Source organism: Aquila chrysaetos, chromosome 14, assembly GCF_900496995.4.
Source record: "Aquila chrysaetos chrysaetos chromosome 14, bAquChr1.4, whole genome shotgun sequence".
NCBI classification, from domain to species: Eukaryota; Metazoa; Chordata; class Aves; order Accipitriformes; family Accipitridae; genus Aquila; species Aquila chrysaetos.
Window position 1 is genome coordinate 6,787,501 of NC_044017.1, and position 966,663 is coordinate 7,754,163.

The window sequence follows — 966,663 nt, forward strand, 5'->3', positions numbered from 1 at the left end:
TTTTTTTTGGAGGGGTGGAGGGGAAGGAGGCGGGAGCGGAGGCTGGAGCCAGGGAAATGACAAGTTATCTAACCCAGCTCTCGTTCAGGTTCCTTGCAATATGAATTCATCCTCCTGGCCTTAACAGCGAGGCGGCTTTCTAGCACATCCCAGACTTTGACTCGAGGAATTCGACTCGCCCTCTTTTGCTCAGGGGCTGAAGCCGGGCTCGGTGCACTTGTTGGGAGCTATTTTCTCACCGGCGGAGTCAGAGGCCAAATTAGTCACCGCTCCTTTGTTTAGATGCTACAGTCCGTCTTTCTCCGGTGCGACGCTGGAGAAGGACTTCCCGGGGCTCTGTGGGACAAGCCACCTCCACTTCCCTAGTTGTAGGGTATTTTTGACACGCGTGGGCAGTAACTGCTGATCCCGAGTGCGAGAGAGCTTCGGTGGAGGCTGCTCGTTTATTTCGGACTGAAGAAGAGCTTACCTCTCCGGAGAGAAAGGGTGTCTATTAACTGTTTATTAATGCGTCTTAATAACCCAAATTATCTCTATAGCATAGAGCTCGGGAGTAAGAACCATTAAATCTGTTCATGTTTTAAGAGGGATCAGCCTGAACAGAAATCAATTAGCACCGCAGACAAAACCAAGCCCTTCTTAAGACAAGTGACACTGCATTTTCAACATACTTCGGGAGTTAATCGTTAGCGCCGATCCTGGTTCTTCCGATGTTCAAACCTTTCGGCGTGACGAGGCGCAGACGCCCGTCAGCTGGCTCACGGTAGGCACCGTCCCCGTCGCCGGGACGGAGGTACCGCTCCTCGTCCTCCCGTTTCACACCCGCTGAGGAAATCCCACGCCATCCCATGCCACGGCACGGGACGAGCAGCAGGGTCGGGCTTGGGGGGGGGTACATAACCCTCCCCATCCCACCCGTGTCCCGGGTGGGCGTCCCGCCGGGGGCCGTGCCAGCTCCCCGGCGCGTCCCCCTGTCCCGTCCCCCGGTGCCTTCCCGGTGCCCCCAGCCCCCCCCCCCGGTGCCTCCGTGGCAGCCCCGGCCCCGCCAAGGCAACCCCGGGGACACACCGTGCCGGACCCGGGAATTTAGGGGGGCGTCGGGGGAAAGTGAGGACAGAGTTCCGTGGGTTCCGCCACGCTGCGGGGACCGCCGGGGGTCTCGGGGGGGTTGAATTCAGCATCGCGGGGTCCCGCATTCCCGGCACCGTGCCGGGGTGCCGTGCTGCCCCGAGCTGCAAGCGACGAACCCCCCTCTCCTTTCGGGGGCCGCAAACAGGATGGGTTTGATTTATTTTCTCAGGGAAAAAAAAAAAAAAACAACAAACCAAAACCAAACCCACGCCAAAAAAACAGCCCTGGAAGGGAGGACACACACCTGTGGGCTCGCTTCCCCTCGGGACCTGTTGCCGATTTTAATAGCTAAAGTCAACGTGGCAGCCTAAAATGAGGAGGGGGTGTGGGGGTGTCAGGAAAACCCCGCGAGGGCAGCCTGGTCGCGGCTCCTCGGATCTGCCGGGGCTCCCCGCAGACCTGACCTCCACCCTCGCCTGCCTACAGGCACCTGGGACCCCAAATCGGGCAACCCCGAGGCTCACCCGTGTGCTCCCCGCCTTTGCTCCTGCCTGGCAGAGTACCTCTTCGCCCAGGAGAAGGATCTCCGGCTCCTGGCCCTGCCTCGCCTCGGAAAAATTTCCACCTCCTGCTCCCGGTCTGACCTACGTGGCCATGGGGCACTTCGTGGGCTGGAAGGTGAGATTCATAGAGACAGAAGATGGAAAAGTTTAGAGATTAAGGGAGTTTAAGGCGTTCCTGCTGCAGGGGTTGGAGGGGTGTCCTGGGGTTCTGCTCCATGGGTGCTTTACTTACATATCTCGTATTAGATGCTTATGGGGTAAAATGCAGACATTGTTCAGCACGCAGAACTCCAGGGGAAACCTCAGATCAGGGTGAAAGAAGTTGATTTCAGGCTCTGATGCTCCGCTTCAAAAAGATGCCTAGCTACAACCTAGGGACAACTCCAGGAGATGGACATAAGACACATCTTCTTCTTGGGAGCCTCCTTTGCAAATCCCAGCGTGGGCATCCAGCGTGGTTTGAGCAAGTGCGTGGTCAGCCCCGTGGGACTCCATCGCCAGCTTTGGCCCCTGACTTTCGTGTACTGTTGAGCCAATTTCTTGAATGCGTGTGCTCAGGTGTCACCGGGCAATGACATTTCATTAAAACCTGCTGTAATTGCCCAAGGCCGGCCGGCGGTTGGGCTAAGGTCATTTCTTGACCAGCCTTTCTTGACCTTGTTGCTGTAATTACTGAAGAATAAAGGTATGTTTGAAATTTGTTTTTACGGCCTGAATATTCTGCACACAGGATAAATAACACTTGCTCTTGCATCTCATCAGCTAAATTTAACAATTAGCAAGCCAGCATTCAAATAGTCCAGGAACCAGTATTGCTGGCCAATATTTACCAAAACATTTTGTGTAAACGATGTCCATTCATACATATCTGCACCAATCAAATTATATTGTCATACCCAGACTCTTCTATTAAAAATCAACAACATTAACATTGATATTTTACTGTATTTTGAACACAATCTCAGCAATTTACATAGAAAACAGTCCCAAATTTAAAAGCAGTCAGAAAGTGACTGCACCAGGTTTGTATTGGTCACAGATAAAAGATACTGGGGAAAATCCAGACCACACTGAGGAGAATGACATCTCTACCACGGATTTCACTAGGACCAGGCTTTTACCCAACTTTTTTTTTTTTTTTGGTTGATGCTTTGCAATAAATTAATTAGTTTCTGGGCTCCAAACTCTTCAGAGGGTCATAAATCCTGATGAAAACATGCTCCCTCTTGAAAGTTGCACCTGGATGACTTATAGGAACATTTTTCTAAATTCATGTAAAAGTTCCTTTCAGCTTAATAAAGTGAAAAGTTGAAGAGGATAGCGGATTACATGAAAATTTAGTCTTTCATTTACATCTCATAAGTATTCTGGAGAATGCTCTTTTTCTGACATGAGCTAATGACAAGCTCCTGGATGACCGCCTAGGACACATTATTTAAAGATTACTAATCAAAACAATTGCTGAAGACATATTTACAGGGTTTTTTTTCTGATTTATTTGCTCTGAAATCCTCAATAGCAATTTTTATTACATTAAGTAAGAGGTACGCAAAGCAAGTTCCCTCTAAACGAGCAGAATATCTTACCTCTAGCTTGTAACGAAGAAAAAGATCCGTCACTTTTGAAGGATTCAGGTACAAAATTGCGAGGTCTTAGGGAAAGGGTACTCTTTATGAGGCACCGGTTTTGTAGGCATTGCTTCCGTATGACTGATGAAGTTTTTCCCAGCCTCCAAAACCCACTCGTAAAAGAAAACATTAATTCTCTCTTGTGCTACCTTTGTATAAATTGAAAGGAGGGGAGTTAAGTCACCTACTAAAACATGTATTTATGATCAGCTGCAGAGGAGTAATGATAACCTCAGAGCAAGTCCGCCTTAGCCAGGTATTATAATACTTCTGACAAATACGGCTGCTGTCAGCTGGGAGCTCCGATAGAGCTGAACATCTAGTAGGAAACTAATACTAGTTGCAGCTGTGAGATGAGCCAATATCCCACCTCGCTAAACACCTCCTGCTGATGGCAGAAGATATTCCAACCAACCTCCTCCCTTGGACATGCCACCTGTGCTTGCTCCCTCAAGGTTTTCCATCCAGCTCTTTCAAGTTCTGGCCCATGTTTTTTTTCTCATCCTCTTCAAACTCTCAGCTGCCTCTGACACCTGCAGCCATGCTCTTCAGCATTCATTTCTTTCAGGCTTTTTTTTTTTGAGGCCATCTTTTACAGATCTATTTCTTCTAGCTCAGGGGCGTGACAACTCCCTCATGCTGCTCACACTGTCTTTTAGGTAAGTCCCAAAGACTTGCCTCTTTCACCCTCCCTTTCCCTTACCTCTCCCTTCCCCGGTGACTCCGGAGAAGATGGCTTCATCTATCACCTTCACTGTGACAGCACAGAATATCCCTCTTCGCTCAGGTTCCATCTTTGTAGTTGTTTTCAAAATGTCTTATCTTTGTGGCTTTTCAAATACCAGCATTAATTCAGCATAGCTCAGAGTGAGCCCCTTGTTTCTCAGGCTTCGAGTAATTTCTTCCACTCTCCTCCCTTGCTTAATATTCCTGCCAACATCTCTGAGCCTTGACCTTCCCTCACTCTCCTTCAAACCAAACCCCGGTCAAGTCTTACATAATTTAGGTTAATGGCAATTCCTTTGACAAATACCGCTTGTCCATTTTCCCTCCACCCTTTGATAAGAGTGCATGGGTCTCCTTCACCCACATGACCACCGCCTTCTGCGCTTTCCTCCTTTGCGCCCCGTTTCTCCGCACAGCTTTCAACAGTTTCAACCCAACTGTTGTGCTAGCTTTGACAACTGCGTGTCTTACCCCATCTTATTCCTTAACTACAGTGTTGCTGTATGTGCTTCTGCCTTTCTTGTGCTTATGGCACCATCTTCACGGTCCATTGATTCAGCTTCCCTCTCAAGCATCTCCAGCTTCGCCCAGTTCTGTGTGTAAGGAGCTTCCTGTGAGGTTAGCTGTATCCTAATCTCACCTTAAAGCTGGCTTCTGCAATTGCACCAGCAAAACACTCAACAAAATCAAGGCAGTTAGTGGGCTGGACGGCTGCTTATTCCGATATGAGTGATGATTCTACCCTTTCCTCATCCTGTTTGCATGTTGGATGATCTGTTTTCTCGTATCACACACTAGGCTCGTTCCCTCTCCAGTCCCAGGAATGTATCTCAGGCTGCATGTACAGCAGAGCTGGCTGAAGAGCACAGTTTTCATTTGTCAAGACTTAAAATAAACATACACTCACACATGCACACAATTTATTTTATATATATTTATACATACCTTTCATTTCAGTAGAAAATGTTTTTCCACAGCCTGGGTGTTTTTAGAGAAATAAATTCCTTTCAGAACACCAAAATGTAACATTTCCAAATAAAACACATACTTTGCATCTTGCAGTTGATGAGGTAACCGCTGTTCTTTCATGGGTCTTCTTCCAGGCACTGTCACCGGGCATCTGTGGAAGCTCCCAGAACATGAGGCTGTAAGACATTTCCAGCACGCAACTGGCCCAGGACTATGGACCCCAAGACGTCACCCTAGAGCTTGGGCTCTGAATCCCAGCCCTGCAGCAGGCACTGGGGAATCTCTTAAAGACCATTTATAGGGAGCCTGGGTTCAGGTCCCTGTTTTCAGGGCTGAATTCCAGAGAAGGTCCACCAGAGAGATCTTCCAGGATTTCACACTGGGGACAAGTCTTCTCCGGGACACCACATAAACTCTGTGGGGCAAACATTCATCTTCTGTATGAAGATACAGTATGAAACAAGCTTGTAGCATGTTTGGCCAAGTGGACCACAAATGAGGTTCTGAGATGCACTGTTGGCCACAGACCGCAAAAGCTCTATTCCTATTTCCAAGGGTAACAGCTAACAGCTCCTTCCCGACTTAAGTCAAGATTATTTTGAGTGGTTTCAAGGAATTCTGACCACGGGCCTAAGTGCCAACTCAAGTCCAAGGTTATTTTGCATCCAACTGTTTGGGTGTAAGCTCTGGGATCAGGCATGGGCTTTAGGCAACCTCAGGAAAGCAGTGGGACAGAAGCTGAGGATGCCTGAGAATCTTCTGATGGACCAGTCCCCAAGAGAAGTAGATCCAGCTCTGATCTGAATGGGCAGCCATGCAATCACACAGCTGTGATCCTGTCACGCAGTTTGGGAATATGTACAGTGTCGACAGACGCTGGAGGGGAAGGGGAGGTAAAGCTCCCTTCAGCCCTTTAAGAAATCCACACACATAAGCAAATACTCCATCCCTTCAACATTGTCATTTTACTTGCTCCCCCTGGTTTATCACAACTTACAACTTGGTAGTTCTGCAGGATATATCCATTTTCTACCCGTAGATTTCTAACAAATCTAAAGACTCTCTCAACAGTAAAGGTCACAGTAGTGAGCTCCCATCGTCATGCTTTTACTCAAAGGAGCAACATTCCCATGGAAGGCGGGGACCTCTGAGGAAACGCACACGCACTGTATATGAAAGTTGGATTTACATATGTAAATGGTTACATATGTAAATGACTTTCATGAATGTGTTGGTGTAAATAGCCATATCCAACTAGGGTGTTAATCCCATGGATATTTGTAGGGTACATTTGAATATAACAGCAATACAAAACAAAATACAAAAGCATTGGCATTACCTAAATATCCTATCTGAAGATTGAGCAAATAGTGTTGCTTTTACTTTGTGTTCTTTACTCCTATCCATTTATTTGTCACTACTTCTATTCCCCTTATGTGCACTGCTATTATTTTTAGCAATCACAATCATCATTGACATCAACAGGAGCGGGAAAGGTACAAGGAGTTGAAATGCACAGTGCTCTTCTTGGGACCCGATGTAGGTGACAATGTCCATGTGCTGTAGCTCCCTGAGCAGTTCCAGGCTAAGCAAGCCTGCATTTGCACGGAGTTGTGGATTATGGCTGGAAATAGGCCTAATTTTTGGAGTTATGTTCAAGATCGATCTGAAACTTTTCCTTGGGTTGAGACGCTCATCATCTCTACGGCTGGTTCATCGGATTGAGCTTGTGTTGGAGTCTTTCCCTCCTGAATCACCAGACTGGGTTTTCCTCCTATACCCAGCCGCCCATTTCCATAATAAAAGGCTGCGAGACCATCTTTCCCTCAGCCTGAATTTGCCTGAATTTGGCCAAACTGATAAGCAGTTTTCAGGAGGGGACCACCAGAGACCCCTACATAAGCACACTGCCTGGTAGCGCAACCATTTCTCCGTCAGGAAACCAGCCTGAAGATCACCCTGCGTGTCCATGGGACGGAAAACCTGCCAGGGATGGCAGAAGAAACACTCTGGCTATCAGCGGCGATCTGGTTGAGCGTGAACATTTTATTGTACTGGATTATTTTAAAGCTGGATCATTTTGACAGAGCTAGGCTGGGGATGAGGTTGTCACGAGTTCCGCGAGGAAACTCGTGGGGCTGTTGCCCCCCGTGGGACGGCTGGCAGCATGAGGGCCAGGCCTTACAGCCAGCGCCATCAGACTGCATCTGCTCGTCCCCCAAACCCAGCTGTCCGCATGGTTTCACCGAACTGCTACCGGGGGGCACGTCGCCTTCCCGGGAAGCGGGCTGTGCGTGGCAGAGGGTGGGCAGAGACCCCCCCCCGTGGCTCAGGGACTCAGCCCCACAGGCGAAGGACTCAGTCCCACGGCTCAGAGCGAGCTCAGTCCCACGGCTCAGGGATTCACCCGCACCCCAGCAACACTGGGAAGATGCCGGGATGGAGGGGGCTGAGTCCCAGCTGCTGCCCCGGGGGTCCCGGCCGGCTCTGCCCCCGGCCCTGCCTGTCCCTGACAGGCGTGGGGGGGGGGTCCGGCAGGGGCTCTCAGCCGCCGGGTGAGGGGCAGCCTGCTCCCGGCTTTCTGCTCACACGTCGCACTGGCTGCGCGCCGGGGCGAAATACGGAAAGGTGCGATGTCGGTGCGGCCGTGAAAAAGACCGCACGTGTGTCTGGGACGAGATTGTAACCCCCCCCCCCCCCCCCCCCCCCCGGCAAGAAGTAAAGCAGATAAGCCAAAGGGTTGGTTGATACAGCCCCCCCCCCCCCCCCCCCCGCCGTGGGAAGCGCTGCCTCCCTGCGCGGCCGCTGCGCGGGGGCGTCCGCGGAGGGGCCGGGGCCGGGGTCGGGGCCGGGGCCGGGGCCGGGGCCGCTGCCACCAGCCCTGCCAGGGAGGGACTTCTACGGGCGGGCAGAGAGGTTTGCAGTGTAATGAAGAGCCTTATCGTCGCTGGTATCTTTACAACTGCTCAGATGACTTTTTAATTGTGGCTTAATGCGTTTAATTATGACAACTCTTCCCCATTTTCAAGTATGATGTATTAATATTACAGATCATTAACATTGCTAAATTACTGTAATGACACAGAGTCCTCAGTGTCCCAGTTAGACGGAAAAAAGACCCGCTCTTCTCATTTGGCTCTTTTGTTATTTGCCTTATAGGAAATTCATGCACGATTCTTGAGTCTTTAAAGCGTGTAGGAGAGGCTGCTGCTGCCGCCGCCGCCGCTGCTGCACCCTCCTTATTAAATTATTGATAGAGAAAATCCCCCATGTAAAACTTCCCGAGCCCGAGACGGCACAGGAGCTAATGCTGTCTTTCTAATATCCACTTCATCAATGTAAAAGTTAGAAAGCCTCGGCTCTTGAGCGGGTCCCCCCCTCCCCTCGTTCATAATTAGAGCAGACCGTATTTAACATCTGCAAAATAGTCATGCTTATAAGGAATGAGAAATGCGAGATGTTCCATTCTGTTTGCAATGGTTAGACCGTTTTAATCTCTTAACTTGAATATATGTCCTCTAGCAGGCTATACTTCTTGGATTTCATTTTTAGATCCTTAAGGCTGCATATATCTGTCAAACAGACATAATGAATTTAAAGTGCTAATGCCTAGAAGACCAGAAAAAACATTGAAATATATCCTCGGTTGATTAAATTACCACCTCTAGCTACTTTACCTCCTTATGTCCAAACAGAGTTCCCTTTTTACTTACCAAGTACCGGATCTGGGAGATGTGGAAGATGTAATTTCATGGTTAAAAAAACCCCAACAACCAAACAACAACCAAAACCAAAACAACAAACCCAAACCAAAAAACAACCCGTGCACGGGGCTTTAGACAAGTACTTTTTTTTTTTTTTTTCTTTTCTTTAAACACCTTTTCAGATATGTGCCTATAGGATGGGATTTGCCACCGACTGGAGGTATTTTTCAATTACACCCAACCCCCAGGGTAACCCTCGGGTGGGAGCCAGTGACTTTGCCGCGCTCTCCTCGACACCTAATGACTGGGGAAATCCGGGAAGGGGGGGGGGACACGACGACGGCATGAAGGCGCATCCGACGGCGGCGGTGGGACCGGAGGGTCACCCTGCCCGGTACCCCCCTGCGCCCCTCCCGGGGGGGCCCCCCGCTCCCCCGCCGCCGCTGCGGAACGGGGCGGCCCCGGGGGCGGAGGGGGCCCGGAGAGGATGATGATGATGATGATGATGGTGGTGATGATGATGATGATGATGATGATGATGCCGGCCCCGAGGTGTGCCGTGCCTCTGCGAGGGACCGGCGAGGCTGGGGAGAGAGGGGACGGAGGGAAGGCGAGCAGATTTGTCGCGCTTTGAAATGAAACGTTATAATCCCTCCAACAATCCTGTTGACTGTGAGCTCTAGCGCCGGGAGTACAACACGGCAAAAAGGAGGAGGGAAAAAAAAAAAAAAAAAAAAAAAAAAAAAGATACATTGTTGGATAAACAGCTCCTTATAGGTAAAAACTGAATGGGCCAAATAGATGAATTAGGCGACACAATGGGGGGGTGGTGGTGGTGGTGAAAGGAAACGAGTCGGTGGCAGTGGAAGAAAAAGGTAAAAGTGAACAGAGGAGAGAAAAGGAGAGAAAAGAAAAAAATGTAAATGAGTGAGACAAAAAAGCAAAGAGAAAAAGAAAAGAGAACAAGAGGGGGAAAGAAGTAATATTTTCCTTGATAAAAATGCACAAAAGGGAAGATGAACTTTGTTCTTTTTCTCTTTCTACTCTCCTCTCTCTTTCTGCTTTTCGCCTCGCAGCACGCCAGCCTAAGCTGAGAGCTGTAATGTCATTAAATTGCAAATGCTTTTTCATTTCCGACACACACTGTTTACTTATCTGGCAAAAACATATGTTGGAAGGAATCCGTTAAATTCTGCCCATTGCCTTGGGTAAAAGTGCAATGGAAACGGACCCACTGAGCTTCTTCTTTCTTCTTCTTTTAGCACTTCCCTTATCTACAAGACTGCTTCGCAGAAAACTGGCTAGTTCAATGAAAAATGAAGATACAGCAGGAGATTAGAGAAGAACACTGAGCAAAAAATTCCTGGAGAGAGGGTCACTCCATTGCAAATGATTTCACTCCTCTAGATCTGCATAAATTACTATTTTTAAGGCATCTCCAAAGTCTGTATATTTTTCTCACTCTGTCAAACATTTAATTTCACGCCCCGTGTTCTGAATATGCTAAAATGCATATCTCTGATGCACCTTTAAGCCAGAAAAACGAATGCAAAATTGAAGATAAAATGATGTGATTTGCACTACAAGCCTATTACTTGAGGTATTTACATATAGTTTACCTCTGCAGTTCTGAGAATGATTTATTAAAAAAAAAATCTGGATTAAGCTCATATAAATATGTATAAATCTTTGTTTAGAAAATAGATTTTGCAGCTGTTGTGTCAAAAAGTTCTTTAAGATTCTGTGAAGAATTTTCCTTTTAGCCTGCTTTGAAAAAAGAGGAGAAAAGGACAGTATTTGACATCCTGCTTTGGCAGGAAGGAAAACACACACACACGCACACACGCACACACGTTCAGACATTCAGGATTTTTCTAAAGGCTTTTTTTTTTTTTTAATTTTTCCTTTTTTTTTTTTTTTTTTTTTTTATTTCACACTTTTTTCTTCCCAAACTTCTCCGGCTCCCTTCCTCTCCCTCGTCTCACTCGCCGGGACTCGATACCAGCCGCCGCGCTCTGGCTTTCCCCCCCAGCGTCTGAAATAGCGGCTCGGGCGTCTTAAAACGCCGGCAGGCTGGGGAACAGAAAGAAAGAAAACCAACCCCCAAACCCCGACCCCGACCCCCCCAAAAGCAAAGGGGAAGGAACCCCAAGAGCCTGCCCTTCCCCCGGCCCGGCGCTGCCCCCGTCCCGCCCTCCGCCGCCGCCGCCTCAGCCCGCTCCGGCCCGGGCGCTGCCCTGTCATGGCGGGGGGGGGGGGTGACGGTGACGGTGGCGATGGTGGTGGTGGGGCTCGTCCCCCACCGACCGCCGCTGCCGGAGGAGCCGCGCCGCGGCTTTGGCCTCTCGGGAGCCTCTCCTTTCGGCAACGCGAAGGAAAATGTCCGCCCCCGCGCCGCCCCCAGCCACTCGCAGGTGGGTAGGGAAGGCCGGGAGGTAGCGCGGCGGCGGGACGCGGGCTGGGCCGAGGGGGCTGCTCTCGCTCCCCGCCTGCCCTGCCCGGCCGCTGGGCGGGCGGGTACCGGGCAGAGACGCTATTTCTGAGGCGACTCCGGTCCGCCGCGAGCGGGGGGGGGGAAGCGCGGCCCGGGCCGGGGCCACCTGGCGGGCCGGGCTGCGGGCCCGCCCGGCTTCGCGGCCGTTTCGGCGGGGCGGCGCGGAGCGGAGCGGCCCAAGGGCCCCCCCTGGCGGCGCCGGCCCCTCCGCGGGGCCGGGCGGGGAGCGGAGCGGCCCCGGCGGCCCTCCGAGGAGGGGGGTGTCTCGGCGAGGCTTCCCCTTCTTCCTCCCCGAGCCGCCCTTTGCCCCGCGGAGAAACTGCCAGCCCCTGGAAGGGAAGGGCTGCCGGGGGACGGGGCAGGGCCCCCGTCTCCCCTCACGGAGAAACCCGCGGTCGGCGCCCCGAAGGCTGAGGAGAGGTGTGGATCCTCGGGAGCCCCGCGCTGCCACAGCCGCGCCTCGTGAATTAACCCGAATAAACTTAGAAGCCTCTTCTTCAGACGCTGCCTGCATTTCCTTTCTCTAGCACGTGTAACAGCCATGACTGGGGGCTGAGACGTGTCAGCAGTAAGGGCACTTGCTTCGGATAACCACGTACTCGACAGGGAGGAAGAGACTTTTCAGATAACTTCAAGGTTAATTTAAGACTTAGCTGCAAAATCTAGACTTTGAATAATACATGAATTGCGACGATTCCACCGGGATACGGTGCCCGGGAAGTGATCCCCCCCACCCCGTGCCACCCTGCTCCGGTCCTATCGTCCTGTTTTCATCTCCAGAACAGAAGCCCCAGATTTGCTGCTACCCCCAACAAAGAAACGTGTTGTCGCATGACGTGACAAAGTCACTTGCAACGGTGCGATCCATACATACACACCGCTGCACGTTTTGGTCTCTGGCAGCAGACCTCAGAGATAAGAAATTGAAACTCACAGCCTACACATCACAAACTCCGTGGTAGAAAACTCTTTTTTTTTTTTTTTCTTGGAAGGTGGTCAGCTCTTCTGGTAAGTGCATGGCAATTCCCCCCTTGCAGAAGTAACATCAGGTGATGGCAGCTGTCAGCTCCTCTCCTGTCGCTGGATAAAGGTTTCGTGCTTTGCCCGTTTGTCAGTCCTTGGGTGACTCGGGCCATCGACAGAGTGCCAGTACAGGTTGCTGCGTTGGAGGGATGGAGAGCAGGGTCTGTGCTTGTCCCTTGTCCCCACAAAGGTAGGAAGGAAGGAAAAACCAAAGGTATTCAACTCTTCTTGAGGAAAAGCAGCAACAACCCTCATGTGCCGATGACGTCAGTGACAACAGGATGGCAGTGGAGATTCCTGAAGGCCACCACCTCGCATTTAAACAGCAGAAAAGTGAAGACATGAGGGAAATTAAGACGGTCTTGAGAAGAGCTTTATTTTGGACAGCAAAGGTTCATCTCACAGACTTCTCAGAAACAGGTCTGCCAACCATCAGGTATGTAATAGCCAAAACCAGTTACTGGTAAGAGGCAGCGGGATGAAACCAAGATGTACAGAGGGCAACCAAGCCTCATGTGCCATGTTAACTCTTAAAACAGTGGGATAGAAGTAGGGTCTCCCCGCTGTGACAGCAGAACGCTTGCCCCTCCGCGCAACAAGCACGGTGGGAGGGACACCTAGGCTGTAACCCCTCTTCAGACAGGGCCGGTTTGCTGAAGCTCCGCAGGCTCGATAGTCACGTGAAATCCTGTAAGCCATCACCTCCACGCCACGCCACTGTTTCAAAAGGCATTTATTCATTTCTAACAACTCCCCAGCACATTCTGCTCTTCACGTGTCAGGACTTTGGGTCTGCACCATCATTCCTACACCAAGATTAGTGTTCTGAGAGTCTTAATCCCCACTAAAACCAACTGGAAGAGTGACAGTTTGCCAGGGCAGGGATGGCACTAACCAAGGTTTCTGTCATTTGAAGTTGCCGTTACCTTGACCGAATTCACCACCACACAAGCTGGCTTTGCACCGGAGGAACAGACGCAGATCGTGGCCCTTTGCACTGAAGGGACATCTGCACACGTGCATGTGGAGAAACTTTCGAGAACCAAAGTGGCTCTATAGAGAAGGACAGGCGAGTGACCAGATCATGGTGATGGACGTGTGTTTGCAAAACTGCTGCACTTACCAGAGACCTGAAAGCCACAAATACAGCCCCAGGCACTCCAAGGGGATGCATCGGTGACAGCGGGACCGGTGCTTTCTCTCCCCCTACCGCTTCGCCAAGGAAAACAGCGTGGTGGAAATAACAGATGACCCCGATGACTCTCACTGTAAGAAGTAAGTTTAAGTACCCCATCCCGCACCATGTGGAGGATCAATGCTAAGTTACTCTAGGCAGTCTGTCACCACTTGCTTGGTCTTCCAGGAGTCAAGTCCTCCCCTTGGCATGAAAGGCAGAGAGGAGCAGCTACCAGGGAAGTGCTGGAGACACGACTGCATGGGAGTCAAGGGTAATGAGGAAGGCACAGAGAAGATCAAATATCCCTAGCTCTAGATGATGAAGTATTTTAAAAGTACCCATTGATACTGCTCACCTTTATATCTTGCACAAATATAGATGCTCTATAAATTGTATCCTGTCCCCAAATTCCTCCTAACTTCCTGGCCCGGCATTACCTCCAAGCAATTTTAGTTCCTTCTATGAAAAAGCAGCAATGCAGCCCCGTCACTGTGAACTTCCCCTGTTTTACACACTAAACTCATTACCCTGCATCGCTTCGATACAGTATTATCTGAATGTATACATTAAAATCCCTGAACCGACTGGATCCTGTGTAGTCTATCGCAGGAATACATATCTGAGCTCTGGGTAACATTGCCATATGCAGTGGAGGGAACCTTCCATATGGTTTCTGGAAAGTGGTTACAGCACACGTGCACCAGGCACTTTTCAAAGTAAAACAGATCTGTTCATTTTTATTTTCAAAATACCAAAGCAGTAAAATCATGTAATTGAGTAATCACTTGCCAAATTTCCTTTTTTAATCTAATCTATTTTGAGTTACATCAGAGCCAAAATGCAAATTAAACTGGTAAGGTTCCAAGATTTTTTTTCCCTTTTAGAAAACACAATTTAAGGTCCTCATAAGTAAGGAAATTTAAAAACCATTTGTTTTGTATGCTGTAAACTCCAGAAAACAAGTTTCAGCCTGAAGTACATTTTCATAGGCAATAGGTTAAATAGAAGTCTTATGTAAATTTTGATCTCTTCTTAACAACTCCAATGTTCATTTTATAAAATTTGATTTGAAAATAATGCCATTGTTTTAAAAGAGCCTCAAAGGGTCAGAAACTAGGCAAAAAAAGTATCCACTCTAACGAGGCACACGTACAGTCTTTCAGCTCTAACTACAGTATCAAAAAAGGAGAGATTCCTGAGATTGCTCATTTGCAGTCTCCATCAATCAATTTTTGAGGGGCGTGCTCTTGCAGCAGCATTAAAAGCCAAACTCACTTGCCAGCCTGGGCAAACTCATCAGCACTTGACCACAAGGTGAGACAAGTCATGGCCATCCTACCATAGCCTCACGAAGTCACCCATCTCAGCAGATTACCAAACCGATAGATCAAAGTAGTCTTCCAGAGTACCCGCCACTGGAAACCTTTGCTCTCGGGGCTGCAGTTGTTCAAATCGAGTCTCTCCCTACCCACAGGCAGACCCTGTGCAAAGCCCTGTGACCTCCTCGGCTGCCTTCTACTGCAGTCCTGCCATCTGTTGAAAAAACTGGCACCCACTGAAGTCATGGCTCTTTTCATGGTGCTTCTCTTTTCTCCCCTCAAAACTCCTTCCTCAAACTGGGGGCTGCTTGCGACACCTCCCAGCCCCTTTTGTAAGGCTGTTTATTTTAAAATACTTCAAAGCAGCAAAAGTTGGTTTTTTCCCCTGACCCTACTGTTGCAAAAGAGCTGTTAGGGGAAGGGACAGGCCAATCCTTAGCACACAAAATGCCGCAGAAGACATACAGGGGAGAGATGGAGGAGTTACAAGGCTGATAGTTTGCAGAAGACTGACTGACCTTGCAGCTGCCCTCCTAAAGGGGATCTTGCCCCCCTTCAATGTACCTTTTCAACCCCATCCCCAGCAGTGCTACTGGTACTCATCAAATCCTGATGACGTGGTTTGGTGAGCTAAAACCACTGAGAACAAACTTGTTTTTTCTTCTGCTGCTGCTAAAGGCTAAGTTTTCTACCACTTCAACTCCTCAGCTCCATCTCACTTGAACTGCTAGGTGACAGCCAGAGTCGGTTCACGGGAAACAAGAGCAGCACGCAGCCAGGGGAACAGGGACACTCTTTTTTTGGCAGCCAACAACCAAATCAGTTGCGATGTCAAACCACACCCTCAGGTCGCTGATGGCTAGGGAGACTAAAGATGTTTTAGAGAGGGCAAGAGATACAGAAGTGCAAAATCAAAACAGACCAAGGATAAAGAGAATACGCATACTAGATGCAAAGTAGGGGCTGGACTGTGTGTTGATCGTGGGAACAGATGGGAGAGATAGAGAGAGAAATGACACCCATTACACTCAAAATCAAATGTATGAGAAAGGGGAGGGCACAGACAGAGCGCGGTGGGAGAGACAATTTGCAAGACAGGAAAAAGATTTGCAGAAAACAATGGTTTAAGAAAAACTGGAATCAGAACTTACTGTTCACTGGAAAAATCACAGTCTAGTTGTATCAGTGCAGTTAGAAAAGAATGATCCTTTGAAAAGCAGCTTAAAACTTTTTTAATGTCTGATATTTGCAAGGATCACCTGCTCTTTGTACATTGCATAGTCACACAAAAAGAGTTAAAAGGTACAGCGTAACACCAGCTTTGGCCAGCCCAATAAACATTCTATCAACTAGAGACGTACCATTGCACAGAATAAACTAGAGCCAAATCAAATAAAATATTTTTCCAGTTCTGCAGAGGACTGAGATGCAAGCAAAAAGATTTTGGTAATTCCATGGCTCTCCATTGGCACAGGAACCAGAAAGGAATATTCATTACATCTGACTATAAACGTTTGTCTTGTGTGGGAGGTCTTAGTATAGTAATATGTATTAGAAACTTGATATTTTTCCAATCAAGCCTTTCCACTTCCATTTACATATATTTAATTGTAAATATTCGTTTTCCTACCTGAAGCACTTTAAAGAAATGTACAATAAACACATTCTACACAGAAGGTGGAGGGAATAGCTTAGGGGACTTGTGATGGTCCCTAGAACTGCTCCAGCCTCCACCTCGCTAGTCGGGAGCAATAGAAGATGATCCCTCCTCACCACTTGTGGGGGGGTCTCGTAGACCGAGTTGGTGATCTCACCCTCATTTCTCCTGAACCGGGATCCTCTCCCCCAACCAATAAATCATAATTGATGCAAACTGGTATCTGTGCCAGCAGAAAAGGTGATGGCTGGCAAGGAGGTGTTCTCTCACTCATACAAGTGGATTTCTTCTTCAGAGCACAACCGACTTCAGTTTGCAGTCATGTCAACATCCACTTATCTTTTCTGAGCACCGAAACGTGTGGGCAATAGAATTAGTATACTCTGTAACCACCACTTTACTTAAAACAGAACCGTGCAACGTGCAGAACTCTCAAAAGGGATGTCGTCAGTTGACCTCAACTAAGCAGCGCTGTTCGCCACGGTCAGCAGCGGCAGCGCGGCCTTCGGGGAACGCGCTTCAGCCCCTTGCAGTGCCGCGGCGAGGCGGCAGGGAGCCCGGAGCCGCGGCGGCTCTCCCCGAGAATTCCCCGGGTACGCGGCAGCTTTCGGTGGGCACAAACCCACATCGCTTACACGGCGGGGCTACGGGCGTACCGCAGGAGTACTTCTGTCCGCTGCCGACACCTAATGCATAGCTGACGTAGGGTGCATCGCTGAGTTCCTCAGATGTATGCAAGATGTATGCAAAAATTCCTCTTTTTTTTTTTTTTTTGTGACGGAAAGCACGTTTTAGAAAAAGAGAAAGAAAAAGTCTTACAGTCAGGATGCACTGATCGCAGACAACTGAAAGAAGGCTGGAAGCTATTCTTTCAAGATGAGGTTATAAAACCAAATTGATAAAATGGGTAACTGTGTGAATAAGCGTGAAAAAAGCAAGGTCTTATCAGCTGGTCTCACAGAAGATATAAGTTAGGAAGAAGAGATAGGCTTTCACATACCCACTTCGGGCATGATCCAGAGGCAGTAAGCTTCAAGCTAGAGTACAGGTAAGTACGAAGCTTTGTAAATCAGTCACACTTGAAGACTCCCCCCAAAGACACCCTGTACCGAATTAACTGACATCTTGAATATTACTGCAGTCATAGTGACCTACTGCTACAGTACACATTAATGATTTAGTAACATAAAACTGGTGAGTGTTGGTTATGAAAGAATGCTAACAGACCTGGGCAGAAATGCGTGTCCTTTGTACCGCTTACCATGAGAAAGTGATACTTAGGTGCTACAGTTACATTAATAGCAAAATTAAAATTTTATTTTCAAATTGTTGGGTTCAATGCCAAAGAAAGAGGATAATGTTACCTGTTGACTTACAGGGCAATCTGGAAAAGATTAAGAGACAACATCTTATGCTTCCTATTTACACCTAGATTAACTATGAATTCGTTTTATGAATTGTTGTACGGTATATTTATAAGGTGAAATTAAGATACCATTTACCTTAATACTGACCGATTGAAGTCAGAGGGACTACAGGAAGTAAGAAAATACTTCTGGAGAATAAAACAAATGGAGTGCCTCTTCTAAAAGTCACATACAGGTTTTTCTGCATAGATTAAAACTTTTATCATGACGGATCATAAACTGTAAAGCAGTTCTTGTGTCTATCAGAAAATTCTATTTTATGTGTGAATTTCATGTCTTATACATGAGGACAGATAGAACTCTTCTACGGCATTATTGGAGACTTATCAAAAACAGGGTGCTTTTTTCTTGAGAAGATGAAAAGTACAGAGATAAGCAGGGAAATAAAGACTGAAGTTTTAACCAATAATATTTTTGTGTGGTTATCAGAGGAATGTAATAATTAATCTTTTAATCATTCTGAAGATTGTGTGAAATCATAATATCTCATCTTTTCCAGCCTCAACCTGCCATTCTTGATCTGAATTACAAACAATAAGAAAGGAGATGATTTAATGAGCAACTTTGTCATGTTGCCATTTTGCCTTAGTCAAAGGCAAATGTCTAGTTTTGCCTCTAAACTAAAATGGAATAGACTTATGTTTCAACTATGCTCGCAACCGAGGCAAACATGAATAGAAAAGTTAGGGCTATTTTAAAGGTAGAACCCCAGTGTCTTCACATTTTCATAAAGACATAATTAAATACACACTGTTAAGAATAAACAAACATTCATTTACTAGAAAATAAAATCCACGCTGTGAAGAAACACGCATCTATGAAAATAAGTCTAAAATTTGACAAATACTAAACTAAATCCAAAAAGAAAGATTTCAGCCACAATGGCAATAGGTATGTTCTTATTATGAAGGAAAAAAAAAAGTCAGCATGATTTAATCATACTAAATAAATAGGCACTTCAATAAAGTATATATTTACACTGGCTTTCTGAATGCTAGGGCATCACAAAGTAGTATGGCTTTATTACAATGGATGGAAGATGGCAACTACTTAGAACCCAGTGCCAACATGGATTATAACAAATCCAGTGAGTATTTTGTTTTTCAATTATTCATAGAAAATTTAATCCTGATTAAGTATCCTTGGGCAGGAATTCATGGGTAGTTGATGACTGAAACCAACATTTATTTGAAATGCTTCTGTTAATTTAATCTGTGTATATGGCTTAATTATGATTGAATCCTCAATGTAACAGAAATGAATTATATCAGGATTAAAATTCTAGTACCACATCACCCATTCCATTTTCTTTGCCTTTTTTCCCCCCCCTTTAAAAGATGCAAGCCTGCTGTTTTAATTACCTTTATGTTGCTATGTCTTATAAGTCTTAAATACTGTTTAGACCCTCATTACTGGATGAAATTTTTAGTTACATTTATTTAAAAAAAAAAAAGGCAGATATAAACCCTATTTTCATTCCCATTAAAATTTTAACCAGTATGAACATTAGTTGCAAAAAAGGCTTTTCTTTTACACCAATAATAAAGGAAAGTTTCTTGCAGTCAGTTGTGAACATTTTACATGTATTTTCTAGAGGACTCTCCCTCTTTTGTTTCCCCTTCTTTTATGCTTATACATAAAATGCATTTTCTCTAAAGCATGAAAATAAAAGAACTTGTACTCATCGTTACGCATCACACCAATTTCACAACTGGCCTATTTCAGGCTTGTTTGAGCTTGTAGATGTTTTAAGAACTGCATTTTATAACACCTTCAAACCTAGTATTTATTGATATAAAGTAAGGACTTTTTTTTGTGTCTGTGAATGGGAGAGAAAAGATTCGTTGTACTTTTCCGTGATACAGCTCAGCACCACATACTAGACATAAACAGTATTTATAAAATTATTCAAAAGATGGATTTTTCCACTCCACAATACTTCTAACAGACTAATCTAGGGACCTTGTCAGACCAAAGTTCTGTGAAGTGCTCTTATATTATCACTCAGTCTTCCAGTGAAACCAATGTATCACATACCTATGACAAAAATACCTGTATATTTAAGTCATTATTGCACATTTATTACATAACGTATTCTTCCTAAATATCTCAGAAGTGATGTCGACTTTTATGTCCAGAGGATACTGTTAGTGGCAATGTCACTGATGACAGTGAAGATACTTCCCAATATAGACTATGAGATAGAAAAAGTCTGTAGAGGATAACCATGGAGATGCACTGACAGAGGATAACACCTATGGTAATAATCTAGAGACAAAAAAAAGAGAGAAAAGGAAAAAGCAAGTGAAAAAACCTTTTAATACTGCTGCAGTTACAAAAGATTTGAACATGAATCTCAAGTCCAGGATTCAGACTCTCACACCTGGGTGTTTTTAAATCAGTAGATAGCCCTGGGCAAGTCACATAACCCTTCTGGCAGTCTCTGTTCTGGGGAATTTCAGACTTGCAATTCACCACCCATGCAGTTTCACAAGCAGAGGTGATGTTTAGATATTCTGTTCATACAACAAACAGAGTGGAAAAAAAACCAGCCTGGAAACACTTTGCACTAGCACACTCATGGAGCTGTGAGGATAGCGATTAATCAGCCTCACTTAGCCAGACCTCTTTTCAGTGCAAGTCTCTTCATCTGTAAAAGATTTGTAAGGCAGTATTTATCAAATGTATAAAGGTAACTACTGTTTCTGAGAAAGCAAAAGCCTAAGTTCATGTACAGACACTCTTTTAAAATACATGTTTTTCTTAAATAAATACGGTATTTATTGATCACGCATTTCTTTATTCTATTGAAGTGCATTTAAAGAAGGAAACAGCTAAATTTTCATGATGTAGGAACTGCAGCGGCACACAATGGTTAAACTTGCTCAAATGCAAGAACAGAGTAACCGTACTCTCCCTTCAGTAAGCTCAAAATCTCAAAATATTGCAAAAATTTCCTTTACTGATCCCATCTCTACAGGTTGTCCTCCTGTCGTGATGATGTTTTCATCAAGCAACAACAAAAAGTCTCTTCGTTAGTAGCTATAGAGAAGTCTTTTTTCTCCCTAGATTTCTTTTTTTTTTTTTTTTTTTTTTTTAAAAACCAAATGTAATATTTCATTTACTACATATTTTTAGTGGAACCTTTTTCTTCCCCGTACATATCCTCTACACAAATAAAAACTCAATTTCCAAAAATATTTGCATACAAATGCACAGACAGTTATAACCATAGAGAAAAGAAGCAAACTCTACCCTGGAATGAGGTAGTCAATCACCTGAGAATAGTAGTGCACTTTATCTGAATATGGCAGGCTCCACACACTAGTTCTCTAGTTCCTAATATGTTTAAGCAATCGAGAAACCAAGTGAGTCCACCTTTGTTTTTAACTGTTTAGAGCTTACAAACCAAACTACATATTTGGACCGATTTCTTAATCTAAAGAATACAGTTCAGCTACAGGTTCCTGACCTATTTAGCCACATAAAGCTTTTAAAGGATGAAGAGTAAAAAGCAAACAACAACAAAAAAAATCCACTGATTTATCTTTCTACTAGCTTTGTTAAAAGAATCCCCAAGGTGTTGTTAATTAAAAAACAAACAAGCAAACAATAAAACAAAACACCCCCCCCATTTTCCTTTGACTTAACAATCTCCCCCTCTCCCTCCCTTAACCTAGAAATGATTACCCGTAGATGATTCAAACCCTGTATGCCTTTGTAAAATATGACTCACATTAGCATCAATGAGAGCTGTGTGACTAAGACTTTTCAAGTTGCTTTGGGGTCATAAGATTAACAGCCTAAGAGCATGAGTTTGCTAACAAACACTGAACATGAAGAACAACTACTATTCAAATTCCATCTCTTTTATCTTGCCTGTACATACCTTTTCTCTTTGATATTCTCTGAATATTACAGCAATGGTTGCAAGACATGGGTGGCACAAAAACCAGAGAATGCAGGCCTGAAAGAGAATATGAGTATAAGTTATAAAATGACTACATGCCAGCTTAGAAGAAAGAGATGACAGTTAGAGGAACTGCATTTACATTTCTGTCTATTTTATGAACCCATTGTTTAATTTTCAATCAACAGAACGAAAACCACACAATGAAAGGTGGGATTTCTGTTTAAAAAAAGCTCTATACTCCTTGTCAAATTAAAATGACTACTCAGAGTATGATGACAGGGTGCAATTTAATCAAATCAGACACTCAAACATTAACTTTCTTATGGAAGAAAAGAGTTTAGTGCTTAAAGTCAACTGCATGCCACAATTATATTTATAGCAGAAGGGATCAGTTTCCCTGATGCAACCCATACTTTGGCAAAGGTGATATAGAACTCCCTTTTCAGCGTGCTTCTCTCCACTGTGATGATCTGGTAAAGACCAGCAGCCAGTGACAAAGCTAGGCAAACTCTGAGGCCAATAAGCAGTCCACTTGCTAAGCCATGGTGTGAGTGGTAGCTGTGGTGATTTGTATCTTCAAACTGCTCCCAAATTAATAAAAAGCTCTGGAAAAGAACAACAACAGCAAAGTACATTTAGAGTAAACAAGGTTACACTAAACCTCAACTAATCTTCCCATCACAGATTAAGTTATCTGCACAACTGGTCATGCTCCGCTCTGCTTACTGGAGACCACCATGTCACACAAAAAACCCTAGCCCGAACTCCCTTTTGGCACTACCTATTACTCCAAGTGCAGCTGGCAGGAACAGAGTCTCAATTCTTGCATTCCATAACTTTTAGAAAGTTAGACAAGTTAAAGTTTCCCCTAATTTGGATAGAAGGAATGTGCCACCTTAGCATAAGATCCAAAATAATCATCTAGTTAAACAGTCGGCCTGCTCAGCAGGAAGCCCACTGAAATGATTCCACAGAGCTACAGGGAGGTGTCTCCTTCCACTTGGGATCCACAACCTGTAAAGCTTGTTTCAAAGGCAGGCGACTACGCCTTTTCTTTCAAAATCCTAACAGGATTCACTTTTCTTTTCAAAGATGGGGAAGTAAGAGGGTGGTGCTGCTGCCCCTTTTATACAATAGCCTAAAGGCTCAAGCATTCACCCAGGTTGAACTTGGATCTCCCACAATTCCCTCCTTTGCCTAAAGGATATCCAACTCACATCTCCCACCTCCTTGGAGAGTGCCGCAACTGCCAGGCTATAGGCTGTTCTTGGGTGGGCCACTCTCCACCTCTTCTATTGAAGCTGTGCCATTGTGGAGAAAAGAATTCAACATCAGCTAGGTCAGAAACTGCGAGCGAGCCTGACTCTGCAAGCAACTGGCTCGGAAACCTCCTAGGGTCTAGGAAAGGGAGCATGACAGGTTCCAAATGCCGTTCCAACATCTGGACAAATGCTCTAGCCAACAGATAAAGACAGTAATCCTCCGTAGCTCTCAGCACTGTATCCATTTACTGCAGAATCCAATTTTGTAGGAGCACTGTGAGAAAGAATATTGATGGATTCTCCAAGGAAAAACAGAATAAGTGCCTAGTTTGTGAATCTTAGTTGTGTAGAAGGCAGGCACCTACTTGTTGCATAAAAAATGGATCTTGCTGAAGAGTACCTTTTTAAGACTTTGGGAATGTTAACGTTATAAATTAGAATACCCATGAAGTTTAGACTCCCCCAGCATCGTGTAGCAGCTAAATGGCATTTTAAGACTTGAATATACACTGGAATCCAGTCCACCTACTGCACACATCTAACTTGCACTTAGGCTTCAGATGTCTAATGAAGCAGGCTTTCTGAAGAAAGGTAGGCAAATTTGATTTATATGAGTGAGGTAGCTCTGAAGGCCTTCAGAAGCAGACATTGTATGCCTCAATTTAGAAATCTAAATTAGTCAGATTCCTTTCTGAACACATTCAAAGGCTCTCTCACTACATTAACTACATAAAGACAAAAAGGTTATGGATATTAACTTTAAAAAAAAAAGTGTAATCCACCTGTGTCTTCCAAAGATGGGTGTCCTTGAGTCTCATCAGTCAAGACAGTATCATCTTCGCTTAGAATATCCTCAGAGAGTACTCTTGCTCTTTTGCCCTCCCTTACCTAGGCCATGACACAGCAAGCACGACTGGTGTCATTTCAGTCACTCCTCAACTACCTGGATGGAAAATGGAAGGATGGGAGAGGGACAGACGTGAAGCATGCACGTCTTGAACATCACTGATTACTAGTAAACAATCTGAACAAATGGCTTCCAAATGTTCCCACCATAACACTCTATTTCTGAGTAACTCCAAGCAAACATCTTCAAATGATCAAATTACTTGACTGAGAATTCTGTCAAGGAGTAAGACTGAAATAAGGCTAAAAGGCTCCTGAAACCCTGAGCTACAGCACAGTGTTTGGTAAAGTTGTGTCTACAGCACTAGTTTTGGAATGAAATCGATGAATTCCTATCACAGAAGTTACTTCAGTCCAGGTGAAACATGCTCACACAACAAACAAGGGTTCTACCAGTTACAGAATCACTGCAGTCTTGTACAGAGCATTTTCCCTTTTGATATTTACACTTGGGAATAGCAAAAGTATTTAACTTCCCTGGACTGGACATACACTGTCTGAGAAAATAAAAACCCCAACCACCTCCTATTCCACCTCAGGAATCTTCCTGACTAAATCATGCATCTGGGGGGAAGAAATATAGGCTGATGAAGATGAAACTGTAATATTGCTTTAAGAAGAAACTTTAGGTAGATCCCAGGGATAGTGTAACCTTAAAGAACAGAACTCATGAGGGTTTGAATTTTCCTTAACCTACACCAACAGTAACAGCAATGAAGGAAGCCACTTTCATGAGAAGATGACAAAGAGCTGGAGTAAAGGAATTATGAGAACAAAGTCCAAATCCTCATGGGAAAATAGAGTCTGACAGCACAGTATGTTCTGGACTAGCCCTTTAGAGTGTAAACTGTGTAAACAACACAGGAAAAAGTTGATCAAAGACTGTGTGTAGTGACAGCAATGTAAGATCACAGAATTCCAGCTTCCTTCAGTTTCATTAGATTATTCCAAAATAAGCAGAAGGCAGAGGCATTAGAGGCAGAGATGGAACTATCAGTGCAACACACTGGAAACTCGGACAAGATGAACAAGTGTCATTGCTCCTCCTGTGAGCTGGGACTGTTCTCACTCATCAGAGAAAAGCAGGATTCTATAAAAGAGAAATCTGTGCTGTGGAGTGTTTCTAGGTTACAATGGATTAGGCAATCTGTTCTCAATGAAGGAAGAGTTTCCATAGACAAGCATGATCTTGAAGTCAAAATTTCTTTGGCTGGCTATGCCTGAGAAATTAAGGTCAATAAGCCCTGAAGTCCTTTACCTTGACCACAGAAAGCCATATGTCAGCTCACTTAGCTGCAATATCAGGAACACCAACCTGCTGAAGTGGATATTGGAGACATTTTTTTGTTGGCAGTGAGCAGAACTATGTTTGAACTCTGAGAAGAAGTCAGCAGGGGAATTCTAGTTGTTATCCAGAAGAACAACTCTGCTTAGGCTGTAGACAAAAGAACTAGATGAGCTAGGTAGCTGAAGAGCTGACTCGCACTAGCTATGTCCAACACTAAGTCACAACTGCTTCTTCATAAAGGAGAATGACCATCTCCTTTTTTACACAATACACTGTTCAAAATGCCTGACTTCACCTGCACATACTTCTGTCCTACCTTGGTTCACAGTGGACACCAACCACTGTCCAGTACTGGTCTTCCTCTCCAAATGCTAGAAGAATGTTTGCCACGGACATCATCCTGATGTTCCAGATATACAAGTTGAACCTCCACATCCATACAATGAAGAACCAGACACTCTTCTTTTTTGTCATGAGGAAACAATTATGGTAGAACCCCTCCTCCCCTTCGCTATGCCAACACTGACTTTATGGCAAGCCAAGATAACATATCAATCTCCAGTGAAGGCAGGTTCTCATGGGACAGATCATCTCTGAGAGGCAAGGGGAAGAGGGAAGCAAAAGGGAAATCAGAAGTAGCAGCAAGGCAAAGTGGATTAACTAGCTGCTTCTAAACATATCTAGTACTTGGGTATCTGATGTCATGCAATGCCAGTACAGTAAAAAATGGTTTAGATCTAAGGTCAGAGGTAGAGCTCATTCTGAGCACACCTTTGGGGTGTACCTAAGAACCCCTGTGAAGTGTGACATCTAATGCAGTAAGATTCTATGTCATTTTCGTCAGGTTCAAAGTGATCAGCTGTCTTTCCAGAATCATTGCCTCTACTCCAATCAGCGCTGAAAGCTGAAACTGCTCAGGTCTGGGTGACGGGAAAGGCCTGCCATGAATAAAGTTCTGAACAAGGTTTGTGTCTCAGCAGCAGAGAGCAGAATCTTTAATGAATACAGAGCAGCCTGGGAATCTTTTGTTCTGAGGCTGAAATAAAGAACAAGTTAAGGCAAAGGGAGACGCTGAATCGCAGACTTGTCCACCCTTTGAGATGCTACCTCTTTGCAGCCGCAAAGACAACAAGAGATTTGCTGACTAGAAGGCTGTGTCCACCCTACACTGACGGTAACCTGTAAACACAGCCCAGGAAATTGCTGGTGTTTCTGAAAGAACAAAAAGAAAGAATCCATAGCATCAGTACAAAGAGGAGAAAAACCCCTGAAAAATTGCTGAGTAATTTGAAATAGTAGCAGGCAAGCAGGGTCAGATAGTTTGCCAGTCAAAATTGCAGTTAAGTTGAAGAATAACGTATTTTTCCAGGCTGTTCACTTGCTTGACTTCCCTGAAGATGAGATGAGGACAGGTAGTATAGGATGTCGATAAAACTAACATGGTTCAATATCTATCTGCTGCGTTAGGGTAATGCATGTGGTTTCCAGCACCCTCCACAGCAAGTCCTCAGAACATCTCTGTTATCCACATAAGTCTGTCCAACCTCTGGCATGGGAGGAAGCTGGCTCTCCCATAAGAATCTCTGGGAAAGAGCAGGACAGAAAGGAGGTTATTGTAGGTTTTTAATCATTAAAAGTGATCATTGATTGCCCTGTTACAGCAGGTCCAACAGCCATGTCAATCTAGACAGACCAGTGAACAACAGAACAATCTAGAGAATGAAGTCTTGAGCTCACCACCTTTAACAGAGGCAATAAGCTCAGGGGATCAGTATCGAGAGCGCAACAGCCGCATTCTGTACTAAGGAGAAGAAATCTGGCAGTAGGTATAGTTTGTATGTACTGAACCATGAAAACATCCTCTCCAGAAGCAGCAAGGATACTCTTGGTGTCAGGTAACTTTTGCTGGAGACAACAGACACTGAGATGGGGGTGCAAAACCACCAGGCAATGACATACTCTGATATCCATATTCTGTTCCTACAAGACTCCTGCCAAACCTGACATTCCCAACGTTACCAGGAGGAGAGGTGTGGTAGAGCTGTGCCTTCGTGGTGAAAAGTGAGATAGCCAGTCTTGTGCCAATGCTCCAGTGGTGCTCAAAGAGCTAACACAAATGCGTAATGGACCAGTAGCAGGGGAAGTAGCATATATGTATGATACCTGCCCTGATTTTTACAAGTAACAACCAAAAAAAGATCAAGCTGATGACACTGAGTGTCCTTTCTATGTTTCTATGTATAGTAAAAAGGAAACAACAACAAAAAACTTTCCAGTCTCAAGTGACAGAGTACTAACACACCCATATGTATGTACAAGTGGAGAGGCATGAATAAAATTAATAGTTCAGAAGTCTTCTTTACTACCAGCATGTAAAATTTCTGGTGCTAGACGGGTGTCGAAGTAAGGTGGAATGAACCTATCTTTGAATTTCAACAGTCCCATTGACCTTAATAGCCTTTGGTTTATATTCTTAATTAGCAAGAAATGTCAGCTCCCAGCTACTCTTAATGTTTGAGCAGTCCACTTATTTAGTTTGGAAGCAGCACTAATTACAGATACTACTCAAATGCCACAAAATCTTCAGTATAATCTCTTCCTCATTACTGTCTCCAGTTTCTCCCTGCTCTTCTCTTTCTCAATGGCTTTCAGATTCTCTTGTCTTTATGGTGTGATTTAAAAAAATTTGTTTACAAAAGGCACCACCAGGGTTGGATGATCTCCATTACAATTTACTTTTAAGTTACTGGTTTACTTGACTTTCTAATTTATACTAATGGAAAATATTTGAATGAAATTATGTGTCAGACCATTTGTATATTTGCAAGACCAATCCTGCACATGAACCTTTCAAGAATTCCCTCATATTGATTAAAAAGACCATTAGACATCCTATTTGAGTGGTTCTAAGAGAAGGATACCAAGGATTTCAATTTTTTTTGGTGACAGAAAGAATTTCTCACAACAGCTTTTCTTGTCTCTCCTCTCATGCTGCTTGTTGTCACCCCCCATAATGTAGTTCACAACCCCTCAGTTGTACTGATTACAACTATTTATGGGACCATCTTATAAAATCAGATCAGTAAAATGACTGTGCTGGCTGAAAGATCTTAAATACCTCCCCCCCCCCCATCTAGATCATTCCACGGATCTGGTTTACAGTATAATGCTACAAACAATTGGCACAACCAGGAGTTTGGAAAACTGTGGGAACTTCTTAAGTGGTTTTACTGCTGAACAAAAACATACTGTGGAGCTACACCTTAAATTGTTAAAGTAAAGAGAAGGTGTTGTTACCTATTAGACATACTGGGTGCACATTATGCTGTGGGTTTTTTTTTTTTTTTCCAGTCTTGATACTCCCTCCCTCATAAAATATTGAAATTAGTTGGTTCACGGTTCTGTCATACCTAATAGCAGCTGTGTATTTCAGTATAAGAATGAATACAAAATACAAACCTGTGTAACAACAACTACTACAGCAATGCCAGTAGATGTTGGAGTGGAATCCCACTGAAGAGGTCTGCCATGAGATTTCTTCATTCTGCCTATTGTCCAACCCATACACAGACTCAACAATAAATATAGCATTTGTATCTGTGAGACTATGTCACACACTATTAAAAACAAAAGAAAAAATAAATAGTCACAACAAAAATACAGTTTTTTCTAAAGCAAAGAGAAATGTTCGATATACCTACAAATGAAGGGTGGGCATTTACGCCTCTGTATGACCTTTAGCCATAATTTTGGTGATAGTTTGACTAGCTGAGGTTGCTTTGCCACAAAACGTGGGTATTTTGAGTAGTTTCCAGTGACCAAACAGATCACTACCAGCTTTCCTCTAGTAATGCTGCAGTGCTGCAATAACATGGGCACAGCACCACATCCTCCCAAATCCCACTCTTGTGTCAAAGAAGTCTGGGCTCAGGAATCCATCTGCATAAATAGGCTTATAAATGCTAAAGAACCAAAATCATATGTATGTTAATCACACTGCAAATACAAAAAATGATGAAATACACTCCTTCCTTTTCTATGAAAAACTTTTGTTCAAAAATCAGATAGTTGCATTGTACTTTAAATTAATTGCACTTTGTCTTAAGGATGCAGTAGCTTTCCACAGAAAGCACAAATATTTAGGACAAATTCCACTCTCAGATTCTTAAAGGGAAAAATGTAACGAATAACCCTAACACAGACTTCATTTGGAGCAACAACTTGCCTGTATTTCATTTTATCAAATGCAAACTACCTTTGCCTCATTTTTGCTACGTCCCTTTTTTTTTTTCCCTCTGTTTGGGAACAATTAACACATACGCCATAAAGTTACATTCTTAATCAGCGTCTCAAACCTGTGTTTGAAGCTGTACCTGAATAAAGAAGACTTCAAGCTAGAATATATTAAAGCCTGTAGAAAGAACTGAAGATTTCTTTCTGGGCAACTGTTAGCTTTAGACCTGATAAGTTTTTGACTGAAACTTACCGAACAATTTTTAAGTTGGTGCTTGGACTTGAGAGTAAACTGTCTCATTGTAGTGGTGTAGCAGAGATGTACAAGAAAAAATTATTCTTATATTATGTAAATTGTGAATTTGGTTCAGAAACTAGAGATTGGGCACTACACACAACAATGCTTTCTTTTCCACTTGACTAATATTTAAGTTCAATTAAATTTGTTCCTTATTTGTAATTTTCACTTACACTATCAGGTACAAGAAAAATATTTCTATGTCACAAAAGCAAACATCTGTTTTTATACAAATTTTACAAGGCTAGCTATGGAGACACAGTACTCCCTAGAAAAAATTGTTACGTGAACCCAAGGCATGCCAAACCAGTGTCACAAATCCAAGCTAGAGAAATGACTGAACAGATCTGGATGTTCTAGAGAGCATTTTATTTTCTGTCACTCCTTAAGACAGCTTGCTCTATAAGTTATAGCCAGACATCACCTCTCAGTCACATCTTCGATATAGATATTGCTCTGCTTCAGTGTGGCAACAATTCAAATGGATTCCCAGACAAAATGGTGTAAGATAAAAATTCAGTACTGGTGTTAATCTTTGACATCTCACACACCTTGCCAGAAAGCAAGAAGGTCAAGAGAAATTTCTAAAATTACAATAATCACGTGATATCCAGGGTCAGTGTAAACTCACACGCTACCAAGCTGATACCGTATCTGTCTGATTTCATCACAATTCATCTTTTTTGGTTGTTGCAACAGGCATAATAATACTCTCTGACTTTTCACATTTTGATCTTACCAAAAGTTAAAAGATCACTATTTGTGATGCTTTTGAGAGCCAGGTTTATTGGTGTGATTTATACAATTAACTTAGGTAATAAATTAGACTGAGGGTCAGGTCTTTATACACGGTGAAGACTTAATGGTGGTAGGAAAAGAATAATTGCTTGGGATACCATCTGAACAGGCTTCTAGAAAGAAATTCTGGCCTCACTGCCAGTCAATAGAAACTTTACCATTTACTTTTAACTCGGATTTCTGTTCTGATATAGGAAAAAATGGTAGCACCTTCCATCTTCAAACTATACTACTTGCTATCAGCCATTCTTCAGAATTGTAATTGACACTGAAGCTTTCCACATTTCTGTTACTTCCGGTCTTTTACTGTTTTGGGAACCATGAACCTTAAAAACAGTAGGAAAGGAAAACTCTCTTAGCTGAATTTAAGAAATTCAGCTATTGATTCAAAAAACATTTTATTCTCAACAACCTTTGCTTTAAGCAAATAAAAGTGGTCTCTTCACTACAGTTCATACACAGAAAAATCTAACATGCAGCTACTCTCTCTGAAGTTCTGGCTGGGTAGTTAACACTGGGTTTCTCACTGGGGAAGAGTTATGACTACCTTCATGTTCTCTATTTAATTTCATTTCAGGAGATGAGAGGGAAAGTTTAATAATACAGTTGCTGGAGAGGCTGTAAGGATCTCCTAACTCACATGGTTAAAACAAGAAAGAAGCAATTACTGTGGTGCCAAGTGCCATCAAGAGGCTGTTAATTCCAACTGCAAGCTTCTAAATGAACTCTAGGAAGAGAAGTATTTTTCTATATAGGCTGTTACTCTCCAACACTATCCCACTACCACAGTACCACTTTCTTAGGGTGCTTCAAGCCAATCAAAAGGCAATGTATTTGCTTAGAAAAAAACCCCCAATGCTTCAAACATGAACTAGAGAAAAGAAACCCCCAATGACAATGTTTAACCCTGAAGAATCCAGGAGGAGTAAATTAGCGCATTTTGGGAAGGGATGTTACAGGAATTCAGCTCCAGTGAGAACTCAGAATATCTATACAGAGTGGAGAAAAATGCTTTGTTAACATCAACTCTTTACATAAGCATTTTTTGCATCACTCTAATCATATCACTTGTGCTGTAAAATGCTTACTATTTCATTATAATAAATGTTAAATCTGCTAGTGAAATGACACACTCCATAAAATGTCATTAAGTTTCCTAAAAAGCTTTGCTACTCTAGATAATGCAAACTCCACAAAACCCTTCAATGTATTAAAACATATACTCATGTGATAGGCATGTATTTAAGTGTTTGTAGGAAGGAAGCTTCAGACAAGAAAATCCTTTAAAAAAATCCTAAACAATATCACAATTGTGTAACTTTAAATACAGTTATTGTAAACATCCAGAATAAAACCTGTTTTTCAGAAGAGCAACTTCTAGTATTTTATATTAAAAATCCAGCGATATGGTCCAAGATCATAATACAGCCCAGCAACAGCATTCGCTGACGTATTATGCAGATTAATGTGTAAGAATACGTAAGAAACAGTAGACAAGCATACTCACATTCTGCCAGACTTCCCATAAAAGGTGCTCCTATTCCATCTTTAGAATAACTGATGAAACAATAAAGAGATGTTATTTTTAAGTGAGTGAGCCTTAGTTGTATGTTCTCTCTTAAAAGTACATTTAGGCAATGATCTAGTTCTAAAAAGTCAGTCCTATGTTTTGTCACAATCACCACAGGAAAGATGATGTACTGATCTTTACAACACAATGTTCTTCAACTCTTAAGACTGAAAGCAAAAATAAGCAAAGATACCTTGAGAAATGCAGGTAGTTGGCAAAAGCTGAACCAGCCTGCAACAGTAATGCAACTGTCAACACCTTTAATACAGTATGCATAGGTCCACGCTTCTTAATTGTTTGCCATAGGGACTGTGCATATATGCAAGCAGTTACGAAGTATGCTAGGACAAGCAGGAAAAAGAATTCATGTAATCCTGTGAAAAAAAGAAACAGAGCTTAGTTTTTATTAAAAAAAAAAAAAAGTTGCCACTAGCGGTAAATAACTAAAACAAAACACAGGGTTTTTATATATAATCACTGGGAAATACTTAGTAACTGTCACCCAAAAGTGGTAGTACAGATAAAATGAGTAAATCCTAGCCTATCTTATCCAAGAAAGTCAGTGAATTTTTTCAGAGCTGATTATTATTCGATCTGACAAAGCATTTCTTATTCAATACCTTTTCTGAGTGTAGGAGAGATTCTGTTCAAGTACAAATAGCTATGTAGCAACTAGTGAAATAGTATAAAGTGGCATACAGTTTCTTCATAAACAGAAAATAATTGTAGCCCATTTGATCAGTCAGAAACATACTAAAGGACTTATTTTTAGCTCTTCTTTTTGGCTTCAATTTTTAAAGGCACAACCTGAGATGAGAGAAACCCCAAACAGACTTCTGTTGAATCTATTTAACCACTGGGTGTCACTCTTCCTCCACATAAAGTAGTTAGACTAAGCAGCACAATTGACCAAGACAGAAAACTTTTAGATAAAGAAAAATGGAAAGAAAAATAGCACAGAGAACAGTAAGTTCATAGAGTGGATTTTTTTGCACCAATCTGAAAAAATGCCCAAAGTATTTGATATTATTCACAAAACAGAAGTACTCTAATTTTCAGTCTGGTAGGAGCCTGGTAAAATGCTTCCCTGAAGACCTGCATCCTGGAAATCTCTTCTGTTGTCCAGAAGCTTTGGAACCCATCATATGAGCTCCCAAAGGGTCAAAGCCAGTGAGCTATATGCAAAAATGGGTAAGCAGACATTTCTCACAGAAAGCTTATGTTTTCCTTCTCCAACCCTCCTTGAAACCAAGTGCTGCCCACAGAATCAGATTCTGAACAATGTTTTTCCTCCAGCAGCAAGACAACTCTGCTAAAAACTTCCAACCAGCTCCACCCAGAGATTAGAAACATAGCAATTACACACACTTCAATACCTAAGTTGAAAAACATTAGAACTGTATGAGTTCTGGACTGTTGCTAGTACGGTAACTTCTGTGGCTAAAATTAATAATTTTGGACATATATACAGTCAAATGGGAGAAAAAGACCATAAGGTAATAAAGACTCATAAACCACAAATTTAGGGTCACACTGCTTCTCTTGTGTCCCTATACAAATGCATGATTTACGAACAACAAAAATAGCATTTTAGATAAAATCTCTTACTCTTTCTTTCACTCTTTATCTTTCTGCTTCAAAAGATACCCACTGAAGTTGGCAAGGATTCTGTAAATAAGTTATTTCTCACCATGATGAGTGGGTACACATGGAAAACTCTTTAGGAAAATCAACTAGCTTTTAATAAAAACTAAACATTTAGGATGGAAAGCTCCTTCCAACCAAAGACAGATTGTGGATGACTGGCTTGAGACCAAAACAATTTAAGAGAAAGTCGCACTGAAATACAACTATAAAAAAAACCAGAAGGGTAATTTGCAACCTGTCTTTTTCAAGTTTCCTGACTTTCAAGTAACCTAGAGTTGACAGAGAAAATAAAACATATGTACCTTAATTTGAAATACCTAACTTCAAAGATCTTCAAAATGCTGTCTACCTGGTCAGCTGCCCTTAGAAATCCTAGATTGCACTGGTACCATGTCTTACGTAAAAAAACCCTGCTATATAAAATGATAAAAGATTACTTGCCACGGATCAGAAGCCAGGCCGCCTCCTCTCTCAAGGCAAACATCTTAATTTACAAGGTTACAGTCTCAAGTTCTTTCCTGTACTTCCCTTACAGTCCATTTAATTTTGAGATCTCCTGTGTCAGGCCACAACTTTAGTAACTAAAGTGAAGGATGACCTAACTAGAATCATCTATAACTATGTAGTTTTTAGTTGCCTGAATGAAAGAACCAAGAAATGAAGCTGGACCTTTTCTCTGATACCCTGATGTTCCAAGCTGTGCACCTATGGAAAAATGACAAACATTATTCCCCAAAGATGCATTAGGGAAAAAAAAAAAAAGCGCAAGAGATTAAATCCTCCTCAGTTCTTTGAAAGCAGACACAGGCATGTAACTTCAGCATTCATGGCAGTGATGCAGGTTTTAATTCTGAAAAAATAGAGATGTTCCTCTGCAACTGTGGAAGACATGGCATGTACAGCTCACCCTCTTTCCTACTTGCTAGATCTAAATACATGCATCCAACGCATTTTACACACCTCCTTAGTCAACATGCAAGCTGGTCAGAGTTCTGCTTCCAAGTGCTCAAAGTCTTCCTATAAAACTAATATAGAGCCCAGATGCCTCTCTAGGAGGCGTGTACACCACTTTTAAGGGCCACGTGATGTCTTATACTGCTTTGCCCATTGATTTAGCAAAAGAACGCTACTAGTGCTTTTTGAGAATAAGTAAATTAACCTAGAATTCACTTCTGGATACAAAATTCACCAAATAAAAGCTGCCAACTAAATTTGGAGATTAAGAAGCACAGTTAAGAAGTTAAAGAGACAGGTAAGTCAATTTATAACCGTTGAAAAATGGATGATTAACAGTGCTACTTTCTTACAGATTCTGCTAAATGTTCAGTGAATATTTTCTTCCCTTCAAAAAGGGAGCTGCCTTTGTTCCCTCTATATCCTCTTGAGACCAAGAATGACAGCAGGGCATATGATTCTGAGCACAGCAATTAGGGTCATTCTGGGTATGTAGGTTAAATCTGTGTATGACAGCAGACTAAAGCCTATCAGGCTCTTCCCTTACAACAGACCTAGGTTAGCAACATGTTGATGAGGCCTCCCAGAGCAGCGAAGCTAAGCACTGCAATGAAGCACACATTACGTTGGTTTGGATTGTCCAAAGCATACAGTTATATGTAGGCATTTCTTTAGCTGCTGTCTTGAGTCACTTCTAGAAGTTTTTCTTTGCATGTTGAAAGATTTAAAATTGCATTTCTTACGTAAAATAAAATCAGGACTGACAAATAGCTAATCTGCGGCCTGTGACTAAGATACTTAGAAAGACCTAAACATTGAACTGAAATTGTACTGGCAAAATGTTTTATCGTGCAGGTACTTGTGTTGCACAGAATCAAGTTTTACACAGCTAAGGAATTTAATGAATTCATTAAAATCAGGGATTAAATTCACATTCAAGCGGAAGCTTACAATTTCAACATGGGAAAATCACCTATCAGCAAAGATCTTAACACTAACTTTCCTTGTGCATCCATCCTTCCAGTTAGGCAAGTTTTGGAAAGTCAGGCTAGAGAAAGGGAAAGTAATGCCAGAACATGAATTAAAGTTTACTCCCCATGAAAAAGTAGAATATGAAATATAAAAGACTCTGCTATCCATTCTCCATACTTTTCCAAGCATAGTAAGTACTGATTTGTTTGGGTGATCAGATCCTTAACTTACAAATCTAATTTTAAGAAAAAAAATCTTACCAGATTCCCCTGCGCTAAAGTGATCTAATGGATTCCCTTCTGCATCTGGGTTTAGTAAGACCATTTCAAACTGAATATCCTCGGATTCAGAATAATTCTCCTCGCAGGTAAACTTGTCTACATAAAACACATACCATGTTTCCGGATAAGGAATCTGGGACACTGTCAGATTTTGCTCTGTGTGGTTCACAGTCACTTTGGAAGAAAACAAACAAACAAAAATAGAAGTAAATACTCAATTACTTTGTTTTTAGAAAACTAATCTTTGAATGATAAAATTTAAATCCACATAATCTTATACAGGTTATAAACAACATACAATACAAAACAGTCTTGGTTTTGAAAACTAGCCATAACACCAGACCAGACTTCCAACTTCATCTTTTGCTTCAAATAGGTGCAGCCAAGGGTTGGTGAGGAGATGCACTGCATTCCATCTCTCAGCTTTTGGGTTTGCTGGGAGGGTTCCCTTCTGCCAGAAGGCAGTGACTGCAAACTGTGTCTCCTATGCTTAGCACATTCCTGTCCCCTAGTACAGTATTGATAGGACTAGGTATTCTGTATTAGCCAACAGATACTTCTGCAGTATGAAAAATACCTTTGTGAAATTTATTCTACTCTGTTTTCAAAGATATTTAGAGCACCAAACAGTAACAGCCACATGTGAACTCGGTAAACAACAGTGTGCATACTTTAAAGGTGCAACTTCGCATATTTTACAGCATCTTCCCCAAACCATAATAGACTGAATTTCGACTGACAGCTAAGGGCTGAGACCATTGTCTAACAAAACTGTATATTTCCAATCAGATTACATTTAAAACCAACTATGAAAGAGACAGACGTTTCATCTGCTCACTGATCTTACCGCTATTTTTCCTAAAAGCAACTGTTAACAAAGCACAATCTCTCCAGAATAAACATATGCTGCAAATGAAATCTGTGGCTCTGCATGTTTGGGTGAAACTTCAGGAATTGTAAGTGCTGTCATACTGATTACTGAACTCAAGTGCTGATCAGCTCAACCACGAATGAAAGCCATCTCTGGAGAAGAAATAACAATATAATGACTGGATTGAAGATTAATTCACCTTAATAGTTTAAGATGACAACGGCTAAGGATAAGGGAAGAGAAAAGTGTCATAAAAATCTACAAAACAAGCTAGTTTTTTATGCAAAGGCCTTTCTAAAAAAGCTGCAAATGTACACACAAAACAACCCTTAGCAAACTCATTATCCCTAAATATTTAGTAGACAGAATTTAGAACTAATTTCTAACTTGAAGCCTACCTGTGAAAAACATTTATGTCATTTAAACTTGCTTCAACTTCAAGAAGTTATTTTCTGTCCTCTGAAGGCATGAACTGATCAACACTAGGATCCAGGAAGAATGTGTGATATGTTACTTTGCAGCAATTGTCATGAAGTACAAATTTGGACAACACACAAACCAGAAAAAAAAAAAAAAAAAAGCGTTCTAACGCAGGCAATTCATCTTGTGTAGGTAACGGTAAGTACGCATTCCACTCTGGAGCTACATATCTTATCAATCAAATATATAAAGTGAAACAGCTCCCTTCAAAAACCCCAAGATTTTTAGAAACACAAATTTAGGATTTCATATAGCACTTCATCCAAATGAAAGGCAAACTGCAGCTGATAAGGTTGGCTTTATTCTCCATCTTGACTCTCAGCTGAGTTCTGACACAGTGTTATTTGCATCAAGACGAAGGATCACACGGAGCGTGTTTAATTGGTTTTCCATCAAATCTGCAAGCTAACTCACAGGAAATGAAGATAAAACAAAAATGTAATTGATTTTGCTCAAGATCAGCAAACAGATCCACCTCACCCTGTGGTCACATGATTCCTAAATGCAGTAGAAAACAGCAAGTACACTGCTGAGACAGACAGGAGTGATGGGCCAACTGCTAGTCATTTCAGCAGCACTTAATGTTCAGCTCAGATCAAGTGTAAGGGAACTATGTCCTTAGAAGTGACATCTGTGTAAGATTTCGTTATGACAGTGTTCCAGGAGATCAATTTGTTACTCTAGGGATTCTGGCCGCACAGAGGAAATGTATTTAAAAAAGAAGCTGTATTCACTTAAGATATATTTGAATGAAGTTTCTAATATTAATTTCTTAAAGGAAAATTTATGCTTTAAGTTGGTTTTGTAGTATTACGATCAATAAATGGTGCAAAAATGATTATTTCAGTATGTTTGTCTTCCAGTTACATAACTGAATGCTTCAGTGTTTTACTGTTCTTTGAAAAATGCCTTTTCCATGGAACTGGAGAACAGGAGCCTCCTGACAAATGAGAAATGTTCCTTCATAAACAAAAGACAACAAGATAACCTACATATTCTGTACTGGTATAATTCTCAGCTCAAATATGAAAAACATTTGAATGTGAGGTTCAGTGATGAATACCAAATTACAAAATTAAAGCATGAAAGAACATTAAATGATAATACAGGCAAGTTATAAAGTAAGGCAGCATAATCCAGATTAATTTTCGCAGATGACCTTAAAAAACTAATGATTATGAGGTTGTGAAAGAAAAAAAAAGAACAGAGAAAAAAAGCTTTGCAGGTACAAAATTACCCTTCTACTGTGTACTTGGGCTACATACTCCCACCTCACAAGCATTCACTTCAGAAGTTCAGAGGTAACTGCAGCAGACTCCATCAGTTTGCCTCTAATTTTTTTCACTCCGCTGCAATAAAAGTCACAATCCAAACTGTACATTTGACTGTCCCAAACATTTAGATTCTCAAGTTCTTCAGTTTCATATTACAATGGTATTCTTTGCAAATTCTTTCAAATACTCAACATGATCTTTTTTATGGAAAAGTTTGAGATAAAAAAAAAAAAAGAAAAAAGAAAAAAAGAAGGACTTTTACTCCAAGCAGAGTTAGAGAAAACCTCTGTACTGAATGACTAAATGAAAACTTCAGTCAAACATGTACCCTTTCTGAGCTGTGCAGAAGTGAGAGCACGAGACTAGAACTGGTCATAACGTTTGGCTGTTAGCATTAAAGTTATTATTTGTCAAGGACTGTTCATTTTCCAGCAGCATACTAAATCACAACTTGCAAACAAAGTCTTCTGAAGTGATGCAAACAAAGCAATTTTATTTCCTTGTAATAATTTTTAATTACAGAAGGCCAAAGTCCTGCTTGTACTTAAGTTGATGCAAAGTCCAAATTCACTGAAATAAATATTCTAAATACACAGACAACAGGGTTCTAAATACACAGGTAACTTAATTTCTAAGGAGGGAAAGAAGTAGCAACTTACTTGTCAGCTGAGCTTTAGAGAACTTCTCTGTACAGCTGTGATCTTGGATACTGTTCTGCAGCTTCCGCCATTCCTGTGCTTGAAATAGGTGAAGTCTAGCTGCTTTTGTCACAGCTACCGCTACGTTCTTGATTCTGACACACAGAACAGCATGGTCACCTTGATATTTAAAAAATAAAATCAACTACTCTGCCTTGATGTCAGTTACAAACAAAAAGCTAGCACTGCGTAGATTTTTTTTATAAGTAGCAGCACTAAAGCTTCCCTTTATTTCTTAAACTTCTACCTCTACTTCCCATAAGTCTTTACGCTCTTTCAGATACAATTTCTAGACATCTCATTAACACAATACTGCATGCACGATTCTCTATGATGATACTTAAACCTTCACCACAATCCAAATGTCATTTAACCACCTCTACCACAAACAGCCTTCCCCCCCCCTTTTTTTTTAAACAAACTTCCAGATAACCTTTTTAGTCCTTCCTCCCACCCCAAATTTTATTTTCTCAAGCTCAAGTGAAGACAGTGCCTCAAACAGTCTCAATAACTGGTTCAGAGTCTAGTATTTTATGACCTTTGTAGCATGATTATGAACATCATAGGGTAGCTCTTGAGTTTAATACCAGAAGAACTTATGTAAATGGACCTTCATGTTATGGACTGATTAGAGCTAAAATAGCTAATTATAGATGACAGACGTCAAACGATACAAAGAAAATCAAACTTTTCAAAAGTGTTCTCTAATGTGTCAGTCTACCTATAGGCTGCATCTTGACATAGAGAAATACTTTAGCCATTTTAGAACTAGCTCATTTGACACAATTTATCTTGTCTGGGTAATTCTACCCAGATTATTAATTATTTTGATAAATTCTTTCATTATATATTGCCATGGACTACTTTAAGTAACAGTAAGTAATTAAGTAATTAAAACATAGGATTTAATGGAGAAGAAAAAAATCAATTAGTACTGCAAGAGTACAACAAACTCATTCAAATTTAAGCAAGCTTTGTATGTTTTTTATACTGTCAGAGCAATCTTCTTTCCCACCTAACCTAGGCACCAGCTGGATGTGAGTCAATAGACTACTACCAGCTTCAAATAAGGCTCTGCCAGGAAGGCTTGCCTGTTCGGAGCCAGCTGTGAGATAACGGTCCTGCAATAAAACCTCAAAAAAGGTGATCTCCTGGCATCTGTAAAATGTTATATGGACTACAGTTTACCCAAGTTGCTAACAAAATATTTTGAAAAAATAACAGAAGGTTCTAAAAAAAAAGCCCATATGGCTTTGCTAAGACCCCAAATACGCGTAGTTTTGGGTATTCATGCAGAAAGAGGAATATTTCTAAGAAAATATGCAACATCGACTTGTAGAATGAATTATATCAGCACACCTAAACCACTCATCTTGAAGCTTAACGTTCTTTTCTCAGATTAAGCAGTGCACTTTTTCCCCCTTTAGATCTATTCAGAGCGCTTCTACAATTATCTTCCAGGACACTAATAATTAACTGCTTTCAAGTCACTCCATGAGCTATCCCCACCCTATCTATCACCTCTCATTCACCACTAGAAGGTCACATTCTAACTCTTCTTGGCTTATGTCACGTTTTCCTTCATCCCACTAGATTTTTTTTCTTGCAAACATTTTTGTTTTTCTCTCACACTGCTCCTCCAGTCTGGGAAGAAGCCTGTGTAAGTATTATCTTCATGGCTGCCTTTTTACGCATGCCACAGAACTCTTCTGCCATGAAGATACCTGGGAAAGAAAACGGTCTAAGCTTCCGAAATGCTGAGCGTATAGGGAAAGTATATAGGAAAAGCACGCCGACCAGCAGTGCTTGCATGTATCTGTTTTTGCAAAGTAAAACTTCTGCAGCAAGGAGAGTCACTTCCAACCTGTATTTCTGCAGCGACCATCCTAACAGGTTTCTAGCCCATTGCTAGGCCTCTTCACTAACAGCCAGGAATTACTACCGCCAAGGAGTTAATAACGCGGGAAAGAAAAGCCATCGGGAACAAAACGGCGAGAGCGCACACCCCGGTGCACGGTGACACTAAAACCGCCCGGGACCGCGCGACAGACACCTGCAGCGTTAAGCCACGCTCCCGCGCGGCGGGGGTCCCGCAGGGAAGGAGGCACGCGTGTCCAAGCCAAACCGCCTCTGCCTCTCCCCGCCGCTCCCGCCACGTCAGGCTGTGGCCCACGCAGGCAAGGCACGGCACCCACGGCCCGCCGCGCCACTTCTCCGTTCTCTGCTGAACCCCCGAGGCCGTTCCGCGAGTCCGAGGGGCTGCTACCGACGACTCCGACTCCGGCTTCCACCGCCCCGGCGCAGCCCCGACTCGCTCCGGCGGGGTCCCGCTTCTGGCCGAGCTTCCCGCCGCCCCGGCCCCTCAGGCCGCCGCCCTAACGGCTGCCCCCCCGCGCGCCGCTCTGACGCGCCCCAACGGCTCCGAACCCCCCCCCCCCCCCCCCCCCCCCGGCCCGTTTCAGGACGGCGGACGCGGCCGGGCCGCGGGGCTCGCTCCCTCCCTCCCTTCCCCTCCCTCGGGCACCCACCGTGGAACTGGAACCGCGCCACGGGCCGCCACGGCTCCAACCGGGCGGAGGAGCTGGCGAAGCCGCCCCGCAGCGTCTTGCCCCCGGCGCCCCACCAGCCGGCGGCGCACAGGAGCCACAGCAGCCGCCACCTCATCCTCGGGACCCGCAGCAGCCGCCACCTCATCCCCTGGACCCGCCGCCGGCGGCGGCCGCCGCCGCTGCCCTCTCTTCCCGCCCCCCCCTGCCCCGGTTCGCGCCGCCGCCTCACGTGACACCTCCCCCCCGGGTTACAAGTGGGCGCGGGACAGGCGAGCGGGCGGGCAGGAGCGGAAAGAGAGCCAATAGGAGACGCGCGCCCGCCCCGGGGGGCGTGGCCGAGGCAGCCAGCCCCTCCCCTGCCACCCCGCTCTGCGCCTCCCCTGCTGCAACGTGTCCGCTGCTGGGTTCGGCCGTAAGTTGAGAGCCCACCCCTCCCCCGGTGTCGTAAAAGGCGGCGGTCGCCGGTGAAGGCGGAGGCGAAGCCTCGGCCTCCTGGCGCGGCGTGCCCGCGCCGCGCTCCGTTGTTCGGGGAGAGCGGAAAGCGTTTTTTTCACCCGAGCTTTTGCAAGTCGCTGGCGGCCCTGCCCCTGAAAACCCCCCGGGAGAACTCCGGCGTCCGTCCGCTGCTGCGCACGCGCAGTCGTGAGGTGGCGGCGCCAGGCGGGCGGGGCGGCGCGAGGGCCGCCGCCGTAAAGCGCGGACGATGTCGGGGCTGGCGGAGGTGCCGGTCTTCGAGAAGCGGCTGCTGGTGACGGGCGGCGCGGGGTTCATGTGAGTGGCGGCTCTCCGCTCGGCCGGGCCGCGGCCGCCGGCCTCTTTTCGGGTGGGACGCGGCGGCAGGCCGGGGCGGGGGGTCCCCGCGGTGCGGCGTCGCTTGCTCGCTTCCCTCGGGCCTGCCCCGGGCCGGTTCCGTGGCGCCGCTGGCTCGGGCCCGGGCTGCGGTGGTCGCAGCCGTTTCTGCCGTGGAGGCAGCCCTGTGGCTCTCCCGTGTCGTGGAGCTTGAGGTGGTAAGCGCTGGGGAGCGAGCCGGGCTGCTGCCCGGCTGTCCTCCGCCCGGGGTGAGGGAGAAGGCGCTCGGTGAAGGGACGGTGGGATTCGGTGCTGGGCCTCGGCCGGGGTGGGCTACGGGGGTGGCTGTGCTTTGAGCCAGCTGCTGTTTCTCATCCCCGCTCCCCGGTGCCGTGGGCTCTGCTCGAGGTAGAGAAAGTTCAGGTCCATCTTAAGCTGGAGCCCTTCAGCGTGCTCGGAGTCTGAAGCTGTGAGAGGGAGAATTAAACTTCTGTGTTCGGCCCCCCCCCCCAGCTTGGGGGGCGGGAGATGCGAATAAACCCTGCTAAACCTGAACTCTCAGGCTGAACTTCTTGTACACCAGACTGTACCGAAGAGAAATGCCACCTGGTAGCCAGGCTGTCATTTCTTCTTACACCTAGCAGCAGTGTCAGTGAGTTGAGTGTTGAGAGCTCAACGTTGTGAGTTAGGAGAGATGACTGCTTAGTTCTCTCTAATACCAAATGTATAAACTTAAGAGAATAAAAGTACTGAATGTATTGAATGTAGCATATAACAGTTTGGTATAGTTTTTTTAGGTGGCTGTGAGCAGCACTGTTTTTTCTTTTGTTACGGCATGAACTTGTAATCTGAGTTTTAGTTTCTTAAGAGTATACAGTTATGGGCATTATCAATAGAATAATGTTGTCATATCTTAAAATATATCTGAGAATTCCTCTTTCTCTTGGCTTGAGAAAACCCCCTCTTCCCCCAAAGCCTTTTGATATTGCTAAATTTACTTGTAATTTGTCATCTCTTCATTACCTTAAAGCTACCTATATAACTGTAAAATATGTTTTTCTTCTGTCCTACAGTGCTTCACATGTAGTTGTCTCTCTTGTGAAAAACTACCCAAACTATCTGATTATAAATCTAGATAAGGTAAGTAGCTTGTTTTATTTCTTGATAGGGAAACCTGTTTTAAATTATTTTTAATGCAATCTATAGCATGTTGAAATTTGTATGAATTATTGTTATTTATTAAATTCTTGTTTGACTATCCATTTGTTCCTATGCAAAAAAAAAAAAAAAATTCAACTGCAGTTCATGCTTACAGTCCTGTGCCCGCCACAAATAATTATTTGCAAAAAAAAAAAAAAAGCTTTTGAAGTTCTAAACTTCTGTTTAAGAATTTTTGTAGTTAGAATATTTTTCAGTGTTTCGTGTTTTTTAAAGCTTCATCATGTCTGCTTGCAAAATAGCTTTTCTTTTGAGAGAAGTTTTTACTTTGTTCTCAGACTTTCTAGTGATTAGGTTGAGTCTGAGTTAGCTTATTTGCTTTCATGAAGGCCACTTAATGATATTGTGTGGGTATTTCTCTTCAGCTCGACTACTGTGCAAGCTTGAAGAATCTTGAAACTGTCTCTGAGAAGGAAAACTACAAGTTTATCCAGGTAATAAAGCCTTCTCTTCTAGGAAACTTGACTTTTTACTGACTTTTATGCCTTTGTATCAAGGTAATGTGGTGTCCAGAGCTCCCCAAACTAGAAGCCACTGCTTTAATTTATGGTAAAGCTGAAATTATTTCTACTAATTCCTTGTCAAGAATGAGTCAGTGTATGTAATATGCCGAAGTATGTGACAATCAGATGGACGTAGCAGCGTTTCCTTCATCTGTTTACCTTATTAATAGACTTCATATTTCACTCGCAGAAGTCTGTGACAATATCCAGTATCTTCTGTCTCTTGCATGAAGTAGTCTTTTGAAAGTTGATGTATTTTTGTTCTATAATAAAGGTACAGAATTGCTAAAAGCCTGACTATGGAGATGAGTGGTTTTAGGGATGATAGTTTCACTTTTGATAGGTGGTATGGACAAGATGGTCTCAGATTGGGCTCCTCTGCTTCTGTGATGCTATTTTAGGATTTGCATCTTCAAACACTGCCACTTGTCATATTCTGTGGTGTGCAACACGCTCTTTCTTGTTCTCTTAGTGCTAGATGTCAGGCTGCATTGTTGCTTTTGCTGCTGTTGATGCTGTGTAGTTCATAGTTGTTTTGGAACAGGGTCTTACGGGAACATTCAAGGTATGCTTTTTCTTTTAAAAATTTTTCCAATTAAATTGGTTTACTGTTTCCACAATTTTATCTTCAGACAGGAGATGGATTTAGGTTTATTGTTCAGATAAATGTTCCCACTGCTGGGTTTGTATGCTGAGGTTCTTCCCCTGTATGACAGGCTGTACTGATGCTGGTCTCTGTCTAGCTGGGCTGCCCACGGTTGCAGGACATCAGAGAAATGCATATAGTTTAATTTTCTGAAATAGCTTTGAAGCATGTTTGTCAGAGGTAGTAGATGTAGGTTAAACGTGTCTGTTAGATTCAGGCAAGGTTGGGAATTGAACTTGTCCTCACCTGCTTGGTGACCCCCGTGGCTGTTTACATTTTTTGTGAACCTATCTCTTTATTTCAGTAAGTGGTTATCTCCAAACTGTTGGGTGTCCTGGTTTTGGCTGGGATAGAGTTAATTTTCTTTCTAGTAGCTGGTATAGCATTATGTCTTGGATTCAGTGTGAGAATAAAGTTGATGACACACTGATATTTTCAGTTGTTGCGAAATAGTGTTTAGACTAAGTCAAGGATTTTTCAGCTTCTCGTGCCCTGCCAGCAAGAAGGCTGGAGGGGCACAAGAAGTTGGGAGGGGACACAGCAGGGAGAGCTGACCCAAACTGGCCAACGGGGCATTCCATACCATTATGAAGTCATGCCCAGTATATAAACTGGGGGGAGCTGGCCAGGGCGGTTCACTGCTCCAGAACTAATTGGGCACTGGTCGGTGAGTGGTGAGCAATTGCATTGTGCATCACTTGTTTTGTATACTCCAATTCTTTAATTATTGTAATTTTATTATTGTTATTATTATCATTAGTTTCTTCTTTTCTGTTCTATTAAACTGTTCTTATCTCAACCCATGAGTTTTACCTTTTTCTTCCCGATTCTTTCTGCAATCCCACTGGGTGCGGGGGAGTGAGTGAGCAGCTGCATGGTGCTTAGTTACTGGCTGGGGTTAAACCGTGACGTGGGATAAAAGTTGCATGAGGGGAAAGGGCATGTCTGCTAAGCAAATGTATGCAGTTTCAGCATGCCCAAACTGATTTTTCCAATATGTGATATGAGATTTGTGACTACTCTAGAAAAGCCTTGTTACCTGAATATATAGAAACGTTTAATTGTTGGGGATAGCACGGAGTTCTAGAAGGCATCCTGTAAACAGCCAGATCCCTATGTGAAGCAGGGGGATAGTAACAAGGAATGATATAGCTATACAGCTTCTGAACTAGAGTAGGAATATGTTCTTGCAAAACTTACACCAGTATAATTCATTCCAACTTTTCGATTGTTGTTGGTTTTTTTGTTTGTTTTGTTTGGGTTTTTTTTGGAGGGGGTGGTGGTGTATTTTGGTGTGTTTGGGTTTTTTTGTTTTTTTAAGAAAGGTCGATCAGAGCTTATATATAGCTGGTATGCAGCCAAGCAGTTTACACTGACAGGAAAAAATACACTGGAAAAAGTACTCTCTAATGGATAAAGCCGTATGATTAGAACTGTAACACTCTTACTGGCCTTAGGAGAGAGCAGGAAAGATAAATGCCTTAGTGGTGCTGTAGAGGAGCAGCCTGTTTGGGAAGGTAAAGAAGTAAAAGTTTAGAAAATTTGTATAAGGGGCTGTATGAAAGATATTGTTTTATCACAATTTCTGTTGTTGTTCAGCACAGATGTATTGACTTTGAATTTCAGTTTTAAAAAAAGTCAATAATTGTAACCATTAAGCTCAAAATAATGTATGAGCCTGAAGTGTATTTACTGGAGTGATTCAGTTCTGTTCAGGGATGAGAAATAGGAAAATTGGTTCATCTTCCTCACATTTCTGACATACAGTATTTCTTTGAGGCTGTTCAGAACTGTTGCTTGACAACTTCTTAAAACATAGGTGCATTTAAACTATTTTTAGTTAATTGTCTTGTTATTGAAAGTACAAAAGTCTTCCTCCCCAAGACACCTGTTCTCAGGTACTGTCTTGTTTAAGTTGAGCCAACAGATAAATGCCAAAAGCTTTTTCTTAGCTGGCGTTTACCTTTAAAAGCTGCTGTTGCTTGTACGTCAAACTAAAGAATGGCTTGTGTCGATGCCTGACTCTAGTTTTCTAAATATTTCAACTTAAAAAAATAAAATTACCAGAACAAACAAAACCCCAAATCCTTGCAAGATCCAACCATCTGACAGAAGTGGAAATCGCTTCACCTTCTATAATGCCAGTAGGTGTCACTATCCGTTAGCCAGACTCCAGAAACTCTCTTGTTTGCTGTGGGAACTTGTCATTTTACCCTCAGCATTCAAGCTACACGCTACACTTCTGTTGTGTGTATTTTGGGAGCGATGCTGCTTCTAATGTTAAATAGTAATATAAATCCTGAAATAAGTTTTGTTGAGGCTGTTGCTCAAAATGTGCATAACTTATATCTGGTTTTATTTTAGACACGGCATTGATAAATTGCCCAAAACTGAGTTGGTAATGCTATTTGTATCCTGTGCTTCCTTTGTAATGGTTTGTTATGTGACGCTTGGTACAAATGAAAGCTTTCTATTTTCTGTCAAAAATGATTTGTTAATGATTTTTTTTTTTTTTCCTGTTTAGGGAGATATTTGTGAACCTGATTTTATAAAACAGCTCTTTGAAACTGAGAAAATAGATATAGTCCTTCATTTTGCAGCCCAAACACATGTAGGTGAGCACTGTTGCATGTTCTGGTATTATTTTCCATAAGTGTATTTGTTTGAAATATATACAGGTATTTTTTTTGTCTTTTCCCTTCATGTAAAACAAGGATACAGTTTGTCTCTACAGACTATGTGATTCAATGTCTGGTGGCCTTTTTTTAACTTAAAGGCTAAAAAGCCTTAATTTAAAAAGTGCTTCATCTGACTGTTGTCTTTTTTCATTGTGCATAAATGGTAATGGCCTTTTTATTGCATTACATTTTAAAATTCTATCCAGACGCACACGTAACTGACTGTGTACTGGTGGAGTCAGGAAGACAATGGAAAAAGAGTTTGTACGTAGTCTTGAGTTTTTACTTGATTGGCTCCAACCTTGCAAGAAAAACCACGGTGTGGAAGCTGAAGGAATAGGCATAGCTCCCTTCAGAATCCTGCCTGGATTTTAGAAAGAGAGAATGAATTACACTTAAAAGCGCCTATTTCACATTACCACTCTTCAGTAACACTGTTAATGAGAACTATCCCTACCATACTCCTTTCATCGTGAGGAGAAATTCTCAAAGAATTCTCCAGGAAAATACTTCTCAAAATTGTCAGATTTGATATGCACAAAGTTGTTAGGTCAGTGGGACAGTTCTAAGAATTAAAACAGGTGCTTGTTAATTAACAGTAATAGGTATATATTACTGCATCTTACAACTGTCTTTGATACTTTTCATACTGAGCTTGGCCCTTCCTAGTGGAGAGGGGAAGCAGCTACCACTTAAATAAAGTTAGATAATGCTATTTCAAATGGAACTGTCCATAATCAACAAGCTTTTCCTCCTGATTCCAGCCTCTTGTTGAGAGCAAGGATTTTGTCTTCAAGTAAGTGCAGAAAGTGTCTTCATTTAATAATGACCTTGCTATCTGACAGTCAAAGAACTAGTGATAAAGTCCCAGTCTATGTTGCAGCCTCTAATATTATGGTTCAATAGGAAGCCATGTCTTGCCTAAATTTAATCAGAGTTGTCTGATTTTTTTGTTTTTATGTAGATCTTTCATTTTGGCATGCCCTGGAATTCACCTATGTGAATGTTTATGGCACTAATGTGCTGGTTGCTGCTGCACATGAAGCCAATGTGGAGAAGTTTGTCTATGTTAGTACAGATGAAGTATATGGAGGTAGCACTGATGAGGTGAGTTTGAAAGTTTATGAGGGTTTTTCTAGCTTTACTTGCTTTTAATAGTGAAAACAAAATGAGTCTAATTTTCCTTGGCCTCTGTAAATGTATGACTTCCGAGCTATTTCTGACAATACTCAAACTTGTAAACAAGCACTGGTTGTTTCTAGGAAGCTAAATATCAAAATTGTCCTGAATTTTTTTGTAGCATGTTTTATATTAAATGTGTATTACCTAAAGCAGTGAGATTGGGGTCATTAATGTCATGTGAATACTCCTCAGAGATAGTATCAAAGGAATGTATTATACAAATTTTGCCTTGCAGCATTCACGAGACTTCAGTAATGTGCACAGTATGGTGGGGGTGTGGTTTTTTTTTGGTTTTTTTTTTTTTTTTTAATTTTTTCCTGTTCTGCCTTGACTATGAACTTGATAGGCAGGGAACTGTGTTATGGTCTAGCTGAAATACTAACAGAACTGTAGGTACGGACAATTCAAACAAGAAACAGTTCTTGTATTACTCGAAGAAATATGCAGATATTTCATGTTGGTCTATGGAAATCTTTTTGATTCTTGCCAATTTATGCCTGACCTTAATTCAGGAAATGTAGTTTAGCTCAGTAAAAAGACAAATTACACATACTTGTCTTTCTAAAGGCATAAATAATGGCCAAGGAGTCTTGTGCCATAATCCACAAAAATTTTAATGCACTTCAGAAAAGTCATGTGCGCTTTCTTATTGTTGCAAAGTCTTTATCAGTTCCTTCAACACAACTTCCATCTGTAGACTTCTGTGATACCCAAGGATGTTGTTTTCCTGCGTGTAGACCAGTGGTTTGGCTGAGACAACTTCAAGTGAACTTTTCTGCCTCTGGGCCTTGAAAAGAGCACTTTCATTTAATGTATTTTTTGTTTTCTTTGTAAATCATAGAAGAAGTTCTTGAAGAGAGTTTTTTGTGGGGGAGGAAGGCCAAAAAATAAATTGAGGTCAATTAATTTCAGAAGCAAAGGACAGACAAGAACAGTGGGTCTTTTAATCACACGTTATGGTGATTATTATGAATTACACCTCAGGCAGCGTAGAATCCCTCCTTTCTTTGGTTCATTATTGTATGGGGTTTTGTTTGTTTGTTTTTTTTCAAGTGAGAAGTAGATAGCCATGAAGCTACCTGTTCTGGAACAGGTCAGAATTGTAGAAGCCTTGCTTTGGAGGGCTTTGGGTTGAAATTCTACTTTTTTTTATGGAAATAAAATTTATAGAGAAGGGAGAATGGACCTCTTTTATTTAGGACTGAAAGGTCAATTTGCTAGCAGGGGTGCAATGGCACTGTCAGGCAATAGGAGCCTGAAAAGGATGGAACCTCCTGTGGCAACAGTGATTATTTTACATGATAAAAATCTAGGGACCTGCTACTGTGAGGTACTCTGCTGGAAGGATAAAAATATTACTGCTGGTATTCTGGCTGCCTCCTGTGTTTGATAAATAGACTGTCTTTTGTTAGTGGTCTTCTGCTGTAAGTGGAAGGGTGACTTTCTCAGACAGGTGAGCTTGGATATTTAGGAATTTTTATTTTGGTTGCAACTGCAGCTTTTGTAACTTATAAGACTTTATTGGGCAAAAGAAATTGAGTAATGCAAATTTTTCTTTTCATTTTAGGAATTTGATGAATCCTCACCAAAACGTCCAACAAATCCCTATGCCTCCTCTAAAGCAGCTGCAGAGTGTTTTGTTCAGTCTTACTGGGAGAGGTACCAAGTAAGTTGATGCAAGCTTCAGAAACTCCGAAACTCATACTTAAGTGTCTTTATTACGTGTATAAGAGTATAAAAGAAAAATCAGTACTAGTCCACACAGTGCCACCTCTTTCCTGATTGCTAGTCTTGTAGTTTGGATGTGTCGGAGGATGTCCACCACTTATTGGTGGAGATACACTGCAAGACAGTGGGGAGAGGTCAAGTGTTTTTAAATTTTTTTAAAAAATCTGAATTGTAATGTCTAAACATTTGCTTTGATAAAATGGTCAATGAGAACAATAACAATTTAAAAAAGTGTTAAGCTTGAAGGAAATATGTTTATACAGAAGTAGAATATACAAAATTCGAATTGTATTAAGACCAGGCTTACAGTGAAAGCAAAAAAACCAACCCCACCAACCCCTATTACTCAGATTTGTTTAAGCAAAAATATTCTACATTTTGAATACTTCAGTCTTGTTCTTGACACGTCCTTCTGCAAAGTTGTTTTTGACATACAGTTGACTTGAATAAGATGGTAATGACTGTGAAACATTTTCTTGGAATAAGTAGTAAGCCAGTCTTCAGTCAGCCAGATACATGTATGTAATATCCTATGGTGGTTCCGTACAGAGACTGAGAGATTACAAACTTTTCTCCCTCGTGGTGCTTCTAACAGACTCAGAAGGATCGAGGCCCTTGCCTATTTGACAGAAGTATGGATAGCTTAATTCATGAATGTTTGTAAGGGCTTGCAGATTTTTGAATAAGCACTGTGGGTGTGTCAGTTTTATTATTTATTGATCAGCAAAAAGCCTACAGATTTTTACTGGTACATAGTTTCTTGTGTAATCACATGCATGTTTAATGCTCTTAAGTTCCCAGTTGTTATCACACGGAGCAGTAATGTTTATGGACCGCACCAGTATCCAGAAAAAGTAAGTTAAACCTATTCTTTACTCTGAGCTTCAGTATACAATAATTCAGGGTTGCAGTGATGTTAGTCAGAGAAAAAAAGTGACTTTTGAAAAAAGCACCATCTTTTAAGTGTATTTGTCCACGCTTACCTGTGATTATATATTTTGTTCTCACACTAACATGTCTCGCCATCAACACAACGAACACGTGTTTTTTGGTTGTTGGTAAAGCATCTATTAGAGATTTCCAGTTATTTACATGAATTTTACTTACAATTACTTTGTTTTGTAACTCTTCTGTTTTTCAAAGAGTATTTAACTGCCTTATGTCTGGCAAGGTTCTGCTAAGAATTACATTAACTCATGTGTCACATGCTGTAATTAGGAGTGTTTAATAACTAAGGTAAACATTTCAAAAAGTAAATTGCGAGAGCGCAGTATGTCTGGTATAGAAAGAGATATTTCAACCTTTACAGAAAATAGATAAGATGAAGATGTGGCAATCAGATACAAGGTGAGAAGTAGCAGAAAGCGACTTGTTCTTTGCATGTGTTCATATGTACTTTGTGGGGTAACTATTTAAAATGATTATTAGTGAGAGTGAGTTGCCTTTGTAGGCAATACCAAGATCTGCTATGCTAGTGAATGGAAATATACTGATGGAATGATAGTGATAATCATATGTACCCTTTGGAGTTTGGAGCTTGTATGAAATGTAGCTGTATTTTGCTACATTTGAGGTATTTTTTTTTTATTAATGATTTTTTAATTTGAATTTCTTTTTATATGTTGGGGGTTTTTTTGCAAATAAATTTATTTTTCCCTACATTATCGCAGGTGGATAAGCAATGGTTTTTAAAATGTTTTTCACTGATCTGTGGCATGGGAAATGTCTGTCTACAGGTTGCATGATGTTGGGAGTGTATTCAGGGGATGTATCACTATTTACTTGCTTTTGGCTTATGTATATTCTTCCTCAAGTATCCACTCTTAGTTACTCCTAAGAACATAATACTAGCCTAGAAGGATCTTTAGTTTTACCTAGTATGTCTTCTCCTATGTTTAGAGTAGTAAGTTAACAAAATTAAAAGAATTGGAATTGCTTTCTAATGGCTTCAGTTTAAAATCTTTAATAGCAGGATCAACTGTTCTGAAGTTCCTGGGACATTATGAATGGATCTAAGCTTGTAGCTGAACATAATATTGTTAATTTTTATGCTGCAAGCTAGTGGCTATCACTTCATCTGTGTTTACTTATCTTGAAATTCTCTATCAGTTCTCTTCCAAATTTAACTATTTTAATGACTCTTATTTTATGACTATAGATTTACTGCAACTTGCTGGATGTTTAAACCGTGTTCGAAACTGTTTGCAATAGTTATCTCTAGTTAAACTCTAGTGCACTTCTGTGTGTGAAAGTAATGGAAACATTTTCTTTTGTAAAAATGTTACTACATTTGTAACTGCTGACTTGTAACGGTTGACCAGAAAGATAAGCTTTACAACACAACAGAGGCATCTACTCTTAAAAAAACAAAACAAAACAAACCCCACCAAAACCCCAAATCCTTGCGGTTTCTAGGCTTAATGCATTCTTTGTTTAGACTTAAGAAAATTTAAAAGTATTTAAAGGGTCTTATTAAAATACTTAATGATACTTACTGATGAAGCCCCATGTTTTTTTGCAGAATAACAGCTTCTAAAGTAGTGGAGTAATGTGTTTTTTTGTTTTTGTTTTTTTTTTTTTGTTCAATTCCTTAGGTTATTCCAAAGTTTATATCTTTGTTGCAACAGAACAGAAAATGGTATGTAACTTACTTTTTTGTTTGTGGTATTTGTGCTATAGAACTGTGATTACAGTTATAAATACGTGGTATAGTTTGTAAAATGATAATTTCATAACTAAGTTATGAATTGCTTGTTTTAATAATGGGATTTCCTTAAACTAAAGGATTGTTTGCATATCAGCTAATATCATAACAGCTTAAGGTACCTTCAGGTAATGGCTAATGGCAAAACTGCTTAAAACACACTCTAATAAATTGGATGCTTCTATTTAAGGATTAACAAAAACTTCTTGCCTTTTCCTGGTTTTAAGCTGTATTCATGGTTCTGGACTTCAAAGAAGGAATTTCCTTTATGCAACTGATGTGGTGGAAGCATTCCTTACTGTCCTGAAGGAGGGGAAGCCAGGTGAAATTTACAACATTGGAACTAACTTTGAGATGTCCATTGCCCAGCTTGCTAAGGAGTTAATCCACTTAGTGAGTAAACAGTTATGATGCTTTTGTTTACCAGTAATTGCACATCTGAACAGTTCTACTATAAACCTTTTGTAGCTCTGAGAGAGCTTAGGCTTGCAGTGGGTCTTAGAAGATAATTGTAGCATAATGATGTGCTGCCCTTTTTGTGGCAGCTATACTATGTAAGTTTGCAGTACAGGCTATTGTGCGTTGCACTGCGCCATCAGTTATCCTGACTGGGGCAAAACTGGCATAACGTTTAAATACCATTTGGTAGGGTTTTTTCATGCTGGCTGCTTCAGTTTTGGTCTGAGGATGTGGCACTAGTAATAATTTGATTATGAATGGTTAGGCAGTGCTCCAATGAAGAAGTATTGGAATTGTTCTAGATAGTTTTGATAATTTCAGTAGTTTGAAAACTTGTTTAGACAAAAGACCATTTGTGGTGGCTTTTTTTTTAACAGACTTAAATCTTGTTAAAAAAAATCTATTTTTAAATGTATGTTAAGACAGTGCAAGATGTGTGGGGGTGATTTTTGTTTCTCTTCTTGACAGATAAAGAAGACCAGTTCGGAATCTGAAATGGAGCACTGGATGGATTATGTCAAAGACAGGTAAGAAAATAGCAAAGCACATGCAGGATGGCTTTATCCTGAAGGTTTCTGGAACTCTTGCCAAATAGTTTTTTTTGTGAAAGTTTCTGCTCTGCAGGAGGGAAAACTTTTGAGGGGAGTAAGAGCTGGTTTGCTTTCTTAATATTTTTTTTTCTTTTTTGCTAGTGGATTTGACATCTATGATCTGTACAGAATACTGTGTAGAAAAACAGGATTTCTATTTATTACTTGGATCTTTAGGTCAGAGTATACGCCTTGAAGGAGAATGTGTAATGCTAATCTGTCTGTCTTCAAACTGTCTTCAGACTTCTCACTACTGAAGTCTGCTCTGGGAAAAGGACAGGTTTTACACAGTAGCTAAATATTTTCTTAAGGGTAGTTTAGCTAGTTTCTTCAGTGCTTTGTATTCAACATCACTTGAGCGAGATGAATCCCATCATCTCTCATTTAGCTTTACTATTTTGATGTTAATGTGACTAGTTCAGACTTAGATGTGCTTTATAGGTAAGACCCACTCTCCACAGGCAGAAATACGCACCTACGGAGTGTAGTTAGTTTTAGATTCCTATCTTAAGCTGAAACTGCTGTCTGAAGAGTAGATGTAAAACTCTGAGGTGCCAAAGTTACGGCAGCGGCAAAAATGGATAGCTTTTATAAATACGCTTTTGCTGTGTGTTTCCGTCCTTAATTTCAGGCTTGGTTTGGCTCTGTTCTTTTATCTCCATTTCTTTTCTGCAGTAACAATGAGCCTCTGCTTACTTTAGATATCTCTCTCTCTCCAGAGTGATTAGAAATGGCATATCTACTGATAGCAGTTAAGTAGTATTATGGCCTTTAGAATTCTGAATTTCTGTTCACATTTGGATTGTTATCATGGCAACTGAAGTGTCTTTAAATGTACTAATTTTTGTTTTTAAAAGGAAGTGTTCTTCAGAATCCTATCTGAGTGTATCGCGGGACTTTGAACAAATTGCCTTTGGCTCACATGATGTGAGTGTTCAGTAGGTCTCGGTGTCATTCAGATTGAGATGTTTCTTCCTGTGTATTGGGCCCTGTCTGCTAATGTTTAAACATAAATGGGCTTGGGAAAACTAACCACGCAGGAATACATGCTTCAAAGAATGTTGAGGTCTTATAGAAGATTCTTAAGATACCTAACTAATGATTATTTAATTCTGTAATGAGTGACTTAAAGGTCATGGGGGTTACTTGCCATGGAAAAATTAGTTCTGCTTCTGCTTGAGATTAGCATGTTTTAATAATGGTGATAAGTAGCTGGTTTCTGTCTGCACATGTAGCTTAACTATTCAGTATGCTAGTGCCAGTAATGCAGGAATGCTGGACTAGACTACCTAACTGCCAGTCTGTGGAAGTGAAAATTTGTGCCATGCTTAAATGTAGGGAATCTCTTTCTGTGTTGAATCTTGCAGCCTGGGATTCCGCATATTCAGTATTACTAAGTTTGTGTAGCTAATGAGGCACTGTAATGATAATGCTTTGGAAGTGTATGTATTTTAAATCTGAAGTATGTGAAAACTTGTGGGCTTTCAAGATGAAGAATGTGAATGCTGATATTGGAAAACACTGGCTTGTGTAGTGACTGTCTAAAGAGTTGCAAATGCACTGATTTGCACAATTGCATTGGCAGTGATTTGAGTTTTGCATTTGTTTTTGTGCCAATAAGATATTAATTCATATTTATTCTTATCAATTCCACGTTGCTGACTGTACCAACTGAATTGTATTGTTGCAGCTGCACTGAAATGCCATGTATTTTTTGAAGGCAATATAATCTGTTCATGTTGTTGGGAGTTTTCAAAATCGAAGCATACCTAATGTTGGTTTGAAGACAATGTGAGGTAGTGCATCTCTAATTAATGAAAAGGTATAACGGAATTGTTTTCCATGTGCATTTTATACTTCATCAGACCTACCAATGACCTGAGATACCCAATGAATTCAGAAAAAATGCACAACTTAGGATGGAGACCTAAAGTGCCTTGGAAAGAAGGAATAAAGAAAACAAGTAGGACTGATGGCTTTTACACTAACTGATTTAGAAGTGATGGGAGGAGGGAAAGGGGGGAAAATGGGAATACAGGTTAATTAATGAGAAGCTAAGGGAGAATGAATTTAACACTTTCATTTTACATACAATTGGCTGCTTTAAGTAGTGAATTTACCTGATTTAAGAAAAAAAGTTAATCACAATAAAGTAGCATCAGGTACTAGAATTAATTTTTAACGCTAGAATGTCTTGCATAAAGAATTTATAAAATCTAAACTAGATTTTTTCCTTAATATTATAGGTTAAAATTTTCCATAATGAACTATTAGCATGTTGTTAGTCTTATGATATCTGCAGAATATTTGAGTTTTCCTGTTATGTCTGGTCAACTTGACTCATCAGCATTCTCTTTGTACTAGTTGAATGGTACAAAGAAAACTTTCACAACTGGAAAAACTCAGAGAAAGCTTTGGAGCCCTTTCCTGTGACAGAGCCATTTGCACAGCTCAGTGGTCCATAGGGTGGCCGAGAACCTGAAGGAGTTTATTCTACCTCATACAGTCCTTTCTTTGAAGACTGCAATCAAGTGGCCACGCTGAACTCTTAATGTATTCGAGATACATGAACCATGATGAATACAGAACTACAGTACGGCACAACTTTGGAAGGGTTTCAGCACTTTATAAGTTGAACCTGTTAATTTCAGCTTTTGGTGCAATACTATATTCTCACTAGGTATTGATTTTAAAGAACTGTACAGGGCGAAGAATATTTATAATGCTATAAATTAGTGTAACTGAAGTAAAATCTGCCTTATTAATTAAGAGTCATTAATTGCAATTACAGCTTTTGGGACTTCTGATGAAATTAATTTTAGTTCTGGAATCATTCATCTGTATTAGTTTGTTTTTTACAATGTAATATATTATTTTTGTCACTTTAAAGAGTTGCATTTTATTTTTAATCAAGGGGAAAAATGCTATATTTTTCTGAAGAGTATAAATCAGTTGGTACTATATCTAGCTTTTATCTATATGGTTCAGTTTTTCTCTCTGTCGGTGCAGTATTACCTTCTGTTGATGACTGATTAAACTGTTATCTACTCTATAACTTTAAATGCCCATTTTTAAGGGGGTTGGGGGGGAAGGTGTCAAGAAGGAGCAGGTGTTCTTGCTGAGACTTCCAGAAGCATTTTCTTAAACTTTGCTCTGTTTTAGATGTCATCTTTTTACTGTATTACTGTCTTTTACATGTTAATTTCCTTTTCTTAACTGTAATTGTAACAAACTTGAAATACTGTAACACAGTTAACATTCCATTGATGTTATTTCCTGTGATATGAAGGCTATTTATGGAGAAAAAATTTAAACACTTATTTTCCTGTGAATTGTGGGTTGGCAGACCTTATTCAATGCAGTGTTTCACAATTTTTTTTTGGTGATAAACATTTTAAAGGTGAAACAATATTTGAGTTCTAATGTAAAGTTTGGGAGGAAACTTCAATTCTAGAAATATGTCAATGAATCTTTTTCAAAGTTGATTTAGTAATAAAAGTTACGGTGTAACTGTTTTCTCTTAATTAAGTAAACATGCTGAAAAAGTAGATGGTGGGGTTTTTTATATTTCTTAGTTCTTCCTGTGTCCTGAGAAAATTATCTTCACTTTTGTGGCTTTGAGGTGGCAGACATAGAAGGGAAAACTCTTCTTGGTTTTATCACTTCAGCTTCTGTACTTGGCACAGTCCCAGACCCTTCTGTTGCCCCTGGGTAGAGCTGCAGAAGCACAGGACTAGGATGCTATGGAGTACTCAGAAACTGCAGCGAGTTCTAAAGTCTCTCAGAAATTGGGAGTTAACTCTCAAAACACAAATATGTGCGGAAGTCCTTTCCTCATCGTGCTAAGTGCGGGAAGAATGGAGTTTGGGGCATTTGTCTTAGCTTTGTCCCTGCTAGAGTTTCGGTAGTAACTGAACATAAAACTTAATAGTACTGACCCAGATAACTTACAGGTAGTGCTGCCTTTGGACCCACAACGCTCCCGACTTCATCACACCTTTTGTGAGGTGCATGGTGCTGTAAATAAAATGTCACTCTTGGTTGGTTATTAAAAGAAGGGTTAACAGTAAGTGTTTAGGCTTACCTTAGCACCAAGTATGTGTTCTGAAGTCTAGGAATGTGTTGCTGAAGGTGAGTTTTCTGTGACAAAAATTGCATTGCACTTGTATTTTTGGGGTTTCTGATACTTGGTTTGGTAGCCAAAACCTCCATTTGGGAAGGACAGAAGTTACAGGACTTAGTATGTACTAGTCTATTAGAATACTTGGCTTACCAGATACTTAAGATTAAGCTTCTACCGATGAATCACTTAAATTTCATTGTCAAACACACATTGCTGGTAACATTCAAATATTTTCTTAATTTTTATATTTTCTTGAGATACAGCTTCCTTATAATATGCAGAGAGTTACTTATCCATCTTACTGTTTTGTATTTTACAAAAGTCAATACCAGAAATAGCAGAAGTACTGGAAAAATCTGTTTTAGCTGTATTTATGCTTACTGTGGCAGCTGCTCTGGGTGAGCTGTATGAAAGTATGTATCTTTCACATCTGCTTATGCTGGAATACTGGTTATGGGATGCGTCTTTAATTTTAGGAATAGAGATTGCAGATTATTAAATTATTTTAAATCTTACAATGTCTTTGGAACATTAAAAATCAGTTAACTTGTGATAGTGTTATCTGATCAGAAGTACACAAGAAAGTAGTAGTGTGTTGGTTTATTAAACAGATCTTTTGAAAGTTGTTTTGAATGTTTAGATGGTGGAGATGCAAGCTTTGACATTTATGTGACTATCCAAACAAGTGATCTTACTGGGAGTGGATTTTTCAAAAGGATCTATTAATTTTTAGTGGAAACTGTCTATTTTTTCAAATGTTTTTGAGGATTTAATCCTTCCAAGTGTTTGAGATTTTTGGCTTGATATTCCTACTTTGTTTATATATACACATATAAAAATAATACATGCACATTTATTAAAAATATATAAGAATATATATATATACTAAAAATTAATCTAGGAGGCTTTTGCTTTGAGCTGCTTTGCTGCAGATCAGGTTGCCTTAGCAGGTGAGTGCTCCAGTAGGAGCATTCCTTTCACAGGGAAAAATCTTTTTACTGTTAAAGAAAACAGCTTATTTTGCCACTAACCTTCTGGCTTCTGTAGGAAGAAGAGGACAAAGGACCAACTAGTGAACTGTTAATGTGGATAAGTGTAATGCTTTTAGTTTTTATTTCTCGCTGTTTTTACTTGGAAGATATGAAGAAGCATTTCTGCAGAAGGCAAAAGGTAATGATGTACAATACTGTGAACGCAGCAGTCTCAGTCTGCTTTTCTCAAGGTGTGTGTCACAGAACGAACTGAGGTTACACCAACAGGAAAATAGATAGAGTGAATGTGTATGTCACTTAAATTTCTAAAACTTTCTAAAGGAGAAGGGCTGGCCTTCGATGAAGGGTTTGTATCCAGGTGTATTGGGTTTGTGTGACAAGGTTTTGGTTGGAGGGGGGCTACAGGGGTGGCTTCTGTGAGAAGCTGCTGGAAGTTTCCCCCATGTCCGACAGAGCCAATGCCAGCCGGCTCCGAGACCGACCCGCTGCTGGCCAAGGCCGAGCCCATCAGCGACAGGGGTAGCGCCTCTGGGAGAACAGATTTAAGAAGGAAAAAAGTTGCAGGAGGCGCAGAAACAGCAGCTGGAGAGAGGAGTGAGAATATGCGAGAGCACCAGCCCCGCAGACCCCCAGGTCAGTGCAGAAGGAGGGGGAGGAGATGCTCCAGGCACCGGAGCAGAGATTCCCCTGCAGCCCGTGAGGAAGACCATGGTGAGGCAGGCTGTCCCCCTGCAGCCCAGGGAGGTCCATGGTGGAGCAGATCTCCACCTGCAGCCCGGGGAGGACCCCACGCCGGAGCAGGGGGATGCCCGAAGGAGGCTGGGACCCCGTGGGAAGCCCGCGCTGGAGCAGTCTGTGCCTGAAGGACTGCAGCCCGTGGGAAGGACTCAAGTTGGAGAAGTTCGTGGAGAACTGTCTCCCGTGGGAGGGAACCCACGGCGGAGCAGGGGAGGAGTGTGGAGTCCTCCTCCCCCTGAGGAGGAAGAAGCGGCAGAAACAAGGTATGATGGACTGACCCCAACCCCATCCCCTGTCCCCCTGCGCTGCTGGAGGGAGAGAAATTGTGAGTTAAATTGAGCTGGGAAGGAGGGAGGGGTGGGGGGGGGGAAGGTGTTTTAAGATTTGGTTTTATTTCTCATTACCCTACTCCGATTTGATTGGTAATAAATTTAATTTCCCCAAGTTGAGTCTGTTTTGCCTGTGACAGTTAAGTGGTGAGTGATCTCTCCCTGTCCTTACCTCGACCCACGAGCCCTTTGTTGTATTTTCTCTCCCCTGTCCAGCTGAGGAGGGGAGTGATAGAGCGGCTTTGGTGGGCACCTGGTGTCCAGCCAGGGTCAACCCACCACACCAGGTTCCATCCTGGACGAGAGGCTCACGCTTGGGAAATGATCTGGGGACAGCTGTCAGTTCTGCGGCTCTTTTTGGAGTTACTGTTGTGGGTCGGATCAGATCTTCACGAAGCAGCTCCTGAAATCCCTTGTGCATTGGGTGAAAACCACCACGGCTACCCCATCGTGTCGGTGTACCGTGCCCGCCGTTCAGTACAGCCCTTGTAAGCAGCAAGCGAGAGAATTTGGAAGACAGTGAGGCAGGGCAGTCTGCCTGCCCTGGGAGTCACAGCCGGTGGGGGCTTTGTGCGTGTGTACGGGTTCCAGTTTGCGCGACGGAGGTAATCCTTGCTTTTTCCGAGGCTTTCTCTGGTCTGACCTTGGCACTTGCTTGCTTACGTTTGTATGCTGCTTGGCATTGAGGTGGTTGAGGCTAGTTTACATCGTCCTAATATGATGGACTAGAAAATAGCTTTTGTTTGTCTACCCTGTCCTTTACTAGATATAGGAGGAAAGTTGTGGGTGGAAAAAAGAACTAGTGTTTGGGTTTTTCAGGGTTTTTTGGTGGCTTTTTTTTGGATGCGTGGGTTTTTTTTTTTTTTTTTTTTTTTCTTCCCCACTCCAATCCCTGTTCTGGAGGGGTACAAAATAGCACAAATTTGGTTTCCCATGAGGAGAAAGTTATGAACAGCTTTGGCTGGCCTCGGAATGCTCCATTTTGCTAAAACTGTGTTCTTATGCTCTTTAAATAGCTATGAAATGCTAAGATGTTTCTACTTTTTAGTAAGAGGAACTTTCATACAAAACGCCCAAATTTTGTTGGGGGAAAAAGTGGCTGTTTTTTTAAATATACTATATCTGGGACTGAATTGTCCTTCTCTTTTGTTTTTGATTTGTTTTGCATTACCTTTAGTTTTTATTTCTATCGCCATTTCCTTTTCACCTGCCAAAACAAAGGTTTCTAAAAATAATAAAAATCGGAACAACCTCTTGTTCCATAGTAGCTCTGATTTTTGTGGTAATATATGAAAACTCTAAAGTCAATAGTGTTTTGGCTGCTACGCATGTCATCGCACACATGGAGTTTATCTGCACCAAAGATCACAAGATTGTTAGCTGCATCAGTAGGAGACACGCTAATTAAGTGATTACATTCATCATTTCTCATTGCCAGTGGCAATGGAAAATCATGAGAATATGAGATTTTGTATCAGTGTGTTGTTAGCACACCTCTTTAGTACAATGGTGTGGTTTTTTTTTTAAGCTCTCCCTCACTGCAATTCTTTGTTAAAGTGTTTGTTTTCAGTTTGTTTACTAAACTGCTGCCCCAGTCCTCAGTATTTTGACTTCTGAAAATATGTCTTTCGCTTCTGAAAATGTCAGCTCTTGAAGAACAGTAGTTGCTCACACAAGACTTTCCAAAAGTGGGACAACTTGAGGAAAAATGTACTCTGAAAGTAAGAGGAGACATGGGGGTGTATGTCACCAAATATTCACAGGGCTAGTTTGGGAAAGGGCTTCTGCTTCCCGCTGCTTCCACGCTTGGAAAAGGAGGGATTTGTTAAACTCCTGTATTACTGTGGAAGAGAGGGAGGTTGGTTTGGCTTTTTTTGACTAAGAGGGGGGATAAGCAGCGGACAATCCCGCAAAGCAGCATTTTTCCCCACGCAGGGAGCACGAATGGGGGATGCTCTCGCAGGTATTTTTTTCCAGAGCCACGGGATGTGCGAATACACATAAGCTTGAGACGCGAGGGTCCGGCAGCAGTGCCACGAGTGCTAATGTGTGCGCTCGGGTGCATCCTCTGCCTTCGACCTGTAGCCACAGGAGTGTGATAACAGTTGCCTGTTGAAATAAATGCCTAACCGACAACGTGAGAATAAGCTATTTTTTCCTTATAACTATGTTCAGTCAGGATTTGTGATTTATGCAGGCATGTAGAGCTTCTCCTGTGGAACGTGCATCTCCGAGCAAGACCATGGGAAAATGAGGATGGAGGTACTGTTTCTGTTCATGTCTGTTTGTGGTACATCAGCTCTGCACGGAATTTGTCAGACTTGAAAATAAAGTCCCTGACAACTGAAGCAAAAATACTGGCAATTTAACGCTCCTGAATCCCACAGAATATTCTAGTTCCTGTTACCCCCCAAATAATCCAGAGAGCTGCAGCCGAAATGCCTTTATCCTGGTACTAAATGCACGTAGGTTATGTATTGTGCATAAACGTATACATATAGTTTCGTGTTATTGCTGCATTTGTCTTTGCCTTAAGGTGTCATTTTATTTGCAAAGACCTGTCAGCGATTCCCTTGTGGTATTCACGGTACCCGGCAGTGTAGGACGAGGAACATCGGGGTTTTTTAAACCCTCACACGCCGATAGCGGCCAGAGGGTGGGCGGACATGAACGGCTTTGTACTATCGCTGCGGCACGCATGACAGAGGAGCCGAAATAGCTCAGTTGGGAGAGCGTTAGACTGAAGATCTAAAGGTCCCTGGTTCGATCCCGGGTTTCGGCAGAAGCCTTTTCTTGATTTTTTTTTTCTTTTTTTTTTTTTTTTTTCTCGCCGTGCTCGGGAGGTGACGGGCTGCTGCTGCCTGTCCCTGCCCGCGCAGGGCTGCTTTGTCGAGCTGACAGCGACCGCGTCGCCCGTGACACATCGTTCGCGAGCGTTTGCATCACATCATGCGTGTCGTTCGTGAGCTCTACCTGTCGAGCTGGTGGCAGCGCGCTCAGGCAGGGCTTTCGGCTGCTGGGCCTGAAATTTCCTGTTGTCTTCCTCAGTTGGCTTACTTTTTTATTTATTTAATTTTTTTTTTTTTTAAAAAGCAGCAGAGGCATTTCCAACAGTGAGATTCAGGAGAAAGATGAATGATGCCGTTTTACCTCTGTTAAAAGTGTGCACGTTGACCTTTGCCAGGTGATGGCATAAATGCACCGGCACCCGCTCTGCAAAGCCTCCTAAACAAACAATCTATAGTAGCCCGGCGAAGCGGCAACCTTTGGCGTGCCCGAGTTTTTCATACGTGTGGCGTGCATGTGAAAAAACCATGCAGAGGCGATTTGCGAAGGAGGTGGGGGGGAACGAGCTGCCGAGCCGCCTCATCCTCTCTTCTAGTGCTTTGTGCCATGGAAGAGGGGAGGACACGCTGCAAAGCAAGCCATGAAATCGCAGAAATGCCGTGCGGCTCACGCCTGCCCAACGCTGCGTGTGCCTGCCGTCCTCCCTGGCAACTGGAAACGCAGCATCTGCGAGGGTTTGCCTTCCAGTTTCCCTTTTTAGCTCTTCTAAGTTTAAGCCTTTTATTTAGGATGGAAGAACTGAAAGCAAAAAGCTTCGTTCCCGGGCCCTTCTCTGCCCTCTGCCGCCTCCCGCTATAGGTGAAGGGAGGGATGCTAGAAGAGAAAGCGAAACTGCGCAGAGAGGAGTGGGGTGGCGTGGGAGGGTAGGGACACGGAGGGAGAGGGGCTCTCAGGAGGACGGGGACAGAGGCGGAGACAGAAGGATTAGGGATTGCTTCTGGCCAAAATCTGGAGCGGAGGTCAAAATTCCTGGACCTCACTATTCCTCTGCTGTCAACAGATAGCTGAAACGTCTTCTGGTTCACAGAAAGCCTAAGGAATAGCTTCAAGGCCAGAAACTCTGGTAAAGACTAAGTGACATAAATTACCATTCATGTATTTCCCCCAATCCTTTCTTTACTTTTAAGTTGGGATAAACCACTTGGATTTTTCCAAAGCATATTTTTAAGGAGGGCATCTGTTTTTGATTTGAAGACACAAAGACGCAGAAAAGTCATTAGTTCTCTTGGTAATTTGCTGCAACTGTTCCAAATATATTCCTTTAATTTGGATCTGCCCTCTGTTAAATTCTTACTGTGCTTTGTCAGGTCACTTAAAATGGCTCACTTACTTGTGGAGTGTCTGCTGTCTGGTGATGCATAGTCTCACGCTGAAGTCTTTACCTCCGCTGGGGCACTAACAGCTCTCTCTTCCACTGGCCATCTGGCGTGTTCTAGGTTTCCTGAACCTCCTAGGAAGTTTCTATCTTTGAGATATCTCTCTCTTCTGGGTGAATTAATCTTTAGGCTCCGTTGACTGTAATGATTAAGATGTGTGTTGGCTATAATGGGAACTTAAAGACATGTAGTTCCTAGATAAATGCATACATGGTAGGTGCATAATGAAGGTATCTTAGTCTTGAATTGACTTTCATCTTGCATGGTAGCTTTGCTTCACGCATTTTCCAGTGAGAAACCTTCATAAGTATTCAAGTAATACATTCATGGTGGCACTGTTGGAAAAACATGCCTTAGATCATGCTTCTTACTCTATGAAATCTGGAGCATGTAAATTCACAACAGTTAAAATCAGCAGCCAAAATATTTATCTGTCACTTAAAATACAAGCAAAAAGGTGGAGTTGATGTAAGCTTTGGGTAAAGATTAGCATGGTTTCATTTCTGTTCAAAACATTCTGATTATGGCCAGTTTCATATTGTCATGGTTTAACCCCAGCCAGCAACTAAGCACCACGCAGCTGCTCACTCACTCCTTATCCCTCCCAGTGGGATGGGGAGGACAACTGGGAAAAGAAGTAAAACTCGTGGGTTGAGATAAGAACAATTTAATAACTAAAGTAAAATAAAACATAATACTAACAATAATAATGATAAGATATAACAACAACAACAAAAGAACAACAACAACAACAATGAAAAGGAATATAACAAAAAACCCCCAAACAAACAAAAAAAATAAACCCCAAGACAAGTGATGCGCAATGCACTTGCTCACCACTCGCTGACTGATGCCCAGTTAGTTCCTGAGCAGTGATCTACCCAGGCCAGCTCCCCCCAGTTTATATACTGGGCATGACGTTCCGTGGTATGGAATATCCCTTTGGCTAGTTCGGGTCAGCTGTCCTGGCCATGCTCCCTCCCAGCTTCCTGTACACCTCCTCGCTGGCAGAGCATGGGAAACTGAAAAATCCTTAAGTTAGGATGTGCGCTACTTAGCAACAACTAAAACATCAGTGTGTTCTCAACGTTATTCTCACACTAAATCCAAAACACACTGTACCAGCTACTAAGAAGAAAATTAACTCTACCCCAGCCAAAACCAGGACACGTCATGCATAAGTTATAGGTATGTTACATGATCTTTGGAGCAATGCAAAATGTAATATGGTATTATAATTTGAGTTTCTTGCTAAGTCCTTTTTGTCCAGACTCGAAATTTTGCTCCACAGAAGTAGAATCTGTTCTTTCTCAGGTGAGGTTTATGATAATGTAAATACACCCACACTAATGTAGAGGTGGTTTGGCAGAACAAAGAATCAGAGGTGTAATATTTTCTTCAAAGAAAAGAAAAATATTCACAATGGCCAAAACATCCAGAAGTTCTCATCGCTTTTGGGTGCTCAGCTTGAGATACCATGGATTCACTTGACTTGGTGAGTTTGCTTCTTATCATATGGTGTCTTTCTTTTCTATTTTTTGTTTTATTTGAAAATTCTTTTGTCTGTGGAACACTTACTTGGGTGTTGCTCCTCATGTCTCTTTTCTTTCCACTTTGACCTTGATCTTTTACTGGTCTGCAGTTTTCCTTATAGAATTATCTTTCTTCTTGTTACCTCCAGAGTTATCACCTGTCATTATGAATTATCATGTGGTTTATTCTTTCTATTGATATATTGATTTCCACATAAATTTATAGAGTGTTGTATTTTGGCCAAAATTCTTTCCAAAATTCCAAAGGCTAAATACTTTTCTGGCTTGATGCTAATCTCTGCTTGAGTACAGTAGAACGAGCCTGAGAAACAATACTGTCATTGAGAAAAAAAAATGTGATCCCACTGCATACTTACTGCTCAGGAATTCTGTATTATTTGGGTGAGTTGTGTTTTTAGTGATTTCTTTGCCTGTACCTTTGAGTATTCTTCTTCTTTACTCCCTCTCTTGCCAAAAAAATATGCGAATGTATTAATCCCCACAATGCGTTGGCATCTGTACGGATATATTTCTTTGCCACCCTTCGATGACAGGCTGAGAAGTTTGCTATTGGGGATGAACCTGGGCATGAATCCAGACTACAAGGAAGCTGAAATACTGCTTTCCTGTACTTTCAGCCTAAAGCCTAAATATTTTAACTAATAAATTTAACAGAGTTTCAGGTGTCGTAGCCTGACCCGGTAGCTCAGAAGCGCGGACAAGGCAGCGCGGTCCCAGTTGGGATCACTGGGGCTTTGGCCGCTGCTCACGTGCCCAGATCGCTGCCTGAAGAGTCCTTCGATAGCTGCGGGCAGGCGGTTCTGGGCAGTAGTGTCAACACACAGCGCTACTCGTTTTTCAAGAGGTAGTAAAACCCCATAGTAAATAAAAAGTCATTCGGCGTGCTGTTTCGTAAACCAGTATAGTGCAGTCCTAACAGCGGCTCCTTTATTTAAGCGCAGTAGCCGCGGGGAATCCGCAGGAACTTCTCGACAGCGAGGCACTGAGGAGCGGACAGTGCCTGCTCTTTTCCCAACGACTAATTGAAAGACAACTGTCTTTTTGTAATTTTGCTCGGTGTCCTCCGCAGGGCCTGTCGTGCGGCGGCGTGGGGCTGCCGATGCCGGCGGGCCTGCAACGGGCAGCGACACGGTGATGCTGTGGTGTGGGATCTGTCCGTCCTTTTTCTGTCTGTCCAGGAGCTCCCCCCCGGCCAGGGAGGGCACTTCTAAAATGTTGATACATTACTGAGGACCAGAGGCTAGTGCTACATCTATACTAGTACTGCATGCTGTAGCCTGCTCCCAGCTGTGTAAAATTATGTAGTTGCGATGGAGGGAAGTAATCATAATAAAAGCTACGGATGTGCCACTCTTCTACTCACAGTTTTCTTTCCCCTGCTCACTAAGAAATCTCCACGTTATCATCTATCTGCTATTCCTTTTCTCCACACTCTAACTTCTCTGAAATGACAGATTTCTCCTTCCTCATGTACCACATTAGAAGCACTTTTCCTTGCCTCACCTTGCCTTGCCTGCCCCAGTACCTCGCCTTTCTCTGTGCTTACTCTTTCTATCTCGTACAGGCTCTCAGACGGCGGTAGCTACCTTCCTCTGAACTGAGCCGGCTTTGATTATAATGGTTGCATAGACACATATTTTACGTATAGACACCTCAGTTCAGGGGTTTAGTCAGCTAGCTGAATCCTGTCCGTATTTTTTGATGTTTTTTTTGGTGATGCTGATAAATGTGTATTCACTTTAATTGCTCTCAGATGGTATGTTGGTAACTTTGGTTCAAGTCACTGTCTAACCTCGATTCAAGGGCTGATCTTTCCACACCAGAGAGCTGTGTTCAGGTGCTGAGCAGTATAGAGAGGTGCGTTGTTCCGAGTGTTTTTGAGTTAGTGCCTCCATTTATAACTCCTGAGCTTTTTCAGTATATTTTTCCAGCAACTAGTCTTACTTTCTGTCTTCTTCCTATGTTGTGTCAAGAGCAGCAGGCAAAAGCCAGTTCCGGGTAAACTGAATCCTAAGGGGGATGAGTTGAAACCCATTTCAGACTACGTGGTATTGCTAATTGGCTTTGTGCTTCCATAAATGTAGTAGAAACATATTTTAGTTTGTCTGGCGAATAATAAATTTTTAATATAAAGATTGGAGAATCTGAAAGTGCTGATGACAGCGTCTGCAGCATGGATGAACTCCCTAACGGCACGATGGCAATAAGTTTGTCATCTTGTGCCAGAATGGCGTGGTTGAACATCCATGGAAATATTGAATAGTACAGATACAACCACAGGTGTTTTCATTATACATACTTACAAAAATGGCTAAACAATAGAGGTGTGGAGGGCGGAGGTAGAGAAGCAGAGGGAGTTGCCAGTTTTTATTCAGTATGGTGGAGCTGAACTAATAGCTATTGCTTCAGACTCTTCTCATGACTTATCACTACTTTATTTTGATTTATTCATTTTATTCCTCTAGCACATAGGAGTTGCATTGTGGGCAAGAACTGCTGCATACTAGGAGCTTTTTAAAGTATTTTTTGTCGATGTCCTGAACAAAAACACTTGTCTGCATGTCTGGTGTATGTATTGATCTTACGGACTGTCTCCTGCCAGGTGGGTAATAAATGCTCAGCCATGACAGTTCTGAAAGTCTAGCAGCCACACCAGCCCCAAAACAACCTCTGGTGTAATGGCGGGGAAAGGATTAGAGAGCAAACAAGGACCACTCACCCTTTAAAAACAATTAAATAATTTATTTTGCGTTCGAAAAGGCTATTAAGAAGGGAACCCTTTCCTGCTTGCCACTCAGAAGTTTACAGTCCAAGCACTGGAGTTCTGCAGTCAGCAGGTGGAGTCTCCACCCTCAACTGTGGCTACCAGGTTTATTAATTTTCATTAATGATGCACCTATATCCTCTGCGCTTCCAGTTCATTTTCTACTGCTACTGCTTTAGTGGAAAGTATTATCTTGCAGTGAATGAACTGAAAAGAGAAGGGGTTTCCTTTTCTATTTATCACCTGTTTGCAGGGTTTTGATGAAAAGAATAAACCTGTTTCTCCAGCCACCTCAGCTAAAACGGGACCGTCAGTTTCTCAAAGCTCGTGAAAGGCCTGGAGAAATAAATCCAAGGCATTCGCCCTCCTGACAAGCTGCCAGAGCCCGCAGAACTTGCTCTCACGCCGGCGTCTTTTCTGCCCTTGATGTCATGTGCAAAACACGAGGATTTGTGCTGTGCTAATCCCTCTAATGAGGGCTTCTCCCAACCTCTATATAAACCCCGCTCAAAGCTGTGGCTGCTGGGCAGGCACCGCAGAGCCAAAGCTCCTCTCTTCCGAACCGCGTTCGAGGCGATTAGAGACCCGGATTAAACAACCGCCCATCGCCAGCATCCTCGGCGGCGAGAGGGATTATCCCGGTTGGCGGGGCCATGGAGCCGTGGCAAGGCCGGGTTGTCCCGTGGCGGAGATCTCCCCGCTCGGGTCCAGCGGAGCGGCAGAGCCGGCACCGGTCCGTAACGGGCACCCTGAGGTGGCTCTGCTGGGCTGGACTGGGCTACCTGAGCTGCTGCGGTCCCCCCCGGGCGCAGGCACAGTTCCCTCGTGCCTGCATGACGGCGGACGCCCTCCGCTCCAAGCGCTGCTGCCCGCCCTTGGGGACGGAGCCGGGCGACGTCTGCGGGTCCCTGCGGGGCAGGGGACGGTGTCAGGCCGTGCGGGCGGACGCTCGGCCCTGGAGCGGCCCCTACGCCCTTCGAAACGTGGATGACCGGGAACGGTGGCCCCTCAAGTTCTTCAACCAGAGCTGTCGGTGCACAGGTGAGAGGAGGGCACGGGGATGGACGGGTCTGCTGGCCTTGCTCCAAAGGCCGCAAACGTCCTTGGCGGCATAAGGCATCAAGAGGGCTTCAAATGTTATCGGTTTCCTAAAAGTACTTCTATGTTGACGACACTATCAGCACTTTTTCAGAGCGACGGAGTCGAAAAAGTGTTTTCTCGCCTGCAGCCTTTTGGGTTTTCCTCTTTGGCCCTGGAGTTGTCCCCGTAGCCACCCATCGCCTTTCTCTGCAGGGTTTTGGACGTTTCAGTGCTGCGTTCAAACCTCTGTCGCCGCTCATCACGGCGGAGCGAACCTGGATCAGTGTGCATTGCTCAGAGATTTGTTCCTCTTGGAGTGGTACGTTGCAGCGTGACGTACCCCTGCGCACTGAAAATGTGCGGATGTCTGGTCAAGGTGTTTCCCAGGGCCGTTAACTAAGTCTACAACTCCCTTGGATCCGAAATGGGTCTGTACAACCACCAAAGAGGCCATCCCGTCCTTTTCCTCCCCATCTCCAGCCGCTCCTTCCCACCCGTGACTTGACATGGGCTTCCGTGTTCACACGCCGGAGGTGAAACAGGTCAGGGACGAGATGTGGTTGAAAGCTAACCTGGCCAAAAGGATCAGGTTTTAATAAGACCAGTTCATTACTGCTGGCAGGAGGGAGGGAGTAGGAAGGTGAGGTCAGGGCAAGGTAAAGCGACAAGACCCTTTTTCAGGAGCAGCCCTTGTCAAAGGAGGGTTAAAATGAGCAGGAACGGCGGCCTCGGCCCAGACCGCTTTGCAGGGCTGGCAGGAGATGGTACCAGGGGTCGGGCAAAAGGCACGTCTCAAGCACTGAAGTCACTTACTAGGCACATTTCAAATGCAGCCTGGGATTTCTCGTTGGAAACAAAGTTGTTTGAATTTTCTAGCATGGGAAGAATAGCCTGCTTTCCTTCAACCTAGTTCTTAGAACTAGCTGAACTGTTTTCTCTAAAATATACCTTGGCTCTCACTATCAAAAGAACCCAGACCAATCTGAGAAGGAAGCACTGCAGAAAATTTCAGCCGATGAAGTTAAGTTTTGCGGCGCTGTTATCAGCTAAAAGCAGAGAGGTAGTGGCAGATGACTTAAGTGGATACATGGCGTTACTGAAGCTCCTCAAAATAACAACTGACTTTAGAGTATACATTGGTGTTTTTGGTTTTTTTTTTTTTTTAACTAGCTTTCAAATGCTTGTGTGGAAGTACTTTTCCAGACACTTTACAAAAAAAATTGGATGTAGGTTTTTTTTAATTTTAAAAGTTCTTACGTACTTCCAAAACTAAAGTCAGGTATCACATACAGGCACAGACACTGAGTCAGAAGAGCACTGAAGCACATGGGCATACAGCAATATGTACACAGTCTAAGTAATTAGGGCATCAAAACCTGGGAGTAAATTGAAAAGTAGTGTAGACTGACATGGTCTGCATAGGCAGACATTCATTTGCTACTCCAAGTAGATGTAAGCACCAGTATTTGATATTTGCAGGGCTGGGTCCCAAGTTACGTGACCAGAATGTAGTGTCCTTTCATTCAGCCTTTCTTCTGCTGAGCTCTCCTTGGCTCCTTAAATCTGGTTTCTCTCGCTGCATTTTTATTTCACTTGTATTCCTCTTTCTCCTTGCAGTCTTTATTGTCTAAATATACCGGTGATAAAACATTAAGGTGGAAGGCATCCTTAAGGATGATTTTCAGAAAGGTTTCCTGGGCTCTACTCCGCTTGATGCTGCATGCAAACATATTTGTAGGAGAACGCTAAGAAGTTCACAACTGTGTAGGATTTGAATTAGATCTGATGCTTTTACAATGCCAGCAATCATATGCCTGTGTCTATTAGTATTTTATTGTATTTTTTAAATTCTGTTTTATACACTGGTTGTCTGTCTGCACACCACAGTTCTAACTGGTGTGATGTGTGGTCCTTATTAGGCATCTAGGGTTACGGTACCTAGGGTAGGTAACATAAATTAAATATGCTCATTCAAAGGGACATGGAACAGTGTAAATCTCTACTATTAAGGTATCTTATTTTATAAATGAATGTTTTATGTGCAGACTGCCTATTTGAAATGGTTCCTGGCTCATACAAACTCCAACCCACACCAAGTCTCTAGCATTTTAACAATATAAATGGTCGTGTTCCAGTGTTGTCTTGGTACTGTTTAATTTATATTTTAGACATGGTGTAAACAATAAGCTATTGGAACTCCAATTGCCATGTAGCTGATTACATTTGGTTAGACAGTGCCATTTAAACATGTCACATAGCTGATGGCTGTATGGTAGGAAATTTGGAGGAGCTGTGAGAAACAGGGGCCAGGATTTTCCAAAGGGGGCATTCTGGAGTTCTCACAATAAATTAATCCATTTGAGCTTTCTGCTAAAAACTTAGTAGCTAAGGATAAAAGGAACTCTGAAAATTTGGTCATTTGTTGTAGCTGCTCACTGAGGAAAAATGTGTTACAATCATATTCATCTAGGTCTGGGTGCTGAATATTTCGAGGGGAGAGGAGGGAAGAAGAAAATCCCAAACACAAACAAATATTGATGATTGGTTATTCTGGGGTTGGATTATTTTTATATTTTTTTCTCAAATTAATGTAGATTTTCTAAAGAAAGTTAAAAAAAATCACATTTATTTTCCATTTTTAGGCTTTAGCAGATAATATGCATTAGTCTTTCTTTAATTGGGGACAAATATAACAGAATAAGATTAGTACAACAGAAAAATCCAGCTTTACTTCCCACTTTTTGTACAACGAGCCATGGTCAAAAAAGACAATTTTAAGTCTGTTGTCATGATGCTGCTTGCTGCACGTTTCACTCAATGTGTTGGTGGCAACAAAAATACCATCTCTAGAAAAAAGATGTGGTTATGGCATGAATGTAGCTGGGAGGTAGCAAGGAGTTTTTAGTTCCTGTCTAATTTCAGTTTTGCATCATTGTATGTGTTCTACAATTGGTTTGGGTGCACCTAATATTAATTCAATTTGTATAAATTCTTAAACTGAAATGACCTGATGACAGGTTCCTGACAGCGTGCAGTACTATGTGAAGGGGAATATGGTAATTTGTTTTCCAATAAGGTGTATGTGTTGAATTAGGCAAAATGTTGGATGCACTAGTCTAACCCTGAAAATTGACACTTGTAGCTAATTACACAACAAAGCAGTATTTCAGTGGCATAGTTAAATTTAGTTTAGAAGAATACTGTTTTAGAAGACTTATGAGCTAAGTGCTATTTTGAGTTCTAGAGGATAAAATTGTGCTAATGGGATACAGATCTAGTATCACATTTTAAAAACTCAGTACAGAAGATTATTGTGAAAAAACCGCTGCAGTCAGTCATGTGGTTGCTAGCACAGATTTTGACAGTGATTAAACAATGACGTAGTTTGAGTTCACTGAGGAGTTAAACATAATTATCATTCTTTTTTTCCCCTGCCGCTTTCTAAGGTTGACATGTGGGCATGTACTGAACATTACTCTATTTTTTGTTTCCATAGAAGTTTCCTGAGGGGGAAAAAAAAAAAAAAAAATCTTTTCACATTCTTGTGCAATATATACTCAAGCTGGGGACAGAAGGCTTAAATTCTGTTGTTTAGCTGTAAGCAAATTGCTAGTTAAGCCATGTAGCTGATGTGATGGCCCTCCCATTAGGTAAAAATGAGCTTTGAAGTAGTTATAAAATACGCTTCATGTACTTATTGTAGGGCAATGTGGCTGTGGGATACTAAATTATAACCATACCTTGATGACCCTGTTAAATCCTGTGCTAGGTACAGATCTTCCACATCCTACAGCCTAACAGTATGTCCAAATGAAGAGCTAGAAGAAATGGAAGAGCTAACCGTTTGTCTCACATGCTAGCAATCCTGATCCTGCCCTTGGGATACTGCAGTATGCTGGTGTTTCAAATCTAATGTAACTCCTGTTTTAATGCAATGGCTAAAGAAGTTTGAAAAGGAGTCCTTTCTCCCCATCTGATAAATGATATGTATTAAGTTGGTCCCTGTGGAAGGAAGAGGCATGGCAGCTGCTCAGGTTTTATCTTGGCATAATAAAACAAGGCAGAAGATTGTGAGGGTTGGATCGGTTCCTTTTTACTGAAGAAAAGACACTGAGTTGATGGAGTTACTAATTTGTGTTATGCTCAGTGTCTGAGGGCCAAGCATGTGCTATTGACTGCTCAGAGGTAGAAAAATCCCCGTCTGTGAGCTCAGGCAATCACTGGGGTTGAGAAGCAGCTACAGTGGTACGCGATAACTGGTGTTAGCATACGCCGGTGATGTGTATTATTAACACGTACTGAGTGTCATGTCATAAGAAGTGTCTTTTCCTCAGTGTCATGCCCATGAACTGACCCACTGGGAGAAGTAGCATGGCCATCGTGCCTACAGAAACAGCCAGATTCACCCATCTTGACTGGGAAAGAGCACCATTAATGATGGTGAGATTAGGCACAGAAGAAGACAGCTCCAAGGCCTGTGATCCCATCTCCAAACAAAAGGGTTAGTGGGGAAGACACCTCAGATGACTTTTTTTTTGCCCAGCGGCAGTACAGCAGTTGTTCCTGAAAGCAGTAGAACAAGCAAGGAGCATCTGGACCCCGTTTGTGACGTGATCTGCCTGTGTGCCAGAATGACCTCCCACACTACGTTCTCTAGGAACCACAAGAGGTGAGAGTAATCTCCGTGGTCCCTGGCATAGCCTCAGAGACGGAGTACACTGAGTTGCTACGTGTTAGTCACTGAAGGGGAAAAAATGCTAAGACATGAATCCTTGCATGTTCCTATGGTCCCTGTGTTCAAAAGGATCTTGAAAGGGTCCCAATGTCTTACTGAAAATCCCTACTATGTGCTATATCCTGGTAATATGAGATTCCTGCTCTCCTAGAGCTGTACCATTGAAGTCCACCATCACCAGTGTAGCAGACACCGAAGTTAAGTTGTAAGAGACTGGGACATACATTTCACAGTGCTATCCTGTGGGAAGTCCACAAGGCAGTCGATGAACTTTCTGAAAACAGCAATGCATCATTTCCAGAGCAGTGGCCTGGTAGAGTGCTTTAGAAACAAATGCTGAAAAAGGGGTTTGGGTGGTTCATAAAAAACCTGGGTCCGAGTACTGCAGCCGTTCCTGTTTGCTGCGGTGTGGGAGATCCCACAGACCTCCATCAGCTTCTCGCCGTTTCAGCTGCTGCATAACGACAGTCCTGTGATGCATGGAGTCTATTGAAAGAAAACGACAAAAAGCAACTTTTGATTTCATCAAGTGTTGTTGTGTGTATTTCTGACAAGAACATTGCCAAATAGACCTGAGGACGTTACAGAAATGTCCAACACAATCAGCAGAAATGCTGCAGTGTGAAATACCACTTTCCCTGGAGATCGGCTCTTCCTGCTTGCCAGTCTCTTCTTCACTGCAGTCCTCTTTCTCAATCAATAAAAGCTCATGTCCCACTGAAAAGTGTCTGGTGAAGCAGTGGAAAGAATGGACCCCTTGGATTACTTCATAGATTAGGTGGTTAAGGGAGAAAATCCTGCAGAGCACCAACTGGATATAATTAGCACCTGCCCAAGGGCAACAGGTGAGGAGTCTTTGGTCCACCTGGCTCAGATGCCATACAGGTGAAGAAAAGCTTTTTTCCCCACAAAGATGACTCATCATTTCAAGCTTTTGCAAATTTCTTTTCACAGCCTGAGGAGGCACATGGAGTATATCTAAAATATGGATATTGTCCAATAAAATGATCTTGGGCATCAAGAGCTGCGTAGATTCAAAGGGCCCTTGCTGAGAGAGGAATGGGCACCATCAGAGCCTCAACAAGTGGCTGGTGGAGTCTTGTTCTTGTACCAAGACCAGACAGGACAAACCTGGTCCTGCACTAACATTGGTTCTGTTAGTGCTATATTTCAATGTGATGCTTATCCAGCGCTGTGAGTAGATGGGTCATTTGAATTACTGGAAGCGTGACCGCCAATCTCAAAAAAGTTTGTTGACAGATGTTTTCATGGTTAATTCCCGCTTTGCCCCCCTTCTCTTAAACAGGATTGAAGTGTACCTTTGGACGTGAGGGGAAAACAGCTGCTTTTCAGAAGTTCACGGTCCCTGTACTGAAACTTGCGCAATATACATGGCGTAATTAGGCACTGTTGCAATATATTCCTGACATTTGCTGTTTGGTCAGTACAGTACTGGAGTATGTGACGGGCCCTAATAGCTAGGCTGAGTTGTCAAGAATGAGCAAGTACACGGATAGTGGAGTACACCAAATTCACAACAGCAGTTGTGCTCTTCTGCTGGAACTCTCAGGATGTAGTGATAAAATCAAGTTTCTGTGTTGCTTCCCCCCATCTTAATCTCTGCCCTCATCATAATAGCATATCCATGCAATCTTTTTTTCTTTCATAAAACTATAAACTGCTTGCTTTTTCTGGCATATGTCTTCATCCCCCAAACCAATGCAGATCCCTGGCTTTGGGTGCTTTCTGTCCTAGCTGGAACATGGCAGCTGAGCCCAGCTGCTCCTACCTGCGTCAGGACAAAAGGTAAGCCATACACCTGGAAACTCTCTTCATGGTATGCCGTTGGGCTGTGCACGATCCAAAACCTAGTTGAAGTCTTCACCCTTGTGGTTCCCTAACCTTAGCACTGGTCCTAAACTTCACGATAGCGCGTAAACCTATAGATCTCAGAGCCTCCAAAGTAACCGTAAGCTATCCAAACCTACAGTTAAAAGTCCTTATGTCCTCTTGGTAGGTCTCACAGGAGTCTGTCACAAATGTTTAGAGCTCAGCAGCCCTTATCCTAGAGCTAGCCATAAGCTACACAGCCTTCTTGGTAACAGCCCTTGCAACCTTGGGGTTCTTTGAAATTGGTAGTAAGCCCTGTAGCCCCTGACAATCTGAAATCTTACTTTAGTGTTAGCTGTTATTCTGCTTATAGACTTAACCCTACAGCCTAGGGATGTCTGCCCATCCAGGAACACTTCATAAGCCACTTCCCCATCTCCATGTTAGCCCGAAGCCTGTCCTGGGTCCAGCAGCACCTATATGTGCGGGGAGCAGTGAGATTTTGTGGCATTTTGGAAGACGATTGGCATGGTGGTTGTGGAGTGAGTGCGGACGTGGGGTTGGAGGGACGGTGGGGTTAGGCACTCTCGGTGCAGATTGTGGAGAACTGAGCGGAGATCCCGGAGGACCCCTGGTCGCCCCTCTGCTCCCTCCTTCCCCCGGCAGCGATGCCCGCTGTCCTACCCCACCGCTACGGCAGCAGCCTGCCCGCGTGCGGGCAGGGGGCCGATGTCCACCGCAGGAACGGTCGGTTGTTCCCCCTTTCCCCTGGCAAAGGCAAAGTGAGCTGCAGCAGGGCCTCTCTGCTGCTGCTGGCTGCCTGCCGCGGTGGGCGAGAGGCCGTGCTTAAAACAAGCTCTGCTTTCCTGGGCTCTTCCACCACATTAGAGGGTCTGAGTAATAGCCTAGAGCGGACCCCACACTTGCCTTAGGAATGATGCCAGCGGGGAACGACGGTACTGCAGTGTTTCTCAGGCCCTTATTGCAGCATCATTTAATAATGCTTAAAGCGTGACCTGCAGCACCCCTGGTGCTTGTCCTGGATTGTGTTGGGTCTCAGATACGCTGTTAACAGACGTTAGTTTTTCTGAAGTTTTGTCCTTAAGAGAACTCTTTTGTTTGGGGATTTTATTCAGTGCTTAAGGATCCACGTGAACCGACCCTTTTTCGGGCTTGATCCTGGGAGTACTTGAGAGCCAAACGAGCAAAGCACTTCATCACGTGCTTCACCTGAAGTGCTCAGCCCTCTGTTCGCCGAGACTCCTCGCATGCCTGAGGGCTTCGCAGAGCTCTGAGCACCTCGGGGTGTCAAGCCCATTACCCAAAGGTTCACCTCCCCAACCGGCTGAGTGTGATTCTTGGCCCTGCTGTGGCTCTGGGAAGCGAGCCATCCTTCTGGCTAGGCAACTGGCAAAGCTGCCAGTCTGCTCAGCTGCTGTCCTTTCCAGGAACTGATGTCTCTGGGGAAAAAGAGTGCTAATTCTTAATTTTTCTGCATTTCACTGTTAGTTTTCCCTGATTCATAATGTCATGACTGCACTTTTCCTCTTGATTCAGGAAACTTTGCTGGCTATAACTGTGGTGACTGCAAGTTTGGCTGGACCGGCCCCGAGTGCAACGTGAGGAAGCCAGCAGTTGTCAGGAAGGATGTCCACTCCCTGACGGCAGAGGAGAGAGAGCAGTTCTTTGATGCTCTGGACCGTGCAAAGACAACCGTTCACCCAGACTATGTAATTGCAACTCAGCACTGGATAAGTCTGCTTGGTCCCACCGGAGAGGAACCGCAAATTGCCAACTGTAGTATTTATAACTACTTTGTATGGCTTCATTACTACTCGGTCAGAGACACGCTTTTAGGTTAGTGCTTTTCTTATCCAATGGGCTCTGCAGGTAAAGGAAAAGGTGAAAAGTATCATTGCTGAACAAAGGTGAGTATGCTTAACACAGCTGCGCTACTTCATCGAGGAGCGAATCCCAGTAGGAGCAGATCTGTGGAGTGAAACGGTTGGTGGTGAGAAGCTGGTGGCCATCTGCAGTGGAGGGAGGTGTGCTTCAGACCTGCTGCGGTCTGGTCCCCCCACCCCGCGGCGGCTGGAGCACGCCAGCCGCACTCCTGGTGCATCTTCCCTCTGACAGGGAGGCAGTTCTCGGGCTCCACCGCTGGATGACCCGAAGTGTGGTCAGGCAGTGATTGACTTCAAAAAGATGTTCCTGGTCCACAGGACAAGGTAGATGAAGCAGCAGTGGGAAAGGGGCTGTGCAGTGCTGAAGGCAGAGGCCACGCGGAGACGTTGGGGACCGGAGTGCTACTGCTTTCTGTGGCTTTCGGCAAGTCGCCAAGTATGGGATTTGCCTGACTAACCGCAGCCAGCTTTTAAAACCAAACCAGCTTAGAAGTTTGGGTATCTAACCCCATGCTTTCTCCCATATCCAGATTCTTAGTCCTCATTGCTCTTCTAGACAGAAGTACCTATGCCGGCCCCATTTCGCAAAGCCCAGCTCTTGCAGGAGGAGGCACCAGGATGGCTTTTTACCTGGCAGTCCTACGCGCAAGCTGAACAGCCCGTATCTACCTCCTTGCTAGAGGGTATCTGCTGCCCTGCAGGGGGTTTTCTTCAGTGTGCCCTTCTGACAATGTTCCATTTTGCAGGGCTGAAGGAAGCAGTCTCTGGCCTAGCAAGACCAAAGGTCCTTCAGGGGACAGGACGGTCATGTGGAAAGGGAAAGAGGCAACATCTAGTGCTGCTCTAGTGATAAATAAATTCATATGTGGGTTTAAGCTTGCTGCAGCAATACACAAATCCATATGTGGTTTGAAGCCTCTAGTCTTTGAGTGTCTTAGTTCTCATGTGAAATAGCGAGAGATATAATACAATACAAGAAATAACAAGCAAAATTTGAAGAAAATTGGCAAAGGACATTGAATTACTGTTGGCAGGTTATGGAAAACGCTGAGGTTCTCTTGATAGGTAGGTACATGGTGTAAGTCCTGCGGCTGAGCAGGAGAATGAGATAATGTGCTACATATGAGCAAGGAGCTAAGATTTTAGACAATAAAACTGCTTCTTAAAACCAAAATCCACTAAAGTGAGAAGAAATGTTCACAACATCCAACTTTGGGGGGAATGTGAAGTTTTAAGAAGCACTGAAGCGAATATCCGCAGAGGAGTTTGTTTCTCTTGTCCCGTGTAAGTGTTGTACCTTCTGACGTGTGCGCTCTTTCCAAAGGTGCAGAGCTGCAGGTTTTTGTTTAACTCCACTCCAGGCAATAGAAGAAGGTGCTGTCTTTCTCTCGAGCCTCATTTGGTGCCTAAGTTCTTCTTTTATCTTCCCTTTGTAGGACCTGGCCGCCCCTTCACAGGTATCGATTTCTCCCATCAAGGACCTGCCTTTGTTACTTGGCATAGGTACCATTTGCTGTTGCTGGAGAGAGACCTGCAGGTTAGCTGAACAGCCTTTCCCTTTCCTCATGCAGCTTCTCTCTTTTGCTACGTGACTTTGTCGAGCCAGCCAAGGGTAAGCTATTTCCTAGGATAGAGTCTTAGCCAAACTCCCAGGAGTGTTTGCTCACTGATCTTTTTTTGTTTAAAGTGAAATTAGTGCTTTCAAGATACTGAGGACTGAACAGTTTCTCACTGTGAACAATGATGTGAAGGTTATCATGGAGATTTTTTTCTTCATCTCCACAACAGAGGACAGAAGACGTGAATTAACAGTATTTATTAATAAAATCAAAGCAACACCTACACGTAAAACTTGGTAACAGATATTGTCTGCTGACATTGAAGATACTCTCCTAACGAAAGCAACTCAAAATATTACCTCCTTTAAATATGCCACGTTATACATTTGATACATACATATATTTAGCAATATATCTTTTAAAGAAATATATGTTAACATGCCCGACAGTCAGTTGCCAAAGCATTGACTCATTTCCATTTGTGTTACTTCTACATTGGCAGTGTTACTGTATTTTAACCTTGCAGATCTCTAATGAAAGTGGTTGGTATCAAAATAGCTGCAGGATCTCGCTTGCGTGAAATCGTATCTAACAAGCAAGCACAAGCAAATGCACTGTATTCCTCTATTAATACAAGTTCAGATTCTTCCCCAGGGCTAGCCTTTCTGGAGTGAAAGCAAACCATGTGCACAATTTTACCCATTACCCACTTACATCACTCAACCTCTTAGTTGCTTAAGGCTCAATTCATCTCTGCTGCTGCTCTCCTGCCTGGTCTCCGAGTTGCTAGAAAGCCTAACGTGGCCAAAAGAAGCGCAGGCCAACAGTGGAGAAACTAGGGACAGTGTCCTTGCTTGAACTGACTTAATGCCCCAATCTTGTGCAAGGAGTTGGAGCAGCGCTCCGAAATGCATGTAGTTGAAATGCAGAATGAAAAGCAGAATATCCAGTGAAATATCCAGTGAATACCCAGTGAAACACCTTGCAGGAGTCCCTTTCTTTCTCTTTCCTTTGAAGGTGATCCCCTGCTAACGCATTTGTCTCCGTTGCAGCGACTGATGGGCAACGACTCCTTCGCGCTGCCCTACTGGAACTTCGCCACGGGCAGAAACGAGTGCGACGTTTGCACGGACCAGCTCTTTGGAGCATCGCGGCCGGATGACCCGGGGCTGATCAGCCTGAGCTCCAGGTTCTCCCAGTGGCAAGTAGTTTGCAACAGGTGAGAGAATATCTAGGGCAAGCTTGCATACTCACCAAACCTTGCTTTCATTCAGTATTGACAGCGCGGGCCGCTCTCTGTGGGAGTGAGCGGCTGGAAAAGAGCCAAGATGTCTTTTTTAAAACTGGGAATCACGGTCGGTTTGTGTGTAGATGGTGCTGTGTAAACTTCCCCCCCGTGGTATCATGGAAGTATATTTTTAAAAGATGATTCTTTTGGTACAGGATTTTAGTCAATTCAGCCAATTTGAGGCTGCCAAAAGTTTGAAGAGTTTGCACATTGGCAAGTATCTTCTTAAAGAAGAAATGTCTGCGTGTCGGTTTTCTGTAACAAACACCCAACTGATTTTGGCAGCAGAAAAAGAAAACTGTTTTGGCATTTAGGAAGCTAGAGATAGGCTGAAAAATCTGTTCCCTTGCATTGGGTGAGACCTTAACCCTGATGTATTTAGTGCAGTTTGGGGATTGACTTCCAAGTGGCTGAGATTTCACATGGAAAACAACACAGAGACAGCCAGCAGCTTGCTGCCAGCTCTCTGTAGGCATATACTGATTTGGGTGAGAGCAGGGCTTTGACGAGGGATCCACATGCAGAATTGGGGTGCTATGACGTAAGATGCTGCCGGTCACAATACCCATATAACATTCCTCTGTCAGCTCCGGGGCAGCGTGCAGTCAGTCAGACGGAGGTACGGAGAGCTCAGGGCTATTCAAAAGACTCTCTTTCTCTGGGGACCTAAAGAGCTACTTGAAATTCTAGCTTTAGGCACCAGTTGGCTTTAAATCTTGCCCCTACTTTTTCTCTAAGATAAACAGGGCTTTGTTTTTTCTTGAAAACTGAAGTGACTAAACTTTTGCCTTGCCAAGGTTGAACAGAGAAGGGCTGTTGTTTACTTCAGGAGTTTCTGAAAATGCCGATTCATTTCGTACTGAATAGCACAGAATTTTTTCACAAGTGTTACACTCTTTTTCTCCTCCTCCTTCCCTCTTTCTCTCCCTGATACAAGGACGTGCTCCCCATTAGCTAGTGAGCAACGCCTGCAACAGCAGGATGTCCTCCAGGCCCTGAAAAAGAGGATGTAATGCATTGCAGTTGCTTTGCTTCTAAAGGGGTTGAGGGACGGAAAGTGAAATCCTGTTTTCTGTCATTCCTTGCATTTTCTCAGCCCACCCCACAGTGGGACTTCCCTGGGTTTTTTTTTTCCTCTTTGTCAAGAGTTAAAAAAGTAGTCCTTACTCAGGACTGAAAGTTTGTCAATTCAAAATTCAAAAGACTGTTTTAGATTGTCTGGCAAAACCTGTTCTTCCAAAGCCCTCGGGAGGGGAGAAGGCGTGAAGGGAGTTGTGCCTGCCTTTTCTAAAGCATCCTCTCTCTGTGGACAACGAACCTGGTAGCTCTTGGTCCAAATGACTGATGGTCCACAGAGGACGCAGAGCCACAGAAAGCCACGGCACAGCGGCAGTCCTGCAATAAATTCAGCTCCCAGGCCACGGGAGGTGAACGGAGATGCCCCGGGAGGTGTCGGTCCCTAACCCCTGCTCTCTCACACGTACAGCCGAGGCCTCTTTGATACCTTGGGAGAAAAAGCCAACAAGTCATCACCTTCTTCTGACTTGTGCCCCTTTCCGTTTCACGCTCAGCTTGGATGACTACAACCGCCTGGTCACGCTGTGCAACGGGAGCGATGAGGGGCCGCTGCGGCGGAGGCCGCCCGGGACCTCCAGCGAGCAGCTGCCCACCGCGGAGGACGTCAGGAGGTGCCTTTCCCTGCGGGAGTTCGACAGCCCCCCTTTTTTCCGCAATTCCAGTTTCAGTTTCAGGTTTGTCCTTCCGCTCCTCCAGAGCCTGCTGGGTCGTGGGTTTTCTTTACGTGCGCGTTTGTCAGCAAAACATGGTTACTTGATGCTGCTTTTACCCATCCGCAGGAATGCGCTGGAGGGCTTTGATAAGCCAGGTGGAGCCCTTAATTCGCCGATGCTGAGCCTTCATAATTTGGCTCACTCTTTCCTGAATGGGACCAGCGTTCTCCCTCACGCGGCTGCCAACGATCCCATCTTTGTGGTATGTCTTTTTCCCCCGGCGTGAGTGGCAGTGGCGGTGGCTCAAAGGCAGCTATCTCACCAGAGATTTGCAGAACAGAAGTGAATTCCCTAAAAATAAGTCCTTTAAATAGAAAAGGAGAAATCTTTTCTCTTTTCTTGAATGCTGCCACGCCTGCATAATGATCAAATAAAGAGGGAAGAAATCTTAAGGTGATTTGTAAAATAGAAAATAAGTTTCTAGGGAGAAGAGCTGCTATTCCAAGTCATGGTGCCCTGAATCCTTTCATTATGTGCTATCTAAAGTTAATGGCTTATACCAGACAATTTTACAGGAACAAGATAAACTGAAAGTGGGGCTAGTTATTTTAGAGTAGTAGACTGAGTAGTTTGTTTCTTTGTTTCAAAATTCACAGGCTAAAAGAAAGCGCGTCGAATTTCAGGGTCATTTGGCAAATAGAAATAATGGGATTTCACTGGTGCATTGGTACAGTGTTGCACTGCAATGAGCGGCACAAACAGCAATGTGCAAATAAAAAGCCAACGGTTGACTCTGCTTACACATCTTTCTCTCCTAATAAATTCATGCCAATATCTTTTCCTCTTTGTTAGATTAAACCACAGTGACTATATAGAGAAATTCTAATACAATTAATTTCTTTCTTACCTTTATTTTAATTTGCAATCTTTTGTTGGAGAAATTAGTCCGAATACTTATGTAGTGGTTCTCCAGCATTTTTCCTTAATAATCCTTGAATTCCTACATGAATTTCTTTCTTGCACAATGAAATCTTCATTTCACTGTGCTATTCACTGTGTAATTTGATATGCAAGATTATTTTCTATAGGGTATTTTCTAAGTTTTTTCCAGGTTTGTAACTAAAAAACTTGAGTACATCAGAAATTAATTTGAATTGCCACAAACATTTGTAATAGTTGTTTGAAACAACTTTCCCATATTAGTGCTTTATAGACATATAAACCCACCGGGTAAGACCTGATCAAATTCATGAGTACCTGGAGCTGTGGAGCTGGTGGCACGCTCTAAAATGAGCATGAAGGAATCAAATTTCCCCCAATTTTCCCTACCTGTTGAGAGACAAGAAAGATGAAAATATGTTTGAAAGGTACACTCACCTAAATGAGCTCAGTGGGCTCTCACCTGGGACGACACACCTGCCCATTCAATGTCAGCTGATATTAAAACGTCTGGAGAAAGAGCTTATTATGGACAAGCAGCAACAAGGACACATAGAGCAAAATGTCCCATGCAGGAGATCAAATTACTCCATTCTCACAAGCTTTCCTGGTTTCCCATTCCGTAAATCCCACCTAAATTAGATTACCCTCCTCTCTCTTTCGAAAGCTTTTGCCACCTTAAGAGAGAGTGTTTTGAACGCTGTTGAGTTCTGAAAGAGTTTAGTAAATGTGTGTGCCCATGCCCGGATTTGCAGGTTCTTCACTCCTTTACCGATGCCATCTTTGACGAGTGGATGAAGCGGTTTAACCCCCCTGACAACGCCTGGCCTGAGGAGCTGGCGCCCATCGGTCACAACAGGCTGTACAACATGGTCCCTTTTTTCCCTCCTGTGACCAACGACGAGCTCTTCCAAACCGCGGAGCAGCTCGGCTACACCTATGCCATTGACCTGCCAGGTACGTCTCAGAGGTGTAGAGGTTGTTCCAGGCCAAGCGATGAGGCAGCTCACATCTTCAATGATGCAGGCATCTGGAAAATAAGGCACGTTTCACAAAACGCATGGCTCTATTCACCCGCTCACTAGCAATCTCATATTGTAGCACACACAGGTAGTTACAACTCACCAGGTAAGCTGTGGTAACTACAAGTCTGCACATACTCAGTTTGTTCTGCTGCAAAACGCGTCAACTTGAACTGCTCCAGTGTTGACAACGGTGCTCCTTTGGGCTTGAGGAGTCTTTGATTTTCTCTCCTGTGCCCAGCACTGTTTATGCCTGTTACAGGATCCTGTAACCTGTCACAGGTCAGGCACTCTGCCAGGGAGCTCGTCTGGCTAACGCCAGTCATTAGAAAATACTTGTTTTGCACAGGGCCCTGAATAATACTGCACCGTGAATCTCATTAAAGATGAACTCCATTAATCTTTGGATATGCTGGAGAGATGTACCTGGGTGTTTTGTGTTACAAAACCCCAATTTTAAAAATTTTCCATGTCCATAGGTGTGATGTGCCTTAGGATTTGTCTATTAGTTTGAAATTACCTTTGACACAAATAAGATAAAGACAAAAAACAAGAAATCAAAGTATTTATGCACAAAATCCAAAATTTGCAACGTGAGTTACAGATACTTGTAAAAGGCACAAGTGGAAGAAATGCGTGAAAACCATGCTTCAGCTGCTTTACCAAAGATTAAATCTGAGCAGTTTCTTTCTCCACCTCGGAATTCCTTTGAGAGGCAGTAGGTTCTTATCTAACCTATGTGGCCAGGAATTTCTTCTAAATGCTTACCATATATCTGTGGTTTTAATCTGTGGAGGCTGTTGAAAGGTCTATAGACTGTGAAAGATTGAAACTCTTGTCCTCAGGCTGCATTCACACAGGAGAGCCCTGACTTGTGGAGGCATGCTAGCTGCTTCTGCAGTGCTTTTCTCAGGGGTGTCCCCAGAATTTTCCCTGAAAATTTAAACTTCCCCTTTTATGGAGCTTTAAGTCTTCCTCCCTCTGGACCACTGTCCTCACTCCTGCTTTGGAAATGCTGCTGCCCCTTTGGGCATGAGGTACCCAGAGAGGAATAAAGGCAGCTTGTGATTCTGCTGCTTCTCAACTGCCCCTAAATAAATTGTTATCTCACTGTGAAGCAGCGTATCTATCCCTGTCTGCGTGGTCAGTGTTCAGAGAATAAAGTTTTTACATTAAAACCCTTCTTTTTTATCTAAATATATAATTTGCTAATTCTACTTCATGTAACCACATTAGAAATCAACATAGGTAATACATTGCTGGGTCTTACTTGAGAGATGGTAAAGTGGTAAACAATTCATTTGGTGATCTTACTGAATTTGGGCACGATTGCCCTCAACTCGCTTGTTGACATAGACTGCAGATTGGGGCACACAAATTTTAGTTGCTTTTATAGTCAGTGTGACATCTTGAGCCATATGGATTTAAGCCCACGTGTCCAAATACCTTCTAAATACCTTAAATCCTTTTGAAAGTTTTTGGTGACTATTTAGTCAAACGTAATTATTGCCATCTCAGTATATGTAGCATTTTTCAGAACAGGACAGCAGGCAGTTGTTGCTTCTGAAAGCATAAATGAAAACACAAAGTTATTTTAGCCAAGTGGGGCAGGGTTATTATAAGAATGGGCAATATTATCTTAGAAGACAGTGGCTCCCCAGAAGTGGTTCAAAATCAGAGGATGTGATCTGGAGCCAGTCGGCAGAACCACACTAAGTAGTGTTTTCAGTTAAAAGTTTGACAATAGGCTGCTTTGTGGTCTATAGGAAAATTTGAGGGTTTTCAGTTGACCAAAATAACTTGGAAACAGCTATGCTGAAATGTCATTATCGAAAGAATTGCATAAAGCATTCATAATTTTGGCCAAATTAGATGAGAGAATGGTCTTTTTGTCTTGTTACTGTTAATCTTTCCCATTCTCAACACTTTAATTTGTATGAAAGGTTGAAGTTTAAATTCAGCTGTAGACTCCTCTGGCAGGAAACATCTCTGGCTCTGGTATGTGTGTCGGTTACACGGTACATTACCACCTTCCCCTGTGGCCATTGGGTCTCTAAGCCACACAAATAATCATAATTACCAGACTGTGGGATATTTTCTTTCTTCCATGTGATTTGAGAAATAAAATTGTGGGCTGTCCTCACTTCAGACATTTCATGTTTCCAGGTTCACTTGAAGAAACCCAAGCATGGGCTGTCATGGTTGGATCCACAATTGGAGGAGCACTGATAGCTCTGGCCACGCTCGTTCTGCTGCTCGTACTTTTCCAGCACCAGAGGCAGAGAAGAGGTTTTGAACCACTGATGAACGTGAGCTTCAGCCCCAAAAAGTACATGGAAGAGACCTAATGCCCTCGCTTTGTTTCTTTGCTTATTCTTGTAGGAAGTGACCTTGATTGCTTTACTGAGATCTTAGCTGAGAATTTCTCACGCGCTGCTTCGGCAGCTGACTACATTGTTCTCATTCAGGTTTTCCTGTTATCTTGTGAATTGTAATATATAAAGTCTCTGGGTACACATGTGCAAGGCCCAAGACAGGCCAGGCTTTTCTCATTACCAAACATTATCTGGAGTGTGTGACACTTGTAAGTCATCCTCTATAGATTTAGATCAAGACAGGTAAGAATCTAAATAGAGGAAAACCAACTTGAATAACCAAGATAATTTTTCACCTCAATGTGTTTTTGATTTCATTTAGCAGCTCAGAGATGTGCTGAAAGTTACTAACTCTACATATATATTTGAATAACATAATATTTTACAGCTATCAATATATATTCTGAATGATGTAGTCTTTTTTTAAGGTTCAAAATGTATCCTGCTGTTTGACAAAATACTATAGGAACTTCCTTGTTACAGTTTATTTCAGAAGCGTGATCAATTCCATATGTTATTTCCAATCAAGCTGATGTTAGCAGTAGGTAAACCTCCAAACTCAAATTCTCCTGAAATTTAAGAACAGGAGTTCCCTGACAGCTAGATATACACTTGTGTGTTACCTCTGTGTTAGGGACCCGTGACAGAAGTTGAAAATGGTGCTTGTCCTTCTCTATTTTGGCTCTGCTGCACTGTTTCATGAATTTAGACCTACGTTTCCAAAGTCTGGGACCCAGGACTCAAGACTGAGATAGTTCTCATTACCTAGGTCTGCAGGTAGGGGATGAAGTTTGGATGTGGCACTCCCGAGACCCCATCTTAAACATTCCTTTATACATTCCCTATATGTTTCTTTATTTAGACATAAATTTGGACCATATTTGGGTGGCTCTCCTATGTTATCTTGAGAGAGGGTTTTTACACAGCAAATCAACTCCTGAACATATTGTGTCAGATTTGGTGCATAGTATGTTACATTAATGGAGCGCTTAGATTTTGCATTTTGTAAGGTCTTGAGTCTTAGAAAAACTCTGCTTTTGTAGTCTTGAATAAAAAATTCCGGTTAGTAACGCTTTCTGATATTTCTTCTAGGCCTGCTCAATACTAGCTGTGCGGACTAGAAAGAAGATCTCAGTAGGTCTTCACATATACTTAGCTTTGAATATATGTAACTCACAAAGTTTACCTCTAAAATGCAGACTTTTGGGGGCAAAGAAAAGTTATGATTTGCTTACCACCTGCTCAGGTAGTCCTTGCTGCATCAGGTGGACAACGATCTCCTGCTGTTTCTGCTGGTTTGTGGTGCCTTTGGGGGGTCCCAGCGCACTTGTTCCTGGCTCATGCCCAAGATGTCAATCTTGGTCCTTGGTTGGAGGACTTTTTGTACAGCCGCTCAGCCCAGCACTCTAGCTCCCAATCCATGTTGCCTTTCAGGGTTTTTTACCGTGTAGTGACCAGCGTTACTTGGTGCTGAGGACATCAGCTGAGGTCTCCAGAGACCTGGGATGGGCATGTGTCACATCAGTTGGACCCTGATCAGTGTCAGTTTGTAGCTAGGTCTGAGGTCTCCGCGTGCCCTTCTCAAGGGGGAGATGTCAGCCACTTTCCAGCACTACAAGACTATAAGTCTTCACATACACCAGTTCCTGCTAAATACTGATTTAGAGAGATGCTGTCGGATGGAGATTGACACCCTTTTGTCCTTTATGTGATGTGAATGCCAAAGTTTAGGAGACAGTCTAGGCTTCTACTTCCGAGGGTGAATCAGATTTTTCCTTGGGCTCACAGGGCATAGAGCGTGCCTAACTTCACCACCTTGGAGGTTTGGATACTGCTGTCCCAAGTGTTTGCTTTGCAAGCTGCCCTGGTTATGGGTAAGTGACAGTGGCAGTGGGATAGAGGAAAGAGAAAGACAGGGGAGAAATGTAAAAAATGTAGCATAGCAGCTAACATGTTAGAACTGATTTTGCTTAAGAGCAGGTGGGTAAAACAGGGGAGAGTTGCTCAGTTCTCACTTGTAAACTGAGTAGAAAGGTGCTTGCCTTTCCAGAAGAAAAGCAGTGAGGGCATTAAATTGATGCTAGGGACAGATAAAATGCTAGGGCCAAAGATCCGTGCGTTACTCTTTCCACTCGCAGGGCCTTAGTTTAATAATCAGGGCTTTAAAACTGTGACTGGTTTTAACACTTTCTTGTAGAAGTCTGGCTGAAGCGAGCTGTATAGAGAACACAACCTGCCCTCTCGCGGCTTACTGGAAAATTACCTGGTCACACCAGAAAGCTGTTTTCTCCCTTTTTAAAAAGTGCAGTCTTGGTCTAGCAACCAGGGAAAGTTGTGTTGTCGGTGAAAGGAAGAAGCGCAGGTAAACTTTATATTAAATGCTTACCAAGGAAGAAAGTTGAGCACAGGCACATTACAAAACGGTTGGAGGAAATCCTGTAGCAACTCTGATTGTGGAGGTTGGTTTTACATGTTTTAATGTTCCACTCACCCCAAACCACAGAAAAGGCATTTTTTTTGTTGCTGGTTTATACAAGTGATAGTAAATACCTGTAATCTATCGTTGCATAAATTGTACTGAAGCTATTACTGCCAGGGTGAGATGAAAAGGGACGCTTCTGTCCCCTGACTGGAAGCAAAGACTCCCCCAGGCTGAAAACACACCATCCCCAATCTCCACAGAGCCCGGGATTTTGGGATTTGGTCCTACAAATCAGTGCAGAGCGTGCCCTCCGCTCCTGGAGTCGGTGCGGGGTGGGGGCATGGAGCAGTGTCCGCTGGGGTGCCCTGCCTTCCCACTGCCCGCTGCGCTGGGCTCAGCGTGGGCACCGAAATGGGGACAGGGAGGGCAGCGCCCACCGGGGACAGGGTCACCGGTGCCCGTGGACCACCTCTGTCCCTCGCTTTTTCCTCTCGCGTTCATAACTGAGCGGTCACCCAGCGCAGCCCGGGGGTGGGGGAAGGATGAGGGACCAGCACATCCATTCCCGTGGTCACACTTTGCTGGCAGATTTGGGGTGCACTCCTGAATGACTTCAAGCTGAGATGGGTGTAATCATCAGCCTCCCCCCCCCCGACTTTAAAATAATTCCTGCTGAATTGGTGCTTTCTTCTGACAAAAGGCTCTGATTCACACAGGAGCATGTAACGTGCAGCTGCAAATGAGATGTTTAAGCTCTGGAGAGGGAGAAGTGCTCAAAACCATCTATTTCTCAGCCTTTTTGTTTAGCTAGACCTATGCAGCTTCCAGCTCTGTGTGGAGGGCTTTTGTGGGGATTATCTTTCTGAGGAGTTTAATTCTCTCTAGTCACCAGTTAATTGCTCTCTCAGTTGGCTGTATTGGATCTGTGGGCAGCTAATGCCTCCTTCTGAGTCATCCAGTGGGTCAGGTGCCTAATTTTTTTGACTCTGTAGTAGGCTGGTGGCAGCCACATCATCTCTGTCAGTCATGGCCTGTGAAATTCTCTGAAAGAAGTAGTGAGAACCTGTTTTCTGAATTAAATTAAATCTCACTGCTGGCTGTTTAGCTAAATGCTTGAAAAGGATTCTGATCCCATTCTGCCCCTGATTTAGGAAAGCAGCAGTGTAAAGCAACCACATCTTATGGCTATTATTGTAAAATTGGAAGTTGTAATGCTATTACTGACCTTCTGCTTCTATTAACTGCTTACTTTACACTGCTTTTTGGGAGAGATGTTTTGCACCTGCACTTGTAAGGGAAGGAAAAGATAAACAAGCAGATTCAAAGACTATCAGCTAAATTCAGTAGTGAAGATACAAACGTACAGAACTACGCATGTAGGCTGATGGCAACTAGGAAGGAAATTTAGTTTCCTAAAGTACCCGCTTTGGCCCTTTATGCAGTGTATGCAGCCAGTTAAGTGCCCTGCAGACAGCTGCCCGGAGAAGGTCAGGTTACGAACAAGGCTGCATCTATGATCCTGCTCTACTTCATGCTCCTGCAGCTCAGACGCAGCTATGGGGAGATACTCATTATCCAGAGCTCCTTGCTAAAACTAGGCTTTCCAAGACCTGGGTGGCCAGAAGAAATGGTACAGGTGCTGGCCATCTTTTTACACACCAGCTCTTTCTTCTTGTGAGGGGGCATCCACCTCCCCTCCTAAAGGCTGAAAGACCATGGACGTCAAAAGTTACCTCTACGCTGGGTTTCAGATTAAGCCAACGTATAAGCCATTGCATTGTATAGATCCAAAATCATGCTCCGATACTAGCAGGGCACCCTCCAAGGATGAAATATGAGAAGAAAGCTCCAGGTATGCACCTAACTGCAGAGTCTGCGGGTCTGGTTCATTTTGCCTGTCTTGATCTTCTTCACCAATCCTGTCTGCACTCATGACGATGTTGCCATTGCTGTGTGTTCCCCTTTCAAAGGGTCCTGAGCCCACTCTTGTGCCAGGGCAGATAGGATTTGCGGATAGCAGCGAAGCTAGTAAATGTGACGACGAGAGTGAGAGACCCGAACAGGCCAAGCTATTCAGTAGAGAGAGAATAAGCGATCGGGTCTCTTCCACAGCAGATGATCGCACCCTGTTGGTCTCCCCTCCCTTCACTGCCTTGCTGTCTCTGGCCTGTTGACAAACCTGTGAACCCTGGAGCAACTTCAACAGGCAGGATGGAAAGAAAGCACGGGCTGACTCCAACCATCGCCCTTGGCAGCACTTCCGAGTGCCTGAATAAAGGAGGTAGTCGCTTGATCTCCAGCTCAGATGAAGTCTTTTCAGCCCTTATCTCTGCATTCAGGCTTTCTCACAGACTACATTAAAAAGCTCCTTTTTCCGCACCGTGGTTCTGCCTGTGGTGGGTCTCCTTCAGTGGTTCCTGATTTTCTGCGGTCCTGTAGCAGAGCGCTCAGCTGTCTGTTTTGGATACGGTGAATTGCATTATGTGGATATATGCCTGGGAGACAGGTGCTTAACTGTGCAGTGGTGTGGCCACAAAGTCCCCTCCTGTGGCTTCCTTCAATTGGTGATTTCATTGCTGTGTTCCAGGCTGCTTCCAGGCTTGTTTCCCTGCCAACCTTCTCTGAGGGTTTGGTCCATCGGGTCTCTTAGCAGATTTGTTCATTTCTGCCTTAGAAGAAGGTCTCCTGAAGTTTCACCGGCTTTTATTTTAGTGCCTTTTGCTTGAAAACATCTTTCAGCAGCTTCATTTTTATGTGGAGGCGTTATTGCTCAAATATCCGTAACACTTTCACAGTTGCCGCCTCTGCTTAAGTTAACTGAAAAGCTGCTAAACACGTTAAATGCTCAGAAGCTGTTCTTGTCGGGAATAAGGCTGGTGGCTGGCTTCTTTTGGGCTGGTTGCCACCCATTTCAGGTAGAGCCTGAAGCGCTTATTAAACCTTCTTCATGGGGTTTCTTTTTCATTTTTACCAGGGACTTTCAAACTCCAGCCTAGCTTTATCAACAGATTCTTCCACTTTCTTTCATGCTGTTGTGTCCTACCAGCCCACGGTCAGTGGCTGCTCAGGGTGGGGAGACCTTGCCAAAGAGTCTGCTTCTTTCTTCTTGCTCCGGTTGGCTGTGCACGGCGAGAGCATCGCGGGGAGACCCACTGTGCTCAGCCCTTGCAGGTGCACGTCGAATTTACTTACAGTCCTTAGGACCTACGTCAACAACCGGCGTTGTGGTTAGCAGGTGCGCTCTTGCTTGGCACGCTACGCTCTCGCCGGTCCCCTTGGCATAGCAGTCCGGCAGAGATGCGAACAAATGTCTTCCTTTAGAGCAGCTCTAAGACTGTTCAGATTCGTGTCACATCCCGAGGCGGCTGCATCTCCTCCCCGAGCCTGGAGATGGGAGCTTCGGCGAAATGTAGAAAGCCTCCTTCTTCTGCAGATGTGTACGCCCACTCGGTGTGCCAAACCCTATGGATTTAGAATTCAGCTCGGAGCTTTGAAAAATACCACTTGTGAAGGCAAAGCACAATCCTTCCTGAGAAAAGAAAAAGCCGGATTTGTAACAGAAGGAAAAAATCATCCTTTTATTCAGGCCAAGTACACTCTTTCCTACCTCCTTTTCTTTTCCCTCCAACACTTTCCACGTGTAATCTTAGGATAAGTCTCATGTTTTTTGCAAAAACAGTGAAAGCATTTGTTTTTAATGTAGAATTTGTTGTTTTAAAACGCAACCTCCCAACTAAAAATATTTGATCAGGGACATGACATATGGAGAGAGAGATGACAGAGCTCAGTGTTCATTTACACTATGTCTATCTGCTGGTGAGAAAGAAATACACCCTGGTGGCTGTGCTAGGGCAGATGAACAGAAAGATAAAAGGTATATTTCTACTTAAAACTGAAAAGAGAGGGGAAAAAAAAGTGGTACTTTTCATTCCAGTCTTGCCTGTATCTGAATTTTTTAGCTTGGTCTGGGGATTGCTAGTCATGTTTTTCTGATGTATACTTAATTGTGTTATTCAGACAGATGAATTTGTGTCAGCTCATCACAACAGCCTGTCTTACACTTATTTTTGCCTTAGTCGCTGTCAGTCATTCAATATCAGTATGGTTTTTATCTGGAAAGCACATCTCTAGTAGCACTGCTCAAAATTGCTCCCTCTACTTTTCTCTAATATTCCACGATTTATTTCATTTGGAAACAAGGTAAGGGCAGGTTTTACAAAGCAAAGTGAATGGTAATGGGAATTTATTGAACAACAAAATGACTACTTGGAATATTGCCTTTGCCTGACAGGTTCCAGTAAATTCATTTTGCAGCCAGGGAAAGTCAGGCTTTTTTCCTTCCACATTTCATGGAATGTGTAACAGAGCAGCTTGCTCTGGAATAGAAATCCCTTAGTTTTCAGTTGTGGCTGTGGCATGGTTAAGGACCTTTGAAATTGCTTTAAGGAGGGGTCCCCCAAATATTTCATCATTTCAGGGCACTGTAACTACACATACAGTGAGAATTACTGAATCGGGAAATGAAGTTTTCCAAGCTTCACAACAACTGGGAAAAGAAAAAAAAAAAAGCCTATCTGATTCCTAGTGTGTTTGCATTGCAGTGCTGGATTGTCCCAGCTGTCTGTTTTCTGCTGGGAGGGGCCCAGAGATTTCACCTTTGCTGGTTCCTCTGGAGCCTTTTCCAGTCTCCCTCCTCTCTTCCACTTTGCTTGCCTTGCCCTTTTGGCTCTTTCTGCCTTGCTTTACAAACATACCTATTTCATCCTCCTCTATTAATATTCATAAGAATGGGAGAAGGTAGAATGAGGCTTAAACCTAGCTGTATTTTCAAAAAGCAGTATAAAATGTGTGGGACAAATAGTTGTCCCACGTACTAACCATTTTTATTGTATGTACCGTCAGCTGTTTTAAGTATAGTCAGGGTTACAGTTAGAAGATGGAAGTTTTTAACATTTAATTAAGAGTTTGTGAGGAATTTCTGTAGTTATATTAATTTTATTGATTGTGTTGTATTAATTAATGTCTGTGCCAAAACTGAATAAATGCACAATTGAAGAAAATCATTAACCAGAAAAAAAAAGCCAACAAAGAGAAACTTCATCCCCCGAAATAAAATCAGGAGCCATACTTGGCATCTTTAGCTGTTTTACTTTCAGGATATTTTTACTGATACTCAGCTCAAATTTTTCCTCTTAATTCTATTATTCTGGGGCTCCTGGACTTCCATTTTCCTCTCCTGTCTCTCCCATACTCACCATCTCATCAAATAATTTATTTGCAGTAATTACAAGAATCAAAGCTGGCTTGTTGCAGTAGGCTAGTCCTTTCCGCAAGCCGCTCGCGTTTTTAATGCTGCCTCATTGCCCCATCCCCAGCGCGCCCGGCTGTGCGGGCTGCCCGTGGGCTGGGCTTGGGCAGGTGAAGCTCATCTCAGAAGTGAGCACCATCCATCACGTGGAGCTGCACAAAAACGGGCCATAAAAAACTCTCTGCTTATAAGAGTATCATTCCTCATGCAGATCCAAATTCCAGGGGAGTTTTTTCTTGCATTTGCATCATATTGCAAATACTTGACACCTGCACATTCTTTATATTAGCTTGGCATCTGTATTTGATGGCTCTCTGGTATGTCTGAGTTTAGCAATGCATCGGAAAACATTTTCTTAGGCCACAGGTTTTCCTGGATTAGTGACAACAGTCGATTGGATTTGTTAATGCTTGCCATCTATACTACCCAAACATTCAAGTGAATGGATACGCATTTCACAGATGCAAATATGATATTACATTCAATAGTGTATTAAAACAAGAGTGTGCTAATAAATTTAGCAAAGCCTCAGAATTTAGTATATCAACATCATTTCAGTGCTAAGGCTGGCTTTCAAATATCATCTCTAAAATGTAAAAGAACAGACCAGAACCTTTACTTGCCATTCAGATGAAAGCATCTGTTGTTTTCAAACAGTTAGCTGGTTGTATTTTCACTTCTTTTAATACTTTCTCACATTTCATTCTCCTTGAATTTTATTTGCATTCTGATGAGACAAAAAATCATAATAGACTTACAATGTTTCATGCAGTCATGAAACAAATATCAGAAAACTGGCAGAGAAAATGGTCATCATAGTATTTCTAGACTAGAGGGATTCAGTGGTGTTTGGATAGGCAGCTAGAATTTGGACACTTAACTGAATCAAATCTCTAGCAATTCACATTTTCATTCTGTTCCAGCAGGATTTAAGGCAAGGCACCATTAATTAATAGAACCTTGTGGTAGGTGCCTGAGAAAAGAATAATAACTAAAAGGAGTTATTAATTGTCAGACTTTCTATGATTCACAGAAGACTCTGTGCACTGTTGCAGGTAATGTCTCTTCAGGTAAGTAGCAGAATTTTAAATTGATGTTTCCACGAAGCTCTTCTATGATAAGCAATTGTTTCTTCCTCCTTGTAGAACATGAAACATGCACAGCAAGGTTTGCCTTGTGTTAAGAAAGTAAAGAATACTGCAAAATTATTAGAACCTGGAAATCCTTCTTCAGAGGCTGAAAACTGCAAAATATTATTTTTTGTTTGAAAACTCATTGTTTTGGTCTAGAATGGGGAACACAGCAGTCCGCTCTAAACAAGCGAGTACACTCCCAACCCTGCTCAAACAATTTGTTCACAAATACTGTTTTAAAATGAGCTAGTCTCTTTCAATTCAGTGACAGACACCCCCGGAAGGTAGCAGGCTTCATCTATCCTAAACACCAAGTGTGGGTATCCAGAGGTAGGCAATACCGTGCCGTTGGAGATGCTCAGCGGTGCCATGCATTGGCTCCAGCCCTTGCCCCAGAAAGGCATGGGTTTCTTGCTGCTCTGCATATTTGCCAGCTACACACAGATATCTTGGATGCAGTACAAGCCGTGACTCAATGAGCCCCCCAAAAGCGTCCAGCGCCGTTTGAGATAACCTAGAAAAGGAGGCGTAATGAGCGGGACTAGAAGATGTAGACACAGGATATACAACGGCTCCAGCGGGCAGCTGAACTGAACCCCGCAGTACCCAGGATGGCAACGGTGCCTCTATTTAGACAACAAACCCCCTCCTCAGGGTGGGATTCAGCTCACCCGAATTTAGGAAATTGATTCTCTTGCCTAAACTTAGGCCTTTAGTTTCATTTAAGGTTGTCGAGACCATGCCACCTGGAGGTCCTTCTGCCAATCGGGAAGGGTGCAGGGCCTCTGCAGGTCCTGTGTCATGTCTGCTGGCTCTGGGCAGATGTCTTGGCTAGCCTGAGCTGTTTCAAGTGACACCAGACAGCAATATTCAGGCAGCTGAACAAAAGCCTTAAACTTAGAACTGAATCAACAGAAGAATTTTAAGGAGGCTGTATTGACAGTTTAAAAACCTAGTATGAAATCTTAGACTCCACTGCAGGAACAAGAATATGTCAAATTAAAATGGGGAAAGAGACTCCTCTAATTTGCCAGACCCCGCATTTCTTAAAGAACAAGATTGATTTACATTTTAAGACTCCTGTATCGTGGGCAATCTTATGTAAAAAAAATGGTGTTCAACAATTGCAATAAAATGGTACCATTAAATTAGCTCCCAATCTGATTGACTTATAACTAATAAGTAAGTCAAAACAACAGCTAAATATCATTTTTTAAACCATCTTACATACAGTCACAGAAAGCTCTCACCTTTTGCAAGAGAATAAATAAATAACTCCTGCCTGAAATTTCATCCTTAGATGTCATGACTTTTGACACTTCCACAGTGTTCTTCACTTCTCTGACAGATTTTAGGAGAAGAAGTCTGGCACATAAATATAGCTGGAAAAAGAATGCTGTAGAATGAACTCATAAATTATTTTAAAGATTCATTTTACCTCATGATTCTCCAGTAGCTGACAATCATGGGATTAACACCAGTGGCCTTCAGAGAGCACTTTTCATTTTGCAGCCAAGAAACGACAAGACACAAAGCAGGTACTTACTTCAGATATTTATTGTAGTCCATCAGAGAATATCAAATCCCTGTTTTCAAACCACCAATATACATTGCCTTCATGGTGTGAGTGAAGGGTGATGAGAATGAGAAGAACTGATGAACACGATTTAGATTTGTTTAACACATCTTGGATAAAAATGAATTGGACAGTTTTAAGTCAGAGCAGTTATAGTTTTATTCTTTATATGGTAAAGCAATCTAACAAAACCAATACCATAAAAATAACTAGAATGAATAAGGCATGTCAAAGTCTTCACTGAGGTGTCAAGTATATATATACATACAGTACTGAATATTAAGCAACAGTGTAAAAGATCGCCCCACACTTTATTACCGTTGTAATTATGAACTAATAAGGTAAGTGTCATCAGTGTTGTTTGAGAGATAGACACCAAGGATAAAAGCGCAGGTTTAAATGGTTAGTATCAAACTTTTTAGATATGCTTCTCCTGGTACTGGAGCCGATGGCAAACTCTCACTAGCTTCAGTGGAAGGAGGACCAGAGAGGCTGGGGAAGGCGTTTCTGATCCTCCATTGCATAGTCCTCACACAGCGTAAATTACATTGTCCAGATTGCTGTAACACTTTTAAACTTTGGATTAAAGAAGTTACATTGGGGAGTCCTTATCCATACACCTTGGGAATAGTTACCTCACCAAGAATGACTACTTGTGATCACCTATCTTTAATACTTGGATTAACGGGCTGTGCGCAAACCACCTAGCATGGCATTGTGCATGTCTGTAACGGTTTCTAAGCTGAAGATGGTCATTAATCATTCACATAGCTTATTATACCATGATGCCAGACCAAGGATCCCCTGAACTGTCAACGGAGAGAAGTAGAAGCAACATATAATATATGCACCTACAGCAGGTGGAAAGAATATGTTTCCCTATTTCTGTCTGTTGATAGCATAGACAGTCAAGATCTCGTGGCATTGGGTGGCAGCTAGTTTGACTCCCTTGTTGCTTTCTTGATGCTGCATGCCACAGTAGTTGCTGCAACTGGATACCTATAGTAGATGGTCTGCATGTGACTTTGTGTGTTGCATCAGTAAGACTTTCCTGACAAGCAATCCAATCTTTTTAGCTGAGAGATTGCACTCTCTGCATGGAGAGTTAGTTAATTGTGGATTCTATATTCTAATGCTTTACCAGTCCAATTACAGCAAGATTAATATAAAGGTCAATATGTTTAACTGAGAAAAGTCTCTTTATTTCTCATTATAAAGACAACTGGAAAAACTGTGTTTTCTAACATTTTTAACACAGTTTTTTTGGGGAGATTCATTGATAAAGAGTTTGCTGTGATTTTGAAAAGAATATCCTTAAGATCTAATAATCACAATTCAACTTGCATGTAATGATCAGAATTTTATGTAATGGTCTTAACAAAAGCAAAACTTTGGCTAGTAATCAGTGACAATCAATTAGACTTTCCAACAAGCCATTGCAAATTTAAAATATGCACATGAATAAACATTAGAATAACATTATGAGAGAAATAACTTGCCTTACACTGTCATCAATGAAAACACGTATTCATTAATATATGTATACTATGAAGCAGGGAAACTAACAAGGTACAATCTGTCTGAAAAGCATTACGTGGATAACGTTTGCAGGCAAAAGGCAGGGCAAAGAAAATTAATCTTTAAGAATGCTAGTTATTGTCTCAGTCTGCTACTGAATATTACAATCCTATCCTAACTCTCAAATGTGTTGTAAGCACTAAAAAAGGATTTTTCAGTAGGCAGCAAAAGAAAGTATTGATTTAGAAAATAGAATGTATGGCCTTTTTCAAATGCCTTTGTCTAGTAACATAATATTGCACCAGGCAAAATTGCCTTGGCTGAGCAGCAAGGTCTTCTAACGCCTATATTTCAGGAAGATGCATTACAAAAAATGAGTTTAATAGGAGGTCATTCATTATCTGGTAGTAATTTTAAGGTACATGAAAGAAGCAGGCGCAGCACTACAGAGAGATATATATATATATATGTAAATGACTGTTAATACAACCTTTCCAACAAAATATCCCTGCAGTCAAACTTTTCTTACTAATGGACAGGAACACAGCAGTTTATAGTTTAACTCTTCTGTGATTTCCAAATACCATCTTTAGCATCCTTGACATGACAAATTGTGAAAGAAACAAGCTTAAGAAACACAGAATTCGTTATAAGTCTTGAGGGAAGAAATGGTATTTACATTACTGATCACTGCTTTGTGAAAACCACATTAACTGTTGTGCACTGGACTTAATAAAGACATAAGGGGAAATGGAAAAGCAATGGGCCGAACAGTACGGTCTGAGATATTGTCTTGGAAATGTCAAACACTTCCCTTCTTTTTATCCACAGGGAAATCTGAATGCATTTCTACTAATCAAAACTTACTGGAGGAAAGTGTGTGGAAAAGAAAGATGTCATGAAAAAGACCCAGTGGCTGCGTGGGTAATCCATTGGGTATTGTGTCATGTCCTTCTTGGGTGATGGACAGTGGCAGTATGATTATAAATCTGTAATTCAGTTAAGGGGGGGTCAAATGATACCATTAGAAGTAAGAGCCACTTTCTGTGGATTATGAATTTCATTTTAAAAAACCCGACCAAATAGGATGACAGTTTTGATCATCAGTATTTTACCCAATTCATTTTTGAAGAACATATCTTCGTAAATATTGGAAAGTCATAATTTAACAATTATTGTAGCTTGAAAGTAAGGAGGTAGGGGTTCTGAAATGCTTGGTGAGCTTTTACAAGTTTTATTGTGTTCAAATAAAAACAAGGAAATAATGAAATTCATATCAGTAAAGCCCCAAAATACTGTGAACGAGACACCATTTAGGTTGCTGTTTTTATCTGCATAGTTGTCTTTTCTTTACATTTTCCTTACTAGTACCAGCAGATGTTGCCAAAGAATTTCTGCAGACTCACCCTTTTCCACAGTTATTTCAGAAAACTGCAACAACACTTATAGAGGCACAAGCTATAATCATCTCTAAAGCACAAGTCCCTGCCTGGGACTCTCCTCATTAGGTCTGTGTCAAGTATTGTGGTAAATGGAGTCCTTCCAATACTCTTCTATAGCATGTGCACTTGAAATTTACTGGCTTGTGGCTGTATTTATAGAGATATATATGTGTGTATATGTGTAAATAAATGTGTATACAGGGAGAGGGATGCACGCTCACATATACTTTGCGAGTATGCCATTCTCAGAAATGCAAAAAGGAAAACAAAAGTGGAAGAGCAGGAGACCTAGAAAATTGGACACTGAATGGGTGCTTTACGGCTAGGGCTTTTGGTTTCTGCCACATTTCAAGTACCAACCCCCAAAGAGTAGGTCGGGGAAAGAAAAAGAACTTGGTCATTATGGAGTCCCAAGAGATGGTGGGGGATAGAGAGGAAGCTGCACTTAATTATTTTCAGCTTTTAAAAAGTTATTTTCTGTCATAATAATCAGCTATTTTGCAAGAGGCGTGTTAGTGGTTTGTCAGCATTAACCTGTGTATATTAACCTTGCTTTCTCTACTGACCTCTTAGAAGATGTGTATTTTTCCTTTCATTGATGCAGTAAGGCCTGAGACTGACAAACGACTAAGTGCGTTAATGATTAAACCCGAAGGGTATCTTTATCACAGTTCTCACTCTTGAGGCACTGTATTTATCTGCTTTCTGCCCTTGGGCAATGTGCACCTTACTCCTCGCTAACTCTCTGAGTTGGCTTGAACCCTGTGCACTGCTTTCATCAGCCTTGGAAAGGCATCTGGGATTTCAGGAGAAACCTGTCAGAGCTCCATCCCTTGTGCACAGGCACATTGAAGGCAGTTGCCTCACGTGTTCGTAGCTAGGCTAGTTGACAGGTTCAAATGTCTTACAAGGAAGAACATAAACATAAGCGCATCGGGCAGCATTCAGAACAATGAATGCATGTTGGTTTTATGTCTAGTTACAACAGGGTTGGTTTGGCCCAGAAACAAAGTCATGATACTATGACTTCCCCAGACGGGATCCCGCTTCAGGCTCCTCACTCCAGCACTGGCACGAAGAAGAGGCACCATCGTGCCGACAAGGAGGACAGGAGAGAGCCTGGGTGAAGCCTGGATCCCCCATCGCACCAGTGGCTGCTACCTCCAGGCACTTAAGTGAGGTGCCTACATGACAGGCCTTGTCATCCCAGGCTGCCTGTGCAGGGAAGAGAGGTAAGCCCCTTCCCAGATATGGAGGTGCCCATCTCTTTCGACTATCCGTAAAGATCAAACAAGACAACCCTGCTTAGCAACCTGCTCCCTGAAGCGCCTAGCGCTAGGTGGGATGACCCGAGGCCCTAAGACACAGCTGGTTTTCATGAAGACTGATGGGGTGAGAGGAAAAGGAGTGAGTGGGAAAGTATTTTGTGCCTGAGAGAACGTAGGGATTGCCCATCAGGAAGGTCTCGGTGCTCTTGGCACTGTCACCTCTTCGTGCTTCCAAGCTCTAAGTCTACAAGTGGACCCAAAGTGCATTTACAGCTAATAAAGCAGAGCTTTCCTAGTCTGTCTATTGTAGTTAGTCATCATAAGGCTGTATATGATTGTAGTGGAAAGAAAAGTCTAGTGTTGCATCCGAAGTAATTATTATAAAAGGCTATATACAGAAACAAATTCAATTGCATTAGCCCTACAGAAAGTGATTTAAGGCATTTTGCACAAAAAATATTGGGCTCTGTGAAACCTATTTCACAAATGTATCAAAACAATTGTATACATTTTTCTGTTTCTGTCCATGGTACACTACTTCTCTGAAGTTACAAAGCCATAAAGAATCTTTTCCTTAAAAGTTCAAACTCTGCCTTGCTACGCTGCTATATATATATATACATACTGCCATATGCTGCTAAATACCGTATCTTTTTAAGTAGTGCTTGGAGATGGGAGAACTTGGGATTTTTCTTTAGCTTTCATTTTGATTGGAACTCTCCCAAAGCTGAAACTGTACCATTTAGTTTCAGGTATTGTCTATAAACAGGATCTGTAGGGGTTTTTTGTGTGTCAGATTAGGCTGAAATGTTAAAATAGGATCAGTAGAAAAGCAGGTTTAATGTTTAATGAGATTTTTTCAACCCAACCCTATTTCTGTCTAAAACCAATTTATTCTAAACTTGACTTGCATTCAAATATCACCCCTATCAATTCACATTTAACTATGTTAAATACTAATCTAGAAATACAGCATCAAAACCGGAGCTAACAATTTGCATGCTTTCAAGCAATGTTCATACGCCTGGAGTCATAAAAGTTTAACAAGCAAGTATAAATGTCAATTGATACCCGAATCAAGACATCTGACCTACTTAAACAACACCCTTTCTTTGAATTTGATAAATGTAACAAAATTGCTAGTGGAAATTAAATGATATTGCTCACCAACAAAACAAAGTAACCTGGGAGGAGTCAGTATATAAATGTTCATCAATTCATGTCGTTCGACATCTCTGAACATCTGAATGCAAATTCTTCGTTTGTAAATTTGTGTTCAGATTAGGTAAAAGTTGAAAAGAAACTTCAGAATATTTTGGAGATGCAAGTGCTCCTTTCTCCCCCCCCCAAGTACACACACATATTCAAAGATTATTTACAAAATATTCTTGCAGCCTCAAACTCAACTAATAGCACAAAGCTGAAATCTGAACTCCTCCGACTTCTCTTTGGGCAGATTTTTTAAGAGTGATCATCACTCTTTAGCTTGTACAAGGAAACTAAGATTGACCGACTACTTAAAGTTGGTCTGTGTTATCTAAAGACTGAAATAGTTAATCTGTAGTTATGTTACATGCATATATCATAATATACACATAGCCAACATGAAAGTAAATCAAATGAAGCCCAGAATGTTAAAATAAAATAAAAGGAAAAAAAAAAAATCCAACGCCAAACCTCAAAACAATCACTTACAGAACTGATATGAATTGCTTCCTGATGTTGTTACCCGTTCAGTTAATCTTGCTATAGAAAATGCACAAATTCTTTGCCATTGCCCTTGCTGGCTCATCAGCACAGCAGACGATAACAAACCAGAAACTGTATGCTATAGTTACAAGGAAGAAACAGAATTTTGCCACAACTGAATGAATGAGCCAAAATGTAGTCTATAAGCTCTAATTATACACTAGATGATTGAAAAAAGACTCATCAGCATTTATGTCAGATGATCAAGAACATACACCCAGCAGAGCATGTTTAGAATGGAGACTAAAAGCTAAAGGTGGGGTCCGATAAAGCCTGAAAAAAACCCCAAATAAGTGGGCCAAATCTCTTTGTTGCTACATCCTCTGTCTGAAAAGAGAAGCAATAAGTGCTACCAAAGGCACAGAGATCTGGGGAAGGGAGACTGAAAAGACAGTTCAGCCTGGTTAAGAAAATGGCCATAGGGACACTGGTGGCTCAAAGACAGGTGGGACGTGTGGCACACAGGAGGAGGAGAGCCGGACAGGAAGCTTTAGTTAGAAATGTTTATCATCAGAAAACATGGATTTGCCAAAAAGGACTTTTTTTTTTTTTTTTCTGGAACACACTAGCTTTGATGAAACATTCATTTTGAAAGATTTTTCAGGCCCAGGATGATACTTTGAGGTGAGGACTGAGGAGAGGAGGGGGGAGAAAGAGCACAGCCCACCTGTAACCTGGTGTCTGGGGTATTTAATGGAACGTGGGAGACCTCTGCAAAGCCTTGGCTGAATGACTGGAGTTTGGGCTTTCTCCAAAGCCCCCGTGAGTGATGTCCTCAGGCTTGAGAAGAAAACTCACTAGGCGCATAGTGGAATCAAGTCATTTTTGTGAGATGTGAAGGACTTTCATGCCTCGATAAGGTATATTGTTAGGAAAAAAGGCCTACTGAGACACAGAAATCTGTTTTAGGTAGTAAGCTCTTCCTCACGCACTGAAAGATACAGAATTAGCCAACGTACCTGGAAACTAAGAAGAGAGAGAAACCTTGCAGCAGACTACAGGACGCCACTGACTCGCGGAACAATATTTGGGCCTCTGCTCTGTCCGTGAGTGGGTGGTTATAATTAGATTGCACAGAAAGTTCACCAACAGTAGGTGGAAAGGAAGAGCTGGATAGCTGTGAGGAGCACCAGCTGTCCCTCGCGTGATTCTATTGTTAATCCCCCATGGTCATACATATATATATGCTGGTTCTCACCGTGAAGTCACTGCTCCCCTCGCTCATTCCTCAGTTGTCTTTCTAACCATCTTGGAAGAACAAACTCCACCGTCGGCAGGGACAACTTGCACGCCTGGGATGCTCCTTGCTTCAGGCAGTCTGCGTGGGAGCTCAGCAGAGCCCTGGAGAGGTATAAAAGCAGCTCCAGGAGTTGACAGCAGCAGAACTGTTTAAATGGCTAGCCTCTCACTTTGAAGAAAGTAAATTTCTTTCCAACTTCCCCAACACTTAGAACTGAAAGCCATATACTTTGTATTTTTTTCAAGGAACAAAAATCACACTGATTTCTATTTTAGAGGAAGTAGATTTGTCTTCCCTGGAAATTTGGCTTTAAAAGGTCTTCAGAGATACTGACAGATGGTACCCCACTATATCTAAGATAAATAGTTGCCATTCTGTACCTCTTTTTTTGCTAGTGATGAATGGATACTCCCTTTCCCTATTGCCTCTCAAGAAAAAAGACAACTTCTTTGGTAATGCAGCTGTTCTGAGTTTAATAAACAAACCAGATGCTGCCTAGTGCTTAACGTATTAAGCCTCACAGATTTCTTGGTGCCAGAATAAAGGAGGAAAAGGAAGAAGAAATCTTTTTTCCAGTGCACCATGAGACAAAAGCCTTTCATGCATGTTACACTGTTAAGTATCAACGCTACGTAATTAAAAATAAAGGTGAAATGAGAGCTGATTGAAATACTGACCAATTTTCTTGAAATTGTTTGATTTAACTGTGTTAGACTTTAAGCTATGGACAAACCATTGTGACTTTCTTCAATTTCTGGACAGTCTGGAGACATCGGCTGTGGGGAAGCCAGGCAGAGACTGTGACTGCTTTGGAGTAAAGTTTGGAAACATATGGGTAAGGATGCTAATGTCACCTCTTTTATGGACAATGTTGCTGTTTGAGATTCAGAAAGAAATCAAATATGAACAGCTTCCAGAAAAATAGACTTAGTTTTTTCTCCCTGATTATAGTCAAAAGCCTTGTTAATGACAAAGTTCTCATTTGTTTTGTCACGGGAACAGGATTTCACACAGGTGCAATGCACTGGTTTGTTATACGACCACATATGATGCACAATCAGAATTTTAAACTATGTAGTCAGTTTAGTAGAAAAAGTAGCAAGTACTGTAAGTGAACACTTCATGTTATGTTGGCAAATTACCCTGAAGTGATTGTTTGGTTATATTAGCAGATCTGAATAGGATAGACTGTTGGAAAATGTTCTGACAATTAATTTGAGACCATCTCTCTTGCCTGATGCTAGAATTTTATTTTAAATATCAAAGTTCTTGGTTCTCCATTAGGTCTCCTATGCTGTTTAACGGATGAGAAAATGATTCCTATCACATGTTTATCTTTCATGTACCCTATTACCATGGTACTCTGGTCTTTATCATTGTTTTATCAAAAAAGGGTCATAATTACACATTAATATGATCCTCACAGTCCACGTGAGTAGCTGTAATGGAAACATTGCCCTGTTCAGTGCATCACCTGCCCTAATTTTCTTGGAAGTAGGTATTGCTGTGTCTATTATGTTTTGACAATGTATTCTCAGCCCCATAGCTAAGACTTAGACTTTGACTGTTGAATTTGCCTTTGAACTTATGGTTTTTGCAATTCTAGGTAACATTCCACTGTTGTTCACTCTACTCATTCTCATCTAGCAGGTTTGAACATTTATGGGTTAATATAGTAAATATAGCTTTGTGGTCTTTGAAATGTGAATTTCTTCTTAATACCTGAAGTCTGTCCAGAAATTTGTTTCCATACTGAAATCTGTAGAAACCTGATTTTCCCAGCAGAATAATTCTAAAATTTTCTGTATTCAGTTTTAATGGATTAAGTTTGGAAGTAAATTAAAAAAAAAACCAAAACCCAAACCCCACAACTTGCATCAGTGCTGTGATTTATTTTTCATGTTGAAGTAATAAAAGTCTCAGTAAGTATAGTTACATTTGATAATGATTCAGAGTCGGTTAGTAAACTGAAGGCAACTGCTGCCTGCTGAGATGCTGTATGCACAGTCCACCTCCCAAGAAGAGCTGTAGCTTACAGCCATTTTGCATGGAAGCAGCTCAAACGGGTTCACACATCTGTGGGAATCATCATTCCTAAAAATCCCACAGAACAGGGATGATTTGTATGGCTGAGAGTCAGATTTTGGGAGCTTTCCATGGAGAGAGCTCTGCGATGCCTCTTAGGGAATTGGGACAGATCAGCCCTTACCAGAACCCCGAGGCACAGGTTCCTCTGCTCTTCCTCTTTAGCAGAAAATCTCTATTTTCTTTTTCCAATTCTTTCTGACTGTCTTTTTTGAAACGCCTAAGTTTAGCCAGGGTTCAGGTAGTCTGCACTGCAATTACAGTAGTGTGTACTGAGTCATCAGTAGAAAAATCTGCAGTACACAGAACACTAAAATTTGGGGATGATGCAAAAGCAATTTAATTAATATTAAAACAGAAAACCTGACAGGGCTTTACAGCATTGGTTATGTTATTAACTGCACCTAATTTTTTAATAGCCTCCACTTTAGAAGAACGTAAAATGTCAAGAACTTCTGGACTGCACAGCATCGAGGGTTTACACAATCAAAGGATTTTTCCTTAGGACCTAGGTCCTCTTTCTTGAACAGGTAATTGTCGTCTTTATCATTTCTTACTTTACCAGCCACTAACTAACAGAAGACAAATATTTAAATTGCGGCACACCAAAAAATTACATTAGAAGAAGAGTTATTGGATGTAAAGGATGTGCAAATAGAAACATTGGAAATTATGTAGATTCTCACATTTACGAACACGAATGCTCTTTCTTTTCTTTCCTTCATTCCCAGTTTCATTTGCTCTGTAGATTTAATAGCTCTCTTAATCTCAGAAAGATGCAATGTATGAACAGAGTATTCAACCTTTAGGGACTATTAAAGAAATGTATACCTAATACAAAGGCATCTCCATCTCCTGACAAGATATCACCATGCATAATAGCAAAGTAAGTGGAGAAATAACAGGGAAGAAATAAATTTCTGGCAGAACTGCCATGAGACAATCACATTTCGGCAAAGATCATTCTGGTTTGTTGTTTCACTGGCAGTTTGTAAGATCCAGTCCAAGCAGAGCAGGGCCCCTCCTGCAAGCTCCCCGAGGCAGAACAGACTTCAGCAAACGCCCTAGTTCTTACGGATCCCTCTTACTCCTTGCCCACGAGTCCATGGAGGTCTACAAATAGCTGAGAGCACCCTGGACACCCAGTTTGGCTGCACCAGCTGAAAACAGTCATCAGATCACCTAAACGTGGGCCAAGGCCAACACAAAGAGTCCATCAGCTCCTCAACCAGCAGTGTGGAGCAGGTCCAACAGAGGACTTGCCTCAGAGGGCTTGGACTTCGTTACCTGTCAATAAGCTTCCAGACCCAGAGTAATCAGATGGAAATAGCATCAGTTACCACTGAATAAACACAGAATGGGATAAATCAAAATGACACTCAACTTGTCCTGAAGCAAAGTTGCTGAGGAGGAGAAGTGTAGAAAGGGTGTGTATATGGGTAGAAAGGGATGACCAGGGGAGAATTTTAAGGGGCTCTCCTTGTAGAAAGCTGCATGTGTAAGTTCAGGAAAAAAATTGAAAGAAAAGGTCCTCTTCTTGGTACCTGCTGCACCAGGGCCAGCAAAAAAGCCTCTGAGAATTGGCTTACACTCCGCTGTTTAACTTCCTGAAGACATTAAATGCTGAATGAGACAAAGATCTGCTCTAGAGGGAACCGGCAGAGGAGCAGGAAGCACGGCTACGGCCGGTGTAAGACAGGGGAGACCCGAACACCTCACCAGCGGCTCCTGCACACTAGGCTGGGCCCAGAAGAATAGATCATTATACTTTGAAGTAAACAAACAAATGGGAAAAAAAAGAATGGAATACAAGTGGCTCAAAACCTATGCTTTTCGTTATTAGACATAGTTTATAGATAGTTTGTAAATGCTTTTCGGTAAAAGTGCTTAAGTATACTTTATCCTAACGTGCTGTGTGTTTTCTACTTTAATTTCATGCCTAAATCGATAGCTAATTATAATTTGACAAGAAAAAGAGATGGCAATGGATATGATCTACCTGCTCTGCTGTTAAATTGTAATGTGGTTGGCTGGCTTTGCAGTGTTACCACAATTTGTCTATACCATTTCCAGAGTCACCGTAAGAATCAGGAAATGAATTTCTGGCGAATCATTTCAACACCGTGCAGAATTGTCCCAGAAGCCCTTTGTCTGTGGCTGATGGAAGAGGGAAGGTTTTGATGTCTAATTGTTGACACTCTTTTGTCCAGGATTGAAACAGTTTGCATCTTGGGTCTTACGACCCGATGCAAATAAGGGAAACTCTTTCCAGGACCATGGTCATTTAGGCAATGATTATTAGAGCAATGTATCCTTGAAGAATCTGAGAGTACAACTGCCATCACAAATAACATCCGTGTCCTTCTCTAGGCCTCTCACACAAACTCACATGCCCCCCACAAATACACATATATGAGAGAGGTTTTCTCCCCCACCCTGCAAACCTGTTAAGAAATGGACAACTGGATATGTAAAAAATTCTCTTCTTTCATTTTCGTGCTCACCAGTCATTAAAGGGTTGCTTTTCAGAGCAGCACAAAAAAAGAAGAGCTGGTTGACCAAACATTTTTTTTCTTACAAAGAAGTGTCAACCCTGAGCTTGTAATTAAGAAGTTAAAATCTGTGATTTATATATATTCATATATATAAAAATAGATGATCATACTAAGACTAAAAAAGTGAAAGAAATCTCCATGTCAGTACTATATATTTGTTTGTTCTGAAATTTTGTAGAAGAAATCCTTGTGACACTGAAATTAACTGATATGAAAGATGTAGGTAGGTGTGAAACGCACTATTGATCCGGTTGCTGTTAGTCCGTTAGAGAATTGCCGTCTTGGTAGGATAATGAACATGGTAGCAGAAAGTCCTAATCAATGTCAGAACAGTGACAAAAGGAAAGAGATTATATCACAAGAGATTATTTTCTGTCTGAACCCTTGAGGGAAGATTTGTCAGGAGCGTTGTTTAGCATTACCACCACGGCCGATGGTGAGCTAAGTGGAAAACTGTGCCAATTGTATAACATGGATAAATACTAAAAGAATCTAGGTGAAATCGTGCTACTACTCAATTTTTTACTGGGCATTAAGATTTAAATCCTAAACAACTGTTACATGATATTCTGAAGCTAGTGGAGTTACTATCATACTAAAAGATAAACTTATTTTTCAGCTTCTCTACCTTCATACCAATCTGATGTGGTTGGCAGATGGAGTGCATTCACCGTTGAGACATACTTTTGTGTTGGAATAAAAATCCAGACTTCCTCCATATAACAATGATCATTCTGATGACCTGAATCATCCTACAAAAGTTCCTAAAGGAAACCTGGCTGTCAGTGAAGAACGGTTGCATTTTTTTTGTTCCTTTCTTGTCTTTTTTTTTTTTTTTTTTTTGTTTTGTTGATAGTCTGTTGAAATGCAGCAGCCTTGAGTCAGGCCTGATTCAGAAAGAAAACTGTTTTCTTGGTTTCTTCCCCCCTCTTTTTTCTCGTTAGGGAAAAACACCCACTGTAAGATCCTTTTTTACTTTTGCAGCATAAAAGGAAATGAAGCTCAGAAAGTCTCCTGTAATAAAGGTTTGAGAAAGAATTCTCTCAAGAGTGGATATCATCTTCAGAGATATCTGAAAAAAGCAGGAAGCAGTTCAGTCTGGCACCTGGTACTCTTTGGGAAAACAAAAAAGGGAAGCAGGTTGCAGTACTGCTCTCTTCTTGTAGAAAACTGCAAGTGTTTGTGGCATGGTCCATTGTCCAAGAGTATAAGAAAAGAAGAAAGTTGGCTGTTTCTCTAGCTAAAACACAGTTTCTCTGACCAGATCCAGGATTATCTCCACTGTCTCTGCAGTACAAGACTGATGAAGACGACGAGCAATGTCTGCAGTGACCAGCCAGGCTGTGTGGCTGAAGCCTCCACCTCCCTCCTGTCGGAGTCGACCGGTGGTGCTTCGGTGGTGATGAAATCAAACTCGGTGGGACAGATGTCATCCGTACAGCCGCTTCCACTGCCCGAGCCGCTGGTTTCATCACCTGGCACAAAGGAGCAAGGAAAACAACATGAAGGCCGCGGGTTACAGGGTTCATCCCTTTTCTCTGTTCCCGTTCCACCCGGCACCCCAGAGGGGATGAATTCATCACCTTGGGAACGGGAAAGTGCTGGTGGTGCTAACTTTCATTCAGTAAAGCATACAAATGAAAGCCACTGTGATTTAATTAGGTGCTTAAATGCTCTTCAGAAAAAGGAGTGGACTGCTGGCGTTATGGAAAGCCCTCAGTGTCTTGATGCATTTGACATGAAGAAAAGCAAGAGAAGCAAAAGAAACAAATATATAACTGGTATTTCACGGGACAGGAAAAACACTTTTTTTTTTATGTTGTCAGCAGCACAAAGATCAAAGAAAGCCATTGCAATGGAACCGATTTATAAATGTGTTCCAAAAATATACTTATTTAATGACAGTTAATGGTTTCTTACTTGTATCCTGGAAGTTGACATCATTTCCATTATATGCATTCTTCAGTTTGTTAGTCATGACACGTAAGGCCATGATTTGTTGTCGAATAAAGGTGTCTGGCCTTGTGATGTCCACATCTACTTCTGGATTGTTGATCTGGTTGGTCAAGCCATCGTTCATAATCTCAGGCAAGTATCTATATAGGGATGAATGATTAGTTTAAAATGCAATAAGTTTCAGAAATCAAAGACTGTACAGTAAGTGCTGTGCTAAGCAATTTGATACTGATAATGATTACACGGTTCTTAAACAGCTCCAGTGAAACCATTTCAAAAATATGGTTTTTAATTTTACAGACTCTAAAGGATCTTTTTAGTAGCTCAGCTGCGTGGAGAGCAGAAAGAATTTAAGCTCTCCAACCTCCTAATTCTCCACATACTTCCCAGCAAGTGCACTGGCTCTGTGAACTATGGAAGAGGTTCACCAGCCAGCAGTAAGTCACTGCATGTTCAGATCCTCTACTGATAGGAATGGTTGCACACTAAATTAAGCATCTAACAGTGCATTCTTCTGTTTTTATTTATTTCTGCTTAAAAAATATGAACTCCTTTGTTATATATAGCATATTTGTTGTTCTGAGATAATTTAGAAGGCTATCTTGAGGCATTATGGCTCTCCTTGTTTAAAGTAAACCCTTAATTTTCTTCTCTAGTTCTTCCTTGCGTCCCTTTTTTGACCACCGTGAACAACACCTCCAGCCTATCCAACATTCAGTCCCATAAACAGCATTGTGAGTTTACCAGACTCCAGTATTCTCTTTGATTTGGTCCTTATTCCTTATCAACAGGCTATACTTGCATCTTCCACGTGCTTTGTGCATAACATATTTAAGGTATGGCATTTCCTACCCATCCACATATATGAATTTTTTGTTCAGGCTCTTAGCTTATCATTTCTTGATTACTGCAGCATTCCCTTCTCTGATCTTGGCAAATGCAATCTTAGGCTGCTCACAGGCAGCAAGTGTGCTTTTGCAGGTATCTCTCCCCTACAAAAATCAGCCCATGCCTCCAATCATCCTACGGTAAAAGTCTTCATCATCTCTTCACTTTGTTCCCTGCTGCTCTTTGTCCTCAGGAAACTCTCCTTATAGGCATCTACAAAGCCACCTTTTTTCCTGCTTTGAATCTCTGTTAAAAATTATCTACGCATTTTACAGCTGCTAGGCTGATAAAGGGCTGACATTATTTCTCTGTGCTAGCATGGTATCCTGAGAAAATAGTTTATCACTGCTTCCCTGTCCTCTCTTGTCTGTCTTTATTTACCTACTATCTTTGTATCATATTTAGACTGCAAGGGATTTGGGGCAGATCTACCCTTTGTTCACGTTCTTTATCAGGATACAATATATTTTGTAATTAGTCTGCATACCAGGCTATCCTACTGATGTTTGCGGGACTCCTCGTGTGGGTGTGTGCTTAGCTGGTAATGATAGCACAGTGTAGCTTACTAATGGCAAACTTTCATGATGCCCGGTACCAAATATAGTTTAAGAGTATTTCACTTCACTGTCACTTGTGCCAGCCCGATTCCCTATCAATATTCAAATTTGGTGTTGGTGCCAGTGTTATGTTCATATTGGTCTGGAAAATAAATATATCCCCTAAAAATAAATGTGAAAGTGAGGGAGAAGAAAAGACTTTCTCTGCTGAAGTCATGGTTAAGGGAAAATAAGTTTTGTATTGCTTCTGGAGGTTCACAAAATGATGACTGCTTTGCTGCACCAGGGAAGGGTTTAGTCTCATCGTAACAGGTCCTTGCTTTGCAAGATGAGACTCATTTGTCATCAGTGGCCTTTGAAAGCTTACATGAGAACAATCCTGGGGGAGTGTGAACATATAAGAACAAAACATGACTGCCAAAAATACCCAGCCTCAAACTGCACGTCCTGTTGTTTCACTAGGACCATAATGAGAAATAACTATGCTGTAGGGATCCCATCCAGACTCCTGTGGTACAGGCTTAACTACAGTGAGAATACAGAAGCACCCCCTCTAGTACGGAGGACTGCAGACCGCAGTGTTATGAATCACCAAAGATAGAAATTGGAAATAATTCTGCAGAGCTGCCTGGAGGAAGCAGGACAGAGACCTTGGCACGCAGGGAAGCTCTGGGCTGCAAAGGAACAGCACCTCCATCTGTCACACGTCTCTACAAATGAAATGGCTGCTGTAGATAGATTACTCAGCCTAGAAGTAAATCAGCGATTTCAAGGTGCAGTTGATTAAAAAAAGTGAGAAGGTAAGAATTGCCCTGCTGGCTCAGAGAGGATGTCCATCTTGCCCAGTGTCTTGTCCATGACAATGGCCATAGCTGTTAGCAGCTAGAGGTGATTTGAAATCACTGAGCATTCATGTGGATTGCTTTCCTTGTTTATGAAGGGTTAGCTGCTCTTTATTGCAAGCCATCCATGAGAAGCTATGGCTAGCTCTGAACGGCAGTTCACAGGCTTTCTTTGACTGATTTATATTTGATTTCATCTCGTCTTATCGGCAATAATAAAGAAGAATGTACTGACTTCTTAGTGAGCTTTTTATATGGAGACAATATGAGTTAGTTTGGAGACTTAAAGCAATTAGAGAGTGCTCTGGTGTGTTTTATCAAGGTTCATATTCTGCACTGTGATCAGCGTGGATCTGATGTCCTTCTGAAGACCATCCAACTTTGAGCCAGCCCATTCAGTTGCAGGCAGTGATTCAGTCAAACTGTCACACATCCTGCATTATCCCTGCATTATCTGCCTCAGGAGCTGGTCATCCCCAAAGCATTCCTGGCATGGCAGGGCTTAACCTCTCAGGAGAACTGGGCCAGTGCACCTCACCTAGATGTGTAAGGGACCCATACTGGATGTGGGTCACAAGAAACCCATGACCTTATGATTGCCTAAATGTTACGTAGATACTTAAATTCCCAGGCGAATGAGCCTCTCGGCATTTAGGGCATAAGAGCAAAAGAATTAGAGAGGCTGAAGATTCATCTTTAGGTTTATACAGATACCCAAACCTGTATGTCTAAATGCAAGTGTCTGCATATGAGCAGAGTCCCACTCTTGCCAGATCTAGTCAACACAAGATCTCGTCAAAACTACTCAGGAGTTTATTCGTCAGTGGAGCGGGGACAGCTGTTGGAGTCCCACATGCCTTTGGCTAAATGACTAGTTCATTAGATTTCATCTGCTGGGATTTAGTTGCACAGACAGACATCTGGTGCCATTTGAATGCTCTTGCTTATTCCTCCTCTTCTCCTTACTAGCCCTGAAAGGTGTGGCTTTCTGCATCATACCTACAGGCTTGTGGGGGAGGTCTTGGACATCTGGGGCATCTAAAGTTATATTAGGTGTCTTTCTTTAGACCGCTGAATTGAGCGTTGAGTGCCACTTCAGCCTCCAGGACGTGTGCTGCTTGGTGTCCTGCTGTCACTCCAGTAGGGTTTGAATGTCCCATAGGTCCAGTGCCTTATTTGCCAGCTCCATGAAGGTGTCTTGACTATTTAGACCATCTCACGTAGCAGCAGATAAGTGCGTTTAGGCAGTGGAAAACTGCCTCATTAACTACACTGACAGGATGTTGGGGCTCTCTTCAAGCACCTTAACATTGGTGATTTTTAAAATGCTCGAGCAGTTCTAGCCCAGCCTCTGGTCCAGATGGGAGGTAGCGTCCTGGGTCATACCTCAGACACGCCGGAGAGTCACAAATGACACTACTCGCACTTGGGTAACACAAATGACTCCTTATTGTCTCACCCCCAGGCATCTATATTAAGTGCATGAATTTACATGTCTGAATGTGAAGCTGGATTCTGCCCTCATTACTGAACTAGTTCACCTGCTTCCTCAGGGGGGAAAAAAAGTGCAGAAAAGCCTATCTTGAATGTAAATATCTTTGAATTGTTTTCCTTTGTTTAAAGGACTGGTACAGATAGGGGAACACGCAGCCCAAGGTGTTTCGTGAGTGACAGCCTCTGAGAGGCAGCCCGGCACATGTTCTGACAAAAGCATTTTGATGTGTGTGGGGTAGGGTTAAGTCGCGCCGAATTGGAAGCCATGTCTTGGGACCACTTTTTGACAGAAGATTTGTTGCTGGCTGCGCAAAGTTGTTGAACACAGCTGCTTTTGCTGCAGTTCTGTAAGTGGAGACACCCCTGTGAATTTTAAGCTTTGCTGCTGCTTCTGCTCTCGTTAATGATCTCTTTGTAGGCCTGGCCATTACAAGAACTGTATGCCCATTATAAATGAAAAGAAGAGAAGTGCCAGCCTGAATCAGTGTCTGTTCTTTGCATCCTCCTAGCAAAAAAAAAAAATCAGCTTTCTTAGCCCTTTGAGTATAGAGAAGCTGAACAACATTGTTTGTTTTCTGCTGTTTGCTCCTTGCTCAGCTATGTCAGAATTTTACTGTAATTTACATTGTTTTCTAAAATATTAATGCTTTCTGTTCCTCTTAGCCTTTCTACAGTTCTTGCTTGTCTCAGCAGACACAACAAAGATGTCTTTTGGCACATCATAGCCAAGTACCACAAAGCCTATTTAAAACCACTTTTTTTTTTTTTTTTTTAATATCCAGTTAATGTTCCAGGGTGTCTGCTTCCTTTTCAAGTCTAAAAATGACTGATGAATCCTTCAGGTCATTTATATAAAGGCTGTAGCTATGAAAAAAACTAAACAAAAAAAACCCAAAAAAAGGAGGAATCTTCTGGTTTTTAAGAGACATCTGCCTTAAAGGGCAGCATTCTCCATATTTTGCTGCTGCAGCAGCTGCTTACAGTACGACTGGAGCATCCCACCTAGGCAGTACTGGAGTTTTTCCAGGTGCACAGAGTTGTAGGCAATAGAGTACAAAATACAGCACAGGCTTACTCAGGCTGGGCTGGGGGTAGGCAGTCACATCTGGTTCAGAAAGATAAGTGCAGTGGAAAATTGGCTTGTTTGGCTAACTAGATCACCTCATCTGATTTTGTTTGCTCAGGAGGTAATCCCCATAGGATATTTTCAGTTCATTTTTTTTTCTCCATCTTGGAGAAAAGCTCGAGGAGATAGAAAGAGAGGGAGAAAATACCTCATCTGCCATTTTGTTGGAAGGAAGAAGATGCAAAAATAGAGACATCAATTAAGAATAGGCAGTTTTCGCAAGTCCCGAGAAGTGGTTTATTCACACTTTCACTAGTGGTGCTAAACGGTTATCTTTGCCTACCTCCAGGTAAAGGACATTCAACTCATTCTCATTGCAAGCCTTGCTGGTCAGCGATGAGCAGCTTTCCTGGGGCAGGCACTGATGTGGTAAGTCTTTCTTCCCACCTGAATTTCACCAGGAATTAAAGGCTCTCTGCTGGGGGAGTAGGCACTCCCAATACATGTGGCAGAAGACAAAAATTTCAGGCCAGCTGAGACTCTATCCTGTGTTCGCTTTGGTGAAATACCTTGTAGTTTTTAGCTAGACATTGAACATTAGTGTTCATTTTTCCTTTTATGCCTTAACATTTCTCTTTTTTTTTTTTTTCTGTTTATAATTACTGTTTGTTTCATATATAATTCTATTTCTTCTTCATTGTACTTGGAGGATTGATAGGTTCTTCATAGAAAGGAATGCAGGTCTCATCTCTTCCACAGACTACAGTCTTCCAGAGCTAAGACATATTAATAAGTCTATCGTCCTGGTGAGCATGAGCACCAGAATGATAGTGCCTGAGCACAATCTCTCACATGGTTTGGTTGAAACGAGTTGGTTGGAGCAATTCAAGGTTCTTCTCCTGACCACCGGAATGGTTGCAGATTTGGTTACTGTTCTCACTTCAGTAAAAGTCACTTATTCAAGGGCTAATACCTTGGATTTGGTTTAAGTCCTAAAGCCTGAATTCCATCATTCTTGGGAAAATTCCTTAATTTCTGGAGACCATCTATTAGTGAAGATGTTATCAGCTGTTGTTAAGAATTTATCTGCATATAGAGAAGGAGCTAAAGTTTTAAAGTTTGGTCTTGATGATGTTTTTTAGATCCTAAATATCCTGAAAAAATCTGTCTGCACATCTGGCAGAAGACATTAATTCTTTAAACATAAAATTCTGTTCAAGTTCTTTTGTGAATACACATGTGATGGGAAAGTCCTGCTGGGCATCTCTCTAAAAGGCACTTTGTCTGAAGTAGCTATTATTATTTTTTTTAATGTGGATTTTTCAAAAAAAAGAGGTTCATCCACCTAATAAATATTTTCCCATTTCCACAGCACTTGGTTTCTACCTGATGTGACCTGATTAAAACCATTCTTCGTACAGGATCAGCAACGAGCCAAGTGCACCCTTCCAGAACACCAAATGGATGACTCTGTTACCCCGTGATTACGCGTGAGTTGGCGACCTTCATTTGGCATCCTTGTGTCACTGTAAATTAATCATGGTAGCAAAGTGATATCTGGGGAGTGTAATAACCACAAGTGACCTTGGTGTAATGCCTCTCTCAGGAGAAAGCCTAGCTTTCATTTTCTGTGATCTCAGGTTTGTAACTCTTTTCCCCTGTAAAAGCAGCATGGAAAGATGATGTGTAAAATGAAACATGAAGCATAATGTCTACCTGGCAATTCAAAGTTTCTAATTCTTTACACCACCACAGGATCTGAGCAACAATCTCCTTTCCCAACAGTAGCCAACACCCTGTTGTCTTCTTACTTGTAGTCTTAATGTCTAGGAAAACAGGAGGCGGCTAAATTTCCTTTTTTTTTTTATCACGGGCTGTTGTCTTACTCTCTGGAATTCAAAATGCAGCTCCTCATATAGCACAGGGGTGCTTATGACAGGTGGCACAGTGAACACAGATAGATATATGCATATTCGCCAGATTTTACCACCCTTGTTCTTGTGAACTAGCGTTTGATACCAGATACTAATCAGCATGATCAAGGAAGCGTTATGTTTTTTTCTTTATGCTGCAGTAAATGTCCTTGTTCACCAGCCAGGAGGTGATTTTGCATCTAAAGCTAGTTATTTTCAATAATATTTTCAATAATATTTTCAATATTATTTCATATACAGGCCATGGCATTCTATGGTATCTGTCTGATTTATTACTCCTCTCTCCACCTGAAGCATTTATTGAATTCTGTTATTAAGACTATGACTATACAGTTCTTCTGTGAATGGATATGAAATAGAAACTGGACAGAAGAGCAGTGGCTGGGCCTGCTGAAACCATATTTTCACATGATGCTTTGAAGCTGCAATTCCACATCCAGTGAAATGTCTGTGTTTAATTAATCGAGGAGATTATCAGCAGACGATAGCTTTTCTCAACAGCTCCAGAACGTTAATGTCAGAAGGCATCATGGAAACAGCTAGGCTTCTCATAAGATAAATACTGCAAAAGGAGGGTGAAAAACTACATGCATAAAATGCACCTCCCAACAAACGTGGAAGTTGTGCTAGCTGAAAAGTATCAGCCAGACATGGTACAAACACTAGTGCTGGGCGTGGAAACCAGGAGGGATATTAGCAGGTTTGACTGCTCTTTTGTAGGAGTAGCATACATGTCTTATTAATGCATGCATCCTGATGGTCTCAAAGTGGGTTCAATGGGCTAGCAGCATTCCAAACAGCCCTCTGCTCTTGGCTGGAGAATGAATTCTTTGGAGCATTACGTAGTAAGCTAGGAAAAAGGGCGTGCGTTCAGTGCAAAACCTCCCCCTGTAAAGTGTGCTCCTTTAAAAAGTTATTAGATGATGGGGTAGGTGCCATCTATCTATGTATCTGCCCATCCACCCATCTATCCATGCAAAATGGCATTTAACAGGTTTGTGAGTTTTTCCTATGTTTTATTTTCACTGAGTTTTTATATTTTATGTGCTTGTCTCACTTTTTTTTTTTTGCCCCTTGTTTGTTGTTTTTGTTGTTGTTGTTATTGGCTCATTTTTGTATTCTGGCTTCATATGTATCATCAAGTAAAAGGAAAATGAAGATTCCAGTCCCTGAGTGCCAGAAAGTATCACTGCTCTCCAGAGTCAGTGCTCACCAGACGCTCAAACCTCAAACCACCCCACTCCTCCTGTCTCCCCAAAAGCACAGCCTGCTGCTGGAGACCTGAAACCTGACTGCCCCTGGTGTGGTCCTTGAGCCAATTCCTCTCTCTCTCAGCAGGGATAATCAGATCCTCTCCTCTGTCAGCTGATGAATCCACACTGGGACCTTTGGAGACACCTGCTCATCTGCCAGCTCCAGCCCTGCCACAGCCAGAGCCAAGCAAACTTCAAAATTAAAACTCACAGAAAACTCATCACAAACAAGGGCAGATGACCACAGTATCTCTGATGAAGTAACGTAAGGTCAAGCCTTCTACACAAGATAAGTAGGAGCGTTACATTTATTCTCTGCTGCCTATTTTTCAGTTGTGGTTTTTTTGTTTGTTTGGTTTTTTTTTCTTTTTTTCCCCAGCAAATAGCCCTAAGCTTTGCCAGCCAATAGCAAATAGAGCCAAAATTCCAATTTCTGGTTCATCCCAGTATGATATCCCGAGAGTGCAATTGCTTCACAAGCTGTCAGTCCCAACACAGGGATGCTAAATGGAGCTAAAGAGCTCTTTGAAATCTCAGTATAAATTATCCTTCTGGAGCTGAACCAATGAACGTTTTCTATGCTCACATGCTGACACGCTGTGCACATTTACCCTGACTCACACTCCGGCTTTAATGGCACCTCGACAATAAGTAATCTCGGCTACAAGCTGCGTGTGGACAATTACTTGTTCTCCTCATTTCTGTTTCACTCTTATAAAGAGTTTTGTGAAATACCCTCAGTTTCGCGATTGCTTCAGGCCAGATGGGGGTTTGGACCGAGTGCGGTGGAGAGGGGTCCACCTCACCTCGCCTTGGTGTGGCCGTTCCAGCAGTCCTCCTCGATTGACGGACCGGCTGTCACTCGCTCATCCTTGCAGATTGTGTAGGGTAATGTTGACCAGAACTTTTTAGAGAGCTTTAGCTTTTCTTTAATGTCTGTTACCTGATTAAGAGACAACGAGAGGGAAAACAGGTTAAAAACATCAGCCACGCTAACTGTCATCTTAAATAATAGGCTGTTTAATTCCGTAATGGTGATGATGGTGAAAGTTAAAAGGGTTGAAGGTGCTAAAACTTAAATTCCTGTATTTACAAGCAAGGCACTCAGCATTTGGGTTTGGAGAGTACAAATAAACAAGTGTCACCTTTTTCCACAGGCAAGACATTAATAAAAGCATGTTACAACTTGCTCTTTCTAGTCTCCATTTGTCTAAGGTTTTCTAAATATACATCTTTCTAAGAATTAATATGCCTCACAGTCTGCTGAATGTAAATTCAGTTAAACAGTGTACATCAGATAAAATGTCTCATCCGCCAACTTGGTCATGTCTTAGATAAATATTATATTTAGAGCTACATGCATAGGTTCTGAAAAAATGGTGCAGTGCTGAGCTGATGTTGAACTGATTTAAGATACGCAGGCTGAATACATTGCAATACATTTGAATCTGAGTAACAGTGAGAAGTTTGTGTATATACATGCATGCAGAGACTATATCTATCTTTGCTGTTAGGTGTATATAAATATCTGTAGCTGGATACAGACTTCACATTCAAGAAATGTTGGGACGGTATCGGAACAGTTTCTTTATGTTCTGAACTCCTTGAACAATAATTTAATTTGGCATAATTCAGGCAGCAAGCAGGAACAAACTGAATTTCCAGCATCAACTTAAATAAATGCTCTGGCTAAAATGTTATCAGTTCTCGGTTTGCGTTTGGTATACTACAGTGGAAAAATCTACAAGAATAGATAGAAAACACAACAAAGGACAGACTACAAAGGATGAATGGTGCCACTGTTGTTCTTACGGAAACAGATGCATTTCACATTAAGTTGTAATAGGATTTAGGGGAGCTTGTTGAATAGCTTTCAGAGGAAATCACCGAGCTTTATTCTTTAAAAAACCCAAGAAATAAAAGCTCTCCATTCTTCCATTCAGTTTTGAGATTGGCTTTTAGGTTGTTGAGGTACAATATTGTACTTGGCTATTTATCTCTTTTATCTTTTGTTCTGAAGACATGATAGCTCTCCGAGCAAATGGCCCACGCTGCTTTGCCATGCTTAAAATCTGTGGAATGTCACTTTATAAGCCAGGAGGTAGAAACAGCCAAGGATGTTATTTCAGAAGCACCGTCTGCATTTTCATCCGTAAGAAATAAGTAGGACAGTATTTGGCTGCATGGGTTGTTGACGGTGTTTCTTGCCGTGGTAGACACCTTATAAATCTCCTTCACACCCCCTGCCAAGCCCTAGTTGCTTTGTTTTCATATGAGATACTAGCAGCATTTGCAAGCCTTTAAAGTCTCAATAGGAGGGCCCTGTCAAGCCAAAAATTAAATTCCAGTTTACAGACCGTGGGCAAGCCTTCAGCAGAAGTGGGGATGGTCTCAGGATGCCTGACCTTTCGGATGTCTTTGGTCCATGGGACCCGGGTCGTTGGGCAGACAGCAGCCCCTGTTCTTCCCCTTCCACCCATGCTGGGGGTAAAAACCCCAAGGTCCCTACTGGTACAGCTAACCAGCACAAGCAACTCAGTTAAACCACCCAGCGTTCACGAAGAGGTGTGTAAACTCCTGTTAGGCCACGGGGCAGTAAATCAGGTAGAGAAATCCTATAGAAAATGTAGGGAGGAGGGTTTACAGGGAGGAGGGTCCATTCATATAAGCTTGGGGAACACAAGAGTCAAAGTGACAGATTTTGTCCTTTATTTCTTCTGCTCGGATAACTATTTACACAAGCAACCTGATTGATATTGGTGGAGAGTAATTAGTTTTCAGAGCAGTAAATTCGTTGCTATCTGGAAGTTATTTTAAGCTATTCAAAACTCAGATGTTTACAGTTATATTCAGATTTCTACCATAATCAAATTAGAGCTGGTGCTCTAGGACTTGAAGACTTCTGTTTCGAGCCACAAGTGAGTCAACACCCGTTGGAAAGTGATTTCCCCCCCTGGCCCTTGTAAAGGCTGTAATTTGGAGTACAAACCATGTATTTTCATAGATGTCAGCAAAAGAACAGGGACAGGTTCTCACAGCTCACATGCTGCACACGCTCTCCAGATACTCCCTGAAAATCAAAATGAGGACTCCCATTCCCCAGTCACTTCTGAAGATATTAAATGATGTTTACATACTCTATGCGTACTGCATGTAGACAACAAATCATTAAATTTCCTAACAATAAAGATGTTTTTTATTGGTGTTACAGAAGTACGCATGGTAAAGTAAGATGGTCTTACTTTACCCAGGATAGCTGGTAAATGACAGCTAATTAAATCTCACAGGCATCCCCCTGAGGTGTCATTCCCATTTTAGAGCCCGGGGGGGGGGGAAGGGAGACATTTACATGACTCACAAAAGCAGCAATAACAAAAATGACTAAAGCTTAGGGAAAGGTTACCTTTTGCAGTCCTCTCTAGATGCCTCCAATTCAGGTGCATTTTAACACTTTTTATCTCCCTCAGGTATTTCCCTTCATAGCTATCCCCCCTTCCCATTGCATTATTTCTCCATCAAGCTTTAAACAATTTGTGGACTCAGCCTAGGAAGCCTTGCTCTTTCTTGCTGTGTGACTGGACCTCTGTTAACCCTCTCAGCTTTTGGCAGTGGAGTTTACATATCTACCTAAACCAGTTCCTTGAACCTCATCCTGAAATTGGTTTTCTGGAAGTGCAGTATGGTTTCTGATGGCCCTGAAAGAGGAGTTACAAACACCGACTGATTCACCTCCTCTTTCAGGGAGTAGCCTGACAGCCACGTTCACTTCTGCGTGATGAACATTCGGGCAGGCAACGAGTTTGGAGTACTTTTAATGTAACTTTAACTGCCAAATAGAATTAGGTGATGTCATGACATGTAAAATTTTTGCCTGTGTGTTTCAGTGGCTTCAGTTCTGGGGTATCCTCAAGCATGACCATGGAGAGTCTCTTATTAGTCCCCATGGTTACACACGTTCCTCCGTACATCGTTTTGATCACCACCAGCATTTAAGAAATATGTAACAGATGTAGAGTCCCTTGAAAACGAGATAAAAGCCACTAAGGATTCAGCTAACATTGCTTGCTTGTGATTTACGAAATCAGACTCCTGTATCCCCCTAGTGACCTGTGGCCTTATAAATGATTCCTTGGTATTTCCTATTCTTTGAATTAAAGATTAACTTTCAAGCTCGGTTAGACTTCTGTGGAAACATTTAAACACGAGATGTATGCAATTTTGATATTTTACATATTTCCTTTCCACTTTCTCCAGCAGAGATTTATTCGGATTAACACAGCTGTATCTCTTTGGCTGTAGTTAGCCTGAATTTCCCTAGCTATCTTCCTGACGCAGCCCTGATATTATATTGAACTACTTTTTTCAGCTACTTTGGAGGTACTAAATTTGTTTTGAATTTCAATACTTTTTCTCTCATAAGAAAAAGGATATCGCAAGAGCCATGCAGAGAGCTACATTTTTAATTTATTGGGGGATATATAGAAATAGATATTAAAATAGCCTGGCCTTCATCTATGATTATTAACAGAAGAAAGGCATTACTGTGTAGGTGAGAAAAGTTAAATATTTGCATCATTTCCAAAGAGAAATTCATATCCAGAGTTATGGAAATGGTATAGTTACATGCCCTACATTGAGAAATACAGTTCATTTCTTATTTCTGCCACTGACGACTTATGTGACTGAGGCAGTCACGTATGTCATGCAATTCCTCAGCAGAACTTGGAACAGCACCCATGAGCTCAGTTCCAGTCCTACCAGCTTGGGCTCTGTTATAAGCAGGTAAATAAAGCTGACCAGCATTTCTGTCTTCTTTACTCACCTCGCACTCCAAAGTAATGAAGTGAGCTAAAAAGCAAGCCCATCATTTTAGCAGGAATCAGACCTTAGCATTCCTTGTTTTAATTCAGGACATCTGGATAAATCGAAAGACTCACTAGGATAATTCAAAAAAGCATTGAAAATACCACGCAAAACTAAAAGTGAGATGACAACATTTTATAAGGCATGAAAGATCCCAGAAAGACACTTGCTTGAGAAGTGGGCAGTCAATTGCCCATGGAATCAACTTTGGTTTAGTTTCCGATGGGAATGCGCTTCTTTGGCAGTGGGATAACGTGCGCTCAGAAGCAATGGGGGCCAAAAAGCAAATTTTAAAGGTTGGGGCCCTCAAATAATTTTTAAAAAGTAAATTCCCTTTTTTCCTCCTCCTCCCCTGCCAAGTCCTCCCCCGGCAAGTCCATCTCATAGTCCTTCCAGATTTATCATTCCCGCCAATATAATCCCTACTCTCACAGACAGAGGAATATCAGAAGATGCCAAAATAGTGTTCAAAGATGGTGGAATGCATTCAAAACTGACACAGGTTCAATGCCATAGATGGAAGAAAATAATATGGAGTCTTGCTTGTGTTAAGAAGAACTGGTTCTCATTAACCTTCTTTTCTTCCTGATGTTTTTGCATTGCATTTTTTTCTTGTTTATTCTGCAATTTGGGAAGATTTTCCTTTTGAAATGCAAACAGAATATTCAGCCTGCCTTTCTGTCAATACCTTCTCCTTGGGGATGCTCAGAAACACCTCAATGCAAAGTCCCATTGAGACTTAAGCCGTTATGCCCTGGAAAAATGTGCAAATGTTTCTGGCCGCTCAGTGGATGTCGATTCTCTGGTGTACCAGGGTCCCGCTCTGGATGACGTACTGCGGGTCGGTATCTGGCGGCGTAGCCGCTTGGGAGATGTTTCAAGTGGATGTTTGTGACGAAGCGCTGCAATTTCAGGGACGTCAGGCCGGGTATGTAAAGTATATCCTACCCGTGTGTCGCACTAACAGAACAGCTACAGACAGCGAGTAGGAAGAGGCCTGGGGTTCTGTCTTAGAGAACAGACATGAAAGTAGCCAGCACGAGCCACGTTCGTGTCCGTGTAGTTTCTTTAGTCACATACTCCTTTGCCCTTTAATTCACAAGCAACGTTTAACTAATGCCACTTCTTCATGCTACATTATTTCCAGGTGAAAAACCAGACAGTTTTCTACTGCTTGCTGCTTGCTTTCCCCTAGACACGCCTAATGTACCCAGCCACGCACCCAGCACCCTTGCAGTCGTTAGTAAAAATTATGTAGACTTTGTGTAATGACAGGCAGCTTGATAACAGGTTTATGGATATGGTGCTTGACCACCTGAGCCGCGTGTGGGTTCGTGAAGAGCGTGCCCTCCGTCATGGGCACGGCCAGGTGGGGAGAACAAACAGATCATCGCGATCTGATTTGTGTTACACCGTACGGGCAGAAAGGTCCGCCGAACTTCCATACATCAATCAGTATTTATGTCCATTAGGGATTTAATCTGAAAGCATTCTCAGACTAATGGCCAACAATTTGTTTAAAAGGACTAGGTCAGCAAGCACATACCATATACTGTTTCTAACTAGTTGTTAGATATTTATGTCTCTGCTACCTGTGGGTGTCACAGTCAGGGCAAGAATCCTATGTCACAAGCAGGTTAGTATAGGACAGCTGGGTATTTCAATTGACACACAGTTTTCCTTGTAAACTGGGCTTAATGAAAAGCAGTTAACTCGGACCCCCAAGTTTTAGGGGCTGCCCCTCGAGAAAGATGTGTCTCCTGTATGTCCTTTGTGACATCTGCCATCTTCATACAGATGTCTCAGAGGCACTAGGCACTTATGTATAAGCTACTGAACCGGGCTTCCTCTGTCTCACCTGGGTGTTTGAAATTAGCTAGAGGATCTCTTTCTCAGAGGTTTTTTAAAGGCACCTTCATTTCTCCACTGATTAGATATAGGGAGCTTAGGCACATATTTTTGTTTAGAACAGCTCATTAGGTGCCCAAAATTTCAATGCACATTATGTACCTCAGCAAGGGCGACCTGCTTCGATTTGGAACAAGCGAAGCAGAACTTTATTTGCTCTATATGGAGATTATTTTTTCATACATTATACATTTCCACCCTTTCTCACAAAATAAATTTAAATGCCAAGCAGCTGCCGAACCACCGCGCGCTTGATGGCGGATTATTTTTCAGCCTTTTAAAAAAAGTGAAGTGCCTGCGGCAGGGATTCAGCAGGATTTGAGCATCGCGTCACCCCAGAAGCCGGGGAGCACCCTGGATCTGGGGGTTCCTCGAGATGGCACTGTTGCTCAGCCTGCGCGCGGCTGCCAGCCCCCCGATGCACACCCGCAGCCTTTCCCAGAGAGTAAGACCGTAGATTGTTCCGCTGAATATAAAACTGACAACCCTGTTATTTTAAACTCGAAAGTGACAGGCTGTTATTTTAATGAGGTCTGCCAGCGCCAAGGTTAACCAAAGCTTTATTTCCCCTACAAAACGTTAAGGCTGCGGTTCTAAAAAGGGGGCTGTGAAATTTTACGGTTATTGATACTTTCTCAGCGCAGCTAAGTTCTGAGAATTTCACCCGGGCCTTCTTGCGCAACAAATGCTTTTTGGTTTTCCGTCTCTCTTTCTTGTTTTAAAGTTGACTTTGTGACTTTAAATGTTCCGGAGCTCTACCGATAACTGCCTGCTCGTGATTCATGTTTCTGCACAGAAAAGCAGATGACAGCTCTTATAATCAAGAACTAATGCCGAATCCCAGTTACAAAGCACAAATGGGTGCTTGGGTAATTTGTGAAATAAAACAAATGAGCTAGGCAACTTTCCAAAGCAAGACTTTTCTCATCAGAGTATTTTAAAGTGAAATGAAAGGATTTTTTGCTGTCATTGCCTCCAAGGGCTATCCACATCTTTGACGAAAAAAAAAGTTAAGGCCTTTAATAACAGTAAAGAATGACTATCAGCCCTACTGAATTCTCAGACTAACAGATACATAACTTTAGAGAGTTAGGGTGGATTCAGCTCCCACACTAACACTCCTACACTTATGTATCTACATTCACAGTATAGTCTGCAGCAACCTGGCCTGACTCACTGAAGTTTCTAGTGCCATTTCAGATGCCTGCAGTGAGCTGGGCAATTCTTCTATAGGTTGTGAGTTATATGTGACCGCCTGCTGTGCTGTCTTGGATGACCTAGTTGCATTTTATTATTTCATTCAGTTTTGACCTGAAACAGGCATTTTAAAGCAACCCAGGTTGCCTACTGCATGCTTTTTAAGGAATATACAGGTCTGCATGAATGCTGACATGTGCTTGCAAAAGACTCCTTGCCATCTGTGGCCTGGCAGCGCTTGCGCCACATCACAAGTTAGCTGGCTCCGAGGGCAGGTGCCGTTGCCCATGTCAGGGTCTAGACTGTCACTGCTCAGAGCTGACAGCCCCGTGCTCAAAAATAATACAAGCAAAGCGAGCGTGTGCCTTACGGCACTGCTCTCTTCTAGTGCCTTAACCCTCACCTGGAGACCCTACCTCCAGCAGTCTCCACAGCTCTGCAGAGAGCTTAACACTGCCTCACATCATCAAATGGAGACTTTTTAAAAATAAAACCACTGACATTATTGCTTACAGGCAGGTACAGCGTGACACCAAACTCTTCCCACACTCAACATTCATTTTGGCTGGGGAGAGAGGAGGAGGAGGAGTCTGTCATATGGTGGAGCAACCTGGGCTAAACTGCTACTCCTTTCCATAAACGTGCCCATTTACCCTCGCCCTCGCTCTTGGCTTGATTTGCACAACCCATCTGCCTCCTTAAGTAGGTATGTCAGGCCAGGTTCGCTGCACTTGGCTCCCCAGGAAATAAAAACATTGCTTTTGGAAAGTGGAAGCTACCAGAAACATCAGCACCCTGAAATGGAAATCTGTAGGAACTTGAAGCAGCTTTCCCCTTTCCTGTAATACCTGGGAGCGGTGCTAAAAAGCTGGGCTATAAATCTGATTCAAGCAAATCCAAAGCACTCGGAGGAATCAGCCTTTTATTGCGGGTAAGTATAAAAGTAGCACCAGAAATATGCTGGAATCTTAAAGATAAAATGCCAGAGGCTTTTCTGTGGCAAGGTTTAGCCGTTAAGCGTTGATTCTTTGTGAACAGTCCTCCATCTCTCCAAGCAAAAATGTTAATAGCTAATGTAAACAATTACTGATAGAGAATTTCAAGCTTCTACAGACTTTCATTTGTCCTGGAAATGTTCATCTGGTACCAGTAGTGAAGTGGCTGTTTCTTCTCTTAAAACTCAAGGGTTTACAGGGAACTAACTGCATGTGTTACAACAGACAAGTAGTTCAAGCCTCCCAACAGCTGTGAGAAGTGTATGATTTCTAGGGGCAGCAAGAGCTGGGATACGTCCTTTCATAACAGAGCAAGAAGGATAATTGTACTTCATATTTGAAGTAGCCTTACATTTAACTTCATTTCTTCTAGTGGTTACTTCTTGACATAGCTCCATTGCCTTCCAAACTGAAGAAGCTCTCAGTGGACACTCAATGCTTTGAAGTAACTCAAGATTCAGCAATGAGATGATGGCTACCCTGGCAGCACCTTCTGGGCTTCTGACCTTGCACGAGTGGCACATCCAGCTGTTTACCCAGAGTAGACAGAGCCGTGGAGAAAAGGCTGTGCTAAGGTGGCCGAAAATGCAGAAAACAAAGAAATATGTAAAGCCAGAGTATGCAGGTGAGAGTTTCGGTGAAGGATCCACCCTAAGATTTTGAAATGACTGTACACTGTCATAAAATACTTGAGACGTCTTCCATGCAATATCAAAACCAGTACAGTTTTCCTTATGGACTTCAGGGATCTTCTCGCATTGTCCATTCTTCAGTGCCCAACTACCCCTTTTTCGAGGGAGTTTAAGTGTCAAAGCACCTGCTCTTCCATGGCAGGCATTCTTTTGCTGCAAAGCGATTAATTAATTAGTTAATCAGACTATAGCTCCTTTCTTGTGGGGAGGCGGGGGCTGTGGCGGGGGGAGGAGGTTTGGGCAGCGGGCGGGCAGGGCTGGGCACCCCATCCTGGTGACCATGGTGGCCTTCAAACCCTCTCATCCCGGGGAGAACGTCAGGCCCTGCAGGCTCAGCCCAAGGGAGGGCAGTTGCAAAGGGCAAGAAATTAGAGCTGGCAAAATGCGTTTCTCCGCATCATAACCTGTAATAACGTTTCACCGGAACGCGCCAAACTTGCAGCCGCAGCATGTAAACTCCTGCTTCCTCCAATGCTACGTTTTCATTTCATCTGGGATTAATGCTTGGTAGGTTTCCCTACCCTAGTGCTTCTGGTTGCCAGCCATGCAGCTTAACTGAAACTAGAGCTTGATTTCGATGGCCTGGATATTTGCATTCTGGATTATTTTAATCCAAGTATACAGATCTGCATTATTACAAGCGGTGAATATATACAGTCAGGAAAGAATTAAAAGTCAGCGTAGAGGCTTTGTGGCATTCCATGTGCTGGCTGCCGTAGTGTGGAGCTCTGTATTTATTTTTTGCCAAATTTTCTTCCTAGACTCTCCGAGGAAGACGCACAATTTCATTTTCAGAGTTGCTTCAGAGATGAAAGAGGATTCAACAAATTGGTGTTATATCCCATGCAAATAGAATTTGTTAAAACATCTAAGTCCAAAATGAAATTCACAAAAGATTTAGAATGAAAACAATAATATTTTCAGAGACAGAAAGGTTTATCAAAGGACATTTCTGGCAAGGCATGTAGGCTCAGTGGGAAAAGTGCTTATCAGGAAAACAATCGGAGTCAGAGAGAGCCTTGCACTGTAAATCTACTATGTCAATATTCTAATGACTTTCATTGCTTTCCTACTGAGGAGAGAGTGGGTTATCCTCCACTGATGCGGCGTTGCACTCTCTTGTCCTTTCATGGTAGGGTTAAGTACTCCAATTACTGGATCCTAACAGAACAACTGCACACAGCTTCCTCAGGGCTGCCAGGGACTCAGGCAGACGTAGGCAGGAGACACAGAGGTTGGGTATGGGTAGAGCTTAAGGATCACTCTAAAAGAGGGAGAAAATTTAAGTCCAGTTTGAAGTACAGCAAAGTAATGAGGTGTTCTCATAAGATTTTATCCTAATGAAGCAAAAATCTAATGATTTCCTGTTTTCTGCCATGGCTGGGTGGAAAGTCATGAATTTAGATATTCTTGCAAGACTGGTGTTCAGTCTAATCCTGAATCAAGAAATGGACCCCGTCTAGTTTTTGCTTCACTTTGAAGCTAGAAGAGCTAGCACATGTGTATATCTGGACTCTGGAGTCTGAGCCTCGTGACTCGGTGGGCAGTATGAATTCAAGGTGCACTGCTCACCTCTGCCATAAATTCAATACACTCTGCAAGACCATCTGGGGAATCCAATCTGGACAATTTAAAGAGCAAACACCGATGGAGAAATTTTGTATGCATAAGAATGGGCACAGTGGCAAGCACTTGAGGCATACTGTGTGAATCTGAATGAGAAGGTGTCTGTCCTAAAGAGTTTTCATTCCAAACAGAAAAAGGGAGAGCAGAAAGGAATACCCCTATTTTATATATATATTTAAGTATATGAAAAATAATTATATGCAAAGAAAATTACTTGAAATGAAATGGGGAGTCACTGGATAAACAAAGCATTACTCCTACATCTCTAGCAGCTTCTTTATAATGAAAAGTCTATGTTCCCTCCTCTGGCATTGCTTTAGGTAATAAGCCTCCCCACTCCTCCAAGCATATGTCTACCTAACAGTCATGACAATATAGCACAGTTCAAGCTATATTTAAATCGAGCAGGTAAACACGGCATGCAACTAGACTTGGTGTTACTGCTCGAGTATTTATTGTGGCTCTTGGGCAGGCTTTATAGGTTGCCATCCATCTCCCTGCCACCACAAGCACGCTGCTGGCATCCGGGCACTCCGTGTCACCCCATCGCTGAGGGGGACACGCCGCTGTCTGGATGCTGCCAAGTGGAGCCAGGCAGCTGCGTATGTAAAGTTGATTTCGTCTCCCAAGATTGAAGGGCAAGCACCAACCCGGGGCCGGGATAGGAAGACAAGCGGGACAAAGCTGGGAAGAGCTGGAGAAGGCGAAGCTGAGGCCGCTGCTTCTGATGATCTGGGGAAAGGGGAGGCAGCTCCGGCTGCTGCCCTGCACGCGGTGACAGCAGGGACGTTAAGCCTGCCTTCTGCGACAGGCACGAGCGGCAACAGGCGCGGACCACCTTGCTGCGCTTGTGTCGTGGTTTAACCCCAGCCAGCAACTAAGCACCACGCAGCCGCTCACTCACTCCCCCCAACCCAGTGGGATGGGGAGAAAATCGGGAAAAAGAAGCAAAACCCACAGGTTGAGATAAGAACAGTTTAATAGAACAGAAAAGAAGAAACTAATAATGATAACACTAATAAAATGACAACAGCAATAATAAAAGGATTGGAATGTACAAATGATGCTCAGTGCAATTGCTCACCACCCGCCGACTGGCACCCAGTTAGTCCCCAAGCGGCGATTCCCCGCCCCCACTTCCCAGTTCCCTATACTGGGCATGACATCCCATGGTATGGAATACCCCGTTGGCCAGTTTGGGTCAGCTGTCCTGGCTGTGTCCTGTGCCAACTTCTTGTGCCCCCTCCAGCTTTCTCGCTGGCTGGGTGTGAGAAGCTGAAAAATCCTTGACATTAGTCTAAACACTACTTAGCAACAACTGAAAACATCAGCGTTATCAACGTTCTTCTCATACTGAACTCAAAACATAGCACCGTACCAGCTACTAGGAAGACAGTTAACTCTATCCCAGCTGAAACTAGGACAGCTTGCCCCTTCCCCTTCCCTTCAGCGCTAACGCGAGGGACCCCCGCACGGCAGGGGCTATAGGGGAGGGCAGTCCGCGCGGCTCTGCGGTGGCAAGGATGCTGCCACCGGGATACGCGGGACCCAAATGGGATGCGGGAAGAAGGCGCTCTGCGTCTTCTGCTGCGGGCTGCGAGGGCAGGGTGGGTGCCGAAGGCAAAGCTCCAGGACCCGAAGCGAGCGAGCTGCGACGGAGAGCTAGGGAGTGACTTCACAAAGAACGGCGAAATATTGTTGTCTCGTTCTTCCCTCGAAGCCCGGGCGATCCCCCGCCTGCCCTTCACAGCTGTCTGCGAGCACGGACAGGTATAACTGAGCGTTACCTGCTGCACAGCTGCCTACAGCTGGCGGGCAGCATCCTGCGAGGAGCTGGACACAAGATCGACGCTTGCTCCTTGAGCGCGGGCAGCTTAAAAGCAGCCTGGCCGCCGCGCCAGCACCCTCAGGATTGAGGCAGCCGCACGCTCTTTATTTATTTGTCTCTTTTTCAAAGGGCCGTCCCCACCTTAGCCCGCTGCTGCATTCGGGAAGGATTCACGCAAGGCCACGCCAGGCGCTCGGTGATCCCAAGCTGTGTTCCCACGGTCACGAGTCTGTCGTAGAAATAATGACATTATAAAAGTAACAAGCGCTGCGGTTTATTTGCCGCCAAAATCTAGAAGCTTTAGAATTCATGTTTTGGGGGATTTAGTAATAGTCACAAAGGCTGGAAAATTGGATTTGTTTTACTATAAAGTGAAGACTGTGGGTTTTAAGAAAAGCAGTTTCACAAGACATGGGGTGAAAAATCTAGAAAATTTGTGATTTTGTATACGAAAACTAAACTCAGACTTCTTTACAGCATAGAAAAAACTCAAAATGGAAAAAATACAGCCTCACAAAGGGTAGTGTCACAAATGAGCTAAAGATAATAATAGAAACATTCACATTTTCTGCCCATTTTAACTATAAAAACAGTGATATTTTCCAGTCAGGAGCTCTTCACCAGACAGAAGAGATTACCCTCACTGAGTCAAAGCTACCACTGATACTGAATGCATAAAATATAGGCCACTGCCTGAAGTATATTTTCAGGAGCATTCCGTAAGGATCCTGAGCTTCACAAACTCTTTCATTTCTTATCCTCTTAATTGGAGTATTTCAAGAACATCATTTGAAAAGCCTGGGATTTGGTGACTTGGAATAGAAAAGGTACTGGAAGTACAGGAAGGTACTGGCACAGGGTGGAAGGGTCCTAGCTACCCCTCATAGGAGTTGACGTGGGTATGTGAGGAAAGACCAAAACCTGCCATCTCTGAATTACCTGTGAGATGAAAGACACAATGTTGACAGAAAAGAAATACGATTTCTTGGCAAGGGAGTGGGAAAACGCCCCTTCTAAAATCTTTTCCTCCAAAGTGCTTGGAGCAGTTTGAGAAGTTAAAGTACAAGGAAAAATCATGAGGACTCACCTAAAGTATAAACTCAGTTAATTGTTTTACCCATCAAATTGTTCAGCAGCAGTGATTATCCTATAATTTATAACACATTTTTTAGTCACTGAAAATTTGCTTCAGTTCTTCCCTGAAAAATTCCCTGACAGTAATTTATGGAGGCCAAAGTCATGTTCTGTCAAATGTGTCTCAGGCTATCATACTTCATCTGTCCATCAAAGCCAATAACAGTAGACATAGGGAATTTGGGCAGGGGGAAAAAAAAAAATGAAAAAAAAAAATAGAGGAACAGAAGTCTGTTATAATGAGCGAGATAACACTTAGGATAAAAAAAAAGATGAGAATGGGTTTCAGACAGACTGTTCTGCTGCTATCCGCTGCTCTTACATCTTCGCATACAAGAACAGCAGGTTCCTAGAGGGGACCCGGTGTTTGTGGAGGAAAGGGAGCAAATGTACTCTTGCTCTCAAATGTACAAATGCTCAGAGAGGAGTGGCTTGAAAAAAATTAAAAGCCCTGTGGAAAGAAACAGCCCAGCACCATTGTGTCTTTATTTAATTCCTATGTACAATGGAAGAAAGAACATGAAACAAATGCGGTGTTCAAGGCAAAAAAAAAGAAAATTAAACTTATTAGCATGCCTTTTATTCTGCACTGTTAACATCTTGCTGTTGTGTAAAAAGATTGCCACGAGGAAGAACAAGAAGCAGAAGTATAGAATCCTAATTGAGATTTCCATCCTAAGCAAAACACCGTGATGATTGCTCATTCATTTGGCACTCCTCCTCTCCCTTAGTCAGCAGTCTGAAGGGCAACATCGTCCTGTGGTATTTCTGAGTAACGGCCTGACCTACTGGTCATTTGCCGGCAGAACTAACAGTTGTTGACTACTCTGCCCTAAATATCAAGCAAGAGTTCCATTCTCTCTAGTTCACATCTTCAGCCACAAATGGACACATACGAGGAGGAGCAGTCATGCAGCATCGGTCATACGAATTCAGCAGCTATGGGGAGGGGTGATGAGGTTCAACTTTTTTTAGCACAGCAGTAAAAACTCGCCATGAAATACAATGAAAAATTCATTACTTCTCATTTCACTGGGTTCTTTTTTTTTTTTCTCTTTTTTTCTGTTTTATCTCTCTCCTCTTTCCTTTTTCCTTTGTACAGAACAGAATCTCCCTCTTCAGCCGTCTCAGAGCTGGCTGTGTCTGTCCTGCACAGTTGGGATATGCTCAGCTTGTGGTCCAGCTTGCTAACCATCTCCCAGGGTTATGGTAGCTCCAGCTTTGGTCTGTAAACACCCGCAGAGGAGCTCGCCCGGCTGGGTGAGACAGGACAGCCTCCCATGCTCTGTGAGTCTGGTGGCCGGTCCTCTGCACCGTGGCCGGGCTCACGAGGTGGGGAACAGGGACAGCTTCCACCACCGCTCTTCAGACAGTGGGTGCTGGCTCCTGTTTGCCCCCAGCCACTTGCGGGGGCTCCCCCTGTCCCCGTGAGATGTTAAAGGTGTTGGCTCAATGCCTGACTGACAGTGAGCTCGTGCAGGCACACAGGGGCGGGAGGTGGGTTACGAGACTCTTCCTCGGCATCCCCAAGCTATGAGCCCGCCAGCGTGAGCACAGCCATGGGGCAGGAGATTTGTTGGATCAAAGCACTGAGTGCATATAGGGCTAAGCCAAGCGTGCAATGTAGACGCGGGCTCTTGTTGGGCTATTCTTTTAGCATATCCATTTCTCAGGACCGGCAGCTTATTCCCTCTATATAAATAGACATATACCCCCCTACACTTAACTGCTGCTGCATGCCGTGATGTGTCCTGCAACCCCTGGTCATCTAAATCAGGTACTACTGGAGACCTATGATTCCCATCCAGTCTTTATACCCGGATTTCCTTTCCCAAAAACGAGGAATTACACAGGTTTTGGGTGGTGTGTACTTGACAGTCTGGAACTGGGACTCAAGCCGGAGGAGTTACCCCAGCCTGAGCCTCCAGAGCAGCTGGAAGCTGTCATCTAGCCTTTGCTGGTGAAGACTAAGTGGAGCAACTCACTTTTAGACATATCAAGTCAGCATGCAAGAGGTTAAAGCATATTACAAAAAGTTTCAAGAAACTTTCCCTAGAAACTAATGTTGCCTGTAGTCATAGAGCAGATGTACTTCTTTGGAGCAGCTATAAATCCTATGAGTACCCTAATAAATACACTACGCATTCATTGGAACAATGTGCCCCATGGATTTAAACTGCATCTTATCACTTTTTCCTGAAAATAATTATCACACCTATTAGAGGCTATATTTGGGATTTTTAGCCTTATACATACATCTGCTTTCCTCTCTCCAGACAGATATTCTGCCATGAAGGACATGTGCATTGGCAGCCTGATTTTCTCCCCAAAGAACAGAAATAACCCTGTGACTATACACTGGGGCACTGGTTACAGTTTAAATCAAGGTGCCCTTGAATATGGCTTGAAGATACAGGCACTGAAAATCCTACTTTTAAACTGTTCCAGGAGCAACACAAACCTTTGTGCACAAAATACTTTTTTTTCAGTGTCTCTTTTCATATCAGTCCATTGGATGATCATGCTGTATTCACAAAAAGCAGTGGAACAAGAATTTCAGAGCAATGTAATCTTGGTGATATTTCTGTTAAATGGTTTTCCAAAACACGATGCTTGTCACAGTTGCTGCTTTGGAATAACTTTCTGAAAAATATCTTCATTGCAAAGCAAAGCCAAATGAAACCTCTGTAATTTGATTTTTTTTAAAGACCTGACAAGTTAGATTCAGCGATGCTGCCTAGGTTGGATTCAGATTCTAGGGACAGTTTGTAGATTATTTCATTTTTCCTTCAAAATCAGACAACAGGCAAGTATTAGTGCTAGGAGCTTCTTTTTCTCTAAAATTCAAAAGGAATTCCGTAGGTAGAAAGCACAAAAAAAAAATCCCAGAAAAACAGACTGAACAAACACCCCTAAGGATAGCACAGATTTATGAAAAATCTACAGAGTGTTCTTACCAGAAAGAGAAATGAGGTTATAATAATGGGGAGGGGGCAAACAATGTACAGGGACAAGTCAAGTGAGCCCAATAGGCAAACTGAAAATAAATTCAATTACAGAAAGAAAAACATGCCCGATAACTCTAGGAATAGAACTAAAATTCCCTTTTGATGAATGTACAATGGACACATGTAGTCCTATACAATGAATAACAAAATTATTTTGTGCAGACTAAGTTCACAGCGTGCTGAATTGACTCCATCTTACATTAATTTGACTCCAAACACCAAGAGCTGGTCTTGCTCGACCACGGTGAGCGGTAGCCTGCCTTACAGCTCTGACCAACCTTATTTTCATCACAAACAGAATTTTGCCAATACAGTACTGGGAGCAGATAGCTTTGGTTGTCATCCTCAGGAACAGCAAGGTAACCTACTTTCTTTCAGCAGACGGATGATTTCTAGGTGTTTGTCTCAGCAAAGAAGAAGTACTACTGAAAAAAATAATAATCTGTACTTGGGGACTATAAGCATCCTAGAAAATCTAGGAGATATTTCCTCATAACATGTGCAAAATACTCACAATGCCGACTGAAGTCCTGCAGACATTTGTGGATGAGACGCTTCACGTGCAAAAGTAATGGTAGTGTGAAAGCCAGAAATACTCAGCTTGCAGTACAGTAGTCACAAAATGATCCTTGTATCCACTTGTAAAAAGAAAACTTGTTTATGAACAGCAAAGCCATATGACAGCATGGCTCCTCTACCAGCAGCAACATTCATTAAGTGTATTTTGAGCTGATATGGAAATACATCATATATAAATTACCTATGATTTTCAACGTTTAAAATTTAAAAAATAGCAGCAAATGTAAGGCATATTCCCCCCTCCTCCTGCCCCGAGAATTCAAAAGAAAAGTGCTAATGTCTTTCTAACGAACCGTTGTTTTGTTTATCTAGAATCCAAATAACACCACACACAGGGTGAGAGTCAGCATAACCCACTTCGTTGCAAGAAACTTAAATCAGAACTGATATTAAATCAATGTCCTGATCATTTGCTTCCCCAGAGCCCTCTCACTCCCCACAACAGGAAAGCCACCGCAACTTAAAGTAGCAGTGCATCGCAGTACTGATTTGGATTAGCTTTATTGTAGCCAGGAACAGATTTTGGCCAGTATTAAGTGCTTAATTCTCATTGACTCTTGTTTTTGGGGGCAGGCACATTATCCACAGACCGTCTACTCTCTGTGGGATGTAGGTTACATCAGTGAATATACCGATCTCACAGGTCTTAGGTAGGAATGCTATTGAACGTGGTGCTTTGTATGGTGTGCTAAGGGAGTGAAGTTCCAGGAAGACCGAGCAGAATTACTCATCCAAGTCCTTTTGTCCAAGCTGGACACAGTCATTCTAGCACAAAATAATATCAAATTTTCAAGCACACTGTAATTTATATTTCTCTTATATTTGAAAAGTTATAAATGTAAGTATATTAGTAAAGACATATATTTTTAACCCTAACATCAATAATACTAGCCACTAGACACTGAAGGTAGATCTACATTGCTAAATAAAAGCGGCAGAAGGCACAGGCATGGGATCTCGAATAGCTCATGGTGCTAAATTGTTAACTTGTTCCCTGGCACTGTGTTGGACCACTCCATCACAATGTCCTGGCATGGCTTGGAGAAGAGTTCATGCCAGGGACGGCTCCCAGCAGGCAACGCACATGAGATTGTGTATTTGTGATACCCTCTGCCCTGCGCAGCTCTCTAATGCCATCCTGGCAGGCTTTGCCTCCTCCTGCACAACCGTATACCTGCATGCCATGCTCGAGGGCGCATGACATATATGCTCGGTTTCATGCTACCACACTGACAGACTGCAGCACAGCTGTCACGTTATTTCAGATTGAACTGGAAAAACACACACGCGCGCACACACACACAAACAGTATTTTCTAAGATTACGGCAACACGATGTGAGACCCACAGGAGATCCAAGACCAAGTGGTGCTGTCTGTGGGTGCAGGCAGCTTGCTTCTGTGGAAACTAGTCCTCAGCAAGGCACAGGTTACATAGTATAGCCTCAGGATGCCAGGATCACATCCGAGCCATCTTCCTATTTAGTGGTATCAATGTACCCTTATAGGCCAGGTTGGCATTTCCAATACATACGGAAACTTCTTCGCCTAACTTGATGGATATGGCCCAGTTGCCCAAATGTAGGCTGCCACTGATGTTGGAGATGCCCTGGAGAACGCTACCTGGTTTTCAGCTGCCATTTCAGAAGGGTGCATGCCTGCTGTCATGCTGAAACACTGCTGTGACACGTATCCTATGTCACATGTGAGAGTCCCATGCAGATGCCTCACACAATCTATGTCATTTCAAGTGGTGGTGGGTACCAAATCTAAGCAAACGCATTGAGCTCTGACAGCTAAAAAACTAGGTGCATGCTAAATGCTAGAACATCCCTTTGTAGTTTAAAGAAGAATAGAACCTACGTATCTCATGCTTATCTGATACTGATGAACAGCACCTGTGAGGTGGTTCTCCCAGTAACTCAGAAGAGATGCTCTACAGGCTGGTTACAGACTATAGATGGGCACACTGACAGCTGTATCCACAGGCAGCCATAGAGTTCACTGAGAGTTGGAAATTGTAAATGGTACAAAAATCATGCTTACTTAAGGCAAAATTGGATGAAAATTTAATTGCTAGTATATTTTAAATTGAAAGGGCTAGTGGTAGGGAAAATAAAATATCTGTGAACTGAATGCATCTATTATTTTTGTTTGTGCTTTGGGGGTTCACACTTAGACCAGAACTAGTTCAAAGCTGTGACTTTATCCTCTGAACACCTACAGAATCTGCCTTGTGATTCTCACCCAAGATGTAACATAATGAACAGAAATTTTCCCATTGACTTCACTGGGCTTAATATCAGGCTCTAGATTTTCTTTTCTATACACAGTTTGATTTGTGAACATTATGCCCAGGTTTGTTTTAGGAGGGTATCTGAGTTAGTCTGTTATGTCCACGCTTATGCTCTTTGGAGGAATGAGCAGATGCTTCCTGCAAAATCACTGGAACAGTCTGGGTGCTCAGACCTGCTGAAAAAGAAGGCCACTTGCTGAAAAAGCTCAGCATGGTGTTATTAGCTTAATTGTGGGCTCTAGTAAAGGAACATGGTGTCTTGTATTAATACTTATTCTGTACCTCCTGTTTACATAGCACAAGAGTTTGTTAGTGTGCTCACTGTGATTCCAAACTCAGCTAACATCACGCCAGAAAAGACAGTCCAATCTAGCTGAAAAGATTTCAGGTATATAGACAAAAAAAGATGCTTGCTATATCTTAACATGTGTGTAGTTTCATTGTCTTCAGTAAAACCAGTGTTCCAAGCAACATGAGAATCAGAGAAGTTACTGCGTCATTAGAGGCAGCCATGAAAGAGACCACACATCTGGTGTCACTGCTATAAAACAGCAGGCTGTCCTTATTGCAGAAAGCCATTTATAGTTCAAAGCTCCTCATGGAGGGTTAAATGGTTTAAATACTTATAATGGCAGAATCAATAATAGTCTAAATGACTTCGTCTTAGTGTTCCTCAAAACTGAAGGCATTCTAAAATGACAGGTACCATAAAATTACAATTTGTCAAAAAAGGATGATATAATTTTTATGCTACGCTTCTGTATCTTTTCTACCTATCATTAGTTCTAATAGAATAGACAATACTGACGATGCGTTCAGTTACAATTTAGTGACATATTTCAGCTTCCCTCCAAGCCCAAACAAATAAGAAACTTTATAGGCAATATTTAATATCCTTCAATTACAACACTGAAATAATTGGTGTTCCACTGATAAAAAGTAGAAGACTGCTGTGTTGACAGTCAAAGGAGGACTTGCCATGTGAGATTGAAAGATTCTTTACCCAAGGACGTGGAAGAAAAAAACAGAAGTAAACCTTCAGTGGAGAAGAAGAAAAGCTGCCCAAATATCCCGAGGTGAGACTCACTAGGAAAGAGGCACCGGTTCAAAGAGAGGAACAACCTCTGTTTCAGGGGTCATAGCGCTTCTGAAACTCTTCAGTGAAATTCAGTGTTCAGATTTGTCTCTCTTGCTGTACTGCATTTTTCCATACTGTATCTAAAAGGGGTGGTAGTAAAGTATGCGTAATCTGCTCCTAAGGATTGCCTACGTGCTTGAGCCACCAGTTCTTACATCAAGTGCAAACAAAGCTGTTGGCACAGAGACCACCAACCAATGTACAGTGGTAAACTGAAATGAGGGGGAGTCCCCTCAGTGACACACTAACTAACCGGGAGGGTTGCGAGATTTCTAATCACTGCACTTCACAGCCAGGCTCAGTCGTGCTCCCACACTTCACCCTAAGACATTTCGATGTCTTTCCTGCACGCTACCAAATTCAGCCAGGAGGATGTTCTTGTGCCAGCATGGAAAATGGGTGATAGATGAGGCCCTTTCTAGGAAGATGGGAGGTTGGAGTCTCTTCAGCCAGGGAAAGGAATTAAACCCAGACTTTCCATGTGCCTGTGAAAGCTGTGATAATCAGCTCTATCATGCCTGAAGTCCATTTTGGAAGATGACCTCTGCTCAGTGGTTCAAGGTAATAGCTATGCCGAACATATATAGATATATGATCCAGGCTATATGTGGAAGTGCTTCCTGGTACTGATGAGTAAAGCACTGAACATGGCAAGAAAGTCAAGATCGAAAATGTTAGCCTGCCCTGAGCAGTGACTGGCTATCTCTAGGCTAGTGGCTCCCAAACCTTTTTGGCCAACAAATCACTGCTAACTTTTAAACTTTCCCCTGTGTAACTTTGCTTCCTTAGAAACACTTTGCTGAAACCACTGTAAATAGCACTGTTTTATATGTTTCCAAGACCAAGCCTGCAGACTGTGGTTTAAGTTCTGGAATTTGTTTTGCATCTCACAATGAGGCACAAAACTGTCCCCAGATATGATACAAGTAGCACTAGTGCCTGACTCAAAGATTTGGATTCAACTCTGGGCTCACTCAATGCTTCCATTCTTTTTACATCTAAAAGACCTGATCTGAAATTCACTGATAGCAGTGGGGAGATTGCTATCGACACTGGGCCATGTCCTAATGAAGAGAGAGATATAGATACACATAGTCCAAAACTGTCATTCAAATTTGTATCACTGGTGTTTCCATTGAACAGTACTGATGAGCTAAATTACAAAAAGGATAAACATTTACTTTTCATAACAGAAGACTTCAATACCTCATTGTTCGAGAGGAAAAGAAAGAATATAAATTGGGAGAGGGAGGACAACCTCAGTAAAGGACGAGTTTCAGCCAAGAGTCAAATAAGAGAAGTGATTTGTTTTTAAGACTTGCTATTTGTATTGGCCCTCTTTTTAGTTAAAAGGAAAGGCATTACTGTGAAGACTCTTTTTTTTTTTTCTTTTGTGTGTGTAAAGGAAGACACAGATAACAAGGTACGCTGAGGAATGGCTTAATTTTAAACAAAACCAGCCTCAAATTGTGTTCTTTAAGTTTTCATAAAACTAGGCATCAAACTACACTAGATAACATTGGTTTGAGAAGCAGCACTTTTTTTGATAACAGCAAAGGAAGAAAACCTATGCCAATCACAATCTTGGTGGCAACTGTATCATAAACCACAAACATTGAAAAGATGCAATACATACCTTTAAATACCTGGGTCTAAGTCTTTTTATTGCATCAGCAAAATCTATATGGGGCCCACACATTCAAAATCAGTGTAATCAAACATATGTAGACAAATCTTTTTCATATACAGGCTATTCTTTGAAAGTCTTAAAAATAGTATTTGGCTGTTCAGACATGTATTCTCCCCACCTCCAAACCCAACACTAAAGTTAGAGACAGATGAAGATGTGATGGTGACAAAGACAGCTAACAGTTTTCTGAATATTTTGTGCCTCATGTTTGCCTCCTTTTGTGAAGAAGCAAGAGACTGAGAAAATAGCTCCTCTGCCACCTTTCACGTCAGTATGAAAAGTGTATGAAAAGTGATATCACTGCAGTGATAGCTAATGGTCAGAATCCTTTAAATAGCTCTGTCAGGTGTGCTTGAGCTATCTGACTGATTTTTATTTTGGCTTTTTGACTCGTTTGTCCATAATGGTTTGCTTTTGCATCCAGGAGGAATGTGATGCTCAATTAGGACTCAGTCATGCGGTGTGCTAAGAGGAAAGTTACCTACCTGTTCGGTAATCGGAGGTCTTTGACATGCGTTATCTCTGTATGCCTTTTGCTCTGCAAGTGGGGGTGTGCAGGCATTTACTCACTGCAGACTCTTTCCCAGCAGCGCCTGCTTGGCAAGGGAGAGCAACAGCAGCAGTGACATACGAATGGTAGCGAGTGAAGCGGGTTTCACGTTCCTCTTGTTTTAAGCCAGAAACAATGAATTGGAATGGGAGTTGGCTCTCCTGCATATCCATTTGACAGCAGAGAAGGCATATTTTGGGGCCCCACAGGACCCACTGACGGGTCAGGCGCTTTGTGGGCAAGATGGTTTTGAGTTCCACACTGGAGGAACTAGTTGTTCTGTCCCATTTGGTTTTCCTTAGAGCCCTCAGCAGTGCGGAAACCACTGGGGATGCAGATATTAACTGACCTGACAGTGCGTTAGAAAGGCGTTCTGGCTCTGATGCCCCTTGAGCAAAAATTGACACATCTTGCTCGTGCTGCCTACTGAGGGGTTCACGGCTAGACACCTCCACTTCTGAAAAATGAACAGAATAATCAAACTTCAGAGCTCCTGTTCATGATCTGTGGAGAAAATACTTGCGGAGATTTCCAGCTGGTATTCTCTGTGGGCATGTGCACCACCGTTAGAGTGCTCTTACAGTGCATACACTGTTATCAAACGATTGGCTTTGGTGTAAAACTAAGGGGACTGTATTTTGCTTCTGCTTTTGTCTATGAATATGCTATTTCCATGCTGTCCAGTGTTAAGGTAAGGGCTGATTTTGATGGACGAGGCGGGATAGCTGCTTGTGCTGTGTACTGAAATGCTGCTGTGGGACAATGAATTGGGGAGTTTGTGCTCTCTTTCCCATGTCTGGCCAAATGAATTCTCTATCCTAGTAGCAATGCATTCATTGACTGCTGTGTTCACTGGCATGGGAAGGAAGAAAGGAGTCCCTATACAAACCTCTAACTACTTTTAACTGCAAGATAGTCAGGGGGTTGGAGCATATGACGTGTGAGGAAAGGAGAGCTGCATTGTTCAGGCTGGAGAAGAGAAAGCAAAGAGGGGACCTTATTGCTGCCTTCAACTACCTAATGGGAGGCTACAAAGAAGACGGAGCCAGATTCTTCTTGAAGGTCCACAGCCTAAGAATGAGAGACAGTGGATACAAGCAGCAATATGGGAAAATCCAATTAGAAGTTAGGAAATTTTTTTGCACAGTGAAGGTGGCTGAATATCAGAACAGACTGTTGAGCCAGCTTGTGGTATCTCCATCTTTGGAGATATTCAAAACTTGACAGAGGCAAGGCCCTGAACAACCTGATCTAACTTGTAGATAGGCCTGTCTTTGAAGCTGTCCCTGCTTTGAACCGAATGGAGATATGAAGGGGAGGTGGGGGGCGGATCAGATGACCTTCAGAAGTTGCTTCTATCTAAATTATTCTATGAGTATGCAGTTCTGTTTCCCATCCACTGTGAGTTATTTAGATCTTTTAAGGAACAGAGACTGGCACCTCTGGGCTGTGTCTGGATGATGTAAATATCCTCAGGCATGCCTGCAAACAATAAAGGTCAATTCTCATGTTGTGTGTGATGTTATATGACCCGGAAGAAATGGAAAAGAGGCTGGTGACATTTAAGGATTTGATCAAAGTCTTTGTAGAGGTTAATATATGCAGTGTCCAAGGATTAAGCTTTGCTCCAATGCCTTTTAGAGTTTTACACACTTTTCATTTACCATGAGGAAAAGTTTGAAAGAGTCTGTTTATTGATTGCTAATGATCCTTATATGGACCCTTTTAAAAGCTAAAACAATTCCAAGTCTTTTGAAATACAGGTGGGCCACAAGTGCAGATGACTACACAAATAATACCAAAAGAATTTATATCTCTCTGAAAACGTGCACCTTTGAGGACAAGAGCTCCAAACCAATTCTCCTGACCTAGCAGAAGAATTACTTAGTGACCAATCTGAATCTCAAACAGTGAATCAAAGTACTTAGTGCCTGAAATGTAAAATGGTCTCCGCTATTCTTTCTTTCTGAGAAGAAGGGAATTGGACAGGATGGGTAACGGGGACAGATGAGAAGGATGTAGTTCAGCTATATTCTTTTAGAGAAAAGACCACACTCTCCGTGTGAGAAACCTAAAAAGAGCATAGGAAAATTAAAGGGGTAGATACTACTTGATATCGCTTGCTAAAATTTGATGCAAGCATACTTACTAGGGAGTGAAAATGCAGAGAATGAAAGCCGTATCTCAGAAATTTTTCTGACAAAATTCTGGAGCAATTCTAACAAAAAGGAGGTCCAGTACTGAGTTTGCAATGCCAGAAGAGCTGGATACCATTAAAGACCATCTATCTCTTGCATTTCCTGGCATTTTCATGTTAATCCATGAGACTCAAGGGGAAATCACAGAGTAGAGGGTTTTCTGTCACCAGCATGATCATACACTACCTGACTTAATTTATCTCATAGACAGAGAATCCTCCTAAAAATGAAGCATATCTTTTAACATGCAGTAAGAACTGTCTGACTTCTCTCTGAAACGATTTGCTGTTGGCAAGGGTGTCTCTTCATTGTCACCTACACTTCTGATGATGTCTGAATACTGTAACCAGGAAGATATTGTCACTGTTATGTAGTCTATGTAGGTGACAAATCAGTGTTGAAGACATTCAAAGCTGTTTGGCATGAAGATCTCACCAATAGCTTTCTGTGTGATTGTGATGATTGTGTTCACTATTCTCCTAAGGCTGTTTATCACTGAACTCTGTTAATTTGTCATACTTAATGAATTTACATTTGGCCATAAGCAATTGGTAATTTGAAATAGGAACTTGGAAATGCACTAACAAGTCATATCTGTTTCCAAAGCAGTCCAATTACTCAATTTCTTTCTAGAAGATTATCATGTTTGAGTGGTAAATATACTTCCTATATCTCTATGTAGCCACTGTGATGATAAATAATACCATATGGAAGGAGTGTGTACAGGCCTTATGTTCTTGCATGGAGATATACCATGTCTTAGTTTTCTTTGATGTGGGAATAATAATGCTATAATAATCATAATCTTGTTGTTTGTCACCCTAGAAATTAAATTTGAAAAGAAAAAAAATCCAACTTACTGTCTATTTTTTAACTAGATCCATGAATGAAATTAATTTCATTTGTGTGGGTAATGCCTTCTGGAGAATTATACCACCCAGGTGCTTTATAAACGTGAAAAGTTGACCATTTTCTATTCTCTGTGTAAGCTATTTTTGGGAAGCCTTGGAAGCGCGAAGAGGCTGGGTGGCAGCACTTTGTACAGGGATGGGAGGGAGCTCCCTGGGAACTGTTAGCAGGTCTGTAGGCTTCTGACTAGGCGAGACAAGGTGTGTTAATGCTTTAGTGGCAATTGAGGTATTTAGGGGCAGAAACAGAGCTGCAGCCCGTGCGTTTAGAAACATATTGGCAGTCAAACCAAGCCAAATGCACCTTAATATCTGCCATATCCTGCATTAATCGGTAGGATGAGACCGTCATTGTTAGAAGGGTTCAGAGTCTGTAGCTATTTAATTTTTGTTAAGAAGGGCAAAGGAAATTTCTCTTTTGTTGCGAAGCCTATGTGAAAACCCTGTTGCTAATGATGCTGTTCTAAGAGAACCAAAGCCCTGTGGGGGAGTTGCTGGGTAGAGATAGCTCAGCAGGGCAGTGGTTGTGGCCAGCAGATTGTACAGCAAACACAGCTGGTGGCAGCAGCTATACAAAATAAATCCAGCCCAAATCTGCAATATTTATTCTTCTGTGATGTATCCGAGATTGTCTGGATGTGTAAGAAGAGTGTTGGGACAAGGTGGGGGGTAAAGAACTGGAAAAAAATCTCTCTGGTAGCAGAAGCCTCGATGCCATGGGTCCTGAGGAGCAGCTCAGGCGGGAGCCTCCAGAAACGCTCCGCTTGCTCTGCATGGGGGCAGTCGGACCTCAGCTGGATAGGAGTCCTCCTGCCTCTTCTGAAACGTGCTGCCCACCGGCCTGGGAAGCAGTAGCTTTACCCTAGTTACCTGAGCGTGTTAGCAACGTGATGGATCTTCATATGTTGCTTGGGTGTTTTTCGCAGCATAGTCATTACGCATCGTGTTTGGTTCTGATGATAAATCCTCGAAAAGAAGAGCACAGAGTCTCTCTCAGGTTTACAAAGATAAAGACTTGTAAGCCATTCCCTTTCTCTTAAAGCACTAATAGTGCACCTTTTTGTCAGCTGGTGACAAATTTATTTTTAAAAAGCAGTGGGGGTCATTACTGCTGGGACCAGCCCAAATACCTCTCAGCAGCAAGCACGGCATAAGTGTCAATGGTTGCCATCACTACCTTAAACTGTTCAAGTACGGAGCTTACTCAATGCTGTCCTACTACTTCCAGAAAAAATTCTTAATTACACTCCTTTAGCCTCATTTTCTTTTCAGAGGGTAGAGTTATGACGACCTTCTCTTCTTGGATGGCCGCTATATAAACCCTGAGTCTTCATTCATATTTAGCTGAAAGGATTTTCATCTAGTACTGTGCAACAAATCAAAAACCTGCAGCAACCTGCGGGTATTTTATAGTCAATCTAGCAAGACTCTGCAGTTTTCATACTGAGTAGTAATATATGACCTAGACAAGACCCAGACAAGGGCTTGTGAGGAAGACCGTGCAGCTTTAAAATGATTGCTTTGAACGTAGGAAAGAAATATGGGTAATCGCTGGCATCCCCTGACCCAGGGTAGTCTTCAGAGAGATAAGTATACAGCAGGAGACAAAGAACATCTGGGAGTTGGCAGGTTTTGCAGCTAGGTCATACCACTTGAAGCTGAGATTTAAGCTGATGTATATATAAATAAGACTTTTGAACACTGCCCTGAGTGGAGATGAGGGGGATGGCTTGTTCTCCCTCCTGGGACAAGGGATTTTAAGTGTTGCCAGAAGAGAAGTGTCTGGAGACAGCGTCTACCTTTCAGGCTCCAAATAACCCAAATCACTTCAAAAGTAAAGCCCTTAAAAATCAAACGAAGGCTTTGCGTGGTTGCGAGGTGCTACAGCACGCTGTACCTGGGAGAAATTTACTTGTTGCCCAGAGGTTCTCTGTTCTCTGTTTTAGATCTTACACAGAGGAAAGCTGACTTTGCATGGGGTATGTGTGACAGGAGGCTACTGATAGCCAAAATAAGCTGTGAGATACGGTACAACCACCTGGCAGAGCTGTATGTCCTGCACTTACATCCCTTCTGCTGCTAAGGGATGAGTAGAAAGTGGGTCCTGGGGTGTGAGGGAGAATAATCTTCAACAAGATACTAAAGTCTCTTTTTTTGTTTAGTACTGCTATTCAGAAATAAATCAAGGCCTGCTTAAAAAGAGGCATAGTCACCCCAGAAGGAACTTTCACGGGCATCTGGATGAGAACGAGTGTGGCTGCATTGCTGTCTCCAGTGTAGCATTACAAACTGCCTGGCCCCAGAAGGTGAGCGAGCGAGCTGGACTGAGGTGCCGTGGTTGCAGTACACAAATCAGCTAAGTCCGGTGTGTCTCAAGAGCTACCCTAAAATCCTGTCTGTGGAAGGTGGAGCCACCTAAACCCAGCCAACTAGAAATGTGGGCACAGTGGGTATGTCCCCCACTCTGCAAGGCAGTGCTGGAACCACTGTTAGTATATTTTTATATACTGAGGTGTGCAGTCGCTATGGCAAGTTGGCACTTGTATTTGGAGCAGAAAGGGTGAGCCCTAATGTATATTTCTGCCCTCAGAAGGCAATTTGGCTACAAAAGTAAGGTAGGCTTGGATATACTCCAGTGCTTAAATTTTCTGTTACCTGTCAATGCACTTTCACCACCTACTCAGCACACATATTTTTAAATCATACTTCTGAGCTTCTTTGGCTTCCTATGCCAATCCATTTGCCTCAATTTTTTGGGCTCAACACTGGGATCCAGCTGCTTGAAAGTTTTGGTGTTGTGCGACATAACTTGCAAGTACCCGAGTCCTCTATTGGAACCAGCCTGTGGTGATCACAGAGCAAACTACTTTTTCAGACGGCATCTGATTTCCCTGCACTTAGTTGGTATTCCTATATGCCCACAAGACTGCAGGTGGTTTGTATAATATTAGGTCATAAATAAAGCCTGAAAAACATCTCTTTAACAGTGACATCATAAAGTTCTGTGGCTATTGCTTCTCAGTGGCTTCAAAATCAAATTTGCTTTCTATATAAATAAAATGGTGTGAGATTTTTACCTAATTAGCAGCCCTCCCTTGAAATAGGAAAGTCAAGCATTTTATTTCTAGCTTGGGGATTACTTCCAGCTCTGAATGCATTGCATTAGAGGCACAATAAAGAAACAACTGAGCTAGCTCAAAATGGAACTGGGGGAGTCAGTAGATGGCATGGGGAAGCCTGCACACAGCATGTTGATGAACTTCACATATCTGTCCCATTGGTTCCAGCTGGTGCAATAAGCCAACGAACTGAGTACTCCCGTGAGTGAGACAGCCAGAAGACGATTAGCTGTCTTCAGATGTACTACAGATCACCTGAGACAGCTTGGGTGAACTGGGAAGAGCAGGTGTGAATGCTATCAAATATTATATCAGCATCAAAATGGAAAGAGTGCGACGGTACTCTGGGAGGTGCCAGGTGGCCATTCAGGTGCGTTCTAAGATCTTAAGGATCTCCTGCATGCCTAGCTTGCAATTATAGCCCCAAATAATCTTTCCATCTATGCCTGAAAAGGCAAACACAACCTCTTCACTCCAATAAAACCTTGTCACATACCTTTGTCAGCTCAAGACTGGATTACTGTAATGCACTCTATCTGGAATGACCTACTGAATTGACTTGGAAAATGGGAGTAAGCACGGAATAAAGCCGCTGCTTCACTGCTTACTAAGCTGTATGCTATGCCAAGAACGCATTACACATTGCTTTGGGATCTGCTGTACTAATATATAAGCAGTGAACCTTTTATCAAGATCTATTTCAAGTTTTATCCATTCTGCTGGAAAGAATATTCCCAGTTAACTCTTTATCTTCTGAATTAACAGCCCTGGATTTGTTGATGTTACAGATAGACAGAACACAGTCTTAACCTCTTGCAAAAGGACTTTCACCCATTGCCCCCGAATTTTACTAAAGATGGAAAATGACCAGAAAATGACAGAGGGAGAACCTGCTATTCCCTGCTGGAGTCTGCTCATGTGGTTAGCCATCCTCATCGTTAAACCAAATGTCTTATTCCAAAGGTACATTTTTCTAACTTCACCATCCAACCACAGGCACTTATTATTTCTCCTTTAGATTAAGTTTTTTAGCACTTGGACTTTTTCCATTTGGAGGTACATACACCCAACCACCAAGTCACTTCTTGATCTCTTCTGATAACCTAAGAGGAGAAGTTTTAAGTTTAAGTTCAAGCCTTTCCTTGTAAGGCATTTTTCTAACCTTTACATATGGCTCATACTGTTCTGACTTTTCCCCATCCTTGTTAAAGTCTGCATTTAAAAAAATACGTGCCTCTTTGTAGAAATGATCTCAAGAGTTTGGCCCTGATGCCAAGTGGCAGAAACTCACTGCATCTGTTCTACACAGCACTTGGCCCAGGTTTCCCATGGCCCATGTGTTACATACATAACCTGAGGTGTGCCAGGTATCTGGGCAAAGTATTCTGAGGGTGATTTTGGGACAGCAGATGCTAAGATAGTGTTGGAGGAATATGCTGGATTGGGAGGTCAAAAGTGGGTTGACTTTGTGCCCAAACTGCTGGCTTTTGGGAATGGTTCCTGATATCCTTCAAACCATGTCCATATCTTGGAGGGTATTTATCGATGTGGGCCAAAACTATGATGGGGAATGAATTAATGCGTAAGCAGTGTGGGCAATCAGTGGTCCAGCCCTTGATCACACCCCCAGGCCTTTCTTATTCAGTGATATAAATAGACCCATCAGTTCCATATTCAAAGACATAAATCCTTAGTTACTCCTTACCATTGCATGTGTGATGACTAACCTTTTTTGCCGCAGCAGCTGGAAGTTTCTACCTTGCCTTTTCCTGCTATGTCCTCAGTTCTCTTAAGTCTTTCCCTTGCCAGATAGTCTCACATTTTATAGGTCTGGCAGGTAGTCATTGTTTCCAGATACATGACCTTGTATCTGTCTCTATCAAAACACATTTTATCTAAATGGACTGAAATCATAAGTGACTTAGAGCACTCTCTTGGCCTGTCCTAGTCTATAAAGTATTTATTATGTCACCAGTCTGTGCTACCTGCAAAACTCATACTGAATTCTACCAATAAAACCACTGAATGCTGCAAGACCTGTCACTGGTATGCACAGAGTCCTGCAGGAAGATATGTTTATATAGAGGACCACAGCTGTGTGGAAACATATTGTTTTGGTGGTGAATCCCTCTATTTGCTGAGGTCAGTCAGCCAGCTAGAAAGGCCAGATACTTCTTTTTGAAATAAAAGGGCAGGAAGTGCCTATGTATCTTTAAAAATCTGTCTCCATTCTTAATGTTTTTAATATAGGTTTTCTCCATGTTTTATAGAGGAAGATTTTAAAGCAGGATGCTGAGTATTGTCACTTCAAATAACAGGGATGTGTTACTAAGCTATATTACAAAACTGATTGATTATCTCTGTGAAAAACAATAGCAGGCAGAGATGTTCTGTGTTGTCATCTGCAAACTGTTGCCTTCGTGGCATCATTCTTGTGGTTTTTTTTTTTTTTTTTCTTCTTTTTCTTTTTTTTTTTTTTTTCTAGTGACCTGCACAAGATTTTTGCATTTTCTACAAGGTTGTCCTTGAATCATAAGTTCTATATAGGGATTCTGACTATTTAAGTAACTCTATTGCTTAAATGACATCACAAAATGTACTTCTTTTTTTGAAGTGACTTATAGTGGTGCAGTAATTTCTAGTATATATTTTAATGTCAAATCAGCCTCTATCAATAACCATTTTGGGTTGCTTAATTTCATATGCTTAATATCGTAATTTAGTTTCTTGTCCATGTCAATGCTCTTTTGATTTACGTAATTGAGCCATATATTCAGAAATAATTTCATTTTATTTTTGATTTTAGCAGTTAAAACTCTTAGTTGTCTACCTTAGCTTGGGAGAAAATTCTGTAGTATTTTCACAAGCTCCCAGTACATTTACTTTTCTCACTCTTTATCTGATGACCTATTATATGCTCTCCAGTACTTTGATATAACTGGGCAAACTCTGTTTTTTCAAAATCACCAGATATCTGTCCCTCTGCAATTTTATTTTTCTACTGAATCCTGCACTATTCACACTAGAGAAATCAGTGGTGCTCTCCCCCCATTTCACTGCATCTGTGGACTAAGATCCCTGGATACTGACTTCATATACAGATGGTTGTTTTCGTGGGTTTTTTTGCTTGCTTGTTTGGTCTTTTTTTTTAAGAAGAAGAAACACGGGCAGAAGAAGCATCACTGAAGCAAGAGGGATCCAACAGCACACTTCACTGCACCTACATTCTGTGGCCTAGCCTATCAGTTTTCTCTCCAATAAGTTTAAAGTACCAGGAACACTCCTGGACCCACTGGAGATTGACTGTCCATACAGCTAAACCGTGAGATCAGTCCTGGGAACAGTTTTGGCACAGACCAGCTACCCAGATCAATTTTCCGGCATGGTTCAGGAATTATTATAGGCCAGGCACCATACCCAAAACCAGTTTTCGCGAAGCCACCAAGCTTGGGAAGATAAGATATTTAGCACCATGATTGCTCCAAGTTCTCAGCTCATTACATTCCTACAGGGCTTTTCCTGAGTCAGCAGCTCTGTGATCCTATCTCAGCCTATGGAAGGAGCCAGCCTGTTGGTGATGCCCACGCCGTGGCAAGTGGAGGCCCCTGGCTGCAGCGCCAGCGAAGAGTCCCAGCCATGATTAAGACAGCAACATAGCCACAGCCATACTACCTCTAAAGGCACTGTTTAGAGGACTAAGGCATTTAAAGAACCAAAACTTGTTGTTGTATGCTATTGCTATTCATTACAAACAGCATTCATTTCACCTAAGTCTAGTCACTTGAAAAGTAAAAATTTAGGCTAGCCTAGTTGTCTGGATTCCCACTGTAGTCATTTCTGGAGGCCAGTTCAACCTATCTTGAGAAAGTACATGGACTAGGTGGCTGTGCTGACTTTACAGGAAACCTAGATGCCCAGCTTTGTGTTTTAGGCTGCTGAAGTTAGGCAAGTTCATATGTAATTTACACATCAAACCGGACACATCAAAACCAGGCCCTGGACAGTAGAGATTTGGGTGCAGGACTGCTTGCTAACAGACAACCTTAACAGTATAAAATATGTCTCTCTAGGAGAGACAAAAGGTATAAATGAGAAAGAATTGACACAGAAACTCTGTGCTGTTGGAGAGGAATGAATGTGGAAGAGGATGGACACGGGGCACAGCTACGTCACGGCAGTCAGCGATTCTCAAGATAAGCCCAGCCAAGCTCGTTACAGACCTGGGGACTGGATGTAAATAAGAGCCATGTCAATTGAACCAGTTAGTCCTGTGGAGAGGCAGGTCAAGAGGTGCAGAACGGTGCTGAAATATCTTTATTGCCTCTAGGACCCAAGTTGGCAGCTTCCCACGGTGCGGCACAGTGCTGGGTGGCAGAGGTACACCAGCTCACTCGGAGCTGGCTTCTGACTTTTAGTCTGTGTTACTGCAGAGCACAGAGCTGACCCATGACACATTTTTTAATTGTAAAGTTCAAAACTGGAGGGAAAAGAGCAGCGATATCTCCTTGAGTGATCAGAAACCATTAACGCCTTTGCATAAGGAGAGGGAAAAAAGAAGAGACCTGAAAGAGATGGCAACTTGCCACTAGGTTACTCGTGGGCGGTAATAACAAGTAGACCCACAGGGATAAAACAGCGGCCGCAGGATGAAGTCTTGTCCTAGAAAGACTCTGCTTTCCTCAGATGAAAGCCTCGGGGGTCTGCCCCTCTTCTACACTGTGCAGCTTTTAGGCATATTTTCATTTCAATAAAATATCATGGAAATGAACTGGAAATAAGCCAGTCTCATTCTTTCTTCTCAGCTCTCCCTGTTTTCCAGTACAATGAACTGTGCAAACTCCCGAGGCAGACAACTCTTCTGCTTGGTTTTTTTTTTTTCTCCCTGGCAGTTATAAGCCTCTTGATTAGCTGGTGGCCACAGGCACACCAAGGTTCTCGGAGGGCAGCTCCCCCAGCCACCGTTTGGGAACGCTCACCCTGAAGGATGATGCCTGCCTTGCCTTCAGAAATCAGGGTCATCCTGGTGTGTCAGGACGAAAGCTCCTGATGCAATTTTTATGAGTGACTATGAATCCTGGGATCTGAGCTCGGAGCCTGCTAGTGCAGGGTGGTGTGGCTGAATACTGACAATGAGATGATGCACAGCATTGGCCTTAAGTGAGATTTATGGCTAGGGCTGTTTATGATGCAAAGAGTTTATCACTGTCAAAAGAAAGAGAGAGAAGAGGCTCTGTCTGCTTTAAACAGTTAATTGTAGAGGTTGTTCTCTGTTGAACGGAGGTACAGACATGGGATGTTCAAAATTTTCTTTCCTGGGTGCTCAAAACATCTCTGTTTAGACTGTGAAGTTTTCAGACTGCAAGTCCGAAAAACTCAGCTATATGTGTATGTGATATACCTATATGATACAAATATACAAGTAATTCTATACTTTCATCACATGAAAACATTCAGATAAAGACATCCCAGATGCTCCAAATGCTTTTCATTTAACACAATATGTTGCATAAAAATAATGCTCCAGCGTAGCTGTGGTGCATCACAAATGAAGAGCTTGTATTAATCCCTCAACAGTGATCTCCCAGACAACATATCTGAGTTTTTATTACTATAGGTAGACATCAACTTGATTGTGCAGAGGGGGACACATTAAATATGCTTTTTCTTTGGAAGAAGGTCCAAGAGATAAGAGAATTTTTGACCTGCAATGAATGCTATTGACCTACACTAGTTCACTTTTTGCTCAGTTCAAGTATAATTTAATGGGAAAATTCCTCAATTTTTAGATAATGATTTTGAACAAAAATGCATTTGAGCCAGTTTGAATGTAAATATTTAGTGTGTGAGAAAATGCACATGTATGGTAAAATGAAGTACTCACAGCTTTCCTATCTGTAGAGGAATGAGTACAGATGTATATAATCTTAGTACTAGTCCTTTCACCTTGACACATCACTTATGCCATCTCTATAACAACAACCAGGAAATCTAGATAAAAGAAACACTAGTATTACTTTTCTTACATTCCATGACAGGTGGCATAGAAAAGAAATGTTTTCATTTAAAATATGATTTGCACCAGTTTACTTTTGCACAAATCAGCTAAGGTCCATAAGTGAGAAACAACCTGGATTTTATTTTAACCAGATTCATAATCCATGAACAAATTACTGCCTTGTAACAGTGTAAGAAATCAATCTAATTCCATGTCAACCTGCTGCTCATACACAGAGAGCTCCCTGTGCAAACACACCCCAGTGAAGTTGAAGGCTACGCACAGCGTGAAATCCAGAAGTGCCATGGGCTGGCAGCTGAGCACCCTCGTGCTTCAGAGAAAAATAATAAGAAAATGTTGAATTTCTCAAGGTGTGTGGTGAATAACAGCACACAGTGCTTCTTTTCTTGGTGGAATATGACAGGATTCAGAGTTGCCTTGCCCCAGCAGAGAGATAATTGCTATAATTCATTAGAGAGGCTTATTTCCATTTTTCATTACTGGAGCAAAACTTTATAAACTCTGTTGAAGGGAATGAGAGCTTTTATTTCCTGAGGCTGCATATATAATCATTTTAATTCAAACAACCAGTTGAACCAGCCTATATTGGTCATTACATTTCCTGTCTTCTTCCTGTCATTTTGTAGTTTAATTTCTTCATCAACTTGCTCCTAGTTTTACATGCTCTTTCAATTTCTCTGTCTTGAGGCATACGGCAAGTAAACTCTTTGGCAGTGATCAGTTAGCGCAGTTTCTACAGGCTCGTTTTTAGAATAGCCTAGCCAACTTCTAACATTGATCCTACATCATTTATGTTTCAGCTGTGCAAAGAGAATACTTTCACACTGGGAATGACTTTAAACTGTGTCCTATTTTAAGATAAGCCTATTTATTTTCCCATGCCCTTGCCACATTTGCTGATCAAAGGCACTTACATCTAAACAAGTTTTGTTTCTTACATGTGCTTTGTCTGTCTTATTTTATTCTACAGTACAACTGCTCATGAAGCTAAATTTATATCTCAGCTACTTTATGCATAGCTACAGCCTGTGATAGAAAAAGCAAAGGGCTAGAACTCCACTGCAGGTTCAAGACGAAGTCAAAGCTGTGTCAAAAGAGTTACAAAAAGAAAAAAAAAATAAATGAAGGAGACCACAGGTTACATCATTAAAATCCAGGAGGACTTTACCATTGTGACTATAATTTCTTTAAGGTTTGGCTTACAGTATGCAAGCAGAGAAGCTGAAAGCTGTTATTCAAACACCAGAAATAGAGAAGAACTGGAAAGGTGCAAAGCACCACACCAATCAGTAGACTGCTCTGAGAGCAATCCTGCAAGTTTGTCTCTGACTGGGAGCGACATTCTCCAGGACTCTTGCCTGGACTATGCAGACCTACAGATGTAGGTCTACAGATGTAGACCTCCAGCTTCTGCAGTGTCATGCATCAAGGCAAGGAGATACCCAGCTATGATTTTTTTCTTTTCTTTTTTTTTTTTTTTTTTTTTTTGAGATGCACTTCAGAATGCAGTTCAGAACCACCTCAAAACTGGAGTACTTCATTTTTCTGAACCTTTGAAATCTGTAAAATACAGACACAATCCAGCTTCAACCTGAGATAGCAGACTAGGTCAGAAGCTTACTGTACTTCATTTATTTGCTTATTTCTGTTTCTAGTCCTGACCAAAACCAGATAAAGAAGAAACATACAAGAATTATCTGCCTTATTCATATCTCCTGCCTGCTTTTCAAAGGAAATATGATTTGATGGCCAAGGGCTGGGGTGGGCAGGATCTAAATTAATTTCTGACTCATGTTCTTGGTGCAAAAGCTATGTATTTGTACAGTCCTTAGATTAATAGATCCTTCAGCTTGTCAGGGACCCTAAAAAGGATTGTATCCATAAAAATAAATAAGAAAAAGGTCCCCTGATTTTTTCAACACGCAAAATATTTGAATTCAATCAGGTGTGGGAGAAAAGGTGGAGTCACTTTTTATTTTATCTGAACTGACTTACCCATCCTCCTTTTATGTTGACATGCTTCTTGGGTTCAATTATTTTCAGAACATATAGCTCGCCTCACATTACCCTACAGATGGCTTCCAGCCCTTTAAGAAATGTACTATGCAAGCCAAATCTCTGCGATGTTTGCACTTCCTTTCAAGGTGGTTTTAGCAATTTTATCTCATTTTATTTTCCTACTTAGGAAAACCTGGCAAAATATCAAAAGAAAAATGTGCAGATGAGTGCTCTTCATGGAAACTAGATGGATGCTTAGTACTTTCACAAGCCAGGCTAACCTTGGGCTTTCTGATTAGCTTGTTGAAATTCAAATTAATTTGATGCCCGTGGATCCTTTCAGGATTAGTACCTCTTCTGATGAAGAGCAAAGTTAGCTCAAGCTGTCTTGTATGATGCACCCCAAAGGCTAAAAGCTGGTGATTGTGTTGGTGAAATGCACCTCTTGGCTTTCCTTCTATATTCATAAGTGAGCTACCCAAGGCTTCTGATTTTGGTCTCCCTCCCCTGCGCTTGCAGTGCAGAGTAGCAGCTTACTCCCGTGGTGGCAGCCAGCACTCAGAGCTGTAGGATACCTCTTCCAGGCTGCAGCTCTACGCTGCCGTCCTTTATCATATAGGCCAGCAGGCACAGGGCACCAGGCACCCTCTTGCACTGGCCGGATCGTCATAGCCTTTCACACGCAAAGCCTATAGGTAAATTAAAAACTGTGCATAGAGGAAAAAGGAAAACTTTACTTCTTGCCCTCTTTGGCTGCTGGGGATAGAAAGAGGCAAGAACACGCTTTGTGTCCCCAAGCAAAGACCTCAGGAGCTTTGATGTTCCCTGAACCTGCACGTAAGCATACAGCCCATTCCCAGAACCGAAATGCGTGGCCACCTCGAACCTCCCTGCCTGTAGTCACAACATGGGGCCTCTCCGTACTGTTCCCCTCCTCCCTGTGCTCCAGGGCACCCTTGGTGGAAAAATCCAGCACCTTTCTCTGCATCACTTTCTCGGTGGCTGTCATACCCCATGAAACAAGTTTTTTGCTAATCTAGCACGGATCCCCACGCTGGCCCATGAAAATCATGTTGCCTTTCTCCTCCGCAAATCACCACCCAGCCATAGACAGGTAGGGTAAAAGCAAGTGAGTGAAGGTTCCTGGAGGTTATAAACGATGGCATATGAAAGACAATTAGGACAATTCAATTTTCCTATGCTGGGCTGACCCCCATAAAACTGAGTAAAGAAGAAAAATTGCTTTGACTAAGCAAATACGATGTGGTAGTCACATAAGGAATGGAGCAAACCATATGGAATATCAGAATCTTATTTAAATAAACATGTTTTCTAAACCAGAAAAACATTTAAATATTAGCAATAAAAAATTAAAACACTCCTTGCCCTGCATCATCTCCTTATTTTCCTCTGTAATTCCTTTATACCAACTTATTACACCTATGATTTCTGTCTGACAGACAGATATTCTATATTTCCTAAACAGGGAAAGGGTCTTTTCCCTATTTAACTTTAGCTGAACTTCAATCTGACTTTTAACAGCTGCCTAAAGATCCATAGTTGGGATTCTTTGCTCTGTCTGGTTTCTGATAATAGGCAAAGCTCGATTAACTTATCCTGATAAGTTACTATGGCAACTTCCAGCAGTGCAGCGAGACTGAAGCATTCACAGGTGTGTTCTTATCAGTGCACATTTCCCCTGACTATGCAATTTAATCCATTAAAATTAAATGGTGAATTGTGCAAATGAAGGCTGAGCCTTGGACTCCTTGCTGGAAGTTCATCATTAGCCTGGATTATAGTGTGAGTATTGCTTTCTTTTTTAGAAAACACTTCAGCAAGCCAACAGCTAGTGGAGTAAGGTCTTAAAACCAGATGACATTGCATTCAGAAGTGCAATAAATCGTAAAGAGAACATTAGTGTTGTTAATCCTGTTATTTGTCACTATTAATAGTGAAAAATGACAAAACATTCCTGGCTGGTTTAGGGCACGGCTACCTGAACAAGTGCAAAGCAAATTTGGATTTTCTAAGTGTCAGACACTTTGGTGCTTGAAATGGGGAAAATCTATGTAGGTGTGGGTCTAAACTCAGCTGTGTGGTCAACACGCAGTAGCTGAGCCCTTCCTGAAAGCCCGGTAAGTTCACTTGCATTTGCTGGAGAGCTTTTAGAGTGCGTGTGGGCACCTACCAGGGTGCAAAGTTCAGCGACTTGCTCGCGTCCTTAGCATCCACTGAGTACCAGCAGAGCGTGGCTCATATCCCGGCGTGAGAGGGCAGCCTCGGTCGTTTGGTCCAGGAGGCCAGAGTTAAATCTTTAGGTGGTTATAAGACATGGCAGTATCTTGGTCACTTCTTCTTTCTTACAATGATGCCATTCTAATCTCTGTTTTCCTTCCGATAAAGCGAATGGCTGAGAGAGGCAAGAGAGTGTTTTAGCATGGGGATGAGTGGCCTTGAAGTGATTATGGTGCCTTTGCCATGGGGAGACATTAAGGAACAAATGACATTGAAGAATATGTCCCTATATATCATTAACTATTTTCTAGATTTCTGAAAGAGTGTTTGCCAGCCTTGTTATTTCACATTTTAGCACAGAAATAAATCAGCATTACAACCTGTGGGAAATAGGATTTTTAAAAAGTGCTTCCACAACTAGCTTGAGAATTCTGGGGGTTTTGTCCCAGGACATTACCAAGTCAATTTGCAGCTGGTCACATCCCTGAGTGAGCTGCTGCACATTTCGCAGGCAGTATTTTTTTCTCCAATCAATCCCTCTCCTATCTGTCTATATGCAGCTGATATCACGATAAAAGAGATTTTTAAGGGACTCAGTTTTGCCACACTGATTTTTATCAAGCAAGGGGTGACTTGATGAAGCTGGGCCTCTCTCTGCAGGCAGAGGGGAGCTGGTTTCACCCTTCTCCATCTAACAACAAAGCTCTTTACCTGGGTGAACTCTAGCTGGCCTGGGAATAAGGAGCTGGGTGGGATTGAGACAGAAGCTCTCCTCTTTTCTTTCCCAATAGTGTGGGTATTACGATCTGGGAGAGACGAGTTGCAGATAAAAACAGCCATGGTTTTTCCAGTCCCATCACTACTTGGGAAAGTGCTCTGTACCTCGCGAAGAGGAGAGCATGCACAGTCTCTGGGAGTCCTGTACCCTGGGCAGCATTGCTTCTCTGCTACTCTGCACTCGGAGGTGTAATCTGAACTGAATTGCCCGAGCATAAGTAACAAGGGGAAGACTCTGTCAACTTTCTTTTCTTTCCCTTGTGGGGCAAACAGGTTACCAGTTCAGACTCTGTTAACCTGGATATTATGAAGATCATGTTTTACAGAAACAGCTGATTAATTTTGCTGGATCACTCCATTCCCATAGTGCAAACGGATGGTTAGAAAATCATACAGAGTCAGTGAGCAATGATTGGGAACCCTGCATCTTCTACTTCAGAAGAAAAGAACACTTGAAAGAAAGATCTCATTAAGGTGTTCAAGACAGGAACATGTTTTTAATACGTGTTCAATGCCTAGCACAGGGTGACCCCTTGTTGCTAAAACAAATGAAGTAGAAATACCATCAAGGTGTACGACAGTAATTTCACAGTCTATCCAGGTTTGTAGACCGTGAGCTCCATAAAGCAGTCTGAGAATGAAATTCATCTCATAGGACGTCAGCATCCACGTCTGAGCTACGAACTCTTCTTCTGCAGTCAATGGCAAGAAACAGGAACTGAAGGGTGCAAGTGCGTCTTAATCCGACAGAGATTTTTAAAGTAGATCAAGACTGTGCCCTGAAAGCACCTATTTCTCTCAGCTGACAGTAAAGGATACATTATTTGGCTAGCTCTAGGGTTAGATACGTCCATTTGGTCAGCTGGATTTCACCTGAATGAATGAATAACAGTTGAAAGGATTTTTCTGTACATATTATTTCTAAGGTTATAAATGTTCTCTGATTTTTAAGCCCATTAACATTCATTGTGAGATCATGGAGAAGGAAGTTCATGTTCATTTATTATGCAGTGAATTTTTTTCTGTAAGTGATTGCTGCTTTTTTCAGCAGAAGAAATGTGTTTCTCTAATTCCTGTTATTTCTGCATATATATCACACTTCTAATATATGAGCACTATAGGTATGTCATATTAAAAAAGGCAATGCACTTCATGCAATTAGCTTTTTACTTTAGTTGCTGTAGGAGTTCCTTAGGTAACACAGTTATTATTATGTACTGGAAATTTTTATGGACTTGAATGTTTAAGGAGAAAAACAACTTTCATTTCAGTCTGTTTTCATTTGGGTTCCTATATAGTATTTATGCTGTCCAAATATATAATAGGAAAGCAAAATTTCCCGCACTTTAAAGCAAAGGCAATTATCCTAGGGACTGTTAAGAGCTGGTTGTGTATCAGCAATGTGGTTTGCTCCCATTCAAATGAATAACAACATGTCAGTTGTCCATCAGGCTCCAGCAGTGAGTTAGTCTTGCCTGAATTTAAAAGCTCTCAGTGGGGGTGTTGACGTGTGAGCTAGGTGTCAAAGAACCCCACCACAGACAGCGGAGACCTGGGGTGGGATTCGGTTGCCTGCACACAAGTATCCACTGCCTTTGGAGGCCTTCCCTCTCTTCTACATGCCAGTACAGGTCTCCCGTAGGTGCTGCACCATACCCGAGACCCTCACGTGAAGGCCCTAGCTGCCTCTCTCGGGACAGCCTCTTAGTCATGTGGAGTCTAGGGAGTTATTCAGGTGGCCAGCTGCCTCATTTTGGTCTAATTTAGGATCTTATGAATAGCTCCTAGATCCCTCATTCAATACAGAAATAAATGAATCGAATGCCATTTTGGAGTCCCCTGGAGCATCCAGAAGACTGAACAACTTGGTCCTTAGCACACCTGTTAGCTCCTTGCAGATGCCTAGACAGATCAGGGCATCTCACTTAGCACAAGGCACTTGCGTTTCAGCAAGTGAATTCTGCCTGTTACTGACCACCTTGACTAGCTCTCCATTGCTACCATGGGAGATTAACAAACCCAGCTCCACAGAGCACCTGTATTACAGACATTAAGACACAGTGAATTCCATTTCTTATATACCAGAAATGACATGTACGTGACATACATTCAGTGCAGAAGCAGCAAAACCCAAGAAAACCAACAAAGACATGTACACGATGGTCATTGATGATTGCTGCCACCAGATCGCAAAGCCACCAGAACATGGTGAACTTGTGAGCATCTACTCAGTCCCCAGTGAGTACACCTAAGTCCTAAATTCTAAGAGCCTCAGTCACATTCACTTCGGTAGGGCTATTTGTGGAGCAGTCAGGTATCGACTGCTCAGCAGGGGTTAATCTAACTCAGCTCTAGCCCTCTGTAAGCTAAATATCTTTTAAAGCTTAAGTTCTTCATAGTTAACAGAGAAACATTGGCACTTCCACGGAACTATTCATACAATCTCTGGCAGATGTCTACATTAGACTGGGAATTACGCCCAGAAAATGCCTGCTTTCTTAACCAACTGTGGAGGGACTTGTTCTGGTTTCAGCTGGGATAGAGTTAATTGCCTTCCTAGTAGCTGGTAGGGTGCTATGTTTTGAGTTCAGTATGAGAAAAATGTTGATAACACACTGACGTTTTCAATTGTTGCTAAGTAGTGTTTAGTCTAAAGTCAAGGATTTTTCAGCTTCTCATGCCCAGCCAGCGAGAAAGCTGGAGGGGCACAAGAAGTTGGCACAGGACACAGCCAGGGCACCTGACCCCAACTGGCCAACGGGGTATTCCATACCATGGGACGTCCCATCTAGTATAGGAACTGGGGGGAGTGGGGGCGGCCGCTCGGGGACTAGCTGGGTGTCGGTCAGCAGGTGGTGAGCGATTGCACTGTGCATCATTTGTATATTCCAATCCTTTTATTATTGCTGTTGTCGTTTTATTAGTGTTATCATTATCATTATTAGTTTCTTCTTTTCTGTTCTATTAAACTGTTCTTATCTCAACCCACGAGTTTTACTTCTTTCCCTGATTTTCTCCCCCATCCCACTGGGAGGGATAAGGAGTGAGTGAGCGGCTGCGTGGTGCTTAGCTGCTGCCTGGGGTTAAACCACGACAGGAGTACGTACTACTAAGTCCTAATCCTGTAGCTGGAGTTCTCTGTTACTGTGTACCTCTGTACACACCAGTGTCCAGAGTGGGATCTGCTGAAGCATCTTGCAGGCATTCTCCTATTCTCCACAGTGACTAAGTATCTGGAGTGGTTATACAGGAGCTATGCATTTTGCCCTAATGTGGAGCTGTGATGCTTCTAGGGCCCACAGGCAGACCTAGGATCCAAAAAGTGCTGCTGGGTCTGCTAACAGATGCACAACCTTAGACTCGTCCTTAGTTGATGATGGATAAAATGAGATACGATGAATCCTTTCCTTCCCCCTTCCCCAGTATTATTAAATGTCTTGGCTTTTCCATCAATGAATATCTGTAACTAGCGACTCAAGCTTTGCTGTTTACAGGCAACTGCCTTATAGAAACATCCTGTATTGCTATCCCAACAAAGAGATGAAAACAGGAGGAAAATGTAGGAAATGTTTCCTAATGTAAAGTATTTGGTTTTGACTAAAGAAAGTTCACAAGAGGGTCACTATTTGTATGAAGGTAAACCTTTTTAGTCCTTGTATTTTACCTCCCCTCTAACCACTAGTGATACACATAGAAGTCCATGAAATGTCAATTTCTGTCTATTACAACCAAAGAAAAACATATGAGATGTTTGGCTTGGGAAATCAGTTTTCAGTCTGCTGTAACCTACTATTTGTTATAAGTGGAGTCCGGCATTGCACACTCCTGTTAGGAGTTCACAATATATCTGTGTGCTGCACCCTAGCAAAATAAAAATAGCTGCAAAAGGCTGGAGAAGACTAATTGCCAATAGCACATTTTTCTTTGGAGAGTGAGAATCACTATTTTCAATTAATACAGAAATTACCAAAGCTTTAATTTCTCTGTTGGTATCCATACTTGCACACAGCTAACTTTGTTGCTGAAAAGACATTTTATGGTCCGTAGTCACTTGCATAAAAGGACCCTCTAACCCTCTAGTGGCAAATGAGCTAGCGATATATTACAAAATCCATTTTTTATGGAAACTTAGAACTTGTTGGTTGTACTCATATTAACAGTGCAAGAATTCATCACAGTGTAACACCTTCCAGGCAGGTAGTCAGTCATCGTAGTTACCGTCATGTTACTTGCAAGCATCTAAATGAGCATGGTTTATGCACTGCAAGTGGGGACACAAGCCCTGCTACCAATTTTTAAACCATATTTTTTCTTTTAATATCATGTCAAAATGCTAAAGTACAGAGGATGTTTATATAGTCACTATCTTTCTTTAGCATTAACAAGAACATTAAGAATTCACTTTTCCTTCTGCACAGATTCATGCACAGGCAGATGAAATGAAATGTGATCTATCTTCCAGCTGGAAGAGCAGTGTTGATATATTTCCTGCTTAGATTCATCTTCCAGAGGCTGATAATACAAACTTTCTGTATATTGGAAAAAAACCCCTAGTCTTTATTGAAGAGAGGCTAAAACATCAAATGGAAGGAAGTGGATTTTAATCCAGATTTACAAGGGGGAGTTGCCATTGAATAAAACTTGTGCAGCCTCCGAATGAACTATTTTTGTTGGAGACTAGCCATCCTTCTAGGTACCTGATGATACCAAAATGATGAGTTATGATTACAAATATGATTGGAACCATGTATCAATATATTTTATAGACCAAAATCTCCTTTGTGTGCATTTGATTCATAGAGCCTAACTCCAAGGCCCAGCATTATGGTTACATTTAGACATCTACAAATTGGATGTCTGAGCTAATCATCCAGATTCTCTTACTCAGTGCGGAGAAATGGGTAATTCAGAGGGTAATTCAGATTCTTGTCATCTCCAAATGAGTATCTTAAGCAAGGTCTGGAGGTGCCTAATTCTCTCCATCGATTAGTAGAGGAATGAGGTGATAGCTCAGACTTCGATAGCAACATTAGAAACATGAAAAGCTAGGGCAAATAAATCCCACTTCATGTTAGTCTGGTTTGATATGGCACAGATGTGCAAACTTTACGCTACGTATCTTTCTTTTCTTTACCCTAATAGCCAAGCTCAGGAATCACATAGTTTCTCAACGTACAACAAATGAAGACCCATGACTATGCCATTTCTTCATCTTACTGTGTGCAGACAAATCTAGTAATAAAGAGTGGGTTCTGCCTACAGGTTTTGTATTCCTCATCTCTGTAACAGGGATACATAATACCATTCATACCCCTAAGACTTTCCTGGAAATGAGATGATGACTCTCAGTGGTCTTCACACCCATGAGGTAAAGGAAGTTCAACTAGTACTAACAAGTACATTTTTAGAAGATGTTCAAGCAGGCACTGTGTTCAATGAGACAGGCAACATATCACTTCTCAGGCAAGGCAGACACCGCACGGTAATTAAGATTGTGCATTTTTTTCCTTGACAACTAATTAAGGTAGAGATCTGTCTTTCCTGTTACCGTCGGAAGACGGTCTTTCCTTACTAAGCAGGGCCCGAACAGCAGGCAGACCCATTCCACCTGAAGACATTGGCAACCACTGTAATAAAGCTCTTTCTTAGTAACCGCCTCACGCGCATTAGGAATGCACCGCATCAGATACAGCAGCATGCAGAACCATTCAGCTGGGGGATGGAATAATATCGCTGTTTTTAAAAACAGGACTCTGGCAGGTCTCCCAGGAGGGTTCTGACAGCCACCATCATTCATCCGCCTTTGCCACCTGAAACTGGTATTAACCATGAGGGAAAAAGTGATTGCACACACTTAAACTTAGATATTGCTGTGACACAGAAACTGAGAATAAACAAAGCCTGACACTAAGCAAACACCCATTTTTGGAGAACCAAACAAATCCTAAATCTGACACCAAATGACCACGACAAATGTTGTAAAACATATTTATTCATTGTGCATATTGTGTCCAGACAGCTAATAAGAAACAGGACTCTGTTTAAACACACAAAACCTGAAACTGGAGAAGCTGTACACCTTATGTTTTACAGGAGTTATCTGCTGATTAACATCACACAGGGTGAAATGGCATATCCAACAGCACAGCATCTACGGGTTGCGGGGGGGGAGTAGCCTATGGGAAGTCAGTGGGCTTCTAAAACACTCGCATGAGCCTGTCATCTTCACTCTTAAGAGTGTCACCAAAACCTCCCGAGCTATGAAGTCGTTTACAGGCTCATTGTTTGTATCTTTCCCTATGGCCTCGGTGTGCAGAAGGTGTCTGAAAAATTAATCTCAGTATTTTAAACCCTCTAAGATTTATACCTACTGGATTTTATTCTAGGGCCTCTTGAGAAGGAGAGTGTTGAGAATAAACATCCTATCTCAGGAAAATTGTGCTACCACTGTGTATATTTAACATTTCTAGACTCTGGACTAAATGGATCCGAACAAAACTGAAACATAAACTCCACTTTCAGGAGTGCCCCAGAGGATTCCCTGGGCAATTCAGATCAATGTCTTCATAGCATACTGTCCTGTTAATTTTAGTCTTTTATAGCTAAAATGCAAAGCAGGTTCTTTTTTTTTTTTAATCGTATTTTCTACTTCATATAGTTTAGGAGCACTGGGAAGGAATTGTTCACAACAGATTTGTTAGGTTACTATTGCATTTTTTTATTGTAACAAAAATCATTACACAATGGAATAAAAAAAATTTAAAAAGAGGACCGAATGGACACTTAAAATACATCCCGCTTTATTCCTAAAAAAAATGTTTCAGGGTCTTTTGCTCATGGAAATTGAGACTTTATTTACTTTTATTTTAAGGAAGGCAGGAAGGAAAATAAAAGAACATTCTCCTACAAAGTGTGACACAATATATCCCCCTCCCCAGGGTAAAGAGCATGAAAGGTTTTCTTTTTCAGACTGGGTGCGTGCTCATCCACTTATCTATGCAGCCATTATACTGTGCTTGAATGTAAATCACTTGCAAAATGCCACGGCCAATTTCTTTGTTGCCTATCTCCATAGTATGCATGTGCATTATGTATTATATGGTTAATAGTGCATCAGCTCCCTTGTGGAAAATCAGGAAAGCTTCCATGTCCTCCTGAAAGAAAACGTGGAATTATTTTACACACGTCCAGCCAGGTCAGGCTGCAGTATGTTCTCGGGAGAAATCCCAGCTGAATTAAGGCAGCACTGTGCCGTACGGCGGTGCGGTGGATACAGAGGTACTTGAGGCAGCTCAAACGCAGGAGGTAGTATGGCTATATCAGCATGGTGCTCTCTGTAGACTAATTAGTCCTGCTAAGAAGCAGGATATAATAGTCCAAGCTAAATGCTTTGAGGTATTTCACAAGTGAGATGATGCATATCTGCGTGGTGCTCTGTTCCTTCCTTCCTTCCCCCCGGGCCGTGCCGAGCCCTGCCGAGAAGGCCGCCTGTCTGAAACCTCTAACATTCACAAAAACTTACAAAGCTGGAAACCATAAGGGAATCCACTTTACCGAGCTCCCACGGAGAAGCTCAGCGGTTTGCCCAAGATCGGACAGCAAGACAGGGAGGATTCTAGGGCGAGAGCCCAGGAGGGCCCGGGACCTTGTTCCCATTGCTCCGGTGCTATCCCGAGGCACAGGACTCGGAGTGGAACGCCGCCGCGGCGTCTGCATTGCGGCACACGCGTAAGCGGCCTCTGAGACCTTGGGGACGCTCACGCCAGCTTTTAGCTCACGGAGCGAATACACGCGCTCCTTTCTGGGGGCGAAGCATCACCCTTGAAGAGGGAGAAAAATACTGGAAGGAACCAGGAGCTCGGGGCACTGGGCAGAATTATAACAGCCAGAATGCAAAATTACAGAAAGAACTGCTAGCATTTTAGCCTATAAGACACACACAAAGTAAAGATGGTGAAGATGAAACTTAAGAAGTGTTTTGCCCAGCATTGTACAAAGACAAATGGGAATGAAGGTGAAGAATAAGAATACCAAAGCTTACACCATGTTGCATTGTCCTCCAGATAGTCCTCTGGGAAGCAAGAGGGAAACAGATTCAGGGAACAGAAAAACAAAACAAAACAAAACAAAATAAACCACAGGTTATACCAAACAGGCAACCACAGAGAAGATAACGAGTCTTTACAAGCAGTTGATTTTAAATGAGAAATTTTAGATCATGCTCTACAGAAGCAGCTGAGCTCAGTGGTTAAAATCATTTAATTTCTGACAGTATTTATCTTACTGAACTTCAGGTGTAATTGCTAGATGCTTAGACTAAGGTTGTCACTTTTTGGCACTTTGTAGTAGAGGGATACGGAATGATTTCTCTGAGCTGTTTAAAACGTATTCTTTGGGATGAGATGAATCGTGCTTTATAAGTATTTGATCTCAATTCAGTTGCCTAAACCTATGTTTAGACAACTGAATGAAAACCTTTATTTCTCTCTGTTAACAGTAAAAACCGCAGTCATCTAGACTTCAAATCTAGATAGCTGGTTATAGGTATCTAAACTATGGATCTCTATATTGAATCAGAGAAGTCCTTGGTTTTGCTTCTGTTACAGTCAGTAAAGAAATAGGGTGGAATCCAGTTACCTAAATATTGGCATAGCAAGTGAACTTAGTAGCTCTGAGGTATTCAGTCTTACTTCCAGCCAGGTCTCCTGTAACTTTCCTTTCACATTTGGACATCTTGAAGACCACAGGCATCTCAAATCGCATTAGGTGACGATGTTTCTGTAGCTGAGTTCCACCCAGAGGGACGTGCAGAGAACAGCGGGGGCTCAGTTCTGTTCTCCCACTTGGATGCCGCATAGTAGGCATCCTCTAGGGCGTTCTACCCGGCCGGTCCGGCAGGGCATAAGCATCCCAAATTACTGTCCTACCTGCCAGCTCAATTAGATGTCTTAGATACTCTGAGGCATCTCAGTGTTGCATATCTACATGTGGATATCACCTCAGTTGAGCCTTTCACTTCCCAGTCTGGGAGAGGTGTCTGTGACAGATGGGGTGAATCACTCCCCCAAGATGTGTGTCTCTCTCCATTGACTTCAGAAAGAGCCTGACTTTTAGGCCCTGTGCTGTGAAGATGGGATTGAATTGCCTGAGCATAGGTATCTTGAATTGCTTGAGGTGCTGCAGCGTATTCTACCCAGCTCCCCACTGCTGCTTCAGAAGTATCTTGGTCTCCTCTAGTCCTGTGCCATATCTGCTGGTCTCATGTTTCAGATACTCCGGGATGTCTTAGATGGTGCTTTACACCCATGCTTAGACAACTCTCTCAAGCTCTATGTAACTTCCTAAGTACATGTGATGCATTTTAAACCGGTGATACCACTGCTTTTGGGGGATATTTGATTTTTTTTTCACTTTTCTCACAATTTATTTTGATCTATTTCTTATTTATTAAACCTTACTGGTTACAGCTATGACAATATCACAGCAAAACCACTTTCCCTCCTCTTGGAATGTCACAGTTGGATTAATCACACAAGTTCAGGCAAGAATGAAGGAGCACTTTCTCAGATGAGTTCAGTACCCGGTGATGTCAGTGAAGGCTTCTTATGAGGGCTCCTTTGTGCAACACACCTGATAAAATATGCTCAACTGAATTAAGCTTCTAAATGGGGATACGAGCAGGAGTAAAAAAAAATTGGTTCAGATACGCTACATGTTTGTATAAGATTGAGATGCAGAGGAAATATTTTCTAAACTCGGTCCCTTCTGGGGACATGCTGTCAAAGACAGATGAAAGCAGAATTGTTTGTCACTTCTTTTGAGGTTTACATAGCTGCATGTTTGGACTGCGCGATGACAGTTTAAAGTTAAGTGGTCTGACAGTGTTTTATGAATACAAACTCCAGAATAGACTTCTAAAAGCATTAATGTAACACGGAACAGTCAGCTGACTCACAAGGAAAGATTTGTTTCTTCTATCTATAATAATCAAAAGGGGCTTTAACTGTCTGGCACTACTATCAAAATGCTAATTGCTGTACGTTTGTATTAAGCAAGCGATAGAAAATGATCAGTGTGCAGACTGGAAAACTGCTGTGAGTGGGATTCTCCTTACGTCCTGTTAGCAATGCAAGGGTTAGGAGGATCTAAGTGAAGCTGGTCCTCCAGGCTCTGTCTATAGTTAATGAAGAGAGATACGTGATTCAGGGAATGATTCAGCACATTAAACCCTCAGGATCTAACGTAGGCAGGTTGAATGGCGCTCCTGTGAGGCAGGAGTGCCGCATTTATCTCCTTCCGGATAAAATTACCCAAGTTGGTGTGAGATGCAGGCAGTGACCTTTCCCAAGTGCTGCTAAGGGATTACAGCTCTGAAACAAGGCCTTCTGCTCTAATCCACATAAACAGCCTTTCCTCTCTCCAGCTGAGGTCAGTGGCCATCTTGAGGCTAACGTGAGGGATTGTTGGTGTCAGCCCGAAAGGAGATAACACATGCATCACTGCCATTTGGAGATGGATTTCATACCACCACTCATCACTAACAGACCATAAATAGTTATTTTAAATATCACCAGCAAGAAAAACAAATAGGTATTTGGCTTGAACACCTTTTAAAGTAACAGCAGCAATGCTAAGATCTTTGTTTTTTCTGAAATAATGCACGAACAAACCTAGTTAAACCATACAGAGTCAAGTTCCCCTTTGAAAGTCTACAAGTTATTAGGAGTTATAAAGGATTATCTGCATTGGCAATTTTCATTAGTTACAGCCTTTAAAGGCTGGCAGCATCTGACGTCTCTGCTTTATTCAGGATGCTGCTCAGAATTTGGGAACTTGTAGTTAAAAAAGGATATTAATGTGTTTAGAAGTATTCTCTTTATGTCAATATGGAATGTTTCTTAAACCTGTCTTTTTCATTGCAAAAATGCTTGAACTGTTCTTACAACATAAGAGTACTCCAAGCTGAACTGTGCTACCAGCCTTCCTTTTTATGCTCTTCCTCCCACTTCCTCTGTTTGCAACCTTTAGTTTTGATGGAGCATGACTGAAACCTACAGTCTTTGGTGACCTTTCACTTCACCTTGGCCAATTCTAGATTAAGATCCAGGCCTCTGCACTGAGCAGAACACAAGGCCTGGTTCTCTGCATCTAAACTGAAAGGGTAAAATTAAGATCCCATCAAATACGGATCGAGTATTGCCAGCCAGATTTTTATCCTGAGATGCTACACTGGGTTATGAACAAGCTGTGGTAGAAAGACCCAAGTCTACAATGGAGGTAAACATCTTCTTTTCTGCTTCTCCTTTTAGGATAACCAGGCTACACTATTTCCAGAAGAGCAGAGAACTAACCAACATTGCTTTTAGCTGCAGGGTAATCCCATGTCTTGACTAGAAAAGCCATGTCATTTTCCAGTTGAATTGCCATGAAGATTGACAGAATACAGTAGATAGAATACAGCACAGACAGAGGCGATTGGAAGGACTTGCACCGTGGAAGACTACTGTGATCGTCAAAGGAATTTGCTGAATGATGGTGTCAAGAAGATACCCAGGTCCTTATCTGAATTAGTATGGTTGCGTTCCTGCTCAGCGATTTAAGCTGCATATCGGAGAAACCTCTAGACGTTTTAGGCTCGTGATCAGAACCATAGCAAGACATTTTGGTGCCCTAGTGCAGCCAGCACATGCCCGGCACCCAGCGGGAGCGCAGCTCGCCAAAACCTCATACCCCCAACTAAGGGTGGCTGTTTCCAGCTGGGCGCTCCTCTCCCCTCACTCGTGCTACGGCCCTGAGCACGGCTCTCTTTGGCAAGACAGGCCGATGCTGTGCAAGCGTTCAGCAATAAGCTCGGAGGGTACGCGATACAGTCTGTTTTGATTCAGACGCTTTACGACTCTTTAATTTTGCTCATTGGCTTTACCTCGAGATGATTGCTGAGATAGTATTAACAGCTATAATAATTAGCCTGCTGTAAATCTATAGATGTATAAATAGCAGGAACATCAAAGTCTGAAATGTGAATCCAATGACTGGTAGTAAAGAAAATAATCTTATGTTAAAGTCTTGTTTTCAAAATGATTGAGTAAATAAAGCAAGATTAGTGATCACTGAAGTTTTAGCTGATTGTAGTCAATTTTTGAGATGGATGGAAATAAAGCAGTGGTAATTTTATAATTGAGTAAAGAAGTAGAACAAATCAATGTGCCTTTGCAAGTGTGTATGTTAAAGAACTAGCCGCTAAAATTGCTTTAATACGTAAAAACATTTTTAATAAAATAAAAAAACCCATAAAATATTGCTGTAGATCAATTTTCAAAGAGAATTTATACTGCAAAGTACCTGCCATGGATCATCTGGTTTTTGGCCTCCAGGAAAGAGCTTATTCTCTTCTAACATTTCTAATACATAAAAACTAAGTCATATTGTTCTCCTACAATGCAATTCTGTACCGTTTCCAATGGAGAAAAAAAGATCTACTGAATGCTGGAAAAGCTGGCACAGAAACTATATAGAGTGATTATGAAATTATAAAAAAAAATTGTCAGGAGATTACCACTCTTCTACTATATTACAAAGCCATTTCTATTAATTCGAAAATGGAATATATTTTGCCTTACCAGCCTATCCAAACTTGTGCCAGCAGCAGTTGTAGGTCGCTCCTCTGGGTTATATGGTCTAAACCGGGTATTGAAGTTTTCAGGGACAGAACGGGAAGATCTCAGGGCAGGTGCTGGTTTAGGTTGGCCACATCCTTGGAAAACCTGAAAAAGATGTTGTAGGTTATATTAAAATCACAAAAAAAATGGAAGCTGGTATTTTATAGCCTCTTTACTCTCTCTTTCATATATTTGAAACCAGCTTTGACTGACATTTTGATAATAGTGAATTGAGCACTTGCCCTGCATTAAAACTCAGGTTAATAATTAAGCATTATTAATTACTCAGTGAAGGTATAAAAACATATGGGGACCTTAAAACCCCCTTAATTTAGGAAGGTGATTATTGTAAGAAGTTAACATCTGAAAGCATTTTAATTGCTGTCTTTCCAGGAAGAGAAATGAGCAAAAGGAAGTCCTTTGTGGCAGGACTTAGTTGATAATAGTTTTAGTTTTTTTTTAAAATGTGGTATTTACCCAGAATCACAGCTCATTCATAATCTCTACCCACAGCTCTTCCTACCTTGTAATTTTGTTTGTAGTCTGAGAGAAAAGGTCAATGATGAAATAGTCTTATAACTGGATAACTTTCTTATTTCCTACTAATCTCTCCCTAGAAGAGGGGTGAGGCATATTGAGTGGGCAATAGTGAGAATTATTTTCTGCTAGTGTGTTTGTTTTCTAGGTATAAAAAATCATGTTCAGGGTTATGAAATTTTTCACATACTTCCATTTGGAAAACAGTTTCAGTAGCATATATCTGGTGGATACTAAAGGACACTTTTGACTACTGGATATCAAGTATATATATATCCCAGAGGAACCCTCCCTGAAGTTGCTTGGCTGAAAGGAGGTAGAATATCCAGAGTTAAATTTTTCAAGTGCTCTCCCAAGGATCCTAGCTTTTGCCTTCATACCAACTTTTTCAGTTCTGCAGCCATCCTTCTTTTTTGTGACCATTGTATTTTGGCTGTTTCAACATTTTGTCTCCATTCAGAAGAAAAAAAAAATTCAGAATTTCTTGTAAGATATATTTTACAAAACCCTAAGGCCAGACACAAACTATCTGTCTTAATGTGCTTTGTGGAGGTGAAAACTCCTATGCAGGTGCTGTGTTTTGTTTGTAGGACCAGATTACTCCTTTTTGTGTGGCAAATAAGATAGCAAGCTCAAAAGCTATGCTGTGAGCCGGTGATCAAAAAGAGTCATGTTTCATTTTTAGACTTTAGATTTTCTGCTTTGAGTGGTTCTGTCCTGAAGTAGCCATGGATGGCATGACTTTTGTTGCTTTCAGGATACATTAAAACTGGCTCTTAGTTAGGTTTTCTGGTGTTAATTTAGAGGCCCCAAATGATTTCAAAATTTGCTGAAAGAAACTGATTCATACTAAATTTATGTCCAATCATCAGGTCTGTTTTGGCTCAAAGTCCAGCAAGTCAGCTGTTGTACAGCCATTGGGATTTTTAATTTATGAGTGGAATACTGCTTGGTCTGGTTTGAGAATATCTGTAAGATTTTTTTAAAAGTTTCTAGCCTCTCTAGTCATGAGGACTATTGGACAATAAATTCATTTAATCAACCAGGAAAGATGATTTTAGCTTTTAAAGTTCTGAATTTTTCATCAGAAAGAATCTTTGAAGAAAATTCAACCAAGATTAATGTTCAGGATTTATAGATGATTGTGTATGATACTGTACATTTTAAAGGGGCAAATATATATGTTGGGGGCATCAGTTATACTTACAAAAGTTTATTCATATTTCTTCTGACTGAAGATAAGTTATGTGCAGAAAACATAACTGTTTATTTAGATATCTATGAAATCCCATGTAGTCAATTAAGCAATCAGATATTTGCTTACAAAGACAAGTGACAATTATCCAAAACATGCAACTTGACTCTCAGAGGAAAGGAAAGTGAGGGCACTGAATCTTCTCCTTAAATTTCACAGTGTGTGACTGTTAGGCTACTTGTATGACCATGTGGAGTAACTGCAAGTCTACATAATTTATATTTAATTTTTTCTTATGACATACTGAAAAAAACACAACATAGACTTTGTGGCATTTAGCTTCATACAAATAGTTGTAGCAAGTAGTTTTATGTGAACAAATTGACATAAAGCCAGACAATAATAGAGATGGAAATTAGATAGCAATTTTTACATCACAGAAGAAGAAATAATTTACTTTTTAAATGGCTTTGCAGAAATGCACAAAGGATACAACATTCAGTTACTAAACTTTGGGTGCAAAAGAGACATTTTCTAATTTGCATCCACGTATTAAGTGCCAGAACAGAGACTGTAAAGCTGATACCTGAAATTAACAAATACTCCCTAAGAAGAACCACATGACATACTTTCTTCACAATGCTACTCAGAGATATTGAGTAATTTCTGGAAAAATATTCAGGTGTTTCATTACAGATGCTGGGAATTGGCAGCATAAATCCACTCTCTTTAAAAAATTGCATTTTATATATAATTGGTGCAGTCCACTGCATCCGAATTTAGAGAAGGGGTTCCATTTGAAATTAAGAAACCTAGATTTAGGGGTATATATGTAGGTGTCTATATTTAAGCTAAACATCTAAGCTTCCATTTTAGACAGTGGAAATCAAAAGGTCCCTTCAGTTGCTCTCACATCAGCATCTATAATAGTTTGTGGTATCCTGGGATGTCCGAGATGTCTGTGAAGATTGTCTTAACACAAGACCACTCCCCACTGAACTGCAGCTAAAACTCAACTGGGATACGCTGGAGTGTCACAAAGAGCACTAGACCTCTGTGGTCAGGGATATGAACGAAGCCATGAGATCAAGTCAACAGAGGCAGTGAAGAATTACACCTATCGAGCTGACTAAATGGAGGCATCTACTTCAGGACTAGGACGTAGATAGTGTAAAAAGAGTCCTTTTCCCAGAAGAACTCGAAGTTTTGAATCCCAGCAGTTTGTTCTCTATGAAGCCTTGAGTCATACTGTTATTTAGACATGTGCTAGTGCTCAGTGTTTTCCTATTGAGTGTCTCTATATGACTCTGCTCCATTGACTCTTTCATATTCAGATAGAATGGCATTGATTTTTTTCCTGAAATGCCATTATATTTTCCCTGCACAGAGCTCTGGAAAGAACACAGATAAATGAAGAGGTTTTGTAAACATGAAACTCGGGGGCTATTTTGAGAAGAACCTTGGATGTAGTTTTATTAAGATTTCCTCCTTATAAATAATGCACAGGTCGTCTGCTATGTCATGGAGCTCATTCATCCTGTTAGCTGAAGTAATTGCCGAAAAGGAACATATATCTATAGGTTAAAATGGTACATACATCAGCTCAGATAAAAGTAGATTTAAGACTTACTAAGGTGAGACTCAGTTATGGGATAGCCTTTATGAAAGTGGAAAAAGCTTGGTGTGGCAGCCAAATGACACTTACAGAAGCCAAACATATCTGTATAGTACCAGACTGTTTAAAATGCAGAAAATAGTCCAGTATGTTGTGGTTTGAGTAGCAACGAAGACACAATTATGCTGATGCCACCAGATTAGGAATTTTCTCCATTTTGAAGAAAAATGGATGTTATAACATCTTTTCTGCTGTTTTTTGAGTTTTCCTCCGCTTCTGGTGAATGAGCAATCTCTGCAGATGTCAACTAGTAAACATTTATATCGCTAAAATGGAACAGATGTAGGATTTACTCTTTGACTTGAAGCAGGAATCAAAGCTAATGGTACCGACAGCCTTATGGGAAGATTGTGAAGGCCCCAAAACATGTTTGTTTTGGCCAAGATTGAAATGAGCATTTCTGTGTTACAACTCTCTGAATATGACTCCCTGAATTACCTCAGGGAGAATGAGAATAAGAAAAAGGTAAATGTATGCTATGACTAAGTCGTGGATATGAACTGAGCCATGGAAAACAATATACAGAATATGAAACTTTTACCTGAGAAATAAGCAAGCTGTTGCTTAGCACTGAGTTTGGCACTATAATGTGCAAATATCAAAGAGGTGTCACTGGCAAATAACAAAGATATTTCAGTAATGAAGATAACATGTCTCAGACATTATCCGGAGAAACCCAAGGTAAATCTATTGCAACCTGACTTCTACCAGAGGCAACCTTCAGGGAATACCACTGAAGTCTGGGTAGACCCAGATTGCAAAGCCTACTCTTAAAACGTGCTGAATGTGCTGATGTCTTGGGAGGCATCTCAGGCAGTCCAGACTGATTGGCTTTGCACTCTGTGTGGTTTGGTTTGCAGAAGGTACTCCGTCAGAATGGCTGCAGGTGTTACATGATGAAGCTATGGAAACTGGTTTTGATGATCTTCAGTCCTGGCCTTTTTTTGGAGAAGGGAAACTTGGGTCTGACTCAGAGCATGTAGCTTCCTCTAGCAGGAAGGCTTTGGGGTCTGACTTTCTAGACCATTGCTTCTTTTTGAAAAGCATCTCCAGATGTCGCAGCTGTCAGGAATAGGACTTGCCCTGAGGCAAAGTAAGGACCTCATGTGGCTGTCGTTCAGGCACATGACAGCCACACAAGGTAAGCAGCCTATGAAGCCTAGAGATTTGTGGTCAGACTTTCTAGACAGCCAGTGCTGAATATAGACTGCAGAGAAATATCAAGGAACAGAGAAAGATTCCAGCCTCAGGATGAATTGGAGGATCTTAACGTAATACTTAACCACTACCTGGTTAATGTGAACTGTGCTAAAAGAATCAACCACAATCAGCACACAAACAAGAAAAGTTAATGGCCTAGGAACAGAGGTGCTCCATTTTATGCAGTGACAGGTACTGTGATGTGGCTGAGTCTGTATGTCCTTGGTCAGCAGTACAAAGGTAGAAGGGGTACGTGTGGCATCTCTATAATTCTCTGTCTCGATATTGATGTGCACCCATCAAGAGTGGAAGACAGAGGGTTTGCGTCTTCTGAGGAAATGAAAGACAAGGCGTGAACTCAAGCAATAAGCCCTGACTGTCTGCACTGATTAACTGTTAACTCATTGGCTTTTTCTTGGACTGCTCCAACTTGCTCTTGGCAGAATGAAACAGCTCCAGAGAAGGTAGCGCTCAGCAGTATAGAAATGAATTAGGCTGTGACACTTTGGCCTCAAGATCAGGCACTGGTCCTTGTCCCCCTTTTATTTATTAGTATAACTGTAACCATGAACACTATTTCTTAGAAGAATAGTGCTGAGTAGGGGGCCATATTTATAGGAAAAAGATATTGGACAAAACCTTCAGTACTACATCAAGTGAAGAATGGAGGGACAAACCATAAAAATGGAGACTTAGGAAGTTCACGATGTATTTTTCTGCTGATGTCTAAAATTGAAGACTTCATCATTCACATAAGAGCATGCATTGCTTATTTTTATACACTTCTTATGTTGGAAAGTGTACATTGTTGCTCACTTAATTTAGTCTTCATATGCACAGTAATGTACAGTCAATGTGTTATATCAAACATACTTCTATTTTTCTCAAATAGATTTCAACATATAATTGCAGCAGGTATAATACAAAACATCATTTTGTGATACAAAGACAAATTGATAGCGCAATTTAATGTGAATGACTTTTGGAATAGGGCAATTTTATATAAATATTTGAAACAGGAGAGGGATGGATTTTGGATGAAATGAACTCTGGCTCTTCTGCCTGCAAAGAGGATGAGATTAGTGAGGGGTCCTTGAGGAAGAAACTGTTTGGTTTTATTTGTTCCATTCCTTTTAAAAGAGAAACAAAATGGCCCCAAATTCTACTGAATACAGCATAGAGCCTCCTCCTAGACATCAACCGGATTTTTAGATAGAAAAAGCTGCGTGTCAGCGGTGAAGAATAATCTATGTGTATGTGGGTGTTGCAGGCATAACATTATTAGTGCATCATCATTTTCCCATTGTTAAAATGTGCTGACTGACTTGTGGAAAAATAGCTGTGATTCCTAGTCACCACATTTTCAGTGGGTACAGTCAAATGCAAGATACAAAACTGTTTGAAGAAAGAGAAAATAGCGTGATTTTGTCACCCCGCCTGAAGCTTTCCGAGCGGTGTCTCAGAACAATTGACAAGCGTGGCTTTTCTCCTACATTAGGTCTGCAATTGCATTCCATGCAGCCCATTACATCCGGCAATGTATCTGTCATTTTCACTGAAGCTCTAAGTGGTCAGTATGTATAAGGGGGAAAAATTAGATGACAGATGACTGATTCAAAGTCCACTCATATATCATCTCTACAGATCTGACATGACATAGGAGAATGTAGCACTAAACCCAAAGTCTTTGCCTTGTGCTTTTCTTTAAGAATAAAACATTTCCATGTGTTAAGACCTGAAAAAAGATGGATATAATCTAGGAAAACAAGGAAATCACATTTCAGGAGAATAATGGTCTACACAGAAATATACAAAGGCCCCTCAAGGGTAGACGGCTCTGTTATCTATGAAAATATAATAAAATAAATTTCACTGATATAATTTGGTTTCTGTTTCTCAAGATTTAAAAAAATATTGGCTAAGGTTTCTCTTAGAAGAAAATCTTTACATTGCAAATGGAATTGCTGTGATTTATTAATCTTTACAGCAAATAAAATATTTTTGAGGGACAGGAGAAACAGCCTGCTCTGCTACAAACAAGTAGTGAGATGAGCTTGTGCCAAGACATCATTGGACTCTGGCAGGGGATGCAGCTTCCCGACTAATGGAAAAACTGTGAGAAGCAAGCAAGTAAAAAGGAAAATGAAATACACCTGAGCCTTGGGTGAGTTTTCAGTGAAAATATTTTTTGTTTCTTTTTCTGAGGTAAGGGCTGAGTTTGCTGAAGCTAGCCTTTAATTCCCAAAATATTTGAGAGAATTTGGCTGTTAAACGCCTTGATCACTGCTGCCAGAGCAAAGTCTCATTAGGCAGGATGTAGACTGCTTTCAAAATCCTTCACGTAGGTTGAAAGTAAAAAGCATCTCGAAGGAAATCCTTAGGAACCTGCAGCACTGGGGCCATAAAGAGCATCTAATTTTGGGTTGGCAGGAAGAATATTAACCTCAGCCTGCTGCCTTTTGTCCCCACATTTTTCCCAGCTATGGCAGCTTCCTTCCAAGCAATGGAAATTCACTGGCTGGGATGGCAGTCTAGCCAGCACCTAACTGACTACTGGGAGATCAATGGGAGGTAGAAACTCCTAACGCAGAGAACCTGGCAAACTGTTGACTTTAGATTTTGAGCCGCAGTGTACTGATGAATATTAAGGAAAAGCCATTAATTGTTGACTATTGGCTCAACAGTACCTGCTACTGAATTCAAAGGATCTTATTAACATGAGGTTCAGAGGTGGTGGTGATCTGTGTGTACACACACTAAAAATGGAAAGGAGGAAGCTGGTATCATTAGCTCTGTTTATCTTCATGTCAGAATCCAGACAAAACTCTATCAAACTGAGGTCTGGTAATCAGAGACTGTCCAATGTAATGGTATTTCCCTTGAGTGGCTATTAAAGGAGGTTAAACAGAACATTTTGTGTATTCACCACAAACACATTATACTTCAGTCTGACCTAGACAGATCAAAATGTGTTTGGAAGTTAATATGGAGTATCACAGATGAGACATGAGTAGAAGTTACCAAGCGTACTCCGCAGGATATTGCTTACAAAGGTACCGCCAATTTTCAGCGCTCTCTGTTTTCCTTAAATCTCTTACAGCTATTAATTTGGAGTTTACTAAATGGTGCCTTTCTCCCTGCCACTCCCTTTTGAAAACTTCAAGCTCGTTTAACTAGATGAAGGATTCAAACGGAGTCTGGTGGACTGTCGAATGAGCAAAAGCAATTTCTAGTGGTCTGGACAATCTTTCTTAGAGTCTGGACAGAAAAATGGTGGAGCTGTTTTTCCCCCTGGTTGTGACATTCAGCAACAGAGAAGGCGCAACTCACACAGTACCTTTGCCGACACCTGCATGCTGTTCTCTTGCATGTTCATGATGGCTTCAGAAATCTTGACATCAATAGGATCCATGACTGATTCAATGTTGAACGGTCCCTCTAATCTCTCCGCCACCAGAAGCATAGCATCTGTTAAAACACAAAGCAGCCGTTCCCTTAAAGAAGGGATACCTTGGGGTGCCTCGGGCGGACCAGCGTCGCCAGCCGGCGGCGTGGGTACCGAGCGCTCCCCAGCAGAAGCCCGTGGGGATGTGTGGCAGCGGGACCGTGAAGCCTGCAGGGCAGCTTCCCAGCTGCCAAATATATCTTCCCCTACCGCTGCCACCACAGAAAAAGGAATAAAGACTGTAAAAGTTAGATTAATAATAGTTGCCATAGCATTATTGAGCTTGGGGTAAAATTATTTTACACAGCATCACACCACTCAAAGCAGCCAGTGCTCTGGAGCTTACTTATGTAGTCTCCTTCCCGAGAAAAAGCAGGATGATAGAAATGAATCCCTGGGGTATGTTCTTAGAGTTTGTGTGAGATGATGAAAACTTTGATATGATGTATCAGGGTGTTATAATTAAAGCAGCTGTTCTTTCTGACCTTAATGATCTCATTTTCTTGCAATATGAACAGCAGATGAATATTGGATTTCTGCCATAGTGTATAGGTATAAACCATGTTTGCCTTGCTACATTTTCAAAACATGGTTGCAAGTTGTATGCAGAAACATATATTCTTGTATGTTTTGGATTTTAAAAACAATCGTTTGCTTAATTTACATTAGAGCCCCTCTCCAAAATAATTTTATCTTTTTGTGTTCATTAACAAGTAAAAAACAAGCAACTGAACAGAAAATAGTAACAGTAAAAAAGGTTTGCCATACGTCACATATGTTTGTCTATGCCCAGACACAGATTCATCACAATTTCTGTGGCAATAGCCATGCGACAAACTGGATTTACACTATACCTTTGAACATCATATTTGATCCTTGTCTCATATGTTAACATTTAAAATTTTCAGCACCTCATTTGCTTTAAACAGATGCCACTTGCAATTTTAACATGATAAACAAAAATCTTCACATGCTCTCTTCTTTATCCCTCAGACTTAGGCTCCAAAATGTACTAAGCAGACTCCCTTCCAAAACAGACCCCCACCCTGGCTTTGCTGTTGTAAGCCCCCGTCCCACGGCAGCTACGTGGAGAGGGCACGGAACACCCCGTAGCCCTGATGGCAGTGTTTGTTAGCGCCGCGCTTGGCTGTGGAGTCCCGGTCCTTCTTGCCAGCCTGCACGGCCGTCTTCTCCCTCCCCACAGAAGCACGTGTGCGTGGAAGTATGGGAAGAAGAGGTTGCGTCTCACCCTAGCAGTCGAGACACAGACTCCCATGCACAGCCTGACCTGAGGACTACAATGTGTTGTTTATATGCAGTCAATGTATGCCTAAAAATCCCACTGAAACTGAAATTACTTGGCCTGTAGTACCTCAGCGCTCTTGCAAATTCAGGTCTAATATTTCACAGAACTTTTAGGCTGGAAAGAGTGGGGGTATGTAGCACTTGTTGTGAGAAATGGTGAGATGGTAGGAATTTGGTTTCGGAGTTGTTATTTTGGCTGTACATTATTTAAAAATTCTTTAGTTTAAACCCTTTCCAGTGGGAAACTTGGCGAAAACAGCACCTAGGTCTGATGGAGGAAACAAACCAGTTTTCATGCACACAGATATACACACATATACACATGCACACACATACACATAAAGATTCCTGCAGTAAGTTAGCAATTTTTCCACATGCAAAGGGGATTTGTAGGTGTGGAATAGTATAAAGGATTTTCTTCTTCACAAGTTTGGAATGACTTGTATAAAACATTAATGCCTTAGCACTTTGTGAGCAATGTGATCAGCCTAAATCCTAGTTGCACAACCAGTACTAGGCATTGTTAGGGCACAGGTATGGTGGCTGGATTTTGGTGGTTTTGTTCAGGATTAGGGTTAAGATTAGGGTTAATGCATAAAACAGTCACAAAGTGGTTTTGCTTGTTGGTTTTTTTTGTTTGTTTGTTTGTTTTTTGTAGGAGTAGCCCACAGCTTAAGTGCCTCTGTACAAGAACATTTCAGTTTGGGAACTAGCAGGTTGGAGAAGTCTAGTGCTAAGCTCGAGTACACGTTTCGGATAAGGAACTGTTTTGAAGTAGAGTTCAGTAAATAGGTAATTGCTTCATGAGAATGGGTGGTGGCTTGAGTCTAGTTGCTGTTTCTTCTGATGGCATGGGGCACTAGTTCTGAATTAAGTCTTGAAGTGGAATCTTAGCTACGTGGCAGAAAAGAAAAGTGCATCATCCTTAACTGAACGAGAATCACAGCTTTAATTGTAATCACAGCCTTTCCTCAAGCAAACTGCTTTCAACTTCAAAATTAATAGTTCTCGGAGATGCAAACTAAAGATCTGTTCCTGGCTTAGACAGTTTGTATCTTTAGAAAAAAACATTCTTTAGTTCATCAGCTTCCATTTTCTGAACCTTAACCCTATCCATACACTTAGTTTTTCCTTAGTCATTGTACTGGAAGTGGGCAGAGGCTGAGAAATGTAATACCTGGCTGCCAAAGGTCTCTGTGAGCTTTTTGCTGTGTTGAGCTTCCTTATTTGATATAGTACGGTATAGGTCTGCTGGTGGGTTCAAGAGCTCGGGTTCAAGTTAAGGTTAGTGTCAAGTTTATGTTTCAATCACATGGGCGATAGCTTTATGCTAAAGAAAAGGGAAAGAAAAAAGAAAAGAAAAGAAAAGAAAAGAAAAGGAAAGAAAAGAAAAAAAGAAAAGAAAAAAGAAAAGAAAAAAGAAAAGAAAAGAAAAGAAAAGAAAAGAAAAGAAAAGAAAAAAAAAGAAAAGAAAAGAAAAGAAAAAAGAAAAAAGAAAAAAGGCTAGAAGGCAAAATCAAGCAGTAGATCCCAGGTTGTCCATATTCTTTAATTGCTGTCTCCCTCTTTGGCTTGGAATGACTCTGGACCACTCCAGGCAGCTGTTCACAACACAAACGTGTGGAGAAGCTAGCCTGAAGCAGTGAGGCTGTGGCCAACAGTATCACTTGCCATTTGAGCCCTGCAATCTTTTATTTAGTTAGCACTATAGAAATATGGCTAAGGGACCAATGGGTTAAGGGAAAAGTTTAATTTGAAATATCCATACCTTTACTGAGGACAGGTACATCTTTATATCAGCAGTCTGTATTTTTGGTTTGGAGCTAGAATGTGGGACAGGACTAGTGTTAAACTAGAGGCCTACACAGGGACATATTTGAAAAGACAGAGTCTGAGAAATGGACTAAAAGCTGGGATGAGAGATGCTTGAAGGGCTCAGGTAAAACAGGTTCCTCCTGCAACATTATTTCTGAGGCTGACACAAGTTGTGCTTCCAGTTAAGGCTCATTCTAGGGCTCAGCTCAGACTAGCAATTGTGCGCAATTGTACAGTTCAGATGAGCTCTCGCACAAACAGAAAACTAATGTTGTTTGAGGACTCATTTTATCTTTGGTTTCAGCAGGTGTGTGGGGCCGTGGCTGAGTTAGCAGTGACTGGACTGCTGGGTCACTCCTGTCTCCTTCTGGTAGGAGTACTACAAGCTTTAGTTGAGCAAAAGAGGCTGAGCAATTGCCACTTCTATGAACTCCAAAATTATTTTCTTAGCCTCTGTCTGACTGAGCTCTTCCTTCTACCCTTTCTGTAACCATCGTATTGCTCCTAATACTAAGTCAAACCTATCCAGGTGATATCTGACAGCTCTAGACTGAGAGAAGCCTTGAAGAGTGAGTATGAAGGCTCCTTGCGAATATAATCACTACTGTAGTTAACTAGCTTCTATCTACTGATTTTTTGAGTTAGCCCTCAGATTAAAATTCAGACTGAAATTCCTATCCTTACATTGATCTTTAGGAAAAAAAAACCCTGCGCAGTGTGTTGTCTTAAGGTGAATTCATCCCTTGGAAAATATTTCCTCAGCTCATTAGGTTGCATCCTCGTTTGCCAACCCTAACCCTCACTCCAGTGCTAAACCTTATTATTCACTTGCACAATTCTATATGAACACATACAATATATACACACCACGTTTCCTATGCAATTGAATTAAATAAAAGCTGTTAGGTTGAATATAGTAAAAATCAGATGAAATTTCATGATCTGAGATTTATAACAGGACAGTCAAAATGATGTAATGGTCCTTCCCAGACTGTAGCTCTTTAAATCTATAATCATGTAACAAAACCCACAACACTGTTGTCCCAGGTCTCTTTTTTTCTCCTAAAAATGTTATGAATACTATTACAGGAGAAGCTGGAAAGATTTCAAAATGAAGTTAAGAATATCTATAGGCTTCAGTCTTGAAATCTTAATTCCCAACAAAAGACCCTTGAACTCAAAGAAAGCCTAATTCAGTTCAGTGGGACTGTGTGTGGGTTTAATAATTTCTCAGTCAGCTCAAATAGTAGATGTTGGGAGCTTAATTATGGTTCGTGCTATAAAAATCTGAAAACCGATTGATTAATTGACTACCTGTTTTTTATGTTGTTAATATGCTTGGAATGTATTGTTCAATTACATATGTTCTTTTTTTTACCTCTTTTGCATTTTTCAAAATCTGCTTTGCTTAGGCTACGTACCTGTCTCCCCTCTCCATATACTAGAGCACTTGGCAAAAAGCTGGCATCTAGCTGCCAGGTGAGCGGATCAGGAACTCAGTTTAGGTCAGTCATTCTTGTGTTGTGGGTTTGTTAGTGACTCGGAAACAATAAACATGACTAATTGCTCACTTGAGGACATGGGCTTGCAAAACAGTCTGGAGAAAGTGCAGAGCATATGGCACACTAGGCTCACTGTCAGCGCCACTGCTCTTGACCTCTCCTGCTAGATGTGTGTTGTTCAAAACAGGAGCGGGGACCTTCCTGATGCGGTAAAAAACCCAAGTCTACTCGAGTCCTAGGTGTAGTCCCAGGGGCCCCAAAATGTCTCTGCTGGCTGAGCACAGCAGCTCTGTTTAACCGCTTTGTATTCCCTTGTTCACACCAAGAAATACTGTAGGTATATGACAGTGGCTCTTAGAAGGACATTGTTTTATTTTAAGCAATACATAAGAAAGAGATCCTGCAGAATTTTTTGGTTTACTTCATAGATTTTTTTTTTTAAAAGCTTTATAGGTGCCATTTTAATGAGAAGCACAGGACAAAACTGATCACCATGCTAAGTGATTTATTGTATAACTTAAAAATTCAGAAGGCCATGTGAGAATTTCAAGATACGATGATGTTTTGTGAACCCTGAGCATCTCCAGGCCAAATAATGGCTAGACTAATAGTATAAATAGACAAGAATCTGCCTCTGTTTCCTAGGAACTGCATCAAGCCAGTGTCTTTCTGACTTTTCTTGATACCAAAAGTGATGTCTTCCTGTTTATGTTACATTTCCTTCAGGGCAGGTTTCCAGAAAACTTCCTAGTAAATCCCAAATTGAAACAAAAGGAGCAGGGACAAGGACACTGATTTATGAGACATCTGACAAGTCAACACCCCCCACGCCCCCCAAACTAGACTGAAATACAAAGTTCCTGTAGAAACAGTCAGTGCCTCCTTTTTCTTGACACCTTTCTATCATCAAGAAAATGCAAGGAGGGTCTGATAGGGAAGACTCAGGGAGCTGATAAGGAAAGGCATTTTTTGGGTCTGTGTTAGTCTGGCTGTGACATCAGTTTTTCCTTTCATGCACACTGTGTTGTTCTACTTTTAAATTATCAGTGAGATTCCAGCAGTGGCTGAGTGTCATGGTTTAACCCCAGCCAGCAACCAAGCACCACGCAGCCGCTCGCTCACTTCCCCCCCCCCAGTGGGAGGGGGGAGAGAATGGGGAAAAAAAAGTAAAACTCATGGGTTGAGATAAGAACAGTTTAATAGGACAGAAAGGAAAAAAATAATGATGATGATGATGATGATAATAATAATATGACAATAATAAAAGAATTGGAATATACAAAACAAGTGATGCACAATGCAATTGCTCACCACTTGCTGACAGATGCCCAGCTAGTTCCAGAGCAGCGATTCCCCTGCCCCCCAGGCCAACTCCCCCCAGTTTATATACTGGGCATGACATCACATGGTATGGAATACCCCTTTGGCCAGTTTCGGTCGCCTGTCCTGGCTGTGTCCCCTTCCAACTTCTTGTGCCCCTCCAGCCTTCTTGCTGGCTGGGCATGAGAAGCTGAAGAATCCTTGGCTTGGTCTAAACACTGCTTAGCACCAACTGAAAACATCAGTGTGTTATCAACATTCTTCTCATACTGAACCCGAAACATAACACTGTACGAGGTACTAGAAAGAAAATTAACTCTATCCCAGCCGAAACCAGGACACTGAGCTTTCCCCAGGCAAATCTAGAAAAGCATCTATGGATGAAGTCTCTAAAAAGGTTTTTTCTTCAGGGAGACAAAGAATGGTAAAATACTAAATTGCATGTCTGTTACAAAATCTTAAGGTATATTTTGTTTGGGGAAAAAAGGGAAGAAGATCTTTTCTTAAATTTCCTATCAGGAGGTTTCTATTTTTTTCTAGTCCCATATATGTGGTCTAACACTTATTTATGAAGAACTGTGAAGTGCTTGTTCACGTAGTTGCTTAGGGGAAGGTTCAAAGGATTAGTTCATGGATTGCAGAAGAAGAGAGATAAATCAGTTGTAAACAGACTGAGCAACTTATTGTAGTTGACTACGACCTTGAGAATGGCAATGACTGTTTTGGAAAAGGATATAACTGTTAATATGCTGGGCTGCAAAGCACTGTTCATTTGGTATCTTCCCAGCCTTCTGACCAAGGGCAAGGGGAGGCAGGAGTTTGGGTTGTATTTACTACGTCATGTAGGCAAAACTCAGTGAGTTTTCCATCATGACACTAAATATAAGTAGCGGTCATAAAATCTTTAGAGCGTTAGATGGTAAATTAATGAAACAAAATAAAAAATAAAAATTGAAAAGTGAAATATGGGTACATATTGACTTTTTAGAAATATAATAACAGTGGAAATACAGCCCTGTAATACTCTGCCAAAACTTACTGCTAGATTATGATTTACTAAAAAAATTCAAGAAGAGGAAAGTAAAACCACCTCACATGTAATGAGGTTCTAAGAACACTTTTCTCAGGAAATCAGAGTAAGGCATGGCAGTGATGCCAAAACTGCTGTTATTCTTAGGGTCCACAGTTCCCTTTTCACATTGTTATTCTTGAGAACACTGTACGGTTCGATGAGGCTTAATTGACAGATTTCCTCTCTGACTATCATTAAGCTCCACATATGTATTGGCATAATAACATTATAATTCTGTACATCCTGCTTTTTTTTTTTTTTGTTGGGGGAAGGTACTTTTATTAAAACTCATGTTTACACCTGTGTAAAGGGGATCTCAATATTCCTTATTTGGCTATTCAGTTATCAATATCCAGTTAAGCTTATCTGTTAAGGTACGCAGGCAAATGACTAGTCCTTGCCCGAGGTTTAGGTAAGTGAGCAAAACGTGAGAAACTGCTGGACACGGTGTGAGATTTTCCTGGAGGTAACAAGTAACAGAGTAGGCAGCTGAACAAAAGTCACAGTTAGCGCCGTGAAGAATGGCAGGATTTCACAGATGGTTAGTAAAACCAGGAGTGATGGGGAAAAAGTTTACATGGGAGAAAACAAGGGCAAAGAAAGACATGGATTAAGGAGAGCTGGGGAAAAAGCATAGGAAAATGGGGAGAAGAGGGTGTGTGAAAGTGGCCATCCATGTGGAAACACTGCTAGTCAGCAACCTTGTTGGCTGCCTGATCACCGCAGTTTGCTCTATATTCTTATTAAACTCTATTCCTAACCATTTTCTGGTTGAGAATAATAGTGTGGGTGTGCAGCGTATTTTCTGTGTGTGTGTATAACGTCCTGCTAGCAAACTTCAAGCTGGACTATCTGGCGAGTACGAGGAGACCAGCAGCTGGAAAGAGCCGAGGTTTAAGCCAGACACTTTGTGAAGGGTCCAGGTCTGGGTGCAGAGTCTGGATGGTCCTGAGGTCCAGGCTATGGTTCAAGGGAGCTGGTTCAAGATGTGTGTGCTTGTGCATGAAGGGGTCTGCATGCATTCCCCTAGTGAACTGCCAAAGTGGCCAGAATCCCATCCTGATCTGTGCGACAGAGCTGTTTTCTGAGAAAACGTTGGCAATGGGCAAGGCAAAAGTTGGATGCTGTACAAGCTTCAGGTCACTCTTAAATGCTTTCTAAGCTTAACAACACTCCACGGCAGTCTGACAAGGATCCGCTCACCCTCTCAGCCCTTCTGAGCTCATCGTTTCTGTAGCTCTTCCTAGACCATGGAGTTCTTCAAAGGAGTAGTGAAGAAGAATGCCGTCTTGAAGGTGCCTGCCTTGCCTTTACACAGTACAACCAAGATGTGTGAGACTCCAAATCAATTTTTTTGCCTGCTGTGAGGAGGCTCAAAATTTTACCTGCTGGAAAAACACCCTAACCACCTCTGCTATTCTTATGTGCTTGATAGCTCTCCTTTCAAAGCTGTTTCTATGGAATACTTAGCTATTCACCTGGACAGAAAGATTGGTCTCCATCTTAGGATTTAAGGCACACAGATATGGAGGGGTGAATCCAGTTTTCTGGCTTATGCTTGTAGGGCTGATGTCCAAAGGCTGATGTAAAGCAAAGTACATCATAAGTTCTTGCAGAAGGGACTGGAATCCAGAATTGTCCCTGTCAGGTTAATTACCAATTAATTAAAAAGGCAAACTTTATAAATGTGTGTGGATAATCAGATCTAATTATTTATTATCTATGTTTAATTTCAGTTATAAGAATTTGCAGATTTAAGAATTATGTGTTTTTTGATATTTCTGATCAGCTATGTAGCCATGTTGATTGACGACAATATCACTTACTCTTCCCTCAAGAAAGGAAAAAAAGAATTGTCAACAGTATGAATAAGCCAAAGCTTTCCATACCGAGTTCCTTAATAATGGAGAATTTTTTATCACTCCTGCTGGGTTTGTCTCTAACTGTCTCTTTTATGTAGAGCAACTCAAGAAATCAGGTTAATATCATGTACAGTATATGTATGAAAAGGTTATTGGCACGCAGTTGTCATCTTATTCCAGCTGATAGCAACAAAATGAATTTTGTAGGATGAACTGCAGGTTCACTAGATTTTTTTGAGCATTTCACAGAGCATACATTTTTCTTCCATGTATTGAAAAAAATGACCATATTAAAATGATTTTGCCTCTTTGTCTTTCCATAACTTTGAGCAATTCTAAATAATTGAGTGCGTTGTTATTAGATTATATCTTATCTTTGTTCACGTATGCAAAAAGAAAGTAGCAAAGACTAGGCAAAACGATAATCCTTGTCTACTGTTAGCATTCTTCCACTACCCTATGGGAGCTGAATGCAAGACGTTCTTCTGAACTGGACTTTTAGCAGATGTTATTGCCAAATGTTGAGGATTCTGTCTGAATGCTTGACATGAATCAATTAATAAAATGCAATACATTTATAAAATCTTTGTCTTTTTGCTTTTTTTCATGTGCCAAGAGATGCTTAAATAGTCTCACCATCAGTCACAGAAAATGTTGTTAGTAAATAAAATAACCCTCACTGATGCATGCCTGTGTGCTACTTACTATAGTCCATTCTTTAAATATGTATTAACATAGACTAGTGTGCATAAGTCTTTCAAGATATGTGGGGCTTGGAACACTGAAAAAAGTCCATCTTTCTGACTATTCTTTGATGAAATATGCTCAAACGGTTGAAGACAGCAAGTCATAGGCTGAAATTTCATATTTACTGTATCCTTTCGTCAGTAAAATTCTCCTGAGTATATAGCTCACATTATCTTGGTACAGTTACAGATGTTAGAATCTCAAAGATCTTTTCAGCCATTCCGCTGCCCATGCAGAGTTACTACCCATTGTATATACATTACCTAGGGACCTGTCCAGCTCAATTTTAAACTAGCTTAGTTATGTTCTTCCTGCTTTTTTTAAGCGAGCTATTTTATTGTCTACTGTACATCACTATTAGAATATTTGTCCAGTTATGTGGTGTATTTTTTCTGCTGCTTAATTTCACTAAACTGTTTCTAATAAGCTACCTCATATCATCTTAAACAGTCCTTTTCTTGGTTTTCACATCCCTCAGATATTTGTAGACACCTATCATATCCTCCTTTAGTTTGTGCTCAGTCACACTTTCCATGCTAATTATTTTACTGTTTTCATAAGTGATTTCCTCAGGTCTTTTGCTGTTTTCTGTATTTCTTTTAAAAGAGCTCTCTGGTATTGTGGTGTCTAGAACTAATTAAACTTTTAAAGTTGGATCTCATTAGTGCTGTTTTGCAGAGGCCCTTTTTGGCCCATATGTCTGACTCAGAAAACTGTCTCAATTCCCTTGATGCATCTGATTTCCTTATCCTCTTCATCACAACTGATTTATAATTCATATTTCCCATGTCAGTCCTGACATATTTTTTCAAGTGTCTCCTCATATTCAGAATTTACAGTGATTATATTTTCTGCAGTGGTTTTTATTTCATACCCTATTTCTAAATTTTGTGCACTAGAACTTTTTCCAACCTTGACAGAATTTATGGTACACTCCTGAAAACATAATTAATGAGCTGTCCATTATCTCTTCTTGAGAAGTGATACATATTTTACTTTTATAAGCAGTTTGTTTCAAGAAACTGTTTGGTTATTTCAAGAATAACTTCACTGTTTAGCAGCATCTAATGTACACATAAAGTTTCTATTACTAAGTGTGGTGGCATCTAGGACTTTAATGTCTTCTGTAAAAACCCAGTTTAAACCTAATAAGCTTGCCATTCTTATTGGTAGTTTACTGAGAATTACTTATGGAAGGACATTGGTCCTCATTCCATTTTTTCTTTTCCTTGAATATTTTTTCTCTTCCATAGTCTCCCTCTACTGCTGGATATAGTGCATCTTCAATGCTGCATTAAGATTATCAATGAATTTTTAGCCATTCTTTGGGTTAGAAGGGTCTAGTGGATGGCGACCTAGATGATGAGAGGGTTGGAGAACCTGACAAATAAAGAAAGGCTGAATGAACTGGGTTTGTTCAGCCTACAAAGAACAGGCTCAGGGGAGATCTCATCAGTCTTCAGTGCCTAAAGGGTAGATACAGAGAAGACGGGGAAACTGTCTTCACATGGATATGGAGTGACAGGACAAGACACAATGGGCACAGGTTTCTGTTTGGCTATAGAAAAGAAGATCACCATGTAAACAATTAAACCCTGGAATAGGTAGGGCAGGGATGTGGTGGAATCTGTCTTGCTGGAAATATTCAGACTTGACTTGGCAGAGTCCTGAAAAACCTAATTTAAGGCCCTGCCTTCAACTGAAGGTTGGACGCTAGAGGCTTTCCACAGGTCCCTTCCTAACCCAGACTTTTTCTGTGATTCTGTGGTTGGACTTTGTTTCATTTCACCTATCTAGAAGTTAGGCTTAGAATCTGAGTTAGTCATAGAAAGCTGAGGTTGGGATAAGTTTTGCTCCAAAGACATTTTTTTAACAGACTCCACAGGATCCTATGCTTAAGACTTTGCTGTTGTAAGCTTTTCATAAATGATCTGTGAATGGGGGTAAGTAGTGAGGTGAAAAAGCACACTGGTGTTACTCTTCAGGAGAGTAAAGATGAAGACTGTCCGAGAAAATCTGAGAAAGACCTCACAATACTGAATGACTGAGCAGTAAAATGGAATCAAGTGATGAGTATAAGAAAAAAGAAATAAATTCTAACATTTTTTAGGCAGTGAAGAGCTCTGAGATGACTATTGTCTCTCAAACCCAAGCTTTTCAGTTCATACTACCATAAAATTGGTATAGCAATCGTCAAAAAACCCCACACTGAATGTTGGGAATAACTAGGGGAGGAACAGAGCACCAAGGAAAGCATGCTTATATTTATGAATAAGTCTAAAGTGAAATAATGTCTTGGATACCACATTGCAGAAGAAGTTATAAATGTAAGCTTTCAAATATGACACAAGTCATAATCTAACATTCTACAGTCTTGAATTAGAAGAATTACTGGAGGATGTAACAGAGGCCAGCCAAAGTGCGGGTGACATGGGGATGTGTTAAGGTTCATTGTCTATTCCGGTACAGGAAGAGGGATGTAGAATATGAAAGTAGAGGATCACATTTTATTAATTTCTTAATGTTACAATAATGATACCTTGCTAATCCCAAGACTATGTGGCAAATTCCTTAGTGTTGCCATGACTATCAGAGAACATCTGGATGTTCCTCAATTCCATTGGTAAATTCAGCCTTTTTTTTTCTTCTGAATCAAAGAAAATTTTTGCCTCTGTTTTATGTGGGAAACCACAATTCCTGTTAAGATCTGAAATACATATTTCCCACATACCAGTGCCAGATTTTTGAATACACATCCTATGAGTAACATCTTTCCTGATACTTTGTCACTAAGATGACTTTATGCCTTTCCTTGCCATAAATAAACAATCAACCTATGGCCAGCTTTGCTGGCATGAATCCATCCCAATGGTACAGCTCTTAGGGAGGTGTCACACACAGTTGCACAGACAAAATTGATTTTTGCCTTTCATCTTATTGATTAATATGGAAATGTACTGCGGATATCTCATTGCATTTAAAAGCCTGCCACTATGCAGAGAACTTTGAGATGCCTAACAGCATTTTCTCCCACTGAGCCTCAATGCAGCAAATAAAAATGTCCCGTCCCCCCCCAATAAATATTTGACTCCCAAACGATTGCGTACATCAAGGTTGTCACAAGTCAATACAGCTGGTATGACTAATCTATTTATTGTTTTGACATTCCTCTTGAAAGGAAAGAGCAATTTCTGTATGTTTACCTAGCTGCACTAACTATGTTATGGGGATGAAACAGAACTAATCAATAGGATAGGGGCAACATTGTAAAATCCTACACTTGAGCTCCTTAATTCTTCTAAATTATCTGTGTCCTGATCTTTTAAACGATTGGGAGATCAAGAGTAGAAATGTTCGTCCAGCCTAGAGAAGGTCAAAGTAATATAAAAAGCTAATGTTCATCACACAAGGCCACTTGCCTGATATGTTATAATCATCATAAATATTAATAACAACACAGACAGTGTTGGCCAGAAAATAAAAGATCTGTTCCCAGTAAAACTTTCACAGCAGGAAAAAAATTGTTTTAACTCAGGGTGAAAAATTTAAAAATGGAACATTTTTCACAGAAAGATTGCTGGCTGGGTGCACATTGGCGAGGCTTCCAGGCCAGTGGCCAGGGAACCATCGTATTAATTCTCCCTCAAAATCTTTTGATTTTCTAAAATGAGCATTTTCCAGCAGAAGAAAATTCATCCAGTCAGCTCCAGTTCCATCCAGTAGAGATTTATGAATATGAATTAACTATATTTCCCCATAAGACTGCTGAATGTCAGAAAAACAGACTAGGGAATCTAGGGAGGTATGGGGATGTTTTGGGATCAATTCTCCGTAACTTTTTTAACCTGTTCCTACAATTCTAAGCACTTAGTGGAACCCTCCTCCCTGGTTCCCTGTACACTACATGAGGAGATGTAGTCACGTCTGGAGACCTCTGGAGGGAGATCCCATCCACCCTTTTATTTAGGAATTAAGTTCGTCGTGAATTTATTCACATTGGATCCCTTCTTTAGTGGCCGCCCCAAGAGCATCAGGTTCGTGCCTCGGCATTCAAGCCCCCGCACAGCTCCGTCCCACCCTCCTTACCCACCTGAGCTCCTCCTCTGCCACTGACCTCTGCTTGAGGCCACTCTTCATGCAATTCCTAAACTTTATGCACATCCACTTAATCCAGCTCCTCTGCTTACTGGAATAACAAATGTTGGTGAAATTCTGCCATCACTAACCTGGCTATAGCTCTGGGATACTAACACTGATTTCATTGCAGCTCTTCCAGATCCATACAGGCATAAGCACGAAGAGGGAAGAAGAAATGTTAGGCTCTATCTTACGCTGTTGTACCCACGGTTTATTGCTATCAAAACCAACACTGATTTCAGATTTTCTGAATGGAAAAGATATAATCTTTAATCATTATACCTTTTAATGAAGACACGAAGATTATTATTAATACTTATATCTGGCAAGCAAATGGGACATGATCCAAGGCCTAATAAAGTCACAAAGCATCTTTTCAACAATTTGTTTTGGAGGAGGCTGCTCATTCCTATTCTCAGGTTTTGCAGAAAAGATCCAATTTTGTTTCCCCTTGGCTGAGTGCATGGCAGCAAATGAACAACTATTCTTCCCAGTGCTCTACTGATATCTGTGGACAGTGCTATACAGAAATAAACATGTTTTGGCATGACAGGACTAGGTGGTAATTAAGTTGATATTTTTGTTCCTATTAAAAACAATAAGCCATGCCAGTTTTGGCTCCACTCAAAACATGGGAGAGAAAAATCAATGTTTGTCAAATGGAATAGGACAGCATCTATGGGGGAAATTGTTTTTCATGTTTTCAAAAGAGATCAAAAGTGAGGAGGCAGAAAAAGAACAGCAAACACTATTCTAAAAATTGATACAGCGATGTTTACTTTCCTAAAATGCTGCTTACAGATGTCATATATTTTTTCAAGGAAAAAAAGTAGGAAAAATGACATCATCTGATATTGACGTGCTGCACGGATACTGGATCCTATCTGCTAGAAGGGGAAACCTTTTCACAGGCACTTAGCATTGCCAACATTCAGTAACTAACAAAGGCCTCCAAAGACGTGTCAACTGGGTTCCACTTCAGTAAAAGGAAAATTTAAGACACCTTTTTTTCTCCTCACTGTTTCCCACAAGCTCTATACAGAAAGATAACAGTGAATAACATAAATAGTGACAATTAACTTGGTGACATTATGTTCCTCTCCCAACCAGAAAAGAGTACAAAAAGGCTTTGATAATACTTATATCAGCCTAGCAACATCTTTTCTCCTAAAGCAGATGCATACCATCTATATTATATTTTAGAAAAGCAAGTTAGACAACCTGCTTTTTCAAAGGTGACTTGCACAAATGGAACTGGAACACGTCTGTCCTTTTGGTGATGTTCACTCAAACCATGGAATAGAAATATTTATTTTGATTATTTCAAACATTTCTCTCTCTATATATGCGGAAACATAACAGCCATTAAATTCAATTCTTCCCTTGCACTAAGCCTATTGCTTAACATTTTTTATTTGTTTATTTTTCTGCAAATATTTGAATGCTTGTTGTTAGTTTACACAAATATCCATGGAGGAGTTTCTATTCATGAACAAATTATTGTATCTGTGTTTCAGATGAGTTTGTTCAGCCTTGTCACACGTCCCAGCCCACAATTGCTTGACAGAAATACGACACAGAAAAGTTTCACTAAAACATCAGTCACTTAGTTGTAAAAAGACAATATGTGAAAAGACAGGTCTTATTTTTCTCTTTCCTTCGATAAGAAGGAATCTCACTAATTTAAAATGAAAAGGCTCTGGCAAGGAAAGAATATGAAATATTTCCATACCTCTATTAGGCCTCTTTCTACAAAGCTTTTCCTTCCTTCTTTCCTGTGGGAAGGCTAGAATATCTAATCAAGGACTGGAAATCCATTTACTGTGAACTCAGTGGCCAGTTACAAAAAAAATGTGTGCCAGACTGGCTATAATTCATACTCGTGGTTTCCTTTAGTAAAAATGGTTCAGTAGCACTGAAAATCCACTTACGTTTATAAAATTTGTTCTTTGAAATGTAGTGAGCAATGACTGCAGTCATGGCGTGATTGTATGCTTCTGGATAGCTGCCTGAAGGGACAACGAGGGACGCAGCAGTGTTCATGTGTCTCAGACACTTTCTCCTGTCCTTCTGTCATCCTGGATGCATGATACAGCCTGGAATTCTACATGGAGTAGTGAAAAAGCAGACTTGAATGATATGCATGGAGGAGATAACTCCCAAGACGCAGTCTAGAAATGAGAAAGCAGTGGCAGAAGACTGGCCAACCGTGCCTGCCCAGCTCAGGGTGCAGTCACACAACCAGTTTAAGCCAACTGAAAAAGTGACTTCTTCTCCCCGATGCCACTGAAGACAAAATTTCATCCTGCTCCATGCCAGCACTGGTGCTCAGGGAGTGCAGAGACAGCTGCAGGGAGGGATGGAACTGGGTGGAAGCAGAATTCCTGTTTCAAGCAGGTTCATTTTCAGCAGGCTGTGACCTACTGCAGAGCAACCAAAAAGATGATGGGGAATGGGAAGGAGGTTGCCTTTCAAAAGGCAGCTTGCATTAGGGTGGCTTTTACAAGTACTCAAACTGATCCCACCATCTGCTTCAGGATCTCAAGTGGTGTCCACCGTCCCACGTGTTTGCAGGAAGAGGTGACCGCAGGGCTAGACGATGGGTGCACCCCGAGGCACGCTGTGTGGGTTGGAAGGCGGTGACCGTGGAGAGGATGTACCAGTCCTCCTCTGTAGCAGCAAGAGCAGCTCCAGCACGGGATGTGCACACCGCAGGAAAAATATTTCCAGAAGGATGGAGTAAGAACGGCATATTGGAGAGAGGCTGCTTGGCTGAAGCTGAAATAGGGGTCTGCCGTGGTGCTGGAAACTGCAGCCAAAGCCAAAACTGTTACAGTGATGTGAATCAGCAGCAAAAGATGGGCGACAGCAAAGGGTTGGCAGAATGGCACCAGGGCACTGTGAAAACAGCCCCAAGAATGAAGTTCTGCCCAATTTCTGCTTCTCAGTTGGGCTCCTTTCCTCCATCTGCTGTTGTTGTTAGACCTTTGTTATTCTACAGTAACCAGCATGTGCTTGGAAAGTGCTTAGGAAGTTTTGAATGCCTCCGCAGAATCAATTAAAAAGAAAACATCAACGGTAAAATGACATCTTGATATGCCAAGATATATATGTCTTTCAGTCAATGCCTGATACAAGAATTAATTGTTCTTAAAACAAAAAAAGTGCCCATAAATCTGTCTTGTTTTAAACAGTAAATGGGTTTTCGTCGTTTGTATTTTGTGGAGAAGCAGGAAGGTGTAACAATAAATGCTGATCAGGAAGGGCGTAACAAGTTACATACCAGCTTCTGTTCATTCCAGCTCCCCGACAGACTTTGTGTGCTGAGAAAATGGTGAGCAGGTTGTGATAGTAGATTGATGGGTTATTCTGGCTGATTAGAAAAAAACCCCCTCTGCAATACAGGGGAAGAATGGGGGAATCTCAATCCTTTCCACACTGAAGAACAAAACAATTATTCATGGGGACAGAGGCCACTAAAGGCACATTTGTTCTGAACTTTTATTTGTTCATTTAAAGATGGATTTTTATTTTTATTGTCATTTATGATACATCTAAGGGTTTCTGAAGTGTGGTTGCTTTGTAGACCTCCTTGTTGTTTGAAAGAATCTAATCTCTCAGATAAATACTGTCTTTATGCAGTTTTTTATCCCTTTACCATTACGGCAACCTCTTTGATTGGTAGTTTTATGGATTTGCTTACAAAAGAGATTACACTGTGTTGTGCACATTCTTGACAATCAGATAAAACACCCTTGTTCACGTTCAGCTTAGCTGTTTCACACTTAGCTAGTCAGTTTATATCAATCATTTGCTCGCATTCTCCATGAATCCTTAGATGAGTCATCAATAAAAATACATGGGTCTCTGCATGCTTTGTATTTCTTTCCTTTCTCTCAAAAGCGGATAGTATTGTGTATGGATATCTCCAATCCCATTTTACCCAAAACACTGCTTGATGGCACAGGAAATAAGATAATGACAGCCCAATCTGCAATGTAGAGCACCTTGTCTGTTTCTACTAGTTTCCTCCAGTAAGCAGCAGATCATGCAAGTGTAGCTTAGGGGAAAGAAAAACATCTCTGATGGCAGTTGCATTTTTTCCTCTTGGGTCATGCATTGAAAAAATTCCTAGATATCACTGGAAGGTTTACAATGCATTTGATTTTGTTAGAAAATTAACTGTAATTTCCTTCACGTCCCATTTTCCCCCAAATATCCTGCACAAATTGGATGCAGTCACCAGAAAGACATTTTATTTACCAAGAGTTTAACTGAATTTGAAGCAAGAGAATAAATAGACATTTCTTTTACTCCAGATAGTGGAGAAGTATAAGAGACCACATATCCAAGGCTATTGAATTTCTAGGTTAATATCTTTGTTTTCACACCAAATTGTCAGAACAGACAGGTGTCTTCCACCCCTTAAGCCTTCTATAAAAGGCCTCTCTACAGTGCACTCCAAAGCATGTGGATGACAAATCTTTCTCTATTACAGCTAAATCAGGAGAAAAGTACATCCAAGAGAGGGAGGGCCACCCAAAGTGTCTCACATCAGCTTCATCTCCCAGAAAAGAGTCATTCCACTGTTAGTATTGCCAGCAGAGGAGCCAGGACTCTGCTGGAAAACGGAGCAGACCACATACATCAGACCAGGAATGAGACCATGGAGTAGGGCTATGTTATGGGGATAAATGTCTTGCAGCTGTTCAGGAAGGCATCTCTCTAGCCAGAGCTGATGAATCCTGTAACACAGAGTTGCAGAACAGAGGGCTTCACCCAAGTAATGATACATCTGTCTTCTTGTAACAGTTTTAAAAAACTTAATGCCTTTGTTTGAATGCTTTTCTTATTTCATGTTTCCTGCTGTCTTCAATGCACTATTAATGGCACATGTCATGAGATCCTTCCTCCAGCTGTCATTATTCATTTTTAATCAAAATTATCAAATAATTTTAATTGCAAAGTCTGCTCTGATTAATCTATTACTTAATGTTGAAATAATTCCTTCTTTATATTGACTTTGGTGAGACCTATTTTTATAATTTAGATTACTGAGGGTTTGGTTATTTATACTAACTATTTCTATAGAGGCGATTGGAGTTTTACCCATTTGGATGTAGGTGCACTTGTATTTGGTAGGGCTGTGCTTTATGTGTGTGTGACTCTATACATACACGTGTGCACACACACACTTGTACATCTGCTAGCATGCATACAAATTTCATAATTGAAAGTGCAAATAAATAATCTTTTTAGACACACACATGCATATCTGGCTGCAAACACCAGTATCTGTTTGCTAGTTGCTGGTACCAAGTTATGGCAAATAAACTCAAAAGCTACAGTAAATTTATGAATTTTAGCAGAAACTTCCAGCCCTGTAAAAATACAGTCCCAAAAAGCCACTTGGTGACTTTTTGTTGGTGTTCACAGTTTGGCTTGGATCTATTTAACAAAGGAAATCTAATGAAATTTATTCTTCCAGTCTTTTGCTAAATTTATAATAGACACTGGATGGCTTCAGGGATGAAGGACAAGATAAGACAGTTTTACCCACATGAAATGTTATTGGCATATTCTGTGCATTTATAGGGCCTGACTATTTACGCTGCCTAAAACTCACCAGCACATGAGTCCAGCAAAGAAACTGGGCAGAGAGCTGGGCAAAAGACAGCATTTTCATCCCTGGAAAATTCAAGCATTTTTTTGCTTGTGCATTATTATAATTTACAACCACTACCCACAGAAGGGGGAAAACACTACAGAAAATAATGAGATAAATTATTTAATGGTTTCAGCTTCATAATTTGTAAAATGGAGCGATTATCTGCTCCAGTTCCTGGGGACTCCACACGTTACAGGACGGGGCAGTGGCAAATCTCTCCAGCTGGTTGGCAGAACATCCCCTGCCTCATGACGGACAAGCCGTAACATCTTGTCAACCACCCGCTTAGGGCTGGGAGGTCCTGAGGTGTCTCTCCCAGGTACAGAGCAGGAGCTGCAGGAGTGCGGGGATCTCCACGTGGGTAGTCTGCGTGGCAGGGCTGAGCCAAAGAAGCCATATGAGATTTATGTGCAGGCTGGCAAATATGCATGTGTGTATGTGTGCATATATGTATGTGCGTATGTGTGCATATATGTATGTGCGTATGAACACAGTCCTGCGCACACAAAGCAGAGCCCCACAGAATGAAATACATATGCATCTACAGCCAAATGGGTAAAACTTTAAAATGGAAATGAAATGACGTGAAACATCTGATTAAATGTTTTTTTTTTTTTGTTTTTTTTTTGTTTTTTTTTTTTGACAAACTAGTGTTTTCCATAGAAGCTCTTTTTGTCAGTGCTTTTGTGGCTCAGTCTAGCTGGGAGCTGATCAACACTCTGCTGCCCAACGCATAGCTCTCGAAAGACCATGTCCAAATGTGCATAAAAATTAAGCCACTCATTTAGTCCTTATGGATTTTAATTCAGTAGGCACACTGGCAGGGAAGCAAGAAGTCCTCACCTAACTTCTCCTGCTCACAGAGGTTTTCAGGTTGCAGAGTTCTGCATTTTTTTCCTCTTCAGTGAGGTTTCAATGAAAAAAATACTGTAATGCAAGTGGTGAGTTGAGCAATGATAGCCTTTGCGGCTGATCTCTGGTGTGTACCAGTGCATGCAGAACCTTGGACGGATGGGCGTGCATTTGTCTCCAGCCAAGGCTGCAGAGGGAAGGCAGCAGTTGTTTTATGTGATAGCAAAATATCAATACCCTAACTATACAATATGACCTTGATTCAAAACTAGTTACAGGTCTGGTATATTGGAATAATTCCAGAAATGACTCCACAATTTTTTTAGAGAAGTTGGGGACAAAATGTAATGCATCAGTTCTGCCTATGATAAGCAATTTAGGGCCCTGAGAGGGCCCATACAGAATAGCTTCAAGCACTGATGGATTGCTTGTGCATTATCCCTACTGATTACTGAACACTGCATCTGGATAAGTACTTTCACTCTGATTGAAGATACAAGGTGCAGACTTTGATCAAAATGAATTAAATGACCGCTCCGCAACACTTTTCCAAGTAGGCACATCATTAACTGCAGGTGGAAGACAATGCGAGCAGGAGCTGAAATGGCAACCCATGTACAGTGGGAAGGAAGTCAAAAGGAGAACAGTGTCACCAACACAAATGTCAAACTGATCTATTGGTAGTATGAGATTTCTTCTATTTGCACTTTCAAGTCACTAACATTAAATAAATACGTATTTTCTTCCAATGCTATGATGGTGTAGGCATAGAGTAAGTAGACTTTCTTTAATAATGAAATGAGAATTATTGTCTTGGGCCAGTACAAGCTGCTGCTGGATGTTTCTCTTTAATGCATGTGGTGGTGCAGTTCTTTCCCCCTCTCCAGGCTGATTTATGAACTTGGGAAGGCTCGCTAGGCCTTAGCATAAGTGTAATGAGTCGGGCAGGTAAGCGACCCTTGACTGCGCCAGGAACTCTTGCACAGCTAAGGCAGGGAGATACGCTGTGCGCCTCAAGGACTCCCGCTGCCCGGTGGAGGCGGGGGGACAGGAGTAGAGATAGCCAGTTCTCATAACGACCTGCAGCCAGTTCTTTCTCATAATAACCTTGAGACATCACAATCCTCCCCTGACAATCTTGGAGCATCCTGTATCTATGTTTTGAGTTATTCTCCAACAGTCTCGGAATTTTCCAGCGCAGCTGGGATTCTAGCAATTTGCTGATGACTAAAGCCAATCATCTCCTGAACCTCTAAACAGCGGTACTGAGTGAGACCCTTTGAGCTCTCCCGGATCAGTGGGCTGCAACCAGCATCTCCCTCTGAGTGGGACACCTCTCAGAGCTTGCAAACTTTCCTGTTTGTGAAAATCGGAGGTCTGTCACCGAAAGCCGACACGACCTGGGCTGATTCTCTTCACTCCTTGAGGCTCGACCCTTTGCCCATTGAGACAAATGCCGAAGCATTCGATGTGAATATTTTCACTGACCTCACGGGGAATTTTTAACAGGTATACCTCTTTTTCTCTTTCTTTTACTCTCTTTTATTCTCTTATATGTATTTCTCTTAGTGTCTTTATGCATGCACATGTACTAACCTGAATAGTCTATAGTAAGTCATAGCAAGTATATTATAAGTTATTAAGTATGTTATAGCAAATATATTGTAAGTTAATACTTCCAAATTTATACTTAAACTACTGTTGTGATTTTTATTTGACTGCGAATGAATTTTAGGCTGCTATTATAATCATAATCCCTTTAGATATAAACCGTTGACCAAGTAGATATAAACCGTTGACCAAGTCTGGGACTAGGAGTCGATCCAGCCACACCTAGACTCCGACAGGAGTTTAGAAAGCAAGGGGGTCTTCTCTGAATCTCATGACTCAATGGAAGGGTCTCCCTTACCCTTTCCCACATTTCCTTTTACCCCATTATGTTTTCAGTCTCTATATACATAAGTTTAGTTTGATTCTGATTTAATTTTCCTGTGTGCCTTTCATCCATGTACTAAGTAATAGAGTGAACCTGGCCATCGAATCCTGTGAAGTCGCACTTTTATACAAATTTCTATTAAATCATTTTTCTATTTCTAATACAATTGGAGGTCGTTCTTTAAGCAATCCGAACCCCCCTCTCTCTCATTTTTAAATCCCCCCGTGACAACGCACCACCCTAGGAGCCCAGCTCCAGAGGGGCACCCAAAAAGCCAGGAGCACTGGGCATTAGCTACCTCTGAGTAATGCCGCCCGCTGACCTGAAAAGCCAGTGGCTTGCTGCCAGCAGGCGATGCGCATAACGTTGGGCATTTCTTCACGCCCTCCTCTGCTTCCCCGGCCTTCCCCCACGCGTGGGGGCTGCGAGCGGTGCCCAGCCGCCGCGGCTCTCCCAGAGGGCTGGGCACAGCGAAACACCGGCCCTTCCTTGGTGGGTTCCCGGGAACCACTTGGCGTTTCTCAGACTCAGCTAGTGACCCCCCCCGGCCCCCCGCAGCTCAAGCACACCTCCGCACGTCTCCGGAGCAGCCCTTCCCCGTGCGAGGCTGCGGCTCAGAGCTCGGCAGCGCCGGCTCCACAGCGGCCGCGGGGCGATCGCCCACCCACCGCGTGGAGAGGTCAGCGGGAGCCTTCGCGAGTCCCGCGCCGATAGCTGACGCGCCGTGCCTCCCCACGACCCCCTGCTGTGTCCAGACCCCTTATACCTCTTCCTCCCCCTCCCTGTTCTGGCTTTCTGTTCCGCTTTGATTTATCCTGCTTAAACTTAGGCACTGAACTGAAGTACCTGGGTTTGAAGCTCGACTAAATCAGCACGTGCATTAGAAAATCACCGACACCAATGACTGCATGGACCTATTTTCCTTTTATTTTAGTGGTCATCATTTAACACTCATCCTGACTGTACAAATAAACCAAGTGCTATGCCTATTTGAGCTAAGTTATCTGGAGAGAAGTACAGCGAGAGTGCTGTGAGAATGGGCTGCTCAGCAAGGCAGCGGCAAGCAGAAAGTCAGCTGCCTTCTTGATTTTTCCTGTTAAATCACATCTTTACTCATAGCCTAATCTGTTCTGCAAATTGTCAAGTGAGACTGCAGTTTGAAAATAATACGTGCCCTTCTTCTTTCGTCAGGTTAGTTCCCTCTTCAAAAGAACTTCAGAATTTTTTTTCAGAAGAAACAGTTGCTTCTGTGGAAGAGCTTCAGCCTCTGGGTTTCTAATAATTTCAGGTTTAACTCTCCTTCCTTTTTCTCTCCTTCTATGATCTGTTAATTAAACAGAGGCTAGGAAGAGAATAAAGAAAGAAAAAGTGTTGCAAACTAATTTGTCACATACTACCTCACTTTTCTGCTGTAGATTCAGCTGCGTCCTGAAACTCTTTGAAAGAGATAAAGCTTCTGGCTTGCTTTGGTGTTGTCCCCAACAAGAGGACAAACATCACATATGATTTTCTTTACAAGAGTAAAATTGGCCTTTCTTGGACATGTTATTAGAATGATTGTTTCTGAAGGAGGATATAAGGAACAGAGGCTTTGACTAGAAGAAGTGGAGGGAGTGTAAGGACAATGTAGTAGAAGGATGCTTCCTTTCAAAGTGGGTGTATTGCAAAATGTAGGAGATAATTTCTAAAAAAAATACATAAAACCACTCAGTAGCCCTTTGAAGATTCTTACATTTACTCCACACTGAAATATAGAGGAGAGAGATAGTTGGGGCTGTAAGGCCTTTATCCAAGGTACCCAAGCACAAAATTCTAGAATGTGCATCTGTACAACAGCAAGCTTTGTTATTCATTTTAGTTGCTATAAAATGGGCATGGAAATTGTTCCATTGCTGACTGCAGGTAATTTTGTTTGATCAGACACTACATGCAATTCTGATACTCCTTTCCTTGGAGAATGAAATAAAGGTGTCTGAAAAAAGCTACAAAAAGACAGAAGATTATATTCTAGGGAAAAAAAAAAAAAAAAAGGAGAAGGAGAAGCCCAGTCTCTTTAGCTCTTTTTAAGATTTGAAAATTCAACCACAACAATTTTAGTTTTGAACATGTAAATGAAATGCTATCCTAAGTTAGGTATCCAGCTTGCACAGAAAGTTTAGCTGTCCAAACAGTTCAACTACAGTGGGTGCAATTATATTAGCATTTTAGTTCAGATCAAGATTACCCTTTTTAAGTGCATTCCTTGCCTGTCCTCAGTGTGCTTTGGTTCACTTTGCAGTGTGGGCTGAGGGCACGCAAACCGGATCTCTGTGAGCGGAAGCCGCATGGGAAGATGTACTTCAGGATCACATCCATTGCATTCCCAGCATCACCGGGCATCGGCGCTCAGGAGCAGGGGAGAGCTCTGAAATGCGTACGCTGTGGATGTCAGGTCCTCAGCACCAACTGGTTTGCTTTGCAAATCTTTCCCTATGGGTCCACGCTTCTGGCTAATGTACGTGTAAGTTCTTCTTTAGTCAATGGGGAGAGGTGGTAGCAGAGGCTTCTGGAAGGAGATCCCTGTCTGCCTAAGCCCAGGCACCAAAACCAGCCTGGCAAGATTTCTTCTGGGAGGTTTTCGGAGCCATCTTCTTCACCGTTTAGATAGGGAATATAATTGTTTATGCCAGCAGCTATATCAATACCTAAGGTTTGGGTGCAAATTGTAATGAAGTAGAGTTCAGCTTCCTTACTGACTGAGGGCTGGCAGCCTTCCTTTTGAACGCTCTTTAATCAATTAATTATTTTGAGCAGACATGTAGATTGATAATTTTCTTAAAAATATTAGTATGTTGATTGGCCCCCTAACTTTTCTTTTATGTGTACAACAGATCAATATTACTACTGAGATTCTTCTCCTTTCTAAAGGAAAGTCACGAACTAGAACTTCCTTTAGGATGTATCAATGGTCATAAAATAAAGCCCTTTTCAAAGGGTTTTAGATCTGACTTTTGATTTATACTTTTGTTTTATCCAAAAAGTTTTAAATATGTTACATTTTTAAAGTTGTCCTCAGATACTCTCTTTCTATTTCTGTAGTGTCCTACTTCTCTCTCTCTAGGTCTCTCTCTTTTTTATATGTACATATAAATATTTTATGGAAAACAGATGGTCTGGTAAAGTTGCTATCCACTAAAAAGGCAGAAGATGAAACAGAATGGATCATATTATTCCCTAACTTATGCTCATAAAATAATTCTACTAACATCAAAGTGGGCATTCAAAGCTGTAGGACATACCTCTGCATATTGAAGTGAGTTACCTACACACAGCCCAAAACTTAATTATTGTTCTAGGGTGCTAACTGTACTTAACCAGGGAAGCCTTGCAAGAAGAAAACAGTGTGCAGCCAAATGGTGTTTTACATGATTAAAGAGAATAAAAATCCATTGAAAGGGACATTATCTTTCTCTTCCTCAGTCTGTTCATCAAGAGATAGTGACCTTTCATTGTGCATATTAAAAGGTCTTTCAAGTTGGTGAATCTTAGGAGTGCAGATCTGTGTTGCTCCTACTTCTATCAGAGAATGATGGGGGCTTGCAAGCCAACTTCTAAGCTCCTGGCATTTCAATAAAAAATGGTCTAAGGTAATAAATGATCAAACACCTGTTTCTTTTCTTTATAAACAGTAAGTGTATCTCTTTGTTCGCTCTAATATGAGGAGCTACCATGAGGGTAATTCAGTCTCTCTTTTCCCTGTGCGATACCAACCAGTTTCCCAAAAGACCTGGAGAAGTTTGACAATTCACTGTCAGAGAGCTGCCTCTGAAAGTAGGGCACATAACAAGAAATCATCACTGTAATAAATTAAGTCAGCATTTATAGCATGGTCAACTCAAATGTTCCTTAAATTTGAATTTTCCATCAACTGACTCTGCAGAAGTCCATCAGAAACATAAGCTGATTCAGGGAAAGGATGAACATTTTTCTGTTAAACAAAAAAGCTTCTCACCATATCCTTATTTCAGCACAGAGACAAATGGAAACAATCTTTTCAAATGGAGTATTTTGAGTGTTTTAGTATAACATCAGAAGCTGAACAAAGTCCTTTTTAGTCCTTTTAAACTTTTGGCTGAAACAAGTTTTCTTAACTTTTGTGGGCTTTTTATACTGAAGTTGGTTTTCTCTTATAATGGGGAAAAATGTATGGGATGCTACTACCGTAACTCCTCCTAAAACCAGAGAACTAATGTTATATGTGTGTTTTTGAGCTGGCAGAGCATACATTGCCAATACTTTCTGAATGTTTGTTCGATATGTATCAAGACACAGTTCAGATTTTGAAAGCATATATGGTAGCTATTTCAGATTTTGGTTCAGACATGTTGACAATTTAGAACACTAATGACCATACGCATATTAAACAGCTGAGACCACAGTTTAATCTGGCTGCAAGTCATCTCTTACAGTCTTACGTAGAAGCATTTTTCTAAATTAAGATTCTAACCTTTAAAACAGGTGGTTATATGTTATTATGTTCATATGTTATTTCATAATTAAAACAAAGTCTTTCTGATAAAAAAGTAACCTGCAAGCACTTTAAATTTGCTTTTTAAATGCAAAAAAAAAAAAGTAGTGCTTGCAGTGTTTTGAATCTATGATTCATTTCATGCTGATTATTTGAATGCATTGCACTAGTGTTCCTCAGACTTTTACAAGCTAAGAGTGCATAAAACTTTTAAAGACAGGGCAATTTCTCTGCAAAATATAGATTTTTGTGTCATTAAAAATGCTTTACAAGCTCTCTCAGGCCACTACTGCTGGAAAAAAGTCCTGTTGTTAATCTTGGTGTCAATGCCAACATATTTAGAGACTCACAACATTGACTTCTGGGAGGGAGATTGTAAATGCTGATATATATTGGATGATGTGATGGGAATTGGTGACGTGTGTGTGCATGTACAACACTAGGGTTGGAAACTTACTTTATTTTACTTGGAATGCAAGAAAATAAATAGGGAGAAATTCTGCTGGTTCCTGTTATAATTTAAATTGAGGTCTAAACTAAACATTGTCTTATGAAAGAGGTTTTTGAAGGATGAATGGAGTAGTCAGTCCTCTGTAAAAAAGAGGCTAATTTGAAAAAAGCTGTTCTACCCAACCAAAGGAATCCGCCTGCACTAGAGATATTTTTCTGTCTTTAAAATGATGCTGTTTGAAGCTCCTCTGCATATGCTTATTTGAACTGCTTGGCTCTACTTCCTCTCTGTGTACTCACTCATAAGCAAAAATAGTAATTTGTATAAGCGCACAATCATGTTCTTCTACTGAAATATTTGCATGCAAATGGTTTTGACTCTTTTACTTTGAAAAACACTTTAAAAAGTTCTTTTCAATGAAAAGGAGCTAGCACTTTATAAAAAGGACAGGCCAACTTTACTTGGAAAAGTCATGGTGAATTAATAATAATAAATAGCATCAGTTTGGCATAGAGGATTTCTTATAAAGTGTCAAAATGTCAAATAGCATAATGGGAGAACACCAAGAACACAGGAGAAGAGACAAGTTTTGAACTAATATCAGAAACAAGCTATAAAGGAGGTGAAGCAAAGGGCTGTTCTGCATGGCTGGAGAGGAAAAGGAGAAAGTTCTTGTTACAGTTCTGGGAAGACTGTATGAAAAGAGATTATTAATATTGGGTATGGAGCAAGTGAGCAGTTAAGATAGCTTGGATGGGATTTGCTAAGGTCTGAAAACAAGGAAAACAATTCTGAAGAGAGATTTGGTGTGAGTTACTTTTGACTGTGAGAAGTAGTAAAGCAAGAACAGAAAAACAGTTTTCGGGGATAAGCACTCTAACCTGCTGTACATTTACATCACAAAACAGCAGCTGCAACTGCAGATATACTCCCAGAATGAAGTCTGCCTCTGCTGAAACAAATAGCTGAACTCCTGTTGATTTCAGGAAAGCCAGTGTTTCAATTCTGGGTAATATACTTGTGTAATAAGAGTAAGAGATTTTTATCCCTATATCACAATTAGCCACACAGGACTATTTTTATTTTGTGATCCTGGGTTGTATGCCAGACAATCTAAGATAACTTGTAAAAAAAAAAAAAAAAAAAAAAAAAAAATATATATATATATATAGTGTTCTCTATCCTGTAGCCCCTGCTTGTTTTATGAGATTAAAACTGACTAGTTAAAAAAATGAAATAATATATTTTATCTTGCAGTTTAATTATCACAAGCCATTTAAAAAGCCTTTCACTACAAATGTTAAGTACCATAACAGTATGCATTTTGTAAGAGCAAGATAAGCAAAACCCCAAAGATAAACAATGACACCGAGTACAGCTTTTTAATTACCAAATGTCTTTTAAGCTGTCCTTTGTTTCTTTTAACAGAAAGTTCATAATAAAAACTAATAAAAAAAGATTTAAAAATGTATGGTATCTAATACATCTAAAAGGTATTGCTACTATTGTTTCCTTCCACAGTATTTTTTCTGTGACTTAAAAAAAACCCAACAAACATTTTAGGAGAGAGGATGAACACTCTGTAGACTCATATATAGTAGAATAATATTTTCATATATTGCTTTCTAGATGTGAGCTTAAAAGCTTTTTGAAAATATTCTTTTTTAATGGCAAAACTGAAACAGAGAATTTCTATTCTATTACTTTAAAATTTTTTTTAAAAATCTTTTCCCCATTTCTTAAATTATCAAGTAAAACACAAACATTTTGAAAGTCTCAGTCTACCCACTCAATTAACGTTGAAGCTACCTGCCTAAATGATTAGCTACTTCATATTTCACTGGAAGATAACTGTTACATTCAGAGGAGACTGATGTTAATTATAGGAGAAGACAAGAAAACAAATTTGATTTTAATAGTATCTAGGTAATTGAAAGTTAAACATCCAATAAATGTCATAAATAGACTGGCTAAACTAAACCTTTACATAAGGTAAAGGTGTATTTTCTTTGAGGAAATAACTCACATTCTAATGTCAGTGTGCTTGGCTACCTCAGATACCTCCTCTTTCAATTTTTCCTTGGAGATGTCATGTTAAATGGCAGATGAAATATGAGCATCTTTCTTTAAAAATGTTCTCAGATTCTTTCTTTGTTGTTACACAGCTTGCTTTCCTATAGGAACACTTGAGATAATTTGGACCCACAAGCTCCTCATCAAGTTTTCTTTCAATATAAATGCTTTAACTTTATTGTAAAGCCAGTCTTTTTTACCTTGGCAAGGCTTTAAAAACAATACATTGGCTTCAGTTGGGGAATGGATAAAAGCACTAATCTTTCTTCCACTGGCTATAAATCAGATGTGTTTTCTTAGGGCATTTTACTTCTGTACTAAAAAAAAGAAAGAAATAACGTTGCCAGTATTAGAAAGAAAACTAAGTGCTTCAGATATATAGTAAAAATGATGAACTAAAATAACAAAGAACAAGATCTGTAAAAGGAACTTAAATATGAACTTCATAATGTGAGATTTATAACTCTTTATTCAGTGTCTTCCCTTGCTTCTCAGCCCAGATCCTGTCTAATGTGTTTAAATTTATACTGACAATCACAGTGTGGTCTTTACATGTGTATAAAGACATTACCAAAGAAACAAAACCACAAAAAAATCCTGTTTAACTTACACAGGACTATGAAGAAATAAAAAGTCTTTAATTCCTGGTGCCTATGAAGATGAAGGCCACGTAGTTTTGCTTAGAGGGAGATCTAGGGCACTCTCACACGTCCGAGGCGGGCAGACCCAAGCTCCCTCTGCCAGAACTACAAAACGAAGACGGAGGACACCAGCTCCATGCAGCGCCGTGTTCACCCAGGGACGCAGCACCCACCAGGGTAGGCATGCCTAGAGGTGGCCTCTTGTTCCATAGGTTCTGCTCAGCCAAAGCATTTCACAGTTTGTTGTGTAGCGCTCCCTCATTGAAGTCTATGCTTGTGCCTCCTGGCTCCTATCCAGAGACACACGTACCATATTAAAAAATACCTCTCGTTCTTATGATTGAGAAGTAAGCCTGGCCTGAAACCAAAATGTTTCTCAGGTTCTGTATCTCGCTTCTGTAATTTGGGGACTGCACCCCATGGCTGTACACCAGGACAAACCTCAGACTTGCATTTGGCCCTCCTCTGTTCCCTGGTTTACATGGAAAGGAAATCAAAGATGTGGTCAAATGAGAGCCATGGTGCATTCCCACAGGTCCCCAGTCTGGATGACAAAAGATCCGAGACATCTGCTTGCACTGGTATGGTACGGATTTGTTCGAGGGCTGACCCACAATGTGAAGATCCTGTGCAGCTGCCCAGTGTGTCTACATGCCACTGAAACTACCAGGAATGTCCTGAGAGAGAACAAGGTAGAACAGCTATTTTACAAAAGGTATTTCAGCCAAAATACCTAAAAAATAGGACTCGAGGGTCTAATTTATTTCAATTGTTGCTAAGAGAACTGCTATGTAGTAATATTAACATGGCTGTCCATTTCACGGCACAAAGTCCAGCAAGAAGTGAGAAACAGAAGTATATGAAGTTCTGTATTGCTGACTTCCTTTGGTAATTCTCTAGTATACCAACATGGGATGCTGATGAAGTTGGCTGTGGTTCATCTCATTTTTGTCACTTTGAGAAGCATTCAGTTTTCAGACTCATTTGAGAACTACTGTTAAAGTAGAGAGTTTAAAAGCTCTCCTCAGTGCATTGCACTAGACCTGCAGCAGACTTCACTCCTGCCTTCACACTCTTCACTTCTACGGTTGTTTTGTAGTAGTTTTATGATCCACACTAACATTCACTAGTGCATAGCTTGACTCTGCTAACTCATGTCTGCATGGGACGATCGGAATTTGAACCCAGGTTTCCAGAGGTGAAGAGTTAAAGCACTTTCCACAGCTGCATTTGTGACTTCCCCTACCCTCTCCTTCTGCCATAATTTTGAAAAACTAGATAACACTAAGTGAAACCATTAATGCTGAATTCCAGCCAGACTAAATCAATCTGTAATTAATATTTTATAGGTTTACTTCACAGTTTGGTAATGCCATATTGTTCTTCACAATAACAGGCTGTGGGGGCCTATTCTGTACATGTACATAAGGATTTACATCGTTGTTTCCCACATTAATGGAAGCAGCCACATCTATTCAAATAATATAGAAATAGAAAACAGGATGGGATATAATGGAAGAGAGTTACTAAGTTTCATGCAAGTGAAAGCCAATAGAGAAATAGTGTTTATCACTATATACAACACACGTACAATTGCTACACTGATTTATGTAACGTTAAATAAATGGTGGTTTAAGTTTTGTGGATGCTTAAGATAGCTGTAGGAGCTGTGAATGGCTGTATCAGGTCAGTTCAAGGTTTACATAATTCACTAACCTCTGACAGTGGCTAGCAGCAGGTGCCTAGGAAAGCATGGAAGAGCAGGTCAGGCACATATTGAAATGCCCCTGAAGGACCGTACTGCCAGAGGAACATCTTTGTATTTGAAAGCCCGTACCTGATTTTTCTTTAATGTGTTCGCTTAACCCATTTTCTAAACCCATGTAAACTTCTCTGGCAGTCATACCACCATTTGGCACTAAGATCTGAGTCTTAACTGCGTCACGTGTGGAAAAGCACTTCCTTCTGCTGATTTGCAATCCGCTATCTGTTGATTTAATCAGATATTTCTCAACTCTTGTACTATGAGAGACAGGAAATAAATTCTCTGTGCACATTCCTCTTGCTTCTTGGGGTTTTATAGGTCACTGCAATGTCTCCCTGGAAGTGTCTTTACTCTAAGCTGAAGAGTACTGGTCCATGGAGTCATTCCTAGTGGGGAAGAATTTCTATTTCTTTGTTCATCCTTTGCTCTGTTCTGAATCACATTTAGTTTTACTCAAGCTTTTTCAAGACGGAGAACCCAAAGCTTTACAGAGTATTTAACATCAGCTAATATTACAGTTTAGACATAGAGCTGAGTGATAACATACAGGCTTCTGAACAAGTATGTGCTTTAGCACAGAGCATGTAGAGATATAGCGTAACTGGTTTTTGTATTTTGGTAGCATTACAGACCTTAGGGCCAATTTATGCCAGTAGCTGCAGTTTGCATCTAAAGCTTTTTGCTGCCTGTGTGGCAAATTATAGGTTTCATAAAACACATCACACTGTAAGCATGGTTCCATATTTTATACTGTTGATGTTTTATTTAACTACATATTATCCAAAAGATATTCTCCTGTGTGGAAGAACTCTTAACACTGGCTATTTATACTCTGAAGAGATGTTCTGTTATCCAGGTTCATAAAAGAGAGATGACAGACTTGTTCTGGAAACATATGGCCATTACTCAGATATTTTCAGAATATCTCTCATGTGACATTGGAAAACACAAATCTCATTTTTTGGGGTCATCTTTGAATGTGAAAGGGTAATAAGTGTGATAAAAACACAACTATATTTGATTCTGTCTGATGTTTAAATCTAGGAACATTTAGCTTGAATCTCAGCGATTGTGCTACTACAGAGACAGCAAGAATACAGACAATTTGAATAAATAACTTCTAGTGGCATATGACAGCCCTATTTTCTGCAACGGATAGCTGAGGGCTTGTTTTGCAAGTGATATGCTACTTCGTGTTTCACCTTAAGCTTTCTTTTGTCCACAGAGCCTGTCTCATCTCATCTGCAACACCTCAACTTGAGAGTGCACCGGAGAAGAACAAAACACAAAATTATTCAGGACTAATAAAAATAGCGTATGCAGGTTCACCTCCTCCATGTAAATTTAAATGATCTTCCATTCTACAGGAGTGATATTCACCAGGTGCAAATCACACCACTTTCTCGACAGTTACAGGAGCTTTCTGTTCAAAAACTGATTTTGATGATTTATACATGTTTCAACACCACGTATGCCCGTCAACACCTTGTATGCCCTCTGTCTCCTTGGGACTGGTATAGCTGTGAGAACAGCTAGACCATTTAGACTGAAAGACCTTCAATTTTAGCACCAGGGAGTGGTATCGGTGCCCAGGACACATCCCTATTTCTTTCAGCTGATCTGAGAGCACTGGAGTGTACAGGAACAATTAAAGCACAGAAGAGGGTGGGCTTACTTGCATGGGGAGAAGGAACTGGGAAGATGCGTGCCACAGCCACTGTGGCCAATGTCCCAGGCTTTGAACTGACTGATCAAAGCAGCAGGTAACAACTATTTTTATTAATGTTTCTGCAACTGGTGTTAGACTAACAATAGCAATGATGAATAGGTTTGATACTCATACCTGTTTAAAAAAAAAAAAAAAAAAGCGTGGAGGTCTGGATTAGAGGTTCTACTCCAAAATTGTCATAATAGAAAAGTGGCATTGAGTTTTAGAAGTAAAATTGTTTCAATATGCATCTGCGTCTTACTATCCTACTTATTATTCATATAAAATAAACCTTAAAAATATCATTAAATGATGCTCAGCGGTATCAGACACAATTATGATTAACTGAGACTGCTTTACCACCCAAGTTCCTCAGATTCAAATGCTTCACATTACCACATTTATTTACTTAAATTAAGTGTTTATCTGCTTGTTCTTAACATACAGCTACAGAAAAGTTGGACTATAAACTCATGTTCCTGTAGTTTATCCACGAGTATAATTTAACTCTTGTAATAGCTGTTCTTTTTAAGAACTAGTCATTACTTTTATACATGATGTTCCACCCTCCAAGTAGAGGCCATCATGAAGTGCAATATTCAGATGCTGCTCTCACTTGGACTGTGTTCATGAGTACTTGAATCCTAGGGCTTGATTCAAGCTTATCTCCAAATTATCAGGTTACTCTCCTGAAACTGAGATTCTTGTCTCCATGACAGGATGACTTGTCATTCTGATGGTATTTACTGGGATAATTGTACCAATACATTTCTTTGCATGGATGCTCTTATTTCTGAGTAATATCTGAATTTCTCCCGCTTGATGAGTTATGCTCTTCCTGCAATGGCAGTATAATTATGCTTCTACATTTGGCCATAGAAGCAAATGCTAAGCTTCATTACCAGTCTGCAGTAAGTAATACTGTTTTTTCATGAATTTCTAAGAGGCAGTGAGATGTATCTGTATTTATTTAAGAAAAAGAACAAACAATAAAACTTTTCAGACTTGGTTCTTTCATGTAATATAGCCCTCTTTTACCGTTCCAGTGACTATGCAGGTTGAACAAGCAGCTTTAAACAGCTTTCCCAGAGTACTGTAGTAGAAGATAACGTTAGAATCCCTATCTCTCCAAAGACCCTACGTTAAATGAAAAGTTCTCATCAAGTCAGTGAAAGAGTTTTTCTCTGTCCTGTGCCTGCAGAAATCACACAGAATTTGTGAAATGTTTAGGAGTCTTAAATAGCTCTGAATTGCACTTGGGCTAGAAACGCGACTAAGAATGTCCAAGGGCAGTCCAAGCACAGTCCAACCTGTGATGCGGCTCCTTGAAAAAGAAGGAATGGTAAGCCTGACTGACTGCATGTTATGTTTTGCAAATTTTCAGGATTCTGCATAGATGAAGATAATACTTAAGACCAAAATGCCGTCAAAGTAATTTCAGCAAATCCCTACTGAGATTCTGAAATCTTTCATTCGAATTCAGCATTCAACATCTCCACGTGATGAACAGACAGTCTAACTAACGAGACTGAAGGATACCTTATAACCTTTCTGTCAGTGAAGCTCTGTGGATTGATTGAAGCCTGGCACACTCACCTGGTAAGATGCATGGACTCATGCTGGGATGCAATTAGCACATACATTCTCATTCGTTATTGTCTCTTTAATCCCCTTTCCTTACTTTCTTTAATCAAGTATTAGGAGACTTTCTCAAAGATGAAAATTTTCTCTATGTTTATTTCCCTGTAGATGAAAATAAGCCCCCAACAGTAACCTGTCTTTAAATTCCGGAGAAATATGGCATTTCTAAAACACAAATAAGCTCTCCATGGTATTCTGTATCATGGAAACAGTGTCAATACATAAGCAAAAGAAGAGAAAGCATTCATATTATTCAAGAAGCATCTACCTTCTCCTCCAGCTGAACCTGGACAGATTTGAAGAGACATGAAAGCACCACATGTTCAGCACTACTTGGGTATTGTTTGTTTATCCCTTTTGCCATTTGAAGGGATTCCCATGCTTATTATAATAGTCCACTCTAGAGCACCCTAGCAAAACCCTTACTTACTCTCATATATATGCATATATATATTAAAAGAAATCAGCAGATTTTTTCATTACATATTTAAAGTTTTTTTATATTTATTTGAATATAAGACAAAGACATATACACAAGATGGTGGAGAATGATTACATTTACTCAGGACATGAAGCTTTTTCATGATTCTTACTGAAGCACATCTAATGGTTAATATTTTGAGACTGTATCTTTAACTGTGTTTGAAAAGTCTAATCTAAATGCTTCTATAACAGAAATGGAACCAACATATCACAATTCTTAAGCTTCCATTCTCTGAAAGAACACATCTGGGACACTGGTGTCACTGCAGAATTTACTGTCCATATTGGAACTGTGCTCACGAATCTCATCATTAATGTGGTTCATTTGTTTGTTTTTTTTTTAAGAGACTTCAGGAGGAATTTTCACTGTAAAGATAATCTTGAAATATGAATTGAATTTATAGTAGGGGTTATAGGCTCAGAGCAAACTTTCTTAGTAATTTTACCAGATATTTCTCATATTTGGGTAGTTGTAGAAAATTTCTGAAATGATTCAGAATCTTTAAGGTCCATGCAAGCAATTAATCAAAATTCCTCTTGCCTTTCTTTTCCTACTGCGACCCACCTACACATGTATTTTTATCTTCACTTTCTCCTGCAAAGAGTCATTTTTAAACAGTGGGAGCCAAAACTTGGGCTATGGAGATTTAAACTCTCCTGAATTCCCACTTAGACATACAGCACACAACAGAAATTTTTACCCACCCAGCCAGCCCTCACTGATTTCATTTGTAGTGCTGAGCTCTTTGAAGAAACTGTGAAAACAGGGCTGTTAAAGACAAACATTGACAATAATTTCATGCATTGTATAATTTATCTTAGAATATCAGTCTTGAAGCAGAGTCAGCACAGAATGAGGGTAGTACAGCCTGCCTTTACCAAAAAAAAACCCACAAGAAAAATGTAAAAATAAAATTTCTGTGAGAATTCATGTTGTCATATCTGTAACTACACACATTTTAACACCAAATGGAAGATGCCTTGGTAGCAAGGAAGGCAATCTCTCTTTAATTATATAGAATCATAGGATCATTTAGGTTGGAAAAGACCTTTAAGATCATTGACTCCAACTGCTAACCTAACACTGCCAAGTCCACCACTAAACCATGTCCCTAAGTGCCACATCTACATGTCTTTTAAATACCTTCAGGGATGGCGACTCAACCACTTCCCTGGGCAGCCTGTTCCAAGGCTTGACAACCCTTTCAGGGAAGAAATTTTTCCTAACATCCGATCTAAACCTCCCCTGGCACAACTTGAGGCCATTTCCTCTCATCCTGTCTCCAGCCACCTGACAGAAGAGACCAGCACCCACCTCACTACAACCTCCTGTCAGGCAGTTGTAGAGAGCGATAAGGTCTCCCCTCAGCCTCCTTTTCTCCAGGCTGAACAACCCCAGTTCCCTCAGCCGCTCCTCATCGGACTTGTTCTCCAAGCCCTTCACCAGCTTCGTTGCCCTTCTCTGGACACGCTCCAGCACCTCAATGTCTTTCCCGTAGTGAGGGGCCCAAAACTGAACACAGGACTCGAGGTGCGGCCTCACCAGTGCCCAGTACAGGGGGACGATCACCTCCCTGCTCCTGCTGGCCACACCATTTCTGATACAGGCCAGGATGCCGTTGGCCACCTTGGCCACCCGGGCACACTGCCGGCTCATATCCAGCCGGCCGTCGACCAGCACCCCCAGGTCCTTTTCCGCCGGGCAGCTTTCCAGCCACTCTTCCCCAAGCCTGTAGCGCTGTGTGGGGTTGCTGTGACCCAAGTGCAGGACCCGGCACTCGGCCTTGTTGAACCTCATACAATTGGCCTCGGCCCATCGATCCAGCCTGTCCAGATCCCTCTGTAGAGCCTTCCTGCCCTCCAGCAGATCAACACTCCCGTCCAACTTGGTGTTGTCGGCAAAGTTACTGAGGGTGCACTCAATCCCCTCGTCCTGATCATTAATAAAGATATTAAACAGAACTGGCCCCAAAACTGAGCCCTGAGGAATACCACTTGTGACCAGCTGCCAACTGGATTTGACTCCATTCACCAAGTCTTTGGGCTCAGACAACCAGCCAGTTTTTTACCCAGCAAAGATTACACTTGTCTAAGCCATGAGCAGCCAGTTTCTCCAGGAGAATGTTGTGGGAAATGGTGTCAAAGGCTTTACTACAGTCCAGGTAGATAGACAACATCCACAGCCTTTCCCTCACCCACTAAGCGGGTCACCTTGTCACAGAAGGAGATCAGGTCAGTCAAGCAGGACCTGCCTTTCATAAACCCATGCTGGCTGGGCCTGATCACCCGGTTGACCTGTAGGTGTCGTGTGATAGTACTCAAGATGATCTGCTCCATAACATACCCTGGCACTGGTTATGTTACGGTTATAACTTGTAATGGTTAACAAGTTATAAAGAATGGATGCTAAATAGGCATAAAAAACTGATTTCTATTAGCAAAGTAATAATCCCCAATGAAATATAGCAAGTCACATTTTTTTTTTTTTTTTTTTTCTTATGAGCAGTTTAGCAAATTTCCTTGCTTATTCACCTTTGGTCACACAGTACATATATCAACTACTTTACTGAAGCTAAATCAAAATTGACACAAGATCAAAACGTTTCTGACTTCTATTTAGCAACTTGGTAGAACATGAGGAAATCACCTTTTCTGAGCAGCATTTGACATGCACCATCCATGGAACCACATGTACCCTTCATTAAATGTAAAGCAGTATAGAATGAACACAACAGTTGTGCTGTTCCTCCTTCCACTTTCCAAAAGTGATGCCTTATCGCCTAAATGATATCATTGCCCAAGTGTTTCAAGAAGTTTAATTAAATATATCACTTCCAATAAATTCCTTGGGCAAACAGACTACCATAGGGGCACATAAAGAATGTGAACATTAATTGCATTTGAGATTAGTCTCATTGAATTGAATTCTCACACACTGATACCCTTTGTACTTAAGCCATAAATATCAGGCATTTATACATCCAGCTATTGGCAGGTTTACTGTAAAGTAATATTCCCACTAGACCGCAAGCCTACACAGGAAAAAGTTCCCACTAACAGAAGTACCAGCTTACAAATGACCAGTGAGACAGACAGAACCACTCTTCTGAACACCCTTTATAAATGAGGTACTTCTGTTCAATATCATTCCATTGACAACCTCTGCATTAAAGAATTGTAGATGAAAAAACCCTATAGATATATAAACCATCAAAAATTTCGGGGGGGGGGGGGGGGGGGGGGGGGGACGGGACGGGGGACCAAAACCAAACACAGCAAGGACACCTAATGAAAAATCCAATTTGCTGATAAATTAATTAAATTCCCTACTGACCCAACCCTGACTGAACATGCCCCATGTGGGAGAGACTGAAAGATGAATTTGCTAATTAATGTTAATGCAGAGATTGGAACAATTAGAAGAATAGGCTCACAGCAGAACATCTCTCTTTTACTCAGTAAGTACAAGCATGGTAACTAAATCTTTGTATTTGCAAGAGCTATTGTAAATTAAACAATTCCATTACGCACAACACAAGTAATAATATCGCAGTCCCCTTGTGAAGGGAAATGTAAACCAAGTGAGGAATAGCTGTTCTTTCTGGGTTTACATTTAATCATGTCCCAATATCTTGAGTACCATGTGAAAATCTTAAGGGATTAGTACTACTGTGGCACTACAACTAGTCTAAAATATTATCATGCCTGAACATCTTTTCTATGCATATTCTAATAGAGTCTTTTAACTATTTGTAATTAATTGATTATTATAATTGTATTTCAGTGAATATAGTTGTAAAATAGAAAAGTGGATAAACTCACCTGTATGGTATTATAGACTAATGAGAGATGGGAAAGCTCCAGATGGCTCAAATTAAAAGTGGCTGAATTCCCTTTACCAGTGCTTACTTTCACCACCAATAAAGTTAATTTTTACAATGAGTAGATGAAGACTGCATACATAGTGGTGACTTGCCTGACTCCTTCCTAGTTTTAATAGCTCTGTTTTAAAAATTAATTCTGGATGAAGTAAGCTTCTCAGCCTACGCAAGAGAATCTCATAATATCAGTTATAATTTTATTGAGTTTATTGGTTTCTACATGAAAGCAAAAATAGTGCAAAAGACATTCGCCAGTTCCTGATGTTTCTACCATTTCTATAAATTACTTCTTTAAGACTGTTTATGATATATTTCCATTTTGCCACCATGCTATCTCTTAATTACTGATCAATATGACTCTAAATATAGATCTACTCAATGGTAGACTATAAGGAGCCATAATGGACTACTGGGTAACTAATGTCTGTTTTAACAAGTCCATAACCATGTATTTGCTATAGGAGATACTTTACTATGGCTCCAAAGGAGCTATTACAAGCTATTGACTCCAAGCGCATTCCTACCCATCTAATTATGTATTAATGTTACTGCTGTTGCTGTCACAACAGAGAGAAAATTGAAGTGAGACAAAAAGATAAGAAGTATAGTAAATGCAAATTTATTTAGCATTGAAAATTCTAAATGAAATGTTTCTTTTCTGCTGTTTCCATGTTTCTTGGTAAAAACATAAAATTGGTGAACAGTTGAAAGGGAGAGGGATGACTATGAGAGCTTTCTAACACTCAGTGGGTTCAGTTTCCAGTAAGTTAGACAGCTGTTTTGTTTCATTCTGCATTCCTGAACAGAGGCATCCCACAAATTTCTCTTTTAATATTGAGCTGAGTGAAAGGAACAAGTTTGGTTTCTTTTCACACCTGTACCATTGCTGTCCACATGATTTTCAACCTAAATCCTTACTGAGAAGGGAGATTAATTTCTTTTGATTTATCTGGGTTCAATTTTCAGTTACGCAAGGAAATGTGAAGTGAGGAAAATTATTTCATTTATTTCTTCATTTTATAATGAAGAATTTGCACAGCTGCAGTCCTGGTGGCAGCATGGAAAAAGCAAAGAAATAGAAGAGGGACATAATGATATCTTCTAAAAGGGAAGCAAAGCTAGAATGAAGGAACTATTCCCTGCAGATGAATTAAGTATCTTTCCCGCTCCCCAAAAGACAGCAAGACCTTGAGCTACACTCCCAGCTTTCCTGCATTCAGGGGTTTGACTGTATTCACATTTACAGAAATAACAACAACTATCTGAGGCTGCTAGTGGAAAAGACAGTGGATGCATCTGATGGTGCAATCAAAGACAAGCCAGGGACAGTATCATTTTGGAACACAGCCAGCTTCTAAGCCTTTCTCCACAGATTCTCTAAGGACTCTCTCAACTACATGCATGATGACCAGGCAGTCCACACTTGGCCATCTTACTCTTCCAACATATAGCAGACATTACCAATAAAGTAGGTCAAAAGCAGAGTCCTCTCCTAAATTCCTGCTGAAATCTTCACCAGAAGCCTGGAGTGCAGAGTGCAGAATATTTTCCCTTTAAACAATAATAATAAAAAATCTCTACCTCTATTCTTCAGTAGTGCGTTCAGTCTTCAGCACCTATAAATCAAGACCTTTTGCTGAAACATGCAACAGTCCTTATGCCCCAGGGGAGAGAATGGGAAATAGAATTTTTCAGCAAAATTGCTCCTGGACATGATTTGCTATTGCCTCTGACCAAAGACTTCCTGAACTGAGAATGAATCTCCCTGGCAGTTACAGAAAACTAAGCAATAAAGGCTTAGAAATGTCCACAGAATACGTATTTTCCCAAGCCATGTGATGCTAAACATTACCTGAAATCTTAGATGGAATCCACCTTACCTAACTTCAGGCCTCTGTGCTGTAGATGTTTAAAGCTGAGCTGAGTCAATCTAGGCAATTTCTATTATCATTTGACAGAAACAGACACTTTGAAAGCACAATTCATTTGACTTATTTTAGCCAACTCTACCAGAATGAGGTCATCTACATTGTAATACAAATATTAAAAATAAGCCTAAGATGCCCAGCTTAGATATGTAGTAATCCATATTTAGCTTGATTAATTCCCCTCCATAAACAAAGTTTAAGAAGTACAAAGGACCACAAGTTACATACCTGAAGGAACTACACAAAGGAACAGGTAAGATCAAGAGCTCTTCAAGTCTCCTTCAGCAGCATCTCATCATTAATTGCACAGATCATATTGAAAAAAACCCATAAAACTAAAACACACCCAAGTATAGTATATCTAAAAAATTATCCTGAATAGCCTGACTTTCCCTCAAATTTGAGAGTTTTAGTGAACCAAGACTCCAGAGGAAATTGCTTAAAGCACAAACTACATATATTGGATTAAGACTATCACCTGTTAGTGCTAATGATAATTAGATTTGAAGGGATGTCTGGAGGTCATTAGGGCTAACTTTGAGGATAGATTCAACTTCAAAGGTAGCTCAGGTTGCTTAGGACTAAGCCCAATTCAGTTCTGAATATCTCCAAGAATGGAGAATCCACAGCTGCTCTGGGTCACCTGTTCCAGTGTTTGACCATTCTCTTTGTGAAATTTTTTTCTTGAAAATGTAAAAAAATCCCTTGCATCTGCAAACATTACAAAATGTGGTGAAAAAGCAATAACATTGTTGTTAGCAACAATATTCTGCAGTCCTTCATTTAATAGGTAGCATTCAACATGAGAAAGGAGAGGAAGCATGTATGTACACTATCTAGAGAGAAACCCAACAACCTGTTAATTATTTCCTTGGCATAGTTTAGTAAACCACTTAGTTTGATTCAATGTGATATTAGTTTTTGCAGTTTTACTCTTCAAAGAAAAAAGAGACAAAAAAAGAAGAGATTTCTTCTTTAGAGAAATCTGAGGACAAGAGAGGATACAGTCTTTTTTTGATCATTTTGCTAAAATAATCTACTGAGTAATGGGTGTTATGTATGCTCAATTACGCCTGATTGACAACCAGTAGCTAGAGATAGCTAACAGCTCAGGTTATAGACAGATATGTTCCTCATGTCCCCAGCTCAGTTTTAAACAACCCTGACTACTATAGCTATATTTGATCTTTATTTCATAGCAGAAGACTGCATTGCAAGTGAAAGAACAGGAAAGAATGAGGAATCATAACTTAGTTGCATATCTGGAACAGCCTCAAAGAAATTACAGACATTGTAGGCATAAAATCACTGACTGAATTAATTAACTAATGAAATGTCATTTCTCAGTTCCCTCCTCCTGCATTGTAATACTGTGTGCCCTTGAACTGCTGCCTGTACTCACTCACAAGTCTTTATTGTCAGAAAAAAATGAATGAGACACACGAACATGTATTTTCTATTATGTTATGGACAATTCCAAATTATGCCAAATAGTCAGCATAGGGTTGCAAAAATGCTGCAAAAGCAACATTGATATATATATAATTCAGGAGCAGGAAACATTTTTGCAGTATCATCAAAACTATAGCCAAGCTAGTGGGTATAGATATAGTCATATCTTTATTCTGTACGGTAGAATGGTTCATTGCAGCTCTTGCTTTCTGCTATATATTCTGAAGTGAAAATTAGGGCAGTTAGGCATGCGTTTACTAGGGCAGGTAATATTGCCAGCAAGCAAATGAAACCAAAAGGATTTGGCCTTCATTAAGACAACTGAACCTTGTAACTGCCCCTTTCAGAAGAGTAAAATAAAGACACCAAATATAGTGGTAGATGTCTGCGCGCATCATTTCCCCTCTCCTTTTAGCTCATAAGGAGCAGTTTGAGTAGTTACAGGTTTAAGGTGATTAGATGCTGTAGGCAGAGCAGAACAGTCCTATGCTAGAGACGGTGACCCCCCCGTTACATAGGAATGGGCACGCTGTGAATATTACGAAAGGTGTCCTGGTCGCACAGGACTGCCAGCTCATCTCTTTTAGATACCAATGTTAGGATACGATGCATCACGCCCCTGAAGCGTGTATTTCTCTTCCGTGAACATAAAGGCAGCACAGGGAAATAGCACTGCTGTCTGCACAGGAGATACCTGGAGTAACAGGAGGTGGAGCAAATCTCAGCCAGGCAGTGAAGGGACCTGCTCGAGAACCAGTGTTTCTGGGGCTGGGAATTGTGTATTTCCAGCGACGGTGTCATGAACAGAATGGAAGTTATCAGTGGCTGTCGAGGAGTTGGCAGCTCTGGGATTGGGGAGCGACCCTGTCTCACTTGCTGGGAAGCGCGTGGTGCAATGCCGGGGAGCGTGGGAATTGGGTTTGGAGTACAGGAAGGAAATGGAGGTGGAAGCAGAGGGGAAAACAGGAACAAGGGTGGTTTCCTGGTCTGGAGAAGGTGAGGAAAAATGAAGGAAGTGTGTGGATATGGGGTCCTGGGTCCAGGTGCTGAGAAGGACAAGGGCCATGGAGCTGTCAGATTGAAGAAGGTCTTTGGGCAAACTGTCAAGATGCTGGGGGGGCGGCTAATTATTCTGTGTTTAACAAAGGTGGGGCCCCTCTAAACTTTCCTCTCATCTCCACATTGTTTTAGACCATATTTAAGAATATATATTTTCTTCTATCCTGTGAGGATAGGTTGTGAGACCAGGCCTCCACCATGCTGTGAGCTGGAGTAATCAACCGATCCTGGGATGACATCCCTGTAGAAGGGGTGAGAGGCATATTCCTGAGTAATGGTCCCAAAGTACAGGCAAATGCAAATACAAAAAAATAAGAGATGAAAATTAAACTGAAACAGAAGCTAATTTATAGAGAATGAGAGGATGGTTTAGAACCAAGGAAGAAAATACATCCCCTGTGTGTGTCCCGTCCCCTGTTCCCCCCACCCCATTTCTACTACCTCCTATTATAGTTTCTGTTCAATTTAAGCTAGTATCAAGAATTCACAGAAGATTAAATTAAATCGCTTCCTTTAGAAAATAAATTACAAGGGACTACCTATTAAAAGCAGCGTCATTAGAAATGGATAGTAAATGGCAAAATTAATATCCAGTCTGAACGGAGAATAATTCAGGTTTCTGTTTGAAGCAGTAGGAATTCAAGAGCCCAAAGGAATCTGGAAAAAATAACTAACTGAACTCAATAAGGATTTAGGAAAACTATTCGAGAAGTAGGTAGAAGTTCTTACAAATCAAATATTAAGGCTGCAACTGCAGCTTTCTTTTTCAAATCCTTTCTCCTAATGCAAACCAAAAAGCTCTTTAAGCCACTTGCCTTACTTCATATGCCTCCTTTTAAGCACCGATATTTTTTCTGATCAAGTAAAACTCCACACTGGCAAGGATCATGTTGTAAAGTGTCATAAGTTAGTAAAGCAACTCGTCAGAACTGAATTTATAGTAATTCAGGGTTGCATGGTGTTCTGTTCTTCCAGGTCACCAGGATATCAGTAACAGTATTGCCAGGGAGTGAAAAAGTGCTAAGAGCTATACATAAATGATACATTTCCCAGAGCTCATATGAAAGTCATGACACCTTTGCTGGAGGAACTGCTAGGTTAAAAAATGATCCTTTCCTGGTTGTCATATCCAAACCGAAAAATAATTGTCTGATGAGTCAAAATGGCTTTTTCCAGTTATCTCTTCATCTAATTTTGTATGTTTTCACAGAAATGCTCTCAGCCAGTAGCAGCATTGTCTAAACACAAAGCTGCATCACGCTGCTGTCTTGTACACAGAATCCGAAGGTTTTGCTTTTAGTGTCAGCATGCGTGAGCAAGAGGATTTTTACAGTTGCTTTGAGTTGTATTTCTTAAGAGATACGGCTTTGTTTGTTCATTATTGCTTTAAAATAACTACATCTTTTGTACATTAATACTGAATATGAAAGTGTACCTTAGGCTAGGGTTTCACTGTGTTTTTTTCCCCTCCTGCACTGAAATGCTGAGCAGTGCTTCATTTGCCAAAAACCAGATGCTTCTTCCTGCTCCTCCTGTAGCCAAATGTTTGATTCGGATGGGGTTTTGCATCTGTTATACCAGTTACGGGAATTGCAGGAACTCATTAGCACTCAAGCCCTATGTCAGCAGACTTCCTTTGGGAAAGAGAGGAAAATGAGTGCCCCACAAATAATCCACAGCAGGAGGCTTCATCTCTTCAAAGATATCAAGACAGGTATCGCTAGTTCTGTAGCTATTTCTATAGGCATTTCTAAAATACCTACTTTTTCTCCATAAATATGCTTATATTATCTGCTGCTGATGAACAAGTCTGACCATTGACTTTGTTGGGAATAGAAATACTGGAACAAAAATCAGTAATTTAATCTTAGGTGATCTCTTACGGATTGGATTTACTTTAACATAAGCAATCTGTGTCCTGCAGATACCGCTAAAATAAACTTTGGAGGCTGCTTTTCAAAGTTATACCATATGTGCTGGCAAAGCTCTGCTTAGATTTTTTTTTTCCTTTTTATTGGCACCTTGATAAGACAACACCTTGCTGGCATAAGAATACATCCAACTCCTCTCCTCGCTGTTAACAGTGGCTTGTTAGAATGGATATTGTCCAGGAATTCAATGCAATTGAATGCTTGTTGCAACTTTATCACTTCTTTTCAGGTCAGATGTTTTTAACTAGCATGGCAAAATGAGAAAAGGAATATATTTGTTGTCTTTAGCTTTCTCCAGAATTTCTTTAGGGCACAAAGGTGCTGCCATTTGGATGCTTTAAAGTATGAATAACATATTTGCTCCCTTTTATGTTGAATAAACAGACCAAGCCCCTATGAAATGTCAGATATATTCTTAGCAACTGAGCTATTTCTCATAAAGGATCAGCAAACCTAAGCATTTTTTTCTTATTTATAATTAGCAGCTTTGCCTTTCCAGTCAATCCTTTTCTACATCTTAACATTCCAGAAGTTCTCTTCTGTTCCCTTTGAGGTCTGTTGCCTGACACATATAAGATAATGTTTTTATTTCGGTGCCATATCCCCATGGAAACAGGAATTACACTGCAATTTATTGAGTGTTTTTGAGAACAGTTGCCCAACCACCACCTCTTAAAAATCAGTTGGCTAGTTATGCCACACCAAGTAGGGCTTGCCAGTGGGTACTATGAAAAGTATGTATGTTCCCTGTTCTAAGATGAAAGACTTTGCAAAGCACTTAAATACACTGTTGAGAATGAATAATAAGACCACTGAAGACTGAATGGTTATATTCATATACATGCAAAATGACATAACTGAGTGATTGTGTAAAGCAGCTCTGCTGAGCAGAGAAGGCTGTTCAATAATAAACTCAAGAATTATTTTCAGAACTTCTGTTGTTAAATGAGTGGCAGCATTTGGCTAGATTATTTTTGGTTTGACAGTTGTGGTAAGGAATCCACTTTGTTCCAGTCCTTGTAGTAAGTTTCTTCCACTTATCCCAACCAAAGAAGCCACACAGAAAATGACCGGATATAATTCATGCCACAGCCTATGAGAACAGAGGCTTGTCTAATTTCCAAAACCATCCTGCTTCATGTATTATTCCTGCAATTTAATGTAATGTCTTTCTTAATGTTTCACTTGGATTCACTTCAGTAAAATGTCCTTTACCCTTCCTCCCTCCCCCCAGTTTCCTGCTTAGAAATTGCAGATTAATAAGAATTTACACGGATGAAATGAATTCTACCCCGTCAACTCTCAATTATTTGTGGGTGGTTTACAAGTTGCGGGTTAGTTGAACTGCAGCTGCAGGAACACTGAGCTGGTTCCTTGCAGAGCCAGGACCGGTCTGGCAAGGCTTGTATGCTAATATACAGTGCTGTGGGAAGGTGACTCTATAGTTTCCAGGATCAAGTTGGCCCAGAAGCAGTTCAGACGCTTTGCAGAGGCTAAACTAATACCACTTGGTCTCCCCGCACCGTGCAGAGTCAAGCAAATGGCTCTGCATGGAGCTAGTCCAAGTCTGGCACGGCTGGCTTGGAGAGAGGGTAGAGTTTGACGGGCACTGCGTGATAGCTCATAGAGCTTTCTTTCTCCATGTCTCTGCGCTGTTTTCCAGCAGCACTCCTGGTTCAAGGGATTATTGCTAAGAGGCAGAACGGAACGAATGTACAGAGCCAGAGTGGGTCTGGTGCCGTGCCCGAGCCGATACACACTGTTAGAGCGGGAGTCTGGGACAGAGACAACTGAATGGCTCTGCTAAAGGCAGCGGGGGTCTGCCTGCCTTGTTGGCTCTGCCAGCCGTGCTCCTCATCGACTGTCTTTGTCTCATGCCCGTTCAATTCTTTTGGATATCTCAGGTATCCCCGTCTTCCTTGCCTGTGGCCAGCTGATGTTAAATTCCTTTCTGAAACAAGGCTGGGTTTTGGGGATACTTACTGACTAATGTTTGGGAAAGAAATGCTTTTTCTCAGTGAAAAACCTAATTTCTGGTTAAAATATGTATATTTTCTCAATGGAAGTATTCTTCTGGCATAAGAATAACAAGCCCATTTAGTTTCTCTTACAACTGCTTTTAATTGTGTTACAAATTTCCATTCCTTCTGATGTAGAATAGAATAGAATAGAATAGAATAGAAAGAATAGAATAGAATAGAATAAAACAGACTATTTCAGTTGGAAGGGACCTACAATGATCATCTCATCCAACTGCCTGACCAATGCAGGGCTGACCAAAAGTTAAAGCATGTTATTAAGGGCGTTGTCCAAATGCCTCTTAAACACTGACAGGCATGTCACACAGCAATGTTTTAGCCCTTCTTCTGATTTCAGCTGTGGAAATTTCCTAAAGAAACAACATTTTGAAAAAGAAATTGTTGCGGAGAGACCGGACACTTTGATTTTCCTGCTGAATGTATTAGAGCGGGTGCTCGCTTGCAGGCACTGCTCAGACCTACGCCTGTCGCTCTGGAGCTGGGCACTGCAGCGGTCATCCCCACGGGAGATGCTCGCCCAAAGGATTAAGGAGGCTGGTACCTCCAGCTAGCACTCCTGACTCTGTGGCAGGTACCTGCCTGGAAGCACCTAGGGGTCTGATTTTCCTCAAACTCCCGCACTCCTGAGTTAATATGTGGGAGATGATAGGAAATACTAGAGAATGCCAGATCCTTGCTGAAGGTCCAGCTGTCAGGATGTTGAAAGAGCATCTGTATGTAACTGGGCAGTGGGACCAGCCAGCACAGCATGGGCTGCATCAAGGCTTTCCTTTGTAGTTGCATGCGAACTGGGAAAAGTTTCTGGAGCTTATCAGCCAAATCGTGCAGGGAATTGAATGGGAGAGTGCTTGTTAGCACAGACCACAGGGATCCAGACTTACTGCTGTAGACAATGATGTTTCTTGCCTGGGAATATTTGCCTAGGATAGGGGTAACCTGAGGAGGGTTACATAAAATATCTGGCTTCCAAGGGAGCTAATCATTACTGGTCTGGCATCTCTACAAAGGGAGCCTCCTGATCCCCAGCACCATTGTGGGCAGTCTGCATTCCTCCATCCCAAATATGCTGTACAGCAAGGCTGCTCAAAAGCCATTAAAACACCTCTAAATTATACTGTTCTTTTTTGACAATGAACTTAAAATGGTTTTGAAGAGGAGCATATGACAGGAGGTCCTTACTTTATACTGTTTCTAGAGATGAAAGGGTTGTACCAGAGCAGACACAGAGAAACTAGAATATAACCCAGTGCTCTCTGACTACCAATGAGCATTACTGCCCATTTAGGAGTACAGGAACCAAAGACAAGCTAAATTATTTACTGCACATACTTGAAAAGAATCTTAAAGATTACATCTTATTGCATGAAACCCTTTATCAAACTCCACATCAACAGCCAGGAGCATGTTAACTCTGAATTTGATACACCATTTAATTGGGCCAGGGATCTGGCTTAGCTCCTGAGTGGACCTCTTGAGCTTTTGTATTGGGAAACTTGTTCTTGTGCCTCATTTTTCTAATATTGTCTGATATTTCTGATAGATTCTTCTGGGTACTGAAATGTAGAGACAGCATTAACAAACACCAGTTTTTTCAAAACTAGGTTTCCAAAGGTGCAATCAGTGAATGACGGGTTCTACATAAGTTGTTGAGAAAGCTAAATGAAACTGTTGAATGGAAAATTTTACATGAAACAAAGCCTATCCTGACGTTGTGGTTTAACCCCAGCTGGCAACTAAGCACCATGCGGCTGCTCGCTCACTCCCCCAACTGCCAGTGGGCTGGGGGAGAGAATCAGAAAAAAAAAGTAAAACTCGTGGGTTGAGATAAAGACAGTTTAACAGGACAGAAAAGGAAGGGAAAATACTATTACTACTACTACTACTACTAGACTATACAAAGCAAGTGATACACAGTACAATTGCTTACCACCTGCTGACCGATGCCCAGCCAATCCCTGAGCCGCAGTGCCCCCAGACAACTCCCCCCAGTTTATATACTGGGCATGATGTCACATGGTATGGAAGCCCTTTGGCTCATTTGGGTCACCTTTCCTGGCTGTGCCCCCTTCCAGTTTCTTGTGCACTCCCAGCCTCTGCTGGCAGGGTGGTATAAAAAGCTGAAAAGTCCTTGACTTGATATAAGCACTGCTTAGCAACAACTAAAACATCAGTGTGTTATCAACGTTATCTCATCCTAAATCCAAAACACAGCACTATACCAGCTACTAAGAAGAAAATTAACTTTATTCCAGCCAAAACCAGGACAAAAGTGAAGTTAAATGTTTTTTATTGTAATAGAAGCTGGAGTATCTATCACACCCATATCCAGGGGAACATGAAGCTTTGGGAATCTGATACTATAATGATGAATTTTAGGTATTTCTGTATGCAGCCCTCATCTCCCTACAGATTTCTTGAGAGATCCAACACCTAAATTGTGCTGCATGACATTATTTCTCTTTGTACCACATATGTGACCTTAGAAAATACCTCTCTTTAAGAGGATATCTTATTTTCCAATTTTTTTGAGAAAAGTTTCTGTTGCATTCATTCATGATATGTATAGCGGGGTTTTTCCTTTGTTGTGGGTATATCTTAACTTTTCTTTGGAGTAAAACTTACACCCCTTGAAACTGATGCATCCTAGTGCAAAGAAAAGACTTCTAGATGCATTATCCACTCCTGGTGATTTCAGGTTTCTGAAATTATCTGTTTTAGAGAAAAAGAGATTCAGGGAAAACCCAAAACTAAGAAATGCCGTTGTGACTGATTTTTCAGCCTTGTTCTTCCACCTGTCAACAAAGGAAAGAGTGAACCCTTCTTAACATGTAATCCTCATGCTAATTGTGAAGAAGTAGCAAAATCAGAGGGAACATCTGCTCAAAGTACTCTCAACAAAGAGAAGGATGGATTGATTCTTTTGTCTGGAGCTTCAGCCAGTCTTTGTGCTCTGCAAAGAGGGGCTCTAACACCTCTCGAAGAGTGCCAGGGTGGAAATTCCAGAATGTCTCATTCCTTACAGCACAGATTTTCCAAAGCTGTGAAGATATGTAGCACCTCAGAGCAGAGAGAATTATTAATCTGGGGAAAGGTACTAGGAGAATCTAATTCAGAGGGATTTCATGTAGCTTTTTTTGGAAATATTTCTTGTGAATGCTTATCAGGCAGAAGAGAATCCCAGGGCAAAGACTTGTATTCTGTTTCAATCAGAGCGACTATCTTACTGTCCTGTTTTTGAATATAGTAGGAATACATTTTCTCTTGGTATTATAACGCCCTTTTCTAAGGAAGCGGCAGTAAGCTTTATCTGAGGGATGTTAATGAAGTCCTTCGACAGAAGCCAGACTTCATAGGAAATTCCCACCTCATTTTAATTCAACTCTCAAAAACAAGGGGATGAAGAGCTGTACAGCCTTTTTTAACTTTGCAAAGCATTTTTTAAAATTTTGCTTTCTAAAAGTATAGAAAACATGAAAAATATGGAAAAAAACCCTCCCACCTGTGGGAGTTAGTTCAGTTTGGCTGTCAGGCTTTGCTCACAAAACAGTCCTAATGATTTCTCTTCCTCCAAATGTCCTCTTAAAAAGTGTGTGATACCCCATTAGAACAGGTTATAAATTACATGCTTCACCACCTCCCTTTGAAAAGATGGAGAGGAGTCACTGAGGAGTGAGGACACTGTCAGAGAGCTTAAGGAGTAGTTTAGAAGTGTCCCTCTGCAGTGAGGAGTAAGTATTTCCATCTGCCACAGAAGAGACTCTAAATTGCTTCAGCCTATTGCAACCACTGTAAATAGATTGAGTGCACAGAATGAAGTTGTCTAGAACCATTGGAGACAAATTGCACACTTCAGAAGATAAAAGAAGCTGGTTTCCATCCCTGCTTTGAGCTGGGAATCAATGAGAAGATGTGACTGGGCAGGCTATCTCAAGGAGCATCTTGCTCCATGCTATTTACCCCTCAGCTGCCTGGAAGTGGACTTTGCTCACACACTGGCTGGGAAGGAAGTTCCTTTGGTCTTTTGCCTTTAGATGATATCTGACCACCTGCAGTCATTGCAGATATACCTAAGCACATTTTAAATTATTGGCAGACTGCAGCAGCAGGGAGCCCACTGCATGCTAACTGACAGAATATCTTACTTTTCTTGATGGGTGGCTTTTCCCACACCATTCTGAGCTGTGCTACCTCAGCTAAACAGCTACCAGTGTCTGAGATAACAGATATAAAGCAGCTTAGTTAATTCCAAATTACTTGCAGACACTGTTCTTCAGATTTAATGCCTGTTTATCATTCTTGAAGAGAAAAGGGAGTAAAAGCAATTTTTTGATGCTAATGTATTTCTTCCTAAAAAACTTCTCCAAACAACAAACAGCAAAGGTCTGGAAGAGATGTGGGTCACTGAGATTTGGTATCTCAAGACTCTTATGATATAATGCTTTTCATAAAATTATCAGGCTGCACCTTAAAAGCAATTAATTTTGTCCTCGCTACTTGAATGAAAAGGAATTCTAGAATCTCACTGCTCTGTTTTGCAAAGCCTTTCTTTAACTCCCAGAAAAAAACATTGTGCCATCATTCTTCAACTTAAATTTCTCTTTTCTTTCCTTATGCTTGTTTCTCAGATAATGTACTGGTTGGGTCTGGCTGGGATGGAGTTAATTTTCTTCGCAGCGGCCCATATGGTACTGTTTTGGATTCGAGATTAAACAGTGTTGATACCACACCAGTGTTTTGGCTATTGCTGAACAGTGCCTGCACAGCATCGAAGCTTTCTCTGTTTTTCATGCTACCTCCCCAGAGAGCAGGCTGGGGGTGGGCAAGAGGCTGGTAGGGGACACAGCTGGGAGAGCTGACCCCAACTGACCGAGGGGATATTCCTGGGCACGTGACATCACGCTCAGCAATAAAACCTCAAGGAAAGGAAGACAGTGACATTCCTGGTTATGGCGTTTGTCTTGACAGGTAACCATTACATGTGCTGAGGCTCTGCTTTCCTGGAAATGGCTAACCATCTGCCTACCGATGGGAAGCAGTGAATGAATACCTTGTTTTGCTTTGCCCCGCATGCAGCTTTGCTTCCCCTATTAAACTGTTTTTATCACCACCCACAGGTTTTCAGCTTTTCTTCCAAATCTCTCCCCCATCCTGCTGGGAGAGGGTGAGAAAGTGACGGGGTGGGTGCTTAGCTGCTGGCCAGGGTCAACCCACCGCCAATACTGACAACAATTGTGTTTTCTTACTCTCTTCCAGTCTTCACTTTTCTAGCTCTTCTTAGAGCTGGAACATACTCAACCATTCCCTACCAGTTCCATTTTGGACCTTTTTTCCTGAGTTTTATTGGGTTGGGGTTTTTTTTTGTTTTTCCCTAATGAAAATATTTCTACTGATGCATCCCAGGATGTAGTTTTCTTTTTCATTGCACTAATGGATCACACTCAGGTACACTAAGTTTCTAATTGCTACTTCCTGTGACTGTGAATAATACTAACCATTTCTTCTCTGACCAGCACAGCTCAAAGAAAAGGAAAACATTGATTGTTTATGTCATCAGACTATTAAAAAAGTCAAATAATAATTTACTATTATTACATATTATAATGACATACATAGTCAAGGAACACATTTGCACTTGCTCACATTTTTTTAAAGAGCTGTACAGTGAGGTCGGGATTCAGATCTCCAAAGCATCAGCGGTACTTCAGGGAGAGTAAAGTCTGAACTCTTAAACTGTGTGCTTCAGATTTTCAACTATGTCAAATGTTGTGAAAAATGTTAAGGTTAGAGTGGATAGTACAAATCTTACAATAAAGGGAAAAGCATCATGTGGCTATTACGGATAACAAGATGAAACATGGTTGCCTAGTCAGTGGGTCTGAACAGTTGCCTTGTCCAGAAGAAATTGGCTTGGGTATGTTGTCTCACCAAAATTTACAATTGAGATACCTCTGAAAAAATACAGATTTAGTCATCCTTTTCCCCCTTAGTCCATAGAGATAGACAGGCAGTGCTAAGGCAGAGTTCATCTCACTCTAATGCAAACATATTAAATAGTAAGGTAAACCCATTTCTGGACAGATTAAAGCTGCCTCCTTTTTTGTCTTTTTAGGGGTACAGAGATGGTTACTCCAGATCCAAGATACAACTGTGAATCAGCTCAAAATTCAGACATATATGTGTAGACATTTACACCACAGACATCTAAATTAAGTTGTCTGAATCTGGAGCTGAATACTGCTCTTAATGTCAGGTGATACGAATATTTCTTTTGGATTATTTTGCTATTTGGGAAGGTTTTCCTAACTACCTTCCATTTCCACCTTACTTTTTTCTAAGTTTCATTAGATAATCTTATAAGATTAATTCAGTTTCTTTTCAGTTCTGAAGAAAAATCTGATTTTTTTAACACATTAACATGAAATGGCATAAAAAAGGACCAAAAGGATCAGATTCAAAATGAAAACATAAACTTAATTCCCTCTCCTTCTTCCTCCAGCTAAAGAGATTTTTGAATTCTTGCTTCCTGGCACATGAAGTTTCCTTGCCCTGTATTTTAGCTTTTTAATTACTTTTTATCAAGGATGAACAGAATTTCTGTCAAGCCAAGATATTTTCCTACTTGGTTAAAAAAAAAAAGAGGGTCATATACTAGGGAAAATTTCAGAAAGACAGTTTATGGGCTGTAGCAAGTAAGAACTACTGGTGTAAAATGATTATCAATTACTCATTTTCAACTAGCTATCTCGCTGGATCCATTCTACCTACTATATTGTAATGCATTTATCAACTTAATTCAGGCAGTTAGTCATTCGATTTTCTCATTTCATTATTATGTATAGAGAGCAATTGTTTTTGTAATTATGGTAATAAACTATATTTAGACCTGATTTACCCTCCCACAACTTTAGGCATCTCAGTTAAGTGTGTAAGTTGTGATCCTTTTTGGTCTTCCCAGTACAGATGCTCCCTTTACATTCGGTGGTAGAAAAAAAGGGGCTGTCAGGGAAATTTAGATCGTAAGTGGCCTCAGTGAAAAACTTGAATCAGGCAGGCTGGGTTTTGGCCGTGCTTATTACTACACAGAGAGGTAACTGATTCACTGTTCTGAATTCCAGTATGGTTCTGGAAAAACTGGCACTGTTTTCCTTTGACACACTTACTTTAAATTTGGTTTAATTTTTTCTAAAGTTTTTCTCCATCCACTAGCTTGAAACTTCGGAAGACTTTGAGCTTTCACAACTTCTCCTGATGTTAGTCCGAGTTACGTACACAGCAGGTATACAGTGTATCTCGGAGGATTTGGGCTATTTGAGTGTCATTTCCTATAGTTATTTTCCTAAGGAGGTGTTGGATCCGAAACCAGGACAGAAATCAATGATAACAAGAGGTCAATCTCCTAATAATGTACCTGCTACCTATAAAAGCACCCATAAATTGTCTGTTTAAATGGCTGAATTTACAAGAGGCATTTAGAACTAATTTTAGGATTTTCATATAGTCCCTTGCAGTATGCTAACAAAAAATTATAAAAAGTAAATATCAGAGTTGCAGTCCTCTAGCACAACAGTTTCTGCTCTGAATCCAAAGTATCTTTGACAGTTTTTGTTACTTCTTTCAGCATCTTACACTTAATATCCCACTCCCTGTAATTATTTTGGTCTTTATCTTCTTCTGATTACTTCCAAATCCAACAGATATTTTCTTTTCTGCCTTGAGGAAATGTATTTTTTTTTTTTCATGGAAAATGTATTCTTGTTATTTGTTAAATGTACTGTTAGCTTCATCTCTGACCTTTTGTTTTTCAGCTGTATTCATTTTACACAGTCCCTTGTATATAGCTAGAGTGTATATTTTCAGGTTTGTGCTTCTTTGTTCATCAACATTAGCCTTCTTTATTTCTGGTGTATTTTTAGCTAGATTACATGCATAACCCTTGGGCATACATTAATTTATCTTTGAATGTTTTCCATTTCCCTCTGTGTCCTTTATCTCTATTGATTTATCCTACTTGATTTCATCCTGTGCTTTTACTTTCTTCTAAAACTCACTCTTTGAAATTTAACATCCTTTTTTTTTTTTCCTTTTGTGGTTTTACCTGTGTCCTAATTACCACCCTAATTAGGTTATGAACACAATTGCAAAGAGCCCTACTTAATTCTGCAATCCTGTTATATTTACCACACACAGACCTAGCCAAAGATTGATTTTTTCTCTAAATTCTTCCTTTTTCCCTACTGGATATGTAGTATAATGCTGTGCCTTAACCACAGAACTAATAAATCTCTTGATTTCTTTATCTTATGTAACAAGCCTGAATTTACTAATTCAGAACTTTAACAATTTGCTTTAGATTACTCATCTCTTCTCATATAGTTTTGTGTTTACAACTCCTATATGTTGCTATATGTTTTTTCAACTGGAGGCTATAATTTTTTTTTATTTTTCCTTTTTTTCTTTTCCTCTAGTCTCATTTCAAAACATGATAAATGACCTCTACTGTCACATTTTCAAATATAAATGTTTACATTTTTCTTAAGAAAAAGGTTACAACCCTATCTTCCTTTCAAATTTGTTTTTTTTTTTAAATTGTCTTAAATCATTATTAAAAATTTGTTCTTTGTTCCAAATGACACCTGCATAAAATTTTTCTTCTCTCCTCCTTTGACTTTCTTATTTATCTCAATATTTTACATCAATCCTCTGTAGACTTTCACATCATTGATCTGATCAAACTTGAATTAATTGTATCACACATCTTTTTTATTTGTATGTGCCTGACAGTCTTTGCCATGGTGACAATGTCATTGTAATTGCCATGTACAGGACAAAATTAAAATTATTCAGGAATGTACTAGGGTATTGTACAGATTTAGGGTAATGAATATTCAAGTTGCAGTCACTTGTATACTGGGAGCAGGTAGATCCAAATACTTGATGCTTCTATGAGAACTTACGTGTGGCTACAGCAAAAAACCCCTACATTGTTTTGTCTTCATATTTGTTACTGCCTCTTCATTTAAGCAACTTCCCCTTGCTTACAGTAGATGGTTTCCACAAGCGCACTCTTCTTGCTGTTTAGCTCTTTCCTACTGTTATTTCTGGCTAATGCATTTAACCTACTGAGTTGTCAGTTCTTTCACCTATAATATTTTTGAGGACCAGAAAGCGTTTAAAGAGACTCAAGATTTTATGATTTCATATCTCCATCACATTTATGACTTCATGTTCAGAAAATTATTCTGTTTCTTAGAAAATTATCCTATTGCATTTTTCTTCAAATTGCTTTCTAGCCACCAAGTCCCATAGATCCTGAGATAAATGGTCAGACTGCCTTCGTCCCACGGACACCAGCTTTAACCTTACAGGTAATGATGTAGTAACTTCAAAACTGTTCACCTGAAACCATTGCAAACTTTACTTTTCAACAGCATTTGATTGAAGTTCAGAATATACTGGGAGTGCTTTGAAATCTTGTAGTCTCTTCATTTCAAAACTCAATCCAGTCCTGCAGTGCAAAATGTTAATATTTTTTCTTTTCAGCGACAACCTTGTTGTCTTTATTTCCCTTTAGTAACTGCTGCAATAGCACTGGGGGCTGTAAGTGTGTGACTACGGCTACTTGGGCAGTGACTTCCTACAGGAAGGTGGAGTAACACTGGGAGGTGGAGAGGGAAGAAAGCCACATGAAGTATGTATGATCTCCTCCTTGAAATCCTGATCCCCAAATTGGGATATATCATCTGCCCACACCACAGCATGTGGCAGCTCCCCCCCATTCGTGTTCCCAGTGCCTCAGTGGAGCTGTTTCTGCACCATGTTCTAAAACATTTAAATCTCTTACGATTGCTTGTGAGTTACACTAAAAACCACCCACCTCACGTACATTTTTTGCACGACTTCATGATGCACATAATGTTTCTTCTGATATTCACTTGTGGTCGTTTCTAGAAGTCTTTAATTCTTTACCTCTTCAGGTTTCTCTCCCCAAGGAGCTCCTCTTCCACCACCAAACTGACAGGTGGTTGAAAGTTTCTGTGGGTGGCTTGGCATCTCTTAAGCTCTTTCCTCAGCATCTTCCCTTTTTTTCTCTTACTCTGTCCTCTCTTACTAGCTCTAAACCCAGGTGCTCTGGATCTTGTTCTTGCTGTGCTCATCTTTTCCAGATACCCTTGCTGTGAAATACTTGTTCTAAACACCAGGCAATATGGAAACTCAGTTCATAAGCTCAGAAAAATATACTGCTGTCAGATACTTTGGTTAATGTTGTAGATACCATATGTATCCGCATTTCTCCTTAACTGTCTTCCTTCAGAAATCAGCATATCCTGCCCTAGTTGCAAACTTTACGTTTTACGAAGTCATAAGATATATAGTCTGTCACATTTTACAACCCACCAGGTTGAAGTAAAGGAGGATGAACACAATATGAAGCAATCAAGGACCTGTGAAGAGGGCTCTCGTCACACCCGGTCAGACCCCTGGTGTAATCCAATTAAATTGAACAGTTTGCAGGAAAACCCAGAGGATTAAACACACTTACCCAAGCAAACCCACTTCCTACCACTTGAGGGGTATAGCTCTGAAAACATGCATCTCATTAAGTCGTGTTAGGCTTCCTAAAATGGCAATTAAGGCTAAAAGGTTAGAGAAAGATAATAAAACATCATAGGGATTCGGCAAACTCCATCTCCCTACACCTCCCTCTTCCCCCCAGCCAGTGCCAGCTGTTTTCTAATTAACCCAATGGTAGCAAGGTGTCCACAAGAGGATATCTTCTGATTAGCCAAATAACTCTCATTTGCTCAATGCTATTAGGTCTGTGCCTCTAAAGCTCCCCGTTTTACAAAAGTCTTCAGACATCGTCAAAGTTATGTCTATGTAATATGCAACTAGAGTAGCTGTATACAAGCAAAGCCACACAAATTCAGCTAAAGAGGTCAGCTCACGCTAAGCATTAATAGTTCCGAGACCAAGACCATGCAGTGAAATGATCAATATTCTCATTTCCACCTTTTCTTCAGCTTTCTCACTTCCAAACAGTCTTTTAAATTCCTTTTCCAATGCCGGAGTGTCAGTCAGACCGTCCTTAGGGAGCAGCGTGCTGCTGCAGCCCCAGGGTGTCTGGGCACGACTAGGAGCACCTCAGCAGGCTGCCGTCACCCGCTCCCCATCCTGACCAGGATGTGTTATTCGGAAATCGCTTGTAGATAAAAATTTTCAAACATGCAAGCACTCGTCTGTCTTCCCATCAGTTTTGGTAGGCTGGGGTTTAGTCCCGGATTCATTTAGGGGAGTAGTCGACGGAGGCAACAGAAGTTAGGAGTGCAGAGAAGCAGGTATGCCAGCAGACCATTCAGCCTAGCCAAGGTCTGGGCTGCCCATTGGGAGTACCTGCAGTATGCCTTGAGTTGTTAGGCTCTCCACTTAGGGGTCCGAATTTACGTGGGACAAATCAATTTCAGAATATAGGCATTAAAGCTGATGTCTTTTAAGTAATATGCCTTTAAAGACTTAGGTAGGGTAAGTTATAATTTCACATAATCCTTTATGTGAAAGGGAGAGAAACTGATTTGTCTAGCATTGGTATGTTAAGAGACATTTTGGTAAGTCTAGCGATAACATTAATTCTGCCTCTCTTAATACTCTTTTCATTTCTGTATGTTTCAGGTCCTAAAAAGTAATTTGCTTATGCTGTAGTAGAAGAGAACACAGTCTACGAAATTTTCCTCTTATTATTACCAGAATATCTAAGCATATGTTAAGACTTTTGTCGAGCTGACATTAACAAATGATCTTTTATGTACAGTTCAAGTAGCTGATTTTAAAGAGCGTTTCTGCACCCTGTCTGTACTCCTATCTTCTAAGATACCTTCTGAAAACCTACCCCACTTTCTCACACCATTCAGCTACAAAATCACAGGCAATCATTTTACAAATAATAACACAGCTACTTTTCTATTATAATTTGATTTTATTTTGTGCATTCCATTGTAACATCCCCTGAAATTTCATATGCCACTTCTCAAACAACATTTTTTTCTTCCTCAGAAGTGCTATGACAAATCCTGACCTGACGTTTTTTCAAAACATGTAATGTCAAAGTTGGTGCATGTAAGTCATCCGGGGATGACAGTGATAGAGAAGTCATTTTATGAAATGTGGAAAGTTACTCTGGCTATGAAACTTTCATTCACTTGACAGTGTTTACACGGCTGGATAGTACAGTATCTTCTATTACTTCAGTATACCCACAGGCAGCTCTAAAGTTGAAAGGTTTATGTTGCTGTACACCAGATGTTTTAAGTCTATATTTTGTAACACTAAAATTCAGCGTCAAAACAGTAGAGCAATCACTATACTGGTTTAAGTAAGTGTAAAATTAACTAGGATATAAGACAGAAAGTGGTTTTTTTTGTTTTTTTTTTCCCTTCTTAATGATATTCGTTACCTCCTTTGCTAGGATAACTTGTTATTTTCTGTTTACACACCAGTCAGAACTGAAAGCACATGGTTTGTTCTATTTCCAGTGTGAAAATCAAGCTCCTATTACTGCTAATGATAGCCATAAATTAAACATAGATGGGAGTACATATCCCTATTTTTTATTTAATTCTTCATGCAGTATATTAAACTCCAGATTTAAAATGCAGGTGCCCCATAAGTTCAGTTATGATCTCTGTCCAAGAAGGGAAAAGACAGCACATCATAAATTAGATTACAAAGTTGGAGATAATTTATTTGAAGAGCTTCAACTTTTTAAAAATAAAAGACTTGATGCCAAAGGTAAGTCCAGATGTTTCTTTCAAACCTGTGCTTTGTTGGTAATGAATAGGTTTTGTTGCACTATTATCAGTCCATATAATTCAACGTCCTCCTGTGCAAAAAATTTATCCAGGGCAGACATAATCTGTTTCTCTACTATAAAGACTGGTTTTGAGATTTTTCAGTGCAATTACTTTTTTAAAAAGAGCAATTGCTTATGTACATTTAAGGATCACAACTGACCTGAAAAGTTGAAAAATTTTGCTTTTCCAGCTTCTAACTAGAAAACATTTGTATTCTTCACAATTTACATTTAATAATCATAATGCTATAGTGTGTTTTGCCTATTTTTATAGACACTTTAAATGAAAATGTTAGTAAGAAATTAAAAACATTTAAACTAGAAATGTAAAATAAATAAGGCTATAAAAGAGGACAATAAAGGAAGAGGGAAAGAAGTAGAGAAGCAGTTCAGTAATTGACACTTGTATTTAAATTTAAGCAGTTTTTAAGTAAGACATAGGAAGAAAGCTAGTTTGAGAAATATTTCAGGCAAAATAATGATGTGGGAGCTACAGAGCTAGTAAGTAAAAAGCTAAAAGATGGAACTGTAATTGTTCAGTCAGTGCAAGTTTATGGAGATCAAATTTAAATAGTTTCTTTATGAGTCATAAGATCAGTGGAGATGGTAGAAGTGTTGAATTAAACTTACAGAAGGCATTTGACTTGATGTTACATGACACTGTAATTAACAAATTAAAATTATTTTAAAGCTCTGCAAGGGATATTTTAAAGCGATTAAAGATGGCTAACTGATAGGTCTCAAAATGTCATTGTAAATTGAAATCGTTCTTGTTCATCATCAAATCCTTTCAGTGAACTCCCTCAGGGACTGGTCCTTGGCTCTCGGATACGTCATGTATTTATCCAAGATCTGTAAGAAGCGGCAAAATTATTACTGGTATTGTGTGAGGAAGACCCAGGGACAGCGTGAGAGATAAAAAGGGAAGAGGCTAACTTCCAGCTGCAGCAATCTGGGACTTGTCACACAAGGAAGCAAGAGCCGCAGGGCAGGATGTGCTCTAGCACTTCCCGCAGTCTTGGCCCCCCAAGGCCAAGGGACCTGCTCTGTCACCCGGAGAGTCTTTTCTTTCACTGAGAGCCAAGCAGCAGAAAGGGAAAATTATTTTTCCTCCTGACCTGCACAGCTAGGGTGTAAACCTACAGCTAGAAACAGGGAAAAGGTCCTAAAAGCCCTGATTTAAATGGAACACATTTGTGTTTCACAAATCTCACTTAGAAAATTTTGTATATCAGGACTGGAGGTATCAGTGACACTGGACCCAAAGCCAAAAAAGTTGGCATCTGCAAGACAGGTCCACTCTCCAGCCCATGGGACAGGTGTATGAAAAGAATACCGAAGTGTATAGAAGTCATTTGCCTCCACATTTATTGGCACGTATGGTACTGACATACTTTGTCAATTTTTTTTTTTGTCTGCAATTTAGTAAGAAAGATAAAATGAAAATGTCCCAGAAAACCATGAGAAAATTTGAATTAGAGTGAAAAACCTCTGTTTGTTGAAAAGCAATTTGTTTTAGTTCAAAGATAGTACTTTGAGCTTTTATTTGGGTTCTGAATCACAGCCAGCTCTGTACCCATCCATGGTACATCCTCCAGGGTCCCAGTCCTATGATAATCTTGTCAGACCATAACGCATCTTGAGCCACCTGCTTGTCTTCCTTGTTTGTTAGAAAAGTGAGGCTGTAAGTATCTTAAACTGTTCATTTTGTCTGTGAATTTTGCTTGTGACAAAAACATTGTTGTCACCATTTTGCAGAATAGAAATAGGCTCTGAGAGGTTTGATTCCTGGAAAAATACTGGTGGACTTCTTCACATCTCTTTGGAAGCCAGAATATTTTTTTCCTTTCGTGACTTCTGTCATTAGAATGAACACCTTGTTAGTGTAGTGCTGGCCTAAAAAAAGACGGGAAAGTTTGTATAGCTTTTCTCTATGGGAGCCGCCTACTCAGTTTTGAATGTAGATATTTTCTAAAGAGTGTAATGGACACATACAAGGATTTATGGCACAACATTACCTCTGTGTTTCTTGATTTTCTGATATTTGCAGTTGTGTGATTAACATAGAAATAAGGACTAAGACTCTAAATCAGCAAAGCTCGATTTATGGGTATATCAGCACTTAAGACTAGTGTTAAGCATGCGGTAGTTTGTTTTCTCAGCTGTATACATAGCTTCTCAAGCCCTCCCCACCCCCCCAAACCTTTAATGAGAAAGCATTGTGGAATGCTTTTTTTTTTTTTCCTTCAGATTCTTGTATTTGCCGATTTTCTTTTAATCTCAACACAACCAATAATGTTCTATATCTCATAATACTTTTAGCTATTATTTTAAACTAAGTCAATAAATTACTGGAAGGTAAAGACCTAAAGAAGGCCTGATGGAAATTGCAGTTGGAAGTATCTTTGAGTGTTCAAAGCCAAAGAGATATCAGTTAATGTGTACGTCATTCTTTTCTTTCTAAATTGCTACCGTCATTATTTCCTTTTCAGTGTTTAGGAACTTGTCAGGGAATGTCCTCGCCAATAAAACCCATTTTGTCAGGGATGCTGTAAGACAGACAGCTGTGACTGAAAACACAGCAGAGAACCACTGTTAGAAACATGGCTGTTACTGTAAACGCTTTGGTCCAACTTTACAGCGTAATAAAAGATGTGTTAACCCATCCTTCATTGTCTATGGGGGCAGAGAAAGATTTTGACCTCCGGAAAGCCGAACCGCGTGGCCCGGCCCTGCCGCGTGCCTCCGCAGCGGGATGCTCTGCAGGGATCAGGCGTCCCGGGAGCAGCACCGCTCGCTCTCACGCCGCGGGGATTTTGGGCACCATCGCTGCTGCCGGGACGCCCGTCCTCCCAGAGCCGGGTCGGGGGGAGCACGCGTTGCCAGCCAACGCGCCGTGTACGTCTGCCTCGTGGAAAAGGCGCGTCTTCAGTTTCAGTCAAAACCAGACCACAAAACCCATGCTACCAGCAAACGGATATAACTTGCATATGTGTCAGTCCAGAAGCATGTATGAAATCAGTGTAATTGAGAGAAAGGTATTAACTAATTAAAGTATGGGCCACGTCTCTTTCTTCTCTTATTACCAGAGCCTCATGAAAGATTTCAGGTCAACTATGAAAACAGCTGGTTTCTTTTTCTTTCATCATTTAGAGACTGATCTTTTTCTTTTTCAGCAGAAAACAGCTCTCAGGTGATATTTCAAATGTTCTCAGGACTAGCACAGCGCTGCTGCAGTGAAAGCTTTAAAATGGCCAACAATGAGAGCACAGTCAGGTTAAAGCTGGCTGAGTACGCCTGAAAATTATGCCTGCAGCAAAGCTATATTATTTGCAAGAACTTCATCATTTTATTCTCAGGATTAAAAAAAAAAAACCAACAACCCCCCCCCCAAACTCACAATTTTCTCTTAGGAAAGACATACACAGGCTTTGCTAGAGTGACAGATGTAAGTGTGAAATTCATCAAGCAAAATTCAGCAGTCACACATATATAGAACATTAGCTTTGGTTTAAGCTTAATATTTACCTAGAAGCCTGCTTAACATCTTTAACTTTGGTAGTTTACTTTTAATTTATAACTGTGTTACAGCAGCCTTCCAAACATTACTTACAATATATTGATACATTTATGTCAGATATAGCTAGACTATAAATAGCTTTCAAAAAAAAATCTGCCCTTTGGATGCCAGACCTTTTTGGTCTAAGAAATTTAATGTTTCATAATTTTGAAGAGCTTAGAATATGTACTGCATTAACATGAATTATAACTGAGGTCACCATGTACCTTATTCTTCCTTATAAAAAATGATCACACAATAGATTGCTATAAAGGCTCTGCAAAGCTTATTAGCTCCCTTTAAATTTGTTTTCTTAGATGGAAAATGAATTTGTAAAAATCTGGTCTACAAAACAATATCAGAATTGACTTCTTCCAAAACACAATATGAAAATCTAGACTATATAAAGGTATTTTGCCATTTAGACACTTTGATCTTGTGAGTGCTTGATCAAGTGAAAAAGCTTGCTTCTGACTTACATGAGTAGAATCGCTGAGTACTGCAGGCAGTTTTAATATGAATAGAATTACTTGTATGCTCAAGTATTCTCAGCTCCAGCTTTTGTGAAATGGAGACCAAGCAGAGATTGCTATAGGAAGACATATTTCATCTACAAATTTAAATTATTTTTTTTTTAATTTCTGTTTTTCTTTATGGAAAGGAGGTCCCAAAGCTCTAAGAAATACCATTAAGGATCAGTGCTTTAAAGCCTATTTAAAAGTGAGCATAGGTTCTTTTTACTCTGAAATCAGAGATTATTTGAGATGTATTACCCGAAGGATTATTTTCTATCTTTAGCAGCTGGATATATTTTAAAGTTAGATTCATCCATCATTAAGTGTAAATTCACATAGTTCAGGATCAGGATGCAGAAGATGATAACAAAGTGCTGCTTTAATAGATGATCCATAGAAATCCTGGTATCAACAGGCAGGTGTCACATTTGCATGCATTTCTCACAGGCTGCTTGGATCTCAAATGGATAGCTGCCAAGTAGAAGAAATTTGCTTTCTTTTTCATCTAACACCTTCTTCTTGTTGGTACATAATATATTTTCATCAAGAAAGCATGAATATGTAAAACCCCTGAACAATATAAAATATGTATTTGTATAATCACTCATAGCCAGGTCATATTACTGCAATAAATTATACTGTTTCGTGTAATACTGAGAATAAAATGATGATCATAATAAACAGAGAGGCTATCATTATTACTCTTCTCACTGTTCTGGCACCTTGACCGTATTATTCTCATTTCAGTTGTATTTTTGTCAAGGCAGATGTTGTAAAAATCATAAACCTGATTATGCATCTTGCATTTTAGAATGAACTCCAGAGAAAAACAAGACCCATGCATGGGTTACTAAAACCAGCAGATGACCACGCTGCTTTCCTCTTTGAACGCTGGACCATTGCAACAACCTGACTTGCGGGTCTCAAGTGCCTTAGTGTTAAAAGTGTGATTGTAGTGACTGGAGTGGTACCTCCCAATGCCATGGAAGGACTGAGGACGTTTCATACTCATAGATGTCTGCACCAGCCAGGAAACCTAATATTCTTCCTTCTTTTGGATCTTTGATTAGGGTACTTCCACATTTTTCCAGGCAGTGTTAAAGACCACTTTGTTTTTACTCTTACTTTTATTACTTACTTTTACTACTTACTTTTACTATTTATGAAAAACCCCACCAAACTGCTAACCAAAAAGAGTGGCAGCATGACGGTTAGTAGTTAACAGATACAATAAACATAGAAAAGCCTAGGTTCATCCCACACTGACGTTATTCACCTGAAACTGGTCATCGCATGAGAGAAAGACAGAAACTTCCAAGAGCAGAGTCACTCCTAGACTTCCCAAAAGACTCATTCGTACAGCTATTCTCACTGGGTTTGCTTTAGTGAGAACCAAAGGCAATTATGGTCTTGACTCAGGAGCCTCTAATTAGGTGAAACACATCTGGTGTTCAGTGTATTTGGCAAATACACTTCAGCCATCTAATTTGGTGAAAACATTTGATATGGTAATTTTAGAGACTGATGAAATCACTGTAATTTTTAAGATACTTTGTTTCTGAAAACTTCATAATTTTAGCCGCAGTGGTTCTAATCCAGCTATGGATTAGCATAAATTTAGCAAAATATAATCTTACAAGAATGTTCCAGTTTGCAGATTGCCTAATTCCCTAACCCTGGAGAGAAGCAAGTATCTCCAGAGATAGTGGTCCAAAGTCTGGTCCAACCAAGCATATGGTGAAGAACATGAATACAGCCAATTGTGACAAACAAATGTCAAAGCTAGAAATGAGTATCAACCTCTGAAAACTTTCAGTGAACAGTACATATTTGACTGATGCCTGATATTACAGTTGTGGATACTGGTTCAACGTGAGACTGGAGCGCTGCTTTTGCTAAGTGACTTATGAACACATTGTAATAAAAAAACATTGTCATCTAAAGATGATCTAAAAATCTAAATAAAATCTACCTGCATAGTGTTTCCAGTGCAAGCATCCAAACTTCATACACGGAGAACACCCACGTGTCCTACTGAACTAGTTTTAGATGGGAGGAGCTGTGAGTATGTATCTATGAAAAATCGTTTCAGAAATTCGTTATGCAGATAATAGTGTGCCCAAAAGGTAATTTCAAAGTATTTACCAAGCACACAAAACCTCATACCCTTCTACTTGCTACATGACTGGAATATAGATCTTATACTTAGTGAGGCAGGGATTGTATCTTTATCCTCTCAATCTGCATATCAAATTGCATCAGTACATGTTCTATGGTCTGACTGCAAATACGGTTGCTTTAACACCTCACAAGGAGGAAAAGCAAAAAGGGAGAAAATACAATAATCGCTGAACATCCAATATTTATCCTAAGTCTTATCTTGTGAATCGATAGCGTCATGAGATAACTTCTGACTGCTGTTGGTGTCTATCCTCAGGCATAATTCCATCGCTAATTATTTTTCTTATTATCAATACTTGCAATTAAAATCTTTGTAATTAGAACACCATGTTTTTATCAAATAATTTGCATTTGGGTAATTTCTCATTATTTTATTTATTATCTCTCCTTTCATTCCCTCCCACGAATCACAGTGCGATGGTCTCAGAATGTGTTTTCAGAAAAGATTAACTGGTCCTTCACTTGAAACCAGTTAAGAACCATTGGCCTGCAAACCATCCAAAACATTTTGGGCATGCCTCTGTGTGAATATAACATTAGTGAAAACATACCAAACTCACTCTTCAACAGTCTGAGCCCCCATTGCTTTTCTTTTTGTCAGGATATGACAAAAACTAGCTTTCACAAATGAAAAAGCAACTATTGCAGTTAAGAGTTAAGGATAACTGTAGATAAACAGGAAGAAATTAAGATTTTTGCCAAGAAGTGAATAGGAACTGCATGGGGAAAGAAAATCATTCTACAGCTAGGAATACTGACATACCACTTGTAGTAAGCAGCAAAAAAGACAAGGGGACAGCTTGTGAAGATCATCTTAAGCAGTAAATTTGGATCTGGATCCAACTTTCTGAAACAACAGGGACATTTGTGCTTAAAGGTTTAATCAAATAAAGGAGGAATGTATACAGAACTCATTTCTGAAAGTTATTCAGCTGGTGCTGAATTGCCATGACATGTGCTGGCTATTAATATGGTGGCACGACCCCCAGTAGCTATCTCTGGAAACCTTCCTGTTGTGCTCCCGAGTCCACAAGGACGCTGATGATTTTCTTGCATCCTGTTGATGCCATCTGTTGAGTGCAGAGGTCCGCTGCATTGTAGCTGCCCGTGCCATCTGCTTTGCACTCCTAACCCGCTTCATGTGACATGTTGGGCGGGCGGATAGCAGGCTAGCGCGCTGAACTGCACTGCATGAGTATTTCTTTTCTTCCTCATTCAATATGCTTTCCCATCTCAGTAATATGAATTGCTTCAGATGGCTGCAGTCAGCTAGTGAATCCCAGCAGTGACCACCAAGCAATTTAGAGTAATTGTTTTAGGACAAGTCATCACTCCTGGGGTTTACAATGTATTGAATCGGTGTTAACTATTGAAATTGGTGTATTTGAGAGAGGAGACCGTGCACTGACTTAGGCACTGTGCATTTCATGCGGTGTTAGGGAGTGACCTCACTTTGGTTTTGATATGCTGGACTTGCACTGGCTTAACAGGAAGTAATTCTTTTGCAAAATGGCAGAATACATGTAGATTTTCTCTTCTGTGACTAGTTGGCATCTAAACTTCACTCAGATTTTGCTAGAAGTTTTTTATACCTCCTGGCTCATGTTGTGTATTTATTCCACTTGGATTCATAAAACCCCATTGAGGTTCAGTGTCCCTATTCTTCATGCATCTCAGGTGGATGCCACTCCTTGCAGCTCTTCCCAGACTGCATACACTTTCAGTACACAGCTGAACTTTTTTCCCAGTACCCTACTACTGCGAAGTAGTTACTTTTCACAGTTTTCTTACTCAAACAGTTCTCTCGTTTGATGATAGAAATTTATCTTCCACATATACTGTCCATTTTATTACATTTAGCAATAATGTACCATCTGATGACTTTCAGCAACAACCTACCAGATTTCTGACTGTGCAACGCACTGGGTTTCTGGTCATCCAGGAATGTAAAACAAGTAGTCACTATCTGCACCCAAAGCAACTTCATGTTCTGTGTGCAGCAAATCAAACACAACCTGGACACTTTGAATTCAGTGCAGATAGGACACCAACCCACAGGAAGACTAGCCTCATTTGGGACTTACAGGCAAGAGCTGATCTGTGCACATACAGTATAGACCAGACTGGCAGCACATGTACAGGTGGTTTTATGGACACGTTGGTTTCCTACCATTTTCTTCATTAGAATATTGGCAGGTATAAACCCTTCTTATTATGGGAAAATACAGAACATACTGTCACATAAACCTCCCCTGGCTCCAACTGCAAAGGATATCGAGGAAGATTTTTTAGGGCAATCTTATATTGCAACATTAAAAAAGAACCCTGGTTATAACAACTGCCTATTTGGTGCCGTGCATATTGACTGTTTACTCTTTCTAGTAAGATTAACTTTAATTTTGTAAAAGTTGTGTCTAGTATAAAAACATCATTGAAGCTCACTCTCTGCAGACAATGAAGAAGCAGAGGAGCAGGCACTTCCAAAGGATGATTCATCTCATCAGTCTTATGCACCCATGTACCTCCATTTATTATGAAGGCATCCCAGGCGGCCACCTTAGACTAGATATCCAGGTTTTAGATGGCTGAAGAAGTTTAAGGAGATGAATCCTTCTCTAGGTGGTGCTAGCCTTTTTGCAGGTCTGAGACAAAGGATGGAGAACTAGAATCTGCCCTTCAAACAGCAGGTGAGATAAAGGGCAGAGCACGTCCTCTTGGGATATTTATTGTCCCAGTTCCTGGTCTGGAGCAGAAGTCAGACAACTGGGTGGCTATGCAGTGGCTGTCAAAAGATGCTGTGCACCATCTCAAAGCTAAGGTTCTCTTTCATAAACACTGTGCAGCTGGAGTGTCTGTGCCTGTGTGCTTTTTCACAGAATTAGTCTGAGTCCCTTCTTATGAGGCATCTGGGAAATATGCTGTGACTGACCTGTGAAGTTAATCAACTTTGCCTGTGATATCTGAAAACTACCATCTTGTATGAAATTTGTTCTGCAGAGGGAACTACATCAGACATTTTCCTCACTTGTTTGTTCGATTAAAAAAATCCTGCTATGAAGTGTAAACAAATACTTGCTGACCATCATGAAATAGCTTTCACTTCAGGTTTTGTAGTCATTCTCCACTGTAATAGCAAGTAAACATTTTATCAGCTGGAAGTTAAGTAGACAACTTTGTGCATTTATTTCTGAAATGTCTACAAAAGGCCTATGCCATACTTTCTTGAAGAAAAACCCCATGGGAAAGTTTAAACATTCTGTGTGGAGTAAACAAGTAGAAAAGATGTGGGTAAGTTTTATTTTTCTCCCTCTGAGACATGTCAATGACAGTAGAAATGCCTTCACTTTGATCAAGCTTTTACTTGTCATTCAAGGGCTTTTTGATTGAACAGGTCAAAAACCTGTTGAGAAAAAATGAATTTCAGGCTTTTTATAGAATCCCCTAACTTCAAATGAAAAGGCTTTCCTTAGTACATAAAAACCCCCAAAACAACCAACCCTCTAACCTATTGGAAAAAGTATGCAATTTCCACAGCTAACCCAAGAAGACTGATGGCTGACAATCTTTCAGGGGTCATATGCCAAATTATATTAGAGGTTTGTTAGATGGGGGCTAAGAGATGCTACTTTGCAAAGGATCCAGTCTCTTGGCATTAACTTATTGTTCTGTTCTTGCTGAATTGGGGAACTTGAAGAGACTCACTGCTTTTCTCTCCCAGGGTCTTGCTTAGGAGGCTGTAGCTCCAAACTCCACCATCCAGAACCTGCCTGTGCCACCTCCTTGGTGTTAGGTACAAATCAGTGATCTCTGCAGTAGGCAGCGGCAGTATGAAATGGGAGAAAATGTCAACCTTTCCGTTTAGAGTTGCTCTTTTTGAATCCAATTCATTGGGATGCATTGCTCACTCAGATGTGAATAGATGAGCATGTTTATAGCCAGATGCCAGACATCTGTGCCTGTGGAATCCACCTGTCTCTGCTGCAGAAACAAGGATAACGGGAAAAACTACCAGACCTAGAAGCTTTTGCATTGGAAATGCAAACTCTGATGAAAAGTACTAATTGAGTTGACCTTTTCTCTGGCTCCAGCAGGTCTACTGGTACGCTAAAAAATCTTACACAGTTCAGTCATGAGAAAGTAAGGTTGCAAGAGCTTGCAAAGAAGAGAAGCACTCGCTGTTGTTGTCTGTGTGCTTGCAGAAGAGAACCTGCAAGTTCTGCTTTAGGTGAGGACTTAAAAGCTTTAGAGAGCAAAGATCCAATTCTGCTCTCCTGCTATTGTAAACTGGGAAAGGGCATCATCAGATTTGTAAAACTGTTTGCAAATAATGACCAATAGGGAGGCAACTGGCTGAATATGAAATCTTGCAAATCACACTATATCAGCTTTCAAAGACGCAGTGGTTTCTACGCTTACTCAGTAGGAAGAGAATTACGCAGGCATTCGTGCAGGCTGTCTGTAGCTCAGACAGCAGCATGAAGGAGTCAGGTTGAAAAGATGCTAGTTCCTGCCAGAAACTAGATTATCCTTATTTCACATAAGTGACTTATCTTTTTGTCCTTTTTTTGTTTTCTTTCCCTGGTCAAGAAGGGCAACTCAGGGATGTGTTTTGGACAAAATGAATAATGAGAGCTGGGCAGGGGGAGAGGTGAAGGCAGAAGCACCTTCTGTCATAATCCCCTCGGGAAACAAAATGACACTGAAGGGGTGGTAAATAGCTTATAGTAGTGGAGTTGTCCTGTGATGGGTTACAAATCGAGTGATTTCTCACAGCAGAGAGCTGGCGAGGGGGAACTTCACTCTGGGGCAAATGCCCTACCATTACACTCCAGGAACAGGGCAGTGATGTGCTGTGCCTCTCCCCTCAGCTGAACAAATATCTCTGACTGCCAAACTGAGTGAGAAAATGCTCACAAATCAGGAAGCACAGAAGTGACTGAGCCGAGACATGAGATAGTTTCCAGGTCCAATTCCTCTCAATAAGAAGGGAGAGAGAAGGCAGAAAAGAAATGTTCCCTGGACATCTCCTGAGGGAGACAGCAGCAGCTCCCTCTGCTGCGGAGGGAGAAGAGTCAGAGGAAGAGTAGAAACAGGAAAGCTGGTACAAGCCAGAAATTTGTACCGTTTTGTAAGACCCAGAGCGAGACGAAACCAATCAAAACAGTTACGCTGTCAGACCCATGGCCATTGGGAGGGTGCACCTCTTCACCACTGCCTGTAATGAAATAGCAAATGAAACCAGCAGTGTCTATGTGCGTTGCTGTTAATGGGCGATACTCAAAAACTAAGTCCACTCGCAATTATGGGCCTCCCAGAGTTGTCACTAATCTGTAGTATTTTCGCTCCACTCAGCCCCAAGACACAAGTGCTCATTGCTTTTCTATTTCTCAAGTACCTAAAAAAACACAGGCAAGCCAAAGCAATCATTTAGTTTATTATATGGCAAAGGTACACTAGTCACTTGGGCCCTCTCTAAGCACCAACCTTGGCAGTATTTATCTCATTTTTGAGAAAGAAAAGAGTGGATGCAAGCTATCAAAAAATGTAGCACAATAGATCTTTGGGGAAAACAGATGTAGGAAGCCTTAATTTTCTTAAGTGCCTGGCTAAACAACCACAGATAACTGAGAAGGCACGGCAGGTAAGCATTTTCCTTGGTCAGGGATGACAATTGTACCTTTCACACTGAACTTAGCAACTGTTCCTGACTTTTTGCATCCTTTCACCTGTCATGGTTCATTAAAGGGGTACCCACCCCCCCTGCAAACACTCTTTTCCTTCAGGCAGCACTCTCAGCCGTACTTCATCCTCAGTGGAACAACTTGATGTGCAAGGCCAGGCTCCAGGATAGGGGCAGTTGACTACTGATCAAAATCAAAACCACAAACTGCCACTGCATTGATTTAGCATATACGTATATATCTGTCCATCTATTACATGTATGCTAATTATATAAAATCCATACCTTATCCATAACATATTTATTTTATAACACATATTTCATTTTAAAAAAGGAAATTCACAGCTGAAGTCTATTTGAGAGACGGAAATGTTTGCTATATTACACACATGTAAGGGAGCCCTATAAAGCCCTAATCAATCTGGTGTAATCTCACAGCTGACCATGCTTTGAGCAAGAGGCTGAACTAGACCTCCCAAGGTCCTTCCCAGTCTGTGTGATCCTGTGAAACCAGATAAAAGACAGTAGAGTTGTTTGTATCTTATAATACCTCATTAATTTGGCAAGGATATTTCATAATTTCTGCTTTTCAAATTTAGTATGTATTGTCATTACCTCTCTTTGAATCGGTCTTCACAAAGCTGAGATAACAGCATCTCAAGTGAAAATGAATCAAACCACAGTCAGCCAATCAAGTATGTTGGCATTCTTGTCCCAAACAGATAAGATTAACCTGGGTGAATAGTTTTGTAAGTAATTTCAGTTTTCACCCACGAGAATAAGTTTACTTAAGGATCCTTTTGTTTTATTTACAAGTATCTCAGTCTGTTCATTGCTGCAGAGAAGGTGATCAGCTCTCCGTGAACACAGTTCTTAGGTGGAGGTGTTTGAAGCTGTTAGAGCTTGGGCTGGGATCCACCTCACACAAAGCTAGGTACCTAATTAAGAGCAAAATTGTCTTGGGGTGTCTGGATGTCAAAGGGAGAGGGAAGCAGCTCAGACCTTGAGTAGTAATATGGATATACCTCTATCCTGACAAATGGAGAATGCTGTCAGAATCACCAGCATATACGCTTACCGTAAATCTGACCTGTAGGTGGGTATTTTTTAATATAACACAAGTAAGAGTAAGTATATTTTCTCCTGAGCCACTCAAGTAAATTTAGAAACAAATTGTGAGTACATCATAAAGTAACATTGAATTAGTATGTTCATTTCATGGGCAGTTAACCTTTACGTCTCTTTAATAATTGATTGCTTTAATACTTCGTTAATATTATTAGTTTCATTAGTTTATGATCTTTTTTCTTACCTTTGGCCTTTTATTACATTAGGGCTATAAATTTTCATAGAATTGATTAGTTACAAGAAAGAAGTTGTTATGCTCTAATACCGTTCTGCCTTTCATGGAAGGGAAACACTTCTAATTTTGTTACATATCTCTCTTCACAAGGATAATTGAAATACAGCGAATACTAATTAAATTAGTATAGCTATGCTAGCTCTGCCAAAATATTATGATTTATAGTTTTGGTCCAAAAAATTGGTAAACCTAAGCTATTTTTATAGTTATGTTATTAATTTATAATGCTGTATTTTAATCTTTGCAGTAATGTGTCATGACCTCTAAGTATCTCAAATTATGTTACTTAATCATGCAGGAACATAGACAATGTGATGCCATATAACATATAATATTCTAGACAAGAAAAGAGCAAAAGGGTCAGGGCAAGCATTTCATACTATATGCTGCATCAGAACTAAGAAGTGAATTAAATGATGAAATGTCTCTGTAGGAAGCATTAGCTAGTCCATTTAGTTTCCCAAATAAAGTGTGAATTTATAAGTATTTTGAGACGTGAATTAAATAAAATTTTCACATGAAAATAGAGGCACACTGAGATCAGCAACCAGATCTATGTTCCAATGGCTTCTTTGCTTGTTTGTTGTTGAATTTTTTCCTATCATCCTGGGGCCTGAGTGGCTTAGTCAAAATTTGTTAACTGCCTTGACTGATTTAACATTGCTACAGTCTAACATTGCTCCCAAATTGCAAATGAACTTGATCCAACACCCACTAAATTGAATGGAAATGTTCCCAGTGGCTCTGACTGATACTGGAACAGTTCCACTGTTTGTATGATTTATTAGGGCATTTTGTTTGGCATGATTTGAGAAGTCCTTTGGTAAGACTCACACCTTTTTATCTGCATTAGGTTTGCTTTCCAAAATTCTGTCATTACTGGAAAGCTTTATTAAAGACCTGTAGAAACTTAGCATTACTTGAAGACTAATAGTACGATAGACTTTGAAGGATATTTGCACTGCAGATATAAATCTAGAACAATCTGGTAAAAACCCCAAATTTCAGAGCATGCTCTTTCTTATTGACCTCTTCATCTTCAGTGGACTATTATCAAATCATCTTACGTTTACAGAATAGTCACTCAACTTGCTGCAACAACTGGGTTCAGACTGGAATCATGACTCATCTGCACATTACTAGTCTATTGCTTTATTGGTCATCACAGAATGGTCATCACAGTTATATCAACTACATTTAATTTCTTTTATGTAAAGTAACATTTTGGTGCTGCTTTTCGTATCCTAAATAACCTAGTAAACAAGATGTTTCTTGTAATGGATTTTCCTGGCAAAAAATGTATTATGTAAATGTACCCAGTCCAAGGTAATTTGTGCTAATGGCCAGTAACCATATTTGAAATATGACTGGTTTAATTGCCAAAATTAAGCCAATTTCTTCCATATGTCAGCAAAGGTAGCTGCTCCAAGAAAGTTAGATTCTGTGTCTATACAATTTAGAGCCTGGTCCATAAAAGTTAATTCAGAGTAATTTCTATACCATTACAAGGGAAAAAGCCTTAGATGTAAATATTAAGATATTTGAACAGTGGCTAATATAGTGCACAGTAGCTGTCAATATATGCCATGCTTAGGAAAACACTTTCAAGTTCATGCTTGTGTGTTTCAACAACGTGTTTCACTCAGGGAGCTTAAGCAGCAAGTCAACTCAGCTGAGCTAAACTGCTTTGTATGAAGCTTTACTTTTTCATTCAGATTCAGTCATTAACATTTCCAGATGTTATCCATGTGAAGCTTCCTTTTCTTAAATTTAAAGTGTTATCTCGTGGAGATTACTGATGCAATTTAGCATGAACTGATTCCAAAGTGAATGTGGAGAACTAGCGAGCAGAACTAAACTGATTTCAATCTCCACTAGCTTTCCTTTTGTGACACTTCACTGACTTCAGTAGACTCACTTCTTGCCCGTGAAAATGGGATCAAAATCAGACCCAGAAATACAGTAGATACTTCATTTGCTAATATTCAAGGAATAGGTTCACAAACTATTAAACTCATTTACATAACAAGAAAACTATAAAATATCCAGTCTTAGATGTCTGGATTTCCTTTTTTCTAATCTCTATAAACATATAGAATAGGGATGTATTTTTTTAAATAAATGTCAGAAATGTTCCAGTTTACCTATGCTGCACCTTCTAGGATGAATGCCTATACTTAGATCATAATGTCTGCTGAAAGAACAAGTAAGAAAATAAAAACAACGGAATTCTTTTTTGAAGAAACAATATAAAGCTTTTGCTGTTAATTAAGAAAACTCTATATTTATTTTTCTCTGGTTAAAAACAGTTCACTTGTAGGAGCAATTAGGAGATGCTAAACTTAAACTTACTACAGTGACTCAGGAACAAGGCAGTTGCTGTCATTGGGAGTTAATTGGCAAGGACAGACAAAATGAGAAGATGCTGGCGGAAGCCGGGCTTCTCCACATTAGGAATACATCTATTATGGTTGGGGGTGGGGAAAGGGTGACTGTTTCATGTATGAAATATTCCCTTTCAAAATCACATACTGCTTTGTTTGAAGATGCAGTTTTCAGTCAGTGTTTTAATTAGCTGTTGATCCCTAGGGGAAAGGGCTTATAGGTGTCTGTACAGTTGAGCCACTTAACACAGACAGTGAATGGGATGCAAACGTAGCCACAAGTGTTAGGACTGCACAGTGACATATGCAGGCCTGTAGGTAATCGAACATCCCTGTAATTTTTGGGCCAGTTCACCAGATCAAAAAAACATTAACTCTATCTAGGTGCTGCCATGAACACAAAGAGACTGCAAACAGACCGCTAACATGAGTGAAGTCTGTAACAATACAGTTATGTTAATGTTAATAGCTTTTTCTTAAAAAAAAAAAACCAAACCAAAAAATCACAAAGCCAGAAAAAACACCCGAGTAAAAATAGATTTAACTCATGACTATTACTAAACTTTTGTTGTCATTGCTTACAACTTAAATTACCTCAGCATTTTTAAATAGCACACGCTACATTCCCTGCCCACAAGTGTACCTCAGTACGGTCTGTAACCTCACCTTTGGCTCAGGATGTATGACTGACGTGCTTTAACCCCAGATGGCAACGAGGCACCGCACAGCCGCTCGCTCACTCCCCCCGGTGGGATGGGGGAGAGAATTAGGAGAGTAAAACTGAGAAAACTCATGGGTTGAGATAAAGACAGTTTAATAAGTAAAGCAAAACCCGCACACGCAAGCAAAGCAAAACAAGGAATTCATTCCCCACTTCCCATGGGCAGGCAGGTGTTCAGCCATCTCCAGGAAAGCAGGGCTCCATCACGCATAACGGTGACTTGGGAAGACAAACGTGATCACTCTGAACGTCCCCCTCCTTTCTTCCTTCTTCCCCCAGCTTGTTATACTGAGCAATGACATCGTATGGTGTGGGATATCCCTTGGGTCAGTTGGGGTCAGCTGTCCCGGCTGTGTCCCCCCCCAACTCCTTGTGCCTCCCCAGCCTGCTCGCTGGTGGGGTGGGGGGAGAAGCAGAAAAGCCCCTGACCCTGTGTAAGCCCTGCTCAGCAACAGCTAAAACATCCCTGAATTATCAACGCTGTTTTCAGCACAAATCCAAACCACAGCCCCATACCAGCTACTGTGAAGAAAATTAACGCTACCCCAGCCAAAAGCAGCACAATGGCTCATGATACTGATTACATTTTCGTCAAAGATCGTGCATACACGTGGAAGATCACAATACAGGCTCTTAATGAGATGGATGCGGTTCCAATTTTGAGCTGGTGTTTTTTAAAGCAACTTCTGCTTCTCATAATGTTACAGATATCTCAGAAAATAGGTCAGTTAGTTTTAGTTGCTAAGTGAAAGTTAGCTGAGCTAAACCTTCCTTACCTTTTACAGACCAAAATGCTGGATTATATGTACTAGCTACAGCACCTGTTGCTTAGTATCATATAAAATACTGATAGACTGACCTTCCAGCACGGTGCAAAACATTGCTGGTGTCCTAGCCATTTGTAACTGGGGAAGAACCAAAACAGGGCTAGATTTACTTGCTGGTTTGGGGTTCTACTCAATGATACTGCTGCTTTTGGTATTTTAGAGTGTCATGATACGGTGAGATATAAATGAAGTCAAGTGTACCTAAAAAGTACAGACAGTTGTCCTTTTTAGAGTGTGTGTGATGGATTTCCTAGCGTGCCTAAATGCTATGAGGCTAATGAGTCTTAAAATTTCTAGTAGAATTTATAAATCTAAAAAAATGGCCTTTTTGGCAAATATTGAGGTACATACATAAAACCAAAATAAAATATCTGGCTTGACTTTGTATCAAGAGCCTTCTAAAGAAGACACTTGAAACAATTTAATGATTAAATGAGAAAGGTCAAAGGATATCCTGTAACGACATTTTAACTCTTCCCTTCTAATTTGTGACATATTGTACAAATCTTCTCTGCTGTGCTGTGCATATACACATATGTGCTGTAACATCTGGAATAAAGCAGCTTTTGCTAGGAATGTATCAGCCAGGGGATTTCTGAGAGATCATAGTCTTGTATCTAACTAAGTGAATAATTTCTGCTTTCCAAAGGCCAAAACTAGGAATGATATCTAGTGTTCGCTAACCATTAAGTCAAATGGTCCACTATTGGAATATCTGAGATAATTATCAAAGTTGGTAGAAAACAGTCCCGCTATTGGAACTACTATTTGTACCAATTTATGTAAGGATATTATTTTATGATTCTGCATTCTTGTGATTCTATCTGTAGAAGAAGATCAGAAGCTCTGAGCTGACACAGAGACATTTGGCTGATTTAAGACATCTTTCTACCTTGAGTGATAGGACTTTCCCTATGAAAACCTCTTTGAGAGTGTTTGATAAAACACACTTAAATAGGCATCAGGATGTTAAGGTAGGAGAGAAAAATCTAACAAGTATCACATTATTCTGTACATTGAAGTATTTATTATTCTAAGGGACATTACTGGTCACAGTAATGTTTTCTTGGTCACAACAGGTTTTCCTGATAATAAAGAACAGATTTTTCCATTATATCACTCTATAACAAGCACTGAAGAGCAGCTAAACTGTGGTAACTTAAATTGAGATCCCTGTTGTCCTGGCTGTTTTATTGCTTGTGTTAGGCAGTTATCTGATAGAGGTGTGTTCAGCTGGAAAGGCATTTCTCAGGCCACTGAATCCTTTCCTGTTGTCCTGTGCCCCCCCAGCCCTGATTAAGACAACACTGTAATATAACATCAACTCCATTTACTTTCCAAACCACAACGTTACAACCCTTCCAAACCCCCTATTATAAATCTATACATCTATACAGTAGGAGAGAGCAGAAGCCACAAGCTATAATGAGCCATAGGGGAACTCAAGGTCATCACCCATGTCTGAGAAACCTTCAATATGAGAGGCTTTGTTAGCTGACAGAAGTGGATTTGGGAGAATGCATCCCCTAGAGAAGGCAAGAGAGGAGATGAGCTCTCATTGTCTGATATAATTTTCTTTCCTCAGTCTGTTAACCTTAAAATTGGAAATAAGGTAAGGTGGTTTCAGAACAGGCTAGCTGTGAAAGGACACAGGGCAGTGGGCTGTGAGCAGACAGCTGAGCTCCACCAGCTGGAAGCCAGTCAGAAAGGAATGGCACTGGAAAATTTATTGCTTGATGGACTGCAAATTAATTAAATAGTAATGTTGTGATCCAATTAAACCTTCTCCCTTGCATTCTGTCTAGGTACCCATGTGCCTGGGACAACAATTTCGAGAAAACCAGAAGAGCTGAATGTCTTAGTAGAAATAAAAAAAAGTATAAATAGAAAAGATGTCAGCACTACATTTCAGCTGAAAAATGAGTAGAAAAAGAGTATGAAGCAAGTTTTACATAATGACTTCTCAAAGGAGCAGTAGTAGGAGCCATAAAAGCAGCTGCTGCAGCAGACTCTTTACCCCTGGTGTGACTGTCCAAACACTTTAGCCTGCTTTTGAAAGCAGACGGACAGCTCCAGTTTGCAGCATTCCTTTAATACTTTTTTATGCTAATGCATTCCCATTTTCCTTCAGGAAAGATTTTTTTTTTTTAGTACGAGTGCCAGCCTAAAGTTTTAAGAACTTTCTTTTGCTTGAAAAAAAGATGCTTGTGTCGGCTCGGGCAAGGGGGGATGTGACTTTCAGGAATATCCAGTTCAAGTTAGCCTTCAGCTGCTTTCTGCTGCTTTATCTTTAAAACATCTCTGGAACATAAACACACACACACAAAAAAAGCCTCTCGGAGGAGACGTCCTTCTGACTCTGTAATGAAATGCCACTAAAACAGCTTGCAATCAGCACTGGGGGAAAAAGGGATCATCAATGCAGAAAAACAGAGTCATGTTTCAAAGACTGACAGCATACCTAAATCTGGATGCCACAAAGCAAAGGCCAAATCCCACTGAAGCTAACAGCAAACCTTCTCTTAATTTCAGTGGGGGGGGAATGTGGAGGTATATCTGAGCTTTCATATTCTCTGGGGAAGAAGAGTGCAGAGGGGTAGAAAAGGTAACCAACAAATAAAGTCTACTGTTTAGATCCTGGAAAACAATATCAGAAGCTTTACAGAGCATATTAAGGTATGGGTCCTGGGAGCTCCTTCTTATTTTACCACTTATTTGGGGGAACAAGTCACTTCGGACCTGATTTTGAAAGTATTAGCTTTATTTAGTCAGCCAGCTGAGGACCCTGGTTCATGCAGTAGTTATACACACCAACAGAACTATGCCTGTGTGAATATCTGCCTTAAAAGAGATCTTAATCCACTGAATCAGCAGTAATTTAATGTGACTTAAGATCAGGACCCCGTTTTCACAACAGTTAAACCTACTTTGATTCACAAAGATTGAGAATGAAGCTTACTTTTTTTTTCAGCACTCTGTGATTTTATTTATATAAAATGGTATTTGTTCATCAGAAAACCGACATACCTCTCTGTACGTTGGATTTATCATAGGGGCTGGAAGGCACAAGCACTCTAATGAAATTCATAAAGTCATCCAGCCTCATAGGTGCTAGCAGAATTTCTTATGTGTGACAGTCTCTGAAATGAAGAATAAAGTAATGGGGAAAATAAAAGAAAAAAAAAGACCAATGCAAGTGTTAGAGTTGAAGTACAATAAAAAAGTTTTGCAAATCCAGAGCCTCAAGATTCTGTAGTTAGTATGGTTCCAACAAAACCAGCAAAAAACCATTGCTCACAGAAAGGAATTAGATAGTTGAGATGAAGAAAGGACATAACAGGTAGAGTCAAAGATACCTTAAGTGAGTGTTTTATCCTAAGGGCATAAAGATTTATAGTCTCCTAAATATCCCACTACACATTCTGATTTTGATGGGGTACTATTAAACACTATGGCAGGTGAAGACTTCCATCGATACATGTGTTAATCTGGCCCTTGGGATGTCTGAGGAATTCCGGTGGAGAGAACTACAGAAATGCTCAAACTCACAGAGAACAATTATGAAGTGTTAAACCAGGTGTTAAAGATTTCTGTAGTTGTCCGATATCACATAATAAAGTTGAACCAGAGAATTTAAATAACACTTTGGCAGAATACTGTCTTTCCTAATCACAGACTCTGGGGGAAAGTTTCCAGCTGGATGCTGAATGGAATTTCAATGACGGTAAAAAGCAGAGAAGACAGACTGCTCCATAGGTGGACAGTGATGTCTTTTTATCTTACTCATTAGTAATGACAAAATAATTTACTCTTAGTTGTTACAAAGTTATTTAACTTACAGAAAAAAGAACTCCTGGCTGTCTGCACAAGAATTAAAGTCTTTACCTCCGAACATTAAGGTGTGCTCACAAATACCTATCTCATCTGCATGCATCTGTGCTCAATAACTGTACTTACATGATATAGCATATAATATAGGCATAATCTGTTCAATTATGATGAGCTGATCAACGGGTGCACAGTTCCTAAGGAGGAATTCAGGAGCACATTGTAAACTCATCTCAAACAAGTAAGTATAAAAGTTTCTTGCCACACCAATTCATCACATATTCTTTATCAGATGGATACTTTACAGAAAAAATTGAATATTTTAGAGACACTTCATGTTTTATCAGAAATATCTTTTCTGTCTTTTCAGTCAGAAGCTAGAGTGCCATTTTCATTCTAGCAGCATATGAATCAAAGGCAGAAAAGAATACATTATTTAAAAATCCAGCTCTTATCAATACAAACCAAAGTGGTATTTTTCTGTAAGTGAAAATATAGCATAACTAGAACCTAATGGTTTTATAATTCCCAAATATTGCTCATTCCTATTTTTCGATGATCAGAATCTTTCTTGAATGGTTACAAACCGAGCAGATACGAATGAGGCAGTATGGAACCCAGGCTGGTAACCACAACAGATATCTCAAAATACTTAATTTCACTGAAACAACTCTAGCATTGAAGGTATCTTTCCTTACATTGTTAGTCTGTACCACTGAGGCACACTCGTGGATGCCTTAGGTGGAATTTATATATACGTACATGTCTACGATGCAGATGTGTTAATGTGAATTAGTGACTGTGACTAAACTTCTGCTGCATTCAACAGAGATCTCGGGTGGGATTCAGCTCTTCTTCCTTCTAGATCTGTAAGCATTGGGTAACAGGTGTGAGTTACAACTTGGATTTCTTTCATGATTGATGACAAAGAAATAAATGCTTCCTAAAGGGGATTCACCTGACCTATCTCAGACCTCTATCTCAAGAAGAATTTAACAACCCTCTGAAGCTATCTGTTTATCTCCATTGACAGGAAAGACAAATGACTACTTTGAACATAATGATCTGCCTTCAAGACCAATAAGTTGTAAAGGATGATTCCTTTCTGTTATAACAATCAGTTGGTACTAAAGATCTCCAGCAGTGCCTGCAGGGCTTCCCTCCATTCCTTGGGACTGGTTCCCCAAAAGTCCACAGATACAAACTGCTGTGAAATAGCTAATTCGCAATACAAGCAACTGACCTCTCAATGTCTACATCTCAATGATCCAATATTTTGTACTGGATCCCCAAAGAAAGAGCATTGCCCTGACTGACACTCACGATGCTTTTTTTTTTTTTTCAAATCTCTTACAGTAATTTAGCACCTCATTTTTGAATACTAAGTGGTTGGGTTTGTACAGCATAGTTTGCTTTTCTGAGTCGCATTCTATCACAGAGACACTTCTCTAAGTTCATGGCTCAGGTGGTGCGTTGCAGTGAACATGGCAAATGCTGATGGAGCCTGGTCAGGGAGACCCTTTGGCATGAAACTGCCTGCCTGCCCGTAAGCTTTGTGAGATGGACGGCTTGCAGACTGGGTTGGGGAGTCTCGTTCTGCATTGATGGAAATTCTCCACGCAGCCACAGCCTTGCTAAATCTACATAGATAGATGATTTTTCTCTCTGGCAATAGCTGTCTTTCTGTGGAGTACGAGCGCTTGCATGTAATGTCATTCATGTGGAAATGTTCCTTGACCTCCCACTTCTGAGCAGAGTTACCAGAGAAAAGAGAAGGAGAATCATACCAGACTATGCAAAGGCCCAGGTGGTTAGGGAACACGCTTTTAGAAACTGCAGTTTACTGGTGCCTTGTATTTCTCTGTTGATTTCAGACAAGAAAATGAAGTCCCATACCGTACATGAGTAAACATGTTACCATAAATTCCCGTTTTTTTAAAAACATCAATGATAATCCTAGAACAGGATTCACTACTTGCAATTTGGCATTGCAGTGAAGCACAAATACAGTGTATTAAACTTGTCAGCAATAGCTATTTTTGGTTTCTCTGTAGTGAACATTTTAATGTAAAGTTAAATTACTACACATAGCCATAGAAAGAAACTATTTATTATTTGAATTTTTAAAGCCTTACTATAAATTGCTAGAGGTGAATTGTACACTAACACTATAAAAATAAAATGGAAAACCTCTAAAGTGCTGCAATCGAGAAAATATATGCACTGTTATCACAGATCACAAATGCAACTACAGATAATTTTAAACATATGGTAAGCTTCTCCCTAAGTACTTGTATTTTAGGGAGCATAACCGTGCCCTAAATCTTATTGTAGTCACAGAATAATTTTGCTTTCAACATTTGTGTAGGTAAACGTAGTGCTGCTTATAATTATATTTATTGAAGCTGGATTGGTTTACAATTTGCAGCTCGTTAATTCAGTATATAATTCCAAATAAACAAGGAGTTTCTTGTGTAGCTATTTAACTCAAGAGCAATACATTACTGTAAAATATTAGCTATCAACAGTTGTTTCATGAGTAGCAGAACTAATGAGGTCCAGTGTGTCTATCAGTTACTTTCTGGCATTCCTCTATACACCAGTGTGTCTTGCTGCTGTGTTCCACATCCTCAGTCTCTGTCTCTCTTCCCACCAATTCAGTTGAAAATGGTCAATGGATTTCCCATCCAAGTACTGCGGAGGGCTGATCCTGATCTGATAATACCACAGTAAGGACCCTCAAGGGAATAAGGCATCACTAAGTTAAGCCAATGTTTCTGCTTTTTAAAATTTTTAATTATATAAAGAAAAAAATAATGTAGAAAGTCAGAATCAAATCATAGAAAGACAGAACCATAGAACAGCCGAGATTGAAAGGGACCTTGAAAGATCATCTGGTCCAACCTTTCATGGGAAAGGAAGCCTAGATAAGATTATCTAACACTATCTCCAAATGCATCTTGAAAACCTCTAGTGACGGGGACTCTACCACATCCCTGGTGAGGTTGTTCCAATGATTGATTGTTCTCAGTGTAAAAAATTTCTTTCTTATATCAAGATAAAACCTCTCCCAGTGCAACTTGTACCCACTGCCCCTTGTCTGCTCCATGTGGCTCCTTGTGAAAAGAGAGCCTCTGTCCTTTTTGAGGTAAAGATTTTGGTTTAGGGATTTTTAAAAATGTTTTATTATTAATTATTATTAATTTATTGCATAGTTTTTAATTTGTTTGTAACTTGAAGGAAAAGCTCCCCTTCGATCAGATTTCTGACAGACATTTATCCAAATGAGTGAGTGAGCTACAGATGCTATATCCTGATTTTCAGTTGTTTCTTTTTGATCTGAGTAAAACGTGCATGGTCACTGAAACACGAGAGCCCTTTAATTCCTTATGTGATAAAACTGTCTATATTTTCCATGCCTGTTACCTCTTGTCTTACACAGATGTTGATGTATAGGCTGACATATTAGTTCCTCATTTTAATACGTCTTTTATTTTGAAGATTGATTTTCTTAGGCCACCTCATTATTTTCAAGATATCCCCAAATATTCCTTAATTTATCCTTTTTTTGAAGTCAGCAGGCCTCTTCTATTTACGTTCAGTGACACAGGACTATGAACGGGTACTGTCGGTTTTGAACCTTTTCAAGTATTAGGCTTCTGACCATTCACTCCTTACACAAACATAATTTGATTTGCAAACTGAATATGAGAAATGAAAAACAACAACTGAATGGAAACAGAAGGAAAAATTTTGGGACTATGAGTAATAAGAAGAAAGGAAAGAGAATTAAATTCTAATGAAAAACTTAAAATGTTTTTTTATTTTTAATAATAATATTATCATGGCAGTCATTTGAACCCCAGTGGGCTTTGACCCTATGCTCTGCAAAGAAAACATAGAAAAAAATGACAATCCAGGCTTCTTGGCTACTACTCTCTAAAGAAATTTGATAAAGAAAACATTGGTGAAGGCAGGAAGGGCTAAATCATACAGTCCACCAGCAGAAGGTACTATCTTGAAAAGAAAAATGATGTTATTAATTTATTTTAAAAATAGTCTCATATGATGAGAATATACACAGGTGGACTTCAGATGCAGAGAGGGTGCAAAGTGATAAAAGGAGAAGTGAGTAAGAGTCCAATGAGAAGAGTCTTAGGGAAAGTTGAAGAGAAATTGAGGTAAACATGTAGTGCAGGAGGCTGATTAAAAAACACCTCTCAGCAGAAAATATCCAGGGACACATTCATATACTCTGAATGCCAGGTTTCTATGTCTAGTACGTGAAATAGGTCCCATTTTCTGTCACTGGTGGTGGGTGCAGCAAACATAGCTCTGAGACCAGGCTTCCCTGGTGTGGATTTACAACAGAGCCAGGGCAGATGTACAAGATGCAAACAAGAAAGTATTCCCAGATGCCTTAATATGCTTCCCTGGGTTCGGTGCTCAGTCCATTGATAGTCTTATCTTTGCCCCATTAAGTCTTCACTGGAAAGTCAACCTGTTGCTTACCAACATGGCTGAACTAATTAGAGATGTGAAGATTGGTGGCAGCCTGGGCTGCGGTGATCATGCCCTGGTGGAATTCACGATCTTGAGGGATATGGGCCAGGTGAAGTGTAGAGTCAGGGCCCTGAATTTCAGGAAAGCAACTTTCAGTTGTTTAAGGAATTAGTGGATGGGCCCCCTGGGAATCTGCCCGCCAGAATCAAGGAGCTGAACACAGCTGTCAGCTCTTTAAGGACATTTTTCTTGGAGCACAAGAGCTCTTGATTCCCACATGTAGGAAATCAGAAAAGGAAGGCAGGAGACCAGCATGGCTGAGTAAGGACCTCTTGGTCAAACTAAAATGTTAAGAAGGAAATGCATAGGCAGTGGAACCAGGGACACGTCTCCTGGGAAGAATATAGGATGTGTAAGGATGGGATCAGGAAAGCTAAGGCACAGTTGGAGCTGAATTTGGCAAGGAGAATAATAAGGGCTTCTACAGGTACCTTGTGCAGAAAAGGAAGATTAAAGAAAATGTACCCTCTCCAATAAATAAGAACTAGTGACAACCAACGTGGAGAAGGATGAGATACTCAACAGGTTTTTTTGCCTCAGTTTTCAATAGTAATCCCTCTTCCCACATCTCTCAAGTCCCTGAACCTCAAGGCAGGGACTGGGGAAATGAAAATCAGGTTCGAAGACATCTGAGGAATGTGAACATACGTAAGTCCATGGGACCCAATGAGATACACCCCAGGGTCCTGAGGGAATTGGCTGATGTAGTTGCCAAGCCACTCTCCATCATATTTGAAAAGTCATGGCAATCAGGCGAAGTCCCCAGTAACTGGGAAAAGGGAAACATGACGCCCATTTTTTAAAAAGGCTAAAAAGGAGGTTCTGTGATTCCGTTATTATTCAGCCAGGACAAATTGGTACAAGATATGTGAGCTGGAGACTGCAAACGTGATGTGGGGGTCACAACACTATTTTTCCTGCCATAGCATCAGTCACCCACTCTCTTCACACCATCATGCTCTTTAGTCCCCTTCTTCTACTGTTGGGAAGCCTCCCAGTTGTCTTGCCAGCTTTTGTGATAATGATCACTGCAATGGATGAACTAAACTGATATGGCCACATTTAGCAAAAGTACTGTATATCTATGAAATAGCAGTGACTTTTGATCCTTATTAATCTGAACTGAATATTGTTTGTTGACTAGTTAGTCTGCAGCAAATCTTCAGTCATTTAAAATGACATCACTAATCAAACTTTTTTTTTTTTTTTTTTTACTGTTTTACTTCATCAGAAAATGTGGCTCCATCAAAAAAGATTCCTGGGAAGAATCAGTTTAAGCAAATTCATCCAAGTGATTTCTTAGGTCAAGGGCAATTCCTTTTTCTTTTTTTTTTTTTCCTCCAATGACAGATGAAAGGACAGCTAATGTTCTGGTCATTACAGCACTCTGACAGGCTGTGGCAGGTCCAGGTTTAGCTCCCTGACCTATCTGGTTATTTTGGGTTCTGCTCCTCTGCCCTCCTCTCTCTGTCACAGCTTCTTATATTCCTTATTGCACCATCCATGGTGTAAAAAACCCTGAAATTTATTTCAGTGTAAAATGGGAAGCATTTCAGAACATTTTTGAGTACTTTTTAGAACATTTGAGATTATTTAGTAGCATACGAGAAACATTATTGTCTACCTAATTCTAATACTGAAAATAGAGGAGTGAATCATAAAAGGTCAGAATAATCATGACTTTGTGTATTACCAAATACTAATCTCTTTAGTTGTACTGACGTATCTGGCATTAAACAAAAGTATAAATATAGATTCAATGGGTTTCCATTCTAAGTTAGACAGGTAACTATGAACTATAACATCAAACTGCAGTACTTAATGGCACGCCGTGAAGCAATGAAAAGTCAATACAGCTTTTGGACGTATTGTTTTCGAAGCAAATAAAATAGAAGTGTTGTTGCTTTGAGTCTTTCTTTTATTTCAAATGTCTTTTCATAAACTGTATCTCAGGGATATCAGAGCAAAAGCTAATGGTAGAAACCAACCCAAAAATTTTTATACAAAGAAAGCACAATAGCTCACATGCCAAGAAAGAAAACTGTGGGGCATGGAAAATAAAAGCATAAAATTGCACAATTAACATGAGGAATAAGTTGTAGATCCTCATTAACAAAGACTTTGGAATGTTCTTGAGTGAAGGTCATTATTTACTGTCAAAGATTCAATCCAATTTCAGCAAAATCACACAGTGCTAACAAAACCTGAGGTCACAGTTGCCTGACAAGAGAATCATTATTATCTTGGTACTTTAATTAAAGGAAAGAATGATAAGGTTGTTAAATCTTAAGTCACTGATCTGAATTTTCTTTTGGAATCTGACTCAACTGCTAGAGTGGAAATCTGGTTTGAAAAAGGGTAATACAGAAATTAGAAAATGTAAAGCATAAATCATATTTGAGTAACTGGATATATATAAATCAGTTATTTCATAAACATTTTATAGGCAGAGATAAATAAAAGAGCCAGTATAATTTGAATTAATAAATTAAATACAGGATAAAACTTAAAGTATATGTTTGAAGTTCAGAGAAGGCTGGGATTAAATTAAAACAGAAATGCCATGCTTTTGTAAGTTTCTGTCTCCCAAGTCACTTTTTGGATGAATTTTTACATCATGATGAAAGTTTTTGCTAAATACATTGCTTCAGTTGACATAATTTCCAAGGAAAAACTACAATGCAGAACAGAAGTGCCAGCTGTGGCAATTTTGGATGTGTGAGTCTGATTTAAGAAAGCTACCCTAAATTTTAATAAAGGTATCTCTACAGTCTTGGAGGAGAAGGAATGGAGTATAGATCACAACAGGGGTCAGTCTCCAGGTTTTTGAATTTTAAAGTGACTTTCTGAAACTCAAGAGACTAGCTAGGATTTGCAAATGTAATTCAAGACAGTTGGTCCCAAATTCATTGCAACTAAATTTGTGGAGTGAATGGTAGCCAGTCTGTAGGAACCTACTGAATTTAGGAATACAGTTGCCTTCCGTAGTCAGCATAGAAACACAGCTATCTCTAGAGGTGACTCACATTTTAAAAAGACTCCTGGCTCCCAATTCAGGAGCCTCAACAGATGTTGAATTCTGCATGGATAAATCTGGGTCTTTGAGATTTTGTCCCATTTCTGCTGGATAGCTTTGGAAATACAGATTTGCTAGGCACAACAGGGGTTTGCAGCGCATTTGTTAATCAAAAGTACAAAACTGCAAGGTAAGGTAGAACGTTTGAAGATTGATTATCCTCATTTTTTTGCTTCCTAAGGAAGCCTCTGATTAATTGCTATATTTGTTATTCAGCATAATTTGTCCAAATTCAAATGCCAGATCACTGCAACGGTCTACTTATGGTGAGTAAAAACGCAATATATGAAGCCTTCTTTCTGAGTACAGAGATGGTTAAGCTTCTCCAGCTGGATACACAAGCTGATAGGAAAAAAACCCTTCAAAACCAAAGGAAATTGAGCACAGTATATTGGGGCAGGGGGAAGGCAGCTCTTTAAAAGAAGATTGAGAACAGTGATTAATTTCCTAAGTAATTTCACTATTATACTAAAACTAGATTATAGTAACTCTTACAAGTGTACTTCTCCTGCTGCTGGTGAGTACAGGGGAGAAACCATTGCTTGTTAACTTTGGGTTATTTCTGAGCAGAACTGGGTTTGCTTTGATTAGTCAACATTAATCATAAAAAAACCAGGTTTTCTGTGTTCAGTAATGATATTCAAAAGCCACAGACCAAACTGAAATAGAATTAATTATAAGAAAATTAAACTGATTCAACATACTGTATAAAAAGAATATATCTTTTCACTTTTCTTTTACAAAGATATATTCTTTTATACAAAAGTATCCTGTGTAAGAGAGGTACTGTATTTGTTTTGTGGTACCTTGAGACCTATTGTCACACAGCATTCTGTATTTAGACCTGCATAATCAAATGCATAAAGAAATCGGAGTACCAGAAGCCAGACTATTTTAACACCTCCCCTCCAAACCTAACAAACAAAATCCCAAACAAAACAATAAAATGGTCTAAAAACACAGTGTGAACTTAAAGTCTAGTATTCTATTGCCATTTTCTATGATGTCATTGCTATTTATTTCATATTCTTTTTTGGAAAAATAGTCAGTGCCTCATTTTTTATGGATTTAAATAGTTGTGGCTCTCTTTGAGTAATGAATCTAACCAATGGATATGGGAGCACCTGGGCTACAGTCGTGGCTCAGCTGAAGTCAACAGGAAAAATTCCTTTGATTCAGTAGTGCTAGGATTTTACTCATGATTTGTAGGCAAAATGATGTTCAGATTATTTCATGACTCTACCAACTATCTACAAATGCTGCTTTTTTATGCGCTGTTATATGTGATTCTGCTCTGGGGTACAAGGAGCAGCAGGACAGCATTTCCTTTGCAGCAAGAAGCAAGGGATACATCATGAAGAAGGTAGATGTGGGAGAGGCAAATGAAGAAGGCTGATATTGTTGGCAAATGGATGAGAGGTCCCAACAGCAAAGGTCAAAATGTGGCCTGGAAAGTCAGGATGAGGTTGCAAAGTGGGTGGATTAAATGCTTCTCCTTTCCCAGTTTGCTCTTTATATAAACAATTTGCCACAAGCCAATTTGCAAATAACATTGGATCCTCTCTTACTAAATATATCTTGTAAACAGTGGCGTGAACTGGAAAAGAGGGTCATACTCCTACTCCCATCCACACCTGGAACAGCACTGAACTATCCATTGCTAAAGTAATTTCCCTGTGTGTAATGGGTTTGCGTGGCAAGGTTTTGGTAGCATGGGGGACTACAGGGGTGGCTTCTGTGAGAAGCTGCTGGAAGTTTCCCCCATGTCCGACAGAGCCAATGCCAGCCGGCTCCAAGACGGACCTGCTGCTGGCCAAGCCCGAGCCCATCAGCGACTGTGGTAGCACCTCTGGGAGAACAGATGTAAGAAGGGCGAAAAAACCCTGCACAATGGCAATTGCAGCCACAGAAAGGAGTGAGAATATGCGAGAGAACCAGCCCCGCAGACCCCCAGGTCAGTGCAGAAGGAGGGGCAGGAGGTGCTCCAGGCGCCGGAGCAGAGATTCCCCTGCAGCCCGTGGGGAAGACCATGGTGAGGCAGGCTGTCCCCCTGCAGCCCAGGGAGGTCCACGGGGGAGCAGATCTCCACCTGCAGCCCGGGGAGGACCCCACGCCGGAGCAGGGGGATGCCCGAAGGAGGCTGGGACCCCGTGGGAAGCCCGCGCTGGAGCAGTCTGTGCCTGAAGGACTGCAGCCCGTGGAAGGGACCCACGCTGGAGCAGTTCATGAAGAACTGCAGCCCACGGGAAGGACTCAAGTTGGAGAAGTTCGTGGAGGACTGTGTCCTGTGGGAGGGACCCCATGCTGGAGCAGGGGAAGAGTGTGAGGAGTCCTGCCCCTGAAGAGGAAGGAGCAGCAAAGACAACATGTGATGAACTGATCATAACCCCCATTCCCTGTCCTCCTTCGCTGCTGGTGGGGGTAGTTAGAGAATTCAGGAGGGAAGCTGTGCCTGGGAAGGAGGGAGGGGTGGGAGGAAGGTGTTTTAAGATTTGGTTTTATTTCTTATTATCCTACTCTGATCTGATTGGTAATAAATTAAACTAATTTCCCCAAGTCAAGTCTGTTTTGCCTGTGACAGTAATTGGTGAGTGATCTCTCCCTGTCCTTATCTCGACCCACAAGCCTTTTGTTGTATTTTCTCTCCCCTGTCCAGTTGAAGAGGGGAGTGATAGAGCGGCTTTGGTGGGCACCTGGTGTCCAGCCAGGGTCAACCCACCACAGTGTGACATATAAAATCTTGTCAGTGATTTTGTTTCAGAAGATGAGATTACCATTTTCCAATAAAATAAAGATTATCGAGAAGTTTTCTGTACATCATTCTGAAAGGATTGCTTTTCGTGGGTCTCAGGGGGCCCTGTTCTGCAAACCCTTACCTCAGTGCAAGGCCTTTGACACACAGATAGCTCTGCTGGTAGCGGTATGACAGCTTGTGTGAGCAAAGGTTTCAGCATCCCATCACGGAGATTTCTATCAGGGAACAGGTAAATCTATAAGGAATATTACAAAAATCTCTAAAGCACTTCCAACACATATAGCTGAGACACAGGAAAGATTTATTTAACAGGCTTGAAAATCTGAAAGCTTTTTTTTGTTAGAAAAAGTTGTGATAGCAATTTAAAAATTAAACAACTCTCATGCCCCAGAATGTTTATTGCTGAATTATCCTTTTAGGATTTTGCTGGATCCTGCTGTGCCATTTATCTCTCTAAGAAGCAATTTCTTAAAGATTTCACCATTACCTGCTTGCTGTAACAAAAATGTGTTTGCTTTTTACAGCTTGAAAAATGTATGTATGTGCAGAATGTCTACGCATGTTGTGTTTTGCTTCTGGGGCAGAGATGTGGAGTAGAAAGAAGGAAATAGAGTATCCCATCTCACTGCTTTCTTCCTAGCATGAAATACTTACAAATTGGTTCTGTGAAGAGCAACAGCCTTTTTCTGGGAAACAGCAGGTCGGTGCTTTCTCGGACACCGTCTGCGGGTCTTAATCTTTACTTCAAATGGCTCCCCTTGCAGATTTGTGCCCGTGTGCCCACTACCTTTCTTTCCTTCTGCTGCATGCTTATTCCGTCCTCGGATTGAAGCGTGTCTGTAGCACAGCCGAGGGGGGAGGCTGGCTGCCCTCCTGCAGAGGACCCGTGTTTGAAGTGGAGCTCGGCACACGGAATCACAGAGGAAGGACCGCGCAGGCAGGCACGTGCCTCTGGAGATGCCCTCATCCAACCCCCTGCTCAGAGCAGGGTCAGCTGCGGCAGGCTGACCAGCATCTTGCCCAGTTGGGTTTTGAATATATGTCCAAGGATGGAGACTGCCTCTCTGGGCAACCTGTACCAGTGTTTGACCATCCTCACAGTAAATTGTTTTTTTCTTATTCTTAAATGACCTTTTGGTATTTGGTTTTGTGGCTGTTTCCTCTCACTGGGTGCCAATGAGAAGAGCCCGGCTCCGTCTTCTTTACTCCCCCCACATCAGGTATATACATACATTGATGAGTTCTCCCCTGAGCCTTCCCTTCTCCAGGCTGAACAGTCCCAGCTCTCTCAGCCTCTCTTATGAGATACTCCAGCCCCTTAACCCTCGCACTGGCCCTTTGCTGGACTCGCTCCAGTATGTCCATGTCTCTCCTGTACTCTGCATTGCAGTCCCAGTGCGTGGGAGCACTGGGGGGGGGCTGACCCACACGTAGGCCAGTACAGACCCACCAGGAGCTGCCCATCCCACAGCCCCCTGGGGAGAGGTGTTAGATCGATCCCTTCTCCTGCCTTCTTTCCCCAGGGCAGCAGCAAGGATCCCCCACACTACGCCTCTGATGAGTGTAGGCAATTGATCTGACTGTCTCACAGTGCCTGCAGTTATCTCTCATGAGATTTTATTTAAGTACAAATGGCAGCTCTTTTATATTGTTCCAAACGGCAAAGGATCTGAACTTTCAAAGCTGCCAAATTCTAAGTAGAATCCAAACTACTTATCTTCAGACACTGCTAAGGGCTTTTTGTTTGTTTGTTTGACTTGGATCACTGGCACATAATCTTAATTTCAAGTTAAAGACGGTAAACTCTTTTTCAGTGCATTGAAGACTCATCCTGACCTAAGTAACTCAAATCGTGATGATTAATGGATTACACAAATTTAGATGGAATTTTATTAGGCATTTCTTAACACTATATGTCTTTGGCTACCCGCAGATACATTCACGCTCTCAGAAGATATGGTAATTTGCCCTTCTGCTCAGGCATCCTTGCTGCAGATGTTGTGAGACTGACAAGTGCTTCTTAGTATATTCCCTCAAGACCCCATAAGTTTAAAGTGAATCTCAAAGATAATTTTCAGTCTCCTACTTCATATATGCTGAGTTCAAGTTCACCGTACATAATCATATTCATCGCCCTGTCACAAAAGGGAATCAATCTAGGCATACTCTGTTAACTCCACCATTTTATGCTCAGCACCCAAAATATGTTTTGTCTAGAAACGGCAGCAGGAAACACTGGAAATGGCCAGTGACCCAAAATCTCCTGGAGAACTGAAGTGCAGAAAGCACTTGCATCCTTTTATCTCAGGGAAATACTTTCAGATTTATTTGCTTTGATGATTTGGGATTCTGCCAATGTACAATTTATGAGATCTAGTCAATTGTATAAAGTTATTGTGAAAAGTCTGTGGTTTTTTATTTCAATCTATGGGTGGGAAATTTTGTCATTTTCTGAAAAGCTCTGTACTGCTCACCAGATTAGGCACAATGAAGAGTCATTAACCTTAATGAGCACCCTGTCTCCACAGAAGGCTGCTCAGAAGGCCAGTTAAAGGTAGAAAAGCATTTTTTTTCCCTCCTCCTACTCTATGAAAGGGAGTAAAAAGTAAAAATGCAAACGTTCCATTTGGGGCAGTAAGATAAAGCGACAAAGCGGGGAACTAAAAATGATTCACAGAAGGAATAAAAAGTGCCACAAGGAAGCTTCTGGCCAAAGAGGAGCACGTGTGGCTCGTCGTCTACCAGCCACCGCCATGGAACGCTTGTGGCGCGGGGAGGCACTGGGAGAGACGCTCTGAGGCAGCGCAGGGGACACGGACCTGAGACCAGCCAGCAAAACGCAAGCAAGGCTTCTTACTTCATCCAGGCTCTTTTATCACTCCTCCTGCCACGTGAAGAACAGGCCTGAATGTCCACTGATCTACAAGCTATACAAAGCAAGCATGAAAGACTCTCAAGTGATGCACATCGGATTTCGGCCTGCTTTTGCCACGCATCAAGTGTCCGCCTGAGAAGGACGGCAGAAAACGGGGCTCTGCATCCTCCTCAAGTGCCGTCGTAAGGGCGGTTCCTGTCCCTTTGCAGTTCGGCCTCTGATTCAAATAAGTCAGCTTCATCCTTGGGTGAAAAGCAGAATATCCCACCCGATTAAGAAATCGGTGCCCCAGATAACATGCAGTCTGCAAGGCCAGAAACAAAGGGCAGCACCAGGCTCTGACAGTGCAAACATATTCAAAGAACTCCTTAGTTAGTGCTGCTCACTGCTTCACATAGTTTCTTGCTGTTTTCATACAGGTTTTATTAAAATGGACGTAATTATGTATGGCAGGCACTAGAATAATTTCCAATGCTTATAATTCCTTACTATTTCAGCCTTTATATTTTATAAGGGAATATTATGCATTTATACTTGATACCATTTTAATTAATACTTCTTCTATTTAATCTCCAGCTAAAACAGTTATTAATTAAAAGCACATGTGAAACTGAAGAAAATGTGGAGCTTTACCCTAAATTTGTTTTTTTCAAACCTAGAATCAGGAATTTTTTTGTAAATATTAAGCCCTCAGGATTAAGGTAGAGAATATGTGGATAAAGATAAAAGAAAAGTAGAACAAGCTAAGAGAGTGTGATTTAATGTGATCTGACAGGAAAACAAAACAAAACAAAACCAACAGAACAAATGGGGGCTCCAAAACCAAATGTTAGTTCCATACTACCATCAAAGCCAAACCGCAGAGGCAAATAATTTTCATACTGCCATCACTTTACATCTAGCAAAACAACAACACTCTTGCACTTAGGCCTAAATCCAAAAATGATACTGACATGCCCGGATCCAATTGAAATTAATGGTCCATTTAAATCAAAGGGAGGAGGAATCTCAAATCTAATGTAATGTTGGGGCTTGAAGCGCTATCCATAAAGAGAGGAATCTCTCTCAAACAATTCAGACATCTAGCTAATGGCATGCTGGCCGATGATGGAGTACATTTCCCTGTGTCTTTTTCTATATACTCTGTATAGGTAGTGGCACCCTGGGAGCCAGACACCTGACAATCACATATAATGATACTCCCTGCATTTAAGTTATTTGTGCATCTTAAATTCCATATGCTCAAGTGAAAAACACGGAAAATCCTAACTTATTGGTGCCTCTGTGCTTTGGTGGGACTCACTGTTAGGTTCACAAAATATGGTGAATATGGTCCTCTACTACACAACTTCCGTGCATGGGAAGAACCATGACCAAAGAACTGCAGGAATATGGCAATCTTGATGATGAAAATTAATAAAGAATTAATTAGAAAGGAAATTATCTCAAATGTGCTACTTTCCTGACTGAATACCAAGTTTGTATCAACCCTTCTAGGCACAGACATCAGAAGCTCTGGAAAAAGAAAATAAAAAAAAAAAGGAAAAAGAGATGAAGCATAATAGAGTGTTAAAATGGAGCATTGCTTCCATACCCATGAGATTGCTTTTTCTTTAAAGTATTTCAATTATCCTGACAATAAAGGAAAGAACAGCTACATTTGTATCATATTATTTCCCATAACAGTTATCTTCAGTCACTTCTAATCTGACAAATTTCTACATCTATTGCACCTAATAAGCTTGTTTTGTTTTTTTTCCAACCCCTTTGATGAAGTGTAAATCACACCACAATCATTTCACTGGAGGCTTGCTATATGCACCATCCTACAGAGCCCGTTGCTAAGACAGAGCATGTGATGAGACTCCACCGTGGCAACAACTACCAGCCCATGATACGTTAAAATCCTCAACTCCTTGATGTTAAAGATCATTGTGTCCTAAATAGGGATTCTATAATCTGAACAAACAGAAATCCCCTGCTTTTTCTGGTAGTGGTGCAATATCAGCAATTAGCTGCTGAGTCCCAGATTGTATCCCAGAAGATGAGAAAAACAGCTGCTTTGGCTTATTAATGGCCACTGGCTTTATATCATTATGTTTTTAATTTGGGCAGCGTATTGTTCTTAATTCCCCTCCAAGAGACAGAGGAATCTATGAAGATCATCAAGAAAGTTTAGTCATCTTCCTGAGGGCGCCTGAGGAGGTTTTTTTTAACCTCATGCAACCCTACCAGGAGTTTCCTGCAAGGAGTCTTTCCAAAGCCACGGGCTGCACTCACAGAAAGCTGGTTTTATTAAGATTCAGTCTGTCAGCATTGTACACATCATACTGTAAGCAGTCCTCGGTATATGTCCCAAAGCAGAGGATTCCCAAAAGATGATAACCAGTGTCTGTATGGAGGCATTATGTCAAAAGGCTCTATTATTAATGAGGTAAAACTGATGTCATGTAACAATCAATACACACAGTTAGAGAGATCTGCGCAGGCTTATAACTGCTACAAATTCAATTATTTCAGCAAATGTAAATACAAGAGATATAAATATGCTAAACAGTTCAAAATTCTTTGATGAAAGCTAAAACTAATTTGTGTGCTATAATATGCAGTCTTGTTGAATGCAATCTTATGAACTGTAGCAATCTTGACCAGAGTTTAAAGGTATCCAGTCACTGAAATGTTCATTAAGCATTATCTCAAGAGGCAGTTCTGTTTGCTAGAATGATCTTTTTTAATTAGTGAATTACAGAACCACATAAAAAACCTTCAGCTGTCGTTGCCTTCTGCTTACACAACATCTTTCTACTGCCTAAGAACAAAATTGCTCTGTAATTGTATCCTCCACTGCAAATAAGCAAAAAATGTACTCCAGGAAAGCTCTAGCAGTTCCTAGGTTGGGTCAAAATAAAGATGAAGAATCAAACATCTTACGGATTAGTATGACCAAGTTTTCTTTTGCACCTTTCAGAATCTTTTAATGGTAGCTATTTTGTTAAGAAAAATGACATGATTGTTGATATCGTATAATCCGTGTGAAATTGAGGTGGCCTTCACCAAACAAAAATATCACCCACATACAGCTATGGTTAAAAATAACGCAAAAAACCCAAACCCATGGAAGGTGGAGAAACAGTCATTCTAGCCAGAAATTGTGCAATTTCACCTGATCGAGCACTGAACATAGACCTGTCCTAATACTCTCAGGACAAGAGTATCACATTCCAGCTAGATTTTTATCATGTCTTGTTTGTGGTTAGCTCTTCTTTTGACTTGATTAATCATAGCTCTGTGTCAGAATGATTGTCTCTTGTATTCTTGTTGTCAGAAGAGGGAGACAAGCTGGGGATATTTTACTGATAATTATCCATTCATCCAATTACTTCTGCCCATTTAGAAAATGGTACAAAACTGACAAAAAAAGAGTGGCTTCTAGAAGAATAGTATTCCCATCTGTTGGTCATGAAAGAGACTGATCTAAACCTGTGTATATTTGAAAATTCTGGCTGTAACAAGACATTGTAAATAGGCATGACGTGTAAAGATCATGAAAGGGTGCACAAAGTTTATAGGATGAGGTGAGGAGTACCGGTTAAATATGTGTAAATAGTCATTCTGTCAGTCAGTGAGTGTGCAGTAAACAAAGGAGCACAAAATTTCCAATGTAGTCTTTAGGATAAACAAGTCGGCACTTCTGAAATACTGTTAGCCTGCAGATAAGTAATAGGTGTTTAGCTCAATAGGTTATCTGAATGCAAAACTCCAGCCTGTAATCTTGCCTGCACTACTAACTGTACAAGGCTTGAGCAGAGCTGTGAATATATCAATACACAGATGCCTGTTGCATCAGAAAAACAAATACATGAACCAACCAACCCCACAACTCAGATAACAGCCATTTTTTCCATCATTATCAATATACACATGCCTTAACTGAGAAGACAGTGAAGGAAAATCAGTCACACCAAATTGTTTTCTGCATTACTTCAGAACAAATGCACAGTGACTCCAGAAAAAAAAACAAAACCAAAAACCCACACCACAAAACAGTAGAGGTGGTGAAGTCAAATGAGAAGCTGATAAAAAAGTACATGATCCATAAAACATCCTGAGAAAAAGGTTGAGGGAAGAGGGAGGCAGAGCTCTAGCAGTGTAAAGGAGGAAGCTGAAGAAGCTGAGGACCACACACACTTTTATCGTCTCAGTTTTTACCTCCTGGGGCTGAGTGACAACTTGCAGTGAGAAGTAAGCCTGAGTATGCCCAAGGACAGCAGTGCAGCGGTAAGAAATACCACCCTGAGCAATTGGCACTTCGCAACTTTGAACATTCCTCTGCCAAAGACACTTCTTTAAGGAACTGTGTTTTGTTTCTCCTCTTAGAAATTCAGCGACTCCTCTCAGAAGCAGTCAGCACTGGGATTAGGAGGAAAGGGCCTCAGTTCACTTCAGCTGGTCAATACCTAGATCAGAAACACATGCACACAGGCAGCTCTTCATTCTGATCATCATCTTTGCTTTCATATTTTAATGAGTACTGACTACATGAAATTTTGAGGATGAAATATAAATGATATTCTAATAAAAACCATGTCACAGGTCAATAGCTTCATGGACATGGAAAAAAAAATAAATTGCTTGACTACTAATGTTTGTTTTGAACTAAATGAGGGTATTTTTTAGGTCAGTTAAAATGCTGTTGCATCTTCACCTTACACGTTCTTGAATTAGTAGCTATATAGCCTTAGCACAACTATTTTAAGAGCAGCTTTTTTGGTAGTCTCAGATACTGTACTGTTATGCAGGGTTATGTAAAGGAAACTAGTCTTCCATACAAGACAATTTCCAAGTCTTTTTGGTCTTCTTGTCTGTCACCAGCTGCTGAAGATAATTTAGTGCAAAGCACAGCTTTCCAGTGCTTTACAGTTCCCATCCACTAGTGCCCATTCGCCTAACTTTCAGGCCTTCAGAAATAACAAAGAGGAAAAATGGAAAAATCAGTACCTTTTCTGAATTAAAGGTTAAATGTGAAGATATTTGGGATAAACATGGTCTTAACAAAGTTTCTGTGTGTTGACTGTCAGAACAGAATTTATAATATTTTCCTGATTTGTCCCAAGCACATTCATGGTATTGCAAAGGATTTTTTTAAAGCTGCTTGAATGTTGGGAAGACTGTAATAACTTCCAACAAATGATAAATGAGAGGAAAGGATTGCACTAGTGAACTGGATTTCAAAAACCATTCTCTTCCTCTCCTCCTGTATGGCAGCAGCCATGGTATTTCTGGCATAGCTACATGCAGCTCTTAATTTACTAAGAGCTTAGTAAGTCTTTTGTTAACAACAACACATACAGCAATGATATGTGAAACATTTGATCACCTATACTGCTTAACTGATAATTCGCTTTCCTGTCTATGACCTGGATTATTCCAACAAGCTGTCCCTAAGACACTGCTGGAGCTCTGCTCAAAGGACATTCCATTCTGCTATCCCTTCTGAAAGTCAATACTTTTTGAGACAAAACTGCACCAGGTTTGATTTCCTCCATACAGCCAGCACTCCTCCAGCAAGCTTTATGTCCTCAAACATCCCCACACGCCAGTTGATACGCCACGGGTCATGCAAAGCAATCGTTTTTCATGCGATAGAAACATCACAATGTTTGTAGAGTCCTCAAATCATCTCAGACACTTTGAATTGGGACACACACACACGCACAATTTGTATCCTAAGGTCAGAGGAGCATCAAATGGAGTCCAGAGCCTAGTAGTATGTCCTGCAGACAAGGCCTGTCTTCTGTGAATACAGCTACTCTTGAGCAGGGGAAAGCCAAGCCAATCCATGCCACTTCGCCGCCTTTTCTTTGGCAGTGACGCCAGGGCCTGCGGTAACTCTGCCCTTATTTTAATAGTTAGAAGGTTGCTTAATGAGCAGCAACACAGCCCCAGTCAAAATCGCAAGGAAAAGCTGATCAACTTGACCTCTCCTGTTTGCATTTTTAAAGGTACTTTCTTAGGAGCACTTTGCAAGTACTCTTCTTTGAGGCAGCAGACCTGTCACCCACAGCCAGGAGAGGTCTAGCATCAGCGGTTTACTCCTGTGGCTTTCCTCTTCTGGGGGTTTCTTGATGTGGAGGTCAGATACAGCCTTACCCAGTTCAGAAGGGAAGAAAAAGAAAGGGGCTTGCTGTTATTCTTGCTTTTTCCACAATCCTCATGATTGGATCTTACCAGTATAACAAACAATTTGATCAAGACAATTGTTACCTGATGAATCAAGAAGCATGATAGCTAGTAAAGGATGTTTAAACACAGATATCTGCACAGAAAGAGTCATATTGCTTTTCTTTTCAGATCCTTTTCTGCAAATATGCTTATAGTATCTTTCTAGCACAGATTTAGTTGCCATTTCCACGAATAACCTAAATTTTACTAGATACATTATATATGATTGGAAAAAAAATAGACTTCTTGGATAAAACTGGAATTTTCTTGAGTGCAACAGAAGGTCCTCCTAAGAGAATCAAGATGATTTAAACAGCAGGCACAGAGGCAATAGCCTTGGTCCCTACCAATTTAGCAGTATATCCCATCCAATAAATTCTATTTAAACTCAACCCAGACTTAATAAAAAAGGTAAATAGTAGTTTAGTTCAGATATTTTAATGGAACTCTACAGTGATTAAACTTTAAAGGAGTGATTGTTTTTGTTTTTATAGTAACAGGAATTGCATTTCTTATTTTATTACAGTAAGTCAAAAAATTAGAAGACAAAGACATTACTTCCAACAGCTAGTGTCCTACGTCTGGAAAGAATCAGCATCCCATTAAGGTAATTACCGTTCTCATTTGGGATCCTGTTAAGCTCTTAAATAGTCTGTCATTAAGATATATACAGCACATCTCTTTAATAAGATCTCTTGATTTGATGAAACCCTTATTAATACCATCGAAGGTCCCAGAAGAACACCTCCATTTTTTGTGAGTCTTCTGTTCAAGATTACTCTGGTGTCATCGACACCGCTTTTTGTATAATTAGGCTTGCATGCAGAGTCCTCTTCTTGAATTTTCAAGACAGTTTAGTAATAGTGTGTATGTACCAATGTGATGCATCTCCCTTTACAGAAGCAGCTGCTAGCATGGAAATAATGTATTTATTTTTTTATTTTATTTTTAAGAACAAACTAGTACGGATTCTGATTCAGCTACGATTATCCAACAAGGAGAAATTGTACCCAGTGTTTTTATAGTAAAAGCATGCCACACTTTAAAAATCTCTGTTCCAAAAGAACTTATTTCCAACAGGCATATCCTTTTGTTCCTCCCGTTCTTCTGTTATCCAATGATTGCACTGCACCGATACTTTGTAATGAGAAGAATAAAATGCACTAATACTCATTCATCAGACTGGAGTCTGGATTAAGAACAGGTGGATACCTTCTTTGGTGTCTGGTGGGAGAAACAGATTCCGTCCATTGATTAAGCACTCTGTCCCAGATACAGCTCTATTAGCCCAATTTAAAAATGATTGCTTGATTCAGAGGGGGGAGGAAAAAGTAAAAGCTTGAATGGAAAAACATTCCACTTACAGATGTCGAGAAGGACCCCTCCGACCCACTGCCAGAGCTGTGATGCCCAGAAGCGGCAAGCTGTCTGAAAGCTGTCAGACGACATGGCAGAGGCCGTGAATGTTGGTCTTTCCTGAAAATCAGGCTGCTGATGCAGGTACGGGATGCATGTCTTGGTAACTAAGCAGGCACCAAAATTTGCCCAGCCCTCCCATCCGCATGAACTCATCACCTTTAGAATTGCTATCATTTCAATTCACATGGCCAGCACTCAGCAAATCCTAAAGACACTATTAAGAATCGCATGCAGAGTATTGTCGAAAACCTGGCCACTGATTTGTATGCTATAACAAGACCAAGACTGTTCTAAATACCTCTTTATATTCACCTTGTGAATCAAACTGTTGTGTTATATAAACCTTAAAATGCCACTGAAAACAGGGAGAACATGTGAGAATTTACAATACCTCCAGGTTGTTTGATGACAAAATCTCTCTGGGAAAATACTAGAGAAAAAAGTGTTCATTTTAGGATAGTTTGCATGGTCCAAGAAGTTTTTATAGTGACTGTGATTTAAAAACGAATTAAAAGTTACAATGTATTCAAAGCAATTTTAGACACCATTAGTCCAGACAATATTTGTGGAGTTCTGCATGGAAAGGTCTTAATTTTTTTATTGCCTGTTATTCAGAGGTATTTTTGTGTGCACTGAAAATTTTCCTTATCCTTTCCTTCCTTTTTTTTTTTTTTTTTTTTTTACCTACAAAAGACCGGGAAGAAAAGTGTGGACACGCATCCAGTATTTTATCAATATACTTAAGTTAAGACACTTTCCTAATTCTCTTTGAGGTCTGGCCGGCGTTTGTTCTGTTCATTCTGCATAACTTCCAGAGGGTTAAGACTCATGCAAAAATGGGTAGATAATTCAGAACATGGAGGAGAGAGACGATCTGCCAATCTGACAGGAGTAAAACCTGGGAGAACTGTGTAACTAGGTCACAGTCAACACAGCTGACCATCACTTTTGTAGCCATGCAAACACACCTCGTGGGCCGAGTGGCAATACCTCCATTCCCATCGAGAGATCTTCTAGCGCCCATTGCAAATGGATGTGATGGAGCTTTGCTGTAATTGCAAAGCAGCACCAGTCCCAATCACCACAGCGCTGTTGAAACCATTATGAAGGATGGATTTAGATGATTTCACTAACCCTGAAGCAAGCAAATTATGCTAGATATCCTGATTTCTAAAAGAGTTCCCAGAGGATGAGTGCCTTATCTTGGTTTCTTAGCTCTCTAGGGCCCTCTCAAATGAAGAAAAATCCATTCAAACGCTTCATCTGGCAAACAGTTAGGGTAGTTTATTTTATATGAACTGGTTCAACTTTTCTACTGTTCAGCGCTATTTGTCCTCGTGAATTCTTTACTATTCCTAAGAATACTCCCACAATTTAGAAGAAAAAATGAAAAAGAGGCAAGTGATCACAACTAGTAATAGAAACAATCTTCGTCATGGAACTTTGCCTCCAGTAATTCATCTGCAAAATCTTATACTAAATCAGGATGGGATTACTCAGTTTTTTAAAAAAAACTCATGTGCCTTCATGTTGCTGGACTTAGTCTGAGCGTTTGCTCTTTTCCTATTCTAATTATGGGTTCTCTTTTTATCTCCACCAGCCATACCAAAACAGCATCAAAGACATTAAAAAGCTGCATTTTTAAATGAGAACTCCAGTATACCTTTTTTCCCTCAATTAATGTAGACCATATGAAAGTGTAAATAGTGCATGTGATAGAAAAAAGCCACCTCCAAATATTTTGCTGTCTCTTTTCTTTAAAACATTGTATGATTTTCTAAATTTGTTAAATATATGTCTTTTACATCTGTGATTAATGCATGGACATGAAATAGTATACAATCAGTGCATATATGTATAATTTATATTGTGGTGTACAGATTTCCTCTCCTTTGCTGAGGCTGTAGATTGGACTGCAGGTACATGGCCCTGACTGCTTAAGCAAATTAGTAAATAAGTCTGGTACCAATTTGTCTTAGAACAGGAGAGGTTTTAAAAGGAAAAAAAGAAATGCAGGAGCAAAAGTACCCAAGGACCACCAGGAAATAGTAATAAATATATTTCTTTCTTATTTATTTCAATAGCCGATTGTACTGGGTCTGGCTGGGACAGAGCTAACTTTCTTGGTAGCAGCCTGTACGATGCTGCATTTTGGATTTGAGACCAAACCAGTGTTGATAACGCACCAATGTTTTGGCTGTGGCTGATCAGTGCCTGCGGAGTGTCTGTCGAGGCTTTCTCCATTGCTCAGTCTGCCCCTCAGCGAGCAGGCTGGGGGTGGGCAAGAAGTTTGGAGGGGACACAGCCAGGACAGCTGATCTGAACTGACCAAAGGGACATCCCATACCGTGTGACATTGTGCTCAGCAATAAAACCGAGGGGTTTTGTCTTCCAAGGCGGCCATTGCTTGGAGACTGGCTGGCACCAGTCTGCCTGTGGGAGGTGGTGAGTGATTGCCATTGCAACAACTGTGGATTTTTTTCCCTCTTTCCTTCACTGTCTTTAACTTGACCTCAAATTCTCTTGCTTTTGCTTTTCCAATTCTCTCCCCCGTCCCGCTGTGGAGGGCATGAACGAGCTGCTGTGTGGGTGCTTAGCGGCTGGCCAGGGTCAACCCACAAGATGAATTAAAATTAAACTAGTGATCCAATAAATGAAAATCACATTTTTTAATGGAATCACAAAATTTCTTAAGGGATAGCTTTTTTTCCAAGCACATTTGACCTATAAATTTTAGGACTCTAAAAGTAAAATAAATAGAGTTAAAACTCCTACATCTTGAGAACAGTAAAGGAAATTAAAAGTTCAGGTTCAGTTTGAGAAACCATTCACAGTTTGCAATACTGGATCTGTGAACCCACTTCTTTTTAATTAAAATGGCCATTTCAACATTAAATAAAAGCTCTACTGGGAAGAGTTCATGGAGTGCTGACACTATACCTTTGAAAAGGATTAATTTACAGGCAAAGGGATAAATATGTATTAGAAATAAGGAAAGGGAGTTAGGGATGGAAAGAGAAGTGTTGCCAAAGCTATACTGTGTTGCAATTATAGTAACCTAACAGCTCTATTCCCTCTAGTCCAACTTTCTATGCTAGAGTTAGTTTATTCCCACTGGAAAAATAAGTATCATAGTTTGCAGTGTTATAAGGTGGCGTCATGTTACTAGGAACTTTATAAACATTACAGCACTTTATTTCATTTTGGACTGTACTTTTAAACCAACTTCTCCATGTTGGTCGGAGGCCCCTAGCAAGTATTAGCTGACAGTCATGAAGCACCAGATGTTACCAGAGCTTTGATTTTGGTTTCAAGTTTGTCAATATTCACTTTTGATGTTGCCAGTACTCCTGCTTTTTCCAGCAATTCAAAACCATTTATGACTACTGGCACTTCAAAATAATGTGCAATGTCATGGCTACAATTTGGTTTGAGGAAAGTACTGGTTGGCATACTGGCCACTTTTCTAGGTTAAGAAACACTGTTTGCTTTTAGAAAACCTAGAAGCATTAGGCCTCCCTCTCCCAAGAGTAAAATTTTGTTTCCAGTTTGAAGTTGATTAATGCACGTTAACAAACACACATTTTAATCCGTAAAAAGCCATTAAACAGATGTTTGCAACTGAAGGAAGTATTCTTTGGACCCACCTTGACTGAGATACAGTCTATCCCAATGACTGTCTTTAAACAATTAAATATTAGAAACCTATTCCAAGTTTGTCACCCAGAGCCCATGAGTGTTTTACAGCCAGAGAAAGGACAGGAGGAATTTTCCACCAAAAACCTTTCCTTTCTTCAGTTCTTCCATACCGAGACAGCCCAAGAACTTAGCTTGGACAATGTTCTTCATTTGTGTGACTATGAAAGGAAATATGAGCTATGTTTGCTAGCGATTGTAGAAGAGTGGTTCCATAACTCAGCGGTCCCTTCCAGAAATATATTCAAAATTAATTTTATTTGTTTTACAGATATGAAAGGGGCAAGTGGAGACAGTTGTAGAACATCTGCAAGCAAAGTGAAAATAAATTTAAAAAAAAAAAAAAAAAAGAGAGAGAAAGTGACCATTCTGGAAAGGATAGTAAATAGAGAAGTAGTAGTGATACAAAGGAGGTATGCCACACCAGCAGTACTGGAGAGTGGGGTTTACAACAATCCAAAGGAATGAAGACAAATGAGCCGGAGAGGTTCCATTCCAAGAAAAGAGCAGCCTGACCTAACAAACCATTTGCTTAGTTTTAAACATAAGGGCCACCTCTGTGACCTTGCTAGAATGACACTTATGTTTACTGCTCAGGTCTATGCTGGACCTAGGAAAGTGGGAGCGTGTGAAGGATCCAGCCCCTCTTGAGCTGCATCAAAGAGCAGCGCAGCCTCAAGTAACAAAAAGCTTTTGCCTCTCTCTTTCTGAGCCCTTCCACCCACATTTGTGTCTACCACTTCTCAGTGCTTCCCCTTTATGATTAGCACTCCTTCCCACTTTACTGTCTGTCATTTATTGGTAGCACCAGAGAAAACAGCCTCTTGTGAGTTTTGCTTATACCATCATTTAATTTTACTTTTCCTTACTTATTCTAGAGGTAGTACCAAACATCTGCAGGATATCAGATATATCTGTAGCTTTCACACAAATAGTTGAAAAGGGTAAATGAAAGTATACCATCAACTCAAGCTGTGATGTACCGACCTGCACTACCACGCATGAGAAAAAAGGTTCTCCTCCCTGCAGAGTATTCACATTTATGTGTGTTGATTCTAAAACCTCTCTGCAGCTCTCCAAAGGCATGGTTCTGTGTGTTTATTTTCTGCTTATAGAACTATGTTATAAAGTATTAAAGCTGTAAAGGCAAGAACTTGAAAATCAGGAAATTTCATAATTTAGGTTACACATAAAACTTTAAATCTACTGCTGCCCCCTGTGCACATGTGGTATGACTGTTTTTAATGCCATGCCCACATATTATTTTTCCCAAAGAAAGCTTGTTTCATCTAATGTGCACAATGGATAATGGTCAAGATATTCCCTCAGGAAGCGGTTTAATATTTTTGTGAAATTATAATTCAGTCTTTCACAAGCTTTTCAGTACCTCACTCAAGAACCTGGGAGCTTGTGACCAATCATTTCATCTCCAGTATTACATTATGTATTTCACACCAGGACAAATAGAGACAGAGTCTTTCGAGGGCAACAAGTGGGCTCAGCAGTAAATGAAGGGTTATAATTTAGGATCAGCTGACTGCCAGGCATTTGTTCAGACATGATACATTTCTTTCAAATGTGATGAACATAAGGATGTTTAAATCAGGTCAGACTATAAGCCAGGATCCTGTCTCTGACCTTGGGGAGCCAACAGGAAAGTCTGAGGATAGAACAAGCCTGTAGTGATATAAATACATTGTATCTGTAAGTATTGTAATATTTTCTGGATAATCTTTCAGCCTCAAGTGGCATCTGACTCTGGGACTTCCTGATCTATAAGTAGTGGGGTTTTTTACATAATAGCCATCAATTTTCTTCTATGAATTGATTCTGGTGTTTTTTGATAACATGCAATATCTTAGGCTCTAGTAAGGTGAGCTGAATTTGTGTGTGCTCTTTATTTCTGTTGTAAAACCCTGGAGATATCAAAATAAGTACCTGGGAGCTTAGGACACAATGTGGAAACCTGTAAAAATGCTGGTTTACATGATTTCAGGGCAGGATGATGGGGAAATTGTCACCTGCAGATAAATGAACATTTTCAGTGAGTTTCCAGAGCTGACTGGAAAGAAAGACCTTGGCGAACCTGAGATCAAATTCTGTATTAACCACAAAACCATGTGTGCTGAATCTTTTTAAAATGATAAACTTGATCCAGTATTCTGGCACCTTGCAGATGGAACATCCAGCTAAAGTTACTGGGATAGAAACAAACACCTAAAAAGGGGCTAACCTAGAACCTACACTTAAGACTGCTTTCTGTCATTTGGTGCCTCTTTATCTGGGATCGTGAGATCGGTTTGGGTCTGGATGTTAGACATCCACATTCATTTGGCATCAAGTCATGCTTTTGGTTGGGGCTTACTAGCTGGGACATAACTTTACTGAATGCAAATTAGTGTCATCACATGAACGCATAGAATCATAGAATCATTTAGGTTGGAAAAGACCTTTAAGATCATCAAGTCCAACTGTCAACCTACCACTGCCAAGTCCACCACTAAACCATGTCCCTAAGCACCACATCTACACATCTTTTAAATACCTCCAGGGATGGTGACTCAACCACTTCCCTGGGCAGCCTGTTCCAGTGCTTGACAATGCAACCCAAGTGATAATACTTTTCAGTATTCAGATGGCTAAATCATCTCAGAACAGCTCTGATGCATCAAAATCTGTGAGTCAGTGCAACTATTGCAACACTAATACATTTAGCACACCTGCTCAAAGGGTTTCTTTCCTCTAAATTACTTCCAGGGTTTTGTATCGAACCTTTCTCAACTGCTAGAGCAAATGAAGCAGGGCTGCTGCTAGAGACTGTCACCGGTCATATTGGCCCCCAGGATCTTCTTTTCTGGAGCACCACCCATCCTCTGAATGGCAAGAGACACTTCTTTGGAAAAAATATGTGATGAAAAAAAGGTGAGAAAATTCAGATGGTATGAATAACTTACATTCTAACAACTGCCACCTGATACTTCTCATTTTGCAACTTGCAAAATGTCTTCTATGTTTTTTATATTTAGTTGCTTCTTTTTCAAATAAGAAGAACAAAGGTGAATGCAAACTCTCTTATGTTCAACCACAACAGCATTCCATTGTGTACCAGTTAAAAAGTGTTTGGACTGTAAACCACGGACCTGTCACTATTGTGTTTTCAGTATTGCAGACAATGACCTCCTCATCTTGTTTACTGGTTTCCTTCTGTGGGAAACTGAAACATGCAACAAAATGTTTTTATTTTCATGAAATACTTATTTTGTACTGCTGAAAAAATAAGCAACGTAATAACGGATGATGTGCCAAGCCCTTACAATGCTTCCTGCCATGGGTTTTCAAACAAATGTGTTAATCCATGCTAATCTGGCTCAGTGCTTTGAAAACTATTATATGTTTTTTACAGCCCACTTGCTATCCCTGCTAGTATTACAAATGTCCTCCATTGCATACATGCTTTTATTTTATTGCACCTGTAGGCAAATTTAAAGCAAATAAAAAGATATAATTACGTTTGATAAAGGTAGCTCGGTGGTATATTTGTGTCATCCAGTTCAGTGTCTATAATTTTTTTTTTCAGTTTCAGTGAAGTATGTACAAGGGATAAATAGATCTCAGAGGGTGCTGCGTGGTCTACTTTGGAGATCTATGTTGTTCAATTTAACAGAAATGATTGCAATATTACAGAAAAACCGGAGAGACACGGACACCTCCAGTGGGTGATTCCCCAAGTCTTGAATTACCCCTTAGAGATGCCAATCTGTCTCCATTGATTATACGGAACATTTAGGAAGACTACAAGCTAAAAGCTCGTCAGCTTTGTACCTATGTGGGGTGTAGGTGTCAAGGTGGTGGTGGCAGGGGTGGCCTCTGTGGGAAGTGGCAGATAGAGCCGTCTCCAACCTACCCGCTGCAGGGTGAACCCCTCAGCCACGATGGTGGCACCTTGGGGAAAGTGTATTTAAGAAAGGGTAAAAATGCCAGAAAGGCAGAGGAGGAGGGAAAACCAGGGTGAGAAACAGCCCTGCAGATGCCAAGGCCAGAGAAGGAGGATGGGGAGGACTTGCTTCAAGCGCTGGAGCAGAAAGTCCCCTGCAGCCCGTGGGGGACCCACACTGGAGCAGGCTCTTTCTTGAAGGACTGCAGCCCATGGAGAGCCTACACTGGAGCAGGTGAAACACATGAGAGGGAAGTAGAGGCAGAGATAAATTGTTTTGCACACACCATGCTCCCTACCTGCTCCCCCTGCGCTGCTCAGGAGGGAATAGAGGAGTTTGGAGTCTGGAGTGAAGTTGAACATGGGAAAGGGGGAAAGAAATGGGTTGTTTTAATGTTTGTCTTTGTTTCTCATTACTCAAATCTATTTTAATTGTCAATAAATTAAATTAATTGTCCCCAAGTTGAATCTGTTTTGCCCACCAAGGTAACTGGTTGGTGATCTCCCTGTCTTTACCTTGACCCCTGAGCTTTCTCATCCTATTTTCTCCCCTGTCCTGCTGAGGAGGAGTGAGCGAGCAGCTGGGTGGGGGTCTGGCTGCTGGCCAAGGTTAACCCACCACAGTGCGTAAACTTAAAAGGAATGATATCAAGCTGGAAATGGGGAAGAGGAGGCACGCCAGCATCAGATTTATGAAAAGTATTTGCATTACTGGTCTGAAAAGAAAAACTCTGTGCCTAAGACTAAGGCATGCACTGCCTCATCTTACTGTTGTTTCTGATTCTGCTACAATTAGGAAATATGGCAATCCTTTACTTCTCATAAGACATCTATACTTTCAATTAAACCCCTTCTTGTGACATCCCACTGAACATCAGATATGCCATAGACCAAAGCTAAAATACAGATTAGCATGAAATCGCAAAGCTAGAAGATTGACTTTGTCAGTTCCTTAGTGTTTGAATTTTCTTGAAAAACATGATTCTGACTACTACATAAATGTTGGTTATCCCATATCTGCGTAAGAAGCCAAAAATGAGTTTGTGACATGGTTGGGCACATTCTATTCAGAATACATGCTGGCCTTGAAATTTTACAGTCTAAGTAACTAAGACAGAATCAGCAGGACAGCAAAGATCACTAATGTAACCACAGGCTTAAATCAAGAAGGCTGGAATACCAAAACAAGACCCTAGCTGTAGTCTAGGTCACTGCTGCTCTCCAGGTTTCCAAATTAGCTGTCTCTGTTTTCCCTTCAGTAATGATATATGCTCTTCTACCAATATTTATACAAGATAAAAGGCATAGTGTCTTTGGAACTGCAGTGTGTTAACGGATGCAGAATTAATCTAGTCATGTTTCCTTTCCCTAACTTTTCTTGATAACCTTGACAAAACACATTGTCTCTCCTACATTCCTCTGATTGTCTGTCTCATTAAGTATGTACTGAATAACAAGTGACAGCACTGTGCTACCTAAGATACACTTTATGGTATAAACACACGAACATTGAAACAAGCCATTTTAAATGCTCTAGAAACAGTTATTTCCTTCACATATTTACTTTTAATTAAAGATGCATGCACTTATAAGGACATTCATCATCCTGATCATCATGCTACTGGCAAGGAAATCCCTCACTGTGAGAACTCTACCCTCACTAATCGGTTCCTCTTGGGAAAATTCGGGGAGAGATTACTAGAAATAGAAAATTAATTCCTTATCACGTGTAAATTTTAATGATTTAAAAAATTTCATCACTTCATATTGGGATCGTCCTGAAACTTCACGTCACTTTTCATCGACAAAGAAAAAGAACAAAACCACCATGTTATTCAGTGTCTCTGACAAATGATGGACTTCAGTCCCCCACATGTGATGTGAGTGCCCTTATCAGAATAGATACTGGTACAGTTTGATGGAAGCTTGCATCTTTCCACAAAAGATTTCAGTTGTGATGAACTAACATACCTTGATTATTAAAAAAAACCCCAACCAAACAACAACAACAAAAAAATGTTCAAGCTATATGAATTTCCCCCCCAATTCTCAACTCTTTGTAGTGAGAAATGAGGCTGTGGAGTGCTACGATGGACAAAATGGGGTTGCATGTGTTCTGTCCCACCATGGATTCACCTTCTGGGGAAGGTGAGTCTTCTTCCTGCGGTCCCTTCTGTGGCAGGGATGGAGATTCAAAGATCCTTGCTCTTCAGTATTTCCAAAAGCCTACCTTTAGGTCAGCACTTCTAATGCCTGATCCTCCTGGGATCAGTTTTGCTATGACAATGGAAACAGGACTGCTAACATTTGAAATCTTTTATTTTAAAATAAGTAATCTATCAGCAATGGTATAAGGCTTTGTAAGAGAAGCGAGTGCAGATAAAATGTTTCTTAAGGTAGTCTACCTAAATCCATGCAAAGGCCAGACTGATCTTAGCTATTTGTTCTCAGCCAGGTTTCTAGCTGGCTTTATACTGTTAAACTAAAGTTTGCAGATTTTGCGTTGGTAAAGTTTGTTGTTATTGTTAAGTTACATTGACATTTGTCTTATTAAGCGGTATGCTAAAGCACAGCCTGTGCTTTATGATATACATAAGTGTATGTATCAACCTATGGTTAGAATCAGTAATCGTGTAGAGTGCTATAAAGGTTTTATTGCCAGTACGCCGCTTGTGAGTTATGCAGGTCATCCCAAACAAGTGGCAAAACAACTTTAACAGCAACGTGCGCTATTATATTTCAGTCATGCCACACAGAGTATATCACAGCAACAGCATTAAAGAAAAAAATTTAGCAAGCTTTTAAAATAAAATGTTGTTATTGAAACTGCTTTTATGTGACCCTCCACCTGCAAAGTGAGTTGCCTTGGTTGCCCATAAATCCCAAAGATTTAGGGAACTCTTTGCCTTGGTTACACTATGCACATATTTAGTGCACATATTTAGTGAAACTATAATGCTGTCTACTTCTTTTTATGCTCACTACCTTATCTTTGTTACACAGTTTAGCTTTTAAGATGTGTAATTATTTATCCATATACTTAATGAGAGAAAATTCTTCTTTGATTCCTCACAAATCAAAATTACTTTTTCTGCCACACTGTTATTTGTAGTTAGGTTTTAAATTTCACTTGCTGCCTTGAGCTAAAATACATGTGAAAGGAGGTGCAAGGTCATCTACACAGGATATTAACGTTTATACAAACTAGGAACCAATTCTACCCATATCACACTATGTTTCCAGTCCTATGGTATTAATAAACCCTGCTTGCACACTGTAGTTATATCAAAACCTATTAAAATGCCAGGGGTCACTTATTCAAACGGGGCTTTTATGGTTAATCAGGAAATTTAACATTGATTATACTGCATCTGCTTTTAAAAAAAGTAAACAAAATTTGCCCACTTAAGAGTCATGATCAATCCTTTTGGGACAGCGAGGGGAATTAACATCTTTAATTACCCTGTGATGGATTCTTTTTTCACTTGCTTACTATTTAAGACATATTGTATTACTGCAAAAGGTGACTACTGCTTTATGGACTGCACAAGCATCCTGGTGTTCCTGTGAGGAGGTGGACTGCTTTTATTTCACACTGCTGTAGGATGATGAATATTTTCTTCTACCTGTACAAAAACATTTGATACCTAGATTATGCACTTCAAGTGGGAGCAGGTCCAACACCACATTGTCAGTAGTAGGCAATGAGGTGCAAGACTGATTAAGGAATGGGCATGCTCTTAAGAACCCAGTTCCAGGCTTCCAATTTTATACCCCTTCCCCAAATCCAACTCCCATCTGGATTTTTGGTAAAGCTGTAACTGTTGCAGTAATGCCTCTCTGTATGCATCCAAGGAGGCGTACAGAAGCAAACCCAAGACCAAGACCAAGGCCAAATTCACCTCCTCTCCACATGATGTGCTGTGGGAGTGTCTTCAGGGCTGTCTTTGGGATAACTGGGATAGTTCTTGTGAAAGAGTTCACATATCCCCTAAAAAACACACAGTAAGTGTGTGGGTGATCCCAGAGCACTGAGCAGCGTCTGTCTATTCGTTTTTGCAGTGATCTTGCATGATTAAAGCTGGGCAAAAAAGATGGTCCACGGTCCTTCCTAGAAAGGCGGATACATCACCATAGGAAGAAGCTGAGAATCTGTAACACAGTCTGCACACCAGGAATGGGCTTTCATCCCACCCAGGAGTCAGCAGCTCAGCTACATCGTGGATGCAGAGGTCGTCCACGAGACACCGCAGCCCTGAGAGGTGTGAGTGTGCCAATTCAGCCCATGGCCCTGCTGCCTCTGGATCTCACTGCAGACTGCGCTCCCCCAGAGATCTTTCTGTGCTGAGCCCTTGGTCGCAGCTTCTGGTCCTGTTGTGCAGGTTTTTTTCCCCTACTCTGGTTCAAAATGAGGGAAACTGTCTTTTCCCTTTCATGAACTTTTCTGTTATGTGAACACCTCATCTATACTCTGTATAGAATTTTTTAAACAGGGAGAAGGGATTGGAGGTTTTTGTCGGTGATTATTTCTGGATTATTAATTACCTTTAATTACCATGTAACACCAAGATTAAAATGCATTCTAAAGCTTGACACTTCAACCTTATTAGCTTACAACAAGAGTACGGTAGTTTCTAACAATACTATTTATCAAAGGTAAACCGCTTATTAAGACCTTCTAATTATTAAGGTAGTGTAATCAATCTTCAGTAAAATTCCATTAGAGAGATATAAGCCCTTGAGAAAACTGCTCGTGACTCTTATGAGCTTGACCAATTCTGAAATGTATAAGAAATCTCTTTTCTCCCACTGTAGGTTACCTATATTCAAATTTGCTACCTCGACACTTTAGAAAGAAAGGCTTTTGGTTGGTTGTTGGTATGCAATGGAGTGTTTTAATCACCCTTAAATGCTGATGTTCTTATTATTCATTTTTTTGTAACAATTTCTTTCCACAAGCAGATAATGTGATGACAGGGAACATAATTCATAAATCCATTAGAGGGCACAATCTTTTCCCCAACGTGTTTACTGTCTGTATAGTTTAGAAATACTATTCTCCCTCTGCTTTGCCTCTTTACTGCATCACCTGGGTGTCATCCTCCTCATGCCACTTATTCTGCTCCTGTTTTCAGTATGCAGATGGACTTTGTATTTCTTAGGTCCATCCACACATTCTGTATAAGCCTTGATCTCACCCGCATTTTGAAATTTTCACGTCTTACCTTATATGTTCATTTTTGGCTACGTCTATATCGTTGGACTGGAAATGCTTTCCATCTCCAGGTGTGTGACTTAGTTGCTAACACTGTGATGGGATGAACCCTGGGCTTGCAGCACTGTCCCCTCCTCACTCTCGGAGCCCTGTGCTCTCACCGGCCTCCCAGGCTGCTCGGGGGGCCCCGGCTGTGGGACACGGATGTATTTGCCCTCCCCACAGTATCGACAGAGGCTCGATCACTTAGCTCACCTCTTCTCTTCTTTTCCCAGGTGCCAGACAAGGGCATTGCTCGTCCTAAGAGGAGCAGAGAAAGCAAAGGTTTTCGCTGTCACCAAACAGGGATCCCAGCTTTGAATGTGTTTCAAGCTCAAGGCAAGGCTGCTCTTTCTGAACGTGCTCCGCTTTGCCCAGTTGACTCTCTCAGGGCCATATTGCAGCCCAAGACAACAGAGATAGACAAAGGTAAAAAGACACCCCAGCAGGCTTCTTGGTTGATGCATTATTGCTTGTCTGTGTCACAGAGAGACAAGGGAAGCTCATTTGGTAGTCTTTCCCATGTGAAAAGAAAGCAGTAGACTTTTTGCTCTTAAAAAATTCTGTCTGGGAGAAAGAGTAGAAGTAATCTACCCTGCCTACAAAGATGGAAATAAGCAGAATTAATTCTAAACAAAGCAGTGAGTTCCTTTATCCCACACGGACTGTGACCTTCAGAATCACAGCTACTCTTTTAAAGATTTGTTCAGCATGGTGACAGGTTATTCAACACTAAGCTAAAATGCTTGCTTTCAATTTCTCTTGTTTTTCTCCCATTATCCAAGTCAGACTGTATTTCTCTCACTTTATGCCAGCATTCAGAATGTGTCCTCATCTATACCTGCTAGCACTTAACTGCAGCATTCTGCATTTCTCTATCTCATCAAGTTCATACCTTTCTAAACCTCATCAGAATTTTTTCCCTTTCATATATGCCTCCTAATATCCCAACTCAATTTATTCCTTATAATTTATCCTACAAATGAATGTTTGCTTACTCACCCCAAACTAACTCTGCAACAGCTTCCTGCAATTTTTGGTGGATACTTTTCTGCATTGTTAAGAAAATAAATGTTTTGCATAAAGTTGAATTTAAAATGATACAAAGGCATAGTACTCACTCTTTGAAGTTTTTACAACAAATTAAACATGAAAATTATCTTTATTTTAATGGTTCTTTTAATAAGGTTTTACAGAATGAGTTTCTTGCTCAGAGAAGAACTAGAAAATTGAAATAACACATTTTCTAAATCTCCACTGCAAGGACTTGTGTCATATTTTTGGTTGACTTAAAATACATCAGGATTTTATGCAAGCACATAGTTTTCAAAAGCAACACATAGCAATCCTTTTCATTTGTTTCCATCACAGAAATCTATTAATAAAAAGCATGGTCAACATTAGAAGGGGCTGCCGATAATGAGATTGTTATTAAGGTTCCTCAAATGGAATTCAAGCTGTATTTTACTATGGATACCTTTGGCCTGTTGAGCCCTAGACATCTGGAAAAAGTTCAGTGTTTTTTTCATAGTACTTGGGGAGGGTATTCTGAAAAGAATAATCAAATTTTGGGAGATGAAAGGAGATCTGTTTTCGCTTTTGTGTTTTTCTGAAAGCATAAGATCATTTCTACTACAGAGTTGAGCTTATCTTCCTGGTGTTAATTTTTAAGTTATATTTTGTTTAATTAGAAGACTACTTTTGTAGGAGAGTAGTTTTTATTTGAATTAAGTAACTTTAAAGCAAATAATCTAAAGAAGACAAGTATATGTTAAAGACAATACAAGAATTTCGATTCCGGAATAATCACAAATGCTTTGAGCCATCCTATACATTTTAAAGCCTCATTTATACCTTCCACAGTATAGAGTTTAATTCTAGTTAAAGCTAGATAGGTAAAGCCAGCAACATTATATTGCAGGTTTCATTAAATAGGATCTTGCAGTATTGTATACAAATATCTGCTGGATTTCTGCAGAGCCCTGCTACTTCCACACCTACGCGGTTCTTCAGGACTACTTCAGAAAGATGCAATTAAGAAATCAGATGTATTGAATGAGAATTGTTAGTAAGGTACAAATAGGCATCCTTTTTATTTTTTTCCCTTTTGCTCAGCTTCACTGCTTTTAAAAACACGGGTTATAAACAGGAGTGAAAAATTCTGGACATGCTACAAAATAAAAGACCAAGGGTTATGGTACTTTGTTCCTTTGCAAACTCTGTCTTCATTTTATGAGCCCCCCGGTACCTGTGTTCTTTCCCACTGACAAAGTGATGTATTCTTTCCCTGGCATACAGATCTCTTCAGCTTTGTCATTCATGTAAGTAAGGTTTTCTTATAAGTCATTTTCTGCCAAGTTAATACACCAAAGCTTTAAAGGTGGAATACAAGAGCTTTTTAAAATGTTTCAGGGTACCTTCCTTCATACAGTCAAGAGTAACTGCAATCCATTTAAGTCAAACGCTTCATATAAAAGGAAGCATTTAGAGCAGCAGGGTTGTTTTTAAAGCAGTTTATTTTCTATAACGGTTTTGGCCCAGCCCTTTAGTTTTCAATAGCATTTAGCTCATAGACAGAAATCTTGATTTTCTCCCTGCAAAGTGTAAGTGACAGTTTCTTATGTAACAGTCCTCGAAGCTTGAATGACTGTAAATAGTTATTCAGACCTTGTTATTTGCTTCTGACTTGCTTGTAATGGCTTAGTGTTGTGATAATGCAATTAAATGCTGTGACTTACCACAAAGCAATGGAACATACAATTGCCATGTGGTTTAGTTTGACTGCGGAATATGGCCAGTGCTCGTAATGGATGCTATTAATCAGAGACAAATGTGAATATAAAATCGCAATGTGCAGGTAATAGGCAACCGATAATCAGACCATCCATTTTCAGGCATTAGATCAAAGAAAGATTATTATCATTACCCAATCAGTTATGTCAGGTTTTGAGCTGCTCTGGCTTGACGGGTAAGCAAGATCTAAATGCTGCTATTCTCACCGCAACTAAACCATTTGTGCTTTGTTTAAACATGAGATACCGGAGTGTCCCTGAGGCCCTGGGGGTACGTCCAGGCCATGTCCCACCTCCATCGGGGATGAAGTTGAGGTGTAAAGCTCTCCTCCCCGACTTCTGACTTTCATAGGAGGGATGGAGGCACAGAGATGCACGGTGCACTTTTTGGGCCGGAGGAGAGGATGCTGGCGTGTGCTGCAGAGCACAGCTACCTGCAGCATGGCCCGAACTTTTGCCACTGCAAAAATGGGCCTGATCAGATAAAAATGTTAGCTAGAACATTGTTTTTATCCTTCTATTTATATACTCTCTAAAATTTGTGTAGTCCGTGTGGTGAGGGTGCAAACCTTTTTAAAAATTTCATATGGGATACATGGACTTGTTTTCCTTCCATTTTGTGCAGTCTTCAGAAACGGCTGACAAACCCCAGCTGTTCTCTTGAGCAAGCACTGAAAACTTAAGGTTGAATATTCCTGGGGTAGAACATAACTGTTTACACGTAGATTTGGCTTCTGAGCCATCTAAATGTAGCGTAAGGCTGCGTCTACATTTTGGGAGAAGTATTCGGATCAAATTTCTCTCTATTCTTTACTGTATGCTTTGGTATTAACCTATTACTTTCCTTTTAAATAAATGATTGTTCTACCTGTTTCAAAATGTAAAAGCTTGGGGTTTGTTCTTTTTCCCCAAAGACATGTAAATTCAGCTGTATTTATTTGTTTCTTTAGTAAGCCCTGGGTATATACCAGATGGGAAATGACAGATCTGCATATCTCTGTATAATTCTGACATCTTTAAGTCTTTTTATAAAAACACAAACTTATATTTATAAGGGCCTCCAAAATGAAAATACATGCACTTTAGGCAAAATGTTTACAGTTTGCTTACCCACATAACAACCATTTCACAGATCCCAAAATATTTATTTTCAATATTGAACTTCTTTTTATGGTTGATCCACTCTCTTTCAAAGCTGTTCAGTTTATACAACCAGTAAATTACTTTTCCATAATTGCTGTAATTACAGTCCTCCTCATGTGCTCACTCTTATCTCAGAACTGTGCTACTGTTGAACATTCTGGTAACAGAAAACCTCATGTTTATTTAGGAGATAACATAGAACACTCTGTTAACTAAAATATCTATTTAGGAAGCTCTCTGTAGTTAATGTAATGTGATATTACTGTGATTTAAAAGGCTGTAGGAACATACCCGCCACACAAAAAGCTTTTAAAGACAACGTAGAGCTCAATGAAACCTTGAAATGTTAAAAATGTTCCTATTAAAAATCAGGCTGAAACCATGGCTTTATTATGTAAAGGGAAAATATGCTAATAGTAAGGGGGAAAAAAAAATGACACCAATATAGTCTAGGTCATTCCTACAGAACATGGGAAATCCCCATTTCCTGCTTAACCATCTCTGAAGCGACAGTTATTGTAATGACTCAGGAGTGCGTGCTGTGTACTTTGAGAAGAAATTGTATCTTACCCTTCTTGGGTAAGTTTCATCAAAAGTGATATTTCCTCATGCGTGCAAACTCTTCTTACTGTGTTCTAGTTCTCGCTAATATCTATACAAAAAGCGACGCAGTTTTTTAAAGCACAGCTATGAGGAAATAACATTTCATTACCTGAAATAGTCATAATCCGGAAGATGGAGAGGGCTTCTTCTTCCTAAATTATATTTTTTTTGTGTATTTAATCATAGTTTTCATCTTCAGCTGCTTTAGCAATGCCTTCCCTCAATTTTACTCTCAGTGCTGATTACCCAAACCTGCTATCGCAGTTCTGACTTCCTCACTAAAACACCTCAAAAACACAAGGAAAGAGGAGGATTGCCAACACAGTTCTGAGGTGGGCTGAAGCAGTAATTCTCAGAGCTTTCTGCACTGTTGGCCTGTATTCACAACTACTTTGCTATTTTCTTATGGATACAATGAAACACAAATACATTAAAAATGGCATTAATTTCAGAATCCCGATTAAAGCTGACCTCTCGTAATACTCTGACACATTTAATGCAAGGCACCACCCAGACTTTGTCTGTGCTTCATATTTCACCACTCCTTCTGTCTAATACCATCTTCTTCTCTGTTGTTTTTCATTTTCTTACCATTATTCATGCAGGAGCCTTCTTAAATAGAGCTTTTGCCATCTCTGTCAGCTTTCCTACATATCCCTGCTTAGCAGCCCACTATTCTAAATCACATCAGAAAACATTTTTTAAATCCTTTTCCACTATTTTAATTGCTCTTTTTCTCACCTATTTCTTCATTATTTCCATTTCATAAACATAATTAAGTCTCTAAAACATTTTGGTCCATCGCATATAGGAGGATGCAGTATAAATCACAATTGCATCCATCAGTATGGTACTGTGAGATGTCTTTTATAAGATTACTTGAAAATTAAAATAAAGCAAAATCACAATTTCTTCATACTAGAGCATGAAACAGTATGAATGGCACAAATTCAAAAGTAGAAAACTATACATAACTAATTTTCTCCTTTTTAAAAGGGAACTTTTGAACCAGGAGCTATCTAACGATTATTAAAAGTAGAATAATAAACTGGCATATAAGGTAAGCACATAAAGTAATTGACAATTTATTTTCTTTAAGGAGATGCATGTTTTTTCAGCACTGTGCTGCATATAACTCTAATGAAGAACTGAAAGCAGACCCTTAAGGTGAAGTGACAGGTAAGAACTTTTACCAACCTCGTAGCATTAAAAGGATATAGGGAGATCCCACTCTCACCCCACATCTCATCTGCGCTCCTTGTTCTGAGCACCCACGGGTTATTTTGCAATGGCTCTAGCATGCATTGGATGATGATCCAATAGGGCAATAAGCCAAGACAACTTAGTAATCAATGAGAAAACTAAACCAGTTAAATAAAAAAAAAAAAAAAGGAAAAGATTGGGTGGAGGGATTATTTCATGCTTGGCAATGGTCCTGTTCACAAAAACATCCTATCAGCATCAAAGTGAGTGCAAAGGAATCAGTGCAAATACGAAGCCATATGAGGTCACAGGGATGGAGAAGTAAGTGACATCTTTTCAGCAATGGTGACCTCAGCCATCTCATGTAAAGTTCCAATTTGCATTTCTACTTGAGATGGCCGCTCCTTGAGTTGATGCTGCTCGCTAATCTGGCTGAGAATTTCAAACAATTTTTCCCCTCACGGTTCATTTTCTACCAGGTTAGCAGGTTGGAGAAAGCTTGGAGAGGAAGTCAGGAGAAGGGAAGCAGAAGCAGCACATGGCTGGGAATGGGTTCTCTGCTTTTCGTAGCTTCTGGCTCTTAGACTGGCTCAGCCTTCTCAGGATGCTTCACCTTAGGGATGTTACTGCCTAATGCACCTAAAGATCTACTGATGAAGATGAAATTAGCATTCCACCTCTTGTCCTGAATTATTTCCTTCTGCCATACCGTGACATTGTGGCATAGGGGTTAATTCAGGTAACTGAGGCAGCAGAAAGCCTATCCCAGTTTTGTGGCTGGGTTAGCTTCCTGCTGGTTCTGGTCCCAGTCAGCTCTCCGCTGGCTGTGCACACCACTGCTGCTGGAAAAGACACGGCAGAAACACATGGCTAGGACAGAAACGTGACTGACCTGCTCATGGCAGTTGCCCATAGCTTCATCTCTCTGTAACATCAAACCGATTTCTTAAATCTCAACCTGGCTGGTATTTCTATTGACACCACTGGCCTAGGGAGCTCTTTTTCTCTCCCTGCCACCCTCTTCTCCCACCAGCTCATTCCCAGCGGGCTGCCCGTCCCCGCTCTGTGTCAGCGGTGCTGTTCGTCTGTGAGGAGGACCACGAGATCAGGGGACCGCTGATGGTACAAACGCACCGCTGGCTGCCGGCGGGGGGACACGGCTGCCTTAACTGGCTTAAGCAGGACGGGTGCCAAATGTGAAATCATGGCCAGGCAGCGATTCCCAAATGTAGCTTGCCCAGATGCCGCCTTCGTAGGGCTAGAAGTGTTTTCTGTCACACCGTCCCCCTCTGTGCCAGACCATATGCTTAGGAGAGAACGTGGCACTGTCCCCAGTCCCCGCTCCCATACGAGACAGTAGTAACAGCAGGGACAGATCCTTGCTCCTTCACACAGGAGGACACGCAGGAGGAAGCTTTCAGGGTCTCCTTGTCTCTTCTGAGGAAGAGGAAGGAGATCAGTTGTTAGTTTTCGGGTATTGTGTTGACTCCTGAATGTCAAAAGGTGAGCGGGCTATGACTGCACCTCACCCTAGTGAATCCCTGAGGAGGGTCTGGCTACACCCTTTGCTATTGTGAGGAAAAAGGATTAAAAAGTTTTAAACTAAAAATCTAGAAGTGGGTTTGGTTATAACCTAGGATAACTAATGCAAAGAAATGAGAACACAGAGCATCTTAGGATGTTGTTTCATTGTTTACTGAGGTCCCCTAGCTCATCACACATCCCCTCCTCTGCCATGGGGCCAGAACTCACTGGGTCACAGGGAGAGCCAAATCAGAGAACAAACTCAGCTAAACGCATTGAAAAAAAAAGAAAGGAAAGAACAGAAAGCAAAAGTGGTCTTCATGGAGATCAGCTCTCTGGCCCCCAGTGCTGGGACTGGAACACAGGAAGGTGCAAGGATGTGTGTCTGGCATCACTCTTTTCTGAAGCAGCATCGGCTTAGATCAACTTAGGTCAGCTAATAATGAAGCCACGCCTTCAGGCAACGTTCAGAATTCTGCATAAAAAGCATGTAAAATGCACATCAACTCCGACGCCTGGATGCAATCTGCATTGGTCAGCAGCTGCTCAGAGCCCATGAGATCTGTATTGTTTTCTTCCCATGCTCTTACGGATCATTGCTACATATATTACATACACAGTGAGTCTCTGTAGAGAAACAAATAATTTCAGCTGTCTGAGGTTAGAGCTTCCTAAAGGCACAATTCTCCACATTTATGTGAAATTTCAGATAGTCACGATAACTTATCCGAATGTACAGTGAAATCTAAAAATTATGACCTTAAAAACTGGGAATTGAATAAGCCTTTTCAGATTGAAGTCAGTGATGTAGAGACAGAGTCTGAATCATTCTGGGAATTTTGAGATGCCTTAGTAGCAGTTTATGAGTACATAAGCCCTAAACTGTGATAATTAATCTCTTTTCAGGTTTATACCTGCAGGAATTGTACATATTGGAAATCAAACAGATTAAGATTGTTATTCAACATCTCTTCTTGCCTGTGCATTTCTTTCCCTAAAAAAAGGCAATTAACCCCTTCCTTCACTTTATGTAGTAGTAAGAGTGTGCTACTTGGGGATATCCACTCTAGCTTCACAGGTACCAGTAGACACGGCTGGACCATCACCAAGCTCAATACAGGTTACAAGACTCAGTTCGGAGCTCTGGGAAATACAGACAGCAAGCCTAGGCTCAATTCTGTGCTGCTATTTTATTTTGTAATTAGTATGTAAACCAGATGCTAGTACCTAAACTAAATAAAGTTCAGGTTGCACCTTAACTGCAGTAAAAACATGTGGCACAGCAGCTTATCGATATCTGTGTTTTACTGCTCATTTAGTAATAACGCTTTTTTGGTGTGACCTGAATTTCCAACCCATACAAACTCCCCCACTCCAGCAAGCTGTTGTGGGAATAGACATGCATTGATAAAAAAAGGTGCCGCTCTCACTAGGCAGACAATCTTCCATTTAATGATGATACTTGGGCTTAATTGTTCAAATAGTGGGAAAGGATGTGTAGGTCATCATGGTGTTCCTAGGTGCCCCAAATGACAGCAATCCACCCCACAATTTACTGCAATAATTAGAAGACAGTTTGTGTAATCCAGGTGCTGCATCTGGGTTACTGATCATCCACGTGACTCCATGAATGCTGTGAAAATTTTCTAGTTTACACATTAGGAAAACAGGAAGAAACTTGTTCCACTGGCCTATGGCCAAGTAAAGAAAAAAATGTGATTCCTAAAGGCCTGTTTTTTATCTATGTTTCTTTAATTCACTGAAAGGTGACACATACATTTGCAGAGTGTTGAATCATTATTTCTTTCAAATAGTAGTATTGTAAAAAGATGTTTTGGTTGATATAGTGCCCATTTATACTCTTGGCACTTCTCTAAAGCCTATGAAGGCATTTGCTCCATTTCCCCCAAATAAACAAACTACAGCTGCTATTCTTCCAGCAGCAGCTTGTTGCCTCTGCTTAAATATGGCTTTTTAATGTAAGAACATTTCAATATTCTTAAATTTTGTTTATTAAAAAGTCTCGTAACATACTCGTGGGAACTCACTCGGCTCCCCTACCCTTTCATTCGCTAAATAAGAAAAATAAATAAAATGCTTCCATGTATATAACATGGAATAGCACAATTCTGCATCTTTTCTCTTACCTTTCACATACACTACTTAACTTCTCCAATCACATACATTACCTAACCTCCAATTTTGTCTCTAATGAGGTCACCTACGATAGTTTGGATTTGGTGAGCTTGTTTTTTATGGTCCAGCAAAATATCCACTAATCAAATGGAAGTCAAACAAAAGGAATTTTCTGTCTTATCTGTATCTACTTCAATTAAAGGAATCTGATAGGTAACCACAACTCTTTATAGATGAATAGCTATGGAATTCAGACTGAAATGAAGGAAATTCAATAGCTGCCCAGTTTCCATTGAAAATAATGGTATTTCATAACTAACTCATTTGCCTTGAATTCTAAGTCTTCTGCAAGGAGTTCTATGGCAATATAATAGCTATTTATTCCATTAATTTCAATAGAATTTCAGTAAAAAAGTAATGAAAAGCAGAGAGGGCACATCCAGTAACTACTAATTCAATACCATCTTTACTTTTTATTTTAAAGAGTATAAGTATTGAAAAGCAATTCGGTCTACAGGAAACGATTTTTTTTTTCATGTTCACATTAGGGATCTTCAATGCTTGGAAAAATACTTTTATGCCTGATGGTCTTGCAGTATACCCTGAGCTCTACTCTGAACTGGAGGGAAAAATTTCAGAAAATCTACCCTCCTCTCCTCAAAAAATCCTCTCCTGAAACACAGTAAATCAGAGATCTGAGTGTCTTTCATCTCTCTTACAACAGCTTAGCATGTAGTACTATGTGTAGGATATATTGAGAGGCAGATTTTCCCAGAAAAAGACGTTATGGTAACATCTGCAAATAAACTAAGCTGGAATACTAAAATATCACCTGAGATAAAGGAAGACTGATTTTAGGCAGAACTATTTACTTTGTATGGTATTCCCAGATCTCAAACTTCATGTAGGTTTATGGACAAGCATTCAAAAATTTGAACAAAAAAGACTTGGGATAACACATAGATTTTGTGACCAAGTTAAAAATTAAAAGAGAGATTATTGTTCTTCATAAGTGTTTATTATTTTAATCCATAGCGAACGCAGTGTCTTCAGTTTAAACACTTGTTTCAGAAGTTCACCCCTACAACCACATTTCCTATGGCACTGATTAAGCTATAGTACAACACTCCTGCGTGCAACACGCTTTGCATATTTATATGGAACACTGCAAATCTAAGAGGTGAGCACAACTGGGAAAAACCCCACAAACAACAACAAAACTACATTCACTGGCATGAGCTGAAAAGGGCTGCATTCTTGTCACTTATGGAGTACTATAAAGTCACAAGACTTCATGCAGTTTGCACCTATATAGCCTTTTGGGTCAAATGAGATGAGTGTAAAACAAGGAGGAAATGAAAATTATAATTCAGTGTCATGTACTTTGGAAAAAGCTATTTGTTGTTTTGCTCTGAGACTGTTTATTCTTCAGAACGTGCAAGTTATGTCCACTTGATGGTTTCTTTCCCTGTAAAGAGTAGCTGCCTAGAGGTTGCGCCTTGTAGCCGGTTCAGCCTGAACAACACCAACAAGGCAGATTGGAACAGAAGTATCTTCACGTAAACTCTATCTGGCCTTATGATTGGGTTTCATATTGCCAGATTTCGAACAAATGTGAATCCAAATTGAAATTTTATACAAGACTACCCCTACCCTACCCATTGGACTTTGTGCAGCAGCTCTGCTTTTGACTTCATGGACTATGTAATTAGATAAGCAAACTATCAAAACCCTTTTTGTAAGGGGAGGGAAAGCTCCCCAAACTTTAGAATCAAGAGACTTTTATCTTCCTGAACTGAATGAGGGCTGGGGAGCTTGAAGGTGCCTTCATGGAAAGAAAAATAATTATTCGCTTTCCTCATCTGTCAGTTAACAAATAACTTGACAAAATGAATTAAATTTGGAATTATTTTAGAGTTACATTCAACATCAGTGGAATTAGATCCTCATGTACTATTCACTGCCATATTTCCACTACTAAATTATTTGCATCAACTAAAGTTCCACTGTGCTGTCCCTCCTGATTTCAACCTGAGGAATTTATTAAGCTTTTATAGAAAAGTTTGATCACAACTGAAATGTCAGAGGCTTCTTAAAAAGGTGCTAACATATCTTTATCATAGTCTTGCTTTCTTGTAATTTTTTTAATATTAATTTATATATCAACTTTTCAAAACACACAGTAATCAGACAACTAGGTTTTATATGTATTTTTCTGGCAGCTGCATTTGAACAAACCAAATATAATATACACTTATATCAATAAAAGATTGAAAGATACTGTAAGAATATGTTAACTGTATATGGAGAAGACAGTAAAACTAAATATTATGAAAGGACTCAAAACTGTCTAATAATTTAAAAGTGATTTACCTGAGTGCAGTCATCGTGCTAAAATGAGAATGTCAGTCATTAATATCTGGAATAGAGGATTTCCGTATTATTAAAATATGTTTTTAGCCATCAGTGTAGCTTGGAGCAACTATCTTTCATACATCCCACGGAAAGGTTTTCCTGGCAGAAAATCTCCCAAGATAAAGTAAAAAGGAAACACAACCATTTCATTTTCTGATTGGTATCAAAAGCTAACCAAAGAGTAAGTGCAGCACAAAGAGGAGAACCTGATTTAGAGTATGTTTCCAGCACTGCAGGTATCAGCAAAGTTTCAACTAACAAAATATTCATGGATTCACTTTTAGTTTGTCATAAGAAATACATAAACCCCTTCTTTTGAGTGTATAAATGAAACACAAATCACAAACTGTAGCTATGTGTGCCAGAACTGTCACTCTTATGTTCCTACAGCAGACACAGTCTATATCCTGTTTATTGGCTTCCTTTAACCAATGTATTAAAATAAGGATGCTGAAGTATAACTAAATGCCAGTGGGTATGATCCTACATGTTTTATTAGAACTAAAATCTACTGGAGGACTTTCTGTATGATTTATCTATGAAATTCAAGTTAGCAACTTGTGAGTGCTCTATGTTTTATTGGCTCACACTCAGGAAAATTTCTTGCCTTTTTGGCACTGTCCGTTTACTACGGTACATCATTCGGTTTAGCGATGGTTTTCATCTCATCCTACAGTTGAGCTAAGTGCAGGATGCTGTTGTAACGTGCACACTGAAAGTGAAGACTGACCTTCATCTCATTTCATAACGTCACAGTGAGATGCAAAGCTTGGTTGAAAAATTGGATTCCCTTTTGAGGTCAGCAACAAATATCCAGTGGAATCAAAACTGCATTCTTTATTTTTCAAGCTGCTATTTTTTCCTACATAGTTGCCTGTGTTTTAAGAGTTAACAAGAGAAGACAGATAGAAAGGCTTTTTACTCCTGCTGCAAACTGAAGTGTGGTATTACGAAGGTGAGTTCCTAGTGATGTGGGAAGTTCAGTATATGCTTCTGGTGGCTAAATAAAAAATACATGTCATGGGAGTTTAAACTCCCATAGGTTAACTTGCAATATAAATGACATTAAGGGACTTTGAATGTTATATTACAGGGCAGGTGACACTGAGTAACACAGAGAAATAAGAAATATAAGAGATGAGTTTTTCATATTAACTTCTAAACATGTCGGAATCTCCCAAATGCATCAGAACACTTTTAGATTTCACTGTTGCAAAAATGGTCAAAGAATTTTAGCCATACCAGCTCTGTCATAGCACTCTGGGCCAAACTAGCTCTCTTGACTCTAGAAATGGTAAGACTTTCTGTTAGTAAGGCAGAGAGAAAGGAGGAGAAATCTATGTTCCTCCCAAGAATTGCTGCACCTGAAAAAAAATTTCTTTACACGAAGAAATGGAGGGTTGACATATTGCAAGAAGGGAATCCATAGGACCCTTACCAGAAAGAAATATTTCCTAAAGCTTTTATTTTACTAAAATTCTGATCTCTCTAATGGTTTTAAGTTTTTGCTCCACTAAATCTGGCACTGATATGGGGTATATGTAGGGATCTTTATCATAGTCTCTCTGCCAAGTCATGAGAAATTTATAGCTCAGTCAACCACTCTTCACCCTTTTCTATCACCTTATCCTTAAAAAGTCTTTCTGAAAAAAGAATGTTGACTGAGTGTAATCTGTGCCTTTGTATGTCTATGTGGCTTCATTAGGAAAAAAAAGGAACATTTTCTTTACCTTAAGGAACATATGTACTTAATATAATATCCATACAAAATTATATATTTGAGTAGGTTCTGCCATATTGCTAATAAGGTTTGAAGCTTTTGGCAATATGGGGTCATTTATGTACGACTCAAAAAAGACCTGCATAAGCAGTAAAAAAGTAAAGAAAAATTTAGTGATTTAGACTGAGATTGTCTACACATCTGAATTCTTTTACTGAGTTTTGGGTTGAGTTTTTATTCTTCAAGAAACATCAAATTGAAACTTGCTTTGAAATTCAAGGACTAAAAAAGCATAAGGAAATGATACTAAGAAACTCCCAAATGTCTCATTAATGGAATTTGGCAGATTATTTGCAACCCCAAATCTCTTTTTTGGTGTATCGTTCATGTACAGCATTAGGATTTATTTGTAAAGAGAAATTTTGGCTGATTGACAATACTACTTTGTTTCTGTATTTCAAAAAAGAAATATATGCAGTTTCCTTTTAAGGTCATAGGACCTTAAAGATAATGTACTACCTAAGACATTATCATAAACAGATTAGCCTTCATCAGGCAATGGCTCAAAATTATAATACAAAGCAAATCAATGTCAATTTTGCTTTGACATCATTGCAGTAAGGGATTTGCACCTATCACCTTTTATTGATGTTGTATAATAACCTCAGCAAAGTATTTTCAGATATAATCAAGTGTTTTGATAGTAGTAAGGTAGGGAGGTTTCTTGCTGTAGAACAAATTTGCTCTGAGTTACATGCATCTCTCATACATTTACCTGAATATTGGAGAACATAATCTGACATTTGTTTCTAATATGAAGCTTAGAGAATCTGAAATAGTTGGTAAATCAATCTATCAGAAAGAACAGATCATTTAGAATATTACATAATTTCAAGTTCTATTTTCAGTGTATGAAAACTAATTCTTATGTATGCAGTTTTCTAAAACAGATGCAGATTCCAAGACAAGATATTTTAAAAGTATAAAATGGTGTCACAGTGCAACAAAGTACTTTTCTCAGATATATGGTCTTAAATATAGCTGAATACAAGCAGAAATAAAATGCAGAAAAATGGACACAGAGACAAAAGTTGAAATATAACCTTCAGTATTCCTCTGGGCGAAATTCAAATTATTGCATCATTACGTTTTCCCTTAAGAGTAGGACTGTCTGCAATACATAAAATTCAGATCATCTGAAGTTTACCAACACTGAACAAACCAAATGATGAAGTAACTGAAGATATGTTTATAGAGATAATATAATTTCCTTGAAAAAACAAGTGCATCGAAGTAGCTCTTTCAGGTAACTGAACCGTAAGAGCATGGCCAAGTTCTGGAGTCTGGGTGTGTGCTCCACTCACACCCTTATTTCATATGCCAGAGCGAGCGGGTGCCCCAAACCCCCCAGACCAGAAGGGAAACCAGACCAGTTAAGAGGCACAATATTTTCCAGCTGGTCCCTGCCCTGTGAAACAGGGAGATCAGCACAGTGAAGTGCCTGAGGGATGCCGCTACAGGTAAACAGAGATTCAGCCCTACATAAGCATAATTAATTGAGAGATCAATTCCTCCACGGAAGAAAAAACTCTTTTGAGGTGTTAATATACATGGTAACCTAGGACAGAAAGAGCAGTACTGTCTACAGCACTCCTGGAAGCAAGAAGTCCCTTGAGAGAGCATAGCCATGGACTTGTAAAAGTACAAAATAATAATGCTTCATTCACACAGTATTCAAGCAATAAACAATGAACATATTCTCCTGTTCCTAGAGACGTCTCATGTAACATCCCTGTGTTCATTCATAGCATTTTGAAGGGCAGTGGCAAAACAGCTTCCCCAGCACTTCCCCTGAATGTAAACACAGAGAAATTTGCTATTCTATGCAACTTCCAAACTGCGCTCATGTGTACTAGCCAGTCATTTCACTTTGATGTAAAATGATGTGAAGGAGTTGGAGATGAGGAATGAAATTGGAACTAAAAAGTCGTCATTTGGGTCCAATGGTTTCATTATAAAATCTTTTAAACTTTTTTGACAAGGCTGATCAGCCTTCTTATTTTCAGAAGATGCTGTAGCATCTAAATGCTGCAGTCAACTTAGGGCTCTGTTGTGCCTGGTGAAAACACTGAGTGTGTGGCTCTCATACCACTCCAAGTTTTGAGAAGCTTTTTCCTGCAAATGCAGAAATCATACAGTTCAAGAATATTGTGTATGGATGGCGAAGGCAGAATTCTAGAATTGCTGAATTAGATCCTGTATTTGTAACTGTCACATGACATGATGATAGTGATGTATTTCACATGCACCAGTATCTTGCTATCCTTAACAAAACCAGCATAGCTAATCACCATACTTCATTTCCACAAGTCATGCCAAAGCTCAGGAGCTCCAGAAGTTTCCTGCTATCATTCAGCTAAGCATCTGAATCTTCAGAAATCCACAGCCCCTCTGCAGGAGCTGCAGTTTTCAAGAGTCACCCTGAGTGAAGCCATTAGCATCCTTCGAGGATGCATCCTCCTAGTAACGAGCTGCCAATGGTGTCAGCGAACAGCAAGATCAAGCCAGATGAGTCCCAGCCCTCTCGAGCCAGTAACTGGAGCAGAAGATCCCCACAGTCCCACAGAAGGGAACCTCCTTCTTCAGTGACACTTCCTAAAGCAAATACACAGGGCAATGGATGCTGTGAGCTGCTTGCAAGAACCTGTGTTGCCCCAGGGGGAGGCACAAAGATTTAGCAGGGTAAGTAGAGTTTAAGCAGCAGGCAAGTGCTGGTGCTATTTGCGTGCTGCTGGCAGTCCCACGAGTTCGAGAGTTTCTCTCAGGCTGAATTCATTACCATCTGAGGAATTACATGCCCAGGTTGTGTATCCTTTATACTTCTGAGGGAAGAGAAACAGTAGGGAAAGAGCAAATACAGTTCCCTTCTACACATTATTGACCTCGCTGAATGGTGATGTTCCCTTTATTTGAGGGGTGCTCCTATATACTCTAAGCCATCAGGTCTTGGTATCGTATTTAAATTGTAGGCAGTGATTCTACTATTTCTGGAAAACAAGGGGAAAATATGGGATCATGGAGGCTACAGCTTATTAGAGAGTTTAAAAATGATAATTCTGTAATCTTTTAATCAGGTATCATCAAGGTGAGTTCACTTTTTATTTGTGCAACTACATATTTTTATCCTGAACTGATGTTATTGTTTTATGATGTTAAGTCTGTTTTTTAAATAGCACTGCAAATTCCTTTGTGTAGGCTACCTATGCATTGTGGAGACTGGTGGGCCTGAAGCACACTAAAGGTTTTTTTCATAAACAACATTAGATTTGCATCCACAAATCTGGTTGTTCTCAACTTCTGAGCAACCGAATTTGCAGTTGTATCACACAACAAAGTTCTCATTTTCCCTTGCTTTTGCAAAACATAAGCTAAAGAGGGAAAAAATAATTCTAAACTACAGATTCCATTTTTTTATATATAATCAGGATGGGGCTCCACAACCCTTAGAGCCATCCACCAACCCCTGCCACTTCAACTAAGAGAATAGACGTTGGTGTATAATAGCTACTATAGTCTGTACAGACGAGAGACTTAAAGAAAATACTACTTCTCCAAACTCTGGATGCACTACAGTTTCTCTAAAAAATGGGTAAAAAGATGAAAAGCATTAGGTTAGGATAACTTTCCCCATTCTCATTCTGATGGGTGCAAAGAGGTTTCACTAGATGTGCCATGATGCATTTCATTGAGGAAGAAAGCAAGAAAGGATGATTTTACCCTAAACAATTAAATGTTTGCTAAGTTGACACTAACTGAAAATAAGGTTTTACATACAGGTTTTGATTTTTAGGCTGCCTTAACTATGAATGCTATCAGTTTTCATATGAGCACAAGATGCACATTATGAAATTCTAGTGTTTACATTCAAGTACTCATTCTATGCTCGTCAAACCAAAATTCATGAATTTCTACCAGAAGCTCTGAATTTGGACTAATGGCACCCCAGGGCTGCCTGAACCTTCTGCAGTGCCCCTCTATGGAGGGAACAATATAACTTATTTTTTCTCCCAGAGTCCTTAAGAGAAGCTAACATATAATATCACAACACATTTTCATATAATGATTGAGGAGGAGGGTGGCAGACGGAAGAAATTCAAGTGCCAGGTAACCAAGGTTGCCAAAATCCCTGGTTTTAGCTCTTACCATAATCAAGCAGGAGCAAGACTTTTGCCTTCTGAGAGTTACAACAGATTGCCAGCCTTTGGTCTGTAGTGTGTAAGGGTAAACAGAAGTGACAGATGCTGTACGCTTCAGAGAAAGAAGGGGCTAAAACCCCAATCTGTTTTGAATGTTATCTCCATACATTTCAGAGGTTCCCTATTTTCATGAACTTAATATGCAGTTGCCTACACAGCTATGGCTGTGTTTATTTACAGTGGCTGTACACACAGGAACAAGAAAATTGTAAAGGATTACTGTTACAATTATAGACAGATTTTTCCATGGACCAAAGTGAGTCTTGAAAAGCACAGTTATTCCTGTAATAAGCTACTAAAAAAAGACAAATCTAGGTGGTCTCTTGAAGCATTAAAAGGAAAATGTTTATCCTTGTGCTTGCATGCGGAACAGAGAAAAAACAGTCCTGAGGGCTTTTGTAAGCAGTAAATTGATTGCATATTTTCATCACTCTAAAGCTTTTATTAGGAGTAAGTAGTTAAGGTTTTGATGGGGAGTTTTACTTAAAATGATCGGGTTGCTGTAAGTGAGACTTCATGGTATGCTCTACCTCAAGAGGTCTTCTAAGGTAAGTTTCTGAGTCACACTGATGGGAAGAAAAAAGAGGGATTCTGAAAGCACAGTAATGAGAAAGTTTATTAGTAGTGCAGAGCTGCTGTAATGACAGTAAGTGAAATAACTTCAAGACCTGAAGGAGAAGGTTTTGCTGAAACCTTGCAGATATGATTTTCTCCTGTGGGTGAAGTCTAGCAGGGCGATGGCAGTAAGAGTGGCTCTGGCTCTCTGAGCCTGGATGCCAGCTTTGCTGGCCTTGAAAACTACAGTGTGAACATACCACATGCTGATCTGCCTTGCTACGCTACAGAGCTTGTCAAATATTGAATACACTGCTAGCAAAGCCACTTGCTCCTCGGCCTGAGCAGAAGGTCAGCTGTGGACATGAACTAGTGCAGGAGTCCCTTGGGTCCTTTCCACAGACAGGGATGCGATCCCGAGCCATCAGAACCACAGTCATTTGCACATCTCTGTTACTGCATAACTTCTGAAGTATTTTCTGTAATCTCCTACCTATTAAAACACGGGAGTAAGGTCAAGGTGTGTCTGATTTACCATTGAAAAATTCTCAGGGAAAAAAAATATTACTTGTAATTTCTGCTGCTATAAATAGCCATTCAGTTGCAAACCTCCATGGATTGCAGCAAAGCAATCCGCGGACTACATTACTACACAGGCACTACACTAGTGTACACTTTGTCACTAAATACAGCAACAAAGCATTTATGATTTACTTCGGATGGCCACAAAAACAGCCCAGGTAGAGTCATTGCTGTGATTAAAGCAACTACCTGGATTTTTACTCTTCTGTTGTTCTGAATTATTTAAGTAAGGACTATCATATTTGGCTTACAACCTTGCTTGACATTCAGATTTAGTATCATCTATGTTTTTGTCTCAAGACAGGAGAAAGTTAACTCCACTGGTAATTGTGAAAGAAATCCTGCAAAAACCAAATGGGTTATGGACACTTTGGTGCCACCCTGAACCTGTGGATAAGGCAGTGGTCAGAATGAGATGCACTTGCTTTCATGGAAATAATCTTTTTACTGGTGTTGATTCTGAAGCTGAATGAGGGCACCAAGGGAAGGTGTGGTGTCCGCTAAGGGGAGCTCATTCCTTGACTGACTGAGAAAAAGAGCAGTTAAAGGGAAATAAATGAGCAATTGTAGAGAAAGCTAATGTTAGGGAAAGTCAAAAAACCTCAAGATAGTAACAGGGACTGAAATACAGGGTAGCTAGAGAAAGAGGAGTAACAGTATTGCTAAAATTGAATGTAATTTCCTAAGATAGATGGGGTTTGAATCTTTGTAAATGGGAATGAATAGCTTTCTCCGTCTCTTCTGTGTTTCTGTGACAGAATGAAGAGTGGGATTCCTGATACTTCTCGCTGTTAATCGGTATAGCTCCATGGAGAGAAGCATAATTTTGACTATATCTGTTGGGCCATGAGACAGAGAAAATCTCCTTTTCCCCATTCCACAGAATCAGTCATCTCTCCTGAGGCAATCTCTTTCCTTTGCAGTAGAGTTTCTCTACTCATTCTTTTTATCTTGCATTTGCTAACTTTGCTTGAGACTGGTGCAAAGGAGATTATGAGGGGTAACTAACAGGCAAAACATCAGAAGCAAGCTTTGTCAAAATATACAGTTTCAAAGTCAGTGTGGCTGGTTTACTTTTAAATACCTCTTAAATATTTTATATAGGTACCTGGAAGAAGCGTTTATTCATTATAGTTTTATAATTATAATTATTAAAGACTGTCTTCCTTTCTCAGGCAAAATTCTGAGTTTCAGAGGAATTCTGCTAGAATGAGATGTGCTACATTTGGCTGTTATTGTGCAATAATGAAGGCAACAGAATACAAAAAGCCTATAATGCAACATTACACAAAAAGGACACAGACCTTAAGGTGACACAAACAGGAAAAATATAATAAACCATGTGTCATGCTGCTGCAGCTGTTTCACCTCTTACCAATTTTCACAGTCTATAAAGTCTTGGAAAGCACCAGATGTTTAGGGGAAGCTGTCCCACTCTCCCTAGCTTTGAAGTTAGATGCAAGATTTATTAGTGCTATATAAATGTGATTTCAGTCCTGACTTTTATATTTATAAACTACGGTGGAACATGTAACACATCCTGTTGTCAGAGAGCCCATTTACTTCCCTCTGCTCCTCCTCGCTTGTAGATCTTGAGTGTTGCTGGACAATTACAGTAACTACAGAACAATACTAGAACATGCAGTCCAAACTACAGTATTTGCTTAGTTACTGACAAACACATCTGAGATTTTTCTCCTAGTACCAACTTTTGCCAAAACAACCTTGCAGTATACAGATTATGAGCTAAGCAAAACTGTCTTGTTGTGTATGAATATGCACTAACATTTGGGATTCCTGCCTACGCAGAGACTGCTAGTGCACAAAATTACCTTTTTTTTTCCTTTTTTCTAGTGCACGGTTCCTAGTATCGGAACAGGGATAAAAACTGCTCATGCATAATTTCCAATCTTTCATAGCTCAGCGGTGCTGTAAAGTGCTGCCGTTCGTTTTAATTCAGTGAGTAGAAGTTTTGTTGTGTTTAGTACTAAGGGAATTGCATGTGTTATTAGAAAGCCTCTGACAGCTGTCAGAGACAGAGACGACTTGCTGCATTTCAATCTTTCATAAAGGAAGGACTAAGGACCCTCATCTTCAGCAAAGCTGTCAGAGCCCTCAAAAAATGGGATAAAACAGAATACCTTTTCCAAACACAGGAAAATCTCTCTCTCTCCTTCTCTATTCCCTTCCCCATCAAGTTGTAGAGGGGAAGTTGTATAGGTAGAAGAAAGAGGAAATACGTCTTGATATATTTGTACTTTATACTGCCTTGTCATCACTGACCTGAAGGGAAAATTGCGTAGCAGCCTGCTTTCCTTTAAGGAAGCACACAGTGTATTACGTAGTATTTAATAAATTAGCATTATGTTTTAACATAATGTACAACCTTTCATGCAGTTTTTCTTTTCTGAGAGCAGGAACAATCAAAACCTGAAAGACACTGATGAAGACAAGGGCTTTGCATCAAAGACTCTGAAAGTCTGAATCTGTAAGCATTTCCACACCTTCCAACACATGCCTCACCCTGCCCAGCACTCTTAATGAATTTAAAGCACCAGAAAAGGAAGTCTTCTTTTAAGACCTGAAATTTTACCTTCCAGCTTTTGATTTGAACAGGTTCTTGCCTTAATAAACCCTCTGTTGTTTATTTTAGTTAAAACATTTTTTTTCTAAAAGCTTAGATTATTTTCTTTGATGAGAATTAGTGACAACTGAGCTCTTGCTTACTCTTTAATGACAAAGGGAAAGTAGCTTATGCAATGTCTTTAACAGGTTGGCACTGTTTTCCCATCAGCTCCTACTTAGCTTTCTGATGATGAACTGACTCTTCCTTTCATACCAGTAATCCCACAGATATCCCTCCATACAGCACCGCTGCTGATGTCAGCTCCTTTAACCAGTACAAGGCATGTTTATTTGTATCATTTGTTTATTATTGCTGTTTGCATTTTTGGCTTATGCTATTTTTATAGCACACTCAATGTTGTTTTTCACTTTTCATACTCTGATTCATTTTTCATCCTGTTTTCTTCTCCCTATCCATCTTGCACTACCTCTCTGCTGAGTAAAGTGAAAATCCATGAATGAGTCAGAGTCAAATTTTCAAAGTCACATTGGTCAGTGCGGTTTGAAATTAAGCAAAATGAGATTGCTCATATTTTGTCTTTCCAAAAGTAGAAAATAACATTTCCTTTCTTTGGTTGCAATAAAGAGAGCTTTATCCCATGTTCTCCAGCTGCTTTTATCTTCATGAAATCCAGTCTAGGCTATGGTGCTCATTAGTGACTGGTGTAACTAGCTATTTCTGTTCTTTCTATATTATCATTAGCCTTGTCTAATTCCTCATCCTAACCTGTGTATCATCAAAAGCATCTCAAAGGTCTTACTTCTTGTTAAATGTTATTCTTCTGGGAGGTTTTTTTTTGCTACAGGATATCTGAATGGCTGTTTAAAGGAGATTTCTTTCATGTTTTTTCTTAGTTTACTGGAGTGAAGAATTATGTGAATAAAACTGTAGTAGCAGTTTTCCTTAAATACATATTCTATGCTCCATTCTAACATTTTGATTGCATGTTTGGTACTTTCTATTCAGCACACTGAAAGGGAGACATTAACATATTTTAATCAAGAACAAGGAATTAATAATTTCTCATGTATGTAACTTTTTAAGTTTTTTGCTTATATACTACCAGAATTAAGAACAGCAGCTGTTGTGATTTATGTTGACTGGATGTTATACAATGTTATTATCTTCTCAGCTTGCAAGAGCCTTGTTTTCAGCTGTAATATATACTATTTCTGCCATGTTAAGCTTGTTATCAAATCCTTAACCAAAGCCTTCTCAACATTTCACATACCATGTAATAATAATTCAGCTCAGAAGCCGTAACACCATACCATTCCTTTTGAAATAATACGAAATGTGACTGGCTCGGGGAGGGGGAAGAGTCATTTTTTACTGCAAGCCAGGAAGGTCAATTAGAAAGTGAGGTGCATCTGCAGTTGCTTCATTGCGAATATTGACCAACAGCGTCTTCTAACCTCACAAAACTCTGCAGATGTTTGCTATTACCAGCATTTCCTTCCACTAATATTTAAACTCTTCTTACCTATGAACAGATTCCACTCAGTATCCAAATCAGCCTGATTTGCTAGGCAGCCCTTCATTACATTGAGGCAATAGTTGTTGCAAGGTTTCACAGTGGGAAGTCCTCTGCAGTAAGGGCAGTACAACATCTTCATTAACGCTCGGATGCACCCTGGGGTGGGACTGACCTGCAGAGTTTAAGGGGGGGAAAGAAAAAGAAAAAGGAGGAAATCAATCTCCTGTTCTGCGAATTTCGGGATCGCTGAGATTATGCCTCTCAAGCAATAAGTGCAGAAGGGGCAATTTGTGAAAAGAGCTCAACCCTTAATAACACCCTCCTATGAGACTAATCGATTCCTGCCAATTATCTTCATTTAGCACAGCCAGCAGCTATTTTCAGGAATGCAAAAATCAACACTTCCCTACTGATGGCAGTGCTTGCCTCCCCAGCCCTCCCACACCAAGTCTACTGGAAAGCGAAGGAAAAACATCAGGGAATCAGCTGGACAGTAACTGACTGATCCTAACACGGAGGTTCCTGAGGAGACCCCGCGCTCTTCCTACTGAAGCTAGAACTGTCAGTCACACCGTCACTGGACCAGATTCTCCTCTTTATTAAAGCACAGTAAATCCAGGATAATCTTGATGATTTCTATAAAATTATTCAGAACTGCACCATGACAAAGGGATATCACTCTGTTTTCAGACAAAAACATCCTTCTGTCTTCTCAGATAATTTCATAAAGAGATCAGACAGGGTTTTTTTGATATGCTTGCAACATCTCGAGTGACAAAAAGCATTGTAGACAACAGTCTAATGCATTTCAATTTACATATCAGCATGGCACAACTTGGCTGCACATATCGAACTTAAAACAGCCACCAGAGTCAATGGAAAGACACCCAATGAGTTTAGGGTTTCCAGTCAAAGTCATTAACACTGAGCATGGCTGACAGAAGGAAGTAGTGTGTAGATACAAATTTTTAGTGATATGCGTTAGAGTTTGCACTAGAAGGGTATGGGTTTCCTGGAGAGGAAGAGTGGAGGTTAGGGAAAGGTTTTTGCATAAGGCTTCTCCGTTATTTCTAATGATCCTTCACCTTATCTGTTTTAGTCATCAAAATGCTGGGGGCATCTATTCAGCAATATGCCTTCCGTGTTCAGTGGAGAGAAATAGGTTCTTTTTGCGTCGTTTCTTTATCCCACCTCTTGAAGGGTAGGATAAATCATCTTCTGGACGACATCCACTGAATCCTCCATATCTAAATTTAAACCACTCAAATTGGTCACATTTGACAACCATGTGAAGTTCCTTGGGTAAATATTATTTCCCTCGCCCTCTCGTTTCCATATTTAATTGTTTCACCTCAGGCTTTTAAAATCGTATGTACTACTACAATGTACGTTTTAAGGCCAGAAATTCTATCTTGTATTAAAAGTGCACGTTAGGTACTACTTGCAAAAGCATCTTGTCATGGTGCAGTGGAGCTTAAGTTTCTCGTGCTGGAGTGACAATCCAGAGCAATGACAAAGGGCTACAGGTTCCTCAGTGATTTCAAAATTCCTGGACAGGAGGGTGCAAAGCAATGGCACTCCTTTCACTCATTCTGTTGGTTTATGAATAAATGCAATGCTTCTAATATGAATTTGAAGGGATTAAACTGTTTTTCCGTATTCATGGTAGCTTGTGCTGAAGGCATGAATCTGGCTTTGCACTATAACAGTACATGCTAAACTGACTGATGTGGTTTGTATTATCAGGATTATACTAAAATGGCACTTCTTTTCTTTTTCTCTGGAATTTCTTTGTCCCCTTGTGATGCAAAATCACTGATTTTTAGAGAACTATGCAGAACATACTCTTTACACTGGACATTTTTACATGAAAATGGCTCTGTTAAAGAGTTACAGCAGATGCTTCTGAGTACGCTCAGAAGTGATTTTTGCCTTGGTTTCCAAGGGAAATGCACTTTACTAGCACAACACTCTGATGGTGTGTGTGAAGGTATATTTATCCATCCTTTTCCAATAGCTTTTGAACCATCAGCCAATTTCAATCAAATTTGACTGAGGACTTCAGGTCTCAGTACATTAAGATCCTACAAGTTTTTTCAAAATAGACAGCTGGGAGAAAAAGAGAAGAGAGGCTCTATTACTGCCTTTATTGAGGAAAAGGCTGAAGCATGAGGTCAGTTCCTCACAGATATCAAAGAATCCACGTGGAGGAATGATGCTTTGAATGACCCATGGGTTAAAAAAAGCACCGGGGGGAAATTTCACCTTATTAAACAGCAGAAAATCCAAATACAAGGAAAGCTGAACTTTGTTATTTCCACTGCTCAGAACTACTTTTTAGAGTCACTTATCCAACTGTTTTATCTTTATACCTCTAAACCTAGAACACGCCCATTTTTACACAAAGATTAACACAAAAAGCGGGACGTAAACAGAATACATATACTTATGGTCAGCAATGGACTTTTCAAAATTTGAAATTGCCGCTTAAAGCCAGAGATGTTTCTATCTGTGGGCACATGAGAGTTTTATCAGCAAAGTTCCTTTCATGCTTAAAATTATGCTTCTTCCCAGGCCCAGAAGTCTTGTTGATGCAAGGTTGTCAGCACTTGGTTGACGCCTAAGTTCAGCCGGAATCCACATGTTCTCCCATCCACACCTTCCCAAGCCCACTTTTGTATTTGTGCTGACAGCACATATACCTATAGGATCTTGACCTTGCACAAAAACTTCCTGGCAATTTCATTCCTGAAAAGCATAGCTAGAGGAGAGAAGACAATCCCTGTCTTTATATTATATTTATATAAATCAAATACCATAAATACTTATGCAAGCCTTATTTTATCACAAGTGTAGTCTGAGAGGTAACTAGCTATCATGTCTTTCTCTGCCGGAGGTCCAGATCATATGCCCGATCTGCTAGGACAGGACCCTAAAGGCCAGTTAGAATACCTATTTACGGTGGCCCAGTGAATCTTGGATCCTTGTCGCATTACAGAACAGCTTTAACCAGAGTACTCCCAGACACAGTCCACTGCGAAGTAGTCAGGATAAATTCTTACCACTCAAAAAGAATGAGGAGGACCCAGGTGTCTCATATCTTGTCTGAATGTTTTAATAACCCCCGTACAAAATGGTGGCATCATCAACAGCATTTTATAAGAAAGGAAGGTGCCCTGCTTCTGTTCAGAGAGTAGTAATATTTTTTAAGATAAGAGGCCAAGCTGTGACTCCAAGCAGAAAGCAGATGGAGAAAGTTTCTACAGGAGCCTCTGACATGTCTATATCTGCCTCTGACATACCTGTATCGGCCTCTGGCAAAGACCAACACAAGCAGCTCCTTGCTGACCAAGGTAGATGTTGCAGACCTGTGTTTCAGAAGATGCTATGCTGCTGAAATAAATACAGGCGCAGATCAGTTGTTGTCTCTGAGGCCAAGTGGCCGGGACTGGCTTACATTCCCACTGCTTACTGCTAGCACCTTCTGCTCCAAGCTGGCCACATCCCATACTACTACATAGTATTTGGCACTACATCTCCTCTGGGTCCCACCTGGTGCCTGAGTGACTAAAATACATAATAATTATTTTGTGTGGTTATGTTTCAGCTCAAAGTGTTTGGAATAATAGGAAGGGAGTACTGCAGGCGATGGGAGTAAAAGGAAGCTTAATGTAATGTTGCACGTTTTGAAGTGAGATGGGAGGTTATGTCTGATAGCGCTTAGACTACACTTGGCCTAGCGTTGGAAAGAAGAGAGGGGACCAAAAGAAGACCGGTATCTTGATGCAGCTTTCTGGAGGTGGTCTCCGTCCTCCAAACAGTGCCCAGGCACCGCACGGCGAGAGCCAGGTGGAGAGGTCCGACACACAGCCAGGAGGAGAGCTAACAATTAACCGGTGACCCCAGCACGTGATAAACCCTGTTCTCAAGCTTGCTCCCTCTTCCCCTGCCACTTAGCAGTACTGATGGACCTGTAGGTGACAAACCCTTCCCACTTGTGGCACGGGGAAACATTAAACTAACTCGGCTACTTTGGAAGTCTGAAGGCTAAAAGTTAAATGCCGTGTTACAGCAGTTAAGTGCCTTTGTGAATCTAGCCTTTGGTGAGCAGCCAAGTTTCAGTTCTCAGCTTCAGATGTTTTTTCTGCATCTTTACTTTCAGAGAATACAGTCAGGTCTTTTTCCTCTCTCAACAACAGCTGAAGTACCTTTCATGCAAAAAATAATCGATTTTTACTCTAACATTCTGAAATCTTGGTACAAAACCAAACATGATAAATATTCAGCTTAGAGTATGAGTATTTCAGAACGCTATGAACACATGAAATCTAGAGATTATCACAGAAAGTTGATTTTCAACCACCTATAATTGGCTTGCTACTTCTTGCTGCTGGCAAATTCTATGAAATGTATTTTCAAAGCCCATTTCTCATTCCCATCTTAAAAAAAATAAAAAATTCAGCGTGTCTCACACCTAATAATACTTTTCTGCAGACCAGTCAAAGGGCAGATATTCATTTCATTCAGAAGTATTCCAAACCTGCATTTGCTGAGGATAGCTGTTCCTCAGCTCAGGAGTTTCAGCATTTTTTCTGTAAACTAACATTTGTGGATGGATATAGCTGGTTTGGTGGGGTTTTTTTCTTTTTTGTCTTTTAAATTGCATTGCAATTGGCTCTATGCTAATCGCAGCACAGAAATTTGCATAGACTTCAAAGTTTAGAAATAACTAGTCCTTATGTAAATGATATATTATAAATCAATCAGATCACACTCAATGACATAACTGGGGAAACTGCTATAGAGGAGTCATTAATTATATCGTGCTGTCTCCCTTACTGACTAGGACATCTTCATTTTAGTGTAAGCGTACGTGGAATGCAGCACATCAGAAAAGTGCCTTTCTGAGCTTTGATTGAGCCTAGTAGCTGCAGGACATGTTACATTACTGCTTTCTGTAACATTTCCTGACAGCTTCAACTTTATCTAAATGTATGTTTTTGCATACATGCAAAAAAACCCCAAAAGCAAGATTCTTAAGGGCTTCATTACTGAACACTTGTTTTCCCCCTTCAGAAATTCTAGGAGGAATATTATTTCATCTAGAAGACAGATTTTGCAATGATGAACTTGCAAATATAAATAATTGAGGAGAGAACTTCTTTGGGTAAAAGCCATGAAATTGTACTCTCTTCTAACACCGCATTTGCAAAGACTGCTTTGTTATGTATTTGACCTGTTTTTATAATCAAAAGCCTTGGCTTTGTCAGGTAAACAAACATAAATATTTTTTCTGATACAAAAAAATCAGACAAACTGATTAAACAACTGGTCACCTTTAGAAGGATCAAATGTACTGACATGCAGTTTCTCTACTTGTATTTATAGGTGATTTCTTACTGAAGTAGCTGGTACATGTTGTCTGGTAAGAAAGTAGGGGTGTTCTTCCAACGTAATATTGAATGTACCTAAACTCACAGCATAGAGCCATACTTAGGTCCAGATCCTGTCATTTCTTGGCACATAATAAAATCTGTCAAATACGAGCAAAAGGAATCAAAACTCAGTGCAACCCCAGAGACCACAACAGGGGACACAACTCCTTCCTGCATTTCCTATGCACCCAAAGGAACTGATCCCATTTGGAATCACACGGAGTCACTCCTTAGCATGAAGACCTTGGGGGGAAGCTGCCAGGAGGAACCAGTTGATTTCTAGCCAACTGGCCCAGGAAGTAGATACTCTTTTAAAATGCCTCTACACTAGGACAACCCATAGTCTGGGAAAGAGAAGGGAATTGCATTTTATTTCTCACAAGCGTTACGAACGCATTAACAACCAGGCTGCTGGATAAAAAGTGGAAACTCCTACTTCCTTCCCATTTGGTGTTCAAAACAAGGTATCATATGCTTTGCTTTATACAAGAGGGTGAGGTGTATTCCTGCAATCCCATGTAAATGGTCCATAATTGGAGAGAGTTTTGAAATGAATCCCTGTCTTTAGCACTTGTGTGTTGGTTAAACGATCCAGCTCTCCACTCAGCAAGCTGATGTTGTGTGTCCTGCGCAGGCATGATGCACTGTCTGAGAAACTGGGGCACTGACATCCTTAAGTCACTTTTTGGATCTCTGTGTAGTCCATCTACAACTTAATGATGGAAAAATGAGCTAAGTTTCCCAAGTATAATTTTGTCCATAGCCTAATTATCTCAAGAGTTTCAAATAGGACAAGGGCAATAACAATAAAATGCTTACGTATGTGGCAAGGTCAGAGTTTGATCTTGAATACATTGGCATGTCTCGACCAACTCCAAGAGAAATGCAAACTCCGCTAAGAGTATCAGTCCCCCCACATTCTTCCACCAAAAAGTTGATATATCTGTGGACAACTCCATAGTCCAATTCTAGTGTTTCCTGTCCAAAAAATTCCACAGTACAATTCTAGTATTTCTATCCAAAATTATATCTAAAATCAAATGGGACATAAGGATTAGAAGTTCATGCTTGTGATTTCAGAAGGGAGGGAAGAAGAAAAACCTTGAATTAAGATTTGCTGATTATTGCATTCAACCTGCTAGAACTGAGGAAACTTTTCCTAAACACTAAAGCATCATTTCTGATCAACCATTGTAACAGTGATGTAACTGGCATCAGACCGAGATGTATCATGAAGTACACAGCATTGCCGCAAACCTTTGGATCACCCATCCTAAGAGGTACAGGTCCTTTTTCCTTTCCTTTCATCTTTAATTAACTTCAGTACAAAGACTAAACTTCAGTCCAATCACTCACTACTTTTAATCATATATCTTTGACACTATCTTCTCAACATGTTACAATTACTCCCTATTGATTTTTATCGTTGTTGTTTGCTTTTAATACCGGGGAAAGCAGATAAAGCTTAGCTGGCAATGATGTTTTTCTTCCTTTTGCTCTTTCTTTTCTTCAAACAAGATTTGCTTACTGTTGGATCCAAGTGATTTATTTTTCTCCTTGTCCATATTTTGACTATTTTCATGAGCACTCTGTTACTGCTGATTTCATTTAATAACCTAGATATCAAGCAAGCTCTTTTCAGCAGATTTCAGCTGAAAATGTGTCTGTGTGTATCTAATTAGAACTACGTAGAAATATTCATAAGATATTTGAATGCTTTATTGAAGTACTTCTCATTGTTTCAGTCTGGCTCTTAGATGCTAAGATCTCAGTTCACTGCTTTTATAGCACAATTTGATATAAAAATGGAAATACTGCATCAGCCATACTCAATTGGGAATGTATGTTGTAGAAGGTCAATTTGAGAATACTTGCTTATATCAACCAAAAGTCTAGTCTAATACTAACCTCCTAAAGATAAAAATAGCTATCTTTTTAACAATTCATAGCATCCCAGATGACTGAAAAGTAGAAGACCTGGTTTGAGTACTACAGCTTTGTACTAGTGTCTTTGACTTTGTGCTTGAATTATACCAAAATAAAACACTACAGCCAGTTAAACAGCTGCAAGATTCTGACAATTCTAGGATAGTACATCACGAGAATATGATGAGATAAAACACGGTAAATTTAATTTTAATATTTTCATATAAAAATATTTTCCCCAAAAATATATAATTTATAGTTCAATATGCTCATTCAACTATTAGAAACAATTTTAGGGCAATATAGTTGAACCCTAGAAAAGTTTTGTAATGTAAAAAAGAAATTACACATTTATTATCTGATACAAACTGTGCAGCATTAAACACTTACCACACTGCAACTCAGAAGAACCACCTTATTTTTTTCTAAAAGAAGAGGAACATTTAGCCATTGTTCTTGTCCAGCTGATATGTCCTTTTCCATTATCTATGATTTTGAAATCATTAGAAATATGGCAATTGGATTTCTTTTCAACACCTATTAAAATTTGAGGCATTTTTCATACTAATTGGGCAGCTCAGTATGTCTATAGTTGTATTCCGGCATGTGTATAGTTCTGGAAGGTGGACAAATATTGCTCCTCCATTTTACAGATGAAAAAATGAAACCACACAAGCAATTTTTAAAGGTATTTAAATGGACAAAACCTTAAAAGTTATGCACCAGAATTTTTCAACACTGCTCATAAGTATCGCTCTCATCTGTGACTTGCCTAAGTTAACATAACATGTAATTCTGAAACTAGCTATAGGAGAATAAGGACTGCAAGTCTCTAAGTGATTACATCAGGAGGTTGTACATCAAATCATAAATCATTGTTGCAGAGATGAACTGTGGAATTTCAAAATTTCCCCACAGAAGTCAAGGGCAAAAAACACAAGGACAAAATGTTCAGATGTTTACTTGGGTGAGACAGAACCTCTATTTACAGAGGAAAAGAATAGCTTCTCCTATTTTTAGGAAACTAGGAAAATTACTTATCACATTATCTGAATAGAGAAAATCCAAATTTAGAAAACCACTTGAAAATCTGCAGTCACAAGGATATTTGGTGTAAAGCTATTTTTTTAAACTCTTGAATCACTTCTGAGTAATGCTTTAAACCAAATTTTTTTTTTACAATTTAAGTTTTTACAAAATAAAATGTTTGAATGCTCAGATGTAAATATTAAAATGTTCTTCTTAAATCCCATTTTACCTGTCAGAGACATAATCAATTTCAAACAAACTGGGTGGAAAAATGCTGTTTGATTATAAATATGATTAAAACGAGAATTTCTTAGACTGAAAACAGTGCAAACTGAGAAAACACTCCAGGATATGGGGTTTTACATCCCATGAGATATTACTGAGCTGAAAAATCTGCCCTGCAAATTTTCTGGAAAAATATTTATCTTTCTCATCTGTTGTTAGAGTAAGCCCACATTAAATAGAATTTGAGGTATGGATTCCATCTGTTATTTTCCCAGCATTTCAAGGGCAAAGCTAAGGTGAAAAATCTTTGAAATAATTTCTTCCTTCCACTCCCAGGAGATGAGAAGTTTTTTGTTACACAGAAATAAGGAAGGAATCTCACAGCTGTTAGGCTTTTCAAATCCCACCATCTCTCCTGGAACATAAACTTTAAGGCACTCTCTTAATAAAAAGTAGTTCCTCTGCTTTCCTCCCAGAGAAAAAAACCACTGCATCTCACTTAAAAGGGAGTGTGCTCATTTCTTCCAGCCTTATGTAGAAAAGTCTACAGCCTCCACCAGATAAGAGGGCCTTGGTGTAAGAGGAGAGAATGTGCTAAATTTTCCAAGGCTGAAAATAGAATAGGACATGACTGTAAGCAACAGGGTCAGAAAACCACCTGAAACTGGCTACTTCAAGTAATTTGGGGAGCAAAAAGATGCATAAAGTCCAGCATTTTAGAAAAGGTCCTTAGTATGATTTGCTCAACTAGACACAGATATCAAAATCTGACCTAGGCTCCCTTACAAAACAGATTAACTTCAACCTAAAACCAGACATCTAAAATAGATGCTTATTACTCTCTCTTGTGGTGCTATAATGACTAATCCATGTGCAAATATCTTTAAAGTTAAGCAAGAAGAATCAACTGTTTTTTCCAACTAGAAAAGCAGAAGGATGTTACTGAGCAATGATGTGCAGGTGTCTTGTAGAACAGTCAGAAGAAGAGCAAAGTTGAAAGAGGCATTAAGAAAGAACGGTGAGGAAAAAAATGCCAGACTGGGCTCTGCATAATCGAGCAAAAGTGGCTTTGTGCTCACTGGGAGGAAAAAAAATGTTGCAGAGAAGTAGGTTAAGTATTGCCCAGGTACAAATCAGAAATAGAAGAGGAGGTCCTTGATAATCTGGAAATGAAATCCCCAGATAAGCAGGAAGCAAAACTCTGAGAAAGGGTTGAGACAGAAAAAGAGAACTGCCGCAGCAGGAGATAATGATCGAATTGAGCAGTTAGACATGTTGTGCGGCAGTACCTGGATAAGAAAACGATGTGAAGAATGGTCAAAGTCAGTCCTACTTACAGCACCCAAGAAACTTGAAATGCATACTACATACCTGAGAGCAGTCTTGCTGACTGCCTATCTGTGATTCACAGTGCAAAACAGAAAAGCGCCTGAGAAGAAAATCAGTTCTCTCAAACATAGAGAGCAGCAAAACTGTCCTGATCGCTCCTAAGTACTCTCAAGTAAGTCTTGTTCTCTGTTCACTGACCTGTGAATTGTTTTACTGACTTAAAAGGGGCATGAAGCTCAGAGTGGTGCAGAGGGCTGTGGGATGTCTTAGTTGTGCAGTGTCAGCAAGAACACACCAGCCCTGATGAGAAAGAAATAAATGCATACATAATATTGGCAGCCTTGGTCAATGTTAAGTTATGCAATAATTTGAGGTGACAAGTGACAACAGATTGACCCAACACGTTCCAGCTCCTTCCTTCTCTAAGAAACATGGACGGAGTCATGATGCAAAAGACACTTTAAAATTTATAGTAAGGTGATCAATGTATTGACAATGGCAGTCTCTTAGACACAGCAAGTAAGGATATGCAGATTCCTTGCAGGTGCCTTCCCGCATGACCGGCGAATGGTCTGGGCTGCATACAGGCAGTGACTAAAGGGTAGGGACTGGGTAGACTAGTACTAAAAGGAGGGTATTCTACTAGAGAGAGAAATAGAATTGTAGGGATAGCAAAGCAGGCAACTCCAAGGTTGATAGCTTTGTCTACTTGATAAGCTTCATTATATTCCTGCACTGAACGTTTTTCAAGTGAGTTCAAAGGGTAAAATCCCATAAGAAGCCCTGGGCGATTTGGCAAAAAAGCAAAGGAATCTCCATAGAAACAAAACATGATTTCTCAAGTTGCCCATATTCCTGGTCCTTCTCCATGAAATTCAAAAGGCCAAATAACAGAGTGCTGGGTTTTGAAACGAAACATTAAATCTGATTGTTAGCAATAAGCTGGTCACACCTTGTCAGAGACAAGATGCGTACAAAAATACAGTCATCACATCAGCAAGGGAATGCAAAGCCTGCTTTAAAGACTATTTGCTGAAGACCCTCCAGCCCAGTAGAAAGCAGGATTTTGGTTCTTTGGGACACAACAGAATATAACACTTTGCTTATGCTGCTGTTTCATTTCATGATGTGAATGAAGCACAAGAGGGAGCACACTAGACAGGACAGTGAAACAAAGTCTGTGTGGATCATATGCAAGTACAGAGATCGAAAGGGAACATCTTAAACTATTTTCTTGACTTCTAAAGTGAAGAAGCGTGTCAGATCTTTCAGGTATCCCAGCAAGGACCTAGTCAGATACATTGCTGGGTTCTAATAATCAACCACAGGCTCCTCAATACAATACGCAATGTCTTGGTCATATATTCAGGGTAGCACGGAAGCAGAGGGATGCTTTATAAATAGCTCAACATCTATTTATAGGATCCATAAATGCCCACTGCATTATGTGGGCCCAAATCATGTGAGATCACCTTATAGCTCCATGTTAACGTTTCCTCTTTTATGGTCTTTCAAATGCTCTTGTTAGATTTTCACAAAGCTACTTGTAAATATAAATACCATATATAAAATATTTAACAGATGCTCAAGTGCACCTTGGGATGATGACTATGGTCTGGAATGACCTGTTTATGGGATTTGTGCCCACATTTCTGCTGAGTATCGCACTTGCAGCTTTTGGAACTGCACAGTAGAAAGTAAATTTGCATCTTCATCCCATCATTTAAGCATTATTTGATTTTCTTTTATCTTCTTTTATTTTCTTTCAAATCCCTTCCTGATAACTGCATCCCTACTGACACAAAATGTAACAACAGAGGGATCCTCACTAGCGTCTCTATGTCCTACTTCCAAGTCACTGTAAGAGAAACATAGGAAGGTGATTAAATCAAGAATAGTTAGGGGAATTAATGTCTCTACAGTAAGAACAGGGATTCTTTTCAGTGTTTTGTCTCTGAGTTGTGCACTAAAGAAAAACATGGTCCAAAGTACTAGCACTGGATGACTGTATGATATGAAGTCAAGTATATAATTTCCCTGAGAACGTTATTGGATTGTATTAAAACAAACTAGTCCTGTGTAAAAGATCCAACTTCTTCCTCCTTCATGCTCATGTCCACATAAATATACAAAAACTAGAATCATGTAGTAAAATTAGATGCATTGTCTTGTTCACTGATAGTTAACAGAAGGGTGAACTGCAACAGCAAAATGCCTCTGTTATACTTAGTATTATAAAATTATAGCTTAGGTACTATAATTTTTGGAAAATATGCTAATGGAAAGTAAGGACAGGGTAGCATTGGTTCAAAATAAGCAAGTACGCAATGAAAGAAAATTTGTTGAGTTTAAACTGGTTATTTGTTCATGCTTGGAGGAAGCAGATCAAAACCTACGCTATAAAAATATATCTGACAACCAGATTTGTTTTTTCCTTTTATCTAGAGATAGACTAACTGTGAAATTTACTGTTAAATCTTCATTTACTCTACCATGAATTTTAGACTGATGTACCAAACAGAAGTAGAATCTACAAGCTTATGAAAACATTCATTTTAATATTTTGTTCCTCATAAATTATCAGCAGGTAAGCTGTTGTTTAAATTTTCTTTTCTTTATCCAAAACTGAGAAAGAAAATGCATTCTGTGTTGGACTGACTAGGACCTAAAAGGCAGCAGATCTATGAATATGAAAATTAAAAGAAGACACTAAACTGGGAAAAAATATAGCCTAAGATTATTTTCTTTTGCTCAGACATTTTGCCATAGTAACTTAAATTCCAACAATTTCAATGATCACTACAAACTACTGTAATTGTCTTGATTTACAGTTCTCACTTTCTCAAGTGCAGAAATCACTCATTTATGTGTTATGGTTCAGATCTGTCAACAGCCCTTGAAAGCACTGATCCCGTATCGTCCTCAGTGGGATGGAAGTGCTCTGCCGTACGCACTGAAGCCCCTGTCCCAGATGCATACTTCCCAGCTGTTGACTAAGATCAAGTGCATCATCTTTTCTTATCGCTTTAATATCTGACACGTTCTCAGCTTGAAGATTTTCTATTAAATGGATTTGGAGGGCACGGGAAGGAGTAACCGCTTCCTCCATCCACTTCATGCATCAACCCAAAACCGCAGTGCTTCCAGGGACCGTGGCCACACCATGACTGCGTGTCAGGAGGTGATACCTGGACATAAAACCACCCTGTGTGCTTTGGTCTTTTTTTAGGTGGAATCTGGATCCATGGTGTTTCCACAAATCTTCTGGTGATGCAATAAATGGCTACAACACCACCCACCCCACTGAGCCTTTGTACTCCATGGGGTTGATGCAGCCACTGCAGCTATGCTCTTCACGGAGAATTCCTGAAATCTTGGGTCAGAGACACAGTGTATATGGGGAACGCTTGTAACTGTGACCGCCCTTGTCCCTGCTGGTGTCACTCTTCCCAACAGACTTTCACAGACTTTCCAAGATAAGTTAGAACAGACTTAATTGTGCTGTGGACCGAACTTGTCCTGAATACACCTGCAGCCAGACCAGGGTAAGGATTTTTGTATTTTTTCCCCAGCATGCCAAGTTCTGCTTTAACAAAGTGATATATGTTCTATAGCTTGTTAAATAAGATGTCAGTCCTTGCTAGATGGCAAAACCCCCATTCATGTTGAACCTGAAAGGACCACACAGATTAGACTGAAAGATAATTTGACCCATGTCTCTAAGTGGCAAATGACTGAATTTACTGCCAGCTAAGTCAGAAAATCCAGTAAAAGTAAAATACAGCACCGTATACTGGCTACCTGGCAGTAAACTTGTATTTAAGCTATTTCATTGCCATTTGTCTTTATCTGATTAAGCCACCTGATTTATAAAACATGCTGGAATACAATTTATATGCAGCAATATAATCCACCTCGTGGTCTGGTTTCCAGAACCACAAGGATAAACATGCTCAAACCATAAAGGCACTCTCAATGCCAGATATCCATTTATAATGCCTGCTGAAAGATGTCTCATCATTACCATCTCCGGTATGGATGAACTGTCAGCTACACTACCACAACCTCTTTCCAAACCTTTTAAAAGTAAGGAAAGTCTCAGTCATGTCCAAAACACAAAGGTATTTCATAAGTTGGGAGAGATTTCCTCAACAGTGCAGTAATATCATTCACCTTCAGTGAAGAAGACAACAGGGATATCACTGTGAAGTTAGCACTACTGTAAACCTTTGACAGAGAAGCCAAATTTTCCAGTGGATTTGAGAAACACCACAAACTTGATAATGTCTTGTGTATCTAAAGGTGGATATTGAAACAGATTCTGAACCTGACAACTTTGGTCCAGATAGCACAAACCATCTTAAAAAAGTACAATTTCACTGTGCCTGTCCATTCAGCAAAGAGTACGTTGTTTCCGACAGTATCTCTGGAAATAAATGTCCTAAGCAGAATACTAGTTCTTAAAGATTTATGTCTTATAATGCTGTTGAAACATTTCTAATGAAAAATTAGAGGGTAGAAGATACCTGGTTTTCTTTCTTAAACAGCAGTGGAATGAATAGAATAGATGCTGCATTGACAACTACCAAGGTTCCAATTTTTATTTACATGGGCAAGTGCAGTGAGGTTCACAGCTGTGCAAGGTCCTGGACTTCCCATCCACTGCCTGGATTTAAAGGATTGCTTCCAGAGCAAGAGAAAGAGTAAATTTGCTTATGCTTACTTGATTTTCAGAATCTCTATATAAGATACTTCAAACATAACAACCAATTAAAGCCAACAGTAACTGGATTCTGCAGCATGAGTATCTCTGGCCCAAGAAGCAAACTGGGATCACCTGCTGATTTCCCATGTCAGTAAAATACCATTTGATGGATGGCCTCAAAATTAATTATTGAGGTCAGTTTCAACTGGGTACATCCAGTTTGCTCCTCTCTCATCAAAAGACAGTTTTCCAGCTCACGGAGAAAAATCATGGTATAAAAGTAGTCCTTTTTCACTGTCATTGCTTATTTTACACCTTATTTTGCCACCACCACTCTACACCTCAATCCACGGTCCCACAAACCTATACCATGAACAGCCCACAGACAAATAATCACATAAAATAAGCTGACAAATAATCACGGAGAAAAATCATGGTATAAAAGTAGTCCTTTTTCACTGTCATTGCTTATTTTACACCTTATTTTGCCACCACCACTCTACACCTCAATCCACGGTCCCACAAACCTATACCATGAACAGCCCACAGACAAATAATCACATAAAATAAGCTGAGATTTGTCAAAAGTTTTGTTTGATGGACACTGTTCTATCATCTCAAGGGACCTTAAACAAGTGAAATTAAAAAAGAAACAGGCTAAAGGAAAAGAGACGTGAACTTCAACAGTTTTTAGAGCTTATAAAACAACACTTCTAATGTGAAGTTTTCCATGCTAGCAAACCTTCCAGAATAAAGAGCATAGGTAAGGAACGGTTGCTATCAGTTGAAAGTCTAAACTTTCTTTCTGACTTAGTCTAGCAAGTATAAAATTGATTTCTCGTTGCAACTAGTCATAGAATCATAGAATCATTTAGGTTGGAAAGGACCCTTAAGGTCATCAACTCCAACCATTAACCTAACACTGCCAAGTCCACCACTAAACCATGTCCCTCAATGCCACATCTACACGTCTTTTAAATACCTCCAGGGATGGTGACTCAACCACTTGCCTGGGCAGCCTGTTCCAAGGCTTAATAACCCTTTCAGGGAAGAAATTTTTCCCAATATCCAATCTAAACCTCCCCTGGCGCAACTCGAGGCCGTTTCCTCTCATCCTATCACTTCTTACTTGGGAAAAGACACTGACACCCACCTCGCTACCTTTCAGGTAGTTGTAGAAAGTGATAAGGTCTCCCCTTAGTCCACAGGAAAACTTTTCCCTCATTGCATCCATTTTTTTTTGCAGCATCGCTCCCCATCTTGCTGAGTGTCTTGCATCTCTGTTCCCCCAGTGCTGGAAGCCTTTTGCCCTGAGCATGCTCAGATGCTTTTGTGCAACCAGCGCAGCCAGAACAGAAGAACACAACATACAACACCCAGGAAACAGTCAAAAGCAAAAGAAAATTTTACATGTCCTCATCGTGGGGCCTGGTCCTTAGGTCACAAAAATAACCTGAATATGTTCAGCACTTGAAGCACTTTTCATAAGTGGGATGGTGTGAACAGTGGTTATGTTGGGCCATGCCCCGGAACAGCTCGTTCACTGTGGATACGGTCCTGTGGTTCACAGCAGACGAATGGACCGTTCCTACCATCAATTTTGAGCTAGATAGATGTGGGTTTAATTTCACTTAAGTATATAAATCTACAATTTAGGCATCAACATCTGATGTAGTTATTCGGAACCCTTTTAGAGATAATGGAGAGAAACAAACACAGGGCTTAGTCAATCTTAGATGTAAGTAGGTATATGTGTCTCAGATTTTAGTTAGAACAATCAGGAAATTATTATAAACTGCACAAATTAAAAAGCTGGACTTGTTTTAATGTTGACACCAAACACTATATATATTTGCCTTCACTTTTCCTGTATTATTCTTTGCTGTCTTGGTCAGTGGGTTGTTGACTATCCTCCAACCTCAGAAACACATTTCACCCAGACTTTGTTCCTTTTTTCCTTGTGTAAGAGAACATCTGGGCTTTCAAGGAGAAGAGAAAATAGAGCCGTGAGGGTGGCTGATTTTTTTCCTTATATTGAAAGGTCAGGTTTTAGTAACAAGATTAGGATATGTCAGGTGACCCAGCCCTGGCCTTTGCTATGTGCCAAAACACCAGAGTTGACCCTGCTGTTCTTCTGTCCATTGGCTACAACCACGTGTATAAAACCCAAAGGCAGCTTTGGCAAATAACATTGGCATAACAAAGCACAAAATAATGCTGCAGAAATATTTCCTTGTACGAAATGACTCCTGGAAGTGGGTTCCTACTATAATTGGCCCATTACAAGCCATGTTGCCATTTCCCCTTCTACCCACCACGCTTCTGACTGGTTGCGTGAACACACTTACAAAATGCTGAGATCAGTGACATTGCTGCTACTAGAGATTGGATGAAAACAACTGCTGGGCACCTGTTATGATGAGGAAAGGTTAAAGAAATAAAAAAAATAAAATATGGCTTGACAAAAAGAAACACATTGAGCCAAGACTGAAATTTTGAAGCACAGAAAGCCGCCTCTCTCTCTCTCTCACCCTACATTTGTCAAGGGCACTGAAAGACAACCTGAACCAGAAATAATTTCACTATAGCTGGATTTCTTCATTCAGAGGAAAAGCGTTAACAAAACCCTTTATATATTATCTCTCTAATTTAGATGTATATATTCCCTCTGTAGTAGTTGAAAATGTGAAAATTTTAACACTACTACTTATGAACATAGGTGCACAAGAGACAAAAGAAATTTCTTTAATCTTCTGGTTTTTAACATAATGATCTTGCTATATTATCATTTAATGGCTAGTCACATGATACTGAACTAGCAAGCAAACTGCTTATGCACTGCATTTTATTTATTTTTTGAATGTCTGATTAGTAAGTGGCAACTAGAGATAGTTATTACAGGAAGCTATTACATTACTTACTCATCTAATACACTGACTTTTTATGTTTCTCTCCCTCTTAGGAAAAGTTTTTAAAAAAGACTAATATTTGCAGGAGAAAAGTCCACACCATGGGCTAAACAACACTTGGCTGTAAGACTACAGTACATTGTCTTGCAGAAGGCTGTGTTTGTTTTATGCATTCCATTTATTAGCTTTTATGTTCTGTGAATTATGTGGGGTTATTTTTCCTTTATTTAAAAATAATGTAAAAATACAGTATACCAGACAAAAAAGAGGCTGTGGAGATGAAGTTTTCATAAATATGGTGGGATACAATGAGGATCAGATTAAACCCTGCAGATTGGTTTTACTTATTATGCCAATCCAAAACAAGAAAGTTAATTTTACTCCCTTTATTTGATTAATTGGAAACTAAATCTCTCATCAACTTTTTATGAAAGTTGAGTCCCACTGAGTTGTGATTTTTCCCTTGATACATTTTTTACTTATTTAGGATTCTTGTCCTTAGCAAGACTGTTTGCACTGTACTATGTATTATACAAGCACAGAATTAGATGCGTCCATGTTCTAAAACAACAAACATAATCCTGCATTTAAAATGTGAATTCTGCCCATTTTTACATATTATTTTTCAGACAATAACATTATAATGACAGCCAGTTACAATTTCTTAATTGTTGAGTCTTCAGATCTGTGTAATTTGACAAAATGTGGGGCTTGGTCCACAAGACAAATTAAACCTGAATTAATGATAACTTTTTATTAGTCACAAATTTGCCAAATAGACCTGATTCAGCATAGAGAGAATCAAAGATACAATAGGAAAACAATGTAATTTTGATTGTTCAGAAAATGTTGGTGTCATTTTATAGATCCTTGATCTTTCCTAATAGATTTCTATAGCAAAGCCCTTGTTGTAGTATCTTAAGTCCCAATAAAGTACTTATTAATTTCTTGTAGGTCCCAGTTAAGTTACTTGCTTTAGTATGAACAGTGACTTTAGAGCCTCCTTCTAGAGACAGTGAAAAAAATATTTTTAAACCACTCAAGAAGAGCAGGAAAACCATCTGAACATTGATTTGTTTGAATGAAATTTAGAGACATTTTGATCTGAAAATCTTCAGAGGTTTCAAGACATGTTTCCTGTACTCAGAATTATTTGATATCACAGACTATTCTGAACGGAAGAATGAAAACATTTGCATGCTTGTTTTTTGTGGGAAAATGACTGCATGTGAAGTATAATAAATGAAAATTTTCTTGAGTGCTTATTCCCATTCCCTACTCACTTATGAACACAAAAGAAAAGTGAAGATGGAGCTGCAGACATCAAAATCGAGTGCAGTCTATTCTGGGAACCATTTATAGTGTAAGTAAAAGTGTAATTAAATAATGACTTCATTTCAGCAGGATCCCATGATAAGAATCAATAGTCAGGCCACTGATCTTGCATTAATTTGCCCTTACATCGTCACTAAATCTTGTCACAGTCACACTTTCGTGACACCCTGAATTAACCTTGACTGTAACCTTGGCTTTAAAAGAGAAACTTTTTTTTTTTCCCTTCCCCTCTCCAAAGGCTTCAATGGCTGCTTTCAGGGATTAATCGTATTCAGTAGAATTCACATATACAAGACACGATCTTCAATTCTAAAAGGTGCAACAAGTGTAATAATCCTTGCCCAAAAGTATCTTCCACAGTATAATGAAAACTGTTTCATGTTTAACTTATTTGAGCCTTGCTGAAAAACAATTTCCTTTTACTTGAAGCCTTGCATGTTCCTTCGAAGTAAATACTGCATTTTGATCTTAGTCATAAATGCAAAAATGTGCTAGAAAAAACAACATACACAGATACAAAGAAAACAAATCGAACACGATTAAAATGTTGCAATATTATTTGTAAGTTTTTGGGCCTATTGTTGATGTGTATCTCTTTTTTTTTTCATGCACAAAGAACCTTCTGATCTTCTGCAAGTCGACGATCAGCACGTGCAATACATTTTCATTTTGCCTGGATTTTATTTGCTGGCTGATACTTTGTACTCCTGCAAATACAAAAGGCTTCCTGCTCCTTACATCTCTTTACAGATTTACTAAAAAATGAATTGCTTCAGAAAATTCTGTGGATACTATTTTACAGCTTTAAAACCGTATGAATGCAAACATAAAGCAGCTCCCTGTCCAGACTGATAGACTGGGATTTATGGAGAGACAGCATTTTCACTTCAGGGTTTGTTAAAGAAATGAGAAGCCGCAATGAATCTTTACTGTTCTGGAAATACAAAACGTGCTCTTTCAATCCTGTCTAAAGATTTCATATTATGTAATTTCTTCTGTGGTGATACTTCATTAAGTTCCACAGAAAACTCATTATCCTCCCTCTCTGAAAAAGTCAATACAATAACTGGATCTTTTTATTAAAAGACTCGGTTTCGGATTCTTTGCTTTCCTGGAGGCTTAGAAGCACCCTGGCCTTTGGAGCTGTGTCCCCTCGCTGCCTTCTCGGGCTGAGGTCCACGGAAGGCCTCACGGTCCTACATGGCACAGCCCACCTCCGCCCTGGTGCCAGACCTGGCCAGGTTGCTTTCAGCAAGATACTGGATTGCTTTCTGCCTCTCACTAGGGAATGGGATCGCCAGCTCTTTACCTAAAAGGTGCCTTCGTTTTCAGTCAGCATCGGTCCCTGAAGCTCAGTGTTCAGCCTGTAAAGACGGCACCAATAGAGCAGAGAGAAAGGGAGAACGAAGAGCTTGGTATTGTTTGCTGGTTTACGCTCCTGTGTTGTGAAACATGGAAGCACAAAACACGGTGACATAATTTTTCACATCGTAATATCCACAGCGAGGAACTCGGTTATGAGGAGTGAAAGGAAGTTTAGTATCTTGTATGTTTCGGCTTCCTTCATGAGTTTTTTTCATAGCAGTTTTATCTTGCAATATATTGTGCTACTGTTTCAGGCAGTTTGGAAGTATAGATAAATAGGATAAATAAAGGAAGGAACGGCACTTATTAAGAGACTCAAGAACTTGGTGATACTCACATATTGGTAGCCATGACCGCTCCAGGGTATACTGCTGTGTTGACACCCAACACCCACAGTATCACACACAAGCCAACGTCATACCAACCGTAAAACTCTAGTCTGTTTTATTTTGCGGAGTTTCCCAATACTCATTATTCATTTCCTTTTCTAAATTTAAACTTGCAGAACTAAGCAAATAGGAACTCAGCTGTCCAGGATCTACTGAATACTCCAAATGACAGAGTCCTAAGGGCACATGAACAAGTTTTTCAAGGGTTGTGTTTCATCCAGCATAATTTACATTTTTAACACAATCTTCTAATTAATAGTACTATATTCCTTGTTAACCATTTGTTTTGCTTTCCTGTATTCAAGGAAACTCAGACACAAGAGGAGGCAACAGCTCAACAAGAAACTGGTACAAAATACACAACACTCTTCTTCTAAATGTGTTTTTAGAAAAGTCACTGCCATATAGATCTGCCCCTATTTCTGCCTTAATCTTCATGCATATGGATTAATGCCTGGTTTTGTACGACCAAAGAAAAGGTTTATCCTTGTTACTTAACTAGACAATGCTTCTGTAAAATTCCATTTTAGAGGTTTAATAAAAGTATGATAGTGAGTAGTAAAGCTTAATCTACTCTACAGTATTATTTAACAGCCATATAAAAACCTAAGAGTTGGGAGAGTTTGAGCTGACAAGTCAGCATTACATGTGCTTTGTCCATTTTCTTATTGCCAAACATCCAAACATAAAAAGGACCATTTTCTAGCACTCGCAGTACTTAGCTGACATTAGCTTCTTGTATTAGCCCAGAGAGGGCAACTAAACAAAGCAAAACCGAGTAACACTGACATCATGGTGATAAGCTAGTGCTTGCCATTTCATCTTCACAGCAGTCAGGGTATCTAGTAGCACAAAGGAGAATCAATCAAGAATAAAACAGATTTATTGCCACTAATGAGTGACCACAAGAGTGCTCCAAAAAGTGCATCATACCCCATTTTCTTTTTGGTTTTGACATTATAATATGGTAGAGAAGATACAGACAGGGGGGTCTACTTGTACACAGGATGAGCTAAGAGTTAAAGAAAAAAACAGTCCATGTTCCATACTGGCAAATGAACTACATTTTTTCCCTGGAAGCTAATGACACAAAGCTAATATCTGCTTGTCCTTCATCTCATAATACACTTATTACAAAACCACTATTCAAATTACAGTCACATCTTATTAGACAACAGATGGTCTTACCTAAATTGGTTGGTTAATTCAGGTTCACAATTTCTTATTAATAAAGTCACAACAATGAATCAAGCCTTCCTAGAACTCTTCATGAAGCCAGCCATGCCTTTCAGTTAATGACTACTATTCAGCAAGAAGCAACAAACTTACAGAAAGGCCATTTGTATAAAATGTGCTACTGCAGTTCCTTATGAATCTTCGTTATTGTCTCCTGTAAGTGCATTTCTTCTACCACTGATAGGTGCCGGAGTCTGTTTTCCCATTGTGATGTATACGCTAACTCCGTGAAAAGTAAATGAAGATAATCATAATAGAAAAATCTATGAAACCGACATGACATTCAACTTTAATTTTACAGAAAAGATTTATTCTCTCAAATGAGATTTCATGCCAAACAAGCTTCTCTAAACATAGAATAATTCTTCTGCTATAAACTTTCAGCTAGTAAAATATTTTTTAAAAGATGAACAGCAGAAACCTGACTGCAAGAACTTTCTGATTATCATATATGGAAATATAAATTCTATCTTGCTACATGCTTTTATTTTTCATCTAAGCATTTATGTGGAATTGAGCACTATATCTTCTGCCTCACAAACTCTAAATTAAAATTCACATTGTTATCTCCATTATCCTAATTCTGCAGATACAAAAATGAACTGCTCACTGAAGACAATACAGTGTAAGTCTGTCCTTTTTCAAGAAACATTAGGGGAGGGCTTAATCTCCAGTGACTGAAAAGCTCTCCTTCCTGCACTGCCTTTTTTGCATGTGGCCAGAAGATCAGGTTCACTGAAATAAATGTACTGCTCTCTTCACGGGGCTTACACACCTCTGGGTTCCCTTACGAGAGCTAGAGCTCTCCTGCAAGCTAACGTGCAGTTACAATGCCTGAAAGCTATTTAATGAGAGGTTTCCCTCTGAAGAAAATGCAGTGGCAGTATAAGCAGGCTAGCCCATGACAACAGCAGATTTTAAAAACTGCAAGCCCATGACAGAAAACTTAGGGCAAGCTCTGCCAGACATCGAAATGCCCCAAATGCACAGTTGGCTCACTTTGTACACAGCTGCCGGTGTCTGATTTGCTCTAGGTTTATGACATGAATTTGATGGCCATGCTCAAAGAAGATTAGCCATAAGGCTGGACTTTTCACATCTGAAGAGAAAAGTGAGGCTAGTTCTTAATAAAAGTCAATACTTTATTTGCACTTAGGGACATCACTGAGGCTGAACCAGTTGTTCTCAGAGCAATCTGCCCTGATTGAGGCATCCCTGTGGCAGTCTGCTTTGGTGGCAACGGACCACTGTTTTGAATGAGCCCTTTTTCTAGGATTGGCACGAACTATTGCTGAAAGCTTGAGGTTGAGCATAGACATAAGTTAATGCCAAGAGCGGTATTGCAACAGAACTCTTCATTGGGTCTGGAAGCTAAAAGAGATGTGACTGAAATCACACCTTCAACTTCCAGTAATATTTCTTGATTCAAAGATAATTAACCTGGGAGCAGTTGCAAAAATAATTGAGAAATCCTAAGAGAAGAAGTAGAAAAACACCTAACATGTGACCCACCCAGTCCTTTTACAGGTTAGAAGTGTTTGATTCCCAAGTGACAATACCTTCCGAGCCATTAAACTAACAGCTATACTCTACACACCAACACTCACATCTCATAAGCATCCCATGTAGAACAGAAACAGTTGTAACAAAAGAGGACACAGGTTTTGAAAGATAACCACAATCCTGATGGTAGTATTTGCATGCTACAGGTGTAACGTGAAGTCCTCATACTCACAGAAGATGAAAACCACCAGAAGCAACAAACAGCTTCTAGAAATGAAATCCTGACCCATGTGAACTTGATAGGAAGACAGCACCTGGCCTCAAGGGCCAGACTGCCACCTCCAATTGGAAATTCACCTAAGCTGTTAAAAGAGGTCTAAATAATTAAAGAAGAAGTCCCTCCTGAGTCAAAGGGGGATAGATCCTCAGTATTGGACAAAGCAGTCCTGTTGTTTCTTAAAGTCATGAAGATGCCTTTCCTCATACACATTCTGACCACCTACCCCCTCCCCTCACCCCCTTTTTTCTGTGCTGATTGCTCTTTTTCATTGATATCATTATTTATTTGCATTAGATTTCAGAAGCAAAGATGTCATGTGCAGGAAAGGAAAAGGAATTTTGAACCCACATGGTACAATTTTTCATTTACATTAGACAATGCATATGACACCCCATAAAGAAGATAAAAAGGCACATCTCTCTGTTGAAGTGAAATATGCTTATATTTCAAAGAAATGAAAAAGGATTTGCAAATTTTGAGCTTTGTCTGGAGAGTGCTACTGTATATATTTAGTTCATCTCATTTAACAGGCCCAATTTCTTTGAATTTTCTGGCACGATAACAGTTTCTCTCTAGTGTTATTTAATTTAAATTTTATTTTCTTTATACTTGATGCCAGATTTTGTGCTTCTTTGATTATCATTTGTAAATGATGAGCACAAGGTGGGAGCTAAGAGAAACAGATGATAAATTACAAGCTATCCATAAAATTACAACTCCTAATTTCTGTGAGAAATTCAGCTAGGTATGTGGGCCAAGGTTTCAAAAAAAAAAAAAAACCCAACTAAGAACCTGTAACAAAGTTGAGTCTTTGGGTATTTTCAAAATGACCAGGCATCTAACAAATCCTGTTAACTTGCATGGAACAGACTGTCTGCTCAGCCCTTCTGAAAACTAGGTGATTAAACTTAAGAATCTAAATATGGGGTTAAGATCTTATCATCAGGCTCCTGTAATAAAACAAACAAATGAACAAACAAACAAACTAGAGAAAAAAATTAATTTCCAGTAGGTAATTTTTATCCACTGAAAAAGAAATTAATGCTTTATAGAATTTCAAAATAGGATAATTATTTCAAGGTGCAAGAAAACCACAACCAAGAACGACACATAGAAACTCTTCTAGACAACTGAGAAAATATTCAATAGAAGTATCACATAAAGTTAGAGAAAGAGGAAGACCACTTCAGTCTAAATACTTATCTGTTGCTTTATCCTGTAAGTGTACAATGTCTGGTGCAATAGGCAAATGCAACCTTAACAGAGTCAACTGCCTTGAAAGCTTTTATGCTTTTAGAGTGCAATGAACTGTAATATAATAGAGGCTACTATAATGCACAGAGGCAAAGTGTTTTTGAGAGTGATATAACCATTTGTGATGCCACAAATGTCATAAAAATTCCCTGAAAAAGGAGAGAAATAAAGCAGAAGAAGAAGTGATTGCATATACAGGAGGTAAGTGATCAATGACAATAGTATGGGAATGCAACAAGAAGCAAAAAAACAGCTTGCAGAGAAGCGAAACTGTTATATAGTTGTAGGGGTGAGTAGTTTGGTTGCAGTGTGTGCAGACTTACACAGCTGTTTTTGTCTAGAACCTCTTTCATCTCTCTTTGTCCAAATTAAAGAACCCCACCCCTCTTGCCTGTCCCAGTCTGAAGCCAAGAGGATCTCCTGTGAAAAGCCCTCTTCCAAGTCTGGTAGCAGAACTGAAACTTCTGAATGCTCTTTTGACAACTCTTTCCTTGCTGGTTTCACACATCTTGTACATACACAAGGAGGTTTTTTGCTGGGGCATGCGGAAGTTAGTGCTCATTATGTTTTAAGGTAACAGGAAGTCCATTAGGCACCAAGAATGGGCTAGGGAACAATTAAACATATAGAACTTGCCTTGAACTACAAGCATTTTTAGAATTATTTTCAAACAGCTCAAATAAGTGTATAAAAATATTTTCCTGAGCACAAAGAAATTAAACCCAAATGACAAAATTATTGCAAACAGCAGTCTTCATATTTTGAATCCATGCTCTGGTGCCATGATATCTTCTACCAAGCATCTCTTATCTGTGTTTGCCTTATCTCTTCACTTTTGTTACATGATTGTTCCTACCCTTCGTAGGATTTCCTCATTCCTGCCAAGGTCTCATGCAAATAAATCACTTAATCAACTTTCTTAACTTCAAAGAATTCAATTTTTTTAAACAAGTAATTCTCTTATATTAATGTAGTTTTCATAAACTGAAATTTCATTTCATAATTCAATACTGGAAGGATCTATGATAACTCACTCAACACGCACTCTGATGTTATAAATAGTTTGAGAAAAAAATCAGGATGATTGATCCATAATAACAATTTTTGCCTCTCAAAATTCTGGCAATTTTGTGTCTTTACAAGGCTATTGGCTGAAAGGCAATTAATCTTCAAATACATGTTTGTCGCTTTATATATGTCATGCGGTAATCAAAATAATATTGAAACATAAAATGAAAACCCTCTGCCACCATTTCTTATTCTTTTCTTCTACCTTGAAATTCTACGATATTATGGCCCCTCCTCTAAAAGTGGAGATTTTAGAATAGAAGATGAAGTCATTCAATGAAATGAGGATTACTAAAATAATTAAAAATAAGGTAGCAATGTGAAAATAATGTGGAATGAACTCTCTCTCTACCCTTTTTAAGAGTTACAAAAGACTGGTACTTCTTAGTCAATTACAAAATAGCAGTATCAGCTTGACAAAATTCCCCAAACATTGACTATTTAAAAGACTAATCAGGTGATCAACTTCTTTTTTTCTCATTCTTGTATGATTTACAAGAAACAAACAAAATCTTTCCACAAGCAGCCCTGACATCTTGGGCTTGGATAAGAAAATAAAGACTATTTCATTTTCAGTCTCCAATTTGAAGGCAGACTGATAATGGCTATATTATGGCCCCAGTCCTGCAAAGTATTCCCTCCATGCAGAGATCACTGCAGGATCCTGGCTTCTGTTCATACCATCTGATGGCCGTTTGGTGGCCAGCGTGAGACAAGGAGACAAGTTAGCGAGCTCCGTCCATCGCACCACCACCATCATGTTTTGTATTAAGTGGTGTTCTTGCTGGCAAATTAAACTGAAAAGCTAGATTTTGGATGCTGATTCAGTCTGTTACCCATGGCAATCTCCAGAAAAAAGGATAAAAACTTGCACTGGTGCCTTCATTCTTTGGCTAAACAGAGGATTTAATTCTCTGTGATATTAATATGGCACTATTCATAAGTACGTAGTTCTCAAAATACTTATAAAAACTTTGTTAAAATTGTATTGGTTTTTCATGGCCATAAATGGAAACAAACACAAGGTACATTCCATTCCCAGGAAAGAGTTATGTTGCACTGCAAAGAAAATATAACTGACACTAAGTAATTCTGAAGGGTTTTGCCTTTCTGTCCAGAAGACAGACTGATGAGCTCTCTTTCACAGCGGGAATGTAAGTCTGAATTGCACTGCATGAAATTACACTTGCCTAAGCTTATCGGAGAAACCACCTGAAAATGATTTACAACTCAATTTGTTGGGAAAAAAATAGCAAAGAATTCTGGGATGGTGAAATGAATCTGTCCTGCTTTGAAGTTTCTGGATAGTTTTTTACAATAACCATAAAATAAAATAAAAGAAACTACAGATTAACCTTCTCTGTAAAGTCAAAATTTATTGATAGATGGTTGTTTTCTACTATTTCCAAATTATAACTTACTGAATATATATTTAGGGTATTTTATTGAAAATATATTTTTGTGTGAGAACTACTAAAGCTAAAGACAAAAAAACTTTAGCCATCTAGCGCATATTCTTGAGAATCTAGACTTCTCCTCTCAGTGCAGATCTCCTTCATCCCTCTCCTGCAGGGAGAAGTTATTTCGTTATCATGTTTGGAAGGTTAGTACAAAGCTAGACATGAAGTTTTAGTTAATATGTGAAGCAAAGTTTCATTTTCTGAATTATAATTTTCTACGTGGTTTTTATACCCTTCTGACAATTATGAAATGTCTCCTTTTCCTGCTTGAAATTTAGCTCTTCACGTAAGATATTTCTGTCTAACATAGCTAGTAAACTCATGCTCATTTAGCTTGTTCCTTTTTCTTTAATAAATATTACTTTATATCTTTCTATTGTTCATTAAATAACTCTAATGTCAACATTTTTGCCTGGGAAATTGATTTATTTCCTTTGAGTGTGTGATTGTTCATTTTGCTCATGAACCCTTACAAAAGGACTTTTTGTCCGTGTTTTCAATCTCTTTCTATTCGCTCTAATTATTTCTCAGCCTTTCTCCCAGGCTATGACACCTACAGATTTCACTAACACTGTGTTAACTCTGTCTCTGAGATAATTTAGAAAAATACTTTTGTAATAGAACTGACTTTGTTATCATAATAGTGTCTTCTGGGTCATCCCTTCTTCACCTGCAATCTATGAACTGATCAAAAATAAGATGTCTATGAGCTAATAAATAAAATCTTTTCATCTTTGATGTTGTATTGGGCTTGGATGTTTTTAGTGTCATTCGGTAACTATAGCCCACATTCAAAACAGAGCCAGTCCTCTGTGCTTTTCTCTACCCATTTGCAATATAAGATACTGATCTGAAGCATTAATGATTATACATGGATTTGCTGCTCCCTTTTCCTGTGCTCATTAAGGAGAACACTACATTACACTGGTGGTTTTCAGGTCCCTTGAACTTTTAACGACCAATTATTTATATATCCTCCTAACAAAATTTCTTGGTAGCATCATTTTAGGAGCTCAGAGATGAGGAAGTTTCCAGAATGATCCCTATAGGTAAATTCCTCCTTTCCTGCTACAGTGAAAGAGATGAAGCAAATTGGACTGTTTTAACAAGTAGACTTGGGCATTTTGGGACATTGTTTCTTTGCTATCATGGTAAGGGCAGTTGTGTGCATTTTGCCTGTAGACAAAAGCACACGGCTGAGTTTTACGCACTTCTTATGCAGGAAAAAGAGACAAAGTGAATCCCCCAAAGGCTTTGGATATTTCCAAGACAAAGGCTGTTGGACTATGGTCCAGTGGATCATATCACTTTTGTGATTAGTGCCCTTAGCTTAGGCAAAAAGAGCAGAGTTAATCCAAATTGCTAGTTTTAGGTGATTAATTCCTTCGTCCACTTTCGCCAAGTCTGGTGAAGATGATGAAAATGTGAAACACCACATCCACTCTGGTGTCTGTACCAAGGCTGAGGTGCCAACCCTGGCTTGTTGAGAAAGGTCTGTCTGGTGTTCACGAGTGCCCGGCTGAGCCACAGCCACCAGCGCGTACAGAGGGAAACAGCTCTGTGATGTCTTGATGGCATGTCATGTAAAATAACTAGACAGTAATAATCTCCATCTTCTCCACATAAAAGAAATTAGTGTTTTCATGGCAATCTTTGTCTCCTTCTTATTCAACCATATTGTATTGGAATTGGACTCTTGCTATGTAATTAAGATAACTTGTTTTATCCGTCAAAGTCTTTGTCATGTTTACTCAAACTGACACATCTTGAAAAGTTTAAATAAGAAAATAAGAAAAAATAACAAGCTGGTGCCCCCTGCACAATCAAATATATACATTTGGATTAAAAAATGTTTCTTCTCTACAGTTCAAAGATACAAATAACAAAGTTAGATTGAATTGCAGAAAGAAAAGGCTTCTTTCCAAAAAGCACTAAGTAAAATAAGCTTAAATAACAAATCTGTAAGACTGAGAGGGGAAAAGGGGAAGCTTTATTTTTATCAAGTTATAGCATGTGTTGCACCAGCTTGGGCTTTCTTTTTGTGACACCAAAGCCAAGACCTTTTGTCTGTGCATGCAATGCTTTTGCAGGCTGGTACATTGTCACTGCCCTGTATGAATGCTCCCCTGATACAAACATGACCTCGTGCTCCAAAGCTGCCACCTCCTGAAAGCAAAGCATTCACTGCTTCCTTAAGGATCATCATGAACTGTGCAAATCAAATGAAATGTAAAAAAGGTGTGTCTATTTCATTGCTCTAAACCACCATGTTTTGTGCTATTTGAAAATGTGAGCTGCTATGCTTGTATCACAAGGCCAAGGGAACCTACACATTATTTTTTTGACAAAGCAAATGAGGCTGGGAAAAATAATAGCAAAGCAGCTATGCATGGCAACATCACCTGCTTTTTTTCCTAATCTTAGTAGAACTGCCACTTAAAACAATGCAAAATAATGTATGGATGTTAATCCTAATTAGTGGCAGAACAACTGAAAAGTAACCCCTTGTTATAAAGATCGGTGCTATCAGTGTTTTGTTCTCTTCTTCCAAGTGTCATAAGCTTCTTGACAGTACTGCAGCATGGGAAATATTACACACTGTTTTTAAGAAAACAATTTCTCATCCTATTTTTGCTATTTTAACCAGACAAGCAGTGAAATTCACTACTACACTACTTCTGGAAGGCTGAACTGTGTTCACTTAGTAACAGGAGCCTTGATGCTGTAAAACACCAACTTTGGTCACGTCTTATGACCTTAAGAATGTCTTTTTAAAAATTTGCTTCCTTATAGTAATCAGGGTTGCCCTTCCAAAACACAAACAGATTATTAGAAAACTGAAGCAATATTAAACTCCATGCACTTAAGGGAAAATTTCTATAAATATGAACACCTTTAAAGGAAAAAAAAATAAAGATGTAATGGTTTCTAATTTATTTACTTCTACATAGAACAACTATTTCTATGGTTATTTTGACTTTGAAAAATCTAACTCATCTTTCAGACCATTCCAAATCAGAATGAAATCAGATCAAATTTCTATCGATCAAACAGAATGAATTATCTGCTTACACAACTTCGAATGCAAGTCTGCCATGGAAAGGAGTAAAAGGAATGAATTTCTGTACTTAATGAAGTTTAAATGACAGTGAAGAAAAAGCTGAATAGGCTTCAATCAGGAGCAGCAATCCTAAGAGGGCCACCTGACAATTATATTTAATATGCTAATGCTATTACAGTACATGAAATTTTCCATTCTGCCCATAAAGGTCTTGTTAACAGTAATTAAATGTTAAGACATTCAGCCCTGTAAAGAAAAGAGATATAGTGAAATTATTATCACTAGAATCAGTGGAAGACCTTTTCTAATTAGTATTTGAATAGCAAAAGATTGAATTCTCACTACCCAGGGACAACAAGGCTGATCAGGTCTCTGTTAAATTACATGCAATCATACCTTCTTCATTATAATTGCAAACATCTGTGTAAACCACTGGTTTTGCTACTCAACAGATGACAGGAGTCGATACTAATCCTCACCCTCAGCGTGTTTTACACCCAAGAGCAATGACCTGTGCTACTACCTTTGGAGACCTGTGCTTCAGCCCCTGGTGCTGGCCATCAGGCAGTCTCCCGAGCAGGAGATCACCCAGGATTAGGGGAGCAGTAGGTCTCAAGTGCTGAGAAAACACTGCTTGAGCACCCAAAAAGATGACCCACTGCAGAGTGTGTGCTGCTGCTGTGGGTTGGTCTACATGGGATACAAGGCACGACTGTCCTCAGTGTTACGGCCCTGGCTCTTCTTTTCAAACTGTAACAGATTAGATTTTTCAGTCCTGTAGGTCCCTGGCATTTTGTCCAAATGACTGGCATCATGTTCATGCAAACAGTTCTCCAGTTCCGTAAAGACTATTTTGATAAATCTTAAAAACGTTTTCTTTTTTGCAATAGTGAAGTAGACTCTTTACCAAGAGCAAGCACTGGAATTACCCAGCATGGCTTCCAATAAAGAATAATTGGATTCAGTCTATAAAACTAATTAAGATTGCCACAGCCTCTTTAGGATCCTAATGCTGCTTTTAATACTTGCTCACAGGATTTCACAAACCGTCCATTTGCAATGAAATTTATTTGCATAGATAAATGTATATCAGCTAATTTAAACACATAAAGAAAAATGAGGTCCACTTATTACTTAAACTAGGTAGAAACTTAAGAGCAAATTCATTCAGATTAATATTTAACGAGGTCCTAAATCAAAACTGATGTGATGAGAATATAATTAGGAATAATCACCCATATAGCATGTCGGCGATCGTTATTCCTTAACATCTTGGCCCCAATTCCTTAGCATCTACCATCGTACAGAAATACTTGCCAAATATTTGAAGTAAAACTCCAAGAAGTTAAGAAGACGAAGTGCTAAATAAATACTGTAAATCTTTAAGTTTGCAGCATATCAGCTCAAAAGCTCGTAATTTCAAATTCTGGTGATAGCAGACAATTTCATCAAGCAATGGATACTGATGCACAGTTTCAAATGTAAAAAAGAGGGCTATGCCATGGGAAAACTGCTAAATATTAACTATATTTTAATTCTTTATGTATATGCTTTACTGTTCTAATGCTTGGGTATAGTGACATGGAGTTTCTTTCTATTCTGTGCGGATGGATAACAGGAAGCTTCGGTCCACTGTTAAAAATTTGTCTGTTGCTTACTTCCCCAAGCACCTCCAGCCTCCAACATGGTGACAGAGTGGTTATACTTGGGAGCAAAGAAAAATGAACATACACTGGTAAAGATTTTGTGAATCAGTAGGTAAACTTCATGTAACTCACTCTTTCTGAGCAAACATGGAACCAGTGTGAGTGACTGCCATCAAAATACAATTTCTTCATCTGACTTCCAATCAGTAATCATAATCAAGATCTCATGGAATAGAAATCCCACTGAATGCCAGGGACCTACTTATAACAAAACTATCTTATATATCCTATAACTTTATTTACAAAGAGCTGAAATTGCATTTGTGCAATGATGGGAGAAACACCCTTCCCCTTCTTCCTTCCCAACCCATCTTATCTTTTCACGTTTAATACTGGACAAAAACCTATGGTTGCTGTAACTACTGGATGGCTTGCAATCAGAAAAGAAAAAGAGATAAAATGCTTGCCAAGTTTTTACAACATATGTTCCTTCCAGTCAACACTCCTTTAATAATTTCTATATTCAGTTTGCTCAGCTGTTTGCCAAGAAGACTCTAATGTCCTCCATCTGCAGTTATGCCAGGTATCAGAGACATCTCATGTAGATAAGCAGGAACTTGGCTGAATCTTGAATGAGAGAAGGTGCACTATGTCATATGCTAATGTTTTCAAAGTTAGTTTGCAGAGCAGCTGGACATACTAAGTCTCCTATGATGCATTTCAATCAATTTTTTATTTCAAGTTGGTACAGATTTGATGGGAAAGGATTAAGAATCACTAAACCAGCACTTTCCAGTTACTTGATTAGGAATCACAGAGCAAATCGTGAAAGCTGTCTCTTTTTACAGTTGGAGTTAAAATATGACCATTTATAACAAAAATTAATAATGATTAATGATAAAAAGCCCAGAGGCTGATGTATCTCATAACATTAAGTGCCTTCTTTTCCACCCTTACCAAATATTTTGTACTACTAGTCCCACCTATGGAACACTGAAAGTATTTTAATCACCTTCAATGTTAGCATTTTTACCACTGTAGAACTTGCTTCTGGAAAAAAAACCACAAAAATTGAAAATGGATTTTGTACAACTTCTGGATGGAGCTTTCCAAGAGTCAATGTAAGAATCCCTAAGCAGAATCCATGGAAATGAAAGATTAATTCACCAGGACTGAGAAAGAAAATCTTGCCTTATGCTCTACATCTTCCCACTTTCCTTGGGCAATGAGGACTGCTCACTCTTCTATCCATGCAAAACGCAGGCAAAATTATTATTTTCTAAGAGCAAGGAGCCTGAAAAAGGAAGGAGTACAAATTACAGTGCCAATTTCTGGAAACCTTAAGGTCTCCATATATGGCATAACAAACTTGCTCTGCATAAAGTTAGCAGACGGTAAAGCTCGTGCCGTTTGACGTGACCAGTCTCTCCCCGATTGTTGTCCTAACGCTACTGACAAGGCGGATGGTGGGAAAACCAGTGAGTGCGTGCTTATGTCTCAGCCTCCAAGTCTGGGAGGAAATGTACAAATGTACAGTTAATACAAAACACAATAATCTAGAGGCTGTTAAACTTGTTGTAAAAGAAATAATTTCCTCTGGCTCAAGTCACATATTTGCCAACGCAGAGATCTAGTATTCCTGCTTGCTTCTGGATCCAGTATTTTGACTATGTTCCAGTTCCAATACTGACACAACTTTCTTTTAAGTGGAGACGAATGGATCTAGAAAAGAAGGGGAACTGCAGTTTCCTTTTAAAGTGAATCCAGACTGCCATACATCTTGGAACAATACTGACTTCATTCTGCCTTGCCCCACTGATCTTCCACTCTGAGCATTTGCTTCAGACCAAACTGATCCACACCACAGAAAATACCTGCTATATAGCTGATACGCTTAGTGGCAGCAAAGAAATAATGTTTCTTTTATTTCATCATTTGTCTCACAATCTCCAAGCAAATCAATGAGACAGTAATTCCTCTCCCCTTCTCATTTTTAATACTATGCTTAAATAACAAACTTCTGACCCACATCCAACCCACAAAAAAGTGACGTGATTATAATACATCAGCTATGCAGAAGTACTATGGCAGTCCCCACAAATAATGGTACTTCTGACCCCACTATGTAATATAAAAATTCAAGTAATGTTTCCTTTTATTCCCCCTCCTCCCCTCCCCAAACCCAGGGGAATAGGAAATGCAAAGGAAAACTTCAGTCAGAATGATCCACATTTTGAAGTCCTTAGAAAACCCAACTGATGTTTGAAAATGAATTTAAAAACCCCTGAAGCTACTGTAGTCAATAACTTAAAATTTGTACAGAAGTTCTTCAAACATCCGAGATATCTTAAACAGATTTCGTTAAAAATAAATGAGTAGTTTAAAATAAACACTAAGAAATGTGAGAAATCCTCAAACTCAGAAATTAGACTAATGTAAATAGTGTGTGCTCAGAGAAAGATCTACCTTTTACATTTGTAGTGAAATGTAATTTCTCACAGACTAACTATATAGCACAATGTTCCTGGAAATTTTCCTTGTTTGAGGAGTTAATGTAACTTCTATTCATTTAAAACACTCACTCAAGACCAAGCTTCATCTGGGTTACGTTGCATTTTAGTTTTGTGTCTAGTTTTTCTTGAAGTGTGTGTCTAGAGACAGTGGATAACGAACAACCCCAAGGTCTCATCTACAGCTGAGGTATTTGATATCAGAGATAAAGAATTTGGGTGAGCAATTCCTGTTGCAAACAATCAAATACACGGCTGAAGTTTTTATTTTAAAATTTCACTTCATATGGGTGAGAAATTATTGATCTTTCATATAACAGTCATCAAGCTAAAGTTGTGTGGAGAAGTCATTTACAATGCTGGAAAGTCTCTGCCTTACCATCACATCTGGTTTTATTTTTAAACAATAACCTTAAGATTTATATCACCTTTTCCCCTTAGTTTTAATGTACATGGGTTCATTTAGTTACTGACATATAAAAGTGCTCTGAATGTATTGTACTGTACATTGATTTGAAAAAAATATAGAAGTACTTTTTCTTTGATGCAGTCTTTGACCATTAATATCACGAACATCTGCTGTTATTTGACATCTCTATCACTGATTCCAGAAGCACTTCCAGTTTCTAAAGAAACTCAGGCATGGGGATAGGAAGGGGATCTAGATGCCTGGAAGATGAGGTCTTCTGATCACATTACCCTGGCACATCCCAAGAAGGGCTCTGGCAGAGCGTCCCAGCCTGCAGCACCTGAGCCTGGCCAGGGCAAGGGCTGGCACCAGCGTCGATATGCCCAACTGTTAACACAGTTGCTGTGTGGCAAACCTAACTGTGGCTTGTACCGCCCAGAGCCTTACCAGACAGCATCTATTCACAAAAGGCACCTTTGAAAAGGCCAGCCTGCTTTTGGGTGGAAAAGAGTTTAGCCCTTACGGCATGAGCTATGTGTCGTGCCAACACCCTCTACGTGCTACAGAATAGTCCCTGACCCTGCTTCCTGCTGTATGCATAGTCTATCCTACATCTGTTGACCATTTCGGAAGACTTGCCAATAAATTAATATGAAAAGCAAGTGATTTAACCATTTAGTGGAAAAAAAAATCAAATCATCATATATGGTCTGATAGGAAAATGACATTAGTTTTACAGACTAACCTTTATAACAGACAGTCAAATGACCTCCTGTTGGAGTTATCCGACCCTTGACATTGTAAACTCATTTCTGGCTTTTAAAAATCCTCAAAGAAGTCTTTAGCAGACTTTTTTCATTTGTGGATAGTATCTGAAATTTGGAAGAGATTAGAAAAATGTCTGTGGCTATCCTTGGGAAAATCTGTTCAGATTTGACTGAGCTACGAACAGGCCAATGTTAGCATTTGTGCTATCCTCAGTAGAGCTTGCCAAACTACTGGGGATAGAAATTGTGAACATGCTGTTTGAATGAGACATGTTCACTCCCATTGAGACTTCTGTTGCCATACACACATAGGACACATATAACGCATAAACTTTATAACAGCAAGAGTCTGGATGTCTTAACTGAAATTCTCTGCTGTACTGTGATAAAGATTAACGTATACTGTCCTTTCATTGCATATTGAAACTCTAAGAAAATGCACCAGATGTATTTGAAAATTACCTGAAAATTCAGTCACAAATAATATTCTGTTACTTTGGGAAAAATAGATGGATACATGGTAGTTCTCACAGAAATCAGAGTCGATCTTTGTTTTCAAGGAAAAGGGAGAACTTAAGTCTAGTATTTAGGTAATAAACACCCTTATATCAACACTGGATAAGTAATTGGCTGACTTGCTGATGTGTATTAGTGCTCACACAATAGTATATGTTTTGGATCATAGCTCTTTCCTTCCAAACTAACAAACAATACCCCTTACACATGTCATTACTGGAGAGTGATGAAGCCATTATATGCATATTTTTCAGGACTTTGAGAAGCCCTAGGTTTTTTTAGTATTCAAGTGAGTTTGAGACAAAAGTACAATCAATCAATTTTGACAGTATCAGTTCTGAGCCAGATTCTGTTATCCTGGATTCAGGTGGAATGGTGCCTTTTTTAGCAAGTGGTACAACTGATTTTAATAGTGTTGGCTGCCAAATAAGAAACTATTCAGACTAAACAGGATATCAGAATATTTCCATAACTGGAAGTGAAAAATATGATGACTACTAGACATTTCATATATGCTGAAATACAAAATGAAGGTTTTTTTAAACGTAAATGCCCTTGTGTAAAGACAAATTGATTTTTATTTTTAAAGGAGCCTTTTAGTAATTTTATTGCTTTTTTCTTCTGAGCACTTCAATAAACATGTATGAAATGACTTTTCAAAAAGCTGCAACAGGAAAAAAGGAAAAATAAAACCTACAACTTACACTCTTAGGTAAGAGTACACTCAAAATATACTTCATATGAATGAGTATTTAAAAAAAAAATTGACCTTTGCTTTTGCCTGGGAAAGCCCCTAAATTTTTTCTTTCATTCCTTACAGAGACGTTCCTTACAGAGGAATTGCTATCAATGGTGTTATTACCAAAAATAACATCTCTCTAAGCTGGCATCAGAGTGTGAACCAATTAGCAATATGAGATGCTGTGGAAGTTAAAAACCAAATGTGGCAATAACCATCTGGGTAGACAAAATATTCTTTTTACCTGCGGGTCCTTGAACACAGCAATAAACATATGGCAGAGAGAGCTGGGCTTGTTCAGTGCGTTTCTAATAAAAATCTAGGTGACACAAATACGCCATGATAGGTGTCATAGAAACTAGTGTAATGACCTTTCACATCTGGATGCCTCATTTCTAATTAGGAATGAATAAGACATAACAAGGTCAGGTGACACTGTCTAACAGAGCATATTACTTGTATATGGATAAGGCATTTTGATGAAAAACTTCCAAAGCGTTTTTACCAATTATCTTACCTAACTCAGTATGACACCAGCCCGTGTCCCCTTAAAAAAGCTTCCAGATGTGAAAGGTCAGAATTTTTATCCTGGAGTATGCAGTTTATTCTTCTTCCAGTTCCTTCTTATCTTAATATTAATGTCAAATGAAAACCAAATTTGTTCCCTCCACTTCATACCCCTTTTGAAATGCCGTTTTCACCACTTGCACAAGCTGCTTACACCCCTCCAACAGCATGCGCATGTTTCACCGGTCATAACAACAGATGGCCAGATCCTGGCTCCCTTACTCTGAGTCTGCTTGTGCAGTCAGTCTCACTGAAATCATATTTTCTCATCATCAACTAGTCTGGTTCCTCAGTTTATAATGTCCACAAAATATTATGGGGAAAAAAGAGCATTTCTAGACCTTTGCAAAGCGCCTGAATGGTGTGACGCCCCAATAAGAGAAGCAAATCCTGCAGCACTGCACATTTAAATGGAGGGGTTCGGCTCTACCTCCCGGACCAAGCTCAAGCTCGGGAAGGGGAACGGCTGCTTCTTTGCAGAACTTGGCACCCAGGAGTCCAGCCCTGGCTGTAGGGAGCAGGCTGGGGCCGCCTGTAGCAGCTCCTGGTAGCCAGCAACATCCCCGGCAGTGACCCTGGTGCAGCGAGGGGGAAGAGGGATGCATGTCTGTGGCGGCTCCTCACTCCAGGCACCAGCAGACGACTGCCAGCGGTGTCTGGTTTTACACGTCACGTACTGTTCCCGGGATTTTGGGGACGTACCACATTCTGCTTGGTGTTTGTCCTCAGGTGGTAATGGAGGTGCTACCGGGGGAGTGCTGCACGAGCTGTTTCCTCTGATTCGGTATCCCCTGAAGGTGTCCTGATTTTATGGATCTGTTGCACTGGGAAGTTTGTGAGCAGCTTTTAGTCACTTTTTGCTGTGAGATGTCAATTTAAAAAAAAAGAGGAAAAAAGAAAAAAAAAAGAAGAGACAAAAAGATGGAAAGGGTGTTCTGAATAACTCACCAGTTTGTCTTATAGGTCACTCAAACAAGGTCATTATTGACTGAAAATGATCATTCTTGCTCTTTCCAGGCACATGTAGAATAAAATCATAATATTGGCATGCTCAACTCTACCTTATTTCCCAGTTAGACTAATTTCTCACACACTTCTAAATTACTGCTTCCTTCTTTGTATTTTAAGATAAAGGAATAAGAAAATTTGTGTTACATTTTAAGATCAAACACAAGCCAGCCTAATACAGAGCTGAAAAGTAAACAGATGTTTTGATGGTGAAAGAAATAACGGAAGAGGAGAGAGGCAATGTAACACATGATGAAATTCACAGCATGTTCAGGGTAACATGCAGACCATTGTAAAGGTTCATGATGTTTAGTGAAATCAATGTAGGGAGATATATCAGGAATTGTTCACTTGATCTTTACCGGATCTAAAACTCATAACTGGTTATAACCAAACTAAGCTTTCTGATGGAAAGCAGAATTTAGTAGTTGGCTTTAAAGCAACTTAATTTTAGTACTTCCTGGATAGATCTTTATGAATAGTGGACTCCAAAGGGCTGCATCTCCTCCTATGACTTGGCAATCCACTGAATTTGCAATTCTACTTTTGTTAACTTATGCTAATTGCTTAGGTATGTGCTTGAAGTTAATAGCAAAGCATAGCATGGAGATTCTTAAGCTGGAAGATAATTAAACTCTGGGACTGGTAGCAGTGTAGTACTATCATCTAAGCTAAATAACTTTCTGAAAGATATTGTACAGTTATATCGTGGTCAAGGATATCCCTGCAGCTCATCTGCACACATTTACAATATGAGCAGCACAGAACTGGGATACATCTATTTTTAGATCATCAGTTTTCTGAGTGAGCTTATGCACAGAAATATTGAGTCACTAAAGCCAGCTATTCCTAAACCAGTCCTGTTTTTTTTTTAGGACTTCTAATATGAAGTTAAGGCTTTGGAAAAAATACAGACAGATGCATCCTTCTTTCCTTTACATTCTTTACTGTCCTGCTGCAGCCTACCTATCTCTACTTAATTCCTTCCATCTTTTCACTGAGTAATAGCTGAAATTTATTTCAAAGTTTTACAGGACTAGGGATTATGATTTATCATGAGGACAGTAAGGTGCCTAGCATATCACATGTACCGTAAAAATAACAATAGCTGCAATAACTAGCATTCTGTGTTGAAATCCTTCTTTATTTCAAGCTCTCAGTCAATGCAAAACCCATTTGCTTTTAACATATCTCAGTCTGTATTTCTTTTAAATTTTCTGATTTGAGGTGGGAGGTTACTAATCACACAGTGCTGCTGGCGCGGTTTTCCTGCAAATGAGTCTGCGTGTCTCAAAAGATTTGCCTGCACTGCCTACATAAATACAGATTAGTAAAGAACTAGAAAAAGGCAGGTAAGTTCACTGCCCCTGGCTTTGGCAAATATGTCCCTTCGGTGTGTCTATTAATGTAAATATTAACTTTGCAGAGCAACCTTGTGTTTTAGGTATATGGCAAAAGACAGAAGAACTCAAGGTCAGACTTGAGCCCTGGTCTGTGGTGGGGCCCACAGGTCAATCAGGAGTCAGTCAAAGTTCCCCTCTCAATGTCACCAATGCTCTGACCTATTTCACTTTGTTCTGAGCAATCATAGTCACTTCAAGGATTAGCCAACAAGGGAAGACTTCTAATTTCACACAGTCAGCACCCCGAGGAGGAGAGGTCATGATCCAGCCACTTTCCTCCTCCCTCCTCCCAGCTCCACCATGTAGGGAAAGAGCATCCTCAGCTGCTCTCAGACCATCATCTCTATTATGAAGATTTTCCTTCTGACATAAATGAAATTCGAGAGACCATGCATGATGTTTGCCTTAGCTCTCTGTTTAAACATTGTCTTCTGCCATATTGCATCACCTTGCGATTAAGTGATTATGATCATGAGTAAGATACAAGATGGAGTTAAAAAAAGTCACTCAAAAAGCCCTAAATATAAATATAGGCAGCAACTGATGTTTTCTTATGAAGAGAAAAAGGAAAAGGAAAAGGAAATGGAAAAGGGATATTTGAAGCCTGATAGCTTCCTGCAGATCTTTAAAGAATGCTGTTAAAAATGAAATATTTATTTTTTCCCAGAGGAAAAACAACACTGACTTTCCTCTGTGCTTCATGAGAGCAGAGCAGCAGGTTTTGTGAGTCAAAGTGATTCACATGAGTCTTTCTTTCTTTTTAATAATGACTAAAGATTTCAAAATGCCACAATCCACTGCATTTGACCACTGCATCAGCTATACTGGAGCACAATGAAATGCACACTGTGGATTTCAACCCTGCAAATGTATGAATTCTTATACTAACTATTCCGAGCCAGAATGCACCTATCAGATAAAATGCTAGACTATTTGTTTTTATATGATTTCTTTCACATAAAGTACCATAAAATTACATATAGTGCAAATCACTGTTACACTTGTGTAACTGGGAGACCCTCTGCAAATTACTGGATTTTGAAAATTATTTGTGAAACGGTCATTTGAAAACAGAGGAGGAAAATAAATCCTTGTACTGCATTGCACAAATATACTTAGTTCCTCAGATGCCTCATAACAGAAGAAAACCCCCACTATTTCCAATTACCCATAATCAGATAACCTGCACTTACAGGAAAACCTCTCCTCTTCTGCGGTGAAGGAAGGGTCCAGGGGGCTAAAGAGTGATAATCTGCACCAGGAGAGGAAGGGGAGAAGGAATCCAGCTCTAACCCATACAAATTCAGCAGTAACAAAAAGGGACTCTTTATCCTGGTGGGAGGAAGTGCCTTTCATCCTACACATCTTTATTTTCCTCTAAAGAATATAAACCCCATTGCTCCCAAGACAAAGGTTTTTTTATAAACTCTGTAACAATCTATAGGCTATGCACATGTAATTCTTTTAGTCTGGCATTTTTCAGGCATTTTGCAGAACTAATGCAGCAGTATTCTCAGCTGATTGGAATGAACAAAATGTTTCTTTGCAAAGGCTGAGTTTCTAGTCCTTGAACTCCTGCGAAGGTGCACCCTCACTGCAGTAGCTGTTAATGGCTTGTCTGTGATCTCGCTGTCTACGTGGACAAAGGGGGTGATGAGCAAGAGAAAAAAAAAGGGAGAAAATGTTGGAAAGTGTCCAATGAGAAAATCTACAAAGCCATTCAGGAGCTTAACCGTTCTGGCTCAAAGTAATTTAGAAATCTAAAGACCATTGAATTTTGATAGATTAAGCTTCAAGTCACCGGAACACTTTTGAAAATTTAATTCAAGGCCCAGACTGTGTTTGAGCATCTTCACCAGCACCAGGCTATTTCTAGATTCTCCATAAAGCTGCTGCTGCAGGACAGCACGAACAGCACGAGGCTCCAGTGCTGGGCTTGCTCTTCTCTTCAGCTTTTGGAAGTGCTTGGAGACAGGGGTAATAATGCTGCCCACAGTGCCATCTGCAACTGTGGTAAAAGTCTAATCTGACTCGAATTCAGGATCTAACTTTAACACAAACTTGTTCTTATCTTTTTTTTTTTTTTTTAAATAAAAGAATATTTCATTTATAAATATTTTAATCAGTATATCTGACAGGTTTCAGATTACATTTTCAGATTAATACTAAAAAAGGAGGGAAGGGGGTTGAATATGTAAAGAGTTAAAATCCTTATTTTTGATCAGGACAATTATTTCAAAAGACTAATTTTTCCTAATTTGATCCTTTCTTTTCCCCCTCAGTTTTGTTAGTATGCTACCCCTAGCTGACTGTCATCACATGATGGAGTCATGATCACATTGACCTCAGCTGGTCAGAAGATGTACAGAAAATGGTACACTGTCATGACATTTAGAGGTGCCAAACCACTGTATATGATATTTTTGACGTTACCCAGTGTGCTGTAGAAAGGCAAGTATCAGATCTGGTTTAAATCTTCACTAGTGTTTTATATACCAAAGAGTGATTTTACAAAGTAATAAATTGTCAGCTGTGTGGACTAGCTTTTTATTTGTTTACGGAAGGTACACTGCATATTAAACAACTTCACTCTCCTTTTCACTCCTGAAGTGGATGGGCCATTTCTCTACCCGCCTATGTTTTTTTCTCATTCCCTTCTTACATCATCTGAGTGCAGAACATTGACATTAAAATTCACAACATTCTCCATGGCATACTACATTACTTTCTGTTTTTTGTAAAATTTTGCATTCAGTTTTCACTGCTGCAAAACGGTGAATCAGTCAAAATACCCTGAAAATCAGGCTACTGCTACGATTGTGAGATAGGAATGACTATTTAGCCCTTAACCTTTCTACAGAGTGTGACAAGAAATGTACCAATTAGTGTCATTTCTGATCTTGATGTTTATGCACCGAGACCTGGACTGACAGCAGAATAGTTATAGCCTACCAGAAATACATATAAATACTTGCTGAGTTTACTAAATATCAAAACACTGTTGTAAATGCTGTAGTCTCTTTCAAAAAGTAAATTGCATTGGGCAAAGAATCCAGACAACACATCGGGCTTCAGGCTGGTGTTTGGATTATTTTACCTACAAATTACAAATTTCACACTGAAATCTTAAAACAACATGTGCAGAGAAAAAAAAGAAGTAAAGAAAAGGTCTGCTCTCTTTCCAATATAAGGATCAGGCTTCACACTTTGAAACACCTTATTCATGAATTAACAGTACTCTATGTGGGGAGTTTTTGTTGATTGATATCCTTTTAGTCATTTAAACATGTTATCTGTTGTGAACTTGCACATTCACACAGTGCATTTATGACTCCTGAATTCACACTGATGATGATCTAGAGAATTCAGCAGTTGTACAACACAACCCAACACAGAGTAACTGAGCCTGTAAAAAATTGAAGAGCTCCTGGAGAGGCAGAGAGATGGAGCCTGAAAGGCTAAGGTTCAAATCCTTCTTCTGCATGACCACCAATTTTATGAAGTAAGGGGTTTTTTTGCTTCTGCCCAATGACTGTTTAATCTCCCATGTAAAACAGAACAGCTACAAAACTGAGAAGTAGACTATATAAGCAGTGAAGGTATTGCACATCTCTTATTCAGGCAGTGGGCAGTGAGATTTTGGTGTTTCTGTGTTCAGATTCAGAGACAGCAGGGATCTTTGTACTTATTCTTCAAGGAAGCCATCCATTCCTTTGGTTTCTATCTCTTCCCCTATGTCATTTCAGCAAAATCTTTGTCAAAATCAGTTCTATTCAGGGAAGAGAGGAAAAAGATTAATAAAAAAATTCTCATTGTGGAGCCACAAGAATATCTTTACAAAGGAATGCTTAGTGGAGTGAGCAAAATAACTTCTCTCACAAAGCATATTTAACATATTTCATTAGATGTCATAGCCAGACTGCATTCCCAAAGACCTCTGTTTGGCATTTTTCAAGTGTGGGACTCCAGAGCTGCAGGTGTTGGATATTTTTGGTCTTGCTATTCCCAGCTTTACTTTGGCAAATAGCACAAAATAGGAGAATTCTCTGCTAAAGCTTACTTTCCTTCATATACTGACTTCAGATTTTAAGTTCCTCTGTTTATGATTTCCTTATTTTTCCTTGCCAGTTGGGGACCAGGGAGAACTATTTTACCTTTGGTAATATTTATTTGTAAAAAATACCAGAGAGAATAGCATACAGCAAAAAACCCAAGGCATGGGGAAGGACAAAAAATTGATAATGTGCCATCTAAAATGATCAAGTTGTCAAGGATGACACTGATATAAATTCCCTTGTTATTGCAGATGAACCAGTATAATACCAGGGGACTGAACACGAGCCAGATTTGATTTGTCAACTTGTTGCTATTATTTTGACAACATTTCAGCAAAATTGTCACATCTGTCGAAATTCTGTTAGAAAATTAGATGTAGCAAAGAACACCAAACAGCCTTATTTTCTCCTACTGAGTGTGCTGGGATTTTCCTTCGGTGAGTCATCAGCCGGCAGCAACAATGAAGTGTCACAACAATCACAAAGATACCATCTGTTTAAGGGAGATGATCCAAAAGCAAACATGTATCTTCCTAAACATAAAATTCATCAGCACAAAATACACACACAGACACACACATACACACACACAAGTGTGTGGGTTTGCATACATATATATAATTTCTGTAATTCCTGACATGTTATCAAAACACCCAGACAGTAGCAATTGCAAAATTTCCTGCATGGATTTCTATCATTAGCTAAAGCCACAGATGATATTTCTTGAACTTCGTATCATGGGAGCTCATGACATTTGGAAATATGGAATATGTTTTTCATCACATGGTGCCTCTCGCACCTGGTGCTTGCAGAAATTAGGCTTTGATGATTAGAGTGCTTCCATTTCTTTCAAAGTATTTTTAACAAATACAGACACAATACATAGCTCTGCATTGCCAAGAACACCTCCAGCAAACTAACAGACTACAGGATGACTACTGCAATAGGACTCATCCAGATGACCTTTTTTTTTTTTTCCTTTTCTAACACTATGCATGTGGAAGTCCTTGTTCTGTTTGAATGAAAACTGTTTAAAAAAGCTAGTTCTCTTTGTCGATCCTGGCAGCAATAATAAATGTCCACAAATGTAAAATTTTGATCTGTATAGTTCCTGTGTGATAGAAAAACATCTGTGATGCATTTTCTCAAGTAAATACGACAATGAATAAACTGGGAAAAAAAAGTCAACAGTATTTTCCAAACACGCAAAATAAAGCTCAAGGAAACATTTGCATGCATTGCAATTCATGAAAATATTGACAATGAAAAGATTATTATGAAAGAGGCAAAAAGGGAGAATTGATTGCCAATATAGCTCCCTCACCCTAGTTTAAACCTTAAAGCTAATTGATACAATAAATGACCAGCAATACAATCTAGTGTTCAGACAGACGCTTAAACTTGTTTTTCTTTCATTATACCATCCAGACCTTTTAAAACAAAGCATAATGAAAAATAATGGTCATTAGGTGACATAAATGTTGCTTTGTTTCTTACGCGTACTCAATCTACTACCCATTACAGATTACCACAGTGGACCTCATGAAGTAATTCCAGAAGCATGCAGGCAGCTACCTTCTCTGCTTGACTAATATTTAGCGCGTGTATCTGTTCTTTTGCCTTCCTGTAGAAGGTAAAATGTAGTTTAAGTGACTTCGGTAACGCACCTGTAGAGCCAAAAGGAGTTCATCCAACAGCAAAAAACCCAAGAGGAGTGGTCTAATGATGATACAATAATCATCAATATTTTATTTAAGCCCTCTGCTTATATTTAAACAAAAGGCTTAAATATGAGCAAGACCAGGGATAAAAAAGTTTTGCTTAAACATTTACTATGTTTCCCTGATTATGTTCTCATACAGCAGGAAATAAATGTTACTGTTTTCTGCTTAAATTGCCTAAAACATCTGTCTGCTTTTCTATCTGTCTTAGAATTCACATGATCTGTGGCACAGGAGTGGAAAAATTATACTTGCCTTCACTTGAATGTAAAGTGAAATAAAAACATACATGCCCACATGAGATCATAGCAGAAAGTTCAACTTTACTGAAAAAGAGCAACAAAACTCAACTTGTTGCAAAGGAACCTTCCTACTGTATGTGATTCTCCACCCTTAATATTGTAACTCGGTCAACTTCTCTTTAAGTCACTTCTGATGAAACATTTTAATTTTTTCCTGGGTGTACACCCTACCTGATACGATAACATTATGCTATGCTATGAATTCCTAATATAGTAGAATAGAATAGAATAGAATAGAACAGAATAGAATAGAATGCCACAAACTAGTCATTTTACATCTGCTATAATGATTTTCACTAATACAGAGATTGATTACTAATGACTGACACTAATGCAGCCTAAATTTTGAGAATATACGTGATGATTTTGTGATTTCATTTTGTATGTCCCCACATTAATAAATAAAAAAGATAAAACAGTCACATTGAATCTGACTCTGTGAATACATGCAGTAGGAACAAACAGCAAAATCTAGGCCTGTTTCTAAATGTTATCAAAGTCTCACTTGTTCTTGCTGAATTCTCTGCAAAGGTTCCTATGAACAATACTGATGATCATGATGATGTTAGTGTCATAAAAGAAAAAGATCTTCACTGATGAGAAATTTAGTTGGAATAGTTAATTTATAATCAATCAGGTGTAGAGCATAGGAGGTCAGGTTTCTACCTCTTGCACTCTGCCACACACATGCACACAAACATGCAGATACACAAACATGTTTCATTTTGAAAATTCAGTCTTTAAGACTGTAGGTATAAAAAAGAAATAGCCATAGGCACGATGAACTATATAACAATTCATTACTTCATATATGTAACAATGACTTCAATAATAGGCAACAACTTTAACAATTCACCTGACATAAACAGACCAACATCAAAGCCAAAACTCCATGAATGGGTAGTCTTTAAGTAAGCACACTGGAAATGAAACACATTTAGAAAAAACATATTTAAAAATGGAACTCAAATCATGTTTTCAAATGTGTTTCATCATTTGAGCTAGATGGGGCATAACTGATGACAAAACTTAGTTTTCTGCATTCAGTCAGCAGAACTATTGCATTATGTGTATCTCTTCACTGGGAGTGAAGATGAGTGTGGAATGAAAACAAAGTGACAGATCAAAATGAAAGAGAAGTGATATCACATAGATAAACTTGTCTTGGACATGTCAGTACTTGCTATTTTATTTCTCTGATATGAAGGATGGATGAAGTAAAACCAATTTTACTTGTCAAGGGCTGCCACAAAATGGAGAGAAACAACATGAACAACAAAAAGATGTCAGGAATAGGTCTATCAATATCACTAAATTATTTTACACATACACAGTAAAAACCCATCCAGCTTCCAACTTCACATAAATAAAATACCATTCCATTTCTAGTGGATACCATAGTTGCAGAAGACATCTAGTGCTTCACCCACCTTCTCAAACTACAAAAGTCACTTATCTGAATATCTTAACATTCAGATACTATGTCTGTACAGTCTTGAAATTTTAAATAACTTGTACTAAACCACTTCTTCAACTAGGACTCCACTGACACATTTTTTTGAGATTATGCCCAAAGCTCCTGTTGAAGGCAATAGAAACTTTGGCTGCTCAGCATCTTTGAAAGTCTGTTCATATATTTTTATCTCTTCAGTATCCATTTAAACATAAGCCCTGCAAAAAGTAAGAAGACTGTCCATACAAGAATGTAAATAACCTGAACAAACCTTTATAAAGTTTGGGAATTTATAGAAAATACATTTAAATTTAACACACAATAAGCAATATAGCTATAAATACTGAACACATCCCTGAATGGAGCTATAAGAATGAGTGAAGTTATGATAGAAGAAAAATTAAAGAGCCTGTAACAGAAAAAATGGGAAGGTAGGGAAACAAAAAAACCCCTTACTATGTGGAAAATCTGCTGAAACACTAAGTTTTCCATAGAAATTCTGGTGTCATAAAATACTGTCCTTTTACCTCCATAGTAAATCTTACTTTGGAAGAAGATATGAGCAAGTTGTTATTGTATAAGCCAAGATTCTCTTAATTCTGTTTTCATTGATAATTGACTAACTAATACTGAATTGATTCTTGTATTAAATTTATGTGGAATAGGTCCTTATTATCAGCAAAAGACCCTACAAATTACAACACAGAACACAATCAAACCCTGAAATAACAAGGAGTGTGGAATTAAGCATGTGATTTAAATTGAATCACAATAAAAGGAATTGAAATGCTAGAGATAGCCACATGCGATCTGACCTTCTACCTCCCTATACTACGTGATCAGACTGAATTTCCCAGCAAAAGTAGTATCAACAGCTCCATTCAGTACCTGCCAAAGTAATTCTACTAAGGATTGAATGCTTGCACACAATGGTTTGATCCAGTAGAGTTGATAGGAGTGATAGATGACCTGGCATTTTCCTTCTATGACATGCTGCAGAAAACTAAGCAACTCTTTCAAGGGCTTTGCTTTCTCTGGTTTGATAAGATGTTTTCTTCAGGAAACAAAAATAAGTTTATTAAATCAACTGCTCTCAGAAGAGATACAGTGAATGACTGTATATCAAAAGAAAATGCATGTGTAATAAAGGAGCTCAACTTAAAACCAATCATGATTTCTAAAAAAATCATCATACAGAACCTTATACAGAAAATAGGTGTCCTTTCAACAAAGTAATGTAATATAAGAGATATATCTAAAGGGATAAGCCTTCATGTTGTCCTTGAGGATCAGGAAGTGACGCTGGTTAGTAAGTTACGTGATTAAGAATAAGCACACACTTAATCACTGGTGCTGTTTTCTCTTTCTGACTAAGTTACAATGAGTGTATCCATCCCATGGTACCTAGAGAACTTAAATGAAGAAGGCTCCCTTTCCATTTGAGTGAGTGAGCAGATTATTTTCTCTTTCTTTTCTACAAGGAGAATCACTACCACACTAGAGACCCAATAAAGTAGTGCAGTTGGAAAACTGTCCACTACTCAAATAAATACAATGTATTGAGCTGGTAGCTGCCTCATCTTTCACTAGGTCATGCAAGGAAATGTAAAAGGCAACAAGTGCAGCCCCTTCAAATTTGAAGCCATAAGAAGTCACCGTGATAGAATATTTGGAAGGTGTTTAGAAGCTTAAGGTAACATAAAAAGCTATTGAGGCCATTTTGTTCAACTTTTTTGCCCATTTTCTTGAAATTATGTTGTCTAATAGCTGTCAACACTCCACCTAACTCACAGGATCAAATATGAATCTTTAACATGTGACCAGGCACAATGGTCTTGGATTTTTTTCTGCTTTATCATAAGCTATAACCTTGTTTTCATTTCCTTCCACCTTCTTATTTAGACAAATGGAGCAAATACAATGACACATGAAAACTAGTGACATTCTTCAAGAAACACAATTTGGAATGGAATTAGTAAATAGGACAACACCTACTTTAAAGTGACTCTCGATTAATCCTCTCTGTCCTTGCATGTCTCCCTTTTCATAGATACTACCCTTTTAACTCTTCGAATTTGTTCATTTTCAGCTAAAATATTCTCAAAGCCAAATGTTTTAGGCACACTACATCAATGTTTCTTTTTGTCAACAAAGTTTCACAGACTGATCAATAATAATTTCAAATCAGCTTCTGTTGAAAAATTGGTTCAAGGAAACCTGAGACCCTCTAAATGTGAAACAGGAGAGACAGAGATGTCCAGGTTTGTCATATCAGTGGGATGCTAGGACGTTTAAACCAACTGAGAGAAAAATCTCAGAGAAGAATCTTCTCTGGGCTAAGCACTATTTCAGATCAGCAATTTATTTGGCTCTATGATATAGGACTTAAAAGTGTTTGAAAACTTATCCTGGCTCTTATTGTTGCAATAGTATATTTCATTAGCCTAATGATAAAAATCTAGCCTAGGAAGTAGAGTCACCAAGTTACAGCTCTCCCATCTCAGAGGCACCACACTATTTTTGAAAATAACTTAAAAAGGAATACCGCTTACAAAACATCTTTAGATACTGAAGTGCTTAACTCCTACTGAATTTCAGTGGGACTCCAAGTTGTTTGGGAATGTTTGGAGATCTTATTCAAAATCCAGAGGAAGGCAAAGCAAACAGCACAATTGCATTAGGCTCAAGAAAAAAAAACGAAAAACAAAAACCCAAAGAAGAGGCAAATATTACAAGGAAGGATATCAGAGTCAAGTTTCTCTTGTACGAAGAGTAGGATCTGATGGTGCCATAGAAAGGTCCTCTGTGATTCAAATAACTGAACAACTAAAGCTGTGTCTTTTGGCAAATGCACAGAGCGAACGTGCAGTGCACAGGGCTCTTGTGAAAGGCAAATGAAACATGAGGAATGTCCCAGGTGAAGGGAAGAGAAGAAGGTGGATGTACAGTGAAACTGTTTGTGAGGAAGAAAAAAGACCAGCTTTTAAATTAAGGAGGATGGGGGTCCTGCTCTGGTTTGGTATTGATGCTGCATTACTTACATATTCTGTGTAATGTGATTTCCTTTCACATCAGTTTTACAAGAATGTAACTCTACTGGCTCCCAAACCTCTAAGCACAGCCTAAAGAGCAACTATAAATTTGACCTTTCCTGGATCTGAACATTACTGTAGGTCCTTCAATTTTAATTCCAGTTTAAGTATTGTGGCACATTGTCTCTCCTTACATAGCTCTAAATCACTTATTTGAAAATACTGTTTCCAACTTCATTTCTACATCTGGTGCTTATTTCTTGTTTATAATATATTCCCTTTGTAACCTCGCAGAGCTCCTTGAGCATGAGGGATTTTTTTTTTCTTTTTTGTTTTCTTTAAAAAATATTATCTTCTGTAATGTATCTACTAAAAGAACATGCTGACCATACCAAGTTTGCAGAACACTGAGTTATATAGTGAAGAATATAGCAACAAATAACAGAAGAATAGGAAATAATCAAAATACCCTGGCAAGCTGAGCAACCTACTAATTTAAATGTATTTCTTCTAAATATATAATCCTCTGAGTTTATATTTTCCTCAGTTTTTTTTCCTTAGTTTTCATGTCCATTTATTGAGAATACAACAATATGAGAAACTTCCTGAAGGATATAATTTAGTAGCATATTCTACAAATTTTGGAAACCTAGATTCTAGGGAACGATGATTTTCAATCTAAGTGAACTCAGCTGAGCAATTTTGTCACTTCAAAGTAAATAAATTAAGTTCCACACACTTTACTTTATGTGGTTTCCTTAGAAGGAAATCAAGGTTCATTCTCATGTACATGTTATTTTTTAGAACAGATGTATTAGTATACAGCTGGTTGGGAATTGGGTAATTTTTCCAGTAAACCAGCTTTTCCATTGGGAAATGCTAAATTATCAGAATTGGGATCTTTTGCTTTAGCTGGCTGGGATGGAGTTAACATTCTTCACAGTGGCCCATATGGTGCTGTGTTTTGGATTTGAGACTAAAAGAGTGTTGATAACACACCAGTTTCAGCTATTGCTGAACAGTGCCTACCCAGTATGGAGCCTTCCTCAGTTCCTCATGCCGCTTTCCCAGCTGGCAGGCTGGGGGTGGGCAAGGGACTGGGAGGGGACACAGCCAGGACAGCTGACCTCAGAGATATTCGGAGACTGGCTGGGTGTCAGTCTGCTTGTGGGCGTGGGGAGCGATTGCCTTTTCAACCTTTGTGGGTTTTTTTCTCTTTCCTTCACTTATTGAATTGTCTTTATCTTGACCCAAAAGTTTTCTTGCTTTTGGTCTTTGAACTGCATCCCCCATCCTGGTGGAGGATGAGAGGATGAGCAGCTGGGTGGGTGGTTAGTTGCTGGCCAGGCTCAAGCCACTACACTGATAAACCAGTTATAGTAAGAACATTTTGAAGTCAAAGATTAGGTTTTATATCAAAATAAGAGCACGAGAAGGGAGCAAGGGATTCCTCCTTTTCCAATCAGTTCTCACAATCTCTCTCTTGTTGATTTTTTTTCTAGTTAATATGTACAGTTAAACACTCAATAGTGCAGAGAAAGCATAAGATAGGTTAATTCTAACTCTCAGCAGCTACAGCCTTGTCCTGGGCTACTAGCGAAAGCAAAGGCTCAAGTGCCTTTTCAAGGGAAGCATTCCAAGGTGGAATATTTCCAACAGGAGAGGCTGCAAACTCCTTTCCTTTCCTCTCAGATTAGTAAATAAATATTTGGTTATGAATTTTGTTGGGGGTGAAGAATACTTAGGCTAGAGTACACATAACATGAATCAAACAGAGTCTTTCTCATTCATATGAGTTCACTGGTCACTAACCTAAGGAGAGGAAAAGATTGGAGAAACAGTTTTTTAAATCCTGAAACTTTGACTTGACAAAAAGCTCTCCAGCTATACTCTGGTATCCTTCAGCAAATTACCGCCCAGTTCCTTCACAGGTGTATTGAAGTTTTATGGGGTTCTTTAGAATGAAAGGTATTATAAAACAAAATAATTACATAACTATATGAACATAAAATATGCTTACTCAATTCTTATTCAATTGAACTTTAAAAAGCAAAAAAGACAGAAATGTGGATGTCCTTGGACCTGGATGGTCCTTGCATTGAAAATTTAATTTTCTTTGAAAGCCTCCCTTTTCCCTCAATCTCCCACTATTCAAAGTTAATTTAAGACATATCCAGGTGAAATGCAATAAAACAAGTACTATCTCTAATGGTGTCTTCAGAAGTTATGAAATGCTGCATAGCCTTCAGCAGTCTCCAGCAAATCTATTTTACTGTGTTCCTTGTAAGATTTACCATGTTTCACTTTGGCTAAATAGGTAGCTGAAAAGCTGAAACACACATACACATATTATGTCTTTGGAGATTCATATATACCCTATCCCCACTGTACATTTAGACTATATTCATGCTTTGGTGATACAAATGACCAATCCTGAATACCAGTGTCCTTAACAGTAGAGAAGATCTGAGCTGATATTTAATGAAAATGCAACCTCGGGCAGCAGTTTCAAAGTGATCTAAATAACATTTTGATCTACATAAACAGACAGCTGACAGTCAGACTTTGGATAGAGATTAAATACTCAGGGTTTTCTGGGTTTAATGGTTGTGTAGAACATGCTTAGAGTACCTAAGTTCTCCCTTGGTTTTTCATGTTATCTTATCCTTTGTTGCAAGAAAAATATTCAGATTCAAAATTTTATGAGATTATCCAAACTCCAGATTGTTCTACTTTTTGTTTTTTCTCTTCTCAGACATTTTGTCTTGTCAGAAGAGAAAAGAAATACCACAAATCATATCAGATATTAGTACTCAAATTATTATCAATAAATCAAAATATTTTATCTTGATGGGATATATATTGTACCACATAAGTAAAATGCTTGTGGGAAGAACATTGAATTACATTTAAAGAGATTAAGAACAATGCTTATAATGATGGGGAATTCTCACTGCCAAACAGTCTAATGTAGTGCTATAATTTCTTCATTAAAACATACTATTTGCATACAAATATCAACTAGTTTGAAATAAAACTACAGATATGCCTTAGGAAATAACTTTGATATACTTAAAGTTTAGTTTTTATCATGTAAGAAAATTTATTATTCTTTCCTTATTATTATTTTTCTTATGACCTTCGGTGACTCACAATCACCTTTGCATAGCTAGTTACACAGGAAACCTAAACACTGCTCTTTTAGGTTAAAATCAAAATAGTGTGCAGTGACTGGCTGTATTTCTGACTGTACGTCACATTATCCTAGTCCTTTAGTATAAGCGATATCATACAGTAGAGTTTCTAAATGGAGCCATTGGCTGGAAAAGGATGTCCAAGTGTGTGGTGTGAAGGTTACTGAGTGAAGCAACAGCTTTTGGGGCTCCTCATGAATGAATAGCATGTGTACCACGGCACCAACGTAAGATGCAAGGCATGTTTTATTCACACAACTGGACAGAAACGCAAAACAGCATCTGCTGTCTTGTTTTTGTCCTTTCCCTCTTCCTTCTGGGCCTGAGGAAACCGGTAAGCTGCAGCTCCTGGGCTGACTGGGCAGAAGTCTGCTGGGCCTTCATTTGGCTTCTGCAAGGCAGAAAAGGAAGGGAAAAGGCTTCTGTTTTCCACATCACTCCCTTTGTGGATAAGGGAAAAGCAGAGCTAGGTCCCATTTAGTGCTCTCTTGCATCACTCAGTACAGAAGACATGTTTGCCTGCATCTCTTTTTAAAGGGCTATGTTGAATACGGCTGTGAGTTCATGGATGTCTATGATGAAGCACCATCAGGAGGCTTTTGCCACCATCAGTGCTGATCTGCACATAGTAAAACTGTATGCACCCATAAAGCCCTGGAATTGCTATTCCAGACAGCAGTGTTAATACAGATCTGGAATGTTTCTGAAGGCTAATAAAAACATAAAATGAAATAACGCAGCAGATTTCTGGCAATGTCTCTGTCCGGTGCAATTTACCACAGGAAATAAATCACTGAGACGGGAAACACAGGCAGTGGCTGCGATGGATGCACTCGACCCCTTAACCAAACCAGCAGTAGTTTGGTTCAGGCCCCAAAGGAGCTAAAGGCCTGAGCCCTAGCCAGGCCAAGGACTCCTCCAGTTCCAATCTGTTCTCTGAAAACCCACCAAGGAGCAGAGTGACACAGGCAGCACCGACGCATATAAGCTTGGATCACCAACCATGCGATTAACGCATGAAAAGTGTGTGGTTTTTCCAAGATTCATTTATCAAGGAACAAAGAAAGTTGTGGGTACGAGGAGTCTCATGCATACCTTCCCCATCACATGTAATTTGACTATGAGCCAACCACTTTATTCCATAAATATGACCGCCTAAGTGAGCCTTCTTCAAGCTCTCCCTGCTAGGCAGCCTGGCTGCATGGCGGTGATCTCCCCTCGAGCTGGGACACCTCTCAAGGTTGCTCCTCGAGGCAGAGAGACATTTTACCAGTGGCAGATCTTTGGTAAGCCACCGATATCGTGCATAACCTTGCAGTATGGCAACTTTGGTTTGTGCCTTGGTAACTTTGATTTTGTCTTGGTAACTTTGATGTGTGCCTCAGTAGTTTTGAATCACTGTTCAAATGATTGTGCCGTACAGTAATAGAGGGAACCTTGCCATCAAACTTTGTTAAGCCACACTTTTATGACACCATATTAAAACCACTTTCACTTACAGCTTTGATGGTGATTCTTTAAGTGTGTCTAAATCACCCATTCGCGGCAGTGGCAAAACATGGGACTTGTCACATCAGTTCAGCTTCAATCCATAGCTGTCTAGTTAATTCAGACTTACATTCACCTTTCCTCACTGCAAATTCATTTTCTGACCAAGAATTTTCACCGACTTTTCAGAACCCATAAATACCTTTATATTTTGAATAACAAAATTGGTAGACATCTTGTTTATCTAGTAACATGAGACTATCATATGGTTTCCTAAACATGTAAAATATTTGAATGCTTCAGGCTATAAACTTACCTATAAAACTATACACACAGCTTTTAAAGTATACTGTGTTGTCTGGAGCATGGAGATACTACCAAGTCAGCGCTGGTGAATCATTCAAGTGAAAATTTGTTTCAGATTTCTATTGACTGTGAACACTCTTAGGCAGTACTTTCTCCCTGATGGCTTTTTCATGATTTCCCCACTGAATTTTGTTTTTAATACATTGGGATAAGTAAATAAGCCATTTCATTTTTATTTTCGCTCCCGTGAAATGCTTCCCAAGTAACTTGATTAATGTTCAAAACCAATATTTGAGCAGCCACATAATGTAATTAAAATTTCATAAAATAGCTATAATCATCCTAGCTTGGTAATAAGCAACCTTATTTATCACACAAATGATTTCTTTGGATTTTCAACAAGCACTTTATTTAGCTAACTAAATAATCTTTTTCCTGCAGGAGGCTTGTGTTTTAAAACAGACAATTGAAGCCACAGCCAGAATGCCTTGCCATACAGAGCCAATATTTAATCACAGGAGGTTTCGGCTACGTGTGCATTGAAGTTAGCCTGATTTATCCAGGAAAGCGTGCTTGACTGAGTTCCATTTTAAACCTGTCTGCCCAAACTGCTTTTTGTATCTTGAAGTGATACTAAGTGCACAATGAGCCAGTTTAAAGGTAGAATGTTAGGTGAATAGAATTTTTTTTTGAGTAATGTGCAGCACTGTGTTGGTATCTTTTAACACCATATGGGCCTTTGCTGTCAATAACAATAACTGTGAAATCTGCTAGTTGCTGGAGAACCTTAAAGCTGAAGAGAAAGGCATTTTATTTTTTTTCTACTGCTTTTTACATAATCTCTATCTCCATACTGTCCCTACAGTCCAATTCTATTTGAGACTGAGTGACTTACAGCACAGTCTTACTTTAAAAGTGCTTTTGCAAAAAAATGGTAGCATAAAGTTCCACATTTGTTATATCCCAATGATTTCCAGATCAAATTTTCTTAGCTTGCTGACTGAAAGGTCATTTTTATCTATGCGTCTGTTCTACAAACCTTCCTGGAGTCTGGAAACTAAACTATGCTGTTCTTCCATGCACAATATCATCCAAAACCCTTTCCGCTGGGCAAATGCTTCCTTCGGGTACAACTGGGAATGACAAAGCATTTCTTTCAAATCATGCCCTCATTTACCTCCCTCCATGTAGCCTAGGGCCCACAGTGGGGCCGGAAAGGTGCATCTTAGTACTTGTTTGAAGCTGTAACAGAGAGGGCTCTGCATATTTAACTGTTCATAGTTACACTGATAACATAAACAGTAGAAAACTATCCCGCTTTCTACTGCTGAACACAGTCAGTTCTGTAGGGATGACAGGATTGGAAAGGAAAGAGGAAAAAAAATAGTTCATTTTCCAGAAGCATAAGCAGAAAAAGCTGTTTGCTGAATGAAATGGTCACTGTATACTATCAGTTTTTAGGGAAGAAGCAGAGTTAAATACTATTCCAAGGTTCAGTACTACCACCAGGAAAATTTTCCTCTGTGAAAATACCAGTTGCAGCAGCTGATGATTTGTGACATTGTGTTGTAATCCAGGAGGAACTTGGAATATGACCAAAGGGCGTTACTAATATTCTGCATGACTAATTATTGAACCTTCCTCTGGGTTCAAACATCCCAGTGTTTGCACAGATGATGCTTTTGCTCATCCATCTTTTAAAATGTCTTGTAGCTGGAAAGCTAACAACATTCATAAAAGTCCATTCATAAAGCCCTCGGGGGGGGGGGGGGGGGGGGGGGAGGCGGGGTGACAGTTTGCATTTTTCTGGTCTTTTAACTTCTTTGCTGCTGACCATGATTTCAAATATCATGTAGCCATGGCCACTGGGAAGGCTATTTGTCATATTTTTTAGATAGAAAAACTGAAATATATTGCATTAAGGTAACAGTCAACAGACAAACCTCGTTTTGATAAACAAACCTTTTAGTTCTGTGCTCCTGACAAGCTGGAACTTGTTGGATCACACTGCTGCTTTCACTAGGTCTTTACAAATGGAAACTGGAAAGGTAGGAAATGGAGGAAGGAATGAAGCATGTCCAAAATTCACCTTGATATGGAGCCAGGATACGGACCAGGTGTGCAGAGTTGGAAGCTGCTGGGTTCTGTACTCTAGATTTATTTTCATTGACCATCATAGTATCAAGGGAAAATTTAGGTTTGGAGGGACCTCTGGAAGTTGTCTGAAATAACGCCCTGCTCTACGCAGATACTTGAGGCTGATCAGGACTCTGTCTGTCACAAAGTGCAAGTTCTGCAGCAGCCTGACTCCATGACCAAACGCCGTTGATCTTAGTGGTCCCTTCTCACTCTGACCTCTGTCAATTGCCTACATCTTCTTCCAGTATTAAACAAGAATTCCCAGTATTTTCCAGGTCTTACGCGAAGCTCCTGGAAAAAGGAGATTAGATTTAAAGATTGGCCTTATATCTCATAAAAGCATTCATGACTCCAACAGTTATAATAGCCACTGTAGTCTGGAGTATGTCATTACTACAAAACCTAGATAGCAAGAAAAGCATCCAAAATTTCAGTATTTATTTTCATAGACTGCTTTGAAGAGAATCTTGGACATTAAACTCAAAGCTCCAAAAAGCATATTCCTCTTCAGAAAAAGAGGAGGCACTAAATATCCTATCTTCTTTCACAGAGCCTCTCTTCTACACTCAATTTCCTTTCCTTTGTCAGGAGCATTCTGATTAGAATTTCTCTGCAGAAAATCAATACTTGTTCAATAAGAATGAAGCTGACTTTGAATTTCAAATGGAAATTGAACCTGTCAACCATTCCAACTTGCAAACATTTGATCCCTCAAATATGAATCTGTTTCTTCTCCCATTTTAAAGAACGATGTGCACAAAACCAGAGAGAGAAATAACCGGAGAACTCACACACTTGAAAAGTAGATGAGAATTATCCATGAGTAAGCTCTGGGAAACCCTAATGCTGTGTTCAATAATAGCTAATTATTGAGAGACATCCCTGCTGATGTTCTTTTCTGTTTCACATTTGAATGACAAAAATTTGTATGCAGGGTGCATTGCATATGTTAAGCGTGTGTACGCATGCATGCGTAAGTGCACAGGTGTCTGCACCTGTCAGATGGGGAGGCTTTATGACTTCTGAGTTGAAGTTCTATTTCTGAAAAGAGAAAAGAATAGCCTGCTAAAAATAAAATACCACTCAATGAAAGACAGATATTAGACACGCAAGTTGTTGATATCTGTGTAGTTATCTCAAAATGTTTGCTAATTTTGAAAATGCAGGTGCTGACTGCAAGGGCTGAATGCATGATTTCCACTGGCTGCAGAGAAACAGATTTTAGGATTTAACTCATCTGTCACCTGAAGATTAAACACACTCAGTGGTGCACAGTCCTTGCTCCTGCATACAACCTCACTGGTGAAAGGTTACTTACAAGTCAAGGGGCGAAGCCCCCAGCCCTTGTTTATGAAATTTTTAGTAACAGGATATTGTGAAGCAGAAATTACAGGGGAGTGGAGTGCTTCATTGAAAGAACAGAAGCAACACAGCCCCTCTCTGTATTGCCTGTATGATTACAAAGTGTTGCATTAAGCTTTTTCTTTCATAACATTTTTTTCCTTGGGAATGCAAGTACGATCTGATCTCCTCACATATGATGAATTAGCCTTCAGCATAGTACAAAAGAGTATCTTCATATGACAAAAGCATAAGTGGAGCAAGGTGATAAGCCTGAAGAGAAGTATCTATTAGGAGCCTAAAGAGAAGTATCTATTAGGAGCAAACATTTTTAGCCCTACAGCTCCAGGAAAGCTGGTTTTGCCACTTGGAGAGGGTCAGGGGAAGCACTGATGAGGCTAAGGTTATGGTTCTATGCACATTAATACCAAGTCTGAGCATTGCTGAATCACTAGGGGAGTACAAAATAGCTCTGGACCAGGCATGAACCAACCAACCAACCACATTTTTCAGGCATGAACCAACCAACCACATTTTTGCCTAATTAGTCTGAAATATCCCCAATTGCCCCATGCCTTAGAGATCACCAAAGTCAGTTCCAGCTGATCGATGTTGGAGAAATCACTTGCATCCTGATCTCCACTGAATCCAACAGCCTCTGAAAGCTGGCAAATCACACCACTCGTTAGCTGTTGCCTTACTGTGGGAATGCATCTGGAAAGGTAAACTCTGGGGAACATTCCACCCAGAGAAGCAAAGCATAGTCATGCTATAGGCCACTGGAGATCACCATAAACCTCTTCCTGATGACAGTCTTAGCTGATCTGGCAGAGTACAGGATACACTGCCCTTGTTTTATACAACTCTTTCCTGATCAGAGACCTATGAGCAGCTCCTGATTCAGAGCCCGTTGTGACAAATTGAATACAGTTATGTCACCCTGATTTTAGCATTTGGCCTGTCTGATGTTGCCCTCATGGAACTATGGTCTAGGTCTCTCTTAGTTTAAAAGTAATAAAGAAAATGGGTAGTTTTCTCTCCTTGGAGCCTGAGTATTTTACCTATTTCACTGTTAACAACAGCAGTTAATGAGGAAAGATATTGCTAAATGGACCAGTAGAATCATAGAATAATTTAGGTTGGAAAAGACCTTTAAGATCATCAAGTCCAACTGTCAACCTACCACTGCCAAGTCCATCACTAAACCATGTCCCTAAGTGCCACGCCTACACGTCTTTTAAATACCTCCAGGGATGGTGACTCAACCACTTCCCTGGGCAGACTGTTCCAAGGCTTGACAACCCTTTCAGGGAAGAAATTTTTTCTAATATCCAATCTAAACCTCCCCTGGCACAACTTGAGGCCGTTTCCTTTTGTCCTATCACTTGTTACTAGGGAGAAGAGACTGACACCCACCTCACTACAACCTCCTTTCAGGCAGTTGTAGAGAGCAATAAGGTCTCCCCTCAGCCTCCTTTTCTCCAGGCTGAACAACCCCAGTTCCCTCAGCCGCTCCTCACAAGACTTGTTCTCCAGACCCTTCACCAGCTTCGTTGCCCTTCTCTGAACACGCTCCAGCACCTCAATGTCTTTCCCGTAGTGAGGGGCCCAAAACTGAACACAGGACTCGAGGTGCGGCCTCACCAGTGCCCAGTACAGGGGGACGATCACCTCCCTGCTCCTGCTGGCCACACCATTTCTGATACAAGCCCGGATGCCGTTGGCCACCTTGGCCACCTGGGCACACTGCTGGCTCATATCCAGCCGGCCGTCAACCAGCACCCCCAGGTCCTTTTCCGCCGGGCAGCTTTCCAGCCACTCTTCCCCAAGCCTGTAGCGCTGCACGGGGTTGTTGTGACCCAAGTGCAGGACCCGGCACTTGGCCTTGTTGAACCTCATACAATTGGCCTCGGCCCATCGATCCAGCCTGTCCAGATCCCTCTGTAGAGTCTTCCTACCCTCCAGCAGATCAACGCTCCCGCCCAACTTGGTGTTGCTGGCAAACTTACTGAGGGTGCACTCAATCCCCTCGTCCTGATCATTAATAAAGATATTAAACAGAACTGGCCCCAAAACTGAGCCCTGAGGAACACCACTTGTGACCAGCCGCCAACTGGATTTGATTCCATTCACCAAGTCTTTGGGCTCGGCCATCCAGCCAGTTTTTTACCCAGCAAAGATTACACTTGTCTAAGCCATGAGCAGCCAGTTTCTCCAGGAGAATGTTGTGGGAAATGGTGTCAAAGGCTTTACTACAGTCCAGGTAGATAGACAACATCCACAGCCTTTCCCCCATCCAAGCGGGTCACCTTGTCGCAGAAGGAGATCAGGTCAGTCAAGCAGGACCTGCCTTTCATAAACCCATGCTGGCTGGGCCTGATGACCCGGTTGTCCTGTATGTGCTGCGTGATGGCACTCAAGATGATCTGCTCCATAACATTTCCTGGCACCAAGGTCAGACTGATAGGCCTGTAGTTCCCCAGATCCTCCTTCTACCCCTTTCTGTAGATGGGCATCACATTTGCTAACCTCCAGTCAACTGGGACCTCCCTGGTTAGCCAGGACTGCTGATAAATGATGGAAAGTGGCTTGGTGAGCACTTCCACCAGTTCCCTCAGTACCCTTGGGTGGATCCCATCTGGCACCATAGACTTGTGTGTGTCTAAGTGGTGTAGCAGGTCACTAACCATTTTCCCTCAGATTATGGGGGCTTCACTCTGCTCTCTGTCACTGTCTTCCAGCTCAGGGGGCTGGGTACCCTGAGAACAACTGGTCTTACCACTAAAGACCAAGGCAAAGAAGGCATTAAGTACCTCAGCCTTTTCCTCAGCCTTTGTCACAATGTTTTCACTGCATCCAATAAAGGATGGAGATTCTCCTTACCCCTCCTTTTGTTGCTAATGTATTTATAGAAACATTTTTATTGTCTTTTATGGCAGTAGCCAGATTAAGTTCTAGCTGGCCGTTGGCCCTTCTGATTTTCTCCCTGCATAACCTCATGACATCCTTGTAGTCCTTCTGAGTTGCCTGCCCCTTCTTCCAAAGGTCACAGACTCTCTTTTTTACCCTGAGTTCCAGCCAAAGCTCTCTGTTCAGCCAGGCCGGTCTTCTTCCCCGCCGGCTCCTCTTTCGGCACACAGGGACAGCCAGCTCCTGCGCCTTTAGGATTTCCTTCCTGAAGAATGTCCAGCCTTCCTGGACTCCTTTCCCCTTCAGGGCTGCCTCCCAAGGGACTCTGTCAACCAGCCTCCTAAACAGGCCAAAGTCTGCCCTCCAGAAATCCTAAGTAGCAGTTCTGCTGACCCCCCTCGTTACTTCTCCAAGAATCGAAAATTCTATCATTTTGTGATCACTATGCCCAAGACAGCCTCCAACCATCACATCACCCACAAGTCCTCCTCTGTTCACAAACAACAGCTCCAGTGGGACACCTCCCCTAGCTGGCTCACTCAGCAGCTGTGTCAGGAAGTTTTCCTCCACACGCTCCAGGAACCTCCTAGACTGTTTTCTTTCCGCTGTATTGTATTTCCAGCAGACATCTGGTAAGTTGAAGTCCCCCACAAGAACAAGGGCTAGCAATTGTGAGACTTCTCCCAGCTGCTTATAGAATATTTCATCTGCCTCTTCATCCTGGTTGGGTGGTCTATAACAGACTCCCACCACGATATCTGCCTTGTTGGCCTTCCTCCTGATTCTTACTCATAAACACTCAACCCTATCATCACCATCGCCAAGCTCTAGCCAATCAAAACACTCCCTAACATACAGGGCTACCCCACTGCCTCTCCTTCCTTGCCTATGCCTTCTACAGTGTTTATAGCCATCCATTGCAGCACTCCAGTTGCGCGAGTCATCCCACCATGTTTATACGATTGCATAGTTTTCCAGCTGTGCAATGGCTTCCAGCTCCTCCTATTTGTTGCCCATGCTGCTAACTGTTCACTTTCCTTCATACTTTGCTTTGCAGCAAGGAACGGTAAGTGCATACTGGGCTGTGTAGCCTGAAGGTTAATGTAGATGATTTCTCTATCTGACACTTGTGAGACTATATCTGGACTGCTGTGTCCAGTTTGGGGTTCCCCACTCCAAGAAAGACATTGACATACTGGAGCAAGCCCAGAGGTGGGCCACCAAGAAGGTAAGGGGGACTGAAGCATATGATGTATGAGGAAAGGCTGAGTTGAGGGAACTGGGCTTGTTCAGCCTGGAGAAGAAAAAGCTGTCAACAAGTGCTTACTGGGAATTGTAGAGAAGATGGACCAGACTCTTTTTGGAGATGGATAATGATAAGAGAGGAGAAAATTGACACAAGTTGCAAGAAAGGAAATTCCAATTAGATGTGGAGCAGACTTTGGTCTGTTCAGGGACCTGCTTGGAAGAATCTCAGGGGATGTAGGCTTGGAAAGAGGATGGATTCTGGAGATCTGGTTGATTTTCAAGGATCATCTTCCCTGAGCTCAAGAATGGTCCATCCCCCTGTGCAGGAAGCCAAGCAAAGGTGGCAGGGGGCCTGCATGGCTGAACAAGCAGCTCCTGACTACACTCAAATCCCCAAAGGAAGCATTCAGTGGAAGCAGGGACAGATGACCCAGGAGGCATATGTCTCTGAGCAGGCAGGGATGAGGTTAGGAAAGACAAAGCTCATCTGGTGCTGAACATGGCAAGGGATGCGAAGGGCAGCAGAAAGGATCTCTACAGCAGCTAAAGGAATCTGAGTGACCACTGCTGAATGGGAATGGAACCTGGAGACAGAAGCCCTGGAAAAGGCTGAGGTAGTCAAGGCCTTGTTTGCCTTGGTTTTTACTGGTAAGAGCAGCCTTCGGGAATCCCAGGCCTTTGAGACCAGTGGGAAAGTCTGGAGCAAGGACGAACTTAACCTTGATAGAGGAGGATCAGGTTAGAGTACATTTAAACATACTTAACATACACAAGTCCATGGGACCTGATGGGTTGCACCCACGCATGCTGAAGGAGCTGGCTGATGTCTTTGCCAGGCTACTCTGATTATCTTTGAAAGGCCAGATTAGAGGTAAAGACCGGATAAGTAGACAGTGAGGTGGATTAAAACTGGCTGAACTGCTGGGCATACAGGGTTGCAACTGGTGGCACAAAGTTGAGGTGGAGGTAAGATGGTAGTGGTGTACCCCACGAGTTGATACTGAGGCCGGTATAGTTAACCTCTTCATTCATGTCCTGAATGATGGGACAGAGTGCACCCTCTGCAAGTTTACAGGTGATACAAAACTGGGAGGAGTGGTTGATACCTCAGTTGTTTGTGTTACTATTCAGAGGGAACTCAACAGGCTGGAGAAATGGGCTGACAGGAACCTCATGAAGTTCAACAAAGGGGAATGGAATGGAATGGAATGGAATAGACTAGTTCAGTTGGAAGGGACGATCATCTAGCCCAAGTGCCTGACCACCTCAGGGCTGACCAAAAGTTAAAGCATGTTCTTTAAGCCATTGTCCAAATGCCTCTTAAACACTGACAGGCATGGGCCATTGACCACCTCTCTAGAAAGCCTGTTCCAGCGTTTGACCACCCTCTCAGTAAACGTATAGTCCTGCCTGTGAGAAGGAATAACCTCATGCACCAGGACACACTGGGGACTGACAGCTGGAAAGCAGCTTTGCTATGAAGGCCCTGGGGGTCCTGTTGGACACCAAGTTGGACATGAGACAGTAATGTGCCCCTGTGGCAAAGATGGCCAACAGACTTCTAGGCTTTGTTAGGAAGATCGTTTCCAGCAGGACAAGGGAGGTGACCCTTCCCCTCTACCCCTAATTTGATAAAACGGAAAAAAATGAGTCAAGAGGGAAGTAAATTTTGACAACTACACTTTGCCTCTCAATTTTGAGTGCTAAACAGGTTTGTTCCCTGCCTTCCTCTTAACTGTTTTTTCTATCTGACTGAAATATTAGGCATTTCCATTATTTCTATCACTTTGCTAAACAATCATAATTGAAACTGTCATATTCAATGAATTATGTCCTTCACCTTCCTCACATCTGTATAAACATTCATCAATTCCTCAGACACCAGTCCCAGACTGTCCATTTTGGTTCTGGTGACAGTACCTAAGAAGTAAGTAAATAAAAACCTGGCAGATGACCATATGATCGCCTTTTGCAAATGACAAAATCATGAACCTTGCTATGTCACTAGTGATACAATCATTGGTCTTTTGATATTTCAAATACAGAAATCTATGTGTTCATTTGCACGCAAGTAACAAACACATACCCTGGTCTAAGCAATTTGACAGTGTCTGACCTGCAGATGGGAAAATCTCTGTATGAACCCATAAATCTGGCTATTAAGAAGCAAAAAAGCTGAAGCGAAGCTGGGATTTTATCATTTCATTGAATCAGATCATTAAAGTTGAGTTATAGCCCATAACAAACCAAAAGGATGAAATTATGAAATGCTGGTTCTTTGCCAAAAAAATTAAAGCACTATAGGTTTATTTTTATCTCAGAAAGTCAATGTTCGTTCACTTAGCAGCTTTCCCAGGTGCAATGAAAATTTAAATGGAAAGCTCTAGGCAGTATTATTAAATGATTTCCTCACTCTTTGATAGAAAAACATGCAGAACACAGATATCTTAATAGAGAATATGTATAGATAATGGACCCACATAACCTCAGTGGGATAGAAATGGGCTGAAGTGAGGAGAAACAGATAGTTGCCTGTTGCAAGAAACTTAGTTTCTTTCAGCCATTCTGGTTTTCTAAGAAAACAGAGAAAACTGTATGCAATTCTCACTTATAGTTAGCTTCTGTTGCTTGAAAACAGACTAAAATCTGTCAGTTGTACTTCATGTTTTCAGTGGAACTTCTCTGGTGAAACTTTCATCTTTAAATCCTGCAAAGTATCACAGTATCTTCAAACGTGTATGCGAAAATACACATGATCAGACAGGGAAAGGAGTATTTTTTCCTCTTGATGAATCCTAGTGTCCTGTTAGATGAGTTTTGGTGCACTGGTGCATGGACACACCGTAGAGGGGAGAGCAGGTAGGAAACTATGGAAACCTGACCTTGCAGTAGGTGTTTTTAGTATCCCCCAAGCCTTACTTTGTGAGAAAAGAAATTTCTTGCACATGGCCTTGTGACTGCAGTGCTATCTAGCAAGAAGATGACTTAGAAGAAGTACTTCCAGGAATGTTCTTCTTTAGCCATGGCAAGTAACAGTGAACTTGGGGCCAAAAATCCTCTTCACTCTAAAGGGAACTGGTAAACCAGTCAATCTCACGGCACTTAGCAGTGTAAAGATCATATCACACAGATCATATTCAACCTGTGCTCAAAATCAGGGAGGAACCTGTACCCCAACCTCAATCATTAGGTCCTAAGTCCCAAGTCCCTGCACCCAACCTGGAAAGCGGAAAGCTGGAAGGCTTAGGGGTTTTCCATATTAGCAAGAGAACATAAATAATGAACCGTGAACTACTTGTGCAGTTCATGGAAATGGGTTACACTAGCGATATCTGTTTTGTTCGTGTTTTTTACTAAAAATAGCTTATAAAGTGTTATAAATTAATGACTCTGAAAATTTGAAGGAGGAGAGGAGAGGAGAGAAGAGGAGGAGAGTCTTTCTCTATCTATACCAGTGTACTTTTTGTTTGCAGTTCATGTGTGGATTGTAGTTTAGTATTGTGCATGTCTTGCTAAGATAAGCAGTGGCTAGATATTGGCCCAAGGTACATTTTTTAAAATGCTGACTTGTATGCTACAGATTCAAAGCAACTGCACAGAGCACATATTCCTTACTCCTTAATGCATCGGACAACACAATCCAGAGGTAAAACACTACCCCTGAGAGGACTGAAAAAATATTTTAGCAAATCTCACATGCTTGTACTAAGCAGAAATTCTATTCTTTTGTTCAAAACTGAGGGTTATATTTCCACATATAAGCTTTTTCTTCAGTCTTTTAAATTCTAAAAAAAAATATAAAATCCTCCATTAGAGAAACAAAAATAAATCTGTCAAAACAAGGGTAGAAGAGGCAAAGAAGATTTTTTTTCTTCTTTAATTGACAAGTCTCTAACACAGTAATTTTCTGCTTCATTTATCTGTGGCTGAAATATAACAAAACATCTCAAAGGGTTTTCAGTGACCTGTAAGAATAGGATGGTAGAGTTTAACAGTCACAGCATTTCAGGATCATGTAATATTCTGTCACCCAGCAGGGCAATGTCAGAAAGGGACAGTTATCCTTATTCTTATGGAACGTATAGCAACTGTGATAATTCTTCCTTAAAATGGTTTCATTTCCCATGATTGCTTGATTCCTGGGCAAGATAGCTGGTAGAAACATTAAGTTACCCTCCTTTTATTTGTACCCTTGTACAAAATTCAAAAAACCTACTTTTTCTTTAGGAGGTAAGTCTGTGAATAATTTTCAATAGGTTCATAGTTTCTATGCATGCAAATTAGTAAATAATACCAATAGTCCAAGTACAACATGGAAAGATTTTAGAAAATTCTAAATTGTGGGGTTCCCTTCTGCATCTTAGCATAGGGTTGTTTGTGTTTTTTTGTTTGTTTTTTTGTTTATAAACTCATTTTAAATTAACTGAAAAAAAAGGAACATTTTGGATTAAAAAGTTTTCCTTTTAAAGAAGAAAACCTGTAACTCTAAAAGGGATTCATAAGAAGAATCAGTTTGAATTAAGACTGGATGTTTGTTCTTTTGGTTTGCTTACTTTATTTTTTTCTCTATAACATTTGTTCTATAACATATGAACAATCTAAACTTAAAACTACCCAACTGAGTCCTCAAAGTAGAGGAATGTCCTTGAATATTCAGCGTTGTTAGCAGTGGTTAGTTGTTATGGTAAGAATTGCAGAACTCAAGTATGGACAGTTCATTTTAAGACACCTCTCTCATTGGGAAAGAAAAAGACAGAGCGCATACCTTCTTTAGAATTATTTTTTCACTGCTTTTGCTGGTTTGTGGTTTAACGTTCCCATGCATCTTTAAAAAACCCGGGCATAAGCCTCAGGCAGACTAAACACACAAAACATACCAAAGTCAATGTTTTGTGATTTCCTGCCTGCTCTCAAGGTATTGGAATTACTTAAATCTGAAGCTTCTCTGAAGCAAACATCCTACCCCAAATGTACAGTCTCTATTTTTACATTTGCTTGGAATATTCCTCCCAACACATTTGCTTGTTACTATTTGCAATGGTCTAAAATGTCAGTGAGGGGACAGGTCATATTCCTGGTGTTTCACAGGCCCGCAGCAGCAGAAAAATAGAGAGTATATGTGAAGCCTCTTAAATTGTTTATGCACCAACAGGGTAAAACTGCTATCCCTGCAGTTCTCAACACTTCATTTGCTCTCCCCATTTTCACCTTACGCCACAACACGCTTGCTGAAAATGTTTCCTTCCCCTGCAAAGCTGATCAGCTGTGCTACAAGAGCAGAAGGGCAGCCACCTGAGCTCTCTGGTTTGTGAAATAAAAGAGGGCTAGGGATTGATCTTCCACAAGGCCAGTGGCTCCAGCTGTCTTCCCAACTCCCTGACAAGGACTTCTCTCAGGAGAAGCATCTTTTGCGGACCAGCCTGCAGCTGGGGAGACTGAGGGCACGGAGCTGGAAACACGCACACTGGAGTAGGGTGTCTGCAAGAACACAGCCTTTATCACACACGCCGTTTCCTTGTGGTTTGTTGCTAGCTCATTATGAATGTTTAGATGGATGAGTAACTGCAATTGCTATAAAGTGCTTGTAATGATATGTTAGAAAATGGCAATCTAGAATCATACATTGGACATACACTACCAATGAGGACCTTTAATTTTTAGCACATGAATTTTAAATTGATAATTTTTCCCTAGAGAATGCAGCTGCACATGTTTTTTTAAAGAATCCTTAGATATCAGAGAGGGGTTAAGTGTGAAGAAATCTTCGGATGCGCAAGCAAAATGATTGTAGCAAAGAATTTAACTGTAGTTACCAAACAGTGCAGTAAGGAGACGGCAAGAGTTATTTCACTGACACCTCTTTTTCTAATATATTGAATTAGACATTGCGATATTCTGTGAGATACGAATTTATGTGAACAAGCCTATAGCATAAATATAGTATATAAAAAGAGACTTATTAAAACAAATGCTTAAAGTAGTTTGTAAGATTTTATTTAGAGCATGACTAAATCAGTTACTCTTTTCCTAGATTTGGAGAATTGCCTGCCTTCATAGCCCATTAGATTTTTCAGTTTGCATCTGCTAGAATTCTTGCTCACAGGCAGTTTGTAAAATAAATGAATTAGCTTGTTTTGCCTTCTTTCAAAGCCATCTGAATTCTGTTGTTTGACAGCTTGATTCCAATGCCAAGTGGCTTTTCATGGGTATTAAAACTGCCTGTGGAAAAAAAGGTAGTGGGAAAGAAGGAATTCTAAGCAGAAGCTAATACAGCAAGGTGATATCATCTGTAGGAATCTAACTGTTTCAAACTATTAAAAAAATAAAATTGGAAGTTGAATTATGCTTTTAAATCAGATGCAGAGAAAAATAGTTTGTCCATTCCAAAGAAATGGTCAAACTATGACCTGGGTATCTAAGTCCCACAGGCTTGTGTGCCAAAACTTCAAATTAGTTTGACAGCTTCCTGCCCAAATTTTGAGGGGTGAAAAAAACCTCTCTAATTTGATGGAGTACCCCATCGCTGTAAAGAAGCTTCAATTATGCAATCCTTCCCTGTGCTTCACAAAATGTAAGATTTTTGGATTTAAATCTTCACCTTCTACAAATGATTTGAAATTATCCAGTACTGTTACCCTGAAGAAATAAAACATGCAATTGATAAGATCATATTGTTATGAAAATCCCTTTATAAGCACAGTATAAGAGTGATTGTATAGCTTGCACTGATTTTCATATCTGAGCGATTCAAATCTTGAGAAATATATTTCTCATCTATATGGACTATTGGTTTTATGCTTTCTTTTCTAAAGTTTTGATTTAATAAGCATGGTTGCTGAATTCTGTTATTGGAGAATAGTAATTCAGAAATAACTCTTTTCTTGACTGAAAGAGTTCTTGCTGCACTATATATTAATGCACACAGAAATCTCCTATAACCTTAAAGTTACTAATATTATAACACAATACAGCTGAGCTGAATAGAATAAAATCATGAATCTACTGTCAACCAGCCTGAGTGCATGTTGCCCCTTCAGGAGCTATGAGGGACGTGATAAATTTGTGACATTCGTCAAAATACCAGGTTCAAAGGAACATATGATCACTTCTAGCCTTGTATGTTTATTTTGAAGATTATGGATCTGCATACACTCATTTTTGCATTATTTTATTCTTCCTGGCAGTAAATTTTTCAACAGATTTTTTTCATTGAGAAAAATGAAACTACAATATTGCAATATCATTTAAATATTCCTTGGCCATCAAAAGTACATCATTGTATCTTGTTATGTAAAATAAATACAAATTAGTTTCTAGTACTTCCTGCAAAAAGTCCCACCCTATTAACAGTGTATTGATTTATATTACATCAAATCCTGCAGTTGTCCCTTATGTTTCTTTATTTTAATTACTATTACTACCATGAACTTTAGCCATAAATCAAGACCCTGTTGTAAAAGACTGAGAAAAAAACAGGACAAAAGAAAGCATATAGACTGAGCATAATAGGAGAACAGAGAGAAGCTGTTGTTCACAAGGAGTGAACCAAAAATTGATAAATGTAATAGGCAATAAAGATATGTAGCACATGAATAACACAGATGATGCCAATTTTGCTGCTACTTTGTGGACATAATTTCAGCAGATTTGAAAGAGGTTTACACCAGGATACTCCTGGGCAGACCAATGATGGAGGCAGGTTGCAAGCCAGTTGCATGTTTGAAGTGACCTGATGAGAGGAGGGGACAAACTGTGAAGGTAACAGAAAGCTTACGTTTAATTTAATAAAAAATGGGATCCAATGGAGGACTGCAATGGGAAATTTAAAAAACCCAAAACAGCAGGTTGGAAGAACAATCTTTACAGCATTGTGGAAACACTAGCAAGATTGCTGAACAAAAGCAAGATTGCGCTGGTCAAGGCCGGAAAAGGATGACAAATGATGCTGGGAGCCTGGCTAAAAGCATGTCAATGCAGGAAAAAGGTGTATATTTGATATAATGTACAATTAGTCTACAATACTTGGGTGTAACCTGGAGGAAATTCCACATGGAGACTAATATCTGCAGTTCATACAAGACCTTCTGATAGGAAAGATGGTGCTGCTGTTCAAAATGCTACAGGTAATAGAGAAAGATTTTTGCAGGTAAATTTAAGAAAAGGTAACCTGGAGGTATCAGAGAAATAAGGTTTTAGCTTGAGCAGAAGGAAACAGGATTGGTATTGATAGTAAATTACATATCTTCCCAGTAGAAAAAGTAGTAAATTAGATCACTGTTAGATGGGATTACCCCAAGGTATGGCATAGTGGAAGGAGGGAATGGACCAGGAGAGACCCTAGAGGGCCTTCAGCTAAAACCAGTATATGGAAAGGGAAATAAAAAAGCAGAGAATCAGAAAAGAAGAGGCCTGGGAGCAGAGAGTGAAAAGATTTCGAGAAGGAGACAGGTGCTGAAAGTGAGAGAAAGATATAAGAAGGTAAAAATAAAGTCCTTATAGCATAATTCAGCTCTGAAAAATCATTCTCATGAGGGCTGTTTCATTAGAGTGGGATTAGAGGTTACAGGAAAGAATTGGCAAATAGCTCAGCATGGCAATTGCAGAGCATGTACTCTGTGATCTTACTTCACTAGCAGCATAAAGTGAGGTTCAGCTGCTCGAAAATTAGACATTTAAGTGTAAGCAAGTCACCTTAGGCTCTCTTTCTAGCTAATTTATCTGATCTATCTTAAGAGATGATGAATCAAACTCTGGAAGGAGCTTCAATTGACCTGAAGGGGGACATAGACACAGAGTAATTACATGCACAAATTAAGGCAGAAATCCTATCACAAAGATCTGTGTAAATCTGGCTTCAGGTCATTGTTCTCTCCTCTTTTATGCTCTTCCATGAGTTGTCTTTGACTACACTGTCTATGGGAAGAGGATCAAGGACTCTTAATTTCTTTTCAGTATTGGAATTTTTTTTTTTTTTCACCAGCTTAAGCACAGGTCTTAATAGCTACATTATTTGTTTCTATATCCTTTGTCCATCTCTCCAAAAACCTTTCCTAATATTGCCTCCTCTCTTCATATAAGGTTACCACAGCTAAGACTATAGGGCAGAGGGGTGAAATGTCTGTTACGCACAAGAAAAAAGTTTAAATCCTAAAAAATAATAATAAAAGAGAATTCATAACAACATCTATGTTAAGCTAATATTATTCTTACCTTTCATTTAAAAACCTATCTGATCACCTGTTCTACAAAATTCACCAAGCCTGCTTTGGGTGCACTCATCTGATCTGTTTTGTATACCCAAAGCACCCTTGCTAGGCACAGCACACTGAACAGTAGCTGTTGCAGTGCCTGCAAATTTCATATGCACTTAGAGTCTGTTTCATACGTTATTTTTCATTATATACCATTTTTGCACAGGACTGCAATAATTTTACTAGCACAGCACAAGTCTGACACCCGATAACCACCATAATAGCATCGGTCCACTGCGCAAAGCATCAACTTTTATTCTTAACTGATACTGTCATACTTATTCTGCTTTAGCTCTGCCCGATACACAATAGGCACCTGTACAAAAAGATATAAAAGGCACGACTGTTGGCCCCGTTACAAACACAGGGCTAAACTTCAGTGTTCCTATTCCTGGTTCTGCTGAAAGGTAGGTCCACATGAATGAGAAGACATTGAAAGATTTGCAGCTTTTTAAAAAGTAGGGGGGGGGGCGGTAAGTAGTATGTTTCTATTCTAACCAGTTTTGTTTGTTATGGTATAATACATTCCTATTATTTTGTTCATAGCAACAGATCTTCATCCAGCCAAACCCTTCTCTTTGCTTGGTTTAGTCAATCTAGAATTTTCAAAACTAAATTAAACAAAAAATTAATTTACTTATGGATATGACAGTTTCCATACATGCTTGAAACTGTTTGACTCCAATGAACAAGAAACCATTGCCCTTGTATTTTTCTAAAAATCATCAAGTTCAGTCAGAAAGTGAATCATGTCAATCTATAAAAACTTAACAGCAGCGGTAGGTTACATTGATTCAACTACTCTTTGATACCACTTTATGTTGTCAAGTATTTGAAACAACCTTGCTTCTAAGGAAGTTTTCAGAGCACCAGTACTTAGAAGTGTGAAGGCTATCAAAACGTAGCTGAGATATACCTGCAAATCTCTGACTGAACTATGCAGTCTTTAAAGTAGAGAATTCTTTCTCGTTATGACTGTACCTTTTGGTAAAGATCTAGAGAATCTCAATTTTTGGATTTTAAACTCCATATATATATGGCTCTTTTTCCTAGTGTTCTCCTAAGGTCATTTTTGAGATTCTTCCATACTCCATATCTGTCTGATACAAAAAAATGATTTGCAGCACTATTTCAGGACTTCTGGGAAAAAAAACCCCACTTTTAAATCATGATGTTTGATTTTTCATTGTTCCTAGTTTCTCAGAGTTCAGCTATCTAATTCTACCTCTGGACATTTTAAGCTCAGTTTAATTTAATTTTTTTCTTGCAGCAATATAATCCAAGTTTGAGATTTTGTCTTCTGTGTCTACAAATACACTCTCTATGTGCTCCAGTCCTCGTTATGTTTTCTTAACAGTAAACTAACTGATGGACATTTATTATCCTTTAATCCTTCTTAAAGACAAAGCAAAATTTGTGAAAGTGTTTGGGTACATTAAGAACACAAAGCCATTTGAAACTTATTTGTAAAATTAAATAGGTAAAAAGTATATAGGTAAAAATTAAATAGATAAATCCTAAGTTTGTTCCTTTGCTTATATTCAGTGTATTCTTTTAACTTGTGGCAGTAGGTAGTTTTTTATCTACTAGAAGAATAAGAGCAACAGAAGCTTCACCCAAACAAATGCTTTATGTGTTTGTTTAACTATGTTTTATTTGCTTGAGTGACATTTTCATGTATAAATACAGTACAAAGGATACAGCAGGACTATTTCTGGAGGGCATAGTCGGAGGAACCATTGCTAAGAACTGTAGTGGACTGGGCATCTACACATTGGCAAGCTATCATTTTTCTCATGTAAGAGGGACAGCATAAAAACGTATTTTACATGGTTTTATGTTGTATTTGTAAGATCAATATGCTTCATTGTGAATGAACTACTATCAAATTTTCTGCAGCTGATATATAAATGAAAACGGGAGTACTTTCTAAAATATTGTAATGGCCTAGGTTTTACTGACAGGGAAAGGAAATCAAGCATGTGAACCAAATGACAGTGGAAAGGAAATATTCTCCTTCTATGTCTCTGATTTCTACAACTTCTTGTCAAACTAATCTCTGACTAATCTCAGCCTCACTGTACCGTATGTACAGTGTGTATGCACACATAAACCTTCTGGCTGAAGAGCATTCAAGAACAGCTTCATGTAGCAAGTTTCTTTTTGAGAGACTGAGAGCACGTCATATGTAAAGATCGAACTTGTAACAGAAAACTTAACCGTAGGGTTACTACCAGTGCTTCCAGAAAACTAGGGAAACTTAGTAGGCAAACAATAAAAAAGGTGTTGGTCATACTCAATGTCTATCTATTTACATCGGCATCTAGTGACTGCTGGCTTGCAAGATTAAGTAGTAAGAACATAGTACATCATCTTAAAACAGTCTTAAGATGGTAATTTTTTGTCCATATATGAGTGGGCATTGCTAATGTGAAACAGTAAGAGGCACTGACTAGCAGTTACCTCGCCTCTACTTTCTCAAACCCTGTAAGCTTTAACTAAAACAGTAGGTTGAAGACAGGTTTCTTTCACAGGAATCTCAGTGACGTCAAAGTCTCACATGTCTGGAGCAGAGACCTCTATGCCAGCACATAAAGGTGACTTCAGCTGTGTTTTCCAACCAAAAGATTAAACACTTTGGAGAATACAGGTGGTTATCCACCCAGGCAGCAGGGTGGAAGAAAGACAATGTTGACTCATATGTTGGGTCAGCTTCTCTCATGCATTTCTACAATCCCACATATTCAGGAAGACAAAAAACTCTCAGGGAAAGTTTCTATTTTTTTGTGATGGTAAAAAATGTGCAGTTTGAACCCTGAAGTCCTAGTGACTCACATCTATGAGCACAGCGCCACAGCAAATTGACAGCCTAAGTGCTCATTTGCAACTATCCCAAGGGACAATCAACTTTACAGCAAAAATATTATCTAAGTATAAGGACCACCTTTATTTAGGAAATACCAGGCCATCCATTCTTGTGAGTCACAAATTAAAAAGTGACAACAAAAACGAAGCAGTTGATTTCTACTAATAAGATTTGCAAAGATCAGAAATATTTTTAACTTGCCTTGCCTGTTTGTTGTTTTCTACAGTTGCTGAATGGCATATTTACCACGACAAGTTCTTTCTTCTCAGATTTCATACTGGGACGAACCTCTCCCCTCTGACTTTCTTTCTTCCCTCACACCAGCTGGAGAATAGGCCACTTCTCGCCTGGTTTTACGTGTTCAAGATTGCACAGGAATTTGGTTTGCTGACTTTTTTATTTATGCAGCGTTTTTCCATTAAAACGTTGCCCTCGATTACATAAAAGATACCCATATTTCACCTGTCAGGTGCCAGCCTCTCAGCAGATGCCATCTTGCCCCATCACTAATGATGATTATACCAGAGGTCATTGTTGGAGGCTTACTGTCATTTCACTGACACAATAGAAAATGCTCATAAAAGCTCTTCATTTATGCATTACAAATTTCCTCCTAATCTCACCAGTAATTCCACTGTACATTTGTAAAAGGAAAGCATCAATAAATTTGTTGACTACAAGGCTAATTTCTCATCATCAGCAGGGATTTCAGCCTGTGTATGCTCTAGTGACAGTGCATTTTTGTAGAACGTGATATTTCACCCCTGTGATTCAGCAGGTGGCCTCATTTTCGTTCTAATCATACAGTATCAGTATCTGTTCAATTTTTATCCTGAATCATATCTATTCAGGCTCTTGTCCTTATCCGACCTTGATAAACTGATTGCATTTGTGAAGCTTACAATTTGCTCTTTAGACTCTTTTTCAGATGAGTTATTGGTTGAGCAGTTGGATATACTTGGTTAATCTTCCTGTGCCTTTGGGCAAGAAATCATCTCTGCTGAAAGCTGCTGTGATGAAACTTAGAAAATGTTCTGCTTTACTGGGGGAGGGAGAATAGGCAGGGGGTGGGGGATCTTTCAATGTCCTGCGATTCATTTTTATTTTGTGGCATTGTTGTATCTTCCAAAGAATTTTGAGCGTATTGTTCCCTTCTGAATAGCAGCTTATAGGAATACGTATTGTAGATTCTTTACAAGATTTTTCTGTCCCCAAGGGAAAGAGACTGCAACTTGCTGCTCATAATATTTATTCAAGTTACTGCTGAAAAAAGTTCTCTGAGTTGCAACACTAGACAATAAAAAAAAATTCAACAACGCTAACAACTAACTTCCACACTTGACATAATAAATTATTGTTTCTTATCTCCATTTAAATTTAGATTTCTCTTGTTAAATCTACAGAAAATTTTGGCACTAGTTTTTCACTGAACATCACTATAAACATTTTTTGTAAGTCTGAGAAGAATAGGAAGAGGGACAAAGACGCCAAACCTTGGGGCAGCTTCCCACCAAAATGGTAATAGATGCCAATGATAAATGGGCACAGGACAAAATCCAAACATCCTGGGAAACCATATTGTGACCAGACTGTACCTCCACTCACGACACTGGAGTGGTTTGATCTCTTCTACATTTTGGCAATGCTTGTTTAGCTTGCCAGTAAAAAGTATTGTCAGATGGCAAGTGAATCAAACTCTTTTATGTGTTTTGTCACTCGGGAGCTAAGACTCATGGATGAGGTGTTGAATGTCTCTGTGAAAACCCTCAACCAGAGTTTAAGAATTATGGACATCTTTGAACATCGCCCAGGAAACGGACAGCTCTCACTATGGTGCTACAAAGGTAGGTCTGTAAACTCCTGGTTGACCAGACAAAGTGAGTTTGTTACTGTGGATTCACTGGGCAACTGCGAAAAAGAACACAAATAATTTGTATTCACATCTTAGAGCACTGCGGGAAAAAAGCCTGCATCACCACCAACTAAAACAACAATGAAAAAAACCTCTCTTTAACAAACAGTTCTTTCAGCAGTCTCCTTCTTCAGAATTAATGGAGAAATAGGATTTGTAACAGCAGAGCAGAGGAGGTCCTCCTAACCTGCAATCCCTTCTTCAGCAGAAGGAAGTATCTTCACAGGATGCTTTCTGTTGCTAGTTTGAAAAAAAAAATATATCTTAGATATGAAGATCTGTGACACAGGGGGTATTATATGCTAGCAAAGAGACAGAGCTGACTAATGAATCAAGGAAGGCAGGACTACCTTCAAAACAGCCTCTTTCAAATATTGAAAGAAAAGAGCTAAAAAGAGAAAGAAGTAGACAATTAGCAGAGGGCAGTGTCATACCTCTGCCATGCTGCAAGGCTTGGTCTGCTACGCTGGGTAAAAAATGCAGTAAGAAGGTGGTATTTGACATAAACGAGTGATTCCTGCCATCCACAAGGGAAAACGCTTCAGGGAAGAAACCCCATCTCTGCCAGTATCACCAGTGTCTTACTATAACTAATTATTTTGTGTAAATATTACATAATCGTGATTTTAATTATATATACATGTGCATTGTAATTAATAATGCTTTAGGGGAAAAAAAAGCCCTACACCGCAACTGAAAAATGCAAGAATTCCAACTGCAAGTTGATCTTCAGCAGGTAACAGCCTGATGCCTCCTCTGCAGGGAAGCTCTTTCAGTTGCAGGGACTGGGGTTATTACCATTATTTCAGGAGCACAGCACTACTATTTACAAGCAACTACGGGTCTTGGTCTCCATTGCGTTAGGCATTGTATTATTAGTGCTTGACTTTCACCGGCGATTACGCTAAAGAAGGCTGATACTGGTGGGCTCACAGAACTACCAGAAAACGGAGGAAGATGCAGAAGGTAAACAGAGCGGTAACTGAAGAGGAAAGAAGGGCCAGCTTTCAAGAGGAAAAGATCATTGGAGAGATTAGCTGAGTGAAAGCCAACAAGTTACATTAGTTTGTTTCTCAGGAATATCTGATTTGTGGCAAATCGAGTGATTATACATGTTAATATTTATTATCCTTTTCCCTGGATTGTTATGATAAAAACAAATATACCTTTACTTTTTTTTTTAATAGAATATGCATGTTTTCCCTCTGAACTTCAAAACATGTCACCGCACTGGGCCATAGCTGATTTTCCTGAAAATACTTTCAAGCGAGTTTTTGATTAATATAGTTGATGATTCATCTAATTAATTTAGATGAATGCACGAATACCTGCAAATATTTTAAGTCAATAAACTCGAAGACTTCTTTAAGACTACTGGTTACCTGCTCATACACAAGTGGTAGCACATCCTTTCATTGGGCATAACTACGACCTTGCTAACAAATGTATTTGATAAAATGCTGATTGCTGGGGAAGACCAGCAGGACAACAGTAAGACAAATAATCAGCTTTGTCATTTGGGAAAATACAGTGAACATTTTCCAACCTTACATTTAAAGATAAAATACCCCCACACACACCTTTTGATTCTAAGCTTTCCAGTAAAATACTAGAAAAATACCCAAAGTACCTTGCCTATCCCATACAGCCAGCTTTTCCTTCATCACTTTTGCTCTGCTGCTCGACAACTTTACAGTCAAGCACAGTAAAGAAACCTGAAGGAAAAGCATGGAGATCTCAGTTAGCAGGAAAGCCAGATGAAATATGAAGCATTAGAACAGCCAAAATAGATAACAAGAAGGTCTGTTGAATGTCTGGCTTTCTGCTTGCCAAAAGAAGTGGAAGGCTTAATTATGATTCATGGAGTCATTAATTCTTTTTAGGCATGAAAGTTAATGGAATAATGATTTTTAATCGCTGTGGGATGATTCCTGATGTGCCTAAACAAAAATAGTACTGATGATGTATAATGCATAAAGAGCATTTCAAGAGAAGGAGTCTCACTGAAATGAAAGGATACTTAAGGACTAAGTGTTCACGGAGTGTCTTTTGCAGTTCCAGTTCAGGACACAAGCACTCAGGAGCCCACTCTCCCAGAGCCACAACCAAAGTGCAGCTGAAAGTGAAGGGCCACTTTTGCTCCTGCCTGCTTTACATGAAAATAACAACAATTTGCACTGATTCTTTTGACGATCTTTCTCCTCGATAGCTGCCTGAAATGTGGTGATTGTTGCAGGGCTTTCTGTGGTGGAGATGAAAACCATGTCATTAGGGGCAGCGTCTGCTTAGCTGCAGACTGCCTTTGGATTGAAGCACACCAGCAGCAACTTACTGGCGAAGTTCAGCTGGATTGATTCACTTCAGCAGTCATCTTGTGTTCTTTCTGTTCTCATTCAATTAAAGTCATTGTAGCTAATTAAAAAAAAAAACATGTTGGTTTTATTTGGATGTAAGACATCACATTTTCTAAAATGAGATATGATTAAAACATATGAGACAGCTATGAAGATTTGCACAGAACAGCTCTACAGCCTGCTTGTGTTACCTTGCATTGTAAAATATAAATCTAAGCTGAGTCCTCTTCTAGCTTATTTTTTATTCTTGTCTGTGTACGTGGCCTGTGGAGCTTGTGATATATATCACTTCTTACTGTTTGCTCCTGTAGTTTTAATTCCATTCTCCCCTACCTCTGTCCTCTCCCTCCAACCCCTTTTTGATTTGCTTTATGGATCGAAACAGGCTGCTTGACACGGTAATATTTGACTGCTGTTTCTAGAGTTGATTAAGCATTTATCTATTTATTTCCCTTGAGTGCCAGACTACCGCTCCTCATTTCTGATGTCTCCAGTGTAGATGCCTGTATCTGGACTAGTCAATGGAAAGTCCAAGGCACCTCTGCGACATCGGATGTTTTTCTGCTTGAACCACCTCCTTCAGGATGAGCCAGATGCCATAGGGGAAGAGGAGGAAGGATTTGCAAGGCTTCATTACAGACCCCCCCGTGCTCAGCACTGATGCAGAGTCAGTGCACGCTGCACAGGGGCAAGCGTAGCACTCTGGGATCAGCTCGCACCAAGGCTTGGTCAGTGCAAGCAGATTTGGGCTCTCAGAGACGGACTTCAGCAAAGCGTTTGAGACCAGTACTACCAATATGACAAGAAAAAACTTCTTGGTTACTTCAGGCGCAGTTTTAAAGTAGGCAGTAGTCGGAGACACAAAAAAATAATGCCAGTTCTTAAGCTCAATTCACTTTCACATGAAGAGCACAGTTGCCATCAGCACTCTCTGCCTCTTGTCTATCAAGTTAGAAGGACTCCTTAGAATTGCCATTACAGCTCGAGAGAAATCCTGCTAACAGTGTCTGCCTTGTATTGCACTAGGTCTTCTGTTACTGATGTGCGACGGTGCTCAGCACGCTCAGTGACTCCTGATTTTGCTGGCAAGCTACAGACCCCCACCTTTTCTGTGAAGTACTTAAGTTAAAGTTTAAAGGAGGTAATGCATAAAAAGTATGATTTAATCACAATGTACTATTTATTTACAGTGGCCTGAAGATAATCACTGAGCAGCAATCAGTGAACTACTTAATTTCCAGAGCACCTCTAAATAAGCCTGTTAGCTCAGTTCCACATGTCCTCAACTAATCTAATGACAATTTTGAAATCCAGCTACTTTAACTATCTCATGTAGAACAAACTGTGCCAAAAATACAGCTGACAGCTATAAAATATTGCCCAGAGAACTGAAGATACAGCTGTTATGTCACTAAGGGTACTATTACTCAATTGAGATAACTTTTTCAATTTTTATTTTATTTTGAGTATTTCCAGGGATGGAGATCCGACAGAATCCCAAGGCAACCTGTTCTGGTGCCTGACCTCCCTCATGGGAAAAAAACCCCCAACCCTAACATCTAATTAAAATTTCCAGTGTTGCAGCTGGAGTTCGTTGCCTTTCGTCCTAGTGTGCACCTTTAAGAGAAGTTTGGGTCCCTCCTGCAACCACCCACTGGGTATTTGTAGACAGCAATAGGATCCCTGCAAAGCCCTCTTTTCTCAAGATTGAACAAACACCATTCTCTCAGCCTCTCCTTCTACATCATATCAACAAACATAGCTGCGTGAAGTAGACAAATAAAAAAGTGAATAGAATATTTATTGTTATATACTCATGGATTAAAAGGTGATCAGCTGGAATACTACTCTTCCTTGTATGCCCAATACAGAGAATATATGACCATGAGCATTTTCAGAATCAAATTTGTCTCCTAAGTGAAATACATTTCAATTTCTAATGGTGAAGAAGAAGAAATATCTTCAAAAATCAGTGGAAATTCTTTGCTGTCTGCTAATCTTGTAGACCCAATACTGCTTGTAGATCCAGTCACTTTACTCCTACTCATGGGTTTTGCTTTATTTGAGGATAAATTGCAATAGTAAAAAAAAAAAAAAAATTATCTAAATTTTTGTAATTGGCACTCTGAAACATTTGTGGGTAGTTTAAGGGCACTGTAACTATTTTATTTTTATCTCCTTGGTCTAGCCACTGATCATATCAGTGCTGGCCTGAAAGGGAGGAAATGAATGTTTTTTCTTTGGTTTTTTTTGTGCAGCCAGAGCAACCTGTCAGGTGGTACGTGACCTTTACTGGACACATATGTCAGTATTAACATGATCAAGGGGTTCAATAGATGGATCAATGACCAGTTAGAAGCTTCCAGTATGACCACGATATACAGGCTAGGACTAATACTGGAAAGAGTTCTAGCATCTCCCCATATACTTCTTCAAGAAGGAAAGCAAGCGTTTGTCCTTCTCTTGGATTTGTGTTACAATTGGCTAGGGGGTTAAATGATCTGGCTTTTATACCTCTAGCAAAAGTAGCATCCCCTCGGTAGATGTATGTCAACAAGAGAAGGGAAATAACTGATCATCCAAACTAAACTGCAGTGCAAAAATTTCCTTTTGGGATGAACAGTAAACAAGAAAAATAAAATACGGAGATTCTAGAAAACACTATTAAGGCAGAAGTATAAATGTCTAATGGACTGGTGAGCACATAGACAGAGGTGAACACCAGAAAAACATGAATCCAAAAAAGAAAAGAAATTTTGTTCAGGAAATTTAAATGGAAAATTCTAAACTAAAACCTGAAAATCCTATTAGGTATTGCATACTTTATTTTGTTATACATGAGTTAAGGTTTGCAAATGAAAGCTCGCAAATCACAGTAGCCTTTGAGGAAGGCTTCTCAATCTCCACTCATACAGCAGTATTATTATTATTTAATCTTTGTATTGTTTTGCTATTCATGCATGCCACATTCACTATCACGCAAGCTTGTGTAAACATTCATAAGAATAAGTTGTTCATAGACAGATTCTTACAAAAGTAGTGTTATAGTTTACTGACAGCAATTATAGAAGGCTTCCTGATGGATTTCTTTGAAATCTGCTTCTCACTTCCATTGGATTTGTCAGCCCTCCACTTCCACTGAAAGGTGTACCCGTTGTTAATTTGTGATGGGAGAGAGAAGTGACTTCTTAGTATGGAGAGTCCTACTGTTTTTGAATGAAAAGGTATATTTTTTTAATGAGAGGGTGTTAAGGATAATTTTTACATTTTATTGTTTTTCCAAAGCAGACTAGTATCCTCCCCATTTTTTCACTGTACTCCAGTGTAATTAGACCTTCCAGGTCATCAAGAGAAGGTTTGTCTGTCCATAGGCATCTGTGAAGAAAACGATCCCTGTTTTTAAGACTGTCCTCTTTCTCTCCCTGGTCTTACTGCTGCTCACTGAATGTCTGAGGTGCAGTGAGAGCAAGGAAAAGATCAATCTTATTAACACCAAGAGAGGCAAACAGAATAGAAAAGCTTTCCCAAACCTTTTATCGGAGCTATGATATAGAGAATACAATGGGGAATCAACTCCAGCCCTTGTGGAACTGCATATATAAGCACTGACAAAGTACTGCCTGCCTAAGTTAAAAAAAGATACCCTTTCAATATTTTATACATATAGAAAATGATATATATATATATACGTATGAGACACTGAAACAAACCAACCCAGCAGTGTTTCCCTAATTGATGCTATGCCTTCCTCTCAAACAAGCTCTCCTTTCCACAGGTTAATTGTCTCAGAGTGGGGCACAGGTACATCTGTGCTGCTCCTGGCTCTGGAGGTAACTCGGGTGAGTCCGGCTCACGGGTTTCTGCTCCAGGCTTCATCGTGTGATGCAGAGTTAACACCTCCTTTTATTCTTTCTTGCCTTACCCAAAGAGCCAGTCCAGACAATTTACAGGGTAGTCACAATCCTAGAGTGCATTTACAATACATGAGAAAAGATATTTTGACTTTGACATATGGGAAAAATAATCACAATTCACTTATCTCGGAATGTGATGGACTATCCGAGCAGATGCAATAGAATGGTTAAACTACTTAAGGCGTATATTAGGTGACACTACCACGTCCGAGACTGAAAAAAAAGACAGCAACTAAAGTGATTCTGGATTCCCTGTTCTCTCATATTTCCCATGCTTGGTTTAATAAAAAGGGCATAGCCCCAGAATTCGGTAGCTCTCTGCACTGCAGAGACTCTCTGCTGACTGATTTCTTTGTTCAAGGCAATAGAATGGAGATAAAGCAGCCGGTGATGATATTTGATTCTCATTTATGTTCTATATGCCTCGGTATCTCTCACCTTTTGACCCGACTGATCCATGTCTGTTAAGAAAACCCTACAGTCGGTAATGAGGACAGCCAATTCCTTTTTCTGAAAGGTCAAGCTCAGAAACAAATCCAACTTCTAGTTTTCTAAAGTGCTAGAAAAAAACATTCCCTTCACTCTACTCTGACCCCAGGGCACATCTGATCTGGAGAGAATAACTGCAAGTTAGGACCGGTGCAAGAGACTTCCAGCATTCATGATCCAAGGGGTCTACAAATAGCCCCAAATAGGAATCCTCTTGTGTGAGCATTTAAAATTATCAAGAGAATTGCTGATTCAGTGATATCACTAAGCATGAATTTAAATGCTGCAGTTTCAAGCTGAACTTGCATCTGCATGCTTTCTTTTTTTGAGGGGTTTCTTCCTGTATGGGTAGGATAGCGTAATGGATAGCTTCTGAAAATAGAAAATAGAATATATGTTTTGCCTGCAATGGATATATATTTTCATGCCCTAGGGTACAGAGATCCAGGAAGGAAGTCTGTGAATTAGCCTGCCCTGAGGTCTACGGTACAACCTTCTGGAGTAAGGGTAGACACAAAGAATCTTTGCAATAAGCAATGTTAATGCAGGGGCCAACGTCTGTAGAGGCTGTATCCTCACTTCTCCCCTGGTACAGCTAGAGCCTATCATCTCATCCGGGGCGGGTTTTACCCTCAAGTTAGGCTACAGGTATCCTACATTACAACACTTCCAGCATTCTTGAAGATTTTGGGTCAGCTTTGTCTTTGTTTGCAGTCATGGTCTGACTTTCTTTTCATCGCTAAGCTGAGAGCAAAAGGCAAAATATTCTGAGGAAAAATATTTTTCAAAATCTGGAGATAAGAGAAGAAGTGTCAGAAGAAGAAATTTGATATCCTTCAAGCATCTCAGCGCAGCTGAGATAGACAAGAACAGAATGCAGGATTACTGTTTTGTTTCACAATAAAACCCACATGATTTGATGATATTCATGAGAACAATTTAAGATTTGTTTCCCCTTAACAAATTAATACAACTTTTGAACTTTTAGAGTCTGCATACAGACACCCTTGCATATAGCACTGTGTGAAACCTCTCACGTATTGGCGAATGAGCATGCTATTTTCCGCAAGGCAGCAATATGTCAGGTTAAAACTAAAAGTAGGCATCTGAGAAAACAGTCTTTGGTCTATGTCTGGAGGTATAATCTTCTAGTGCATGACCAAGTCAAAATGACTCAATTTTATTGGCTTTCCAGCTCTATATTGATCTTTTAAATAAGGATATATGAAAGTAGAGCAAATCCTTATTTATACTGGTAATTCTTAATGTCAGAGCAAAACTGATGTTGACTGAGGCTAGAGACCAGTTGGAAAGTTTGTTTAAAAGCATCCTTGTGGCACACAGACCAAATTTTGACTGGCCCTAGGGCGCCATACATATGCTGTACACATACAAGCTATTGATTATATTCCCAGATACGTGCTTTCTGAACATCATTTCTTCAGAGCTGAAAAACACTGAATCACAAGAAGTTACGTTTCAGCAGTTAACTTGCTGCATGTTTTCTGAACTCTTTTAGGAGGAAGAAGGTCACACAGTTGTACCCACTTCTCTGAACAGATTGCAATACCGAGTACTAAAAAATACCGGGCTTATACCAACAGTTTTGTTTTTCTGTGGTCCCTTTCCTCATTGAGGAATCAGAACTCCTTTAGACTGAAATATAAAGTAAATGGATGAAACTTGAATAATTAATGACTTGAAACAGGAGGAGTCAGTGTTTTTACAAACCACCTGGCACTAATTTTAAACAAAAGGAATGCTAATGCTTGGAGAAAAAAAAGAGTTTCTAAGGTCCTCTTAAGTGTTTCAAGCCAATGATTTGAACATCTGGCTAGGAAAGCTCATGTTTGAGCATGGGAGGATTAGGTTAAACAAACCTGTCTCTGGGGTACAGAGGACTTGAACAGAGTCAGCATATTGCACACCTGAGCCACAACAAGTCTTAGGAAAAATTCCTGGAGAAGTTCATATGCTAATACATATACGTAAAGCTGCAAATAAAATATAAATCTTATGAATTCCACATTAAAGAGGAATATGTATCTATTATTATCAGTACATAGCTGCCTGCTACTGAGTGCAACAACAGACTTCTAGCTCCTGCCACTCAGCCTTCAGAAGCCTCCTCCAGGCAGAAATGAATGGTCCACAGGCAGCCAGGGGAATTGGGGACACTGAGGGGATCCAGCTAATCAAGTTCAGCCTCCTGAAAACAACTGAAAGCAAACCCCATGGGACAGCAAAACTACCAGAGAAACTGTAAAGCAGTAAGGGAAAAACAACCCCCAGAAAGAAAACCTCAGACTGATGAATACCTTAGTATTCATCTACCTCCACGGTTTTTACTTACATTCCTTTCCATCTATTTCTCAAACTCCTCATTTTATTTTTTTTTCCTTTTTTTTCTTTACAGGAAAGTGAGTTGTCTACGAAAGTCTACAAAATATATTCTTAAAGTAAAATTTGGCTCCCTACCCCTGTCTCTTTTTTTCCCAGATGTCTGACAATCCATGTCTAAAACTAAGCAGTGTGCTCACAAAAAGTTTATGCCTTTTGGATATACTGATTATAGATTTTGAAGGGATTATTCAGTTCTGTATGCAGGAGCAAATATTGTTTCTCTTCACAGTTGTGAGCTTTCCCTTATTGTCTCCTGTGTTCCACACAAAATTGAGCTAACGCGTATTGAACAACAACAACAAAAATCCAAGCAGAAGAGCAATTACTCTGAAAGACTTTCATTAAAAATATGAAAACCAAAAGCCAAATCAACAGCAACAAGAAAACCTCTTTCCCTTCCTGAATCCATTTACAATTACTCACTGTAGTGGTACCACAAGAATCCGAAGAGAAAGAGATGTGGCCCATCCAAGCTTTACATTGAATTATTATGTAGGGCAAAAAAAAAATTATAACTACTGCCTCATGCATTGAAAAGAATTCAGATCAATCCTGTAGAATAAGGCCTTAAGGTTACAGACATAGATTGTTTGCAATAAACCTAATACATCTCTCCCAGCCTTTTTATTGTAGATATTGCCGATTGATTTGCTGTATTAAAGTGCAGCAGAGATTGTTGTGATATGAATTAATATTAACTGGTGAATAACGTATATAAATGTGTCATAACCCAATTAAATCAATGTTAACCCTTCCCCCTTAGATCAGGAGATCTCCAAACATATTTCTTTAAATGCGAAAGTGATAAGCAATGTACAAAATGAATATCCTAATTTATTTAATGTCATTTTAATGGCTTCAATTTACTTCATTTCTTAAACAAATGTCAAGTTCAGTTGAAGATGACAAGTCTTGGCTATTGTTGTAAGTACATCTTTTGTGCTCGAAATAACTAACAAAATGTTAATCAGGCTTATTTCCTGCCCAGTGCTATTAGCTATCACTTCAAAGTAGAGCTCCTAAGATTTAAAGACAGTTTTTGAACAGTCAAGACCTCCCTGTGGCATTAGAAATTAAACTCACTTTTTCTTCTCCCTTTTCTCAGATTGCTTATTCCATCAGGGGCAATTTACACAAATTAGAGTCTGTGTGTTCTGAAACTGTAACTGTTTCTCCAGGACAAGTTAAATGACACTGTGTCGCTAGTTGCTATGCCCCTATCGACGTCATAAGCAAACTTTAAACCTGAATAAATTAAACCTAGAAACACTGCATTTGTCAAACTGGATCAGACAACTGGTCTATCACAGTGCCCTGCCTGCCACTGGCAATGATCAAACACTTCAGGCTCGAGCAAGACAAAATATGCCTAGTGCACCCAAGGCAATATTCGCCATAGGAGAGAGAAAATGCCTTCCTGACCTCTGCAGGTGATGGATTATCTCCCTGACGCTTAAGATTTTATTATGACTTTGCTTTTGCTTCTTTAACGAGAGAGGTAATGGATATCAAGTCACGATTACTATATATGCAAAATCAGACATGTGCTCTTTATTAAACCTGATTCTTCTTTCCCACCATGGAAAAAAGAATCTTGAAGTGGCTCATGCATGATTTCACAGAAATCAAAACAGCTCATATCAGTAAGTGAAGGATCTGAGAACAGTCTGGGCCAAACTGTCACCGTGTCCACTTCTGTAGCCTTCAGTGTGTCCTAGTCTTCCCAGCCAAGTTTACCAAAGGGTTTCTTGTTCTTTCAGTAGTGTAACAACCCCGTACTCCACTCAATAATATAAATAAGATTCATTCCCCCTGCCTCATTTTCCACAGCTCTAACTGCTTTTATTATGTGAGGCGGTTTTTGTTTGGTTGGTTTTGGATTTTGGTTTGTTTGTTGTTTTGGTTTTTTTTTTAACTATATAATAGCTCCTCATTAGACTAGGACATTCCTGAGTGATGCTATTTATTTTACATACATCTTTGTGAGATGGCTGTTTCAGTCACAGCAACATTTGCCTTAAAGTCATATGATCAAAGATATAAGACATAATGAAGCAAGAGAGTAACATTATTTGGTTCGCAATGTCATCATTATGACTTTATTGCTTTCTGGCTTTTTTTATTTTCTTATTTGAGAGGATCCTGTGTGGGTTATTTTTTAGCTAAACTGTCACAAACAGCACAAATAATGTGAAACAGAAAACTCCCACAAGAAAACTTTTTCTTTAGAAGTGCCATTCTCTCCATCCTCCTCTCACGAATTCTCATCTTTCAGATTAAAAAAAACAAACTTAAAAATCAGTTATTTCAGTTATTTTCACCCATGAGCATTATACTCATCTTGGCTGAATTTCATAGGGGACATAAGGGACAGAGGTGTCTACATTGGTATAGCTTTGTTTTTTAATTGCCCAGTCATGTTAATTAAGTAAAACAACTTACAGCACTGTTATTAATAAACATCTGACTCATTGCCTACTTCCTCATCCAGATCATTAGCCTATATGTTACTCAGTACTGACCTCAGCTATATCATTGATTTTTCTCCAAGATGAAGATTCAAAATTGCCTTGTTCTCCTGTCTTTAACTTAAATAATCTTCTGTCTTAAAAACCAATTTATTCTGTCTTTTTCTCCACCCCCCCACCCCCCCCCCCGCCATCAATAGTACTTTACAACAGGCCTTATGGTCTTATTAAAAAAAAAAAAAAAAAAAAAGAAAAGTAATTATATTTTTGAGCTCACCCTTATTTTTTCTTTAAAGTAGAAGACTAAGGAAAACCATGACCTCTTTAACCAATTTAAGAGCTATTTTTTTCTACATAAACCTAGCATAGTATTATACTATAGCTCTAAAATTTCAGTTAGTATCCAATGATCAAAAGAGAAGCAATGTCTTTTATTCTTCAGTTTTTCCTTATTTCCTGAGCTGCTTAAATGTTAAGCTTGATTTCAGGGTCTGTGTTTCTGGTCATTTTTCTGGTGAAGCTGCTTAACCCAGAACTGTGGAAAAGAACTCTGCTTTTAAAAGAAGAGTTGTCACTTCCCTATTTTTTCTTGACCAACGCATATAAAGGTAGGAGGTTTAAACATTTGGTTAAGAAAATAAGAAATAGCTTTTAAAGATGAAAGCATCTCAACAATAGTTGTAATCATTCCATAAAAGAGAGGTGTAATTATGGCTGGTCCAGAAAAGCAGGTGGCAGTGGAAAGGCCATCAACAGTGCATTTATAAAGAAGAAAATTATATTTCAGAATGAAAAAGCACTACACTGAAACAGTTGCAATGCTCCATAAAATCACTGGAATTGAGCAACACATTAAGAATGCCCTGTATCTCTTTTTCTTATGACAAGAAAATACATCTAACTTACTTAGCAGGATAATGGATCGTTTATGATACATCCTTGGTGCACACTCTTCCATCACCTTCAAAAGTGCACAAATTCACTTTCAAAAGTTTGTGCAGTGTCCAGGGCCTTGAAAACCTGATAACACATTGAATGCAGCTGTTGTCGTTCTGAGAGGGGCGAGCAAATAATTTGTAGCATTACTGGATGAGGCTAGAACCATCTGAACTTATTATGGAGGAGTTATATTATTCATTAACAAGCTTGAAACAGATGTTAGGGGGTTTCTCAGCATACATACAATGCAAAGCATTAAAACACCTTTACGCTTTATCTTACATGAATAACTTTGCTCATATAAATTGGAATATGTCACCTTAATGTACACCTGAATATGTACTTACCATTTACATGAGCAATTTGCAGGATAAAAATTTCTGAAAAGAATCCCTGCATTGGTATGACATTCAGCCCGTAAGTTTTTCCTAAACTGCACTTTTGGGGATCTAGATTTCAAGAAAGTAACCCCAAAACAGACACACTATGTAAAATATAATGGAAGATGAAGTGGACAAAGAAAAAGAAGCGTAGTCACAATCATGATCGTAATCTATATGAAGTGCAAACTAGAGCTTTCCAACTTAAAAAGCAGAACCTGCACAAATTTTAACCAAAGCAAAGCCCATCCATTTTCAGCTACTGGTAGTATGTATTTGCTTTCTAGACATCAGCTTAGAGGACACTTTGCAAAAAAAAACCAAACCTCAAAGCCCTACCAGAAGTGCTAGTTAATTAGATAATACGCATCATCTGTCTCCCTTGAAAGAATACAAAGTCCCTCTAAGGAACCTGTGTACTGGTCTGCAAAAATTAATAATCAATAAACACATACAATAAATACACACAGATTGTAATTAAAGTGTAAAACAAAGGAAATACAGTGTTATTGGCATGGTCCTATCCCTATTTAATATATCTTAATTCATTGTCAAAAGCACAGTTTTTCCCTTTGTTTTCCAAATAAATCCTTATTTTACTATTTCCCATTGACAGTAGAATATTTTATATGAAAAGACAGTTAACTGTGAGCAGTGTGCTTCATCTCACTTAAATTAAGCCCTCTATGTGACACACGGTCCCAGAGGGCAACTCTTTCCACCCCTGTTTTTTAGGCGTTGTCCTAGTTTCAGCTGGGATAGAGTTAACTGTCTTCCTAGTAGCTGGTAGGGAGCTATGTTTTGAGTTCAGTATGAGAAAAATGTTGATAACACACTGATGGTTTCAGTTGTTGCCAAGTAGTGTTTAGACTAAAGTCAAGGATTTTTCAGCTTCTCACACCCAGCCAGCGAGAAAGCTGGAGGGGCACAAGAAGTTGGCACAGGACACAGCCAGGGCACCTGACCCAAACTGGCCAACAGGGTATTCCATACCATGGGACATCACATCTAGTATAGGAACTGGGAAGTGGGGGCGGGGAATCGCCGCTCGGGGACTAGCTGGGTGCCGGTCGGCGGGTGGTGAGCAATTGCCCTGCGCATCATTTGTACATTCCAATCCTTTGATTATTGCTGTTGTCATTTTATTAGTGTTATCATTATCATTATTAGTTTCTTCTTTTCTGTTCTATTAAACTGTTCTTATCTCAACCCGTGGGTTTTGCTTCTTTTTCCCGATTTTCTCCCCCATCCCACTGGGTGGGGGGGGAGTGAGTGAGCGGCTGCGTGGTGCTTAGTTGCTGGCTGGGGTTAAACCACGACAGGCGCCTATACTAGAATTAACCAAATTGCTTTTGGAGGTGCCATCTCGCTCTGATCACTGAGGCAGCAAGCATAGATAACTAGCGTAAACTACTAAATGTCTAATTTCTAGATTATTACAGTTAAGTTAAGCCTGCCCTTTGTGATAGAAGTTCGGTATTTTAAACAAGAATAAACACAATGTCGGTGATACATTTCTGAGCACGTCAGGTTTGCCAAGCACGGAGCTCAGACAGTACATTTTCCCTAATGCTGAATATTTTCCTATGTTTGAATGTGAAAAAAAAACCCCATGTAGGAACACTCCATTTATATAGTATATTTTACCAGCTTTTTTTGAAAGTCACAAGGACCTTTAGGCAAGATGCAGGGGGCCACATCTTGAAAGCACCGTCTGTCCTTGGTGACCCCAGGACCGCATTACCAAGTCTTTACCTTGCCTAGAAAGAAGAGTGATTCCACACACTCTGCAATGCAACACGCCCTTTAATAAAGAATGAACTTAATAGTGGTGTGAATCACAAAACACAGCAACAAAGATAAAATTCACACATCCAATTTTGTGAAGTTTTAGAACACCCAAAGTTTTTAAAAGATAATACGCAGTGAAGGAAACATTCAGCATGTTTGAATGTCATTCAGCTTGCTTGGTATCTCTGGTTATTAGTTTGATGGAAAGCTGATGTATGTCAGCATCTAAGCTGTTTGGTAGTTTATACTGTAGCACTGAACCAGGGAGGACATTAATTCACATGGTGATTTTTGGAGCCAGACTATAATAGCTCATAAATATTATATATTCCATTATTTGCGTCTTATAAAGGGGATTACCATATGAAAACCCAAATATTGGCTGCATGTAGGAAAAAGGAATCGGAGTACGCGAAAGAAACCGGTTTGTAAATTTGGGAGACTAAAGAAGGAAGAACACATAAAGGTGACATTTCATGATTTGCTGAAGACAATTCATACCCAGGCAGAAAGCAACCGTGCCTTGGTGGCCGATTCCCGTCATTTCCTTTGTGCTGGCGTCATAGCTGATGTGACCGCATGACCACGGAGCTACTCTGCCTGAAAAGCGATCCTGCAGAAAAGCTCAGAAAAGCTGGATTTTCAAGCGGGTCTGCTCGCTGCTCTGGCACGCAGCGCAGCCTCACCGGTGCTAAGAAGAGTGCGGCAGGATCCGAGCGGGGGACCCCAGGGAGTGGGAGGAGGGCTGCCCGAGGCGCGTGGTGAGGTCTGGTTCTCGCTAAGGAAGCGTGCCAGGGTTTGCTGGCAGAGGGTGTACTTATGTAGATGAAGGAAGGCAATGCACACCTACAGGAGCCCTTTCTGTAGCTTCATCATTGATTTAGGCACTACTTGCCTCTACTGACTTTTATACCTGCCTGGATGTTTAATGCTTGCAGTTGCACACAGCATAATCATCCATCCCTCTTTCTTTCCTTTCTTTCAAAATTCATACCCTCCAGTAGTTATTAAACTAGTAAGATTCTGTAAAAGTTGAATAAATCAATCTGCAAAGTTACCTTCCTGTTTGAGTGGAGGATCTCTCTAAATGTTATACAATCACTTAACTATTAATTCAGGACCGAACTCAGCCTTATGCCTTCAGTCTCAAATAATATACTTCAGGATAACTACAGGCAAGGTGTGTATGTGAGTGTGTGTGCGTATCTGTGCATGCATATCTATCTCTGTATATTTATATTTATGAAATAGCTCATATTCTACTGTTTGTTGATTATTCTCAAACCTAAGAAATAAACAATAGAACACTAGTTATTTTAAAATAGAATACATCAGTCTTTTCGTTCATTTGGTCCAAATTCCACCAGTTATTTCCAGAACCACTCATTTAAGGAATTTATTTTCGGTATCTTTATTTAAGCATATTTCTTTTCCTTACCATTTCAAGCATCACTGAGCTCTTTGGTCGTCCTTTCCTGAGCTGTATAGAGAGCATCATTATCCTCTCCCGTGACAATTCCCTGCTTAGCTGCCTGTATCACCTTCAAAACTTTATTTTAGAACTTACCTAATTAGCCTTTGATCCACTAATTGGCTATTATCTGCAGATCTCTCTGTTCTTTCCTGCACATACGATTTTGTTCCTTTCATTATGGGAACATAGAAATTGTCATACTGGGACAAAACAATGGGTCACCTAGTCTCATATCCTCTCTTTTACTGGGGCCAAAGACAAGACGTCTCAAGCAGGCATTCAGCACCCTGAGCCTGCTCCTGTCATTCCCTCTTGTGTAAAGCTTCCACTGAAATAAAAGGCGCGTAACATTTTCCTCTTGGCTGTAGGTGTGCACTGAACAGATGTCTTCACTGAACTGTCCACAGTGACATTTAAATCTTTTTTTTTTCCCTGAGAGATTACAGCTAATTCAGAACTTAATCACATAAACAAATAGTGTAGATGTCATTTCCAAACAGCTTTTATGTACTGATTTGGGTACTGTGCTCCTTAATGCTGCTAATAACAGGTTGGTTGTCCAGGGATACAATACAGGAAAGAAGCAAATCTAAGTTCTAAACTTTTTCCCAGCTGAGATGTCTTTTTTGGTTTCAATGCAAAATGTATTTGCACTTATTAGGCTTAAAAGAAAGCAAGTATCATTATTTTATCGTAATAGCCTGATTCATTTTGCTCTGTTTTGGGAAAAAAAAAAAAAATCTATCCTACCTTTTCAAAGATAGACCTTAAGAAATGAAGAATCATCCTCTTTGAAACATTTCAAAAGCTTGATTCCCAATATTGCCAACCTTATCCATTTAAAGTTTGTGAACTAGGCTCCAGAGACTCACAACTCTCATGAAAAAGAAAGCAAGACTCTTAACAAGGCTTCAACAGACTGCTGAAATAGTAAGTGGATGGTCTTACTTGTTATCCACCTTTAGATACCTTAAAAGTTCAAGTTTTCACTCTGTTTTGAAAAAAAAAAAAAGCAGAGACTAAGAAAGCATCAGAAGATAAAACTAAAGAATGAGAATTAAGCAGAGCTCTTTATTTCAGTAACAAAATGAAGGGAAAGGGAAAGAGGAAAGAAGAAAGAGGAGTCCACCTGGAGAATTGTGTCATGTTCTGATCCCCACAATTCAAGAAGGATGTGTACAGACTGGAGAGGGTCCAAAGGAGGGCCATGAAGATGATCAAAGGGCTGCAGAACCTGCCCTGTGAGGAAAGACTGAAGGAATTAGGTCTTTTCTCCATGGAGATGGGTCAGTTGGGACCTCATCACAGTATTCCAGTACTTAAAGGGCAGCTACAAAGAGGACAGAGCCTCTCTCTTCACAAGGAGCACATGGAAAAGACAAGGGGCAACAGGTACGAGTTGCACTGGGAGAGGTTTCATCTCAACTTAAGAAAGAATTTTTTTACAGTGAGAACAATCACTCATTGGAACAACCTCCCCAGGGACGTGGTGGAGTCTGCATCACTGGACGTTTTCAAGATGTGATTGGACAGCGTGCTAGATAATCTCATCTAGGCTCCCTTTCCCATGAAAGTCTGGACTGGATAATCTGTTGAGGTCTCTTTCAACTTGGGCTGTTCTGTGATTAATTCTATGATTCTATGAAAGAAGAAAGAGGAAAGGGAGAAGAAAAGGGAAAAAAGAAAGAGAAAAAAAGAAAAAGACAAAAAATAGAGCAACACTATTTTCCAACACCACAATGTGGAGCACTGCAACAGACACTGCTCAGAAAAACAAAGCTCTCTGCAGTGCTTCCTCCATGCGAAGGGTGAAATGACTGCTAGCAGTGCTTGTGCTTAACTTGAACTCTAAATAAAACAAAATCTGAACACCTTCTGGTTGCCAGGGCTGAATAATTCTGGAGACCTTGCCGTAGTTTCTGTAGGTCATTACACTAATTTAAATTCACAATGCTTTCATCTCTGCTTTGAATGTAAAGTACTTCACACTCATCTGCGCTGCATTTCCTTTTCTATGTTTTTAATAGCTAGTTTCAGTTATTTCCCTCTCAAGTGCCTCAGAATTCATTCTCTCCTTGACTACTATTTTGCTCTCAAAAGAAAGCTGAGCTACCCCAATTAAAGATTATAAATAAAGAAGCTATGGGGATAAATTGTGACCAAAGTCACTAAATGGGTATCTTTTGGCTTAAACTGAATTTGTTTCCATTTATGACAAGGGAAAAGTTAAACTTAATGCAAAATAAATGACTTTTAAAATAAGGAAAATTAGATTGCTCTTTTAGCTGAGTCCCTGTCACTCTGTGCATATATGTGTGCATGTCTATACTCTTGATCCCTAGCAAATGCAAAGCTGTATGACTTGGTTTGACTAAAGGTTAATCCAGCTCAGTTGAACTACCAAGTGGGCAAGAAGTATCTTAAACTGATGAAACTTTGGCCAAAATATGAAGCTTTTTCCATGTCCTCTTCCCTTCTCACAAAGATGGTCAAGTGTAGCTCCCATGCTCTTATTATGCCATGTGCTGGTGGGTAAAGTCCTTCACACCTGTAGGAGGACATGAGACAGTGAGGGCTTTTGATGATGGTGTTACGGGTTGGTCATCCCGGGAACCAAACGGCCCCTCTTGCAGTGTCATGGCACGATGACATGAGAATCACTGTCCTCTCTGGGTTGGAAATGCTTCTGGAGCTCTCTTTTCCCTGTCAAACTGCCCCATGCAGCCTGTGCCCATGGTCTTTAACTATGTCTGAACCAGAAGACAGGCTTCAACTTTTTCAGTGTGTTGTTTCCAGAGAAGGAAGCTTGGCAGTCTTAGCCTAAGTCCTCTTCAAAATTAGTAAGACCAACAAGACTGCAAAGACCATAACCCTAAACTAGCCTGAACACAAAACACGGTGCCATACTGGCATTAACAGAAACCGAGGCCCCAGAAAACATCCAGAGTGAAAGTACGTTGGAAAGAAAGTTGGTAGAAAAGTACGTTGGTAGAAAACTAGGCACAGGGACAACTGGGCTTGGTTATCAGAGCTTCTAAGAAACCACCCTTTCATGAGCAGAATCCTGAAAAACAAGTGAAGAAATACCCTCAGGAGCCACGTTTCTTCTTCAGAAAAGAGATGACAAATGTGAAGAAAAGCAAATAAGAAAAATGGAGAGAAGCATCTCTGAGCTACTTGAACAGCCAAGAAAGAGAACTGGCACAGAGAAAGACCATTGAAAAAAGCATCAAAGCCAAATGAAGACTAGAAATGACCACTGCAGAAGTGAAGACTTGAAATAGCTTTCAATAAAACTTTATCTTTTATTTTCTTTTTACTTTGCTTTCTTTTACTTTCACTCTTCCATCTTTTTATAAATTTCTGCTCAGTTTTGTTTTTTTACTTTTATTTTTGCTCCAAATTCCCTTCTCACACCTTTGCATTTCATAACAGCATGTGTTAATTTCAGAAGTGTATCCTGTCATTACGCTACTCACTGGTTCCCACACTCTATTCCTAGTGAACAGTGAGGTATTTCTCTACCAAGCCTAACGAGAAAACTAAAACGTAAAATGACATAACTTTATGCTACTTGCAGCCTTTTATGCCACTGAATACGGACAGATTAAGCCTACAAATTACTTACTTAGAACACCCTTTAAAAAAAAAAAGCTCATCTACTTCTGTCCTCTTTGAACTGGGGTTTTCCTTTTAGGATAATTTCTTAGAGTACATATAGCAGTCATAAATATCCAGCAAATAAATGAGCTTTGAAAATAGCCCCAGATACAATTTTCCTTAAGCATTGTTCGGATTGGCAAACCTCACCCTATGAGTTTTTGAATACTCCACTGCTGTGGACTAACAATATCTTCCATCAGTTCTTAACTAGACAAATAAAAGATGCCTACTTTTCCTATCACCAAAAACATGTCTGTCATCAAGATCTCCTCGCTTTGTGAAATTCTGTGAATAAGTAGATACATGTTTTCCATTACTTTATTCTTTTAAATATTGCAATTGAACAAATTCCTTTAAAGGTTTTAAAAACCATTTTTCAATTCCTGAAAGAAAGCAAGCTACAATTTTATATGTCTGTTCTCAAGTGATCTCCATAGTAACATATACTACAATAATTCTCATCGTGAATAGTTTTATTTACAATTTACCAAACTGCAGTCCTTAGAGGATCTTTTGTGTTAAAATATACAGGTTAACACAAATGGAACATTTTTGCTCAACTGAACTTCAGCAATTTTTAACCCTCTCATATGGAAACAAGATTAACCTTTTATTTTTCAGTTTTGCACTGTGTGTTTTTCTGGAAGCACTCTGTTTTTAATTTCTACTTACACATGCAAAGTTTTGAGCAGAGTTGTTTCAAAACCTACCACAACTTTTTGAGGGAATGCAAGAGGTTTTAAGATGGCTGCCAGCTGTTTCATACCAAATACCTAACCATATTTGGATGTTCCATTTTTTAAAGCCACAAAATAACACTGGAATACTATATGTAGATGTGTATGTTCCTAGCAACTAAAACTCCTCGCAGCTTCTGATACTAGAATATAGTAAAATAATTTTGCTTAGGAAAATCTGAATTCATTCAATTCCAGTAAGCATTTTTGTAAACTTCAGAAGACTATATTCCTTCCTACAGTTTTACTGTAACCTTGCAGGTAAGCATTCCCACAATTGAAAGAATAATAATGTCTCAATTTACTTTTATGGCCTGAAAAAATTGCAACTTTTACTCTTCTTAAAGGAAGGAGGAAATAGGTATGTGCGAGTCCTGCAACTGCCGCACGCCAAGGTGGAAGGTTAAATTGCCAGAAACATGATAAAACACAAAGACTCATCTTGCGGGTCAGCTGTGAAGCTAAATAATTTCATTTTAACAGAGGTAACTCAGAGTTATGACATCCTTTGAAAGGGATGTTGGACAAAGTCATTATGAAACCAGACATGTTCATGAAACTCTCCTTGTATTTCTAAAACTTGGTTCCTAATTTGAGAAATATAAAACCCCCACCAAAACCAAAGATGTCTGCAACAGACCCTGAAATGTGCTCTAATTGTATTCTGTTCACAGGATGACTGAGCTGTTTTTAAGGCCATATTTCAACTGAATGGAAAGCTTGAGAATCAATCACAGGAATGAATATGATGCTATGATGTTTAAGGAACGTTATCCATTCCTCCTCCGTATGGGAAAACACTTCCCATAGAGTTTTGAGGGGCTGTCCCCTCCTGTCTAGTATTTGGGGTCTTCTGGTCTGCTTTGCGTGATATCCCAGTGCCAATATTGCTCAAAGTCAGTATTTAGTGAACATGAAATTTGTTTGTCTGCAGAAATCCATGAGATTATTGTGTTTTTCATATGTTAGTTACTGAAAACAGAAGCTCTTTCCCTTACTCACCCCCACCTGTCCCTATTGTTCTTAAGTTATTTACAAATAAGGTGAAAAGCACTTCACCGAAGCATTTAATGTTGGAGCTTATTTGTATGCAGAACACATGGTACTGAATAAGGTGCAGAAAACATTACTCACTACAAAAATATGCTATGGGAATTATGGTGTCATCTTCAGAATCTGACAAATTGCCCAGTGTATGAAAAGTTTAGACGCTGGTGGCTTACTTGGGATGTGCATGAGTGGCAATAAAATCATAGGGTCTCCAAGACAAAGTTTGAATTTTGATTTGATGGCAGAGAAATTCTGGCAGGACCCTTTTCAAGCTGCAGTTGATTTCTTTAGCTAGAATTTGGCATGTAAAAAAAGAGAAGATTTTGCCATTTATTTCATTCCATATTTTTGGATTTCTGTGCCATCTCCCTGATGATAACTTTTCTTTTTTCTTCCCTCACAAACTGCTCATTTCTGCAGTGGCACCTGGGATGGATGGCAAACTAACAACACAAATGCAAGTGCTAGAAGGAAAACAAACCCACAAAGCCTGTTGCAATGTAAGGGTGCACACTGTTCCTTCTATCTTGGCATCTTTAAAGAGAACTCACCCCCTCAACTGTCATTTTTTACTCCAAGATGATTCATCTCCTTTCTTCTTTGGAGTAAAGACTACAAACTAAGCCAAGCAGTTGCTGTGGTTGTATGAGGTGAACATTCTTCCTATTATAGCTGTAAAGTACAGCAAATTTGAAGCTGATAAGTGTGAAGGGTGTTGAGTTTCCATGCACGGCTCTCACATCAATGCTCAAACATACCTAGGATGCTTATTTCTTCTACAGTGTTCCTTAATGAGCTCAGAGCCATCTTTTGATGAACATGTATGGGAGGCAAGGCGCTCACAAAACTTTCCTATATCCTGCCCAAGAGTTCCTCAGACATTCTCCATTTTGACCCAAAGTAATAAATTACTTAGCACTGTATTAACCCTGTCAACTTAAAAAGCTTGTTTAATCCTGCTAATGGGAATAAGAGTATGCACAAAATATTCTCTGGACTGAGCCTGGAGTTGCATACCATCAAAAAACCAAAAACCTCTGTCCCTAATGATGCTAAAAGATAGCTTTCTGTGTTTTTAAATAAAAATGAAATCTTAAGAGGAAGCTGCTCTCAGTTTTATGAGTGTAAACTGAGAGTTACTCTGCCTAAGGATCCATATTCTTTCTCTTTGTGTTTGTGGTAGATGAATGGAACCAAGAATCTAGTTCTCAGGCTATCTACCATCCTCCTCCTTTTTTATATGGTTTTCTTCACATTTAATGGATTTAGTCACCTACTTCACATGAGGAGATAGTGGGTTTTCATAGAGCAGAGGAGGGCCTAGCTTTTGGTTTAGTGGTAAAAGCACCAAAATCATCCTTTTGCATCTTTTGAATGAAAATTGCAAATTTACTTTGGGGTGTGGTAGTTTTGAACTTTTTTCCTCTCTTAGAAAATATCTTAGGCAAAACAAAATGTTTGCATAGGCATCTAGAAATGTTCTTCACTCCCCAGAAATGTACACAAAAAAGTTAAAAATTTTTTTTCTTTTAAATACTGTTAAGTATGGAGAATCTATCTCAGTCCAATCTACATGCCAAATGCAGCAATCCACTCTAGTCTTAATCCAGAAAACAACGAATCTTTGCATTATCTTGCTGAAATCAGCAAGACAGGGTTGGCTCTTACTATTAGACTCCTATTAACAATTTATTAGATCAGGGCCATTAAGACTTTCTTTAATATGCGTGCTTATACCACCCAATCACAAAAACCTGCCAGTGTCATTGCAAGCACCACAACATCCACAGAGCCGTGAGTGCCTTTGGTTCATTTAAACTGAAGCACGTTCACAAAATACTCACTCAAAATAAGAGTTCCAAAGCCCCCAAATGTTATGAAACAAAAAATCAGATAGGAAAATAACAAATGACACAACTTTTGCACAGTCACCCACAAAACAAGCTCTGCCAGTCTGAGGTATGTAAGGAAGTCTTTTCAGTCGGACACCGAGGTATCCAAATGATGGTCAGAAATGTTCGGCTAGATTCCAAGAAGACAAGTATTTTGGAGCATGAGATAAAAGCCTGAGTGTCACAGGCCCCTAGGGGTTTCTCATGAACAGATAAGACATAGGTTTTATCTTACGATTTTATCACATTTTCCTGTGCCTTTGGGATTCTGTAATGTTAGCGTGGTTTTATAAGGGACCCAGTGGGATGGCCTATTCTTTCCATTTCACTGGGAGACCACAGTGCTTAGAAGAGAGAATGTAATTACTGGGATTTTATACCTTTATTCCTGTTGAGTGACTAAGAGTCTTTGCCTTAATGTGATTTTGAATTAATATCTTTTGGGGAGTGCGGACAGGAAAGACAGTCTCTTTCTGGATTAAAAGAAGAGATATTAAAGATGAAAACAAAAAGAGCTGAACTGGGATGTGGACTGGGAATATGCTAACAATCATGTTGTCCTTTTCAGATTCTTCTTTTAGAAAGGTTACAAACAAGACAACATGAAAAATATTGGATCTGCTGAAGGAGAGTGATAAATAATGTTGTGACTTATGCCTTCACAATGTTAGTTCTCTTACGATATTTGTGAGCAGGGCTTGTTTGGGGACATACACAAATGAGTTGATGGTCTCAGTTCAATGAACCAGCTTCTTTTGTTTCACACAAAAAACCCACAGGTTCAGATTGCTGCAGATTCAAAGTTGAATGACTGGAAGATTATGGGTCATGAGGCTGAAAGACTCCATTCACTTTAGACATCATGCTTTCCAAGTGTAAAAAAAACCAAAACAAAACCGCAACTAGATATATGTGTTAGCAAACGTGTTGTGACACTGATTCCACAGAGCCTGTTTTGTGGATAAGCAAATGACTTCAGCTTCTACTGCTGTCAGTCTAACACCCTTTCAGAAGCAGTACATTTCACTCAAGGAATGTTAGCAGAAAGCTGACTCAATCTGTAACCCTAAATGAGGCCATTCACTCTAGCGAGTGAGAAAAAAATGTTCTTGAATAACTACACAACTGATTTTGAAAAACAAGCACAATCCAGGTTTCAGCCCTACCTAACGTGAGCGCTGCCCTCCAGACCCGATGCAGGTAGGTACCAACCAGAATTTCTAACGTGCCAGTCTGGCGCGCTATCTGTCGGCACGGCAAAACATGAGTTCTTCGCAGCAGCTGACAGAGGGTGAAAGAAGTGTGTTTTTAACTCCGCATCCTTCCAGACTTCCTAAATTACAGCAATGTCAGACACATTTTAGTTGTTTTCGGGAACGCACAAAGTCCCACCTGTTTTGCGTGAGTTCCTTCACAGACTGCCAAGCACGTTTTCTGGCACCTATTCCAGGTGGCATTGTCAAACAGGGGCCCTGTTATTTCATGTACAGCATGCAACTGTGCCACAAGGTACACAGCAACACATGCACTGCACTTTGCTTCCAAAAGAGTCTAAGACTATGCACAGTTATAAAGCTTCTTCAAAGAGATTATATTTCAGCCAGAGTATCACCTCCTAAGCGTTGCGTTATTTAAAACTATAATGCTCCACGGTTGACAAACATATCGGTATTAACCTTAATAAGGATTGATCACATGGGTAATTATCAGTTGCAACTGTGCTATGTCATGTATTACAATAACAGCAATGCCAGCCATTTTATGTTGTGATTCTTTTCCCAAACTGTTAATGCCGTAAGTTAATGATTTGATAAAGTTCAGATTGCTGATATAATCAGATCACAGCTGCTCTGGTAATGAGTGCTATAGAGATGTCTATAAGTAGGTTATCTAATTAAGTATTAACATATCCATTGCAATATCCATCATTATGCTCTAACGCTGTCCTTCCCAAATACCCATTTTGGGAATCCTTATTAGTATAATTTGCTCTGGGGCTCACCTGCAAAATGAAATACATTGACACTTCCCTAGCAGGAATCCCAGTGGAGCATTTGCAGGTTCTGCTGCTACCACCACATGGGGAAAAGCTGGCAGGAGGCTAACTCCACAGCAGGGGCTCCACTGCAGGTGCTCCCACCGCTGCCTTGCCAGGCAGGAGTGTTCAGCAATCATGAGCTTGTTCCCCCCAAATCAGGCTCATTTTTATTCAACAGCTTTTTAAATTCCACATTTGGGTAATACACTGATGGCTTTGGAGCCTTTTCTTTAGGTTTTGGAATTGCTGGGGCTTAGGTGGGCCACAATTTGTGGTTTGGGGTTGTTTCCCCTCCCTCCTCCCCATTAACTGTGCAGGTTAAAAATATATTATTTTTAGGTGAAAGCTAATATTCCCACACACAGGTCAACAACCACTGGATTTTTACAGAACCGCCAAAGTCAGGAAAGGGCACACACAAGAGTAAAATATAATTCAGAGCACTATAGGAACCAGAACATGAACAAATAATGGTGGGACAAGCTGAGGCAGAAAGTGGATATGGGAATGGCATGGCACTCTGCCCTGAGGTTTTCTGAAGACAAAGGAACTTGACAGCCTCAGCCAGACCATCTCATGTGGAAAGAGCTTTCAAGTGGAAAGAATTTCAGGTTTTTAATGACTTCATAAAGAAATATCTTGGAGGTTTGGATCTTGACTGAATAAAAAATGTCATACCAGTGTCTAGGACAAGGGCTACCATGGACATCTCAATGTATCATGAAGCTTCAGAAGACTCAAGTCCTTAAAGGAGTGTCACACCCTAACCAAAATACCAAGACTGGTTATTAAAGACATAAGCGAGCCCGTCCATAGCCAATGGTACAGGATCTAGACGAAACCCCAAGTTTCTATAAAAGGGTTAACTAGACAGTGTAATTCCTGGAGACATTTAGGCAGTATGTGAGGTATGAATTCTGGCTTCTGCCCTACACAAGTGGTACAAAACACAGAAGACATTAAATTTCCCTTTTTCAACAGTAAACTTCACTGGATTAGAGAAAGCACTACTATTTTTTTCTCTTCATTCTTTTTCCTTTTCTATAGTTTTCCTGCATTCATCAGCTTTACCAGCTTGATTGTCACCAAGGATTTAGAGAACAGTAGACAAAGTGTCACAAGCAGAATCCGTCAACAAAGTACACCAGGCAGCATTATGCCATAGAACAAGACAACAACTGTCATTGATATGTATGGGCGATGTGTAAGTAGAGACTAAGAGATCTAGGAAGGTGTTTAGTGTCTTGGAAATGCAGAGTAAGGAAGGCCAGAAAATAGGGAGGTGGTCTCTGAGTCTAAAGATGAGACAGAGCCATGGCTACCTTCCAAACGAGGAAGAAGATAAATAGGTGAGAATACAACAGATTAATTTTATTTTAGGGAAAGCTGGCCTGCAAGGAATTTTTTAAAATAGAGATTTTCTCTTTGCAGTGTTTCTGAGAATTTGGTGGTAGAGCATAATAAGATTTGATATGAAAAGACATTCCTTGGCTAATTCATATTCTCTGCCTTCTGATCTACCACCCAAATGGCCTGGCTTATCTGCATTTTTGTTGCATGTTAAATAATGAATATAGTAAGTGTTTAGCAATACAAAATGGCATTGAAACCCTGGAGATTGGTGAATAATACATTAAGAAATGTAATTGCATTAGTAGTATGTTTCCTTTTTATTATATAAAATGCTCAATAGCTGGATGAAGAATAGAAGAGTGCATGACTGACTTTCTTACTAATACATTCAGTGGAATGAAGGGAAAAGCTAGAGCAAAATAAATTACTCTTTCTGCAATTACGACAACTGTTCTTCTTGCATCAGAAGAATCTCTTAACAATGAGTGTGCTTAGCCACAGATATCCCCAGAAAACAACTCAAAGCCATCAAGTTAAGCAAAATGGGACCTCTGTAGATCACTGTAAGAAATCATTGAGGCAACTACACTGGGAGAATTTAAAAAGGATTGTGTATTTATGTGAACAGCAGTAACACCTAAAGCCTATACTTATGTCAAAAAGTTACAAAAACGAATTCAGAAACATGAATGCAATAATGGATTGCTTAGATGGTCTGAGGAGAAATTCTTTTGTCAGAAGGAAGTTCCACAATCAGATAGGTGCATTAGGCAACATTTTCTTTGGAAGCATTAGATGTAAAAGACAGAGTGAAGAACAGCAGTTCAGAAGCTTCGCTTGTCTATATAGGCAAGAAGTCAGTTCTTAGTCACACTCCAAATATATCCCCTTGGAACACTTTCATGTCTCAAAAACCATAATACATGTCATTAAGCACTCCCAGAAAAGTATTTTTTCATCATCCCATGTATTGTTAACTTCGTCTACCTCAAGGTTTCGTTTAGCATCTGCCATTGTAGCATCTTGGCCCAACATGCCCAGTGTGCTACCATCTCAGCCTGCTGACAAAGTACAGAACACCTTCCAGCTGAAAAAAAAGAAATCATATCTAATGCTACATCTTAGAAGGATGAAAAAGAAAATCTGGATCTAAGAGATTTATTGCACTGGGTTCCTTTAAGTATTTTATAAAGAGGGGACACTTTTTAAGAATTCTCCTTTGCAGAATTTTCGCTCATATGCATCTTACAAAGAGTAATATATTTCATTTTAAGGTCCTGTATACTTCACACATTGCGTATGATCTGTTTTATTGTTGCTTTTGCATATCTTTCCATTCTGCAAAGAAATCTTGGCTAGAGAAGATATTATGTACAAAAATGTATGACTCTAGCAGGAAAAAATCTTCTCCCATGATGGTCAGGTGGCATCTAACAGAGTTCTCTTAAAAGTTAAGACAGAGTTAGGGTGACTGATGTACTTCAGATGCTGTGATGTTAGGAACTGAATCTGTGTGTAAGGGAACTACAAAGGTGGGATTCAGCTTTGGGTTTCAGACACTCAGCTTAAGATGTCTTACAACCTAAGGGTCTGTAAGCGAGGTCAGTGTCCAAGCTCCCATGACAGCCAGAGGAAGACCTAGTCAATACAGGTGATGGAGGCTGCACAGATATTCAGCTCACACTAAAACAGATGCCGACACCTGCCCAGCTGAACGGTTTCTCCATTCCTTTGACCACGCTGACTAGAATGGGACAGCTTGCTTGCACGCTCTGTAGCTCCAGCATAGAAACCTAATGGTAGGGAGAGTAAATTCCTTTGACTTAAGCTTTATGACAATGTGGCAATCTGGCTGCATTTGCTGTGCTGTTTGTTATCTAAGCCATACCTGATATTGCAACACCTTTTCCTCTGAGTTTTTCACTTAGTGAGAAAATGGTACATTCGAGGAAGTTTTTATGTTTTATTTTCCACTTATGCCAGTCAGTATGTTCATTGTACTTCTGTACTGCACGTTTACATGACTTACATCTGTACCTGTGTATTTATATCAGGACCAGACTGTCTCCCTGTACTAATCTTCTAATATAAACTATGCTATCTTCATCAGACTTCAAAGTTTTTCAAGGTAAAGATGCAAAGGATGAAAACTACTATGCAAATAATGTTTACTGAGGGGAAAACCAGGGCCAGATAGTCTACCATCCAATAACTGTCACCGCATACAATATACAGATGTTTCCATCTGCTTTGTTACTTCTAGGTAAATTTGTATTATTTAGGCTATTACAAGTCCAGCATGGATATGATTTCTAATAACAAGACACAGGTGTTGCCTTTAATTCCCTCTTTCACTATTTGCTTGACAACACATTTTACTTCAGCTGTTGGGTGTTATTGCTTTAGGCAGCCTAATGCTATAAAATGAACATAACATATAAATTATATTTTGGACCCATTGAAGCAAACAGCCTTTTAAGATGTTCCATCTACAAAACAAATTAATAAAATACGTATTTCCTGTTTTCTCTTTTTTTAATTATGTAAGTTGATCCTGGAACACTAAGTTCTTATTTTGTCTGACAGTACTTTGCTATGTAGCTAACGAAACACTGCACTTTATTATTATTTTGAAGCCAAACTGAAACCAAGAAGCAATTCAAGCCCCTTCCTGACTATCCTGAACTCCAGAAACTTGTCAATTATTTAAATAATGGAGATAAAATAGAGACATTAAGTAAAGCCAAGAGGGCAGATAGTCTCTGAGATCTAAACTACATCTCAAAAAACAAGGAAATAAACCATATAGGAAGTGGCAAACACACTGCTTTGCTCTTTTTTCTGAACAGATTAACAGAAGTCTTTCTGTTCACGACAAAGTAATTCATAGCCCATTCCCATTACAGCCACTGCTCTCTTCCACACAGCTCATTCACTCCATGGTCATTCCTCCCACAGTCTTGCTGAACAAATTGCTTGCAACTAATTGGTTGACAAACTGCAATTGTGTAACGGCGTAATATTCCATCATTTAGGGAAGACTTTGCCTAAGCTGAGCCAAAAATTCAATGTGAGAGATAAAATTAGGGGAAAAATAAAATAAATTCTTACTCCTATTTCCTTGACCTGCCAATTTTAAATATGGTTAGAAAGTGTTGGCAGTCTTCTTGTAAAGGGCAATTAAAAATAAGAAAGACGACAAAAACCAACAAGAGATGTTGCTGAAAAGCTGAGTGTGGGAAGTTGAGGGTAAAACTGCCATTCCTATGAGTATAATAAAGGTTCTGTTGTGGAGGTATAGAGTAGAGCCAAATCTCACACTATCAAGAAAAAATAAACTTCAGTCCACTTCCTTCTCAGAATCACTTGCCTCCTTTCCTCTACATTTTTTAATCATTACCATGCTCAAACCAGATCTCAAACACAGCTGTACGGAGACAGGTCTGCTTATAAAAGGCAATCCATCCTTGGAGCACCAAAGCCTCAGGTTCTTTCTAGTGTAAACCAAAGGTCGCCTCTAGCAAATGCATGCATTTCGTAAGGCTTACTTTTAGTTCATCATGATGGATAAAATGTAAATATGCCCTTCTGTCACATAAAAAGGATCAGAAGATATCATAATCGTAGAACAGGGCTCATTTTCAGCTGTAAAAATGGAAGAAATGTAAGCTGCATTGTTAAATCTGTAATGATAGCACTATTTCCTTCTGTGATATCTCCACATATTTGAAAAATAATGCAACATTTTTTCAAATTTCAAAGATATTATTCAAGGGACTACTGCATATATGAAGGTAATAAATTCTCAGGTATCCATCATATCTGGCATGAGGTCTGAAATATCCATTAAATACCCTACATGAAACTGCTTCCTGGCAAAGAAATATTCCTATTAACTAGCACTGACCGTACAATAAGCACCATTAAAGGGAGATTATCAAATTAAAATTGAATCAGTTTCACGAGTTGAGTTAAAAGTAGTTTCAAGGACTACATCTGCCCATTAATTACCCTGGCAGTGAGCCTGATCTAGTGGAGAACTTTACAGAAGTGTTATTTTTTAAAGCATACAAATAATATCATTTTCCTCGGCTTTTTTCACGCTTACATTTAAAGCCACGTTTAAAAATATTCCTGGATCAGGGACAGGTAGTAAAGAGAGAAAGGCAGAAAAATTCTCCCCTTGAGAATGATTTTTCTCTTTGTTTTCAGCAAGACCTCTACAACTAAAGGTGACACTGAGTAGCTGGGGAAACCCACCATACGTGAAATGCTGTCAAACATGCTAAATAAACAGAACAACACGTGAAATATTTCAACCTCTATTACCTTACAGTTATTGTAACTTTATGTATGCCTTGAAACAGCAAAAGTACTTTCAGATGCAAGTGAGATTTCAAGTTGATGATGTCCTCTTATAAAAACAATATTTAAATCTATTAATACATCAAGTAGTCATGTCAGTAACACAGTACTTCCACCTATTTAACACAACACTGTTAAACTTTCGGTAACCATACAAACAATCTTAATGGACATACGTGTGCATTTGTTTGGATATAAAACATGCGTACATGCACACACACGCACATATGTCTAAGAAAACTTCTGCAGTAAAGTCCATTAGGATTAGTTATACGGTTACCAACAGCTACCACGCCTGAATCCCTTCTCAAATGCTGCAGGTGTGTCCTGGCTTTTGCAGGTGCCCAGAAGAACATAAGCCTGCACGTCGGTGCAGCTGCGGTTATAGACCTCATCCCCTCCTCAGGAAACCGCGCTCGGAGCCACCCCTGTTATTCCTCAGAAAAACCTCCCCTGAGACCGTGTTTCCCCAAGCTTGTGTTTTTAGCTGGACCTCCTTCCTTTATTTCTGTCAGTCACTGACTCTGCTGTGTAATCTTTGATACCCTACTGTGGTTTTTGTTTATTTATGTTATTCCATGAACTGTGAAGAATTCATTGTTTTCCAGGAGATGATGTTGCTACCCAGCTGTGTTTTTATTTTCATTAAAACTGAGGGAGAGTCTCCAGCTGCAGGGGAAGCTGAAAAGTAAATCAAGAAATAATATTCCAGCAGAAATGTATCTTGGAGGTACCACTGCACCTATGCAGTGCCCACAGCAGTATAACTTCAGATACTGTGACAGCTTTTACTCGTTACGTCCCAATACTCTCTGCTAGAAATAATTTTCAGGCTTATTTCGTGGGTCCAGTGCTGCTTTTGCTTTATCCCAGCTCTTTTGCTTGTAAAGTTTCATCGATTTGAAATTAGTACTGTTGTGCAGAAGCTTCTCAAGAGAAGACTTAAACCACTTCTACATATTTGCCACATCATCTTTCCCAGTTTTATGTGATTCAATGTAAACCATGGCTAAACACAGCAGGCCAAAATCTCAGCTGGTGTCAATCATACCAGGTCCTTTAAAATCAATGGAGCTGGACTGATTTGTCTGCACCCAGATTTTTACTGATACAGGAAAATGGTGGTTTTATAAATATGCAAAATATGTAAATGCGTAAGCTTGCTTTGCTTCATTTTGATGCCACATGAACACTGGTTCCAAAGACAGCTGGGGCTAGTGTTCCAGATGTCATAACACAGGATCCAATCAACACATTATTTCAGATAAAATTTGCAAAAAACTCTTTAGAATTTGGTGAGTGAGATCCCCCTCCAAATTGCAGAAGTGTGACATTCAGGGATTAGAAATATGAGTGACAATACACATATGTTAAAAGAAAATATCTCTAGAGTTGTTTAATGTCCATTGTGGACATTAACAATGTGGGCTCAACAGTTTTTTTGTCTCTGTCTTCACCAGCAAGTGCTCTAGCCATGCTGCCCGAATTCACAGAATCCACAGGCAGGGCCTGGGAGAATGAAGAACTGCCCACCGTAGAAGAAGACCAGGTTCAAGACCATCTAAGGAACCTGAAGGTGCACAAGTCCATGGGACCTGATGAGATGCATCCAAGGATCCTGAGGGAACTGGCAGATGAAGTTGCTAAGCCACTATCCATCATATTTGAAAAGTCATGGCAGACTGGTGAAGTTCCCAGTGACTGGAAAAGGGGAAACATAACCCCCATTTTTAAAAAGGGGAAAAAAGGAAGACCTGGGGAACTACAGGCCAGTCTGTCTCACCTCTGTGCTTGGCAAGATCATGGAGCAGATCCTCCTGAGAACTATACTAAGGCACATGGAAAATAAGGAGGTGATTGGTGACAGCCAACATGGCTTCACTAAGGGCAAATCATGCCTGACAAATTTGGTGGCCTTCTATGACAGTGTTACAGCATTGGTGGATAAGGGAAGAGCGACTGGTGTCATCTACCTGGACTTGTGCAAAGCATTTGATACTGTCCCACGTGACATCCTTGTCTCTAAAATGGAGAGACACAGATTTGACGGATGGGCCACTCGGTGGATAAGGAATTGGCTGAATAGTCACACTCAAAGAGTTGCAGTCAATGGCGCAATGTCCGGGTAGAGACCAGTAACGAGTGGTGTCCCTCAGGGGTCATACTGGGACCAGTATGATTTAACATCTTTGCTGGGGACATGGACAGTGGGATTGAGTGCACGCTCAGTAAGTTTGCGGATGACACCAAGCTGAGTGTTGTGGTTCATACTCTAGAGGGAAGCGATGCCATCCAGAGGGACCGTGGCAGGCTTGAGAGGTGGGCCTGTGCGAACCTCCTGAAGTTGAACATGGCCAAATGCCAGGTCCTGCACATGGGTCGGGGCAATCCCAAGCACAAATACAGGCTGGGAGATGAGTGGATTGAGAGCAGCCCTGCAGAGAAGAACTCGGGGGTGTTGGTGGATGAAAAACTGAATATGAGCCATCAATGTGTGCTCACAGCCCAGAAAGCCAATCACATTCTGGGCCAATAAAAAGAAGTGCGGTTAGCAGGTCGAGGGAGGTGATTCTCCCCCTCTGCTCCATTCTTGTGAGACCCCACCTGGAGTACTGCGATCAGCTCTGGGGCCTCCAACATAAGAAGGACATAGACCTGCTTCAGCGGGTCCAGAGGCGGGCCACAAAGATGGTCAGAGGGCTGGAGCACCTCCCATACGAGTACAGGCTGAGAGAGTTGAGGTTGTTTAGCCCAGAGAAGAGAAGCCTCCAGGGACACCTTACAGAAGCTTTCCAGGACTTAAAGGGGGCCTACAGGAAAGATGGGGAGGAACTCCTTAACAGGGAGTGTAGTGATAGGACAAGGAGTAACTGTTTTAAACTGAAAGAGGGTAGATTTAGATTACATATTAAGAAGTTCTTTATGGTGAGTGTGGCAAGGCACTGGAACAGGTTGCCCAGAGAAGTTGTGGCTGCCCCATCCCTGGCAGTGTTCAAGGCCAGGCTGGATGGGGCTTTGAGCAACCTGGTCTAGTGGAAGGTGTCCCTGCCCATGGCAGGGGGGTTGGACTAGGTGATCTCTAAAGGTCCCTTCCACCCCAAACCATTCTATAATTCTATGATATCAAGGCAACCTCTGCACTGTGGGAACTCTCATACTGAAATTGCCACATCTGACCATGAACCCAGGGAGGGAAGATCTGGCTGTGCACCACTCTGCCTCTCCCTTTGTACTCCCCTCCCTCCGTTCCTCTCCACAGAAAGAGAAAGAGGTAGAGAGTGCCTCAGCGAGATTTCACTGCATGCTCTAACTGGTGCCCAATACTGATGACCACTCATTGTGTCCCAGGTACCACAGTAGGTGAATTCATCTGCCCATTGAGTATTGATCTAGCCTTATAAAATAACCACTAAGCTCAAGATCCAAAGACCTGCTCTACCATTCCCAGGTTCAGAACCTTAATATGTTAAAGTTAGCTTTCTACAGGAGGAGGAACGGTACAGTCACAAATGCATAAAAATAAATAGGAAACTTTAATGACATCCTGCAAGAGCCATTCTTTGGCTCCACCATTTGCTTAGGTGGAAAAAGACAGACATTAAATTTGTACTTGTACTCCTAAATAAGTATGTCCTGCTTTTCAAAAATGCCGAGTCCTGCCAGCTTCTGTGATAATCAGAGGTGACAACTTTTCAATTCCTCTGAAAACCAAGTCACATTTACTTTGTCTTATAAGACTGCTTTTATTTTCCTCCTAACTTCAGACACCACGGTTGGAGAAGTGGTGCCTTACCTGTTATTTGTAGTTTAGTTCTATTATTTTTTACAGGTATTTTCTTGCTTTCCTAACCTTACTGTATATCTGGTTTTGAAGATATAATTCACCAATACAGAATATGAAATACAAATTGTTTAATTTAGAAAAATTAATAAGGGGAAATTCTTATTTTAATGGACTGTGATAATATTACATAAACTTCTAACTAGAAGATTAAAGTATGAATTAAAAGATTTATATACATATATGCATAACATACCTTATAACCTGTAGGTAATAAGAAATTAACAGTTTATTTTTGTGAGGATATCTTCAATGCCACACAAAGCAGACTTTCAAATCTAAATATCCACTCCAAATAGAGGAGGAGAAACTACTTTTTGTTTCCTTAGCCTTTACTGAACAGAAAAACATGTTATCATATTTAAGTGACTTAGAAAATTGGAAGAGTGGCTAATACTCATAATTTTTAACAAGTTAGGTTTTGATCTGTTTGGAAATGTTAGGAAATGACTGTTTTGGCTTCTAGTTTTATATCATAGAACTACAGAATGGTTTGTGTTGGAGGGAACCTTAAAGATCATGGAGTTCCAACCCCCCTGCCACGGGCAGGGACACCTTCCACCAGACCAGGTTGCTCAAAGCCCCATCCGACCTGGCCTTGAACACTGCCAGGGATGGGGCAGCCACAACCTCTCTGGGCAACCTGTGCCAGTGCCTCACCACCCTCATAGGGAAGAACTTCTTCACTGCATCTAATCTAAATCTACCCTCTTTTAGTTTAAAACCATTACTCCTTGTCCTATCATAACAGGCCCCTCCCCATCTTTCCTGTAGGCCCCCTTTAAGTCCTGGAAAGCTGCTATAAGGTCTCCCGGGAGGCTTCTCTTCTCTGGGCTGACCAACCCCAACTCTCTCAGCCTGTACTCGTATGGGAAGTGCTCCAGCCCTCTGATCATTTATCTGAGTAAGTTTCTTTCATGATTTCATTGTGTATCTATTATTACTTACTAGAAGGTTTGTCTTAACAGAGGCATGATGACCATGATCAATTTCCCATTCTGCAGATGACATTTCACATTCTGCCATTCCCTGTTCAGGCAATCTGCTTTGCAAGTAGCACTAATAATTTAACTAAGAGTGGTAGAATTTTACTATAATAATTTACTGTTCTTCATCAAAAAGACAGACTAAAAAAAAAAAAGACAAGCAGACTGAATTTGCTCCTGATTTTCTTCCCTTCTGAGAACTGGGATTTTGAACTGCATGAGGGTAGTAGACAAAGACATTATCTAACAATCAGGCAGTCCCATTGACCTTCAAGTGTAGGAAAGAAAGCATGTTATAACTTCAAGTGCAACCCACTCACCAGCCTAATAGAGAAAGAGGCTATATACACACAGCAGCTCCCCAGGACACATGATTTCCTCCCACTACTTTAATCGAGATAAAGTGGGACAAATAATGTTAACCGTCACCTACAGTAGAAATAGATGTTTCGTAGGAGGAGGGAATAGCTGGATGGCAATACTACGTTACTTGCCTTTTCTCCCAGTCAAGAAAGGCAGAAAATGATAAAGTGAGACCAAAAGTGTTTCACACTGATACTGTAAGAATAGTTTTATCTTGAAGTTAAGAAAAATTATTTTCACTGTTCTTCTTACTGAAATGTAGTAGCTCCAGTTTTGCTAACCTTAAAAAAAGCACTAGACAGGAACCTGTAAATAGCACAGTGGTTTTCAACCCAGGACAACTGTGAAGAAAAGCCCCTCTCAAAACAGTTGTACAAGATGATCGGTGAGGACAGTAGGACTAGTTTTCTGGAAAGAGAATCTATTGCCACTTGACCAGATGAAATTAAAGGAAGCAAAGTCCACAGCATATCTGTGGATAACAGCAGTTGCCTCCAATTTCTTTGCCAACACCTTGACAATCTATACAGCATGAGAAGAATGCATGTGAAGTGTATTCAAAGTGATACTGATTTGAACCCTGAAGTGATTTCTGGTGTTTGAAACTAAGAGCAGAAAAGTAAAATAATTCTTGAGAAGACCACAAGAAAGGAATTAAAATCATCAAACTTCTCAGAGTGAAAGTGTATGTAGACAATAGCAAAAGGATAATATTCATAGCTTGCAAAGCAAATGGGGAAAAATTGATTTGAGGACAATGCCAATGGTATAGACAGTGGAAGAACAGAAATCAGAGAGTCTGTTACTGACTTTAGGATGTCCTACTTGTCACACAGGCCACACTGATATTTATTTGGATAAATGCAATAATGATCAATTACCGGATGGAAAGAAACAAACAGGATAGAGGACATAAAATCTTAATTAAAGAGGGATGGCATCATAGCAGAAAGGAACCAGAGTGGTGGGGAAGGAAGCACTCCAGGAATATAAAATAATCCCAATGTCCAAGGACATTATGTTGGAAAAACAATTCTTGTAAGACAGCTTATTCACAGTATGAAAGCTACTTTCCAAAATACTCTTCAGTTGCAAACAGAGGGTTTGCAGTCAAGGTCAAGAGAGAAGAATACAGTGGCAGAGAAAATAACCCATAAACAAAACTGTTAAAAAAAAACAGAGCTGGAGATAAGGCTGGAGGTGTAGTTGATGAAATGGGTAAGGGAAAGGGAATACTTAGAGGATTCAATGTCCGATAAAACTTACATAAGAGGAAGAAAACATGTTAAGGATGGGGGGGTAACAAGAAAAAAAAGAAAATATTGTTAGAAGGGAGAAAAGCCCTGGCTGAGAACTAAAGGCTATTTGACTATTGCAGTGTTATAATTTAGATAACTATTCATATACATGTATAGTTTTATATTTGCCACAGTATAATGTATTTACAGTGGGCCACAGCTTGGGCTTAAATCCTAAATTGTTAAGTGTGCACACTGTTTGATTGCTAAGCTCTTAAGCATCTCTTTTGAAATCCGTGGAGTCATCAAAGCAAACCTGCCATCCATGTCAAGCTCTGATGCACACGGTGGACGGAAAGTCTCAGCTCTCATCTGTCCTTTTTCAACAGAGAAGAGGACACGGCTACAGGAGCGCTTTCCATCCTTTCCATTCATGGGACTGCTAATTGCCTCTTCTCTAATCTGAGACCATTGCTGAAACAGAAAGGCCTTCCAGGCCCAGAGCAGAGGAAGAGGACGAGTGTTGTCAGGCTCCTGTCCCAGCTGGGAACTAATTTTACAGCATCCAGGCTGACACCCGAGCCCCATCGTGCAAAGGCTTGGTTCCCACACCGCTCCTGAGAACTAACCAGCAACCCTGGTGATCAAGAATAAGGGCTAAACCCAAATGCGTAAATGAAGCCGTCTGGAACCAGAAAACTACACAGGTCTGAGCTGAAAAGTGACAGCTACTAATGGCTGCCACAACCTGGAGAATCTGCTGCCATCTGCCTCCCTGCTGACTTTGGATGCATTTCCACCTGGTAGAGCCAGAGCCCACAGCTGAACCTTTGCTCAAAAGCAGGATGTAAACACAGCCACATACTAGGGTAATGAAACAAAATTAGCACCCTGTTCAGCAACAGCATGGGAGCGAAGTGTCCCGAAGATATATAAGAAGTTCAGCCTACACCTCAGTAAGGACCAGTGCAATCGCATCTCGCAGTACTGAAAGTTATCTGGTACCGTTTCCTTTTCCTGTAGTGGACGAGAGGACAGCACGTTGTAATTCTGCCTTTTAAGGTGCCAGCGTTGAACACGAGCCTCCATAGCTTGCAAATAGCACAGGCTCTGTGAACAGTACAGGTCAAAATTGTAAGCTTTATTGCAAAAAGCTGGATGCTCTGATTTACATCAAATCAGCCAGTGTCTCTTCCCTTAGCAATATACCCTGCATCAGCATTTGTTTCAGTAGCACTGGTTTTCAAACTTACAAATGCAGAATAAAATAAATAAATATATAACAATTATTAATGTTTCTGAAATTACATTATCTGATTACTTAAACATAGTTACCTATTTGCCTTTTTTTCTTGTTTCTCTTTGGAATACTTAAGAAAGGCACTGTAAGGAAAAGCTGAATTTTTACTTTGCTAATATTTAATGACATTTCAAACATTTGCCTTTTAAATGCATTGAAAGTAACTGTTATGAAGCCAACTGCATATTTTTCAACAATTTCAACCTTCTATTCCCATTTATAATGAGCAGAGGACTGAACATGCTGTTTTGTTTTGCACCTAGAGCATTCACAAAAGCTTTATAGAAGCCTGAACACAAGTGATTATTGAGTATTTCCAAATATATGATAATACAGTCTCTACAGTCTCCCATGGAGCCTTGTCTCTGTCTTGCTCTTGCTTTCAACATGAAAAAAATCCTGCTGCTTCTCAGCAAACAATCCAAATACAATCATCATTTATTATGATATACCTTTTGTGCTAAAAAGGATAAGCAAAGACTGAAAGCTTTACATGCTTCCCACTCAGAGGCAAATGCAACAAGATGTTCAACATGATACAAGATCACACATTAGTGTATGGATTACATTGCTTTAATATCCAGATGGATTTGGAAATGCCATTTACATAAGTAATTTTAATATCCTATGCAAGGTTTTTAATAACGAATGCCTTGTTCAAATCTCCTATATCATTATTGGTGCTGAAATAAGTGACCTGATTTTTTGAAGTACCAAGGATGATGTCATTTATTTAAATACTTATAAGGACTTTTGGGCATACATTTAGGTTGATGTTTGTTTAAACCTTAGTATCATAAATGATATTCAAATTATTTACTTAATCTGACATTCATAAATAACAAATTGTTCCTCTGATTCAAATATCCATGTTTGCCCAGTCACCAATGCTTACAAATGCATATTTAAAATAACTTTTAAACTAATCTGCAGTGCATGGAGACATCTTTCTAGCTTAGTTCACTCCCTAATCATTTTACCTTTTTAAGTCCAACATGCAGTTGTGTACGAAACATTGCAAGAACTGAGTCACTGAGCAAGAAATATGTGTGCCTCACTAGATAACACAGGGCTTTTTAAAGTAGGAAGGTGATTTTTTCCAAAGAAAGGTTATTAACCAGTCCCCTTGAAGGGGGGTAGGAATTTGAAAAAAGACATTTCCCATTTGACTAAACTGTTGAAAAAGTTTAGCTGAACTGAGGGAGAAGTTGTTCTACCTCTTCTTTCACGCAAAGGTCATATCCAAGTCAGAAAGCGTTCCTTGTTCTAATGCTTTCTTGGTGAATACAGAGGCATACCTCGCATGCCTCACTTTCTGGATGGTACACTTTCCCAAATCCTATTTCCAAACTTGCGTGTGCTTTGAAACTCCCAGCAGCGTATTCTACTGCATTAATCTAGGTTATGCTCTGCGGTACAGCTCCTGTTCAGCAAACAGGAGGGCCCTGCATCTTATCACCAGGCTTACCCCGGAGATGAGGTCCTGGAGATCATGCCCTCCATGATCCAAAGATCTATTTTACATTATGAAATTAAAAGCAGTAGGAAAGGATTTTCTCTTTCATGGGCCTTGGACACAGCTGATAAAATCCACTTAGCCTGGATGGGAGACAATCTCCCTGAATGAGAAACAACATGAGGCGAAGGCTTTTCTTTGCAGAGACTTGGTTTGTCCTGGTATTGTTATGCGGACAAAGCAAGATGGAGATTCGTCCCTTTACACACACACAGTTTGTGAAAGGAAAAATCGGCATTTGTATAGCACCCAGCACATGGGCTCTGTAGTCTAGCACTGAGGGCTTACATATATTATAAAATTACAGATTATTATTATTATTATCAGCATTAATAATGATATCATGCAGCCCACATAGGTCACATACCTTCTACTAAATTACAGACTGTTAAATTATTCTCTAAGGGTCTTTCAGTTGCCTTGAGCATAGGATCAAAATTACTTCAAGACAAGTCTCCCTCGCTGAACCTATTCTGTGCTGTCTTATCTGGGTGCTTAAAGTGTGGCCATAATATTTAGTAAATGAGTGTGATCAGGCTAAGTTTTCACAAAAGCTTATTAAAGTAGTTCTGTTCAGTTCTTTCCCTTTTTATTGATAGCATTTTAAACCCAGAAAGGGCCATTGCAGTCATCTGTTTTAAAGACTAGCAAAACGCAGCCAATAAGTCTTCTTGGAATGAATTCCTACTTCAAGTCAAATAACTAGGTTAAAAACACAGCAGAGCTTTTTGAAAAAGCTATTTTGAAAAATATCCAATTTAATATTCAAAATTTCAAGTGCTAGGGAGGCCATCATAACCTTTGAATAGCTGTTTCTGTAGATAATTACCCTCGCAATTAAAAATGTGTGTAGTGAATAGAGCCTGAATTTGCCTAGTTTCAGCTTCCAGCCAGAGGATCTTCATGTATCTTAGTCAATTAAAAGCAAGCCTCTTCGATCATCAAACTGCTGTTCCACACATATGTGTGTAAAAGCCATGATTAAATCACCTTTTACACTGTTTTTTTCTTAAAGAAACAGACTTAACTCTGTCAGTCTCTTCCTACGGGGTATATTTTAATTACTTCTACATATTATTATGACATTCCTCTGAGTCTTCATCACTGTTTCAATATCTTTCTTGGACCGTTGACACATGGACACCAGGAATACTTTTTCAATTCAAAATAGGCCATGGCCAAACCTTTTTCAGACTGAACTAAATACAACCCAGTTACACCCACTTGAATCTGAGCAATTTTATCCTTTCATTTTATGATCAGTTCATGTTTATTTTTCAATACTCAATCTTTTTTTCATCCAGTGCAACCTTTTTGAGTCAGGAAGTTGCTATCTGCTATTCTTTAGAAAGAAAATACTTATTTCTGCACTTTTCTTGTATTTCAAAGGAGTCCCCTATGCTCCTTCTTTATGTTATCCTGTATTTTACAGATAACCATTTGAAAAGCCATGTTTCTAGCAGTATACCTGTGGTATCATAAGCTTTCTATTGTACAGAGATTTGACTCTGTTCTTCTAAGGCCTCTAGCCCAATTTTTACAGATAGAACAATTAATAATTGATCAATAATACTTCAATGGTTTTAGCTTGGGTTGATGTAAGAGAAACAAAACAAAGAACCAGACAGAAAGGAAAAATCAGTAGAAACAAGCTTTATTCTAAGATCCTCCCTCTCTAATCACCAAGCTGCTGGTTCTCAAAACACCCCAACCTAGTGCTCACAGTACCAAACTGCTCGGGGAAAAAAAAATGCTGAGAATGTTACGTGTAAACATGCAAATGCTTTCAAAATAAGGAGAAAGAGCGCTTCCCAAATCAGCTCGCAAAACCTAGTGAAACAAATACAGATCAGAAGTCTAGGCATGCCTGTACTCTAGATAGCCTGGAGTTTCCTGAAGTAAGATTTACATACTCTAGAAAAAAAATCACCTCTGTCTCAAGCTAGTAATTTAGAGCAATTTCTGAGGTGTCTGCTTTCTATTAAACATTAAGCCAAGATTATGAACAGTAATTAGAGGATCCAGCTGCCCAGGCAATGAACATTTCAGAGTCCAAATTTTTACAAACTGCTGAGTAGTTTCAGAATTTAGAGAATCCCACTTCTGTATTGTCTCAGACTGAACTGCACAAATCTCTAGCTGCTTTTAAAACTCTTAGCCTTAATGGCATCTTTAGTGACTGCAATGAAAGAGTAACTACTTGCATTCAAGAGATTCAGGCTTCTCTCAAAAATTAGAATAATTTCATTTTTAGCAAAACATCAGTCTACATAATTCAATCATCTTTTTTTTCAATCAGTTGATCGTAAATATTGCATTAGTCCCAATTCTTCAGCATATTAGCCTCAAAAAGAACTATTGTTTTTATTTAAAATAGGAAAGATTTAGACTTAGCAATCTTTTTTTCTTTTTAAAAAATTAAATTAAATTAATTTTATCTTTAATCCCTACTAATGCTGCCACAACAATGAGCATGACAGTACTCTCTGGGCAGTAATTATTTAATATGAATTCTGATAAGGATGTCATCTTGCACTGTTGTGCTAGAAGACATGAATCACTGGTTGTAGAAAAAATACATATTCTTTCTACGTGTTTTCTGCTGAATAGTAGCTAAACACTCCAAAACCACTGTGTGAAAGCATTAACAAAACTTATTCACTTTAAAAAGAGAAAAAGATATTTCTGCAAATTCAATATACATATTACATTTTATTTGCAGAACCCATGGCCCTGATTTAGAAAAGTATTTAAGTGATGTTCTTAGTTTTGAATTACTACCTCAAATTTAAAGCTGAGTATGGTTTTAGGTCTTTTGCCACCTCAGAACTAACGTACAGAGTCAACATACTGAAATATGTTACAAACAGCAACAGAACAGCAAGTACAAAAACCATGGAATGCTCACTGGATAGAGCAATAAAAGATGCTTTTGAATTTCATATTCAGAGAAAAAGTTTATTAAGAGATTTTTCTGTTTCTTTTAAGCTATAAGAGGGTCTCAGACATCCACCTGCAATTCATAATACTGTTTTGCATTGATTGTCATGCCCCTCTATGTAATATATTGGTTCCTCCTATGAATCATAACATCATCAAGATCTCTTGTATACAAGTCCAATTTGCCAGGGAAAAAAAACCCTTATAAAAAGAAATTTACATAGCCACTGCATACAAATAGGATTAGTGTACAGTTAACAAGAACTGCATTCAAGAGGAGTCAACAGCATTTGCAAGATGTTTAACAGCCAGCATATGAAGTAATTCTGAGACGCAGCTGCATCTGGATCATTTTATAGTTTCTTTGTTCTTTAACAGGATGCTCTCTCATATTACTATCTTATATGCAGTTAATCAGCCTTAGAGATCTTGTAAACTCATGGTAACAGTATTCCCACCTACACAGTGGGTCAAGAAATGTATGGAAAATCTCATCTCTCTCTTTAAAAGATAAAATAATTGACTTCTATAATCCTTTCTGTGCGAGGTTAGTGTGGAAAACACCAAAGAACCAAACTCTAATTTGCTTTAAAATATTGCCAGAATTATTCATAGGCATGACGTCTCTCTTGGAGGAGCAGCTCAGTGGCCCAGACAGACATGGATTTATCACGATGGGAGCGGAGAAAGTTTAACCTTCCCATTAGTACGTGGAATAGGTACCCACACACAATATCACGCCCACATCGTCTCAGGTGCACGGCCCCCTCCCTTGCAATTAGCACCATCTCCACTCCCTGAAATAAAGGCCTGGAAAACTTGGCAAACTGTGAATGCTCATTCTCATAGCGAGTTCACCTTGTCGGCTTAGTAATATGGGCTGACTTTGTAAAACAAAGGGGCAGAAACTTGGACACCTCCACCTACGGACATTCCAGTTATTTTCAAAAATTGCCAGTTCTACATTTTTTAAGGCTGAATTCTCATAACCTTACAATGGGCTGTGAGCAAAGTGCTGACAGCATTTTCTTTCCCTTTCGTAAATTTGTCGCTTGCTGGAACGCCCAAAGATTTCATACTGTTTGCACTGTGTTTGTGAGAAACCTGCAGCTGGAGAGACGGTGCTCCAGAGGCCCTCAGAGCGGCTGGCCGAGAGCCGCGTTTCGGATGTGTCCTTCCACATGGGGTTCTTGTGTACTTGCCCACCCTGCTGTGAGTTTTCTCAGCCCAGTTGGCAGCCAGCTTATTATGTATCACTACTCTGCTGGCAATTACAACACAAAGCCCAGCCAAAACTCGACACGATGATCATGATAACACCCTTTCCTGTGAAAGGAGGGAGAGGTGCTGAAAACCGGCACATAACATGCCCCCTTTTTTTTCCAGGATGCAAGCTTACTCATCCCTGTTAGAAAAAAGAAATTTAGTTTGTGCATGAATGTGGAAGGCCCTGTTCCCTCTACATAGTGACAAAGGCATGTAAATGTGAGTTAATCTGTGCCACTTAACTTTGAAGCCAGGGTTCAGTCCCCTATCCCTTTTGCCTTATCCATGTAGCTGGGACTGACTGGCTAAAAGTACCTGGGAAAAGTGCTAGAGAGGCAATTAAAATGTTCCAACAATATTTGAACAAGTTGGGGAGGGGGTGTTCATTAGCCTGCTTAACAAGGCTAAGGCTGACCCAATTTTTTCATAATATAACTATGTGAAGCCAGTAATTTAAAACCAACCTTGACTTTCATATTTTCTAACAAATACCATGTCACAGGGAAAAGAGACTTTGTCAGCTGCCCAGGGATAAATGGAGGTACTATTTAGAAAAGGTCAAATAAAATTGCCATAAAAACTGTGTGATAAATCAAAATTCATTTCCAGTCTGAGAATACAGTATGCAAAAATGTCACCATGTTATAAACATTCCAACCAGCTACATGCATCCAGTGTCATATTTGTCTGGTAAGAAAAATCAAAGACCAGTATTTTTCACTCTTCTTAGCACTATAAACTGCATAGAATTATGGGAGAATGAACTCCATTTTATTCTTGCTTCTAGGTCTCCATAACTGTTCAGTGCAGCATCCTGCTCCTCATTACAAATGTCCTATCCAGCCGGAGACAAAACAGACCTATATAGGGACCCTGGCTCAATGAATCTTCGTAAGAGCCAAATTGAGCCTATTTTAACATTCAGGTTTACTAATTCAGAGTTTTGGGGTTTGCTTTGTTTTGTTTTTGTTTTTGTTTTTTAAGAAGTCTGTTAAAATGGACTGAATATGATAAATAAATCTGTGAAGAAAAATTAGTTAAAAATGGTTCCAGACATCTTTTTCTGATCAAAACCACATTTTTAAATGGTAGCTAAGTTTGCCTGACATATGCTTTCTATTGCATTATTTTATTGCATTATCTGATTTCCTGATTACGAAGGTATGGTCTGCACCCATGACTATGGGCAAGACCCAGATAATTTATTTCTTTCCTATCTTTTGTTCTGAAAAGACAGTGGTATGAAACATTAATTTATTAACTCTGATAACAGTCTAATTCACTACTGACCACAGACTGCTTCTTGGAAGCATGGGTAAGATAAGACATCAAAGCCAAACATGTTTAACATATTTTCGGATTTTTCAATTAAAAATAGTCCCCAAAATTATGTATCTCCATCTATTCATGAAAGAGCACAGATATCTGTGCTGTAAATATTGTATGGAGAATTATTCTTCAGCCTAGACTTATTTATGTGAAAGACAGCAGGCTGTGTGCAATGGAGACTTCTGCATTTAGCAATAAAGAGAATAAAGACTTCATGCTTCTAGCCAACCCCAATGACTTGGAATCAGTTCTTGAATGTTAACAGCTGATATTCATTTGTGATCATTTTGCTGCCGAGGTTCCTGATTGTCTATGGATGGCAATATGCCCCTTGCAAGGTAATATGCCAGTTTTCCAGGACACAGCTGCCAGTCAACTGTGGGTTGAGGTGGGGAGAGTATATTGCACTGCCAAGGCCATCCCATCTGCACGAAGAGCATTGTTTTTTGAGAGACTGGCATACCAGTGCCAAATGACTAAGCCAAAATGAGATACACGAACAACAGAAGAGAGGATGACATGGTGGTTTCAGGCACTTGTCTCTGCCAGAGAGGTTGAACTGCTGTAGGTACCCTGGGCAGCCCATGAAGAACACAGGTGTCCAGCATATGCAGCAAAGGGTACAATCCTCAAGCACTCATACACATACATTTATGGGAGAAAACTGTCTCAAGCGCTGATAAGCTAGAGTAACAGAGCCCAGGATTCACATATTACATTTGCCTTGAGAAAACTGAGTTAGTCCAAGCACATGCTGTCACTGATTATAGGATACTAGGTATGAAAAAAGCATCTTCGATAGGTACATTATTCACACCTTAGTCATGTTTCCAGTTCCTGTTGGCCATGACTTTTGCTGCCAACCAAAGTTACATATCCTTTTATGTACTTACGTAACTTTTTATATAACTCTTTAAAGTTGTGTTTTAAAAACCTTTCCAGCAATATAAATTCTTAAGTTGTACATACACGAACTGTATTCCCAGGATATTTAACACTCACACTAATGTTATGCTTTTAATGTAAGTGCTACAGAGACCTCTGTGCTAATTGCAGAATGTTAACCACGAACACACCAGAAGTCAGAAGTAAAGAGATGAATAAAATCTAAGCACTTGCAATGTGATCAACAAGTGAGGTACCATAGTAGTACTGCATAAACCCTTGTCTTGAGCTTGATCCATTTCATGGCTTTCTTGCAGCTGCTGATACAACATCAGTACATGCGACTTGTATCTATACTGCTGATTGGAAGTAACTGAGCTCCTAGTCAGTAAACCATCTAAATCTGGTTGAGTCAACAAGTCCTTTCTTAAAAAAAATTAAAAAAAAATAAAAAATCAGCTCAATTAATTAAAGTTTGAGTTATCTGGGATGTGGGGGAGCAACAAGGAGAATGTGAGATATGGACCATGATAAAAACTGAAAATACGTTACTCAACAAGTTTCATGGCTAGAACCACATAGCCACTCTATGTCATAACCCTAATCTGTATAACTGATGAAATATCATTGCCAGTTGTGCAGGTTATGAGATTCACGATGTTTTTCTAATGCTGATAAATTTCTATTTCTGTTGATGTCTTCATTATTCAATAGTATTTGCACACCAGAATTTAAGAAATTATGTTTACCATTGACTTATTTACAGACTGTGTATTTTAATTGGATAATTGTAAGCCTGACTAGCTAGCCGTGTATTTAGATCTGTTATTGAAAAACAAAATTCTTCAGCTGCTGACCAACTAACAGCAGGTTCCTCACATAAATACTGTGATTAATTCATTTACAATTTACAAAACTGAGGATTTCAAAGCATTTTCAGAAATACTCCTAATAAAGTAAAACTGGTCTACTTTTACTCAAACATATTCAACAATCTATTTTTTGTTATTCAGTCAACTCTGCTAATACATTAGAACACTGAACGGTATTAAAATTGTATATTTGTTGCCTTTAAGCCAGCTGATTTCTACAGAAAATCATTATCTTGGTCTGTTCTTTCACAAATAATTTCCACAATGACTAACTAATAAATACTGAATAAAATGTCACTAACAATTGTATTCAAGTTATTTAATTGAGAGGGGGTAGCTAAATGTAAGAATCCATGACAAAATCCTAACAACCTCTAACTTAATAGTTACAAAATACTATATTGCATATTAATATTGACAGGCTGGATTTTTTCCCACCTAATGTCGTGCACATAACCAAAGAATCTAAAGGAAGAAAATATTACTTCTAAGAGTTATTTTCTCCTCTACAGTTGGTAAAGAAAGACAGCAACATTCTGAGGTCAATTCATATGACTGGACATGGGAACTGCTTTCTGGAGATGCTTATCTCTTTTCATTGCTTATTGAAGAAGCCTATGGCAAACACACTCCAAACCTACATACCTTGGTTAACCTAAAGTTCGGATCATCTGAAATTCTGTTGAAGAAAGTAACACTCTTGCTTAATGAACCAGACTAGCTGAGCTAACCCAAGGGGCCGCCATGTTCAGAGAAATGTGATTCTGAATAAATCTCTATAAAAATAAATAAGTCAGTAAAGGTCAGCTTTCATCTACAATTCTTAACTTCTTAGTTTAGTAAGGCTTCTGAGATATTTTTTCCTCTGATGAGAAATATACACTAAAACTAGTGTAAAGAGTATAAAACCTGTATAAGAGAAACAGGAATGCATTTTTTTTCCTGTTACGGAAACAGAGGTAAGAAATCTTTCCATCTGTATAATTAATCTCTAGCTTAGAAAGTAAATTTGGACACAATGTAAAGTTTTAGTCTCTTGAGTACATGGCTGAAACTCTATTACTAGACATATATAACATGAGACTGCTAAAAATGTTTTTAAGTACTCTTAAATCCACCACATATCGAAGCAGGGTGACTGATAAGGGTGCAGAGAAGAGACTACATGATCAAACAGCTCTTTCCCCCTCGCATTCTGGCCAGGCTACTGTAGGCTGTTACTTCCAACCACAGCTCCCCTTTGAACCTCGCAGAAAGAGGGCTGAAATTATGCAGTCTACCATCTCCACAGCTTCATCAGGCAGAAGAGATTTCTCTCACAGTAAATCAGTTTATACCTTTGTGACTACACCAGAATACAATTTATGGAACAATCTGAAGTCAATTCTCTCATTAGCTAAACCACATGCTTTGAGAAGAGACCCATTAAAATGCTCAAGCACATCCCGAAAATGGCTGTTCGTATTTACTGAGGCAGTAACTCCTTTGCCAGGTTCATTTCATGCTCTGTAACAAAAAGGAAAACCCATCAATCTATCAACTCTTTAAAAAAAAAAAACCAAAACCAAACCTAATGAAAATTATGGTCCCAAGGTAAAAAACAACCACTCCTCTTCTCCAAATTAGTAATACTCAGAGGCAAATCTACCTGGCTAAATGGAACATAACTATTTGGGAACTACAAAACACCAAGGCAGAACTGTATTGATATTCAAGTAACACATTCATCTGCACTTTTTTTTTTAGTGGGGATATTTGCTTTAAATAATCTGACGCTCAGGGAGAAAACCTCTTTTACAAATAGCTCAGCTTTATTCTCCTGAAATTACGCCTGTTTTCAGATCCTACCAGCAGCAAACCCTACCATTTGAATATTGACAGGAGCAGTTCTTGGATGCTTTACAGCTGACACCTGCCAACGTCTATTTCTGACCCACTTCACTCACAGTAAAGGGACGGGGAAGAGAGATTTTCACTCCCCCCCCCCCTTATTGCTTTCTGACCACCATTTCATTTGAGGCAACTGCTCAAAAATCCTCACCTTTACCTCATGCCAAAAAATCAGGAAATACCTTTGACAGCAATCAGAACAAAATTAGTTGCATTGGGATATACATTCTTATCTTGGGAAAAGAGTAAGTCAATAATATTAATGCTGACAAAAATTTAAACAGGCAGACTGAAATTTCTATAATCAGGCATTTTTTGTCTCAGAAGGTACTAACTAACTGCTGTTTCTTACCTATTACATTTGTAGTTGTGTTGTAATGTCACTAATTTAAAAGTTGTTTTCCCTAATGATTGCTAAGAAAATCAAATTGCAATTCTGTTATAAGTATGCATAGCAGCTGAACTCTATAAACCATAGACTTCCTCTCCTCTTTTGTCGTGTCACCTATTCTTTAATTTACAAGGTCCCCTTATTCTAATAATGAATAATCTACATACACCTGGAGCAACAGATTAAAGAGGACATTTTCCATTTCAATTCAACTGCAGTCCCACTTTTTATAGTCTGACTTCAGGAAAATTAATTATGAAGCACCACATTTTACATATAAAGGAAATTAAGGTTGATTCTGTCTTTTTTTAATCTTTATCCATCATCTGCAAAATTAGCTTCTGATCCCTGAGATATTGTATACTTGGATGAATACAGGTTATACAAGAAAAACTATAATTGTGGGTTTAATCAGATTTTTTTTGGTAAGAAATAACTACTATAGATCTACGTGGGAGGCAAAAAGTAGCCTTCTGGGCTCTTAAGGAACAGTGCATCATCACTATTCTTGACTTCTCTAACGATATCCTAACCATGATACATAAATATCAACTTACAAATTCATTTTAAAATGTGAACTAGAAGTTAATTTTTTAAAAATTAACTATTACAAGCAAAATGCACAGGTGTGTTTTCTGCAGTTGAGTGAAAAGGAAAGACAAGACTGTAAGACGTTTATTACAAATGTTGGCAAGAACATCTTAGGTAATTCCCATCTTTGGCTGTAGAGGAAGCTTCATTAAGTTCGTGGGATGTCCACATTATTAGGCAGTTTTACCATGCACTAGGTTCTAGGCTGGTCCATGCATTGTATGGCCACTAGTGGTTCTCTCTGTTCCCTCTCCGTCGTTGGAGAGACTATCAGCTCTAGAACATGATTCAACCTGCACAGGATGTGAATTCCCCCTAGAGGTGCCTATTTTTCTCCAGGGATTGTAGAAACAGTACCAGGTCACTCTATTTTTAACATAGTTACGTCAGATAAGTGCCTATTCTAGGCAATATAAATTTCTTGTTATTAAATATCACTCTTGACCTTAGCTTCCAAGAATACCTTTCCTCTACTTTTTCCAAATCAAGCATTCTGCTTCTGAGCAACTTCTCAACTTATTTAATATTTTCTGCACTATAAGCCCTTAACTTTCCTTGCTAATAAACACTTTTCTAAGCATTTTCATCTGCCAAAACTTCCATTCTTCTCATGCCTGTCCATTTGCCATTTTCACGTTAAACATAGCATTACATTTGAGGATATTAGAGCATTTAGGAAACATTTTACTTCTGAAGCTTTTCAGATCATGCTGCAAATACATGTAGGTAAAAGCAAAAAAGTGAAAAATGGCTCCATTAGAATGCATTTGTTTGTTCTCACTGTTTTTAAAGGATGTCAACTTGACAGCATAGAAGACTCGAGTTCTTACTCCCTGATACAAATGAGCAAGAAAATATGACTCTCAGCATTACTTCAGCTTTGACCCAAAAAGGCAAAACGAAAGCTACAAAAGTTAAATCTACATGGTACAGAAAACCTAAAGTAATTTTCTGTACTTGCTGAGTGAATGTTTTCATCTGTATTAAGATTGCCTTCAAAGATACAGGACCAAGGAGCGCCTTCTGAGATCTATGTACATACGTATCAATATTTAACGTAATGCAATAAATATTCATCAGATGGTAACAACAAGTAGTCACTACATGCTCAAATAGTGAAATTTTTATGCTAGTACCTGCAGTTAGATTGTGTGCGCATATGCATATACAGACTCTAGTCCTCTCTATTTGTACACTGAAATACATTTGAGCATAAAGACAGGTAGGCGGACCTCACCATTTGTGTTAATTGTAAATATTAATTTGTGCAAAGGAAGATAGTCTAATTCACCTCTCTTATAACACGAGTTCTCCCACTACTTTAGTTGCCAACATGGCACTCCATGAATCTGTATGTGTGTGCGTGCACGCGCACACATGCATGAGTGTGAAGGCAGGACAAAAGAAAAAAGTGTTGAAATGGGTCATCACTTGATTAAGCAGTAAGCTCATTCACTTTATAGAAATCTAATCTTTCCTTGATAGGTACTTACTCCTCCTACTAAGGAGCAATACACAGTCACCAGGAAAAGTTTTGATAATGAAAAAAGAAAATAATTCAATACATTTAATTAACACATTTCTTTCTTCCACCAAGTGACAGTGTTCTATGTCATATCTTCTCCAGCAGTAAGAATACCTTAGTGCTTTACACACCCTACTGCGTAGGTCCTACCTCACTACATCAGCACTATTAATGCAATATATCTGTCAAGGCTTATTAAAATTCTTTTTGATGTGTATCTTGGCTCATAAACCTCCACACTGTATTGATATTGCCTAAGGGAACGTCCTTGTAGCACTGAATCTCTGCAGATGGGATGATAAAAGAGAAATGTTCAAAACTTTAAAAAGTTCAGTCTCTAGCAGAGCTTTCTCTTCCAACACCTCTTTTGAATAGTGTTTTGGGTTGTCACTCTATAGCTATTGTTCAAAAAATGGCTTACAAAACATTTTAACTCACAGAGAAAAAACTTTCTTACAAATAAATAATTGATGGATAAAAAGCAGCTGATGGATCTCAATCCATTTTCATAGATATACCCTTTTCAGTGCTTTGTATACATGCTGTGCCTGTACCAATCCTTAGGTAGCAAACAAACCCCGGCAGCCAGTTCACTCACTAAAGTGAGAAAGAATTTACCAAGTCAGTTGGAGAACTGAATTTTGTTCTCCTTCATGTATGTAATCTCTTCCGCTTTTCTATTTGTAATTAATTGCCACAGGGCACAGGAATAGCTTTCAGGGACTGCGAACACTGTGCTGCCCAGTTTGGAACATGTCTCTGGTGGCAGGTGATGCTATATGCTTCAGAAACGTATTAAACTTTTACAGTGTGTTTAAACTAAATCACATGGGTGAAATTCACTGATGATGATTTTATGTGAATTTAACTACATATACTGATAGTCTATAAACATTTTACCTATGTTAACTCATAGTGTAAATATGTTATTCCACCCAAATTTCCTCAGCAATAAGTTTTCATCACTAAGTTCTTCAGTCTCCCCGTAAAGGCCTTTGCCTTAACAAACTTTGTTTTCTACCTGATTTTATACAGATCGAACAATCAGACCCTAATCAAGTTCACATTGAAGTCAATGGCTAAGGTACTTTCTACTGATTCAGGAGGGAAAGTAGGAGAAGGAAGAGGGAGGCACAGACTGAATCTTAAAATAGAGAATTGAGTTTACATATAAAAATATGCACTGTACTGATGTATGTACATTCACAGTGCTTCAGTACTAGGCTAAGTCTGGAAGACATTTCTCTCAGAAGCAGTTTTGGGGAATCAGACTGAAAATAAGATATGGCCATAGGATGCTTTCTTTGGGGTCAGGGTAAAAATAAGACAGTCAAACCATTTTGGGTTTAACGTTTACCTCTCATAGAATCACAGAATCATTTAGGTTGGAAAAGACCTTTAAGATCATCGAGTCCAACTGTAAACCTAATGCTACCAAGTCCACCACTAAACCATGTCCCTAAGTGCCATCTTAGTGTACTTTGAATAGGGAAACACAGTAAGAGCAAAAGAGTCTCCAAAAAAAATCTGTATATTAGAACTTTTTGAGTAAAAAGCTACATTTTAACCAAAGAGAAAAAAAGCATTCCCGGAAGGATCATCCCCCATTTCCTTAACCACTTTTTAAACAAAGCAGCTTCTATATCCACAAACCTTTTTCTTTTTATTCAATTTTTCTTCCCCTGTCTTGCATTTCTAATTCAGCTGGAAAATGATGCACGTAATCTGAAAATTTTTGTCAGTCACAAAGCCAACACCCTTCCCTCCTTCTCCTGCTCCCCGCCTGCTGTTTATTTTTAATAAACTTTATTGTATAATTTATTGTTTCACATTTTTGACACTTTTTTTTATATTCCTGTAACTATATATAGAAGACTGTAAAATAAAATAGAAGAAAAAGTAAATGTATAGTAGTAGTGATTGGGAGTCAGCTTCCTCTGTTAGCTTTGGAGACTCCAGAGCATAAATTACCCTGCAAACATTCTTCACCCAAAGTTTTAACTCTGATTTAAGTGAAAACCTGAATTGCATTCATTTCCAGTTGGTACATTCTGTCTTACTTTTAAATGCTGAATGCTACCTACAATGAATTATGTAACAATAAAAAAGTTGTACTGAATTAAGAGTATTCTTTCACCTTATACTTGTAGCCAGGAAACATCCTAAGGCTCTCAAAAGAACTTCAGTTTTTGAGGATCAGTGTGGAAGTTTCTGACAGCAGTTTGTCCTCTGGTTTGGTTTCTATGTGTTTTTCTTGAAAAGCAGATGTGCACTGTTCTTTACAAACAGATGTGTGATGATGAAAGATACACAGTTGCTTATCTTTCCTACAGAACTACATCTTACGTGTGATGAATAGGTTGCCAGGATGGATAGGTTGCCAGGAGCTTCCTGAACATTTTTTGCTTCTGTCTTCCTATACTCTGTGTGGTAGCAGGTTACTCGCCTTAAGATCTCCAGGACTAAAGGCCACAGTGTGCCTTGAGCTGCCTCTGTGCTGGATTTCAAACTACCTGTTAAAGCAGGCATCCCTTATCCAAAGAAAATGTCAGTGTAAATGCAGAACTAACACTCAGATTGGAAGAAAACTGATATTTTTTTTCATTCAGGCTATCCGTTGCACAGTAGTGTACAAAATTAAATTGTTTCAAATAAACAATTAACTGACTGGCACTCTGATATTAATATAATCAGGTGAAGCCAACAACAACAAAGTAACAGATTTAGCCTGAAGAAATTAGGTGCACAAATGCCTCTAACAGTTCCCTCTTCCACTGGGAAATAGGCAAGTATAAAGGACGTTATGGCCAGATCCAAAAAGAACATAGCAATCTGATAGGGAAAATTGCAAATATGGCAAAAGGCTACCAGTTTTGGGTGTGGAATTCACAAGGAGGACTTTGTCATCTAATATAAGTTTGGTTTCCCACATAGTGAGAGGGGAGAGTTAGGCTCTGATGGCCACATCTCTACGGGTGAGAATTAAGTCAGACCTGCTCCAACCTAACTCCCTGTTCCACCAACCCTGAAGAACATAGAGCTAAAAGAAGATGGTGCCCGAGCTGAGAAGCTTTTCCTTATATGTCTCCATGGCCCATAGGCCTGAGCTGATTTGAGGTCAGACAGCTTAGATGCCACAGAGCAAAGCTGGTCAATTATTCCATTCTGCAGACAGAGAAGACCAAGCGCTTAGATCTGTATGCAGTCACTTGTTTTGGGTCATGTCTGGAAAAAAAGGGTTCCTAACAGCCACCACAGTGTGCCATAACATCACAGTGAGTGGCGGTACTGTTGAGCCAGCAAAATGCTGAAGAGAGCAATGCAGGTTGTAATTTCTCTGTCTTGTACTTAAACACTGAAGGCTACTTTTGTGAAATTCAGATCCATATCTTTGGTGGCTTAGGCTTCCCTCTACCAACTGGATGCATAAAATCTCCTTTTGAAACAGAACAATTAGATCAGTGTCTTCTGTTGTGGAGAGAACAGCTGATGCTCTGGCATAACAACTCAGCATGCAGAGCACTTACTCAGGAAATACGAATTAAGTGTACTAGCCCTGCTTAGCTTTGTCAGCTTACCAGATATTGCCTTATAGACACTTGCTTTTAGATCCATGGGTTATGCCAACATACGGACGTGAATGAAAGAATCATGGGATGAAAAGTACAAAAGGCAAGCATAGATGCAATTCTGTTGCTTGGTGATACTGAAAAGCACATAAGCGGGGGTGAAGCGAGGAGTCTGTACGTGCTTCCTGAATGAATCCAGTAGTTTCTCCAGTGGTGCATTCACGCAAAATTGATAAACCTTCTGAAATCAAAGACCAGAAGTCAAACTTGCACAGTACCAGGACAGACCTGAACATCAAAACATCTCTGGCAGTTTTAAAAGCAAAACCATTTTCAAGAATGGGGAAGTTGTTCGCAGGCTAAAACTGCGCTGAGGTGTTGGAGAAAGGCAAAACCTTGTACACCAGCTGCCAAAGGATGGCAAACCGTTATGAAGGACAAGCAGGCATTTCTTGTATTAAAATCCTCTCTCTATACACTTAGTTTCTGCTCTTGGTCATGTAATGGTGACACATGTGTATAGCTGAGGTCAACTAAATCCTCCTAATCTTATTCAAAGCTCTACTTTTCCACTGTTTTGTCTGGTACATTTAGTTTTTACTCAAGAAATGAATTCTTCCTATGGGCTTTTAAAAAAAAAAAAAAAAAAAAAAGGAGGATGAAAGGACAAGAAGAAGAAAAAAGAGCAATGATAGCCTTAGACATGTGGACTGAACACAAATGACATTTTCTCTTCAGAAAAGATTATGGAGAAAACTCGGCAAGCTTGTGGCATAAAAAACTCCCATAAGAAGCAGACACTGGAGGATGGGGATAAGTTTAAAATTTTACAGATGACCAGAACTGTTATTTTCTTGACAATGAAATGTTTCATTTTGTACTCCTATGCTCATACCATCTTCCATTTGAGATATATTTTGAGATGCAAGACTTAAGCAGGCAATGAAGCCAACTGTCATTGACCTCCGAATAACTAAGAATTGGACTTAGATCCACATTGTCGATTTCAGACTTCATTATTTTAAAGTCTCAAAGAAATCTGACTTTTTCAATGTGTTGCTGATGACTTTGTTGACTATAACACTTAAGTAGATATGTATTTAAATTCCAGTTAGTATTCCTGACGAGTTTTAGGTAAATCAGATATTTCCTTGACTAATGTTTTCTGTAGAAACCTGAAGGCAGAAGAACCTATTAGTTTTTGTGCTTCTGGCTCACGTAAGAAATAAAATGAATTGCTTTTATCAAATTGTGATTGGAAAACAGTGCTTCCATAGGCTGCCTTCTACACAGTATGAAGACAATCTGTAAAAAGAGTCATTCTAAAAAGTCAGCATGTTGTAAGATAATATAGATCTCCTTGCATTGCTTAACCTTCAGATTTTTTAATCTCCTTCCTATTTCCATTTGATTCTTCTGAATTTTCTTTTACCCTCCTGTGCTAAAACAGCAAAAACGTAAAACCTGCTGTAAGATTAATTACAGAGAAGGTCTAAATCTAGCAGGGTCAGCAAGCTCCTAGGTGAGCTTTGCTTCTTCATTATTTTTATCATGACTTGGCTGTGTATCATGACATGCATTAGGATACATCCTTTGTTCTAGGAATTCCTCTGAAAAAGTTCTACATTTTCTCTTTACATAGCTTCTGTAGGTGCCATATCAACATCTTTTATAGGCGGGAAATAAAACTGGTATGAAAACTTGGAAGGATTGTGTGTAAAACGTGCTTTTCAGCAATCCTAAAGAAAACCTTGATTTGAATAATTATTTTTTTAATGTGTCATGACAGTGTTTAATGACATTGTTAAACTAAAATGCTTTCATTTTGGTTCTTAATATATAGGTGGAAGTTTCAGGTAAAACTAAAGGGTATTTTCTGTGCCATAGGCATTAAAAAAAAGCACAAACTGAGCAAAAGCACTGTAATCAGAAGATCTTTGCTTATGAATGACACAAAGAATGCAGGAAGACAGAACTATTGCAAATTTTGAGATGCGAAGTGCTACATAGTAGGAATAAACCAGGTTGGAAGACCTACTTAGGGGATACTGAGCAAGACTGAATGTCTTACTGCGCAGCATGACTCAGTTAAACTCGGGTTATTAAGGTCAATACAAAGCTAGCTGAATGAAATTTAAGGACCTAAGAAATGGAGAGTCCAGGCTGGATTATAACTGACAATTTTAATAGATAGGACATGGACCACAGCTTTTGCAGACCTCCTACCTCCGTTTTCCTTTTGTTGGAGTCACTGTTTCGTTTTAGGCCTTTTCTCCTGAGCTGCTCTTCTGGGACATCTGATGTTCCAGTGCACACAAAGTGGAAAATAGAGCAGTGCACCTGCAGTAAGTCTGGGATATCTGGAAGGCATCTGGTTTATTTTCCCATGAAATGTCTGCAAATTAACTAGACTGGTTTACATTCCTTTTCTTTCCAAGAAAGGAGGAAAGATTTCCTGCATAGCTGGAGAACCTCAGTTCAAAGGATGCTTCTCACAAAGTGCACCAGTGTAGATACCATTCACTCTTGCTTCTATGCCACAGACATCTCCGAGCCCTGAAACTCCCCTGGCTGGATAATTCCTGGACTCCCCACCTGAGGAACACCACGGGACAGGAAGAAGAAAAAAGAATGTGGCCCATTCATGGCATGGTATGATCCAGTTCTTGGAAATATATATTAAGTCAATTAAAACTCAAAGAATGAATGACTGAAAAAAACCTTAAAACAACAGATACAGAAGCAATCATAAAAGCTATGCTTGCTCAGCTGGGCTGTTCCTAAACTAGCAATTTGAACTAAGGATTAAAGTTTAGTGAAAACCATAGTCCTTTTTAGATCTCCTTTCCCTCTGTGACTTTAACAAGCCAAATCTCTCCAGCCAATGAAGTTAAAATATACAGGACACGCAGCTCTTTATCTGTCACACCCTGCAAATCACATTTTCCAGCATTAAAGTACTATTCGTTTTGGCTTTTAATTACCTGACTTATCAGCATGTCATATTTCTCCCCCCCCGTCCCTGCAATAATTACATTCTGAATCAGTGTGACATTCAATATTGACCTTTATTTATGGCTCTCACAAACTGTCGAATGTTTATTTATAAACCATGAAAAGCAGAGTTTGTAAGAATATTGATTCAGTGTATTAGAAAAGCAGTGGCCTGGCATTCTGTGAGTAGAAGTAATCACAGGCAATTACTGGAGACTGCTTTTCACTACTAATTTTGGGTTCAACCTTATAATTGTATTACTGAATTTGTTTCACTTTGTCCATATATCACCAGGTTCCTAGTAAGAAGTCTGATATTAACATAATTTAATAATATTCAGGGGAAGAATGGTTTTAATTGGTTTAAAAAGAGGGAGATACATAGCCTATGCCACACAATGAGAAAAGTATTGTAACAACCTTTTTTATTTTGCAATAAATGATAATTAATATTTAAATGCATTAATGAAATAAGTTCTTAGCGGCTGGGTCACAAATCTTTGATGTTTATGCCACTAACAAAATCACTAACTGCTCCTAATGATGCCCCTGAGCTAAGCTTCACTTTACTCCTGGTATAAAAACTACTTTCATTGCCAGTAGCGTGAATTTGCAAGTGTGAAAGGCAAAGTCAAACTAAGAACAATTCTTCTTGTCCTTATCCCAGTATAAAATGGCAAGAAAGTGGTCAAAATCAGAAAAAGAACAAACCACAAAACAGCCAAACTTAGAGAAAAGCAAAACTAGCAAACAATAACTACAACCTTAGATCTATGTAAATAAAAGTACTCTGCGCTCACTCGCTGTTCCTAGCGAGACAGATTCAGTGCAAAAGCCAATGAAGATGTAACTGTCTGCCTGGGATTAAATTAGAGCTCTGAGAAGCAGTGGGGGAATGACAACTAGCTGATGACTGTGCTTTTGGATAGGACTGACCACTCATACTTCATCATTTGTTTCTTTCTACTAAGCTCATATGTTCTCAGTGTGAATTTAACCAGATTAAAACATGAAATCAGCACAAGTCAGGCTTGAGATGTTATGCTCATGAAACATAAAAAAAGTGCCTTTTTTTTTCCTCCTGTTTTCTATAACTTTCAGTGAAAAGTATATGGAAAGAAAATGTTCCCAGGAAAAATTTTCTTTGGGTGGAATGCTATCCTGATGGGATAACACTCTGTTAGGGAAACAGTACCGTTTGTACCAACTAGTACGGTGTTTTTGGCAAATTTGCATCCAGTTCGGGATTTAGACTATCTTTTCAAATACCCTTAGTTTCAGTCTTAATCTTTTCTTGGGAACTAGTTCTATTTTCTACATGCTGTGTTTGGTCCAGAACTCTTCCTTATTTAATGAAAAAGATTCTCCAGTACAACAAGCTTTATAAATGCTGTAATTCAGTTATGAATATATTTGGAAAAAGTATTTCAGGATTCATAAGCTTCTGGAAAGTCATAAAGACCCTCCCTTTTTTTAATTTTAATTGCTTTATCCTCCCCATTTGTTTTTCTGCTTACATTTTCCACCACTCCGTGACAGTTCAAAAAGAGTATTATCATCACTGAGAATGTTTTGTTTACAGTCAGAGAGAATAACTTAGCATTATTTTCTTGTAAAGTATCCAGAGCTCAGACATAGTAAAAGATGCACATGAAAAATATGCACACGTCTTTTCTATCACATTATTGGAAATCACAGCTGGCAGAAATATTTTCAGTAGTTCCTTCAGTTTAATGTTAAAAACTAAATCACAGCTGGTCAGGAAGGTTTGGTGGGTTTTTGTGGGTTTTTTTTCTCCAGGAAAAAGTTGAGAAAAAGAAAATACATTTTAAAACATTGACATTTGAATATGCCATATTTTTATGGGGGTAAAGGATAGCACATTTGTTTTGCACCAAATGGTAACAAAGCAGAAAAGCCTGTTCTACAGGTTTTTAGGATCTGACAAATTAGCAGAAAAACAGGTGGTAGAAAATTTTACCAATTATTTCTGAGCCTGTAGCTCAGAAAGTCCATAAACATCTACTAGTTATAGCTTAAGAAAGTATACAAGGTGAGCAGCTCTGCTCCTGTACTGACCTTTAAACTGCTGGGCACTGAGGTAAAAATCAGCTAACAGACCTCTGGTGTGCCCAAAATGGCAGTTCTTATGTTATATATTGAATATTACATACTGAAGCTGCATCAGGGGAAGTTCAGATTGGACATTAGGAAAAGGTTCTTCACTAAGAGGGTGGTCGGCCACTGGAACAGGCTCCCCGGGGAAGTGGTCACAGCACCAAGCCTGTCAGAGTTCAAGGAGCATCTGGACGATGCTTTTAGTCACATGGTTTAGTTTTCGGTAGTCCTGCAAGGAGCAGGGAGTTGGACTGAGTGATGCCCATGGGTCCCTTCCAACTTGAGGTATTGTACAATTCTTCTATATTAATGAATAAATAGGTTTCATTTTTCTCACTTTAAGAAATACTGTAATTACTTTTTGCTCATATGCATACCCAGCTTTACAAAGCATATATAGAATTTAGTGGGCTGAAGTCTACTCAAGACAGTGGAAATACACTTCATTCAGTGGAGATTTAACAAGCCCTTAACAACATAGACTGACAAATTTTTAATCTATTGGTATGAGAAATAAAAAGATTTTAAAATATCTGAAAATTTAAAAGTGCAATTGAACTTTGAGATTATGAAAATATTGTTCAAGTAAAACTGCACAACTTGAGATAGATGCAATGCAACTATGTCTGCTTACAATTGAAATACGTTAGAAAAAATTACAAAAAAAAGACATGTCCTAACCACCCTCCCTCCCCATTTATCTAAATGGGACTTATCTAAATTATAATCACACTGACATAAGCAAATTGCAAAATAATATTGTAAGAGGAAAATATTTGCGATGTGTTGCCTATTTTGAGAGTGCTTGAGTGCATACTTCATTGGAAAAAGAGGGGAGTATAGCTCCTTTGCAAGGAACACACTGACGGCATCGTTTTCAGTCAGCACCAACTTTATACCCTCTCTGAAGAGAAATCTTCAGAAAAGATGTGTCCCTCACATTAGATAGGGAACAAACCCTTCTGAGTGTGTGACCCACCAACTCCTTTAGAGAAATGGGCCAGAAGAGGCTGAGAAAGTAAATTGAAGGCCCAAAGGAGATGTTGTTACCAACTTTCTCACTAATAAATCTCTTTCTCACGGTGTTTAGGGTGTAGGCTTAACATTTTTCTATGTGAGTGGCCTTTGATAGTAGCAGTTCAGTGAGATAATGGGTCCACAAATAGAAAGCAAAAAATCTCTTTAGCTTCTGATGTTGCAGCTAGGAGATCCCCCCCTGTTCCTAGTCAGTGCAGACAACAGACAAAGATTTCTGTAAAAGAACTGCAACAGTTCTTCTTTTAATTTGCTCCTTTTTTCATTTCTCTTGACTTGCCCAGATGTGGCATTCTTATCACAGAATCTCTCAGTATTAGAGTACAATGAAAATGAAATACGTGCTGAATCTGGATGACTTCCGAAACAGTAATAAAAAATATTTACCTGCCTCTTTTTTGGTTGCAAAGTTATGTGCTAACTCTAAAGAATGGTTGCAGTCTTTTAAAATGATGTTTAAAGAAAAAGATTTATCATTTTCTACAGTAGATAGACCAGCATAAAAATCCGCAGTTATGATATCAAGAAAGCTTGGATCTCAGAGTAATCACAGCCTTTCCACAGGATATTTACTTATCTTGAACATTTGGTGTCACTTGGGGTTCTTCGCATCTGCCTCACCAGGCTGCATATGACACAAAGTCCCTAAAACCAGCAACTGTTTACCATTTGCCGTAGATACAAATATAGCCACTGAGATTTTAATACCAAAGTCAGTCTTGCAATCAAAGCATATTCTACATTTAAGTAAAAATGTTAATTTCATTAATATTTTAATAGGATCATAGGATAATGATCCTAAACAAGCACGGCCAGCAGGTTGAGGGAGGTCATTCTCCCCCTCTGCTCTGCTCTGGTGAGTCCCCACCTGCAGTACTGCGTCCACCTCTGGGGTCCTCAGCACAGGAGAGAGACATGGACCTGTTGGAGCAGGTCCAGAGGAGGGCCATGAAAATGATCAGAGGGATGGAATACCTCGCCTATGAAGACAGGCTGAGAGAGTTGGGGTTGTTCAGCCTGGAGAAGAGAAGGCTCCAGGGAGACCTTATTGCAGCATTTCAGTGCTGAAAGGGGGCTTATAAGAAAGATGTGGACAGACTTTTTAGTAGGGCCTGTTGTGATAGGACAAGGGGTGATGGTTTTAAATTAGAAGAGGGTAGATTTAGACTAGATATAAGGAAGAAATTATTTACAATGAGGGTGGTGAAACACTGGAACAGGTTGCCTGGAGAGGTAGTAGATGCCCCATCCCTGGAAACATTCAAGGCCAGGTTGGACAGGGCTCTGAGCAACCTGATCTAGTTGAAGATGTCCCTGCTTACTGCAGGGGGGTTGGACTAGATGACCTTGAAGGGTGCCTTCCAACCCAAACCATTCTATGATTCCATGATAATTGGAGTTGGAAAGGCACTCAGGAGATCTCCAGTCCAACCTGCTTCTCAAAGCAGAGTCAGCTCTGAACTCAGACCAGCATGACCTGGTCATCTCAAAGGGCTTTGTACAATCAGGACCTCCATAGATGGAGCCTGTGCAGGCTCTCTGGGCAACTGATCCACTGCTTGATCATCCTCATGGTGAAGCTTCTCCTTACATCCAGTCTGAACTGGCCTTTGTTTCAACTCATGCCCATCGTATCCCACCATGCCCCGCTGTGAAGAGCTTTGCTGCATCTCCTTGATGACCTCCCTACAGGCACCAGGAGCTCCTGCTGGGTGCCCCTGAAGTCGCGTCTTCTCCTAGCTGAACAAGCCCCAGTCCCACAGCCTCTCCTCACAGTGCCAGTAATCCAGTCCTGATCATGCTGGTGGCCTCCACTGAACTCACTTCAGTTTGTCAATGTCTTTCTTGCATGGGAAGGGCCCAAAACTGAACACAGTATTCTAGATGTAGTGTAATAGAGCATCACTATTTATGTGTATATAAAGCAAAGAATCTATACTGTATCTTGCACCAACCACCAAGCACTTTTAAAGATTTTTTTAAGTGTTGCTTTCATGTTAAAAGAACAAAACGGAAGCATTATTGAGCTATTGTTATCATCTTCAAGTGACACTAGAAAAAGGCTCACTATGATTACAGAGCTAGTAGTTCTCATTATAGGATCATTTAGCGATCCTGTGATAAACCCGGTTCTTGAAAGGGCTTATGTGCCCAAAACCCAGCAGGCAAGATGAAAACATTTCCTGGGTACGTGAGAGGGGAGACACCTGCACATTCTGTACAGTCACGTACATACAGAGGGAATGTGACATCTCAGCAGACAATTCATACCTTAATCTGCTTGGGATTCACAAATTGCACATCTATTGCATGAATTACATAGCTTACTCCCTACAGCCTGATCCAGTCAACGCAGCAAGCCCTAATGCCTACTGACAACAGTGACATCAGAGCCCAGCACTTTCACTTAAAACCTGACCCACAGGGACATCACTGCTCTTCAGAGGGAATCTGGGGCTGCAGATATATGCTTTCTGCACACTTGGAGGCTAAACAACCATATCTGCCCCCAGCCAGACTAGGCAGGCTGGGATGTCATGCCAATGCCCTGCCACTGTTCAGAAAGGACTGCAAGAATTGACAGTGCCAGAAAAAAAGGGAAAGCAACCCTGTAGCCCAGGAAGGCACCTGGAGGAAGAAACCTTAGTTCTAGCTGAGTAACCAGGATCATGTATCTCATTCACCGACTTTTAAGTGCAAAATGACCCTTTCCTCCCATACAGTCTCCTAGGCATAAAATCAGGCTTTCACTTGATGACTACCTCTCTGGCTTCATGGCTTACAAAGTACCACGTCATACAGGATAAAAAAAGTTTAGAAGCCTCATCTTGCTGAGCGCTTGAATTGCAGTCTACTGTACAATATGTCAACTCTACCTCACCTTCTGGCTGTGATTTGAATGAAGCAAGTGAGTCAGTCCTCTTGAGGAAAAGGAATGGCTTAGGCTTGTAAATGCAGGAAAGTATTGCATGGGGCAAGCATCAAAATCATGCTTGTACTTATTGTTCAGAAGTGAGTATTTGGGCATTTCAAGTGGATCTCACTAGAGCATTTCAGAATTCAGAATATAGTTAAGGTCCAAATACACTACGAGGACTGTGAAATAGCCAGATTGCAGAACAAGTATCTAGCCGGAACAGCAATTCAGAAAAATATACCCAAGTTTGAAATGCTGTATAAGAGAAAGTCATTCAGGCACATTTCTGGTACCCAGATGGGTTGTTTTTGTATGTGTTTTTTTCTTACACAGCTTTAATTATGTTAAGCCCTCAAGGATTATAATCGTCATAAATATTTGCATAGATAAATAATTAAAACTAAAATAAATGTGAGTCAAACCGTCCTTTGGGAAAGCTCAAGCTCCAGAGGTGTCACTATTCGTCTATTTTCTCATCAAAAACATGACTAGACATCTCTAACAAAATCCATCACCCAGTTGCATGATGAATGAATGCTGTGAGGGCTGTACTGCCCTAATGAACAGCAGCATAAATTTGCTTGAAACATTTAAATTCTGATCATAATCATCATCTTTTATATACGTAGCCAGTTTTGAATTGCTAATGACAATCACTACCATGCTATAACATTGATATATATTGGTATTTCATTGTGTCCTAAGCACAGAGAAATGCTTTCCAGTCAGTATTGCCTTAATATCTCCAGAAGGAATTAAAACCAACTGTTGCCCCTATTTATAAACTTAGGGTGGGTATATCAGTAGATGTAAAAAACAACCAACCAACCAAGCCACCCACCCACCCCTCCCTCTTAAAAAAAAAAGTGCACAATCACATTTCAATTGTCTAGCAAGTTTGAAAAAAATCCAAGCTTAAACAACCCCTGATTTTAGATTACCTTGGATACTCTGTTTGCAACCTCTCTGCCTACTGTCAGCCCCTGAACAAAGGTCCGTGCAGCAATGAATGCTCTAGTCACTTGAACCTTCAGCTTCCTGGGTACATCTCCAAACGGCTTCAGCTGGTCTGTGTACTTGCTTACACACTCCAGGTAGTCCTCAGTGAAATGGTACTGGGGGTTTATGAGCTGGAACATCCGCTCCAGCAGCCGAGCCCAGAAATCATTCAGCATTTCCTCCAAGTTCACATTGCCTCCTGTGTAATACCTCTTCAGCTCTGTGAAGAGGTCCTGGAACACCTCCGAGTTCTGCATGTACAGCATGCCGTACGTCCGGACAAACATGTCGTTTAAGGATCTTTCTGCATTCTCCAGAAGTTCTCGGAAAAATTCTGCAGGGAAAACAAGGTGTTAACGGATATATTAGTAAGGTACAAAGGGTTTTCTGATTGCATTCCTATGTTACCACTACTAAAGTTTGTCTTATTGTGTTGTTACCGTGGCATTTTACTAGTGAAATTAATCTATTTGGATAGTAAATTGCTTTATTTAGAAGTAAAGAAAAAAAGAGTATAACCTGAATTCCCCAACAAGGTAGAAGGATGTAGAACCTATAATGCTGAACATGAAAGACCCATTTGAAAGAGCTTCAGTGAGGTAGTTCCACCACTACTTCACATACTATCTGAACACAGCAATCCCCGTCCCTTGCAATATCCACCATAGATAGTATAGTAAATCTTCTAAGTTAAAAGTAAAGTCATTAATATGATGATTTAACTGAAAAATTAATGATTTTAGAATAGTTAGATAACGATAAGTTCCACTTTGCTGAAGTTTTTACAATGTAGAAGAACACCATGGAAATAAATCTGAAAACTTATTTGCAAATATTCTTGAAGAGAACTTGAAGGAGACCTGAGTGGAAATGAGCAGAATCCCTCTTAAAAGTATTATGTGTCTAGGTAATACTAAGAGAATGTTAGGATTTTCAATAATTTGCTACTATATTGACGAACAGTACTAGAACCCTCCACCGATCATGTCACAGCCAGCCTACTAATTCCAGTTTGTGCTAGTCGTTGGGTTTGGAACAGCAGACCTTGCATTTTTTGGAAAACATTTCAGACTTTACTGCTTCTGTGCCTTTTATCTACTCAGGCCCAAACCATAACCTATTTCTAAATTTTGGCCTGTGGAATTTATTCTTACTGGAAACCAAGCCCATGGGATACAGTGGAAATACATAATAATCTCTTCTGTTAAGATCCTTTAACTGCCATATGATGCTTAGGTTTTCCCAAGAAATTCACTAAGCATGTACAGTAGTTCTTTAAACACATCTGACAAAAGCAGGCATAGCTTCTGCTAGTTTTTAGAAGATCCCATCTTCCTACAGGGTCTACTTGTCAGCCTTCTTAACCTCCTTTGGAAAAGAATTCAATGGCTGCTGTGGCCTGTAAATGGGGCACTGCAGACAGCAAGGCAGAGATGGCAACACCTCTGGCAAAACATGTATATTTGCTGCAATTAAATGATTCACACTTATGCGGGAGTCATCATGCAGCCAACTCTGGGATATCAGATTCTAAATATGCAGTCATTGCCCATAGACACATCTGCATGTGCTAACTGCAGGGATGTGCTGACTTCTTACAGTCTTGGCTAATGCTGTAATGTGAATACTCTTTTAACATAGGGCCCTGCTGCACCTACAGTGACTCATAGAAATGCAGAACCACCGCAATGCTAAAGACAGGATGGCAACTAAGGCTATGTAAGAAAAAATCTACACTAAATTTGAGGATTTACAACTGTGATGAGCTGAAAGCAGAATCCACTGAACACTGTTGACCAGTCTACAAGGACTCAGTAAGAAAAGAGCCTCTTCTTTTTGGCAGAAATTGTGCAGAGCTGCAGTCTTTGATCTCCCAGATAACTGCAAAGGGGTTATCATGAAAATGTATACACAGAGCATTGAGAACTCGCTACATCAAAGCAATTATTAAAAGGAAAATATATGATAATAAATGTATCAATGTCTAAACTGTCATTAAAACCACAGCCTTTCATATGGAATGAACTCCATCTGGAAAAGAATATGCTTTTGCCAAATAGTTTATGTAGGGAAAAGCAAAAAAAAAAAACCCCAAACCCCCCAAAACCCCAAAACAACCCAAAAAACAATGCACAAAATGCACAAAGAGAAACCCTTGTAATTCTTTGTTGCCAAATAGAATAACTTGAGGTCCACAACATACAGTCATCTTTGTTGTTTTTCCAAATTATCCACTAATTCTGACAAAGCTGTTTAAGAAAAAAAGCAAAACAAAGCTGTTTTTCACTGCTAACCCTGACTTGGTGGCATCCTTGATGTCTGAATCATCCCGATTACTGTTTTATACATTCAGCATTTCTTGTTCTAAGAAATAATGCACACTGGCTGTACTGCTGAATACATCTAGCTCTCTGGTCACGCAATCTGGAAGGCAAAAAGATGGCAGAGAACTTGGGGCTCAAATTAAAATTTATTTTAAGGTTGAAGGCAGGCTTTCAGACCAGTGCAACTCAATGACAACTGGGAAAGACAATCACGAAAGCAGTGAGTCCAGGCCCCTCGACTTCTCTCCCATAAAGCTTTATGTGCTGGGGGGCTGCTGTAAGCAATTCACATGCTGGCTCCTCCCAATCCATAGCTATACTGGGAACCCCACTATTTATCTTAAAAGAACGTGCCATTGCATAAGTCAGTCATAGCAAAGCATAACCAAGTTTGCTGACAGCTCCTCTTGTCTGAGATTGTTAGCCTACTATTGCTTTGTGCGGGGGTATTATTTAGCAATCTCACAGTCAGTTTGTTGGAAGCCAATCAAACTTTTCAGGGAGGGGTAGACATTTATTCTGTGTTCGTACAGCAGCTAGCACAATGTGGTCCATGCTAGTTGCAATCTTTATTTATATTGCAGTACAAACATTATCAGTAACTCCACAAACTTAAATTTCATGCTAGTCCAAAAGTGACACCATACATATACATTCTGTAGGAGAGCTAATGTCCTCTAAATAGCAGTACATTTATTTAATTTTCAGTCTTCTCATAGGTCTCTAGTCTGAGAGCTATTGCTTAGAGTAAGTTATTATGCCATTAAAAAGTTAGACCATTAGTCTTCCGTACACTTTGATACAAAAGACAGTTAGTTTAAGAGAGTTATCTGCATCAGTAGCCCTACGCAGGATCAGGATAATAAAGCAGCAACAACTACAAAATTGGATACCTTTTTAGTTCCAGAGAGAAAGAGATCTCCCCTGTTGTACTAATTAGAAAAATTCTCAATCAACTCCCGTCCAGCAAAATGAATGCTGCTGTGAAGGATCACTTGCTTTTTTAGCCTGCAAATCTTCCATACATCAAGAAGGTAGTCTGCTTTGGGATGCTTATGTACATAAACTGTGTCCTGGCATAACGGGGTACTTGTCCAGTTACATGAGGAGAAACTGTACTTGCTTCTGCAAAGGTTGAATTTTTCCACGGTCTTCACTGTAATTTAAAGATTTTATGTTCATTGCAAAGATGATATTTCATCAACTTGCAGGTAGCTTTTGAAAAATAATGTAATATTTCAGCTAAAAGTAAAAGAACGAAGATGAGACAGACATTAGTCATGTTGCTTAATGTGCTTCTGGAAGGCACTCAAGTACTAGGGTGGGAGAGGAGAATCTATATAAGACAGAGCTGTGCAGTGTTTTAAAATATATGTCTTGTGAATTTTTTTGCTGCCAAAATAGGCTGTCATGAGCAGTGTTAATGCTGGAAATAATTTTTCCTAATTTTAAGTGGTGATTCATTTATATGACAGAATATGTCCTGGGTATGTCTTATGGTGCAAGCACGTTTTTATACAGCTTTCATTTATTAGCCAGAGGGTCTCAGGAAGCCCGTTCAGTTCTGCTTATGAGGTAGTTGGAAAGGATAAGGTCTAAGGCACACTGAGCTACTGAAAACAGGGAAAGAAGATTGCTATTTCAAACCATTACATGCTCTATATAGGCTTAAATGGTGGGTTTCCAGTCAATGCATAACACTGAAGCTAGTTTTCATTTTTAAACGTTATTTGTAAATTTAGGATGCAAGATAGACAATAACAATCTCTGCAAATGAAGTCTGAATTGTTTTAAAATGTTTTGTCTGTGATAAAACAACTCAGTTACAAAGTGAAAGGACATAATGCATTGCTAGAGTCTCTTACTGAATGGTAGGTACTGCTCATTAAAAATAGGGTCTTGTTAGCTCTCATGCTACCTTGTCAACTGAAAGCTGACTTTCTCACTCTATTTTAACATCGGTAATCTAGTGTCATGATGCAATTCAACCTGGGAGCTAGCCTAATTCCAAAGTGATGACTAGTTGTCACCCTAAGTCAGTGGATCAGGATTGGGGATAATATTGCAGCATGACATGATGCAATAACTGCCTTCAACAAAATATAATCACAACAATCTAGAGCCAGTTATTAGATAAACCAAGTTGTATTATGTTGGAGGTATGTTCTGTGATCATTCCCAGCCCGATAAATTCCCTTGTGTTTTCTTTTCCACCTGTAATTTAAGCAAAACCAACATCTGATGCAACAAGATGTGAAGCTAGAAACAGTTTGTTGTCCGATTCCCCAAACCAAAAAGATATGCATGAGCTTTAAGACCAAAAAGACCAAAAGGAAATTTCATTTAATTACCATATATTCTGCTCAGCTTTGCTTTTTAGCAGAACTTGAGATCTGAATGCTGTACTATGGTGCATCTGATACACTGGACCTGCAATCTCACGACTACTCGAGAAAAAACAGCACAGCTACACAGAGCTCTTCAGAGGTTCTAGACAGGGATATACGTCTGATTTCAGATCAGCCTTTATGGAAAACATTGCTCAAGGTGGCATACTGATTTCATCCATCACTGACTAGCACCAACCAAACCATACAGGCAGTTCCCCATTATAGCCTAGCTTCAAAGAGCTCTGAGGATTTAGACATACAAATTCTAGTGACCTACCACTTACTGTGAAGATGTGCATGCCTCTACACCCTATGTGGACTTTAGGTACCTAATTTCATTTCACATCTTCAAACTTCCCAGTCCTGTTAATGCTGATGGTAAGAAGGATATTAGAATTCACGTAAGCTGACTATCTTATTGGACGGAAAGGTTCTTTGAGGGTTCTTTAGGTACAGATACATTCATGACATACATCAATGGCAGCCTTTTTTTTTTTTTTTTTTTTTCCCCACTGCCCTATTCCTGTCTGTCTGTCTTTGTTCATGAAGTCATTCATGAAAAAAAAATATTTTGGTGAACTCTTCATCTTTTTGCAGGATTCTTGCAAAGGCTTTGTTTTTCTTTTTTTTTTTTTTTCCTTTATAGATATTCCACAATGGTACCAATTATTGAAAGTGGTGATTTATCTTAAGGAAATTCAAGTGAAATCAACCTCTATGGTTTCTACGCTTTTTCATTTTCCAGGTGTTTTTTTTTAGGTTTCCAGAGACTTTCTTCCAACAATAACTAACCTTACAGAACAAAAAGAACTCAATTTAACTTCCTGATTGAGAAAAAATTGCTGTAAGGAGAATACTTACAGCAAATGATTTTTTTTCCTATTTTTGACATTACTTTTGTATTTATATTCAACAGTGAACAAGTTGTATGCATAAGGCTACCAGTGCATTGGTATTACTTCTTAGTGAGCCTGAATAACTAATTTTAAAATTCCCTTATAGCTTTGACCTTTCAAAACACTCAACAGTCACAACTGGGAAACAAATTTCAGCTCCCATTAGGAACAACAAAAGCTGCAGTGTGTTGTTGAAAACTGCTCTCCGTTTTTAATTCATTTTGAATACATACACATTGCATTTAAAGCTAAGAAATACAAGTCAGATAATTAAATGCGTCCTATAATTACAAATTTCAGAACAGGTGATTCACATCCTCTACTTATGTCTTGGGTAATATCACCTGTGGGTGAAATGATTTAGCTGTTAATGGATATCAATACCTTTCTAGAATGTCCTATACCTGTAAATATCATGACATTATGAAATCTTTTGTATGCTACTAAATTTTTCAGAAGCCAGTGCAGTCTCAAAGGTTGTGAGTAAAGATGAGGGTCTCTCCCCTCTTTAATCCTTCCATTTCTCAGACTACTGCAGGACTTGATAACAGAAGACAATTCACTGTGATCTTCTTCCCTGCCTCCTGTCCAGAGTCCGTGACTTCTTCCCCCTTATGGGCCAGGCTGTTGCAAGGAAGGAAGGAAGGAGACCCAGGGGAAGGGGAGACCACTGAGGCTCCATCCTTAACCCTCCGCATTGCGGAGCGTGGAGACAACGCAAACAGCACCATCCTGCGCTAAAATGAGGGATACGAGGATGGGGAAGAGACACAAACACATCTATCGTGGGCTGGGTTGGACAGGTTAGATCAGGTGCAGGCAAATGGAAAAAAAGCTAGGCTGATCTTTATACATCCAATGCCATTATCACAGTGGGAACCTAACCTGACAAAGAATTTAAGGCATTTTTTAATGCCAATGTACAAAGAACTTCTTGTACAAATGAACAATAACATAGAGTTAAAGGATCTGTCATCTACTCAGAGCTGATTACATGCACTGGTAAAGGCCTATAAGACTTTATTCTGTGATGCTGAAATCAATGAGAACATTATCAACAACTTCAGGGGATGCAGGTGCAACCTTTAAACGCTAAACTTATTGTTTCTTCACTGCAAAAGGTCATTTACTAGCACTTGAGTATGTCTAAAGGGGAGACTCGATCCTACCATTGATTCTATGCAAACAATCCTGCAACTAGGTGAAACATCACTTTCACATGAGAACAATTAAATTAGATATTAACACATAGTTTTTGAAATCTTTACTGATCTCTAGAATCTCAGTTCATATCCTGTTGCATCTGGTACTTTATACTGATGATGTATCCTTTATTATAAATATGAAACCTAAAATTCCCAAGATCCCCTCAAAGAATTCATTGAACTTATAGCAATAACCACGAAAGAAAATGCTAAGAATAAAAACAAAGCAATGAGATAGCTTTACACATAATTTATATAAACACCAGTAACTGTCCCTGAAGGTTCTATTTTCATTATCAAGTGGAAAACGCCTAAGTGAAGTACTCATAAAATGTAAGCAAAATGTTACATGGCATCAGAAGGCAACATTCTAGAATATTTATGAATGGGCATTTAAACGCCTACAGCAGTAGTACTGTCATGAATATCCATGACCAAAGAGAGACATGTAGCATTTCATGGATATCTGTGGATTTCAGAATGATGAATTTTACATCATATGTTCATAAAAATGCATAATGCCTCATGAAACATTCATGAGTCACCACAGTTTCTTCTGAAAAACATTTAAAGCTTTCATGAAAATGATATTAACAATACATAAACTATGGGACTCAGTGCAACAATTGTTTTAAAATATAGAGACTGTTCTGTTTTTCCCTATGCACCACTAGAGGCTATTAAATATCCAGTTCAATAGTTAAGGAGATTTACCATCTAACATTTTGTACGAAAATTCTTTGACATGCCTATAATCTATAACAATCTTTTAGACGTATTAAAAGTTTGTTGACTTTTAAACACAGGGAAGCGTAAGGTGGACCAGAAGACATAGGGGAAAATTAACAACAAATTGCCTGGCTACAAACCAGATAAAACTGATTTAAGCCAGAATAAATTATATATTCTGTCCAAAGAAGAGAGAAAAAAAAAAAAAAATTAGGCAGTTTTTTGACAAACAGGTTCCAAACCAGAGGCAGTATTTGCTGTCACTAGCCTCAGTCCTGTGGTGTTCAGAGGTCAGGTGGTGTGCTGGGGAAGAAGGTGGCACTGAAGTCCCTGCACGCCTTCGTGCCGTTCTGAGTAGACGGCTTGAATTGAGTAAGGGCAGGAGTCATTTATCTGGAAGGAGACTCTGGCTGGCTGGAGGAAAACACTGAAATCCTCACTGACTTTTATTTACAATGCGGTGATTAACCACAACCTGACAGCAGCAACACTTTGGAACTGGGCTTCTGTCCTGGTTTCAGCTGGGATAGAGTTAATTGTCTTCCTAGTAGCTGGTAGGGTGCTATGTTTTGAGTTCAGTATGAGAAGAATGTTGATAACACACTGATGTTTTCAGTTGTTGCTAAGTAGTGTTTAGTCTAAAGTCAAGGATTTTTCAGCTTCTGATGCCCAGCCAGCGAGAAAGCTGGAGGGGCACAAGAAGTTGGCACAGGACACAGCCAGGGCACCTGACCCAAACTGGCCAAAGGGGTATTCCATACTATGGAACCTCATGCCCAGTATATAAACTGGGTGGAGTGGGGGCAGGGGGGGTCGCCGCTCAGGGACTAACTGGGCATTGGTTGGCGGGTGGCGAGCAATTGCACTGTGCATCATTTGTATATCCCAAGCCTTTTATTATTATTGCTGTCATTTTATTAGTGTTATCATTATCTGTTTCCTCTTTTCTGTTCTATTAAACTGTTCTTATCTCAACCCACAAGTTTTACTTCTTCTCCTGATTTTCTCCCCCATCCCACTGGGTGGGGGGGAGTGAGTGAGCGGCTGCGTGGTGCTTAGTTGCTGACTGGGGTTAAACCACGACAGCGTCGGAGGCAGAAATCTCAACCTGGATTGAGGCACATATGGGATTGAGGAGGGCTTCTTTGCCTCATTTAGAATAGTGTCTTTTTTTGTTTCTTCCTCCCATTTTAAACAAAATAGACTACTGTGAAGAGCTGTCATTGAGGAGTTTGAAAATCAGTTCTTGGGCCCTATTCAGCTTCAAGAAGGGGGTGTTTTCCAAAGCATCTACTGGATCACATCCATTTGGCAAAGCACCCCGCAGAAGCGCAGCTCCTGAATCCCAGTGTGGAAAGACAGGTATCAAACACATCAGACTGGGTGCATCATGGTACGTTTAAAATTAGAACTGCAGCTACTTTCACGTCACACTTGCAAGTGCAGAGAGCTAAGACATATTTGCGCAGTTGTATTTATTTAATGTAACTGCTGTAAATCCATTGCAGTTTTCCCTTCCATCTCATTTCACCTTTCTCTCTCTCTGAAAGAAGCTCATTTTAGTGTTTATAAAGAAATCAGTCTATTACATCAAAAAAACCTGCAAGATGTGAGACCCGAGACAGACACTACTGCAATAACTGTGAAGACTTCTATTTGAGCTAACCAGCAGAAGCCTGCTGTAAGAGCAGTTTGAAGTTTGACTTCCTGTTGAAATGATTATATTCATAAAATCAATTTTGTATACAAGTCTGCAGTTTAAGAGGTAATGAAGTCATGTTGATGGTTTTTCCAGACACCCCTGAATGCAGCTAATAACTCCTGTTATGGTTTAACACCACTAACAAAAAAGATAAAACTACCTCCAGGATAATTTACTTATTTCTGAGCTGATCCAATTTCCCTACATCCACACTCAAAGGAACCCCATGCACCATTAAGACCAAGCAGTATTAAATTGAGGCTGGTTTCCCAGTTGTTTCTTGACTATTTGGACACTGCGTGAAGTACTATTTGTTACTGTAATAATACAGAGGTATGATTGAATTTCTTGATTGTAAATTGAGCTACATGGTCAAACTTCACTGAAGCAGCAAACTTTCTTTTTCTTTTGTGACATCAGACTAAGTTAACTTAAATGTCAGGAAGTCAACTTAAATGTTCCCAGTTTGTTAGAAGGATGAAATTCTTTTTCTAAGGTAATAGTAGGAAAGTTAAGGAGCAACAATGGTGCCAGAGATCAGATCTGGGCAATCAGTGACTTAAAACAAGGCAATGCATAAAATCATAGATTAAGGATAAGGTTAAGGATTAAGGTTAAGGATAATACGGTTGGCTTCAAAGAAGCTACAAATGTAGGAAAAGATCTATTACTTTTGAAGAAAACAGTCTTTCAGATCCTGGATCTGCATTCACATGCTGATAGAAAGACCTAGGGTCCCCTATGGGGCTTTGTGAAGTCAATAAACTTTCCTACCTGAATGTTTCAAAGATCAGGGATTAAAAAACAAAGTTTGTATTTGAATAGCTTTAAAGTCAACACAAATCTTCATCTGCAGACATCAGTTCACTGGATCAAGATGCTGCATTATTGATTTTTATCTGACCTACCTTCTCAACAGAAACCTTTTTTTCTCCCAAGAGTGTGTCTACTGGGAAAGTTTTCCAGTCAGAAGGAAAGTTAGATATAAGAAACAGTACAACAAACTGAACGGTACAATGAACTGAAACACTATCTTTGCAAGACTGGTATATATTTAGAGTTACATTAGATTTCAAACAGTATAATCTACTTTTTCTTTGACTGAACTACACAAGAGTGGCCTTAAAACTCCTAGGACAATTTTATCCGGGGAACTGTTCCCATTTACTAGCTGCTGTATTGCATATGATGTTTCCATCTAAATGGATATGTCATGTACTGATACCAAAGTTTTGTGCTTCTATGCTGGCCTGCTGATTAGTTGCTGAATCTATTGAACATATTGACAAGAATATTTCAATGAACCCACAAGCTGTTGACTCTCTAAGCAAACAAACAATAGCTTTGACTCCTTCCTATGTTCCTACAACGAAATGGTGTGGCTCAATAGGAGCTAGGAGATCTAGAACCTATTTCTGGATTTTTGTACGGTTTTTTTGTTTATCTGTTTGTTGGGGGGGGGGTTTGCACAGAAGTCACTGGACTTCCAGGCCTTCTGCCTTTTACTGCTTCTTTCATCTCTGCAATCTTGAGACCCAATTGTCTGCCCTCCCTACTATACAATCTTCATCCCTCTCTCAGACAGATGTAATTCCTCACATTACATAGTTTTTATCTGACAACTTGATGGGGCGATGTAAGCATAGGCCATGCTTTCCTCATTGGTGCCCAGTGCTTCCTCCTGAGCCTAGTGGAGTGGAGATTCTGTGTCACTTTTGGTGGCCAACTCTTTCCATTCAGTGCCTAGAATTAGTGCTAGACACTATTTCCTTGTGTAATAGCCTGGTATTTCTCCAGCTTTTGGGGCCATAACATTAACACTGTGTCACGTTTGAGCTGAAACTCCCACTAACTGTTCTTCTCATAGAAATCTTGCTAGCTGGGAGTGACAGCCCTCTGAGATGGGGTTTGAGAAACAAGCTGAAAAAACTGATCAGTCCTACAGAGCAGCAGGTGGTGAAGGCTCCAGGGTGACCCATGCTGACTAGAGGGCTAATATTTGTTTTCCTGCACTATACTACTGCAGAAACATGAAAATATGGGAGGATAAACAAGCGCAAATGAGGCAGTACAGGTAAAACAGGAAAGCAGAAGGTAGAGAGGACAAAAACAGTCAGAGACAAAATAGAAAAACAGGGAAATGACAACTGAATAAAAGGGAGAAAGTAGTAAGAAGAAAGCTAAACTTCAGTTTTCCAGAGGTTCCTCAGATACAGTCTATTAACACCACTAAACCCATCTCCTGTGGACACATGGGCAGAACAAGGGTCCCAAAACCCATCTATCACGTCAAGCGCAGGAGGACCTGCAGTCCAGGGTACATGCTGCTTTGTTCTGACCGAGGAACCTCGGCACGAAGCCTTGCTCCAGCTCTGCCTTTATGTTCTCCATGGGGAGAGAAAGAAGGCTTTAGATCAGAAGTCTAGCTTCGGCTCTAAAATGAGGGCTCCCCTTCACACCCTGCAGGAGCCTGTCTCTTCATATTGACCCCACTGGATCAGTGCTAGTATTTTCATTTAATGCACATAGGAGTATATGTATTATTGCTTGATAAGGTGATTTTAGGGGTTCCGCTACTGCATTACCTGAAAGACTAAAGTTTTTAGCAGTCTGGTGAGATAGGGAAGAAAAATGAATACTTACTGTAAGAGATTATTGGAAACTTTTTATCCAATAACTTCTTTATTTTTGTTTTCCATATGTATATATACTTAGTCATTTGGGACAAACATTCAGACATAAGACACAATAAGGCACAGATATCTCAGTATAGCTAGAATAAATAGGGTTTTCTTTGAAAAGGACACAAGAGAGAAAACACCTTCTGGTTTTTAATTGAGACAACATACTTCCTTGAATGAGGACCTAAGTAATTGTGAGAAGACTTTCAAACTCACACTAAAACAGTAATAACTTCTGAAAAATGGAAACATGAAGTATGTTACATATTAGGTGACACTGATTACACTGCTCCTTTTCCATAATAGGAAGCTTCACAAGTACATTATAATTTTACGTAGCCAGATGGACTTAGACTTCAAGTGCTTCCCCATTTACAAACCATATAATTAGAAATGTCTTTCCAATAGGTGACTTTTATATTAGGGTTCAGCATTAAATTATATTGCTCATTCAACCCATTATCTAGAAAATATTCTCCACTTTCACTGAAGAAGCATTATTTTATTAGTCACACATTTCTCTCTTGTAAAGACCACAGGTTCACTCAGACTTGCCCATAATATGTGTATGTATAATACACTTCAATTGAAATTTTTATGTTTAATGTCACAATAATTGCAATAGGTGCCATACAGCCTACCTAGTATGTATTTAGTCATTAAGCACTTTGTGTTACACACCCATGTATAGCTTATAGTGTTTGTCCCTTAATACAATAAAAATTAAGTAGCTGAAAATGTAACTGTAGAGGGTGCTGAAAAATCTGTTGTGTTGATTACACAGAAACAGCAACTTTTGTCTCTGGAATCAAAAGTTGTACAGAAATATTTCTTAACACCCTAAATGCCCTGGATTTTGTTGGTTTTGTTACTACTTGTTTTTGCTTTAAAATCGGTCTCTTCTAAACATTTTAACTTATTCTGAGGAGCCATCAAAGTTTGTACATTCTGTCACAGGCTCTGATTTAATCTGATTTAGCTGAAAGTCATGATTTCTTATACTCTCAGCATCAGTATAATCTATCACAAATTGAAATTTATTTTGGCATTGCTTTATTTTGAGGTTTGGTTTTGGTTTGGTTTGGGGGTGGTGGTGGTGGTGTTTGTTTTTTTTTAATTTTGTGACTACACTGTGGGTACTACCTAAGAACTAACATGTTCCTACTTTGCATACAACCATTTTTATTGTTTTAACATACCTCTGCCTCTGGAAAATCTCAGACCTACCCTCTATTTCTTTTTCCTTTGCAATGTTATGAAGTTTGACAGCAAATAAGAAATTCAGTCTCATGTTATTTTGCTGCTGGCTGATACATTGGCATCAGGTCCAAAGGGCCTCTTGTTATCCTTCAAAGCCAAATGTGAGATCATAAATACATTGTCTGCTCTGGATGGATAGAAAAGCCAGAGGCACAAATCCAGACCCACCAGGAGGAACTAAAGGATTAGAAAAATATACACATTTTAATCCTTTGGATTACTGCTATATTCTTGAAGCAATGCATAGGGCTGGAGCTGACTTTGCCACAGAACAATGAAGAATTAAATCACATTTCTGTTTTTAAAACAAGAGGTAAGGTCACCAGTGTTATTAACTTAATCATATATATAATTCAGAGCATAATGTAAAATTTAGAAAGTTCAGGCAAACAAGGACATGGAAAAATAATGCCTGTTCGCTAAAGCTTTTTTCAAAATGTCAGGTAAGCTTTAAAAAGACATAACAGTTGAGAAATTATTTTTACCTGAGGTAAGAGAGGGAAAACTTCTGAATTAATAAAAACAGAGCATTATTTTTTAACATCACAGAATCTGCATTTTTTGCCTCTGTCTACGCATGTCAGATGGACATTAACCTGGTCATGACTCCCGGATGTTTTTCTTTTATTATTTTCTCATTTGCTCCTTCAGTCTTAGCATTTTCTTGACAGATATACTGAGGAAGTGATTAGCATTTCAGCCTAGTAGGCAGCAGCCATTTGGGTCTGCTAATCTGCGACACGAAATAAAAGAATGGGAATAAGGTAACATTGCTTTGCTTGGATTATTGTTAAAAGGTTTAAATCTTCACTGACATTCTGCTCCTTTGATTTCTGCTATCCTGACCGGGAATATATGTGGTCTATATTGCAAACCTGCTTCCCTGAGCGTCTGTTTACCCAATCTTTCTTTGAACTGCTGATGGTAATGAATCTCCTTCCTCCAGCCTCAACTGCTGCATTCAGTTATCATCAAGCACAGGCATCAACTAGAGCTCTAATCTTGCTCTGATGGATGGAATACTAACCTTTCACAAGATTAGAGACACAAGGTGCTCTAGAGATAATAAAATTCAAATAGGTTTATTTCAAAGGGCAACTCAATCTCGATTTTGTTCATGGGTCACTTGACAGATCATTTGTCAATGTAGTTTTTGTGTCCTTCTGCATCTGGCTTCTGTGCAGTGCTCCAACTATTTCAAATTAAGTGGGCCCCAACAGGCAGAGTTCGACAAGGGTCTAGCTTCAGTGGAAATAGCAAGGTACTCATTCAGCATGGAGCTGGCAACTTTGCTAAAAGTGCGTCTTAGGTGGGTGGTGCTTGGATGGTGGAGAAGTTTTTCTTAGCATTTTTCAGGAAGGCATAGAAATGACAATAACGATAAACATCTTGAACACTGAATTTTAAAATCCTGTTTGATCATGGAGCAAAAATCTTGCTAGCATCATGACAGCCAGCTGTGCAATATATGCAGTAGCTGTAAGTTAAGAGATTTGTAGCTCATGAGCGACCATTTTTAACGTGCTTGTCAAGCACAGCTATGCAAAAGCGTTTACAAATCAAATACTTAAGTCAGGTATCTACAAGCATGAAGATAAGGCTCTTACAGGTGCTGAAGGAAGATTCCTCTAGATGACAATTTCAGTGTTCACTGTTACACACATCAGTTAGGATCCTATGCAGATAAAATAGGTAAAATCTTCTGCAAACTCTAAGGTTGTAGCTTGCACTTATTCAAAAATACCAACTGACCTAGCTCTGTAGTTTAATAAAGCAAAATTAAATGATTATAACTAGTCTGCTTAGAGAACAAATATTATTGAAGCCAGTGAGTATAATGTCTGGCCTTCATTTAGGAGGAAGATAAAAATAATTAAAAGGCCCATATAAACCAGACAGCTAAAGCTGCAGGTGTATCAACTGCATGCAAACTACAGCACTTCCATGAGTTAGCCAGGAGGCTGGAGGCTGGCTTGTGTGTGCAGATGCTAGCAGCTGGACTCCTCTCCAGGAGAGAGAGGGAGAGAGGGGACGAAAAGCAAATGAAGCACTTCAGAAGCACACATAAAAGGAGACGGGAAAGCTCAGAGAAAGTCAGAGGGATGTTGCATGCTCAGATCCAGGACAGCACTGAAAAAAACATGCTCTAGAAATAATTAAAAAAAAAAAAAAATGCTCGAAAGTATTAAACCCTGTCTTTCTTCTACAGAACTTGCTTTTTGCATATTTATAGGGGTGAGAGTTTAGAATAACAAACACTTTGGAGGTAAGATTGCATTCTTCTAGCTTCCCAAAACAAGGATGACTACATCATATTTAAAATTCAGTGGTTGATGAGTTCGCATGATAAGTAAGTGGGACAGATTCAATGGAATATGCATCTAAAACGTGTACTGGACTAAGCCTGAAATCTGGAAACTGGAAAATAAAGTTAAAGATTTTTTTACTGTTTCTAAAGCCTTAGAATTACATTAAAAATGTATTCTCATTTTGAATGTTTTAGCTGTGACAGCTCACAAACTAGTCTATTCCTAGAACTGCAATCATGTCTCTGGAGTCCCTTTACATTGTTTAAATTTCATAATTGAGTGAGTTCTTAATATTTCAAAAACTCTTTCTGTTTTCATAAAGTTTTAATATACACAGTTCACTTGTCATTATTGTCCTTTAGAGTAAGAAGCTCTTGAAACTAATTTTATGGTACATGTTTTTAAAAATGCCAAGAAATAACTCACTACACGTGAATCTTACGATTGATTCAGGAACTTGTGCACTTACGTGTTTCCTCCTCTGGTTTCAGTACTAAGCACTGGACATTAATTTTCTGTAACTCTATGTGAAAGCAATCTTAGGCATACAAGGTGGAAGGATGCCCATACCTGAGGAGTTAAGTCTTTTTGTTAGAGGATGTGAATTTTTCAGATAATCATCTGTCTTTGCCACTTCACTGCCAACTCTATCAACCTATGTGTAATTTTCTGCCCGTGATAGATGCAAAACGGGCTACAAAATTGCCACAGGAACATTCAGCCTAGAGAATAGAGAATTATGGTCTGTGTTAACTAAATTGTTCGCACAAAAGGGGACTACATCAAATCAAGACCTTTCAGGAATACGACAGCTCCCAATCAGCTGCCGTGGAGAAGGGTATGACAACTAGCAACCAGGGCTGCAGGCAGATGCTGTAACTCTCCAAGAGCCCAGGGCTGGGATGGAGGAAGGGGAGATGGCGAAGCAGTCACTGCGATCAGCCTGCCAGACTAATCTCCGATTTACCTCAAACATTTAACTACACAAATTTTAGTGGTATGTTTCATCCCAATAGTATGTCTGCATAGACTTTTCTACAGGGTTTGAAATCTTCAGTCAGTATATACAGGTGAGATGAAAAAGCTGAAAACGCATGTTGCAAGACAGGGAAGTGTGACCGCGGAAATAATTTAAAATTATCTCCAGAATGGAGTGTGTATTAAAACTCAAAAGTTTTTAGCTTCTAGAAAAGTACTCCTTCAAATAAACCAGGCACCTCTTCTTCCAAATTATACAAGTAAACAAATAGCATTTTACTGCAAATCAAAATATGCTACGTAAATATACCAATACTAACCTGGCAGGCTTTCAGGAAATATGCTTGCAAATAGAAGAATTACTGAAGAGATCATCCTCTGGTTTAAAGCCACCACTAGGTACCTGGAAGCATGAAATCTAGCACCAGACCTAGCTCCCAATATAACTGCTGAGTGCTCAATAATCTTTTTTATAAAGCCTGATCTGCAAGCATGTACAAAGAAAAGTCAAAGGACTTAATTTGCTTTAAATGCAGCTGCCCGAATTGCACACAGAAACAACCACAATAGTCAGACTAAGCTCTTTTCCAAAGAACAGCACTTGGCCTAAAACACGTAGCATTACGCTCTTCATCGTTAACTTTGAATTTTCTTGCTTTCGTGGGATTAAGTCAGACCCTTAACATTATGTTAATGTAGCTTTTTGTGGTTTAATTACAAGGTTTCCTCTAGAGTGTAACATAATAACAATTAATCAGCTAGTTCTTAACTTCCACAAAAGGAACTGTCATCTGTTATTATCTGCACTGCTAACCCACCACAATGTCAGCAGAACTAAAACCAAACAATTGTACCACAAAAGCTACATGCAAAGTGTCTGTAGCTTAAGCAAATGAAAGCAAAAATCTCAGACTCAGCCCCAAAATTCTCCTTTGTTCATTCCATTTTACATAAACAACACACAACTAAAATTATTTAAATGAATACCATACAGTAAGGATACCCTAGCAACACACAGGCTGACATGAGTTGTAGACAGAAAGTCATTTAAAAAGGCAGAATTTTAAGCTGATGCTATTTCAGGATTTACTGCCTTCTTCCCTGATATCTAGATGTTAATTGTCTGGTTTATTTTTAGGCCAGGCTTATTTGCAGAGCCACGCTGATTATATTTGGCAGAAAAAAATCATTAATGGATGCAGATAGTAATTGATGTGATAGACTAAAATAATGCATTTTAAATACATGAATGTGAAATTCAATAAATGCTTAATAAAAAATATGAAGATGGTATGTTGGAAATTAAAAGCAAAGGAAGAAACAAAAAGTCACTGAGGGCATTTACCATGTAAAAATATGAAAGACTCAACCCTATCAGCACTGAAACATTCCCAGGTTACAATTCTCTCCTTGTTGTGGGCTGGGTACAGAGATGGATAATACTTCCAAGTAGCCAGACTACAATGGGAAATGAGAAGTGAAGTTCTCCTGTTGTTATTACTTTTCTGCTTCCAGACAGCAGTTTTCTCTAGGGTGCTGTTTGACTCTCAAGAAGTTGCCACATAAAAAATGGCAGTTTGAGTCAACAGATTTGTTCAATGGCAAAACATGTTCTTAGCACTCTTTAGTCCTGTTAGCCCTGAAGCAATAACATGACAGAGAGGGGCAGAGAGGGTCCTGGTAACTTCTGTTAGGCATCAACACTCTATCTCTAAAAAAAGAAGATGGTTGATCGTAAGGCACAGCTAGAGAACTTGAAAATAATTGGGGATTTCCAGAAACTGCTTCCCAACCTTTGGTATAGCTACTCCTATCAATGGCTGTTACCGTACGTGTGTAAGCAGTTTTACAAAGTGTTTAATTCTTTTAGAGCAGTTATGGTATTTATCATTCACTATGTTGCATTTTCTTAATGATGTATATTAAGAATTAGGTGGGTTTTTTTAAAAAATGTTTGGAAATTTAGCAGGTACCTGTAACGGATGGACCATAACACCTGTTGTAATACATTTTTCTATTTGTAGCTATAGCAAGCTTCAAAATCACAATCTAGTTAACCTTTCCTTAACATTAACTCTGGTATTACGGATATAAACTCCAGCTACAGCCTTTCTGTGATTGTAGACTGTTTATACCAGCTTTTCAAAGGTATCCCATCCACTCTCTGCTGCACAAGTCACAAGGAAGATAAATCTCACATTCCAACAACAGCTATCACTTCATTCATTAGTAACAAACACCTGTAGCAGTGGGATCCGCATACACTTTAATTGTTTTTTTGCACCTCGAAATTGCTTGTCATCATAAAGAAATGACAGCAGTTCAATAAGAGGAGAGTAATGCGGCAAGAAGACTGGAGCCCATTTTCAATGTTTAATTGCCATAAAAAAAAAGCTAACAAGTGATTAAAAAGATAAATCAAAAGTTTGCAGAAAGACTAAAGCACCCAGTCAGTTTTATGGTTTCATTTGAGCTACAAAGACGTTATTATACATCCATTTACAAAACAATGAGCTCTTACTGTTTATGAAAGTTTAATCTCTTGGTTTATTGCTTTAATATATCTAACATTGGTAAGGTTTACTTTAAAATGAAATCTCTGACTATATGATGTGGATGTTATTTTTTACATTCAGACTGCAAACGGAATGAATAACATCATAATTGTACTCATCTATGAAACAATTAAAGTAGGGGTAATTGCTTCTCTCGTATCTGCATATAAAGTAAAAGAATTAATATTTTATCATTTGGCAATGCTTCTTGTTAGCACAATATTCTGACAACAATTTTTTGTTTGGCCACAGGCATTTGAGCAAATGCTGGAAAAAGTTATGCTGAACCAAAATGCACATTACCAGTAAACTTGTGCTTAAGGAACATATAACATTAGGCTCGCACGTCTGATAAAACTTTGGCTGCTCAGATATCATCAACAACAACAAAAAACAGAGACTTCTTAAATTACTAAATCCATAATTTAAGGAAATAAACAAACAAATGAAAAAACGTGGATTTGATGACAAATTGCTGCCCCTCAAATGATACGTCTGTCCTAGATTGAACTACAAAACGACAACAATTCATTATGATAACAAGTAATGGTAGGAGTTGTTAGAGAGGATTTTAAACACAGGTTTTAAAAGCTTGGAAAATAAAATGTGTGAGTGCTTTTCCTATTGTAAACTGCCATATCATTCTCTGAAAAAAAAACTAAAAGCACCCAGAAAACTATTTCCTTTTCTTTCCTACCTTGTCCAAGAAGGCATTGACCTTGGCAGTTGAATTGATTTTTATTTTCTTTTTTATCCACTATTTCAGGAAACCGCTAATGACAGGCTTTTAAATTCCTAACATGAGCCTTAATGATGCAATGTGGGAGACTGTCTCTCATGCACCTTGAGGATTAGCTTGGGGAGGACAAGGAGGCTCTGAAGGACCAGAGAAATCAAAACAGAAGTGGCTGGTCCTCTGAATGCCAGAAACGTTTCCTACTCTTCAACGTTATCACGTCTTTTACTCACTTGCTGTCTCATTCTGCTTCTCATCTGCACATCAAGTTCTGTGGCCCGAGTTTGGTTATCTTTAACACACATGCTACAAGGTCAGCAATACAATCTAAAACCTCAGTGGTCTCTTCGCTCTGCCATGTGGACACAAAGCAACCATTACAAACCTCTGCCAAGATTTATTCTCCATATACCTACCAAGACCAAGTGTCAGCTCCCCATACTTCTTCAGCAGAAGTAACAGAATTATTGTATGGTTTTTTTCAGATTGAGGGCTACAACCATCGTAGTAACTCACGTATGCATGTAGTATAACAATGCAAGCACGGTTGATCAGATATGAGTTGGGGATGAAGCTGTTGATATTGAAGGCTGGCCCTCTTGTTATCTAATTAGACAGTGCATTGAAGACATAGGTCAACAAAAGCGTGGGGAGAATGAATTTCACCCAAAAGGCGAACTTATTGTGCCTATGGTTAAAGAAGAATGTCATGTATCAAAAGAGATTTAAAAAAGCACCAAAACCCAACACATGGATACATTCATCCACAACTTCAAGTTTTCTTAGCAGTTTTACTGGTTTTTCACATTTGAACCAGTAAACCAGGTTATAAGGATAACCTTTCAAAAAGTTGAATTGTATAGGCAACTTGTGGCTGGCCACAGAACTAATACAATTCTCTTCCCTGTTCTATTTATTATAGCCTTGCTCCAGCAAGCTCTAAAACCAGTGTCTGTTTGTGAGCGTCTGAATGCTGAGAAGAAACACATATTTTAGTAGACAATTCTTGTCAAATGTGCTTATCTGCTTGTATTGTTAGTATGATCACTTTCAAATGTGATATAAAAATCCTATTTTCTTAATTTTGAGTAGAGCACAAAGCTTTCTTTTCCATTAAAGTTTGCTAAATATGTTCAGAACGCAAGATGTGCACAGACAGAATGAAAAAGAAAAGCATAAAGAAAAAAAATGCAAATGTTAATACCAAATTGTAGCAAGAAGATCATTCACACAGTCCTTGAGGAGCTGGAGGTCTGGAAACTTGAAAGAAAGGTTACACCCATCACTGTCCAAAATAGTGAAGATCACCATGAAGTAAGAAGAACCCCACTTAGTTTTTTTAAACAAGCACAGGGCTGACCCTTTCCGTACAAAAAACCCCAATCCAATAAACAAACCTCACACCCCAAACAAACAAATGAAAACCAGGAGCTGACGAAGAGGTCCAAGTCAACCTGAACTGTGCAGAGCAAGTCACAGAAAACAAAGCAGTTCATCCTTCCTCATTTCCCTCTCAGCATGACTTCTGACATATCACTTACACCATTAAAGAATCCAGTGGTATACGATTATGTGGCTCTAAAACTTTGGAGAAAACCGGTAATAAGCTACTGACCACCCTAACATTATTATATACCTTCCATGTTATGCTGTCTCTCATATGTGGATGTTTATGCATGTGCTAGAGATGCAACTTTTAAAGTCAATATTGTACATTTTTATACACACTAATGTACTTAGCCACAGCAATCTTTAGTAAGTGTGCATAAAATACAGAACTGTACATCAATCAGAACACTTCTAGATCTTTCTCATAAAACCTCAGAAAGTAATAAATCTATGACTGTTAAAAATAGACATGATTACCGATTCATTGCCATCTTTTAAGACTACCATTACTTAGATCCACACTTGTAAACTTTAAGTGCAAATCTATTCATGCCCCAATAAAAATAATGGTAAAAATCTTGACTTAAACTCACCGCCTTGGAATAACATGCATTGTAGACCTCTTCTAACTGTACAGACTAAAAAATTAAAAAATTAATTCCTTTCCATAAAAGTGCCTAGTTGGCAAGAAAATGTTTATTTCTACAAATACATAGGCTCGATTTCTGACTGATCCATTATTTCTAGATAGCCATTTTTCTTCATTCATCATCATCAATAGTACTTTAAATATTTATGGTCAGTGACTGAATGTTAAATTTTTATTGAGTTCTTTTCCTTTTTTGTTCTAAATGTTTATTTCCCTAATACAGCACTTCTAAATTGTCTCTGGAGAAATACCTAATGAGTGTGATAGAGAATAGCATTTCCCTAAGCTGCTATCTATAATAGCTACGAAGCATCCAGGTTACAATGACCAGCTTGTAAACAAGAAGAAAACCCTAAGATAAGAGTAGTAGGGGTAAAAACTAGCAAAAACCTATTTTTTTTTTTTTTTACTGGTAAAACTAGTAAAAACCCCACAAACTTTCCTTTGGTTTTTTCTTTCATGGTAGAATTTACCCATGGTCAGACATGTTCAGCTAGTGTAAACTATGCTGCGTGGGAGAGAAGTTTTCATGGGTGTGCCTGTGTGCACCCTTCACTGACAAGGTATAAAGTAGGGTGATGACTGCGCTAATTCTGTACAGCTCATTAAAGACATGGTTGCTCTCTGACTGGTCTGCAAATTCTCTTTCCGCTATTTTGTCACAATTCATGATGCAGAAGCACAGGTAATACAGTATTCACTTTCACAAGTCTATGCTTATACTGCAAGGTGAAGAACAAGTTTGGGAACACACTTAGATATGCAGCAGCCTCCAACCGGTTTGATTTGTGACTTAGTTATTTAAAAGTTGGATTCATGTCACCTAACTTTGGATGCCGTCAGTACTGTATCCAGTACTGTATCCAAACTGTATCCAGATTGGTCACAGTAGGGTCCCTTTTTAGTTAGGGAATACAATTAGCACTTCTTAGAATACGGTTGGTTTGACCTAATGTGGAGTGCACATTAAGGGCATATAAATTGCACCTGAAGTGCTTATTTCTCTTCACTGACTATAAAAATACCAGGAGTGACTAATACAGATGAAGATGTCTACAATGTACACAGTCACGTGAATCACACTCAGAGCGTTTGCTCTCCCTATTTGAAAAGCTGAGCTTGTGATTATCTGCCAGTTAGATTGTTCAGCCCTTTTATCACTTGATCTATCCAGATTGCTCAGATAAAATGGGCTTATGTTAAGGGGCCAAACATTCCCAAATTTTCCCCTCCAAAAGGGTTGTGGAGCTTCATGCCATTTATACAAATTAGAACAGAAAATAAATATTAGGCTACTAAAACAGTATTTCTCTCCATATGTTGTAATTTCTTACTCTCTATGTCGGTCACATAGTATTTATATGATACTTAGTCTGCATATTGTACTGAAATTCTTCTACCTCCTAAATAAGCATAATATTATCATGCATGATGCTAGCCCAAAGAAAAGCAACTAATACTTTGCATGTATTTACTGTTCTTCATCCAGAGGTCTTAAAGCACTTTATAAGCTGTTTTCAACTGTGGGAGCTTCTGAGGCCTTTCTATAGAGGAAAAAACCCAAAACAACCCAAACCAAGATGGTAGGTCTGGCAGTTCTGTATGTTGTTTTTATGCCATTACCACTGGAGTTTGATTCTGGCAATCACATTTCTGGTAAATATTTCTAAAGATGACATTCACATTACTGGTAAACATGTCTGAAGATTTCAGGACACATTGCAAACCCTGGGAGATGAGAAAAGCAAGTAGGGATGTGCTAATTGGTTTGATTGACCAGCTAGTCATCTTCTATGACATGAGCCATTCCCTCCAGGGAACAGAAACATTACTTCTAAATTCAGGGTAACTATTAGATTTGGGATTTTCCATGGAACAGACCTTGTCAACCTGTAGCTGGAAAAGCATGGTGGGTGATAGCAATTTGAGAAACAAACCATCAAGCAAGTGTTGTGCTGGGCCTGGCTTAAAATAAAGTGGAACTTAGTGTATTGGAGTTACATTTGTGTGAACCACTCTTGTAATTGCCGATTTGATGGCTGATGAAGAGCGAAGAGTCCCAGTGAGCAGCAAGAAGCTGGTGAATCATAGCTGCCTCGTGATGGTCGTTTGATTATAACCACAGCTTATGAATGTCATAATTCCATTTAGGGGTTATTTGCTAGTTCGGGAATCTGGTTTTCTATTACAATAAGGACAGCCAGAAAGGACCATTGGAAGGAACGTGCAATGAATGGATTTCATTTATTTATGGTTGTCTTCTCCGCACTTCAAAAAGAAATATAATAGCAAATTAAACATATCAGCAAGGGATTCATTGGTCATTTTAATGCGACCATTAGGATAATCAAAGGAACAGAGAACCCGTCATACCACAGGACACTGAAAGAGCTTGTCATGCTTAACCTAACATTATGAGGGTTGGGTCAGGGCCAGATATGATTACTCTCTAGTACATACAAGTGTTAAACACCAGGGAGAAAAAAAAAAAAAAAAAAGAGAGCTTTTTAAGGTGATGGATGAAATAGGCATAAGAACAAAAGGACATGAATACAGCTTGTCTAGGAATTAGATGATTTCTATTAGACAGGAGACTTTCTGCAACAAGTTTCCAATAAAAGTAACTGGGCAATAAAGCTGAGGAAGGCTTTTAAGAAGAGAAGTTCATGCTGTAGATGTAGAAGACCTATGCTCTTTTGATTTGCATGGAAAATTGATGAATATTATCTATACAAAATAATCCATTACAAATGACTAAAAAACCCCAAACCTATCCTCACTCATTAACATAGTGATGATTTGAAAATACTGACAATACTAAAAGCTTATGCACACAAAAGAAAGACTATTTTGCAGTCTAGTTACCTTTCCTTCAGTTAGAAGATGGTAATCCCTTAAGCAGACAGAAACAGATAGCAGAATTTTTTTTTACTCATTAAATTGTAATGGATAACACTAAAATATTTTTTTTATTTTTGTAAATATTTATAATAATTTAAAAAATGAATGATTTATCTATGACAACAAGAAATAGAGATATGGAATAAAATGGAGCCGGTTTTCTAGCTTGTCACTCATGATGTTAACAGATTTTATTTACACTGAATTGTCCTTATTTTACAAAATTTATTTCACATACTTGGTTTACAGATAAAATAATTTACAAAAAAAACCCCCACATTTTTGTAGGTTTAAGTGAGGCAAAACATATATTAGAAAATTTACCATTTCATAAAATAGTCTGTATTAGTACCAGTTTTTCAATAAGGCAGCCTCACCATCTTTTTCTAATCACTGTTGCAGGTGAATCCCCTCTTTTTCTGCCCTACAGTATTTACTTAAGCCACCTTCTAACATAACACTGAGCATATTGATAGCATGCTCAAGTGATCTTATCCATATCTGGTAGGCGACCTAGGGATCCACTTTTCCATCTGTCCAAAACCATCATTACTTGTAAGAGTTAATACTTGTGATAAGTTAGCAGATTACACAAGGAGGAAGTTTGTGTCTGTCGCGGGACATTCTTCTTTACGTCTCAGGGGTGAATCTACATTAGATGTTTGGATCAGGCATGCACTTTTGGTGTGCTTAACCATGCTTCCTTTCACATGGCTGGATGGTCTTGGACTGTGCAACTAGATTCCTTTGAAATGAAACCAAACCAGAAGATGTTCTCTGCGAGCACAGCTAATGTCCTCCAACTGGTAATGGGACCTCCGCCAAGAAAACAGCCTTTTACATTTTTGAGGTATGCAACTAAATTTGTATATTTCAAGTACATTTTTGCTGGAAGATGTTAAGTTACCACAGCATGCAAGAAAGAAAGATAGAAAGACAACGTAGTAGGAAAAATCATCATTTAGCTTCAGAAAGTGTGAAAAACATGTGTAATTAGGGTTTTACAACAATGTGACACCCTATGAGAAATCAACAGCAATTGTGATGCAACATCTGGTTCTTCCAAAGACATACATCCCAAAACAAAAGCTACTAAGAACCAAAATGTAGACAGAATAGCAATGAACAAGAAGGAAGAGAGACATGGATTAGTTTCCAAATTCTACATTTTTTCAGAGGTTTGGTTTTTTTTTTTTCTTCTATAGCACAAAGTCAAAGCTTAGCACCAGGAATGTCTAACACTATACACATTTTCTGTCCTTTTTAATAAATTTTTTAGTTTTGTGATGCATGTTACAGATCCCTATTTATCATTACTAAGTGTCTCTGACATACTATCATGAGAAGCCAAATAGCCCGGATCTCTGACTGTGTGGTTAAAACCAGAAGCACTTAGGCAGCCCATGTAAGCAATGGTGGTTTAAAATTTAAGGAAATGGTGATGACTACTGATCTTGTCTAAGAAATAAGCTGTAACTATGGAAAGGCCTTTTATGCTGGAATTCCGTACGCTATTTCAATTACCTTCGGGACACTGTCTTTGGAAGAGATAGTAACTTGCTACATTACAAGAGTGAGTGAAATCACAGTAACTGGATAGGACAAGGATGTTTCTGTACACTTCCAGAGCATGTATGGACCATGAAAAGGTCAAACTAATTCCTTCAATGGATGTAGGTATGGGAATCCCGTTATATGCAACATTTCATATCACTACCAATGACTATTGGTACTATGGCATGTAAAGTAGGGAGTAAGTACCTCTGTCTAATTTCAAGCAACATCAGAGAAAAAACAATGCTAGACGTTCATGTGGTAGCCTCAAATGTAGGTGCTCAAGGCTGAAATCCTAGGTCTTACTCTGATTTTCTTTGCAGTGACAATTTAAAGATATGAGCACAAAACCTCCTGCAAACAGAATCAAGTGACATCTACCTGCATTCTGGTTCAGCAGATGCCATAGAAGCGAAATACATTAACTTTTCCTAAAGATCGCACTGAGGAGGCTATTTGTAGGTCCAGCAGAGTGAGGTGTCTATAAAAAAAGCTATACATAATCTTATGCTTTAGTTTCTCAACAGAAAAATGGGGCTAATCAGTCTGCATGCCTCAGAGAGGATTTGAAAGCTGTAACAACATACCCAACCAATCTATGAAGTACTTACATATTATAGTGACAGAAGTCATAAAGTATACTTCAGCAAGCTAAATGTTAAGCACTATACAAACATTTAATTTAGCCAAGCTTTAATATTTTTAATATAGCTTGAAGAAGGAACAGCAAAAAAATTTAGACCTTGGAGTAAAATACAGCACAAGATTTATATTGCTTATGTGTTTCTTCTGATGCAAAATCTAACAGAATTGGATTAAACATTATCACTTGCTGTTTAATCTTCGCTTTACAAGGTGTTGGTTGCTTCACCTGATTTTAAAGGATTTAAAACTCAAACCTCTTGCCCTTCATAGAGATTCTAAACTTCATAGCTTTGAAGGAGGGAGAGGAAATAAGATCTGCTGCATAGTCATTGAGATTAGCAGTCTCAGTAAGTATTCATTCCTGTCATGTTTAGAAAGACCTATATGGCTACACGCTGGGGAACATCACATGTTATTTGTGCAATCGAAAACTGAGAACTGAACAGGTAATTAAGAACTTAAGCTGTCCTGCTTGGAATGAGATGTGTACAACAATAATAACAGACAGATCTCAAGGTTCAGGTTAGATAAATGAGGGACAACAAAATAGAATACTTAACCCAATATTTTCTGAAATGTTACTTGAAATTACTGTGGGGAAGCAACAACCCTGTCTTGGCAAGAATCTTATTTTTTCATTTTACTCCTACTCAGAAATCAGAACCTGAAAGCAGTTATTTAGGACTTTTGTTCTTAATAAAGGGGTTTAACTGGTACTCAGAGGTGGGGGGAATTGTTTGCATTAGCAAAAGAAAGACATAATGACTAGTGCTTCTTTCAAGAGTCCTGTTTATGGATCAAAAATGCAGGACCTTCTGCAAGCACCACAGGGCTCAAAAAGCACAGAAAATCACCTTGCCTCCAGAGCTAGGTGTCTTCATCCAGTCATGATCTCCACCTGAAAACCTCTTTCTCAGCTTTTTCTTTGGAATGCGTTAAACATGCTTCTCTGCAACTCTTAGTACCATCTTTCCTGAGTGAATCCATTTTAAAATAGGTCATTTTTCCAAGTTAATATCACTGTCCTTTAAGGATTTTCCAATCCCTCTGAAAAGCACCGTGTTGCAAGCAGCTCATGATTGGTATAAAATGGCCATTCCTATTTCCACTTCAAAGTTTGAATTGGTAACTAATCCGTGTTAAGTACAAGTTGAACACCAACTCTTAGCTCTTAAATACACAAAATATTAATCCTCCCTTCTGATTTAGGAGTATAAATACTGGATAAGGTCCTGTCCCAGGTTTTCACTAATAAATTCTTATAATGTCACTGTAAAGTTGAAAGAAACTATAAAGTTTTAAGAGGTGAGCTAGAGAGTCCAACTGCAGACCTATCAACAAGTATCATCTGAAATGGTTTATTATCAACCCTTAGCAAGGATCAGATTAGTCTTGAAAAAGATAACTGCTCCTCTGGTACTTGCTGGCCAGAAATCGATGTGAAGAACTGAAACCTAGTCTAGCAGGAGCAAAGAACAGTGCGTCCTCTCTCTGGACAGGGCGGTGGCAGCAGAAGGCAGCAGGACCTGGCTCCTTGCATGGATATTACCTGGGAAAACTACCCCTATTCCCATTTCAGTGTCTGACTTTGGCTGCTCGTTCAAGTTCTCCAGGTAGTAGGCAGAGGCATCAAGCCTTTCCCATGAAGGCTTCATATGAAGGATAAAAAAAAGAAAGGAGGGAGACAGAGACAATGGGAGAGAAGACGGGAGAGAACTGGAAGGTTGATATGCCATGTAGGAAAAGAGGCTGATGAAAAGCAGCAAGAATTACTTGAAATTTGAGACCTAGAAACAAAGGAAATTTGGAGGAGTACCTACGTTTTGCAATTCTGACTTAGTCTATGCTATTCTGAGGTGTGGAAATGCAAAAGTTTAAGGTCAGAAAATAAGGTGCATCTGACAGGAGCTCCATTTCTCCAAGTACGGGGCAAGAAAATTATGCAAAACTTCAGAATTACAATTTTACATGCACGTGCTTAAATACTGTCCAAATCCTACTTAGGTCTTTTATTGGATCTTGCAAAAAAAAAAAAAAAAAAAAATTTAAAAAAAAAGCAGCAGCTTGAAATAACAACATCAAGACTTTGCATGTGGGGGTGGTGACAATTCATATCTTTTATAAGTAGGCATAGGATCATGGTCTAACATGCTTTCACCAGTGGGTTGGTGTCCTCAAGAGAAAATCACTTTGCTTTGTTCTCCTTATTTTATACACCACCATCAGTTCAAAAAAAGAACTAGTGCAAAACAGTATTATGAAAGTGTTCAAAAGGCATAGCTGTTCTTCATGAGTGTAATCATTTTTATCAAACTTATGGAGCTTCTTATGCCTTTGAGACCCTCTGCGACCTGTAGTACAGTCAGTGGAAATTTCAGCACAGGGATTAAGTACAATTTTGTATTTCAAAAGCCTTCTGCCAAACTCCAGCATCTTCTCTTTGTTCTCTTTTGGAATGGCTTTAACAGACAGATTTTTGTCTGCTCATCTATATTCCTGAAACATCACTTTCAGCATAGGAGTTGAGACAATTTTTAATGAAAAATTAAAATCTAGTGACCTTTACATTTAAAAATATAATCTGTAGGATTTCTTTCCTATATTATCAGGGTTGTCCAGATGCTTGCACTCTCTGTCACATCACCATACTATCCAAAGTTTGAAATGAATACTTTGGTTTACATAAAGTCTTTTATAACAGAAGAATAATTTTTATATGATCTGTTGTTATTTACAAATCTGAAAGCACCTTTCAGTACTTCCTAACAATGTACCACAGCAGGGAGTTGATTTGCTGGATTGAAAGTATTTTACCTGGACTTAGTCCAAATGGCTCAGAGACTTATCAGAGCCGGAGAAGATACACATTTCAGAAGCTAACTAGGATGAAAGCAATACTGTGTTTCTGCACAATAGGTAGTTTTAAAGTGCCACCCATGAACACCGAGTACAGGTAAGATTCCCTTCTGTATAAGCTGTTTCACCAGCTAACAGTTAATTGCTAGTTGCAGATTAATTCCTAGCTGTGATTCATATGCAAAAGTGCAAATAGTGACTGGTTTTAAATCCCTGATTTCTCAAATGTAAAAATAGTTTGCTACCTTGAAACATTTTATGCATTTTTGTGCTTTATACTACATATAATATATATACACATACATATATATATGTAGAAAGTAACATATTTAAAGTTTTATGGATCTATAACTTTTCAGAGAGGGATGGAAAAGGACTATTTAAGCTTAAGTTCCATACTGGTGCAAAACCAGGTGAGTATCAACTGGACATAAATTGATCTGGAAACAAAGACACAATCAATAATAGCAAATGCAACCAAGGAGCAAGGCTCTGTAAGAGTCTTCCATCAGAACTGAGAGTGGTAAGGGGAAGGGGACATCCTGCTAGCAGCTGCTGAAATTGCTGTTTGCTGGAGGCTGGAGACTGCATTTCAGGTCCCCGACCTCAAGTTTTTGTCCACCTTAGGATATGGCCATAAGAAGACAAGATGAATTCTTTTAGGAAATAGAACAGAACAGACTATTTCAGTTGGAAGGGACCTACAATGATCATCTAGTCCAACTGCAACGTTTGTGTAACTGCAAGAAGTATTTTTCATTTTAATTCGGTGGAAAACTTTACTCACACAGTGGAAAATATTACGAGGTATTATCCAAAACTTGAAATTCTTTGCTATCAGCATCAGTGTAGGCTCAGCTTGACTAAGGAAAGCAACACTAAAATAATTTCCACTGTGGTCTAGTCCTGCCTTGTAGAGAAAAGGGTCATCTTTTTTTTTTTTTTTTGCCTTACCATGGGACTGCTCACATACCATTCCTTACTAACTGATTTTGAATTCGTAATAGACCTACTGTTCTTTTCAATTATTAGGCATTTAGAGCTTTCACTTAATTTCATTCCAAATAAAATACCAGTGGCTTGTCTTTACCTCAATATTGTACTTTGCATCTGATATGTGATAGTCTCCCCATGATAACAACCTACCTTTTGGCAGTGAAGCCCTAAATTTTATTTACAATCTCTGCCAGAAAGTACTGGACTATGAGACTAGCCCTAAACGTCCTCTCCCACCAAATCAGAGTGTACATGCATGGAAAGTGTGCTGTAAGTCTCAATGATCACTGTTTTTTTCCAGAACAGGAAAGAGTTTTCTCATGGAGGTATGGCATTCAATGCTAGATTATAGCTTTATTTTTCCCTTCTCTCACCTTCCTCAGAAATTCCTGAAGTCTAGTTTCCTACAATGAAAAGTGAAGACTGAAAAATACTGAAAACATGTAATTTTGTCAAAACTTGCGTCTCAAGTCAGTGATGCAAACGGCAGGCTATTCTCCCAAAAGTTAAACAGACATAGGAAAAGAGCTGGATCTGAACAGCTAGATTTAAATTGGTTGTTTGCGGTATGTAACTGCCTCCCTTGAAAAAATCAAGCATTCATACAAAATTTTGCTTTCTGCCTCGATATCCTTTTTTTTTTTTTCCTCTGTTTCAGTCTTCTTTACGTCCCAACCAAAACCTTTACGTACAGAACCCCCGTGTCAATGACAAACAGACTATGCAAGCATATTATTAACTGGAGGGATCCTGACTTTTCCATGAGAAGGTTGCATTTTTAATTCCTTCCTCTGTTGTCATCCAAGGAGTTTAAAAAACAAGTAATTACTGATTCTTCTGGACAATTTTGATTTTAGTGCTATATTTTCACCATCTTAGCTACTAGGTCAAACAGTGAAAGTTTCCTGAAAATAATGGAATTTTGCAATATTTGAAAAGCTGCTTTAACTGTCTCTTCCAAGTCAAAGGTCACCTCCAAAAGATGTCTCTGAAAGGAGATTCTGAAAGCTTCCTCTCAATTATTTCAAACTGAAATCCGAGAAGGGGAAAACAAAAGACTCTGTGGGTAGCCTCAATGTGAAAAATCTACTGTGTATGCAGGTCAGAAAATCAATGTAGCCCACAATTTACTGCTCTGAGCTTTTACTCATTTAACTGTTTTATGTTGAGATTGGACATTCATTAGGGATGTTTCACTGCATATGAAGACTCCTGAAAACCAACAGAAAACAAATCCATTCTTTCAGTAACTCCCATTTCTACCAGTTGTTTATGTAGAAACATATTCATTTACAGGTGAAATATAGTCAGATATTATCAACGTTCTCACGACACATTTAATTTCTCCTTAAAGTTTCACCTTAGTTTCATCCTGAAGGGCAGAGAAACATTTATTGCTTACAGTTTCAGGCCCAGACTTTAAATTTGTTCCTTATCCTGTAAACTAACACTACTACTCCTCCTGTAAACAGACACTAACATCATCAGATTTTCTGTGCAAGTCTCTGCTGGCCTCAGCGTTGCTGGATTTCTAAGCAGGGTGAGAACAACCGAAAGGCTTCCACTGACCTACCACACCAAGCCATGTGCCATTGTGAACACATGCAGTTGCTCTCCTTTCACTCCTTTCTCTCACTGGACTCTTAAGGATTACCCAAGAAGCTTTAAATGCTATGTATTGCCTAGGGAAAAAGCACTGTGGTTTTAACTCATTCAGCATCAGCGTTCTTACACGATGCTCTGCTGATACCTGCTGCTATCTCCTCTGTTAGAAGTCTCTCTGCTAGCACTACTGTTACACTATCCTTATGTCAACCAGCGTGCCAACCTGGTTCTCTCACCACGCCCAGTGCTGTGGTATTACAACTTTTATTTATTTATTAAGTAAAGCCAGGAACAAAACATAGGCCCATGACTTTCTTGTATAGAATGACAATTTACTGTGTTGGGGATATTCAGTCACAGGCATACAAAATCCAAGGGTTTAAGTTCTTTCTGTTAATCTTTTTATTTTTCCAAGCCTGTGCTTCCATTAAAAATACTGCAGCTCAGCAAAGCTTCTAGTGTGTCTAGCTGTGAAGGTGGTCTGTGCAGTTACTGCAGAGACACAGCTCAATAAAACAACTAACACAGTCTCAGGTGTATATTTTCTCCATTTAGCTCCATAATAACATCGGTAGAAAACAAGGGGAGACAACAACAACAAAAAACCATGCACAACTTCTGAGCTTGTCTTTTTCCTCAGCTGTATCATGTTTCTGTGAAGGCTGCAGTTTAGGTTGAAAACTTACTTCAATTTGTAAAGTGTGAAAGAGAAGGATTTTAATCCTCCTTTCCATGAAAATGCAACCTCGACTCCAGAGCCGTGGCCTAACTTCTATAATCCTTTGGGTTTATATACTTCAACTTTTCTAAAAAAAACCAAAAACAAAAAAAACCCCACATATTCCCCTTCAGCAAAAAAAGTCCTGAAAAAAAGTCCCCTAAATTGGAACATAAGAAAGTGGGAAGAAGATGGAGTTTGAAGAAAATATTGAGTTACTGGCAAAAGAACACCCCCCCCCCCCAGTTTTTTTTGGTATCTTTTGCAAACAACAAACTAAAGAAGAGACAAAATGCAGTATATAAAATGAAGCCAGTCTTCAGTGAGTGAGAAGTTATTGTGACTAGTGTCTGATCATGTTTCTGTGTTGCCCGAGCACCTCTGTTGCTACCGTTTATTTAGAAAGCAATTAAGAATACGTTTACATGATTAGGTGACTTGGCTGTCTATCCTGAACTCATTGACAATATGCTGATTAATATGCTAAATTGACATGGATGCCCACCCACTCTGTTACAATCAAATACCACTTTCTCGATGGGAGATGCTTTCTTAAGTATTTCTCGATTGTAGCCAGTGTGTGATATATTTCCACTCCCCTTCAGTACAAAGGCAAACAGCTTATTTTAAATTATTTTCCATTGAAATCTTCTAACTATTGGAAATGGCTAGGATCAGTTTCCTAAATCTTCAGTTATCACTCAAAATAACCAGTTTGACTTCACACCAAATGGGAATGAAGCACTCATAAGTCACTTACTGGAGATGGGATTTGTCTCAACCACCTGTAGATCTCTGTAGACACCTACAACAGATTTAGTTTTCTAGAGCTTTTTCAGTGGTAGTGAGAAGTCAGAACTTTTAGAGAGCAATTCAAGTGGTCTGTATCAGATCTCTACCTAAGAAATGAGGGAAATAACACTCTAGAAGCGCCTATTCTTTTTCTATAAAGGAAGCTTGAATGACCACTTCAGATACTGCCAACACATTATAGATGTCTACACAGATGAGAGAGGCCTCCTTCCATGGATTTTTTTGCTGAAAGAAGAGAGAGGGCTTTTGAAACTTCCTCCCACTCTTTCCTGAGTGAATGAGTATTTACAGTACCTTTCACAGCAGAGTCAAGCAGGTTAATTTGAACAACTGATTTCGGAAGCTGCACTCACTTCACTAGCAGTTTGCTACCAGCTCTCCCTAGCTGACACCAGGGACTGGAAATTTTCAGTTACTGAGTCTCTGGAATTGATTTCTCATCTGCTACCTTTACTCTTCATGCACTTGTCTTTAGCCTTAGTATGTACCTGAATGTTATACCAGTGTATGCAAAAAATCTTCGTGCACCTCAGTATCATCCATAACTGCCTGGATACACACATCCTAAGCCATTTTTATTTTCAAGAAAATGTCTAGAACCAAATAAATATGTTAATGTCTATTCTCCTATGCCACTACACTCTTATTGTTACAGCATCACGTCTACCTGTTAAATTAGACCCAAATTCATAGGGTCAACCTCACCGTAAAAAAAATATGACATGGGGGAATATGATTATTCTCACATCTTAATTTTTTTTTTTTTTTGAGTAATTTCTGTTTAAATTTCTGGTTCTGCCTCTGCATTTATGTCTAGACTTGTACTAAATATGCACAGACAGAATGTATTTTAAAAATCACATGCAAGCAGCCAGTTCATTCCACCAATATAATACAATATTGGCAACTTGGGAATCGAAGGGAGCCCAAGGTAATGATCATTTAGCATTGTTTTTCTTTTAGAAATGCATCTCTTGATTCAACAAGGAAAAAGAGACAAAATGTGATGAATCTCTAGGTTGTTTTTATTTGGCTTTTTTTTTTTTTTTTTTTTTTTTACGCAGCCTTCAAATTGATTTATAGCATTACATTAAAATAACTTGGTGGTGGCAGTCTTTGTTGCAAAACAAATGGATCAAATTAACCATCCTGTGTACTACAATTCTGGACAACAAAGTGCCAAACAGTACATGGGTGGGTTCAGCACTTTTAAAATGCTCTGTATATATCTTAATGCTTACTCCAGCCATTGATTGATTAGACTTTAGTTATCATGTAAAAGGATCAGCCCCATTACAAGGAAGAAGAAGAAAAAAAAACAGCTATCAAGTACTTGGACCTCTATTAATATCGCCTGAGAAACACTCCGTATAAATGAGAGCCTGAAACGAGAGACAAAGGTGAACTTTTTCAATGCTAGTAATTAATTCTTGCTTTGCATAGGGTAATTGAGGGCAATCATAGAATATTGCATGTCATTTCATTACCGGGCCATCAGATGGACTTCTACTTGCATACCCTGGTAAATGTGTTAACCCATGAGTATCTTGGCTGCTGGACCCATGTTGAAGATAAACACCTCCTTAACCTTCCTGTCAGTCCCATCTTCCTTTTAAATGTTGTCATTTCCCTTTCACTAACTGTATTTTCTGCAGACTAAACAAACAAACAAACAAGCAAACAAACAGAATGCAGAATCCCAGGCTTTGCTTTGCTTTAGGATGAAAAAAAGCAGGAATAACTAAAATAAAAACATTCTGGAATGGCATTAAATGTGATCTAACACTGTAATAAAATTCCCTGCCTGGGATTTTCATGCTGTTGTGGTCATTGCTGTCATAACCCTTAGCTTCCTTTCCTACGCCTGTGCAAATCCCTTACCCAGCTGCTCAACCCTCAAAGCAGGCTGTAAAGAAAGCCAAAGGCAGCTGCCACTGTAACAGATACTAACTAGAGTAATATCAGGACTGTGATGGAAATCAACCACCAGGTTCCTCCATTCTTCATGAATTCTATGAACGTACCTACAACATAAAGCAAAACTTCACTGACAATTTAATCCACTTGTTCTGCAAAATTTGACATACACTTTTTTTGCAGACCTTTCTGTTGGTGATTCACTCACTAGTGATACTTCCAAGGCCACCATCTATTGTTTGACTGAGCACACATGTAAATTAGTGATAGAGTTTAATCTTCTTTCTGCGGGATAATTTGTGGGGCATAGAAATATGCCTGCATCTTCAGAATTTTGATGCAAATCTTATGTTCAATGTGATTCAAGATAATGTGTAGAAATTAACCAGAGGAATTGTTATTTCAGTTATTACAAGTGATACCAGTACGGGTCTTAAAAACAGATCAATGTATACTGGTACCAGATTCACATACCTTCCTTTTGGGAGTTTAAATGAAAAGCGTGTCTTCTGTAGACTTCTTGTACAATATGGAGTTTTCTGCAATCTGTTGAAATTTAAGATCTGAATCTCTGGAAACGCATCTCTTTCTCCTCATTGACTTTGTGGGATTCTAGGGAAAATGTTTTCTGACTTAGATATTTTGGTCAGATGCCTAAAATACATGGAATAAACCTAGGCTTCAGTGCATCAATGAAGAGAATAAGGATTTCTATTAGTAAAGTCCTAAATAAATATGACCTAAGTCAAGCACTTTGAAAAGTTTCCATACTGTTAATAGTATCTTGCAGTGCTGTTTCACATTATCACTATGTTAAATAGCAAATGGTGGTGGGATCAGAGCCTTAGAGTTGATATCATACATAATGAACAGCAAAATGTGGATAAAGTATGCTCTTACTTACACAATATTTTTAAATAAAGTGAGTAATAATGCAGCCCATGCTTGTTTTGTGCCACACAGACACAAGGCACAGCCTCGATCACCTGAGATGTGCATGTTTGTCAAAGCTGAGGGCAAATTCTCACCTAGGAAAGAATTAAAACTGCTGTACTCGTGAGAGCCCCATAACCACAAAACTGTATTGTAAACTCTTTTACCATCCTCCTGCCACTAGCTCCTGATGGGGGGACCTTTCTGTTTCTGCAGCAACATAGAACAGCCTTTGTACTAGGCAGCAGTCCTTCTCACCAAGGCTGAGTGGTTGATGCCTTCAGTTTGGTCAAGAGTGGGCAAAAGAAGATTTAATTGAAAACAGTCACAAGATACGGCCAACGTGAGTTGGGTATTTTTGTGTACATTGCATCTTTTCTGAAAATATATCACTTTTCCTGCTGAAAATGTCAGCTCTACAGATCACATTAAATGTATCTCTATTTTCGATGGGTTTGGATGGCTGCTTTGCATATTGCATTCTGATTCCATTTTGTATATACAGCTGCATATTTACCTGCTGTTTGTGTGATATTGTTTATTGTGCTATATGGAATATAGCTAGTTTGACACGTATTAGCAAAACAGCAGGATATAGGTACTAATACATTCAGCTTGATATCCGATGACAAAAACCCAAACAAACAAACCAACCCCAAACTACTTTATTCCTGTATTCTTTTTGTGTCCCACAGGGCAGCTTTCCAAAAAAAACCCCAAACAAACAAACAAAAAAACCAACCCAAAACCCAAACAAACAATAACAAAAAAACCCCCAGAAAATGAGCTCACTGTTTTAAAAATTATCGGCAGCACATTTGTTTGATCTGCCGTTAAACCAGTGTCCATTTTTTTCATATAATGTTACAGGGGTTTTTGTTTTGTTATGATTTAGCGTCATGTAAATAATTTCATTATTCAAATGAAAATGAATAATTCAATAAATATATTTTAGCAAATTTCCCAAGGGGGGAATTCTTTTTGCAAAATGATTAACATATCTTACAGTTTGATGATTTCAGTAGTACGAAGGGGAAGTGAATTAGTTTCATTTTCACCACAAATCTTTTCTATTTGCTTAAAAAAATCTTCACAGTTTTGAAGATGTCAGGGAAGATTAACCCACTATTAAAACAGTCATTTATCACAATTAACAGAGAGGAACATTTTCATGCTGTAACCAACTCACTGTTTTTTTTCTACATACTAAAGGCTGTTATCCTTAGGCCTCATTAAACCTTCCAAACTGTTTGTCTGATGCTTCCAAATATAAGGTACTATCCAAAATTATGCTCTACTGGGCAGAAATCCTGGATTCTCCACTACAATTTTTATTATCCTTCATTCCCATCAGATGAACTTCCATGTGCTCCAACCATACACCCTGATATACTACCAACATAGCTTTTTCTCAGCCATAGTAATGCTATTGATTTCAGTGGAAATTGCACTTTTTAAAAAGGAAAACCAAATTTAACATTATATGTTTTTCCAGGAAAAGAAGAAATTACCATTTCCAAAACATGACCATAACATGCATTTATTTTGTCAAGTGGCATTAGGTACTTCCTTAGTTATACTGACCAAAAAGGGCTTTTGTTTGAACAGATAACAAAGCAAAATACGCCTTGACCTCTCAGCCCTTGAGATTGCAAGGCCTTGTAAAACCAGAATACATGCAGTAACAAGGGACTAGTACATTATGTTGCTTGGACAGACTCTTGTTAATACACTGCTGAAAGCTTTATTTATTTATTTTTAAACTGAATTTAAATCCATCATCAATGAAAGACAGAGGAAGCAAAATAAGACTGTTCCCGAGCAGGGGTATATTTGATTCCAATGAACTTTATACCATAACACTTTTTCTGATGGGGGCATGTACAAGAAGAATGTAAACAACTTCCAAAGCATCATCATATCTGGTATGCCTTTCTTTTGTAAATTACACAAGAAATCGATACTTAAAGTAAGGCTGTCGAAACTGCCTAGTAGTAACATATGAGTGACTCTAAATTAATCACAGGTTATCGATCATCCTATCACTAGAACAGCATTGGTGGGGAATAACCAACTAGTTCGGTTTGTCATCAGTTCTGAGAAATGAAAACCTGGAAAACACACCTACCAAATGGACCTTGAATATAAATCCTTTCTAAGGACCTACACATTATTCTCAGCCTGACAAGCCCACCTTGGCTGAAGGATTTATACAGTGTCTGCTTGCAGCAGAGGCAATGGACCATAATTACCTGGATTGAGTGTTGCACTAAAATAGCACAACAGGGGGATAATATTTATGAATCACAATTAATATGGTCCTTTCCACACAGGCGGATCACAGAGCTGCTGTTCATCAGTGCCCCAAACTGAAGTAACAAAATGAACCACAGAGCATTGCAGACCCTCTCCCTAATCTGAGAGAAATAAGAATACATTAAAGCAATTTTAGTTGAAACCCATCTCTAAGCTACAGCATTAATCAAATGGCAGCATTAATCATATGCTACTGTTGATAGTTATTTTAAAACCTGTTTAGGGGAAAAGGGACAGTGCCTATTACAAAATTTATTTCCCTGACATCAATGCAGCTTGGCTGACATACGCATGGATATGTATATGTGTATGCATATATATATATGCACACAGGTACGTATGTATGTATGTATAAGCACCATTTATTAATTCAGAAATTGCAATTCAGTCATTATAAACAGAATTAAGAATCTCTCCAAGGGTCTCACTGTAGAGTTCTTTGAGACCGTTCTTTGAGACGGGAGAAACATATCAGATATCTTTTTCTGGTTTCCTTGCATAGGAAGCAGTGACAAAAATAGCCCAGGCAGCAATATTTTGTGTCCCTCAGCAATGGCCAGCAGGAAGATGGTACTGGCAGCCTCTATGCCTCATTTGCCAGAGGCTTGGTGTCTCTCTCAGGTGATAAATAAGTATATTACTGCAAAGACTGCATATACTTAGTCATCTGTGAGAGTCAAAAAAGCTTTACCTCCTCCTTTTTGTTCTCCATAAGTAATAATTTCATATGTAGAGGCAAGAGCATCACAGGCAAGAGATTATTTTCAGAAAGCTTCAGGAAAAAAGATTATTAGAAATCATAGGACAGGGCACAGCTGAACTTTACTAAACAGATGCACAAGTAGTCTAATAAACCGATTACAAAACTTCTGTCAGTTAACTTATCCTAAAATATCAGTGTTCAAAAAAGAAAAGAAAAAGAAACAAGTTCTTGCTCATGAGGCTTGTGTCCACAATGCTTAGGGCTATCAGAGAGAGCTAAAGAGGTCCAAAACAGATTGAAAGACAGACCTAAAAAATAAGTGGTGCGGATGAACAGGGGTTGAATACTCAAGCTGATTTCCTGGGTCTCTCTTATTTAGCAACAGTGTTATCTTTGATCATGAGGGCTATTTCTAACAGCATTTAATCAACAGTATACAGTAGAGTGGAACACAAAAATTAAATAGTATTTCCCATTTATATAAAGTTGATATTTCTCAAACAACAACAAAACAAACCCAAAACCCCACCAAATTGTATTTTAGTCCAAATTTGATCAGAAAGTTAACATCAGTATTAGTCATGGACAAAAAAATATATAAGAGAAACTTAAATTATTTTTGAAGAAATGAGCTCCATTCATTCTTTTTATTAAACAGCATTGCTTTGCATTTGCATGGAGAAAAAAAACAGTTCAATGTATATGAATTAAGAAATTTTAATTTCACTTGAAAAATGTTTTCTTTTTCACTTGATTTTTTTTGAAGTTGAGAGAAAGAGAGAACCCATTTTTATAACAAAAAGAAGAATATGAAACTACTTGAATCTCTTCAGCACTTAACACTGTTAACTACACAGAAAGTCTTCAGTGTGGTGTTTCAAAGGACCAAAACTCTCAAAAATAAGAATCATTATCTCCCAAAACAACCTGCAACGCTCTAGGACCTCCTCCTGCCATTACCCTTCCATAACAGTATAGCTTAAAGAGCCATAAAGTACTCACTTTGAAGGTAGCAAAAGCAGCTCTAGGGCTCAGCCTTAACAGTTGCTCCTCACCATCCCCATATTGAGCTGCACTAATAAGCCACCATTTGGGTTAGCCTGAGCCATCTTCCACAGTGACTTAAATTAATACAGCTGGTTTGCTCTGAAACAGAGTGGGAGGATTCCCACAAGCTGTTATTGGGCCTCAGCTGCGGGGGCTGTGATGATTACCTAGAGAAGCAGCAATAAACAGCTGTGAAAAGTAAATTCAAACTGTTCTAGCTGGATCTTGTTTGTCTCTGCACTAACTTAATCAGCATCATCCTAAGCACAGATGAGTTCTTAGGATTTCATTCATCCAAAGACTGAGGAGGCTGGCCTAACCTTTCTTAGCTTATAAAGCACAACGAGATCACAGTCTATTGCTTCAGGGGAGAAATAGCAAAATATTAGTTTTATGATGGAGATTTAATAGTTTTGACATGGCCACAGGGCATGTCTTATTTCTAACTTTTATCTTCCAGCACGTTCTTTTCTTTACCTTAATAGTGTGCAGCTATAAAACTCAAATTTTTGCTATTTAAAATAAAGGAACACATGAAGCTGCAATAGCAACAAGTTGCTCGAAGTCCACGGAGAATATTTTGGAAAGAAATGTGAATTCTTTAATTCATACCCTAGAGAAATCCCAAACCAAAGTTTCAAAACCTTATTTGTTAAATGCACAGAGAAACAATAAACCTCATCAGGGATGAAGGAGGAAGTTGTGAAACTTTAACAAGATCTCCAAGGAAGCTTAGACAAAAAGGTAAAGAAATGATGTTGCTAAAACTTAAAAAAAATAGCTGAGGTAAAGTTTCACTTTCGTGACCTTCATGTGAAGCCTGGATAACCTGGCCAAACTCAGTTCTCAACAAAACATCTTTTCTTAGTTGAAAGACAGTCTTAAAATGTCTAACATTTTTTAGAAGCTCTATTAATCAGAACTTAGAGAAGTAGAACAGAAGATGCTATAAATTGAAATAACTGAATTCTGTATACGACCGCATTTTCTTTTATCATTACAACTTTAGTTGATTTTTTTACAAATTTCTGTTGTTATCTGCTATCTTACAATTATCTATTACTTTATGAAGACTGCAAAGCTTTCACACAGAAAATACATGAATCCACTATGCAACTACCCCTATATATGATCCATACTTGCCTAGTTGAAAGAGTTAATTCAGAAGGTTTAACCATTTGATCATTCCACTAAAAGTAATTGTTTAGTGTCTAAGATCTGAGAATCAAACCTTTCTTCCTTCCCCCCACCCTCCCCAACCCAAACCTATCACTGCTTGGTAATTTGTTAGCATTAGTACAGCTAGCAAGATCATGAAATTTGAATGAGGGAAACAAAAGACAAAAATATCTATTCCTTGTATTTTACATGCACTTAAGCTGTTGGAGCTACTTGCCTGGAAATATAAAGATTAATGCATTCAGAACCAAATTTATGAAAAAGTAAAAATCACATTGTACTATTTCTGTATGATGCACTAAATATTTTGTGACTGAAGCTTGGCAAACAGTATTTTTGTACTTTGCTGGCAAATCATGGGAAAAATGAAAAATCAATTTGGACCAAACATTTTATTAATCTTTAATCAAGTAAAAAAAAAAAATATTTCATGTTGAAAGCAAGATCTCATTTGAAAAAAACCTCCAACTCTTCAGTTAATAAAAACAAAAGCAATTTTAAATAAAAAATAATCTGGAACAGAAAACTGAAAACGATTCAAAATGAAAATTCACCGTTTAGGACCAGCCCCAGCTTCTAAGTCAAACTTAACGGTGTATTATTTGCAAAGAAGAGAACTAAATCAATTCTTTTTCTGCCATGGATGCTTAAGCTGATAATTTCTTTTTTTTTTTTTTTTTTTTTTTTTGAATGATGCTTGTCCTGAAACTCTGTGTTACTCAGACAGGAGGGTTGGTTTAGAAAACATTTAACTAAATTTATGTCCAAATTTCCATAGCCACAAGGAGGACTTCTGGATGCATTCAAATTCTAGAACAGAGGAAGGTGGTTAACACTTCCCTGACTTGACCTCCTGAATTTTTCCTCATGCATTTAAATCTGTATGGAAGTCCCACTGGGCTTATGAAGAGTTAAACAGAATTTTAACATAAGATGGTCAGTACAGTGTGTCCTGATCTACTCAGGCTCTGATTTCCAAAATCCTCCTAAGACTTTCAGACAGTGCAAAAGATCTGTCACTCATTGTGAGCACACTTGAAGGGATAGGTAGCCTCATCCTTGGGATACAGGAATAGCTAAAGGTTAAAAAAACCCACCTTTTCTCTTCTTAGTGACTTCTGGCTGCTTACAGCATGTGAGGAGCTGTAACAGGGGCCCAAACCAGTAATTCCCACACCACAAATGGCATTCCCCCACCTAAGACTGAAACATGGGGAGCACAAGAAATAACACTTGACTTTTCCTCCTGCACTTGCTTTTTGTGAAGAATTGGCTGAATCAATATTGCTTACTGCACTGTCAAAATGTGTATCCTCATGCACATTAGCCATTCTCGGAATACTGGATTTCTTGATTTATATACCATTTAAAAGACTTGAAATGATGAAATTTAAATGCAGAGAGAAGCAACAGTAAGAAAATATGTTACTGGAGCGTTAACAGGTTTTGTATATTTTTCTTTAAAAATTGTCTTACAGGCAACCTATTTTTAGGTGACCATCTTATCAATTTTAAGGCAGGAAAATCATGTTTCGCCTTTCAGTATTACATATCTGCCTTCTAAACAGAGCAAATAATATTTTTCTCCATATGGTAGATCTTAGCCAATCCAATGTTTTAGATTGTTATTTAGGAAACACTTTGATCAGCTACTCTGTAAGGAAAGCAAAGGGATACAGTGTTTTCTTTCCCTGCCTGGTCTTACATTCATGTCTGTAGAGGACCTCTACCCTTTCTCATCCCGCCTCTTCCCGTGCCAATTTTTTGGTGACTCAGAACAATTCTAGCTGATCTCTCTAAGCTCCAACTACCCAGTCAATATCCTGAGTGGGGGAAAGATTAATTATTCCCACTGAGATCAAGTATGTCAGGAGAGCAAAGGCCAATTACAGACAAAAGCTATCATGGAGCGGTCACTTCCAACCTCCTGCCAACACCAATCCCAAATGCAAAGGCAAACAGTTTCCTGCTGAACTGAAAAGGCACTAGTTTAAGTACATCTTATGTAGCCAGGATGCTGGTGTCACTTTTATTCATTTTGCACAGCTGAAGTATAGGCTTCGCTGAGCTGTATGACTCATCTTGCAAGCAGCAGCAGGCACGTACGGTGCCCAAAGCAGTGGTAATGCTAGGTGGGAGGGCAACAGACGGCACATCAAACGTGCTTCTGGTACGCGAGGGGAACAGAGGTTGTCGAGTAATTGTGACTTCAAAAAACTGTTTTGCACGCTGCTTGTTGACAGCTGTTATTATGACATCTAATCTATAGTCATTATTCAGGGAAGCAGATCAGCCAGGATCCTGCAGTCATTCTGCTAAACCCACTTAGTGGATTACCTCGAGCTGTAGTTCCCAGAAATTCAAGTTCTCTTGTATTTGGTTGCATGAGAACAGAGTAGAAATCTTGATCAGCGAGTGGCAGCAAAAACGCCCCAAAATGCTGAGAAAGGAAGGAAGAGCGATAAAGTTGGGCGCATAGTATGTGCCAGCAAACCTCAGTTGAGGAGCGGTTGCTGAAGGCTAGCAGGGTAGTGCCTAGGGATCCTTACTAAATGGACTAATTTTGAACAGTGTCGAATCGAATTGAGTTTAATTCTTTGCTATCTCAGATGTCATACAGAGTTATCTCCACATGAGTTAACTTCTCTGCTTCAGTCCTGCTGCAATCACTGCTTTGATGACTGGAGGACATGCAATGTCCAGCCTTCAACATGCTCTGAATTATACCAACATTTCTGGTTGTCTCTGGCTGGCTCATGTCCATTTTTTGTTTCCCCATTCACAGATGCTCCATATCATGATGTTACTGGATTTGCATCTTATTTATTCTGACTGTCCCTTTTTGAAGAACTTCTACCTTACATAAAATTATCAAGGGTAAATTCAGTAAGCAGGGGAGTTACTCGGGACATTGCTGACACTGATTCATCAATTAATACATAATTAGTCACATGAAGTGGAACAGCTCCAGCAGGAAAACCTGAAAAAGGCTAATCCAGAATAATGACTAACCTGTTCATCATGGCACCTTCCTCTCATGCTGGAGACTACAACCCTACACATTAAATCCAGTTTCTCTCCCACTACTGGTTTTGACTAGGAACTCCATTAGGGAGCTGAGAAGGCTTTGCCAGCAAAAGCCTTCTTGTACTGGCATAAACCAATAATGAGCTTCTGTTTCAATTAATTGGATTTTCCAGCTAAAATAAAACAAACAAAACATTGTCAGGAAGTTCTTGGCCATTTCCAATATGCACAAAACAACTCTGTTCTCATGCAACCATCTCTAACATTAAGGCCAGTTACAAGTTAATGTATTACAGTCTGCTGAATTGATTTGAGCATTAATTCACAAACTTCAGTAGCAGGTTTGACAGGTACATTGCTTAGTCATGCTGTAACATTACCGCAGTAACAGTGTCACTGCACGTATGTATCTAGCCAGTAATTGTTGTGTTCCTTGATGGGATTGGGAATAACCTACCTTTCTATTCAGGGTCCTGAGAAGAGAAAGAAAATCATCTAAAATTCCTTTTCAAAACTGATGGGTTCTTTTTCACAACATCAAGACTTGGAATGAAAAAACTACTCAATTAAGGATTCTTCAGCAGTGTAAGTCAGGCCATTCACTGAATATCAACTAGCTGAAGAAAACTCAGTTTCAGTACAGATTAACCTTAAGATACCATTGCCAGAATGAAGTTTCAAGATGCAAATACTGTATGTTAGTGGTTGGTCTCCTTAACAAAAAAAAACAACCCACGAGATCTTGCACAGCTACAGCCTGTCTCTTTTGTGACTAATGTGGGGTTTGTTCAACATGAAATCTGTGACCTTACAGCCTTGACTTTCTCAAAGAGGGCCCAAGTGAGATTTTTAATGTATGTCTAATAGAATGTAAGATGACTACAGTGTAAATGAACATTAGCCAATTCTTTATGCTTATCATACAGTATGATCATTTACAGAAGATCTGAATCACATAAGAGGATTTACACTCAAGCTCTGTAACAGAGCCTGTAAACAAGGATTCCATTGTTTCACAAGTATTTACAAATATCAGGATGATGAGACCAGGTAAACAAGTAAAAAGCAAACAGAATCCTGTCTTTCAGCAACTAGAATGCTATATTGTAAGAAGCAGGTGTATGTGGTTTAGGGAACAAACGTCTGATTAGAACTAATTACTAGAAGTAGCGCCTCTGTTTTACAATGTTAGCATGGTGAATTTCTATCAGCTGTATAATGGAAACCCAAGCCTCATGTCAATTCAGAGAATAATTAGACAAGCTCCCTATTGATAGTCACAGCAGTGACTCGAACACAAGTTAGAAAACAGAATTACTGTTATATCTCCACAAGAACAAACACCAACCCTGATGCTATGGGTACCCTCATGTATGCCGTCTTAATTTTGAGCATTACAATTTTATTCGCTCCATGCTGTGCTAGAAAGTCACATCATATGGTAAAATTCAATTTCAAGGAGTGTAAATATTTTAAACTTATGTAAATAACACTTTATTTTATGTGAAATAGACAAAATGGCAAGAGTCCTGTAAATATAGTCGGTATTTCAGGGGTATATCTTGGTAGGAACTGGGAAAAACAAATTGGCAACAAAATGACAAATATTTGGATATGTAATTCAATCCAAACAGTGGTTTGATCCAGCAAGCACTTCAGCCAATACAGAATTTTTATATGTGGGTAGCTGAGCTGAATTCAATTTAAAGTTTTTGGACATTAGAGATTACACACATTAGACAAAATCCGAAGGACAGATGTCATGGTTTAAAATATAATACTTCTATTTTAAGGTAGCTTTTCAAATCCATCACAATTTGTAATGCTTAATACTTTATTCAATTAATGAAACAATATGGATAGATTCTATCGGGAGTCAGTTTCCATTAATACACATTTATTTGCCTTGGTTTATCTCAGTGACAAAATGTGTGTAATTTTTAATGCCCCAAAACATTTCACTGAATTTTAAATAAGGTAATACGGTCTAGACGCTAAAGCGAAGCAGAATAACACAGTTCTGATGTTTTTACCTCCCAGCTAATTTCATATTCACAAATACCAGTGTTCATAAATTACTGACACATAATACATGAACTATACAATACTACTAAAAATGTATGATTTGAAAGATTTTTTTTTTTTTTTTAAATGTGGTTGTACAGAGACGATATTCCTATATTGGACTCTTCTTACATTACTTCCATCTGGCACCACGTTGTGGTATTCATGATATAAAGTCAACACCAAGACATGATATGAAGTCAACACCAAGATAATATCCTTAAAAAAAAACAAAAACCAAAACCCCAAAGAAGCAAAGAGCCATAATCTTAGCTATGAGTAGCTATGCATTTATACAACTAACCATGCATTTATACTGAAATGTATGGAAAGATACTGCTCTACACCACTCATGCACAATACAATTGTTTCAAAGAAATAACAGAAATATTAAAAATGTTGAGGTTTGTTTTCCATTGATTTATAACACTGAACAAGCACCCAGTGTAAGTCTTTGACACCTTTGCAAAGTGTTTAAAATTGATAATGAAAAGTAAATTATGCATTATGGTTGTTATGATTCTGTCAAAATTGTAAGACACTTATAAGTGTAAAAGTATAGTCCTTAATATGACAGAAGACATAAGCTGAGGCTAGTATGCTAAGCTACAGCTATGAAAAACATATGCTGAATAATTTTTTTTTGCTTTATTATAATTCTGAGTGTTAATCATTCACAGCAGGAGGTGGTTTAGAGGTCTGATGGTTTGTTCTGATCAAAACTGTCACAGAAAGAGATGATCTCTTCCAAGCAAAAAGAGCAAATTAATTATACATTCCATTCACTAGTGGACAAAGAATTGACAGCTTTTCCAGTGGCTCTTCTAGAAATAGGAATAAGCTATTACTGATTTTTACTTTTTTTTCCCCAAATCTTTTTTTGTCTGTTTACTGGGGTAATAAAACTTGTAGTGAGCCAGGGATTCAATTATTTCACTTATTTCTCAGAAACCAGAAAATTTGGAATTACTATTTATTTTAATGCTAAACCTTTTTCTCTATGACCTGACTTCTGCCTCTTTATTTTTCAACCTTGGGGATTCTCAAACTTTTTTTTTTGTTAATAGAGATAATTTTCTCTCTCAAAATCCCATCAATTCATTTTTTTTTTTTTAAAACACTTTCGAATCCCTATTTATCATTGTTAGCAGAAAGATTTCCTGGACTTCGCCATGGAGAAATCTCTGCATATAGATCTCGCCTCTTTGTTCACAGATCTTACGTGTCTTCAGAAAACAGAAGGAGTCAGATACTTTAATGACAAGGCACTTCAAGTTGCTGAGATTTAAGGCAGTGGTGCACAGGTGTCGTGGTTTAACCCCAGCCAGCAACTAAGCACCACGCAGCCGCTCACTCACTCCCCCCCCACCCAGTGGGATGGGGGAGAAAATCGGGAAAAGAAGCAAATCCACGGGTTGAGATAAGAACGGTTTAATAGAACAGAAAAGAAGAAACGAATAATGATAATGATAACACTAATAAAATGACAACAGCAATAATGAAAGGATTGGAATGTACAAATGATGCGCAGTGTAACTGCTCACCACCCACCGACCGGCACCCAGCTAGTCCCCGAGCGGCGATTCCCCGCCCCCACTTCCCAGTTCCTATACTGGATGGGACGTCCCATGGTATGGAATACCCTGTTGGCCAGTTTGGGTCAGGTGCCCTGGCTGTGTCCTGTGCCAACTTCTTGTGCCCCTCCAGCTTTCTCGCTGGCTGGGCATCAGAAGCTGAAAAATCCTTGACATTAGTCTAAACACTACTAGCAGCAACTGAAAACATCAGCGTTATCAACATTCTTATACTGAACTCAAAACATAGCACCGTACCAGCTACTAGGAAGACAGTTAACTCTATTCCAGCTGAAACTAGGACAACAGGAAAATAGAAGGACAGGGTGCTTCAATGGAATGAAACTTGGATGATACAGTTTTGCATGCTTCCCTTATCGTTATTGATTTTACAAAGGGAATTTAATACAGCTTGCAGTTGGAGACATAATATCAAGGAGAGCAGAAAGATCAAGTGTATTCCCGATCAAGTGTATTCCCAAGCAAGTCTCAAGCTTGCCTAGAGAGGAGTTTGATCAACTGGGGTTTGAAACAGAACAGGCCTAGGGTCTGTTTGGGGAAGAGGTAAAAGCCACATTTAATCCCAGCAGACTCTTAGTCTTAAGAGGTTCTTAAACAGGTCATGAAACATTCTGTCCAGAAATAATTTACTTTTTTTTCTTTTCTTTTTTTTTTAATATTAAATGTACTAACATAATGACTAGGAGCATAATGTATACCCAAGACCCACTTCATAAAACATTTACAAGTAATAGAAACAAGAATTCAAAATGCTATAATAATTTAAAAAAATAAATTAAGCATGTTGATGCTCAGTTTCAGTCTCTCTCATTGCCTATTAGTTGGAGGGGAATAGCAATTAACCTGTTTCTTCTATGCTACAATTACAATTCTCCATCTGATAGTTTCTTTATAACTCTTCCAGGTTTCTGTTAGCTTTTTTCTTCTCTGGAAATAGTACTCTATCCATTCTCTACATTTTAGCAAATCCTCTGTTTATACTTGGTTGCAAATAACCACTGAGGGTTCAGTGAGGTACATCATACAAAGTATTAAAGACTTTTTCATCACTCTACCTCTGTTGCCAGTTGATATGGGGTCTTCTCTCACCTTCTTTGAGGAGAATTCCCTGCTATTTTCAGCAGGGGAATTATAATGGCAACAATTTTTCCTGGACTTTTCACCTGTCAAGGCAACAAGACCTCCTGCAGGACCTGATGGCTAGGTGCCTTGAAGTACAGTCAGGATATTCTTCTAGGTGTCTTCTCCTTTTCTCTCAGCTTTACCAAACATTCTTCTGTTGGCAGACTTCTCCATCTTGAATTCAATACCTAGGGGCTGCCATTATGCTGGGTTTATGTCAATTTTACATTAACTTTGCATTAATCCATAATTAATGCTAAATTTGTGCTTATTTTTTGTTCAGTAGTTGTATTTTGGATTTGGTTGGATTCTTTCCTAGTCTTTCAGAGAGATTACAGCGGAAATGGTGTCTAATCTAACTTTATTCCAATGAAGCTGTAGAAAAATTCACAGCAGAGAACTAATGGAGACTGTATTTTTGTAAAATTATTGCTTTAGTTGTCCAAGATAACAAAAAAATCCAACTCATCTACTTGCATAAAGTGATTTATAAAGTCAGTCAGCAATTACAATATGTAACCAGAACATTTCAAAGCTAAATTTTCTACATCTATCACCTAATAACTATGGAACATATGTACTATGGATCAGAAGTTATTTACTTTAAATTGATAGAAAATATGGGACCTAACTAGTGAACAAAACAAGAAGAAGGAGGGAATGTATCAGGATCCACAGTCTGGCAGTAACAGAATGAGAATCACCCACAGACCCTGCCACCTCCTGGAGTTTCTTCTCCTCTCTTTCCTCCCTCCCAACTTAACACCGCTCTTTTTCATCCTGACCCTTAGAAATGACCTGACCAGACCAAAACCAAAAAGGCATATAGAGGATATCATCACTTTCCCTGGCCTCAGTCAGATCTCCAGCTTTATCTGAAATGTGATACTTATGTTCCTAACATCACTTACTTTCCCGTATCCTTTTCACATTCACTTCATATTTCTTCTTTTCAAACCTTTCCAGTTGCCGAGTCACACCGGCAACCCCGAATAAGTTTTCTATCAACATGAAAAACACTGCAGTGGAAAACAGACCTAAAATTCAGTGCAAGTAAAACAGGAATGCAGAGAGAGATGACCAGAGCTGTATTTGTACAACTGTGTCCACCAACTCAGTGACTTATTGATGGGATCAACTCTAGCCCAGGGTAGGGATCTACTTCATAGACCTGGGAGATAGAAACTCTCAACATATTAGGTTTTGGTTCTTGCTAATGGCTGAAACACCTCTTTTTTACCTACCACAGCTACACGACGAATGGTCACACTTTGTTAACAGGGAATGTCAGAACAGATGTGTTTAGCTGATTATGACCTAATCCATTTCATTGCAAGTCTGCTAGCCTTAGCTGCTCAAAACGTTCTATTTTTGTTTGATTGCAATAAGCTTATCACTAGAAAGGCAGCTAATGATAATATCTCGAACAGCTTGACAGTGTCACAAGTTTGCTGAGTGTCAGACTAGCTGACTAGATTGTGTGTAATACCTGTCATTTTTTCAAAAGCAATGATGCGCAATTCAGCCCTTGTCACTGATGCTGTATTTTCTGCTCTGGCTATCTGTTCCTCTCACTTCTGCATGTTTTTGATTTATTTTTTCTTCAAGGAAACAAGACAGAACTGGCGTAGTGAAAGTTGCAGTCCTTCTCAGCTAACCTTTTTCCAGTAATGACTATCAGCATTACTACCTAAAAACTGTGGAGCAGAAAGGATTTTTTTTCTAGAAACTCTTGAGGTCATTAGAATTGCAAGACTTACTGAATATTGCGCATTTTCAGCCACTTGAGATTTTTTTCTTTCCTTTTTTTGCATGTTTAATAAAAGGACAAAGGTGGTTTCCATGGCGGCAGCTTATCGCACAGGCTCGGGTCTTGGTATTCGAATCTGAAGTGCGTGTAGCTGTTCAGTTGTGTGGGCACAGCTGTGTAAAGAAAGTTTGATGCTGAGCCCATTCCCTCTATCAGAAAGTATATGGCATCTTTTGTTGCACTGGGGACTTTGGCTCTGTGTGTAACAAGTGCGCTGCCTCTAATGCTGTTCAGTGTCCTGCAACATATTAGCATGATGAGGGCTGTAAATGCCTTAGGAAAATCCCCACTGGCTGCACTGGGCTTAGTCTTTTTATGTTAAGACCCCGCAGCCTTACACAGACTAGTTTCCGCCTGGAGTCCACAGTCGAGTTATGCTCCTGTTTTTCTGGTAGCTCAGGCAGTGCACCCAAAGGGAAGCAAACCTTGTCTGGCAAATGCAGACTCACAAGAAGTGTTTTGAAAGATTTGCACAGTGTTACCTAGATATTTCATTATATAAATCAACTAATGTGCTCAACCTCTTCTGTCAAGTATGGATGTGGAGAGAGAAAGTCATAGCTTAACGTGGAAAAAATATTTCGGAAGAGTGGTTTCAAAGCCAAACCAGACCAAACAAACCAATAAAACTAGGACACAGAGATATTAGAAAAATACTTGAAGGCTGGAATGCTTTGTGTACAATGTACCAAAAGAGACAGATCTTTCACAGCAATTAAGAAATTAAAGATTTTAGCCTGACATATGCTATTGTGTTCTGCTATCGTGGTGCTCCTCAGATGAGAACTCCAAGGGTAGAAGTGTAGGAGGTAGGATCCACCCTCCACTTATGATCTGATTATAAGAAAAGCAGCAATGAAAATATAATTACATAAAATCCTATCATACCTACTAGAATTAAAGGCAATCTGTGCCTAGCTTTTGCAGCTCTTGTTTCTACATGTGGTTTTGAATTTATTTCATTTCAAAATAGAAAATGAAAGATATGTTGCTTGGTGGATCTCGGGATCCTAAAAACATTTTAGGAGGGAAATTCAGGTGAGGGAACTGCTAGTTGCAGGTGAGAACGGACTGTGTGACCACTTCTGTTGGGCAGTGTGTTGAAAACAGTGTCTGAAATTTTTAGCATGCAAGAATGTTAATAGTGTATTAGCTGATGCACTGCAACCGTTCTCCAAACCTATGGCAAAAGGCAGGTAATTCAGTATCCTGTTTCTGATATCACTGAGAGGTAAGGGCATCCAACCTTGAAGAGCCAGCTCATGTATTAGCAGTGAGACGTTGGTCCTGATTGCTTCTTAGTAATTTTACAAGCTTTGATATGAAATATTCCAAATAATTGTCATGCTGATTTCTCTCCCTTTGTTTGATGTTCCTCCAGACTGTGGCTGTGTGAGCTGAACGCTAAAAATTGCCAGATAAGCAGCAAGGTCTAAAGAATGGAATTTTTCTGTCTCATTTTTCTTCAAGGTTTGTCTTGCTACTGGAGCGCATACAGTGCACATTTTAATAGCTTCTTCCTGCAAACACTTATGCACATGATTAACCTTTTATGTGAGAATAATCTGCAGTGTCTTACTGGCAATAAGTATCAGGTCCTATAGATATGATGATGTTCTAAAAAGATATGCAGGTCACTTTAACAGCTAATGGTCACAGATTTCCTCTTATGGAGGAAATGACAAGGAAAATGTGAAGAAATGTCATTACTTTTTTTGTCATTTTGCCCTGCACTTCATCAAACCATAAAAATATTCCATAGTTGTTGTGGATTAGCACACATTTCAGCTAAAAATTCAAAGGCCTACCAAGGTATAACTGGTGGGGTTTTTTTCCAAATATATCTCATAAATGGTATTGCAATTCATTGTTTAAATAAAATGTTTGAAAGTTTTAAATATTAAAGATATGGCTTCATCTACCATACACTAAAATGATGCAGTTGGTCTGTGATTATTTGCAATTTTCATATATATGGAAGACTGCATTTTATCTTAATAAATACATTTCTCACAGGAATATAGCCATAGGGTCAGACTTTCTTCTACCTTAATGCATGTGGGTTGGAGAACGTGAGAGTGTCGTGTTCTCCGTACTTTCATTTTTCTACCTCACCCATTTCTTGCTGACATTCAACCCAGTTCCTAAATTCAGCATATCAATCTGCATGATTAAATGTACTGCTCTTTGTTTTCTGCTGAGAGCCAAGAAATATGATCAGGTGACTCTTATCTCAAAGGATCTGCACTGTATTCTGTCTCTGATGCACAACATCCCACTGGAGTATTGGATTGTTTATCTACTTGCACTCAGGCTTATCTTTCGCATCTTGTAATGTAGTACATTAAAACAAGGCTGTTGGCCCATTCGTTTGCTTACTGCTTTACCACTGGCAGTCCCCATGTCATATGTTGTGCAATTATTGCACTGTGCTTTCTTAAGCATACACCTTCTATAATTATCATGATTAATTATGTTAATTCTTGCGGTGCCTAAAGACCTACAGAGCAGGGGCTTCAACTGTTCTAGACACTGTACAAATGGTGACAGTTGAAATATTAGTAGAATCATAGAATTGTTTAGGCTGGAAAAGACCTTTAAGACCATTGCGTCCAACCATTAACCTACCACTGCCAAGTCCACCACTAAACCATGTCCCTAAGCACCACATCTACACATCTTTTAAATACCTCCAGGGATGGTGACTGAACCACTTCCCTGGGCAGCCTGGTCCAGTGCTTGATAACCCTTTCAGTGAAGAAATTTTTCCTAATATCCAATATAAACCTCCCCTCGTGCAACTTGAGGCCAGTAGTTGAGCAAAAAATAATTTAAGGAGTAGGTCATTGTCATAACTAGATTTTTTTTAGAAGGAGCCCTGTATTTTAACTGTAAGACTTAAATTGCATTATCTTAATGTACTCTAAAAAAATATCATTTTAGAGGTATATTACAGATCTTTGAAGTGTATCAAAATTTTTGTAACTTTAAAATGTATAAATATATATAAATATATATATCCTTGAGTGCAGTGTATTGTTCTGTCCTGTACTTGTTGGCACCCAGATGGATTTTTAACTTTCCAAAGCAGAATTATTACTGCATGCCTACATAGCCCCTCACATACTTTGAAGGCATTATACAAATACGTGAAGTTAATGCTAAAATGTAAATTACTGGAGACTTTGAGGACTAAATTATACTAAACAATGACGTCTTCTTGGTATATATGTCCCCTTGTCAAAACCAGGCAAGACGTATTTCTCTTGTTTAATAGCAGTTGCAGAAAAACTGTTTTCTAAAGTCCTATTCTGCGGAAATTTTCTCCTTCAAATTTATGACCTAGGATATGAGTGTCTTCCTACAGGCTTTACTGAACAAAGAATAACATAAGCATGAGCTCTAATTCTTTCCTGATTAAGCACTTTTATGAAAAAAATAAGCCTCAAAAACACTCCTTCGCCTTTTTCATAATCAGTAATACCACACAAGCTCCACGAAGATAACTTAGACAGCTTTTTATAGAAGGTCATATTTTCATACAATCGCCTAACTTTCTGTGACAATAATAGGACCGGTGTACCTGGCATTTCATTAAGGTGGCTATATTGGATTAGAGCACTTCTGAAAAGTGAATGAGTGACCCATTCTCCGTGTTTGCACATCATAGTTAAATCCCACAGTGCAATTAAGAAAAGACAAAGCTGCCAGGCAGTACAGAACTGTGTTGGTTATCTAGGAGCTTGGTGAGACGTGTGATACTCTACAGGGTACAGGAAGGGTGCAGCCCATACCAGAAAGCTGAAAGCTGTAGTGAACAGTTCGCAGTTACGAGTTAATGTGGTCTCATATCCTTCCTTTCTCATCAAGCCCAAGCTTTTTGATCTATGGGACTCAATATAAAATAAGTGAAAGAAAGCTACTAGCAGACACAGTTTATGTGCAAACACAGCTTAGCTTTGAATGACAAGTTTAGAAATTTCTTTGGTGGTGGGGATGTATTTTGTTTCTGTATTGTGGCCATTCATAGCACCTGCTAACTGATAGGTTTAGAAGTGTGTGCAGCTACTTACATAGTACAAGGTGTGTGTTGCATCCGTCAGAGGTTAGGACTGGGAACACCAGCCATGGGGCAAGTGAGCAGTAACAGCACTAACACTTGAGGATTGCTTTGCTCTGAGTAGAGAAATAAAATAACAAGCTCACAAAAGCAACAGCTTTTTCCTACACAGGAGTTGTATAATCAAAACTATAGCAGGGCAGATGTGCTCTAGAGCCATCAAGGGTCCACTTGGCAGGTAAACTGCAGCATCACCAAGGGCTTCCCTTGCCCTGGGAATGCACGTTTCCTCTCAGTAGCACAGATAGCTGTTCTCAATAAATTGAGAAACTGTTTCCTGGAGCCAAAATTCAGCTGTGGTTGTGATACACAACCACAAATATAAGAATAGTTAGATCTAAGTGCTAGCTCAATCCCTTCTCAATACTGAACAAAATTGTAATTCATTACAACCCTACACAAGAGTCAATAGAGAAATCTTTACAATCTGTAATCTCCTTCCACCTGAGGTACAGACACGTTTCCCTTAACAGGCACAGTGTTGCATGGTTCAAATGTCAGAAAGCATATGCTTAATTGTTTGCAGCCCTCTGTTACACATACGCCATCTACAGAAAATACGTTAACATCAAGGAGTAAAAATGATTTGCTGACATCCAGGTGTGAATTGTGGTTGTTTTTAACTCATGCTAAAATGACTGTGATTTCACCCACATCATGCATGTTTTTACACTTCCAGAACTGTGAACCTCATAGAAATTCAGCCCTGACTCAGGACTGTGCTCGCAGTTGCAGAACTCTCTCCCTGTCCTTACTCCTTCTCCTTCTCCTTTTGAAGGCACCAGCAAAACACACTGGAAAATTTTTTAGTGAAGTGGAGAACCACTATTTGGGCATGGCTTCTGCCTTACTGGCTCCTTTTTGCAGTGAGGCTACTCTTTTCCCAAACAGAGCTGGGGGTATTTGTGTGGAAGGAGGGATCATATGGCACTTGCCCATTCTGTACACTGTAGGTTATGACTAGTTTATGCTTTAAGATATTATTAGGAAAAAAATATCAGACAGCAAATGACAGATGGCTGGCTTGTTAATATTCCCATTGTGTAGTCTCCTGTCTGACAATTCCCTTACACTTGTTTTAACAAGCTGTATAAAAGTCCCCTATGCAAATTGCCCTAGCAGTAGACAGCAGTAAATTGTGACTGGACTGACCCACATGCAATCCTACTCCTCAAAAGCCCTTCTACATCCAAGAGCACTCATCTGCTCTGCTCTGTAAAGGCTATCACTTCCATCTCTCTCTCAGTGGATTGCGGCACTCATGAGAGGTGAATCAAAGCAGAGGTCAGAGATTTGACTCCTTATGCAAGTTAATTCTCTTAATCCATTCCTGGCAGTGTCATTTTCTAAGGCCCATTTATATCACCCAGGGATAAAGTGTAGTAATGTCATGGAAGGGCATTAATTCTATCGAATTTGCTAGAACTCTTGGCCGATACCAGCTAAGCAAACAAGATTTTTTTTTCAAAAGCTCGTCTTTAGTATTTTTATGTTGCTCTGCCCAAAACAAAGTGTAAGCAAAGAAAGAACCCTGTTATTAGTGTTAAACGTTTAATAATTTCAAACTTCAATTCTTTTGAAGGTTGCACTTTTTTTTTTCTTTAATTTAAAAAGACCACTTAGAACTTTTGAAAAGGATCTTTCAGAATTTTACATTTAAAGAATTTGGAAACAGGAGCATTAGTATATATGTTTGTTCATACTTTGTTTAAGTCAAAGTAAAGACTGAACCTCTGATCTCCACATGGCATGAGAACACCTTGACTCTGGATACTCCCCTTCTCATTTGGACATTCATTCCTTCACTGACCCAATCCTGTCACTGAGACAGAGCCTTGATTTCAAAGCATCAACATTTTTGGCAAAGAAAAAAACAAGACCACAACGAAACGTTATCTTTTGGGGTGGCAGAATATCAGTGGTACTGGGGCCTGCATTTGTCCCCTTCCTGACAAAATTGCATGGAACGGGATAACCCCTGGGAAAGCAAGGGGGAAAAGGGAAAAGGAGGGCAGCAGATACACTCCAAGCAAAGTGTGCAGCAGAAGGGCCACATGGACCACAGGCAGCCCTTGCAAAGAAGAAGAAAAACCTGTTCCAAGTTCCTAACTCTGTTTGTTATTTAATGGGAATAAAGTTACTGCTACTTTTAGCATCACAGTGTTGTATGAGCAAGGTGCACTCCAAGGACTTTCCAAAGTAAAGGCGCTCTCGTCTCTCAAAGCCTATTCTTATGACAACAGGCATTTTGAGTTGCAGCAAACTTACTGAAAAAGGTAAAAGTTTATAGCAAGTTTAATGTGAAAAGTCAAGAGAGGAAAACAACTTCAACTTCAGAGTGCTTTTCTGGGCAGCAGGAAGGTCTGGAAAGAGTTTTTCTATATATATATATATAGTCTTTTTTTTCCCTTCACTCTTCTTTTGAACCACATAAGATTTAACAAAGAGGCTGGTTAGAGCAGGTGTAACATGTTACAGGACATTGTCACATCATTTGGTAAAAATGCATGATACCGATAGGACACTTTCAGTGGGGAGTGTACTCAGGGAACAGATGTGAGGACAGCATTGCAGCAAACCTTTGAGTAAGTACATATGCTTTTTAATTCTTACAGCCTTGACAACTTCCAGGCGAAAACTGGAGTTTTTTAATACAGGGACATTTGCTGCAAAGCAAGCATATGGTATAGGGAGGAAAAAAACCACAAAACATTTTCCCTCTAACAAATATTTGGTTTTATGTAAAAATGTAAACCTTTTAATTTGAGAAATGGTGAAATTAAGGAGACATAGATAGTTTTGTTTGGTTTTGCTGTTTTTCTGTGGCCTCGTGACAAACTGCTACTACATATTTACACAAAATATAATGAAGCTCGTTCAGCAGACAAATAACATTAAGGAGTGGTGTTTCATAAAAAGAAATACAAAATGTATTTATTAGAAAGCTCTTTCTGCATTCTTTTAGCCTACCTTCTAGCATATACATCTGTACACTGAGGTATACCTTGTTATTCATATACTAAAATTATAACAACTGGTTTGATTGCCTCAACATTGGGGAGATAATGACTAAATTAGACTATTGGCAATAACAGTGTCATCTTTTTAAATCATGTCAATTAGCATTAGAGTTTCATCCCTCAGGTGTCCCAGGGGTCCCTTTTGGTTGCCTTTTTTGCTTGAGATAAACAAAATCATTGTTTTCACCTATATCCCTGATACTTCTTTTTTTTCTTCACCCTGTTATTGTTATTGTTGTCTTAATGAGCTGGAGTTGTTGATAGCACCGTCAGCTGCAAACAGTCTTGGAAGACAGACTCTTATCCCAGTGGTATACCAGAGTATCGAGTTCTAAGCCTGTAAAGTACTGCTACCCTTCCTCCTGACCTCAATTTACAACAGCATACACTATGCTATTTAATAAAGTGTTCTGGAGTGTGTTAAAACACTGTGCTGTACTTTCTTCTTTGATATTAAAAGTTGACAATAAAAATTATTAATAGTAAAGCTCCTGAGACATAAATTTGATGTATAGTCTGGCTTGGTCATTGCCCATCTATCCACACATTGCAGGCTGTTCTTTATGTGAGTGGTTTTTTGCAATGGGAGGCAGAGATTGTTTTCTAAACAATTGACGCTTCACCCAGCATGGCAAATCAAAGCATCTCGGAAACAACGTATTAGCGTATACTAGAAATAACACGTTGGTGTGCATGTTTTTTAACAAAGATAAGGGAGCATGAGAAGACAGATTGGTGACTCAGTTAACTGTGAGTTCTTAAAAACTGAAACCAATGTTACGGAAACCAGTGTTACAGAAACTGTGCAACAACACTAAATATTAATAGATACAGCCATTGAAAATATGTGATGTATGGACTTCAGATGGGGATAGGAAAGGACATCATGTCACCCTTATTCCCCCACCCACCTGAGATCAGAATGGATGTGTGACTTGCTGATGACCATTATGCCAGCTAATATGGGAAGTTTCACCAGTATAATGCACTCCTTCCATGTTGACAAATTGTTCCCAGCTTTTTATGTTTTCCAAAAAACTAAGCACAAAGGATCCCTTCGAATTTACAAGATCATAATGAGGACTTGGAAGGGATAGGATCTGATCCAATGTTCTAGATACCAAAATTTACTTAGATATATGGTTAACTTATATGAACTTTGAAATACATTCAAGAGGAAGAAGTAGGAAAGGAAACATTAAGTAGTATAGTGTTGTCACTATAGGTTATTTAAGCTTCTGCCTTTCTAATTCAAGTGGGATATCCAGCAATAAAGAAAGATCCCACTGAAGATAAATCCTGAAAAGGAAAACTTTCCTATCCTACAGAAAAGAAAAAAACACCTTCCTTCCCCCCGGCCCCCCGCCCCGCGTTCTTTTTCTCCATTGTGCTGAAACGTATGTCCTTTGAAAGTTTCTAGATGGACAGATCCATGTGGTCAGGGAAATCTTATGAAAAGCAGGAGGCCCAGCTACAAAGTTGGTGCTTTAAGAAATAGTTCATAATTCCTACATATATTTCCAAAAGAGGAATGAGAAAGTCTTTTATAAGAATGTCCATAAAGTCAGGGGTATGTCCAGGATATAGGGAAATATAAATGCAAGCTCCTGACAGCCAAGAAATAAAAGATTTGAATGTAGGTCACCCACTGTCTCAGTAAATGTTGGACTTCAGTTATTTCTTGTTTTCTCTTTTTCCAGAAAACTTTTTTTGTAGAAACACATACACAATTTTCCTGCTAAACCTTTCTTATCAGCTCTATTTGATATAGCAAAAAGTCCAACAGTATTGTATGTGAAGCATCACCTTAGCCCATACGTAGTCTGACCTCAGGTTAAATCCCAATAGAGAACAGAAAAGCACCCACCAAGCCCAACAGCTTGCAAATAATAGCTTGCTTGTTGCATGCTGTTTTTCTACAGGAACTCAGTGGTGTCTTGTTAAATCGAAAGCATACCAGTTAAAAAGACTGAAAGAACCGAAATGAAGAATTTTTTTATCTAACTGCATGATACTAATATTCTCTACCTCACTCTCACTAAGTTTTTTTAAGATAAAAAATGACAAAGGAAAGTGCTAAAAGCTGCTCTACAGATTTTAAGCCTGGTTATTTTAAGCCTCTGTAGCTAATTGAAATTTATTGATCTGTATTGAGAGTGCTGGCTGCTACAGAAAGAAAGCAAGAAAGATTCACGCACCACCACAGAATCCCTATGTCTGGCTTGCAAAGCCTTCGCATCAGATCCACGAAGGGACTTTTTAAGTCATGGCTCTCCTGACAAAATCCTCTAATCCCCAAGACTGAGGTGGTGGCCAAATACCTCGCAAGAAGAGAGTATGAGGGCTGGAGCCTTCTGCTGCATGTTGTCTACTCTCTGAAGACCTAGCAAACAACCAGGACTCAGGTGGCTGCTCAGGCCACGTATTCCAAACCCAGAGGGCTCCCCAGTATCACTCAGAGGAAGGAAAAACCTGGTATATGCTTTCTTTCAAGGGTTCCACTTTCAAAGGAATTAGGAATAAGGGACAACTAGCCTGACCCAACTCACTAGGCGTGCTCCTCATGCACAGGGGAAGGCAAAGGAGGTAAATTGGGGAAGGCAGAAGAACACGGTGGCCAGAGCTGTACCTGGGAGCTGGGGAAGAGTAGTGGTGGCAGGAGAAAAGGTTTCTTGGCCTGGTGCAGCTGTGTCAGGAGAAATGTGAAAGAGAATCTGTGCAGCAGATTAATTTTGTCATTAATTGTATTCACCTCCTGTTATCTTGCTCTTCCTTGAGAAAAAAAAATTAAAATCAGTAAGTCTCGTTGTGTAGCAAACCTCTTCAAGGTCATGTTTATGGACCATCTCTTTAAAATTAGCCTTCCTTGCTGATTCTGGTTCTGGTCCACTGATGCTATCAGTGCTGGAAGTCAATGCCCCAGCACAGGTTTCTTGCCAGCTGCTGCCATGGTTTTAAGTTAATCGGACCTGACCCTGAAAGTCTGCTAAGTGTAAAACATGTACGTGTTCTTTGCAGGATTAATATCCATATTACCCAGACGTACTCAGAGAATAGCTAATGAACAGGATAGGATACCCAAGCTGGGCAGTCAACATGTTTCCTGAGCACTGTTTCCCTTCTGTCACGGGGCATGCCCTGATCGGGGGAGCTACAGCACCTAAATGTCTCCCTTTAGGAAAAAGAAGCTTCCAGTTGGCCATAGCTGTATGTCCATGATCTGGACTGTGCTCATCCACTGCTTTTACAATCTGGCCAGTATTATGATAATCAAATACACATAATACACGCAAAAAATAGAGTACTTCAAACATTTTTTCTGTATGCAGGGCTGTCCCACAACAGCTCCAATCAAGTAGCCAGACAACAGACAGGAGGTCAGATTTCAGATTGCTACTGTGGTCCATTCACAAGATGACAAATATTAAGATGTATGCTTTCCACATAAGTATTAAGTCGTATGCTTTCAACATGAGTGGAAAACACAAAGTGAATGCAAGTTATAAATATTTCATTTAAGTAAAATCAAAGGAGGCAATTGCTTTGCATTCTGTTATTCTCTTTTACCTCTTCCAAATATATTGTCTTTGGTGGAAACAAAATCGGATCACGGTCTTTGGTTTTACTTGGACAACTGAGGACAGATGATAAAGTTCAGATATATTAGAGTCAGACTAATTTTTCCCTTAATACCTTCTTCGATGCTGTGCTTTACAGTCATTCACTGAAGAAGAGATCCTGACACTACCTATAGGCAGTCACCACTAAACGGGTTTGACCTCTGGATCAAGTTTTACAAGTAATGTGCTACAGCAGCTGGCAACAAATGCTTGTACTGCTACAACATTTCTGTTTAACTTTTCCTTTATTCTTATTTTCTGGAGTAAGTTACTTTTCTGGCAGTCTCTTTGTACTGATTTCTGTAGCAACCTTCACTGGCAGAATTTTCGCACTAGATTGACAGGCTGCAGTTTTTTGCACTGTGAACTGCACATTCAAATGGGGGCATTAGGTCTTTTTCTTTGTCTTCCTGTCTGTGAAAAGACCTTGCAAAAGAGCCTGGATCTAGTTATTCACCCTCAGACAGTCGACTTTTAAGATAGCTTGCCTACACAGGCAGGAGGTGAAATAATCTTTCAGATACAAAGGGCAGTGTTCTCATCTGCCAAAGCTCCACGGAGCATCATGATAGTTTCTTCTCAGTTCCCTATTGACACAATGCAAGTCAGGCTCAGACAGAGCGCACAACCCTGATTTCAGGGGTTCCCTAGATTTCCCTAATTATGGATTACCTCTGTCTTAAGTTTGAAGAGTCTAGAAAATAATCAAGAATTAATACAAAAGAGTTGCGGGAATTAAAGGAAGAAAAAGTGTTAGGCATGCTTTGTAATATTTAAATGTGTGTATTCACCCACAGAGACCATCATGAACTTTATTAAATAAACAAGCTTACATACACTGTGTGCCACTTAATGCATTAATCTGCAGAAAAGATACGGTATTTAGGCTGCAGTCCCTAGGTTTCTATGGTTTGGATGATGCAAGCTAATGATAAATTTATACTCAATGTAAACTCATTTACACTCACTGTATAAACGTTGTGCATAGCTTCTTGTAACTTCACAGACAAAACATATTTACAATTATTATGGAAGCAAGAGATAAATCATAATTAGATTTCAGGTTTTTAATATCTTTTAAATCAACTTGAAAATATGCACTACCGGTACCCAGAATAGTTTCTGAGCCATTTACATTTTGCATCCTCTAGTTCCAGCTTCCATGACTACTACCTGTTTCTATTAGGAAGCATTTGAGTTATAATTAAGTCATTTGCTTATTTAATGCAGGAGAGGTTCTACAAGATGCCATCATTCCTTTAATGGTAAGTTCTAGTGTTATGGTATTATATTACAATAAATAGAATGCATTCTCTGTTAATCTTATTTTCAATATTCAGTTCCTACACACAATAATATGCTAATGATACATGCATGTAATTGTCATGGGCATGCAGTTTCTAGCAGTAAACAGCACAAAAACATTGGTATATAGGAAAATGCAGGAGGCCTCTAGTCCAACCTCCTGCTCAAAGCATGGTCAGACATGAGGTCAGATGAGGTTCTGGGCTCCGGGCTTTATCCAATCTGGTTTTGAAAATCTCCACAGATGGAAATGGTACCTAGATTTATTTAATTTTGTTTAAGTTAGACCCAAGAGGAATTACAGAAGTAGGTTTAATTTTTTGACAATTCAAAACCCCATCTTGAAATACATATGAATTTGCAGGGGATGATTGGAAAAGCAGAAAGCAAACATTCTCACACTGAAAATATGCCACTGTAATATCTTTTTATAAGGAGCGAACAGTGCTATATAGAAGCCTTTGTTGAAATCTGGCCCTATAAATCATTACATCTCAAAACATTATGCCCTTTGGAGAAAATCATCAGTCCTCTGTGCACCTGAATTTTTTCCACCTATAATGCAGAATAAAGTTACCTAATTATCTTGCAGGGGTGTTGGGACTCCTACTTCATTAGCATCTTCAAGGCATTTTGTCACTTTCAGGAGGAAAGCACTGATACTGGCAACAGCAGCAGCACCATCCAATATACAAGGAGGTCACACTATAAGGGAGGATTAATGGCCTAGTTTTACTTTTGCAAATGATAGTAAATACACCTTAATGTGAGTTGGCAGACAGTCACTGCACTGCAGGTAAGAATGGCCCCAAAAGCTGATTTTGAACACAAAATGTTCAAGAGCAGAAATAATTTTAAAAGTTAGAAGAAAAGTTGAAACTTGAGACACTGACCCCACTTCCAACCTAGTGCAAGCAGAATACGAAGTGTCATCTGCATAGCCTCTCTGCCAGTGAGTAATTTCTGTCACTCCTAACACACATCTGCCCACATTCAATCAAAATTACAGGGTTTTGAAAAATTACATTTCTCATACATTCAGCAGATGCTTAGATTTTGACTCCTAAATTCTCAGAAAATTTTATCTATAATGGCATGGTACAATGCAGAGTTCCTGAGGACTTTTTCTCCAGTGGAAGTTCGGGTTGCTGTGGGTAGGTCAGGTTGACGTCAGAGGTCTCCCCTGTCTAATGTTCTCAAACGTGCAGTAACATGATGGTTAAGGTTTGTCTCTTTACATGTTACAATAATCATTAAATGTGTGAGCACACCATTTTTCACAGAACCCATGCACCAAAAAGGATAAGCTACGAGAATGAAAGGGTCCCATGGAGAAATGCCACGCTATGTTATAATCCGCATTGCAGGCATCCTTTATTTGTTTCTGTGAGGGTTCACAGACTGAAAGGCAATCTTGGTACCTGCATACAGTGCTACCAAGTCAGGCTTCCTGAGACTTCACTTCATGGCCCCATGTGCCTTACACTTCTGGCAATACAAAGACCCAGCTTCAAGAAGATTTTACCCCAGACCTGGGAAATATGAAATTAAATTCCCATAGAATAAGCAGGTAAGAGAACCCAGGTCTGCTACTGTTTGGCAGACATCCTAAATGCTAGATTATTGGACTCGATGATCTTAAGGGTCTTTTCCAACCTACATGATTCTATGATAAAAAAGATTGGACCCCTCCTCTGACATAACAGCTTTTTGAAAGAAAAGAGTGAGGCAGTCATTTTGAAAGGCAAAGATTATGTCAAATTAAATGATTTCAAAGCGGTGATCTTTGGGAGATGTCTGTAGTCAGCTTGCATTTACTTCAAACAAAATGCGACCCTACGTTTTGCTGTAATGCCACCTTGGTTAACATTTTATAATTATTATCTAACAATGATTTCATAAAAAACTCAAACAAAAATTGTGTTTCACAAAACTGAGGAAAGTTAACTTAGATCTCGGTCTGCCTGCACTTGAACAACAAAACATGAATTTCAAAGAAGTATCTAAATCAAACATTACACTTAAAAGGACAAAATACTACCTTTCTGTTAATTTCAGTCTTATGTTGAGGTTTTCTTTTAATTAATGAAGACATTATTTCTGGATAAGCATTAAAATTATTCACAAGGACTCAGAAAAAATATATAAAAACCCTTGCGATTCTGCTACAATGTTTGCCACTAATATTTTTGTTTTAGCACAACATCCAAACCTTGTGGGTCCATGGGATTTACAGTATCTGCACAATATACAAACGTGGTGTCTCCACTGATAACAAACTATCTCGATTCTCTCCTCTCCTTTTTGAAATCACAGTTATAGAGATGCAATGACCCTGTTTTCAATGCCCTCTCTCAAAGCTACTCATGAGGGATGATTTTTCCATAGGAAAGTGAGCCTGGCTGTCAGCTGTGGTTTTCTATCCTTTTTTTAATCCCAAATACACTATGAGAAGGAAACACAATAAAGGGCATGTAATGAGCAAAAATATGCTCAAGCCTTTCCATTGCCCCCTTCTAAGCATCAAGTTGAGCAAACAGTGGGAGCAATTGTAAGAAGCGAGAAGAGGCTGTAAGGAGTAGGAGAAGGGAGTTGAGGAGAGCCAGAACCATCTTTACAGATGAAGGTGTCACTTGCTACAAAAACCACTTCCTACAAAATCCTGTCTCTGCATGTCTCTGCTTCAGCCAAAACTTAATGCACATAATTTCTTTCATGGACTTGCAAATGAAACCACATGCCCAAATCAATGCATTCTAAACTAGAAGTAAGTAAGAAACATATAGGAATATTTCAAAGATGGAAAAAAAGAATTAAGAAATCAGGAAATTCAAGTCAGTCTTGCTACAGAAATTAGAAAAATAAGAGGAGTCTAATAAAAACATTCATTTTTGAAAAGTTTTATTGAAACATTGTTTCAGTTGTCACCTGTTTACCGTTCTTGAAAATTTCTAGTCTAAACCACTTAGAATTTCAAAATGAAGAGTTATTTTATATTAAAAAGCCCAAGGCTTGCCAGTGAAAAAATGGCCCCACTGTGAAGTAAACATGCAAATATTCTAAAGTTGTACTTGAGTTACAGTGTTTGTCATTAAACTGCTGATAAGTTAATATTATGTATAATTAAATGCAATTCTTTCCATCATACAGCTGATAGCTATTCCCCCCGCTGCAAACAGGAAATGACTTCACGGAATCAATCGGTGACTGCTGACATCTTAATGGAGATGACTATAATGTAATTCTGTCTCTACACATCACAACTGTTCCCTGAAGTAAATTTTCTATTGATATTTTGTAAAAATGCCTTCCATCCAGTATATTTCAGGATCTGCAAAGCCTGCTTTTGCACCCTGACAGCTTCATGATGAAGTTGTACAGTGTCTTAGATAGTATTTCTTAATGTTTAGGAGGACACACATGCAAACAGAGAGATGAAACCTAATCTTTTAATAAATGTCTTTTGCTAGCATGCCACTATGCCCAACAGTCGTACCTGCTGCTTTCATTTCTCGTACCTTCATTTACTACAGATCCTTCATTATCTCAATACTTCTTATGTAATCTACTTAGAAATGAATACATATTTGGCCAAAGGATATAAATATGAAGACACCTAATAAAAAGTCTGACTTTGGAGAGAATTACATTATCTATGCAAAAATACTAAGTAACAACACCAGTTGAATAGGGAGTCCCATTTAGTGATATATATATATATATTTGCATATATATTTGTAAGTAATTATTTACAGAATTGGGAACCAGAAGATTATAAAGCATTGTGGTCAATCAAAGCACGTTTTGTTGGTTTAAAGAGGATACGGAGCACAAAAATTGTTAATTATACTGACAGAATGTGTGGGCTGGGGAGCCAGGTAGGAACGGAGAAAAGTGTTTCAACACTGTAATTTAAAAAGAAGCAAAGACAGAAGCACCTGAGGATGTCTCCTGAGGATATATCAAAACAATGAGCTGCTTGGATTCACTTGAAAAAAGTTGCCTCTGTCCATGACTAGTACTTTCATTAACTAGGAATAGCACAGCGAAAAGGTCAGGGAGCAATTTTCCAAGTGATTCAGGATAAATTCCACATCATTGTCACAGAAAACTTACAACAGATTTCAGTTGCTGCTTTGCTAAAAATAATAACAATAAAAAGATGCCCGGTATTTTATTCAAAGATGAAAGCTAATGTACTGTGAAAAAAGACTTCAGTACAGTATTATATTAAAGGACATTTGCCTTTTCAATCTTCATTTTACAGGCCGTTTAATATTTTGTTAAATGAAAACTGACCCTGGGAAAAAAAACTCCAACATGTCCTAAACTAAATTAAGATGGATGTAACATAGCATACAACCCTGTTCCTGTTCTCTGAAGTTACCATGGAAATAATATATAAAGTACAAATTACTCCCATGGGAAATTGCTAAAGAACATCTTTTGAGCACTTCTAAAAGCATTTAAAGAGACTGAAAATACAAACTTCTTTTCTAAAATGAGCCATAAGTGAAACAAAGAGTGATGAGATGATAACTACTTAATTGATTGAATGGGTTATCTATCTGTCAAGAATTCCTGCAAGCCATCACAATGATTGCTGTGTAGAAGAGAATGGTACAGTATCAAATTTAGAAGATAGAGGTAATCACTTCTTCACCATCTGAACTTCTCCCTAGCAGTTCTGATTCAGCAAAACACTTAGGACATTTTTAACATTAAGATCCAAACCCTTTCAAAGAAAAGATTCTAATTTGGAATATATTTTGCCTCCAGTCTATATGTAATCCCATAGAGTCAAATGATGCTCACATTCTTAATTTTATCCCTGGCTTAAGTGCCTTGTAGAACTGGGGCTATGGTAGAGAATAAAAAGAAGCTAATCTGGATATTAGAATCAGGTTTCACGCTAGGCAGATGAGAGCATTTCAATGAGAAGGAGTATATGTATGTATATTTTGCTTAAGGAGCAATATATATCCAGGTGGTGATGAAAGACATCATGTGAACCATTATCAGACAGCACTTGGCCATCTGTGCAAAGCTACAGTTTTCTTTAGTTAATTTTATGCTCGTTACATATAGTGATAGATGACAAGAATTAAGTTTTCTGAAATTCTGTTATTTATAGATAAAATTAAAGAACAATAAAAGATAAATGCGGTAGCTGTGGCCTAAATGACAACCATATGGATAATAAGATTTAGCATATAATAAGGAAAATTTTCAGTGGGGTGAAATGTAGTCTGATGTCTATTAACAAGGTGTATTTTTGTCACACTCTAATTTTCAAAGCAAGACAAGGAAGCTTAAATGAAACTCACTCACAGTGTGGGCTGATCTCCAACTGCTAAGCTCTGTGGGGCATATGTGGGGCTAAATTATCTTCTAATTACTTTTGTTCTATTCCACCTTTTTTTGCTCTAACTTGCTACCCTTGGTTTCCAAGTAACTTAATGAGGTTTTGTAAATGATATAGTGAACATGTTTCTTGGCTTGAGGGCATGACATGTATTTTTGATTTGCTTCTGACCTGATTTCTGAACTGTTTACCTGAAATGGGACCAACTATTCAAGGAACCATGAAGTTTTGCTGTGTTAACTGCTACTGAACTAATTATAAATTAGCTTTAACTGTTTTCTTACTGAAGAATTTCTAGCAGCTGGAAAGCACTGTGTTTTCATAATTTTTAAAAAATATACCCCATTTAGAAAAAACTATTTGTATTAGGATTCAAGTTTCTTCCATTCGCTGTAATGCATATAAGAGCTCAGACTTGGACAATGAATCCATCCTAGTTGTGAGGATTGTAGATTCTCAAAACCCCAGTCTACAGGGCATCCTGTAGACAGTTTTGTTCTTTCATTTCTCTGTGTTAAATTGCCATTAAAAATATATTAAATGCCATTTCCCTACTACTTTTGCATATAACCATTAGCTTTCATATGCAATCATAAATATGATAAAATGACTATAGATGCATGGGCACATTCTTTGTAGTAAAAGCTAGTCTGCATAAAAAGGTTTTAATATCACTATTTATTGAGTTTTATCAATTGAATTACTGAGTTTCAATATAATATTGATAAGCCAAGTATAAAAATACCTTAGAAACCCAGAGACTCTTTAAGATCTTTCAGTAGAAGTCAGGCCTAGTAACGTTACACAACGTTTTGGTGGACTTGGCAGTGTTAGGTTTACGGCTGGACTCGGTGATCTTAAAGGCCTTTTCCAACCTAAATGACTCTATGATTCCTTTTACTTCATAGGCTACTTATGGTTCACCAGGTATTGTTTTCCTTCAGTGCCATTCCCTTCCATCATTGCGAGCTACTGTGCTTGCAAAGGGTATAATTTTAAATGTAAAATGTAAGAAAAAGCCCTATCACTTTAGCTACCTATTGAGTTTTGGATCAAAGAACAACATTTCTGGTTTTGGTCTGAATTAGGTTTCTGATTGGTCCTAAATCAGAGAATCTTTATCAATGCAGAACTTGTCTTTCTGCAATTTGTTTTTCTGCAGCACTCGCTATGGTACAGATTTAAAAGCTGAAGCTGTACATCACCATCTTTTTCTTTAAAAAGCATTGTGCTTAATTAAGTGTATTTTTTTAAAAAAATTCTGACATATAAAAGACAGCTTACAAATGGTTAATGACTCTTCATCACTATTAAGGCTAAGAGTAGAGTTGCAGAGCTAGCTATCTTAAGAAAGCATGCTATCATGTATATCCATCCAGTAAGTAGATACAGTGCCCCCGAATTTATGTGAGCTGGACTAAAGGACACAATATGTGTTTCTCATGACATCAGGAGCTCTAAAACTGATAAAAGGGATGGAAGAAAGCAGGGAAAGGGAAAGCATGCTCTCATGCCTAATTGGTTAATTCTATGGCTAGCAGATATCGTCTTCATCTTATTCTAGTAATTAATGACTAGAACTTTATTTTATTATGAAGTATGTACAGGCAACTCTCATGAAAATATATAATTTATTTATTACTTTTTATTATTATTATTATTACTTATGATTTATTATTATTTGCTGTTCATTACATTTGAAAATGTATTGAGTGGTATGAACAAAGCTTGGCATGAAAAGGCTAACTAAGAAATATGATTAAAGGTACATTCAAGGAAGTTCTCTAGTCCGAGGGGAATGATCATAGAATCACAGAATCATTTAGGTTGGAAAAGACCTTTAAGATCATCGAGTCCAACCACTAACCTAATGCTGCCAAGTCCACCACTAAACCACGTCCCTAAGTGCCACATCCACACATCTTTTAAATACCTCCAGGGATGGTGACTCCACCACTTCCCTGGGCAGACTGTTCCAATGTCTGACAACCCTCTCAGTAAAGAATTTTTTCCTAATATCTAACCTAAATCTCCCTTGCTGCAACTTGAGGCCATTTCCTCTCATCCTGTCTCCAGCCACCTGACAGAAGAGACCAGCACCCACCTCGCTACAACCTCCTTTCAGGCAGTTGTAGAGGGCGATAAGGTCTCCCCTCAGCCTCCTTTTCTCCAGGCTGAACAACCCCAGTTCCCTCAGCCGCTCCTCATAAGACTTGTTCTCTAGACCCTTCACCAGCTTCGTTGCCCTTCCCTGGACACACTCCAGCACCTCAATGTCTTTCCCGTAGTGAGGGGCCCAAAACTGAACACGGTACTCGAGGTGCGGCCTCACCAGTGCCCAGTACAGGGGGACGATCACCTCCCTGCTCCTGCTGGCCACACCATTTCTGATACAGGCCAGGATGCCGTTGGCCACCTTGGCCACCTGGGCACACTGCTGGCTCATATCCAGCCGGCTGTCAACCAGCACCCCCGGGTCCTTTTCCGCCGGGCAGCTTTCCAGCCACTCTTCCCCAAGCCTGTAGCGCTGCCTGGGGTTGTTGTGACCCAAGTGCAGGACCCGGCACTCGGCCTTGTTGAACCTCATACAGTTGGCCTCGGCCCATCGATCCAGCCCGTCCAGATCTCTTTGTAGACCCTCCCTACCCTCAAGCTGATCGACCCTGCCTCCCAACTTGGTGTCATCTGCAAACTTGCTGAGGGTGCACTCAATCCCCTCATCCAAATCATTGATAAAGATATTAAACAGAACGGGGCCCAACACCGAGCCCTGAGGATGATGATGCATGTGCATTTTCCCTTTTGAAGACCAATGCCAAAAGAAACCAGAGTTGGGGAAAACTTTGAATTATACTTATTTAAGAGGTCTGGTCTAGTAACGTTAAATTCTAATTTAATTATAAAATAAAAATGAAGTAGAAGAAATTTCTTAAAAGGCATGAGCAAGACAGTAGAGGAGATTTATATCCTGAACAATTTCAGTTAGAAAATGCAGTTTCAGAAAACTCTGTAGGTGCCAGTTCCCTCAAAGTTATCAGAAATGTGAAAGCAACAAAGGAAGATCTTCAGTGAGTTTGGTGAGGACACACAGAGATTCATGTTATTTTATTTTCCTCTTTACAATTGTGTTCCAAACTTAGCAGTTAAATACTTAGATATTTGTTGCACAGTCAAGTTTGTTTTCACTTTAGTAGACTTATTCAATGAGCACACAAGGCCATATGAACACACAAGGCAATCTGTTTTCTGAGATTGCAAATAAAGCCATGCTGCAGCCACACTTCTTGGGTTTCTGAAACTCAAAATGAGCTTGGGAATCCTCAGAACTGGGTCTTGTTTCCCACTAAACTCCAAGAATTGGTTCGAGGTCTTGCCATGACGGACACATTTTAGGAAGGGGCAGTCAGAGGGTGACACGGGGCGAACCCTTTTGTAAGAGCACCACTTGTGTCTTGGCTAAGTTAAGGAAAAATATTTAATGCCCATTCCTTTTTTTTATGCAGTGTAGAAGTTTGTTATAGCTACATTTCAATTCCATCACTATTAGGAAGATAAGCAATATGGAGATCTATTATCAATACATTCCAGTGAAAACTGGAATTTCATTTGCTATTGCTTGGAAGAAACTCTATTTTCCAGTTGTGAAGATACCAAAATTTGTTCTATTTCTAGTCAGACAGTGTTTGGCATATGGTGTAAATAGCATTAAGGAGGCTGGAAAGATCACCTTGCTATTCTGATGTTATGATTAATGTTATTGGACCCATGGGGAAAAACACTTATATGAATAATATTAAGTAGTTTAAAGCTGATTATCTGTCTGATTACAAAAGGGACTAAAACACTGCAGAGTAATTTAACTGCAAAGATAACTGTAAATAAAAATTGTATTAACAACATTTTTGTTATCAGAGAAGTAAACAGGTGTGTTTTCTTGGAGCAGAGCTGTCTTAGCAAACACATGTGCTGATTTTTATCCTGATACTTCCAGTCACATAAAGACCATCTGTTCATTCTTTTAAATTCCAATTAGTGCTATTGACTGATTTATTTCATTAATCTCTTCTACAAGTGTTTCTTCTAAGCTTTGCCTGCATGAGTGTTCGCCTTTGATAGAATAAACCTGGAGGAAATACGGCTGCCGCCCTGAAGAAGCTAACTGCTCTTCCTGCTCACGTGTCCTTTTCAGCATCCTAAGGCATACGATATTAAGATATTGTTCTGAAACTTGGGTACTCCTTCTGCAAATATTTTGTAGCTGTTCTTAAGCATTCTTAAAAGGTGCATCAATAAAATGGATGGTTTGTTCCAGCACACAGCTAAGCACCATAAATAAATAATTTATGAGATTAAGGAGTCATGTACTTCTTCAGGGAAGAAGAAACTGTACTTTTAGTTTAAAGCCTTTCTCCACACCCCTATCCCCCCCTTTCCTATGGGACTGAATTAAATTAACAAAAGCTCCCAGGAACAGATCATGTTACCACAGAAAGAACATATGCCTATTGTGAGTAATATACCACTGAAAGATGTAGGGAAAAAAGTTAGCTGTAGAATCATTACCTTTCTTTTAAAGCACATGTCCACAACTAGTCAGCTTGATCCACAGTTTAGGAAAACTCTTAGAGTGCTCATTGGTAAAAAAGATTTCATAAATGAATGAAGAATGTCATCTTCATTGATGGGAAGAATCTATCCCGTTCTTGGTAGATGATGACCTGACATCATCTGATTGTTCTGAAATTATCTCTCCACCATACTCCAGCAACACAAATTATCTAGACAGGAAGCCTTCGTCACTAAAGCAAATCCATCATGAATAAAAAAGTGGTAGGTCATGTCTCCAGCACAGTCATTTATTCAAGAACAATAAAACAGATCTCTCATATCTTCCTCATTTCATCTATGAAATGAAGTTTAAAGCCTCAGTTCCTGACTTCAGAACACCAAATGGTCTGGACAAATGTAATTAAATCATTTCAAACTCTTTGACAAAGTCTGTAGTCAAACTTCCTCTAAAACTGTCGGAGAAAAGCATAAGGATAATCTGGGCAACTAAGAAGGCTTTCTCAAGGATTAGTCAGGATCTGAAGTGAAATGCCAGAGGATCTAGGGATTATCACATACCCTCCTAGAGAAAATAACTGATAGTTATCAATGATAATTAGACAAATTTAGAGTTTGCAAACACAACCAGGACACAAGCTGTGATCAGAACCAACATGTATGCAGCTGGTTTAGTTTTCATCTTCATTTACCTTGGTACATCAGGGTTACATGTATATATTGTTTTAATTTAAAAAAAATTGCATTCATTAAATAAAGCATCAGATTATAGTAATGAACATTTTGAATTCCTGAGTCTCCAGGGCAAGAAAAGGGAATTATTCAGATTTTAGCAAAAAAGATATTTTCATTCCTCCCTTCCCCAGTTTCTTCAATGTTCTGCTTAATGGAAACTCAGTTATTGAGGATTCCTGTATCTTCCAGTGGTCATTAACTGGAAATCTATATACATTGGTAAAGAATAATATTTACTAATTTTCCTGTGAAAAATCCTAATTAAAGCAGTTGACTTCATTATGAAAGCATCCAAGATTTTCCAGCTGGGTGCAGGAAGTTTGCATTCTTTACATTTTTGTATGATGATGGCATTTTACAAAAGAATTCTGGCTTTTTTTAAATTTAAGGGAAGGATTCATAATTTCTTTTCCCCTTCTACATCAATTATATAACACTACCTATTCTGTCTAATGCATTTGCTGTTTAATGTGTTTTCCGTCTATTCACAGTGACTCTGATGTTAAACAAAGAAGCTGTATTCACACAGACAATCCCTCTTCTTACACATACATGCATAAATACACATTCTTACACCCAAAGCTTTGTCCTTTTTTGATTGTTGCAAAAAGAAAGAATAAAAGCTCTGCTCTGAGATGATGACTGTTTGCAAATGAAAGATGTATCTACTGTTCTTATTCCATTGGGAGGAGAAAGAAATTAGCTTGATGGATTTATGAAGAAACTTCTGATAAGCAAAGTATAAATCTGTACTGGGATTATTCTCATTTTACTTACTTTGTGTTGATTACTTGTGTTAAACTTCATTTATAGAGAAGCTGCTTCAATATATCTTTTAATTTACTTAGTTACATTCATAAAGTATTCAAGTGCTTTGGAAACAAATACGTGCTATAAATTTCACACTGACAATCAGAATAGTAAAATTCTCCTACTAGCAAATATTTTCTTATTTCCACAACTGCAGTGTCACACCTCCACAGAATGAACGAGATGATGAGACTACCTATAGAACTAACCTAAATACGTTGAACTGCATGAAATACCCATCCTTATACAATACCAATACACATGATAAGAGAACATACATGTAAAAAGACAGAACACCAGGATACTGAAGTTATCTGACCAATTTTTCTTTTGTAGTTTTGTCTTTTTGTGTGGACTTACAGCCTTAAATAACTCTGATTTATAGTATTTAGGGCTGTATTGCTGTGTGAGTTCCGAAGCATAGCATGTGGTGGATGCTTGCTCCCCTAAGAGTGATGCTAACATCACTTACAGATTTGGAAAAACGGCTGCTACCATTCATTCACTTGCATCCTCGATCCGATGATACAATCATCAGAATAAATTAATCAATGTCTCTGCTTAAAAGCCTGATCGTTTAGGTCAAAATACACTTTGCAAGAGTGAATACCTAAGGCTGATCACGAATTGAAATAAGACAGCATAATCTCATGTTTATGTTTCTGTCTTTATTGACTTCAGTATTGTCACTTTGATGTACATCAAGTGAGAACCAGTTTCACTGTTTCCCAGGTCTAAGTACTGAGATTTTAAGAGTTTCTGGAGATACAAATCTTAAATAAAGTTTTGAACCTTAAAATGAACTTTCTCTTGCTTTCTAGACATTGGGGTTTCTCATTATGCACAAAAATTGCAGTTTGCAAATGAAAATGCAGCATATTACCTGGTTACATGTGTTCCCACGTGATCTGAGAACCAAACCTGGTATTTTTCACCCCATCCATCTTTCCAGTAGGAGGGAATCTCCAGTTGCATGGTGCCTAACTTACAGCTAAGCAACACTTGCCTTCAACATATGCCCCTGCTGAAACTTGTGCAACTGCTCTGCTGCCCTCTGGCAACAGGTGCACGGCAGGAAGACAGTTCACCTTGATGACCAGAGTCTGGAGTTATTCTGCAGCTCTGACAATTACAAAACCACCTCTTTTTTTATGCAAGAGACCAATTTGTCTAGAAAAACAGTAAGACAAAATGATTGCTGAATCCCCTCATGCTGTTTTTGCAAACTTCTTTTCAACCTATATCCAGTCTTTACACAACTGAAGATTTGGTTGCTCTTCAGTGATTTATACTCTCATTTGTCTAGGCCAGAAGAATGACTTGCTTCACTAGACATTAAAAATTTGCCATATAATTCCCTTTAGCCAAGAATATTTTAAAGAAAGATTTACAACTCAAAAGAAAGCTATTTTAGAATTGAAGTTATGAATATTTGTCAGAGTGTAGCTATGTTTTCTACAATAAGTTACACCACAACATTATGCTAAAAGCTTTCAAATACCTGTCTTTTACCTGCTGCAATAGCTTTACTCTGGGTTTATATACCACCACTGACATAGCAGAAGTATTAGGAAACCCTTTACTTTTTACAACAGATTCGGTATTTAAATCTTTTCAATTTTAAATCAATGCATCATTTAAACTACATTAACTGTTAATTCAATTCATACCTTGAACTTATACCAGTATTTAACTGTATTACAATTTCAATACTAGAGGAAAAATTACTTTTTTCTTTGGTCGGAAATGGAGTCCTTGCGAAGAATCACTTCTAATGAAGCTGTACATTTTTCACTATCTATTTGGACTAAGAAAAAAATACAAGATATTTTAATTACTGAGTAAAATGCAGTCAATTTTTAACAATTTTCTTGAAGGATATTTGCTACATCAACCTTTTTTGAAAATAATTTCTCAAAAGATGCTTTTACTTTCCAGTGCTAGATCCAATCGTTTATCATCCCTATGTGAGCCATTCCAACCCAGTGTCCCTTCAGACTGCAAAGCCTTTCAAACTATGTTTGTTAAAAATAAGGTGGACATTAGCATATCTCTCAGGAGCACTGTTTAACCCTAATAACTAAGCTGTTTATTGAACCTGAGATCACACTGTAGGGGTTTATCTGTACATTTGTTCCAATAAGATAAGATTCAACACCTGTGACAGTGCAATTTGGAATTTGTTTTTTGAATTTCCCTTTCTCAAGCAAGGGCAAACTCTCTTCTGCCACACAAACACAGAAATACAGCAGTTACCAGCAGACTCTCAGTATATAATGTACTTTCTGAAGGAACATTCCTGAACCACCACAATTCTCCCAACGGGGGAAATCCAGCTAGCCATTGTAAAAGACTATGTGTAAAAGCCCCTAGAAATCCCACCTCCCACCGAAAAAAAACCCCATAAGAGTGTATAGCAACACAACCGGAGCACCTGGGGTGGGATTGATCTCACCTAAACCTAACTAATAGCCTCTCCTACAGCAGAATTCAGCTAATGCAAATTAGACTTTTACAGCAGAATGAGACCAATTCCACTTAAGGAGTATCTGTTTTTCCCCACTGAGTGTAAAGAGACAATACCCGCACTGCTGAATAAAAGAAGGTCACAGAGATTCCTCTGGCCTTCCGCCCAAGTGCCATAGGTTGGCACACTGCATGGCCCTAGCTACTGGTCTCCTCTGAATCCCCTTGTTATCTTGCCAGCCCTTACACATTACTGCTATTTGTAGGGTGTGGTTTTTTCATTACAAGCTGTATGATATAGCACTAAGGTGCAACCCACTAGAGTGACATTTTTATAGCACGAAACCGAGGATTTTTTTCACAAGTGCCAGAAGGCAGCATGAGGGCAGACGGGACATTACTGGCATTGCTGTGGGGCTCAGGAACTGTGTAGGCTACAGAGAGCCAGGCCTGGTGCAGTTCTTTTCACACCCTGTATTGGGAATGGCCTCTCAGATGTCCTCCACAAACAACTCATGGGCAATGTCTTGCGAAGAAAGGACTAGGTGGCATGGGCCAAAACCATGCCAGGAATGTGTGGTAAAGATAAGAAGCACTCCAGTTCTCAAACCCACCTATGGCCATGCTTTATTAAGCAGTACAGACATAGCCAGTGACTAAGTCAAAAGTAGATACCTGGCTAAATCTGATGGCTCAGTGAAAAAGAGAAGCAGCAAAAGTTAGAACTTCTCTAAGAAAGAAGTAGATACGGGATGCCTGAAGACTAAGAGTGAAATAAAAAGGCAGAGCTATTTAGGAAAACATATGCAAAGCCAATAAATCAACTCACAACATTAATCAGACTCTCCAAATCAATTTATCTCTTCTATGAGAGTCTCACATGTGGAATACATAATAAAGATGGATGCAACTAACCCGTTTACTTGAAAATGACACAAGGTCCGCATATGCACCATCACTAGCATTTGTAATGTTTTGAAATGCAGACAATGGTTTGGATCAGACCTTAATATTTTTTATACATACTGTGGCTGTCCTATCCTCAGTCTTTATTGTTTGAAGATGCTAGTTGAATAAGTGTCTGAGATCAATGTTTTTCCTGCTCTATATCCCGAAAAATTTGGAAACAGATATGAGACTATAGATTGCTGTCCCTTTTTGGTTAAATGGAAATCCTAGTAGATAGAACACCTTTTTTTAAAAATTTTGATTTGGTTTTGGTTTCTTTTGATTTTTCTGGTTCACATAGTAACGAGACTCTTGCAGGTGGAACATAACTGATTGCACATTTTCAAATACGAAGAATCAAGACAAAATCCAAAATATGTGAAGAAATAATAAAAAAAAAAGGATTATTTTTATTTTCAGCTCTAAGCATTGCTGACCTGCTTTCTTAGCAGTACTCTTTTCTATTACCATCATGGACCTGTGCACAGCAGGCTTACAGTCCCCTTTGCATGTAAATCCCAATAAAAATTATAAAGTGCAAATTATCAAGACAAGAGCAGCTTAAAAACTTGGGTTTTTTTCAACAGGAAATACTGATGCTCTGTAGCCTCCACGCAGTTAATTTCTGCAAAAGATCCTGACACAGAGAGAGGATGTGAGAGCTGTGCACAAACTGCTACAGTGAAATACACAAATGGACACCTAGCAGAATTCATGGGCTTGCATATGTATGCATGTGTATACACTTCTACCCATCATTTGTCATCTATCCATCCCCAGAGCCTCTAACCAAATTATCTGCTCAACTCTCTCCAATGATACCTTAAATTTTGGTTTTAGTTATTAGTTTTATAGTTCTGATACTATGCTGGGTGGATCAATTTTTAGAAGACTTTGTAGTGGCGCTTCAGAAACATTAAATACTCTCTATTAAATGTTAACAATCACCTTTTACTATGTCCTCACACTTGAAGTCTTGATTGCTAGTTTCAAAACAATGCACAGTTAAATTCAAATCAAGGTTGAAATGACAAAGTAGAAATGGATCTAGAAGCCTCCCAAATGCCACTTCATATTGACTCAGCAGCAAAGGGGTAAGCCATCTGATGTGCACAATCAAAGGCAGTGGACATGATATCAGCTACATAAACTGTCACATTCTGAGCATGCCATCTTGATAAGCACACCTTTCACCCTTCAAAAATTTGTTTATTTAGTAACCTTCAAAGCTGGTCTAAGAAAAAAATCTTCTCTTTCATTTAACTGAGGATTACTTGTTCCATCATCTCTAACAAAAATTTTCATGGTTCTCAGGACAGCTACTCATTTGGGAGCAATATTTTCAGGTATAAAAATTTATGAAAGTCAAATGACCTTCCAGAATTCGTAAGGTAGTAACTCCTTTTTTGTAGGATTACCTAATTGAACATGAAGCATTTGGCAAGCATCAGGACTGGAAAGGGAAATGGAACAAATTTCGTCAAAGAAAAGAGAAACACTCCTTAAATCATGATATGGCCTCTGATGGCATAACATCGTTTGGAACTGAGTTTAGTGCTACCCTGTTGAAAGTCACATCTGAGAGCTTTACACCTTTTGGAAAGTTGGTTCAGTTTTGTGCATGGTTTCAGTCCTTAAAAACAGCAGCAAAATAAATTTAGTTAATTTACGTGTACAACGCCATACAAAATGGTGTGTGTATGGACAGAAGTTCTTGGTTTAGACATATGACTGCTCACATATCCTATTTGGGAAAGAAATTCATTGTATATTTGAGTGTAAAGCAGAGGTGTATGTGTTTCCCTAAAACAGAGAAGAATTTACTGACATGCTTCCACTTCAATTACTTCTAAATGAACTTCAGAGTCAGCTTTACTTTAAGCACATTTGCATATGCTTTCTTCAGTGGAAATATTTTTCTTAATCAGGATATTTATAAATACCGCATTTCAAGCTCATATGTTAAATGGTCATCTGCTAATATAAACTTCTAACTTCTTAAAATGTGTCCTTTCCACAGAGTTATTCCAGGTAGTTAATAAACCTATTCTGCAAGTTAAGCTGTGTGTAAAAGAAGAGTTTATGACTTTCCCATCTATTTCATTAATCCCCAATTACTCAAAGTTTTCCCAGTCTCAGTGAGAGAAACATTTATATCTCTGGGAAATAATGATTTCTGTCCTTTCAAGTACACTCACCATATTCAGGAGGTTACAAAACTGTATTAAAGAACCTATGCTTAAGAATGAATAATTTTCCTGGATTACATTCTCATTACAGAATGTTCAGAAATTCTTTTACCTTAAGCCTAGCAGCAAACTGCTGCATGCTTTTGAATACATTTTCACAGACAAAAATACCTCAGCCTCAGCTATTAGAATATTAACAGCATAAGATTAACATTTTTGAATATAAATTTTAATAATAACAAGAAACCTTTTTTCCTAAACTTGCCCTATTTTAATAAAATAGTTCACCAAACCCACTAATATCTACAGCATAAAAAAAAAAAATATTGTGTACTGAATCTAAAAGGATTTTTAATTGTATTGTACTGTGCTTACAGTAGATGGACCCAGTAAATAAATATTTATCTAACAAATAAACTCTTGAAAAATACATGTTTGTTTTTTTAATTGTTGATGAGATACAATGCTGGTAGTGTCATTCACAAACAAGTCTGTATCATGTTTAAAGCCTAGAAAATATAGTAGGAATGAAAATACTTTAACATTAAAAAGATTGTTAGATGCCGAACCACTCAGAACATTTAAAGGAAACACTAAAACTGAATAGGGTTTCCTAAGCATAGATGACCTGTCTTTTTTAAAAAAATAAACGTAGCCTGGCTTTGAAGACAAACACAATAGACAACAATAATGAAAGCTCCTTGTGCCACATTCGGTGAACCACCCTGATTATACCTAGCTTTTCTGATGTCTAAAGAGGAGGTAAACACCGAAGAACTTTTTACTGGGGTTTTGTGAGAAATTATTCTGTTAATTAACATTTACCTATAAATGTTCCACATCTAACAACAAAAAGCCGTGTTATTCTGAGTTAGACCTCTCACAAATTTGGTTCAGTCAAGCTCATGGTAACAAAAGTAATTTTATGACAGTGTAACTATCAATTCTGAATCATATTTTTCCCAAGACAGAAATATTAGATTTTTTTTCCTAAAAATGCTCTCTCCATAAACACTTTTGCTGCTTATGTGGACCCGGCCTTTGACACCTCTAACTTTTTGATATTTGTAGTGATCTTTCTATCACTTTCTTCTGACTTTTTCTCCACTTTATACCTTACAGTGAAAAGCAAATCAAAGGCCCGGAGAATGTACGTTAGGTAAATTTGCAGAATATAAAGCAATGAGACATGAAGTCTTCTGTTATTTCTACAAAATGTATTTAGAGAACAATACTTGTAAATCTTCAGATATCACATCAATTTTCATTCCTCCTATTTATAAAGGCTTATTTTAAACAAATCCAGCCCTCATAAAATTAAACACATCTTCCATTAAAATTAATAGAATGCAAATGTCCTTCAGACTTTCCTGAAAAAAAAACCCATCTTAGTCCATATCTGGTTTTACAGTTCCTAAACCACAAGGAAACAATGCCAAATTAGCATTCCTAAATAAAACTTCAGTCTAGCTGGACAGACAATACCAGAACACTGTAATCTTTTAAAAAAATTACTATTTCTGCATGTAAAATGTATTTTTTTTTTTATATCCCTTCATATTAGTAGAGTATTCATGAAAAATTCCCAGCACAGTGTTGAGCACCACACACATGCACGTAGAAAGTACATATATGTACATTATATATAGTAAACTTCATAACTCCACTGGCTGATTATTATCACACATTACACTACAGTTCATGGCTGGAGTCTGCTCCCAGAACTGCATTTTTAGGGGTAATGAAGAAGGCACACGAAGGGTTCCTTTCCGGTAAAAATTTCCCTTGTGTCCACAGTTGGCCTACAGCCTTGCAGCGCATGCTTGCACACAGAACTGATTTCTTCAAGTGTTTTCCCTGCTGGTGGAAATCCAGGCTGAGGCCCCACGAGACCCAGCTGCAAGGTGGATGCAGGGTGCCCTGGCAGCTGGCTCTGTACTTGTGCATAGTATGTGCCAAAGAAAGAGCAGCAAAGGGTGCAAATGCCACCAAGCGAAGATGTGAGTGTACGCTCCCGGGGCTACAAGGGCAAACTGAATCCCAGGCCTTCCCTTCAGGGTCCAAGGTGTTTTATAGAAAAGTAAATCTGTGCTTCCAAATAATAATAAAGCATGAAGAGGGTATTTCTTCATGAGTACATTCTCATAGTCCGTCCTGATTCACAAGGAAGACAACAGAAAGAATGAGTGCATCATGACAATGTTTTTCATGTTTATGTGTAAAAGAAAAGGGAACAAATAACTTAAACCACAACGTGATGAAGATATTTATATCTATAAATATCTTTGTCTTCATAGACCGAATAAACTTACTTTATCCTAACTCCTTATTTAAACTTTTAAAAATAAGGTCTTTTGTCCTTTACCAATCACACAGAAACTGGCAACATCTTCCTTAAACAGAAATAATAAAGCATCCAACTTAGGCACTACAGAAGTATGGGGTAAAAAGCAAACATGGGGACTCTGCTATTTATCTTTCTTTATTATTCTTATTAAAGTCCCTGTGGAAACTTAAAAGCAATGAGTATAAACAGATAAACGGATTCATGCAAACCTTTTTAATATGATTTTAGGTATTTATACATCTACTTGTGCTCTTGCACATACTTTAGGATTTCCTTTTAAGTGATAAAAAAAGCCAGGAATTAGTCAAAGAACCAACAATCATCATTTGGTACTTTTTTTCTGGAGAGTTATTAAAATAAGGCTGGAAGATATTGCCACATTCCACATTTACTGATAGTGTACCAAGCCTTTCTTCCTCTGTGGACATGGGAAGAAAGAAACAGAAGAAGGGGAAAATAATATGGTAAATACACAGACTTAAAAGCCATAATTGTGAAGCAGGAAATTTTATCAATTTCCCACTCATATAAAAATATTTTCAGTTCATGTGCAAATTCAGTGAATACACACTAGGAAGGTTATTTACTGTTAAAGCATGCTTCTCATTTAAAATGACCAAGTTATTTGATGAATGTAACTTCTCTTTCACTTTGCATTTATCTGCAAATAAAGTTCATCTTTTTAAGCTGACATACGTGTATGCACCATGTTCTTGGACATTTATGGAAAAAAAAATCTTTGCCTACTAGATTCTGAACTTTTCTCTGTGGCATGCAACAAAAGTCTGCTGTTCTTTCTACTTGTTTGGTCATGAACATCACAAGAGATTGCTACAGTTCCCAGGCGGGCTAGCAAAAGAGACAGAAAAATTTAGGTCAACCACTTCTGGTGTGATGATTCCTGCAAGCATTTGCACACATTTTTTGCACTTGTAAGTTCAACTTCCTTGGGAGAACTTGAAAAAAAATGTACCTGTATAGCTTATAGGTTGATATAATCTTTACTTTTTCCTGTACCAAATGTTACTATTTTGTTGCTTGCAATTTCTAAAATATAGGACAGGTCATTGTACCTGGTCCACAGGGTCCAATCAACTTTCTGGACTCTACCTGTCCTTATTACTTCTCCCCTTCCCTTTGCAGTGTTTTAATCCTTTCATTTGTATGTTTCAAGTGAGGAACCTTATTCTTATTCTTCCTTTTTTTTTTTTTTTTGTAGCTTTATCTGCTCTTGCCCATTCTATTATTCTCTCTGATTTCTTCACAGAAGTTATTAAGTCTTTTTGGTCTCCTCTTTCTCCTGAACCTACGCAATTAAGTTTGAGCTGGTTAAACACCTCACATAGTCTTTAAATAGATTTCCTAGAATTTCTCAAGAGCGAACTTATCTGAAACCATGATCCCATTTTCTTAATCTGTATAGCTTTCTTTGAGGTTCCACCCATTTCTTTTTTTTTTCTTGAATAACCTGAATAATTTTGTATCACCTTCAAATATGGAAATTTTTCTTCTAAATTACTAGTCAGACATCACTGAGCTTACTTCTGAATCTTGTCCTTGACACCCTACTGCTAACAGCCACTTGTGAAGGACTTCATTGGAGTCTCTTTCAAAGTGAAAATGGATTATGCCGTCAAGTTTCTCTTTATCCACCACTTCAATCTATTAAAGGTTTTCAAACAAGAAATGAGAGAATGTTTGGTTTTGTTTTTCTCCAGACACTACTGATAGCACTCTGTAGTATAATGTTTATCTTTTTCATAATTTCATTCTCCATTAGCATTTCAACTATTTGACTGGTTCTTAATTAAGATTCACTAATCTGTTCCCAGAAAAAAAATACAAGGTCCATATATAAAATTTTATGAAAGAAATATTTTTTTACATAGAAAAGACCTACATACATATAAAATAGGAAAAAGAATATACTGTGTTATGGTTAGTCAGCTCAGGAAGATGTTTATTTTGTGAGCTCAGGCTTTGCCTAGTGAAATTTAAAGAATGGCAATAAATAAGTCATTTCAGTGAGGGCACTAAGCTAGGCATAAGTACATATGCAGTAACATAAGGATATAAAGCAAAAGAGTGACACCTGAAAATAATATTGTCTCAGCAATCAGAGCTAGGCAGCTACTATCCTAGGCACATTTTAAGGAAAGTCTATGCAGCCTTCCCCTCATTGTTTTCCTCCTAATGTCAAAGATTTTCTTCTATACAATGGTTTTTAATTGTTAGTACTGAATGTTAAAACAATTTTGTGTTATTCAGAAGCGATATATAGTGCTGCTGCTTAGCACCGTGTTTTAAAGACCAATACTAATAGTCTGCTAAGATTCACTGGAGCTCTAATGTTAGCTTTAAGTAGTCAAAAAGTGTGTATTTTTACATGCATTTTGAAGCTTTTGCCAAAAAACTGCCATTCTGCATCCAACGATGAGTCCAATGTTCTCATTCCCAGAGAGGCTATTTTCTTTATAGGGGCTGTCTGGGGGCTGGTTCTGGTCCAGCTTACATAGATAAAATTAGTATGTCATCATAAATTAAGTTAATGAATCTGGTGTAACTTCCACTGTTACCTTTGATTAGCAAATGAACACTATTAACAGCAAAATCACAGGTGAAAAGGAAAATATCTAAAAATTCTCTAAGAAAGTAATTCACATTTACATTATTATGACTTTTATAGATGTCTCTCAAACTGACACCTCAGTCCTACTGAAAGAAAAGAACCATTCACTTCCTCGTGCCTGCAATGAGGCCACATTTTTAGATTTTCAAAACCAAACTTTGCCTTTCTGTCTATATGCATATACATATATAGAGATGTACGTACACATTTGGGTTATGTGGTCTTTGTGATATGCTCCAGGGAGTGACACTTCCCTTAACTAAATGAGTCCTGAATGACTCAAGCCCATCCTGCTCTTTCTAATTTAGTCTGGATGCATCTTCAGGCTATATATAATTTGGATGTAATAGGTATTTCACAAGCCTTTTCAACATATTCGGCACACCATACATAGCATTTCTCTCACCGTGGGACACCAGCTCTCATCAAGGGCTTAACAGAGGTCACTTTAATTTTAGGGTATGAAACATTGTAATAGTATTTTTACAATTCTTTAAAAATTAATTTTTCTATATGAAATGGACAAGCTAAATGGCTTCCTTGGTGCCTGTCAAGTTTTTGATTTGATGGCAGGAAGCTGAAAGCATGTGCTGTGTGCCGAAAGGCATGGCAACCTTCCCGCCTGTTGGAGCAATCCTTGGACCAGTCTGCACAGAGCCCCTCCTGACTCTTATCTGCAAACAGACACAGTTGGTCCACCCCAAAAGGGATTCCAGGAGTGATTCTGCATGCATGAAGTGTGAACAATCAGGAAGAACAGGTTTCTGGACTGAAAAACTGAATGATTCAAACTGACAGTGTAGGTGCAGCCTTTGTGAGAGCAGCATAAATCCACAGAACTGGCATAACAGACTCCTTTCATCACACACCGCTCCTGTCCGAGCTTGAAGGAAGGCTATAACGCGTGACTCCAATCAGAACTAAAATGGTGTAAAGTCCTCCTCAAGACTTCATTAGAATATGCATTACAAATATATACTTAGCTATCATTGTCTTGCTGTTTACAACAATTACAAGAGCTTCTCCTATGGAATCTACAGTGATAGACACAATATCTGAAACTTAGCTAGCCCTCTTTTAAAAATATGGTGTTATAAATATAGTTACAACAATATTTGACATGTATCCATCTTATAAATGAGGGTTAATATTTTAATTTCTAACAAAGTTTCATTCTTTCAGTTATGGTTATTTAAGGTACATCAATGTCCACAGCAGTCAGCATTTTACACCTTTCTAAACACTTCTCTCTCAGAAACAGGATAATGATGAACTGGAACTGTGTAGTAACCATGAAAAGGAAAGAGGAATTCAGGCATCTGCTGTAGAAATACACACCAACCACTCTGAGCAGCTGAGCAGTGCATATTAAGTAAAAGACAGGCCACTAAAACCCAGTATTTCCAATATTTTTGAAATGTTGAACTGTTTTCACTGCCTGTGTGTAAACTATTGATACTGCACAGTGAAATGTATCTCAGAAACAAAATGTAAGCTTAATTAAATTGTCCTGACAGCTTCTTTAGCTTAGAAGCAGACACAGATTAGAAAGAGATATTTACATCTCCTGTTTTCTCTTGGTCTCCAACAGCTTTATAAACACCTTGGAGCATGCACAAGTTTTTGCACATCAAAGTAAAGGTAGCATTTAAAAATCACTAGGAAAAAAAAAAAGTTTATTCAGACAAAGAACTGAAAATGTGTTCTTTGAAAATTATTGACATAAAAAAATCAATGCAATTAACTGGACTTAAGTGAATATAAAAATATCAAAAGCAATCAGAATAAAATACAGCACACAAAAATAGTCTGGAAGTCACTGAAACACACAGAGATTATCAATGTATGGGAACATTAAATGCTCTAAAATCTGAAAAGTAGGGTTATCATGAAACTCTGGGACTACAAGAATACAGTTATTTAACAAAAACTTTGAAAACCAAGAAAGAAATATTGTATTGCTTTGATCCAACTGAGACATAGCTTGCTTTGTTTCTATACTCATCTCATGGATCAGAAATGACAGACTTTTGAAGACTTAAGAAGAAATGCTAAATGAACAAAGAGAAGTGAAATCCTGCCAAAGGAGGCAGCCTGAAATATTATTTTCTGTTCAGTTAAAACCTGAAGAATATCCTTTCTAAAACCACATCTCTGGAATGAAATAACAAAGTTATCATTCAGAACAATTTAAAAAAGATTTAAAAGAATTTTAAAATGTCTTCCTGTGATTAAAGTTTAAATTAACTTTCCGATGAGTTGGCAATAGAAACTCTGGGTCCTTTTCATGTTAATTTGGCAAATATAAATCATCTAAATACTAAATGTCACTATTTCGTACAGCAACTGGATCTCTAATGTTGTTCCAATGTGGAGAAGTTGGAATGGTTCCTTTTTGTTTCAAAAAAGCACAAACATGGATCCTTACCAAAGGATCTCGAATACCATTTAAATCTTTGTTATTATCTTCAGTGGCTCTACAGATTTTACTTTAGGGCATGGTATAATATATATGCAATAATAATTTACAACAACAGCATAACAGCTTGGATGGGTGGGTGGGGTTACAGAAAAGCCGATGGATTCTGGAAGATGCTTAACTTAATTTGGGGGAATCAAAAAGAGTATGTGTCTGGGGGGGTCAGGAAATTGAAATCAGATCATTTGTCCTGCTCTATGCATCAGAACTGGGCTGCTAAGTACAGATACAGAAGGCAATGCTGTCATATTGACAGAGCAGCTGGATGGCCTGGGAGCACTGACATTGTCACATACATACCATATCTTGAAGATTTTATCTTCTGTATCTCTACTGTTCCTTACCTGACTGAAAGTCTGTGTAATAGGGAGTAATCTCCCCCAGGCAGTACCAGGAGATAGCTCTTGCACCCGCCATCAAAGCATGGACTACAGAGCCTGTTAGAGTAGGTACAACGCATTCATAATTGCCTCCCTCAGAAGACAGGCAAGCAGTAGGAGGTAGACTCTATTGTAGTGCCCTCTGTGTGTGTGTCTAGGAAACACATTATTTTTGAGTTAAAGACCGGATTCTGCAAAACTAAATGTCTGTAGTGCTTTCAGCCTCAGAGAATGCAACAGAGCCAAGAAATATTGCTTCTACTAGAATGTGTTGTCCAGTCTGTGTAATGGAAACCATTTTCTATTCCTGTTTGAGTATTAGCTGTGATCTCACTTGCACGTATTCATGAGTCATATTGCTTTAATAAGTTCCAAAGTTCACAGTAAGTATAAGGACACAAGACCTATTTCGTAAATGCAATGTCTCCCAGTGGATGTGAAGAAAACAGAGATGAATAGTATTCAAGAAGACCTGTAGGTTCCAACACATAAGAGCTGACTCCTGTTCAAGCAATGGTGCAAAGCCACCTAGAAATCCTATGGTAATATCTGTTTATTATTTTTACTTTGCGATCAGCGTGGAAACTTAGTGATTCATTTTCATGGTCCTCAGGTTCTCTGAAACAATGACTGAGTGACTTTCATTCCTAAGGTATGCCAAAACCAGGATGTAGAGAAAGTCTGGATGGTTACAGGCAAAGGTCATTGATTGATGCTGGATGGTCACACCAATGGTGATCATGTCAATAAAGCTGTTTCTCTTTCTGGCTTGGACCCTATTCTGACTTTAGAGCACCCAAGGTATTTCCAAAGCATATCTCCAAAGCAAAGGCAGATATCGAAAACCTGTCTGCCATTGCACCTTCTTTTTTTTTCTAGCTTTCTCCCCCCAGATTTCCCGTATCTGCTTCTACTGCATGTCTTCATGACAGCCTGAGATCCCAGCTCCTGGCATGTCAGAGTTTCCTTTAAGCTGAGCATGGTCTTACCCGAGCTATAGCAGTTTGTGAATGTCATAGATATGAAAAATTCAGAGTGGTATAAAAGTGGTATTATTTTTAGAAATATGTTCCAGTTGGTTTTCTGATGTAGAGTCACTGAAAAATGTGATTTGAGAACCGATGGTCAGCTTTTTGTTCCAAATTTGTAACACAGCTAAACAGCTAGTTGTGCCTGTTTCTCTCTTAGATTTTACATGTACACATATGACCCTGTAGTTGTAGTAAGTTAAATAGTTAATATGACTATTTCAAGAGAGAAATACCATATTGCACTGATTTGTCTGACACACAGTACAATTAGGTTTCAGACTTACTCCATGTTCAGTCTGGTATCTGATATTAAAATAATGTAGGGCTGATACAAGAATCTGAAATTCTCGCTTCCTGTACCTAATGGGCATCAGGAAAAATCATGGTGTCTTCCTGAATCTGCTTCAGCAGCTGTCTACTCAGCAGGAGGAACAAGCTTCCACATTCCAGTAACTGCTAATTACCACTGATGCACAGCCCTTCCCTACTGCACTGCCACCTCATTTCAACGAAATGTGGGAATGGCTGTGGACAGCACCCAAATGGGTATTATCTCTGCCTCTGGGTGAGCATTGCATGTCCACTGAGTCTCAGCTGGGGACATACCTTTTGCTGCAATTCAGGAGCATTACCTAGTATGGATAACAAGGTTTGCCTTTAGATTTCTACTTGATATTTTATGAATGTGTCATCCGATCCCCTCATGGCTTTATAGTTCTTTTTAATATAAATGTATTTTTTCACTCCCCTAAACCCTATATCAGGGTTTAATGTTTAATACTTTACACTTAATATATTTACTAGCAGCCACATTCTTTGGTAGAAAACCTTTTGCAATCTGGAGTGACACACCATCAGTATATAAAAGTCCATCCTGCACTGTCTTTCTTTTCTAACAAATCCAACATGAAGCACTCAAAAGTTATTTAGCGATTGACATTGACATAACTTTGCCAGAAGCAACCGAAGCAATTACAAGACCTGGGTTGGGTGCAGCTGAAACACCTTGATAAGAAAGCAATGAAAAATGACACATCACACAAACAGAATGGTTTCATCAGCGCAACACTAAATCAACATGTATGTTTCTGGCACTCCCCATTCTTTCGATAATAGAATAATCAAACAGAGAGAAGGACTGATATCCCCAATTTTTCCTGACAGACTGGAAATGAACTAAAATAAAGCACGCCTGTGCACTGTCATTTGATTGTATTTTAACCAAGACATTTTCAATTTAGTGCTCCATAAACCACTTCATATTTTAGTCTGGCTTGCCTGTGGTTGGTATAAGAAGATAATCTGTTTGTTAGAGTTCTCCTTCATTCCCTAAAAAGATCAGTATTTACTAAGACCATTGAAATCAGGCAGGATATCACAACAACAACAACAACAACAACTGAACAAATAAAATTTGGAAAATAGGTTACCTGATGTTCTGTGCCTTTCACAAGCAGTATATGTGAACAGTGGTAAGAGTTAGTGAGAGGAACACAATACTCTGGCCCCTTGGGCAGAAAAGGCATCTCTACACCACAGAATTAGCTGTTTCCCCCTTCCTATTAAAAGAATGAGATCTACCCACACGAAAGTATTTATTTCTGGGACATTTCAATTTACAGAATAATTTGGCATTTGTTAATTTATTTCTCTTTCCAAGGTTAACCACAAGTATTAGTAGATGAGTAAGCTGATTTTATATTTCTCAGAAGAAATTTAGCATTTCTAATATTTCACTGTAATTTTCCCTTCCTTTTCACTTACAATATCAGCAAAGTCCCTTTGATAACGTATCCAGACGAAATGTCTTCCTACCCCTCAAATGCTACCACATATGACAATTACAGGAGTTTTTGTGAAGCAGTAAGGTGTTTTATACCAACACAAAAGGCAAGGCTTACTTCTTTCAATATTTCCATCTCTTTCCAGGCAAGAAGATCTTCCTCTTTATGCATTTCTATTACTGTATCATTATGCAGTGATATATCAGCTACAATAAATAATGAAAACCTTATATTAGAGAAGGAGGTTTCCAAAGCTGTGAGAGGTAGAAGCAATGCAGCATGGCACTTGCAAAGTCATCCTTTCAAGCTGCAAGGATAGAGTCTTATAAATGGAGGAAAACCTAAATAAGTCTATAGAATCTATATACTGAAGATAAGCATTCAAAGAGAGAGTACAAGACAAGGGCAAAGCATAGTAAGTGGATTTAGTAGGAAAAGTGAAAATTTTTCATTTGATTCAATGTCTTAATGATGCTACTACACAAATCTTCATGAAAGAATCCAAAAAATACAGCAAAATATTCTGACACTACAGATTTCTTTATAAGGATATTTTTACATTTTTTTTCTTTTGAAATCAATGTGCAAGTCTTCTAGGTATTGCAGTAGGAAAGTGCATGGTTAACACTGCACATAATTTGATAGCTATCTCTAACAAGGTATTTTCCTGCTTATTGAATTATACTGCTATATAAAATGAGAAAACCTCCAACCTTCTTATAAGGAGAGCAATACTTCAAATTCAAGAATGCAAGGCTTAGAAAGTGTCATAAATAAAGGTGAATAAAACTTTTAAAAGACTAATAGCTGCCTTTAGCAGAAACCAAACGTTGGTTGATGTCTCACAGCTACTCAACCTACTGAAAACACTGACTGTAATAGGAAGCTTTAGCATCAGTGTCAACTCTGTCTACAATAAAAGCAGCCAGCAACCATATAATTCCTAGTACTCAGTTTATTTATATGTAACCTCTTTATATTTACCTCTGTATACATAAGCAGCTATTGATTTCTGCTGAAGATTCACTGAACTGACATGCCCATTGCTTGGGCACTAAGCAATATAAATATTGTATCATCTTGAGAATGGACAAGAGTAAGAGACAATCTCTGTCACTGTTTATTACATTTTCAGTTACAATGGAATGGGTTTTTTCTTTTTAAAAATGCTCTTGCCTCACTGCACCAATCTGTTATTAAATGCTAAATGTTAAATATTAAAAAGGGGGTTTGAGAAAATACTTAACAGCAGAGATTAAAATAATTTCAGCCATCATTTATTTCAGAGGCTTCTTTTATCATTATTATCATCTTTCCCTTTCATGCAATGATTATGATAACATGTCATAGTTTTAGTTTAACGCCAAGATTTACATTCACCAGAAAGACAGCTTCAGTGTTAAAGATTTCACCAGTGTGTTGAGCAATGTTTAAAACTCCCATTTATGCTTTATCTACCAAAAAATTCTCAAGAGAGACAGTGATAAAAGGTATCAAGATATTTAAATTAAAGTGTACAAAATCACTACTGTATATTGAATAGTAATGTAGTTTTCCTTCATAGAAAAGGATCCCAGGAAATGATGAGAACTACCCTCAGCACAACAAAAGAAAAGAAACTCACAGCAAGATGTAAGTAGATAATTCTAAGCTTAAAAAGGGCACAGAACAAGAGAAAGAAAGAATAAGGCCTCCATCCTATGATGGAGGAGCAGAAGAAACTCTCTAATATCAACAATAGCTTCGAGGGGTAGCCCATGCCCTGTTCTGGCTAATTTATAACCCTGACTGCTATGGGTCTGATCACTTTGCTCTCGGCATAATTTTTGCAGCAGCCCAACTCAGTTTTGGAGAGGAAAGTGAAAATACATCTGAGAAGTAGTCTGGACCTGACTCTACTGATTTGAGTGGCCTTTAGGCAGCTGAATTCTGCTTTGGGCATGCTATTTCCAACATATGGGGACATGTAAGCTAATGACTTAAAACTGAACTAGTAACCTAAACTCTCCTCATAGTCTCTGAAGAAAAATAGATTGATCTAAAAGGAAATTAATTTATCCTAAAATAAGGGTCCAAAAGGTGGAAGGCTTTTAGAGATGCCTGCCTTAAAACTTAGAGTCATTAGCTGAAATTCAGACTTCAAACTTCTCGGCATCTCTTAGAGTTTGGGACTGCTAGCATTGGGTCTAAGCAATACCCTTAAATGCCTTCCATACAGTAGCTGTCTAGCCCTCTACCACCCTTATGCAGAACATTTTTTTACAGAACAGTTTATATTTATGTATACTTATATATTTATATATACTATCCCACGATAGTTAAGACCAGAAACAGGTGTTTGGCATTGAGACTGTAGGTCTCAGGTTTTCTTCCACAACCTCACTCTCCCATGAATTTGGAATAATACCTTCAAGTCACATAATTCTGCATACCGGAAAAATGATCAGTACATTCATAAACACTATTAGGTAACTTGGGAAGAGACTTCTTGGTCTCTTCCGGTAAAAATGGCTGTTATTCATAAAGATGATCCCCTGAATCAAGTTCTTCAACACTAGAAAGATATGTGAGAGAAAAAAAATGGAAAAAAAATAGGAAATGGCCTAGTGCTAGGTTGCTTTAGTATAGCCAGAAATCTCTCTTTGCTAACAGAGAAGCCATCCTTTGGTCCAGACACTTACTAGATAAACAGAAAAACTGCACAGTCCATTAGCACACATCTGTATAACAATTCCTCTAATTTTCTTATCTATTATTACTTTTTTATATTATTAATATTATCATTGTAGGCACTCAGATTCACCTGAGCTGACTCACTGGAATTGTTTGAAAGCAATGCCAAATTGACACAATGTGGTACAGCCATCTTGCTTTGAAACTTCTCAATACAATTTGAAGAAAACTTACCATATATTTTAAGAAAATGTTAAAAGTATTTATCATTTTCACAAGCCCTTTGACAAACATACAGTAGGGATGTTATCATTATAGAGTTAATTAGGTATTTTAATGCCTACACTGATTATTCATTATCATGGTATTTCCAGGGAAATTCAGATCCTTATAATATGTGCTAAGAGAGAATTTATTTTGGTCATTTAGCATGGGATTTCTGACCTAAGATACCTGCAATGTAGCTTACATCTGTGCTAGTCACTGTAGGATCCTTGTATGGTCGATGGGGAGAAACAGGCACTGTAATCCTATAGTCAGATTTAGAAGTCTATTTTAGGATGCAGTGAATCACACTCTAGAAGTTCTGTTTTTCTCTACTGATTGTAAGCGGAAGTAAGTATGATTAACCCAGATGAAGACACCTATATTTTAGATATCTGTGTTCAGTTACATGAATTCACCCACAAATTGTGCACATACACATTTACACATCTGTGTATTATTCTAGAGAACTGCATAAATCAGCCAAAACATTTCATGTCTTATTTAATGAACAGAGGGAGCCCTTGTTACTTTTCTTAAAGCAACAATTCATCATGCATTGATATTCTAATCTATGACAAACATATTTGTGAGCATCCAATTCACACAGTTTTCTTTAGCATATCTGTATTTTTCAATGGAGCATGGCATAGAAGCATGCAAAACATCCCTAAAGGAGACAGATTATACAAAGTTGGTGCAGCACCAGGTCAAAAAACCACCTGAGGTCGCAAAAGCAGTCTAAATTCATTAGTGTGGTCCTAATTAACTTTGCTGCCTAGAAGGAGTTTTGATGAGTTCGGATTCAGTTCTACACCAGCACGACTATATTGCTTTCAGTTGTGGAAGGGGTTAAGTCAGTGCTACTTTGCAGTTCCCTGCTCCCTACTTAATTGTATGGCAGGAGAAAGCTTAGTGACAAGCATAGCAAAACAGCCCACTGCACCGAAACCTAGCAACAGATGAGCATTTCAGATGATACAGTCCGTGTTCATCAAACCTTTCTATGCTCTCGAACTGAAAACTTGCACATGGTAGTGCTATACTTTTATTTCTCCTGTATTTATTTCATCTTGGAAATGATTGACAGAACACGTTTTCAAGTGAAAGTTCTTCAGCTAGAAAATTCATATTGCTGTGAGTCAAGATCTGTCTGAAGAAAGTTAACCAAAAGGCAGAAAAAATGACTCCTCTACTATTATGAAGCCATCAATTGGTATAATTCTAGTACAGCTCTAGAAAGCTCAGCTGTGGCTACATGGGGAATAGAGGGCCAGATAGGATGGTGCCACAGAAGGGGGAAAGGGCATAGTGTAAGGGGAAAGGGAGTAGCTACTCTGGTTTGTTCTTCACTTCATTATTATAAAGGTATGTATGCATTCCTCATCTATACGGATACAACATACACAAGCCAGCCATTACTATGCTAAGCCTGCCTTATCTCTTATTCATGCAGATAATCACTTTTTCTCACTAGGGGACATATTCATGCTCATGTCTATCACAACTCAAAAGCATGGGAGGAAAGAAATTATGAGATTCCCCTCAGTAAATTAAAAGCTAAACTTTGTAAACAGTAATAAAATGAAAGATGTTGTTATAATGAGACCTTTTAAAAGGAATAGCTTCAGTTCAAACTGCTGATACAGACTTACGTAGTATTCTTTGTCTTTTTAGAGAGTATTTTCATGATTTACAGTAGGTCTGTATCTAACTTCCATCTGTTCTATGGTATTTTGACAAAGCCACTGATGTTTTCTCTATATTACACAATTCCAAATTTAATTTGAATTGAGCAATCTACATAAGCAGATTTAGAGAGGTCTGTGCTCTTAAACCTACTGTAAAGTCTATACATCAGAGCAATTAGGAAGACTATTTTCTCAGAATAAATAACATAATAAAATAATTTTTACAAGTAGAAAAGAATTGAAATTAATAAACTCATGCTTTTATGTTTTATTAAAAAGATTTTTCCTCCAAATGTCATTACATTAAAAAAACCCCACCCTACTACCCTACTGTAGTGCGTATCTAGCCTGGAAATGCTCAGAGAAGGATTGTATAATTAAGGCCTGCATGAACTTCATTTTAAGACTGTTTAAAGGCTCCAATTACTTTTAGTGTATTTTCTGGTCTCTTCTGAAAACTTTATTAAATTTATTCAGATATTTTCAAGAGTAAGCCTATTTTCCTATACTTTATCGGATACACAGTCACTCGACAATCCTTTTACCCACAGTGACTTTGTGTATCTTCTCAAGAGAAAAAGGCCAGAAGACTTCCAGGAGACTCTATTTTAGAAAAAATAGATTGAGTGCTAAAATTGCACGTTTTATCAAATAAGGTAATATCTTTATTTGCAGAAAGGCCAGGGAAAACCTCCCCCCTGTTCTTACTTCTCAGAACTCTTAGATCAGAAAAAGGAAAACTCTTAGCTCAGAAAAGTGATTTGTCCCCTTCTCTCTCTTTGTGATCATTGTTTGCATTCTCAGTACCTAAATATCTTATAATCAGTGGTCCAACTTTAAATTCCCTTTGACTTTTTTTTCTTACTGGAATTTCACAGCAGTGCATCATGACTGAAATATTTATTTATCTGTATTAGGGTTACCAATGAAAGCAGGTATAAAGTGAAAGTGATTTGCATAAGCATCTTTTTTTTAATCAAAGGAATGTGATAGTGATTTAAAAAAAAATTCCATTTTACAAAAATTTCACTTGATGTGAACTCAGTTCTTTCAAGAATCATAATGTTTTCTGTAACATGAGGTGGAAAACAAATTATTAGGTCAGTGGCATGTTGTCTACTGTTATGAAAATGCTTGAGGCAAAGAAAAAAGCAAAAGGGATTGGTTATACCACCTCAGATTTTATCTGTCCAGAATGTAGGCCCACATGTAGGTTTGTCATGTATGTTACCCATCTCTTGCCATTGATTTTAGAAGTATTTCTAGGGATCATTTCTCCCATTGTCAAGTAGATGAGGCACACACAGGCTTCCAATGCCACGTGAGAAGCCCTGCCATACCCACAATAGTCACACGGGCCTCATAGATTTGATGCAAGATCTATAAAAACACCACGGAAAGATACCTGGTGTGAGAGTGGGTAACGGAGGACAGATCATGTGGCATTGGATCTTGTGGTTAGGTAACTGAATCAATCCGAAATTTTCATTAACTATGACATAATTTAGACACTTTTAATTCAAACGTTTGCGTTTACCTTCAGACACCTCCATTCACTCCAGGGTTAGTGATCCACTGCAAGACTGCAGAAGCTGTTATTCGGGTTTTTAAAAGCAGGCTGCATTGTCATAGAGGTGCACGCATAGCTGCCTTCCACTAGAGCACCAGAGCTCTATCAGGATGTTTTGCCTCCATTTGGGTCTGTGTGGCGGGGTTTTGGTAGCGGGGCAGGGCCCGCAGGGCCGGCTCCTGCTGGAAGCTGCTGGAAGCTTCCCCGGCCGGGAGCCGGACCTGCCTCTGGGAGAACAGATTCCAGAGGGGAAACCTGCCGGGAGTCGGGGGATCGGGATGGGAGAGGAACCCCTGTGCGGATCCCGAGGGCAGGGGGGAAGGAGGGGATGCCCCTGCAGCCCGTGGGGAGACCAGGCGGCAGGCTGTCCCCCCCCGGCCCACGGAGGGGAGCGGGGGAGCAGATGCCCACCTGCAGCCCGGGGAGAGAGGAGCCCACGCCGGAGCAGGGGGTGGGTGCCCCCCGAGATGGCCGCCGCTCCCTGGGGAAGCCCGTGCTGGGGCAGGGGGTGGGTGCCCCCCAAGATGGCCGCCGCTCCCTGGGGAAGCCCGCGCTGGGGCAGTTTGTGAGGAACTGCAGCCCATGGGAAGGAGTCACGGTGGAGCAGTTCATGGAGGACTGTCTCCCGTGGGAAGGACTCACGGTGGAGCAGTTGGTGGAAGACTGTCTCCCGCGGGAGGGACCCCCCGGCGGAGCAGGGGAGGAGTGCGGAGTCCTCCTCCCCCTGAGGAGGAAGGAGCGGCAGAGACAAGGTATGAAGGACTGACCCCAACCGCCATTCCGGAGGGAGAGAGAACCGGGAGTGGGGTTGAGCCGGGAAGGAGGGAGGGGTGGGGGAAGGTGTGCTAAGGTTTGGGTTTACTTCCCATTATCCTTGTTTTGATTTGATTGCTAGTAAATTAGATGATTGATTTTGTTTTTTCCCCAAGCTGAGCCTGTCTTTTGCCTGTGACCATAAGTGGTGAGTGATCCCTCCCTGTCCTTGTCTTGACCCGCAAAAGTTTCTTTATATTTTCTCCTCCTCACCCCACCGGGGCCGGGCGGCACGAGTGAGCGAGCGGCTTCGTGGTGCTTTGTTGCCAGCTGGGCTTAAACCACAACAGCCTCTAAAAAGTAGTTTTCTTGCTTGCATTATGTATCAATATCACATGATACAACTCACATAACATATAACAAAGCTCACTGAACTTTTCCTGTTTATCAAGACAGATTTTGAATGATCCTTGAATAAGAAAAAAAAAATGATCCCAAAATGTAGTCATGTCCAACATGGTCTTATATGCGTTTTGAGGTAAGGTGAAGTCTGATGGATAACACACATTTTGGATTTCTTTTTATGTTGTGTTTCAATAAAACTCAAGGCTTTAATTTGCAGGCATGGAATTTAATTTCCAAGGCATGGAATTTCTGCTGGGTTTATGAACAATCTGGTATTGTAATATCAAAGTTCTAATATATGGCTTCATTCAGAATTGGTATGCAGTATTTATGTTAAACAATATATTTGACATACATTTAAATTTAGTCTCGTGAAAGCAGGGTGGGCTGTGATTCCATGTGAACAAATGATAGTATTCAAGAATAACAATGAAGTGGATATTCACAAAATAGGATTTGAACTGTATTAGCAAAGCACATAATGACAACATTTACAGCTCCTATAATTTTTCAATCTACAGTGTAACTGGATATAACAGGAAAGGTCAAATATGTAGTCATTTACTGTCCTTAACAAGAATGATATAGTAGCTGCAAGGTCTCATCAACCTAAATGCCCATGACATTTCCATTTGAGTCCTGGCATTATAAAGGCAAATGCTGATTAAATTAAAAGCCTACTGTTATTTAGAGCACATGCCTTTAATCTGAATAAAGAGGTCATACAGAACTGTCCCAAAACATACTTAGTGGTATATTAATCATATATACATCATCATCTCCTTATCATAGTCAACATCTGCCTCTTGTATTTCCCTCTTCATAACCTGAAAATCACCACACCTGTTTCTCCCTCCAAAAAAAAGATGACCCCTCCTCCTGCAAACCACCTTCACAAAGAGCTGTAGCATGCTCCTTCTATATTATACTATTTCAAACAGGTTCAGAAAGCACACAGTTCTGTAGGGATGGTTTTATGTAACCAGATTAGGGGACCTTTTACTGTACCTTTTAATAAAAATGAATCCTACAGTGTTTGTTTTAAATACTTATTTCCTGTTTTAGAGAACATACCATTAAGTCACAGATTATTGAAAATATATCAGAAAATAAAATATGATTTTCACTTTTTTAAGAAATTCAAACTCAATTTAATCCTGATTTTCATAAGGCAGCTACTTTTCCTGTAGCTGTAAAATATTTTATGTTCAAACTTATCTCTAATTTAATTATAAACCCTTCTGCATAATGTTTCATGTCGATACTCTACAATGTTCATGAGTTGTAGCAGAGCCCCCATAGATCCTCATTCCTGGACTGATGGAAAAGTCTGTCATTAGAATAGATCTTGTCATTCCTTACCATTCTGTATTATTTTTCATAGTTGGAGAAAAAGTCTGAGCTGCTGAATTACACTCTCTCACACTTCAGGTGGCTTAATTAGCAAAAACATCCCCAAAGAATGAAATTATACCCATCCCAAAAGAATGAAATTATACCCAAGAGGGAACGTCTTGTTTCAGTCAAAATATTCAAGGGGATGAAATATCCAAATCAGGAATATTTTTCTTAATAATATTAAAAGTTCTTTCCATTTTAGAATCTTTTCACAAACAAATCTTTAAACTTAGACTGTGTGCTCACATCCTATATTGGCTGAAAGCAAAACAGCAATAAATATTTTAAGACTTTAATCATTTCCAGACCCCTTAAAGTACCAATTAGCATATTAATGCAATGGTTCATTGGTCTTATCCAAGAAGTTAAACTTCTAAATGACTAAATAAAAAGCTTTTATTACATGACTATGTGAAGACTGGTATTACTTGCAAAGGAACAGGGAGAGGAGAGAAAAAAATACAAACCCCACATTTGATGAATTGTTCAGTCAAATAATTTCAAAGGTCTCTTGTCTTTCTGTAATTAGTCTAGCAATTAAAACTTGATCTATATACCGAAAATTATATTTGACTTCATAATTATGTTTTAATCTGCTAGTACCCTATTCAGAAAGATCATGTAATTAATTTCTACATATTATTATGTGTGTTGAAAAACATTCAGTATATTTTCACTGAGTTCTCTCAGGAAAAAAAACAAGCAAACAACTGTACTTGTTCAGATTTGGTGGGCGAGACATTTTACTGGTACATGACCTCAGTGCTGGAAAATAAAATGGGTGGGAATAAGAGGGAACTGTTGGAAGTTTCTTGATTTACTGGCCAACACAAATTGGCTACAGTATCCATAAAAGAAATATAGAGTGTTTGCTAGACCCTTAAGTTGCAGAAATCCTCATGAAACTGAAGACTTTAGATGAAGACTGAAACTTGGCTGTCTTTGTTCATACTAAGTGCTGTACATGTCACCATTACCCCATAGGCAGGAAGAGTGCTGGCCAGTTTTCTGAGTGCACAGCTGTGATTTCCCCGAAAATGTCTACCTTGGCCAGATCTAGCGGCTTTTGGTGTCATTCGGGGCTACAAAGCCATGCATAAGAGAGGCTCTAAACCCTGCAGATTAATCAACTGCACCGTAACTTTTGTGTGCCGGGTTACAAAGGAGAGATCAGGAACAGCGATGCTATCTGCAAGAAAATTTCCTAGGGCACGTGAGGTTCCAAGCACAGTACATTCACTGCTATGATGAGTACATGTTAGCAACACAGAAGAGTAAAGGGGAATGTCAATGTTTAAAGCTTAAGCGTTCATCTCCTGTAGCAAAGGAAGAGATGTAGTAAAGGAGGGAATTTTTCTTTACATGCATACAGCTGCAGGTAATAAAATAAGGCTAGTGCTGCTACTGAAGGTGTAGAAGGTCCTTTGCAGACAGCCCTGCATAACAAGATTTCTTCCAGATGGAAACACTTGATTCTGCCCTGACCCTTTATTATAATATTTTTGTCATTGATAATTGAGAAACTCTTGTGAGGCGAAGCAGGGTGCTCATACAGGTCTCCATTCTCAACAAAGAACATAAACTTTTAGCTGCAAGAAATGGTAAAGATTTCACTTTGCCTTTTAATAATCAGATTTCTCTTTCTCTTAAACAAAATTAGCAGGTCTGCCTCACTGGTTCATTTTTTCATTGAGTGGTCTCATTTTCATTCCAATTTATTATGTCTTATCTAAGTACAGCTTTGGAAAATGAAGAGTTAATATTTCCAAATTGTTCAATAACAGCAGAATGGATACTGTCTGCTCTACACATTGGTTTAATGCATATGAGTCTACTGAAAACAAACACTGTCTACCAGAACTTGTAACTACAAACTTAAAGATGGGAAAGGCTTAATAGGTTACCAAATCCAGCTATTTTTTCTAATCTGATGAAGGCTCCTCTAGGTTTTATAAAGAGGTCTGTATTATTAGTTCTTAAGACATCATAGCCACAAAATGTGCGCACAAGATGCAAATGCACACAAGCACATACATGTATAGTAAGCGCACAAGATGAAATACATATACGTACCATGGAGCCTCACAAACTTAGGTTGCAATTGGTGTGGAATCAAGCCATTGTGGTAGGAACAATGAAACTTCATCTGTTGAAAGGTGTCCAAGTACTCAAGATAGGGATGTGCACTGTGGAGTGATGTGACTGGCAAAGAGACTAGCTGGGAGGAAGAGGAGGCTCTGGGTAGCTTGGGAAGATGAGCCAGCTGCAGCTGCTGATGTGGACATCAGCGGCCCTCTGAGGCTAGGTTTAAGGGCATATATAAAGGGTCAAGCAAGTCGTATCATCAGACACCGGATTGTCTTGTCGTTGTTAGTCTACTTTCTGATTCCATTTTGAACTGTTCCAAACCGATTTTTTCAAGAGAGGAATGATGTGGGAGGTAGTGAAGTTGCAGGCAGTATAGCTGTGAAGCAGTCCATGTCACTTGCTCTCAGGGACAAGAAGCGGTCCTCTTTGACTTAGCAGTATTGGCCTGTCCATAAGGCCCAACCTAGCTCTTCCCCAGGAAACGGTGATACAGGATGGCCCATACCTGTCATTTCTCACTAGCCCACTACTCGTCATGCTCTGGCTCTGAGGCATGTTGTTATGGCCATAAACCTGATGAAGAAGTGTCTCAGTGTGACTTTGACTGAATGTTGACCAACTTCTCATTTGGTTTTCATTTTACAGCTTTAAGAAGACATCAGTACAGGATTACTTATGTTTCCAAACAGCTTGTGAGGGAACATATGATTCACTGTTGGAAATCAATGAATAAAGCTGCTGGAATTGCTCTTCCTCCTACTCTCCTCTGTGCCTAGCAGCAATGAAGCTTAGAGTTCTTCATACAATCATTCCCTGCAATAAGAAACCTATCATCAGCTCTGTCTTCACACCTTTCCTAAGGATGAAGATAATTTTGTCTAAATGACCACTGTTCTTTTAAGTCAAAGAAAACCCCACAATTCTTTGGCCAGCACAATCTTTTTTAAAGGTTTCTCTAGTTAAGTGTGGAGAATTGTTATGCTAGGGGGAGAGTTGCATTAGACAGGAAGAAAAAAAAGACATATAAAAGTATATTGCCTCTATGACAGCTTAGTTTACCATAGAAGTTCAGCTCCTCAGAAGTCTGTGACCGTAATAAAAAGAACAGCTGGCAGATAAATAAACTAGAAAAATAGTTATGTAAAGAGTAAATGTTATGTGAAGAGTGGGTACAGTTCATCAGAAAAGGAACTTATCACAGGAACTAATTAACACGCAAAGTTCATGAAACTGCTAAAAAGTAGCAATTTCCAATAACGCTATGAAGTTAAGAAATCTTTCAATTGTTAGGGATCTTTGTTTTAAGTTCTTTCTGTAACAGAGTTCAAATAAGACACAAATTAAATCTTCCTTTTTTTCTTTTTTAATTTCCAAGCACTTTTTTCCCCTCAAAACAACGAACATAAACCCAGGTTCCTTTTTTTTCAGATGCTACTTACATAAATTGAGTCCTGGGGGAGCTAACTAGTTTTCTGTTAGTACCTGATCCTACGCTTTAATGGGCATTGGATCAGATCCTTAAAGAATAAAGACTAATCCAATACAGTCACCAGAATAAACCATTTTCAAGTACCAGATTATAAAATAATACAGGATTACATGTTTAAAATAAACATATGCCAGATATATAGGTCATACCTGATTAGTCAGCACCAACTTATGCTCTATTTCAATTAAATAGCCTTTCAGTGTTAACCTATATAAATTCTTAAATATATTTTTCCAGCTCCTATCTGTGTTTCCAAATGTTAAAGATAAGCAGAGTATGGAGGATATTTTTTTAAAAAACAGCATTTCTGTGCCAAGGTAATCTACTTCAGAAACTGCCCAGCACGACATCGTATCATAGTCAAATATGTGGGAACATGAGATGATTTGTTCATGCATGCTAATATTCCCCAGACTCTTGTCATGTTACTCCATCAGTATACAATTTGCTTGATGCATAATTTCAACAACAAGTGTCATTAAAGTTTCAGGAAACATTTAGTAATCTAATGTATTCCATGAGGAGATTATATTTAAACTTTCACAGTGTCTTTTGGTTTCAAAGGAGTTTGGCATTTGGTGTTTGAAGGTAGCTATAACACAGAAACATCTGTACCACTCTATTTCAAGAGGGACATTAATTTTTATCTTCCTTTCATCCTGCAGGAATACCCTGCTAGAGCTCAATGTGCTTGCTAGACAAATATAACTCTGTTGGCCAAAAGTCTGAGCTCTCTACTATGCTTGGTTGCCTAGTATTTCAGGAATATAGTATAAAACAATAGCAAAGAGCAATGCAAAGAGAGAAGCAAGACATCTGTAAATGGCACTGGCTGTCACAAATCTTGACAGCATCCACTGACCTATAGCATTAACATATTAGCTTTTCACTTTTTAAGACCTGAAGTGTAAAGAGCAGTTTCCAAAGTCCATTTTGCAAAATGATAGCCTCTAGTCAGCCCACAGGGGGAAAAATGACAGTTATCCAAAATGATGGTCAGCGCTTAACTCTGTAGTTTTGCATGCACACAATTCAGCTGCTGAATACTTGCCTGTTCCTGTTTTCTTATCACTATAATGAAAGCACATGAATAAAAAAAACTAATGTAGACATTTGATTTTGTTATCTTCTGTCAACTATGCTTTTGACTGATTCATTGCACTGATGTAATACACAACTGCACTGTGTCAAAACTAGCATTCTTCATTTAATTGACTCACCTGTATCTAATCCTGTTCATCCACCTGTGAGATTTTCCAATACACATCTTCAGGTTTTATTCTTCTCTCCAAACATCTGATGAACTATGGGGACCAGACCATGTGGGAAATCTCCATTGCCTGACACTTGCTACTCAAAATATTAATAGCAGCTAGACTTCAGCCAGCTCGACCAATCTGAACCTTCAAAACACAAGTGGATTTCAGAGGTACTTCTGGGATACCATGTGTAGCCACAAAAGACTTGCTTTCTTCCTATTTCTCTGCCACCAGAAAGATTCCAGCTACTGACTGTTGTATATAAGGTATACAGTGTAGTGGGCTTAACACAGAAAATATGTAGGGTTTTTCCCAACTTGTTTCACAAGGACTGTTATCACCCAGCCACTATGCACCAGCACACTTCAAGCTGTCAGTCTGCTGATGCTGTTCTTGGTCAGCAGGAAAAAGTACAGGCTCACAGTTGCATCTAATTAAGCAGAACATGAAAACAAATGTGAAAAACATTTTGGATGTGGGTGTGTGCATGTTGGACTAAGGACAAAGGGGCAGGAACTGGAAGAAAGGACTGCTTTAAGTCACTTGATTTTTAAATTCAGATGCACAAAACCCCTGTGGTTCCTCCTTCTGTGAGTAACTCTCACTCAGCACCACTCTTTCAGTATACGAACCCATTGCTTTTAATTTCAGGGTTTCAGAGGGGAAAAAAAGTTGCACAAGTTTGTAATTTCTCATGAAGAACCGTTTAGTATGTCAAAGACCTCTGGTCAAAGCTATCCTTCATTTCATGTTCTCTAGGCATATGCATGTCCCCATTTTCCACTAGGTGATATATTTTCAAGGAAAACTGCATGATACTATGTAAATTTACTACATCTGCTCTGATCTGTGTTCAAGGTTATGTTGGTTCTTTCTGACTCAGGGGACTATTGGGACAAAAGGGCTGAGTACAGGAAGAAAGAGAGACATGCATTCAAAAGGGAAAGTTAAAATAGAGTAAAAAAATGGTAAGAGAGATTTTAAATTATCAGGCCACAACTGCAACAAAAAATGGAACTAAAAATCATTCTAGCTGCCAGAATGTGTCATTTGAAGATCTCTTACAATGCAAATCAATATGAATGGTTGGTTCTTCATTAATCTTCAGCACTAATTTGATTGAAAAATGTCTTTTAGTTCTGTGTTTTCTGTCTGACTACATTGCATATATGCACACGCCTATACAAACAGAAAGCACTAAAGTGTGGACACACTTAGGAGAAACAGCACATGAACTGAGAACGTAAGCATCTTTTTTTTTTTCCTAGAGTAAAAAGGGAATCTATTTGCCATCAATATTTAGCATTACTAAATGTCCTCAGAACTCAGTAAAAAGTGAGGAGGCTGAATCCAAAGGCAAACGTTTCCCAGTGATAGAATTTTGAAGAGACTGGATGATGAAGCAAAGCCCTATACCACTTGGCGGGGGGGGGGGGGGAGAACAAGAAAAAGTGTCTTGAAATTGCTAAGACATAAAAACTTCCTGGAAAGAAAGTGTAGGGTGTATTATTACATTCTCACAAAAGAAAATAAGAGTGACAGAAGGGAAGTTGGGGAAAAAAGGTGTTCATGATTTTGAATATGCCCTTACTAGCAGAGCAGAATTTACTAGAGGTTGGTGGGAAGATGTGGTTTTGAGCATCACTACAGGATTCTGCTACCTCTTGTTAATCTGCCATGGAAAGTGAGACTTCAGTGTACTACTTGCACTTAACATCTAAATCTGCTGATACTGAGGTGATCACACTTGGCCTCATGCATTACAGAGTATGAGACCACCAGAGTATGAGATTTTGTTAACTGCTGAAGATCAGCTGTGATCTGGATAGAGAGTGCATGTCATTAATGGGCAGGATAAGCCAGAAGGGCTTCAGAAACACAGTACTTAGCCCAGGCCTCCAGTCCGCCATCTCTATCTTCTTTTTCCTCTTTCTTATTTTTCCGTTCTTTTCTACAAGGCAATAATTTTGCAAAATAAGGAAGTAGGAACTAAAATGCCATGTGCCTTTTGATATAACTTTAGAGCAACTTACTTTTGCCCTTTTCCAGCCTGTCAAAAATCAGTCCTTGTTTCGTTGTCACTTTTGACTACCTTTTTTTTTTTTTTAATTGCGTTTTGTTTGTATTGTTGGGTGGTTTGGGTTTTGGTTTTTTTTTTTTTTCTTTTTTAGAATGAAGAAGATGAGGGTAGCTCCTTTTTTAAAACTAGATTATCAACATATAATCAGAGATACTGATTTCACTGTAAACTGCTTATGTTTCCTCCATAGGCATGGAGGAAATCAAAGGATACTGTCATCTTTCTGCTGATGATTTAAAAACTGCTGCTAATGGATAGTGCAGTGAAATTACATTTTATCTCCCTCTTCCTCTTTGTCTAAGTACTATTAACAGGTGCTGGATTTCTTCACTAGAGAGGAAAAAAGGCCACTATAATGAATGCATTAATTTTTTATCATCTGATTTGTTTTCTTCTTGTAAATCTATGGTTTTGGCAATGATAAAAACATTCCTAGCAGTAGAGCACAGTTAGGGAGCATTGGTATTCATGGGTAAATACAAAGTTGAGTATCACAAGAATTTAGATGTGTTTGCTATACACAAACATAGATCTACATCACACATTTTCCTTATGTTTATATACACTAGTGATGTTTTTAAAGACACTATGTGGAAGTAAACTGTATGAACATGAAATACATTAGTCTAGCATAGGACTTGTCAGAGAACACAGTCCTTTATCTCCTTGCCTGTTCTGGAGGTAAACGCCCATTTCATTGAGAGAATTACACTGATCTGAAATCAACACAACAAAGGACCATTACATTTAGGGTCCTCAGGTCCTAAAAATGTCACCTATTAGTTCTTTTAAACTCTGATCTGACTATTGGCAAAATGCAAACTAAACATTAATTTCACATTGGTCTGTAGTCCATTTACACCACTGCACAAATACAGCCTCTTGGTATCGAAAGGGAACTCACAAATCAAATAGAAATTAGGACAGTTAATTGCTGCTTTTCACAGCTAAGAAAAAGGTACATTGGGTAATGTTACAGGAAATTTCCTATATCAGTTACTCTCTGTGATTTTTACCATATCTCTGTTGATTCCAGCATTAAGTTGGTATTTCAAAAAGTCATGAGAGGCAGTACAGCAGACTGCTTAAAAATCATTCAAATGTCAAATTTCTGATTTACTGTAATGCAAATGCTAGTTTTTTAAGTAGATAGGTGAATGAATCTGTACATGTTCATACATCAACAAACTCTTTCTACCTCTGTTAATGACATATAGTACTACATAGCTTGTTGAAAAGAGTACACTGCTGCATACACTGTTCCCTCCTGATTGACACGACAACATTTCAGAAGCCCTGTAAAAGCTATTAGTCCACAGATATTCAGTAGAAAACCTTGCATATTCTGAAACCAGCTAGCAAATGTTTCCAAGGGAGCCAATCGCACCCATGGGAAAAGAATTGGGGTTACACCACCACTGACCTCATTCATCACTTCCTGACAGTGGCCTAGATAAAGTTTTCACTTCTTCCCGTAAATGCTGCTTTGTGAAGTGTAAATGCACCAGGTGCAGTGACTCAATTTCAGACTAATACATTCTTTCAAACCAGCATGTAAAGTATATGGCTTTCACTAATTGCATGCAGTCTCATGAAGAGAGCTATGATTTACATATATGATGGTAATTACTTTGTTTTGGATCTGTAGCGTATGATTATATGATTTCATTATACATTTTACCTGTATCATGTCCTAGATTTGGGCCCTAAGATCTTCTTCTAACTGTTTAACCAGTATACTCTTGGATGCTCTGATTTTCTCAGATGCTAACACTATTTAATTACTTGGATATCACCAAAAACTACAATATAAGGACTAGAGTACATATTTACAAATGGCAATGAGAACAAAATGTGCGTCCTTCCCCAGTTCCCTAGAACACCTGCAATCCTGACTGTCCTGACTGACTGATTTTTCTCCTCTTTTCTCTTACCTCTTTATCACTCCAGAAATCACTAATAAGTTATTCCATAGCTCCTTATGTAAGTGAAATAGAGTCCTGCCCACACTGATGCATTTTAACAGCAATCATATTTGTATTCTTACGCTAATGCCCATCATGATGGTATCTGAGTATTCTCCAAAGATTCAAAGTGACGTATGACAAGTATAACTTCCACTTTGCTGACTGAATATCTTCTTTGCTGCTGAAGTATTTTTAACTTGTTTTCTCTTCTCCTTGTGCCTTTTTACTTCTATTTTTTACATATTTATATTTAGCATGTTTTAAAGGAATAAAAATAGAAGAGAGCACTATCCATTTTACAAGGATATCTTTGTACATAAATGTTCTCCATGCACAACTAAAAACACTTAAAGCATAGAAAAAATGTGACTGCAAAGGATGTGAAAGCAGCTTGCCGAACAGAATGTATTCAGTCAGAGATGAGCTCATGCATGTGTTATAATTTTAAACATGTTTAACCACTAATTGGTGCTAAAGGTAGATAAGCAGATAAAAACTTCTTTCTTCTGCAGAAGAAATGTGAAGACAGAGCTTTGTGTGTGAAATGAGTTGAGACTTCCTCCTTGCATCCTCTCGTGTCTCCTAATAGAGTTTAATGAAATATACAATCATATCCAGCACAAATTATGTACATGTTCTCCCATGCTATCTCCTACATTCCAGATAGTAGTCCCAGAGTGTAAGATAAAGTAAAATACTAGCTACTTTTTCTTCAGGATTTTGCCATAGAGGAAAATGAAGATGGAAATTGTAGCTTGACTGTACAGTTTCTCCTTCTGTGGGAAACACAAGAAGTGTGATCCTAATCACTGCACTTCCATGCAGCCTTGACCACATTCCTTCCACCATATAGTGCAAATATTTCTGACAGCTGAATCATTATGGCAGGACTGCTGTTCCTGAAAAATCCTATCCTGTAAACCAGCATAAACCCAGTATACATGAGCCATATTCTGAAAATGGTAAAAGAACACCTATCTGACAGTGAATGGCTTTTGCTGATAATCTCCAGCGTATGTTTTACTGTGTTCTAGTCTGAACTGAACATTCCCCTGAAACTTCAGTCCAGATGAAGGGGGCCTACAAGAAAGCCAGACAGGGACTTTTCACAAGGGCACGTAGTGGTAGGACAAGGGGTAATGGCTTTAAACTGAAAGAGGGTGGATTTAGGTTAGATGTAAGGAAGAAATTTTTCACTGTGAGGGTGGTGAGGCACTGGCACAGGTTGCCCAGAGATGCTGTGACTGCCCCATCCCTGGCAGTGTTCAAGGCCAGGTCGGATGGGGCTTTGAGCAACCTGGTCTGGTGGAAGGTGTCCCTGCCCATGGCAGGGGGGTTGGAACGAGATGATCTCTAAGGTCCCTTCCAACCCAAACCATTCCATGATTTCTATGCCACTATGTTCGTTCACCTTTGCTGCATTACAGGATTACAGAACGGTGCTGTGATTTTGTTTCCAAACTGATTCTGGGGTATGTTCTTTTTATGGTTTTTTTGGTTGTTGTTGTTGGTTTTCAGTTGTTTTAAAGTTAATTTATATTCAGTTTCATTTGAATATGTGGTAATAACAAGAAACAAAAACCATAAAAATCTTTTCCTTTTTAAATTTTGTTTTGCAAAATATTTTTTCCAACAAGCACACCTAGAAATGCATCACTTTTGCCTACCTACTCATGATTCATGAGACATTTTTCATATGAAACTACTATTTTTATTTTGGTTACCCTTAGCCTTGTTAATCAGCCTGATTTCACAGCTGTTTGTTACCTTCTGTTTCTGAACCGATAACATAAGACATTACCTAGCTCTTTGTAGATTCATCTTGTTTATAGCAGGTTAGGACTTACATTTTTGTGTTCTTCAAGCATTCAGGAAGTCACATAGCTATTAAACTCATCATGCAATAGTAAAATATTTTTCTTGCTCTCATCTTTTTCTTTTGCAAGATGTAAAACTTCAGAATGCTTAAACAATAGTATAATGATATTTCTTCAATATATGGCATGATACTGAAACATTATGTCCAAACTAAACGTGTAGGTCTATGAAAGAAAAAAAAAAAATCCCGAGAAAAAATGCCCGAAAAGAATCTCAGTGAAACTCAAATATTAAGATTATCATAAATGGTAGGAGATAAATCCTCCCTATAATTAAATTACCCTCAAAAACAGAACTGTAAAATATTCTAGTAATATCTTGACTAAAGATCTTGTATATGGATATGTTTATACCAACATGAATCACTCCTTTCAAAACTTCATTTCACTGTGAGATTCAAGTTTCAAAGGAAACACATTATTGCACATTGGTTAACACCACAGGATTGGATTAATCTTTGCTAATTATACTTGTCCTATAACTGGCAGTAGTCACCCCAAACTGATCATGTAGGCTCCATTTTCAGTCAATAGAGAAAGACTGACAGCTCCAGAGTGTTTTCATTATAAAACATATACATTACTATTTTTACACTAGATTACACCTGATTAAAAGACAAGTCAGTAAAAATACAAATTGTAATGTATACGGATAAAATTAATGATCAGGAAATATAAAACTATGGTATGAATCATATAAAATGACTATTGGCCAAGACATAATTCTGGTGGAATAGATGAAAGATAAGGATAAAATTGGATGACAGGAGAACCGTGGTTCCCTGTAATGGCACCCCACCTGCTGTACATTTTACACTACATTAGAGAATTTACTTTGGAGCTACAGAAAGGTTTTAACAATATTTAGTGTTTCTTTTTAAGGCAGTAGGATTGGAAGAATTCCCTGACATCTCAGATCAAAATCTTTTCTTGATCTTTCCCCACTGACTTACTTGATTAAATGTCTATGACAATCTGATGCTGGAATGTTCCTCATATAAAACATAATCTGCAAAATTGCTGCTAAGTATCCCCCTAGTCACTTTGCTATACAAGAAAGGTTTACAAAAGCTAACAACTCTTAAAAGCATGCCTTGCATCAGACTCTAATTGTACTCAGCCACACTAAGCATGATATGCTGTTGTGTTAAATGTTCCTTCTTACTGCTTTCTCTCACTGCTCTTAGCAGGTACTGCAATGAAGAGAAATTAATTTCAATCATTATGTGTGTGTCACATGTTTTGTTGCTTCTGTGTTATAACTATTTTGCAGTTAAATAGAAGATTTCATTCTTCAAGACCGCCACTTAAGGTCTCAGGAGCACCAGGTTCACCAAAATGTGTAAATGGGGAAAAAAACTCACACAGTAATTGAATTCACTGTGAATTTCACTTCTCATGTGGCTACAACTGCATCGTGATCTCCAGTTTCTGTTTCAATAATCATTGCTCAATTCAGTTGGAGAATAGATATGAAGACACAGGATTCAGAAAAAAAATAAAGATAATGGTTCCTGACTTCTATTAGAGCTTAAAATGTGGTCTGCACATATTTTATGTAATAGTGGAGGAAATACGGTTGTTAAAAATTGCTTTCTATTCAGAAAGTCCAGATAAGAAATACACAACTTGAGCCTCTTTGTTCACTTCTCAATTGCTTTTTACCAGCTCAGGTTTGTCAGTGATACTCAAGCTGTGTCAGCTAGCAACTCTGTGTCATAAAAGGTATAATATGCCAAAAGAAATAACCTGGAACCCTCTTGCTTGCAGACAGACCTTCTTCTCACTACAACAGCTATGATTTTCAATCTTTCAGTAATTTCCAACCTATGCTAATAACTAGATCCTTCAAAAGCATTGATGGTAGCAATGGAAATGCATGTCCAGTACCAAATGATTATTATGCTGCTGTTAGGTTATTTAAAATGTCAGCTTCTAAGTATTGTGCAACAACTTCAAAGACAATAAAAGTATGGATTAAAAATAATAAAAAAAACCCCCAACAATTCTAAGTCCTAAACCTTCTCAGCTAAGCCAGAGAGAGACATATATTAAAAAATTTTCTCTGCTTCCAGCTAGAGATGCTCATAAAAATATCATATGTTAAACCATTGGAGGTCATCTTCAAATGCTAGGAACAGCAATATTAGAACCTGATGACATCCTCTATGCTTCTCTTGGTGTATATAATATTACAATGTAATTTATCCTTATTATTTCAGTGAGATGGATCTTGCTCTTCTTATTTGAATGTTATAAAAAGAAAAATAACAATTAATTGCATTTGAACAAGTTTAGCTACCGACAGTGGTATTGCAAAGAAGTTTTTTAGAACTGGAGTATAATGCCATTTTAGCAACAGGTTTCCTCTGAGTTACATGAACACTTGACTTTCATAGCCAGTAATTTTTATAATCTTCAAGCTGTCAATAATGTTTTTTCTTGTTTTGCTGGGTATGAACCCTACAGTTTATTTACACTTTTTGGCTCAATGAAGGAATGTGACTAGCACAAAGTGACTGCAGAGAGAAAGAATGTAGCATCATTTATTTTTTGGTTACTGAGAAAAATTCCCCCACTTCTTCATATTCTGTATTAACTTCCTTTTCAAAATCAAGGTCATAAGATTAGTATCAGAACAGGAAGTAGGGTAGCTGTAAATGCCATCTTCAAAACTGACTTCTCTGTCATGATGGTCAAAGATTTTGTTATCTTTAAAATCAGTGTAGTTGCACTAATTCATAAATAAATGCTTCTTTACTTTTGGAGAACGTCCTGGGTGTTAAAAACAATATAATGTATGAGATTCTGCTTGCTAGTATTCCATTAACTCCAAGGGAGAATGTCTCTTTAAAGCTAGAAAGCAAATTCAGAATAAATTCAGTCTAATCAAGTTATCTTTGCACCTTCAAAAGTCAATATCACACCTTCAGCTCACTGGGAAGAAATATTTCACTTTGCTATCAGCTCATCATCAACTGACAATTCATGGAAGGCAAGCAATTCCTGGGGGTTGTTTCACTGCTTTTAATCTCTGGATATTGTGGCAGCCTTATCTGTGAATTTTCCTACATTGCCTAGTTCCTTAAAACTTGAACATGATTTTAGCATAGATTTTGATTGATATTTTAATTTCCTTTATTAAAATATAATATATAAAAGGAAAGGAATCTTTTAAGCTCCCAACTGACAATGAAATAGTACTTACATTGTCACAGGGAGCTAACTTCCTATTAATACAATTGTATTTGACATTTCCATTAAAAAATCTTCCACTAGTGTTATATTATTATGTCTGTGACAGCTCACTGTGGGTTCTATGGTTACATACTGATTTTAGATTATCGCTTTACTGCATTTCTTTCAATGTATATATGAGGTCCAATCTAGAAACACATTAATTTGGTTTTGTTCTAAAACATTAGTAAGAAGATGTTTACTGAGTTCAGTTAAACTTTTGCATAATAAGTGTATGTGATGCTCTTAATTTAAAGAAATTTAAAGAATGTCTTGCTTGAAGGAGAATTGAAATTAAGCTCTGGAAGTAACATAAAACACTTTGTTAACTTTGTCAGTTAAATGTAGGCTTTTGGACAATGTAATGGAACACCTCTCAAGAGACACCATGAAACTCAGGAAGCCAGACATAAGTGAAACAGGAATATGTAAGGAAAGGCACTAGACTGAGTAGACAAAATCCCAGAACCAGCTAAGCTCAGCTTAAATACTGAAGAATATGATTTCTGTCATGTTCCCATCATAAGACACTTTTAAGGATACACAGCAGCACAGAAACCCCACCCTTCAGGCTTTCAGAATCATTAGACCTTTAAACATATGTGTATAACAATATAAAATTGATTTTAGTAGCAACATATGATTTAAAGTACTACCTTATAATGCAATTCAAACAATTTAAAGAGTGTTAACAGTAACATCACAAGGTCAGGTAGGTATCTCAATAGCAAAAATTAGTTTTCATAGAGTATCATTTATACACAAATTATTTATTCAGGTACATGATATATTCTGTCTGGGAGCTTGACCTCTGCATTGCCATCTGCTGATTGTAAATTTTGTGAAAAACACTGCGCCAACCTCAGATTTTTGCTTGTTCAGAAGATTATCCTTTCTACATTATTTAACTACCTGTCATTTGACCTTGTCTTGAAAATCATTGTATGCTTCTCATGTCACTGCATTCACTGTTGACAGCTGGTGTTTATCACCAGAAGCTGTGGGGGGAAAATTACTCAGTGTACAGCCTAGCCCACTTACAAAAGCAGATCAAATAAAAAATAAATAGAAATGAGGAGTCCCTAAATACCAGCAGCTAGCACTTCAACAAATACGGGGAATGCACAATGGTTATATCAGGTTTCATTGTGCAGCTGCTGTCAGCATTCCTACTGCTCAAGAAAACAGCTGAAGTGATACCTGTGGTTTCTAATATCAGAAAGCACTAGCTTTAAAGTATGTCAAAATGCAGCACCTGAGTCTGCAGTACTGCTATTTTCTATGGCAGGCTAAAACCTAAACAAGGTAGTGACTGATCACTGTTTGCCCTGCTCTTATAATCATCCATTACTGGCAACTGTCAGAGACAAATTCTGGGCTAGACGGACCTCTACGCTCAGCTGGTATGGCTGCTCCTCTGTTTTGATAAAACACCTGTCAGATGCAGAAAGCGGCATCAGGATGGTGATGCGGGGGACATCATATTTCAAGTGTGAAATACAATCCCAGTCCTGGCCAAGCTTGGTTAGTAAAACTACAGTACATGTTTTCATTTAAAAGCATCAACTCTTGTATCATAGACAAATACAAGAATTTACCCTTTGGTAACTGAAAATACACTCGGTTGCAGCTCGACGTGTTAATCCAGCTGAGTTCCTGCCAATCCTTTTGTACTGATGACATGAGCTGCTGGAATAGCCACATTTCAGTAAAGCTACGATAGATGGTTATATTTAGTTTTCATGTTTATATGAGTAGTTTATTTTGAAAGCTCATTAGTGGTGCGTAGAAGCAGAAGGGCTACACGTACAAAGCACTGTTAATGTACTTTTCCTAAGTTCTGCTTCCTACACTTGGGAGGTCCCTCTCCTTCATTTGCACTGATCAATGTTGATTAGCTCCTTTAAAAGCCATTTTCCTCATTTTACCTTTCTGTCATCTGAAAGCTGTGAATGGCATATGCATAGGTCCAAAAAGGGCCCTATTGATGGAAATGAAAAGCCATCAAGCAACTTTATGTAAAGACAATACCCCTGGCTCATGAAGTATCTGATTATAGATCACCGGATTATTGGAAAGCACTGTGAAGTATTGCAAATGCTTGACCTAAATGAGTTTAAGACTACTTATATCCTTCCCTGAACATCCAATTGACCACTGCTAGGTAGATCTTTGTTTTGACACACTAAAGCTTTTGACACATTAAAGAGAACGTGAAATTATATTCTCTCCGACAAGGTTTAGTTCCGCTTTCTTGACTCATCTTATTTGTTTATATTACACCTTTATGATTTAGACTTACAAACTATGACAGTGAAGCCTGCCTTGCTTATAAAGAGATATGTGCACTGCATCTACAGAACAACAAAAGACTAATTCTATATGCAACCGTAAAATTAATTAGGCTTTATGAAAATGTCTTGGTTTATCACACAAATAATTAAGGTGGGATGGACACATATTACTTTGAACACACAAAGCTGCAAAACTGCAAAAGGGTTTGCATTGCACAGCTTTCACCTATCAGTATTAAGGGGCTCAGCCACTGAAACAGGTAATCCTACCTATAATAATACTCATGTAGCACCCACTCCTAGTCAGTGAGTTAAACTAGAACAAAGAAGGGATAGAGAAATGACTGATGACTGTTCTTGAACATTAAAGGCTAGTGGGTTCACTCACATGTGACTCTTAATAGATTTTTCAATCTTGTGGATTGTGGGCTTGTGGAAAGTGAACAAGTGGCACAGAACGTAATTCCTGTTGTAGGAAACAAATAATAGTTTTAATTGTTCTTTTAAAGTGTGGTCATCCAAATAGGATGATCTTTAGGATGGTCCTGTGTATTTGGTTCTGTCCTTAAATATGCTAAAAGTAATCCGTAGAAGAGAAAATAGCTATTAATTAAGAAGATTTTGAAAAGATCATTGACAAAAATGTGCCACTGTTTTTTCATTTGCTCACAGCAAAGAAATTTTGGTAACCTGCGTCACTAGCAAAAAATTTGCATTTCATACAATGCTTCAAACATACTTTTAAAACAGGAAATAACACTTGTATGTTTCCTTGAAATGAATTTAAGTCTTCTCAAATAACATTTTGATTAATTACATGTAAATGAATTCTAAGAAGTCTATAAAGGGATTTCTTCAGTTGTCAAGGTGATTTTTAATTAACATAAAATGGGAGTCTCTTTACTGGCTTCCATCAGTAATTATGATGCTACTGGAGGAGCTATAGCTCATCTTCATAAGGCTTACTTAATGCTTTAAGTATTTATGTAGCTTAATCATATATATAAATTAGCAAAATAAATACTACAGCACTTGCCTGTTTTTACACGAGAACTAGTACTATCAATTCACAGCATCTAACTTCAGCTTGGATGGATCATGAGCAACATAATTCTAAAACCATGGTTAGACACAGTAGCAAAGCCATCTGAAAAGTGCAAGTTTGAACAGACAGCTACAGCTTCCTGATGAAACCTTAAAATATCCCAGCTCATCTTCGTACGAAATTTTCAACACAAAATGATTTAATTCAACTTAACAAAACACATCTAACATTTGATAATTTTGATCATGGTATTTTCTTACAAGTATGAATCCAATATTTTTTGTAATGAACACACGTAATAAAGGCATCTCTAGAAACTGATTTAATTAGATTACAATATTACATACTGCTATGGTCTGGCAATCAGCAAAAATCAGTCTTTGTATCTGGACTATAATTTAAAAGCTTAGGCATGTGGGATGAAATTAGCAAATATAAGGGAATGTTCATCTTCTCCAGTGGACCAATATTTCATTCACTTTCTTTCCTGGAGTTTAGATTCTAGTGTCAGCTCCAATTTCAGTGAGCTCTTTTTTCAGTGGCTTCTTCACAGAGGTTTAGATTTAAAGGCCAGAAGGAACTCTTACAGTCATCTGGTCTTTTCATAACACAGGCTATAAAAAAGTCATGCCATAATTCAGGAATTAAGCCCTTCTTTTCTTTTAGGGTTATCATATTTGTCTGAGAGAAATGTGGTGGCTTGAATTTAAAGTCATGGAGCAACTACCATACTACTGAAAACATTTTCCCAATGACTACTTATGAAAGTATAATGCCTTCATCTAGACTGATCCTTTATCTAGTTTCAGTTTCCATGTACAGGTTATTCTTACTTCTGCTCTATTACAGAGCTGTTTATTGCCAGAAATCATTTATTCATTTGGAGCCTTAGAATAAGCCACCCTTTGCTTTCTACTTGTTAAACTAGAGAACTACTTTAAATTCATAATATGAGAGAGAAGTCTGAATTTAACCATTCTTTTAATCCTCTAGTAATTCATCCCCATCAACAGCTTTTAAAGCACCATCACCAGAACTGAACGTAGTACTACTATAATATCACTGATGCTGCATACTAAGTAATACTTCTTCCCTAGTCCCATTTATTGTCCTGGTTACTGGAAATCATTCCCAGTAGTTACAGTCTATTTGTTAACTGTAGCCCTGCACTGGTAACTTATGTTCAACCCTGACCTCAAGATCCTTTTCAGTGTCATTGCACTTGAGGATACGTCTAGCAGGTACAACATTCAGTGTTAATTTCAAGGAATATTTTTTTGTATTTCTCTGTACTACAGCAGATAGTCCTCAAACGAAACTGCAGTTTGAAGTGATTGAAGATAACTGACCATTCCATGGTTATTTTTTCTCCTTTTTTTGTATTTTTCTTTTTTTTTTTTTTTTCTGTTTCATTTTCTTTCAGGTTAGTAAAAGGTATTGAATAATGTAGAGTCACATTTATACACATTTCTAAGTCTTTTTATACTACACCACTATGGTAACCTCTCAGTCATCCAACTTCTAATCAACAATTCATTAATACAAAAAATTGTTGTTGCTTTTTAAAATACAATGCTTTTTTAGGAGGAATGCTATAGCCCTTCTAGTTGTCCACTTCTTGGCAGTAATTTGACAGGACTCTCTTTCCATGCTTTCCCTTTGTCAAAGCAATCTTCACCCTGAAAACCCACCTGCTACTGCAATACCTTCTCCTCCCATGGAGGAAGCCACAAGCCACAGCGACCTCAATCCCCCCTAAACCTGGGAATGGCACTTCAACACCAAAAAGCACTTGAAGCATTCTTCATCCTTACTGATTCCACATATGAAACCCATCAGAGCAAGACAAGTTTAGAAGCACAACCCCCGCCCCCAAGTTCAGGGAAAGAAGATATTTTTCCGACCTGGTGGATTAAGAGGTACTTGAGAGACCAGATATAGACAATCAGATTCAAAATGAATGTAAATAGTTAAGTATATTAATCTGCAATTAATCTGGTTGAAATACCACTAATTTCTTTTTATGGGAACTAAGCCTATGCCCCCTAGACAGTCTGACTTCTGTTTTTTAAAGAACTGGGCAACATTGCAGGCTCTTTGTAACTATCTTCATTTATTATTTTTGTTCGATTTTTCTATTGGTCATTTTCAAATGGCACTAAGATCTATTTTCTTACTTTTGATCACTTTATCTAATTAAGGAGAAACTTTGTTTCTTTAAAAAATATGTTGACAACTTTTACAGTTGAACCATGCCAAATCACTGTACAGGAGCATCTGTAGAGGGGGATCTATGTAGCCATGAAAAACTGACTGCAGGATTATGGTCCAATTCCACTATTTATTTCTTATTTTTTGTATTTTCTTGATTTTTTTGTAAACCTCTGATCTCCATATTTTTGGAGACCCTTCCACAAAGGGAAATTAAAGAAGTAATCCTTCTGTCTGTAGGCATAAGTTTTTAGACAATGTGGCCTGCTCTAGGAAATGTTAGGCATCAAACAACAAGATGACAGTCTAACAGAAGATTTTGGTACCTATATATTAGCTGCCATTTTGTCTTATTTCCAAAGGAGAATTTTAGGAGCTTTAATTCCTGTTAGTAGACTATTAAGAGCCAAGGAAATCCAAACCAACCAGCATGCTGAAGCTCAACCAGTGCTAGCCTGTAGGAAACACCGTGTACTGGTCTTCTCTGTAATCCTTTCTCATCCTTTCCTGTATGGGACTCAAATATCATGCTCTGGGCTTTATACAAAACTGTTTGTTCATTTGCTACCACCAGTCTCCAAATATACCTTTGGCAAATCTTTCAGAGAACTTACTTTTCTTTTAAATGAGTCAGAAAAGGTTATTCCTTTTTATATTTTCTCCTGTGACTTTTTTATGTAAAGTACAGAAGTTAATCCTTGCATCAGGCACCACTAAAGGTCCGTTCTTATAGATGCATTCCTTAATTACTGGGTCACAGGTTCATGTTTCCGTTTACACTCTTTCTTTAGCTTAACAACACTTGAAGAAATTTTTTAAAGAGTGAAAGAACTTTATGAGGAGTGCAAAGTTTCCACACCCAGAACTACATCCCAGTCAGCTTTTGTTCCCTCCTGAGTACTGCATACCCTCTGACACCCTCATTCCTGGGTAAGCTTCGCTATGTTATATAAAAGGTGCTCCCACAGGTTTTACATCACCAGTCACACCTATCTGTGATTGAAACCTATTCTGAGAATTTCTAAAGGCAGGAGGAGTATAGAGTCTCTGGCAAACATTTTGTTTCTCCATCACACATAGAGGTGTACAGCATTTATGGAGCAGATCTAATTAGATATGGAGGAGATCTGTGCCTATGAAGTTCTACCTCTACACAGGCTGTAAGAAACTTAAGGAGATTAAACAGTTTCAGGCTAGGGAGGCACTGAAAGAAGGCTTTCTGGTCACTGACACTGAATTTCCTTCAACTTGCTCTATTTGGTTGGTAGCTCTTCCATGTGTCTACGATACCAACAACATCAGAACCTCTCAGGAAGGTAGATCTCAGAAAGACACTCAATAAATCTTCCAAAAACTCATCTTCCTTTGAAATTATGCTAAAGGAGCATAATTTTCTATATTTTTGGGGAGATATTTTCTATATTTTGACTGGAAAAACCCATATCTTTTCGTTGATGTATTTATGTATTAAGAAATAGAGAAAACTGAACATAAATAAAAAATATTTTATTGAACTTTTTTTCAAATGCTAGAATATCTGTATGGTACAGTCCATAACAGCAGTAGTTCATTTCAGAACCTAATTTCAAACACAACATTTTATGATGCTTTTGGGAAATTTGAGTAAAGTGTTCTATACATAAAAGGAGAGAAAATAAAATCTTCAATAAATGGACTATTAAAGCCTACTCTTTAAATAGAAAAAAAACTGTTTAGAGCTAGGGAGGATGCAGATACTGACCAACATACATTTCTCAAAATTATATTCAGAATCTTTATCTTTGAGTTAAGATGGCACTTAACTGTAAAATACAATACACCAAGGTACATCTAATAAGTAATGTAGTTTTTCTGAAAGGAATGGTGAGAGTTTCCAAATATTATATAATATTTGGGAAAAGAAATGAGATGCCAAGCACAGAAAATTGTGGGATTTTTTTCCTTTTTTCTTCCCTTCCCTTCCCTTCCCCTTCCCCCTCCACCTCTGCCTCCCCTTGTTGCCTCTACAAGAATACAGATATTTCAGTGCCCTCACAAGACCTAAAACTCATAGGATTAAAAAAGCTTTGAAAAATCAAACTACATATGATGCCTAGGAAAATACAACAATTTAACAGACAGTGATGTTTGCTGAGGTTTGGAAGTAAAAATTATGACTTCCAAAAATCAGTGTTAAGATGAAACCATAGCAAAATTAAATAGAGAAAACCAAATATTTTTAAAAAATTAAAAGCCCAAAGGGCAGTTCGTATATAAGCACATACATAATTTAAAGCAAAAAAATGGTAATCCAGTTCAGTCAAACCTCTGGAAATAAAAATGGCCTTGTGCTACTCCAGATCTCCCAATTAAGCTGTGAAAGCTGTATGTTCAATGTTATTAAACCAGCTAGAGAAAAATGTATTACATATCACCCCCATTTTTATTCCGGATTGTCATGAACAGAATCTGTCTTACTGAGTGTACTGGTGCATTATCTTTAATCCATTTTTAAACATAAAGACTTTTAAGGTCGTTGTTAATTAGAGAAAGGTCCAAACTCTTCCTAACTTAAGGCTTTGGATGCATCACTGCGGTTAAGCAAATTTACCTGTTTGGATTAATATAAACATTTGAGAATTAGACTAGCTTATCCTACTGGGTTTCCATCATTTAACTAACACTTATTTCTGGGCAGGAAACAAGATAAACTTCTTTCATCCAAATAATAAGCAATATTGCCAATAAAAACATAATACTGAATGAAACTAAGAGGGGGAATCTGTTAATCTGTTAATTTCTCAGAGAATTATAAAACTAGTGAAGGAAGTAAAATAAATGTCAAAGAAGGAATGTCAACAGTAGCATTATAAGGACAGAATCAAGGAGAAAGAAAATGTCAAGGGAATGTTGTACCTAATATACTCCCTTTTAAATTGCTTCACATCTAGAAATTAGGCAATTCAACAATAGCCTTAAATTATTTGCAAGAAACTTGACTGTGGGGCATTTTGCTCTTCATAAGCTACACACTAGATATATATTCAGCACAATTTACAGAGTACCATTCTGATATAGCTTACTGAATAATATCTATAATGCTACAGACGAGTAACTGTAACTTAGACATTGCCTTCCCCCCTGTAAAGTCACAGAATTCTGTGGAGTCTGTCCTTCCTTCGATGAACTCCATTTGGTTTGTGATAACGCTTTTTATATTTCCTCATTCCTCAGTGTCACGATTGTCTTTGTAAATTGCAGACCCATTTAGATTGGTCAGTTCTACCCAGCCATGGAGAAGAGGTTTTACCTTGATTTTGCTCTCAGTACTACAGTGAAAATAGACATGTATCTCAGCAAATATTTTCCTGTGCAGCCTCATTTTCAATGCTCAGTGGCAAGATTTACTTCATAATATAAATCAAAATTCAAGTATAATAGAAAAGTACGGCTTCAGCTGCGGTTCCAAAGACTTTCTTGCAAATATTCACCCAGCCTAGCACATATCTCTGAATGAATTTCCCATTAGTCCTTGTCATTGCTACTTGTTGAAAAACAAAAATTATCAACTAAAAGATGTGAGCTTATGCAATGGAAGAAATATAGCAAGATTAATGATACACTTCTAGCTGTTGTGCCCAAAATGGAAGATCCAATGACCCTCTCAACATCACTCCTTTGAGGTCCTGAGCCAATATACATTTAACAGCAAGAACTTAAAATACAAGAAATACAAGGAAATGTCAGCTGGAAGTCTGTGGCACAAAATTCTGAAGGAGAAGGGAAATTAACATAACATTCTTACCCCAGATATTTCTCATGGATGATAGACCTATAGATTATTCTCTGAATGACTGCACACTTTTGCTTTGACATATTTACACTTCTGAAAATACAGTTCTACAGTTTCTTTTGGTTTAATGAGGCATATATGGAAACTGGATTTTATCTGACTACACTAAAAGTTGCATTAATTTGCAGAGACAAGTGTCAGGTAGATTTTTCTCTCCAAGCCATTCCATGAATCGAACTATTTGGACCAACTTCAATAGAGGATTGATGAGTGAATTTCCTTCCACATTATTATGCATAAATTAAAAGCAAATGCTTTGTGTTGAAGAAATAAACAAAGAATATTGAAAAAATATAGTGTAGACTTTTTTTCTGAAACTTCAGAAAGATTCTTTAAATATTCACTGCTATGAATACTAAACCATGTAATTGAATATCTTGCTTCAATGGAAAGAATGTGTTTCTTCTTCTCTATGGTCTACTTTTTACCACAGTGGTCAAACTACTGACCAAGTTGATTGCTACAGTCTGTAACTCGAATTAGGGAGAAGGAAGTGACTAGGGTAGCCATGAAAATGTTTACATTAATGTTATATAATTACTGGCAAAGAGTAGGAATCTGTAGAGAAAAGCAACTTATAAAATGTCCCTTACTGCTCCACAGTGTTTTAAGATGCACTGCTGGTTTCTTCACATACCGGTAAAAGCCAAGACAATAGGTAAAATGATTATACTTCAGTAACTAGATTTTTATAGTTTTTTCAAGTATATGTTCAGCTCCTCAGTAGCGTTATTTGTCATACTCCATTAAGATGCTACCTTTTTCTTAACTGCATGTACAATAAAATAAAATGGACAGTTCTCATTTAAATAAAAACTACCTTGCAAGGAGACATGCTAAGAATGAAACGCCTTTAAAACAAAGTGCTCTCTTAAAACAATTTTTATGAACACCTAGAGACGAAGAAGCCATAAACCACAGTTCCCACAGTCAATCCGAATTTTTTATGATGCATTGTTCAGTAAAAGTAGAAATCTGCAAGAACTTTCAAGTCCATTATGTTTATCCCCACTCTGCTATATAGTTTGCTTTCATAAATTATTATTTTACCAAAAGAATCAAAATTATTCTTTGACGAGGAATCTTTCTGAATCAGATATATCAGCTTTTCATCAATAAAAAAAAAAAAATATTTTGATCTGACCTGTTCAGACACCTTTTTTAGTTGTAAAATACTGAAAAATCAAAAATTCATTCTTTCTGTTTTATAAGTATTATTTTATGTGAACAACAGTTGACTCAGTTCAGTTAGCAAAAGTACATGGACAGAAGTCTATTTCGTGTTGAAGGGTGTTTAAGCAAAATAAGAGTTTTAGCTTTATTAGGAACAAGAATGAACACTAAAACTTTACGCCATTTTTATCTTGAAACCCAGGAAATTTACTGATATTATTCTGAACTAGCCCAGATACTCAAGGTCTAGCTTCAGCTGCACTGACTCATCATATGTTTCATATCCAAAGGCAAAACTAAGACTTTTGAGTTCTCATGTCCTATAGAAATATGGAGTATTTTACAGGCGATACCATTCCCTTGCTTACTTGCAACATCTAAAACTAAAAAAAAAAAAAAAAAAAAAAAAAAAAAAAAATCATGCCCCGCCCCCTTCCAACAACAAAAAAGCCCCTATTGCCTTACCTCTAGGATTTCAAACTAATGTCTCCAGCAGCACCACTGGGACAACAGTAGGTTCTACATTATGAATGTGTTATGGAATGTGAACTGAAGGAATGCTAGCCTTGCCAAAATTAATATACAAGCATATGGCTGCCCAGCCCCCTGGCGTTGCCAGAACACACATAGGAGGAGGCACTGAATTAGTCCCAGACATTGCCAAAAGTCCAGATGAGCCAACATAGACTAGCACATTTACACCTGGATTCAGAGACCATAGCAGTAAATGTCAGGGCTTTGGAATCCTTCCTGAAACCTCATCAGATTTACCCAACTTTACAGTTCTGAAATGAAATGAAAACGTGAAAGGTTCATAAAGGTACTGAAGAGCTGTGTTAAATCACATTTGTAACCTTCTTTCATTCTCCACCACACACAAGTTCCTTGAACTGTTACTTTCAAATTTGGAGAAGAAATCCCTTCAATTTTAAAATTCCCCCCCTTATTGAGTAACTATGGTCCTCAGCATGACTAGTTCCATCCAGTAGAACATAATGGGACACTAAAATGAGTGCAGCATGGGAGGTCAGGAACAGGCATGCAGATTTAATGCATGTCTGCATATTACATTCCAGTAGAGCATTCAGGAACATCTTGCTACCAGCTACTCCTTATGCTAGATACACAGAGGGAATCACAAGGCTGCCTCAGGTTCTTTTTGGAAATATTGGGTGGCTGTTACCAGCAATTGCCAAAAGAATAGTTTTTCAATACAGTATTGCTGGCTTATCATAGTTAGGATGATTGACACTTCATGTGAATGCCCTAAAAAATCAAGATAATACTGATTGCTAATTTGGGGTCTAAAGGAATTTCTTCCCTTCTTTAGGCAAAGAATTGGGCTTTTTTTTTTTTTTTCACCTTTCTTCCAAAAGGAAAGATTTGCTGCACTCAAATTTGCACATCTCATCTAAATAATCTTCTTCCTTTGCTGCACTTCTGATTGCACACTGTTTTCTTCCTCTGTCATGCTCCCTAGTCTCCTGAAGGTTCAAGTGGTTTTATCTAATATCTTGCACAGGTATTATATTGTCACATATAGCTTTATCGATGAATACCTGCATTGCATTTGAGGTCTTGAGATCTACTCAAGGCTCAGATATAGCCAAGACAAAGACCTAAAGGCCAGATTAGATACTTTATTTTGTTGTCTGGGCTTAAGTTCTGTGATACTTTAGTAGATAAACTGTGCTGTAACCACAGTGTTACCACCTCTCTTTTTACTCAAAGTTACACACCTGCTGTTAGCAGCACATGTCTACTCCATACTAGAGACAACTGTCTTGCCTCACAGTTGCAGTGACTTTTGGGATTTGTGGCACTTTGCTAAGCTGACAGAAGCAGACCTATTGTAGGAGACAGTTAAGCAGCCCTTAAATAATGTTAATATGTTGCTTTGTTAATGAAAGACATAACAGTTGATTTAAAAGTGGATTTGCAACATAATAGTTACTCTTTTTTTTTTTTTTTTTAATTTTGATGTAATATTTCCTCCAGGTATCTTAGGCCTGTTGGTTACTTTCCTCTTTATAATATTCCTTGAATCAAGAGTACAGAAGATGTAACTCAAATGTGACAAAGATTTGAAAATTATTTGATATATTTAATAATACTCTGAATTAAATTCTGTCTCTGTTTGATTGTATTGTGACTTACATTTCAACATATAGGGTATATAGTTCAGCACACAGAGTAAAAAAATAAATGCTTTAACAAATTCCCTGCTTACATATAGTAAAACAAATACAAATTGGGTTTAAAGGGAGTGGGAAGAGACTGAATGGAGTACAACTTCCTCCTCCCATAAAACAACCCAAACAAAATGCTTGTGAATCTATATTTACCTCCTGCATTAAGGGGAGAGAGAGACGGTTTCTATGATTAAAAAGTGAAAAAAAAAAATCCCAGAATGATTGGATACTACCAAATATTATGTAAAATAAAATGTGCAGTGTTCCAAAACTTATAAATAGTAACAGAAACATTCTAACATATCCCATAATCAGGATTCAAAGATCACGGCTTCACAGTGAGAATTTATTCTACCAGGTGTTTGAGTAGGATTAACACAATGAAGTATCTGATTTTGGTTGACAAGAGGTGTGAAATACATGGGGACAACACAACCTGTAGGATCACCAGTAGTTTTAAAATTACTTAAGAATATTTAATACTGCTTTGAGTACTTATAAACCATTTCTTTGAAACGGGAAGTTTGAAAGAATGAAAAATAAAGGATGATTCCTGAACAATGCATCACCTTTCAACTGTTTCTTTTAAGAGCGTCACGTCAAGGTAAAGGCACAATGTTTTTTTCTATATGGTATAATGGACCATATACTGGCAGTGAGCCAGTCTTTACGTTGATACTCTGCTGCATCTGAGAACTGATGACATTTGGAAGAATGATAAAACTATGATAAAAAAGTGTGGTGCTTCAGAGATCTAAACTGCATTCTAATTCAATGTATCTTCATTGGCTGTCCAAGATGAATGAACTTTAATTGTGATGGTGATAAAAGAACACTGCTGTATATGATGACTGGGCAGCTGCATGCCATTACAGCCTTAGGAATACTTTTACGCCCCCTCCCAGATACACACTATTCTTGTTACCAAAACAGGATGACATTGCCATGATGACATGGAATTCAGAACATAGCTTTCACCCTATCTTAATTTTCTCTCCCTGCACTTTCTTAGATGCTTTAATCAACGACCATATTGCTAAGCCTAAGGTAACAGAACAGTCATGAAAATGTTGACATTGTTATTATCTCTTTGTTTCAGAATTTGTGATTACACAAAGATATGAAATTCCACCTTTTTTTTTTTTTTCTTCACCACCCCTACTTCCTGTGTCTACTAGGATGGAGTCTGGCAACCTTACATCCCTATTTTTCATAATGATTAAATATTCATACAAAATATGCCAAATCTATATGGTATATCCCCAGAATACACATAAGTTACCAGATGAGACAAATTTATCCTTGATCTTATCTCCTCTGATTTTCCTCAATCCACAGATTTGCATAGTATTATGTGATAATATTAGGAAAGTTTTAATAGCAAGCTTCTCATATTATATATATATTATCAGCCTTCACATGTTACAATATAGTGTGTGATTTAACTGACAGATCCTCTATTTTGAAGTAAAATGAATGAATATATACATTCAAGCTGCATACAAAGTAGCTACTACTCAACATAATTTATAATAGTAATAATCTGACAATTTAAATCATATCTCTTAATTTCCTTGTTGGGGGTGTTTATGACATCTCAGAGGTCCAATATTTATAGCTAGTCTTCTGCCCCGTTAGTGATATGCTAATTCATTAGAGATTTTTTTAATTAAATGTGCAGACTGAATTTTTATTTATTTAGAAAGAGGCTTTTAATTACCATTAAGTGCATTCTCACTTTTAAGGAAGCTCAAATCTTTAAGCCTCTACTGCTGACCAACTGAAAAACTAAGAGACTGACCGAGATCTTCAGTGCTCCATGGCTTTCCAAAATGGCTGCTGACTCCTCGAGTACTGTAACATGTTCATTGCAGGATTTCATACAAGGAATGATTGCATCTGGTGGCTATCCTAACAGCCACTGAGTTGCAAAAGTAATCTAAAAAAGGCTGTGTTATTTATTGGAATTACCACTGAAATGATCCCACGTGCGGTGAGGACATGCAGTGGGGAGCTTGCACCCGTGGATGGGAGCTGCAATGGGTGGACACAGGCTGCTCAGGGAAGACCAGCTGGGAAAGCGAGGAGGAGAGGTGAGCTCTGTGCAAAGGAGTGCACTGAACGCCGAGAGCTTGTCCTTGGGACTGGTGATGAGCCAGTTCAGAGCTTACAGGTAAGGATCAGAGGACGGAGTGACACAGCTGATGCCGTGGTATGCTTCTGCGACAGACCACCTGGCTGAGCAGAGGAAACAGATGAAGCTTTCTTCAGAAAGCTGGAGGAAGCCTCATAATAACAGGCCCCCATTACTTATGGTACGTAACAACTCTCATATTTGCTGGAAGGGTGAAAAGCAGTGAATGGAATAGGATAGAATGGAATAGAATGGAAGGGAATAGAATAGAATAGAATAGAATAGAATAGAATAGAATAGAATAGAATAGTTCTGCACATTAAGTAAACCCTTGAGACTCCTGAGGTGTGCTGATGACAATTTCCTGACACAGGTGAGGGACAACCTGACTAGGGAAGATGGTCTATTGGAATTGCTAGTGAAAAAGACGCAAGAGATGTTTGGAGATGGGGAGGTCGAGGGTAGCCTTGATTGCAGTAACCATGAGATTGTGGAGCTTAAAATGTTCACAGGAGTGACCAAGACAAATAATGACAATACTGAACTTCAAAAGAATTTCTCTTGCTCAGGGATCAGAGCAAGGGCTGGTTCATCTTCGAGGACAACCTCCTCAGAGCATGAGAATATTCCCTTCCAAAGTGCAGAAAGTCAAGCAAGCAAGGCAGGCGGCCAGCAGAGATGGACAGGGAACACCTGAATAAGTTCAAACGCAAAAACAAAGTACAGGGAAGGTAGAAGCGGGGTTAAGCTACCCAGGAAGAATACAAAGGCACTGCCCAAGCATGAAAGTATGCTGTTAGGAAAGGCAGAGCTCAGCTGGAGTTGAAACAAACTAGGGAGGTGAAGGGCAACAAGTAGAGTTTCTGTATGTATATTGGCAGCTAAGGGAAGTGGTGGTCCACAGCTCAATGAAGCAGGAAAACTAGTGACAAAAGATGTGGAAAAGGTCAAGGTACTCAATGACTTATTTTTCTCAGCTTCCATTGGCCACATTTGCTCTCAGGTGTCCCATTCTGTGGGAGTGAAGCAGTACCCACAGGGCAGAAAGTGCCACACTTAGCTTCCAAAAGAGCAGTGAGGATCAGGGAAACTACAGGCTGGTGAGCGTCATTCAGTATTTGGGAAGGTTATGGATCAAATCCTCCTGGAAGCCATTTCCAAGTACATGAAGGACAAGAAGGGGTCTGGGAACAGCCAGCTCGGGATCACCAAGGGTCGGTTGTGTCTGACCAACCTGACTGTGTTCCACAGTGAGAGGACTGGCTATGGCTGGGAGCTCAGCTATTAATTTAAAATTATTTATTATAACTCCCTGCATAAATGTAAAATGAGAATAGAGGCAATTGCCTGGATACTCTGCAGAAGCGTGAGAAATCGGACTTGTGGTAGAGAAAAAAAGATATGCAGGTATATAGAAATAAAGGACCAGATTAGCCAATGTTATATGGGCAAAAGTGCCTCTAATCAGTAAGGTACATTTCCTTAAAGAAATTGTAATTGAACTTCAAAGTCCTAAATATTTTTATACTTTGGATTCCTTATGTCACATTATCCATAGCAGCTGGTACATACAGGATGCATAGTCTACTGCAGCTACTTGTTACTCCACTGCCTGAAGCTGAAGCAGTTTGTGGCACTGATTGGAAAAAATGCTGATGATCCTAATTCATTACCAACACAGTTATAGCTGATCAGATGGCAGATTGTTTTCTAAAATGTTAGAAATATGCAGATTTCTATTAATCTGGGGTACACACACCCCTTTGCGGGCAGAATGTCATGGTTACATATTTAAGCACTCAGAAGTTTGTCAGAAAAATTGCCTATGCATATGCAACTTTATAGCCTCTTTGACACATCCGTCATAATATTTTAGTTACATGACTCATTATATTTCTTCCCCAAAGCTTCTAGTTGTGTTTATTGTTATTCGAGATGGTATTTTTTGTTGTTTTCCTTATTCAGTGTTTGACCCCATACTTCAGCTAGCACACATTATTCAAACCTTGTATTGAAAGTAAAATTATTTTCCTGATCACCATTTCCACGGTGGTTTTGCTATAGTGAATGAATGCCTCATAAATACAAATTCCTAAGATTCAATTTATTACAGCCATTTTTCAGTTTGAAAATTAAACACAGTTGTACTAAGATGCCCACTAATTTTGGGTATGCAGTTTTGATCACTTGAGACCTGACTTCTTCATACAGTAATTTATAACATTGTCCTCATTCAGAGCAGTCTTAATTGATTTTATTTACAATTGGAAGCACAACAGTTCTGCAAGTCTGACCCCACATTTTTCATGGCGCATCCGGAAAGTAAGAAACATAGTTCCAAGAATATTTCATGCACTAGATGAAAGATAAATTTTTGAAATTCAGGTGTAGATTCCAGGAATTTCCTTTTTCTTCCCTCCAGACTCTGCCATGCTTTACAGCTTTGTCCCTCTCTTTCCCCTAGGAAATAACTGGTCTGTCACCTCTCACTTTCTCCTCTTGTTGTTCTCTGTTCCACAGGCTACCTCTTTCTACCAGAGATGGTCTAACTGATAGATATCTAAGCAGTTGTTCTCAACAGGGGTATTCGACTTTAAAATCTGCTTCTTCAATTTAAGAATGGAAAAAGGCCATAGGTTCCTGAAAGCTTGTCTTATTTTTCCACTTATAAAGATACTACTTTTAACATGGCTGCATTAATGATGGTATCATCCTGTTTCACAGCCATCAGTTCCATCTCTGGTGTTACACATCTTTAAACCAGAAACAAATGAATCAGGCACCCTACAGACAGCATTTTCTTTCAATTCAGCCTGAGAGAATGAGGCATTGGGTTAAGGCTTCTGTTAAAAATGTGACCATAAAAGCAAAGACTATATTATCATTCATGTGTGCAGACCTTAATTTTAGCATTCCCTAATGTTAGGTATTCCAAGTTCTAATTCTAAGTAAAAATTCAGTACTGTCCCCTACTACAGTTTTTTAAAAAGTGTTTGCATATTTACATGTAAATCACATATATGTCACAAAGTATATGTACACCTATACTCTCATTTATATGTTTACATTGGCTAGCTCTGAACATAAGCAATTCTCACTGAATCATCTGAAAGTATATTTAAAAAGATATTTTAGTATTGTCATTCCCATTGGTTAGTATGAAGCATATTGTCTTTTGAATGAATATTAGTACATAAATAGCAAGTGGATGAAGCTAGAAAGAAAGTCAAAATACACTGATTGGTAGAAACAGGGAACTGCTGTGTCAAAGAAAATAACCAAACTTCCTACTTGTACCAAGTTCTTGTATTTCTGCTGAATAACAACTAACTAGACCAGCTGACAGCCAACCTCCTGCTAACTCTCACCTGAATTCATATATTATTTACTCCCCCCATCCCCACCCCCTGCCTTCCCCCACATACTTGTGGTTCTGCTGTATATGTACCTGTTTGGACTTCTTAGACGTCTGAAGGTACACAGGCCTGGTAGATTCAAATTTCTATATTTCTCATTTAGTCATATGCAGACCCTCCTTTCTTCTCCATAACCGTGCATCTACTTCTCCCACCGGTGTCCCAGCCATTGTTGGTGGGCAGGATGAGCTGCTGCCCAAGCCAAGAGCCTTCTAATCCCAGGTGCCATGGGAAATCCCCTCTCCCACTGCAGCACAGGTTGCTAACGTGATTGCTGATTGACTGATGTAATTCTTATTTTATGTCAGAATAAATACACCAGAGCTTGAGTAAAAGGGAAAGAGGAAAAAACAATAACTAACATTAAGATATGACAAAGGTTGAAGAGGGGGAGATTTTCTTCATTAAATGTTTCCCTCTTCTGTCCTGCAATACTCACATAAATATCATTTGCAGTGCTCAAGTTTAGCAGAAATCTGAGCCCTGATGAACCCCGTGACTCCAAGTGTGTTTAGTTGCTGATATTTATCAAGTGGAATAGCATCCAGGGGTGAAAGGGCTGTAAACACCACTGTATTACTTAGTATACATGTGATAGTGATGGTTGATGAGGCTGGGAAAGATTAAGCTGCTCTGTGAAACGTGAGCAAGCCGGAGGAGGAGGAGGAGGAGGAGGAGGAGGAGGAGGAGGAGGAAGCTAAATAAGAGCACGTAAATCTTAGTTAGGCAAAGCAAGAGTGTATTGTCTGAGATTTGCATAGATGTCTGCAAGCAGCTTGTGTCCCTTAGGCATTCTGGTGGTAAAACTCTGGTTTGAGGAGCCAGAAGTTGACTGAAATTAGCTTGATAGGAAAAAAAGCTTGTTCCCATACTTGCAGATCAGTATGAACACATGACAAACAATGAGGAAAAAAAAAAAAAAGGATAATAGGATAATCTTTAGGCATAGGAAGCCTGTCAGCTGTCAAGCTGAGAAATACTTCTGGATATATTGCAACTGTTGCATATTTTGTTATCCTATATTTTGAGACAATGATACTAGATGACCAGTCAATCTTTTGAATTTCCCTCATCTCGGAAACCAGGCAAAGTCAGTGATTTACTGAAACTGAACGTATTTTAAGAACCAACCCAAAACATGGTATGTGATTTCCTCTGGTGAATGCTAACTATTACATCATAAATTAAATCCTAGGTGTTCTCAGTACTAAAATCACAGGTATCAAGGGCTTTCTTCACAGTAGACACCATGTGCTTGACAGGCTAAAAACTCATTAAAAATCTCCAGCATACCTGTGTTCCTTAAATGTGGACTTGAAAGTCAGGACGGTGTCAGTTTGCTGAATTTGGATCATAGGGTAACTCTACAGTCAGAGCTATAGCTGCTAAAGATTAAATCCAGTTGATAATGAGGACATCTCAAATAACAGTCTGATGCATACATGCCTAGATGGAGAACTAGTGACATGTGATAAAAGGTAGTCAGAAAGCCACAGCATGCTGGACCACTATTGTGGAGGTATTTGTAAGGGGAAGAAAAGGCCACTTTTAGGTCTATAAGAAATTTTATAGGAAGCTAGTAAAGAGATTTTTTGAACAGGTGTAATGTAATGACACAGACTGGAATCAGACAGGATTTAAGCTGCTGCATTTAGTATTAACTGAGTCTCAATATGGCAATATTTTGAAGGTGGGAAAATGAAACTTAAGATTCAGCAAGCACCAGATCCTCAGAAATAGATTGGAAACCACTGCATTCAGAGGGACTTTTTCAGACCTAATACATGGAAATGGTATTTTGAGAGGATATTGAAAGTTATTGCCTGGGAGGGAACAAAGTTACTGCATGTGAAATGAACAAAAAGCTGTTTGAAGCAGAGCAACGATTTGCCACAACTATTTCATGTCTGGAACCAGGCCACAGGTAGGCAAGACAATCAACTAGAATGAAACAGGGTCTTACTAGCTGGAACAGAATAATTCTTCGTATTCATCATTTACAATGAGAAAACCCGGCTCACTTGCATAGCAGACAGATTTTGTTATAGCTCAGCATCAGAGATAGAAAAATAGAAGGCTGAGAATTCACCCATCCACTTTCTTGCAGAGGCACGTGTTCCAATACAGGTTCTGGAATTCAGATTGGTACTAGATGACAACAGCCTCTGTGACAGATGAGCTAAAGCTGACCTTAATATCATCTCAGCTTCATGTCAGCTTTAGCTGAAGTTGCTGGATTCAGCCACTGAGTGAAATGTGATATATAGAAATTCAGACTAAATGGTCTAACAGGGCCTTCTGCTTGAAATGATGGGACAAATTAGTTAGCCCTAGTTCAGGCATCTCCAGATTGGGCATTTAAGTCTCAACTAGTCATTCTAGGCTCCCTTTATAATCCACGAAGGGAAATTAATCTCATGCTAAGAAAGGCATCTATGAAGAGTAAGATGAATTACTCTCTAGAATGCTTATCTCTGCTGACTTTAAAAGAAGCCTAGGGAACTGGCTGAGATTTACACATCTATGCTTTGGTTGTGTCAAGGCTGGGCAGATTAATCTCTCTTTTCAAGTTTGGGTGGTGTTTGTTCCTCCCGCCTCCCCGAGGTTGTGTTTAAAAACATAAAGAAGTGTTTCCATTTTTTGCTAGTGAAACCTATACATCCTTAGAGAAGTTAAAAATAAGTGAAAAGCCCATTCATGTTTCCTGTTCTTTCTAAATGCACTGGTTTGCTGTACCTTTCTTTCCATCATTACAGTATATATAAATTGTAACTATATTATGTAATTCCAGTAGCTGAGAGAGGAGAGTACTAGTGTCACACATGAATATGCCAAAAGAATAAACCACAACAATGAAAAGTTAAGAGCTCAATATAAGAAATGCAAAAAAGAAGAGGGTTTGAGAGAGAAACCTTCTTTGAACGCTGGAAGTCATCCAGCTTTGATGAGCCTGGAACTCTTAATGGGAAGGTAGAATCATTTCTGGTTTACATGGTGTCAGCAATACCTGAATAGGAAACTTCATATTGAGGGAAATCTCCAGATACCTCCATACAGTTTGAAATTATTCATTTTTCTTCTTCTCTTTTTCTTGTTTTTAATTATTTGTTAATTATTTTTCATATATGCTTGATATTGTTATACTAACTCATACAGAGGTGGATTTAACTGGGATGTCTTTCATCCAGAAAACCACCAAACAGCCTGCAAATGAATACATATTACATATTAACAAGTAATATGCCTCTGCCTACATTAGAAATTAAATAATTCTAAGGAAGAAAGGTTTGCAATAGCATCTTGTTTGGTCCAGTTTTTTGCAAATCTAATAACAAAACAGACTCACAAAGGAAAACACTGCCCCAGCAATGGCTTGATTACACAAAACCTCTCTGCTCACTGCTGTCACTCGTCTGTCAGTCAACAGGCTCCATTGCCCAATGGAGGAGTTTGATATGGGTTTCAGTGTGCCTTGTCACGTTCTGTAACCTTGCACATTTCTGGTACAAGTCACATTGTTGGAAGGACTAACTACAAGTATGTTTTGCTTTTTGATACAAATAAGGCACATCTCTTGCATCAAAACCTAAAAAACTTCTTTTTACAAGACATGATCATCACTGGACATTGATGCACTTAACACTGATCTAATTATCTAAAGATTATGTTACAGTAAGAATAGCAATAATATAATTATAGCATAACTGTGCATGAACGTGTAACAGGGGACTACAGAATTACTGGACAAATAACCAAAACCAAGATTCAAATACAAGATCTCAGCATTCTTCCAGAAGTGCTATGGGTAATGAATACAAAGAAGGGATCTGTTCAGATAAAGAATGGGTATGTACCACTTTTTAAACCTAAATAGACTGTAGACAATTTTTCCATGGTAACCAACTAATATAACTTTAATAGTTCTAACAGATGGAGGATTATTAACTTGTTAAAAATAGGGACCCTAAATTAAAGTCAGTCTCGTAATCAAAACTGATAAAAAGAAACTTCTTTTTAAGTAAGTAAATCAAGTTGGCAAAACATAAAGCAAGAGAGCAGATACAAAAGGTTATACTTTAGAGAAGTGCCCCTTCAGCCACTATCCTGTTTCATCTTCTGAAGTCTCCCTGGCAGCCAATTGTGTAAGTAACATAGATTCTGATTGTCTGGACTGCTTTTCTATTATTTGTTAGTTCATAATTATTTTAAATCTTAGACAGTCCTTGATATAACGTTAAGTTATGCAATCAGAACCTAGTCTGGAGACCAAAAATCTGTATCTGTTCCCTAAACAAAATCTTATCCTGAACCTACCTGAGCTTATTTTTTCTGCATCTGCAGCCCTAACCAGGTAGGGCTGCTTCCCCCTTATTTACTGATCCCTAAAAAGAGGCAAACTAACCTATTACAGTGAGTTTCTTTCAAAAAAATACCGAAGTTTCAGCTTGTAACCAGATCAACTTGCATAACTCCTTATTCACGCACCTAGACAATTTATTATTAATGGACTTTGTGGAAATTATGATGGAAAAACAACTTTATAAATGGAAAAAATTACTCAAGTGTAGAAAAAATTCTCTGATATTTTTATACAACAGATCACTTATTTTTTTATCCAAAGAATTACCACTGCATGCAAAAAAATCAGATTATTACTGAATATGTTCTGAAATGTTACATAATAAGCCACATTTTGGACTCATTTTTATTACAAAATGGGAAATACAACATGCCAAATTCCAACAAAACACATCACAAGCTTCGCAGTTGTAGAAGTCTTTTTATTGTGTGTATTAATGACATAAGCTGAGTAATATTTAACAACATTTCAGTTTAAATATTTTAAAGACTCAGAATTGTTTTCAGTATCGCTACATTCCATATACTAAGTTAACTTTTTTACTGTACAAATAAAATTCTGCGTTTGTGTGATTACTACACAGCACTTGCAGGAGCTAAAAGTCAGTACTTTAAAGTTGTGGTTTTATTTCACAGGAACTTAATATATTAGTATGTGTGGGTGACTGTCAGACTTTATGGCACTTTATTACATTCAAGCAAGACGAGAGAAAGAGAGATTCTGAAATGTAAATTTGACAACTCGTTGGATATTACCACTACTGCTTTGATTTTTCAAAGTATGTGTCTTGTTGCAAATGTAAAACCTTCAAGAAAATTTGAAAAGCACTAAAGAGAATGCTGTATGCTTTTGACATTTGTGTTCTCCACGGTCTAGTCTAAAGATACCACCCTACGCCTTATTGTTGTCTGTTTAAATCTTTCATAAAAGACTAACTCGCAGTGTCAAGGCCACTGGCTAACATCCATTTCGACACTGATGAAATTACCTGGAGTGATGCAGAGTCTCCCAAGGCACACTCTGTCACAAGTAATGAAATATGAAGGGACCAAAAAAAAATTTCTGGCTCTGCATAACAGAGCAGAGGAAAAAAAAGGTAAAATGAAAAAAAGAAAAAAAAAAAAAAAAAGAAGAAAACACTTTGAAAAGTATGAGTGAAGACATATTTGCCTCCAAAGTAATCTTCAAATTCCACAGAAGCAAGACAGATTTGCCAACAGTCATGGACTGGAACAGTATGCAAACAGCATTTCAGCATTACAGTCATGGTATAATATTCTAGAAAGGCAGAGCAATAGATGATAAATGATTCTTGCTGAGTTAAAGAAGGAAAAGAATACTGTTCAAGACCACGTCTCCTTGCCAATACCTGAGTAAGTCCATCTGGCTTTCTCAAATCTCTCTACCAGGGCAGTCTTCCCTTATAATCAAGCTGAGTATGCCAACAGCCATTACACTTGCAAAAATGATAGATAACTGATTGTTCTAATTTTGTGACACAGGGGGTCATAATTGCATACGAGTCAGATGGAAATTACACTGAAGTCAATGGGCTTCCAGTAACTCCAGAGGACTTTGGATCAAGCCGTATGAACTAGCATCCTCGGGAGTCCTGAAGCCACAGTCTCAGGAGTGCCTCAGTTATTAAGGAACTTAAGGGACTTTCCTAACTAGGAAAGTTGTATGCATATAAAACAAGATATGGATATAATCTGTTACAATGATACTGGCATAATCTCAATGCTATGGACAAGTCTGTTCCAGTATAGGAATCTCTTTGGTTTTTAATGCAGTTCATGAGGCAAGAATGCAATGTTAAACCTTCCCTTGTACTAGAATATACAAGGAGGAAAGAAAGGTGTGTACCTGTCCAATTAGCTAAGCTTTCCTGGGACAAGAATGACTAAATCAGTGCTGTTGACATTCAGTTCAACTGAAAATTTTACCCAGCCATCACAGATATATATAAAAATGCAGTGAACAAACTCAAAAATGTAAGGTACTTTCTTATGCAGTCCTCCCTTTTCCCTAGCTGTTTATCTATCGCATTTAAAGGATTATTATTATTATCATTATCATTTCAAAGGCCTGTATCAGGCCTTTATCACCACTTTAATCCTTTACAGAGGTCCAGTGCCTGAAGTATCCTGGTTGCTACCTACTGAGTGGGCATCTCACCGTAACCTCCTAGAGCTAGCGTTGCAGCTCCTCAGTCATTCGGTTACTTTTGAACATTGCACTGGCTCTCTTTATTTCCAGCACCTTCACCGTAGTAATTTGTCATATTGAAATATTAATTTTGGTCATTTTATGGTTCAAATGCGTGGTGTTTTTTTTTTTTTTTCTTTTCATTTTTTTTTAATAATTAAACTACTTTTCATGCTTTTGGTACTAATATATTCATTCATTTCCTTAAATCCTTTAAAACAATTGTGGCCAGTTGGAAACCTAACGGCAAGTGCGAAGCAGAGCAAGTCTTCAGCTGCTGATACAGTGTAATTCAGACACATACTAAATACAGTGTGAGACTACTGAAAAATCGGTTTCACTCTTTTTACTTATAATACAGGAAACATTTTATGCTATCACTTCACAAAGCAGAACTAATCAACAATATTCAGAGGGACTAATGTAACAGGCTTAAAAGCAAACTTTTGTCTATGGTTTTAGTTGGAAATATTATTCCCAGCATAAGAAATATGAATCAGGATGGAAAAATACAGTTAAATTAAATAATAAGTCATGAGCCATGTATTTATGCCTAACAATTACAGATTTTGGACACTACCAAAGCATCACTGTGAATTAAAAAAAAAAAAAAATTAAGCATCTGAGAAGCCCCCTCCCATCCTAATATTTCTTTATCTGTACTACATACACAAAATCTAGGTAGAAAATTGAAGATAATTTCTGGGGCCTTTATATGTATTGGGCTATATGAATATACCCATTGCATTACTGGTGCTTCAAAGAGCTCTGCTTATTCCAGTGGTTTATCAAATAACCAGTGACTCACAGTATTACCCACAAAGTATGATTTTGCCCAGCATCCCTATCAGAGATATATCAGTACACCAGAACATATTTTTTCTCCTTATTTAAAAACTTTCAGTATTTCACACAAAGGGTATTTCATTTTTTAATGTAAGTAAGTGATGTTGATTTCTACCAAATGATAAAATATAAGCAAATTTAGAACATGAAAGAAGAATTTCATACTGCATTTCTATATATTAATTTCTAAAGAAACTTTGGTAAATTAATGATGACCAAGATGTTATGTTTTGAAGAGGACCGATCATTTTAAATCCCTTTATTTTAAGGTGCTCCACATTAAGTATGTCTCATGAGGTCTTTCTTCAGCATTAGTAGGGTGTTTGAAAGTTTCTTAAATTCAATGCCCAGCTGAATGCCTGTAAGCTTCTCTTGGAATATTATGCACGTATAGCACCGGCAACCACCCAGACAAAACAAAGTGACACACAATTAGGTTCTCAAACACAAGAAACATTTGATTTGAGGAGAATGCTACCTTAATAACTGAAAGATGACCTCCACTCAGTAGTCCTCTGGCAAAACAGGATCATGTCTTAGAATGGACCTGAATTATACATGAATTCTACATATCCTTATTACACTACCGACCCCTGCCACGAAAACCACCTTCCAACCTTGCTTAACTGAGCATTTTTAGTGTTACATATCATTCTACTCTGAAATCTATTTTTTAAAAAAGTAATTAACCTGTTGCAATCTGTACAGAAAAGAAGATCATATATTGGACGAAAATTTTCTGGCACTCTGCTTTTTCCTAGCCAGACAGAATCTTCTAACTTCACCTAACACTATTAGAGGAAGAATTCCCCAAAATTAGCAAACATCAGTGACATGAGACTATTACAGAGTAAAACTTTTCAATTTATCTCCTAAGCTACCATGGTTAATTAGTTGGACAACTGAGTCATCAAAAGCTACATGCCCTATAGCCATTCATCCCAGGCTGTAATACATTTCAGTCACTGCACAGAATGTCCTTGTAGAAGCCATACAGTTGAAACCAAATGAGCGCTGCATCTCAAAAAGAAAAGCCAATTGGCAGAGGACAGAAACATCCAGTTGTTGGAGGAAACCATTTTTCACAGAACAGTCTCTCTATCACTGTTCTCTCTGTCCTGAGCCTCAAGTGAGACCTATAAAACACCTTCAACATATGAGCCTGGAAACTAAAACCCATTATTATACCGGACAGTAAAAGTTATGGACTGAATAAAGATATTGCACGTTCCATTTTTCCCAGTGACACCCTGCCAACTACTCCTGAACGTTTCATAGGCATTCACCACCTGCTTCTGTCAGCTCCGTGCAGAATAATGATCTTCCCACCTCTGCTTTATTAACATCCCCTTCTTTCACCAACTTTCAACCACCCTTTTCTCTCAAATAGCTTTACTGATTAGCAGAATGAAACTAAACACAACTGTTTCTAACCGGTAGCTAATTTTTCACTTTTCTCCTTCTGGTCCACATCTAAACAACATGTTTTAGTGCCCTGTTTCTCTTCCACTCACTCAGTCGATCTAACAAATGACACTAATTTTCTTTTTTTTCTGATTTGTAAATTGTGATGATATATGGACATGCACAACCCCACAGAATCTTCCTGGATCGATTTAATAATATGAGGTATAACTCTGCAGTTAGCTCTGTGCAGAGTAAAAAGTAAATGGGAGTTGAAGATATGACATGAAGTACCACGCAGGAAGTACAGAACTATCTAATTTTCAGTATTTTGATGTACCAAAAATCATCTCCTTTGCAAAATTTATAGGCATTATTCCTAACTATGTTTATATTGATTAGCCTGGACTCAGGTGCAAATACAGAAAAATACTTGAAACAAAATGCTTCCATTTTCTTTTTTTTGATTGAGGGCCTTGATTTGAAAAAACATACTGAAATCACTGGGAGTTGTGGATACTTGGCAACTCTGAGAATCAAGTCCTTCATTATTTATTACAGTTGGTAGTCATCTTCAGAGCCATTTAACTATGTTTTGAAAGTGACATATCAGATGAGAACAAATAAAATGCCTGAATCCCCATTATAAAAAAAAAAAAAATGAAAAAAGTTGTAGCACCAGCTGTCTCCAGACAAAGTCAGATACAAAGTAATAACTTTCTCTTTGCAGCACCTGTATTCAATTTCTAAGGTACATCTGTCATTTTATTTTAACAAACTCTAACAAGATCAGTTCACAGCCATCTGTGTCTCTCTACTTTGCAAGCAATTCAGGTTGCGTTGCTTTAAAAAATACCATTCAAAGCAAAGCAAAACAAAGCTAAGCAAAACAATTGCAAAAGATTAGAGATGACATTTTGAAGTTCATTACAGCTTACAATAGATATCCCCATGTGCTTATAACTGTAAGACCCATGCATTCAAGTGTAGGTTAGTTATGAAACAACGCAGAGCTTGCAGAGGACCACGAGTCCCTCTTCAGCAGCAGCTCTATTGTGTTGCCACCGAGTTAAACCTACTAGAACAGGTTACAAGTTTTTGACATCTCATGGTGTTCACATACTCTTTTCTTTAGTCATTCCCTACTATGAAAGAGATTGAGAAGGTTAAGTATAATCAACGCTTATACTTTCTGAGAACCCATGTAACGCAAAGCTAGCGGACGGAAGAATCAGTCTTTCCATAGCAATGTAGCAGAAGTCTCCAAGCAATGAGACTACAGCCATAGGTAACTGGGCTATAGGTTGTTCCTAAGCAGTATAGGTAAAGAAAAAGCACAACATGTACATGTCGCAAAGTTGCTTTAGGCAAGGTTTTCTAAATTCCCACTTAAGAATAAAGGGTCTCAAAGAATGTGTATCAAAACATAATTATTTAACTAAAAATAAATAAGTAAGGATAACCCTCTGACTCTCACTGGATATAGTCTCCCCGCCTTGCATAAATAAAAGTCTGCTTTGATCCAAGTCCTTCACACATGGTGTCAAATCACATCGCCCAGAACAGCAGCAGTTTGGAAATACAATAATGTGTGGCGTTAGAAGCAGAATTTCTGATGCAGAAATTAGGACCAAGGGAGAGAGAGCACATTAATTCAGTATTAAATGGAGCCAATTTAGGGGAATGAAAACAAAACAAAATGAAAAACCCAGAAAATTATCAGATCAAAGCCAAACACTGTGCATTTATTTTAGTCCCTCTGTAGTCAAATAAAGCATTGATTTTTCCTCATTTGTAGAACCAAAACTTTGCTATTAGTAAAGAATATGAGCTGTGGTCTAATTATAACGAGGATACTTCTGCATAAAGACAGAAGTACATTTTGGAAACCCACCAATTTTCTGTTCCAGTTTATGTTTGTTTATGGATGTCAGTCGGTCGGAGCCTAAAGTCACCTACAGATAAGCAGCTATGTATAACTGCATCCTATCTATACAATGGAGGAAGCTGCAGTTAGGAACCAAGCTTTTGCACCAGAGTAAATGCTGAATGCCAGAAACCTAAGGACAGACCATAAAGATAACAAGTTCAAATCGTTACTACCGAGTCAGTCCATAAGAACATGACAGACTCAAACAAACAAAATCTACAGGGACAAGGGATTATGGAAAACACTTAGCAAATCAATCAAAGCCAACAAATATGGCAAAGCCAAGAGACTGTTGAGAACCTAAGGCACTTTGTGTCAGGTTAATTGCAGTGAAATAGGCAGCCATTTGAAATGATGAGTAATGGACGGGTTATAAAAGCATTCCAGTAGCTCTACGCTGGAATGTAATGAAACCATACAATCTTCCAAGCACCAGTGAAGACTAGAGATAGGACAGGACTGTCTGGTTTACTGGGGGTAACAGACTGTGCTCAAGAACTTTGCAAAGCAAAAAAGGAAAAGAGCATCTAAGGTTAAAATTCATGCCACCAGAGACTTGGCGTCTTGGCAGTTCTTCACGGCAGCAAGTATTTGCGAAATAAAAGACACAGACCTCTGAACCATAACAGAGCAATGTCCTTATATTCTAATCTACTTTTATGCATATCAACATCTGGGGTTTTTTTTCTCCTTTCACAAAGGCTCTATCCACACTTCAACTTTTAAAGCCAAAAATACCCCTTTGCCAGTTTATTTACCCTCTCTGACTAGCAAAAAAGAGCTATTCTCCATTAGTTGACACCATGCTACTGATAATGCTACTGTGAAGGCCACACTGTATCACAGGAAACACAGGAAAAATCAGCATGTGCACTAAAAAGTATGCATGGGTGTTAACGTTTAGTACAAACACAAATTCTTCTCTTTTCTCTATAGAACTTAATAGTAGCAGTGCTCGTTATTTTCAATACTTACTAAGAAAGTCACAGTTCATTTCTCATATGTTCCCAGAGGAGATTCAAGTCTTTGCTTAAGTACTTTGACAGAGAATGCTACAGCAAATACAGCCAAGAATGAAGCTGGCAGCATTCGACACCTCGGTTGGTGGGAAAACAATTACCTGTCCTTCCACTCCTCACCTTGAGGTGAGAATTACCCTCTTTAAGTATTCTAGATTATCACTCAACTTTTAAAATAGTAACATTTCTGTGATGAATAGCAGTTTCTCTCCTGTTGGGTCCTTAGGGTTTTGATTTGATTGTTTCCCAGATCACATAAAATCTTGGGTTGTTTACATAGTAAACAACTATAGGTATTGCACATATATTAAATGGTACACCTACTTTTGTTGTGAAAAATCTTAGTAAATCTTACTTAGAGGTTACCTGATTCACCTAATTTATTGGAAGGAAAACACTTTAAAAAATTGTAATTATTATTTTAAACATGCAGATATGTAAGACTGATTTTATTTTTTCCCCCTCCTGTTTCCAAATGCTCACAGGTCTTAACAAACTTACTTACACTTACAAACTACTTACCATTATACTTCAATTCAGGGTCACCTTCAGATTCTGAAACCCTTGAAATGTTATCACTTCATAGACACATATATTAAGGATTTCCCACAGTTGCCTAACCTAAAGTGTCTAGGGCCCTTTGACATGCCTTATTTTATCTGAGATATTGGCATGATCCTGGTTGAGGCGATGCAAGATCTATGAGAGATTCATGCCCTTCTGGGCTCACAGATAGAGGACACGCAGAATACCAAAGGCATCTCAGATGGCACAGACAGCTACATTAGGGCAAAAAAACCCAGACATGAAGGGTGAGATTCAACTCTCAGGTAAAGATACCTACATTTATTTACGTGCCCCGGCTCCCACTGTCATCAACAGGGATGAAAATTTCAATTAATTTTCCTGAACATAAGTATCTAGCACCATTTGAAATTCTCTAGGGTATCCTGCCTGCCCTTCAGCTGCTGCTCCATAATTGACGTAAGTGCTGTCTCATATCTGCCAGCCCTGGAAAAACATCCCAGAAAGCCTGCAGTGGCTCAAGTAGCGCTAAGCACCTATGTGCAGGAACCAGAAGGTGTCCTTGGCTAATTCAGTCAGGGCCCTGAGAGCTAATTCCTAATCTTGGTTCAATTACCTAAGCAGTGTCTACTTCATTCTGAGATATCAAGCATGGACATTGAATGGAGACCAATAAATAGGTTGTTTTTCTCCATTGCCTGTATTTACTAGACCTCCATTGACCCAATTTCCTGGAGACAGGAAATTAGACACTTGGCTCACTTGTAAGCACCTGTATAGTGTACAACTAAATTTAAGCATTCTAGTTTCAAACTGAGTCCCATCCAAAGAATACTCTTCCCTGAACGTAAGTTTCTAGTGACCTTGTATGTACAGTGCCATGCACCTTGAATGACATTAAGCACCTATGTTTAAGCAACTGTGTTCTTCTCCAAGACTGTAACGTAACTTTGGTGTCCATTCAGGTGCCTAAACAAAGATGTCTAGTGTTATTTGGGATGGTCTAGAATACTCAAGACATAAGGCTTTATGCCATAGGATATATCAAGGCCTGTGCTTTTCCGAAGTGACAGCTGGAGGTCAAAACCAGTATCCCATGGTGTTTCAAATGGCACGGGATGCCTATGTATAGGCACTTTAATTAAGCCATCTACAATTTCTTTTTCAGTGTGATCACAGATGTTTTAGTTTAGAACCCCCCCCCAAAATCATGCATGGGTAAATGCTGAGAAGCCAAATATTCCAAACCAAAGAAGACCAGCAAAGAAATTTGTATTTTCTCTATCTTGTACTTTCAGACAAAACTACTTCAAGAATATAAGCTCAGTTTATTAAAATACAAGAAACAGAGCCTCAAAAATTCCCATCTATTATAAATTAATTGATCTACAATCACTGGTTATCCATTCTGAATGAAATGTTAGGACCTCAATGTAAACATCTATTGAGATTAAACTACAGTTGGATGAGCTCTCTCCAACTATCACCCTGACCATTTCCTACCTTGTATCACAGACACATTTTGTTCAGACACTCTAAAATTGCTTCTTTCAGAAAACATGGGTTAATTAATTTTCTTGCATGCTCTAGCTGAGCTGCAGTGATACGCCTAGTAGGCAAGGAACCCATTCAAAGTTCTGTATACTTTGTAACTACTTTACAAGTACTACTTTTGAACTGCCTTAAAGAATTAAAGCAAGGCAGTACTAATAATAGTGAAGAATTTTGCTAGTAATAAAAGCTAATCTATTAAAAAAAAAAACCCAAACCAACAAAAACCCACCAGCTAAAACTAAACTGCAGTAAAGTTTTCAATACACTCACTTCATATCACCATAACCTTTTACCAATAGAATAGTTTCTCCCTTGGCCATGCATTTTACTGGCTCCCAACATTATAACCTTCTAAGAAGTTAAAGGGTCTGCATAATGGGCACTTCTTGATTTCTTATCCCATTTCACCCCATTTTGAAGACAAATCACCCATCCAAGAGTGTCAAATGTGGCAGAAGCACTAGCTCCCTCCATTCCCAGAGGCTTCAAGAACTCTCTCAATTTCATGCTTCCTTGCACAACTTTATTTACACTAAAACCATTCTGCTGTGTGCTTCAGAGCAAATACTTGGTCTTGATCTCCCAGCAAATCTTGGCTATATTATCTGAACACTCTGTGAAGCCTTGAGTCTTTACTATAGACTGTGGCTGACATATCAGGTGAAATACAAGTGAACTGCATAATGGAAGTTAATGTCCCGTCAAAATGGGGTCAACAGGATACAATCAAACATGTGTATATCATCTACTCATAGTGTGCAAGCTTTTCTTCAAAATAGTATTTAGATTTGAAGTGGACACTGTAACACAGATATTTGGTATACATTGGTGGGGTGCTGCTGATTATCTTTTCGAAATTCAAGTTGGTGTCTCAGAGAGATTCTTTCAAGAACTGTTCAGATTAATAATAATTTAATTTTAAAATCTATAATTCTTGTGGTTTCTCAGCAACATTTCCATGAATAAACGTGGCTACAAATATAACCCCCAAAACTACTGAGGTTGCATCTGACAAGCTTAATTACACAGGCTTTTTAAAAAATTACTTTCATACTGTTTGATTGTCTCTGTAAATTATCAGCTCAAAACCGAGCATTTAGCATAGTGTCTCCATAAAAAACCTTCCTGCATGTATGTGAAGAAATAGATTTTCTTCCTGAAAGATACTCTCTTTAACATTCAAAGCTTTAAAAAATTCAGTAAATACTGCTGAATACCTATCTTTTATGCAGAACATAAAGCTCTCTTCAAAGCTCTTACTTAAATATGTTAACTACTTAGACACTTTTCTAATGCAAATTGGCACGAATTGAAAGACACACTGAAAATAATTTTTGCTGCATGCCATTCAAAGTTAAATGTACCTGTTTTGTACTTCTGTAGAAGTACATCTATTTCTTACTTCCCTGGAACTTTTCTCACAAGAATTTCAATTATAAGATGAAAGAGAATACTTGTATTTTGAAGTGTGATGGAAGGGACCTGGTTCAGTTTCTGACTTTGCTTGTTCAGACCCAGTAACAGCTATTTCATTCAAATTAAACAGGCAAAAATCTGAGCTATATAGAAAACAACAGTACAAAATGACAACTGTATTACAAAATAGTGCTGAGCAATTTTCATTGCTATCCATACAAGTGCACTTTCCTAAGTTGCTTGCCTAAATTGAAAACGCTGATGAAACTCAAACTCGGTCTTCTAAGTACTGAAAGATCATTAGATGATTACACACTCCCATGTATGCAGAGCTATACTTGGAATTTCAGATCTCTTACAGCAACTTTTTTTCTTACTTTTGCAATTACAGAACATTTTTGTAAATAAGTGGCAAAAAATTTTACTTGTGGAGATAATAGTATTCTACAGGTAAAGTTATCTCACAAAATACCTTACAGTTCCTTGCTGGGATGTGGGAATTTTATTCTAAATCTGGTGTCTACAGTCAGCAAAGACTTCTTACAAAGCGTTTTGAAAACACTTCAGAAATTTTACTGCTTTTTCTTAAATGACATAAGATGGTGCTTCAGCAATGCCGTACAGAATTTTTTCACATAGATTTATTGCTGTATTAGAAAATAAATCACACATTTATTTTATATTATTTACAATAATATTCTCACAACAACTTCACAAAGTATTCAAAGTGAACCTACTTTTATACTTTTATACTTTGTGTATATGTTCTGTGATTATAAGAGTCCTTTATTTGTGGGAGGGAGGGGTTCCCCTTTACACAGCTATTTTTTGGTTCATTACTATTTTGGTATACAACTTATGAACTTTACACTCCCCAGATTAAGAACCAATAGCAGAGATAGCTCTAGTTAAAATCAACAGAGGCTCTACAGATTGCCATAAAGCCCTAGATGATAGCAAATACTGACTTACCTATGACACTCAATTATTCTGCAATTCTTAGACAGTTGCACAAATCACCAACATTAAAGCACCATGAACTTAATTGAACCTCATGGGTTTTTCACAAGATCAGAGAATGGCTGAGGTTGGAAGGGACCTCTGGAGGTCATCTGGTCCAACCCCTCTGCTCAGGCAGGGCCACCCAGAGCAGGTTGCCCAGGTCTGTGTCCAGACAGCTTTTGAGTATCTCCAAGGATGGAGAGTCCACAACGTCTCTGGGCAACCTGTGCCGGTGCTGAGTTACTCTCACAGTCCCAAAGCGTTTCCTGACGTTCAGATGGAATCTCCTGTGCTTCTGCTTGTGCGCATTGCCTCTTGTTCTGTCCCTGAGCAGAGCCTGGCTGTGTCCTCTTTGCACCCTCCCTTCAGGTATTTGTACATGTTGAAAAGATCCTCACCCCTCACCCGCACCAGCCTTCTCTGCTCCATGCTGAACAGTCCCAGCTCCCTCAGCTTCTCCCCATATGTCCAATGCTCCAGTCCTTTAATCATCATAGTGACTCTTCACTGGACTTGCTCCAGTGTGCCCATGTCTTATAACTCCAGGTCCTTTTCTGCCAAGCTGCTTTCCAGCCAGTTGGCCCCCAGCCTGTACTGGTGCCTGGGGTTGCTCCTCCCCAGGCGCAGGACTTTGCACTTCCATTTGTTGAACTGCATGAGGTTCCTGTTTTTCTTTATTCTTCTTAAAACAAATTACATTGGGATAACACTCTGGAGAAATACAACTAAAAGGTCAAAACTATCAGAAAGCTTAAACTTCTTGGAGTTTGAAGTACTATGGCCCTTTGAAAGAGCTTAAGGGATTTTACTTTGTAAACTTTGCATGTTTGTGAAATTTCTTTCTTCAATATTAAATCAATGCCTTCCTCCTACTCTTATCCAAAAGTAAGTGAGACTGTTTAAATGTGAGCCTAAATAATGAAAAACTTGAGTTAAGTAATGGAAAAAGAACCAAAATTCCATATCTGAAACAGCACAAATCTTTGCCTTTTTTATTTTGGTTTAAATCAACTTTTTTAAGGAAAAAAACTTTTCTCTACAAGCCTGTGTGATATTTTTAAAAGTCATTCCATACATTTTAATTTTGTTTTCCTTACCTCGAAATTTTCAATTTTCTTTTTCACTTCCTGTATGAAGCTATGTGGTCATCATGTTATTGTGTCATATAGTGCCACATGACAGCAAGAAACAAAGACATATTCATCATGCCACAGACTTGCATCCAATTATATGAAGGAGAAAGAAGCCATACTACAAATCTTCAGTATTTATGTAAGATAAGTAGTGGGCAAAGTTGCCATATTCTTTCAAATCTTCCTTAAAACAATCTAACTCCATGCTCTGACTTCATCACCTTGATTTACAGACCTCTCTCTATCTCTGAAAGCATTTTTTCCAACATCTGCTCTTAGTTCTCTCTTGAGCATCTGCTAATTTGACTTTTGTTAGTGCAATTTTTTCTAATTTTTTCCCTCTGTCTGTACTGACACCAAAAATACAAAAATAAGATAAATTCTTCTTTAGAGGAGTCAAAGATGAACGACAGTATGATAACTTGTTTATCTGGAAGTCAGGGACTAGATTACAATTACAAATTAAGTTTCTTCATTTAGCAAAGTGATTGTGCTGTGTATTCCATTTGATGTGGCATTGCTGTTCTGGCCTGGACCTTGTTTTGATTTCTCTCTAACAGCAGTGGTCTAACAACCAGGTTGCTATAACTTAACTTGTTCTAGCTTTAGCTCTGTGCAATTCTGTGGTGGCACAGAAATAGTAATTTTGATTTATACACACACACACACATATATGTAATTAAAGGATAGTAACAGCAAGCAGTAATTCTGTATTGAATGAACATTACCCATGGCTTTAAAACAAAAATGGCACAGAATGAAGTATCTCTGGCTCTAGAATAAAAATGTTGTGCAGAGCAGTGCAAGTGTAGGATGGTAGCATAGACTGTGGAGCTGCTGATGTAGGAGAATCACAGAGGCCCCAGAGCTACAAATAAATCACCAATGGTCAGTTCCTGATCACTGCAAGGATGCAGTCTCAGGAGCTGGGTAAAACTGGGCTTAGTTCAAGGGCAACAAAGAGCAAAGATCAAGCATACCTTAGTAGAAACTCATGAACAGCTTTGCTTTGGGAGCTAATGAAGGAAGAACAGGCAAGCAGGCTCAACAGATTTAGGAAAATTTGCAAGCAAATCCTCCCAGGCAAACCCAGGATCAAGGAGGAAGAATTGTCTAGCATCAGCAGTGGCCTTCTGCTAGTACAAAGCTGGGATGCTGACCCTCTCTACCACCTCCTTCTTGAGGAAGATGAGTGCTGATGGCCTTAAGAACCAGAGGAACAGAGGAACAGAGGCAGGGTAAGCATAACCCCAGGGAAATGAGGCACAGTTACACATGTTCCTATACTGGGAGTGTGAGTATAACATTTTAAATTGTATTACTGCTGGGACATTTTTCTATGATTGTGTACTTTTCTGTAATTAGACCTGGACTAGCAATAATTGTTTGGTAAGACTGGTAAGACTTGTACTATACTCACAAGATATTGTTGGCTCTGTATAAAAGGTGTGTTCCTTTTTTGACCATAAAACAATTTTGCGTGCAACACTGCATGTGTTTAATGGCAATAACAGTCCTGAGCTGCCATTCTGTGAAAGGCTGTAAGTTCACTTTTAAAGAATAATGTTGTTTACATAGGGTTTCAGGTAGACAGAGTATCCTTCCACAAGTTTTTTTCAAACCCCCACTTATTCTCTTGCTTCAAACCTCTTTCTACTATGATTTTCTGCACCAACTTGTTCTGGTGCTCATCTGCCTTCTATTTCAAATTTGGAAATATTTTACATGCAATGACAACACTAGTTTTAACTTCTTTTTCTTCCCCAGTGAAACTCTGAATTTCCTTCACAATGTCTTATTGCCCAAATATCCAGACAATTGACTTTGGGATTCAATACCTGAGATATTTGAAACATTGACCCATTAAGTCAGCAAACTAGTTCAGCATGCGCTTACTTGATATCCCTGTCTAAAAGTGGCAAAATGTAAGCATTGGATTCAGCTTTCTTTTGTGAAAAATATAGGGTTCACCTAAAACAAAACATTTTGTGAATTTCAGGCAACGTAACTGAGTTGACTCAGAAAGAAAAAATCAAATGAAGTGGGATTATTTTTTTTTAAGTTGAGATTGTCTTGTGCTTGTCATTTCTCTAAAATGTCATTTGAAACATTTTGAAATGCCCAAATTCTCCACAAATTATTTAATTTTCTTTCTAAAGCTATCAATTCGCAGATTCATTAAAAATTTACAGAAAACATACTGAGTATTCAAATGATACATCCTCCCCTCACCTATTTTGGTTTGTCTAATCAACTTTCAAATAAAATTAAAACTATAAACTTGATTAGGATAGGACAGGACAGGGCCAGAATTATATCTGTCGTCTTTAAGGAATGCATGCAATCAATACTTTAATCACTTTTCTATATCCCACTGATTCCAGTGAGATAAAAGTGCATGCTTGAGAAACAGATGCGTTCTGTCCTAGATCTTTTTGTCCCTGTGCAAACCAAATCATCTTTAAGCATCCTCATTTCCCCAACTCTGAAAGCTATTTGGATGTGTATATAAAATATTCTACATCTGTGGATTAAAAAAAAAAAAAAAAAAAAAACAGAAAGATCATAATATTATCACCATCATTATGACAGTATTAAAAATAATTCCCACCATGGTCAAATATGAAATTTCTATTAATTTCCATTCCACTCTTCATGGAGTGGAAGAATGTCCTCTCCCAGTGATGAAAGGAAAAAAACAAGGCCGTCAAAGCATCAAAGCAAAGTGGTCGCCCAGCTGAGATGTTTTGGGTATCTCATTGTGGGATCATATTAATGCTTAGCCTAGTAGCTCATTAGTCCTAGTTATCTGTTGTGTGTACTAGCTAGCAAATAATTGCTTTGCACTCATAAGTTGTGTATATCATTCTTTACTGTGCCTCCCTGTGCACAATAGAATTTGCCTATACAAGAAGAAATGGTGCCTGGACATAGTGTCTAGAGCACGTTGAGATGCCTCAAAATATTATGCCTGGCTTCCAGCTACCATGCCAGAATTCTGTGGATCTCCAGTGTATCTGGGGTTCATCTGCCAGTCCCATGATGATGTGGCAGATAATCTAGGCAATTTCAAATGGCCCAAATGAACAACTGATTCTGCCCATCCTAGCTGCAGTTTACCTGCATAACATGGAGGGAGAAAACTACTTAATGCTCCTGCTCTGAAATGCCCTTTGGAGTATCCTACTTTCCTCACCGACTATGTTGAATTTTAGGAAGAATCAAGTCCTGCATTAAGTTCCCAGATTAGGTCACCAAATGCATCTCTTGGTGCCCACACCAAGCATTAGCTTCAGACAGGAAAAATCTAAATGTAGGTGCCTCCACAGCAAGTGTCTTATATAGTGTCTAATGCAAAACATCCCAACATATCTGAGACATCTTCTGGGAATGGGAAAACTTCCTGTTATATTGACTGAAGATCTGGGAAGCTGATGGGTCTCAGTTGCTGAAAACCAGTTGCTAAAAACTAATGCCATTGAGATAACCAAGGATGTATCTTGGATCATACAGGACAAAACACAGAGAATTTGACACAAGCAGCTAGATAATTGTCTAATGTTTGTGTGTGGGTTTAGATAACTACGTTCAGGCAAATGAATCAGTGGATCTGGAGAGGTACTGAGTTTATCCTACTGGATAGCTGAAGAAACGCCAGCATCCCCTGATGAGTTTGGCTAGATTGCAAGCATTCAGTTCAACTTCTTTATCACAGGCATCTAGTATCATTTGAAATGCATTACTGTAATCTCCCTGGCCTCAAACTGTCACACCAGAAGAATGTGGGTCTCCAAAATGTCCTGTGTCATATCTTTCCATTGCAATTAATGGACAAATTGCTGTCGATTGCAACAAGCAATTGAGATTGGAGTTCTCATGAAAAAGACGAACATAAAACAAAGCAGACTCATCAATGTCTCTAACAAGTCTTGTGTCATACCTGCTACTCTGGTAGATACATTTTGGTATTCTGGGTTTTCTCCAATGAAACTAGACACTGATGCTTACGTAACTGAATTGTGCCTCCTTTGACTTTAATGGAAGTTCAGATAGCTAAAGCACTACTGGTTGTGTTGTTGAATAAAGTGTTTTTTAACAACTAACATAGTTTCCTCAAACTACATGATAAAAGGTGTTTTCGGGGACTGGGGGGGTGGAACAAAAGCCCCACCAAAACCCAACCTACCCTATATCTTTTCTGGCCCAGTTAAATAGCAAATTAACATTGCATGTTCCTAGATATACTGTCTTTTGCATGCTTTCCAGAAGAATATTGGCACCACTTTTTGCAAATTAGGTCTAGCCTACACGTTGACTCATGGAAAAGAAAACTTCTGAGAGTAGGGAGGAGTTTAGTATATTCCATCTTTGAGCTTACAATCACAACATAGGCAATTGGAAAAAGGAGATTCCCCCACACACTGAAGAGAACCAAGACTTGTAAGGCTTGGTTATGAAACTGGACAATTCTGTTTTACATGAACTGTTCTGCTCTGTCTCCAGTGCTTCCCATAGCCTTGTACAGATTTCTACTGTATTTCTGCAGTAGAAACTACCTACATAAAATTAATCTTGATGACATCATGTGGAGCTAGTTAGTCAGAACATTTAAGGAGGATAAAGCACTTTAGCCTTAAGGACTCTTAAAATGAGAATCATTTATTCTCTGTTGTCTTCTGTGAAATGGATTCTTGCTGTTACTAATGTAAAAACCTGCTGCTAAATGTTTTGACTGTACATATTAGCCAGCTGGTGGTTCAGTTCTTACTATTGAGTTGCCCAGAACTGAAATAATTAATTTAGCTAAGAAAAGTATATTGTGTTATACCTTTTGGATTTGTGACTGTAATCTGTAATCACCAGGGAGTTTATTTGGATTTGCAATAATACTGGACTTGGTAATTTATAACAGAACAGGAGCTCACTAAATAGAGCTTATGAAGCTTGGAGTTTTACAAGAATAAGTTGCAGAACTTTTTATAATATGGATGCTGTGAGCAGCTCACAATTGGCTAAAATACTAATCTGTGTTATCCTAATAACCTGAAAGCAAACCCTGTGGATTTGAAAGGTCCCTTTCTAAGCACAGGTATCCTTAATATTGTCTCTTCATACCTGTATAGCAAGGAATAAATCAAAGTTCACTGCAGTCTCTGGAAAGGCTCCTGTTGACTGTAAAAAGATTGGACTCAAGTTCTCAACAAAAAGACTACTTAAACCCAAAGAGATCCATTTGTGCCAATTTATATGATTTTTTCACCACCTATTTGTTATTTCTGTTTACTTCGGCTCACTCCTTGTGTTACAATAGGCTTCTAACAAATGTAATGTCAAGACTACCTGATACTTGAAAATTGTAGTCAGGCAAATACTGCTATTCAAATATATTAATTCGTTATTTGATCCAAACACTTTTTAGATTTTTAAAAGGAAGAAAAGAAGGGGGGTGGGGTGGGGAGGAGAGAACCATATGATACTGCAGTTCTCCAAAAGATTTCTAGTAAGAAGATGGTATTTGTCGTACAATATTCATCGTGTCAGGCATTGTGTTTGTCTAACTTAATTTTTTTGGTTTTGTAAAACCTCCCTCATGGTCCAATAAGACATTTATTTATCTTTCTTGCATAAGGACTCCCTAGAGAATGAACCTTCTCAGATATCTAATGGAACCAGATGCTGATCCTCCTACCCTTGAAGAATACAGAAGAACCAGAGGATTCTCTCAAACTCTAGGGCTCTCAAAGCCATCTCTTGAATGCTCTGTTTCCTAAATAAAATGTAACTCTACTTGCAGGAATGGGTGGTTGACCTGATGATTTATTGATTTTACATTAAAAGGATTTGCATTAGTCAGGTTTGGTATATGATAGATTCCAATACTGCAGATAGATGAAGAGTTAAAGGGAGTAGACCATCATATGTCACTACTAAACAGAGAAAGTGAGAAAGCTGTAATGGCATCAACGCTAATCCCTCTGAAAGGCAGCTGGGTTTTGTTATTGTTATTTTACAACAGTGATTAATTTTATAATTGTGTATTGCTACAGTTTGTGTTTTAATGACACTTCTATTTTTTAAATTCAATGCTAGCCTGTTAATGTACAATTATTCACAGATGTTTAATTACTGTTTACAGATGTAAAACATCACATTTTAGCAACTCAGTTCTCAGTAGTGACCAAAAAGTGTGTTTTTTGAATTGCTAAAACCAGGAAAAAGGTATCGGCAATACTTAGCAGTCTATTTCAACCCAGGTGTGTCATGAGCTTAATAAAATTACTAAATACTACCGCGATTTAAAAATGGCAAATAGAAACTGCCAGGTGTCACTGTGAATGTCACACTGAATGTGTATCATAACTAAGAATAGAATCATTTAGGTTGGAAAAGGCCCTGAGATCATCAAGACTAACCATTAAACTAACACTGCCAAGTCCACCACTAAACCATGTCCCTAAGTGCCACATCTACACATCTTTTAAATACCTCCAGGGATGGTGACTGAACCACTTCCCTGGGCAGCCTGGTCCAGCGCTTGGTAATCCTTTTGGTGAAGCAATTTTTCCTAAGACCGAATGGAAACCTCCCCTGGGGCAACTTGAGGCCATTTCCTCTCATCCTGTCTCCAGCCACCTGACAGAAGAGACCAGCACCCACCTCACTACAACCTCCTTTCAGGCAGTTGTAGAGAGCGATAAGGTCTCCCCTCAGCCTCCTTTTCTCCAGGCTGAACAACCCCAGTTCCCTCATCCACTCCTCATAAGACTTGTGCGCTAAACCCTTCACCAGCTTCGTTGCTCTTCTTTGGACGCAAGAGGAGAGTCCTGAAAACAGTACCTTACTTTAATTTAAATATACCAGAAACTACCATTGAACCAGCTTTTTTATGGGAAAAGGAAATGAGAAAGAGAGTGGGGCACTACCATTTTATTGCTCTTGGGTGAATCCTCTTCTGGATTCAACAAGCCAGAGCAGTTCTCTCTTTAAATAAAAACCTAAGGAAAAAACCCACAAAACAAACCAACCAACAAACAAAAAGCTTTATCTAGTTCAATGTATTGTCTCCAACAGCAAGTGTACAATAGCAGATGTCTAGAACAGGGAAAGTAATACTTAATTTCAGGGAAATTGAGATTAAGACAAGCAAAGTCCTTGCACCATAGTGGCAGCCACACCAATAGTAATTTCTTTGATAAACGGCTTATGTAAGAAGGACGCTGAAAGGTCTTGCTTTTTTTTCTCAAACACAAACTAGAAGGAAACTAAAGGGTTACAGACTTATGTCCTACCTGTCACAAATTGCTTTTCATAAATAGAAATGCCAAGGAACATTGCTTTTAGACTTATTCAAAAATTGTATATTAACAGATATATAGAGAGAAGATGAAGTATAGTTTAAGTGTTATTCATTTTACCCATTAGCAGCATTTTGATGCTGAATGAACTTAGAGATATCCTTGCATTCATTTTTCAAAATTTACATTTAAATAAAATATTCTGTTTTACACTTCATTCAGTATTAAGAAGTGTATATAATAATATTATCCTTGCACAAGAAAATGAAATTTTCCTGTGATGATGTTGAAGGATTTCCATTTATATGCAGATTCTGGCTTTTACCTCAGTGAAAATGCATTCTTTGAAATAAAAACAGGAAAGTAAACATTGCTTCAAAAAAAATTCTCAGGAAGAAAAAACGTCATCTCTAATCAAGGATGAATTAGCTTCCTAGTGATGAGCAACCCCACCTTCCCAAGAAGATTTCTTTTATTGCTATTTTTTTTACTTACAGGCAAAAAAGTCTCAAAACATCCAAACTGTTGTTTTCTCATTACTTTCCCTCTGCCTTATCACTATTGTTTATTGCCCTAAGCCATATATCCTCCTGACCTCTAAGGCTTGTGACTTTGAGACCATACTTTACTCTCTCTATATTTAAAAGCGGTATCTAACTTTCCCCTCTTCATCCTCCACAATATAGCAGGAGGCAAAATGTCCCTGGCTGCTCCAGCTCTTGACTGTAGCCTAGACAACTCCAGCTTTGATTCACTGTAACATCCTCATCATGGGACTCCTTGGTATTCATGTAATTATTCTGCAGACATCAGGCGAAACTATCACACCTTTCGCACTCACCAATTCAAAATATAAATGTCAGTCGACTTCTATACTGTGCTGTGTTTGCCATGCGGTGGTAAAGCGACCTGACACACCTGACTGCTCCACGGACAACTCACAAACTCTTTCTACTGTGGTTTGAGCTGCCGTGTCTTTTCTTTTGTCATTCAATCACAGAAACACCACCTTTTCCATTCCTCTTAAAGAAAACCATCATTCCTAGGTTTCCAGTCCATATCTCCTTGCCTTAGGCTTATTCTGCACTTGAAAAAGCTGATGGCTCACTTCAGTTATCTGTGTAGAGGGGTCTGGTGCCATCTGAGGTGTTTTAGACTATGTAAGACGTCCTCACAGAGCTAACAAGGCTGGCACAGGACCTCTGGGTCAACCATGCCCTTTTGAAGGGGCAGCTGAAGGCCAGGCAGGATAACTGGGGGCATTTCATAGGGCAGCAGGTGTATTTAAGAGGAAATGCTGCTCAGAAGCAGGCATTCAGCATGTGAATCAGTTGCTGAAATATAAGGGTATGGTATTATTTTGAACACCAGGAGATGGGGTCCTTCTGTCATCCAGGTCTCCCACACATACTGTATCATAGTTGCCAAACCCCTGCATGTGTCTTGGGAACCCTAAAACATCTCAAATGGCAAACATATCTATTTTCAGGTGAGTGAATCCCCCCCTTGTAATTTGGTGTGTGCGATCTGGAGGTGAAATACCACCCTGAGAGTCTGAAAGAACAAAATTAACTATAGGCACATTTTTCTCAACAAAATAGTTCAAACATATTTGATTAACTTTGATAACCATTTAGAATAACAGAAAACAGCAGATAACAAGACAATGTAATTACAACATATTGTTCCTAAATCCACATTTTCATAAAAAACCCCAAGAATTTTGTTTTAAGGCCAAATAACTTAAATTTCCAAAGTATTCATAAAAATTTTTAGAAACAAAAGAAGGACGTCGAGGCTCAAATGAGTTAAAATAGCATACTCTTGTTTTCAATTTTATGATGTCAAAACCCTGTTATGTTAATTTTGGAGAAGAGAGGTAATCAATAAGCTCTTCTAACCCCATAATCACAAAGGAATAAATGGTGAATATAATCATAGGTAAACATATTATCTCTGCCCTTAAGCAAATTTTGCTTCCTTATAAATTTAATTAAATCTTCATCGGCACATCATTCTTCTTGAAGAACATTCACATATGATGCCACAATGAGCCATGTAAAGCAGCCTAAGACTGACCAAGCGAGATGTTACTGGGATATGTTCACAACAAAGTCTAATCTATCTAATAGCAGATATTTGGCATTGAAGTGCATATTTTGAAAAGACCAAACTCTTCTTTACCCATGGTGAATATGCTTGAAAGGCATTTTGGCTGAAGGCAGAAACAATGTAGTGATTTATTTTTAATTACTTTTTTATATATTGAAAAGAAAAAAGTGAGGGCTAAGAGACCAGTGTCAAGAAAGTTTTCATTCTGCTTTCCAAGGGGAAAGAGACAAAAGTACCATTTTCAAAAATATGCTAAAACCTCCACTTGTGTCTGCTGCAAAGGGACACCTGACTGTGCTTAAGCAATAACTTCTAGTCAAACTACCTACAACAGTATTTAATAATCAGAAACAGAGTGGAAAATGGGCTTCACACTGGGGTGTTACTCATATAAAGTACCCCAACTATTTAAGAAGTGGTAAGGAAACAGCATCTTGGTTAACTCAAGTTATAATATCTTTATTATAAATACTGACATTGCTTTGCCTATTATAAAATACTCACTTACCACTTTGTCTATTATAGCGTGAACTTCGAAATAGTTGGGTGCCTGTTCTGGAGCACAAAGCTTGTTCAGCATTGTCCTGCCATTTCCACTATGCAGAGCACCCTTACAATGAACAAGGAAGCCCTCCTAGGCAGAATGGGCTGGAGAAACCACAACAATAACATTTAAACTCTCGCAACTTTTGTGACCACCACTGCTTAGGGGCATCATATTTGACTAAAACCAGAAAAGTTAAAATACCATAGAAATGGCTTATTCTATTGATTTTACAGAACCAGTTGTACATGAAAAATACACAAATCAGAAATTATTAATCTAGGCAACACAACCATGCAGGAGAGATGGACATGGATTCATGTATGCGTGCTGCAGATAGGGACTCAGTGAAGAGGGATTTTTGTCTGCAGTGAAAATCAAAGACAATATGAATGTAGACCTTTCCTGGGTATCCAAAAACAAAATATGGGGCTAACCCAAATATACGACTGCATATTTGTTCCTGAGAAAGATACAGATCAAGTATCTCCAGTGCGGCTCATCCAGAATTAGGCTAGAGCAGCTTTACAGCACTACATTCTTTCTACTGTCACGCTCAAACTTTTTGATCAAGTAACCAAATGCAAAATAGGGAGGCTTCTGGCAGGATGAGTAACATCAGACCCTTTAGTCCTAACATCTCAGTGAGATAAACAGGAATGGGACATCGAGAATGGTGTCATCTCAGAAGTAAAGTTATTACCATTTACTAAAAAAGATGAGAAATTTTCCATTATGGGAGATTGTCTTGTGTTTTCTGTGATTTGCGATTGTCTCTGACTGTGCTGCTCACATGAAATTCATAAAAGGTAGAAAAAACCTGCTTTTATCAGGCTGCTTTGTAAAATGCAATGTGAAGAGAGCTAAAAGTTGCTCCTCCACATTCAACTTCACATTTAACTTTGTTTACACTGTCACTGAAAGTGACTTTAATTTCAGTGATCTAAAACATAAAATAACTTGCAGGCCAAGAATTGCTCCAAGTTTACCTTTTCAATTCTATACTTTTCAAAACAAGTGAAAGACAAATGTGTCCGTATTTGTGCAATATTACTTAATAATGTACCTACGTTTATGATCACATATGCACACAAATCACTTAGGCTGTATTTTGTGCTACAAGAATGATTATCAAAGGATGAAAACATGCCTGTAATACGAAAGGGAAAAAAAGTAGTCACCAAATTAATAAACAAATTTTATGTCAACCTTTCCTCTTTTAAATCATAGTTTTAATGAAGTCTGGAAGAGTAGGAAACCTGATACCTGATGATCTCACATCTCTAAGCAGATGGCTTCATTATCGCTTGTGATTGGAAAAGCTCATCTTGTAAGAGTCACCAGAGATTACATGAATATCTGGAAATAAAAAATTTGGAGGTTTGCTGCTATGTCTATAAAGTTAGCCTAATATTGATTTTTCTGGTGCATTAAAATCTGAAGTGAGCCAAGTTTAAATCTGAGGAGACTGAAAATAGTGCTACAACATTGGCTACTTTATTGTAAATCAAAATATTCTAATTATATTTCCCATGTATTTGTATTCCTCAATGTCCTCAGTCACATATAAGGAAAATGTAAGTGTCTGAAGTCTTGATGCATTTATTACTATAGTCCAGCTGTGATAAAGAGCCATTAAAATCTCATTGGCCGTATATTGCTATACTTAAAACACAGCAGAAGCATTTTGTACCAGCCAGTAACATTATAATATTTCTCAGATTGGGGAACATTGATGGTATTCAACATGAGGCCAATAAGTTAACTGGAATGTAAAAGACGGAAAGGAAATAACCAGAAAAAAGTATTTAACCTATTCTGTTTCTGTTGGGTGAAATCTGCATCTGCAAATCCAACAGTGAGGTACCCAGTACTGTGATCCTTCAATCATTTTTGTGAGTGTGAAAAGTAATTTCAGTGCCTGAAAGCTCCTGATACATGCATATACAAGATGCTGCACAAAAAGTAGGGGAGTAATGTCTCCATACACTGTGTCTGTAAATAAAAAGCTTAAAAATATGGGAAAACACAAAAGCCAGCACAGAAATTTAGGTGGAGGAATCTGAACATGGAAGGGATGACAAGTCCTTAAAACATGAAGAAGGAATAGCTCATATTACTGTGGGATAGTGGCAGCATCGTTCTTTCTGGCTGTGATGACTCTGATTTATGGTGATATCATCTTACCTAACTTTAGATACCTGTGACATGCATCTGAGAGGCTTAATCTTCATTTCTTGTATAGTCAATAGAGAAAAGAAGCCACATATAAGATGTACTCATCTAACCTATTCTAAAGTAGGAAATATGTTGTGCCCTGAGAGCTCCTATTTCTTTCCACTGACTAACAAGGGAGTTGAGACAATTTGCTCAGATGAAGTCATCCAAGCACTGGCTGACATCCCCATTCAAAAAAGAGAGAGAGGGAGAGAGAAAGGGAGAGGGAGAGAGAGGTACCAAAGATGCAGAGCACAAGGAACTAAGCTAGATGGAAAAGGTCTGGCATCAGGAGGGTGACTAGCCTTTAATATTTAAGTCCTGTGTAAAGAAGAAGGAGAATCGTCAGGAACTGGGAACAACAGCAACCAACATAAATATCTCAATTAATAGAAAGTGAGAGGCCAGTGTTTGAAATGCTAGTGGAAGAAGTACGGACAGATTGACATTGGGACATAATTCAGAACCGAACAAGGTGATGAACAGATTTAACTGCCAAAGGCAGGAAGGAAAACACCCTGAATAACTATATTACCAAGCCTGAGGAAAGCAAGAAAACAGAGGTATAAATGTGCACAGAGCACTGAAGCTAGAACACAACAGGAAGGGAAACTTCCCCAGCTTCCTACACAAGGCTAACTCTTCCAGGCCCATACAGCTCTGCTATGTAGTTAAGAATATCCTGCTTCCTTTTTAATATATACACCATTTGTTTGTTGCTCCTATTTAAGATTTTTACATCTTTAAAATACCTGAAGTTTTTGTTTTTCTGGCTGCTCCAGATACTGCCACCAGACAAACCAGAGAATCTCAGAAATGCTGATTGGAAGGGACCTCTGGAGGTTATTTAACCCAACCTCCCACTCAAAGCACGGCCAGCTGGGGCCTTGTCTAGCCAGACCAGGAAAACCTCTATGGATGGAGATCCCACAGCCTCTCTGGGCAACCTGCACCAGGGCTGTGCTGCCTCCTCAAGATTTTTTTTTTTTAACCTGAAGCTTTCAAGCTGCAATTTGTGGCCATTGACCTTTGTTATATCATCTGGCACTTCTGAAGAGAGTTTCGTTCTATTATGTTTGCCACTAGATATCCTTTAAGAAATTATAAGCAGCTATTCCATCTTCCCTTTTTCTCCTCTTTGTCAGACTAAACAAACCGAATTCTCCCTGATTTTCTTTGTATAACATGTTCTATAGGTCCTTGACCATTCTGTAACCCTCTACTGGACCCTCTCCTGTTTCTCCACACCTCTTTTGAAGTGGGAGCCTAAAATGAATGGAGTATTCTAGGTGTGGCCTTAGCAGCACCAAGTAAAGGGGGGTTATAATTTCTCTCCACTGGCTATGCTTCTCCTCATATATCCCAGTAGACGTGTTTGTAGCAATAAGGCAAAAAGCAAACTGTTCATATTCAGCCTGCCATGCACATTGACCCCTAGGTCCCTTCAGTAGGGCTAATTCTCAGGCAATTGCTTTCCAGCCTGCATGTGGCTTGTCATTCCTAGGTGCAGAGCTTTTGCCTTCTCCTCATTGAACTTCATGAGGTTCCTATTGACTCAGTCCTCAAGTTAATCCACATTTGCCTTGATAAGCCTCTGGACCTAAGTTCACATTCCTCACATCAGCCATTTCCCCTAACTTTGTGCCACGTAAAAAGTTTGTTCTGTGTCACCATCGAGGTCACAGATGATGATGCTGAACACTATGGGCCTCAGCACCCGTCCCCTAGCATGCTGGATACCGTCACTTCAGCAGCTGCCCGCTGGGCATCTAGCCAGTGATCACTGCCCTTTGAGCCTGATGGCCCAGACAATTTTCTACCCACATAGCAGTCAGATTAGGCAGCCGGGGTCTCCTCAGCTACCAAATGAGAACACTGTGGGAGACAGCGTCAAAAGTCTTACCAAAGTCAAGGTATATTACCTCTATGGCTCTTCTCTCATCCGCAGAGCCAGTCATTTTGTCGGAGAGGCAATCAGGTTGTTCAAGCATGATTTGCCCTTGAATGCCTGCCGTGAACACTCACAGTGCCTGAATGCAGCTGGCCTCACAGTCTTTTAATTTTAACACCTGCAAACTGACAATCTCAGTCCTGCAATGCTGTTGAACCCCAAAGTGATGTTGAAATGACACAGCCAGCACCTGCTGCACTTCAGGACATCATAGATTTGTATTCATTTTTTCAGTGCGATGTTTCTAGGGATGGCAATAGACTCCGTAAGATCATACTTGCAGATTAACAAGCAATAATAGAAATATGACATTCCTAAATACCTCCCCATCTCATTCTTTGGGGCTGTCTTTTATTTCCCAAATCAAGCCTTAAAACTAAATCAAATTAACTTGAAACTACTGAGTAATAAACAGAGAAAGTGTTTTCAGAGTCATTCAGATGTTCTAAACATTAGTTATGAGACATCCGATTAAAAGCATTCCTTTACTGCAATCTTCTGTGAGTAAATGATAACATCTATTCATGTTTACAAGGGTATACAGCTATACACAATACACGTACATCTTAGACAGGTTTTCAGGTCACATAAAGGTGTATTCGCAGTAATTACTGTTAGTATTTTTGTCAATACCATCATCTCTATTAAGATATTCCACATGCAGCATTTTCAAATACCAGGTTTCATTGCTTCCATTTAAAATAGCATGTTTTGAAGTCATGGCAGGGCTACCTTATAAGACATGCATTTCTGTCTTTCAGAGGCAAAGACAAACAGATCAGTTACTGAACAGTAAAGGTCAAAGCATAAATCAATCATCTCACTAATAAGCTATCTTCAAGCAACAGCTGTATAAGGAATAGAAGAACATTTAGCTTGGTATTCTTTGCACAGATATTTCAGGAGAAAAGGCTCAAGATGACATCCTGATTCCCATCAGTCCTCTGAGAACAGAGCTTTAAAACGCTAGATAGCTCAGAGCTAAGTGCTGTAACAGGCTGGTGCCAGGCCAGCCAGCAAACTAATTACATGTATTGTATGCTGTCAGTTGAAGGAATGGACATTTAAGTGTATTTGTAGCATTTGCAAACAAATTTCCTATCTTCTTCATCTGTTGAAGACATAGAATACATCTCTTTTTCCAGCTTTCTGGTTGTTTATATTTTTCCTTTCTAAATATTTCTGACCATAGGACTATGCTAGGTACGCCTGTGCTTTCACCTCTGGATTCACTTCTGGTCCTGTGGAGATGCAATGGTTAGTTTTGCCTTTTCTGTTGTTTTTACTTGTACATATTTTTGTTTGCTTGTTTCTCCATTTGCTTGTTTTATACAGGTATGCTGACGTTCTGGGAATGCAGTCATAACTATTTATATCACACCAAGTAAACAGTGATTGTAATAGTTAATTATATCAGAGAGTATCCTTATCATTCAAACACCATTATTTAGCAACAGCTGCCACTTTCCAGTACCTGTGATATCAGAACACATTCCTGGAGGACAAATAATGTTGTAAGCCAGAGAGGAGGAAGAAAGAGTACAAGCCAGAAGCTGCCACAAAATTAATTTCCACTTTACTAAGTGTATGTGTTGTTAAGCAATACTCTTCTTCCTCTTCTGAAAGTTATGAGCAAAGCTGGCTCTTGGAAATCATGCACGTGCCAGAAGAAAGCAGCACAAAATCTCTCTCCAGCTTAAAAGGCAGCATTGTCTTGCCTTTATGAAGAAGACATAGTCTTAAGAGAAGGAATAAGTAGGTACCACGGAGCTGAACTGTTGTTCACTGTTATTAGGTAGGACATGAGGATAACATTGGTTTTCCTGTTCTGTATAGAAATATGGTAAATATAAAGTATTTGACAACAGAAACAAAATTTCTAATAGCAAAACTGTATTTGAAATCATTACCTACAGAACCTACAGTCAGGAGGTTCTGCTTAACAGCTAAGAGGTGATGCAAAATATGCTGAATTTTATATAATCATTATTTATAGTTAGCTCACTACAGAATGGTGCCTTGGTGCCTTGGACAGAATTTAGTAGCTAAAATCAAAACCCAGCCAGGCCTAGTGAAATAATATATTTATTTGTTCATTTTGGAGAAAATTTGAGGAAATCAAGGATAAGTAGTTCTTTACTGTTTTAGAGATATTCTAAGCACCTTAATAACCAATGAGATACAGAAAATGGAGTGGTCAATGCAGTAATGGTACTCATGGAAACAATTTTAGTGCCAGCCAACCTTAAATGTTTCTGTGAACACTGAATCTAGGAAGGCCACAAGTCTACTGCAATTTGGTAACAGACCTGAAGAAAAAGGCTTGCTTTGTTTGATAAATAACTGGGGTTCAATGATCCACTCTAGCTGTGGGAAGCTGGCATGAAGTTCCACAACAGAAATTTGATACAACGAGAGCAGTGTTGTTTTGAAAGATCAATGGTGAGAGGAGGTTATGGCAGAATTTCAGCAGTCTAATTAGTTATGTTAGTAGTATATCCCAAAGAGCTTTTGTCAGATAAAAAATGGGTGTTCTTTTCAAATGAATCATCTATTAATCACCTGGAAGAAGGAGTAAACAGCACATTAATTAAATTTGTAGATGATTCCAAAATGGGAGGCGCTGCAACAACTTATACAGAGGTAAGACAAAAAGCCTTTAGTGATTGAAAATAAAAATTGGCAGTCAGTACTGAAGTAGGTTCTATCTAGAAAAATACAAGTGAATGCATTTAAGACAAATAAGAAAAAAATCAACAGGAATACCTGGGGGAAAATCTCCAGAGGGTAATAAACGTAATGTGAATGTGTAACACAGTGTCACAGCAAGGAAAAAAATCAGTTTCATTTCATAAGGCAAAGGACATTGTAAACCAGAAACCCCTTCTATGGCAACATGGTGCACTCACTGAATATTGTGTATAGGTCTCAACGTTTCTACACCAAAACCCTGAACTGAAAGAAATTTACAAAAAAGTAATGAAAGTGACTATGAGAGAAAATTAAACTCATGAGAGAAAATAAAAAGAATTCTTGCTTACAGGAAAAGCTTGGATCAATGAAAATCAAGAAAGACTGTGACTTTTTCTAAAGACTTTATGGCATTAACATCATGAAAGATGAGGTTATATCTAAGGGTCCAAGACAATGCAGGTGAAAAGCCAGCCTTGTTCCATTTGCAATTTTGTCACTACCAAATTGTGTGACCTCAGGATAGTCAGATTGCCTTTATAAGCCTCAGTTTCTTCATCATCTTTATAGATATATGAATATTGTAAGAATATTTTCTCAGTTCACAGAGAACTTGCAAGACTTTAATTAACCAATCTTGATGTAAATTATTAAAAAAATTAAGAGAAAATACAAATAGTAGAATGAAAATACATGGGGTGAAAAACAAAATATGTCTGAGATACTTTCACATACAGAAGAACTGTCAAGATCTGGATAGGTTAAACTGCTTGAAAGAATGAGTTAGCATCCTTGTGGTTCAAAGGTTTAGGGATATGTGATTTACATTCTCATTTAACACCTATGAATTCCATCTCTATCATTCTGGAACAACGATCCTTTGCATATTCATCCCCCTGTGAATAATATGTGTGAAGTCTTTCTATGTGGCTAGAGAGAATTATGTATTTGGTTAAAATATGACAATGCAGGACAACTCTGCAAAGTCTGACTACAAATTTTCTTTTCAGCAAAGTGCCTTGAGTCTAATTTCAGAAACGTTTGAAGCAGATGCAGATTTGAAAACAAGCCCTGTCATTCAGAGAATGAATATGCAATTCATAATTGTCTTTTTTTGGTAGTGGATGGGGTAGGGGATAGTATTTTTCAGACTATGTTAATTTATCTACTGAATTCTAATTGCTAAACCTGTTTTCAGCCTTTCTTCATATCTTACCTAAGAAGAGATGTCAACATTAACAGGAAAGCCTGACAATCCATAAGCATGTTCTATGTTCAACAATTAAAATATGACAGATGATAGATTGACACCAGCATCAGAAAAAGTTCTGTTTATTAATTATCTGTGTGACTAATCTCAGAATCTTGCTTTCACAAGGAATGTGGCCTTAGAAATGCTCTATTCTCTAGGCATTTCTAAACCATTCCCTAAATTCCTTCTCAAATGGCACTGAACTCTTTGGAAGCAAAACCAGATTATTTTCTTTCCCCCAGTCATACAAACTGGGATCATTACTGTAAACTTTGAGCTTCCCTCATGTACTCAATAATTAAGTTGGCAAAGACAGAGAAATGAGACTTATTTGGAAGATAACTTCCCTGCAAGAAGGAACAGCATAGTAATGTATAGATGGTAAGGATTCAGGGATAGAAGAGTTATCAACCACCTTTATTATTAAATGAACAAATAACACTATTGTCTTATTAGAAAATGTGGGCTGTTTCCATTGTAAAGCACAGTACATCTAAGTAAAACCTAGATCTATTTCCTGAAGAGGCTTCAGGTCAATGCCCCAGCACTATATAAATGTGATACTCCATTAACTCACACATGTTTTGCAAACAGAAGCTGAGAAGAAACCTTTTAGCTGTTGCAGAACTTGCTGCACTTGTTCGTAGATGGTCTATTAGTGAATTTGATAGTGTGCTGTTTCGCTGGGTAGCCTAATGACATCTTTTAAAAAGACTAAGTGGTAAGGCATTGGTGGGAGCAGCGTCCGGCCCTTTCCTAGGAGTTCGAAATCTGCATTGGTACTTTGATGTTTTGTCCTGGTTTCAGCTGGGATAGAGTTAATTGTCTTCCTAGTAGCTGGTACGGTGCTATGTTTTGAGTTCAGTATGTGAAGAATGTTGATAATACACTGACGTTTTCAGTTGTTGCTAAGTAGTGTTTAGTCTAAAGTCAAGGTTTTTTCAGCTTCTCATGCCCAGCCAGCAAGAAGGCTGGAGGGACACAAGTTGGCACAGGACACAGCCAGGGCAGCTGACCCAAAGTGGCCAACAGAGTATTCCATACTGTGTGACGTCACGCCCAGTATATAAACTGGGGGGAGTGGGGGCGGGGGGATCGCCGCTTGGGGACTAACTGGGCGTCAATCAGCGGGTGGTGAGCAATTGCACTGTGCATCTCTTGTATATTCTAATCCTTTTATTATTACTATTGCTATTTTATTAGTGTTATCATTATCATTATTAGTTTCTTCTTTTCTGTTCTATTAAACCGTTCTTATCTCAACCCACGAGTTTTACTTCTTTTCCCAATTTTCTCCCCCATCCCACTGAGGGGGGGGGGCAATGAGTGAGCGGCTGCGTGGTGCTTAGTTGCTGACTGGGGTTAAACCACGACATGTTTTTATGTCACAACTGAACATAAGCAGACAGCCAAGCACTAAGTTATCAAGTTCCTCCTTCGCAAAATTTCCACCTCCAAATTTTGTTACTCTCTTGACAGTATTTTGTTCTTATCTCTAAGAGTTACTTGCTATACTACATGGCCAGACCATTGAATTTTCACCTCTCTCTCTCTTTCTATTCCTTCCTCCCCTTTTACCTGAAGAAACCACAGCACATTTTTGTTGATTTAAGAAGCTAAACCAATTTAGTTGGTTTAAAGTTGGCTGCTGGCATGCATGACCATCACAGTAAGGTGACCCTATGGTTGATCCTAAACTTTGACATCTAAAATTCTTGAACAAGGTGAGTTTAACCATAACCAGCCAAACATGTTCATCATATTAATGAAGGAAATTTCAAGTGAGAAGGATATGTAAGGTCTGAGTAGCAAAAGGAGATTTTTAAAAAGACAGAAGGAAAGAATCCACACCTAGGAACACTGAGGTCCTGTATACAAGTTGTATGCAAGGAAAATAAAGGTCACTCATTCAAACAAGAGTAACTTCAGGCATTATCTTTTAAATCTTTGCAAGCAGAAGTAATTTATTTTTTTTCCTTTTCATTGGGAATTTATTCTTTTAAATGACTTTTAATATTTTGATCTAAAAATGTACTTGTTACAAAGATGCCTTGTTTTGCCCTTTCATCTGTGCATCCTATAGCCATCAGAAAATTATCTTGCCACTAGCATGTCTAGTAATGGTACAACATTTAGAATGCAAGAACGATATTCATCTCCTTATGTAAAAAAAAAAAAAAAAGAGAGAAAGAAATTTTCTGTAAGCCACAAGCAAAAATACTGAGCAAGAAACAAACAAGAAATAACACACGGCCACAGTATTAACTTTTTAATTTCACATAGGCATGAACAGCACCGCACAAACTCACAAGCAATATTATCACCTGAGTCTCAGTTTGAGACCCGCCAATAGAACGTCCAGGGATACCTTCTTTTGCACACCTACAGCACCATATTAGGGATCAAAAAATCATCCCTGTAAATGACTGGGCCTGTGCTTTTTCCCCCTAATGCTGCATTTGTTTTTATTCCAGAGATTACATAAAAAGCCTCTCACATCACTGCTAGTCCTAACTTAAATAAGGATTATAGCTTTCCTGGGTATGCTTAAAGTAGTACAAATAAATAAATACAATATAGATTATCGATAAGGGCATTGCCAGTCTGTATAGTAACACATTTTCTATTTAGGGAATTTGTAAAAAGCATCATTAGAGAAGCAAATTAAAGAGATTAAGACATTTAGAAATTTGAAGTCAAATCAGGAAGCTGTTATTGTTTTTATGCTGTGCTAAGATGGTTTCCTTTCAAGCTGTGCATTTGAAAACCTAGTTACAGATACTCCTTGCATTCTGAAGTCTCTTTCGAGTTGAAGAGGAAAAGCAGGTGCCAGGCAGAGGGCAGATTTATGTATTACATGGTACTCAACAACAATAAAAACTTCCTGCTGGGAAACAATACTCAGGTTACAGCCTCCTTCTCCTGCTCATACCTTCAGATGATTTACCAGATCCTGCAGGCTTTGACAAAAAAATCCATTGACTGCAATGGCACTAAAGTTCTGTAGGTTGCCCAGTGAGATACCCTTGCTGAGGTACCCTTCCTCAGGCCACCAGGTTTCAACACTTAACCATCCTTTCATGGGACTAAGGCCACCATAAAAGTACAGTCAGTTTTCATCTGTTCTTCTCTCACCTCTAATCTTCCCTTCCTTTTCCACACCGCTATTCTTCCATGCGCCTCTTTAGAAACAGATGAACAAAACCATTTCCTCCTAGGCACACTGCTACAACAGTGATAAAGTTTTAGCAAGCAACTTACTGATTTGTAAGTAGAAAACCAGATCATGCTAGAGAAACACATCTCAGCAATGTAACTGCGTAAATCACGAGCATAAACCAGGTGAAGGTGAAGATAAGGTGTTTTGTTTCAAAGTGCTTTTTTAAAAATGGTGGGCACCACATTGCTTTGGGTTGCTGCATTTTATTTTATGCATTAGCTGAAAATGCAATTGATCCCCATGCAAAGGCCTAGCATTAAGCCTGAATATATTTAGGTCCAGCACAGACTTATCCTTGGGCTAAGAACTGAACAGGGATTTTTCTAGTTTTATGTACTGTCATGGATTTCAGTGCATATGAAAGCAAGCAATTCAAAAACCCAGTCACATTAAGGAAAAGAATGTAGGAATGTAAGGTGCCAGAAAATCCAAATAAATCCCCATGCTTTTAGGCTTCCCTCTGAACAGTTAAGCATGGTATTATCCTGGCAAGAGTAGTATTGTCTCTCTGGCTCTGTTGTTAGAACTGGTCAATTATTACTTTGAACTAATACTAATATTTTTTTCCTTTTCAAGAACTATGTAAAATCAGAGAAAAATAGAATTCAGGTACACTCAGACTCCTCAGACCAGCAGTACCTTCTTTCCACATGGAGCATTATTAAAGGGCTATTTGAAAACTTTTTCCTGTTTCTCTTTCACTTTCCAAAGCCTGTCCTATTTTCAGGATTTTTTTTTTTTTTTTTTTTTTTTGGCATAAAAAGAAGTACTTATACAAGGGTATGCAGATATAATAAGGCAGGTCCTGATCACATTTATACAGAGACTGCATGGCACTGAAACTGCTAAAAATACTAAAGATATGCCCATAGTTACTCAAGGGGTGTGATACCATGACTATAAAATCTGGGGGAAGAAAAGTCTGTGGTAGGGTAATTTCCAGCCTAAGAGCTGTATAAAACCTTAATTTGAATTTCCTTAATGATCACTTGATATTTAACATCTCATTTTTATTTAACAGAGAAGCTGTCATGTAGGGGTCCCTATCCTGCAAGGCATTTTATTTTATCCCCATCTTTAATTATGTCACCATACAACTTGCTTGAGAAGCTAGTCTCTGGCAGTGGACTGCTGAAAAAAATACAACACACTAAAATAACTTCAGTTTGGACACAAGCTTCCACAGAATACTAATTTATTTGTTTCAGTCTACTTAATGGCATTTGGAGCTATATCTATGCTCTGTGTAAAGAGTGTGACATAGAAATGGATTGATTGATATTTAAATAGTACAACAGTGTATCTGCTAAATAATATCTTTAAGTCAATAGAATGAACAGAATGAAATTGAATCTTTACAATGTCTTAATAATTGCTATTGATAAAATGATGGCTATGCCAAAACATTAGAAGAGTGGTTAAGGAGGAATGTGTTGGAGGACTTCCATTTATTAATGACATTTCAAGAACAAATCCCAGGAAGCATCCTAGAGACAGGAATGTGTGACAGTGGGTATTTCTCATTAGCCTATTTGGAAAAATTTTACTAGCACCACTCAGGTCTCCATTTCTTCTCCCCTATCTCCAAACTGTTCTTGTGCCACTGTGATTTTTCAGACATGGCACTTCAAGCTCTACATTGGCACAGAAAAATGCCACATGTGGTATAGGGTACACTATATAACTGGGGAGTATTTAAGAAGGTTGTTTGATTTAGCAGCATCTTGCTTCTGTCTGAAATGTCGCCATTCCCATCGATTGCATTGCTAGAAGTAGTCTGAAGAAGTAAAACTCCAAGAATGATTGGATTCTGGGTTAATGTGGCAAAACTGGACCAAGTAGGATGTGGCGATGTAATGAACCTCACTAAACATGGAATTTTCACTGGTTCAAGTTTCCAGCTAATAGAAACAAACAAACAAACAAATCTCCTCCCCTAGATTAGAATGATCAAGCCTTTATACCTTTACTTGGACTTAAAAACCAATGTGTGAATAAATAAATCATAACTTTTAGGAGCTGAATACCAACATGCTTACAAGTGCACAGTGGCCTTTTAAAATATCAGATCATGTATGTTTTGGTATCAAAATAGGAAGCTGAATCTCAAATATAGACTACATATAGGAAAAAGATGGCTTCTGGGCATCACACTAAAAAGCAGACTAATTTCACAGCTGTAGCTCTCCACTAGCTGTAGCTCTCTTCACTAGGCAGCAGATCTCAGCTAGCTGGATTTGGGTAGAGTCCAAAAACAATCCTGAGATGTCTGAGACTGGGATCCACTCCTCACAGTCTAGAAGCATCTTCAGCTCATGGCCAGTACGGAAACTTCATTAGGCACCAGAGAAGGTGAGACAGGTTTCCCCTGCAAGTTATTTCATGAGAGCTTAAATTAATGTGTTATTTACTTGTAGAAGCGCCAGGAAAGTTATGGAGATATATACAACAGTAGACACTGAAAAAACACTACTTTCCTGGGAGTGTTTGAGATTTGCTTGTAAAGCTGATCAAAGTGTTAACATCAGAAACTTGTAAAAATTAAAAATGCAGTGCTGATGCTTTTCACAAATTCACAGAACTTCACTGTGCCATAAAACATACTACTGGAAAAAAGTTTATAATAATTTGTTTCCTCATTTTTAAATGCAAATGTTGGATTTTTCAGTTGAAAGTAACCTTTAGCATTCATTTGAAATCCTTCAGAATACCTGAATTTACTGAAATTCAAAAATAAATCTGTATAGCATTCTGTTGACATGATTCAAATCTTGCTTTTTGCTTTGTGTGGTGATTGAAACAAGGTGTTTTCTTCAAGCAATTGTTTCTAGCTTTTAAAAATTACCGCCCCCAACAAGTCATTATTTGCTTATTCCTAATAGTTAATAGCTCTGAGAAAATTGTAAATTTCCAGTCTGTATTCCTTCACATGCATCCATTTCTTGTTATGCTTTGAAAGCTTGTCCTATTTTTCCTCTCTAGAGATTTTACATGCTCCAAAAACTAGTTCACATGAAGCAGAGATCAACTGTTCTTCCAGCGGTAACTCCATGGTGCTACCAAACTTTGATTCAACTTTTATACAACAAGTATGTATAAATTGATGCCTTCCTTACGCTGCACACCCCTGGGAAAATGTTTCAATGTCAGAAGAAGGGAAAAGCAGATAACAACAGAATTTATTTCCTCAGCACAGTTTTAGCACCTGCATAGTCAAGTTGCTCTTACCAGAGTAAAAATTAAATTGCATACATTGTACCCACTCACTAAAGTTAGTACTCAACAACTACCTTGTCTTGCCTTTTTTTGGCCATGATCTTGCTGAGACTTCATTGACTGAAAATGTCCTAAGTTACTGAAATGAGCTGTTTTCACCTCCTTCCTGCTTCACATATGTCTAATGTTTTCACTATGAGTGTAGCTCTTCAAGAGCAAGGACAGCCTTTTAGCTGTGTGTTGATGAATTTCCTAACTCAGAAATAGCGAATGGTTTCTAGATGCTCCCGTAATACCACAAAAAAAGTATCAATTCACAGTAAATAATTTCACCTAAGAATGTTAAATTAATAACTTGCCATATATTAAAGAAGATATATTACAGGCTTTAAGGTTTGTTGTTCATTTTATTTAAATTCTTGGTATAGCTTCAAAGCACACTTCACGTAGCGATGGTGTCCACCATCTGTCTCTCCACTATTATGAAGACTATCTTCCAGAAAAGCTGCATCAAGTTACCTATCTAAGATTGCTCCTGTAAGCTATAAGATTATACTCATAATAGATAGTACTTTTGCTCCTACCTCTCTGTCTCTCTCTTTCCCCCCCTTTTCCAGCTAATCTCCTGCTCTATGCATTGCCCTTAGAGTATCACTGCTGTTAATGATAGGTAACTGACCTGCACATTGGTGAAATATTCAGCTGACATTTCAGTGATGTATCATTCTGAATGCATAAAGCAAACAGGTTACAACTAGAAGAAAATGAGTTTATTTCTGATAAAGCTTGTAAATGAATCTATACATACCCCAGAGTAAACTAAGCAGATGCATAAACAATAAATGCATTAAGCAAAAGCATTTCATTGTAACTTGGAAAAGATGGGAAATTTGAAAATAAAGATCCCAATTTACGTAAATATCCGAAGAAGTGAACAAGTGGCAACTGTAACAGTAATATTCAGAAAAAGAATCCATAAAAAACATTATGGAGAATCAGTGAAATTTAGTATTCTAATATATTTAGGAAAATTGGAACATTTCAACAATATAGGTGCCTCTATCTATTGAGCCATGCATTTTTTTAAGTCCCAAGATTTCAGAAACGACACCTGAATGTTCATGGACAGTGCCAACAAGCAAGAAATACTGCAGTATGGATAATCTGGTAGGGTTTGTATCTTGGTGATCTGCTTCTATTTTGTCTGTAGCAGTTTGGCCAGCAAGTTACGTTACGGTGGTGTCACATCTAACAACAGTTGTGCGGCAAGCATGGTGTTACGCTAACCAGCTTGCCCGTACACCATTTGTCAGCCCTCACTGGCACCGAGTGGGGCTGCCCACACAGAGACCGACTGCTACTCCTTTCAGCCAGCACCTACGCAGTCAAGCAGCTAGATTGCAATATGGGAGTGTAGGCAGCATATGTTTATTTTTACTTCTCAGCTATCACTACAGAATGAGACCTAATGTATAGCAAGCAGGGAAGACTTCAGAAGCAATACCCCTGTGCCACATCTTTCCTATCTTCTTCCTGAAGATCTGGTAGCTCTGATTTATATATGCAATTTTCATAGTTACCACTAAGTATAGCAAAACTGGACCTTAATATGCCTGGTTTTAAACTATTTCTAAAAGTATTCTTATGGCACAAAGGCATAGTTCTCTTCTCTCCCTAAAGGATCTATCTTACTGCTAAAAGTGACATCCCTATGACACCCCTCCCAGAAAAAGAGCCATTTCCATATTGTTCTGGTAAACCACAGAGCAGAGGTAAAAGGAAAAAAGGAAGCTTCAATTTAAAATAAACTCTAAAAAGACTTTTAGATAAGTAGAGATACAGGGATAGAGATTCACTAAATCATTTTTCAAATATTCCAGGATCCTTTTCATGATATACTATTTTAAGTTTGCTTTTTATTCCCCAGTTGTTTGGACACACAGACAAAAGAGTTAAGAAAAGAAGGGCAGCAAAAAGACAACAGTGCCTGTGTATTACAGTCAAGAGATTAATCTAAAAAATAGTATTTCTGCATTTAATGAGGGTTGAGGACAACAAATGAGAAATTTATAAGGCTACAGTTCCTATTATCCAGGGTGCTGACAATATGTATGAATACCCTTGTTTTGTAGCTGGGTTTTTATATTCAGTCCCTATTTTTGATTCTTACAGCATGGTTTTGTCCTTGCTGTGTGTCAGGTGAGCACTTACCATCAGAGTAAGAATCAGGTATGGGTAACAAAGCCTCTGACAGCTGATTGTCAGAAGACTGATGTCTTTCATCAGTGTTACGGACTTGAGGCTGGTCCTTTATTAATCCTATTCTTGTCCATACGCATATGAAGCATCTTTAATCTCAGGATTTTTAGTATTTGTGAATCAGTAATTTTACTTATGGGTTAGTATTTTTGAGGCTTGGACACTAAGTTCAGAAAACAATTTCCATCATAAAATATTAAAAACATACAGTATTCAGAGCTTCAGCAAAGATTAAATGTCCTTTGAATTCAACAGGACGTTGTTTTTTTCAACCAGCATAAGATAATAACTGACCATCACAGTGCTTACTTGGCTCAATATTTTTAATGTCTTTCTCCCCACAAAATACTACAGAGAAAAACAGAGGATGACTTCTGTAAAAGAGGTAAATAAAGCACAAAGAGATCTTCAAAAGTGTTTTAGGTGTTTCACTCCTTTATTCCGTTCCTTGGGGTGGAATTTATCTGAACAAATGTGTAAGTAAGTCCACAGTAGGCATCCATGTCTGAACTAAATGCCCTCTCTAATCAATATAGAGAAATAAGCACTTCAAGGAGAGATTTTTCCTGACCTATTTGAGGTGTGAACTTTAAGACCAGCTTGACTTGCACCTATCATTCCCTATTGACTACTGAGGGAACCCACAGGAGTACCCTACACTGTGGACATCTAACATTCAGCAAGGCAAATTCTGCTTTCTGTTTAACAGGAAAAACACTGGATCCCTACCCTCTCAAAGCCTGTTTGCACTTGGCTATACCTGGACAACATGTTTTCTAACGAGAGTGGGTCACATCCGCCTGTTCCAGCACAGGGTAACAGCTTGCTCTTTGCTTTGCAGCTTCATAAACGTAATGCAGCTGGTTAGAAGATTACATGCTCCACTGACCAGCTGCACTTAGTGAATGAAGCTGCAGAAGAGCAGAGAGAACAAGCCATCCAAATGCACGAAGTGCATTTCCAGCTGCAGGGAGCGTGCAGAAGAGACCAGCTCCCACAGCGCTGCCTTTCAGTACAGGACTTGACCAGGTTACAGGAATTTGCAGCCCTGGCTAGAAACTGTTCTTACGACTGGGCCAATTCTCCCCTTCCAAGTTCTGTAGGCTTGTCACCTCTCATTTTTTGGTTAATTTTTAAAAAATAATTTATTTTGATCTAATGTAATTCACAAATTTTGACATAATATGTGAAGCTTATAAACAGTAATCTCAGTGCAAATCTTACAGGATCTCCATTATGTTACTTTCCATGCTTTTTTTGTCAAGTTTAATGAGATAGTTACACCTGGCTACAAGAGTTCATCTCATTGAAGAGTTCCTACTTTGTTGGAAAGCAGCTTCACAAATTGTTTGTAGGCAACAGAGATTCCTCTTAGGCTATTACCAACTCTGACAGGATTTGGATCAGGTGTAGAATATTTTACTTTCAAATTAGTGTTTCCTGTCAAATATAAAGTAAGGGATCTTTTATCAAGAACCTCTGTAATGTTTAGAAACTTGCACCAGATGTCCAAAGAAGGCTTGTAAGCAGTTACATACTACAAGCCAGCAGATGTTACTTTTATTTAAGGCTTCTAACTGCTCCAAGGCCTGTATTTTGGCAAGTGCAGAAGTTATGTAGTGTGTTAAAACAGTAGATGAATTATACAGAAACTGTGGCCCTGCTAGCACTGTTACAGTCAAACAGTTGTGGAGTTTTAAAAATCCACCTGTCCTGCAATGGATTTTGCATTTGATGGGAAACACATTGCTAAGCGACACTGAAATCTTGTAACACAAAGAAAACAAAACAAAACACCACCACCTTGCCTAGAACTAAACCCAAAAATATCTGGTATCCCAGCTTTCGCGTGGTGGGAGTCTATGTTCTGTTGCAGACATGGCAGCACTGGAATAATATGAATAGCTGCATAAAGTACACAGATTATGCTGTATCTATTTGACTTTCCCACACTCCTTAGAAGCCTCCTGTGTCCCAAACAGGCCTGTGGAAAAGGCAGACCTTTCTGATTCCCTGCTTCCAAAAAACAAAGAAACAAACCAAAAATCTTCCTGTGAAAACTGTGCCCTTTCACATTCAAAGTAAGCAAAGCATGAAAAAAATATCCTGCTGAAAGTCCATCCTTCACCCACTGACCATGACAGCACCAGTGTACAAGTGGGCTCCTGTGCTGTTGCAGAAGTCCACGGAGTTCAGTGTAGCCCCAAGCATAAGCTTCTTTCATAAATTGTGCAATAAAAGAAAAGGGAATACGGAATGTCTGGGATGCTAGCTATTCTTGCAGGTATTGTTTTGGGGGATTATCTTTGAAACTTTCTTTCCTGCCCTGTAATTTACACTGCTACTGCTGATAATGACTGTAAGGAATATAAGCAGCACTAATGGGTATGGATCACTGTTCTCCTAGACTGTACAAAAAAGGAGCATGGGGAATGATGACCCTGTAAGATAGATCAATGCAGCTACAGATTGGTTCTTACACTATTCAGGTTATTTTCCTTAAATGGCATCATGCCTCACACATTCTGCTGAAGGCTATCCATATCCATTCAAGTTCATGACAGCTATTCTTAGACATTCTTTCATTTTTAACGCCATTACCAAGACTACTACTGTACTTTTTAAAATGAGAATGAGGAGACAGTGTCTCTTTTATCAGGTTCAGATCTATTTAGCTTAAATTAAAATTATTTGCTATAATTTTCCTATAGTTATTCAAAGGGTTAGTGAGAAAATGTCACTGAACAGCTACTTGTCTCCTCATTAACATTCATGACAAAACCTTCTGGTAGGGCTGGTTTTGGCTGCCGATGGAGCAATACTTAAAAGAAATTGGCTTGTCTGCACTGCTCAGCAATGCCACTATGCAAGGGAATCGGTGATAATAAGATGATATTATTACAGCTACACTGGGAACATAATATATTTTAAGCTGCTTTGAGGTATACAGTGGGGGTCCAAGAATTGCAGCATGATTGCTTGTCTATTGCTATGAACAGGAAACAGCTGATCATTACATGTCTGCTTATTTGGATTAGCCCTACCCAAGGCCTTGAGGTAAAAGAAAAATCCGCATCTGCTGGAACTGTTCACTTCCTGTTTGTTTCCTGTCTGCTGGAACGTTTTTTTGTTCCTTTTCCTAGATTTTGGAAGGGTATATGAGTCCCATTGCTGAAACAGGTATTGCGTTCTTTGCTAGGAACATTGAGCACCTACTGTTTCAGAGGAATTTTTCTCATTGCAAGGCTTTCTTTCTTAGGCAAGATTCTCAGGAGAAGATTCTCTGGATCCTTGTGCACCCATTAGTGAAATTCCAGATACCTTTTTTTTTTTTTTTAAAATTACCATCCAGTATGGCAATGCAATGGCAAATATACAGATATGGGCAATACAGTTGTAAACATCTGCACATAAGGCTCAGCCAAGAAACAACTGGCAGCTGGTATTATGTTGTGTAGTAACTCATGCTAATTCACACCGATTGTCTAGAATATGGAAACCAAATGGAAAAACTATTGTCAGACCTTTGGCTCTGGGACATCTTTGAACCTCACATACTCTGAGGAATAAAACACTTAGGAACAAATGAATCTAGAAGAATGGAGCAGTTAAAAGTCCCGACACAGTGACAGCCCCTTAGAAATGTAGAGGACAAATTAATAATAAATGAGTAAGATTGTACAGGGCTTTAGGATGCAAGAACTGATTGCCATTTAAAAGAAAGGCATCTTTTCTTCTGATCATAGCTGTTTCCAAAATGCCTAATAGTTTCTAAAGTTCTCTGTTACGAATTTCATATTTAGCTTCTCCTGCTTAGAGTTCTTGTAGAGATTTGGAAAGTACTGCACTTCAGGTAAAATGAAATATAAAACTGACATAGAAATGATGTAGAAACATTGCCAGCAGCCTGAGGGAGGTGAACCTTCCTCTAAGCTCAGAACTGGTAAGGCGACATTTGGAGTGCTGGGTCCCGATCTGGGCTCCCCAGTACGAGAGAGAGATGGACATACCAGTGCAAGTCCAGCAAAGGGCAGTAAGGTGATGAAAAGACTGGAGCATCTTTCCTGTGAGGAGAGGCTGAGAGAGCTGTGACTGTTCAGCCTGGAGAAGAGAAAGCTCAGGGGGATCTCATCAGTGTGTATAAATGTCTGGTGGGGGGAGTAGAGAAGATGGAGCCAGGCTCTTCACAACAGAGCCCAGTGACAGGACAAGAAGCAATGAGCACAAATTAAAAAACCAGGAAATTCAATCTAAACACAAAAACCCCCACTTTTTTTACTGTGAGGATGGTCAAACACTGGAGATATCCATGGAGATATTCAAAACACAGCTGCACAGCTGGGCGACCTGTGGTAGCTGACCCTGCTTTCAGCAGGGGGGGTTGACTAGGCCATCTCCAGAGGTGCCTTCACACCTCAGCCATGCTCTGATTCTGTGTAAGAATCTTTACCAGAGGCTAAAGAGACAATGTTTAAGTTACAACAGATTGAGTTTCCTTGTAGATTATATCACGAATAGGAATCTGGGACAAAATCCTGAAAAGGAAAACAGACCTAAAATTACCTCTCAAAATGGAAATCATAAAATCATTCCATCTATGCTTAAGTATATGGTTGTGGGACAGAAAGCAAATAAGATAAGAAAGCCAAGGCATATGAAGGTCAGATCATAATTTAACAAAGAATTCACATACCCCTAGATAGTCTTATGTTGCAAAGGTTAGCATTACCGTAAGACATGCCTGGTACAGCAGAAAAAAAATTGCAAAAATCTACACGACCTTCCATGTCCCTTTCAAGAGTTTACAAAATGACATAAATGTCTGCACAACCAAAACACTAGTTTAAATTAGCTCCTCATGGGAGCGATGCTAATATACTCTCAGCATTACTTAAATGTTCATATATTCTGTTATTGCTTAGATATGCTGCTCTTGATAAACACAGGTCCTGTACACAACTTCCATAAAATCATCACAATCGGTTGTATTTGTTTTGTTATTTCTGGTGTACAGCATCAAATGGCAGAATCATGTATTAGAACTCTCTTGTACAATCGAAGTACCAAATTAAAACAAACAAAAGATGATCCTTGAAGAGTTAAAACATTGATGTTATCTAACAATCCAATATTTGCTTTATATGGAAAACCATCATCCTATTTTAAACTGCAACAAATCTAGCTGGTTTTATACTGAAGACAGCTTATTAGGTGAATATATTTTTCCATTAATGTGTTTGCCTTTCTAGAAAGACTCAGCAGTTTTTCCGTATAAGTGAACAACTTCTGAATAGTTTTAGAATAGCATTAAAATACTGAAACTCTACACAAAGTTCAAATGCTCTTTGATAAGACTTCACATTGCAAATTCCCTTTAAAACATCAGTGATAAGCCAGAAGAAACCACTTAGTCTTTTAATTCAACTTTCTGCAGAGCAGATTCATAAGAATCCCAGAACGCAGTATTTACAACAGGTCAGTAACTTCCAGCTATATACCTTGCTGTCAGTATTAAGACACAGAATTTCAGGTTACTGAAAAAGCCATAATGTGCTTAAGCTCACTGCAATATGAAAAGGCCTCAAGTTGCCAAAGAATTAGTAAGGTACCATCTGAACTCTGTGGTAAATGACCCCAGCATTTTCAGTAAACTGCACTGCCCACTGAACACCAGTGATCATCTTGGGTTTCCTTCTAGAAAAAGAGAAAAGCCCTGTACATGCTATAGATGGTTTGAAATGTCTGTTCTGCTTGCATACACATCTGTAATATTGCACGCAACTTCTGGATTTTTTTTTTTTTAGGTCCTTCAAAGCCAAATAAAATTTTGAAAATCCACTACACAAAAAGTTCCAACTTCACATTAAAAAGGGAAACCATCACAATGCAGAGCACTGCACAGTCATCCACACTGCAGTCCTTCCAAGGATTAAAGACACTTTCTAAATTATATTAGCATCTCATCTACTGCTGGGGACTTTTCTCCAGTTCATCCTCATATTATACATTTCCCATTCCCTCCTTTTATAATTCATCTTCCTTTCTGTGTCATATTGATAGAATCAATATTAGAAGAAAAAAATCTTTAATTGGATAAAGAGAATGACACAGAATTACCCTAAGGAGTTAGAGACATCTTTGCTTTTTTCTGAATGCAACCTCAGAGTTTCAAAGTAGGCTTCCAACTTCAGGGATAACCTTTCCACCATTCTTCTACATGTGTGCATATGCCCCGTTACCTGGGGTTAGCCAGCTTTACTGCACCTGTTTGCAGGCTTTCTACCTACATGCAAAGATGCAGCTCTGCAATCCTCTTTGCAATGCTGATTTACACCTCTTAGTGCCAGACCCTTTCCAACTTACACACATGCAGAAATGCTCAGGGGAACACTTTCAACACAAAGAGAGACTTCATATTTAGATAAAGCCACGATTGAGTATTCTGAAGCTCTTTGACTCTTTGCTAATCTGCAGTTTATGAGAAGAGCTCAATACAGTGCGACTTGTAAGTACAGTCACAACCATAAAAACTGCTTAACATTCATTATTAAAGACAAGCATTTAGCAAATTGCAACACTGAACCCTTGATCTTAGAAAGATCTTACAAACACTGAGGACCAGAGTAGATTAGAGTACTGATTAGGAACAAATAAAAACCCCAAACTGTCCTTGTCAATTCTTTCTAGGTATAAAAGATATGTTCGATACTGCTTAAGTGTCATGCTTTGCATGACAATCCCTCTCAAATACAACTGAGGCCTTAGCGTTTGGAAGCCAGAAGCCCTCTAAAAGACTCTGTACACCACAAGAAAATCACACAGGAAAAAAGTACAGCCTTAAGGCTACAAAAAGGCAGACTACAAAAAAACTGCTTTGCAATAACAAAAATCATGGGAGATCCACAGTTCATCTTGCAACAGTGAACATAATTGCAGACCTAAATTTTGCATCTGAAACTAGGAGACAAAAATTATAAACCTCTCTATGCATATCTAATCTCTTTTTTCAACATTAGCCAAGCCTGCAGGCACTTAACAGTCCAGATTCTTGATGTCATTGTAATTAAAGGCAATACTCACAAGGCTGATAAGCATACCAGCTGTAAGTTAACCCTTATCTTAGCCAAACTGACAACTGCAAATGTGATATCTAATTGTAAAGAAAAGAACATTGGAATTTATTATGGATAACTGACTTTTAAATCCCATAACCTTGAAAATAAGTAAATAATATCCAGCCTACCATCAAACTTCTTGTGCCGGGACACAAAAGTGGTGCGTACAAAGTGACTTGTCTCCTCCACTAAGTTTTCAAACTCCAGTTTGCTCTGTTGGCTTAACTTGTCCTCCATTTCTGAGGTGCAACATGTATATTCCTGAGGGCAGATTCTCAAATGTTCCCCTGGAATCACAGGAAAAAAGGAATTAGAAATATTTGAATACAGATAGAAATGTGTCAGAACCAAATATACATGATGTCTCTTCAGTTCAGGAAGGTGGGCTACCCAAAGAGCTCTTTAAGGCTTGACTACTTGATTTGGAACAATTTGAATCTCTATCAACAACTTTGCTGTAGTTGGGCATTCCTCACACAGGAGGGGAGACACACTTTGCAGAGTTGTTCTGATACTTCAGAAGGCAGAACTGTCTCACGCCAAAAGTGATTCCTCATGCTGAAGAAGCCTTCCTCATAAACAGACACATACTTAAAAATTCAAAGACAATTGCTTGCTTCCTGTTTGTATTCAAAATGCCTGGAGAAATACCTAGTGAGATGACCTGTTAGAAGTCATCGAAGCAGTCTTGCTGTTAAAACCTGAAAAACAGAAATTACGTATTTCTGTAGATAAGTCCCACTTGCTCAAATGCACCAAAACATTCTCCCCTTGTACCCTTCCTTCTCTTCTGCTTGAGAAAGTGTATTTTAATGACTGTGTTTGGGTGCCACATGTTTTCTTGGGCAGCATTTCTTGTCAGACTGAGCAAATGCTCTGCTGAATAGGAGAAAGCAATGAAGAGTTTAATTAATGCTTATGTTATACGGAAATGCAATGTAACAGGTAATGAAAGCCTCTTATTTAATTCAATAGATTTATCTCTTGAAGCACTGTGGCAATACTTCTGACAATATTGCTTTCTTCGGTACAATTTGCAAGTGGAAACCAATTCTTTAGCTCATGAAATTAAAATGGTCTGTTATTACATGAAATGTGAATTTCCAATTGACACTGTACTATGTGTGTCAGAAACATTTAGCTCAGTTTGTACAAAGGCAGGATATTCTACCATTCCCTCTTGAGAAATAAAAAGAACGATCTGCCTCTATGATTAAAGTTACTTGTAAGGCAATGAAAACATTTAGCTTTCTGTACACCGAATCCTGATTAAAAATCCCTCTGCAAATCTCTTAAAGGTGCAAATAAAATGATATACAAAGCCCAAGGGTTAAATAAATACTGGGGACCTGATTCTCGTTTATATTGAGGCTCCTTTCTACCACTGCTGAGCTATAAAGAAGATTTAAATGCAATTTATACCTACTTTAAGGCTACTTTTCACCATTCTTATTATGTAGTGAGGAGAATCAGGCCCTAAGGTTTATGGTTCCCAAGGGTATAATACATTTAGCTGCTGCATCATTTTGAAAAGAGCATCAAAAAGAGGTTTGCACATGCTTAGAATAAATATTGTCTTGAGTTTACCCTCACCTTATTCCAGTTTTTGTTTCAGTTTTTGAATGAAGTCTTTTAATTTGGAATTTAGTCACTCCTCAACCCCGACCCATCACCCTCATCTTAATTTTTTTTCTGCAAGAGTTCATAATATATGAACTATAATGCCATGAGATTTCTCTCAGCAGTCTCAAGACTTTTTAAAAGCTCACAGCTATACATCTTCAGGAAGGATCATTTCATTATTATCAGTTACTTTTTGGCAGTACTACCTACAAGTCCCAGTCATGTCCAAAAGCACCATGATATAAAACACTGCATAAACCTGGAAAAAGAGATACCCCATGACCATCAAAATACTGTAAGGATTATTTCCCATGTCTACTACACCCTCCCAACACAATAAATTAATTCCTCTCCATTCTCAAAATCACGCATCTAAGCCATAAACAACAAATATAGGGACTGGTGAGCCAGCTGCTGTCAAACATAAACGATAGTGGCAAAATAATGGTTGCTTTACCCTCTACATTGCTGTCACATTAAACTGAAACTATTCAACAGGTAACATGTGACTGCAGAGGTACCACAATAAGACACAATAAGAATTATTCTAGTAACAATAATGTTCTGAGTTTTTATTAGTTGACAGAAAGACAAGGAAAGCTGAAATGTTGTGTTATTAGAAGCAGTGCCATGTGCTTGATTAAGTAAAAAAATAAACCCCATCCATAACATCTGTAACCCCCTTCCTCGAGAAACCCAGGGGGTTTTGCTCATTGGAAAGCACTGGGTAGACCTACTATCCCAGTTCCTGCCACAGTAGTAGTTTATGCTTTCTATAATCATAATGTCCTCCAGTGCTGTTTCAGTCAAAAATTTTTATAAAATTCAGTTTTATTTCCTCTGTTCATTTCTGTTTTCTTTCTCTTCTGTCTGGCTCCATTTGTTTTTCAGAATCGCCGGACTATCAGCTGAACTAATGCTAATCATCAAGGCACTGTGCTTAGTGAGTAACGGCCATAGGTCTAGATTTTTAAGACATTATGTTATGCTGAGTATTATGACAAATTAAACCATACCGAACGCAGTATAGCAGTCATTTTTGTAGCAATATTCATTTTTCTCACACGTTTATTTATGGCCTGTTTTGTGGTTGCGTGGCAGGGTTTTGGTAGCGAGGGAGAGGCTGAAAGGGTGACCTTACTCTGAGAAAGTGCTGGAAGCTTCCCTGGCCGGGAGCTGGACCCACCTCTGGCCCAGGCCGAGCCCGTCGGCGATGGCGGCAGCGCCTCTGGGAGAACAGATTCCAGAGGGGAAACCTGCCGGGAGTCGGGGGATCGGGGTGCGAGAGGAACCCCTGTGCGGATCCCGAGGGCAGGGGGGAAGGAGGGGATGCCCCTGCAGCCCGCGGGGAGACCAGGCGGCAGGCTGTCCCCCCCCAGCCCACGGAGGGGAGCGGGGGAGCAGATGCCCACCTGCAGCCCGGGGAGAGAGGAGCCCACGCCGGAGCAGGGGGTGGGTGCCCCCCGAGATGGCCGCTGCTCCCTGGGGAAGCCCGCGCTGGGGCAGCCTGGCACTGAAGGACCGCGGCCCGTGGGAGGGACCCGCGCCGGGGCAGTTTGTGAGGAACTGCAGCCCGCGGGAAGGACTCACGGTGGAGAAGTTCGTGAGGAACTGCAGCCCGCGGGAAGGACTCACGCTGGAGCAGTTGGTGGAGGACCGTCTCCCGCGGGAGGGACCCCCCGGCGGAGCAGGGGAGGAGTGCGGAGTCCTCCTCCCCCTGAGGAGGAAGGAGCGGCAGAGACAAGGTGTGGAGAACTGACCCCGACCGCCATTCCCCGTCCCCCTGCACCACCGGGGAGTCGGCAACAAGACCAGCAGCGGCAACGGTAAGTTCGGTGTCTAAGCGCTGGATTGAGGCGGACGAGGAAATCCCCAGAGGCGGGAAGCCCGAGGAAGAGCAGAGAGACCCGTCCAGAGCCGGCAGCTCTCACGGCAGAGGCCACGGGCAACCGCGGGAGATTTAAAGGGCCCTGAGGAGACCCAGCTCGAGAAGGCTACTCAAGGGGTGGGCATCGTCCTCTCAGGAGGCCCAGCCATGGTTACCACTCGGGTGAAAGCCATTGCTAGGAAAAATGTGGCGACCCAGACGGAGCTCCCAAGCAAACATGCAGCTGTCCAGGTCTCTGGCTGCAGGGAGTGCCTGAGCCTGTCGCCGGTGGCAGAGGGCAGCGGGGACAACTCCTGTGTGCGGCGTGACCAGGTGGATGATCTGCTCAGCCTTGGTGGCAGAGCTGAAGGAGAAACTGGAAAGGTTGAGGGGTATCAGGGAGTGTGAGAGGGAAATAGGTTGGTGGGCCCGCACCCCACCATCCCTGAGGCAGAGGCAGCAGATGGAAGCTCCACAAGAAATGGAGGATCTCCTGCCCTCTTGCCAGCAGGCAGGAGGGGATCTAAGAGATGGAGGGGAATGGATACAGGTCCCTGCTCAGGGAGGCAGGCGAATCCCCTCCTGGTCTCCCTCACCTTCCCAGTTGCCCCTACACAACAGGTATGGGGCTCTGGAACTTGAGGACCAGGCAAACGAAGATCAGAATGTAGATGAAGGCCTATCCAGGGGGCTGCCTAGGCTGAGTCAGTCAGCCCCACGCATTTTGACAGCCCCTGGAAAAAATGAAAAAGGAGGGTAATTGTCTTAGGCAATTCCCTTCTGAGGGGGACATAGGGCCCAATATGCAGACCTGACCCATTCCACAGGGAAGTCTGCTGCCTCCCTGGGGCCCTGGTAAAAGAAATTACTAGGAAACTCCCTGGTCTGGTTTGGCCCTCTGATTATTACCCGCTACTGGTTGTGTAGGTTGGCAGTGATGAGATTGTGGAGAGAAATCCAAAAGCAATCAAAAGGGACTTCAGGGCACTGGGGCGATTAGTAGAAGGATTGGGAGCACAGGTAGTGGTAGTGTTTTCCTCAATCCCTTCAGTGGCAGGGAAATATACTGAAAGGAACAGGGAAACACACCTGATTCACACATGGCTCAGAGACTGATGCCATTGGTGGAATTTTGGTTTTTTTGATCATGGGGAGGTTTACACGGCACCAGGCTTGCTGGCGATAGATGGAGTCCAGCTGTCTCAAAGCGGGGAAAGGATTCTCGCTCATGAGATGGTGGGGCTCATAGAGAGGGCTTTAAACTAGGTTTGAAGGGGGAAGGGGATAAAACTAGGCTCACCAGAGATGAGCCTGGGGACAGCATGCCAATGTTGGGGGTGGAATCGATAGCCCAGCTCAAGCGCATCTATGCCAATGCACGCAGCGTGGGCAATAAACAGGAGGAGCTGGAAGCCATTGTGCAGGAGGATAGATATGACTTAGTCACCATCACAGAAACACGGTGGGATGGCTCCCATGACTGGAGTGCTGCAATGGATGGCTATAAGCTCTTCAGAAGGGATAGGCAAGGAAGGAGAGGTGGTGGGGTGGCTCTCTATGTTAGGGAATGTTTTGATTATACAGAGCTACATGACTGTGATGGCAAGGTGGAGTGCTTATGGGTAAGGATGACAGGGAAGGCCAACAAGGCAGATATTGTGCTGGGAGTCTGTTATAGACCACCCAACCAGGTTGAAGAGACAGATGAATCATTCTACAAGCAGCTGGCAGTAGTCTCACAATCGTGTGCCCTTGTTCTCATGGGGGACTTCAACTTTCCAGATGTCTGCGGGAAATACAACACAGCAGAGAGCAAGCAGTCTAGGAGGTTCCTGGAGTGTGTGGAAGATAAATTCCTGACACAGCTTGTAGGTGGGCCTACCAGGGGAGGAGCCTTGCTAGACCTACTGTTTACTAACAGAGAAGGACTGGTGGGAGATGTGGTGGTCGGAGGCCGTCCTGGGCTTAGCAACCATGAAATGATAGAATTTTTGATTCTTGGTGAGGTAAGGAAGGGGGTCAGCAAAACCACTACTATGGACTTCCAGAGGGCAAACCTGAAAGGAGGTTGTAGCAAGGTGGGTACTGGTCTCTTCTATCAAGTAACTAGTGATAGGATGAGAGAAAATGGCCTCAAGCTGTGCCAGGGGAGGTTTAGGTATTAGGAGAAATTTTTTCACTGAAAGGGTTGTCAGGCATTGGAACAGGCTGCCCAGGGAAGTGGTGGTGTCACCATCCCTGGAGGTATTCAAAAAGCGTGTAGACAAGGATCTTCAGGACATGGTGTAGTGGGCAGGGTTGACGGTTGGACTCAATAATCTTGAAGGTTTTTCCAACCTAAACGATTCTATGATTCTATGAGGTAGAGAAAACTGGCAGTGGAGTTGAGCTGGGAAGGAAAGAGGGGTGGGGGGAAGGTGTTTTAAGATTTGGTTTTACTTCTCAGTATCTTTCTTTTGATTTGATTTGTAGTAAATGAAATTGATTTTGTTTTTTCCCCAAGTTGAGCCTGTCTTTTGCCCGCGACCATAAGTGGTGAGTGATCCCTCCCTGTCCTTGTCTTGACCCACAAGCGTTTCTGTATATTTTCTCCTCATCATCCCACCGGGGCCGGGGGGGAGGAGTGAGTGAGTGGCTTCATGGTGCTTTGTTTCCAGCTGGGCTTAAACCACGACATGGTCTTACTTTCTCTTTACTACAAAAATGACTTCCCACCTTGGCTGCTACAAACTTATTCCGATTCCTACTGCATTTATTTCTTATACATGTATTTTCATTAAATTTCTTCTTTTTAATTCACTGGATCTTCATTGATTCATGAGGCTCTTGACTGATGAAATATGAAACTCATGCTCACAACTTCTACACCACCCCATTGCTTTCCTCTCCTGATGATGTATCTTCCTAAATCATCTATACTAACCACCCACCTTTATCACGAAAACTTTGCTAAACTATAATCAACTTTTTTAAAACAACACTTCTAGTTCTTCTCTCCTCCCCTGTCATATACTCCTTGCGTTTTGGTAGAAAGAAATAAAAATGTAAATATTGCGCTACTCTTCAGAATCTGCTTCAAGATTTTTTTCCCTCCTCCTGTTTCCTCCATTGGAGGCTCAGGTCAGATTATAGATAAAGCAAAAGCACTTTCCATTGCTCTGTGGCAATGGAGTGTGTGTAGGCCTAAGCAGTTCAAGTATACTTTGCAAAGATGAAGCCTTTAGAAATTGTGGCTCATAAGACCTAGCATGTTTATACTGCAAACCACCTGCAGTCTCCAAAGGCTCACAACTTGGACAAATCTTGGGCCCTTCCCTGGGAGTGGTGAACGGAAACTCTCTGACAAACAGTCACTTCTGCACACTTAATCTTAATTTCCTTTTTAAAAGCAGCAATTACCATTTTGTGTTTGTTCTTATTAAACCTCCAACTCATGTTAGAATTGCCAGGTCATTAGTTCACTCCTTGGACAAAAAAAGTGGACATGATTGGGTTTTTTTTAATTAAGGGGTGTGTGCTTGATTTTGGATTTTTCTGCTTTTTTAGTGCAATATAACAGACTGCTTGGATTGGAAATAACTCTGCAGGGTATATTTGATTGTGCTTCCTCTATTTCCCTGAACAGGATCATTTACCATTTGCATTTTGTAATATATTGTTCTATTACTCTAAAAGGAGTTTAATCACTGATTTGTGTATTTGCACACCTTAAGTATTTTGCAGGCTGAAAATGTGCTCACAGCTAATGTACCAATTCTTGCCCTGGGAAACTCCATATGGTCTACGTTCTTATGCTAATTTTAGCAAAGATTTTTATGGCGCAAGTGGCATTGGATATAACTGACTAGTTTTTCCTTGTTGCAAATGGTGTCTCCCCAGACAAGTTTGACAGAATGTAGTTACGCTGCACCAGCATTTTGCCAGACAAAACAAGTATTAACTCAGCAGTTCCCAGCAACCTACCAGAACTCTTCTAACCACCATTTCCAGCTGAAGATGCTGACCTACATATCTCTCCTCATGTGGCTTAGGTTATATAAATCAAATCAATTGCCTACTACAAATTCAGCTACCAGTATTCAATTTCAGTTTTATTACAGCTGTAATCTCACACCTGCCTTCACATGATCCAAATTGGCAAGTTTTGCAGTTGAATTTGGCAATCCTGCTAGCATGTTGCTTTGAAGTGTGATAAAACAATTTATAAAGCACTTGTTTTATATTCAGATATATTGCAGTTTGATGTCCCCATAACATGCTACAAACCTCACAAGAGTCTTTAAAAAATTGCAACTTACAACTCTCAAGATGAATAAATGCTTCTACTGTGTATCAAAATGCCAGAACTGATTTGAGTGTGATAACTACTTGCAGAAGATACAATCTGAAGGAGCAGTAAACCCTATGGAATATAACATTACACTTAACAATTTCACTGCCAGATTTCCTGAACACCTGATGCAAGCATTGGTTATATTATTAGAACTGGAAGCATGATCAACTAAAATATTTTACTTCATCCAGAATTTTTTATGGGTCATGTTGCAAGTTTAACAATTTCAGAAACAATTCTTCCTGAGGCAGTCAATATTTCATAGTTTCAATTCTAACCATAAATTAAAAAACCTGATACTGTCCTGTTGACAGAATGGTAGGACTAACTGTATGACTGGTGAGAATAGAAACATACAGTCACCACACTGCTTCATAAATCCAGCAATGAATAAATGTTAATAAATAAAAGGGGTAAATTCAAGGTGTGCTTTCAAACTTGGTCACCCTGTCTGCATCAACAGAGCCTAAAGGAAGAGAAGATAGCTCTGCATCCTTCATCCTGCAGATTAGATTAATGTGATTTGGCTTTGTCATTAACCATGTCCTTTAAAATTAGAAATACTTGCTTCAGACCTGCTCATAGTCTGCCATTTGTGGAGAAGGCAGTGTAACTTACTAACAGAATGAAGTTTAACAAAACCAAATGCAAAAAGTCCTGCACCTGGTACGGAATAACCAAAAAGCCCAGGACAAGCTATCATCTGTGTGGCTGGGGAGCAGACTTGCTGAAAAGGACGTGGGCTCCTGGTGGACAACAAGCTGAACAGGAGTCAGCAGTATACCACGGCAGCAGCAAAGGCAAATCGGATACTGGGCTGCATCCACAGGAGCATTATTAGCAGAGATAGATACATGATCATCCCACTTTACTCAGTGCGGGTCAGGCTGCACCTGGAGTACTGTGTCCCATTCTGGTCCCCACAACTCAAGAAAGATGTGTACAGACTGGAGAGGGTCCAAAGGAGGGCCATGAAGATGATCAAAGGGCTGCAGAACCTGCCCTGTGAGGAAAGACTGAAGGAGTTAGGTCTTTTCTCCATGGAGAAGAGAAGGGTCAGGGGGAACTCATCACAGTATTCCGGTACTTAAAGGGCAGCTACAAAGAGGACAGAGCCTCTCTCTTCACAAGGAGCACATGGAGAAGACAAAGGGCAACAGGTACAAGTTGCACCAGGAGAGGTTTCATCTTGACATAAGACAGAAATTTTTTACAGTGAGAAAAATCAATCATTGGAACAACCTCCCCGGGGATGTGGTGGAGTCCCCATTGCTGGAGGTTTTCAAGATGCAATTGGACAGGGTGCTAGATAATGTCATCTAGGCTCCCTTTCCCAGAATGGCCCAAACTGGGCTGTTCTATGGTTCTACGATTATGTATGTCAGGGCCTCCTACCTCTCAGAATTATAAAGGACTGGAATAGTTGGAGTTTTGTTTCTAAATGAATGTTTTCCACCTAATTTTCTGTTGGTTTTTTTTTTTTTATTATTATTATTACTATTATTTAAAAATATTATCTTAAATTATTTTTAAAGTATGATGAATAGAGTTAAAATGAAAACCTCATTCAGCTTTAATCCTTGCCCACTGTTTTGAGATTTGGATCTTTTTCTGTGTTGGCAATGATGTTTCTGAACACCTGCTTTTTGAAGTTTTCAATTTAAGTCCTCTACTGGTGAAATCAGGAGCATGGGAGAACTCTTCATGATCACATTATTAATGTTCTATCATAGAAAACTATTCTCCTCCAATACACTTACACCCTTCTGTCAAAGGGTAGAATTCTGTAGAATTTGACTCACAATCATCTTTAACGTAAAAAAAAGCCAAACAGCAGTATCATGTTTTCTGCATTAACTTATTTAGCAGTTAAAACTAAATTAGAAACATGAGTTTCATCATTTCAGCCAATATTCAAATAGTGAAAATTAAAATATCATTTTGTTGGCCAAAACCTGTTCCCTAACCAAAAAGTCCTAAGGCTCCTTCTGACTTTGTAATTATCTTCTCTGTGGGGTATAACAGCCGTGCAAGCAGCCTCTGTAAAATTGCACCTGACATTCAAGTCACAGAATTGAACTTTCCTACTCAAACTAAAGGAAACAGATTATGATTTAAATTAATTCCATTGTAATATTGGCCTGACAAGTGATGATGGGAGCAATGTTTGCACAGAAAAGAACAGCTGAACGAAGGGAGGGAAAGCTGTCTATAACATACAGATCATGTTGTCAGACACAACTCTCCTAATTTTAATCAGTGGAATATTGAACTTGAAAAACTTGTATGTCCGGTGGTCTCCAATAAATCCAACCCATGCAACTACCCCATGAAAGAAAATGACTCATTTGCTTGCCTTGGACCCAAATCTCAGATTTGCTGAGATTCCTTTTGTTCCTTGAGTGCTTTGAGGTCAATTAAAAAATGAACGCCTTCCAAACAGACTGATAATTAGTTAACAGTCTCTTCATTACAGGTCCCACAGGGAACATTCATTTACAAGAAGACCTGACCCTGTTGTCCTTGGGAAGCCCTCAGTAATAAGTTATAGAAGCAGAGGCCAAGGCAAACCTGTTCAGACTAGGACTATACAGATGCTAAAGAAAGAGCTGAAGTCCCTAGAGTCTTCCTAACTAAACTACTAGAAGCAGCACCACTACTCCAACACTCAGGTTCATTTTATTTTCCAAGCCTGCACAGTCAGACAATTGGTTTTTGATAGCACAGTTTGTGAGAAGAATCTTTAGTTACCTCTTGGGGGGTGTATTACTGGCGTTGTGCTCAGTGCCTTGTGGAAAGCAAATGGTAAGGCTGTGATTCAGCACTGTATGGTTTCATCGTCTCGCTGCCTACATCGCTGCGATTTTCTGATTTCAAAGCATGTTTCCACCTGGGAACAGCAGCCAACTTCCCCTCCCCCCCCAATTGATTTTTGCTGTTTATTATGTCCCCTACTATAATAGCAGAAATATCTTATATAGCATTATAGTGAGAAGTAGAATACAAGCAGCATATCACTTTACCATGACCATAAAACACAGCGCAAGCAGGTTTTGTATTTCAGCTGCTCTCAGAACAATTTTATTAAGATAACAGGTTGAGATTGTACACATTCATGCATTTATAAAGATTGTAATCAACATTCATCACACAGAACTGAAATCCAAAGATGTGATTGCACCACATGATATTTCAGAGACAGATTTACACCACTTAGTTCATGTAGCCACAGAAATACAATCACAGTAGGACAGAGTGGACTTTAGTTACCTGAGGCTAACTGGGTATACTGTATTGCCAAAACAAGTCCTTAAGATAGTTACACCATTACTAATATACATGCAGAGAAGTTAAAGCTGCATGAGCTACAGTCGTGCCATTTGATTGCACCGTCAAGTATACTTTAAAGCTGTGCGTATCCCTTGCTGATCACTGTATTGTCATGTATAAAATCCATGTTTCTGTAATGCTAAACTTAGCAACAACTGTTTAAAAGTCCTTAATCACAGTGCTCTTCTCTTATTCATATGGCTTCAGTCAGTCCAAGGAAACCTTTCATGCTACCATTAAGCAGATGAATCTACCTTCCTGCGTTCTGATTGATAATGACATGCTTTCCTGCAATGCCAGTCATAGAAACAGTTCACAAAGATAACCATGATTTAGGTCATGTTGATCTTAAGTCAGAGGCTGTAATGGGTACATCACTGGTAAGATTTTGGTGCTTCTGCCATAAGCTCTTTATTGAGATAGTCTTCAGCCTAATCTCTTTCCTAGTCGCTTAAGGAAAAGAGGGTAGAAAAAAGGGAGGCTATAATTTGTAAAGATCTGAGATTCCTGTTATCGTACTGACTCAAGGTCTACCCATGAAATTTCAGGGCCAGAAGTGCTGGCATTTGTCCTTTCATTGCTTTTTGGAACCAAGCAGTGTAAAGAACAAACTGCCTCTACCAGCTCTTAAGTATTAACCTTACTGTGACACAAGTCGTAAGGCAAAAAGCAAAGCACTTCCTCCAAGTCTGTGTGTCTGAGTTTATAGGGGGAAAAAAAACACCTTCCTTTTTTTTCCCAGAAAAGCATGCTAAGAATATGGCCACAAGTGGAATGCACAAAGAAATCACTCAATGCAAGACAGTCCAAAACATGCAAAAAAATAATGCCCTATTACCCCATGCAGGAGTTCCGCTATCTTTGAGGCAAGTTCGGTGCAAGTTTGTGTGTCCTTGGCTCAGTTTTACAGATCCAACTGTGGTTACAGTGTGAGAAAGTCCATGCTAAAGCCAAGTAAGGCACCACAAGCAAAGCCACAAGACATGATTGTGGAAGTTAAAGGATTCAAGAGGAAAACTACTGACATGGGAAGGTAAAAAACCCCATGGAATAAAAAAAACCTGACCAACTTGAGGGTGGTAACCCAGCACCAAGGAAGACCAGCACATTCCCAACTTGGGTGATTACTGCATAGCCACTTGAGAATTATTGGGTGTCTTATCATTGATGGCAATCATACTATTGCTTAGCCTCATAGCTCATTAGCCCTAGTTATCTATCATGTATAGTAACCAGAAAATTATTGCTTTGTAGTCTTGTATACATTCTGCAGTTGGGCATATTCTGCAGTGACTCAGAGAGCATCGACTCCCAGGGGTTAGGGGAACCAGCTGCTGCTCCTGATGGGCCAAGTGGGAGAAGATATCACAGTACGGGGGTGCCTTTTTTCTTCAAGTTGCTCACTGCCAGTGGCATCTCCTTCAGGTGAGAGGGCATCAGAACTACAGAAATAAGTATTTAGTTCTTTCCTAAAGGTGCACAAGAGAATGTTCTGTGACTTCCCACAGTAAATCTTATACAGTTAAGGAATTCCAACCTTTTTCTGCCCACTCCTACCAAAATTCACACCACTGAAATGGCTCTCCTTCAGTGACAGGGGATACCAGCCGACACAGAAGGAAGAAGTATGGGTACAGATTTCCACTGAAAATGTGGCAGTGGAAAGTTCTCTTATGCAACATTTTTTTCTATTGACTTTGACTATTTTTAGACTGTTTTGATTCACTTATGTGACAAATATAGCTTCACTGAACTGAAAAAACCCATGCATTAAAGTATAAATAAAAATATTCTGAATTTCAAGGCTTCTAATTAACAATATGAATCTAAAGCTTCTCTGTGGATATTGTCAGCTATAGCATGAGACTAGACATTCTATTATTAACACCATGGATAGGCAAACTTTTGATGAATAAGCAGGAAATTCTGAAACATTTTAAATATATTTCCTTAGGAATCTCAGGATTCAGCAATGCAGACTGACATTTTTTAAAACCTTTGTTCATCACTGCTATCAGATTCTCAGTTTCAATAACCAGCTGTCAGATCTCCTAGAGCCTGGGCTGGGGTGTCCGGGTGCTCCCATTTTTCAGGGAAGCTGGACTCACGGGCATCCTTCTGAAGAGGGAGGCAACTGGTCTGTGTGCCTAGAAGCCTGGAGGTGTTTGGACTGAAGGTAGTTCAAACAACAGTGTTGTCAGACTTCAGCAGAAGTTGGGAAGTCTTGAAGGCTTCCTGAGTCTGGACTATGTAGTTTCCTTCCTGTTACAGTCCCAAGGCTTTCTCAGCGCTTGCTAGTTTTGAAAACCTCTGAAGTTTCCACATTTTCTATGATAGGAGATAGAAATCCTCTCAACTTCTGGTGCAGGTCAAGTTGTCAGGTTTCTGTACCCTTCCCTGTGTATCCAAAGGTTATATCACTAGACAAAAAGGGGCCAGCAATTGATCCATGTGCTCAGAGGAGCTCGCACCCATGCTTCTTAGGGCAAACTCCCTCTGTATGCAATGAACCTAGGAGCAAAGTAGTTGAACCAGTCAAAAAAAGCCAGGGTGGGACCTAATGATTTTGGGTCTAGTGCTTGAGCTTATTCCTTTTTCAAATTAAGATCTTGACAGGATTGTTGATCTGCTGGAGGGCAGGAAGGCTCTACAGAGGGATCTGGACAGGCTGGATCGATGGGCCGAGGCCAACTGTATGAGGTTCAACAAGGCCAAGTGCCGGGTCCTGCACTTGGGTCACAACAACCCCGTGCAGCGCTACAGGCTTGGGGAAGAGTGGCTGGAAAGCTGCCCGGCGGAAAAGGACCTGGGGGTGCTGGTCGACAGCCGGCTGGATATGAGCCAGCAGTGTGCCCGGGTGGCCAAGGTGGCCAACGGCATCCGGGCTTGTATCAGAAACAGCATGGCCAGCAGGACTAGGGCAGTGAACATCCCCCTGTACTCGGCACTGGTGAGGCCGCACCTCGAGTCCTGTGTTCAGTTTTGGGCCCCTCACTGCAGGAAAGACATTGAGGTGCTGGAGCGTGTTCAGAGAAGGGCAACGAAGCTGGTGAAGGGTCTGGAGAACAAGTCTGATGAGGAGCGGCTGAGGGAACTGGGGTTGTTCAGCCTGGAGAAAAGGAGGCTGAGGGGAGACCTTATTGCTCTCTACAGCTACCTGAAAGGAGGTTGTAGCGGGGTGGGTGTCAGTGTCTTTTCCCAATTAACAAGTGATAGGATGAGAGGAAATGGCTTCAAGTTGCGCCAGGGGAGGTTTAGGTTGGATATTAGGAAAAATTTCTGCACTGAAAGGGTTATCAAGCCTTGGAACAGTCTGCCCAGGGAAGTGGTTGAGTCACCATCCCTGGACATGTAGATGTGGTGCTTAGGGACATGGTTTAGTGGTGGACTTGGCAGTGTTAAGTTAATGGTTGGAGTCGATGATCTTAAGGGTCTTTTCCAACCTGAATGATTCTATGGTTCTAGACAATCAATTAGAGTAAGGTTTTTCAGAGGCCAAAGGACTCTGGATTCAGGGAGCCTGGCAGAGCAGGCATGACATTGTCCTTGACTTGAAGAGGTCTCCTGGCCTGGTGGAGGACACAGGACAGGTGTGCCTTGCACTGCTGATGCTGCAAGCTTGGAAGCGTAGGCAGTCCTGTAGTCTAACAGAAAACCCTGCTTACAATATCATGATATTTATTTAAGTCAATGTTTTCTAATAGAACACCATTTGCTCTGAAAACTTTTAGCTCACTCTAACAGAAACTATGCTTCCATAATATCAGCCAGCCACAGTAATCGCTGCCAAAAGGAAAATGAAAGCTTTTTAGAGAAGAGGATAGTAGCTTAGCTGCAACGATTGCAGATTTCCACTATTCCCAATAGTGCTTGAGATCTGAATCTATTGTTAGTTCTACACAGTAGTTTTTTTTGTTTGTGGGTTTTGGTTTTTGGTTTGGTTTTTTTTTTATTGGATTTAGATACAACAAAGACTGAACAAGTTTTTTAGCTCTTTTTATTAATATACTTTTGTCAGTGCCCTCTATGGCCTGTGATACTTGGCAAGGCTCAGGGTCTTCAAAATCAATAATTGAATGTAACAGAGTTTCTTGCCCTTCAAGTGTTTTAATGTTAAAGGTTTGACCTTTATGATTAAAGATCAGCTTGAAAGGAAATCCCTATCTATGTCTGAAGTCTTCTCTTATGTAACCATATTTTCGAATGGACATTTTTGATTGCAAAAATAAACGGCTTCTGTGCACTTTTACAGAATTAATCAAAGCATTTAAATATAAAAGGATACAGCAATAAGCTAGACAGGTTCTGTCAGTTCATTAGAGAATTACTGTTACCTTATTAATATGCCTTTTTGGCACATTTGTCCAGTACAATCACAGCTTTTGACTAGCTGCTTACAGCAGTGACCTCTGATTAACTTGTGATTACCTTGCAGCCCAGACTTTTGGGAAAAAAAAAACAAAAACAAAACAACAACCAAACTTTTTTTAGTTATTTATTGAAAGAACATTATATTCTGGATCTGATAGGCACTGTATTTTCCTTGAAGATGCTTGATAATCCTTCTTCATTATGGCTAAATGGGCTATTTCCTATAAAGATGACAAGGCACTCTTTAATCCTATTTACTCTGTGCACTTCAGCTGACATAATATGGACAGATATCATCCAAAGAGAATACATGTCTCATGGAGGAAACTCTCCGCAGATCTATAGCAGATGGAGCCGGGAAGAAAGCAGGCAAAGACTATGTCATAGTTGTTTGTGCTTATTCTCTTTAGTATAAGGAAGACTCTTAAGGCATCTGTCTAAATTCAGAGCCCCTTGAATACATTTCTCTCTTGGTTGCTTCTCTCAGAAACTACTCAGAATAAGGCATTCCCTGGCCTCTGCTGCATGGATGGAGCCACAGTAAGATGTATCACATTAATGACAGGTAGAAATTTAAAGAAAACTCCAGGCTTGTCTGTACAAACCTCAAATGACTTTGCCCACCTTACCCCAAAAACTGTAAAAAAACAACTGTAAAACTCATAAAAATGTGCAAATCTGCATTGCAGATGCAGCCATAATGCTTCCAGGTCTTATTATTATCTCTGAAGGTCTAAATCTAAGGGTTTCTCACTCCCTGGGGAAGTGTCTCTCGCCTTCCCTGGGTGCCTCAGGTTAAACAGTGTGAATCTGCATTGCTTCCCTGCCCTCCCTCCCCTCTCCTTTCCTCCTGTGAGGCTGTGTTCGGAGGGAGCCCTGTGGCCCTCACTGCCCAGGGGAGGCTGTGCAGCATGCCTGGCCCTGTCCCAAAGTAGAAGTACCTTCTGAGCTGAAACGGTGATCATTTACACCCTTAACAGGGAATAACTATAGTTACCTACAGAAATCTCTGCAAAGAGCAAGAATAAATCTAAAATAAGAGCTAGGTCAACATGCACATAACTCTAATATGAATCATGTATATTTAGGAAAGAGTAATATTTTGGGATTTTTTTTTTTTTTTTTCCTGGATAAATTATATAGTTCAACTCTGGGCCCAGCAGCAGCGGTAGTAAATATATTACAGTACTTTCTGGTGCTGTGTTGGACTAATGCATGCCTAAAATCTTTTGCCTGGAATATTTTTCTTTTGTCACCTTGGCAAAAAACTTGAAAAGAGATACAAACAGTATTGGGCAATACCTCGGAAGTTTTTCTTTAAATACAAGTTACTTGTAATTGCTAAATTCTAGTAATGTTGACATTTTCAGACAACAGTATTGAATTTACTGTCATTAAAATTATTTTTAATAGAAAAAGTCCTAATAAAACTCACATTATGCTTTTCCCTATCATTGTCTTTACTGACTATCAAAAGGAGGTCATACATATTTTATTTTCCTTGTATATCACAAATACAATTATAAAAGATGACTGACAAGTTTCAGTTAAGGAATACATCTAGTAAACTCTATGTGTGAACATTACATTGTCTTTTCCAGTCCTTCCAGAGTATCTGTCTCCTTGGCAAGTAAAGGTAATATCTGTAATTACAGAGGGGATGGGGGGGGGAAGCCTAAATTACCTGGTAGATTGTGTAAAGTATCTAAAGGAAGGTCTCCACTGACTGTCACAGGAACAGCCCTTCTATTTCTATATGACTTAAGTTACTGCACAACTGTGTCACATTTCTTCAATGTCAGCCTGTGTAGTCTCTCTTTCCTGGTTTGATTTATGGGCAATAAGGAGATACCAGGAGATGGAACTTTGCTCTGGGGTGGCAATTTAAACAATCAGTCTGGAAATAGTATGTACAAATGATGAACATTTCCACAAAACTACATATGTAATTAAATGTACAGCATGAAAAAATATACTTTCTTCTTGTGAAACTGTTGAAAGCCATTCTCAGAGAAGCTGGACTGAAGCCTGGCTTCTTCTGTCATGAAAAATATCAAGATTGGTCTGCTTATAGTGGGTCTATGAGATAAGGCAACAAATCATGTTCTGTAAAAGCTAAGACTCGGTCATCAACAAAACAAGTCAGAATGGTGTATGAAAAAGACATATACAAAATATACACAGCTACCAGTGAATAACCTCTTCACTGAGTTGGAGCTTTTCTAAATTACAAGTTAGGGATTCATGATCCTAATAAATACAATATACTACTGGTTAATAGCTCTCACAGCATTTTATGTTTTTGAAAGAGATTTATAGGTTTATAATGAGGAACATTACAGTGCAGGTGCTATTAACTTCACTGTATACTATGTGTAAAAAAGGAAAAGAAAATCCTGTACATCTTCCATTAAATAGAAAATACAAAAGCATTTTGTTAAAGTTTTTCCTCATGTACTCTTTTCTAAGAAAAGAAGTGCATTTCAGGGTGACTTCTCAGCAGTGTAATTAATTTGGTGGAGTTCACAAATTGCTTAATGAGTACTGTGTTTAATGAATATTCTCTGAAACTTTATGGCTATTTTCTACATCCATTCAGCATAACAGCAGTTTTGAGCACTTGTTGCAGATGTTTCCAACGGTTTTCTGCCAAATGCAAATTCACTTCTTGAGTGATTGAATTATCAATGCCAATTTTAGCTGATACTACTGTTAAAAGATTAATGTCCTAAAGGGAGAATCAGATTACTACTTGCATTCTTTTAACACCACTTTAGGAATACTCTCAATCCCCTTCCACTTGGACAGCATGCTTTTTAAAAGCAACATAGCATGGTTGAGTAGGTTTAGCCTTCTCACAATATGGTTACAAAGTATCTAAGGCTAAAATTGTATCTTAATGGGTTATCATCCAAAATTAATACTGCATAGTCTCACCACAAAGTTCTAAAACTTTACATAAAACTATTAAAAACAAGTCATAAAACAGACATCTAGGCTACTCCTTGCTGTCATTTAATAATTCACTATTATCTGACAACTCGTAAAGTAACTACCTCAGGGTAACATTACTTCCTAAAATATGAAAAGCTGCCCACAATGTTCAAAATAAGCTCTGAAATAACGATGATGATGATGAAGATAAAGATGATGATGATGATGATAAAAATAATAATAATAATTCTTAAATAATTTCTGCACCTGAAAGTTCTATGGGATGACTTACATACCTGAAGTTACTCAGCCATAAATACTGCCAGAAATAAAATTCAGCAGCACAAGCTGCTGGAGTACATAACTTTTATTGATCTCTGGGGTTTAAAATTATAATTGAATTATTATTGACCATTTATTCATTATTGAATTATTGATTTCCCTTTTTTATAGCTCTCTAAAATACAGGTTGTTCTGGGGATGATCATGAGCTCCATGGAAGAATCAAAGACTCTGTTCTCCTTAGATTTGGTCAAATAGCATCTAAAAGGAATCAGACCTACTGGCTTTTAGGTAAAGATTTATTTGGGATACAATTAACTAGCATGATTCATGTATCACATTGTCAAAGTCCTTGCTTCAACCTTCCCTTATTATAATCTATAAATGTGTGGTCACACTTAAATGATTACTTATACATAATCTGGTAATAAATTCAGCTGAGACAACCTTAATATACTGATATCTCAGATATCTAAGAAAACATCAAATCAAGCACCTGCACTGTCCTTTTCTTTCAAGCTTCCAGTGCAAGAAACTGGAAATACTGTGCAATTAAGTTCTGAAACTATTATTACTATTAACATAAAATTCTGTTTAAAAGTTTAAAAAATTGGTAATCATATAATAATAAGACTTAGGCATACGTGCTAGTGACAGAATCTTGTAAGGTCCCACAATAATAATTCTAAGTTGATCTGCAGTTTACTATAGCAATGAAGATGAAATAAGTAGTACAAAAAGAGATTCAAAGCTTTAGCCAAACTGTCTCCTTCGGGAATGAATTCTAGAATAAAGATATGAACTCAGCTGCCTGCATTTTTAAAGGCAGATACTGCATACTTCATGTCAAGCTGCAGATCTGTGAGTACGAACTTTGAAAAGAGAAGCAGCAAGCAGTCATTTAATGCTAATTTGATGCATCATTCAGAGTCAAGACACCATCTAAGACTTGTCTGACAGGGCACACTCAAAGTACAAAATGATCAAACTGAAACTGTGTCAGTTATTTTATGAGCAAATCAGATTTCTGAATGTTGCAGAATTTCCTTTACAAGGGGCTATATCATCGGAACAGATTAATTAGATGAAAGGTGGAAGTAATACAGTGAGCAACGTCCACACTGGTGAAAGTGTGATAGATCAAAGAAATACAATGGCATCATATTGTCTCCGAGTGACTACATCTCTACTTTATTAAATGCTCCCATAGCATTGCATGATAATTTCTGCACTTTAATTCTACTGCTCAGAAGTGAACAAAGTTCACCTATTTCGTTTCACGGAGTCAGGCTAATATCATCTTCGGTTTTGATCTGCGTAAAGTTGCCCTTTTTCAAGTTTGAATGAACCCACAAACCTCAAAAAGAAAATTCAGTCAAACTTGTCATATTTTCCTTACTTACCCCCTTACTCAATGCATAAGTTTGCATAAATATGAGGTTCAGCTGTGACCCAGGATTGGATCACAACCCCTAGATAGTCTCAGTTTGATTTTATATCATGTCATTAAATTGTCAAACAAAGGCCAAATGCTTATGAAATATGAGAAGGAAAGGGGGACTGAAAGAAAGGGAAATGAAAAGAGAGACGGACAAAGAATATTAATAATTGAGAGTATAAATAATGTAACATTTGTCCAGAAAGAATCATGTCATTGCTATTTTAATTTTCATAAACTCTCAACTGAAGTAGAATATAAAAGCAAATCACACTAATTCTTTAGACAGAACAAAACCTCACATTATTTCAGATACTTTGAACTGAATAAATGCACCAATCATGCCACCTGAATAAATGCACCAATAATGCCACAGCATTACCCTATTATGGGACCACAGGAAAATCAAGGTTGAGGAATATGAAGTGTGGGATCAGGTAGGCAGCTTCTGCTCCAGAAGAGGTAGAGTAATGTGGGTATGAGCCTGACTATGCCACATGCTTTAGGGCTACAAATCAGCCCCTTCTGTTAGCAATTTTCTGGTTAAGCCAGGGTTGCAAGCAGAAAACATCTCCAGGTCTTCCACATCTTCCTAATTCACACATCGTTCTTAAGGAAGCAAGATCCCATGTCAGACTGAATGGTTTGGATCTAGAGGAAGCTTTACAGTTGCTTATCTCCAGAAAGCGGCAGGCGACCTTCCTGAAGGTCCACTCGGCAACGTGCACACTGCAGCTGGTAATTCAGTCCTGCTTTCAAGATTTTGCCCAATGTTGTATAGCTTTGCTGTGAATGCAATACCTTGATATTTTTTCACAGAATCCTTGTTTCCACAGTAACTTTGAGGAGGTTATGTTGATTAGCATATTTTTTTCATGCCAAAACCCATCCAAAAGAGGATAACAGCAAGGAGCTCATATAACTGTGTATGGGTGACAAATCAAGCATATGGAGTGTGAAAAAGAAGAGTGAAATCACTGAAGAAGAGCTAGCAGATAACTCTTCATACGAAGTTTAGCCTTTTTTTAAAACACTGTAAAGTAAAAAATGTGGTGCTATTTTTCTAGATGTAATCTGTAGCATTCCAGACTTCTGGAACTCATTTAAACAATCTCATTCAGATCTTTTTACTTTACTGACTGATGTTTCTGCTTTAAAGTTGCACTTATATCTACATTGCTATTTGTCAGTGTACCACAACTACAAAACCAAACACATACAACTTTAGATGTAGGATACATATAAGGTCTTCATACATAGAGTCTTCCTTATTCATATGGTCCTCAGTCTTCAGAACTGACTATTCAGTCTCCCTGAAATCTACTACACAGGCTAGGTTCAAGCACAAGCAGTCTTTTAAAATTATAAATTATCAAAGGGCAGCAGGCTGAAACTTTAAAAATACGAATTAAAGCTCAGTTTTAGACAGAAACTTGAAAAAAAAAAAACCAAACAGGCAACTCAGCTGTTGAAGTAAAGCTAAGGCAACTAGGGCTTCACAAAAGCTGTGGGTAAAAACACTGCAGTTCATCATATAGTATTTTAAAATAATGCACTTAAATACTGCTGCAAGCTAAAAATGTTTTTCCATGATCACAATCTTATACCTCTAAGAAATTAAAGTGAAGACAAGAGTTTTCACTGCCAAACCATAGTAAGGATAGTGTCTTACCAAGATGCAAAGATTTATATGCTCAGTGTATTATGTTGTTGTAGATGCCTTCAGGGGACAAATTTGCCTAGGATGCTTCAGTCACAAAATAAATTAAGATGCTTTTCAGTTTCATCATGGATTGATGACAGAAAATAAAAAGATACTTTTCTTCTCAGTACACTGACTTTTTTTACTGAGTAATATTTAAAGCAAACAGAAAAAAAAGAGGGTTTTCTGATCTATATCTTCTGTTCAGTTCAATTCTGTAGAACAGACTGCAGATACAATGATTGGCATGACTCACCTGACTGAAAATCTTTTCTCTTAACAGTTTTCAAGGTCTGTAACTTTATGAAACCACCTCTGCACAAATAGTTTGAATATGCATTTCGCTTATTACGACACTTTAGAAAAGCTGCCTTTCTGAGTCCTAGTGCTCTGTTTCCCTTTTTCTTTCAGAAAACAGCCAACAGTTTGTATATTCACTTGGGATCAGTCTTTAATTCAGTCTAAGTAATACTTTTAAATACTAGGAAGATCTGACTATTTTTGATTCTTTTTCAACTTTTTTACATCTGACTAAAATGAGCTGTCTATTAAAGTGATAGTCTACTGGGTTCACCTCTCCCCATGTTACATCTCTTATAAATATGTAGAAACTTGTTTTGATGTTGAAAATGATTTTATTGTTTTTGTGTTATCTTGCTGTCCTTGAAAACAAAAAAACAGCACATAGTACTTGGAAAGAAGTTTTCACATATTATCTACGTAAAGTATTCTATTTACTACACAGTAGAAGATCTGTATGATTTCAATTTATTGGAAAAATAATCCTCACAAGTGTGCAGACAAAAGATGAGTCATTTTGCTGCAATCAGAGCCTTAAACTATAAACTTATATCTGTGAGGACTTACATCTCTGCAGAGCAAAGATTCATATCAAAGCATTTATGTCAAGGACAGAAATGCATGAAAGTAGAGGCTAATACTGGTCCAAATTTAAAAAAAAAATAATTAGAACATCTAAGATATTTCCAGTTTACAGTATATAAAATGAGTATTTAAATGATTTTTTTAAGAAAAAAAATATATAATTTTTCAATATAATTTACTTCAGGCATTAAAATTTCCTTAAACGCATTGTAATAAAGTTTATTTACTACATATTTACTGCAAATTCCTTTATTGGCAGGAGGAGTTAAATAAACAAGCAGGAAGGCAGGAATGGTAGGAAAAAAAATGTCCCTAAATATACTCAAATTTCAATGTAAAAAACACAAAGCATGCTATCAACAGGGAAGCTAATTGGGGACTATTCATTCTACTTCCTTTAAAATGTATTTCAAGAGCAACATATATTGCCCAGCTTGAATATACACTTTACAAGGCTATGACTTCATTTCGCTATGATTTGGGAGCCTATGCAATCTGGGACATGCTCAATTACAATTTTCCACTACGAACACTCTCAACATACACTCAAACAGATGCACGAGATGAGCAAGAACATCTCCTGAAGTACAACTGCAAGAATACTTTTGGGAACCCCCTACAGTTCCCAAAGCATCCTTGATGTTCCCAAACCTTCCTGATTTAGGAATCCTGCTACATCACCAGTTACAACTAACTACAACATTTTGTCTCAGTGACTACAGAGAAAAGACACATTTATGTTGTCATTTTGACAACCAGTTTTGTAACAAATCTCAAAGTTAGGCAACATTTTTCTTTTCATTTGTTTCTCCCTGTAAATTAAATATGTTGATCTAAAGCTTAGCAGAAAAGTAGAGACTTGCAGTTAAGAGTTACACAGAAATAAGAAAACTTATTTTCGGAGATGCTGCTCTTTTTCAGAAATTAGTTGATTGTTCATGTATTTATTTATATTGGCATTGTAAGAATACAGCATTACAAATGTCAAAATTTAGTGTGAGTAAATTTGCACTACAAATGCAAAGAACTGGCAGCTGGAGAAACCTACATATGCTCTTCTTTCAGTTCATGCAAACCTGGATATTCTCCGAAGAACAGAAAGTTCTATCAGTGGTAAACTGTTGACATTTCCTAGGCATAGTGGTGCACAGCTGGCTTATCATCTAAGAGTACAGAAAGAAACAGTGAATGCCAAAGAACTATTTATTCATTTATTCAGTAGACGATAAAAAAGAAAAGAGACACCACCATAAGGCAGATCTATTTGTGACAATAAATAGCACTGTATTGACATGTTTGTATTTTGGTCCTGAAGGATGTACTCACTGTTTTGACAATATAGGATAAATTGTACAAATGAAAATACTGAAAGGAAATTAAGACACGTAGGAAAAATGCAAAAAAATCATCCCTCCCAAAGAAATAATTTTAAGCAGGTACCAGTTACTGTGTGCCAATCCAATGGAAACATAAACAAATCCTCTTGAGACTTTTGTGAAACTATATTTAGATAGACATAAAAAATGAGAGAAGAATATTTTGCCTTCACTCAATACTACCTATATATATAAATAAAACAGTATTTCCTTATGTAGAAGACTTCCTTATGCTAGATCAGTGCAGAGCAGTCCATACTCAGTACTTGATTGAAAATTAGATGGTTTTATCTACAAATTTGTCCTATCCTAACTTAAGCCAATGGATCTGTGGTGTAATAGATTAGGACTTTGATTTGAGTGTTGATGATGGAGCTGCATAGCCAAACTTTCTGCGAAATGCTGGAGGAACTTACTTTTTTGATTGTTTTGAAAATTTATGACTAATTGTACAACTGATTTCTGAATATTTAGAGAACTTGTCATCAAAAAGCCTGTGAAATATCAAAGTTACTCCAACAATATTTTAAAATTAAAAATGATACACACATTCTGAAACTATTTTTTATGTAGCTATCGCTTAGCTTCTAAAACCTCCTTCTCCTCTGCCTGCCAAAAACTAAAATACTATCCCTGTTAGCCAAAGGTATTGTGTAACAGAATGTTGTTCCTGTTTATTGATTATTAGTTACAAATAAATCATTAAATGAAATAAATGATAAAAGAGTTTAAAAAAAAGACTGTGAGATTTAAGAGCAGAAAAAGAAAAAAAAAAGGACTGCCAAATATATCTGTGTCGAATAAAAGATAAAACTAATTCTCCATTGGGTGAGGAAAAAAAGTACTTTGGACAATATAACAAACTGGGATTTTACACCTTTTACTACATATGTCATCAAGTAGCACTGGTTATTACCTTGGGGACTAAAATATTTCTGTTATCCCAGAAACAGTCCCTGGGAACCTGTATATTTAATGCTGTGCTCACAATATATTTCCTCTTTTATGAAGCATGCATCTACTGTCTTTAAAAAGTTAACCAAGGAAAAAAAGTGTATTTTTATGTGGCATAAATACAGAAAGCACATTCTTACATCTATCAGGTTTGTGGTTTGATTCTTCAGGTAAAAGAGAATGTTCTACATGCTTAGGAATTGAACACAGTATTTCACATTTGCCCAATTTTGTATTGTAAATAGAAGTCACCAGTAAACAGAGCCATTAGTTTCATATGGAGGCATTAGACCAAAAAACAAAAATTGCAAAATACTTTTTTCTTTTCCTGACCCAGTTCTAAGTGCATGTAGAAGAAGGACAAATTAAAAACTCCCTTCTCAGAGCTACATCTGAACAATGCTTTCCTCCCTGATCTGTGATAAGGGTGAATACATATGTACGATTATCATATTAAGCCTCAGCTACACTTTAACAGATTCCTCAGATTATTTTCTATTTCATTGTGACCCATTAAATATATTTTTCTGAGAACAAGAAGATGTATATAGATTCTTGCTCAGAACATCAAAACTGCCATACCAGTGATTAGCGCATCAAAGTGTTCAGCTTTTATCAAGAGACATACTTTAAAAACCTCCCTAACCCCACAAGAAAGCTAAGCCTGCAAGTGGCAGGTACGTGCAGCTTTCCCTTTTTTGTTTTCATTATATTGAAGGATAAAAGTTATGAATTCAGAGAAAATAGTGGGTTTTTAATTGCACAGGGCACAGTAATAGTTACAAATGAAGAAAATAAACATAGCCTTTTATGAATGGCAGGGAAGCAGCCAGCAGCAGTTAAAACAGAGAAGCTGTAGCATTGTCAAAAATACTGCTATCCATGCTGATGTCCTTAAAATGGTACTGCAGAATCAGTGTCCCTCTTTAAAGGAGACCATTCCCTATTGATTAGTTGGACCTGTGAAAAGCTAATACTTCCCAAAAATGCTTCGTTCATGCTTTCAGCATTTCTTCAGGAACAGGACAACTCAAGTTTAGTTGCAAGCCTTTAACTCTGCCCTTCAGAAATCCATGAAGTCACAAGCATTTGGGTTTGCTGTTGTCAATGTTGTTTTTAAAATACACATCGCTTGTGGGCTGGAGAGGTCAAGGAGGAGCCACAAGAAATGTGCAGGCAGGCTCAAATGCATTTTTACATGGATTGCTCACTACCTCTGATGTGTATATTCTCCACTGACACAAATTCAGCGGACTTCAACTTGATTTATTGTTCTGATTTATAGTCAGGAAATTCTCATCTAGTTTGCAACCTGAGCTCCACACATACTGTGGCCTAGTCTACAAACAGAGCTTGCACAGTGTTTTAAGCCTTTAAAAATTTAGTTAATAACAATACTTTTCTGTGTCATTTATTCCCCATTGCAAAAGACCAATCTTTGTTTAAGGAATAGCATTATCTGCCAAACTGATACTTACAAAGAGAGGAGGAACCTTAAGTTTTGGGAGAGTTTGGCAGAGGTTGAGCTAATGGTGTTCAAATTTTATGGTATCTTTGAACTATACGGTAAATCTCAATTCTGAGTGCCTCCTATGGTTTTAAGGGATTTAAGAGATTGAGAGCTGATTGTTTTGCCTGTGTTTACAAATTTTCCATGAGAGTTTTCCTACATGCATCTTGCTTCTCCGAGGATGCTGAAGACAAGACAATATATTGGCACAGTCATTTAACTCTCCCCATTGATAGGAAAAAGTGCTCCTCTGAACAATGGGAATTTTTCTTTTATCAATGTCCAAAACAGTTTGTATACTACAAGCACTATTTCCTTTGCATCCAGTCTTTTATTAAAATCTTCAACTTCAGCTGATGATGATATAGATGTAATCTAAATTCTTCATGTTTTTCCTCTTTGATCACAGATATATGTGTGTGTTGAGGGGTGTGTGAGTGCATACATATACACGTGCGTGAGCATCTGTGTCTGTATGTATGTGTGTACACATGTGTATGTGTATACTCTCTAATTAAAGTAGGTGTTCATACATAAGTTTCCGGGAATTCTATTATTACAGGTTTTAAGGCGGCCTGAAATGAGCAAGTTTTCTAGTAGAAGGAGGCAGAAAACTGAAGCAAAACCGGTCCATTAAACACTGCTTCCAGAGGATAATCAGTTCACCATATCATCAATTTCTCATCTCCACCATTAGAAGTTTGTAGGTCTAATTAGGGCAATAATAAGCACACTGAAAAATACTTGCTTATTGTAAGTTTCTTCCATGCTACTAAAAGGTTAAAATACAATTCCATGAAGGATTCAGGCATGTTACCAATTATTTTTCTGTACTGATACTGTCAAAAGTAAATTTAAGTTACAGTGTTTTGACTAGCAAAAAGATTGAGTATTGAAGACTCAAAAGTATCTGAGACACAAACAGAATGAAATGAAATATGTTTATATTTAAAAGGACTTGATTGCTCATTACTGAAAATCTCTCTCTCTACTCAAAAGAAAACTCTACTGGTAGTATTTGTCCTAATCTTAAAATGCAAGATTTAAATGATACCTGCTTTTTAACTTAGCAGCTGTACCTGGCAGTGGCCTTTGTCAGCCTAAGTGAAACGCAAATTTCATACTACCGAAATAGGGCTTACCTTTCAAAAGATTGATTAAAGCTTTGGGGTTGTTACTTCAGTAAGATTCAATAACTTTAAATTTAAAAAGGAGTTCAGCTAAAATAGAACAGAAGAGGTGTTTGCTAATTAAAAAAATTGGTCCTTAATTTTCAACATTTTTTTTAAGAAGAAATTATTTCCCAAGGCACTGGAAGTATCTTTCACTATTGCGATTTTGTGGTTTTTCCAAAGAATGTATTTTTCAAGCAGTGGAAAACAATTAGTGAAGATGATTGGTTTGTTTTATAGTTTTTGACTGACAGCTCCACCAAATTACTCAGAACACTTTTGTTAAGGCTTTTTTTCTCACTTAAAGGATTTGCTTTCACTTTTTCTCTCCTTCCTAGTTCTTTGAACTTCCATTGTGTGACTACTGAAAACAGTAGTTTTTTCCTCAAGAATAAAACATGTTATGCAAAACGTTAAAGGCCAAACTATCCCCTCTCCCCTTCTCATTAGCAGTGTTAACCAGAAAACTGCAGGGCAGGTTCCCAACCAGTCTTTACTCCATTTAAATGGAAAAAAAAGTTGCTGAGAGTTTACCATTAGTATTTTATCTGTAGAGTGTCTAAAGAATATCAGCTATATCAAAGATCATGCTCTAACATGGGAACACTGGATTTTTTTATTTGGTAGCCAAACGAGAAAAATAATAATTTTCCTTCCGTCCTTCATTTTATTGCTCTGATTTTTTTTTCACAGCATAAATGATTCCCAGGTTAGATCAAATCTGTCATACAGTTTTCGCTGACCTACATACCTTCTTTTACTGAAGTAAATGTTTGACAACAACAATCATAATCATAATCATAATCATCATTTAGGTGTTGGACAGATTGTTATGCAGCCTAAGTTTCAGTGGGCTCCCTTTGGCACTTGTGAACCTTTCATTTGTCATTCTTTGCCGCAGAAAACAGGAAATACAGATGTCCTGTCACATTAATATTGTGATCATTCTTAAGTATCTCATTCATATGAGCATGCATTAAAAAAATGAAAATTTATTCTCTTCCAGTGATCAACAACTCATCACTAACTCTTCTCTGGATATCTGCAAATGATAAGGTTCCTAGCACAGGTTCCAAATGAGAAGTTTGTATTGGTATATGGAGAAATAGGAATATGGCGATTGGGTTTATTTTCCTTAATGAGGGGATTTATCTCTTTGCACAATATGTCAAGCGAGTTAACTCCCTCTGAAAGAGTCAGAGTATGAGATGTTTGTACTGAAATGCTCTTTTAAAATGATACTTGGAGGCTACTCTTCTGAAAATTGCCGTCAATAAAAGAAAGCAGAAAAAATAAAACTGAGATTTTCATCACAGGTAAATTACAGTGACAATTAAAAATATTACTAATTACAGCTATTTTTTTGGCTATTTGGATTACAGTTTGAGAAATCCTTTTAGTTATTGCTTACATCTGAGATTTTTGAGACACCAATTATCATCAAACTTTCAACTTCCTGCTGCTCCCACATTCAGAATAAAGCTACAACCCTGCGTGTTTCAAATCTCATATGTATTATAAAATGGAGATTTCAATCCAAATCATAATTTCCTTTCCAATCTTTAATTAAAAAGTTTGCTCGAATCACCACAATGGAGCTGTAATAAGGCTGTGCAGCAAGTATTAGGAATAAGAAACATTCATCAACACTAATCACTTGCTGTAAATTTTTGTCAACTGTGAGCATGGTATGAAATATAGTAGTCAGTAGGAACAAAACAAGGATATGTGTCTGCAGGGATTTGAGGCTTGTCTGCCGATCAAGTCAGCGAGCCCATCTGCTAGCAGGCTGTTTTGGAGCTGCTCTTTGAAGCTGCTGGGAAGCATCACTGGTTACAACTACTCTGAGAATTGCATTGCATTGCTACTCTTCCAAAGCAGGGGTGAACAATGATACGTATCACTCCGCTTTGTCCTGCAGCTCGGTGCTGCTTGTTTTCTAAATAAAATGCTATAAAACCAGTAAACTATTTCATGATTTCAAGTGCTGGCAATGCTTTAAGTTTTGCTGCAAACTTGACCCTCCTGAAAGAGATTTTTTAAATAATTATATAAACCCAAATGTTTAAAAAGACAAAAAATCTGAAGCGTGTCAAGGGTCTTTCTGCTTACAGAATCGGTAGGAAATCAAAACGAAACTCATCTATACAGTTTTACGTCCAGATTCAGTAAGCATTTTGTATTTCTAAGGCAATAAAAACTATAATTTAGACTAATTATTCTTGACATTTTGAAATTATGAAAATACTGAACTTCCAAAGAAATTTTGCTTATGCATACACCATGTGGTAGTTTTAATGAGGATGAATATGTAATTGTACAACACAATAACTTCGTAATTACTTTGTAATTAAAGGGTCTACTCCTCTGATTACTTGCACTTAAACTTAACACCTAATTAGATGTAACATAATTGATTATATAAAACATCAGAAACTGGAAAAAAATAGATTAATGTTGAAGAGTGGATAAAATACAAAAAATTACTTATTTGAAACTACACTGTTTTTTGGAAGAGAATAGTTTCAGTGGTTACTCTAAGATTTACATAGAATGCATGCTGAAGCATGTAATGGTTTTTTTGTACAGTGAGATAATTCCTTCATCATAGCATGAACTTTTCTACTTTGGATAAGGTGAAGTCAGGCTATCCCCTTGTTGACCCCCTTCTCTTTTGCCATACCCTAGCTCTCAAAACACTTCAGCTATCCATCTAAGATGATAGCCTGACTTTTACAAGTAGATTTTTCCCGTTAAAAGAATAGGGATCAAAGGCAGCTGTTGCCCACATGCCCCCTTGAGACACGGATTTCAAAGGCAGACAAAGACCTAGTCTCCATGTCCCTGTGTTATGTGGACATTTATGCACTGCAACAGCAAATACTGCTCTTCTATGTGCCACATTTGGACAGGGAACATGTGTCCATTAAGGAAGGAGTCTGCCCCTAATGGTGGGTTATTCTATATCCTAAAGTGGTGACAGTTGTGGATGTCTCTGTGGCAGCGGGATAGCTAGTGCTTCTGTAGATCTTCTCCAAGACATCTCTCTACTCCTGCTCTCTCAAATCTAAATTTTCTTCTTCCCTACCACGTACATTTTTTCATAGCCACTTTTCTGAAAACAAATGAGGTCTACCTCCTGAGTTCTGGGATATCACTGTCTTCCTGAATAGCTACCTATTCGGGCCTAACTTGACATACTTCTTTTCTGTTTTGGGGAGATTTGCCAGTCTCAGATAATAATAGTCCTTCACTTAATTCTACCAAAGAACTACTGAATCTTTATAATATAAATACAGGTGATTCTGTCCACAGTATAATAGTACATGACTTGTTTTATTGGTACTGGTTGGTTGTTACTGATTTTGAGAGTATGGGAAAATCAATGCACTCCAAAATATGACATGGCTTGGGTGGTACACATCACCTTTATCAGGGCCCGTTGGTAAACTTTTGCATACAACTGTTGTGAAAATTAAGAGCTTGATTTAGAATTACACGTAGTACAGGATCACTCGAGGTAATAATAAATTGCTATTCAAGCAGCAGTGTAGTAGTCCCTGGTGACAGGAGTACTATCCACCCTGGGAACATGAAATCTTTGGATCAAGAATGGACAAGCTTGCAAAACATTAGGAGGAGGTAACTTGGGGATATTTCGTTCCTTTTCAATTCACTTTTTGCACAAACAAGGAAGCAGCTATATGGTAGGACATTTGCTTCAAGTGACAAGAAGACAAGAGAGGTTTTCCTGTTGTGTTAGCACAGGCAGATGGCTGTACTTGATGTGCTTCATTGGGAACATATTCGGTGCATTGCAGAGGCATGCAAAGAGATGACAAAAGTGACAAAAGAGCAGCTGGGCTTTAGGACTGGCATCATTGATGAAACTGGGGTGGCATGGCTTGAGATTTATGTGAAAGCCAAACTGGCAGGAGAATGTAAAGAACAGAGGCACATGAAAAAAAAAAAAGCAACCATGCGCTTTAACAAAGCCGACGTAAGTGGAAATTTCATGTTTTAGAAGATTTTTAATCGGATTTTTTTTTCAAAAAATATAGAAATATTTCAAAACACAAAAAGACAGAAAACAGTTGTTCAAGAATATTTGTGCAATTCTTGACATACCAAGTATTTCTTATTAGAGATAACTTCCTGTAGCATCTTGCTACAATACAAGCTGACAACTAGATTATGTATTGTTACACCAACAGATGTAACATACATTTTTCTATGAATTTGATTTCCTTTCAACATGGATTGCTGAACTCATTCACATAGTGGATTAAAATGTGAAGAAACCCCCAAAATCAAAATATGGTTTTTAATGATTATAGCTGAACAGTCACAATAACAGGGCAATTAAGATTGTCATATCTTCCAAAGAAACTTGATATTTTAGCATGAGTGTGTTTACCACAATGTTATCTTTAAGTTACCTTTTTATGAAAGGAATTCAGTTTATATGTCATCAAAAAATCAATGTGCTTATACCATCTGCAAAGTCTCCTTAAAAGAGGAAAACAGTTTGAGCAGAAGTAAGTATTATGCAAACAAGGAAAAAATAACAAAAGAGTCAATTTCCTAAGGCAAATTAAAATGAGATGGCAGATATTTCTTGAATACTTGAAAGCATCTCCTCCACACAAAAAGTATTTAGATGTCTTTTACTTGTCTTCCAAAGGTATTCAGAGTCAGTTGATTTATATTTCTGTTCCAAAGCTACATAAATGGATAAAAACTACATAAAAGGAGATTTATTTAAACTTTTTTTAGAAGCACCTCTGAAAAAGCACATCATCTTTCTGTACCATTTTACAATTCTCATTAACAGACCTTTCATAACCTGACTTACACTGTATTTTACAACCCCCCAAAAAACATTAGAGCCAAATAAGTACCTAGTTAAATTTGGGGGTGTATATTTTCAATTTGTGTCCACTACAGCACAGTCAGTCATGAGAAGAGTAGAGCAAATAGCAAATTACAGACAACAGAAGAATAGCAAGCCAACACATTTGACTCACTTAGGCATGTTTAATCTCACTGCTAGGCAACATTAAGAAGAATTCCACACTATGCCTGTAAACACAGATTGAAAACCTGACATGATGATACTCTCAGTTCAGCTAATATTAGTGCTGGAAAAAATATCAGGACATAAGACAGAATCTGAGAACGTCAGATCTGTGTCTGATTCTCTCTTCTCTCTCCCCCTTGTCCCAGCTAGAATATGAAATTGGACAAAATCATCTGGAAGGAAGACCACATTTTTAAGCATGGATGCAACGGACAAAGTTTGGGAGTCCCTCTAAAAGGTGTGGTTTTATTGAAACAGAAATGACAGGCTCGGCATGGGAAGTGCCAGCGAAGTCTGTGTCCAGGGCTGCAGAACAACAGCAAAACTGTGACGCAGGAGAAACACACTCCCAGCATTAGTGCAGCGCTCCATTTGGAGGGCAGACACGGTCACAGCAGCACAGCCAGTACAGCTCAATTTCTATTTAGGACTATTCTCAGTCCTGCAATAGTTTGGCTGTAAGTCAAAAATGCTCTGATTCCAATTTGGTAGAGATTACCAGTGACTAAGATGGTAAAACTCACAGAATTATACATGTATGTCTATGCCACAATATATGAACACATCCCTGACAGAAGAGTTGCTCCAAGAGTGCTAGAGAACTAACAGTAATAAGCACTTTATTAAAGAGAAAGGAAAGCCACCCAAATTAGACACTACAGGGTTTTTTTAAGCCACACAGAACCTGAGTTTTAATAGCATTAACATTTAATATATGTCAGACATCCAAAGCTCTGCTCTAATTGACTTGAATTGCAGTTGTGACTGCTGGACACCTCTGCAACTGTAATGCTGATATTTCCTAACATTTGAGCATGTGGCTTTCCAGCCTTTCCAGACCTTGTGTATGGGGGTCTCTTGGTCTTTTAAAAGTCACTTTTTTTCTGTATATAAACAAAGGAAAGTAAATGTCACAAATACTTTCTGAAACCATGGTGAGCTCTGCACTAAACGTTAGATGCACTGGATGTTCAAGCTAATTATCAGTTAGTTTTGCAGGCTATGTATACGTTAGCAAGTAATTTGGAGCAACAGAAGAGGATCCGCAGACCAAAACAGATGGTACTGAGGGCCCTGCAATGATATATGTGGTACAGGAGTTTTATCTCAGATTAGATTGGACTGACTGTTCCCACCAGGCACGTGGGAACTGACTGATCCAAAGGACCGGTCATTGGTAAGGACCCTTAACCCCCCAAGAAGGGTCGGAGTGTATTTGGCTTGCACCTCGAGTGGAGTTGGTTTTGGTTGGGTTTTTTTGGGGGGGTGGAGAGGAGAGGTGAAGGTTTTATTGGTTTCCTCTGAAAATGCAAACAGCTCTGTGACTCAGCTCTCTGATGTGCAGTAAGTGGGGATGACTTGGGGCCTCTTCCCCCAAGCAAACCATGAGTGTAGACACAACCTAATGGAACCAGTTTTTCAAGAAGGATGCTGTTTTGCCAGTCTATTTGACAGATATTTGCAGAGGAATGCTGAATTTTCTTCCAAATTCTGAAGGAAAATGTGTGACTTTAGACCTCCCTGCTCTGTCTTTCCCATTTCCCTTATCTTTCATTTACTTGAATTTCCCCTTGCCAGTTTATTTATCCCTTTTATTCCTGTAACGTGCCGGTTTTCTGACTGCGTCCTTCCATTTCTCCACTTTGTCCCTATATTTGAATGAGGCTTCTCCTCCACCGTAACTGTGTGCCAACCTAAGGAATGACAACATGATGAGCCTTCAGTTCCAGGGACTGACCCCAGGGTCCCACAAGTGAGGCAGAGGAATTTCCTCATTCAGCCCTGCTATAACACAATTGGAGAGCTCTCTTAGCAGTAAGAATTTGAATTTTGCAGTTCAGTTCCCGAGGAGTTAATAAACTTATGAAGGCAAGATGCATGACAAAAAGTATGGAATACTTTCATACAAGGAGGACATAGATAAACTAGGGCTTTTCAGCTAGGAAAAGAGATTACTGAGAAAATGTGAAGGAGATCTGTAAAATGATGAATAGCGGAGAGAAGAGTAGGGAACTCTTACTAGCAGTGTGAATGTACATCACTGTTTTGTTTCGATCTGGAGAACACTTGAAGCAAATATCCACTTTGGTTCACACTGGAGAGCAGCTTCAGCACACATGAAATAGATTCCTTTAAAAGGAAAATAAACTGAAAGATGCACTCCAGAGAGTCATCTAAAATGATCCAGCCACTAACAGGTGTTCATGGAACCAGAATACAGTTAGCTTGAAATAAAACCCCCTCAAATGCATATTGTAGAGTATCAGGTCATCAGCACAAACCGTTTCATTCTACAAATTCCCTTCCATCACACTGTATTACTTGCTAAGGTAGGCATATCCTATGTTGCAAAACCCAGAAGGCATCATATCAAGTAGTGACTTTAAAAAGTAGATATTCGGTATTTGACTCATTGCCACATATTCCATTTGGGTGGCAAAATTATAAATGGGTTCAGGAGTTACTGGACAAATAAGATGTCTACAGAATATATTGACACAGATGCAATTTTCTGCTCAGAAAGTACCCAGATCACAGATTATCAGAAAATCAAACCGGTAGACAGGTCATTCCATGCTTGTCACATTATCGTACCTTTTTTGTCATACACAACACAAAGTCATTTTCTATTTCAAGCTGAGTACCCTGAATTCAGTTGCAATAGATCTTGGAGATTCAGAGTTCCCTAGCTGCTCGGTTTGCTTAATAACTTTATCTTGCAGGATGGCTTTCTGGTGGTGCCTAGCAAACGTCCACTAGTATCCTCAAGGCAGAGCAAAACACCATCCACCAAATACTGAGTTAAGCAGGTTTCTCAGTACTGTTGTGTGCCTCTACACTAGCTCCTTGAACACAGGCTAGACATTTTGGAGTTGCCACTGTCTGATCAAGAATAATGGGACATTTTGTCTTCTGAAAAAAAGAACATTTTTCCCCAGGTACTTTTACCTCATAGTGGTCCTATATGCATTTAATCCTTGGGTGTGCTACTTCAGCATTTTGGTTTGGATCAGGAGTAAGATTTTTTAAGTGAACCTTGTAGTGCCTGCACCTACGATGCTTTGTAGCATGTCACATCTCAGACAGCAGGCACAAACTGCATTGCTTTCCAATTAAACTGCAGCAAGTGAAAAGCTGCACTCTAGGACTTTACCTAAAGTATTCCGGTATCTAACACAAATACAGTCCATAGAACTATTACAGCTAGAATGAAATAAACACCCTGAAATGCATATAATATAGACATCAAGTCCTCAGCAGCAGCTATTTCACTCTACAGATCCACCCTTACTGGAATGCACTATTCGCTAACATAGCCATAACCCTTATTTCCTAACCACTGATGAGCTGTTTTGTTTCAGTTTGACTTTTATAAAATTAAATGAAAAAAAAAAAAAAAGAGAAACTAACAGAAGGCTCAAAATGAAAGCAGTGATAGGAAAGTTAATGACAAATGTTCTCTTGGCCATGCTAGAAGTCACAAATTTGAAAGGCACTGTTGACTACCCAGGCAAGCAATTACAAATTAAAGACACCCTACAAGATCCCAAGAGAGCAATTAAAGTATGTGTGAACAAGATGGCTGCAACAACCAAATATTTCTTAAGCTTGAAATAAAGTTCAGAGTAGAACTTAAGAAAGAAAATATTTTATTTGTACGAATTCAATTTAATTCAATTTAATATATGTTAAGGTTTGACCTAATAATTTCATGTTGTTGTACCAGGAAGTGAGAAGTCAAGATCTACTACATACTTAGGATTTTACACTTTTCAGATCAAAATGAGTTCAGATTATTACTTCTTTGTAAGTGTTCCACAGCCAAAACATGCTCCTAATAAAGGTGTGGCAATATTAATTGACTGACAATGCAGTCAATAGCCTGAAATTTGTTCTACATTTTAACTTCCTTACTCAGTTGCACACAGATTTCATGAACGAAATCTGTCAAAACTTGGTTTTTTCCATGCCACCATTAGAGATATTTTTATGGCACTGCTACAAAGTTTGAGGAAGGGAGATCGGTCACTATTGCTTCATGAGTATTAGAAATTTTGCATTGCCTGTATGTATTGGTAGGAATGCTGAGGTTCATTCCTCTTAAATAAATCTACAAAACTTGGGATTTATATTGGAACTTGGAGAGACATTTTAAGCCAGTTCAGGCTTAAGGGTGCAGCTTTATAGTGATCAGGTGCTGCTACACAAACTCTTTGTTGCAGGTAGATTCTAGAAATACAGCCTGGTGCTTGCAGTGTGACCAGCAACAGGGGAGGGAGTCTAGCACGGCATAAGTGTTGCTATGATTTCGGGAAGTTTGTCTTTAATGCCTTGTCCAGAATATGAATTTGCACAGATGAAACACAGATGGTTCATAACGGCCCTCTTTCTTCCACACTTTTTAGATTCTGTCTCTTTTCGCTGCCTTCACATTTTGCTTTTTTTTGTATTCTTGGATCCCTGGGAGTCATTCTTTGTGCATGTCTGGAAAACATCTCCTGCAGCTGGAGCGGTACTGACATAGAAGCTGGAGACAATAATAGCGGTACAGAGGAGCAAAGATACTGACAACTGAAAGGAACAAAGAAACGGGAACAAGTTAACCTGACTGCAATGTAAATTTCTCTGTGTTGGGAACAGACTCCTTTTGCTGTTCGGCGAAGTGCTGAATATAGTTCTCTCTCAAATAACAAATGTAACATTGCTTTACAGTTAGAGGATGCAGTATATTTAAAGCTGTATTCCACCTATGACACAAGATACATTAATTACACTTGATCAGCCAGTTCAGCTAAGTGTTGAAGCTTGTTACTGCCAGCTTTAATTCTCTAACATTTGTTTGCTAAGCACATCTGATCAAACAAAACCTCAGACTTTATCTCCTCTTGACTTACTCATTTAGCCAAAGTAATGCACAGAACATCAACATGATTTACTTTTTAAGTACAAATAAATCATATGCACTTAGGAGTCTGGATCTTGGGCTTCACAGTTAGGATGTACACCTACTACAGAAACTATCAGCAATGCTTTCAAGTATCTGATAGTTACATTCAATTTAGTAGCTTTGTCTCCCTCTCTTACTGTTTCAGCTCGGTCGCTGCTTTTCATGCATCAGAATCATTAGTGGTCACACAGAGATACTTGTCTCCGGGTTAAAATGTCTGCAAGCTGTCAAAGCATTTTAGTGTAAACCTCTGTGACTGAATGCTTAGTGGTGCTCTCAGCATACAAGAGATAGGCTTGCCAATATTATTTACATATGATGATAAATGGGCAACATTACTCACTTTACCCTAAAGTAAGTAGTGCTTTTGGGATGCTATTTAAGAAATCTTTTTCTCTATTGCAGTTTTCTGTTAAAGTGATCTAGTTTTACTTTGCTTCTTTTTTTTTTTTTTTTCAGATTAATTTTAGGCTTATCATACATGAATGAAAACCATATGCTTTCTCAAAAAAAAAAAAAAAAGTCACTAACCTGAAAAAGGGATTAAGAGAAAAATACTCTTGGATGTTTTAATCTGCAGCAAGAGAAGAAGGAATAATGCATGCAGCAGCAACTGTAGCTCAGGGATGTTTTTCTGCCACTTCAGAATATATATTAGAAACACTTCTGTTCACTGTATTATATATACTCTCTGTTTTGATTCTTTTTCTTTTATTAAAGATGTTTACATAGAAATATGGGGGGAAAAAAGAATTTTGATGATGGCTGAAAAAACAGTCATACATCTTGGACAACTTTGGAAAAAACAATTCTGTTTAGAAACAATTTTGCTTTAATACTGTATTCATTACCAAGGTTATTAATGTTAAAGTAGAATCTTTATTTCTAAGAATTTGTTTGTTTCTCCAGCTGCTTCTCTACCTGATCTCTTAATCAGTTTTGGTAACAGTGCAATTATTTCCACAGCAACCAGTTTTGGTGTCACAAATAGAAGATTATGACTTCAGTATAAGAAAAGAGCAGCAAGAAGATTAACTCTTAGAAACAGCCTGGGGGAGGGGTGTTCTTATTTAATTTCCCTAGTATTAAAGAATACATGAAAAGAATCAAATAAATACGAGCATAGTACTGTTTCTGAAGAAAAGGGCATACAAGCACTTTTCATGAGAAGCAGGATTATTTCCAACCAGTAATAATTCTATTATTCTGAAATCTGGGGTGGGATTTAAGTTGTAAATGAGACACCTAATTTACAGGGTATAGGTGTCTATACATATATAATGGTGGAGGGGGGAATCAGTTGCCTAAACATAGGTGCCAAGCTCCATCTAAGACGTTCTGGCATACCTGGGATATCTGCATGTGCTATCAGACAAGACAGAAGACATATGGGAGATGTGTGACCTTCTGAATTTGCAGCTGAAGGTCAAGCAGGATGCTGTAGGACATTTCAGATGGTACCAGACACCTGAATTGAACTGAACTGACATATGAAGACCGCGTTGTGCCAGTCCTGTGTCGTAAGGATGTTCTGGATATTGTAGCATGTAGCAGAAAGACGTGAGCATTTATGTTTAGGCAGGTGTACTGAGCCCCTACAATGAGGTGTCTGAATCCTACCTTTAATGACAATTTAGAGACATAAGTTTTATTTCTGTGATGGAATTTCAGTAAAAAAAGAAGAGAAAAAAAAAAAAAAACCAACAAAACCAACAACACTTCATGTCAGGGACCATGCAGAAGTTTCTGCCTGCCTTTGGAAAATTTTGTGATGGCTACCTGGAGAGAGATTAGTTCTGCCTGATCATGGAAAGTATCTGTAAGCAGAGGTTCAGATTTGGTTTAAGAAGATACAAGAACATTGAAGACCAGTCTGTATTGATTTCCTAAGCTCAAGCCTATCTCACTAGTACTGGAGAAATCAGAGGGCGGTTAGTGCATTTACTAGGTAGGTATCAGGCAGCTAACATTTTTAACAGAGACGCAAGAAATCAGGTGAGAAGAGAGAAAGAACTGAGGAGGGAATATCTGACTTAATTAGATGTTGTCAAATCAACTGAATCTCGGAAAATTTGCCTTAGAGTACATGAAACACTGAGTACAACAATGTCAGAAGCATTCATGGTTATCTTTCAGAATTTGGAGAGGACGATGACATTTCAGAAGATTTTAAAAGGTCAAACACAACCTTTATCTCTAGAAAGTGGGAAAAGGAAGAGACAAGGAATTATAAACTACTCAGCTTATGTTCAGTTCCTGAAACAATACTGGAAGAAATTAAGAATTTTAGAAACTTGAAAGATAACATGAAGATGAATAGCAGCCAACATATATTTGTCAAGAACATATCCAATTCAATTTCCTTCTAAGAATAAGGCCTTATGAAAAACAGAGTAGCAGAAGATATACTAACTTAAAAATTACTTTTGACATTGCCTCACAAGACATTTTTATAAGCAAGCGATGTTACAGACAAAACTATTCTAAGACATGTGCAATACTAGTTTAAGAACTGCACTCAGGGAGTAGTTATCAATAGTTCACTGTAAGGCTGGAAGGATATATGACAATCAACAGATGTAGATCCAGTAATACATCAATAGCCTTCATACTTCATTGACAACCTGGGTGACAGAAGAGAGAATATATCTATTGAATTCACAGACAACATAAAAAAATGGTTTAGAAAACAAGACCAGCAAATTGACAAAGTGGTCTGAAAGAAACAGGATGGGATTCATTATGGAAAAAAAACCAACACAATGTTCTTCAGTGAGGCAGAATAATCAGCTGCAAAAATACTAGATGGGAAACAACTGGCGGGGTGGCAGCTGTAAAGGGAAAAGTCTAAGGCATATATTGAATTCTCAGCTGATAGTAAGCTGTCAACGCCAGGTGACTGGAAAAAGGCTATCATACTGAGACGTATAAAAAGAAGTATTTTTTGCAAGCCACGTGGAATAATTGTTTGGGATTGGCAAAGCCTTCTCTGTCTACTGAGTCTAGTTTTTGGGTCTCGCATTTCAAAGAAAAATTGGCCAATTAGAGAGATCCTACAGGGGAGCAACCAGATGTCTAATAATCATAACCTACAGAAACAGCCAGATTTATTGTTCATAGAAGAAAAATGACTGAAGCTGGAATATAAGAATAAGAATGGTCTCCAATATTAAGAAGCAGTTGTAAAGAGAAAGGAAATAAGCTACTTTCCATGCCCTCAGTACATAAGAAGAGAAAAAATGATATTACATTCCAGCAAGGAAAATTTAGTTAAGAAATATGAACATGCTCTAAGAGTAAAGCTAACTGAATACAGGAATAGATTGTCTGTGGAAACTGTGAAACAGTCATCCTCAGTAAAAGGTTAGATCTGCCATGTTGTAGGTATAGGACTCTCTCTTGGATCAAAAAGGGAACATGAACCTTTGAAGTTCCTTCTAGGACTTTTTTTTCTTCTGATTCCTTTGATCTTTATCTCTTCAGCCCAACAGCTGTAAAGTAAGGACCTGCACTTTTATAATGTTAGTTCCTTATTTTGTATTTTGAAAGGATTTTTTTTTTCCTAGTCCAAATTTTAACTGGTAGTTTAGTTTATTTTCTTTCTTGCTTATAGCATCAGTTTGGTACAGTCACAAGGCTGTAGCTATGGCCTTAGAAGAATGTTTAATGCATCACCTGTGGCTTGTATTGGGATAAAAGGCCTCTTAGAAACAAAGCAGCTGATACTTTCTGAAGCATCTTATGGGACAGAGAACGAGATGAGCAGAATTTGATGGAACTGATCTCATTCACTGAAAATGGGAAGGACACACAAGAATACAAACATTGCAATCCCACTGACAGTTTGAGAAATTTATATGACAACACTATGTTCGTATGGCAGGAATCCTATCATCCTCTCATCTCACACACTTACATTCTAAAACTTTGCTGCATACATAAAATCCATCCCGGCACTGGTTTTAAATCCAACTCCAAAAGGCACCGGCATTTTATTTAAATTCTTGCCATAATTCTGCTTTCCAGGCGCCTCCTCCTGGAACATAAAGGTGGCTAAATAGCTTTATATTATATATCTCAGATCTCTTTTGAAAGCCCATTTTAAAATATTTTCACCTCTTTATTGGATCACAGTTTTACAAATTGAGTTTCTATTAGTTATTGTACTATTACAGTTACTGGGCATAGTGTTACCTTTCTTGTTACTTTGGTACCATTTTACTTTAGTGTTTTCCCAGTTTAATGTTACTATACACATACTTTATCGAGTATTTATTTGTTGCTTCCCAGTTACTCTCTCCTCTAGGAGAAAAGGTAGAAAAAACAGGGGACTAGCTGTATTTTATTCAAATATCTGTACATTTGTAAAGCTTTGAGTAGAATGACTCGGCCCAGAAATATCCAGAAAGTTTGGAAATTATTGGGCATTTAATTCAGCAGCTATTTATGAAATTGTAAAGGAAGTTTTCCGTGGGGCAAGTAAGAGCTCCACCCAATGCTTCTGCAAATAGTCTAGGAAGGGAAGCATAATAGTTACACACAAAATACTGCCAAAGCAGTTCTCTGCTTCATTTCAGTATCATCAGCTGTTTAATGATCTGAGAGAGAAGATAATGGCATCAAATATTGACATCTGAACTGCTCCACTAGATATTAGTTTTCTGTATGCTATTTTGTTCTTTATCATTCACCCTCCCATACATACTTTTTTATTATTATTGGCTACTGGGGTCTAGGACTAAAGAAAATGTAGCCAAGAAAAATAGTCCCTGGCTTGGCAACAGAAACCAAAATTAATGTCAGAGATCAGAATCAGTTGGGGAATGGCTATCTTTCTGAATACTCAGTATGAAATGATTTGAGGGGAGAAGAAAAAGTATGGATCATTAATGATCCTGTTACGACATTCTGTAAATTCGAGGATAGACAACCTATGCCAAATGACTGTTCCCAGCCTCCCTTCTCCAAAACCACCACTGAGGACTAAAGAATAAGAGATGCAATAGTAATTGTTAAGCTGATGTGTTCCAATTTTCAGGTGACTAATTCAAATGCATCATCCGAAATTAGCTGCTTAGCTTTCCTGTACCATGCAGAGACACTTGTATGCCTCAGAGCATAAAGGTAACTGCATAAAGTACACAGAAGTACACAGTATATGAAGTATATTAACACAATTTCAATGACTAAAACACAATTATTGCTTTTAGTGGCCAAAGCAAGGAGCTGTCCCGTTGTCTGTTTCTTTTTTAAGGACGTACTTAAGTATACTCATAGTCTCTGGATATACTTTCGGGGCAGGGAGGCAGGGGGGAAGCTCTTTTTCCTAGGGACATAGTTTCTTATGACCATCCTTTGGGAACGCAATAAGGTGCACCAAGAATCCCCTCCAATAAATCAGAAATAATATGCAAAACAAAGACTTTGTATTCCCACTTGACTTAGGAAAGAGCTAGAACAGATTTATTTCATTTACACTAAATTCCCAAATGGGACATAAGCATTCAGTTGCCATTTTCAGATGCCTAAATTGAAAATTAAGCTCTCCCAAACCCACACAGCACTGTTGGCTAACACTGACATTACATGACTTCCTCAGGTACCTAAACCACTACAGGAGTGTTTCCAGCACCACAGTCTCCCTTTTTGGGCACACTCAGACTGCATGTGTACTGACCCAAGTAAGCAGGCAGGTTTCTGGCACACATCTAACTACTGTTGGGCTCACAAACTGGGTATTCCTCCACTTATCTTCCTTAAATGACCGAAGCAAGTAGGTGCTTTAAGAGATGTTGGGGTTTACGTGGTGCAGAGACAATTTGGAAGCGCAAGAACTGGCATGCTTCTCTGCCAGTATTTCACTGGATAGCAACTTTACTCCAGACAAAAGAGAACCAAGTTCAGTTCTCTATCTCTGCCTGAGAGAACCTGATCCAAATTCTTCTGGTACTTATATTATCCATTCTGGTTACATCTCACCTGTATTTAGCTGTATAAATGTCTTTAGTTGTCAATCTCAATACCTACAACAGCAATCTATTCTTGATGACCATTTTAGGATGGAGTCTAACTTACAGCTATTTCTACTTTTTTCCCATCACCTAACTCTTCATATTAACTAAATTCCAGCTTTAGACTAAAATCTTTAATAGCTCTTCATCGCCTAAAGTTTCGTAAGATGAAATCCAGGTGGGGTATTTAACACCAAAGGTTGGTTCTCTCTCAGTCTCTCCACCTGAAACCATTCAATTTTCTGTGGAATAGCTTAACATATGTAAAACGGGTAAGATATGTTAAATATCTTATGTAAGATGGATACAGACAGCATGATTCTGTAGTTTAGAAGATCAGCATGCAAGCATTTGTGCTACTTCAGCAATTATGCATTTATAATACAGAGGCAATTCTATGGGGAAAAGGCTACTGATCTGAAAATATTTAGAGAATTTTAAAAAATTAGAGCTTTTGTTTAAATAAGTGTTTATGGGCAATACTTATCATTTTCTCTCATTCTGAAAGTACTCTTTTATTTCTTCTACAGGTGCATATAAAAACTGCTGTGAAATTAATTTCAACCTTTTACACATAATTGTATTTTTTGCGTGCTAGTGCTGTGCTTACTGAATATCCTTTAAAATAATTTAAAAGCAGAAGAAACATTGGCAATTAAGACACATAACTCATTTTGATACTGCTTTTAGATAAAATGGGGAAAAAGAGTTGTTAAACCCTGTTATTTTTCACTATTGTTCTAGCAGCATAATATACACAGCTCGTCTGAAGTGGTGGTAAAAAAAGTTCAAGATTTAACTATGTTTATACAATCTCTCATAATCAATTACTTCATTAGTGGTTTACTTAGGAAGAGAATGAAAGATGAACCTGTAGAAGAGCTGATCTCAGCAGAAAGGTTATAGCATACTTATGATATAAATCAGGAGGGCTAAGTACATTTATCCCTTAAGACCTTAAGATCTGGATTAGCACCTTTTTTGATACTTTTCCCAAAATGAAGCACAGTTCAAGTCTTGTTAGTCTTTATAAGCCGTGAGACAAATAAAAGGAAATATGAAGATAATGTGCTTAAAAATTATTTCAATCCTTCAGAATGTATCTCTCAAAAATACGCAGTATTCTTTTGGTAAGGGCAGAGGGACGAAGATCCTGTGATAATTCCCTACTTTCACATTGGATCTTCACAGAAGAGTCAGTGCCTGACTTGAAAATTTCCAGGTACTTTCTCAGTGTTTTTTGGTTACTTGTGGAAAAACCAAAGAGTGCAAAGCCTCCACTATTCATAAGACAGAACCATAAGAAATTTAAGTTTCCCCATTATGTACCACATGTATTTCACACAGCTGTGTGTTAGTTCTCCCTGTGCTTGTGCAGATCTACAGACAAGAGTGAGATCAAAGGAACAGTGTTTAGACTTGGGTAAGATGGATATTAAGTTGCAGAAAGATTAAAATTGATTATATAATTTACTATGAAAATTACTATCATAAAAGAACAAAATGAACCCACAAGAACTTACTAAAAAAAAAAATTCTGCTCGCATATATTTTTGCTATATCTATGGATATCAATTTAAATGAACAGAGGACAAGTTCTAAAATCAAAACTCAATTATTATTATATTTAAAAACATCACTAGTAATTCACAGTATTGTAAATCTTTCAACTCTAAAGACCAGCTGATGACAGATACGCCTATTTATTTCTATTTTATTGTGACATCTATGGTTACATGATCACTTTCAATGACAAGGAAAACTGCACCTTCATGCTGAAGAAAAATTATAGATGCTGTGAAATTTTCAATGCTGGCTGCTGCTTTTTTTTTTTTTTTTCTCTCTTCAAAATGAGAAATTCCATCATAGTCTGGTAACATATTAGGTTAAGATACAATGCAGTTTTGGGTTTTAAGGAGGTAGCAGGGTGCTGGGGGGGATATGCAGCATTCAAGATTTTTCTGAGTCTCTCTCTGACAAGAGAACTATTGGTAGCAGATTGAAGGACTGTTACGACTGCTACAGAAGAAAATTATATGTTTTTAAGATAAATGAGTACAAACTGTCTAAAAAATCATATCTCAAAAAAAGCATAGTTTTTCAATGGAGGAGAAACCTTTTGGATCAAAACAGCAAAATTATATACTTCTAAAATCTCATTAAACTCTGGTTTTTAGGAGAAATGGGCAACAGATTAGGGGGACTTGTTGGTTGACAGAAAGGTATGAAAGTTAACATGTTTGGCTGCTTGTTAACCTTTATAATATAAGGAAGGATTTAGACTTGAGACCCTTAAATTTCTTCCTCTGTATGCTGCTAATAGAATAAATATGAATAAAAACATACAAGACATATTATCTTTAAAAAGACTAACACGTGAGAACCAAAATTGCCAAAGTTAATTAACACCTAACACTCTTTAGGAGTCAAATTAAAAGAAATGTCAAATGTTTCTTAAAAGGAAATAAATATTCTAATACTATCTGTACTTAATTATCACTCTTTCTAATATCAGCAGTTTTCAGGTCTTACCTTTGCTATTTACATATCATAAGAGCACTTACTGCTACTATAGTAAGATTTACATCAGCATGAACACAGATTTCTGTTCCAACAGCTCTTCATATGTATTTGAGCTTGAGAATGTGGTTACTTTTGAGAAAAAAAAAAATCCCTAGTATATGGCTAAAGAGTTATATTTGCTGCTTATTATGAAAGCACTTATAATCTTGGATTAAAGTTGAAAACAACTTGAGGAAGAAAAGGATGAAGGGGCAGTAATCTGCATTTACACTTAGACTATTTGAATCAATTGCCCTTTATAATAAATTTCCAATAAACAAACTACACAATAAAATGAAGCAGTAACAAACTGAAAAACTAGATTTTGTGAACTCTGCATGGACCATTCAAGGATGGACACATCCTTAAGGTAATGTATCTTCCAGTTACATCTTGCAAAGCCCAGGCAGACCTAACTGAATATCAAACTCAGTATTTTTATAAAAACATTTCCATGTAACTAGCTAGGTTACTTACATAAATTCCATTTTGGATTGGACAGTAAGCAAATGTCTAAACTTCAAGCTTCTGTTTCACTAGTAACCTGATAAATACACCACTGATTTCTAGTTTCATCCACAAGGACTTGAAAGTCTCATTCATGCTCAATTTACAATCCTGGATTTAGCTGCTTTAGGGTGGCTTGCCGTGATTACCTATCCTACTGACTACCGACCTGTCTTTCTCTTTCTGAAATGCATTTTCCTTTTGGCTCTCTGCCCAAATACTGTTAAGAAGCATTAGTTCCCAAGGCAGTCCTCATCCTTTTCCAGTTAAATAGAGTAAGAAGTGCTGATTCTACTATTTTACTGATATCCTCGCTATATTATTCTTTATTTTATGGCTTGTCTCTGAATGCTCCCTGACCTAAGAACTTGCTGTTCATAAAGTGACGTGATTGCTCCTTTCACACAATTATAAAAGAACCCAACAACCCTGTTACTTTTACTTCCACTTCACTGATCCGAACACTGTTTGAATGTAAATGTTATAAGCTAGTATTTTGTCTGAAAGGAAAGCAAGATAACACTCTTTTAGCCACAAGGAAATGTTTTGATATTTTTTCTGGCTTTCTTTATACATGAAAATGAATAAAGATATCTGGGAAGAGTGGTCAAGGCAATTCTCTTCCACATTTTCTATTTATTATTATCTTTCAATGATTCTTGATTAATAATTCCAGAAAATGAAAGTGTTGATTTTTGAACGCCAGGTGAGTTTTTCAAAATCACGTCATGTGTTAGCTGCTGAGTTCAATGGTAAAACTCACACTGATTTGATGAAGGACAAAATGCTATTGCTGGTATACGTGCACCTGCACCATGGTTTTTGCTACTACAGCCATGTTATATATATATGGGATGCCAAATAATGTAGTTACTTTGGCTAAGTGTGGATCAAGATCCTGTTAAGTTGCAGGTATTGAGCCTGAGCAAGATATCCCAGGCATCCCTACAGATCACAGATTTGCAATACAGCACCTCTCCTCTCCACTGTGATTCCACCTGCCCTGTGAGGACAGTTGTACCTGTAATTTCTTTGTGCTGGGTACCGTCACAGTTTGTACCCTGCAGCTGTGTAGCTACGACCACAAAGCACATTTGGAGGCATCAGTGGGAAAAGTTAGACTCTCCTTCATACTGTCTCCTTCCCCTAAATCTGTTCTGGGGTCTGGCAAATAGGTGCATCCATCACCCAGATTCAAAGAAGGTAGGATAGTTCTCAGCCCTTCAAGGCAAGTGAAAACAAGCCAAGTATCCTCAACAGACCTGACATGTCTGTTGAATGGGAGCAGACTTGTCTCCTTTTGTTGATGCTATCTGGGACCAGGTGCCCCACTGATTTCTTCCTGTCCAATCCCATTTTTTTGGTAGGAAGATACTTTGTAATTCTCTGTCTAGGTTTTTGTGACACTCTCGCTTGTCTAGCAAGAAACATCAGCATCTTGCACAGGGTTTCATATGACTAGACTAGCAAATGTAAAACCTATGAGAAAGAGAAAACAAGACATAAAAATGTACATTCCTTTAGGATGAATGTTAAAAAATTACATGTTTTAGAGTAATTTTTGAAAGGAAGTATATTGTAAAAGAATGTTGATAAGGCAAAAAATGATGTAAAGCATAGGTGTAATGATGTAAATGATGTAAAGCACTAAGCATAGGTGCCAGTCAGGCTTTATATCTAGAAAATAAATTATTTAGAAAATATGAAGTATCGTGGATATATTTTTCAGAATTTCCCAAACATTAGATACAATAACACTTGAAAAGTTGTTAGTTTATATAAAAATGTTTGACATTTATTACTACAACAATTGCGATGGAGACAAAACTAGTTCAAGGGAAGAAAGCAACATATTTCACTGGAAGTGACTCATGGGGTTCCTTAAGAATCTTTTCATTAGTGATTTTGGCAAAAAAGCAGGAGTACACTAATGAACTTTATTCAAGACACGAGGCAGGAGGATAAGAATACCATATAAGGATACGTGGATCTTCAGAAACAATAGAATTAGAAAAAAGGCTACACAGGTAGGAAATAATGTTACTAAATGGAGAGGGAATAGCAAAAGATATGACAGAACTAGGTTTACTTGTGAAGAGAGGATAACTGAAAGACGCCAGCATAATGAAGGCTACAACATGCATATGTTATATGTCACACTATGTATTTGCAGAATTGAAGGTAATTATTGCTGCACCTTTGTAAGGAAGAATATTAAACCTTATCTAGAATACTCTGTGCCAAATCCATCATTCACCAAAAAAGATGAATGCAAACTGAAATAAATCTGAAGCAGTGCTACTGGGATGAAAGAAGAATTTTTAGAAGAGAACTTTTACCTTGGTTTACATTTCAGTTTGTTTAACCTGAAAATATGAAAGCCTTGTGAAGCCTTGTGAGCAAGTCCCCATGGATCCATTTCCAAGCACATTAAGGACAAGAGGTGGATTTACCAAGGGCAAACTGCACTTGACCAACCTGTTTGCTTTCTATGAGGAGTTAAAAGCCTCTGTGGATGGTGGAGGTGGTGGGGAGGAAGCATTGGAAGACATTTATTTTGATTTTAGTAGAGCTTTTGACAGTCTCCTATAGCATCCTTGTAGCCAAACTGGGGAAAGATGGAGTGGATGTGTGAATTACAGGGTAGATGAAAAACTGGCTGTGCAAATTAGTATCAAGGCTAATGGTTCAAAGTCTAATGGGCAACCAATTTGGGGTACTATTTCTCAAGAGTTGATTTTGAGGCTAATGAATCAACTGAATGAATCAGTGAATCTCTGTCAGTGATGTGAATGATAGTTCAGGATGGACCTCCAGGAAGTTAACAAATGACACGTGGGGGAACATCTGATATGCTTGAGGTCAGAGCTACTATTCAGAAAGACTTTGAGAGGTGGATAAATGGGCCATCATAAACCTCATGAAACTCAGCAAAGACAAATACAAAGTCCTGCATCGGGGATGGAACAACAACATGCAACTGAAGATGGCTTCAGGGTCCTGGTAGACGACATGTCAACTTATGACAACGTCTGCTCTATACTGGCTTTCCTAAAAGTGGATGCAATATTCCAGATGTGGCCTCATGGTTGCCGAGTAGAGGGAATAATCACTTCCCCATACCTGCTGCTATGCAACCCATCCCCTCCACAGCATACCAGAAGAGCCTGTTCTGGTAAGCCGCAACAGAGTCTTCACATTATTGCAGGCACACTTAGTAAAAAACCACACAGGTGCGCGCACGCACACACACAAAATAAGAATTGTGTGCTAGCGCCGTCGGAGCACCACACAGGGCTGAGAGAAGGCTCAGTATTATGTAGCCAGATTTAGCCAATCTGCTCTGGAAGGGCCAATGCAAAAATGGACAGGAGCCAGTCTGGGAGCTGCTTAACCTCCAGCCCCTAAGGGCCCCAGACCTCTTTCATTCAGCATCGCAGATATAATGATTAGAGTAAATAGCAGATACCTAGAGAAGAAGTATAAGAACAGGGCAATAGTACGGTGATACTTTCCTTCGACATGTTTCCAACTGCCAGCAGTCTGTGGTTTAAGGATAACCTGATCCTCTGTACATAACTGCATTTAACAGCTCTGCTTCAGCTTTAACAGACTTTGTGCTGCTAACTTACGCAATTGCTCTCTGAATGCTTTTATACATCTGGCCACAGCAACACCCTGTGAGTTCCAAACTTGCTCCACAATTGTGGGTCATGTGAGAAAAGTGCTTGCTTACGTTTCTCTTAAACTTACTGCCTGACAATTTAATTGAATGCCAATAAGTTTTCCTTGTACAATAAAACACGGTGACCCATCACGACCTGGCCATTTTCTGAGTATGTTATGTAGATCTCCAGCATCTCCTTTGACCTCAGTCAATCATCTCCTTTCAATCTTGAAGACTTAGTCTATTTAATAACCCTTCCTACAGTTGTATGGAAGTCTGTATTTCTGATGATCTTTCCTGATTGCCTTTGCACATTTGCAAGCTCTTCTAATCTTTTTTATTAGAGGTGAGCAGAATTGAATGCAATGCTCAAGACGAGGGCAAAGCATTTATTTGGACATTAGTATAATGTTGCTTCTTTTTCACTGGCCATTCTTAAAAATTCCTGAAGTTTTATTTGTCTTTTTTACAGTTGTTGAGAAGTGAGATTTAATAACTGTCCTCTAAGAACTCTTTCCTGAAAAGTAACATCTAATCTATAAATCATCATTGTGCACCCACATACTTATTACATACAGCTATAGCTATAATATAGATTAGTTAGGTTTATTTTAATTTCATCACCCTTAATAATTTGATAGGATCAACAACTTAATCACTTCAGGTTTATCTCCCCTCTGCTACCTTTTTTTTTTTTCTTTAGGTCATTCATAAAGAGGTCAAAGAGCACAAGTTTCATCTCACGCTTGAGCAGAACCTTTCTTGTTTGGAGAAACCGACCATTTATTCCTAACTTTAGTTTCCTATCCTTTAAACATTTATTACTCCCCTAGAAAACCTGAGGAGGACAGAGTAAAGTTTCTTCTTGAAAATCAAGTATATTTAACACCTTTATAAATCCCTTTTCTGTGATCTTCTGTAAACAAAAGATGAATAATTCTCTTCTCTGTCATAATTATACATATGTTTACAACTTCTTTTCCAGTAGAGAAGTCACACTAACAAGTCTATATTCCCCTCAATCTTTTAAGGTCACCTTTAAACAGTCATTTTGCCGTTGTCATCTCCCATTACTCTGAAACTGAGGAAATTTAAGCAACAGGGTATACGATTACTACTACTTTCTAACAGTACTTTTGCTGGCATGTAAATTTGAGGCAGTTCCTTCCCACTCCATCCCCAGAAAGAGAGCAGTAAAATTAAATAAAATAGAGAGTCATTTAGCCCTGTGCTGGTTTCCTGCCTGTGCTCTATTTTACCTACATACTGTTTCTTTCTTTTTTAAGAAGTCACCACTCAATTGCAATTCAAGTTCTTGCACTTTTGGTTGTATTTCCCTCTGGAGTGTTTTTCAAAACTGTGAGGGGAATACTCCAAAGCAGAACCTAAACAGAAGTAGTAAAACCATAACATATCCAATTCTAAACACAAAGCTTATTCATCTTTTACTTCTTGTTTCCTTGCTCTTTTTCATCTATTGGGCCTCTATCTGAAGCTGCTACCACCTGCTTATCAGTCAGTAGAGCTAAAAGAACTTACTGCCCATCAAAGAGTTTGACCATACCCACAGATGAGACAGGAGTGTTGTGTTCTTGCAGTGCTGTACTATTAGCAAAATTATTTTCCTATTCTTAGCCTGGAAGTCTGATTTATTTGCAAAGGGAATTTCTTGAGTCAGCTGCATCTCATCTTACTGATGATGGCCATGCCATCTCTCCTTGATCCCAGCAGAGTACTCTGTTCCACTACATCAACTCCCAGGGACACAGGAGGATAAAGCTGAATATCTGTTTTCCTACCATAGTCCTCATTCCTTATAAACAACTGCTTATAGCCATAGCTCAGGTTTCCTAATATCCTGCTGTCCCCTGAATACAGCCTCCCAATCTCAAGGTGATATTGCTGCATTAACTATACTGCAGCTGTTTTCTTGTGATGTTGATATCATCACTGTCTTCAGCTCTTTTTGTGGAAATACTGTCTCTGAAATACTTTTACTTATTTAAACAAGCTTCAAATGAAAAATACTCTAGTTACAGAGAAAAAAATAATTTCAAAGCACAAATATTCTTTCTGATAACACATTTTTAGTGCTGAAAACCCAAATACTGTTAGTAGATGTAGCATTTAAAACAAATCTCCACTTCAACACACAGTGCCATTTGAATGGACTCCCTTTAAAGAAGTAAGACTTACAAACATACTGGGTAAGTTAATCAGCTCTCTATTGAAACGTGCAGAAATTATCATTTTCAAATGGATAAACATAGGAATTATTAACATTGGCATAACTCCAAAATCACATTTCAGGTTACAGATAACAAAATTAAATTATGGAATATTAATAACATCCCCCCTCACATGCATAAATATTAATTTCTGTCCCCATCCCTTTACAACTTGGAAAGGGATGCATTCCAGTTACTACTTTATCCAAGTAACTTATTTTCTGGATTAAATTCTGAATTTATTGCCACAAAACTGTATTTGTTGGAGAAAGATTTTTCAAACAGCTCTCAGTCTAAAGGGATGGAATTCCTTGTGAAGCATCTTTTGAATACTGAGATTGGTTGGCTTGAGCTCGACAAGTTTGTTTTATTTTTGCTTCCAATTATAAATCCTGATCCATAATTATATCCCTAAAATTGCACTATGCCTACAGCCCTTTAATTTCAGCACATCTCGTATGGGACTACAGTTATAGTATATATAATTTGTATTTAGGATTTGGCTCTGGATATGTGATTTTCAGATCAAGGTTCTGACAGGAATATATATGCAAATTCACGTATAAGTTTATAGTTCTTTTTTCATTCCACATAGCTGCAGTGTTTTAGCAGATAGTGAGTAAATTCATTTCCTGCAGTATTCAAAACTGAAAGAGCTGCAAAAGAATCAGGAATTAAGCTAAAATTTATTCAGTTTTTGGCTTTTTTTGTCCCCAAAGTAACAAGTATTTCCCTAGAATATAATCACAGATATCTTTTTAAAGTCAAATTCACATTAAAATGTCCCTTGCCATTTACAGAGACTGAAAAACCAGCTGCTGACAGTCACAGAGGTTTCGCATCATGAGCCTTCTACAAGGCAGTCAAGGAACCTGGTACCGAACTTCTGACTCGCTCTACCATAACATAATCAATGGCCCTTCTTGTAAATATAATTTAACTTCAGAGACAAAGAAGGTAGGATTTATTTACTCCAACTGTATATCTCTCTACATCATAGGTGTCTACATTTGGGCTAGCCACCTTTACACCTAAGCTATGGTACTTTCAAAGTCAGAGCGGCTAATAAGTGACATCAGGCAGGGGGATTCATCTGACGAAGAGAAGTCTACACCGGGTAAAATGAGTACGATCCTGACATTACTGAAAGAATTGTTGCCAGTCTTCCAAGGCACATGTGATTGCACCTCTTGTTTCTCTTCTACCAGATGTACATGTATGCACATTCACCACTGCCATTTCTCTGTAGTTAATGGAGATAATTTAGCTGCCTTCTAGAAATTCTTGACTGTCTCTCCTACCTGCAAATACAACCTAGCTGACAACTTAGACAAAAAGACTGATTTAAATGGCTTAGAAGTTAGATGAGATGAATCGTAGAGCTCACGTCTAGCTAAGCTGAGAAAAAAATGTCTTTCTGAATATATGCTAGTGTGTGTGTTTGAATCATTCCCAACAGCTCCAGGCACAAATTCAATACTGCAACAAACAGTAAGGACCACTGCTGATCTCACTGATGTCTGAAGCAAGGATTTCTACTGTGTAAAATGACATAATAATTTTGCTGTGTGGAAGTTGTTCCTATGTTTGTTATAGCTTCAACATTACTTTGAATTTTCACCAATCTTTCCTGTAGTGACTTAGACTGGGAAGAATCTAGTATGAGGAGTGCAAGAGCCTATTTCTAAGAACAAGACAGCAGGATCAAGGTCTTGAATTGTTGTTTCCATTAAACATCCTAATGCTGACTCAATTAGTTCAGAATATCAAATTCAAATATTAATGTACTTGTGGATTAAGTTTTGCCTGAACAGTATAATGTAAAAAGAGACCATTACTCTCCATGACGTCACTATAGATGGGCAATCATTTTTAATAAATAATTTATTTCCCGAATTTTGTCCTTTTGTCTGATCATGAAGACTTCATACTCTTCTCAAAGGTAACAGTCAAGACTGAGCAACAGAAAATTCATAATACATTTTTCTTTGCACTCTGAAAAAATTGTGACTTACTGGATATTTTAGTATTTCTGGTCTGAACAAATTTTGACTAGATTTACATTATATTTTATGAGTGAAGGGAATAGTTTGAGAAAAAATTAAAATTGCAGTGTTTCATTTTCTGCAAATGCTATGTAACATTTGTACACAATTCACAATTTACATTAAGCTTCTTTCCAGTTCAGTCACAGCAATAGTCCAATATGAGAAATATCTAGTTAGAGAAAATGTTTTTGGTTTTGTTATAAAAAAACTGAATAAATATTACAAATACAATTGTAATATATTCCCATTTATTAACAGTATGAAATAAAGCTGATAATGGCAAGCAATCATCTCATTCCTACGTTATAAAATGAGTGGTTTCCTTCCATTCTTTCCAAAGAATATGGAGAGTTTCGTTTGCAAAGCTAATCAGAAAAAATAGTACAAAGTCACAGAAATTCATAATCAGGATTCTGAAAATTATTTCATCATGGAAGTGAAACAATAACTTAACCATGAATACTACTCAATGGTAATTTCTGCTAACAACTCTTATTGTACCCTATGCCGTTGTCTTACAGAGAACTGCACAGAGGGCTGATGTTCATAGAGAATATTCACAGGAGTCCCCCAAATTGGTTTCTAATCTTTTGCAATCTTTGAGAACTAGATTGCATACCAAAAAATGCCAGGGCAATCAGTATCAATATTCAGCAAGTGCTGATTCTCAGTAGGAACTTACTGACACATTTCTGGACACTTAAATAAAATCACAGAGTATTAATAAAAAAAGGAGGGTCAATCAGAAAATGCCATGATCACAATGTGCAGGAGTTTCTAGCAACTATATAGTTCTACAGAAAAAAAAAAGAAAAACAAATGCGAAAGATGGCTAACAAAAAGATTTCTGCGACATCATAAAATGGTAAATATTTTGACAATATTTAATAGAGTGCTTTATTTTGTGAATGAACATATTCAGAATTTCTCACGTTTCACAAAACAAAAATCCCCACAAACTAAAAATATTTAATATATCTGTCTGAATTGCAACAGAAAAAAATATTCTCTAATTTCTCTGCCTTCGATTATAGCGATTGAAGAAGTATTCCTCTCGTCTCTCTGTAAATTGCTATTTACTGGTGCTATTAGATTGTAATCAATGGGATTGATACTGTCAACACTCTAATACACATCACTCCAGAGTGCAAACTCACATTCATATGCAGACACAAATTTTCTGCTTTGTGTGTTTCATGAGTATAGTATGTAATGTCGTATAAGGTGTTGACTTACCAGTTGTTGAGTTGCTGTTTCCACATTACGAATTGAATTACACCTATTTAAATTTAAAATTAATTCCATGAGTAACTCCCTCCATGACACCTATTTTTCAAGAGCAGGGTCACATTCCAAGGACATGGAGTGGTTATTTCTTGCTACACCAGCAATCTGGCAGGCAGTCAAATGTTCAGTTCTGCTCTCTGCACTAATTTTTAGGGTGTCTTTTCTTTCAGGCCCCTGAAGTCTATGACATATATGGAATACAATCACATTTCTTTTCAGTCTGTTTGAATGGTCAATAGAATTTACTGACATAAACATATACAGCCACATATGTACATACACACTAATACATATAAATAAATACACCCCCACATGTACACTAACATATTTTGCATAAATTTTTTCCCCGAAAAATTTTAGCTGGTCTAAAATTAAGGCATGTTTGGCTGGGAAAGCCAAAGCCCAGCTGAAGCTGAATCTGGCAATGGGCATGAAAGGCAACAAGAAGGACTTCTACAGGTATATCGACAACAAATGGAAAACAAGGGCAAGTGTGGGCCCACTGCTGAAGGGGAATGGGGACCTGGTGACGCAGGACATGGAAAAGGCTGAGGTGCTTAACACCTTCCTCACCTTGATCTTTACTGGCAAGACCAGCAGCCTTCAGCAATCCCTGCCCTGACACCTGTGAGACAGCCTAGAACAAGGAAGACTTAACCTCGGTGGAGGAGGACCAGGTTAGGGAACCTTTAAACTAAACGGACATACGCAATCTGGATCTGGATGGGATGCACCCACGGGTGCTGATGGAGCCAGCTGCCATCATTGCAACCCCACTCTCAAATATCTTTGAAAGGTCATGGCAAGCCAGGGAGGTTTCTGAGGCCTGGAGGAAAGCAAATGTCACTTCTACCGTCAAGAAGTGCAAGAAGGAGGACCCAGGGAACTACAGGCCTGTCAGCCTCACCTCAGTCCCTGGGAAGGTGACAAAGGAAATAATCTTGAAAGCCATTTCTGAACATATCTTCAAAGCCATTTCTGAACATATGAAGGACAAGAAGGTGATTGGGTATAGTCAGCATGGATTTATGGAGGGGAAAGCGTGCTTGACCAAACCAATAGTTTTCTACAGTGAAATGACTAGCTTGGTGGATGAGGGAAGAACAGAGGATGTATTTTATCTTGACTTCAGTAAGTGCATAACCTGGATGATGGGACAGAGGGCACCCTCAGCAAATTTGCAGATTATACAAAGCAGAGAGGAGTGGCTGATACACCAGAGGGTTGTCCTGCCATTCAGAGGGACCTCAACAGAATGGAGAAATGGACTAACAAGAACCTCATGAAGTTCAGCAAAGGGAAGTGGGAAGTCCTGCGTCTGGGGAGGAATAACCCCATGTACCAGTACAGACTGGGGCCTGACTGGCAAGAAAGCAGCTTTGCAGACAAGGATCTGGTGGACAAGTTGAATATGAACCAGCAATGTGCCATTGCAGCAAAAAAACTGAACAGCTTCCTGGGCTGCATTAGGAGGAGTGTTGCCAGCAGGTTGATGGAGGTCATCCTTTCCCTCTGCTCAGCGTTGTGTCCAGCTTTGGGCTACGCAGTACAGGAGACACATGGAAATACCAGAGAGAGTCCAGCAAATGGCCACAAAGATGATTAAGGGACTGGAGCATCTCTCATAGGAGGAGAGGCTGAGAGAGCCAGGACTGTTCAATGGGACAAGAGAAGGCTCAGGGTGATCTTCTCAGTGTGTACTTGGTGGGAGTAAAGAAGACCGAGCTGGACACTTTTCAGTGGTGTCCAGTGGCAGGACAAATAGCAATGGGCACAAACACAGGAAATTCTATTAAAACACAAGAAAAAACTTTTTTACTCTAAGGGTGATTGGACACTGGTAGAGGTTGCCCAGAGAGGTTGTGGAGACTCCAACCTTGGAGTTATTCAAAACCCAGCTGGACTCCATCCTTGGCAACTTGCTCTTGTTGACTCTGCTTTGAGCAGAGGGATTGGACTAGATGGTCTTCAAAGACTCCTTCCAACCTCAACCATTCTGCAATTCTGTAATGTATTGAAGTAATCAGTAATTTAATTCAGGGAATTGCTGCTGCCGCCAGTGGTATAGTTTCCCTGCCTTGACTTCTTTGCCACATTAAGTGCATCAGCAAAAAAAGAATCTTACATCCTGAAAAATAGAGTCCCTAGCACATGCATACATACATACATACATACATATGAACATGGTTTTTTTTCTGTGTGTTAACATGAGCAATCATCTGAATAAAACCTAGCAACCTGTAGAAAACTTTTTAAAAGTTAGTGTTTTTCCTGACTTAGGACTATCAGGAATTTTAGACGTCGTTAAATAAATCAAGGTAATTCACAACAGAAGTCATTCACAATGATATTTTGAAAGGGGTTTTAACTATTTTCTGTATCTCTGAATTGTTGCAATTTTCTCAATGCTCTCACAATAATCATTTGCTATTTTATTATAACTCAAGGCTATTTTTTCCCCTTGTTAATCAAATATCCCCTGGTCTAAAGCAGCAATCCTAACTGGCATTTTTAAGCCTAACTGTATTATTTTAATGGGCTTGGATATATAGATGCTTCACTAATTTAGTGTAATTCTCTCAGGCTTGGTTAGGAATAAAGAAAAGGAAAGGAAACAAAGCTTACTTTTAAATTTCGTTATACTGCCTCGAGAAGAAACAATAAAGAGCGATCAAATTTATGTATAGTCTTGTTGCAACTGAATATGTTAATTACTTTTTATCAAAACAATTTGATGTTACTAGGAAACAGAGCGACAAAGGCCACAGGTGGTAATGAAAGAAGGATGCCTTATCAGAAGTGACTAATAATGCTTGAGTTGCCAAAGTAACCAGATTGTCTCCTAAAAATGTATGCTTTGACATTCACTTATCAATGCTGCTGAAATGCAACTCTTATCATGTCCCCATAGCAAATTTCATTTCCGTACAAGTGATGAATATGCAGATTCTTCCATTATTTGAATTTCTCTTTTTTTTCTTTTTCTTTTTTTTTTCTTCATACAGGAAGAGAAATGCTTCTTGTGGGTAGATTTCACTCCTTGAAAGGGATAGGCAGTAGCTTCACTGATTTGTCTGTCTTACAGCTTTGCTTTTGGGTCTTGGGTGATTACGCAGTAGTTTCACTTTGGATTAAGGGGTAATAGTTTCTCTTTACCAAATTCTTTTTCTTATGTTGTCACACACCACATTGCCTCTTTTAGCCACATACTGCTACTTATATATGACAAAATATATTGAATGTGCTATTTCCTAGAGAATCAAAGCATTTTGTTTCAGATTTGCTTTATATCTGTATTGCTGTAAAACCTCAGAAAACTGGTTGGATCTGAGTCTTATACCTTTAGTTGCCATTTTCACCTCTGCAGTAAAGACAAACGTATATGTTTCTTAGCTTTCTCCTATACTATACATGATTACATGTTCTATATGTTTTCACAACAGCTATATAACTGCACGCAGGGGTGCAAAAAGGGAGAATGACTTCTTATGGGTCCTTTGAAGCAAGACCAGGCTACAAGAAATGCCCTAGCAGCAGTAGGGCACTGTTTGTATTTTATTTATTTCTTGACTTCATATTGTATACGCAGCTGGTCAGCAGGTCCCAGACCACACTTCTTGTGCGGGATTCATGGAGTAGGAGAGAGACCGTGGCACTGTACAGCAAATATACAGGTGTAGTGGTAAAGAAACATGAGACAGGAATCAAAAGAGGAGAAGGGCAGGAATCTCAAGTTCAGTGCATGAGATCTGACAGATCTGAATTACATAAAGCCAACTATTTTGACTTGCTAAAGTTTTGTTCTTGGCACACATGTAAATGATTACCAGTTGAAAGACAGCACAAAATCAAATCCTACTTCCCTTGTTGATATGAAACAAAAGTATGATTTTCTCACCTTCAGATATTGGCCATGAAAAATGTCTGTATAATTTTCACCAACACAGGCATACAATGTCATCTTGGGAATAAGTGACTTCAGATACTTCAGAGCAGGAAATCAAAATGTTTCTTAGTTGTTGAATACTGCAGGCTGCTCTCAGTGCAAGGTATGTGACAAATATAAACAGATCACATTGGAAATTCAACCAATAATTTATAAAATTTATCAGGAACAACATTTGAAATTGCAGGTAACATTGTTCTGTATGTGCAGCACTGATTGTCTAATGGGATAAGATTTATCATCTACTTCAATTTCAGACATCTAAAAATTAAATATCGAAAATTGAGTGTTATGATATGTCCAATGATGAAGAAAAATAAGACTTCACTAGAAGGAAACTTGTTTGACCCACGTAGATACCTATTTCAGGATGAGATTAATTGCTCTCTTGAAATACCTCTTCCTTGACTGTAAAGGGAAGCTGGGAGTTCAAGCTTGGACACTGAAGTTACAGTTACTTAAATTATGGTGCAAAGCTACCCATGGTGACTGCAAGATACAAAAGACTGTTCAAACAACTGACACTTGATGTGAATGAAAAAGCACCAAGTTGAAACAGTCTATAGTGCATGGCTATTCCAGAAAGTAAACATTAATCTTGAGAAATGTAACTGAGAAATCTTTCTGAAAAAGAAAAATATATTAAAATGTTTGAGAATAATTTAAATTATAAATGGCTAAAACATTTTGTGAGCCTGTTCTACAGAAACTTCATATCAGTAGCATCCAAATCTTAAAAGCAATATCAAAATGTTAGAAAAATATATTTCCCCGTAAGAAATCTGCCAATTTTTGAAGTCTTTAGTCTGAGTATGATCTGTAAGCCACATTGCTTCACTACCACGTTGATATAGTCCTATTGAATGCAGTGTCAATGGGCCTATTTAGAGAACACACTACTCCTCAGTATCTCAGTGTGGCCAAATCTAGCTTTCCTCAGTCATTGCTGTTTTCACTGAATTCAAAAAAGTTAGTCTAAGGCTGAAATTAAACTTGCAGGTCAGTCCCTATCTTCTTCATGAGAAACCATGAGCAGACTGAAGGTTGCAACAGAAACTAGGCCTAGATAGGATTTTAGATCTCCAGATGCTGATGTATTAGCAGTTGTAAAAATTCAATCAATCAAGTGTTAGTAAAGATCTCAGGCTTTCCATTTGTCATCATCTCATGTATCAATATTGCTAATTTTTGGAACAAAACAAATGAAAAGACACTGAATAATTTACAAGCAAGTACCGAAAGTTACAATTTATTCTTCTGGAGTTCTCCCCTCCCCACCCTGCCCCAAATGCTACATGCTATAAAAGCTAAGAGATTTATTTACTTTTTTTACTATAGTTCTGATCCAATTAGACCTTTTTTCTTAAAAGGTTAATACAGTCTCAGAAGCTTTAATTTTCTTCTTGAATAGTTCATTCTAATGTTTTCTAGTTAAGCTACTGGTCAAGAATGCATCAGAATCTAGAATATTTTTGATTCCTGTAAAGTCATAAGTGTTGTCGAATCTGAAAATCCTGGCTGTGACTCACAATAGGCTCCAGAGTGGACCACTTAAATCAGCAAAACTGATTAGGTTGGAGGCATTAGTCTACTGAAATAATTCAGAAAATCTATTCTACTTGACACTAAGGGAACTCTGTTACCCAAAAATTGCCTCAAGGGACCTAATCCCTTTCACAGGCAGCCAAAAATTTCACTTACAGTGCTTGCAAATAAGGGATTACTGGAAAGTTTACATTTATTATGAATTGTAGACTTTAAAATCAATGGGTTATAAAATTACCACATCAACACTTCTGACTCAGAACAAAAACGCATGCAAGATGTAAATATAAACCTGTATGCATAAAATGGTCTGGGCATAATATGTCTACCTTCTTTGAACTACCACACAATGTCCAACGTTAATATTTATAGCATTAAGTATACCGCTTAATTAAAGTACTTATTGAAAAAGAGTTTTATAGTACTAGAAGAGATGAAAGACAACAGGATTGGGATTATGCAAGGAATATATCCAGACTCCTAGACTGACTATTATGAAAATTTTTTACTCAGTTCCTTTTATTGTTGTTGCTGTGAATAGCACAGTAAGTGAAGAATATTAATATTTTAACGGGAATAAGCAGCAAGGCAAATTCTGGCTGAATAGTACTAATCTCTCACTGCAAGGCCTCATGTGCCTAAACAGACTAGATGTGTGCTGTGCATATGAACTTTACTTACAACCTTTCCTTTTCTGTCTTACATTGTTGTTGTTATTAAATAATAATAGTTCCCTAAAGTACCCAGTGGAACAAGGGTGGCCATGTTGTTAAACACGCAGTGAGAGGCACGCATTGTACTCCTTTCCAAAGAATTAGCTTATATAAGGCAAGTGGGGCCAGGGGGAAAGGAAGAGACAAAGTGATTTGCTCTGTCAGTGGCAAGTCAAGGGCAAAAACTGAATCCAGATCCTTCCAGTCTGACGTCCCTTCCTCTCAAGTCATTTAGCTCCATGTTATCATATGGCCTATTTGAAGCCTCTCATTTTCCCATAATAGTGATCATTTATTATTTAATGTTGAGTGAAAATGTTATTGTACTTGCTTTTAAGCCATATCATTGCATGCTATCACCAAGACAAACCAAACCAAACAAATAAAAAATAGACTTTCACATATAGTCTTAAGCACACAGTAACAACACAGTGCCCATCTGCTTCACATTCCTAATTATTATTTGGTCTGAAAATTTTCCAGTGCCGTCGGAATTTGCTTAAAAGAAATACTCGCATAGATAAAAAGTGTGTTAGTCTGTCCATTTGAATACAAATTCAAAGTCACACCCCAAAAGCCCCCACAGCTCCACTACTTAGTTCTTACTAACACATAACTTCTACCATGAAAAAATCATAGCAAAGTTTAAATATCACTGATCCATAAGGTCAAAGGTTTGGGCAATCTAATCAATCTCAAGTCAATCCTGAAGTGAGACCGTGGTTTATTTTCTGCAGGATGAAGAATGTCATCCGGGCTGGAAGAAAGTTGCTCTTTGTGCCAAGGAAATCTCTCTTAGAACCAAATACACAGCACTCGTCCATCTCTCACTTCTCAATGTCTCTGCCATCATTGAAAGATTTTTGTCTAATCTTCTCTCAAGTTCTCATTTCAGTGCTTCAATGGCCTTAGTGTTAGAAAGTTTATCATGTCGAATGCCTATTTCCTTCTTTTTTTTTTTTTTTTTTTTTCCCATAAATCTGGAGAACTTACCATTTAATTTTAGGTTTTTCAATAGTTACTTTTTCATGTTTCAAGTCTTTTTCTTAACTGAAAAACTTCAGTTTCATCCACCTTTTCTCAGAGGTTATATTTTCTCGTAATTGTTACTACTCTGGCTGGACTATTTGCAATTGCTCTTTCTCAGTTGTGTCCAAACCTGGACAAAATGCCCTTGAATCACAGCACAGAGTATATTTATAAATCGTTCTGAAAATGCTTTTGCCCATCCTTCCCACTATATACTTTGGGGGTTTTTGGCAATATCAGGCCAGTTTTGACTTCTGCTCAGTTTGTAATGCCTTGTGGCCATAGAAACTCTTTTCTTTAAAATGTTACATAATCAACCATTCCCTAGCCTGTACTTAAACTGTTATTTCTCCCAGATTAAATTTTTTTTCATTTAAGTTCACCCTATTTTCCTCCCAATGGTTTCTCCAACATATCAGAATCTTTTCCTTTAATGTTGCAGGTTCAACCGTGAACAGGTTAGTGTCATTGGAAAATTGAATAAGCATTGTTCCTATTGTCTCATCCAAATCAATACCGTGAATATTAAATAACACCAGACATAGAACACACCCTGCAGAACCCTTCCAACACATTCATCTAAATCAGCACTGAAGCACTGATAACTACCCTTTGAGAATGACTTTTCAATCAAGGTTACGTATAGCCTGCTAACAGAGTTGATAACCAGTAAATATACAAAATAGGATAAAAGACCAGAATGGACCTCATGTGACTCAAAATGTATTGCAAATTCAGTCGCATGCAGCTTGACAGCACTGTTATATATGTGTTAAGAGAACATGAACACAGAAAGAATCTTTCTTATTCCAAACACCAGTCACTCTTACAGCGTGAAAAATTATTTTCCAAGACTCTCTTATTAGCAACATCATGCATTATACAACAGCACTGCTTGTTCAAACTGTTTTTCTGATAAGAAACACTGCATTTTAAAAAGCAACCTCTATTTTAATATTTAATACCTCAGCATATCTAGACCTCCAAAAGTAGTAAGCTATTTAGGCAAGTAGTGCACTTCGTGTAATGTTAAAAGCATTTCTGGCATTTTATGTTATCTGCTTTTTAATGACTATATTTTCCTAACATTAAAAATGAATTAATATCTTTCCTTAAGTAGTCTGCTGAATGCTGAAAGAGTAAATCTGACAGGGTTACTCATACCTTGCATATACTGTAGAGACCTACACATCAGTTTGTTTTTCATACTTTTGAAAGGAAATGGGTTTGCTTCAAAACTCAGTATCTCCAAAGCTCATCACAGTTATGCCTGGGCACTGAGGAGAAAAACATACACTTGTTACATTCAAATTTCTTTGAACTAGACTGTCAAATGCCGTCACCACTGCTCTTACTGACATTTCAATCCAGTGATGAGAGCGCCATACCAATTCTTCAAAATTGCGTATGGTCTAAAATTTGCAGGAAAGAAACCCTCAGAGCTGTGTGCTGAAGTCTTAGGAAGACTTCCAACAACACTAAAACAAAGACCAACCCTTTCTTTTTTTCATCCTCATCTCTAAGGTAAGTTACTTCACTGTCCGCGTTTCGATCATAATAGAAAATATGTACTTACTGTATGCATACTCAGACAAGTTATTCTTTTCTGAGGTTTTTGTCTGTCCCTAGTAAGGACTTCAAATGTTTTATTGATTATAAAACAGAAGCAAAAATGACCTTTCATAGCATTCCTAAGGCAAAAGAGGAATTCTGGGATTATAATCTGATATTATGTACTGTATTTCTGTGGTTTCCCATTTTTGGTGCATTTTTTTCTTCTCATATTCACTTCTGGTTATGTATTGCATTCTGAAAAGCAGCCCTTCATTCCAACCTGTGAATGGCCTTGTATTTTATCAGCCTTTTTTTCTTTACATCCTCCAATAAGGAGTAAAAGAGACAGAAGCACATACATCTCAAAGGCCCAATTTCGCAACATTTCATTAGACAAAAGAAAGTCAAAACTTCTCCAACCGTCTATAACCATTAGAAAGTTAAGACAGGGAACTTGTTCTAAGTAATAGGTCTTAATGACAAAAGATTTAATAAAAAAATAAGAGAGAAAAATATGGATGATCCTATCAGAACCAAACCAATAGTAAGAAAGAAATTCCATGACACTTTTGGCATATAGGGAAGATCATGCTGTTTTCCCACAATTTTTGGCTGACTTCCTAAATTTCTTAGAGATAAGGGTGGAGCTTTGACATAAAGGATGTTAGAAAGATCCATATGACCTAGTCCCCTTATAAACCATGCACATTCATTCACCTACCATGTAGGCACCATAGCTATAGAACTACAGTGAACTGCAGCTGATGTTAGAAAACCATATACCAGTTTTTTTTTTCATTAATTTTACACTCCGTACTGCAAATTTTGGCAGTGTTTAAATGGGAAACAAATGCTCCACTGAGAGCACTGTATTAAGCTATTCCCTAAACTAAACCAGACTAGATGCAGTGGCAACAAAAAAACATGCAAAATAATTTCCGAATCCAACCTGAGTCTTTAATCAATACCTAAGAATTCAAACACAGATCTGCTTCCCTCTTCCTCCTCTGAGACCACATAAATATACATCTTCACTCCAGAAAAAAGAAGTAAATCTTCCCTGACCTTGGTATGCAACATGCTAATAGCTGCATAGCAGTTAAGGCCTAAGCCAAAAGCCTGATTGTCCTAACATTCTGTAATCCATATAATTCAGGTTTCTCCAACATGCTTATTACCCTACATCCAGAGATTCTGTGATTCTGCTCCCTTCTTACAATGTATGCACAACAGTAAAATTAATGTCTATTTTTCTACAGCTACAAAAAAGGTTCCGCTTTCCTCTGTATCTACAGAGTTACAGCTCACTGTGTAAACCCAAAATGTAAGGGACAAATGGGTATTATGATGCATGAATGGCAAGATCAGTTATAGCACCTGTTCTTGGAGTGCTAAGTGAATGATCCTTGCAGGCATATTGCAGGCTCTTTGAAAATGCTGTCCCCCATTATACTGAATAGAGGCTTGATATTAGTGGTTATTATATATTGATTTCCTCTTAGAAGCAATGGTTCCTTCACCCACATGATACGTTATTCTCATGCATGCTGACATTTCTAATGTAGTATCTTAAATAAAGTACAGTAGCCTATTTGTCCTACTCACTGGAATTACTCTGGAAGCAATGGCAAGTCTTTCACAGAATTTCACAGATGTCATCAAAATCATCTACATCAACTTCTGCTTCTAAGAAAAGCAACTGTTATTTGCAGGTTCCCAGACTGCCAAACAGTGCTTCATTATCTTGACCTAGTAGTCTACCGAAACTTTCCCATAAGGGAAAGCAACTATTTTTCATACTAGTAGCACCGCTATAATTAGCCCCCTACCGAGCTGTCCTTAGCCCAGGGCTTAGTCAAGAAATTATATCTGGAAAACAGCATTTGATTAGGATAAACTTACAAATCATTACGCAGGTCTCCTACCTATCACGTTATGTGGATAATTCAAATTCCTTTTCACAAGTTATTTAATGAGACAATAAGTATCCATGGGACAGGGTGTTTGAAGTTCCTAGTAATATATTTGCGCCATTATATGTCATATATATGCCTTGGCTCTGTGTTCAAAAACAGGTGTTTGAAGAAAGACTAGGAATTAAAGGCCACTGGAGAGTGTGAGTTTCTATATAACTGTATCAACAAGGTTAATTTAAGTCATGGAGCAGTACCTCAGTGATTTATGTAAAAATCAAATGAAAATGACTAAGATTTGCTTCCAAGTATAATCTTTCCTTCCTTAAAAACTAAAAATAAAAATAAAAAGGGAGACTTTCTGCCTGTGACAGATGTGCTACCAACTCCCTCAAGAAGATTTAAATTAGCATTAATAAGGAGCAAATCTCAAGTGATTCAGAAAACTGTTAGGGCTTAGTTCTGCATCTCAGAAACTGAATAATACTGTGAAGCATATCCTGTTGGAGCAATTTCTGAGGCACCATACATGGGCCTGTGTTGATTCATCACTCACAAAAGGCCAAGACTGCTTTGCTATCATCTTGGATAGCTCATCTTGCTTATTCAAGATGTAGGTGTGGAGAGAAAAGTATTTTTTTTCCTCCTTATCAAGGCTGGTTCCTCTTCTACTCTGCAGCGGGCATCTCTGTTTTTATGTACTCCTTCTTTATTTCCATCCCATAGTCCTGACATGGAGATGGGCACTAGGAAGACAGCCCTTTCCAGGGGCGCAGAAGTGGTGGCTGCTTTGCCGATCAGGTATTTGGTACAGCCGTGCCTCTCCGACAGCATGGAATTCCCTGCCGGCACAACCAGGAGCACCAGGGCAGTCCGTGAGGACCTATACTGCTTGCTTCTCCTTGCCGGTGACATTCCCACCGCCTCGGTGCTCCTCTAGGAACGGTATTTGCCAGTCTGAACCCTTGGATAGACTGGAAGGGGGAGTTTTTCACTGTGGTGGGTGGTGTTCACACCTGGAAGTTTGGTTTCAAGTTGCTGCACCCCAGCAGCCCCTGTGTGAGAGAGGAGAGCATCTCAGGCAGGTTTGGCAGCTCTGTTTTGAACATTCGTGTTGTTCCTACCACTCAGCGATAATAGTGCAAGCAGATGGGAGGCCCTATATTGGTGGGTTTATGCAAATTTATGCAAATTGAGACTAAAGAAGACAGCCTGAGGGTTAGGAAGGTCTTCCTGCCAGGAAAACAAAGCTTCTGCCAGGAAGAATGAAGCTCCATAGAAAGTTTGGGGCATTTGAAGAAAGAATAAAACAGGTAAAAACATTATCAGAAAAAGAACCCTGAAGTAGGGCAGTTATGGACCATCTTCCTTCCTGAAGTGGCAGGTATGGAAAAAATGGAGTTAGGAGTGGCACGTGGCAGCCACCGTGCCCACAGGCTTGTTGCATGCAGCAACACCTGGAGGTACAGGGAGCTGAATAGACAGGTCTGCTGGACCCACTGCTGGAGGACAGCTCTGGACAGGTCTAATTTGCCACCACTTCTGTAGCCAGAACCTTCCAGCAGATTTGATGTAGTATGCTGGAATGAGTGGGTTTATTTTTATGTAATCCTGGCTGAGATTTCATCCAACCTGGAAACACGGCAAAGAGCATGCCATGGAGTTATTTAGAGACTCTCCCTCCTCCCAAAAGAAGCAGAAAACTTCAGTGACAACAGCAACAAAATCAAGGGAGTGATAAAACTCCCTGGCCAAGTGTCACACCAAGTGTGTCTTCCCCTTATTGCTCTTCAGATTCCTGGTGCTCCAAGCAGCCCTGGTGAAAATGCATTTACATGGCTTCTCTGCCCGTCACTACTACTGTACCACCTCCCTCGTGGTCTGCATGAGGTCATCATGAAAGTGTGCAAGGCTTGCACGGTGCCTTTCGCCTCCCACCATGAGCCAGTGGAGCACTAACGTGGCGGCCAAGTCCTGTCCTCATCCTGCTTGCAATGGCTCTGCTCAAACCCCAGCTAGGAGACAATGAGAAGTTTTACATATGTAGATGATTCATTTCCCGCTTATGTGATATATTATTGTTATTCAGGAAACAACCAAGGACACTGAATCTGAAAGTAACTATAATTCTACCGTGCAAGCGCCATAACTTTATACTGTGAAGCTACCTTTAAAAATATGATTGGAGTATTATGTTTCTGTGTTATTTTCTTACTGGAACACAATAAATTCTTGTCAAGCCTGCTGAAATTGGAGGATTTTATTCAGCTAAAGCTTAAATCAGTCTGACATGCAAAATTTAAGAGGGATAAGAAAGGTGCCCTTTGCCATATCTCACTGGTACCTCGTATACCTTAAGATCAATGTGCCTTTCAATATTCATCGTGACGGGCTTTATTCTGAATTCCCACAGGTGCAGCAGTCAGTGGGAGCAAGAGCAGGCACAGTATTGTTCCACGTACCTTCAGCTTGGAAAATGAAGTTAGAGAAGATTTGTCCATTACCATTTTAAGAGGTGCAGTTGGGGCTATTTTTGGTTCTAAGCATTTCTATGCTCAGGCAATTGTCTTCCCTTTGCCATTAGCCTTTACTTTGGTTGATCAGGCAGCCTGTCATTTGGTACCTTCCTGTCGCTTTCTTGGCCTCACAAGTTTTGATGGGCTTTTATGGGTGGAAAGGTCTCATCACGCCTTCAAAATGTGAAATCCACATCTTCTAACTATGGGGGGAGAGAAGTCCAGACAAAATGGATAGCTGTAATTGCATGGAGAAGCTTTATGCCTCCAAATCACGACTCAATGACCCTGTGATGTGTAGTGTGCACAGTTTGCACCTGAAATTTGAATTAACTGGGTAAGGAACAATCTGTCATTGATGCATATGATGAAATGGTGTCACGTAAAAAAATGGACTGCAAGAAAAAATAAAGTTCACTTTTACTATAATATTTCTTTTCTTTCATCTGGAAACCCTGCTTACTGCCTTTCTTAAAAAAAAAAAAAAAAATCAAGAAAAAATCTGAGGCTCTGTCTGCTTTCTGTATGCTTTACAATTTCTGAAGGATTTTTCCAAGGATGATGAGGGACAAGATCCTTGTTAAAGAACACTTTGAATCTCATCCAACAAAGATGACAATAAATCTTCAAACCATTTCTGACCATATGTCACAACTCCTGAAGGCAAATGAAGGCTTTTACAGCTTTTAAATAATCTTTGTCAATGACAGCTGTTAAGACACTTCTCCTCCTCCCCACTCCTTCCTTTCTCACAAACGGGAGGGAAAGGTTCTGCTTTCATTCACCCTGCTTCCAGTGTCACACATCATGACCTGGGTTACTATAAACTAAACATTAAAAACAATATGAGACATCTACATTATGTGTGCAAATTAAGAAATCTGTTATCCACACAGCTCACACAACTTTCAAAATAAAGAAACTGCCTTACATTCCTAAACTATACTACTGTTCAAGGGCAAATTGTACTTACTTTGGGGTTTCTAGTGCTAAATCAGCTCCAGACACAGAGAAATAAATAATTCTGTTAACCTCTGTATAGAGAGCTTGCAAGGGCTGAATTCTATAAATCACTATATTTACCACACTTAATAGTATGATTTTTGCATCTGTTTTCTCCTGTTGAAAGGCTCAGATTAGGACATCAGAGTGTAAAATAGGATCTGAATTTTAAGAAAACAGTAGTGCTTGCGACTGCAATAGAGCATTTGCCTCCTTACAGAGAATCTTGTGAGTTATGCAGATCAGTCTAGCAAACCTGGGAGAGGGCTGCACTGAAAGAGAATGCATTTATCCATAGGCACATTTTTTTATATCATAGGTTTCAAGATAGAAGCAAAAAGTATGCACTACACTTTAAAATATTTGTTGTGGAAAACAATATATACAAGTCTCCCTGACAAGACTGCCCAGTCTTCAGTTATTGGAAATGCTGAAGACTTCATCAGTAGTGAAATGCTATGTTTACTGGATTTTACTTATCTAGAAACTACATAGGGAATCCAAACACAAAGCATATCCTGTGTTCAACCATATCACTCAGTTTTTATATTTCTTGCAGAATTCTTAATATACAAATCAGCTCATAAATTTCCTACACACACACACTTTCCCTCAATACAGGTAATAATATATGTGACAGCCAGGAGTAAGGAATCTAATTATAGTGTTCTAAATAGTCTTTATCACATTTATCTGTCTCAAAAGTCGGTTTTAAAAAAAGCAAACCAGCATTTGCTATATTTTGAAAACCTTGTCTGACACCTAGGCTTATTTTAATCGTAACCTAACAACTATCTACAACTTACTGCAATGAATGGATGCACAAGTCAACGTGTTTCAATGTCCCCTGTGTATTTAGGAGCCAAAGTGCCACAGGCATGAAACGGTGGAGTTTCAGATCCTCAGCTGTGCAAAGCCTGATATTTAAAATACTCTTTGGCACATAAATACTTTTAAAACTCTAGCCCCTGATTTTTGAAAGTTTTACTTTCACGAGTTTGATGCCAAGTTGGTTCAGAGCATGGGCAGTCGGAGCTTGTAGCTATCGATTCCCATCTGGGCATTTCCCTTGGTGGGGAAAAGAGAGTGTCTAGGAGTAAGGCATCTGTTGACTGGTTGATTATGCCAAGCTAACAAAAACCCAAGAGCAGAAGAGGGATGGGATCTGGAATCTATTTGGGGATTTATGAAGCACTGGGATGAACAACTTGGAATCTCCTCAACGATTTTGATTTTACACATCACATTTGAGGCAATCAGTTGGTTTCTTAATTTTTTTTCAAGAAACAGAAGCAAAGAAGCAGCTGAAGAACGCAGTGGTGGTTCTCACCTTAGAATCTACCCTTTAAATGGAAGATCTGGGTTCAATATTCTCCTCAGCCAGGAGAATATGCCTAAACCTTTTACCTTTCAAGAACATGCCCTCATCCCTTCTATATTTTAGACTGAAGGTTTCTGTTGTAAAACGTTGTCTCTGGTGAGTAAACAAATAGGAATATGTAATCTAACAACAGCTTTCGGATGTCTATCTCACTACTACTAAGTTAAAATAATGGTTTAGGCCTAAAAAAATATTATAAATATATCCAAGTATAAATCTATAAAACTTTTTTATACATCTATGCAGATATCTTCCTGCAAATTATACTTACAACTAACCTGTCTGGCAAAACAGGTGTCTTCAGTTTCAGGACATAATGAAACACATGACATGTCAAGTATTTGCTGAACAAATAAGCAGAAACTGGCATGCATATGCCTATGTACTTTCTATGATGAACGAAAGAAATGACATGCATACATGCTTTCAAATCCAGCCAAGTTTCTCTGAGCTGTATTTTATACTTCCCATTAATTATATAGGAGAAATGGGAAGATCTGGAACTGAAGCAGTCTTTAAGGAGAGAGGCAAATAAATAATTGAATACTGCATTGCTTCAGACAGCTTCCACATTCTTTTGCCCTAAGATATCTCTTTCAAACTTCAGGGAATTAATAAATTAGACCACTGATCCATCTATTACACCTGCTTTGGGGGACCACAAAAAAAGGAAAAAAAAAAAAAATCAGAGTGGAAACATTTCATCTTGTAATTTATTCCCCTTTACTATTGCTTAACATCTTCCCAGCAGAAAAAAACAGTGAAAAGTCTGTTTAAAAACCTGGATTTTAAAGTGTATTTATTTATTTATTTAGTGGATTACATGAAAATACAAAAAGCCTACTTCCAAACATTCACAGAAACTCTTTATATCCATAGGTAACTTTTCTTAAATACACATATGTGTTTTAGATAATACTCGGTTTTGATCTAAGATATGCTACATTTGATGAGTTATGATAAATCGTAAAAGTTATAGGAAGAAACAATATGAAAAATTATGAGGCTATATTCTTGAATTTACTCTACGAGAAACGACAGTTCCATCTAAATCTAGTCAAAACTCATGAACTGTGTTATTTCTAACCTGAGCTCGCGCTCAGGGTGTGACCAGAGAACATGCGTACCCCTCTGGCTCTGCAGTCCCTGTTTGCCATTAAAAACAGAGCCTGACAGAGAGGCACTAATGCCTCAACTTTTATGCAGTCCTTCAGAGGTTCAACCCCCCTCTCACAGGCTAGGAGATAAAAGTTAAATTTCCTTCTCTTCTATGGGGACGCAGGTTAAGGAACAGCAGATGGGACTGTCTTGTAATTTGGCATTAATTTATTTCTGACGAACACCCTAATTTAGTAAGAGTCCCTAGATGAGAAAGCAGAATCCCAAGACTGTCCCTCCCCTCCTCTTCACAATCTTCACAGCCAACAGTTGTCTTCCTGAGTATTTTCTTCAAACTTACACACTGAAAATTCATGCCTATGGCTTCAAACATACTTTGTAGTGTATATTCCTGTAAAAATGTCTACGCTGCTCTGGCACTGCCCCATTTTCTTCTCCCCAGCCAAGAAAATGCAGTGTACCCAAGAAAACACTGTGAAGAAGCTGCTATTACCTCTTCCCTCCCTCATGATGAAAAACACCAAGAAACCCCCTTAAATGCCACAAGTGCAATATGGAGGAAGATTTAAACATTATCATTAAGCTTTCAAACTATCTCATTCCAGATCTAGCTGGTTTCTTTCTGCTGATGTCATTTAATTATAAATGCTGAAGCTTTTAGCAGCACAGAATCAGATATGTTTGGTTATGAATGATTAAGTGTGCATAAAGTTTTTACCAGCACATTAATCATCGGGTATAGAAAGAAGCATGACGCTGGTTAAAAATTCACCGCTTCACTGCCCATGGGAAGTGTAAAGTTTTAGCAGACAGTCAGAGATTGCTTACCTTTATGACAGGCCAAGCGCTGAGTAAGATTCCTTGAATTTGCATTCCCCTAAACAGTACTTTCTTTTGGTTAATGAGAGTAATTGTCCTTTGACAGTATGAATGGCAGCAGCAGGAACAACAGCACTGGCAAAATCAGATTAGGTGTTTTAATTATGCTTTATTGGATGCCTGCTCCTGGAACCTAAACCAGACACCAAAGAACAAACTAGTTCAGGGGAACACAGGTATCTCAACACATCCGTGTATCTACCCGCCTAGCTCTGCCCAAATCGCCCACTTTCACTCTTGTGTCATCCAGCAGAAATAGTTTTATACAGCAGAACAGCAGCACACACAGACTCCGGACAAAGTGTGGCCCCTCTGTGGTAAGTTTTGAAAATACACTTAGTAAAAGGCTGTCTTTCTATTTTCAAGTACGTACAACCGTAAGCACCTTTGGGACTCGGGACATTCATGTGAACTTGCTACTACTTTCACACTGAAGAGCCTTCCTAAATGTCACCCATCTCTGAGTGGGAAAGTTCCTTTCCTGGCTTCTGTACGCTAACTTTCAGACTGCGCCAAGTTATGTCTATGCGTCAAGCCTGAAAAATAACTTGTAAAGCTAGGAGATTGCAAACGTGTCTCCAGCAGTCCAGGTTTTGTATTCAAGCCTGCTTTCTCCCCTAAATGGGTAAGAAGTGTTTTGATGTACCTCAACATTTCCTTTAACTCAGGGTAGAATAAAAAGCCCTTTAAAGAAAATGTAAAATAGAAAACAGTTGCAAATGTTTATAGTAATCTATACTTAAACTAGATGTGTGAACATCAAATCTAGAAGATTTCTCTACATACCCAGCTCCCAGAGACACCCTCAGGAATCCTGCTGTCCTGCATTCCTGTTCCACACCCTTAATAAGCATCTGTTCCTACTGAAACATACTGGGGTTTACAGATTATTTCTCTGGGTGCTCTTTGGGAGTTATACACACATTCAGTTCTTCTCAATTCCCAAATTTATTTACCTCTTTGACTTATTGGGGAGATGATTTAGACAGCCCTCCCATCCAAAGGAAGGTTGTTCTGCTGCTGCTGTAGAGATGCAAGCACTGATGTGGCAGAACAGTGTTGCCTCCTGCACTTCACTGACCAACTGCAATTTCTTTGATTTATGAATAATTCCTTTTCAAGTCTGTGTAAAAATGTTAGAGCAGAAATTTCAGTGACTCCATTTACAGTTATAAAAACAGATGCATATTTTATGGTAACCTGGAGATTATCAAATATACCTGATATTAATATGAAAATGAGATCAATGTATTTAGCTCATTACATGACCTCATAGACAAATATCAAACACTTGCATTAGCCCTGCTGAGATGGCAGCTGTTTTGGAGTGACTGTCCCCTAAACCTCGCTTTAGTAGGTACCACAGTAACTTGTAAACTGGAAAATCTAGTAGTGCCACCATCTAGGTAAGTAAGAAGCACTGGAATAACCCCAATATAGCAGCAGGAATTTGAAAGAAATTATGAACTGTAGAAATCCAGACTAGGATTTTGCAAGGTGCAAGCCTCAAATGCAGTGGGAAGCATATTTTAGCACTCTGAAAACTCTGAAAAAAAGAATGTGTGTATAAAAAGACATGTAGATTTTAAGTCTGTTTCTTTGCATCTGTTTGTAATTTGGGTACTGCAGATACAGAAACTACATCTCAAGAGATGTTTCTTTTTAATGTGGGAAGTCTAAACAGGGGAGTACAAAAATGACCAGCCATGGCTATGACCTGCATTAGCTGTTTTTTTGATAGGCTTACTATTAGTTCATCACATTTGAGTTTCTTTACAAAACAGCAGATGAAGCCTGCACAGTAAAGCTCTAGAAAAATATTATCAGAAAACATGGAAACTCAAGTAAACGACAATAATCTCACGTATCTTTACACAAACTGACTGAAGACTTACAAGAAATCATTCATATACTGTATTAAAAGATCCTTAATACTACTCATGATTATTAATCTTCAATGGACTTGCAGTGGTATTTGAGGGATCATTAATACTTTGCTTATTTGGATAAAGACACTTTTTTTCTGCGAGAAAATATGCTAAAGCATGACTATTAAGCAATTTCAGTACAAATAACTTTCATGTTCTACCCAAGTAATCATCTGCTGAATAATATAATCTTAGAAAGTTTACAATAACACAAAATAAATATGGTATGTGTAATGATGTTGCAAATTAAGGCTACCCAGCAGAAACCATTTACTTTTTTCTAACATTAGCATAAAAATAAAACCCAACTGAGATTTCTTTCAGCCTTTCCCTGCAGGACCAGCTATACCTCCTTTAAAGTGAACTTTCAGGATAATAAAGCAATGGCATGATGAATATTCTAAAAGGTCAATACTAATTAACTGCATTAATATATTTTACATAGAAATGGCTGTTTGAGGACACACTGATTTTTTTCACATGTGTACCAGCAGAAGTTCCTTCAGGAGTATTTCTGTCAGAAAAAACTTGAAGGAAGGCAGTTAGAGTACAGAGCTTTATGAACACTGTAGTACATTTGGTGTGCATGTGTGTATGTTTGTGTGTGTGTATCCATATATATAAATATGTTACGGTAAGTTTGCTCAGATCATTAGTTTAACAGTGTCAACATTTTCAAAGAAAACAACTCATATCCCCGTACAAACAACACCAGCATTGAAGGAAATCAAACATCTGCCCAGATGCTGCGAAGTTAGCTCCTGTGCTGGCTGAACTCTGACTTGCAAACTTCACCTAAACACTTTGTATGGGTTCAGCTACAAAGAAGCTGTTACTACAAATGCCCCATCATGTTGTCAACTTCCCTCTCAAAAAGAGGGGGCTTTCCACCTCAAAATGGTCTAGCTGTCTGTGAACAGCAAAGAAAACCAGTTCCTGTGCTTGCATTGTGCGTTATCTTCAGCAAGCAGTGCACCGCAACACGTGGTTCTGTAGAACAAAACACTTTCTGCTGAGGTTTGGGGAGTTTTTACTACAGAATCTTGTGGTGCATGTGAGATTTGCAGAAAAACATCTGGTTAAGTTTCAGCCTTCACTTCCTACACTCCAGCACTATTTCCATGACAGTCATGAAAACATTGAAAGGTGGGATGGTCAGAACATCTCCTTCAAAATGGTACTTTTCATCCTAAATAAAATACTAATGTAGATGTGCCTGTTGTGAAGACATAACATGCAGCTGTTCTTCAACTTGACCTGTCTCAAGGCCCTTAAAAGATGCAAGAAGCTATGAACTGTTCTGTTAATGAGTCTTACACACCTCCATCCTTGCACCCTTCACAACTCATTCCAAAACTCAGTACCACTCAAAAAGGAAGGAAGAAATAGTTTGAAATAGCTTCAAAAGCACAAGTCTTGGCCCCACCATCTTTTGTAGCTAACAGATGAGTTAATAATTTTTGCTTTGCCTCATCCCAGCCACAAAAGCTTCACAGACCTATTTCCCCCCCGTCATTCTTCTGGCCTTCCAAGTGACAAGAGACTGGTTAACAGCACCCAAAGTCTATCCATACATTAAAAGTTAAAGAAGATATCACTTGATTCCTGAAGAAGCGTCTGTAATTTGCCTTATTCCTCTTATGGTAAGCTTTATAGAGTAGCTTTGACTATTCTTTGTACATACAACCTTGAAAAAACCAGCAGTTTGAAAGTTGTGAAGCCAGAAAAGGGCTACAAAAACGATGAAGGGACTAGAGCATCTCTCATGTAAGGGAAGGCTGAGACACCTGGGACTGTTGAGCCTGGAGAAGAGAAGGTCCAAGAGGGATCTCCTCAACGTGCACAAATCTTTGAAGGGAGGGTGGAAAAGAGGAGGGAGCCAGGCTCTGCTCAGTGGTGCCCAGTGACAGGACCAGAGGTGATGGGCACAACCTGAAACACGGGAGGTTCCCTCTGGACATCAGGAAACACTTTGTCACTGTGAGGGTGACCGAGCACTAGCACAGGTTGCCCAGAGACTGTTGTGGAGTTTTCATTCTCGGAGATATTGAAAATCCAACTGGACACGGATGTGAGCAACCTGCTGTAGCTGACCCTGGTTTAAGAAGTGGGGTTGGACTAGACGATCTCCAAAGGCACCTTCCAACCTCCAATATTCTGTGATTTCCTTAAGAACCTTCTGTGATTCATGTAAACTTTGCTCATTTCTCTCTTCCTCCATTCCTGTTCTCATGCAAAGGGGTGTGAATTTTCCTTCTTCAGCAGAATAAGGCATGTTTTGGCTGAGAAAATGATTTTGACTGATAATCCTTATTTGCAGCAATGTAACTCAGGCCTCACACTCTCAGCTGTAGGGCGGCCACTGCTGTGGGTTTATCAAGAGTTTTATAGTATTTAATGTTTTTCTTAGACTCACTGACATAATCACTGCAGCTTTCTTTGAAAAAAAGATCAATCAACTCAACTGTATACAAAACTTGATAATGTGCATTTTAAATGCCTAAAAAGGAAGAATTTCTCTTAATGGTCCAACTTTTAAAAAATCTTACTAGTTGCCTGGTATTCTGATTCTGGAGACAGAAGCCAAGTGTCCAGTTTCACCAACACTGGAACACCACAGCTGTTAACTCTTCCAGTGAGCCCTTCAAAGACTTCAAAATATATACTCCTGCACATAAGGAGCACCTAACTTCCATCTGCAAACAAACTTATTTACAGTAGCTTTTAGCCTTTTAGCATGAGTTCGCTCTCCTTAGTTGGAGAATCTCTTTCTCACTTCACTGTCCTAAGGCCAACTACAGCTGTTACAACTCTAGAAATACGGTAGTTCAAGGGTCAGAACAAGCTTAGCATGTTGGGCATCTGGAGGCTGCTTTTATTTCCTTAGCATTTGCAAGTACTAGCCAGTTTAAGGGGTGTTTTTGGAGAAGGAAAACAACATGCAAACAGTCAATATTAATTCTTACTATACCAGGAGGATATATACTAAGGAAGAATGGCTTTCCCTTCTGCAACCCAATGTTTATTTCAGATTACTGGAGGAAGGGTCATCTAAAAAGCTGCTTACAAAATGGAAGGAATGAACTATTATTTCAATCAAAACCAAATATTTTTCCTCAAATACTGCTTTTTCTTCATAGAGGTGTATTTTTTATACTTCTTCAGCTGGCTTCTGGCAATAAATGCAAACAAAACCAAGAAGTAACACTGCTGTAGTTTCTTCAGAGACTAAATGAGCTTTCTCTTTAGATGATCACAGTGGGAAGTTTCATATTTTTCAGACATCTACTTGGCAAAATAACAATCAACTTATTTAGCTCATATATAATATTTACCACTGTATTTTAGGCTGACTAGTCAATAAAGCCTCCGTTCCATAAAAACTGAAGGAACCATTAAAATGATATAAAAAGGATAGACATGACATAAAAAAAGGCCTAAAAACCTTTTTTTTTTCCTTTGAATGGAGTATATGCCTCTGCATTCTTTAAACAGACAGAACATGAATCACTTTCTAGAAAGCTTCTCTTTATTGGATAAAAGTATAAATAATGCCAGTGCCAAATCTTAAGGCAAAAGGAAAGTAAGAGTCACATTCTTCTTCGGAAATAGTACCTTTGTCCTAATGATAGCTATTGGATCTAACAGCTAAATGTCAAAGAACAGAGAAAGAAGAAGAGAAAGAAGATTTAGCATTAAAATCTACAGACAAAAAGGACATTTTCATCATTCATTTGAGCAAAGTTCCTTTACTGTTTTCTTAAATTCTGGCCTTGCTAGAGGAGAGTATTTTTATTTATATATCACTATAGCGGTCAATATAGTAGAAAAAGGAGAATATAGTAGAAAATGGAGCAAAAATCAACTGTTCGTTGTCAGGGAAAGTAACTGTTCTATAGTTCTTTTCCATTCTCAGTACAGAATAATATAAGAAAAGCAGGGAAGATGATAGAAAAAATGCCAACCCAAAATACTGCTGAGTGATTTGGTTCAAGAGATGGGTTGGAGGCTACTGGCTAAAAAACTTATACTTGACTTAAGAGTCAATAGCCAAGTCTAGCTCATTTTTGTGAGCTGATAGTGTCCTGAGTAATTTTCCTTTTGTATATATTGACCAGCTTCTCTCATTTGACATCTCTTAATCCGTATGCAATTATATGGGATTTACAGTGATTTATTTTTTTTCCAACTAAAATTGTAACTCTAAGAACATTTTGATATCTGTAACTGTCATGTGAGGACACTTGCATGCACAGTATGTACACGTAGTTCTTCTTAGATCTCTTTCTACCCATCCTTCAGCATGGGAAACCAGTTTGGTCATTTACTTCTCTGGCTGAGGAAAAAACAGTATAAACCCTTAACTTCCATAGGAGGACCCAGACATTAAGTGAAGACTCCACCACTAAACAGTCTCCTGACATTATAACTGAGACCTGCAGAGTGAGAATGCCAGATTCATGCTTCTGGATGACAAGTTTAAGCCCTGAGGAAAAAGGGAAAAATGCATTTGATGGTGCTCTGATTGCTTCAAGTTTCACACACCACAAACTACCACTCCCATAATCAATCTTTGCCCCAAAGCAGCTCAGAGTAGTAGTAATGGGAACACTGCTAAAGCGGGTGGGGAGATCTGTAAGGACCATTTCAAGGCTATGCTATTTATTAATCGCTCAAATTCATAAGTGTTAAATTCAACTACAAATTTAAAAATAAAACTAGAAAATACAATGTTTCCTGATAGCGCAGTGTTCAACTTCATCCACTTCCCTCATGTTATGAAGCCAAGACTATAAAAATCTTAAGAAAGCTGCAATTTTGTTGTTCATGTTTTCAGATATATTTCTACAGGAAAACAAATTGAGATTTTTAAATGAATCATTAAAGAATGGTATCACTTGTAAAAATAACTTTTTTAGAGAATTAAATTAGCTTTGTTTAAGGCAGAGTTGGTTCTTACTCATATTTCTTAAAACTATCTGTTAAACAATCTTTCCTGCTGTTTTTCGCAATCTGTCTGCTATACTGAGTCCAATGTCAGTATTTCGGATAGGTCACAGATTTTATAGGACTATTATTACAGAATGATTAATTTCCTTTGGCTCCCATTCTAGCTGAATTACATTAAAACCACTCGCTTTTAAGTGTGGAATGCAACAGACACACTAATCATGATCTTTGGCCTGAATGTAAACCCCGAAATCTTGAAAATGTGCAAAATACATTCAGATAAAGTACTGAAAAGTAAACAAAAACCCCTCCTCTAAGACAAAAAGAACTCCATACTTCATGTTACCTAGGGTGATAAAGCCAAAAAAATGTAATGTTTGGCTGTTTTTTCTCTCTGGTGCATTCAACAGGGTTCAAGTTTTGCTACCGAAAAAAAAAACCCAAACCCAACATTTCATAATTTCTAGTAGTGCTCTATGAATTGCTTCAGAATCTGCCCTTATGCCCCAATAGAAAGGAATACTCAGTGACCTGATGTAAATCCTAGGTACACTTAAGTCACTGACAATTTTGTGTAGGCCAAGACTTTATCCTTAATCTCTAGCCATTACATTTATTTTGGAAAATAAAAGGTACAATGTCACCTAAGTAACAATTTTGAGAAATGAAGAAAGAAAGAAAAATATTTAATGAATTAATAGTTATCAGAGTTTACAGGCCACATAATCTCTAATTTTGACTGAGGACACAGCAAATCTGCAAATTTAGAAGTCTGTGTTAGCACACCCAGCAAATGGAAAAACAGAAAATACTGTACCAACCTTAAGCATGCTACAGGCATTTTACCACTTGTTATCTCACCATGAATTTTTATAAAGAAAAACTGTATTTCTGAGGTATAGTGAATGATATCTGCTGCTTATTATTACTAGGTCATATTTATGTGCCCTCCAGACACAGCATGTTTACCTATTCCCTACATTTGTAAGTCACCCCAATTGAAATCAAGAATGAGGCTGCATTTGTCCAGTTGCAATATTCTACTCCTCTGGCAAAATGAGGATATCTTGAGAGACAGTAGTCATTTATGACACTACTTACATCTTTCATTTCTAGGAGCTATCTAATCATGCCTTCAGAGCAGAGTCTCATGAGTGACAGGTTTGAGAACTTCTCCAGGCTCAGGTCAGTAGACAAATAGCCTCAACAAGATGCTAGCAAAAGACATTAAAAATACCTCTCCCAGTGAAAGTGTGAAATCCAAATGTCTTCTCAGTTTATCTGGAATATTCAGGGTAGTCTGAAAGGCCTGATGTATATCATGAAAGATATTTCTACTGCTGACATCCAGGAGCCTGCCAAGTCTGTGTATCCAACAGCTCCCTTTGCCCTTACGCTTTCCTTTCACAGCAAAGCATCATGACTACATGTGGTCTACTCTTGTTAGTAACTATGCTTATAATACTCTTCTAGGATGGTTAAATAATGGTTGTGTACAGGCATCCAAAGCATTTTCTGAAGCGTCAAGAAATAAAGTGAAAAAAATTGCATGTGGTGATTCTTTAAAATCTTGTGAGTTACATTTGACAACACTTCAGGCATCTTAGAACTGTTCTTCAACGAAAAACATCAGGGCAAAAAACAGAAAACAAATTTATGGACACGCATTTTTGCGGATGACTCTGCACGTGATTTTCATACCTTGCACCCTCATCCTGTCATTCTGAATAATTTTATTTCACGATTAATATTATACAGAACCATTCTGTGAAATTTTTCCTCACATTACATTCCTCTAATAGTGATAGCTTACTGTTAGTTTATTTAGTATAAAATCAGTCTACATTACATATAAACAAAAGTTCTGAGATGTCATCATTATGTAAAGACTTCATATATATGAAGAGACAGGTTAGAAGGATTGCTAGAGCTGTTATTTATATTTTACTCACTGAAATAAGAAATAAAATCTTTATTGTCATAGAAACACTTTTTTTTTTTTCTTTAACCACGTCCATGCATACAACAATTTGAATGATGATGAGTATCCCACTTGGATGTATACTGTGCATTTTTAGACTGCTTAAAGAATCATGCTGTTTCATCTGGGTTCTTTGATTGATAGCTACTCTGTAATTAGGGTGTGTTCTGAAATGACCTCAAATGTATCATAAACTCCTGAGTTTCTGTATTATCTGTAAACAGTTGTATTAATTATTACCCAGTTCTGTATTTTATACTCTTTGCATTTGCTATGAAGTTTTTGTATGTAGATTCACAAATGGTTTAAATTTGAAGACCTTCAATGTAGGCTTTGTATGATTCCTTTCTTTTTTTTTATTTGACTCTCTTTTATAAACTGTCGTGAAGGGAAAAAGTGGGGAGGACATTTGGAGAAGATTAAAGACATGAGAATATTTTGGTTTGAGAGAAAAACTCTAAAATGTTGCTATTTGCTCTTTTTAGCTGCTGTTCCTGGGACATGTTTTCAATTACTGTTGTGAAGACAAATTAACTTCATGGTAGAAAGGCTGTGAACAAATATTGGTGTCCATGAAGCACTCAGTCATGAATTTGGAGGTCTCAGTTATCCCAGATCTGATTGATAGGAAAGGCTGAGCATGCATATCTGCCTGACCCATGCACAGTGTTTTTGTAGACCTTACTGGAGGCTGGCATTTACATATGCAAAACCCTAACAAATTAGCGGAGGAAACTCGTGTACAGAAGGCTAATTGGAGAACAGCTCATAGTACACGAAACTTTTCTCATAATGTTTTCTGTCAAGTTTTAACTCATAACGGATATGAATGTGCACACGGTTCCAGATGGTTGAAAATGGAATTGAATGGAGCGGTAAAGAAATATAACTGTACGGTTTGCAGTCCAAGATGTAGCTCACATTTGCATTCAAATCTAGCCATGACGACACAAGATGATGCACAGTGCATTATGAAGAGTCTACCTGCTTCTTAGTCAAGTTTTGCAACCTGTGGTAAGCTCTTCATTGCCAGAGGACAAGATTAAGATGACCCAACAGTTTCAGAATAGTTCATGATGCATAGTCTTCTTTAATGTTAACCTAAAATCCTGCTTCTAATAAAAAAAAAAACCATTGGAAATACACAGGAATAAAAAATAATTTTTTTTATCTAAGATGAGAGGCATAGAATTACCATGTAGCAAGACAGATTTTTTTTAAAATAAGCTTTTTTTTATTACACTCTAGAATAACACAAAATAAGGAAAAATAAAAGGGCAGACCATTTGGGGGAGCTGAGACTGAGAAACTCTCTGTTTATGTAACTTTCAAGGAAAGATAATGAAATAAATATCCTCTGGCTGATTTAAAAAAAAAAAAGGGGGGGGGGGGTATAAAATCAATTTGTGTAATACTGTGCAGAGTACACAGCTGCTGTGGACCCATATGTTTTATTACACTTCTGTAGTGACTTTAACATGTCACTAGCCTAGAGGTGCTAGACTGCATAAGTGAGCAGTAGACATATCCTTACATAAATGAGATGAGAAAAAACTAAAGCAGCAATAAACATTAGTTCATCTGATTAACACTGTGGCCAGAAGGCGTTAGGGACAAACACGCACACGATGAAGTTCTGAAGCAGCTCTCTGCATTGAAGAGTCCTTATAATATTTATGACATTTATTATAAGGAAGAAAAAATATTCTTAGAAAATTTAATAATTTACATTCACATAATAATTCACATAATTTAAATATTACTTCTATCTCTTTTCCTTACCAATATATGTTTGAACTTTTTTCACTGTGACCTTAGCTGACCCATTTTTTGGTACTCAGGAGAAATTAATCACTATGTAAAGGTACCTGATTTCCCTGAATAGACAAAAAAAGAGACAGCGACTGGATATTCTGGATCAGTTTTCAGTGTCCTTTGGGGTTCCTTGATATTACATTAATGACTGGAGGAATCAAAATTCCTCCAAAATCATGATGCTGAGGCTAAAGAACTCTGTCTCTCAGATGCTGCGGTTGGTAGAAAAATAGAAACAGTATTACTGTTCACGTTTAAAACTGAAGCTCATCGGGATGAAATAATCTAAACCAGTTAGAAATACTGTAGGCCTAAAGCAGGCAACCTGAACGAACCCAACTGTGTCCAGTAACAAGAAACCCCAGTCCTTTTCAACGCAGTTGTGTCTATTCAATATTTCTGTAGCTTAGCTGCTTTACAATTTTCTTATTAGTTTTCCCAAGCATGATGTAACTGCATTCCTTTCCTTATCTGCTTAAGTTCTTACACCATGCATATCACTGTGGGAAAAGTCGTGTTATATATAAATGATGCAAACAATACAAAAAACCCCAATATAAAACTGTACCTCTGACTGAGGCAGAAAGCCTGACCACAAATCTGCTCCTGGTAAAGACTAATGGAGCGTGTGTCAAATTAATGCCATCTCGGGTGCAATTCAGCTCCAGCTTACAAACCCTAGTGCTTGACTCATCTACCTAAATACAGGCGTGTAGTGCCGTTTGAGAGACCCTGGAGTACCTGAGCTAGCCACAGATATGACAGAGGTGCAATGGGAGCAACGAGACTTCTGGACTGGCAGCTGGAGGCCAGCTGTGATGCCCCAGGAAATCAAAATGGCATTAAACTACTGTCTGCTTAGTTGAGTGACTGATCAACATACTCAGAGGAGATTGGAGACCTATTTGGCTTACCCCAAAGCAGATAACTCTACACAGGTAGCTGAATCCTATTTCTAATACAGGAAAATAACACGCTTGAAGAGAAAACTGGAATTCTTTGTGGGTGTTATATTTTTTCTGCTTTGATACGAACACACAATGCTGCTCCGTGGTACATATTTTATCAATACAGCATGCAGAAATAATATTTTGGTACAGCTTATGTAGGTAATCCTATATATCTGCTAAAGCTTAGATATACACATGACATATACCATGGATATATCAAGACCAAGGCCAATTATAACAATAGTAGATCTATGATGGTAGTTTGATCTGGATATTGGTTTCAACTAATAATATTAGTGTGACTTGGAAAGACAACTATGTTAAGACTGATACAGGCCTGTGAATTAATATTGTTATACCCGCGATATCTATCACTATTAAAATATTTGGAAATGAAAAAGCAACTTAAGCTTTTTAACCATGTGATGAACACTTCCAAGACATTAACCCTGAAAAAGAAAGATTAAGACAGACAATTTTCTGATGTTATCTAAACAACCTTGGGTCATCATCAAAGCGAGGGCAATGAGACCTTATTGGTACATACTTACTTTCATAGCATTTATGTCACTATTTAAGTTATATAACTGCATTGGGCTTTGGCTGGGATAGAATTAATTTTCTTCACAGTAGCTGGTATGGGGCTGTGGTTTGGATTTGTGCTGAAAACAGCGTTGATAATTCAGGGATGTTTTAGCTGTTGCTGAGCAGGGCTTACACAGGGTCAGGGGCTTTTCTGCTTCTCCCCCCACCCCACCAGCGAGCAGGCTGGGGGGGCACAAGGAGTCGGGAGGGGACACAGCCGGGACAGCCGACCCCGACTGACCGAACGGATATCCCACACCATGGGATGTCATTGCTCAGTATAACAAGCTGGGGGAAGAAGGAGGATGGGGAGGACATTCGGAGTGATGGCGTTTGTCTTCCCAAGTCACCGTTATGCGTGCTGGAGCCCTGCTTTCCTGGAGATGGCTGAACACCTGCCTGCCCATGGGAAGTGGGGAATGAATTCCTTGTTTTGCCTTGCTTGTGTGCACGTGGCTTTTGCTTTACCTATTAAACTGTCTTTATCTCAACCCATGAGTTTTCTCACTTTTACCTTTCTGATTCTCATCCCCATCCTGCCACAGGGGAGCGAGCGAGTTGTTCTGTGGGGCTCAGTCACCTACCAGGGTCAAACCACAACAATAACACATTCCCCTTATTTCTACATTGAGAGGATTAAATTTGGAACAAATTTTGTGTTGGATTTATTAATTAATTGTGTCAGAAGTGAATTTAATTCTAAATATTTCAGCAATCTAAAGAAAAGAGACAGCATTTTAAAAAGAGGCATGTAACAAAACAGGTTTGTGTTTCCTGTCTGTCATGGAAAAAATACTTTGGTTTTGATTACTCTTTATTTTCAGTTTAGAACTGGGGCTATCTATCCAACAGAACTCTGGGATAACATTTTGGCTCTAACAAAGACAAAGGCAAGAAATGTCTGTCAGTTTCCAGGGTGCACAAGTTTTACTTACTTATGAGATTTTCTTTTTGAAAAACAAACCCCAGATATTTCTAACCCTGGCATGTTGTGAGATATTTACCACAGTATTCAAACTATCTTACATACACACATACATTATACTTATATGTGTATATTTTATACATACGTATATATATTACACATATTAAAATACGTATTTTATACACATATATAAGTATTTTAACTTGCCTTTCTATTAGTCATTTTATAGAATTTAAATAAGCTTGAATTATTGAACGGACTAAGGAAAGCAAAAATTTTAGCAATTGAAAAGAAATATTGTTAATTATTGTCATAAAAGGTTCTATGAACAAAATATTTGATGCTATGTTACAGCACGTATGTGTAATTTCATTTGACATATGAATCAGTGAGGCATACAAAATACCGAAGGAAGGTATTTTCAAAGAACATCTTGCCTCGGCAGTTCTGTAACAATGCTACAACGGGTAGCAAGAGGTCTTCTTCATAAAGTAATGTTAATAGCTGAGGTGGCGTTTCTGTGTCAAGGAATTTTAATGTAATTATGTTTGCATAGCTGCTGTGATGTCTGTGAAGCCAGACTGTATAGGTTAGAACACTTCTTAATGTCTCTTGATTTGATGCTTATGTTTTACCTGATTGGTCAACTGTGATCACAAAACATGTCACCTTCCATTCAATGAGTCTTACTTTTTAATTTAGGTAAGCATGGGTGTGTCTATATATATCTGTAGTGTGTAAGAAATGTGTATGTAATATATATATACTGTATGTATGTGTATATAAATAATGTGTAAGAAATACATATACACACATTTTAAAAGTGGGAAAAATTATGTATAAAGATCGAATTCTGATATCGTATTGCTTTCTTCTTTCTGATGAACAACATGTACTTTCAGAAGGTAATCCGCCAATCTACCGTAACATGAAAGCAAACCTAGGCCTTTCAAGGCATTTTTACTCTTTTCAAGGATTTGCTTGCTGTATATCTTTGACTTACTTAGAAAAGGAATCTGATAATGAGTATGATATATTTAGTGATCTCAAATATGTAGCACGTCTTTATCATGTAGCTGGATTCCAGCTGCTAATACAGCTACAGTCAGAATTTGTCATGAACCTGGTCAAAACCTATCAAAGGTCTTTGCTTTTTGCCAAGCTTTTTGCTAAACTGCCCAATTTAGGCAATGCTGATAATAGTCCACAGGGACAGATACTATATTTTACTTTTATCCTCCAAAATAAAATACAAGCCTGCTTACGTTAGCAGTACAGATATAAAGATGTTGAACGTCTGGATTTGGGCACTGACCATTAGGCTAGTGCAAAAAGGAAGCGGTGGCTCAGAATCTGGGTCTGCCTCAGAATTCCTGTAAGTCCCAAAACCTTGTGTGAGGTCATCAGCCAAATTATGTATCTTACCTAGGTCACTGTACCTAGGCAAAAGTGATAAAACATGTTACTCCTTATTAAAGATCTATGCTAGAGAGAAGAATACCCCAACTTTTCCAAAACCACTACAAGATGCATGGGAACTACAAAAAAAAGTTAATGAACAGATAGACCCTGATAATATAAAGTTACAGATCCTCCCAGGTCTTTTGAACTCTCTCGGTTATACAGAACAGTGATTATTTTGTGATCTACTTGAATATTCACAGACATGGAAACCATACTGAGGTTACAGAACAGAAAGACTTTTAACTGTTATCATTAACACATTTAGCCTTTCTCATTTTAAATTCAGTTACTTACAGAACTACTTTTGTCACCAAGTCACTCCTCCTGTTAGGCATATTTTTGCCCTCCTATTGTACATTTTATGACTGAAAGAAGTTAGAAAAGAATGCAAAACAATTTGCAGAAGATGAACTTTGAGACCTTTTTTAGTACCTCTTTGTCTTAGAATTACCAAAACTCCTTAAATATAACATAATGCGAGCACAACAGTATATTATACAATTATTCTGATTTAATGTCCATCTTTCTAGAAATATTCTTCACGATCATGTTTGTCTTTTCCAGCTTACAAGCATCAGCAGAGACTGTTTGAAAAGCTTTTATCATAACCCCTTTTCCACTCCATTATGTGCAGTACTGTGCTTTTTTTGAAAAACAATCACTATTATTCAAGTAGATGACCCCTAATTTCATTATCTTGCAATTTATGTATTAGACAGACTATGTCATTTTCTATAATTATAGCAAATTTGTTTTTAGTTGATGAGGTGTGTTCATCTGGTTTTGCTGTAATTCCATTTTCAGATTAATGGTTTGGTGTTATACAAATCTCTGATGCTTTCCTAATTAAAACCTTTTCAGGTAAAATACACTTCATTACACTTATAGCAAACACGTTAATCCATCAGGATTACCTGATAGTCCAATGTTTCTGGACGACCGACAATTTGTTTAGAGTAATTTTAAAGTATTAATATGGAGCATTACAACTGAGGTTAACAAAGTATGTTTAAAAATACAATATGCAGTAATCTAATCCGTACAATATGAGTTGAAACAATTTTTAGGCGTTACTCCTGTAGTTGTTTTGACCAAAAAAAAGGTTGTTTGCAGCTGGGCAGTTGATGTACACTAATCACTGATAGAAGTACACCAGCTGAGCTGGCTGACCTGACAACGAACAGGTTTATTTTAAGAACAGCTACTACTAATTCTCTTTTTCAGAGAAAGGAGTACTACTGCTGCTGGTAAAACATGGCACCACTTTCCAGTTATTTATGATAGTGGTCCAAGTTTCTCTCTTTGAGTAGTGTGCAGCCTAGGGAGACAGAAAAGAGTCGGGCAGCTACCTGGCCCCAGGGAGCTCAAAGTGTTTCTAATCCGCATGACTAGCATCCTTCAGGGAAAACGGTTTTTTTCTGGGGATTACTGGAGAACCAAATACTCGCCCACATATATTGCACCCTGCTGCAGTAGTAACAGGAACCAGCAAGTGAAAGAAAGGCGATTTGAGGCCTGGTTTCATGTCCTGGAGACTCCTCCGTAATGCCCGGCTCCCCCGATGTCCCTGTGGGACCGGAGGCATCGCCAGGGCTCTGGGCGTCCCGCCAGGACAGCACAGGCATCAACCTACGGAGACAGGCTGGGATGTTGGCTGCCGTAGCGTGGGTTTGTAAACTCAGCCAGCAAACATGACTTCCAGACACCAATATCGGAGAAGCAGCCCATAACTTTTTTTCTGTGGCAGAGAAAAAACTGGCAACTAAATGATAAAAGGCTCTCCACTGAGCAAAGCTTATGAGGCAAGCAGCACCGAATGAAAGCTCAGAGCACATCATCCAACACATCACATACTCAGGAATGTAATTTTTAACCTTTCTCCGACTTTTTCCTTTCAAATTTATCTAACATTTATCGATATTTAAAAATTCATGGGTTAATTTAATGTCATTAATAGTTTGAGCTTGAGAGGCAATTCATACTTTCTTGTCACTGGTAATCTGTTTTGGCTATTACTGACCTCTCTACTGGCACCAGCTGGTACAGTCTGCCACGAAAGCACACCACATAACCTAACGACTGCTTGGAATAGGCAGGGATGTCCACAGAACAGTTGCAACCTCATTTATTCCAGAAAAGAAAGAAAAGAGCACGATATGCAAGCAGCAGGCTATTTTTCCTCCCATTAAAATATATATTGCTCTCAGAGTCTGAATAATAATTTATCACTTTCTTTGTATTTTGGATTTGTTAATAACGAGTTTAAAAGAGAATAATGGAGATAAATATCTTTAATTTTCTACTTCATTTTGCCTTCAGAATACTCAGGCAACCTGCACCTTTCTTCTTTTTACTACTAATTCCTGCCACATGGTAAATTGAATACAAAACTTGAGCAAAGGAACCATTTAAACAATTAGAAAGACCACAAGAACTTAGAAAGCAGAAATTTTAAAACAGCACATTTACACAATCTTTGAACAGTAAAATTGTATCCAGATTCACTGGCCTAACCCTCAGACTCACCAAAACCCAATCAACTGCACTTCGAGATTAGAAACAAACTTTCATCTGAGATCACTGTCTAATCCAAGAGTGCACTGAAACCACTGCCAGCAATATGTGCTTGCATTGGCTAATTCATTCCTTGTATTCTGCAACTGAAATTTGTCCATCTGGTAGTTCTTATCTTCTGCATATTTTGGGGACCTTCTTTTTCCATCTGTGTTTTTACAGCACCAACTGAAATTGGATCATGATGCTCAGTTCATGCTATTAAACACTATGAAAATACAGATAACAATTTACTATATTAAACAGTCTTAGAGAACAAGGTCAAGTTTCCGAACAGGTTTTCAGGAAGGAAAAAAGGTTTCTTGGACTTCTGTGAATAACAATTTCCAAAAAACAACAATTTTGAACAAACATTTGAAAAAACACTCGCTGACTGAGCAAAGAAACCTCACTAACCACCTTAAAACACTAGATGAGTAGCGATTTCACCTAAAATATACAAACTGCCAGGATTTAAGAACAGAGATGACTGCTCCAAAGCAAAGGTGGAAGGAAAAAGGTGAAGCTTATACTTTAATATTTTGGCACCGTGAGATCTTTTGCATCCCAACAGAGACCTTCCTCCTTCAGAGCCTTCGTAACACAGAGTTTGAACATCCTGGTTTGGGGAGACACCAACAGAGGGTTTAACATAATGTGAGAACAAGTGGACATTTCATACACACTAACTTTTATGTATTTTTCAGGCAGGCACTTTCCAAACTTGTCTGCATTGCAGTGCTGGAAGAAAGATGCAGAACTAGAGTCTGAATATGAGGGGGTTTATTGGACCTTACTAAAGCTGGATATTTATGATATCAGCCTCTGGTATATGGAATGATTACCTAGCCTTTCCTCCTCTGATGTCAGAGAAAAACTATCAGGATGGATTTTAAATTGTATTACTCAAAATAAAGTAAAATGGAAACATGAAAACAACCTTAGATAAATTGCTTCAATGGCCAGCTAAACTTGACAGCATAGGAAATAGTGTAGAGCCAGTTTTGGTTCCCTGTTCCACTGCCTCAGAGTATCTTTCTTGCACACTCTATCTTCTAATTTTCAAATGTACATTTTTTACATTTACAGAAAAACAATATTAAAAATAAAAAAATACAGCTTCTCCTAGAAAACAGGTGAGGACTGGAACTGGATTAAAAGGACTGGCAGAGTTGCTTGCAAAGAGCCTTCCTGACCTATACTTACAACTGTATTCTCAGAAGCCAGTTTTGGTTTTTTCCTAATGTTTTCTCATAAATAAATATGTGCTATTATATTTAAATTACACAATAATCTGTTGCCTTTTATACATCTATGTTTTCCTTTTAAATACACAAATGAATGGCTACTTTAAAAGCATGATAATTTATCATTTTGGTAAGGCTTCAATATACTTATATTAACTTATTTGAACATCTACATTACCTAAAGTGAGCTATAACTACAACCTCTTAATATTAAAAGCAAAGCAGCAGCTCATTTTGTGAGGCAGTAGATTAACGTTAGTTCCAGTCCTTCTCAGTTCACGTTTTTCAGAGCAAGTACTCCCCCTGACAGTCTACTCAATTTTTACTGTTATGCTCTGGGAACTGCATATATACCTTCACTTGACTGTCTCCCAGATCCGTGGCTAATTGTATTTATTCATTGTGTGGTCTGTTGCCATCAACTTCTACCTTCTGGTTTCTAGTGAAGCAACTTCCTCAGAAATCTTCATTGCACGAAACATGGTCTTAGAATTACAATCTGAAAGTTTCTTTTTTCTCTTTTTCTTCCATTCTTTTCACAGCTCCCATGACTACCATATTTGAACAGGCCTTATAAAAGCAAGACCATATATTTTCATTGTGGACACATAAAATGTCAATTGTTATCACAATTTGTTGAAAATGTTTGTACCGTGACCATATGGATTACTTTACACTTACATTGTGATTTCTTTAACTCTCAGGAGTACTTCATAGTACTTTATGTAGGAAGGCTGTTATGATTATTTTATTAGTGCTGTAGTGGCCAATTGCAGCTATAAAAACCATATCTATATGCCTAACTAGTACAGAAAACTTTGAACAAAACTATTTCACCAATCTTCCTGAAGTCAGCTCTGTCACATTAAAAAAAAAAAAAGAAAAATTACTTGTACATGTCCCCTGCTGAAAAAATGCAAAATAATTATGTCTTCAATAAGAGACTTGATTTTCAGGTGTGCTGTGCACTCGTAATATTCCCACAGTTATGGAAAATAATAATTACTCAGGATATTTGAGAATTCATCAATGTAAGGTACTTTGCCTATTTTTTCTTAATCTTAACTTTCTTTTTGGATGGCTTCAAAAATACCTTCAAAAAGACCTTTCAAAGGTCTATTGTTGCAAACTTGCCTTTGCTGTAAACTTATCTCATTTTTACATTTTAATTAATATTGATCGTTATGTAGAACTACAAGTGCTATTTAAATCTACAACTACTACCACAACTCATGTATATAAAATATAAGTTTGTTAGCAAATATTTTGAGTTAAAGGATGCACTGTACTTCTCACATTGTAATTGAAACTTTAAAACAAAAGACATACAGACACATCTCCTCTTGAAATTCAATAGCAAGAATAAGATTGCTACTTGTTCCATGTTCTGTAAAATTCCTGTCCCTTTAACTCTCTTCTCCTTAACCCTTGTCTTCTGTCTCACGAGAAAGCAGATTTTCACTAATGTTGCCCCAAAGGCTGATGAGAGCTGTTACTGACCAACTGTTGCTTTCACAGCTTCTGCTCTTCCCTTAAGTCCCGCCAGAGACATGTTTTGACTAATTTAAACACTCCTCCGTTCCCAGCAAAAATTGAGAAACATATTTTCAGGATTCTGTAGCCTTTTTAGTACAGCCATCAGGCTTGCCCTTGTTCCTAAATAATAACTGTGGTATCCTCCTCTTGATGATGTAGATAAGTAATTTCCTCTTAAAGCCAGCAAAAAACAAACACAGGTAACACAGGGCGCTTCCACCTGGAGAACCAAGACACCGGAGGAAACCTTGGCTCTGTTGAGCACAACAACATAAACCACTCTATTTAGCCCTATAACCCATTTCCAGCAACGGCTAAAATCAAACTGTGAATTCGGTAAGCATATAGGGAGACACTTGTAACACTCAGTCCATCCTTGCGTTTCTGCAGCGTACAGATTTCCTGATTCAGGGATGACACCTCTGCATTTAGGAACTCTTGATGGAATTTATTTCATTAACTTTAGGGATTGCCCCTTGCACCCTTGTACAGTTGGGTATCCACAATGACCTATGGCAAACAGTTTTACAGGTTACAAAGTATTCCACAATGACCAACCTCTTTCTTTTTTTATGCTGACATTTTATCTGAATTTTTTTATATTGATCTTTTATTTGATTTTTTTTTTTTTTTTTTTTTAAATCTTTAAGTTCTACTGAGGCCCCTATTGCCAGTGAAGTCAATGGGCTCTCCCTTCCCCTAGTCCGGGAGGACGGATGATCGGGATCCTCCCAAGAACTGGACGTAAGCTCCACAGCGGCCAAGGGATGGCAGCGTTTCAGGAATGGTGTTCAGCTCTGCCCGAAACTTCTGATATGGGAAAGGAGCAACCCAAGCCAAGGGCTTAACCTCATTAGCCAGCTGACACTAAAATTACAGGCCTGTTTCGTCTTCACGAAGAATTTGCATCAGATTAAGGCGGGTGAGCACCCCGTCTGCAGCTGGACGGGCTGGCAGGCGCACGCTGCCCCGGGCCACTCACCGCCTCGCTGTGTCCCACGGGGGAGCACAGGCACTCCGCAAGACACCCACCCCCATTTATTGGGTCACATCCTGGCTCCCCCGCTGCCCAAACACAGCACAAACCTCTGAAGAAAATCAGGGTACGTTCGGAGACAGGGAATACTTAGCTCTTGCACAGCGGGGGTACAAGGACGTTGCATATCAGGGGACCAAGACTTTGGGCTAACGGATGAAGCACGTTGTCTTTTTTTTTTTCCTTTCTTCCTTCTTATTTTTTGAAGATGAACCCACTGAAGAGCATATACCCTGTGGTACCCAATTTGGAGGCATTTACTGATGCAAAATCATTTATGCAAAACAGTTTAGGTGTAATCAGTGTTTAAAGGTCCCAGATTACCCAAAATTACCCATAGGACACTCAAATCATATCGAAGAAGTTTTTCAGAGGAAACCAAGCATGTTACTGCAATGTAAGAAAATGTTCAAAACACTGATTACATATTCTAATGCATTTTATTTTTACTGGGCTTAAAAAAAGTAAATTTATTTCTATTATGCTTGTTTGGTAAATCCCAATTCTATTTTACAGACAAACAGACTGGGTCATGAAAAAATTCAGTAATGGAAATAAAATTTGATCCCAAAAGTTCTTATGTTAATTCTCATAGTTATCAGACTGCTAAAAACTCAGAAAAAGTACTGACAAGTGAAAAATGACAAATAGTTCTTCATTCTAGTTAAGGGGAGATAACTCGTATGTCAAGGACTTTAACTCCCACTGAGCTCCCTTTGAGAAAAGCTCTTAACAGTGGGTGTTTGGATCATTTTTAATTAAAATGTGAATTTTCTTTGTAGCTCTGGTCTGACTTCATGATTGGTTTTGCTTCTTACAATCACTTACATTTAACACACAGGCAAGGTTCTTCTACAAAACGTGATGCATGCCCATTTATTTTAAAAAGGTTTCATAAAGAATAGACTAGAATCTCACACTGAGTTGTTTATGAAGTCCATTCTTAGTGAACTCAGGAGGATGTTACTTCATGTAGTTGAAAGACGGTCTACAGACAATGTCTGATGGTTTTACTAACTGAATTTTCAAAAATTCACTCGGTTGTTCAAATGTTGGTTTACTGTTGTATGCAATATTTACCCTAAAAGGGAGAGAATGATATTATAGTGGTGCGTAGACATAAGAATAATAAAGTATCCGACAGAAAAATCAATGGGTGATCTGTCTCACACTACAAAAAACAGTATCCGATTGCTTGAAAACTCTTACAGCTCTTGCAGTGCTATTTTTCCCTTGCATATAAAAATACTCTCTCATTTTAGAATATTCAGATGTTATAACCACAAATGTCCATACCCGGCACATCAAGAAGACTGGTAAGAAAAACTCAAAAGCCCGCCTATGATGTACTTGCCTGAATTTAAAATTAATGCAATTACACAAACTGGTGAAGTTATTCTTGCCTTTCATCAGCATCAGAGCAGAACTGGACCCCACGACTGATGCTGTGTGCCCAGCAATACCAACAGTGCCACAGTACAGCAGCGTTTCTCATCAGTGCAAAGCAGCTCATCACTCATCACCTATCAGCCATTCTCAGAAGTAACAGTGACATTGAGCCTCATAAAAAATATCTAAACAGGCATCGCGCCTGAAGAGACATACACCTGAGGAGAGAGGGAAGCAGGCAGCTCCTCTTTATTCCACAGGCTATTGACCGAGATCAGTGTGTCAAGCTCATGTCTCCTGTTTCTGCTGCAAACCAGCAGACATTCATGATAACAGTATTTTGCTCAAGTGAATCTGACCTGTACACTGCCAAGTGACAGCATCCTAGCATCACTTGGTCTAACAATTCAATATAATGACAAAACCAGGGATGCATATTGGCAATGTTCTAAAATAGTTTTATGTGGAGCTTCCCTCCTATGAATCAAATTAAACTTTTATTAATCTTTAAGGAACTGGAATAATTTCAGATGTCATTGCTGACTATAAATTTATCAAAGCCCTTAAAAACAATTCAGACTAGCTTCTGATTTTGCACGGTACTGGAATATAAAAACCTGAGTTTGCACTACAAAACACATTTCCATTTTACTGTTTCAAGTTTATTGGTCATAAATGTCAGATACAAACAGTCCGTCTTAATCAGACCCCCCCTAAATTATTTTTTATATAATTGGTTTATAATAAATCACTAGCCTGAGTCTGACAATAACATCGTGTACTAATGGTCTACAGTTGAATCTGAATCTATTTTAGGGATTAGCATGATCTGTAATGACGTGTCATGCATTTCATGTCAAAAATATTCTTGGAACTTTTGCTGGATCCCCCAAAGTACTTATCAGTTTGCAAAAACAAGCCATCATAAAGAAAAATCTTCTTCTTAGATTCACCTCTTCTGTGGTACAGGGAAATTTTCCAGATCAGATAAGAGAGACAGAAAAAGAGAGAAGGAGACAGAGATTCAGATGTTAGAGCCCTTCACAACACATCATCTGTGAAACTATGACTTAGTATTAACGGTGATCTCACTCTCATAAACACTGTAAGGATCCACTGGGTCAAATAACGTCACTCCTCAATTCACTTTTGGATTCTTGTCATGTGGTAATTAGCAGTCTAAATGTATTATCTGTCTTTACAGTGAACCAACTCATTCCCTCCAAGACCAAAACCCAGACACCATCCTTGGTATACTTCACGTAGACAGAGAGCTTCCTATTGGAAGTATAGACGCGGCTCCCTTGCTCTATACACTGCACTTTCACATTATATCACCAGACCTTGAACCACTGCCCTTCTCAGGCCGCATCCCAAGACAGGCAAGGCAACGCCGACCATCCTGCTAAGAAAACACCACTTTGCTGGGCTGCCAATTCGGCCCTCACTTTATTTCAGGGACTCTGGAGAAACACCCACGTGAGAGTCGTCGTGCCTAAGGACACAGGTCCCAGTGCACGGTTCCTCCTCCTGCAGCAGCAACACAACCCTCCTGGTCACACTCGGTGCGCACACAAACGCTCTCGGCATCCCTGGGCCAGAGAACCGCCACCTCTTCCTGGGGCAGACACCTATAGAAATGGAGAGACGGCTATAGGGGAACTCACAGAAAATACAAACAGGCTAATACAAAAAGGCTTTCCCTTTTACCTATCGTGTTGAACTCCTGTGCCCTCTCTCACCATTTTGCAGATATTTTTGGACAAGGAACCCCAAGAATTTCTAGGTTTGATTGACACGCAATCACTAAAAAAATGCATTAACTTTTTTGCTTTTGATGTTTTTATTCACATCAAGCCTTCTGAAATTGCATCATGCAGATGCAACTTTTTTGCATTAAAAGATTAAACTCCTTTGCCTTAATTATTTTTCAAACCAATGACCTTCTTGTAATTTTAAACACCGTCAAATACGATGTGTAAATACACATGAAGACCGTCTTGTGAGATTTAGCAGCTGGGGACCAGATCCAAATACTTCTTGAAAAGGTCATGCTGCTTCTTCTGGCAAACGTACAGCTGATTATTAGTCTTCTGCACCAGGCACATAACTTACATGTTACAAACTAACCCCCAGTGTATTTACACGGCTTCTTCTTACAATCATCCTGGGATCCATTTCTGTCCAACCACTTGAAAAGAAAATAGGAGCTACTTCCAGCTATTGTAAAAATTACCATGCAAAGCTTGTTCTTTTTTTTGGTTTGTTTTTACCTTCTTATTTGTGTCTGGGTCAATAGTGTGGAGCACAAAAGACATTTGCTTTAGTATATGAAAACCTTTTCTTCGGTGATCATTTGTACTTCTTGCCTAAACGAGTCCATAATCTGTATTCACTTTGAAGACTTTAACTTCAATGCATACTCACATTCCCCTCTCATTCAGCATTTTCTTGGCTTTCATGGATTATAAACCACAGAGATCAAGTGACTCCAAAGGAGACACTCTGTTCTTTCACCATGCAGGGGGTACCAATTGTGCTTTGGATCATGATGACATTACAGATCTTTAGATCTGGCTTTGCTTCATCATGCCTATGCATTGACCCACATGCTTCCAACTTCTTTTAGAAGTATTCTTCAAGTAGAAGTACAAAAAAAAAATCAAAATACTATTTCAATATTATTTCAGTGAATTAATTACTGTGCATCACTTTGAGAACACTTGCTTTTAATACTTTGTATTAAAAGATGTCAGCACTGGCTGACTCTTAATAAGAATACAATATATGAAATAGCAATGTAACAACAGAATTTCTTCTGCCACTTTTTCAGTATACAAATATGCAAATACTTCTTCAACTGTATGTACCTGAATGATACAACATGACTGACTGGGCAGCTTTGCTCTCTTTTCTTCCCATTCATATATATCTGATTTTTCACAGCTAATAACATCACATGCACGACTGTTAATTTTTTAACCAGTCTGAAATTATTTCTTTTTTTTTGGACTCTTGTATCTTTCTGTTAGGGACCAGTCTGACCTGTGCTATTCAAAAGAAAAGGTTTTTCAGGAAAACAGTTAAAAACAAATACTATTTGTTCAATGTCTGTGGTTCACTTAAATAACATGACAAAGTATGTTCTCATTATAAATTGTGATATAAACGTGAAGACTTCTAACCTCTCTTAAAATGACAGGGAGACATTATCCTATTTTTTTTCTTTATAAAGCATTCCATTGATAAATAATATGACTGAGTTTAAGCCACATAGGCATTTTCTTTTTTTGAAATATCTGCCACCATGAAAGCATTGATTATCCTTTTGAGGTCAGTCAGTTGAGGAGGTGGGAATACAAAAAAGCAGTTCTTCTTCCAAAGAATAAAAGGTGAAATTTTCAATATTAAGATTTCAAGATCCAATTAAATCTAAGTTTATGAGCAACAAAAGACACTCAGAAATTCTATTAAAACCATAATACCAGGAGAAAAAAATCTAAGAATGCTCTAACAGTAATGTAATTGCAGGACTGACGAAAACTGTTCTATTAGCCTGACTCTGAAAATCAATCATTGGCATCATGTACGAACTAAGCTGAATGAACTTCATTTAGTATTCACTTTAATGACAGTTCTACACCACGTCTTCAGGCTATGAGCTCCCTAATATATAACTACCTCTTTCACCAATCATGCTTGCTTTCTGAATAGCACAGTAGGTATATCTCCCCTAATCTACAGAGGCACAGGCACTTTTTCATTGTTTTCTTACCTCTCCAGCACATTAAATAACGTGAACTAGCTATCAGAACAATTGCGGATATATTTGTGTATGAAGGCTGTTTTATCCCCAACCACGCCACAGTTTTTATTGCATATAAAATTTCATTGTGAAACAAAGACATTTAATTTCTTGCTCACTTCTTCATTAGCCTTTTTTCCTTGGCGGATATGTATTTCTGTCCTTACTATTGATTTCAGCCGGTGCTTACCTGTGGAAGACCTGCAGAATGTAACCTACACATTATTTTTAAAGAGGCTTTCAGTCAACTGCCCAGAGAAGCTGTTTAAATTGGCAGATGGTAACAAAAACAGTATTTGAGCATAGTGTTTTGGTGCTCCCACAATCAATGACGTGGTCAGGAACCTATTGATCTTCCTGAATTGCCCACTCCTGAATTAATAACCTTCTGCCAACTGCATTCTTCAATGGGACCACTCTAGGCCCATCATGTAGTTAATGCTCCAATGCATATACCCCATATAAATATTAAAGCCAGGTGCCAGCTGCACCTCTGTGATACATCTGAAAAAGAGCAGCAGAAGAGGAACACGCAGTTTGCAAGCACTAGGAGCTGAAGAATATTTGTCCTTTTCTCCCTCACCACAGTAATATTCACCTCCTTCTCTATGTCCAGTGGCAAGAAGACCAGAGCTGCGGCGATCAAAAAATTACACAGCCAGCCACTGCCAAGCTGAATTCTCTTGAATATTGCATCAAGAAAATAAATGTTGGTTTCTCTCCTATTCTCTACCACTGATTTCCCCCCAAGTTTGTGAATTTGTCTGTGAGATTTCTACTGTCCTTTAAGCTCAGGTGGAAATTAGCCAGTGGGCTCCAAACAGACACAAGTGGGAAGACTGTGATTGCATAAACCTCCTTTCAGAGTTCTCTAAAATCAGGTTATCTTAAAACAAAACCACCTTGATTTTACTACAAAGAAGCAACAAATGCATCGCCAGGTTAGATTCTTTGAAGGTGGTTATCCAAGGCTTCTAACATGCACAAAAAATACTGTTGGTACTGACATCCCAAGAATATTGTGAAAGAATCTCTGTCTAGCTACTGATTTGCATTTTTTTTGTTATCTGTAGTGAAACAAAGGAACAAATTAGCTAACTGAGGTGTAATTACAACAGACAGTTATCCTGAATAGCTAAATAGTGCACTGTGGCTATTACTCAAAGATGGGGGTGAGGAAAAAAATTTACGAATAAATGTAAGTTAGCCTTTGAGTGGCCTAAAGGAGAAAGAAATATTAACCATAAACTGAATGTTTCCCATTACCTTTATTTGCCTTAGTCTTCAGAAACTACCAAAGTCCAGAATATGCCAGCAGAGGAGATGATTTAATTGTTTTGTCCCTTTTATGACAGTTGGATGAAAGATGTCTAGAAACAACACTTACAAGCAGAAATACGGTTTGCTTAACCAAACTATTCTTGCAGCAGAACGCAATTCACAAGTTTCTTTAACCCTGCAGCAATATTTTGTGTGTGTTACACTCTTGGAGGCAATTTGCTCTCTTGCCTTTGCCAACATGGTGTGCTGACAGACCAGACAGTCAGGCAGAGTGCCTACATTAGTGATAAGAGAAACGATAGTTTTTATTTACAAGCATCAAGCGTAATTGGACAATAGGATGAATAATAAGTATGGAAAATAAACAGTGCAGGATCTCCAGCAGAGAAGAACCGAGAACGTTCAGCAGTAGGACGTGGGCAGTCCGTTACCTTTACATATGTAACTTATGATCAATGCCTTAAAGACTAAATGTCTGGTCACGGATCCTCTGATGTACATGCCTTTGCCTGAAGACACTGATAAAATAGGTTTTAAAAATACTTTTTTTTGGCTTCTCAGAGTTCTGAAGAAAACTCTGCACAAAACTTGTCACAGGCAGAAATTTCCCTCAGGAGGTAGACCTAATATCTCATTAGACATTTCCTTGATTTCTTCTGTGTTTTCAGATTTTTAGTATTTGATTATTTTCAAAGGTCTTGGGTGGAATGAATATAATTGCAATTAAATCCTCTCTAGATGCTTTGAGATCTGCTAATTGAACATTCTGGGTAAGAGCTCAATGTTATTAAGTATTATGATTCTAAAACTAGGAAAAAATAAACAAGCATTGTTTAATTTTCATTGCGGCATGGGGATAGCTTTTTCTTCAGTTCCACAGCTAAAATTCTTTCCCGCATATTTCATTTCCAATCGACATCTGCTGTAATTGATTTCCCTAAAAAGCTTTTGTGTAAAGATTTTTTAATGAAATAAACTAGCTAGTTAGCATCTCAAAATATTTTGATATGGAAATTCAAGGTATCTAGAAAATGAGATTTTTAAAAAAAATTTATTTTATGATTTTATTTATGTCTTGGGGAAAACTGTTCACCAGGTTTTGGCCCAAATTCATGAATTTTTTCACTGAGCTCAAAATTGCATATTGCAAAAAAATTATTTAACTGTCCCCAACAGTTTGGCTTAGCTACAGATATTATAACCATTTACCTTTACTAAAATAGTTTTCTATTTTATATTTTTCAACACATTTTTATGGTATAACAAAACCCAGGAGCACACTAGAACAGGTTTATATTAACAATTAATTATTTCAAATTTAAAAAGACATATCCTTATCACTAATATAATGAGAAAGCTTACTTGTTAGACTAAAACAAAAAATAAGCTCAAAATAAGTGTCTGATAAATAATGAGGTATGAATAAGGATTGTCAACATTTGCTAGAATGGGTATGTTACTTTCTGTAGTTTTTTAAGAGTGAACAAACAGGAATGACTTCTGTAAATGTATCTGTCTTACACCCTTGCATGAATCTTCCTAGAGTAGTAAATAAAACAGAATTATACAAGGGTCATATCACACTCTTATCTTAAAATTTTACCACACAGTCGTAAAGCTGTATGATTCTGAACGGGCAGTTCTGGCACCACTATGAAAATACAAATTCTTAAAACATTTCCTTTATAAATTGTCAATAAAAAGGAATATTCAGCTCTAAATTATTTTGAAAGCTGAGAATGTAAATAGTCTATTTAATGACATAATTATTTTAAATTTTTCTTTCGAGTTACAAGAATGTTTTAATCAACATCTATAATCTCAAATATAACAACCAGTTGTTTAGAGCTTATTTTTTTCTTGACATTGCCCTTTACAAATAATCAACATCTAATCACAGATTTCCATAACACTGTTTGAAAATTTGTTTTTAATGGTGATGGCAATTATTTATTTCATAACCCATCATTCCCTAGTGCTGAGAAGGAATCTCTGCAGACAGTAGCCATGGCATTGAAATGACCCCAGCTCATCTTCTCAGCCTCCTGAGATCTTTGCATGGCGATCCCCACACAGCCTTTCCATGCATGTCTTGGCTGAATCACTGACATCAGAAATGACCAGGAGTGTGAAATATCTCTACTCTGTAAATACTGACGTATGCGCTCTTTGTTTCTGCTGACTTTTTACTGCCTTCTTGTGCAATGTACTACTCTGTGTAACAATTTTTACAGTTGCAGCATTCTTGCTGCTTTTATTGGCTCAATTATTTGTAGTGATATGAGGTAATTTTTTTTTTTCAGAAATAAGTTTACACTTTAGCCACAAGTCAATTACGGGCATTATAAAATTCAGGTGTGTGTTTTTGAAAATATCAATCTTCTATTGAACAAGTTATGGCTCAGCTAAAAATAAATGAATAGAAGGATGCCATTCATCAAGTGATGATTAATTATCCAAGTATATTTGACTGCTCATATTGGCTGTTTTTTCACGATAGGAACACAGTTCAATTCTGTTTATTGTGGTTTCGTTCCAAGTAGTTTTTCAGCTGTATAACTACAGTCATCCTCTAGACACTTAAAAGAAATTGAATTAGCAAGCTGCTTATCTGAGATAACTTTCTGTAGCCGTGGGAGGAAACCATAACGGCTGACCAGCAGGTCTTGCTCGCATTTTCTGTGGTGCCTGGGTGGACTTTCCGACAGTGACGGGAAGGACTGTAACCTGTAATTCTGATCTCAGCAGAAAGGCAGAAACCCTTCGTTTCAGTTTCCCAGCAGAGGGGATACGAGTGATGTAGAATCCGTGCATAATCTCAGAGTTACTAATTTCACTTATGCATAAACATGAGTACTAAAATAAGACCGTCGGGCTGAAGGACAGTCTCCTCCAGGAATCTGTACTCAACACTAATACCAAAATCTCAGAAGCATCTCCACCTTAGAGATATTTTGTAATCAGAAACCTGTGCAAAAGCGAAATTTAACTTCTTTTCATAGGTTCCCACAATAATTCAGTTTGGAAGGGACATCAGATGTCTCCAGTCCAACCTCCTGGCCAAAGCAGTGTCAGCCACAAGGTGAGTGCTCCCAGGCTTCAAGGGTCTTTCTTTTTCCTCAAGATTAATCAGGTGTCCAATTTACTTGCATGTACGTGTCTGGTGCTGCCCAACACGTCCCAGAGAGCCAACACCTCGTGGCCTCCAGCTGCTAATCCCAGAAGAGCTGGATCTCCTAAATGTCACCAGTGACTTTCCTAAATGCCCAAGTCGTATCTGCAGGACTAGAGTGTTGCACATGGAGTCCAGCCTCTGGGTGGGATGAGCTGGGACCGCTCGGTGTGTAAGGTGTGTGCAGGAAGGGCGTGCATGGAGCACCATGACCCTGCATGGGAAGTGACGCCTGCCTCCCTTCTTTGAAAGAGTAATAAACAGCCCAATGAATAAATAAATAAGTGAAATATTCTTTGAGTCAAGGTGGATTTTTTTTTTTTTGCCAGCAGAAGACTGATTTCTAATTGGCCAGAACAATTCAGTTTCTTCTGAGAAACACATAATATACTATGCTAATCAATACCTGGATGCCTAAATATTAGAGGAGGATACTTCTATTAAATATAGTCATCACTTATTCTGTCCCTTTTTCCTTATGTATACCATTTTAACTATTAGGTCTATTACTTATTACATCCAATGCATGGTAGCTTCAATATCGCAAGTCGATACTTCCTTTACTGATTATAATCACCTTCCTCACACAAATGAGCAAATATGCTTACTTAGATCCAACTCAATAAAGCATTTGTTAACAGTGAACTACTGTCTCAGCTCAGCAAATTTGCCTTTATCTGCTTTCAGGATATAACCACCGCATTTATGTTTCCAGGTAAGTACGACCTGTGCTTTTAATACGGTGATGTTAGCAGTATCTGCAACACTGGAAGTGGACTCACTATGTAAACTGCAGTAGAGAGAGCAACAGAAGAAAAAAACCTGTACATGTGTCTTCAATCTAACTTGCCATTCAACCAAGCAATGTGCCAGCCCCCTCTATACGCTACTACAGACTCCGTGAACAGAGGTGGGGTTTTTTTTCTGAATATGGATATTTTGGGATGAATATCATTTTGTAATTCTCAGACATCTCTTCAGTGTGTGTATACGAGTCTGCATGCCTATTTGGAAAGAGCTGTGAAGAGTCAAGGAGAGACCAGAGGAGTTTTATGAACCACTGGATGCCTCAAACACATAAATATGTCAGCAGGAAAAGCAGTGGGAGGGCAGAAGCGGGCTGTGACAGCACCTGAATAGACCCTTTGTCTCAACACAATCTCCACAGATTTTTGTCCCCAAGTCACATAAACAGTTTGTCTGCAGCATGGCCAAATTCTGAGGCAGAAGGATCAATCCTCTTGACACGGAGGTTACACTGTTTTTTCTTAGCCCATAAGTGACGGGGGAAAAGGCTGGCTACCCTGGCACTATCACTAGGGAGAACCTGGGAAGGACTAGTAGTAAAACAACTGGTTCTGAGTTCCGCGTGGAAATATTCTTTGTTTCCAAACAATCAGCTAATTAAATTAAAATTAGATGTTTTACCCCAAAGTATAAAAACACCCAAACAAATATCTGAGAAATCTGAAAAATTTCCAAAATTTTCTTAAAAATTCTGAAAAATGTGTTTGCAGAATGTTTGTGATTCTTTGTTAGAAAAATAACTGCTAGAGGAAATAGGAACATGTTCCTATATTTCATAATTATTTAATAACTTAATTTCATATTTTTAGATTTTAAAAGTGGAAATGCTTTGAAAGTGGAAGACAAGATTTCAAACACAACCACAACAGAATGACCAGTTTACTTTTTATACCTCCTAATTTTCTTCCATAGGTAATTTCGATACTTCCCGATAATCTCAATTTAAAAAAAAAAAAAAAAAAAAAAGTGGATTTTCTAATGATCTCTGGTTAACTTCAGGCAGTAATTAGTAGAAAATTTCACTATGTAGAAAAGGAACACAGTCAATTATATATTCCTCTAAGAATATTTTATTTAAACAATTTGTAATCTATTACTATTCCCCATTTTTTACATCTTTTTATAATATCATTATTCAATTGGTAGAAAGTAACTTCTAATGTGTGCTTTTTGAAACCTTGACACTCAGGAGCCAATAAATAATGCATGTTGCACTGCATTTTTCCTAAAATTATAACAATAAAAAACAATTAGGAAAATTCACCAGTATTTGTGCATGTCTAGAAGGTAGAAGTATTTAATTTTTCACAGAATAATAATGCTAACATTTTCAATTTAATTTAATTTAAAGTAAATTATAGTTCAGCTCTCTAATGTCATTGTTTTACTTAATGGCCGTAATTCAGGCCTGATGTTCAGATTACTAGCTTTGATTATTCTGTTTATATCAGCAACTGCTTCAGTTTACATACAAAGGACTCCAGAGCTTGGGGAAATAAAGTCCATGATTCACTAGACTTATCATGTTAGATTATTATAAATAGGGAAATGATGTCATTAGCATCAAAGCAAATGAACACATATTTAAATAGATAGCAGATGCAAAAGATAAAGACTGCAGTCCAAAAATCATTTGCTTTGGAATATCTTTTTAAAGAAGAAATAACCTTAGAAGGTTTCTAGTTTCTTGCTTTGTGTTCCATCAAGCCTCATGAACTTGTGTATTTAGAGTTGAAGCATCTTTTTCTTTTAAGTTCTTCTGTTGACTATAACATCAAAATAAGAAAACTAACCTGAACGTGTTCTAGAAAATGCTTTTCTGTTTCTTCTTTGCTTAGTAGACAACATTTTTTTCTATGCATCAACACCCACACACTCCTGTTCATTGCCTTCATTCTTCAATAGCTGCTTTACACCAAAACTTCAAGACTTAGCTTGATAAACACAACTAAAAAGTCCCAGAGGTCATTACTGATTACTAGAAGGGAACTGCAAATGCATATGCCCTCTGTGGCTCTAAAATGCCACATTAAACAAGCCTCACCATCCATAGCAGAGCTTTTTCAAGATAACTGCTTTAGCAAAGGACCACCCACAACTTTCAGAAAAACTAACAGACCAGCTTGTAGCCCTCTGCTGCCTAGTAGTTGAAAAATTGCTGGTACATCACTAAAGAAAATAATGTTTCACAAATCATTAGCTTAGTATTGTAATTAACATCATAATTAAAAATACTGATAAAGCCTGGTGAAAAGCACTGGCAGAAGTCAAGAACTAGAAGTCATTCTGAAGATCAACGTTTAATGCCCTGGGTACTGCTACTAATTCTCTCATCTCATTTTAAGCAGCAGCACAGAGTCAGTGGCTTCTTTCTCCTTGGAGTTGTAACCAAAAGTCAGTCCATTTCTCACCAGTTTTTGGAGCTTACCAGACTACCATGTTCCTGTAACAATTCCAATCCTCTAGATAATATTCCAGAAACTGCAAATCAGATTCAGGAATATATATACAAATGAACTGGCACCACCAACTTGAATAGTCCATTGGGATAAATCATTCAAGGACTAGTATGCTGTTTTGAAAATTATATTCATTTGGTTTCCACAGAAGGTTGAAAGGTTATGTTGGTTTATTGCAATGGGATTATAAAATCATTTAGCAAATGGTATTATCTAGACACCTGTAGCAAAATCTATACTGTGCAAGTTGAGAGATCATTTTCTGGACTGGTGAGTATAGCCTAGAAAGCCAAAAATGAACCTGTCTTTTGAAATATCCATCAGAAGTGTCTGGACAGTTTACAATGGAATTCAAAGTCACATCTTTTTGTGGAAATGAGGGGTTAGCTTTATCCTGAATATGCTACATTAGGAGCTGAGAGGGTGATGCGGTACCTCTTACAGGAAACAAAAGCTGAGGCTACAAGGCTGAAATGCATGTAGTTTGAATATTGAGAAACAAAAAAACCCAGAAAGATATTTATCATTAATATGATTGCCTGTTTTCTTTTGCCTTGTCTGCTTTTACAGGTTGCTGTATGGTAAAACACGTTCCGCAAACCACTTACTTGAACATGGACTTCCCTCTAATTGTAAAGAAAGTCTAAGGGAAGCTAGATGCAAATGTCTATAGGGCACATTTAAAGCAGAAAACTCTTCAAACCTCTCCAGAGTACAAAAGAAGATATAAAGGTATACCGAGGGCTCATCTGCATTGTAAGGTGACACAAAAGTGAACAGAGTAGTGGCTTCTCCCACTGGTGTTTTCTCAAGAGCAAAGAAATAGAACATAAACAGGAAAAGATTAGACATAGGAGGAGATGTTACCTGGAAGAGGTAAAGGGCAACAGAAGAAAAACGTTAAAAGCAAATAAGACATTTCTATTTCTAAAATTCAGGTAGAACTCACTGAAGCATACACAAAACAACGATGTCTGCTACTTGTTAGACTAATAAAGCTGAATTTGAAAAATCATTTATGCATATATTTTGCAAAAGGTATTGCACTACTGATGTAGTAAGAGCAAAAGGACAGTACCCTTCATTAAAACTAGGTTATGTGGTCATCTGCACAGCTCTTGGCTGCAATGCAATGTGTATTTTCTGCAAAAAAGATTTCTGAGAGAGCACGACCTTTCTGAAGAATAGACTGGTATCCTGCAGAGCCAGGATCTGTGGTCAAAAATCAATACAGCCTTCTGGAGGTGTCTTGTTTGGTTTAATGGAGAGTGAGCAAAACAGCACGATGTGCGGTATAAATCCATAACACTATTCAAATGTCATTTGAGGTGCCTTCAAGGTTAACAATAGTTGCTATCAAATAAGCTGTCAGAATGGCAGGAAGCTTTTGTTCACTGAGAGGTCTAAGGTCTAATGCGGTAATTAAACCCAGAATTCAAAATAAACTGTTCTCGTGCAGTGTACCAGTGTGCTGAAGAATCCCAATGAATAGTTAGCATTGCTGCTGCTAATGGGGACGAAACCTTTACTTCTGCTCAGGCAGCTTCGCCTTCTTGTAAGCGTCTGGTGCATTAAGAGCTTTCTCGTGTTTCTAGGACCATTCCTTTGCAGTTTTCAAAGAAAAAATCACTAAGGGCAAAAATAAAAAATAATTCTTTACCACTTGTCACAACCTGTATCTGGATGAAGCACATTCACTTTTCAACCAGCTCACAGTGCTTTAGAGGCTGTAGCACAGATACGGAGAGAAACAGCTGTCACAGAACAGATCCTCTCAAATGCACTATAATATCTTTTGGGTCTGAGTTTAGAAGTGTTGGGACACTGACTCTACAGGCCTGCACAACCCAGAAAACAACTGACGTGCTCTCTCTGGGCACGAAAGGCTATGGAATAGCTTAAAAGCTACTACTGTTCTTCCCCTACTAAAACTTTTCTGGGAAAAAGAACAACAAAAAAGCACCTGATATATAGATGGCTGCATAGGGGAATGAGAAGATTATGAATAGGACTGCTTGGAGCATTCCCAAATTTAAAGCTGCTGGTCATAAAGAGGGATATCTTCTGTAAAGACAAGTCCTCTGCTCGAGGGAAGCCAAACTGCTGGCTGCCCAACAGGCTCCTATAAAAGCAAGGGCTGGCAGGAGTCACCTCTGCCCAAACTCCAAACACCACACTCACTGAAGGGCCAGCAACAGAAGGATGTGGGATATTTTGAAACGTCTAATGTTTTACGGACAATGTCCCGGTGAGTAGGCCGTTGCCGAGCCTTGTTTTACTGCCTATCATCTTTAAATGCATAAATCAGACTGGATTTCCAGAGTGCCAAAAGCCTGGCTGCAACCCCTAGGCATACCAAGAAGCATCAGACGTTATTTTTCAGAGCTGAGGCAGTGCTATTCAACGATAGTTAGAAAGGGCCTCTGAAAGGATTTCTGAACCTGAGATTTGGCCTCATAGACCAAAAAAATGCAGACCGTATCCAGATACAATTAGCTTAAAAGCTTCTGTGATTGAATAATTGAGTATATCCATACTGCAAACTAAAAGAGGGCAAGGAAAAAGCTCAGGCATGGGATCTCTCATCACCCATTTAATTGCTTAATTGTTAGTTCATTCCTGGCTCTGGCCACATACAGGGGACTTGATACAGCAATTGGTTTTAGTCACAAGACTGCTGCTGGCTTTCAGGCCACAGTCTAACAAAGACCCCTGAAATGCAGCACTCTAAGAGAAAAAGAAGAGCTTTCACATTTCTGGTCTTTGGCCTAATAAACTGTATTTGCCTTAGGTCCTAAACCAACCGCAGCACTATTAATTATTCAGTTCTTCAAGGATTTATTAAAAAACAACAGGAAAAAATTTACATTATGCTGGACTAGACATTATATTTTCTTGAAGAAAGCAAAGTCTCGAAGTTGGAGAATGTTAAGCTTTTGAGTAAATGATTTAATAGTCTCTTAACTGTGGAATATACAGAGCAATAATTCTGACAGAAGGTGACTTACCTTTCTGGGACAGCTATCAAATTGCTTGTGCAGATTAAATACGTGCTCCAAACTGTATGCATACAGGTACTAAAATCACAAAGTACTGCTGAAAATGTCCAAAATCATCCCTTGTGTAACTCTATTGAAACCAGGGGAATTACGCCTGGGAGACATTTGTCACATTTATAGGCAGATTTCAATCTCTGTGACAGCAGAACAAAGGCCCCTGGCAGCAGGAACTCTGCCAAAAGTTCTCATAGAGGGAGCGCACAAGGCGTAGGCACGAGCCCCATCACTGACTAGTTCAAGCCCCAAAAGAGACTGAACCAGAGCTGGTGGAAAAGGTTCAACCTATTGCCTCTTCCCTACACGCCTAAGTGAGATCCCTGTCTCATTCCAGGCGGGTTTTAAGGCTGCTCTCCCAGTGGCCCTCAGAACATTAGTGCAACCTACAATATTTCCATCAACTTGATAAATGCAAACGCCATGTCTCATCAGATCAGCAATGTGCTGGGGTGAGGCGGAGAAAGAAATAACTGCTCAAGGCATTAAACTGTCCAATGTTTTTCATACAGTTCCCCTCCTTCATCCATCCCAGCTAGGACATGTTCAATAGAAAATGCAAACTAAAAAATGGAGGGGTGAGTAAAATAAAGCACACAAGAATTTGTTTCATAACATATGTGCAATGGACTTGTAATTTCCATCTAAAGATTTCTGATGATGCCGGGTTTCAAGTGATCATTAGGAAGTTAATAATAACAAAATGTGTACACATCGTTTCTTCCATTGTAAGAGAAGGTACTGTTCCAATGAGAGGAAATTATTTCCTAAACGAACTCATTCCGTAAAAAACAGATGGAAGTATGACAACAGCAACTATTACACTTGCTTTTGCCTTACTCTGCTCTTGCCTTAGTAAGAAGATTGCTGCTAAGCACTGACACAACTGGCCCCTCTTCCTATCTCCTCTGCCTTAAAATTACTGCACAGACTGAAATTCTTAATGAGCCCTGGAGTGGAAAGGAGAAAGTAAAAGTGTACAGACATAAAGCTTCATCAGGAGCAACGGAGATAATAGAAAATGGACATCCCACATTACTGTATTTCATAAGGCAAACAGTAAAAGGAAACTAATGGCAAAATAAGTATTACTTATTCTAAATACACCTAGGAAAAATACGCTAAATGCAATTCACAGGGAGAAATACTAACTAAAAAAAGACGGTTAACAAGCACAGTGGCTAATTTTCTTTCTTCCTGTCAGTCTTAAACAGGGAGAGAGGAGCTGCCGTGCTCTCCTAAAGACATTTTTCTGGAACTGATCCTTAGAAATTGAAATCTCTAGGGAGAATCCTCAGTGCAGCAAATCACTGAGTGCAAATCAGATACGTGGATAGCTCTGTAAAAAGGTTATTCACTATAGATTCAGTTATGCCATAAAGCCACAAATCATGGAAGGAATATAACAGCAACATCGCTATACAGGACAATTGCCCATAGTTTCCAAGACAGCACATTGGGCCAAATTAGAGCAGTCCTTGCACTTACAGTTGCAAAACCCCCAACCCAACCCAAACGAAAACCATATTTCTTGACTTGTGTAAATAACATGCGTTAATGGCCCTATTTAATTGAAAATCTTTTTTGTCTTTATATTCAGCCTCAGGAAAAAATCCTTTTTCCATAGCAGCTAGTATATAGAGTACTGTAGACTTACACAGTCAATAGTAGAGTGTCTGCTTCTTTTTAGAAAAGGATGCAAACAAAATATGGCCTAGCATGCAAAAGAATATTAAAAAGCACAATCTTGTGACAGGGTCACTTATCAAATAAATAAATAAATAAATTAAAATCCTGTGGTATGTTAACTTAAGACACTATAAAAGACTGCTCTTCTGAAAAAAGAGACAGTTAACGTCAATATGCTAAGTAGATCTATTCATTAGTGTACTGGAAGAGAAAGTTGACTAAATAGTTGAAGCCTGCAGGTGATCATTTCAGTTAATGAAGTATGGAAGATTGTAAATAACTTCATATAGATTTGCACAAGTTAGGAGATTGAATGAGAAACACCAATTTCTGGTAAAGTAAATGATCATTTGTATCAGAAACAAAATGCCTAAGACTTCTAGTTTGAAATAGGACATTTGGCTAGACTTTACATTAAGCTTATCAGTAAAGAATATGTGTAAGTTTAAAAGAACATGGTATTTTGTGGAATTAAGAAGTAGTGGTATATAATATGATTGTTATACAAAACTCTTCAGTGGAACTTCAGATTGCAACAATTTTTCAAAAATGAAATAGAGAAGAATCTGAAAGATCCAAATTTCATATTAATTTGTCTTCCAATTTTTAACTAATTAAAAAGCCTTTCGCTGTCATTGTTTGCAATAGGATTTTATTGCAATGAAGTTTTGCATGCTCACTGAGGCCCTTCTCTCTGTAACTTATTTTGGTTATTTATCTGAACAGTGGAAGATAAAGTAAAAGGGGTTGGCCTCAAACCCTTATATCTTCCACACTTTATTAGGAAAATCACATTTTTCCTGAAGTCCTTTTAAGAAGGTTTTGTCAAACATACCGGGTTAACTTGAAGCATTGAATGTCCCAGAAGGACACATGACAGTCATATCGAAGTTATCAACTCTGCATCAACCAAAAAGCAGATCTTTGCCACTACTTCTAGTCTTCTGGATCCCATACTCTCGAGGAACTACATGTATTTGGAAAAGCAACAGGTAACTAAGTGAAAGTCAGTACAAGAAAAGACAGACAGTTTCAGGTAGAAAGAAATAATCTGGGCTGAACGGACCACTTATTAGGAGATCAAGCTGCCAGACGCAAAGCATTCAGCTAAAATCAGGAAAGCTTACAAACACAGAGATTACTAGCAGGCATAAATATTTTCTTCTTACTAAATTTACATAAAGGAAAACTGTTCATTAAAGATGTGGGAGGCTTGTTTTGGAAATAAACACCAGTATTGCAAATGTAAGTTCCAAACATCCAGTGTATGCAATGCTACTGAATCCCCTACTGTTCCCATACTTTTAAAAAAAGAATGGATAAGAACATCACATATATAGGTATATGTGATTTTAGGTATTTAATTACGATGATTATGTTTTATTATCTCAGCGAATATAAAAACCCCACACTGTTAAAGCAGCTATTCATATATTATGAGTTATTTTACTAATACTCGGAGGGATCTAGCTAAATCAGATTACTCATATTTCTGTATCTTTGAGAATTCAAACACAAAGATGATGCAGCACAGCGAGTCTTAGCATTGAGTCTCTGGGGCACATGTTTTAATAGATTCCTATTCTAAACCCATTTTTATTCTTTCTCTGCAGTGATAAAGAAAATATACAATTTAATGTTTACATTTAAGTATGAAGATCTGTCTGTTAGAAATGCCTATCTCCCTCAGCTATTATTAAGAAAGCCTAGGGCAAATAACCTGCTAGTTTAGGAACATCAAGAATATTCTTAAAGCTAGGTGTGATGAAAATTGCTACTAAGACAATAAAGAGAGGAGAAAGGTAAGTAAACCAAGTCACATACTTTCAAGGCTTACCTCTAGGTATTCTGAACTCCAGTACCACTTATGATCTATGGAGTCTCCTACACTATTTTATCTTGGTGGGTGATCCTGCATTTATGACAAGTGATCCAAGGAGTTAGAACCTGTTGCCTAGAAGTCCCATCATGACATGTTTTACAAACACATAGCAGTACAGAAAAGTGTAAACTGTATCAGAAAGCAGGATCTAGAAACTTGCAGAAACAATGGAGCATTCAGCAACAGAGGAAAGAAATTAGGGAGCTAGAATATTCTTCCCCCAAACCAGGGTTTAGACAAAATTACTCTAACACTGATGACTGCTACAGCAACCAGTCCTTCAGCTCGAACAGGAATATATCCACCTCTTCCTATTTTTACTGTCAAGTAATCAAAGCTCTGTTTTCGTTCCTAACTAAATGAGGGTATATGGCTTGCATGCCAGGACCGACCAGATTGTGCCCTCAGTCTAGCCTGGACAGAGGGAAACAATCCCAGACAGACTGCTCACGTCATGTGTTGCCATCAGTATCACCTGCCATTCAATCTATACATTCCGGGAACCTGCTAGCGCTACTCATGGCATGACTAAAACCTGCTGTCCTCATGCCCATCCATCAAATGCAGCGAGAGCATGGTCATAGCCTTCCAGTGGGCTTTCACAGGAATTGGAGAAAATAATCCCTTAGGTGAAGGTTACACATGGGTGGGTGGTGACTAGTAGAAGCACCCTTACTGCCAAAGGGGCTTACACCAGAGAGAGCTTGGCTGGGACACTAGGACTGAGGCAGGGTCGGTAGGGTTAGCAGGTCTGGAAGAGCAACATTGCCTCACTCTCCAGCTAAGCACGTCTTAGCTGAAAAATTTCAGAGACACATTAAATATGGAGGTCTACAGTGCCATTTCTGCAAAGTCGCTGCCGAGGTCAAAATCATACTTTCAGTAATCTTGACTGTGCTCTGTCCTTTATGTCATTACTATGCAGGTTCTTTTCTACCCTGGTGAATTACCATTCTTTCTCTCAATGATCTGGGATGCTTCAAGGAGAGCTGGAACCTCACTATCTCCCTAATGTATCACTGTATGGATAAAACATTAAGAAAGAAAACAGTGGGATTCAGGAGCAGAGGAGGCTATCCCACTGATTTGATAGACTCAAAAGGTTAATCTTCAGCTACATCTTGTTCATTAGTTTAAATATACATTTAAAACATCAATGTGCTTAAAAGTACTTTGTCAGTACCCATTAAGAATGTGCATTGCATATTTCAGACATGTCTTGATAGTAATAGGTGCTGAAAAGCAGGGACTGTTCATCTTTTTAATGAGTGGTTTTCCCTCCGAGTGCACTATGAAACTATGATGCACCATAAAGTGACACTGGTATGCCCTGTGGACATGCAAGAGCAACCCATTCTGCGAAAATCAGGCAATTAAAAGGCATAATGTGTGAGCATGACTTCAAAGTACCTATTCTTTCAGGTCTCCAATGCAAGTCCTACTTCCTCACACTGATATAAGGGAGGTGAGGAGGTCTAAGAAGACCTTTCTGATACTGGCCACCTACGCTGGTATGTGGACAACTGAAAAAGAGGAGCCACTGCAAGGTTATTATTCCACCTCTCATACAGGATACGCTTTCTCACATCATTCTGCTAACGTAGCTACACAGTGCAAGTAAATATCCTGCAGCAGACAGATTAATTGCATCTGCCAGTTAAGGACAAAACTATGTCTATACCGGTAATCATCCCTGGGCCCCAGGCCATGCAGTGAATAACCCCCTTCTTGGTTGGACTGGCAGCATAGTGGCCTGCAGTCCAGTCCCACTCCCTCATGCAGTGTCTTTGTGGCCCTTAGACATAATTGTTTGATTTTTTTTTTAAGTTGTTTCAGTTCGAATACCTGAAATAACAGGAAGGCTGTCATGCAATCTGTCAGTGCAGAGTGGTGTGTACACAGCATGCTGCTAAGGGAACAAAGGATATGGCATCAGAACATATGGTGTGTTTGAAAGTACATGGCCCATCGGGATAGCGTAGAGGACTGTGTAGGGCAGAAGAAACCAAACCTGGCATGGTCCTGGCTGAGGAACTATTTGTCCTCAGAACGAAGCATCTCCTGAACTGCAGCTGGGTTCACCTTGGAGGGAGGAAACACTTTGGCTTGCTTCACCAGAGAGCCTGGGAATTAAGTAATGTATCTACCACTTCACAAAGAAGCAGCTGATTTATTTGACGTTGCCAACACATCCAAAGCATCCTTTTCCACTAAAGCTGCAGGAACCAATTGTGTATGTATACATCTGGTGTGCCAGCAGTTCTGTAAAACGTGAAGGTAGGAGTAGAGGGCTGCACAGCTAAGGATGGGGCCAGAGGCAGGGGCATGGTGCCATGGCAGTTAAGATTGTGGCCGCTGGTAATGATGGAAATGAGCTTCACCTGGCAGCTCTAACGCTGCTCACACCGTTACGGTGGAAACGCCATCTCCTGTTGCTCTTAACCACGCCAGATGGGAATGAGTGGATGTAAGGTACCGCTGCCCTCGGGGTAGCAGCCTAACTGGGAAGTATGAGAACAGATACCAGTAGTGAAGATCCAGTACTGTTTATTTGAAAACAGAAAGACCACGAAGGCAACTCTGTGCCTCTAACAGGGATATAGCATACTCCCAGCTCTTGCGCAACGGGCAATAACACCTGAGCAACCGGATTCCACTTTCAACGTGGTGAACGAGAGGGTTGCCAGGCTTTGAGCATGGCGTACCTTCCATATCATGTTATAAAAATACTGGAATGCAAAATACTACTTTGAACTGAGAAGAGCTTTGCCTTCCCCCACCACCCACGTGCACACATGCTTGTAGACACATGAGTAAGAGTAACGTATCAGGAGCGCATGAGCACTACGTGGGGCTCCGAGGACCCCCCCCAGAGCCAAGCGCTGTGTCGCGTGACGCAACCGCTCCCCTTCAGCGGAGGCCCGCCGTGGGCAGCGTGGGCCAGGCCTCCCTCCATCGCTCCGCTCCGGAGTCGGGGAGCGCTTCGGGAGCCGACGCATTTAGCCTTGTAGATGTAGCCTACAAATGACAACAGCTGAATAAATGAGTATGCGAAAGGTAAGCCCAGGCTCATGATGACTTGGGAGTGTCAGATAATGCTTGTTCATATGTTTAGAGGGTTCTCTTTTCTTCTCCCATTACTGATTTAATCGTTTACCACTAGGCAAGCGCATTGCTCACTGAGGAATTGCTGTTCACCAGAACTAAACACAGAGGATAACAGCTACATAGGTACATTTTCGCAGCTGTTTGCTACAGGGATTTTGGGGTAGAATTAAAAAAAAAACCCCACCTTTCCACCAATAACTGCTGGTTAGCAAATGACTGTTGCTTGTCCTTCGGAAGATCATGTAATTTCAATTTTAAAATATGTATCATCTTTAACTTTGTTCCAACCTTTTTTCTACCTTAGGCTGTACCTACCATTGCTATTCCATAAACTGCCCTTTAGGCTATCAATAACATCACAAGAAACCTCTGCTAGTGTCTCTAGAAATTGTTTAAAACCCTGCAGATGAAAGAAGGAAGGAAAAGCAGAAGAAAAGCGGAACAGAAATGTATGCCTTAAAAGCCAGTGGTTGAAAGAAATGCTTTAAATAATGTCTAGGTATTTATAAAAGGAATCAGTCCATGCCTTGTGGAAATATCCAATTGAAAAGTTCATTACTTTTTCTTAATAAAGCAACTAAGAGGAAAAAATAATTAGTGCCAGAATCTTTGTAATTGATTGGATGCAGCTGATCAGTTAATAAAGTACTTGGGACTGTGTTCTTCAGTCTGGACTAGAAGATGTGGTATATCAACATTATTAAGAGTTCATGCTATAATTATGGAGCATTACTGGGCAGGAAATATATCTATGAACAGGAATTACTTTGTGTATCTGCAAACATTTTTTTTCACATGAATGACAGCAAAGGCTTAGTTTAGCTACAGTTTTTAGAGAATTTAGATTCATTCAGCAGTATTGCAACAACACTGCACTTTTCAGGAAACAAAAGTGTTTAAATTCAGGGAGTAAGCTTGATAGTGAATACACAGACATGCATTTAAAAAATCCCCATTTTGATAAAGTATTAAGAAGAGTGGGTAAATTAGTTGGTATAAATCCACACAGATGCACCGCAACTGTCAATTTATATTTACTTGAATAAATGGTATCAGTGCCACAGCAAGATCCCATAAATTTTGAATACAGAGTGGTAACCAAAGCAACACTAACTGGGGAAGAGAAATACACAGGACTTAAACTTAGCCCTAGGTGACCATGAACTTAAGGCCTTTGAACCCACTGGCTGACTTTGCAGCTGAAAAAGGTTTTTTCAGATACTTTCATATTCATTTATGGTTTTTAATTTTCTTTCTCAAGAGACATTTGCAAGAGGAACCCTGGTAAACAAACTGCATACCTATAAAGTGGCTCAAAACCCAAGGATTGATTTCATTTAGAATAAATAAAATACATTCCTCAAACAGTCCTGTAACACAGCACATCCATAGAGTATGTGAATTACATAAAGTACTGGTGACATGAGCTTTGAAAATTGTATCTTTACTTACAGATATCTTTCACATCTAATATACGGTGTCTGTTAGGAAAGGATCTCCGTTTCTCCCATCTTTACCCTCAAAACACAGTCGGAGCAAAACTGTTGGTTCCACTTCTTGAGTAGCACCAGTTCTTCCAGGATAAATGTCCCCTACATTTGTGGCTGGATGAATTTACCGTTGTCAGTCTCTTCTCTAAATTAACATAACTTCTTCTGGTTTTTAAGTTCATATAATGCATTACTTAAAGCAACAACCGGATTTTTCTCTTGTGTTCAAGGTGTCTATTAAACTTCAGGAAACGCAAGAGTAACAATTGCTTTCATACCAAGTCAGATGCTCACACTGCTAAACTAGGATGTAACAGCTTAACTGACTTAATTTGCTTCTACAAACTTTGATGAGATTTGCTCTGGAGTTAAAACACTGTAAGAAAGAGTCTATTCTACCACAACTACCTGTATTTTACAGCAGTGAAGAAAAAAAATGTCACCAGACGTTTAGCTTCTGAAGAGGTGTGGATTTTACTGTTTTCTGCAAGTTTCCAGTAAGACACACTGTGGGCTGCCAGCGTAGTCACTACACAAAATAAGATTTGTTCTCCTTGGCCACACTTCTATAAATTTTATTCCTGACAAGAGCAGCAAAGGCAACAAAGAACAGTCTAGGGAGACATACTAGAAAACAATAAACATAGTATTAAAAAGCTTGCAAAAGGAGAATTATCCACTTTGAAGCAGCACAGCCTCTGCCGCACTGCTTCTACCTTCCATTCAAAGGCAAATAAATTCTCCATGACAGCTCCTAATGGCCTCCACTGTTGTTCATTGAACTTGCCCTCAAATTACAGGGTAATGAAGGGATAACAACCCTTGACTGACTAAATGAGGAGGTGGGTCCTCCCAGTAGAAGCATGTCTTTCATTACTTGCCCTTTTCTTCTGCTTGTCCAGTGAAGTAATATCTCACAACTACAACTAAATCACTAACAATTAACAGACTAATATATCTTTATTCTACTTAAATCATTCCCTGGAGCATCACTGTGGTAATGCTCCAGAGCTGGGTTACAGTTTGTTTGTTCAAAAGTTAGCAATGTAGTAATAACAACAACCCTTACTTCAAGTAAGCGTACCAAGGCAGGTGGTATTACTATCTCTGTAACATCATGCTGCCAGGTTTCTTTTTCCAGATTATTAAAATTTTTGCACAACACGTAATTGCAGTTCTGTTCAATGCCACTTTTCCTATTCATCTGTTATTAGCTTGTTAAATTTTGGTCTCCCTCATAGGAGGCCACCTACATATATCCTGAAAATTTGAGAATTACATCTGTGAATACGTCTGTCCTGACCTGCTTTTAGCTTGACATCCCCACAAAGAGGAATATAATCTAAATTTAGTTGATACAAACAGACAAGAATTTGCCTGGATAACCACATTGCTACAGGTGAATATCTGCCAAAAATAACTATAAAATTCGGATGAAAGCCTATCTTATTCTGTCCTATTTTCACAAATGCAAGCTTCTTTAAAGGACTTTATGAGTAACGAAGCTAGGCGCCTGATTCTCATAAATTCTGAAGTCAAAGACACTTTTTAAGGGCACTGATGCCCACTGCACTTCAACATCACTTCGAAAATGCTCTCACTGCACTGAGCACCAGACAAAAACCCAAGAGCTATTCAAGGCAACCACACAGCCTCTAATCACACTGGACACAACAATATTCTTACCTCAGGTGTCTTAAACCAGGTTTTCCAAAAGTGGTGCAACTCTTGTTTAAAATGATTATTATATAACCTTATGTTGTTATTGCCTTACAGTGCATAGGAGCTGACTTACTGTAAACCAAGACAAGCCAGGCTTAAGCTAAAGTCAGTAATAAGTGAGGTAGAATAAATAGAGGTTTAAAATCATTACGTATTCCTCATATGAAGAAAGGAACCCCCTCATGCACACTCCTCTACACAGGAAAATAATGGAGATGCCCACCTCCTTCTCTCCAGGCATCCACACTAGCTGGGATATTTGTTTTATACAGTTAACAGCTTGACAGGAATTTTAGAAAAGGAAAGACTAAGTAGTATGATTGCTAAAATGGAAAACAACCTGAGAAATCAAGATAATTTCCAAAACTGTTTCAGTCAGCAGCACTGGTGTTGATTTTTGTTTTCATGTTGATGAAGTCAACATGTTGATGTTGATTTCATTTACCCATGCAGATCATTGATTTTAACACATGCTCTGCATTTAAATGGGAATGAGATAAATTAAAAAGTAAATATATGTGCTATCTAATAACTTTTGTGTTTTTTTCTAATGAGCTAGTATGTGAATAAAGATATTTTCTATGCTTTGTACAATTGATATTCTATTACCACCTCTCCCTTCTGAAAGTAAAAACTAGAGCTGTTCATAGTTTGGGATGGGAAGATTTTCACACATACATGCTTTCTTCCACCTAGACACCTCAACTCAAGGAATTTACAAAGTTATTTCATTAAACTGGCACATGAACCGTGATCCATTTATTCTATCTTCATCAACTGTTTGATGTAAGTTGTAAAAATAATTCTATAAGAGCAAGCCCATTCAATTTCCTTTTTCACTTCCTTTTTTTTTGGAGTTTATCATCCTCCTCTTTGAAAATACCGGTGACTCCTTTTCGCACAAGAATAACAGGGCTTGTTTTATCAACATTCTGAAGAAATTCAAATTTCACATGAAATATTTTTTTTCATTGGTAGATGTTGATCAGGTTCATCACTAGAGTGTGGATATAACTTTTCTCAGTGAGTTGTAAAACAGAGTCTCTGACACATTTTACAGCCAGGATAGTATGATGGGACATTGCTTTCTAATTTACAGTTCTTTTCTGCTGAATTTGTAACTGTTTATCAGACATGAATGTTTTTAAAACTCCTTGCAATTAAAATACCATTTCCATCCTACTTTCTATCACATGAAATCACATGAACAAAGATAAAAATATTGCCCTACATTTTCCACACACTTCTCTTACAAAATGGTGTTAAGGGGTATAGACTGGATTATATGTACTGGCTGATCTTGTTTTACTGACTGTAGACCAGTGTTGTAAAATGTACATATGCTGGCTATTAAGATATTGTGACAAGCTCTAGGTACATAGTGAAATTAAAAAAAAAAAAAAAAAAAAAAAAACAGAAAATATGACTATGAGTCATTAGATGGCATTTTTGAGTCAGTACTGAGCAAATGCCCAGACTGATGCTCTGTGTTGCTGGAGGCAGAGTCTTTCATGTCAGATACGGAACTGTGGTCCTGATTGCTTATAATTAGAGGGTCCCATGACACTTTTTTTGAGGAATTCAGGGAAATAAGGTCCAGCATCCTGGCGAGATTCCAGTGCTGGTAATTACATTACATCCCTCATTTTTTCCCCTTAAATTGCAGCTGGGGAAAAGAGTTCATCTCCTTTTTAACAGTTATAAGGAGAAAAACGCAAACCCCACTGTTCTCATGTTGCTGATGGGAAACGATGTAGTGCTTCTAATCCAAAAAAGACTGTGTGAAGTGCCCTGCAGTTGCACTTTGGGGCAGTGCAGGACAAATGTGAAGTATTGGTTTTAATCAAAAGGAGAACACTTGTTTGTTCTATAACATAGTTATATTATTCATTTTCTTTCAAAACCGGCATGTATTTATCATAGCAACCCAAAGCAGAAGAAATAAATAGGATTTTGCAGATTCTTCACAAAAATAATTTACCCATTCTAGGTCTGGTGATTCCCCCAGAAGAGATTGCATTTCATTATATTGGCTAGAATATTTGCCAGCTCTTAGAAAAAGTATATTTCTGGGGTTCAGACTATGCAGTCTTCACTGATCTTAATGTGGTGAGAATGCTGTGGATAGTCACCTTAAGAGAGCTGGCAAAATTAATTTTCAGTAGCAGACGGAAATCTTTTGCCATCCTCCTTTATCCAGCCCCTTTTAGGGCTACCGTATCTAGTGGCTGTTTTTCTGTATTACTTGTATCTTGTCAACACTTCTGCTGAAGCACCTTGTGCTTTCCACCAACATGGATTTCTGATAGAATTCTCCAGAAACTAGGGAGAGCAAAGAAGTGAGTGCAATTGCAACGTACCACTTCAAGCAGCCGACACAGCATTTCTAGGTAAAAATTTGGGCATTTTTCCTTGAGGAATATAATGAAAAAGGAGAAGGGAATTGGAAGCCAGAGCTATGCTACAGCTTGGGATTCAGTGTCAAAGGACCTGCCCTGGCCTGAAAGGGACTGTAATGCTGCTCAAGAAATGATCCACACTGTCCACACAAATGAAAAATCAGTTTTCACCCTGAATAACTCTGGTACATTCTGGCGTGCCAGATGGTATTACCCCAAATCCCAGAATTACAGAGACATCGTGTGTCCCTCCTTTATGTATGTGTTAGTAATGAAATACCTCAAAGTCTCTTTGCATCCTCCGGGGCTGGAAGCGTAGGGGTGGCAGGGAGAGCCCTACCTTGCTACAAGAGATACTGCTACTAGAATCAGCAGAAAATCATTGCAAAGTACAAAAGTCCACAGACAGAAAGTCTTACTTTGTCACCTCTAATTAGCTATTTCTGTCCTGAATTATTTTTAATGGGTACAACTCCCACCTTTTTGCTTTTTGTGTATGTCTCAGTATTATTTGAGGGCTATAAGGATAAAAAGTCGTCTAGGTAGTTTCCAGCACTCAAGAAGATAACAAATGCATTTTTAAAGCAGAACAATCTGAAGCTTGTTATTCTAGAAGCAAATTGTTAACCTTTTCACTGTGTAATGGTCCATGGACCTGAAGAAAAGAATAGGAAGTGGATCACAGTTCCTTTTATTTTCTCCCTTTATTCTTTAGAGATTCAATTCACCTCAGATTAAACGGCAGTTCTTTTTTTTGCCATTAAGTTTTCCAAAAATAGAGCCTAGGGTTTAAATATCATTTACATCACAGTCAAAAGAATAATCGCATAAATAAGAATTTATGAATAATTAATTGCAATTGCTATTACATTAGCACAATACTATTTTTAATTTATGGGGACCACAATGGCATCTTTACCAACCTGGCAAGGGGCAAGTAGCAATTAAATTAGCATACTGATTAACTGATGAGTTATTGTATAGGCATATAGAGATTGATTGATTGATTGATGAATCTTTTCGCTGTGATCAGGTCACAGCGTACCTGAACAACAAGGAAAATCTTGTGTTACAAATAATGTCCTCAACTACAAAAAGATTATAAAAGTCCCACAAATACAGAGAAGTATTGTTAATGCTATTTTCACTGAAAGGGAATTATTTGGCTCTCAACAAAAGAAGGGATGAAATCTAAACCCTGTTGCAGCTGCCATAATCTGCTGAATGCTTACAATTCAACGGGGAGAAAAGAGCTCTGCTGAAGTGCTCCAGTAATGATACTTCTGCCTGAAGAATAACCGAAACTTTCAAAACACTCAAAATGTGCCCATTTTTACATTCCTGATAGTGAAAGAAAACGCAGTGTTTTTCTTCTGAAAATGTCAGATAAGATACGCACTCTAGTTTTGTGGCTTTTTTTCTTGTTTCCCTACCCACATGTCTACTAAGTCATACAGCTCCATGGAAACAGAAGAACTGACTAAAAACACAGGGAAAGACTGAGGAGCAGTTACAAAAGGGAATTTGAAGAAGCAGCTTTTGGTTTTGTGTTTCTTTCAGGTAGTAACATGTGAAACTGTTACTTAAAATGTATTTAAAAGCAGCAAAAGATAAAAGCATGGATCTCCATTTTTCTATGATAAATTAGGCTGGTATTTCAAAGGAGGATATTGCAGATGAAGGCAGTTGGAACTTCTGGACAAAAATAATTTCTCAATTGGCTTGCAGAACTGAAGCTTTCCAGAGAAACGTGGTCTGGCTTTTAGCAAAGATGGAATTACTGGTCATCATCTGTGAAAGGGAGCACATATATACCTATATCCAATAGGCAGGCAGTCACCAAGCTCATATGTGATGTTTGAGAGACAGGTTGACACTGCTGTTCTCCCTGATTCAGACATGTAACTTCATCTTTATACTCCTGTTTTAATTCCAGAAGATACTGGTTTTACTCCAGTACAGTACTGGGAAAAACTCTGAAATACTGGAGGTGTCTTAAGAGTGAAAAAAAAGTTTCCTTTCTTGCTTTGCTTTCAAGACCTAAATATTGCCTACAGGTACAGGAAAATTGATATGACTTACAACCTGCTTTCCATTCCCAAATTATTCAGCTAGGGGTATTATGAAAAAGAAATTCATGCTAATAAATGTTCGTCCTCACTCTATATAAATTTATACTGTAAATTGTCTATTAAAGATAGAACATATCTTTATTCTACAGTTCAGATTTTAGTAATTGCCTTTTATTTTGTCCCAATACTCAAACTGATTAAGACAATTTAATACCAAAAGATGTGTAGAATACCACAAAAAGAAAACAAATGCTCTAGCAGAAAAGATAAAAGTTCAGTTATGGAGGAGATGAAGACATGTTTATTTAGTCATCAGATCAACTAAGAAGATGAATTAATACAGACAGCTTCTAGGTCCTTCATTCCAGAGCGTAATTGGAATTCTTCAAACCCATGCCTTTTAAAATCAGATGTTCCTTCAAATTCATGCAAACCATTCTACTCCAATACCTACATGCATACCTGGAGATCAAGGGAAAATCATACAACCCAAGTGAAGTGTTAACAGAGAGGTAGGTGAGACTTTTCCACTATTGTCAACAAGGAGGAAGGCAGTGTTTTGCAGATGGCAAGGAGATCTTCAGTGGGTCATTGTCTGGAGATGTATATCTAGTTCCACTTTTCATGTGGAGGGCCATAGCTGAGGGCCACCACGTTTCCCACCTGGGAATTTCCATACCGAGTTTGTTCACAATCGTCACAGAATCAGCCACAGGAGGGTTGAGGTTGGAAGGGACCTTTGCGGGTCATCTTGCCCAACCCCAACTGTGTTTCATACACAGTTTCTCAGATAGGTTATGCTTTGGTTAAATGACTTGGAAACAGGGTACTGTCGCCAACGCCGCTTCCCAGATGGCTGGGACAGCCCCTGAGCAGCTCTAGGAAGGGGGATGCCGAAACAGGAGTTTTGGGAGAGAACAAACCCAGGCCACTTCCCTGCTCAAAGGAAGGTGCCAGGCAAACATGGGCACGGTGTTTCAACAGCTCCGCTGGATTGTACAAAGGCCTGCCTATCTCTGAGGCACGGTGATTAAAAAAATGCAGAGGGAAGCAGAGGCAGCAGGCAACAAAGCAGCCAGGTGGAAGAACTGAATCTGTGAATAAAAGCAACATCTCCTTACCATACCATGCTTCAGGAACAGTACTTCCACATAACCCTATTTATTTCACAAAGGAAGTACAATGAGGGAGTCAAGCTCATTGTCATTTTCTTCTCTAACACAAAGGATCCTTGGGACTCTAATTACTTGCTAACTTCTAACATCAAGAAAGGGAAATGCTAGTAGGAGACACGGAGTTTATTTTTAAGAAGATAAAATTGTGCGCAGGTTTTTCTGATGAACCACAAAAGAGCAGATGCGAGCATGTTTAAAAAACTCCAAAATGGACACAGTAATTTTAAATAAGACGAAAAGACAAGAGGTGCAAAAGGGGATCAAAGAAGCATCCGGTGGTTTCTGAGAAAATGAGAAGCTGGCTTTAAAAACAATGTTAAACCTTTGTTGGATTAGCAGTTATCAAAGGCTTCAGTAGAAAAGCATCAGAAGAACTGATGAAATGACCAGCAGCCTGCGTGTCATAATTTAAAAAGTTTTCTGTGAAATAACCAATGCTAGTCAAACTTTTGTTCTGAATTTGCTAATGGAAGTGACCTATAACTTGAACTTAAAAGCTCAGAAATCATGTTTCACAAATACAGCATCAGTCAGTCATCTGGATACAAAATTCAGCTTGCCATAATACTTCAACAGATTTTATATTTATAAGACATCTATTCATAATATACTGACATTCGAGGAAGCGACATGAGGCTGTTCCAACTCAAAAATTCTTTTTTTTTTTCTTTTGCCAGAGGAAGAGCTTTCTTTGAATCACAGCCAGAATGAATGGTTGTAGGTAACAGGAATGGGGTTCCTAACAGTCACTCCAAATTGGCTAGACGTGTTAGACCTCTGGGGCACAAGGCTTTCTCCAAAAACTTGCCAATACTATGCAGATCTGGCACAATCCTTGTAATACATGCTTCAGCGTAAGTAGTTAATCTGAGTTGGCCAAAGCCCAAGCAAGAGAATGAAGCTGCTGTCAGGCAAGAGAAATGAATGCAAAGGCTGTAGCGACAAATTCAGTGTGGTATACCCACTACCAGCCTATGTGCATTTAAAGAATTAAACAAAGAATTACTGGATGACTTTCTACTTTTAGCCTGGTTACTACACCTAAATATAGCTAAAGTACACTAGCTATACTAGAAGCAACATATTTAAAAATACCCATCTTCAAACTGAATGGAAATAAACCTAATTTGTTTCAAAGTAGTAATTCACATTGACTTTATGCTTACAAAATGACCACTGAGGTGGTACAAAATGACTAGATCCAGTGGATCCTTGCAGATATGAAGAGCTTTATATGATACTAATCTTAGTGCATATTTGGGTTTGCCATACTTTTACATCAATTTCTGCACAGACTGAGTGAGAAACAACTTCTGCTATCAACAGAGAAAATTCATTCCTGAAGAGAACTCTTGCAGGTGCTTCTGGTTTAGTATTCCTGCTTTTGAGACCTTTCTAGAGCTGAACAAATGTACTAGAGAAGACAGCACAAGAGTGAAAAAGCGCATGAGAAGGCAATGGTTCTTTACAATAAAAATCTGGATTTGAGATGTTTTTTTCATTTTTAGAGAAGAAAACTCAACACAAATTGATGGTAATGCTTAAGTTATTAAACTGTTTTCAGTGTTATCTACATTGGACGAAGCCTGGGGACAGGGTGAGTGTTATTCCCTTTCAAGACCTCTCTTGAGTCAGGAATCTCAGAAGGAACTTAACAGATGGTTTGAAATTTTGCAGTGTTGCAGTAATATAACAGGCTTGAGTTCAAGTGGGGTAATGCTAAAGCCTTAACCTTTCAACCCCACTGGACACCCATAAATACTGCCCTCAGTAGAAGGACAAATAATTCATCATTGAAAGGAACACCTGTGCTCCAGAAGACATGGGTACTTGTCTCAACAATCACAGAACAGAAAATTCTTCCACAACAAATGCAAGTCTCCTGCAAAGTAGGTATGAAACAAACAAACAAACAAAACCAAAACCCCACAACTCTATTAGACTTGTTAGTAAATGACTGAAAAAAATGCTTGGAAAACCCGGTCACTCTGAAATCTGCCATAAGTAACACAACCAAACATTTCCAACTGTGACAGAAGAGTATAGCAGGGGTATCTACATGAACTGCTTAATCCACATTCAGACTCCCTGAAGTGTCTTAAAATTTGGCTTGCTTTGCTGTAAAAGATCTCTATCTTACTTTGATATGGAGATCAGTTTTCTGGCTTTCCAAAAATATTGAGCCAACACTCAAGATCATTCCTGGCATATCATGCTGAAGACTCATTTTCTCAAAGGCCTTTTCATTTTAAATGCGATAGAAATATTTTCTCTCTCCTACTTTTACAGTATCATCAAGGCTCATCAGCAAGTTCTTGTGGAAATAGGAAAGAAGAGGATTGTTAACAACATAATATTGTCTTGTCTTCTCTAAGGGCTTCACATGTGATAAATTGTAAATTTTGGATGCAAATTTGTGGTGCTTCATCACGTATCAAGAGAAAGCTTAAAATAAAGCAGATCGGAACATACAGAACTGTTGTCTAGGAGTAGGCGAGAGGAACCTCTGTTTATGAGTACTGTCTGAATGCAGTGAAAAAAGCACGTGTGAACAAAGTTAAGTTATGAACTTGTACTATGATTTAAAAATTACTGGTGACTTAGTCCTTCCAAAAGCCATATGCAAGCTTTAGAATAAATGTATTTTTCTGTTGAGTGAAATGCCAACAGAGGGCAGATTATGAAGACACAGACTGTAATCATTAAAAGATTTTGCTGTATTTAAGGGTAAGGTTATCAAACACTAATTTACACAACATTCTTTCAGACACCTTCGTCTAGCCAGTCATCCCTATGCTACCTTATAATCAATAGAGAGAAATTAGGTCCTCCAGAGGGTTCTTAATTTTATTGTCTGAGAAAGGTGAGATGACCAACTGCTGAAAACAGAACTGACGCAAGAAGAGTCTAGATCTTTCCACAACATGGCTCAGAATAAAATAAGTGTGAACAGAATTGCTACATTTGCACAGTGACTGAGAAAGGTAGGCATTTTACAGAGGCTACTGAAGGACTTCCGTGCTTCCAAAATTATGTCATGTCCCGGGGTTTCAGGTCCCAGTTTGGAGCCTGATTCTCAGGGCAGCACAGCACCCACTGGGCATTCAGACTCAAAGCAGGATTTTGCAAGAGAAATGAGTTAGACTTCATGTCTAAGAACAAAATGACACATCCTCAGCCTATTGATCCTGGGCAGAGATCAGGTCTTTCTTTCTATGCACATATCAGATTAAGGTGTTTAATCAAACCCGTCTATTGTTCAATTAAAGCATCTACCCAGCAAGCTCATAACAGATAGCCAGATAACTAGTGGTGTAGCTAAGGTCTCAAAAAATTTCAGGGAAATCCTCCAGGTTGAAAAAATACTAAATTTAACAGCAGGATGTACTTCTCCTTTCTATATAAAGGACATTAAAGAAGAGTCTACTTCTGACTTAGATCCTTACTGGTGTTTAACCACAATGTCAGTCTCCACTGTGAAGCTATTACATCTCAATGAGAAGCTTTGCAAGGAATTGATATTTCAGTGAAGTTGTACATCAGTGTGTGTGGTTCATTACAAAGTGAAATGTGCTCTTTTGCATTTAAATGGGCAAGGAGATGAAAACATTAAATTGTGGTTCATTACAAATAAACATAAGACTGTCCATTCATTATACTCTCTCCCCCTGACTCAGCTGGTGAGCAACCAAATCACTAATACAAGCTGGGTATATGTGAAAATCTGGTATCTTGATACCATTTGATAGGTTTGTGCCTTTACTACACTTACAGAAAGATGTTGATTTGCATCCTGCAGAGTAACTAATATTCTGTAGCTAATTGTGTGCACTGCCATGACAGAACATCTAAAGAAGGACATTACTGCACACGTCTCAGAGGGAATAGGAAGATACTTCATTTACAGCCACCCATCTGTCTAGTCACGGCAGAATTACATACAAACACAATGCACAAATTGGTATGTCCTTCAGGAACAGCTCTACCAGCACAACAGCCTGGCTCTCTGCACAACTCGATTCACATACCAGTTTGTTGTGTTTATAAGATTCTGTACATCGTACACTTGATGACAGGCACAGAAATTTGAATTAGAGAATTAGAGGGGAGAAGACAAGTGCAAAGCTTAATATCAACATGAGGAGCAACAATTACATTTTAATTTTTTCCCAGTACAGTATTTATGTTGCTGATGTCTTCCACTGGGACATTGTCCCGTAAGTGAAAAATACGGCAGTTTTCAGCTTCAAGAGGTCTTGCCCAAATGTAGATGACCAAAGATGAATGTTCTGCTGGAGCACAGAAAATAAGTTTATTTGCAGATTTAGATGACTCAGAGATTTTTAAGAGCAATTAACTGTTGAGAATATTGATAACTTATAATTCATCATAAACATGAAAGTAAAGGGAAGTCATTATCACACAGACTTCTCAGTGGCACACTCAATAAACACATCTTTTTTTAAAGAGTCAGAGAAAGCACTCTTCTTATGTGTAAGCAAGGGACTCCACAGGGCATCCTTCCACCACGCTGCAGATCACTGAGGTCCTGAAGCTAATGCTGACCAAGCTCCTGTATCTGCATGAGGCAACTCAGCATGATGCACATGTCCTAACAAAAATGCAACATTACACCTAAGACAGAACATTTCTCAGCAGGAATACAGTTTGGATATGGCATCATACAAATGCAGTTGCGTTGCTTATTGATTACTTAACTGGAAGTTATATTCCATGATTCTAGAGTCGGTGTGAGATGTTGCCAGCTTCAGCGTTTCTGCAGTGGCTACCGTTATGCAGTATAGTTGTACAGTGCTGTCAATGCAAGATTAGATTAGCCTTGGAAAAACATCTTTATTGCACTTTCAGATAATCTGTATTCTGAGCAACTGCCTTTCCACCAATTTAAAAAAAAAAAAGTTTGTTCTGTACTATATGCTGACATATTTGCTTTGGTGTATTTGCAAGCATATATGTGTTTGTGGGAGGCATTTTCATGTTTATGTTTCTGGCAATAAGTATCTGATCAATTCCTATCTCCCTATATGGATTTCTGCTTCATACAGTTTTAATCTACCCTGTCTCTTCTTCTGGCTGTTCAATCCAGACCAGGCTTCCTCCATTTCTTTATGAAAAACAACTGCAACTTCATTCAAATATTATTACTCACATGATGTTAGTGAAAACAGCTTAACCAAAATATGCATAGCCAGAAAATAAATCCCTCATTTTTGCTCACATTTCTGATAGTTCTATGACTTTTAAGAAGTTACTGTATAGATTAATCAGTTATATCTTAAATTTTGTATCTATAACGTGAGTCTTGTCAATGCTTTTTGCTTAGAGAAAAAAGTTCTGTTCAGTAAGGAAAACTGTGTCTTAGTTAAAACTAGAAGTAAGGCACTAACACAGGCTTTGGTCTCCCCTTCCCAATGGACAAAAGAGGTGAAGAGTGACAGACCAGATGGAGTTCTTCGAAGAAAAGCAGTTTTCCTTTTATTGAATGAACACTGAAAGCCTACCCTGCATGGCCACCATCACTAGGGAGGTGGGGAACAGGAGATTTCCAGATGTCCTGGGTGAGGGAGACTCAGGAACCCGTGTCAGGGAAAGCTGCCATCAGGAGGCACACTCGAGTTTTGTGGACATCCCCATACGGGAGCAAAGAAGACCCCTGAAAAGAGGTGGGGAGGGTGAAAACCGAAGGGAAGCGGTTTCAGTAGCACTGTGGGGATGGATGCATACATGGAGCTGCTCGCCTTGGTGAAGGAACAAAGAGCACCAATGCAGGAGGGAGAGGTGGGAAATGAGGAGACGCTGCACTTCTGCAGGATAAAAACTGGTGAGTTTTAGAAGGATGGTACACGAGGGCCCTGATGATATGGAGTAGGGGAGGAGGAGGGGAGCAAATGAATGCAAGGAGTTCTGGCTGCAGGCAGTGAGCTTGAACCCGCTTATGAAAAGCTATGAGCCAAGTTATGAAATGTGGGACACCGCAGAAACCTTTGGTATGAAATGTTGTATAACTGGGCCACCAAGATTTAGTATCTCTACACCACAAGTCATTAGAAGTACATACACAAAAATCAGTGGTGGAAGAAGCCCTACAAACCAGTGAATATATTTTGCACCAATTCAAAAGATTTTGGCAATTAAAGTAAAGGTTTGTACAGGTTTAAAAAAAATGCAGGAGAGTATGTCCCCAGCAATATAGTGAAGCATATGTGAAAGGTCCTTGTTTCAAGTACAGAATGTTTTACTTTTAGATGATGCTACTTCAGCAACAAAACCAATTAGTGACACAGCAGCAAGACTGGAATAATCTATTTAAAAGAAAATATAAAGAGACTGGTCAGACAAAACAACACAAAGCAAAACAAAAAGACAAATCTATAAAGGTCTTTGGACCAGAAACTGAGAGACATAGTTAATTGCTTAAATATATCACAGACATTCTCTTAATCTAGGCAAACATGTGGGGTAGTTCATATCAATTTGTATTCATATTCATTGGCAGTCTTTGTGTTCTTTCCCTGGCATACAAGCTACAGCATTTCCCAGGCATATCTGCCAATTAGGAAGGGGTCAACTTTCCAGGTTATGTTAAACTGAAATTTTGCTCAGATTAAAAAAAAAGTAACTGTGTCAACTAAAATTGTTGACAGCAAGGCATGCACTTAACCAGCGTTCATGTCTGAGGATAATTCAGCTGTGGCACGTTACTAGCTGTTTCTGAAGCTCAGCGTAGTAAACAGGAGCTAATGTTCCCAGAGGGGCAGAAGGTTTGCAAAATATTTTTTGACATACCAAATATTCCATCTGTGGCACCTTGTCGCCAATCTAACAGTTAAAGAACTGTCATTTTCAGTAGCATCCTCGAGGAAATGGGAATTCGGAGGGTTTCATAAAATCCCAGATGAAATGGGGTTCAAATTTCAGTAGGGAGACAATTGTCTGGAAGAATGTATTTCAAAGCGCACCACCTCCAAAAGAACTTTAAAGGAGCCACATTGACATTTTGTGCATTACTGAAAGACTGGCAGGCAAGGACAAAATAATGTGTAACACTTCAATAATATTGAATCTATTTTTAAATTTTTTAAATTTTTTATTTGCAGGAATGGTAGAGGTGGGAAAGAAACATTGAGTGGTATTGCTAAAGAATAATAATGACAATGTAAGTGTCAACCTATCTGGGCTAGTAAAAGTCAAAGCAAAAAAAAAAAAAAGCTCTCTGAAACAGTGCTGACCCTGTATTTTTAAAATCATGATATTAGCAAACCGAATGATATATTTTTAAAATATTTATTCTCATGGGACAACATTTCATTTTAGATGTCAAGCTGTCAGTCCAGGCAGATGATTCAAAACGAAACTTCATTTGATGGTTGAAGTATCCTTACTAACACAAGAGGACACGGAAGAGTAGGTCTAACTGTTGCAGGGCTCTTTGGGGGTCTTTTTTAAATTTATGAAAGCAAACCAGACAGACTGGTGACTGACCCAAGAACTGTGTTGCTGTCAGCTCTCACTAGTAAGAGAGATATACTATGAGGTTTTCTAAGTGATGTTGTGTGGGTATTTTAACCCAAATTTTATTTTAAAGACAAACCAGGAGGAATGCTCTTAATGACATAATAGCAGTAAAAGACTTCACTGCTGTTTCTCGTACTCACAATTCTCTGTACCCACTAGGCCCAGTCCTACTACGGATAACTGGCAAAACTCACATAATTTAGCAAAAAGAACCGCAGGCCATTATCTAATTAATCCCCTAAACCTGAAGACAGACCTCCAATAATGCCAGTGCAAATATTATCAGGAATCCAGAATTTTTCCTTATGCCACAGGGTCCTAAAGCAAGAAGTTGGTGGGATACTAGGACTTTTTACAGCCGCTAAGAATAGAAACGCTGTCACATCAGTAAGTGGAAGAAGGCGAAATATTTTGGGTTTGCAGGTAGAGGGGCAATTTGGCTGCAGATACTAAGTAATGGTTTGCAGGAGGTAACAGCATTTGGGGGAGCAGGAAAGCCCATGATTGATGTCTTTCCATGTCCCTTCCAGCTGAGGCACCTCCCCTGTTGTTCTTCTGTGGCATGGGCTATGGAAGGTAAACTCCAAGTACGAAGCTCAAGTTTGTCCACAGCTGCAACCGTCGTGCAGCTGGATGTCATGGCTGCGCCTGTGTGCACACCCAGTAATGAATTCCCTGAGTGGCCCAGGACCTCCCAGGCCAGTCTTCTGCACGGATGAGCTAACGGACTGGCTGGAGACAAGGGACTGACTTGAAGCTACGTGACTGACTGAACTTTCAGCCACCTTCCATCACGATTAATTATTTGACTGAGGAGCTACAGTTACAGGAGCTCTCCAGGTGGGAATTGCAGAGAGTTGTAGAGATTCCCCCAGGCAGCTCCTGCTGTGCCTCCTTCAATTTGTGAGCTTAAACGTCTTGATTAACGACCTGAGTAGAGTGTCCCAGTCAGTTCCTACTGGGGAAATGATCAAATCCTACGTAGGTAAGCCACTTGAAAATAGCCTGTAGAAACTTGCCGCAGGTGCAGAAATGTTCATGTAGGACAGTCTTTTGCACATACTTTTAAGATGGTTAGAAGATGTTTTCTATGTCATTTAAGATAGCTCCTGAAAATGGACCATGCATGCACTGTAGTGGTCACGTAGTACCACAAGCAAGTAGAAGAGTGGTTTGAGGAGTCTTGTCCAATCTAACAATACCATCGCAAAGACCCTTGCAATGAAGACTCCCATTTCCATCCAGACAGCAATCAACTGTTTGGGCAATTTCATTCCCAACACAGGTATTACCGAATGCCAAGGTCCAAAGTTGGGGTTTTTTTTCAAACAAGTACTCTGTCCATAATTGTCCACACAACGTTTACTTAGTATCAAAGAAGCATCATTCAGAGAAGGTGTGGATCTGGCTAGCTCTGCAAACAGCTGGGGGAGGGTGATAATGCTATTTCTTCCACCGCACACCCAAGAAGGATGTGTTGTGGTAAGGAATCACAGCAAGACAGGAACTGCAGAATGACTAACTCTATTTCTCACCTTCCCATAGTTTGGGTTTCCACAGAATCCACAAAACTGTAAGATTATATATAGAAAGAGTTGGCAACAATGTATTTAAAATCCAGCTCAAAATTGCAAAATGAGAGCTAAGTAGTATTTGTTTAACAAGATTCAGCACAAAGCTAGTTGGGAAATGGCAAATCCTGTGTGACATCTGCCAACAAATGTAATCTCCCTAATTCTGCTTTACTCTGTCTTGTAAAAAAATCCCAAACCTTAAAAGCCAATAAAGTTCATTCTTTCACTCCTTCTAGATTCATCGTTAATTTCCATCTACATTTTCCCACAAACTCAGACAAAAGTTTCCAAAAATCAAGTCTGAACAATTGAATTAAGTCATAAAGCCCCTGTCAGTAACATCAAGTTTGGAAATGTCGTTGTTAATAGCATACCATGTCAGTTAATAAACTTCACTGTACGTGAAGTGATCTTGCCCTGTTTGGATATATACATGTCAAAGAGCAAAGTTAGGAGACTCTGATTTTTTTTTTTTTTATTTTAATTTTAATTTTAAATTACCACAAAGATCACATTTAAATCATTTAGATTTGCTGTTTCTTATTATCAAACCTGTATTTCTAGGAAGAATTATAAAGGATAGACTCAAAGAGGTATACACATCCTAAAAAAGCAACGAAGTATTGAGTAAACTTCAAACGAGCAAAATCAGCTAATGCTTGGGAGAACTCCAGAAGTCCACAGAGGCCTCTTGCTGTTCAGCTGCTTAAAATATGCATTTTTGGATTATTAAACTGCACCTAACATATTAGGATTCTTTACAGGTTTTCTGTACCTGGGACTACAGAACAGTCAAGGATGCTTCAGCCTGGATGAGAGATAAATAGAGGACCCAGATATAATAGAGGCCTATTAAATTCTCAGTGGTCTGAACAAGGTGCACATAGACTGTCCATTCTCTTTTCTGATACAGGGAGTAAGGGAATGACTTACTATCAACACAAACAAGAAAAAAAAAAAAAAAACAACCAAAAAAAGGAACAAAGGAAGGAAGACATAACTTGTCTCACACAACACGAAATTAAGGTAAGGAACTCTTTGTAAACTTTTTACAAAGCTTCCAAAACTGACTGGATGAATTCATGGAAAAAAAACCCACTTGGGAATCATCAAACCTACCATTATGGCTCAGGAAGTCCTGGGAAAATTTCTGTGCAATGTTGCTTTCAGCTTAGACTCTTACCTAGACTGTCAATACCCCATTATTAATCTGTTTTAGTCAAGATACAAATTGACTGAACATTTGGTCTAATCTGATGTGCCCCTACATATATTCTTATGTCACTGTCTTGTGCTTTGAAATATCCAAGTATTGTAAAACAGTATCTATCTTCTGGTTTTTGCTATTCTTTAACCATTATCTTTGCTTAATACTTACAGAAACCAAAATAAAAATATGAAATATTTTTATTCCAGAACTCACACATGAAAATCTCAAAGACCTAATACGTACAACCTCTAGCTAAAAAGATCCCCCGTATTGGGGAAAAAAAAAAAAAAAAAAAAAAAATCAGTCTCAAGCATTAGATATCATCTTCAGATATGTGTATCTTCAGCAGCTGTTGTAGCATCATCAGCTTCTCTCCTCTGTGGCCACTGAATAAGGAACCTTTCCTGAGAAATACTTTACTGAAAATTACAGGAAGATATTAACGTGCAAACAACAGAGAGATTACTTTGAAGTGATCCTCTGCAGCTCAAGTAAGCACTGTTTAATTCCTACATGCTGCTGGCTACTCCAGGAACAGCAAAGGCGGCACATAGCAATCAGTAAACTTGAAGATCTTAATTTGGTATCAGGAAAACCTATATTCTATATTCCTAGCAGTGGACTCACCAGTCTACCACCTTCTCCTTCCTACATATGATACGCTCACGTTCTTAGCAAGGAAGCACTGATATTACACGTTCCCTTAAGCCTTTTTTTCCCTTCCCCTGTATTTCCATTTGGATTATTTTCTCATTTCCACTTCTTGATTACTTCTCCCCTATATATTAAAACCAGTCTTTTAATGAACCATCAGCTTACCTGGGCAATCCTGCAATATTGCACTGAGTACAGCACTGGCATTTGTACTTCACAAACACCCTGACATTTTTATAGGATTATTAAAAGTATAAACTTTGAAGAATGTTGCATTCAAAGTGGCGATATCTAAGTAGGAGGAAAAAAGACTTACGTATACTCATTAGATTGCTTCTTCCAGATGTATTTAAAAAAAATAAAAATAACAGTGATGTTTTCACATTAATGGATTAACAACAAACACATACAATAGATGAATGATAATAATTTTAAACCACTGGCAATTATTTCTATTTATTTATGGAAGTAGTGTGGATAGGGAGCAGTGACCCGCAGAGAGACACATTAAACACTGCAGATTTGCATAAATCCGCAGAGGAAGAGTGTTTGTGGGGAGCCAGACTGTGAAATAACATTTCAGAAAGAAATTATGTTATGCATTTACTCCCATTTGTTAACATGCACCAACCATAACAGTGCAATCGCACTTCATTGTTGCCTTTATGTATTTACTAGTGTGCTGAAGGCAAAGTATTTACAAAGCATTTCCATATACACTGCATAAAAAAAGTGTGAAAAACTGTATCCCGGTATTTCCACTCCAATTCGCCACGTCAAATGAGAGACTGTGGCGCAGCCTGGAGATGCTGAGCCTGTGCACCATTTCTCATCTGTGAACTCCGGTCTACGTAATCAAGAGCTACACAATTCATTCCTGCACCTGTAACCATCCCTGTGGCCCCTCCAAGAAGTCAATTCCATGTACTGGTCTCAACACGATTATTTTATTGACATTTCTCAGCTGAAAAGACTTTTGCAAATGCCATCCAATTTTCCAGCTCTTTCTAAAAGATCAAAAGATGCACCTTGCATAGTAGACAGGAATTTACGCTGATGAGTGCCTATTGTCTTGAATACAAATGCTGCTCACGGTGTTTGCCCAAAGCTAAATGTGTATGTCTCTGTAATAACTAACTGCAGTTAGACCACGAAAGCATACTTGTATCGGAGATAAAATATGTTTGTGCTGGAGAACACCTTTTGCTTGAACAACCCCCAGGCTAAGATCTTCAAGGCCTCCTAATTAGGGAGGATGGCACTAAGCTTGAAACCTGTCATTCCAAATAAAACAGCTGGAAAGGGCACATTATTTCTGCTTGGAAATGATAACAACTGTGTTAGGTTATTGCTGCAGGTAATAGGACCTGCAGGTTGAGATCCGCTTCTAGCAGAGATCTGTAGGTAGCAAACCGCTCTGGTCCCTGGGTTCATTCATGCAGTGGGAGGCAATCTAATGGACTTCACCGACCGGAGGACAACCTGGCCAAGGCACTAACCTACGATTTCTAAGACTTTCTTTCAAGCACAGAAAGAAGTTCATATTTACCTAAACCTCCCAGATAGTGTCCCTTTCTCCAACCGCCCTATCACATATATAGCCTTTACTATTTTAGCTGTCCACATTAGACAGATTGTTGCTCTTTCTGCTAAAAGTCACATATCGAGGTTAGCAGTGAAGCTCACTTTATCATATTACTCACTTGAACATTACGTTTAGAAGATGTGAAATTAATTTATAGCATTTTTTTGAAAACACTGCTAGGGAATAAGGCATTTTCAAATATCTCAGAATCTCTCGTATTTTTGATGATCAAAAGGATGACATTAATTTTAAAACTAGTCAAAAAGAAAAGTTGTAGGACTTCAACTACCATATGCTCACTAAATCATGAATTATATACAGAAAAAAAATCATAAAAGTTACTTTGAAAAAGTAAAAAAAATCGTATTATGATCTCTGTGCTGCATAACACATATGGTTGAAGGGATTAATTTTATCCCATTGGACACTTATACTAAGAACAAAGGGGTGAAAAAAGATTTTAACAGGATATGACTAGCAAACAAGATACTTAATTCTTTCAAGTGGTGATGCAAAGCATATCCTTCATGAATAACTTACTGAACATACCATCTGCTTCACAGCATATGCACAATAGTATTAAATGTACTCTCATGTAGACATGTATCTTCATAGTGTTTTTAAGATTGTGTTGTACATGTCAGATCAGAAAGCGGCATTACTAGAAATAAAATCTAAGCACATGTCTAACAACGTCCCTAAAGTAATCCTAGCAGCATCACAAACATGAAAATAAATTGTAGGCACTATAATGTTTTGAGGCCATGTTAAAGGCTTGCTTATCCTCATCTCTGATGCAAATATTTTTATACCAATACTTCACATTTTGAAACATCTCCTTGTACCAAACTAAACTTTACAGCAATTCCAAGAAATATATTTTTTAAATATTCAGAAAACTCTGAATATATGCAGATATTGTAAAACTGGACATTTAGTTCAGCACAGCTACAGTGGAATAAAATAAGTTATTTTTTCTATTCTTGTTACTAAGCCATACAATCCAATGCAGAACCATTTTAGTTTTCATTCTAAGTTCTGATTAATTCAACTTAAAGATATCAATCTGGAAAAAAAGAAATTAAATCTAAAAAAAAAACATACAAAAGGATATGCATAAAATGCTTTTCAAATGGATATTCTTTCATGGCACTGGGAAAAAATATGTTAACATATTTATCAACTCCTGAATATGTAGAAATGTAATAATCATTCCATTTTCTTAATGGGAATTAGAACTCAAGTCACCTCACAAGACAATTTCAGTGCCTTTTCTCCTGCCCCATATCTATACTTTTTCATTTTTTTCAGATCATTTGTTTTAATAGCACTTCATAGTTTTTATGACTGCAAGACAAATGAATTTGGCTTGTCTAGGTCCCTACTAAAAGATTTTCAGTGCTTTAAATGCTTCACCCTTGTTATGGCCACATATTTATGCCACATCTTATAATTTCAAACAGAAACAGTAAGATGGCAGACAATTTTCTCAATGCGTATCTTCTGTTTTAAGATGGAGATATAGAAATACAAGTAATTTCTCACATTTCAACACTGCTGTGACTCTTTAACAATGTGATTTTATACTTTTCAGAAAATTTGCAGAAGCAACCAAACTCACCACTTAAAACATTTTTTTTTTTTTTACTTCAAAAGCTAAAATTCATTAATGAATTGAAAGAAACAGAGCATTGCTTATGATATCCATTATTATGGTGGCATGAACTCTGAAAAGTTTATATTAAGTACTTTTACTTGAGAGAGAATTTGGGGTGTGATTTCCAAGAATTCTAGAAAACAGAGAACTCCTGGTATCTTAAAACTTCTCATTATAGGAGCCTGAACATATGGTACAGAAGGAGATTCCACCTAGTCCTACAGCTTATCTTTCAGTTTATCATCAGCACAGTCTTCATCCAGTCTGACTGCTCCAGTTCCTGGAAAGTCCCCAGAAATTGCTCCTAAACTACCAGCAGATATGAGTGGATGAGGGCGTCTTCTTATTGCACACCCAACTGCTCTTTCCTACCTGCCCTGGCTCCTGTGTACAGAAGAAACGTGGCAGCAAGCCAAAGGAATGAGCTCCAATGTTTAATATTCCTTATGATAAGGTATACAAAATGTTGTTGATTTCACTTCTAGAAGACGAATTACAGGGGGAAGAAGCCTGAAGTCAGGACTTTTTTGTGTATATATATTTATCATTTCATACATATAATGCTTTTTATATATATGTATATGTTTGTGGTTTATATATATATATGTTTATTTATATAAACATATGAAATGTCACATATATAGTTGTGTTTGTATAACATATACATATATATTAAAATGTTTATTGAAAAACAGGAGAGTGAGAAGAAAATAACTCAGTCACCAACAGTGTTCCCTGTCCCTCATAGGAAATGAAGGGAAAGAAGAAGAGGAAGTAAGGGAGGGAGGGAGGAAGGGAGGAAGGAAGGATGGATGGGAGGAAATGCTCTTATTTAAGAATAGAGAGAGACCTAGTCATGAAAGCATCCACTCTGAGCAGCTCAAGGACAGTTTTTAGCACCTGAAACGGATAAAATGCCTCTTAAAACTCTCCAGCCAGGAACTCCAGGACAGAAAGCAGAGTGTTATTTAACCTGTTACCTGCCAGGACACTGAAATAACCAAGGAAAGACTTTATTGTTATGTCTTTTGGGTGTAGCTTGTTTGGTTTTTTTGTTGGTTTGTTTTTTTTTTTTTAAACTTGAATAGTTCCTCCAAATATATTTTTAAATAAACACGTTTTCCCTAAAGGCTATTAGTGAAACAAAAACAAAAAAAAGAAAAAAAAAGAAGGCAAAATAACAATTTCTGGTGACTGAATAATGTGACAGACAACAAGACTTCACCCCTACAGGCTTGCGAACTTTTAAAGCCAGCCCTCAGTGCCCCATACATTACTCTGAGGTATGCAGTAGGTGATAGGGCGCACATCTGCTCTACTCGTATACTCATGTAATATACAAAGCAAAGCTAAAGTTTAGAAATTATTGCTAATAACTATTAGCTGAGACTCAGGTTCTGAAATTATCAAATAGTTGATCATTTGAGTGCCTGTAGTGTGAAATGGTTAGGACGGCTGCTGTCACGGCTTTCACCTGTGCCAGCTGAGACTCTTCCAACCACTTCCCCCGGAGCCGGGCTGTGACGCCCTGGACGTGGTCTTCCTCTCCCGGTGGCCTCAGTGCCACAGAATGACCCTCAACGTATGTTTACTTGAGTAGAGAGCCTGAGAATTCAGCATCCTTCAAAACCACAGCAGCCTTTTAGGGAGTTAAAAACTAGGATTCAGGCTTGGATGGTGAACGCTGGCAAATGGGACGTGCTGAAACTGCGGACGCGGTGACTGTCCCGGCTGTACGCGCCTCTCTCTGCTGGAAGTTACACGGGGAACGGCAGAAGGGGAAACCTTCCGACGCCACTGCTGTTCACAGCCCCATGCATTTTCTAAACTGAAAACAGCAGCACTTTACATTAGTAAAGCCAGGTGTTAAGTATGGCAGCAAAGGAGAAAATAAAGATCTTTAGTCATCCCGCAAAATGTCTGCAAACATGAGCCGCGGGCCTTAATATCCTCCTACAGTCCACCATTTCAGCTTCCACAGGTTATAAAATAATGCAAAAGGGGCATGAGCAAACATGAAATCACAATTACAGTTTCAGATCATTTTCACCAAACTGAAAAGCTGCCTGCCTTGAGGAAACAATTTCCATGTGTGGTAAGACTCTTCACTGGCTTTGGCAGATTCTCTGATGCCTGTAAGGAGTTTCCTAATGATTTCAGGATTTCATCAAATTGTAGGTTAGTAGTTTTATAGATTCTGTACATAGTACAGTAAAATAATTGTTTCATATAACTAAAAAAAAATTATTGTAAGTGCAGGCTGTATCTGCCATGTTGTTCGTAACAGGGCTATTTATAAATCAAACATATTCTGTAAATAAAATACAACCAAATATTATCAACTTGCACACACTAATTTAAAGTGTTGTCTGGCAGCTAACATAAAAATGCCCTAAAAGAGGCTGAACATAGTGAAACTACAAAATGATTCAATATCACCAGCGAATGAACTTAAGATATATGGAAATAAATGGGACCAAATTCCATTTTTCTTGTAAGTACAAACATTTACTAGAGGCACTTCAAATAACTTATGCACATGTTAGAAATTATCCTTCCTTTGTTTGTGACTGCTTCAAGAATTATTTTGCAATGACTGTTACATTAGATTGTGGCACTGATTTTATTTCTGCTATTGGTAATATATTTTTCCAGCTACATTGCCTGTTTTGCATTCTAGTGAGTGCAAAATCTGGGAGTCGCATTTTTCATGCTCACTTAAAGAAGGTCATGTTAGTCATATAGTAATCTTTAGTCCCTAAGGTATCTCCATGCCCCACTATGTTTGCTTTCTCCTTACTTCTGCTGTTAAGAATTATTTGTATCAGAAATTATTTGTATCAGAAATCAGAAAGATTCTTAAACTGAAGTTACAGAACGAGGGGTTTGGTGTTTTTACGAAAGAATGAATCCCAGAGCATTTTAAGATTTTCTGCCTTAGTAATATTTGCGTCTCTCATTCCAATTCCCTGTTCCACATTACAGTTGGCAATTTGGGCCTTGGCAGGTTGAGAGGTATATTTTTCAAATGGATTTACTGTTCAACACAGTGTTTCTCTGCATCAGCTAACTTGGGCCAAATAGTGTATATGTGAATATAACTCAGCTAAAGTCAGCCCTCTTATTCCATGACCAAATTAGTATTTATGGGAGTTAAAATGAAATTGAAACAAAACAATCTTCTTCTGATGGCATTAGCCATGTTGCTTCTTTGAAGTAGTGGGAACAAAGACAAAATTGCAAGTGTATGGCTTCAAAAACATTTCATAATCAACGTGACTAGGTTTATCGATACCGAAATGAATGTCTGAACATTCATTCATTCATGCCTCAAGTATAGGCATATCTGCTATCAATGACATGGATTAGTGCTGTCACATTTTGCTCAAAAGGGATTGAGTGGGTTTATGGACTTACCTTTTTTTAATTTAGCCCACTACAACCTTCACTGACAAAATGCAGAAGATCCTAAGCAATCCTTAAGATACTAAGTCAGACTATCAGTAAATCCTGGCTTTGGGGGCAATGGATGCATATTTGTTATGATTAAGCAAAGATGACATGGCAGACTTCCAAAAGCTGGCATTACTCTTCACCCCTCCTAGTCTTTACCATGTAATACTTTCAATGAACTACACTGAATTTCCCTGTGAAAAAAAAAAAAGATCGACTGCACCAAAATAAGATAGAAGGAAGAATTTGCTGTTACATTTAAGTGCCGTGTGCTCAGAAGGCACATAAGATGCATTATATAGTAGAACACTATGTAGTAGAATACCAGTTCTAGGAAAGCCGGTTGGTTGAAGAAAAAATAATGGGTTTGCTTTTCAAAAAGACACTCAGTCACTCGTGAGAAATGCCACAGCTTAAGTTCTAACAGATTTTTCAAAAATAAAACTAACTAACTAAATAAAACTAATAAAAAGGTACAATGACACACTCAAAATCCATTTAAAAAAAAAAAAAAGATTCATAAGATAGAAGCAATATGATGTGCCTTATGTCATGCAACTGTTTAGGGGTTTTTATTCTAAGACCCGAGATTTGAGGAATAGGTTTGAAAGTCTGACACTAAAATATTGATTCTCAGACCAAATCCCTGAAATCTGAGAGGTATTTAGCTGTGTAACCACACAGTTATTAAAGTTTAAAGCTATAAAGATATAAAAAAAAGAACATGTGGTGACAGAATCTTTTCCAAAAAGAACTATCCCTTACTTCCTCACCTTTCACAAAACAAAAGCACAAAATCCTAATCTTTTGTCACCCTTTGAAATCTTGCCATCCCTCCTGCCATTTTTGAGCATGGCAAATCATAGTAAGTAAAAAAGAACAGTACTTTATACAAGGAAATCATGCAAAGAGAAATAGACCGAGTCAAGCATCTGTAAGAGAAAGTTCTCTGATGCAACAAGAGGTTAGGTAGGATCACAACTGAGGTAGATGTCAGCTTCTACCTGTAGCTATCTTTTCCATACAGAAATGATTGAAAGGATTATGTCAGGCTATGCCCCATCATCAAATTTACTGTAATGTGAAATGCAATGTTGCCTAAATCAGGGAAGAAAATTAAATAAGGAACTATTAAAAAAAAAAAAAAAGACACAAGACCTATAAATTGCTGGAGTCTGGGCACGTAGTCAGGGACATCACTGTACGCTCCCTTGATCTCATACTCTTTCTTCAGCATCTGATAGTGGTGACTCTCAGATGTACAGTATGGTACTATGTGTCTCTTCGGATTGACCCAGCGCTATCACTCTTATGTTCTTATTGCATATAAGGTTTTATATACATTTGTTTATTTATTTATTTATTTATTTATTTATTTATATATTTATTTGTAAATCTTAGTGTATTTAATAGTGCTCTGGACCCTGGAGCTGCAATATTAATGTAATGAAAACTAAGACTTGCATAAGCTATTTTCTTGTCCTCCTTATAGTGTTAGAATGGAAGTGAGACAAAAGGTAGATATGGTAATTTCTTCAGGCAGAGCATATCTGTCCAAATCCTCAGTCGTCTCTGTTTTATAAAAAACACAACAGAAACATGTAATAATCAACCACCTACATTCCCTGACACCAGCATCTTAAATATTCTCTTACAGTTACCTCTGAGTTCATATTTTTCTGTAATTATGCTTTGTGTCTGGAGTTCCTCTGCTTAAGCATGACTTCTGTCCTTTTATTCCATGGACACAACTTTCCCAGAAAGATTCCCTATGCTTTTTCTTAGCCAAAAGCAAAATCAAGACTTAATTTTTTCACCCTCCTATTTTTCAAATACTTCTGACACAAGATTTTTCTTGAAATACAGTCATCTTTCAGCTTCTGAGATAAATCCTTTCTGCTTTCATTCCTACTTCTCTAATTTTGCTTTAACATAACACTCTGATATGTTTCAAGAAGTTCTTAACTATTGGCTTAAGATAATAATGGCTCAAAGAAAACTCTTAATTTTACTGTTCAGCTTGAGAGGTCTTTACTATTTCTTTTCTATATGTCTGTGAAGAATTCCATCCTCCTCCTCAGATACAAAATCTAAGACATCTCAAGCGGTAGCTCTAGTTCCTTATATTCAGGATATATCTCCAGCTTGCAGACACTTTCAGCAAACCTTTTAAGAGACACAGCCTGTGCACTCCCCATATTCTGAACCTGTGTCTTCATTGGTACAACATCCTTTCCTCCATCCTTTATAAATGCTGTTTCACCTGCTTATTCACTTCTCTATAATATAACACTCTTCTCTATAATAAGCAAAGAGATATTAAAATAATTGCATGCACTTTACACTAGGGAAGGAAGAATGTGAACAGTCCTTTTTCACATATCTCAAAAGTTCCTTTTACTGAAGTCCATATATCAATTTGACAGAAGAGCAAGCTGCAGCAAAAATGGTCCCGAAACAGATTTTTTTTTTTTTAGCGTTAGTAATCAATCCATAAAATCCTAAAATACTGTGGATGGGAAGGGTCCCTGAAAAAACTCTCTGAAAAGATGTACAACATAAAATCTATCACTCCCGTTACAGGCAATCAGAGTGTTTATAGTCTTCCTTTAAGTACAACTTCATTCCTCTACTTAGAGCATAAAGTGAAAAGTACAGATTGAAAGCACTGCTGGAATATGATTGACTGGAGTCCTAAAATATGTAATTTAAGTACTTGGGCACCTGATGGCATTCATGAGAATTCAAACTAACTTTTAAGAATTTAGTGAACTTTTACCCCCTCAGATCACCAGAAGTGTTATTCCTTCCTTGCTCTTTTCATGTATAAATTTGAAGCAATCACATTTCCAACTAGTTCTGGGATAGCTCAATCATTTTCCAGCTTCCCAGGTTATATGGGCATAGCAGAGGACAAAGAGCATATTCCCAAACTTGTCGTCAGACATGATCTTTGACTGCAGCCCCCATAGGTAATAACCAAATTGTCCTCAGCAAATCCAAATTAAATTCACATCTGCTACTTAGGAATGGGTATGTGATAACATTCCTTGAAAAAAACTGTAGTTTCATTTATAACCTAACTTTTCAAATAGGATAGATATCCTTTCAAAAAATCTATACACATCTAGCTCCGGTGCTTCTGTAAGACTTCTCCATTCTCCAGATGACTGGGGAAGCCTCATCTTTCTTCAGTCACCTTGCTGACGTACTGTCTCTTTTTCAATGTAATTGGAGCTTCATTCTTAGGCATTCTTTAGTCACTCGAGTCGTTAGAAATACAGTTGTGTTACTATGGCAGCTGGAAAATGATGCTGCATAGTTGGTTGGGAGAGTATTTTTACAGAACTGTGTTACCACACCTATTTTACCAACGGAGCCATGTTAAATTGAAGCACTAGATTGATCCAAAAATTCAGTCCAATTATTGTCATTCAATTCTTAAACTTTGTGTTAATTAAAATCATGCTTTTTTGTATTTTTATGATATAGCATTTCTGTATCTGCTATTCAACATCTTTGAAGCCATCTACCTTCCTTACATCAATGCACATTTTTATACTGTCTTGTACATGGAACAATAATGAATAAAAATGAGATCTACCTCAGCATGCTTATTAGAAGTCTGGAGAAAATAACAATAATAATAATTAAAAACAAAAAACCAAAACCACACACACACAAAAATCCACTATGGAAATAATACTGGAACTAACACTCTTATACCATTTATGGAAGAATTAATTCCAGCAACATAGTTAAGATGTAACTTTTAAAAAGCTTTTTATCACAAGATTCCAAGGTACGGATGCATCACATAGAGAAACAATGAAAATCAGTTTAAAGTAGACTTTGGTTCCAAAAACTTTCTCTCTGATATATTTAAATAGTGCAGTTTAAGATTCCTGACTTACTACCAGACATAAGTATCAGTTACCATCTGCTCATTACAAAGATTCAGAACCATATATAAGGTCATTAATTAGAGTCTCTTGACCAACAAAATTTTTTTAAAGGATAGGAACCAGATGGAAAATTTGAGAACATTTCATCCCTAATAAATTTAAGGGTCATCTTGTCAAAAACTCTACTTAAAAGTAGTCTTCATTTTCAGAGTCTGAGGGCATACAAAATCTCATTTTGCCTTGCTAAAACTTATATCTACTGAAAATAATATTAATCTGAGGGTAACTCTGTCAACACAAACAGTAAAGTGATTAATTAGAGTTTTATGCCTTACTGGCTGGAATGCAGCATTTCCCATATAACAGATCATGAAAGAATAATTACATATGGCAAAATTTACCCAGCTACAGGACTGACTGGTGGGGGGGGCACTGAGTGGGAAATACAGGGCTGCACACTGCACTACACGGATGCTCCGGTTTTACCTGGCTGGCACAGAAAAAGGCAAAAAGGAAAGAAGGGACAGTAGCAACAAAAGATGTTGTAATCTCTTTCACTCTCCAGCTGAATCTTACCGCATTTAGTGCTGTCATTCAGCATTATTCTACCTCATCTGTCTTGTTGAGACCTTTTCTTCATGCTTTTACTGCTTAAGTGAAACTATGGCTTTATTTCATGTCTAAACATTTGTGACACCTTTAGACTGAATTATGGTTATTCACATTAGCAGTAGGGAAAGCACGATATGTTGTGCTGACCCACACCTCAGTGTTATGAACCTTATAGCTTTCTCGTAGGTTTTAGATTCATTACTAGCTTAGGGGATTCAGAAGTGGTATATTTAGAAAAAATATGGTGGAGATCGACAAGGATATAAATTCTTTGTCCTCTCAAAGCGGTTAGTTACCACTGTGTCTAAGAACAGTCATGACTCAGTAATGACTACATACATTATTCCCTATACATGTTTGCACGAAGTGTATTCTTAGTATATAGACTGATACAAGACGTAAGTGGATGTTTGTTGGATGGAGACACTTCTCGGCAGGTCACCAGATAGGAGGGCAGCGCGATACCCCACCTCATTCACTCAGAGGTGACTGCCAAATGCAGGAATTGATACCTGACCCATCCGAGCTATGTTTGCTCCCTTAAGGAAGTGTCTATTTCAGTCGGAGGGACAGTAAAACTAAGTCCTAACAAAAGGAGAAGTTAATAAGGCAGAAAGAACTGAAGGAGAACAAGTAAGTCTATCCGAAGTCCCACTGACAGTCAAGAAAGGAGATTAATTGTAAAGTTAACACTCCTGCCAGGAAGCAGTTCTTTCCCAAAATGAACCCGAATGGCATGCAGAAAATATAAACCTCTATGTAATGCATACCGACATAGAGACACCTTTCAGTTTTAATCTTGATGTCAGAAAATAAAGCATATTTTTCTTTCACTTACTGATCAGTTTTTAAAAAGATTTAAAACATGCAAACTAGGCAGCACGGTAACAAACTTTTTTTTCCCCCCATTATTATTTTCAACAGATTTGAGCTAGGCGTGATTGCCAGGATTTTTCATCCAGGACTGCTTAGCAGATTTATAAGTGAGTATTGCAACATGCTAACAAGTGCTTTATCTCCTCGGCACAATTTCCAGAATATCCAAAGCGCAACAAACCATTCTCTCCTTAGAAAATACCCGGATCAGCTTCAGAGCTTGCAATGATAGGGTTGAGGGATGAAGTCGTGTCTTTCGGTGACTATAAAACACGGCTTTGCACTGGGGAATCCAGAGCATTCCCAAGGAGCTGGTTTTAGATCTCTTTCTTGACAGCTGGATAAAGATCTGCTCATTGCATTTCTATGATCATGGGTTTAATGAACATATCTAGTAGTTCTGACTGGTTAATTCTCCTGACACCATCTACATTTAAGAAACATAGTGAATCATGCAAGGGATTCAACACACCAACTTGTAGCACAGATGTAAAACATCTGTCAGAACAAATGTGACCTACCCAGAAAATACCAGAAAATGGACAAATCTGGGAGACTGCAGGAGTAAAAGAAGAATGGATGACGGGCAGAAGAAGCACGAAGAATATTTTATTATATTATGTAGTATGTGAATCTGTTCATAATCATTGCAGACGCAGTGCATTGATGGTAGGTATGGAGCACCCAGAAAGCAGAGGGTTTGGGGAGGAAAGCTGAAAAGGTATGAAGCAAAAGTCCATTTTGTTAAGAGTCAATAAAATGACTCCCACTGAGTTTAATAGGCTTTGGATTAAGCAGTTTTCCAAGACAAAGGATGACATTCTTGTGCTTGAAATAAGATTATAGATTTGTTGGCATGTTTAGCAAACTATCTGATAGTATTGTGAATTCATTTCCACAAATCCCTAGAAAAAAGGATTAATCTCGCAACACAAAATACTGCCTTTTCATATTTTATAAATGAGACACAATTTAAACCTTAGTTAACATATTTGTAAGCAGCTTCCTATGTGATCACTGAATTTTTATGTAAAATCATTTACCTGTGCTGTAAGAAGTCTGCAGAAATCGAAGTTTTCTAGCAGCAGCAGCAAAAGCAAGCCAATAATTTACCAATAACTGTCAATAACACTTAATCATCATTTTTATACTACTACTGCAATATTTCCTCAACGCAAAAATGCTATAACTGCTTCAAATGTCTGACCTTGATGATACTAGATGCAAATTTCTGATTTTCGAGAGCAAACTCAGAAGCCCAGTTCCACAAAGGATTTCCAGCATGATCATTGCTCAAAATTGTATTCATGTTAATAAATTGTACTTCTACTATCACGGCTAAACTTCAGACCATATGAAGGGCAAAAATCTGCTTGAGAACCAAAAGCTACACATTTTGAGAGAGCAATGAAACGCAATCCTTACATGAAAATGAACAGAAAAGCAGCAGAGGTTTTGTGGCTTATTAGTGCAACACCATTTCTAGATGCAACAAGATAGCATGCTCCTTAACAGCACTAAATTCAAACTGTCAGTGCAAGGCTGGCCCTGAAACTTCTCCCCGCAACTTGTTTGAAAGTCTGGACATTTACCTATGAGTAACATGGGCTTCTGCTTCCATTCAGTATTTCCAGATGAAGAGAGAGGATCAGAATTTTTGTTTGTCCAGGCAAGATTTGCATCAGGTAGCAAGAATTCAGAGGGCAATTGCAAAAAGCAACTGGATTTATAAAGCTTCAAGAAGTGTCAAGTATTTGAAACCACAAGCCCTTATTAGAAAAAGCTACTGCATCTTTTTGGTGTGTCGTCACAGACTATATAGTTCATGGGCCCTAATTCAACTCCCCACAGTAAAGGCTTCCCTCAAAATTGGTTTCAAAGCCTGAAAATTAATGTCAGCATTTTTGAGAGTTTCAGCTCTCACACAGCCATATCCTGTGAAAATGGAAGTCAAAACAGGAAACCGAATTCCAGACACAATCCTGAGATATTAATTAGGACACATTTTTGTAAACAGACTCCAAAATAAACCTTCTTCCTTCCCAGCAGACCTCAGCATTACCTTGGTTACCATTAAATTGTGCATACGTTTTCTTGTAATCACACTGTTAAATATTTTCTCCAAAAGAGACTGAATGACTGAAGCAGGAAAATAAATGTATATTGTAGATTTCAGTTATCCGCTTCCAAACCATAAGATTGTTTGCATATCCCCCTCTTCAGCCAACTACACTGCTTATAGTTTAATGCATAAAACAGCATAAACCACAGACTGACCACAAAGTACTTGAAACTGCAATGGGCTTTTTTTGGTTTTGTTTTTGTTTTGTTTTTTAATTTGTTTCACCTACATGCAGCCAAAAGCAATCTAACAAGCATTTCTTAAGCAATTAGAATGGCAGCCTTTAATCAGGAGATACAGTCCAGTTCTCAGAAGACAGATCTGTGTTTGTCCCTGTTCCCCACACTTTTGAGATTGTTATTCAATCTGGATTTGGACTCCCTAGCATTACTTTTTTGCTAGGGCCACCTCAGATTTCCAGCAAATCCTCTCCTTTTGTGGCCAGCAAGCTGTTTGATTTTATTTCTGCAGCTATTCAGAATATCATGTGAGATCTACTTGAACACAAGGAATCCAATGATAATTTTATGAACACAATGCAAACTCTAAGAAGGCATCCCTGCTGTTCTAGAAAGGCTTTAATGTATTGGTGCAGGAAGATAAGGCGAGAAATGTTCCAACGACTTTACGCAAACTTCACAAAAAAACCAAAACGCCCCCATGTGCAAGTATCTTCACTGATATTAACACCCATTTGCTGTTGCTTTACAGCAGATGCAATCTTCAATGAAAATGCTTCTGTTTAGCACTGAGAATCTTCTCCAAAACTTAAAATCTGCTCACAGTAAGTGTAAATAGTGTAAATGTTTATAAATCCAATCCAGAACTTATAACAAACTAGGCTCCAAAACTTCCAAGCATGGATAAACATACTTTGGAACAGAATTACAATTATGTGGTTATGAAGAAAAAGATTTCTGCTTCCAAACTGTTTTATGGTACATTGTATATACGTGTTTTCTGCATTTTATTTTAAATAGTCATGAGGACCAGATGACAAAAGTATTGTTCTCATTCCCAGTGGTATGCAAACTTATTACAGTATACTAACCTTTTACATTCTATCTGCCTGATGTACCCACAGGCACTATTTTTGATCATTTGGTTTGGCGGTTTTTCATTTACACATTCAAAATGAGGTATCTCAGGTAAAAGGTTATAAATAAACTAATAAAAATGTATTTTATTGCCAAAAAACAAATCAGTTTGGCATTTTAGAAAGTGTCTTTCAAACACTGCTTAGGAAGAACTAGAAATTAAATTATGTGTGCCCAAATTTTTCTCACAAGCTGCACAAAGTGTAGCTAGTTAAAACTTCTGGTATCTCTATGATATCAGAAGCACAGCTACTGGAAATTACTGGGTTTTGCATAAAATTCTCAGCACTAACACAGCTGTGCTAAATCCTGTAGCTCAGGGAACAGGAAAACTTTGGCCCATAATCTAACGAACATTTTATGGATAAGAACATAGTTATTATGCAGTAACAGCACTCAATTTAACTTGGTCCCCTGATCTAGAGGGCTGTACATTCAACCATCACTGGCATTTCAGACATGGAAAGGAAAAATGGACATCAGATTCTTGAAAAACCCGTATCTTATTTTGTTGTATGTAATTATAATGCATGAAATTTCAGAGTTGTCTCAAACATTATTTCAGGAACTTAGCAATTTGGAAGTGTTTTAAATGAAGTGGGAGTTTCCTGTATCTTTCCCTTTTGATTGCTCCCTCCTCTCATTTTGCCCATGTCTCAACTAATACAGTGCTTGTATTGAGGCTTGCTGTAGCGTGAGCCTGATTTTGATGCACAATTCCTCCTTCCCGGGATATAGAGGAGGACTGTTTCTCAGGGGACTGTATAGCACTGCTCTGTCCTCCTTTTGACTCCATGTGATTTTTCAATTATGAAAGGAAGACAATTCCCCCCTTTGTGAGATTCTGTATCTCTTTATGTTTTAGCTTTTTTCTTGCTCTGAAGCCTTATTTCTAGGTCTGCGTATCTTGAGAAAAGTAGCAAGAAATATGGATTTGAACCCACAGCTGGCATAAGAAAGGTATTTAATTAGTTCTTTTTCCTCCTTTTTAATCACTACAGTATTCCAGCCATTCCTTAGAGCATAAAGGAAAACAATTATCTTTAAAGAATTACTTTTCCCCACACATTAACCACATGTCGCAGAAAAGCTACAACTTAGTTTATATTAGAAAGAGGAATGAAAAAGTAACTCTCAGTGAAAGATCCTTAATTTATTTCAAGGGGTTTTTGGGTCACTTCTGGACTGCATAAAAATAGAAGATTCTATCTAAAGAGCCCAATAACTGTTTGTTCCAGCTCAAATGAAGAGACATAATTAATTTGATAATTACTTCCTGAAAACCAGTTGAAATTAGAGGGTCCAGACTAACAATTGCATCCTCCTTCCCCTTCACATCCAACTCCACTTTACAATCTAGGAAATGTGGTGAAGCTATAAGCTCCCAGGGAGGCAGAGAGAATAAAATGAGTACGTTTCCCCTATAAAATAAAAACTATGACTTCCTTTTATCAGGCTTACTGAAAAGTAAAATCCTAACCGTAAGGCTTACAAGCAAAACCACTACTAGTTCTATGACACTCAAAAAATAATACATCTCATCTACCAGGTCTACCTGAAGTGCACTCAGCAAAGTAGGCAGCTGGATAATTACGACACTACAGCATAGCTTTGTGCCATGAGGGATGAAGGGGGCTACTCTGTGGTAAATTATGGAATTGAGGTTGCAACAAAATAAAGCAGGAAGGAAGCTGCCTACAGCAGCACACACCAGCCTATCTCCTTCTACAGTGTGTCCTCTTGCCTCTTCCTAGCTCTAACTGCCCATGAAAGGTTTACAAAAATGGAGGGCAGATGGTCAAAGCCAGCTTGACCATTTGTGTAATTTGAAAGTCGTTGCAGCACAAATAACGCATCTTTATTATACTCCCAACTGCTGAAATCATAAAATTGATGTATGTTCCCAAAAAGCCTTCATGTTTAATTTTTCTCCTGTTAACAAATTTGGACAGTTTTAGGTTTCATCTTCCCAGAATACAGAGCAATGCAGTGATCCTTTTCTTGAATTTCTTTATGTGACTGTTCACCTTACACAAAACCTGTATAAACATCGTGTACCTTCACTTGTCCTATTTTATGCATGCTATTATCAGTATGCATCATATGCAGCTGCAAGTACATATATGACCATAAACGCCTGTGGTATGTCAGCACGTCTGGCCTTTACGAGACGTTTGTCATTCCATCACATTTGATATATGTGGGTTGTCGTTAAAACAGCAATGTCTTGTACATTGCATAGGAAGGACGACTGACTACTGAGCAAAAGGGTGGGCTACACAATACAGCCCTTAATGTTCCTATCTGCTCCACATTTTAAGGCACCTGGAATCATGATGAAATTAACTGCAAGCATACGGGCTCCAACTTACCACTGGTATGCTGATATCTGGCTATTGTTATTTAGAGATTTTCTGTACCCTGAACCAAGGGACTGATTGGTTTGTTAAGTAAAATAATCAACATATGTTTTGACAGAATTCAAACTAATGTTAACACACTAAATGCAACAAAAAAAAATCGTCTTTGCAAGGAAAGAACGTTGACAACATTTGTCAGTTTAAACACTTTCTGGCAATAGCTCAGCTTGTTAACAGGCAATGAAAGACTGCTCTATTAAGCTCAGGGTGATGCTAAAATGGTTTCATACAAGATGATAGCAATTTTCCTTACCACCAAGTGAGGCTGCCTGTTGAGAAAGGCCGTGGCACGCTGCAGGTCTTTGCTATTCATAGGTATTGATTGTAATGAGGAAGACATTTTATTGCTATCCAGCGTTATACAGAGTTACACGAACAGCTATGCTTTTATTAAGAGCTAGGAGTCACATAAAAATGACTTAGACTACTGCTTAGTTTAATAGCATTTCCTTTTAATTTTAAATGAAGCGATGTTCCATAGAAATAATAAAATAGATTACATGGGCCTTTGTTTTTAATTTAAAACCAGCCTTTGAAAAGGAGAGGGTTTAATAAACGCTACCTTTTAGAATTTACCCAACTATCACTTCCATCAATAAAGTGTTTTTCCTGATCAGAACTAGATTAATTTTTGGTGCTAAGTGAAATTCTGAGTTCTTGGCAGTCACCCAAGTATGTGGGAACCTGGCTTCAGCAAATATTGCAAGAAAACCTTAATGAGGCATAAAAGAATAAAAAAGAACAACAGAAAAGAGTGTCCACCAACAGAGAGGGAAATGTAAACCTGGTTAGTGTCCAGAGGAGAAGAGAAAATTACAGCCTCGGCTCTTTGAACTCATTCTGCATTCTGTGGACTCCAGACATCATGCTGCACAACAGTATTTTTTATTTGGGTATCAATGTTGCCAGTCTAACATAAATCTCTGTTGGAGGGATGTTTTAAACTCCACAGTTTATATATCCTGCTAGCCAAAACCTGGTAAATGCAGGACATGGGAATGAGTTTTATTCTATTTCATACAGCAGTTATATTTTAGTGCCGAGATAAACCCCCCTGCTAGAGGTGGGAGATCTCTGATGAAACCAAATCTCTGAAAGAAGTTCCTGGTGGAAATCCTTCGTAATCAGCCTGTTGAAAGACCTCAAATGCTAGCTGTCCTAGCTGATGGCATGGCTGCAGCTTTGCCCTCTCCCATACCTAGAAGATCTGAAAGAGATCTCTGCTTTAACATCGCATTGTCCCCATAATTTCCTACTTGCAGATATTACATAGTAAGCATGCAATGAATTCTGGTCTAGGTTATTTGTCCTTGGCATACACATTTCTGAGAACTTGTCAGGAGTGCTTTAATTGTCTACGTCCAGCATCCTCCTTCTATCACAGTGCAGATTTCTGGCTCATGGGAAGGACTCCACCAACTCCACAATGAAAGGAAGCCCTTTCCAGAGAAAGTTACGACATCCACAGGTGCAGAGAATTATGCTAAAAGACAAGCCGTTCTTGGTCACTAAATAACGATGCCAGTTTATTTGCATGTTTAATACGAAGTGATCTGTTTTAATAAGCACCTTTGTATGACTTCGAAGGAGTGTGTTGGATCGTACCTGTGCTGCTGCAGTTTCACTTCAGTCAAATTCCATTTGATTTAACAAAGTCAGACCAGTGTAAGGCTGTTGTAAGGAGAATATGAAAGGGGGCCCAGCAATCTATGTAGACTAACAAGTTTCACAGTCAGTCTAAGTCTTTATATGGCTGGATGTACATGCTGGATTCTCCATTCATACGGGAGCAAGGTAACCCTTTGCTCTCAGGACTACGTGCATAGTTTTGATTAAGTCATCACTGTGTATAAATATGTATAGTCTTGAGATCAGTAAATAAGATTTCACCTATATATCGTTGTATTCTCTCTTCCTTGAATCCTACCTGTCATCATATAGGAAAACTTAGAGAAAAGAGGTGGACAATGTCAGAGAAGACTAAATTTCAATACAGGGCCACAGAGTCCGGTGCCCCAAATGTGGCTACAATGTCCAACATTTATGAAATCTGAGATATCTAAGTTTGAAGCTTAATGACCTGAAGTTCCCTCTAGCACCAATGAAGAAGGATATACACACTCTTGCTCAGAGCAATTCAAGCCTTAACACTCTCCTCTAATGGTAGAGGGCTCGTAGCCAAGCACCCTTCTAGCTCCAGTGCCTCAAGCAGGCGCCTAAAGTAACGTTAAGGATGAGAATGGCCTATGTTGCCAACAATTAAGAGCTTGTGTTTCTTTATGCATGTAGGTTTGGTACCAAAATTATATTTTAAATATTAATTCATATCCAAAAAGGTGAAACAGTATTTTCGCATGGTTAAAGAACAAGACTAGAAGCCATAATTCCTGAAAGATAGATCTCAATTTACTATTCATTTTGAGTCTTCTTTTTTTTTTCCTCGCTGCAAAAATAACTTAGTTCCAGCTTTTACCAATGAGGTTCTATGTAAATTTAACCATGTGGCCTCTTAGACAGGATCATGGGTTTCAATTTCCAAACCCAAGCATCTATTACTCCAGGAGAGCAGCAGCTGACCCCACTCAAGTCCTGCTCCATTGCTACCTGGAGCAGAGCTGGAATAAAGGGCAGTTTCTTTAGAAGTCCCTTTTTCTTAGTGCACAGACTCCTTTGGTGAAAAGACTTTTCAAATACCCCTAGTGATACAGCAGAAGTTCCTCCAAGTTAGCGTGCATCATAGCCCATAGTACTAAACCCCTCAGTGGTATCTACACCTTCAGCATTATTAGCACTAGAGAATTGCCTATACCACACCAGCTCTTCTTCCTGCGGTGTTATTTCTATTGTGTAACACATGCTTGCACCATTGCTTTAATTTGAATCTATGGAAATACATGCTGCATAGCAGAGGGCAGATCAACCTCTGGTTTTTAATAAATGATCACACTGACAATTAAAATTCCTGGTGACAGGCGAATTACTGTTAAAATCTATGATTGATTTCTCGCAGAAAAATCTGGAACAGCAGGGAGCAGAGCAGCTAGCAGAAAACCTTAATAAAAATCAAGGTAATAAACCTTTTGCAAATATCAATTTTAATTATTTTTTAAATTACTTTTTCCTCTTCCATCTCTTTCATATGGCCCAATCATGTGAAAAGTTAATCATATTTTATAATAAAAAACATTTACTGTTCTTTTTTTTCATCATCTTTAGTGGAGTTTTTCAACAATATGAGCCATTACACTAAAATGGGAATTTCTTCAGCCATCAGAGCACACAGCTGTTTTATAGTTAAACTGTTTCACATCAGTAGAGTTTTTCTACACAAGTACTGCAGCTTCCGGAGCACAATTTTGCTACAAGGTTTTTATTTCTAAAATCCTGTATTTAATTTTTAATAATACCCGTACAATAACTGGCCAATCTCTTTGCTCTGATAGGCTTCTTTAATTTTTGAACTATTTGCAAACAATAAAAGAAGTAAATCAGCTTCAAAGTCCTTACAGTTAAAGCAGAAAAGTTTCTAAAACATGCATTAAAAAGTCGTGGAAATGAAGTGCACAGCAAAAAGCCGAAAAGGAAGGCTTCCTTCAAATTCTTAGAAGACTAATGACACAGAACATTTATTTTCATCTCCTACTCTTCCTTTCCCACAGGTTGTAAGGGATTTTGTCAAGAAAAAGCTTTCAAGGTACTTCTGTGCAAGCTAAGAGATACAGACCACTGCATCTTCATTTTTAGAGGTGAAAGATGTAGGAAATTTTTAGAAGTGATTTGTTTAATGGAAGAAAAAGTGCCACAAGGGGCACTAGAAAGTACCACACAGCAGGGAAATATAAAAACCTCTGGATGCTCTACCATTTTAAGTTTCCTTTATCCTACTTGTTTCCAAAAGTGCTTTTTACTTACGCTGTAATGATCTTTAAATGGGTGGTAATGAAGAATAATGAACTCTGTGATGACTGGAATTGGTCAGCTCTAACTTGTGACTTGCCATGAACAGAGCGTATATTAAACAGTACGTCACAGTCAAGTATTTAATTCCAGCTCCTCTTATTTATTTTATTTGCCTAGAGTATGTCCTGATCTTCTTCAAGTTTTACTGCCATCAGTATGACCACCGTAGTTTAAATCCAGAAGAGATTGACCTGTTCAGAGGCAGGTAAAGGAGTAACTCCGAACAATTGTTTTATGATTGCTCTGACCTTTGTAGGGGGGCTTAGAGAAATCATTGAGCAGTCTGATATTGTATAGCATTTCTTTTCCACAACAAATTTTTCCAGCTGGGACATGAAGCCAATTGACCAAGGGCGTATCTTTAATAGGTATTAAATACATGCGCGCATGCAACCACACAAACGTAGACCAGTTTCTTGTGAAGAAAGACCACTTAATTTACCAAAATATCCCGATAGTGACTTAGCATTCCCCAACTAATGCATTTTAAATTCTTACTCTCGGTTCAGCTGGTTTGACTTTCAGAGCCACAAACCTTCTTAGCAGCAGCTGAGGATCGTGCGATATAGCCCCTTTCCTGACACGTGAGCAAGGCTGCAGCATACGTGCAGTGCCGGAGCTGTTCGCACTGGTGCCTATAGCGAGGGTGTGCTACCCGCGGCACACACGGGCTGCTGAGGGGCCCGTATGGAAGAGGGCATTCAGTGGGGTGCCACAGCCAACACGATTCTGCTGGACCACAGCACCCTCCCTCCCCACCTCAGTCAGCTCCCAGGAACTGGACATCACTGGTTCGATGGACTAAATGAAATATCTTCGCAGACCTCAAAAACGGATGAACTTGGGATCACAGTCCTGTGCCACACACTCAAAGAGTGTAGAGAAAAACAACTTGAGATGGCATGAGGGGGAAAACTTGCTATTTACAGAATGAGTTTATCAGAACTGATGTTTTTTCTAGTAAAAGCTGTTGTACATATGAGCTACATTTGATGCTGCATTGTTTAGCGGCAGACAGAGATAATACAAAACATAATGCAATTTACCGCTTCATTTCTTCATAAAGTCTACCCAGAAACATTTACTGCTCCATGTTACAGTAGAGGAGTTTAGCAAAATGAGTGAAGTAGGGAGTCTGCAAAACTATAAATAAAGCTCTCTGCTTTCCTAAATAATATTTCACACTCTAGTGAAATAACATAAGAAATTTTCTTTTTAATACCATATCTGACCTGAATTATTTGCCTAAAATTTCTAAACTTGAGTTAGTCACCCTGGACTAGATTTGTATTTATTGTTTTGTCTATTGACAAAACGGACAGCTCAGTCTGCTCTGCCTGTGGACTTTCACAACTGAGAAACACTTGACCAAGTGTCATTGTCAGCTTCTGATTTTGTTTTTAATTACAACATTGCAAGTGCTGAGTTTTGCTCAAGTTTCTTCTCAGTTGTCAATCACAAATGATTAAAACCAAGAGATTTTAAAACAAAACAAGGATAATGCTTTATAGTTTTAGTCTGCTTCCTAACTTTTTCACTTACAAAAGCAAGATGCTGTTACTTCAGCCCCAAAATGTGGAATGCCATACATATTATCCCTCACACACAAACTGTAGACTTCCTTTCAGACACTGGAGAGAGAAAACACATAACCTTTCTGGCTTCTGGGCAACATGGTTGATAACCTCTTCTGTTTGCTTCTCCAGCACCCTCCAGCAATCCCCTTAATCACTTGCCAGGCATGAATTTGAGGGTTGAATTTTATTTTTTTTTCTTCCCCTTTTCAACATCAGTTCTGGAAAACTAATTTCTCTTTCAATACCTCTGTTAGAAAGGGTAGCTACTTTAACTGTTCCAGTTAATATGCATTTTGGGACACCAGCTAGTGTCTCTGTAGAGTACTGCACTGTGACACATGGTAGATGCAAGTCAGACTAAGGTTAGCAACCTTTGTTCTGTATTCTGCTGCATAGTGTAGATCTACCTTTAGCTATTCTTATAAAAATAAATTGAATTCAGACAAAAGTGTACATTTCCCAATTCAGTAGAGATTGTAAAAGACAGACGGAGATGAATGATAACTTGGAGTCAGAGGTGTCACTTCAAAGGAAGACCTCAAACTTCACTGAAGATTTTCCAAAACAGAAATTGAAAATATATTTTCAGGATGTATTGGGTCTGTATGGCAAGGTTTTGGTAGCGGGGGGGGGGTCACATGGGTATTTTCTGTGAGAAGCTGCTGGAAGCTTCCCCCACGTTTGACAGAGCCAATGCCAGCCGGCTCGAGGTTGGACCCGCCGCTGGCCAAGGCCGAGCCCATCAGGGACGGGGGTAACATTTCTGTGATAACATAGTTATGAAGGCGGGGAAAAAAAAACGGCTGTGCAACAGGAGCCAGAAGAGAGGAGTGAGAATATGTGAGAGCACCAGCCCCGCAGACCCCCAGGTCAGTGCAGAAGGAGGGGAGGAGGTGCTCCAGGCGCCGGAGCAGAAATTCCCCTGCAGCCCGTGGGGAAGACCATGGTGAGGCAGGCTGTCCCCCTGCAGCACAGGGAGGTCCACGGGGGAGCAGATCTCCACCTGCAGCCCGGGGAGGACCCCACGCCGGAGCAGGGGGATGCCCGAAGGAGGCTGTGACCCCGTGGGAAGCCCACACAGGCTCCTGGCAAGACCTGTGGGCCCGTGGAGAGAGGAGCCCATGCTGGAGCGGGTTTTCTGGCAGGACTTGTGACCCCGTGGGGGACCCACGCTGGAGCAGTCTGTGCCTGAAGGACTGCAGCCCGGGGAAGGGACCCACGCTGGAGCAGTTCATGGAGAACCGTCTCCCTTGGGAGGGACCCCACGCTGGAGCAGGGGAAGAGTGAGGAGTCCTCCCCCTGAGGAGGAAGGAGCGGCAGAGACAACATGTGACAAGCTGACCCCAACCCCCATCCCTGTCCCCCTGCGCTGCTGGGGGGGAGGAGGTAGAGGGAATGGGGGGTAAAGGTAAGCCTGGGAGGAAGGGAGGGGTGGGAGGAAGATGTTTTTAAGATTTGGTTTTATTTCTCATTATCCTACTCTGATCTGATTGGTAATAAATTAAATTAATTTTTCCCCAAGTCGAGTCTGTTTTGCCTGTGACAGTAATTGGTGAGTGATCTCTCCCTGTCCTTATCTCGACCCACGAGCCCTTTGTTATATTTTCTCTCCCCTGTCCAGCTGGGGAGGGGGGGGGGGGGGGGGGCGAGTGATAGAGCAGCTTTGGTGGGCACCTGGCGTCCAGCCAGGGTCAACCCACCACATAGGAAGACCTAAATTTGGGCAGTCCAAAAGATGACAGTTTCAGAAAGATGTGAGAATGAGATAATAAAATCAAGGAGGTAGATAGAAAACCAATCTGCAACCATAAAGATAACAATTTGCAGCTACTACCACTATTGTTCCTTTTGATTTCAGGTGATTTGAATCTACTGCTCATTGACAGATGCTCAGTATCAAAGAAGTTGGTCCTGAATTGAAAGAATTTTAACGGTTCAAAATCTATATTGAAGTTATGCAGGTAGTTTCAAGATAGAGTTATTAAAAACAAAGCAACATTCAAAAGCCAGTGGTTGGCAATTTATCCAAAATGTAGGCAATTTAGCTGTACATGCTTCATTCCTGTTGGTTAAACTTACCAACTTTTTCTGCACAAGTACTGACTGACTTAAATAGGTCTACATTACTTGATTCAGCAACTTCAATGAAGTTCAAAAGCAAATCACAAAAGATGCTACATGCAGTTTTCAGTTTGTGCAATAAGGATGGAGAACAATCCCCAGACCTAAATCATATGTTCATACAGAATATACTTCCGTAGCTCTGCAGCTACCTTACGACCAAGTCACCTTCAGTGTGTGATGCTCCCGAGTTCAAAATTCACACAGGAACATTTCAAAATAATGGTCAATTAACACTGAAATCCTTTTAAGTACTTCATCCACATTAATCCCAAATGAGTACCTCATGATTAATGTTATTAAAACAAATTCCAAAGGAATTGGCAATGATTAAGTTGTTATTGTAGAGCATTACTATTATTTTTATGTATTAGTGGGGGTTTTCCTGCTTTCTGTGCCGTATCTTTGAAACCTCATCTCAGATTGACCTGAAAGTCACATTACTTTGTATGCAATATGATGTAGTGAAATAAATAATCTGCAATACAAAGTATGCAATACAAAATAGTAGATTACTGCTGACTGAAGAGTTACTGTATTAAGAACAGGATCTTATCTAGGTGAAGTAACTGAGGCCCAGTGCTTTAAGTATTTTCCAGTGGCAGTGACCCAGCCTGACTTAAATGAGGTGTGATACCTAGATGTCTAAAATTAGGTAAGGTAAATCCAGGCCCTGGAGTCTAACCTGAACGTCACTAATCTGGCAAAAATCTTCTTCACTTCGGTGGTGAGCTTGTTGTTTCCCTTCCTGGTCTGTGTATCCTGCTCAAAGCTTTAAAAATGTTAAACTATCTGTGCATACATATGTTCTGGAATAGAAAAGTAAGAGGCAAGTGTCTCAACTCAGCTTGCTTTCCCCATCCCCCAGCTTCGAATCTAGAGCATTTAGAGCCAAGTGCTTTGTCTGAAATAAAGCATTTGGAACTTCACTGCCTTTGTTCTCCTCTTAAAGAACACAGTGGTATTTAAAAAATATGAACCAGAGATAACGCCTCTTTTCTAAATTTATTATTAGGTCCTTTGTATTTTGAGCAGAGATCGCAGAATTCTTAGTCTGGGAGTTTTCTTAGTTTACTCATCTTAAAGTTAGCTTAGCTTCAATAAAATTTAAGAGCGCCAATAAGTTGTATCCTTTTATCTGATGCACCTTTTTTAATCTAGATGAACTTAATAGGTAATTTTTACTCTCGCTTTTGTATTTTATACAAGATATCTCTTGGAAATACACTTTGTTAACCTATGGCGAAGATGGCTATAGTATGAAAATTAGAAAAAATAAATGCAAAAAAATTATCTGTGTAGGAATGGAAAAATTGAGGCAATGCTAATAAAAATTTAAACAATAAAGAGTCTACAATAACCACATCTATAAAAATATCATTTTAACAACTTTAATACTGATTCCTTTCCAATGGGTTTGTAACTCATACAGAAGATCATTACAGTCTTTTACTAATGGTGAAAATCCATGCCCTCTAATTTGGGGTTGCATCCACTAGAGTTTCTAGAGCAACTATAAGCATTTGATAAAAATACTGGGCCGTTAACATTTCTCAGGAATATATTCTAGAAAACTCTTGGCTGAAAACATTATAAAAGCTGCATGATTTTTTTGATTAGTTACCAAAAACATTATTATGACACTGTAGTCTAAACTCACGACCATGGACTATAAACCAGGCACAATTGTTCCAGAGGACCATGTGACAAATTGTAATTATTATCTAGAAATCAAGAAGTTATGAAGGTAGAATGAAAATGTACTGGATTCTAAGTTTTGGAAAGAGGCAAAAAGTGTCCTCCTAAAATTTAAAATTGTAAGCTCTACCTTTCTTCCTAGCAACCACTTTGTAAAGAGATCAAAGTTAAGGATACTGGAATATCTATATGAAATTTGCACACATTTACCTTCATAATGAACTATGTACTTTAAAAGTATCTCATTGACATTTTTTGAAACTTTTCTTTAAAAAATTAGACCAAGAATTACTATTACAAACACGGAAATAACATCAATGACTGTAAAGGACAAACCCAGGTCATCCAAGGTTCAATTCCAAACATGTTTCTCCTTGTATTTGTATCAGGATTTTTTTTCACTTAAAATAAGAACTTGCCTCTGTCATCACAGAATTGTGTTGTTTGGTGTTTTTTTTAACTTACCAATTTTTTGAGTTCTCATCCTGCTTGCTGATTCAGCTCGTCCTCCCCTCCCACTCATTTTGGTGGAAATTTAATTAGACTAGTCTTTATTCCATTGTCCATGTCATTACTAAAAATGTGCAATAGTACAAGATCAAGGACAGATTCCTACAGGTCAGCTTGACAGGGAACAATATACTCTGCATAGTTTCCCTACTAATTACACACTCACATAATAGTAGTGTAATTTCTTTTTTCTTTAATGCTTTCTTATGAAAATGTCATGTGAGATAATGTCAGAAGATTTATTTGTCAAGAATTCCTATTCTGTCACAAAAGGATATTAGACTGATATTACACAGTTTCTCCTTGATAAATTCATTTTGGCTATTACTCATCTCACCACTATTCTACAGGTGCTTACAGTTCATTTGATTGGATTATTTGTTCGAGTATTTTTTTTTTTTACGAAATTTAAATTATGCTGATGGGTCTATAATTCCCCAGCTCTTCCTTCCTCTCCTTTATAAAGGGAGACACTGAGTCAGCTCTTTCTGAGTTTTCTGAAACTTCCTCCATTCTCCACAACACAGAACTGCTAATGGATCTTGAGAATGCTTCATCTAGTTACTTAAATACTACACAATAAACTTCATTAAACCCAGCTCATTTAAAAATATCTGATTTCTTTATGTGCTCTTTCAGAAGCTCTTTTATTATTCCAATCTGACATCTTAGCCCTTTTTCAGGCTTAGTAGTTGTGTTAACTGAGCACAGCAGCTCCAGTTGAGGAAAACTGGAAAAGATATTAAACATTTTTGCAGGTTTAATACAATTTTTCAACTTCTTTCCTTCTGTGTTTGATAGTGTATCACCTTTTTTTCTTTGCTCTTATTATTAGTGTGTTTATAAAATGACTTTTAGTTTCATTTATGTCCTTTTTTATGCCACGCATAATTCTGTGTCTTGGCATTTCCAGATTGTCACCCTTCATATTAGTGCTACTTCATTTACCCTAATTTGGTAATTTGACCTACTTTCCACTTTCCGAGGGATTTTTTTTCCTGGGCCTTAGGCCACTGAAGTCAAGGCTTACTTAAGGGAGCTACTTCCTAAGCTTCACAAGTATTGAGATGGTTTGTGCTTCTCCCTTAAATATAATTTCTTGGGGGAACTGCCAGTGCTTGTAAAGTTTTTCCCTTAGATTTATTTGCAATGAGATCTGACTCATCAGCCCTACTAGTTTGTTCTCTTATAATTTATTGTTTTTATTATGATCTGCACTTTCTGTTCCTTGATGTAATAGATCATTTTATGTCCTCACTAAGCTGGTTAAAGAAAGTGAGGGTAACCCCCCCTTGTATTTTCAACTACATTATTTCTAGGGGCTTCCTGCTAGCTGCCTTCAAAGAACCACAGAGCAACTGAGGTTGGAAGGGACCTCTGGAGGCGATTAGTCCAAGCTTCTGCTCAGGACAAGGCTAATCCCAAAGCTGCACCACGTTGCTCAGGGCTTCAAGTCAGCGGACTGTCGAAAATCTCCAAGAAAGAGGTTGAAGTTGATTCCACCAACTCTCTAGTCAGCTTTTTCTTACGATAAACCACTTTTGCTCTAAATTAGTGTTATTCCTTATACTCAGTTGAAACAGTTTGTATTGCAGTTTGTGACAGTTGCTTCTTGTCCTGCCATTGTGCACTTCTGAAAGAGTCTAACTTAATCTTCTCTACAATGTCCTACAGGCAAACTGCAGTCAGATGGCCCTCAGCATTTTATTATCCAGGCTGAACAAACCATTTCTCTCTGCTGATCTTTGTACACCATTCTCCAGCCTCCTGACAGTCTCGATGGCCCTCCGGTGGACACTGTCCAGTTTGCCAGTATTCCTTACCGTAGGGTCCAAAATGGGACACGGTTTCCCAGATGCAGTTTGACCGGTGTCAAGCAGAGGGACCCATCAGTCCCCGTCACCAGCAGGCTCTGCACCTCCTACTGCAGCCCAGTAGGCACTTAGCCTGCAACGTTGCGAAAGTCCACCACAGATTCACACGCAGGTTGCTATCGGCCTGGACCCCAGGTCCTCCTTCTGCACTGTGGTGGTTGGTCCCGTGAAGATTACCGCACGGGGTTACGCCGATCCAGGTGCAGGGCTCTGCGTTTAACTGCACGAGATCCCTGCGGGCCCACTCCCACGGCCCGCTGCAACCCCTCCGAACGGTGGCCCTGCCTTCCCTCCGCTTCGGTGTCGGCCGCAGACGCTACCCCATCACCCAGATGCCAGTGAGGACGTTAAACAGCATCAGCCCCGGTCTCAGCCCTGAGAAACACCTCTCAGATAGCAGGCAGGAGGACTTGGCACTGCTAATTGCAGCCTTTGCAAACTGATGGTTCAAGCCATTTTTCCCCCCACCCCAAGTCCACGCTGCCCTCATCTGGCTACTGGCATACTGCTTAGACCGCCTTGCTAAAGTTCAGGTAAAGGACAACCATTGCTCTCCTCTTGTACACAGAGACAGCATTTCATCATGCAAGGCAATCAGGCTAATCAAATGTGATTTTCGCTTGGCAAATCCATGCTGGCTGCTCCCAATCATCTTCTTGTCTTCATGTATCTGTAAATGGTTTCCACAATGGCTTGCTCCACATTTTCTCCAGGGACTGAGGTGAAACTGATTGGTGTATAGCTCCCCGGATCCTCTTTCCTATTTATTTTTTTTAACGGATGTAACATTTGCCTTCCTCTCATGGGGATGTCCTCCAGCTGCTATAACCTTTCAAAAATACAGCGACGTCACAATAACATCAGCCAGGTGCCCGCCATGGATTTGTGCCTGTCCAGCTCACCTGAAAAGTCCTTAACTTGTCCCTGACCTGTGGCGGGTAGGACCTTTCCCTGAAGACTTTGCTCCTCTGCCTGAGAGACCTGCGATAAGCCTCGCCAGCACAGATCCAGCACAAGGCAGGCACTGAATACCCCAGTCTCTTCCCTGCCCTGCATCATTATGCTGCCTAACTCATTTTTCTGCAAGCCCTTCCACATCTTGCTGTGTTCCTCTCCTAACCCGTGGCTGGAGTTTGCCATTAGCTGAAAATTTACGCTTTGGATAATTCAAATTGTTGTTCACAAAACATCCTCATCCCCACAGACAGGGAGGTCACATTCATCAACTTCTAATTTTCAATGTACAGGTAATGGTATTAAAATTGTAAACCTAATGAAATTTTTGTTACTATTATTTGCAACTCACTGTACAAAACTTAGTTTGAGACTAATCGAGTTTGTTTCTATTATGAGAAGATCGCTCTCTCTTTATTCTTCCTGTTTTTCCTCTCTGTTCCAAACACTTCTACAAAGTTCCTAGTTGTCTGCCTGAATTTTTTGCTTAACTCGTTCTATATAACCTCATTTGCTTTAGAGGTAAACTAGCATATATTCCTGTGCATAATGACTGAACTTTGTACATTTCTGAGTCAGTCTTAAAAGGGAAACTGGGATACTGCAAACCAGCTACTATAACACTGCACTTTAAAAAGCTTTTAAAATTTCCTCCAGGCAACTGCATTACCTGCCAGAGGCTAGTATGTTAAAGATTCATCACGAAAATGTTCCTGTTATGGCAAAAAGAAACTTAATTTTCTAACTTTCATCTGAAACCTAAACCAATAGTAAAACACCAGAAAGAAGACTTTACTATTGAAGTATCTTTGTTAAAACATAATCTCTATGGCATAACCTCACATGAAGAATGTATAGCTGGGGCACCCATACCTAAAATGCATAATTACCTTTGCTATAAAAAGATGTTTTATTTTCCCTGTAAAACCGAATATTCGCGTCAACACTGAAACCAGAATAAAGGGTCTATAAGGCCATGATATAGTGGGGGTTTTTAGGAAGCATCACGTGAAGTTACTTTTTTACTCATGCATATACAGCTTTAGATATTTTGCAAACATTTTGCCAACCACTGGAAATAAATGAATAAATAACGCAAGTCAAAGTAAATGACAGGGGGGTGAGGGTGGACCCAGCAACTTGAAGACAGGCTGTGAGGCTGCTTAACTCTCCATCAGGACAAGGCGCATCGCACAGGCTCTCTACCCCACCGCCGACAGCAACTGTCTGACTGTGCAGTCTAGTATCTCCATAGACAAAATGACTGTTGGATACCTCTGGGTACAGCAGCATTAATCCATTTTCATGAGTCATAAATCACACTTCTCCACTGCAGCTCACAGAGTTCAAATCAGGACTGGAGCCTGCCAAGGCAGCTAGACGTTGTCCTTTGAACTACATGTAGTCTCCCTCATTTTTTCATGAAGGCTGCCCCAGCACATTATGGAGAGGTCCTCAGAATTTGGTAATTTACAACAATCTAGATGTCTTGTTTAGTGTCTGCTGTACAGGGGCTTTAAAATGTCTGTAAACAGTTATGTCTTGGCAGAAACAATAAAGATACTGCAAACAAAATTCAGGCATCGCTTTAAACATACAAAAGAGCAAACATGCTTTTTCCTTCAGATGTTTCTCTGATTATTTTTTTTTTGTTTGTTTACATGGACGTTTAACTCTTGAATGCAAAATAAAATTATTTTGGAAGGTAAAAATTTCTTTATGTAGATGGCAAATCCTAGTGTTTGACAAAGATTTTGCAGGTTCGATAACAGGAGTTCATTTAAATGTTTAAAAGAATCCATATCCAACTTCTAAGTCTCAGTAGTATCTACCCAATCTATAGCTAGTTCATTTAATCCCAAACATAATTTAGAAACACTGCTAAGTGAGAAGGAAGTAATTTAGCCAGAAGTTAACCAAGGGTTTCCATTGAAAAAAACTGAGGAAAAAATGAAGATGTAGTAAGCAAAGTACTTTTTTTCTTTTCTGAACTTTGTTTTTTCAAGCTTTATTCTGCTGCATAAGGCCAATGCAATAATAAAGACTAATTTCCTGTGGCAATCATCTTCAAAAGGAACTAAAATGAATGCATATATTCTGGAGCCATACTGATAAAAAAGGTTCAAACAATCTCCATTATTTCAAATAATGTTGAAAAATTATAGCCAGGAAGGGTTTTCAACTTACTTCTAGCTATCCATTTTGGATTAACATAAAATATGCTACTTCCAAGTGTTACTATCCTTGTGCAATATATTTATATCAATATGATTACTATCTTCAGTAAAAGGTTTAATATCAACATGTATGTCATTACTGGAAATGTTTCAATTTATATTAAAAAATGAAACTGTAAGATCAGCAACAACTGCCTCAACTAAATCAAATGATTCTTCCCGCAAGCCAAATATAAATGTTCTCATTTATTGAAGTTACACATCTCTTTCATAGCAAAACTGAGCCACTCGGCTTCATTTCTAAAATTATCCTTATCAACTTTGCTGACTGTCTTTACACAGGGCTTATATGTAGTTTGAAAGGATCTGTTCTGAAAGCACTTGATCCTTTGTAAAGGTAAAGAAAAATTAAAATCAGAAAAATAGAAATTTATGCAATGTCAGTATTCAAATCTTTTACTTATATATGACATCTCTGTACATACTGACATTGCAGTCTAACAATATTCCCGTTAGGTTACTGTCATGTTTTGGACACAATGATTTCCCTTTACAGGTGAGGAGATAAAACCAAAAAGTGTACTTCTAATTGCTAGGCCAAATTGTTTTTTAATTTGAATTAATGTGACTCTAACAAATTAATGGAATAATGTCTTTGGAAGATCTTTACTGATGGATCGTAATAAAAGGCGTAAGAAAAGAAACCTGGAGGAGAGGATCGTTTCTCTGTCCACTTCTGAGGGAAATAAGAAAACATGCCAAATCTCTCAAAATCAATAAGGAAGACTACAGCTAGGTCTGAAGAAATCCAGTAAGAAGAGCCTACAGGAAAATTTTACATGTTTATTTATATTTTGACACTGTGAGAAATCAACAGTGCAGTCATACCAAAGATTTGTTTTTGCAATAGGGTCAGAGGCAAAAGGAAGAATAAGGCAATAGTCTATGGTAACATCTAAAAAGCCATGGGGAATAAGAGAGGTATCCAGGCACATGTAAGTCTCCTGACACAAGGCTGATGGATATGACATAGACCTTTTGGGAGCACCCCACCCTGCTGGACCATGAGACCTAGTAGCTGGAAGCCAGGCAGAAAACACAGGATGTCTCAAACAGATCTAAGGTCTACACGGGACATGCGAGTTGAGCCTCAGATGGTGCAAAACGTGTTGAAAAACAGCACATGAAATGCTGCTGATGTTTCTTTAATGACCTGTGGGACAATGGGCAACTGTAACTCTACAGAAATTTGTCCTGGCCCCAGATTCATCCAGTTGTCTGAAGAGTGGTACAGAAGAGGCTTTGCTTACAGCACTCACAGGTCACGGCATGACTCTGGGGAAGTTTCTAAATAATTGCGCAGACAACCAGAACACCACGTGAACCTGGAGAGCCAAAGAAATCTACTGATATAGTCCTAAGTATGATAGTTAAAAAGGGGGCGTCAAATATAATACCAAAATGACAACAGCCTGGAAACTCAGCAGTGCAATAGAAAGGGTCTGGGAGTTTATAATGGATTCCTAAATGTATGTGAGTCATCACTAACAGTACATGACACTGCTGCAGGAAAAAAAGCAACATCGCTTTGGATTTGTTAACAACCAAATATTTTATATGAGACACTGGAAGTACTTACTTTCTTCTACTTAGTACTAGTGGACCTTCTCCAGAGACCTGTCAGTGTTTTGGGGCAAGTTAGTCTAGACAAATTGGAGAGCCCAAATGAAAACAAGAAGATACTAAAAGACCAAAGTGTGTAATTTTAAGGAAGGAAAACTGAAAGGAGCCCATGAGGTGCAGCAGAGAGGAACTGGCAGCAGAAAGGGTAAGGGGAGAGGCATTTGACCAGGGTAGGCAGAAGCTGGCATAGAAAACATGACGCTCAATTGTTCCTTGTGGACATGGAGGATAAGAAGAGATTATCTTAATTTGCAGCAAAGAAGATTTATGTCTGGTCTCAGGAAAAGCTTTCTCACTTTAAGAACAGAATATACACCAGCATCTGTCACATATGGATGTACTTGATCCTGCTTTCAGTATAGGTGATGAATTAGATGATCTCTTCAAGTCAATTCGAGCTTTATATTTCCATGATTTAACGATCTCAGCTGTCTGAGAAACTTATAAGTTGTGATATGAGTATTTGCTTATAAAAAATAGCTTCTACTGCAAATTAGCCGCAACACCAAATTCTAGCATACCAATTAATAGGTACTAACAACGCAACGTTCCTGAATTAGGAATGCAAAGCTTACTCTTCTTTATCCCATTTCTAATCCTGTGAACTATTCAGCCTTATGTCTGTCTGGATGTATCAAAGCAGGATTTCTGTTGACAAACATTGTCGGTATTGTCATCACAAATGCTCAACTCATAATTAAAAAAAAAATAACACCACCACAAAGTTTATTATGGAAGGCTAATAAACAATGGTTACCCCATCGCTGGAGCTGCACATAATTGCTGATGTGCTTCATCTCATCTGTTCACTACTGTGATACCAGTTTTTTCAATGTAAAATTTCTGCAGAAGTAGCTTAAAAATTAGAAGAGTATCAAGTAAAACCCACACATTTTCCTATTCCAAATGCATTCCTCTAAGAAAAAGAAGATGGGGGATTTACAGCAGTGTAGTTCCTTGAATTCAGTGGGAGCAGCAGCTGAGGTTAGTGGCTCCTGATGAAGGAAAGTTTTTCAGGAGGTACTGGTGTAAATTAGGGGCACTGTTTTTGACAAACCAGAGTGGAGTAGCTTCAGAAAAAGGCATAAAACCTTTTGAAGGCCAAGACTTACACAGTACAGGCTAACTCAATATTAAGGTAAGTGAATGGGTTTTCCTAAGTGCCACTGATCTGGAGACCTGTACAATAGCAGAGGCTGGATGCAGACACGCCGGCAGGTTCTGCTCCCCGTCCTTAAAGTCCATTTTCTGGTCCCTTTGGAGATCGGTGTCGACTGAACGGACTTTCTTCTCCTTTCCCCTTGGGGTCGAGTATGTTTTAACTCTTCTTCTCATATGTGATCTCGGAAGTGAAATAATAATTACCCCCACCCCGCTAAGCTCTCTCTCTCTGAGACACACACGACTTCGAAGGGAATAAATACTGTTTCTGTGTTGCCTGGACCACCCTTTTCCTCCCGCCGGTGTTTCTGTGCTTCCCAGGTGTTGCTGCTGGCGGCTGGGCCAGCGTCGGCTGGGCACCGGTGCCAGCACTACCACTGCCCCGGCTCTCCTGAGGGGCAGACAGTCATTGGTACAGATGACACTTTTCTGCCGGTGGATGAGCACGTTTCCTCTGCAATAAGCTAAATTTAATTCTGAAATTCATTCCCATATGGAAAGGAGAGTACGTAATAGCCATTTTACTGCCCACCGCCAGCAGCTAATTGCACAAATATACATGCAAAGCATATATACGCACCCGTAAAATCTGTTAAAAGATGTATGGTTTATTGCTATTTCACAAAACATTTGGGGAATTAGAGTAATAAGTATAAAACAAATGATATATTTTCATCTTATTGGGCAAAATTAAGGTCTGCCTTCTAACATATTTGTCATCTTCTTTCAGGAGGAAAGCCTATTCATTTCAGTAAAATGGCCCGAGAATTAAGGCAGCATTCATCCGGAGCAGCTGAAGTATTCAGCTGTTAATAAAACCAACAAGCTTTTATCAATGAGATCAGATGCCCCTTTCCTTCCTTAAACCAATTTATTGTCAGACCATATATGAACAAGATCCATGCTAGAATGATCCCTAAGCAGGTACATTTTTCATTCACTAGCCCAGACTACATAAAGAAAATATTATTTGTGTTCTCTTCAGTAATAACATAATCAAGAAAGAAAATTAAAAGTAAACATACATTTAATATGCTATAAATTTCTCATCCATCAGAGAGCACCAGCCTTTTAATTTCAGTTCCTATACAGTTTTGTGGCTGAATATTTTTATTTGTACTAAGGATTTAAGGAACTTTCTGTTTAGCAGGTGTAAGAGTTCCACAATGATTTCTAGGTAAACAGTACTGATAAAACCTGGTATTTTTTATAATCTAAAATAATTGTTCCATTTGCAACTTAATCAATGCAGTAAATGCACCTTTCTTATTCCTAGTTTAGTCACCACAAAAAAAAAAAAAAAATTGTTTTTAATCTTTTGGTTATTATTCTGTAATCCATTTTACAGAAATAGTTGGATTGTATAATGATACACTACACTCACAAATGTGAGTAAATTTATTCTTATGCAATATACAAAAACACACACAAAAAAAAAAAAGTAAGAAAGAGGACCTGAATAATCTCTGAAAGCTACTTTCATATGATATTGTTTTGCATTTTACATATTCTACGCAAATATTCCCCAAAACAAGGTACAGAGCATAATAAAGTTATTACAGCCAACATAATGTCACATTAATCATATGAAACCACACTATTAGCAACCATTATTAATCCTATAGACTTTCTTTTGCTGTATCATAAGCCTGCACTTTTATTGTAAACGTAAGCTTAATAATCAGTTTTCTCTTGTGCAGCTTTCTGATTGTGACTCTCATATGTTATTGCCTATTTCAAAGTTCGTATCTCTTAAAGGAATAGTTACCTACAATTTGGTTTTATATCTACTTTAAAAGTTATATACTGTAAGGGATTTCAAATCTGTTAGTTCTTTTCTGGTCTTTCACTTGAGCAGAAAACTTACCTGAGATTCATTGTAACTGTTTCCTGGGTTAACTAGGTCCTAGATATAGATCTGTAAAGACCTGCAGTGTCATGTCACCTTGGACAAAGCACTTAATCTTTCTATACTTCTCTCATTGTATTTAAAATTAGACAATAATATTTCTATCCAGTAGTGCTGTTTAAAGGAAGTTAAAATATGTGTAGTTACACTTTGCAACTAATTATTTTGTTACAACTTATGTAATTGCCAGTTTATAGTACATAATTGTTAATGAAAATAATTGTGGCTTAGAAGATGATACATCCACCAGCAGTAAAGACAACATGCAAAATAAAATAAATACATAGAAAGATAGATAGATAGACAGACAGATAGATAAACACTTGAAGATACCTCAGATGAGGGGAACTCTAAGAGTTGTAGACATACGTGAGCTAAAGGTACCACTATCAAGGAAAACGCAATGGCCAGTGCAAGCCAACTGCCACAGCATGGTTTTATTACCGCAGTGCTGCAACCGCGACAATCTGTCGGGTGAGACCGACAATGAAGAACTAACGCTTATCAGCTGGGGCACAAAACTGACCCAATGAAGGCTTTAGATTCAAGGTAGTATGGCCATGCGTTGCTATACAATCTTGTATCATGCTACCAACTTGTTTTGGGTCAGCTTGGGTACCACAGGCTTCAGAGGGCCACGCTTCTACATTCTGGGGTGGAAAATCACCATTCTGTCACTCTATGGGAAGATCCTCAATGCTGCCCTAGAAAGCAGTCTCAGTCTTTTCAACAAGTGGTAGGAAATTACCAGTCAGTAGCAGTGTTTTTGATAAGGATCAGTATTACAGGTCTACAGAGATCAAGTGGAGCAATCTGGGATTCTACTAAAAATGTTGGACCAGATGGTCTTCTGAGGTCCCTTCCAACCTGGTCTGTTGTATGATTCTGTCATTCTAAAAAGACAAAATCAAACATGAACCCTCAATGCCAGGTTTGAACTAGATACCTACACTCCTTCCCAACCCAGAACCTAGTCAGCTGCCAACCAGAAGGCCAAGGAAGGTCCAAAGGAAGTAGAGAAGGAAGACTTCACATTCATCTTTTATCCCCTTTTTACAAAACCAGACACATGTCAGTCTGACAAGAAAACCAATGCCTCTGTCAGCACTATAACTATTTTGCTTGGCTTGGAAAGCTCCTGAAAGATGAATAGCTCAGTATGATCTGGATAGCAAAGTAGGCTCTGCCACAGATGTAATGCTGCTTCTTTCTCTTCTTCATCACACAGAAAGGCCTCTTGCCATTGAACAAACCTTAATTAAAATATGCAGCTAGTTTTGATGAGGCAAGGGGTAGCAAGCCAAATCCAAGGTGCTGAGATATAGGGGAATCCTTCTCATAACCTCCACGGCCTTTGGTTCATACCCTGTTTATCCTGGACAGCCAGGAAGGCTTGGGAGAAACTATGCATTTTTTTCCTGCAGTAGGGGTTCTGATTACTCTTGATAGATTAGAAATATTCTATAAATAGCATTTGATCATTGATATATATGAGGCTTTACCATAACTTCATACTTACCCAGAAGACATTTTGAAAATGGTGTTCTTGGAAATTGTCAACTCAGAATACAAATTAAACTGAGCAATTTGTTGAAGAAATTGCAAATTGGTGGACATGTCTATTAAAATAAACTTACTTTAAAAACATTAGCTCTGGTATCTATTATCTACGCATGAATGGCATTACCAATCGGAGTAATAGCTTTCCTAAAACGTGTTTCAGTTCATAGTCCCTGTTTGAAGAGTACTATTACTACCTTCTGTAAGTATCAGATAGTATAATGGAGTTTAATTTGTTGTACTTGATTCAAACATTCTACTTTAAAAGTGTTCCATATCAAAACCACTCCTTTCTCTCAAAAAAGTATTGAAAAAGAAAAGTGATTTTTAAAAAATCACAATCTGCTGACATATTGTTTTAAATTCAAAGTTCAGTATGTCATTTTCTTGGTGTATACTGGACACATGGCCTTCAGTTTTCAGCAGATGCAAGTCATACAAACTTTGCTGATTTGTTTACACTCATACGGCATTTAAGTCAATATATAAATGTTTGAAAATGAGGAGCTTGTAAGGTTTTACTTATCCTGAAAAACAGCATGGATCTTGGTTTAGTTCCCTAAATATACTAAGTTATTTAGTAACTAGTGCTTCTGTGTCACTAAAATATTTCCATTTCATTTAATAGTATCTTCTTCATGCATTCCAATCATATTTAAAATATTTTACCAAGTAGGCTTACATTAGAATTAAAATATTACAACTTTACGTTATTTTGTCATTAAATGCAGAATCTGCTCAATTCAATCAATCCTCCCATAAACAAGCTGAAAACTGATTTTCAGAAGCACTCATCTTTAAACAGAATTTTTACTTAGAAGAAAAATATCTCCTTAAATGATACCAAAAAATGTAGGTTATGTATGTATATTTGCCTCTATTTATGCAAAATATCAGTTAGCATTAATGAAGTGTTGTGTTTTCATCAGTGTAAAATGACAGATGTTCTGAATGGGAATTCATCTGTCCCAATGTTTATACCATAAACATCTACCTCTAAGGAATTCATCCTAGGCACTTCTTCTAGTCAGTGGAGAGAAGTAGGCATCTCACCCTAATGCTGACTAGATTAACAGTGTTTAAGAAGTGTTTATTTCTTTCCTTTAAATGGCCTTTACAGTTACCGCCCTGTTTGTCTACAATGCGAACATCTAAAGTCAGGTAAGAAGAGCTCTTTTTGTGTCCCTGCTACTTTGTCACCATTCCTCCTTAGCCAACACAACGTGAGCTTCTGGCAAAGGCAGTGTACTTCTGAAGAGCACTGTATAAACTAATACATTGAGAATATTTTGCGAAGATACAGTTTAAAATTTAATCCACTTATCAAGCTATAAGAAGAAAAACCAAAGCTTTGACTTACTGTTAGTCCCCAGTGGATTTTCATCCCTACTAAAAATTTTTTTATTATCGGAGGATTTTAGACCTTTTGTTGCAAGCTTTACAATGTAGAACTGTTTGCGTGGCAAGGTTTTGGTAGCATGGGGGACTACAGGGGTGGCTTCTGTGAGAAGCTGCTGGAAGCTTCCCCCACGTTTGACAGAGCCAATGCCAGCCGGCTCGAGGTTGGACCCGCCGCTGGCCAAGGCCGAGCCCATCAGGGACGGGGGTAACATTTCTGTGATAACATAGTTATGAAGGTGGGGAAAAAAAATGGCTGTGCAACAGGAGCCAGAAGAGAGGAGTGAGAATATGTGAGAGCACCAGCCCCGCAGACCCCCAGGTCAGTGCAGAAGGAGGGGCAGGAGGTGCTCCAGGCGCCGGAGCAGAGATTCCCCTGCAGCCCGTGGGGAAGACCATGGTGAGGCAGGCTGTCCCCCTGCAGCCCAGGGAGGTCCATGGTGGAGCAGATGTCCACCTGCAGCCCGGGGAGGACCCCACGCCGGAGCAGGGGGATGCCCGAAGGATGCTGTGACCCCGTGGGAAGCCCATGCTGGAGCAGGCTCCTGGCAGGACCTGTGGCCCCGTGGAGAGAGGAGCCCACGCTGGAGGAGGTTTTCTGGCAGGACTTGTGACCCTGCAGGGGACCCACGCTGGAGCAGTCTGTGCCTGAAGGACTGCAGCCCGGGGAAGGGACCCACGCTGGAGCAGTTCATGGAGAACCGTCTCCCATGGGAGGGACCCCACGCCAGAGCAGGGCAAGAGTGTGAGGAGGAAGGAGCGACAGAGACAACGTATGATGACCTGACCCCAACCCCCATCCCCATCCCCCTGCACTGTTTGGGGGAGGAGGTAGGGAAATCGGGAGTGAAGTTGAGCCCAGGAAAAAGGGAGGGGTGGGGGGAAGGTGTTTTAAGATTTGGGTTTATTTCTCATTATCCTGCTCTGATTTGATTGGTAATAAATTAATTTTTCCCCAAGTCAAGTCTGTTTTGCCCATGATGGTTTGGCTGAGTGATCTCTCCCTGTCCTTATCTTGACGCACGAGCCTTTCGTTATATTTTCTCTCCCCTGTCCAGCTGAGGAGGGGAAGTGATAGAGTGGCTGTGGTGGGCACCTGGCATCCAGCCAGGGTCAACCCACCACAAGAACATAAAGACGGTAACAAGGGTATTCACCAAACAACAGTTAATGGACCTAGCGTTTTCAGGGGCAAAATAAAAAAAATTAAACCAAGAAGTGCATCACCAATACACAAAAATCAAATCCAACAAAATAAAATAGTTCTTCTTTGTTGACAAGGAGGCATAGGAATTGCCCTCATGGGACACAATTCAGATGGACCAGCAAGCAGATTAAGCAGTAGTTTCACCGATCCTCTTCCTCCTAACAGGTTTTTACACACGGAAAAGTGCAAACTGCATTCCTATTGTCTTGCGACCCTCCCTGCATCAGAAGACCTCCCAGTACCGCGTCCTTGGGAAGTTCAGGGATTCTCTGCAGTGCTATTTTTTTAAAAGCAAAAAGACTAAGTCATAACAATAATTAATTTCAAAATATTGTCTTTGGAGAGCTTCCTGTGAAACATATACAGTACACTGGAGGAAGTGTAGTGAATAAATGAGATGAAATGGTAGTTAACAAGTACACTTCTTTCTCATCGGTGCTTATAAAACATAATTAAACCCATCTTATCTTAGAAAACATCATCATTGATAACGCTTCCAATTTCACTTCTGGCAGAAGTTGTCTGACTATAGGCTTTTAGTATACGACAATGACCACATCACTAGATTTTATTACCCTACTTAAAACCCCTGTAACAAAAGATGAAGACAATCCTTACAGGAAGATTCAACTTTAGTGTTAAGAGCAAAATTATGTTCAAGAAGTGAGGAAGGATTATAAACATATAACCTTGTAAAGCTACTGATGGGAAAATCCTGCTAGTGTGAAAAGTAAATGACTGAAGTTCCCTGTATTATCTCTGAGAGTATGGAGAAAATGCCAGCTATCGCCTGAGACTATAGGCTGTATCCACAGCTGGTAGAAATGACTAACTTACTGATGCTGAAATACTCTAGTGAAAGATGTAATCAAAAATATATATTTTAAGGCACAACCAGCAAAAATGCAATGGCTGTACTTATGTGGTTTTTTTTTTTTTCTCTAGATTCAAATTGAAGTTTATTAGCCCTTTTCCTACATGTACGTAAACATACTGTTGTTCTCAGCAAGGTAACTTAATGCAGTAAAGAAGATGATTAAACATGCAAACTATTCTAGTACTCAGTGTTGCATATATATTCAAGTATCTGAAATTTTGAATTTTAAACAGCTGATTAAAAAAAAATCCAGATTTGTCTTATGATTTGTAATTTTTTTCTCATAAGTTATTTTCTACATAAATGCAAAGTACTTCCACAGCCAAACTGCATAAATATAGGAATATTTTTAAAGAAACACACCTAAATGATACACCATAAGTAGAGAAAATCTATTTGTTTGGAAAAAAAAAATTATTTCTGCTTCACTGTATTTTAGTTTTTCTCAACTTGGGTGTTTTTCTAGGTATTTGTGACAGTGTAATATCAGAAATTATCCCAGAACAAATGTTTGCTAGTTAAAAAATCAGTACAGAAAACATCTGTAGATAATCCAAAGTTGTTGGAGACATAAAGCAATGAAGAAATAGGTCAAATATAAAGAAAACTTAGATTCCTTGGTAATTTGGATTATCTAGAGCAATGTGAATTTCAGAGGTTTAAATTCAATGTTGCATCTCAAAACAGATAATGCAGATTATACTCACACAACAGAAGAATTTCAATGGAATTCAGTGAAGTTGAGGAGGATGTAAAATTAAGCTTAAATGAGCAACTAAACATGTACTTCAAGCATGATGCTGCAGCTAAGATAGCAAATACTACTTTTGGATGTATTAAGACATTTACAACATTACTGAAATTTTACATTAATTTTGGTGTTCACATTTTGGAAAGTAGCTCCAAATTTGTTTGTTTGGGTTTTTTTTTTTTTAATTCAAAAGATTGATGTTCAAGACTTTAAGTTTAAAGCTCTTTCAGAAGAGATCATGATTAATAATTTTCCACTGCCACAGAGGTAACAATACTGACAGAGCAACATCATACTCTTCTCTCAATGCGAACCTGACTTACAACTCCCCTCAATGCTGTGAGGCAGAGCTTAAGAGTACTTGCACTAGGGATATTCCTTGTTATGTTCTTGAGAATCCAATATGGTTATTATAGCTTTAATTAAGAAGTAGATTTTTAAAAATACTGTATTTCTAAGACCCATCAATGAATAAAGGTCTGAAATGGCCTTTGCTTTCTGGGAATTTTGGCAGAGAACTACAAATATTAAGAAAGAGATGAGAGACTTTGTTTCATCCATTAACAAACTCGTTTACAAATACTATTTTTCCGTAGTTCCTTTCTTATTTCAGCATCTGCTTCGGTATCTCATGCAAGGATTCTTTGTTGCTCTGTGATTTGAGAAAGAACCCCAAATTTCCCTTTCTCTTCCTAACTGCTAGTGAACATATTACTTGGGATAAGGGTACTGCCAGCACAACACAGGACAGCATAAAGAGGAGAGTAAGTGCACACGTGGCATGTACATGTCACGATGATCACCTTTTCCCTTCCATTCTTGCAAATAGTATGTCACCGCTGATCTTAGTGTCTCTAATTTCCGTGTCTCTTTTGTTTAGTTCATCAAACCCTACTTACTCACACCACTTCCTCACCTCAAAAGAGGAAGGTCAAACAATAAGTAGATATAAAAGAGTAAGAAAAAGTAGGAAAAGGGTTAATTCAGGCCAGCAGAATGATCTTCAAACAACTACAGACAGAAGGGAAGAATGGTATTTCCTTCACTGGCGCAAAAAAGAAATTACTGTTTCTGACCGTATTGGGTGTAGGTGGCAAGGTTTTGGTAGATGTGGGGGGCTGCAGGGGTGGCCTCTGTGGCAAGAGGCCAGGGTGGGCATCTGGCTGCTGGCCAAGGTTAACCCACCAGCTCAGGCATAGTCAAGGTCACCTGCTAGTGTCACAATCTGAACTAAAATATCCCCAAGTCTCTAAAAAATCAAAGAAAGAAGATTTAACAATGTTAACCTCTACTTGCCCTCTTTAATAATGGGGTCAGAACATTTCCACTACAGATGTTACAGAACAGTGTAGAAGAATCATGGGAAAAGAAACCATTACGTGAAAGCAAGATGAGTGCATTAGGCACAAGCTAAGAGGAAACCACTTAAGTATGGTTTCCACTCCACCTCTGAATCTACTACTCATCAAACAGCCCTTGCAGACTTCATCACTTCTCCTTTGTACAAGAATATTTTTCCTAAACTGCCTTTATTTACATGTTGTTATTGCATTGATCTCTGTCATCCATATTACTATTTTGTTATCCATCACAATGACAAAATGCCACCCTATTTTTCTCAGTGATACCGAATCTTAGTACTGAAAGTGAGATATGCTCAGTTCTTCATTGATATACATTTACGTGTCTAAACATGAACAAGTTCCCACCATTGTAAACAGACAGCTATGTATAGAATTGATTACTTGAATACAGGCATCTAAAGTCATTCGAGAAGCTCTGAGGTACCTGCAACACATGCATGGTGTTGACACAACACAGACACAACACAGGCTCTGTGGAAGACCTGTAAGCTTCATTAGTATTTATTAGTTTCCGATCAGTGGGATGCACTAGGCCACCTCAACTGGCACTCAGAAAACAAATTCTGCCCCCGGTGTTCTTGAAGACACAGGGAAGAATCTGGCTCCACTGCTCCAACCTCCATCTGGGGCTGGGTCCCATTCACTAGCCCTACGTGCCTGCCTCAGATATGCCAGGACATCTCAAATAGAATTGGACACCTAAGTTGAGATAACTGGGTCCAATTCCACCCTTACTCACAAAGCTCACCTGCAGACACCTACAATTAGGTGACAGTAACTGGAAGCCTCAGGCTTCCATTACAGTCTTAGTACATCATTCACAACACTGACAACATCCTTCAACTAATCCCCCACTATTCAGTACATTTGCACTTAATACTGGGAATGGAAGATGAAGCACCAACAAGGCATATACTGCAAACTCAAATACTTGGCATACAACACAAGTAATTCCATTGCTGCTTAGGTGTACTATTGTACAATTATTACTGTTCCCAGTAACTACTGGCTGATTCAGGTGGGCAGTGTTAGAATATTTTGTGGCATACCTGCAAGTATTTTTCATAATTTGAAGTCACATTACTTTAATTCATCACTTCCTGGTGTTCTAAAATGCACTACTATATTGTATGAGAACTTAAAGTAATTGAACTCAATAGCTGAAAGTGCCCTTGGCAACCCTAACTCTGGTGTAAAGTTTTGGACAGCTAATGTACACTTGCTAAGAATCACAAATCAACATTACCACCAGACTGTAAAAGTGCAACTTTGCAATCAGTAGAGGCATGCAGAGACCCGGACAAACTCTCTTGCTGTTTCTATGCTTCCTTTTTCCCATTGCTGCCTGTGCATAGTCCTAAATAACACCTCAGCTGACAATTATACAGCTCGCCAGCTCAAAACCCAGAACTTGCTCATACAAGGAGAAACACGACCTAAAAAACTATTCATTACCATACCATCTTAAAACTCTCACAGGGTGGTTTTCCAAATCAGCCAGCCATCTGGAATCACCCACAATTTTATATAAGTCTTGTCATTCTCTTGCTGGTCAGCTGTTGGTTTAGTTTTTAGTCAACAGGTTTTTGGTCAACAGAGCTGTCTGTGGCAACACACTTTAAACCCTGAGATTTATGCAGAGAGCAAAGTGGTACACAGAAGAGGAACTATGAAACAAGCAAGCAGGAAAATGAGGTTTCAGGAAAGAGACTGTGCCAAGCGGAAATGCAGAGAGAAGGGACGAAGTGGAATGAGTATGGGAGAAAGAAAAGACATGGCAGGAAGAAAGAAAGAACTGTGAGGGAATTCTAGGATGGCAGAAATTAAAAACTCAGGCAGAAAGGGTGTATTTCACCAGTGAAACAGAATAGATGCAGCTATCCTACCAGCAAAACTCATAGCAGGTGGGTAACTGAAAAACTGGCAGTGCCTAGAATAGCAGGTGAAAACTGGCCGAGAACCAGTAAACCCAACACATCTGAGATTCTTGAAGACTGATGACAACAGCATGCAAAAACATTATTGGAAGTACTGGGTGTATGAATAACAAATCAATACAAGAAAACTTGACAGAAACTTTGCAAATGGAAAGAAATTGTTGATCATATCATTGTCTATGAATTACGTTTGCAACTCTACTTGTAATAGAAACATTCGGAGAGATGTAAACTACAGTACCAAAGGGAGTAGGGATGAGAGACGGAAAGATGAATCCTTCTGACGGAAGGATGTCGGTCCTTTTTATTATAGGCATATGTATTTGTTATTTCTCTCCTCAATACTTTCCAAGGTGTACCACACTGCTGCAAATTTATTGATTTTAGCTGGCACGGGCACTTTGTAATGGAAGTAATGACCCCAATACATATTCGGAGAATTAGTTGTACTTTGTAAACCAGCTACTTCATGTTACTACTGTCAAAGGTGTAGTCTTCAGGGGTCAGTATATTTAAGCTCAATGTTGATGTTTAATTAATTAACTAAGAATGATATCAATCTGACTAATATCCTCAGTTCTATTACTTTTCAAAACTTTAACAGGTTATTAGAAACGTAAGATATATTATTTAGTTGTGTTGTAACTGTTCATAGATTTAATTTAGACCCTGAAGGAGAGAATTCAGGTTGATAATGCTTATTTTCCATCATTTGTATTATCTTAGTGTATCTCCACAAGAAAAAATTGAACTTTTAAAATATTTCTATGGGTGATATATGCAATTTGTCTGAAAATGAAGGAAACAGAAGGAAAATATTGGCCCACTGTTAAACAGGAGAGGTGAATTAGTCACCAACAATGCTGAAAAGGCAGAGTTTCTCAACACTTTCTTCACTTCTGTCTTTACCGGCACTGTTGGGCCCTAGGCCTTGGGAACAAAAATCCAGGTTGATACAAACAGAACCACTGTCAGTGAAGGAAGAGTTGGTATGTGAACTATTACAGGAGCTTGACCTCTACAAATCAATAGGCCCTGACAATATCCACCCAAGGGTGTTGAGAGAGCTGGCTGACTTTGTGAGGCCGCTCTCCATAATGTTTGGGAAGTTGTGGAGATCGGGGGACGTTCCAGAAGACTGGAAGGCGGCTAATGTCACCCCCATCTACAAGAAGGGCTTAAAGGAGGACCCAGGAAATTATAGGCCCGTCAGTCTTACTTCAGTCCCTGTGAAAGTTGTGGAATGAATCCTCCTGCGGGCTATCACAAGTAAATGAAGCATGTGATTGGGAAAAGCTAACACAGATTCACCAATGGCAAATCATGCTTGACAAACCTGATCGCCTTCAATGACAAAGTAACCTGCTCGGTTTACGTGGGGCGAGTGGTGGACATTGTCTACCTGGATTTCTCCGAAGCTTTCGATACAGTTTCCCACAGCCTCCTCCTAGACAAACTGATGCATTATGGTCCAGGCAAGCGGTCCGTGCGGTGGGTCAGGGTGGTAGTGAATCGCTCCTTTTCAAACTGGCAACCTGTCACAGGTGGGGTCCCCCAGGGATCGATACTGGGCCCTACGCTGTTTAGTATCTTCATAAGTGATCTGGATGATGGGATCAGGTGTTCCCTGAAGAAGTTTGCTGATGATACCAAACTGAGTGGGGAAGTGGACACTTCAGAAGGGAGAGCCACCCTGCAGGAAGACCTGGATAGGCTGGAAGAGTGGGTTAACAAGAACCTTATGAAGCTTAACAGGGACAAGTGTAAGGTCTTGCACCTGGGAAAACATAATCCAGGAGTGGGATCTGGGATCTACCCGGCTGGGCAGCAGCTCTGTGGAAAGGGATCTGGGGGTCCTGGTGGACAACCAGCTCAGTGTGGGTGAACAGTGTGCTGCTGCGGCAAAGCAAGGCAATGGGACGCTGGGTTGCATCAACAAGGGCATCACCAGCAGAGATAAAGAAGTCATTATCCCACTGTACTCGGTGCTTGTCAGGCCACACCTGGAATACTGTGTTCAGATTTGGTCCCTGCTATACAAAAAAGATGTGGACAGGCTGGGGAGGATCCAGAGAAGGGTCACAAGGGTGGTCAAAGGACTGGGAAACCTGCCATATGAGGAAAGGCTGAGAGAACGGGGTTTGTTCGGCTTTGAGAAAAGAAGGTTTAGGGGAGACCTTATCACCATGTTCCCATATTTAAAGGGTGTCTACAAAGAAGATGGAGACTCCCTTTTTACAAGGAGTCACATGGAAAAGACAGAGGTAATGGGTACAAGTTACTCCTGGGGAGATTCCAATTGGACACAAGAGGAAAATTTTTCACAATGACAACAATCAGCCATTGGAATAAGCTCCCCAGGGAAGTGGTGGATTCCCCAGCTTTGGACACTTTTAAGATTCGGCTGGACAGAGTGCTGAGCCATCTTGTCTAGACTCTGCATTTGCCAAGAAAGGTTGGACCAGATGATCCCTGAGGACCCTTCCAACCTGTATTCTATGATTCTATGAAAATATAAAATTTATAAAAAAACAAACCTAGGGAAAAGCAGATTATTCCATCTAAATAAAACTTACTTTAATGCATTTCTTAACTAATAAAATTGTTTCTTTAGGCAAAGAAAAAGTACTATAACCTTAATACTTTTACCTTCTTTTTTTTTTTTAAATAAAGTGGAAAGCATGAAGACCACCATGTCAAAAAAAGACATTTAACCACAAACACTCTGAAAGACATAGAGAACTCAGGATGACAGGACTCAAGCTCCAGCCTGCAAAGCAATTCAACATCTGCCTAATTTTAATCCCTTGCTTCAGCTCCACCTGCTCCAAAGAAAGACGTGCTTATATGCATTGTTGCAAAGAACTGGTCCAAAGCACACAGTTAAAAACTAATATGTTAATCACAGATTATAAAGCCATAAAGATATCGGTGATCCTCTAATTTGATCTGCTGCATAATAAAGGACAGAGGATTACCCTGACTTCATTCTAGTTTGAGCTATGTGCTTCCAAATGCTTTTTCAGGGCCTGGAAATCCTTTTCATCCTCAAATGGAAATTGTTAAGAAGATATTTAAGAAGATAGGCTGTGTTTCCTCCTAAGTACGCAGCAGCCACTTGTAACAAAAAGCTTTAAAAATGAAAATAGTATCATCAGTATCAGTTGGAACAAACTAATGATGGCTCATTGTGTCTCACTTTGATATTTGTATTGTAGTACCTTTCTGTATGAGATGCTATACATAGCAAGGTTTAGATGCTTATCAACATTTATAGCACTTCCAAATGCTCATACTTAATTTTTCAAATAGAAGCAGAGGATTATTGATGACCTTGACTTATTCTGGTAATACTGGTTTCAAAATAATGTTATTCAAAGGATATATAGGGCTTTCCTGGTTACAAAAAAAGCTCGCTCTTTGTCAAGAGAGACAAGCTATGCTGATATACAATGCAAGGGTACTAGGATATTGTCAGTCCTGATAAGCCCACTGCACTATGGATAGCCATTGTGAATGAAATAGGAAGTCTTTTCCAAAGAATGGCTAATCTTCAACCTGGTCCTGTGGGGAAGACAGCCCAGCATAGGCAGGATAAGGAGCTCCAGTCCTCTCACCCTACCAGCAGTAGTTTTTGCTTTGATAACGCACAAAGACTGAATTATACCAAACATAAATTAAGCATGCGTATCATTTATTCTCTGTGGAAAGCAATAGGGGGCCAGAAATCAATTATTAGAAATTGCTTTGGTTTTAGTTAAAAAACTGTATGCATACTGACATAGATATTCTGCTTATCCTAACGGTCTAGAAATTTGTAACTTACCCTAGGATGTGAGTTACTCAGCTGACCAAAGGCAATTAATTTAGCTGCTTGCACAAGAGCCTTGTGCCATCTGAGGTTTTACAGCACATCCAAACCGCTCCAACAAGGCTGGCAGACAGGACACCTATAACCTGAAATAGCATCTGTAAACCAGCAGGGCACCTCAAATGGGACCATTACAGCCAACTGAATCATATTCAATGTGTTAACTTTAATGTGGGCTGAACAGTGCTCCTGGTCACGTTGACTGGTTTGCCTAAAACTATGTAGTCTATACGGGGAGCCTCGACCCCTAGTTCACACTTAGATGTTTATTCTGAAGCTGAGCACAATCTTTACTGAATTTTCAATCATGTGCTAGGAGGCAGGGTAGACAACTGAACTGCTCCTGGCAAATGAAAATGCACATATGCACAAGTATGTGCAGAATCTGGTTCTTAGGGAGCGCCATCTGTACAACAGTACTAGAGGGGCTTGGTACATACACTGAAGTATTGGGAATTTGTAGACGATAGTAATCCTTAAAACAATTTGAGAGCTCTCTACTTATACTCACTACACTTACATTCCAGATGTTAGCAGGTGCTTTCCAGGCCCACTGTCAGGTCCTGCACGGAAGAATAGGCGCTATAGGAAAACCCAGGGTCTTCAAACACTTCGTGAGCCCGCTAGTGGGCTTTGGTATCTGCTATACACCACAGCCATCCCAACCTTACCAGACCAGCCATCAAGACATCACCTTGGCCCTGCATTTTGGTGCACCATTTTGCTAAGCTTGATGGCTTGAAACCCTGCGCACAAAGTCCAATGTCCATTTCAACAAGTGTGTTTCTTTACAGTTGGGAAAAGGAAAAGCTGCAACAACTTTATGCAATTCAAGAAAATTAGCGTTTAATTTATTTTTAGATAATCAATCCAAACAAGGGTTTTCTAAGAGGTTAAAGTCCTTCCGTAGGAAGGACCTTCACGGTGATTGAAATTATGAAAGGGAAGCTTTTAATTTCCCTCCACTTAAAGTAAGAGTTGTGTTCTCAGCCTTACATCAAACCAACAGAGATGTTGGCAGATCACTGCCTACTGCCTAAGAGCATTAACTGTAACCAACAACTACTGTTACTGTAGTACACTATGAAAGTAATTGAACTTGCAGTTATAGGCTTTTTTGTTGTTCTTGTTAGGTGGGGTTTTTTGTGGGGGTTTGGTTTGGGGTTTGGGTTTTTTTTTTGAAACTGTAAGACACAAATCATGAAGCAGTGAAAGCTAATGTGAAAAAAAAAAAAGGAAAAAATATCAGAAGTGTGTTTATTTACCTTGGTAACACTCCAGGTAATATAATCCTCCACCTCTCCCAATATCATTTCCTCTTAATCATGTTATAAAACCTGTTTTGTGTTGTTCAGGTCAAATTGAGTCTGAGGTAAAAAGATGTAGAAGGGTCAGCAAGGGATGGACCAGTGCAATGGGTTGATACTTTCAGAGTAATTGGTTCTTAAAGAATGCAATCTAAATTCCTGGAAAATCAGTACAATCTCCAAGAAAAGTTAGCTTTCATGTAATTGAATAGAAAATACCACAAAAATATAAATATAGACCATCAGTCTTGAGACTAGATCTCCCACATTTTACTTGTTCACCTTTCACAGATAACATTATTTAAAGCAATACCACCTATATAATATCAGGTTTGAAATCTTTTGAAAAAATATTTTTTCAGAGTTGTAATTTATGCTTTAAAAAATAATATTTGTACACATTTACCAAATAGGATTCAGAATCATTCCAGCTTTTTGCTTAAATTGCACACATTAAAAAATACTGTTTAATTACATGTTTAAAGTACCTAGTCAGTTTGAGTAAATGCAGTAACTCAAATGAAAAAGAAAAAAGTTTAATTTTACAGTAATATAGTAATACAATTTAAATAAGCAGAATTATTTATGCAAAAATCACAAAATTTAGCCTAGCATATAATTAAAGTACATTTTTAGCAAGTATGCTATGCCTATATAAAAATACAGTAATTTGTTGAAACTAAATTGATGATGGTATGCCACAAAATCACCAAGTTAAAATTTTAAACCTTACCTTGGCTTCTTCCCTTTATAATATCAAAAATGAATTTATTTATTACTGTAAAAGTACACATATGGAACAAAGGAGCCTTTAAGAAAACACTGGCCTTTGGTGCCAACGGATCTTTAACCCTTTCCTTAACAGATCAGAATGTCTACTTTTTTCCACTATGCCTTACATACCATAAATGTTATTCCTCCTCAAAGGATAAAAATGAAAAGAGAAAGCATTCCAGCATTTGAGGGCCAAAACACACAAACAGCATTTTAAGTCAGTCAGGAAATCTGCTCTGGAGCCAATGGTCTAACAGAGGAAGTGCAGTATTTCCCTTTTTCATTGTTCAGGTGACTGAATATCTTTACATTATCTGAATTCTTATGATTATGCAAATTAAAAAGATCTTGATTAAGAGAAGAGTCTTGTCTGCAAACCTTAAATTTCCACTCGTATCCATTATTTTTATTCTGTTACATAAATACGGCAAATTTGCAGAGTGCAAATGTAAAATATACTTCAAACAGATCATGAAATATCATCAGTGGTTTCAGCTTATACAATGTCATCAGAAGTCCTACATTATTTAGTATTTTCCTTAGATACCCATTTAAACATAACTATTCAAGACTCAACTTTCATCTGAAAGAAGAACCACTCTTATATTATAAGGAAAAAAAAAACCCAAATGTTAAGAAGCATGTATAAAAAAGACCTACCACAAATATTAAAGTTGGTTTTAGTACAACTTCATAATTAGGGATTCTGATTTATAACTTCTGACTATATTATTTGATCCCAAAACCTATGATCTAAGAAAATACAAAAATGTAAAGAAGAATAAATCAGAAAAAAGAAACCATGAAACGATTAATGTTGCAATGAAGGATTTTACGAATCTTGTAATGAATTTGAAGAAGATAATTTAAAGTGCAAAGGATGCTGCACAGTATAAGGGAAGATAATTTTTTTTCCTCATAGATACTGTTCTGAAGGCACAAAAACATGAGGAAAGAATACTACTTTTGCATAAAGATAAGTACAGCTAACAATACAGATGAGCACTGGAAATATGAGAACATCATTATCCTTCGGGTTGGCCACTATTAATCCCAGCTCAGGTATGATGTAAGACCTAATATAGGGTATAACATTAAGACTGAGAAACACTGAATTTATGGTCTCAGGTCTGCTAGGATTTGCTTCAACAAGCAGGAGCTTCTCTGCTGTGGACTGGAGAAGAAGGGATCTCAGTACCCTTCCCCATGACACCCATATGCAGGTACAAGAAGGGCAGAAGACCGCTGCCCTTAGACCTCTGTGACCTCCTTCATCAGTCTCTTCTTCAGCTGCGCTGGAAGCCATTGCCTTTTTGCCTATGGGGCCAAAGGAACCAGCTATACTTGTACCTTGTTAAAATCTGAAACCATGGCTGGCCAGTACACTGGCATATGAAGACAGAAAAGAACACTCCTTGGACCCTTATCTCCACCAACCTGTACGCGCATTTTACATTTTGAATCATGAAAATTATATTACCAGAAGTAACTGCAAAAAATATTTCTTTTTCTGAAGACAGTTAAGCTATTTGTATTCTACTCCTGCATTCCTCTCTATTATTGTTGATGCAAAGCTCAGCATGACGACAGTACTGTATATCTATCGGTTTATCTCTGCCCACAGTAGTGAAAGACATCTCTGCATTTTTACATTGCATAATTTACATCACTTAGTTACTTTGCTCTGGAAGAGCTCCTAGTGAAGTCCATGGGCCTGCCTGCAAGTGACATAAGACGCATTGTGAACTCTTTGTTCATTACTAGCATTGCAAAAACTTGTCTAATATTAACCCATCGTAAGAACTGTCCGAAGCACCTCTGCAGGTACAGAAGAACTAGGGAACGTACAGCAAAGATGGAGACGGCAAAGATAAGCAAAGGTATGGATCAGCTTCTGTCTGAGAGGAGATTAGTGTGGTGGTGCCCACCACACATCAGGTGCCCACCAAGCTGCTTTATCACTCCTCTCCTCAGAAGGATGGGGCAGGGGGAGAAAATAAGATGGAGAAAAACTTGTGGGTCAAGATAAAGGCAGTTTAATAAAGCAAAAGCAAAGGCAGCACACAAAAGCAAAGGAAAACAAAAGATTTTATTCTCTACTTCCCATCAGCAAGCAATGTCCAGCCACTTGCCGTGAAGCAGGGCTTCAGTACGCATAGAGGTTGCTGCGGAAGACAAACATTGTAATAATGAATGTCCCCCCTTCTCCTCCTTTCTCTTAGCTTTTATTGCTAACTATGACGTCATATGGTATGGAATATCCCTTTGGTCAGTTTGGGTCAGCTGTCCTGGCTACGTCCCCTCCCAAGATCTTGCCCACCCCCAGCCTATTGGTGAGGGGGGAATGCTGGAGAGACAGCCTTGATGCTGTGGGAGCCCTGCTCAGCCAAAACACTGGTGTGTTATCAAGATCCTTCTAGCTACCGACACAAAGCACAGCACTACGAGAGGGCTGCTAAGGGGAAAATTAACTCCATCTCAGCCAGACCCAATACAATTAGATAAATAAAGACACATAACTGGAAAAGAAAAATGTGAAATCAATACCATTACAGAGATGGTGAAGAGGAAACACTGTGCCTGAAGAACTATGCACCACAGTGCAAGTTGTAGAGGGATAGCAAATGAAATTATCAGGTCATTCACCCAAAACAAGAAAAAGAAGATACTTCCCACAGCATCTGGGCAACGTTGAACTTTATTGCAACAGGAGGTTATAGTTGCCAAGTGTAAGTTCAAAAACAATTAGATGCATTTAGATTAAGAAAACACAACAGCAGTATTAAAAAAAAAAAAAAAAAAAGATAAAAGCTCCTGTTTAGAAAATCTTCAAGCCACAGATTGCAGGCAATAGAGTGTATAAGAGTGGAAGCATAACTGTGTGCTGGTGCAAACCTTAAACCCTTTCCTAAGCACTCCTTGATGGGCTTTGTTTGACACGAGATTGGGACAGGTGGACACTGGATCTGATCCAGTATTCAAGGGCTATCACACTTTTTAAAAGCATGGAATACAAGCAGCTACATGAGGCTGTAAGACTGTATGAGCAGGATTACTGGGCCAGAACAAGGACCCTTCAAGGTATCCTGTGTCTGAAACAGTATAATGAATATAACCATCATTACAAATCTACTAAATGCAGTACGATCCCACAGTAAGAATTCCACAACACCTGCTCTCAGTTCCCAGAAATGTGTGATTTCAGGACTTTGTAAACTTTGCATCTTAGGGTCTACCACTCCTTGTGGGAATCTTCTTCTGTGAATTCACTCTTTGATCCTCTGTGTATTTTTGGACTCCAGAACTTCCTATGGAAATGAAATCCATGAACTCATTATGCACCATATGAAAAATATTTCCTTTTCCTAATTTTGTACCTGCTACCTGATAATTTCATTTAATGATCCATGATACTTACGAGAAAAAGTGAATAATCATTTTTCTATTCAACCTCAGCATGATTTCATACACTTTTACTTTATTCATCTTTAGTCACTTCTTTTTCCTACTGAAGCCTTAGTCTAGTTAGATCTCATTGTCTAGACACAGCTCCATACCTATGATCAAGCCTGTCATCCCTCTCCAATGTTTTATAGAACTATCAAGCTTGAAAATGCATTTTTCACAGTTTTAGCAGCCAGTTTAGAGACAATCCTTATATATAAATAGGTAAGACTGGGTTTCCCCAGCATGCCTGTCTTTGGATTTATCATTACTGAATTTCATCTGCTGTTTTATCACCTACTTACTCAGTGTCTTAAAACCTGAGTTCACTTCTGAGTATACTACCCTGAATAGTTTAGTATCACTAGAAAGCTTTATCACCTCCCTATATTGGGATAAATAGCTGCGGAATTCCACTATCCTGCTATTGCAAATATTGACCATTTTTATTCTTTAATTTCATTATTATTCTTTCCTTCATATCCTTAAACATAGAACTATGGAAAGATCTTTCCTCTTATTCGATAGAAGCTTGATTTCTTATTAGAAACTTGGTAAGGAATTTTGCTGAAAGATTTTTGTGAGTTCAGGCAGACTATATTAACTATATGTGCCTTGGTCCACATGCTCCTTTACTTCTTTCAGAAGACTTTTAGCAGACAGAGACATAACTTCCTTCCACAAAAGTCATGCTGAATGATCTCCACTGTTTTATATTTCTCTATGTGTCCCTCAGTTCCGTATCACACTTACTAGTAATTTGCCTGCTCATCCACTGGTAGCAAAGCACAAACAAGTACTATGTGCACCTACATCAATGTCAGTGTCCAGAACTTTCCTTTATAGGATTGTTTCTGTATTTTTCTGTATCAGTACAGTATTCACCTTCATCTTTCTTAGTTTTTAAATGGTCTCAAACCGGTCTCCTGGGAATACCCTCTGTCACCTGAGCAGACACACTCTAGATGATCCAAAACACCCAACACTGGCCACAAATTTGTGGTTCTGTTTGCATGGTTATATTTACATTTTTCTCTCTAAAAAAACAGAAGTTCAAACAGAACTTAAATATTCTTCTTTCTAAAAAGACATGCAACATATCTTAATGGAGGTTCTAGCTTCACCCAATGGCTCAAATGGGTTAAGAAAAAAAAAGCTGAGTCAAATTAATCAAGTTCTTTTACTGTGTGTAACATGAGTGATGGCTGAGTAGCTAATCATTCGAAGTACGAGTGCTCTCACATTTCCATGAAACAGCAATATTGAATAATAAATGTTAAGGACATGGTCTAAAATGAAAATAATAACAATAAAAAAGATCACTAGTACATAAAACATACAGGTTCTTTTTTCTAAGCATAAAAGGAATTAGGACTTTGAAAAGAAATAAAAAAAAAAAACCAAAACCAAACCCAAACCCAGGTACAGGCACAGCTTTTCAACTGCACGTGGCAAAGGTCAGTTACAACAGAAAAATTCTAAACTTGCATAAAAGTTAAATAAATGATTTCTGATGCAGAAACTGGAGAACAGCTTATGATCACACCCGACGAATACCAACTGTCCATGTACTAATATGATTCTCCCCACCACAGTACTATGAAAGACAAGCTGATGGCCCACGACTAGGAACAGAGCATTTGTGCACGGTGTACACAGCTGTACTTACAATCGGGACAGGAGTGCTCACATGAGCTTTAATCCAGGTGACCCTGTAGCAATAGCTGTGAAGAAATGGTAACCATGAGATCAGCACTGGCAGGGAAGCCCAGCAGGTAGAGATCCCACCGGCCTCACGCAGCACATGCTGAGACTCATGCCATCACATTTTACCTATGCTAGTAAGACTAAGGTTTGCATGACTCTTTTCACTGTTCATTTGAGTGAACAGCGAAAGACGCCACATAAAAAAGTCTGGCGGTAGAAGCTGGCACCTGCAAACTGCTGGGAAGCCAGAAGAAATTAATTTACTCAGGTATGAAACTTAAAAACTAAAACTGACACCACCTACTCCAAGGAGATTTAAGCAAACACTTGGGTCATCAAAAAATTTACCATGTTTTATGGCCATCAGGACCACTCCAGCACTTCAGCCTTCCTCTGTCCCAGTTTCTGCTGATGTTCACCAAATGGGTGCTTGACAGAAGTCCCTAGGGCCCTATAATAAGCATTGTCCACCCAGTTAGAAAGGTTGAGTGCCCCTGGTTTAAGCTCCTGTATTTTACTTCACAAGTGCAGATGGCTACAGTTAAGGAGTCATCATCAGTTCCCATAGCTCGTTTGACTGGCAATAGTTACGAAGCTTTGGTGTCTTGATCTCCTGCCATCAGTCTGTACATAAAAGATTCAAGAAACATAGCTATGGTTTCTTTAAACTGTGTGCTTATCTTCAAGTATTTGCAAACCTGTGGAAATTTAGAATAGTAAAGATAAGAGACTGTTTTAATCTGGGAATGACAGCATTTCCCAGATTAAAGGGAAATATCAGCATGTAATTATCTCTTGCTACTACAAGATAAATAGGACTTTTTTTGGTTGCTATGCAAGAAATAAAATGACCCTTGTAAGTGGTAAAACTGATAACAAACACAATGACAAGAAAACCAGCTAAAAATTAGAATTCTACTGTCTTCTTTTCTAAAGTTACCTTATCACAAGCTTCTCTAAGGCTAACTGATATTTAAGATGCAGTCATTTGTATGTGTACAACTTTTAGATAACCTGTGCATCATATCACTCAAAAGAATGATATTCTATATTCAAATCTTACGATACTTATAGTTTTTATCTGTAATAATACATCCCACAACACAAAAGTAGGCACTGACTTCAACTTTGCCCTCTATAATTGCTGTTGGTGTGTATCATAAAGTCTGTGAAGTCTTCACACCTTAAATATTAGGAAGTATGTTTATGGTTGGCGATTATTCAACAGGAAATTCTTGCTACATCTAATGAATGTTTCAAATATTAAGATAAAAACTCTTCCTTAACCCCAAATTCTAAAATATTCCAGCTTTTAATAGCAATACTTTATAATGCCATCATCAGGTACAAAGAAAAGTGTTTTATGTATAAAAACTGCAAGGTCGTTTGATCTTATAACTGGTTATCCATATAATATCAGCATTTAACTATCAAATGCTGATTTTAATTGGGAAGCTACTTAATCATCTGGCAATGTTTAAGCAAGCTGCCAGGCCCATAAAGACAAGAATGAGCTCTCCAAGAGTACAAAAAAAAAATTATCAGTAACTTATTCGACAGTTACCAATGTCAAAACTTTATTTTAAACACTCTAACAATTATTTAAGTTTAAAAGACTACATTTGAGGTTCATAATACTATATAAAGCATTAGGAAAAAATTAAGCTTTTACTTCATCAATGTTTCTGAAACATGAGGTATGTCTAAGACTGAAAAATGTGAAAAACGTGAAAAACATTGGAGAATTCTAGATGTAGTTTCCTCTTAATAAATTCAGTTATTCAGAATGTGCATACCAAGAAGGGTTCTAACTATGCTTTCCACTTTACTAATACAACTTCTTTCTGTTATTTCTTCACAACTCTCATAGCAACAAGTCTGCTATCTCAGTTTTGCTGAGATATCAGTATTTGATCCTGCCATGTAGCTCTTTGCAGGCTCTTATGTTAGGTTAAATCCACCACTTTATCCCAAGACTAATTTTGGAGGGAAACTGTAGAGACAGAAGAATTCATTTTATTAGAGCAGTAGTGTGCTACTTCAAAATCTGACAGTAATCATGTTTTCAGTGGACTGACACTTAACTCCAGCATAGCTGGTGTCGCATGGCCTTGTGAAAAGGGGAGAGAGATGCACCAATAAAGGCAGTGATCCTCTGGCTCTTGCATAGCTTTTTCCTTGGCAGCATACTTTACACAAGCGTATCTATTGCCTTCTTGCACAAGGGAACTCTCTTTGTTACCAGGAGAAGCAAGAAAAAGCCTTTGTGTACAAGTGATCACAGACTATCACATTCAACTTACCCAGTTCAGACATCTAAAAGATGTCTAGTCTAAGCTAGTCATTGAGGATTTCTCTGCAGTTAGTGGAGAGTATCTTTAGCTTATGATTCATATTGAACTAAAATTGGTATCTTAGGTGGGCTGAATCACACACTAGATGCCTGTCTTTTTCTCTCCATTTCAACGACTATTTTGGACTGGATGCTCACCTTTTAGGTGACTCAGATTAGACGTGAAATCCAGCACAGAGGATTAGGAGGTGCCAACAAGATGATGAAGCAAAAAAAAAAAAAAAAAAAAAGGAGTACAGTACTATCCTAGGAATATATGGAGCAGACATCCATAAAAGGAAAAAGAGCTTGTGCTATTTCATAATGCACCCTGTCTGGAATACTTCTGCCCAATGCCCATGAAAGATGAAGTGAAAATGGAAAGAGTGCATGGGTGAATGGGGTTGTAGTCATATGTTTGAGTTACGGCCTAACTGTGGTGATACTGCTCAATTTAGGGTTAAACACGATGCATTGTCCTCTGAGGAGGACCATTACTCAATAGCTTCACTATGTAGGCCTGGTTACTTTGTATAAACGATGCAGGCTTTGCTAACGACTATACCCTTGAAGAAGGAACTAAAGACTGGTAAGAATAAAACATCCTGCTCCAGAAGGCACCGGATGATTGCCAAAAAAGCATGAACTAGGGGAAAGGTAAGGTAAAGGCGGCAAGGGGAGATCACGACCACCAACTCAATTCAAGACCTAAAAGACTTACCCCCCCTGCTCCTTGAGCATGCGCTGTAGAATAAAAGAACACTCTACTTTTAATTTGAGAAAACCTTAGCCCAATAGAACTGGTGGCAGATAAGTGACTACCAATAATGACTTTGGGGAAGGACTCTGGAAACCAAGTGGGTGAATCTGAAACTGTATAAATTGCCTGCTTGTTTAACTGCAGGGTGTGCTAGCTTTGTGGAATTACCACCTAGCACCCATCTTTGTGCAAATATGAAAGAAATAATGTCTCCCCTGCGTGTGTGATTATTGGCTCGTTGCACACTGGGTGACGAATCCGCTTTTCAGACAACAGGGTAAGCAAGAAGGATAAAAACCGTAAGTGGGCAAAACGTACTCATTATTTTTGAAAATATGATTGAGTATATTCACAAAAGGGACTGCAAGATGTTCTGACTGTAGTAGACACTGGACATGATTATTCAGGAGGCATAATCTAGTAATAAAATGTTTTTAGCGAATGATGAAAATTCTCTTTGCGCCTCATATGCATTCTCTATATTCCTCTAAATTACAACAAACTATTAACAACAAAAACACTGTGAAGGACTGTATTTTCATTTAAAAGTGGGTTTTGCATGAGAAACATGGCATCTTCTCACTGAAAAATTATCAGTTTATTATACTTTTTCATATGAAGTATCACTTTGGTGGAGATGTCTCTATGTAAAAATTAATTGTATTGTATAGTACTAGTTTTTTGATGAGGCTGTTAAACTTTATGCTGGGTTTTTGGACTTCCCTTGAAAAACACAGGAATTTGAAGACAACCTGGTAGAGATTAATGGTAGCTGAATATACTCTGGTTTCTAAAGAACTCAGGGGATTATGAACAACTAAATTAAAATTCCACAAGAAAACATCTGAGGAAAGGACATAAAAAGCATTTCCATGTGCATTAAACAGCATCTACTCTGTATTATGCTGAATAAATTAAAAAATTATATCCCAGATCCATGCTGGAGGGTATGAGACTATCAAACACAAACTGTGCAATATTAGAGCCACCTGTCTGTCTGTCTGTCTCTCTCATTCTCTCTTTCCAGCAATTCTTAGAAAACAGGAAAGATTCTTCTAGTGCCAATTTATATGCATATCCACATGTTAAAAGCAAGTTCAAAGGAGCTGGAAGGTGGATTATTCATTAACGGTACCCTTGTAATAGTCTTGTTACGCCTTGTACATAGTTTTATTAAGAGGGGTTTGGCATGTCGTAATTTTACAAATGTCTTTAAAATGTAAGATAGAAAAGATATTTTTCTTGATCTAGTACTCTGACACTATTATAAGTGTATAAACAGCATATCAAATGACAGGAGTCTGCATAAAGGAAGAACATTTTTTGTTTCACTTCTCCCTGTTAAATCTTGGTAAAGCTATAAAAAAATCTGTCACAGAAAGCAACTAACTACCATGGTAAACCTTTGTAAAATTCAAAAACTCTAAACCTACAGTAATCCTAATCTGAACAGCTAATCATGGTGTGAAGCTATTATAATGTGTATCCAATTATAATCAGCATTATGATAATGGCACTGTCATTAATCTTCTGCACTATTTCTCATTATTTCTAGAGACACTGCTAAAAGCAAAACCTTGAAGCTATTTACAGGCAATGGGAAGTTTCAGCACTTGTATCACTCAAAATTTTCTATGACATTCCCTACTTTCAGGAATTTCCAATTTTGCCAATTTTTCAACAAAAAAATTCTTTCACCTGTTATCCGGTTGAGGTTTGTTGTTTAAGTATGCAAAAATTGTTCAGATATTCCATTTCAGACTGAAATTAGACAGGGAAAGGCAGGAAAAGATTTGCTTTGCCAAAGCTTTACAAACTCCTTCTTCAGACTCATCAGATATCTTGTCACTTCACACTCTGGAGCAGCAAACTGAAATGTGTAAACAAAGCTGCTTTTTGTGGTTCCTAGAAAAAAAGTACCAACTTTGGACAAAACACAAACTCTTTTGGAAGACTTCTCTCCTGACGTACACTATGGAAATGAATTTGGCAACTAGAGGCTCCAAGAATTTCCTCAGTGCCTGAACGCGCCCTGGTTAAGCAGGGCTTTAGTAGGGCCTGTAGCAATAGGACAAGGGGTAATGGTTTTAAACTAAAAGAGGGTAGATTTAGACTAGATACAAGGAAGAAATTTCTTACAATGAGCGTGGCGAAACACTGGAACAGGTTGCCCAGAGAGGTGGTAGATGCCCCATCCCTGGAAACGTTTAAGGTCAGGTTGGACGGGGCTCTGAACAACCTGATCTAGTTGAAGATGTCCCTGCTCATTGCAGGGAGGTTGGACTAGATGACCTTTAAAGGTCCCTTCCAACCCAAACCATTCCGTGATTCTATGATCCCCTGGCGTACGCCTTCTCACCGCCCAGACTCTCAGAAATGCGAGGGATGCCTGACGCTATAAGAAAAACCCAAGTATCTGTCATTGGGCCCAGCTTTCAGCTTGGAACAAAACATATATTGGGGTGGAAAGTCTACAGGAAAGCTGACATGGACCTGGTAAACTGGAGAGAGGTGTAGGAGGGAAGAAAGGTGTGCAGGGCCAATGTGGATAGCTTATTAATGGAAACCACACCTAAGCAAAAAGGTGGAAAAAAGAGTGGGAAGACCGGGTAAGACAAGTGGAAGATGAGGAGGAATACTAAACACATTGGGCAGGGATGGAGAGCCTTGCATCAAGTAGGTAAGGAGAAGAAAGCAGGCAGCTGATGCATGGGAGCCTCCTGAGCAGCTCTGCTCCTTCAGCACGTCCACCTGCATCCATACCCAGCACATCCACCTGCATCCATACCCAGCACATCCATCTTCATCCATACCCAGCACATCCATCTTCATCCATACCCAGCACATCCATCTTCATCCACACCCAGCCTGGGCCTCTTCTCAGGCCTGGAGGGAAGGTGGCTCAAAACGGTCTTAATTTTCCCTCTCCTTTTTCAGGCATGGAGAGCCAAGGATAGAAATGAGAATGAACTTGAAGTATTAACAAGTTTTCAAAAAGAAAAAAGAAAAGGGCAATGGGACAAGAGAGCCACCACCAAAACTGCAAGGCTTTTTCTGGTCTCGTAGCTTTCTGTGGTAATGGTACTGGCTGCTTCCCTTTCCTTTGCCCTGTATCCAGCGTCTCCTGAGGAGAGCGTGTGACCGCTGCTTGGCCTCTGTGGCAGGTCAGGCTGCTAACTTTGACTCAGAGAACACGACACTGGAAGAGGCTGAAATAAATAGAATGGTCCTGTAATAATGGCTGGTATGCTCCCTAAGGACAGAAATCTTCCAGTGCCTTTTTGTTTTTGTGGTCCCACAAAAATCAGTGAGAGACAAGTATAACACAAACAGCAGTGACAGCCTGGCTCTACAGTGGAAGGCAGTCTTTCAGGAGACATCTTTAAAGATTTAAATCCAGTCAATGTGGTGCTGACTTAATGGGAATTTTTTTAAATGTAAAAAACAAGTTTCAGGATGGGAACATAATGCAATTGTTTTGAATCACAGTGCTCAAACAGTTAACATATTCTGCATTACAGTATATCATCTGAAGAAAATAGGTGAGGGAAAGATTTGTTGTCCTTCATTTATCAACATGAATTAATTTAAATGTTTTTTTAATTTGATCTCCACACTACAAGTGGCATTTGAGAGGAAAACAGCACATGTTAAAGATATGTACCTGAAATACATTAAAAAAAAAAAAAAAGTATAAAGATGAGTTACTGAGAAAGAAAAATGTCAGGTCCACCTGATGGAAAAAATGCTGGATAAAGAGATTGTGATCTCCCTAGAAGCCAGACAGAAACAGTAAGAGGAAGAGACAATAATAAAGAATAAAATACTATGTTTAAACACATATACATAATTTTAACTATAGACAAATATGGGTGGATGTGACATTAACAGTGTTATGACTTGAAGAAATCTCCAGCCTGGGGCTTTTGGGTTGGTTTCTTTTTAATCATTCTTATTGTAACTATTAGAGGTAGATACTGAACTTCCAGTCTTAAGATAAAGCAAAACTACTGTCAACTAAATAAAATTAATTTCTGATCTTGTTGTTCATGGGATTTGAAAGATGTGAATGAAACCATCAGTATGTTGGGACTAGTAGACCAGAATTCCTGGGTAGCCATCATACTGCATGAATAAATGCAGAATGGAAAAAAAAAAAAAAAGGAAAATAATTCATATCTTTGACTTTAAAAAAATACTTTCTGGTTTTAGCCTACACAGTAAAGCTGAATTGCAACTCTTTTAGTTGTGATTAATTTCACAGGTTGTTTTCCACCCTATAGATTCAGTGGTTTGAAGTAAGGTACCACGAGAAGGATTGTTTTAAGATAAGCTCTTAAGACAGTAACACACATCTGTGGTTCTACTGCAAACTACGACAGGCTAAAGCGTACGTATTACAGTATCAATAGCTGGTATGCCAGCCCATGAGAAACTGCAAAGCAAAGGAATGCAGTCCTGTAAAAGACAAGTGATATACCTGAAAAGTCACATATGTATGGATTCGGTATGTGTGACACTTGTCTCTTAACAGATACAAACAAGTAGGTGCCTAGGGTTTTACAGTAAACTTTGACAAATAATTAAAAATGGCATAAGAACACTAATAAATAAATGAATAAAAACATGTGTATGAGACTATTGCACAGAGCTAGTTTCCGTGGCTTTGTTCCCCTGGTATTGGAAGCCTCCTGCTCTCAGTTGTCCTTCTAGGAGTATTTCCTACCTCTTTAATCACATCTTAAATTAGAGTGCAACTCTAATCAGCATCGCTCTCCTGATCTGCATCTCCACGGGTCTCACACAGTGGACCCCTGACCATACACAGTGCAACCTGTGGGCAGCAACAAACTCCATAAACATGTGTTTCAGCGCACGTACCTTCCTTTGGTGACAATGGCAAATAATTTCTGGCTGCAAGCCAACGTGGCACTGCAGCCTCAAGTTACTGCACTGCAACTCCTTAAACAACCATAAATTTCCTTTATGTTATTAGAATGACTAACAAATTCAAAACGTATTACTGTGATCTTTCTATTTCCGTAGCCTTTAGAAATTCTGTGCTTCTTTTAGATGTTCTGCTTTTCGGTATTTTTCCTACTGCACAGTATGTGTCTATACTGTAAGACATAAAAAAAGCTTTCATATCACACAGCTCATTAGAGGCTTAAATGAACCAGTTTTAGATGTATGATTTTGACCTCATTACTGTCCTCAATCAATGAAATAAAAATGGCGGTTGTCATAACATCATATCTTGGATACATTACTCTGGGAATCTGCAATCAGAGTCTGTTCCTCAGATGATAAAACTGCTATTGAATATATTTGCTAGTACTAAACCTGATTAAATAATAATAGAGAAAAAAGGATTTTTAGGACTCAATAAGCTAATCAAAGTATCTCTGAGCAAACTGGAGAGACAGAAATATCCTACCTGCATCTTGCCATAAACTTGGTCCATTTGCAAAATGCTGTAGAAGAAAAATCCTCACCTGACACAGTTCCTTGCCACTGCCTGAACACATCTTAACATGCTTGTATGTCACATGCTGCACATGTCGCAACAACAATCAGCGTGTGTCTGAAGTGCTGCTCTGAAGGTGAAAGGCATGCTTTAAGATCAATGACAATTTTTTTAAACACTCATTATCTTCAGAACAAGAATATCTCTTTTCTTCATTTTTCTCCACTTCTATGCCAGCCATACACTTAGCATGGGATGAACCACGCTCTGAAGATGCCCCTTTCTCTCCACTGACTACAGAGGGAGCTGAGGTAACTAACTTAAGGCTTGATGTTTAACTCTTAAACAAGTTATTGCATTCTGCGCGTCTAATACAAATGAGATGGATTATCTATGGCTGCATTCAATTTAAGAAAGTTTTCAGTTACATGTACTAGGTCATTTCCAGAACTTTACACCTCTGAATATATTACTATATAAGCAATCATTATTTGGATTACTAAAAATATACAGATGCTTTCTATTGACTAAGCCTTTAGTTTGCACATATTTGTGAAGGTAGTAAGCTGGTATATGTATACCTTGCCTGTTAAATGTACTGGACATACATACAATATATGTTATTTTTGAGAGACTTGAGTGACCGGTACTTACCCCAAAGGCTCAATAATTCATGAATAGTCCAGAGCTGACGTATTTTCCCTTGTCATATGTGTTAAATATTTTAGCATACAGAACAAATTAGCAAACACTTAGACAAGTTTCTGACAAGTCTGCCAAGCCAAAATTCTTCAAATTTTGCACTGTTCAAGTTCAGCTATTCTTATTTATTGATTTAGTTGTACTTGGTGAATAGACTCTGAGTGCTTTTGAATCCAGTTTCATTTTTATCATTGAAATGAGGGGGGTGGGTTCCTGACAAGGTAATATTTTCTGAGATGTGTGAAGTCATGTTATTAAACAATACAATAGTGTTTTGTACATAATATTCTTTTCAGGTGAAACTATTCTTAAAAGTTCCTGTTTTCTGAATCATGTATCTCTACAGGATGCTGAGTTTTGATAGTTCTTTTACGATTCAGCCAAATAGCCTTTCTTTCACTTTGTCATATATCAGTTAAATTCTACAGGGAAGGCTTCTTGCTATCATATACAGCTGGAAGGTCGTACCTCCGATTTCTTTCATAACATACTTCCAATTAGTTTCATAATGTTCCCTGCTCACCTGTAGAGAAATGAAGCTTTGAACAGAGAGGCAGAGTGCAGGCAGAAGAAAAGACTTACCTGGATCTTCAACGGCAGGTAGGGAAGAAACAAGGTTTTACCTTTCTGTAGTCCTCCCTTCCTTCAGCTACTTTTTCTCCTCACAAGTGCATGGAACAAGATGTCAACCCTCACCCACAGGAGACAGCATGGGAAGGTTTGGGCAGAGAAGGCTCTCTGTAGTTGAATGACTCCTCGCTATACCTGCTCAGGTGAAAAGCTTCTTTCTAACAGAAGGTGAGTTTTTGGCATTGCCACATGTGTGCTTAGCCATACTATCTTCCTTAGAAGTAATTGCTTCAGAGTATCCTCAACTATGTTGTGGGTCTATAGCATACAAATTGGGAGGGGATTTTTTTGGCAGAAGATAAAGCTGACTTCTATCAGGCTGTTTTTAGCCTGGTTTCCTAGGGAAACAAGGCTGCGCAACATTATAATACAGTCTGTGTGTCTTCTCCTTCTAATTTTTGAACTAAGCAGCCCAATTTTGACCAAAGGTGACTGAGGAGATAGAAATCTCAAGGACGGTTATGCTCTTTCTTATAAATTTTGAAAGCGGCAGCTGCTGGAGAGAAGAGAGTCCAGGATCCTAGCATTAACATGCAGGGTGCTAACAATCTTATCAGCCCATTTCTGCTGTCAAGTGTGGCAGCCTGCATACCATTACCAGAATATATGCATATTCAGAGATAAAAGAAGGCCTCTATAATTCAATTATTAACCAAGAGACATAAATCCGCAAGAAACTGGTCCTTTTCAGTTCTGGTTCTTTTAGCACTTCTCTCTTTTAACTAGACAGCCAAGACACCAAGTAGATGAGGGAAAAAATAAAACAAAAAGGAGGAACAGTTTAAATGAAAACAAAAATCATACAAAATCCACATTGTAGCAAGAAAGAAGAGTAAATAGGTGGAATAAGGAGTTTATCAGCTACTATAGTACAAGGATGGACAGCTTTTAAGGTTATGTACTAAGGTACATTTAAATCCCTTTACGATTTTACCAGGTTCAGAAGTCCTATACACAAACACAGACAGACAGACACACACACACAAACACACATACAGGAGATTGCGAGCTTCACTTTTTAGCTGCGACCAACTAAACATATTGAATGACCCAACTTTTTCATGCAGATACACGACGTAAAGCTGAAAATAATTTTCTTTCCATTTCCTATATTCCAAAGCCAAGCAACAACATAAAGAACAGGGATTCCCCCACCAAAGCCATTTTTACAGCTCTTTGGTGATTAGTTTGAGATGGTCTACCATAATTATCTGTGCCCTAATTTCTCCTTGCCTGGTTCAAAAATACTTCAGAAAATACCACCAAATACCTACTGATTCATTGCTGAAATGCATGCACTGACTAGGGGAAGTGGTATGACAAGTTATTTGTTACTCAAAGAAGTAGCATAATTCTTCATTATACGTCCAATATTCTGCCAGTATTTACTATAAATAAGACTGTTCTATTCCAAGATTTCTCAAGACAGAAGATACAAATTCCAAGCTCTCAGCCAAAAAATTTCAAAATCTAGAAAGTATTTCTCAGCTAGCTGTTCCTGAAATATAACTGATGTTTGATCCCTACCTGTTAATTCTCAAGAAAGAAAAGAAAAAAAAAAAAGTAAAAAGATGAGCTTTGCTTTCACTCATTTTTGCAGCAATGACTCTTTTTTTTTTTGGTCCATAGTGTCAGATATCTTTTCCCTTACATCCCCTCCGCTCATGCTGGGAATCAGGTGCATGCTGCCAGTAGGACTTGTTAATTCAAGGAGCTGCTGCTGTCCAATTAAACTTGGTGCCATATCACAGACAACCAGACGCTAAGGTAGCTATTCTCATTCCTAGTTCAGCAGTAAATGCAACACCATTAGCAGCATAGCCAGGGTATTAGCTCACTCGTTTGTAGGCACACTGTAAGGTTAATCCATGTTGGTCTAAAACTCAAAGAAGTAAAGAAGGAAATAGGGCACTTAAAGTAGGGTCAGTAAAACCAAAGATGCTTATATTCAAGGATGTAATCCTGAAGACCTGAACTCAGATGAAAGTTTACTCAAGGAATCTACTTGTACTATTCGAAAAGTTCCTAGGTACGTAAAATTTTCCTTTAGCACATACACAGATTTTCTCCAGGCTTGGGAATACTGAGAAGTCAGCATTTAGCTAAATCCAAACATAAAAATCAGGTTGATAATCTCCTGCCTACCTTCCATGAAGAACTGAATTCATTAGATGTTCTTATGACACACCGGACCAGGATCAAGCACCCCCAAAGTACAGTGTTAACCAACACTTTCAAAATCTAACAGGCAGTGCTAGCTTTCCCTGGTTTTCAATAGCTGAATGTAGCTTAACCTATTTTCTATTTGTAGTCTGCAGGCATTAGACAAGAACAGACTATCTCAGTGTAATCCGTAAAAAATAACTAAGAGCAGCACACCTATCATCAATAGACTTGAGTTTGTTATGGATACACATCTCAGCCAGAATAGTATTAAAAAAAAAACAAAACACCAATATTTCAAACTCTTGATTCAGTGGGTCAAGGATATACTCAGGATGTTTTCAAGAGATGATGGTTCAGCCCCTTTCTTTGTCTACTGCAATTCAAGCCCCTGTCTCCTACTACCCTGCAGGTTACGCAAAGCACCAGGCTATGTGACCTGAGTAAGAAATCAGGTATCAGCGGCACAGCTCCTTACGCTGTACAGTATTACCACAGAAGTAGATACTCAGTCTAGGCTGACGAAGGATCCAATTAACCTCAGAGAACAGTGCTAAAACTAGCCTGGAAGTAGTCAGCAATTAGCAAAGCAGACCCATATATACCATCAGTGCTATCCCTCTCTAGATCTCTGCAGAGATAGACAAGACAAAAACCTTTCCTAAGAAGAAGAAAGCCCTTCTTTCAAAAATGTACTTGGGATCACTCTTTTCCTTCAGGCAGCACCGGTAAAAACCCATCTGATGTTTCCAGTTCCCCTATATATACTTGTCTAATGGATCCGGTGCTTCTTTGAGGTGGGAGAGCTGAAGCTTTATCCTCAACATCCAACTTTCTTGGAAAGTGTCTTCACAAGTGGGTTGTACATTATTCTGGCTGGGAAAGACCCCCCTCCAGTCTTTTCCTTAGTCAAGAGGAGAAAGAAAAAGCAAAGAACATGATTCTGTAGCTTCGAGGGCAGATAAGCCCGGTAAGACAGAAGTACGCTCCAGTTCCTTCTGTGATAACTGTTTATGAAATGTATTCAGCAATCCGTTAACGTAAGGAACTAGACCACTCCGGAGGCAGGTTTGAAACCCTCAACTCCCCATTTGCCCCGCAGCAGTTACGCTGTCTCGCAGCCGGTTCTCACCCTTGCAGCCTATACTATTCTCATGCATGAGATAAAGAGCTGCGATGCCTGACATAATTTCCAATCTTGGCATTTAAAGACTAGGCAGTGGCTATGCTCAGCATTCAGCAGCTAAACCTTATTTTTATGAGTGGTTTTTTTTTTAAATTCTTCTCATGAGTGCAAAGGCAACTTCACTTCCAACCTCTTTAAAAAGGCCATCCAAAGAAACAGATGACATAACAACATTATAAAAGAGACAAAATTAGCAGTCATGAAAAGTACAGAAGGCTTGGAATGAAATATATACTTGCAGGGGTGGTAAGGACATAAAAGCAGTGACATTGACAATGGCACGTGAAAGAGGAATCTGCAGACAGGGTTTTTACAGACACTGAGGTCTGTAAGATATCACGCTTAACTCACTGCACGCTCAGTTTGACCTTACTTAGAGCGGAAGGTTAGGCGAGAGGTGGGTGCTCACAGGCACTCGACAGCCAGTACACTTTCCCCGTGATTAAGCAACAGGTTTACTAAGCTCTGGGGAACCTCCTCTGCATTTTGTGAACCCCATTTGAGCACTGGAGCCCACGTGTCTAATCCTAAGAGTTAGGCTGTCCTCAGATCTAGAAAGAACGAGCAATATATATCAATTAGCAGAAACAGCAGGAACAATATTAACTATAAAGCTCGTATTTTTATAAAATATTTAAATACTTATTAATATAGTGTTTTAAACCCAATATATAATGCAGGAGATAAAAGACTTCAGGTAGTGTGAGAAGAAATTAAAAGATAAGCAAGAAGCATAGCCTAGCAATGAAATGAATGAGCTGATCCTCACCAAAAGTGATGCCATCTCTATGAAATCTATGCAATAGTTACCGATTGCTCTTTTCACTGCGCAATACATTTATTATCTGCCTCTTGATAAAACCTAGTGTCACCGATCAGGGCGCGAAGCTTCATCAGGCAACACATTCATGTAGTTTTTATGATGCGTATAGAAAATGAGAGACAACAGTTGGATCCAGCAGTCAGAAAAACAGAATTTAAGCACTGACTCAGAATTACTGCACTCTCATAAGTATGTCTCTCTTGATAGTATTTTAATCAATTGCTCTTGAACTCGGGCAATACATCTGCTGTATTTCCCAAGCTATTATATACAATGCATTTCAATCTGTTATAATTTATAAATGGACCTCACATTGTCCTCCCAGTTATTATTAAATCCAACCACAAGTGACCATTCCACAAGGTACTCCACTGCTCTATAGCAATGACCACACTTCAAATTTGAAAAAGGATACTGAGAAGTTTAAAACAGAAAAGAAAAAAAAAAAGAAAAAAAAAGTCTCTCGTAAATACAGCCCAGGGCTGCCCAGGAGATAAGGCTGAGGAAGCAGGAAAGAGTTTGCAGTATTTTGAGTAGGCACAGTGAGCTTTGTGTGATGACACTAATAATAAATCCCAATTTAGAAAAGACCACAATTTCAACTTTTGCCCGGGGCTCTTTGGAATGTCTGCGTGCCCCTGAATGTCTAATTTAGCAGTGTTTTTATCCTATATCGGTACCTACCTAGTACCATTTAATTAAAGGAACTACAGTGGAAATACATTCTCATGAAGGAATAACACATTTTATTGTTAGACAGAAGCAGACAACTGAACTAAAAAAAGGGAAATGGAGTTGATTCCATGTGAATTCAATTGCTAGTTTTTAATTTTATGACAGTCCTTGGACGCTATGGCAACTCCCATTTTCGCACTGCCCACAGAAGGCAGAAATGCCCCCATGACAGAGTAAGAGCATATCAGTAGTGGTCACAGGGGCTTTTCTTGGGGACAGGACAGCCAATTCACATTCTCATGTAGCACCTGGAGAGCTCACATGTTTAGGGCAGATATTCCAAACAACACCAAATTTTCTTTTCTTGTTCCCATGAGTTTTACGGAGGTCCTCAATAAGAGCTTTTGAAAACTCCATCCTGAAAGTACAGCTTTTAGGTCACCAGTGATGGTACATGAACCATTTCTTTCTAAGCCTCAGCAGCTGAAAACCTTTTCAAGAAACCACTTTATAAAGAGCCATAGCTTTCTTTGGGAACTGCACATGTATATGAAGGGACTGAGTTTGTTCCCATTTAGAAGAGGGAGTGGAATCTACTCACAGCAAGCAATAGCAGAAAGTGCTACTGAAATTACATATATTCTCTAGTGGTTTTGAAAGGGATCTAAACGTACCTCTAGGGTATGTTTTATCCCCTGTCTTGCTGTAAAAACTACCATTAGATCATCGCTCCCATTTTGTGAGAAATCTAAGTTCCGAGATGGTTTTTGTTGGTGGAGAAGGAAGTTTGTTTTGTTTTGTCTTGTTTTAATATTGTTTGTCTGGTGATATTGCCATTTAGAGACCCAGTGGCTGAAATCAAACCTTTACAGCAGTCATGCAATTCTTCTGAATCTACTGTGATAAGCTGAACTGTACCAGCATCTGCCTAACCTAAATAAATAGGCACGGGATGCAAGGTGGGTTTCATAAATGGCTTATCATGACATGAATTAAATTGGTAGGATCAATGATCAGGGACTCCCTCATGTATTCTTGTGATTGTGGACGTGCTGCTTCTGAAGAGTTGCCAGACAAAAATGGATGAATTTTTATGACCTCATTTACTGAATCTCTCCCAGGCAATACGCAGGAACAAAACAGTGGCTGAAGGTGAGAGTTCCCTATTGCTAAAATGATTTACCGATATTCAGAAATAAGATATGGAAAACAGCAGTTACAACACCTGCATCACTGATAGTTTATCAAGGTTAAAAATTGTTTCTGCATTTATGTACGTTGCACAAATCTTTACACCTTTTGTGCTTCAGATTTTTTTTTTTATGTTACACTACCCAGTTTTATTTTTCCAGTCTGAGATTTTGCACTTGCTTTAACATTTTGTTGTCTAAGATACAATAAAAGCTAAAGCTATATATTCCATGTGTCCTAAAAAAAAAAAATCACATCTTATGCCCAAAGCTTGAAACACCTGTTGAGTCATCATATTTCTAATACAAAAGGTAAAGGTACAAAATTCACTTTTCTGTAAATGAGAGGCATATTATAAAGCCCGTTGATCCCAGACAAATCCTTCTAAGTCTTCTTAGGAATGGGTCTCATATGAATTAAGCACACACATCTCCATCAGGCACTGCTCTGTTCACCACTTTGAAGTAAGCAGCCACTGAAGCATTACTCCGAGAACCTTGGGGAGGAAGTAAAGTAATCCCTTCACCTCTTCCTCAGGGCCAGGGGTAGTCATCACCAGGAGTGCTCAGCAAAGAGGAAGAAAGAAAGAGCCTTTCTTACACGAGTAAACAGACAGGAGCATTCTAGCTCAGGGATGGCAGAGGAAGAAAGCACTAGCTTTTACTTGGAGTCGTTTTCTTCAGCATAAGCAAACTAAAAAGGGTCTGCACATAAGCTTCAATTAATAGAGAGAGAGTCTGTCTTGACAGAAAAGCAAGAGAGATGAAACCTTTCAGAGAGGCTGGAGCAGCCAAGGAGGATTGCTTTTATTAAGCATAGTCTTAATTCTGTTGTTGTATCCTTCTGTATTTAAGTTCCATTACTGCAAATTTATTTTTTAAAGACATGCTACGTAGTTCTTAAATAGGGAACACTGTCTAGATGACCTGACAAACAAGAAGACATTCCTGGCAAATCTTTAAACACGCTGAAACACTTAAAAGTGCCCTGCCCCACAACAGGCTATTTCTAGGGCATCCAGGGAATAACATAGATATTTCTTTGGAATGGGGATATTTTAAGAATCAGCAAAACAAACAACAGGAAACGAAGAAGTATTTTCCAATGGTTTCCTGGCAATAGTGAGGAAAAACTCTCCGGCACATTGCATAGCAGTAGAGAGCATACTTGAAAACTAAACTAGTGTATGACAGAAGGATTAAAACAAAACAAACTAATAAAATTCTGAGATGTGCACAGCTGCTTTTTTTTTCCTACCCGAGAATTTTAAATCCTGTCCAGCCTTTCAGCAAGCAACGTAATAATATTGGTCTAGTCTGGCCTAGCTAGATTTAACTTTTCTAACCTCAGTGCCATCACCGGATCTCAAACATTTCACCCGATTTTAAATCTCACACTTTTCTGTAGTCACCAGCTGTAGCATCCATGCTGCTCCACTGTATGCGACACTGTTACGCGGAGAGCACAACACATCAGCTACATTCACTCTGCCTGCACAGTCCCTCTCACCTGCATGCATCATGCTGCTCACAAAAACACTGCAGCTGAAAACCATTTTTCTCAGAGAATTCATATACTTGAAAACCCCTAAGTTCATTACTGAGGAAGACCCAGTCTTCACAGTTAACTTGCTTTCAGTAATGGTCAGTGCAGCGGTGCCCACGCGTCTCTCAAAGAAGTTTGGGGCAACAGCCAGCTTTGATCCTACAGCAAACTGTTTGCTGGGTTTGGGAATCGGCGAGGAACCGTGACTACCTGCTAAAGGAGCTGCAAGGGACCCATCCCTAACTGTTGTACTAGGACACAGGCAAGGCATGGCTATCGCTTTTCGGTAACCTCTGGTAAGCGTGGTAGTTTTGCAGCTGGTTTGTGCTGAAATACTCCTGAGGAAGGCTCACCTAGAGCCCAGATCACCATGTTGGTTGTTCTAGTATCTACAAGGGTAAGTCCCATTTTTACTATTTTCTTACAACATACACAGCTATTTAAAAACCCCTGGCAGGTGACGACCAGGTGGAAAGATTCCATCTGTCCCATCTGTCAGAATTACTTTGGGAAACACTCTTTAAAAATACTGGGGTTTATGGCAGATAATGATACTGTCCTTGATTCAAATAATAATGTGGTTAAAAGACTAGCAGGTAGAGGATTGAATTTTGCATCTTTTATGTCCTCATCTTGTGGGACTCATAACTTTTTACTGGCACTTCACATGTGGTCACAGAAAACACACTGAAAGCAGGCTACCATTAATGTTGGCTAACAAAACCCACAGCTTAACATATTGCGTCATGGGGTGAGGATGGATGGTGAAAGTCCAAGGAAAAAAATACCATATATGCAGACCATATCATAAAAACTTCAACAAAGCAAACACACCATAATTGGATATTGTAATAAAATGCCTCGGCTGAGTTGCGGGCCTGGGGTTAGGGGAAACGGGAACAGAGAAAGCAGATCTAAGTATGATTGAAAGTTTCATACGGCTTCTAGTGTCAACATTTCAGCCACTTAAAAAAAAAAATCAGAATATTCTAGGGTTATTTAATGGGCCTCATACATACCTGAGGTTTTTCTCAATAAACAGGTTAAAGAATAGAAATCCCCATCCTTGTGACCTTAAGTCACAGTAAACTGTTGAAATTTCCCTTTCTTACAAAGATCACAAGTCTGTTAAGACTGGCACAGATTTGTCCCTGCAACAAGAAGGCAAAGTCAAACAAGTGATACCCCATCTCATTCCCTGAAGTTTCAATCTGTACCAGCAAACTTTCACAACCAAGTTAATTCAATGCTACATTCCTACGTAACATTTCAAATAAATGAACTGAGGAAAAAGAAAAAAAAAAAAGATTTCTAGTACTGCAAGAGCGTAAGAATTCACCATAATGACACAAACCTCCACATTTCTACACAGCATTTCTAGAATATTCTGAACTGAGGACTTTTATCACTGAAGAAAGGAAACCTCCAGGTACGCACGGTTACGCTTTTCTACCTTCCATCACACTAAGGTCCGTAAATCAACTACTGTGCAATTTTGCACAGTTAGGAGCTTGGAAAGATACACCTTGTTTGGAAAGCAAGATCATACTCTAAATATGGAAATTCAAAACAAACCTTATACATTATATATAATTTCTATTTTCCTCTACTTTGTATGACCAATAGCAGAAACGGTCAATTTATATACTGATAGCCATGCATTCAGTCCCATAGATCTCAAAATGGAAGTCGTGACTTCTCTGCCTCAGATTGATAGTGCTGTTATAAAAGCTCTGATGCTTACCTGAAAGGAAGAATGCTATTTGGATTTATTTTGAAAATGAATGCGATGTGAGTTATAACAGGTACTCGTCTGAATTAATAATGCAATCCCATATCTTATCGGCAAGTGCTTCTAGCTCCAAAAAAGACATCTGCTTGGAGATTGTGGTTATACTTCTCTAGTCAAACAGCTCTCCTTACAGTGGTATCTCTGGAAAGCTCTCTCTCTGATCTTCATGGCGCTGTAAGAATAATGTTCCAAGGTCTTAGCTTTTCTGGTCTGAAATAAAAGAAGTAACCCTAAGAAAGAACTTAACGTTGGCATTTCTAGGGAAGAGGCCCTTCTTTAAATATGCTGACAGCACAGGATAGCAACTTCACTTACTGCTTTTGTGCTAACTGGTGTAACAAGTCCTTCTTACTGGTCTTCTAAAAACTGTTTCTGCTTATTTATCATGGCAATTCGTGCACTGTTCTGGGGTTTCTATAAAGGGTTGCATTGCTTATGCCTTTCTAGGACTCCCGATTAGGATGAGTTCAGTTTCTTCTTTGAACTAAGATGGCTTTGAATCACAAATTTTTCCTTGCAGCATGAGACCTCTGGTTATGCTCAGTTAGTCCACAAAACAGTGGTTTCATAATTCTTCAAGCATCTCTGTTTCTCTCTTTCCCGTAACTTGCATTGCACTCCCAACTAGTCTAGAACATGGGCAAGCACATAACACACCCCGTTTTGTCAGTTAAATCGAGTTCTGTGCCAGAGGAAGGCTGCAGTTGTAACAGGGAGGGGGTTTATCTCCCTTGGGATTTAAGAAACACCAAACAAGGAATCCCAACCTCTGTATCAGATCTATCAACAGAAGTCTGCCTAACGAATCAGATTAATAGAAAATTGCTGAATCCGTTATAAAAAGAAAAGCAATCTCTCACAAACGCTTAGTCCTCTGAAAGAATAAACAAAGTGTGTATAAGATGCAACTGATTTACAAAGAGTAGTTGGATTTCCAAAAGCCTTCTTTCCGATAATGTACTTCAAAGGGCCTTAGACCCGACTATCATGGAAGGAGAGGGAAGAGTCTCTTCTGGCTTAATAGCTGGTTAGCAGATAGGAAGCACGTTAGAAATAAATGGTCAGTATTCACAGCAGAGACGGAAGAGTTCCCAACAACCTCTCTCGGGTTCTCCTGCCGCTGAACTTCCTTTTTTAGCATTTGAGAAAAGAGGATGATGAGCGAAGAGAAAGTCTGATGCTAAAAAATTAACCAGAACAGGAAGAATTAAAGCTGCCTTTGAAGAGCTGTACAAGGATCTCACAATACTGAATCACTTGGCAAAAAAATGACAGATGAAATTCAAAGTAGCTATTTGCAAAGTACTGCATATGCAACACAAGGAGGGACAGCCCTAACTGCAGACAAACAATCATGGACTCCTATAACTTTCATTAGTATTAATAGTCAATTTAAACCCTTCGATTACTGTTCTTCATGCCCAGTGGCAGTTAAAAACAAAATGCAATTTTAGGAATTATTAAGTAACAGGAAACAAGACCAAAATAGAAAATGATTTACTGTATAACCTGACGATGCAGAACATCTGCCCAACAGTTTCAACAGGATGGTATACTTAGAAAAGGTATAGAGAAGGAAGACCACAGTGACTCAACATAAGGAAAAGCTTCTGTACTTAATCTCTGAAAAGATTAAATAAAGAAACTTTAATTTGAAAAAAACAGATTTAGTTTTTATTTTAGGAATACTGTCTGCTGTATGCATGCCTTGGAGTAGACCATCTAGTTCTGTCTGATTTAGTCCTGCCTTTTTAGGATGATGATGTGGTCTATATTCATTTATATACCTATATTCAGTTATGTGTAGAGATAGGATGGAAGTTAAAAAGGAGAAAAACATACTAGGGTGGTTTTTTAATTTTGTTTTGCTTTGTTTGTTTGTTTGGGTTTTTGCCTCTAGTATGCTACTTGAAATCTACTGGGGCACCAGCTACTACAGTTATGTCAGAAGACAGGAGAGGGAGAAGAGAGAAGATAAAATATTTTCAGCATGCAGGGAAGGCACAATGGAATTATATGTGGGCAGCGCACCCATTTTAGAATTAGAATTTAAGCCTTGAAATTAAGCCTTCGACACGAAAGATCTGCTTCTGGGAAATCCATCTGAGCTGTCAGTTGCTGTGGAGATAGGTAAAATTATGGAGGAGGAGGAGCATTTGTTGCCAATGAGTGACATCTCTTACTGACACCATACTGCTGGCTGGTACAAGGTCATGTAGTGCAGACAGAAACTGCACTACGTGCTGCAAACTTCAGCGTAATGAAAAATGTTCCCGAGACCTACGAAAACAAAATCTTCACAAGGCTGAAATAATAATAGGAAAAAAACCTTCTTAAGGCAGATATGGCAAACGGGAAAAGCGGTAATCTGATAACACAGGGGAGGCTTGTACCAAGTGAAACGCATTGGATGAGGGCTACCGCAATATGGTAGGTCTCCTAAACCTTGCCACTTGCGCATCTCATGTAATTCAATCGTAGCTGTAACCTCACTAACCAGAGAGGAGGAGGAAATAAGCCAGGCTTCTATCTCTCGTGGACTTTCCAGGGAGGTTCTGAACTTTGCGGTACAATATCCAAAGTAACTCTCAAAAGGAAACAGAAACAATAACAAACTACTCAATAGTAAATGAAGAGTCTAGTCTACTAAAAGTAAATCATTCTAAGAGAAACATTTGAAATAAATGAATGCTTTAGCTCTCAACTTTGAAGAATTGTTCTCATTTTTGCGGAGTGTTTAAAATAAGTCTGTGTCCCATATGAACCCAGCACTTCCATACACTTACAGCGGTACTTTAACAGCTGCAACTTGACCTGAACAAACTGAGTTTTTCCCCTCTCTGGAAGAGCTCGGGCATAAACCAAACATTCATTCTTCCACTGTGCCTTCCCCAGCCTTTCTGCTGACAAGTCTGCTCCACTTGCAAAATCTGTTTTCTCATTAGTTGTCTCTTGGTCCCTCAGTGACAAACAGTCTTGGAGCAGAATAGGCTTCACAAAGAAGAGGACATACGAGTCAAATCCCAAACCACCCTCTTCATGCGTGTATGGACCTGAACCCCACTCAGATGCTTAAATGAATCAAATTGTACGCCATCTTTTTATTTCCCCCCGCCCCTAAATGTCCTTTTAAGGCTCCTCCTAACCTTGCTAAGGCAAGAGTGCCATAGTGTATCTGGTGGTGCTGGTTTGACTATCATTTGAAGCAAATCTCCCAATCTTATCAACCAAAGTCACAGAACGCTTACATGTGCAGCCGATCTCACATTTTTCAATGAATGTCATCATATTCCCTGTCCATTTTAATACAAATCTCGCTAAGCTACTACATACGGATATCAGGGAAATTTATCACAATACAAAGGTCCATAAAGGACTTTTCTTTCAATGAACCAAGATGTGATTTGGGTGGAACAAAGACCACAGGGAGACAGATATGGAGTGAATTTTATACAGAAAGATTACATAGCAATAAGAGAGTCTAAATTCAGGCACCTTCACTGTAACATTTATAGGCATCTAAGGAGTCCTGTTTAAAGATCACTATGAAAGTTAGGAAATGAAACATTCATCCGATAACATCGTACCTTCTGTCCCGCATCCATATGCATCACAATGGTGAACGGTACAGGACTAAGCTGTTTTTAGAATAAGCGAGATGATTGGGTATTATTCAGTGTGTAGGACAAAAGTCTTTTTTTTTTCGTTGAACTTGGAAAGCGTTTAGTGACTGGAGATGGGAGTTGCAGCTAGAGAAAGGATAATCTCATGAGTCTGATGGTGAGAGCATTTCCATGGAGAACTGCATTGTACCATTCTTCTTGCTATAGCTTCCTGCATCTCAGCCAAACTTTCACAAATGATTCTCCATTTACATTAATCACCTTCTGGTGTCCAAAACCAGACACAATGGAGCCTGATATGCAGAAGATCTTCTCGGAGACTGCAGCTGAAACCAGTGTTAGTGATGCTCTGAAAATATAAAGTGCTAAGTACTCTTACAACACAAGCTGAGCATCTGAAACTTTAAAAATGTGTTTCTTTCTCACCTATAAAAGGAAAATAACACCTCAGAAAGTATTGTGAAAATAAAGGGGTTTAATTAAGTTTCCAGATACGGTAGTTATAAGAGAAGAGGCTATAAGAATATTTATAGTTGTGTCTTCAAAACAAAATTTGAATAAAATCTAGTCTAAGACAAAGAAAATCATTAAATGTGTAAGTAAGTACCATTGATCATGTATGAGGATTTGTGCATGATTATAGTTAGCACTATCTTTACTCATACAAGGGAGCTAAACAGAAGCTCCTGCAGCAATCTTAATTATCTGAATTTTTTATGTTTGATGTTACAATTCTAAACTTCTAACAATACGCTAGTATATTGTTGTTGGGGTTTTTTTGGTCCTACGTATGAGCTAATGTAGTATTTTTAAGTGTTTTAAGTAGAAATATATGCTACAAATGCTATGAGAATCAGTAAATTATAGAAAAGTACATCACTAAAGCCTGCACCATTCCATACTTGATTTATTATTGACATGAGAAATGTGTACTGGTAAACTATTCTTTGAATGAATTGAGAAGTCTGTGTTTTCCGGGAAGGAGGAACAATATCTAAATTGACAGTGAAACAAGATTTACCAAATAGCTTTTCAGAGAACAAGCTAGGAAACAGGAGTTAACGCTAGTAACAATTTAGATGGTTTACTTAATAGTCCTAGTACAAGACCGAACTATTTGTTTTGCACTAGCCAAGTGATTACCAACAGCTGAATGCAAGTGTGGAGAAAGGTATGCCTCAAAAAAAGGGGTGGGTTTTTTGCCTATTTTCTATTGGTTCATATTTTTTGTAATATTATCAAGTCGCTCTAAAACAACAAACAGTCAAGAGCTGGATTAGTACAGGTGGGGTGCAAGCCCGTCGCCTTCTCCCCCAGGGAGACTAACTTGCTGAAGGGGACTGAAGTAAGAAGTGATACACAGCTGCTGCCTGCGCTGCCTTGCTTTATTTTATGATATGAACGCTATGAACGGTATTTATATCACCTGCTTTTAAGACAGCTAATGCGAACGTTTCAGTGACTCAAATTTAGGCACCTCACTGCAGCACAGCAATTCTGACCGCCTGTGCTGAGGACCCAGACTCGCCCTGTACCTACAAAGTGAGAAAGCTTTGAAGAAATCTGTGCTCGTATCTACATCAGCAAGCAAAAGGAGCAAATCCTTAGGGTAAAACACTGGTGATGAGAACCTGACATCCACACTATACATATTAAAGGCTTTGGACCTATTCTGATCTGGATTTGAATATCTGGTAACGGTTGGAGCACATCTTCTAGTTATCCAAAAAAATGTCCAACTTGTGTTCTCCAAGACCGCTCTGTGATGTGAATACAAGCAGAGCAAGTAGAGACAATGGGGAACTTTACTTCAAAAGCACATTCCTAATTCATACTGAAATGCTAATGCAGGAACATTATTTGAATGCTTCCAGGGAATGATGCAGAACATCTTAATTAGAAGTCTTCCCTTCTCCATTGACTAAAAATAACTGCAACAGAAAAAAAAAGACATTATTTTATATTTTCTTTTCATGTACTATAAAAAGAAAAGAGAAAACATACAGACCATAGAAACCTATAAACCTCCAAGGGAAACCGCAGGGTATCTATACGTCAGAACACCAGGCACAGGAGGGCTCATAAACCTGATTAAGCAGATGCCTAAATCCAGTTGGAATTCAAAGTGCCGAACCCTTCTTTTTGGGTGATAAACATACACAGGAGAATAGCACTCCTCTAATGGCTAGCAAGTTGCCGTTTCTGCCCCAAAACAGACAATGCAATTGTTTGGGGCGGTGGGGGGGCTGTTTTTTATGTTTTCACAGAGGTCATGGGATTCTTGAGAAGAAGCTGCCTCAACTACTCTCTAAGATTTTAGTATCTAAATTCTGCGTAAAGTCATTTTAAGTTCCAGTTTAGGAGGTCTGCATATGCATAGGTCCTGCGTAAGTGGACTATAGGATTTGCATGCAGTAAAACACTTGTCATATGGCCTCCACTCCACCCTTCTCTTCCAGGTGGAACAACGCCTTTCATTTTGCTTGCTTTTCTGTTTGCTAGTATCACCCATCATTTCATATGTTGAGACTCTCCGATCTCACACGCATAGTAAAAAAATGTTGTTTCACAAATGTCAGCAAATGAACAGCTTTGCTTTAACCACCTCTACAGACCTATACAAATACATATATGCACCTCACAAATACAGTACAGAATTCCATCTTTAATAAATCAATTACAGGATTTTGCAAGTATTTGGAAACTGGCTGGCATCTTAACACATTAAGAATGTATTAAAAAAAAAAAATCCCCTAAACTATCCTTAAATGGAGAATATCTTGGAACATGGCTCTTTCTTTGTTCTTTTTCAGGTACTCATGTTCTCTTCATAGCAGGAACATATACTGAGAATCAAAACCTTTAAAATTGCCTTTTCTTTATGGGATCATGAACAATTTATATTTAACAATTTCAGTCTGTCCTGGTTTCAGGTGGGATAGATTTAATTTTCTTTCTAGTAGCTGGTATAGTGTTATGTTTTGGATTCAGTATGAGAAAGAGTGTTGATAACACACTGATGTTTTTAGTTGTTGCTAAGTAGTGTTTAGTCTAAAGTCAAGGATTTTTCAGCTTCTCATGCCCAGCCAGCGAGAAGGCTGGAGGGGCACAAGAAGTTGGGAGGGGACACAGCCAGGGCAGCTGACCCAAACTGGCCACAGGGATATTCCATACCATGGGACGTCATGCCCAGTATATAAAATGGGGAGAGTTGGCCAGGGGGGAATCGCTGCTCAGGAACTAACTGGGCATTGGTCGGCAAGTGGCGAGCAATGGCATTGTGCATCACTTGTTTTGTGTATTCCAATTCTTTTATTATTATTATGTCATTTTATTATTGTTATTATTATCATTATTAGTTTTATTAAAATATTCTTATCTCAACCCAGTTTTACCTTTTTTCCTTCTGATTTTCTCCCCCATCCCACTGGGAGGGGTGAGGAGTGAGTGAGCGGCTGCGTGGTGCTTAGCTGCTGGCTGGGGTTAAACCACGACACAGTCTTTGAAAAATGTACTTGATTGAGTGAAAGTGATTAATTATGAGAATCAAAGCAACTGCATGGAAGATTTGTTGAAGGAACTAATCACAACTATGAAGTTCAGAGACTAGGAATACTGTCAGAAATACTCCAACAAGCACTTGTGCCTGATGAGGTTTTGAAAGCAAATACAATTCTACAGAATTCATGTGCAAAACACACAAAAACAAATTAAAGCCTCACATCCAAAGGGAAGGTACCACATGCCACTTCCTTCACCTCCACTTCCCTCCGCGTGCTGCTGTACGTTGTTACGGAGCACCTCTGCTCCTTTCCCATCCTCTTTATTTCCCATTTGTTTTCCTTTTCATCCTGTCGCCGATGGGCTTCCAAGTGTATTTCTCTTTAGATCCACCTCTTTCACTTGTCCCTAGCATCGTACAGAAATACAAATTCAACCACCACCTCAGTCCAATTCACAGACTTCTCTCTTTTTTTTTTTCCCCCAGCTCTGTTTCTGTTCAGAGTAAAGCTTTTTCTACCAGTATCTGCTCATGAATTGTAGTGTAAGAAATAGTTTTAAACAACAGTGAGCACAATACCTGGTTCAGTATGTGTATTTGTATCGTTTGTGCCCAGAATCTGAATCAGTAATAACTACCAACTTTCTGCAAGGAATGAGTAAGTGGATTTTTCATTTTTAAATAAACTGTTTCCTTGCCCTACAGATGTATAGCATGATGCCAAAAAGCAAACTCGAGGCTGTTCTGTCTACCTGAGTTAGTAAAATAGCTATACTTTGATGATGGGGTTTTTTATATCATTATTATAAAGGCAAAGTAGTCACAGGTAAACAAGGTGGTGCAGAATGCCACCACTACTTAATGTTAACCCCAGAATATAACCTAAGAATAATTTTGCTGATGCAATACTTCTCACATCACATGGGTTCAGTTTATAATCACAATATGTTATCATGTTAAATTATTTTTTTTTTTTTACACAATTAAAAATTGTTTTGGTGTTTCTCTCCTAAAATTTGGATTTATTTGCTGTTACTAAAAACACAGTTAACATAAAAAATGTCAAAAAACAAAGTTCACGCCTGTTGGCCATGTGCAGGCCAGGAGAGGAGATTAAAGTAGCAGTAAGCAGATCATTTAGCCCTGTGGTGCCACACACTATATGCTTGCACAGTCCTGATTTAGACTGAGGTTGCATCTGCCTTTGGTGTTCCTCACTTTTAGGTAGCAACGGCTTATTTCATGCATTATTCTGAAAACGTCTCCTTTGGGTCAAAAACTCCACTTTTTTCTCTTGGTAATAAAAAGAGAGAATTTATACTTCTTTTTTTTTTTTTTAAATGAAGCTTTTTTCAAAGCTCATGTGGCTGTTTAAAACAAAAAAAAAAGCCAAAGCTTTGGCAATTTCATATTAATTTTACATTTGGATTTGATTATGCTGATTATTTTTCAGTGTTATTCAACAGGATGAATAAGCTATCGGCAATGCTAGGCATCTCTGCTCCAAACTTGGTGGAGTAATTATGAAATAATGGCATTAAAAATTGCCGTGCTAATGAAAAAATTAATTTTCCACTCCCCGAATACAGTATCAACCTTTTCATCTTAAAAGTCAACATCACGGTAAACGGTAGATGAGCAGTGTTTTGCTTGGAGCTAGCTTATTTTCATGGCAATTTTGTCAGGCTTCAGTCTAGCAGACTGTCATTTTTTATTCCTGCATTCTGAAGTGGATTTTGACTTTTCTGACTACGGCAGAATGGCAAAGACAGTGCCTTTTCAACGCATCCCACCAATTCTGTATTGCTACTGCTTTTTTCTTGTTTTGTCCTTCGTCTATATTCTTCCCAAAGCGCTGACGACTGAGATGTAAAAATACATCTGTACCGCTGTTTGCTATTAATACTTCTCCCTCCTTCAAACGTGAGGAAAAAAAACTGTAATAAACGTCTCCTTCCTAACATCTTCATTGACGTCCTATCCAAATTCAGACCGATCCTAACACCCTCTTCTGCTCCGCAGAGCACTATTCTCCACGCCGTATCAAACTACTGCATAAGGCGAGAAGGTGCTGTTACATCCGTAAATATATTCTGCGCAGGAGCAGTTAAGGGTGTTTTTAAGGTTAAACTCCTGACATTCCGTGAAGTTCAGAAACACGCTTACGTACGTGCGCGGGGTCGGCCAGCCTGGGGCTCCCGAGCCGCAGGTCAGGTCAGGCGGGACATCCCTCCCTGGACCACACCACACCATTTCCAAGCGGGCTGCAGGGCACTGGTGCCTGGAGCAGAGCCACCCGGACGCAAGGAGCCCGGGAAGCTCGTTAAAGCCGGGACTCGTCCCACAGCAGGGCGAGGGACCACCGGGAAGCCGTTGCCATCTCCCAGGCGCAGCGCTCCCAGCGGTGCCGCTCCTGCTGGCTCCCGAAGGTGCCTCTGCAGCTCCTGCGGGCGGACGAGGATTTTAGCGCGTAACTCCCAGGACCCTGTGCTGCGACAGGAAGGTGGAGGGATCGCTAGTGGTTTTTGTATCCCTCTGGAAAAAGGATGGGAACTCACTGGGTTTAAGTGTCACGGTCTAAGAATAAAATACAGGGACTAATTATAGATGGGTTGTAAAATCAGAGTTTGTAAACAAGATTCCGGTACTGTCAAAATTTAAGCAAAACTGCTGTAGTAACACACAGACTAAAATTACATAAGATTACTTTAGTTACTGCTTCTTTTGTTCCGGTAGATACTGCTGGACTTGGACTGTGTTCCTCTACTCTGACACAGCTCCACAGAAGCAAACTTGCGTGCCTCGTGCTTCTGCTCCTCAGCACTTTGTTCCTTCACAAAGACTGAACGGACCCCTCTCCTCTCCGCATCCCCAAGCATAAAAAGTTTCTTACATATTGGTTTAACTATTGAGCAAATAATTAAAATCTCCAAAAATAAATAGTTCAGGAAAGAAAATTCTCAGCAAAGAAGGAAGTCCTGGCCCTACTAAAATCCAACAGCTTTGACAGACTTTGGTAAAAATCAGTAGTGTATCCACCAGTCAGGAGGAGCTGCAATGACAGACCATATCCTGATATGATTTCTGAAATACAGATAAAACCGAGCTTGTATCTTACAAGTTAAGAAAGTACTCCCAAAAGTGGCTGACAAAAACCACACTGAAAGGAGGTTAAATCATGAATGTAAGAAGACCACACTCAATGATACCTCTTTTGGAGTAACTGGCAGATAAACTACAGTTTGGATTTGCAGAAGCAAAATATTAAGATAATCTGAAAAAAGCTGGGGGGGGGGGGGGGCAGGGGCAGACACCAAAAACCAACAAACCATTAGTAAAAGACTGAGCAACTGGAAAAAAAGTGACATGGAGTGAAGCTCCTGGACTTATCTTACCAAGTTATCTGTATAATAAAGACAATGCAAATAAAGTGCTAACTCCTGGCAAGGACCAAGGAAACAATATAGGTGGAGGTAGTCAGTCAAAACCAGAGGACACTGAGTAAGCTACTCCTGACTGCCCGAGCAGAATGATTTCTTGATGAGATGGTTGTATCTAATGTGAAACCAAAAATAAGTCAAAGAAAGAAACTCTCTCCCCAGAATGCTGTGCACATGAAACAGGGTAATTGTCTACAGAAGTAAAGGACTCCTTATAGGATGGCTGCAGAGAGAAGAGCATTTTGAGACGGTACTAAATTTTTTTATATGTGCTAAGGGGGCTGTGGAGATGCTGAAAACTTATAGGATGTTTAGGGAAGGACCAAAGGAAGAGAAAGGGAAGAGACTACGGGGAGGGACTTTCGGAAAGACATCACACAAGACCGATGCGGTTGTTAGTCACTCAGGAACACACAGTCAAAGATATGTGATAAATGTGTCACATTCATTTTTGAGTTTAGTATTAACTAAGCTCCTATCAAATGACTACAAAGTAAGAGAGGTTTGATCCCAGTTTTATTTTTGGAATTGACAGCAATAAGGAGAGAATTCATATTTAAAGTGAAAGCAAAAAAAACCATTTCAGAAAGCCTTTTAAGTCCACCCATCAGCATTCCACCAAATATTCACCTCTGTCATGGCTATATCTATGTAACTGCACAAGAAACACTTCTTTAGTTCCTACGTCTGCCTAGATCACAGTTCTGCAGCAAGCTGAATGTAGATACCCCAGTCCTCCCAGCTCACTCTGCATCCTGCTTTCTCTGAATATCAAATGTATTATTAGTTTTATGTCTTTTATTGCTCTTCTCATTTTGTTGTTACACAGCTCCTCTGAAAATTGCTGTGTAAGTCCTGAATAAATATAATGTCCTGAATGAATATCATGTCCTGAATGAATGAGAATATAATGGTGTTAATCACAAAGGAAAACTGTTCTCATTTATTTTAACTGTTCCCTGAAATAATCTTGTCAAAATGTTTCTGCTCTTGTTAAAGTTTCATTTTAAGTACTTACCTCAGTTCATATTTATATACTGTTTAAATTGATGTTTGTGTTGTTTCTCACATGAGAAGACACTTGAAGATGTAGGAAAACTCACTAGTGAAGGCCAGCAGCGAACAATCGACAGATTCATCGTGTCAGGTATACACAATTCATCAGAACTTAATTTCCTTAAACTTTATGATATTTGGAACACCTCTTGCATTTTGATGAGCAGCCCCTGGATTTCTTGAAAAGCAGCCCAATTAAAAAATAATGAACCTATTTTTTTCTGAAACTGACTCATTATCCTGGTGGTTTCCAACAGCAACTTAGAGCTCAGTTTTGTATCAAATTATTTTGTGCCTGTTGGCCAGCAATACCTTTGCAACCTTCTAAGGTGCTTCTGAAGTCAAGCAATTTCCCCAGGAGAAAATGTTAAAGTTGCTGTTATTCCCACTGCCGAGTTTGTGTCTAGGCTCAGAAAGCAAATAAAACTTCTAGTGGAAATAGACAGAACCCATGGGATGTTCAAGACCTCGCTCTCCTACCTTAACCTCGGTGGAACATATTGGAAGGAGAATAGCTTCATCTTCAGCAGAGAACACTAAGATTTCTGCTGCTGACTCTCCATGGAGCATTTTTGTTGTTGTTTTTATAGCCTTATTCTTAAAAAAACATATTTATAGGATGAAAAACGTTAAACCCTTTAGCAGGGGTCTATGAGGAACCACTCCGCACCACCATCCACTCCCACTAACAGGAAACTAAAAACATCTTCCAAGAATGCTTGCTGTTTTGTCAACGTTTGACGAAGAACCAACCCATTTTTTTGGAACTACAACCTACCCAAAACTCACCTTTAACATTATTCATGTGCACTTCCAATAGTTACACCTACTGCTTCTTCACGAAAGACTCACTCTCGCAGAAAACAGAAAATATTTCTGTCTAGGCTGTCATGCCGACTGGGCATCGCTTTTTGAGGATCCTGCCCAGTGGGAGCAGGCAACGCATACCTTCTGACGCTGGGTGCTCGCTTGGAGCAAAATGGATGTATCAGAAGGGATTGGGTCGCCTGGGAATCCAGGAGCCAAAGGGCCAGCAGCCACCTACACCAGGAACCGTGTTAATCCAAACTGGCCCCTACAGAACCTCACACTTCAAGGTGTAGATGCTTGTATTCACTGTGGATTGTTCCTTTGGAGTACTTAAAGAAAAAAGGCCGGCTACCGCTACTGACAAATCATAACGAGGTGACAGGAACACGTAATTCATTGTACTTTGCCTAATTTAGGATATAATGGCCCAAGCAATGAGTTTCCCATCAAATCCCATGGAAGATTATGCCATAATCAAAGCGTTTGTCAAACATCTTTTAGATTATTGCTGGCTGCTTGCAATCTCATATTTGATTACTAATAATTTGAATAACATTATCAGCACAGGAGGAAAATTGGAATTGTTTAAATATTCCTCAAGAGGGAAGAAACAAGGGGAAAAAACCTTCTATGCTGACCAATTTTCAAGTTAAGTGTTTTATTAAGAAAAGCTTCAAGATCAAATAGCAATGCCAGCCTACTTCAAAGCTACCTTATGTTTAAATAGATTTACTACAGACAGAGTTGTCCTTGGCAAAGAAAAATAATTTTGACATCCTGCTTTTAATCTTTCCTATTACAATACTTTTGCTTTGCACGCAATAATTAGTTCTTGTGCAGAAACAGAGTGAAGAAACTATCTAGCTGAGTGCAGCCTGCCCTCACCTCACAGAGGGGTTGCAGATCCAGGATGCTGGTTTCAGTCTGTCTTCCAGTAGCTGCCTTACACAAAAATATTTATGCCTTTGTTGGACTGGAGCTGGAGAGAATGCTTTAGCTATTTCAAAACAGTGTCCTCCGATGTGCCAACAAACAGGCACAAAACCAAACCCCCTCTCCAGCTTAGTGAACATGCTATTATTTATGCACAGTGGAATCGCTTCAAAAGGAAAGATCACATTCATCCCTTCAAAAAAGGGCCTTGAAAATGTTCTCCCAAAACATGAGGAGTGAGCACTCAACTCTCTCACTCATCAGCATCACTCACGGGACTTTTCTCCTAGGTTAGATTCACTGGCTGATTACTCAGTTGTCGTGACTAACTCTCCTCGTGCATTTATCCTGTAGCCTTAAGCACCTATATGAAAACTTGATCTTGCAAGGCACGAAGCTGCCTAAAAATAAGGGGCTGTATCGGTAAATACAGCGATGGCCTAACTCTTTGTGGGAGCAAACACAAGTAATGTTAAAAAAATGAATTATCTGTTATTTTTTCTTCTTTTGAAATGTGGAGGTCCGTATGTGTCTGTGTAGCAAACACATGAAATATTCTGGGCAGAACAGAAAAGAATGATTTAGAAAGAAAAGGAAGAAGAAGAGTCCCCCATAAGCAATTGAGAAAATATTCAGAATATATTCTGTAGCTTGCCTTTGCAAATTAACTCCTCACTGTTGAAAGGCATGCGTGCAGCTCTCTTGGAAAATTAGACCGAGATGTTTTTTCAACAAAAATTTGTTTGCATCCTGCGTTCCTGCTATACCTAACACAACTTAGTAAGCACCTTTGCTCCAAAGGGGTCCGAATGATTAGCACACTTGCAGATCACAGCAGGGTGAAACAAAAATGAGACAAATATTTGTGGAATAAATATTAGTAATGTTTACAAATTTGCCTTTCATATGAGAATGTCAAAAATACAAATATCTATTAATCAGAAAATGTGGCTGCTGGCTGTTACTATCATCTTCCCAAGATGATTACTGATGAAAATTGTAAATAACTCATCTCATATTTGCTGATTTAAACTAATTAAGATTGCACCTCTGTATCTCTATATTGAATTAACACAAAGGTATAGAAACTCTAAGTACCATTTTGAGAAGTTTTATTCTGCTACATCAGTCCTTTCCACACGACTCATCTGAACAGTCATTGCATGCAACAGTTTGATCAGCTCCCAACATCAGCGAGCCAGAGAATGGAACAAAAAGATTAGCACTTATCTATCAGCCATTAAAATGATGATGATCCTAATTTGCCAACTCCATTAGTCTTTCTAGAAAGGTTTATTGTCTGTGCTGTACAATAACTGTAATAATGACGTTGAAAGGACTATACAAAATAACGGAAAAGTATATAAATCAATAGCAAAGTTACATGTATGATTCTTCTGCCCAGCTGAAGTTTATGGACCTGCGTGAGATTTGTTCGGCATTACAGACTAAAATCTGGATGAATCTGCTCTTAACTATAGAACTTCCTTCATCTTGAGTTTGATTTTTGCTGGTGTTTCAGCTAAAAAGGACAGGGAAATTCTGTAGAGTTTCCTCTTCCACCAAAAGCAGATTTAGCTTAAGAGGTCCGTTAGGTATGAAGGTAATGGCAATTACCATCCTGTCACCAGAAAAATGGAAATTACTCTAGAATACTCAAAGAAGCAAAAACTAATAATGAAAGGAAAACTATGCAGATATTAAAAGGAAAAGTGGACCTCAATTATAATCCAAAAGTTATCCACCATTTGTAATATACCTTGGAAAAAAGCTGTCTGGTGTATGATACAATTTCAGCAGACTTTTTGAACATAACGGGCTGTTTGGGTACATGGGCATATGAAATTATGCACATATGTCCACACGCTGTGGACATAATACTTCTGCGCATTCTTCTCAGTTGAAGAGAAGGCATTAGTCTCTTGGGTAAATCGTGAGAGAAGAGCAATTTAAATCTATTCATCAGATATGGAAAAGCTCCACTTGAACAATGATCTGTATTTATGCGTTTAACTATTCACCAGCAGCCAGATTTTGGTATACAAGGTGCAAAGAGTTTGTGGTTTGGCCAGTTTCTGTATTGAGCATAGACTGTGCTCTAGACAATGATTTACAGTGTCCAGCTGGAGCTGCTTTAAGAAGCAAACTCAGTCTCTAAATTACTAATTAACAAGGTACAAAGATGCTTCCACGAAGGAACTATCAATCATTGTAGTAATCTCAGTGGGATATGAAGCTGGTGTCCTTTAAAAGGACAATTTAAAAAATTAAGCAGCATATTTATTTGTACTACATTTGTTGTTTACGTAATAGAAAAAGGGTTAAACAGTATGTACGTAACTATGACCTTACAATTGTGTAAGTCTCATGAAGAAATGCTGGCATAAATATAAAATGGAAGCTCTCTGCAGACAGGACTGTCCCATTTTTGTATTTCTTCAGTGCTTCACACAATCAAATCGTAATTTTGAATTTTGATCATTTACTGCTTTACTTTTAAAAAAAACCCTGCAATTAATTCTCCATCAAATTCTGCCATCAGCTGCATTCAATGGACATAGACAGGCAGAAATCAGGTTTGGGGGTCTTTAACTCAAAATACTAGTAACCAAAGTGTGCACGTGCCCCACAACCAATCTGATTACAGTCAATTTATACATGGCTTTTAGTATGCTGTCTCAGTAATTAAAGAAGAAAGAGGCTTTGGAGTTCTCATTCGAAGAACAGTACGGGACTTCTGAAGATGAGCTTTAAGAACAAGCTAATCACTATTTCAGCGTTCAGTTTCAGGAAGCCGTTTCTGGGAATCCTTTCACTTCATCAGCCATGCTACATTGCAAAGACAGGTGTTTGTATTTAATCAATGCATTCTAGTTATGTTCCAGGTATTCAATTAACAGTGCTTATTTCCAGCCCAAAGCCAGCATGACAGACCGTCTTGGAACAGCAGCGGTCAAGCAATATTGCTCCTGGCTTTTCACCAATTCAATAAATAAACCTCCCCTACGTCATTCTTTTAAATACCTTAATTTTTAAATTAGATTTTGATTTTCTGCTCAGAAACACCTTAATCTCTCTTGAGCCAACAAAACTTGTTTTGCAATTTTGATTAGCATGATCTGTCTTCCCTGATTTTTTTTGCAGCTGGACTGCTAGCAGAGGATAGACTACTTCACAAAATAAAAAAAGATTTTATTAAGGAAGTTTTTAGTGTGGGTCAGCTTTAGCATCTTCTTTTACATTTTTGAAACTGCTTTAAATACATGCATGTTACGCAAAGTTTGGACCAGATAAGAATACTGCAAATTGCAACAACTCTAACTGGTTAAAGAGAATATGGTCTGAGTCAGAAACTGTTCCAGAGGTGTTTTCCGTATTTCTCTACAACACAGATAATGCTGACAGACAAAATGATATATAGATATTTTCATTCAAGGACTCTAAATTGCTCATGTGCAGTATTATCTCATGTGTTAAAGTTGTAAAGCCAAAAGCTAATATCAGAGAAATAAATATTTATATTATGTATTTATGCAGTGAATCAATTTTTTGTAACTAAACAACATGCAGTCACTGTTTTGCACTTACAGGTCCTTTCTCTGTGAAACATTATGTCAGGTTAAGAGAAAAGATGCAAAACACATCAGGTGTAGCCACTGGACACTGGCTGCTCATCATCCCTTTCTTTTGATTTGTCACGGCATTGTTTAAACTTCTTAGGGACTAGCACACATTTGAAAACGAGGGTACTCAGAAATGAAAAGACAATTAAAAATTGTGCAACAGCTTCTGAAGTCTGATGACTGACGACTGTATACTTACGACACGCAAAGAAGCGTCCTGCCACTGCTTTCAACAATTTATATTTCAGCACTACTATGAGCACAATTTTCTTTTATATGTCAAAGCTGCATGTAGCTGGCAATAGGTACCCTCAGGTGTAGAAAAGATTTAAAACATGAAAACAACAATAAATAGCAGTATATAAACCTGTGGTCTAATAATCCGATCCATTTGCCTCATAAACCCCAAATTCCAATGTGCCATAAAATCGGCAGACACCCACTAAACTGACCACATTAACTATCACCTATCGACTTGGTAACAAGCAGAGAGTTTCCCAAAAGCAGTGAAGCACTCTCAGTATGATCCCTCATCCCAGGCAGATGTTCAGCTCCTTCAGTTTTGGAGAACAGATGACTTTGCTAGGACGGCTTGTCAAATTTTGGTGATGCAGTTGGAAAGGCAAGTGCAAAAGTGGGGATAATAGCTAAGGAGGTTCAGCTGCTGGTAGGTTCTTCTCAATTATACTGTAAGAGTACTATACTATTCCAGATTGCATTTTGCTGCCATGTGAGAAAAGATGGACAGTCTTCCTCTTGCAGTTTCATGGTAATTGTAAGATATCTACCTGAAAGCCACCATCAAATGGTGAGCCCAACTTTCTCCTCATGACTTCAGGCACACGTTCCCACATACCTCTTGAGTAACTTCACGGTCTTTTTTGGCGGGTTAGCTATCAGATCAGCTTGCTAGTCCAGGCCAGCGTGTCAGACGACTAGACCTGACGCAAGGGAAGCAGTCAGAGGCAGGGACAGGGAACACACAACTTTGCTGACAGCCAACTCCCATGCAGGGGGGGGAGATGTCAATGAAAACATACTTCGATAGTCTGGACCCAAGCCTTTTATGACTTTTTTTAGGTTTAAAGGAAGCATAAGCCAGAAACTCATAGTCTGCTCTCTCAGGTTATGGAGCACAGTTTTGTAAAATTATGATGAGAGACAGAACCGTGCAAAAGCTGCACTCTTCTCTCTGCAATGAGACAATTACATATTAGATACTGAGCTTGAATTATTGAGAACTGCCCACTTAGCAGAGCAACAAGCTCCGAAGGAACCGTTCAACAATAGAAATGCCAATACATCTTGATTAGAACTTTTTCCTTTTTGGAGCATGATCAGTCAGGTTGCCACAATCTGTTTGAGATGAGATGTTTAACCACTTAGATGGTGAAAAAAAGAAGACATCTACAGACTGTACGGACCAAGACCAAGTGGGGCATTAAAAAAAAAAAAAAAAAAAAAGAAAAAAGAAATGGAGCATCTCTGCTCCCTCCCTCCTACTTTGCAACCTATTCATCCAAATCCTTGCACGAAAGCACTTTTCCAGTCTTTTTCCCTTCTCCTAGGGCTTTAACTGCATGGAAGGTCTTAATACCTAACACAATGAATGCAAAGTCACTCAAGCAATGAGAGAAAGAAGTACTCTCATTCATGTTCCGTTCACCTTCCAGTAACGGTCCCTTCGCCAACAATTCATCTTACGCTATATTCTCTCCCCAGTTCTCCAAGTCAGGTTTTTGCTAGCCTCACTACCTCTATCTAGAGCTGTGTATTGGACTCCAAAGCCACACATTGCTACCTTTACAAAAGACTATCCAAAACCAAAACACAGATCAACGTGGCATCTACTGGGAAAGAGAAATGGTTGTTCCAGATTCAAATGCTGCAACCATAAATACCAACACTTTATCCAAAATGTGACCTCTACTACTTGATTGGTATGACCAGAAAAATGAAATTTAGGCAAGAGCAGCTCAAAGAGAAACATTTCCTGAAGACAGGAAACTGATCCTGAGCTGAAAAGAACCTACAAGAAATGTACGCAGGACCTGACAGGAGCCTCCCTGGCCGCGACCATCAGTCAGCACTATTGGACTTTTGGTAGGATAACTGCGCGTAAAGATCCTTTCCCTAATGTTATGCTTCACTTCTTAAAAAAAAAAAAAAAATCTGCTTAAGAAAGCCATTTTAGTTTCCTGTATTAATTACTGCTTATAGGCTTTCGAAGGAAAACTTGAAGGTCATAAGGGATACCATAACTCAAAAGCCAAACGCAGACATATGACATGAGAACTGTAGTGAGGCATTCACAGACTGCATTTTGCCAGATCTGGAGTACTTCTGCATACCTCCATAGTTCTCACAACCACAGCAGTATCCACGTACATCCTCACACTATACCGTACTACACTCTGATACCCAGATGTGCAAAAGCCTCATCCCATGCATTGACTTCCCTCCAAGACAAACTCAGAGAAAAGCCAGATGGGTGTCCCCGTAGTCTCTAGTACGTTAGAAACTCAACGCACAAGTCAGAGGGACGTGGCCAAAAACATCAGAGAAGTATGTGGCTACCATCATCGACGTGGCAAGAGCTACAGCTACGGAGACTGACAAAGAATCTGTTTCTGGCAACAGAGAGGTCTAGCTTTTGACTTAGAGGGCAGGTTATGTTACCTACTGCTTAGTCAAGCATCAGGCTTGAACTAATTGGACTCCCCAAACAGTAGGATTAGCGTGGCTGACTTAGCCTTTGATCTTTCTGGCATATATGAACTGAGCCCTGTGTATTTTTTTATTGTGCATATGTTTGCATTCATGTGTGCTTGCCCATGTGTTTTTCAGATGGGGCCCATAAAGTTGCAACCTGGTTTGCAAATACCTATCCTGGTAACGTGCCGCTTCTCTAGCTCTTTCGGCGCTTACATGTGACTCTGAGGCCACTCCAGGTAAAAGCCATGATTTTACCCCCGCACGCACACACATGCACACGCACAGACTCGACTGTGTGATTCTGTAAGCATACCTAATTTAATGTAACAGCCCTACAGGGCACCTGTTAAAAGCAGTCGAGACTTCCACTTATTTCAGGAGATTTGCCCTGCTATTTTAAATCCAACAGGTCAGCGAGCAGGTCCGAGGCTCCATTGTTAGCCGAGCGTCTGTAGAAATGCTTCTTTCAGGAGGAAAAAAAAAAAAAAACAACCCAGCTCGGGATGCTCGGTACCCTTTACATCTGCTGCTCAGCTGGAGACGCGGTTAAAAGGCCATTAGAAGCGCGAGGTGACAGACCTCGCAGGCTAGGCGAGCCGGAGAGCAATTTGCTGTTTGCATTAGGCGTATCAACCCTCGCCGCTTCTTTTTTTGACGGTCCGAAAGCGGCTCCTGTCCCGAGCCCTGCAAACGAAGGCCAGGGCAGGCGGCCGGCGGGTCTCCATCCCGGGGCTGGTGCTGGGCTGTAGAGCCTCCTCCTGGGCACCCGGGTTTCTACAGCGGGCTGGCGGGACGCAAACCCTCCCGGCGTTATTAATAACCCCTGATTTTGGTCACCGGAGACTCGCTCCGCCGGGCGTAGCGGCGGGGCCCGAAGGGCTGTCGTCAGCGGGAGCTCTCTCGCGGCACCTGCCTTCAAACGCTGCGCGTCTTCCGTGGTTTGCGATCGCTCGACAGAATAAAGTACCATTGTTTCACTTTGCTGGAAGGAAAAGGTCATGTTTGCTGGAAGCAGCTCATCGGAGAGAGCTGGTGGTCTTTGTGACAGGCTCCTATAACGAGAGCTAAAAATTTTCTTATTAGGAAAGCTTATTTTTTGGATGCGTGCAGGAGCTCTGGAGCAGTAAGTGGGGAAGAAAGCAAATCTTAGTTTCGGTAGGTTTTAGGCTGTTTTTACATACAGAGGAATAAAGTGCTAAGATTTTTACCAGGCATATGTTTTCCTGCCATCTGCAACACATTTTAAATTCCTTTTGCATCTTGTAATGTATTCTCTCTGTTTAGCATAATAACTATTCTGCCTTTAAACACCAACCTTTATATGCTGTTCTTAGGAATTTGTGGAGAAGTGTTAATTCTTTTACACATATTTAAGCTGCTAAAATAATTACGCCTGGTAGTACGAACAGTCAAAACCACAGAATGAAGGTTCCCTTCCCAGGGAGATAGCACCCATTAACCAGGTACGAAGGGGAGCATACAGTCATAGTTCATTGAAAACGTAATTTCATTTTGCTAGTAATGGGAGTGCTGATACTTTGATACCGTAATGGAGTTTTAAGCACCAAGCTTGTTATTTCAACTAGAAACTTTAATGTAATTATGCATTTTTACTTTACTAAGCAGAAAGGAAGATTAGTATGCATAGTTTTCTTACATGTATCGTGGGGAATAAGACAGAGATCTCTGAGTGATACTGCAAGATGCTCAAGTCATTCAAAAGAAATGGCAGGTGGTAATTTTAAAGACAAATTACCCAGAAAAGCTTTTATTGTTGATCACTTGTTATAAGATTTGCCATTTGCAAGTAATTGTACATTCAGCTGAAACTGACCTTTTATGGGAGCCAAGTGGTAATATAAATGAAATGAATATATTCTTTATTGCAGTAATATAAAAAGAATGGCCTGAGCTTTTAACATAGTGCTTGACCTCTCTGGTGTCTGAACACCACCTAATCTCAGGAGTATTTCACAATAGCGTATGATGAAATAAGTACTAATACAGCATTAGAACAGTTTAACACATTAGCACTTAGAAGTGTAGAAAATATTATAGCTTTAGGTATGCTTTTTGATTATAAATCAGACTGACAACAGAAAGAAGATTATTAGAGTACAATACACCGAAATTCATCATTACACTAATTATTGAAGCATTGCCTTTTCTATTTTAAAGTCCCTCTTTCCAAGATACTCTACCATAAAGTCGCATCGGGAAGCTCCAGATGCTGAGATTTAAAATTCTCAGTCAAAAATGCATTATTTATACGCATTAAAAACATGCTATTTCTCCTCAAAGGCCCTGATCTTACAAAAAACACCTTTAGGTTTAGATGTGCATATATAAGTTGTATTCCCTTTAATGGCACCAGTCACATACAAACCAATAAATATGTACAAAAGTGATAGCAAAGCCGGGTCTTAGAAAAGCCGTACTTCCTCCCAGCTAAACGCACGCACCAATGTATTACGTGCACCACGCACTCATAACGGGAAAATTAGGGAGGCCGTAAGGGGAGGTGACCAGAGCTTCCTGATGCTGCAGTTACTAAAATCGCAGAGGTGAGGAGCAGTCATACACAATGTGAAGGATACTATTACAAAAGCGCTAAAACAAGAAAAGTACAGCGTTTACATGAAATTTCATGTCCATCTTCATTGTCATCACTGAGATCAGGAGTGAATTAATCCCTAATGGCCCAATTCAGGTTTCTCAAATTTGCATTGATTATATTACTGATTTCAGTCAGGCTATTCCTTTTTTTACACTCCCGAGACAACCACACAAGGTGCCTGTGAATCCCCATTTGCCTCCTGGTCTACAGGCACTTTCTTGACACAACTCTCGGTGACAGCAGTAGAGAAACAGTGAAAGAAGGCATTAATTAACAAGTGCTTTGATACAGCCTTGGTCAGGAGGATTTTCCGCTGTTCTCCTGTCAATCTACCATTACGTTTTAGAGCTACTTAAAGGAAAGCAAAACATTCAGAAGGAGTATCTTGGGAACATCTGACATGGACTAATAGCTCAATTGCATGAGTGACTACTGAGTTTATTTTTATTATTATTATTATTATTACCACTTCAGAGCTACAAGCAACTGTGTTATGTTTGCTAGCTTTCTTCAGTCAACGCCTCTGTATTATGCCAGTAGGAAGCCCATTCATCAAAGCACAATTTCAAGTGACTCCTGACCTTCAAAATGAAGGGTTTGCTTCTGCTTTCATTGCAGTTACTTTCACTATGGTGTCTCTGTGTTGCCAGAATCTCACCTCGTTCATCATCTGCACAGGAGAACAAAGCTCACTAACTTCTTACGCAGTATTTAGAATTCAACACCTTCACAGTTGGACGCTTTACCAGAACACTTCTAGTCTTTCTCTAACTACAGTATTATTCTGCATCTAGTTAAAAAAAAAAAACCAAAAAACAAACAAAACCACAACCCACAAAACCCCACACCCTTCACCTTTCAAAATCTCTAGATCAACTGGAAGTGGAAAGGCACACATCCATTACTTTTAAACAGTCAGACATTCACTTTCATTCAGAAAACTCTGAGGCAAGGACAATGCTCCACCTTTAACTTTGATGTTTCATTTTCATGGCTTCCCCTAACACGCTGTAAGTTACTGAAATCATGGTTGGAGTTAAACAAGTATTGCTAACAGATACGTGCTGGGATTTTTCCCTTCTGTATTGACTTTCAAGTGACAGATTTTCCTCCAGCAAAACATCTCCTGCAAAGTCCTCAGGAGCTCCACGCAGTGCCCGCGAATGCTGGGTCACGTCAGCGGGAGTCTGACAGTTCAACTCTTCTTCACAAGCAGGATACTCCACACAGCTCTGCGAGAGGGCAGATTTTACAAGGACAGCCCAGCATACACCACAAGCTACTGCTACCCACCCAGCGCGTGACTGACGCACAGAATCAAGCCCACAGCGGTATCTTATGTATACTTCAAATTTTCTTCCTCCCCCCATTCCCAGGCAAAGTTCCTTGAACGAGAACTTACTTCGACAACCTATGTTGGAAACCAACTTTGTACGCTGTACTCCAATGTAGGTCACAGCACCAGAAGTTGGTGATCAGACAAGACGTCAGATGCAGCAGGTTGATTACAAATAAGTACTACACAATCACATTGAACAATTTAGCACTGTTGTAAAAGCATAGCAGACAACCGTAATCACAGCGATACCAAGTTCAACACATTTCACGTGCAACAAAATACTGTAGGAAAACCTTGCCTTACAGTGCAAAAACTGGCAGCTTTTTAAATCTGTAACTTCTACCTTCTCCATTCAAAAGTGAGTGCCAGTATAAATAATTTTACAAAAGTTATCTAACAAGTCTGGCTTTGCAGCTCCATTCAACAGAGGGGTATCTCTGTGTCCGTAGCCCCTCTAATTTAAACAGATTCTTTAGCTTTTTGCATCAGTACGTACAGACTTTGCATCGGTAAGTACACATTACCTCTTCAGTTTACCAAGTTAAAACAGTCCTAGCTAGAAAGTAGCTTTTGAACAAATGACAACTGAAAACATACGACTACTGTTAAATCAAAACACATAAAGCATACTGCATATTACTATTTGCCATCATATTATCAAGCCATCGATGCAAAATCTTCTGAAAACACAATGTTTGTCCAGAGATACGACTGTAATTAAACTTCTTTGAACACTTTAAAACATGAGGCATTTGACGGACTACACTTCTTTCGTAACAGTAACAAATTGTTTCCTTAAGCAAGTCAGTATGGTGGAAAAAGACAGAATGAAAAAAAAATTATTCTGAAACCTGTACGTTGATTGCTTTAAACTTCCAACGTTGCACCGGATTGCAAATACACAGCTTTCACATTAACAAGAGCACATGCTGCATGAACGGTTCTTACACAACCTCTAAGCACCGCAGAAGTACGTACTCCAAAACACACGGTAAAGCAATCCTAGTCTTCCAACACCCAACTTGAATAGCTACACGCAGAACTGCTCAGAAGTCGATACACCAACTAGTAACGAGGCAGATAAACCACAAAGAAAACAACTTGCAATAGGAAGCTCAGAAAAAATAACTCATACCTGCATAAATCATGTACTTCTTAACCATAAAGTAGATATTACTTATGAAGCTTAGCAGGAAACTGAAGAGTAATTTTGGATTGAACTACTGTTAAGTATTTAACTACTGTGAGTCTTTCTGTACTGATACATGTGAACAGAAACTTGCAAATGCTGGGATTACTTAAAAATTGCATGGCAACTTTCCACTGTACATTCAGAAAATAAATGAGACAATAAAACTCTGTGAGCTGAAAGCAACAAGTGTTCACCCAAAGTTACTAGAAGTCTGAAATTCACTGGTAATTACTTTTTTTTTTTTTTTAAATGGGACAGGGCATATCGTACCACCGTCTCAAAGCAGATGGGAGTAACAGGGAGCCAAGGGAAAGCCTGACTGCATATTCAAAGGATCTGTGGCTCACAGCAGAGATTTCATGATTTGATATAACTGATGAGCAACCTGAAGAGAAATTTTTAAAAAAGAGCACAGAAAGACCAGAGAATCGGTAAGCCTGAGGGAGGAAGGTGCCCGTGGAATAGTTACACCCAGAGACCCTTTACTCTTCTGCTCTGTCCCAAAGCATGTCAGTGGGTCAGACCTATGTGTCCGAAGGAACCGATGTGGCTATGCAGAGATCTGGTCTGTTCTGCATTGGCAACGTGGAACAACCTTCCCCGTATTTTTGTGAACTATATCCTCGCTGTCCTGAGATTTTCCACATTTATCATTCCTCATGTAAAGTACTAAATACTGCACACTGAGTAACTGCGGCTTTATTTCACCTCAAGGAAGATAAATCTACTGCTTCCAACTTTAAAAAGGAAGCAAGCAAACCGAGGGGCATCTAATTCACTCTACAAACAGCAGAACCTAACAGCGAAGTGCCAGTGGCAATGCAGAAATCTTTCTCGAGGGCTCAAGCAGTCCAATTTAAGCAGCCCAAGCTCATGCCTTCCCGTATCATTTCTCTCTTTATGTCGTGCTCTCCGATTGCTAAAGGAGCATCTGCCCCGGACACGTTTTTATTCACGCAGTCCCCAAGATACAATAGGGATAAGGTTGTTGGGAAAAAGCAGGGAAATAAAATTACAGCAACAAAGCACCCCTACACCACCACAGGGCAGACTGCGATATAACCTGTTGTAGGCACGTTTCGGCAGAAGGCAGAGCTAAGTAACGGGCTGCCTGGGGGCTCGGGCGGCGGAGCCGGAGGGGTCTCTCCCCAGCAGCCGATGCCTCTGCTCGCTCCGGGCTGCAGCGGAGGCGCCCGGCTGGGCTGGCCCCCTCGGAGGGGCCGCGGCGGCTGGCTCCGGGAGGGGAGCAGGACTGCCTTCCCCCCCACACCCCCCACTCCTCCTCCTCCTCCTCCCTCACGCCCTGTCCCCGCTGGCAGAGGGCAAAGTTATTTCCCCCGCGCACGGCGGCAGCGGGGGCAGCAGCCGCTGCGGAACCGCTCGCTGCCTCTCGCAGCCCGGCTGCAACTCTCAAAGAAGTTTCTGCCGGCGAGCAGAACCGCGGCTGAGGTTCGCCCGCGCTCCCCCCCCCCCCCCTTTTTTTTTTTTTAAATCCCCCTCCTTAGTTTTTACGTTTACTTAATCATTTATTTACACACACACACGCCCCGCCGGCAAGCCCCCAGGGTGCCAGCCGGCCCGGCAAAACCGCTCCGCGGCCATTCACGGCCCCGCTTCCCGCGGAGAGTGCGCGCAGCCGGGCGGCGGCGCTCCCCTCCCGCCCCGCTCCGCTCCGCTCCGCCCGGCCCCTTACCTGCGATCTCCTGGTAGGGCACGCTGGCCAGGCTGAAGCCCTTGGCGCTGTACGCCTGCCGCACCTCGCCGCAGCTCCGCGCCTTGCCCTCGGCCCCCGCGGCCGCGGGCAGCAGCAGCAGCAGCAGCAGCGGCAGCAGCCCCGCCAGGGCGCAGCTCCGCGCAGCCCCTTGCGCCGCCGGCATGGCGCGGCGCGCAAGTCCCGCGCGGCGCGCAAGTCCCGCGCCGCCGCCGCACCGCCGCCGCGCCGCCTCCGCCGCCGCCGCCGCCGCCGCACCCCCCGGTTGCGGGGGCGGCGGCCCGGGAGCCCCCCCGGTCGCCGAGGCAAACTTTTGCGAGGCGGGGAGGAGATGGGCGCGCAGGCACACACATGCGCGCACGGCGGGGGGCAGGAGAGCGGCAGCCTCGTTTCTCTCCCCCCCCCCCCCCCGCCCCCCCCCACCCCGGCTCCTTCTCCAAACGCAAAGCGCTCTCGCCCCTCGCCGGGGAAAAAAAAAAAAAAAAAAAAAAAAAAAAACCAAAAAAAACCAACAACCAACAAATCAACCCCCCCCCCCCTTAAAAAAAAAAAAAAGGGAAAGGAAAAAAAGGGGGTAAAAATCGGGCTGTGGGTTGTGAAAGCGCGGGCGCGTTGCTGCGAGCGGAGTCCCGGGCCAGCGGCAGCGCGATCCGGCGCGGAGCTGCGCCTGCCGCCTCTGCGCGGCTGGAGGTGGTGGGAAAAGCAGCCGGCGTGGGGCCGGACTGGACAGCGGCTCCGTGCGTGCCGGGGGGTGTGGGGGGGTGTGTGGGTACGCGCGCGTGTGTGTGCGTGTGCATGCGTGTGGTGCACTGGCTGCGTGTGCCTGTATTGACGGGATCCGGGGAAACCTCTGCTCCGCGCAGCGCTGGAGCAGCCCCCCCCGGAGCCAGGCAGGGAGAAATCCTGGAGGCAGATACGGCGAGGGAGAGCCGCGCACACACGCACACGCATACACACACACACACACACACACACACAAAAAAACGTGCTACACATTGCATCGCCGAAATACAGGAGCAGAAAGCAAATCCTGGCGTGGATCGCTGTTTGCTGGCGGAAGGAAGGAAAAGCACCCACAGCCCCGAAAACTTCTTCCTCCCCACGAATCCAGCCGCTCCTAGCCCCCAAATTACAAATTGCCTGCTAGCAAGAAGTCAAAAAAGATGCTCTTCGGCGGTATTGCTCTCTGTAATGCCAAGTTTGGGCCCCGTACTCTTTTTTCTCATTAATTATTATTTGTTGCACACAAAAATACCCGAGCTGAAGGGCTAGAACGAGGATGAGTCTCGTCTAAAGGAGAGAGAAGGAAGGATGTTCTGTGCATCAGACAGAGAAGAATGAGGAGGAAACAAGAAGGGCAGTCCTTGACCGGGTAATTCGTGCCACCCTAGGAGAGGAGAGCAGGGGACAAAACCATAAATTCCTTCCTGCAAATGAGCATCGGCAAAGAACTGAATGGGGGAAGCGAAGAAAATTCCTGCAAGGTGAATTCAGTCTCTGCTTAGGGAGAAAGAAAAATATTCTGTTCTAAGGTATTTGATAATAAAATCCAAAGTTACAGTTTGAAAGGATTTATTGCGGTGCTTTTTATGAGTACCGTAGAAGAAGTGCGACGGTTTGTCAAAAGTATATGGACAGAGATGTCAGGCCCAGGAGGAAGCGAAGGCGGCCAACAGAAGAGATAAAAGACCATCAACTTGGAGACCCACTTATCAGTGAGGAACCATGGAACAGTATCATGCCACTATCATAATTCAAATGCATTCCAATTAGAGGGAAATTATGAGGTGCCAATACCGCTGCAGTGTTAGTCTTGAGTCTGGGCCAGCGTACGCATCCTGGTCCCACCTGACGTGGTGTGTTCCCCTAGCCTCCCTTACCATTTTCCCTCTCCCACACTGCCATTCCTTTTTCCCTCCCCTTTTCCCCACCAAGCGAGTGATGATGCTCTGGCACTGCTTGTGTACACAGCAGAGAAACAGCAGTTGTGTGCGCAGCCCTTCTCCTTCCTCTTCCTGGCAAAGTTCCTGCGTGCGCAGGGCCAAGTTGGGGCCGGGAAGGAGTGGGTGAGCAATGGATTTGATCAGAGTCCTGCAATCCAGTCAGAAAGATGGGCTTAGCACCCATCCCTACAACCTCCCCCTAAGGCGAGATGTCTTTAGCGGATAGGTGCCAAGCCCCAGTGAGATAAGGTTGGAAGGGCAAAGGCTCGGGGAGCGGGGGAAGGTTGGCGAGACAGAGAGATTTCCTTCCTTTTTCCGAGTCCACAAGCCCTTTAAAGCTCCACGGACTTGCCAGCTCAAAAGGTTTTATTACATTCCATAATCCTTGCTAGAGCTTGTTCTGGGGGAGTGGGTGAATAGGTGTGGTAACAGTGTCTAGTGCTATCATCCAGCCTCATCTCCTGGAGGACAGGATGGAAGTCACTGCTTTAGCAACCACAAATAGAGAGCTCCATGTGTTACCAGCCCACTACAAATCATAAGGTGTTAGTACATGTTAGTGACCCCGTATTAATGAAAAGTTAGGCAAGGTCTGTATATTTACTATGTGGAAAACCTTTGGCAGATCTGTGTGTAAGATCTCACTGTATGTAAGATACATATGGTTCACCCCAAGATAGGATGAGGAGGGTGTTACAAATGTTAGACACACCTCATTTCTTCTGGATTGCTCAAACTCTCCTCTACATTGTGGTCAAAGCAGAGAATTAGCTTACCACATATCAAGCATGACAGACTCCCCCACAATCCAGGCTTCTTCAACATTTCTTCAACCCACAGGAAAGTTATTTGACACAAATTCAATGATGGAAATGAGAAAATCAGCAGACTGGTTTGAAGTGCAGAAGTCATCATAAAATAGCAAAAGGGATTCTGTGATTAACTCAGGGGTGCATCTAGGTAAACGTTTTTTAGGAATATTGTAAATTTGCTAGAAAAAATGGGGCTTATTCACCCCTGCATTTTTTTGCAAATACCAGTTGAATTCATACCATTGGTAGCACGATAGCACTTTTATATAAGGCGATGACAGCATGATATAACCTTTATATAACATGGGAAACCTGCTGTGGGAAAATCAGACTCATTTCCACCCTTGAATCCCGCCTCTGACATAAATAGCCTAAAGCGCCAGTTGCGTCGTAGTCCTGCGTGTTGAAGGAACACCTTACTCTCCCAAGAGCTCACGTTTAAACACAGATATTTCTACCGCTTCAACAAATCTCCTACTCATCACACGGGAGAATCATTGTGTGTTCTCAGCACATATGTAATTAATTTTGTACAAAATAGAAGAGCTCCAAAGAAAGCCCCGGTCGGAATGCGCTCTAAGCCGGTGGCTTTAGCAATCCCTTAGAAACATAACACCTTCTGCCAGGCACATCATAGGCACGAGCTAAAAGCTCTCCTATGGTCACACCATACTCATCCTTTTTCAGCTGTACCTTATAAAACCGCATGTAACTAGTGTGCTTCACAACTAGTGAAAACACCTCTTTCGTTTGTTCTTTCAGAAGGAGGCACAAGCCATCACTTGTTGCTGAATTGGAAACAATTTAACATATATAAGGCGGTGAAGGAAGTTCTCCTTCCTCCTCCTCGGCATGATGATCAACGTCTTCCAGGTTAAAGTGTTCTCTGGCAGAGGTGGACTTGATTCTGAGTTGCCGCACATCAGCGAGTGCTCAAAACTCTAAGTTGGGTAAAAGACTGGCTTTTCCTATATCAATTTTGGGAAGCAACGCATTCCATTCATTTGCATAGACACCAAAATGAAACATTTTATTTTAGTTAAATGGAACATTTTAATCACCAGGGAATGTTTTTGTTTCTTTTGCATTTCTATGGAAAGAAATAATAGCATTTTAAAAAAATTTGGTTTTAATATTTTTGCTTGCTTGGCAGTCGGACTGAAAATCAATCATTTACGCACTTGGAGAGCCCCCTCCACCAAACACATTCAATGTAGTAACATAGATGACTACTTACAATGAAGATTTTGCAATGCATCTACCAGCCAAGTTTACCACAAGTGGGCTTTTTTCCCCCAAGTTATTCCAAATAGAAGGTGTTTATTCGTATCAAGTTCTACTGATTGATTTTTTGCAAACTTTTCCCTAAAGTTGTGCCAAAAATGTGGAAGACAAATGATTTTTAACCTTTATTTCCAAATATTTCTATAAAAAATAGATTAAAAATAATCATTCACACCCCATCATAACAAAAACATCAATGCAAAGTGGAGCAGCAGCCAGCGTTAATTCCTCCAACCACTGAAACACTCTGCCCCGCATGGCTGAGGCAGTTTTATGGTGTGCAGTAAAGGAGCTATGGAATCTCTAAACAATAAGGACAAAAATAAATATTGAATTGCTGCATCGTTTGCCAAGCAGCCATCGGCTTGAGCTCTGAACAATTCAAGGACATGGTGGAAAACCACATGATTATGGATTTTAAACATTATAAGACGTAGTACATAGGCGTGAGTTTGAGGATCGTACAAGGAAGTTTTGCTCATTTTTTTCATATTTTTGAGTTATTTCACTTTAGAAACAGGATAAATGATGTTATGTTGAAAGATACACTGATTTATTATCAGGTGTTATCAAAAAACTCTCACTGATGTCATGGGTATTAAGGGGACTGCATAGGCAAAAGCATCTTTCACCTGTCTTGACAATAAAGCTTTGGCAAATGTCAAAATGCTCTATAACTCAACTTCACAACAAAAAGAATCTGACTTCTAGATTCACCGTTAAATCTATGTGCTCCGTAGATTTGCAGCTTTCACATAATGGATTTCTAGCAAGAAGGTTTCACGGGTTGAGGCAATAATTGGTGAGATTCTCGGATGTCCAATAGAATTATTGCCGGTGAAGAGACTGTGACGTTTCTGTTATTTCTGCAGGCGCAGGACTGCTGCTGTGCCATTAGCACCAGGCCCTGAAGCACTGCAGAAGCTGTAGCTCCGGGGAAGGGAGGAGGGCTGGTAGGATCCTGCCTTCATCTTGGTGGGAGATCCATCCCCACACAGGTTTCCAATGCATTTTTTTTTTTTTTTAGAGTACAGAACACATCCTTGATAACGAGGACCAAGCCACCCACACTCCAGGTTGTATGCCCCAACAGGGAAATGTGAACGCGCTCCTTTTTCTGTAAAACTGTGGACGAATACGGAGAAGTTACATGAAGAAAATGTTCTTCTTCTAGGTCTACAGTGTCTACTCCAGGTGGATGTGGTTCTTTAAAAGTCCAGAAGATATGAATTGTATGGTGATGAGGTAACACTCTGAAACTGAGCTATGAATTTGTCCCAATAAAACTTTCCAAAGGCCAGTTTAATGAAGGCATACATTGCAGCATCAAAAGGTCCCTTTTAAATGGTTTTTCATGTGGTGTCCAGGGCCTTCATAGAAAAAACTTTCTTCACCCAGCACAAGCTGCTCTTCCTTATTGCTCCATGCTAGAAGGGGAAACTTTTTTTTCTTTGCACTGTATGATATTTGCTGCAAAATTAATGCAAAGCCCAGTTCTTTCCAAAAAGTAAGCTCTAGAGGCACAGGTGTGAAGAACTCATCTTGCTCTTAAAGTTGCACTCAAAAATAGAATTGTCAACACAGCTGCTAGATAAGTCCTCTTAGAAAAGGTTTTGAGACTCATGGCCAAGAAAACAGACCTGCTAAATATACAGAATAATGAAATACAACTAGCTTTCTTTCCTCTGAAAGTTTTCAGAGACAGAAGGTAAAAAAATGATCTAAGATTCCATATGCTCAGTTACACATAATATAGGAGGCTTAGGCTCCCATAAAAAAGGTTTATAAGTGGTAATCAGTGATATCATATTAATTATAAGCAGTAGTGGTTGCTCTTGAAATCTGCAGGCTATGCTATTTTGGGCAAATAGCAGCATTTTATTTTAGCTGTTCATTTTATGAAACCTTTTGTGAACAAATGCTAGAAGTTTATGCATAGCAACTGAATGGGTAAGTTGAAATGCCTGGGTTTTGCAGCAACAGTATGCAAAGGCTGGACAGAACCATCGGTCCTTTGAGGTGAGGATTACAGCAAACAATCTGCGGCTGTTGTTCATAATGATTTTAAAAAAATATATTTTTCTATCTATTTATTTAATGTCATTTAATCTGCCCATTTTTAATAAAAACAATGGACCACAGTGGCATTCTCTCTTAAATAAAAAGCCTACAGTTTGTATTTCCTTAGAAAATACCAGTTCCAAAAGAAGGGGAAAAATGAAATTATTTTTAAGACCATAACTTTTCATTACAATAAACAGTGAAACCATCAAACCGAAGTGCACATATATAGACGAATTCTGTCCTTATGCTCAATTTCACTGAAGTCCAAAACATTTTTAAAGCTTGAATAAATGTTGGCAAAGTTCCCAAATCCAACAATTTATATATTTGTGTAGATCTTACACTGATCAAGGAATAGCATTTTAAATATTATGTACTGCTTCTTTTGTGCCATTATGATGCTTCCCTTCTAAGTGGCTGGTCTCCAGCTCCAGCAGGATTTTGACATTATGCTAGAACTTTCAAGAGCAAATGCCATTTTTCATAAGAACAAATATATACAAGATCAGGTTCATTTTCAAACATATACTTTTATGAATCCACTTCTCTCTAGTTAATCTGTGGATAAGATGCAACATCTGTTCTGATTCTTAACTGTACAAGAAGATTACCTTAAAGATTCCTAAAAATGGCTAAGCATCTTTTTATCCTTGTTTTCTTACGCCATCTTACTATCATTAGAAGGTAACAATTAAAACAAAAAAGCACTTGATATACAAAGTCAAAGAAAAATGTTAATTTCCAAACAGCGTTTAGACTGTCGGTTAATATTTTTGGGAAATATTACTTACTTTTACACTCGCATATATAAGATACCAAGCTACAGGGTATATCGTAGCAATATTACAGAGTTGAAAATATTCAATATGCAATAAATTATCACTAGAACAACTAGCTTTATTTAGATCATAGGCCCAAGTAATGCAAAATCTAACAGGTGTCCATTGGTGACAATTTTCGTTCATATCTTATCAATTTGCAGTATCATTTTTTTTTTCTGTTCAGCTGAAAGTTGAGGCAGTGTTATGCAATAGACAGAACATGGACATTATTTTTGGTAGAAAGATACAGCCTAATATATGCCTTAAAGCTGTGAATATAAGGTTTATCGTTTTTAAATTGCAATTTCTGAGCAATGTGTTTAAAAGTATATGATAAGTTCTCTGACAAAGATCAAAGGGCTTAATGTATTTTGTAAATTACAGCTATAATGATTCCATTTGCAAAAGATGTAATTTACTGGTCTATTTTCATAATGAATGGGAGCCTAACGAATCAAACAAACTTATACATTCAGCAAAAATACGAGACATCTTAGACTTGACTTGGAATGTGCATTTTGATAATAGTTGAGATTTTATTGGAGACTAAATTTTCTTTTCATTTCTTGGCATGCTCACCTTGTCAGCTTTCTTGGCTATTTTAGTTTTCTAAACCAAAATATCTTTTAGGAATATCAGCAAATGCAGTGCAAGAGGAGGTTGCAACGGTGCATTCATTCCTGTGCAAATGCACATGTACTGGAAGGCTGTGAGAAAAGAAAGGCCAGGTTCTTAGGTAAAGATAGGCAAGGAACCTCTTGTGAGGATTAAAGGAAAATGCACCTCAGACACAGTTACATAATTTCATTTTTCTTGGCACTTTTAATAGAATGATATCATCGCCTTCTTGTCACGGGGTGGGCATGGCATGCCTAATAATCAAAATAGAATGTTGTATAGCATGTAAAAGAACGGATAGTTTGGTCTCTTTCCCATGGATGTTTAATACAGATTTACATGGGTTCCTGGAGAGACTAGACAAGCTAATGGAAAAGAAATTAGCTGAGAATTGCTAAATATGTAGAGTTGACTTCTGGCTCAGGAATAACTTGAGCAACCAGTTGCTCAAGATGACAGATTATCTCTATACATTTGTCCTCTTCTGTACTTTCTGTCAGTATGTTCTTTGGGCCACTGTCGGAGAAGGAACAGCCTGCTACATCTACCCTTTGGTCAAGCCAGTATGGCCATGCGTACGTTATATTCTTAATTTGGCTTTGATCTTATGCGTCTAGAACAGAAGATAACCTAAATACAAAGTAAATGCTTACCTCTTTGGGTCTGGAAAAACATACCAATTTCTAAAGTGCATTCAATGAATTCAGACCTCCAGCAGGAAGCAGTGCAGACCCCCCCCCTAAACGCGCACTCCTTATAAATCCTTCATAAACCTCCAGTTTACCAACCGCACCCTGCAAGGGTTACAGAGATTGTCAAAACCTGACTTTTTTCCACTTCCCACAGTCAGGGCAGTTCACAGGAATTACCATATTCTACAAGATCACTGGCTGGACAAATACAGTATCTTCCTTCTAAAAGTATGTTTTGCTTCACAGGAAAGCACGGTCCCTCCCTCCCTTTCAGTAAATCCCCCCGACTTGCTACTGAGTGGTATTCCATGGGATTGAAATTTTTTTCAGTCCCAGCAGTAGTTTCTAGTTTGATTCAACACAGCTCATGTCCATTTGACCTTTAAATGGCAAAACTGATAAGATTTTATTAATATCAATGTAAAAGTCTTAGGGTTTTTTTATCCTTAGGACACTAAATTCCACACATTTAATTGAATAAAAAGATCACTCCTCCGAGGGAAAGGAAAGCTCACAGATCCTCTCTTCTATATTTACCCACCTACTGTTCAGATAAATACCTGTCTGCTAACAGCCTTATGTTTGTGTTTGGCAAGCTACAAATCCAAGATTAGGGGGGAAAAAAAAAAAAGGGGGGGGGGTTTCCCATTAGAAGTTTACCCCACTTCCTTCAGGACACTTTTTGCGGCTATTACAAGGACTGTATTCTTTTAACAATACTCATGTTCAGGGAGTTCTGTTGATTTACAATTTTGATACAGAAAAATCAGATATGGCTATTGATCTGTCCTTATTCAATTCTTCGTTGGTTAATTTAGTGGCAGCTAGCTTTTCCTGTACTGCTTCAGTACTGCTTTGTAGTTCCCAGCATCACCTTCAACTCTTCTGTGAAAGTTAGGTATCCTATTCGGCCTCCCTCCAATCATCAGACAGTAGCTGGCTTTAATTATAAAAGGTCTATTTGTTAAGTAGTTCAGATGCTTTATTTTTATTTCCAGGCTTACAGGTTTTAGGAGAATGTCTCTTTCTCTGGAGATTATTTTCATTACTCCCACATGAACCCTTCATCAAGATGCTTCAGTGTATCTTCCTTTGATACTTTTTACCTCTGTCAGCAAAATTATCATTAGTATAATCATATCACCATCTTTATTATTTTTTTTTTTTCCCAAAGCTCAGAGTCTTAATGTTAGGATTTCAAGCAAGTGCTAGAAGTGGGAAGAGCAGGAGTTTATTTGCAGAAAGCAAGGAAAAAAAAAAAAAAAAAAAAGTGGGACACTTTCCTTTCCCACTACAAGTACTCCTTTGCAGTTTTCCTCTGCAGCAACTACAAAATGGTGACCCTTAAACATAAGTTAGTTCCAAAGCAGATAAAACACAGTAAAGAGACTGTGGGAACCCAGCGGATAAAGGTGTGCATATTTGTATAGGATCCATCAGTCTACCTGCTCCTTACGCATGGCTTGTTCCCCAGGGATACCTAAGGAGCCTATGACCCCATGGGCATGTAATGCAACATGGCAGGTGGCCAACTGCCTCCAGGCAGCCTGTGAAAGACCATTCGCCTGACTGGACAAGCTGCAGATAATCGAGTAAAACATTTCTGTTATCTGATAAAGTCTTAGGGTGGTGTCTTTGTGAAGACTGTAGGCTTGTGCCCTGCCTTCCCTAGAAGAGAGAAGGTGCTGAGGTAAAAAAGAGCCTGGAAATCGGTGGCTGGGGAGTCACTTTCAGCCTCAAATCTTTGAAGATAAGTTTCTCTGCAGAGTCAGAATATCAAGTCAGATATCAATTCCTTTCGAATAAACAGAAGAAATGTAAAAGACATTTTTCTGTGTTATCTGTGATTCCAGTGGGAGTTTTGTATATGAAGATTGCTGAATATGCAGAAGGTCATTTATAAGCCTATTTGTACTGTTCTCCGCAATCGCTAGAAAAAAAACCTTGGAATTCTTACACTTCAGTATTGTATTTTCAGTAGTGGTGGGACCAGATGACTTTCTGAGGTCCCTTCTAACATAAATTATTCTATGACACTGTGACCTCAACGGGATATGCAGATTTTTGTGTAAGAAAGTCATACAAAGAAAAACCAAAAAGATTTCTGAAAAAAACTTAGCGTCAAGCTCCATCTTTCTTTGTGGTTCCATAGGACTGATCTCAGCTATAGGAGTCATGAGCATGACTCTAGTGACAGCAACGACTCCTTTCTTGCTGCTTGTCAAAACAGAATGATGAAGCTGGCCTGGGAGGACTAAACTGGGATGTACTTCTTTGAGGCTGAGCAGAACAGCAGCTCTGCGATGTCTATGGCTAGAATGCAATCTTCTGTATTCCTTTCTTCCCGGATGTTTTAATTGGCTCCTGTTGTCTTTCAGTGCACGTGTAGCAACTGGACTCATCTCGGCTCAAGAATTAGCATTAGCTCATACCCTGTTATATTTCTTTAATAAGCATGTTCTTCTGTCTAGCTAAAATGGCTTCCTGCTGCTTGTCTTCAAGGTAAAACATGTATAAATCCTATCACAATAAATATTTACAAAATACATATCTGACTCACAATTCTTAGGGTGCCTTTGGACACCTTAGAAACCACAGGTATCTTAATGTCATTTTAAGTGAGCGTTGGTATCTTGGCATATACTCTATACAGATCCTTTTGTAAATCTGATTTCCCTTTTTTCCAGGGAAGACCTACAAAAGTCTCTTGATGCTTTTCCTACATCATGTACTTACTTTTAAATGCAAAGCTCAAAAAACCTAACAAAAGCTTTTCCAAAAACCATGAGTTTAAAAAAAAAAAAAAGGCATTAAATTACTCTGATCTCAGTAGAAGTATTGCAATTGATTTCTTCACAAATACTGTCCCTGCTTGTAGCTTACTATATGTATGCAAATTGCCTATCTTTAAATGGGTATGCTAAACATTGTATAGTCAGTCTAGCCATGTGCAGTAGCCTGCATTTAGACACGCATAGTCTATCCACATGCAGAGTCCTTTTGTCTGGATTTCAGGTTAGATTTACTGGAGTCTCATGACTCTAGCTGTTGAAAAATTTCAGATGAATAGCCAGAAAAATCAACTTAGGTCACTGATAACATGCAAAAACATATTGCCAAACAATAGAAACTAAGAACCAGAACAACTGACAGATATAGAATGGACTAATGCACCTTAGATATCTAACCAGACAGTAGAATAAAATATGGGGGGGAAGGAACACCCCAACAGATTCCTTGCTATTGCTATAATTTGCACATTCCTCTTTCTAATAAATCTGTGCACTCTTTCAGATTATCTAAGATTAGTGTTGCAAACCAGTCCAGAAGTCAGCCCTTGTTCCTAGTAGAGAAAAAGAGTCATGCCCTGAGTACCCAGTGCTATGGTCCAAGAGCTTCAAGGAGCCCCTGAAGTTGTGTTTGTCCGTGTCCTAGAGATTCCTTTCTGTGCATCTACCCAAGGACTTAATCTGCATGCAAGCTAAAAACTTCATACAATCTTGTCAGAGAAGTTTGGGGCAGAGCTTTGCGGCATCATATCTGTAATCTGCAAGTCTGAACACCACTTGAATACTAAACCACACACATCTTGCAAAAATGCAAGGATTAAGCAGGAGACTCAATAATTTAAGTCTTAATGCAGGGGACATGTAAGGTACATGTAAATATTTAGCTGAAGAGCACATTTCCATACCCCATATGCAATATGCGCATCCCATGATCCTCTCATTTTTGTCAGTTTGTAATAAAGTTACACTGGCATTTTCAAATACAGTGTGATTACTGGAGTGAAAGAGAGCGGGATGAATACCGTGCAGTGTACATTTTCTGCTGTGGTGGGTAAGAAAGATTTCACTCACTAACTCCATTGTCATCTTGAATTCAGCCCTGAAATACTTTTGCAAAGCTTCTAGAAATATGTTTATGTGCTCTCATAAAAGTGGCAGATCATCTGAATTTGAAAACCACAACTTATTTCATATCTTTCAAAGTATGTGTGGAAGTAAGCACTGATAACATGAGAAAGAAATCTGCTTTGCACTTGCAGAGATAGTGTAAGGTTTTTGAACATTAAAATAGGATATTGTTTTAAAGATAATTAATGGCAAGATATTGAATACTGCAAATAGGCATATAGGTGTCTTTACAGAAGCTATGCTCATCCCCAATTTTATGCTCAAGTTGCTAGCTTAAATTTATCAATCATAAATTCTTTTTGGAAAAGAATGACAGTTTATCATGAATTTATGGGATAGAAGACATATTTATCATATTTTCATCCTATTTGATCAAAAAAAAAAAAAAAATCAAGAAAATACTGGATCTGTTCCCTGACCGTCAAGAGCAATGGTGCCATTCCTTGCTTGGAAAGGAGATTTGAACGATAAACTTACTTACTTAAAATGATGCTTTAGGTTTAGAGTTTTCAAACATGTATTCTATATATGATGCACATATACTTTGGATTATGACCTGAGTTTAGGCATTTGTTACACAGAGAGATTCGTTACTAAATTTATGGCTAATAAAGAAGTCAAGCTTAAGACAAATATCCTTTTTCTTTCCCTGAAAATCCTTGACAGTTGCATGCAACTTCTATGAAAAGAAACAGAAGAGTTGCACCTCAAAATCTCATTTATCACATTTAATACTTGGGAGTTTTGTTTGATGTTGTTGTTGTTGTTTGGGTTTGGGGTTTTTTCCTCCAAGCTTTACAAAAAATGAGGGGAAAAAGAGAAGATTTAGGCTTAAGAACATTACTTAACATAAGGGAATTGGATTGTGGTTTTATAAAAAGGTTACGTACTGTAACATTCAGAATAACAATAATTTTGGCTATTAATTGGAAAGCAAAACAAAGATGTAATCCTTTCATTAAATGAAAATATTTGATCACTTTCTAGAAATGCTTTAAGTTAAGTGGTTACCTGAAAGGTTAAGTTACAATAAAATTATAATGAGGAACGTTGCAAACTTCAAATTAGTATGCATAAATGATTTGTTTATCAAATAATCACATAGTAAGAGACATAAGAAATACTTAAAGAAAAAAAACCACATCAAGTAAATAAAAGTAAGGTTTAAGAAACATACCTGAGAAGAACTTCTTCAGTGGTTTCTTTCTTAGCAATGTTTTTTAATAATTGGCCACTCAGTTCTGCCCGGTTATGTTACAGGTAAAGAAGATAAAAGCCTAAAGTCTTGATGGGAAATAATCACCAGATTTTATCAATAGACTTTTAGTCCCCACCTATATTTCTTCATTGTATCTGCAGTTTAATTGATTACATTTCTCTGTTTATTGCAGAGTCTGTGATTAAAGATACAGCTAGCAAAGGTGACCAGTTTTAATCAGATCCTACCTTTCCTGACAGTGATCACTGCAAAAATATTCTCAGTATAAAATAACCATCAGACCTGTACCAGGAAAATATTTATGGAGGTATTAGTTCAGCAGTAGGCAAGATGTTCTGCACCTAGCAAATCTTGACCAAATTATTAGCACCTGAGAATTTTACAAGATAGTTACTTTCCAAAGGAAATAGAATATTTAAGCTCAACAGGAGAGGATGATGTTTACAAAATCTCTAAATAGAAAGATGGTGACCTCAGCTTAAACAATTGTTAACAAAATGTTAGTGACCTATTCAGTGACCCCATATATTTCTGATTTACCTTATCTGTTTAGCCACTAAATTCATCTTAATCTCCAAAAGGGCAAATCCAGAATGCTACTGATTGTAGTTGATGAGCAAAGCCAGACATTTTCAGCTGAAAGATCCCACAAAATATAAACCTGAAAACTGTTTCACCCTATGAAGCCCCCAGTATGAGTTATCTCATCTGCTACTTTAGGAAGGAAAAGACTGAATGTAATATATGTGGAACTAATATTCCCCCTGGGGGCCACCCCTCATCATATTAGTGTTTCCTCCTTTCTGATTTTCCTACATACAGTATTCTGTGCATGCCACAAACCATAACGTACAGAGCACACCCATACAAATTTCATCCACATCAACTTAACAAAAACAAAGCTAGCTGCTCTTTTTAAGGAGAGAAAACCCTTATAAAACTAACTGGTTTGAATTCACCAAAGACACTATTTCTCACTAAGGACTATGCTGATGGAATTAAATGTTGTCAAAGTAATAACAATATTCATTTTAATATTACAATTGAAAATAAATAGAATGAATATTCACAGCAAGTGATGAAAACCTTGGATAACAAGAGGAAAATGGGAAAAAGAATATTTATTCCATAATAATACTACTATATAGGATGAATAAATTCTTTTCTTTACTAGAGCTTTATAGAAAACAAGGAAGGAAATAATCTTCTTTTAAAAAAATGCTTAAAGTAGATGTTCTTTTGATTCAACTTCTAGCAACCTTGCAATAGAAATGTTCCTCTAACACATTCATTGCTAGAATATGTTTTTATCTTCTCAATCTCTCTGTGAACTCTGAGCAAAAACATTCTGTGGGCGGTAGAATAATGCCATTTGAGTCACAGCGTAATTCTCCAGATGCTGGAAAAGGAAGAGTTTTACTGACAAATATTTACTTATTTAAAGAAGCCAACAAAAGTACATAGTATTTAATCATCTCAATTTTATTACTTATCTGAGATGGTTTAATGTACTGAATCCCAGCTTACAAAGCATTTAGAATTCCAATGCAGGAACAAGTCTCAAAGATTACATCCCATCTCTGTGAAACAGGAGATACAGTATGTAAATTTTACAGTGGGATCCCTCTTCCTGCTTTCACCATTATTCAAAGGTCTTCTAAGTCATCCCTGAAAAAAGCAGAGATGAGAAAAAGAAGATTCATAAAGCATAAATTAACATTCCTATTTTCAGGAAAATCATTCCTTATCCTTCCTTTGAACAAAACCCCACACTTGCTACACTATGCCCGTTCTCCTGCACCTACCTACTTTTATTGGATTGAAAAAAACCCAAATCCTAAGACATTATGTATAAAGGAAATGGAAATATACTCAAAGTACGTTAACACAAGTTTTAAGGCCCCTTTTCATAAAATGAATAGACTTTAGTAGAACTGCAAGACTGCAGTTTTTAAACATCAGTAATAACTTTTGTGTTTTCTAACCATGCAGAGTAATTTATTACAATGCTTGATCCAGTCATTTACAAACATATCTTATGCAATGAAACTGTTATTGGGAATAAATGACTCTGGCTGGAACACCATCTGCAATTCTGGTATTCACCCATCAGAATACCTATGGAATCATTAAAGTATTGGGGGGACATGAAAAAAATCTCTCATAATAAGAGATTTAAGAAGCTCCATTTCTTCACTTTACCTAGAAGAAAGTTAAGAGAGTCTTGGATTACAGTCTACCTATACCCATATAGGAAAAAATTTCAGATCGATTGCTTAAAGAGAAAGGTATTACAAGGTGCAGTTCTAGGGAACTGGAGTTGGACAAATCTAAAACAGAGGGCATAGATTTTTCTCTTACAATGAGGTTATTTAATCCTCACAAGCTTACACTGGGAGGTGGTCAATTCCTTATCACTTGAAAAAATCTTTAAATCAGTTGTACATGTTTAAACATATGATGGACGTTATAGACTGGATACAGAGATTATTAGGTGGGATCTTATGCAGTTATGAGGTTAAGCCAGGGTCAGGGTGTTGATATTTAAACATGTGTCCTATTTTTAAGCATTCGTTTGCATATAACGAAGCTGGGGCAGAAACTGTCAGTGAACCTAGTAGTCCTCTTTACGTGCAGAAAACATAATTCGTCATGTACATGCAATTTATCAGGTTGAATGTAAACCCATTCTCTTTCCCTGATGCATCTACCACCTGGCAGTGAGGTCTTCTGGTGTGCTCATAGTGAGCAGGTGGGAGCATCAATGATTGGAAACGTGCCGCCAGCCGCAGAAGGCTCTCAACGTTGTTTTTTTGTACCTGTTCAATCCAGCATGATGCAAAGTGAGTGTTATGCAAAAAAAGAGTTCAATGCTCTTTCTCATACTTTTGCTTGGGAGACAGAGCATGGTTTATTCTGGGAGATGTCTCAATTTTTAGTGTCTTTTAGAAGAGGCGGGTTTTATTTTTGTCCTATTGTGTACATTTTAGAGAAGTTGGACAGACTCTGCTAGATATGGCTTTTTAGATATTTAAATCTTTCTGAAGTGTCTCCTTTTCATCCTTCCTGAGGATGTAATCATATAGGTCCGTCTACCTCAAGGTGAAGATTAACAGAGGGAGTTTTCATTACTTCCACCCCATTTGCCTTCATGCTTTTTCCACTCTGTGTGTCACCAGCACAACTTGCCCTCCCCACTGATGTCCTTCTCCAGTTCCATGATATCACAAACCAAATATAAAATGACCCAAACTTTGACTGTGCTTTGGGAAAAGAAGTGGTGGCAACCCAACAACACAGGAGCAAGGAAAAGGGCTATTAAAATAGCAGAGGGTGGGGCTGCATCCCATCTTTCTATCCGGGAAAACTTGGACAAACATATGGGGGCATGAAAACACCCCACTGCAGTGGCTGCATCGTAATTTACGGTGGATTTCCACACGTAGCCGGCAAGCACCCCCTCTTTTGTCACCAAATGCCAAGCAGAAGGACAACATGATAGGCAGTAGCCATTATAATGGGAGAGGGATAATTCCTCTTCCCACCCAAAGCTCTGTAGCACACGTTGCCCTCTCCTGCCCTGGGTGGTCTGGCACAGGGATCACGCTCCTGCCACGGATGCCCTACCTCCCTAACCTGTTCCCCACAGAGCAGCACCTGTCCCTGCTGTAACCTCAGTGGCTGCAGCTTACACTATCTGGTTGTATTAATGTGTCACATATTAATGTACTAACCTGTACAGAGTTAAAGATAATAGGTTAAAAAAGCAAGTACTTACCCTTTACAAAACGGATTTTATCAGATTAATCAGTTCATGGAATATAGTTTTACTGAGATCCAGTAGCTGAACAGAAGTGTAATAATCAGTGTATTAAAAATTTATAGGAAAGATTTTTTAGAGTGACCAATAATCCTGAATCAGAAAACTTGATAAACATCTTTCCACACCTACTCCTCATTATCCTAAACAGTACCACTTCCCTTTTGTCTGCAGAGAAAAGACAGATTCAAACCACCCGGTCAGCCTCAGATTCTTTGCTTTTTGACACCACACTTTTTTCAGACTATATTCCATACTCTTTGAGACTTGGATTTCTTCATCCTGTTTCTTACCATTTTGGGTTCAAATACGTGGCCAGTTGTCACGGTCCACTCGGTGGACTCGTGATGGTTCGTTTGCTATGATCTCGAAAGTGCAAAATTAAGGTGACCAACACCAAAGGGGATAGCAGTAATCACACAGTATAACTTTATTGTATTGCCTGTGAAGAGGCACGCGATAGTTAGAGATGGGTGAGAGAAAGGAGAAAAGTAAAGTTAAGTTTAGAGAGAGGAGGAAAAAGAGGTTATAGCTACCACCGCTGATCTCAAGACGTCCTAACGGTCCCGGGTCCAGCTAATGCTGCGTCGTCGATCGTCGTGGTCCTTGGTGGGGAAGCTTCAAATTCCCATTGTTCAGAAGTCATCTTTTATGCTTAGTAACACACCTTGCTCCACCTCTGCCTCAGGAGTCTCCGCCCTTCTCAGAATACAATTATCATATCTCCGCCCTTCTCGAGCAAGGCTATCACGCAGGCGCAGGGTCAGTGTCCGAGGCGTGGTAAGTCTTGGAGGCGGGTAGCCTTCGACCAGGAGGTGTGTTTTGGTATTATAATGAAGCAAAGTTCATCTAGAGTTCATGATTTCTTCATCGATGTTATGGCAACAGGTGCAATCCATCCTTTTTGACAGTAGCTATGCGGTTATCTCTAGCGGTTCTAGCCAGGTACCTTCCAGGAGCCTTGTACCGCACATTCTGTTCTTGGGATTGGCCGCTGCGCTCCAAACAGGCCATTGTCAGGTAACGTACTGTTCATGTTCCTGATGACAATGTTGAGACAATGCTGATTTTCTGACCGACTCTTACACCAGTACAACAAAACCAACGAAGAGACTAGTCACTCACCTGATCCAGTCTGATACGATAAAATTTTAACTCAGCCCTTGCTATGTTTCAGTCAGTAATAAAAACATAACAGAAAAGAAAACAACTGACTGGGCAGTATGAAATGTAAAAATACATCAGCAGCATATGACAACGTACAGAAGCAAACCCTTGAGAGAAACACCAGTAACTCATTCTTGCCATAACAGAACAATATTTCAAATCAATTTACTTTATATCCATACAACTTGTTATCCTTGACTGTATTGTGAGGTTGTAAAGACTGTCACTTGTTGACATAAAATACATTGTGGATTCAGTTAAACAGACTAGGGGGATTTAAAAGATATAACCAGAATACTTCGAAACACTTCCTTTTACTAACAGTTCAGAGTTGATTTAGTAAATGGGGAGATAGAATATTAATCAAGCAACACTGAAAAATATGAGCTGACCTTAATAAAAATAACTAGGTGAAGTTATAAATTAGTTTAATTAACAGAAATTTAATATTAGCTGATTCAGGTAATTTACCATGCTGACCATTCAAGCTTATTTCACTAATGGAGAGGGAGTATAAAAAAAAGGATGCAGTAAAGCACAATAGTTTAGTATAATTTCATAATTTTCTCCAAACCCCTTCAGCAAATTGCATATCTTCAAATGAAATTCCATTCGCATTCACACAACAGCATTCAAAGAGCACAGAAGCTCAGAGGTTATTGGTGACCTACTTGCATAATGCAAATTCTGTAAAAATACACAGGATCTGTAGTGAGTAAACCCAAGGACCTGAATTTTCATTGGGACAGGTAGGAAATCTGGAAACACAGAGCTATGTTTTTCATGCTTATAATTGCAAACATACATTATTAAATCATTATTAAATCATCTCATTATACCAAGTAAAGCCTCTCAAACTTTGCGAAGCACACACCCCAAAGATTTAGCTCTAAAGCTCAGGGTTCATTCTGGCTGCCAAACTTGCAGCCACTTCAGCGTATACCAAGTTGTAAGAAATAACTTGTCAACAACAGTTGACAACATGGTTTCTGCCTAAGCAGAAATGTATGTGCACGAGTCACACATTGCATGCATGAAATTATCATACTGAAATCAGTAAATGAGGCACTAATGGGTGCCTCATGTTTTTAAGACTAGCAGACTATTCATAAAACGATCAGTATTTCTTTTGTCTTTTTCTCTTAAGAGATATGTTTGATATTTCTAAATATCAATAGATATGTTTGAAAAGCTTACATATGCCTTTTTTCTCATGGTCTACACAGCCTTCAAGTTTTATAGAATTCATTTGAATCTGAAATTTTCAGACCTCTTCTCATTATTTTTTTTCTTTCTTTTAAATAAATGAAATGAAAATAAAGGCAGTATAAAATGTAAAATTAACATGGTCATTTTTGCTTTATTAGTTTTGACCATGCCTCTCATTCAAGGACCATAAACATTTTTTCTGGCTTTCAGACCACATAGTTCCTGTTTCATGCCAGGGCATTTCAGTATCTCAAAGCCTTCTAGACATTCTCCTTGCAGCTGCAGCTCAGGGACAGCCATGACTGTACTGTCCACATTCAAAAGCAGAGTGTTATTTGCTAGCATAACATATATGCATTCCTGAGAGCATTTGCAGCCCAACTGACATGGACAATGACAAGTTCCTTGGAACGTCTGACATCATCAGGATTGTCAGGGAGAGTTTTAGAGAAGAGACTGAAGATCTGGCCTTCCCTGGTTTCTGTGCTGCTCTGTACTATCCTGGAGCAACCTTAAGGCTCAAAACAAGACAAAACTCAGAAAGCATTATAATTTAGCATTAAGAAACCCCCCCAAGCTCCATGACTACAACATTCATAGTTCCTCCAAGGAGTCATGGAGCTGTGGGCGTTTTTTTGTTTGTTTTTTCAAATAATACCATTTTAAAAATCGTGATATAGGGTTCTTTCTTTTGGCTCTTTTATTTTAGCATATAATGTAGACAAGGACCAAAAATTAAAACTTTTAATCAGTTAAAGCGTGACTAAAATTATGGTTAAAAAGAACAGGAGAAAATTAATTTTATTGAAGCTGAAACTTATTCTGTCCTGTTGGTATTTGACAATATGTTATTCGTCTTCATATTTTATGAAAGTTTTGGCTTAGATGCTGTGGCTTTTTCATGTAGTGCAGGCTGAAACTTCACAGAGGCACTGAAAACAAGAAACAAAAATGGCAGGCCAATAAGCAAGCTGAGATAACATTTCAGAGGTAACTCCTTGTACAACACAGGAACGTTAAAATATATCTGCTGCATGAAATTGGCTTATAAATAAAGCCAATCTTAAAACATCTCAAAATCCTTTCTGCATTTTTATTCTAATAAAATAATCTATATTTATTCTAAAGCAAAGTAATTTTAACTGTTTTCATTCAACATTAAACTAAAGGAAAAATCATTAGTAATTTTTACTGAGAAGACAAGAGAATAGTTTCTTGGTAAACATGGAGCTACTCCACAATGCCATATGGAAAAATCAGTAACTAGAAAACTAGTTTATTCACAACATAATTGCCAAAACCTGTTCATTCTTCCATCACCTCCTACCTCTTTGTGCATTAGTCCATCAGAAATAATGCAGCATGCCTATTTATTCAGACACCTGTTCCTGCTGAAAACTAATTTCCTCACCTTCCTTCCAAAAAAATGCCTGCAAAAGGGAGGGGTCTGGGAAGATTTGGGGCAGGGGAGAGGGAACAGGTAGAAGAGTGCAGCATCTCTGAAGGACCAAGACTGAAATGCAGTGGTACTGCACACTGTATTGGAGCAAGTCAGCAGAAAGTTCAGGAAAACAGCAGGAACTATAAGCTGCAGCTTGAAGAAAACCATACAAGAGAACACATTTGATGTATTTAAAGGCAAAGGAAAAAACAAAGAGTGAGGAGATTCACGCTTAATTGCCCAGAAATCCACATGAACTAGTTTGGGTAAACAAGAACACCGTCTAAAGAAATAAGTTCACCTTTAAGGAAAGATAAGAAAGCCACACACTTTGATATTTTAAACTTTTTCCTTCTTTTCATGGCCTTTGGAAACCTTACTCCTACCGGCATTAGGCCAGTTGCCACATCAGTCTGTTCCAGCGTCCTTGCAGAATCCCAGGTGCCAGACCCGGACCATCACGGTAACCAGAGGGATGTACAGGACAAGAGGCAGTAGGTGAGGTCTGACGCAGGAGTATGGGAGTTGGGAGATTTTGTCTTGGTAGGCAAAAGGAGGAAACCTGACACCAAGGGAAGTGTAGCTGGTGCCACTGCAAATAGTACTGCATGCAGCTAGCCCTGATTGCTTCATATCTATGACATGCAGCAGTAGAAAAAAAAAAATAATAATAATTAAAAAAAATCAGGAAAATTTCTTTATTCAGCCATAGTAATTGTATTGTACCAGGAAAGCAACGAGAGATCCCATAAACCCACAAGACAATGTGACCTGTGTGCCACATGGAAAAAAGCTATACCCTAGGCAACAAAAGAATTGAGTTATATGAATTTATGCCCACATTTATAACTCAAGCAACTACTCACAGCCAATCTTTGGAAATTCTGTCCTTGCCACACTCCCTTCTATTTGGATGCCAATAGGAGAGTACAGAAAAGTATGCTGTTATTCCCTTTTGTGTTATTTTATTGACACATCATACCCTCTGAAAAAACTCTTCAGTTTTAATGTTTAATAGTTGTAAATTATTTATGTACTCCTTTTTTCCATGTGTGTTGCCTAAGGATAAAACTTATTATTGCTGGTACTGGGAGAAGCAATCCTTTGGGTATGATCTTTGTTTTCACTCTCTCTGAAACCCTTTAGCTCACTGACTACAATGATGCTGAGTGAGAAGAATGTACCTGTCAGTCATCTAGGGATTTAAATCTATCGAACCCTGCTAGCCACTCAACTAAGCAAATGCTTTTTCACTCGCACAAATTTTAAAATAGCCTTGCATCTCCTTTTTGGAGAAGAAAACATGCATATAGAGATATCCAGAAGCACAAAGCTGAAAAAGGAATTCAGTGTTCAAAGGCAAACACAGCAGTGGGGTTAACCTGTTCCACAAATTCTTCATTTATGAGCATGCATGTGAGAATATAAGACTAAAGGGGAGGCTATTTATAGTGCTGAGTGTGCTCAGGACTCCAAGATTTCATTTTCAGCTGAATGGGTGCATGGTATCAGTTAATATCCAGGGAATATAATCACAGAATAATCCATTTTGAGGGAACTGAGCCCTATCTTCAAAAACTTCAAACAACAATATTTATAGGAACACAGTTCTATAAGAGTACAGTGTGAATTTAAAAAAAAAAAAAAAAGGCATTTCACTGTGGTAAAAAAAAGGAAAAAATAATAAAAAATGAGCTCAGGTAACCATCTTTATCCTCATGTAAATTAGATTAATTAGTATTTTTGTAATCTTTTGGGAAAAGCTGATAATAGTAGCTGCATTGTTTATGCAAATAGTCTCCAAATATGCAAAATGGACATAACCAGATTATAAATTAAACTTCAGCTAAATGATTAGCCTGAGTCTATCTCTAGAAAGCAGAAAACCTCATTAAAAGCATTGACTTTACATTAAAAAAAAAAGGGGAGGGAACTTTCTATTTTTTCTTTTATAATGTGTGGGAATAATATCTACAGAAAATTAATCTTAATATCACCTCAAATCTTCATTTTCCTCCCATTTGGAATTGATTTTGAATCAATGCAAGTTCTTTGACAGAACCTGTCTTCCGAAGGCACGAGCACAGTTTGCTGTTTAAATAAAATAAACCTGATCTTTACAGCAGCTAGAACTCATCAGAATTCTGAGTTCAGTATGCAGCAATATCCTCCTTCCTGAAGAAAAATATGAAAAAATAGCTATATTGAATTAATTCCCCGGCTTAACAGAACAAACATATTATCAGGGAATATTCACAGAAGTTTGTCAGGCTGCTTTACTCATGCATTGCCTTTAGTTGGTAGTGCAGAAAAACTAGGAGATAATATTTTACTCAAATATGAATTTTTATCATATGTGTTAAATTTTTAAAGAGTAATGATTTTGGTTGCTGAATCTTGAACTTTTCAAAAGCAATAACAAAAAAAAAAAATCAGGAAAATTTCTTTATTCTACTTCAGAACGTACAAAATCAGTAATAGGAAAGCATCCTTCTTTTGAAGATTTGGACCAAAAACTCAACATCAAGACACATTATTGAAACTTGAAATGACCATAAGATTGGCCTTCAAAATCAAACTTACTGTCCTACTCCCTTATATCTATTATTTTACCTTTATAAAATTCCTCATTTATTCCCCCCCGCGCCAAAAGATGAAGCATACAGCAGTAAATACATCACATCATGATTTGAAAGAGGTGGAAGAAAAAAATTTAGCATGAAAAGGATGTGTAATCCAGTGAGCAATCAATGTGATACCCAAACTTGCATCAGCAGTGTGCCACAACTACTTGCAAAATTCAGTTTGAGTTCCAGTATCAGTTCTGTGTTTCTGGAAAAATTGTTGATCCCAACTCTGAGAACTTCCAAAATCCTTAAATAAGAAATGTACAAGACACAGCTTGATCCCCTTCATCTCAGATGTATAGTCTCATAGATGTGCCCTAGGAATTGTTTTATTTTTTGTAGGACCAAATAGAATTTTTCACTTAGCTATAAATAGAAGAAAGGATAAACCAGTACACCAACAATGAAGTTGTTCCGTCCTATCTCTGACAGCTTTATATTTCCAAATACAGCCCTAGTTCAAGTGATACCATTTTCTTGTCCAAAAAGTTACTTCAAAAAGTGTACATAAAAAAAGTAGTCTGCTGTAATAATTCCGTGAGCTTTTGAGGTCAGCAGGTTTAAAATAGAGTGGAAGAGTTGTGTATTCTGGCAAAAGAAAAAAAAAAATTAAAAGCAAGTTTGTGCCTATGATAAGCTACCCCTTATTTCAGTTTTCCATTTTGCTCAACTCTGGAAAAGAAATTGGTTCTGAGCTTCTGCGTTTTTTTTCTACTCACAGTTCTGCATTGATTTTACCCCTAACTAATACATAAACAATTTTAGCTTGAGAGTGACTTATTTTTGGTTTGTCAAGCTAACAAGAATTGAAATCATGTTTTTCTTTCATTTTTGTGCAGTCTGCATATACACATTCTTTTTTTAGAATGAGAGTGTTTTATTTAGACATCCATGAAATGTTGATATTTCAGATTTATTTTTTTTTTATCTTGAACTGGGAAAAAAATCCCAGACTACCTACTCCCAAATCAAATCAGGGGGTGGCAGAGATCTTCTCCTATCTAAACATGTTTCTTAGAATGATTATGGGATTTAAGCATTGGGAACAGAAGATCAATATGACTGCCATTATACTTACACATGCCTTTAGAAAATGTCACTGCTTTGAAGGAGATAATAAGCAAAAAGACAGTAAAGAAGAGAATTAGATCTAAATATGTTTCTTTGAGTGATTATGGGATGTAAGCACTAGGAACCTCTGTTCAATGCTGCTAACCATTTCATTACTGTCTACCCATACAACAACAAAATAGGAGTTAAAAAGACAACGTGGAAAGTAATGATACTTCAGCAATTAAAGTTCTCAAATATAAGAATATGTGAGTGTTCCTCAGCATAAATACAAGTTATATTTTCTGATTAACAGCTGGAAGACTTGGACAAGTCTATTTGACTGCTTTTTCCGTAGCTCAAGTACTACGCAGTTGTATTGTCCAACTCACATAGCATACAAGAGTATTAACAGCAAAAGGATATTAAACAGCAAAGATCAGCTTCCTCTTGGGAAAGACAGCTAAGCCAAATATACTGCAGTTTATAATAAGATCATGTTTATCCATAATAAGCAAAACCAGCAAGGTTCAATAGCTACATTATACTCAGACTTACAGGCAAGGAAAGAAATTGCAGACCCAGGATCCACTGGCAGCTTTCTGAAGTTCACGCTATCAAAGTCTCGAAGCACCAGTCCACCTGTATCTAACATTACTAACTTTGGTTACAGGCCAAGAAAACAAACAACATACAAATGTCTACCAATAACTCCCTCGTGACACAGCTTCCAGCCTCTTCAGGCAACATTTCTGATCCGCATCTCCTTCTCTTACTGCCCAGCCTACTATCCTTTATCATTTTTGATAGTGGGCTTGTTAGCTAGACTTGAGGCTACCTGCCCTGCCTGCCTGCCTGATTTGGTAACGAGGGTCAGTTGCCCTCTGTAAATGTATACCAGCTGTGGAGAGATTGATAAAATCTAACAATGTGCGTGAGGTGTTTAAAAGCTTCTCTCGAGGTCCTGGCATCAGTTACAAATCTATACAACTGTCTCTGAGGACTTCATCCAGGCTGAAAAAGGAGAGCTTTCCTTTGTGTTGAAGATAGCCAGATTGACTTGACAAACCCACAAGAGCTTTCACATCACTCACCAGAAAGATAGAACCAGCCCCTGGTTTTTCATTGTATGTATAAATGTTCTAACATTGGCATGTACAAATATAGGATATCTAAACATTGTGGGCAGCTTTTAGCATTTTGGAGACTCCTCCATGTAGGTTTGTGAGGAGTGATTCACAAGAAAGCGACATACAGGATCTCTCAGTCCATCTGTAGGGTAGGTAGCTTGTACTCAAAGTTACAGGTTTTGTGTTTACATACAATATTGTATACATTCTCAGGGTATGGGGCTTGCATTTTGGGTTGTTGTGTTTTGTAAAGGTCCTAACTAGGCTCCTTGTCGGCAGACTTTGTCCCTGTGTCAGGAGGGTGAGGCAGATGCCCTCCCTGAGCACATTACAGTTTTGATCCTTTTGTACAGATCAGGGGACTCGCCTGAATGCAATGCAGCTCCTTCTTCCCATTAAAAAACCAGGTTGTGGGGAAGGGAGATAGCGTGCATGTCTGAGATGAGCTCAGGGTGTAGCTAAGATGGATGGGAAGAGGTTCCAAATCTCACAGACTGGGACAGATGTGCATGCAGTGACCTGCTGATTTTAACAAGTATATTGGTTACAGAGGTAGGCTAAAGGGAAGTTCCCTTTCATTCAGACAGAGTTTGAGTCATACTTTCAGGTACTGTATTACCACTGAATATTCCTTGAATTTATCATTCCCAGTGATGGAGGCCAAACCCCATGAAGGCCTGTTCTGTCCTCTGACAGAGAGGAACTCAGAAGGGGAATCCTAATACAGCCGAGAGGAGAAAGTCCACTCCATCAAAAAAAAAAGAAGAAAAAAATTCAATGTTTAATGCAGTGACAGGCCTAAAGGTAGCCAATGGCTACCCATACCTGAAATCCTAAATCTTTCAGAATTACTGGTTTCTTAGGAAACTGTTTTGGGTCTGTGTGGCAGGGTTTTGGTAGCGGGGTAGGCTCCGCAGGGCCGGCTCCTGCTGGAAGCTGCTGGAAGCTTCTCCGGCCGGGAGCCGGACCCGCCTCTGGGAGAACAGATTCCAGAGGGGAAACCTGCCGGGAGTCGGGGGATCGGGGTGCGAGAGGAACCCCTGTGCGGATCCCGAGGGCAGGGGGGAAGGAGGGGATGCCCCTGCAGCCCGTGGGGAGACCAGGCGGCAGGCTGTCCCCCCCCAGCCCACGGAGGGGAGCGGGGGAGCAGATGCCCACCTGCAGCCCGGGGAGAGAGGAGCCCACGCTGGAGCAGGGGGTGGGTGCCCCCCGAGATGGCCGCCGCTCCCTGGGGAAGCCCGCGCTGGGGCAGCCTGGCACTGAAGGACCGCGGCCCGCGGGAGGGACCCGCGCCGGGGCGGTTCGTGAGGAACTGCAGCCCGCGGGAAGGACTCACGGTGGAGAAGTTCATGGAGGACTGTCTCCTGTGGGAAGGACCCAGGTTGGAGCAGTTGGTGGAGGACCGTCTCCCGCGGGAGGGACCCCCCGGCGGAGCAGGGGAGGAGTGCGGAGTCCTCCTCCCCCTGAGGAGGAAGGAGCGGCAGAGACAAGGTATGACGGACTGACCACAACCCCCATTCTCCATCTCCCTGTGCTACTGGAAGGGAGGAGGTAGAGAAAACTGGGAATGGAGTTGAGCTGGGAAGGAGGGAGGTGTGGGGGGAAGGTGTTCTAAGGTTTGGTTTTACTTCTCATCATCCTTGTTTTGGTTTGATTGGTAGTAAATTAAATTGTTTTTTGGTTTTTTTTTTCCCCAAGATGAGCTTGTCTTTTGCCCGTGACCATAATTGGTGAGTGATCCCTCCCTGTCCTTGTCTCGACCCACTAGCGTTTCTTTGTATTTTCTCCTCCTCACTCCACCGGGGCCAGCGGGGAGGAGTGAGCGAGTGGCTTCATGATGCTTTGCTGCTGGCTGGGCTTAAACCATGACAGAAAGTAAAAATAAGGGAAAAAACCACAAACACCTTCACCACTTTGGATCCAGATCCTGGAAACCACATATATGATTATGCACTGAAAGACTGAAGTGAGCTGATGAAGGCTCAGGAAAACATGGCCGTGACATGCTTTTCAGGACTTGTTTACAAAATTAGTAAAGCATTCAACCACAAAATAAAAGGCCTGGATTCTATTCCCTGCTCAGCTAGAATGAAATCGGAGACTCATCTCCCAGCGGACACATTGATTTGCTTGTTTTCTGGCCTCTGGAACTTTATATTCTTCAACACACACTGCCACAGCCTCATTGCATAGAAAGGAACCTAGTTTCTATCTTGATGCTCTAATAGTAGCCTTAAGACGTGGATTTATGGCTCCTTAGTCTGAGGAGGGACAGGTATCTAGATCACCTACATCTGTTTGGTAAGATGCAGCCATATTCATCCTCAATATTTTAAAAAGAAAATAATTTGCCTTCAGTAAGGCCTGTGTACTAGATGTGTTTGAAGCACACCTACTTTATCAGGCTTGTAGGGATCTAAAGTGCTGCTGCTGCAAAGCAAACTTGATGGTGAAACTGTCCGGCATAGACAAAGAAGAGCCCAGCTGTAAATGCTTGTAGAGATGGCCATCTGTTAGTTTTGCACCTGGGCATTTAAAACTTGCCTTATACTGACTTAAATAGTGTAAGCCTTTCTTGAAGCTGGCCCAAGTTTGTCTTTTTACTCAACTGTTTCTAGTCTAGCACCTCAGATTTTTGTCAAAGACAAACACAGACTGAAGAAACAGGACAATGCATTGCTTGACCATCACAAGATCATTTTAAACTACTCCAGTTTTTCCAGTGGAGCAGTAAAAAGGCAGATTTTCTGGGCAATGCAAATTCTAATTTAAAAGCTTACTGGAATTGTATATAAAATCCAATGAGAATTGTTTCAAATATGCAGAAATAAACAGAGTTAACATGCTTTAGAAAATTCTACTATTTCTTTGGGAATAATCTGCATACAAAGAAGGAATTAAAATCTGAAAAAAGCATTCATCATGGAATTACTAGCCAATTAAGTCAGACTAGAGGCAGTGCTGAGAAGAGCTGGGTTGTCATCGGTAGTCATTTACTGATAGTCATTTATTTTTCTCAGTTTCATGACAACTAAGACATTTAATGAAAAGGAAAAAGTTCTCAGTATTTGAGCATTCAGATTCTGATGGAGGGATGTTTTTATCTGAAAAGTAACTGCAGAAGCATCTATGAATAATATAAGAAATCATACACGTGAACTTGAAGACGAGTTGAAGACACAATGAGGGGAATTTCTAATGAATATTACAAATTGCATTACAAATGTAGCTCCAGCTTTAATGAAAGCTGAGACCACAGTCCGAATTAAGAACCTGTACCTTCCAGTATCTTTTCCTTCTGAAACAATTCATTAACTGGCAACAGGGAAAGTGTCTTTGGTGATTTAGTACATATTCTGCCATTGACAAGCTAGTTGTCTTCTGAACCTTTAGCCACCTGGAAAAGTGAACTTTCATGAGGAATTTGCATGAGTACATGAAATTCATAAATACTGTAAGGTTCTTGCATAAAAAACCCTCTGTAAATGCAAAATAATTCCATTTTTTAATGGCAGTCTCCTTTCTACTTTTCCTTTGCCCAAAAGGGAGAGAAATAACGAACCTTCCCACAGATCTAATTTTACCAGGCTTCCTCAAGGCTGTCCAGTTCTTGCTAGCTGAAAATTTCAGTGGTCTCAGTGTCAGGTCCAGAGTCTCTAGTAAGTAAAAGAGAAACAAGTGATTATTATACCATTATAATAAGTTATTATAATAATTAAAGACGAACTCAAAGCCAAGTGATGCAGACTATCTTGCCTCCAGACTGCTTGGTTCTATCTGTCTCTACAGCAGCTTTGCCTTGGAAACAGCTAGCTGGAGCAGTCCATAACAGACACGAAGGAGTAAGTTAAAATATAAATGCTGTGGATGGTCAGGAGTCCTGGTCTTGACTTCTGTCTTGACAGTGTTCGTTAGTGCCCAGAGTTTCGACCAGTGTGACATTCAGCATGATACCAAACTTCAAAGTGCCAACCTTGTAGCAAAATTAAGACTCTGGAGTATGGTAGGGCCTAAACCCAATAAAAGGCCTAGTGTTAGATAATTTGACACCTGATTTTCAAGTATCTCGCATCTTCAGTAGAATCCACATCTTTCTACATAAGCAGCTCTTCACAGGAGAATAAAATCAGGACTGTGACAGCATGGTAATATGGACAGGTTTTGTTCAGCTACCCAGAAATTAAAAATTCTGGTTTGTCCTACTGGGCCTCTAGTGAAGAAGTGTGGCTGGTTTTCTGCCTAACATTAGCCACGTCTTGCATATGTAGGCAGTATGAGAAGTGTAGAAGTAGACAGAATGTGGCTATGGCCATTACCAGGTGTCTCTACATCTCAGTTAGGTCCTTGCTGCACTGTCCCAAGGGGTCTTTGGAGCTCAAACTCCCCTCTCTCCTCTCTCCCCTACACACCATGTTTTGAAGCTTCCTCAAAGCCTGAATACGAGACAAATTTCGGCTTGAGCACATGAGGCTAAGAAGTGAACTAGTCATAGCGACAGATTATGAGAAGAATTAAACTGTGGTTTCTTGGCAGGTTAAGGCCACACAAATCATGTCTGACACTATCTTCCTACCTCTTTTCTTGAGCCCTTGTGCTTGTGTGGCCAGACAATGAATTGATTCAGGGAGCTGATTTGGCTTAAAACTTACCTTTTTGCTAGGTTAGCTTTTGACTGGCCATTCACAAATTCAGATGGCAAAAATCCCAAGGATGCACTTCTTTTTCACTGTGATGACTAACAAAAGAGTATAACACTTCCCTGTAAGGTACATGCAGTCTCTGGACAGAAAGACCTGTTTATTGCATCGAACTTTTTTGAAAGCTAATTTTGAGGTAAGAGACCTAGGAAAATGAAAGGACCAGTTTTGACATCTGAAGGTAAATTGTTAAAATACCAATATATGGAACACTATGCAGCTAATTAACTTTTACAGCCAATATATAGCCAATTAACTTTTTCACATTTACCATATGTTTATCTTCCTGCAGGGAGTATTTCCAGGAGGAAATCATAATGGGAGATAGTTCTGCCTTTTATATGGGAATAAGATCTTTTGATGATAGCTACAAATTCTTACATAGCTCATGGTAGCTTCAAAAGAGGGTGCTGTTGAAATCTGAGAAGTGAAATGTAGGAATTCAGCAATTAATTTCATGGTTTCACAATGCTCGTTTCCATAACTGCTTAACTATAAATGGTCCTTTGTCTTTTTCCTGACAACAACCCAAAGCAGTCAGTGTCAGCAGTACTCAAAAAAGAACAGGACATCAATTCAGACAAGACACTAGCTGAATAAATTATTGTCACACAGTGGTACAGTGTGTCTCCAAGCTCCCTGACTGTCCTTTTGGGAATAACCACATATTACTGTCTATAATACAGTAACCGTACAGTCCCAGGTCAAGTCTCAGCCTGTGTTGTTGCAGTGAAGGCCTTTGCTCAAGCTTTGCTGTGAGGACTTGTCCCCTAAAATCTTGGTAAACATCTGCTTTTGTAAACAAATTGTGGTAAATTTTTCAGTTCTAGACGATAGCGGTAGTACTGGCTGGTGCTCCTGCTCCCTTCCTCTCTTCACTGTCACCAGAGAGAAACATTGCAATCACCTTGCAAACATCTGAAACCTATTACATGTAGACAAACTTGGCTGGAATTTCAAAATGCTGTCTTGAAAGTGTAAAACTAAAATACGTAAATGAACGCGTTGACCAACTCCGAAGTCTGCGATTGCTTTTGAGCAGTTTGGTAGCGTAGCTGCCCAGTTCAATTTGCAGTCCTGGTCTCCCTCCAAAAGAACCGTTAGAGCACACTGAAGTCTCTTTTTTACACCTGTGGTTGCAAAAGATGGTCTTCCAACGGCAATCATAGGGACCAGGGACCATGAACGTGCCTAACTCTTGCCCAGACATGCAATTGGAAGATGCTGGGCTCCTGGATCTCACAGTGGGATCGTAGCCTACGTGACTGGGTCACTGGTGTGACTGTGCTTAGGTGAGGGAAAAGCACTGGTGTCATTTGTCAGCCAAAAGAGCCCTTGCTGCTCTAGCAGTAATAGTGGAAGCGTTGCTTGGGTGTTCAGGCAGTTAAGTTCTCAGATCAGAGGAAATGGAATGAAAGGAACTAATGAGGAGAAATTAACTACTGCTGTGGTGAATTGGTTGTTGTTTATCACTGTCCAGAGTTGAATAGTCAGCCTGTAATTAAATAAGACTTGCCAGAAAAGTGCAGCAGTGTTTGAACACTGGGCTGATTTTATTATATTTTTTCAATTTATCCCAATACAATTGCTTATACATTTATTTGATTAACAATGACATTTATCCTGGAATAGCAGTGGTGGAATGTTTATTGGGAGAGCTGAGAAGAAGAATATGAAGGATTATCTTAGTTATGTCTGGCTTAATCTTTGATCCTAGAATTGAACAGTATTATTTAAAATACTATTTAAAGTATCTGACATGGTTTTTAACATAAGTATATAAATAACTATTAAAAAACTAATTTTACAATTATCAGTATTTAAAAAATGTGAAGGGAAATATTCTGATTTCAACACTATGATCTGACAGTGAAAGTAGAATATCTAATGTGAATAAGATAGGAAAAAAATATGTATTTTGGTTTAATACTAAATATTTCCCCCAAATAGCCATAGGTAAAACACTTCTTGTGGGTCAAACTACTACACCTACTCCCTTTTCTTTTTGAAACATGAAAACTCTGTCAATCTGACTAATGTCAAGCACTTTATTTTTGTTGTATGAAAATATTGGTTTCATTTTCAAGTTATGGGGCCTTTCTGGTTTTAATGGAAATAAATATATATTAAAAATTAAAATGTTTAATTTAAAAATATCAAAAAGATAAATGATTTTTCATTTTGAAGACAGAACAACTCATTCTCAAAATATATCTTTTAATATTTTTATTTAAACTCTTCACTAAATTTGCAAAGTATTTTGATTACTCCAAAATGTCACTTATTGCTGAATTAAGTACTTTTTGAAAAAATGTCACCTAGCACTGAAAATGATCATACATCAACACAATAATCCATTAGTTCAGCAAAGTTCTTTTTAATTCATTTCTACCTCTGTTATTGAGAATCTTCTCTGAATATTTCATTTTGGAAAAACAAATTCTCAATCCTAAATGTTTAAATTTGAATGTCTTGAAACACTTAATGACAGAAGAGAATATATCTTTATCACCTAGGAGGTACTCCAAGCACAATTTTGGATAAGATTAACATTCAAAATTATCTTGATAAACTGGATAAATAATCTGGAAAAAGATCCTCAATCTGAACAGGATGCAATTCTCCAAAGACAAATGCAAAGTTCTGCACTACTTCACAAAGATAAGAATGATAGGCTTGGTAGCATTATGCAAAAAAGGATCAGGATCAAAGATAAACAACAGTGATTAATGTCATGCAGTTGCAAAAAATGTAATTATCATTATTATCAGGACATATAAATAGCAGCACTGTCTCAAAGGCACAGGATGTACCCCTTTCTGCTTTTTTTGGTAGAGTTCCTTCTTATATGGTCTTGGCTGAAATGCGTTCACCTGCCACATAGGGTAGATAAACACCAGGTAAAGAGTGTCCAGAAGGCTGCAGTTGTAATGTTCCTGTAATTAAATGCTCCTGTAGTGCAATGAAAACATTGTGAGATATATCTGGGAATGCTAGATGTGAAGAAAAACATTTTCTGTGTTTGCTGTAGACAGACTATGTGAGGTTTAATTTCAGAAAGGGAAAATTTGTTTTATATATTATGAAAATGTGCCAATTTAAACATTGAGGAGACTAAAGAATCTCTATTCTGGAAATTTGAAAGGACATATGTTGGTCAGGAATTATAGGTAGAGTTTATAGAAACTACCATTTATTTTAATGAAAATCAAGAACAAAACCTGAAATATTTCTGGTTATTTGTAACCAAATTTACTGCCACACTTTTCTTCCGTGAATATCTTCTCAAAGGTAGCACATTAATCACATTAACAAAAAACAAGCCTTTAAAACTGCCTTGAGACACACTGAGAATAATTTTTGACATTTAAGTATGTGCTTACCCTTTTGTTCCATAACATTTATAATAAACTTATGGTTTTGTCCTCAAGTTTTGTACCTACAGTCACATAAAAGCAAATGCATTGTTAATTATGCATGTTATATGTGCTTGTTAATTAATCTTCAAAATAAAATGGTAAAGATACTGAATGTCTGCAATAAGGATGTTTGCAAATTAGAATTGGAGCCATCAGAGAACAACTGTCTATATGACAGTCAAAGGCATTCTTCTTTTCAGTTTTTGAAGTTGATTTTAATGTCTGTGTTAGAATAAAACCTATTCAACTGTCAAAAGTGCTTGTAAGAGAACTGAATTAGTCTTTTGACCTGAATTTTCTGAAATGAACTGAATGAGCGCTCAGCAGTCATGGATGTTAACACCCAGACAGCAACTACAATGCTCGAGTTCCAAGTTCAGGAGTTGACTGCTGTTCACTTGTCAAAAAACTTGGTGCAAATCTTTCTTTAATTCTTCGTACACTTTTTCCCTGAGGGGATTAAACTCTCTTGCAGCTCTCTGCTGTGGCAACTTGTTTGACTCAAGATTTCTCAATGTCTGTTGTCTCAAATACCAATACAAGGCTTTACACTAATAAAGAAGAAGAAGAAGAAAAAAAGATCTTTTTCTACTTGTGTTTTATGCAAAAAAATATTTTGCAAAAGATAGGAATATAGCCGGAAGATGACCAGTCATTTTATTTTGACTGATGTAAGCTCCAGTCTTTTAGCACAAAGTCATCTGCTCCATAGAATGTGCAACAAGTGAAGATTCATTTTAATTATATATTTAGCAAGTGTCCACGTATATGGTGTCAAAGTGTCATTAATGGACGCTTAGTTTCCTGAAATAATTCTTCCAGTTCACTTTTAGATGATGTCCAACCCTGGGCATCCAGTTGCATCAACAGCTTTAGTTCTGGAAGCCTTATTCCTCCATTTATTTATTTCAAACCAACTAATGATGAAACATCTTAATTGCTGGCAGCCTTTCTCACTATGTTGCTTTAGTAACAATTACAGAAAACTGATCACTCAATAAATGCTTGTTATTAATAATAATCACACACACTAGGTAAGTGCATCTTTGTTTTCTGTTGCATGGAAGATATGCACAAGAAAGGCGCAACTTTATTTAGGAAAGCAAATGGCTAACTTGACTTTGGAATGAAATGAAATAGGATCCCTGAAGGTCATAGCACATGCTAAACCACAGGGTAATCCTGAAGCTAGATTTCTTTCTTGATACATGAAGCTGAAATACACATCTATCATGGTTTGCATTTTTCTCATTAGCCCTTGGCTTGACAAAGCGAAGAGATTTTAAGTGGTGTTGTACATCCTGTTTTCTTCAATCCCCCAACATTATAAGCTTTGGAGATTCTGAGTACTGCCACTCTTCCTTACATTTGTTTCTCAAATTCGTCCAACATGTCACACTCTTCATATGACTTCTGCTTACAACACTCCTCAAAAACGAATACCTTGATTTTATATTACCCTCTGTTGACTCATTCATCACAATGATGTTGCAGATTAGTTGGGACAGTAGAGAGGAGTCATTGAAAAAGGATAGAGGTACATACTTTTTATACCCAGATTTGCTGATTATCTTTTGTTTTACTGGGGAAAATTATTGATTTAGATCCATGCATATTATATTTATCGATTTAAATTAAAAACTAATGAGCCTAGATGTATTATATCTAATCCTTTTTTCATCTTGATTTCTTCTCTTCTAAATTTTAACGTCATTCTTACTTATTAGCTTGATCACTATTTCTATTCTATGACTTTATAGCACTTCACTAGTTAAAGACTTTATAAATCAGAGTTATTTTTTCATATTTAATTGGGTGTAATTTCAATGTGGTTATTTATAGGTGTGTTACTATTAAAATTGTGGTGCAATTAGTACAAATAATTTTATACCAAAGGTTATGCAGCATTCAAATTTTTTTCATGTAAAAAGAGCATGTCAATGTTGTTTGTTTTTACAATAGGTAGTGCACCACAGGAGATAAAATCTTTGGATTTGACTTTTCCTCAGCTCTATTGTCTTCTAAACTCTCCTCCCCCCAGTTTTACTTTATTTTTATGATTCATTTGTGAATTGGTTGTATTTCAACAAGGATTAACTGCTGGTTTGAAAACTGGACAACAAACAGGGATCTCTTAAAAAGTTTAGTCTGAGTGACCCTATTATGGGTAGGTGTTCAAGAAAGTACAATATGCAGTTGAGTGTACATACATAACCCTTTTAAAGACAAATAGCTTATAGTTGAGCTAAGAATGGGCAGTCAGGTAAGGGGCTCAGAGAAGCAGGCAATATGGTCAAGCTGAGCATAAGGAGACTGATCTTTGCAAAAGCATTTTGAATGGATGTTTTTGGCTGATATTGCAATTTTCAAGGCAAAAAAATTAATTAAATTGATCAAAGTGAGATATGAATAAAATGAAATCAAGTTGTTTACTTGTTCTCTTTTGTGGCTGGATAGGAAAGGCTTTAACTTAGACATGTTATGCATAAGAAATCTGTAAGTCATAAAGACAGTCATGTATTTATTAACCATAACTGACATTTCATCCACTTCTCTTGCAAAAGTTGTGCCAGCTGTTTCCGGTAGTACGATTGTATTGCTTTCTTCTGCTGCCTTTCTGTACATTTAGATTTCATGGTTTCTACCTGTCTTAAAATATTCCCTTTTGATCTTTTTATTGACCAGGTGACCTTCAAAGCTCATGGAACTGGCAGAGGCAGTTGGACTGAAGTGGGAGCTGAAGGTGAAATGCAGGCAGGGAGGGAACTTGGAGGCAGGACTGGAGCCTTAATGGGCCGGTGCCGGGGCGCATTACGCTGGCTGCATGACAATTGCCGGGGGATCGTGCAGAATGCATATTCTCGAAATTTTCTTCGAGGCGAACCAGGGAAGTCATTTAAAAGCAGCCTGGGAAGAGGTATGCCTTAGAGTAGAAATGAAGCCTAAATCTGGTCCAGGATGTGGATTAATGTGATGCAGAATGCATTGCTTCAAGGCTGACTGGACTGTCCCCGGGATCAAATGCCAGTCAGGGCTGTAGTTAGGCGGCTGAAGCTACATCTACAATGCTCAAGAGAGAGATTAAAGATAAGTAAAGTCTGATTTATGGTTTCAGTTAGGGACACGGTTATTTATAATACAACATTCTTGTTTGATGTTCCTGTCTACATTTAATTTTATTTCTGATAGTGATATCTCTTGTTGCTGTTATTCTTCCATGCCCTGCTCATTTTTCCTTTCCTAGTCATATATAATATATTTTTGTGAGGTCCTGCTTACACATAAATATTTTCATATGGTCAGTGTCCATCTTACTTAAAGGAATAACTACAGAAATATTCTAGAGAGGTAACACGAAAGCACTGTTATCTTTATAAAATAGTTCTTGCTATCATAAAAGGAAGTCATTAAAATAATACATTAACAGTTTAGCTATGATGGGAAAATTCCAAACTTCTTTGGGTAGTTGATAGATGCAAGTTTAAGATTATTGCAGAGAGAATGCCCTTTTCAAATAGGATATGAAGACAGATTGTATTTTAATTGAGGGATGCTAAGAGGAGGGTGCTATATATCGAAAACTATTTCAGATGTAATAGTCTGGTATAAAAAAAGACACTGCATTTATGGGGCAAGAAAGGGAAGCTATAGAAATCAGTCTAAAAGATAACTGGGCGACTTGTCTAAATAGATTATGAGAACAATGGGCTAGTTAAAGTACTGGGAGTATATACATTATAGAATGCTTACAAAAGGGAGTGGTTCTTACTTGGTTGCATACAGCAGCATGAAATTAATAAGTTCAGTAAGGCTGAATAATTCTAAAAGCAACATTTGCCTCTTTCACAGTTTAGATGTCTGAAAGTTAGGTGTCTAACTCAGAAGTAGTAATCCTAAATTCTTTTTGGTGATGATGGAAAGAAACAGGCACTATCTGGCCTGTCTTAGGTATCTATGTTAGGGTGAGCTAAATTGTTCTTTGGAGCTCTCTTTCTCTCTGCCATGAATAAAAATTGATGATGACAGACTTAAATAACATTTTGGATGTCTATAGTCAGGTCAGAATAATACCCCTCCCTCCACATCTTCCACCCATATTCATAAAATAAAGACCTGTATGCACACCTGTCTCATTCTTCAAAGTGGGATATTTTCCCTCACCAAGTACATTTCTGCTTTCAACCCTTCCAAAGCTGGTTGCACCATGAAGCACAGAGGAGCAGAACTGTGAATAAAGAGCTTTAATGGGTCTCAGAAGAGACAGTTTCTAGTTTTTCCATGAACCAGATAAAAGGAGTAGAACTTGAAAAAAATAGGTAAGTCAGCTGTGAAAATGGGATAAGCTGAGCAGGAAATAACTGTTATTTTGAGAGAATATAAAAACCAGAAATATTTATAAAATATTTAATACAAATAAAACTAGAATTATTGGGTTCATTTGGAAAAAGTTTTTTTTCCCCCCTCTCTTAAGGTTAGGAATTTTTTAATATAATTATTTTAACATTATTATTATTATTATTATTATTATTATTATTATTATTATTGTTGTTGTTGTTGTTGATGTTGTTGTTATTGTTATTATTGTTATTATTATTATTGTTTTCAGTCATTTTTTACAAAAGACAATGGAGAGATCAGAAGGAAAGGGTTCTCAATAGATCAGGCAGCCAGAAAATTATTAAGAGCTGATATGCCTTTAAAGACAGCTTCATAAGGTGAAGGAGTTTTAAGTGTTAGAGAACACTGCTCTTACTAAGCTATCCCTTGGTTTGGTAATATATGTGTAGTATATGCAACTGGATTTTTTTCTCTTTCTTTTGGATGTTTCACTTTGTCGTAACGCTTGATTGTGTTCTTCAGATACAAAGAAAATCATGTGGTCCCGTGAAGTCTTCTTTCCATCAGTGTAGGTTAAAATGATGTGCACATTTTCAAATCTGGGTAGGCTTTTGTACCAGTCTGGCTGTGATGTTTCAGGGTTGTGCATTAGTCTGGAAGTTAGGTGTCAGCCAGAAAGTTTAAATACATGAAAAGGTTCCTACCGGGTAAGAAGTTAATGAAAGAAGGCTAAGATAGCTCAGATTACTGTACCACAAGCTAAGAGCCTGTACACAGGCAGCTGCCACAGATCAGCTGAGGTGTGTGAAGCTGTTACACCACAATGACTTGTTCATTTGTATAAGCCTTTGACTGTGCTTTGAAATCTACTGTATTTTGATATAGTAAGCATCACAGGTTGTAAATGCATAGTTAATAGACTATTTCCCTGCTTACTTTTTACTGCTCAATTTCCTCTGGCTGAACTGCATTAAACTACTGCATTTAAGAAAACAACACACTCATGATTGAATTATGTTGATTTCACTTCAAGTTCTTAACTGATTTATATTATTGATTTTGTTTAGTATTAGATTACTAATGTGTATGTAGCATGATACATAGTAGTGATATAACATTAATTATTAATAATGAGTCAGGTTAGAAGAAGTTAATTTAATACTCTTTAGATCATATATAACCCGCATTTTCAATTTATTCTTTCTTTAGCGCACAGCCTGGTAATGTTCTGTGTACAAGTTGTACGTAGTAGGTCACTCCTCATAGAGTGAATTATTCTGACTCCAAGCTTGCTGCCTGATGTCGTGGTTTAACCCCAGCCAGCAACTAAGCACCACACAGCCACTCACTCACTCCCCTCCCACCCAGTGGGATGAGGGAGAAAATCAGGAAAAGAAGTAAAATTCGTGGGTTGAGATAAGAACGGTTTAATAGAACAGAAAAGAAGAAACTAATAATGATAATGATAACACTAATAAAAACACAACAGCAATAATAAAAGGATTGGAATGTACAAATGATGCGCAGTGCAATTGCTCACCACCCGCGTGATCAACACCCAGTTAGTCCCTGAGTGGCAATTCCCCGCCCCCACTCCCCCCAGTTTATATACTGGGCATGACATCCCATGGTATGGAATACCCCGTTGGCCAGTTTGGGTCAGCTGCCCTGGCTGTGTCCTGTGCCAACTTCTTGTGCCCCTCCAGCTTTCTCGCTGGCTGGGGATGAGAAGCTGAAAAATCCTTGACTTTAGTCTACACACTACTTAGCAACAACTGAAACCATCAGTGTGTTATCAACATTCTTCGCATACTGAACTCAAAACATAGCACTGTACCAGCTACTAGGAAGGCAATTAACTATCCCAGCTGAAACCAGGACACTGAACAAAGTAGATCTTTAGGACATGTCTTCCTCACACTGCTCTGACCCTGTTTACTCAGTGACTGGCAGAGTCACGTGTGCCTTTTGCCCTGCCTGGCTGTGTTAGACTCCGTGGGAACATGTTTCGCGCCTGCCGGTTTTACCCTACCAGAGACAAAAGAGTAGTTTAGGCTCCTCCACTTCCACCACTGAACTGCAACATAGCTCAAGCAAGCCCATTTTCCTAAAGTGCAGCATGATGGCATGTTCATTTGTTTTAAATGCTCCAGACATGGGTAGTGTTATGAAAGGGAAGACTGGACTGTCCTATAAGATGTGGTCCTACAGTCTATACATACAGTCTGCACTGCCCACACTTCTGTTTCCCTTGGGAGTGTCTGAAATAATGTAAGGCCATGATGTAGCTCACCAGAATGGTGTCTTACTGTGAAACTAAGGGTGTTAGCTGCGTGCCTTGGTGAAGGGATAAGGGTCTTGAGGTATGTTTGAGACTGCAAGGTGTCCTTGGATTGTGTTGGAGGATGCGAAGAGTGGAGGAAAGCAATCCTGGTATAGTCTTGTCCTTATGCTTTTGGGAATTGACTCTATCCCTATTCCAGCTTAGGTTTAATCTTGGAAAAAGCTAGCTGGGACAGTTGAATAGTGAGCTAGTGGGGGAGTTACAATTATGTGGTGTGATAATGAGGGGCCAGTGTTTGAATTTGCTCACTAGCATCTTTTGCTTTGCAACGTAGACAGCATGCAGTTCTTCTTCAGGACATGGGAGAATATAGGTGGCCTGAATCATGCTATTAACCTACTAGCCATTTGTAAAAAGGTCTGCAACCCTTTTAGGCCGACACAGTGATTCCTTGATAGCTTTAGCATACACTTTCACACTACCACAGTGATTGTTATCATTCATCCCTCTGAGGGCATGAGACATGATGCACAGGGAACGCTCAACGGATCCACTGCAGCAAACTGCTACTGTCATGAACAAAAAACCAACTTATCCCAAGCAACAGTTGCCACCGTTTCTTTACCATCTAGAAAAACTCTCCAATGTTTAGGTAAATATCCTTCAAGGAGCTCAGGATCCTACCCTCCTGCCAGAGTTGGTCATTAAACCACAAAGCCTATCTCTTCCTCTTTCTCTTCCTCCTTCTCTCTTTCTCTCTCTTTCTCTTTGCTTCCATGAGGCTTCTGGAAGACATTATTAACAACTGTTACTTTGTCGAACCCTGAGAGATATTCTCCAAACTGACACTCCTGCGAAGAAGCTGGAAGAAGCTGTTCTGTCTACCTTCACCCACAATAGGTTATCATTAAAATTTGACTGGCATTTGTCCTTGTCTAGTAAATACAGCACTGACAACCTATGGTGTATTACAGTGTGCGCTCCCTTCTTCTGCTCTAAAACAGATGGGTTTTAAACACCAGATGAACACATAGCCTTTCAAAGGCAGATTCCCTTCTCAACACTCTGTATGTTGCCCTCATTACCCTGTCTGATATCACTTCACTGAGATACATATATATAATATATTTAAATTGCAGTAAAAAAAAAATTTTAAAATTTTAGTTATGAGCCATAGGTTATACCAATAAATTCAGCAGACTCTGGGAACTCTCAGGAGAGACTGAGGTCAGCTGTAGTGCACAGCATTAGGAAGGATGAATCACTCCCATCCTCCCATTTATCAAGGCTGATATCCATGACAGCCTGAAGGAGAACCAACAGTCGTAGAAGAATACTTAGCCCCTGAATTAAAAGAGCATTTTGAATGTTTGCTATTAATGCCTAAGCCTACCCAAACCTGCCTTTCCCCTGCTCTGTCTTTTGTCAAATACTGATGAGGCACCAGCCCAGGCCTGTAGGACCAGTCCAGGTTTGTTTTCCTGTAATACCAGCATTACAAACAAGCTTTCTGTTTAGACATTTGAAAATTTTTCAGTTAATCTCAGAATTTATGTCTGAATTATGCCTGTAAATCTTAGACCTCAGAAGTGGGGAAAACTGGAGCTTAAATATTATAATGAAAGAAATTTTGGTTGGTCTATCCAGTGCAAACAGACCCAGTGATCAAATTCTCAAATGCAGTTACACTTGATCTTGACATGGGGTAGTATTATAGATACTGCTGCTCACCGAATGCAGCCTGAAATCTCTGTAAGCATTCAACTGCTGGGCAAGGGAATACCTTGTACCATTAAAACTGTGGAGTCATGCTATGTATGAACCTTAAAAAAAAAATCCACAGAGCAGGGAATATATTTCAGATTTGAATTCCTAAATCTCGTTGATAGACAGGCTGTGCTGAATATTGTACAGTTGCAGATAAATAAGACAACAGATAAATCATTAACAGATTCTTTGTTTTGACTTCAGCTTCCCTGATGCAGATTAGGGGAAGTTTCTTCTGAGGAAACAGGTCAAGAGTTAGCAGATGAAAAAAATACTATAGGCAAACAGGGCATAATTATTATGTTACCAGTCACACAGTAACCCTCCCTCAACGGCGAATACATTGCAGTATTCATTTACAAGATCTTTTAACAGTCTTGTATGATAAATGTTCATTTTGATTTGGTCTGGTATCCTGTTTTGTTTTGAGATGATACTTCTTTGCAGTTTAATTTTATTAACGTAGCAAGTTGCAGAATGATGTTCTGGATCCACATAGTGAATTATTCATTGCATTTCAAATACTAAGTTGCCATCAAATGCTTTCTGATCTGCATTACATAAAGTCATGCTGAATCTCTAATGTCTGGACTGCCTGTGTAATGAAGAACCTCTCAGACAGTGTTCAATCAAAATACACTTGAGAGAAAGCAGACACAGTATTTTGATAAGCATCAGGAGTACCCCATAGTTTTGTTTTGTTTGGTTTTTTGTTTCCTAAGCAGGAAGAATCCTCAGAGATCACCACATCTCTTCTACTTAGGAGTGCCTGTTCAAGCACAAAAGTTTTGATTTTAAAGATATTATATCATTTAGTGAGTTTCTAGGGCTGCTGTTACTGGTAAAGCAGTTAAAATAATGTCTTACAGATCTCTAATTTCTGAGACAAAGACCATACTCTTACTATTCTATGTAAGAAATGTGATGCTGTGTTTAAAAATAAAAACATCTCTGTAACATGGCCTTAGATTGCAGTCGGAAAGAGGCGCTCTCTTCCACTTTCTGTGTTCTCTTGGAAAATAAAAATATAAAACCCCAGAACTCTTATGAATAAAAACATGATTTTAAAAAAGCTGAAAATATATGGAGATAAATAAGAAAGTTAAGTAAAATGTTTAAGAAGCCTAAGTCAGAAGAAGGGAATGTTTGTTATTTTTATACATGAACTTTATTTATTGCTTGATCTTTTAGCAAACGTGCTGTCTTACAATTTTATTTTTTATTTTAATGTCTGAATGACCCGATCTCTGTTTTAGTATTTCAGTTTCACGGGCACAACTAACGGAAGATGAAATTCGGATCATTCAGATACACCTGATTTTTTTGTTTTGCTTCTTTGTCCTTAGAGATCTGTGAGAGAAATTGCACTCAGAAGTAAAGCTGTGCTTCATGCTGTGCCTTTAGCTGTTTCTGTGGCCAGTTTTACGTCCTTAAACATTCAGAAACAGGACTGTCCTGGTGATGCTCTGCAATTCCCAGTTAGTCTTAATAGCTTTACAGCTGTGATTCAGTGTTAAGTCACTAGGTGGCATGTGGCAATGAAGGAGAAGGAAGTTAATACTGGGAAGTTCTGGTGAGCGCAGCTGCCACTGGACGCCTTGGAATAAACACGTTAGAGTTAATGTATCGCCATCTGCCTCTATTTTATTCACTTGTTGGACGACAGACCATAGTTGTCTATTGCTCAACATGCTTTTACTCATAAATGATACTAAAAAGTGTTCAAATATTTCTTTTTGGTAACTATGAAAAATCATTCTGTGGGCCTGATTGTTGTAGAAATTGAGTCTTCTCCACCTCTCCCATCCCTCTGCCTACTAAAAGCAGACACAGTCTGCTTCTTGGTAACAACATAACTAAAGTATACAGGAATAAAGGTATAAATTAGGGAGATGTTGAGGCAGGGGGGAGGGAGAAGAAGGAGATGCCAGTATTCTAGTGCCTATATGGCCACATTATTCTGTGACTCTGGTATGATTCAGGTAAGATATTGTTACTCCAAGCATTAAACTTACAAAATAAAGTTTCTGTCCCAGCTGCACATGAGACTGAAAGGAAATGGGCCCACCAGTTAACGCAGCTCTGTATCATGGAAATCTATGTAAAGGTGGTAGTTCTGCAGTAGAAGCACAGGTAGGATACATCTCCCTATAGAAATAAGTTATAGGAACAGCAATCAGGTACAAAAACCCGTTTCTCTTCCACCTCTCACCCTTTAAAAGTTTCTACCCATGTTCTAGGATAACATTGATGATACAAGAGTCAGAGACAAAAAGGTGTTTTTTTGTAACTTTGCCTTAGTTCACTTTAAAGTGTCAGAGGCTGTGGCGGTCTATGCCAAAATATGGGGGGAAGTTGTGGACTAAAATTTTTGGCCATGTATGCCATCCCTTATCTTTAGAAAAACAGCCTTCTTATTTCTAAATTTTATGCAGTATCTGACTCCAGGTAGCCTATGGCAGTCAGTTGTTTAGCATTTTTGGCATCCTGCCCTGTGAGCTGTGTTCCCTTCTCCTGCTACCCCTGAACACTCTCTTTTTGCAAAGGTTTACAGGCATTAGAATCCCAGGTGGTGTCTGGGTGGCACCACGAGATATCTCTCCTGATTTTTGTTTCTTCATTTGCTGCCACATCTAATTGCAGACATAGAAGTTGCAAGGCTTTGAGGTACACAGGAGATGAGAATTTGGGGAAATGAAATTTGGCAGTACTGAATGCAGAGTAATGATGAATTCCAAAAATACAACCAGAGAAAGTGCCTGTGATAGATGTATATGATGCTTTGTCTCACGCAAAATTAAAAAAGAAAAAGGCAAAAGACTAATCTCCTTTCTGGCCATTTGAAAATCTCAAGTCCTATGGAACAGTAGCAAAATCATGTGCCATCAGACAGTGCTGGTGGACCTCAGCACTGATACGATCCATTTCATGTTTCTGTACCTTGTGTCCCTGTCAGCAGTGCTTCTAGCTACATGGCACTGAAATGCACACATTCTGACTTTATTACACACAAAGGAAATTAACATCTGCACACTGAGATGCGTGTAAGTGCTCTGAACATGCAGCAAAAAAGGCCACAAGGGTGTTTTCATCAAAAGAGACTCTTACCGTGAGCTAAATCACTAAGGTAAATGCACCCCAACAGTGTAGACACAAGAAGAACCCATGGGAAGTACTGCATTTTTTTATCTACCTTCACTTGCATGCTCAATTTGGTGGATAAACATCATCATTAAGCCCAGAAAATGGGAGACGTGATGCTTTTACCCTCTGTCTGTGGAGCCCATCCCTCCTCTAGTATTGTCTTTGATTTGGGCTTAGCCAGGAACTCCCCAGTCAGCCAAGCTGGCTTTCCACTCTGCCTTTCTTTCTGCTTGCAAATGCAGATGAACCATTCGTGTGCCTTGGGGAAGCTGTCCTTGAAGACTGACCAACTCTCTGGGGCTCCTTTGCCCTTCAGGATATCCTCCAATTGCTACCACAGCCTACCAGTTAACTGAACAAGTCAATCAGGTCACCCAAAGTCCAGTTTTTTAGTCAGCTGCTTGGTTTCCTTACTCTTCCCAGGATCGTAAACTCCTCCATTTCATGGTGACCACAACCAAGGCTTCCAGTGACTACCACATACCCAGACAACTCTTCCACCTTTGTGAGAACCAGGGCCTGAGATGGGACAGTTTTTCTGTTGGTTTAAGAAGATATTATCCACTTTTTCTTCTTGATTTGCTTAGACTATGTGAGATGCCCACCACAGTGTCTTGCCTTTTGGCTCTGTGGTGGATTAACCTTGTTGACTGCCAGGTGTCCACCATGCCACTTTATCACAGACCCTCCTCAGCAGGACAGGGGGAGAAAATAAGATGAAAAACTCATGGGTCAAGATTAAGACACTTTATTAAAGAAAAGCAAAAGCTGCAAAGCAAAGCAAAGAAAGCAAAAAGATTTATTCTCCTCTTCCCACCAGCAGCCAATGTCCAGCCACTTCCTGGGAAGCAGAGCCTCAGTATGCATAGCAGTTGCTGCAGAAGACAAACGCCTTAATAATGAATGTGCTGTCCCCTCCCCCACCCCCACCCCCCACCCCTTTTCTCTTGGCTTTTATTGCTAACTATGACGTCATATGGTATGGAATACCTCTTTAGTCAGTTTGGGTCAGGCCTCCTGGCTATGTCCCCTCCTAACCTCTTGCCCACCCCCAGCCTTTGGGGTGGGGCTGTTGGAGAGACAGCCTTGACCCTTTGCAACACTGCTCAGCAGTAGCCAAAATATCGGTGTGTTATCAACACTGTTCTAGCTACAAATACAAAGCACAGCACTATGAGGGCTGCTGTGGGGAACATTGACTCCTTCCCAGCCAGACCCAATACAGGCTCTTCTCTGATCCTGGACCATAAGCTCTCAATAGGCTGCTCCATAGCAGAGGTCTGGGCTCCATAGTTGCTCCTTTGTGTCTGGAGCAGTCCGCACTGCATGTCTTTTCCACCTGTGTTCATGTAAGAGCCTGTCCATGTCCACTTATTGCCACACTGCAGGTGCTGGAGCTATCCTGCTGCGTCTCCCTCATCCCGGTGGTACCAAGCTCAGTGGCTGTGTACACACTTCTGATTTCTTTTCTTTACTTTGGAGGCTACTGGAACTTGAGCAAAGTCCACAGCCACCTTGCCCTTTCAAGGGGAGTGTGAGACCCTTTTCCATCATGCTGTCCCCAGTGAGCTTCCCCTCATCCCTGTTCCCCATTTCTCTGGGGTGTTTTTGGCCTCCATCCCCACTGAGCCTGGTTTAAAGTCCTTCTCACTAGGTCAGCAATCCTACTGGTAAAGATAGTCTTGCCTCCTGCCTTCATTGGGTGGCTCTTGTCTCTTCTAACTGCAGAAAGTCTCATCCCTTGAAGAGGATAAATGGTCAGAGCAGACAAAGACCTGCCAGTGACCCCCAGCTGAGCAGCTGCCAGTCAACTTTCTGGCGCATCCTCTGTGATCCAGTCCTTTCCTTTTGACCATTAGGATCAAGGAAGATACTGTCTGGGCAGCTATACCTTTCACATTATCCCCTAGAGCCACCCTTTATCTGCTCAAGGTCTCCCTTCGTAGTATTATTAATGCCCACAAGGATTATAAGCAAAGAAAATATTAGGTTTTGTCCAGTTTCATGGTGCGCCAATTCTTATCCATCCTTTGGTGTGTGCTTTTTAAATACAGATTAGGGATCATTAAGAAGTTTTCTTCCGGAGCCACCTGGACATCAGAGGTTGCAAAACATCCCATCAATTTGGCATCATTAAAGAAATAGATCAGGTGATACATGAAGTCATAAAAAAGGAAGAAAAGTGGAGCCTCCATTAGTCAGAAAGGAAGAAAATACTTGGAATTTAAGCAGACAACTGAAGTAACTGATTATTTCTCAGTACAGGCCTTATGATTAACATAGTCCCCCCAAATCCCTCTTATAATGAGGTAAATGCTTTTTCTTTCTGGATAATTTAAGTGGAGAGTCAGGAGGTCATTTAAGGTTAAGCAAGAGATTCATAAAACATAGTTCTGCTCTGCCTATGTTAAGACATAAATTACCCCTACATATGTGATTTTTACTTTTACTTTGGCTGTTTATGTGTAGTTATTTCTGCTCTTGCTTGATCTGATACTTTTCATTCTGAACCTGACCTTGATGAACTGCCCTTAGTTTTTATTATATACTATGTCCCAGTTTTTGGAGATAGCTAAAATTAAATTTCTCTTTAATAAGGTGATCTGTCTTAGCAGACATTGATTATCTACTTAAACTAGTATTTAATCACTCTTAATAGGACTGCAAAGTATCTTCATAATATAGTGAGGAATAAGAATTGTGAAGGGAGAGAAAAGGGAAAAAGAGAGATGTGTTTGGTTGTCACTGAAAACATTGTATCTAGAATTAGCAATGTATTTTAGGGTTCAAATAAGTGAATTAGGATGTCTACACTTGATTAGTTGTCCAGACTGTCTTCATAGACAATGAGTCTGATTCAAGAAGCCTGTTTATCTCTATTAACTCTAAAAGGAGCATTGCAAACTAGTTCAATTGTAGTTGTCTAAAGTTAAGTGAGATGTATCCTACCCATGAGGACAAAACGTTTCACTACTGAGGAAAGCGTCCTTGTTGGTAGATACTCAGCAACAGGAACAGCCTAAACAGAACTTGTTTCAAAATCACATAGGATGAGAAATATCTTTCCTAACTTTGTATGTCTAAGTCCAAGCTGGACACTTTAAGAATGAATTCAGTTCACCTGTTTTGACATTTGTATTAGGATGAGTTGAGTCATGGCTTAGAGATGTGAACAGGGACATTCATGCTGTTATTTTCTTCCCTTATAAGAACACTGTTGCTTGATGTGCATGTGAATGGTAGCTTGCAAATGGCTTATCTTCACATCAGCAATAGTCCTGATTATTTTGACTCCAGTTGTATGAGAATTGGTACCCTACCGTAATACCAAAGGGAGTATTTCTGCCATTATCAAGGGTAGTTTGGTAGAGACTGAAATATGACCAAAGTACTTCTTGTGTGTATTTCCAAGTTTCCAGCATGCCACCACTTGAATTTGTACTTAGTTCAATGTAATGTTTGTTGCATTAGCTTAACTTTTACTCATCTCCATTGAGATATGCTCAGGTTTTATTATCTTTATGATATTTTTGTGCTCATAAATTCTTAAAAAGTGGCTTGTGGCTGCTGTGAAAAGAGAAGATAGTCCAGAAAGAGCTTTGATATATAGTCTTTTTAAAGTTTGTTAAAGATATATTATAAAACATTTAATATTTAGAAATAAAGTGATTGTCTGTAATACGAACGTTAACATATGAATTTACAAATCGGACAGACTGCTACTTTTAATACGGTCATTGTCACAGCTCTTGATTTGGCTTAGGGATATATCTGATAAAATAGCCAAGAATCAAATATCACCTTATAGTCTTCCTTTCTACATACATTATTTCTAACCTTATTGTCTTATTTTGTCCCAGTTACACTTATACAAACATATCCAGATTTCAAAGAGTATCTTCTGTACCAGGGAAATAGGAATTTAGCCCACTGTTACCCTTTTCATAGTCTAAAAATTACTTCCTTTATTCAAATGCTGTTTAATTACTTAAAAACTGAGTGGTCCTTAGATAAATGTTTGAAGTAGATAAACAAATCAATGTCCATAAATAAACTCAGAAAATGCCATTGTGCTAAATTTCAATGAATTGATCTCAGCTAACCAGTTAATCATGAGCATTATCTCTTTAGAGGAAGACTAATTTTTTATGTGCAAGGCTTCCCAGTTTTACCCATGGTTACACACTTGGATTAACTGATCAACTCCAGTCAAATTGAGACATTAGTAGGGAAAGTTCACAATACTGCCATAAGTATAAGCATTACTAATAACTGAAATATTCACTTGAGATTTGTTGTAGGAGCATGTTTACTGTTGGGCTAAATACCTCCTCCTCCATTTAAAGAACAGTTTTATGGTGGAACAATGTCTGCTTTTGAATTCCAGCCACAACTTTCATTTTAAAATCATCATTTTCTAATTTGCTACAGTGTTTTTCCTGCTGGTGAAGGTGCAAACAAACTGCTATAAGCAAATTAGGGATGTATTGAGGAACATAAAGAATTGCATAATATAAAAAGTCTCACAACAATGAAATCATTGTAATTAAGTTTTAGCACCATTAGTTATATCCTTTACACATTTTAAGACTGACGTGTGTTTTACTTGTCTTTTGTTAATTAACATTAAAAGTATATAAATCATCATTTTGTAGTGTATATAACTCTTGTACAGTTAAGACTTTAAACAGGTATAAATGCGTTCTAAATAGCCATGAATGCAACTTACATTGCAAGAGTTTTTCTCTTGGCACAAAATTACCTTGCTGATAAAGCTGAGCAGAAAAGAGCAATGGGAGCACTTCAGGATGTCAGAATGCAACTCTGTTCCCAGTCAGAAAGACAAGCTCGCTTCTGGGCAGTGGGGAGTCCCAGCTGATGCAGAACCACGAGTCTAAACCAGGATCCTCGAGTGCTGCGGGGTCGACATTTTGCTTCTGCTTCCCCCAGCGGGTGGCTAGAAGCCATAGCCTGATATGATGGGACACCTGACTATAACCTGCCTGGTTTGGGTATGTGTTTGGCAAGCGAAACTTTCCAAATTTTGTAATGATATGGTTCAACAGGACATTTTGGTTGCTGAATCACGGATACAATGATCTGGTGAGTTTGTTTTATTTAAAGCTTGCCTACAGTAACATTGTTTAACCAAATATGGACAATTCTATGCAAGTGACCTTGCTATTAGTGAAATGCCTATTTTCTGAAAGTAAATCATGAGTGAGTGTCCTGACAGGATATAACAGAGAAAAATATGTTTTCAAAGTTTTGTATCTGTCTCAGAGACATAGATGATTAAGGAGACAGGTTATGGACATCAAGCATTTACCCCTGTATTTTCATGTGAATGCAGAATCAAGTGCCACTGGAGAAAAATTGCTTGCATCTGAAAGCAGCTTTCACCTCTCTGTGCAAGGCATTGCATGTTCAGTTCATTTCCAAATATCTGTATCACTGACTAGAAATGCATCTGATTCCAGCTGTATCAAAAGAAAACAACTTCCAAAGCAGAGCTTTTTAAACTTTCTAAACATGTAGGAAAACAAAACCTACCCCCACAGAGCTCCAAGTTCATAAAATCTAATTGAACACAAATTTATGATTATCAACTACCTTGAAAATATTGGCCATAAGCCTATACAATTAATTAATATTTGATTAGAAATAGAAATTTAGTATTTCTTCAGTACAATACAGGTTATTCAGAAAAAATATGTTCACAGTCCTGCTTCTCTCTACACAGCTGGAATAAAATTCCAGAAAGTCTTGACAATTTGGAGCACGAAAATTGCTGTGTTTTCTAAATGAGTCCTGTGTTCCAAAGAACTCTCTTGTTCTCCTCACCCCGAAATATCCTGCGTTCTTCCCTTGTTTTCTGTTCGTGATATAGCTTGCCAACTGTTCCCTTTACCCCCCGCCTTTGCAGCTCTGTCCCTAGAGCCAGCTATCACACAGGGCTGCCTGCATTAAGGAACCATTGGAGAACCATCCTGCGATGTGACACCATCTAGAGGCATGATTCAATTAAGTGAAAGGTCTTCTTCAGGATTAATTTGTGCTTAGAGAGGCTGATCTTCATTTGATTCTTTAACAGTCAATGGAGAGAGACAAAGGCTTCTCAGCTGCTAATTTAGTCTATAAAGTTAGGTTCTTCCAGATGATGATTCAAAGCAGGATCCTGCCTTTTTCTCAGTCAATTATCCAAGGGACTGGACTTTGTTAGTGCTATTGAGATACTCCCTGAAGACTTGCCTTTTAACAAAAGTGAACACACAATAAAATATGTAAGAGACTTGTCCAAAACTGTCCCCTGATTCCAATCTTTATGTATACTTCAAGCTTTTCTCTTTTCTCCTCTTACCCTATGAGATATTACCTCCATGAAGACAGTAACAATCGTTTGTATCATCTCTGTACATATTCATCCTTCCAGTACAAAAAGGCACCTACTCTTCATTGGAGAGTGACATTTAAAGTTATGGAAATCAAGGGGAAAAAACATTTAAGGAAAAAAAGATTTTTTTTCCCTTAACTGGGAAATTTCGGTCAGCCGTCTTAACCCTCACAACCCTTTCTCTGCCATAGTGGCAAAAGGATTTTCATACAACAGGATCAGCTAATCATGTAAGGTTATATTACTAGACCTTCTTAGTTTCATGTCCTTGCCCATTTCTTTATCTGCTTTCTTTTTTTGTCATATCTAAAAGTTAACTAAGGGAAGAATTCTGTCTTTTTACTAGCTCTGTATTTTACAGAAATGCAAATATACAACTTATATTATCAAAGCAGGTACACAGAACTTAGATGCCAGGTGAAGTGAAAATATAAATGCTAAACTACACTGTCAATACAGAGGGTTTAGATACAGTTTCTCATTAGAAATTTCTGGGGAGTCAAAACCTATAGTATTAGTTTAAATCAGATGTCAATTTGCTAGCCCCTAAGCACCTTACCACTATTCTTTATTTCTGGTCTTCCCAATAAACAAAGGAATACAATTTTGTTACAAAAGGTCAGAAGTTTATAACATGCTGCCTCTACAATTGATGAAGATACCTAACTCTTCCTAATCTAAAAATGAATGTTGCTTTTAAAAGGTCAAATTATATTAGATTATTTGTATTTTTCACCCTGGCAGTAGCATCTGAATCATTTGGAGTAGTAGAGGTCACTGTATAAGTACACAGTTAAAAATTAACAGAATGGAGAGCTAAAAGTATTAATTTCAAGGAAGCACATTAGAGTCTTCATAATAAGGCATAGATTTTCAGAAGTGATTAACATTTATTTAAATGTTCTTAACACTATTTAGAAATCAAACCCATTCATCATGATTCAATATCAACACAGTCAGTTCTGAAAACAGGGATTCTTTCACAGTTGCTGGTCTGCATGCCTCTCTTGTTACTACCAGTCTGATGAACAGCATGAAAAAACTCTGACAGTTTTTTATTATTCTATCATTTAAGTCTTATTAAGATAGCAAGGTGTTAAGTTCAAAGGTGCCCTAAGTGAACAGCTAATTGTGCATCAACTGCTCTCTCTTCCAGCAAAGACTATGTAAATGGAGCTCAAAGGAAATATAGATGATCTAAAATTCCAGTGGAAAAGTTCATTAAATAATTTGTTATCAGAAAGAAAGAAGTACACTTATAACATACTGATATCACCTAGCTGGCACATTATACCAAATATAATTTTTAAGCAAGCACCTTAGGGATATATCTGATAAATGAATATGATGATGTTTAATTAAATTAATGGATTTTTTGCATTAAGAAAAAATTATTTCCATCAAAATTGTCAAAACTGCGTGATTGAATAATTTATTGTGCATTGGAAATAGAATAAACTCCAGGACTTTGCATTAACCTTTTAAAAAACTGCTATCTAAAACCCTAAGGTTAATCACTAAATTAAAAAGTTAAGATTTAGGTATTCTACTTCTGAAGAGGTAACCATCCAAAGGAAATAATCTCTTTGAAGGTTCTAGTAAAGTCCTGTAACAATCACTGAGTGTCAGTAGAAGCTTTAGAAGGGAAACAAGTTGGATAATTTAAAAGAAAAAATAGTAACATTTATTTTATGAGTCATTCATGATAGGAAAAAAAATAGGTCAAGTTAAAAATATATGGAAAGTGAAAGTTAAAAGGACGTAATTTTAGGATTATGCTAAGGATTGAAGAAGATTTAAAATCTGAAGGTAAAGAGGAAATCTAGCAGGTTACATCTACTAATCTCATCATTCCCATACATTTGCTCAGATAAAATGGTTCATGTCTCTGTTCATGAAGACAGGAAAAGCTTTCAGTTTCCCATAAAAGTGTATCTGCAGGTTAAGAAAATGGGTATAAACTTGCTGTTCTGAAATAAAATTTTGGGCTTTTTTTTGTTTTGAGTTTATTGGTGGTTTTGGTTTTTTTTAGTGCCTCTGCACAGTTTGAAATTTATTTTTAATAAGTAAAGGAGTTACAGGTTAAACTGAAAATTACCTTTTGCAGATGGCATCATTTGACTCTTAATTTTCTTTGACAGAAAGAAATCCAGATATATTGTTTTAAGCATCTTGAAAAATGTTAATGGAAATGTAAAAGGAAAGCTGGTAAAATTTACAAGTATCAAATTAATCAGTAAAGGTGCAATCCATCTCAAGCAGTTTTAACTCCCTGAAAAGAATGCATTTATTTTAAGCTATATATGAAAGTTTACCTTCATAAGTGATGCAAAGAGAGAAGTCATCCAGAATGATGTATCACACCTATGGGATCTGAAAATCATTTAATACTTTGTGAGGTTTTTCACCTATGTTATGAATAGAGTTTGGTCTGCTTTTAATAAATATGAAGGACAAGACAATTACTTACAGGTAAAAGACAATTAAAATGAAAAAAAAAATCTACATTCTACTCAACAGTTCATCTCAGTGGTTTTGTTGCCTAACGTAAGATGGTTTAGACAATTCAGAAGAAGTGGATAGTTTAATTTATTTTTAGGGCCTAGACATCTACTGCATTTACAGACGTTCTGTTTTCTAAAATACATTTTCTGCCTTAAAAAGCATCAGGTGCCTTGTTGAGACTGTTGGCTGGAATGTATCTTAGCTTAGTGTTAAGATTGCACTGATTTCTGTCTTCCAGCCAGATGTCTCCACCAGACTATGGAATCCTTAGATATTTTCTCTTTTAGCTGACTTCAAAACTTGAGGTAATTGCTTTATCACAGCAGGTTGGGAAATCTATGTCTGACACAGAGGTTGAGTCCTGAAATAAGTACTGGCTTATGTTTTATGCATCTCTTAAGATAAATTAGCTTGCTTCAGGAATTTTGATCTTGAAAGGTTTAGCTCTGGAAAATAAGGACACTCCTTTATCACCCATTCCAACCGATGCTTCTGTTAAATATTTCTTTTCCTTTTATTAGAAACTCTTTTGTAGGAATTCTACTTGCCATAGAAACATTAGCACACAGAAGGTGTGGAGAGTGGACAATCTTTTGGGGACAAACCAGAAGGAAATAATGAAGGAGATTTTATCAGTTTGTTTTGGGGGTCTTCTCTTGTCCCTTGAGCTAGATCTGGATATGATGACCAACAGAACAATCATGCACACAACAGTAATTTTGATACTCTTTTTGCCTGTTGCAGCAGCAGTCAAAACCCTCCACAACTTAGACATTTGGGAGTTCCCACCCCAAAATGAGCCTGTGCAGCTGTATGCAGATAGGCCAGGTCTCTAGAACCTCCCTTTCTTATGAAAGCCTGCAAGCACTCGAAGAAATGAATTAGGAAAAGAGTCTCAAGCAGTGTGTCAGTCCGCTACCGGAGAATGGGTTCACTGCTTACCCAGCCACCATTCTTCATTTACCCAGTTATCGCTGCCAGATCTCCCCCAAATTGCTCTCTGCCTGACAGGGATTAAAACTAAAAAGTATCATTATGTTAAGGAAAACATTACAAAAGAAATCTTGGGGCAAGAACATTTAAACGCAGATCGTCCCTAAAGTACTTCCTGAAATGTCCCAGCATCTCTTTGCTAGTTTAGGAAGCCGGCTGTCTCTCTTTTCCTTTCTAACATATTTAAGCTAAAGTCTTCAACTTGCTATTATAAGAATTTGATTCCTAGTTCTCTATGATTGGGATTTTGGATAATCCTACTCAGTTTCTTGGGTTTTTTAGGTTGAGTGTTTTAGCTTTTTTCACCAGCGTTTCCCGATACATATTTTTTTGCTGTGGTCTTTAATCTGTTTATGATCTTCTTAAAGGTTTTAGACTGGTTTCTCACTCTTATCTTTCTGAAGACATATATGTGAAACTATATAGCTAATGTCTCAAGAAACAGTAATTTGTTAATCACCATAGAAGACTTCAATATTAATTTTGCCTTAAGTGTTGTATAAAGACGAATCATCATTCAACAGATGGCAAATTGGGAATGGTATCATTACAGAAGTATTTAGCTTCTTAAATACAGTGTTAGAGAATAAATGCGACTAATAATGGTATTAGTACTGAATAGTCTCGGCTATTCAGATTTGTGACAACTGGCAGATTTCTCTGCTAAGTCATTATGAATCAACAAGAAGTGGTGTTAAGTTTATACTGATCTGGATATCCTTGTAAGCATCTAATAGAAAATAACCTTAAATCATTCAATTTAAATTAATAATAAAAGAAAGGAGGTCTGTAACAAATGTTCTTGATTTGAAGTGGTCAGATTTCAATGAATTCAGGGAATTAGTGATGCTGCACTGAGGAGATAAGGGTATTGGTTAACAGAAATTCCAGGACCCCTTCACATTCAAAAGAATGATCGGTATCTTGGAAAAATCCTGTGGAAAGGCATCATGGCCTTTCCTGACTGAAAAAACAACTGTGAGATTATCAGGAGTAAACTTGGAGGGGGGAAGAAAGAAAATACTAGTTAGGAAAGAAAAGTCATAAATTCAGGTATAAATTTCCTGAAGTAAGTCTGAGTTAGACTGCTGCAAGAGAAATAAGAACAAAACCCAAAAGCTGTTTTAGCTTTATAAATATCTGTGAATCAAGAAAAAATGCAGCTTGAAAGAGCTACCTCATACACCAGAAGCAGTCTAACCACATTAGCACAGCACTCTGCCAAAGCCAATATACTGTCCTCCTCCATTTTCTCTCAGGAAGATGGTAAAAAACATGTGAGGAACAGCATACAGAAATGTGAGCATGTCCATACGGAAAGGGAAAGTAAAACTCAAAGATTCAGTGGCCAAAGTCAGAAACACTTGCTCATTTCTGTCACAGGACCCTGGAAATCCCAGATCTAGAAACAGGTATCTTATATGGATCTACAGAGTTAGGAGAGAAATTCCTGAAAAAAAAAATTTTAAAAAATCTGGGAAAAAAAAAAAAAAAAAAAAAGAAACACCTCCCCGCCCCCAGTCAAGCGCAGACCTGTTCAACTGACTTAAGTAGCATGGCAGGAAATGGAGAAATATGAATACAGCCATCCAGATGATGATTATTTGCAACAATGAGCATTATTGCTTCTGCTGTACACTTTTTGACCTATGTTGCTACTTATTTTAACTGTTTACTCATCTCTTTATATAAAAGTGGCAATTTTAGGGCAAAGTGAAGGACATTGAAATTATATAAAGCTTATACCTGAAGTTAAACATGAAGATTTTGGAAAGATACATCTTCACAGTTAACTTGTAGAAATGGGACAGCTGCTTCTTATTTTATTGTATCCAAACTGCAGTCAGATTAATTTTCAAACATTTTTATCTTGACCAGTATATTTAAGTAACATACTTCCTGGACAGAGTCCAAACTCAGCATGCATAATACAGAGATTAATGATTTTAATTTGTGTCTACTGTCATCAACTGATTTGTAAGACAGTAAATTGAATCATTTGTTAAAGATTTCCAGGTAAAATAAGAGATTAAATTATCCCTAAACTTTTTATTCTATCAAAGCAACCTCTCTGGTAATAAAAATAAATTTAAGAGATCAAAGAAAACTAAGAATATTGGTCATACAGATTACATTTTTAAAAGTCACAGGGTCAGAAACTTTCTGGTTCATATTTAAATCAGATTTACATTCTTTAGGAGTCTCACCGTGGGTTTTACTTGTATTAAGGCAAAAAGAATTCAAGCATTAATCATAGGAAATAAATATTCAATTTTTTTCTCAATTGTACTTCCATATTAGTATTATATTGGTTTTAGGTAATTTCTACAAGAAAAGAATTAAAGTTTAAAATATAGTATAAAACAGTCCTGTAGAAAATGGAACATTCTCCTGTAAAGAAAAACAAAACATAGTATTTCATAAGTAACCCTGGTATTCAGCTATTTTGGATCATTCAACAACCCCCCCCCCCCAACAACAAAACAACAAAGCCTTGCCCCCCAAAATCCCTCCCCCATCAAAAAAACCCCATAAACAAAAAAAACGCCCACAAAACCCCAAACAAAAACAAATGAAAAAAAACACCACAAAAGCCCCCCAAAACAAAAGGAGCTTAAACAGATGGAAGCTTTTGCTGGAATACCTTTTGCACCTCAGAAAAAGGTACATAGGCAGCCAGCTAAGAGACTTCTATTTCTCATCTAAAAAAACCCCAAAACACTCCAGTCAGGAAATTCAGCAATCTGGAACAGTGTGTGGAAATTTGGTGTTGCCTGGAGAGGACTGCAGTGATAAAAAATCATGGAAAGAATACATGGCAATCTAAATACTTTATTTTAAATCATGGCACATTGTTTTCATCCTTACGATTTGCACAGATGAATATGTAGTGCTTTGGTTTTTAGTATTACAGTTACTGACTTTTTTTTGTTTGTTTTCTTCATGCATTTATGACCTTTCGGTAGTTAATCTCAATGATAGGTCCTTTGGGACTTGCTATATGGCTTCGATTTCTGGTATTCAATACATAGGCAGATGGCAGACATAGCCTTGACCTAAATGCAGGAGTGAGAAAATGGGAGAATGTTCACACAGCCACAGGCCTTAATGGAATTGCAGAAGATGGGAATTGCAGAAAATGGGTGCACCAGTGGATCATAACAGGACGCTCCTCTGTTCTCCTCTCAGTCCAGTCCCTGCACAGTGTGGACTTGGTGTGGACCTCTGAGTCCCCTGTGTGCCTTGGACATTTGAACCCACCTCTCCCAAAGCTGTCCAGGATGCTGGATTACCGTTACTGGTAACAGTAAAATATGAGTGAGCAAAGTGAGTGAGTGTTTCTTTTGCCGGGCATTTTTAGGATAAGGGAGAAGTTTCTAGATATTCTGGGAGATATACTGTTTTCCTTATTATTTTTCCTAGTTCTTCATGATCAAGTAAAAGTTTAACTATTTATTTGGTCATGAAAACACAATTAGGAAACATGAACCTATGTGTTGTACGTATGCCTTTATTGTAAAAAAACAAAAAAGGGGGGTGAACACTTTGTTCAGGATGACATGTTCATAATGGATAATAATAGTGTTTGCAAGGTCGAGTAATTATAGCTACAGTGTTTGTCTGATTTTTAAAACCGTTTTATATTTTCTTTTTATACTGCTCTAGGGAGATAAAACTGATACATTGTATGCTCAAAGAAATGTAATGGCAGCTATTTAACATCTTATTTCTGTGTGTATCTTTTCTTGCTTACAGAAGGACATTTTTAAGGCAACTTTTGTTGTAAAAACTGCCAGCTTTACACTCCTTTCCAAGACATTTGTACTGGCTGGCAGAGCTGCTCCTACCTCATGTATGAGGTGAGGTTGAAAGCAAAAATAAGTTCCCTTGTACCAACATCATCAGCTGGTCTACATGAATGTGGTCTACTCAACTGATTTGGCTTCAGACTGAATTGCAGAGACATAAGGAATCATTTGCAATACCAACCGTTGTGTGAGCTGAATGCCAGTGCGTAGGAGACCCAAGTAATCCAAAGAAAATTTTGGAAGGTTTCTCAGATTTTCGTTCATAATGTTAACAATATGACATAGAGGAGATGGGAAAGCATTGTATAACTGCAGGTAAAGGAGTGTTCTGAACTCACTGTACCAACAACCGTGGTCTAGATGACAGTCCATGAAACCATTGCTCAAAGTCACTAGATTTCACAAAATCAATTATTTTCTTTTCATGTGTCCTAGCTTCTGTATCATTACCTGGGAATGTGAGGTTTTAATTAAAAAGAGGCAAAACCCCATGAAATTATAAAATTATTGGATAGAAAAGCTCGAATACATAAATCAAGAAGACTGAAGGCAAAAGGAGAACTAACAGAGCTGGTTTTAAACTTAACTTGTGATTCAGAATGATTTTTGAGTGCCAGTGGACGATAACCCTGTATCAACAATAACAACTGATTCTTTCATCCTGAGCTGAGAAAACAAGCACAGATCTTCAATAAAGGGTTAAAAGAAAAAGTGGTAGCTCTGGCAGGTATATCATTATGGAGAGAGAAGGTGGTCTCCAGTTTTGGATAGTGAATAAGCTACCTGCCAGGCGGCCCATCAGGGACTTCCCATTTCTTTGCTCAGGAGCTGCATTTAAGCCTTTGCCCTTGTTCTTCGCCCATGCAATGTTGCAGTTGTGCCTGTACACAGCCTTCAACTGAGGAGCCCCTTTGCTCCCGGAGAAGAGTCCTGATCCAGCCCGAGGAAGCTCAACAGCAGTGGTGGCTCCCTCTGAACGTCACTGTCTCCGCTCGCCCCCCATGGTGCTGAAGGTGGCAATGAGATGGACAGAGCGGTGGGCTTTTGCGGGGAAGGACACCGCCCTGCAGTATGCGAGCAAGAAGAGCAGAGCAGGGCCAGTGATGGTCACCATGGACAGCCAAGAGTCCTGCAATCACTGGGCAAGTCTGCAGTAGCCAGTCAAGTCTGAGGTGGAGTCAAGAAGTTGAGTCAGCAGGTTGGGATCAGGTTGGGCATGGTCATACCTACAGCATAGCTCAGGCAAGGGCCGGGGCTGTGGGTCTGAGCAGAAGTGCAGCTTTGGAGCAATAAGGCAGAGGCCTCCAGCAAGGCCTCCATGAAGTCCTTCTGCCACCCAAGCTGTTCTCCCATCAGTCTGTTACAAGGTTAGGTGGCTGCGCCACGTCAACACTGGCTTTGAGCACAGGCAGCCTGACCTCTGGGGCAGGGGGGGCTGTAGAGCCCCTGTGCGAAGTCAGGCCCGTGAGTTGGCCAACCTTGGCCTTTCTCCAGTAACACCATTAATGGGGGCATATTCCCGTAAGGGACAATGGACTCAGGGTAGTGTTAAAGCACAGGAAAGGCACTTAACACCAATAAGTGGCCACTAGGTACCTCCCTGCCCTCGTTCTGTGAAATCTCCAAGAAAAGCAGAGCAAAAAACTGAGGAAAAATCTGTAGATTAAAAATGCTATGATTTTATAAAAAAATCTTGAAAAATTGAACTTTGTAATAGAAATTAGACATGTCGAGTCAGAAGTTGTCTCTGATACATTCCTTATACCTACAGTTATACCTACAGGTTGGTTCAAAATTATTATAAATCCCATGTAACTACTGAGACGTGTAAGAACCATTCAAAAATTATCCTCTGTATTAGCAAGTAAAACAGCTGAGATAATGCTGTCAAATCAGATGGCAAATTCAAACTGATGTTCATCTCTGTGTTGAAATTTTTAGGTCAGAAGTGTTTATCTATTTACCTAAGACAAGATAGACAAAGTTCACCTTTGCTGTTAGGAATGTAAAAATACTGCAATGTTTTTACAGTAAGTTCTCAAACAGCTGCTAAACTTTAACGGTCTTCACACTGCAAACCTATTAATTTACAAACCCATTAATTTACAATTGTTTCCATATGTTTATTTCAGTGTTGGTTAATAACTCTTTTTGCTGTGGTGAAGAGTGTTAATTACTCTCCTGAACCTCTCTGTAAGGCACATAATAGAGATCATGGAATAGTTTAATTACAGACCGTTGTTGCAGGTATAAATGGTGTTTATTTCAGAAGTGCTAGGTGACCCATAACTTTAATTCAGTGCAGTATTGGGACAGCAAGATCAAATACTGAATTTATTGTGGCAAGGAATTTCTTCTTGTTGGAGCTGAGCGCTGTAATTTTATGCCAGCAAAGACAAAAAAAATCCCAGTTTTTTTTGTTTGTTTGTTTGTTCTGGAGGCTTCTTTTTAATTGATGGAAAAACATAATTACAATTTTTAAATCCATAATGCATCTCATCACCTTCTGACTAATATTCACAGAAAAGACTTTATTCTCAGTTGCCCCTGTACAAGTGCAGTTGCACAGACCTAAATGGTTACTAAGTTTCATACATTATTTTTATCTCTAATTTTTAAAGGGGCTTCAGCTCTGTGTCCTTTCAGATGTGTAATTTTTTTTCTGCAGAAACAGTCTGTGCATGTTTTTCCATGAAGTGGCTAACACGTATACTCACACAAGACCCTACTACACATTGCCCTGCATATTTGAATAAGATCTGTAGGAAAAATAAGTGTTAAATGCATAAAAAAGGCCTATAAATTTTCTTTCATGGTCATGCTTTTGAATGTATGAGATTGTGAGAGCTTTAAACTTTTAAATCTTGTTTTGAAACTACAGTTATTCAAATATTTTATATGCATGACAAAACATCAACTAGGGACTGCTTCAGGTGCTTAAAGGTAGGTGTCTGGAGCCATTTTTACAATCCTAGAGCGTGCTGCCCAGCCTGTGGTTGGCATTCCAGAGAGGCACAGGTCTGCTGTACATCCTCTACCTTCCCATCCTTCTGCCTGCCAGCTCTCTGCAAATGTTTCACCTAGTCTTAAATGGTAGTAGCTGTCGATGTTTAGACATATTGAAAGAGATTCAGCTTCCTGAAAAAGATTAATTTAAAAATGGTACTGCATGGCATTCTAAGAAACAATTGGGAAACTTTTATAAAGGTTTTAGTAGCTGCTAATCTATTTATTGTCTGAAATCATGCATACAAAAATCTATTACATGATCATCGGTATCACATTCTTAGATTATATGTAGAAATTCCAGCTGCTGGAGCTAAAAGCTATGAAATATGTTTCCAATAACAGTGGAACAAGAATGATAGTCCATCAGGGTAAAAATAAATAAAAAAACCATAGATAACTCTAGAAACTGAATATTACATTTGTTTAAGTAATTGTTATAAGAAATGATGCAAGAGAGAGAGTATTGGAAGTGAACTACCTGAAATTTTAGTGTTGCAATTCAAGACAATACTCTCTCATATACAGAGATAACGAGGATACCATCCAGAAAACTGTGATTAGAAAAAAGAAATCAAAATATTCTTGCAATACTGAGATTGTAACTGGCCAGAACAGATAGATAACTGAGTCTAATAAAGTTATAAAATTTAAGAAATAGAAAAGACAATGACAGAATGAACATCTCGGAGCTGCAGGCACATGAAAAAGAGGAGACAATCTATGTATTCTTGAGAAATTAATGAAATGGATTTAAAAATGTGCCTGATCTTAGTCATAGGGAAGCTATTAGCTGAGTTTTGCTTTTCAAATCCTTGTTGCACAGTCTGGAAATCACACTTGCACTGACATTCCTTGATTTTGAAGATTCATGTTAATGCGGAGCATGTTCCTTTGGGAACCAAAGAGCAATGTCCATCCACAGAACTGCCATTTCTGCTTTCTAGGAAGAAATTACATTCAGCAATACCTTAACCACTATAGCATAACATTGTCATTGTAGCCAATAGAGGCGTCAAGTATCTCAGATGAATTGATTTCAGTCCAAGCTCTTAGGGCTTTAAGGACATGCTTACAAGAAGTAATACCACACACAGCCTGTTAGAAACACCTCGGCTAGCTCTAAATGATGCAGTGCGGCTGCACAGTGCAGTACAGTACTACACTTGCAGATTTATGCTCCATTAGACCTTGGAAGCAACATAAGCACACTAAGGTAACCCCTGGCAGGTACAGGCACAGCATGAGGGTGCCTCCAGTTTCAGAACTGGCTGGGATGCAGGCTCTGCCCAGCATTGTAGTATGCTGTGCTGTCCAAACACAAATTACAAATTCTCACGTGTGGCGAGCTCTTCAGAAGGACCCTCCTGTTCAGCTCTGTTTCAGGGAATAAGTAATATATAATACATGCCCTTTGTGCTCATGTGCTTAAAAGCTGTAACAGCAGTGTCCACAGTCTTCAAACACCAAGAGCCCCTGATCTAAGGACAGACCTGCCCTACTCTTTCTGTCCCCAGGTTCTGAAAAGACTAACTCAACCCTTCTCTTCTTTTTCTGTAACTTCAAAACTGGACCTTGAATGCAGGCCATAGCAACTTAATGTTAGTCTTGGTGCACTTGAGACTTTATTGATGTTAAAATCACTGAAAAACCTAATAAAACAAAAGCATCTGTACATTGCTGAAGAAGACCTGAACTGTGCAAGTGCTGAGTCTTTGCTAATATAATTAGTTTTGATTAGCATTTCATTAAAATTATTATATATTATCAATAAAAGCAGTATTATGTAAACTACTATGCTAATTAATTATAGATGAGAAGAAAAAAAATAAAGTCATGTCTTTAATCTAGGAATACAACAGGAAAAAAATGCAAGGAAAGTTACAGAATGAATAGTTGCTACAGTAAAATATGTCGTGGTTTAACCCCAGCCAGCAACTAAGCACCACGCAGCCGCTCACTCACTCCCCCCGCCACCCAGTGGGATGGGGGAGAAAATCAGGAAAAGAAGCAAATCCACAGGTTGAGATAAGAACAGTTTAATAGAACAGAAAAGAAGAAACGAATAATGATAATGATAACACTAATAAAATGACAACAGCAATAATGAAAGGATTGGACTGTACAAACGATGCACAGTGTAATTGCTCACCACCCACCGACCGACCCCCAGCTAGTCCCTGAGCGGCGATTCCCCGCCCCCACTTCCCAGTTCCTATACTGGATGGGACGTCATATGGTATGGAATACCCTGTTGGCCAGTTTGGGTCAGGTGCCCTGGCTGTGTCCTGTGCCAACTTCTTGTGCCCCTCCAGCTTTCTCACTGGCTGGGCATGAGAAGCTGAAAAATCCTTGACATTAGTCTAAACACTGCTAGCAGCAACTGAAAACATCGGTGTTATCAACATTCTTCTCATACTGAACTCAAAACATAGCACCGTACCAGCTACTAGGAAGACAGTTAACTCTATTCCAGCTGAAACTAGGACAAATAAAAATTTTACCCTAGATTTCTAGGTATTGTATTCAACACTGTACATTTTTCCTGAAAGGCAATAATTTCTTGACAGCGATATATTAATTTAACTGGATGAATACTACAGTTAAGTCTCATTATATGACACTAGATAGTATACTCTATCAGCCAAAGGTGAGATTGATTTATCCAGCCAGACACAGGCATGAGGAACCTGTCACTAGGTGATGATTCAGACCCCAGAGGTTCGGTATTTATGCTCTCATCTACAGGACAGGGAGAGACCAGGGAGCCTCCCTCTGAGGATGCTGGAACTCCTCCAGCTGCGGAAGGACCTCCCACACCCAACGGACGGGACTGGGGGAGCACAGGCTTGTCCCAGATTCAGTATCCCAAGTCAGAGATGTCTATTAAGCACCATTCATGCTCTAGAGAATAAGGCCTGCCCGTAAGAGTAAGTGGCTGAAATAACTCTCACAAAGATTCAAAGTTCCCAACTTTTGAATAACAGCTTTCCCTAGAGGAGTCTCAGTCTCTTCTTTCACCTCCTAAGGTGGTACCCTAAGTATTAGAGTATTTTGGAGAGAGAACTTTCCTTTTCCAGTTTTGAAGACACGTGTTTCCCTCTGTAACCAGCGATACAAGTGACATTGAGCCAGAGAGATGGAAAGCAAGGAGAGAAGATCTGGTTATATGGTCTGACTAGGGTATTCAAACAGAACTAGTAAAAACGACTTCTATACAGCTGGGCACCGTCTGAAGTGAGGAGTGCTTAGTGAACAGAAATCAGAAGCCAGATCTGCATGTGACTGAACCTTCGCCAGTAGTGCCAGAAGACTCTTAAGAGAATAGCAATGAAGGTAACAACTACTCAGGCAATAAATATGCAGTCCAGAAGAAAACATTCAAAGAAAAAAACATTCAAGCCAGAAAATCTGTTACTGCCCATGTGATAAGTTCAAGTTCGTAAGTTCAGTTATCTAGTTGCAGTAATAAAATGCATATGAATTGCAGATAAAATGTCAAATTAAATAAATACAAATAGCTAATAGGAGGCACCTGACGTCAAAAGCAAACACTGGAAAGAATTGAAATTTGAAATGAATGCTATGAATAAAGCAATGCTTTATAATAGTAGCATTAATTATGAACTATAATTGCAAGCAATGAGGGCAAAATGTTTGAACTTTGCTAGAATTATTCCAGAGATGCTTTATAGGTTCAAAATTAAATGTAACAGTTAGGTGAGAAGAAGCTGTGCTGAACTTAGGCCTTGCCTTCATAACGAAATTGTACTATCTTGCATATACTGGTACAAGAATGTGTAGCTGTGTATAATGGTATAATGGTAATGATAATCAAACATTTCAGTAACTGACACACACAAATTTTGTGGATCAGACCTTAGAGTATCTCTAATGGTGTCAGAATCTGTCACCAGAGGGAGTGGAATATCTGGGCTTTTCCAGTAAAATTGCCTTTTACGCTTCACTGAATAAGTCTAAACCATCAGCTAAAACTTAGCATCTCAAGGACATGGGTTAGATACAATATGAATATATATATGTATATGTTTACATATACTATATGTAATAGAGTGGTATATACTATATCTAGGTGTGTATGTACCTGTATGCATGGTGTATAATGCACATTATTTGCCTATATTGTTATGTATCCATTAGAGTAGCACATTTTTGGTGACTGAGAAGGGAAAGGTATGAAATATTATAATTTCTGACATTATTCATAATTAATTCAGTTTATATTACAGAACACTGTCACTGACATTGGACTAAGAGCAATGTGAACAGGCCCAGCAGCATCCTATAGAAAGCAAAAGAAAATAGCCTCCATTATACGGACTATTTCCTAGAAACAACTTTCCAGTATATATCACTGTACAGAAAGTGGTGTCTTGATAACCACATCACAGATTAACACCACTACAGTCCCCAAACACTACTTAGTTCTCCCCAAACTCCTTGACATCATCTTTGAATGAGGGCAACATGAACACTTAATTTTACAGCCCCACATCAAACTCATCCTGATGTTATCCTTCTGTGGCTCACAAATCCTACTCCTGCCATCTCAGCTTTTCCTCCACACAGACGCAAAGGAGAGAGGGTTCTTAGGGATTTTAATGTTGATTTCTTAGTCTTGCAGTCTTAGTCTAAATTACACTCCAGATTTTTATCAGTAGAACTTTCATAGCTGAGGGTGTGAAAAAAATCTCACCCCTTACTGACACTGTTATGTCAGAAAAATACCTTATGCAGAGACATTTATGCTGATAAAGGAGAATCTTTGTCATACTTAGTTTATGTCATTCAGAGGATTAGTGAGACTATGATGGCAGAAAAGCACTTTCAGCTGCCATGCTCTGCATATACCAAGGGGCTCTGCTGACAAAACGCTTGGCGTAACCAAACCAGTGCTGAAGACATCAACACTGTCTACTCATGTTTGATGCCCTGCCACCATCACCCCCAGTTTTCACCCTGCTGTGGGTGCTGAGGAGTGTCGCGCAGCTAAGGTGATGCACAGAAACTTACAGGGTGTTAAAATTGATACAAGAGAAGTAAGACATAGACCTGGACTAGCTTGCCACCTTAAATCCCTTTATTTTTCAAGAATTTCTTTGTTCTCTTAATTTGGTATTTGTCCAGATATTGACAATTTATGCATGATTTTCTCTATATAAAAAGTCAGGAAAATGGAAAGGACGCAAGATACCTTTAGGTCTCTAAAACATGTTCATGGTACACATTATTGAAGGTGAAAGTTGTCTTTTTTATATAATTTATTTAGTCACTGAGAAAATAATGAATCTGAGAGCCTTTATCTAAGCAGTGGATTGGCAGAGGCATTATAATACCTTCTTAGCGGTATCTAAAACACATTCTACTTTGAGTACTGCCGGGATTTTGGGTTAGCACATTCAGCACCTTCATTTATTTGTGATGAAAACATGACCTCAAAATTCTTGCAGACACCTTGTTTACTTACTGAAATCCTGGCTTGTATCTCAATTTCTGTGCTCATTTTTTTTCTTAAGTGAAAACTATTAATGAGATTCAATACCTGGGATCTTCAGACATATCAGGAATCTGTGACTGCCAATTGTCCACTGAAGTTAAAACGCATTATTATTATTTGCCTTTCACAATTCATTTGAAGGCAACTGTTTTAATAAACTGACTCACCTGAATACTGCACACTTGACGTGTAAGCATCTGACCACCTGCACCGTTCCCAATATGACACAAGTGAAATCCCTATTGAGGTAAACAGACATTCCTTTCCTCCCCACACTTTCGTGTGTGTTCCTCCTTGGTCATTTGTCCCTGGACAATCCTTCATGATTTTTCTTTTTTTGGATGGAAACTTTGATAAAATCAGAAGAATATACATATATGACATATATAAGATTATATACATACATATGTATATATGTATATTTATTTATTAATCTGATGAACTCCACAGCTCCAAAACACTGGAAGTCTACTCCTACATTTATGAAATTAATTTGAGGGTAGCAATTCTTCTGAACATTCAATTTACATTTGTGTCAAAAAGACTTCCATTGGGATTATTTAACTGACTGAAATGAGTTCCTTTCTAACAAAGTATTAATACATTTGAACATCTCAAGTACCTAAGTCACCTCAAAACAAAGTTAGATTATGAACTTTGAAGAAAAGCACACAAAAGATCCTATATAAGAAGAGCAGATTTTGATTCTGAAGATGTCAATATGTCCTGTTACTCCTCTTAAGTTCATACATGCTAGCGTATGCAGGCTTCATGAAGAGTTCCCTCTGGAGACCAGTCAGGAAGACAACAAGTGTCCATTGAACTGGCTTGCAACTAACTCTTCTCTGACTACAGCTGAGCAGTAGGGGCCAATGAAATTTCGAGGGAAAAATGACCCAGGAGAATGAGCATTAACCAGTCCAAAAGCTAGGATTCTTTTTATATACAGCAGCAGTTTAGAGCCTAACCTAGCAGACTGTAACTTACTTGAGTGGTCTGAATAAAGTCAGTGAAGAACCTCATAGGAAGGTGCCAATAATTCCAGGCTGTTCACGTAGTTTGTGGTCACTAACTGAGTGAAGCTCAGCACCCGAAACAAAAGTCTTCTCTTTAGGCATAGAGTAGTTGCAATGGCAATATAAGCTCTACTCATCTCTTTGCAGTATTTCATCTCTCAACAGGCCAAACATTTTCCAGGTCAATCCATTTCAGAGAACTGCTTACATTACTGTGTGTGCAATGAACGCACACCCACTTATGCAGGAAAATTATGAATATATTGTAAATGGGAATTCTGTGACATACTTGCTAAAGCTGGTGGTGATGGTAGAGACTGTCTAGCGGAGATATTTTTTGGTTCTATGCTTTCCGTCTTCTACTCTTAACTATCCAACTCACCCATACATTGTAGAAACTTTGTGAGGAAAGGTTAAAAATAGTACTTCTTAGGTGCAGACATTTAAGGGAAACACAGTTTCACAGAGAGTTATCAGCACACTTATTTTTGAGGCTCTGGGCTGCATTGCTTAGAAGAGATGAGAGGAGGATTTAGATCACATGCCAGTCCTAAAAACTGGCTGTTATTGCTAGATAGCAAAGCTAAACACCTGTGAGCCAGCCTAATGCACAGATGCAAATCAGACTACATATGAATTTCTCCGTTATGATGGGTCTCAAAGGGGATCCATTAGAGCTCAATTAAGAAACAGCTTGATGTAAATTTTCTTCTTCCATTTACTTGTTTATGTTTTCCACACATGCTGCATAGGAGAAAGAGAGGTATCTCTGAATTTTAGGAGCAATCACAGTCTCCCTTTGACCATTTCATTTTTATAGAGTTTTCTGTTTATTTTTCTCTTGCACATTTTGCTTACAAGGGTGTACTTTGCCTACTAGGTCTTTCTGGGAGTTTGTTTAAAAAAAAAAAAAAAAAGAACAACCACCAACTCATTCCTAACCTCAGACCTTGTGACTATTACACTGTAAGCAAAAGTAAATGATATGGAATGCCTAACAACAAAAGAATAGAAATTAAATGCATTTTTTGAGTCTAAACAATGTTAAAGGTGAATGACAAGCAATATTTGAGGATAAAGAAAAGAATTCTCAAAACGAAGTGTTATTTGGATGTTTTAGAAGTGTGATCTCCTTTTCCCTCATTTATCTTTTGTGACCTCTTAGGAAAGCAGCAGCTCAGTGCCTTCAAGGCAGGGTGGTGAACACTGTCTGTAATTACTGGTGACAAGTGTTATTTGCTTTACCTTGTCTTGAAGTATTTGAACTGTAGCTTGCAATTAAAGGTACTGAATAGTAATTAACTTCTATCTTGACTGTTGGTGTTAAACCCTAAGTCAATATACTTCAACAAAAGAGTTTAATAAGCCAACAAAATCCTCTCTTTCTTATTACCAAAGCCAAATTCACTCTGAACAAAAACCCCAAACCAAACAGGTCTGCATCAGATATAGTTATTTCTTTTAAACTTCATAAGCTGAGTTTTTCTTCACAGAGTTAATTTAATTTATAGTCACATCAGGTGGGATATTATGCAGGGTAAACCCAAGAACATTAAGTTTTGAAGAGAGTTTACACATCTGAGGTTAAGGGAAATGATTGAGACACACTTTTGTACTGGACACAGAACTAGCACAACCTTTTTCTTTTTAGCAACAAGTCTTTTGGTCTGACACTGCTGATTTGTCATAGTTACAGAGTAGGCAAGTATCCTAACTGAAAATTTTGAGTTTTATACACAAACATGTAATGTCAACATAAGAATGGCCCCTGTAGTTTGCAGAAAATTAATGTCATCAAACAAAGCAAAAAAAACCTTAAACCCAATCTGCCACAAATATGCAATTTAAATGGAGGGTGAATGCATAGATGCACTGTAGGGTGAGTGCAGGAAACCAAGAGAGAGAAGGCAGACCAGCAACAGTGATGTCTCCTGGGCATTCAGTTAATCATACCTGCTTCATCAGTTTCCAGTTATTTAAGCTGCCATAAAAAGCTGAACTTTCCATTAGTGTTGTGGAAGACATAGTAATAGCAAGAGATTTATATTCAAGGCCAGGTTGGATGGGGCTTTGAGCAACCTGGTCTAGTGGAAGGTGTCCCTGCCCATGGCAGGGGAGTTGGAACTAGATGATCGTTACGGTCCCGTCCAACCCAAAACATTCTATGATTCTATTATTCTATGATCCTATGATCCTCAATTTAATATGCTGTATTACTTTCTATATTCTGTTCATTATTAAGAGTGTAGGTAGGTCATCCAACCAGTTATCACTCAAGCACCCATAACAATTTCAGAGAAGCATGTCCAAATAACAGTCTGTTCCTACAGAATGAAATTGTTTGGTGTACTTTTATCTAGACAGTGATGGGGAGGTACAATGCAAGCAGATGAATGTGGTTTAGTGCTGTTGTGCAAGATACTAAACTATGTCCTTTACATTGGAACAGCATAACTACAATAGGTACTTTAAAGAAAAACATATTTTTATTAATTTCACCATGTTTTGAAATTCCAAGGGCAGATTAAAACTTAAGCTTAGGCCTTACTTTCTGCATCTGAAGGATTTTTGAACTGTCTACTTTTGATTAAAGAAGATAAAAGAAAGGTATGAAAAGAAGGGAAAATCTCCCTTTACCATGCTCAGTTTCCAACCCACACAACAGTAAAGAAAGCACTAAAAACCTGTACCAAGGACAGCCTGTGCAGTGATGTCTACCAGGTTACTTACGTATTTGGAAGGAGTAGTCTTGTGTTCACGTGGATTTATCAGTGCAGTAACAAGCCTGACAGCTCTCAGTAGTCCTGTCACAAGATGTTGCACTGAAGTTTGCCCTTCTTTCAACTATGCATAAGGCCGGAATTAAGTAGTTATTGACGTAAGTTTCCAATGGGACAAATTAGTCTTCTAGCTTATTGTCCTTGTAATCATTCCTCCTGAACTGTGTGTGAGGACCATTGCATGATATAGTAGTATGGTAGTTTGTCTTATTTTGTTGTGATCCTTACTTTCTTTCCAGTATGGGCTGCTGTGATCTGTCTTTAATTAAGCGACAAACTCCTTGAAAGATAAACAGGCTTTTGAATCACACATTCATAGGATTATATACTTGGAAGGGACCTCTGGAGGTCATCTTCTCCAAAACCCCACTCAAAGCAGAGCCAAGTTTTCCAAACAACTGTCTTTTAAACTAGCTCTTCCCAAATTATGTTACAGCAGCTTTCATAATGGAGTCCTCATCTTGATTTCTCCATATGTTAGATTAGTTCATCTGCTGGGTGGGAGGAGGGAGGAATAATTAAATTCTCTAAATAACTTTAAAATGACTGTAAAAGATGTTGTTGAAACTAGAGAGATAGAATTAAGATACCTTGGGTTCCAGCTATCAAGATATTATTCTATTTAATAGTCTGCATGGGAGAACTGGTATTAAAGCGAGCACTTCACCTGATGTTTTATTTAGTATGGTTTACAGATCTTATGACTTCCTCCCTTCTACAATTTTCTTCCACTTTTAATTCTGTGTTTATCAAACTCTACTTCTGTATGCTACAGACTAGAATAAAACAGCTGCAGAATTTTCATTTGGAGTCGCTCCCTTCGTTGTCCTTTCTCATGATGCTCGCACTAGCTTAAACTGCTTTAGAACAAGTTGTAAAGTATAAATGAGAGAGGGAAGATACTGTCTGCAAGGGTGGCAACAGCAAGCCTAAGGCTGCCTAATATATTTGCCAATAAACTTGCAAAGTGTGAGTGGTTTCTAAGATACTTCTAAGACACTTCTTAGATAATTCTCAATTTATCCTAGAATGAATTATTCTAGAATCAAGTGGACAACTGATTAACTAAACTCTGATTAACAGAAACTATATGTTAACCAGAAATCCATGAAGACTTCACTAATACATTCCCTTGGGACACACTGACTTTGCTCTTATGAAGGTCCTAAAATTTACAGAGGCAGAACTTAGCTTTTTAGAAGTAGTTGTCTCCTTGTACTTGATATTGTTACCTGATCAGAAAGTAACTCCTGAAACACCCAAAGTACGTTTAGAGCGGGGACATTGCTTTATTCTGTGCAGGGTGCAAGGTGGAAGATTTCCACAAATCGAGCACACCTACTGAGGTTTTCAGTCCATACTTACACACTACAGTTAAAACACCACGCCTATCTAATACATATGTTCTGCCTAACTATTGCATATTCATTATGTTGAGCAAGCATGACGTATTGTTCTCTTGAGCAATCATCCCGGAGTATTCTACACCTGCGTGGGAGTCTCTGGTGGTCTTCAGTGGTCTTCAGGTTTTCGTTTGGGGAAGAATACCCCTACTCCTTTTGTCCTTTTGTCCTTTTGTGGTCATGAATCATCTGAGGACACCAGGGTCTTTGTTTCTCTTGCCAACCCCTCAGTTTCTCAGTGCCGAAGGAGGATGTATGTCCTTAATTAGCAAGTCTGTGACTGAAATATCTGTTATCTGGTGCCTTGACTATTATCCAAACACTCCTTAAGCATCCTCTGTTGTAAGCAGAATCTTAAACTAGATAAATTTTACCTTGAGTACACATAATCTAAACAGTGCTTGAATAGCAACCATACCACACTTCTCATGTTTTAGTTTTTTTTCTTTAACCTGTCACCACTTTCTTATTTGTTAATCAGCCTTTTGAAGGCTTGAGGCAACAATATGACTCCTGAATGCAAAGCCTCCAACAGTTCCTTCTTCAGTGCAGCGCAGAAATTACTGACCTTCAGCAAAGCTTTAGAAATTCAAAGTGCCAGACCTGAGCAGTTTTCTCCATGAAAGGCCTACAAAACTAAAGGAACTTCAGCGAAAAGATATTTCTTTATAGCTTTAGCATAAAAAATCAGGGTCATTACCAAGCTAGAAATTAATAAATAAGAGTCTAATGGGAGAGTTATTTATTGTCGAGTTAAAGATTCTTAAGGACTTGCATATGTGTGTGTACATATATACACTTTTATAGGCAGTTGTGCATCAAACTTCATTGGGAAAAAAAAAGCAATTATGAGGACAATATTGTTCTGATCTGCTTTAAATGTCATTACTGATCAGTACTGGACTACAGACTATAGCTTAAGAAACCTGTAGAGCAACCCCTCATAACCTCTGGGTCCCTCCTCCCTTCCAAGAGGAATGGCCTAGAAGTTGCCTAAGGTAGCTTGGACTAATGTCTCTTATTTTCTGGCATTTCAGACCAAGTGGATAATTTTTAGGTTTATAGGTTTAGGTTTGTTCTTGGAAAAATCTCACCTGATTATTACCTTCCTGATTCCCAGCCCTTCTCCAAACAAGACGGAAGTGTTTGCAAGTTTTTTGAAGCTGTGAAATCAAGTCTTAAAACTATCAGCATAAGTTTCCTTCAGAGGAGAGAATGTCTGCAGGGGGTACATACAATGTTAATTCAAAAACTGTCAAGCAGGAGTCTTGAAAAATACCAAACAAAAAAAATCTTAACCAAGCTGAGGAAATAGTATGATGAAGCTATACGGCAATTACAAGGGAAAAGGAGAGAAAAGATAAATTATATCTTCTAAAATGGTCAGTGGGGTTTTGTTTTTATTTTTTTAATTGGGCTGTTGAATCAAGTGCTGTGCACTCGATAGCAGTACAAAAAAATCAGATGCTGACTATAGCCATCTGCTACAAAACAGCTGCAGGTACTTACTATACTTAAGCTTTTGTGGTGCATATAAAGTGGTAACTGTCTAGCATAATGAATAAAAGAATTCAGATTCCTATCTACTTCCAATTACACAAGAAATTTAAAATGTGAATTGATGAAATTTATATTTTAATTATTTAAAATAAAAAAGGAAACAAGTATTTTTGCTTTTAATCCAACAGATACAAGGTATTGTTGAACACAAATGCCATCAGCTACAAATAGGGACTTCAAGGCAAAATAATTGAGAAGTTTAATGCAAAGTAATTGAGAAGATCTCTATGTTTAATGCTTCTTGTAATCTTGGATCTGTAATCAACAGTATCTCAGTTTAGATTGCATTACAAGTAAGATTTCTTCTGCAAAAAAAGATACTTTTATTAACAGTTTTTATTATCTTTTATTTTTGATACTTCTGTGATTTTTTTGTCCTTTAGTTAGCCAATGACTGCACAGAAGTAACACAAACACCATGCACTGCAGGGTGCAAGAGACTGGACGCCATTAATGCCTCAAACACCCGTCCCGAGGGACAGAGACCGGGCCTGGCTTTTGCGGTTGAGGGAAGGAATGGAACTTGCTTGCAAGGCTGCATAGCAACACCACATGTGAGGGACTGAAAGAGTTAATGTCTGCAACATTGTGGTGGGGCAAGTTCTGCATAACAACTAAGATGTGGGTCAGCAAAGGGCCGTGCCACTCACTGGAGGATGTGCGGTTCCCTGTTCTGACACGCTGAGCGGGGCAGCTCACCATGTACAGGCAAAGACCAAACAGGGAGGGAGAAGTTACTCCCCAGATGACCCCCAAGCCCACCAACCCATTTACCAAATGTTCTGGAAGCACAAACCAAGTGTGACATTGGTTTTTAGCCTAATGAGTTTGAGTGCCCGCCCAAAGGAGGCACCAGGAGATGATAAAAGGGCGCGAACTGAAGCCCCGTGGGTGCACGCCCTATGGAACTGGACCCATTGGCTGGCGGGACCAACGCTGGACCCGGGACCAGTGAGATCTTTCTCTTCTCTCTCTCTCTTTCTCTCCCTCTCTCCCATTACCCCTACACCTCATCCCTGTAGACACAAACCGCTGACCAAGTCTGGGACTCGGAGAGGAACCAGCCGTCCCCGGGCTCCTCTCCGAGAGGGAGTCTGGAAAGCCAGGGGGTCCACTCTGAACCTCAGGACCCAATGGGAGGGCTCGCTTCATTCCCTGAACTGATATATATGTGGTTACCGCGGGTTACATGGGTTACTGAGGTAGTTTCACGCCAATTCCTGCTGTGACAAACCTCGTCACCTGCTGTTACACTTCCCAAGTTCAGGCTGCTTCTGCTGTAAATGAAACATTCAACCGATCGTTTGGTGTCGTTTCACCTTAACTCAGCCCGAGGGAATTCCGAACTCACCACAACCCCTCCCTGGTCTGTCCAGCCCAGGTTGTGACATAGGGAAATAAAATCTAATATGCTCAATTTTATAACAGCTGTTGTGTGAGCGGTGCTTTATAGTGAAAGCAAGACAACTACCAATGTGGACAAGTTGCAAAGCAGATTTAGACACCTACATTTAGGTGTCCACTTGTAAGCTAGTATCCAAGATGCCACTGTATTTGTGGAAGATTTTAGACTTGAATCAGGTGCCCACTCAAAGGCTCTTGGCACCTTTTGAGATGTCACACATTGGGAGTTCTTACACAAGGTCTATGGAATTCCCATGTCCTGGAAGAGCATGGGCTGAATAGAATAGCATATGGTGTATTTCAAATGGTGCCAGTCACCAATGTCTTATCAACTGCTTTGCAGCCACTGTAGAGTCTACAGAATGATCCAGCTGATGAAATGAGACCAGCTTTCATTTGACTGTAATGGGAAGATAGGCACTTAGGTGAATAATAACTTCAGAGTAAGATTTGAGTGCCTGTACATGGGCACCAAGTCCCATTTTGGATACTCATGGACACTTCAGCTACCTACACAGGGTTAGCTGATATGAGATCTATGGATAGCCCATGCGCTTCTAAAGAAGTGTCTGTAGACCAGGAGGAATATCCCAAAGCAGCTCAAATGGCACTCGAGATCTATGTTTGGTCAACTGGATCTGACCCTAAGAGTTTGCGTTTTGCACTTAGATAAAATCTTTCAATACCTGGATTTAGAACAAGAGTTAATACTCTACTACATCAAACAGAATACATCCTTGGTATGCTAGTGTGAACTGATCTTATTTATCATTGGTTCCATTAGTGATTATAGGGAATTAGTTTTGATAGGAAATAAAAAGGAAAAAGTAAACTTAGCTATGGCTAAGCATATTAAAATCTTCATTCATAACCAGGTAACCATAATGCAATGTAATAAATACCATTTTATATGCAATGAATAAATCATTTAAAATTAAGCAAAATATTCCCATAGCTGATTTGAAAAAATAATCTGCATAGGAAGAAAATCCATCATTTGAATCAAAACAGCTTTTACTTTTTTTTACATGTTGATTAAATGCTTATATATATATATTGAATATAAATATTCACTATCACATTAGCTTGAGAAATCATTATGTTAACAACAGCAACACAGCGTGCGGATTGGTTGAGCCTACCAAAAGTTGACACCAATTTAGAGGAAGGCAGATGAGGGTTATGCTTGCCTTACAAAGATCATATAGATGTATTGCAAGATTGGTTTTCATCTCTCTTACAGTGCTGCAATTCAGGAATCTCTTTATGTAAAGTCATTATAAGGGTTTGAGGCAAGGGAATGGGGCAGGGCGATTCCGGCATTCATAAATGATTTCCCTTTGCTGAACGATACTTCACTACTCCATCGGAGTGAAAACACTATGCTTGTACCCTACCAAACTCCATCTCTTACAGGCATCTTCAGTATAAGCTCAGCTACACTGCCTAGGTACTCACTTTCTGAAGAAACAAAGTGAATGAAGTAAATCTGATTTCCCTCTGAATTGTCCTTACAGTTAACTTAAAGAGAAATAAAAAAAATTTATTCTATAGTTCATTGACTTGTGTCAAACACAGATGGTAAAGGTTTTAACCACAGAATTGTTGAGGTTGGTAGGGGCCTCTGAAGGTCATCTGGTCCAATCCCTCTGCTCAAGCAGCGTCACCTAGAGCCACTTGCCCAAGACTTTGTAACCAATGTTACAAACAGAAAAGCAGCTTATAAATGCTTCACCCTTATCCCCTGAGAGTTAGTCTTGTGCTTGGAAAATTATGTAGGACCTTTATTTTCTTTTTCTCATCTTTTTTCCTCATATTTTGACATTGAGGCCACAATAAGGATCATATTTTGTAGAATTACCAAATGAAATTTTTGCTGAAGAGCAGCAAGAAAATCAATTTTTTCCCCAAAATATCAGTTCAACTCCTTGACTTCTGTTACACTTCTCTCAGCCTTCCTGCTGTTTTCCAAATCCTCTCTGGCACCACAAATAAATTTTCAATGATGGCCAAGTAACAAAAATTTCAAAATGCAATGAAACAAGAACATATTAAAAAAGCCCTAAAACATATGACCAAAACCCATGTGATACTCACTTTTGTTTTCACTCTAATTTTTCATTCTTTTTTCAGTATTGTAATCAATTCATCTTTATAATGAGTTCCATAGATTTTAACAGTGAATATTTCCCTCATCTCATGCCATTTCTTTCATACTAGTTAAAACAGTACAAAACCCCATCTCGTAATATATTGAGTATAGAATGAAATAATTATTAGTTTCTAGTCATCTATGAATTCACATGAATGTCAGTCTTTCTGCTGTTTACTTCAATATAAAGGTACAGTTCAGTTTCCAATGAAGTCAGCAGGAAAAATAACAGATTTCATGGCTGCAGTAAAACACTTCTAGACACAGGATCAAGTGTCATGTGATACGAATGCGTTTTATAATTTTTAAGCCCTTAGCACCTTTAGAGAGACCATTAATGTCTTAGGATCGAGCCACAACCTTTTTAACTAACCAACCTCCATCAAACCTCAAGAGAAAACATGTGTGTGTGTGTGTATTTGTGTATGTGTGTGAAGATGTACAGTATACATTAATGATGTAACAAAACACTGATCTTGGTCCCTTGCTTTATCAGACTTCTAGCAAAAACCAGATTAACTCCTAAAGATTTATAGCAGCTAGTGTTACTTGTGACACTTCATCTGAGTAGAAGGACTAATCAAAGAAGCTCTTGGAGCAGCCAAATCCAGGGCTGTTTCTCAACTCATGATCTCTGGATTATCAGTGATCTGTAGGATCTGAGCAAGTGGTTCATAAAATAATACCTGTTCACATACAGGCAAGGAAACAATCAAAATGGGAAAATGCAAAAATAATAACTGAGCATTCCATGCTTAGTTTAGTTTTGTAATAGGATGTAGATGAAAACCATTCTGCCAACATTGCACAAGATAACCTCTGTAGTTTTAGAAGAGTAGATTGCTTTCTGATTAAAAAAAGCTGTGGTTGTGAGGCACTGGTCTAACAATTACACTGTAGTATTGCTGTAATGCCATCTTTTAATCTCTTATTACCTTTCTGTTAACAGAATAGCATCCTGAAAGTTTTACATTTTTAATTCCTCAATGTATAGCTTTTATAGGAAAGATCTTGCATTTCTGCACCATTTTTACACATTTAGTTTACTAGAGGTTCAAATTTGTTTCATAACCTCTGCTCAGACAATAGCAACTTTCATGTCTCTCTCCCAGACTCCCTTACCTATCCTAATTTGTCTACATGACTGTAAGGAGCATAATGAGTTATTCAAGAAAGCACAATCTAACATATGAACAAGCTAAATAAATGCCAAATGTGCGTAACTATTCATTACCTGAGAAACAACAGGTCAAAATACGTTGTACACTGTGAAAGGACTTCCCTTCCATTTTACCTGACAAAAAGAGAGAAAAAAAATCCAGTAGAATACATATCTTCACTGAATAGAAAAGGAATTGAGCTAAACAATACTAAGAAAAATATCTCTGGAATTTTTTATGTGATCCATTACATCGTCTTCCCCATCCCTGTATGCCCTTGTGAATCAAGGTCTTGCAGAATATTGACTGAAATTACTTTATAAAAGTTATAATCATGAGTGCTGAGCTAAGGGGAAAATGAAATGAATTGCATGATGATAACAAAGATTATGCCT

General features: G+C 39.2%; 4 protein-coding genes, 2 long non-coding RNA genes and 1 other non-coding gene across 12 annotated transcripts; 4 read left to right on the forward strand and 3 right to left on the reverse strand.

Annotated features, from left to right (window-relative positions):
- Positions 1-10,840: 10,840 nt before the first annotated feature.
- Positions 10,841-14,732, forward strand: LOC121233788. Its single transcript, XR_005933921.1, has 3 exons — positions 10,841-11,075; positions 12,148-13,453; positions 13,542-14,732. It is a non-coding gene; the product is annotated as an uncharacterized LOC121233788 (long non-coding RNA).
- Positions 14,733-15,890: 1,158 nt separating this feature from the next.
- On the reverse strand, positions 15,891-41,978 carry GPR180 (G protein-coupled receptor 180). Of its 2 annotated transcripts, XM_030036405.2 has the most exons (10): positions 41,907-41,978; positions 41,732-41,876; positions 39,165-39,323; positions 35,860-36,054; positions 32,220-32,400; positions 31,964-32,013; positions 28,587-28,744; positions 22,085-22,276; positions 21,648-21,725; positions 15,891-20,026 (listed from the first exon to the last, which is right to left on the reverse strand). In XM_030036405.2, exons 2-10 carry the CDS (start codon positions 41,865-41,867, stop codon positions 19,868-19,870), a joined length of 1,308 nt encoding a protein of 435 aa, XP_029892265.1. In that variant the 5' UTR covers positions 41,868-41,876; positions 41,907-41,978; the 3' UTR covers positions 15,891-19,867. The 2 variants fall into 2 exon arrangements, with proteins under 2 accessions (XP_029892265.1, XP_029892264.1); XM_030036404.2 differs by having other exon boundaries at positions 41,732-41,933.
- Positions 41,979-42,337: 359 nt separating this feature from the next.
- On the forward strand, positions 42,338-57,797 carry TGDS (TDP-glucose 4,6-dehydratase). 5 transcript variants are annotated; one of them, XM_030036406.2, is made up of 12 exons: positions 42,341-42,523; positions 43,615-43,681; positions 44,125-44,193; positions 47,433-47,523; positions 48,551-48,693; positions 50,336-50,434; positions 51,291-51,350; positions 53,091-53,134; positions 53,428-53,593; positions 54,128-54,186; positions 56,115-56,212; positions 56,614-57,797. In XM_030036406.2, the coding sequence occupies exons 1-12, from the start codon at positions 42,456-42,458 to the stop codon at positions 56,712-56,714; spliced, it is 1,065 nt and encodes a 354-aa protein (XP_029892266.1). In that variant the 5' UTR covers positions 42,341-42,455; the 3' UTR covers positions 56,715-57,797. The 5 variants fall into 5 exon arrangements, with proteins under 5 accessions (XP_040984577.1, XP_040984575.1, XP_029892266.1 ...); XM_041128643.1 differs by lacking the exon at positions 56,614-57,797 and having other exon boundaries at positions 42,338-42,523; positions 55,940-56,148; XM_041128641.1 differs by lacking the exon at positions 51,291-51,350 and having other exon boundaries at positions 42,339-42,523; positions 53,124-53,134.
- Positions 57,798-63,140: 5,343 nt separating this feature from the next.
- Positions 63,141-63,213, forward strand: TRNAF-GAA. The gene has a single exon. It is a non-coding gene; the product is annotated as a tRNA-Phe (tRNA).
- Positions 63,214-69,508: 6,295 nt separating this feature from the next.
- DCT (dopachrome tautomerase) lies at positions 69,509-88,503 on the forward strand. The gene is made up of 8 exons (XM_030036707.2): positions 69,509-70,012; positions 78,174-78,473; positions 79,957-80,057; positions 81,132-81,298; positions 82,939-83,118; positions 83,224-83,359; positions 84,792-84,993; positions 87,225-88,503. Exons 1-8 carry the CDS (start codon positions 69,625-69,627, stop codon positions 87,404-87,406), a joined length of 1,656 nt encoding a protein of 551 aa, XP_029892567.1. The 5' UTR covers positions 69,509-69,624; the 3' UTR covers positions 87,407-88,503.
- A 21,390-nt stretch (positions 88,504-109,893) lies between these two features.
- On the reverse strand, positions 109,894-887,458 carry GPC6 (glypican 6). Its single transcript, XM_041128712.1, is given in 10 exon segments — positions 109,894-111,204; positions 111,650-111,825; positions 120,526-120,662; positions 173,096-173,239; positions 181,079-181,209; positions 319,696-319,861; positions 462,799-463,190; positions 646,700-646,858; positions 887,088-887,397; positions 887,399-887,458. Coding segments are annotated over 10 exon segments (1,878 nt in total). The 3' UTR covers positions 109,894-111,001.
- Positions 202,486-218,738, reverse strand: LOC121233803. The gene is made up of 3 exons (XR_005933973.1): positions 218,726-218,738; positions 209,242-209,244; positions 202,486-202,573 (listed from the first exon to the last, which is right to left on the reverse strand). It is a non-coding gene; the product is annotated as an uncharacterized LOC121233803 (long non-coding RNA).
- Positions 887,459-966,663: the final 79,205 nt, after the last annotated feature.

Coding starts and splice junctions, on each gene's coding strand:
- TGDS (XM_030036406.2), top strand. CDS start 42,456: ATGTCGGGGCTGGCGGAGGTGCCGGTCTTCGAGAAGCGGCTGCTGGTG. Junction 47,524..48,550: donor TGCAGCCCAAACACATGTAG/GTGAGCACTGTT, acceptor GTTTTTATGTAG/ATCTTTCATTTTGGCATGCC. Junction 53,135..53,427: donor TTGCAACAGAACAGAAAATG/GTATGTAACTTA, acceptor CCTGGTTTTAAG/CTGTATTCATGGTTCTGGAC.
- GPR180 (XM_030036404.2), bottom strand. CDS start 41,897: ATGAGGTGGCGGCTGCTGCGGGTCCCGAGGATGAGGTGGCGGCTGCTG. Junction 36,055..39,164: donor CTCTAAAGCTCAGCTGACAA/GTAAGTTGCTAC, acceptor TTTCTTCCAAAG/TGACTGTGAACCACACAGAG. Junction 21,726..22,084: donor TCTATATCACCTTTGCCAAA/GTATGGGTTGCA, acceptor ATTCTCTTTCAG/GCCTGCATTCTCTGGTTTTT.
- DCT (XM_030036707.2), top strand. CDS start 69,625: ATGGAGCCGTGGCAAGGCCGGGTTGTCCCGTGGCGGAGATCTCCCCGC. Junction 70,013..78,173: donor CCAGAGCTGTCGGTGCACAG/GTGAGAGGAGGG, acceptor CTCTTGATTCAG/GAAACTTTGCTGGCTATAAC. Junction 84,994..87,224: donor CTATGCCATTGACCTGCCAG/GTACGTCTCAGA, acceptor TCATGTTTCCAG/GTTCACTTGAAGAAACCCAA.